The sequence below is a fragment of the Pleurodeles waltl genome, chromosome 12 (assembly GCF_031143425.1).
Source record: "Pleurodeles waltl isolate 20211129_DDA chromosome 12, aPleWal1.hap1.20221129, whole genome shotgun sequence".
NCBI classification, from domain to species: Eukaryota; Metazoa; Chordata; class Amphibia; order Caudata; family Salamandridae; genus Pleurodeles; species Pleurodeles waltl.
The window spans coordinates 684,391,765-685,426,687 of NC_090451.1; the positions used below are offsets into that span (position 1 = coordinate 684,391,765).

General features: G+C 46.5%; 4 protein-coding genes across 12 annotated transcripts in view; 3 read left to right on the top strand and 1 right to left on the bottom strand.

Moving 5' to 3' along the window:
- DNAH2 (dynein axonemal heavy chain 2) overlaps positions 1-165,069 on the top strand; it is a 1,666,550-nt gene extending 1,501,481 nt beyond the window's left edge. Inside the window, exons 77-88 of the mRNA XM_069218683.1 lie at positions 5,814-5,962; positions 27,264-27,447; positions 27,689-27,879; positions 28,309-28,500; positions 45,471-45,655; positions 80,150-80,378; positions 98,784-98,935; positions 139,886-140,000; positions 140,462-140,638; positions 155,175-155,249; positions 157,021-157,171; positions 164,445-165,069. Coding sequence (XP_069074784.1) covers positions 5,814-5,962; positions 27,264-27,447; positions 27,689-27,879; positions 28,309-28,500; positions 45,471-45,655; positions 80,150-80,378; positions 98,784-98,935; positions 139,886-140,000; positions 140,462-140,638; positions 155,175-155,249; positions 157,021-157,171; positions 164,445-164,599 — 1,955 coding nt within the window. The 3' untranslated portion in view covers positions 164,600-165,069. The remainder of the gene's footprint in view (positions 1-5,813; positions 5,963-27,263; positions 27,448-27,688; positions 27,880-28,308; positions 28,501-45,470; positions 45,656-80,149; positions 80,379-98,783; positions 98,936-139,885; positions 140,001-140,461; positions 140,639-155,174; positions 155,250-157,020; positions 157,172-164,444) is intronic.
- Positions 165,070-235,460: 70,391 nt separating this feature from the next.
- Positions 235,461-746,906, top strand: KDM6B (lysine demethylase 6B). Of its 9 annotated transcripts, XM_069218685.1 has the most exons (26): positions 235,516-235,866; positions 291,836-291,901; positions 472,008-472,127; positions 540,056-540,157; positions 553,483-553,559; positions 636,406-636,532; positions 642,838-642,958; positions 644,235-644,333; positions 651,884-652,115; positions 655,585-655,677; positions 662,628-662,798; positions 666,415-666,552; positions 678,899-679,279; positions 682,046-685,191; positions 702,386-702,512; positions 705,433-705,538; positions 706,037-706,242; positions 706,657-706,727; positions 707,515-707,586; positions 708,163-708,311; positions 713,216-713,330; positions 713,511-713,698; positions 716,831-716,972; positions 717,621-717,747; positions 718,707-718,877; positions 744,960-746,906. In XM_069218685.1, exons 7-26 carry the CDS (start codon positions 642,843-642,845, stop codon positions 744,981-744,983), a joined length of 5,874 nt encoding a protein of 1,957 aa, XP_069074786.1. In that variant the 5' UTR covers positions 235,516-235,866; positions 291,836-291,901; positions 472,008-472,127; positions 540,056-540,157; positions 553,483-553,559; positions 636,406-636,532; positions 642,838-642,842; the 3' UTR covers positions 744,984-746,906. The 9 variants fall into 9 exon arrangements, with proteins under 9 accessions (XP_069074787.1, XP_069074786.1, XP_069074785.1 ...); XM_069218686.1 differs by lacking the exon at positions 291,836-291,901 and having other exon boundaries at positions 235,461-235,866; XM_069218684.1 differs by lacking the exons at positions 235,516-235,866; positions 291,836-291,901; positions 472,008-472,127 and adding an exon at positions 502,736-503,191.
- LOC138267262 (uncharacterized) lies at positions 271,131-295,051 on the top strand. Its single transcript, XM_069216120.1, is given in 5 exon segments — positions 271,131-271,375; positions 277,585-277,709; positions 283,954-284,140; positions 293,132-294,024; positions 294,192-295,051. Coding segments are annotated over 5 exon segments (2,310 nt in total).
- A 215,246-nt stretch (positions 746,907-962,152) lies between the features above and the next one.
- LOC138267263 (uncharacterized) lies at positions 962,153-986,481 on the bottom strand. The gene is made up of 7 exons (XM_069216121.1): positions 986,412-986,481; positions 983,603-983,665; positions 983,254-983,301; positions 982,469-982,501; positions 976,993-977,097; positions 976,194-976,329; positions 962,153-962,444 (listed from the first exon to the last, which is right to left on the bottom strand). The coding sequence occupies exons 1-7, from the start codon at positions 986,479-986,481 to the stop codon at positions 962,180-962,182; spliced, it is 720 nt and encodes a 239-aa protein (XP_069072222.1). The 3' UTR covers positions 962,153-962,179.
- Between the last annotated feature and the right edge of the window lie 48,442 nt (positions 986,482-1,034,923).

Here is a 1,034,923-nt window from a genome sequence, read left to right on the forward strand (position 1 = left end):
TCCCTTATTACTGCTATGATATCATCTACTGGCGATACTCTATTTGGAGACTGCGCTGGAAAAGTCGAACTATATGAAGAGGCCGTTGGGTTTGGTGATCTGGACCGCAAAGATGGCGAAGATGTTCTGGGAGAAAACGGTCTAGTAGGTGTTGTTTTGGCTGATGATGGAGCCTTCCATTTTCTAACTGGAGACATAGAAGTCACCCTATTGCATTGTCTTACTGGTGAGACATTTAATGGTGACCAGTGAACTTGAAGGAGATCCTCAGAGTAAATTACTGGACATATAGGTGGTAGGTTTAAGCCCTGTTCAGGTGAAGATGGTTCTGAATGTTGCGAAGAACCTGCCCAGTGAGATGATGACGAAAAAGTCTCTGTGTGAAATGGTCTCGACATCGATTGGGGTGTTGATGTCATAGGACGTCGTTTAGAGGAAGATGTACCTGTTAGCAGTGACATGTGCATTTTGGACATCGAGTGAGTTTCAGGCACCGACGTTGAGTGATGTGATTGCGATGGCAGATGGTATGATATTGACATAGATCTCAATGTTACCAACGGAGATCTATGGGATCTCGATGTCGATGGCGCACATGCTGGAGTCGGTGTTAACCTCTTAGCTGCTGGGCCTTTTCCCCCCCAGTGCTGAGCCCTTTTTTGGCTATTTGGGGTAGTTCGCGCTTAGGCCTTCATAACTTTTTGTCCACATAATCTGTCCACGCCAAATTTGCGTCCTTTTTTTCCAACATCCTTGGGATCCTAATTGTACCCAGAGTTTGTGGTTTCCCCTGGAGGAGACCAAGAAATTAGCCAAAATATAGTGAAGATTTTGGCTTTTTTTTTAAAAATGGGAAAAAAGGGCTGCCGAAGAAGGCTTGTGGTTTTTTCCCTGAAAATGGCATCAACAAAGGGTTTCTGGTGCTAAAATCACCATCTTCCCACCTTTCAGGAACGGGCAGACTTGAATCAGAAAACCACATTTTTCAACACAATTTTGGCATTTTACTGGGACATACCCCATTTTTACTATTTTTGGTGCTTTCAGCCTCCTTCCAGATAGTGACAGGAATGGGGGTGAAACCAATGCTGGATCCCGGAAAGCTAAACATTTCCGAAAAGTAGACAAAATTCTGAATTCAGCAAGGGGTCATTTGTGTAGATCCTATAAGGTTTTCCTACAGAAAATAACAGCTGAAATAAATAAATATTGAAAGTGAGCTGAAAAAATCAGCAATTTTTCGCCATGTTTTACTCTGTAACTTTTTCCTGCAATGTCAGATTTTTTTAAAGCAATATACCGTTACGTGTGCTGCACTTTTCCGGTTGCAAGGCTATATAGGGCTTGTAGGTTCATCAAGATCCCTAGGTACCCAGAGCCAATAAATGAGCTGCACCTTGCAGTGGGTTTTCATTCTATACCGGGTATACAGCAATTCATTTGCTGAAATATAAAGAGTGAAAAATAGGTATGAAGCAAACCTTTGTATTTCCAAAATGGGCATAAGATAAGGCGTTGAGAAGCAGTGGTTATTTGCACATCTCTGAATTCCGGGGTGCCCATGCTAGCATGTGAATTACAGGCCATTTCTCAAATAGACGTCTTTTTTACACACTGTCTTACATTTGGAAGGAAAAAATGTAGATAAAGACAAGGGGCAATAACACTTGTTTTGCTATTCTGTGTTCCCCCAAGTCTCCCGATAAAAATGGTACCTCACTTGCATGTGTAGCCCTAATGCTCGCGACAGGAAACGCATCATGGACACATCACATTTTTACATTGAAATCTGACGTGTTTTTTTTAAAAGTGCCTAGCTGTAGGTTTTGGCATCTAGCTCAGCCGGCACCTAGCAAACCTTGGCATTTTTGAAAACTAGACACCTAGGAGAATCCAAGATGAGGTGACTTGTGGTGCTCTGACCAGGTTCTGTTACCCAGAATCCTTTGCAAACCTCAAAATTTGGCCAAAAAAACACTTTTCCTCACATTTCGGCGACAGAAAGTTCTGGAATCTGACAGGAGTCACAAATTTCCTTTAACCCAGCATTCCCCCAAGTCTCCCGATAAAAATGATACCTCACTTGTGTGGGTAGGCCTAGCGCCCGCGACAGGAAATACCCCAAAACACAACGTGGACACGTCCCATTTTTTGACAGAAAACAGAGGTGTTTTTTGCAGAGTACCTACCTGTAGATTTTGGCCTCTAGCTCAGCCAGCACCTAGGGAAACCTACCAAACCTGTGCATTGTTGAAAACTAGAGACCTAGGGGAATCCAAGATGGGGTGACTTGTGGGGCTCTGACCAGGTTCTGTTACCCAGAATCCTTTGCAAACCTCAAAATTTGGCCAAAAAAACACTTTTCCTCACATTTCGGCGACAGAAAGTTCTGGAATCTGACAGGAGTCACAAATTTCTTTTAACCCAGCGTTCCCCCAAGTCTCCCGATAAAAATGGTACCTCACTTGCGTGGGTAGGCCTAGCGCCCACGAATGGAAATGGCCCAAAACACAACGTGGACACACAACTTTTTTTCACAAAAAACAGAGTTTTTTTTTTACAAAGTGCCTACCTGTGGATTTTGGCCTCTAGCTCAGCCGGCACCTGGGGAAACCTAGCAAACCAGCGCATTTTTGAAAACTAGAGACCTAGGGGAATCCAAGATGGGGTGACCTGTGGGGCTCTGACCAGGTTCTGTTACCCAGAATCCTTTGAAAACCTCAACATTTGGCTAAAAAAAACACATTTTCCTCACATTTCGGTGACAGAAAGTTCTGGAATCTGAGAGGTGGCACAAATTTCCTTCCACCCAGCATTCCCCCAAGTCTCCTGATAAAAATGGTACCTCACTTGTGTGGGTAGGCCTGGTGCCCACGACAGGAATAGATCACACAACGGTCAATGTTGGTCCTTACATGAGGCAGCTGTTGACCCTGTGGTGATCCATTCCTGATGCAGGCACTAGGTGTAGGCACCCAAGTGGGGTAGTGTTTTTATCAGGACAGGTGAGGAATCACTGGATGGTAGGAATTTTGTGGATCCCAGCATATTCCTGTAGTTTGTGTGACAGAAATGCGAGAAAAATAGAGTTTTTATTCAACATTTCAGCTTTGCAGGGTATTCTGGGTAAGAAAACGTTGGGGAATCCACACAAGTCACACCTCTGTGGACTCCCCCGAATGTCTAGTTTCCAGAAATGTTTGGGTTTAGTGTGTTTCTCTATATGGCCACCGAACCCAGGACCAAAAACACAAGTGCCTGCCTTACAAAACCAGTTTGTTTTGCGATAGATAATTTTGATGTCTCCACAATCCGATTTGGGCGGTGGAATTTGGGGCTGAACTAAATTGGGGAGCTCCCAAGAGAGCACTCTCTCTCTCTGCTTGCCGCCGCATTCACCTGCTCTCTCGGTTGGGCTAATCCACTATTACCCTGTTGCACAGACTGATTGCGAAAGGGACAGCAGGACTGTCCTCATCACCTCCCTCATAATTTACTGGAAGAGGAGTTATCGAATGGGACTCCTCCGACTGAAAAATCGCTCCCAGAGTCTGCGCCATTGTCCTATCCCTCAGATGCTGTCTCAGTATCTGATGTCTCAGTCTCTGATCCTATGTCAGAGCTGTCCTCTATAACCCGAGTGACGGCAGCAGTCATCCATCAAGATGCCATCTCTGCTATTGGCTAAACTGTTGCTCTAAAACACTAGCCTACGTAGACAGTCACAAAACTAACTAACTGACTTTACTAATGTACTCAGCTATTTACATAAAATACAGATTTGCTCTTTGCAGTAAGCATATAAACCTTCTGCGCTTCTTTATGGCACTAAAACTGCCACTAGACAAGTCTGACCCTTTTGTAGCAGAAACATAATTACAATACTTACTTGACTTTTTTATTACTGCCTAAAAGCTACGGTTGAAAAGCGTCAGTTGAAATATGTAAATTGCTTTGAAAACGCAAGCTGCAACTGCAAGACAACTGGTGGCAAATATATATATATATATATATATGTGTGGGTCTGGTTTTCCTGGGGGCCGATCGCAGCCCCCAGGGAAACCACACACATATTGACAAAAGTGATATATATATAGAGATAGATATATATATATATATATAGATAGATATAGATCTATCTCTATATATATATCTATCTACATAGATATTTCTATAGATAGATCTATATATATCTATATATATCTATAGATCTGTATATAGATATATCCATGTAGATAGATATATCTACATAGATATATCTATATATATATATATATATATATATATATATATATATATATATAGATATAGATATTTTTTTCCTTTTTTCTTTAAAAAAAATAAAATAACATTTAGCCAGGGGGCACCTACCTTTTTTTTTTAAAAAAATATGCCCCGGAGGGGGAGGGGGAGGGGGGCCGGCCCGTTTTCCGAGGGGGCCGACCCCTCAAGTGAAATCCCTGGTGTCTAGTGGTGTTTCCTGGCCCCCGATCGCAGCTGTGCTGCGATCTGGGACCAGGAAACACTTTCAGGAAGGCCTTGTAAGAAAGGGGAGAGTCTCCCCTTTCTTACGAGGCCTTCCCGAACGTGGGGAAGGCCGTTTGTGGCCGTTTTCCCCATTGGAACAGGAAGCGGCCGCAAGGCCGCTTCCTGCTCCGATGGGGAAATCAACAAAGTGACGCTGACGTCACAAAGGGCCGGATGGTGGGCGGGGGGAGACACAAAAGAGCTTGCGTGTCTCCCGGGGAACAAAAAAAAAATTACAAAATCCTCGCACCCGAGGATTTATTAACCCCCTCCCTGGTGTCGGCCACTGGTCGTGACCCGCACCAGGGAGGTAGTGCGGGTTAAGCTTTCTGGCATCGTCGGGAGTTTGGCTGTGGACAGTGATTTTGATCGGTGATGATGTTAGTGTTTCATCGACAATGATCCTTGCCTGGATGGCGAACAGGATGACACCATACCTTGTGAAGGAGATGGTGAGTGCCTTGACGTTATTCTATGTTGTCGATGAGAACGGTGGTGGGGACGGTGTCAAGATGGAGAGCTTTTGGAAGTAGATTTCCTGCTGTGGGAGTCTGTACCTGATTTTTTCTTCTTTTAAGAGGAGATAATTATAGATGACCTTTCCATTCTCCTCTTTTTCTTCCTTTCTTGTCCTTGTCTCATGTCTTCCATCCAGCCACGTAGTCTTATGCCTCTCTATCTTTGAGAGTTCCTTTTGACATCTTCTTACAAATGTCACAGCCGTTAGTTGTATGTTGATGAGACAAATATACCACACATACTTTATGGACATCTGAACATGATTTTTTCCTGCCACATTAATTATTCCAAATGTATGGCTTCAATGAAGATACCTAGGATGCAGAAGTTTGTCTACAGGTAGTAACTTTTCCTTCTCTAGTATTGGTATTATTTCATAGATTCACATGCCGCTCTTCCTCCTCTCCACTTAGAGGCTAATTGGTTGGTTATTCTGTCTCCTATAAGTGTTGTGAAATCTGAACTAGGATGGCCTCAGGCGGTGGGGGAGCTCAAAGTACATCACCTCATTTGCTGGAGTTTGGGCTGATTTCATATGAGCTGGAAGGGCTACTAAAGTGGATACATTTTAGTTAGTTTTTTATTGCTGATATTGCGCTCTGCTTTAAAAGGTGCCCAGAGGCTCCCACCTTTTCACCTGGAAATTATTCAAGTAGGTGGCTCCATGAAGAACTACAGTTAGGGATATGTAACATATTTCTTCTCTTTTTTTAGTGTACCTTTTCTTTTCTCTGTTATATAACATGATCTAATGCATTACTCCCCAGGTGAGTGGGAAAATGCCTGCAATGAGATGCAGAGGATGCTCATCGTCCGATCTTTACGGCAGGACAGAGTGGCTTTCTGCGTGACTTCATTCATAATCAACAACTTGGGTTCAAAGTTTGTGGAGCCACCAGTCCTCAATATGAAGTCGGTGAGTGTTTTTAGCATTGAATGAACTAAACCCTTTTCTTCAATCCCTAAACCTGCTGCACAGCATGACCCTTCTGGTCCCACTAATACCATACTGCTCCTGGAAAATGAATTATGTATATCTCTTGATTATATTCTACCTATGGACAGCCCTCACGTTTGAATAGGGTGACACTTGATATATTGTAAAATTATTTTAAAAGCACAAAACTAGAAACATACATTTAATCAAAATTAGTATAAGATGTGAAGGATAAGCTCATGAGTACAAGTAGCAATCAGGTTTAAAATCAGTTTAAATGCTACATTCAATGTTCAGATTGCATTTGAAGCTAGGTTAAGAAAATTGTCTGTTTTCAATTAATCATTTTTTTATTTACATTTAAATACTTAAATGATGTTGCAATATGTACATGTGTCTATTGATTATTTTTACATATAAGTATAACATTTTGTTATTTTTGTGGAAGATTAATTAGTATTTTAGATAGTCTTATTGGGTATTTGGGTTTGTAGGGGAATAGGGAGGGAAGTTAATTAAACTTAATATATTTTTGTATTCTTCATTTGTTAATGTAACTTAAATATGTATTTGGTTATTAATGATCTACATTTATTGATTTATTTAATTGAAATTTAAGTATAAAAGTAGTTTTTAAAAGTCTTATGTTTATTTACTTTTAGACTTTAGCTGTGGTTTATTGGTTTGTGGGGGGATACAGTGAGAGGGTGTTATTCGTTATTTTTTTTTTTTTTTTTTTTTAAATATTAAAATTGTAGTTAATTATGTTTTCATTTATTATTTATTTTTTAAATTGAATTATCAATTGATTCATAAGTGTCTTTAAGATAGTAATTTCATGTTATAGTTTTATTTATGTTAACTGTTTTGTGATTTAGTGTGTTTTGGTTTATAATAGAGGGAAGAAGTTTGTATTTAAAGGTATGTATTTTTTTATGAGTTTTAGATTTTAGTTCTGATAAATAATTTTAAAGTTTAAAACGTTTTGGCTATTTTCATTTTATTTTTTATAAGTATTCATATTTGGTATTTATTTCTGTGCATACATTTTAATTATGTCTGCAATTGTATGTAAATGGACTACATTGGAGTGCAAATTGTACTGTATCTCTTCTGTCCAAGTCCTTCCATAGTTTTGGTCAAACTGGAGTGGGAATAGTAAATCTAACCCCTCCGAAGTCCAACACCTTCTCTACTGTTGCTTAGACTGGAGTCAAAATAGTAAACCTAGCTCCTCCGAAGTCAAACACTTTCCCTGCCGTTGCTTAGAGTGAAGTGTGAATACTAAATCTAATTGCTCTGAAATCCAGCACTTTCTCTCCTTTGCTTGGACTGGAATGGAAATAGTAAATGTAGCACCTCTGACCTTCAACACTTTCCCTACTATTTGTTAGAGTGGGAAAGGCTCATCTAACTGCTCCTAAAATCTGATAGAGACTTCTAGTTGAAGATTACTTACCTTTTGAATTCCCCCCAGGCATCGGACTGAATCCGGAGACTTTTTCTTCAAGCAGTACCTCTGCGTGGCGTCAGTCAACTCAGCAGGCGTCAGTGGCGTAGTGTTCACCGTGATGATGTCGCAGTCGTATATAGGCACCACCCAGGCACGCTGACGTCATTTCTTTTCTTTCTGTGCCAGCCTACGTGCAGATCCGGAGAGGAGCTACCTCAGTCACTTTCTGTCAAACAATTTTGACAAGGTTTTGGATGCGTTGAAGGATGTCCCGCAAGACCGGTTTTAAGCCCTGCGACTCCTGTCACTGAATGATGTCGGTGACGGCTCCACACCTCGTGTGTCCTTGGTGCCTGGAGTGCGATCACGACCTTAAGTCGTGTTCTGAGTGTCGGGCCATGAACTCGAAAGCTTTGAGGGAGCGGTCCCTGAAGCTAATGGCGGCCTGACACTCAACTCAGCGGCGCTCACGGTCTTGTTCGAGAGGAAGGTCTCAAGACCGGCCGCGGAGTCACCACCAATCTCCGTCCTCGAAATCATCGGTACATTCGCGTCATAAGAAAAAGAAGTCAAAGAAGAACAAACTTTCTTTGACTTCACCCCGCCGCTCGGACGATGTGGCGAGGAAAGAGTGCTGACACTCTAGACCTCCATCCATAGAGCCTCCATCTGGGTCCGCCCCGTGCTTCCCCGTCTTCCCGGGAGCCGGAGCCACCCCTGCGCAGCTAAAAGAGTTTTATGAGGCAATGCGTCTCATTTTTGGGCAGACTGACCCACCTTCAGCGCCTTCTGGCACAGGCGGGTCGGTGAGGGCCCCCTCGGGTTCGAAGTCGTCGGCTTCAGCCACGGCTCTGGAGGGCTTCTCTGGATCCAATCTCGGATCTGTCCCAACACCGGTCGGCCACATCGACCTTTCCCGGCGTCGGGTCAAACGTCACTGCTCCCGACATCGGTTGGGCCCACAATCGACGTCGATCATATTCTCATACCCGACGACCCAGAGCCGGAACGATGTCGCTTGACGCCAATTCTGTTCTCTGTGGGCTTTCCTGGGCCCAGGGTTGATCCAGACCCTTATACTTACAGGTATGGATACGGGGAGAGTTTAGAGGGGCCACTGGACCCCTTAGAATACCAGCTTGACCCCCATATTGACTGGGTGCAGGATTTGGCTGATGCTAGTGGTCTAGACACCTCCCCTGACACTGGTGCTCTCTCCTCCTACCGTGGCTACGGAGGAGAGCACCACATACTCCATGGTGGTGAGAAGGGTGGCTGAGGTCTTGGACCTTGAGCTACCTTCTATGGAGGTTAGGCCTAATATCCTAACCGACATGCTTCAGCCGGGGTCGTCCACATCAGAACCTCTTCTCCCCTTTAATGAGGTACTGACAGGCATCTTTTTGGGTACTTGGTCCAGACCCAGCACAGGGGCTCCTGTGAATAGGAAGATTGCCTGCCGCCATAGGCCTGCGCCGACAGACCCGAAATTCCTCACCCAAGACCTCACGCCTGAGAGCCTCATGATCTAGGCTTCCTCTGGCGCATTCCCTACCCTTCCACCCCCCCTGAAAAAGGGAATCAAAAAGACTGGATAATTTGGGGAAGAAAATGTTTTCTTCTGCCAGTTGAGCGCTGCAGTCGGTAAACACCGCATGCCTTTTGGGTGGCCATTCCCATACTGTAGGAAAGTACCATCTTCCTTGGCATGTTACCCCCATTTTTACCTGTATGTCAGTATGTTTTTGCCTGTCTCATTGGGATCCTGCTGGTCAGGACCCCAGTGCTTATAGTTTATGGCCTAATGTGTGTGTCTGTGTAGTGCTTAACTGTGTCACTGAGACTCTGCTAATCAGGACCTCAGTGCTTATGCTCTCTCTGCTTTTAAATTTGTCACTGTAGGCTATTGACTTCATTTACCAATTTCAATTGGCACACTGGACCCCCCCCTTATAAGTCCCTAGTATATGGTACCTAGGTACCCAGGGCATTGGGGTTCCAGGAGATCCATATGGGCTGAAGCATTTCTTTTGCCACCCATAGGAAGCTCAGACAAACCCTTGCACAGTCCTACCATTGCAGCCTGCGTGAAATAACACACACATTATTTCACAGCCATTTTCACTGCACTTAAGTAACTTATAAATCACCTGTATGTCTAACCTCCACTTGCTGAAGGTTGGGTGCAAAGTTACTAAGTGTGAGGGCACCCTTGCACTAGCAAAGGTGCCCCCACATAGTTCAGGGCCATTTACCCAGACTTTGTGAGTGCGGGGACGCCATTACACGGTCAATACCTATATGTAGCTTCACAATGGTAACTCCGAATATGGCCATGTAACATGTCTAAGATCATGGAATTGTCCCCCCCATTACAAATCTGGTATGGGGGAGCCAATTCCATGCATCCTGGGGGCTCCACCATGGACCACCAGTATTGCCAAACCAGCTCTCTGAAGCTTGTGCTGCAGCTACAGCTGCTGCCACCTCACAGACAGGGTTCTGCCCTCCTGGGGTCTGGGCAGCCCAGTCCCAGGAAGGCAGAAAAAAGCATTTCCTCTGAGAACAGGGTGTTACACCCCTCCCTTTGGAAATAGGTGTTAGGGGCTGGGGAGGGGTAGCCTCCCCCAGATTCTCAAAATGCTTTGAAGGGCACAGACCCTTACATAAGCCAGTCTACACCAGTTCAGGGACCTCTTGTCCCCTGCTCTGGCGCGAAACTGGACAAAGGAAAGGGGAGTGACCACCCCTGTCCATCACCACCCAAGGGGTAGTGCCCAGAGCTCTTCCAGTGTGTCCCAGACTTCAGCCATCTTGCTTTGCAAGGTGTGGGGACACTCTGGAGGCCTCTGAGTGGCCAGTGCCAGCAGGTGATGTCAGAGACCCCTCCTGATAAGGTAGTCAATCCCCCTCTCAGGGCTATTTAGGGTCTCTCCTGTGGGTTCTCTTCAAATTCTGCTTGCAAGTTTCCTTCAGGAATCCTCTGCAACAACTTCATCATCCTCTGACCGTGAATCAACCGCAGCCTGCTCCAGGAACCGCTGTAACTGCAACAAAGTATCCACAAGGGATACTTTTCTCCTGCAACCTCAGCTCCAAGTCAGCAACTGCAACAGTTTCCACGGTGTGCACGCTCTGGGGACTCCCTATCTTCATCCTGAACCAGAAGGATCGAAGAAATCTCCCGTGGGGTGACGGAGTCACTCCCCTGCTCCAGCAGGCATCTTCCAAGACAATGACCGGTACCATTGACTCCTCTCACAACGACGAGCGTGCTCCTAAGGACACAGAGGGTGGACATCATCGACGTAGACTGTCTGAGGTCCTGCTGACGCAATTTGAAGGAGGTAAGACCTTGCCTTCCCAAAGAGCGACAGTACCCCTGTGTACTGCACCTTCTTCACTTCCTGAGGCCTCTGTGCACTATTTGCAAAATTCCTTCGTGCACAGCCTGGCCCAGGTCCCCAGCACTCGATCCTGCAACGCTCAACTCGCTGAGTTATTCTCCGGCAGCGAGGGGCCTTCCTTTGTTGTGCTGCATCAACAGCATTGTGCACCTCCTTTGTCCCCGTGTCCTGGGACTCCCGGGGGTGCTGGCTGGCATCCTGAGGTCTCTCTAAAGAGCTGAGAGCCCCCTCTTTCTCCTCACACAGCGTTGAGGCCCCCAGTTCCCTCCTGGGTCCATCCAGCGCTGTTTTGACGCAAAACGCACTTTTGCCGTAGCCAAGGCTTGTTGGCAACTTCCAACACGAAATCACTTCTGCAACGATCTTCACGTTGTGGGACATCCTTTGCATCATGCAGGAACCCGCTAGTATCTTCCTAGGATGAATTTCTGCAGTCTTCAACTAACCGTGGACTCTTCTTTTGCACCCTCTTCTGGGTTGGCAGGGGCTCCTGTTCTTCCTGGAACTTCTTTCGACTTCTGGACTTGGTCCCCTTCTTTTGCAGGTCTTCAGGTCTAGGAATCCAGCAGTTGTCGTTTGCAGACTTGGTTGGTTACTGCAGAATCCCAATCACGAGGTGTAGTGTGTCCTAAGGAAACTTGCAGTACTTTACTCCTGCTTTTCCGGGCTCTGGGGTAGGGTAATGTACTTACCTTTACTGTATTCTTACTCTCCCAGTGATTCTACACACACTACACTTGTCTAGGGGGGAATTCATGATTTGCATTCCACTTTCTTAGTATATGGTTTGTGTTGCTCCTAGACTTCTTTATTAAGGCCTGTCGATGACAGCTTATAGCTCTGGCTATCTGGGATGTATTTTCTTTGTGACCCTAAGTGGATTTAATGTCTGATGGAACAGGGTTTTTTCTTTTTCTCTGAAGACGGGCTTTAAGCTCAAGAGATAACTGCCTGCATGGTATGTTCCCTGTTCTGTGTAGAGCATCTACTGTATGCCTTATAAGCTTTACAAGGTAGCCTTCAGCCATACCTCCCTCATTGTGCCCGATCTAGGAAGCTAAGCAGGGTCGGGCCTCATTAGTACTTGGATGGGAGACCGGGAACAACAGGTCCTGTAGGCAACATTTAGTATTCCTTATAGGGAGCTTATAATAAAGACTCTCTGGGTCCTTTGTACATGGCTCATCACTTTGCCCAAGAGCCTATTTACTGTGAATCTCTCATTTCTCCGTGCTTTATGCTTTGGAGCATTACTTATGCTTCTTTTTCTAGATATGTTCTGTAGGAAGCTGGCTCTCTATATGGTACACTAAAAAATGCACTGTGAAGAGAGTCCAGTGGATCCTCAATTGGTTTGCAAAGGTAAAAGTAGATACACGTTGGGTGCCCTATGTATTTCAATAGGGGTTGATCTCCGTGGATTTAGGCTGCAGGCTCTGGCTGCAGGGGTAGTTGGGGACAACCAACAGGTTAGTCACAAGTGTGGGATGCTTCGGGGACATAGGTGCACCTTTGGTACTCTTCTCCAAGGCCCAGGAGCAATGGATGCAGGGGTGTCCTTTAGCATCTGGTTTACTTGTCCAGGAGCACTCGTGGTTGGGTGGCCACATGGTCTGAGGCTGCAGGTGTCATCGGGGAGTCCAGGAGGGTTGAAACCACAGTGGACTTGAGGTCAGGAGAGCTAGCAGACGTCATTGACACCAGTGGTCTACTTCAACTTGGGCCGGTGGCAACGGGTGCAGTGATTGCTTTAGGTGTTTGGTTTCTCTCACCACAGAGGCTGCGGGAGTGGGGGCCTGCGTGCAGAGGCTGCAGGCTACTTCAAGGAGTCCAGGAGGGATGAACTCATGATGGACTCTGACTTTGGACAGCGGGGGGAACTTGCCGGCACCAGATGTCGACTCCCACTCTGGTCAGTGACAGTGGATGCAGTGGTGTTTTCAAGTGTTGGGTCTTTGCGGTCCCGGAGGTTGCAGAGTCCTTTGCTTGGAGTTGGTTAGGGAGCAGGTATGATGCTCATGGGAAACTTTAGTCTTTTTCAAAGGGAAGGCAGTTGTCCCAGGTTTCTAGAGGTACAGCTGCAGGATGAGCCGTCTTTTGGGGCAGGGTTAAATAGAGGCCGGCGGGGTTGACCTTGGTCTTCTTAGGTTGTCAGGATCTGAGTAATAGTGTTCAGGGGTGCCACCTAAATACTCAGTTTACGAGCATTACAGGGAGTGCCAAGTGGCAGCCAATGGGTTTCCCACCTTTCTGTGACTACACCCTTCCTATGACCACTCTCTTTGGGACGTGGGCATAACCCTGACCCTAGTGGCTAATTTCTTCCAAACCAAGATGGGGGAACTTAAAAAGTGGTGTCCACTTTAGCTTGTCCACCGTAGGGGTGGGACTGGAATGAAGGGGGCACACCCCCTAATCTGCCTAATATTCCTGCCTGTCTTGCCACCAGAAGTGGGGTCAGGTCAGGGCGGATGGTTATCACCGCCATTTAGAGAGACCTGGGTCTCATTACAAAGATGGCAAGGTCTTTGAAGTTTCCCGTCCTGCAATGTCCATCCTGTCTGTAGGCAGTGTCAACACACCCGCCCAGTGCAGTCTTTTGTCTCTGGACCCCAAGAGCACTGGCTCTCACCTTGGGGGATCAGAAACATGGCTAAGGTGCCTGAACTGGTTAGGACCAGACAGGTAATACACTAGTAGTTGGTAGGATTTTAGGGGGCACCTCTAAGGTGCCCTCTGTGGGCATGTATTGGTAAATCCAACACTGACATCAGTTTTGGTTCACCGATATGAGATGTTTGGTATATATGAGATGTTTGATACCAAACATCCCTATCTCCAATGGAGCCATCAGTAACTGGGGAACTCGTAGTCACCAGTGTCCAGCATGTTTTTAAAATGACATCCCTGGTCATGTACTATGTCTGAGAATCAACATAGACATAGCAGGTGCATATCTGCTCATGCAGATATGCCCTCACATGTTATATAATGCACCCTGCCTTAGGGCTGTAAGGCCTGCTAGAGGGGTGACTTACATAGATTACATGCAATGTTAGGGGACTTGGCACACAGGCAGTGTGCCATGTCATGTTTTCACTTTTGTCTGCACCAAGACAAGCAGTCTGCAATGGCAGTCTGTCAAGTGCTGTAGTGCTTTCCTCTTATTTAGTTTCTAAGCACTAACATAACACAACAGAAATGCACTTCTGAGGTCAAAGAAGACTTTTATTGTTATTTTATTCTTCCCCAACCACAATGTTTATGAATGAATGACGAATTAGTAGCTTTCCAGTCCGCGTTAATCAAACAAAATATATCAGTTTGCAATATACACAGCAGGTTATATTTATAAGATATTGAATGCAAAGCAAAACAAATACTTCACCGTGTGGGAACTATTCACAGCTTCATCTTTCTAAGGTCTGCAAGCTGAGGACCCCTGTCAGCCGCGAGAAAGAGAGATTCATCTACCCACACGGGATTGCTGGCAGCCTGCGCCAAGCTCCAGCACGAGGTCCGGCAGATTCGAATCTGACTCTCTGCAGCCTGTTACATTCGTTACAAAGGTGTGCCCCCTCCTCCCAGACCTGGGAAACTGAGCAAGCCTTTTGGAGACTGGCCAGGTCTCCAAGACTACTCCTGTTCCCAAGCTCAAGGGAAGAGAAACAACGCCCATGTACTCTCTCTTATCAGGTCTAGTCTACTGTGAGAGCAAAACATCTTGGTTCTCTGGTGCAAAAACACAGCTTGGAAAAATACAGAACTCCACGTTAAAGGCAATGGGCAGCTAACCTAAATATCAAATGCAATGTCATGTTAAAGGCAATAGGCAGCTAACCTAAATATCAAATGCAATGTCTAGTGTCATGTCAAAGCCAATAGGCATCTAAGCTGAATACAAAATACAATGTCTTATATCATGTCAAAGCCCATAGGCAGCTGAGCTGAATACAAAATGCAATGTATAATATCATGTCAAAGCCAAAAGGCAGCGGAGCTGAATACAAAGTGTAATGTATAATATCATGTCAAAGCCAATAGGCAGTTAAGCTGAATACAAAATGTAATATATGATATCATGTCAAAGCCAATAGGCAGAATATCTAATAGCATGTCAAAGTCAATAGGCAGCTAAATTGGATACATCATGTCAAAGTCAATAGGCATGCAATGTCAAAGCCAATAGGCGGCTAGACTGGATACAGCGTGTCAAAGCCAATAGGCAGAATACAGAATGTAATGGCTAATGCAATGTCAAAGCCCATAGGCGGCTAAACTGAATACAGAAAGTAATGGCTAATGCCATGTCAAAGCCAATAGGCAGAATACAGACTAATGCAATGTCAAAGCCCATAGGCGGCTAAACTGAATACAGAAAGTAATGGCTAATGCCATGTCAAAGCCAATAGGCGGCTAAACTGAACAAAACATACCATGTGCTACTGGTGAACATTGAGCAACTAATATGCGCAGTGGTGAAACACAAAGTCATTGGTCAAAACAAAACTCCATCAAATAGCAGGACATTCCGCCCTTTGACCAATGAATTTTTGTTTCACATATCTCATATTTCAAACAAACAAAAAAAACATCAGCACAAAAAAAAACATTATGATCAAATCAAATTTCAATGATCAAAGCAATCCCTGTAAAGCAATAGAAGTGAATTAACACATTGATCTCATAACCTTTCACATCAGATACATCTACATAGAAAAGACTGGGCAATTTTTTTTTCTGAATGAGTCTCTAATTCAACAGTGTTAGCAATTTGATGTGGCATGAGTTCTACTCATGTAAAGATGCACGGTCCACTTGAAAGGTTTGCTGGAAGATAAGCAAAAGTCAGAGTTCCATACGAGAGGGGAAAAAAAAAAAAACACAGCAAACAAGTTGAACTTGAACTGAAGGCGCAGTTTGCGCAAAATGGATCCATGGTGCTGGCACTTTACTCAGCCAGGTTCAGGTTGGGGATTCGGTCCCTTCCCCGACCCCACACGCACACACCGGAAGGGGGACCACACAGCACACTCAGGGACAGTGGCGAAACGTGGTCGGATCTGCAAAAGAAACAAGTATGACTTTTCTTGCAAATAACATTTTTCATTTAAACTGCACCCTTCCTCTTTCTTTCCCTGTTTTATAATCAGCAGGACGTTTTTGGGGCCCTTTGTTATATTTTCTGCAGGTTCTGGAGGGTCACTTGGGGCTTCAGCCCACACATCAGTACTGAGGTTTTTATCTGCTGCGCCACAGCTTCCCTTTTCTTGCACTGTCAGAAGGGCTGGGGCAGACTCATTCTTTACCAAACCTCCATTCACTGCACTTTTGTCAATTTGGGCCATTCTGTCTCCAATTTGTATGAATGAATCAGATTCTTTTCTAGGTATCAGCATAATTTCGATTTTTCCTTGGTAATTTGCAGCAATCACTCTCCCTAAAACCTGATCAATTTGCCATTTCTGTTCTGGTAACTTTCCTCTCCCCAACTGCTCTGTGACTGCTTGCATGACAGATTGCTTTTGTGCGTGCTGCACAGTTTTTATCAAATCTAGGGGAATGTGCATCTCTCTCATCTCTGCCCACCTGTAAGTGGCCTTTTCACATTTCTGGGGCACCCACATAGCCATCCCCACTAAGGCAGAATTCTGGGTGAACACTTCTCTCTCTGCATTTTTCTCATTAACATCTGCAAGGTAATTGAACCAGTTAGGTACAAGCCATGTGGCTAAAACATTATCAAAGAACCAAAAATCAGCATAAAAATGACACATCTCACGTAGCTCTTGCTTTAAAATCTGACACACATTATACAACGCTGTTCCTTCTACTGTGCCAGAAAACAACATTTCAGTCAATGAATCATTAGTAAAACAAACATGCTTTTTATCTTCAGTGGACACGAATTCAAATGGTGCATTCAACTTCATTGGTAACTCTTTTACCTGTGGTACTCTAGCCCTGTCTTGCAAGTACCAGATCCATTGTATGATTCTAGCTAGGGGCACTATTTTCTTTCCTTGTTCATGATTTAAATGTACATAAGTATTTCCTTCTTGCACTGCGCAGAAACCTAAAGTCTGCATTATTTCATTTGCCAAATCACAAGCGCGCAACTGCATATAATTTTTCACAGTGACCATATACAAAAGTGTTAGGATTTCTCTCAAATGAGGGCTATTCTTTTTCCAAAAATCAAACAAGCTAATGAAACTCGGGGTGTCTTGCTCTAAAATCTGTTTTACTTGTGCATTTTGCAACGGTAACTCGTAAATCACATTCTGGTCTCTCTCCTCTGTGTTATCAGTTAAGGAATGCACTTTGGCTGCCAAAAACCCTGGCTCACATGGAAACTCAGTGCAGCTCGGAGCTGTCTTAACCCCCTCATTACTGGAATGGGACAAGAAAGATTCTTCAAAAACAGCCCTTTTATAACTTTCAGTCTTATTTTGAATTATTGTATCCTGGCTAATTTGCTCACGTAAATTCCTATTTTCATGTTCCAACTTCCTACATTTCTCCTGCATTTCTCTGTAAGCAGATAAAGGTATCCAGACCTTTCTGTCATCATTACTTCCAAAACACACTTTTTCTACATATATACAACGGGAATTATTTCTCAAAACAACATCAGGCATTTTAGCTACACATGCATTTTCTTCTGTAATTCCCCAAACAGAAAACAATTCACAGTTTTTCTTAGCACCATCAGGCAGTTCATCAACACATGTATTCTCAGACATGGTCTGCCGTGCTACTGTGATTCTCCAAACAGAACAATTTCTGTAATTCTCCAAACAACAAAAAACAATTACACCTTTAAAGTGTGCACTTAGAAATCTACTAACTCGTCAAACCCTTTAATCACCTCTTAATGACCGACACCCCACGACTCCAGGTACCAATTGTAGTGCTTTCCTCTTATTTAGTTTCTAAGCACTAACATAACACAACAGAAATGCACTTCTGAGGTCAAAGAAGACTTTTATTGTTATTTTATTCTTCCCCAACCACAATGTTTATGAATGAATGACGAATTAGTAGCTTTCCAGTCCGCGTTAATCAAACAAAATATATCAGTTTGCAATATACACAGCAGGTTATATTTATAAGATATTGAATGCAAAGCAAAACAAATACTTCACCGTGTGGGAACTATTCACAGCTTCATCTTTCTAAGGTCTGCAAGCTGAGGACCCCTGTCAGCCGCGAGAAAGAGAGATTCATCTACCCACACGGGATTGCTGGCAGCCTGCGCCAAGCTCCAGCACGAGGTCCGGCAGATTCGAATCTGACTCTCTGCAGCCTGTTACATTCGTTACAAAGGTGTGCCCCCTCCTCCCAGACCTGGGAAACTGAGCAAGCCTTTTGGAGACTGGCCAGGTCTCCAAGACTACTCCTGTTCCCAAGCTCAAGGGAAGAGAAACGACGCCCATGTACTCTCTCTTATCAGGTCTAGTCTACTGTGAGAGCAAAACATCTTGGTTCTCTGGTGCAAAAACACAGCTTGGAAAAATACAGAACTCCACGTTAAAGGCAATGGGCAGCTAACCTAAATATCAAATGCAATGTCATGTTAAAGGCAATAGGCAGCTAACCTAAATATCAAATGCAATGTCTAGTGTCATGTCAAAGCCAATAGGCATCTAAGCTGAATACAAAATACAATGTCTTATATCATGTCAAAGCCCATAGGCAGCTGAGCTGAATACAAAATGCAATGTATAATATCATGTCAAAGCCAAAAGGCAGCGGAGCTGAATACAAAGTGTAATGTATAATATCATGTCAAAGCCAATAGGCAGTTAAGCTGAATACAAAATGTAATATATGATATCATGTCAAAGCCAATAGGCAGAATATCTAATAGCATGTCAAAGTCAATAGGCAGCTAAATTGGATACATCATGTCAAAGTCAATAGGCATGCAATGTCAAAGCCAATAGGCGGCTAGACTGGATACAGCGTGTCAAAGCCAATAGGCAGAATACAGAATGTAATGGCTAATGCAATGTCAAAGCCCATAGGCGGCTAAACTGAATACAGAAAGTAATGGCTAATGCCATGTCAAAGCCAATAGGCAGAATACAGACTAATGCAATGTCAAAGCCCATAGGCGGCTAAACTGAATACAGAAAGTAATGGCTAATGCCATGTCAAAGCCAATAGGCGGCTAAACTGAACAAAACATACCATGTGCTACTGGTGAACATTGAGCAACTAATATGCGCAGTGGTGAAACACAAAGTCATTGGTCAAAACAAAACTCCATCAAATAGCAGGACAAGTGCTTGGTGAGGGGTCCCTTAGGGTGGCACAAATTGTGCTACAGCCCTTAGTGACTCTCTTTAGTCCCCCATGCTCTAGGTACCAAGGGTACCACTTACTAGGGACTTGGGGTGCTAAAGGTTTTGCCAATTGGGGAAACAACTGTGTAGTTTTGGGGAAAGAGATCTGGCACTGGGGACCTGGTTAGCAGGAACCCAGTGCACTTTATGTCAAAATTACATCAGATACCAGGCAAAAAGTGGGTGCTAACCATGCAAAGAATGTTACTTTCATACATGTTCTACTTCTGTTGAGAGACTCTTCTTTCCCATATGGAGCAGTGGGGCAAATGGTAACGCAATCCCGCATCCATTCATCCTTGCTCTTATTTAGTGAGCTGCTCTTGCTTTACGTCAGCAGGATGGATCCTTACCACTGGTCTCTCTGGCACTGGAGGTACACAGGTTCACATTTCCTCCTGTGTTATATATGGAATGGGATCTTTCCTTCCTTCTTGTATCCTGCCTGTTTTTCTTTCTTGTGGCATCTTGCCTACATTCCTAGTCTGTGCAGCACTCTTCTCTTTTGCCGCTGATCTTGTCATTACACTGACTCTTCACTGCAAGGAGATGTACAATACTTATTTATCGTTTAGAGGTAAGGTCCTGTACCTTTGCTGCTACAGGTACCTCTTATGCAAGAGTCCACACCAACCCAGGCCCTCAAGATGTCTACAAATGTATTCTTAAGGCACTGCCATGTTGCCATCTTCTGTATTGGTGGCTATCTTCCATCTTACGGTGGACAACTGGTTATTTATGCAAAACTCAATAGTGATCTAGTGGTTAGGATTTGGCGCTCTCACTGCCATGGCCGAGATCGATTCCCGGTCAAGGAGGGTTTCATGTATTTGTTCCTGAACATTATAGTTCCGTCCTTCTTGGGAATAGTTTGTAATGGGGATTGGTTACTCCCTTCAGGCACAGTCTCCCTGGTTGGTTCCTTTCATTCTATTCTCAGGGTGTCATATTATTTCTAGCCCTTCTGAGGTAGTTATAACACTTCTGCGTTATCATTAGGGTTCCTTACTTCATAGGGGAATATGCCTCTCTTGCTGCGTACCTCGCTTCCTTTGGAAGACGTCCATATACATTGGTTTATTGAAGGGTGTAGGTGTGCTTTGTCTTATACCTTCTGGTAATTTTAATGCCTCCTATTTCCTGCAGGGACATTATTTCCTGTAATCAACTATTGTTGCTATGCTATAGGTTGCCACTCCTGTAGTTGATTCAGCTTTTACTACCTTGTTTTTAGTTTTTAGACTTCCCTTTTGTGGAGGTTTGTCGCTAGAGGACAATGTATTTTACCTTTCGTTCCGTACTTCAGCCAGATCCTCTTGTGTCTGATATCACTTACCTTTGGGTGTTGATACTGAATACCTGTTCTAGGCCTTCTGTTTGTTGGCCTTTAATTCACTTTGACCTTCTTGTAGATTCAAGTTGTTACCTTGTTTTTTCTATACTAGCAAGGTTTTGTTTTTCACTCCTGCTCTCTTCTTTCAAGCTTATAATATTAGCATCCTAATTGTGGGCTACTTAGTCACTTGGCATTGGTTTAAATGCTTTGCAGACTTGACTTTAGTGGGGTGTGCAATGTCCGCCACACTTTTTAGTACTGTCTTGCTGATTACTTAGCTCCGTCTTCAGATATATATGTGTATATATATATATATATATATATATTGCCGACTAGAAGACATTGATGACAGTGGCCAAATAGGTGTAACAATGTAAGTTCCTCAAAATGCCAACTTTGGCATAATACAATGATGACAGAGCTATATATAAGGATATAGTCACACGTTAGGCTAATATCTTAATGAGACATATTATTGATTGTTAACTATTATTCACAATTTTCAAATTTTCAACTCTTAATACATTTTTTGTCAAGTTTCCATATTTATTATATTATGGATATGCTTTATGTATTTATAAAATATATACAGAATATACAGTGTTTTAATGTCTAGACCATTGAAAGTAGTTCATATTAACATTGCAGTGCTAAAACTGGGTTTAGATATGTTGATCACACTCAGGTTGTTGTATGTTCCAAGATGGCTGCTGTATTGGAGCACACTATAATATAATGAAAACAAATGATGGATTTTATTTTGTGTATATATGGTGCCGGTTTCTTGGCCGGATTTGTCCAGTAGAAGGCGTTTTTGCCGAAACGCGTTGACATTCTATCACAGGACTCTGTGTAACCATTATAAGGAATAAATCTGAACTAACTCAATTCAACATTGTTGTATCTGACCCCGTTTCATGGGTTCGGATCTAACCAAGGGATTGGTGCAGCCGTCGGATGGTTATCCTTCCATCTGTTAAGGATTATATAAATATGAAAATCAAGTTGAGGAACGTAAAAAAAGTAAGTTTCTGAGAGATGCACAAGACTACGAATCTGGACGAATTCTTACGTTTGCCAAAAGATTTGACATATTGAAACAACAGCTTCACGCGGGACAGATAGATTTGGATCAGACTAAAAATACGGAAACAAGTGGATCGGAAACAGATCTGGGTGAAGGCAAAAGCACAAATAAAATTACAAGAAAAACAACTTTTTTAGACAAAATGAAATTGGTATACCTGGATCAAACAACACCGAGGAGCAGAGGAAGAGGCGGCAGAGGCAGAGGCCAGGGGTGGCGAGACCCTACAGGAGGCGGAAGACGAGGCGCAGCAAAAGGAAAAGACTGTATGCTAAGCAGTCGGAAAGATCAATAAATTTAAAGCCCTTAAAATCTATAGTTGGACAGTCAGAAAGCCTGATTGTCAATTTGTCAAATTATGTATTAAGTAAGTTGAAACAGCAGTGCTATCAAAGGGACTAAGCTTCTGCCCGGAGAAACACCAAGATTTCGTCCAAACAAGAATTGATTTGTATAAATCCATAGGAAATTAAAATTGGCAAAATACTTTTCTAAATTAGGTCCTACTGTGACATCAGAAGTAGATCGGCTACATGATGAATTAGATCTAAATATTGAACAAGGTTTCAATGTAAAAACAATGTATGATTTGACGCACAATTTGAGAGATGAAGAGCTGACTGAAACAGCAATACTAGCTACATTGGGCATTGAGACAGATTACAGTGTCAAAACAAAATTTAAACCCAAATCCAAATTCTGCCCAGCCCTTTCCCCAGGAAACAAAATTAACATATTTCATGATTTGGTGGTTAATGATTTGGAGAACTTACAATCCCTGCACAAAAAAGACAAGGAAAACCTGACGAAGGAACAACAACAAGCCCTGAAAGGCTTAATGGACAATCAAACAATAGTGATTAAACCTGCTGACAAGGGGGGCAATATTGTAATTTTAAATAAGGATGAGTATATAGAAGAAGCACTGAGACAATTGAATATGAATGCGAACTATTGTAAATTGACGCATAATCCTATCAATGATCTAATTTGGGATCTGGATGAGAGATTAGAAAAATGGTATTCAGAAGGACTAAATAGTCATGATGAAAAATTATATATGACGAATAATAATCCAATTATGCCAACAATCTATTTCCTGCCTAAAATCCATAAAACTTTAGTTAAACCTCCTGGCAGGCCCATCATATCAAGTTGTGGCTCGTTGTATGAAGGTATTTCAAACTATATAGATTATTTTCTAGCCCCAATGGTTAAAGGTCTGAATTCATACATACAAGACGCGGGTGATTTTTTAAGAGCATTGGATGGTGTAGTGTGGCAATCTGATTATTTGTTGGTCACAATAGATGTTGTGTCACTGTATACCTCCATCTCACATAAGGTGGGGATAAATGCAGTGAAATGTTTTCTGTGGCAAAAAAGTATTAATTTCCTGAAACATTCTGAGATGTTATTAGAAATGATAGAAATATGTCTCAACAATAACATTTTCCTGTTTAATCATCAAATCTATAAACAAATTTGTGGGACCTTTTCCCCGAGTTATGCAAATCTCATTATGGGGTGGTGGGAGAGTTGCGTAGCTTGGGTTCAAGAAAATGATAGATACATGGATAAGGTGATCATGTGGCTTCGCTACATAGACGACCTGTTCCTGATTTGGCATGGAACTACAAGAGAATTTGAGGAATTTTTTTGTATACTAAATAACAATGACGTAGGATTACAATTTACATATAAAATCAGCAACAGCCTAATTGAATTCTTAGACGTGCAAGTATATATTGTAGCAGGAACATTACAGACCACATTATATAGGAAACCCACTGCAACTAATAGTATCTTACATGGTACTAGTTTTCATCCTAAATCTCTAATCAGAAGTATCCCTTATGGTGAATTCATTCATATTAGAAGGAACTGTTCGGATGAACAGGACATGAACGATAAATTTAGTGAAACTCGACAAAGGTTTATCAATAGGGGATACACGTTGAAATCAGTAAAGCAAGGAGAATTGATGGCAAGGAAAAAAAAACGCAATCAGGTGTTGGCTAAAAGAAGTAATGTCTCAGAACATCCAGAACAGAATAAGAATGAGATTAGATTAATTTTGGATTACAGTAAAGAAAACCATCAAATTGTAAAAATATTGAAAAGATATTGGCATTTAATCCAAAAAGATAGTGATATTGGACATCGGGTTGGTACTTGTCCTTCCATCACATATCGGAAAGTACCATCTTTGAAAGACATGCTAGTAAAAAGTCATTTTGAGTCACCTAAAACTTCTGATTGGCTAACAGGGGGCAATAAAGGTTTTTTCTGTTGTAGGAAATGTAAAGCATGTAAAATTGGCTGTGATAAAAAGTTCGTAACTGATTTCAGAGGTAGAGACTTAGGGGGTCATTCTGACCCCGGCGGTCTAAGACCGCCGGGGCCAGGGTCGGCGGGAGCACCGCCGACAGGCCGGCGGTGCCCCGCAGGGCATTCTGACCGCGGCGGTTCGGCCGCGGTCAGAAGAGGCAAACCGGCGGTCTCCCGCCGGTTTACCGCTGCCCTTAGAATCCCCCATGGCGGCGCAGCTTGCTGCGCCGCCATAGGGGATTCTGACACCCCCTACCGCCATCCTGTTCCTGGCGGTTCGCCCGCCAGGAACAGGATGGCGGTAGGGGGTGCCGCGGGTCCCCTGGGGGCCCCTGCCGTGCCCATGCCACTGGCATGGGCACGGCAGGGGCCCCCATAAGAGGGCCCCACAAAATATTTCAGTGTTTGCCTAGCAGACACTGAAATACGCGACGGGTGCAACTGCACCCGTCGCACCTTCCCACTCCGCCGGCTCAATTCTGAGCCGGCATCCTAGTGGGAAGGTTGATTTGCCCTGGGCTGGCGGGCGGCCTTTTGGCGGCCGCCCGCCAGCCCAGGGCAAATCTCAGAATCACCGCCGCGGTCTTTCGACCGCGGTGCGGTGTTCTGACCGCGGAACCTTGGCGGACGGCCTCCGCCGTCCGCCAAGGTTAGAATCAGCCCCTTAGTGATCAAAGAAAGAATTACATGTGAAACTTCCTTTGTGGTATATGTCTTGGAATGCCGATGTGGTTTGAAATATGTGGGCAGTACCATATGCCCCCTAAGAAAGCGTATCTTAGAACACATAAGGGCAGTAAAGAATGAGGATATGACGTACGCTATAACGAAACATCTTAAAACTCACTCGGATTCGAATTGGATGACCATGAAATACTATGGTATTGCAACAATACAAAAACATGAACGAGGGGGTGATAGGGTTCAGAAACTAAGACGTTTGGAGTCGAAATATATCATCAAACTAAAAACGAAGATGCCATATGGAATTAATTACGATGAGGAGTTATTTTGTCACTTATGATTTTGAAACAATGAGACACTACTGTTTTTGTATTAAATTAAGAAAAGGCTGTTATATTGTTGCTGTAAAATTGATTAAAAAGGAGGGGGATCAGTATCCCCAGAATGAAGCAAAGTACAACATAAGTTTGGCCGTTGATGAATAAGTCATAGAGATTGATTATTTAGAATTAGTAACATGACAGTAGTATACTATATTATAGATAATACTATATGTATGGAGTAGTAGGAACCATAGGTTTTCTTATTTTCATTGTTGTTTGTACTTTGTTATCACATGACTGTTTTAATATTCTGGGTGTACAGCGATTCACTTGTTTTCTTTTTGTTATATTAGTAACACTTTTGTGGTAAGTTTATGTTTATTGGTGAAGTATTGTAGCACTAGATTTGTTATATATAACTACATATCACAGAATGCCACATAAAGGCATAGCTTAGTGGAAAAGTATAAATAGAACATGGATTGGAGTAATGAGTTACCGTGATCAAGACCGAGAGGGTCGAAACGCGTTGGTGTTAGTTGGTGGGGTTGTTTTTTCATTAAATAAAACAGGATCAATCACAATTCTGTAAGTGCGGCATCTTTAACTTAAATGTTAAGCTGGCAAATTATATATATATATATATATATTTTTTTTTTTTATATATATATATATATAACATCATCATAGTAGTTGTATATATATTTCTTTTTGTCATTACATAGGCAGTTATTCTTCTTTTCTGTGTTGTCTCTGACATATTTCTGTTTAAGGATTGTTCAATGCTTTCTCCATCAAAGATGGATTCTTTGATTCCCCCCTTTTCTCTCTGCTTTTACAGAGCAAGTTTGACTAAACTAATGTCTTTCCGTGGCAAAGAGCTATAGCTCAGTGGCATTGCCTGTTGATTCTGGTCCCCTAGATACCGTTAAACATGGCTCAGATCCCACTATGGGAGCAAGTAGATAAGTAACTTGTTCATTATGTCATACAACCTTTTCAAGTCAAAGTAAAGATTAAGGTCAAGATTAGGGTTTGAGTAAAGCTAAAAGTTAGAAACATGGTTTAGTTTCAGACAGATTTATCATTTGGATTAGAGACATAGGTAATGGATAAGATTAGTTTTCAGAGTATTTCTAAACCACTTCAAAAGAAATCTCCGAAATTATAATTCACGAAAGGGTTGTGGTATTTCAATGAAAATATAGAACATTTTATCATGAAAATATTTTTTCAACAAAATGTATATTCCATTGTACAGCAGACCCTGATGTTTCCGTTAAAATGGTTTTCAAAGAAATATTGTTGGTGAAATATTATCTAGATCAAATTACATTGATCTGTTGAGCCTAACTCTCCACTCAGAAGTCTGCTTTATAGCAGTCAGTGTACGAGCACCAGGAACCTTAGATGTCGATTAACAGGGTGGTGTACCCCAGTGGTTCATGTGATTTAGGTAGATTTGCATATGAACAAACACCACAGAGATTGGAAAGTGTGTGTGTCACATCCAAATACTGAGACGTTAAGTGCAGTGATAATGGTGTGGTGGAGGTCTAAGGTGACTACAATTAGCATGGAACATAAAAAGGTGGTGATTTCTAAAAAGTAGATGTTTTGCTGAAAGTTTGCTGCCCTGTTCTGAAATCTTGGGTTAGAGGTCATTTACATTGTTCAGCAGAATATCAACAATTTTGGAATTAAACTGATCTAAAAAAAATCTTTACTTCACTTCTACCCTTCTCGATGATCTTCCATTGAATTTCTAGGTGCTCCAGAAATATCTGATTTTGCTGGTTTCATCCAGTGGTAGAATTTCTATCCCAGTTTTAATATATCTTTCATCATTCACTGACAATGTTGATCTTTTCTCTCCATTACTCATGCAGGCTGTTAGTAAATGGTAAATCTGCATCATTCATTGATTATTTTATGAAGGGCTACAGCCTTCAGCCCCTTGGTCAGTTGCATTTGATGTACATCCATTCCAGGATATTCTCAAGCATCCTTCTGTGATTGGCTGACATGCATACAAACACAACACCGGGGTTTCTCTTCCTACTAAAAGCTATGTATGTTCCCATTCTTGATCCGTGGCTGAGTATTGCTTGCCAGTGCTTTTTGAAGGACACATCATTCAGTAGTAGTCCTTTAAATCATATTATGACATACCATTCAGCTCCTGTCTCTTACTTTTCAGATTTACAACTGTTATTCTTTGTTCTCTACTGCTGTGCAACATATGTCTTGCTGTCTTTTCATAGCATTAGTTGGTCCTTCAATTATCTTATGTTTTCTTTGTCTACAGGTTGTTGATGACTCCACAACGAAGACTCCTCTGATCTTTGTGCTTTCGTCGGGTGTGGACCCAACCAGCTCTCTCCGCCAGTTAGCAGAGCAGTCTGGAATGTCAGACAAGTTCCAGCCCCTTTCGTTGGGGCAAGGACAGGCCCCGATTGCAACACGTATGATCAAAGAAGGAGTCAGAGATGGTAAGTACTCAAGTCTCTCTCTTCACCAATGAATGGCCATCACCCACAATTGTTCAAGCCCCGTGTGAAAAATAACATTATTTTTAACTGAGGAAACTACTGGCATCTAGAATATAGAGTGGAGATAGCATGAGAGGTGAGCCTATCCACCCACAACTGGTTTTGGAATGTTAAGACTGATAAAAACGCTGTAGGAAAAACAGACTCTTTGTGAGATTAATTCTCTACTGATTGTCAATAGGTAACTGGGTGTTCCTTGCAAATTGCCATCTCTCTCTCTCCTGGATGCCACAGCTGGATAAGCTGGTAGAACAACTGCAGCTAGAAGAGCCACACCCCACCTTCCGCCTCTGGCTGAGCTCAAGCCCCCACCCCGACTTTCCCATCTCCATTCTTCAGGCAAGCCTCAAGATGACTACAGAACCACCTAAGGTAAAGACTACCTCGGAGGGAGGGAAAACCTTCAATGGCACATAAAGCATTGCCCGGTTACTCTTTGCTCCCATTCAGGTCCCTGAGCAGAAAGTCATCAATAGATGTGGTGTTTTTTAACAGCTGTGTGTTATAAGGTCTTTTTGGTGGTCACTGGGGCTATGGGAGAAGACTGTGGTGCACTGGCTAAGATGTATGAGACTCCCTTACTGGAAGACTAGGAATCCCAGTAGAAACGTGGAGCAGATTGATGTATGTCTCAAGCAGTACATACTTGAAAAATATTTGCAGGACAGTGTGTGAAAGCATGAGCACTCTCCTTGCTGAACTGTATCTGTGGTACATGTAAGGTTTAATTCATTGGCTCTATAAACCGGAAGCACATAATTTCAGACACTAAATCCAAGGTTGTTGTCCTTTCACTTTTAGGGTCTCAAGGCCAACATGAAACGCATGTACAGCCTGGTAACTGAGCAACACTTCAATCGCTGCACCAAGCCAACCAAGTATAAGAAGCTGTTCTTTGCACTTTGCTTCTTCCATAGCATCCTGATTGAGCGCAAAAAGTTCCTTCAACTGGGATGGAATATCATCTATGGCTTCAACGACTCCGACTTTGAGGTACCTTGTTGTGTTTGAGGCCTTTCCCTACCATCTTGTTGCTTTTGCTGTCCCTCTGAATGGGTATAGGTATCTGTGTATAGGTATATTGCACAATCTAATTACCAGAAGTCAATTTTAACCACATTATTTTTTCATAGCTTTAACCATATATTCAAAGAACGTGATGCCTAATGGTAATTATTGAATGCACTAGGTGGCATATGTTTTGTGTGGACATGTCACAGTGTTTAGGGAGACTTATGTTGGTGAGTAGCAGGTAACAATGGTGATAGAGGCACACTAATTGCTATACTTTGTTGTACAATATCTAGTAAATGTTAAGGATTTTGATCATTTTGTATATCTTTGTATTGGGGTTACTTCAATTTGATGAAGATGTGATAGGATGCTATTATTGAATGATACATTTTGCACTGTTTTTGTTATATGATTAGCATGTGTCTTAGAATCTGTGGGTTCTTGTGACCTCCAACAATTATGCTCTTGTCACCAACCGCCACACCAATTGTTTCACCTAACTAGCAAGTCGCACAGACTGACTTCCTCGAAGCTCCCCTCTTTTAAGTTGTGGTGCTTTGTGTAATTTCATTATCTTTTTTTCCTAGAATGACCCAGTTTTTGATTGAGTTTCAATTTCATTTGTTTTCAGAGGACCTGCCACCTTCTGTCATGCATGGCATGTATGAAAGATTTCAAGTATTGCAGTAGATTCCACAAGCAGTTTTTTTAGCTAACCCCACAACTCCTCGGTTGTATCATTGGTAGAAAACCAGAATTTAATAGGTGCTTCTGTTTTCAGTACTACAATTCAACCAAGGTTACTGAGGAGTTGTCTCCTATCAATATTCTGACAGGTAACAGTAGCATCAGAGACCTTGGACTTTGTAGATGGAGAGAAGCTGTTGCATCTTGATAAGAGTTACGGCATACTAGGTGTAATCACAAGTTGATTTTGTCTATCTGCACCTTGTCTGCTTCATGGACCTTAGCTTATTGTGAGGAGTGTAACCCCTGAACTTATGCATTTGTGCAGTCCCCCTATAATTAATTTCAAGACATCGGTCCACTTGGTAAAGGACAACCTTTGCAAACTAGATTCTGTTCAAGAGTTAATTCACAAGTGTTCTTGCTGTGGATCTCAACCAAACAAGCTCTCATTGTTGTAACTAAAGTGTAAAGTGATTAGCCTTCTAGAGTGAAATCCTAAAGAGGTCACAGTAGTCCTTGGGCCTCCGTTCAAAGATTGAGCATGTCTGGATTTACTGTTGCGGTATTAGTGCTTCAGTAATGGGAACATCTTGGACTGGTGCTTTAGTACTGTTAACCCACAAAACGGGGTTTCTGAACCTTAATTGACTGAACATCCACGTTACTGCAGAGGGAGTGCACAATATTCCAAGATGGCTTTCCTTATAGCCATCGTAATGCCTAGAATGTGTGAGTTATTCCAAGGAGGGGTCCCTATATGCCAGCATCACTCTATTCCATACCGTGGGGGAGGAGGTGTGGCCAATAGATGCTGTGGTTGGCAGCCATAAAATCGTAGGGAGTGGAAACCACCTTTTTGATGGAGCAGTAAACACTCAGGGGGTCATTACAAACCCGGCGGTAAAAAACGCCTACTGCCGCAGCGACAGCTGCCAAAAGATCGTTGTCTCGGCTACCAGCTGTCTGCCCTATTATGACCACAGACGGATTTACGCCAGAAGGTTGGCGGAAATCTGGCTGTGGTCATGCCGGCGGATGGCGGTAACGGGGCGCTGCTGCCAGCAGCAGAGCCACGCCAGTAGACCGCCGCAGACCGTATCATGACCCATGATACGACCTGGCGGTGTTCTGCTGGCGGACGCTGCTGCTGGCAGCAGCGCCCTGTCCCGTCTCCTGCCGTAGGACCCCCTGACGTCAGGTAAGTCGGGTGCTCCGACAGGGGAAGTGGGTGGTGGGTGTTGTGTTTGTGTGGGGGTGTATTTCTGTGCGTGCGTGTCGGCGGGTGTGTGATGCGTGTTATGTGTGTGTGCATGTATGGATGTGTGAGTGTGTGTATGTTGTGTTGTGTGAATGCGTGTGTATTTGTATGTATGTCAGTGTGTGTGAATGGATGTATGCATGCATGGATGAACGTGGGTATTAGTGTGGGATGCGTGTGTTCGTGTGTGCATGAAGGGATTTCCTGTCACTGATAGTGTCTACCGCCATGGTTTTCGTGGCAGTAAGGTTGCCACGAAAACCATGGCGGTAGGCGGGGTCATAATCCTGCAGGTGGGCAAGTGACAGCTGCCGGGCTGGAGACTGAAGTCTCCAGCTCGGTGGTCGTTACTGCTGTGGCGGTTGGTGTGGTACATTGGCGGTTTGGCTTTAGCCAAACCGCCAATGTCTTAATATTGAGAAAAGTACAGCCAGCCTGTTGGCAGCACTTTCCTCCATATTAAAGCCATCCCCGGGGTCATAATGACCCCCATAGTGCTAGGCCGTGGCCACCACAAACACCACACATGCACAGACGATTGTGCACACTCTTCAGTTGCCTCGACCCTGCATTGCTGTTTTCCTCCTTAAAGGGACTTAGCAGCCCATCTGATCAGTGACCAAAAAAAAGTAATTGCCAGTAGTCAGACCATTAAGAGCCTTCTTCCCATCACTTTCTGTGTGTTTGATGTCTGAGCCTTCCTCTAATGTGCAGATTTCTGGCCTGGGCTGAAAGCTGATAGCAAAGGTCTCAAAACCTGATGCCTTTCCTACTTGACCACTTAGCCAATGGAACCAAGCTATACCTGACCTATGAGCCCTAATAAGGTTGAAACCTGTCTTGGGTTGTTTGTGTTCCGTTTCAGGGAGAAACTGGCCTGGCAGTTGCAGTTTGGGCTGGACTGTTTCCATTGGAGCAGAGTCAAGGGCATATGGCTGGGTCCAAACTGAGGTGGCCGGTTGTGCAAAATAAGGATGGACTTGGATGTGGCCTGAGTAATTATCAGTGTCTGAGATTAATTCTAGCATCACTTTTTGGCATACAACAGTATGAGGCCCTAAGTCAGGCGGGTTGTCCAGAAGTGTCTCGCATGCACACTGTGCTGCTGGAACCAAGCTATACTTGGTTGATATGTCCTAATAAGGGCGAAATTGGTCTTGGATTGATTGAGTTCCAGTTCAGGGAAGGCCTGGCAGTTCAAGATGGTCTTTCCCCCATTGAAGCAATGATAAGACTGATTTGCATATGTCTGGGTCCAAATTGAGGTGGTGTGGTTTGCAAAATAATGATGGGCTGGGATACGGCCCAGAGTAATTACCAGTGGCTGAGATTATTTCAAGCATTCCATCCATCATTTTTTTGTATACTTCAGTAGGGCGCCTTAAGTGGGACGGCTATGATCTGATGTGGGTTGCATGCACACTGTGCCACTGGACCTAAGCTATACTTGGCTGATGAGCCCTAGTAAGGGTGATACCAGTCTAGGGTTATTTTTGTTTCCAGTTCAGGAGGACCTGGCCTGTTAGTTTAGGCTGGACCGTTTCCACTGCAGCAGGGTCAAGATCGATTTGCATATGGCTGGGCTCAAACTGAGGGAGCACCGTGTGCAAAATAACAATGACTGAATCGGCCCAGTTAATTACTAGTGGGTGAGATTAATTCAAGCATTTCATTCATCACTTTTTTGTATACAACAGTATGACACCTTAGGTGAGATGGCTGTGCCCTGACATGAGTCCCATTCACACTGGGCGACGGGAGTCAAGCTATACCTCACTGATGAGCAATAAAAAGCGGGTCTTGGGTTTGTGTGTGTCCTGGTTCAGGGAGGACCAGGCCTAGCAGTTCGGGCTGGACTGTTTCCATTAGAGCAGGGTCAATATTGATTTGCATATGGCTGGGTTAAAACTGAGGCAGCATACTGTGGAAAATATCGATGGGTTACGATGTGGGCCAAGAAATTAGCAGTGGCTAAGATTAATTTAAGCATTTCATCCTTCACTTTTATGTATGCGTCAGTATTTCCTACTTACAGCATCTCCTGAGCCTTCAGTTTCAAAGGAACTTCTCAACCATCAGCAATGCTGTCAATAACATCAAGTAAGTTGTTGATGAAGCAATATACTGAAGGGACTGAAGATTAGTTGACAACTGTACCATCAACAACAGGAAGCAAGCTGGCTTTGCCGTGAATGACAACACCCTCCTCATCAAAGGTTCCCCTCTTATCGGTGGCCACCTGAAGATGACCTTGGCAACTAGAACAATATTGTCAATGATGATAATGTAATCTTCGTCGATGCCTTCAACCACAATGACCCCTTCTTTGCTTCCACCATTAATGATATTACAGACAATATCTTTGTCAGGAACCTCGCCATTGATGGCACAACCAGTGACATCCTCATTAACCATTTCACTGTTGATTGCACCACTGTCTATGATGGTTTTTCTAATTATTCTTCGGGGTCCTCTGACTTGAAACCTACCCTTGTTGCATTATTCTTTGCCAATTGATGTAACCCAAATAGTTTCACTATAAAACCTAGAAAACCCTTCGTCAGAAGGCGGTGACATCATTGTTCTGGAGAGTGACTATCAGGATTCTAACCTACAGTATTAATGTTAAAGTGACCAAGACAGCGTAGGCCCAAATTATCAATGGACAAACCCTCAGAAACTTACATTTCTTCTGATGCCAAGTGATTCAGATGACAAACAACTGTATGGTCATCCGTTGGGTTTTGATTACCAGCAGTCTCCTATGCTACAGGCACCAATGGATTTCCTGGAATCGTATAACAAAATCTTAGACTTTTGTGACCGCCCAGCCACCCCTGGACATTATGCTCCTCAACTTCAGCCACTCTGACTTCTACTGCAATAAATGGCAAACGTTCCAGGTCCACAGTAGCCATTTCCGGTACCCGTAACTACACCTGCTAGTGTGCAACAGTAACTACTAGTGCATCAGTCGCCACTTGAGCCAGCACTTCCAGTTGATCCATCATCCGAGTGTCCACATCTTGCACCTCAAGTGTCAGACAAACCACAGATCTCTAGCATTTTAAATATAACACGCTTACATTTTTTGCTGTTGCGAGGCTGGGATACCTCATAAACAGTGTTAACATAGTGGACAAATGAATAACACTGAACTTTACGTAGACCATTTACGTCCTATTCATGTCATTGTAAATAACAAATTTGCAGCCAATCCGAGACCAGCACCCTCCGCCCTCTCCCTGATAGTGGCGTCCAGTTGCCAGATAGTCTACTGCACGTTCAGTGTGAGGAATCCTCAGAAGAGTTCTCTTCTTTTAAAGAATTTTTCAAACTTAAAGCAATTTGTCAAAAGACTACTGGATTCAGGACTTTTAACTTTACCATGGTTGAGTATAGTATAGGACAAATTACTTTTCAAGACTTGCAAAGCCTGTGGAAAAAAGAAGATATGACAATAATCCACATACACATTGATTTCTACTGTCCGCATCCTAACCATATTCCATCAAAATGTGACATCTGTAAGATTTCTTCTATAAAAACGTTAAAAAAGAGTGTTTCTCTGTTTGCAATAACTGAAAAAACTTCTCAACATTTCAGCCTTCCAACATCAGAAATAATGAAGTCATGCTTTTTGTTAGACTTTAAGGAGAAATCTCAACGGCCAGCCAGGTCCATTCCTATATTAGGCCTCTTGTCAATATATGATTCTAAATCCAGCCACAGCAGCCGTTAATCTCATAAGGTTAGAAAAGAAATATGAGGTACAATCATCAGATCCAGTGTGCACCCTTATTCAGGTCAAGATTAAATCTGTCATATCAGCAGCAGTGCAGCTGAAGTTGCGAACCCTATCTACCCCATATACAGCCCCCAGAGACAAAGAGGGCAGAAAAAAGGACTCTGTGGGAATACAAGTTAATGTGCTAGTTGCAGATTCTGTGAAAATATCTAATGCTTCAGTGATGACAGGCAAGATTTGATGGGCAACTAATGAAGAGATGGATGCTTCTTCATATGCATTCAGACAGATAGGGAATGCAGTGGTTATGAGAAAATTTGAATTGGTAAAGAGTACATCTTCCAAATAGTGGTTCAGTCATAAATAATGGACATTGCATTCAATAGTCAACATATCTTTGGGAAGGAAGTGAAAGATGCTGACACAGAAATGACATTAGAAGATCCGGCAATTTTACTCCACATTCTTTCTGATTTTAAAGAAACAAGGAGAATTGCAGCATATGTCAGATTTGAGAAATTTGAGAAATCTAAACAGCTTCCGGATGGTCACACTCCAGGAACATCTTCCCTTTATCAAAAAAAGGATAAAGCATCTCTTGACCTGGAGGATGCTTACTTCCATATTTTGATGCATGCAAAGCACAGTAAGTTTTGACATTTCCTGCTTGCAAGTTGTCACAACCAATTCAAAGCATTATCATTCAGCCTCAAGACGTACCTTGTGTATTTACAAAATGCACAGCTCTAGCGGCAGCCTTTATGAGAAGAGAAGGGTGTATTGTCTATCTTTATTTGGACGATTGGTCACAAGAGCGAAGACGCATCCACAGGTGTTTCAGGATGAGGAGGCCTGTCAACGGCTTGAGATACAAAAGAGTGCTGCAGTTCAACATAAATCTTCTGGAACTCAGGGCAGTCACTTTGGCCTCAAGGCAATTTTCCCCGTTTTGCAGAAATCCCATGTAATGATCAATATGGACATACTACGATCATGTTTTATATCTGCAAATTAGATGGCACAAGAACCCTTCTAATGTCAAAGGAGGCGTAGAAGCTGTGGCAGTAGGCAATTGACCAGAATATACATTTGACAGCAGAACTTGTTCCAAGGATGCAGAACGAAGTAGCAGAGCACAGTTAGTGTTACAGAGATGTGGAATTCCCCTCTGACACATATTCACAACTCACCAGGATAAGAAGTGCCACAGATTTGAATGCAGATGTAGCAGCTTAGGATCAGAATGACAATGCATTTGCGATCCGCTGTATGGGGAAGGTCATATATGCCTTTCTGCCAATATCTGTTATTCCCAGAGCATTATACAAAATAAAAATGGAACAACGCAAGGTAATTTTAATTGCTCCTTCATGGTCATGCCAGCATCGGTTCTTAGAGCTGTGTAGCCTATCATGTCCAACAAGGCAACCATAAAGCACCTCTTGAGGAAGACTGCTTTCTTTCTAGTTTTAACGTCGGCTCGGGCTAGGCGAGAAAGTGAAATTCAGGCTCTTTCATGCAAGAAATGTTATCTATGCTTCTCTAAAGATAAGGGTATATTGAGTATGAACCTAAATTCATTCCTAATGTGCTGACAATTTAAACCAGAATAGTTCACTTACTATTTCTTTTTGCAAATCCAGCCACATCAACTGATCGGGTGCTACAGTCCCTTAACATCAAAAGCTGTCTAAACTTGTATTTGAAGTTTGACTTCAGTCAGTTATTTATAGCTTTTGGTCCTTGTACCAAAGGAAGACCAACAACAAAATTAACTCTAACAAAATGGATTCTGTCCTGCATAACATTAGCTGGTAGGTAGACCTGTTAAAAAGCTCATTCAGCTAGGGCAGTGGGCAACTCCCCTGTTTGCAGAAATTCAATTTAAGGATATTTTGAGAGAAGCTACAAGGAAGATGATGCATGTTTTCATGAAGCACTAATGCATCCATTTTAATAAAGACAAGGAAATAATAGTGGGATGAGCAGTCCTTTTCACTTAAGATAAAACTTCCTCTCTGCCGCTACTTTTTCAGTAGACTGCTTTGGTTATCTTAATTCAACCATGTGAGTCTATTAAAGATCCAGTGCCTGAGAAGGAAAACATTACTTACCTGCAACTTCTGTTCTCCAGCATTTGTATCTTTCATAGACCGTCTGGCAACCCACCTACTCCCCCTTTCATTTGGGTTCAGTTACTGAAAAAGCGCTGAATGGGCTAGACAATCTGGCAGTTGGAAGCTTATGTTAGGAAGAGGGCTGTGGGTGCTGGTCTCAGACTGGAGTTTGGGTCATTTACAGTAACATGAATGGGAGGTAAATGGTCTGTGTGAATTTCACTGTTTTCCAGTGTAATGTACACTGCTATATTATCGTTGTTTATCAAGGATTCCTAGGCTGACGATGGCAAATAATTCAAGCATGTGAATCTATGAAAGATGGCAAAGCTGGAGGACCAGAGTTAGAGGTAAGTAATGTTTTTCCTTTTCAGATTTGGATGTGTTAGGATAAGCTTAGGATGCTAACATCAGCAAAGAGACAGGCAGGAGATCAGAAGAGCATCTGACCTCAGAAAGCTGCACAGGAAGTTGAAGAGTATATGATAAGTGATGAGACAATTCCTGAGCCCCCCCCCAGAGAGTTACTAGCAGACGCAATACATAATTTTCATTGCCTCAATGACTGAGCCTCTCAAAAACTCAAATTACTAGTTTCAGCTGCAGAGAAAACACCTTTCCTTTTTGTTTTACATGACAAATCCAGATATTTGTTCTCAGCTAATCCACTGCTTTATCATCTGTGGGACAAAGGCTTACCGTGAATGAAACATCCTGCAACTGGTACAACCTTCGTAGTCAACCTACAAATCTAATGACTCTCTGTCTACCTTCTTGCTCAATCAGCTCAAAATAAACTGTCATTTCGGCAACAGCCCAATGCCAGTTCCAAAATCCCCTTTTTTCCATATCTGTTACCGCTGGAGAAAGAAATCTCGGTAGCTATTGTTAGCAAAGCAGCAGCCATACACTCAAATGATGTTGGAAACAGCCATAGACTATATGTAGCCTATTCACCTCATTGAGCTAAATATTTTCCCAGGAACTCCGTGTCCTGTTTCAGTAATGGTAAACTTTTGTTGAGTTGATCTGACTTCCTGAACATCTTTGTCCTGTTCAATTAGAATTTCAGAAGGGTTTTTCCATCCATTCCGGGGGTTTCCATATTTGAGCTGTTTTGCTTCAGAGAACAGTGCCTAATGTCCCAGTTTTTCCCCAGGTTTGGTATAGGGACAGAATTAATCACATGATTTTGGAAATTATGCCAGCCTCTGCTGTTCAGCTTTTCTGAATGGCCTATGTTTTTTTTCACTGTGGACTCAAATGTGTGCATCTACAGGAATTGCTCTGCCATTTTTGTGACGTTTATCACAGAGCACAATGTTCGCCTGACCAGAAAGTGTACTCCAAACCATAGTCAGAAGTTGCTATTGCCCCCCTAATTGTAGGCCATCCAATGACTGATGGTAGTTGAACTATAAGAGCTGAATGGGAAGCTGATAAGGAGGTGACAAAACTCAGGTAGGTGCTGCATGTGACATGACACCCTTGATGAATGTGTGACTACAGGGGCATGCCCGCACTCCTCCTATGGAGCATATTATCCTGATAACCCAGGGACTCAGGACGAGAATGTAGTGGGGAAAGGGTGACTTTGTCCTTAACATTTGCATGCCATTTATGTTATATGTCGTTTTATGTTAACAAACATCTCTAAACTACATTTTTCCAGGGCATATACCTCATCCAGTACTGATGAAAGCCGAGACCCTACGGCCATTATACTTTAGGCCTGAAACTTTTTTACTTTTATGTAGAATGTAGGATCATAATCTCATAGGCACCCCCTTCCTTTATATTTTATTCATACCAGGAACACCATGAATAAAAGGATTCCCAGGTGACTAAAGGTACTTTTATCCTAAGACCCTTGCTGGAGGATATCCAAAGTGTTCCCTAAAATATGGTCAAGCCTATCCTGGTTTTGTAGGGACCAGAATGAGACCCGATCATGAAGCATGACACCAATAGGGTGTGTGAAGGTCTTACAAAAAAAAAGAAATTACTCTAGTATTGGAACTTTCATAGATTCACATGCTTGAATACTTCCCAGTCGTCGAGATGGGAGTCCCTGGTTGAATATATAACTTAGGCCTGAAAATGTACATATTCAATACGTGGTCTAGGCCTCAAAATAATAAATTATCATAGTAGTTTTGTAAAATAGACCCAAACTCAAATTTGAACCAATCAGATTGCCTCACCCCTTAGAACCTTCCTGTGAGGAGCTGCCTTCCCTCAGACTTTCCACCGCATGTTGTGCTGAGGAGTCTCCTTTGAGTTCTGCTCAATATTTTCTCTCAGAATATCTACTACTTCAGCTCTACAACATTTCTTTTCTTCTCTGGTACTTCAAACTGGCTGCCATGTCAGAGACACCAAGGAAAGGCCTTTTTAGATCCTGTGCCTCTTGCTTGAAGAAAAGATTATATGTGAATGATCCACATGAGGAATGCATTTACTGCCTATAACCCAGCCACAAAACAAAGGACTGCAAAATATGTAGAAAATTCTCTACAGAGACTTTGAAAGACAGAGAGGGTTGGCTGCTGTTCTGGCTTCAGAGAGGTAAGTCTGGACATTCAGCCTCTGATGAGGAGAGTGCCTCCTCCTCTGTTTCTGCTCCTAAAACAGTTGTGAAGAGAAAGCAAGAGGGCTCGGATATTCAAGAGCCACCTACAAAAAATGGCACAAAAATCCGCAGGGACATCTAATAAAAGTCATAGCTCTCCACAGAGGAAGAAAGCAGGCACAGAAACCCTAAAATAATCATTAAAAAAGACTGCTTCTGAACCGGCTACTCCACCTCCTAAGGTTCTCCACAAGTTTAGGAAGCCAAGTTCAGCACCGTCGACTGCGCTATCGTTGACTGTACTCTAGTCGACGGCTATTTCATCACTGACGCCGCTTGTGGTTACTCTTTCAGTGTCGACGGCAGCAGTTGCAAGATCCTCGTCGACGAAGCTATCATCCTCGTCGACGGGTCGCCCCATTTTGTCAACGCTACTCTCGTCGACGATCGATCTCACGACGATGCTCCCGTCGACGGTGCCTCCGTCGACGATGTTTTCAGTGACGACAATATCGTGGACGCCCCCGTCAATGACAACAGGTTTCTTCTCATCGACTATGAAAACAAAGCGGCAAAGACCATCAACATTGCCATTGTATTGCCAGCTAGGTTTTTAGATTGCGACGATGATGAGGAATCAGATCAGGATGCATTGTTTGGAGTAGCTAGGAGTCCTTCCCAGTTGCATGTTAAATGTCAGGAGTACTCTGATGATGACTCCTATTATGATCAGCATTATTATGACCCAGTCCCACAGCAACAACATGGAATGGTGTGCTTGTATTCTGGTCTTGTTTCCGACCTACAGGCCATGCTGGCAGATTATAGGGAGCGCTTCCATCTTCAGTCGGCAAAAGATCATACACCAGTAGTGACTGCACCATGTACTCCAGTACCTTTACCAGTTCTTCCTGCTGTGCCGCAAATTCCTCCTCAAGCTCCACAGAGTCCTCAAGCCCAAGCCTCTTTTGGAAGAGCAGCTGAAGAAGGAGAAGTTCTTTCAGACCAGGATGAATGGGATGTTTATGTACTCCCAGCATCCCCTTTACTGGACGAAGCGGCTGAAGAAGGAGAAGTTCTTTCAGACCAGGATGAATGGGATGATTATGTACTCCCAGCACCCCCTTCACCGGAGCAAACAACAGTTGAATCCCCTCCAGAGGATACTGGCTCTTTTCACAATCTGTTAGAAAAAGCAGCTGGGCATTTTGAGCTCCAAATGCCATCCACACAGCAGGATTGCTTTTTATATGACTTTAAGGAGCCGCATAGCAAATTAGAGCAATCCCTATAATAGATCATGTATGGAAACAGGGATTAAAAATTATGTGGAACCCAGCGACGGTGCCAGCGGTATTGCCAAAGCTGGATAAGAAATATAAAACGACTGAGGACGCCCCTGCCTGCCTGGTGGGTCATCCAAAACCAGATTCAGTGGTTTCTCAGGCTGCCCAACGATGCTCCAGAAACCTTTCAGCACCTCTATCTGCACCTTCAGACAAGGATGGTAGGCGCCTCAACAACATTGGTAAAATATTTTCTTCTATGTCTGCCATTGTGGTCCGTGCCGCAAACTCCCTGGTGCTCCTGGGCAGATACGACAGGAAGCTTTGGTCGGACATTTCGCAATCTGTCGACGATCTTCCAGATTCCAGCGGGTCAGATACGAGAAAGATCCTCATGGAGGGTCAACGCACATCTGCAGAGGTTATTGACTGTGCTTTGGACATTGCCGCTATGGGGTTTCGGCTACTGGCTGGTTCAGCTGTCCTAAGGTGCCAAGGGTGGCTTAAAGCCACAAATTTTAGACCGGATGTCCAAACCAAGATCCTTGACCTCCCTTACGATGGACAACACCTGTTTGGTAAACATGTGGATGATGCTCTTCAAACAATCAAAACAGATACGGATACTGCCAGGTCTTTAGGATCACTGCAGTATAAGCGCACACCCTTTCGAGGAGCCAGGGGTAGAGGACACTCTTCCTTTCGAGGTGGCTACCAATCTTTAAGGTACTCAATCTATTCCTCCCAGTACCAATCTTCCAGACCCCAATACCACCAGAGACAACCTATGGCGGCAGCATACAACAGACCTCCTCCTAGAGGGAAGTTGGGGAGACAATCTAAGGGCACCTCCCGCAGGCAATGACAGCCTCCAAGGGTCGGCTACCTCTCCTTCTTTGACACATCACCTGCAACATTGGCATCAGATCACAAACGACAAGTGGGTTCTGGACATAATAACTTATGGTCATCTGCTAGAGTTCACATGCATGCCCCCGAGACTCCGCCTTCCCAGCAACGTCAACAACATCTGCATCTTCTCCTTTTGGAAATAGATGTTATGTTATCCAAAGGGGCGATAGAGGTAGTCCCTTCTTCTCAAAAAGGAAGCGGTTTCTATTCTCGCTTCTTCCTCATCAGGAAGAAGTCTTGTTTGTGGAGACCCATCCTGGATCTGAGGCAGCTCAACAAATATCTAAAGAAGCAATCCTTCCGCATGGTGACATTGAAGGATGTTTTGCAACTTCTCAACAGAGGGCATTTAATGGCTTCCGTAGATCTGTAGGATGCCTATTTCCACATACCCATTCACCCCAAGCACAGAAAATTCTTAAGATTCATGGTAGCCGGCTGGCACTTTCAATTCAAAGTGCTACCCTTCGGACTCAAATCCGCTCCCCGGATTTTCACAAAATGCTTAGCCCCTGTTGCAGCATATCTGAGGTGTTTCAAACACCAGATATTCCCATATCTGGACAACAGATGACTGGTTACTGAAGGCTTCAGACATCTACACTCTGCGCCACTCTCTCGAGACCACGTTACACCTATTCCATCAACTAGGTCTCACTCTCAACAGAGACAAGTCCCATCTTCACGCTACCAGAAGAATAGTTTTCCTGGGAGCTATACTGGACAAGACTCAAATAAAGGCATTCCCATTGGAGGAATGACAACTCAAACTCGTCACCCTAGCAGATACAATTCAAAAAAGAAAGTTTCTTTCAGTTCGAAAGTTCAAATCGTTACTGGGGGTGATGTCCTCTTGTATCAATCTAGTTTCCCACTGTCGTCTTCCGATGCGCCCTCTTCAAGAAGAGCTCAACAAACAGTGGAAACAGACACAAGGTTCCTTCGGGGACATCATACAGATAACAGCAAGGATTGTCGACTCCCTCGACTGGTGGTCAACACCGACAAACATCTCGAAGGGTTTAGGATTCTTAGCTCAGGTCCCTCCGTTTACGATAACAATGGATGCTTCACTGGAGCGATGGGGTGCATGCCTTCAGGATCTTCAAGTGAGTGGCTTGTGGCCCCCCTTTCATGCTACTCTTCACATCAACCTCCTCTAGCTCAGAGCTGTGTACCTGGCATTGCAGGCTTTTCTGCCAAGAATCCAAGGCTCATCGGTGCTTCTATGAGCAGACAATACGACCACCATGCACTACATCAACAGACAAGGAGGAACTCAGTCTTATTTGCTGTCCACAGAAGCTCAAACCATTTGGACCTGGTGCATTCAACATTCAGTACACATGCAAGCAGAACATCTTCCGGGAGTGAGCAACACCACAGCAGACTCACTAAGCAGGCTCTGCACATTTTCCCACGAGTGGGAGCTGAATCAGAGGACGCTGGACGCAATATTTCTCAGGTGGGGAAAATCAAACCTGGACCTCTTTGCGACGTCCTGGAACGCAAAATGCCGGTTTTATGCAAGCTGGCATCACCAACCAGGGTCGTGGGGAACTGCCCTTTCGATAGCATGGTCAGGGATCTATGCCTACGCTCTTCCTTCGGCAAGATCAAATCGGAACCCTGCCAGATAATCCTAATTGCTCCAGCCTGGCCACGTCAACCATGGTACACAGAACGTCTGTTGCTGTCCTCCCATCAGTTTAGCACCTATACCGGAGCTACTAGCCATCAGCCAGGGCCAAGTGAGGCATCCGGATCCCAAGTCACTCAGATTACGTGCATGGCTCTGAGTTCAATGAGTTTGGCCATTTGAATATTCCTGTTGACTGCCAAACCATTTTAGCTAAGGCACGTGCTGAAAGCACTAGTAAAACGTAAAAATTAAAATGGATACGCTTTTGTTTATGGTGTGCCCCAAAGGGCATTGATCCGCTTACATCTGCTCCGGAGCAGGTTTTACCGTAGCTACTTCATCTGGCACGCTCTGGTCTCGTGCATGCATCCATTAAAGTTCACCCAGCTGCTATCTTCAGATATAGACGGCTTTCTAAAGGACCATCCCTCTGGTCTCATTGGCTTATCAAGCAATTCATGAAAGGGCTGTTCTGATCTTTTACTCCAGTCAAAGCACCGCCTCCAGCTTGGCAGCTAAATAGAGTCGTGGGTCAGCTAACGAAGGAACCATTCGAGCCCATTCATAAGTCAGACATTAAGTATCTCACCTGGAAGGTAGCACTCCTCTTGGCTTTAACATCTGCTCGTAGAGTAAGCGAGATCTAAGCATTTACCATCCAGGAACCCTTCATGAGGTTTGCGGATGATAGTCATCCTGCGGTCAAACCCTAAGTTTATCCCCAAAGTGCCGTCAGACTTCCATATGAATGAGCCAGTAGTGCTAAGGACTTTCTTTCCATGGCCTCAGACTGGGGCAGAAAGATGGCTGCATTCCCTTGACGTCAAACAATGCCTTAAATTCTATCTGCAGCGAACATCCTCGATCTGGAAATCAAATTAACTATTTGTGGCATTTAGTGCGCCTAGAAGAGGGCATCCTGTTACTAAAGAGACAATTTCTAGATGGATCTCAAGCGCAATAGCCTTTTGCCATCAAAGGGCTCGTCGACCCCTGGTCACCAGAGTACATGCGCATTCTACCAGGGCAGTCTCTACATCCTGTGCGCTTTTCTCTGGGGTGTCACTGCCGGACATCTGTCGAGCAGCCATGTGGAGAACGACACACACCTTCACGAAGAATTACTGTCTGGATGCTGAGACGCTCCGAGATGCAGCGGTGGGTCAAGCAGCCCTTAGACATTTGTTCCGATAAGGTGAGCTGTTTGTTTTCCCACCATCCGCTTCTGATATAATATCACATTTCTGTTGAGTATTAACGTACCTCTCATGCATATTCATTTATGTTTCAGAAGGTTAACTTTTGTTGCTTTGCATTTACCTGTCTAATGTGAACAATGTCTTATGATGAGATGAACAGTGTTTGTCAGTACAGAAAATGTGTTGGTTACTGCTTGCTACTCTTATTCAAGCATGTGAATCTATGAAAGTTCCAGTACTGGAGTAAGAAATAAGTTACTTACCTGTAACTCTAGTTCTCCAGTATTGGAATCTTTCATAGATTCATATGCGGCCCACATGCCTCCCTGGGGAAGCTCACCTTATCTCTTTTCTCAGTGTTCTTTATTATTACAGCACTTATGCTCGGAAATTCTGAGGGAAGGCAGCTCCTCACAGGAGGTTCTAAGGGGTGAGGCAATCTGATTGGTTCAAATTTGAGTTAGGGTCTATTTTACAAAACACCTATGATAGGTTATTCTGTTGAAGCCTAGACCATGTATTGTATATGTACATTTTCAGGCCTAGGTTATATTTTCCACCGGGGACTCCCATCTCGACGACAGGGAAGTATTCAAGCATGTGAATCTATGAAAGCTTCCAATACTTACATGTAACTAACTTATTTCTTATGTGGACTTGTTAGGGTCAAGCTTTATACTTTGTACAATAGGATACCTTTTGGTGGGACATAGTCCAAACCATAGTCAGGATTTTCTATTGACCCACTAATTTTAGGCTGTCCAGTGACTGATGGTAGTTGGACTAAAGGAATGAAATTGGGGAAGCAGACGAAGATGTTAAAGCCGTCTACAAAGAGGTGACTCGAGAACCTGAAAGTGGAGGCGAGTAATGGGGAAATGTACAGTGTAACCGTTGAAGGGCCTGCATGGAAGCCCTGTAAGACCCTCTATATGAGGAAAAGATGTAGAAGTAAGGAATAGACAAAATATCATAGTGGGTTCCATTTTAGGGTTTCACATTTTTAAATGCTTGGGCCAAGGATTTGGGAATCTCCTCTCCTAGAAAATCTACATTATTGTGGAAAACTGGTTAAGATATGCCTGTTGGCAACAGTTTAACTATTATTTTAAAGACATTCTATCCATCCATTTTCCTTGCTCCCAGCATCTACAATCCCTTTTCTTGGTAAATCCTCAATGAAAGACCATTCCATGATGATTTCTGCTCCTGAGACTAAGCGGTTATCCAAGCAGTCTCACTCAGCTGGTCTGACTTCTGTAGGCCACTCACACCTCCAATAAACTCTCCTACCTCCTGTCATGGATGTCATCTCTCACTAGGGCCTTTCTCTCACACTGTGCTGCATGTCTTCCAGCTATCTGATTCCCCTCCGCTAGACTGTACCTTATGAACAAACATTCTTTCTCTAAAGCTAACTCTCTGCAATGAAGGATGTTGTTGCTCCCTCGGTTTGTCTCACTCTCTTGGCAACATTCTTATGTTTTGTTCTGAATCATTTAATCTTAATGTAATCTTTTTATAGGTGTCCGAGAACCTACTAAACATCTACTTGAATGAGTACGAGGAGACTCCATGGGATGCCCTGAAGTACCTTATCTCAGGAGTCAACTACGGAGGCCATGTGACTGACGACTGGGACCGACGGCTGCTTACCACCTACATCAATGACTACTTCTGTGAGCAGAGCATCGCCACCCCCTTCTACAAGTACGAGATTCTCTCAGGGAAGCCGCTTGTATTTTCTAATGAAAATCCTGTGTCACAGATTTAAAATAGTCTAACTTTCTAGGCATTGATAATGAATGGCCTTTCCCTCTTGAGCATCGGTACTCGCAGACATTTTCCCAGGGACCAAAAAGTTTGGTCTGTGATGTGCCTGAGGGCTACATTGATGCCAGCAGGATGAAGATTGGTCGAAGTGGCTTGGGGGATTGTTAGTAAGGTGGGTGTAGAGTAAGTGAAGCATATACAACTAATAGGTGAACTGAACAATGCAAAATCAGAAAACCTGAGATTAATCCCGTCTACACCACTTTACCAATTTGTGTGATCCTAGGCAATTGTTTTATTTCTCCAGTATTGGGATATCTTTCATAGATTCACATGCTTGAATCATTCCCCGTCATCGAAGTGGGAGTCCACGGTAAATAGAAAGCAGTAGATTACATTTTTTACATTGAAATCAATGGAAAAATACATTCTCTTTAACAGCTTACCCAAAGTCCAGCCAATCAGGAGAGACCACCCTTTAGGACCCTCAGCACAGAAGTTCCAGTCTCTCAGATTTTCTACCGCACGTCCTGTGTGAGGGAGTCTTCCTGAGCTCAGCCCAGTTTACTTTTCCTCACAGGAATTTTTTTCCAAATATTGTTCTAAATCGATAACTCCGCTTTCTATAACATGTCTACAGCAAAGAAACATTTGTTTCGACCCTGCAACACCTGTGGTAAGCTAAGGCTTCACTGTGAGGACCCTCACAAGGACTGCATTTACTGTCTTCACCCAGAGCACTAGGTGAAAGACTTTAAAATGTGTAGACCCTTTCCTAGCAAGACCTTGAGGAACAGAGAGGCCAAGCTCCTGCTTTGGCTTCAAAAACAGAAAACTAAAGAAACCCTCTCTGATGTTGAAGACAGCGACGCCTCTGTGACATCAAGAAAATGGAAAAGATCTGTTGACAATCTTTCTCCAAAGAGAAGTAAGGCAGCCAAAAAGGTGCACTCTTTGAAGGAAAAAGCTGAAGAAATTCCTTCTATTTCAAGGAAACATGGCGAAAAAGTTTGTTCTGAGCCTTCCACTCCAGCTGCCACTTCAATGAAACTTAGGAAGCCATCTAGCTCTTTGCCAGCGTCGACCTCAAGAAGTTCAGTCCTGTTGACGAGACCGTCGATGAGGCCGTCATCAACAAGTTTTGCATCATCCATTACCACAGCGACGGCAACTTTCACAACTCCATTGTCGCCCATAATAGTAATTTCTGATGGATACAACTACCTGTGGATTCCTCACCTAATGAATACTCCCATGGCGCCAGCATTCGACGGAAATCTTCTTACTAGTCTCTGCACGTCGACGAGGACGTCACTCTAGCCCACGCGACGCCGTCTGACGTCATACAGGCAATAAGAGGTCCTCGACGACGTGCCGACGTCAGTTCCCTTTTTTCCGTGCATTCGAAACGGTTATCTTCGAGGGAGCAACTGTTACTTTTGTGGTTACAGTGTATTTTTGCTGCGTAGTCTTTCGCTGTGGTAATAATGTCGCAGATAAAGTCTGGATTCAAGCCTTGTCGTGAGTGTGGAGGCAAGATGTCAGTGACCATCCTCATTCCGATTGCCTTTGGTGTTTGAGCTCCGACCACGACGTCTCGACTTGTGATTCATGCCAGCACATGAATCCAAAGGCCCTCAAGGAACGTGAGGCGAAGCTGTTTATGGCGAAATCGAAGGAGAAGCATCACAAGAAGTCTTCTTCACCAAGACATCGGCGTCATCGAGACTCCCGGCGCCGTAGAGAATCTCGGCGTCATTCAAAGGAGACTCGTTCCAGGTCTATGGATCGGCGCCGAAGGACATGGGAGATCAGTCCCACGGTTAGGCCGCATCCTTCGACGCCGTTGCCCTCTCCGGCGTCTCCGACTTCACCTGGACAGGCGTCGGTGATTGAGGTATTGGAGCCTCAGGTGTTTTCTCCGGCGTTGCAGACGTTGAGGCCGGCATCGGGGTCGCCTCCGAGACAGGCACCCCAGTATCCGGCTTTTCCCACCCCTGGAGCCGATAGTTCCGCATTCTTGAATGCGATGTATGCCATATTCCAACAGATGGCTCCAGGGGGTGCTCCGGCTGGGCCTTTGGCCTTTTCATTGGGTGATCCTGCTCCTCTTCGGCCGGCACCCTTTATGCCCTTTCTCCCTTTTGGGAACGTGGGCTCGGCGCCGGTGTCGGCGTCGGTGGCCGCTCCGGTGGCTTCAGAGGGATTGGCCCCGGGGATTTCCATCCCGTCGACGTCGGGATTTCGGCCTGTGACTCCGGTGGGTCCATCTGCTTCGACTGCTCTTTCGTCGGCGCCGAAGTTACCTGTGGCGCCGGACGCGGCGTCGGTGGCTTCTGAAGATCGGCGCCGATCTTCGACTTCGGCGGAGGCATTGTCGACTCCGCGTATTGAACAACGGCTTCATTCGAGGAGACGTGCTCTCCGTGTATTAGAGGAGCAGGAGTACCAACGAGCCCTGGAGGAAGGAGAGCTAGAGGACTCGGGTGATGGGCTGCGTGGTCTGGAGTCGGCCAGTGGGCTGGACACTTCCCCTGAGTGGGATCTTTCGTCCCCGGGAGAATATACTGAGGAGGCTGCTTCCTTTCACGCAGTGGTACGGAAGGCAGCTAGTTTTTTGGACCTGCCTTTGCCGGTGGTGGAGGCTAAACAAAACCTTCTAACAGAGGTGCTACATCCGGCCTCAGCTGCGGCGGAGCCTCTTTTGCCATTTAATGACGCTCTGCTGGATCCGGTGTTAGAGGTGTGGAAGAGGCCGGCATCTTCCCCAGCAGTTCTCAGAGCCGTGGCCAGGAGGTATCGGGCGGCTCCGACTGACCCTGGTTTTCTGTCTAGGCACCCTACGCCGGAGAGCTTGGTGGTGCAGGCCTCCTGTTCATCCAAGTCAGCGCCTGGTTCTTTCCCGACGGTGCCTGGGGACAGAGATTCAAAGAAACTAGAGGCGCAGTCCAAGAAGATTTTTTCGTCCTGCAGTCTGGCGTTGAAGGCCACCAACGCAACCTGTATCCTGGGGAGGTATATTCATGCTCTGATGGATGACATTTCCTCATCATTTACAGAGCTTCCCCAGGGTCTTTTGGATGTTGTTTCAAATGCCCAGGCTGCTGCGACCCAGATTATCCAGACTGGACTGGATACGACCGACTCGGTAGCCAGAGCAATGGGCACAACTGTGGTGGCAAGGAGGCAGGCCTGGCTCCGTAACTCGGGCTTTTCTGCGGATGTACAGTCCACATTGTTGGATCTCCCGTTTGATGGGGACAAACTGTTTGGAGCCAAGGCTGATTCGGCCTTGGAACGTTTTAAGGAGAGCAGGGCCACGGCTAAGTCGTTAGGGCTCCAAGCTCCTTCTTCCACGGCCTCTTCCAGATTTTTCAGGAGGTTTCGTGGATTTGGGCGTGGCTCTTCCTCCTCTTCCTTTCGGGGAAGATATCAGCAACCTGCCTCTTCCCATCCCTATAGATCTTTTAGAGGGAGAGGTAGGGTCCGCACCAGAGGAGCCTCTCAGCAGCACTCTGCCTCTTCCTCGTCCTCTGGAGGGGTGCAGCAGGGAAAGCAGCCTTAGGCTTCCACCATTTCTCACTCACTCCTCTCCTGTAGGGGGAAGATTACAGCAGTTTCTCACCAAATGGAAGACTGTTACAACGGACACTTGGGTTCTCAGTATTGTGGGAAAAGGCTACACCCTTCCCTTTCGGGAGTTCCCGCCCCTCATCCCGCCCCGCCCTTCTTATTGTTCAGAAGAACACCTCCTGTTGCTAGAACAGGAGGTACAAGCCCTCCTTTCAAAGGGCGCGGTGGAGTTGGTCCCAGAGCAGGAAAGGGGTCGAGGATGTTACTCAAGGTATTTCCTGATTCCCAAGAAGGATGGTCGTTTGAGACCAATCCTGGACCTGAGGATCTTGAATTGGTTCCTCAAGCAGGAAAAGTTCAAGATGCTGACCCTAGCACAGGTGCTTTTGGCGTTGAACAAGGAAGACTGGATGGTGTCTGTCGACTTGCAGGATGCTTACTTTCATATCCCGATACTCAAGTCACACAGGAAGTATCTCCGGTTTGTGGTGGGATCGCAGCACTATCAGTTTGCGGTCCTTCCGTTTGGTCTTACTTCAGCACCTCGAGTCTTCACGAAGGTGATGTCGGTGGTTGCGGCAGAACTCAGAAGGAAGGGGATAGCAGTATTCCCTTACTTGGACGACTGGTTGATCAAAGCCAAGTCCCCGGAGCTTGTGTCGCATCATCTGCAGTCAACAACCCAGTTGTTGTTCGACCTGGGTTTTTCGGTGAACGAGCCCAAATCTCACCTAGAGCCCTCTCAGCGCCTCCTGTTCATAGGGGCAGTACTGGATACAACATTGGGTCGGGCCTTTCCTCCGCCTCAGCGGATTCAAGATATTCAGGATTTGGTTCCAATGTTTCGAAATGGAGCGGTAGTTCCAGTCCTCAAGGTCCTTCGTCTGCTCGGTCTGTTTGCCTCCTGCATTCTGTTGGTCACGCATGCTCGCTGGCACATGAGGGCTCTTCAGTGGTGCCTCCGAAGGCAGTGGTCTCAACACAAAGGGGATCTAGAGAGTACTGTCAAGATCTCCAGAGATGCTGCTGTGGATTTGAAGTGGTGGATTGCAAGCAACAATCTTTCACAAGGAAAGCCGTTCCAGCAGTCGCCACCAGTGGCCACAGTCATAACGGATGCTTCCACTCTAGGGTGGGGAGCTCATCTGGGGGATCTGGAGATCAAAGGCCTTTGGTCTCCAGAGGAACAGATGTTTCACATCAATCTGTTAGAGTTACGGGCTGTACATCTGGCTCTCAAGGCCTTCCTCCCTTCCCTTCGTGGTCAGTCGGTACAGGTCCTAACGGACAATACTACCACGATGTGGTACATAAACAAGCAGGGAGGAGTGGGGTCGTACCTTCTCTGCAGAGAAGCTCTTCGACTATGGTCCTGGGCAAAGGACCATCAGATTTGCTTGATAGCAAACCATCTGGCCGGAGTCTTGAACGTGCGTGCGGACAGTCTCAGTCGCCAATTCTCGGCAGACCACGAGTGGCGTCTCCATCCAGATCAAGTCCGTTTAATCTTCCAGTGGTGGGGGTTTCCTCGGGTAGATCTGTTTGCCACTCGAGAGAACGCGCACTGTCCGTTATTCTGCAGCCTCCAGTATCCGATGCAGGGAGCGTTGGGGGACGCGTTTCAAATAACCTGGTGCGGCCAGTTGCTTTACGCGTTTCCTCCCATACCCTTGATTCCTCGAGTATTGAGGAAGATTCGCCAGGACCGGGCTCTAGTCATCCTAATAGCTCCGGATTGGCCAAGGAGGGTATGGTACTCCGACCTTCTCCAACTCTCAATGTGCCCTCCGCTCCGTCTCCCTTTCAGGGCAGACCTCCTCTCGCAGTCGCAGGGGCAGGTTTTACACCCCAACCTCCAGAGTCTGCACCTACATGCCTGGAGATTGAACGGGGCAACCTGAGTTCCTTCTCTCTCCCGCCTGAGGTAGTGGATGTTATATTAGCGGCCAGGCGACACTCCACTAAATCTATCTACGCTAATAGATGGTCTAAATTTGTTGCGTGGTGTGGAGAGAGGCAGATTGATCCTTTGCATGCTCATCTATCGGACGTTTTGTCTTTTGCTCTGTCTCTAGCGCAGAAAGGTTGTGCAGTGGCTACCATTAAGGGTTATTTATCGGCCTTGTCAGCCTTCATATGTCTTCCAGACCAACCATCTTTATTTAAATCCCCTATTGTTATCAGATTCTTGAAAGGTCTTCTAAATAAATATCCTCCAAAGCCATTCGTTATGCCGCAATGGGATTTGTCCTTGGTCCTGACTTTCCTTATGGGGTCCCCTTTTGAACCTATGCATTCTTGCCCCTTAAGGTATTTGGTTTTAAAAACAGTCTTCCTGATAGCTATAACATCAGCAAGGAGAGTGAGTGAGTTGCAGGCCTTATCAGTAAAGCCCCCTTATACAACTTTTTATGGGGATAAGGTGGTGTTGAGGACCAAGGCTGCTTTCCTCCCGAAGGTTGTTTCACCTTTCCATTTGGCTCAGGCAATTACTTTGTCCACGTTCTATCCTCCGCCTCATCCTTCCAAAGAGGAAGAAAGACTGCACCGTCTGGACCCAAAGAGGGCGTTGAGCTTCTTTATTGATAGAACAAAGGATTTCAGGCTGGAGGATCAGCTGTTTATTGGATACGTGGGCAAGAGGAGAGGAAAGGCAGTCCACAAGAGAACACTATCCAGGTGGGTTGTTCTTTGCATTAAAATCTGTTACTCTTTGGCAAAGAAGGATCCTCCTGAGGGCATTAGAGCTCATTCCACCAGACCTAAGTCGGCCACTTTGGCCTTGGCCAGAGGTGTTCCTGTGGTCGACATCTGCAAGGCCTCAACTTGGTCGTCTCTTCACACTTTTGCAAAACATTACTGTTTGGATTCTGAGGTTAGAAGGGACGGCCATTTTGCACGGTCAGTGCTGCAGGATTTCTTGGTTTGACCATTTAGGCACCCACCGCCGGGCGTGGTACTGCTTTGGGACTCTATTCATTAGGTGAGGAATCCACAGGTAGTTGTATCCATCAGAAGAACGAGTTACTTACCTTCGGTAACGACTTTTCTGGTGGATACATTAGCTACCTGTGGATTCCTCCTCTTATTGCCTGTATGACGTCAGACGGCGTCGCGTGGGCTAGAGTGACGTCCTCGTCGACGTGCAGAGACTAGTAAGAAGATTTCCGTCGAATGCTGGCGCCATGGGAGTATTCATTAGGTGAGGAATCCACAGGTAGCTAATGTATCCACCAGAAAAGTTGTTACCGAAGGTAAGTAACTCGTTCGTTGTCACCATTGTCTTTGACGACAATAACATGTATGGCTCTTTATCTACACAGGCAATAAAAATATCAAAGAAGTTCTTGTCGTCGAAAGGTAGGAAATTAAAATCTACATCGTCGACGCGCACACCGTCCACAGCTCCGTCAACGTCCATAGGTGAGCCACAGGCTAAACCCCCGTCGATGAAAACTCCGTCGACAGCAGCTCTGTCGACAACTACAAGAACTACCATACCGCCGACGAGCACTCACTCCGTCGAGCACTCTGTCGACAATCACACAGTCGACGAACACACCGTCGACGACCACATCATCGACGACCACACCGTTGACGAGCGTACCGCCAACAACAGCTTCTTCGACGGCGCATTTCTCACCATCGGCAGCAGTGGATTCTGGAGGATCTTCTTTCTTGCCCTTAAGAATTATGGCAATCAAATGTAAATTTACTCAGAAAACGTTACTATCTTCCGATACCTCGCCCAGTAAGGTGTCACCCGTACCTCCACAACATCTCCTTGATGAGGACAATGATGAATATGGAGATGATTACTCTGACAATGGTGTTTCCGGTGGCATGTAGTCCTTCAGACCTACGGATAAAATGCCAAGAAGAGGAGGAAGAAGAGAATGAGCAGGTATATACTCAGCACTCATTTCAAGAACAACAACAATCATGCACCCAAGAGCAACAACACGAGCCAACAGTGCAAATGCCAATGTCATTGATTTCCAATTTGCAGCTTATGATGCAAGATTATTATACTAGATTCTCACCACCAGGATCAACCACTCCTCTGCAGCATCCGCAAATGCAGTTGAGTCCTCCTCCCAGAGACCAACCCTCAGCCTCTCAAGTACCTGTGGTACCCATACCAACTCCGTCGCCACTTCCCGAAAATGATCCGCCTTCTTCGGAAGACGAACAGGAAGAAGGTGAGATACAGGACACTGAATCACTCCTCACAGAATGGGATGATTACCAAATGCAAACACCATTCCCCTCTACGCCGCCACTGGTAGATTCTCCACCACAGAATATTGGGGGATTCCATAGTGTAATGGAAAAGGCAGGTAAAAGGTTCCAGCTCCCCATCATATCTAAACATTTGGATTGTTTCCTCTATGACTTTAAGGAAGACACCAGAAAATCAGTTTGTGCGATCCCAATTGTAGACTTTATCTGGGAATAGGGCCTTAAAGTAATGCAGACCCCATCTTCCATTCCAGTGGTGCTTCCTAGGTTGGCCAAAGAATACAAAGCAACGGAAAATTCACCAGCCTGTTTAATTGGTCAACCTAAACCTGACTCAGTAATATCTCAGACAGCCCAGCACAAATCCAGAAATCCATCCTGCCCCATTTCTGCGCTCCCAGATAAGGAAGGAAGGCGCTTGGATTCTATAGGGAAACATTTTTCCACTGTGGCGGCTACAACAGTCAGCAAACTCCTTGGCAATTTGGGCAGATACGATCAACAAATGTGATCGGACATCTCCCAATTCATCGATCTCCTTCCCGAGGGTGCTAAGGCTGAAGCTCAGAAGATATTGCAGGAGGGAGGGAAGATCTCTGCCGAGATCATAGACTGTGCAATTGATGTGTTATCTACAGGTTTCCGCCAGCTAGCCAGAGCGGCAGTATTAATATGTCAGGGTTGGCTAAAGGCCACCTCCTTGCGCCCAAAGGTTCAGATGAAGGTCCTGGATATGCCATATGATGGAGAACTATTATTTGGTAAGCACATCGATGATGCGCTGCAATCTATAAAGGTGGACACAGACACAGCTAGATCGCTAGGTACTCTCCAGTTCAAAAGGCAGCCCTTTCGTGGGGCAAGAGGATGAGGACTGTATTCTTACAGAGGCGGCCTGCACCAATATTAACGACCAGCCTTACCAGAGCCACTTTTGTACAACCACCAGTCAACAACAGCAGCAGTCCTGTCGACAACCACCATCTGCACCCTACAGGCATACCACAAGAGGACAGTCTTCTTATAGAGGAAAGGACACAGCCAGAAAACAGGGACCTCCATTTAGTGCCTGCTTCCAGCCCCTATCCCAACACTCTGAAAGGGGGCAAAATTTCCATCTTCATCCACCAATGGTCCCAGATCACCTCAGACCGATGGGTCCTCGATATTGTCAACAAAGGGCATACCCTGGAATTTCAACAATCTCCTCCGGAGGTACCACCACGAGGACCCCCACCTGCCCACTTAAAAGAGCTCCTTGTACAAATTTCCAATATGATAGACAAGGGAGCAGTAGAGATCGTACCAAAGTCTCAGAGGGAAACCGGCTTCTACTCTCGCTTCTTCCTCGTCCTGAAAAAGACAGGAGACTGGAGTCCTATCTTAGACTTTCGATGTCTAAACAAATTCCTGAAACAACAGTCATTTCGGATGACCACTCTACAGGATGTGTTACGATTGCTCAACCAAGGGGATTTCATGACAACCTTGGACCTCCAAGACGTCTATTTCCATATCCCGATCCACCCCAGGCACAGGAAATTCTTACGCTTCAGAGTTGCAGGCACCCACTACCAATTCAGAGTGTTGCCTTTCGGCCTAAGATTGGCTCCTCGAGTTTTCACCAAGGTCTAAGCTCCAGTGGCAGCCCACCTCAGACAAATGGGAGTTCAAGTGTTTCCATAATTGGACGATAGGCTAATAAAAGTATGAACAGTGTCCAGGGCAGCCAGAGACACAGCAACATGCCTCTCCCTCTTCCAAAGATTAGGCCTCTCAGTCAACTAATAAAAATCACACCTAATACCATCAAACAACATTACCTTTCTAAGAGCTGTATTAGATGTGGAGCAAGTCAAAACTTTCGCCTCTCAAGACAGGCAGAAGAGGATTTAAAGTCTAGCGCTCCGCCTCAGCAAAAGAAAGTCCACTCCTGTCCGGATTTGCAAATCTTTTCTGGGGATGCTGTCCTCGTGCATTCCGTTAATACCAAACTGCCGTCTCCACATGAGAACACTACAGCAGCAGCTAGACAGTCAGTGGAAGCAAATAAGCGGATCCTTCGACGATATTGTCCAAATAACCTCACCAATGAAACAAGCCATGGAATGGTGAAGGAAGACTCCCCACATGTCCGAGGGTCTTGCTTTAGGAAATAAAAGACCGGAGCATGTTCTGACTACAGACGCGTCTCTGGAGGGATGGGGCGCGCACCTCGAAGACCTGACAGTGAGAGGGAAATGGTATACCCATGAAACAATGCTCCACATCAGCCTGTTGGAACTGAAAGCCATGCTCCTAGCACTCAAAGCCTTCCTCACCAGGGTCAATGGTTCATCAGTTTTGATCCGAACCGACAACACCACAAGTATGCATTACCTCAGCAAGCAGGGAGGTACAAAATCTCTGGCGCTGTCTCTTCAAGCTCAGGAGATATAGAATTGGGCACTTCATCATCACATAGCTCTCAGGACAGAACACGTCCCAGGAATATCTAACACTTAGGCGGACTCACTCAGCAGGACCCCAACGACCTGCCACAAGTGGGAGCTCAACCAGGCAACTCTTGACCATCTCTTTCTTTGCTGGGGCAAACCCAGCCTGGACCTATTTGCGACAAAGAAAAACAAGAAATGCCAATACTACCCAAGCTGGCTACCGCAAAGAGGATCGAGTGGGAATGCATTTTTGATCAAATGGTCAGGAATCTATGCCTACATGTAGGAAGCTGGCTCTGTATGTACTATATCAAAATGAGATATAGTGTGCACATAGTCCAGGGGTTCCTCAAGAGGCTTGACAGAGGCAATAATAGATAATACTAAGGCTCTATTTGTGGTAGTGTGGTCGAGCAGTTAGGCTTATCAGAGGGTAGTGTTAAGCATTTGTTCTACACACACAAGCAATAAGTGAAAACACATGCACTCAATGACTCCAGGCCAATAGGTTTTTATATAGAAAAATATTATTTTGTTAATTTATTTTTAGAACCACAAGATTCATTTAGCAGGTAAGTACATTAAATGAAAGGTACTTTGCATAGTAATAGTTGAGACTTTGAATAGATTTAATATTGTACACAGTTTTCAATAAAATGGCAAAAAGCTATTTTAAAATTGAACACAGTGCAATTTTTAACAGTTCCTGGGGGAGGTAAGTACAGTACAATTTCAGAGGTAAGTACCACACTTACAGGTTCAGTCCCTGGGGCATAGGTAGCCCACCTTTGGGGGTTCAAGGCAACCCCAAACACCCACCATCAGCAACACAGGGCCGGTCAGGTGCAGAGGTCAAACAGGAGCCAAAATAACGTGGGCGCCTATGGAGACCGGAGGTACTCCGGTTCCATTCTGCTTGCAGGTAAGTACCCACGTTGTCAGAGGACAGACCACGGGGTTTGGAGTAATACTGGAGGGGCACCAAGTAGGCACAAACACCACACCCTCAACGGCACGGGGTGATCGGGTGCAGTGTGCAAACAGTGCATCGGGTTCTCAACAGAACTCTATGGAGGGACCCAGGGGTCACTTAGGCGCTACAGTCAGGGCTCATGGGGGCCTCTTGAGCAAACCACCGACTGGGCAAGGGTGAGGGCCGCCTGCTGGTCATTGCTGCACCGGTGGTCGGTTTCTCTCAGGCCTGGGGGCTGCGGGTGCAGTGCTTCTCCAGGCGTCGGATATCTTCGTCCCGGGCAGTCGCAGGTAGGGGGTCCTCGGGATTCCCTCATCAGGCGTCATCGTGGGGATGCAGAGAGGTGAGCCCAGGGTGGACACATCACGGAGTCGCCTGGGGGTCCTCTCTGCATAGTTGGTTTCTCTGGACACGGGCCGGGGGCGTCGGATGCAGAGTAGTGGGGACTCACACTTCTGTAGTGAGGTGGGAGTCCCTTTAAATATGGATGTCTTTTCTTCTGGTTGGGCAGAGTCTCTGCTCACAGGAGTTCTTGGTCCTCGATGATGCAGAAAGTCCCCTAGAGGCTTTTCAGGGGTCGCTGGTCCTGTCGAACGTGTCGATTTTCGGTTGCAGGGTCTTTGAAGCAGGAGACAGGCCGGTAAGGCTGAGACCAAGTCAGTTGTCATCTCCTTCTCTTCTATGCGGGGTTCTCAGCTCAGCAGTTCTTCTTGAGAGACTGTCAGGAATCTGAAGAGCTTAGTTCAGGGTCACCCCTAAATACTAAATTTGGGGGGGTGTTAGGGTCAGAGGGCAGTAGCTAATGGCTACTATCCCTGAGGGTGGCTACACCCTCCTTGTGCCCACTCCCTCTGGGGAGAGGAGCACATCCCTTTCCCTATGTATGGATGTATTTTATATTTATAATGTGCATTCCTGCCAAGGCATCGAAGCGCTAGGAACAAGAGTGAAAGTACCACGAATGACAGAACAAATAGAGAACATGGCCATGTCTACTGTGGAAAGAGCCACGTTTCTAGCTTCTTGCTGAAGGCCAGAAAATTGTGTGCTTTCCTCATCATGGGAGGAAGCATATTCCAGTGTTTAGCTGCGGCCACCGTAAATGCCTTATCACCCCATCTAACCTTACGAGTCCGTGGTACATAGCCCAGATTGGAGTCTGCAGGTCTAAGCTGACGGCTAGGGGTATACCAGTAAAGCCCCGAAGTCAGATGTTCTGGGCTGCTGATATATGAGGCTTTATGTGTTAAACATATTATCTTAAAGACAATATGTTTCTTCACAGGTAACCAGTGTAGTTGCCTCAAAGTAGCACTGGCCGAAGTGGAGCATGGAAGATTGAGTGTTAGACGATCAGCAGTGTCCTGGATAAGTTGAAGTTTACTAAGTGAAAACGTGTTCATACTAAGCAATAATGCATTGCAGTAATCTGTTTTAGAGATTACCAAAGCAAGAGACACCATAATTCTGAGCTTCTCTTGTAAATATGGAAATATTTTTTTCAGAGTTTTCAGTATCCAGAAACAGGTTTTAGTGATAGAATTAACAAGGTGGGACTAAGCGAGGAACCCTGAGGTACACCGCATGGTAGCTGATATGAGGTTGCTTTATAATCTCCACAAGTTACTATGGCAGATCTGTCTTCAAAAAAAGGCTTCAGTATGTCTAGAGCTGTGCCTCTAATGCCTGCCTGATGCAGGCGATGCGTCATAATTTGAGGAGAAATGGTATCAAACACTGCTGACAAGTCTAAAAGCACTAGAATAGTACCAACTCCCTCATCAACTAATTTCCAGATAGTATCCAAAGTGGTAATGAGTGCGGATTCCGTACTATGGTTCTTTCTGAAACCATGTTGAGTAGGATCTAGACTACCTGAGTCTTGAAGAAACTTGGCCAATTCTTCATAGATGTGTTTTTTGAAGATCTTAGATTGGAAAGGCAGTAAAGCAATAGGTAACAGATTCTGAAAGTTATTAGATTTACCATCTAGTTTCTTTTTCAAGGGAATCACCGTTGCTTCCTTTCAAAAGGAAGGAAACACACCCAAGGTCAGGGCCTCCTGAAACATAGGGACAAGGGCAGTAGAAACTAAATCAGGGACAAGCTGTTGAATATGAGGTGGACAAGGATCACTAGGGGAGCCAGATTAAATGGTTGTCATTAGCTTTTTTATCTTCTCTAAGCAGAGTAGCTAAAAATTTGTCAGTGTAAGGCTGTCATCCTTTATGAAACTATTCAGGGATTCATGTAAATCATGTGTATCTGCGGGTTGTGGAAAATCCGCATGAATAGGTAAGATTTTACATTAAAAAAACGTTGCCACCTTACTGCACAAATCTTGAGAATTCTCAAAATCTGTAGGCCTGTCAGAAATGGTGAGAGAGAATACTACTCTAAAAAGTTCTCTAGGAGTTTTAATAGCTTCCTCAATTCTACAAGAATAATATTCTGTTTTAGCAATATTAATGGCATTTTTATACAGACTAAGGATAGCTTTAAGTTTTGTCTTTTCCATAGGAGTAGGGTCTAACCTCCATTTCGGTTCTTGTTGTCGGTATTTCCTCTGCCAGTTTTTATTATCATTCGTAAACCACGGGCAGTTAGCCTTTTTCCTCCTCGAAAACCGAGGAGGTTTACAAGGGGCCAGCTGGTCCATGGCTATTCTAATCCCCTGATTGAATCTAAGGCTGATAAAGGAAGGTCATCTGCAGCTTTCCAGCCTGAGACCAGAGCAAGCCTTAGTTGTGACTCTTTAATACTGTTCCAATGCCTGACTGGCTTCAGGGGGAGGGGGTTAGCTGTCTGAAAGGCAGAGAGATTAATCGGCCTAAAACTGAGAAGGTGGTGATCGGTCCAATCCAGTGCCCTGTTATCTATAATATAATAACAAAATCATTGTTACGGGCAAACATTCCATCAAGTATATGGCCAGCCATTTGAGTAGCTGACATAACTTTTAGATTCCAATCAAAATCTGCCATAAAATCATGAAAATCAGTAACATGGGAATCCTGGCTATTGTCGAAATGAATGTTGAAGTCCCCCAGTACTATAGATCTAGGGTTCATCGTTATTTACTCAATAATAGATGGCCAGTGTTGTAAAAAAGTAGAGTAGGAGCCCGGGGGTCTATAAATTAACAGCCATTCAATTAGTATAATATTTCTCTGACAGATTTTAAAGCGGGAGGGGGGCACTTCCCTATCCCTATTGGTCCTAATCCTCCAAAGCAAGATGGAGGATTTCTCAAGAAGGTGGGGTCACTTCAGCTCTGGTCACCTTAGGGGTGGACCTGGCTGGAGGGGTGACTCCTCCTTGTTTTTCTCATTATCCTTCTGGACTTGCCGCCAAAAGTGGGGGCTAGTCCGGGGAGCGGGCATCTCCACTAGCTGGAGTGCCCTGGGGTACTGTAACACCAGGCTTGAGTGTTTGAGGCTCAACGCCAGGTGTTACAGTTCCTGCAGGGGGAGGTGTGAAGCACCTCCACCCAGGACAGGCTTTGTTTCTGACCACAGAGTGCACAAAGGCACTCACCCCATGTGGTCAGAAACATGTCTGAAAGTGGCAGGTTGGCACAGACCAGTCAGCCTTGCGCTAGCAGTTAGGCTAACCTACAGGGGGCATCTCTAAGATGCCCTCTGTGTGCATTTTTCAATAAATCCCACACTGGCATCAATGTGGGTTTATTGTGCTGAAAAGTTTGATACCAAACCTTTAGTATTCAGTGTAGCCAATATGGTGCTGTGGAGTTCTTAATGACAAACTCCCAGACCATATGCTTAGTATGGCTACCCAGCATTTACAATGTCTAAGAATTGACTTAGACACTGTAGGGGCATAGTGCTCATGCAGCTGTGCCCTCACCTGTGGTACAGTGCACCCTGCCTTAGGGCTGTAAGGCCTGCTAGAGGGGTGACTTACCTATGCCACAGGCAGTGTTTTGTGGGCTTGGCACTCTGAGGAGAGTGCCATGTCGACTTTGTGTTTTCTCCCCACCAGCACACACAAGCAGCAAAGCAGTGTACATGCACTGAGTGAGGGGTCCCTGAGGGTGGCATAATACATGCTGCAGCCCTTAGAGACCTTCCCTGGCCACGGGGCCCTTGGTACCATGGGTACCTTTTACAAGGGACTTAGGGACAGATGTAGCAACTTCCGAGTTTGTGACTTGCAAATTGCGAGTCACAAACCCGGATGCAGGATGGTGTCCCTGACACCTTCTGCGAATTGCAAGGGGGTCGCAAAGACCCACCTCATTAATATTAATGAGGTGGGTTGCAATTTGCGAACCCCTTGCGATTCGCAGCACTCAAAGGGATGGTGGCCTGCTGGAGACAGCAGACCACCATGTCTGTGACTGCTTTTTAATAAAGGAAAACGAGTTGCAATACAAACGAAAAAAATAAACGTTTTGTTTAATTTTTTCAGAGCAGACAGTGGTCCATAGGAGTGCCTGCTCTGAAAAAATGATTTCAGAGCCATTCACAAAGGGGAAGGGGTCCTATGGGGACCCCTTCCCTTTTGCGATTGGGTTACCACCAGTGTGACACTGGTAGTAACTGCGAATTGCTTTGCGACCGCGTTCGCGGTCACAAAGCAATTCTGCATCGCAATGCGAATCGCAAATAGGAAGGGGAACACATCTTCCTATTTGCGAGTAGCATTCCCATTTTGCGAGTCAGTAACCAGGTTACCGACTCGCAAAATGGGAATGAGCATCGCGATGTGCTTTTTGCATGTCGCAAACAGCGAAATTCGCTGTTTGCACCATGCAAAAAGCTTCGTACATCTGGCCCCTAAATATGTGTTAGGGCTGTGCCAATTGTGGAAACAAAGGTACAGTTTTAGGGAAAGAACACTGGTGCTGGGGCCTGGTTAGCAGGGACCCAGCACTCTTCCAATCAAAGCTGGCATCAACAGTTAGGCAAAAAGTGAGGGGTGATCATGCCAATAGTGGAATTTTCCTACACTATGCTTTTCCCCCGCTTCCGCTAATCCTGAGAGTTCTACAAAAAAATTAAGAGGGAACCTTGCTGACTGTCACTGATAGCTCCCAGATGGCCTCGCCAGTTTTGGTTCACGGAGCTCCTGCTCCTCTCGGAACAACCGCACACTCGGTTGAAACCAATACCGGACTTACTAACGATGACTCAGTGCCAGGTCCGTCATTCCAACCCGACTTCTCATCGATTATCGGCCTGGCTCCTGAATTCTATGAATTTGCTGACTTAAATATTCCACCAGACTGTCGAGAAGTGCTCGCCAATGCCAGAGCCCAGTCTACTAATAAGACATACAAACTCAAATGGAAAAGTTTCTGTATATGGTGTAAAGCTTTTAGTATCCACCCTCTAACATTTTCTCCAGAACAGATACTTCTCTCATAGGGGATTTCCATGTATAGTCATAAACGGAGAATAATTCCCCGCCCGCCTGCGGGGACCCCGAAGCACTTTTTCCAATATCACTTCTTAAGTGTCCCTGTTCGCCTTATTTCAGGAAGTCTTGTCAAGACACTTAAGAATGTTCCCATGCAGCCTCTAGAAAGGGCTACAGTGTTCAAGCTTCTGCATTCAGATTGACCTGGAAGTAAAAATATTAAATGCTTGACAAATAAAAGCCATTTTCCAGACCAACTACTTCCAAAAACTTCTTTTATTTCACAAAACCGCTAAGAAGGAGTGCAGAACAGTGTAGTCCATAGGCTGCCATTAGAAATGAAGAAAAGGGATACTGTGCCTTTAAGAACAGCCAGTCCTCCAGTATCCCATCATGCCTAGAGAGAGGCTGTTACCTCAGTTCTTTTTTCCAGCACCTGCTGACAGGACCCTGGAGCATTGAACTCGAACTTTTTAGGTTTTTTCCTTCAAAAATCCAGAGAAACTTTAAGAAAAAAGGCTTCCTTCGACGTCTTTTGTCTTTCTCTACTACATTTTCAAGTTTTCTGACAGAAGTTTAAGGCTTTTTTCATCAAAATGCTTTCCTTGTTTGACAAGTGCCCTAACTGTGGCAGAAGAAAGGCTAAAACAGACCCTCATGAGCTCTGTATTATTTGTCTGCCCTCATCACACATTCCTGCCTCCTGCAGCATCTGCAAGACGTTCTCCAGGCGCACTTTACATGACAGAGAGAAAATTTGCCTTCAAGGGAGAGCAGAGAGAAGACGCCAAGAAACCAGTGGGACCTCTGAGCGAGGGGAAGGTCAGTCTTCCACCAGGGCTCATACCTCAGCCTCCAGTGGTCGTGGGAGGTCTGAGAGACGCTCTTCAGGGCAAAAACGACATCGGTCCTGGTCGACGTCAAGAGGAGGTACGGCGCCGACATGTTTGCTGTCAAAGTCCGGTTCGACGTCGTACAGAACTCACCAGTCGACTTCGAGGCACCGTACGACGTCGAAGACCACAAGGCGTAGGACGTCAAGGAGCAGATCAGCGGCGGCGGAGTCGACGTCGAGAGGTCGATGTAGACGTCATGGCTCGACGCCTCGCACAGCGTCGACGTCGAGGCGGAGAGGGAGGTCAATGTTGAGGACTCCATCGACATCGAGGAGGCCATCGACGTTGAGGAGCCACAAGAGACGGAGAATTTATTCCTCATCGAAGCGCTCTTCCTCAGTGGTGCTACTGCCTTAGTCTCCTTCGTCTCGTCCTTCTCCGCCTAGGTCTCCTCCTCCTAAACTTCTGGCAACGCCGCCTCAGTCAACGGGCCTAGAGTTGCACAACCAACGCTGCTCCCAGCACCTCAAGTACCAGTTAGTATACTGCCTAGGCCGCGCTCTACATCGCGTCATCGTTCACGCCATGGCCATGATTCCTCCAGATCAAGATCGCACCGCCGATTGAGGCGCAGATCAAGTTCAAGGGAACGAGAGAGAGACTCTTGGTCTCCCACCAGAGACTATTCACCTACTTTGTCGGACTCTCCTCCTCCTCGGTCCTCACCGATTGATGACATTAACACCTTCCATGAGGTACTAGTCCGAGGTGCGACAAAACTAAGTATACCGATGGTTGCCCCTACGCCATCGGCATCTGTAATCTTTTAAATACTTTGACAGCGGTCAGCTTCCAGACCCTTGCTACCCCTAGTGCCGGGCCTCTTGGAGCCCGCTATGGAGGTTTTCCTTACACCGGCATCAACAAGGCCTGCACCGTCCAGGCTGCAGAAGAAGTATCGCCCTCCGGAGCAGGATCCGCTCTACTTGCGCTCTGATCTGCTACTGGACTCAGTAGTTATTTTGGCAGCACGCAAGGCTCACGCAACTTCTCCATCCTCCACCTCTCCTCCAGATAAGGAGAGTAAGCGATTGGACTCGACAGGCCGTAAAGTCTGTGGTTCGGCGGCATCCTTTATGAAAACGGTGAGCGCCACAGCCCTTTTGGGCAGGTACGATCTTTATGGGACTCCATCTTGCAGTTCGCAGACCATCTCCCAAGAGACCACAGAGAGGACTTTTTAGAAGTAGCTAAAGAAGGCGCCATAGTCTCCAACCAAATCATAAGCGCGGCAGCGGATGCGTTGCTGCTTTCAGCACATGCGTACTGCCATGGTGTGACGCTGGGGAGACACTCCTGGCTGCGGCTCACATCATTAAAACCGGATGCGCAGCAGCGAATTTTGAATCTGCCATTTTCAGGATCCACGTTATTCAGATCACACGCAGATGACGAAATGGCAAGGATGAAAGCGGAGGTGGATACAATAAAGGCAGTAGGATTGGACAAACCTAAAGAGCAACGTAGGTCCTTCCGTCTTTTCCATCGCCGCTACACCACGCAGAGGGTTCAAGCCCCTCATTGGGCCCCTACGAGGCCTCACCAGCAGTACCAGCGGCCCTACCAGCACCAGCGTAAGGCGCAAAGGGGACGATCAGCCCATTAGTCCACTCAGAGCACCCGACAGCCTACCACCTCAAAGCCCTGAGAATTCCCTCCCCCCAACTTCGTTTACCACTCCGGTGGGGGAAGCGTCACCAATTGCCTGGTAGAGTGGCAACAGATAACAACAGACGCTTGGGTCTTAGACACTGTGCAGAATGGATATTGTCTCAGATTTTCGTCACCACCTCCGGCCATCCCGCCAAAACAGACAACTGCACACCTCGATCTCCTAAAGGCGGAAGTTTCCATCCTCCGCGAAAAGATAGCAGTGGAATCGGTTCCCCACAGCCAAAAGGGGAAGGGTATCTACTCTAAATACTTTCTCATACCAAAAAAGGACAAGAACAAATTCAGACCCATTCTAGACCTCAAAATGGCCAACAAGTGGATCCGAAAGGAGAAGTTCAGGATGCTATCCTTACACCAGATATATCCTCAGATTCGGCAAGGAGACTGGCTTTGCTCAGTGGATCTACATGATGCGAATTTCCACATCCCCATCGCAAAGAAACCATGGAAATTCCTGAGGTTTCAGGTAGGTCAAGATCACTTCCAGTACATGGTCCTGCCCTTCGGTCTCAAGTCTGCTCCCAGGACCTTTTCCAAGTGCATGGCGGTAGTGGCAGCTCACCTCCGGAGGAAACGAATCTTCATATACTCGTATCTCGACGACTGGTTAATCAAAGCATCCACTTATGCAGAAGCAAAACGGCATTTCCAGATGACCTGCGACCTTCTGTACCGATTAGATCTTCATATCAACTTTCAAAAGTCAATGACAGTACCTGTCCAGAGGTTACATTACTTAGGAGCTACCATAGACACACTGCAGGCAAAAGTGTGTCCTTCGGAGGAACTACGCTTATCTATTCTCCGGAAGTGTCGGGATCTCCAATCAATGCGTCACCCAACAGTGCGGACAGTCTCCTCACTTCTCGTATCCATGGCATCCGGCATTTACCTGACACCCAATGCTCGCCTCCACATGCGTCCGCTTCAGGAATGCCTGGAGGACCAGTGGAATCAGTGATCGGGAAGCTGGGAAGATCGAATTTGCCTCTCCACTCATGCAATCAGATCTCTAACTTGGTGGTGCTCTCCAACCAATCTCCCAAAGGGTGTGCCATTCCGGGCACAGCCTCCGACGCAGACGATTGTGACAGATGCCTCTCTCCTCTGATGGGGAGCTCATATGGATCAATTGCAAATACAAGGCCGATGGACACAGAAAGAGCTGTTATACCACATCAATCTCCTAGATCTATGAGCGGTACACCTAGCTCTCAAGGTGTTCTTACCCTCAATCACAGCAGACAACTTGCTGGTGCAGACAGACAATACTACCACTATGTTCTATCTAAACAAACAGGGGGGCACCAGATCCAGAATCCTGTCTCAGGAATCCCAGACAATATGGCACTGGCTCCTAGCCAGAAAATTGAACATAGTGGCTACCCATCTGCCAGGGGTTCAGAACAGTGAAGCGGATGCCCTCAGCAGAGTTCTAGAAGACAACCACGAGTGGGTGCTCAACGAAGACGTCACTCGAAACATTTTCCGTTTGTGGGGCACACCTTCTATCGACCTATTCGCCACAGAAGAAAACAGGAAATGCTGCGACTTCACCGCCAGGTTTTACCACCCACAGTCTCAGGGGAATGCTCTGTGGATAGACTGGTCCAAAACATTTCTGTACGCCTTTGCACTGATTCGGCTGATCCCAGCAGTCCTCCTCAAACTGTCGATGACATCAGCCACAATGATCCTCATTGCACCGGAGTGGCCAAGACAGTGGTGGTTCCCGGATCTTCTTCAGAGATCACTCCAGCCCCATCTCAGATTACCCTGCAGACTGGACCTCCTGACGAAGTTCGGTGGACAAATGAGGCATCCTAATCTCTCATCATTGAATTTGGCAGCATGGCTCCTGAGCTAGTCCAGTACGGTCACCTCAACCTGCCACAGGATTGTATGGACATTTTAAAGGAGGCAAAGAGGCCGTCTACCCGTTCGGCGTACTCCTTTAAGTGGAGAAGATTCTGCATCTGGTGTTCTTCTAAAGGGATAGATCCTACATCTTGCAAAGAAGATATCATTCTGCCTTACTTGTTGCATCTGGCACGATTGGGCCTTCAGCTCTCTTCCAATAAAGTGCATTTGGCAGCCTTAACTGCTTATAGGAAGACTCCTTCACAAACCTCTTTCTTCAGAATCCCAGTGATAAAAGATTTTCTAGAGGGGTTAAAGAAGGTCTTTCCTCCAATTAGACGCTCTTCGCCACCATGGGAACTTAATGTGGTCTTTTCACGTTTAATGCAGCACCCATTTGAACCCATACACAAGGCATCCCTCCAACACCTCACTTGGAAGACAGCCTTTCTAGTAGCGATCACTTCAACACGAAGGGTCAGCGAAATCCAGGCCCTCTGTGCTCACGAACCTTACACAATATTTCATTCTTCCAAAGTAGTCTTACGGACACATCCGAAGTTTCTGCCTAAGGTCATATCCGACTTCCACATTAACCAGTCGATTTCCTTGCCCACGTTCTTTCCAAACCCTTCCACCCCAGCTGAGAGGGCTCTCCATTCCTTAGATGTTAAGAGAGTATTGAAATTTTATTTAGATAAGACCAATCCTTTACGGAGAACTATACAACTGTTTGTTAATTACGGATCTGTACGTACTGGCTTAGCCCCCTCCAAGCAATCAATAGCGAGATGGATAGTCTCTTGTATTTTATTGTGTTATCAATTAGCTAAGAAAACCTTACAGGGTAAGCCTAGAGCCCATTCCACCAGAGGAAAAGCGTCTACCACGGCTCTATTGCGCAATGTTCCTTTAGCAGAAATTTGTAAAGCTGGAAATCAGTTCACACCTTTACTAAACATTATTGTCTAGATTCGGACGCTAGAGCAGATGCTCAAGTAGGCCAGGCTTCTCTTAAACACCTTTTTGCTTGAGAACATATGCATGGATTACTCTAACTGCTCCTTCGCTGGTTCTGGGATGGGCTTGGTATTCTATTCTACGCTTATGACTATACATGCAAATCCCCTACAAGACAAGGTATAGTTTCTTACCTGTAACTCCAGTTCTCTTGTAGGGGTATTTCCATGATAGTCATAAGCAACCCTCCCTCCTCCCCGGGGGAGCAGTTAGATATCTTGATTATGTTTATTCCGATTGTCAGCCAGTGTCTACCTGTGTAGGAAGTTGGCTCTGTATGTACTATTTCAAAGTAAGAAATAGCATGCACAGAGTCCAAGAGTTCCCCTTAGAAGTAAGATAGTGGCAAAAAGAGATAATTCTAATGCTCTATTTTGTAGTAGTGTGGTCGAGCAGTAGGCTTATCAGAGGGTAGTGTTAAGCATTTTTTGTACACACACTGGCAATAAATGAGGAACACACACACTCAAAGACAATTCCAGGCCAATAGATTTTTAGATAGAAAAATATATTTTCTTAGTTTATTTTAAGAACCACAGGTTCAAGATTTACAAACAATACTTTAAATGAAAGGTATTTCACTCAGGTATCTTAGGAACTTTGAATCAACACAATATCATGCACAGTTTTAGCAAAAATGGCAATAAGCTATTTTAAAACTAGACAGTGCAATTTTCAGCAGTTCCTGGGGGAAGTAAGTATTGGTTAGTTTTGCAGGTAAGTAATCCACCTACAGGGTTCAAAGTTGGGTCCAAGGTAGCCCACCGTTGGGGGTTCAGGGCAACCCCAAAGTTAACACACCAGCAGCTCAGGGCCGGTCAGGTGCAGAGGTCAAAGTGGTGCCCAAAACGCATAGGCTTCAAAGGAGAAGGGGGTGCCCCGGTTCCAGTCTGCCAGCAGGTAAGTACCCGCGACTTCGGAGGGCAGACCAGGAGAGTTTTGTAGGGCACCGGGGGGGGACACAAGTCAGCACAAAAAGTACACCCTCAGCGGCACAGGGGCGGCCGGGTGCGGAGTGCAAACAGGCGTCGGGTTTGCAATTGGTTTCAATGGGAGACCCAGGGGTCTCTTCAGCGAAGCAGGCAGGCAAGGGGAAGGCTCCTCGGGGTAGCCACCACCTGGGCAAGGGAGACGGCCACCTGGGGGTCGCTTCTGCACTAGAGCTCAGATCCTTCAGGTCCTGGGGGCTGCGGGTGCAGTGTCTTTACCAGGCGTCGGGTTCTTTGAAGCAGGCAGTCGCGTCAGGGGGAAGCCTCTGGATTCCCTCTGCAGGTGTCGCTGTGGGGGATCAGGGGGGTCAACTCTGGCTACTCACGGGCTCGCAGTCGCCGGGAAGTCCTCCCTGTAGTGTTGTTTCTCCGCAGGTTGAGCCGGGGGCGTCGGGTGCAGAGTGGAAAGTCTCACGCTTCCGGCGAAAAACGTGGAGTCCTTTAAAAGTTGTTTCTTTGTTGCAAGTTTCAGTTTTTGTGGAACAGGGCTGCTGTCCTCAGGAGTTCTTGGTCCTTTTAGATGCAGGGTAGTCCTGTGAGGCTTCAGAGGTCGCTGGACACTGGGGGATGCGTCGCTGTTGCAGTTTTTCTTGAAGTGGGGAGACAGGCCGGTAGGGCTGAGGCCAAAGCAGTTGGTGTCTCCGTCTTCTCTGCAGGGCTTCAGGTCAGCAGTCCTTCCTCGTCATCAGGTTGCAGGAATCTATCTTCCTAGGTTCTGGGGGCCCCTAAATACTCAATTTAGGGGTGTGTTTAGGTCTGGGGGGTTAGTAGCCAATGGCTACTAGCCCTGAGGGTGGCTACACCCTCTTTGTGCCTCCTCCCTGAGGGGAGGGGGGCACATCCCTAATCCTATTGGGGGAATCCTCCATCTGCAAGATGGAGGATTTCTAAAAGTCCGAGTCACCTCAGCTCAGGACACCTTAGGGGTTGTCCTGACTGGCCAATGACTCCTCCTTGTTTTTCTCATTATCTCCTCTGGCCTTGCCGCCAAAAGTGGGGCCGTGGCCGGAGGGGGCGGGCATCTCCACTAGCTGGGATGCCCTGTGGCGCTGTAACAAAGGGGGTGAGCCTTTGAGGCTCACCGCCAGGTGTTACAGCTCCTGCCTGGGGGAGGTGATAGCATCTCCACCCAGTGCAGGCTTTGTTACTAGCCACAGAGTGACAAAGGCACTCTCCCCATGTGGCCAGCAACATGTCTGGTGTGTGGCAGGCTGGCAAAACTAGTCAGCCCACCGAGGAAGTCGGATATGTTTTCAGGGGGCATCTCTAAGATGCCCCCTGGGTGTATTTCACAATAAAATGTACACTGGCATCAGTGTGCATTTATTGTGCTGAGAGGTTTGATACCAAACGTCCCAGTTTTCAGTGTAGCCATTATGGTGCTGTGGAGTTTGTGTATGACAGACTCCCCGACCATATACTCTTACGGCTACCCTGCACTTACAATGTCTAAGGTTTTGCTTAGACACTGTAGGGGCATAGTGCCCATGCACCTATGCCCTCACCTATGGTATAGTGCACCCTGCCTTAGGGCTGTAAGGCCTGCTAGAGGGGTGACTTATCTATGCCATGGGCAGTGTGAGGTTGGCATGGCACCCTGAGGGGAGTGCCATGTCGACTTAGTCATTTTCTCCCCACCAGCACACACAAGCTGGCAAGCAGTGTGTCTGGGCTGAGTGAGGGGTCCCCAGGGTGGCATAAGACATGCTGCAGCCCTTAGAGACCTTCCCTAGCATCAGGGCCCTTGGTACCAGGGGTACCAGTTACAAGGGACTTACCTGGATGCCAGGGTGTGCCAATTGTGGAGACAAAGGTGCAGTTTTAGGGAAAGAACACTGGTGCTGGGGCCTGGTTGGCAGGCCTCAGCACACTTTCAAATCATAACTTGGCATCAGCAAAGGCAAAAAGTCAGGGGTAAGCATGCCAAGGAGGCATTTCCTTACAACTTGCAAAAAGAACTGAGGTAACAGCCTCTCTCTAGGCATGATGGGATACTGGAGGACTGGCTGTTTTTAAAGGCACAGTATCCCTTTTCTTCATTTCTAATTGCAGCCTATGGATTACACTGTTCTGCACTCCTTCTTAGAGGTTTTGTGAAATAAAATAAGTTTTTGGAAGTAGTTGGTCTGGAAAATGGCTTTTATTTGTCAAGCATTTAATATTTGTACTTCCAGGTCAATCTGAATGCAGAAGCTTGAACACTGTAGCTTTTTCTATAGGCTGCATGGGAACATTCTTGAGTGTCTTGACAAGACTTCGCGAAGTAAGGCGAACAGGGACACTTAAGAAGTGATATTGGAAAAAGTGCTCCGGGGTCCCCGCAGGCGGGCGGTGAATTATTCTACGCTTATGACTATCATGGAAATACCCCTACGAGAGAACTGGAGTTACAGGTAAGAAACTATACCTTCTGTATCTTCTTCAATTGGCAAAATCAGGTCTCTCTCACTCATCCATCAAAGTTCACCTGGCAGCCATTTCTCGATTCCGCCGTACTGCTGCTTTACCATCTTTATGGTCCTCCAGAATAGTAAAGCAATTCCTAAAGGGATTATTCAGATTATTTCCTCCAATTAAACTCCCTCCTCCTCCCTGGCACCTCAATATTGTGCTGTCACAAATGATGAAACATACTTTTGATCTTATTCACAAAGCAGAATTGAAATATATTTCCTGGAAGACGGTGCTGCTTCTAGCACTTACCTCTGCTAAGAGGGTCAGTGACATTCAAGCTTTCACAATCTCGCAACCTTTTCTTCAATTTAAACCGGACATGGTTATCCTTAGAACTAATCCAAAATTAATTCCTAACGTTCCCTTGAACTTTCATCTGAATGAACCAGTTATATTAAAGACTTTATTTCCTAACCCCCAAACTCCAGCAGAAAGAGTGCTTCAAAAAGTGTCTAAAATTCTACATACAAAGAACTAGCAGCTTTCGTAAAAGTGATCAATTTTTTGTGGCCTATAGTCAACTCAGAAAAAGGTACCCTGTTACCAAACAGTCAATAGCCCGGTGGATAGCCACCCCTATACAATTTTGTCACCATCTAGCGGGGAAACCATTTACAACCAACGTCAAGGCTCATTCCACCAGAGCTGTATTTACCTCCACAGCTCTCTTTGCACGAGTGCCTCTACAACAGATTTGCAGAGTGGCAACATGGACTAGCAGCCACACATTTACTCAGCATTACTGCCTAGACACTGCAGACAGAATGGACGCAGTGGAAGGACAAGCCATTTTGCATAATTTATTTGCATAAGGTGAGTCTATTTCTTTACCCACCATCCTCTAATTTTCGTGTATTTATATATATATATATATATATATATACTGTTTACTGCTAATTATTCTGATTCAAGCATGTGAATCTATGAAGGATACTCCAATACTGGAGAAGAAAATAAGTTACTTACCTGTAACTGGTTCTCCAGTATTGGTATCTTTCATTGATTCACAAGTGACCCACCCTCCTCCCCATAGAGGCTCACCTCTTGTTTTCCTTCCTATGTACTTCACTTGTGCTAGAAAATCTGAGAGACTGGAGACTCTGTGCTGAGGTTTCTAAGGGTGGCTCGCCTGATTGACTGGACTTTGAGTCTTTTATAATGGAGCTGATAAACTGTTAAAGCGAATGTATTTTTCCATTGATTTCAATGTTAAAAATGTAATCTACTGCTTTCTATTAACCGTGGGACTCCCACTTCGACGAAGGGGAATGATTTAAGCATGTGAATCTATGAAAGATACCAATACTGGAGAACCACAGTTAGACGTAAGTAACTGATGTTCTTCCTGTTACAGCCATTTTCTTCATTATCACATATTAGAGGACCTTAAAATGCACGACTTCAGGATGTGTGCTGTACAAAATCTTCTCCTGTGTTTGACTTAATAAACTGTAATGTTGGTCATATACAATAGGAACCCAGGCCACCCAAAAAGTGCACATAACAGCTGACTTGCCTCTTTAGTTCACTGTTGGCATTGTTGTCAAGGTAGGTGGAAGAATTAATATTTCTGATGGATACACCTACCTGTGGATTCCTCACCTAAAGAATTCTCCCCTCGCGCCAGCCTCAACGGAAATTTCTTCTAGCTCTGCACGTCGACGATGACGTCACAATCGCCCGACTCCACGCGACGCCGTATGACGTCATCTAGGCAATAAGAAGCCCTCGTCGACGTGCAGACGTCAGTTCCCTTTTTTCCGTGCCTCCGAGTAACGTTTTTTCTTCGAGGCTCACAGGGAGCTACAGTTTCGAGTCGACGGTTACAATGTTGCAGCCAAGGAAATCCGGCTTTAAGCCATGTAACCAGTGCGGGGGTCGGATGTCGGTTACCGATCCCCATGAGAATTGCCTCTGGTGCCTTAGCTCCGACCATGAGGTCGAGTCATGCGGCTCCTGCCAGCGCATTAACCCGAAGGCACTCAAAGAAAGGGAGGCAAAATTGTTCTTGGCCCGTTCCAAGAAAAAGAAGGAGAGGCGTCATCAGAGGGAGTCCTCTTCAAGATCCTCGAGGACCCATCATCGCCATGGTGACTCTCGGCGCCGTCACGACTCCCGGTGCCGATCGAGTAAGGGACGGTCCAGGTCCAGATCGGCATCTCCGTCAGCTCGGTGCCGTCTGACGTGGGAGATTAGCCCGACCGTCACCCCTCCACCTCCTACGACCCCGACTTCACCCGGGCCGGTTTTCAAGGCCAAGCCTCTTCAGAGGCCAGAGGGTTCTCCTAGCCAGGAGTTACCTGGCCCTTCTACAGCGTCTATGCCGGCGCCGGTGCAACAGCAATACCCGGCTTTCCCGACTCCGGGAACGGATCATGCAGCGTTTTTGAATGCCATGTTTAACATTTTTTCTACCATGGTGCCGGGTGGAGGTCAAGCAGGTCCGTCTGGCCCTTTGGCCTTTAATTTGGGCGTTCCGATGTCTTAAAAATCGACGCCTTTCACACCATTTTTGTCTGCTGCACCTGAAGCGGCGCCGATGCCCTTGACGTCGCCTAGGCTTACTACACCTGCTATGGCGCCGTTGGATTCGCCTCGGATCCAATCCACAGTCAAGGTTCCCGTGGAGCCGGAGGGTCCGGCGTCGGCCGATCCGAGGTTCAGCGCCAACGGAGATCTTCGGCGTCGGCCGACGCCTTATCGACGCCGGGTTTCGAATCAAGGCTTCGATCTAGACGTCTGGCTTTGCGCCTTCTGGAGGAGGAAGGATACAGCAGACAGCACCTGGATGAGGGTGAGATTTTGTAGCCTTCCGGTGACTTTCAAGGTCTTGATACAGCGAGTGGCATAGATACCTCCCCGGAGTGGGATCTAGCTTCCCCTGGGGAGTACACTGAGGAAGCTGCATCTTTCCACGCAGTAATTCGGAAGGCTGCGGACTTCTTAGATCTCCCTCTTCCAGCTGCGGAGGTTAAGAGGAACCTGTTGATGGAGGTATTGCATCCAACTTCTGTGACGGCAGAGCCTCTCTTGCCTTTTAATGAGGCACTTCTGGATCCTATCATAGACATCTGGAGAAAACCTGTGTCTACAGCTGCTGTCAACAGGGCGGTGGCACAACGCTATCTGGCGGCACCAGGTGATCCTGTTTTACTCTCCAAGCACCCGACACCGGAGAGCTTAGAGGTTCAGGCCTCCTGTTCATCCAGGTCCTCTCCTGGCTCGTTTCCCGGACCACCTGGGGACAGGGAATCGAAGAAAATGGACCATACTGCCAAAAAGGCCTTTTCTTCATGTAGTATGGCCTTAAAGTCAACCAACGCGACCTGCATTTTGGGCCGTTATATCCATGCCCTTATGGAGGAAGCGAAAGGCCATCCGAACTTGCCCCAGGAAATGTTGCAGTTCCTGGCGGACGCTCAGGCGGCAGCGACCCAGGTGATCCAGTCAGGGTTAGACACTTCAGACTCAGTGGCAAGGGCTATGGGCACGACCATAGCTTCTAGGCGACAATCTTGGCTGCGTTCATCAGGCTTTTCATCAGATGTACAGACTACTCTCCTGGATCTGCCCTTTGATGGCGAGAAGCTCTTTGGAACAAAGGCGGATTCTGCTCTAGAATGATTTAAGGAGAGCAGAGCCACAGCGAGGTCTCTAGGGCTTCTGTCAACTGCCTCATCCTCCTTTAGAGCTTATAGGAGGTTTAGGAGTTTTGGACGTGGCTCCTCCTTTCATGGCAGATTTCAAGGACCACAACAAACTGCAAGCACCCTGCCATACAGATCTTTCAGGGGCGGGGCAGAGTCCTAACAAGAGGAGCCACCCAGCAGCACTCTGCCTCTTCCTCTTCCTAGGGAGGGGTGCAGCAAGGAAAGCAGCCGTAGTCCTCCTCCACTCCCTGTCCACTTGTCTCCGGTAGGGGGGAGACTTGCCCATTTTCTTCCGATGTGGGAGGGTATAACATCGGACTCCTGGGTCATCGACATTGTGAAGAAGGGGTACGCTCTTCCCTTTCGGGAATTCCCTCCTCCCTTCCCTCCCCGCCCATCCTTCTGTTTGGAAGACCATCTTCTCCTATTACAACAGGAAGTGTTATCCCTATTGACAAAAGGCGCGAAAGAGTTGGTTCCCGAGCAGGAGAGGGGTCAGGGCTGTTATTCAAGATACTTCCTGATCCCCAAAAAGGATGGTCGGTTGAGACCGATTCTGGACTTGAGGGCTTTGAATTGGTTCCTCAGGCAGGAAAAGTTCAAATGCTGACCCTTTCACAGGTTCTTTTGGCGTTGAACGAAGGAGATTGGATGGTGTCTGTCGATTTGCAGGACGCATATTTTCATATTCCGATTCTCAAATCGCACAGGAAGTATCTCCGGTTTGTGGTGGGATCGCAGCATTATCAGTTTGCGGTCCTCCCGTTTGGTCTTCCTTCAGCACCTCGAGTCTTCACATAGCTGATGGCTGTGGTAGCGGCAGAGCTCAGAAGAAGGGGGATAGCGGTATTTCCCTATCTGGACGATTGGTTGATCAAAGCCAAGACTCCGGAGCTCGTGCAGCGTCATCTCCAGTTGACAACTCAGTTGTTGTACGACCTGGGTTTTTCTATCAATGTGCCCAAATCTCACCTGTTGCCCTCTCAACGCCTCCTGTTCATAGGGGCAGTATTGGACACGACATTGAATCGAGCCTTTCCTCCGCCCCAGCGGGTTCAGGACATCCAGGCGTTGGTTCCAATGTTTCAAAGTGGAGCGGTCATTCCAGTCCTCAAGGTCCTACGTCTGCTCGGTCTGTTTGCCTCCTGCATACTGTTGGTCACGCATGCTCACTGGCACATGAGGGCTCTTCAGTGGTGTCTCCGGAGGTAGTGGTCTCAACACAAAGGGGATCTCGAAGGTTCGGTAAAGATCTCCAGAGATGCTGCCACGGATTTGAAGTGGTGGATTGCGGGCGACAATCTTTCCCGAGGAAGGCTGTTCACGCAGCCTCCACCAGTGACCACGGTAATAACGTATGCTTCCACTCTAGGGTGGGGAGCTCATCTGGGGGACCTGGAGATCAAAGGGCTTTGGTCTCCAGTGGAACAGATGTTTCATATCAATCTGTTGGAGTTACGGGCTGTACGTCTGGCTCTCAAGGCCTTCCTCCCATCCCTTTGCGGTCAGTCGGTTCAAGTCCTGACGGACAATACTACAGCGATGTGGTATATAAACAAACAGGGAGGGGTAGGGTCGTAGCTTCTCTGCAGGGAAGCTCTTCGGCTATGGTCTTGGGCAAAGGACCATCAGATTTGCTTGGTAGCAAATCATCTGGCCGGAGTCTTGAACGTATGTGCGGACAGTCTCAGTCGCCGTTTCTCGTCCGACCACGAGTGGCGTCTCCATCCAGATCAAGTCCTTCTAATCTTCCAGATGTGGGGGTTTCCTCGGATAGATCTGTTTGCCACCCGGGAGAACTCGCACTGCCCGTTATTCTGCAGCCTCCAGTATCCGGTACAAGGAGCGTTGGGGGAAGCGTTTCAGATAACCTGGTGCGACCAGTTGCTTTACGCGTTTCCCCCCATACCCTTGATTCCTTGAGTATTGAGGAAAATACGCCAAGACCGGGCCCAAGTCATCTTAATTGCTCCGGATTGGCCGAGGAGGGTGTGGTATTCCGACCTTCTCCAACTCTCACTGTGCCCTCCGCTCCGTCTCCCTCTCAGGGCAGACCTCCTCTCGCAGTCGCAGGGGCAGGTTTTACACCCCAACCTCCAGAGCCTACACCTTCATGCCTGGAGATTGAACGGGGCAACCTGAGTTCCTTTTCTCTCCCGCCTGAGGTAGTGGATGTTATCTTATCGGCCAGGCGACACTCCACTAAATCTATCTACGCTAATAGGTGGTCTAAATTTGTGGTATGGTGTGGAGAGAGGCAGATTGATCCCTTACGTGCTCATTTGTCGGATGTTTTATCTTTTGCTTTGTCTTTAGCACAGAGGGGTTGTGCAGTGGCTACTGTTGAGGGTTACTTGTCTGCCTTGTCAGCCTTTATTTGTCTTCCAGACCAGCCTTCTTTATTTAAATCTCCAATAGCACTTAGATTCTTGAAGGGCCTTATGAATACATTTCCTCCAAATCCTTTTGTTATGCCTCAATGGGATTTGTCCTTGGTTCTAACTTTCCTTATGGGGTCCCCTTTTGAGCCTATGCATTCTTGCCCCATAAGATAGTTAGTTCTTAAAACGGTTTTCCTGGTTGCTATTACATCTGCAAGGAGAGTGAGTGAGTGAGTGGCAGGCTCTATCGGTAAAACCCCCTTATACATCTTTTTATGGGGATAAGGTGGTGTTGAGGACCAAGGCTGCTTTCCTTCCGAAGGTTGTTTCACCCTTTCATTTGGCCCAGACAGTTACTCTATCCACGTTTTTTCCTCCACCTCATCTGTCAAAGGAAGAAGAGAGACTACACCGCTTGGACCCAAAGAGGGCGTTAAGCTTTTATATAGACAGGACAAAGGATTTCAGGCTGGAGGATCAGCTTTTCATCGGATACGTGGGAAAGAGGAGAGGAAAGGCAGTCCACAAGAGAACACTCTCCAGGTGGGTTGTTCTTTGCATTAAAATGTGTTACTCTTTAGCAAAGAAGGATCCCCCTGATGGTATAAGAGCTCATTCCACCAGAGCTAAGTCGGCCTCCTCGGCCTTGGCTAGGGGTGTTCCTGTGGTCGACATCTGCAAGGCCGCAACTTGGTCGTCCCTTCACACTTTTGCGAAGCATTACTGCTTGGACTCTGAGTTCAGAAGGGACGGCCATTTTGCACGGTCAGTGCTGCAGGATTTCTTGGTTTGACCATTCAGGCACCCACCACCGAGTGCGGTACTGCTTTGGGACTCTATTCATTAGGTGAGGAATCCACAGGTAGTTGTATCCATCAGAAGAACGAGTTACTTACCTTCGGTAACGACTTTTCTGGTGGATACATTAGCTACCTGTGGATTCCTCACGGTCCCACCCGCCTCCCCATTGCCTGTTTGGTCTAACCAAGTAATTATTGAGTGTGCTCCTCTTGGTTTTGAGGATTGGTATATATTATGTATATATGTTTATATGTATATATATAGTTCATATATTTATTTACTTGTTTAAAAAAAAAAAAAAAAATGGTAGGTTGAATTCTCAGAATGATGTTTGTTTGGAATATCATTAAATATTACTATTGTTCTTTCATCTCAATGGCCTATTATTCTCAGGCACGTAAAAAATGTTGGTACTGACGTCGGCACGTCGGCGAGTACCTCTTATTGCCTGTATGACGTCAGATGGCGTCGCGTGGGCAACTGTGACGTCCTCGTCGACGTGCAGAAGCTAGGAAGAAGATTTCCGTCGAGTGCTGGCGCAGTGGGAGTATTCATTAGGTGAGGAATCCACAGGTAGCTAATGTATCCACCAGAAAAGTCATTATCGAAGGTAAGTAACTCGTTCTTCTAGCGCACATCACCATTATTCACCCGAGATTTCCCCGAAATGGAAGAACTCGCTCTCACTGACTGGCCTTCGTTTTACTCAAGCAGAAATGTCTATGGGCACTCCAAGAGTTCTGCACGCAGAGAACTCATGGGTCCTTGTGTCAGCTGTGAGTAGCTCTTACCTTTGTGATTTTTTTTCTCTTATTTGGAACCGGAAATGCGAAACCGCAAATGGAGTGAGGGAACAGGTGAACATGTGACTAGGCATGTGAATTAATGTGTTACTAGGATGAACGTGCTCTGTGTGCTTGCTCCTTTTGCCCCCCCCCCATAGCGTAGTTTCAGCGCAGCAGAAAGTGAGATTCTCCATGTCATCAGTAGGGTTTCTGCTATTAAGTGTGTACAGAGTGGCTTGTGATTGCTCAGGTGAATGGGTGGGCCAAAATGTCTTGGAAGAATGAGAGTCCGTTGAGCGAGTTTGAGTATGGAGGAGGAGGCCTCCACAGTGTTCGTCACTTGTACCCTGAGGTGCGCCACGGGGAAGTGCTCGTTAGGTGCATCAGGTGCCTTGTCTGACCCCAAACCTCCAATAAAACAGCAGTAACCTGATAAGACAATGAATAAACTCTGCAAGCACTCACTAGTATCTGGGGCCTGAAATGGTATAACTCACTATTGCATTATATCTCACACCAGTATGAGGTCTGTGGAAGACAGTTGTGCAAAAAATATTGAAAAGAAAACTGCAGGCACATTCATTCAAACACCAACCTACTCACTACTTTTACCTACATATCGCTAACTCATTCCTTCAGCGTAGGGGCTGACACATGGGTTGAGACATCATTCATCCCCATTGCTTAATTTGAGCTGGTGGAGTTCGCCAGCACCCATGTTTGGGGACCGGTACCTATTTTTCCTCAACAAACTTTTACCGAGAGAGAGAAAAATATGCAAGCGGGAAAGACGAATGAAGAGAAAGACAGAAAAAACAGTGACAGGCAGAAAGCAGGGATGAAATACATCCTACAAGGGTGAGATAAAGGGGTAGGAAATGCTTGGTGATGGGTGAAAGAGTAATGAGGTGGAACCAATACTTTGCAGCTACAAACTAAGTACTGACCATACAAATGCTTTCACCAGTAACAATTTGCATGCACCGTGAAGACCACTGTAGAAGCAGCGGGCAAGACTCTCCTCTAGTCATGTAACTTCTTGAAGTATGTCGATGGAGCAGTAATCATACACTTCTGCTCCCAGAATCAGTCTACTCTCCTGTCACTTGTTGGCTGTATGCTTGCCTTTCACCCCCTACAGTGCTCCGCTGCTTTTTGGCACTACATAAATACCACGTACATACAAACATTCATGCATATGAGGTTGGAGGTCTGTATTCTACTTGTCAATGTCTCTAGTTTCACTACAGAAACACTTCGAAATAACCAAGCATTGGTTTCTTTGTAATCTCAAGCTCTGCCTTTTCTTTCAGGTTGTCAATATTGGATACCTACTACATTCCCAAGGATGGAAACCTTGCCCACTACTTGGATTATATCAACCTGCTGCCCAATATGGACCATCCAGAGGCCTTTGGCCAGCACCCAAATGCAGACATTGCTAGCCAGATCACAGAGGCTCGCACCCTATTTGAGACACTGTTGTCGCTTCAGCCACAGATCACACCCAGTGGTATTGGGGGCCAGAGCCGAGAAGACAAGGTAAGGCCAGTGGTATCTTCCACCAAATAATGAAGCTGAGGAGACCAGTACACAAGAAATTGTTAGAAGGGTCCCTTTTTTTTACACTAGTTTCACTGACCAGCCTAGACGACCCACCTTGGGCCTCATTAGTAGTACCTCGTAATCTCCCATATGTCTATCAACAGGAATTACTGAGCCCATCAGGATTATGTTTTATGCAGGAAAACCGCAGACCTGTTCAATGTGCCCCATGGATTTAAGCTGTTCGAAATAGACAATATCTCCAAACGAAATAGGAGGGGGGTTGGATGCAGTAAATCCTAATTCCAGGGTTATTCCTTGTTCCTAAGTAGATCCTCAGGGAGCTGCTGAAAATTGAACTTGTAGAGATCATCCCCAGCTTCCACCTACACTTCGCTTCTGATGCAGTCATTTTAGGTAGGGAGGAGAAGCAATGCTGCTAGTGAAAACGCTTCATTGTTGTCTGCATAAGCCAAACAACGCCATTCAGAACAAATCACCATATACTTGGCCCACTGGTACTGTAGTTGGACAGTACCGGTGCTGCCATGCTTTTAGAGAATTTAGAAGCCTGTGCTGGTATAAGTGTACCACCTTCAACATTTGAGGCATCAGTCATAAATGTCAATAAGGAGCCAGTGGAAATGAATGAAATTCACTCGCCTGATGCTTCATCACTCACATGCAACCATAACATTTCTTATAAGGTATATTTGGATAATTAAAATGTAATCAAACCCGTTTGATTCATACCAAACATTTACTTCAGTGTTTCTTTCCATGACTGTTCAAATTCACAATACAGAAAAACTGCTAATAACTAAACTTAACAGCTGCGCAGTCTTCTTTATGTAAAGGTGGCTCCTTCCTGTAGCAGCCACTGTGTTGCTTAATACTTATACATGGAAGCAAGAGTGGTCGCCTTGAAGGGTCACCCATCGAGGATAAAGGTAAAGTGGTATAAAAAACATACAAGTGGATAAGAATTGTAGAAGAACCTGGCTCCCAATGTGTAGGAGCACCAGATGTACAGGAGCAGAGCACCGGGAACAGATAAAGTGATCCAGTTGTAGGTACAGTTCTTCGAAGAAGAAAAAAGGGACAAAAATCAATACTTAGGGGTGAGGATCCCACCGGCAAGCATTAGTATTTCAGATACATGGTAATGACTATTCCAGGTCCGTTCATAGGGTGCAGTGGTTGCTGGAGGTGCTGGTCTCTCACTACAAGGCTGCAGGAGAGGGGGGCCTGCGTGCAGAGGCTGCAGGCAACTTGGGAGAATCCAAGAGCAGTGAAACCTCAAAAGACTCGGACTCAGCTGGGGGGCTGGGCCGGCACCGTTGGTTGGTTTCACCTTGTGTGGGGTGCAGAGGGCACTTTTGGTCCTTGCTGTTACTTTCTTGAAACTTTGTTGCAGAGCAGTTTCGCTGTTCACAGGAGTCCGAGCCTTTGCAGAAGGCAGGCAGCCCTTATGGGTTTCCTGAAGGCTCAGCTGCAGGATGAGTTGTCTTTAGAGCAGAGTCCGTCAACGTCAGCAGGAGGGGTTGGTTCCAAGTCAGCTGCTTCTTCTTTTTCTCTTCTGCGGATGCTATTCTTCTTTGTACTTTGTTTCGTAGGTAGTTAAGATCAGTGTTCTAGGGTTAAGGGGTGCCACCTACATGCTCAATGTAGGGGTGTTATAGGGAGTGCCAGGCGGTAGCCAATGGGCTGCCCACCTTAGGATGACTAGACCCAGCTTATGATCACTTCCACTGGGAAGTGGGTATAACCCTAACCCTAGTGGCCTAATTCCTTCCAAACAAGATGGAGGAATTTAAAAATAGTGTCCACTTTAGCTCATCCACCTTAAGGGTGGGACTGGCATGAAGTGGGCACTCCTAATTTGCCTAATTTATCCGCCTCCGCCATCTGGGGAGACTTGGGTCACATTAAAAAGGCGGCTAGGCCTTTGAAGCTCCCCTCCCTGGAATGTCCATACTGCCTGGGTGAGTTGCTAACACCCACGCCTAGTGCAGGCTTTTGTCTTTGGCCCTCAAGAGCTCTGGCTCTCACCTTGGGGGCCAGAAACACGTCTGCTGTGCCTGAACTGGTCAGTACAAGTTAGTCAACCCACTAGTAGCTGTTAGGTTTTCATGGGCACCTCGAAGATGACCTCTGGGTGCAGTTATTAATAAATCCCTCACTAGCATCAGTGAGGGTTTATTTATCTGAGATGTTTGATATCAGACATCCCCATATTCAGAGAAGCCATCATGAGCTGGGCACGCTCATAGTGACAGGTGTCCAGCACATGCATTTAAAATAGCTTCCCTGGTCACTTACTATGTCTGAGAATCGACAGAGACATAGCAGGGGCATCTCTGCTTGTGAAGATGTTCCCTCACATGTAATGTAATACACCCTGCCTTAGGCCTGCTAGAGGACTTGCTTGTATGACATGCAGTGTGAGGGGACATGGCACACAGACTGTGTGCTGTGTCGTGTTTTCAGTTTTGGCAGTACCTTGTCACACAGCTTGCAATGGCAGTCTGCATAAGGTTGGTGCTGGGCCTTCAGAGTGGCACAAGTTATGCTGCAGCTCTGAGGGCCCTATTTCAGTACCCATGTCTAGGTACCAAGGGTGTCATCTATTAGGGACTTACAGGGAGCTGAAGGGCCTGATCACTTGGCGATCAAGTGACTAGGTGCCTTGCTTTAGGGAAGGAACACTGGCACTGAGGAACTAGTTAGCAGGAACCCAGTACACTTCAACTAAAGTTACTTAACAAAACAGACAAAAAGTGTGTGGGGAGTGGGTACTGCAACCAGAACCCAGCTCCCTACATAAGCCCCCATCCAACATGCCAGGAGACTCAGCCAAACCTGGGAGAGCCTTCCTTCTCTGTCAGGCAAGGAAGAATAAGGGAGCAGGCTGCATTGTTGTAGGATCTAGTCTGTCTCACATACTACTGTCCAGGTCATTTCCTTTGGGAAGCTGACCTACCCCTAATGTGTTAGGACCATATCTCAAATGCTCTTTGTTTGCATTTTCCCTTTCTTTGGGATGAGAGATGCCCACCTCTGCTAACCATTTCTTAGCTAGGGCAACCCCCAGCTTACCCAAAGTGGTCCCCCACAAATGGAGTAACCCCACCATGACCAACAGAGTCAAGGGGCCTAGCTTGCTGTTTGACTTGGGGTCAGACCACTGTAGGAAAGTCTATCTTTTTGGCATGGATACCTCCACTTTTTGCCTTTTATCAGTGTGCTTAGACTGTTTTCAGTGGGATCCTGCTAACCAGGACCCCAGTGACTGTGCTCTCTCCTTTATATGTGGTTACCCTTTATAACACCACAATTGGCATACTGGTGTACCTCTGTAAGTCCCTAGTATATGGTACTTAGGTATCCAGGGCATTGGTACACCAGGGGTCCCTCATGGGCTGCAGCATGTATTATGCCACTCACACGAGCCCATGCAAACTGTGTCTACAGGCCTGCCATTGCAGCCTGCGTGAAAAGGTGCTTGCACCCTTTCACTGATGTTCACTGTAAGTCACCCCTATGGTAGATCATCCTAGTCCAGAGGGCATGGCGCAGGTCCCTGTGTGTGAGTGCACCCTTCCATGAGCAGAGGTGCCCCTACGAACATCAGTCCCAATGCACTGGACTTTGTAAGTGCTGCAAAGCCATTTTTCGTGTACTGGCCACAGCTACATAATGGTATCTCCGAACCTAGGCATGTTTGGTATCAAACATGTCAGAATCATACCCCAACACTGATGCCAGTATAGGTGGCATGATTCCATGCATTCTGGGGGCTCCTTAGAGGATTCCCCAGTATTGCTCCTGCCAGTCTTCCAGGATTTGCAGGCAGCCCATGCTGCTGCACCCCCTCAGACAGGTTTATGCCCTCCTGCTACTTGACCAGCTCAAGCAGGGGAAGGCAGAACAAAGGATTTCCTGTGGGAGAGGGGATGCAACACCCTCTCCCTTGGAAATAGGTGTTACAAGGCTGGAGAGGGGTTGCCCCCATCCACTGACTTGGTTTGAAGGGTATATTTGGTGCCCTCCTTGCATAATCCTGTTTGCACCAGTCCAGGGACCCGGTCCTTGCTCAGGCGCAAACCCACACAAAGGAAAGGAGAGTGACCACTCTGCTGTCCATCACCACCCCAGGGGTGGTGCCCAGAGCTCTCCTCTAGGTGGCCACTTGATTCTGCCATCTTGGAAACAAGATGTGCAGAGGCCTCTGGGAACATCTGGTTGGTCAGGACCGGTGACTGACTTCAGTGACACCCTCTGATAGTTGGTCACCCTGCAGAGTGAGCAAACCACCTGTTAGGGCTAATCTGATAGAGACATCTAGCTGCAGCTTCCTTACCTTAGAATTCCCTGGCGTCAGCTTCGAATCCGGAGTTTTATCTGAGCAGTACCCTGTGCGCGCGCTGTCCGACGGCATCGTTCGGATCCGCGTGCGTCGTCAGCGTCGTTGGAGCCGTCTATGATGTTACGGTTGTCTATATAGACGCCGTCTCGGCGCGCGTATGTCAGTTCTTTTCCTTCCGCGCCGGTTAAGCACAGTTTTGGAAAGAGCTACCCTGCTTCGACGGTTTGCCGACGCTTTTTTGGCTGTTTGGAGTCATGTCTTCGAGAAAGACAGGATTCAAGCCGTGTGGTGTGTGTCATCGCACCATATCGGTGACGGATCCGCACCGAGTTTGTCTTTGGTGCCTGGACAAGCACCACGATTCCACCTCGTGCTCCGATTGTCGGGCCATGGCGCTGAAGGGCTTGAGGGAGAGATCCCTTAAGCTTCTTGCGGCCCGACATTCGTCTTCGGTTGGCGCGACTCCGCAGAGGTCACGGTCTCGCAGTAGGAGGAGGTCGCGGCACCGCTCCCGGAGCCCCAAGTCCTCTTCCTCGCATTCGAGGTCATCGGAAGGTGTCTTATCCCGGTGACTGGTTGACACCTGTTCGGTATAAGTCAATAAGGACGCTGAATGAAGGACCACACGCCAATTATAAATACAATTTAGCTTTACTAGAATTGCAGATAAAATGTAGGCATTTAGCACATTAACAATATTAGAATAAGAATAGCAATGATAAGCATCTATTTATATATAAGTACACTACAAGGAGCATCTATGTGTATATATATATATATATATATATATATATATATACACATAAGCAAAGAGTTCATTGACAGATATAAGTTTTGATTAACTGCACTAAAATGCATCAAACTACGATATTCGGGAAGCAAAATATGAATGAGTTGAATACTTCAGATAAGCTTTGATTTACTGCACACCAAAATGCATGTTTCAATTACTGCAGCAGGCTCTCACTACGATGTTCAGGAGACAAAATATAATCAAACTGAATACTTCAGATAAGCTTTGATTTACTGCACACCAAAATGCATGTTTCAATTACTGCAGCAGGCTCTCACTACGATGTTCAGGAGACAAAATATAAACGAGCTGAATACTTCAGGTTATAAACACAGTGCAAGCATAAATAATCAGTCATAATAATAGAGCAGAGAAACAAAGGCCTTTCATCCCTGTGTGGAAATTTAACTTAGTCCACAACATGCTGGGAAGCCCTCTACCGACTGCTTGGACCTCTCTCCCCCTCAAGCACCACAAGCAAACAGGGAGGCAGCGCTGGGCCATGGCAGCTTCCACAATTCCATCTGCGAGCTTCCAAATCCTCACCCACAGTTCAGTGCTTAAATAACTCGAAGCTTGGATTCTATCTCATTCTGGCATTTTCTAGCTATGTTATCAGTAGGTGGCTGCTCTGCTCTTCTCCAGCCTTTGTTTTCATTCCATCTTCTCCCTGTACTCTCGTTCTCAAGGTTGAGACGGAGTCTTCTACACAAACAAGCTTGAAAATAATATCATGCACTTTTCCACGATGTTTGGGAGGGGGTTTCAACAGGCATTACACTCATCTACACTGCTCAAGCTAATTAACCCTTCACGTTACAATGTCTTCCGCATCTTTCCCTATACTGAACACTCCACCCCTTAGATGAGCGTGATGCATGTTGAAACGGATATCATTTACTTTGACAGTCCGCTAGCTAGGTTGCTACTAATATTGATCAACGTTATTCTAAGCGCTTGCATCTTTAGTATTAAACTGCTTTGTGCATACATATAGTCTACATAGTATAGTCATTAGCGTAACACAAATTAGCTGTTGTAACACTATAGTTAGCGTCTTTATAGCTCCTAGTGCCCAGCCTAAGAAGATGTCATACCAATGATGCTCAGTTATTTGCTCGATGCATGAAGCAGTGTGCATAAGCTGTTTAGTGTTTATGATCATCAGTATGGCTGGATCCTTGGTGTATTTAGCTGCCATATCAAATTTAGCAAAGGTAACTTGTGCGTAGTGCCTGATTGCCTCTTATCTGGGTAGCTTAACCACAAGCAAGATGTTCCACTCTAACTGCGCATGCATTTGCGTCTGTAATGTGGTTATGGTGAACTTGGTTGGTACAAGATGTGAGTGGTTATGTCAATAATGCTGGTAATATTGCGCGTACACATTACTTGCTCTCCGGTGGTTTGTATAAATCCGTTAATAAGTACGGGATGATTAATGACATAACATATACTCTCTGTCCCTATCTGATATAAATCTGTGCCATTTAATAGGATAAGGTAACCATTCACATTCTCCCGGTATTGTTTGAAGACATGGATCTAGCACCCGTCCAGTGTGGGTACATACCCACCCCTTAGACCAATCTGCACATCTAGTGGGATCTACAGTGTGATTCGTTTATTCAATCTACTTTTTGTCAGTGTGAGGTATCCACCATTCTTTTACTTATCACTACGGGGAGCAATATAAAGGGGCACCATATGTCAGGAGGAAGATCACTTCTTACTATATCAAAAAGAGCATAACACATTTCATCTGATAGAGACTTCTAGCTGCAGCTTCCTTACCTTAGAATTCCCTGGCGTCAGCTTCGAATCCTGAGTTTTTTGTGAGCAGTACCCTGCGCGCGCGCCGTCGGATGGTGTCGTTCGGATCCGCGTGCGTCAACCAGCTCCGCGTGCGTCGTCCGCGTCGTTGGAGTCATCTATGACGTCATGGTTGTCTATATAGACGCCGTCTCGGCACGCGTACGTCAGTTCTTTTCCTTCCGCGCCGGTTAAGCGCAGTTTTGGAAAGAGCTACCCTGCTTCGACGGTTTGTCAACGCTTTTTTTTTACTGTTTGGAGTCATGTCTTCGAGAAAGACAGGATTCAAGCCGTGTGGTGCGTGTCATCTCACCATGTCGGTGACGGATCCGCACCGAGTTTGTCTTTGGTGCTTGGACAAGGACCACGATTCCACCTCGTGCACCGATTGTCGGGCCATGGCGCCGAAGGCCTTGAGGGAGAGATCCCTTAAGCTTCTTGCGGCCCGACATTCGTCTTCGGTCGGCGCGACTCCACGGAGGTCACGGTCTCGCAGTAGGAGGAGGTCGCAGCACCGCTCCCGGAGCCCCAAGTCCTCTTCCTCGCATTCGAGGTCATCGGAAGGTAAGAGGCACAAGAAGAAGTCCAAGCGGACTTCGTCTTCGCCACGCCCGTCGACCGTCGAGGCGTCTCGGGAACGTCGACGTTCCGAGCGCGGTTCTGCGGAGCCGTCGCCAGGGTCGACTCCGCGTCTTTCCCCCTTTCCGGGGACCGGATCGACCCCCGCTCAAATTAAAGAATTTTACGAGGCCATGCATCTCGTCTTTGAGCGGGCTGTACCCTTGGGTGGGTCTTTGGGCCCCGCGCGGTCAGCAGGGGCCCCTTCGGATTCGACGCCGGCGGATTTCTCACAGACGACCTCCTTCGGCGCCGGGTCCGACGTCGACGATTCCGCCACCGGCGCCCACCGGTGGCAGCCCCATCCTTATTCCGGATGATCCGGAGCTGGAGCGACGTCGTACGACTTCGACGGAGCCGATTCGGCCCAGATCATTGTCTGAGCATTATTTGGAACAGCCAGACGCAGGAGAGGAATGGGAGGGGTCTGAGGACCCTCTAGAATCAGGACTGGTATGAGGATCTAGGGGAGGCCAGTGGACTGGACACATCTCCAGATACTGGTATGCTCTCTCCTCCTAATGTGGCTACGGAGGAGGGGGCTTCTTTCGCTATGGTGATGCGTAGGGCAGCTGAGGTCTTGGACCTAGATTTGCCTACGGTGCCAGTCAGGACAAATATCCTGACAGAAGTGCTTCAGCCGGGGGTGTCAACATCGGAACCGTTGTTGCCCTTCAATGAGGCTCTTACAGACTTCCATCTGGGTACGTGGTCCAAACCCAGCACAGGGGCTCCTGTGAATAGGACGGTCAGCCGCCGCCATAGACCCGCTCCCAGCAACCCTAGTTTCCTGACACAACACCCCACTCCTGAGAGCTTGGTTGTCCAAGCCTCTACTTCACGTGGTGCCTTCCCTTCCACTCCCCCGGATAGGGAATCCAAGAGGCTGGATCAGCTTGGGAAGAAGATGTTTTCTTCTTCCAGCCTGGCATTGCGGTCTGTAAACACCTCTTGCTTATTGGGCCGTTATTCCCATACTTTATGGGATACGGTGGCGCAAGTGCTGCCCCAGGTCCCGGAGGGCATACAGGACACTCTCACCCAGGCTGTAAAGGATGGGAGAGATGCAGCCAAGTGTACAATCCGGTGTGGCTTGGATACGACCGACTCGCTGGGCAGAGCGGTTTCATCGTCAGTGGCCCTTCATCGCCACGCCTGGCTACGTTCTACTGGTTTTTCAGGGGATATCCAGTCCAGCTTGATGGACATGCCCTTTGATGGCTCTCGCCTTTTTGGCGAAAAGGCAGACTCCGCGCTTGAGAGGTTCAAGGATTCTCGAGCCATGGCCAGATCCTTGGGCCTTTCAATGCCGGCACAACAGCAGTCTGTCTTTCGCCCCTTCTGAGGCTTCGGGATGGGCGTGGTGCCACGCCAGCTACAATTTAGCCACCGTCCTCAGGCTTCACAGCGTCCCGGAAGAGGACGTGGTACCATCAGACCCAGAGGGTCTGGCCAGAGGTCGACCGCCACACAGCCCCCCGCTACTGCGCCCAAGCCCTCCTAGTGTGGTTCTGCGGGATCACGTCTGTCCAGTTGGAGGGGGGATTCATTTTCATCTCCCTCACTGGCTTTCCATCACCACGGACAAGTGGGTCCTGCAGAACATACGGAAGGGCTACTCCCTTCCCTTCCAGTCTTTCCCTCCTTCTATCCCTCCGACAAAGGAATGGCTGATGGAGGACCATTTAGCTTTGCTCCGCGAGGAAGTTTCGGCTCTTTTGGCCAAGGGAGCCATAGAAAGAGTCCCGATATCAGAAGTAGGCAGTGGTTGTTATTCCCGCTACTTTCTGATTCCCAAAAAGAAAAAAGGCCTTCGCCCTATTTTGGATTTAAGGGACGTCAATCTCTTCCTCAAGAAGGATAAATTCAAGATGCTCACTCTTGCTCAGGTTTTGTCTGCCCTAGACCAAGGAGACTGGATGGTAGCGTTGGATTTGCAGGATGCGTATTTCCATATTCCTATCCTGCCAAGCCACAGGTGTTACCTGCGGTTCAAGGTGGGCCACTAGCACTTTCAGTTTACTGTGCTTCCTTTCGGTCTCACGTGCCCCTCGGGTGTTCACAAGGGTGATGGCGGTAGTGGCGGCTCATTTGCACAGGTCAGGGATTTCAGTCTTCCCCTACCTGGACGATTGGCTGTTGAAGGCTTCTATGCCCCAGGCTCTCGTCACCCACCTCCAGATGACGGCGGACCTCTTGCATTCGCTGGGGTTCACTATAAAGGTGCCGAAGTCACACCAGACTCCCTCTCAGAAGCTCTCTTTCATCGGAGCTGTTCTGGACACAGTGCAGTATCGGGCTTATCCTCCTGATCAGCGGGTTCAGGATATTCAGGTTATGATTCCGATGTTTCGGCCTCTATCCTGGATCTCAGTGAGACAGACTCTGAGGCTGCTGGGACTCATGGCTTCCTGCATCCTGTTGGTCAAGCATGCCAGATGGCGCATGAGGGCTCTGCAGTGGGACCTGAAGTTCCAATGGGCACAGCATCAGGGAAATCTTACCGACGTGGTTCAGATCTCGGAGAGGACTGCGGAAGATCTGCAGTGGTGGTTAGTGAACTGCGAGTGGGTCAAGGGCAGACCCCTCTCCCTTCCCCAACCAGATCTAACGGTGGTGACAGATGTGTCACTTCTGGGATGGGGCGGCCATCTGGGGGAGGTGGAGATCAGAGGTCACTTGTCTCCGGCGTAATCCGGGCTCCACATCAACTTGTTGGAGCTTCGGGCGATCCGGCTAGCATTAAAAGCATTTCTTCCTGTTGTGAAAGGGAAGGTGGTGCAGGTGTTCACGGACAACACTACCGCATTGTGGTACTGCAACAAGCAGGGCGGTGTGGGCTCGTGGACCCTTTGTCAAGAGGCTTTACTCCTCTGGACATGGCTGGAACAGCAGGGCATGACCCTGGTGGTTCAACACCTGGCAGGTTCTCTGAATGCCAGAGCAGACGAACTCAGCAGAAAATGCTTAGAGGATCACGAATGGTGTCTCCATCCGGAGGTGGCGCAAGGACTCTTTCAGCAGTGGGGAGAGCCTTGGTTAGATCTGTTCGCCTCCGCAGAGAACGCGCAATGTCAGCAATTTTGCGCGTTGGAGTTTCCAAGGGGGCTATCGCTAGGCGACGCTTTTCGTCGCGAGTGGAGTTCAGGCCTCCTGTATGCTTTTCCGCCTATACTACTGCCCAGAGTTCTCAAGAAAAATCAAGAACGACCGGGCCCAAGTAATCCTTGTGGCTCTGGATTGGGCACGGAGAGTTTGGTATCCAGAGCTTCTCAAAATGAGCATCGGTCCTCCAATCAGGCTGCCTCTTCTGGAGGATCTTCTGTCGCAGCAGCAGGGGAAGGTTCTCCACCCAAACCTGTCAACTCTGTGCCTTCATGCGTGGAGATTGAGCGGCGACAGTTGATGGTTTATGACCTCCCTCCCGAAGTCTGTAATATTATTCTGGCCGCCAGGCGTCCCTCTACTAAGTCGATCTACGCCTGCCGTTGGAAACATTTTGTTTCTTATTGTTCAGAGAGGTCTGTTGATCCTCTTTCTTCTTCTCTGTCTAACATCCTTTTGTTTATTTTGTCTCTCACCCAGCAGGGTTCCTCCTTGGGGACTCTCAAGGGCTATTTTGCAGCCTTATCGGCTTTTCTTCAGTTGCCTGATCAACCATCTCTGTTTAAATCACCTATAGTACAGAGATTTTTGAAAGGGCTTGTACATCTGTTTCCGCCTGTGCCTTTTGTTATGCCCCAGTGGGATCTTAATCTGGTTCTTACCTTCCTTATGTGTGCGCCTTTTGAGCCCTTGCATAACTGTCCTCTCCGGCTGCTCACTATTAAGACAGCCTTTTTGGTGGCAATTACATCCGCCAGGAGAGTGAGTGAGCTGCAGGCTTTATCCTCTAAACCTCCTTATCTAATGATATATCCTGACAAGGTGGAGTTAAGAACTCGTGCCTCTTTTCTCCCCAAGGTGGTGACCCCTTTCCATCTGGGTCAAAGTATCACCCTGCCCACCTTCTTTGCACCACCGCATCCCTCTAAGGAAGAGGAGCGTCTCCATCGACTGGACCCAAAAAGAGCGTTATCGTTCTACCTTGACTGCACTAAAGAGTTCCGGGTTGACGACCAACTCTTTGTGGGGTACGTTGGTGCAAAGAAGGGTCGGGCAGTACAGAAACTATCCATTTCGCGCTGGGTCGTTTTCTGTATAAAAATATGCTACGCTTTGGCGAAGAAGCAGCCTCCTGAGGGCTTGAGAGCTCATTCCACTAGGGGGAAAGCTGCTACCACTGCGTTAGCACGTGGCATACCGGTGGGGGACATCTGTCAGGCCGCAACGTGGGCTTCTTTACACACGTTTGCGAAACACTACTGCCTGGATAGCCAGGTGAGAAGAGAGGGGCATTTTGCCTGTTCTGTCTTGCAGGACTTCCTAGTTTAAAAAAATAAAATAAAATCTCCTTCAGACCCACGACCATGGGTTATAGCTTGGGTATCTATTCTAAGGTAAGGAAGCTGCAGCTAGAAGTCTCTATCCGATGAACAAGTTACTTACCTTCGGTAACGAGGTATGTGGTAGAGACTCTGGGCCTCATTATGACCCTGGCGGGCGGCGGAGGCCGCCCGCCAGGATCCCGCCCTCCATTATACCGCTCCGCGGTCAGAAGACCGCGGAGGGTATTATGAGTTTTTCCCTGGGCTGGCGGGCGGTCTCCAAAAGACCGCCCGCCAGCCCAGGGAAAAACTCCCTTCCCACGAGGATGCCGGCTCGTAATCGAGCCGGCGGAGTGGGAAGGTGCGACGGGTGCAGTGGCACCCGTCGCGTATTTCAGTGTCTGCAAGGCAGACACTGAAATACTTTGCGGGGCCCTCTTACGGGGGCCCCTGCCGTGCCCATGCCAATGGCATGGGCACGGCAGGGGCCCCCAGGGGCCCCGCGACCCCCCCTACCGCCATCCTGTTCATGGCGGCTTTCCCGCCATGAACAGGATGGCGGTAGGGGGGGTCAGAATCCCCTCGGCGGCGCAGCGAGCTGCGCCGCCTTGGAGGATTCTAAGGTCAGTGGAAAACCGGCGGGAGACCGCCGGTTTTCCCGTTCTGACCGCGGCCAAAGCGCCGCGGTCAGAATGACCAAGGGAGCACCGCCGGCCTGTCGGCGGTGCTCCCGCCCCCGTTGGCCCTGGCGGTAGAGAACCGCCAGGGTCAGAATGAGGGCCTCTATCTAGCTGCAGAATCCTTACACCCGCCCAAGCCTCCCCGCTCTGGGGAAATTTTTTCTCATGTGGATATGTGTATACATATGTATATATGTTTTTATGTGTACATATGCATATTTTTGATTTTGGCAACTTTTGCCTTTCTTATAGGCATGAAAGTGTTTCTACTCCAAACAGTCAAAGAGGTTAAAAGTGTATTGGTTGGTTCTTCCATGACTCTGCGCTTCTGGCGCGGGAAGTTGTGAAAAAGAACTGACGTATGCGCGCCGAGATGGCGTCTATATAGACAACCATGACGTCATAGATGGCTCCAACGACGCTGACGACGCACACGGAGCTGGTCGACGCACGTGTATCCGAACGACGCCGTCCGACGGCTCGAGCGCAGGGTACTGCTCAGAAAAAACTCCGGATTCGAAGCTGACGCCAGTGAATTCTAAGGTAAGGAATCTGCAGCTAGATAGAGTCTCTACCAGATACCTCGTTACCGAAGGTAAGTAACTTGTTTTTTAGGGACTCGCATGTGGGTGGGTTCCCAGATTTGGCGTGTAAGGTTCCACCAGGACTCCTCTGCATCGACCTTTTCTGCTGCTGGACTTCAGAGGAACCAAACAAGCTTGCAACTCACTAGACAACCTCGCCTGCTATGGCTGTGCATCCTCTGGTGTTGAGAAGACTTCAGCTGCACCAAAGAGGCAAGCAGGAATTTCACTTGGTGTGAAGGAGTCACTCCCCTGCCTCTGCTGTCACCTGAGGCAATGACGTCTGGCTGCTGAGATCTGCTCTCTACTGCAACCTGCAACTGCGTGGATCCTCCAACACAGGTGGTAGTTCTGAGTGGTCCTCCTGGTCTTCTCTGCCTTCTGTCCAACTTGGGAAACAGTGAGCCCTTGCCTCTCCTTGCAAGACAGGATCCCTGTGCACTGGGACTCTTGCAGCAACAAAAGCTTGTTGATTCCTGCTCCGTGGGATCCTCAGGCTCCAAGTAGTCCCAGCCTCCAGCACTTCATCCTTGCAAGGACAGTCTTCTCTCTGCTGCTCCAGCGACGTGGGACTCCTCTCCAGGTCTGTTGATTGGGATTTCACTGCAACTTACTGTGCTGGCTACCAGTAGGTTACCTGTGGGGGTTACAACTGCTTCTGCTGGGGTTCCCGACTGCTGAGGGTCAGCTAAGACTCCCCTCCAAGAGTCAAGTCCCTTGAACCTTGCTGTTTGTCTTCAGCTCTGCAAATCCTCATCTGTCCAGATTTGCACTTGCCAAGGCTTGCTGGTGGCCGTCCTGACTACCAATCCATCTGCGACACGGCAACCTGCGTGGGACATCCTCTTCACGATACCAGGTACCTCTCTGCAGCTCCTGGGCTCCACAGCTAATTTTTATCTTCCACGTTCGACACGGTTCTTCACCCACAGAAGTGTGGGCAGTGGCTCCAGCCCCACCTGGACATTCCTGCGTGGACTGGATGCTGTCCCCTTTTTTTGCAGGTCCTCTTCTTCTGGGTTCCACTGGACTGGTTCTGTTCTTGCAATCTTCCTTTTCCAAGACCCCTTGTTAGTCTTTGGGAAGACCAGGTAACGTAAGTCTGCTCGCCTGGTCGCTTGGGGTCACCTAGGTACTCACCTTTGGGAGTCCCAAGTTCTCCCAGCTCCCCTCTAACTACTCCACCTCCTTGGATGGGGGACTTCACTTCACATTTCACTATTTTAGTATATTATTTGGCCTCCCTATAGGTCCCTAGCTGTTTTCTGCTATTTCTTGCCAATGCTTGTTGTTTCTCAATGCTAAATTCGAATACTTACCATGTATATATAGTGTGTATTTCACCTCTAGTTGGGTGACTGTCTATAAGTAATCTAGTTCATTGTTACTGTAATAAATTACCCTTATTTTTGCAACACTGTGTGGTTCCTTTCATGTGAGATAAGTTACTGGGTGACTACTGTGGTATTGCAAGTGCTTTACACTCCTCCTAGATAAGTCTTGGCCGCTCACCACAGCTACCACTAGAGAGCTCTGGCATCCTAGAGACTGTCTCACTAACTAATAGGGGTTGCCTGGACCTGGTATAAGGTGCAAATACCATAGTTGTCTACCCCATACCAGGCCAGCTTCCTACATTAGGGTCCACTCTACTTGTCTTGGAGGGCCCTAGGGGCCACAGGCCCTAATACCCATACCTTGTGCCCAGGTTGGTATACAGCCAGTGCAGCATTTTGGTCAAAACCAGAGCTTCCGGAGCTCTTGGCTGGCCTCAAGGTTTTTGTTTGCTTTTTTCATGTGCTCAGCCATCCTTGGAATGAAGGCTAAGCACATAATCCACTACGTCCTGCTTGGGATTTCTGGGAGGTCTCTCCCACCCTTCCTTCACAAGGCAAAATGGCCCCCTAACAGAATGCCCAAACTCCCTTCTCTGGCACTTCCCTGTTGGCGAAATGCAGGCATGGAAGTGGGCCATCCCATCTCCTTCTGAGTTTTTCAGGGAGCCCACTAATCATTCCTTTGAGAGTGTTGTTAAATCTCCCAACAAGACAATTGAACTGGGGATGATAGGGGGTGGTGAACCTATAGGGTACTTCACACTCAGCCCACATGCGCTTCAGGTAGCCAGACATGAAGTTGATACCTCCTTAGAAAAACCCACTCGAAAAAAACAATGAGGGATCTAGCTGCTGCAGGGGCAATAATAGTCCGTAGGGGGTTTGCCTCAGGGTACCTGGTGGCATGATCCACTATACCTAGTATAAATCTGTTCCCTAATGCTGTTGGAGGGTCAGGGAGACCAACAATGTCAATCCCAACCCTTTCAAAGGGAACCCCAACCACTGGAAGTGGAATTAACGGGTCCTTTGATAGGCCACCTGTCTGGCCTCTGGCTTGACAGGCGGCACAGGCGCTGCAAAACTCCTTTACTTTCTGGGACATGGCAGGCTAGTTCAAATGGTTGACTAACCAACTCCAAATTTTTGTATGGCAAAGATGCCCAGCTATGGGGATGTCATGGGACAATGGTAGGAGGAACTCTCTGCATTGCTGCTTTGCTGAGGCACTAGGTCTCTTCACTCAGTATACAGGATTCCCTCCTCCGAATAGGTCCTGTGGGTGCCACTAACATCACCTTTCTCCTGTTCAGCAACCTGCTGCCTCAGGCATTCAAGAGTGGGACAGGTTTGTTGTTCCTGGCTCAGATCTGGTCATAGGATCTCTGTTGTGTAAGGCCTAAGCTCCTGAGGCTCTTAGATTCTCTCTCTGAGGAGAGAGGTCCTGCTCTTTGATCTGTTTGGAAGCTGGCTCCCCAGTTTTCATGCCTTTTCTCTTGGTAGGTTGGGCCATTACCCCAAGCTCTAACTCCACTTTCTTTTTTATCCTGTGCTTTGCTCTGTGCTCGGTTTTTGACTCACACCCGCACCTTACATATATTGCATGCAGTGTGCATATGACAGGGCACACAGGATGTATGCCATGACGTGTTTTCATTTTAGGTCTGCACCAAGACACGCAGTCTGCGAAAACAACACTGGGTGCACTTAGTGAGAGGATCCCTGAGGACGGCACAATCTGTGCTTCAGCCCTCAGGGGCCTTCCTTTAGTACCCCATCCCCTAGGTAACAGGGGTAATCTTTACTATGGACTTAAAGTGGCATCTAAAGGTTTGCCAATTGGAAAAAATGTCTGTGCTGTTTTAAGGAAAGAGATCTGGCACCGGGAATGTGTTTAGCATAGACATAGTGCACTTTCAGTCGAAATTCCACCAGAAACCAGGCAAAAAGTGTGTGTGTGGTGGGGTGTGGGGGGGTGGAGGGTGACCATGTCAAAAGAGGGACTTTCCTACAACACTGGAGAGAAGCAATTACATGTGCTGATAACGAGTTCCAGAGTGTAATAGAAATGTTGGTCCCTGTGGGGTTGGGTTGACCTGTTCTTAAAGCGCTAAGCCAATCAGTTTTGGAGATTTTTCCCCAGCTGTGGCTGGGTAGGCTTGTGCAGGTGGGTGTATTGATTTTTGGTGTGTAAATATGGAAGTGGAGGATGTAGTGGTCGCTCCATGTGAGTGGTGTGATAGGGTTCTATTTTATACTGTTGCTGGTGTTGAAGATGCGGTCCAGAATGTGTCCTGCGGTGTGTGTGGGTCCTGGGACGAGTAGGGTGAAGCCTGTGTTACCAGGTTTTTGAAGGGTGCCGTGGACCAGAGGTTGGTTCTATCCTCGAGGTGAAAGTAGAGGTCGCTGAGTAGCATGTTGGCTCTGAAATGTGTGGTGAGCAGAGCGACGAAGTCTGTGGTGAGGCTTGTGGTCTGAGAGGTCACTGTGCAAGGGTCCCGTTCAGTGTGGGTTTGCAGCTTGAAGTGCAGGTGTCCTGTGAACTTTTGGCATTCTCTGCTGATGTGGAGCATTTTGATGGATTCTTTAAGGGTGGCTGTGAGTCCTCCTCCCGTCGTTCAATCTTGTAACCTGTTGGAATAGCCATGGTGATCCCTAATGCCTGGTGCCGATCTGGAGCTGTGCCAGGTTTTCATGAGAAGGTCCGGTGTGTCACTGCTCAGTAGGTCCTAGATTTCTATATTGTGTTTGCTGACTCATTTTGTGCGGAGTAACATGCATAAGAGTGAGTATTGTTGTGTGAGTTTGCTGTGGTGTGTGTTGTTGGGTAGGAGTTTTGGAGGTGTTATTGGCTTTTGCTTAGGGTTTATGTGTGGTTGGCTGTAGAAGAACCATCTGTGGATGCAGGAGAAGGCTCCTATGGTATTGTGTGGCATAGTTCAACAGCAAAGGGGGGAAGAAGTGTCCCAGGTTGAGCAACCAAAGGAGAGCTGGGGAATATCACTGGAATGGGAGGGGAGCCGCCTGGCCTGGGTTCCTGGCACTTGGTTTAGCCCAGATGCAGATGGGTGGAGGTGTGGTTGCGCAGAGGCCAGCATTAAGTAGGTCCTGGGAGGAGAGAGGAGAAGGGAGGTGGGCAAGGCTTCAAAGGAGAGAAAGACCCAAATGATAGAAAGGCAGGAAGGAGTAAAAAGTGGGCACAAAAAAGAGCATGATACTAAAGAGAGAAAGCCTAAAAAGTGGAAATAAAGCAGTAAACATGCACAAAGTGTGTTTTGACAGAAAAAGAGTGGGTGGGAGAGAGAGACAGAGGAGAGAGAGGATCTTGGGTGAGAAGGACAAAGATGGATACACAGCAGATGGAGCGAGGCAGGAGCCTCAAGGTGAGGTGCCAGGTCGGACAGGGCCTAGAAGGACCAGTCACTGGTAAGTAGGTTGGGGCTGAGCCTAAAATATCCACTTTTATGTAATGGAATAATTGATGGTGATCCAGAAAATATATCCTGGATGAGGCCCTCATTGACATTTTGGGCCCCATGCCTAAGTGTGATGACAAGTCTGCATGATGGATTGAGGGAAACCTAATGTGTTAAGAGGCTAGCTCACATACAAATTCTGCATAGGATGTTAGTAGATAAGACACTGAGTGAGATGTGTTCAGTCATTTTAAATGCACATTTTAACTCAGTCCAGCTATTAATCTCCACACCACATTGCTGTTTATTTTGTTGCCCTGCTGTTCTGTAGTGCTTCAATACATGAGGTTTGTCTGGTTCCTGTAGGTCCTAGAGCTGTCGGAAGACGTGCGGCAGAAGATCCCTGAAGCGATTGACTATGAGACAACAAATACAGTTTTAGCTGATGACCCCTCCCCTCTGAATGTGGTGCTTCTTCAGGAAATCCAGCGCTACAATTCTTTAATTGAAACTATGAGGTTGGTTGTTAATTATTGATAAACTTTTATGTTAAACCTCCTAAAGGAACGTATGAGCCATTTTACTTCAAGATCTAAAGTACTGAGAAATGCTATTGGCATTTGTGCAATGGTGCCAACCTGTGTTTGACCATTTTGTAGAACTTGAAATCAAGATTGAAGGTTAGAGGTTCAGCTGCTCAGTTGGACGCTTACTCTTCAGTTCTGCAGATGAAATCTGTGCAGATTGCACAGTGTGATTTTTCTGGTTCACATTTATGGATTTTGCCACATTTGTGTGAAATTTAGGTGAAATGGCTGTGTCCAGACATATGTAACTAGTTTGTCTTAGAAATGCACTTTCATTTTCCAAAATACAGAAGAATCTTCAAGTTCTAAATGATTGGTTGGGTGGTTTTGTCTTAATCTGTCCACTCTTGACTTTTCCATGGTGACTGTTTTACCAGACACAAGGCATGCCACATCCGTGAGCCCTTTTCCTCTCTGTAAAGGGAACATATTGGAATTATACTGTTCGTTTTTGGCTTATTTATTTCTATTAATGAAAAATTTCAAGCTTTTACTGAAGCCATCACCACTTATTGTATTTCCAAATTACTTTTTTGTCATAGCTCTTTTCCATTCTCAACTTGTGGGTACCCTGTTATCGAGTGACAGTAACAGATACTGACCCTGAGCTGTTAATACAGGGTTTTGCACACAAGTATAGCTCACACGTTAGCTTCATAAGTGAAAGGCCTGCTTATCTTCCCTAGATCTATGTGTCTTTTTCACCACTTTCCCTTTTCTTTACAAAATGGTGTTGATCATACCTCCATTCGTGAACCCTCAACAATTTCTTGACACTAAACAATTTCCCCTTACCCTTTGGGGCATTGTTCTTTTCACAGCTTTTTTTTTCTTCAGCGGCTGCATTCTTCTGACCAGGATGTTTATGCCACACGATCTGATGTCATACATATTGAATCATTGGCAGTTTCTCCAGTATTAGGGTATCTTTCATAGATTCACATGCTTGAATCATTCCCCGTCGTCGAAGTGGGAGTCCCACGGTACATAGAAAGCAATAAATAGATAAAGAAAAAACTTTTTTTTTTCCACTGTAGTCAATAGGAAAAAACACATTCAGTTTTGTAACTATCAGCCTCATTAGAAAAGGCCCAAACTTCAGCCAATCAGGCGAGACCACCCCTTTAGAATCCTCAGCACAGAGGCTCAGTCTCTCAGATTTTCTACTGCACGTCGTGTGTAAGGGAGTCTCCCTGAGCTCTGCTCAGTTTACTTTCTCGTCAAGAGATATTCTTCAACTTTCACTTTTGTTCTTACTGTAGTACTTTTTCCATCATGTCTACAGCAAGAAAAGGTTTGTTTAGACCTTGTGAGACCTGTGGAAAGTTAAGGCTTCATTGTGAGGACCCTCACAAGGAATGCATATACTGTCTCCATCCAGAGCATAAGGTCAAGGACTGTAAAATCTGCAGGGCTTTCCCCAACAAGACTCTGAGAGACAGGGAAGCCAGGCTCTTACTTTGGCTTCAGAAAAGAAAAGCCAGAGAAGCTCTTTCTGAGGAGGAGGACAGCGACACATCAGTGGCCTCAAAGAAGAGGAAGAGGTCTGTGGAGAGCTTCTCCCCCAAGAGCAGTAAGTCAGCCAAGAAGCTGCATGCATTTAAGGACAAACCTGAGGAACACGCTTCAACATCCAGGGAACTTGGTGGTAAGGTTCGTTCAGAGCCATCTACACCTGCTTCCTCCTCAAAGAAGCTCAAAAGATCTTTGAGTTCCCTGCCACCGTCGACGTCCAGGAAATCCACACCGTCGACGAGCGCATCGTCGACGGCAGGTCTTCCTTCATCGACGACAACAGCGACGGCCACGTTTACGGCTCCGTCGTCTCCAATGATTGTTACCTCGTCTCCACTGTCATCTACGACTATAACGTCGGTGAGCTTAAAATACGGTCCATCACCTGCTCACACCTTGAAGATTACAAAGAAACCGTCAACGGGTAAGAAGATTAAGGGAGTTATTACAACTTTGGAGGAGGTGTTAATCCGTCCCAAAAGTGACGGTAAAGTGACGGATATACCACCAGCAGTATTACGAGTTCCATAGGATATAATGGACTCGTAATACGGCTGGTGGTATATCCGTCACTTTACCTTCACTTTTGGGACAGATTAACACCTCCTCCAAAGTTGTAATAACCCTCTAAGTCTCTATCGTCGACGCACTCATCGATGGGTAAATTCCGGGGCTCTTCGTCGATGATCCCACCGACGGAGGCAGCGACGGCGCGGCAATCCATTTTGCCCTCAGCGACGATTACTCCATCAACGACACACCCGTCAACGGCACCTCCGTTGACGGCAGCCCCGTCGACGGAAACTTCGTCGACATTGGCACCGTCAACGGCAACTTCGTCGACACTCGCATCACCGATAACGTCTCCCCTGACGACGGCTCCGTCGACGCCTACACCGTCGACGAGAACACCATCGACGAACGCACTGTCGACGACGACTCCGTCGACGGCTCAGTTTCCTGATCCTATACCCAAGCATTTTGGAGCATCTCCTTACCTACCTCAGAGAATTCTACCAATAAAAAGCAAGTCTTCTCTCCTACTTCCATCCCATACATCACCTAGTAAAGTCACACCAGTACCTCTGCAACATCTCTTTGCTGACGAGGAGGAGGAGGATGATGTATATTCGGATGATGGGTTTTTCCCAGTGGCACGTAGCCCCTCAGAACTACGGATTAAATGTCAGGAGGAGGATGAAGAAGAAAGTGACCAGCTTTATTTAGATCAGCAGAGGCAGAGTCACCTGCAACCTCAAGAGCAGCAGGAGCAGACGGTCCAGATGCCTGTCTCTTTGATAGCTAACCTACAGCAAATGATGCAGGACTATTATTCTAGATTTCCGGTACAACCTTCGCATACACCAATATCCACCCCTGTTCGACCATCTGAATCTACGGAACCTATCCCAGGTCCTTCATCTGGACAGGAGGTTGATCCACCTTCGTCTGAGGATGAGCAGGAAGAAGGTGAAATTCAGGACACTGACTCAATCATTCCAGAATGGGATGAATATCAAATTCAAACACCATCTCCTTCTACGCCTCCACCAGTAGACTCTCCACCGCAGGATATTGGTGGTTTTCATAGTGTAATGGAAAGAGCTGCAAAAAGATTTCAACTGCCAATAACATCAAAGCAGTCAGACTGTTTTCTGTATGACTTCAAGGAGGATACTAGGAAGTCAGTAAGAGCTATACCCATTGTTGACTTCATTTGGGAAGAGGGTCTTAAGGTCATGCAGACTCCATCCTCCATACCAGCAGTATTACCAAGACTTGAGAAAAAATATAAAGCACCGGACAATTCTCCAGCATGTTTGGTTAGTCACCCTAAACCAGACTCGGTCATATCGCAGGCATCTCAGAGAAGGTCCAGAAATCCATCTTCACCTTTGACTGCCCCCCCAGATAAAGAGGGACGTCGGTTGGATTTGATTGGGAAAAAGTTCTCAACGATGGTGGCCACTACAGTTAGAGCAGCAAATTCCCTAGCAATCCTAGAAAGGTACGACCGCCAGATGTGGTCCGATATGTCGCAGTTTATAGATCTGTTACCTGAAGATAGTAGAGCAGAAGCCCGCAAAATTTTACAGGAGGGTAAGAAGATCTCGGCTGAGATAATAGACTGCGCCATAGATGTCTCGTCTACAGGTTTCCGCCAGCTAGCCGGAGCAGCCGTACTCAGGCGTCAAGGGTGGCTGAAAGCTACATCGTTCAGACCAGAGGTACAATTAAAGATACTAGACATGCCATATGATGGTGAACTCTTGTTCGGCAAGCATGTAGATGATGCTTTGCAATCTATCAAAACAGACACTGAGACAGCCAGATCTCTGGCAGCATTACAATACAAAAGACAGCCCTTTTGGGGAGCGAGAGGGAGAGGAACCTTTTCTTATAGAGGCGGAGCACATCAGTACCGTCAATACTCCTCTTACCAGGGACAGTTTTGTTCCACCTTTGGCCAGCAACAACCACATTCCTTTCTACAACAGTCATCCACACATTTCAGACAGCAAGCGAGAGGAAAGTCGACTTACAAAGCCAAAGAGGCAGCAAGAAAGCACTGACCTTCATCAGATGCCTGCATCCAACCCCTATATCAACACTCTAATAGGGGGCAGAATTTCCAAGTTCCTCCACCAGTGGTCCCAAATTACTTCAGACAAATGGGTGCTCGATATTTTCAACCGAGGACATACACTAGAATTCAATCAGCCTCCCCCTCATGTACCACCAAGAGGTCCCCCGCCGGCCCATCTCAACGAACTTCTGGCGCAGATTGCTATCTTAATGGAGAAGGGAGCAATAGAGATCGTACCAAAGTACCAGAGGGGAACAGGTTTTTACTCCCGCTTCTTCCTTATACGGAAAAAAACAGGCGACTGGAGACCTATTTTAGATCTTCGTTCTCTCAACAAATACCTCAAGAAGCAATCTTTTCGCATGATCTCCCTTCAAGACGTCCTACGCCTACTCAACCGGGGGGATTTTATGACATCCTTAGATCTCCAAGACACATATTTCCACATCCCCATTCACCCCAGTCATCGGAAATTCTTACGATTCAGGGTTGCAGGCACTCATTACCAGTTCAGAGTGTTGCCCTTTGGCCTCAGATCGGCACCAAGAGTATTCACCAAGGTTTTGGCACCAGTTGCAGCCCACCTCTGGCAACTAGGGATACAGGTGTTCTCGTATTTAGACGACTGGCTAATAAAGGCACGAACAATGTCAAAAGCTGCCAGGGACACGAAGACATGTCTATCTCTCTTCGGGACACTAGGCTTAACAGTCAATTACCCCAAGTCTCATCTAGATCCTTCCCAGAACATCACCTTTCTAGGAGCCGTCTTGGACACAGTCCAAGCAAGAGCCTTTGCTTCGCACGACAGACGAAAGAGACTTCAAGATCTAGCAACACGTCTCAGCAAAAGAAGGTCCGCTTCTGTTCGGACTTACAAGTCTTTGCTGGGGATGCTTTCGTCTTGCATTCCATTGATAGAAAACTGTCGTCTGCACATGAGAACACTTCAACAGCAATTAGACAATCAATGGAAACAAGTAGAAGGATCTTTCGACGATGTAGTTCGGATAACCCCATCAGCAAAACAAGCTCTCAAATGGTGGAAGGATACCCCCCTCATCTCGGAAGGTCTCTCATTCCTGAAGGACAAGCCAGTGCATATTATAACAACAGATGCATCCTTAGAGGGATGGGGCGCACATTTGCAAGATCTATCATTGAGAGGGAAATGGTCCACTCAGGAGTCGACTCTTTACATAAACGTATTGGAGTTAAGAGCAGTTGCCTTGGCACTCAAGGCCTTCCTCACCAACATCAGGGGTTCCTCAGTCTTGATAAGAACAGACAACACCACAGTCATGCATTACCTCAACAAACAGGGGGGCACAAGATCGCAGGCATTGTCGTTAGAAACACAGAAACTGTGGCATTGGGTGATTCAACATCAGATATCCATCAGAGCAGAACATCTTCCGGGGATCTCCAACACCTGGGCAGATGCCTTAAGCAGGACTCGAACCAGCTGCCACGAGTGGGAACTCAATCAGTCAGTTCTTGACCGCCTCTTTCGTCGTTGGGGCAAGCCCAGTCTGGATCTGTTCGCGACCAGAGACAACAAGAAATGCCAACACTTCGCAAGCTGGCGACCACAGAAGGGATCAAAGGAGAATGCGTTTTTGATCAGATGGTCAGGGATTTATGCATACGCTTTTCCCCCACTTCCACTAATCCAGAGACTTCTGTAGAAAATGAAGAGGGAGCCATGCCGGCTTCTATTAATTGCTACCAAATGGCCACGCCAGTTTTGGTTCACAGAACTTCTATTACTCTCGGAGCAGCCTCACATACGGCTCAGAACACTGCCGGACTTGTTAACAACGAATCAGGGGCAGGTCCATCATCCCAACCCGACATCTCTTCGATTATCAGCCTGGCTCCTGAATTCTATGAATTTGACGGCCTAGATATCCCTTCAGATTGCAGGGAGGTACTTGCCTGTGCCAGGGCTCAATCTACAAACAGGACGTATAAGTTCAAGTGGAAAAGGTTTTGCATATGGTGTTCAACTTCCAACGTTCATCCTCTAAACTCCTCTCCTGAACAGATTCTACCATATCTGTTGCATTTAGCTAAATCAGGCCTTTCCCATTCGTCTATCAAGGTTCACCTCACTGCTATATCCCGTTTCCGACAAACATCTCACTCACCATCTTTATGGTCATCCAGGATAATAAAGCAATTTCTAAAGAGATTGTTCAGGATGTTTCCACCGATTCACCGTCCTCCACCTCCGTGGCATTTAAATATTGTGCTCTCCCAATTAATGAAACATCCGTTTGAGCCCATTCATAAGGCAGACCTCAAATATATTTCTTTGAAAACAGCCCTCCTTCTGGCTCTCACCTCAGCGAAGAGGGTTAGTGATATCCAGGCTTTCACAATCTCACCACCTTTTCTATAATTCAAATCAGAGGTGGTCATTTTAAGAACTAATCCAAAATTTATCCCCAAGGTTCCATCGACTTTTCATCTAAATGAGCCGGTGGTTTTGAGAAATTTTTTTCCAAATCCGCAAACTCCAGCGGAGCGTGCATTACATTCTCTAGACATTAAACGATGTTTAAAATTCTATATACAAAGGACTAACAGTTTCCGTAAATCTGAGCAACTGTTTATTAGTTATGGGCGGATCAATAAAGGCAAGGCCGTTACTAAGCAGACCATAGCGCGCTGGATCTCTTCTGCCATACAACTCTGCCACCAGTTAGCAGGGAAACCGTTATCATCCAATGTCAGAGCGCACTCCGCTAGAGCGGTATCCACTTCGGCAGCTCTATTCGCAGGAGTCCCTCTGAGCCAGATCTGCAGAGCGGCAACGTGGACACGTGCCCACACCTTCACCCAGCACTACTGCCTGGAAGCTACTGACAGAATGGATTCCGTGGTAGGACAAGCAGTATTACGTAATTTATTTGCATAAGGTGAGCCAATAATCTCTTTACCCTCCATCCTCTATGTATTACCAGACTAATATTTTTCATGTAGATATATATATCTGTATATGTATATATTCATGTATATAATCTCTTGCAAGGTTGATTAGCATAATTTAACTACCTATGTGAGTCCACATAGGAAGAATTGTGAACAGACATGTTTCTGGTGTTCAGAACTCAACCATCTTTCTTACTGCTGATTACTCTGATTCAAGCATGTGAATCTATGAAAGATACCCTAATACTGGAGAAGAAAATAAGTTACTTACCTGTAACTGCGGTTCCCCAGTATTGGTATCTTTCATAGATTCACATGCGACCCACCCTCCTCCCCATAGGGGCTCACCTCTTTTATTTTTCGTGTAACCACTAGTGCGGAGAAATCTGAGAGACTGAGCCTCTGTGCTGAGGATTCTAAAGGGGTGGTCTCGCCTGATTGGCTGAAGTTTGGGCCTTTTCTAATGAGGCTGATAGTTACAAAACTGAATGTTTTTTCCTATTGACTACAGTGAAAAAAAAAAAAAAAAAAGTTTTTTCTTTATCTATTTATTGCTTTCTATGTACCGTGGGACTCCCACTTCGACGACGGGGAATGATTCAAGCATGTGAATCTATGAAAGATACCAATACTGGAGAACCACAGTTACAGTTAAGTAACTTATTTTCTTCTATAGCTGCCCTGCAAAACATCTGCATATCTCATTTGGGGAATTGTCAGCTGCTGCACACTCGTGCTGTTTTCTACCACAGGTTCAAGCCATCTGTTTGGAACGACTTAGCTTGTATGCAAGCTTTGGGTGTGGAATTCCCAGACGAGATATATTTCATCATATAGAAGAAGACTCAGAAGGTAGGTACAGGGCCAGAGCACTCTTTGTGCTGTAGAGCAGAAGGTAGGTACAGGGCCAGAGCACTCTTTGTGCTGTAGAGGTAGTGAGGCACCTTTCCTCCCCTTCTTACCCTGAAGTCATCTTCACTGTTTCTAAACAAGTAACCCTGAAAAGGTGAAAGTATCAGACAACCTCAGCTGCATCTGCTTGCAAAAGTCCTATGAAAAGTTACCTAGCGCTATCTGAGGACTAAACTGTCTTCTGCTCCAGAGCCTCTGTTGCACCATTGATAAAAGCTCAGCTCCTCACCTTCTCACAAGAGTCCAGAGCTGTCCAGCCAGTCTCTCCTTTTGGATGTGGTGCTGGAGACCCACTGCACCAAGAGGTCAAGCAAATCCCCTTCCTGAAACCAGCTCTCAGTTCATCAAACACTATGTAGACTTGTAGCAGTGTGTTAAGTCTTGCTTTTCCTGTGGACAGTTCCAGCCTAACTAGGCAGGCCCACCTGCTGACTCTTTCAGTCTCTAGGATAGAGGCCACCTCTTGGGCTGTGCAGGTAGTATATTAGAGAATGAATAGCACCAAGTCAGCCAGCGTAGAGCCTAGGCGCATAAATAAGTGTGGGACATATGCCCCATCCAATCTTCATAACATAAAAAACAATGGATCAACAAATTATTCTGCCAAGAATGTTTTTTGAAAAACGTGATATTCTGGGTCACTTCAAAGAATCAAGTCAAATAAATTGTAGAAAATCATCAAATTAAGGTCTGGTTATTGTCACACTCCTAAACAGTTCCTTATATTAACGCATACATAGCACAAAAAATATTCCAATTATTCATATTGTTTTGTACGACTTAGCATTATATACTTCACTTTGCTCAAGCAGTTAATAGAGAATTTGTGGCGCTCTGCTTAAACAGTTGCTTGTGCAGAAAAGTGAATGAAAAATAGCATGTGGAAATATATGGGAGTTGCAACAATCATTATCGTATACAAATGAGGAAATAAGTAATTAATAAAGAAGAAAACCAGTTGATGGCATTGTAAGACACAAACGTCAACCCCTTTTGGTTCAATGTTTTAAACCCTGGGTGAAGCAATTATGGTTCATCACTGGGCTGGTGCTTACTAGTATAGCATTTGATGATTAGGAAGGGGGTATAATCATTTCTGGTAGAAACAATGAATGGAGCAAAGGGTGACAAAAGTCCCCACATGGAAATATCATGAAATTAATATGGGTTACGAGTAAGCAGAGAGACACTTAGCTGATCGGGCCCCAAAATGTCAAGGCCAAGATTGGTTTTGGTTGAGTGTCAAATCATGAATATTTGTGTGGACCCTCCAACAGAGGATGGGACATCAGCGTCCTCGAAAATGCAATAGAATTGACTGTAGTGTTGAAGGTCTCTTTTGTACTAGCACTGTGATGTTATGCTCCTCATTTCAACATTTCTGATACTACAGCAGCAGGCATCTCTTCACCAGACACAACAATTGCCTGGTTTTCACCACAGGAAACCTTTACATGGGATAGGAGTCCGACAACAATTAATTTCTGCGTGAAAGCCCTTAGCAGCATCTAAACATTGACTCCTCCCCTCCAATCTCACTGATAACCAGTGCAGCAGAAGCAGGCATTACAAATTACCTGGTACAGTAAGAGACATAACAAAAGAGAGAAGTTGGCCATCCTTTAAAATGCAAAACTAGTCAGCTAAGAAAGGAGTAACGTCTGGAATTTAAAGGCAACCATGATATTCTCCTGTAAAGGATGATCTGCCAACGTTCTTTTTTTTCAGATTATGCATTAGAAATATTTATATGCTTCAACTTGTGCAGTGTAAAATGAATAATGTAATGCGCTCTCTTAAAATTCAAAATAGAATCTGCCTACACTGGAAAACTACTCTTAAAAGGTAACACATTTTTTTATTTCCTGACATGCGATCCATCTCAGAGTCACAAGTTTAAGTATTTTCTGCTGCCAGTTTTCTAAGATAAAGAATCTGTTGAAAACCAGGATAGAGTGTTACCATGAAATAAAGGTAACTTCCTTCACTCTTGTGCCCTTATGTCATTGAAGAAAGTGCTAGCCTCCTGCTCTTTGTAGACAGTGTACTTCTCACGCTTTGCTTGGGGATGCTTAGTTCTTCCACACACCACTCAGCAATGTGCCTCCAAGAGATGGAAAGTGGTTTATGACCTAACTGTACACAGTTCATACCCACTTTGCAACAGACATTGTTCCACCGGCATTACACCCAAGAAGGAGCTGAGGCTAAACGGGGGCCCTCCACTCATACAGTTAAACAGTCATAGCAAACCCCTTCTCCCACACCCAATATTTACACCATAAGCATCACCGTTTGCCTATTATTTAAACTGCAAGGATTTCTTAGACCAGCCAACGTCTGGGATTATCATGGCCTGTGTCTATTAATAAGAATAAAAACAATATTTTTCTGAATTTACTATTTCAAGGACATTACTCCTATAATACCCTTCGTACCAACCACTTTATTGGCAACCTTCTTTGGAGTACACTGTCTCCTGACTGGATTATTTAATCAGGGAAGCACTATTTTAGACACAATTACAAGTTTCCTTTGGGCCTTCAGAATACTCATTACTTAGTACAATAGAAAAAAGACCCTGATACCTTTTCTTCTCCACCAACTATCGGGAATTAATGAGCACTAGAAACTATGGAAGGTGAAAGTAGTGACTTGTCTTTTCCAAAGGTTTTCTTTTTATGGACACCTAAGGGACTGTCTACTCTGACTTGTAGTTACCTAAATCTGTCTTTGCATGAACTTTATCCCTCAGATTAGGATCGTTACACATGTACGGGGGGCATACGTTGCACTATATCTATCTTTCTTTTTTCTTCTTATATAATCTTCACAAAATATTTGTTTTTTACATATTTATGTATTACACCTGGTGTAGGCATGCCAGTGATTATTGTCCTGAAGTCACGTCACATTAAGCCAGTGTCCATCTTGTACACTTGTTCCATGTGCATATGTTCATTTATATATCCCACAGCCTTGATAAAGTCACTTTGTGATAAAACACATGTTGGCTGTCAAATACTAAACAACTGTAATGAAGAACTATATGGAAACATGAACTGAATCAAAGTTCCATAATAAAAGAAGACCTGGCAGCACAAGACGGATTGGTCTGAAAGACTTATGATATGGACTATTTCTTACATGTTTTGAACAAAGAGAGTGTTGTGGTTGCAGTGTTTTGAACGTCTGGTTCATAACAAATGCTAATGATTATAGAATTAAAGCAGTGGCGATGACTGTAAATAATAGGAGACACCTCACATAAGCAACCACATTAGCACCATGGGATGTTGATTCCATTGGCATGGGCTTCTTATCGTAGCTGTGCCTCTAAGCATGCAGGGAAGAAGGGCGGTGTGTCTGACCGTACATCAGCCCAATGTACTAGTTAGGTACATACGTTTTTATCTGTCTTGTCTGGTCCTCTGTTCAGAGAGACATTTACACACAATTAGTCTCATGAAAGTTAAAAATGAGTCCTAGGGGCCAAACTTTAACTATATGGTGCCTAGGTGCATGGCTATAAACATACTACTACATGTTACAACTTGTGGGTTATGTCTGACCAACATGTGTAATTGCTGCATCTTTTCAAGGCAAGATCCTCAGAATTAGAGGACCAGAATATCACCTGTAGTTCACAACAAACCTGAAAAAAGATGAAAAAAGGAGAGGTGGAGTCAATAACATTGAGTAGCAACTAATGTGAAGGTGCCTGGTGTTAGCAGACACAGTAAAACTTGTATATGTATATACATTTACTGGTTGTCCCCAGGGTGAAAGCCTACCAGTGGACAGGGTATTCACTGTTCTATTTAGTTTTTCCTTTTAACCACCTGTTCAAATCATCTTACCATTATAAACAATAAATGGAGTGTATTGGACCATTGGAGAAGCCCTGTATGACATATTACTGCTCCAGAGTGACCGCATTCAAACAGAAAGAATCTACCATACCAAAATTGGAACCTATAGGTATAATGTTTGCCGGTTGCACTCCTGATGCCATGCAATGCCCCGGAGTTACCATCTGAGCAGGATTCCTTATTGCTAATGCCAGAATAAGGATATTGTGTAACAGTGTATTATTGAGCCGATTAATAAGTAACATCCAATGAACTGTGCCTGCGGTGTCAGCGAGGCTAGTGGTTACATGTACATTGACTTATCGAGTCTCTGCTCACCTACATATCCGCATCACATTGGTTCTAGAGGTGAAGTTTTATGTCAGTGAATGCAGGAAGAAGTCAGGGCATTTATGTAGGCCCATTTAAGGTTGCGGACTAGGACTCAGCCCCGTCCTGGTCAAAGGCCTCTCATGCAGCCATTCAGCTGTGCGCCCAAAGTACTAAGTCAAAGTGTAAATGCAAACATAGGAAAACTAAACTGGACTCAACCCTATCCAGCACTCTGACTCCAAAGAGAAGGCTGGGGATGTTACACAGCCAGTTTCACTCCTTCTGAGTCAAAAGCCACGGAACATATTCCTCAGATGGTCATGATTCCAGATCTCAAGGTGCACAGGGCATCTCACAACACTGGAGAGGACGCTGGATAGATCTTTTATCCACAATTGAATATGTGCAGTGCTGACGACTGCGGACTAAACCCTACAAGACCATGCACTGGGCACTATAAACAGATATTTAGTGGCGCTTATTGCCATTCTCAGTTTGCCAGACCCATCATACATGTTCAAATCACCTGTTTTGATTTATAAAAGATTTGACACGTTTCCTCCCAAGCTGTGTGGTGCCACAGTAAAACCTTAACTTGATCTTAACATTTCTCATGTGTATGCCCTTCGAGCCAGTACATGCCTGCTCGTTGAATCTCCTGACCTTAAAGAGCTTCAAGCTTTTACTTTGATTGTATAAAGAACCCTAGAGTGGACGATCAGATGTTCGTGGGGTTCACTGGAGCAAAGAAATGGAAGACTGCAGAAGAGGACCTTGTTGAGGTGGATTGTCCTCTTCTTTAAGATCTGATAAACCCTGGCCAATAAGAAATCCACTAAAAGTCTGAAAGCCCATTTTATTCGGACTAAGGCTGCTTCAATGCAATGGCATGCAGAATGTTGGTCTGTCGCTTCTGCCAGGTTGCCGCTTGGGGGTCAGTGCATATGTTCATGAAGCACTAATACTTTGATAACATGATCATGTGAGAAGGACATGTCACCTCCTCAGTCCTACAAGATTTTTTGAACAAAGTCCACTCCACAGACCCTCTTCCTAGGGCAGATGCATCTTTGGTATAAAATCTGTGGTTAAAAGTATCTTCAGAAGAACAAGTTGGATTCCTCATCGCCCGCCCACCTTGCTGTTTTGTGGAGTGGCTTGTTTTTTTAACATCTAAAAAGTTAATATTCAGCACACTATTCCACCAGTTGTTTCGGCCCCCCCATCCAATGGCGCAGAAAGTATGCAGATAAGAAACTTGTCAACAAATGGGCAGGGATTATATGTGGCTCGGCATTCTCACTTTCAGGGCATTATGGAGCTGCTCAATGCCACCTAGTGAAGTGCGGGCGCATTGCTATGAAAAAGTCTCTTGATCCAGTCTGGCACCTGGGGAGTTTACTAAGGTGAGTAATATTTGATTAGCTAAAGTATCCACCAGAAGGAGCATTACTGAAGGTAAGTAACTTGTTCTTCTGAAGTACATTACGTAGAGTGCACAAAGAACTGTTTAATCTTTTGAAAACACATGGCTCTGACTCAAGGCACATGTCGCAGCCTTGGTTTTTCAAATACATTTGTCAGGCTCCACCAGAAGCTGTGTCATTCTTTGAAAACACATGGGTGTGACTCAAGGCACAACTGCCACTGCACATTAAATGAGTCATTGCTGCACTTCGTTTCCGAGATTGTACAGCTTGCTGAGCAAGTGTGAAGGTGTTCGCTACTGCATGAGCAGACTGTGAATCATTTCTCCCTGCATGTACCATAGCATTGAATAGCAGTGCCACTCACACCTTTGTTGTTCATCCACAGCACATTAACATTTGCTACTATAGTGTGGATAAATACAGCTCCCTACTTTCAGTCTGAAGCTGTAGAGGTAGGTTGGTGGAATCATGGGGATTGCTGCAGAATAAAAAAACACCACATAGTGTTTGTTATACAGAAAACCATTGCAACATACTTTTGAGACTTGCATCTTGCCGCATGATGTCAACGGCTGCTGTGGTTCCAACTGGCCTTCTTGGCTGGTTTATGTTACTTCTGATTGGGCTAGGTTCAGACCTTTTATTGACACTTTCGAAGGGCTCATTGCTTTTAAATAGTGTATCCCTTATTGGTGGAATATATGCCAAGTATTCAACATATGTGCAACTGGAATCTGATCCTCCCCAGATTCATCAGCTTCAAAGCCTTCTGCTCCACTTAGCAGGAGTCATGGACTCTCCATGGATCTGGTGAGGATGTTGCTCTTTAGAGCTTTTCCAGCCAGACTTCACCTGAAGTGTCTTTTCAGGTTGGATACCAGCTACAGCTCTGCATACCGGGATGATAGTACTTGATACTCTAGTCTGAAAGGCATGGCAGTAAATCAAAAATGATCACTGCTGGAGTTAAATAACTTAGTTATATTTAAGTATTCACGTAACACCACCCCACCTCCTGCTAAGTCAAGTACGCCTTGATAGTACATTCTGCTAAGAAGTATCTGACACATCTGCCTATGCCAGGGCCTAGTTGCCAATTCAATCATCAGCTGAAATGCCCAACAGGAATATGGGCTATTAAAGTGAAATTGCACATAAACTCTATCTGCTTCTGAACTGATGATTAATATTCTAAACAGATTTATTAAATATATCAATGCTAGATGGCTCCAGTTGCAGACCAGGAACCTACTTTTCTCCAGTATTGGATCTTTCATAGATTCACATGCTTGAATCATCCCCGTCGTCGAGGTGGGAGCCTCACGGTAAGTTTAAATACATAAAGCAGTAAGTCAGTAAGTTAAAACCAGTAGGCCTCAGTAGGCCTTGTAGTCTATTTTACAGTCTATCCACTTTGTTTTGTGAAAAGACCCAAACTTCAGTGTCAACCAATCAGGATTCAGCCCCTCCCAAACACTCCCAACAGAGGCTGAATCCACTCAGATTTTCTACTGCACGTCGTGTGAAGGGAGTCTCCCTGAGCTCTGCTCAGTTTACTTTATTTCTGACTGAAAATTGTTTCTCTCAGGAAACTAGCTTTACAGCTTCATCATGTCTGAAAAGACAAAAAAGGGTCTGTTCAGAGACTGTGACAGTTGTGGGAAGAAGAGACTACATGTTGATGACCCCCACAAGAAATGCATCTACTGCCTCCATCCAGACCACAAGGTGAGAGACTGCAAGATCTGTCGCACCTTTAGCCAAAAAACCCTCAAGGACCATGAGGGTAGACTTCTCTTATGGCTGCAGAAGCAGAAAGCCATGGAGCATCCTTCCTCAGATGAAAGTGAAGCGTCATCTCATGCTTCTCACCCTCAGAAAAGAACACGTGAGAGAGGGAGAGTGTCTGATGAGCCACCAAGGAAGATGGCCAAAAAGATAAAACAAGTCTCTACTGGGACAAAAAAGGATGTTTCCCATTCAGAGACACACAAAAATGTGCCAAAAAAGGTTCATTCAGAGCCTACTACGCCTTTACATAGGAAAAGTACCTAAAAAAAGACATCCCTGTCTCTGTCACCCCAGAAAGAGCCGGAAAAAGTCTCTTCAGGGAAAAAACACCCATCGACGACCACCCTGTCGTCGACGGTGTCGACAGTGACATCTACTACAGTGTCGTCGACGTTCACAACGGCGGTCTCACCGATGATCATGACGTCGTTGGCGTTATCGTCGACGACGATAATTACGGCAAAAATATTTAAAAAGGCTTCGTCGGCAAACACATCGTCGACGGCGGAGGCCTCCTGGGTCCACCAATCGACCAGGGCACTCCCGTCTATGAAGCACCTCTCAATGAGGTTTAAGAAAACACCGCCGACGACGGCACCTACAGAGGATACGTCATCGAAACAACGGTCGACGAAGACACCGTCGACGAAGGAACCGCCGACAAAAGATCCGTCCATGAAGGGCCCGTCGACGAAGGAACCACCGACAAAAGATCCGTCCATGAAGGGCCCGTCGACGAAGGGCCTGTCGACAAAGACACCGTCTGTGACGGAACCGTCGACGAGGGACCCGTCGACGAGGGAACCGTCGACGAGCATAACGTCCACAGCACTGGCAATGTATAGACCATCGACCCTCCTGGGTACTCCACCTCACCAATCGTCAACTAGTCTGCCTTATCCTCAGGACGACTCAACCAGGTTCTTACCTCTTTCACTTATCACCATGGGGGACAAAGCTTCCGATATTCTGCCAATGCATACCTCCCCAAGCAAGGTATTGCCATACCCCCCACAACATCTCTTAAATGACGATGATGATGACGCATACTCCCAAAACAAGGGAATGTTTGGGGCAGCGAGTAGCCCGTCTCAACTCCATGTCAAGTGCCAGGATTTTGATGATGAAGACGAACAGCATAACCAGCCTAGTTATGCTTCAACATCCTACCCACAGGCAGAGCAACAATTGCCCCTCTCCATGCCTAGCACACTAGTGGCGGACCTACAATATATGCTTAATGACTACTATAGAAGGTTTCCACCTTCAACGCAGACCACGCCACCTAGACCTGAAAGCTACCAGACACCTCGTCAAACCCAGACTACTAGTCTTCCGGAAACACCACAGGCTAGCATACCACTAACTAGCCAAACGCAGGAAGCTCATCCCTCGTCAGACGACGAAAGAGAAGAGGGTGAGCTAAGAGATTCTGTGACTAGTGAATGGGATGATTATCTCGTCCCCACACCATCTCCACCTCCAGCAGGGCCAGTAGATTCGCCTCCAGAAGACATAGGAGGTTTTCATAATCAGATAGAGTGAGGGGCAAAGCGTTTTGGCCTTTCAATTGTCTCTCATGAAACAGAGTGTTTTCTGTACGAATTCAAAGAGCCATCAAAGAGATCGGTAAGAGCGATACCCATAGTAGATTTCTTATGGCAGGAAGGCTTGAAGGCAATGAAAAATCCTGCAACAGTGCCTTCACAAATGCCAAGACTAGAAAAGAAGTACAAGGCCCCGGATGATTCTCTGGCCTGTTTAGTGTCACAGCCAAAACCTGATTCAGTAATATCACAGGCAGCGCAGCGACGTTCCAGAAACCCCTCCGCGCCTATAGCATCTCCCCCAGACAGGGAGGGGAGGAGATTAGACAACATTGGTAAAAAATTCTCCTCTGTAGCAGCGGTCACAGTTAAGGCGGCTAACTCCCTCGCTATCCTGGGAAGATATGATCGCCAAATGTGGGCAGACATGTCTGCTTTTTTGGATCTTCTGCCAGAGGACGTCAAGGTGGAAGCAAAAAAGGTGTTGCAGGAGGGAGAAAGGGTTGCCGCAGAGATTATAGACAGCGCAATAGACATTTCTCTAACTGGGTTCAGGCAATTGGCTGGCGCAGCAGTCTTGCGCAGGCAAGGATGGCTAAAGGCTACATCATTTCGACCGGAGGTCCGGAGTCGCGTTCTCGACATGCCTTTTAATGGTGAGAGTTTGTTTGGGAAGCATGTCGACAACATGTTACAAGCCATCAAAACGGATACGGATACGGCAAAATCTCCAGGTACCCTTCAATATAAAAAGCAACCTTTTCGTGGAGCAAGGGGAAGAGGAGGTTACTCCTTTCGAGGGGGATACCAACAGTACAGATCCCAGTATCAGTCTTCCTCCACAGGATCACGACACCAGTACCACCAGCAACAGCAGCATTACAGGTTACCACCGGCCGCAGCTTATAAACATCCAACTAGAGGAAGAGGAGCTGCCCGAGGAAGAGATACGGGCAGAAAACAATGAACCGCCAGTCATTCCAGCACTCTCCCCCCCACCAATATCGAGGGTCGGAGGTCGCATCACTTCCTATTTCCTTCAATGGGTGGCTGTAACATCAGACAGATGGGTGCTCGATATAGTGGCCAGAGGTCATACTCTGGAATTCATGCAAACACCTCCAACTGTTCCTCCATCGGGCCCACCACCCCTGAGGATGAACCAACTCCTCAAGGAAGTAAAAGTGATGCTGGGCAAAGGAGCGATAGAGCCAGTCCCTTTTTCTCAGAAGAACAGAGGATTCTATTCCCGCTTCTTTCTCGTAAAGAAACCCTCCGGGGACTGGCGCCCCATCCTGGACTTAAGAGCACTAAACAAGTTTCTAAAGAAACAGTCGTTCAGGATGGTAACACTTCAGGATGTCCTGCGTCTTTTAAATGCTGGAGATCTGATGGCATCCCTAGACCTCCAGGATGCTTACTTTCATATTCCCATACATCGCAACCACCGCAAATTCCTCAGGTTCAGAGTGGGTTGTATGCCCCTCCAATTTCGAGTTCTCCCATTCGGTCTCAAATCGGCCCCCAGAATCTTCACAAAAATGTTGGCTCCGGTAGCAGCGCATCTCCGCCAGTCGGGTATCCAGGTTTTTCCTTACTTGGACGACTGGCTCATAAAGGCACCCTCAAAGCTGCAAGTGATACGTCATATTTCGTATTGCTTTCAATTTTTAAACAGCCTGGGGTTTGTAGTCAACTACCAAAAGTCTCAGCTTCACCTCAAACAAGTATTAAACTTCCTAGGAACAATACTAGACACGGTCCACAACAAAGCGTACCCGTCTCACGAGAGGAAACAAAAACTAACCTCCTTAGCACGCAGACTCTCTACAAAAAAGTTTGTTTCAGTCCGCATTTACAAATCATTGCTAGGGATGATCTCATCTTGCATTCCGTTAGTCCCAGACTGCAGGCTCCATATGCGACCCCTGCAAGAGCAATTGGACATACAATGGACCCAGGTCAACGGTTTGTTCGAAGACAAGGTTCGCATAACACCTCTAATGCAAAACACCATGAGGTGGTGGCGACACTAACCAATTTGTCAAACGGACTTTCTTTCCTTCATCAAACACCCAGTTACATAGTAACAACGGATGCCTCTCTTGAAGGATGGGGTGCACACTGCCAGGACCTGCAAATCAGCGGATCCTGGAATGCAAAAGAGGTTCAACTCCACATCAATTACCTAGAACTCAAAGCGATACACTTAGCTCTAAAAGCTTTCTTGCCAAAACTACAAAATTCAAGCGTCTTAATCAGGACGGACAACACAACCAGCATGTTTTATCTAAACAAGCAAGGAGGCACGAGATCCCTACAACTCTCGCAGCTAGCTCAAGAAATCTGGTCATGGGCCATCAAGCACAATATTTCACTCAAAGCGGAGCATGTGCCAGGACAAACCAACGTTCTGGCAGACACCCTGAGCAGGACAGTGATACGTTATCATGAGTGGGAGCTAGACCAGAAACTTCTCAATCAACTTTTTCTATTATGGGGCAAACCGAACCTCGACCTATTTGCCACACTAGACAACAAGAAATGCCAGTATTACGCAAGTTGGCTTCCCCAGAAAGGTTCGTGGGGGAATGCGTTTTCGATGAGATGGTCCGGGGTCTATGCCACACTTTTCCTCCGATCCCGCTCATTCCGAGAGTCATCAACAAACTAAAGACAGAGGGGTGTCGCCTCCTCTTCATAGCTCCCAGATGGCCCAGACAGGTCTGGTACATGGAGCTCCTAATGCTCTCCGAACAGCCACATGTGCAACTCAGAAAGAGTACGACTCTCTTGACGATGCACCAGGGACATCAGGCATCCAGATCCATCATCTCTTCATTTGTCGGCTTGGCTCCTGAATACAATGAGTATCTAAATCTGAACATTTCCTCGGAGTGTAGAGACATCTTAGCAAACGCTAGAGCTGACACTACCAACAAAACCTATAGACTTAAATGGAAACGTTTTTGTATATGGTGTGCAGCAGAACGTATACATCCCTTTTCCGCTCCTCCAGAGCAGATACTTCCATATCTCTTGCTTTTGGCAAAGTAAGGACTTTCATATTCCTCCATTCAAGTGCATCTGGCAGCAATCTCGAGGTACCGTAGATCACCACACATTGTCTCATTATGCTCCACAAGAATTGTCAAACAATTCATGAAGGGCCTTTTTCGTGTTTTCCCACCAGTTCGAAAACCTCTGCTGTTATGGTCCCTGAATGTTGTATTAATGCAGCTCATGAAAGCTCCCTTTGAGCTGATTCACAGAGCCGATCTAAAATTAATCTCATGGAAAACAGCGTTACTACTAACTCTTACTTCAGCCAAAAGAGTCAGCGACATTCAGGCTTTCACTATCAAAGAGCCTTTCCTCCAGTTTACAAATTCCGGGGTGATCCTAAGAACAAATCCTAAGTTCATCCCGAAAGTTCCTTCAACGTTTCACTTGAATGAACCAGTCATCCTGAAAACCTTTTTTCCAAACCCACAAACAGTAGCTGAGAGGACATTACATTCCATGGATATAAAAAGGTGTCTAAAGTTTTACCTACAGAAAACACGAGTCATCCGTCAGTCTGACCAATTATTTGTTGCATTTGGCGGAACGAGAAAGGGACATGCGGTGTCCAAACAGACTATAGCCAGATGGATTGGCCTGGCAATTCAATTCTGTCATGCTAAAGCTGGTAAACCGCTCCACAGCAAGGTGAGAGCCCATTCTACAAGATCGATAGCCACCTCAGCTGCACTCTTTGCGGGAGTGCCACTTGTAGGAAGTTGGCTCTGTATGCACTATTTCAAAGTAAGGAATAGGATGCACAGAGTCCAAGGGTTCCCCTTAGAGGTAAGATAGTGGCAAAAAGAGATAATACTAATGCTCTATTTTGTGGTAGTGTGGTCGAGCAGTAGGCTTATCAAAGGAGTAGTGTTAAGCATTTGTTGTACATACACAAAGGCAATAAATGAGGAACACACACTCAGAGACAATTCCAGGCCAATAGGTTTTTGTATAGAAAAATATATTTTCTTAGTTTATTTTAAGAACCACAGGTTCAAATTCTACATGTAATACTTTGCATGAAAGGTATTGCAGGTAAGTACTTTAGGAACTTTGAATAATCACAATAGCATAAATACTTATCAAATAAACCACATATAGCTATTTTAAAACTAGACACACTGCAATTTTCACAGTTCCTAGGGGAGGTAAGTAATTGTTAGTTCTTGCAGGTAAGTAAACCACCTACGGGGTTCACGTTTGGGTCCAAGGTAGCCCACCGTTGGGGGTTCAGAGCAACCCCAAAGTTACCACACCAGCAGCTCAGGGCCGGTCAGGTGCAGAGTTCAAAGTGGTGCCCAAAACGCATAGGCTTTAATGGAGAAGAGGGTGCCCCGGTTCCAGTCTGCCAGCAGGTAAGTACCCGCGTCTTCGGAGGGCAGACCAGGGGGGTTTTGTAGGGCACCGGGGGGGACACAAGTTAGCACAGAGAGTACACCCTCAGCAGCACGGGGGCGGCCGGGTGCAGTGTGCCAACACACGTCGGGTTTGTCGTTGAAATCAATGGGAGACCAAGGGGTCTCTTTAGCGATGCAGGCAGGCAAGGGGGGGGCTCCTCGGGGTAGCCACCACCTGGGCAAGGGAGAGGGCCTCCTGGGGGTCACTCCTGCACTGGAGTTCCGATCTTTCAGGTCCTGGGGGCTGCGGGTGCAGGGTCTTTGCCAGGCGTCGGGATCTGGGAATCAGGCAGTCGCGGTCAGGGGGAGCCTCGGGATTCCCTGTGCAGGCGTCGCTGTGGGGGCTCAGGGGGGACAACTTTGGTTACTCACAGTCTCGGAGTCGCCGGGGAGTCCTCCCTGAAGTGTTGTTTCTCCGCAAGTCGAGGCGGGGGCGTCGGGTGCAGAGTTGCAAGTCTCACGCTTCTGGCGGGAAAAGCAGTTGTCTTTAAGTTGCTTCTTTGGAAACAAAGTTGCAGTCTTGGGTGAACAGGGCCGCTGTTCTTAGGAGTTTCTTGGTCCTTTAAGAGCAGGGCAGTCCTCTGAGGATTCAGAGGTCGCTGGTCCTGGGGAAAGCGTCGTTGGAGCAGTTTTCGTCTGAAGGGGGGAGACAGGCCGGTAGAGCTGGGGCCAAAGCAGTTGGTGTCTCCGTCTTCTCTGCAGGGTTTTTCAGCTCAGCAGTCCTCTTCTTCTTAGGTTGCAGGAATCTGAGTTCCTAGGTTCAGGGGAGCCCCTAAATACAGAATGTAGGGGTGTGTTTAGGTCAGGGAGGGCAGTAGCCAATGGCTACTAGCCCTGAGGGTGGCTACACCCTCTTTGTGCCTCCTCCCAAGGGGAGGGGTCACATTCCTATCCCTATTGGGGGGATCCTCCATCTGCAAGATGGAGGATTCCTAAAAGTCAGAGTCACTTCAGCTCAGGTTGCCTTAGGGGCTGTCCTGACTGGTCAGTGACTCCTCCTTGTTTTTCTCATTATCTCCTCCGGCTTTGCCGCCAAAAGTGGGGCCGTGGCCGGAGGGGGGCGGGCAACTCCACTAGCTGGAATGCCCTGTAGTGCTGGAACAAAGGGGGTGAGCCTTTGAGGCTCACCGCCAGGTGTTACAGCTCCTGCCTGGGGGAGGTGATAGCATCTCCACCCAGTGCAGGCTTTGTTACTAGCCACAGAGTGACAAAGACACTCTCCCCATGTGGCCAGCAACATGTCTCGAGTGTGGCAGGCTGCTAAAACCAGTCAGCCTACACGGGTAGTTGGTTAAGGTTTCAGGGGGCACCTCTAAGGTGCCCTCTGGGGTGTATTTTACAATAAAATGTACACTGGCATCAGTGTGCATTTATTGTGCTGAGAAGTTTGATACCAAACTTCCCAGTTTTCAGTGTAGCCATTATGGTGCTGTGGAGTCCGTGTTTGACAGACTCCCAGACCATATACTCTTATGGCTACCCTGCACTTACAATTTCTAAGGTTTTGCTTAGACACTGTAGGGGCACAGTGCTCATGCACTGGTGCCCTCACCTATGGTATAGTGCACCCTGCCTTAGGGCTGTAAGGCCTGCTAGAGGGGTGACTTATCTATACTGCATAGGCAGTGTGAGGTTGGCATGGCACCCTGAGGGGAGTGCCATGTAGACTTACTCGTTTTGTCCTCACCAGCACACACAAGCTGGCAAGCAGTGTGTCTGCGCTGAGTGAGGGGTCCCCAGGGTGGCATAAGATATGCTGCAGCCCTTAGAGACCTTCCCTGGCATCAGGGCCCTTGGTACTATGGGTACCAGTTACAAGGGACTTACCTGGATGCCAGGGTGTGCCAATTGTGTAAACAAAAGTACAGGTTAGGGAAAGAACACTGGTGCTGGGACCTGGTTAGCAGGCCGCAGCACACTTTCAATTCAAAACATAGCATCAGCAAAGGCAAAATGTCAGGGGGTAACCATGCCAAGGAGGCATTTCCTTACACCACTACATAGCATCTGCAGAGCGGCCACATGGTCCAGCCAGCATACGTTTACAAAGCACTATTGTCTCGAAGAAACGAGTAACGTTGATACAGCAGTGGGACGGCAGTACTGAGGCATTTATTTTGTTAAGGTGAGCCTCTTCCACATCCCACCACCACACTCAAGGTATGTTCGATATTGTTTCTCAGTCTTGTGAATATCTAATTTTATATCACAGCGTGGTTTACTCTAAGATTTTGCTTCAAATTAGTCGTACGATCAACGCTTTTCAGATTGTGTTAACATGTTGTAGACCTCAAAACAACAACAACACATATTGTATCATAATTTTCTGCCATACAGCTTTTTTCTATTATTGTTATATATATATTTTTTTTTTATATATATATATAGATATATATATCTATATATATATATATCTAGATATATATAAATAAATGTATACTAACATGATTGAGATCATTTAGAGAATTACGATAAAATGACAGTCAAATTAATTTGCTAATTCTCAAACATTACTGCTTGTTATTCTGATTCAAGCATGTGAATCTATGAAAGATCCAATACTGGAGAAGAAAATTAGTTACTTACCTGTAACTGAAGTTCTCCAGTATTGGTATCTTTCATAGATTCACATGTGACCCCCCCTCCCCCCCTCAGAGGCTCCCCTATTATACAGATATTAAACTTCACACTTCTACTAGAAAATCTGAGGGGATTCAGCCTCTGTTGGGAGTGTTTGGGAGGGGCTGAATCCTGATTGGTTGACACTGAAGTTTGGGTCTTTTCACAAAACAAAGTAGATAGACTGTAAAATAGCCTATAAGGCCTACTGGTTTTAACTTACTGGCTTACTGCTTTATGTATTTAAACTTACCGTGAGGCTCCCACCTCGACGACGGGGATGATTCAAGCATGTGAATCTATGAAAGATACCAATACTGGAGAACTGCAGTTACAGGTAAGTAACTAATTTTCTTACTCTGTCACATCTTCACTGGTAATTCTTTGGTCACCTTTCTTGAAACCAATGCCTCTTATCTGACTATCTACTGGCTTCTATGCACCTGGAAGCCAGGAGGCAGATATGGGGTGGGAGGCCTTGGGTCACATGCGTACCAAGGCTTCAGCATATTTTTAAACTATTTTATGCAGAGAAATAGTGAATACATTTACTAAATTCAAAAAAAAAATATCACTTGAATCTGATTTTAGATGATCTTCCAAGTGCCGCTGTTTCAGACATACAGCCAGTACTCTATTGTCTTCTTCCACTCCCTCTTGTAAAGTTCCTTTCTTTACGGCCCGCTCCTTTCCTATCCCCTCAACATTTATCATAATAGGCTGAGTTTTAATCTTCAGAACCAACACACTCCCAGTGTTTTATGTAGTTGCAGAGCACTTTTTCACCCATGAGGGTATCCTGGTGCTGGGCAAGTGCTTGCTCCTAGCCTTGGCCAAGGCAGCATGGTTAGTCAAAGAGTCAAATATTCAGCTTCTTGCAGAATTTAGGAAGAGAGGAGGAGGCTCTGATATGAAATAGGGAGGGTATTCCATGCTTTAAAAATGAAATACGAGATACCCAGCCTCCGAATCCAGGTCTGTGTACGGGTGGAATTTGTGCAAGTAGGAGTCAGGCGTAGCGGAGTTGCCTGGATGGTTGCTGTGAGGAGATGTGCCTGTTTAGGTAGGAGGGGCCTTTGGTATTTACTGCCTTTAGTGTATTAGTGTGGAATTAGGCTGTCAATGTGCCAAAATTCAGGATTACCTCATTTCAACAGTTGGCAAACAGCTAGAAGATGGACGCTAGTCTCTCTGACTACTATATTCATAGTCAGCCTTGCAACTGCAGCTCAGTCAGAGAACAAATGTGATAAAATAATCTGCTGTAAATGTTATGCTTGTCTTGACCCCGGCACAGTTAAGTGCCACAAAGAAACATATTGTTCAGTATAGTAGAAGAGTACTTTAAGTAAATGTTTAAATATGAAAATAATATGTTAAAAAGTACCTTGAGGTAGGCTCTAGTGTTTGAAGTGGTGTGTATAAAAGGTTTGCCCCCCCACTAAGGCGCTTAGCACAAGTACGCCAGATATGTATCTCTAGAGGTTTACCGCTCTGACTAATTTTAAGCAGCCGGTGTTTTCACAACCCAAATTAATGGAAATAGGAATACAGGTTCTGGTTTAACTGATGTTTTTCTTCACCTGGTAACGCCATTTGTGAGGCTTTTAGTATTTTCCGCTTACTCAGAGCAGGTCGATAATGCCTGCATTCAGGTTCCAAGAAGAACTGGGTATCCATATGTGGTAAAGGACCCAGTGTTATTCCAGGGACTTTAAATCTTAAAACCAGCTATCAGATGGGGGAGATACCAGTTTGACTGAAATGGTTAATTGTGGCCCTCTATCTGCACCTATGGCATTCAGAGCAACTTGTAAAGGAACCCCAAGGGTTGACTGACTGTTCGTGAGCAATCATGGTTTAGGAATTCATCCTACAATTTCCTACAAAATGTTTTTAAAAATCACCGGTCAGAGAATTGTCCAGCATCTGAAAAGGCCACGTGCACAAGTGACACAGGGTGAATCTATCAGTAGGCAGGACTAAATAAAAAATGAAAATCAAACAGGCAAGAACATTAATCATTGCTGCAAGGCAAAAGTACTAACCAAAGTAGTTGGAGCTGGATCGTGCATGAAGGGGAGGAGCATGACTGTTATACATGTGCACTGGCTCCCTCCTCTTTCCCAGATGATTTGTCAAATGTGTCGTGGTCTGAAGTTCTGACACCAAGGTCAGCTGGGAGTATGAGGGGAGCAGGCCTTGTTCATAGAAACTACAGCCAATTCTCATGTCACTGCCCCTTCTGCTCCAAACAGCACTTCTAGCTCTTTTTTCCTTGGAGGCCCCTTATGTCTGGGACCCTTTTATGTGGTTAAGCTTGCGAGGCACCCTGTGAATGCTGGTTTGGTGAGCCCCTTTCATGATAGCTTTAGGTTCTGAGTAGTGAGTGAGGTCGGAAGGTCATGGAGCACACCGTAGGGGGTATAAAGTAAACCAAAGTGACAATGCTTACTTGGGATACTGTCTCAAGCTCAACACAAACAAGACAGAAGTATTGGCATTTGGCAAGAACACCTCGCCACAGGACCCCAAGTGGTAGCCAGCCGAACTTGGACCCAACCCATGCCAGGAACCTCAGGATCAACAGAAAACTGGACATTACTGCACATATCAACATCATCACTGCTTCCTCATCCTAGAGATGCTGAGGAAGATCTTAAAATGGCTCAAAAGCAACACCAGAAAAATCATGATGCACACCCTTGCCACTACCCAGTTGGTCTACAGAAACACCTTCAAACCAGTCACCAAGCAACTCACCAGAAGACCACAAATCATCTAGAAATCGTTATCCAGACTCATCCTTGACATCACACCTCATGAAGCTCCACTGGCTCCCAATACGCAAATGAGTTCAGTTCGAATTACACCGTTCTATGCTCCAAGTTGTGAATACATATTTAAGAATAAAAAAACATTTTGAGGTGGTGTTTTAAAACCTAATGCTGAAGAAGCTCAAAAAGATTAGGAATTCTAAAAGATGATGTGATCCTGAGCTGTGAAGCAAAGCTAAAAACGCCACCATTGATTATATTGGTCCAGAAACCAGGCATATATCAATAACACCCTTAAACACATAGATTTGTTTTGCAGCAGTAGAATCTTACCTCCACCATCAGCAACGTAGTATATAGAGCTGGATTAGAGTTTGGTGGACAGGGTATTCTGTCACAAAGGCAACGAAGTACCCTGTCTGCAAACCTGACGGACTGCCTGCCTCATTTAGAGTCAGGCAGATCAAAAGCATTTTGTCGTCAGACCCTCTTGTTGGCTCAGTCGAAAAAATACTTCCTCAGATAGTCCATCAGAGCCGTTGGAGGAAGGATTTTACACTGTCCGCCCTATTTAGGCTGGACCGTTTAAAGGCTATTTTTTCCTGTCAATCACTGCCGGCAAAGACCTGGCTCTAAGGGACAGGAAAAAAGTAATATTGACTCCCCTGTTAGGAAGCAACCTCCCAGGTCTGAGGGTCTTTAGACTTTAAAAGTTTAAGGGTTGGCCTTCATGATTGATGATAGTGTCTGTCAAACTTTTCACATGTACCACAAAAAGATGCCATGAGGACATACTGTGAACGTTCCCAGACACTACTGTTGAGGTCTCGGAATGCAAGGGTTGTAGGATAGCTTTTTGTGGTATAAATTTAGTCAGGGAGGTTGTATTGTACAGCCCCACTAGATTACTTTCTCTTTCTCCTTCTTGAGTATGAACCACTGCGGGTCTTTTGGGGGTTTTGGAAGAAAAAAGTCAGACTTTTCATACATTGGCATGAACTGCCATGGCAGCAGCTCCTGTCAATGTACAGTGTTGTCAGCGGGCCCCATGTACTACTCTAAATTTGGTGGGTGGAGGTAATCTCCGCCATCCCTATGGAGTACCCTTCATCACCCAAACTCTAAATCAGGCCCTTAGACTCCAATTTCCCATTTGCTGTTGCCCTTGTGTGTGAGTGTAAGCCACTGAGAAGCTAAATACACATGCTTGATTATCATCTGTACCATTTGCATCTGCTATTCCAGTTTTCATGTGAGCACCCTTCAGAGCGCATGTGTGTTTGGCCGGCCGTCTCGGGCCGGCCAAACACACATGCGCACAGAGCTCTCTCCAGACCAGCAACACAGTTGTTGGGCTGGAGAGAACCTGCACAGGCTCCCAGTCTGCCTGGGAGTGTCCTGGCTGGGCGCTCCCAACCAATCCTGCAGCAGAGGAGTGGCACGGCGCAGTAGTGGAGAAAAGTTTTAAAACATTTTTTTTAATGTTATTAATTCTCCACCCCTCCCTCCCCCACCCCTAGTAATCCCCACAAGCCGTGACTGGGTGTACCCCTGTAAGTCTCTAGTATATGGTATACGGTACTTAGGTACCCAGGGAATTGGTGCACCCAGGGTCCCTTATGGGCTGCAGCAGTTATTATGCCACCCATGGGAGCCCATGCAAACTTTGTCTGCAGGCCTGCCATTGCAGCCAATATGAAAAGGTGCATGCACCCTTTCACTGCTTGTCACTACACCAGGTCACTGTAAGTCATCGCTATGGTAGCGCATTCAAGTCTAAAGGGCATGGTGCAGGTTCCTGTGTGTGAGAGCAACCCTGCTTGAGCAGAGGTGCTCCTACAAACTCCAGTTCCAATGCACTTGACTTTGAATGTGTCGAAGCCATTTTAGCTATGTACTGGCCACTGGTCACTGCCTGTGGTCCAGCTACATAATTGTAACTCTGAATCTGGGCAAATTTGGTATCAGACATGTTGATTTGCTCCTACCAGTCCTCCAGGGTCTGCAGGCAGCCCATACTGCTGCTGCCCCTCAGAAACAATTCTGCCTTCTGCCCTCCTGCTGCTTGACCAGCTCAGGCAGAGGAAGGCAGAAGTAAGGATTTCCTGTGGGAGAGGGGATGCAACACCCTCTCACTTGGAAATAGATGTTAAAAAGCTGAGGAGGAGTAAACTCCGCATGCCACCGGTTTGCTTTGAAAGGCACATTTGGTGCCTTCCTTGCATAATCCGGTTTACACCAGTCCAGGGACCCCCTTTCATTGCTCTGGTGCAAAACCACTCAAAGGAAAGGGTAGTGACCACTCCCCTGTCCATCACCACCCTAGGGGTGGTGCCCAGAGCTCCTCCAGGTAGCCACTTGGTTCTGCCATCTTGGAAACAAGATGTGCAGAGGCCCCTGGGAGTATCTGGTTGATCAGGACAGGTAACTGATGTTAGTGACCGCCTCTGATAGGAGGTCATCCTGCAGAATGACAAAACCCCATGTTAGGGCTATTTAGGGACTCCCTTGCAGGTGGGTCCCCAGATTCAGTGTGCAAGACTCCAGCAGGACTCGTCTGCATTGACCTCCTCTGCTCCTGGCCACCGGAACTGCTGCTGGACTTCACAGGAACCAAACAAGTCTGCAACTGCTGAGACAACCTCGCCGTGCAACTTTGTTTCTCTGGCTCCTTCCAGCAATTGCAATATTTCTACGGCTGTGCATCCTCTGCCGTCGACAAGACTTTAGCTGCACCAGAGAAGCAGGAAAGAATCTCCCTTAGATTGAAGGAGTCACTTCCCTGCATCTGCAGGCACCTAAGGCAATGATGTCTGGCTGCTGAGATCTGCTCTCCACTGCAACTGCGTGGATCCTCCAACACAGGTGGTGGTTCTGAGTGGTCCTCTTGGTCCTCTCTGCCTTCTATCCAACTTGGGAGATGGTGAGCCCTTGCCTCTCCTTGCAGGATGGAATCCCTGTGTACCATGACTGTTGCAGCAACCAAGGCTTGTTGACACCTGCTCCAAGGAATCTTGAGGCTTCAAGTAGCCCTGGCCCCCAGCACTCTACCTCTACAAGGACATTCTCCTCTCTGCTACTCCAGTGACATGGGACTCCTCTTCAGGTGTGCTGCCTGGGCCTCACTGCAACTTACTGTGCCTGCTGTCAGTGGGTTGCTCATTGGGACTCAGACTGCTTCCGCTGGATGTCCTGTTTTGTTAGGTTCAGCCCGGACTCCCCTCCAAGGGTCGATTCCCCAGGACTTTGCTGGTCTTCTTCAGCTCTAACAATCTCCAATAGCTCCAGTTGCATTTGCTTGTGCTTGTTAGTGGTCCTGCTGACCACTAACCCGTCTGCAATCTGGCGACTGGCGAGGGACAGCTCCTAGATGGCTTCAGAGATCCTTCTGCAGCTCTGGGATTCTGCAGCTGGACATCATCCACCACCGTCGACCCGGATCTTCACCCACAGAAAGGTGGGCATTGCCTCCTGTCCCACCTGGACTTTCCTGCATGGACTGGATTCTGTCCACTTCTTTCCATGTCCTCTTCATCCAGAATCCACCATTGGGTTCCACCGACTTGGTCCTGTTTTTGCAATATTCCATTTATGAGTCCCCATGTTAGCCAATGGGACGACCAAGTAACTTACCTCTGCTATCCTGGTCGCTGGGGGTCTCCAAGATACTTATCTCTTGGGGCTCCAGTCTCTCCCAGCCCTTGGCTAACTACTCCACACCTTCTGGGGGAGGGGGGGGGAGACATGCTTGCATTCCACTACTTTAGCATATGGTTTGGCGCCCCAATAGGGCACTTGCTATTTTTCGCTATTTCCTAATACCTGTGTATATTTTGTGTGTACCTACCTCCAGAAGGGGGTTTGCCTATAGTAATCTAGTTTGGTGTTCTTGTAATAAAGTACCTTTTTTTTGCAACACGGTATGACAACTGTGGTACTGCAAGTGCTTCACACTCCTCCTAGATAAGTCCTGGCTGCTCATCACAGCTACCACTGGGGAGCCCTGGCTACATAGCCACTGCCTAATAAGGGTTACCTGGACCCAGTATAAGGTGTAACACCACTGGGCCAGCCTTCCTACACTGTACCTTTAATGACACTTGAGAGACCCCTTCCCAGAATGCACTGCAGTGGCAGTTTGCCTGAGTCAGTTCATTTTTATGGTGATCATAGAATGTTGTTTGATCTGAAAGCCAGGGAGGAGGAAGAGTGTTTATGACTTTAATGAAGATTCCTACAATGCAGAACTATGGCTACAGGTATGTAACTTTTCCTTCTCTTCCAGGGGATCCTCATCAATAGTCATAAACATTGAATATTCCCGCCCTTGTGCGGGGACCCCGGAGCATATATAAAATACACACATATTATACATGTGTAGAAAACAGTCATGCAGGCTATAATGTCAAAAACAGGCTAAAATGCTTTATTTCTATGAAGTTTTTTTTTTTATTTTTTTATTTTTTTTATATTATAAAACTACAATAGAGCATAAATATCTACCCAAGCTCCTAAAACTAGGCTTAGGGAAATAAGCAGCAGCAAACTCTAGAGAAAAAATAGAAAAAACTGCATTGAAAACAATGAAGCATTCTTAGCCAATAGGCTGCATGCAGGTTAACACAGGAGAACCATAAAAACTTTGGCACCGTGCCTTTAAGACCCTGAGCACCTCCAGTATCCCACTATGCCTCGGGTGAAGGAAAGGTGACAGTTGGTTCACAGTTAGGTCAGTTCTTTTTTCTGGGTTCTTCTGAGAGAATCCTGGAGCATTGAGCTCTCAGTTTTTCTGAGTTTTTCTCAGAAAAATTCTTTAAAAAAGCGTTTTTTCACTTTTCACTCGACAAATAACAATTTGTCTGAGCTAGGCAGTTTTTTCCTGACAGAAAAATGCCTTCACTTTTTGTCAAATGCCCTGCTTGTGGGAAGAAGAAGGCCCAGTCAGATCCCCACTCTCTGTGTATAGTGTGCCTGCCTCAGAGTCACTGCCCTGACACTTGTAAGTACTGCAAGAATATGTCTAAGAGGACTCTGAAAGACAGAGAGAAGATCCGGCTACATGGGCTTCAGGAGAGGCAAAGAACATCGTCCTCCTCACTTCCCAGACAACCAGCAGGCCATTCTCAGGAGAGAATGGCTCGGTCGACGTCAGCAGGTAGGAAAGTACCTGTTTGTTCACCGTCGACGTCGTCGCTACCACCGTCTCACCGGCATAGATCGCCGTCGAAGGAAACGGCGTCGAGGGAACATCATCGCAGGGGCAGGTCTCCGTCGACGGCAGCCCGCCGATCGACGTCGAGCCATCGCCGGCGTGCCCGGTTGCCGCCAAAGGCTGTGCGCCCCCCGATGTCAGGACACACGGCGTCGAAATCACCACGACGGCATGAGAGGCATCTGCCGTCGACCTCCCACCGCTCCACGTCGAGGCACACGATGGCGAGCAGGTCGAGGTCCAAGGATCGCCGTTCGACGTCAAGGCACTCAACGTCGAGGCACTCAACGTCGAGGCAAGAGCAACCGGCTGGGCGCCCTTCGACGTCGACACAGCCATCGACGTCGACACAGGTTTTACCTGTCCCACAGGGAGTAGAACATCGCCCCACGCCAGACAAGGCCGCGCCATCTCCAGTGGTCTCCATACCGAGCGACTCTTCTCGGTCAAGAGCGGCATCATCTGGGCATGTCTCGCCCATCAATCTATCTCCGAGATGGCTGGAGAGCCTTAACAGACCAGCGGCCTCCCCAGATTCGCAATATTCGCGAATGTATTCACCTACTGCCTCCCTGCCAAGAACGCCATCACCGACAGCCAGGGCAGGACGGGTTCGTTCTGCTCCTCGCCAACCGGCGGCGAGGCCTAGGCGCTCTGCTACAGCGTCTCGCAGCAGGTCTCGTTCTCAACGAAGATCCAGGTCTCGTTCAAGAAGAAGATCACCCTCTTGGTCTTCATCAGGTTCATCTGTGGGGCGTTACTCACCCACCCTAACAGATTCACCACCTGCTCGAGTCTCACCGGTGGATGACATTACCATGTTTAACGAGGTGCTGCTAAGAGGAGCGCAGAAACTCAACATAGAGGTTCCAGAGCCATCTACCTCCTCATCGGTCATCTTTGAGACTCTACAACAGAGATCAGCATCAAAAAAGCTGCTGCCTCTAGTGCCTGGTTTGTTGCAGCCAACCATGGACACTTTTCTGGCCCCAGCCTCGCTTAAATCTGCCCCGGCTAGGATTCTCAAAAAATACAAGGCTCCTGAACAGGACCCTTTGTTCCTCAGGAAGGATCCGCCGCCGGACTCGGTTATAATAGCTGCCGCCCGAAAGACCCACTCGGTGGCATCTTCATCCACGGTACCCCGGGATAAAGAGGGCAGGCATCTAGACTCTCTGGGGAGAAAGATATGCGGGACGGCGGCTTCGGCAATGAAAGTCTCCAGTGCTTCTGCGCTTCTGGGCAGGTATGATCGTTCTCTGTGGGACTCTCTCATTAGATTCACAGAAAAATTGCCCAGAGAGGACAGACAAGATTTCCAGGAGATACTGCAAGAAGGATGCCTGGTATCCAACCAGGTTATCAGCGCGGCAGCAGATGGGGCGGATTTAGCTGCTCATGGGTACGCACATGGAATCTGTGCAAGGAGATCTTCCGGGCTGAGACTCACTGGTTTGAAACAGGAAGCACAGCAACGCATCCTGAATCTCCCATTCGCCGGGAACTCTCTATTCGGTGCCCATGCAGACGAAGAAATGGCCCGCATGAAGACCGAGGTGGATACCATGAGGGCAGTGGGCCTGGAAAGAAAGAAAGATTTCAGGCGGAGGTACAGGCCGTATGACAGGCGCCCTTTCCAGCAGAGGGTTCAAACCCCTCATTGGTCTCAAAGGTCACAGTAACGACAGGGACGCCCTCTTTTTCAACGGAGAAACACAAGGGAGCGAGGGTCAAGTAGACCTCAACAGTCCACTCCGAAAGCACCCACCAAGCAATGAAATCTCGCTTCCCTCGACACTGTACACCACTCCGGTGGGGGAAGTATTACAGCTTATCTTCACGAGTGGCACTCTATCACAAGAGACAAATGGGTGCTCAATATTGTCGAACATGGCTATTCTCTTCTTTTCAAACAGCCTCCACCACACTTGCCACCAACCAAAGACAATCCATCTCATCTCAGCTTGCTACGCAAGGAGGCTCTCGCCCTCCTAAAAAAGAATGCCATAGAAAAGGTTCCACCTGCACACAGAGGACAGGGAGTCTACTCCCGTTACTTTCTGGTGGCGAAGAAGGGTCGAGAGGGCGTTTTCAGGCCAATTCTGGACCTACGGCTACTGAACAAATACATAAGGAAACAGAAGTTCAGGATGCTAGCGCTTCACCAGATTTTCCCTCAACTACATCAGGGAGACTGGATGTGCTCCATCGACCTGCAGGATGCGTACTTTCACATCCCAATAGCTCCCAAACATCGAAAATTCCTGCGCTTCCGAGTAGCGTTACAGCATTACCAGTTCAGAGTTCTACCCTTTGGCCTGAAATCTGCCCCAAGAGTTTTCTCGAAATGTATGGCAGTGGTGGTGGCGCATCTTCGAAAACAAAGGATATACATATATCCATACCTAGACAACTGGCTACTAAAGGCTTCTTCTCCGGAGCAGGCGAGAAGCCATCGGGACATTGTACTCGGAGTTTGCGAAGCTCTAGGTCTTCAGGTCAATTACCAAAAGTCAACCTTGATTCCAACACAGAATCTTCACTACCTGGGAGCTATCATAAACACAGAACTCCAAAAAGTGTATCCTTCGGAGGAACGACTATCCTCAATAGGCAGGAAGTGTCAGGACCTGTTGAGAGCCAACGCACCTACGGCACGTCAGGTGACATCGCTACTGGGCTCCATGGCATCATGCATTTTTATTGTCCCAAATGCCAGACTCCACATGAGACCCCTCCAAGAGGCATTGGAGACCAACTGGAGCCAAAGGACAGGTCGCTGGGAGGAGACGGTGCAGTTACCGGCGGTAGCACTTCAGTCATTGAGATGGTGGATGCACAGACCTCACCTGTCAGTGGGTGCTCCGTTTCACCAGGTGTTTCCATCCGACACCCTAGTAACGGATGCGTCTCTTCAGGGATGGGGGGCTCATCTGGGTCCCTTTTAAGCGCAGGGTCTGTGGTCAGACAAGGAAAAGCAGTACCACATCAATCTGCTGGAACTCAGAGCGGTCCATCTGGCTCTCAAGTCTTTCATACCACTAATTCAGGGGAAAACGCTCTTAATACAGACGGACAATACAACCACGATGTATTACTTGAACAAACAAGGGGGAACGAGATCCCTACCCCTATCGCGAGAGTCCCAAGCGATATGGCATTGGCTCCTGGCCAGAGGAATGTCAATTACAGCGGTGCACCTGCCAGGTCAGCAGAACGTGGAAGCAGATTTTCTGAGCAGACACCTAGAGGACGCTCACGATTGGGTCCTACACGGCGAAGTCGCAGAATACATCTTCGCGCAATGGGGTCGGCCTCAACTGGATCTCTTCGCAGACGAAGTAAACAAGAAATGCCCAGACTTCGCATCCAGGTTTTACCGTCCGGGATCTCGAGGGAATGCCCTGTTGATCGACTGGTCAGGGATATTTCTCTACGCTTTTCCGCCGATTCCCCTCATTCCGGCAGTGATCAGCAAACTTTACAGATCCAGGACCAGAATGATTCTTATAGCGCCACAATGGCCCCGTCAATTCTGGTACACAGATCTCCTCAACCTGTCGGAAAAACCTCACAGGAGGCTGCCGTGCAGACCGGATCTTCTGAGCAGAATGGAGGGCAGAATTCTACATCCCAACCTACCCTCTCTGAGCTTAACAGCATGGCTCCTGAATTCCTACAGTATGGGCACCTAGGGCTCTCACAGGAGTGCATGAACATCTTGAAAGAGTCCAAACGGCCTTCCACGCGGCGTTCTTACGCTTTTAAGTGGAAGAGATTCTACATATGGTGCTGTCAGCAAGGTCATAATCCCATACGTGCTCAGGAGGATGTCATACTGTCCTATTTTCTTCATCTAGCGAAGTCCGGTCTGCAGGTATCATCTATTAAGGTACATTTGTCTGCTATTACAGCCTATCGCAAGTCACCTTCTCAGGAATCCTTCTTTACGAAACCTGTAGTCAAGGATTTCTTAGAAGGTTTGAAGAAAGTTTTTCCGCCCATTCGGAGACCTTCTCCTCCATGGGAACTGAACATAGTCTTGGCAAAGCTTATGGGCCCTCCTTTTGAGCCTATACATAAGGCCTCTTTACAACACCTTACGTGGGAGACGGCTTTTCTAGTGGCCATTACTTCAGCGAGGAGGGTCAGTGAAATCCAGGCCTTGTCTTCCAAAGAACCGTACACAGTTTTTCATGACAATAGAGTGGTTCTACGAACTCACCCATCTTTCCTTCCGAAGGTGGTGTCAGAATTCCATATCAATCAGACCATATCTTTACCGACTTTCTTTCCCAATTCGGAGACTCCGGCAGAGAAAGCATTACACTCCTTAGACTTGAAAAGAGTGCTGAAATTTTTTCTGGATAAGACAAAATCGATTAGACACTCTAACCGTTTGTTTGTAAACTATGGTCATTTGAGGACAGGAGAGGCAGCATCTAAACGAACAATATCAAGATGGATAGTTTCTTGTATTGTTAATACTTACCAGCTAGCTAATAAACAATTACTAGCGCGGCCTAGAGCGCATTCCACAAGGGGAAAAGCGGCTACTACTGCCCTCCTTAACAATGTTCCTATATCTGAGATTTGTAAGGCTCCTACATGGAAGTCTGTCCATACGTTTACTAGACATTACTGTTTAGACTCAGATGCAAGAGCGGATGCCCAAGTGGGGCAGGCCTCTCTAAGAAATCTATTTGCGTAATATCTATCTATTCCTGCACTTCTATCGGACAGTCCGCTGGATTTAGGGATGGGCTTGCTAATCTATTCAATGTTTATGACTATTGATGAGGATCCCCTGGAAGAGAAGGATAAGTTACTTACCTGTAAATCCTAGTTCTCTTCCAGGGGTATCCTCATCAAAGTCATAAACAACCCACCCTCCTCCCCGGACGCACGTCTCCTAGAAGTGCAGGGCAGACTGTATTTTGAATCAGTTATACAAATTGTCACCGTAAAAAGAACTGACCTAACTGTGAACCAACTGTCACCTTTCCTTCACCCGAGGCATGGTGGGATACTGGAGGTGCTCAGGGTCTTAAAGGCACGGTGCCAAAGTTTTTATGGGTCTCCTGTGTTAACCTGCATGCAGCCTATTGGCTAAGAATGCTTCATTGTTTTCAATGCAGTTTTTTCTATTTTTTCTCTAGAGTTTGCTGCTGCTTACTTTCCTAAGCCTAGTTTTAGGAGCTTGGGTAGATATTTATGCTCTATTGTAGTTTTATAATATAAATTTAAAAAAACTTCATAGAAATAAAGCATTTTAGCCTGTTTTTAACATTATAGCCTGCATGACTGTTTTCTACACATGTATAATATGTGTGTATTTTATATATGCTCCGGGGTCCCCGCACAAGGGCGGGAATATTCAATGTTTATGACTTTGATGAGGATACCCCTGGAAGAGAACTAGGATTTACAGGTAAGTAACTTATCCTTCTGCATCGTAGGATCTTCCCTAATAGTCATTAACTTAGAATAGAGCAGCAAGCTAACAAATATCCTTCTGAAGCGGCTGTCAGTAATCATACACTATGAGACCGCAAGCAAAATTATTTGGTATCAAATAGGTTTAAGAAAGTGTAAATTGTACCTAGGAGGACAAGATAATCTATTTGGAAAGGTTTCTCAATGTTTCTTGTCCAACTTGACAATCAGTTAGAGTGTCAGTGTCCAAGCAGTAGTGCTTTGTGAATGTATGGACGGACCTCCAAGAGGCTGCTGTAGGAAAGTAGCCTCTTTCTAGCTTAGTTAGCCACACTTTTGGCCTGTTCGTCAGTGTGTTTAACTGTGTTCACTGGGATCCTGCTAACCAGGACCCCAGTGTTGTTATGCTCTCCCCCTTCCAACTTGGTTGCCAGAACCTTTTTCACCTCACATTTGGCATACTGATACCCCATGCAAGTCACTAGTATATGGTATATAGGTACCCAGGGCATTGAGGTACCAGGGGATCCCTATGGGCTGCAGCATGTATTATGCCACCCACAGGGAGCCCATGCAAAGTGTTCTGCAGGCCTGTCATTGCAGCCTGCATGAAAGGGTGCATGCACCCTTTCACTACCAGGTCACTGTGAGTCACCCCTATGGCAGGCCCTCCTAGCCCACAGTGCAGGGTGCAAGTACCTGTGTGTGAGGGCTCCCCTGCAACATTAGAGGTGCCCCCCACGACCTCCAGCTCCATTTTCCTGGTCTTCGTGAGTGCGGGGATGCCATTTTATGAGTGTACTTGACATAGGTCACTACCTAAGCCCAGCTACACAATGGTAACTCTGAACCTAGGCATGTTTGGTATCAAACATGTCACAATCATACCCCAATACCTTTGCAAGTATTAGTTGTATGATTCCATGCACTCTGGGGGATCCTTAGAGGACACCCAGCATTGCTACCACCAGTCTTACAGGTTTTCCGGGCACCCACAGCTGCTGCCACCCCTCAGACAGGTTTCTGCCCTCTTGCTGCTTGATCTGCTGAAGCCCAGGAAGGCAGAACAAAGGATTTCCTTTGAGAGGGGGGTGTTACACTCTCTCCCTTTGGAAATAGGTGTGCCTGGCTTGCGAAGGTAGCCTCCCCAAGCCATTGGTTTTGCTTTGAAGGGCACATTTGGTGCCCTCCATTCATAATCCAGTCCACACCGGTTTAGGGACACCCAGCCCCTGCTCTGGTGCAAATCTGGAAAAATGAAAGAGGAGTGACCACTCCCCTGTCCATCACCACCCCAGGGGTGGTGCGTAGAGCTCCTCCAGAGTGTTCCTGGGTCCGCCATCTTGTTTCTAAGGTTGGCAGGGAACTCTGGGAGCATCTGAGTGGCCAGGTCAGGCAGGTGACGTCAGAGCCCTCTCCTGATAGGTGCTTACCTGGTTAGGTGACTAGTCCCCCTTTCAGGGCTATTTAGGGTCTTCCTCTGGGGTTGGTCCTCAGATTCGGCTTGCAAGATTCCAGCAGGACTCCTCTGCAACCTCTGCTTCGACGTCTGGCCACCAGAACTGCAACTGGACCCTCCAGGAACCTACATGCTGCAGATACACGAAGAAGTCTCTTCTGCAACATTGCATCCAGGGTTCCTGCAAGCTTTTCAACAGTTCCCTGACCGCGCATCCTCAGAAGACTGGAACTCTTCAGCCTGCACAAGAAGAAGAAGGAACCTCCCTTGGAGTAAAAGAGTCACTCCCCTGCAACCGCAGGCACCTACAACAAGCGACGACAGGCTGCATGGATCCCCTGTCCTGCTGAGCTGCGTGGGTCCTGCATCACAGGTGGTGGTCCAGAGTAGTCCTCTTGGTCCTCTCTGCCAGCTGTCCAACTTTGGTGGAGGTAAGCCTTTGCCTTCCCACATAGGACAATACCCCCGTGCACCACGTTTCTGGTAGCTGCGAAAGCTTGTTTGCGTCTCCTCCAAGGGATCTTCAGGCAACGTGCAGCTCCAGTCCCCATCACTCCTTCCTGCAAATCCCAGCCTCCTGCATGGTTCTCCTGCGGCATGGGATCCTCTTTTGTTGTGCTCCTTCTTGCACCTTCTGAGCCCTTGTCCTGTGGGGCTCCTGTGGGTGCTGCCTCTGCTCCTGTGGACTGTCTGCGATGCTGAGGGTTCCCTGTGACTCCCCCTCCTGGGTTGAGTCCTCCTGGGCCTTGCTGGTGTCCAGCAGCACCTCTTTTCCTCTTACTGCGAAGTTGCCTTTGCCAAGGCCTGTTGGTGGAATTCCTGCACCGACACCCGTCTGCAATCTTTCTTCCAGTGTGGGACACCTTCTGCATCCATCAGGAACTCTTCTCTGGCACCAGGGCTGCAGTGCTGACCTGTTCTTCTTCACTGTCGACCAACTCCTGCATCTTCAGTGTGGTGGTTAGGGGCTCCCACCAGACACTGCTGTGACTTCTGGACTTGGTCCCCTCTCTCCACAGGTCTTCTTATTTCAGGAATCCACCGCTGGTTTTCCTGCAGTCTTCTCTGGGTGCCTTCTTTTTCTTCTTTTCCTCCTTTGGGTGGTTTGGGGAAAATCCAGTGTTTCACTCCTGCATTCCTGGTTGCTGGGGGGTACTGTGATACTTATGTTTGTGTTTTTCTAATACCCCCAGCTCCCCTGTACACAGTTTACATACATTGGTGGGGGCACCTTGTTCGCATTCCATTTTTTTAGTATATGGTTTGTGCTCCTCCCCTAGGGTCACTATTGGCTATTACTTTTTGCACTGGGACACCTGTCTGTATTTTGTGGTGAGTTGTGCCAAAAATAAAGTACCTTTATTTTTGTACAACTGAGTGTTTTCTTTCATGTGCGTAAATGCTGTGTGACTACAGTGGTATTACATGAGTGTTTGCATGTGTCCTAGATAATCCTTGGCTGCTCATCCACTGCTACCTCTAGAGAGCCTGACTTCTAGACACTGTCTACACTTCACTAAGAGGGGATACCTGGACCTGGTATAAGGTGTAAGTAATTTGGGTACCCACCACACACCAGGCCAGCTTCCTACAGCTGCCTTGCAAATGTCCTGTACTTTCATACCGCCTGCACACCATGCCTTTTTTTTACAGCAATCATGCTTTGAATCTAGGGCCTGCCGTTTTGAATGCCTCTGTGGTAGCTACAATCTGTGCTACCTGTGCTAAATGTTTTTTTCTAGGTAAAGTCACCCAATTCATAACATCTGATAAGTTCGTAACAAATGCCAGTCCTCACATCCTGTGCCTCCTGATTCTCCAGATCAGGGGATTCTTCTAAAGACTCCTCTTCTTGATGGCTTTGATTGCCAGTTGTAATTAACAGAACTCTAAATTGTGTGGCCTAAATGTGTACACTTTTAGATTTTTTTGACTTCTGTTTGTTCTGTGGCATTTTCTTCTACCTAACACTCAGATGTACGCTAACTGCTCTGTCATATTGTTTTCTTTGCTAGGTCCTCACTGATTGAGCTGGAAAAGGGAATTCAAGGTCTGGTTGTAATGTCCACTAGTCTGGAAGAAACATTTAACTGTATCTTTGATGCTCGTGTGCCCTCACTATGGGCGAAGGTAAACTGACAATTCATAATACTGCAATGCTCTCGGGACAGCAAGGGCATCAAGTTTAGGCAGACATCGGCACATTGTTATCAAGTGAGTTTAACAGTGCCTAGTCAATCAACACCTAATTACAAAGGCTGAGAAATATGAGAAGAGGGCAAGATAGTGGGTTCATTTGAAGGGAATTAAGTGACGCTTTGACAAGTGATCCATGAACAGATTATGGACCAGTAGGAGTTGAGGTAGCACGTGATAAAACATAAGAAGAGTGGAACAAGCAAAGTATGGGAGTTAAGTAGAGGTGCCCCACGGTAAGATCACTGTGGAGATTTTTACTAATCAGTTATGTTCACTGTGGGATGACAAAGACAACAGGTTGAGAGGGTAAATACTAATATTCCACAAGCAATATCGTTAACTTCAAAATTATATTTCCTTTTTCATTCATCAGTTTGTTTTTCTTTGTGCAGGCTTACCCTTCCAATAAGCTTCTAGCATCCTGGACCAGAGACCTAAGAGAGCGAGTTGACCAGTTTGCGAAGTGGGCAGAGACAGCTCATCCTCCACCCGTTTTCTGGCTATCAGCATTCACCTTCCCCACTGGGTTCCTAACTGCTGTTTTGCAGTTGTCCGCGCGACAAAATACAGTATGTACAAAGTAGGGGCGAACTCCTGTGGGTGGAAGGGTGGGATGATATAAAAAAATGATTGACAGAGACCTGTTTGAAATAGAGTTGAGGTAGTTGTATGGTTAAAAAGACTAATCATATTTCAAAGGGAATATTTTTGATAGCAACATAGTTATTGTGCCACGACTATCAGTGACTGAAACAAAAGGGAGAAAAACTGGATATCTTTGGAAAGTTACAGCAGGCTTATAAATGTCTTAACATCAGTAGCTTTACAAAGTGATGTGTGAAAACTGAACTTTCACTGTTTGGTTGAGCCCTTCTTTGAATCCAGGTCAAAATCAACGCAGCTAAATAAATGTTTGATATGATCAAACCAAGCCACTTCTGGGCGAAAGAAACAGAAGTGGAATGACTGGCTAATTTAGAAATTAAAGCTAAACACTCGTTCAGTGCAGTGGTCAGCCTTCCTTTTTTTGATATGACGTTGAAATCTTTATTTTTCTTAATCAAGATGCCTGCCTTACATTTAGATGAAAGACTTTTGGAACAGGCATGTTCCCTGCATAATAAACAGGCATGCACTCCTACCCTGAATGACACAACTGCATGTGATATTTGGTATTCTGACTATTTTTGACCCAACATGTTGATCCAGTGTGTGGCCGGAGGCACATGCCAGTTCTCTTGACGCTGGGGTCTATAGCCTGGTTCTGAGACATCTAGCTAACACAAGACTGCTGTCTATGTCTTGGGCTGTTGACATTAAACAGTGGTGGTAGCATATCATTTTTATAACTCTACCACTTAACAGACCTTTTATCAGATTCAGAATGTTTTGCCTATTAGCCCTAATTTTATATGGTTCCATCTGATAGAGACTTCTAGCTGCAGATTCCTTACCTTAGAATTCCCTGGCGTCAGCTCCAAATCCGGAATTTTTCTGCTGAGCAGTACCCTGCGCGCGCCGTCGGTGGCGCCATTCGGATCCGCGTGCGTCGTCCGGCTCTGCATGCTTCGTCAGCGTCGTTGGAGCCGTCTATGACATCACGGTTGTCTATATAAATGCCGCCTCGGCACGTGTACCTCAGTTCTTTTCCCACAACTTTCCATGCCAGAAGCGCAGTCATGGAATAACTAACAATTATTGATTTTATCATTTTCACTTGACTGTTTGAAGTAAAAATTCTTACATGCCTTTCAGAAAGGCAAAAATGCCAAAAAACATATATACATAATTATATATATGTATAAAAATATCCGCAGAGCGGGGAGGCTTCGGTGGGTGTAAGGAATCTGCAGCTAGATAGAGTCTCTACCAGATAATTAGTTACCGAAGATAAGTAACTTGGTCTTTTGTGTTGTAGTTCGACTCTTGCTCTAGGCAAGACTGCTGGTTTTGGGATGATAGCACTTTTTGTTTGTAGGCGACTAGGCCAATCCTACAACAAGTCTCAATTGTTGGTCCAACTTTCCTGGTTCGCAAGCAGTACCTCACCAAAAACCCAAATAGTAGAAGATGATTTGTGGCAACCTTTATACCTGGAATCGAGTGCGACATCTCAGGGGAGTCGTGGTTAAACGGAGGTTACCCTTTCCTCACATGAGCAATAAAATAAGTCTCAGTCACACACAGGCAATAAAGGAGATGCAGTGAAGTTTTCAGTAGTTTTTATTAACAAGACTGCAATCTACTGTAAATTTCATGGGCTGCAATGATTAAGATAATGAACAATGCAAGAAACAGAATGGTAAAAACGGAAGTCATTAATACAAAGACCCCACCATCTTGTAATAACATAAGATGTGATGTAGATGTGAAATTAACCCTAATACCCTAGCATGATAAACCTAATCTCTGACCTAAAGAGAGCTACGTGTGATAAACCTAATCTCCCAATTCAATTTCCATGAGAAGATCCCCCCAACTCCCTACCTTGGAATGAGGTCTCTAGATCAAACTTCGTGGGGACACAAAGGCTGGGTCTGCATCAAAGCGACGTGTAGCATAGATAGCGTTGATGGCATCCGGTAGGAATCCCTCTGATAACCCTGTCTGCAGGAGATGTATTTATACAGACCTTGTCGGACCCCTGACATAGGTATGTTCCCAAACAATAGATAAGGAGGCATGCTTCGGGCAGCAATTACACAATTCCCTGAAAAGGTACATTATGTTACTGTCACACGTAAGTGGGAAAGTACATGATGAGAATACCTACGTATCTCATTTGTCTTTGACGCTGATAGTTACGCTTTCACAGAGTGGCACTAATAGCGTGAAATCAAAACATCTTTCTAACTATAATCATAGCAGGCTTCTTGGAAGAAATAATTAAATAAATGCGCTAAAACAGAGCAGGCTGAGTAGGTTAAAAGTCACTAGGTGACGGGGGCTCAGGCCTGCAAGCCAGAAGGTTAAGATAAACTAAAATGTTCCAGATTTCTGTACTGCTTTCAAAATAAGTTTAAATTACACATAGTAGATATTAAAAGGTGATGGGTTTTTCAATGGTAGTTAAGGCCTACTAAACAGAAAAATACAGATCCCATTCATAAGGAGGCATTCATAACATTTTTATTTTAAGGGACGCTGTTTGTTCTGCAAATTCATTAGATTTGAATACCTCACCCACATGCTGGTACTGTGTAGTTTTTCTTTAACATTCTTTCACACTGCTGAGGAGTACCACAAATGCACCAGAGCAGTGTACTACCCATGCTCCAGACTGTATCTAGAAAACTCAAAAGCAGTACTTCGACGTCTTAGTAGATGGCATTGTGCAACTCCACGTCGATGTTGTTCTGCTCCAGTAATGACGACGGAACTTCATTTAGGTGCCACTCGTGCGCTTACATCAGATGCTTTCTTTCCATGCCTTCAGACACAGATCCGAAGCTCTACTCCTTTGTCTATGACAAGGTTTTCTTAAGTTAATTTTTTAGACATTATAACAGTGTGCAAGAGAAATGTCCCCTCCTAAAACAACTGAGTCTAACCTTTGTACGGATTGTCACACCAAGATGTTTGTGACAGATCCTATGTCAGGACTTCCGGGGGGCATGCCAACCGGGTGGATGCTTGGGTTTGGCCTCTAAAAATGAGGAAACCGTCCAGCCTTTGGTTTCCCGGAACCGACCCTCTGGACCCAGCCTGCAGCATCTATGTGACCCCTGGGGTTCCCTCATTGAAAAGCATTGGACGCCCAATGCTGTATTTGCCCCTGCACTTAGTCGTCCCAGTGCCACTGAGGGTGTATGTTTGGTGCTGACCTGTGGCCCCCCAGGGCTCTCTTCTTTTAAAGTCCACCAATCCTCATAGGATTCCATTGCAAACCCCACCCCAATTTTGACCTCTGCACACTGCCAGCCCTGTGTTGCTGTTGATGCACTTTACAGGTCAATTTAAACTTCGACCTGTGGACATTCTAACCTCTGAAGACAGGAATTGTTAGTTGTATACTTACCTGTTTTCTGTGCTAACACTTTCCCCTCCCAGGGCTCTATGGAGTCAAATGGAAAATTGCACTCAGTGTCAGCTTTTAAAATTAAAAAGTGTTTCTTACTTATAAATTGCTTTATCGCAAAATCCAATAAAATTATATTTGATACATATGCTTGATAATTACTTACAACTGTACTTATCTGCAACAAAGATCCTTTGGTTCTAGTAATAAAGTAACAACAAATATTTTGCAATATAAAAACTATTGGCCTGGAGTTAAGTGTGTGTGCCTCATTGATTCATTGTGTGTGTACAACAAATGCTGTGCACTACACTGTGATACGCCTAACTGCTTGACCACACTACCACAAAAAGAGAGCATTAGTATTATGTACTTTAGCCTCTGTTAAGTCTCGGGGAAATGCCTGGACTTTGTACACACCATACCTCATTTTAGTATTGTATATACAGAGCCAGATTCCTACAGACAGGCTCAGGGCTCCAATTGCCAGATTTTCTATCTGTTGGAATCAAGCGACAGTGTATCCTTTTGAAGTCTGCTCTTTTGTTACTCATCAGAATTGTTTTGACTAAATCAACACTCCAGGACAGCAGATACCGTTTTTTTCCCCCTAAAAGGAATGGAAGTACAATTTCTTTTGATTTTTTTTCATTTGGATATTGGCTGAATTCTTTCACAAAAGGACTCTTTCTAAACCTTGTGAGATTTGTGGGGTCACAAAGGTCTGTGCTGATGACTTAGTACAAAAAATGTTTTTTTTCTGTGCAAATCAGGTGATAAACCATGAGGCTGTGATAGCTGTGCAACTTTTAGTAAATCTGCTAAATGCATATCTCCACGGGCATCTTCAGAGAAACATTTTATGTTGGCTAAAAAACACACACATTGGAAGCACCCCCATCAAAAAATATGTCTTCAGAGCCCTCTGTAGCTTTCACTGTAACAAATTAGTGTTATTTGGGATGAATGACTACCGACCTTTCCAAGAGGAACCCTTAAGTCTCTAAATTAATCTGAGATAAACCCCCTTGATAGCTGTGGCACAGAACAGACAGGCTTAAATTAAAGCAGTGTCTAAAGTAAGCAGTGCCAACATAATAATCCCAAACCAAATAAGAAAAATAGAGTAAAAGTAATAAAAGTACACCAACATGACAACAGTTCAAAAAGCGGGGCCCTGAAATATGATTTTTTTTTTTTTTTTAAGTAGTACTAGTGTCAAAATGTGCAACATGCAAATGATAGTCCATAGTCGAGTAGAATCGGAGCCTACCCTCAATTTCAGGCAAAACCGCAATGGAGCGAGGGTCAGCTACACCAACCACATTCACCCAGAGATGTTTCCTTCTGACTTAGGACCTGATTTAGAGTTTGGCAGACGGTTACTTAGTCACTAACGGATATCCCGTCTGCCATATTACGATTTCCATAGGATATTATGGAATCGTAATACAGAGGACAGGATATTCATCACATTTCTGACAAAGTAACCCCATCCGCTAAACTCTAAATCAGGCCCTCAGTCTTTTAAGTCTTATTCACTGCTGGAGTATACTTCTACCACCCTACCACCAAGACCTCAGCGGAGTCAATTAGTGAATGGGTGTCAGACAGTGGCAAAAAGCTAAATCCAATCCAAATCAGTTAGCACTGGTCAGCTGGGTACTTCTGGGAAAAGGTCTCCTATAGCTTGTGTTATCCCTGTAGATTGAACAGGAGGTCAGTCTTATGAGGTTCAGAGTACACTAGTTTGTCCTGGGTTTAAGAAGGAGTTCTTCAGAGCTCCTCTTAGGTCACAGACCACAGATCCAGTCCTCTTCTGATCTTCTACCGATTAGGCAGGTGTTCTGAAGTGGGTGCCTGGCGGTGCCACATTTATTCCTGGCACTAGGTAGTGGTGGGTGGGAATGATTTCTGGGCATGCCCTAATAAAAGGGGTAAAAGTTCCCTGGGCTATCCTTACCCACTTGGGGCATTTTCAAGGTGAGAAAAAAAAAGGTTATTACTCACAGGTACGGGGTATCATGGTAATCAGGAGGAATGCAACAATGAAAGCCAAGCGATCCTTCCAACAGAAAGGGCTAAGAGAGAAGCTGATGCACCTGACTTTGACAGCGCCATTGGAACCAAGCTGCATCTGACTAACAATCCCCAGTCAGGTTGTATCCGGTCTTGGGTTGCTTGTGTTCCGGTTATGAGACAACTTGGCGTGGCATTTTTGGTTGGACCATGCCTGTTGTAGCAATTTCAAGGCTGATTTTCAGGTAGCTGGGTCTAATCTGAAGTTGCATGTTGGGCAAAAGAAAAATGAGTTGAAATGCTACCCAGTGCGATTACCGGTGTTTAGACAAATTGCAAGCATTCATCTCATCTTTTTGTATGTTTCGACTTTGTCTATAGTCAAGAGGACATTGTCCTTGATTTGTAAGGTAGCTTTCTCAGTGTGCTGAATTGGTAGCCATACAGACAGTGGTTGGACCATGGAGAGTGCAAGGAAATAACATCAGACTCTTGGGGATCGGAAATTTTTTATCACAGACTTGTACTACAGTTTGTAGATAAACCTACAGTTAACCCACTAACACTCGAGAAATACAAGCCCTTCAAAGGAACTCAAAGAAAAAATCTGACAAATTCTTAAATAGGAACCCATAGAGAAGGTGCTACACCATGAAAAGTGATCTCCCTGTGGTAAAACGTAGGAAAATGTAAAAATGTTTCTCCAGTATTGGATCTTTCATAGATTCACATGCTTGAATCATCCCCGTCGTCGAGGTGGGAGCCTCACGGTAAACTTAAATATATAAAAAGCAGTAAGTCAGTAAAAGTAAAACCAGTAGGCCCTAGTAGGCCTCATAGGGTATTTTACAGTCTATCCACTTTGTTTTGTGAAAAGACCCAAACTTGAGTATCAACCAATCAGGATTCAGCCCCTCCCAAACACTCCCAACAGAGGCTGAATTCCCTCAGATTTTCTACCGCACGTCGTGTGAAGGGAGTCTCCCTGAGCTCTGCTCAGTTTTTTTCCTATTTTCTGACTGAAGATTGTTTTTTCTCTCAGGAAACTAGTTACAACTTTACTATGTCTGAAAAGGCAAAGAAGGGTCTGTTCAGAGACTGTGACAACTGTGGGAAGAAGAGACTACATATTGATGGACCCCCACAAGAAGTGTATTTACTGCCTTCATCCAGACCATAAGGTGAGAGACTGCAAAATCTGTCGCACCTTTAGTCAAAAAACCCTCAAAGACCGAGAGGGTAGACTTCTCTTATGGCTGCAAAAACAGAAAGCCTTAGAGCATCCTTCATCAGACAGCGAAGAGTCACCACAAACTTCTCGCCCTCAGAAAAGAACAGGTGAGAGAGATAGAGGTGCGGATGAACCACCAAGAAAAATGCACAAAAAGACAAAACAAGTCTTAACTGAAGAGGCAGTTAAACATGGACCAAAAAAGGTTCATTCAGAACCTACTACGCCGTTACACCGGAAAAGCACCTCAAAGAAACCATCCCTGTCTCTGTCACCACAAAAAGAGCCAGAAAAACTCTTGTCGGTGAAAAAACAACCGTCGACGACCGCCCCGTCGATGACAGTGTCGACGGTAACAGCGACCACGGTATCGTCGACGTTCACAACACCATCCTCACCGATGATTATGACGTCGTCGCCGTTGTCATCGACGACGATTATTACTGCAAAAATCTTCAAAAGAGCTTCGTCGGCAACCACAGCGTCGACAGCGGAGGCCTCCTGGGTTCATAAATCATCCAGGGCACTCCCATCTACGCAAGATACGTCGGCGAAGCGACCGTCGTCGGTAAAATACCCGTCGACGAAGGGACCGTCGACAAAGACGCAGTCATATACGGAAGCGTCGACGAGAGACCCGTCGACGAGAGACCCGTCGACGACAGGACCGTCGACGAGGGAACCGTCGACGAGGGAACCGTCGACGATGGAACCGACGATCACCACAGCATTAACAGTTTCCAAACCTTGGGACATTTCACCAGATCATTCCTCATACCATCATGAGGACTCCACCAGATTCTTACCCCTTTCCCTTATTAATATAGGGGACAAGCCATCTGACATTTTGCCGATACATACATCACCAAGTAAAGTGCTGCCATACCCACCGCAACATCTTTTGGACGATGATGATGATGAGGATCAAGGAATGTTTGGGGCAGCTAGTAGCCCGTCCCAACTAAACGTCAAATGTCAAGAGTTTGATGAAGAAGAGGATCAACATTACCAGCATAGTTATGCTTCAACATCTTATCCACAGGCAAACCAACCATCGCCACTAGCTATGCCTAGCACATTAGTGACAGATTTACAACATATGTTGAAGGACTACTATAAAAGGTTCCCACCGTCAACTCAGTCCACGCCACCTAGACCTCAGAGTTACCAGCAAGCTCAAAATACTAATGTTTCCGAAAAGCCACAGGCTAGTAGACCTGTAACTAGCCAAGCTCCGGAAGCTTACCTCTCGTCGGACGACGAAAGGGAAGAGGGCGAGCTAGCAGATTCAGCGGCTAGTGAATGGGACGATTATCTCGTTCCCACACCATCTCCACCTCCAGCAGCTCCAGTGGATTCTCCTCCAGAAGACATAGGAGGTTTCCATAATATCATAGAGAGAGCGGCGAAACGTTTTGGCCTGGCAATTGTTTCCCATGAAACTGAGTGTTTTTTGTATGACTTTAAAGAGCCATCAAAGAGATCTGTAAGAGCCATACCGATTGTGGATTTCTTATGGCAGGAGGGTTTGAAGGCAATGAAAAACCCGGCAACAGTGCCTCCACAAATGCCAAGGCTAGAGAAAAAATACAAGGCCCCAGATGATTCTCCGGCCTGTTGAGTCTCACAGCCGAAACCTGACTCGGTTATATCACAGGCGGCTCAACGACGATCCAAAAACCCCTCTACGCCTATTGCGTCTCCCCCAGACAAAGAGGGAAGGAGACTAGACAATATTGGTAAGAAATTCTCCTCGGTTGCTGCAGTAACGGACAAGGCGGCCAATTCCCTCGCCATCCTGGGAAGGTACGATCGCCAGATGTGGGCAGACATGTCCGCTTTTGTAGATTCACTGCCAGAAGATCTCAAGGTGGAAGCTAAAAAGGTCTTGCAGGAGGGAGAAAGGGTCTCCGCAGAGATAATAGACAGTGCAATAGATATTTCCCTAACTGGTTTTCGACAATTAGCTGGAGCAGCAGTCCTGCGCAGACAAGGGTGGCTTAAAGCTACTTCATTCAGACCAGAAGTCCAGACTCGTGTTCTCGACATGCCCTTCGATGGAGAGAGTTTATTTGGCAAACATGTCGACGACATGCTGCAGGCTATCAAGACGGATACCGATACAGCAAAATCCCTAGGTACCCTGCAGTATAAAAAACTACCTTTTCGTGGAGCAAGGGGTAGAGGTAATTACTCCTTTCGAGGTGGATACCAACAATACAGGTCACAATATCCATCTTCCTCCACAGGACTAGGACATCAGCACCATCAACAACAGCAGCATTATCGATTACCACCAGCCGCAGCTTACAAACATCCGGCTAGAGGAAGAGGAGCTGCCCGAGGAAGAGATACAGGCAGAAAGCAATGACCAGCGGATAATCTCAACACCTCCCCAATCAATATTGAAGGTCGGAGGTCGCATCAATTCTTATTTCCCCAAGTGGAAGGCTATAACATCGGACAGATGGGTACTAGATGTAGTGACCAGAGGTCATACTCTGGAATTCATGCAAACACCACCGAGTGTCCCTCCATCGGGTACACCGCCTCCGAGGTTGAGCCAACTTCTCAGGGAAGTAAGAATAATGCTAACAAAAGGAGCAATAGAACCAGTCCCTTTATCTCAAAAGAACAAAGGATTCTACTCCCGGTTTTTCCTTCTAAAGAAACCCTCAGGAGACTGGCGCCCCATCCTGGACTTGAGAGCACTAAACAAGTTTCTAAAGAAACAATCGTTCAGGATGGTAACGTTGCAGGATGTCCTGCGTCTCTTAAATACGGGAGATTGGATGGCATCCCTAGACCTCCAGGATGCTTATTTTCATATCCCCATATATCGCAAACATCGCAAATTTTTAAGGTTCAGGGTAGGACGTATGCACCTCCAATTCCGGGTTCTACCATTCGGTCTCAAATCAGCCCCCAGAATCTTCACAAAAATGTTAGCTCCAGTAGCAGCACATCTTCGCCAGTCAGGTATCCAGGTCTTCCCTTACCTGGACGACTGGCTTATAAAGGCACCCTCAAAATTCCAAGTAACAAATCATATTTCCTATTGCCTTCAATTGTTACACAGCCTGGGGTTTGTGGTCAACTACCAGAAATCTCAGATATACCCCAAACAAGAATTGAGTTTCTTGGGAGCAATTTTGGACACAGTACGCAGCAAAGCGTACCCATCACACGAGAGGAAACAAAAGTTAACCTCTTTGGCAGACAACCTATTCAGAAAAAAGTTTGTTTCAGTCCGCATCTACAAATCATTGCTCGGAATGATATCATCGTGCATTCCGCTAGTCCCAGATTGCAGGCTCCATATGCGACCCCTGCAAGAGCAATTGGACATACAATGGACACAGGTCCACGGCTCCTTCGAAGACAAGATTCGCATAACGCCTCTAATGAAGAACACTATGAGGTGGTGGGCGACTCCAACCAATTTCTCAAAAGGGCTGTCTTTTCTTCTTCAAACACCAAGTTACATAGTAACAACGGATGCCTCTCTAGAAGGATGGGGTGCACACTGCCAGGACCTGCAAATCAGCGGAATCTGGAATCAGCAAGAGAGCCAGCTCCACATCAATTATCTAGAACTCAAAGCAATACACTTAGCTCTAAAAGCTTTCTTGCCAAAGATACAATGTTCAAGCGTCTTAATCCGGACGGACAACATGACCAGCATGTTTTATCTAAACAAGCAAGGAGGCACAAGATCCCTACAACTCTCGCAGCTAGCCCAACAAATTTGGACATGGGCCATCAAACACAATATTTCACTAAAAGCGGAGCATGTGCCAGGACAGATCAATGTTCTAGCAGACACCCTGAGCAGGACAGTGATTCCTTATCACGAGTGGGAGCTGTGGGAGCTAGACCAGAAAACTCTCAATGGCCTGTTTCTATTATGGGGCAAACCAAACTTAGACCTATTTGCCACTCTCGAGAACAAGAAATGCCAGTTCTACGCAAGTTGGCTTCCCCAAAAAGATTCGTGGGGGAATGCGTTTTCGATGAGATGGTCAGGAGTTTATGCCTACGCTTTTCCTCCGATCCCGCTCATTCCGAGAGTCATCAGAAAAATGAAGACGGAGGGGTGTCGACTTCTACTCATAGCTCCCAGATGGCCCAGACAAATATGGTATACGGAGCTCCTCATGCTCTCCGAACGACCACATCTACCACTCAGACAGAGTCCGACTCTTTTAACGATGCACCAGGGACAAGTCACACACCCACATCCGTCGTCTCTTCATTTGTCGGCTTGGCTCCTGAACACAATGAATACTTAAATCTCAAAATTTCCCCAGAGTGTAGAGACATCTTAGCAAAAGCTAGAGCTGACACTACCAACAAAACCTATAGACTTAAATGGAAACGGTTTTGTGTTTGGTGTGCAGCGGAAAATATACATCCTTTATCTTCTACTCCGGAACAGATACTTCCATATCTCCTGCTCCTGGCAAAATCAGGACTTGCATATTGTTCCATACGGGTACATTTGGCAGCAATTTCCAGATACCGCAGATCACCAGACAGACTCTCTTTGTGTTCCACAAGAATTGTCAAACAATTTATGAAGGGCCTTTTTCGGGTCTTCCCGCCAATTAGGAAACCTCCGCCTCTATGGTCATTGAATGTCGTGTTGATGCAGCTCATGAAAGCTCCTTTTGAGCCGATCCACAAAGCTGACCTAAAATTCCTCGCATGGAAAACAGCGTTACTGTTAGCTATTACTTCGGCAAAAAGAGTCAGTGACATTCAGGCGTTCACTATCAAACAGCCGTTCCTCCAGTTTACAAACTCAGGTGTCATCCTGCGGACAAATCCTAAATTCATTCCGAAAGTTCCCTCAACATTTCACTTAAATGAACCAGTCATCTTAAAAACCTTTTTTCCAAATCCGCAAACAGTGGCGGAAAAAACATTACATTCTCTCGATATTAAAAGATGTTTAAAGTTTTATCTACAGAAAACTCAGGCCATCCGCCAGTCGGATCAATTATTTGTTGCATTCGGCGGAACAAAGAAGGGACACGCGGTGTCCAAACAGACTTTAGCAAGATGGATTGGCCTGGCGATTCAATTCTGCCATTCAAAAGCAGGAAAGCCGCTCCACACCAGGGTGAGAGCCCACTCTACAAGATCGGTAGCCACTTCAGCTGCACTCTTTGCAGGTGTACCACTACATAGCATCTGTAGAGCAGCGACATGGTCCAGCCAACACACATTTACAAGACATTACTGTCTAGAGGAGACTAACCAGGTCGATACATCAGTGGGACAAGCAGTGCTGAGGCATCTATTTCGTTAAGGTGAGCCTCTTACACATCCCACCACCACACTCGAGATATGGTCATTAATGGTTCATTTTCTTATACTGTTTAACGTGTCGTATTCTCCATAATAATAGCATAAATTGTGTCAGGATTTCTTGCCACACACCTTTTATTCCTCTTATATTCGGATGTCTATGAATATAAATATAATTATATGTAAGTGCATATTTAAAACTGAACTAATGTGAATCACATCACGTATAGAATTACGATGGAATTACAGTCAATGTAATTCAGTAAGTAAGAAAACATTACTGCTCGTTACTCTGATTCAAGCATGTGAATCTATGAAAGATCCAATACTGGAGAAGAAAATGAGTTACTTACCTGTAACTGCAGTTCTCCAGTATTGGTATCTTTCATAGATTCACATGCGACCCACCCTCCTCCCCTCAGAGGCTCCCCTATTATACAGATATTAAACTTCACACTCCTACTAGAAAATCTGAGGGAATTCAGCCTCTGTTGGGAGTGTTTGGGAGGGGCTGAATCCTGATTGGTTGATACTCAAGTTTGGGTCTTTTCACAAAACAAAGTGGATAGACTGTAAAATACCCTATGAGGCCTACTAGGGCCTACTGGTTTTACTTTTACTGACTTACTCCTTTTTATATATTTAAGTTTACCGTGAGGCTCCCACCTCGACGACGGGGATGATTCAAGCATGTGAATCTATGAAAGATACCAATACTGGAGAACTGCAGTTACAGGTAAGTAACTAATTTTCTTATCTGATAGAGACATCTAGCCACAGACTCCTTACTTTAGAATCCTCCCCTGGTGTGAGCCTGGATCCGGAAACTTTTTTCCCCATAGTACGTCTGCGCGTCGGTAGAGGGCGTCGCTCGACTCTGTATCGATATCGTCCACTGGATGTGATGTCGGGGAAGTTCATATAACCCCTCTCCGACACGCCGGCGTCAGTTCCTTCTTTTCCATGCTTGCAGCGTGGATCCGGTAATGTTTGGTTAGACTGTTTTCGACCTACTTTGACATTTTCCTTGAAGGAACAGTGTGCCTTTACTGTCCATGTCTGTGGGTCCTGTGGACGACAAATGTCGGCTATGAACCCCCACTTTGTATGTGGTGCTTCGGAGAGCATCACAATGCTGAAGAGTGTGGCTCCTGTTGGTGTCTCTCACCAAAGGCTCTGCAGGAGCACTGTAAGCGCTTTTAGCGGTGTGGATGTTGGAGCCGTCCCGGTCCTCATGTCAGTCAAATATTATTGCAAATTCATTTTACATATTTATTTTAAATATATAACATAATAAAAATGGTACAGCATTATTAACTTAATGCTACTTTCATATATAATTATTTTGAATAAATGAAATGATATTCTTTTCTGAAGTTTAAAGTTGAAAAAATCCCATTCATGGTTAAAAGATATATTTTTGTATTATTTATTAAACAATATTTAAAGACCTGTTTAGAATGTATTCATTTAATTATGTTTTAATAAAAACTAATATCACATTATTATTTTTATTAAAAAAGTAAAATATTTTTAAATAAAAAATATATTTTTAGCTTTGTTTTACATTAAATTACAATTAAATGTATTTATAATTTTAATCTGGTTAAATAATTTAACGTATTTATTGTTATTTCCTATGGGGTTTTATTTTAAGTCCCTACCTCCATTATTTCCATGGGAGGGTGTTGCATTACTAGTGCTGGCCATGGTGCTGAACTTACCACTGCTTCTTTTGGCAGTAGTAACTTTACACTCATAAATTTGGCCCAATCCTTGGTAAATCTACACTTCTGAGTAACTTTACGCTTCAATTTTGTGAATAGCCCAAAGCACTAAAGTTACAAAAAATTGTAAGAGTAAATTTACTAGCAGTAAATCTACACAATTATCTTTACCATTGAGAGTATACCCTTTGGTTTCGTAAAAGTATACAGTCTGAAACCCGGCCTGTTATGCAAAGTGCAGACTTAGAAATGTACCTTCTTTGTTCACTGGATCCCAGTTTTCAGGCTCTGAAGTTTAACTAACCCAGATGAAGTGGATCAAATCGTAACAGCTCAGCGTGCTGTTGTAAGTGTAGTCGGTGATTTGAGATTCTACAAGACTAGAATGCTAAATCAAGATGCGGTTGAGAAGTCACAAAAACAACAGTATTTGTTTTCTTTGTATCAACTGGACTTTTCAAAACTTTAAAAGCAATATTTGTGGATAGCAAGAACAACATCTAAGAATATATTTCTTTAATGAAGATTAAAGCTGCATAAAAAATAATTATTAATACATCATCTTGCACTAAATTAAGACACGTGTGTCATTTGGATAAACCCTGTATGGCACACTGTTCCATTTCTAATGTCTCTTTGAAATCATTTACACACTGAGTGGCTTGCAGAATTTGTGCCAATTTACTCAGTATCCTAAAGTGGCTAGCTTCTAATCGTTCCATATGGTTCTTGCTTTTCTTATGCTATTGTAATGTTTGAAGGTACAAGAAGTGATATTACTCTGAAATCTATTTCAGATATCTGTCGACACCCTCTCCTGGGAATTCATTGTCTCTACTTCTGATGACGTTAATCTACTGTATAAACCTAAAGTAAGTGGAATTTAATAATAAAAGACAGGACACCTGGTAATCATGTGAAATATACATTCAGTTGGTGACCTTACATTTGTGGTTGCTCTGTTATTTCAGTGGGAAATTCTCTTATTTGTGAGATCGTTTGTGAAATATGCAGTGTGTTTTCCAAGCCATTCTGCCATCTAGTAGTCTATGGACATCACATATCACCTGAGATAAACATTTATAACATACGTATTAACAGTGTTAATCATTTTAAAAGGAAAGGTTCTTCATTGTGCGGTTTTAAGTGATTCAGGTAAGCTTTATTTCAGTTTGACAGCCTTTTTGTAGAGAAGGCCAACTCAGTCCTTGAGCTCTTCATAGAGAGTAGAGCCACTGCACACCTCCTCGGTCACACCATACCCAAAAGTTAGTATACCCAACAGTTTTGCCCCATTTGAGGCATTGCTAGGGGTTTCCCCTACAAACAGCGTTGGTGCCCACCAACCAAACAAGAAATACCCACGCCTTTTTGGGGTAGAGGATCCAGCGGACAAAGTCCAGGTCTGCATAAACAGCAAACCTCCTAGTCCTGTGCCCTCCTGCAGCAGTGAGTAAAGCACTTTAGTATGCTGTGAGCAGTGCGCAACCACCCTGTGGGAGGCAGGATTGATCATTTTCTCCATGGGTGACAAACTATAACATTTGACAAATAGATCCTGCTGATAGTCCATCCCGCTACATCTTCCACCCACATCAGAGCAGCTTTTGGAGCACCATTTGTCTATTTTGCTGCAAGTTCAGGTTATTTTGGACAAAAGAGCCATAGATAGGGTCCTGGCCTCAGAGATCAGCAGTGGATGCTACTCCCTTTCTTTCTTTGTGCCAAAAAATAGCAGAGGCCTTCACCACAATTTACATCTTCAACCCCTCAATTTCTTCCTGTGGAAGGACAAAACCAAGATGCTCATTCTGGCGCGGGATCTATCTGTCCAGTATCCAGGAAACTGGATGGTGTAGTTGGACCTGCAGGATGCCTGTTTCCGTATCCCTATCCTGCAGGTTCACAGGCGCTACCTGTGGTTCAAGGTGGGCCATAGGCATTTTCAGTTTGCAATGATCTCTTTGGCCTCACCAGTCCCCTTTGGATGTTCACGAAAGTGATAGCATTGGCACAGCATACCTTCAGAAGTTGGGGGAACCAGTCATTCCCTACATTGACAAAATGCCTGTTGAAGGTGGGTTCTCCACTGTCTGTTCTGGACCATGCCCCCAGATGACTGCAAACCTCCTCACATTTCTGGGGTTCAGAAGCAATGTTACCTTTCTTCAGAACCTTTCTGGGTACAGTGCACTTCAGGCCTTTTTTCAGCATCAACGAGTCCAGGACAGTTGGGCTATGATCCAGATGTTTCATCCTCGCCACTGGATCTCAGTGCTATGACTTTGAATTTGGTCTTTTGGACTCCTGCTTCCTGCACGTCCACCATGCCAGATGGCACATATAGCCTCTGCAGTAGCATCTGAAGTCTCAGTGGGCCCAGCACCAACGGAATTGATCAGATTTCATCCAGGTTTTGAAGGAAACTGTAAAAGATCCCTACTTGTCGCTGTTTCATCGGCGTCTAACATTTGGAAGAACGCCTGGGAATGAAGTACAATGGTGAAAAACCATGAGTGGTGCAGGACTATGCTGTGATGCCTATGCTCTGTTCGCTGTCCTGTGCAGATGTCTCTTTCTGACACTAATAAATTATGTGGCTTGTACTCTGCTTATCTTGTGACTGTTGCTTCCTGTTTTTAGGATGGAGTATGGGTAAGAGGTCTGTACCTAGAAGGAGCCGGGTGGGACAAGAAGAATGCATGTCTCCTAGAGGCTGAGCCAATGGAGCTAGTGTGCGCCATTCCTTGCATCCATTTCAAGCCAGTTGAGAACAAGAAGAAAAGTGGAAAAGGTAACTGTGTGTAACCTAACACATGCTCTCTCTCTTTTTAAAATACAAAAAAACGAAGGTGAACGTGAAGCTGTAGTTAACTTTGGTTTTATCACCTCAACATATGTTTAAAAAAACTCAGAAATTCACCTAAAAAGCATAATTGAAGTGCAGTTATTGTAACAAAGTAAAATTGGAAAACCACAATAAATAATTGTTAGGAACATATTGTATTACTCGCACAACAGTCATTCAAACAGTAACTTGCACACCAAATACAGTGCCTGTGTCTACATAATATTTACAACAGCACATAAATACAAAATGTAACAAATAAAGCACATAAACTAACCAGCAAATGATTTTAAATGCATAATTGTATCTGCAAAGTAGCAAGGGTATTGTGAGATGCAATCTCACCTATAGGATGATGTGCAGCATTTGTAGTTGCATCAGTTTCATTAAGTGTGGTGTCATGAGCATTGCATTTGGCTCCCATATCTGTCAATCTAGTCTTCCAGGGTCTTTGAGCAGCCCACACTGCTGCATACTCTCAGACAGGATTTTGCCCTCCTGCTGCTTGACCAGCTCAAGCAGGGGAAGGCAGAACAAAGGATTTCCTGTGGGAGAGGGATGCAGCCTCCTCTCACTTGGAAATAGGCGTTACAGGGTTGGGGAGGGGTAGCCTCCACATGCCACTGGTTTGCTTTGAAGGGCACATTTGGTGCCCTCCTTGCATAATCCGGTTTGTACCAGTCCAAGGACACCCTGGTCCCTGCTCTGGTGTGGAACTGCACAAAGGAAAGGGTAGTGACTACTCCCCTTTCCATCACCACCCCAGGGGTGGTGCCCAGAACTCCTCCAGGTGGCCACTTGATTCTGCCATCTTGAAAACAATATGGGCAGAGGCCTCTGGGAGCATATGACTGGCCAGGTTAGGCAGATGATGGCAGTGATCCCCCTCTGACAAGTGGTCACCTTGCAAAGTGACCAAGCCACCTTTTTGGACTATTTAGGGACTCGTTTGCTAGTGGGTCCCCAGATTTGGTGTGCAAGACTCCACCAGGACTCTTCTGCAAAAACCTCTTCTGCTCCTGGTCACTGGAACCACTGCTGGACTTCACAGGAACCACACAAGACTGCAACACCGAGACAACCTCTCCTTGCAACATTGTTTCCTCTGCTCCTGTCAGCAATTTGCAACATTTCCACGGCTGTGCATCCTCTGGGGTCGACAAGGCTTCAACTGCACCAAAGGAGCAAGAAAGAATCTCCCTTGGAGTGATGGAGTCACTCTCCCACATCTGTAGTCACCTAAGGCAACAATGTCTGGCTGCAGGGGTCTGCTGACCTCTGTGTAGGAAAATGGCTTCGTATATACTATACCAAAATGAGGTATGGCGTCTACAGAGTCCAGGGGTTCCCCAGAGGCTTAACAGAGGCTAAAGTAGATAATACTAATGGTCTCTTTTGTGGAGTGGCTTAACAGAGGCTAAAGTAGATAATACTAATGCTCTCTTTTGTGGTAGTGTGGTCAAGCAGTTAGGCTTATCAGAGGGTAGTGCAAAGCATTTGTTGTACACACACAGTGAATAAATGAAACACACACTCAATGACTAACTCCAGGCCAGTCGTTTTTATATAGCAAAAATTGTTATTTTTTATTTTATTACTAGAACCAAAGGATCTCAGTTGAAGGTAAGTACAGTTGTAAGTATGAATCAAGCATATGTATCAAATGTACTTTGTTTAGATTTTGCAGGTAAAACATTTTACAAGTAAGTAACAATTTTCAATTTCAAAAGTTGACACAGTGCAATTTTTCATAGGAGTCAACAGAGTCATGGGTGGGGGGGGTGTTAGCACAGAAAACAGGTAAGTACATAACTTACGATTCCAGTCTTCAAGGGTTAGGATGTCCACTAGTCAAAGTTCATGTTGACCCCAAAAGCACACCACCAGCAACATGGGCCGGTCAGGTGCGGAGGTCAAAGTTGGTGTTGGGTTTGCAATGGAATCCTATGAGGATTGGGGGGACTTATTTGAAGAGAGCTTGCAGGTAAGTACCCGTGGTTTCAGGACACAGGCCTGGGGGGTTTAGGTCAGAACGGGGGGTGGGCACAGGTCAGCACCAAAAACACACCCTCAGCGGCACAGGGGCAGCCGGCTGCAGGGTGCAAACACAGCGTCGGGCGCCCAATGCCTCTCAGTGAGGGAACCCCATAGGTCAAAAGAGGCTGCAGGCAGGGTCCAGGGGGGCGTTTCTGGGAAACCAAAGGCTTGACAGGTAGGAGAGGCGCCTGCTGGACATTGCTGGACCATCGGTCGTATTCCCCAAGGCCAGGGAGCTACAGGTGTAGGGGTACCTCTAGGCGTTGGGAATCTTTGTAGGATCTGGTTGCGGTCAAGGGTAGCCTCTGGATTCAGGCTGCAGCCGTTTTTGTGGTGGCCAGGAGGGGTCAACCAAGGATGGACTTAAGGTCGGAATCTCCTTGGGACCTCCTCTGGCCTGGTGGGCCACCTGGACTCCGTCCGTGGATGTTGGGTGCATCCGAAAGATGCACCCCATCTTTGTGGAACATGTCCTCGCCCTTTACACCCATGTGGTATGTTCCGTAGGTGCCCGGTCTAGAGCACAGCCTAGCCAGTTCTGAGTTCAAACGTTGCACCAACACATTCATTGTCCTTGACCTTATGTCATTTACCCAGTAGCAGCATGGTATCATGTGAGAACATGTGAAGACTGCCGCCGGGAAGTCCTTTGACAGTTAAAATTGCCTCCCTGAGGGCCTTGCTCCCCAGGTACACAGAGTCATTACCTCCTATATGTATAATGTTGAGATCCGGGAACTGGAGTCACTCCAACCTTTTGCCATCTTGGAGCTTGAAGCTGTGCGACACGCAGATCCCACACCACCAGAGGGACACATCACATAGGGGCTTGCGCTTATGGAGCAGCGTCAACCTGTAGGCCACCCGCCGGATAAAGGTGTGACCAAGAACCAATACTACACAAGACAGCATACTACTGAAACAAAAAAGACAGCAGCGTGAGTACTCTATGAACAAATGAAACTCAGTCATTGCAAATCAGGACAAATGTAATATTTGTAAGACATTGATAACCACTGGCTCATTGTTTTCACCTCCTCAGTTGACATGCCTACGCCTGCCGCTACCGTGGCTGCCCCTATTAGAAATGAATGTGAAGAATAGCCAACCGGGTCTACTCCAGCTGCCTCTGGGGTAGAACTGCTGAGAACTGGTAACGCAACAAGCAATCCCCGCTCACATGAAGGAACAATGCCAGGGCACCTGTAGCTGGCCGCACCACTAAATAAGACCCCAAGGGGTCCACACGCCATGGGGGAACCCAGCGCTGCCCTATGTTTGATTGCTGCCCCTTTCCCCTCTTGATCAGTTTTGGACTTTCTTAACCAAATCATTATCCAGCCAGGCCCCAGTCGGATGTCAGCCCACTGCAGTCCCCTATAAAAATCTATCTTAGACGATCCTACTAATTCACGCATGCAAAAGGCACCTCATATGGGGAAGCACAGACCCTATGGAGGTTGGACAGGAGGAGACTTAAGGGGTGGGCCATAAGGGGGCATCTGCTATCCTTACAAAGTACGTGCTGGACACACTGCACCCCATTGGCATGCATTTATCATTATAATCGGAGCCCGCAAATTGGAACCTTCAAAGGTGGTAATCGTCAGGGTGGACTGGGAGTAACCGAAAGGCAGATTCTATGTCAGTTTTCGCTAGGAGGGTGCCCCGGCCCAGATTACGCAGCCTCACTAGTGCCTGGTCTACTGATGCATTTCGGACCGAACATAGCTGAGGATTGATCGCGTTGTTTACCGAGAAACCTCCTATGAGCAGAAGGATATTGAATCAGCCTAAATTTCCCAGGTTCTTTTCTGGGAACCATTCTAAGTGGTGAACATACAAACATTGCTAGAGGAGTAGTGGGAAAGGGGCTGACTACTCTGCCTAAAGACCTCTCCTTCTCAGTCTTCCTAGCTATTACCTCCCGATGCTAACAAAAGATTACTGTAATGAGAAATGGGGGCAGGGATCCTGAAACCAGAAGAGAACCCCATACACACTAACTCTGCCATGTCTTTGTTGGGATATGAATGCAACTACAGGATCAATCCTGAAATCTGGAATGGGGTGGGCAACACATGTTTAGCTTGAGAGCTTACTTCCGTCTTTGCCTTTCTCTTTGGACTTTTTATTTCATTTAAACTATGAATGAGATGGGTGCCCACAAAAGGAGCAACTATGCTTGTACTAGCAGGACCCAGCTGGGTGGGAGCACACCTATCTAAAAAAGGCCCAACAAGAGCCCTTCCTGTCATCTGTGTGTTGCTGGCCAAAAGGCTGCTTCACAGGTATCTTGTTATTCACACTCCAAAACCACACATTGACTTCGGTCTGGTCCCAACCTGTATCAGGATCCTCCACTTTTGCCCACCTGAAGTCCCAATCGTAATCCAACCATGCGGTGCCCCCATAAATGTGATGTGCTTTTAATATCTTATTTGAATAAAATATCATGGAAGTTGCCAACTCAGGTTTTTTTCTAGCATCACAGACATGTAAACATTAAAACCAAATAACCAATTTATTACGTTTTCTTCAACCATGGGTTTCTTATCCTTTGATAAGGTTTCTTTACCATCTTTTTCTTTCTGATCTGCTTCCCTTCTCTTAGTCCTAATTAGTGAGAAAAAATCAACAATCTCCCCTTACCAAATTTTTTCCTTTATGTTAGAAGGGACGTGAGACGCTAGCTTCCCTGCCCGAGACAATAATGTATCCTGACCCATGCCCATCGACCACATAGAGCACCTGTCTTATCCGCACTCTGGTCCGTGACCTTACCTGGTTCAGAATCCATCTTGAGGGGGATCCCTCCCACCTGGAGACAGGATGTCACCCGAGCTTTTGTCAAAGGACCTGCTGTCCCAGAGAAATGCATCACACTGATGGCATCTACTTGCTGTCTAAGATCAGCAGCCTCATTCCTCATGACATCGTAAGGCGCCAAGGGGTTGGTAGGTGGCACTGGGGTTGGGGGAATATCCAGCTTGGACAATAACTGGGCCACTAAAAGGAAAGCCTGAGCTGTGATGTCATGGAAACCAGTAGGCTGCCCCTGGGCGGAGGACGAAGGATGCGCTGGGGTCATAGGGATCATAGATGGAGCCTGGGGGGCCTGCGCTGGAACAGCCGCCATGGAAGGAGATGCATTGGTCTGAAAACAGCCAGCAGTGCCCCCCGGGGATGCCGTGGACAAGGCCCACAGTGCGCGCCTAATGTCTGCCAAGATGGCGCAGGGCCCCTGTATATCCGCTGAAGGTGGTCCCTGAGGATCGGGAAAGCACCCTACCAAAGGGGATTGTGGGGGGGTTAACATTGGTTTGGGATGAAGGACCCCCCTGAACACCCACCCTAGGGGCGATCGGTTGTGATACTGTAGTAAGCGGGGGAGTGGGTGGGTTGCTGTACAGACTCAATAACCACCTTTGCAGGAAGGGCATGGGGTTGCTTCCAAGTCCTATGCCAGACTGGTGCGAAAGCAGAACGGGGAGGCACATGAGACCGTCTAGGGTGGTCACCTAGGACCCTGGCTTCTTCCCTTTCAGACTTGGAGCCAGAGCTCTCAGAACTTCCCTCACCTAATTTCCCCAACACTAATTTCAGCAATTGGGACAGTTCAGGGTCCTTGCCTTTCCTATTGCCTACCCAGCTTTTTCCTGAAGTCATGACCCAACAAGCTGACTGTAATATCCTGAATGAGTCTTGAATAAAAAAAAACCTGACACAAGCAAAATAGGCATACACTACCAGAAACTACCAAAGGAACGGTCCGCCCCCATTTCCCCCCCCCTCCCCCAAAGGCCAAACTTACCCCACAAATCACTGGTCCACGTTCCTTGGCCCCGTTGGGAGCCAACGTCGATAGAAGCTGGTGGAAAAAAGAACCTGAACAGCCTCACCAAAGCCAGGAAGGCGGGGCAGGGATAGCACTACCAGGACACGGAGATGGGGAAGTATCAAAGCATCAACAAGAGAGAATTTCAAGTAGGGGAATGACTACAGACCAAACTGGAATAGACCAAAGCTAATGGTGTGTTCTGGTATAAAAAAGCCCTTAAGGGGTGAAGGGATGAATGTGACCCAGGATCACACTCAAAACCGGTTAGCTAGCGTGTCTCCGGTGTCCCGCCTACGGTATCAGGTGGCATTGCTTGACTACTGCGAGCGGTGCAGAATTGAAGGAGAAAAAAGCCATGGGCCGAAACAAAGCTAATTCCCCTACCACAGGGCACCAGAGGTGAAAATGAGTGGTGGAGCGGCGCAGATGGAAAACCTCTGGGGCGGAGGCGACGCAGGCGGAAAACCTCTGGGGCGGAGGCGACGCAGGCGACCAAAGGAGAGCTGCACAGGCGCCCAAAGGAGAGCTGCAAGGGGAGACAAGGGGGTCCAAAGGAGAGTCTGTTCGAGGCGACATGGGCACCTAGCACTGCCACGGGCGCTGCAATACGAGCAGCCACTGGGTGACACGGGATCCCGATTCTTCTTCCGATTATGAAAACCTCTGCCCGCGATGCTGTCTGCTCCACGAAAAGGCTGAGGCCCGTGCCAGGGGCACCTAAATACCCCTTCATGGGTGCGGTGGGCAGAAGTGACGCACCTCTTGCATGATAACGGATTTCCTTCCGACCCCTCATATCGCGAGGTGAGAGGGAGGAAGAAGCAGCAGGAAAAAAACACCAAAATGGTGCCCAAGCCACAGAGGCCCCGGTTCCTAAGCGCCGCACACCCTCAATTGGGTGGTGCTCTGTCAGAGTCTTCGTTGGGGAGCAGATAACCAACGCACCTTGTTTCAAGCAGTGATATTAACAATTACGATCCACATATAACTGACTTCCTTCCTCCATTATGGAGTGTTGCTACTGTATGCCCTATGTGGATTTGTTGACTGCAGATATGCAATAGACATATAAAACGAAAATAACATATTCTTCAGATTGCTTGGAAAGGAAAAGTAGTATGGTTGTGCGGGAACCATTTAGATTGTTTATCGGTGTCGCAGTCAGAAAATCTTAAAGTGGTTGATATCCCAAATTTTTTAATCTGTAATTAGATTTCTCGTATATGTGACGACATGTCACAGGTAAGTGGATTTCTCTCACCCTACTTGTGCCGCTCCATTGACCATGTCTTATGTTTTGATGTTGGGATGACCATCTTTCCATCTTTTCTTCACCTACAGGGATGTACTCCTGTCCCTGCTACTACTACCCAAATCGGACTGGCACTGCGGGACGCAGCTCCTTTGTCATCGGTGTCGACCTGAAATCAGGTGCCATGCAGCCCGATCACTGGATCAAGCGGGGGACCGCACTGCTAATGAGCCTTGATACTTAATGGGTCCCAGAAGCAGTGAATAGAACAACAGAAACACGAGAGAAAATTTTGGGGCTTTTTGCTCCATGTCTGTTATTCTCTATGCACTTAATGTACAAAGCAGAAGTTCGACTTCAGGGGGTCACCTAGATCTTTCATTGTAGGTGACATGCCTGCAAGTGCATCTTCATAGGTGCAGAGGCAAAGGTTTTACAGTATTGGCCATTTTTTACACATGTGATATATGTTATGTATATATTTAAAGGTATAAATATATTTCATTTGGTCGCTGTAAAAGGCTGTAATGGGGCTATATATGATTCTTTTCACAGGTCAGTTACAAAATGTTGGCTGAAAAAAAGTATTGCTAACTTTGTGATTTTGAAAATGGAAATAACATCAGAAGACACTTTTCATGGTTTAAATGGACTTTTTACAGACAAATTTGTTGCTGCCGTCAGTGAATTTAATAAATTCCATTTTGACACAAATGAAGGCTTCTGTGATTGTTTGGGCCAGAATGACAGGGTTCTCTATTTTCTTGCACTATTGTGCCAGTTCTAAATTTTGACTGTCTTGGCACATTTTTCTGTTGACTGAATTGTGAAAGCCCACCACCTGACCCCAAAGATTTTTTTTTTTTTAACAATCACTTTTGGAGCTCACGTTGTTTGGTGCCAATCAATGTGATGACCTCACTTGTTTGGGGGGTATTTTTTAGGCCCAGGTGTAATTTAATTACAATCGACCAATCTGGAGTAATTTTGGTAATTCTCTGTTAATTTTGACGTGGAATTACAGATTCGGGTACTTTCATAATTAAGAGTAATTTAGGGGAAAACAAGTCTACAGTGAGAGCATATTTAGCGACCGCAAGAAGCTGCTCACACTCGCTACTTGTTATCTGATGCATTATTGCTATTTCTTAATGCAAAATTCATGCTCATGTACATTTTGGGTATGGAGGTGAATTTTGCGCTAAGAAAATAGTGCTAGCTGCCGGGAGTAAGTTGGGGTGGCTGGGGTGCTCTGGTATCTATTCAAAAGGTAATGAATCTAAGATTTTAAGACATGTTACTCCAGTATTTGAACTTTCATAGATTCACATGCTTGAGTCCCTGTCGTTGAGATGGGAGTCACGGGTACCTCTAATCAAGTAGTAGTAACATAGGGTTAAACCTAAAGGCCCTAGGCCTCTCAGTTTAGCACACTTTCAGAATCATTTTGATAGAAAAAAGAGCCAAACTTAAGAGTCCTCCAATCAGGCAACACCACCATTTAGAACCTTCCGGAGAGAAGCTCCAGTCCCTCAGATTTTCTACAGCACATCGTGCTAGGGAGTTTCCACAGGGCTCTGCTCTGCTTTTCACTGTTTTTGGATACCCAAAGAATTTAATTCTTCTTAACGGATTTTGACTTATACCTGAAAATGTCTTCACTATGTCTGACAAGGAAATAAATAATTTATTCAGATCCTGTAAAACTTGTGGTAAGAAAAGGTTGCACTCTGAAGACCCTCTCCAGAACTATATATACTGCCTTTATCCTGAAAACTCTGCAAAGTATGTCACACCTTTTCCTCCAAAAACTTGAAGAATAGAGAAGGCAGATTGTTAATATGGCTGCAAAACCTTAAATCAAGAGATAATCCAGTCTCTATTTTAAGAGTGACAACTCTTCTACTTCTTCCAGGAGATCACAAAAAAGAATGAGGTCTCCTCAGTCAAGGTCCTCCTCAGAGCAGCCAAGAAAGACCTACAAAAAGACCAACTCAGGGTCTTACAAAGGCCACAGCCCTTATTCATCTCCTCACAAGTTCCCCTGAAAAAGTAAAAGAGGGCATACTAGCAGTTCAGAAGGGGCTAGAAAGCCATCACCAGTGCCTCCTACTCCTTCTAAGTCATCGCATTCCTTTAAGAAGCCTTCCTTTGGTCCTCCAGTCGACAGACCACATATAAAATCCCAACTGTCGACAACAACCTCATTGACGATGGCAACGACGAGATCAGTTCCACAGTCAACAACAGTTTCTTCATCAATCCCGACGACGACCTTTCCGACGACAAAGTCGATGACGAATTATCCATCATCATCCATAACGGTAACCTTAGTATCTTCATTGATGTCATCATCGGTTAAAATATTTTCAAAATCTTCAACAACAAAGGCAACATTGACAAGTACGCCTATTACACCATCGACGAGCGAAAAAATGCACAGAAGGCAGGAAACTACAACGATTACACTGGAGCATACTTCCCCAACTAAGATAACCCCTTTGATACCAACCCACCTTCTTCAGGGTGACGACGAATCTGATGATGAGGGTCTATTTTGAAGAGCGCACAGTCCCTCACAATTCAACGTAAAGTATCAAGATGAGGATGACGAGTATAGTGAAGCATATGACCCACAATATTATGCACGGGAGCAACCATATCAAGAGGGACTTTATATGCCGAATACATTAATAACGGAGTCCAAGAGGGAAATGTGGTCCAGCTCTCTCTTCCAATAGAATGCCCCTTTTAATAAATTGTGGACTACCAAAACAAGGTATTGAGCAATTAACCTCAGTAGGAATCCATAAAACTAAGGAAGAGATTGGTAGGTCCACCATAAATTCAAAATATATGTTTGAAGCATCATATAGTCATGTGTTTGTATATTAATGCATTGAGTCAAATCCATAAAATCAGTTGAAGGTTTATCATAACACACTTGAATAAACAAACAGCCTACATGTGTTTCAACCCCTAGGGTGTATATACTTGGGACTTTTTCAAGGTTCTCCAAATGTTCAAGAGAAAGTGTTAATTTTGTGGTGTTATATAGGAGATCAAAGATCAATCTAGATGATCAGAAGGAGCTGATTATAGACAGAAGGACAGTTACGTATCTCGGATTAAATTCCTGGCAGCCAGCGCCATCTTTATTTGGGGACTATATACAACACACCAAACATATATTTTGAATTTATGGCAGATGTTCCAATCTCTTCCTTATTTTTTTACATTAATAACAGACGTGCAGGCCATTTAGATGATTATAGAAGGCGGTTTCCACCCACAGAGGGAGTACTACCTCAGTCAGTATCATCTCCAGCTTCTCACATAGCCACCCCGCGTCAGAGGCCTACCACTTTACCATTAGCTAACGTACTCACACATGGTATGGCCCTTCCACAAGACAGTGACATACCTGAAGGAGAACAGGAGGAAGGCGAGCTTCTCAACAACCAATCGGAGTGGGATGAATATATAATTCCAGCCCCACCTTCTCCTTCACCTTCAAAGGTAGACTCACCTCCAGACGACATCGGAAGATTCCATAATCTTATGGAAAGGGTTGTATAGGAAGCTGGCATGGTATGTGGTGGGCACCTAAGGTACTTACACCTTATACCAGGTATCCCCTCTTAGTGAAGTGTAGGCAGTTGTAGGAAGGTGTCCTCTTTCTTGGCCTGGCTATCCCCGTTTTCTGCCTGTTATCAGTATGCTTGACTGTGTTTGACTGTGCTTACTGGGTTCCTTCTAACCAGGACCACAGTAGTTTTGCTCTCTCCTCTAAATTGTACCTTTTTCACCCCACATTTGGCATACTGGTACCCCATGTAAGTACCTAGTGAATGGTACGTAGGTACCCAGGGCATTGGGGTTCCAGGGGAGACCTATGGGCTGCAGCAGCTATTCTGCCACCCGCAGGGAGCCCATGCAAAGGGTTATGCAGGCCTGCCATTGCAGTCTAAGTGAAACAGGTGCATGCACCCATTTTAACTACAGGTCACTGTAAGTCACCCCTATGGTTGGCCCTCTCAGCCCAGAGGGCAGGGTTCAGGTACCTGTGTGTGAGGGCACCCCTGCATTAGCAGAGGTGCCCCCACAAACTCCAGACCCATTTTCCTGGACGTTGTGAGTGCGGGGATGCAATTTTACGCGTGTACTGGACATAGGTTACTACTTATGTCCAGCTACATAATGGTAACTCCAAACCTGGGCATGTTTGGTATCAAACGTGTTGGAATCATACCCCAATACTGTTGCAAGTATTGGAAGGATGATTCCATGCACTCTGGGAGCTCCTTAGAGGACCCCCAGCATTGCAACCACCAGTCTTTTCTGGGTAGCCCAAGCTGCTGCCACCCCTCAGACAGGATTCTGCCCTCCTGCTGCTTGATCTGATTAAGCCCAGGAAGGCAGAACAAAGGATTTCCTTTGGGAGAGGGAGGTAACACCCTCTCCCTTTGGAAATAGGTGTGACTGGCTTGGGAGGGGGTCCTCCCCAAGCCACTGGTTTGCTTTGAAGGGCACATTTGGTGCCCTCCATGCATAAACCAGTCTACACCGGTTCAGGGACCCCCAGTCCCTGGTCTGACACGAAACTGGACAATGGAGAGGAGAGTGACCATTCCCCTGTCCATCACCACCCCAGGGGTGGTGCTCAGAGCTCCTCCAGAGGGTCCCTGGGTTCTGCCATCTTGTTTCCAAGGTTGGCAGAGAACACTGGGAGCATCTGAGTGGCTATGCCAGGCAGGTGACGTCAGAGCCCCCTCCTGATAGGTGCTTACCTGGCTAGGTGACCAATCCCCCTTTCAGGGCTATTCAGGGTCTCACTTTTGGGTGGGTTCTCAGATTTGGCTCGCAAGATTCCAGCAGGATTCCTCTGCAACCTCCACTTCGCCTTCTGGCCACTGGAACTGTGACTGGACCCTCCAGGAACCGACAACGTTGCCAATTGTGGGAAGAAAAAGGTACAGTTGCCAAGTTAGAAGGGAAGAGCATAATCACTGGGGTCCTAATTAGCAGGATCCCAGTGAACAGTTGAACACACTGACAACAGGCAGAAAATGGGGGTAACAATGCCAAGAAAGAGGGCACTTTCCTACAGGCTGCTAAAAGATTTGTACTTCCCATGCCATCCAAGCATATTGATTGCTTTCTCTATGACTTTAAGGAGCCATTCCAAAATCAGTACGTCACAGGCCAGTAGTCAGTTACATACGGGAAGAAGATTTAAAGGCCATGCAAAACCCAGTGACAGTCAGCGCTGCTTCGTCGTCTAGATAAGAAATATAAAGCATCTGAAGATGCATTAGCATGCTTAACTGGTCACTGTCATCCAGATTCCGTGGCAACACAAGCAGCCTCCACGCCAATATCTGCACCTCCGGATAAGGAAGGGAGACGATTAGACAATATCGGCAAAAGATTCTCTTCAGTGTCCAGTCTAACCGTAAGAACAGTTAGGTCAGTGAACTGCTCTGCCTCCCGTAGCTCCGCCTGTAAGTAGAGCCCTCGTTCCTCTGAACTCCTGACCCCTGTCAAGAGTTCGAGGCCCTTCTCCACCCGCAGGCTTCTGCCTGCGCCTCATCCCTGGTGTCTAGTGGGAGAGCTCTGCTTTCCTTCTAGGCTGCCTCTCTCCTCCTTTTGTCTGCTTCGCCCTCTGTGCGCTCTCTCTTCCGTGTCTGCCCACTTGTGCCCCTTTTGCCGTTTGTTCCTCACATTGCTCCTTTTGACTTTTGCTTTCACTCTTTCTTTGCTTTTCACTCCACTCTGCTTTCTGTGTGCTGGCTCTTCCGTGTCTGCCCCCTTGTGCTCCTTTTGCTGTTCGCTCCCCACAGTGCTCCTTTTGACTTTTGCTTTCACTCTTTCTTCGCTTTTCCTTCCACTCCGCTCTCTCTCACTCTCCCGTCTCTCTCTCTCCTCCGCTGCTGCCCCCGCGGTCTGCCCCCTTTTTTTTTGCACCATTTTCGCCCACACTCCCGCCTCCCAACTGTCCTCCCCCCCACTTAATGGCAGCCGCTGGTGCGCCAAAGGAAAGCCCGTCCGCGGCTGCACCGCACCCAGTGCTGGACCCTCTGGTTCTTATCCCCCCACCGTCGCTACACCGACTCTGCTACGACGCCAACACCCTCCACGCACTCAACACCAGCTGCTCATCCACCTGCCACCTGCCATCAAGCTCACCCACGGACCCTTCTCCTGATGGAACTGCACCTTCACCAGCCTCCACACCAATCACCCACCCACCAAGGCAGGACGCAACCATCTCAGATACATCCTATTCAACACCCGTTCCGTCCACAAACACGCCGTCGAGCTTTGGAATCTACTCGACTCAGCCTCCCCAGATGTTGCCTTCCTGACAGAGACCTGGACGAACCCCTCCTCAGCGCGCGACATCGCCATAGCCATCCCGGACGGCTACAAGATCACCCACAGGGACCGCACCAACAGACCAGGAGGAGGCATCGCCATTGTTCACAAGAATACCCTCAGAATCACGCCAAGCACCGAAGACACCCTCAGCACCACTGAACACCTGCACTTCCAGATCCACACTGACCGAAACACCACCCTGAGAGGGACGCTCGTTTTCAGACCCCCCGGCCCCTGACAACAGTACAGCGACTCCATCACCGACGTCATCATCACGCGCGCACTCGCATTCGCAGACTACATACTCCTCGGGACCTTGAACTTCCACCTCGAAAACACGACAACCTCACCAACCTCGGCCTCAAGCAGCTCGTCACGGCACTCACCTACTCCGCAGGACACATGCTTGACCCCATTTTCTCTACCAGCAAACACGTCTCCTTCAGCCACACCACCTAATTCCACTGAACCAACCACCGCTGCATCCACCTCTCCTTCGAGAAACCCACAACACACCATCACCCGCAATGGATTCCCCACCGCAGATGGAACAAGGTCACCGAAGACCAACTGATCACTACCATCTCCCAGAACCCACCTGTAGACACCACCAACACTGACACAGCAGCCCGCAACCTCAGGCAATGGATCGACAACTGTGCCTACACTCTCGCCCTGATCAAGAAACCTTCCAACAGACACACCACCAGAAAGGCCTTCTGGTTCACCGCCGACCTCCAAGAATCTAAGCAAACATGCCGTAGACTCGAAAAGAAGTGGCGCCAAGATCAGACACTGGACAACCTCACAGCCTTCAAGAATGCCATCCGCAGACACCACCAACTCATCCGAACCTCCAAGAGAACCGCCTTCAAAGTATGCATCGACAACAACGCACACAGCTACGAGGAGCTCTTCAACATCATGAAGGAGCTCTCCAACCCCGGCTCCAACGTCAACGACATCCCACCATCACAAGACCTCTGCGACTCCCAGCCACCTTCTTCTACCGCAAGATAGCTGACATCCATGACAACTTCAGTACTCAGACCCCCATCAACCACTGACACAACAGACTCACCACCCACCAGCCTGCTGCTCTCCTGGCCACACATCAATGACAGCGACACCATCAAGATCATGAACATCATCCACTCCGGCTCACCATCCGACCCCTGCCCTCACCACATCTTCAACAAAGCAAGCTCCGTCATCACACCCCAACTCTGGAAGATCATCAACAGTTCCTTCGAGACCGCCACCTTCCCGGAGAGCTGGAAAAATGCTAAGATCAACGCCCTACTTAAGAAACCCAAGGTGGACCCGAAGGACCTCAATAACTTCCGGCCCATCTCCCTGCTCCTTCAAAAGTCATAGAGAAAATTGTCAACAAACAACTGACCCGTTTCCTTGAGGAGAACAATACTCTGGGCCCATCCCAATCCGGATTCCGCAGCAACCACAGTACCGAAACCACCCACATTACCACCACCGACGATATCAGGACCATACTTGATGCGGCTCTCATCCTCCTGGACCTCTTAGCCACCGCATTCAACACCATCTGCCACCAAACCCCCTACGCACACGCCTCAACAACGCAGGAATCTGCGACAGAGCCCTGAACTAGATCACCTCCCTCCTCACCAGCATAACTCAAAGAGTCCGCCTCCCTCCATTCCACTCTGAAGCCACCAAAATCATCTGCAGCGTACCCCAGGGATCGTCCATCAACCCGACCCTACCCTCTTTACCATCTACATAGCTCCGCTCACTAACATCGCCCGATATCACAACCTCAACATCGTCTCATATGTCGATGATGATCCTCTCCTTCACCAAGGATCCCGCAATCGCCAAGACCAACCTCCATGAAGGAATGAAGGCCATCGCCAAATGGATGAAGAACAGCTGCCTCAGCTCCACCCCATCTGCATGGGACGACTCCTGGTGGCCTGCCGCACTGGGAAACTCACCAACACCCACCGACCACGCATGCAACCTGGGATTCATCCTGGACTCATCACTATCTATGACCCAGCAAGTCAACGCCATCTCCTCCTGCTTCAACACCCTCTGCATGCTTCGGAAGATCTACAAATGGATTGCCACTAGAACCAGAAGGACGGCCACCCAAGCCCTCGTAAGCAGCAAATTGGACTACGGCAATGTCCTCTACGCAGGAACCAAGGCCAAACTCCAGAAAAGACAGCAACGCATACAGAATGCCTCCCCACTCCTCATCCTTGACAACCCCCACCACTGCCACATCACAGCCCACCTGAGAAACCTACACTGGCTCCCCGTCAACAAGAGAATGACATTCAAACTCCTCACTCACGCTCACAAGGCACTGCACAACACCGGACCAGAATACCTCAGACGGCTTTCCCTTCTACACCCTGACCCGAGAGCTTTGTTTTGCCGACCTTGCCCCCACCACCGTCCCACGCATCCACAGAACGACTGCCAGCGGCAGATCGTTCTCCCACCTCGCTGCCAAAATGTGGAACACTCTTCCCACCCACCTGCATCGGTCAAAGGACCTACTTACCTTCAGGACACATCTCAAGACATGGCTGTTCTAGCGGTAGCAGCCTCCCTCCCCTTAGCACCTTTAGACCCTCACAGGTGAGTAGTGTGCTCTACAAATACTCTGATTGAATGATTGAACGGCTAACTCCCTTGCGGTTTTAGCAAGATATGACAGGCAATTATCTGATAGCGACTTCAAGCTGCAGATTCCTTACCTTTGAATTCCCTGCCGTCACCTTTGAATCAGGAATTTTTTGATGAGCAATACCTTGCACTTGCAGTCGCGTGGCGTTGTTCGGATCCACATGCGCTGTTCGGCTCCACCTGGCGTCGCCAGCGCCGACTGTGACATCACGGTCGTCTATAAAGGCACCACCCCAGTGCGTGTACACCAGTTCTTTTCCTTCCGCGACAGTTAAGCACACGTCAGGGGTTGAGCTACCCTCTGCCTCTGGCAGGCCTTTTTTTTACTTTTTTGGGGAAGATTTTTTCATCTGAGCGAGATGTCCTCGGGGAACACGGGGATCAAGCTGTGTGGTGCATGCAATCGCGCCATGTTGGTGGCAGATCCCCACCAGGTATGTCTCTGGTACCTCGACAGAGACCACGACTCTAAGTCGTGTTCTGACTGCTAGGCCAAGGCCTGAAAGCTTTGAGAGAGTGGTCTCTGAAGCTCATGGCGGCCCGGCAGTTGACGCCGGTTGGTGCGACTCTTGGAGTTCATGGTCCCGCTAGAGGAGGAGGTCGTGGGACCGCTCCAGGAGCCCCAAGCCCTCTTCTTCGCACTTGAAGTCTTCGGGGCACTCTTGGAACAGGCACAAAAAGAAGTCGAAAAGGATTTTGACTTCACCATGCCCGTCGTCCGACAAGGCGACTTGGGAATGTCAGCGTCCATGCACGGTTCCGTAGAACCGATGCCAGGGCTGACTTCGCGTCTCCTCCCCACCTATCCGGCAGCCAGAGCAACCCCCGCTCAATTTAAAGAATTTTACGAAAGCCATGCACCTCGTATTTGAGCAGGCTGCTCCTGCTGGTGAGCCTCCGGGCCCTGCGGGGGTCGGCAGGGGCACCATCGCGTTCGATGCCAGCGGCTTCGGGCCCGACACCATTGGGGACTCCAGGATCCCCTATTGGGTGCAGTTCGACTCAGGTTCTACACAGTCAGCCTCCTCTGGCATCGGTCCCGTTGTCAACGCAACCCCCACTACCGGCACCCACAGGTGGTGCGAGCCCCATTCTCATTCCAAATGATCCGGAGACGGAACAACGTCATATGACGCAGATTCTGACTTCAACAGCGCCGGCAGGGCTCAGATCTGTGCCTGAGGCTTATTATGAACAGCCTGGTACAGGTTTGGAATGGGAGGGGTCTGAGAACCCTTCAGAATATGGATTGAGCAGGATTGGTATGAGGATCTAGGGGAAATCAGTGGACTGGATACTTCTCCAGATACTGGCTTGCTCTCACCTCCTTATGTGGTTATTGAGGAGGGTGCTTCATATGCCATGGTGGTGAGTAGAGCAGACGAGGTATTGGACCTAGAGTTGCCTAAAGTGCCGGTCAGGACTAACATTCTGACAGAGGTACTTCAACCGAGGGTTTCCACATCAGAACCGAAGTTAACCTTCAATGAAGCCCTCACTGATTTCCTGCTGGGGACGTGGTCCAAACCCAGCACAGGGCCTCCTCTAAATAGGCAATTGGCTGCCGCCATCAACCAGGTCCTACTGACCCTAGTTTCCTCACCCAACACCCCACCCCAGAGAGCTTGGTGGTCCAAGCCTCCACTTCCCAAGGTGCCTTCCCTTTCGCTTCCCCGGATAGGGAATCCAAGAGACTGGATCAGCTTGGTAAGAAAAGGTTTTCTTCTTCCAGCCTGGCATTGAGGCTAAACCAGAGGATAAAAAGATGTTACAGGAAGGGGAACGCACATCGGCAGAATCATTGACTGTGCGATGGACATAGCCACCACTACATTTCGTCAGCTTGCAGGGGCCGCTGTCCTCAGAACACAAGGTTGGCTGAAGGCCACATAATTTCGCCCAGAGGTACAAAATAAGATACTAGACCTTCCGTTTGATGGGCAAGTGCTTTTTGGGAAGCATATTGATGAGGCATTGCAGTCAATAAAATCTGACACAAAGGTGGCTAAATCTTTAGGAACGCTGCAGTTTTTAAAGTGTTGCTTTCATGGCATTAGAGGACGTGGGATGCTTTCGTATAGGGGAGGCTATCAACAGTTTAGATATTCATCGTTTACATCCACCTCTCAACAATTTCACCAGGAATATTCCCAGAGGCAACCTCCACAAGCAGCTTACAAGAGGCCTATCTCCAGAGGAAGACCAGCTCGTCAAGCAAAGGACTCAGCTCGTAGATTATGATACATCCAGGAATCCAGCTACCCCAAAACATCTGCCTCTAAAGCTAGGGGGAGAAATGTACTTATTTCTTCAGCAATGTTAAACCATACCACCGGACGAGTGGGTCTTACAACTGGTGGAGTTTGGACACGCTCGAGTTTGTCCAAATACCTCCTCCCAATCCTCCTCGCAAGTCTTCTCCAAAGTATCTGCACCAACTCAAAATGGAGATCAACAAAATGCTTCTCAAGGGTGCAGTAGAAAAGGTGCCAGAGTTGCAACGTGGGAAAGGATTTTACTCCAGCTTCTTACTCATTCTCAAAAAATGGAAAGACTGGAGGCCGATCCTCAATCTGAGAGAGTTAAACATGTATATGAAAAAGCAATCTTTCTGCATGCTAACTGAAGTAAAGTGGCTCCCTGTTGCAGTTACCCCCCACTTTTTGTCTGAAATTGATGCTGACTTGACTGAGAAGTGTGGGGGCACCATGCTAATCAGGCCCCAGCACCAGTGTTCTTTCACTAAAATGTACCATTGTTTCCACAATTGGCACATCCCTGACACACAGATAAGTCCCTTGTAAAAGGTACCAGTGCCAAGGGCCCCGTGACCAGGGAAGGTCTATAAGGGCTGCAGCATGTGTTGTGCCATCCTAAGGGACCCCTCACCTAACACATGCACACTGCCATTGCAGATTGTGTGTGTTGGTGGGGACAAAAAGGCAAAGTCGACATGGCATCCCCCTCAGGATGCCATGCACACAAAATACTGCCTGTGGCATAGGTAAGTCACCCCTCTAGCAGGCCTTACAGCCGTAAGGCAGGGTGCAGTATACCACAGGTGAGGACATAGCTGCATGAGCAATATGCTCCTACAGTGTCTAAGTCTATTCTTAGACATTGTAAGTACAGTGTGGCCATATTAAGTATATGGTCTGGGAGTTTGTCAAAACAAGCTACACAGTTCCATAATGGCTACACTGAATACTGGGAAGTTTGGTATCAATCGTATCAGAATAATAAACCCACACTGATGCCAGTGCTGGATTTATAAAAAAAAATGCACACAGAGGGCATCTTAGAGATGCCCCCTGTATTTTACCCAATCCTTCAGTGCAGGACTGACTGGTCTGTACCAGCCTGCCACGGAGGCGAGTTCCTGGCGACATGGGGTGAGTGCCTTTGTCATTCTGTGGCCAGGAACAAAGCCTGTACTGGGTGGAGGTGCTTCTCACCTCCCCCTGCAGGAACTGTCACACCTGGCGGTGAGGCTCAAAGGCTCATGCTTTTTGTTACAGCACCCCAGGGCATCCCAGCTAGTGGAGATGCCTGCTCCTCTGGCCACTGCCGCCACTTTTGGTGGCAAGGCTGGAGGAGATAATGAGGAAAACAAGGAGGAGTCACCCACCAGTCAGGACAGCCCCTAAGGTGCCCTGAGCTGAGGTGACCCCTGCCTTTAGAAATCCTCCATCGTGGTTTTGGAGGATTCCCCCAATAGGAATAAGTATGTGCCCCCCTCCCCTCAGGGAGGAGGCACAAGGAGGGTGTAGCCACCCTCAAGGACAGTAGCCATTTGCTACTGCCCCCTGACCTAAACACACCCCTAAATTTAATATTTAGGGGCGACCCTGAACCCAGGAAATCGATTCCTGCAACCGACAAGAAGTAGGACTGCTGACCAGAAAGCCCCGCAGAGACGACAACTGACTTGGCCCCAACCCTACCTGCCTGTCTCCAGACTCAAAGAACCTGCACAGCGACGCATCCGACAGGGACCAGCGACCTCTGAGGACTCAGAGGACTGCACTGAACCCGAAGGACCAAGAAACTCCAGAGAACAGCGCCACTGTTCAAAAACTGAAACAAATTTGCAACTTTAAAGCAACTTTTAAAGAACTTTCTCTTTCCGCCGGAAGCATGAGACTTCTCACTCTGCACCTGATGCCCCCGGCTCGAGTTCAGGAGAACCAACACCCCCGAGAGGACTCCCAGACGACTAAGACGACGTGGGTAACCTGATTCAACCCCCCTGCACTCCCACAGCCATGCCTGTAGAGAGGATCCACAGGCTCCCCCTGACTGCGACAAGGAACCCGATGCCTGGACCAAGCACTGCACCCGCAGCCCCCAGGACTGAGAGGAACCACCCACTAGTGCAGGAGTGACTAGCAGGCAACCCCCATCCTAGCCCAGTTGGTGGCTGGCCCGAGAAGCCCCCCTGTGCCCTGCCTGCATCACATAAGTGACCCCCGTGTCCCCTCATTGCTTTCTATAGCAAACCCGACGCCTACTGCACCCGGCCGCCCCTGTGCCACTGAGGGTGTATTTTGTGGGCTTGTGTGTCCCCCCGCTCCCCCAGTGCTCTTCAAAACCCCCCTGGTCTGCTCCCCGAGGACACAGCTACGTCTCTTGTAGGGGATTTCCATGTATAGTCATAAGCACTGAATAGTTCTGCGCGCCTGCGGGGACCCCGGAGCACTGTTCTGTAATGTATTCTTAAGTGTAGATGTTAGCCTTTCTTGAAAAAAGGCCTGTTAAACCACTTAAGAATATCGCTGTGCAGCCTAGGTGAAAAGCTACACAGGCCAAATTGTTTATTCTTGAGGTTGGAAAGAAAGACAGCTGTATTATAGATACACCTTTAAACACATATTTATTCTAGAAATGTAATAAAAAATATATTCTCAAACTTTATTTACACCTCCAAATGAGAATAAAACAATGCAGGGCAGTGTAGCCCATAGGCTGCCATTATACAGGATGTAAATAGAGCTGTGCCTTTAAGAAAGGAAAGCCTTCCTGTATCCCATCATGCACAGCAAAAGGCAGTTGCCTCAGTTCTTTTTTCCGGCTCCTTCTGACAGGACCCTGAAGCATTGAGCTCTACCATACAAAGCCTTTTTGACAGAAAATTCACTTAAAATCCTTTGGATTTCAATTTCACTCGACGTTTTTCCTCTAGAGTGAACATTTTCTAGCCTTTCCTGTCAAATTCTGACAGAAATTTAAAGTTTTTCTGTCTTTAGAATGCCTTCTCTTTTTGACAAGTGCCCTAGCTGTGGCAGGAAAAAGGCCAAAACAGACCCACACCAGGTCTGCATTATTTGCCTACCATCAAGTCACAAGCCTGATGCCTGTGACATTTGTAAAACTTTCTCCAGAAGAACTCTTCGCGACAGGGAGAAAATTCGGCTTCAGGCAAGAGAGGACAGGAGAAAAAGAGGGCAATCTGCCACAGAGCGAGGAGAAGGTCAGTCTTCTACCAGGGCTCTCACTGTGTCCTCTGGAGCAGCTGCCAGACCTGCTCACAAACGCCATAGGTCTCCGACGACGTTGAGAGCATCGACGTCGAGACCAGGAACGGCGCCAACATGCTCGCCGTCGAGGACCGGCTCACCGTCGAGAAAAAGACATCGCTCGACGTCGACAGCCGTATCGCCGTCGAGACGGCGTAGACACTCGCCGTCAAGAAGGTCTTGGTCCAGGTCGCCATCGATGCGACGGGGACGATCGATGTCGGTGGACAGTACTCGTCGGCGAAGACGTTCGCCGTCATCCCATCGACGTCGAGGGAGATCACCGCCGAGAGGCTCTCAACGACGAGAGGAGTCAACGCCGAGAGGTACTCGTAGTCATCGTACTTCGACGTCGAGTACTGTGTCGACGTCGAGGAGGCACTCAAAGAGGCCGAGGAGGGTTTATACCACCTCAGAATCCTCGGCTTCTCTCATTCTTCTTCCAACTTCACCTCAGCCGTCACCCCTACCACAGACACCTCTGGCACCTACAGCTCCTCCGCCGGCTCCTCCTTCAGAGTCCGCTCCAGTGACTCCAGCGGAATCCACAAGATATTCCAGACACTCTTCGAGACGCTCTTCTTCCTCTCGACACCATCGTCGACGTGAATCGGTTCAAAGATCTCCTCGTTCCCACCATAGACATTCGTCCTCATCCACAAGGGATTACTCTCCGACCCTATCTGACTCACCGTCTCTGAGAGTTTCTCCCATAGACGACGTGAACACCTTCAAAGAGGTCCTAGTTCGCGGTGCTACCAAATTAAACATCCCGCTGGCAGTACCCGCTCCAACAACCTCTGTTATTTTTGAGACTTTACACCAGCGTGCATCTTCAAGACCATTACTACCGCTGGTCCCAGGGCTTCTTGAACCGGCAATGGACATATTTTTAACACCGTCCACAGCTAAAACTGCTCCTTCCAGGCTTATAAAGAAGTATTGTCCTCCGGAGCAGGACCCTCTATTCCTAAGGTCGGATCCGGTACCTGACTCAGTGGTCATAGTGGCGGCAAAAAAAGTTGCATTCTACATCTCCGTCTTCCTCCTCACCACCGGACAAGGAGAGTAGAAAGATTGATGCCGCAGGCCACAAAGTATGCTCTACCTCAGCCATCACGATGAAAGCAGCCAGTGCTACTGCACTGTTAGACTGTTAGACAGGTATGATCGGGCCCTTTGGGACTCTGTGCTGCAATTTGCGGAACATCTCCCTAAAGAGCAGATTTTTTTGAGATCGTGAATGAAGGTGCCATAGTCTCCAATCAGGTGATCAGCGCCGCTGCCGACTCTTCGGTGCTATCCGCCCATAATTATGCTCATGGAGTGTCCTTAAGAAGACACGCTTGGCTACTCCTGAAGTCACTTAAACCAGAGGCGCCACAGAGAATTAAAAATTTGCCCTTTTCAGGTTCCACTTTGTTTGGCTCCCATGCTGACGACGAGATGTTGAGAATGAAAACTGAACTAGACACTCTGAAAGCGGTGGGTATCGAGAGACCGAGAGAGCAACTGAAAACATTCCATCCTTACCACCGAAGGCTCTTTACTCAGAGATATCAAACACCACAGTGGATGTCTTCAAGACCCCAACAACAGCAACAGCATCAAAGATCCTTCTCGACACAACAAAAGCCGACAAGGGGTCGCTCTACACCGCAAACCCAGACAGCTCGTCAGGCACCTGCATCTAAGCCCTGAATCCTCGCTTCCCCCTCCTCCGTTACCCACTCTGGTAGGGGGAAGTATCTCACATCATCTGGACGAGTGGCAACGCATTACATCAGACGCCTGGGTGTTGAATATTGTCTTGAATGGGTACTCTCCCAGGTTCATCAGCCCTCCGCCGTCTATTCCACCCAAACCAGTGAGTCACCACCTCAACGCTCTTCAATTGGAAGTAACATCCCTATTATAAAAGAGAGCAATAGAACCTGTCCCGATCAATCAGCACGGAAAGGGAATCTACTCGAGGTATTTTTTGGTACCAAAGAAGGACAAACAAGAGTTTCGTCCCATTCTAGACCTAAGGGTAGCAAACAAATGGATTTGCAGAGAAAAATTCAGGATGCTATACTTGCACCAAATTTACCCCCAACTTCGTCAGGGCGACTGGCTCTGCGCGATAGATCTCCGTGACGCTTACTTTCACATTCCGGTGATCGAGAAGCATCAAAAGTTTCTAAGGTTCGTCGTCGGAAAAAGTAATTGCCAATTTACGGTACTACCTTTCGGCCTCAAATCAGCACCGAGAACTTTTTCCAAATGCATGGCGGTGGTGGCAGCCCATTTGAGGAAACATCGAATATTCGTCTACCCCTATCTAGACGATTGGCTTATAAAAGCTTCCACGTATCTAGAGGCTCAGCAACATTTCAACTGGACTCACCAGCTTCTCCAAAGTCTGGGCCTTCAAGTCAATCTCTCCAAATCCACAGCAACACCTGTTCAGAGGCTGCATTACTTAGGCGCCATCATAGATACCAAGCAAGGAAAGGTGTTTCCTTCGGAGGAACGACGATTATCAATCCTCCAAAAGTGCCAGCAGCTCGAGAAAACACCTCAGACCACTGCACAAGCGATATTCTCTCGCCTGGGCTCGATGGCGTCTTGCATTTACCTCATTCCCAATGCTCGCCTCCATATGAGACCCTTACAGGAATGTCTGGAGGATCAATGGTGTCAACTAGTGGACGATTGGGAGAACAGCGTCCTTCTTTCTCCCCACGCCATACAATCCCTCAAGTGGTGGTGTTCGCCGAACAATCTTCTAGAGGGGATTCCATTCCAACAACAGCCGCCAACTCAAACCATTGTCACAGACGCATCGCTGCTCGGATGGGGAGCGCATATGGATCACCTTCGAGTCCAAGGCACGTGGTCACAGAGAGAGCGACTGTATCACATCAACCTTTTGAAGCTTCGCGCAGTCCATCTTGCGCTCAAGGTTTTCCTCCCATCACTGAAGACGAAAACTCTGCTTCTCCAAACGGACAACATGGCCACCATGTATTATTTAAACAAACAAGGAGGCTCCAGATCCAAGACTCTGTCGACAGAGGCTCAAACAATCTGGCACTGGCTTCTAGCCAGGAACCTCTCGCTAGTGGCAACTCACCTTCCGGGCATACAGAATGTACAAGCGGATGCCCTCAGCCATGCAATGGACGAAAACCACGAATGGGTTTTGCACGACGACGTCATCCGTTCCATTTTTGCCATGTGGGGTACCCCATCTATAGACCTATTCGCAACCCCAGAAAACAAAAAATGCCAAAACTTCGCCTCCAGATACTACCATCCAGGAACGCTGGGGAATGCCCTGTGGATAAACTGGTCAGGAGCATTTCTTTACGCCTTTCCACCGCTTCCCCTGATACCGGCAGTCCTCCTGAAGCTGTCCAATGCTCTATCCAAGATGATTCTCATTGCCCCAGAATGGCCACGCCAGTGGTGGTTTCCAGACCTCCTTCACCGGTCACTCAAACCACACATCAGGCTACTGTGTCGCCCAGATCTTCTCACGAAGTTCCGAGGCCAGATAACTCATCCCAACCTCTCATTGTTGAATTTGGCAGCATGGCTCCTATGTTAGTACAATATGGTCACCTGAACCTACCTCAGGACTGCATGGAGATTCTAAGGGAGGCAAAGCGCCCCTCCACAAGAACAGCTTATGCCTGCAAATGGAAAAGGTTCTGCGTGTGGTGCTTGGACAATAATGTCGACCCAATATCCTGCGGAGAGGAGACTATTCTGCCATACTTATTAAGTTTGGCGAAGTCTGGATTGCAATTGTCATCAATAAAAGTACACCTGGCGGTTCTAACGGCATATAGAAAGAGCCCTTCCCAATCCTCTTTCTTTAGGATTCCAATCATAAAAGACTTCCTGGAGGGTTTGAAGAAGGTATTTCCTCCCATTAGAAGGCCATCTCCTCCATGGGAACTGAATATTGTCCTTTCACGTCTGATGCTACATCCTTTTGAACCAATACATAAAGCATCACTCCAACATCTTACGTGGAAAACTGCGTTTCTGTTCGCAATCACATCAGCTCGTAGGGTCAGTGAGATCCAGGCCCTTTGCGCTCAAGAACCTTATACGGTGTTTCATTCTTCTAAAGTAGTTATGAGGACACATCCCAAATTTTTACCTAAAGTCGTTTCAGACTTCCATGTGAACCAAACCATTTCATTACCAACTTTCTTCCAGAATCCTTCTACCCCTGCCGAGAGAACCCTACATTCTCTCGACGTAAAGAGGGTTTTAAAATTCTACTTGGACAGAACTAAATGCTTGCGCAAATCACAGCACCTGTTTGTTAACTATGGCCCAGTTAGAACAGGTTTAGCCACTTCCAAGTAATCCTTATCCAGGTGGATTGTCTCATGTATCATATTTTGTTATCAGTTAGCAAATAAATCTTTCGATGGCAGGCCAAAAGCCCATTCCACTAGAGGGAAGGCAGCGACCGCTGCCTTGATGAGAAATATTCCTTTGACAGAAATATGCAAGGCGGCTACCTGGAAATCTGTCCATAACTTTACTAAGCATTACTGCCTTGATTCAGATGCTAGAGCAGATGCGCAGGTCGGACAGGCCTCTCTCAAGAATTTATTTGCATAATTTATGGTTTCAGTATTGCTCTGTCTACTCTACCGCGGTTATGGGGATGGGCTTGCTAATCTATTCAGTGCTTATGACTATACATGGAAATCCCCTACGAGAGAAGGAATGGTTTCTTACCTGTAACTCCAGTTCTCTCGAAGGGGTATTTCCATGATAGTCATAAGCAACCCTCCCTCCTCCCCGGTGGAGTTGACATAAGAAAATTTGCAGTGCTAATAACGATGTGCTTAATACAAAGAATGTTCATGTTTCTTCATGTCATGTTACAAGCCTACAAAAAAGAACTGAGGTAACTGCCTTTTGCTGTGCATGATGGGATACAGGAGGACTTTCCTTTCTTAAAGGCACAGCTCTAATTACATCCTGTATAATGGCAGCCTATGGGCTACACTGCCCTGCATTGTTTTATTCTCATTTGGAGGTGTAAATAAAGTTTGAGAATATATTTTTTATTAAATTTCTAGAATAAATATGTGTTTAAAGGTGTATCTATACTACAGCTGTCTTTCTTTCCAACCTCAAGAATAAACAATTTGGCCTGTGTAGCTTTTCACCTAGGCTGCACAGTGATATTCTTAAGTGGTTAAACAGGCCTTTATTAAAGAAAGGCTAACATCTAGACTTAAGAATACATTACAGAACATTGCTCTGGGGTCCCCGCAGGCGCGCGTAACTATTCAGTGCTTATGACTATCATGGAAATACCCCTACGAGAGAACTGGAGTTACAGGTAAGAAACCATTCCTTGCCTGCTAGCAGAATGGAACCAGAGTACCCCTATTCTCCAGAGGCGCCTATGTGTTTTGGGCCCTCCTTTGACCTGACCGGTCCTGTGTTGCTGGTGCTGTGGCTTTAGGGTTGCCTTGAACCCCCAGCGGTGGGCTGTCTGTGCCCAGGGGACTGACTGTGTAAGTGCTTTACTTACCTGAGAAACTTAACCAAACGTACCTCCCCAAGGAACTGTTGATTTTTGCAATGTATCAACTTCAAAATAGCTTATTGCTATTTTAACTAAAACTGTGTGTACTACTGCTTTGAATCAAAGTTCTATACTTACCTGTGTGAAGTACCTTGCATTTTATGAACTTACTTAAAATTTGAATCTTGTGGTTTTAAAATAAATTAATAAAATAATATTTTTCTACAAAAACCTATGGGCCTGGAGTTAAGTCTTTGAGTGTGTGTTGCTCATTTATTGTCTGTGTGTATACAACAAATGCTTAACACTACCCTCTGATAAGCCTGCTGGTCGACCACACTACCACAAAATAGAGCATTAGTATTATCTAATTTTGCCACTATCAACATCTAAGGGGAACCCTTGGACTCTGTGCACACTATCTCTCACTTTGAGATAGTATATACAGAGACAACTTCCTACAATAACTCTCCAGGACATCCTTCTCTGGTTGAACTTTGGAGACTTTCTATCTACCCTAGACCCGAAGGACGCATACTTCCATATCCCAATCCATCCAGCCCATAGGCAGTACCTAAGATTCATGGTAGCCGGAAACCATTTTTGAATTTCGGCTCCTTCAGTTGGGCATAAAATCAGCCCCCAAGAATTTTGGCTTTCCTAAGGAGAAGAAAGTATCAAGTATTCCCATACTTAGACGATTGGCTGATAAAAGCAAAAGCAAACACCTTCTCAGCAGCATGCAAATCAACAAAAAAGTGCATTGCCTTACTCAACAGCTTAGGTCTAACCATGAATTGGGAGAAGTCCAAACCTCAACCATGACGTACGATCACTTTTCTAGGGGCAAACCTGAACACTCAATCCAGCATAGCCTGCCCCACTGTAAAAAGACATTAAAGACTAGTGTCCCTGGTGAAGTCAGTTCAAAGATAAAAATCAATTTCAGTTCGCCTTTACAAGTCGTTATTGGGGATTATGTCTTCATGCGTCCCTCTAGTTCCATTCTGCAGACTCAAAATGCGCCCCCTCCAGGAACAACTCAGCGGCAATAGGTTCAAGCCTCAGGGAGCTTCAAAGACCACATCAAGATCACTCCGGCGAACACCAAAGCTCTGGTGTGGTGGTCTCAGAAGCATCAACTTTCCATCAGCCTCTCATTCCATCATCGGTCAGCCCCATCCGTTATCACCATAGATGCCTCAGATGGTTGGGGAGCGTTTTTGCAGGACCTGCAAATCAGTGGGAAATGACCACCAATGCTTCGATCACTGTACATCAATCTACTAGAACTAAAAGCAGTTCGCCTGGCCTTGCAGGCGTTGCTTCCAAAGATAGCCAATTCAGAGGTTGCTAATAAGAACAGACATTACCATTACAATGCATTACATCAACAAACAGGGAGGTACAAGATCCCTTCCTCTCTCCAAGGAAGCTCAGGAGATCTGGGATTGGGTCATGCACCATGGAGTACCACTGCAAGCAGTTCATGTTACAGGGAATCGGAACAAGTTGGCAGACTCTCTCAGCAGACTAAAATCAGTCTGTCACAAATGGAAATTGGACCAGTCCATAGTCAACCACATATTCTTTTAGTGAAATACACCCAACCTCGACCTTTTTGTCAGCCGGTCAAACACCAAATGCCAATATTACGTGACGAGGCATCACCAACACTGATATTAATAGCCCCAAACTGGCCATGGCAGCATTGATTCATGGAGCTTCTTCTTTTCTCAGTGAAACCTCGCATCCCACTGAAAATATCTCTGCATCTGCTGACAGCGAACAACAGACAAGTCTTGCATACGAATCCTCAATCAATGTAATTATCAGCATGGCTCCTGAGCACCATGAGTTCGCACATCTAGACATCCCGCAGGAGTGCAGGTATATACTGTCAAGGGCCACAACAATTAGCAGCAATAAAACGTATTCATGTAAATGGAAGAGGTTCTGTCTACGGTGCCAGCAACAACAGATAGATCCTATTTCCTCATTACCGGTACAAATATTGCCTTATTTGTTGCATCTGGCAAACTCAGGTCTTGCTCACTCCTCCATAAGGGTTCACCTGGCGGCTATTTCGTCCTTTAGACGATCAAGCTCTTCACCTTTGTGTGGTCCTTCAGAGTAATTAAGCAATTTCCAAAGGGACTTTTCAGAGTTTTTCCAGCCTTCAGACCTCCTCCTCCCTCCTGGAATCTCAACATTGTTCTTGCGCAACTCATGAAGCAACCATTTGAGCCAATCCATAGAGCTTCTATGAAATTTCTCTTCTGGAAGACAGCCCTCCTCATTGCTCTAACGTCAGCCAGGCGAGTCAGTGAGATCCAGGCACTGTCGATCCAAGATCCTTTTTTATAGATTAGACAGGATAAAGTAATCTTATGCACAAACCCACGTTTCATACCAAAAGTCCCCTCGGACTTCCATATAAACGAGCCGCTAGTTTTGAAAACATTATTTCCAAATTCTAAAACTGCAGCGGAGAAGGCTCTACACTCATTAGACATTAAAAGATGCCTAAAGTTCTATTTGGACAGGATCAAAGTCTTTCACAGAATTAGCCAGCTATTCTTGGCTTACAGCGCACCCAGACAGGGTCAGCCTTTGTCCAAACAGAGCATTGCAGGGTGGATTTCTTCAGCAATGCGTTTTTGCCATCAAGCAGCGGGCAAGCCACTACAAGCCTTTGTTTGTGCTCACTCAACATGTGCAGTGTCCTCATCCACAGCACTGTTTGCAGGTGTGCCGCTCTATGACATTTGTAGGGAAGCAACATGGAAAAGCTGCCACACATTTACCAGACATTACTGCCTATATGCAGTGTCTCATTGAGAAGTAGTGGTGAGCCAGGCGGTCCTGAGGCATCTTTTCCAGTAAAGGTGAGCTGTCTCTCTCATCCCGCCATCCTAAAGTCAGATCTGCACATTGTTTATTTAAAAATAAAAAAAAACTTGGGTATAGTATAATTTCACTTAACAATCTTATTTCTAATGTTTAGACCATGAATATCCCCATATGTTTATTTAGACATGTGATGCTTATATATGTGATCCTGTGATAATTACTCTACAATGTGCATCACTGCTGCTTACTAATCTGATTCAAGCATCTATGAAAGTTCCAATACTGGAGTAAGAAAATTAGTTACTTATTTGTAACTATAGTTCTCCAGTATTGGAATCTTTCATAGATTCACATGCAACTCGACCACCTCCCCAGAGAAGCTCACCTTTACCTCTCTGATTACTGTTCTATCTACTACGCACTTGTGCAAAGAAAATCGGAGGGACTGGAGCTTCTCTCAGGAAGGTTCTAAATGGTGGCATCGCCTGATTGGTGGACTCTTAAGTTTGGTCCTTTTTTTCTCAAAATGACTCTGATAGAGTGCTAAACTGAGAGACCTAGGGCCTTTAGGTTGCCCTATGTTAGTACTACTTGATTAAAGGTACCAGGGACTCCCATCTTGACGATGGGGAATGATTCAAGCTTGTGAATCTATGAAATATTCCAATACTAGAGAACTATATTTACAGGTAAGTAACTAATTTTCTTACTTGCCTTCACTAACACTCTTTCTGGTAGAGAATCTAACTGCAAATTCTCCAATATTGGATCTTTCATAGATTCACATGCTTGAATCATTCCCGTCGTCGCGGTGGGAGCCTCATGGTAACTTCAAATACACAAAGCAGTAGCTTTAAAACCACTAGGCCTAAGTAGGCCCCACAGGCTGTTTTATAGCCTATCCATTTTGTTTTGTGAAAAAGACCCAAACTTGAGTCCCATCCAATCAGGCTTCGACCCCCTCTAGAACACTCCCAACAGAGGCTGTTTTCTCTCAGATTTTCTACTGTATATCGTGTGAAGGGAGTCTCACTGAGCTCTGCTCAGTTTACCTTTTCTGATAGAAAGTTATTTCTCAGAGAACCCAGCTTTGCAGTTGTATGATGTCTGAAATAACAAAAAAGGGTCTGTTCAGAGATTGTGGCATTTGTGGGAAGAAGAGACTACATGTTGATGACCCCCACAAAATGTGCATCTACTGTCTCCATCCAGACCACAAGGTGAGAGACTGCAAGATCTGTCGCACCTTCAGTCAAAAAACCCTCAAGGACCGTGAGGGTAGGCTTCTGTTGTGGCTACAGAGACAGAAAGCCATGGAACATCTTTCTTCAGATGAGAGCGAAACGTCATCTCACGCTTCTCACTCCTTAAAAAGAACAGGTGAGAAAGGAAGACTGCCTGACGAGCCATAGAGGAAGATGGCCAAAAAATGAAACATGTCTCTACTGAGAGACAAAAGAAACATGAGAAGGCGACTTCTGAAGCAGAGACCCACACAAGGTTGCCAAAAAAGGTTTGTTCAGAGCCTACTTCGCCTCTGCAGAAAAAGGTTCCCACTAAAAGTGCATCCCTGTCTCTGTCACCGCAAAAAGATCCGCTAAGGCTCTCCTCAGACAAAAAACGCCAGTCGACGACTGTGTCGACAGTGACATCAACGACAGTGTCGTTGACGTTTACAACGGCGGTCTCACCAATGATCATGACATCGTCACCATTATCATCGACGACGATCATTACCGCAAAAATATTTTTAAAAGCCTTGTCGACGAAGGCATCGTCGACAGCGGAGGCATCGTGGGTCCATCAATCGACAAAGGTACTACCGTCGAGGAAGCACCTGTTGATAAGGCTTAAAAAGACACTGTCGTCCAGCACACCGGCGATGACAGCACCGTCGGCGAGACAACAATGATGCCATATTCTGAAGAGCAGGATTCGGCGAGATTCCTACCTCTTTCACTGATCACCATGGGGGAAAAATCATCGCACATTCTTCCAATACATACCTCCCAGAGCAAGGTATTGCCATATCCCCCACAACATCTCTTTGATGACGACAATGACATGTATTCCCAAGATGACGGGATGTTTGGGGCAGCTAGTAGTCCATCTCAGCTGCATGTAAAATGCCAGGACTTTGATGAGGAGGATGAAGGGCAGTACCAGCCCAACTATTCTTCAACTTCATACCCACCGAGCGGACAACAATTATTCCTCCCATGCATAGCACATTAGTCGCAGATCTTCAGTGTATGCTGAACGACTACTACAGGAGATTTCCACCATCAACACCCATATTGCCACCCAGGCCTGACAGCCACCAGACACCTCGTCAAACCCCGAGGACCAGTCTCCCGGGGACGCAGCACACTGGCATACCGTTGAGTAGCCAACCACAGGAATATCATGCCACGGCAGATGACGAGAGGGAAGAGGGTGAGATAAGGGAGTCAGTGGCTAGCGAATGGGATGACTATCTCGTCCCCACACCATCTCCACCTCCAGCAGGGCCAGTTAATTCGCCTTTTGAAGACATAGGAGGCTTTCATAATTTCATTGAGAGAGCAGCAAAGCGATTCAATCTGCCTATTGTTTCTCACGAAACAGAGTGTTTCCTATATGACTTCAAGGAGCCATCAAAGAAGTCGGTAAGAGCTATACCAATTGTAGATTTCCTATGGCAAGAGGGGTTGAAGGCGATGAAGAATCCGGCGACAGTGCCTTCACAAATGCCGAGGCTAGAAAAGAAATATAAAGCACCTGATAACTCTCCGGCCTGCTTAGTGTCGCAACCGAAGCCGGATTCGGTAATATCTCAGGCGGCAAAGCGTTGTTCTAGGAACCCTTCCACACCTATAGCATCTCCTCCAGACAAGGACGGGAAGAGGTTGGATAATATTGGGAAGAAATTCTCCTCGGTAGCGGCGATCACTGTCAGGCAGCGAATTCCCTGGCCATTCTAGGGAGGTATGATCGCCAGATGTGGGCAGACATGTCTGTTTTCTTGGATCTCTTGCTGGAGGATGTCAAGGTGGAAGCAAAGAAAGTATTACAGGAAGGTGAACGGATTGCGGCCGAGATTATAGATAGCACAATAGACATTTCCTTGACAGGTTTCAGACAACTAGCAGGGTCAGCGATCTTGCATAGGCAAGGGTGGCTAAAGTCTACCTTTTTCTGCCCGGAGGTCCAGAGCCGGGTTCTGGACATGCCGTTTGATGGTGAAAGTCTGTTTGGAAAGCATGTCAACAACATGTTACAAGCCATCAAAACAGGTACAGATACGGCTAAATCACTGGGTACCCTGCAATACAGGAAGCAGCCCTTTCGTGGAGCAAGAGGTAGAGGAGGTTATTCCTTTCGAGGGGGCTACCATCAGTACAGACCCCAGTATCAGTCTTCTTCGACAGGACCCCGACAACAGTACAGCCAACAGCAGCAGCATTATTGATTGCCACCTACCGCTGCTTATAGGCACCCAGCGAGAGGGAGAGTGGCTGCCCGAGAAAAGGACGCAGGCAGGAAACAATGACCTACAAGCCATACCAGCATCCTACCCCACAGCAACCTCCTCAAAGATTGGAGGTCACATCACTTCTTACTTCCTTCAATGGGCAGCAATAACATCAGACAGGTGGGTGCTCGATGTAGTGGCCAGAGGCCATACACTGGAGTTCACACAGACACCACCGGACGTCCCTCCGTCAGGCCCTCCACCCCCTCGAGTGAACCAACTCCTCAAGGAAGTGCAAGTGATGCTGCGCAAAGGAGCGATAGAACTGGTCCCTATTCCTCACAGGAACAGGGGATTCTATTTCCACTTCTTTCTGGTAAAGAAACATTCTGGAGACTGGTGCCCCATTCTGGACTTAAGATCACTAAACAAGTTCCTAAAGAAACAATCTTTCAGGATGGTGACACTACAGGACGTCTTGCGCCTTTTAAATACCGGAGATCATATGGCATCCCTAGACCTCCCGGATGCTTACTTTTATATTCCAATACACCGCAGTCACCGCAAATTCCTCAGGTTCAAAGTAGCTGGTATACACCTACAATTTTGAGTCCTCCCCTTCGGATTGAAATCGGCCACCAGAATTTTCACGAAAATGTTGGCCCCAGTGGCAACACACCTCCTCCAGTCGGGCATGCAGGTATTTCCCTATCTCGACGACTGACTCATAAAGGCACCTTCAAAGCCTCAAGTGGTGCGCCACATTTCGGTTTGCATCCAATTGTTGAGCAACCTAGGGCTTATCGTCAATTATCAAAAATCACATCTTCACCCCACACAAAAATTGAATTTCTTACCAGCAATACTAGACACGGTCCGCAGCAAGGCGTATCCATCTCAATAAAGGAAACAAAAGCCAAGCTCCTTAGCACGCAAACTCTCTACACAAACGTTCGTTTCAGTCTGCACCTACAAGTCATTGCTAGGGATGATCTCGTCATGCATTCCGCTTGTCCCAGATTGCAGGCTGCATATGCGACCCCTACAAGAACAATTGGATGCACAGTGGACTCAGGTGCAGGGCTCTTTTGAGGACAAAATTTGCATCACACCAATAATGCAGACCACCATGGCTTGGTGGGCAACGCTGACCAATTTGTCCAACGGGCTCACGTTCCTTCATCAGGTGCCCAGTTATATAGTAATGACGGACGCTTCTCTCGAAGGATGGGGTGCACACTGCCAGGATCTACAGATCAGCGGATCCTGGAATGCAAAAGAAGTTCGACTCCACATAAATCAACTGGAGCTTAAAGCATTAGATCTAGCTCTCAAAGCCTTTTTGCCAAAACTTCAAAACTCAAGCGTATTAATCAGGATGGACAATACTACCAGCATGTTTTATCTAAACAAGCAGGGGGGCACAAGGTCTCTGCAACTCTTGCAACAGGCTCAGAACATCTGGAAATGGGCCATCACACACAACATTTCTCTGAAAGGAAAGCATGTGCCAGGGCAGACCAACGTTCTGGCAGATACCCTGAGCAGGACAGTTATCCCATACCACGAGTGGGAGCTAGACCAGGAAATTCTCGATCAACTCTTCCTTTTATGGGGCAGACCAAATCTCGATCTGTTTGCCACGTTCGAGAACAAGAAATGACATTATTATGCAAGTTGGCTTCCCCAGAGAGGGTCGTGGGGGAGTGCGTTTTCGATGAGATGGTCCGGGGTCTGTACCTACGCTTTTCCTCCTATCCTGCTGATACCGAGAATCATCAAGAAAATGAAGACAGAGGGTTGTCGCCTTCTGTTAATAGCTCCCAGATGGCCCAGACAGGTGTGGTACACGGAACTCTTTATGCTCTCAGAACAGCCACATGTGCAACTCAAACAGAGTTCAACCCTCTTGACGATGCACCAGGGACAAGTCAGACATCCGGATCCGTCATCTCTTCTCTTATCAACTTGGCTCCTGAATTCAATTAGTATGCAACTTTTAACATCTCCTCGGAATGTAGGGAAATCTTATCCAGGGCTAGAGCTGACACTACCAATAAGACTTAAAAATGTAAATGGAAATGTTTTTGTGTATGGTGTGCAGCGGAAGGAATACATCCTATCTCTTCTCTTCCGGAGCAAATACTGCCATATCTGTTACATCTGGCAAAGTCAGGGCTTTCATACTCCTCTATTAGAGTACATCTGGCAGCAATCTCGTGATACCGTAGATCACAAGATATGATCTTGTTATATTCCACCAGGATTGTAAAGCAATTCCTGAGGGGCCTGTTCCGTGCTTTTCCACCAGTTCGGAGACCTCCGCCTTTATGGTCCTTGCATGTTGTCTTAATGCAACTCATGAAAGCTCCTTTTGAGCCAATCCACAGAGCAGATCTCAAGTTCATCTCATGGAAAACTGCGTTCCTACTGGCTCTTACTTCGGCTAAGAGAGTAAGCGACATTCAGGCCTTCACTGTTAAAGAGCCTTTTCTCCAATTCACTAATTCTGGCGTAATTCTGAGGACAAATCCTAAGTATATCCCTAAAGTTCCCTCAACTTTCCACTTGAATGAACCAGTCATCTTAAAAACCTTTTTTCCAAATCCGCAGACAGTAGCGGAAAAGACATTACATTCGCTGGATATTAAAAGGTGTCTAAAGTTTTACCTGCAGAAAACGCAAGGCATACGTAAATCAGACCAGTCATTCGTGGCCTTTGGAGGGAAAAAAAGGGCCACTCAGTATCCAAGCAGACTATAGCCAGGTGGATTGGCCTGGCGATCCAATTCTGTCATACTCAAGCTGGCAAACCGCTCCGCAGCAGGGTGAGAGTCCATTCTACAAGGGCGGTAGCCACTTCGGCGCACTCTTCGCAGGAATACCACTGCACAACATTTGTAGAGCGGCCACATGGTCCAGCCAACATACGTTCACGAAGCACTACTGTCTCGAGGAAACAAGTAACATGGACACAGCGGTAGGGCAGGCAGTGGTGAGGCATTTATTTCCCTAAGGTGAGCCTCTTAGGACATCCCACCCCCACAGACAAGGTATGTGAGATATGGTTCTTTAATTTCATTAAGATTTACTTTTATATTATAGTGCTTTTAGTACTTATTGGTATCATAATTAGCTTGGTACTTGTAATACCAACGCTTATTGATATTGTGCTTAATTTTTAAACTTCATAGGAACATGGATAAATTTCTATAGCATAATAACTAGAGATACGATTATTCTTATTCCTGTTATATTTATTATGATTATTATTATTAGTAATATCCTTCAGAGGATTGCTATAAAAGCAAGATACAGATTAATTCACTGGTTATCCAACATTACTGCTCACTACTCTGATTCAAGCATGTGAATCTATGAAAGATCCAATACTGGAGAAGAAAATTAGTTACTTACCTGTAACTGCAGTTCTCCAGTATTGGTATCTTTCATAGATTCACATGCGACCCACCCTCCTCCCCTCAGAGGCTCCCCTTATATACGAATATTTGACTTCACACTTGAACTAGAAAATCTGAGGGAAAACAGCCTCCTTTGGGAGTGTTCTAGAGGGTGTTGAAGCCTGAATAGATGGGACTCAAGTTTGGGTCTTTTTCACAAAACCAAAAGATAGGCTATAAAACAGCCTGTGGGGCCTACTTAGGCCTAGTGGTTTTAAACCTACTGCTTTGTGTATTTGAGGTTACCATGAGGCTCCCACCTCGACGACGGGGATGATTCAAACATGTGAATCTATGAAAGATCCAATATTGGAGAACTGCAGTTACAGGTAAGTAACTCATTTTCTTACTCACCAACCCTCCCATCCTCCTCACTCTGTGAATTGGGCTCTATCTATTAAAAAAGCTAGACAAATCGAGGAATCTGCAGACTTCTCCAAGGCAGTTTGCAGTTGGCAATCTACATCTGGGGACGTGGACAACCTCAAAACCAACTGACCGGCACATGGGAGTGGCACCTGTATGGGTCACACATGTAATTTCTGGAGCAAAACAGCATCAGTGCAGAGCAGCACAGTGCCACCTACCAGCATGCATAGGTACTTCTCAATAGTTTCCAGATCCAATCCGATGCCTAGGGATTATTCTAAAGATGAGCAATACTTGTCCTGCAGGCCAAATCGGTAAGGAAGAGAATTTTTGCTTGTTTACCAAGTTTTCTTCTATTCATGTACCTCACTTTTTACTATAATAATATGTAATCCTTTCCACCTAAGACCTACACCTTCCGCCTGCTGTGGATTCTTTGGAATACTCAAAATAATAAGTCATAGAATGCCCTCCAAATAGAAAAAAATACTCCAAAGTTATGTGTATAGAACATTAATATGCACAACATTGGGTTTTTGATGAAATAGGACATTATTGTTTCCTACAAATTTGAACTATATTTTTCTTTAGACATATAATTCGAGCATCGCTATGATTTAATCTTGAAGATTTTCCTATCCAAGAAACTATTCGAGAAATTGAATTTAAGAATATGGACTTATTTATAGTGTTTGTATAGCAGAAGTTTATTGTTCCACATTTTAAAGCCTGCTGGCCTGCCACAGAAGTGCGCCTTGGGACTGGTTATCTAGTGGGTCACCTGCAATTTATTAGATGCTTTGGAATAGCGATTCTTTCAGAAGGAGATGGGGAGATTCATTTGTTCCCAGATTGGGAGGGGATGTTCTGGAACATTGTTTATTCAGATACTGTGTCAAATTCTTTCAGATGTCTACAAGTTTCCGACTAGACTAGGATCATTCCTTTTCCTGTTGCTGAAATCAAAACTAATACTCAAGATGAACTAGTACAGATGGTTTTGAAGAAGGTTAGATATGGTTTCTGTTAAAAAAAAAAAAGAAGCACAGCTGGGGGGCGTGTCCAAGATGGCACCTTGAGCAGACGCAGGGTTGCAGAGCTCCGCCACCGCGATTGCTAAGGCAGCGATTCCAGGGCCCGCAGCACCCCCCCTCCCCCTCACCTCTCCCCCCTACCGACAGAACACCGTCCACACAATACAGAAAAAGGCCTGGCCTGTTGGCGGTATTTCCGCCACTTTATCACTTACTGCCAATGTCATAATGAGGGCCATAGTTTCTAGGGTGGGTTTGGGTAAGAGAGGGGGTCTAGGTATAGCCCTTGCTCCAAACTTCTCTAAGAGAGACGAGAAGTTAGGGACGTTAGGCACACCCTACACCACTCTAACATGTCTTCAGTACCTAGCACATCTCAGAACAAGGATTCTCCTTACGAGGATCTCACCTTCCAGGGACTGAGGGAAGTGTGCAAGAGTAGGAACCTGAAGACAGAGAGGAACCCTAACAAGGCTCTGCTTCTTGGTCTGCTCTTCCAGGAGGACTAGGAACAAGCTTTTAGCCAGGAAGAGGAGATCAAGGAAGAGTCTAACCCTCCCCCCCCACCCAGTACTAGAGAGAGAGGATCGGAACACTGAGGAGGGTCAGGGGGGTCCCTCAGAGGATCGCAGGGTCCCTAGTAAATCCCCTAGTATAGCTGGGGAGCACTACAGGTAATGCAAAAGGTGGCCATGTTAGTAACCCCCTTTGTTCCCAGGGGACTAGTTCAGAGGGTTACCAAGCCTAGGGACAGATCCTCATCCTGCCACTCTCATGTCACCTCTGTATCAGAGGGGACAAGCTGCTCAACTCCAGATGACTCATTAGATAGGGAGCTTAGTGAACTGAGACTGGAGGAGGCCAAGCTGAGGCTGCAGCAGCAACAACTAGACCTAGACAGGGGGGCCTTGGCAGTGGAGAGAGAGAGGCAGTGTTTGGGGTTAGCACCCCATGGTGGTAGCAGCAGCTTTGGTTTCAGGGAACCTAGGGTCAGGGAGGATTCCTTTGATTACAGAAATCTTAGCAAAATTGTTCCCTCATACAAGCTGGGGGATGACATCCATAAGTGGTTCACTGCTCTGGAAAGGGCCTGCAAAGTTCATAGGGTCCCCCAGAGACAGTGGGCTGCTATCCTTTGGCTCTCGTTCTGTGACAAGGGTAGGGATAGGCTTCTTACTGTTAGAGAGGAGGATGCTGATAATCACACAGTTTTAACCTACCTATGTGTAGCTTCACAATGGTAACTCCGAATATGGCCATGTAACATGTCTAAAATCATGGAATTGCCCCCTCTATGCAATCCTGGCATTGTTGGTGCAATCCCATGATCCCACGGGTCTCTAGCACAGACCGTGGCACTGCCAAACTGCCTTTCCCGGGGTTTCACTGCAGCTGCTGCTGCTGCCAACCCCTCAGACAGGCTTCTGCCCTCCTGGGGTCCAGCCAGGCCTGGCCCAGGATGGCAGAACAAAGGACTTCCTCTGAGAGAGGGTGTTACACCCTCTCCCTTTGGAAAATGGTGTGAAGGCAGGGGAGGAGTAGCCTCCCCCAGCCTCTGGAAATGCTTTCATGGGCACACATGGTGCCCATTTCTGCATAAGCCAGTCTACACCGGTTCAGGGACCCCTCAGCCCTGCTCTGGCACGAAACTGGACAAAGGGAAGGGGAGTGACGACTCCCCTGACCTGCACCTCCCCTGGGAGGTGCCCAGAGCTCCTCCAGTGTGCTCCAGACCTCTGCCATCTTGGAAACTGCTCTGAGTGGCCAGGGCCAGCAGGTGATGTCAGAGACTCCTTCTGATAGGCTCCTTCAGGTGTTGCTAACCTATCTTCTCTCCTAAGTAGCCAAACCCTCTTTTCTGGCTATTTAGGGTCTCTGCTTTGGGGATTTCCTTAGATAACGAATGCAAGAGCTCATCCGAGTTCCTCTGCATCTCTCTCTTCACCTTCTGCCAAGGAATCGACTGCTGACCGCGCTGGAAGCCTGCAAAACTGCAACAAAGTAGCGAAGACGACTACTGCAACTCTGTAACGCTGATCCTGCCGCCTTCTCAACTGTTTTCCTGGTGGTGCATGCTGTGGGGGTAGTCTGCCTCCTCTCTGCACTAGAAGCTCCGAAGAAATCTCCCATGGGTCGACGGAATCGTCCCCCTGCAACCGCAGGCACCAAAGAACTGCATCACCGGTACCCTGGGTCTCCTCTCAGCACGACGAGCGAGGTCTCTTGAATCCAGCAACTCTGTCCAAGTGACTCCCACAGTCCAGTGACTCTTCAGTCCAAGTTTGGTGGAGGTAAGTCCTTGCCTCCCCACGCCAGACTGCATTGCTGGGAACCGCGACTTTTGCAGCTACTCCGGCCTCCGTGCACTTCCGGCAGAAATCCTTTGTGCACAGTCCAGCCTGGGTCCACGGCACTCTAACCTGCATTGCACGACCTCCTAAGTTGTCCTCCGGCGACGTGGGACTCCTTTGTGCGACTTCGGGGAGCACCGTTTCACTCCACTTCGTAGTGCCTGTTCCGGCACTTCTGCGGGTGCTGCCTGCTTCTGAGAGGGCTCCTTGTCTTGCTCGACGCCCCCTCTGTCCCCAGACGCAATTGGCGACATCCTGGTCCCTCCTGGGCCACAGCAGCATCCAAAAACCCTAACCGCACGACTTGCAGCTAGCAAGGCTTGTTTGCGGTCTTTCTTCAGGAAAACACTTCTGCACGACTCTCCACGGCGTGAGGGATCCGTCCTCCAAAGGGGAAGTTCCTAGCCCTTGTCGTTCCTGCAGAATCTTCAGCTTCTACTGTCCAGTAGCAGCTTCTTTGCACCCACAGCTGGCATTTCCTGGGCATCTGCCCATCTCCGACTTGCTTGTGATTTTTGGACTTGGTCCCCTTGTTCCACAGGTATCCTCGTTTGGAAATCCATCCTTGTTGCATTGCTGATTTGTGTCTTTCCTGCAGAATTCCCCTATCACGACTTCTATGTCCTTTGGGGAACTTTAGTGCACTTTGCACTCACTTTTCAGGGTCTTGGGGTGGGCTATTTTTCTAACCCTAACTGTTTTCTTACAGCCCCAGCGACCCTCTACAAGGTCACATAGGTTTGGGGTCCATTTGTGGTTCGCATTCCACTTTTGGAGTATATGGTTTGTGTTGCCCCTATCCCTATGTCTCCCCATTGCATCCTATTGTAACTATACATTGTTTGCACTGTTTTCTAATACTATTACTGCATATTTTGGTATTGTGTACATATATCTTGTGTATATTTGCTATCCTCATACTGAGGGTACTCACTGAGATACTTTTGGCATATTGTCATAAAAATAAAGTATCTTTATTTTTAGTATATCTGTGTATTGTGTTTTCTTATGATATTGTGCATATGACACTAGTGGTACTGTAGGAGCTTCACTTGTCTCCTAGTTCAGCCTAAGCTGCTCTGCTAAGCTACCATTATCTATCAGCCTAAGCTGCTAGACACCCTATACACTAATAAGGGATAACTGGGCCTGGTGCAAGGTGCAAGTACCCCTAGGTACTCACTACAAGCCAGTCCAGCCTCCTACACCAGGTCTTGAGGTACTTCCTGAAGGTCAGGAGGTCCTGGGTCTTACGTAGGTTGGTGGGGAGGGAGTTCCAGGTTTTGGTAGCGAGGTGGGAGAAGGATCTGCCGCCGGTAGTGGTAGGGTGAATGCGGGGGACTGTTGCGAGGGCGAGGTTGGCAGAGCAGAGCTGGCGTGTCGGGTTGTGGAAGTTGAGACGATCGTTGAGGTAGGCTGGTCTGGTGTCTGGCTTAGTTAGGGAAACTACTGAGGCTGTTTTAGTCTCAGATGGGGGCATTGATTTTGCCACCCTTGCTGGCTGTCCCCTTAATATGGGTAAGTACAGGCAGCTGCCCTTGATAAATGGTGTTCAGGCAGAGGCCTACAGGGACACAAGTGCCAGTGTCACTATGGCGACAAAAAAAACTGGTGTCCCCTGAGCAACACTAACTTAGTCATCAGTACCAAATTACTGACGCCCGCAACAACACTGTATGCCACACCATGTCAGTTGTTGATCTCATCTTGGTGGGGAGTTACTGGCCCAAAGAATGCTGTAGTGTCGTACCTGTAGATTGTCTCTTGCGGAATGACTTGGAGACTTCAGCTTGGGCTGAAGTTGATTCGAGGCCCATGCGGCAATGCTGGGCATCCCAGGACATATTTTTGCTGTGAGCAGGGCTCAGAGCAAAAGGCAAAAAGAAAAAAGAATCTTGGAGCCTGGAACTATGGCCCAAGAGGCTCCCAATGCTAAGGGTAGGAAGGGTAAAATGTTGCCCCATACCCCACCCTCCTTTGAGAAATCCCCCTTTGAAGACGAGGAATCCAGTCCCTTGGCAGAACCTACACCTGAAGAGTTGAAAGCGGATACACCTGAACTTGAAGGTGCAGCGGGGGGCTGCCAGGGAGGAGTTCAGTAGGGCACATCACACCTGTCCCCCATTGGAAGGGTTGGGACAGCAATTTGTCCTTCAAGTTGCTGTTTCTGGACAGAGGCACTGTCCTCAGGAGGTACCTTGTCGTTTAGGTGCAGGGCAGTCCTCGGAGTCCTCCGAAGTCGCTGGTCCTGCTGGATGCATCACTGTGCAGGTTCTTTGCGTCAGGAGACAGGCCAGTAGGGCAGGGGCCAAGTCAGTTGTTGTCTCCATCGTCTCTGCTGGGCTTTCAGGTCAGCAGTCCCTCTTCTTTTTGTAGGTTGCAGGAATCTGATTTCCTGGGTTCAGGGTCGCCCCTAAATACTGAATTTAGGGGCATGTTTAGGTCTTGGGGGCAGTAGCCAGCCAATGGCAACTGCCCTGGAGGGTGGCTAGACCCTCTTTATGCCTCATCCCTGTGGTGAGGGGGGCACATCCCTGATCCTATTGGGGGGAATCCTCCAAAACAAGATGGAGGATTTCCTAAGGCAGGGGTCACCTCAGGTCAGGACACCTAAGGGGCTGTCCTGACTGGTAGGTGACTCCTCCTTGTTTTTCTCATTATCTCCTATGGACTTGCCGCCAAAAGTTGGGGCTGTGTCCGGAGGGGCGGACATCTCCACTAGCTGGGATACCCTAGTGTGCTGTAACAACAGGCATTAGCCTTTGAGGCTCACCACCAGGTGTTACAGTTCCTGCAGGGGAAGGTGAGAAGCACCTCCAGCCAGTGCAAGCTTTGTTCCTGGCCACAGAGTGACAAAGGCACTCACCCCATGTGGCCAGAAACTCGTCTGGTTGTGTCAGGCTGGCAGGAACATGTCAGCCTAACACTATGAGTCGGACAGGCATGCAGGGGGCATCTCTAAGATGTCCTCTGTGTGCTTTTTGTAATAAATCCCACACTGGCATCAGTGTGCATTTATTGTGCTGAGAAGTTTGATACCAAACTTCCCAGATTCCAATGTAGCCATTATGGAATTGTGGAGTTCGTAATTGACGGACTCCCAGACCATATACTCTTTATGGCTGCCCTGCTCTTACACTGTCTAAGGTTTGGCTTAGACACTGTAGGGGCATAGTGCTCATGCAACTATGCCCTCACCTGTGGTATAGTGCACCCTACCTTAGGGCTGTAAGAGCTGCTAGAGGGGTGACTAATCTATGCCACAGGCAGTGGGTTGAGGGCATGGCACCCTGAGGGGAGTGCCATGTCAACTTAGTCATTTTCTCCCCACCAGCACACACAAGCTGTGAGGCAATGTGCATATGCTGAGTGAGGGGTCCCTAGGGTGGCATAATACATGCTGCAGCCCTTAGAGACCTTCCATGGCCTCAGGGCCCTTGGTACCAAGGGTACCAGTTACAAGGGACTTATCTGTGTGCCAGGGCTGTTCCAATTGTGGGAACAAAGGTACAGTGTAGGGAAAGAACACTGGTGCTGGGGCCTGGTTAGCAGGGTCCCAGCACACTTTCAATCATAACTGGCATCAACAAAAGGCAAAAAGTTAAAGGGTAACCATGCCAAGGGAGGCATTTCCCTACATGCATGCTCCGAAGTCTGTGGTAGAATTTTTTCCAACAACCTCTGATGTATTACATTTTGCTTACTACGACCAAACTCCAGATGCATTTGGGCTGGGGAGGCTCCAAAAGGTAGTAAGAAGATAGTCTGATATGTTCTTAGAACCTTGGTGTTAAGGAGCTGAGCATCCCTGCCATACAGGGCTTTCATGCTATATGCGATCGTTGGTATCAATTTTGGCCTCATTACCTTCACAAGGGTCTTTGAGGCAGAAAGGCAGATGCTCTGCCAGCTTTCTGAAGGCATGTATGAGGGATCCTTCCCTATTACGAATATACTTTTTGTGCAGTAGGAAGGATCATCTTCTGTCAATTTGGACGGCCACCTAATGTAGGTTTTGGCTTTGGGGGTCTTACTACTGTTCAGGAACCACTCACTGCTTTTTTGGTTTTGTTCTGTTTTATTATTATTAGTAACTTCTGTTAGTTCATCTCAAGGTGGTTCTTTGTTGAGTAGAGGTGTAAAACATTTAATTGTCTCTGGAGGGCTACTTTGGTGCCGCTCATCAGGAGTGCATCATGTGCATTAAACAAATCCTTAGGTACTTTCCACCTAGTTTGGGAGGATGGGCTGAGAAGTCGGTCTGAGCGTTTGCCAGATCTGCCAGAAAGATGTTGAAGAAGAGCAGGATGAGGACACATCCTTGTTTCAAGCGACTGTAGTTTGGACTTTTCCTGAGACAGTGGTCCCGTCCTCTACCTTCATGGACACCAATGTATTAGTGTGGAGCTCCTGTATTGCATTACGAAGGGGTTGTGGTATCCCAAGGGCTGTCAGTTATGCTCATAGGAGAGCTCTTGGGACCAAATCAAAGGCCACCTTGAAGTCTACGAAACAAACAGAGAAGGGAGCAGTTTAGTTGTATCTTTTTGTTCATGAGTGCAATGGCCATTAGATTGGTGGTGGTGCCCTTCCCTTTTCTGAATCCAGTTTGGTTTAACAGTATGATGTCATCATCGGACACCCAAGACTCAAAGCCCGCTAGGAGGAGGCCCCTGTAGTATTTTGCATCATTGTTCTGCAACAAAATTTGCAGGTAATTTTCTGGGTTAGAGGGGTCTCCGCCTTTGGAGATTGGATGTATGATATCCCCTCGCCATAAGTCTGAGATCTGACTGCTCAAGAGCGCTTGATTACAAAGCAGTTATCATGTTTTGGCCCATGTTGGTGGGTTGGCTTTGAATAGTGCCCTTGAAAGGCCGTTGGGGCCTGAAGCTCCATTTGCTTTACTTTTATTAATGATGTGCTCTATTTTTGATTCTGTGCATGGAATGGATGAGATGGGATGAGAGGGCTGGGCTTGGGATGAATCCTGGGGTCCCTCGACTGCCCTGATGATTGGAGCTGTGAGACTCAGGCAACCTCTGTGATGTTGGCTTTGTTGGCAACTATCTGTCCCTTTTTTGAAGATTGTTTATAATCCACCAGAGGTTTTGTGAGCTGTGACTTTTGCAGGCTGCAAGCATTTTGGCACAGAAGATGTCAGTGAGGTTTTACTTATGGTCCCAGATCTTGTGCTTGAATTTTCTTTGTAACCCCTTGACCCTTGCCTTACTATTTTCATTTTTTGCTGTGTTGTTTTCATTAAAGCTGTTATGAGATAGTCTTAACTCCCTATTTAGTTCCCTTTTTTAGGGTTATTAAGGCCAGCGGAAGACTGCGGGACCTTGCCAGGTAAAGGTTAGTTGGTGGACACCAGGACATAATTCAGCAGCACTTGCACATGGTCTGCATTACATACGGAGCAGCAGCCTGCAGGTTGTGTGGAGACTTTCTTGTTTTACATTCTAGGTGGGCCCAAAACAAAGGCCTGATTTAAAGGACCATCAGCCCTCAATTTGTTTAAGTATCACTCTTTGCTGGGAGCCATCTGGAGCCTAACACCTAGATTACAATGGAATGGAAAGAAACAAAGGCACACCGCTTGTTTTCACTTCACAAGTACTTCAGGGAAACTAGGATTTGGAGGCAGGTTTTTAACTTTGTTCAAATCTCTATGTAAGACATGTATTTGCATTTTAAGAATGCTTGTGTGTATGAGTAATTACACAAATATTGATTTGTGGCACCTACTTTTTCTTATTTACATTTTTTTATACTGATGAGCATTCTAGTGTAGAGGTCATCAGTCTTGATGGTAAGCAGGCAAGGTAGACAGCTGTACAGTGGCTTGGAAGGCGCTCACATAAGAAAAGTCAAGACCAGGTTAAGATCCCAGTGGGGCATGATGAATGGCCTCGGAAGAAACATGTGTGGGAGACCTTTGAGGAAACTAGTCACAACAAGTGATTTGAACACAGAAAGTTGGTGTGGCAACTGCAAGAACATTGAAACACTGGACAAGTAACCTTTAACAGTGCCCACAGCAGAGCCCTGTAGGGCCAGAGAAAGAACACACAAAACTTTGGATAAGGGCATCCGAAAGAGGATAAGCATCTTTGGATACCCACCATGCCTCAATGTTGTACCAACAGCAGGCGTATACCGTCATGGTGGAGGGATACCTAGCTGCTAGAATAACATCACAGACTTCAGAGGGAAGGTCGAAAGCTAGCAAGTGTCACCGCTCAATCGCATAGCATGGAGGCGGACTTGTGCAGATTTGGGTGCAGGACCCTGCCCTGCTGTTGGGACAGAAGATCCTCCTGAAGGGACACTCTGAAAGGAGGATTGATGTTCATGCTTTTTTCATATAGAGGTGATTTTCATGGACCAGATGTGCAGAGAGGGATGTGAGTGGATACTGTCACTGATGACCAAGTGTTGTGGCAGCAGTTTGCAAACATGTTTTTATGGTTTGAATTGGTTTTATTGTTGTCCGGTTGAGTGAAGCAGTTTGAAGAGGGATTGGGAGCAAGTTGACACTTGCAGAAGGCAGGAAGTTAAAGGTTTAGTGTTTATGAAGGTAAGTTAGTTCAGGGTGCAGAGTACAGTGACAGCCAGTCACGGCAAGGTAATTGGGGGAGGGGAGCAATCAAGACTGGGGGGGGGTAGGCGAAGGGGTAGCTGAAGATTAATTTATAGTGAGGTCAATAATTTTGTAAGGTGATTTACCCGAGGTTATAAAATGTTTGTTATGTGCACCTGCTTCATTAAAAACAGCCTTTTCCACACTACAACTGGTCTTTCGTCTGCGCTGTGCCCTCTCACCCATGGTAGCGCTTTACATGAGCACTAGTTACATTACACAAGGTCACGTTCATGTTTTTAGGCACTGCGAGATTGTGTTGCCCAGAAGCAAAGGATGGCGTGCCTAGGATCGAAACTGGAACGGGCAGCCTTCGATTTAGACCCCATCTTCTCTGTTTGCTGCAAAAAAAAACTCCGAAAATAGACTTCAGGCCCCCAGAACCCTTTTATTGGCCGTCCATTCCCCGGACTGGAGAGTTGTTCGAGTAAGATATGGTTTCACCTTGTCTGTCGTGTTAGATCTGAAAAGAAATGGGCAACGTGCCCTTTCCCAGCCCAGACCCAGTGGTATCACCAGGCGCTATCTCAGACCTGTCCTGCTATCGCGAGAAGCTCACTTCAGCTCTGGGCACGTGCGGGATGCTCGAGTCCTCTGCGCGTGGCTGCTGCTGCAGAGCCCCATCCTAGGAGCATGCTGTTGCTACGGCGGAGGCAGTCGACGCTCCTTCTCTGCATGCTAACGCTGCCGTCAGAGGTGGGAGCTGTGAGAGCAGAAGAATGTGTCGCAGAGGCTGTGTTACCAAGAAATCACAAGAATTACAGCGTTGTGGGGGCTGTGCGGTACACGCTCTAACCTCTGGAGTTACCCCGCCTGAGCCGGGGGCTGCTAACTCAAAGATGCCCCCGGGGATTCTGCCTCCCAGTGTACGAGTAGCTCCTAGACCACGAAGGTCCATTCACCAAACGGCCAGGGGTAGCGGAAGTGACATCACACGCCATTTGTCCTGCACGTTCACTCATGCACACCATCACACATACACTTTCACATAATGCGCTCTCACGTGCACATACCTTTAAAAGCAATTGCAACTTACCTTAGCTGCCAGGGAGGGTCACAACTCCAGCGAATTGGACTTCCATTTATTATTATAATACTTTTAGATACAGTGTATATTAGTGTACAGATCAAGGACTAGAATTATTTGGCATTATTACTACTATTACCATAGGGCAATTTTGCCTAGATAGCATTTATCTTAATACCCATTGCCCATGGAAGATTTATTAGTTTCACAACTGGAGCGTAAGTGGGTTAAGGGGCGAATTTTTACAATGGCTGAAACTGTGCAGGTACTTTTGCTTGTTTCTTGTGCTCCTCTCTCTCTCTCTCTCTCACTCCTTGTGTCTCCTTACTTCAGTTATCCTTCTGTTACTCTCTCTCACTCTTCATTGCCTGTTTGCTCACTTTTCATTTCACACTCTCACTCTGCGTTGCCTGATTGCCCATTTTTCCTTCTACACTCTCTCTCGCTCACTCACTCTTTGTTGCCTGCTACCCGTTTTCCTTTAACTCTCTTGCCGCCTGTTTGCCTATCCCTTCTATTACACTCTCTCTTGCCCCTTGTTGCCTCTTTGCTCACCTTTCCGTTTTTGTTTCTTCTTTGCCTCTCCCCTTCATGCTGTTCTCTGTCTGTTCTTCCTTGACCTCTCCCATCTCTGGGACTCTCCTGTCTCCCCCTGCCACACTTTCCTGTGTCTGCCACTCCTTACCTGGTCTCCTGCTTCTTTCTCACATGCCTTCTCCAGCCTTCAGCATCCCGCCCTCTGCACTCCTCCTCCCTCCCAGGACCTACTTAATGGCCGCTGTGCGCCCGTGCTGCTGGCGCACCGAAGGCAAGCTCATCTGCATCTGGTCTGCTCCCAGCGCCACAGACCCTTTTCCAATCAAACAACGCCGGCACACATCGTCATGCCTGCAGGCACTTAATTCCTGATATTGCCACAACAGCTGCCTCAGTGCCACACCTCACTCAATGATATGAGCTTTCTCATGCGTTCACTGCCGCTTACCCTTCATCAACACTCCTACACCATCCACCACACGCCCCTCACCCCACCAACATGCATGCTACTCAACACAAGAACTCTCTGCAAACACGATACCAAAGCCTGGGACATCAATGACACTCACTCCCGACGTTCTCTTTCTCACCAAAACCTGGTTCAGTCCCTCATACACACCTGCCACGACCATCCCATCAGGATACAAAATCATCTGGCGGGAAAGGCCCAACAAACAAGGAGGAGGCCTCACCATCATCCACAAAGACTCAATCAACTGCACTGCCTGCACCGAAGAGAACCCACCGTACATAGAACACATGCACTTCCGACTACAAGCCAGCAACCACATCACCCTCAAAGGCACCCTTACATACCAACCCCCAAGAACACTTTCAGCAACCTCCTCACTGACTTCACCGCCAGATTGTCATCAGTTCAAGTGACTTTTTCTTACTCTGCAACCTCAACTTCCATCTCACCAACACCACAGATCCCAACTCCTCTGCCCTATTCGAGGGCCTCTACAACCTCTATCTCACCCAGCTCATCCAAGGCCCTACCCATAACACAGGACACACCTCGACCCCATCTTCACAGCCAGCATAAGGTTAAATTCAGCCACTTCACCCCGCTCACATGGATTGACCACTCCATCATTTAGGTCTACATCTACGCACTCCAATTCCCCACACCAAAGCCAACTAGCAACCTCAGACGCAGCTGGAACAAGATAGCAGGAGCGGACTGGGCCAAAACCCTCAGAACCAACCAACCAGTCCTCACAGAGACCTGCAGACAGACCTAAGAGCCTTCAACAACTGGATCACAGGTTGTTTGGACACCCTATCCCCGCTGAAGGACGTCAATTATGAACCAGCTTGTGTCAGCTGGTACACTGAAGACCTAACAGACTCCAAATTTTACTGCAAACTGATGGAAAGAAGATGGCGAGCTAGCTGGGATACCAATGCAAGAAATAGGGCCAAATCTACACTTAGAAAATATCATACCCAAATCAAATAGGCCAAGAAAGCCGCCCTTGCACTGACTCGAAACCAGCTCCAACAACTGCAAAGAGCTCTTTAACAACGTCAAAGAATTCTCCAACCCCTCAGCAGTTACCAACACCATCATCCTATCACAGAACCTCTGCAACCTTCTCTCTGACTTCTTTCACATCAAACTTCTGAGGATCTACAGCAACTTCAACACGTGACACAAGACCCTGTCAACCAGCTGCCCACCACCACAAAGTTTGACCACCAGCTGACAAGCTGCTCCCCAGAAGACAATGCCGAAATAATGAAAAAAAAACTACTCAGGTAGGGCCCCCACAGGCTCCTGACCCCACCGCATCTACAGCCCAGGAGGAACTCTGATCAGTTCCAACCTCACCACCATCAACTCCTCCATTTATGGCCTAACCTTCTGAGACAGCTGGAAACATGCAGAGGTCACAGCTGCCAAAGAAACCTGTGGCAGACTCGGAAGAGCTCAGCAACTACAAGCCATCGTGCTCCTGCCCTCCCATCCAAAGTCTTGGAGAAAGCGATCATCAGGCAACTCTCCAACCATCAAGAAAAGCACAATTTCCTAGCAACATCTCGATCAACATGGACAAAGAGGAAACCGCAGCTCTCATACTGCTCGACCTCTCTGTGGTCTTCGACACCGTCTCCCACGGCATCTTCGTCTCAAGACTTAAGAACTCTGAAATATAAGGACCCGCCCTGAGATTGCATACCTCCTTCCTCTCCAATAGAACCCAACGAGTCAGAACCTTATCTGCAGAGTCCTGCAATGGTCATCACTGATCCATATCCTCTTCAACGTCTACATGGAACCACTTGCCCACGTCATAAGATACCATGGATACAACATTGTCTCTTGCGCAAACGACACACAGCCCACCCTCTCCCTCACAGACAGCAACCACACCACCCAAATCAACTTCACTACCTGCATGCCAAGCATGGCAAACTAGATTAAACAGAGCTGCCTAAAACTCAACACTAACAAAATGGAAGTCCTGATTTTCAGGAACAAGAGCTCGCCCTGTTACTCCTCCTGGTAGCCAGACATACTGGACCCATGCCAACCACCACAGACCATGCCTAAAAGCTTAGAACCATCTTGGATGACGAACTGACTGGGACCAAACCTGTGAATGCAATAACCTTGTCCTGCTTCCTCGTCATACATGTGCTCTGGAAGATATTCAAATGGCCCCCCACAAACAATAGACTCACCCAGGCTCTCATCACCAGCAGACTGGACTACGGTAATGCAATGTATGCCACTATCTTGAAACAACTCATACAGAGACTCCAGACTACCCAGAAAGTCACCGCCAGACGTATCCTTAAATTTCCAACGCAGCGCACACACCATGCCCTGCCTCAGAGAGCTACACTGGCTACCCATCCAGAAGCGCTGCCAATTCTGCTCATCCATTCCTACAAAGCCAACCACAACACTGGACCTGCCCTCAACCACCACCTTAACTTCCATCATCCAACTAGCTCACTGCGCTCAGCCACACTCTGCCTTGCACAGATACCAGGGATCTACAGAAGCAAACCAGGAGGATGCATGTTTTCCTACATCACCCCTAAAACCTGGAGCAACCTTTCCCATTATATCAGGACCGCCCCATCTCTGCTCGAGTTCCACAAGAAACGTAAGACCTGGCTGTTTAGCTAGGAACTCCAATTGGCCTACACATCTGGATAACCCCTGAGATAAGTGTGTTATGCAATCCTCATAACATCACAATATAGGATCATGGAGAAATTGCCCTTGGCTCCTGTCCTTTGTAGGTGTTTGCAGCCTAGGTAAGTCTTCTGGGAGCCTGTCTTGGGTGCCATGTGAAACTTATGGAGTTCCATGGGTGATTTTATTGGTGCCCATTGGGAGGTATTTGGGACCCCAGAGGAAATTGAGCCGCAGGCGTATATATAGGTTTTTGTTTACTGCCTGTCACCTACAAGAAAACCCTTGGTGGTAAAGGGCAGTACACAACTAAAAATGTCCTCCTTCCCGTGGGAGACGACTTGCATGGCTTGGGGGGTATTGATTTTTTTATTTTCAAAAACAAAAACCCACTTTGGAGATTTGTTTTTTGAAAATAAAAGAAGTTTTGAAAATCTACCATACAGCTCAGTCATGTTTGACAGAGCCGTTTAGCAAAGTTCCAAATGTCTATCAGTCTGATGGACATTTCTACATTTGGCAGCCGAGTACTCCGTCAGGGCTACAGAGTATCATATTCCATCGTAATGACTGAGTAGTCTGTTGGCCAAATATTAAACCAGCCCCTCAGTAATGTGTGGCCTGTGAATTCATGGGGAAAATCACTCACAAGTCAGGCCTGCGCTTTTGAAGGCGAGGGTGGTCTGAAAACGCTCAGTCGCAAGCCAGCCCTGTGCCTCTGAAATGGCAGTGGAGAAGCAGAGCTTTGTGTGCCAATTTGCGCCATGTCTCAGACCAGGTAGTGATTAAAAGCAGGCATTCAAATGGGTCCCTTTCTGGTACTGTATTCATGTCCTTAATTTTAGTTGGGCAAAAATACTAATTGATTTCTGAACAATGAGTGTAAAATTGTTAAGGTAACCCATGTTGTTCCAGCTTATATTTTGCATGCATTACTTAATCTTGCATTCCCTATGGGTGTTTGTTTTTTCCAGGATGTTGTGTTACATTTTTTTTCAGGTAGCAAATAACCCCTATCTAGTGCATAATTTGAATTTAGTCACATCCATGTGTTTTTAAAGAGGCACAACTGATTTGTGGCTAAAGGCAGTGCATGTTTCTCTTATTGTCAGTTAGTCGGGCAAAATGTTGTTCAGAATACATGGTCATTCAATCCTTGGCCTCTCTGCAAAGTGCACAGAGCAATGGTTGTGTATGCAATTTGCAGTTGTGATTCTATGCAAATGTGTGGGTCAGGTGATTCTCTCTTTTAGGAACCCCACACTTTTTTTTATCCCACTTACAGCCCTGGGGAGAAGTCAGTTACAAGTCAGACCCTAGCCTCTGAAATGGCAGTATTTTTTAAGGGAGGAAGTCAGTTATAATCCAGACCTGTGCCTCCTAAAGGCCAGAATGGCCTGAAGGCACAAATTTACAAGTCGAGACTGTCTCTGCAAAGCTGGTTTACTGTGTAGCTGCAACTTTGTCAGTGACAAGGGCTGAAGGGTTGCAGTCATGCATCTAGCCATAAAAACAGAAGGGGCATATATTCATATTACCATAAAAAGCAGGAAAGTGAAGTGCTGAAGAAATTTAATACATAGGTTCTTGAAAAGTTTGGTTCATCTTTATTCCCTTTCCCCATTTATCATTCCTCAGTGAGACTTTAATCTAGTGCTTACATTCTTAATGAGCCACTTCACAACTGTCCCCTGTGGTTACTCACTATCAAAACAGCTTTCCTCATGGCTATAACATCTGCCTGACGAGTTAGTGAGTTACAGACCTTGTCATCTAAGCCACTCTATTTGCCCATTTATCCTGCAAAGTGGTGCTTTGCTTCTTTGCTCCAATGGTGGTCACGCCGTTCCATGTAGGTCATTCCATCACCTTGTCTACTTTCTGTACTCACCCTCACCCTTCCAAGGATGAGGAGCATCTCCATCATCTGGACCCAAAACGAGCTTTGTCGTTCTAACTTGACTGCACACAGGAATTCCGGGTGGACAATAAACTCTTCGTGGGGTTTGTCAGAGCTAAAAAGGGTCATGCTGTGCAGAAAAGGACCATTTCCAGATGGGTCATGCTCTGCATTGAAATCTGCTACCCATTGGCCAAGAACCAACCCCTGAAGGCGTGCGCTCTCATTCTGCCAGAGCCAAAGTTGCACTACTGCGTTAGCATGCGGAGGTCCTATTCTGGGTATCTACCGGGCAGCAACGTGTGCCTCCCTGCTCATGTTAACCAAACACTACTGCCTGGACACTCAGATCTGTCGTCACAGGCATTTTGCATGTTCAGTCGTACAGGACTTCTTGTCTGAAATTGGTCCTCAGACCCACCTCCAGGGATGGTATTGCTTGGTTATCTATTCTGAGATAAGGAATCTGCAGCTAGAAGTCTCTGTCGGATGAACATCTTTCTTACCTTTGGTAACACCTTATCTGGTAGAGTCTGTAGCTGCAGATTTCTCATAGACGCACCCATTTTCCCTGCTCTGCAAATGGGTTTCTGGGGTCAGGGCTGTATCCCTTTCAGGGCCCTAGTCATCCACACCAGTGGTCAGTGTTCTTTATGGCTCAGCACTTCTGCCATAGAAAGTTGTGAAAAGAAATTGATATCAGTGCATCTGGGTGGTGCCTGTATAGGTGCCGCAGACATCACTTCCGGTGTGGATGACGACGCATGCAGAGCCGCACGATGCCACCTACTTGCGCACAGGGGTATTGCCCACGACAAATCTTCCATATCCAGTCTGATGCCTGGGATAATTCTAAGGTAAGGAATCTACAGCTAGATACACTCTCTAACAGATAAGGTAAGTAATATGTTCTTTAATACTAATTTGCATGCTTTGCATATTCAAATGTTGTTTATCATGTCCTACTGGTTTTGCCAAAGTATCAAAAATATTGCTTTCTATGTAGAATGCATATGGGGGGAAAAGTAATACAGCAGACAGCACAGTTGAGTTTATTCCAGATTTAGAACAGCCGCTCATTCATTCTAAAATAAGCACTTCCTAGAAGGCAGAATGATACTTTGCTAGCTGACACCACGAGGTGAGAGTAATAGCAATCTGGGAGGCTCGAAAGCCCACTCAATGCATATGTTAAAGAATTGCAAAAAATGTCATCCAAACAACTGCACTGTAAAGCCAGACCTAAGATAGGCTGTTACTCTGAAAAATGTACAATTGCCATGCACTAATATTTGGTGCATTTTGTTGTTTAGTAACATACTACTTTTGGGGTTGTTTAGAATATGTTGGAAATTGTTAAAAATCTAGTGAGATATATGGAAAGTGGTTTTCAGTGCAATTAACATTGTTTTTGCATTCAGAGAAATATACTGCATTCTTTGCCTATAAGAGCCAGAGCCGAAGCAAAAAACGGGTGCTAATTATACATCAATATTTTGCAGAAAAAGAGACAGAAACCATGCCTGCATATTTATCTCTAAATTTGTGGTAAGGTCATGATAACTGGTTGTAAGAACATTATTACCAAATTATGGTATCGGAGCAAAATATCCAAGATTCTGTAAATTGTTCTGTTATTGTAAGGCAGTGCTCATTTCTTCTGAATGGCAAAGAAGCATTGCTCCACTCCACATGAGCAGTAGAGTGTATTCCATCAGAGTCCTGAAAGTGCTTCCACTGATGCGCTAAAAAGCTCTTCTGACTCTTTAAAGAGTTAAGCTTTTCTGTGTTTGACGGCTGTAACAGACATATAATGACTTCCCAGATATCACTAAGTAACTCCTTCACTGAGTTCTGAATAGCAGGGGCATTGGTAACTGCAGGGGAGGAAGGTGACAATAGAAATAAAAGGGACCACAAGTGGGACCCTGAGGGTCACCTTATAAATGATGAATGAGCGGAAGAATCAGCAATTAGTTTTCCACTTTTTCCCTGTATTTCACCCTTAGTCCCTGAGTGAGCGTTAAGGGGTAGTTAAAAGTTTGTAAGGTTCAGGGAAGGGTAGCATTAAAGGGTAGTAAGGGCTTTTTAGAGTTCAAAGAAGGCTAGCATTAAGGGATATCAAGCGGTTTGTAGTGTTAAAGGGTCTGTAAGGGTCATGGAAGGGTATTGATAAGGGGCAATAAGGGACTTTTAAGGTCCAGGGAAGAGTAGCACTGAGCGGTAGTAAAGGGTTTATTAGAGATCAGGGAAGGGTAGAATTAAGGGGTAGAATAGGGTTTTGAGTTTTAGTGAAGGGTAGTGTTAAAGGGTAGTAAGGATTTTTAGGATTCAGGGGTGGGTAGTGTTATGGGGTAGTAGGGCTCTGTATGGTTTATACATGGGTAGCATGTATGAATAGTTTGAATTTGTAGAGTTCAGGGAAGGGTAGTATTAGGAGGTTTTTATAGTTCAACAATTGTTGTGTTAAGGAGCAGTAAAGTTTTTTTTTTTAGAGTTTAGGAATGAGTGGTGTTAAGGGAGGTAGTACATTTTTCCAATTCAGGTGAGGGTAGTATTGAGGTATAGTTTGGGTTTACAGAAGGGTAGCATTAATGCGTAGCAAGGATTTTGTAGAGTTAAGAAAAGGTAGTAAGGGATTTTTAGGGTACCTGGACATGTAGCGGTAAGTGTTAGTAAGGGTTTTTAGGGTTTATGGATGATTTCTGTTACGGGGTAGTAAGAGTTTTTTAGGGATCAAGGAAGGATTTTGTTAAGGTGTAGTTAGGGGTTTTAGGGTTCAGGGATAAGGTACCTTTGTGGTTAATGATGGAAAGGGAAAGTGGGGTGGCTGGAACTGAAACACATATTCTCCTGACTGTCTTCTTCCTGTGAGTGCTGCTGCCAGAGAAAAACAAACACCATAATTATCTAGGTGACATATTACACTGCCATGGCATGCTCTATTGGAACACAATAGCTAGATTTGATAAAGAACTCTGACTTTCCCAACTTGATAAGCAAATGATTACAGCTTTTGGAGGGTGAGCACTTTTTCTGTGGAAGCACACAACTTCTACCCAATTAAAACATGTACTCCTGTCCGCCAACATATGTGCAAAGCCAAAGTCCCTCTCTGTAGTACTCCTGAAAGCTCTTTTTTTCAGTTGACCACATAAATTCTAGAGACAGCTACACTGTTAAGCCAGACCTAAAAACCAAGGTCACTTACAAAGACACAGCCTTTTCAAGGCTGTTTGTCAGACTACCGAGGTCAAACAATGATTGTAGAATATCAACTACATCTTCAAGGTAACTATAAAAAAACAAGTAAATTTGTGTAAATTTACCGTTCTCAACTCCCACATATATATACTGTGAAGATATATATATATATATATATATATATATATATATATATAGAGAGAGAGAGAGAGAGATAGAATGTACATAAGGGGATAACTGGAATATGGTCCTATATTGTCATCAAGAAGTTCTGATGACATCATAGTCCACAAGGCAAAAGGCCTAGTTTGTTTAAAAATGTCATCTGAATCTAGACATGGCAATGTAGGACCATATTACATGTGTTAATCATTGTGTACTTCATATTTTTAGAATTCACTCATTGACATTATTACTTATAGGAAGATGTGAAGCCTTTGACGTCACTCTCAGTATAATTTACAATCTGCATTGTTTGCCTGAGACAGCAGGTATGTCTGTCTACGTTTTGGAAATATATGCTTTTTGTTGGGGAATAGATAATGTTCTAATATTTAAAATGATTTCCATGCAGCAACTTGTTGTTATAAGGGGACTTTTTAATAGAAAGCCACATTATAAGGAAATACACACTTTGTAAAATGTGATTTTCTTTTGCATTACATTGACATTACAGAGTACATTTAACACGACTGAAAATGGAAAAATAAAGTGCAGTTTGAATCAGTATCCTCTGGATCTCAAGCTGACTCATGTTTATGATTTTCAGCCTTACTCTGTCAGTCCAGGCTCTTATCCACCCATGATTGGTGGTTTGGTCTCCATCCTCATGCTGCATGGTTTGTTGTAGGAGAACATGGATCTGGCAAAGTATGATATAGTGGCCTAGCAGTGCTGCATCCACGGTGGCATACTGCAGAACGTAACTTTAAGCTGCTGCAATCAACCTGTGAGGGCTTCACCAGCTCCTGTCCCTGGGCTGTCCCCCTTTGCAGGTGCGTGTGAGGTTTATTTTCAGCTCAGACATTGCATATACTGTCTCTTTTGCATTTGGTGCTGGTCTTTGAATTTTTGACATTTTCTATTATCTTACAGCTTTTCTTTCATTCCCTACACTTTCATAAATTGTTACCAACTGCTTTTGACTGCTGTTTTTAAAGATGGTATTTTGCACTAATTTTTAGTGACCTCTCATGCTCGCAATTGGGTGTTAATTACCACTTGCGTTATATTTTGCACGTGGAAAATTGTGCATGTGTTAAATAGCGGATGTGGACTATAGACATGCAGTATTTAGCACATGTCATAAACAGCACGTGTTTTTTTAACTCATGATCAGACAATTTGTTAAAGTAATAAGCTATTCACTCATGCAGTTGGTAATTATCACTCATAATCAGGGCCTGGGTGCTTTCTATGTAATAATCATATTTCTGAATAATGATTGTTTTGGTTATACTTATGGGCTATTAAAGCAATTCGATAATGACTGCTGCCCCGCATATTACCTACAAATTTAAAAACTAGCAGTACTAGCTTGACATAAATACATGCCTATGTAACGATTTAAATAAATATACTAACGTATTTTAATTTAAGAGTACCCTGACTCTTGATAAATTAATAACTGTAATGTGTAACATTCCTTTGTTTAACTATGTTCTCGCCTAACAGTGTGTGACTACATGGAGAGGTTACCGTTCAAACCCCAAGACTAGGAAAAAACCCTATCAGCCATGGGTAAGTCTGGCAGGAGACTGTCAAACTCCTTATTCCACAAGAGTGTGCAGTGACTGTTTGCTGTGTTTCACCTATTCTTTCTTTTAACAAATGCTTCCTTCTAACACTGAGGAAACTTATGTGTGTCACATCTTGTCATCTCTCCTACAGAAAATTCCTCAGGGCTGATAACAACTAATACAAATTTATTTTTATATAAATATGTGTTGCCTTGACTGTCTTCTTTCGTGTCTAACTGACGACAGAGACTGAAAACATGTATTTATATATCTCTGTGTCCTGACAAAGGCCATTCTCCATTTTCGGGCATGTGCATTGATCGAAACATGTTGACAAAAAAGGCATAGGGGATGTTTGGATGACAATACCCAATGACCATTGCACCTTTCAGTTTTTTAATCCTGTCAAGGGAACCCTGAATAAAGTAAAGGATTGGGTTATATCTCTAGACAGTATTAACCTGTTTGGATTACTAATTATGATATCCCTCACTCCTATGGGATTGTGGAGCCCGCTCAAACATCATTTTATGTTTAGAGTGCTGGACAAAGCCTTATGATGAAGCATGCCACAAAAAGTGGATAAGACCTATTTTACCAAATCAGAGTGATATTTAGTATTTGGATAGAATTCCCATTATTTATGCTCATTAATGCATGTGTGGTATATTTAGCATAAAATAGCATTCACGCGTTCTGAGGTGGCCTGAAGGTGTGAAGTGGTGATTTACCAAAAACTCTGAACAAATGAATAAAGTAAAAGAGGTGTTTTCACACCATCAACAGAGGAGAATACATGCCTGCTCAGAGGTCGACAACCCCTGGAGCTCATCTGCAGAACATGTATGCAAAATGGAAAGAGACATGTGATAGGTAAGTAAGGTAACCACGCTCTTTAATCGACCTGGTCCCCCACTGCCCTCCAGCAGCCTCCACAGAAAGCACCTGCAGGCACAAAGATGTCATAGTGTCCTTCAGGACATGTTACATAGGATGGGCAACCATTAGACACCACAGCAGACCTGCAGACATCCTGCTTCTCAGCTCAGCGCGGCCTTCCTTTACTCGTGAACCGCCTTCTGAGAAGATGCCTGCTTAGTCACAGTGACTGCAGACAGTGTGACAGGACACCGGCGCTGCCCCACAAGGGAGTGTGCTGTCTGAGCAGAACTGGTCTTTCATGATTCTCCTTCTATTCACACTCTGGGTCACGTGGTTGTTTGCCTGGTGTGTCACGGTGTGCACGTGCCGCTGTGCAGTCCGGGGCTTCAGGCAACGAGGGTTTACTCCACAGATCTCTTTATCGCTTTTCCTTTGTCCACTTCTGATTGGTCATGGGCGCAGGCTTTCTTTAGCGCCCCTGTACAAAATGGTCTTTCAGCATGACATGCACGCTGTGTTATGGAGTTTTTATACTCTGCAGGCTCCCCATTGAGTTGGGCCCTGCGGTCATCATCGCAGAATTAATTCGGATGAGGCCAGTAGCAGCAGTTACTAGATCTGCGGTAACAACGCAAAACCTTTTTCTTTCACACCCAGGTCCCTGTTGCTGAAAACAGCGGAAATCTCCGCGTGAAAGTCCAGTGTGGAAGGAGAATTTGCCCTGGAGGATAAAAGGCCCGGGGTGACGGGTTCTCCCTGTAATTCCTTATTTCTGGGTGGTCCCTCATAACACGGCCGATATTCCCCTCCCGCGAGTTGCCACTGAATGCGATGTGACCTGCAGCGGGGGAGTCAGCCCAAAGGAGTGAGTGGGTTTTGAAGGTGACTAGGGTCTTGCTGCAGTGGGCACTTAACCACAGAACATGGATTCATGCCACTTACATTCTGTGTGGCCTGTGCAGCATTTAGGTGAGCGACACAACTTTCTAGATGCTTCCTGTAATGACCAATGCACACTGCTTGCTTAGGTCTGTCTATTTAGAGCAATGCTATCGTACTCGACTTTTTAGACTACATGTGTTGAAAGTGTATGAAGAGAAGACGAGCGAGACAGGAAGGCTGAAGTACACCGTTTCCTGTATTTGTCTAAATACACCAAACACCTGGTGAAAAAGAGTCCCTCTGTTTACATTGTATCCAAATATGTCATCATTGGTATACATACTGCTATTACTGCGGCTATCCATTCTGTAAATTACTAATGGAATCCCTTGCGGCTGGGAGTCATGGTGGTGCCATCACCGCAGTGGTGGCACATGACCTGTTCTGCGGCAGCTGTGGCTCCGCCCTTGCACAGGTTGAGACTCACACCTGTGGATGCTGATTTTCTGATTGAACACTGAAAATTCTGGGAAGGCAAAGGATTCAAGAGGACAGAGAAATAAAATCAGAAGAGGTCTCTTCAACTTCTCAGTCACCTGGTCTGCTCCATGCCTTTAAACAAGCTACATTTTTAACCGGAAACTTTGGGGCCATAATCATTTTTTAGGGAAATAATATATGGAAAAATCTGTTTACTAACCGATTACATGATTGATGTGCTGGCTGGGGCCATGCTTGTTTTTATTTTCAATTATCTTTTGAAAATCAGGTGAAAAGAGAAAAACAATGAAGTCAGGAGTTTATGGAGAAAAGCATTAAAAATCACAGCAAAAGTGATGGCAGTTGTAACTGAAGGACTCAGAAAGAGCCAATAACAACATGTGATCAGAGATGCCAGTTACAAATGAAGGGGTCGGAAATACATTTACGGTCAGAAAGGTTATTAAAAATGGAGGGATATTTATTATGATGGTAGTAGCACCAGAGTTAAATCACCTCCTCGGAATGCAATCAATTTGGACTTTGACTAGCGCCATTAACATTTTGATGGAGACCATTAAAAGATTTATATGGGAAGATATGAGAACTTACCCTAAAATGTTCAAACTATATGGGCCATATTTACTAAGGGCTTGCATCACACAAGGCGACGCAAGGCAACGCAAGCCCTTAACTGGGGTTATCTGATAGAGACTTCTAGCGGCAGATTCCTTACCTTAGAATTTCCTGGCCTCAACTTGGAATCCGGAATTTTTTGCTGAGCAGTACCCTGTGCGTGCCGTCTGGTGGCGTTGTTCGTATCCGCGAGGCATCGTCGGCGTCGTCGGAGCCATCTGTGACATCACGGTCACCTATCTGATGTCTTTCTTTCATGCAATGTATCCCAGTAAGTTGACTGGCTGCCCTTTGTTGCATGAAATGTTATAGCTGATGTACAGAGTGGAGATATGGAAATGCCAAATAAATAATTATAGTACAACAGCACAGTATCTACCACTGTATGCCTCATTAGTGACTAAGGCACAGAGAAAGCTGAAGCCGCTTTTCGGGACCAGCTCAGTGTTGGATATATTGTGTAGTCCAATAGAAGATTTTGTGAACCAAATGGAAGGAGTGAGACACAGCACAGACTGTGAAAGGCACATCCTGTATCTGTAAAGAGGCATTCAATCGATAAACAATCCATGTAGAGTTTAACAATAGTGAAAATGTGGGTGGCAAAGCTGTAGTCAGGTTCGCATGTCTGGGATAAAAGAGAAATTTAGAACGTTTCATCAGGTTACAGAACACTTTAGGGTGTAGTTGTGAGTTGAGACACAGTCAACCAAGGTTTTACCTGAAGAGAGGTGCCCAAATGGCACTAGGACCCTTTGAGGAGTTTGACACTCCAGATGGTAGATAAACTCTGCAAACTGCAACTCTGGAGGAAGAGACAAGTACCGGAAATATATGGCTGAAAGAGCGCGGCAACAAAAGTGGCGGCATATGAAAGGTACTCAACATAAAGGGGGAATGAGGAGATGTTTTTTTGAAGAACCTTACCATCTTCCTGTAGTTATGATATGATCCCAAGAAAGGTAAGGTAACCATCATTTATAAAGTCAAGAGTTTGATTTCCTGACCCTTCTCAGACAACCTAGTAAGGCTGTAAAGGAGTCCTCACTAATGAACTGCTGGTGGCATTCGTCATCATTGGACCTCTCACCCAAGATGATGATATTTCTGGTGGGGCTCAACCACTAGTCTGGGGTTTCTTGATTTTGTAAGGTTAGAAAATATAAATTTCTGCGGTGTATCCATGCAATTGAATTTTAAAGATGGTCACCCTGATAGTTTAAGCACACCTTAGTACTATAATACTAGTATTCCTGGACTCTAAAAAGTGACACTGGCCTCTGCATCATTGCTCTTGTCTTCATGTTATGGCATCAGTATGTTGCCATTGTGGGTATGAGGGCCTTCTTCAGGACCACGATATCCCTAAACAGTATATCAGGAACCTATTGTTATTCTCAGGTCTAACTAATACGTGCACACACTCATGCAAAGTTGTCAAAACAAGAGTATAAGGATTATGATTATTCTGTGAACCCGGTCCCGGGATCCCACTTACTGTATCATGAGTCCCGGTTTGCTTTATAACCTGAAATGCCCTACAATTTTGCGGCATCCACGCTAACTACTCTATTAAAAGACTGTGTTTGCGTGTCACTTAATCAATGCCAAAGCACCAAAAAGCGTTTGATATCATGTGTGTCCTTGTTTTAGAGGAGAGTGCATGTTTTGCATTCAGTGGTCATTATTATGTGTGGTTTTTGTCTTTATGTAAGAACCAAAACTCTGTCACTGGGAAACTATGATAATTTAATGCAGTGCAAAAAAAAAAAAACATGAGTTCCTAATTGTGAGGCATATGGGGTGGATGTTAGTGTATTTCCTATAAAAACAGCGTACAGTGTGTATTGGTTTGTAAATGATAATACAAACAATGAATGTCACTCAAAACTATGCTCAGTATTAGAAGGTGGTTTTATGTTTGATAGATATCACAGAGAAAAGGGGTGTGTTACATGGATCTCAGCTTGAGGGAATCGTAGCGTATGGGTGAATACAGTGATGGTCAGGAAAGACACTGGATGATTACTTCTGGTTCACTGATGTCCATGGAATTCTTTGATTAAGCCATCTCTAAATGTCTTGAGGCTATAAATCTATTGCTGGTCTTTCTCAAACAGGATATTAGTTGCATGTTCTTGAAGGTAAATTGCTCAAGAACTGCCCGTGATATATCATTCATGGTCTGTTAAAGTGGTTAGTTATTTTAGTCGTGTTCTTCCTACTCTTGATTTTGCAATATCTTTGTTCTTATTTTCTTAAATGTCATCCTGATACATCTCGAGCTACATGAGCATGGGATCATATGTATCACATTTGATCACATTCGTACGTCTCCTCAAGGACCATGTAAAGTCAGGCTCTAATGTAAATTCTTTTGTGCCCATGGGTAATGGTCTTCTACAGGATGCATGCCCCAAAGCATATTGAATTTGGTAGGGGCTTTATCACTGTTGGGTCTGGTGTGACTATAATGTCCTCTAGGTTTTTGTGTCATCTGTGGGAGAACATAGGTTATCCAGTATTGGATCTTTCATAAATTCACATGCTTGAATCATTCCCGTCGTCGAAGTGGGAGTCCCACGGTACATAAAATAGCAATAATTAACAAATACATTTTTTTTGCCATAGGCTATAATGGAAATACCAGTCACTCATATAGCCTATCCAGGTCCTTTTGTGAAAAGTACCCAAACTTGCCTGCTGACCAATCAGGCACCAGCACCCTCTAGAACACACGCCAGAGAAGCTCCTTCCGTCAGATTTTCTACCACACATCGTGTGAAGTGAGTCTCCCTGAGCTCTGCTCAGTTTTCTACTTCTTCAGAAGCTTTTTTCTCTCAGAGAATTTAAAAAATGTTGGATTCTTCTAGAAAAGGCCTTTTCCGCCCTTGCAAGACCTGTGGAAAGAAAAGGCTATATGTGGATGATCCACATTAAGACTGCTTGTATTGTCTCTACCCACAACACCAGGTGAAAGACTGCAAGATATGTTATACTTTCTCCACAAAAACCCTCAGAGACCGTGAGGGTAGACTCCTGACATGGTTACAGGCAACATCCTGTACTTCAGGTGAGGAGAGTGGGTCAGAGAGGCCACAAAAAAGGTCCAAATCTGAGTACCTTGGCCTGACAGACAAATCTAGAAAGAGGCAGAAATTACATCATGGAAAGGGCTTACAGACTTCAATTTACTCTGAGCCATCCTCTCCTCTTCAAAAGAAGGAGTCCTACCATCTTTCTCCTTCCTCAGAGCCTTCTACCTCTAAAAAGGTAACTATTAAAATTAAGTCGACGACGACACCACCGTCGACGACCGTGACAATGGTATTTACAGCTACCGTCTCCACTACCTCGTCGACAAGACCATCGTCAGCGACGACTACATTGACGTCAACGGTAAGGGCTCCTATCCCCTCAATCAAACCTCCGTCTACGAGGACTCCAGAACGGAGTGCGTCGTTAACATCATCGACAACTACAACATCGTCGCTTATAACACCGTCGAGGACAGCCCCATCGACTATAATATCACCAACGACAGCGTCATCGGCTGTCTCACTGTCGACGAGGACACTGTCGAAGAAGCTGTCGTCGACGAGACCGTCGTCGAAGGAAAAATCATCACTGGTCACAGTACCTTCGATGGCATCTTCAACTTTGACACCATCTACTACGTCATTGGTGATTTTCAGACAGATAGAGGCTACTCCTACCTCTTCCAGGTCTCTGGATCTTTGAGCCATGGTCAGGATCACATCTCTACCCAGATCAGACATTTATCCCATAGACACGTCTCCAAGCAAGGTGTCAACTTTAGTACCCAGTCATCTACTCGACTGGGAGGAATCTGATGAGGGGCCATTCGGAGATGCACACAGCCCATCACAGCTCCAAGTTAAATATCAAGAAGAGGATGGCGATGATGAGTATGACCAATACCAACCATATTACTCACATCAAGAACACTATTACCAACCAAGAGAGCCTCAGCCAAGAGACTCTATACAGATGCCTTCCTCCTTAATACAGGACTTACAATCAATGCTACAGGATTATAGGAGGAGGTTCCCAGTTGCAGCAGAAGATCAGCCACCACCGCCAGTTTCTCCTGCTACACCAAGCAATGTCCCTCCTCCTCCAGCTACTCCCAGAATGACACCCCACTCTGTGTTAGCTGCACCCCCTAGAGATGAAGGTTCCACTTCAGGGGAAGAAGGAGAGATTTCTACCCCGCAACATCCTACTGAGGAATAGGATGACTACTTGGCCCCCACTGCTTCTCCACCACCTCCTCGCACTTCTGATTCTCCACCCGAGGATATAGGTGGTTTCCACAATCTAATGGACAGAGCTGCTGCACGCTTCCACCTTCCAACATCTGTCTCCCAGTCGGAATGTTTCCTGCACGATTTTAAGGAGCAGTCAAGGAAGTCTGTACGGTCCATTCAGATTATTGATTTTATATGGAGCGAGGGTACAAAGATTATGCGCAACCTTGCAACAGTCCCACCGGACCCGCAAAAACTGGACAAGAAATACAAGGCAACCAAAGATTCTCCGGCATGTCTCACTGGTCACCCAAAGCCTGACTCGGTTATTTCACAAGCTGCTCAAAGGCGTTCTAAGAACCCATCAACGCCTATCTCTACCCCTCCAGACAGAGAAGGAAGGAGATTGGATAATGTGGGCAAAAGATTCTCCTCCATGTCAGCAATCACTGTCAGAGGAGCAAATTAATTGGCAATCCTGGGTTGTTATGACCGGAAAATGTGGTCGGATATGCAACCTTTCATTGACCTCATCCCTGAAAGCAAACAAGCAGAGGCAGAGAAGATCCTCCAAGAAGGTGAGCGTACATCGGAGGAGATAATCGACTGCGCTGTAGATATAGCCTCCACCGGCTTTTGTCAGCTAGCTGGTGCCGCGGTCTTACGCCACCAAGGTTGGCTCAAAGCCACATCTTTCAGGCCGGAAGTGCAGTCCAGAATCATCGACATGCCCTACGATGGCGAATCTCTCTTTGGCAAGCACGTAGATGACGCGCTCCAGGCCATCAAGACCGCCACACACTCTGCCAAGTCCATAGGTACCCTACAGTACCAGAAACAGCCGTTTCGGGGTGCTAGAGGAAGAGGATTTACCTCATTTCGAGGTTCCTTTCACAGGCAGTACCAGCAACCCCAATATAGGCCTTCCAACCAACAGCAGTACAGGCAACCATCTACGGCTTCCTACGGCAGACAGGGAGGAAAGAGAAGACAGGGTTCACAATGCAGAGATCAACCCAGAAAGCAATGATCTTCTCCAGGCACCGGCTATGCTTCCCCAATGTTCACACCATCAACAAATAGGAGCAAACATCTCCAACTACATCCAGGAGTGGAAGAAAATAACATCAGACCAATGGATGCTGGATATAGTGACAAGAGGTCATACTCTGGAATTCATACAAAAACCACCTCATCATCCACCAAGAACAGGCAGACCTCTCCATCTTCGTCTGCTTCAACAGGAGGTATTCCTTATGCTTGCCAAGGGAACTATTGAAAGAGTTCCAGTTCAGCAACGAGGTCTCGGATTCTACTCCTGTTTCTTCCTAATAAAGAAAAAGCCAGGGGAATGGCATCCGATACTAGATCTCAGGAAACTCAACAAGTTCCTTCGGAAGCAATCTTTTCGGATGATCACACTGTCAGATATCCTGCACCTCCTCAATCCTGAAGATTTTATGACAACATTGGATCTCCAGGATGCCTATTTCCACATACCAATACATCAGAAACATCGCAAATATCTCCGCTTTACTGTAGCCGGTGCCCATTATCAGTTCAAAGTCCTACCATTTGGGCTGAGGTCAGCTCCAAGAATCTTCACAAAATGCCTTGCCCCAATCGCAGGTTTCTTCTGCAGCAAGGGTTTCCAGGTGATTCCATACCGGGACGACTGGATCATAAAAGCTCCATCTATGCTACTAGCCTCCAAAGCGTCAAACGGTTGCTTGAAATTATTCCACAGTTTGGGGCTAACAGTAAATCTACAGAAGTCGGTCACCCTTCCCTCATGCAGAAGAGTCTTCCTGGGTGCAGAATTAGACACCATCCAGAACAAAGCATATCTCACCCCAGCAAGGCAGCAGAAGCTAACCTACTTAGCTGTCAGAATCTCCACAAAAGAGTTTGTTTCAGTACGACTGTTCAAGTCGCTTCTGGGCATGATTTCCTCGGCCATCGTCCTAGTTCGACTAGCAAGGCTGAGAATGAGACCGTTGCAAGAAGAACTACAACTCCAATGGACCCAGTCGCAAGGGTCCTTTGACGACTTAATAACTATCACACCAAAATTCAGCAGGCGTTGAAGTGGTGGTCTCAGACCAACCACCTCTCCCAATGTCTTACATTTCTAACACCAATAACAGACTTTGTCATCACCACAGACGCTTCCTTGGAAGGCTGGGGAGGCCATTTACAAGACATGCGCATTCAGGGAAGATGGTCCAATCTCCAGAAAGGAATGCACATAAACCTGCTAGAACTGAAGGCGATCCATCTCACGCTCAAGGCTTTTCTTCAACGCATCGCAGAGTCCTCAATGTTGGTCAGGACGGACAACACAACACATATGTTTTACATCAACAAGCAGGGAGGAACAAGATCCCTCTCCCTCTCAAGGGAAGCTCAGTCTCTTTGGGACTGGCTCACACTGCACAGTATTCCCCTCAGGGTGGAGCACCTACCAGGGGTCAACAACGCCCTAGCGGTCTCTCTCAGCAGGATGGACGACAACTGCCACGAGTGGGAACTCAATCAGAACATATTCAACAGCATCTTCCAACGGTGCAAACCATGCGCATTCCAAAACAAAGTGTTGGGGTGCCATACCCTCACACTTTTGTTTGAAAGGCATTTCGTCAAGGACCTTTAAAGTCTCCTTTCGTGGGATGCTCGTGTACAGAGCTTCTATGCCCATACTCATCAGGAGGTCCTACATTTGAATCAAAAAGCAGATCCTCAAGCGTGCTAAATAAATCTTTGTGCCCTTGAGGCAAGTAGAGGTTTATTAAATAATATATTGCAGAAGGCAATAACAAAAGATTGGTAGTGATTCTAAAAGTGACCCTATCCCTCATACTATAGGGAAGATGGAGGACTAGGGTGGATGTCTGTTCTTGTAGACTTTAGTAAGAATATTTGTTGGACCTAGCTCTTTTTGCAGGGTCATCCCTTTGTCTTCCTCCTCTTATTTTTCTGAACTTTTTTTCTTGGCTCTAGAACTCTGGGCACTTTATCACTGTTGATCAGTGCTAAAGTGCATGTGCTCTTCCTTCTAAACTTGGTATGATTGGCTTACACCTCAGTGGCACATTTAATTTACCTATAAGTCCTTTGTACAGTGGTATCCCTTATACCCAGGGCCTGTAAATAAAGGCTACTAGTGGGCCTGCAGCACAGCTTGCATCACCCACAAAAATAGCCATTCAAATCTGTCTCAGGTCTGCCATTGCAAGGCCTGCGTGCGCAGTTACTGCCACACGGACCTGGCATCTAAATTCACTTGCTAGGCCTGGAACTCCCCTTTTACTACATATGTCACCCCCAAGGAAGGCCCTAGCTAGCCCTATGGTCAGGGTACTGTGTATGTGAAAGGTAGGACATATGTCTTTATTTACTACACGTCCTAGTAGTGACAAACTGCCTATTTAGTTACTCACTACTGTGAGAGCTGCTTCTCTCATAGGATTGCATTGGAAATGCCCTAACATAGGTCTAAGTGGTGTTGTCTGATCTACAATCGGTGGTGTAGGCATGTTTGGTATGGTTGTAATGGTAGTGAGAAATGCTGCTCACTGGTGTAGGTGGAATTGTATTGCCATTGTAGAAATGCCACTTTTAGAAAGTGGGCCTTTCTCTGTGCTTATAACTCTGGTGTTTTGCAACTTGATTACAATCCACGTCTGCGTCAGAGTGACAGCTCAGCTTTGTGCATACTTCTCCCTGTACACATCTGCATACAGAATGGTCTTCCTGGGCTGGGAGAGATAGAGGCAGGGTACAAATGCATCTCTAAAGGCTGTGGTCTGGCCTCACACAAAGAGCTTGTTTACCCCCTACTGATGTCTGGAGCCAGTGCTGGAGGAGAAATGGGACATTCCTGGAACTGTTTGTGCTGGTTGGAACCCCCGTTCCCCTTTTTATGGAAGCTGTGCAAAATAAGTCTAAGTTCAGGGGGTTGTCCCCCACATTTTTGGGCACTAATGGACTGATGAATTGGACACTGGATGCTGCAGGAAGGACTTGCCTTGCTGTTGTGCTGACCTGTGACCTGGTAGGTCACAGAGACTGTTGCTGCCTTTGAACCCTTGTGCTGGCCTGCTTGCTGGGGCCCTGCAGCTTTGTGCCCCCACTGCTGCCTCCAAGGGCTGGGTGGTGTCCTCCCTTTTTCCCCCTTTAATTCCTATTACTCAAGCGCAGGAAGGGCGCTTTATTATTTATTTTCCCAGTGCACAGGAAGCGCTGTGTGTACTAGGCAGGAGCATGGAGAGCTCTCCACTTATTTGTTATAGCACGCAAAGAGCACTTTGTTCAAGTAATCTATTTTTACCAGCACTTGAAGCGCACCCTACTTTGCTTCTGTCTTTTTTTACTAAAGCCTGCTCCCCTGAGCGCAGTAGTGCTGTGTCCTGAAGTGCTCGCTCCTTTGTGACCCAGGATGAACAGAGCGTAGCGAGCGCTGGGAGCTCACATGGCCCCCTCCCCCATTGGGGACAAGGTTCGGAGAAGTGAGGAGAGCCGTCCCGGCCCATTGCCGGCATCCCAGTAGCACGGATGAAGCATGCACCAGGTAGTGCCCCCGGGTCACAAGCAAGCATCCCTTTCTACAGCCGCTCAGCTGCTTCTCCATACCCGCGGCCCAGCAGGGGGACCTGGCATCCGATGACAAGAAGCAGAGCAGCTGGAAGCAGCTTCCCCACTGGCCCCGGAGGTGAAGACGACTTGGGGCTCCCTGAAGAAGCCTGTGATGGCAGGGAAGACCGAGCAAGATCTCCCCACGGAAGTCTGCCTTTCTGGGCATCTGCTGCAGGGGAATTCTTTGGCCTTGGTGATGGGAGACGGGGCTGGCTGGAGCCACCCCTCCCCCAGCCACAGCGTTGCGTTCCTTGTGGCGACGATCCCTACCAGGAACACTATGGGGAAGCCCAAGGAGGGTTTCCCTGTTCATCCCCTGTGGTTGCGCCCCCTCCCCCCCCCCACGAGGAGCAGGGCTGCCACATTGTTTGTACGAGGAGCGTAGGAGCTCCTAGGATGACGTGGTGGACGGAGATCCACTAGCTAGTTCACCCACAGAGCGCAGGTGCACAATAGTCGACTTGCAGTGAGAATTGTTGGTTATTACCCTTCAGCCTGCCATTCACCCTTGTGCTCCTTTTCACCCTCAGTGTTTCCTCTGTTTTTTATCATGACCTGATACATATTACTAGTCGCACTACCATGATTGGGGTGATGTGCATAATTGCAGGATCTGCCTAACATACAGTGGGAGGGTGGGTAATGTTTTATAGGATCTGTGCCCTATGGTAACGTTTTCATGATATGTGCATTCATGGTGATGTTTTGGCATTCATGATAAGGTGTTTATTATGACGTGCAATAATGATGACCTGACTACTGCTTGTGTTGCAGAATATTAGTAACCTATGTGTTTACTTGAATACTGCTTACTTTTGCAGAGTAGTAGTAACCTGTGTAATGTTCTGACAACTGCTCGTGTAGGAGGGTGTTACTGATAAATGTTGTGTTTGGTCTAATTATATTTTATGCAGTACAGTATAGTTTTATGTTACTTGTTGTAGCGTGGTGTATTTATTGTGTCACTAGTGTTTGTGTTGTGCAAACGCTTTACACATTGTCTCTGGGATAAGCCTGACTGCTGGTGCAAGCTACCAAAGCGTGAGCAGGTGTTATCTTGGGTGTGTAGCTCCCTTGCCCTGACTAAAGTGGTGAGTTCTGCCTGGCTGTGGTGCATACCCTAACCAGTCAGAAACCCCATTTCTAACAATACTGAAATATGGAATCCTGGATTAGTTGTCCTCAATAAATCTGCGTCCTGGCTAATTATCCAGTGCAGGCTTAAGCTTCCTCAATTGTGTGTTCAGTTTCCCTAGAAACTGACTTAGTAGGACCCCTGGTTAGTCTCAGAGTTGTTAGTGTCATCCAGTAGGCAATACTGTTTGGTATTGTAATCGTGCTTATTGAGTAGGGCAATGGCCTCACCCTTGTCAGCAGGTCTTACAATAAGATCGTTGTTCTTCTAATTTCCTCAATGGCCAAGTGGCCATTTCCTCTTCCTTTTACACATTTTTTAAAGTGTGTGTTTTGCTCATAGCAGTCATTTTATTTTCTTTGAGTACCACTTGCAGTCGAGGCTTAGATACCCATCTGATAATGCATAGGGAAAAATAAAGAAATATGCCAATACAAATGTGTATTTTGACTCTGTACCTAGTGATACATTAATGCCCACCGCAATAAAGCACAGGTCGAAAACAAAAAAACTGCTTATTGGTGGTCCTCTGGAGTTTGTTGAACCTGTAGAGCTCTTGATGCTTCTATTTGTGTGTAATTATTTTTTAAAATGTTTGTGAGACAGACGCCAACACTGGTTACATGTTTTTAATTATTTGTCAGGAGTCAACGTCATATTTGTTCATAAGATATTAATGTGCAGGCCCCTTTACTAATGGCTTGGTGGACCTTAATATACATAATAATTAGTTATTTGCTTACTTCCATTTTTTTTTATATTTAAAAATTATTTTAAATTACTTTTCAATATAGAACATATTAAGTTGATTATTTAGATTTTACATTTTCCTTCTAAAAAATTACAAACATAGAGGGCCTGATTACGACTTCGGCAGAGGGGATTACGCCATACCAAATGTGACAGATATCCCGCCCGCCGAATTACGAGTCCATTATATCCTATGGAACTCGTAATACGGCGGGCGGGATATCCTCCATATTTGGGACAGAGTAATCTCCTCCGCCGAAGTCGTAATAAGGCCCAAAGTCTTTTAATATTAGTGGTTTATTCTTATTGAAGAGTTTTATATTAAATTGAATTTTGCTCTCAAACATTACTTTACTGTATTACTCCTGCAATATTTTTTTTTTAATCTATTCAATCATTTTCTATCCAAATATTGATTAATATTATTCATATTTATGTATTGTTATTTAATATGAAAATATATGTAAGTGTACTCTTAACAAATAGGTTGTTTTCAAACACACTTTTTTATCTTATTGTCAACATTTTGAATTATAATTCAAATGTACTTTTTACATCACATTTCTTGCTCCAAAAATCAAAGCAAAATATTATTTTTAAATGTTTATTTCAACCTCCTTGTAACATATGTACTGTAATTTCATTTTATTGTACGTAATTTATTAAGAATGAACACTAACTGTAACCTGTCAGTTAACGAGGCACCTTGATGAGGTGTGAAAACAGCTTCCAGAGCTGGGCAGAGGCCCTGTGCGTGGGTCAGAATGATTGTTCTCTTGAAAGGTAGTCCTGTGGGCTGGGCCCAGGAAGTGTTTCAATGTCTTAAAGCACTCTCCTGTCCTTGAAGCATGTTACTCTAGCTGAAGCCTTATGTGACGGATGCCATCCACCACATGGTGTCACTGTCTGCTGTTTTTTTTAGCAGAGCACATCCGTGGAGTGTTTCAGTGTCTAGTGTACTTTTTTTTTTAAATGATACAACTAGCAGGCCTCACAGTTTGAGGTGACCGTGAATAATCCAAAACGTCACACTAGCCTGTGCGTGTTCATTAGTAGACACTGGCATGCAGCAGTAAAGGTGGGCACTGTGGGCGGTGCCAGTTGCAGGGGACTCTTGTGAAATACCTTAAGCCTTTGAACTTTTTGTCCTTACAGATTAAGCACTGCTGCAGATTACTTTTCTCAGGGCGGAAAGTGGAAAGGATAAGTTAACTAGAAGCCCACATGAACACCCTTAGAAAGGATGTCTGAAATCGGCTTCTATTCATAACTAGAGTTGTCAATTATTCTGCTGTGAGAGTTTAACCCATGTGGTCTTAACCCGGATTAGAGTCTGCATTATGTGCTGAAGCTCTTTCCTGGCTTTTTTGATTGAATAGAGCAAATTACTGTACAATTAAGGGCCTCTGTCAGATAGTAACGAATGTACATACATTTTTTAAACAGAACTTTTGCCTTGTGGTTTGCCCCCCCCCCCCCACCACACACACACACACTCTTCCGATGTGTTACTTTCCTTGCTATATGTCTGTACCTTCTCTTTATATGTGATGCCCTTAGAGTTTATCAGAGGACAATGTGCAATGTGAACATAATCAATTTGCAAGCGTTTGAGAAAGCTGAGTGATATGCTATTAGCAGAATTCATAAACATTCAAAACCACGTATTTTAGGTACACGTATGAAGTTAGATCCGTACCTTTAACATATTATTGTAATAGTTGTGTGGCTAGGTCTAATTGAGCCACTGGGTAGATGATAACTGTACCAGATGTTAATGAAATCGAGGCGGCATGATGCATCGCTGTCAGGGGAACACACGTGACCTTGATGCAGCGCACAGATGTTGCCGAGTCTTTGGTGCGTCGGCGGGGACCACCGTTCCGCATTTATGGACACTTAAAACAATTGCTGAAGATACAGTTTGCTTTTTTTGTAACTGCTGGTCTTGTGGTTTTTTTCTCACCAGCATTAATGTTCCCATTGTCTGAAATTAAGGGAGTTATCGGTGTTTTCTGGCGTAAATGGCTCCACTACGGAGTTTGGACAAACACTACAGCAAAATAGTGTGCAGTCACACCACGTAGTCAAGCGCCAACATAACACGACTCATCTACACACGGAACACACATTTCTCACAACAGAACTCATCAAAAGAAAGACTCCTGATCATAAACCCAACATAGCAGACAACTGCCTGTCAGGGTCCATGCATCCAGCAGGCGCCTAGAAACATGCATCACCGGGCAAGAGGCGCACGTCCCAGTGGGAAGAAAAGTAAACACCTTCGGTACAATGTTCCCGCCACAAACCCCCATCCCGCTAAGTGTGATCTTCTCTCCTAGAAGCACATCACTGCTCTACAAATGAGGAATAACAACAGCGACCGCAATAACACTTCATGTTTCTTCCAAAGTCTGGAGTAAAGCCAGTGACGCTCAGATTTTCAGGACTGGATGTTGTGTCACCACAGAGTAGGTGATGGGAAGGCTCCTGGCGCCCTTTATGTATCACACAGCCCCCAGCAGCCCACTGCCAGGGAGGCATCTCGGGAGCCCGTGGGTCAAAGTGCAACAGAGCCGTGCAGCCGTGGCTCACCACGGACGTGAGACCTGAGACACCTGTAGCACGGGGCCTGGGACCCGGAAGTACTCATGCTATGGGCCCACTCTTACGCCACGTGACGAGTTCATTCCGATGCGCCGGGTACCTCTTAAAATGATGGGTTCAACGGAAGCACCCTGCCAGAGGACTTAGCCTGGAGTTTTCACCTTTATTCAAGAGGGCAAAGTCTCTAGGTGGAACACCCAGCACAAACATGCCCAGTTGGGCATAAATCCGACTTCCACTTGTTTGCTGATGCCCAAAAATGCATAACAATCGTTATCCCCCCACGCCAACTTCCAAAATGACCAGGTACCCGATACAGTAATTTCGACGGAGGGGGTTAAGGAGTATTTTTATAGACCACATATAAGGAGGGCCTCAGTTGTGAACATACTTGCTTTGAGATGTGCGTCAGTCATCAGGTCCATAGATATGACTGAATCTGGCGTGGCCTTACAAGCAAAAGCGTGAGCTGAGCCATTGAAAGAATTCAGTCAATCAGTCAGTGAATTTGTAAAGTGCGCCACTCACCTGTGAGGGTCTCAAGGTGCTGAGAGAGGAGGGGTGGGGGGGCGCAGGGGTGCTGCTACAGCTCGAACAGCCACGTCTTGAGAACTCTCCTGAAGGTAAGGAGGTCCTTGGTATAGCGCAGGTTTGTGGGAAGAGTGTTCCACGTCTTGGCGGTGAGATGCGAAAAAGATCTGTCCCCAGGTGTAGTTCTGCAGATGCATGGGACGGTTGCGAGGGCGAGGTCGGCGGAGCTGTCAAGTCGGGGTGTCAAAGGAGAGCCATCTGTGGATGTATTCTGGTCCGGTGTTGTGAAGTGCTTTGTGAGCGCGTATGAGGAGTTTGAAAGTGATTCTCTTGTTGACTGGGAGCCAGTGCAGGTTACTCAGGTGGTCTGTGATGTGGCAGTGGCAGGGGATGTCCAGGATGAGGTGTGCGGAGGCGTTCTGGATGCGTTGCAGGCCTTTTCTGGAGTTTGGATGTGGTTCCTGCCAAAGAATTGGCATTTAAATGTCGCCACTTATTGCAACTAAAATGTAATAAAGATCCTTCAAAATTAAAACAAAAAAAAGTTTATGTCTTTAACATTTGAGTTTCGGTGTAGTGCTTTGGTTTACAGGCCTGCACTTAATGACACCTATTAATAGTGAAAGTGCCTAATCATTAATGTAAAACATATATATTTTCTAACTCCGTTACTGATGACATGTTAAAAGTCGTGTTTCAGCATTTGTTTCCCAAACTGTTGCTATTTACCGAAAACACTGGAGTCGGTAAAACTGCACGTACCAAACTGTTACTTCCAGCCACTCCCAAATCTAACAGTGCTTGGAATGGATCAGAGTGAAGGGAATGGATTTGCCTAAGATCACACATTTTGGGACAGAGGGGAAGCAGGCATGTGAGGCCAGCCTTCTCGGATACGGGCAATTCACCTACTGGTTGAATATTCCCTTCTTTCTCCAGTTTAACATCTAATAGTGTTTTGTGTTTAATTGTCTTTGGAGAGCTAAATTAGGGCTTTCTTTAATGAAGCTGACTTGCACAAGACATGTAACACATCTGGTTCTCGTTAAGAAGTCATTTTAGACAAACCTTTGTAATACTTCCTAGGGACTAAAGACAATCTATTTTGCTTGTCTTTTTTTTAATAACACTTGCTACCTGTTTTGAGCCTGTTTCTAACGTAGCCTAATATTTTCTTACAGTGGGTACAAGAGCAGAGTAAATTGCCCGGACCCTTTCTTTGGGTCGTCCGACAGTAGGCCTTACTTGGCTGTCTGCGTGGTGGACACTGATATTCCCCATTGGTGTTTCGGGTATTAAGACAATTGCATAACTTCGTACTAAATCCGGCCGCCTCATAAGGTGTATCTCGCCCGAATATCGAGCTTCCTGGGCGTGATCACTGTGCTATCCTGTGTTTGAGTTCAAGTCCCTTCACCATCTGCTGGAGTGAGCCCTTGACGTCTCGGCATTTCCACTTCTGAGAGACATGTTCACAAAATGAACAACTGTTACCCAGATTGAATGAAAATAAACGCCAAAATATGCCCCCGCCGCCGCCAAAAGAAGAAATGTCTCCTGATGACTCCATGCACGTGCACGGGGCCTTGCAGGGCGATGATGGGGAGTTTGCCACCGTAACGTCTGCGGGAAACCTGTGCATCACCTCAGGGCTGTGTGTCCGGCGGGACAGTTTAATGATCCACCTTTAAAAGCAGCCCCGGCCCACAGACTAGCAGGTGGCTCGTGGCCCTGTGTCCCCGTGGCCGGTCCAGCCCCGGGAGGGGCGCAGGGGGGATACACCTGAACGGGAGCAGGCGTGCTACAGAGGTACTGGTGAGGGCGTCAGAGAAGCCTAGGGTTGCAAGGGGTTGGGGTGAAAGGCAAGAGACAGGGGCGGCGGTGGAGTACCGGACGGCTGGAGAGATGGGAGAGCAGGGGCGAGGGAGGAGGGCTGGCACGGAGCAGCTGGGAGGAAAGTGGCAGGCGCAGGGAGACCACCACCACATGATGCAAGGGGGGCAGAAAGGGCACATGAGAGCACGGTGGAGGGGAGGGCATACACTGAGGAGCGGTGCAGAGGAATGAGTGAAGGGGGTACATCTAGGGACAGAAGGGAGAGCTGTGAAAATGAAGTGCTCTGAGGCGTGGAGAAAATGGGAACGAATGGAGGAAGAAGAATTGGTGCACGAGGGGTATTGGAATAGTGAGAAGAGAAGGGTGTTGGACGTGGGGGTTGAGAGCTGCGGTGCCAGAGAGAGCCGAAGATGCAGGACCACAGAGGAGAGGACAAGAGGGGAACCCGCGAGAAGAAGGGGTGGGGGCAGCGCAGGAGAGGCGGGAACCGGATTGGAGAAGGAATGGAGGTTGACAGGGGGGAGAGTAGTCAGGGAAGGAGGGAGGGGAAGAGGAGAGGTGGCGCGCGCGGCGGAGGGGAGGCCCGAAAGGCAGGGGTGGGAGGGCGGAAGGAGGGCCCTGGAGGGGGGCGGAGCAGGAGGGGGAGGAGGGCACACAGAAGGCGTGTGGGAAATGATGCTACTACGCACTTTGAAATATCCTGCAGCTCCCACGCCACAGCCCGCACCTTCCCCAGCCGCCCCCCCGGGACCCCCCCTTGGAGGGGGGCGGGCGCCTCCCTGCCAAGCATGCCCCTGCGCCCTGGCACCGTGCCCCCGGGCTGCAGCAGGGGGCCCACTGCCATCCGTGGACCACAGAGGGGGCTGCACCTCCCCGAAAATAGCAGGGGATGGTCCCAGGCTCGGCGATGCAGAAGACACAGGGGTCCAGGGATGAAAACAAGGTGGCGAGGGTGGGGGTGGCTCACCCTGGGGGCGCCCCCTCCCTGGGCTCTCAGCCGGGGCCAGGTAGGGGCATGATTTTTACTAAAATAAGTTTGTTGCGTAACAAGTTGATGTTTGACTTTATAAAATCGTTTCAGGCTGGGGGTCGGCTTGGGAAATTATTTTATTTAATTTATGAATGATGTGAAGTTTTTTCAGGGGGTGTGCCCGTCAGGGTCAAGAGACCTCAAAATATCTATGTATGTTTTTTTATTTGAAGACAATAAAATTGTGTGCGTTATCCTTCTGAATATGTTTTTATATATTTATAGCGCCACTCTATATAATTGTACATTGGCACTATATGGGGGGGGGGAGGGGGTGACATATATAATAGGTCCACCGCGCACACATATGTTTGTATGATGGCCTTATAATGTGTGAGAAATTTCACAGCTGCTGTATCTCTCTTTTCTTGCGGCGACATCTCTTTGTTTATATCTTCAAGGCACACGCAGTTCAATGCCGCTGTCTACCCAGAATTTCGCATTATTTTTTAGGTGTGCTTGTAGTGCCCTAAAGTGGTAAAGGCGGCCTGTCGGCGCTAAATAAAAGACGATTACGTAAGCAAATGACAGGCTTCTTTCGCACTCAATTCCCTCGAGGCTACATTTAAATCAAAACACCTACTGCTGGTGAAAAAAAAAAAAAAAAATGATAAACAAAATACAGATAACAAAGTCGCAACCTGCAGCCCTCAAAAGGAGAAAAAAATAAGTTCATGAAAGTGAGACAGGGACCACACCCCCTCCTAGGGCTTAAAGTAGCTCGTGAGGGGAGGAGAGGGCGGGAAAGGTGTCGCTATTGATTTGTCACATTAGGAGGATTTGCATTTTTTTCCCCTTGAAGGAGGAAATTGAGAGAGAAGTGGGGCGTCTTTTTTAAGTACGTCACTTTCCATTTTTATTTTTTTTTTTAATTGGGAGAGGGTTTGAAAGGCACGCGGTTGGGTTTCCCCCACCAGCCCATACAGTCAATTTTTTGTATCCAGTAGGGAGTTACAGGAAGTCCGGGGGAAATGTCTCAGTAACTGCTTTGAAAGTTTTGCGATGGGTGGTGCCTCACTTGGTACAGGAGAGGGCCCCTGCCCCTCAGGGCGAGGGGTACACCCTGTGTCATCAGGTGCCCAGAGCGGGCCCTGGAGTCCTCGCGCGTCCACCGTGACCTTCAAGACGTCACACGCTGACAGCCGCCCGCCTGTGATGTCTCTGGAAACCTTAGGTTGTCCAGTCGACTGGTGTGGCCGTGCTTGTCACAGCTCTGTGTGGACAGCCATGGCTTCATGCCGAGGCGAGGTGATTTGTGTATATTGCTTTGCACCCGTGCTGATTGTTATAAGTCATCTTGTGACGTCCCTTGCGCCATCTTTTGTTGACTGCGACTTGTCCTCCTCACTCTGCCCACGTCATCTTCTGCGTGAGCTGTTCTCAGTTGTCTCTGGTCTGTGTTCTATCACTCCAGTTCCCGCTACACCCTCGTGTCCTCAATCTGTGTGGTCTTCTCACCTGCAGGGTAACATGGTCAGATTGTCACTTACCTTGTCATCATAGCCTCCACGTGCAGACACCGATCTTACCTTGTGTCACGTGGGTTCGGACCTTCCTAAGTCACCGTGTGCTCCCAGCAACCCCTGGGGCATCTTGATGCAACCATGAGATTCCTATGTTGTATGCGTTGCCATGACAGTCATGTGTCACCTGAGATCCCTACCTCCCCCTGTGCTAATTCTCTTGTGGTGGAATGTTGGGAATTATCTATCAGGGGGATTTATAGACATCAGATGTGGAGCAACTGCACAAGTGATATTCTTTGGGGAAGAAAAGTGGGGTCAGTGCCCCTGGCCCAGATTTGGAAGGGGTAGGTTGTGAGGTGGCATCTCTGATTGGTGGTGTCTGGTTCAGAGAAACCCAACACTAAGCCAGACTTGAAACCATTTGCCTTCTGTTACGCCCATTTACTTTTTGATTTCGCTGTAAGAACTTGGGTTTGTTGATATCTATCTATCTATCTATCTATCTATCTATCTATCTATCTATCTATCTATCTATCTTATTTGGCAAAGAGGACATGGGCTCACCTTGGAGTGGCACTTCAGCTTACCAGCACATTTCACATCAAGCACTTCAATTTTCTAAGGCACATAGAAATAGACATTTGCCAAAGATAACACAGTTTGGTGACTGGAGAAAGTAGTATTTGATTTCATGTCTTCTGCTTGCACAATTAGCAAACCAAGCACTAGACACAATCCTCAGCACCCCGCTCCTGGGGTATGGGTGATATTGTTTGATGATATAAGTGATGTATTGTGTCCCAGGAAGGGCGTGAGCTGTCTGCAGCTATGTCTGTCGACGTTCTACAAGATTTGTTCCACAGAGGAGAAGGAATTCATGGGAGACCTCTATCTTCTCCCAACTTTTTATTTTGTTTAACTAAGGTAAGATTTTAGGATCTCCAGGATGAGTGCCTGAACCACAGCTAATCCATTTCCTTAAACTTGACCTCATTTTCTATAATTTGGGGCAATTTGGGGGTATTGGTACCACTGAACATTTTTGCTAGAGTATATATTATTTTGCTGGTCAGGGTAATCCTGGTAAACTGCACTAAACTGATAAAAAGTTTAGTCAGTCTGGCTTCAGGATACATGGTCTCTTTGATGTATCATTTGCAATATGCCTGTGCCTGTCAACTTGTGACAGGTGAAATCATGGTGGCTCCCGATTTCAAACAGTTCCTTTTTTTTTTTTTTTTTTTTATTGGTTGTCCGTCACCTTCAACGTAGTAAAGGCATTCTACGCTTACCCTGAATTAAATTTCTTTGTAATCCTTTCTTCTCTGTTCGCTGGAACAGCTCGTGGAAGTTTGGCTACAGGAGAGCAATCTTTTTGAGGGAGATAAATTATTACAAATACTCTTTGCTTTTATTATTAAAATTAAAGTATGAGAAAGAAGTTCACAAACCATTTATAAATTAGTGTTGGAGCTCTTTTTGGACATAAGCATGTTTTTGTGTACTATATTAATGGACTACAGCTCTACACAGGGGAATCATACATTTAAGAATTTAGATGCAGTTGGTCAAATTAGGTGTATTATTCAAAATATAAAGTACATATGCAGGGCCTTTCACAGGTGGTTTCTAAGATGACAGAACTTTTCTGATGCCTCAGTCAGGCAAGACTGCAGTTCTTATGGCCAAGACCTTGTTCCCTGCAGCCTTTATTTTTAAGCCTCAAGCCGCAATACTTCTATTAGAAGCAGCTGTGAGAACAGTGCTTGCCGCCTTCATCTTGGCACAACTCCTGGATTAAAGCCGGTCCTCCTGATGCAATTCATTGCTTCTTCGCGCAAATTAAAAATGCAAAGCTAATGAGTCCCCTCTCCCTTCAGCCCACCACAAGCATGTCCTCTGTGGTTTGCATGCTGTAGTTGAGAATAGCTCCTCCAATGCATTCCTGCACTTCAGTGTGTCATATCAAGAAGTCCTACTCTTAAACAGGAAGTTACACCTTTTCAAGATGACAGTAAGCTCTGTAATTGCAGCATTTTAACAGGGAGGTATTTATCTCCCGTTGCTGAAGGAAAAGTCCTATGACGGTAATAAGTTTAACAAATTGGTGCAGTAGGTAGTTTCAATTCCAGTGACAAGACTCAGTCGTAGGAGTGAAGAGGTGACTAGTGGGATGTAGAGTTTATAATGTCTAAACTGAGGTGTGCAAGCAACTTTTAAGGTACTCTTGGCTCTCTATTTTTGGAAGCTACCAAGATGGAAACCTGAGCACCCGAAAGCCCCTCGCTCTGTTGTTGAATAGTTCTTCAGATCACATTATGTTTCTAGTTTTTATTCCATATATATTCTGGCTGTGACTTTATCAAACTGGTGGTAGATGTGGGAACTTTAATCCCCTAAAAGGAAGAATGAGTATTTTTCCAAATGTGCCGTAGTTTCACTGTTATCACAGAGAGTGCATCAGAGTCTCTCCCTGGAATGGCCTTACTGTCCTTTAAATTTAAATCCCTTTCCATCTAATCCTTTTTGGTGAAATGTTCTTTCCTCTCTTGCTGTCTTTTATTTGAAAGAATCTGTCACACAAGTGCTTCAGAAATGCATGGGTACTGACTATTTTATACTAAGTAGATGTTTCAAGACATTTTTACGACCAAAGTAATTCCTGATGGCTGTGCATTAGCAGCTGTACTAGACCACATGGTAAGATTTTATTTTCACTAAGGTAATCACCCAAAATCTTCTTGAATGGGTTAACACCCTGGGTATCCTTCCTTCGGCCCAGAAAGACTTTAGTCGAGGGATATGAACACTGTACAATTTAGCACCATTAGGGTTGTTGCCAAATTACGATCTCCTTTGGAAGGTTTGCCACTGCTTTGTGGATTTACTGATTCTTTTTTCTATTATTTTTTTCTTCTTCCGTTTCCTTCAATACATTTCCAAGAGCAAACTCTTACTAGGCAAGATGGCAAAACCATCTTTTTTTTTGTATGGCGTTCTGGAAGCATTGCATAAGCATCCTTTTGACCTAAGTACTTGGGCGGGCACTATAGTCAAAAGCCTAGGAAGGCAGAAAAGGAGCGAGTCAAGATTGTGTCATTGCACTGATCCTCTTTGCGATTTATGCAAGCGATCTATTGGTCTAAGTTAATTTCTAGCTTCTGAAGTTGGGTTGAGTTAGAACCTATGGTTTTGGTTATTCAAAGAAATCTGTACACACTCTTAATTCTCAGGAGAATTACCTTTCTGTAAATCTACTGCTAATGCTACTTTTGGCCTTTGGGCAGCCAAAAATTAGTAGTAACTCTCACCCACTGCTAGATTTTTATTTATTTCTATTTTACATTTTTAAATAGTGCTGCAGTGCTTGTTAACTTTGGTTAATTCACTGTATAATGAAGACACAACAATTTTCTGTACATTTAATCACAAAGGAATAAAACAAGGCAAGTGAACATGAATTAAACAGTTGTCAAGTACATAATTTGACTTCAACATATGAGCCCAAAAAGGTAGGAATGGATAATGAGGCAGTTGGATCGGAGGCAAGAAGGAACTATTGCACAAGAGAAAGAGGGAGAAGAGATGCAATAAAGACAAGAGTTGAAAGCTCAGGGATACACAGAGCTTACAAAAGAAAGTTTTCAATGTTTTCTTCTGAAGATGATTTGGGGGGCTGGGGTCTTGAAGGAGACAGCTCCAAGTGAAAGGACAGGTCCTATAAACGATTGTGACATAGAAAGACCAGAACTGACTTTCATGGCTTCACATCTGAAATGGTCTTTACTCCTGAGATGATAAAGGGTGAGTCAAAATAGGAGTGTTGTTGGTGACAAAGAGCCTTGAAAGTGATACGGGCCAGTTGCAGTTTAGCCTAGTTTAGTGTAGATCTTTGCACCAGGAGTCATGTGATCGAAACATTACTTACTGGCAGAATGCATCACAGTTTGAGGCAATATTGTTTTTGAGAGGTCTATTAGGGTTGCATGTCCTTAGTCAATGTTGTAAATCACCAAGCTTTGTAAAACTGAAAGTAGCTCGTTCTTTATTAACAGTCTTAGTTATTATAATTTTTTTTTTACTGACTGAAATGATGTTCTAGTACTTTTCAGTGAATGCTCAATAGATGAACTCATGCACAAGTGACGATAATGGAAAATCCAAGTTCTTTGACTAAAGAGATGAGACTGGGAGTGAATCTGTAGAAGAATTATGAGCATCATGAACAGAAGAGTTGAACTTCTGCCATCTTGATGGAATAAATTAATTGCTTCCTGAGTAAAAGCTAAGAAAGTTTGTTGACTTCCATTTGTGATGGTGTCATAGACCAGTTTTATTTCAAGTGCATGTTCAATGGAGGACATTTGTCAATACTTTTAAGCATTGTCTGCTGACTACAAATGACAAAGGTGGCAACCGTAATAAAGAGTCTCAAATAAGTCATAAATGTATGTATTCATGTACCTAAGTATATGGAGGTACATATTTAGGAACATATACGGTATCTGTACAGTCTTCAACAAGTACACCACACTAGAAGTAGCCATGAATGACCTCCCTCAGTTTTTACTGCAAATATGGAGGCCAGTCGATTAAAGGTGTTTTGAAGATGTACATGGCTAACGTGAAACCGGCATTATCATGTGGCTAGCGCTATGGTTTCCTACAGCCTCTAAGAACTTTGGAGTCTGTGGTGATGTCCTTAGGCAGCCACTGTTAGATTTAGGGCCTTACAATCCGATTGAGGCCATTTGTCTTGAATTGTTTATCAACTCCTTCTTGGAGACTTTTTGGGCAGGTAGGCTAAAGTCTCAGTGTGAATTAAATATTCTCGGGGGCTGATTTGCTTCCATGGAACTCTATACAGATTGGTCTATTTCCCAAATTAAGAGCCAATCTGTTTGATGGGCGAAAATATATTTGGTTAAAGAAAAGCATCTGGCGAGAGTAGCTATTTGCAAGTCCTCCTAGGTGGCCTATTTCACGCCACTGGGAATCTGTGTAAACACTTGTAGTTGGGTAGGGCTCTTAATTTTAGGTCTGGCTTGAAAGCACAGAGTTGTATGTTATCTATTGTTCCCAGTTCTTTAATAGATAAATAGAGTGGGCCTTGGCTCCTCCCAGAGGAGTATTCTCACTCACCACATGCTATTGGGTGGGAGGTGCATCATGCTACCTTTATAGGCAGCTTTACATCTGGTGAGTACTCTGTTGTCATTCTGTTTGCAACATTCACTTTTTTTAAAAATCTCGGACACACATTCTGCATTGTTATTTTTTTTTTTTTTTGCTGCTTCTTTTGGTAAAACCAGTAGGTCTGGTTTTAATGCACTGAACAGTATCTACTCTTGTAACACATGCAAGCAGCATTAGTGCACAAATATGTTGCCATGCACTAACACATACAGGCCCATCGTATTGACTTTGCCAATGCTTTTTTTTTCTTTTTTCTAAATATAAATCTCGGTTTCTCCTTGTCCCTAAGAGAGACTAGGCTACATACCGTATCACCTGGGCATCCTTCCCTTACACTGTTTGCCTTGAGGTATATGTAGTGTGGTATGAATTTAAAAGCGGCTTCCAATTATCACTCCTCGACAGCAGGACGATAGCGCCCCGGCTTCTTAGCTGTAAGGGAGTTAAAGATGACCAAGGATGGAATCCTTCGACACATTATAGACTTGAACAAGGTTAAGTGCATGTACAAGTGGTACTTGAATTTACCCTCATTGGTAATGCTTATTCTGTTTTGCATCTTCTCGTGTTTGGTGTAAAAGGGCTCCTGGTTGCATGACATTTTTTTTAATATAGATTTCTGTATGTATCCATATCTATTTTGTTTTTAGATGTGTGAAAAAAGAATTTGCATTTAATAAAAAAAAGCTTCATATTTTACTGAGGTACACTCTCACATTGATATCTGCAGGGTTTGCACCTGGAAACATTATCATTGTGGTACCAAGAAGTGTGTGTGAGCATCTTTTCTTATCTCTAATATAAATATTCAAAACAGTGGTGGTAGAAGTCATGGGTAAAATGAAGGTCTAATTCCTGCAGTAGTCTGATTTTATTATTTTAACGAATACAGATTGGAAAATGGACTGTTTCCTGTCTGTATTCTTCGATAAACATTAGGATAAACTGAAATGAGCCGTAGTTATGAAATATTTTTATACATGATGTGTAAATAAGTGAACTGTATTAGGACACTGCTCGTTTTATCTGCTACAACTCAATAAATGAAATGTGGATGTAAAATATTTTGCATTTTCTGTATTATTTTTTATTTTATTTTTTTACACACTGCCAAGAGCTGGCAAGAAGACTACCCTATTTTCTGATTCCCCAGATCCAACAAATGCATCTGTGAATAGCAAATAAATGTGCACCTGACAGCGCATAATTTTCCTAATTTCTGTGATGATAAAACTCTGCTTTGGGGGATCTTGAGACAGGGAGGCAGCCATCCCATAATGTTTTTTTCTAGACCGACCTAGTTCCATAACTTCAGAGAAACTGCAAAAAAAAGTATAACGTTAATTTCATCAAAATTGCTTTCGGGAATCTTTCCGAAAAATCCCAAAATTAATTGGTTTATTGACCTATTTATGACGATCTTAAATACAAAGTATGATTTACTTCAGAAAAAAAAGTTTAAACTGAACATGAGAGTCGTACTCACATTGCACCCCACCACGAAAATGTTAAATAATAAGACAAATGGTACATTTTCCAGTAATCATTTGAAATCTGTAAGCTTACATGCGATATACTTTACCAGTAGTTAGAGAGGCAAAATCCCATGTCAAAAGAAAAAAAAAGTTTAAAATATTGTGCTCGGGTTTACCGCCACTTCACTATTTCCATGCCACTTACTAGTTCAGGAAAATGTGTTTAAAAACATAAAATGTCATCAGAATGAGCAACAAATGCGTAGGGCGCTGCCGTCCTATGCCAGGGCAGGTCTATAATACGGGAGTGTTGCTTAAATATTGAGAGGGCCTAAAAACTCTGTTGTGGATTTCTTTTAAAATATTCTAATGCCCTGTGTTAGCCTGTCGGTGGTGCTGTTCAGATGTGTCCCAGCTCTGGCTCAGTGTGCCAGCTCGCTGGTGGTGGCACTGAAGGGGCATGGCTTCTTTTCAGGGTGATGAGGAAGCCCTACGGGAATCTGGTCGGGGTGTTAGGACTGCTGTAGGTTCATGCCTATATGTCCAATGTCCTTTGATTTAGACAGGGCCACTGGGTGTATGCAGTTGTTATAGCTAACATAATATGCAGATTTTTTCCCAAAAACATTGTTTCTAGCTCCAAAGGTTTAAAAGTTACCTATAAGAATGCAGGGACAGTATTGTTGCGCAGCGGAAGGCCCTTTGGAGAGGTTGGTTACCTTTCTGCTGCTTTTTTGCTATCTTTGGGTTTCCTACAGGTATTAATGAGAATAAGCGCTACATCCGCCGGCCACCGCCCTTTGCAAACAAATTTAGGCTTGTCAGAAATGGCCGACGTGTGGTCTAGCTTTGCGCCTTGTGTCACATAGCGCCTGGACACATCTGGCACATGAAACACGCCTGTGTGTGACTCGGTGGCCTGACAGCCTGAGCGCCCAATCCCACGGCCGGGCACCTTCGGGCGAGGGCTGCGGCCTCCTGCGCGTGCGCAGTATCACGGTAAGGGTGCCAACTTTACAACTGAGGGACCGGGTCCCAGTCAGGGACCTCATTTGGGGGTCTGCAGGAGGCTCAGCTGCGACACCGGCACTGCCTCTGCGACTCCTGGCCTCAGAGGTGGCAAAATCAGTTCCAGGGATGCAGGGGCAGCTAGCTGCTCGCCCTTACGGGCGTCGGCTGGGGCTCCGCTTGTTGTCTGTCAACTTTTTATTACTGTAATAGTGAGTTATTATTGTTTTTTTATTCTCTATTACTGTAATTAAGAGTGGATTACAGTTGCCTTGAATATTACCCTCCCTATCAGTTAAGGTAAGTATAAAATGATTTTAAATATATGTCGTGTGCGTGCTTGCAGGCCAGAGTGTGTTTAAATAGGTGTGTGTGTGTGTGTTAATGTGCGTGTAAGCATGCACGTGAATGAAAGAAAAGGTTAAGTGGCGCATGATGTCACTTCCGCTACCCCTGGCATTTTGGTGAATTGTCGTTCATGGCGTCGTCTCACCACCCTGTGATTCTGTGCAAATCACTTAATCTCCCCGCCCGGAACCCCCCCCCACCCACCCCCAACAAAAAAAAAAAAACGACCGTCTGTAACGTGACCCGGTACTTACGAAAAGCGCTGTGATGCCCGTGGGCCTAGTTCGCGCTATATAAAAATGCAAAGTCAAGAAATAAATACTTTCTTGGAGGTCTGCCAACCGTTTGATCCGGTGAAACTCACGAGGAGTCATCATGAAGGACACATGGGAGAGCTCTGGTAGTCTTCCGCAGCAAGAGTCCGGTGGGAAGCCCGCTGGGTTTCTCTGCAGAAGCTCGCGCAGCTCAGGTCCGAGGCCTGGGGCGCGTGAGGGGGAAGTGTCCGCGGAGTCTGCGGCCAGACAGACGGCGTGCACGAGCCAGTCTGTCCCTGGCTTTAGTGCCAGTGCCCCTCCCTGCCTGGGTGCGAGGTGGGATGTTTGCAAACAGGCACTCTGGGAGAGCCCGGCGCCGGGCCATCAGCTGCACACGGGGCTACACGTTTTCTAGCATTCCGTTGTTTTTCATTTCGGGTGCATTTTCACTCATGTTATTTTTTTACTCAATTCTTTATTAGTTTTTTTTTTTTTTTTTTTGTTAAGCTAAAAAAGTCAAGTTCGAGCCCTTTAACATTTCCTCAGTCATTTAACTGACTCACCTACGCTCCCACATGCCTGTCTGGTATTCGTTACCTAAGAAGGATTTTATTTGCGCAATAAATATCACCTTCTGGAATAAGAAGAAAAAAAGAAAGACCCCCCCCCCCCCCCCCTTAACCCCACACACCCTCCTGAATGTGGCCATGGAAACTCATACCCAAATATATTTATGCAAATAAAAAATCATTATGTTTCAGGGAACAAAAAAAACCTAGTTTGTCATTATAGTATGCACTGCAGACATTATGCCACAACTGCGACCCCCAGCCTCAGTACATGCCTTGGCGAAAGACAGGAAAAGGAAGGGTGATTGCCAAGCGTAGGTCACTGCAGGGGCACCTGCTATAGTTGTGGCCACTGGAATTAAGCAGTGCCACAGATTCTTTCACATAATTATGTTTGTGCCACATAATCCTTCATCTGCTGCATTATCTACAAAATGTGTTTCTAGCTCAAACATATCAAAAGTTACTAAAACGTGGCAACGTGGTTCACACACAGTGTAAGGCTCCATCCAAAGCTTAACTGGTCATCTTTCAGTTGCTTTTTTCTGAATTTGATTGTTAAACTGGTACTATTGAGGTGAAATCTTTGCCTAGACAGTAGTAACAAGTGTAAAAGAAAAAAAAAGCTAAATTATGAACTAATAGCATCAAAAAATGTGCTGCATAATTTAGTCGGCCATGCTGCATAATTCCAGTGGCCCTGGTTATCGTGTACGATGTGTGCTGCACACCATTGCAGCAGATTTCAGAGTTTGTTCTTGTGTTCCTGGAACCACAACCAATCTCTAACTTTTTTTCAATATATTTATTTTCTGTGTTTTTTGAAGATCTTCTGTGTCCAATCTTTCACTTGCATGGCCCTGCCTAAACCACCAGACACAGACAACCCCTGCTATGTACTGTCTTGGCTGTGCACAGCTTAGGCCCTGCACCCACCCCACGCAGGCAGCCTAAACCCACTGTGCATGGCCAGCTGATGCAAGAATGTAGAGTCCCCCCTCTGTTCTTCATTCTAGCTTTCAGTGGCTCCTTATAGGAACCACCTTTTTTTTTCTTTCTGATTTTCATGAAAATCATAACTATTTCTGGTTACAAAATAGTGGTCTCGAGCAGTTTGGGAATTTGTGAGTATTCTGCCCATCAGTTCTGGTTTTAAATTTTTTCGTTATTTGTTTCCATACTTTTTGGTATTTGTCTACTCTCCTGTGGTGCCTAGAACTTGTCATTCGTTTGCCCTTTTTCATTATGATTTTATGTATTCGTTCTCACTGTACAAAATGTACAAGTTTTTTTTCTCCCCAAATTTGAATGTTTCGAGATTACAGATAAAAATAATTGAAGCCCTTTTACGAGTCAATCAGACTACTTTGAAAATTCAAATGTGATTGAGAGAACCTAATCGGAGTTCTAGCTCCAAAGTTTAAACTTGAGAGAGAGAGAGCTCTACCTTTCATCTCTTTCATGCCCACCTAACATGTATTTTTAATGCCAGTATCATAAACACTATTGAATGCATTTACACCAAATCTAAACATAGTCACTTTCTGAGTGAAGTTATACTTTCCGTTCAAGTTTGCTGTACATCTGCTGAACGGTGAAAACTTCACTTGGAAATGCATGTTTTTGACTAGTCCAACCTCCTAACTTTTTCTCCTGCTCAGATCTGCACAAACATGCCAAACTTTAGTTGCTTTTGCCAAGTGTGCAAAATTTCATGCAGATTTGGTCAAAAAAGTTGTGTGTGGGAAGTGCTACAGAAGCATAATTTATAGAGTTGCTTTTCTGACTCTACAATGAAAGATAGTTATGATGCAGAAAACACAGACGTTAAACATGCCTGCAAATCACCAGTTAATGTGCATGCACAATTTAAAGCTTAATTGACACCCAGCCATGATTTGCTGTTTGTACACAGCTTTTTTTATTTTTATCTCATCAGGTAAGAGTTGCATTGAGCATGTCAGTGGGTCTGCGTTAACATGTGCATTGTGTGTTACACTACAAATTCTAAATTTCAGGGATTTTAATTTTTACCTTTACTGTGTGTTTTTAATTGAACTTTGTTGGTTGTATAATGGTGTACCGAATTTACCTGCCATTTACCATTCAGCAGTGCACAGCCTTTAGCTAGGCCCTGCACGAACCCCACTCAGCCGTGCGCAGCAGTGCCTGGCCACAGAATATGCCTGGCCTTGCTTCGAGATTAATTCTCGGTCTGCAAAATTGCAAGTAAGTTTATCAAACAGCACCAATGTAATTAGCGAAATAAGTGGGGTTTTTTTGCCCCTCTTTTATCATTGCCACTCCTCTCCTGTGACTGATCCGCTCAACGCTTTAAATAACAACAGAAAGCCAAAACTTGCAATACATCTGCCAAATGTTGTGCATATTCACCAAACAGTTCCCAGTGTATTAGAAAACCACAATTCTTTGACCCCCCCCTCTTTAAATTTGCTCCTCCCTTTTATGAATCTCAAAGATGGGGGTAGACTTAACACGTTAAGACATTGCTTGATTTTGTGCATATCCACCAAACTATGCCCAACTTATTCCTAAATCCGATGCTTTAACACCCCCTTTTACTTTTCCACCACCGTGTCCCCTGAATTGGACCAGCATGGAACCTTAAATACCTGCACTGGATGTAACTTGCTTAACTGCCAGATACACTTGAGGCAGAATCGTCTAAGGGCGCTAAAAGTTCTAAGCAGATGAAAATGTTATTGCCCCCAACCCTGCTATAACCTCTCTTCCCCTCGGATAGATTAGCACAAAATTTGCATTTCTATGGAAAACAAATAATTCAAAGCTTCTGTTAAGTTTTGTACAGATTTACCACACGTTGTCAATATTGTTAGCCAATGAGCACCTTTTGCCACCCCCTTTTTAACTGAAATCACACGAGAGATGTGAACGAATTTGAAAACATCAGTGTTGCATCTAAACGTACTGTCTGCACAATTTCATGCATAATCCTTAAATAGAGCAACAGTTAAAAAAAAAAAAAAAAGTGAATGTTTTTTCAACTGATATGATAAATTAAAGTGTTAACCCCGTCAAGCCCGCCTGCTCCTTTTTCAAGCACTAATATCTCAAAAAATACTCGCCAGATTTATGGCAAACCACACAACGCAATACTTTTATGGCAAGTTTTGGGTAAATTGCCTAGCAGTTTTTGCTGAATCTGCAAGCAACATGTTCTATAGACGATAAGTGGTAAACCACATCTTAACACAGACATCACATGGTAGCTGCAGTCATCACAGACACCAGTATTCCAATTATGATTGACAGCTTTGAGTATCTCTCAAAAGAAGGCTGCCTCTGTTTTTTTGTTTTTTTCTCCTTTTTTTATAAATACAGCCATCAAAACAGATTGTTTTCCATCCTTAGTTATGTGCAAAATCAGTGAAAGACAAAAAGTAAGATTTAATTATTTTTAGTTATTTCAACTTGATCTGTACACAGTGATGTAGTGGGGTGGAAATGATCACTTATGAGGTGCACCAGTAGTCTGTATTGTGTATTGAGGAGGGGACCCTGCACCCTCCCTATGCTCTAGACATGGCACAAATGTGCAGTATCCTGGGCACCATTAAATAATACCCATCAGTGAAGAAAAAGTTAAGGAACCCATTTTGTCAACTGACACAGGAAACAGGAAGTGATTTAGAAGGCCAGGCATTCAGGCATTTAAAATAAAATAAAAATAGTACCAGGGCGTACCAGTCCGCTTCATTCCTCTTCTGATTATAAATAAGACTGTCGAAGTAAAAAGATAATTATAAAAAAGTAAACAAGCATTGAAAAATCCAATAAATGTTGCCTTTGTGACCTTTTGGCAATGCCTTGTGGTTGTACTGTACAGCACAACAGGATGCAGTGCTGCACGGCTTAAAGCTATACAAAAAAAGTGGGCGCATCATATTGTAGGGCATGGGTCCTTGCGTTGGCATGCCTACAAAATTATGTGGGTGCCATTTGCTTTATATACCAATCCGGGATGTATCCATTTAAAAAAAAAAAACAAAAAAAAACATGAATCAATACATAATGGAAAGAAGTAGCTAAAAATTACTTTTTATTTTTTTTACGGCAGCAATTTGACTGGTCCTCCACAAAAAAGGAGGGACAGACAAGATAGACAAAGAAAGGAACTGAATAAAAGCAAGTGAATGAGTGACAACGCGACCAACGTTAAGCAGTGAGTGGGCCGTAAGCCCCTGTAAATTTTTGGTAAGCCCATATTCTGGCTTTTACATCTAGACCACTTACATAGTTTGGTAGGCTCAACCTAAAAATGAAGCTTGCTTTTGGTTGGAAAATGTGATGTATGTCAAAGTGATTGTAAGGAAATTTGTGCACGGGGAAGTTGCCCCCCCAAAATTGAGATATTTGTACACATGTTTCCAAATTCACCTGGGAGCGAATTTATGAATATATGGAATTCGCAAAGCTTCACCACATTACGCCTTGAAATGTCTGAGATTCACAGGTTTTCGGGAGCTGGCTTGTGGTTGTCACAGCTTTCCGGGCTTGCTCCTGGAAAATGTCTGGGAATTCCTGTTTGCAGTAATGCAGAGGCAGGTCTGTGTGCACAATCCTACATGATGTACCTTTGTGTATGCGGAAATGCCTTTACAATTGTACAATGGCACAGTTAAAGTATTTCCCCCCTGTGTTAACAAAACTCCTTGTCCTACATCTCCACTGATGTTAAGCATTTTTTACCTTTCATTCCTGCGCTTTGGACGGTGTTGGGTTGGAAGACTTTTGGGCTTTTCCCATAAGGGATGCCCACTTTCTCCCCCTGCAGTATGCCTTCTCGTGCATTTTACAAGTTTGTGGGGTAGTGTAACGTTAATCAAGCCATTTGCACGTGGAAGTTGAGTTTTCACAATCGGCCCCTGTTTTGTGGTTCTCCCAGCGCAGGGTCCTACAGAGACCAGAATATAACATAACAGGATAAAAAGCAAAATATGTTGAGGCTGTTGGTGCATCCCTGCCTTCTTATGATGTGGCTAAGGGGGAAGAAGCCAGCATAGCATTTTTAATTTTAGCGATGATGAGCGAGGCATTGCACATTAATTTGTTCTGTACAAAGCGGCAAGAAGCAGCCTGCATTTTCTATTCTTAGTGAAGTTAATGAGCTGAGGTGCAACACTGCATTTTATTAGTGTTCGGGTGAGTGTGTCTATTTTTAGCAAGAGGGAACAATGTTTTTTTAAGTTTGGAGAGAGAAGGGGCATGTTTTTGACCTGTGCTTACGTTGAGTAAGCTTGTGGCTGCAACCCCTGGTGGCCTAATGCAGTGTAATGTTTTAATAGATTCTGGGATGAGCAGACGTGGGGCAGCAGTATGATTGTAACATTTGTTGGGTAAACGCCACAGCCAAGGGTTATGCAAGGGTGATTAAGAATGGCAGCAGAGCTATTTTTGTGCCGTGATTCACCTCGTTGTCTTACCTCAGGAGTTGGAGCGCTGATGACAGCGTCATGTGTTTTGCAGTTCCAGATCGCCACAGGCCCCCGCGCCTGCTGCCAGCAGTCACACTTGCAGCGCGCAGGGCCAGTGCAAGCGCATAGCCTGTGACTTCCCACAACAATTTGCCTGCGCGTGGGCGATGACCTCTCACACAAAGGAAATAGACGGTTACTCGCATCCCACCGGGCCTCGAATGACTGCCGCTCGCGCTCCACAGGCGTCTTGAGTGACACTCAGACCCCCACGAGATTCTTTGACTGCTGGCCACAATCCACTGGCTCATTGGATGACACTTATTTACATCCAGCAGCTTCTTGAGTGACAGTTCCTGACATTCCACTAACCCATTCAGTGGCACCAACTCGTATCCCACTAGGTTCTGGGATGACAGCTCTCCAGTTCTACTGCTTTCTTGAACAGTAGCTGCCCAGGCTTCACTGGTTTCTTGAGTGGCAGCCGCCCACTTCCCATTGGTTTCTCGAATGTGGGGCATGGGTGGAGGGAGGTAGCTTTTCACCTTCCAGTGTTTCCTCTGTTGCCCCTGTCTGATTCTGTTTCACAGTGACTGACATTGACTGACTCTGCACCTGTGCTCGGCTGCGACCAATATCAGGCTATCTGGGCTCCCGGACCGAGAATGGGGCAACGTCTACTACCAAAGCAGTAATCCCTAATGACTTGATGCGATAGTTCCTTGGCATGCCAGGGGTTTTGCTGTCTTCTGTCAGTCTCCCCATTCCCATCCTGTTTTCCCTGCATTACTCTCGAGGTCCTCTGGCCTGTTTGGGATTGCGAGTCATGGGGTGAAAACTTCCTCCACTCTTCCCCTCCTTCCTCCCTGCTGGCTCCTCCCCCACTAAGGCCATTGATCGCTTTATAATATCAAGGCAGGGTTTGGGGTGCTGGGCCCCACATTTGGGCAGCCTGATTTCAGATGACTTGCGCGTGCATTGAGAAGCTAGGCAGGTCTGTTGGGGTTATTTACATGGCTCAGTTGGTCAAGAGAGGGCTCGCTGTTGGCCCCATGAGTGAGAAGGGAGTAGTGTAGGAATTCCCATGCATAGTTTTACTTATTTGGGTTCCTCTGCCTTTCCTCCGCATTACCTTCAGCTTTATCAAGTGGCTCTCCACCACAGATCATTCAACCTTCATCTTCTCGTACCCCACGCTTCAAAAAGCATCTCTGTAGAGTGTGGGTATCTCATTGATGAATCCTTCACTGTGAGCTCCTGCACACCACAGCAGATACTTAATTCAGGACATTCCTGGAGACCTGTCCATTGCTCTTTTTTTTCAGTATCTCCAGCTAGTTTGGCCTCTAAACCCCTCTCATACTTTGAAAAAACGCTCATGGATGTCCCTGTGCATGCGTAACCACAAACAAAATGCATATCATGCATTAAATGTCTGCTTGGTTACACCAGTTCACCTAATGTGCCGTTTTGTATCTATTCACATAGTAGTAGTGTCATCTATAAATTCTGTGCTGTGTGATTAGATTCTTAAGAGTTTTGAACCGTAGGTAGTTTCAAAGTTAACTTTTGTCCTGCTAGGGGATAGGAAAATTACAGGAAGCGTTTTTGATCTCTTCCCTGCTCAGAGCCACAGCAGCCATCATTGCTCACATGGCATGTGAAAAAGGAATTCTAATTCGAGTATGCATACAGTGTGTGTAAGCACATGTGCGTTCTGTGGTGTGGAAAGTCCGAAATATGCTACTGCACATAAAACCAGCCTTTCAGGAAGATATGGTTATGAAAGCTTGAAAATACCCAGCATCCTAGAGTGGTCTGCTTCCCACAGGTAAAACACATTGATTGAACTACCCCTTGGGATGCATCATTCCACTGACTCTATGTGTGTGTGTGTATTTATATATAATATACAGTCCCAGGCTATACCAAAGAAGTGGTAAGGGGCTATCTAGCTCTGTAAACATACAACTGTCATAAGTTTTCGGGGCTCTGCCTTAGAAGTGGCAGAGAGTCAACTTTTGTGGCTGTGGATAATGTTGGGTGGTCTGCCCATAAGCGAACAAGGCAATCATGCAAATGGGATTTATGCTCCCAACTGTATTCTGTTCTCTTGGGACAGCGCAGAGTGGTGGTTGAACCTCCCACATGAGTGGGTGTAAGTACTATCCACCGTGAACATTGGAGCAGCAGAGAACGAACTTCTTACACTCATCCTAGCGGATGTTCTACAGAAAAGCATTCCAATAACAAAAGGCAAAACTGGAATATATTTCCTTTCAGCTTGGTATGGTAGGTCCTCTAAGATGTGTATAGATAGTTCCACAGTAATGGACCTTAAGCAGTTGTGTTTTTTTTTTCATATGTGCAATGAGTGTTTGTGGTCATTCATGGTGGCTTGGGTCGGAACGTGGACTTCAGGCATAAATGTGAGAGTTCTTTGCATAGTATTGCAGGACCTGCTTGCCTCCAGGTGCACTGTTAACACCGTACGCAGGCAATCTGTTTTACCCAAAGAAGAAAGAAAAGGACTTGTATGTGCTTTGTTTACTGAGCACATTAGATCTGCCTTTCCTAATTGCACCATTCACTCTGAAAGCCAAACCCAAACTCCAGTCTCCAGGTTTACAGCATGGGTTGTGGCTGTTCGTGGAAGTATGGCGATTCTCTTCTTCAAGGGCCTGGATAAGTAGATGGTGGAAGGAGTGGGTCCCAATGTGGCTCCCATCTAGAGAACTTCGTCCACACCATGTTGTATTTTCTCTGCGCAAACCACCCCAATCCATAGAGTTAGATACTCTCCCAGGGTAGGAAGCACATTATTTTGTAGTAAACTATTTCTGGTATGGTGAGGGTAAATTTGGGTTGATCTTGCAGGAACTTTTTACCAATTATATAGGCTAGCATCCTTTAAATCCTCTTGCCCGGGCTAATAAACTTCAAGCCACCATGGAACCTGGAAGATAAAACATTTTTGGAGCCGTTTCATACGATACCCTTGCTGTTACCAGCCCGAGGAGCCAAAAATCTGATAAAAGCTTCCTAGACTTCTGGACTGGACTCACACAAGGTTCTGTGTTATGGGACAACATCTCCATTGAGATGAGGATGGGGGGGGAGGTCCCAGCCGAGTGAGACTGTTGTCCCTTGAAAGTTGCAAGTGGTCGGAGTATGTACACCCTGACCTCAAGATTTGCAGGGACTTGAAATCTGCTTCAAAAGGATGTCTGCAGGTCGAGCGTGGCTCGCCAGGTACAGCTAACAATTTTAGTTGATGTGACAACGATTGAAAGTGCTACAGTTTTTTTTGTTTTAGTTTTAATCCACTTACCTTGTAGCCTTTTACAGAACACCTGACTAGCTGTGCACTTTATTATTTTGCCAGTTTTGAGGATCCCTAATTGAGAATTATCTGATCTACCTTTTGATCTTTCTAAATTTCTGGATGTCCTTTTTGTAAACTGACCCGCACCTCGTGCATTTGCTCCTAAGAGGATTACTTAACCAAGAAGGATTTTTAGATGAGAGGGAAGGTAGAGGTTGTGGATGCCATTTGCAACAGATTGCAGGGGATGTCTGCTGTTGCATGTGTGTGTAAAAGAGATCTCCAATGTGTTACCTGCTTCCAGGCTGCATTTGGCATGCGTAGTTGCTGGTGTTAAATTCTTTCACCACTTACCTCCTTGTCGGTTTCTCTCTGTACTTGCATCTTACTCTGGTCTTAAATCCAAGGTGTTTCTAAGAAGCTTCACAATGTTTGTGAAAAAGCTGGGATCGTTATCTCTAATCTGCATTTTACAAATGCCTGTTTTGTGCACTACACATGCTTACGCAAAAGGGGTTATTTAGCATCGATGCTCTAATTAGTATTTTTGTTTTGCATTATGTTGTAGGTGTTTGCTTGTTGCTTTGATAGGTGTGAAATGTATTCCTGATTCTGTGTTTTTTGTGTGCCCTGTAGAATTTTTATTCTGGCTACTGCAAGCTGATTTTAATGTTTTTTTAGAGGTGGGCGAGCCACTGAAGTTTCACTCCTGGCTCGAGACCGAATCCTGGCTCTGCGCGAGGTCCCCTTTCACACTCGAGCCCAAAACGAGCCAAGCTTTCATGCGACTTTTGCCTGCATACACGCTCTGTCCTGAAAAACAAAGAATTAACAACAAACCGTAGACCTAAGGGGGACCATCTATGACTGAACTGCATAATGTGAAGACAGAAAAACGGGGGTCAATTCCGACTTCCTGCTTAACCAAATTGTGCGATACTGGACAAATATTTTTTTTTCCTCCTTTTTCGACGAAGACCTCTTTTTTTCATCGTTACCACATATCAGAAGCACCTTCAAATGCTAGAGTTCAGGAAGCGCACTGTACAAAAACCTCTTGTGTTTGATTTAATAGAATATAACGTTTTTCCATGTCTCATAACAGCCTAGGCCACGGATTGAGTGGACAACTATCTTTACCTTTAGTTCACCAGTGGAATTGCCTCGAGGTAGGATGTAGAAACTCCTCGAAGTTAATGTTTAACATCTATCGTTTTTAATAAATGTCCATCAATGTAGGAATATAATCTGGTGTACTAAGGTTAAACACGAATGCGTGTTAGTATGTATCCTATTTTCGCATGATGATTGTGCATGACTTAAATGTCAACTATTTTCAGAGCTCTATTTGTGCAAGGGCTCTTAAAGCCGAAGCAGGTCTCTGGCTTGGCTGTCCCTGATCGTTTGTTGCCTTGCACACTTCTAGTTTTTGTGCAGTGCGGTATGTTTCTATATTACATGATCACTGGTGTTGGTGGTAGCCGTTCCCTTGGTTTAGTGCTCGCCAAGTGATTGTTTGGTGTGTGTCAGTTGCATGTGAATGTGTGTCTGTTTGGTGGACGCTTGCAATCACAGGCCTTCACAAAAGCATGCAAGACTGTGTGCTGTCTCTGCCTGTGGCCTCTTTCTGTTCCATACTTGTTATTCTCCAAGGGTGTGCTGCACATCTCCAGCAGCGCAAGCTCGCGCAATACGAAAAGGTGAGACTTACCTCTAAATATGTGTGTGGGCAAGTAACCGGAGACAGGAAGGCTGGTTGACAAGCAGAGGTCGAGGTCGCATTTTCAAGCCTGCTCATTGCACAGGAGTGTGTTAAGTGTGATGCAGAAACAGGAAAGGGCGCTCGATCATACTTTTTTCATGTAGGTTCAGGTTGATCGCCTGTGTTTGTTGGTGATATGACGTGCCTTCGCATCGAGTAGCTAGAAGTGTGCATTCTTCACATTTCTCCATCCCATGCTGCAGCGGTACGAATTTGTGACAGCTCCAGGGATGCATGATTAGATGTTTTGTACGCCTAGTATTTTTTTTTTTTTTTCAAATATATTTTTATTTAACTGTTTGCTGTTTTACATTTGTAGGTCATTTTACAGTAACGTTTTGTCATTATTATACACATCTCTTAAGTTGTCCGCACCACTGTTTTGCTTTGTTTGCATTGCGTTTCACAATTACTTGCTCAATTCAGTAGTTTAATAATACTTGTGTAATATTGCTCCCATCACTTAATCAATCCGACTTTATGGAGACAGTACTTACAGTGCCCCTCGTTACTTTTAATATTGGTGACCTGATAACAGACTTAACTCCACTTCAAACTGTATATAGGCTTAATGGCTCATGTGGGTGTGGCTGCTTAACTTCAGAGAGGGGGGGTTGACATAGAGTTTCATACTATGTAGGAGCGGTCTATCTACTATTCCCCTCCCTCCTTCGTTCTTTTAGTTATTGCGTCCTGTCCTCTGTACTCGCTCCCTCTGCGCCCGGGCCAGCGGGGCTCCTGATGTTCCTCCCATCCTGTTTTCTGGAACTTTCGCTTACAAGCACATCAGGTGACCCTCTCAAGTGGTTCCTCCCATCCCCTCAGGTACCATTGGTCCCTTCGTTAGGCCGTCCCACCTTATCACTAGGTTTTCCCACTCCGGGGCGATGGGTGTCTGGCGGACTCCCCTGGCCTCCTCGGCCTTAAGGACCTGTAGCTCAGCTCTGGACCATCTTGTGACATCGCCTCTCCATTCTGTCAATGAAGGGGGTGCATTCAATTTCCAACCCTTCGTAATCAGCCTTCTGTAAAGGGCCAGGGACAGGTCAAGGAAGTGACTCTCTACCCTGCTCCATTTGGCACTAGCTCTGAGGCCCAATAGACAAATGTCGGGGGTTGGCCGGAGTTCCGTACCGAACAGCTCCATGAGATTAGTCGTCATCGCCGTCCATCCCCTCTGGAGCATCGTGCATCCCCACATCATATGATCAAAGTCGGGTTCCCCGTCTCCACATCTGGGGCAAGTCCTGGACTCCCCCCCGTATATGCGGTGCAGTCATTGAGGAGTAAGGTATGTTCTGTGTAGATAGTTGTATTGTATGTATCTCAGCCTAGTGTTGCGTGAGACCACCCCAGGGTAAGCAAGTGCTCTAGTCCACTCTGACTCGGTCAGGTCCCGCCCAATTGTCTTCACCCATTTTTCTCTTAGGGGTCGCAGGGGATCCACTGCTACCTCTATCTGGGCCCTGTATATTTTTGCTATTGGGTGAGTTTCCTCTCCCTCTGTCAGCAGGAGGTGCAACACTCCGTGGGGAGCGGGTTCTGCATTGACCGTGGTCCAATGCTCCTTCAGGGTATGCACCAGCCTTCCAAAGAGTAAAAACTGTCCTATTGGGACCCCCCCCTCCACTACATCAGCAAAGCTCCTCAGCACCCCCTCCCTGAATAGCTCCCCCACTGTCTCTATCCCTGCTCTCGTCCAAGGCCCCAAACCCAGTCCCCCTGGCCCCTCCGCCCTCACGTCTAGAGCGACGGCCGCCAGCGGCAGAGCGGGAGAGTATGGTGGCCCCACTCCAGTCCTCCTCTCACATTGTTTCCAGCATCTCATCGCCACATTGTACATTATGTTGCCTCTAATGGGGGCCATCTTCCTGCCCGCCATATTTGCTGCAATCTGAGCTATGTCAATTTCACCGTTCGCGGTGGCCAGGTCCAGCCGCCCCCTACCCGCTAGCCAGACGGCCACCCATTGTAACTGAGATGCCAGGTAATAGCCTACGAAATCTGGGGCGCCCAGGCCTCCCAACCTCGTCGGCCTACAGATGGTCGAGAGCGCAGTTCTTCTGCGGCCCTCATCCCATATTAGTTCTCTGAGCAAGGCGTTCAACTCTCGGAACCATGCCGCGGGGATCTGTAGTGGTAAGTTAGCAAAATAGTAGAGGAGGCGTGGTAGCATGACCATTTTTGAGAGCGCCACCCTGGCCATGATTGTTAGTTTTAATGATCTCCAAAACCCCACCGAGGAGCGCAATGATCTAAGCGTCCTGCCGAGGTTACCGTCCCTAAGATCGTTTAATTCGTGAAATATCTGTATGCCCAAGTATCTAAATGTCCGCGGGGCCCAATTTACGTCAGCTGGGCACGCATCTGGGCGTGCACTGTCTGACATCACGGGGAATACATATGTTTTCCTCCGATTAAGTCGGAGTCCCGATAGGCCCCCGAAGTCTTCCAGTATTCCCAATGCCCACGTGAGTCCTCTTGACGCGTCCCTCATGTAAATAAGTATATCATCTGCATACAGGGAGACTATATGTTCGGACGGACCCCAGATAATTCCCTTGCCCACGCCTTCCCATCGCAGCTGCGATGCCAGGGGTTCGATTGCCAGGGCAAACAGTAGCGGGGACAAGGGGCAGCCCTGCCTAGTTCCCCTGTATACTGGGTATGCACTGGAGATCATCCTTCCGGTTTTAACTCTTGCTAACGGGGATGAGTACAGCAAGTCCACCCATTTTACCCAGTTCTCCCCCAGCCCCATTTTAAGCATCACAGTCCTTAAATAATCCCATCTGATGGAATCGAAGGCCTTCTCGAAATCCACCGCGAGTAAGGCTCCCTCTGGCGGTCTCTGATCCCTGGGCATGTGCAAGATCGTAAACACCCTTCTCAGGTTCAGGGAGGTACTACGGCCGGGGACAAAACCATTCTGGTCAGCGTGCACTAACTTTGTCATGAGAGGGAGCAACCGGGCAGCCATTATCTTACTAAGTATTTTGAAGTCGCTGTTTAACATAGATAAAGGCCTAAAGTCCGTCACCGGAGCTTCCCTGTCTTTTGTCTTGGGGAGCGGTACCACTAAAGCCTCCCGCATTGTCTGTGGTAGTTCTCCATATTGCAGCGCCTCCGCGTACAACCCTGTCAATTGGGGGGCCAGCAGCAATTTGTATTTTTTATAGAAATCCATGGGGAGACCGTCTGTCCCTGGGGTCTTTCCGGGTGCTAACTGTTCTATAGCTTCATTTACTTCCTCTAGCGTTACTGGACCCCCCAGGCTGTCTCTCTCATCTGCGCTCAGTGTTGGTAGTGGGATTTGCTGTAGGTATCTATTGAAAGATTCCATCTGCAATTCGCTGGGTTTCCCGTACAACTGCGAGTAATACTCTCTGAATGCATCGTTTATGGAGCCCGGTCTGAGTCTGCGAGACCCCTCCCCGTCTATTACACATGTGATGGGCTCACCCTGCTCTCCCGGGCGGACCAGCCACGCCAGTAGTCTCCCCGATCTACCCTCTTCCGCATGTAGGGATGCTAGATATTTTTGCCTGTCGTGGCACCGGAGTTGCTCTTCAATGCGGGAGTGTTCCCTACAAGCTCGGTTATATTCTTCATTCTCCTGCGCTGTCTTCCCTTGTCCCAACTCCCTCTCGTGCATATCCTTCTCCAGGTCATTCAATTCTTTTTCAAGTGTACGCCTCACCCCCACCGACTGCCCCAGGCAGAAGCCCCTTGTCACTACCTTAAGCGCCTCCCATTCTAAGGCCCTAGAAGGAGTAGACCCCTTATTCGTCTCAATATATTCTGCCAAGTGGCCGCGTAGGGCCTCTCTGTACGCCTGGTCCTCAAGTGCCGAGGGAGAAAGCCTCCATGATGGTATAAGGGGTCTATCCTCCGACATCCTCATCGTTATTAACAAGGGATTATGATCAGACAAAGTGAGGGCTAAGTATTCTGAGCGTGTCATATTACTTATCAGGCCTGCTGTGCAGACTACTCTGTCAATTCTGGTATGCACTCGGTGGAGACCCGAGTAGTATGAATATTCACTAGACGTTGGGTGGTGCATTCGCCAGACGTCCGACAACCCCCACATGTCCAGCCACTCACTCAGCCTTTTGGCTGTTTTGATTGTCGCTGCCCCATGCAGAGGCGGGGTGGACCTGTCCAGATTTGTGTCTAGTACTGCATTGAAGTCCCCCCCTACTAATAGCTCCCCAGCGCTTTGGCGTGTGAGGTGTCTCGATAGGCTCGTCATAAAGGGGACCTGGTCTTGGTTGGGGGCGTATATGCAGCTTAAGACTATTGGGATACCTTGTAGCTTCCCTTCCAATATCACGAATCTTCCCTCCCGGTCTATATTGGAAGAGGTCAATATGAATGGGACCCCCGCTCTGATCCATACTAAAGCGCCCCTTGCATAAGCTGAGTATTCTGTTGCAAACACCTGCCCCCTCCACCTGCGTCTTAGCTTCTCTCCCTCTCCAGACGCCAGGTGTGTTTCCTGTAGTAATGCCAACTGTACTCCCCTTCTCTTTAAGTAAGAGAGTATTTTGTGCCTTTTAGCTGGAGTGCCCATCCCCCTAACGTTCCAGGTCAATAAATTATAGTCCGCCATTTCATGATTTCATTCTGGTGACAATACCCCCGCTTCTCCCTAGTCGCAAGGATATTTTCCCACATCATCATGTCTTTGCCGCAGTCAAATTCCGCCACCCACATTGCCATATTAACTTGTAACTGTGTATCCCAACTCCCCATCCCCAGGGCACCTCCTAACCTGTAGGCTGCCCAGTAAACTATGCAACCGTGCAACTTGTTCAACTTTTGATCAGCGGTACTCGCCATGTTGAATGGGCGAGGTTCTGTTCCGGGGGGGTGGCCAAGTCCGGAGGGGCCGCCATTACGCTTGACATGCCCAGTCCCCGGCGCCTTCCGCAGGCCCCGGCTAGCCAAGTTCGTCAGCTGTTTGTGGGGTCACCTTCGGGGCTCGGGCTGAATGCTCCAGGTCTTCCGCAGAGGACACCAACGTGTCGTCCGTTTCATTCCCAGAACCTTCCTGAGGGGATGCCTCCCCACCCATGCGTGCTGCCGCTTCCAGTGCTTCCTTCCTGCCTTTCTCTTTCTGTGTTTCTGTGGGCGCCAGTCGTCTGCGGTCTCTGGTCTTCCTTCCCTTCAGGGCTCGGCGAGCATTGCCACCGGTCGGGCCCTCTCCAACGGGACCCCCCGCCTGAGGGCCACGTGACTCAAGCCATTCCCATGCCTCCTCAGGGGATTGGAGGAATGTTGTCTTCCCTTCCAGCATCACTCTCAATCTGGCTGGGTAGAGTAGCGAATACTGGATTCCCTCCTCTCTTAGGGCTCTCTTAACTGCCAGAAACGAAGACCGCTTGTTTTGCACCTCCAGGGTAAAGTCCGGGAACAGTGTCACCTCCCCATTTGCGACTTTAAATGGGCCCGTCTCCCTGGCCCTTTGCAGGAGGGAGTCCCTGTCTCTGTAGTGTAAGAGTTTAGCTATCACGGCCCGGGGGGGTCTCCCCGGGGCAAGGGGCCTCGCCGGCACCCGATGTGCTCGCTCCAGCGTGTAGAATGGGGTCAAGCGCCCCGGCGCCACTGAGGTACTGAACCATTTCTCCAGAAATTCAACAATGTTCTCCCCCTCAGCCCCCTCCGGGAGGCCCACCACGCGCACATTGTTCCTTCTGTTCCTCCCCTCCGCATCTTCAGCTCTTTTTTCGAGTCGCGCCACTCTGTCGGCCAGGGAGGTCACCTCAGCCCTCAGGTCTTTCTGCTTTGGTGCTATCTCGGCCAGTACAGTTTCTGTCTCTTTGACTCTGTCTGCCAGTTTGTGGTGGTCCGCTCTCAGTAGGCTCACCTCCACAGCTACTTGACTGATCTCCCGTTGCAACGTTGTTTTGGTGTCTTCGATCGCCCCGAGTATTTTATCTAAAGTATCCTGGACTTTGATCTGCATGTGGCCCTGTGGGTCCGAGTCATCGCTCCCGGACTGAGCTGCAGCGGCCATGGTTCTGTTCTTGTGGCGGCTCCTGGGGGGCATCTGATCAACAGCGGACCTCGCCCCGACAGCTGCCCCAGCTGTTTCAGTTGTTCCGCTTCGGAATGCTTCACCCCAGGCGCTCTACGTTTAAGCGCTATCCATCTCAGCTCCAGGTCCTTTAGCCCGTCATGGACTCTCAACTGTCACTCTTCATCGTGGCACTAAATTTCCACCCGCTTGTCTCCCTTGTTGCACCAGGCACACTTCTGTGCTCAGTCCTACTCCTTTATGGATCTCCAGTACTCCAATGCGCCCGGGGGAGTCCACGGTTCAACCTTTTAGGCCATCCGCCCTTCGCCCCCGGGGGCGCGATCCGCCATCCGCCAGCTTCATCAGTCGGCCCTTTTTCCTCGCTTGCTTGATCCTATCTTCTGGGTTCCTCAGCCCCGGGTACTCATTCAACCCCCATGGGTCACGGGCCACCTCCGTCCGGGGCCACCCCGATCCGGCCCCCGGCTCGGTCAAACCAGCCACCATGCATCTAGTTCACCGGTGTCTGCAGGGGTCCACCAGGTCCCGTTATCCCTCGTTCTCTCCGCTTCTTCGGTGTGTACCAGGGCCCAAAGGCCCACCTCAAGTCAAGCGGCCCCGGGTCACGTCGCTACCTCGAAATCGTTCCACACTGCCTTTCACTCGCTCTTGGCCTCGCTTCGTCCCCAATCCTTCCTAGGGGCCTCGTCCGTGGCCCAGAGTAGCACCACTTCACCACCCGTCAGAGTGCGACTTCCGCTGGGCCACCAGAACCCAAATGGCATCTCCACCCCAGCTCGTAGTCTCCGCCGGCAACCTCCGCTTTCTTCAGCCTCCGGGTCGCCTCAACCTGCAGCCCTGCCCGTGGCCGCGGCCCTGATCTCGGGCCTGCCCCCTGTGTTCTTCTGGGATCACCCGTATCCAGTGTCTCAGTCTCCGTGCGCCTCCACAGTGCGCGATCTCACCTGGGCCCTCACCACTTCGGCCCCCAGGGTCGCCGCAGGGGCCCACACACGCTCGGCCCTCTCCTCTGGTCCACGCAAGGCCTCCGGGCCGCCTCAACCTACGGCCCCGCCCAAGGCCGCGACCTCAGTCCCGTTCCTGCCCCCTCTGTTATTCCGGGGCCGCGCGCTTCCAGTGGCACAGTCTCTGTGCGCTTCAGCTGTGCGCGATCTCACCTGGGCCCCCTGGCCCCCGCCAGCACCTCCGCTGCTGCCGGAGAGCCTGCACGGCGCCTCCCGCTGTTCTGTGCCGTCCGTGCACTCACCACTTCGGCTCTCGGCACCACGCAAGGCCGCGGCCTCTGTCACGTGCTCAGACCCGCAGACTCCGAAGTCCCCGACGGGCAGATTCGGCACCCCCGGGGTCGCCGCAGGGGCCCACACACGCTCGGCCCCCTCCTCTGGTCTCGCCCCGCAGCCTGGACCTCATTCGGCCCGGGGAAGGCACGATTTTGACTTTCTATTCGCCGGCCCCTCCGGAGCTAAGAGTTCAGGCGTGCGCCATCTCCGGGTCCTTGGCCACGCCCCCCATGTTTTGTACGCCTAGTAAGCATTGGTGTGGCAATATCAGACTGTTTCTGCTCTTAGGGGTAGGTAGGTGCACATAGGAAGCTGATCACCACTACAGTAGGACAAGAAGGTCACCGTTAGTTGGGGTAATATTGTAGTGTGTGACTTGGAATAAAGAGCTGCACGTATGCTTTTGGGTCATGCATTTGTACCTATTCTGGAAAAAGTGGTAGAGAAAAGCAGACCTATTCATTTCAGCCATAGCTTTCCCAGCTGTGGATTATTTTGAAATTAGACAACATAGGAGGACACTTTCTGGCAATTGTCATTGTTTTCTTGTAAAGGCCGCAGTGTATGACTTGTGTATTCACTACACTTGTAAAGGCCGCAGTGTATGACTTGTATATTCACTACACTTGTATGGGCCACAGTGTATGACGTGTGCATTCACTACACTTGTACGGGCCGCAGTGTATGACTTGTGCATTCACTACACTTGTATGGGCTGCAGTTATGACTTGTCTATTCACTACATTTGTAAAGGCCTCCGTGTAAGACTTGCGTATTCACTACACTTAATGACTTTCCTAATGGGAAACGCCCATAGGCTGTATAATTGTTTATCCAAATCACATTTTTAAGTGCATAGCTATATGTGGTGTTTAAAATGTATAGTGAAATTTCCAGTTGTGTGCTATGTCACTTCGTCCTTGCTTACCGGTGTCGGGGTACATTTTTTCCTTCTATTCTAGATGGGTCTTTTAAATGTATATATGTCAGCTTTGACTAAATTTTTTCTCTGACAGGATGTTGGGTTTCTCTACATCCTGAGTCTTTGGTTCAAGAAGTGCGAACAGTAGCCCTGAGGAACACCTAGTGAAGGTTTGCAGCTTTTGAAGAGGCTGAGCCGTCGTGGTCCGTGGTGCCCCAGACAGTGGTACCCAGGTGACACCCATTACATCATAACATAAGTTTCTGTCTCCAAAATGACATTCTATGGAACGCGGTTTGTTGCACCCCTGCAGTAATACACCTCCACTGTTCAGGCGTTGGTTTCTTCCTAGTGTTGCTTCTGGGCATCGTTTCCATTGTTCTTAAGGGACCACGGCATGTTATTGCTCGTCAAAGATGTGCAAAACAACTCAATTGTGCTTAGCCATTGTTTAGTATGTAACCCAGCACGTGCACCGAGTAGTTGACAGCCGTTGTGGCTCTGCATTGCACAGTTCGTGTTGGAGGTGTACTTGCCGAGTTTGCACTCAGTTGCTTCAGGGGTGTATGGTTGGCTGTGCCGCACACCGTCTTTAGGGTCTCCCATCAGTGCCCTGTCTCGGAAATAGGAGATCCTAGCTGCCTCTGGAATTGGCTATTTAAATGTCTGCACATTATAAACATTGCCCTTGTGTACGACTGATGAAAAGTAGACTACTAAATCAAATGCATGACGGGCCGTTATGGAATCTGCAATGTCAACCTATTGGCTTTGTCAGTGCGTGATAGCCCCTCACAGTGCTGCTCTGTACACCTTCAGAAAGAGCTATCACTAAAGCAAGATCACAGAGAAGGGGGCGTGGGAGTGCGAGGCGAGGGGGCCGGAACTGTGGGGAGGGTGGCGCGTGACTGGAAGTAGATGCAAAGGGGGGTACAGAGGTGAGAGAAGGGCCTCACTACCGATGGGCAAAGGTGCCCCTCATCTTAGTCCCCTCTTGCATACATTTGATTTGTTTTGCAGCATCACTGGTTAAGACCCGCTTTACTGCTAAGAAAGTATATCTACCCAAACTAACCCTTTTTAGAAACTTTAGAAATATATAATGGAAGAGTGCCACTAGACAAAACTCCTTTCCTCTCCCCAGCAGCTATCCACAAGGAACTCTGCAGCAGGTGTTTTTAATTAGTATGTTATTTTTAAACACAGCCCCCCCCTCTCCCCGGGAGGTTACCAGCCCCCCCCCAGATCAGCGCCCAGTGAAGCCGCACCAGTCGCACTGCCCTAAAGCCTCCCGGGTGAGAACTTGGGGAAAGAAGGCGTGTGACCCTGAAGGAGAAAGATGAAGTGGGGGGGGAGTGATAATAGGAGAAAGGGAGCTGGGGTGTCTAACCCTAAGATGGGCACTTAAGGACTGGCGAGATAACAGCTTTTATTGCTGAGCCCAAAATGTCCAGGCTTCCATCTTGGGGTCAGGCCACATCAAATATTTTACAAAACAAAAGCAAATAGGATGTCGGTGATAGGACCAGATACACACTGGAACTTTGACAAAACATTACAAAAAAGACTGTTTCAGAGGTAAAAATAAAAATGTATTGCTTTCTCTATATAATGAGTTAAATAATTGAATGCAGCAAAAAGGGTGATGAATTACTGTACTTTTAAGATCCCTTATGCATTGCACTAGAAGAACATCCTGGGTGGGAGTGGGGAGGATAACCCAGAGAAAAAATGTCCTCACTTCAGACAAAAATTACCTCCTGGGCAGATCACAAATGTGATTGACTCTTCCTCAAAGCAATGTCAGAAGGTGGCTGAATCAATGGTTGCAGAGGGCTGACCCAAGGCCCATGACTTTATATAAACGATACATTTTGCAGACAGCTGCCCTATAAAGACAGAGCTACAGAAAAGGAAACGTGTTGTCTTAAACTGGTCTTTGTTGGTGTCTGTGACGGAGCTCTGTGATGTCATCTGATACCAGGTCTGCAGTCGTCTGTAAATGTTTCTGGGTCAAATGCTGCAGAGCCACTAAACTGGCAGCTTATAACTCTTGGGACAGCCTCGGGCACAGGTACTATAGCCAGCTTCTTACCCCTCCATTCTGCAATCAGCGATAAACGGGTCAAGTGCTCAAGAGCAGCTTTTGCTCGTTCTCTGGCTTAGGCCTAAAAGCACTTTACTCTTAACAGAAAGAAAGTACAAATGTTGAGAAAAATCGGGAATCTCTGATGGAGTCGATTATCCATCCTCATGACAGGTATGATCCAAAGCAACATTTTTTTTTTTTTATTATCTGTTGAAGTGGAGAACACCTTTTGAGCAATGTTTTTATCCTGTACTTGTACTTGGCTTAAGTGGCTACGTACACTGTGGCATATCTTTCATGGAGCTATGGTAGTATATATATATATATATATATATATATATATTTTAAGACTATCCAGTATGTTATCCCTACCCTACATGGGAACATTTGAGATTAATGGATATGCTATGCTCTTTTATTTCTCTACATCGCTTTGTAAATTTTAAGTAACTGTTGCAACACCTAACGCTTTCTTCCATAATAGAAACCATTAACAACTCTTTGTTGAGCCTGGATATTTCGGGTAAATCAATCTCTACGTTAAGTCACAATAACTTCCTCTTACTCAGTTGCAGAATAAGTAAATTCCATTGACGTCTCTTGAGGTCACATATGGTGTATCTCTTGCCCATCTTGTGCCTTCTTGTAACCACCCATGCTCCTGATCACGCATTACATTATAACTCCCTACACGGCAAAGAATTTCAAGGAGACATTTCATCTCGGGATGCTTCAATTCATCCTTTTATCGCCAAGAGCATACCAGACATTGCAAATGCGTAAGCTGTTTGGCCTACTCTGAAACGTCGGGTCTGCCACCGCCCACTTCCCCGTGTCGCACAGCCAGAGTGAGAACTGTGGTCTTGCAGGGGATTTCCAGGCCACGGTTGTTCTCCTTTCTGGCTATCAGCACTTGCTTTTTGAATTTCCCCTGCTGTTACTTGCTTTTCTTCTGGGAAATCATCCCAGAAGCCAATTAAGGCCCATTCCAGGACCGCCCGCTCACTGACTCTGAAACTGTATCTATTAATTTGTGACAGAAGTTCTGTAGCAACACACAATCCCATGCTCTACCTAAGAAGCATGCTCTTTCGTGGTGCATATCGGGCATTGGACTGATATTTGAGGGTTTTTCCATCCTGTGGTTGGCAGTTTCTGTAGATGTAGCCGAACTGCATCTATTCAAGTCTGGAGTTTCTCGACCTCAGTCATTTGTATACGTGCAACCCTCCTCGCGCCTCGTTGTGGATGACTGTTGCAAAGCCACATGGTACATATGCTTCTGAAGTGACGAAAACCATGAAATGCAACATCATAATTCGAGTTTAAGGACTTGCTAGCGCTTGCTATGGTAGTACAGTGTAGCGATGGACGTACCACTCTCTGTTCCTCGTTGGGTTTGAGGGCTGGCTTTATCTAGATCCTACCGGCTACAAGAGTCAGCTGCCTTTTTCTACCCTGACCTTTCGGTAGTATTGAACAATTGACTGTGAGGGTTTTTCAAATTTCTCCCTCATCACTAACACAGTCTCAAGATCCTGGGTTTGGACCTACCCTGTCACATCTCTGTCCTTTCCACAGAGTGGTGTTGACTTCTCTGAGCTCTTCGTGAAGCAGCTAGGTATGGTTGTTGTGTATGGACATGTTACTTTCGGGCAGATATTAAACAACATCTGTTGAGCTGCAAACTTCACCTGAGGCAGACTCATATGTGGGAACAGTTACAAAGGCAATAAATTGCCAATCTACTGTCCTTAAACAGGTGATCCCCAGGTGTGTCTTGGGTCAGATCTACTGCACACCGCACTGAAGATGTGCTGCTCAGTAACACATCTTGTTCTCTAGTTTGGCCAGAGCTGGTTAATTTCTTTGTTGTCATAAATTAATTGGCTGAGGGAATACATTAATCATAAAAGGGCAGGCTTTGCCTGAGGGCCCTCTCCACAAATGTAAAAATCATATTATGAGGCAAGGCTCCGCTGATTGTTTTTTTTTTTTTAAGAGCCGTCCTTACCTTGTGCATATCCAGGGTTCATACACATCAGTTAGAATGATGCATCTAAATTCTGCAGTATCTTAACAAGTCCTCTTCCTTCCAGCAATGACAGCGACTACTCATCCCTGGCCCTCTCCCCATCAACAAGAAAGATGGTGAGAAAGTGGATTATTAGTTGGGGTAGTTGTGAGAGCTTGTCAACTAATTATGTCACCATTTTGAAATAGATCCAGTTAGGTTCATATAAACTAAACCTTAGCTCAGTCCTGTGTAGCTCTGGCATAGATCAGTCAGGCTCAACAACAATAAAAAATGTAAAGCATTTATCAGTACCAAAATAGTCGATAAGTAAAACACATGGCACAATACAAACACCACTTCCGTTCATATAAAACAAATAGGTATTTTTATCTTTAAGTAGAGAACAAAATGACAAAAATCTAATGAAGGGAGCTGGAGTTATGATTTTAGCAAGGTTTTCATAAATCCCTGCAAGACACTCTGTAGGAAAATGCCACTGTTGGCATGGTTACCCCCTTACTTTTTGCCTAGTGTTGATGCCAGCTTTGATTGGAAGTGTGCTGGGACCCTGCTAACCAGGCCCCAGCCCCAGGGTTCTTTCCCAAAAACTGTACCTTTGTCTCCACAATTGGCACAGCCCTGGCACACAGATAAGTCCCTTGTAAAAGGTCCCTGGTACCAAGGGCCCTTTTTGGCAGCGAAGGTTCCTAAGGGCTACAGCATGTTTTATGCCACCCTAAGGTACCCCTCACTCAGTACATGCACACTGCTGTGCAGCTTGTGTGTGCTGGTGGGGAGAAAAGACAGTGGACATGGCACTCTCCTCCCCTCAGAGTGCCATGCCCACAAACCACTGCCTGTGGCATAGGTAAGTCACCCCTCTAGCAGGCCTTACAGCCCTAAGGCAGGGTGCACTATACCACAGGTGAAGGCATAGCTGCATGAGCACTATGCCCCTGCAGTGTCTAAGTCAATTCTTAGACATTGTAAGTGCAGGTTTGCCATACTGAGTATATTGTCTTAGAGTTTGTCATTACGAACTCCACAGCACCATAATGGCTACACCGAATACTGGGAAATCTGGTATCAAACTTCTCAGCACAATAAACCCATACTGACGCCAGTGTGGGATTTAATGAAAAATGCACACAGAGGGCATCTTAGAGATGCCCCCTGTATGTCAGCCAGCCTGGTAGTATAGGACTGACCGGTCTATGCCAGCCTGCCACTTCCAGACGAGTTTCTGACCACATGGGATGAGTGCCTTTGTGTACTCTGTGGTCAGAAACAAAGCCTGACCTGGGTGGAAGTGCTTCACACCTCCCCCTGCAGGAACTGTAACTCCTGGCAGTGAGCCTCAAAGACGCATGCCCCAGCGCATTCTAGCTATTGGAGATGCCTGCCCCCCAGACAAGCCTCCACTTTTGGCGGCAAGTCCAGAGGGATACCCAGGAAAAACAAGGAGTCACCCCCTCAGACAGGACAACCCCAAGGTGTTCAGAGCTGAAGTGACCCCCCCCCCCCCTCCCCCTGGAGAAATCCTCCATCTTGCTTTGGAGGATTAGGACCAATAGGGATAGGAATGTGCTCCCCTTCCCAAAGGGAGTGGGCCCAAGGAGGGTGTAGCCACCCTCAGGGCTAGTAGCCACTGACTACTGCCCTCTAATCCTGAAAACGCCCCTAAATCTTGTATTGAAGGGCTCCCTGAACCAAGAGATTTAGATTCCTGACGATCTCAAGAAAATGACTGCTGAGCCGAAAACCCCACAGAGATGAAAAGGAGATACCACCTTACTCGGCCCCAGCCCTACCAGCCCGCCTCCTGCTTCTAAGAGCCTGCAAAAGAAAAGCGATGCGTTCTACAGGAGCAGCGACCCCTGAAAAGCCTTCAGGGGACTGCCTGCATCACCAAGGACCAAGAAACTCCCGGGGGCAGCAGACCTGTCCAAAAAAGAAGAAAAAGCAACCATCTTTAAAAGGACTCCCTCCTCACTTCAGAAGCGTGAGTCCAAAACTACTCTGCACCCGATGCCCCTGGCCCATGTCGATGGGAACAAACCAGCCAGAGAGGACGACCCCAAGGTGATACCGACCAAGTGTCCACCCTGGAATGATCTTTCCATCTCTCCACAACTACACCTACAGAGGGAATCCCGAGGACCCCCCCTGAACTTGACTGCCCGGGACGACGATATCCGACGCCTGGAGAATCACTGCACCTGCAGCCCCCAGACTCGAGAGAGACCGACCACTGGTGCAGCAGTGACCAGCAGGTGGCCCTCCCCCCTGTCAATTCGGTGGCTTGCCCGAGAAGCCCCCCCTGTGTCTTGCCCGCAGCGCCCAAGTGACCCCCGGGTACTCCCATTCAGTTCCATTGGGAACCCAACGTCCTGTTTGCACCGTGCACCCAGCCTCGCCTGTGCCGCTGAGGGTGCGTGTTTCGTGCCTACTTGGGGCTCCTCCAGTGCTCCTCTAAACCCCCCTGGTCTTTCCTCTGACAACTCAGGTACTTACCTGCAAGCCAATTGGAACCGGAGTAGCCCCTTTCTCCATAGGCACCCACGTTATTTTGGCTTGTGTTTGACCTCTGCCCCTAACCGGCCCTGTGTTGATGGTGCTGGGTGTTTGGGGTTATCTTGAACCCCCAACGGTGGGCTATATGTGCCCCGGAGACTGAGTCTGTAAGTCGATTACTTACCTCCAAATCTGTACTGTATCCTCCTCCCTAAGGAACTGTTGAAATGTGCAGTGTCCACTTTTAAAATAGCTTTTTGCCATTTTAAAGAAAACTGTATGTATTGTCTATTTTGATTCAAAGTACTGAACTTACCTATGCAAAGTACCTTTCATTTAATGTACTTACCTGCAAACGGAATCTTGTGGTTCTAGAAATAAATTAACAAAATATATTTTCCATATAAAAACCTATTGGTCTGGCGTTAAGTCATTGAGTGTGTATTTTCACTTATTGCTTGTGTGTGTACAACAAATGCTTAACACTACCCTCTCATGAGCCTAACTGCTGGACCCCACTACCACAAATAGAGCATTAGTATTATCTATTATTGCCTCTGTCAGGCCTCTTGGGGAACCACTGGACTCTGTGCACACTATAGCTCATTTGGTATAGTATTTACAGAGCCAGCTTCCTACACACTCCAAAACAAAAAAAATTGTAAATCACTGCTTTTTACTCTTAACAGTAGTCTATGAGCCTCAAATGCAAGGGTTGGTGGCAAAGTCAAAGTTTCAGGACGAATACAATGGAGCATGGGTCAGATGCAGACACTGGTTTGGTCCTGGTCAGGATTTTACCTTTACACTTATGAACTTTTCTGGTCCTTTTTCTCAACGACTGGTTCGTTGGTGGGTTCCTAAGCAGCTTGAGTCCAGTGTAAGGTTCCACGTCGGCAGACAGACAAACTCCAGCTGTCTGGTGAAAGACTTGGCTCTCGATGAAGTTTGAGGCTTCCCACGAACCTGCAAGTAGCGATAGTCTATAAGCCTCAGACTCTCTGCCCCAAAAACATTAGCTTTTGCCTTAGGATGTCAAGTTGCAGTTCCAGGACCTGGGAGCGCCTATTAGGAGCTAGAAGTCGATCCCACAGACTACAGAGGTGGAGTCCAGAGGAAGTCCAGTGGCAACTGGTCAGGTGGGCACTTTGCAGGTGCAGGACTACTTTAGCTTTTGTGTCCCTGGCAGTAAACAATCTCACAGTACATCTCTCCGCCCAAATCCAGGATGTCGGACCCTTCTCCTTTGGGTCAGAGCTAAGGGAAACGCCAGGGGTGTGCCCAGTATGATGAGCTCCTGGAAAACTGGTTCTGCAATGCGTTTTCCCACCTCCGGAGGAGATGCCAGCCTGTCTAGCTAGACAAACGAGTGGGCATGCTAAGGTGTGACCTATTTGCCGATCAGAGGTGGTAGTCACTTTGAAGCTAGGCCACCTGTGGCACCAGCCCTCTGGCCATCCTGTGAGAAGGGGATCACACACCATCCATCCAGCAGAGGATTTTTGTTCTGTTGTCCTGAGAGCCGTTTACACCACCTGGCAGGAGAGCAGCAAGTTGTTTCCGGTGGTAATTGCTGTAGTGAGTCAGAAATAGCTACTAGAACTTTGGGCAGGAAAGTGGTGACTTTCTAAAGTCGCCTTTATATTAAAAGGTACTTTAAGTCCACCTTACCTTGGAGTACTATACCTGGTGTTCTCAAATGGATGTAAGCACTTAGCGTTTGGGCTAGCATAGGCTGTCTTAATCAATGGGACAATCCAGCTTGCTGCGGTGAAAACAACAATTGTGAGTTTTCATTGTCAGCACATGTAAAATATAAAAGGACCATGTCTTTCTTTTTAATGTTTAGCACCCTGCCTTGTGTGCTAGTAAGGCCTTCCCTAGGGGTGACTTGTCAGTCATACAAAGGATGTTTTGGACTTGGCAAAAGGGTTTATTTTCTCATGTCGGCTGGCAGTATAAAAGCGGCCCGACAAGGTTGCAGTGGCAGACCCAGTGCCATGTTTTCATTTTGTCACTGCAGTGGTGGACAAGTGCTAAGTGATGCAATCCACTAGTGGTATTTAACTTCCTAGCCCTGGGTACCCTTAGTATCCCTTACAGGCAAGTTAAATACGCCAATCGGGTATTAGCCAATTGCACGTACACTTTGAGGGGTCCGTGCACGGGCACAGAATCCTGGTCAGCAGGGCTCAGAGCACTTACAAAAAAAACAGCAGCATCAGTCCAGACATTTGGAAAGGTGGTGATTGTGAAAAAGGGGTCTCTTCCGTACAAAGTGGAGATTTGCTTTTGATGTCGGTCCATCTCATTCCTCTGTTTCTAGGATTGTCAATACTGGCAAAGCTGGGTCCTGCACGTACAGCAGAGCATCCCTTTAAAGAGAAATGACAGGATTGTTCCTTCCCTTTCTCGTTTTTCCCGAAGCCCTTTCTCATTAGATATCCATTGGATTGTCTCGCAGTCGCAAACAAAATCTTTGACGGACCAGCTGTGCGGAGTGCATTTTAATTCTGAAAAGCAGAATTGCTCTCCTGCATTTTAGCACTGTATAGAAGGAAGCAATATGATTAACATAATCAAAAGCATATACAATGTGCATGAAACATAAAAACAAGGTACATTGAATTATAATGCCAGTACATTAGTACTGGCATAATTCAAGGACGTGATGATGGCTGGCCATGGCGGCCTGCTGCTGCCCAGCTCACTGTCCTTTCACATGTGAGTTCAGAAACTTGAAGACAATAACGTGTCTGTTCAGGGATTCAGGCTGCCAGGTTAGTGCCCCGAGACAGTGCCATCCTTTTAATATTTAAATTATCATAACCCGTAATATATGGATGGTATACACCGCTCTCGCGTGCTTGAGCAAGGACCGTGCGCAAGAGAGAGGAAAGAATGACTTTTGACTCGGATGACTCAAGTTTCCTAATTTACTCCGCTGTGCAAATTAGGCTCATTTAACATTCTTTGCTTCTGGTGCTATTGGTGGCCTTGCTGTTCTGTGGCAGAAGGAGAACCCATATTACAATATGCTAAGTGTGTTTGCGAAGGGCGCGTGTGGCTCCGAGGGCCTCGGAACTGGAGCCTCACCTCGGTTCACTATGACGGGTTTAACACCCGAGGGTCTAGTTTTAAGATGCTTTTGTAAAGGATGCGCAGTTTCTGCAGTTACTCTCGGTTAAATAAGTGTTAAAACACCTTGGCGAGAATTGGCGACGCCCTGAGAGTTTATGTAATCCGAACCGTGATGGCGCCAAAACAATGTTCACACGGTGACTTTGTTAGCTGGCAAGAGTAGTTGCTTACATTTATTAATTTCAATTAATTTTCGCCAGAGGGCGCTGCTGCTTCACTGTTGACAGATAGGCCTTGTTTGGAGGTTTTTTGTACCAGCCTTTGTGATTTTGGAGGACACATTCCACACGTGTGTAGGAAATAACATTCGCCTCGGAAAAAACACGCCAAGTGCTCGTTTTAAAAGGTCGTGCTTTTTTCAGTAGAAACGAAGGCAGCTCGTCTGACAGGAGCTTCTGTGCTCAAATGTTAGACTAGGTTCTGTGATGTTGGCAGAATGGCCCTTTATTCATTCACCTGCAAGCCCAAAATCAGCGTTCGTGTGCCCCCTGCAACCAGTTGCCTTGTGGTATTATTTCTCCGAATGTCCACGTTTTACCTCAAAACAACTCTTGAAATGCGTTGGCACTATTGGCAATGCTACCAAAACCGGACACCCTTCCTTACTTAACGCGCAGCCACACCTCACACAAGTGCAAAAAGTATATAAACAAAAATTGGCTCATTCAAGTACTTGTGCTGAGAACTCCAGACGGGCAGGGTTTTGGGGGGGGGGGGCACAGTCCGGTGCACCTACTCGAAAATGCTTCAGTTATGAAATGATGAGACTGTAAAATAACTATAACAAGTCTCTTTGGAGTTACATTCAAGGAACGACTGTCGAGTAAAGATTTTTTTATTTTCATCCGGTGGGTGAAGGCAGTAATGGAGAGACCGGCAGGGTCTCGGCACCTGCTTTTAAGAACTACCGCAGCTGTTCACTGGCAGGACCCGGCCCACTTAAAGCCCTGCCTGTGACGCTTTGTAAAACAAAAGCTTAGCTTACCACTGGATGGCGCTGTTTGCCAGCTGGCTTTTAAAGGGTGGGCGAATCTCTCTAACCCACAGAGCCATCCTTGCGTTAGGATTGCCCTAAAGTGTGCCATACCACGCCTTGGACAGGAAGTGGCGTGCTGACTGTTGGCCCTGTAAGGAATGCTGTCCAGGCGGAGGATTGAGGGACTGGAAGAGCCTGTACAGCTGACCAGGGCAAGCACAAACTAACTAGCTTTACCTTATGGTGAGGACAACATGCATGAACCCTGTCTGACATACCAACATCTCTAATCGTGCCCCAGGGCCTGTCAAGGGCTGGACTGTCAGGGAAAGTGTGATTTACCAGCAAACTTGTACTTAAAAAAGTTAAGGTTTGAAGATGTGACAATCTGGTGTCTTTAGTGGCGGTAAATCTCCTGACCTTTGCAAATGGTTTAACTCGTATGCTGGCAGGTGAACCCAGTAAAATCCGTTTACATTGGTCAGCCGGGACTTCCTCCAGGGATGCCTGTGGCGTGACTCACGCAGTGACAACTGTACTTGGCAGTCCAGGCACAACGGCCGCTTGACACACAGCTAGTTTTTCCAGTTTGAGTGCAGCCCAGTACTTATTTGGTAAATGAGTTCACTTTGTTTTCTTCTCTTTTTTCTTTTGCTGAGGGTTGCAAAACGTTTCTTTTGTCTTCCCAGACGCACAGGGGCCGCTTTGTTCTGAGACACACAACGCACTGTTCTCCGCTCAAGGTTGTGCGTTCTGCCTACGTCATCACTGTGGCTCGGGTGGGCTCTGCAGCTCGTTGTGTGACTGGGAATGTTGTGCGTGGTACTCGGAGTAACCACCTGTCCTAATGCGCGTTGTGAGTGATGCACACAGAGGCCAAAGGTTGCTTTTGAGGAAATCACTTAGATGCAGGCTGGGCTGGGGCTGCAGAGAGTGTCACACAGTTCTTTGAGCCTTGCAGAGGATTCCCCTTCCCAAAGATTGCTCATACAAGACCCCCATCGCCCGCACAAACACCTGGTAATAAGGAGGACTCTGTATGTTCTCAAAGTGCAAGCGGTAGTGCTTGCAGAAATTTGCCACTGTAGTCCAAGCAACTGATGTGCAGGTTTCCACACAGAGCATGTCAGGCAAATTAATTAGATGACCTCCTAGAACATGGGTACTCACGAACATTTCCTCAGGGGTCACAAAGTTTGATCTGTGATGCCATCGAGGGCCGCATTGATGCCCGCAGTGTGGTATCCGGGGGTTGGTGGTATGGTGCGTATAGAGGGAGCAAAGATTAAACATCTAGTGTCTGTATTGCACACTGTGTAAACAAAAACTTGGTATTAATCCCAGCTTTTCAACTTTACCAAATTGTGTGATCCTAGGCAATAGTTTTATTTCACTTTCTCTCCCTTTTCTTCATTATCAGGATGTGAGCTGTACAAAACCTTCTCGTATGTCTGATTTAGTAAACAATAGTGTTGGTCGTGTATAATAGAACCCCAGGCCAGAGTGTACATAACTGACTTACTTCTTAGTTCACCATTGACATTGCTGTAAATGGGGAGGGGTGAATATTACTTAATTCATGCTTGAAAACATGTTACTTATAAAAACACTTCTCAACGCACTGATATAACCTGATATATTAAGGTGGAAAGGTCCTGCATGTTAATGAAATACACTTCTGGAATTTTGAAAATAATTCGTCATCCTGTTACACTTTTGTTGCGAGATGTCTTTAAAAACAAAGGTATTTCTAAAGGTAAGCAGTGCAGGACACCATAGTTACATCCTTTCTTTCGCTTCAGTTAACCTTTAAATGAATACTTGCCTGTTTAATATCTTTTTTAATCCTAGTGCGGAGTCGAGTAAACAGCAGCCCTGTGCTGCTGTTGACCAGGACGCCGCATGTAAAGGTCCGGAGGGCCGTATGTGGCTCTTGGGTCATACTTTGAGGATCACTGTTCTAGAAGCTTCCCGTGGTCTGTGGTGTATCCCAGTGAACCAACCCATTCCTCACTGCATTTACGACAGACGACTCTTGCTGAGCCGTCCAACCCATGGAGTTGCTTTACCGGACCTTTGTGGTGATAAAATCTTTGTTGACAAATATATTTATGGCAATGACACTTTGACCAAATCCACCAGGATGAATATTTTTGGCTTTGTCTCATATTCAAAGGAGAGTTGAGCAGTGGAGGTAAGGCTGCGTGAGGTCTTTTCACCATTTCAGTTCTAAAGACTCTCGCGACTTTACCTCGGCACCCCAACTCTACTCCACGTTTCTCCTTACTGCCTGTTGCATGGCACCTTTTTCATGTACCAGTAGCAAAAAAGCTCCCAAATACAATGTAATTTCTGACATTTCCCCTTAGAGCGGTGTTCAGTATTGTTTATGTCCCCTTTCTATTTGTACCTAGTATAACTCTTAGGAGACCAGCATGGTCCCCTAAGAGTCTTGATGTGAACTAGAAGGCACAAGTCTTCGCCATGGCCACCTGAACAGCTTTGTCGGTCTCTTTCAACCCTTGCTGACCCACTGAAGTCCCCCTAGGCAGTCCCAGTAGGGACAAAAGCCTAGGTTATTTTGTCATTTGTGGGTTTGATGTGTAATGCTGCTTACTCTAAGGGGCTCTGATTCTTCCTGCTCCAGCTATTGCCTTCTTAAGCTCAAATCTCTGAGCACTGGCTTGAGACATTGTCAGTTACATCCTGGACCAGCCCACAGGAGTATTTAAGTCTTTTCAATGGTTGTGTAGGTGTATCTTTCTACTTCTTTGGTATGCGCCACAGGCTATTTAATTTTAAAAAGTAGCTATCCCTCATTTGATTCTTTATTACAGCCATGCATTGCATACAAAAGCCAGTCCTTTTTTCAGTTGTTCTACACTACAGCAGGCATTTGTTATTGCTTTTGTGTGCATCAAACGTATGGTCTTTGCAAATGCTTCTTTTTCTTTATTTAAATGCTGCATTTTCCAGTCTGTAGCAGGAGAACATTCTGTTTCGTTCTTGTGGAAGTGTGAACCAGAGACTCGGTTCTCTGTAGGAAAAACTGTCTTGTGATAGTAAAAAAAAAAATCTGAAGATGTGACAGCCTGTGGCCATCTTTTTCCTATAAGGTACGGGCCAAGGTGAACCCTCTTGGAGGCGTTAGCAGCCTTGCATGTTTCAGTGGGAATGAGCTTTGATAGGCTCAGTTTTCACTCCCAGAGGAAGACGAGGTGGCTGGAAGACGAAAATATGGCAGTACTGATTTTGTGAGATCCAGTGTCATTTTCAGGGAGTTCATATTTTCTAGCCAGATTCCATAGAGGTGATTGGAGAAATGTTATTTGGATGCGGGCAGGTATGTAAGGAAATGTTCTTGGTACTAAATGGATTTGCACAGCTTCTTTGGGTGGAACATAAATTCTTCTATGAACACCATCCTCTTCCCCTCCCCCCCCCCAACTTGATGACATACATTTTAAAGATATTCAGTGTATGCACAGGGTCACTCTTCCATGAGATATATGTCTCGACTGAGGTGTGGCTACCTGGTTCTGTGTCACCAGGATGTACTGTGTCCAGTCCTGGGCTTTTCAGTTACAGATCAGCTGCTTGAAAGGTCCATTTGATTCGCAGGAAGCAAACTAGGGCCAAAACTTCAAGAATGTCTTGAGCTTTGCCACACAGTGCCTGTAAGTTGCATATTCTTTCAGCAAGCTGAAATAAAAGTGACAGAGAAGCCAACCAGTTAAGAAGTTAGGTCTGAAGCAGATATCTGATGGATACATCTTCTGGCAGATTTCTCACCATATCTGCGCTCTTTTCAGGCTTTAGACCAATCTGGAATTTTTTTTCCCCTGGTAGTGACTCTCCAGCACCACCAAGTGGTGCCACATGGTTCCAGCCTGACTCCGCTGCCAGACATGTTGTATTTTTCCTAAGAGATATTTCCAAAAAACACAACAAAACAGTCCATAGGAAGGAGAAGTCCTCTTCCTCCTTGTGGCAGAGATGATGTTCCCAGGACCGTTGATCAGCATCAGGCTCCTCGTTGATGTTTAGTGCTCCCCCTGATTCCTAAGAAGTGGCAACCAGAGTTCCCCCTCCTTTGGCTGATCGTGTGCAACTCAAGACCTGACTAGCATTGCTAGATTTTTTTTCAGAATGACTACACAGCCCCCGGCCACTCCTCAAGGACGTTGTCCATACCTGTGGGTTTAGCGATTCCAGTGACTCGGATGCCGACTCGGTGCCTTCATAGGATTCAGCCCTGCAACTAATGTGGAGTTTAAACCAGTTAAGACACTGTCCTTTTATATCTGGCATTCTGCGGCGCCCAGCCTGAAGCTGGTGGAAAAGCCTGATTCTTCCACAGAGTTTACAAGAGAAGTTATCATCCGTGTAGCAAAGAAGAAAGTTAAGGCTAAGTTAAGCTATGAAGCATTGTGTGAGCACCTTCTTAGAGCCCAAAGGTTGGCCGCTCTTGGAGGAAATGTTTGGTTCAGATTTAGATGCCTTGGGTTTGGAAGGTAAGGGCTATGTATGCGCGGAGGTTGAAAACTCTGAAGATGATCACCTACTGTTTCCTGATAATACTAATGTCCCCCTTCCTCTGGACTTGCAAAAGGGCAGTTGCTTCGATACTTCCTCATAAGGGGACATTTCCTACCACTCTGGCCCTGTCCTGGATGAGTACTTGTCTTTCACAACAGTAGTCTGGAAGGCTGTGGAGGTTTTGGAACTGACCTTTGCTTCTGAAAAAGTGAAGTCTAGCATTCTAACAAAAAATATTACATCCTGTAGTTTCTGTGGAACCTTTATTTCCTTTAAACAACCCTCTTACAGACCCCATGACTTCTAGGCGTCGCAGTCCCCGGACAGACAGCCAGACTCCATAGGCCAGACCCAGGTGACCCACTGTGGCCTGCAGCTTGTCAACAGGAAGTTTCGTGGTTCAAAAGTCTTTCTCAAAGCAGAATCTAAATACTTTTTCCATGTTTCTTCTGGAGAGAAGGTCCAAGACACTGGATGCCTTTTTGTCGAAAATATTTTCTGCCCCAAGTTGCTTGGCTGTGGGCATGGCTAATGCCACCTGCCATTTAGGCTGCTCTGCCTGTGATTTATGGGAACTGGCTAGGCTCCTGATTAGCCCCCTGCCAGACCACATGAAGAAGATTTTCTCTAGCCTGGTGGGTGATGTCTTGGACACTAAACTTAGCGTCTAGCTTGGATGTTGGAGCATAAACTGTTGCTTTGACTGTGTGGACATCATTGCTGAGCATATGAGTTTGGCTGTCGGGCTGTGGTTACATGCTGGGATGTGTTGCACTGACTTCTCAAAGAATGGCAGACAGCACTTAAAGATATTGCCTGTAATGGAGCAGAGCTTTTTGGAGATAAAGTAGACTCCCCCCGGAGCGTTTAAAAAAGAACAGGGCTATGGCCAAAGCCTTACGCCTGGTCTGCCCAACATGGTAATTCCATCAGTAATGTCTGCCATTCCATGCTTACTCTAAGGCTGTGCATTTCCGGATATGGCAACTGTCTCTGCCTGTTCAGACACCTCAGTGGAAGAATGTATTCCTTTCAAGGTCGGGGTAGATCTAGGCAACAGCACCAGCAGATTCAGGTCTCAAAACCACTCTAACTCTTTTACCCCAAATTGCCATCTTTTATCTTAACATTTTTTACCAATTGGGAAGCAATTACGACTGACTGACTGGGGCATCCAGCTGATCCTTCAAAGCAGTGTCCTACCCATCCTATCCTCCTTGCCACACCATCTCCCGTCTTTCAGAGCAGGCACACAGACTGATGCCTCAGTACTGGAGGACAAAGTCTTTGCTTTCTCGGAAAAAGGAGCCTTAGAAGAAGAGCCTCCAGAACGGAGAGGCATTGAGATTTTTAGTTTCTTGGCTTCCTGGGCCTAAAAAAGGATGATGTAATCATAAGGCCTATTCTTGATCTCCTATTTCTGCACCTGTTCATCTGGCAGGACTAGTCAGATGCCTGGGCCAGCTGGCCTTGAACGCAGGAGATTGTTGTTGTCCCTGCATCTGTGGGACACCGATTTTAATTTTCCAGTTCGCCCGACCCACAGCCGTTACTTGATGTTCACAGTGGAATCCCAACATTTTCAGGCTGTGCTCCTCCTTTTCAGATTGACAACAGTCACACATGTCTTTATGAAGTTGATGGTGGTCATGGCAGCTTCTCTGAGGAGGTTGTGAGTCCATTGTAGTTCTGCAGTTGGACAGCTGGCTGGTGAATGTGAAGTCCCTGCAAGATGATCCAGGAACATCACCAGCAGAGGATTAGACATCTGCAAGATTGGCACTTTTCCACAAATGACCAAAACACCAGAGGTTGACTTTTTCTTTTTATTGTGCAGTGATCAACACAGCCCTTTAGAGCCCCCCCCCCCATTCAGAGGATTGTGGATATCCCTACAACGATTCCAGTGTGGTGTCTCCAGACCAGATCCAGGTCTTGTAAGTCTTTCTCCTGCTAGGCCTTGTGCATCCTGTTAGAGCCTCATGGCAGATGAGACCACTCAATTGATGTCTGACGATGCAGTGGCTGTAACACCTTGGACGTCTCTCAGTTCCAGTTCAGATTTTGCAGGTCAGTGCATCAGGATCTGCACTGGTGGCTTGATCTCTCTAGTCTTCTAAGAAGTTGCCCTTCTAGCCCAGGCTTTGATGATAATGAATGCCACCTCAGTAGGCTGTGGTGGTGGTGGTGTTTAACTGGGTTATGTAATGGTGCAAATCCTATGGTCTGTGCCAAAAAACACTGCCACGTACCTGTGCTTAAGCGGTGGATGAGCCGTTTATCCCCACCTCCCCCCACCCCGTAATAAATATTGGGAGTTGATTAGATTGTGGCTCTGGGTGCACTGTGTAAAATGTACCCTCTTTTTAGCATGGTTACCCCCACTTTGTGCCTGCTGTCAGTATGCTTAGACTGTTTTCACTGGGATACTGCTAACCAGGACCCCAGTGATTGTGCTCTCCACCTCTAAATTTGGTTGCCTAGGACTTTCTATACTCCACAGTTAGCATACTGGTGCCCCCTTATTAGTCCCTAGTATATGGTACTTAGGTGCCCCAGGAATTGGGGCACCTGGGGCTCCCCATGGGCTGCAGCATGTATTATGCCACCCATGGGAGCCCATGCAACATGTCTGCGAGCCTGCCATTGCAGCTTGTGTGGAAAGGTGCATGCATCCTTTCACCACTGCACCAGGTCACTGTAAGTCACTCAGAAGGCAGGGTGAGGGTCACTGTGTGTGAGGGCACCTCTGCATGAGCAGAGGTGCTCCTGTGAATTCCAGTTCCATTGCACTGGACTTGGTAAGTGCGGGTAAGCAAATTTACCCGTGTACTGTACACAGTACACTGACTGTGTCCAGCTACATAATGGTAACTCCAAACCTGGCCATGTTTGGTATCAAATAAGTCAGAATCATACCCCAATACTGTTACCAGTATTGGTTGCATGATTCCATGCACTCTGGGGGCTCCTTAGAGGGACCCCCCACTAATGCTCCTACTAGTCTTCTAGGGTTTTCCAGGCAGCCTGCGCTGCTGCCACCCCTCAGACAGGTTTCTGCCCTCCTGCTGCTTGACCAGCTCAAGCAGGAAAAGGCAGAACAAAGGATTTCATGTGGGAGGGGGATGCAACGCCCTCTGCCTTGGAAATAGCTGTTACTAGACTTGGAAGGGGTAGCCTCCCCAAGCCACCGGTTTGCTTTGAAGGGCACATTTGGTGCCCTCCTTGCATAAACTGGTTTGCACCAGCCAAGGGGTCCTCAGACCCTGCTCTGGCGCAAAACTGGACAAAGGAAAGGGGAGTGATCACTCCCGTTCATCACCACCCCAGGGGTGGTGCCCAGAGCTCCTCCAGGTGGACACTTGATTCTGCCATCTTGAATCCAAGGTGGGCAGAGGCCCCTGGGAGCATCTGAGCGGCCAGGTAAGGCAGGTGATGTCACAGACCCCTCCTGATGGGTGGTCACCTTGCTGGGTGACCAACCCCCCTTTTAGGGCTACTTAGGGACTTCCTTGCGGATGGGTCCCTATATCCGACATGCAAGACTCCACCTGGACTCCTCTGCATTGTTTACTTAGACTTCTGGCCACTGGAACTGCAACTGGACTCTTCAGGAACCAACAAGACTGCAACTCCGGCAATAGCTTTGCTTTGAAACGTTGTTTCTCTGTCCCCTCCCAGCAACTGCAACATTCCCCCAGCTGTGCATCATCTGGGGTCGACAAGACTTCAGCCTGCATGAAGAAGCAAGAAGGAATCTTCCTTGGAGTGAAGGAGTCACTCTCCTGCAGCTGCAGGCATCTTCAGCAATGATGTCCGGCTGCATGGATCTGCTCGCCTCTGGAACTGCGAGGATCCTGCATCACAGGTGTGGTCTGAAATGGTCCCCTTCATCCTCTCTGTCAGCTGTCCATCTTGGGAGATGGTGAGCCCTTGCCACTCTTCGCAGGACAGTACCCCTGTGTACCACTACTCTTGCAGCTTCCTCCTACTCCAAGGGAACTTCTGGCTTTGAGTATCCACGGCCCCCAGCACTGCTTCCTGCCAAGCACAGTCTCCTCTCTGCTGCTCCAGCAAAGTGGGACTCCTCTTCAAGTATGTTGACTGGACCTCATTGCGACTTACTGTGCCTCCTGCCAGTGGGTTGCCTGTGGGGACTGCAACTGCTTCTGTTGGCTCTCCGAACTGCTTCTGTTGGCTCTCCGAACTGCTTCTGTTGGCTCTCTGGACTGCTGAGGGTCACCCCAGACCCCCCGCCACCCATCAACCCCGGGACTTTTACTTCTCGTGCATTTACCAAGGCTAGTTGGTGTTTCTCTTAAGCCACTGACAATCTGCTACCCGACAGCTGACGTGGGACACCAGCTGCACTGCTCGAAGGATTGCTCTTCAGCTCCTGGGCTCCACAGCTGGTCTTTTTCTTCCCCCGTCGACCTGGTTCTTCATCCACAGAAGAGTCAGTAGTAGCTCCTGCCCCCACTGGACACTCCATCACGGACTGGACTCTGTCCCCTTCTTTGCAAGACCTCTTCTTCCAGAATCCACCTTTGTTTTTTTCTAGACTGGTCCTGTTCTTGCGCAATCCCTTTTCTAAGTCCTCCTGTTAGTCCTTGGGAAGACCTGGTACTCACCGCTTTGCTCTCCTGGTCGCTGGGGGTCACTCGGGTACTCATCTCTTGGGGTTTTTAGTTCTGCCAGCTCCCCTCTAACCACTCCACAGGGGACTGTATCTCGCATTCCACTTTCTTAATATATGGTATGGCCCTCCTCTAAGGCCCTTACTAGTCTCACAAAATATTGCCAATGCTTTTTGTTTCTGTGCTAATTTCTGATTGTTATTGTGTATATATTTAGAGTACTTACCTCCAGTTGGTGGGGTGGAGGGGGGGGGGTGACTATAAGTATTATAGTGTTATGTTACTATAATAAAGTACCTTTATTTTTGTAACACTGTGTGGTTCTTTCATGTGTGATAAGGTGCTGTGTGACCATAGTGGTATTGCATAAGCTTTGCATATCTCCTAAATAAGTCTTGGCTGCTCATCCACAGCTACCTCTCGACAGCCCTGGCTTCCTAGACACTGCCTACATTCACTAATGGGGGTTGCCTGCACCTGATATAAGGTGCCAGCATCATACGTGTCCACCACACACCAGGCCAGCTTCCTAAACACTGACTGGGAATCTCCCCATAAACACTCACTTGACCAGTGTCATCAACATGAGGGTTAATGTTAATAAATTGTAAACGTTATATGAAAGTAACCAAGTTTCTTCAGGTTTTAGTACCATACGCTTTCCCCTGGATAGGCAGGTCTCTGCAAAATGCCTTTGAGTCAAGTTCAAGTGATCTCAAGGCCGACTGTACGCATACCCACTTATCTTGCTTATGTAACAATATTAAAGGTGTCCAGAGGATTGAGCACAGATGATTCTGATTGCTCAGACTGGTAGAGGATGGCCTGGTACATGGCTCCTTCTATGCAGGTTGTTGGAATACCTTTTGAGTGGTGCAAGTTAAGTTATCCGCCCCTTTGTACATGCCCGCTTTTCTTACCCAAGATGGTATCTTCATTTCATATGGGACATTTTGTCGCCCTTCTTTCTTCTGTCTTCCGCAGCCAACCCAGGAGGAAGGGCTGCATAGGTAGGACCGTAGGCATGCCTACAATATTACTACATTTTCTGAATGTGTCATTAGAGTTGATAACCAGCTTTTTGTGGGTTGCGCTGGAGTTAAAAGGGGCAATGCGATAATCCAATGCACCATTTAAGTTTTGGTCATCCTCTGTATCAAGAAATGCTGTGCTCTGGCCAGGAAAGAACCTCTGGAAGGGTATTCATGCCCATTCCACCACGGCATGGTGGTCTCCATGCCTCTTTATAGAGGCATCTCAGCTGCTGACATCCCCTGGGCAGCTACATGGTCGTCCTTTCATTCTTACTATTGGTTCACGTCTCAAGCGTGTGAGAAATCTGCAGGAACATGTATCCATCAGAAGAAAATGCTGCGTGCCTTTGTACTAATATTTCTGGTAAATAAACAATCTTACTGCAGGTTTGTCACTTGCAAGCTCAATGATTATTAATATACCAAGGTAGGCAAACATAATGTTTGCTGTATATGACACTGTTGTGGCTCTCTCGGGTCCTATCTGCACGCTTCAGTGAAGAGTAGAAAATATATCAGGAACTGACGTCGACTTGCTGTTGGGTGCTTAATATACACTGGTGAAGTCCCGTCCGGAAGCAGGCTTGCTCCTGGGGTCACACAGCATCACTTTTCAGTTCTTGTGAGTCATTGCTGGGGAAAAACGTTTTCAACAACAGTGTGAAGCCTGATGGTCATAAGATGAGAAATCAGTGGCAAGATTATCCTGAAGAAACATAGAAGGTGAGTAGCTTAGTTTTGGAGAAAGATGATATGGATCTTGAAGCCATGTCTGCACCCAACCCCCTCCCAGCACCACCACCACCTCGATTCAACCCTGGACATGACCCAGGCTACTTTTGATACAGATGGTTGAGGAAGGACGACTTACAGAGTCTCCTGGTACCCTTGTGAGTTTCTATATGTTACCTAACAGGAAACAAGCGTCTTGTTGACAAGACTTTGAAAAGGCCCATCACTAGGTTGGCCTCCAGCCTGAAAATTTGGGTCCGTGATTTGTGAAAAGCCTTGCTACAGAATGTCCTGTGACTTAACTTAGACTGTGGACGTGGGGCAAAATGTACTAAACACATTTACATTCGCAGACTCAGCAGTTTGGAAAAGTAAATTGCGCATGCAAACGTTTGATGGCCAATTTACTAAAGCCCATTTTGTGAGTTGGAAAAATCTTTCCAACTTGCAAAATGGGTTATATGACATATTCAGAATCGCAGGTAGGAGGAGGTGACTTGCAGTGGTATCAATGGTTTGCTGCTGCAATTGCGATAGCAAACCATTGACAACTTACCGCCACCGTGAAGGAGGTGGTAAATGATTCCTAAATGGGATAGTGTCCCTTGGGACCCCTTCCCCTTTTAGATTGTGTTGAGCGACCTTGAAGGTAGCAGACTGTGTCCCAGGGACCACTGTCTGCTCTGCCGATGTCTTCCTAAACAGGAAACATTTATTATTTTTAAATAGTGCCTGTTCCTATAAGGGACACAACTGCTTAAAAAAAAATAATCTTTTCCATTCGGGAATGTAGGCATGTGGTCGGCTGTCTAGGCTACCAGCCCTGCGCTCGTAGTCAATTGCACAAGGTTGGAAATAGCAGTCTTTCTAATTAATATTCGTTAGGCATGTTGATTAGCAACCCCTTGCAAAAGTTGTGATGCGACCTTTTTAGTACGCAAGTTGCATCGCAAATGACATCGCCCTTCACAACCCAGTCCACGGGCAGTTTGCACATCCTTGGTTTGCCAACTTGGAAAGTACATCAGGCCCAATTCTCCCTTGCATTGCGCACCATCTCCGGTGCTCATCTGAATGACCTTTCAGATATTTTCCATTACTGCATAGTTGGTAAATCAATATTATTTTCCTGCATTTTTCACATCCATGGTCTGGCTGCTCTGCCCTATCACCATAGACTGCCACCCCTTAAGTGTTGAGCCGTGTGCCACACAAAGCATCAACATGGACCTCAAATCCAGCTAAATTTCTCTCCAATCGAAAAACATTTTGCCCTAACAGTGCGGATGTATTACTTCTTCCAAATTGGCAGCTCCGTGTTTCCACTTCTCCCCCTCATCAGCGAATCATCCAAAGACAAGGGGATCATCCGATTGACATCTTCCCCCTGAAGCCATCCCACTTTTCAGTGATGTTTCCCTATCCTCAGGTAACATCTTGCCTCAATTTTGATTTTTAATAGGCTAGGAGGTAGGACTGCCGGTTGGGATTCAGCCAAGTCAACGCCTGCAGTGTTGGGAAGCTGGCCAGCATGGACCTCCACGCCTCACCACGTTAGATGCACAACGCTAAACCCATTCTCTTGGCAAACTCTGCTGCATCATCCCACGGGGCAGCTTGGTTGTTTTTTTCATCTCCAAGCGAGCACGGGGGTGTAACTGTGCACCTGTTGAGTAAACAGATATGCCACAGACGAGTGAGTCAGCAAGGGGTGCGGATTCCAGCTCTGTTGTCTGCTGTGATCCCCCATTCACTCCTTCCGGAGCCCGTCACTCCCAGCTCCCCCTTCAGCGTGGGCACCGTGACTAATGTCAGTGAATGTGAACTTCTCATCACCTGCCCACCCAGTGAGGAAGTGAGTAGGGACGACATAGGTTTTTGTAGTATTGGGTGTCCCACGCTTTCCAGGAGCTCACCTTGTGACAAGCCTGCCCTTAGGCGAGGTGGTACCGGAAGACCAGGTGTGGTGTAACCTGAGGCTACAATGGTGGCGTTTGCAGCGTCTGGATACAGGGCCGGTGGACAGATGCTCCAGTAAAAGGAACCTGACTATCTTTAGATGGTAACCTGAACCAGTGAACCCTTGAACAAATGGGTGAGAGCCTCAAGTAGGACAGCGCTGCTCAATGGTCACGTATTTGGTGTCGCCAAGTTGAGCTCTTCTCTGTGCTACAACCTCATGGGGTCCCACATGCATAAATGCCTGCACAAAGCTTTGTTGATTACACAGTCCGACTTTAAGCTAAGGTCATCCGTACTACAACCTCATGGGGCCTACAAATCAGGGGCAGAAGGTTGAACTGTCGAGATCTTCAACATCGGTGGTCTCCTAGCAGCTTGCACAGTCCCCACAGTCACCCATGTCATACTCGGCTCTGCAGGAGAAAAGCCTCACCGGCTCCACACACACACACTAGCATCACGTTGAGCTCTGCTAATAGGACATGCTCGTGGGCTCCACACTCCCTGTCTTAATGCTGAGCTCTACCAGAAGCACTCCCTCATGGACTCAGTTACTGGCATCACGCTGAACTGTGATAGTAGTGCAGCCACATGGGCTCTGTGGCCGCTGGCGTCAGGATTGTCTGAGCCACACTCGCTGACATCAAGCGGAGCTCTCCTGGAGCAAACAACAAAGTGATGGAAGGAATGGTTGGATTAATCCACACCAGTGGCTGGAAGGAGCTGTGGGCTTGTCAGTAGCTCAGCTTTATGGGCACAGTACTTACTGCCATCGCGCTGAGCTCCAAAAGCAATGCATCCTCACAAGGTCTACACTTTCTGCCCTCAGACTTGTCTTTGCCTCTAGTCAGACATTGTCGATCCCCACTCGAAGGCATCAAGCTTTGCTATGCCCGTGTTACTGCCCTCTAGAGTCACTGGCATCAAGTTGAGCTCTGCCAGGCCCTCATCAAGGAGCCACAAACACCAAACTGAAGCAAGATAAACTGCTCCCGCACTGAGGGACTCTAGCTCTATTTGTGTTTTGACCCCAGCGCTCCTAGTGTTCACCCCAACTCGACCCAATCCCCCTCTTCTTTTGGGGAAAATAAGTTTGCCGTCTTTTGCCAATGTCCTGGGGTGTTTTCACACCCGTAATGGACATCAGCAGTTGAAAACCTCAAAACGTGCTAGAACCACTGTTTATATTGGTTTTCAGCTGGTTTTCCCTGCCACTGTGTGATACTGTGTGTCACACGAATGCACCCTGTGAGTTGCCAGGTTTGGTTTATTATTCTTGCACTCTGAGCTCTGGCACCTGCATCCTTGATCCTCTGGCATGCACAGCCCTTGACACCCAACCTCTCTTGCTGCTGTTGTTTCCTTAATTGCCCTGACCACTACAACTAGAGCGCGCGAGTGCTTGCTCCGTGGTGTTCAGGCATACACACTCCGATCTGTACCTCTAACAGTAACAATGAAATCTGTGCTCTAGAAATATTAAACATCCTGCCAACAATGCTGCACTATTACATGAGGTTTGCTTGCACCCTGGCTTGCCATTAACCACTGCCAGAAGATGGTCTCAGAGTGACCATAACATTTAATAATGCTAAACGCAGCTGGAGACCTTGTATGTCACAATATCCCATCCTCGCACCCTCCACTGCGGAAGAATGACCTCTTTGAACGGCGGAACCTTCAGATGCTGGACAACTGACCGGCCCAGGAGACCTCTAAACCATCAGTGAATGAGGGTCTCACTTTGCAGTGCATTTTCACTTGTGGCACCACTCACTTGAAAGAGTCTAGCACCTGGGAATTATACTTTCTTCTGTTGCATCATGAACTCGTGTTTAAAGGCTCTCACATCTCATTCCTGTGGCCTCCAAGTAGGATCTCTGCTCTCTTGCTCCAAGAGGGGTACTGTGAAGGTCCATCAACAAGAACAGCTCTGTTTTTTGGCGACTGCCTCTACAAAGCCAGAGAGTCTTGTGTTCAGACCCATAACACGTCTTTGGGTTGAAGCCTGCCAGAGAGCACAGCTGTCTAGTTGCAAAAGACTTACAGTTGACTTGGAAAGGCACTCCGCCCCTTGTTTTTCATCTTTTATTTTTATTTTGTTACTCTTATTTTTTATTTCCATTCAACGGCTTTATTTGTTTTACTCCGTCCATCTAGCCTTTGCCCCTCATGTGAAGTGCAGCCTTTTACCATCTGTCTGGTTGGCTACTTATATCCCCCCCAAGCGTCTGCTTCTCTGGAACAGTTTTTTCCTTTTTCTAAAAGCACTCCATAAGAATGCATGCATTTCTCTGTTCTCTGTTTTCCCACTTCTCCCAGCACATTTCTTGTCATAACATAATAAGTATTTCATTTTCCACAAATTTGTCCTTGAGCTACGCTCACATATGCTTTCACTTTGATACAGCTTCGCCCTTTAATCCGCTCTCCTGTGCACTTTACCTCCATGTTGTTCTCTCTCGCTTTTGTTCGCTTTCACCCCATGTCTTCACTGCTGTCTTAATTTGCTTCCCTCCCCACGCACTCCCATGTTGTTTTCCTCAGCATCCTCCCAAGTCGCTTCCTCCCGCCATATTTCTTCCCCCATCCTTATGTTGCTTCTCTGCACTCTGTGATTCCAGCTTCCCTGGTGCTTTCCTAATGCCTTGTTTGTGTCCTTCTTTTTTTTTTTTAAACTGGCCCAGCTCTGATCGGTCAGTGGTTCTCAACATTTTGACTTCTGTGGCCCCCCGCTTTATCATTACTGAAACCTGGGGCCCCCCACTGATTAATTATTGGAATTCAGGGACCCCCACTGAGTCATTTATGGAAGCCAGTGTCCTAGGCCTATACATTGTTGATTATTTGAACCGCAAAATGATACAGAAAAAGTACAGAAACAAGTATTCTGTCAAACATATACACAAATAACACATTTTATTTAATTTGCAAACAAATTAAAAATAGAAATTTTAAATGTAATAGAAAGGTTGAAGATTTTCTATATTCAATTGAAGCCACCCATCGTCCATAGTATATTCTGTTTGATGCACCTGCACTGCTCCCAAGAATCTATGTGGAAATACTAATTTAATTTTTTGCCTCCAATTTCAAATTCCTTGCCATTTACAGTACGTTTAAAATGTTCCAGTTGTACATTTATCCACTTTATTTATATACACTTTATTAATTTGTTAATCAATTAATTTTTTAAAGACCCTCTGAGGATGCTTTGCGGACCCCCGGGATCCCCAGACCACAGGCTGTGAACCTCTGTAATAGGTAAAAAAAAAAAATTGCATAATTATATAGGCGGGTGCATGCTTGGTTTGCAAACCTACAAAATGAAGCAGCTAGCTAGCCGTGTATGCTTTTTTTACCCTGTTTATTAGCTGTTGTGGACAGTGTCAGGGAGGCCGTGCAATATGACTAAAACCATTGACAAAGCCAGTAGGTCCCAAAGGCAAGACTTGTTATTATAGTGGTCACTGGTTCTATACCCTTAAAGTACTTTCTGTTCTAAAATGCAATAGCTGTACGTGATGGCAGCATTTAGAGGTAATTATTTCCCTTAAGGCTTTGATCAGTTAGTAGCGAAGAAAATAACATAAGTGCTACAGGAAAGAGCTTATCATATTTAATTCCAAAATAAATATGCCTCTCCATTTAGTCACTATTTTTGTTTTAGTGCAGCCTCTGAGTGACATAGGTGAGTTTGGAATATGGATTTATAATGATAGTGAAATTATATACAGCCTGCAACATAACATGTGTTTAGTTGACTTAGGGGTCAATTTAAGAAAAAAAATACTCTGCATATTGATGCATGCAAGGCGTTTTCTGTGTGTCCTGGGTCAGTCCGTGGTTACTGGACAGTGTCCACAATAGATTCTGTTGTTTGCCACTGTAGAAAATCCTAGAAATGCTAGTACTGTTCTTCCCTTATTGAGTAACCAGGCTGCACCCTTTGGGCACTGGACTTTACTGGGGTAGCTAAGTTCAGCTGTTGAAGCTTACTCTGAGTGGGTAGAGGGTTAGGCACTTAAATACAGCGTGACGTGGTAAATAACACTCTAATGCAATGTCCAGCCAGTGATGTCACTACAAAGAATAGTATTACTAGTGTAATCCGGTTAGAAAGAACGATAGATTGTGCTAACACTTTCTAGTACCATGAAATTATTCCAGACTTGTATTCGTTTATGTGCTACACTTTTAAACGACTTTGGGCTATATAGCAATGTCAAATAAAGAAGTGTTTGTCGGCAATTGCCTATCAGGACTCTTTCGGTTACTACAATTTTGTCAATGGGCGAGAGATGCTGGGCATTTGGGATACAATGTGCAAACTGGAGAACTGCGTGAACTGGCACACCGGTTGCTGATTATCCAGGAGAGACACCTACAAAAACCCCACTCCAACAACAAGGGTCTCACCCAAGCCAATGGAAAATGTGGATTTTTAGAGTGCAGGTAACATGGCCTTTACAAAGCCGTCTCACCACCCTGCAGTCTTCTCGTCTCCTCTCCCACCACCATCCCAACCTTCTGTCTTTCGACCCTCCAGTCTACTCGTCTCCTGGCTGGAGGGCTTAGGGGGGAGGTGGAGGAGCGCTGGCTGGTGGGCCGAGGAGGAGAGGTGGAGGAGCGCTGGCTGGTGGGCCGAGGAGGGGAGGTGGAGGAGCGCTGGCTGGTGGGCAGAGGAGGGGAGGTGGAGGAGCGCTGGCTGGTGGGCCGAGGAGGAGAGGTGGAGGAGCGCTGGCTGGTGGGCCGAGGAGGGGAGGTGGAGGAGCGCTGGCTGGTGGCCCGAAGAGGAGAGGTGGAGGAGCGCTGGCTGGTGGGCCGAAGAGGGGAGGCGCGCTGGCTGGTGGGCCGAGGAGGGGAGGTGGAGGAGCGCTGGCTGGTGGGCCGAGGAGGGGAGGTGGAGGAGCGCTGGCTGGTGGGCCGAGGAGGGGAGGTGGAGGAGCGCTGGCTGGTGGGCCGAGGAGAGGAGGTGCGCTGGCTGGTGGGCCGAGGAGGGGAGGTGGAGGAGCGCTGGCTGGTGGGCCGAGGAGGGGAGGTGGAGGAGCGCTGGCTGGTGGGCCGGGGAGGGGAGGTGGAGGAGCGCTGGCTGGAGGGCCGAGGAGGGGAGGTGGAGGAGCGCTGGCTGGAGGGCCGAGGAGGGGAGGTGGAGGAGCGCTGGCTGGTGGGCAGAGGAGGGGAGGTGGAGGAGCGCTGGCTGGTGGGCCGAGGAGGGGAGGTGGAGGAGCGCTGGCTGGTGGGCCGAGGAGGGGAGGTGGAGGAGCGCTGGCTGGTGGGCCGAGGACGGGAGGTGGAGGAGCGCTGGCTGGTGGGCCGAGGAGGGGAGGTGGAGGAGCGCTGGCTGGAGGGCCGAGGAGGGGAGGTGGAGGAGCGCTGGCTGGAGGGCCGAGGAGGGGAGGTGGAGGAGCGCTGGCTGGAGGGCCGAGGAGGGGAGGTGGAGGAGCGCTGGCTGGAGGGCTGAGGAGGGGAGGTGGAGGAGCGCTGGCTGGAGGGTAGAGGAGGGGAGGTGGAAGAGCGCTGGCTTGAGGGCTTAGGTGGAGAAGTGGAGGAGGGGAGGTGGAGGAGCGCTGGCTGGAGGGCCGAGGAGGAGAGGTGGAGGAGCGCTGGCTGGTGGGCCGAGGAGGAGAGGTGGAAGAGCGCTGGCTGGAGGGCCGAGGAGGGGAGGTGGAGGAGCGCTGGCTGGAGGGCCGAGGAGGGGAGGTGGAGGAGCGCTGGCTGGAGGGCCGAGGAGGGGAGGTGGAGGAGCGCTGGCTGGAGGGCCGAGGAGGGGAGGTGGAGGAGCGCTGGCTGGAGGGCCGAGGAGGGGAGGTGGAGGAGCGCTGGCTGGAGGGCCGAGGAGGGGAGGTGGAGGAGCGCTGGCTGGAGGGCCGAGGAGGGGAGGTGGAGGAGCGCTGGCTGGAGGACCGAGGAGGGGAGGTGGAGGAGCTCTGGCTGGAGGGCCGAGGAGGGGAGGTGGAGGAGCTCTGGCTGGAGGGCCGAGGAGGGGAGGTGGAGGAGCGCTGGCTGGAGGGCCGAGGAGGGGAGGTGGAGGAGCGCTGGCTGGAGGGCCGAGGAGGGGAGGTGGAGGAGCGCTGGCTGGAGGGCCGAGGAGGGGAGGTGGAGGAGCGCTGGCTGGAGGGCCGAGGAGGGGAGGTGGAGGAGCTCTGGCTGGAGGGCCGAGGAGGGGAGGTGGAGGAGCTCTGGCTGGAGGGCCGAGGAGGGGAGGTGTAGGAGCGCTGGCTGGAGGGCCGAGGAGGGGAGGTGGAGGAGCGCTGGCTGGAGGGCCGAGGAGGTTAGGTGGAGGAGCGCTGGCTGGAGGGCCGAGGAGGGGAGGTGGGGGAGCGCTGGCTGGAGGGCCGAGGAGGGGAGGTGGAGGAGCGCTGGCTGGTGGGCCGAGGAGGGGAGGTGGAGGAGCGCTGGCTGGTGGGTTGAGGAGGGGAGGTGGAGGAGCGCTGGCTGGAGGGCCGAGGAGGGGAGGTGGAGGAGCGCTGGCTGGAGGGCTGAGGAGGGGAGGTGGAGGAGCGCTGGCTGGAGGGCTAAGGAGGGGGAGCAGGAGGAGGGCTGGGTAGGTGGAGGAGAGCCAGGTGGGGGGCTGAGGAGAGGAGGTGGAGGAGCGCTGGCTGGAGGGCTGAGGAGTGGGGTGGAGCAGCTCTGGCTGAGGAGTGGGGAGGTGGAGGAGCTCTGGTTGGAGGGCTGAAGAAGGGATGGGGAAGAGTACTAGCTGGGTGGCTGAGGAGGGGGGTGGAGGAGACGTGGCTGGAGGACTGAGGAGGAGAGTTTGAGGAGCGCTGGCTAGAGGGCTGAGGAGTGGGGTGGAGCAGCTCTGGCTGAGGAGTGGGGAGGTGGAGGAGCTCTGGTTGGAGGGCTGAAGAAGGGATGGGGAAGAGTACTAGCTGGGTGGCTGAGGAGGGGGGTGGAGGAGACGTGGCTGGAGGACTGAGGAGGGGAGTTTGAGGAGCGCTGGCTGGAGGGCTGAAGAAGGGGTGTGGAAGAGCCCTAGCTGGGTGGCTGAGGAGGGGAGGTGGAGGAGCTCTGGCTGGTGGGCTGAGGAGGGAAGGGGAGGTGGAGGAGTGCTGGCTGGAGAGCTGAGGAGGTGGGTGAAGGAGCCCTGGCTGAGGAGGGTTGAGGAGGGGAGGTGGAGGAGCGCTGGCTGGTGGGCTGAGGAGGGGAGGAGGGCTGAGGAAAGGAGGTGGAGGAGCGCTGGCTGGAGGGCTGAGGAGGTGGGTGAAGGAGCCCTGGCTGAGGAGGGTTGAGGAGTGGAGGTGGAGGGGACTTGAAGGAGCGCTGACTGGAGAGCTGAGGTGGGAAGGTGGAGGAAAGCTGGCTGGAGGGCTGAAGAAGGGTTGTGTAGGAGCGCTGGCTGGAGGAGCCCAGGCTGAGGAGGAGCACTGGCTGGAGGCCTGATGAGAAGCCCTGGCTGGAGGTTGAAGAAGGGATGTGGAGGAGCCCTGGCTGGAGGGCTAAGGAGGCGAGGTGGAGGAGGAGGAGGAGGAGGAGGAGGAGTGCTGAGGAGGGGAGGTGAAGGAGCGCTGACTGGAGGGCTGAAGAGGGGTTGTGGAGGAGCGCTGGCTGGAGGGCTGAGGAAAGGAGGTGGCGGAGCGCTAGCTGGAGGGCTGAAGAAGGGATGTGGAAGAGCCCTAGCTGGGTGGCTGAGGTGTGGGGTGGAGCAGCTCTGGCTGAGGAGTGGGGAGGTGGAGGAGCTCTGGTTGGAGGGCTGAAGAAGGGATGGGGAAGAGTACTAGCTGGGTGGCTGAGGGGGGTGGAGGAGACCTGGCTGGAGGGCTGAAGAGGGGTTGTGGAGGAGCGCTGGCTGGAGGGCTGAGGAAAGGAGGTGGAGGAGCGCTAGCTGGAGGGCTGAGTATGAGAGGTGGAAGAGCGCTGCCTGGAGGGTTGAAGAAGGGATGTGGAAGAGCCCTGGCTGGGTGGCTGAGGAGGTGGGTGAATGAGCCCTGGTTGAGGAGCGGAGGTGGAGGAGTCCTGACTGGAGGGCTGATGAAAGGAGGTGGAGGAGCGCTGCCTGGAGGGCCGAAGAGGGGAGGTGGAGGCGCGCTGGCTGGTGGGCCGAGGAGGGGAGGTGGAGGAGCGCTGGCTGGTGGGCCGAGGAGGGGAGGTGGAGGAGCGCTGGCTGGTGGGCCGAGGAGGGGAGGTGGAGGAGCGCTGGCTGGTGGTCCGAGGAGGGGAGGTGGAGGAGCGCTGGCTGGTGGGCCGAGGAGGGGAGGTGGAGGAGCGCTGGCTGGTGGGCCGTGGAGGGGAGGTGGAGGAGCGCTGGCTGGAGGGCCGAGGAGGGGAGGTGGAGGAGCGCTGGCTGGAGGGCCGAGGAGGGGAGGTGGAGGAGCGCTGGCTGGAGGGCCGAGGAGGGGAGGTGGAGGAGCGCTGGCTGGAGGGCTGAGGAGGGGAGGTGGAGGAGCGCTGGCTGGAGGGTAGAGGAGGGGAGGTGGAGGAGCGCTGGCTGGAGGGTAGAGGAGGGGAGGTGGAAGAGCGCTGGCTTGAGGGCTTAGGTGGAGAAGTGGAGGAGGGGAGGTGGAGGAGCGCTGGCTGGAGGGCCGAGGAGGAGAGGTGGAGGAGCGCTGGCTGGTGGGCCGAGGAGGAGAGGTGGAAGAGCGCTGGCTGGAGGGCTGAGGAGGGGAGGTGGAGGAGCGCTGGCTGGAGGGCCGAGGTGGAGGAGCGCTGGCTGGAGGGCCGAGGAGGGGAGGTGGAGGAGCGCTGGCTGGAGGGCCGAGGAGGGGAGGTGGAGGAGCGCTGGCTGGAGGGCCGAGGAGGGGAGGTGGAGGAGCGCTGGCTGGAGGGCCGAGGAGGGGAGGTGGAGGAGCGCTGGCTGGAGGGCCGAGGAGGGGAGGTGGAGGAGCGCTGGCTGGAGGGCCGAGGAGGGGAGGTGGAGGAGCGCTGGCTGGAGGGCCGAGGAGGGGAGGTGGAGGAGCACTGGCTGGAGGGCCGAGGAGGGGAGGGGGAGGAGCTCTGGCTGGAGGGCCGAGGAGGGGAGGTGGAGGAGCTCTGGCTGGAGGGCCGAGGAGGGGAGGTGGAGGAGCTCTGGCTGGAGGGCCGAGGAGGGGAGGTGGAGGAGCGCTGGCTGGAGGGCCGAGGAGGGGAGGTGGAGGAGCGCTGGCTGGAGGGCCGAGGAGGGGAGGTGGAGGAGCGCTGGCTGGAGGGCCGAGGAGGGGAGGTGGAGGAGCTCTGGCTGGAGGGCCGAGGAGGGGAGGTGGAGGAGCTCTGGCTGGAGGGCCGAGGAGGGGAGGTGTAGGAGCGCTGGCTGGAGGGCCGAGGAGGGGAGGTGTAGGAGCGCTGGCTGGAGGGCCGAGGAGGTTAGGTGGAGGAGCGCTGGCTGGAGGGCCGAGGAGGGGAGGTGGGGGAGCGCTGGCTGGAGGGCCGAGGAGGGGAGGTGGAGGAGCGCTGGCTGGTGGGCCGAGGAGGGGAGGTGGAGGAGCGCTGGCTGGTGGGTTGAGGAGGGGAGGTGGAGGAGCGCTGGCTGGTGGGTTGAGGAGGGGAGGTGGAGGAGCGCTGGCTGGAGGGCTGAGGAGGGGAGGTGGAGGAGCGCTGGCTGGAGGGCTAAGGAGGGGGAGCAGGAGGAGGGCTGGGTAGGTGGAGGAGAGCCAGGTGGGGGGCTGAGGAGAGGAGGTGGAGGAGCGCTGGCTGGAGGGCTGAGGAGTGGGGTGGAGCAGCTCTGGCTGAGGAGTGGGGAGGTGGAGGAGCTCTGGTTGGAGGGCTGAAGAAGGGATGGGGAGGAGCGCTGGCTGGAGGGCTGAGGAAAGGAGGTGGAGGAGCGCTAGCTGGAGGGCTGAGTATGAGAGGTGGAAGAGCGCTGCCTGGAGGGTTGAAGAAGGGATGTGGAAGAGCCCTGGCTGGGTGGCTGAGGAGGTGGGTGAATGAGCCCTGGTTGAGGAGCGGAGGTGGAGGAGACCTGACTGGAGGGCTGATGAAAGGAGGTGGAGGAGCGCTGCCTGGAGGGCCGAAGAGGGGAGGTGGAGGCGCGCTGGCTGGTGGGCCGAGGAGGGGAGGTGGAGGCGCGCTGGCTGGTGGGCCGAGGAGGGGAGGTGGAGGAGCGCTGGCTGGTGGGCCGAGGAGGGGAGGTGGAGGAGCGCTGGCTGGTGGGCCGAGGAGGGGAGGTGGAGGAGCGCTGGCTGGAGGGCCGAGGAGGGGAGGTGGAGGAGCGCTGGCTGGAGGGCCGAGGAGGGGAGGTGGAGGAGCTCTGGCTGGAGGGCCGAGGAGGGGAGGTGGAGGAGCTCTGGCTGGAGGGCCGAGGAGGGGAGGTGGAGGAGCGCTGGCTGGAGGGCCGAGGAGGGGAGGTGGTGGAGCGCTGGCTGGAGGGCCGAGGAGGGGAGGTGGAGGAGCGCTGGCTGGAGGGCCGAGGAGGGGAGGTGGAGGAGCGCTGGCTGGAGGGCCGAGGAGGGGAGGTGGGGGAGCGCTGGCTGGAGGGCCGAGGAGGGGAGGTGGAGGAGCGCTGGCTGGTGGGCCGAGGAGGGGAGGTGGAGGAGCGCTGGCTGGTGGGTTGAGGAGGGGAGGTGGAGGAGCGCTGGCTGGAGGGCCGAGGAGGGGAGGTGGAGGAGCGCTGGCTGGAGGGCTGAGGAGGGGAGGTGGAGCAGCGCTGGCTGGAGGGCTAAGGAGGGGGAGCAGGAGGAGGGCTGGGTAGGTGGAGGAGAGCCAGGTGGGGGGCTGAGGAGAGGAGGTGGAGGAGCGCTGGCTGGAGGGCTGAGGAGTGGGGTGGAGCAGCTCTGGCTGAGGAGTGGGGAGGTGGAGGAGCTCTGGTTGGAGGGCTGAAGAAGGGATGGGGAAGAGTACTAGCTGGGTGGCTGAGGAGGGGGGTGGAGGAGACGTGGCTGGAGGACTGAGGAGGGGAGTTTGAGGAGCGCTGGCTGGAGGGCTGAGGAGTGGGGTGGAGCAGCTCTGGCTGAGGAGTGGGGAGGTGGAGGAGCTCTGGTTGGAGGGCTGAAGAAGGGATGGGGAAGAGTACTAGCTGGGTGGCTGAGGAGGGGGGTGGAGGAGACGTGGCTGGAGGACTGAGGAGGGGAGTTTGAGGAGCGCTGGCTGGAGGGCTGAAGAAGGGGTGTGGAAGAGCCCTAGCTGGGTGGCTGAGGAGGGGAGGTGGAGGAGCTCTGGCTGGTGGGCTGAGGAGGGAAGGGGAGGTGGAGGAGTGCTGGCTGGAGAGCTGAGGAGGTGGGTGAAGGAGCCCTGGCTGAGGAGGGTTGAGGAGGGGAGGTGGAGGAGCGCTGGCTGGTGGGCTGAGGAGGGGAGGAGGGCTGAGGAAAGGAGGTGGAGGAGCGCTGGCTGGAGGGCTGAGGAGGTGGGTGAAGGAGCCCTGGCTGAGGAGGGTTGAGGAGTGGAGGTGGAGGGGAGTTGAAGGAGCGCTGACTGGAGAGCTGAGGTGGGAAGGTGGAGGAAAGCTGGCTGGAGGGCTGAAGAAGGGTTGTGTAGGAGCGCTGGCTGGAGGAGCCCAGGCTGAGGAGGAGCACTGGCTGGAGGCCTGATGAGAAGCCCTGGCTGGAGGTTGAAGAAGGGATGTGGAGGAGCCCTGGCTGGAGGGCTAAGGAGGCGAGGTGGAGGAGGAGGAGGAGGAGGAGTGCTGAGGAGGGGAGGTGAAGGAGCGCTGACTGGAGGGCTGAAGAGGGGTTGTGGAGAAGCGCTGGCTGGAGGGCTGAGGAAAGGAGGTGGCGGAGCGCTAGCTGGAGGGCTGAAGAAGGGATGTGGAAGAGCCCTAGCTGGGTGGCTGAGGTGTGGGGTGGAGCAGCTCTGGCTGAGGAGTGGGGAGGTGGAGGAGCTCTGGTTGGAGGGCTGAAGAAGGGATGGGGAAGAGTACTAGCTGGGTGGCTGAGGGGGGTGGAGGAGACCTGGCTGGAGGGCTGAAGAGGGGTTGTGGAGGAGCGCTGGCTGTAGGGCTGAGGAAAGGAGGTGGAGGAGCGCTAGCTGGAGGGCTGAGTATGAGAGGTGGAAGAGCGTTGCCTGGAGGGCTGAAGAAGGGTTGTGGAGGAGCGCTGGCTGGAGGGCTGAGGAAAGGAGGTGGGGGAGCGCTGGCTGGAGGGCTGAGGAAAGGAGGTGGAGGAGCGCTAGCTGGAGGGCTGAGTATGAGAGGTGGAAGAGCGCTGCCTGGAGGGTTGAAGAAGGGATGTGGAAGAGCCCTGGCTGGGTGGCTGAGGAGGTGGGTGAATGAGCCCTGGTTGAGGAGCGGAGGTGGAGGAGACCTGACTGGAGGGCTGATGAAAGGAGGTGGAGGAGCGCTAGCTGGAGGGCTGAGGAGGGGAGGTGGAGGAGCCCTGGCCGGGGGTGACCTCGGGCTGCACCCGGTGTGCTCCAGGCTCTGAATGGGCTCCCCTGGCTGGGCCTGAGATGAAAGGCCCCCGCTGGCCTGCAGCCGGACTTCCTGCCTTTAATGTGGCCAAGGGTCGCCCATGGGTGTGAGGAGGCGTCGGGGGCACAAACGGAGGCTTGTCGCTGCGGGCAGGGAAGGGACTAGATTTATTTATTTTGGGCTAAATTTAGGACGCGGTAGAAACCCGCTTCCCGCCGATGGGACACCATATGGAATAGGTGAGGGGAGAGTGGAACCAAAGGAGACCAGGTTTGGAGAGAGGTGAGGGATCTGAGAACAGAAGAGAGGGGGGGATGAGATGGGAGGCAGGGAGAGCGCAGTGAATGAGGGTGAGTGATTGTAAGTGCTGCAGGACGGGGGAGAGAGGGTGGAGAGTGAGAGCAGTATACTGGGGTGAAGGGAGGACAGGACAGAGAAGTCAGTGAGCGAACACGGCTGAAGGGAGGAAAATGCGGGTTGTGCGGGAGAGCATAGATGTTGGCTGTTGTGGAATATAACGTCGTCACTTCCTGATTTGGGAGAGACGAAGAAAGGAGGCCGGAAGGCTGAAACTCTGAGCATATTTCGTTTTTTTACAATTTTATAAAACGGGAGCCCAAGGGCCTTGGGGCGCTTTACATAAGCACCAGTTATTTTCTGGGAAATTAAGGGACTTGCTTGGGATCAGAGGATGTTGCGTCGACACCGAGACTCGAACATCCATCCCCACTTGCATCCTCTAATGCTTCAGGGTTCTAGTAAAGTGCTGTAGGTTACGCACGCGTTACATGTCATAAAGTGCGGTTATAATACATTACTACGCGGGGGAGCGGAGGTTGGGTGTTAGAAAGAGAGTTGATAGGTTCGAAGGTTGGACAGACAGGCCTGGGGAGGTCCTGAAGCCTGGGGCTTACCGTCCACACTCCCTGCAGTTCTTTAAGTCCTGGGTTCTTCCTATGCGCATTACTTCCGGTGTCTGTGTTTTTTGCCTCCTGTGATTGGGGGCTGGCCCGCAGGCTGATGCTCAGAATGGTTGGAGTGGGCCCAGAGCTGTGGTCGAGGCCCTTTCAAGGGGACCCCCCCCTTAAGTTGAAAGGATGAGAAGCGTTGGAGTCTACACAAACCTGACATGGGGAACAAAGCTTAATGAAGGCCCTCACACACCACTCGCTGTACCAGCCCGTGCCATATAGGTCCCGTGTGAGGCGTCTACAGAAAGTAAGGTGGGAGGCTCCCTTCTCCGCCCACCTGCTCCCCAGAGTTGACGACACCTGTCTGGCCAGGTGGGCTTGCTCCAGGCCGCCAGGGCACCCTGTTTCCATCTAGGCCCAGCAACTGCCAACTAGGGTTGCCACCTTTCCCAGATAATTACACCGGCCATCTGTTCACGTTTTAAGTTTCTGTAGAAGCCCACACGTGATTCTTAACTACAAATTTATTTGAAATAATCTGTATTATTTTTTAACATTATCTTTCGGTCTTCGTTTACTTTAATTATAAGTCAAGGGTCACTGGGGCAGCTATAGAACACATTTTAAAGTGTTCTCTTCTAACATTTACTGTTTAAGGCGTAAATCCCGAAGAAAGAAAAAAATATTGGGTTTCAGTGATTTTGTTATTATTTTTGTACCAGCAGAAACAGTAAAATACAAGTAATGCTGGTATAAAAGCGGCTACTTGGCGACCCTCCTGACAAGTAATGCATTCTGGTATATGTAGTCTTGTAGAGCCCTTTGAACTGAGAGGCTGGACAATATAACAATTAAACACAGGATTGGAAACATGTTGCTCTACTGTGAAGCAAGGTGGCAATACTAAGAACCAAACTAAGTATAAGCCTCCGTAGCGAATGCGCCCTGGCACTTAAGGGCGTATATGACATCCTTGGAGGTGACAGTCTATCCTTGGCATGCTCGGTGTAGGTGACAGCGTTCCATATCACATTCACCAGAAAAACCTGAGCACACTGCAGGGCTCCTCATCAATGACACTGGAGATGCGTTTGACTCCTCTGTAGCGCACTTGTGGCAAATGGCAGGTTTGGTGGTGCCTTGGATGTTGTCCCAAAGCACCTAACTCGTGCCTCTTGGCACCCCTTTGCCGCGTCCAGACTTGGTCTTCTTTTGCTCAGAATAGGCATACTAGCATAGGGTGCCCAGATACAGAGTATCCAGAGAGTGCTCGCAGATGCTTTCGAAGAGCACTAAACTCCCCAATATATATCACACACCAGCCCCCCCACTTCCCCTTTTCTTGGGCAGGACTAGGGCAGCCTCTCAGAAATGGATCAAGACCAATCCCCACACCCCTGATTGTACCATACTCCCTGCCACACAAAGCACTAAAGTAGCCCCTCAAATGCAGAGCAAACACATATATAAATGTATCTGCCCGCCAGCAACCTTAGCATCATCCTCGACAGCGAACTCCCCATGAATGTCAGGTCAACATTGTCTCCTTAGCTCGCTTCCACATGCTCTGCATGCTCCACAACGTTTTCAAATGCCTCCCCATCTGCACCAGGGGGACTGACGCAGGCCCTCATCACCAGCCAGCTGGACTACGACAATGCACTACATACAGGGACCACCACTATACTCGTGCAAAGACTGCAGACGATCCAGAACGCAGCTGCCAGATTGATCCTCAGCCCCACATTACCCAGCATCGTCAGGACCTCCACTGGGTCTCGATCCAGAAGAGATGCCATTTCAAACTCCTGACCCATGTCTACAAAGCGCTCGATGACCAAGGACCCGCCTGCTTGAACTGAGAAGGCCATTTGACAGACTTGATCTGGCCGAAGAAATCTCCCCAGTTCTAGCCACTCAGGTATGATCAGGACAGGCTAGTTACTCCCATCTGTACCTCAATCATTGTCCCCAGCCCTACCGGCCTTTCAGAGGATCGTCATATAAACACCCAATGTCCTTCTACACTCTTCTGAACAAAGCATATTTGAAAGAAGAAATTAAAGTGCTTTGCCAGGCGGGGACACCCTGGGACAATGTCAAGAAGGGATCTTTGGGAAGTGGGGGGTTTCCCGTTGGAAATCTGGGCTGGGTGGAGAAGCACACGTTGAGCTTATGGGAGCCATCTTGGGCCTCATGTGCTAGGGCACCGGCCTGCCATCCCAGTGGCGCACACCGAACGTGGGGTGGTGTGACATACCCAGGCCAGGCCCCTGCCCCGGCGTCCGCTGCAGGAAACATCTGCCTGGCTGACTTTACATGATATGTCCATTTTGTTTTGTGCTAACAGCTTCCTCTAATTTGTAAAATGTGAACAACCCAAAATTGAGCTGGTTGCCCTCAAATCCATAAGTAGGGAGGGGTTGGACCAGAGGCAATTTAGCCGGATAATCTGAGTTTGTGAACTATTTCCTGCACTTCCCCCTACTTCCCAGGATCCTATGCTCCACACACCATGCCCTCACACAGATTCCTCGCATACACCGCTGTCACTACAGAGGATGCTCCTCCTTCCACCTCGCCACCAAAGGCTGGAACATCCTCCCTTTCCACCTCCGCACCACACCCTTGCTGACCCACTTCAGGAAACGGCTCAAGACCTGAATCTTCGACTAATACCTGCAACAAGCGCCTGGGTACCCTCTCAGGTGTATGACTTGATTGATTGAGAGGGCACAAACACAGTGGTTAGTCATGAATAGGAGTTAGTGTCTCAGTGAGAGCAGTGACTCACAGCGACTGCTGAGGGTGTCCTCTGGTCCTTTAGGGGTCCCAGCAGGATACCGAAGTGACTCCATGTATAGGGACCTCTTCTATGACTAGGCCATCGCTGGAGCAGATCTAACAGATATAGAGGCTGGGGGTCCCGTGAAGTCCCTGGAGAATGCTGCAGTGACTCAATCTACAGGAACCTCCTCTGTGATATCACTGTTGATGGAACGAATCCAACTCCGAGGTGTCATGGGTGTGGCTGATTCACCCTACTGTGGTGGGGACCACGGCAGTATCAGTTTAAGTGCACAGCCATAAAAACTCCCTTTGTGTTTTAGGACTCTTTTGAGGGGCGATTTATGCAGGAGTTGCTAAGGTAGGTGTACTAGATTGAGGATTTTGTTCTGCCTGGATAGGTTTGGGGATTTCCTAACCACATGGGTACATGGTGGTAAACTTTACGGCAGGGATGAAAGTTTTTCTAGGTGCATGCCGTGCCGCACATGCTTTTACATAGAGCAGACAGGTGGTTTGAGGGGGAAGACTCGGGGGTTTCCCACTGTTTTGTAGGCCTGAAAGAGAAATCTTGAGCAATGTAAGCTGCGATTAACGAAAGTGAATAGAGGATGCTTAGATCTCCTGCAGTCCCCGAGAGGGCCTGTGACAGAATTGTACAGGGTGCTGAGATCTTCCTCTGTTCTAGCTCCTAGGACTAAACAGGGACTTCTTTTAGTCCCCGAGAATATCCTCTGATGGAAGACTTGTACACTGTGTTGATATATCCCTCAGGCCGTCAGACTAGGCCCTTGTGGAATTTTACATGGTGTATGCATTGAGTCCTTGAACCTTTGAGACGGACTCTGACTGAGGTCTTTTACATACCGTTTAGAGATTCTCTGTCCCCCTAGAAGGCCTGACAGACTTGTGTTTACCTGGTGTTTAGGTCTCCCCTGGTACCATGGAAAGTCTCTAAACTTGTATATCCATCTCCCCTGGGCCCACAGGTCTTTTACAGGCTTACATTTACCTGTTAAGTAGACCTCCCTTGGGCCATTAGAAGACCTCTGTCGGGCTTGAGTTTACGTGGTGTTTAGATCTCACCTGGTCCATTAGAAGACCTCTGATAGGTGTGTGCTTTCCTTAGCATTAAACCTCCCCCGGTCCATTAGAAGACCTCCAGTAGGTGGGTTTACCTGGTGGTTAGACCTCCCCATGTCCATTAGAAGACCTCCTATCGGTGTGTGCTTACCTGGTGGTTGGACCTCCCCTGGTCCATCAGAAGACCTATAGGTGTGTGCTTACCTGGTGGTTAGACCTCCCCTGGTCCATCAGAAGACCCCCTATAGCTGTGTGGTTACCTGGTGTTTAGATCTCCCCTGGTCCATTAGGAGACCTCTGATAGGCTTGTGTTTCAGGATGCTTCCTTATTCCTTTAGAAATCCTCGGATTGAAGACTTCTTACAAGGTGGAGAGATCTCCCTCAGCCAGTCCTGAGAAGGCCATTTGTCAGACTTGATTTGGCCGATAAAATCTCCCCAGTTCTATCTGTTCAGACATTATCAGGACAGACTGGGTTACTCCCATCTGTACCCCTCGCCCATTCCCCCCCCCAGCCCTACCCGCCTTTCAGACGATCTTCGTGTAATCACCCAATGTTCTTCCACATTTTTCTGAACGAAGCGTGTTTGAAAGCAGAAATTAAAGCGCTTTTCCAGGCGGGGACACCTTGGGACAATGTCAGGAAGGGTTCTTTGGGAAGTGGGGGTCACCAGCTGGAAATCTGAGCTGGGTGGAGAAGCGTGTGGTGAGGTCATGGGAGCCAACTTGGGCCTCACGCGCCAGAGGCCCGGTTCTGCCGTCCCAGCGGCACGCACAGGACGTGGCCCGGTGTGACATAGTCGGGCCGGGCCCCTGCCCCGGTGTCCGCCGCAGGAAACACCTGCCCGGCCCCCTTTCCGCGATACGTCCGCTTTTTAGTTTTTTTGCTAACAACTTCCTCTACTTTGTAAAACGTGAGTTTATGTCGAGTATTGCCCTGAGGCGACCCAGAACTGAGCGGGTGCCCTCTTATCCAGAGGTGGGAAGGGCTGGATCCCATGGCAACTTATCCGGACAACCCGGGTGTGTGAACTGTTTCCACGTAGTTTATGGTATGTAAAGTTATTTTACTTGGTAATTAAGAAAACCTGGCATGGATCGGTGACTACCGCTGCAAATCGGGATGGTGGTGTGTGGAGGGGGCACATTGGTGCCTGTCCTGTCGAAAAGGCAGGTGTAAAAATATAAACTACCCTTGCATGCCACAGAATGTACAGGTCGCACTTTGTCTCTTTGTGTGTTTATAACGACTGTGCAGAGAATATTCTGCCATTGAAAACAAATTAAATGGACGTATTAGTGGATAATTATGCTGTCTTTGTTTTGAGAAAAGTATGGACATACCTAAATACAATTCTAAAAGAGAAACCTTTTCACTAGCTTAGATTATTTTCTTTCTTTCTCGACTGGATCGTCAAGGGTATGTGTGTGATGGTTTACGAAACACCATAAATAAATCAATGCATGCATCTATTATTAATGTATTTTGTAGAGACTGTTTCTGTCAAACCGTGACGGCCTCTGCTAGCGCCTGCGGTGCTTTTACGCGAAACCTCCAGTGGGAATATACATAATTTGCTGAACTTTCCTCTCCCTAGAAAAGAACTAGCTTCAGCTTTTTGTTCCACCGTCCTGATGGCAAGATAGCCCAGTTGGCTGAAGCGCCTGCTGTAGGCATCTGTGTGTAAACTGCAGGTCGGAGTGTTGAACGGTACAAGGCGGGCCCATAAGGTGGTCTTTCAGCAGGTAGAGTTACTGGTCCACCTCAGAGCAGAGCTGATGCTGTCTGCCTCGGATGGGGGCACTGGCCCCTGCTCAGGTCTGAGGATTGCAGTGACCGCTGCGTATGCTGCTCTCCTGGAAACGCATCGGTTTGTGCATGTTCGGCTGGGGTTCCCGGCCTGGTCCATGTGTGGGTCATGGCGGGCCCAGTACTGGAATACTGCCAGCCACAGTACTAAGGCCACTGTAGACCTGTTAGTACTGAGGTGCACTGGCAGAGCTGTGGACCTGGCTCCTGTACCTGGGGCAGTACAACCTCTGCTGTTCCAGTACTGAGGCCACAGCAGGTCTAGTAGGATTGCAGTGCACTGGTGTGGTTCCGAGAGTGCACCCTAGTACTGGAGCAGTAACAACCTCTGCTCTTCCAGTACTGAGGCCGCAGCAGGTCCTGTAGGATTAACGTGCACTGGTAAGGTTCTGAGAGTTAACCCGTTACTGGAGCAGTAACATGCTCTGCTATTCCAGTACCGAGGCTACAGCTGCTCCACTAGGATTGCAGTGCACTGGTAGGGTTCCGGGAATGGACCCGGTACAGGAGCAGTAGCAAGCTCTGTTATTCCGATACTGAGGCCCAGCAGGTCTAGTATTGTATTGTATTGTATTGTATTGAGTATTTATAAAGCGCCTTCCGGCCCAAGGGCATCGAAGCGCTAACTGAGGTTTGAATGACAGTTGCTCATCAAATACTACTCCCAAATTTCTTGAGGTAGACCGTGGAACAGGAAGCGTCCCACACTCCTCAGGCCACCAACTAGAGGACCAATGTACCCTTTCAATTCCAAAGCACAAAATCTCAGTTTTTTCACAGTTGAGTTTCAACCAGTTGGACTTCATCCAGTGATTGACTGCTGTCATACAAGCATTGAAGCGGATAGCCACTTCTTCAAGATCTTTATCAATAGGGATAATGATTTGAGTGTCATCAGCATATGAAGTGGGAAAGAAGCCAAAAGAACGAACCAGCTCTGCCAGTGGTGCCACGTACACATTAAATAGCGTCGGGCTTAAAGAGGAGCCCTGAGGGACCCCACACGGCAAAAGGTAGGAAAAAGATCTAAAATCACCACTGCTAACTGTGGCCCACCTGTCAGATAAAAAAGATTCGATCAATTTGAGAGCCTGGTCTCTAATGCCAGCCTGATATAGGCGGTCTAGCAGAATATGGGGATTATATGTAGGATTGCAGTGCACTGGTAGGGTTCCGGGAGTGGACCCGGTACTGGAGCAGTAGCAAGTTCTGCTATTCCGGTACTGAGGCCGCAGCAGGTCTAGTAGGATTGCAGTGCACTGGTGGAGCTGCACGAGTGGCCAGGACAGGAACAGTAGAGGTGGTTTGCAGGCCTGGAGAACGATTCAAAGGTGGGACTTGTCGCCTGCTTCAGTACTGGGGAGAGGGGAGTACCTGAGGCAGGATTGTGGTGCAACGGCACTTTAAACCACCACCTACGTACCATAGTGTACTCGGGGAGTGGAGGGCCATTGTGACGCTCACTCAGGGTTTCCGCGACTGTTAAAAATTCAATAATATTAGTTTATTATAATAAAGTCTACTTGCATAAAAAAGAAGTGTAGTGTTAAACATTTTAAAATGTTCTGTAAGTGTGAAGGAATTTTAAATTTGAAGTTTTAAAATACATTTGTATCCTTACCTTGATCTATGGGAGCAGCTCATGTACAGCAAACAGTAGTTTGGGCAAATGGTGACCTGAATTAAAGTAGCAATATGCGTGACAGAAAGCAGGCATTGGGAGCAAAAGAGGCAAAGCAATATTCTAGAGCCTCTCCTAAAGCATTTTCTTTTAGCAGTAAATCTGAATTTTAAATTCTCCACCCTCCCCATGAAAATTACAATTTTTAAATCTTTTTGTTTGTGATTAAACAAAATATTTCATAATTTGTTTTGTTTAATGGATACTTTTTCTGTAGTTTTGTGTATTATTCTGAGGTTTAAATCATAGAAATTGCTTAGCTGGGAGTTGGCGGTGTCCAGTAGTCATTCACCGGGGGTCCCCAGAAGTCAAAAGCTTAAGAACTTCTGGTGTAGACAATGGATTATATTCAGGTAACTGCATCTCATGCCGAGGGCGAGAGAGTTGGAGAGAGTGAACCAGCCACCCGGCATGCACAAAGGAGAGGGTTTGGAGGGGTGGAAGGATTGCAGAGGTACATGTGAGAGGTAGAAGGACAAGGCCTCATAACCTGATGAACAACAGTAATTGATTTTGTTAAGCAATTGCTGCCTTGAGTGTTTTCAAAATGTATTTCTTTATAGTTTGTAAGCAGCTCCACTTAACCGCAGTAATTAATATTGCTTGTCCTTGCATTCCTTAAGATTAGTGCACCAACATTGCCACGTGTTACTGGATTGCGTTGTACTTCAATTTCTGTCTTACCTTCTGTCACTAATGGCTGAACATGCTCATCGCATGGCTTCCTTCACAATTGTGTTGCATTGCTGTCTTTACCCTCTCCCACCATTGCTGCCTTATCTTCTCGTGGTTGGCTGGCTTCATGTTCTGGTAGTATTGCTTCCTTCATAGCACTGCTGCATTCACATTCTTGAAGCATAGCCACCTATCTTCTAGTAGCATTTTTGCATTCTTTTAGCTTTGCTGCCTTCACGTTCTCATTGCATTGTTCGTGTAGCATTTCTGCCTTCGCATTCTCGTTGCATTTCGGCCTTCTTGTAGCATTGCTGCCTTCACGTTTTCATTGCGTTGCTGCCTTCACGTTTTCATTGCGTTGCTGCCTTCACGTTCTTATTGCTTTGCTACCTTCACAATCTCTTAGCAGTGCTTCCTTCACGTTCTCGTAGCAGTGCTGCTTTCTCCTTTGAGTAGCATTTCTGTCTTCTCATAGTTTTGTTGCCTTCACATTTTCATTGCATTGTGTTCATGTTGCATTGTTGCCTTCGCTTTCTTGTTGAATTGCTGCCTTCACCTTTTTAGTAGCATGTCTGCCTTCTTGTAGCATTGCTGCTTTCATGTTATCGTTGCGTTGCTTCTTTCACGTTCTCGTAGCATTGCTGCCTTCATGTTCTCATTGCATTGCTGCCTTCACGTTCTCATTGCATTGCTGCCTTCACGTTCTCATTGCATTGCTGCCTTCACGTTCTCATTGCATTGCTGCCTTCACGTTCTCATTGCATTGCTGCCTTCTTGTTCTCGTAGCATTGCTGCCTTCTTGTTCTCGTAGCATTGCTGCCTTCACGTTCTCGTAGCATTGCTGCCTTCACGTTCTCGTAGCATTGCTGCCTTCACGTTCTCGTAGCATTGCTGCCTTCACGTTCTCGTAGCATTGCTGCCTTCACGTTCTCGTAGCATTGCTGCCTTCACGTTCTCGTAGCATTGCTGCCTTCACGTTCTCGTAGCATTGCTGCCTTCACGTTCTCGTAGCATTGCTGCCTTCACGTTCTCATTGCTTTGATGCCTCCACTTTCTCATAGCATTTCCGCCTTCTTGTAACATTGATGCATACACGTTCTCATAACATTGCTCCCTTCATGTTCTCATAACATTGCTCCCTTCATGTTCTCATAACATTGCTCCCTTCATGTTCTCATAACATTGCTCCCTTCATGTTCTCATAACATTGCTCCCTTCACATTCTCATAACATTGCTGCCTTCACATTCTCATAACATTGCTGCCTTCCTTCACTTTCTCATAGCATTGCTGCTTTCACCTTTTTGTAGCATTTCCGCCTTCTCCTAGCTTAGCTGCTTTCACGTTCTCATAACATTACTGCCTTCACGTTCTCGTAGCATTGCTGCCTTCACGTTCTCGTAGCATTGCTGCCTTCACGTTCTCGTAGCATTGCTGCCTTCACGTTCTCGTAGCATTGCTGCCTTCACGTTGTCGTAGCATTGCTCCCGTAGCACTGCTGCCTTCACGTTCTCTTAGCACTGCTGCCTTCACGTTATCGTTGTGTTGCTGCTTTCACGTTCTCTTAGCATTTCTGCCTTCTTGTAACATTGCTGCATACACGTTCTCATAACATTGCTCCCTTCACGTTCTCATAACATTGCTCCCTTCACGTTCTCATAACATTGCTCCCTTCACGTTCTCATAGCATTGCTGCCTTCACGTTCTCATAGCATTGCTGCCTTCACGTTCTCATAGCATTGCTGCCTTCACGTTCTCATAACATTGCTGCCTTCACATTCTCATAACATTGCTGCCTTCCTTCACTTTCTCATAGCATTGCTGCTTTCACCTTTTTGTAGCATTTCCGCCTTCTCCTAGCTTAGCTGCTTTCACGTTCTCATAACATTGCTGCCTTCACGTTCTCGTAGCATTGCTGCCTTCACGTTCTCGTAGCATTGCTGCCTTCACGTTCTCGTAGCATTGCTGCCTTCACGTTCTCGTAGCATTGCTGCCTTCACGTTCTCGTAGCATTGCTGCCTTCACGTTCTCGTAGCATTGCTGCCTTCACGTTCTCATTGCTTTGATGCCTCCACTTTCTCATAGCATTTCCGCCTTCTTGTAACATTGATGCATACACGTTCTCATAACATTGCTCCCTTCATGTTCTCATAACATTGCTCCCTTCACATTCTCATAACATTGCTGCCTTCACATTCTCATAACATTGCTGCCTTCCTTCACTTTCTCATAGCATTGCTCCTTTCACCTTTTTGTAGCATTTCCGCCTTCTCCTAGCTTAGCTGCTTTCACGTTCTCGTAACATTACTGCCTTCACGTTCTCGTAGCATTGCTGCCTTCACGTTGTCGTAGCATTGCTCCCGTAGCACTGCTGCCTTCACGTTCTCTTAGCACTGCTGCCTTCACGTTATCGTTGTGTTGCTGCTTTCACGTTCTCTTAGCATTTCTGCCTTCTTGTAACATTGCTCCCTTCACGTTCTCATAACATTGCTCCCTTCACGTTCTCATAACATTGCTCCCTTCACGTTCTCATAGCATTGCTGCCTTCACGTTCTCATAGCATTGCTGCCTTCACGTTCTCATAGCATTGCTGCCTTCACGTTCTCATAGCATTGCTGCCTTCACGTTCTCATAGCATTGCTGCCTTCATGTTCTCATAGCATTGCTACCTTCACCTTTTAGTAGCATTTACGCCTTCTTGTAGAATAGCTGCTTTCACGTTCTCATAACATTACTGTCTTCACGTTCTTACAGTATTGCTACCTTCACCTTTTTAGTAGCATTGCTGCCTTCTTGGAGTTTTCTGCCTTCGCGTTCTCATAGCACTGTTGCCTTCATGTTCTCATAGCGCTGTCTTCATGCTTTGGTAGCATTTCTGCCTTCTTGTAGCTTTATTTCCTTCACGTTCTCATTGCCTTTACTACCTTCATGTTCTTCTATTGCGTCTGCTATATTTCAAGTGCATTATATCTTGTGACACTTATACTAAGGTGAACGGGGCATCCGTCACGTTGTGATGAAGTGTCCTGTCTCTAAATTAGGTCCTTAATCAGAGTTTGTTCCATAATGTTGCATCAAAATCATATTTGCACCATTGAAAGTACAGCAGGTCTCTCGATTCAGGGGTCCTGAACTTGGACTTAGTGACTGACGTATGGGATGCTTGATCATTGAGTGGTTTGTTAAGGGATTTTTTTTTTTTTAAGCTTTATTTACTATTTTGTAGCGAAACAAACATCAAAGCCATAGTCATCACAAGAGGAAAGGCACTGATGTACATATCTATTTGTGACATAGCCAGTCCAGCACAGGGCAAAGAAAAAACAAAGTACAAAGCAATAGAAACAGAAACATGCAGGGCGAATAAAATGAAATACCAGAGAAGTGATAAACAAGGTATGAAACTATATATGACCTGCAAAGAAAAAAAGAAACTACCAATTATAGTAGGGCAGACATTTAGAGATCGCCAGTCCCAGCAACTGGCACCAATGTCAGAGTTTTAGGTCACAGTAGTGGGTAATGCTAATAGGTAATCGTGCAGTGGCTGCCATGTATCCTTGGGGTAAGAGGTAGGGGGTTGCAAGGAGGCAAAAATCTTTGAGTTGGTATCGCAGTAGGACAAATCTTTGAGCCAGACCGATACAGTTGGAACCGTCGTGGCTTCCCAATATAACAAAATCTGCCTTTTCGCAATAAGGAAGGCAATGGCAGTGTATTGTCTTAGGGCCCGAGGAAGTGGTCTGACACATCCCAGTAGCGCCATTAAGGGATCTGGTGCTAGCTGACGTCCAATCAGTTGAGAGGACGCTGTAGAAATGTCTCCCCTATAGGTATCCATCCCTCTACAAGTCCAGGAGTGAGGAAAGAAGTTTGCCTGTTCGGTGTGGCATTTAGGGGAGTAGTGTGGTCTGGTGGGGTCAAGTTTGTCGAGCGCCCGTGGAGCTGTGTATGTTCTGTTAAGATACTTATAGTGGAGCAACTTATGTCGATGGTTACCAGAAATTAACTTAGTCTGTGTACATCAGCTGTACCAGGTTTTGTCAGGCAATGGGACTCCTATATCTCGCTCCCAGGCCGCCCTACACCTCTCTGACCCTGTGGGTCTTAAACGCAAGGAATCATGATACAATTTCAAAATAATATGGCAAATATCAGGGGATGGGATTACTAGTGCGAGTGGGATAAAATCTTTGGGTTTGTGTGGATATTCGGGTAATATTTCACGCAGTGTGCTATACAGTTGATGTAATGCGAACCCATCCATGGGGTTGGTTCTCCCATTCTTATTCACATCGGCGTGAGGCCTCAGTTCTCCATTTTCAAACAGTTCTTTGATTACCCGCAAGCCATGCATCCGTAATGCACGTTGTACCCGGCGCTTCTGTGTAAGGGGCAGCCACAGATTGTGAACAAGTGGGATAGAAGGGGAATAAAGACTGTCACCCCCTAGCTATCCCAATAATTTGAACAAGGCCCAACTAGAGGTGGCAAGAGTTTATATTTCGTTTGGGTTACGTGGGAGCCCTTACAGAAATATAGCAGATAGGGAATATGGGGATGTTGAGCACCCTCGGGCTTAAGAAAAGGAAGTCTAGCATGAGGATGGTACCAATAGTAGGCATAATGGACCTGCACACTCAAATAATAAAGCTGGAGATCCGGGACTCCAAACCCACCTCTTTCATAAGGAAGCCGAAGAGTGTCCCGTCGAAAGCGTGTACGCCGTCCTGCCCATATGAGCTGTATAATTAGCCCCCGCAAGGTAGCAAAGAAGCTGCCAATTAGTACTATAGGAATATTTAAAAACAGATATAGAAATCTGGGCAGGACAACCATTTTATCCATAACTATGCGCCCAGCCATTCCCAGCGGGAGCTTATCCAGCGGTCCACCTGCATTTCAAATTTATCCAATGACGGCCTGCAGTTTTGTCGAATTACCTCAGTGCAGTTTCTGTGTAGATAAATGCCCAGATATTTAGCGGAGTGTGCGCATCACTGCATGGGAAATTCAAGATCACACGCCACTGTTGCGTCCGTAAGGGGAAATATTTCAGATTTATTCCAATTTATTTGTAGCCCAGAGTATGCACTAAAGCGCTGCACCTCTTGAACGTTGGTGGGTAGATTGATGGATGGGGCTTACACAAATATGAGAATGTCATCCGCGTAGAGGGATGCCAGCAGCATACCACGAGGGAAGCAGAGGCCCCTCTGGAGATGCAACTCCTGCAGGTGGTGGACAAGTGGTCCGTAGCAATAGTGAATAATAGAGGGGAAAAGGCTCAGTCCTAATGGATACCCTGCATCAGTGAAAAAGTCTCTTGAGTGTGTACCAATTTTTCGCAACCGTGCCAACAGATCCGTGTACAGCAGTCAGACAAGATTGCGAAAACCATCAGGAATGCCTAGCTTCACAAGCGTGTTGAGTAAAAAAAAAAAAAGCCCATTCAAGGAATTTAGAGCATTTTCTGTGTCTAACAAAACAGCTGCCCCTGTCATGTCCGGGGAAATTTGATTAAACACTGCAAAGAAAGTGCGCAGATTAATGAAAGTGGAGAGCGTTGTGGTATAAAGTGAGATTGAATGGGTGAGATGATTTGGGACAATAACAGGGAGAGATGGGTTGCCAGAACCTTAGCCAAAGTTTTGTTGGCATGGTTCATAAGTGATAAAGGTCGATGGGATGTACACTGTTGAGGGTCTTATTGGGCTTGAGAAGTAGTGTGATTACTACTTGCTTATGTGAACCCACAAAGTCCCGGTGCCTTAGAACCACTTAGGGCATATATTGCTTGGAATATTTCCTCACATGTGATGGGAGCAGCTAGAAACAGCTGCTGTCCTGGCTCCAGCCAGACCATGGCTATCTCTGACAGGTAGTCAACAAGTGTTGATGGATTGTCACTCAATCGATATGCATATAAGGACCTATAGGACAATGTTAATTCAGTAAGTATGGTGTCACCGTCCGTGATATCCACCCCATCTGGTGCTTAGTTTTCTTTTAACAAATTAAATGCAGAGGCCAAAAGTTTTTGTTTTTTTCCCTCAGAAATTCATGTTAGCCCTTTAAAATGCCATGGTTGCCAAAAAAGCATGCCTTGTCTATATTGTACCTCATGATTCTTTCTTCCCCGACTCTACACTTCCAGACTCTTTACCTCATTTTTTATTTCTTTTCCATTATACCCTGCTCCTTGTCACTGTTTTCTTATCTTTCTCTTTATTTCTGTCACTTTTTCTGCCCGTCCTTCTCTATTGCTCTGAGTGTAAGTATGATCAAAAGTAAGTCCCAGTTTCCAAAAATAATTTCCAATACCCATGGCTGGCAGTGTTGTAGCACTTCGTTTCATAGGGCGAGGGGGAACAGGGCTTATCCTGGACGACAAGCTCAACATGGCGGCTCAGGTCAAGGCAGTGTGAACCTCCTGCTTCCAAATCCTATGCACGCTGACAAAAAATCTCCAAATGGTTGCCTCAGAACACCAGACGGCAGTCATACAAGCACTTATCACCAGCAGGCTGGACTACAGCAACACACTCGAAGGTGGAATCTCCAAACAACTCCTAAACAGAATCCAGACTATTCAGAACAACACTGCAAGACTCATCTTCAGCCTCCCAAGCTGATCCCACTCACACCGCACCTCAAGAATCTTCAGTGGCTCCTCATTCACAAGTGCAGCCATTTCATACTTCTCACACACATATTTAAAGCCCTACTCTACTCAACACAGGACCAAAATTCCTGAACAGCTGCATACACTTTCACCAACCTGCCAGAAACTTTCACTCCAACACATTTCTGCATCTGCTAAAATCAAAACTGGAGGTTGATCAATCTCTTACATTGCACCCACAACATGGAACAACCTCCCTCTACACATCAGAGCCTCCTCACTTCTTGAGTACCGCAAGAAGCTGAAGACTTGTCTCTTCGTATAATCACCTTGGGGACCATAAAACCACACACATGGCCAAGCACCCGAATATCCTCTCGGTGATTAGTGTGCTATACAAATCAATATAACATGCCATAAAAAGGGCAAAACAATGGTGGTTGGAAGGATAATTTGCAACTCGTACAAGGAGGAATTTGGAGGAAGGACTTTGAAAGACAGACAAGGAGTGGAGAAGGGAGACTTTGCAACATGGACAATGGGGGAGAATGCAGGAAAGTAAAAAGCAACATGGAAAATGGGTAGGTGGAAGGTGGTAAAAGCAACATGGATAACTGGGCGGTTGTTAAGGGATAAAAGCAACACAGACATCTGGGGAGGGACGGTAAAAGCAACACGGACAGTGGGCAAGTGGCAGCAGATTAAAACAACATGGACACTGAGTGGTGGGAGAGGGTAAAAGAGATGCGAACAGAGGGGGTGAAAACAACAGACAACCTGCAGTGGGTAAAAGCAACACGGACAACGGAGAGGGAGGAGATCAAGTAACATGGAAAACAAGGGATGGAAAGGGAAAAAAAATCAACAATGAGCAAGCAACAACAGGGAAATATACCTTAATCCCAGCACAAGCAGCAACAGAAGGACACAAATCAAAGAAAATCAATCTGTACTCTGCTCCAGCTCTCGAAGAAAGAAGAGGCAGTTACTGGCACACGCTGCCCATTTGGGAGGCAGAAAGTAAAAGTGACTATTAAGCCAATAAATAGTAAGTAATGGGCAGGCTCCAAGCCCCTTGTTGCATACTAATATCTCTCGCAATCGAAAGCACATGCTGTGCATGTGCTGTCACTGGTGAGATCTAAAAAAGGAAATGAAGGCGATCTTTAAAGAAGCCTGAAGGTTTATTGGCCTTCTATGGTGCCCCTAGATGAAAGTCCTACAGGCATTTCAGTTTTGATTCACACTGCGATACTTGCCCTGCTGCAGTTGTCTTGATGTACAAATGAACCTTTTTATGCCCCGGAGGGAATTCGGTGCTTAAAGCGGCTCATTGGATGGCGTGGACAATTTAGGACCTCCCCTGGTGTACCTCTTGAAAAATGTGACACTACAGAGGGTACCACCTTCCCCATACCATGAAGTTCCAGTTCCCTGGACTCTGGGAACCCTGTTTTCCTGGGTTGTCTACGTAGGACTCACGGTTTGATAACTCTGCACATTACACTCACTCACTTAAAGTAGGAAGTAGAGATGAGTATCCCTTTGGCCCTGACAAATGCCCCTAACCAACACTGGCAACATTGTGGGCAGAAACATGTTGGCCTAAAGACAGATGGTTGGGTAATTGTAACTACATACTATCCCAATTTTCGGTTTTAGTTGTACCTAAGGTACCCATTATTAGAGGTATTATTATCCTGCATTTTCCTTAAGATATTTTAGTGTACATGGATTACTTCTAGTCCAGTTAGCTTTTACTGAGGTTGAGTCCACCAGTTAGTACTATCTTACCAGGGTGGGATGGGGTCGCTGATGAAGAAGCATGCCACAACTAGTGGGTGAGGCTTCCTCATCCAATCTAATTGGTACTCCGTGATCTGGATATATAGTTCCTTATGATCCCAAATAGGGCTTTCCTTTATGATCTTTTTCTTAAATAATTTGGCAGGAGCCAACATTGGCTTTTTACAGTTCGCAATTTGTTTGATACCCTTCCTGTGTCTTCGATTCAAGACAAACGGCAGTCTGACAGGAAGTCATTTGTGTTGTGTTAGATGTGAAAGGCCACCCATCACTTTAGCTTCTGGGGATACCATTTTCCTTTTAGTGTTAAAACATTGCAGTAGTTAGGGTTCTGGCTTTGCCAGGGATTACAATTAACAGTAACCCCCTTACATTGCCCCTGGCTTTTTTTTTAACCTCTGGCGTGATTGTGCTCCTGGCACAACCCAATGCCAACCTTTAGGATGTGGTAATGAATGCAACAAAAATAAAGTTGAATAGGGCTAAGAGGAATCATCTTCTCACAAAACAAGGGTTCCTGATTGTTTAAAGCTTTTTGGGGATCTGGACAGCAGACTCTTAGCTGACCTTCAGACACTAGTGACCAGGACACCTCCTCCCATGAGATGTATCTCATGTGGTATCCCCTACGAGGAGGGCTCCTTCTTTGGAGCAGTGGTTGGTAGTGCTGCAGAATTTTCCGAAATCTCTCTTTCAGCTTATAAGGAAACAACAAAGTGGCTGTTGATAAGTCTGCGCAGCCAGGACAGCAGATACAGCTCTTTTTACTTTGAATGAAGCCCTTGTGGGGCCAATCATGACAGTTAAGAAATGGCAATTCGCAGCCTTTGAAGTCAAAAAGCAGACAGCTTGGAAAGATCGTCAGACTCCAAGGATTCTGGCTTCACGAGGGCTCGCCCCACTATGGAGTACCTAGTCTTTTAGACATCTTCAGAAAACATGGCCAATGTTCTTCCCTGTGCTTTCCTGGTAATAGGATTTAATCAGCTGAACACTCTGGGGAGTGAAGGCTTGACGCCTTGAATGGTCTGTTGTTCTCTTGGCCCTAGGGGAGATGTTCACACTGGTTAATCCCTGCCTGCCTCAGCACAGCAGGGTCCATTCAGCAAAATTCTAAATGGAGATGAGGCGTCGAATCATATGATGCAAGCATGGCAGTCACAAGGGCGGCTGGGACCGAGCACCAGATCCAGCATTTCCTGGGGACCAAGAGATGAATGGAACAAGGCCCGGTCGTGATGTTAGCATTTCAGCCCCAGGTGGGAAGAGATACAGGCTCCAGCCAGGCCAGGTCGAGAGCCCTTGCACGGGATGCACCCATATGTCACATTGTTAAACTTCAATCACTTCCTTAATTAAAAAGGGAACAACATGAGCACCAAATACTTGCAGCATTTGGAAGTATTAGTGTAAGGGGCGTAGCTATCAATGGTGCAGAGTTACCCAGGACCCTAGTGTGTGAGGGACCCACTCCAACCAGAATAATCACTGTTGTTTACTCTCCAGCCAGGGTAGGCGGGTCCGTATTCCTTGTCTGAATTGGGGCCCATGGCCCATGCTAGGCCATAGTCAGTGTGAAACGAAGGTTCTTCTTCCAGAAGATGATTCCGTGGGGAAGGTTGCTTTGAACCTGGCGAGAGCTATTGTGGTTCAGTGCTGGGGAGGTGCTACGTGTGGTCAACATTGAGGTCCTCTGATAGATCTGTGTTAGATAGGCTGCAACAAATTTGGTGTTTTTTGTTGTTGTTTTTTTAACACTTGTAGGTGTATCCAAGTTTTGGAATAAGACGAGGTGTATCCTCCACGACGAAGGTACATCTGTAAAACTGTTGAGTCTGTTTATTACTGAGAAAGGAGGCTTCAGGATGTTATCCAGGTGTTTTAGGAGAAGTTTGTCATTGATTGTTGGATCCTCTACGTGGCTTGGTAAATGTGCTTGTGCATTTTGTGAATATTGTTACTTTTCTCCAGTGAAATTGGATAATCTGCAAACTCTGGAGGTGCACCAGGTTTTAACTCTGTTGGTTGCACATACAGAATTACACTCTGGTTACTAAGTACAGAAGCCCCCCCCGCCCAATCCTGGTTATAGTTATTGTGGCTGCTTCTCCATCATCTCAATCTATAAGTTGATTGGCATTGGTGGCACTGATTATAGGTCCAGGCTGAAGGCCTTTCAGCTGCACCAATGATGACAAAAATGCCTCCCGGATCTCTCTTGTCAGAGGGTCGCCTAGTCTATTACTATTGTCTTTCCTAACGTGTGACCTTGGGCCTGTAGCATGTTTGTGTTGTATTCAGTTGTGTCCATGTACATGGTGGCTGTGCCCCTTGGTGTTATGAACAGGGCTGTGTACTACGGTATTCTCCTTGCGTGCCTTTGTCCACAGCAGACATGATAGCCTAGATATTGTTGTACCTGAAACTTGATTTACCGGATGGATCAGGGAAGTTTGCCATCCATTCTTTTGTTCAGAGACTTTCCCTGACAGTCTGTACTGTCCTCTTCCTTCCTCCTCTGTTGCTGGCTCTCACTTAACAAAAGGGCTTTTTTGCTTGGCATAGTCTGGACCTAGTACACCTTGAGCAGTAACACTTGACCTTGATGTACCTGCCTCTGGAGCCCATGAAATCTAAGGGCAACATGCACTTCCCCCTATGGCGATAAAGCAGTATACTGCAAAGGAAGTAGAGCTTTGGCTCAAACTTCCGACGCATGCATCTGAGCTGTGTAACCACTTGCTCCCTTGCACCAATTTGTTTGGTATCGTCTAGGTATCTCTGCGGCATTCATACCAATCTGGACTTTTGTCAGGGACAGAGCTTTTAGTGGTTGCTGTTGTCTCATCAGGACTAGGCCTTCGCAAATCGCAGCTGACTAACTAATCATCAAGGAAATGAAACCACTCCGGAGTCGCAAGATTCATTCAGGACAGCCAGTTTGGAGAAAAGACGCATAGCAGGCAGTGCGTCACCTTCGTCATAGAGCTGCGGAGATTCTGTGCTACTTAACCTGTGGTGATCCTGAACTGGCCACCATAACTTTGAGGTGCCAATATCTGGCGAAAAATATCTTTTCTTAGTTTATTTTAAGAACCACAGGTTCAAATTCTACATGTAATATCTCATTCGAAAGGTATTGCAGGTAAGTACTTTAGGAACTTCAAATCATCAAAATTGCATGTATACTTTTCAAGTTATTCACAAATAGCTGTTTTAAAAGTGGACACAGTGCAATTTTCACAGTTCCTAGGGGAGGTAAGTATTTGTTAGGTTAACCAGGTAAGTAAGACACTTACAGGGCTTAGTTCTTGGTCCAAGGTAGCCCACCGTTGGGGGTTCAGAGCAACCCCAAAGTCACCACACCAGCAGCTCAGGGCCGGTCAGGTGCAGAGTTCAAAGTGGTGCCCAAAACACATAGGCTAGAATGGAGAGAAGGGGGTGCCCCGATTCCGGTCTGCTTGCAGGTAAGTACCCGCGTCTTCGGAGGGCAGACCAGGGGGGTTTTGTAGGGCACCGGGGGGGACACAAGTCCACACAGAAATTTCACCCTCAGCGGCGCGGGGGCGGCCGGGTGCAGTGTAGAACCAAGCGTTGGGTTCGCAATGTTAGTCTATGAGAGATCTCGGGATCTCTTCAGCGCTGCAGGCAGGCAAGGGGGGGATTCCTCGGGGAAACCTCCACTTGGGCAAGGGAGAGGGACTCCTGGGGGTCACTTCTCCAGTGAAAGTCCGGTCCTTCAGGTCCTGGGGGCTGCGGGTGCAGGGTCTCTCCCAGGCGTCGGGACTTTAGGTTCACAGAGTCGCGGTCAGGGGAAGCCTCGGGATTCCCTCTGCAGGCGGCGCTGTGGGGGCTCAGGGGGGACAGGTTTTTGTACTCACAGTCTTAGAGTAGTCCTGGGGTCCCTCCTGAGGTGTTGGATCGCCACCAGCCGAGTCGGGGTCGCCGGGTGCAGTGTTGCAAGTCTCACGCTTCTTGCGGGGAGCTTGCAGGGTTCTTTAAAGCTGCTGGAAACAAAGTTGCAGCTTTTCTTGGAGCAGGTCCGCTGTCCTCGGGAGTTTCTTGTCTTTTCGAAGCAGGGGCAGTCCTCAGAGGATGTCGAGGTCGCTGGTCCCTTTGGAAGGCGTCGCTGGAGCAGGATCTTTGGAAGGCAGGAGACAGGCCGGTGAGTTTCTGGAGCCAAGGCAGTTGTCGTCTTCTGGTCTTCCTCTGCAGGGGTTTTTCAGCTAGGCAGTCCTTCTTCTTGTAGTTGCAGGAATCTAATTTTCTAGGGTTCAGGGTAGCCCTTAAATACTAAATTTAAGGGCGTGTTTAGGTCTGGGGGGTTAGTAGCCAATGGCTACTAGCCCTGAGGGTGGGTACACCCTCTTTGTGCCTCCTCCCAAGGGGAGGGGGTCACAATCCTAACCCTATTGGGGGAATCCTCCATCTGCAAGATGGAGGATTTCTAAAAGTCAGAGTCACCTCAGCTCAGGACACCTTAGGGGCTGTCCTGACTGGTCAGTGACTCCTCCTTGTTGCTTTCTTTGTTCCCTCCAGCCTTGCCGCCAAAAGTGGGGGCCGTGGTCGGAGGGGGCGGGCAACTCCACTAAGTTGGAGTGCCCTGCTGGGCTGTGACAAAGGGGTGAGCCTTTGAGGCTCACCGCCAGGTGTCACAGCTCCTGCCTGGGGGAGGTGTTAGCATCTCCACCCAGTGCAGGCTTTGTTACTGGCCTCAGAGTGACAAAGGCACTCTCCCCATGGGGCCAGCAACATGTCTCTAGTGTGGCAGGCTGCTGGAACCAGTCAGCCTACACAGCTAGTTGGTTAAGTTTCAGGGGGCACCTCTAAGGTGCCCTCTGTGGTGTATTTTACAATAAAATGTACACTGGCATCAGTGTGCATTTATTGTGCTGAGAAGTTTGATACCAAACTTCCCAGTTTTCAGTGTAGCCATTATGGTGCTGTGGAGTTCGTGTTTGACAAACTCCCAGACCATATACTCTTATGGCTACCCTGCACTTACAATGTCTAAGGTTTTGTTTAGACACTGTAGGGGCACAGTGCTCATGCACTGGTACCCTCACCTATGGTATAGTGCACCCTGCCTTAGGGCTGTAAGGCCTGCTAGAGGGGTGTCTTACCTATACTGCATAGGCAGTGAGAGGCTGGCATGGCACCCTGAGGGGAGTGCCATGTCGACTTACTCATTTTGTTCTCACTAGCACACACAGGCTTGTAAGCAGTGTGTCTGTGCTGAGTGAGGGGTCTCTAGGGTGGCATAAGACATGCTGCAGCCCTTAGAGACCTTCCTTGGCATCAGGGCCCTTGGTACTAGAAGTACCAGTTACAAGGGGCTTATCTGAATGCCAGGGTGTGCCAATTGTGGATACAATGGTACATTTTAGGTGAAGGAACACTGGTGCTGGGGCCTGGTTAGCAGGGTCCCAGCACACTTCTCAGTCAAGTCAGCATCAGTATCAGGCAAAAAGTGGGGGGTAACTGCAACAGGGAGCCATTTCTTTACACTGGCCCATTGAGTCCTGAAGTTCTTGTACCTTCACACTGACGAGGTTGAATCTGGTTCCATTGGCTAGAGCTGGTCCTCCTGAATCTGGAGCCATCGGAAGCATTTATTTAGTCCTTATAGTTCTGGGTTTTCCAGGACAGTTTTGCTAAAGCTTAAGTCCACTTCCTAGTGTGTAGTGGTGAATCGTGATCTCCACCAGCATTATTTGAGATATGGACCCTTACAGTTTTTAACTCATGAGGGACTTGATTGTATTCGCTAACAAGCGACTAGATCTGTCTCTATTAAAAACATTGAAACCAGTGTAGTCCCTAAATGGTCTCAAACTTTTGTTTAATATCAATTCTTTATTACATGTTCAAAGAGAAAAAAGAAAGAACCATAGCAAACATTGATATATATGTATACATATACTTAAAGCAATCCTCCACTGAACATTGATATCCTCAGCGCACTGGACTCTTTAATTGACTTAACCTTGATGAGACCCATATTTGTTGGATGGATTTCAGATACCCTGATGAGTCCCAAAGTTCTCAGAGTGCAATCGAACGCTGTCCCATTGGGTATCATTGGCAATGGGGCTGGCCGATGTTATAGAACAACCAGCACCTCTCTGCTGTATCTGGGCCTCTGGTCTGGGATGTCAGGAATGTTGCTGGTTAGGACAAAGGGGATCTCAAACAACTGTGTGGTGTTTCCTTACTGGTATAGTTGGGGTCACTATAGATCAGGGTGGAGGTGCATTGACAGAGTAGTGTCTGGGGCCTAGGAGTAGCTAGCTTGGGAAGGCACAGGCTTGGTTGGGAGTAGTGTGACCCACCAGGAATAGCAGGGGTGCCTCACGCGAGGACTGCGATGCACCAATAGAGGCATATTGCCTGGGCCTTGATACGAGAAGGGCAGTGGCGGCGGGAGGTTAGGATTTGGGAAATGACATATCTGGGTGAGGTTTGGGATGAACGAGTAGGGCTGCTGTAGTCCTGCCTGACACTGGAACAGCATAGGATGTTGCGGATCGGTTTCTAAGACCACTGTGATGTCCACGTGGGTCTGAGCAGTGGCTGGTGGTTGAGGCTGAAGGACAGGCTTGAAGAACTTTGCTCTGGTGTTAGTATCAGGATAGCACAGGATACTCCAAGTCAGGATTGGGGTCTGCTGCTAGAGCTGCTTTATCACAGTGCTAGGAACGCAGGGGTCTCTTCAGACTGGGGTAGATGTGACTGACAGTTTTGTGGGTCCCTGGTCTTGAATCGCAAGGGTGCTGCAGGTCCGAGTGGAGGCGCGTCGGCTGAGCATTGTTTGTGTGTTTCCACACCAGAATAGTAAAAGGGGTTGCATGTTTAAATTGAGGTGCAAACATTCTGGGTCAGACTGGCCTATGGGCAGTAAGGCAGTGCTTGATGAGCTTGTCTGTCAATTCAGTGTGTGGGACGCTTTATGGCTGTTTGTGGGCCTCTTTTATGGCCAGGTGGGCCGGATTTTACTATTGATTTCCCTGATATTACCACAGACATTGCCTGCAGCAAGTTCAAATGCATTCACTGTCCTATATCTTGCAAAACATGTAAACAGTGTGTCTTTAAAAGTTAAAAATGCCCCAGTTTCCAATCATGGGCCACTTTTTAGCTACCTAATCTAATAGGAGCACTTATTTTGTGTCCGGGGTTATTTTCTGTCCGCCTGCGCCCCTGCAAATGACCAAGGTTTGTGATTGGTCAGATACAGAGTTAGAGGAGACCTCGGCCACCACTTTCGGTTGAGGTACGCTGACAGATGTTTGTGGGGCCGGGGCACAATGGCTGCAGGTTGGTCCATTGCCAGCTCCATGTGGATTTCGGCGCTGAATAGGTCTGATGCCTGGAATGTGGGCTCAGGGTAGAGAACTGCAATCCCAGGGTGCTATACAAAAAGAGGCACTTGCAAAAAGGCCATCTCTACACACTGAAAGAAAAAGCAACCCTTAGAAATGGGAAATTACTTAAAAAGCAACTGTCTGTGGGGCTGTGGATGATGCCGGCGGACAGTGAGCAGGCCTTCAGGGAACAGTGTGTGGACTTCTCACTCAGGACAAAGCTGAAGGTTATAAGTATTTTGTCTTCGGTTAATCAGTAATTACTATGACTCCTGTATTTTTCATTAATGAAGAGATTAAATTCTTGATTTTGGTTGCAAACTTGTAAATTAACAAATAATCCTAGAACGTGCTTCACTATTTTTGACCATACAGCCAACACGTGTTTCGCCCCTGGTGGCTAGCAAGCCTGGGGCTTTTTCAAGGCGAGTAGAAACTAATGTCCAAAATCAAAGTCTTAGAAATTCTGAAGGTCACTTGAGAACAGTCTGTAATGGCCCTGTGGAGAACGCGGACCACATTGTACTATGGCCGTGTCGGGCATATAGTTAGGGTTTTAGTAGTCTCTGCAGTCCCATAGTGTGAGAGGTTTGTGTACATCAGCACGATCAGGCTCTTTTGGGGTGATGGTGCAGGGCAGTGCATGGGTGATGTACAAGGTGATTTCATTGATATACCCTTTGCCGGGCAGGTAATGTTTACATTTTAGTGAACCGTGGCAAGCCCCCCTCACTCTGCTCATCAACAGAACCCAGGTTGGTGGGTTTCGTTTGCTCCTTTTCACTTCAACATAGGCTGCAGTCCAGGCCTCAGTGGGTGGTTTGGATGTGGGAGTGCGCTGAAAATATATACGCAGACTGCCTGCTCGTGCAGCACCAAAGTCGTTTTAATGTGGGTGTCGCATTGTCACGATTCTTGGAGTGTCTGATTTGTTGTTTTTTTTTGGGGAGGGCGTGGGGATGTTTTCTTGCTAAACCAGTGAGCCTTGAATATCATTTAGTTTTACTATAACCTTCTATTCATTCAAAAGCTGCCTTCCATGTCACTCCTCTCTTCATCTTCTCATAATCCCACTATTCCAGTCTTCTAGGCGCCCTGAAGGCAGTGCATTAAGTGCACAGACATTTCTAATGGCAGAGTGCAAGCACTCTCCCAGTATGAATACCTGTCCAATTATGTTTCAGTAATTTCTTATCAAGCATATCCACATAGCTGAACATCACTTAAACAAAGAACTTGAATGTCCACATTACAAGGAAAAGATCTGTTTTTGTTACAATTTAGCAAAGAACATAACCTAGAACGTCCAGGGAAGGGAAGATGGGGCAAGGGTGCAGGGGGAATAAAAAGGTAGTACACCTATTTTAATCCCTTTACATATGAATTGCTGCATTGGACCTCTCCGACAAACCCAGAGACATACTCTACGACCCCCGAGCAGAAGAGAGAAATTATGCAGGACTTCTGTGACATGGAGAGAGAGAGAGCACACGGTTACAAGAACACAGCTCTGAAATCTGACCACTAGGGGCACAAAACAGTTTGTGCTTATGAAAAACTCAGCAAACTGCTGATGGAGGTGTTTTCTTGTCCCCCAAGAAGCACAGAGGCCTCTTTCCAATTCTGCATGTGAGGTTCCTCCGAAAGAAACATTTAAGCTGGTCTCTGCAGCACAGACCTCCAAGTCTGACGATGCAGGAATGGCTAGCCTTCATGGACTTACGAGACAGTTACCTTACAGAACTGGAGGAGTGTTCTAGACAGAAGCAGAAAAGAGAACATAACTTTCCAGTGTAGCAGTCCCATTGCTTCGTTCTCCCTTTACTTAGGTGCCAAGAAGATTTTCCCAAGTTGTGCTCTGTGGTAACTGCTCATCTGCACTTTGTTTTACCTGGTCTGCTAGCTCATAAAATCTAATGCACCATCAGAATCTGTTAGGTACTTCCAGTTGACGTGCTCCCCATCACAAGTTGGTATTTTGACTACATTGCACAGAGCCTACTCTCCCTTGTAGCAGCACTTCCAGTTCATTGGTGCAACTTTGGCCTTAATTGAGGATGTTTTTTCCTTTTGAAGAGAAGTTCTCAAAGTGTCTTTGACCAATGCATTTTGTCCAACTTTAGGCACTGCCTCAAACCAAGGTGTTCCTTTCTGCTCTGGGGTCATTGGGTGGCATGGTGCCTCGTGCTGGGTGTAGGGTAAGGTCCCAGACTGTATTTTTCAGGCCTGCAGTAAATTATCAGATGTTCTTTCAGTTTGCACAACCTTCTGAGCAGACCTTCGTGGTGAGCGTCAGTGGAAGCCCTTTGGCCCTCCTGGATGAGTTGTTGCACCTGCAGTAGTGCCCTTCTGAGGGATTCAGTCCTCTGGTGTATATGGGGCCTTCAGAAGAATAAGTCATATATCATTTTTCAGAAGTTGCAGTCCTGTTTTCTGGTTTCTCGCTGCCTTCTTTGACCCTTTTTGTGGGATATTCACAAACCACATGATGCCCATGTCCTGTGCCAAACATAGGGTGGCAATCATTGCTTTCTGACTTAAATGGTAGGCTGTAAACATGTTGGTTTTGGGTCTTCAATCACTTTGTCTGTTTTGGTCTCATATATTGTGTTAAATCTCTCCAGCAGGCTACATACAGCATAGTAGGAATAGGAGCTAGACCAATATGTGGTGGATCTGATCTTTGCCCAGGACGCCTATAGTGATCTTATTAACCATTTTGTAGAAACATGAATCCAAACTTCTTTCCTCAAGGGAGTTCCCTCTTAGGGTATCCTTTGCATACGTATTTCTGGAATGCTGGAATTCTACCAGTAACTGTGTGTTCCTGCTAGTACCTGTCCCTCAGTAGTTGATGAGCTCAATCAGGATGCCTGGAGTGGAATTGATTGTGGTTATCCTTGATTGAATGAGGATGACGTTTATCATAAATCTTCAAATGTTTTTAACTCTGGACGTGTTACCACAACCCCATGAAGGGTCCCTCGTCCCAGCCTACCGACCTTTTGCTTTCTGACATGGTGGCTGAGATGGTCACTGCACCACATCTGGTCCTTGATAGATGATGTCACTGTTGCATCTGGATGTCATTTCACAAAACTGATCTACTTTCTCAGATAGGGGAGGTTCTTCACTGAGCGTACCATGCATTCTCCGGCCTCCATATTATCAGGTTACCCACTTTATAGATTTTGCTGCTTCCTTAATGATGGGCTAAATATTTGGCCACTGAAGAACTAAAACCAGTCCCCATGTCTATCCAGGGGTTACCAGGACCAAGGTTCCCTTTTTAACACTCACCTTATGTTGCATTTCTCAAAAGGTCTCCAGGTATCTTTTAATCCAAAGCCTTTTGTCTCGCCGGGCCTTAATTTTTGTAATACATATTCCATTGGGAGCTTCACTGGAGAAGCTCCCTCGTTATTGTGGTTGGTTAAACTGAAGTGGCTTCTTGCATTTGGTTTGACGGTGGAGTGGGTGAACTTTTTGGCTTTGTGTTGCTGCACCGGACTGCTGTTTTACTAACTTCCTTCCTGATAGGGTGGTTCAGAAATCGTGTGTTGTATGATGAAATAGTTGTGAATTTCCTTCAGATCAGGAGCGTTTTCTTTAGTTCGGGGGGTTTCCTTGTATTTTCTCCCTCTGCCTAATACAGATAAGGCCCCAAAAGCATTTTTTTTTTTTTAATAAATTGCTCAAAAGATGAGGTTAGATGCTCCATTTTTTTGTCTTGTGGCTCTAAAAGGGGCAGGTATGTTCAAACAAAAGGTGAAGGAATTGAATTCATTCCTTTAAGGTGTCTTGTGAACTATGGAGATGAAGGCCCCTCTTGTTATCAGAGCTCCCTTAGCCAGAGTGACTACTTTAGCCCTTTTCAGAACTCTTCCTATCAGGAACACCAGCCAATTTGGTTACGTGGCTTTGCTACATGTCTAGGACTATTAGATTCTGATTCCATCAATGAGTTCTGTTTTAGGCAGAGTCTTTGTTTCATATTGAAATGGTTTTGAGGCGGTGTACCTTTTCTGGTACTGCTACAGGAGTCTAGAAGGATCTCGGGAAAATGTGTATCCATTGGAGGCGGGGAAAGGGTTTCCTAAGATAAGAAACTTGTTGTTTTATACTAAAGGGCCCATTGGTGAAGATGTCTTCCATATGCTTTCTGCAGTAGTGTAGACTTGTGTGAGCAGCTGTTGATCTAAAGAGGTTTTCTTTCATAAAAAAGCTTTATGATTTTTATGTATAAATATAATATAATTCACCCTGGCCTTTCTAAGCACTATGTGAAGTTTGCTTTCCTTTATGACGTTTGCCATGGACTTACATTGAGTGGCGACTGAATTTCCAAAAGCTGCCAAAATGATAGTCAACATCCAAGGTTGACTGGTGGTAAAGTGGACCTCGAATACGAGCATGCCACTCCAACATTCGGTGTGTATGTGTGTGCTTGAAACACATTCACTCACCCCCTGTGTCACTTGTGTGAGCAAAGCTGGTGTGTAATGGCTCACTCTTATCCAGAGTAGTGCAGGGCAAAGGAGACTGGTGGCTTTATGTTAATAACAGATGTTAAATATGGGGTTTCTAGTTGGATAGGGTATGCACCTCAGCCACGCAGTACCCACCACTCTAGTCAGGGCGACTAAGTTAAACACCAAAGATAACCTGTGCTCACCCCTGATTGCTTGGCACAGAGCTGTCAGGCCTATTCCCAGAGGTCATGTGTAAAGCGTTTGCACAACACACACACATTAGTGACACAATAAATACACCACAAAAGAGTCTCCACACATGGTTATAAAAATACCATATATATATATATATATATATATAGAGATATATATCTAATGTCACATAGACCAAAATCGACATGAATCAATAGTTATTTTGGCTGCTAGGGATTTACGAAACTTAACTTTGAGGGCAATAAGAGGATGTCTGAAACATTGCAAAACATCATAAAACGACATAACTTTGCACATAGCTTTGGTATTTTTGCATAGTACTAATTATCCTGACAATGCAAGGTACTTCTCGGGGCACACACTCGCCCTGTGCGAGATAGAAGGACCAAAAGGCGTTCGCAGTAAGCTTCTCCCGATAGAGAGGCCCTGCAGCAAAGCCTTAGGAGAGCGCTTCCCATGTGCTGAGAGGCAAGTGAGGGGACTCCACCAAGTGCTCCAAAGGCCTTAATGTGCAGCTGGTCAGGAGAAAGGGAGCAACTGTCTCCTCATGCTGATATTGGACAAAGATGTAGCGCTCCAGGACACTATATCTAGTTGTAGGACCAGGGGCACCAAAAAGGCACACCAGCAGTCTCACATTGGGCCCTGGGAGAACACTTAGGGGGCACACAGGACCAGGCAGACCAGCACTCCTGGGCAAACAGTAGCGGTTACTCCTAGCAGTCCAGAAGTGCCAGGGCAGTCCAAGACGGGGCGTACTGGCAGGTGGGCAACAAGCAGAAGAGAGTCCAGGTGAGTCCTTTGTGCAGTCCAGGAGTCCTTCTGACAGATGTTCTGTTCTAGTGCCAAAAGTGCTCTGAAATCCGGGGGCAAGAGCCCTTCTTTTTATACTAAAAAATGCCTTTGCTCAGGGGATAACTTCAAAGGAGTCCTTTCATGTCAAGTACAACACCCTTTCAACCCAGCCCTGTCTCCAGACATTAGTAGTGGATAATCAGTCCATTGTGTGAGGGCAGAACGCAGCCCATTCTTGTGTGATGGCTGTCTGGAAGGTATGCACCAAGTGGAGCTGTCATGCTTCCCCAGACGTGGATTGGAGTCAAGCTACAAAAGCAGGAGTTATATGCACGGGGAAATGGCCATTTTATAAAAGTGCCATTTCCATATTGGTAATAAAAAAATTCCACCTACACCAATAAGCAGGATTTCTCACTACTGTTCCATACCTACTAAAAATGCTCGCGCTATTTCTCATAGATCAGAGGATACTACTCACACATATGTCAGGACATTTCCAATGCAACCCTATGAAAGAAGCAGCACTCCTAGTGAGAAACTAAACAGGCTGTTTGCCACTACTAGGACATGTACTACATAAAGACATACGTCCTACCTTTCACATACACAGCACCCGGCCCCAAGGGCTATCTAGGGCCAACATTAGGGATGACTTAGGTGTAGTAAAAAAGGAAGTTTAGGCCTTGGCAAGTAGTTTGACTTGCCTAGTCAGTGTGGCAGTAAACTGCATATGCAGGCAGGCCTGAGACAAGTTTGAAAGGCTACTTCTGTGGGTGGTGCAATCAGCGCTGCAGGTCCACTGGTAGCATTTAATTTACAGTCCGAGGTACGTGGTATACCACTTTACAAGGGACTTCCTGGTAAATTCAATAAGACAAACAGGTGTAAACCAATTATACCAAGTTGTAGGGGGGGACAGCACAACGCTTTTGCACTGATAAGCAGTGGAAAAGTGCCCAGACTCCTAAAGCCAACAAAAAGGGTCATTAAAATAGGAGGAGAAAGGCCATATGTTTGGGCATGACCCACAGAAAGGCCCATTTCCAATAACAGGTGTCATTTTTAACTGTAGTGGTAGAATTTATTTTTTCCACCTTGGAATGATGAGACAAGCTATCCCCTTTTAAACACCACCACCCACCCCTCCAACACCACCATCAAAGTTTGCATTGTGTTTTCACTCTTTCCCTGTCCAGCCTACTCAGCAGTTCATCAAACTCTGTGAATAGTTGAAGTCGAAAAGATCAGGATTCAGTTCGCCCTGTCAATCCTTGTTGCACACAAAAACAACTGTTATAACTGTTAGAAACTCCAGTTGTGCCATGGAACTGGTTATTGGCCGCTGACGATATTCATTGGTTTTTTTTGTTTGTTTTTTTAACCATGAAAATGTATCTTGTAATTCCCGCTGAACAAGAGTTCGACAGCTGATACGCCACATATGTATCCAGTAAGATCATTTGCTTTTGGTCCCCTGGAATTTCCCTGTGAGTAAGAGTTGTTGTGAGCAAGGGTGCCTTTGGCCCCAAACTGTACCCCAGTGGAAGAGGGGAAAGCGCCCCCATGTCCCAGGCATCGAATTACACCCATAATATGGGTGCAGAGGGCTTCCCCTCGCACCAGGGCCCCAGTGCCACTGCACCTGCTGCATTATTGATAGCCAGGCCCATGGCTGTAGCCCTGCCAGTACTTGAAGACTCCCGCTCCAGGCGAAATAACAATATAGCGCCTCGCTGTGAAATCAGTGTGTGTTGGAGGCCCGTGTGTCACTGCACCTGCTGCACTATTGATAGCTAGGCCGGTAGGCGTGGCCCTGCTGGTCAGACAAGTCAGTGTTGTAAAGCTGCCCCGGCATGTGACGTCAGTCTTCCCGCCGTGCCCCCACCCCTCCCCATGTGGCCGATAAACACATTAAAGCCTTAGCTTTCCCCATAATCCCTCCGGGGTGGGGGGGGGGGGGGGGAGTAGGCAGGACGGCGCGTGCTCGGCTGCCCAGCCTGGAGCTTCTTGTTGCCACGGTAACAGCAGCAGATGTGTATGCACGGGCCTCGCGCTCGCAGCCGGTCCGCGCCGGCCCTATTGACTTTGGCGCGGCGTGATGTCAGGACAGTATGGGCCAATAAGGACTCGACTCCGGTTACCTTGCTGGCGGAGCCCTGGAAACAGGCGCGTGCAGGCGGGCGCGCGCTCCGAACGCGCCCGGCGAGGGGCCGCCTGGGAAGGCTTGCACTTAATATTTCATGTACCACCGCGGCAGGACTGGGGCTTTGGCACGTATGCGGCCTCGGCGCAGGCCTTTGTGTGCCGAGTCGTTTAATATCGGTCCGACATGCCGCCTCGGTCCGCTGTTAGGCATCAGCAATATGAGCTGCTAAACACACATAGTGGTGCTCAGGCAGTCACCGAATAAAGCGAGTTTTACTGCATCAGAGAGAGCTGCTAAAATAAAACGCATTGTGGAACCTAATGTCTCTTTTAATATTTGTAAGTACGGGCACAAAAATGCCATCATGAGAATGTTGTTGCCACAACAGCCAGGGCGCACATGACCTGGTGCTACTGGGCAGCCATGAGTACTTGTGGACAGGGCAAGGAAAACACGCGCACTACCTTAGTGCACTGAATACTAAACAGGTCACCTGGTGTAGGCCGTTGAAGGATACAACTCATACAAGCAGAACACTGAGTGTGAAGTGCATTTGAGCGGGACTGACAGGGCTAGGGAGGAAAGCAATCTACTCAGCCCCAGGTAACTGAAACAGACAACGCCGTTGAATAACCAGGAAGGGGCCCAGGGCGCACCCCTTATGTGTAGCAGTCTACAGCCGCGGCCTAAAACAGCTTTGTTACTATCCACTGATGCCAACTGGGCCTGTGCCAATTAATATGGCTACAGCTCTGGTGATATTTCCTACGGTCACTGGGGCTTGTAAGTACCCATTTGTGCAGAAAAGACCCGTAGTAGCTTTTTGTTGTGCCCAGGCTCACCTGGGCATGGGCTGATTTGTAAAGAAATCGCTATCCTTATATTTTCTGGGGGAGCCTGTTCCCCGCGATGAGAGGCCCTTTGGTACAGGAACCGAATACCTATTTGGGTTGCAGGCTCACGTGGAGCTGTGGCCGTTCATACTGAGGCAGCATTGTTCATACCTCCTGAGGTTTCTCGCAAGTGATCTCATTCACCTGTAGAACCAGCTTTGTCAGTCTACAGTCAGAGATCCAAGGTTCCATGATACGTTAATTTCTTTAACTTGGTTGGGCCCAGCTGGGCTTACCTAGGACATTGGCCTTTTTAGCTCGATCTCACCCTCATGGGTTCAGCGAGGTGCCAGTAGTTTTTCTTTTGGGGTTAACAAGGATTTGGCTCACCTGTGTGCTTGGCACGGTGCTTTGAGCCACCAGATAGCCATCATGGGTACCCGAGGTGGGATATAAAAGGCTATTCGTCCACTGGGTGCCAGCTAGTGTGAATCAGGACTGTCGCATTCTGGAGCAGACCTCGCGTTTGTGATCTTGTCTTTCACGGTGTAATGACATTGAAATAACAATGACAGACAACCTTCTAAATCAAACAAATATTAAACCCTGCTCCAGAAGATTTCTGAATTGGCATTTGGCGCTCGCTGTTTATTCGCCTGATTTAACTATGTCCTGTATGCATTAGTTGAGCTAATTAATTAATGTTTATTTTGTTCCTTTCGGTTGGACTCCTAAATCAGCATGTATTTTAACAGTAGTAACATTTTTCATATGTAGCGCACAATTGAACTAAAAAGTGTCTGGGCGCATAAAATCGTAACCAAATTACTGGGGCTCGTTTAATTGACTTTAGGGCAGTAATATTAACATTATGTGCATTCTGGATTTTAGCTTGTGATCTGTGCGAGAAGGATGTTTGGAAAAATATTTTCACACTCTCCCTCACTCTTAACGCACAGTGAAAAGAAGATTATTGTGTGTATTACTGCATTTGGGTAAACGGAAACAAATTAAGCCCACAATTCCCTGCAGGAGTCGATTTGCTAACACAGATCTAGGAACCCTGTGTCCCGCCGACGTAGACTGATAAGTCTGCGTTTTCCGCCTACCTATCCCAGGGCGACATGAACCCAGCCCCCACCAGGCTGCTGGTGACTGGAAGCGGAGCACTGTGCATGTTAGACGTCTGGTGGTGGCGGCGGCATTAACCGCTCTTGCGCATGCGCTCGCCTCTGTGCTAAGAATAGCTGCAAATACCCCTGGCCTGGCTCCAAATGCTGAGGAAGAGAACACATTCCTGGTCTCCGGCTGCGCCCCCCTCGCCATCCAGAGCCACCCCCTTTTCTCCCCGCCACCGCTCAGCGTGCTCTGAGGACACCGGGCACATTTAAAGGGTCTGTAGCCCGCCCACCTCCAAAGACAGCAATGGACTGGCAAGCTGGGAAACCTAAAGTTTTGCCCAGAGACCGCCGGTGCTAACCAAAGTCCGGTATGGCCGGTGGCACAATCCGTCACATATGACGTCCGTGCCCCTCGACGGCTGGAAAGGCTGCGGCATGGTCAGCTGAAGGCAATGTTTGCGCCGGTAATAAGTCACTGGGGCTGGGCTCGAGTCAGGCACAGGTCAGGCTTGTGGCTGTGAAAGGCCAGTCAGGTTGGGTCCTAGTCTGAGGTCAGTCTAGTGCCGCAAAAAGGCCGCTATAGTTGGGGTAGAGTCAGTCACTGACACAGTTATTTGTTGTTGTCATTTACGTAATGCACAGTTTCCACTATTGTGCTATCACACCCACGCTAGTAGCGCAGCTGAAAGAAGGTTCGACTATGTCTATTCCATTCATTATTTCCAGTTTCATACAGGACGAGCCAGACCCACCAGGGCGGCAGAGTGTTTTACATACTTTACTTACTGGTAGCACATGTAATAAAGTGCCAAAAAGATTCATAAGGTACACGTAGTCAGCGTTTAACAACAAGGAGGTTATGCTTTCTTTGCCTCCTCCCTCTGAGAAGCTCAACTATGCACCCTGCACACACCCCTGAAGGGCAGGGGCAGTGCTAAACCCGCAGTGGCCACCACTGGTGTCACTCCTGCTGACCCTGGCCCCTCGAGGATCTTTGTTAGAACCAAATACTAACTAACCAGCCCTAGAGAGAAGAGATCCCAACGTGCCACCAGACCTCTAAAAGGTCATGATGTAGACCTTACAGCACCAGAACAACTTGTGTGAGGGCAAGGGAGGGTCAAGAACAGGGCTCCCATACCCCCGTACCTTTCATAATGCTTGAGTAGGTGCCCCACCTACTCTGCTCGAAGGTGAGCCCTTCGTCCTGGGTGGTGGCCATCTTAAGGTCAGGCCTGGTCCGAGCAGAAGATGTACGACGGTGATCACAGGTTCCACCTTTATCCATCCCCCCTCTAGTACTTCTCTTTGCGTGACTCAGTACATCATCTGACGACGGTGCCTGTGACAGGCAAAGGGTACATTCCCTGTTTAGGCCTGCCTAAAACAACTCGGCCTCAAACAACTGGTGAACACCGCCACCCACATCGCCGGACACACGCTCAACCCTATCTTCTCCGCCAGCAAACACGTCTTCTTCAGCCACACCTCTGCCCTACACTGGACCGACCACAGCTGCGTCCACTTCACATTCCGACGCGAGACCTCCCACCTCCGCACTCAACCCATCCCTCATCGACAGTGGAACAAGATCCCTGAAGAGCAACTCTTCTCCGCTCTCGCCGCCAACCAACCCACCCTCACCACCGACCCCAACGACGCAGCTCTCAACCTCACAAACTGGATCTCCAACTGCGCTGACAACCTTGCTCCCCTCAAACGCACGCATCGACAGACCAACACCAAAAAACCTCTCTGGTTCTCTGACACCCTCAAAGAATCAAAGAAAACTTGTCGTGCCCTTGAGAAGGCCTGGCGCAAGGACCACACCGCTGACAACATGACCGCCCTCAAGAACGCTACACGCGAACACCACCACCTGATCCGCACTGCCAAAAGGAACTTTTTCACCGACAGACTAGACAAAAACAGCCACAACAGCAGAGAACTCTTCAGCATCGTCAAAGAGTTCTCCAACCCCAGCGCCAACGCCGTCACGCCCTCACAGGATTTGTGCGAATCCCTCGCCACTTTCTTCCATCGCAAGATCAGCGACCTCCACGACAGCTTCGGACACCAGACCCAACCATACACCACTGAACCCGCTTCCCCGGACATCACCCTCAACAACTGGACCCACATCAACACGGAAGAAACCAAATCCATCATGAACTCTATCCACTCCGGCGCCCCTTCGGACCCCTGCCCGCACTTCATCTTTAACAAAGCCGACGACATCATCGCCCCGCACCTCCAGACCGTCATCAACTCTTCTTTTTCTTCTGCTACCTTCCCCGAATGCTGGAAGCACGCTGAAGTCAACGCCCTACTAAAGAAACCTACGGCTGACCCAAGCGACCTGAAAAACTTCCGCCCCATCTCTCTTCTACCTTTCCCAGCCAAGGTAATAGAAAAGACCGTCAACAAACAGCTGACCACCTTCCTGGAAGACAACAACCTGCTCGACCCTTCACAAACCGGATTCCGAACCAACCACAGCACGGAAACCGCCCTCATCTCAGTCACAGACGACATCAGAACCCTGATGGACAACGGTGAAACAGTCGCCCTCATTCTCCTCGTCCTCTCGGCTGCCTTTGACACCGTCTGTCACCGCACCCTAATCACCCGCCTACGCTCCACCGGGATCCAAGGCCAGGCCCTGGACTGGATCGCCTCCTTCCTCGCTAACCGCTCCCAAAGAGTTTACCTCCCTCCGTTTCGCTCAGAACCCACCAAGATCATCTGCGGCGTACCTCAAGGCTCATCGCTCAGCCCGACACTCTTCAATGTCTACATGAGCCCCCTCGCTGACATCGTACGCAAGCACGACATCATCATCACCTCCTACGCCGACGACACCCAACTTGTACTCTCCCTCACCAAGGACCCCGCCAGCGCCAAGACCAACCTACAAGAGGGTATGAAGGACGTCGCAGATTGGATGAGGCTCAGCCGCCTAAAGCTGAACTCTGAAAAAACGGAAGTCCTCATCCTCGGCAACACCCCGTCCGCCTGGGACGACTCCTGGTGGCCCACGGCCCTCGGCACCGCACCGACCCCCGCAGACCACGCCCGCAACCTCGGCTTCATCTTGGACCCTCTTCTCACCATGACCAAGCAAGTCAACGCCGTGTCCTCCGCCTGCTTCCTCACTCTCCGCATGCTCCGTAAGATCTTCCGCTGGATCCCCGCCGACACCAGAAAAACCGTGACCCACGCCCTCGTCACGAGCCGCCTGGACTACGGCAACACCCTCTACGCCGGGACCACAGCCAAACTCCAAAACCGCCTGCAACGCATCCAAAACGCCTCGGCCCGCCTCATCCTCGACGTACCCCGCAACAGCCACATCTCCGCACACCTGAGACACCTGCATTGGCTCCCAGTCAGCAAAAGGATCACCTTCCGTCTTCTCACCCACGCACACAAAGCCCTCCACAACAAGGGACCGGAATACCTCAACAGACGCCTCAGCTTCTACGTCCCCACCCGCCCCCTCCGCTCCGCTGGCCTCGCACTTGCTGCCGTCCCTCGCACCCGCCGCTCCACGGCGGGTGGGAGATCTTTCTCCTTCCTGGCGGCCAAGACCTGGAACTCCCTCCCCACCAGCCTCAGGACCACCCAGGACCACTCCGCTTTCCGGAGACTCCTAAAGACTTGGCTGTTCGAGCAGCGATAACCCCCCCTTTTCCCCCTAGCGCCTTGAGACCCGCACGGGTGAGTAGCGCGCTTTATAAATGTTAATGATTTGATTTGATTTGCTGCTAAGTCTCAGGTACATTAGAACTGGGACTAGAGTGACAATCTTCCACCCCCCGCCCCCACCAAGGCCAGCTGTCACAAACCGGTAATGAAGCTCCCAAAGGTCTTTACTATGTATTACGGGCTCCATTGCACCCTTTACCCCGCTAAGCTTCTTCTCCAACTTCCTAACACATTACATAGTGACCTATATTTTCTGTACTTTCAAGATGACCACCAGGTTGCTTCTACTCACACTGTGGTTGCCATTACAGCACTAGAGAAAATAACATTCCAGGATGGCTGACCTTTATTTCCTAGAATTTCAAGAATGCTTCATGGTGAAAACCTTTAATCTTCCCCACTGGATTTTGGGGGTAAAAAAAAAACACACATAGGGCGGCAGGGCTTCCAAGACTCACCACTGCACAGGGTAGCAGCCTTCTTATTGTCGCAGTAAGACACCAGGGCGACAACCCATAATCTACACCGCGGCCACCACTTGCAGTATGGGGACCGCAGACAGCATACATAAGGCAATGGCACCTCTGGGTAACAGTACTGAGCAGGGTAAAAGCCCTCTTCTTGTCCCAGTGATGCCCTAGGGCCAGGCCTTGAATCTTTACTGCGGCCCCACCTGACATACGGGGGTTGCGAACAGTGGCACACAAGGTTCAATCGGTGCAGCAATCCCAGTGTGAACCAGAATCTCACACTCTGCTTTAGGGATGCACTCAACAGGATCACCAATAGACCACGTCCCCTTCAGGCACACTCCTCCTTTTCAAAGTGTCCTCTTGTCTTAGCAGGCAGGCAGATGCTGGTGCTCCAGGCTTCGTGGAAAGTGGTCTTGATTCTCCTGGGTGGTGTCTCCTCACCCAACAGATCTTAGTCTCCAGTCCTGGCCACAACTGACAGAAGTTGTGCTAAGCGTCGCCACACTGATGTACCTCTTCAGTTTGTCAATTTTGAGAGTCTTGAGCTCCTTTTTTTTATAATCTGCTTCTAGGCACAGGTGTAATTTAGGTGGTCATTTTGACGTTGGTGGTAAAAACAGCCTACTGCCTCAGTGACGGCCACCAAAATACCGCCACTGTAGCTACCATCCATCTGCCAGATTATGAACACTGCCGGACTTCCACCACAAGAAGGGTGGAAATCCGGCAGTGTTCATGGTGGTGGACATTGGTAAGGTGGCGCTGCTACCACCAGCACCGCTACGCCAGTAGAACGCCACCATCCATATCATGACCTGTGATACGGCCTGGCGGTGTCCTGCAGGTGGGGCGCTGTTGGCGGTTGCAGCATCCCTTCCCTGCCAGAAGACATCCTTGCGCAAGGTAAGTCTGACTTCCGACAGGGGAGGAGGGTGGGGGGTGTTGTGTGTGTCTGAGTGTGTGCATGAAGTGTCTGTATGTGTTGTTGTTTGCGTGGGTGTATGCGTGTGAGGGAATGCATGTAAGAATAGTGAAGTGAGTGCGTGTCTGCATGTCAGTGTGACTGTGTGTAAGAATGTGTGCAAGCACGTCTGGAAGTATGCATGTATGCCAGTGTGAGTGAGTGGGTGTACGCATGGTGCGTGTCTGCGGTTGTGTGCGTGTATGGGAGTGAGAGGATCAGAGGGGATGGGGGGTTGTTTGTTTGAATCGGGGTGTGTGTTTGGATTGGAGGGCGTTGGGTGGTGTATTTGAATGTCTGGTGTGTGTTGGGCGATGGGGGATCCGCCTTCCGGTGACCGGTAGGGCCTACCGCCATGGTTTTCATAGCGTTGCTAACCTTGGTGGTAGGCTGGCTCACAATGCCGCCGGCGGTACTGTGCCAGTTGCCGGGCTGGAGATTGACATCTCCGGCCCAGCGGCTGATACCGCCATGGCGGTATAAGTGGAGAAGTGGCGGGTTGGCTGCAGCCAACCCGCCATTTTTATAATGTGGCGGTATGTACCACCAGCCTGTTGGCGGTACTACCGCCACATTAACACTCACCGCTGGGGTCATAATGACCCCCTTATTGCACCCATTCCTCTGCCCTGTCCTCAGCCCTGGAAGCAATCTGTCACAATAGGAGCGACTCCACTCTTGATAGTCCCACAACACAGGCTATGGAAGTGACTAGAGGATCACTCTTAGAGGCCAGCCTCATTTGAATATCCCTGTCAAGAAAGTTACAAAGGTCATCAGCCCTATTCTTTATGATTCCCTTATCAGCTCCATCTTCTTCCTAGGATGTGCCCAGGCCCTGCTGACCAGTGACATTTTCTGAATCAAAGAACCCTTCTGAAGAGCATAAAAGAGCCTGGATCTCCTTTCTGCCTGTGTGTTCCACCCAGCTGTCCTGAATGAAGGCATTCCACAAATCTGTTGGGTGATTTCTCCACTTCCAAATGTCTCTCCAAGGGCATGAGCTTCCAGTACCGAACGAACATGCCTCCATGTGCTGCACTATACACTGGCACACATAGATTACTGCACGCACATGAAATCTCTAGCACGCTGCTCATCGATACATACCAACATGATATAGGCCAAAGATGAGTTGGATACACAGCAGCAGAACTTTACGTGAGTTGGCCAGTAGGCCTCACTCCAGTGACACATGTAAAAGGGCCTGTTCACTCTGCTGATCACTTATTTAAAACAAATAGTATGCTGTCACCACTGCCCTCGTGCTACTTCAAATTTGATAAGGGCAGTAGCCCTTTAGTACAAATAGAGTAACACTTTATACTTCCCTCCCAGTCTTAAGAAGACTGCAATCCGTGAGACAGGTCTATGTCATAATACATATGCATGACCAATGTTCACCTATGAAGACAAATTGGTATCAAGTGTAGGAAAGTCATTCTTTTTGGCATGGTTACCCTCACTTTTTGCCTGCTATTAGTGTGCTTAGACTATCTCACTAGGATCCAGCTAACCAGGACCACAGTGATTGTGCTCTCTTCCTCTAAATTTGGTTGCCCAGGACCTTTGTGCACCCCACAATTGGCATACTGGTGTCCCCTTATAAGTTCCTAGTATATGGTGCTTAGGTAACCACGGCATTGGGACACCATGGGTCCCCCATAGGCTGTAGAATGTATTGTACCACCCATGGGAGCCCATGCAAGATGTATCTGCAGGCCTGCCATTGCAGCCTGCGTGAAAAGGTGCATGCACCCTTACTCCGCAGGTCACTGTAAGTCACACCTGTGGAAGGCCCTCCTAGGCCAGAGGGCAGGGTGCAGGTCCATGTGTGTGAGGGCGTGCCTGCATGAGCAGAGGTTCCCCTACAAACTCCAGTTCCATTGCACTGGACTTCGTAAGTGTGACAAAGCCATTTTACCTGTGTACTGGACAGATACATGATGGTAACTCTGAACCTGGGCATGTTTGGTATCATACCCCAATACTGTTGCCAGTATTGGTTGTATGATTCCATCCACTCTTGGGGCTCCTTAGAAGACTCTCAGTATTGCTCCTACCAATTAAATTGGATTTTCCAGGCAGCCCGCCCGGCTGCCACCCCTCAGACAGGTTTCTGCCCCCCTGCTGCTTGACCAGCTCAGGCAGAGGGAGGCAGAACAAAGGATTTCCTGTGGGAGAGGAAGGCAACACCCTCTCCCTTAGAAATAGGTGTTACAAGACTTGGGAGGGGTAGCCTTCCCAAGCCACCTGTTTGCTTTGAAGGGCACATTTGGTGCCCTCCTTGCTTTAACCGGTTTGCACCAGCCCACAGACACCCGATACCTGCTCTGGGACGAAACTGGACAAAGGAGGTGGTGCCCAGAGCTCCTCCAGGTGGCCACTTGATTCTTCCATATTAAAACCTGTGCATGGGCCCCTGGGAGCATCTGAGTGGCCACTTCAGGCAGGTGACGTCACAGCCCCCTCCTGATAGGTGGTGACCAAAACCCCCTTTTAGAGCTATTAAGGGACTACCTTGCCGTTAGTTCCCCAGATTTGACGTGCAAGACTGCACCAGGACTCCCCTGCACTGTTTACTTCTTCTTCTGCCCATTGGAACTGCAACTGGACTCTAAAGGAACCGACAAGACTGCAACTCCTGAGACGACCTCACCTTGCAACATTGTTTCTCTGGCTCCTTCCACCAACTGCAACATTTCCCCAGCTGGGCATCCTCAGGGGTTGGCGAGACTTCAGCCTGCACCAAGAAGAGGATCCCTTGGAGTGAAGGAGTTAGTCCCCCTGCATCTGCAGGTACCTACAGCAACGACCTCTGGCTGCGTGGATTCTGCATCACAGTTGGTGGTCTGGAGTCTTCCCCTTGTTGCTCGCTGTCAAACTTGGGAGACAGTAAGCCCTTGCATGACAGTACCCTATTCCCCGCGACTCTTGCAGCTACCAAGGTTTGTTGTCTCCTGCTCCAAGGGATCTTCAGGCTCCGAGTAGCCCCGACTTCCAGCACTCCATCCTGCCAAGAACCGTCTCCTCTCTGCTGCTCCAGCAATGTGGGACTTCTCTCCAGGTGTGCTGATTGGGCCTCACTGCAACTTACTGTGCCTACTGCCAGGGGGTTGCCTGTAGGGGCTGCGATTGCTTCTGTTGGCTCTCTCAACTACTGAAAGTCAGCCCGGACTCCCCTCCAAGGGTTGAGTCCCCTGGACATTGCTAGTCCTCTTCAGCCTTGTACTACTTCTTTTGTTCTTTCTTGCATTTGCCAAGGCTTGTTGGTAGTTCTCCTAAACCACTGAACATCTGTGACCCAACTGCCGATGTGGGACACCATCTGCATCGCTCCAAGGACTCCTCTGCAGCTCCTGGGCTCCACAGCTGGTCGTCTTCTTCCCCCGTCGACCCGGAGCTTCATCCTCAGAAGCGTGGATAGTGGCTCCTGCCACCGACAGGACACTCCATTGTGGACTGGACTGTTTCCCCTTCTTTTGCAGGTCCTCTTCTACGAGAATCCACCCTTGGTTTCTTCCAGTCTGGTTCTGTTCTTGCACAATCCCATTTCCAAGTCCTCTTGTTAGTCCTTGGGAAGACCAGGTACTTACCATTGCTCTCCGGGTCACTCAGTTACTCACCTCATGGGGTCCCTAGTTCCTCCAGCTCCCTTCTAACGACGCCATATCCTTGGTGGGGGACTTCACTTTGCATTCCACTATTTTAATATGTGGTTTGGTCTTCCCCTAGGGTCCTCACTATTTTTCACTAATTCTTGCCAATGTTTGTTGTTTCTTGTACCAATTCCTAATTATTACTGTGTGTATGTGGATATATAATAATGTGTACTTGCCTCCAGTTGGGGGACTGCCTATAAGTATTCTAGTGTGGTGTTACTGTAATGAAGCCTTTAGTATTCTAACACTGTGTGGTTTCTTTGATGTGTGATAGGTTACTGTGTGGCTGTTGTGGTATTGCATAAGCTTTACATGTCTCCTAGATAAGTCTTGGCTGCTCATCCACAGCTACCTCTAGAAAGCCCTGGCTTCCTAGACACTGCCTACATTCACTAATAGGGGTTGCTTGGACCTGGTGTAAGGTGCCAACACCATAGGTGTCCACCACAAATCAGGTCAGCTTCCTACATCAAGGACCCAGGTATCACTGCAGCTGGGGCGCTCAGGTTAGTGGGTGCACTTTCATCACCATGCAAGGGACTTTTCCATCCCAACGATGGCCACAAAGAAGTTCTAAATAAAAGGAAGGAAACACATTGGCTGGCTTCTTGGTGGTTTGATTTTTTTTTTTTTTTTTTTTTTTTTTACATTATGGACTATAATTTGAAGACAAAAGTTCCTCATAATAGAGAGATGTAATAGAACTCATTATTATTTTGGGAATTTTGCTGTGTTTTTGAAACGGGCACTGATGCACTGGAACTTGATTTTTTGAAATTTTAAGTTGATTTGCACAGGTTGAGAAAGTCATAAAACATAACTTGTAGAGTGCATTTCAATGTAATGTTGTACTTGGAAGTGTTTATTATCATGTTGCTCTGTAGATACAAGTATATATTTCATAACTATTAATATATTATAATGACAAATGTGTGGCAAACACACAGAATTGGGTTTTAGACAAAAAAGAGCTTTGAAGCGTTTTCTCATCTAATGTAAATGCCAGTTAGAAAAATACTTAAATATTAGTAATGCTTCAGTTGTAACCGGGAATGCCATAGTATTTGACCGTGGATACATGGAAACCAACAGACCTCTCCGTTTCTTGCCTTGAAAAAAATGCCCACTGTTCATCAATGGATACATCCAGTGCATATATTTTACATAGGAATTTCTGTATTTTTGTCCTCCATGACATGGCGTTGTCTTGTAACCTCAGGTTAGGTAAGCATTTAGGCCAGTTTACCATCCTGTGTCAGCCACAAAGTGGTGACTATAGTGGGATTTCATCCCTCTGTGACTGTAAACTGGCTTCACTCAATGCTGTTAGCTCTTGAGCTAGGGGAGGCTGGTATGAACTTACATTGTTTATTCAGTGCTGGAAAAGTAGTGCATTTGGCCTTGTGTTGGCATTGTAAATAGGTTTTTAAAAAAGGCGTAGCTTTGACAATGCCAAGTTCTGACTCAACCATGTTTGAAATGTGAGCTGAATTATTTTCCTGTGGGTCAGAGGAAAGTAGTTTTATTAGCATATTACATTCTGGGCACTTGCATAGTAAATTTATGCCACGGTATTTTTTTCTAAATTGTTTTAACAATATTTAACCAAAACCAGTATGCTAGTGGTTAAATTTTGTGCAGTGTGATCAATTCACATCAAAGAGACCTTTGGAATATTGAGTGTCACTTCCCTTTATACATTAATGGTTACATACGAAACTGAGGCAGTAAAAAAAGTTTTGTGTCAATGTTGCTGTACTGTGGTAACAAACTCGAATTTGACCTTTGCATTGTAGAAATAAGTGTGTGAGTGTGTATTTAGTAGTATAGCAGCTCTAAATACCATGAGTCATCGGCCACGTTCATTTTTATTGCCATGGCATAAACTTTTAAGGCCACTGCACTAATTTAAGTGAGTTGTTGAATTAATTTCTCACCGGTTTTGTGCTGCTTGACAAGGGCGTGGCGCTCACAAGCGGCGCAGACCGCCACCAGACCCCCACCAGAGCAATTCATTGACGAATGAACATGTTTTCAAGAGGCCACGTGTTTAGAGATATTGGGCATGATTAAGAGTTTGGGGATGGGTTACTCTGTCACAAACCTACACGCTGTTACGATTCCATTATACCCTATGGAAATTGTAATACATCTGTAGCTCGTCTGCCGAACTCTAAACGAGGCCTTTATCCAACCGATTGAAAATGGAACGCTGTCTTTTGTTTGGTAATGTTTCTACATTTATTTTTAGGACGCTTTTGGGAGTTCTCTTTCTACAGCTCGGCCAAGGCTACGTTGGCAAGTGTCGTAGAGGAGATCAATACTTTTGTTGTTTCCTCGGCACCCGGGGATTTGAGCGGGCAGGTGTGCAGCAGGTGCGGTTGTATCTCGGCGCGTGCAACACTGAATGCGATGTTACATCAGAGGCCCAGTTCCCAGGTGTGACCGTGGCTCGGGCTCAGTCGTGTATCTTCGCTCTCCTGCTCTCTCCCCGTCCGTTTCGTTCTTTTTCACCTTTCACGCTCCTTTAGTCTATCCCCCCCAACCCCACTTTAGAGGCCACCCGTTGTGTGGCATTTAGGCGCACCGTCAACCATTTACACAGCCTCCTGGCGATTCCAGAGAGACAGGGCGCGCGCACAGACGTTCGCTCGCGCACAGGCAGCCTGAGTACCTCGGGTGCATTTCTTAGCTTTCATAGACTACTCCTCTTTCAGGGGCCCAATGCATTGAGGAGCTTTCAGTCCTATATATTTAGCTGCTTCGCGGTCCCCTCTGGTCGTGGTGTGTACGCAGACACATTCTTACACAGAGCTGCACACATACACGCTCAGATGGACACACACCGAGCCAGCGACACAACACAGAGACCTAGACAAAACACCTGCATGCTGTTGCAAGCACACATCAACACACACCACCAGAGACACTTCCACACACACACAAATCTGCATGTACACACAAAGCATACACTAACAGTGTAAAACACATCTAAATATATAAAGCCCCGATTATGCAACGTGTATTTTGTATGTACACCTTTCATACACATTTTGTGTATATTTATACATATACATACAGAAAAACGTTCGCTTTGTACATGCATGTGTGCGTATCTGCCCACGCCATACATACTCTATATTTTCAAGCTGTCACAAAACCTAGTGTTTGGTACATGTGTCCCAATGCCTGGGGCACCCACAACCCTGCGTGCCAGGCTCAGTCCCACTCCTATACACCTGCTTGGTGACCTAGCGGAGGGCAGCATTGTGTGCTGCACGGCGTGAAATGTTTGTTCTTAGGGGGTAGGGAGTAAGGAGGGGAGCCAGTCTCATTCCCGGCTATTATTTCCTGGAACAGGTAACAAAAGCTTGGGTGGGGTCACCCGTTTCGCCTGTGTGCACTTCAGCAGGCACGCCTCTCCATCACACCCCTTGTGTCCCCGGCCCCCCTCCCCCTCTCCATCCATCAGGCCTGTCTGTCCTACTCCTGACATGCCTCGGGCTGGCTTCCTCTCTACACACACTTCTCCCCCACCCCGCAGCCTCCAGGTGAGGCGTGGGCACAGATGTGTACAGCACCTGAGTCCTAGCTCACTCTGTTCCCTGCTGCCTCGTGGTGTTCTCACCGGAAGTGACCCGAGCGGGGCCTGTCCTCGGCTCACCCTTCACGCTGTCACCTACGGAGGGATGCAACGGGCTCCATACCTGGGCCCGGCTCCAGCAGCCCAGGCAGTCTCCGAGGTGCCGCGTGCCTGTCCGAGCTGCAGAGCCCTTCCCCACCACCGGGGGGTGCTGCGGTGCGGGGTAGAACCAGGGCTCCTCGGAGCTAAGTGGGTGGTAGCAGAACAGAGTGAGGAACTGTAGGACTACAGCTGTGACGTACTACAGTAACAGTTGTGACGTATTACTATAGTAATGCAGCTGTAACACGGAGTTCTGCACGCTTGAGTGGGGTTAGACGCTGTTTACATTAGAGTCATAAGAGGGCGGTGTGGGTGTCCTCAGCAGAGGCTGTGCCGTATCAGTGGAGCCGGGCTAGGCGTTGCAGTACAGCACTGACAGGAAAGAGTGCTGTAGCCTCGGTGGCATGCGAGGGATGCTAGACTCTCTAATCGGCTAGAGAATGATTAAAGCAGTTATCTGAATAGCAGCCACGCAGTGCAGTCAGGCTAGTAGCGCTATAGCAATAATATAAGGACAGGGGGCACGGGCGCGGTGCCAGCATATGAGATGCCGTGCAGTGGTGTCGTGATATGTGACACTGCATTGCTATCAATTTGAGAGGTGCCAGGACGGCAGTTGCAACCCGGGAATGTCAGTATAGGAGGCCCTGTATAGTGGAGGCCGAATAGAAGGTGCTGGGTAGAGCTGTCTGGGTTGGAGGCCCTCTGCAATGCCGTCAGGATAGAAGACACCGAGGAAGGAAGGTGCTGTTTAGTGGTCAGGATAGGTGGAACGGTGCAGTGGGCTAAGGGCAGAAGGTGCTGTGTAGTGCTGTCAGGACAATAAGTGCTGGGTACTGCTTCCATGACATTAGGCCCTGTCAAGTGGGCTCAGGACAGAAGGTGCTGGGTAGTGCTTTCAGGACAGAAGGTGCTGGGTAGTGCTGTTAGGATGGGCGGCCCCGTCCACTAGACGCAGGGTAGAAAATGCTGTCAGGATAGGAGGCCCTGTATAGTGGAGCCCGGACAAACGATGCTCGGTAGTGCTGTCAGGACAGGATGCCATGTGTACTTATCAGCCTATGTGGCCCAGTGCAGTAGGGTAGAGGCATTGTGCGGTGGACTTCCTAAAGGAGATGCTGGCTGGTACTGTCAGCGTGCAAGGCCCTTAGCAGTGGTCTCGGGATAGAGAGGTATGGGTTGTGCTGTCGGTTTTGGAGGCTCTCTGCAGTGGAGTCAGAATAGACTGCCTATGAAGTAATTTCAGTATAGGATGCCCTATGCAGTGGTGTCAGCATAGGAGGCCCCGTGCAGTGGTGTCTGAGTAGGCGGAGGCCCCGTGCAGTGAGTGGTGTCTGGATTGGAAGAGGCCCTGTGCAGTGGTCTCGGGATAGAAATGTATGGGTTGCGCTGTCGGTTTTGGAGGCTCTGTGCAGTGGAGTCAGAATAGAGGGCCTATGGAGTAATTTCAGTATAGGAGGCACGGTGCAGTGCAGTGGTGTCTGCATAGGCGGAGGCCCCTGCAGTGATGTTTGGATAGGAAGAGGCCCTGTGCAGTGGTGCCTGGATAGGAAAAGGCCCGGTGCAGTGGTGTCAGCACAGGAGGCCCGGTGCACTGGTGTCAGCACAGGAGGCACAGTGTAGAGGGACGGTATAGAATGCGGTGCTGTCAGCTAGCTCCTCATTCCCATGCTCTTTCGCGTCCTCATTCCCACGCTCCTTCGTTTTAGCTATCAACATCCTACCTCCCTTTCCCCACCCCTCCTTGTATGCTCTACTCTTCCTTGTGCCCGTGTTCCTTTCCCCACTCATCTTCCCCTTCTCTTACACCCCTAGATCTTTCTTTCCCTGCGCACTCTTGTTCCTCCTGTTTTCGCTCTCCCTTTCAATGCTTTCGCTGCCTTTTCGCCTCATTCCCTCCTCCACTGATTAGTTTCCTGGTTCCTCTTTCCGCCTTCCTCTAGCTCGCTCTCCCCGCTGTGGTGTTCCCTCCCCCCTCCACACTCTGAAATCCCGGCCCGCACTTCACTCCGGGCCAAGACCGCCCCATCTCTGGGATAATATTTGGGGTGATTTAAGGCCAAGCGTTGCAGTGCGTGCCTCGCGTATTTGCTTTCCACCCTGGTGTCTGCAGCAATGCGCATGCGCACGTCTCTGTCTAAATTGTGTGCGTGTGCACGCCGCTCCCCCGTGGGCGCGCGCCTCTTTACGCGCGTGCACCGCGTCTGTTCGCTACGCTATCAGCGGGGACCTTGTGTGATCTTCAAGCGGGAGCTGGGGACCGGGTTCGAGTCTCGGCGTCGGCTCAACAGCCTGTGATTTCTGTGCAAAACACTTAATTTCCCCGTGCCTTAAAGACAAATAATAATAATGATTGCCTACTGTAGTGTAACCATGTTCAGGTGAAACGCTCCAATACCTTAGGGTCCAACTCTAATATATACATATATGTATAATTTGTTTTTTATTATTATTATTTTTTTTATATACCCTGTGCGGGCTTGGTGTATAGGGTGGTAGGGATGTCGGGGAGTCAGTCTTGTCTGCTGGTGCAAGGTGCCTTCTGGGCGCTCCGTAGCCAGCCCTCCCCCTTATGCCATTGGTTGTTTTCCACGCAGCCTCGCCATTGGTCCGCTCTCCTCCGCCATTGTGGACGTGCTGGATGGGTAGTTTACCCCGGCGGCCCCGGCTTGGGTGTGAATGTGTGCACTCCTGGTCTACCTGTGCACGTGCGTGAGATGTCCTTGCATAGAACATGGCTGCGCACAGAGCATGTGTAGAATGCACTTGTGTGTACACTCTGCATGTCTCTATCTGCTCTGCATGAATGTGGTTGTGGTATACACAATACATTTTCTTAAGGTTTAGCTTTTGTTAAATATAAGTATATATGCTCAGTTTAATCTCGTAAAATAAATTGATAGTTCCAGTATATATACCGCAATATTAATTTCTAAGTTTCCATTCGGCAGAAGAAAGAAATAAGTGTGAATATGGGTGCATGACACGTTAGGTTTTAATATCTATAATGATTGATGTTTGCTGTATTTGTGTTTTTCAGCGGTGTTTGAATTTATGCAATTAATTTGATATATAATAACGTTTCTGCTAGTGAATGTAAAGAAAAGTCATTTTCGTACTGTCCCTTTAAGGAAATCGATTAATTATAGATATTAGGGAAAGTGTCAATATTACGAGCAGACGGATGTGCTCGTGGGCACAGAACATGTGTACCTGTTTGTTAGTGCGGAGGTGAACAGAATGTTTCTCTCGGTGTGCGTGTGGAGTGCAAGAGGACTGTTTGTAGTTTTTTGTACATAACATCTGTGTCTGTTCATAGAGCATCGAAAAGTTTTCCCATATTATCTATATGTCTGTCAGTGTGTGTGCACAAAATGTGTCTACCAGTGTGTGAGCATAGAGTGGGCACTGGCAGCCTGAATAATTCTTCACAGAACTTTCTTGTCTTTACACTAAAAAAAAAAAAAAAACAATAAATCAAAGGGGTGCAGTGTGTGTTCTTTTTCTCATTATACTGGTTTGTTTCCAGCTGTGGACTTTGTGTGTTTACTTTGTGTACATAATCCGTATGTGTGCTGACTTTACTTGTGCACTTAATCTGTTAATGTGTGTGATTTACTTATGTGCAGAGAAAGTGAGTGCTAATTACACGCATGTTTGTTTGTGTTTTCTTAAGAACATGTGCACACTTGAGCACTTTACACTGTTCTCAGATCCTGTTTGTGTGTTTTTACATTTATGTACAAAACGTTTGGAATGTGTGACTAGTCTGTAATTTGTGAGTGCATACAAAACAGATCCTAAATAACGTTTTAAAACTGGCGTGAAGTAAATAAAATGGAAAGGTAAGCACCTCATCCATGGTATGTTTGTGTGATGGTATATACTCCACAATCCCACCTTTATGTTGAAAGTGCAGTTTTTAGGGCTCGCCTAGGCAGTGCATGCACGCCGTTGAGGCCTTCAGTTTTCTAACTGTGGGTTTAGAGGCCGCCCATTGGTTGGCTTCACTGTCCCTCTCTTTGGCTTGTTTCTTATTGGTCATCTGCCGTAGGCTACCTTCCTCTTCATGTATTTGACTCTCCCTTATAGTTTTAACTAACAATATTTGTATTAACAGTAATTTTAGTTGCTTTGCATTTAACATATGTACCAGTGTATTTTTTTTTTGGTCAGGTAGCTCCATTGTGTACTTCTTATCCCTCCATGTTCCTCCCGTCTTCCCTTGCCCGTGTTGCTTGTCCCCGTCCTCCCTTGTCTGTTGGCTTGTCCCCGCCTGCCCTCTCCTCCCTTGTCTGTGTTGGCTTGTCCCCGCCTGCCCTCTCCTCCCTTGTCCGGGACTGCTTGTCCCCACCCGCCCTCCGTCCCTTGTTCGGGATTGCTTGTCCCCACCCGCCCTCCCTCCCTTGTCCGGGATTGCGTGTCCCCACCTGCCCCACACTCCCTTGTCCGGGATTGCGTGTCCCCACCCGCCCCACACTCTCTTGTCCGGGATTGCGTGTCCCCACCCGCCCCGCACTCCCTTGTCCGGGATTGCGTGTCCCCACCCGCCCCGCACTCCCTGGTCCGGGATTGCTTGTCCCCACCCGCCCGCACTCCCTTGTCCGGGATTGCTTGTCCCCACCCGCCCCGCACTCCCTTGTCCAGGATTGCTTGTCCCCACCCGCCAGCACTCCCTTGTCCGGGATTGCTTGTCCCCACCCACCCCCGCCCTCCCTTGTCCGGGATTGCTTGTCCCCACCCGCCCTCCCTTGTCCGGGATTGCTTGTCCCCACCCGCCCTCCCTTGTCCGGGATTGCTTGTCCCCACCCGCCCTCCCTTGTCCGGGATTGCTTGTCCCCACCCGCCCTCCCTTGTCCGGGATTGCTTGTCCCCACCCGCCCTCCCTTGTCTGGGATTGCTTGTCCCCACCCGCCCTCCCTTGTCCGGGATTGCTTGTCCCCACCCGCCCTCCCTTGTCCGGGTTTGCTTGTCCCCACCCGCCCTCCCTTGTCCGGGATTGCTTGTCCCCACCCACCCCCGCCCTCCCTTGTCCGGGATTGCTTGTCCCTGCCCGCCCCGCCCTCCCTTGTCCGGGATTGCTTGTCCCCGCCCGCCCCGCCCTCCCTTGTCCGGGATTGCTTGTCCCCGCCCGCCCCGCCCTCCCTTGTCCGGGATTGCTTGGCCCCGCCTGCCCTCCCTTGTCCGGGATTGCTTGGCCCCGCCCGCCCTAGTCTGTGCTGCTTGGCCCCTCCCGCGTCTGTGCTGCTTGGCCCCGCCTGCCTTCCCTCGCCTGTGCTGCTTGGCCCCGCCCTCGTCGGTGCTGCTCGCACCCGCCCTCCCTCGTCTGTGTTGCTTGACCCCACCCGCACTCCCTCCCTCGTCTGTATTGCTTGTCTCCACCGCGCTCCCTCCCTCGTCTGTATTGCTTGGCCCCCACCCGCCCTCCTTCGTCTGTGCTGCTCGCACCTGCCCTCCCTTCCTCGTCTGTGTTGCTTGTCCCTGCCCTCCCTCCCTTGTCTGTGTTGCTTGTCCCTGCCCTCCCTCCCTCGTCTGTGTTGCTTGTCCCTGCCCTCCCTCCCTCGTCTGTGTTGCTTGTCCCTGCCCTCTCTCGTCTGTGTTGCTTGGCTCCACCTGCCCTCTTCTATATTGCTTGGCCCCCGCCCGCCCTCCCTAGTCTGTATTGCTTGACCCCGCCCGCCCTCCCTCGTCTGTGCTGCTCGCGCCCGCCCTCCCTCGTCTGTGCTGCTCGCACCCGCCCGCCCTCCCTCGTCTGTGCTGCTCACACCCGCCCGCCCTCCCTCGTCTGTGCTGCTCACACCCGCCCGCCCTCCCTCGTCTCTGCTGCTCACACCCGCCCGCCCTCCCTCGTCTCTGCTGCTCACACCCGCCCGCCCTCCCTCGTCTCTGCTGCTCACACCCGCCCGCCCGCCCTCGTCTGTGCTGCTCACACCCGCCCGCCCTCGTCTGTGCTGCTCGCACCCGCCCCCCTCCCTCGTCTGTGATGATCGCACCTGCTAGCCCTCCCCCCGCCTGTGTTGCTTGTCCCCGCCCTCACTTGTCCTTATTGCTTGGCCCCACCCTCCCTCGTCCTTATTGCTTGGCCACGCCCACCCTCCCTTGTCCTTATTGCTTGGCCCCGCCCGCCCTCCCTCGTCCTTATTGCTTGGCCCCGCCCGCCCTCCCTCGTCCTTATTGCTTGGCCCCGCCCGCCCTCCCTCGTCCTTATTGCTTGGCCCCGCCCGCCCTCCCTCGTCCTTATTGCTTGGCCCCGCCCGCCCTCCCTCGTCCTTATTGCTTGGCCCCACCCGCCCTCCCTCGTCCTTATTGCTTGGCCCCACCCACCCTCCCTCGTCCTTATTGCTTGGCCCCACCCACCCTCCCTCGTCCTTATTGCTTGGCCCCTCCCGCCCTCCCTCAACTGTATTGCTTGGCCCCACCCGCCCTCCCTTGTTGATGTTACTTGCACCCAATCGTTTAGGTTGCTTGCGTCCCTCCCTAGGTGTCCTCCCTCACCGGTGTTGCTTGCACCCTTGTCTATGTTGCTTGCTCCACCCACCCCGTCCCTCATTGGTGTTGCTTACCATCCCTCCCTCCCTCGTCTGTGTTGCTTAAATTTTACCCACCCGCCCTCCAGCTCTCGTCCATGTTGCTTGACTCTAGTCATTCGTTGCTTGACCCCAACCGCCCTTTATGTTTCTAGCCCTCATCTGCCCTCCCTCATCCATTTTGTATGACCCCACCAGGCCTCCATCCCTCCCTCCCTTGTCTGGTGTTGCTTGCCCCTGCCCACCTCCCATAGCAACAACAACAAAAACGCTTTTTTTTCGCCCACACCCTCCGTTGTCTGTTTTGATTTCCTCACCTGCCCCAGTGTTAGCCCTTTAAGTTGCTTCCCATCCCATCCTCCCTTTCCCCTGCACGTTTCCGTTTTAAAGAGCAAATTATTAGTGACATCCCACTTTTATTTGAAGGTTATTTAAAGCTCAGGATAAGCCGCCCTACTGAGGATATTGACGTTCTAAAAGAGGGAGGTGAGTCGTGCATATGAGAGCCTGATTGACTGCGAGTGCAGAGACCTAGGGCCATATGTATTATAGCATTTTCCCATTGACACAGTATGGGTAAAAACCCTTTCAGACATCTGGCCCCTGGTTTCTACGTGTCCATGCTCTGAGTGCGCCTGACCCCGTGACCTCTTCACATGCAGCTGGACTCCGCAGGCCTGAGCGAGAGGGCAGAGGTCGCCACCGCAGCACCTGGCCTGCCTGCAGCCCGCCGCACAGCTCTTGTGGTATTTTATGACCCAGTCTCTCCTGCTGAGCGCATTTCATCATCGCAAATTCCCCTTTGTAGTTGAATCTTTTATCAGACTTTGCTGTTACCTCCGTTTCAGACCTCACAGGTTAATAACTCCCATGCTGCAGCAGTGCGTGTTGAGCCAGCAACTAAAACGTATGTAAGCAGGACAGTAAACTAGTCTTCCCTACTCAAGATTATGAGATGACTCGTGTCATCAAAGACCACAATCTTCTAGTCCTCATCTTGCTTTTCATAAACCGGTGTAATGTTGCAGTTTAATCCAGGTGATCCTGTTGGTTGACATTGAGACTACAGCTCCCAGAATGCATTGGGATGTAAATTGATGTCCAGGACTGAAGCACTGTCTTTGACGTGGAGTCATCTTGTAGGATGGATAACTGAACCTCCTTCTGCGACATTGTGCACCTTTACTGAACTAAAAACATACGTCCTCTTTCAAGGTTATATTCAAGCCTGGGTGACCAGACGTCCGGGATTTTCCCGGACAGTCCCGGTTTTTGCAGGATTGTCCCAATTATTTTGTTGAACACGTGTTTTTTTTTATTTGGGAGGAAGGTCAACTCGTCCTCAAAGCTGAATTCTAATGTATTCTTGGCTTCTTTAAAGTCTTAAGTAACTCGGGGTCAGCCGGTGCTCCCAGTAGAGGGGAGATACAGTGGGCAGGAGGGCAGCGGGCACATGGTGAAGGCCCTTCCCTTGCTAACATGACCTTCACCCTGTGCCCTCTGCCCTCCTTCCCACTGCATAAACCTAGCCTGTTAAGTAAACTCTCTATATATTCTAATAATATATTTGCACAACAACGGTACTAGCTAGATACATAACTCCATCATTGTTAGACTTTAGTCCGACTTCTATGTCTGCCCTGTCTCATTTTTTACTACTCAAAAATCTGGTCATCCTAATTAAAGCTTCTAACGTGGACAAGCCCGTGAAATATACAGGTGGGTTTAGTACCAGTTGCAGAGATGTGTATATTCTTCAGGTCACAGGTTCAAATCCCATTAAAATAAGTTAGTAGTCGCACACCTGCTGACGAGGCCCACAACAACCTGTCCCAGAAAGCCAGGTCTGTGGGATAATGTGCCGCTATCAGGAGTGTGTGTGTAGTCTGTAGGTCAAAATTCCTATGGCACCAAACTTTCATATTTTAGAGATTAATTTGTTGAGCTGCGTAACAATTGCAGAGGCTATGAAGAATCCTACAGACAGTTATTCTTGCCGGCGATGGCGCGCTTTGCGTGCTAGAATTTGTGCCCGTTTTGAAAGTGCAGTGCACTTGTGCACACCCAACCAGCGGATGTTTGGCCTTGTACCTGTCGAAGAAGATCAGGCTGCAGTTTTCGGCCTATTAACTGTCGGCCCCTCGCACCTGTGCGGGGAGGGAGGGAAGTGTGTGGCCGCCAGGTTCCACTGAAACAGGGGAGCATTTGTTCTTTTGCTGGTGGTCTTGAGCTCTCCCTTGCCTCTTGGTTACGTGCTCGAAGTGGGTGTCCGCTTTCTCGTAAATGGGAAGTTAAGTGCCTGTCTGGCCATTTAGACGTCTGTGCGAGGCGCTTATGTTTCTGTTGGTGTGTGGGTTTGTGCATAGACGGGCTGCGACAGAAAATAGTCCAAAATACCCCCACACACCATAACAAAGGCCCACAAGAAGCCACAAAACTCTCCCACACACTGACCTGTCAGACCAGCCTTACTGTCACTGCCAGATTGCCCTTTAGACCAGACAGATCCTGTGTTTGTGCACTAACAGGGACTGTATTTGTGGCTTCATACACGTTTTTTGTGCTGGAGTTACTGTTTATTTCTAATGCTTTCTGAGTGTGCACGCTTTGTGTGTATGTGACACTGTATCTGTGTAGCTGTTGTAGGCGGTTGTTTCTGTGTGAGTGAAGTTTGCTACATGCCCCTTATTTGCAGCTGCCAGTTTGATTAATAGGCCCTTTGTGAGTGGATGTGTGTATTCCAGTTGCAGCTGATTGTTTCTGTATCATCATGCCTGCTGAAAATGTATAAGCAAAAAAAGCATATTGTGAGCATAAGTTTTATAGGTGAATGTATCTGTTGTGAGACTTTCCTTTTTCAGCTGTCAGTGTGTCTTGTGGTTGAATGTTCCTGACAATTTTCCTGAAAGCAGTGCTTTTAAGTTTTTTAGAGTATATACATGAGTTCTTCATCCCTTCCATTTGTAGGTCAGGTGTTAAGAAAAACCTTTAGATTTTATTAAAATTATATATATGATATGCTTATTTAAATGGGCTTTCACCCACATCTGTCTGCCTGCTGTTGTCATTCACACTTTCCTTCTCCCACTGCATCATACAGCCTGGGACAATGTCCTCCTCTTCAGCCATTAGCTAACTTTACTGTGAGTGACAGAATTCTGCCCTTTCGCAAGGAGCTAATCTAAACACAAAATAGTTAACTTAAGTGCCAGAAACTACCATGGCAGTGTGTTCTTGTTGAGGCCAATTTTTGGTTGATGAGCACTGGACAGCTTTTACAACCAAACAAAAGTTGATGGGAGGAATGCTTGCAATTTGTCTAACCACTGGCAGTCGTTTGGGGTTGCATCTCAACCCATCGTTCTTTTTGCTTACCATGCCATCTCAGTTTGGACCCAGCTATATGCAGCTCAGCCTTTGCCCTGCTCCTTATAGAAACAGTCCAGCACGAATTGTCAAACCAGGCGCTTACCGGACCGGAACACAAGCAAACTAGGGCAGTTTTCCAAGCAAAAAACACAACAAAACAAACCAATGATTGTCAAAGCATAAAGACTAAGGGGTCAACACCACACCTTTTGGCTTTGCTAATGCGTTTTTTTTTCTTTTGCATTGTGTTAGTTTTAGTCCCGGTGTTCCAATTATCCATTCAAGGCTACAGGAACCACAACGTGTAGATGACATTTAAAACCAATACTAAATGAACTATCTGCACCTGACTAACGCAGCCCAAATTGGCAGAAACCAGTCTTGGGTAGCTTGTGTACAGGTTGAGAAAGGACCTGCATGGCATTTCGGACTGGACTCTTCTTACTGGAGCACCACCGAGGTTGATTTCCATATGGCTTGGTCTACTCTGAGGTGGCACGGTGGACAAAAAAAGATGGACTCTGATGTGGCCAGAGTAATTACCAGTGGCTGTAATTAATTCGAGCACTATAACCATCACTATTCTTCAATGTATATTGTATCAATATAAGTACATACATGCATAGTGAAACATAAGCGCACCTGTAGTATGAGACGGCAACATGGGCCATTTAATAGATTATTATTTTTTTGCCAATGCTGCACAGACGTTTGACATTACTTATATTAAGAAGTGTGTTCATGATGCTTTGTTATCTCCGAAGTGATATATTGTATATGCTTTTCATGAACTATGGGAGCGTCTTCTAAACTGGGTTAGGAGAGCCAACACTCTGTCAGAGGTGCAGTATGGGTTTTGTGAGGAGCTCTGCACGATGGAGCAATGCCTAAACTTACATCTGCTGATTAACAAGTATATTGTTGCTCAGCAGGGCTCCATCTGCCTGGCCTTCATGGACCTCTCCTATACCTATATGGGAGTTACTAACCAATTCAAGGGTGGAGGGCGACTTGGTACAGTTCCTGAGAACATAACACTATGACCTGTCAACCTCAGTTAGGTTTGGCCCTTCGGGTGAGTGGACAGATGGCTTCAAGCTAGGTCAGGGGTCTTCAATCTGAGGGGTGGAACCCTCTATTGGGGCCTCAGATGATACCAGGCTCTGACTAAAAGAAACATGCTGATAACAGTGCTTTGTTTTAAGTGGGAAAAAATGAGCAGTGACGGTAAGCTGCTGTGTAATGAAAGAAAGGGACACCAAATATTCTTCAAAACACCTTCCTCACCCCCCATTTCTAACAATCATAATGTGGATACTTTACACCTTAGTAAGTTCTGTCTGCCCAAAATATTATGTTTGGGAATCATGTATTTGATTGCATTTTTATACAAGCATGTGCAATGCAATGGGTCTTGCATTTGCTCGACTTACAGCTATTAGCTCTGTAAAGTGCTAACCAGACTTTTCTTGCCACAACACTTGAAAATGAAAAGTAAAACAGTTACACATAAGCGAGTAGATTTAAAGTGCCATGGCATGAGCATGAAGCACGAAGGAGAGACTGAAAAGGAAACAGAAGTTTGCTTGCAGTCAAACCTTTCGGCAGTTATGCAGTTATCCATGTAACAGGGTCGATGTCATGCAAAGCACTCGACTGCTGCCCAGAAGCCATGCAGAAAACATGGAGCCTTGTATGTTTTCAGTTGTTGGTTGGTGCGCTCAAGGAGGCCTAAAAACGGGAAAAGGCATGACGTGTGCATGCCTTTCACTAATTAAATCAAGCTAATTTTAAAATGCAAGTGCACAAACCAACAAAACTGATGGGTGTGTGGTGGCCGTTGTTAAAAGCCCAGAGAGAGATTACAGCACGCTAGAGCGTTTGAACTAAAAAGGCAACATAACTGCAGTGCTTAAATACATCTAGACATAATTAAACATTGCCAATTTAATAAAATAATTGTGAAAAATTCTAATGACCCCCCACCCCCTCGAGGAAGCGCAGCATTAAACCGTTTGAGAACAACTGAGATAGGTAGATGAGTGCCTCAGGGTTGTGTCCTGGCTACTTTGTTTCTTTTATGTATGAATGGCCTAGGCACATCCAGGTCTAACAAGGTTTCTGATGCACCCCTCAATCAGCAGGAAAAAGGTCCCTGTTTTATTATATGTAGATGATTCTGGTTTATACTCTAGATCCACCAATGGCCTTAATATTATATTCTAATAATTTGTCTCTTTTATGGGGACACCTGGTTTGGTTACTAATCAAATGAAAACCTTTATCATGGTTTGCAATCCTAGGCCCAACTTGGAGTTCTATGAGGCCAGGTGCCTCATTTTTGGGTGGATCGACCCTGATAGAGCGCCCCTGGGTCCAAGGGATTTGGTTGAGGGGCCTTCGGGTTCCGCGGCTTCGGCTCCTGCCACAGAGGTCCCCTCTGGATCCGTTTGTGGATCCGCTCTGATGCCAGTCGTACCACTGAGACCTTTCCTGGCGCTGGTATGATTGTCGACGCTCCCGACGTTGGCAGGGCCCACTATCAATGTCGACCCAATCCTTATCCCCTGATGACTTGGAGCGGCGTCGGCCGATGCTGCCTCTGTCCTCAATGGGGCCTACTCACCCCAGGTCGGATTTGGACCCTTTCCTTATGGGTACAAATTCGGGAAAGGATTGGAGGGGTCCCTGGACCCCTATGAATAGCAGGATGACCCATCTTTGGACTCTGCACAGGAATTGGGCGAGGCCAGTGGACTGGACACTTCTCCAGACGCTGGTATGCTGTCTCCTCCTACCGTGGCTACGGCGGAGGGAGCGACTTATGCTATGGTGGTAAGTAGGGCGGCTGAAGTCCTTGAACTACCTACTGTAGAGGTCAGGTCCAATCTTCTGATGGAGGTGCTTCAACTAGGGGCTTCCACATCTGAGCCCCTTTTGCCATTCACTGAAGCCCTCACCGTTGTCCTTTTGGGTACTTGGTCCAAACCCAACAAATCAAATCAAATCATTAACATTTATAAAGCGCGCTACTCACCCGTGCGGGTCTCAAGGCGCTAGGGGGGAAAGGGGGGGTTATCGCTGCTCGAACAGCCAAGTCTTTAGGAGTCTCCGGAAAGCGGAGTGGTCCTGGGTGGTCCTGAGGCTGGTGGGGAGGGAGTTCCAGGTCTTGGCCGCCAGGAAGGAGAAAGATCTCCCACCCGCCGTGGAGCGGCGGGTGCGAGGGACGGCAGCAAGTGCGAGGCCAGCGGAGCGGAGGGGGCGGGTGGGGACGTAGAAGCTGAGGCGTCTGTTGAGGTATTCCGGTCCCTTGTTGTGGAGGGCTTTGTGTGCGTGGGTGAGAAGACGGAAGGTGATCCTTTTGCTGACTGGGAGCCAATGCAGGTGTCTCAGGTGTGCGGAGATGTGGCTGTTGCGGGGTACGTCGAGGATGAGGCGGGCCGAGGCGTTTTGGATGCGTTGCAGGCGGTTTTGGAGTTTGGCGGTGGTCCCGGCGTAGAGGGTGTTGCCGTAGTCCAGGCGACTCGTGACAAGGGCGTGGGTCACGGTTTTTCTGGTGTCGGCGGGGATCCAGCGGAAGATCTTGCGGAGCATGCGGAGAGTGAGGAAGCAGGCGGAGGACACGGCGTTGACTTGCTTGGTCATGGTGAGAAGAGGGTCCAAGATGAAGCCGAGGTTGCGGGCGTGGTCTGCGGGGGTCGGTGCGGTGCCGAGGGCCGTGGGCCACCAGGAGTCGTCCCAGGCGGACGGGGTGTTGCCGAGGATGAGGACTTCCGTTTTTTCAGAGTTCAGCTTTAGGCGGCTGAGCCTCATCCAATCTGCGACGTCCTTCATACCCTCTTGTAGGTTGGTCTTGGCGCTGGCGGGGTCCTTGGTGAGGGAGAGTACAAGTTGGGTGTCGTCGGCGTAGGAGGTGATGATGATGTCGTGCTTGCGTACGATGTCGGCGAGGGGGCTCATGTAGACATTGAAGAGTGTTGGGCTGAGCGATGAGCCTTGAGGTACGCCGCAGATGATCTTGGTGGGTTCTGAGCGAAACGGAGGGAGGTAAACTCTTTGGGAGCGGTTAGCGAGGAAGGAGGCGATCCAGTCCAGGGCCTGGCCTTGGATCCCGGTGGAGCGTAGGCGGGTGATTAGGGTGCGGTGACAGACGGTGTCAAAGGCAGCCGAGAGGTCGAGGAGAATGAGGGCGACTGTTTCACCGTTGTCCATCAGGGTTCTGATGTCGTCTGTGACTGAGATGAGGGCGGTTTCCGTGCTGTGGTTGGTTCGGAATCCGGTTTGAGAAGGGTCGAGCAGGTTGTTGTCTTCCAGGAAGGTGGTCAGCTGTTTGTTGACGGTCTTTTCTATTACCTTGGCTGGGAAAGGTAGAAGAGAGATGGGGCGGAAGTTTTTCAGGTCGCTTGGGTCAGCCGTAGGTTTCTTTAGTAGGGCGTTGACTTCAGCGTGCTTCCAGCATTCGGGGAAGGTAGCAGAAGAAAAAGAAGAGTTGATGACGGTCTGGAGGTGCGGGGCGATGATGTCGTCGGCTTTGTTAAAGATGAAGTGCGGGCAGGGGTCCGAAGGGGCGCCGGAGTGGATAGAGTTCATGATGGATTTGGTTTCTTCCGTGTTGATGTGGGTCCAGTTGTTGAGGGTGATGTCCGGGGAAGCGGGTTCAGTGGTGTATGGTTGGGTCTGGTGTCCGAAGCTGTCGTGGAGGTCGCTGATCTTGCGATGGAAGAAAGTGGCGAGGGATTCGCACAAATCCTGTGAGGGCGTGACAGCGCTGGCGCTGGGGTTGGAGAACTCTTTGACGATGCTGAAGAGTTCTCTGCTGTTGTGGCTGTTTTTGTCTAGTCTGTCGGTGAAAAAGTTCCTTTTGGCAGTGCGGATCAGGTGGTGGTGTTCGCGTGTAGCGTTCTTGAGGGCGGTCATGTTGTCAGCGGTGTGGTCCTTGCGCCAGGCCTTCTCAAGGGCACGACAAGTTTTCTTTGATTCTTTGAGGGTGTCAGAGAACCAGAGAGGTTTTTTGGTGTTGGTCTGTCGATGCGTGCGTTTGAGGGGAGCAAGGTTGTCAGCGCAGTTGGAGATCCAGTTTGTGAGGTTGAGAGCTGCGTCGTTGGGGTCGGTGGTGAGGGTGGGTTGGTTGGCGGCGAGAGCGGAGAAGAGTTGCTCTTCAGGGATCTTGTTCCACTGTCGATGAGGGATGGGTTGAGTGCGGAGGTGGGAGGTCTCGCGTCGGAATGTGAAGTGGACGCAGCTGTGGTCGGTCCAGTGTAGGGCAGAGGTGTGGCTGAAGAAGACGTGTTTGCTGGCGGAGAAGATAGGGTCGAGCGTGTGTCCGGCGATGTGGGTGGCGGTGTTCACCAGTTGTTTGAGGCCGAGGTTGGCGAGGTTGTCGAGCAGGGTGGTGGTGTTGGGGTCGTTGTTTTGTTCCAGATGGAAGTTGAGGTCGCCTAGGAGGATGTAGTCCGGTGAGGCGAGGGCGTGCGGGGAGATGAAGTCGGCGATGGCGTCGCTGAAAGAGGCGCGAGGTCCGGGAGGACGGTAGACGAGGGATCCTCTGAGGGTGGTCCTTGGGTCGGTGCGAATCTGAAAATGCAGGTGTTCAGCGGCGAGGGGGGGGTCTTCGGTGGAGGTGGTGACGCTGATGGAGTCTTTGAAGATGATGGCGACACCTCCTCCTACTTGGTTGGTGCGGTCTTTTCTGGAGATCTTGTAGCCTTCGGGGATGGCGGTAGCGATGTCTGGAGCAGAGGAGGCGTTCATCCATGTCTCCGTGATGAAGGCGACGTCCGGGGCTGTGGAGTCCAGGAGGTCCCAAAGTTCAACGGCGTGCTTGTGGACGGAACGAGCGTTGATCAGGATGCACTTGAGGTGGTTGATGGCGCGTGGGCTTGTGGTCGTGGTAGTTGCGTGGTGGAAGATGCGTTTGCAGGAGTTGCAGGCGAAGGGTCCATGGGTGCGTTTGGGGTGAGCTAGGAAGCAGGTTTTGGAGCGCCCTGGGTTGAGGGCGTGGAGGGTGGTGGGGTCGTAGCGGATCAGCGGGGCTTGGGGGAGCTGGGGACCAGGGGTCGTGGCGCTGGGCGCGGGCCAGGCGCGGACGGGCGCAAACGGGCTTGCCTCTGGCGCGCCTCCGGCGCGCCAGCGGCGTGCCCGCTGCGCAGTCGCGCAGCGGCCGCCATAAGAGGTAGGAGGGGGGGGGAGGGGTCAGCTGGGGGCGAATGGGAGCTGGGGGGCGGGGGTGTGCAGGAGGTCGCGTCGGGAAAGCGCGAGGGAGGGGGGGGGGACAGGTAGAGTGAGAGGAGCTGGGGGAGGGGGTTTAGGGTGGAGGAGGGTGAGTGTTAGGAGGTTTGGAGATTAGGGAGAGAGATAGGAGTAGGGTTGTGAAGATAGGGGAGGGGGGGTTGTAGAGGTGGGTGAGGGAGAGAGGTAGAGTGAGAGGATAGGGAGATAGGTAGTAGAGGGGGTGGCGGGAGGGGGGGAGAGATAGAGAAATAGATAGAGAAAATAGATAGAGAAGTCGATAGATAGGGAAATAGATAGACAGGTAGGTAGGAGGAGGTGGAGAGTGGGGGAGTTAGATAGTGAGATAGGGAGCTAGAGAGATAGGAAGATAGGAGGAGTGAGGGAGGTAGATAGCGAACGGGTTAGCTAGGGGTGAGAGAGGGGGAGGCGAGTGAGGGAGGGGGATGAGGAAGGAGCAGGAGGGCAGGCTCGGGGGAAGAAGACGGAGGAGGTAGAAGAGCCGAAGACAGGAGAACAGAAGACAGGAGAACAGAAGACAGAAGAACAGAAGACAGAAGAACAGAAGAGCAGAAGAACAGAAGACCGGAAGAGCAGAAGACAGAAGAACAGAAGAGCAGAAGAACAGAAGAACAGAAGAACAGAAGACAGAAGCACAGAAGATCGGAAGAGCAGAAGAACAGAGAAGAACAGAGAAGAACACAGAAGAACCGAGAAGAAGAACTCAGAAGCACCGAGAAGAACAGAGAAGAAGAACACAGAAGACCGGAAGAACACAGAAGAACAGAAGGGAAGAACAGAAGAACAGAAGAGAACAGAAGAACACAGAAGAAGATTGCAGAGGGGGAGCGAGGAGGAAGAGACAGAGAGGAGGAAAAGAAGCAGGAGCAGGAGAGAAGGTGAGTGGCGCGGGGCAGGGCGAGGGGCTGGGAGGAGGGGGGTACTTACAGTTAGGTGGGTCTCAGGAACACAGGAACTCGGGAACTTGGAGGAGCTGCAGCGGCAGGGGGAGCGACAGGGGCTCCTGTGAATAGGACTATCGCACGTCGCCATCGGCTCGCCCCGAACGACCCTAAATTCCTGTCTCAACACCACACGCTTGAGAGTGTTGTCATCCAGGCTTCCTCTTTCTCAGGCGCATTCCCTTCTGCACCCCCGGATAGGGAATCAAAAAGGCTGGAACAATTTGGGAAGATGTTTTCTTCCTCCAGTCTCGCTCTGCGGTCCATGAACACTGCATGCCTTTTGGGCCGCTACACCCACTCTCTGAGGGATACGGTTGTGCAAGTTCTTCTGCAGATACCGTAGGAGGCCTGTGCTATTGTCTCCCAAGCAGTCAACGATAGGAGAGATGTGGCAAAGTTCACGATCCGATGTGGGCTGAACAGGACCGACTCTCTGGGCAGATCGTTTGCTACGACTGTGGCCTTGAGATGCCACTCTTGGTTGCGTACTTCTGGTTTTTCGGGGGGTTACCAACAGTCTTTCATGGACATGCCCTTTGATGGCTCCCGTCTCTTTGGAGACAAGGTGGACTCAGCCTTGGAGAGATTCAAGGACTCCTGGGCTACGGCTTGGTCCCTTGGTCTTTCCGCTGCCCCTCAACCCCAGCAGTCAGCCTTTCGCCCCTTTCGTGGCCATGGAAGGGGCTCCCTGTCGCACCAGCCACCGTGCCACCCATGCTGTTCAGCTGCTGCGTGGCCAGAGACGTGGAATCCTGCATGGGACAGGGAACCAGAGGTCTGCCCAGTCCACCCTTGCCCCCGCTGCAGCCTGCAAACCCTCTTAGTCTGTCCCCTCACACCGATCCAGATGGCGGCAGGATTCGCCATCACCTGCCCCACTTGGAATCCATCACTATGGACAAGTGGGTTTTGCAGATAGTTCGAAAGGTCTATTCTATTCCTTTCGCATCTGCCCCCCCCCCCGGCCATGCCTCCATCAATCAGCCATCTTCCGGAGGGTCATTTGGCACCTCTCCACCAGGAAGTCGCTGCTCTCTTGGCCAAGGGAGATATAGAGAAGGTCCTTGTGCCAGAAGTAGTTTGTCGTTGTTATTCCCGCTACTTTCTGGTGACAAAAAAGGATAGGGGATTACGTCCTATCCTAGACCTTCGGGACCTCAACTGCTTCCTCAGGAAAGGGAAATTCAAAATGCTCACCCTGTCTGCCTTAGACCCAGGAGACTGGATGGTAGCATTGAACTTGCAGGACGATTATTTCCACATTCCCAGCCTGCCTGCCCACAGACGTTACCTACGATTTGTGGTAGGTCACGAGCACGGTCAGTTTACGGTGCTTCCCTTCGGCCCTACCAGCGCCCCTCGGGTGTTCACGAAAGTGATGGCGGTGGTTGCAGCTCATCTGCACAGGTTAGGGGTCTCAGTCTTTCCCTACCTCGACGACTGGCTGTTGAAGGCGGACTCATCCCAGAAAGTAGTCTCCCACCTTTAGACTACGGTGAACCTCCTGCACATGCTGGGGTTCAGTATCAACATGCCAAAGTCAGACCTGACTCCCTCTCAGACGCTCCCTTTCGATTGGAGCTGTTCTGGACACAGTGCAGTTGTGGGCTTATCTTCCCGAAAAGCGAGTCCAAGATATTCAGGCAATGATTCCAATCTTTCAGCCTCTGCCTTGGGTTTTGGTGAGACTGACTTTAAGGCTGCTGGGCTTCCTGGCCTCCTGAATCGTGCTAGTGACACATGCTAGGTAGCATATGTGGGCTCTGCAGTTGGACTTGAAGTTCCAGGGGGCGCAGCATCAGGGGAATCTCCAACATGGTCCAGATTTCAGAGGGAACTGGGAAAGACCTGCAGGGGTGGCTTTCGAATCTGCATTGGGTCCACAGCAGATCCCTCTCCCTTCCCCAGCCAGATCTGTCTGTAGTGACAGATGTGTTGCTTCTGGGTTGGGGCGGCCACATGGGGGAGGCGGAGATCAGAGGCCTCTGGTCTCCGGTGGAGTCTGGGCTCCATTTCAATCTTCTGGCGCTCTGGGCGATCAAGCTTGCTTTGAAAGCATATCTCTCTCTCTCAAAGGGAAAGTAGTGCAGGTATTTATGCACAAATACTACCGCCATGTGGTACTGCAACAAACAGGGCAGAGTAGGGTCCTGGACAATTTGTCAGGAGGCACTACTCCTGTGGACATGGCTGGAACCTCAGGGTATTACCCTGGTGGTTCAACATCTGGCGGGTTCACTCAATGCCAGAGCGGACGAACTCAGCCGTCGATGCACAGTCGATCACAAATGGCGTTTCCATCTGGAGGTGGAATAACGTGTCTTTCAGCAGTGGGGAGAGCCTTGGTTAGATCTGTTTGCCTTCGCAGAGAACGCGCAATGTCAGCTGTTTTGTGCATTGGAGTTTCCAAGGCGGCACTCGCTCAAAGACGCAAACGTCTCGAGTGGAACTCTGCCCTCCTTTACGCCTTTCTGCCTATACCCCTTCTTTCCAGAGTTCTCAAGAAGATCAGGAACGACCAGGCCCAAGTCATCTTGGTGGCTCTGGACTGGGCACGGAGAGTATGGTATCCAGAGCTATTGAGTATCTCCATCGATCCTCTACTCAGACTACATATCTTTGTGGATCATCTGTCGCAGGAGCAGCGGACAGTTCTCCACCCTAACCTGTCCAATCTCCGCCTTCATTTGTGGAGATTGAGCGGCGACAGTTGACGACTTTTGATATTCCACCCGAAATCTGTGATGTTATCTCTCTACCAAAACGGTATACGCCTGTCATTGGCATAAATTTGTGGCATGGTGCACCAACAGATCTGTTGATCCCCTCTCTGCCCCTCTGAGGTTCTTTTGTTCATTCTTTCTTGGGCCCAGCAGGGCTCTGCTTTGGGCACCCTTAAAGGGTATTTATCTGCCATTTCGGCCTTTGTTAGGTTACCTGATCAGCCCTCACTCTTTAAATCTCTTATTGTGAATAGATTCCTAAAAGTTCTCACCCATTTAATTCCTCCCACTCCATTTATCATGCCTCAGTGGGACCTCAATCTTGTCCTTACTTACTTAATGTGTACTCCCTTTGAGCCGATGTACAATTGCCCTTTACGGCTCCTCACTTTCAAGATTTTCTTTCTTGTTGCCATCACTTCTGCTCGCAGGGTAAGTGAGGTTCAGGCCCTTTCGTCCAAACCTCCATTCATTTCTGTGCACCCTGACAAAGTGGTGTTGACCACTAAGGCTTCCTTCTTTCCCAAGGTTGTTACGTCTTTTTATGTAGGCCAGTCCATCTCCCTGCCTACTTTTTACGTACCCCCACATCTTTCCCATGAGGAGGAGAGACTCCACCGTCTGGACCCAAAAAGAGCGTTGGCATTCTATCTTAATTGTACTAAAGATTTCCGGGTGAACTATCAACTCTTTGTCTGGTATGTGGGTGCAAAGAAAGGGAAGGTGGTGCAAAAACGTACTCTCTCTCGATGGGTACTTCTTTGCATCAAGATGTGCTATGCTTTGGCCAAGAAGCAACCCCCTGAGGGCTTACACGCTTATTGCACCAGAGCGACTGCTGCTTTCACTGTGTTGGCACGCGGAGTTCCTGTCCTGGATATCTGCAGGCAGCTACGTGGGCATCCCTGCACACGTTTGCTAAACACTACTGCCTGGACAGTGCGGTCCGTAGGGACGGCTACTTTGGTCGTTCGGTCCTGCAGGACTTTCTAGTATGATCTTGGTTCGCAGCCCACCTCCAAGGACGGCATTGCTTGGGTATCTATTCTAAGGTAAGGAATCTGCAACTAGAAGTCTCTATCAAATGTAGAAGTTACTTACCTTCTGTAACGAAAAATCTGGTAGAGACATATTCTAGTTGCGGATTCCTTACTGACCCATCCTCCCCGCTTGCGAAATGATTTGTAGGGACAGGGATTCCCCTTCAGGTCCTTAGCTTGGCCGCACCAATCTCAGTGTTCTTGGCGGCTCTGCGCTTTGGAGTGGAAAGTTATTAAAAGAAAGTGACGTCACTGCACTGAGGCAGCATCTATGTACTACTCCCGACATCATCACAGTGACTACGACGCCTGCGGAGTCGACCGACGCCACCTATCGACACGCAAGGGTATTGCTTGAAGAAAAATCTCCGGATCCAGTCTGATGCATGGGGGAAAAGTCTAAGGTAAGGAATCTGCAGCTAGAATATGTCTCTACCAGATATTTTGCTACCGAAGGTAAGTAACTTGTGCATTTCAGCACTTCATGAGAGTGCATGTGGTGCTTTGATTGCTTCCTTGTGTGCTGTTTCTCACCTGTTACACACTCCCCACCCTCACTGCATGTTCCTCCCTCCACTCCCTGCTCATCCGTTGCTTCCTGCACCCCAGCTTTTATCTTTTATTTTTCATTCCGCCCACCCCCGCCTTAGACAACTTAGTTGCTCTACATCTTACTCCGCTGTTGCTCCCCCACGCCTCCCTTTGTGCCCTTTAAAAAAAAAAAAAAAAAAATGTATTTTCAGCTGGAAGTGCTACCCGTCATCTTCAAATATGAAATCAAAATAATAGCAAAATGGCTGCTGCATTACGCCATATCCGGTTACGTCCATGCATGTGCCCTTGTGTTGTGTTTTTTTTTTTGCCGATGCAGCACATCTACAGCAAAAATGATGGCCAAAGCCTGTAAGGATAAGACAAGGCAAGACCTATTGTCTTTGCTGCTGGTTTATTATAAGGTGCAGCGCTTTCCATGTATACTGCCTCTTGGCACGTATGGATACCTCGGTTACCACTATCATGTTCTGGTTGCGGTATTGCGTGCATACAGATGTGTCACGCGTGAGGCGGAAAGACGGGCAAGCACTGTTTTGCGGTGTGTGTTCTCTCTTAGTTTCGGTCACCACGGAAACGACCGATTGCACATATTTGTGTTTGCACTGTATGGAGAGATTTCGTAACTGCTGGTTTACCAAGGCTGTTTACTTCTGTGCAAGAGCCCGGGTGTTTACCCCGTCTCCGTCCGCCTTGCGTGTATCTGTTTGTTGTCCACGCCTTATTGCGTAAGACTGTGTGTGTGTGTCAGCATGCCCCGATCTCCTGCTCCCTGTCTGCAGGCTGTCTTTGCATATCCACGTGCGTCTCAGCTGTGCTCGGTGTCCTCTGCAGTCTGCGCTCACCGCGTCTCTGTGTGTTATCCCTTTCTGTGTGTCTGTCTGTTGTCTGGGGCATCTTAATTTTTATTTATTTTTTTTAAGTCCTGGTCCAAACATATTTGGGGGCCTCTGCTCGGGACAGTTTGGAATTTATGATCTATTTTCAGCTATTTAATGCCCTCTTTGGCCAGATCACTGACGTTGCACGGTCATACTTGTGTAAATTCGAAATTTCAGCGGGCTCTGGACGACAGCCCTCTTTGCCCGTGCCTTAAAACGTCTGTCTCTTATTTCCGCGTGTGCTTGGTTTCCCTTCCTCCATCTGAGTGTGTCGCTTGTTTATGCGTGTGTGTCAGCGTGACCTGGAGGCAGTCTGGGTCCTCTCTCTTAGCTGGGCTCCTCCGTAGTTACATCTGCCAACTTATCTCCTGTCTCCATGTGCGTGTCAGTGTGTCCTTTATCGTAGCGTGGCCTGTCTGGCTTGGTATTGCCCTTGAGCATCACTCACTGCCCCTGCTCTTGCTGGTTGTGTTTTTTTTGTGTGTGCCTGCAATCTGTTTCGCACCAGTGTGTGTTCGTTGGTGGCCTGCGTGCGTCTGTCTCCTGCCTGCGCCCGCGTGTCTTGTTTGTTCAGTGTCTGTGCCAATGTGTGCAGGGGAGTCTGAGTTTCTGGCGTGTGCAGTTGCTTTATCTGTGTACTCGCCCCCTTGCTGGGCGTAGCTGTCTGTAAGTGCCCGCCCGTGTGCCAGGTGTCCTCCGGTGCTCAGTTCGTGAGACAGCCGCTTTGGCGCCAATGCTCGCCGCGGGCCCGAAGCATGTTTTCTGTGTGTACACCTTGTCGCCTGTGGTGTTCGAAGGTGGGCGCGCCCCGGCCCCCCTGACCTCACTCTGGTTAGTCTGCGTTTGGGAGTCTGTTTAATAATGCTGGCAGTATTTTTCCCCATGTACGCCTGTTACTTGTGCGTGTCCGTGTATGCGGTGCGCCATGTTTGCAAATTGTTGCCCATGTGCGAGAACACGCAATGTTTGTTTCATCTTAAGTCGTGGCCTTGTCTTGCGGTCTCCCTATCCTAGTTTGACCCTCTGAATTGTTTAGCAGCCTCTGTACCTAGCATGCTCGTGCGCCTAGGGACTGTTTTTTTTTTTTACTTTCCGTTTCCAAGCCTGTGCCCCCTGAAGCCTCTGCCGTGTGCCCCTGCTCGAGTGGGCCCATCACTTCACAGGTGTGAGGTAGTTTGTGGTGGGGCCTCGCCGTGAAACAGGAAGGTGAGGTGCAGGCTTCAGCCCAGCCGTTGGAGGGGCAAGGGGTGGGGGCAGAAGGGGCGGCTGTTAGAAAGTAGCCTTTATTTTTTTAAGCTTTTTAAAGCGTGAGCCAGGCAGAAGTTGCATAGTTCAGACCAAGTGCGGCTGCGTCAGATGGGCCCTGGTTTTGGGAGAACCGGTCCCCAACCCCTCCACTGAGTCATTACTGGAAGCCCGGGACCCACGCCTAAGCATTGTTGATGATTTGAAACGCAAAACAATACACAACAAATACAGAAATAAGCATTCATCGAACACATACACAAATGAAAACACATTTTATTTAATTTGCAATAAAATATAAATAAAACAACAACAACAATTATTTTAATAAGTTGAACCTGCGTAGCTCCCACAAATCAATCTGAGTATACTGATTTAATTTAAAGCCAGCAATTTCAAATTCCTTGACATTTACAGTACATTTCATAATGTTCAATTGTACATTTAGCCACTTTTATTATATAAACTTTATTAATATGTTAATATTTAATTTTCTAAGCAGTTGCGGAAATCCTGAGGAGGTTTTGTGGACCCCCAGTGGCCCTTCTTTTTTTCAAAGCACTGGCTTGGCGTGGGCCCTTCATTTTGTCTCATCTGTCTCTCCTACGTAATGGTAGCATTGTACCTAATACCTGCCAAGTTTCCCAGGTCCATGCATGATGTGCTGCTCCAGTCCAGATGTTTTGTTTGAATTCTGGGACTTCTAGTCCTGTTTTATAATGAAATAAACAAGACTACAAGTCTCAAGATTCGTAGAAAAAAAAAAACCTGGACTGGAGCAGCACATCGTGCTTGGACCTGGACAACTTGACAGAGCTGCCTCTTGTTATAAACTCAGCCCAGGTGAAATTTGGGTTACTCTGACATAATTTAGTGTTACTTTTTGTATGCAATTCCTGACCTTGTACTATAATGCCACTTTGCATGTTATGCATAGTTTGTGGTAAAAAATTACAGCAAACACACTGTGGTAAAATAAAATACTGCAACTGTGATGCTCAACGCAAATAGCAGAGCACGGGCGGCTGCTGTTGGCAGTGTTTTGTGTGCTTTTTTTATTTTTTAGAGCGAAATGCATCCTCACCTCACTTGCACTAAAGTACATCACCAAATGGCAGTTTTACGTTAGAATTAATTACATGTAATTTTGTACAACTACAAAAACGCAAATTACATGAATATTGCACACCCCTAATCATGATCCTAATGCCCCCTACGACTCTTCAATGCCCAATTTTATTCTAAGGCACAACTTGGTCTGGGTACCTATTCTTAATACCTTCACAGAGCAGCAGCCTGCATGGAAGGGGGGGTTGTCTTATTTTCAGTACTGCCTGGACCCAGCACAAATTCCTCATTTAAAGGGGCGGTGGTACTCCTTTTGTTCACATCTCATTTTGGCTGGGAACTCGCCAGTCTTACCACCTTGACACCAAAGCCACCAAGAAAACTGTCCCCAGCTTCTCACTTCACCACTGTTTAAGAGCTGAACCATGATTTTGAGGCAGGTTTTTGAGTTTTCCAAATTCCATATGTAAAAGACACACATCCATGCTCTGTAAGAATGTCAAATTCATCTGTCTGAGTAATTACACTACTAGCCATGTATGCTTAACTCTGCCTAAATGAACCCCTTAAGCAACCTTGCAATAACGAAAGACCAAGCATAAAAACATGCTGTGAATGTATACTTTCCAGTTTGAATACAGGTCTGGGCAAAGTTATGCGCAGCTGCACTACCCAGAGTTCCACAAGTGGCGAAGTGTGTTAGGTGATGCCGTTCGTGGTGATTTTTAGCACAGGTGTTTGGTCCTCAACGCGAACAGAAGGTTTCTCAATGCGATCAGTAGCGACCACCTGTGACCGCCTGGGTTGAGATCTCTCTGGGAGGAGGTACGGAAAAACTCCACTTTGCTAAGTTTTACGGAACTCCGTGCTCTAAGTAGAGTGGGAAAAACTCTGCAAACTGAGTTCACCACCCACCCCTAGTTGAATGCAGCTCCTCAATGTTGAATCATAACATGTCAAAACCAGATTATTGTAATTTTGGACCAGTAGATAAAGCAAGCATCTCTGCTACAAGAGCAGTAAGCAGTGAGATATCTAGAATAAATATAAACCTTTGAAAGGCATGTTACAGCTTATTGCTGCAGGCACATTAATGCTTTATGATGATATATTTTTTGGTAAGTAAAACCTGTGACGAGACTCCACACAGATCTCCCCAGCATGTGAACTAAACACCGGAGTGTTCTTACGGCTATTGTACACTGGAACTTCCTGGATGGTCAGATACCTTGGCAGGTTGTTCTTTAAATGCAGACTTTTTTTTTTCCAAATGGATCCTGTTTGTGACCAATTAATTAAGCCAGATCAAATTTACTAATGATCACACCCAACTCCTCTTAATTAATGTGCCATAAAGAAACAGGACTTAATGCAGGAAAGGGTTTCTTTGAGAGCGTAAAACCAATCCCTATAACCAAAATCTCTGGATTAACCGTTAATTTTGGTTTCTGGAGTAGTGTGCTACTCACCGTAAAGCACTTCTACATATTGTCAGGGGTAGTATACACTATACAAATAAAATGCTATTAGGTTAAGTATTGTTGCCTATTTCCTTCAGCAGTGTTTAAAAAAAAAAAAAAAGGAATGTATACTTTGACCGTCGATCTGCTCCTTATAAACTCTGCTCTTTTCTGCTACCAACCCTTGACTTCCAATTTATGGGATCCCAGAGTATTTTTTTCCCATTTCCAGAACTTCTGCAATAATCGGTTTTGAAACTTGTCCATTCAGCTCCACCTCCCTTATTCGCTGGTGAGCCTCAGGGGTCGGAACCAGACCAGTCTCTCTTTCAGGCCTATACGTTTTTCTTTGCCCTGCCATGTGCGCCATCTTTTATATTCTCCAGTAGTTTTTCCCTTGTAGAATGTTTCCATGGTGAAACAGTGAGGCTTTCTTTCAAGGGAGCTATTTTGGCGTCAGTTGCCAAGACAATAAGTAGCTCTGTTTCTGGGTGGGGTGCACAGAGAAGGAGCTGGCAAACAGTATGTGACAAAGACAAGTATTTGTATCAGCAAGGACACAGAACACCTAGGCGCTTTCAACACACAGAGGTTGTGCGCTCTGAGCCAGAGTCCAATATAACTCTATCTCCAAAGGTCCACTTCATCTGGGCCTCCCTTTCTGTGATTAATATTCAGTATCCCCTGCTTTCTAAGCACTCCCTACTGCCCTCACCTTGAGAATATCTGATTTCTGCCTCTAGCGCTGCCTGGTTAAGATGGCGTTTAGCAATTTCACATCTTTTAAGGTGATACCTTTTTCCCCCTGTTTTCTCTTGTGATGTCAGTTGAAGGTTATTGAGTTGGACTTTAACAGAATCACGTCTCTCGCTTAGTGGTCCCATCTTATGTGAATAGAGGTTCAGAAGTATCCCTTTCCCCGCTTCGAAATCCTATTCTCAATCTTTTTAGAACCATACGTTTATGGCTGTTGAGTCTGCTTTGGACAGTTCTTTATCTCACTTGAAGTTGCCTCCACTATTTATAGTCTCCTGCATGGTCTGTGATGGATGTTGTTGGATCAATAACATAGTTCAATGCACTCTGATGTATGTTTTCTTTAGCATAGCTCATCCATTGCTGGGGTGAATTGAAGGAAGTACCCCAGGGAGCACCTGCTTTATATCCTCCAGAGCACCTCCCGTGTTATAGGACACATGTCTGGCCCCTATGTAACTGTGATCTCACCTTTTGTGCCTGTGTAACGCCAAGGGCAGTACCCTCATTTTCATGTGGGCTTGACTCCTTGGAAATTAGAGCATGCCATTAACCCACCGCGCAAGGTATCGGGAGGTGCGGTAGCTGTGCTCTATCAAGGAAATTATGCAGTTTGCCCCCTGAGGGTGTCTTTTTAGCGGGAACATGGAGGTTCCTGCTACCGGTCCAGGTTTCCATGCAGGTGATCGACCACGTGTTCTTGGCCCCCTCTTCAAATTCAGACCTGTCTGCTGGCTGGTAAAAATGGACTGCTACTTTGAAACCACAATATATTTTTAACTACTGTACTGTCCTGTTAGCCAAAGGCGCACCTGCTCTGGGACAGCAGATGTTTTAGTAGTTCGTTGCATGGTCTTTGTCTCTGGCGAGCACCCCTGATTAAATTGCACCCATCCCAGATCACAAATGCATGCTGGTTTCATTTGATAAGGCCCAGTGTGATGGTCTTCACTTTTGTCTTTGTTGCCCCAACATGAGACCCTTTCAGGACTCTACTTTGAAGGTTAAGTCTCCATTCGACAGTGTCTTATTTTTCCAAGCTTTCTTCCTTTGTCTTCCCAGGAGTGATCCTTTGAGGCCTATTGGCTTAAGCTTGTACAGTGCAACATTTTGTCCAGGGTTGTCTCCTCCATGACCTACATTTACAGCAGTATCCTTCAGCTGTTGTATTCACCTCGTACAATATCAGGTCTCTTTTGTTGTTGCTGCGCTTCTTCTCTTGCTTTTCCTGCACTGTTCACATCTCTGGACTTGTCCATCAGTAGCTGCAGGTTGGATTTTCAGTTCTTTGACGTATCTCACTCTTTGTTTCCCAGTCGACTGTGTTCGTTGGCCCTGTCCTTTGACAATCTTTGCCTTGGCTGTTTATAGCATCACATCTCTTTCTCACCCACTCTCTATTTTCTGGCACTGTCCTGTATTAATTGAAGTGAGTTTGAAAATAGTGCAACTCCTTGTTGCTCGGACTTCTCTCTCTTCTCCCGCAATGTTGACAGCTGCTGAGCTGGTATTCATTGTCATCATTTCACTCTTGCACCTTTCTTCTATCCATCAGCACTCTGTTAACAATTATTGACTTGAATGGCCGCATCACACTTTTGATAAGCCATCTTTGTTCCTTTCTCCCACCCTGTACTTCAACAGTCACTGAGTCACTGAGTTGACTTTTAACCATATCACATTACTTTATTGTTGTTTCCTCTGTGTCACTGTTGAGTTGGCTTTTGAGAGTCTTATGCCACCCTCTCTTCTTTTGTGTGGTCCACTGACAGCTGTTGGGTTGGCTTTCTATATTCTCCTGTGCTGTCCTCTGTGCTCCCTCTCTTCTCTGGTGTGGTCCATTGACCACTGTTGTGATGACCTTGGATAGTGTCCTCTGCTGTCCATTCTGCTCCCTCGCTTCTCTGGTGTGGTCCATTGACAGCTGTTAGGCAGGCCTTCAATAATATCCCATGTTTCCCCTCTTTGTTGCCCTCTCTTTTCAGACCCTCTTTGCATTTGATTGAATCTCATTTGTCGTCATCTATTTGGCAATATCCACCAACAGCTGTTTTGTTGCTTACTTTTGATAGTATCCGTATTTTCTAATTTAGTTCCCTCTCTTCCGGCCCTCCTTGACCTTTAACAATACCCACATCTCTTTGTTGCCCTTTCCATTGATGCTTTTGTTGGTCTTTGATACTATGTCACTTTTTGGCCTCTCTTCTCCCATCGCCCTTGAACTTTCAATTGTATCCCACATTTCTTTGTTGGCCTTCTTTTTTCACTGTCCATCCCTTTGTTAGGTTAGCCTTCAACTGTATCGAATATCTGTCTTTTTTGGAGGTGTTCACCTAAGAGTACTTGACTTCCACTACCGTCCTTTAACTTGTTCTCATCAACAGCTGTTAGGTTGGTCTTCAGCAGTAACTCATACCTTATTTTTTGCTCTCTCCTTCACCTGTCCTACTCCTAAGGCAACATCTTGCATCTCTCTTTTTAGGTCGAGCGTGCAAGCGCTCTGGCCTGTTGTCATCTCTCTGTGGGCTTTTAGCCACACCCACCGCACAGCCATTACTATCACTCGTTCGTGGGTTTGCCTTTCAAAAAACTTTTGTTATCATTAGTAAATGCTTTGTTTGTCCCTTGTAGGGGCAGTTTTGTTACCACCTTGGACATCTACCCTGTTACATGGATAATTAATTGCACTTTTGCCGATATGTTTGACTGCGAGAGAACTTCTTCTACCTTTTGTGTCTCTCCTTCGCGCTCACGCTCATGGCAGCCGTGGCGCTTTGAATTGGCTCGCTTATGTCAATTGTTTTCATTTTCAATTTATGTGGCAAGAAACATCCAGTTAAGAATTTACAACGCGAATAGCTCGAACTCGAGCAAACGCGAGACCCATTGCATTGCAAATGCTTGTTTGCCTTCTGTTTTCATCTGTTGGGTCGGCCCTAAGCAGTATCTGAGATTTTTCTTTTTGCCCTGTTTTCCTCCACCTTTATTTGGCTTTTGACAGCTATCCACCTTCCACTAAGTTGCCCTCTCTTCCATGGTCCCCTTCATTGAGAGCTGTTTTTATGCCCCATGTCTGTCTCTAATTTTGTCACATTTGTACGCCTAGCTTGACAGTGGAGCTGTCTGCTGACCTGTTAACAATTTTCTTTTTTAACAAACATGAAGTGGACTTTGCCTTCGCCCAGAGGAGTATTTTTGTCAGACCTCATCCTTTGGGCTATCATTCCACCGCCTATGAGTGGTTGTGTTGCAGTGCATGAGCGAGTGTTTTATATCTTAAAAGTGCACAGAATCATCCTCGCACATTACATTCTTTAACTCTTGGATGCATTGTAGACATGAAACAAAAATTGTCCCTCCAGCAGGCGCCCTGTGGAAGGTAATAATAATGAGTTCTGGGCTCACCACATCACTAGAGCCACGGTGCTGGCCAGGAAGTATCCGGATCCTGCCCTTTGGGATGCCGGATGATGGAGAGATGGGAGAGGGAGGCAGGAGGGGGGTCACAGAGGAATAGAGGGAGAGGAAGCAGCAGATGAAAAGCTGAAACCCAAGATGAATTGATTGAGGGGGGATGCAGGAAATGGAGCTGGTGCCAGCCGCTGTCTGTGAGCTGCCTCCCCAGACACCGGCTACTATAGAGTGCAGGAGGACGGGGGTGGGAGAGAAACCACGAGGGGTCAAGGGCATGGGCTGTGGCCATGCGGGGGGTGGGAAGGGGCAGCGAGACCGGGCATTGTGCTCACAGGTTGAAGCTGGCTGTTAACCACCAAAACGGCGTCCGCTCAGAAAAATAAGTTTGTGTGTTTATATTTATATATAAAAAACTAAGCACCGAGTGATTTGTTTAGGCTACATTTTGTTGTAAGCAAGGGAAGGGGGCTCCGGGCATTTCTGCCATTTGCCTGTCTTCTGCTGGGGTTCTGCTTTCAGACAGCAGCCTGGCATAGGCCCAAAGAGTCGGAAGCAGATCTGGGAGCTGCCCAGAGCTGACAGCTGGCAGCAGCAGTGCCTGTTTGTTCTCCTGGCAATAGTGTGTGTGTGTGTCCCAGAGACCCCAGGACAAAGGTCTGGTGGGACTCGAGGGCACACCTCCATGAGCAGTGGCTGTACATAGTGCTACCTCGGTTCACCGTACTTTCAGGGTAGCAGCACAGCATGCAGTTAGAGGACAGAAACCCAAGTGCACAGTGCCCCTTCAAACAGTGTCACGGCACGCTACTCTCCCCGGTGTCACCTCACACAGTGTCCTCCACCCACTGCACGCGACTCTCCCCAGTGTCACCTCACACAGTGTCCTCCACTCACTGCCCGGTGTCACCTCACACAGTGCCCTCCACTCACTGCACGCAAATCTCCCTGGTGTCACTGCACACGACTCTCCCCGGTGTCACCTCAGTGTCCTCCACTCACTGCACGCGACTCTCCCCAGTGTTACCTCACACAGTGTTCTCCACTCACTGCACCAGACTCCCCGGTGTCACCACACTGTGTTCTCCACTCACTGCAGGTGACTCTCCCCGTTGTCACCTCACACAGTGTCATCCACTCACTGCACGCGACTCTTCCCTGTGTCCACTCAGTGTCCTCCACTCACTGCACGCGTCTCTCCCTCGTGTCACCTCACACAGTCGTCCCCTCACTACACGCGACTCTCCCCAGTGTCGCCTCACACAGTGTCCTCCACCCACTGCATGCGACTCTCCCCGGTGTCACCTCACACAGTGTCCTCCACTCACTGCACGCAACTCTCCCCTGTGTCGCCTCACACAGTGTACTGCACACGACTCTCCCCGGTGTCACCTCAGTGTCCTCCACTCACTGCACGCGACACTCTCCCAGTGTTACCTCACACAGTGTCCTCCACTCAGTGCACCCGACTCTCCCCGGTGTCACCACACTGTGTCCTCCACTCACTGCAGGTGACTCTCCCCGGTGTCACCTCACACAGTGTCATCCACTCACTGCATGCGACTCTCCCCTGTGTCGCCTCACACAGTGTCCTCCACTCATTGCATGCGACTCTCCCCGGTATCACCTCACACAGTGTCCTCCACTCATTGCACGCGACTCTCTCCGGTGTCACCTCAGTGTCCTCCACTCATTGCACGCGACTCTCCCCGGTGTCACCTCACAGTGTCCTCCACTCATTGCACGCGACTCTCCCCGGTGTTACCTCACACAGTGTCCTCCACTCACTGAACGTGACTCTCCCCGGTTTCATCTCACACAGTGTACTGCACTCTGGGCCCCTGTGAGATACCGCTAACCACAGGTTCCTCACCTCTTGTATCTCTCCAGGCACCGTAGTGCATCCAAAAACCCTTGCTGTAGCCCCTGCCTGCCTTCATATGATGCCATCAGCCCCTGTTGTGAGTCTGCCCCCGACATGTCACAAGAGCGCACCCCTGCACGCTGACTTGCGTTACTCACCCCCCCCCCCCCCCCCCCCCCGATGACTGGTTTCAAGCCGTTCTGCACATATCTGAAGCAGATGTTGGTGAGTGGGAAACTTGATGTCCCCTTATGGTGTCTCAGGGGAATCATGACTCAAAGTAGTGTGACAAGTGTTCCTTGATGCACCTGAACCCCATTTGGGGGGGAGTGGGGATCTCTAAGTCTCTGAATCTAAGAAGTGAGGTTAGTTTAGGTCGAGGACACCCTAGTCGGGTAGATTTGAGGGAAAGTCAAAAGACAAGTTGACGAAGAAGCACAGCTGAAGCACTTCCATGTCCAGGTGCTTACACTTGGGGGATAAGTCCATGTAGATGCCGGTCAAAGCACCCAATTCAGTCTTCGGTTTAACAACTAGGACGCGGTACTGAACGGTCAGTTGATACAGTTGGAGTTCACTAATCCCTCTTCAACTCTGGAGCAGATTGTGGCCTTAAATGAGACCACGCTGCAGATTTTTCATTTAATTTTGGCTATTTCTAATCTGCCTTTCGTCTCCCTGGTCTCGAGCCTCCAGTTGAACTTGTTGGGAGAGGCCATTCATTGGTGCTGAGTGACCCTCGATGAAGTCAGCCCAGTGCTCCAACTGCACCAGGCATTTTTTTCCCCCCTTATTCAGCTATGCTTGCTGGTCTCAGTCAGTGCCAGAACTAGTACTTGCCTTGGCTCCAGTATCTGATGTGGGCCTGTATTGAGCTAGAGACAGTCCTGTGTGTTGGTACGTGATTACCAAACCAAGTGCTGTGGATGATGAGGGCTTCCTTCTGGTCCCTTTTGTCTCAACAATAATACATCCAGAGAATGAAGTACATTTTTTGGGTTCGATTCCAACAATATGTAAATATATATTTTTTTTCACCTCATTACACAGATGCTCGTTTTTATCTCAATTTGCAAAACAGTGACACAGATACCTCTCTGAAGTTCCCTGGATTCCCTTTTAGGATATTCTATTAAGGAAAGTGTCTTCTTTGTAGTACTGGTTCAGAGGAAAGAAGTAGTCCTGGAATTAATGGTCCCCTCAGAACAAACTCATGCACAGAAACTTTGCAGCATGTGCTGTACCCTTAAGTGCCTTTGTCGACTAGCAATGATACTCTACCTGACTTTTGTTATGGCTGCTTGGTCAAAATCATCTCTATCTCTGCCTTTGAGTCAGGCCAGTGGCCCCAAAATAGTCCACACTACATTGAACACTGAAAAGCCTTGTCGTACAGAGTCCTGCACAAGTAAGGTAAACCATTTTTTCCCCTGCTGCTCCATCAGACTGTGAGACAAAAGGAACACTATGGCCCAAAAGTATTTTCTTCTGCAAATATTGTATTACATTCCCTGAGTGCAGCTGGCCTTTTGGAGACACAGCCACCGCCCCAGCGACAAGCAAATCAGCCTTGGTCCTGCTCCAGTAGGAAGAGCCTAGCCTCAACTGCCAGGATCCCTCTGGATAGGCACTCAAGAAAACCCAGGCTGGTTTTCGCCTATTTGGGCTACGTCAGGGCTGCAGCTTGATTCCTATAGCACAGTGAGCACAGGACCCATGACTGACATCCATGTGCTATAGTCCTGTCCATTGTTCATTTGTCCATCTTGTCACCTCAGTCAGAAACCTTGGTCCTCTTCCAGTAGGAACAGTCCAGTGACGGATCTAGGCTTTGGCAAGAAGGCTGATACAAACTTAAAGCAATTATAGGACAGCAGCCTAACACGCGTGCTCACTGGGGTTACTTCCCCCTGCTTGTTGGTTTCATCTGCACAATAGGAAGTTAAGAGGATTATCAAGGGCTCTCTTGTATCTCCAGCAAAACTCCTCATAGACTGTACCGGTACCACCAAAGGTGTAGAGGAATTTCTAAAGGATGGAGACAGCTATATTAGCAATACACCTCCCCTTTCTGTTTGCCAGGTACCTCTGACAAACCTCTTTAGTTTGTGTTCCAGTCTCATGTTGAGAGCAGTAGGCAGCAGAATCCACTACGATCTCCCTTTATAGCTTTCCACAAGATTGTACCATTGTTCCAGCTGATTATATCTGTCCTCTTCTGGGTGCTTCTCTCCACATTTACTCTCGGGTGTTTGCAGATCACGTCCTAATTCTTCCATAGGGAATGATAATTTAGCTTGCCAAATTTGCAATGGAACTATTAGCAGAGGTGGACAAATGAGTGGGGTAACACTCTAGGTATTTTCTGCTTCCCATGATGGACAGGGGACTAAAACCCATTCTAGACCTCCGAGTCTGGAATTCCTTCATTGACAAAAGTTAAAAATCACACTTGCTCATGTTATCAGAGCTTTGGATCCTGAGGACTGCATGGTTTTCCTTCAACCAACAAGGTGCATACTATCGTGTGTCAGTCCTGGAGTCCTGTACCACCATGGCTGGCTGCTAAAGGTCACCTACAGAAAACGGTGTGATGGCTGTGCACCTCAGGGATCTCCTCACCTAACCCATTTCACTTGTCCAGCTGGTTCTCAGGGTTCCCTTCATAAGGGCCGTTCTGGACACAGTTTCCTTGAAGATCATTGTTGGAAATGGCCCTTTTTGCAGGGTTACCCTTGTACTTTTTGCCTTCTTCCTCCTATTTTTTCAGGTCTGTTTTTGTTGGTTTATTGTCTCTACGAACTTTACAACTGCTAACCAGTGCTAAAGTGCAAGGGCTCCCTATATAAATTGTACTGTTAATTGGTTTATACAGGATTGGCATATTTTATTTACCAGTAGGTCCCTAGTAAAGTGCACTAGAGGTGCCTAGGGCCTGTAAATCAAATGCTACTAGTTGGCCTACACCACTGTTTGTGCCACCCACATGAGTAGCCCTGTAAACATGTCTCAGACCAACCACTGCAGTGTCTGTGTGAGCAGTTTTAAACTGCCAAGTCGACCTGGCAAGTGTACTCACTTGCCAGGCCTAAGCCTTCCCTTTTACTATATATAAGGCCCCCCTAAGGTAGGCCCTAGGTAGCCCCATGGGCAGGGTGCAGTGTGTTTAAAAGGTACGACATGTAATGATATGTTTTACATATCCTAACAGTGAAATACTGCCAAATCCAGTTTTCACTGATGCAAGGCCTATCTCCCTCATAGGTTCACTTTGGGGCTGCCTTTAAATAACTTTAAAGTGTAGATCCTCTTTGAGGGCAGATAGAATTATGGAGTTTGGGGTCTTGGAACTCACAATTTAAAAATACATCTTTTAGTGATGTTGGTTTTTACATTGTGAGTTTGAAAATGAAACTTTTAGAAAGTATCATGTTCTTGCTTAAACCATTCTGTGACTCTGCCTGTTTGTGGATTCCCCGTCTGGGTCAGTTTGACAGTTGGGCTGTTTACACCTCTCCTCTAGACAGTGACATAAAGTTAGCTGGGGTGTAGCCTGCATATCCTGATGAGCCATCTGAGCTAGAATGGAGAGAGGAATAGTAACTTACACCTGAAAGGACTGTGCTTGCCCTCACACAATGCAGTCTACCACCCCATTGTGTGTGTCTGGGGCCTGCCCTGGACAAGGAAGGATCTTGCTAACACTCGAGACTTTGCTTTGATGTTTGCCAACTTCAAAGGCAGAAAGGGGTATAAGTATTGGACCCAAAACCCCAAACTTTTTAAAATTTTCTGGAATCAAGAGGAACCTCTGCCCAGGAGAAGAGCTGGAGGAGGAGTGCTGTCCCTTTGCTGTGTTGCTTTGCTGGACTGGCCTGCAGTTGCTGCTTCGATCTGAAAAGAATGCAAAAAGTGAACTTTGCTGTGTGTCCTGCTTGAGAAAGTTATCCAGGGGCTTGGAGTAGAGCGTGCCTCCTGTTGGAAGTCTCGGGGACACCAAAGAATTCCGTTTCCTCGACCTGCAGCACTGGGAACTGTGTATTTTGTGCTGTTCAAGAGTAGAAACCACTGCAACGTCGCCAATGATGCCGCTGGCCTGCACCGTGACCTGCTGAAGCCGCACCGAGCGGCACTGCCCCTCTTCGCACCACGACCCTGGTCTCACCGAAGCTGTCATCGGACGACTTCACTGAGCCGCTGCTTGCACCCCGATCTGTGGGCCTCACACTCTGTCATCGCCTGCTCACACTGCAGCCTGGGTATCCCCGACGCCGCTGCTCTTGCTGACACTGGTGCCACTGCCTGCACCGTGGCCTGTGGACACCGCTTGTCAGGAGCACAAAGCACCGTCCTGTCCTGCAGCCCCGGTCCACGGACACCAGCATCATTGACTCCGGTGTCGTCACCAGGCATCCCTGCCTGCACCGTGGCCTGTGGACACCGCTCGTGAGGGTGACTAAGCACTGTCCTGTCCCGCACTGCCAGCTTAGGCCTACCGACAAGAGCACTTAATCAGCGACAACGCCACTGCCCGCACCGTGACGTGGTGACACCGCATTTCGCACTGGCCCACTTCACACCGCAGCCCTGGTCTCATCGACGCTGCTGGGCGCTGTCACTGAGCCGCTGCCTGCACAGTGACCTGTGGGCACTGCACGTGGCACCGTCCCACTTCGCACCGCAGCCCCTACGCCATCCACACCAGCGCTCCTGACTTCATCAGCCCGGAGTTTGATCTGCAACACGTGTGCCTTCAAGGGCCCAACAACTCCTTCACCGACTCCGGAACTGACACTGTGACGCTGCTCTCCGGAGCTCACCGCGAAGATACCAACGCCCGACAATTCCAAAGGTACTGTTTGTGGGTCTTCCCGACACCGTAGCCGGCCTGCGACGCTGCGGCCAGCATGAATTGTTGGTTTTGTTGATCACAACGCCTTGATAGCCCCAGCTATCGGCTTCAAAGAACTGCATTTTTGAGTAAATCTTGCAGAATTCATATATCTATTACTGTATGTTGGATTTTTTTTATCATTTTTGGTCTTGTTTTATATAGATAAATATGGGCTATTTTTCTAAAATTGGTGCGGTATCCCTTTATAGTGCTTTCACATATTACTGTGTGCTATGTGCAAATGCTTTGCACATTGCTTCTGAGGTAAGCCTGACTGCTCTTGTCAAGCTACCAAAGGGGTGAGCAGGGGTTATCTGAGCGAGTATCTCCCTTATTCTGACTAGACTGAGGGTCCCTACTTGGACAGGGTGCAAACCAACTGGCAACTAGAGACCCCATTTCTAACAATCATCTTTCCCCCTCAAAGAGTTCCAGGCATCTAGCCTATGAACTTATGTTTGACCAAGAGCTTCTGTCGCAGCCTTGATGGTCCTGAGGCTGCGTTGGCTAGTGGCATGCTGTTGGTGCACATGTGAGCCCTTCATTGACATCTGCCTCTACAGTGGGGAAACTCTCTGTATTCCTTTCGGACAGAATCTGCTTCGCCGAAGAGTGGCCAGCTTTTTTTACTTGCCTCCTTCAGAGCTCACAGTAGTGCTGGGTGTGTCAGCTCTGGGCTGTGGAGGTTACCAAGATGAGCTGGAGTTCAGAAGTCTTAGATCAGAAGTCTTTGGTCAGAGATGGAACAGTGCCACCATACAAACGTTCAGGAACTACAAGCCATCCACCTGACCCTATAGTCCTTTCTGCCATCCGTTAGGGGCGTGTCGATTCTGGTGCTGATGGACAACATGACTGCCATTTGGTATTGCAAAAAAGAGGGCAAAGTAGGGTCTTGTGCCCTTTTTCTGAAGGCTCTGAATCTTTGGTGATGACTAGCACTTCAAGGGGTTTCCCCGATGGTCAGTCGACTAGTTGGATCCCTCATTATCACAACAGACGTACTTAGCATCCATCATCATGTTGATTGCAAGTGGCATCTGCATCTGGAAGTGAGATGGGATATCTTTATCCTATGAGTCTTAACCACAGTAGGCCTGTTCAGTAATGCTAGAAATACCCATTGTGCAGTATTTTGCACTCAGGCGATTCCTCCTCAAGGGTCTCTAGAAGAAGTGTTCTGGGACACCAATGTCCTATATACATTTACATCTCTACCTCTGATCCCAGAGGTCCTGAAGAAAGTCAGGTAAGAACAAGCACAGTTGACTTTGGTGGCACCTAATTGGGCCAAGAGGGTCTGGTACCGTGAACGAACAGCTGACCCTGAGCATCAGCCCTCCACTTCAGCTTCCTATTTAGAAGGTTTGAGCAGCAAGGCAGGATGCTGCTTCCGAACCTCCACAATCTACACCAACAAGCATGGAGACTGATGAGAGACACCCGAGGGACTTTGATCTACCATCTGAGGAGTTGATGGCATTTTGGCTGCTCGCTGCACTTCCACCAAATGTATTAATACAGGCCACGAGTAAGCTTTTTGCATGGTATGAAAAGAATCAGGACGATCCCCTATAGGATAGATTGCCTGGTATAGATTTATTCATATTATCTTTGCTCTAGGAAAGCTGGGCTGAGTATATTGCTAAAGGTTGCTCATCTGCCCTTTCAGCATACTCTGTTTAGCTGGTCAGACCTCATTATTCAAATAACTTGTGCTTTCTAAAAAAGCTATGGCTATATTTCCACTTTACCCCTCTGTTATGGAAAGGTTGGATGTCCTTGATGTGTGCTCCTTTCCAGCCTCTTCATGGTTGTACTTTGAAATTCTTGACCCTGAAGGCAGTGTTTCTCATTGCTAACACCTCTGTGCATTGAGTTGGAGAGCTATGGGCCTTGTCCGTTTAGCCACTGTATACTCCCTTTCTCACTAGCAAACTTGTGCTTATGATGCGTGCATCCTTTTCCCCAAGCACGTTGTTGGCTTTCCACGTGCAGCAGTCCTTCATGCATCCTATATTCTTTGCTCCGCTACATCCATTTAAAGAGGAGAAGAGGCTAGTATGGTAATCCTAGTGTGCTCCCTCACAACACTAAAATCGAGTTTGAGGCAGGCACTGTACCCACATGAAACCCGGAGATAGTCATCAGGTTTGACAGAAAGCAGGCCCTCCAGTAACTAGATGGTGGAAACTCAAGACTTGTCTTGGCCTCCTGTTGTCTCCCTTTCAAATTTGCCAAAATGTACATGTCACACAGCAGATCTGTCAAATAGAATTTAACAGTGTGCTGTCAAAATGTGACCTTCAACCATCATACATGCATATTCCATTTAACTCAGAGGAGTCTTCTCTTCCCATTCAGGTCAGGCTATAGTTTGCTTTTGGGAAGCATTTCTGGCCTATTCAAAGCTAATCGCTGTCTGGGAGAAACTGGAAGGCCACAGCAAATCAGCCTCCAGTAACTTCAGACAGAGGAAAGGTACCTTTCCTTAATATGTATTAAAAATCTGACTTGACCATTGAAATGAACTTTAATAACTTTTAAAAATGGTTGTTTGTTTTTCTAGCTAATTCTATTGCTGTGATACTAGTTTTCAATCTATACTCTGGTTTTCTACGTAGGAGAGCTAGGCCTGCCACAGTGAAAATAGCTTTTAGGGTCTTGTCACTGTAGATGCATGTAATATTTATTTTCTACTTGTGCTGCTTTTAAATATCATGCACTCTTCTCAGTGGGGTGAATGGATTACACGCGGTGACTTAATATGTAAAAGTTTTTTTGTTTGTTTTAACCTACCAAAAATGGTTTCTTTTGACAGGTCGCTGTGCATGTTTTGCACAGTTAGTGGTAGGCCTGAAGCCATGTTTGCACTGCCTCTGTATGAATAGGCACTGCAGTCCACTACTGACATTTAACATCCAGGCCATTGGGTACCTTTTGTAATATATACTTGAGACTTATAAAGGCAAGTCAACTACACCAAATAGAAGTATGCAAATTCAACCATCTTTAAAGGGGGGCTCATTAGCATTTTACTACTGCTTAGCAGGGGTAAAATGCACAGAGTTAGAAAGAGAGAAAAAGGTATTTTTATAGTCCTACAAAAGGTGAAAAATCTTGGGTGACAACGCAAAGAAAGGTAGATTTCCTACACTGATGGGTTGTCCTTTGTATCAAACTGTTATGCTCTGGCCAAAAGGGTCCTCCAAATGGCTTTTGGGTTCTTTCAACATAGCAAAGGCTGCTACTACTTTCTTATGTTGGGCCATCTGGTTTTAGACACCTGCCAGCCAGCCATGAGGGTTTCTGTTCATACTTTCTCTAGGCACTAGTACTTACATTCTCAAGTCAGCAGAGAGGGTGCCTGCTCTGTCCTGCTAGACCTCTGGTGTAAAAAGTCACTCCTCAGACCCATCTCCTCGAAGGGGTCACTGCGGTGAAGGATCCGTTCTGTTAGGCACTCTCCACATCCTCGGGTGCAGAATGCCTACTGAATAAGCTGATTTAATTGTGCAATGCTCTGCGTCTGTATGTGGCTCTGTTGCCCTGTCCAGAGGTCGAATGAAGGCGCATCAGAGGTTGGTGGCTCTTGTAAGAGTTTCAAAGCCAGTCTGTTGGCTGGAAACATTAACAAAGTGAGGAATCTGCAATTCGATAGAGCATTCACCACCAGAAAGAGCCCTACTGAAGTTTACTAGTGTACATTCACAAGGCACTCTGGTCACTGCACAATGTCCCATCCACTTCTTGTACCTCTGCTTAGTACCCAGTGTGATGACCATGCACCGCACCCAGTGACCAGCCCGCTCACCGTACATAGGACCCTCTGCTCACTGTACATAGTGCCAATTCCCCCCCCCCCCCCACCCATTGTTGACTTTTGCCCCTCGTTGAGCCCAGTGTTATCACTGTCCTAGTGCAATCTGGAGAAAAGGCACTGGATCAGGGGCCTAGCCTCTATGTGCCATTGTGCCTCAGACTGGGCCTAAGTCTGCCAAGTAGCTGGAGTAGCCTTTGTCCTGTGACTTTGTGATCTCCCGGAAGACCTGCCCAGCGTCCAGGTACCCGGAAGACCTGCATGAAGAGAGCCTGTTTCCAACAAGAGACCAGGTCATCAGCAACACTGGGAGCACCAGGGGCTTTGCAGAAGGAACCGATCTTAGGTGTTTGGGGGCTTTATATTTTTTCTGTGTAAGTCCTTTTCTTCTGCCCCTGATCTCTTTTAGGGATGAACCCAGTTTTGGTACCAGCGTGGCAGTGAGGGTTGGTCCAGCATTAGAGCTGATTCCAGAGTTCCTGCATCCGTGTCCTTTGTCCACCTTTTAGACACTTTTGCAAGAATATAGAACTTGCTAAAACCTCAGCAGCAGAGCCCCGTCAGAGATCCAGTGTTGATCCGAAACCCACAGCGTAAGATTTGCCATTGGGAACAGAAATCCAGAACCCAGACTCCCCAAGTCACTGCTACCACTAGTGGGGTTGCCTCTTGGCCGCAAACGATTGTAGCGTTATGTGTTATTTTGTGTCTGTCTTCTATATAAATTAATTATTTACTCGCCCGCTAAGGTACATTGATTTCCCTGAAGTGAACTTTGTTTTTGCGTGTTGTACTGAATCCATGGTCTTCCTCTCCACCCCCTCCTGATGCAAGCTGTGACTGCTCGAACCACTCGAAAGTCAAGTCAAGTCCCCGAACGGAGTCGCTTGGCCTTTTCAGTCCAAGGGAACTAGTATTGTGGCCCTCGGCCTCCCTCTTACCTTCTCACGGCCCCTTCCACCCCGTCACCGTTCCTCCTCTCTGGTTTCTCAGCCTCATCCACAGGTGCCCCCCCCCACCTCCGTGCTGCCCGTTTATGGTCCACCTCGCCCCACTTTTTCCTCCCATCACTTTGTACTCCCTCCTTCACCTTCCCCCGTGCATCCTGTCTCTCCCTCCTGCTTGTCTCCACTCTTTATTCCCCTTGACACACTCTCCTCGCAGTGTGTGTCTCTCCCTGCTGCCCTGTGTACCTCCTGCAGGGTCCCCCCTTGCCCCCCTCCCACCCCCCAAGGCCCCCATCACACTGCGCTGCTCCTCAGCTCGGACTTGTGTATGTTTTTCCTAGAAACCAGCTGCTGTGGCCTGTGCCCGGCTCTGCCTCTCGCCGAGTTATATAATGCCTCCCACATCACGCCGCCTGTCCTGATTTCAACTCCGAGAGGCAGGGCCTGCTGCTTAACACGGGGCCCTGACTGGGGGGGTGAGACTGCCGACATCGCAGGCACCTGCAGCAGGAGAGGCAGAAGGGAGTGGAGGTGTGCCGGGGTGTTGGAGACCGGCAGGAGTAGAGAGAAAAGTCCGGGAGAGGAGGGCGAGCACAAGGAGCTGGGAAGAAAAACAGAAGCAGGGGGGCAGCGCGATGGGGAGGAGTGGAATGGCCGAATAGGGTAGACGCAGAAGTGGAGGGGTGGGTGCCTAGAAGCATCGAGGTGGAGAATAGGGAATGGCAGAGAAGAGAGAGCTGAATAAGACCGAGCGTGTATTAGCAAAGCCAATAGCTCTCGCCTTTGGAACATACCTACCGGCTTTACCAATACCTTTTGATGTTGTATAGCATCGGGTAAAAAAGACAGACATTTTTTTGCAGATGCTGTTAAGCAGCAACCAAAAGAAACCCCCCAAAATAATAATACAGTGACGTCATTTTGTAGTTGTACGTAAATTTAGTGGAATATGTTTGCGTGGATCGCCACAGATGCATGCGCTGACAAAAGTGTGCCGGACGCCATGATGGCATTGTTAAATTTAAAAAGGACAAACCTGTGTAGGGAGGAGCAGGTGCATGAAAGCAATGGCGTTTTAGTGGAGAGGGGAGTAAAACAAACAAAAATATATTTTTTGGGGGTGGGAGGAGAGCACAGTGGAGTATGTGGGGAGCAGGACGCAGAAGAGAAAGCAAGAAGGAAAGTACACAAAGTCCACAATCGGTGGCAATGCTGGTATGTCTCTCTTTTAGGATCTACTGGCTTTCCATTCCAGAAGCTGTGCAGCATGGCTAACAAAAAAATAAATAAGATAATATAATGCAGCGGTCTCATCTTTTTTAGGAGCATGCACCACAGACTACAAAATGTTTATTTGAGTAGATTGGCCAAAGAAATAAGTAGCTAATGTGAGCAGTAAGACAGAAGCTGTGGGTAGAGAAAGCCCAGGAAAGGCAGGGTGGGCAGAAGCAACCGGCAAGAGGAGGGCGTAGGTGGGAGGAAGCAACACAAAGGGTGGGGAGGAGGAGCGATGGCTGAGAGGAGGATAGCGCAAGCGGGGGAAGCAACACATAGGGTTTGGGTGGTGGAGAAGCAATAGGAAAGAGAGAAGGAGGGTCAAGAAACAACATGGAGGGTGGGGAAAAGCAACGGGGAAAGGGCAGACTGGAGTATGTGGGGAGAAGGACGCAGAAGAGACAGCAACAAGGGTACGCAAGGGTGAACGTAACACAGAGGGGGCATGGATAAGCACAGAGTGCAGCGAGTGGGAAAGGGACATTAATCCATGGGCGGGAGAAAGACAAAATTGGCAAGCTGGGGAGGCAATGAGAAACAGGTAAATGTGAGTAACAGGAAATCCAACCAGTAGTAAGCAAGGAGCATGTTCCAAACCCACCAATTTTTTTGGGAAGCACACAAATAAGTCTTTGCATACGTGCAGCTCCCTGGTTGGTAATCAGACAGATGCGTTTTCTGGGAGGCTGGATCTAAAAATAAGTACATTTGTAAGAAAAGAAACCCATTGGGAAGCCTCTGTGAGAGTCAAAAGAGGGAACCAAGAAAGGTGCTAGGAAAGAAAATAGAGAAGCGTGAAACCACTAGAGAGCAGTGAGAGGGTTAGGGCGGCAATATGGAGGAAGGAGAGGGATTAGATGAGGCCCTCCTTAGCTGTGGGTCATGTGGCCGAGGTATGGGAAGAGCAGGCGTTGCTCTTGGTCTCATAATACACCGATCTTTCAACACCTGCTCTTTATAGTCTCACACATTGACCTACCACTGACAGTACATCGCCAGAAACCATCTCATATAACTTTGTGCAATTGTAACCTTAGAAACTGTGTAAAAATCACCCACAGACCACCAAAAGTGCTACACGGCCATTCTAATTGTGGCAAAACACAACAGAGTCGTGCCAATACTCTCTTCTCTGTCCACTTCAAGCATATGTAATTATATTTTGTCTTTATCCTGTCCCGTCTCTTTTCCTTGTGTTTTTCACACGGTATACTGCCCCTTGTGTATCCTTGCCAAAACCTCCCCTAGCAAGGTTGGGTCTATGTAAACCCTTTTGTTCTCTATCTTTTCTCTCGTCCCCTTTACATATTTGTTTTACTTTGTATGCCTCTCGGTACAGCGCTGTCACACACCTGAGTCTGGTTCGTTCTCAACAAACCTGAATTATAAATGAACCAACACCTTGTGTACGGTATGGGCGTAGCCCAAACAGGAAAAAAAGCATTGGCAAAACCAATAGGTCTTGCCTTCAAAAGCTATTGGCTCTGCAATTACTTTTTCGTGCTGCCCAGCATGAGCAAAAGGGAAAAAAGGTGACATGATGTGCTGCATCATGATGTATGTGTGCGACACAGGTGCCATTTTTTTTGTTTTCTTTTCAATCTACCATCCAAGATGGATAGGTAAATAATAAAGCGGGTGAAAATGAAGTAGAACGAACACACTTTGCTTTCTAAAGCATAAGGTCCAGTAGCAGTTTGCTAACAGGCCCTCCAAAAAAACCAAAAAACTGGTGAACTAAAAAAGGAAAAAATATAGTGGGGGAAGCACTGGTGGCAAAGGGGTAGAGGGTGCAGTGAAGAAGGGGGAAAAAGCACAAGAGGGAGCAACAAGAAGGGCTGGGGAGAGGCACATGACTATGAGAACAACGCAGGGGCAAAGGGAGAAACACATGATGAGAGCAACGCGAAACGCTGGAGGCAGAGAAGCACACAGTCGAGAGAGGGCAACACCGAGCACAGGGGCAGGATTAACACATAAAGGAGATGCCTGGAAGATGCAAACTCTCTAGGACCGGTTAAGCAAAACTAAGCAGGAGTTCACTAAAACTGAGCAGTGGAAGAGCGTAAGTAAATAGGCCATGCTCTAGGGGAGGTACAAACACAAGATTGACAAAGCAAGCTATTGAATAGGAAGCGAGTGAAAGACAGTGACAATAAAGCCAACCAATGAAAAGGAAAGAGCAGGCTTAAAGCCGAAGCTGACAATGAGTCTTTGTCAACCATACAGCGTGGTGTGGTAGACTTTACCTAAAAATGCAGGTGCTATTCTTTAAGATCCTCCGACATTGCCCCAATATTGTTAGCTTACATTATTGGCCTTTATATAGCTAGTGGTCTGGCATTATAGTGCCAGTAGCAGACATATGGTGACTTTCCAAATGATATTCAGAGTTGTCATCACATACCTGAGTCTGATTCTGCTTGAGAAGAGGTATTATCAGTGGTATGAACGTGTATGATCCTTTGTTAGGAAAACATGTCCTCTTCAGTGTGTGGCGGGTGAATGTTCTTGGTATGTGATGGGTGAGATCCTAGGGCTATAAATAGACTCATGGGAAATATACAAATCAGTGGCTGCTGTGTTTTCTCTGTAAACATACATTTGCAGCCCTTGCCATATAAACATCTGCTGCATAATTTGAAGATTTTAGAATTGCTGCATACTGGGATCAATGCTGCACAAGGCACTTTAGAAAAGTTAACTGGTCCCTGTAGTGTTGTGCGACTGTGTGTTAAGACCCTTGCAGTTCTAGGCAGACTCAATAGAGGAATTATATAACTTGCTGGGAGGTTTTAAGGTGTGGTTGTGAACTGTTATGACACAATCAGAGTGCAGTGTGTGAAACACATCTGCTACAGAGCTCGGTGTGTGGCTTGGTTCTCTACATGCTCCAAGCTGGGGAAGGACCCCGCAGCCTTGTTCGCCCATTAATTGCGGTAATTAGACCAGCAGAGAGAATAATGTTGTGAAGACAGTGTAAGCAACCCTATTTCTTGGAGAGGGGATGGTATTTTGTCTGGTGGAGACAGCAAAAAAAACAAAAAACTTCCATAATCAATTTTAAATTAAAGCTGATGAATAGAACGATTATTTGCCAGTTTTTTTTAAAGTTAATCCAGTATTAACTAAAGTTTGTGTTCACACCCGACACTGATCTCGAAGCTGCAGTTGTTTAAGAGCTGTGACAAAGAGATAATGCACAAATTAACTTTTGTCTGCATAAATGAGTTGGGCTCTTCAAATAATTTGATTCTGCACTGCCACATAATTCCAGTGGCCCTGGCTGTAAAGCATGCAGGCCCAGGGCTCATATGATGCCTGGCACCCTAAAGTGTTATACAGTACTGTCGAGGCTCCTCATCTCAGCCGAAATAGCTGCAAGTCCTGTCACTTTAAAGTAAGAACACCCAAATGGGAGCAGAGGCTCAGGAAAAGCATATTTGAAATAAATAAAGCAAACTTTATGTACCTGCTTGAAAATTCAACAACTGACAACACAAGCGGAAATGTTACAAGTCAGCTTCAAGTTTGCAGAACAGCTGTGTGGTATGAAAAACACCAAAGCTTTCCAAAGGCAGAGTGGGCGACCATTGGCTTGGGACAGGCAGACTTTGAAACAAGGAGGCACAAATTGGGAGATCTTATGAAGGAAGTCACAGGCTTTCCACAACTTCAGCGGTGAAAAGCTGCAGGTTCCTGGCAACGTGTGCCGGTGTTGGGCACTTACAAGATCAGAGGTGTGCAGGAATGCTACGAGTGCCCTCACCACCCAGTAGATATGCGGTGCCTGTCGTGGTGTGTATATACTATCTTGTGACTGTACCAGACTGATACATGGTAGGAACCAGTCCTAGCAAGCGTGCCAGCACAGCATTACTGTATGTTGTGGGTGTTGTGTGACCTCTGTTTGCTGTATTTGCTTCAGCAACTGTGTAAGTCTTCTGCGACTTTGTGTTCCTCCAGCTGTGTGTGCCAATATCCTCGTGTGTTCTGTCAGTGCTTAATATTCTGTATGTATCCCTTGCCTGTGTGGGTGTGTATGTGTATATATATATATATATATGTATGTATATATATATATATATATATATATATATATATATATATATATATATATATGCTCGCATTAGTGACACCTGCCAACTTTTGTTTGTCTCCAGGTAGGTTTGTCATGAGTGTGTGCTGGTTTGCATGTCTAGCCTATCGGTACTAGTGCTCTTTGATATTAAATGCCTGCATGTGTGTCAGTGCTGCCCTGTGTGTCGGTGTGTAGCTTGCTTTTATTTTATGACTTCTGTCATCGGTGTGTGTGTTTGTGTTTTTTTTAGGTCTGGCATTAGCTAAGGTCTTTTCTTTAAACAAAAAACATGTATACTATTCTTAGTTACAGGGGCTTTCAGTTAGCCCTCTTGATCCATTGGTCAAGTGTAGTGTCGTTCACATTTTGCCCCCGCCCACCACCGCATACAGCATGGTGCACAGTCTGCCCACTTCAGCCATTGGCTCACCTCACTGTGAGTGACAGCATTCTGCTTTAGCACATTGTGCACATCAGCACCATAGGTAGTCCTCTCCACTGCCAGGAACTCCAGCTGCAATTTGAGCATTTTGCCTAAAAAGATATACATTTTGACTTTTAGACAAGGCTTGCTTTTATACAGTGTGGCCCTTAATACAAAAAACATTCTCAAACAAAATAAGCACTGTCAAAGCCAAAAGGGCTGCAGCGAGTGACATACCTACTGGCTTTGCCAATACTTGTCTCTACTGTGTTTGATTTTCCACTGTGTGTGTCTAGTGTGGGTGTGTTAGCATGCCTCTCCTGCTGTCCTCTGAACGTGTGCATCTTGCCAGTTGTTGTTGTGTATCCTTTCACTGTGTGCCTTGACTTGTCCCCGCCAGAGGGGTACTGGTGTGTTTGCTCTGATGTTGTATGCATGTGTGTGAGTATATGGTCACGTGTCTACTTTGTAGACTGTTAGTGTAGCCAAACTACTTCCCTGCATCTCCCTGCTGTAGAAGCCGTTAGGAGAGACAACTCCATCTTGCATGGCCTTCGAATTTTCAAGAGAGCGCTCTAAGGAAAGACAACGAAGTTAATAATATGTCGAATACGTTTGTTTCAATCGTAATACAAAAAAAGACATTCCGAAAAGATGGAGATTTTAAAATTTTAAGCATCTGTAGTAAAGAGCACGTGGCTGGCAGACTGACACCCGCATAGTAGTCCTGCACTCCATTCCACCGGTGGATGAAACCCCATGGTTTGTTTGGGGAGGGGCTCAGAGCATTGATTGCTTTGGGCGGTTAGGGACACCTTGCAGAAAGTGGGTGCATGCTTTTATGGCCACCCCCAATAAATACTTATCCCGGTCACTGGCCTTCAGCGTTGGAGTCTCCTGTTTGATGGGCACTGGGACCTGCGGATGGGAGTGCAGAGCAAGACTCTACTCATAGCTGTTAGGTGTCCATCGTCACCGGTGACATCATTAGCCAGCCTCTAATAGATGACATACATTTCCATACACTAAATCTCCAAAGCCACAGTGAAGGGGGCCTTTGGGCCTGATGGACGATAAGCTAAGGGAGCCCAAGCCCCTTGGTTGGCTATCAGAAAGTGGCCATGACTGGGGTAGGGGCCTCTGATGCCCGGTGCATGATAGCTGTGCTCTGTGGTTCTCAAGGGAACTCATCAACATAGTCGGTGGTTATCGCGATAGTCTGGCCTGGATCTGCTCCCCCTGGGGAAGCTTTGTGCATCCCTGCCTTGTGCAGTCTCCCCATAGGTAAGCGCCTGCTCCCTCTGCGGTAGAGATGCTCTTGTTTTATGCCCTAGAGTATCTCGGGGGTCCTTGTCACGCTCTGGAGTACAGTGCAGATTATTTTACAAGAAACAATGTGGAGCCGGACTTGCGATGGCAGCTGATGAGAGGGACCAGGGAAGAACATACACTGTAACAAAGAAAGGCCATGTACCTTGTCCCTCGTGACCGAGCAGTGTTACCAGTGCAAGGCCAGAGAAGCGCGCACAGACCGGCCAATTGGAAGCAAGGCCAAAAACAGTTTTGTGTTTCTCGCTGGACAGAAAACAAGGGTCAGTGTTCGAGAAGTGGCAGTAAAGCACCTCCGCAGTTGAAGCAATAAAGGAAACCTGCAAGCGCCCCAGTCTGAGCTGTGTAAAAGAATGATTTTGCCTTTATGTCTAAAAAGTAGGTTTTGTGGCCGTCATAGGGGGTGGGAGAGCCGGGCCTGCATTTATGCAGACAGTTGTAGAAGCCTGAATTGGACTGAGCTTGACTACGTGGTAATTGTTGTTGTTTTTTTTTTTTTTTGCCTATCTATTGTGGGTTTACCAACAACTTACAGTGTGCCTAGAACCCACCTTTTGCCTACCATTGGTAGGTTGTATTGTCACTCTCATTTGCTTTTTACTATTCAATGGCTTTCTTGTCCCATCTCGTCTTTGTCTGTCACATGGACCATAGCCTCTTTACCATCCTTTTGACTGATTGACCTGTATTTGTTCCATGATACACTTTTTGTGAACTTCTTTTTTTTTTCTCCACGCTTAAAATATTTTGTTGTCTGATCTGTGTTGCGCTCTCCATCTCAGGTCAGTCCATGAAAAAAAGAAAATCGCACTGTGTCATTCTGTAGGCATGTGCATGCAGTGATGCAACCACAGAGCGGCTGTGCCCTACAGCTTATTGTTTTCTTTTTTTATGCATTGTACTTTTTGCCACTGCTGTTCTGCTTCAGCAAAAAGCATTGGCAAAACCACTTGGTCCTAAAAGCGAGACTTTATTAGCTTTCCCAGTGGTTCTTCTATATTACAGTGTTTTGTAGAGGGCCTCGACTGGACAGTGAGACGTGGGGGTGTTAGTCGGGTGGCTGTGTGTTCTGTGAGTCCAGCCAGCCAGAGGATGAAGGTTGAATCTCAGTTGCTCCTTCTGTAGAAACCAGGAGAGCGTTGAAGAATGGTGAAGCACTACTTAGTAGCTGGATATTGTCCTTCTTTTGCAAGGCAGCCATGAGTATGTTGGGCCTCTCCTAGGTCAGCTTGATCCCTGCTCCTTTGTAGGGTTCACGGCAAGCTTTTACCCAAATTACTCATGAAACTAGTGCCAATTGTGACTGTTGCACTAGGCTGCTGTTGGTGGACGGAGGTGCACAATTCTACTCTCCTGTCGCAAAAGTCAGCTGGGTGGCTTAAGTACACACTTTGAGTGCTTCCTCAACCTAAATCTAGCCGCCTTATAATCCCAATAGAAAGCTTATGGGGTGGCCAAAAGGGTATGGAAACCCAGAAGCCCTATTGGGACTGGCAAAAGATAGAAAACATGCACTGCAGCTGAGCAACGGGCAGATAATCACTCACTGCAGAGAAATGGTGCATCTGTGGGAATATCACATGACACATAAGACACTGTTAAAGTCTCCAAAGTTCTGATGGGTATTTCTAACTACAGGCGTCTAACCTTAGAATATCTCCCAGGCACCATACTTGATGCAGAGATTTCCATTGTAGTGTTGCCACACGCCACTGGGTTGTGAAGCTTCACACGGAGTCCATTTTGGAAGTGATAAAGCAGAGCCGCATTAAAGCACCACCCCTGCACGCTGACGTCAGTCGTTATTCTGTGCCCTCCAAAGCAAATCCAAAGATCCACTCCTGATTTTATCAGTTTTCCAAAACTTACAAAATTATTTCACAGTTAAAATTAAAAGTTTCAAACCATGCTACGACCTCAGGAAGGAGATGTTGGTTAAAGGAATGGCACGAGGTGTGTCTTTGATGTCAGGGCTCGGGACATGATTCTAGGTTGTATGCTAAGTGTCCCTTTTGGCACCTGAAGGTGATTTGAGACCGGAAGGGAAAGTTGTATGTCACCAAACACAAGAAGAAGATGTGATCTACATGTAGGCTCCACTCTTGCTCCAAATTGCAGGCCCAGACTCAGTCCCACTTCTCGTCCCACTCCTGCAACCATTAAACTTCACATTTGAAATCCTCTAGTATGTTCAAGCCCAGGCATAAGGATGCGAACTGAGACTTGACCCCATGACACTACTCTTCCTCCAAAGAGAAGACACAAGGCACTTATTCAAGGTCTTGCACCATAGAACCGATGACTCAGTTGGTCCCAATGTGCCCTGAATTTCCCATGTTATCAGCCCCACAACAAATCAAAGCCTCCAAGGAGGTCATGCTGTAAATTTCAGTGCACTTCCAGCTCACTGTGGCATACTTTCTAGCCCCACAGAGCGCAGAGGCCTCCATTCAGATTAGTGCCTGTGGATCCCCTCTCCAACTCTGTCTATCCCATTAGGGCCCGTTACCAGGCCCTGACCGATGCGGTACAGATTTCTATTTCAGACCCAAAATCCATGCTGGTTTCTGGCTCCTCCATGCTGGTGCTTGCGTCACTGGCTCAAAAAGATGATCTGGTGTCAACGCTGACGATGGATCTCAAACGGACATCAGCCCGAGACCAACCAACGTTGTGCTACCAAAATACAAACTGGCCTCCCTGCAACCGTACTCCAGCTGTGTGTCCCTATGACTGCCATAACTACCAGCAGAGCAGGATGCACTGCAGATGTTCTTGATGTTGATGGCTTCCTCTTCCACATTATACTGATTATGCCTTCCTTGTACCTTTTTGTTTTTAGGATGCCAGTGGGCTTGAAAGCTCTTTTGAGACCGAGTTTGGCTCAGCTCGTGGACCACCAACAGAGCTGAGTGCATCATTTGCAGTGATAGTTGGTAGGGTACCTGAGCCACTGCAATAACAGCTACTCTCCATTGAGACCAAAACAGATGTTCTGACAGAAAGCTTGCACCCTGGGTCAGATGGTCTGATGTCTACTTAGTCGAAACACTGTTCTTGCCAGTGTCTGGTGAGATGAATTTCCTCACCAACTAACCTATTTCAGGTGTTATTGTGGAGGCTACGACCAGTAAAGTGAATACAAATGAATCTCCAACATTTTGGCTAGTGCATTGTGTGGAAAAATACAGTTTTGAGATAATACCAAACAACACATATATTTAGATGCACCAAGGTATTGGGTTGATTGAAAGAGAACGTCCAACGTGGTCACTAGACTCCTCCAGAGACTGTAAACAAAGCCAATATGCATACAAATCTCCAAGGAATCTCCAAGGAAAATAAGGTCTGCCCAAACATAGTGTTTTAGACTTCGCAGGTGAGCAACACCCTCCAGCAAGGCTTCCTGCACTTAAGAAAATGTTGCACTTTCCGAAACATGATATGTAAAATGCTAAAGTTTTAGCCATGTACAGTGATTGACAGCAAGCAGTGTATGAGGACGGCAGAAGTCTCAACAAAAGGCTAGCTTGCATTTTTCCATCGTTAAAGCATGATGAAAAGCTAGTCTCGGGGCTGAGGAGAGAGCTGGTCAGAAGCTCACAGGACTAAAGTTTAGATCTGCACATAAACTTTCTGAGATGATGGGCACTATCTTTTTTTATGATCCACTTTCCCCTTTTTATGCTTCTCAAGCACAAATGAAAGCATCTTCGATGACATTGGTATCTATAGGTCTTAATTATAACTCTCTTTTTCCTTTCACTTCCTGTCCTTTGTTCCCTGTAAAAACTTCTTCTTTCTCTTGAACGCTTTTTAGGTCATTCAGCACATATATCCTATTACTCATAGTACAGGGACCGTGCAGAACATTATTAAGAAACATAATTTTATTGCAAACACATCCCTCCTCCCATCCCTTTAGGGCATGGGGAACTCGCCTCTGTTCCTCCTCACTGTTGTAAGAAGTGTCCCTTAGCTACTTTCAGTTGGTGATGCCTGGACTGATGGATACGGCTCATGGCTTTTATACGGGAACCTAGTTCAGTCCTCATCCTTTCCGCACCTCTTTCCTAGCTTCGATCTCTCTTCTTTATTTCATTATCATTGCAAAGGTTGGGTTCGATGGGAATGCACCAGGCGACCAGGGCATTCACCTAGGGACTAAGGAAAAAAGTGTGTTCCAGTATGTACTCGGCCGGGGGATCGAGTGAGAAATCCTTCTGGACATCACACTCTCCTTGTTGGGAGCACAGTGTACTGCCGGGTGCATTCTCACAAGAGGTGATACTTCATAATGTCCATAGGAAAGTTGTAGTTTGTTTCTGTATCCATGAACCTTGATCCAGTATTAACTTCAGATCCACAAATCCTGTACTTCCTTGCTATGATGGGGTACGTAGAAGGATGACAGGGCAGATTGGAGCTCGTGGGTACCAATGCAGAGTTCAATGAGGACTGAAGCTGCCTCACAGGCGTTATAGTCCATAAACTTCATAGTCCACTTCTGATGCCCATCGGGGCTTCCACATATGTTTCTAATTTCCAGGAAAGCCACTGAAGAGGACAAGATGAAAGGCTACCTGAGCCCAGGTAACCTTTTCTTACAGCAGAACGGGTGCTTCTGACCCGGTCATAATGGACATGGCTGCTGGCAAATCCAGGGAGAATGAAGGCCGAGTTCCTTGCCAAAATACAGCTTAATGAGTGTGTAGCTATATTAGATGTTCTTCTAATGCTCCCTTTGATGGTGTTTGCTAGCTGTGAGGTGAACTGTAAGCGCAGTTAACCAGGGTCTTTGAGCAAATGTAGCATCCTCTGATTCAACTTGCTAAATCTTGCTCTCTTCAGCCTTCCTCTCCCTGAATTTCTCCTTTGGACAACCTATCCCTATTCTCCTGGCACCTGTTCCCTTCCTCATCCACTGTAACTCTGCTAGCCAGTGAATCGGTAGCACAGTAGAATTAGCTAGGATATTCCTGTTGTGGCAAAGAACCACCATGCTTCCCAGTCCCATGCAGGCTCTACCTCACTCAATAAGTTTCCTCTGTCGAAGGTGGTATGGGTGGAGGAACAAAACAGTCTCATTTTGTAGTGGCACATCTTTTTCAGCATGTAGTGGCAAATCCTCTTCTCAGGTCTCCCCGTACACAAATTCACGCTCAGTGACTAGTAATGTTCCCTTCCTTTAGAGCCCCCTCCAGGTTCTTTTATTCCTATGCTATTACATGCGAATCCTTGACACCACGCAAAATGTACCTTTGCATGTGAATGTAGCCCCCCCAGGTGCATGGCTGTTTCTGTGGCAGAGAAGAGCATTGTGTGGGGCTTGGAGGTGGGCAGGATACCAAATGGGGTGGTTCTGTTGGTACAGTATGGTTTTTCCCTTGCTGCTCCAGGGTGGGAGAGTTATTACTCCGTTATTGTATCACCAGGACACCTTTTGTTCACCATGTAGTTTCAAATCCTCTTCTTTTTCAGGGGAGAAGTTTCCAACATTTGCACCCTGAAATTTGCTCAACATGTCAGCCCGAGCACATCTTTTTACAGTTGAATGCACCCGACCACAATGGTAGGCTTTTGTCCTTGGCCATTGTATTGGTGGTGAGTAGAACCAGGAAGGGACCCTTCCGCCAAGGCTGCATTACTGTCTTTCTGTAATGTGGTCTCACATGCAACTAGTCCCCTGGCTGAAGTTTATGCCGGGGGTGACTGAGTTCATTGGACCAGCCCTTGATAACTGTGAATGGAAGGGATTTGCACAACTTGTTAAAATTGGCAGAAAAAAACAGACAATGCCATCAACCAGGTATATATATATATCTAAAGCAGACAAGGGTACTAGTGGCGAAGCAGGAAGTTTACTTGATGTCCCCATTAGAACCTTGTGCGGGCTAAGGCATGTTTTTTGATTTGCTGTTTCTTGCTTTTCTTGCATGCTCATGAGGTAGTGCATCGTGTTTGAGGTCGGTTTACTTATGTTCCTTTGCAAGTTGGTTTTAAACTCCCCATTATTTCCCTCGACAGTCCATGCTGATTGAGAGTGAGACCCACAGTAGAAGTTCTGTTGTACTTGGAGGTCATGAAAACGTCATGCATTATTTTGGTAGTGAATTGAGCTCCATTATCACTGTTTATGGCTAGTAGAATGCCAAACCGCTGGATAGAACCCTTTAGCAGTATTTTTGTCAGTGTCTTCGCATGCATGCAGCTTCTCCCTCCATGTCTGAATTCCACTCAGTACTAGGGTAGCCTTGGGGCATGTAACTTTATCATTACACCACCGGTCCCAGTTAATCAGGACAGACCTTATGTCCTCTGGACAATAAATGCGAAAGTGACTGCTTAGTAGGTGCTCCCTGTTCTGCCTTGAAGGCTTCTAATTGCCCTACTTTGATCCTAGCCGATACCTTGATTAATGCAATGGGCGTGGCCAACGGTATGGTCTGTCATGCAGCCTCCTAGTCTGTGAACATTAACCTTGACTGTCTCCAACCAGCACGCCTCTCCCCAGACCATATTCTTCGCTTAACCTACTTGGGAGAGATTTGCTTAGTAAATTGGTGTGCGCCAACTATTGTTCCCCATATAGTGTTTTTCTCAGTGCGCCCACCAAAAATGAATTTTCTGTTATGGTATTGATGTTACTCCTTGATTGCATGATCCCCATTTTAGCTCCTGATTTACATGAAGCTCTCCTGTTACAGGTCCCCTCATCCCTTTTGTTCACACATGCTAACGATGTAGGTCAAATTCATCCTGCCCAGCCAGTGCAGATCTGGGTAAACCCTACAAATTCTCAGCCCAAGATACCACGGTACCTTCTCTGCCCTAAATCTGAAGAGGGCATTCAGTTAGAATTTTAGTCCCTAACAAGAGCCCATGTAATACATAATTCTACCTCTAAAAAGACATGGGAAGGACTGCTATGGATTTGTTGAGGCGGGAAAGGCTGGTGTCCTCCCCTACTTCCTTCTCGTCGCAGCCACTGTCATTTCATGCATCCTAGCAACCCTTTTCATCATGGTAGAACGAGGATGTGAATTCTTTTTGGTCTGCATACACTCAGAGAGCCAGTTCCTATTTGCTTTCACCTTCTGCAGTGTCCAATACATCGTTGCAAAACTCTGCCAGGGCTTTACAAGTCCCCATCCCTGTTTTCCCAGATTCTGAAAAAGGACTTTGATTAGGTCAAGTTCAGTAGAGGATCTGTGTTGATAAAGTTTGTGGATATCAAGACCTCCTCGGCAGCACCCAAACCTAGAGGCTTGTAGGGAGCATTCACTGTTCTGCTTACAGTGTTGACTTTGAAAGGGCACACACGCTTTCGGTCTACATGATAAATTGTAACTATTTACCTTCTACTGTCATGAGAAAGTTGGTTTTGCCTTAGTGGTACTTGCATGAATGCATTGTGACCAGTACCACTCTGTAGCATAGTACAGCAATGGCCTCAACCCTGTAGCCCTCGGAGTAATACCTTGCCATGTGTGGTGGCCATGGTCGCCACCATACTCGAACTCTGACACTGTAGTCAGAGGTCCACCCTCACTGTTGCTCTCCCGCATGTTGTAGTGTCCATTTTACTCACCTCCAAAACAAAACATTTATCTAGGGCCCGACTCACCTGATATGAGATCTCGTTATTAACTGCAGGCCAGATTACTTTAAATGGGTGTCAGGTGCTGAGCCCTGCATCTCTTACCTAGCCCTCCCACCCGCTCCAATAGTGCGCAGCATGATTGCCTCACCATTGTAGCCTACCTGGTGATTCCTTGTAGTGATCTCAAAGGCATCACATTGCACTATCCTGACCTGGTCCTTTGTGTGGATGGCTCTTGTTTATTCAGTGACTGTAGTTTTCGGGTTACGCTGTATGCTTGCAGCACTTTAGCCTGGCAGGGCACAGCCATAGATATCCATGCAGGCCCGGATACGAAGAATTGCCTGGGCTGGCCAGTCAGTACCAGTGTTCTTATTGTAGCATGCCTGTAGGAGATCTACTGGACTCTCCAGTGATGTTCAAGCCTCCTTTATTAGAAATGACTTTTTGATGAATCCCACCTCTTCCGCAGAGACAGTAGACTCTGCTTTGGAATGTTTTAAGGACAGCAGAGCTACAGCTCATTTCTTCGGACTGTTGACACCTGCAAAGCAGTTTCCAACCTAATTCTAGACATTTAGAGGCTAGTCCAGAGGGCTAGTGTATGGACAGCAATGACATTCCTAGCAAGTGATGCAGCAGAAACCCAAATCATTTCAAGATTGTGGACATAGGACTGGCAAGCAGCGTAAGGGACAACAGGGGCATTGGTCTTAGAGAGCACCTTATCCCCTGCTACAACAACTAATAAAAGGCTTTAGTTTGCCATCAGGACTGTATGCCATCCAGTTAAGTGCAGAATTCAACGTTTCTTCCCAGGTTGGCGAACCATCACATCCTACAGGGTCTTACAGATTATCGAAAATTACTATGTCCTGCCTTTCCTCTCTATCAACAACTGCTTATCCACCAGAACGAATTACATAGGAGCATCTGTCTATCCTGTTGCAGGAGGGGCCACTCTAAGGGTGCCAGTGAGAGTGACCCGAAATCGGAGAGAGGTGTGCATTTTTCCACTAGCTATTTCCTCTTAACAAAAAAGGACTCTGGCCTTCAGTCTATTCTGGACCTTCAAACCCTGATTAACTTCTTGCAAAAGAACAACATGAAATGCTTACACAGGCCCAAATCCTGTCTGTCTGGGACTCAGGTGACTCCATGGTGTTCTTAGACTTTCAGGGCTCACGTTTTCATATACCCATCCGGAAGTCCCCCAGGTGTTATATGTAGTTCAAGATGGACCTGGAGCATTTTCTATTTGCTATGCTACTCTTCATGCATTAGCAATGCCTCTCGGTGTTCATAAAAGTGTTGGTGGTGGTCGCTGCCCATCTTTGAAGGTCGGATTTACCTGTATTCCCATACCCTAATGACCGACTGCTGAAGGTGGGCTCACCACAGTCAGACGAGGATCACTTCTGGATGATGGTAGAACTCTTGACATCAGTGGCTTCTCTATAAATGAGATGGAGTCCCACCTGATTTCTATGCAGAGGCTTCCATTGTTTGGGTGAAACCTGGACACTGAGGAGTTCCAGGCTTTTTCTCTGCAGCATTCGGGCAGTGACCTTAATGCTTCAGGCTTTTTCCTGAATTACAATGAAAGCAGCTTTAAGGCTACTTGCCTTCCTGGCCTCGTGCATCCTTTTCATCAACTATGCCAGGTAGCACATGCAATATCTGAATGGAACTTGAAGTTTCAATGGGCACAGCATCAAGACAACAGTTCGTAGACCATCCAGAACTCGGAGGAGATGGCTCAAGATTTGTAGTGGTGGTCGCTCGAACAGAAGTATTCTTGTAGCAGGTCCCTCTCTCCTCCTGACCCAGAGCTGACATTGGCAATAGACACGTCGCTGCTGGGCTGGAAAGGCCATCTGGAGGATGAGGAGATCACAGGACTCTGATCTCCAGCAGAGCGGCCCTGCTCCACGTGAATCGTTTGGAGCTGGTGGCCATTCTTCTGGCTCTGAAGCCTTCCTGCTGTCCATCTGCAGAAAAGCAGGTGCAAGGTCTCAAGGACAATACCACCACATAGGGTGGAGTAGGGTCATGAGTCATTTGTATTACAGTAGTGAAAAGAATCTTGGCTAGACTTTCTTGCCACCATCAAGAACGTGCAATATCAACAATTTTGCATGTTTGAGTTTGCGCAAGAATACTTGAGAGGCGATGCCTTCCTGCTGGATTTGAACACAGGACTCCTGTTTGTTTTTCTCTCTCTGCCTCTTTTGCCTTGAGTTCTACAGAATGTCAACAGCCACGTCTAAGTAATCAAAGGAGGTTTGGATTTGGCCATGAGAACGTTGTTCTCAGAACGCCTCGGCATGAACTTCTATCCTGTGATGAGATTGCTACTTTGAGAGGAATGCCTGTCTTGACAACTGGGTGAGGGTCCTTCACTAAATTCTTTGCAAACTACACCTCCATGGTGGATAGTGAGCAGCAACAATAGACTGCGTTTGATTTCCCCGCCCTTAAGTGGTGACATCAGCCTAGTCGTCAAGTGCCCTTCCAGAAAATGCATATATGATAGTTGCTTGGACAAATTTGTAACCCTAAAACCTTCCAGACAAAGCTATCCTTGTTACGTCTTTAGCTTGGAAAAGCCTTGCAGTGGGCACTATATTTGGTTATTTGTTGGCCCTTTTGGCATTTCCATGTTTAACGAACCAACCGTCCTTTTTTAAATCACTGCCTGTGATGTTTGGAAAAGGTTGGAGACACATATTTCCTCCCAAACTGTTTGTGATGCCATAGCAGGATCTTAACTTGATCTTTACATTTCTTATGTGCTAATCCTTCGAGCTGTTGCAGTGTTGCTCTTTGCTTCTCCAGACATTGACGATGTACCCTTCAGATGGAACACAATGTTGATTGTGTTGCCCTCCATCCACCACCCCGTCTGGCCGCTGAGAACTCTGACATCTTCTGTATAGCGTACCCTGTTAAGTGTCTAGTAGCCAATGTCTGCTGCAGAAGCTCCCAAATTGCCCCATTGGAGCTCAATAATCTGCGGCGTAATACAGAAAGATGGGGACCTTAGATGTAAAGGTAGCTCAGGCTGAGTGCTCCATTCTTGTCTGCCAAGGGCTGGCACCCAGACAACAACCACTAAACTCCTCAAAAGAAAATGAAGCAGTAGATGTGGTATGTTCTATGGCTGGCTGTCAAGTTTTCTACTTCTCCCATAGCTCATTGGTCTAGGCACACCATATTCACTTCATGTGCTTTTAGATGTTTGGCTTTGGCATTTGTATAGTCTTCTTCCACCAGGGTCCACCAAACCGCTTTCTTCATGTGGGAGTCTTTTTCATACCAATCTAAGAATCACACCCTTTGGGTGTGTGTGGCAGTTTGTATGGTTAAAAGACATATTTCATTAAATGTCTCGCGTATTAACTGTTCATGTTGGTTTCGTGAAAATAAAATGACTATGATCCAGAAAAGGTTAGTTTGAGATGTTTTATGAATCCGTGTGTGGAAAGACTTGGCTTTTTTTGCTGAGCTAGGTGCTGGGTTGATGAAGATTGTTTTCTAGGCAAGTGTCGCTAAGCAGGCATATGGTTATAATGCAACGGTGTGCATATCAGGGAAGTGGTATGTTTAAACTAACTTTATCTCAGTAGTTCCAAGCAGTATATTGGTGTGGTACTGTTGAGTAGACAGCTTAGACAAGTTATCTTTGGTCGCCTTCTTGGCTTCCCAGCTTCCTGCCTTTAGCTCCTTCCCACTCTGAATTATGGACCAGATATACAAATATATGGTTGTAACATGTTGGTGACCAGCATTTGTGTGACTGGTGAAGATTTTTAAGAACGGACCTACGTACTAATAGATCAGTCCTAAAAAATCAATTGTAGGGAGGTCAGAATCTGAACTGATTAATGAATATATATGAGGTAGTTGCAAATTGACACCCACTGTTATTGGATGCCATCAGTGGGATGGTGGTCGGTTGGATTAGCAGACCATCATGTATGTGATCACTTTTTAATAAATATCTTTTTAATGCAGCCTATTTTCTTTAAAGGAACCTGGGCTGCCTTTCAAGGACCACTCCCAACTCCCAGGCAAACTTTTTTTTTTTTTTTTTTTAAACATTCACTAATGGGTCGGTAGCTTTTACAACCGCTGTTTCAGTCCTTGACCATTGACACATATGGATAGGAATTGCTATTTGGAATGGACAACCACAACACACCCTTTCCAAATATTGATCCTTATCAATTTCTGTACCCATTTTAATAGTCAGTAGAAAGTTAGACTTCTAAAATGAGCTTAGTAAATTGCTAAAAGTATGTTCTCGGACACAAACTCCAAATAAGGTCGTTTGCAACCCACAGACCGCTTAGCATGTAACCCATTGTTCCTGGAGCGCATGTTTGTTTGTCCCCTTGTGTCCTGTCTTCTCTAGCAGGGGCTATCCCCTTTCATGGGGATTGCTTGCCCCCTTGGAGTGTCTTTACGGGCCAGTATGGTCCATGGCCGGTCGTAGGTTGGGGAAGCCCCCTCCAACTCTGTGGCTGACAGGACCTTTTTGTCTCTGCCAAGCAGACCGCTGCTTTGGGGCCCTGCCAAGAACGTGCAGGAAAGAAAGTGAAGACAAAAAAAACAAAAACAGCTTGGAAAGAGTCAAGCTCCCGGCGTATTCTGTGCAGCCCTCCTCCCCAGCTGGCTGTCAAGAGTGAAGAGACTGCAACAGACCTTGGAATAAAGGATTGTGTTGCACACACCTCGCCGCCTGCTCTCTGAAGGGCTGGATTTCCCCAGGCAGGGTAGCAGCCGCAGCCCAGCCTTAAGGCCTCCTGCAGAAGTTAATTTTTTGCACGAGTGATCCCAGAAAAACGAGGTATATTGTACAAAGAAGGCTCTTGTTCTGCAGGGGGTAATTTATGTGGTTATTTTGTAGAGTGCTGTGCATCTCATTTTGGTTCCTTAACAGCACTAGAAACCTAAATGTCTGACTTGGTTCTTCAGGTGCTGGTTCAGAGTTTAATTGGTGAGGTGATATTTCACCTGTTGTTCATTTGCGACTTCTTTCCTGTGCGGAGGTAGAGTGTCTAGGGCTCACTTTTTTTTGTTTCTGAAATGCACACGCTTGTTTTGGTTCGTACCTGTCAGTCGTGACGGTTCACGTCCTAGGGCTCTGGTCTCCCAAGGATGTCGGCATGTTTCTGACATTTGACTCCTAGTTGGGTGATGTAAATGTTCCTCAGTGGTAGAGGCTAGAGGCTGTAAGTAGTCAAGACCTTTCCCCAAAAAGACCTTTATCCTGAGCCAAGCCCCCACCTGAAGTCAATGGAGCACTAAAAATGCTAAATAGATGAAGTCTCCTTATAGAAGGTTCATGCACCTTCTGACTTCCTAGTTGTGCAACCTTCAGAGCCTGTCAGTGACTTTGTGGGGTAGCTGTGTCTTGATGCCAAGATCAACGCTCTTGTAAGCTACACTTAGTTAGACGAAAGAGGAGTTTATTGGAGGAGAAAGTGTTGAATGTTGACTCCTTCATGTAACCAGAGTGTTCACTTGAAAAGGGAACAAAAGTTTGCCAATCGAAAATAATCCTTAAGTCCTTAACATGGGAGAGCATTGCCCTTAACAGAAGAATGTCCATTCCGAGTGGAATCACTTTCTAGAGGACAGAAAATTTGTATTCAGAACATCTCTCTGCAGTCCAAATCTGCCCCTCCTTATGGTAGCAATTTCTGGTACAAGGATGTGCCCAGATAGGTACATCTTCCCCCAACCTCAGACTGTACCTGCATCTTCTACTGTCAACTACAAGAGAAGTCAATGCAGAAAGCTTGTAATTTGGACTCTGTCTACTTCATGCCATCAAGTGCTCATTGTACAACTGACACCAGTTGGAGTTCTCACCCCCCCCCCCCCCCCCCCAACCCCTTTTGCTGCTTTTCCATAAAACTGACCTGGTACTGAATTCCTTTATACCTGGGTTCCTGAAAAGGATCCTGCCCATCTCTGAGTTCAGAATCCTGTTGCATGGTTCATTTATTACCAAAGATTACAACCACATCATAGTTGCCTTTAGGCATCCTGTTCTGGGAGCCAGACAAAGAGCAGTCAGTCCAAGACCCTCTGCCTAGTCCAGAAGGCATGTAATGAGGAAAGGCTCCTTTTAGCGTGATCACCCGCATTTCTTGTGGACTGATGCTGTCATGTTGTTTATTATGCATTGGGACACAGCTAAACGGAGCACCGTGCAGGTGCTCAGTCCCCTATTATCTGGTAAAATTGTTTAACTCCTAATTGGCACATTTAACTTTGTTAGAAGGTCATGATATACGGTGTAGAAATTCACCCAAGCAATGGAAAACAATGCTACCTGTGCACTGCAGCACTTATTGTGACATCCAGTAGTGTGACACATAAAAGCATGACTTCAAGCCTAGCATTGTAGTCTCCCTGCTGCACTTTAAACCTGAAGTCCAATATATCTAAGTAACCCCTTTTGTATGACAACACACTCCATTTAAATGTGCCCACAAGGCAGGGTGCATGGTATTTTAAAGTGGAACACTTAGTCATTTATGTTACCATGTCCCTTGAGTAACAACCACGGAAAAACTATCTATATTCACCCTGGAAAGCTCTGACTGTCCTATGAGGAAAACGAGTACAGATTAAAATATTTCAATTCCCCTTACTCAGATTTGGGACCAGCTAGATAAGTGGTTCAACCGCTATTTTTAATCTTTATTAAAGATCCAGTTCAAAGTTGAAGTTAGAGTTTTACTAAATATTGAGGAAAAATAACTTCTAGAAACTTAGCTTTTGCCTACCAGTAACTCCCATGTCAGTGCTTGACCTTAATGTGTGAAACTGCTTACACAGCTGTACAGTGAGTGATTAGTCCTGGTGACAGACTGGGCTGGGTGTGGAGCATGTGATCCCTATCAGCTCAGGAAGGGCAGCTGCAGGGGTTCTGGGAACTTCATTCATTCAAAAGGAGCAGTAGTCAGGAGAGAGTTCAGAGAAGGAAACTTCTTGATTCCAGGCTAGATAGTAGCCAGCGGGAGTGAGATCTGGTCTCAGGCTAGTTTGACGTAGTTTAGAAGGAGGGGTCTGCTCATTTCCCTAAACACATCCCTGCCTGGCACACAATCTCCCTCCAAGGGCATAAGGCCTGTAATATCTTCGATTCCCCCTAGATTAGTGCTTTATGAGTGGTAATGCAAGCAGAATGTGCTGCAAAAGTCGGTAGGGTTGGCCTGGGAACTTTTCCCTATTAGTTAGAGTGTCTAGGAGTCCCCCCCTCTTCCCCTGCCCAGTGGCTACTGAACTGTGCAAAATGGACCTCGCCACCTGATCCTCATACCACTTCTGGACCTGCAGAAGAATAGGACTGCACCTGCAGTGCAAGATCTGCGAGGAACCCTATAGGGCTCAGCCCCCTCCCACCTGTATTCTGGACAAAGAAGTGGAGCCCAAGGATCAGCTGGGTGACCTTCTATATGACTACTTGAACATCAAAGCTGCAGGTGACCTTTTCCCTGAAGTGATCAGTTGCCACTGGAAGAGATATGGACCCTGCAAATGGCCTTTGCTGGAATGGGTCCTGACCCCCCAAGTGAGGTCCCTGAGGTCCTGGGAGCCTTAGTGGGTCAAAAGGACTTATTCTGAAATCTCTTAAAAATTTGGACTGTAAACATTTTGGGCATACAGACCTCTGATGGACCAGGGCTAACCACCCAAGTTAATCCAACCAAGTGCAGCCTCAGAGGGCAAAGATTTCAAGCTGGTCGTGCCTAGAGGTTTTTGGCACTTGAAAACCTGTTTAACAGACCCGCACGGCAAACCTGTTTGACTTTGGTGAAAAACATCTGGATGACGAGACAACTTCTCTATTTGAGGAATTTCAACTTTCCCGACTCTGAGCTTTTCCCAGATGACCAACAGCTACAGTGGGATGTTGTCCATGGCTTTGCAGCTTTGAAGGTACTACCTTGGATACAATCTGAAAAATTGCCCCTCCGTAGGTTTTGGATTTCTATTTCAGGCACTGGGTCAGAATTTCAAAATCGTTGATTTGGACAAACCTGCTTGGTGTATCTGACCTGCGCTCCATCACGGACGGCCTGGAATCGTGCCTAGTAACACGCAAAAAATATTTTCTACTGGCACAGCTAGGCAGCATGGGTGATGCTTTCCTCGTCACTCGGGGGAGGGCCTCGAGGCACCTTTGCTGAGCTGAGGAGGTCACGCCGTAGGAGCTGTGACCTCTTCAGCCCAGCAAAGTTCAGCTCAGGCAGCCAGGAGTCTGCACAAATCGTGCATGTCTCAGCACTCTTCATGAGGGGCAAAGGGGGGTTGGGGGGGCATGGCTCCTCCACCCTAAAGGACGGACCTCGTCTGCCTCCGACTTTACCAGGCAGTACAAAACAGTAGAGATGCCTATAAATACAGAGATAACTGCTACATTCACAACACTGTGATGTAAGCATAAATTTCCATGAAGAGTGAAGCAAAAGATGTTAATAATGCGGAGGAGCCCTTCTTTCCACCCTGGTGGAATTGGATGTGCTGCAAACAAATACTCCTGTTCCAGTCCAGCAATTGAGGATATATATACTCTGTGTGGACAACATTCTCTCCACTTGAATGCTCGAATACAATAATCACAAACTCAGAGGTGATGAACAATTGCCAAGTGTTGAAAGTAGCCTGGCGCTATGTAGACAATGTGTTTTCGAGACTTTTCACCGTTTGTACTGAAAACATTTTTTAACTTCGTTAATATGGAGCATCATAATTCCAGCAGCCCTGTCAATAGTTCAATTTGTGTGTCTTGTATCAGTTGACATCAGTCAGATGAAGCCGCTGCTGCGACTCTGTACCGATGTTTCTGCATTTAAGTGGTGAACAAGGCAGTATATTTTGGTAGAATTGTTTTGATTGTAAAATTATCTAGTACTTTTGCATGTATGTATACATTATGTAGCACCTAGGAGGCTCTAGCTGCAGGTGTTTTTGTAAGTAAGATATTTGGCAAAATGAACTGTGTGTACATCTGGTCTATCATTTCTCACGTCTGAGAATTTTTCCCTGCATTTACTTCTATAGCAGTTAGGAAGGGAGAGATGGGAGCCGACTGAGAGGCAGTAAACAGAGGGTAGCACCTGAAGATTGGAAGGAACTGTATATTGTTTCTTCCAAAAGGACCTTACTGTAAATTAATCCAAATGTAACTTTTTACTGAAGTAAACCTACAGGAGACCTTTCTTGTACCATCAGGGAAACTGTACCATACTAGCCAGGTACAAGATCAGACTTTTACGGCCACGTGGCCCTCTAAGTGGTTGTGAACCCCTTTATAGGGTAAAGGGTAAGAGGAATAAGCTGTATTATTGGATGAAGTGACCACTTCCCTCACGAGGTACTGATTCTAGATGGTAGGAAAGAATGAACAGGAGAATATAAGCTGCTAGGAGGTCACCTACCTTAACCAACCTGATACTTCATTGGTGCATTAAAGCAAATATAGTCTAGGATAAGAGTTACAATGTTCTTCTGTAGAGAACAGTACATTCCCATAAAGGTCTCTGACACTAGTTGGCTGTGGTAAAAGAAAGCAGTTACTGACGAAGTAGAACATGTCAAATTATTACATTCGTAGTTACTACAATGACACAAAGAGCTGGAAACATCTAGAACAGGTATATTATCATGCTGATACTCAAACCAAGTAAGGCCACGGGCATGATGACTCTAGTTTAAAAGCATTAGCATCTATGGGAGAAGATGGTGTGGTTCTCGAAGTTGCCCGTAGCCACTCTTTATTTAATAAAGAAGGAGAAGACCTAGGATTGTCATGCCTTACTATTTCCTTGGAGCATACAGCACAAAAAGGCTAACAGTTTACTAAGACTTTAGCAAAATTTACTCTTCCAGGCAATTCATGCTGAATACAAATAGATGCCTCTATGCGTACATTCTAAAAACCATCACGGTAAACTAAAAAAAAAATGTTCGTATCTCAACCTCCCACCCTTCACCCACATCACACAGCACTTCAGGAAGTCTGAGGCTCCCCATTCACAAGCGCAGCCAATTCAAACTTCTCTTGCACACATACAAAGCCATACACAACAGGACCAGAATACCCAAACAGCTGCATACACTTTCATCAACCCCCCAGACACCTACGCTCTTCCTCCCTCTCATTTGCACACATTTCCTGCATCCGCAAAATGAAAACTGGAGGTCGCTCGTTATCCTATATCGCACCCACTACATGGAATGACCCTCCTGCAACACATCAGTCTCCTTCTCACTTTGTGTATCACAAGAAGCTGAATTGTTGGCTCTTCGTATAAGCATCTTGGGGACCTCAAAACTACACACATGCCCAAGGGCCGTTTGATACACTCTTGGGTAAATAGTGCTCTATACGAATCAATATAACATAATATTTTTATGTATGTTAAAGTATTTACCATTTCAGTTCTTTAATAAACTAAATAGAATGATCTACTCATAAAATTTACTTGAGTTGATGGAGTATTATTTGGGAGACTTTGTAACCCTCAAAGTGTTATTAATGCCACCCCAAACCCGGAACTAACCCTGTCTAATGCTTCCAAACTAAAGACAAGGGTAATAGTTCAATAAAGTACTTGCTTAAAAAAATGCAACCACATTTTCCATCACTTTGTTTTTCTATCTGTAGTTTTCCACCAAAAGATCTAATGCTGAAAAAGCACTTTGATGGTTATATCAACCCACCAACTTCTGATGTATTCCAGTTAAACACATTTGGTGTTTTCGTCAAATATCAGTAGTAATTTAGATGCTGAATCTTCTGACGACTCTGCTCCTTCTTTGGTTCTTAGAGCCAAGCCAGGCAACAGCTCTATATTGGAAATTGCTGCATTATTCTCCTCTAAAATTAATCTGTGTACTGTTTTACTGTTCCTTTGTCTGATTTTCGCTTGAAGGAGCCTCTTTGTCGTTTTTTTTCCTTTTTCCCAGTTCCAGGTGAGTAGAGCTCGCTCAGTCGGCCTGATGGCTGAAGATTATATAGTCTACGCATTACGAAACACGGTCCTGCTTCTTGCAGGTGTTTAGTTGTCTAAACTAGCTCTGGACACTCGACCGCTTCCTACTTTGGCCTGTGCACCTCCACTGCTACACAGGAGGCTTGAAGGTGAAATGGTGGGGCTGGAGATCTAGCTGGGCCACTCTCCTTTGCCCGTTGGTTGTGCAGTTGCATCCTGTGCACCGTTGTGTTTATTCTGGTTGCTCACGTGAAGCCCTTTGTGCCTTAATCCGTCCTTGCTACCGGAGCGGCCCAGTGTAGCTTCCTGCCGCCGCCACCTTCAACTTCCTGCCGCCACCTTCAACTTCCTGCCTCCGCCACCTTCAACTTCCTGCCTCCGCCACCTTCAACTTCCTGCCTCCGCCACCTTCAACTTCCTGCCTCCGCCATCTTTAACTTCCTGCCGCCGCCATCTTAAAATTCCGCCATCTTAAACTTCCTGCCGCCGCCAGCTTGAGCTTCCTGTCGCCATCTTGCTGGGTGGGGGATGGCTGCCTGGAGCCGGCGGCGAGGCAGCAGAACCTGTCCTGGGGCAGGAGCACCTGTTCATCGGGCCGCACGCGCCCAGGCCCCCAAGCACTGCCAGAGAACGAACGCCTCCCTCTCGAGCCGGGCCCCAGGGCAACGGCGGGGACGCAGCAACCGACGACAACAGCCCCTGACAGGAAACGGTTCATGATGACATTTCGCCAGGCCCGCTGCAAGGGAACATAATAATTACACGGCTGTTTGTCTGAACGTTTACTCTGGCGGGTGCGTGCCCTTGAGTGGGTTATTTAGCCACTGTTTAGCGCTGAACACGGGAACCGAGTACCTCGCTCCTCCACTTCCCTCATCTTTGTTCTGAGTGTTCAGCCAACGCGTGTCCTTCAGGCTCGAGGCCCGTTCAGCGACCTCACCCTGCGTCGTGTTTATTGTTTGCGGTAAACAGCCTTTCACCGAGGTAGCATGTCCTGAGCTGGCAAGCCTTGGGTGCCGAACAAAAGAGCCCTGCATTACTCAACAAGCATTGGCAAGTTTTTAAATTTTTTTTAATTACTATTATTTTATCAGGCGTGCAATGATGGTAATGTGCACGTGAGAGCGTGTGCACCACGACGCTCCGTTTGTTTAGGAGCGTGCATGTGTGATGACGTGTGCCGCGTGCACACACCTATGACATAGCGTGGGCTCAGAACACGTGTGAAACGCGTTTTCTTGTTTCAGAAGGATTTACACCTGCTCTCCGTCATACGCCCACTTGTTTAAACGGTTGGGCTGTAATAATTATAACTAGGCTTTGCCTTATTTGAATTCCCACTTTGGGGCAGATATATTTTTCCTGTGTTTGATCTGTAATATTAGCGGGCTTCCCTCCTGTAGTGGCATCAAGAAGGGAGGCGAGACGGGTTAGATGGCAATAACCTCTCTTTATTATGTTGCACACAGTATGGCCCACGAGGAGCAACCGGGAGCACACACGCCAGCCGGAGTCCCCGCGCTCAATTCCCTGTCCTCCTCTCGCCGCCCCCCGACGTCACAACCATCCTCGATATCGGATTGGCCATGACGTCAGGAGGCGACCTAACAGAGAGGGAGGACTACATTCTATTCCCCACATCGCGTACGTTAACTCACGTATGACATCTCCCCTCTTTAACAAAACAAGAAACCTATGGAACTTCATCTCATAACAAAATCTTCGAACCTCTTGGGAGCTCGGATATGCCTCATTGGCCTGCTCGGAGTAATATACTGGGATGAACCCACCCTGCCAGCGCCTGTACCATCTTGGCCTGAACTCATTACGTTGTGACTGTCACTCTTCACAGGTTCGGGGCTGCTACCATTCCGGCCTTCGGCATCCACGATGCCGCGCCATGCTTTCTCACAACGATCTGCACTTCCATGTCCGGTCCCCCCTCGCATAGGGGACGTATTCCCACACTCATCATCATCAGTGACTACATCCCTGGCCTCGTGACTTTGCCACTCATACATATTGTCAGTGCTCTCGGCCTCACACATATGACTACCTCTCATGATGATTTCCTCTTGACCAGCCTTGAGCCTGACGATGTCGTCCTTGCAACGCCATCCCCCTCCTTCCAAACAGACTGCTCCTCTTGTCACTCCTTGCACACGTACAGGGGTTTGAAATACAGATTCTCCTTTCATCACCTTGTTATGTTTCTTCACCAGTACCCAATCCCCCTGCACTATATCTTTAGCTTTGGCTCTGTTCACCACGTCAGCATACCGCTTGTTGCTTTCCTGTTTAGCCACGATTCTTTCTTTGACTCTCAACCTCTCATCAGGTACCACCTCAATTTCCTCCCTCATGTCATACCACTTATTGAATTTGGGGTTGAGCTCACTCATACACCTTCTCCCTCTCATCAAGTAGAACGGAGTGTGCCCCGTAACTTCATTAGGCGTGTTATGAAAAGTGTGCACCTTGTCCGCCAGAAACGCTTTCACATCCATGTTGGAGGCGACTGCCTGTTGCACGCCCTCTTTGAGGAACCTATTCATCCGCTCAGCCTGCCCATTGCTCTTCGGGCTGTACAGCGGGGTCTTCTCTTGCTTTATCCCCAACCTGGACAGAAAATCCTTCATCTGCCTGGACACCAGCTGGGTGCCATTGTCGGACACCATGATCTTCGGCTGCCCCTCAATCGCGAAAACATTTTTCAGCGCCTTAATCACTCGGTCAGTGGTAACCTCCCTGACGAACTTGTAGTGGATCCATTTGGAGAAGTAATCTGTGAGAACGATGAGATGTCTACAATCGTCTGGCAGCAAGTTAAATGGGCCCGCGAAATCAATGGCAATCTTGTTCCATGGGCCGGCAGGAATGTCCACCAGCTGCAGCTCCCCTTTCACCATCTTCCAGTGCTTGTCGGCCCTTAAACACGGTCCGCACCGATCTATGAAGCTGCTGACGTCGCTGCACATCCCTGGCCACCAGTAGTACTGCTTGAGGAGATTTTTGGTAGCGGTACTGCCCGGATGGCCCTTGTGGGCAATCCTGATTAGCTTGTCTCTCAAACCTTCCGGAGGCACAAACAGCTCGTGTCTCTTCACAAAGCCGCCCTCGATGGTGAGTTCAGAGCTAACCTGTTGGAAACTCCTGAGTGCTCCGTGCAAGTTCCGGACCGGGGGCCAATGGGCCGTCATGTGGTCCATCACCCTACGAATAGTCGTGTCCTTCTCCTGAGCCGTCAACCATTCCTCCTCAGATATGGATCCCTCGCAAATGGCTGTTGCGTCAACCATTGCCACCACGCATTCCGTGTCATCCAGGGAACCGTCCTCCTCACCCGTGACCGGCATGCGCGATAGGCAATCCGCCCTGCAATTGAGGCCACCCTTGATGTGTCTGATGATGAAGTGATATTCTTGCAGTTTGGACAGTAAACGTAGGAGCCTCGAGCTGGCTTTTCCATTGCCGCGTCCTTCACCGTCCATCATATATATCAAGGGTTTGTGGTCAGTGACCAGTTCGAACTCCCTGCCCCACAGATAGTTCCTCAGTTTCTCCACGGCCCAGACGCACGCGAGCGTCTCCCGCTCGATGGTGCTGTAGTGCTTCTCTGCATCACTCAATGACCGGGATATGAATGCGACTGTGTTCTCCTTCTTCCCTTGGAACTGGCAAAACACTGCGCCGATACCCTTGGCGCTAGCGTCAACCGTGATCACGTTCCGGAGGTCCTTGTTGTACGGCTGTAACACTGGAGCCGCCACGATGGCCTGCTTGACGGATTCAAAGGCAGCGCTTTGTTCCTGTGCCCACGTGTATTTTTCGTTCTTCCGCAGCAGTTTCCTTAGAGGCTCCACGGTGGTTGCGTATCTTTGCATGAATTTGGAATAGTATTCACTGAGCCCCAGGAACGATCGCAAAGCGTCTTTGTCTCCTGGACAGGGGGCATCTCGTATGGCCCTCACTAAGTCATCTTTAGGCGCAATGCCATTTGGGGTAAGCACATGCCCTAAGTATTTGATCTTCCCTTCCATGAACTTGCATTTGTCCTTGGAGACCGTCATCCCCTTTTTTCGCAACACCTCCAGCACTCTGCCTAGCAGCTCCAGGTGCCCCTCCTCATCTTCCGTGTGGACCAGAATGTCGTCCTGGAAGGCTTCAACTCCCTTCATGTCGCAGAAGAGCAGGTCCATCAGCTTTTGGAAGACGCCCGAGGCCGATGCAAGGCCGAACGGAAGACGGACGTACCTGTATGCTCCGAATGGGGTAATAAAGGTGGTCAATTCCTTGGAATCCTCCGTGAGACATACCTGGTGATATGCGGACTTCAGGTCTATCAGCGTGAAGAACCTCGATCCTGACGTGGAAGATAATATCTCCTGAATGTTGGGCAGTGGGTGGCAGTTCACCAGGATATTTCTGTTCAAGGATCGCAGGTCCACACACAGCCGAATGTCCCCTGTCCTCTTCTTCTTGGACACCACGATTGCGGACACCCACTCTGATGCGCCTGCTTCCTCTATCACTCCTTCCTTTTTCAGCCTATCTAGAACAGCCTTCAGCTCCCCCCTGACAGAAAGGGGAATCGTTCTGACCTTGTGCTTAATTGGCATGGCACCCTCTTTCAACCGTATGGCATGCACGAATCCTCTTACACATCCTACCTTGTTTTAAAAAAACGGAATCAAATTTGCCGAGGACCTCAGCTAAGCCTTCATGCAAATCATCAGGCCGCACGTAGTTGACCCAATCATCCCTCAGAACTATGGGATCATCAGCCCCAGGGACTAGCATCACACCCAGCTTCGCCAGGTCCTTCCACCCCACAAGGCTCCTCCCTTTTTCAGCCACATATATCTTCGTTCTCACCGTACGCCCTCGAAAGGTGAGGGAGTCCCAGAAGTACCCCATCATCACTATGTCGTGGTCCCCGAAGGCCTTTGGATTTACATCCGTCTCATGCAGTCGCACATCCTGCCATTTCAAATCAAATGTCCTATCAGAGATCAGGGTAAGAGGAGAACCAGAATCAGCCGTAAATGGTAATTCTACTGCACCAATCAGGACGGAGCCAATAGGCCCCTTCACTCTACCGTCCTCATCATCAATGGACAGCACGATGTCCGCATCCGCATCCATGTCACTATCGCTCACCGAGCTCACTTTCATGCCCATACTAGATTTCTTGGCTTTACACACTGCCGCAAAGTGGCCCACCTTCCTGCATTTAGAGCAGCTTTTGGACAGGGCAGGTCCTGCTGTCCGCCAAGTGGTCCCTTGACCCACATCTAAAACAAGCGAGCTGCCTCCTGCCTCCCCCTCTATCGCTCGCCGCCCTGTCTGGAGTCTTGGGCGCATTTTTATGTCTGTCCTGCACATAGAACACATTTGAAGCCTGACTAGTGCTCGCCAGTTCCTTAGAGGACACCATGGAGCGTTCCACTGCCTTTGCAATGGCCACCACTTCCTTCAGTGAAGGGTTCCTGCAAGAAAGCAACCGTTCCTGCACCTTCTTAGAATGGCAGTAGAACACCACCTGGTCCCTGATGTAGGTATCAGTCATCTCTGCAAATTCACAGTCTTGGGCCAAAACTCGTAGACATGCAATATACTCTTCGATAGTCTCTCCTTCCTTCTGTTTCCGCAATGCAAATTTATGGCGCCCCACCATGATGTTACACTCCTCAGCATACTGCAGCTCAAGTCGCTTAACCGCCTCCTGGTATTCATTCAGAGGAGCGGTGGCCCCCGGGTAATTCACATAAACCGGCAAGCTATCGAAAACCTCCTGGCCAGCCTTCCCCAACAGTCCGAATAACAGCGGCTTTTTCCGCTCGGGGCTATACCCCTTGCCATCAATGGAGACGATATAGTTCTCAAATGCGCGCAGCCATCCCTTCCATTTCATGCACGGCTTACCAGGAGAGTCCAGGAAGAGAGGGGGCACACAGATATTGACGGGCTGCGACATGACCGGAGAGCGGGCACCACACCCGGAGAGGCCACGTGGAACAGGAGCAGCAGCAACTTTGGAGGCTCCTAGACAGCGCAGAAGGATACCCCAGCACACAGGGTAGCAGGAGACCACCAGCACACCGGCCACTTTTCAATGAGGTACATACGAGCTGACCGGAAACCCGGAGCACGGGCTCACTGCCTGGGCCTCACGTGGCAGGGGTCGCCAAAGATCAACACACACAGAGCCCCCCCCCGCAGCAGCTCACCGGAGGCAGTGCATGTGGTCACCAGGGGCGCAGCGCGCGATCGCGCTCAATAAGCGGCAGCCGTCAAGGCAGGGCCCGGCAGTAGCGGAAAGCATCCAGCAGGCAGGAGCAGGGGCGAGAGGTCACCGAAGATGGAGTTCATTCACGTGGCATCAGGCGAGGAGATATCGGCGCGCGCCAGCAGCAGCAAGGAACACCAGGCGCGCTGGACTGCACTCGTGGGCCATAGGAGAAGCTGGGACCTTCGTCGCCATTTGTAGTGGCATCAAGAAGGGAGGCGAGATGGGTTAGATGGCAATAACCTCTCTTTATTATGTTGCACACAATATGGCCCACGAGGAGCAACCGGGAGCACACACGCCAGCCGGAGTCCCCGCGCTCAATTCCCTGTCCTCCTCTCGCCGCCCCCCGACGTCACAGCCATCCTCGATATCGGATTGGCCATGACGTCAGGAGGCGACCTAACAGAGAGGGAGGACTACATTCTGTTCCCCACATCGTGTACGTTAACTCACGTACGACACCTCCACACTTTATTTTTTGGCTTTGGGATTTTTTTCCCTGAGCACGGAGCCTGCTTTAAGGACTGTCATCTTTCCCTCCCCACTTCATTGGAAGTCATTATTGGCAGAGTGCCCCTTTAAATTCTTACTTGTGTGACCTGGTATTGTTCATTATGGCTGGCTATAGAGGAGACTCTGGGGAAGGCACCTTTTATGATGATCCTGATGGGTCCTTTGAGCAAGACCTTGTCAATGCCCTCAATGCTGGTGTTAGACACACTGTTAATGTGGCCTTGGCCTCTTTGACAGACTTTTGCAAGCTCTGTCTACAGATCACGATTAGTCTTCGTCGCGATCTGTTCATCCAAAGGATGTGAGTAATGAGGATTCTGATTCCCCAGCTTCTTCACAGGCTCCATAAAACGACCTCCATGTAAACCTAAGGCCAAATCAAGGCACATGGAAGTGCCTTCTCGGCCTCTGAAAGTTCTAACTTTCAAACTGGAGTATATCATCCATCCTAGGTCTTCGTCCAGGACTCTGCCTTCTGAGGTTGCTGAATACGTTCAGGCACACATTTGCCATAGCTTTGATAAAGACGGCCAATCTCGCTTGAGGTCAGAATGCCCCAGACCTAATTTCTCTTCAAGGTCACTGAGACACCTTAGATAGACCCCACCTTGATAACGTATCTAAAAAAATTCTCTAAAGATTAAAAAAAAAGGGCATTGATCATGCCTGGGAAGGTTGTCAGGATATACTTTTGGATGTCTCTGGCCTCTTGGAATTGGGTCTCCAGGCTAAGGAATCAGGGGCCCTGGATAACCTGAAAGTTCTGATTGGTTGGGCCCAGAGGGCCTTATGGTTCCTGGGTAACGCAAACTGCGCCATCTCTTGTGAGAGGCAGCGCTCCATTCTACTCAAGATGGATCCCAAGCAGACTGATCTGGTCTTGTCTGAATCAGGCTCATTGGCTCAGGGTCTGCTTTTTGGGTGTCCTTTCCTCAAGGAACTTTCAAAGTTCGCCTCCACCTATGCCAACCTGGACAAGGTGCGGGGATCAATTATAAAGGTTCTCCCCCCCTCCCTTTTAACAGAGTTGGATGCTACAGAGGACGAGCCTTTGGCCGCAATTACTATCAAGGCCCTTCATGTGGTTCCGACCATCCCAGAGGAGGCTACCAGGACTCTGCCTCCACCTTCTATCCCCCATGGTCCTGTGGACTTCGCAACAGATTTCAGAGAGGGAAATCTAAGGGAACCTACACTTCTTATCAGGAGTCCAATCCTTCAGGTGAGGCTTATTTTGATTACAGAAGTGATTCTGGGGGGGCAGGATAGTCGGAGATGCTGGTGTTAAACACACTGTTAATGTGGCCTTGGCCCCTTTGACAGACTTTTGCAAGCTATGTCTACAGATCACGATTAGTCTTCGTCGCGATCTGTTCATCCAAAGGATGTGAGTAATGAGGATTCTGATTTCTCAGCTTCTTCACAGGCTCCATAAAAGGATTCTGGGGGCAGGATAGCCGGAGATTGTGATCGAATCCGATGCCAGCCGCTGGGGCTGGAGATACCCTTTGCGGCTCGTTGGTCACTGTGTCATTGATCACAGGTGGAGCTAGCGCTTCATATCAATTGCTTGTAACTCTTTGCTTGTTCTTTTGCGATTTGCAGTCTCTCTCCGGAGAGGTTGAATTGTTGCATCCTTCTCTGGATGGACAACATTTCAGCAGTCTGTTATATCAACAGCCTGGGCTGGACGAGATCTTGCCTCTTGGTGGAGATTGCCAAGGACTTTTGGCAATTTTGTCTTCAACATTGGATTTTGGTGGTGACAGAGTATCTCACGGGTCAGAGCAATACAGTAGCCTATTGGCAATCTCGTTATCTTCGCAAATTCAGCGATTGGAAACTTCATCCGAGAATGTTTCACTCCCTCCAACGTCTTTGGGGCCCTTTCTCAATAGACCTATTTGCTTTTCACCTCAACCAGCAGTTGGATTGTTTTTTTAGTTGGCACCCGGATCCAGAAGTCCAAGTGGCTGATGCATTCCAGCATGACTGGTCCCAGTTCCTGGGTTATACTTTTCCTCTCTTCATGATGATTCCTGACTCAAGTGCGTTGTCGGAGGGCGCAACTAGTGCTTGTGGCCCGCCTCAACCCCCCCAAGAGGGCTCAAGCCTGGTTTCCTGTAATTCTCGAGGTGTCTTGCTCTCTGTGGTTAATTATTTTGCATCGTTAGAACTTGTTACTAGACCAACGGGTCTTCCTCATCCTCAAGTGCAGTCGCATTCCCTAACCCTGGTGGCCTGGAGAATTTTCCGGTAACAATGGTCTCTCCCAGGACTTTAGCACGAATCTCAGGATTTAATCTCACAATCCTGGCCACCTAACACCACAAACGTTATGCTTTTGCTTGGAAATGTTGGCGATCTTGGTGCGGTGAACAGTGTGCTGATCCGCTCTCAGCGGATTATTCAATTATTCTAAACTTCTTGACTCATTTGGCAGCTTCAAGTATGGCGTGCAGATCTGTTAATAATTACAGGTCATCCATCTCTGCAGGTCATGTTCCCATCGAGGGTAAACCTATTGGCGAACTTCCGATTGTGTGTAAACTTCATCAGGGAATTCGGTTTTCGAACCCTCCTCAACTTCGATTTCTGTCCCAATAATAGATACTTTTCCAGAAAGCAACTATCTGTTAAGCTTACTATGCTTCTGTGTTTGGTATTTTTTAAACAGGTTTCTGGTGTAAAGGCATTCGATCTCTCGGGTAGAGTTTTTTTCTCCTGAAGGAGTATCCTTTACTATTTATTGCCGTACCAAGTGTAATACTAGATCCGCGTTTTACCCTTTTTTACGGATAATTCTACGCTGTGTGTTGTACAATATTGGAAAGATGATGTGGTGAGTACAGCCGAATTTCGCCCTGACATGGGTGGTCAATTTCTGCCAAGTATCTCCGGCCACTTTGGCTAGATGGATGCAGTGACTTATGAGCGAGGTGGGCATTAATTCCACTCAGTTTGGAGCTCACTCTGTGCGAGGCACCATGGCATCTAAGGCTTTTTCTTTGGGTTCTCGCCTCAAGGACATTTTGAGAGCGGCTGACTGGTTGTTTGAGTCTACCTTTAAGGCTTTTTACTACTAACCCATTTTAGATGTTGCAAAGATTGTTCTAGATCAGCTTTGGCTGCTAAAAAATTAAAGCATGGGAAGAGAAGCATAATTCTCGCCTCCGTGTCCTTAATAGCATTGAAAAAAAAATTGACGTGAAAGCTAGAATATTTTTTATTATTTACCAGTTAAAGATGGTGGACGTCATGTGAAGTGCTAAATTTGAAAAGAAAAAAAAAAGTACTTTAGGAAGTAGTGGGGTGGAGAGGATAAGTGAAACAATGAGCAGTGGACAGGGGAGGGAAAGAAAAAAATAGCTAGTGTGTGTTGTCTGTTGGTGGGGCAGGGAGAAGGAGGGAGAAAAGGTGTAGGGCTGAGGGTGGCCACTGAAGAGGAAAAGTGGCACACGAGAGCAAGTGGAGGAGGAGGGAGCAAGACTGAGTGTGGAGTTGGGTATCACAGAACAAGAAGAGCAAAAAAACACGTTCACATGGATAGGGTGAACAGATTTCGAAAGGGAAAAAAACGGAACTGGTTAGACATAAAAGTAGTACTAAAGCCTCTAGTCTCACTATGTGCATTTGCAGGTTGACCTGACCTTTGGCCCAAAAACCATGACATTTATTAAAAATGAACAAAAGTGTCAGGACACCGGAACAGTCCTCTGAAAACTGGGACTGTCCGGGGAAATCCGGGACGTCTGGTCACCCTAGTTATGGAGTACATAAAGAATAAAGTTACTTAAATGGGCGCAGTGGAAGGATACAAGCCATTCTAACCAAAGGATTGTAACAAATATAAGAGGGAAGGACAAACGTAAGATTATGGAAAGAAACAAAATAAGACACAAGCAAATGAATGAGAAGAGCGCAAAGCAGCGATAAGCAGTTAGATCTCCAAGCCTGATAAGTTTTTGGTATAGTCCACAAGGTGTCTTTCACAAATAGTCAGCTAAAATCTGGATGTAGGCAGGACCTAGAGACTAGGAGGGGCACACTGTGTCATTAACTGGTTCGTTTGCATTTTTATGGGCGGATTACATACCACAGATCTGTGCTCCATGAAGCAAAGAGGTTATATGTGATCTAATTAGAACCTGTCTGGGATGTAATCTGTGGTGGTTCACAGTGGTGGTTTGGCTGAAAATTGGGAACAGTCTCTGATGGGATCTCCAAAGGTGCAAATGTTCCATCAGAATGTGCTTGACCTACAGGTGACCCCTGCCAGACACACACTGTCTTGCACTTCAAATGTGATAAGTGACTGGTCTGTGGGCGTTTGGTGACCCTGTTTCAAATTTAAAAAATAAATTATTGTTACCAAAACTAATCAGATGGGGCCAACATTGCATTTTTACCCTTGGTTGTCTGATTGGGGAATTGCAAAGAAAGCATGTCATTGTACTTATAGACACTTTGAATTCAAAATTATTGCAGATTTTTCCACTGGCCACTTAAACCTATGAATGTGTTCAGACTTCTAGTGCCCTTTGTAGATGCTGTGCAAGCCCATGTGCACTCAGGGTATTGACTTAATTCTTCGTTATCAGAGGTCAGTTCCTCTCAAACCGCATGATTTCCAAATATATCCTAGGGCAAGACGTTTGTTATTTTTGGTTTCCACATTTGGTGTTCCCATTCCTTGAACTATATTCTTTTGCTGTTTTGACTGTAGAAGATATATCCTAGCTGTGTCTCATGGCATCTTGGGATGGGATCGGAAAAGCCATGGGTTGTGAAACTCCGACTCATTGATAGCTGCGTGGCACAGACATTCAGCCTGATCATGCGCCATCCAGTGCTTACAAATCTCCTGAGGATACATAGTACTCAAAAGATGCAAGTCAGCTGTGTGCGCTCAGAGGGGTTATAGCTGTGTTTAATTTGTGATAGATAAGTGCTCAGACCTACATTTTTCATAGGAGGGCACCAGTTGAGTCAAATAAAGCAACTGTGCTACTCACTGCTTCCTCGTGCATCTTCCTTGGCCACTGGTGCCCATTTCTTCAACGTAGCTGTCCACTGCCATCACATTCAAATCCCCTGTTCCCTTTGCAGTCACTACTTAGTATGTGTAAGCACAGTACTGCCACGGCCTACACTGCCATCTGTGACCAGCTGTGTCAGTGAGGTGGGCGAGCTGTAGTTTCTGCACATGTGGCATACTCAGCAGCATAGTGCTGCCACGGCTTACACTGCCATCTGTGACCAGCTGTGTCAGTGAGATGGGCGAGCTGTAGTTTATCCAGTATTGGATCTTTCATAAATTCACATGCTTGAATGATCCCCGTCTTCGAAGTGGGAGTCCCACAGTACATAAAAAAGCAATAATTACCAAATACATTTTTTTTTTCTATAGGCTATAATGGAAACACCAGTCACTCATATAGCCCATCTAAGTCCTTTTGTGAAAAGGTCCCAAACCTGGCTGCTAGCCAATCAGGCAACAGCACCCTCTAGAACACTCTCCAGAGAAGCTCCTTCCCTCAGATTTTCTACTGCACGTCGTGTGAAGGCAGTCTCCCTGAGCTCTGCTCAGTTTTCTGCTTCTTCAGAAGTATTTTTCTCTCAAGAAAACTCTTAAGGATGTCAGATTCTTCTAGAAAAGGCCTTTTCCGCCGTTGCAAGACCCGTGGCAAGAAAAGGCTCCATGTGGATGATCCACATAAAGACTGCTTGTACTGCCTCTACCCACAACACCAGGTGAAGGACTGCAAGATATGCCGTACTTTCTCCACAAAGACCCTCGGAGACAATGAGGGTAGACTTCTGACATGGTTACAGGCAAAATCCTGTACTTTAGGCGAGGAGAGTGGGTCAGAAAGGCCACACAAAAGGTCCGAATCTGAGGACCTGGGCCAGGCAGAAAGATCCAGAATGCGGCTGAAATTACATCATAGAGAAGGTGCAAAAGGCTTACAAGGCTCAATTTCTTCTGAGCCATTCTCTCCTCGTCAAAAGGAGTCGTCCCGCTGCTCTCCTTCCTCTGAGCCTTCTACCTCTAGTAAGGTATCCATAAAAATTAAGTCGACGACGACACCACCGTGACAACGGTGTTTACATCTACCGTCTCCACCACCTCTTCGGCGAGACCATCGTTGGCGACGACTACCTTGACGTCAGCGGTAAAGGATCCTATTTCCTCTCTTAAATCTCCGAGAATTCCAGAAACAATTGCGTCGCTGACAACATCGACGCCTTCGTCAATGACAATATCATCGTTGATGACATCGCCTACGAAAGCCCCGTCGACTGCAACATCACTGACGAGAGCTTCGTCGGCTGTATCACCGTCAACGAGACCACCGTTGACGAGACCGTCGTTGATGGAAGGATCATCTGTGATAACAGTGCCGTTGACGGGACCATCGTCATTGACACCATCTACAATGCCAATGGTGCCTGTGAGCCAGATAGAGGCTATTCCTACCTCTTCCAGGTCTCCTGATCTTCGGGCCATGGTTAAGATCACATCTTTGCCCAGATCGGCGATCTATCCTACAGACACATCACCAAGTAAGGTGTCAACCCTATTACCCAGTCATTTGCTGTACTGGGAGGAATCGGATGAGGGTCCATTTGGAGATGCACACAACCCATCCCAGTTGCATGTTAAATACCAGGAAGAGGACGACGATGAGTATGATCAATATCAACCTTATTACTCTCATCAAGAACGCTATTACCAACCGCCTCAACCAAGAGACTCTGTCCAGATGCCTGCCTCCTTGATCCAGGACTTACAATCAATGTTACAGGATTATAGGAGGAGGTTCCCAGTTACAGCAGAAGATCAACCACCAACTTCTCCTGTTACACCAAGGAGCGTACCTCCACCTCCAGCTACTCCCAGGGTGACTCCTCATTCCGTGTTAGCTGCTCCCCCTGGAAATGAAGTTTCGACATCGGTGGAGAAGGAGTGGGGGCTAAGTAGTCATCCCATTTCTCAGTAGAATGCTGTGGCGTCGATATCTCCCCTTCTTCACCTGGAGGATATAGGTGGTTTTCACAATCTAATGGATAGGGCGGCCGCACGCTTCCACCTGCCAACATGTGTTTCACAGTCTGAATGCTTCCTCCATGATTTTAAAGAACAAGCAAGGAAGTCTATAAGGGCCATTCCTATTATTAACTTTATATGGAGCGAGGGTATCAAGATCATGCGCAACCCAGCAACAGTTCCATTAGTGCCACAAAAGTTGGACAAAGAATACAAGGCAACTCAGGACTCTCTGGCATGTCTAACTGGTCACCCAAAGCTGGACTCTGTTGTTTCTCAGACGGCTCAAATGCGTTCTAAGAACCTGTCGACGCCTAGCTATACCCCTCCAGATAGAGAAGGAAGGAGATTAGATAACGTGGGCAAAAGGTTCTCCTCCATGTCAGCAATTACTGTTAGAGCAGCAAATTCCTTAGCAATCTTGGGTCGTTATGATTGACAAACATGGTTGGATATGCAGGCTTTCATGGACCTCATCTCTGAAAGCAAACAAGCAGAGGCACAGAAGATCCTCCGAGAAGGTGAGCGTACGTCTGAGGAGATAATTGACTGCGCTCTAGATATAGCCTCCACCGGTTTTAGTCAGCTGGCTGGTGCTGCAGTATTACGCCGACAGGGTTGGCTCAAGGCCACATCTTTCAGACCGGAAGTGCAGTCCAGAATTCTTTACATGCCTTACGACGGAGAATCTCTCTTCAGCAAGCATGTAGATGACGCACTGCAGGCCATCAAGGCCGACACAGATACTGCTAAGTCCCTAGGTACCTTGCAGTACCGGAAACAGCCCTTTCGGGGTGCAAGAGGAAGAGGATTTACCTCATTTTGAGGTTCCTTTCACAGGCGGTATGAGGAGCCCCAATATAGACCATCCTATCAGCAGCAGTATAGGCAACCATCCACTGCCTCATACGCCAGACAGGGAGGAAAGAGAAGACAGGGTTCCCAAAACCGGGATCAACCCAGAAAACAATGATCATCACCAGGCGCCGGCTATTTTTCCCCAATGTTTACAGGCTCAACAAGTAGGAGCGAACATCTCCAATTACATCCAGGAGTGGAAAAACATAACCTCAGACACATGGGTGCTGGATATAGTGACGAGGTCATACCTTGGAATTCATACAAAAACCACCACATCATCCACCAGCATCCAAAAACATCAAAAGTATCTCTGCTTTACTGTGGCCGGTGCCCATTATCAATTCAAGGTTCTCCCATTCCGTCTGAGGTCAGCTCCACAAATTTTCACGAAATGCCTTGCCCCAGTCGCAGGTTTTATCCGCAACAGGGGTTTCCATGTGTTTCCACACCTGGACGACTGGCTCATAAAAGCTCCTTTTTCACTACTAGCGTCCAGGGCTGTCTAGGTTGCCATAAGTAAGGGGTGTAATAATTACTAGTACAGGCAGAGTGGCTGGTTCAGAAAAATGTACCTTGAACTAGGATGGCAAAATAACTTGTGCCGGCTTCAGGAAGGGCAGCGCGAGATAGAAGTAGTAGAGATGCTGGGTGAGAGGGAAAGTGGGAAAAACTGAGAGGAGAGTGACAGAAGATGGCTGTAACAAGTTTGAATACGTTGTAAGAGAGGCAGGTGTGAGGGTAGCGAAAACTGAAAAGGCAAATGAAGATGATATGAGGAACATGAGAAGAGACTGCAGATATAGAAATATGATCTAAAAAGGTGACTATGAAATAGGGAGAGGAACAGAAAAGGTAGGAAGTGAGTGAATGGGAAGAGCTAGAAACTAGATAGAAAAAGAAGAGGGAAATGTCTAATAGAGAGGGGGAAATATAGAGATGGAGGGCGTTGGAAGTAGGAGGAAAAAAGAGCACATCGGGTGCGTTTTTTGTTTGTTATTTTGTCTCTAAATGGCCTTACCGTGCACATGCCTCTCCTTCCATTCTGTCATACCATGAATATGGAGGGTCTCTGCTTTGTTACAGAAAATATGCATCTTTTCAGATCTAAGGGTCTTTAACTAATGTGCATGTGAATGCTAGCAGTTTGCTGAGACTGTTTGCCACTGGCATCCTGGTTTCTGTCCTAGTAGGACTCTGGAAAGTGGGCCATCTCCATCCACCCTTTCTGCAATTCACTTTCAGGGTAGCAAGTGTTTGCAGTCAAAAGCTTCTTAGGGAAGTAGTGTGGGGGGGGAAGGGTAGGAGTTCAGAACCCAACAGTCCAACAGATCCAATGATATAATGCCCAGCTCTCTGCATATCTGTTTGTTAAAAGAAAGTACTTTAATCTTACTGCAGAATTAAACACCCCATTCTTCTCTCAGAAGTTCCCCTACCTTGAGGTAACTTGAGAAAAGACCTAGGTATAAGAGTAGAACAGGCACTAGTCCATATCAGGTGAACCCAGATGTTAGTTTGTAGGTCATACATTTTGGCTCAGCAAGTCTTCATTGGCAAAGGGTTAGTGTTGTAGCAGCAAACTTCCTCTTGGGACCTATTCAGCACAGACTGGGACCTATTCAGCACAGCCTGTCTGTTCTGGGGGTGCATCCCCACGTTACCTGCTCAAATGGCATGGTGAATCGGAAGAACAGGCAGGTGCAGTGATCAGCTTCGTAGCCCCTGACTCACGCGCTAGTGACTCATTGGAACAATGGGTTTGTCCAACACACCCTGCTGCCTTGTCTTCATCCATGGCCTCCGGGCAGATGCAGATGGGTACTTGTCTACAGCAGTTATGGTTCCTAGGGCAGATGAAGACAGGTACTTGTTTCACCAGTAGCAGTATTCACGCTTATCCGGGCTGGTTCTTGTTTTAGGCAATTGTGGCCTTCATGTAGATGCAGCGGCTCCTAATGTATGAGCATCTCAAGTGGCAGCACCAGGCCTTTGGGGGTCAGTGGAAGAGATACTGGCAGTACAATGACAGGAACTGCTTCCTATGCAGTTTATGGTACGAGCTGCCCTGGAAGACTGAGGGATCCTTCATCCTTCAGGCCAGCACCAACTTCTCTCCTTTTCAGTAGTTGGCTGCTTCTTAGTATTCCACACTCCTGTAACAAACTGGGCGTTTTGCTCTAGATAGACTCTCCCATTGCAAGGACAGGCACTCTTCTTCCTTCTCTTAGCAAGCCACCAGGCTTCTTGGCACATTTTAAACAGACTTTAGGTGATGTCCACTCAACCCTGTGAGACTGGCTGTCATACAGACACCAACCCTGCTCGTACAGCTATCCTTCTAGGACTCCATGGAGCATTCTCTTCCTTGAGCAACAAGAATTTGTAACTGGAACAAAATGAGGTGGGTTTGCGTCCCATATTTTAGCCTTTTTTTCAGACAAAGGATGTGGTGGACATGTCCAACACTTCAGAACTGGTTTGGATTGGCTCGCTTTCAAATGTCATTTTCTGGCTGTTCCTCAAACAGTCTTTGTGCAAGGTGAAGGACTATGTAATGAAGGACTATGTAATGAAGGACAGAATAGAGTGGGAGATATCTGCCCCTGGCAGTCACGAACCTTCCTGAAGCAGTAATAGAGAATAGTCAAAAGTGAAACTTGATCATAACAGAACTGCAGTCCCGTCCCTTACCCCTAACATCAACCAAATTACAGTGAGTGTTAGGATCCACTTTCTAACATTGCTTTCATTAAATTTGTAAAGGCAGACCTTTGTCTAGATAGCAAGAGGTCAGGTAAAGAGCCACAAAAGACTGGATGGTATGTTTTTGACAATGAGGCATGGTTCTAAGTAACTCATGTACGTACCCTCAGTGCATTATTTGATGCAACAATGTGAACCTTGTTAATGGTTTGAAAAAACAATACAACATTTCTTTAAAATAGTATGCAGATGGGCTTTTAAGTGGACAATAAAAGTGCATTGCGACTGGGTTTAAGTAACAATGTAATCTCTGCCTCATTCATGGATGCCAGGAAGTTGCCAGGGTCTTCAGTGGCCTGATATATATTTGTATTAGTTGTGGCATCAAGAGAGACAAAAACATAGCATTAAACTCTATGACAGACCATCTGTGTCTGGTGTGAGGGACTCATTTTATTACTTTGTCCGAAGTGGGGGCAGCCAAAGTGTCAGCCGCCCTTCATGACACTTGCAGAAAAAACACCTGCCCTAGGAAACCATCAGTCAATATGTCCCGGTCTTGTAGCAGGCTGGAATAAAGTGTGGCATAGTGGTCCCATAAATATTGTTTGCTCATAAAGTCAAGTAACCAATTGGTCCTTCTGGGTCTGGGATTAACAGTATGAGCATTTGTGGGGTGGGGGGTTAAAGGAATCATATTGAAAGCCCCCTTCTCTTGCTCCCTTTGAATGGCTTTTGGCACTGTAAGCTGCCTGGTCTAGACCACATAAGCGCTCCAGCAGCTTATTGTGTGTCTACGTAGCCTCACTTAGCACCCCAGCTTGCTCAGGATCCAATATCACAGCTCGTTCTAGAGCCATTAGCAAGTCTTCAGCCCGCTTGATCTTGGAGCGTAGTGCCCGATGGATGTTTAACATGGGCGGATACATACGCCACAAATGACTAATTTGAAACCTTTCCACTCTAAAAGGAGCAAGGACGCAGTGATTTCACATTCCTGGAAGTAGTTGATAATGGTGCCCCTCAATACCTCCTTGATGACTGGATCGTCTAACTATAACGGCTAAAGTTTTCATGGAAAGATTAGAGTAGGTATTCTCACCAATGAAAGCCAACCTCAGAGGGTTATGAACTGACAGTGTCTTTCGTTTGAAGGTTGTGTGATAAACGGATGCCTAGAGCAAGCCACAACAATCTGGTCCAAGTGTACATGTAACCTATGTGGGGGAAAGTCAAGGGAATATTCTTTCATCCCTTTGTTTCTGCATCTCCAAGAGTTTAAAAGGGACGGTCTCTCTGCCAAGCAGTCTGGGTCCAAGCATTGCACTACTGGCGACCCGGACAGAGGTTGATGAGCAGACAAGGTCTACATCAAGACACTGTTGAAGTCACCGTTCATAACCATAGTATATTCACCCATTCGGACAGCTTTCATGATGAACCTTACAGAAAGGCAGATTGGTCAATGTTTGAGGAAAATATACTCCCTGATACTATTGGGTGACCATCTACTCTTCCCTAAAGGAGGACATAATATCAGTGTGGGGGACTATCTGTTACTCTTCCTTAGTGAAGGGTACTCCATGTCTCAGCCAAATCACTGCCTCCCTCCCCCAGCGTATGTGGAGTGAGTAGTGTTATCAGTTTACCCCTCTATTTGTGTCATAATTTGGTCCCATTTGCTGCCGTAAGATGTGTTTCCTGTAGGAATACTATTTGTACGCCATTAAGTTAAACAAACTCAAATGCTGGAGAGGGTCCAAAGTCACTATTCTCCTGTATAAAATGCCTTGTTCATGAGAGAAGTTGGGGGACTTAGCCAGAGGACAGGGACCCGCATCCTCTAAAAGGGGTATACAGTACAAACAAGAGGTAAAGTCCAACTCAAAAGGTTCTTGAAGTTGTCAAATTAAATATTTATTTAATTGTAGTACAGGCCTCAGCTGTGGCACAGTTTTATAGCACTTGCTAACTGTGCCCAAGCCTCTCACATACCAGGTTGTAAACATGTATTTATCCTCGACTGTCATATCTAATAGTATGATATGATAATATTAGAGACTAAAATTCAGAGGGTTAGTGGTCCCATCTGACACTTTCTGAGCAATCCCTCTTCAGGACTAGTAATTGGACACTCCAGATTTTATACCCTTACCCTTCCTCCCACTTCTACCGCCTTAATTAATTCCTGATCAGTTGCCGAACGGCAAAGCGACCAAAACCTGTACAAAGCCATGACTATAACTGTAAACTTTGTAAGCACAAAAGGTGAGCTGCAGCTTGGGGGGGCTACTAAGTCCCAGAAGGGTGGAAATGTAGGGGAACCTTAATTACAGAAGTAATTTGCCATCATGGAGTAGCAGCCATGGGACCCACACACCACCAGGCTGCAGCAACCAACACTGGGAACGTGCCAGGCAACCTGGGTGGCCCGCTAAACGCACACTCCTCTTGTAAATCCCGGACGTGGATAGGAGTGGTGACTGTTCTAGTCACAGTGACTAACTTTCAGGACCCACAATGAAGTTCAGGAGGGTTGGGGAAGGGCAGGTAGATCCCAACGTTAAAACGGGAGAAGCTGCCCAATTTTATACCAACTCATCTGGTTTGCGGAGTCACCAACGGACCAATACAGGAGGCGACACTGGAGTCTGAATCTTCCAACTTGTCTGTCACTTCACCAGCTGCAGGAGTTAGATTGCGTCTTATAGATCTGGGAGTGTGAAGAAGCGACCCCTGACACCCTCCTATGGGATTGCATGATGCCTGGAGTTTCACCACAGGAGAGATGGTTGCGGTGGGCTCCTGATGTGCCTGGATCCTAGTGCAGTTTGATATTGGTCAATTCAAGCCCAGGCATCTGGGTCGGTGAAATGAGTGTTTATCAGCCATGATTTTCAGATTTGAGGGGAAAAGCAATGGAATGTACCAGGTCGAGATCACTTACTTTTGTTTTAACACCCAGAAACTTTAACCCTGCATTGTTTCACTGCCATTGTGTAGTCTGGAAAGACCAGACTCTTTGAATCCTTAAACATCGAGGGAGGCCGGGATCACGCCTTATAGAATATTGTATCCAGATCACAAAAGTTTAAGATCTTGGTTAGTATTGGCTTTGGTGGAGCTCCTGGAAGGTCTTTTAGGAAAGAACCTTATGTGCTTTTTCCACTATGAACATCTGGATATTCCCTGTGGGGCAACATCAGCCCATAGTCGATTTCCGATATAGAGAATAGCTTGCCTATCTGCAAGAGACCCACAGTGCAAACATTGTTTCTTCAGTTTCAGCCTTAAGCGTCCTTAACTCTCTATTCCAGCAGGATCCCCTGCTGGGTGAGGCCTGCCAGATCTTTCTCTGTAATGGTAGTCTGTAGGAGCAGGTCCTGGAGTATGTCCTCATTCTGTGTGATTCTGCTGTGCAGTTTATACTGGTCATCACGTAGTGAATTAACTTCTACAGTCAGTGTCGATTTTCATTTCAAGGGTGCTCCAGGTGCATCCAATGGCAGCCGAGATTCGGTCAACTTAATCTGTCTCTGCGTCTTCCATTGGTGCCACCAGATGATCCAGCAAGCTCTTGGCACAATTGGGATGTGGGAGAAGCCCTTGAGCGCTGTGCTATCCTGGCTGCCAGTAGGGCCTCTGTGGGTTTCCTTGGGTTCTCTGACCCTGCCCATATGTAGGAGGAGAGTGGCGACCACTGCCTTTTGGCAGGTGCAGAAACTCACTGGCCAAGTAGAGAGACCTCCGGTAGCCCCCCAAGCACCCGTAGGGTAAGATGTGCTACCCACTGTGCCGACATGAGAAGCTTGAGCATGGCTGCAGGGACCCAAAAGGTGCAAAGTAAGTCCATCAGCCAAGGATAGTTCAGTTTGGGGTTAGAGCCTCCAAGACCCTTATTCGCCCACTGGGTACGGTGTGCTTCCCGTTGAACAAGCACCCCTCCCCCGTCTTCAGCCATTGCTGGTGTGCCCAGCAAGAGCACAACTCCAGCGATCCTCATTAGAATACAGAAAACACACCATGTGTACCTTCTTTAGTGGGCTGCCAAATGGTGTTTGACACTCAAGCTGCTAGGTCTGAGGCAAGCAGTGGCGGCTCTCATGTGCCCGATCCTATCCTCCACTCCCCACTGGGGGTGACGCCTTAATCACAGGACTCCCAGAGCAGACTCCACGGAGGTTGCAGCCTTGTGGCTTTGGCTAGCTTCCGCTGTAATTACTGCTTAGCTGCTTCATGCATCCTGGCCCTGTTGTGGACCTGTACAGTGACTCATCAAGAAATTCATCCTTTCTCCCACAGATGATGTTGAACGGTTAAGGCTTGAGTGGAGTGCTCCCCTATTACACATCAGCTATGTTCAGCAGTTGGCCACGCCTCCTCCCTGCAGTTGCTTATGTTGTGCCTTTGTTGGGTTGTGAAGCTTGGTATTCTACTAGATGAAAGACAAAATGATTTGCATTGTCAATGCTTGTTTAATGCATGATGGTAATGAACAAAATGTGAGTAAAGTTTACTTTAGATTTTTCCTGTGATGCAACCAGTTTTTGTAAGGCTGAAAAATGTTAAAACATAATGACAAGCAGCTCCATGTTATGTGTAACGTCTACCATTTCTTTTATACAATAGCCATTGGGATTCTGGGGCTCTAAGTCAATAACGATTGTTAAAAGCATAAGCAACATGATGTTGGTTCATAACCCTAGGATGGCTAATGGTATCATGTGTCAGTGTCACTTGGTAGACTTGTGAAATGCAAAATCAAATTTAGTTCTAGAGCAGAGATAGCCTTCTGAATGCAGAAGGGAGCATTTCCCTGCTAGTGGCCTAACATTAACACCCCGTGAATAAAGAAAGATGTGCTAAAAAGTCTATTTACCAGAACAGTGTTGGCAGCAGCCGAGCATGTCTGAGGACACAGTGAGAATGCAAAAAAAAAACAAGCACTTGCAATGCAGTGGGTTTTGCATTTGCTCGAGTTAGAGCTATTAGCATTGTAAATTCCTAACTAGACTTTTCTTGCCACTTATAGTTGAAAATGAAAAGTAAAACAGTTGACATAATCAAGCTGATTTAAAGCACCATGGTCGGCACAAGCGCGAAGGAGACACAAAAAGATAAAAACGTTTCCTCGCAGTCAGACTTATCGGCAATCGTGCAATTATCCATGTAACAGGGGCAGTCTGTAAGGCTGTAACAAAACAGCCCCATGGAGTCACAAACGTAAAGCATTTACCAATGTTAACAAAGGATTTGGAAAGGCAAGTCCACGAACGAGTGAAAGTGATGGGCGTGTGGTAGGCCTGGTTAAAGCCTGCAAGTCTTACAACAGATCAAAATGCTTGCGCGCTCGACCTAACAAGGTGGTGGCCCCTCTGTTCTTGAGTCCATACTTGGCCGAATGGTGGCAGTGGTTAAGGTGTAGCACCATTGTGATGCACCCTACCTTGTACAGGTGCTGGAGATGTTGGCCCACCAATGGGGCTAACACATTATTTGGTTATTCTGTAATAAAGGAGGACGTGTAACAGACATTTAAGAGAGCTTGGTGTAATAGTCAGCGAATGGTAAAAGCATAAGATTGAGAAACTTGGAGTGCTGGTGTTAATGTTTTGAGCAAGCTTCCTCTAAAAAAGTGCAGGGAGTGATGTGATTTATTTAAAAATGCACACCTTTTGTTAAAACACTTGCGACAATGGGGAAATAACGGGGTGATTTACTTAAATGGGGGATCTGGCGCAGCTTCTTTGCTGTTCTCCAGCCACTGCACACAGATTCCAGGGGCTAAATCGAGCTTTCCAATTCTGGGTGTCTAACAAAACAGATTCCAGTTAGGAAGGGTTTAAAGCTGCTTAAAGGGCTTAAAGCAGAGGCTTTTCTGACTGTTCCTTGCGGACCTTCTTGCAGCAATTGATTCATCTCAGTCATCTCATCTCATCCATATGGGTTGGTATTAGGACATAAAGCACCTTTAGATGTGCAGAACATTAGTAGCATCTTACAGGAGTATTAATGGCTAATCAGGCCTTTGTAAATAGTGTTACTGGTTTTGAATGAGCATGTTAGTTTTGAACATTTGAAGGAGAAAGTTTTTTTTTTTTTTTTTTTTTTTTAAAGGGCACATTGGCCTCACAATAGGTCTTGGGAGATGGCAGTCAGGTCTAGAACTGGCCCAGGCTGAACTAATGAAGCAAACCTCGCATCTTCTAGAACAAGAAGCTAAGCATCCGAATTTGTGTGGTATCTCCATTGAACCAGTTTGCTCCTCTTTAGCACCTAAAGTGCTAGTTCAGAAAGAACTGTATAGTAAGAGTACCGCGGTGGACCTGCTGTTCTGGAGAGATAAAAGCGGATCGCATACAAGTTTTATTATTTTTAAAACGTGTGGCAAAAGTCACCCAACAGAAATTGCGAGCTATATTTTCAAGTTGCGCCTGGGAGTTAACACGGGGGTTCGAAGGGTGAATTAAGTTTAAACAAGTGTACTTATCTCTTTTCTCTGTGGCCATTGTTGTAATGTACAACAAAGGAACACACTTAGAGAGTGCCATTACTGTGTGAAATGAAATATTCAAACATTGCAGTTCCATTAGTGTGCATTTTATTATGCATAGAATGATCTCTTATTTTAATTACACTGATTAAAATCGAGGAGATGGTACGACTTTTCAGAGATAGCTGCCATCCCTGAAACTGGGCAACCAGATTCGAGTCTCGGCATCGGCTCATCATCCTGTGATTCTGGGCAAATCACTTCATCTGCCCGTGCCTACCAAAAATGAACGTATCCGTGTGTAACATTACTGATGCTCATGTAAAGCGCTCCAATACCTGGAGTCGAGTAAGCGCAACACACAAGTGCAAAAATGAATTCCTAAGTCAAGTGGTATTTTTTTTTTGTAAGAACTGGTGTTTTTATAGTGTTCTGGATTTCTGTCTATGTCTGTGCTTTGCATCACCAGACTAACATTTTAGCTTCTGTATCTTGACTGCCGGAGAACATTGAATGCTTTTTATGATATTAGTTTATCACGACAATAAAGATGAATTTATCTGGGGAAAAAACAATTGCATACTTTAAAAATCGACATTAGCTATTTAGTTAAGCTATGACGTTGCAGCAGTGTTGGGAAAGGTGAGTCTATAAACCAGAACCTGGTAAAGTGACCTCTGGTTCAGACAGGGTAATCGATTTATTGGTGATATTCAGAAAGCAGAGAGGTGTACAGTGAAGCCATCTTTGAGGTGGTAAAGGGGCCAGTCACAAACGAGTAAGAGTTGGCCTAAAAAGCCAGGAATATGGTAACGCCGGGCTCTTCAGTAGATAAGGAAACAGAATAGCTTAGTGTACAGGTTGGTATTTTCCGATCTAGGCATTTTTAGGTATGACATCAGACAATACATGTAGAGGCTTTCATCCAGCGCTCATCATCCCTTGGTCTGTTATAGTGTTGTTCATATTTTCCTTCTGTCCACTACAGCATGGGGCACTGGGTCAGCTCACTTCACTTATTGGCTAACCTCACTGAATGAAACATTCTGCCCTTTCACAAGAAGTTCATGCATGCACAAAGTAGTTCCCTCTTGCGCTGGGGATTCCTGTGGCAATGTGTATCTTTTGAGACCGCAGGGGTGTGGAATTTATTAAAATATCTACTTGTCCAGGGGACAGGTTGCTTCTCAAATCTACTTGTCCTGTAAAAAGATCTACTTGTCCCTTTGGTGCCATGTAGTGTGGCGACAAATTATGGCAGCAATCTCATTATGTAAGTGCTCTGATAATAGCCTCTCTGATTATGCCAGGGCTACTACCATAGTATGGCTTGAATACTTGCAGTTTCAATCCCTACTGTAGCAATTTCCTTATTTTGCCACCTTTCTGCAGATCTGCATACTGGGGCTGGAGGAAGCAGTAAGCAATAGTTCCAGGGCTGGAATGCCTTTGAGTCTGCAAACCTACTAACCTGCATGTTTTAAAGATTTTTACCAGCTTCTCTCTAATATTTTCCCATAATAAGAAAGGTTGGACATTTACTCCTGACAATGGCAGAATTAGAACTTCTTCCAGGGTTGGGAAGAAAGTGGCTGGAGGGAAAATGAACTTGCAAATGCTCAATAGATTTTTACATGAGCAAATCTACACACCGTATTTACCCATGCTAAAATACAGTTCACAAATATTTTATAGGGGTACGACATATACCATGGGTGCACTTTTGTGACTGTCTTTAAGAATTTGGGGCCACATGTAGGTAGGTTCAGATTTGCGACCTGCAAATTGCGAGTCGCAAATCCGAATGTAGGATGGTGTCCCTGACACCATCGGTGATTCGCAAGGGCTTCGCAAATGCCCACCTCATGAATAATCATGAGGTGGGTCGCAATTTGCGACCCCCTCGCGAATGGCGGCCCTCACAGGGATGGTGGCCTGCTGGAGACAGCAGACCACCATGTCTGTGACTGCTTTTCAATAAAGCAGTTTTTTTTTTTTTTTTAATGCAGCACGTTTTCCTTAAAGGAAAACGAGATGCATAACAAAAACGAAAAATGAAACGTTTTCGTTTCTATTTTTCAGAGCATTTTTCAGTGACATTCACAATGGGGAAGGGGTCCCATGGGGATCCCTTCCCTTTTGCAAAAGTGTTAGCACCCATTTGAAATGGGTGCAAACTGCGATTGGTTTGCGCCCGCGTTCGCGGTCACAAAACAATCCTACATTGCAATGCAAGTCGCAATTAGGAAGGGAACACCCCTTACTAATTGCGAGTCGCAAACCTGTTTTGCGATTCGGTAACCAGGTTACCGAATCGCAAAACTGGGTTTGTGCATCACAATGTGCTTTTTGCACGTCGCAAACCGCGAAAGTCGCTGTTTGCGACATGCAAAAGGCTACCTACATGTGGGTCTTGGTCCCTAATTAGGTCTGGTGTTAACAAAGACATTTTGTTTTTATTAAACTTCTATTTCTCTCTCTTTCGGCTGGCTTTACTGTGAGTGATCGCATTCTGCTCTTCCACAAGGAGCATATTGCCACACAAAGTAGTTTTGTTCAGTGTCAGGAACTACAGTGGCAATCAGTGACGTAACGAAACTGGAGGGTGCCCCTTTGCAAAGAACATGGAGGAGCCCCCTCTCCAGACTCACTCAGGGCAGGTGCTGTGCTGAAGGGGCCCCCTGGAGGGCGGCTGCGGGGCCTTTGTTATGCCGCTGGTGGCAACGTGTGCTTTTAGAGTTAAAAAACTTTTTGGGGGGGTTTTGCCAGTGTTTGTTACAATGTTGAGGGCCTGGTAGCTCCCACAGAAATAAAGTGTTACAAAAGCCATGTCAAAACAAGACACGCATTGATGAAACTAAAAGACTTAAAAAAATATGTCAGATTAGTTGGCTTTGTCAGTGTTTGTTTATTTTCATGCTTCCCATAATCGTGTTGAAAATGGTTACACTGATTTTCCATTAGAAATATTTTTGGATAATACTAGCATGCATCAACACATTTTACTAAATGACACTTCATTTGCATCTAATCGGAGAGCATTATGGGAGCATTATATTTAGCCTCATAGCCTAAACTTTTCAAACATGTGTATACAGTTATTATTTTTTTTGTACTGGAACCAACGTCAGTAGTGAAGTGTGACCTTAAAACATTTATTTACAGCACTCACCCTAATAATGAAGGCTTTCAAATAATGAACCATAAATACAAGTTCGAACAGCATTATCTTTTGGAAACACATTACCTCAACTGCAGAGAGTTCCACTCTCTGTAAACAGGCAGCCAAAGGGTTTGTGCTGCATGGGGTTGGGCCTACTTGTCCCAAGGACAAAGTAAACATAAAAACTTGTTGCCCTTGACCCCAAACAAGATGTCCCGGGCGTTGGGCGATAGGAATTCCACATCCCTGGAGACCAAAAAGTATTTTTGCTCTTAGGAGTTTTTTTTTTTAATAGATGTGTGCCGAGCAGCTTCCTGAACAATTAAGGTTTGCAAAAGCCAATACCAAAAAGTTTTGGCAAAAGCCAAAAAGGTTGGAGGTGGATGCCAGAGCTATCGGGTTAGCCAGTGCTTGTTTTATGTTTCAGTAGTTATTGTTTGTCTCTTAGCCTGCAGGTAAGTGATCCCTTCCAGCTCCTCAATGGCTTCAGACCCTGTCTCGAGCTCTTCCAGTAAAGCCCAGGAGAGCATAAGGTAAATATTTTCTTCCAGGAGCCTTAGCAGGGACTAAACTGAATTATGTTTATCTCTGAGGTTTCAGTGATAAAGGGAGTATTTTCTGTATAGGCAAGAGAGAGGCCAAGAGAAGGGAGGTGATGGAGTAAAAATAATGTCTGTAACACAAGCGTGAGACAGTGAGGAGGGGCAGAGGGAGGGAGAGGGATTGGACCATACCAGCCTCTGTTTACTGACCGACCTGCCTTTAATGCTTATAACATTTGAACTTCATGTCTAGGAGTTGCTGTAATTGGCATAATCTTGCAATTCTCCACCTTGAGCCTGTTCTGTTGTGATGTTGATAGTTTGTCACTGCAGTCTCCATTCGATATGTCTGATGGTCATGATGAGCAGCACACCCGCAAACACCACCTTGAGACCTCACAGGTGATTAGCCTTGCTATAGAAGTACTGATTGATTAATTGGTCCACTGTCGTGAGACTTGTGTTGTTTGTATGTTCCAGTGCTATCTTCTTGCATTTTTTTCTTAACATTTTACTTTGAAAGTAAGGAATCACCACTCTTGCTTACAAGCTTCTGCAAACATTTGCTTCTAATCAGAGAGCTTTCTGGGAGCATTATACTTAGCCTCATTGTTAAACATTTCAAACGTCGAACGACCCACTATCAGTAGGGCAGTGTGACCTCAAATCATTTATCTATATCACCCACCCAACAGCATTAACGTATGGACACACATTACCTCAACTGCAGACAGTTCCTTTCTCTGCAAACTGGCAGCCAAAGGGTTTGTGCTGCAGGGGTTTGGGCCTACTTGTCTCGAGGAAAACATAAACATGAAAACTTGTAGCCCTTGATCCCAAACAATATGTCTAGGGCGATAGGAATTCCACATCCCTGTTGTTGCTATTGGTCTTGTGCTTGTGAATCTCCATTTGTTTAGCTTTTCTTTTAAATTCTCAGCTTTTGTCTGATTAGTTCACATTTGATGAGTTCATCTTTGTTTATTTAGTCCTCGACTGTTCCAGATTGGTAACCTGTTCTTTGGCCTTCTCAACTTTAGTTAGCTGCCATTTGGTTCTCTTATTCTTTGGTTATGTGATGCTTGGTAGTCTTCTGTTTGCAGATTTAGAGTTTGATTCTGTTTGGTTAACTCTTCAAAGGCGCACTCCTCAATTGCACCTATAACATTGCTTTTCTCTTTCTATGCTTAGCTGGTGTTTGGTGGCCTCGCATGTGTCTTTCCCCTGTTTGGTTAGTTGCCCTTTGGAATTCTCAACTTTGGTTAGGTGTCCTTTTAGAATTCTTAACTAGCGTAGCTTTTCTTTGCTTTGCTAGTTCCATTTTCTGTTAAAGCTAGTCCTTGTTTGGTAAGCTTCTCTGTTCTGTCATTTTATTTTGATAGCCTCACCCTGGGTAGTCACGGCTATTATCCTAATGTCTTTAGTGTCAGGAATTACCTGTTCTTTCCAAGAGAAGGAAACTGTAGATGGTGCTGAACTAAATCCTTCCTACCAATCCTCACTATTGCTGTGCAGTAAGCCATGAGTGGAAGGCCAGGGGGAATAGAGGGAAACAAAACATATGGGAGCTCAAACATGGGATACATAATAGAATCTCTGGAGCGAAACCCAGTGGGGAGAAGCACATCAAGAAGGTGACCCAGTGGTAGCCCCTCAAAAAATAAATGTAGCTCCCAGACACATCTGAAACACAAAGCCATGTTTACGACCGAGAACGGTGAGGAAGGATAATGTAGTCTGTGACTTTACAAGAACCTCACAACCAGCGTAATCTCTTATGAATGTGAGTAGAAAGTAGAAAGCCTGTATCCTACCTAGAGCAAACGAGGAACACATGTAGTCCAGGTGTGGAGCTACTGGAGGGCTTTCAGGAGGACCAGCATTGAAATACAGAACATGGACTGCTGACACAAAGCTTGCTGCAATAAAGTTCCCCAAAGCACAAGGGAACCAAAATTAAATGGAAAACAGAACTGTGAGGGAAGGAGGTCCCAGTGAACATACGGACAGCAAGGAATGACTGCCAATACAGTGCACTGTTGCTAGGTACGTACCTCGGCCTCTGGAATCCCTTTATACATATGGACTAAAAGGACTTTCCCCTGTTGATGAACCACTAAATTGCCAGGAGTGACCAAACATTTGCATATGTTCAACCGCGTAACCTCTAAGACCTGACACATTTTTGATTAGACATTTTTGGGTTTCTTCACAGCCTATCCTGAGGACCTCCGAACTGAGATATGAACTGTGCAGAAAAATCCTCACCTTCTTAATTTTTGTCCCAGAATATTACACCAGCGAAAAGCAGGTTGAATTTATCTAGTGAAAATTAAAGCTATTAAAATGAGAACGTTCAAAGTAGAAAGCGACTTCTCCTTCCGGGTCTTCTGTGACATATCTATAACTACAGCATGTCAGTGCCATGAATTTGTTAGCCTTATTGACGACTAATAATTTGGGGACCCCTGCTGGTGTAGTGCAACTTGCAAAATTGAAGGTTTTTCATAAGGGCCAGGCCAATATTTTTTTAAAGTGTTCAACAGGCAAAATACTTCCTTGTCTCCCTCAAGAAGTAATATAGGTGCTAGGGAAATTTTAAGAGCGAGGCAAGATGTTACTAGGTCGCTAGGCAAGAGAGGTCTAGTGATATGGCTTTAATAGCCCAACTTCACTTTTTTTTCCTCTTTTGTTGAGATCTTCATTGCAGTATCTATTTTGTATGCATTCTCATTGGCCTACACTTGCTATCTTCTCCAGACACAGACCTAATGGGTGCCATGTCAATTCCCTCCTATCAGGGATTTGGGGGGGGGGGCAGGGGGATAACTGGGGAGATTTGGGGACACTGGGAGGGCAAGGCTATGACGGTAGGCCCTATTTTGTGAGTGGGGAGTAGGAGCACTTGGAGGCTGGGTCCCTGCACTAGGGTGGGTGAAAAGAGCAGGTCACAAACACAAGGAACTTGGAAATTCATGATCTAGAATGATTGTGCTGAGGAAAAATTGTATGTTGAGTATAAAAGTATTTAAGGGTATGCCTTGTACTGTCATTAATAGGGTTGCAAGGTCAGGTCCAGTGCCAACAGGCTCTTAAAAACGCTTATATTCCTACCAAATGATTGATAGTCAAACCAGTACGTACTCCTAGGTTTTTCAAAATTTTCATGTAATGCGAAGAGGCTGAATAATTCAAATACGTTTAGAGCAGTACTTCATTGGTTAAGATCCTCTCAGGCCCAGGTGATTCTATTGCAGGAAACTCCTTTAGAACAACAGGCAAACTGTCCTAGCATCCATAACTTCATTTCTCATTCCTTTTTTGCCTCTGCTAGCACAGCCATTTGTGGGGTGGCAGTTCAATTCACTCTGGAGATCCAAGGAGAAGTTCTTGAGGTCTATTGTGATCCTCAAGCAAGATGGATAGTAGTTAGCGTCAAGGTAGGAAGGTAGCTAATGCATATTACAAGCTTCTATGGTCCCATAGAAGACAAAATTACCTCTCTGCATAGCCTCTACTGTCTCTTGAGCACACTTTCTGGCCTCTTGGTTGTCGGAGGCGACTTTAATATAATCCAAGACCCGAATCTTGATGCCTCCCACAAAAATTGTTCACAAAACAAGCAGCAAGCCTGCCGATTTTTGACAAAATCTATCCGTGATCTGGCTCTGCAGGATCCCTGGCGGTTGGACCATCCACAAGATCAATGTTATACCTGTTTTTCAAAAAGGTTTAATTCAGCATCAAGGATTTTTTTTTTTCTTGGTTTCTCATTCTTGGGACAGAACCGGCTCAGACATAATATCTAACCCTTTTTTGGATCATTTTGTAACATTGGTTCAACTATCTTCCTCTGATCAACATCGAGAAAAGGCCCAGGTGGTCTTTAGACAAATCTTTATCAACTAATCAAGGCTGGATCTCTGCTCTGAAAGTATCAGTTGGCGAGTTCCCAACTAGAAATAAAGCAATCGCTTCTATCTTCGCTGTCTGGGAGTCATGCAAGGCACTTACTGGAGGAGAAGCCGTAGCTTTCAATGCCTTTCTTGGAAAAGCAAAGAAGGAAAAAGTCAACAGCCTCCAGCAGGAACTCAATCACGCCATGCACCTGCATCAGTCACTTAGCGATCACACTTCATGGACTTGCCTCCATGATGCAAAAACCCAGTTGAAGAATGTTTTCTTAGAACAAGAGATTGTTCATCATAATACATGTTTTCAGCAATACTACGAAGAGAGTGAGCATGTAGGTACATTTCTGGTGCACTACATTTAAAAAGCATTCTGACTTTTTTTTTTATAAAATCCATTTTTGATGAGTCCCAGGGGTGCAGAACAGATCAGGCCAAGGAGATAGGAAAGGTGTTTGTAGCTCACTACACAAATCTTTATACTCCCAAGACAGCTACATGCGACGAGCTCATTAACGAATACCTTGAATCAGTTTCTTTGCTGAGTCTTAACCAAGAGCTCCAGTCTGCATTGTTGCAGCCAATCACTAAATTAGAGGTAGCCGAAGCCATTAGGAACTCTCCAAATGGCAAAGCTTCCAGGGATGATGGTCTTCCAGTGGAATTGTACACAATTCTGTCTGAGCAGATTACAGCGATCCTAGCCACACTCTTTAATGCAATACTTAATGGAGAAGAAGTACCTAGTTCATTTACCTGTGCAATCATAGTCAGCTTCCTTAAGAAAGAAAAGCCCAGTGAAAAAAACTGATTCTTATTGCCCTATTAGCCTTCTTAATAATGACTAGAAGATCCTTATGAAAATTTGGGCAGCTTGCATTACACCCCTAGCTCAGGGTTTCTCCTGGGAAGATTTATCTCCACTAATACAAACTTCCTGCTCCAGGCAAATTGAGTATTATTCTACAAATAAAATCAAAATGGCTGTAATAATGCTTGATGTGGAAAAAAAGCTTATGACCCTGTACAATACTTCTTTTTGCAATCCTCCGATGATTTAAATTTCATAATAAAATAGTCCAGTATTTCTCAAACCTTTACCAAGGGGCGGAGGTCGACATCTTAGTCAATTCATGAGTAGCCGGTAAGGTTGCAATACGCGTGGGACGTGGCAGGGATGCCCTTTGTCCCGTCCTCTTTGGTTTCTTTATCAACCATTGGCTTCTGCTTTGAGGCAGGATAACTTTATAAAACCTCCGATGCCAGGTGCGCCCAAGCTAAACCTTTTTGAGGATGATGCAATTTTGTACCTTGCGGCCGAATCACAGAATGTTCAGCAGGCCTTGAGCAAAATCCAAATGTTGTCTAATTTGGAAGGCCGTCGATTAATAAATCAAAATTTGAAGCATTGCTTTTTAATACTCAAGATACAATTTTGCCAGTTGAGATGCAAATTAATTTCCGGACTCCCCCCCCTCCCCCCCAGATATCTTGGCATCTATGTCACTTAAAATATGTCTGACCTTTACTCGATGAATTATCTCCCCACTCATAAGAAATCACAGGCCCTTATGCTCAAATGGCAGAATTCACCTTTAATTATAATTGGCTGCACTGCCTTGATCAAAATGATACTACCCTTATTCCTATTTATATTTTCTAACGTTATGATCAAGGCTCCCCAAAGTTTTTCAAGGATCTTAATGTAAAGCTACATGAATTTATTTGGTCAAATAAAAAACCTTGCACTCAGCTTTAGACATTCCAGCTGACTATAGAGGACGGAGGCCTAGCACTACCCCATTTCAAAAAATATAATCAGGCAACCTACATAGATTGGACTCTTAAGAGCCGCTTCTACATACCATATTGATTCAAAGTTTTATTTGAAACCGATGCTTCTCGAAAATAACATTAATCTATCTCATTTTCTTAAAATACCATGGCTCCCGAAATGTACTAAATATAAGATCCCAAACTAGGATAGAGGTGCAGAACTCCAACAAAGCTATCACTTCACTTGTTACCATCCAACTATCTCCTTAAGAGAAGCTGTTTCATTTGGGCTTCTTCTCACTACCAAAGTTCTGAACAACTGGGAAAATCTGGGGCTAGGAAAAGCTCCAGGATTTTCTAGTAGGAGATAGTGTCCTATCATGGGTGCAACTCAAAATTAGCAATCCAGCTATTCCAGCACACATAAGCTTTTCTTATTTTCAGATACGTCACGGGTTCTGTAGGCCAGTATACAGCCGAATCACTATCTTTCAGAATTACACAAGCCATGTGGATTCAGAAATAGACAGGGGTTGGTAACTGGTATAGTATTCTTCCAGAAGAATTGTTAGCTAAAGTTCTCCCTCCTGCGCTTAGCAGGATAGCAGCTGTTATAGCTTGTGTGATTGATCCCCAGACATGGAAACATTATAATAACTATTCCTTAAAAGCTTTAAGAGGTGCACATTTTAAAAGAATGTCATTTTTCATAAAGTGGATGCTCTACTATACTCCTGCGCAACTTAATTAGATGGCTCCTTCAGTTTCAAACAACTGCTTCCGATGCTATTGTAAGATTAGGGATTAGCTTCATGTATGTTATCTTTGCCCTGTTATCACTAAAATTTGGGTTCAAATTTTCCAATCGATCAGTATAAAACTTCAGGTATTGTTAACACCAGAACCGATGAGGGCACTTTTTGGCATATCTAACCATCCTGGGCTGTCCAGACACTCAAAGCAGTACTTCCTATTGCGACATTGATTGCGAAATCACCGATCTTACAACAATGGAAGACCCCCCCAACCTCCATCATATGATCTCTGGGAAAAGAAAATGAGAACAGTCCTATCTAAAGAACTTCTGTTTGCACAATGACTCGGGGCCACTCGGAAGTATCATTCTGTATGGGAAAAGACTTCTCTATCCTCAGCTTAATCCAAGATTGAATCCAAAGTACAATGAATTAACATGACTTTACGAAATATTAGATTATTATTACTATGTAGAAGAAGCGTAACAAAACTCAGCACAAAGTGCTGCACTGTATTGATCTTTATGAATACTTCGTAATCATGATTTGTAATTTTGATACATTAATGTCGTACCTGCTCACTTAAGCTCAATAAAAATAATTAAAAGAAAATTGGATAAAACGAGTGAAAAATCTCTTGAAATTAATGCTTGAGCACAGATTCCCATAGGCATTCCCTATTCCAAAAGAAAAACTTTTTAATGTGTGTTAAAACTTCACTCAGCTAATTAATGAACACTGTGCATAGGAATTCGGAGTGCAGTATTTTGCACCATTTTAACACAGGGCTTGTCTTAGAAATGGGGTCTCTAGTTGGCAGTCGGTTTGAACCCTGTCCAAGTAGGGATCCTCATTCTAGTCAGGATAAGGGAGATACCCACTCAGATAACCCCTGATCACCCCCATGGTAATTTGGCACGAGCAGTCAGGCTTTTCTCAGGAGCAATGTGTAAAACATTTGCACAAAACACACAGCAACACAGTGAAAACCGAACAGAAGGACACCACACCAGTTTTAGACAAATTGCCAATATTTATTTAAAACAAGACCAAATACGATAAAATTCCAACGTACAGTAAGAAAAATAGGGATGCTGCATGATTTACTCAAAAATACAGTTTCTTGAAGTCAATAGCTCCACCTGGGGCTATCACGACGTCGTGAGCAACCAAACCAAGAGTTCAGGCTGGCCACAGCGTCGCAGGCCAGCTACAGTGTCAGGAAGACCTGCAAACAGTACCTTGGATTTGTAGGGCGTCGTGATCCTTGCAGTGAGCTCTGGAGAGCGGCGTTGCAGTGTCGGTTTTAGAGTCAACAGACGCCTCAGCTTCTACGTCCCCACCCGCCCCCTCCGCTCCGCTGGCCTCGCACTTGCTGCCGTCCCTCGCACCCGCCGCTCCACGGCGGGTGGGAGATCTTTCTCCTTCCTGGCGGCCAAGACCTGGAACTCCCTCCCCACCAGCCTCAGGACCACCCAGGACCACTCCGCTTTCCGGAGACTCCTAAAGACTTGGCTGTTCGAGCAGCGATAACCCCCCCTTTCCCCCCTAGCGCCTTGAGACCCGCACGGGTGAGTAGCGCGCTTTACAAATGCTAATGATTTGATTTGATTTGATTTAGAGTCGGTGCAGGATTCGTTGGGCCCGTGTAGTCACGCGCATTGCAGATCGATCTCCGGGCGGATGAAGTCAGGTGCACCAGCGTTTATGGCGTTGGGGGTGCTGTGCAAAGTGGGACGATGCGACGTGAGGTGGCCACAGGTCACGGTGCAGGCAGACGCTCTGTGACAGCGTCCAGCGGCATCGGTGAGACCAGGGCTGTGTTGTGAAGTGGGGCGGTCCAATGTGCAGTGTCCACAGGTCACGGAGCAGGCGTTGACGTTGTGGAAGTGCTGTTGTCGGTAGGCCTGAGCCAGTTGTAAAGACGGGACAGTGCTTCGTGACCCTCACGAGCGGTGTCCACAGGCCACAGTGCAGGAAGGGATGCCTGGTGACGACACTGGAGTCGATGGCATGTCGTCGGTGGACCAGGGCTGCTGTGCGGGAAGGATGGTGCTCCGTGCTCCTCACGAGTGGTGTCCACAGGCCACGGTGCAGAAAGTGGCGCCGGTGTCAGCAGGAGCGGCAGCGTCGGGGATGCCCAGGCTGCGGTGTGAGCAGGCGATGCCGGAGTACGGGGCCCACAGGTTGAGGTGCGAGCAGCAGCGCGGTGAAGTCATCTGATGTCAGTGAGACCAGGGTCGTGGTACGAAGCGGGGCAATGCGACTCCGTGCGGCGTCGGCAGGTCACAGTGCAGGCTTGCAGCTTCGTTGGTGGTGTCACATTGTTTTTTTTTCTTGTACAGCACAGAACACAGAGTTCCCAGTGCTGCACGTCTAGGAAACTGAAGTCTTTGGTGTCCCTGGGACTTCCAACAGGAGGCAAGCTCTACTCCAAGTCCTTGGAGAACTTTCCCAAGCAGGACAGATAGCAAAGTTCATCCTTTGCACTCTTTTAAGGCAGAAGCAGCAACTGCAGGCCAATCCTGCAGAGCAACACAGCAAAGGGACAGCACTCCTCCTCCAGCTCTTCAGCTCTTCTCGTTGGCAAAGGTTCTTCTTGATTCAAGAAAGATTGTAAAAGTCTGGGGTTTTGGGTCTTATTCTTATACCCTGTTCTCCCTTTGAAGTTAGCAAACTTCAAAGCAAAGTCTCAAGCGTTTGCAAGATCCTTCCTTGTCCAGGCCAGGCCCCAGACACACACCAGGGTGTGAACGACCACTCCTCCCGCCCCTCTAGCTCAGATGGCTCATTAGGATATGCAGGCTACACCCTCTCCCCCTTTTGCCTCACTGTCTAGAGAGGTGCAAAACAGCCCAACTGTCAAACTGACCCAGAAAGACAATCAGGCAGAGTCACAGGATGGTTTAAGCAAGAAAATGCCTGCTTTCTAAAAGTGGCATTTTCCAACAGACAATTTAAAAACCAACTTCACTAAAAGATGTATTTTTAAATTGTTCAGAGACCCTAAACTCCATATTTTATCTGCTCTCAAAGGGAATTCGCGCTTTAAGGATATTTAAAGGCAGCCGCCACGTTCACTTATGAGAGAGATAGGCCTTGCACAGTGAAAACCGAATTTGGCAGTATTTCACTGTTAGGACATATAAAACACACTAGTATATGCCCTACCTTAAACATACACTGCACCCTGGGTCTACCTAGGGCCTACCTTAGGGGTGCCTGATGTAGTAAAAGGGAAGGTTTAGGTCTGGCAAGTGGGTTCACTTGCCAAGTCGAATTGGCAGTTTAAAACTGCACACACAAACACTGCAGTGGCAGGTCTGAGCCATGCTTACAGGGCTACTTATGTGGGTGGCACAACCAGTGCTGTAGGCCCACTAGTAGCATTTGATTTACAGGCCCTGGGCACCTCTAGTGGACTTTACTAGGGACTTAACAGTAAATCAAATATACCAATCATGGATAAACCAATCAACAGTACAATTTACACAGAGAGCACATGCACTTTAGCACTGTTTTAGCAGTGGTAATGTACCCAGAGTCCGAAGAATTAGGACGATGGAGGCAAAAAGACTGGGGATGACCCTGCAAAAAAGGCCAGGTGCAACAGCTTGCAATAAGCTCCTTAATTGCATTTCACTGCCCTACCTGCCACTCTGTTCTGTTTGTTTCAAACTGTTAAGTGTTTGTGACTAACATTTTATTTTAGAGATAAGCAGTGCCTTAAAACTTCTGAAGAACACCAGAACATGATGCAAAAAGAAGCTAGGGTTGTTTTAATCTGAGCTGGAGTAGGTTCACTCCAGCTTGAGAATGTTTTTCAAATCATACTGTTTGTAAAGCTTTGTGAGAATGTTCCTTACTGGTCAGTTGGCCGGTGAAGGAGGACCATGATGACAGTTTTCTACAATGAAGCATATGTATTCATTCTACAAGTGTTTTGCCATCTTCACAAAATTGCTGACGACCAGCACAGTTTATAAATTGTGTGGGATCACATCAAGATGTTCCACGTGCAAAGTAAAGTGTTGACTTATGAGGATCTAGGGAGGATCTTAGAGGTATCTGCTGTAGGAAAGTTACTCTTTTTGGCATGGTTACCCCCATTTTTTGCCTGTTTATCAGTGTGTTTAGACTGTCTTCACTGGGATCCTGCTAACCAGGACCCCAGTGGTTGCGCTCTCTACTCCAAATGTGGTTGCTTTGGTACCGTTTACACCCCACAATTGGCATACTGGTGGACCCCTGTAAGTCCCTAGTACATGGTACCTCCGTAACCCGGGCATTGGTACTCCATGGGTCCCACATGGGCTGCAGCGTGTATTATGCCACTCATGGGAGCCCAAGCAAACTGTATGCAGGCCTGCCACTGCAGCCTGCGTGAAAAGGTGCATGCACCCTTTCACTGCTGGTCACTGCACCAGGTCACTGTAAGTCACCCCTATGGTAGACCCTCCTAGCCCAGAGGGTAGGGTGCAGGTGCCTGTGTGTGAGGACACCCCTGCATGAGCAGGGATGCCACTACAAACTCCAGTTCCAAAGTCATAAGGAAGCCATTTTACCCGGGTACTGGTCACAGGTCCCGCTCGTGGTCCAGCTACATAATGGTAACTCCGAACCTAGGCATGTTTGGTATCAAATATATTGGAATCATACCCCAATACTGATGCCAGTATTGGTGGCATGATTCCATGCACTCTGGGGGCTACTTAGAGGACCCCCCAACATTGCTTCTGCCAGTCTTGCAGGTTTTCAGGCAGCTCATGCTGCTGCAGCCCCTCAGACAGGTTTCTCCGTTCCTGATGCTTCAGTAGCTCAAGCAGGGGAAGGCAGAACAAAGGATTTCCTGTGGGAGAGGGAGGCAACACCCTCTTCCTTGGAAATAGTTGTTACATGGTTGGGCAGGGGTAGCCTCCCCATGCCACCGGCTTGCTTTGAAGGGCACAATTTGTGCCCTCCTTGCATAATCCTGTTTACGCCAGTCCAGGGACCTCCAGCCCCTGCTCTGGCTCAAAAGTACACAAAGGAAAATGAGTGACCACTCACCTGTCCATCGCCAACCCAGGGGTGCTGCCCAGAGCTCCTCCAGGTGGCCACTTGATTCTACCATCTTGACAATAAGATGTGCAGAAGTCCATGGGAAAATCTGGTTGGTCAGGACAGGGGACTGACATCAGTGAACCCCTCTGCTAGGTGGTCACTTTGCAGCGTGACCAATCCCCGTGGTAGGACTACTTAGGGACTCCCTTGCAGGTGGGTCTCCCGAGTCGGCGTGCAAGACTCCTCTAGGACTCTCCTGCATCGACCTCTTCTGCTCCTGGCCACTGTAATGGCAACTGGACTTTTCAGGAAGCAAACAAGCATGTAACTCCTGAGATGACCTCGCCTTGCAACATTGTTTCCCCAGCTCCTTCTAGCAACTGCAACATTTCCCTGGCTGTGCATCCTCTGGGGTTGGCAAGATGTCAGCTGCACCAAGAAGCAAAAAGGAATCTCCCTTGGAGTGAAGGAGTCGCTCCCCTGCATCCGCAGGCACCTTAGGCAATGACAACTGGCTGCTGGGATCTTCTGCCATACGACTCCAGGAAGAATCTCCAACACAGGTGGTGGGTCTGAGTGGGATCTTTTGGTCCTCTCCACCTGCTGTACAAATTGGGAGACGGTGAGCTCTTTCAGGACTGTACCCCTGTGCACTGCAACTCCTGCATCAGCCAAGGCTTGCTGACTCTTGCTTCATGGGATCTTCAGGCTCCAAGTAGCCCGGCCTCCAGCACTTCATCCTTGCAAGGATAGTCTCTCCTCTGCAGCCCCAGTGACATGGGAATCCTCTCCAGGTGTGCTGACCTGGCATCACTGCAGTTTGCTGTGCCTGCCGTCAGTGGGCTGCTGTGGTGGCTGTGACTGCTTCTGCTGGCTCTCTAGACTGCAGAGGGTGAGCTCGGACTCCCCTCCAAGGGTTGAGTCCCCTGGCCGTTGCTCTTCCTCTTAAGCTCTGCAACACTCTTTTTGCTCCATCTTTCATTTGCCAAGGCTTGTTGGTTGTCCTCCTGACCATCTGCGACCAACGTGGGACATCATATGCATGACTCCAAGGGATTTTCTGCAGCTCCTGGGCCCCACAGCTGATCTCCGTCTTCCCTCGTTGACCAGGATTTTCATCCACAGAAGGCTGGGTAGTGGCTCCTGCCTTGCCTGGACACTCCTGAGTAGACCGTACTCTGTCCCCTTTTTTCCAGGTCCTCTTCTCTCAGAATCCATGGTTTGGATCCACCGGACTGGTCCTGGTTTTGCACTCTTCATCTTTTTAAGTTCTCTGGTTAGTCTTTGGGAAGACCAGGTACTTACCTCTGCTCTCCTGGTCGCTGCAGGTCATTTAGGTACTTACTTCTTGGAGTCCTGAGTTCTCTCAGCTCCCCTCTAATTACTCCATATCCTTGGATAGGGGCTTCTCCTAGCATTCCACCATTTTAGTATATGGTTCCCCACCCGCCACAATAGGCCCTAACTAATTTTTGCAGATGCTTGTTGTTTCTGTATGCTAATTTCTAATAACTACTTTGGACATATATTGTGTACTTAACTCCAGTTGGGGGACTGCATATATGTAATCTCGTTCATTGTTACAATAGTAAAGTACCTTTATTTTTTCAACACTGTGTGGTTCCTTTAAGGTGTGATAAGTTGCTGTGTGACTGCTGTGGTATTGCAAGTGCTTTACACTCCTCCTTGATCCGTCTTGGGTACTCACCACAGCTACCACTAGAGCTCTGGCTTCCTAGACACTGTCTTCCTTCACTAATAGGGGTTACCTGGACCTGGTATAAGGTGCAAACAGCATAGGTGTCCACCGCACACCAGGCCAGGTTCCTACATCTGCTTTTATATGCCCAGCAGTTTTGTGAAAGATGGTCTCTTCAGCAGTGAGTTTAGAATATGTTGTATAGAGCCCATTTCATTTTAGATACTCTATGGTGCAGTCTGGGAGATCTGTTTAAAAGTGTTGTATGTGAGCTTGACATGGCGTGAGCCCAGTAATCATGTGTTTGTTGCGAGCCCTTCGTAATTGACGTCACATTGACAGCAAGCTCTGTATATGCAAGCTCATTGTGAATGACCGGATACGCTGGATATGCAACATTTTCTCACGTGCCTGCATATTTTCTTACTTCGGTTTCTTGGCAGTCATCCTCACCTTGGTGGCCTCACTTTTCTGGCTCTTCCTCTTGCAATCTGTGTGTGAAAATTCTAAATGCAGAAGGACAGTGTCTCTAGAGACATTAGTGCCATAAGAATAGTAAAAGGACTATTCCTACTATGAATCGAGATCATAAATTATGGTGAAGTTGTCAAACTTTTCAGGAATGATATCTCCACCATTATTTTTATCTCAAACAGGGTGCTCGTCCATTGATTGGGAATAATGGATAAATATTTTTGAGAACTATTTGGAAGCACCTGATGGACAAGATTTACGTCCATCCAGAAAGAAAGCCATTCAGTTAAGCACTCTTGGCAAAGAGGAACAACATATTGTCAAGTACTTATCTATTGCTGTGGATCAATATGGTCAACAATTGATTGACACTCACAAGGAAGCAAAGAAAACAATACAAATATATTTGCCAAGCATATCAATGTAGGTATGAGCAGATTTGAATTTTACACTCAACCACAAAAATAGATGGATGTGTTGATAACTTTGTTTCCAGACTTAGAGAATTGTCTATCAAATATCATTTTGGCACAATATCTGATGAACGGATAAGTGATCAGTTAATTGTGCATTGTAGAAGCAAAACAATGCAGGAAGGGCTTTGGATTGGAAAACCTATTTCCTTAAAGGATGCCATTAAGATAGCTAAAGTGGTTGAACAGTTGTAGTACTTCATAAAAGACAGAAAAAGAGACAAAGAAATGGAGAGCTTATCTTTCTAGAGAAAGATGGTGCAGAAGATTTGTTGGCAACCAACTTTTATAACCACCCTATCAAGAGTCCAGTTTCACACAAGCAGATTAATAGATGTTGCTTTATGTGTAGGAGTATCTTTCACAGCTTAGATTCTAAGTCTTGTTTCACTGTGAGAAAAGAATGTAGAAAATGCGGATGCAAAGGTCATTTTATGCGTAAAGATAATTCTAAACGAAAGGTTGCTGTGATACAAGAAGATTCTAAGGGGGATTTGAGTGTGCGGTGTAAGAAGGGTAACATTTTATGTATTGATGACTATAAGGACAGTGTTGGCAGACTTAGACTGAAAGCAGATTCTATAGACAAAGAGAAAGTTGTTCAGCTCATGGTGGATTCAGGTTCTCTTTACACAATAGTAACTGAAAGTAGGTTTATGCAGAAGTGGCCAAGTGTCCGTTTGCCAAAAAAAGATATGAATCCAGGTTGATTTAAAGGGGAAAGACGTGACATTGAGTGTAGATTGACTAAAATTGAATTTCAAGACAGCCTAATTTAGGGTAAAGTTTGTAGCAGAGAGTGATCCTCCAATTTTAGGTTGGCATCATCAGTATGATCTTCACATTACTATCAATCCAAGAGCTCCTAGCCACGTTATGCTTTTTGAAGATATTTCATGAGACAAAATTGTTGAAGGTGCCTGCGTAGAAAAGTGCCACTATTGGCATGGTTAACCCAATACAATACATAAGAGTACACCGTTCCACAGAAGATAATAGATTCCACTAGGCACTCCTATATCTAGAGGCAGATACCCTCACACATCCAATGGATGCCGTGCTTTATCATAGGGATTGCTCCTTGTCAAACTGGCACTGCAGTGTCTGACGGGCCCGCCGCATGGGGGCACTTTGCCGAAGATCTGTACTGAAAGTCTGTGCCGTGGTTTAAAGAATGCAGGGATGATTTCAAATCCACATGCAGGGAAAGAGCAGGAGAGAGATAAAGGATAAAATTGGCTCAAGAACCATCCAAGCAACCTAAAATATATTGAGGAGCTAAGGGTCTTGGTCAAGGTCAAAAGAATTCTAGGGAGTGAAAAGGAGATAATGCTCAGCCACTCTAGAAATAACAAAGAAACACTTCTCCTACACTACTCGGAAAGACCTCAGTGTGTCAGAAAATGTGTATGCAAAGAAGTGAATCACTTACTCACAACTACATTGTAAATGAAAAGGATGGTGTAAAAGGAAGCCTGTGGAAAGAAAAGGGAACATATTAAAAAAGGTCACCCGAAGTTCAGGATCCAAAACACTTATACTAAAGCTTAATCTTTAAGGTGACGTGGCACTCAGTGATCATAATGTGGCCATGCTCCGTGTGAATGAAAACAAATAATAGCCAGAGCAGCAATGCTTACCATCCTCAGATAAGGACAAGTCTTCATGAGAACAAGCTTCTCATGGGACTGGTGTGGTATCGATATAGGTACAGGAAAAACATCTGTTCATTAATAAAACTGGTTACATAAAAAATGTACCTTGAGTAGAATAAAGAATCGAAATGGTGATGTGTAATAATGGTGTATAACTAGAAGTAATGTATTTGTTTGTTGTACTCTCCAGTGATGAGGAGATGTGTAGTAGAATGCATCACTCACTACTCGCCTAAGTACATGTTTAATTGTACTCTTCAGTGATGAGGCTACATGCAATGAAATACATCACTCACCACTGGCCTGTATATCTGTGAAATGTCTATCAAGAGTCTTGAAAAGTAGTTGGTGGAAGAGTGCTTCGTGGAATGCTAGCCAGAATCATTCATATCAAAGTAGTTATTGCCCTGCCTGTGTGTGCACTCCCATGCCAGTGCTTGTAATGTCCTGCTTGTGTATCTGAACTCAAGCAGGAATGCGTAGTGTCATACACACCAATTGTCGATTCAAAAATGTGCTGTGAACAAGTAGGCAACGAGCACTCAGAACGGGCAGTCGTCTATACATAGTAGCCTGTCAGTCCCTGTACAGGCGAATCAGTTAGTGCCAGGATGGGCCATTTAATTGAAAAACAGTCTGTTCCCTAACAGCAAACTCGGACTCTGCCTGTTACACGTTTCCTTTATTTCCAGGCTCATCCTTCTTCTAGTTCTAGGGATGGCTGACGCACCCTTCCCCAGCTGCCCAGTCATCAGTCAGCGATACTGATTGGTGCACCGGTTGCAGTCCGCTCTATTTGACCCGAGAAACGCGTTCCCTTCGTATTATTCGATAACGCGTCCTCTGGGTAGGCCTCCGAGCTGAACTTGACGTGTGATAATGTGAGTACGACCGCTCATCCTGAGCGTTTTATTTTGACTTGTATAATATTTACAGTTTTTGGCATACTACACTCTGGCCAGAGTCTGAGTTCGCTGTTAGGGCACAGACTGTTTTTCAATTAAAGGGCCCATCCCGGCACTCATTGGTTCGCCTGTTATGGGGATTGACGGGCTACTATGTAGAGACGACTGCCCGTTCTGAGTGCTCGTTGCCTACTCGCTCTCAGAACATTTTTGAATCAACAATTGGTGTGTATGACACAACACGTTCATGCTTGAGTTTGGATACACAAGCAGGACATAACACGCACTGGCTTTAGATTGAATACACAGGCAGGGCAATAACTACTTTGATATGAATGAGTCTGGCTAGCAGTCCACGTATCACTCGCCCTCCCAACTACTTTTCAAGACTCTTGATAGACATTTCACAGATATACAGGCCAGTGGTGAGCGATGTATTCGATTGCATGTTGCCTCAGCACTGGAGAGTACAATTAAACATGTTCTTAGGCGAATAGTGAGTGATGCATTCTATTGCACGTCACCTCATCACTGAAGAGTACATCAAACAAATATATTACTCCTAGTTATACACCATTATCACTATGCCAGTCCCATGACATGCTTGTTCCCATGAAGCCTTGTCCTTATCTCAGAATGGTAAGCATTGCTGCTCTGGCTATTTTTTGTTTCCATTCACACTGAGCATGGCCACATTTTGATCACTGAGTGCCACGTCACCTTAAAGATTAAGCTTTACTATAAGTGTTTTGGATCCCGAATTTCGGTTGCCATTTTGAATATGTTCCCTTTTCTTTCCACAGGCTTCCTGTTACACCATCCTTTTCATTTACAAAGTAGTTGTGAATAAATGACTCACTTCTTTGCATACACATTTTCAGACACACTGAGGTCTTTCCAAGTAGTTTAGGAGAAGTGTTTCTTTGTTGTTTGGTCCTGATGAAGCGCCACTTGATCCGTATGGACTCTTTGGCTGCAAAACATGTTGACACGTTATGATGGTTGAAGATATTTTCCTTCTTCCATCTCTGTTCTGTTGGTATAATGGCTGAGCATTATCTCTTTTTCACTCCCTAGCATTCTTTTAATTTTTGACCCTTCGCTGATCAATAAATTGTAGGTTGTTTGGATGGTTCTTAAGTCAATTTTATAATTTTTCTCTCTCCTGCTCTTTCCTTGCATGTGGGTTTGAACTCATTCCTACATTCTTTAAACCACAGCAAGGACTTTCAGTAAAGGTCTCCGGCAAAGTTCCCCCTTGCGGTAGGCCCTTCAGACATTGCAGTGCCAGTCTGATGAGGAACAATCCCTATGATGAAGCATGGCATCCATTGGATGTGTGAGGGTATTTGCCTCTAGATATAGGAGTGCCTAGTGGAATTTATTATCTTCTGTGGAACGGTGTACTCTTATGTATTGAATTATTATTAGGGAGGCATACACTTGACCATTAATCTACCTGTCCCTCTTTATGATTATATAGGCATGGTTAACTCCCTACTTTTTGGCAGTGTTGATGTCAACTTTGATTGAAAGTGTGCAAGGACCCTGCTATCCACGCCCCAGCACCACTGTTCTTTCACTAAAACTGTACCTTTGTGTCCACAATTGGCACAGCCCTGGCACACAGTTAAGTCCCTTGTAAAAGGTACCCATGGTATCAAGGGCCCTGTTGCCAGGGAAGGACTCTAAGGGCTGCAGCATGTATTATGCCACCCTTGGGGACCCCTCACTCAGCCCATGCACACTGCCTTGCAGCTTGTGTGTGCTGGTGGGGGGAAAAAAGGCAAAGTCGACATGGCACCCCTCTCAGGGTAAAATGCCCACAAACCACTGTCTGCGGCATAGGTAAGTCACCACTCTAGGAGGCCTTACAGCCCTAAGGCAGGGTGCACTATACCACAGGTGGTGGCATAGCTGCATGAGCAATATGCCCCTACAGTGTCGAAGTCAATTCTTATTCATTGTAGGTGCAGTGTAGCCATATGGAGTATATGGTCTGGGAGTTTGCCATTATGAACTCCACAGCACCCTAATGGCTTCACTGAATACTGGGAAGTTTGGTATCAGACTTCTCAGCTCAATAAACCTACACTGATGCCAGTGTGTGATTTATTGAAAAATGCCCACAGAGGGCATCTTACTGATACCCCCTGTATGTTAGCCCAACTGCTAGTGTAGGAGGGACCAGTCTGTGCCAGCCTGACACTTTCAGATGAGTTTCTGACCACATGGGGTGAGTGCCTCTGTGCACTCTGTGGTCAAAAACAAAGCCTGTTCTGGGTGGAGGTGCTTCACAACCCCCCTGCAGGAACTGTAACACTTGGCGGTGAGCCACAAAGGCTCAAGCCTCGGGTTACAGTGCCCCAGGGCACTCCAGCTAGTGGAGTTGCCCCCCCACCCCTCCGACGAAGCCTCACTTTGGCGGCAAGTCCGGCGAGAAAATTAGGGAAAACACGGAGGAGTGACCACCCCATCCAGGACCGCCCTAAGGTGTCCAGAGCAGAGGTGACCCCCTCCCTGCAGAATCCTCCATCTTGGTTTGGAGGACAGGGACCAAAAGGGATAGGAATATGCCCCCATCCCAAAAGGAGCAGGCACAAGGAGGGAGTAGCCATCCTCAGGAACAGTGGCCATTGGCTACTGCCCTCTGACCCCTAACACGCCTCTAAATCTTGTATTTAAGGGCTTCCTGAACCTAGCTCACCAGATTCCTGATGGCATACAAGAAGAAGAAGGATTTCTAAGCTGAAACCCCAAGCAGAGAAGAAGGAAGGCGACAACTGCTTAGGCCCCAGCCCTATCGGCCTTTCTCCTGCTTCAAAGAACCTGCAAAAAGATCAGTGATGCATCCAGCTGGCCCAGCGACCTCTGCCAACTCCAGAGGACTGCCCTGCACCCAAAAGGACCACAAACTTACGAGGACAGCGGCTCTGTCTAAAGAAACCTACAACTAAGGACTCCCACATCACTCCAGATGCACGAGTCCTGACCCCTGTGCCCCCGACACCCACTGCCCATGTCCAGGTGGTCCACCCAGCCAGAAAGGGTCCCCAGGCAATTGGAAGCAAGAGCCAACCCTGGGCTGAACCTGTCCAAAACTCCACAATGACACCTGCAGAGGGAATCCTGAGGACCCCCTCTCCGCCCCCCCCCCTCCGACCACGAGCTACGGACACCTAAAGGACACACAGCACCCGCAGCCCCCAGGCCTTGGAAAAACTGACCCCCGGTGCAGCATCGACCAGCAGGCGGCCCTCCTCCCTGTCCAACCAGTGGTTAGCCAGAGAAGCCCCCTTGGAGCTCGTCTGCAGCCTCAGAGTGACCCCCGGTGTCCTTTCATATACTTGCATTGAAAACCCGATGCCCTGTTTGCGCGCTGCACACGACCGTTGTAGTGCTGCTGAGGGTGCATGTTTGGTGCCTGCTTGGGGTTCAAGAGAGCACTGGCGGGGCCCCCCTGGTCTGCCCTCCGAGTCATCAGTACATACCTGCTGGCTGCCTGGATTCTGAGTACTCCCTATCTCCATAGGAGCCCACGTTAATTTGGTTCCTCTTTGACCTCTGCACCTGACCGGCCCGTGTTGTTGGTGGTAGGTGTCTGGGGTTAACTTGAACCCCCAACAATGAACTACCTAAATCCCGGAGATAAGAACTGTACGTTGAATACTTACCATGTAAAACTGTACTATCTTTTCTTCCCAGAGGAACTGTTGAAAATTGCACTGTGTCCACTTTTAAAATAGCTTTTTACCATTTTAAGAAAAACTGTATACATTGTTGATTCTATTCAAAGTCCTGATTTTTTTTATATATATATATATATATATATATATATATATGTGCAAAGTACTTTTCATTTTATGTACTTATCTGCAAACTGAATCCTGTGGTTCTAGAAATAAATTAACAAAACATATATTTCTATATAAAATACTATTAGTTTGGAGTTAAGTCATTGGGTGTGTTTCTTTTATTGCTTGTGTGTCAACAAATGCTTAACACTACCCTCTGATAATCCTAACTGCTCGACCACACTACCACAAATAGAGTATTAGTATTATCCATTTTAGCCTCTGTCAAACCTCTGGGTAATCCCTGGATTCTGTGCACACTATGGCCCTCATTACAACAATGGCGGTAACTACAGCCACGGCAACGGCCACCAACATACCGCCGCCGTGGCTACCAGCCGTCTACGCGTATCATGACTGCTGGCGGTATACCACCAGAATGCTGGCGGAACACCACTGACAGTCATGGCAGACAGCGGTAAGGCGGCGCTGCTGACAGTAGCACCCCCACGCCAGCAAAACACTGCCGACCGTATCATGACCAATTATACGGTGTTATGTGTATGTGGGGTGAGTGTGTGTGTATGTTTTGGAATGCGTGCATGCGGGTGTGAGTCGCGTTGAATGCGTGCATGAATGAGTGATTCTGAGTGTTGTGAATGCATGTGTGTGAGACAAGGTATGTTGGTGTGTGTTGCGGTGTGTTAATATGTATGTGTGCATGCGTGGGCGGTGGTGGGTATGTGTGTGTGCATGTGTGTATATGGGTGCGGGTGTGTATATGTGCGGGGGGCAGGGAAGGGAGGGGGAAGGAGGGGTAGGGAGAGGGAGGTGACAGACCCCTATCAGTGCCAGGGAAGGAATTTCCTGGCACTGTTAGTGCCTACCGCCATGGTTTTCGTGCTGGTAACTATGATACGAAAAGCATGGCGGTAGGCCGTGCCGTCATCCCGAGGGTGGGAATGGGATGGCCGCCGGACTGGAGACCAAAGTCTCCAGCCCAGCGGCTGTTACTACCCTGGCGATTGGTGTGTTAAAGTGGTGGTCTTTGATGGCGGTTACCGCCAGGGTCAAAATCCCATTTTTTTTTTTACCGCAGGCTTGTTGACGGTATTAATGCCGTTTTAACACCGACCGCGAGGGTTGTAAGGACGGCCTATATCTCATTTTGATATAATATATACGGAGACAGCTTACTACAGTGCTACAGTAGTCTTTGCTGACAAGTTGGAAGAGCTGAAGGGGTATGTGCATATAAATTGTAGTTAAACAGGATGCTGTTCATCTCCAACACAAATTGAGGAGGATTCAAATTGTTGTTAGGAGAAAGGTCAAAAAGATGCTTTATGATACGGTTGTCAAGCGCATTATTAAATGGATAGGGATTTCTAATTGGATTTCTCCTGTTCAGAGAAATCAGATGGAAATCTGAGATTTTGAGTCAATCTTTGCAGTGGCAATCAAAATATTGTGGTTGACACTGGTCCTTTGCAAACATAAGTGAGTTAGTCTTGCTGCTCAAAGGTCTTTTTTTTTTTTAGTAAACTCCATCTCAAAAGTGTGTACCATAAAATTGTGCAAAGATTCAAAGCAGCTTAAAGCATTTATAAGAAGAGAAGGTATTTTCCAATAACCAAGATATCCTTAGCTGCGAGCATTTTTCAGAGGATGATGGGAGAGGTGTTTAAAGGTATGGCTAATGTTATATTTTTTCAAGATGACTTCCTGGTCTTTGGTGAAACTATTGAGAGTCACAATATCACTCTTAAACGAGTGTTGGATTGATGTGCTAAGGCTCCCTTGACTCTTAAAAAAGAAAAATGCAAGTTTCTTGTGGAAGAAGTGGAGTATCTTGGTTACACTTTCTCCAAATAAGGTGTGTGACTGAAAACAAAATTTGTTGGAGGCCGTAAGGAAAAAGCCTGCTACTCATGATAAAGATCTGCTTAGATCCTTTTCTAGCACTTACAGTACTTCTCTAAATTTATTTTAAAAATTGCTAGTAAGACTGCAAATTTGAGGAAAATCTTGAGAAGGAGGTGTAACTGGGTGTGACAAAATTATAAACAACTTGCATTTAAAAATATAAAGAATAAGATGTGTAAGGCTGAAGTGTGGCTCCATTTGACACTGGGCTCAAAACCATTCTTACAGTGGATGCCAGTGCTGTAAGTGCTTTGTTATCCCAAGTCTCTGCCAGTGGTGGAACGGTAGTAGAGTTTGCTTCAGGGTCCCGAACTCTAACTGACCGATTCAGTTTCAGTATTTAATTGTTTAATACTGTGCCAAAAATGCTACACAAAGATGCATATTTTACATTACAGTTCATTAAACTCGTATTTCTGCACATCAAGCTTATCTTCTTAATTTGATGTCTAACTATTCACAAGACCATACAAAATAATTAATTATATATCCTTTATGACAAAAGTTCCCTTCATATGAGAATATAGTTCTAGAAAAACATTTTTGCTAAATATTACAACTGATCATTGGAAATACCCAAAAGATAAACAACTAGGCATAGTCCTTGTTATCAACTGGAAATCATTGATGCCTATTACAGAAGGTTTGCTGATGTAAATATGATAAATACCATAAAAACATATACACAACTAAACTTCATAAATCCCGGCTAAAACCTATGTTACTCTTCCAATAGAGAACTATATGCCAAATATTAAAAAGTGCAGTGCATGTAAATAGCCACATATTTTTACAGATATCCAATTCGTAAGACGGAGTCCACCTACTTATTATAATTATATCTGAGAACCTACCCATAGCATGGCACAAGTAGCAATCATTACAATGCATTACGTAGACTACCAAATCAGTTAGGTGCCGGGTAGTGTTTTCATAAAATCTTGGAAATTACAGTTTCTTTCTCTCGCCATAAAATGAGGGATAGAAAACCAAAAGGTGAACCAAAGACGGGTAGCTCTTAGCACAGAAAGGAGATATAGTTCATGCTACATCATCCTTTTGATTATCCTTAGAGTTGGCACTTGACCCAATCTGAGCTTCAGTATCCATCCTCTAATATTCCTAGGTTTTATGTTTTTTTTTTTTTGTTAATAGGGGTGTAGGAGACCTCTATAATCTATATTCATCAGATGAGCCAGATGTGTTTGACCCTGACAATCCTTTCTGTCACTTTGCATAGATCTCTCTTTAAAACAGCTTTCATAACCTAGTTTTCCTTTAGTTAAGTTGGCCAAAGAGTTGGTAAGGACTTCAAACTACCCGTCTCCAATCCAGTCTACTGCAGTCCACTCCACCTATTGTAATCCATCCCTACCCACTCTTCCCCCAATCTTGCCCAGTCTACTCCACCCCAATTTACCCCATCCCACTCTAATCAACACCACTCCAATCTACCTCGCTAATGTACCCCACTCCAATATACCCCAGTCCACCCCTCTAAAATCTACCACACTGTACCCCTAATCCACTGTATGCCAATGAACCCCATTCTACTCTACCCCAGTCTTCCCCATTCCACACTGCCCCAGTCTACCCCACTAACTTTTAGCCATGTTGAACAGAAGCCACACTGCTATACATGATAGCTAAAACACCTAGCCAAAGCCAGTAGCTTTCATAGGCGAGACATATTGGCTTTGCCAATGTTATTTTTTTTATTTTATTTTTAAATTCACATGGTACACCATTGGAGAAGGCAAAACAGTTTCTGCGCATGTTGACAGTGCAGTGCAGAAACTCCCACCTGAGGGAGGTTAGACTGACACTGAACCAGCAAAGCTCAAAGCCGGTTTAACGGCAATCGGCGGACGCAATCCCAGCATCCCTCGCGCCGGGACTGACTCTTGGTTTCACTCACTCAAGTAAAAATCTAAAACTTCCATGGGACTCCTCGCCCGGCCCTGGGGTGTGGCAAGAGGTGGGTGAAGGTTCACTTTGCACACTGGTACTTAATGCACGTGCAGGAGGTGGTTGCTAGGTAACCACAGAGCTCTGTGTGCCTTTCACGGGGAGCTAATAAATATTCTATTTACACTGGGGCCTGCTGGGCTCGCTGTACCGTGTGTTGGGGTGGGGTGGTGGGGGCGAAAAAAGCACACATGGCTGGTGTACGAGAACAAACACTGGCCTCGCGCTCCTGCCCCCTTTACCGTCCACGTTCACCAGACTCGTGTTTCTAGCACTTGTAGGCCTCAAGCACTTAAGTGGAGAATCAGTCATGCTTGTTCCTGGCCTCATACTTTTCGCTCTCTCTATACCATACAGTGATGTCTCACCCACATCCTCTCACGGCCTCATCTTTAATGGAGACTCATTCATTCACAGTTACTGGCCTTCAGCACTTCAGTGGAGACTGGCAATTACTGGTCTCCAGCACTTCTGTGGAGACTCGCTCATTCACAGTTACTGGTCTCCAGCTCTTCAGTGGAGACTGTCTCATTCACAGTTACTGGTCTCCAGCTCTTCAGTGGAGACTCGCTCATTCACTATTACTGGCCCCAGCACTTCAGTGGAGACTCACAGTTACTGGTCTCCAGCTCTTCAGTGGAGACTCAGTAATTCAGTTACTGGTCTCCGGCACTTCAGTTGAGATTCAGTAATCCAGTTACTGGTCTCCAGCACGTCAGTAGAGACTCAGTAATTCACAGTTACTGGCCTTCAGCACTTCAGTGGAGACTCGCACTTGTTGGTCTCAAGCTCTTCAGTGGAGACTCACTCATTCACAGTTACTGGCCTCCAGCACTTCAGTGCAGACTCAGTTATGCTTTTTTCACTGGCTTCCTAATCTTCACTGTTGGCATACAATTCAAAGCGGCATCTCCCTCATATATGGCCTAGTACACTACTGTGGAGTCTCACTCCCTCCCCATCACTGGCCTCCTTCGCTTCCAGTGGAGTCTCACTCCTTCCCCATTCTTGTCCTCATGCCCTTCAGTGGTGGCTCGTCCATTCCCCATCATTTTTATCATGCATCTCAATGGAGTCTCATCACTGCCCTTGTGTGCTTCAGTAGCGTTTTATTCTCTCCCCAAGTAAGGGTGTCCCTCATATTCTTTGACCCCCTTTCACCCAAAGTGACATGGGGTATCCCACCTATTAAAGGGGGGGTTCCAGGCTGGCATGGCGATCGGGCCTTGAATCTACACGCCCGTCTCCAGTTCATGGAGCTACAGTGGTTCCTGAGCCCAGGGAAAGTGTGCAGAATTCATGGGGTCCAGTAACAGCTCCTACTGGCTCTTAAGCCCAAGTTCATGTAAATCACTGGCGCTGGCAGATGGAGTGGTATCCATGTGTACAGTGCTTAATTTGTATAAAAGTGCATGCTATGGACCTCTTCCTGGGGCCCCTGCAGCGTGCAACACCCATTGTCCCAGTCAGCGCTGTTCATGATAATGACAGTACCAACACATATAAATCACATTTCTACAAGTGTGACAATGCAGACTATTCCAGGCCCCCAAAGCTATACCAATAGCTTTGGTAGCAGGTATTAGTAATTTTTAATGTAGATTTAATTACTAAACAACTGCTGTTGTGCTCATCTCTGAATCAGGCAAACAGTGCCTCCATGTGGCAGTCTGTCATTAGTGCCAGTATTGACAATTGATTGCAGGTGCCGAGCACCAGAAACCACCGGCTCGTATTAAGCACTGCACGAGTATCCTTCTTAGAGCACCACAACATTGGAGGCCTTTGTCTAACAGGGAGCTGGGCATGGTCAACATTTTCCAGTGACGGGGACATCCAAGAAATATTGTATTTATTGGACTCACTGGTGCCTACCAGCAGCTCAAAGAATTGCTACTTCAAGATTGGGGTCTGCTCTTAAGTGACGGTATCTTCAGACCCTTGGTCATGGATCGATGGTTCCAATAGTCCTGGAATCGTGGTAACCCGTCTTTACCAATGGGGGACACCCGAAAACTTGGGATGAAAAGGAATAATTCTGCTGACCCTCTCGCACTACAAAAGGTGTAATACTTGCTCCTATAATGTTGGCATGCCAGGATGTAGTACAGGCCCCCAAACAGATGCAGTGCTTCAATGGTCTCAGCAAGCCTTCAACCCTTGGGAGATACATAGTAACGCATGTTTCTGAACCTTACATCAGCCAAGCTGAAAGACCTCCTACCTCCATGGCTCACTATGCAAGCTTCAGCTCAGCATTGCAAATGCTTGTTTAAAATTGCATTACCTTTTCGAAGAGCAAGCAATATACCGTAGCATGAGCAAAAGTTACTTAATGAAGCAAAGTATATGTGGGTGTGATAAACACAACGCCACACAGGAAGTGCAAGGTATGCAAAACTGAATAATCACAAGGAAGTTACTTACCTGAAACAACAGTTCTACATCATTGGTATTTTATATAGTTATGTTTGAATCATTCCCAGTCTTCAGGTTGGACCCCTTGGTAGTCAATTTTTAACAGAGCAGTTTCCACATATACTAAGTCAGCAGAGAAACAGCCATAGACTAGCTGTAGTCTCAGCCACATTTTCTCACCAAACTCTGCTCTACGGAAATGACTAACTTCCTCACTGCTCTAACTCCCCAGAGAGGCTCCAATTGGTGGATAGCCAGAGCGCCTCAAGAGTAAGGATTTGCAGCCTCAGGAATGGGAGAGGGGGCTGAATGTGAATCTATAAATTATACCAGTGCTGGAGAATTTAGTTACAGGTAAGGAACGGTTTGTGTCCAACACTGGATCTTTAAAAAATTAACCTAACTCAATTATGACTCGCAAAGCAGTATCACAGTTAGTATAAACTTAAACAGGCAGAAATTAGGGTCACATTAAGGAAGAGATTGAGCAGCACTGCCTGTGCATCTGCCATCTCGGATGTAGTCTGAATGTTGACAGTAATCTATTAACATGTGATGGAATCTATCGTTACTGCCTTTCAAATATCCTTCTTTAGCACTCCAGGGGAAAAATGCAGCTGTGCTTCTTGTGGAAGGAGCCTCTGTTCTGAGACAGAGATGCTGTCAAGCCATGGCAGAAGATGCAAGCTATGATCCAGAAGGCAGTGTCCTTCTCTGAGAAAGGGTAACTAACCTTTGTTGGAATTACCACAGGAAACACAAAGTTTATCTGACTTTCAAAAGTCCCTCGTTCTAGCATTGAAAAGCATCAGGCATTGTTTAAAACCCTGAGAATGTAGGGCTTCTTCTACAGAGGTAGGCAGCCGAATGAAGGACTTTCTGAATACGTCTGAGACCTCTGCCCTCCGGCATGTTGATGTGCAGTCCTTTCTCCTCAGATGTCCAGACAGCATGTGCAAAGATCTTGTAGATTAGCGTCTCCCCCACCCATTGAAAGCATCTGTCTTACGTTTAAACTGCACCCCATCTATCATTTAAATTTTTTGTGATAAAGGTCTTACAGATACTGCAATCCTTAGGAACATGTCACAGCATAGGAAGTAAATGAGTTTTATGCGGGGTTTGTTGTGTAATTTCCCCGCACCACTCATGGGACGATAGATCCGAAGAGCGTCTTTGTCTGGGAGGTCGGTCATCCACCCAAGTACAAAAAGCGCGGCAACTGTTTTCTTCCTTCAGCTGGGGATAGGAGGGATCCAATTGAGAAGACTGGGTGGAAAAAGATACCGGCTTTCTACAGGAAAGAGCAGAGCATCGAGGTTTACCAGTTGTCAGCTTGACATGCAGTTAAAGATCTGACATTGCACGTTTGTGAGGAGTTGGAGGCCTAAGCCTCTTGAACTTTTTGGCCAGAGAGCACGTCGTAAAATGAGGTAGATGGGCTATAGCTACCGCATGGCTTTTTCCAGTGTTGTTTGAGAATGTGTGTACAGTGTTATAATAACATTGACTACTGAGGTTTTTCAGTATAACGGGAAAAAACTGAAGCAGGAAAATCTATTGAATCCAGGGCTGTGGAAGTTATTTGTCAAAGGAACCCAGATAATGTAAGCGCAACGTATGTACTGCAGCCAGCCATGAATGTAGGTAAAACAGGACTGCGCACTCACAGGTTACTTATTGCAGCATCTAGGTGTTTGGCAATGCAGGCTCCTGCAAGCACAAGTTTAAATTTCACCTGGAACTTAAATGTCACTGGACAACATGATCACAGGTTTTTATCTCGCGGACACGGGTTCTGGCCCAAGTACAGGTTATTTATCTTGGTGATTTGGGGGTGAGGTCAGAGGACACCCAACTGTATGTGTGAAAGATTATATATTTCAACTACTTCAAGTGGTACGGGACTATAGGAGTAGATTTTACTCATCGACTTAGGGGCTCAGACGACACAAGCATATGAGCACCAGTTTTTAGTTATCATTGCAGATATGTGATGTATAGAGCAGCCATTACTTGAACTCTTACAGCTTTGTAAAGACTTTGACCTGCAGTTAAGATTAATCCTCTAGGGGATCTCCATAGGGGGATTCTATTCTCAACCATGTTAGGTGTGGGTTATCTCAATGGATGAGGTATTTAGTAACGGGAAAGGATTGACATCGCGATCTACGACCCGAAACCATGTGTATGTGGAGTGAGAAGTGGGTTGTTTCAGAGAGGTCATTTGGCGGTTGTGGCACTGCGCCCAAATCCATCCCTGCTGCTGTTAACTTACTACAAGTTGGGAAGTGTTGATCGCTACCAATGTAATCAAGTTACTCATGTTCGCTCATTCACAAACCCAGATGGCCCCTTGTGTAGAAAATGTTAATGCCTTGTTTCATTCTGTTTTACACACAGGAACTAAAGCATCTTGGCTTGATGAGGAAGAATAAGGGAAGCAAGAATGGGAGTAAATCATGTATGCTCCATTGCACAAGTCCAGGCCACTTTCTGCAGAACACGAGATGAGTGACACAGGTAAGCTGGCCTGCTGCCTTCTGTGTATTGGAGTATGTTAGAGTTAAATATTGATAGTCCATCCCGATTGTCGGTTAGAACTTTCTTTGGATCATGGCTTTCCATAGCTATCCGGCCCCCCACGCCCTGCCCCTCCCCGCCCCAATCATTTTTCCAGACTTGTGTTTGTTCCAGTGAGCTTGACAACAGTGCAAGGCATTTGGAGGCGTTCTATGACGTTTTGAGTCTTAGTCCTCTGATATCAGGGTAACACCCCCTTTCTGAGTGAGTGGCTACAGCGCTCTCATGACAGGCTCCACAATGAGTATGCTTGCAGCCCATGGATTCAGGCCCATTTAAGTGTTCCTCCTTTTGAAGATGGCTTCTGGCTTTCTGGAGTAAAGGTTGTGTCCCATTCTAATAAATGAGTTCTCTTCAGTTCACTTGTCTGGGACATCTATGAAGTTTGTGTGTTGTGTCTCCGGAGGGTTCATTGGGCCTTGTGGTTCATGGATAGCCAGGTGAGGCCGTTTGTTCTTGCTGCACTTTTTTAAATGCATTCTCACTGGATGAAACATAATGGCCCTCATTCTGACCTTGGCGGGCGGCGGAGGCCGCCCGCCAAAGTCCCGCCGTCAGGTTACCGTTCCGCGGTCGAAAGACCGCGGCGGTAATTCTGACATTCCCGCTGGGCTGGCGGGCGGCCGCCTTCAGGCCGCCCGCCAGCCCAGCGGGAAAGAGGCTTCCATGATGAAGCCGGCTCGGAATCGAGCCGGCAGAGTGGAAGCTGTGCGACGGGTGCAGTTGCACCCGTCGCGTATTTCACTGTCTGCCCAGCAGACACTGAAATACATTTAGGGGCCCTCTTACGGGGGCCCCTGCAGTGCCCATGCCAGTGGCATGGGCACTGCAGGGGCCCCCAGGGGCCCCGCGACCCCCCCTACCGCCATCCGGTTCCCGGCGGGCGGACCGCCGGGACCTGGATGGCGGTAGGGGGGGTCGGAATCCCCTCGGCGGCGCAGCTAGCTGCGCCGCCTTGGAGGATTCCAATGGGCGGCGGTACACTGGCGGGAGCCCGCCAGTGTTGCCGGTCCGACCGCGGCTTTCCCGCCGCGGTCGGAATGCCCATTGGAGCACCGCCGGCCTGTCGGCGGTGCTCCCGCGGTACTCCAACCCGGCGGTCATGGACCGCCAGGGTTGGAATGACCACCAATGTGTTTTTGTTTTTTTTAATTATTATTATTGTTTTTAGCCACACTGCTATACAGATTGGCTACAAATCATTTCGAAACTTGGCAATGCCCATGCTGTACAGCATGAACAAAAGGAAATGGCAGAGCCACAATTCTCAAAAACGATCTCTATTGGCCTTGCTAATGCTTGTGTCTCGGCCAACACCCCTACGATTCTGTGCAAATCAGTTGCATGAAAAAGGGGAAAAAATGGCTTTTGGCAAAAAATCCTATCACAAAGAAAAAGCAACTGCACCCATGGCTTAGATGTAATATATTTAAAAGCATAAAATATCTGTTGTCACAATAAACATCCATTTTTAAGGAGAAAAGGGCTTCTTCGGGGTGCATGTGACACAGAAACACAGTTAAAAATGGCAAGAAGTTCAACAAGGACAACAGGGTTAAAAAATAAATAAAAGTAGTACCTCAATCACAGTGCAATCAGTGGAAGGACAGCAATCAAACTGAAGCAATCAGTACTTTGTCCATGCTCCAGCATAAGAAAAAGGAAGTGAAGCTTGCACCTGCTAGTCAATTAGATGGCAGCAAATAAGAGTGACAAGGAAGCCAATGAATGTTAAGCGATGTGCGGGCTGCAAGCTCTTGAATACAATTTTTCTCGTAAGTGAGAGCACGCGCAGCACATTAGCTGTCACAGGCAAGACCTAAAATGAACAGTACTGCTTATTTGACCTTGAATAATACACACTGATTTATTGAAATCATCGGAGTACCACCTGGTCTGTGGTTTGACAGAAGTGTGATTGAATGTGACTTGTACAACCCAGCCACAGATGCAAAGCTCTTCCACACAACGGATGTGTTACAGGGGATGGTGCTGAAGACGGAGGAGATGGAAGGAAGGAGCAGGGAAAACCGCATCAGAGCTGGATATGTATCCTGTAGTGGAGGAGTGTATTTGAGTGAATCTTCAGTGGAGTGTCAAACAGTGAGGGGAATGACTCAGCAACAGGTGAGAGATTCGAACAGGCTTGGAAATTTCTAGCCTGGCATCTGGGTGTTCATACTGTGAAGCTGTTTAGCTTGAAGAGATGTGCTCAGCTCCTTGCAGAAGCAGAGAAGGGATTGAGTCTAGCAGACCTGGACCTGATTTCCAGTCTGGTGAGGCCACATTTCACTTTTGCTCTACTAGTGTGTGTAATCTTGGTTACCAGATACAGGATCTTTGAACTCCTATTCACTGTCCAGTAATTTGTTCGTTCCTGGCTAAAGGTTAGTGAGCATCTCAGTCCCACAGCTAAGAGACTTGGCTAAAGCTTTTGCAGTGAAAGGAACCATCTTCTGAGTGAAAGACGCAGACTGCCCATTACTACTAAAGACAGACATCTTTTGTGACACTACGTTGTGTTGCAGCCAAAGTCATAGGATTTGATCAAGAATCTACAACAGCTAAAATGTACCTGTCTTGGATTGATCAGAGTGAGTGGGCATGTGTCATCAGGTGCCCACTTCTAATCATTGCTGTTCTGCATGAATTGGCTTCTCTTTCAGGTCTTTGGAACAATTTTGTGTTTAAAATTGATGTTAAGTCCCTGTACCCCTAAAACTTAAACTATGACAGGGATAGGAACTTTTAGGTCTGCATTCTGCATGGCCAGTAATGCTTGTCCTCCCACAATTTAGGCCATGGAATCTAATAAGGTTTTATTGCAGTTCTACAGTGGTATAAAGTCTGAGCAAACCTATCCGTATGCAAAACAGTGTTTTAGGGTCGTAAGGGCATCCAGTATACATGGAGGTTTTCAGAATGACCAGATGGTATTGCAAGATTTAATGTGTCAATACAGTAGGATTGTATGTTACCTTTGTCTGCTGCTGATTTAGTGGAGGCTAATGACAGCCATCTCACACACACAATGATCTGGAATTGGGTATGCTATCCTTAAAGGCAGCTTCCAGTATGGGTATTGGTAACCTAACAATTATTTTATTTCCTGTGACTGTTGGTCTTTCTTTTATAATAGTTGTCTGTACTCCTGTCAGTATTTTTTCTACAGGTGATAATTATTTTCTGCAGTCAAGTACAAATGTATAAGTTGTACACCATGGGTGTACCCTTTGTTATAGAGGACATACGTGTAGACAGATGTGCTTGGAACAACCCTTGTAGAGTGATTCAATTTATTACTTCTGGTTTAGAATTCTTTCTACCTGGTTATGTTCGTACATTGGTTTTAGTTGTGTGTTCATCGAGGAGTGATCTGCAACAATCACTCCCTGGTATCGAGGTTCACTTAGTATGTTTTTTTTTACATCCTGTTGAGTCTGCCACATAAATGGGTACGTGAATGAACCTAGTGTTTATATCTCAAAGGGGTATTTATGGAATTGCCTTTGTCTCAACCTGAATGATTTTACAAAGAGATGGGGCTTGTTTTGTAGGCCACTGACTTCAGTAATTTGGCAGATTTGAGACGGAGGATAGGCATGGATGAGTGAGAAAGCCAGATGATCTGAATGATCTCTAAAGTATCCAGAAATTTGAGAGGAGACTTCAAACAAAAAAGACTATGAGAGAAAGGTCTTCAAGAGGACATGAAGAGGAGACTTACTGAAAAGAGTGAGAAAATGACCATTTCTGGGAGATGTTGAGTGACTTACCCAAATTACATGGTTCTACTCTAGGACAAGCCTGTTAGCCTTGCACAGAAGATATAACTATCCATAGATAGTTCTTGAAGTAACATTGACACAGAAGAGACCGCTATCCCCAAAAGGGCATAGAAGTGTGAAATTCATGCAGCTTATCAAGTGGATGTGAGACTTGACCCAAATAGTTCCTCGCCTATAGGGGTTTTATATTCAAGTTTTGTTTTTACACAAATATTGAGCTTGATGAGTCAGTCACATTGAAGCAAGGGGCATTGATATCCAGAAGGTTGCAGAGCTGAAGCTCAAACCAAAATAATCTATGGGTAATGTTTGACAGGAGAAACTCATCCAAAGAAAACCATGAATTTCAGATGTTGGACACAACACCAGTAAGGCGGATTTGCTAAAGCATGCAACGTGGGAGATACTCTCGTAAGACCTCTGCTCCAGAAAAATGCAATGATCAGTCACTCAGAGACGATGAGTTGAGAATCTTTCTAGGAAAACTGGTATTCGTGGTTTATCCATAAGACACATTGTGTTTATTTGAAGGTGGGGGAGACATCTGGCTTGCAGCAACGCCACTTGCATGTGATAGCAGCTCCTCTAGTAGAGAAGTAAGCAAAACATTCTTCCTCTTAGGAAGTGACGATATTTCAGAGAGAGGCCGGTTGTCACTGCAGTGTGGCACTGGGGTTAATATCCAACAAAGATAGTTGTTTTTTCCCACTACATATTAGACACTAAGGCATCGTAACATTTAGGAATGAAACTCTCAAAGATGACACAAAGTTAAGACAACACAAAGTTAACAGACGAAAAAGCAACACCCATTTCCTCTTTACCAGTGGGTGTGATGGTAAATACATTATTTTATTACATATATACAGCCTGATTAGAGAAAGGGCACTCTTGAAGCTTTGAATAGGAGGTGGTATATGCTGGCACAACTGGTATTTGCCGGATGTATGTGAAGATGATGGTTGCCAGTCCACCAGACACACAACTGATGCGATCGTAAGCTCAATTCCTGACAGAAATCAGTGTAAACTCCAGCTTGAGTGAGGTTTACTCCTTGTTTAATTTTTCCACAATGGGTGTGACTGAGTTGTCAGTTATATAACATGCCTTAGCTGAGGTATAGGTTTGGCAGGATCCAAAATGGCTGCAGGCAGTTAAGCAGTTTGGGAAGGAAGCCTAGTTATGTACAGTGCAACTTGCCTGTTTGTGTTGGAGTTGGTGGTAACCCAGGACACGTTTGCTCCACCCTGTAGCAGCAGGGACCGTCGAGACATGTTGGGCCGTGAGGAGGCCTGACAGGTGACTTTGGCACACTAGTGGAGATGAAGGCGATTACCTCATTTGGTGAAAATGGTCCAGTGGAGCAGATGCGTCACGGACGTTGAGCAGGATTTGATAGGAATGGGTGCAAGTTGTTTGCTGGCGTACAAGGATGCAGTTTGCTGCTCTGAGAAACAATTGTAATATTGTTGTGTTTGGGAGCGGTAACCAGTTGTTCTGAAAAGGTGTGGGAAAGAGGAAGGTTATGTAAAGGAGATCAGTAGAATTTTATTTTTGAGGTGAAAATTAGTACATTCATGAAAATATTCTCTGCCATACAGTTACTATTTTTTAGCACTGGGACTACACCACCATAGAAGCAAGGTACACCAAATTATTGATGAGTCCCAGGTCGCATGATTCAATTTGGTATAGCAATTGTGAAGAATTACTGATGGAATGGTAAAAATTACTTCTGGTATGCTAGACCAATCATTTTGCCATGGAGCTCCCAATGGTAAAGTGGCCCTCCTCTAAGCTAAGAATAACCCCCCCCTCCCCACCCACCTGGTGTCAGCACTAGCTTTTTGTCTGATGTGCAAAGAATCCCTTCTGTGTGGCCGGGCCTCCCACCTAGATGTCAGTAGTGCACATTCACAAAGGTAACACACAAAACTTCACACCCTAAAAGACTCGCAATCTCACTCACTCTTGCATACACTCTCACATATTTTCTTACAACTTCTCCCATACTCAATCACATATAAGCGCGATTTGCTCACTGTCGCTTCACGTGCTGTCACACTGTCTGACACAAAAACACTCACCTTCTCTCACACACTGTCACTATACTCCTATTTTTACCAGTCGACTGGAGTCATGTTGGAATAACTTTACACTGCTGCTATCACTGCTACACCGTTCTGGTCAGCTACTGAAGATTGGTAAATACATTTTCTATATACATTTTTCAAAAGCCAAAATGACAGTCATTATGTGAATTAATTAGTGAACTTCTATATAACAGGTGACAGAGTTTAACTTTAGTTTTAAAGGCGGACTAAGTAGTAATTCAATTGGAAATGGAGCATTTTGTAAAATGTAAACATACGGCACCAATCGTATGTCGTTTGTGACTCCCTCAGGCTTTCCTGGCTTTTTAGCCTCAAGTTAGGTTTTGCAGACTCTAAATACAATGTTTATTTAAACAAAATAGAAGTCACAGAATGCTCTAATGTGGTGCCTGGAAATCCTTGTTGAAGTTGTAGAACAAAGCACTGACCAGTTTGCAACTAGGTAAATAGTGTAAGAAATTAAGGCCCTCATTATGACAGTGGCGGTAAAAACCACCCGCCGCGACGATGGCCGCCAAAAGACTGTCACCATAGCTACCAGCCGTCCGCCACACTATGACCGTAGTCGGAATTCTGCTGGAAGGATGGCGGAATTCTGGCTGTGGCCATGCCGGCGGATGATGGTAATGTGGTGCTGCTGCCAGCCTGGCGGTGTTCTGCTGGTGGACGCTGCTGCTGGCAGCAGCGCCCCGTCCCGTCTCCTGCCGGAGGACCCCCTGAAATCATGTACGTTGGGTGCTCCGAAAGAGGAGGGGGAGGTGGAGGGTGTTGTGTTTGGGGGTGTATGTTTGTGTCTGCGTGAATGCGGGTGTGCGTGGCGTGTGGTATGTGTGTGGATGTGTGAGTGCGTGTATTGTGTGAATGCGTTTGTGCTTGGATGTGTGTGTGAATGGATGAAAGCATGCGTGGGTGCATGTGGGTATGAGTGTGTGTGATGGTGTGTGTATGTTGGGGGTGGGTCTGGAGAGGGAGGAGGGGTGGCAGGGAATCTGGGGAAGGGGGCGGGGAAGACCCCTATCAGTGACAGGGAAGGAATTCCCTGTCACCGATAGTGCCTACCACCATGGTTTTCGTGGCGGTAAGCATGCCACGAAAACCATGTTGGTAGGCGGGGTCATAATCCCGCGGGCAAGCTATTGGCGGCCGCCTGGCTGGAGACTGAAGTCTCCAGCCCGGCGGCTGTTACCGCTGTAGCGGACGGAGTGGTACATTGGCGGTTTGGCTTGAGCCAAACCGCCAGTGTCATATTGTGGGGAAAAGTACAGCCAGCCTGTTGTCAGTACTTTTCTCCATAATACCGCCGTCCACCAGGGTTGTAAATAGGGCCAAAGTATCCGTTTGTGCTTTTCAGCCTTTGTTATTTGTCAGGATTCAAAGGTGCCTCAATGCAATGGTGAAAGGACGGTAATTACATATCAGGATCTGATTTAAGAATTCTACTGCTTGTGTGCAAGCATTCATAGGCCTCTAAAACAATGGAGATTGATGACACACAACTGCCCACCACAGTGTAAGCCCCATGGGAAGTGGGCAGCATCTTACATAATCACCTGTAACCAACTCTCCTCCTGTTGTCACGCTGTGTAGCAGCATCAGCAGTAACAGCCATCTGTGTGACTGTGAACCGCTTGGATAACTAAGAGTGGCAGAGGATCCCGCGAAACCACCTTAGATAGTAACCGCCATCTGTGTGACTGTGAACCTCTTGGATAACTACGTGTGGCAAAGCATCCTGCAAAACCACCCGAGGTAGGAACAGCCACCTGTGTGACTGTGAACCTCTTGGATAACTACATGTGGAAAGCATCCTGCAAAACCACCCGAGATGGGAACAGCCATCTGTGTGACTGTGAACCTCTTGGATAACTACATGTGGAAAGCATCCTGCAAAACCACCCGAGATAGGAACAGCCATCTGTGTGACTGTGAGCCTATTGGTTAACTAAGAGTGGAAGAGCATCTTGTGAAACTACCTGAGATAACAACAGCCACCTGTGTGAGTGTGAACCTCTTGAGAGGTGAAGAGACGTCTTTATAAAATGAAGAGCTTTCTATGTAACAGCCTTTATTAGAAAAAGCCTCAAACGCTGCATTGAAAATTACCCAGGGCAAACCATCTGAGAGAGGAACAACTTTCTATGTATCTACCTTAGACAGAGAAAAAGAACCTCTAGTGAGACAGCCTCTAATACAGGAACAACCTTTTGTGTAACTGCCTGAGACAGAGAAAAATAACCTCTGAGTAACAGCCCCAAATGCAGGATGGGCCTGCTGTGAAGCAATTAGGCAGAGCCTCCTGGTTTACCACCCAAGATAGGAAAAGCCTTCCAAGCAGAATAATTCCTTAATCTGATGGAAAGCCTTTACTTTGCCGGTATCCACACTGGTTCTGCGGTATTGAATGTTTTTTTTTCCCAGAATGATCAAAGATTACTGTGTTTTCAGAGAGAGAAAACTAACCTGTCAAGCAGTCTTACGCATGCTCTTGTGGATGTGTGGCATACTGTAATGATGTGCCCTTTACCACACCCCTGTCGGGTAGACCTGGTGGTCTTAAGAAGGCTGACACAGGTTTTGTAAAGGTCCTCTTGGGGCAGACTTGATGCCAGATTGTATCATTGTGAAGTAGTAATAGCATTCTGCCATTTGAATCATAGGTATTTTTGATGCTTAGAGTGGTGGATGAGCACGTGGGAGCTTGCATCCTAGGATGCCAAATCCATGCTCCCACCAGGAACTAAAGAACTTCTTGCTGGATACCAATGTAAAAGTTTTTTTTTTTTTTAACTTGTTTAGTTAACGCAGATCTAAAATTGGATGTTAGGTGCTCGATTTGTTCCTGACAAAGACACATAAATAGAACTGTTTGTTTCACTTGAACAAGAGAACTGTCTTGAAGGCTCCCTTTCCTGTCATGGGTGGGTTCAGCCTGGCGTAGCTAGAAGTGGTGGTGTGTCGACTTGCATGCTGGCACCCGGGGAGGTTTCTGGTTGAACTCAAGGGGATGCCAGGTTGCACTTAGTCTAAATCCCATCTATCTGATGGTGTGGAGAAGGGCAGAGATGCTCCATTACCAGCCCGCCCACAAGATTGTGGTGTCTTCTGTGGGTTTGGCAGCAGCCCAGGACTGTGGTTGCAAGTAATTCTGGTGGTAAAATCGTTGATTTGGATGCCTCCATTGAAATTGGTATATTTGAAATCCTCCTTCATAAGAGGACTGGCCCCTACCTCTGGCATCGTAGCTGAAGAATTCCCAGCAAAATGCAACACCCGTGTCAGTTTTGGTATGTTGGAGAGCGCCGTCCACATGTTTGCCTATCAGGGCCCACCGCTGAATGTCTGAATGACAAAATACCTTAGTCACAAGTAGGGTAGGCAGCGTTCGGTTCTCCCAGCGGGAACAGGTGATATGCGTAGACTTTGAGAACATTGACTGGTATTACCATCACCTTAACTACTAACAACCCTCCCCATAATTTTCTTGAATAGTCATGCTCAACAAAATCAGCTAGCTATAGAATGGAATATGGAACGGTGTACTAGACCATACTGGTGACACCATCTGTATTTTGATCTACCTTTTCCACAATGAGTTTTGGTAGTCCTACTCGAAAGAACTGTCCATACAAATTAATGGGGTGTTGAATAATATGTTGCACCATACACTTTTTTTTGCAACCCCAAATGCGCAACAGGAAGAATATAAGCGTTTGTGTTTTTTTGCATACATATGACTTGGTTGAATGGGACAACACATCAAGAGAAAAGAACCAGTAATGAGTTTAAAAAAAAAAAAACTCCTAAAAGTTATTTCAAGCTTGGGATGAATAACTGAAGCTGCTTGAGGACATACATAAAATAGGCATATGTCAGTGTGACCTGCAAGGGTTCGAAGTTGACTTATTAAATAAACAATTAATAAAATACCATAAGATGGGATGTTGTAGTGCGGCGGCAGGCTCGAACGAGGCAAGCGACCAGGAATACGACTGAATGGGCTTTTCTTTCCCAAATTCCCCAAAACACGCACATGTGATGTATCGCAATATCGCAAGACGCCATGTTGCCTTGATCGATTTATCCGCAGCAGCCGCTGGGCACAGAAACAGGAGAGAATGTGCAATGGTGGCGACTTTAGGTGAACAAATGGAACCTGAGCCTTGATTAAGTAAGGGGGGAGTGGAATATGGTAAAGACTCGCAATCTTTATTGAATGTGTGACTAATGTAGTGGAGCCCACGCCCGGGGCTCCTGTTACATGAAGCATGAATGTATGCTATGCAGGATCAATGGGCACGTATGTAAACGGGAACATGTGTAACCAACATGCAGTGACCTTTAACCAAGATGATATTGAAGTAAGTACACTTTTCCATTGATATGGCCAAGTTTACTAGTGTTACGAAATATAATTATTCCTATATTTATCCAGACCGGGTGGGGGCGGGGGGGGGGGCAGCATTTGCACTCACTAGCTATGGATGTGTAACAAAATAAGGGTAATCTAACGGTACTCAAAAGAATATACAATAACTATCATAAAAAATAGTATGCAATATTATGATTGTGACACCACATAAGTATTCCTTTAGATTAAGGAGAAGGTGTACTGCCACAGCGTTAGGACTTATGCCTTAAAGTCGTGCTTTTTCGTAGGATTCTGTGAGCAGCGCAAATCAGAAGAGTCTCCTCCCATAATTAACTTTACGCAACAACATCCAAGTAGGGAATAGAGGCTGTCCTAATTAGAGAGCTGTTATGCTTCCATTTCTTACATTCCACCCCCTCTTATTTGTTCCACACAAGTGTGTGACTACAGGAGTGGTTCTTCCCTGGCTGTGACTGCTTGTTTAATAACCCAACAATATTAGTTTAAGTATGTGCACTAGCCATGCATGCTCACCAGTGTACTTTTCGGGTGTCTAGTGTGCTGTGATTTTCACAAGTGCACCACGACAAGTGCACTAGCATTAGAAACAGGACAATTTGTGCATGGAACATGAATTTAAAACTCAAAAGGTGGTTACTGACTAAAAGGCCAGACCTTTAGAGTTTTTAAGTTAATTTTGGTCTGTTTTCCTACAGGTAAATATTTGTAGGATGGACATATAAATACTAATTTGTACATGCACTAAGAGTAAGTTTTAAGGACAGACAGTAGGGATACGTTGGGCTGCCCTGACGAAGGCCCTAGACCCTCTTTCTGAGGGATCTTATGGAGGACAAACATGTTGTTGATTGACAAATAGAGAGGATGTTGGAGAGACACTCTCTCGGTAACTTTTCCCTGTTTGTTTTTAATCCAGCCCCGTGAACCCTGGGTTTAAGCAGAGGTTGTTTTCCATAAAAATCTGGACCACTTATATGACTAGCAAACATTTACTCTTATCTCCCTCTCAAGAAGGTTGAGACCATCCTGTTGGCACCATCTTAAGATGGCGAAGGGGACTGGTCGATGATGATGATGCATGCTGCTAAGTGTGGGTGAGGCCTTTCCATCCAAATAATTTTTTGCTTTTTGTTCCTTTAAATATAGTCGTTATTCCATAATGAGTACAGGAATACACAACCTGATACATATTTTGTGGTTTTTGACTTTCATTTTGGAGGATGTACGGCGGGAAGACCTCTTGCTCTCCTGTTGTGTGAGTCAGGGGGCCAGCAAGGTCCTCAGAAACAGCTACCTTGAAGGAAGAAGCGGTCAGTAAGTTCTAGGAACCTTTATCCCTTTGCTATTGGTTCCCATGGAAGTGGTCCTGATGGAAGGGATACACAGGGTGCTGAAGATACTCAAGGATGCTGTGGGTGCAGTGTGGTCAATGGGAGTCTTACAGTGGTTACTTCTCAGTCCACGGGGGAGAGAGATGAGGTGGTCAGGTGGTCCTGGCCATGGGATCGACATGCCTCGAACAGTCGCAACTGGACTACCAGTCACCTGGTATTGTAATCTCAGGATTCTGCAGTGGTAACTTACTGTAAGGAATCTGCAGTGCTAACTTACTGTAAGGAAATGCCTCCTTGGCATGGTTACCCCCTGACTTTTTGCCTTTGCTGATGCTAAGTTTTGATTTGAAAGTGTGCTGAGGCCTGCTGACCAGGCCCCAGCACTAGTGTTCTTTCCCTAACCTGTACTTTTGTTTCCACAATTGGCACACCCTGGCATCCAGTTAAGTCCCTTGTAACTGGTACCCCTGGTACTAAGGGCCCTGATGCCAGGGAAGGTCTCTCGGGGCTGCAGCATGTCTTATGCCACCCTGGGGACCCCTCACTCAGCACAGACACACTGCTTGCCAGCTTGTGTGTGCTAGTGAGGACAAAACGACTAAGTCGACATGGCACTCCCCTCAGGGTGCCATGCCAACCTCACACTGCCTATGAAGTATAGATAAGTCACCCCTCTAGCAGGCCTTACAGTCCTAAGGCAGGGTGCACTATACCATAGGTGAGGGCACAAGTGCATGAGCACTATGCCCCTACAGTGTCTAAGCAAAACCTTAGACATTGTAAGTGCAGGGTAGCCATAAGAGTATATGGTCTGGGAGTCTGTCAAACACGAACTCCACAGCACCATAATGGCTACACTGAAAACTGTGAAGTTTGGTATCAAACTTCTCAGCACAATAAATGCACACTGATGCCAGTGTACATTTTATTGTAACATACACCCCAGAGGGCACCTTAGAGGTGCCCCCTGAAACCTTAACCGACTATCCGTGTAGGCTGACTAGTTTTAGCTGCCTGCCACACACCAGACATGTTGCTGGCCACATGGGGAGAGTGCCTTTGTCACTCTGTGGCTAGTAACAAAGCCTGTACTGGGTGGAGATGCTTCACACCTCCCCCTGCAGGAACTGTAACACCTGGCGGTGAGCCTCAAAGGCTCACCCCCTTTGTTACAGCACCACAGGGCACTCCAGCTAGTGGAGTTGCCCGCCCCCTCCGGCCACGGCCCCACTTTTGGCGGCAAGGCCGGAGGAAATAATGAGAAAAACAAGGAGTAGTCATTGGCCAGTCAGGACAGCCCCTAAGGTGTCCTGAGCTGAGGTGACTCTAACTTTTAGAAATCCTCCATCTTGCAGATGGAGGATTCCCCCAATAGGATTAGGGATGTGCCCCCCTCCCCTCAGGGAGGAGGCACAAAGAGGGTGTAGCCACCCTCAGGGCTAGTAGCCATTGGCTACTAACCCCCCAGACCTAAACGCACCCCTAAATTCAGTATTTAGGGGCTCCCCAGAACCTAGGAACTCAGATTCCTGCAACCTAAGAAGAAGAGGACTGCTAAGCTGAAAAACCCTGCAGAGAAGACGGAGACACCAACTGCTTTGGCCCCAGCTCTACCCGCCTGTCTCCCCACTTCTAAAGACACTGCTCCAGCGACGCTCTCCCCAGGGACCAGCGACCTCTGAAGCCTCAGAGGACTGTCCTGCATCTAGAAGGACCAAGAACTCCTGAGTACAGCGGCTCTGTTCACCAAAGACTGCAACTTTGAAACAAAGAAGCAACTTTGCAGCAACTTGGGCTTCCCGCCGGGAGCGTGAGACTTGACACTCTGCACCCGATGCCCCCGGCGCAACTTGTGGAGAACAATCACTTCAGGGAGGACCCCCCGGCGACTGCGAGACCGTGAGTAGCCAGAGTTGCCCCCCCCTCCGAGCCCCCACAGCGACGCCTGCAGAGGGAAGCCCGAGGCTCCCCCTGACTGCGACTGCCTGCTTCCAAGATCCAACGCCTGGTAAAGACTCTGCACCCGCAGCCCCCAGGGCCTAAAGGATCCGACCTCCAGTGCAGGAGCGACCCCCAGGTGGCTTCGCTGAAGAGACCCCTTGGTCTCCCATTGAAACCTATTGAAAACCTGACGTGTGTTTGCACACTGCACCCGGCCGCCCCCGTGCTGCTGAGGGTGTACTTTCTGTGTGGACTTGTGTCCCCCCCCGGTGCCCTACAAAACCCCCCTGGTCTGCCGTCCGAAGACGCGGGTACTTACCTGCTGGCAGACTGGAACCGGGGCACCCCCTTCTCCATTGAAGCCTATGCGTTTTGGGCACCACTTTGACCTCTGCACCTGACCGGCCCTGAGCTGCTGGTGTGGTAACTTTGGGGTTGCTCTGAACCCCCAACGGTGGGCTACCTTGGACCCAAACGTGAACCCCGTAGGTGGTTTACTTACCTGCAAAACCTAACAAACTCTTACTCCCCCCAGGAACTGTTGAAAATTGCACTGTCTAGTTTTAAAATAGCTATATGTGATTTATGTTAAAACTGTATATGCTATTTTGCTAATTCAAAGTTCCTAAAGTACCTACCTGCAATACCTTTCATTTGAAGTATTACATGTAAATCTTGAACCTGTGGTTCTTAAAATAAAATATGAAAATATATTTTTCTATACAAAAACCTATTGGCCTGGAATTGCCTCTGAGTGTGTGTTCCTTATTTATTGCCTGTGTGTGTACAACAAATGCTTAACACTACTCCTTTGATAAGCCTACTGCTCGACCACACTACCACAAAATAGAGCATTAGAATTATCTCTTTTTGCCACTATCTTACCTCTAAGGGGAACCCTTAGACTCTGTGCATACTATTCCTTACTTTGAAATAGTGCATACAGAGCCAACTTCCTACACTTACCTTCTGGTTGACCAATCGGCACTCTGAGAGCTCTCCCTGATCCAGCAGACTACGGTGCAACTTTGAGCATCGGGTCCTGATCTCTGGTGCTGCATGGCGATGAAAAACTGTGGCTTAAAGATTTGGGGTGCAAGTCGCCCCAGCAGGCTTCTTCAGCTGTGGTGGCGCTGTGCTCCAAAGAGGTGGTCAGCCAGCTGTCCCTTGCCTTCTCTTGCTTTGGCTGGGCTCCACAGATGGCTTTTCCATGAGCCGAACACAACAGGCACAGTCCCTTCTCCTTTGCGAGGCACCAGGTGCAGCCGGTGCGTTCCGCTTCAGTGCAGCCTCTTCGGAACTTGGTGAAGCAGGGCAGTATTTCTTCTGTCTTTCTTCCAGTCAAGATTTGATTTTGAGGTGCCAGGGGTGCCCTTTTATGCTCAGAATATACCTGCAGGAGAGGTTTTGAGGTGCCAGGGGTGCCCTTTTATGCTCAGAATATTCCCGCAGGATAGGATGCAGTTGATGGCCAATGGGTTAACAGGTACCCTTCCTCCTAATGACCACTTCTTACAAAGCGTGGCATCTAGCTATCGCAAGATGCACCATTCTGCCCACTTCCAAGGGGGACTCCACACCCCCGGGAAAACCAATTTGGCAAAAAAGTTTCCCCTTCCCTGTCCCTAGTAGCAGCCTGTCTACCTGGACATTAGAGCAGTCCCTATCACAGATGTTTCTGATTTGCCCTTCAAAGGCAGCTTCTCCTTTGAAACTTGCGTTTTGAGCTAATACCTATGTGGCTTCCTGCAAGAGGAAAGTAAAATTCTCTCCTGTGCAGGCTTCCCAGAAATCTGACTTGGAGACAAATCCCCATGTGCAGCTGTTAAGGGCACATTAGAATAAAGGCATCAAAGTGGCAACTTTGTTAAAGTTGCACACTGCAACAGGTTACATTAATTTCGACTTTAGCATCCTGTCGGATTTAAGGTAAAAAGTGAGATTCCTTGGAGTACCCATTATGGTCGCACCTTTCCGGAGTTAGCACAGCTGAGGGGTCAACATGTAATTCTGTACTTGCCAATTGGGCAACCAAGTCTTTCCACATTGGAAATGAAAGTTTCATGTTTTTACTGTCAGAACATGTAAAATACAAGTTATGCTAGTGAAATGCTTCACAAGGCCTTAGGGCTCAATAGGCCTGCCACAGAGGTGACTTAAACATATTACAGGGAGAGCCTTCGCTTTGCCACTGCTTTAAATTGCAGAGTCGGGCTAGCAATTTAAAACTGCTCTTCCAGACTGCCATTGCAAACTGAAAGACTCTTTTTACCTGTGTCGCACCAAGGCTGGCACAACCAGTGCTGGAATCCCTGGGGTGACCTAACTTACATGCCCTGTGTACCCTTGGTACCTTATTTTAGAGACTAATAGCTAGTGCCAGTTGGGTGTGACACAATGCAACATACACATTTTAGAATCTGGGCACTGGCACTGAGGTCTGGTTAGCAGACCTCAGGACAAGTAAAAACAAAATCAGCAGCATCAGTCCAGAAAATTGGGGGTGGGGGCATACAAAAATATGCATTTACTTACACAACTGAATAGAGAAGTACTCTTAAGAAACAAGTCATATTTGTGGAGAAAAGCTTTACTTTTGAAGTACTATTTCATAGCTGACATAACATTATAAACATGTATTTACTTTTGCAAATCTTGTTTATCTACCTGAGCAACGAGAAGGATCCTCATCATGTTGAAAGACTTAAATATGTTTACCTCATGGTACACATTTTATTAAGCTAGTGATATAGGTTAGGGAAGTGATTATTTGACACCCATGTAAACTATAATTCTGTTGAATGTTTTATATTGCAGTGAAGGAAAACAAACAGGAATATATCCTTGAGCCAGAAAGCCTGTTCTGATAAACTAGAATGTAGTCCTCCTTATCTGTGAAAGAAGTGAAATATTCTTAAACCCTTATGACCTTGGCTACTTAAATATTTTTGGGGAATGTTGGAACTGAAGAGGTGTGAAGGTGTATTGCTTTGTAATAGAAGGTGTTTGGTGCTGCAACTCATTGATAAGGTTTTAAAGATCTTAACTTTATGTATAGAAATCCACTATAACCTAGCAGAAGCTGGTGACTAGTCAGGGTGGAAAAATCAATTGTCAGTTTTCTTTCTTATCTAATTCCCCATACTTGAGGTCTGGTGCTAACCAACATATTGCTCTTGTGGATGGTTGTATTTGGATTTGGTGAGGTGCAGAACATACACCAGTATTGTTTAATCTGAGCTATAAGGTTAGGGCTTTCTGATAACCTGTCCGTCTTTGGCTTAAACTTGTATGCAAGTCCAAAGGGCATCTCATCCTCCGAGTCGTCTTCTGTAATGAAAGTTTTCATTGACGGTGAAGGAGCTAGCATGCTTTGTTATTGCTCTGGCATTAAGATTTTGGTACTGCCCTTCTTGGACATTAAATAGATTCTGCAGTTGGAAAAGTTCTGCAAATGTGGTGTTGACAAGGGTATGTCACGGTTCACTCTGGGCTTACCGTCGAAGTTGATGAGAGGTGGGGAACGACCCCGGTTCTGGCAGCTTCTGCTTTGGCCGAGGTAGGGGCGACCCCTTCCGGTAGCCACGGTGCTGTTTGACAATAGCAAGCCACGACAGTCCGTGCCCTCCAGAAGGAGTCCCAGAGGAAAAACCCCAAAAGGGTAAAAAAAAAACTCCAACAGGAACTCCCTGAAACAGAAGGGGGACACAAGGACGTTAGGGCGGAAGATGCTGGCGTTCAGGAGTACTGGAGACGAAAGACAGGTCAAGAATAACTGGCTTCTCAAGAGGAAACCAGCCGGAGCGTGACTACCACCACAGAAGTGTTGCAACGCAATGAGAAAGAAGCTAAATTCCCCTTATATACCCCCTAGACAGGAAGTGAAAAACAGGAAGTAGAAATACCACCATCTTGGATTGGGGAAAAGGTCATGATTAATGATAGGGAACATATGCCTAGAAAAGAAAAGCAATGCATGCAGGGAAGAGAGGATGTGAACAGCATGTTTGGAAAGGAGAAAGCATGCATAAAAAGAAATCATGTGCATGCAGTCGGCTTTTGCCTGTGTGACCGGTAAGTGAGGGAAAAGAGGGTTTCTAGAATATATATAATGTTAAGCGCACTAAATGCGCTATGCGCGGCAGGTTCGAGACCCGACTCGGAGTCTCTTCCCCTGCCGCGTCTGCCCTGGAAGTGGCGAACGAAGGAAGGGGGCGCGGTGAGTGCCGCAACCCCTGACCCGAGTGCCGCGCCGCGCCGGCCTGTGTTTCCGGCCGCGGCGCGACAGGGTAATGTTGATGGAAATGTTGTCGACTGAGTTGGCGCTAATGCAGCAGATGCCAACAGCATTGTCAAGCAGTACCAGTGGCGACTGTGGTCAGTTGGGTCTTCATTTAAGAAAGCAAATACTGAGGAATGGAGACTGAAGAAGATGATGGTGCTTATTTTACCATCTGAAAAACTGCTGACGCTTTAGATTTCGATGGTAAAGTTTCACCCTTTGTTTGTTTGTTGATGGCGTTCCCAGTAGAGGAGAGGGTGAACATTTGATGACACCATGGTTGAAGATGGCAAGCTAGAAGTTCTACGTGCTTTTTGCCATCCATGTGTGAATGCATGCGTCAAGGCATATGCCAACACAAGGCTGACAGTCTTACAAAGGCTGCCAATGTTTATGCATGCTTCATGACATTTGTGTTGTGATGGGTGCATCGTAAACAGTTACTTTCCTTCAGGAGCGCTCTTTCTGGTGGTATTCATCCTACCTGCAGATTGATCCTCTTGTGGATATCCTAGGCACAAACTGGTTCTGGATACTTTCTCAAACGTTCTTCCATACCAGTAGAGGCTACAGGTTTAGTGTCTGTGCTGGGAACAAAACCAAATAGATGTTACTTAGCCTTAAAATGCCTGTTCCAATGTCCAGATGTCTGTTTCCCATTCAATTTTTTCTGTGCTTTCGAGGTAGTTAGGATGGGAATCGTATCATTATTTTCAAGGTGTAGTGCAACAATTAACTTGCAATTTTATTCAGAAGATTACTCTGCACCAACCTTGAAGATAGGAAGGTGGGAGGGATCAGTGAAGAATCTGCAGGTAGAGTATCCACTAGAAAAAGCATTGCCAAAGGTAATTAACATTTTCTTCTGATGGGTGCTTGTGCCATCCTCACATTCTAAATATTCACCAACAATACCCAATTCAGTCGGAGAACTTGAAGGCTGGTCATACAAGGAGGATTTGCCCTCGTGGACTGAGCTCTGAAGCCCTCTGGAGGCTCTTTGTTTGAAGGTGCATAGTGCATCTTGATACACAAGATAATCCACCTGGAGAGTGTCCTCTTTTGTACCTCCTTGTGCTTCCTGTTGCCTACGTACCCTATAAAGAGCTGGTCATCATTTTGTATGCCCTTTGTTGAGTCAGTAATAAAAACTGACGGTTCTTTTGGAATCTAGTCTGTGGAGCCTTTCTTCCTCCTTGGTGGAATGCAATGAAGGGTAAATTAATAGATTGACCTAAAGGAAAAGGCCTTGGCAAGAAAGCAGCTCTCATAGAGCAACCAATCTTGTCTGGAAATAAGCAAGTGGGCAGGGGCTTCTGGGAGTGAGGCGATTAGTGCTTGCAACTCATTTGAAATGTTCACCAATGTTATTGCAATCAGAAAAAAATATTTTAAACGTGAGTAACCTTAACCAGTATATGGATTGGTTTGAAAGAGAACCCCATCAAAAATACAGTAAGATTGGGATGCCATGGGGGCACCCTGGGAGGAAACAAGTTGGTCAGTCCCTTCAAAAACTTAATAACAATAGGAGATTTAAATAAGGATGGGTGGTCTTGGGTACAGAGGAAATCCAACAAGGCTGGCAGGTATTCTTCACAGTGCCCACCGCCCAGCCGTGCCATTGATGAAGCAAAGTTTAGAATGTCTGACAGGTGAGCTTTTAATGGAACCACATTGCTCTTGGCACACTGTGTGACAAACCTTTTTCACCTTCCAGAGCATACTGTTCTGCTGAATATTCTTTGAGTTGATAAAATAACATCCACCACTTCTGGAGGCAATAAAATCCAGCTTTTCTGAAACATGTTTAGGTGCTTCTGCCCAGTCTGCAGGCATGTAGGTAGAGGCTGTGTAGGTTGGGTTGCAGCACTTGCCCCTTTGACTGGGAGAGACAGAAGACACAGGGAGAAGTGCAGAAGGTCTGCACACCACACCCCTCTCAGCCAGCCTGGGAAGTAAGGATTACTTGGGCCTGGTCTTGGTGAATCTTCATCAGAAACCTAGGAATCAAGGATATGGAATGAGAAGAATAATGAGTTATAGAACGTTACTTCAACCAAAAAGTGCCTTTCAAAGCTCCCTGCAACGGATACTCCAGGGCACCGAACTATGGGCAGTCGAGTGGCAAACAGGTCCACTAAAGGTGTGCCCCTTTGGGAAAATATGTACTGCACCACCGTCTGGTGGAGATGTCATCTTTGTTTGACAAGATGACATCAACTCACCCTGATGGCTTTCTCGAGTTTAAGGGTGTTACATGGGAGGTTCTACTATGTCTGCCCCAAGAGGAACTCTCCCACACATACGTCACTCTCTGTGGAACTACAGTAGTGCGAGTAACCCAGAGGAAGGTGAAAATACGAGCCCTAAGACCATCAACCCTGGGCACCTGCCAACTTGCTCCAGCCTGACTGTATTGTCACAGACCAAGGGAAAGGCATGAAGTACCAGGGACCAGAGGATCACACAAGATCTAAACCTCTTGCTTCTGAGAGGCCAGCTCCACATCTAGGCATGAAGGGCTAAGCCTGTATTTGCACCAGAGGATCAAACTAGTCTGTCATTGTACGTGAAGCTGAATCCACCTTTATGGGCTTGTGCCCATGACCATAGTTTCCTGCCGCTCCGGTGAGTCCTGAGATTTGCACCTATGATTTGCACTTTGCTCCTCCCGGAGGCGGTCTCTGTCACAGTCCCAATCTCCCAGCTCCTCCTTGGTTGAGCCTGCCTTTTGCACTTAACTGGTGGTTGTTGAGAGATCATTCACCAAGGCAGCCAGTAGTGAGCTTCACTGTGGGAATACATACAAGAGGAGGGCATCCTTGCTCTCAAACAGTTTGAATCCGCTCTGAAACATAGGAAGCATTAAAAATGGGAACACACCAGGAGACATCTCCAACCGCAGTCACCAGTGCAGCTTTCAGGGCCTGAAAATCAGCCTTTGGCATCAGTCAGAGTACCCCAACTGACACTTCTGTTTCGATCCAGGTTTTTATCCAGGCTTATGTCTTAGTTCCAATCATAACTGTTGGTTCGATGGCATCTGTCGCTGTAGATACACATGGTATGCATGAGCTCGCCATCTGGTGTTGGGTCGGAGTGTTACAAGTTGTTTTTCTTCGAAGAAGTGTTTTCGAGTCACGGGGCCGAGTGACTCCACCTTCTGTGCTCATTGCGCATGGGCGTCGACTCCATCTTCGATTGTTTTCTTTCCGCCATCGGGTTCGGACGTGTTCCTGTCGCTCCGAGTTTCGGAACGGAAAGATAGCTGAAGACGGAAGATTTTCGACGGTATCGTTGCGATCCGGTTAGAGATAGACACATACGACGACGCGTTGAACATCGAAGCGCTTCGGTGCCCTTCGGGGTAGATTTCGGCACCCCGTCGGGGCCTAGTCGGCCCGACCGCGTGGAGGACAACGCCGATGGAACGGACCCCGTTTCGATTCTGCCCCGAATGCCACAACAAATATCCTTATACGGACCTACACTCGGTCTGTAATCTGTGCCTGTCACCCGAGCACAGCGAAGAATCCTGTGAGGCCTGTCGGGCGTTCCGGTCCCGAAAAACTCTGCGAGACCGTCGAGCGAGAAGATTGCAGATGGCGTCCACGCCAAAAGAGCGTCGACAGTTCGAGACAGAAGAGGAACAGGAGGAATCCTTTTCCATCCAGGATTCAGACTCCGACGAGCTACACTCTACAAGAACTGTGAGTAAGACGTCGAGATCAAACCTTAAAAAAGGAAAGAAGGCCCAGGGGACGCCACTGCCAACCGGCCATGGCTCCACCCAAATTCTCGGTGACCAACAATCGGCACCGAAAAAGGCCCATTCAGTGTCGAGATCGTCCGACTCCGGTCGAGACACCGGCACGCAGCCTCCTCGAGACCGAGAGAGTGCTAAACAGAAGCATCGACACCGAGAGTTCGGTGTCGACACGGATCGACGCCGAGACAGTGGCGCCGAAGACCATAGAGGCCCAGAATTTTCGGCACAGAAAAAGAGGAAGGTTACCTCGGAGCCGAAAAAACAATCGACAGGGTTTTCGGAGCCGAAAAAAGCGACATCAGACCCTGTTTCTGGCTCCTACACTGAAGAGCATTCTATGTCTTCTCAAATGAAGAAACATAGATTTGAACAAGAACTGCAATCCACTGACGTGGATCACACGCAAAAGCGTATCTTTATTCAGCAGGGGACTGGGAAGATCAGTACCCTTCCACCTGTCAAACGAAAGAGAACGCTTCAGTTTACTCCTCAGCAACAAACAGCACAAAAGGTAACACCTCCTCCCTCGCCTCCACCTGTAACTCCGGCTTCGCCAACTTACACCCCGTCACATTCGCCAGCTCACACCGCCATGAGCCACGATGACCAAGATCAGGATGCGTGGGACTTGTACGACGCACCAGTGTCTGATAACAGCCCAGACACATACCCAACTAGGCCATCACCACCGGAAGACAGCACAGCCTACTCACAAGTGGTGGCTAGAGCAGCACTATTCCATAATGTGGAACTACACTCGGAACAAGTAGAGGATGATTTTTTATTTAACACCCTCTCCTCAACCCACAGCTCCTACCAAAGCCTGCCGATGCTCCCAGGCATGCTACGCCATGCAAAGGACATTTTCAAGGAGCCAGTTAAAAGTAGGGCAGTGACGCCTAGGGTGGACAAAAAGTATAAGGCGCCTCCTACGGACCCCGTATTCATCACCTCTCAGCTGCCACCAGACTCTGTGGTGGTAGGGGCTGCCAGAAAACGGGCAAACTCACACACTTCTGGGGATGCACCTCCCCCAGATAAAGAAAGTAGGAAGTTCGATGCAGCCGGGAAGAGGGTTGCTGTCCAAGCAGCAAACCAGTGGCGCATCGCAAATTCACAAGCGCTGCTAGCGCGATACGACAGAGCCCACTGGGATGAGATGCAGCATCTCATTGAACATCTCCCAAAAGATCTGCAAAAAAGAGCAAAACAGGTTGTTGAGGAGGGTCAAAACATTTCCAACAATCAAATACGCTCCTCCATGGATGCAGCAGACACGGCCGCAAGAACCATTAATACGTCGGTTACCATCCGTAGGCACGCATGGCTCAGAACGTCTGGATTCAAGCCAGAAATTCAGCAGGCAGTGCTTAACATGCCAGTAAACGAGAAACTTCTGTTCGGTCCGGAGGTCGACACAGCCATAGAAAAGCTCAAGAAGGACACTGACACTGCCAAGGCCATGGGCGCACTCTACTCCCCGCAGAGCAGAGGATCTTATAACACCTTCCGCAAAACACCTTTTAGAGGAGGGTTTCGGGGTCAGGCCACACAAGCTAGCACCTCACAGTCCGCACCGCCCACCTACCAGGGACAGTACAGGGGAGGTTTTCGGGGCCAGTATAGAGGGGGGCAATTTCCTAGGAATAGAGGAAGATTTCAAAGCCCCAAAACCACTACCAACAAGCAGTGACTCACACGTCACTCACCCCTCCCACACAACACCAGTGGGGGGGAGGATACATCAATATTACGAAGCATGGGACAAAATAACTACAGACACATGGGTCCTAGCAATTATCCAACATGGTTATTGCATAGAATTCATGCAATTCCCTCCAGACATACCACCAAAATCACAAAATTTATCAAAATACCATTCACAGCTTCTAGAGATAGAAGTTCAAGCACTACTGCAAAAAAATGCAATAGAATTAGTACCAAGCACACAAATAAACACAGGAGTTTATTCACTGTACTTCTTGATACCAAAAAAGGACGAAACACTGAGACCAATTCTAGACCTCAGGGTAGTAAACACATTCATCAAATCAGACCACTTTCACATGGTCACACTACAAGAAGTGTTACCATTGCTCAGAAAACACGACTACATGACAACCCTAGACCTCAAGGACGCATATTTCCATATACCAATACATCAATCACACAGGAAATATCTAAGGTTTGTATTCAAAGGAATACATTACCAATTCAAAGTATTGCCTTTTGGTTTAACAACCGCTCCAAGAGTATTCACAAAATGCCTAGCAGTAGTCGCTGCACACATCAGAAGGCAGCAAATACATGTGTTCCCGTATCTAGACGACTGGCTAATCAAAACCAGTTCGCTCACACAATGCTCAAACCACACAAATCAAGTCATACAAACCCTCTACAATCTAGGGTTCACCGTCAACTTTGCAAAATCAAACATTCTGCCAAGCAAAGTACAGCAATATCTAGGAGCCATAATAGACACGACAAAAGGAGTAGCAACGCCAACTCCACAAAGGATCCACAATTTCAACAGGGTCATTCAACACATGTCTCCAAACCAAACAATACAAGCAAGAACAATACTACAGCTCCTAGGCATGATGTCCTCATGCATAGCCATTGTCCCAAACGCAAGACTGCACATGAGGCCCTTACAACAGTGCCTAGCCTCACAGTGGTCTCAAGCACAGGGTCACCTTCTAGATCTGGTGTTGCTAGACCGCCAAACTTACCTATCGCTTCTATGGTGGAACAGTATAAATTTAAACATAGGGCGGCCTTTCCAAGACCCAGTGCCACAGTACGTAATAACAACAGATGCTTCCATGACAGGGTGGGGAGCACATCTCAATCAACACAACATAAGAGGACAATGGAACATACATCAAACAAAACTGCATATAAATCATCTAGAATTATTAGCAGTTTTTCAAGCACTAAAAGCTTTCCAACCAATCATAACCCACAAATACATCCTTGTCAAAACAGACAACATGACAACGATGTATTATCTAAACAAACAAGGAGGAACACATTCAACGCAGTTAAGCTTGTTAGCTCAACAAATATGGAAGTGGGCAATCCACCATCAAATTGGTCTAATAGCACAGTTTATTCCGGGGATCCAGAATCAGCTGGCAGACAATCTCTCTCGAGATCACCAGCAAGTCCACGAATGGGAAATCCACCCACAAATTCTGAACACCTACTTCACACTCTGGGGAACACCACAAATAGACTTATTTGCAACAAAAGAGAACGCAAAATGCCAAAACTTCGCGTCCAGATACCCACACAAGCAATCCCAAGGCAATGCCCTATGGATGAACTGGTCAGGAATATTTGCTTACGCTTTTCCTCCTCTCCCTCTCCTTCCTTACCTAGTAAACAAATTGAGTCAAAACAAACTCAAACTCATTTTAATAGCACCAACGTGGGCAAGACAACCCTGGTACACAACACTGCTAGATCTGTCTGTAGTACCACACATCAAACTGCCCAACAAACCAGATCTGTTAACGCAACACAACCAACAGATCAGACACCCGGACCCAGCATCGCTGAATCTAGCAATCTGGCTCCTGAAATCCTAGAATTCGGACACTTACAACTTAGCCAAGAGTGTATGGAAGTCATAAAGCAGGCCAGAAGGCCATCCACTAGACACTGCTACGCAAGTAAGTGGAAAAGATTTGTTTGGTACTGCCATCATAATCAGATACAACCACTAGAGGCAACTCCAAAACATATAGTAAATTACTTGCTCCATTTACAAAAAGCAAAGCTAGCCTTCTCTTCTATTAAAATACATCTTGCAGCAATATCTGCATACCTGCAAACTACATATTCAACTTCCTTGTATAGGATACCAGTTATCAAAGCATTCATAGAAGGGCTTAAAAGAATTATACCACCAAGAACACCACCTGTTCCTTCATGGAACCTAAACGTGGTTCTAACAAGACTCATGGGCCCACCTTTCGAACCCATGCACTCTTGCGGAATACAATTCCTCACCTGGAAAGTTGCCTTTCTCATCGCCATTACATCTCTAAGAAGAGTAAGTGAAATTCAAGCGTTCACAACACAAGAGCCTTTTATACAAATACATAAAAATAAGGTCGTCCTACGACCTAATCCAAAATTTTTACCAAAAGTTATTTCTCCATTCCATCTAAATCAAACGGTAGAACTACCAGTATTCTTCCCACAGCCAGATTCTGTGGCTGAAAGAGCACTACATACATTAGATGTCAAAAGAGCATTAATGTACTACATTGACAGAACGAAGAACATCAGAAAAACTAAACAGCTATTTATTGCATTCCAAAAACCTCATGCAGGTAACCCAATATCAAAACAAGGTATAGCCAGATGGATAGTTAAATGCATCCAAATCTGCTACCTTAAAGCAAAAAGACAACTGCCCATTACTCCCAGGGCACATTCAACAAGGAAAAAAGGTGCTTCAATGGCCTTTTTAGGAAACATCCCAATGCAAGAAATATGTAAGGCAGCCACTTGGTCTACGCCTCACACATTCACCAAACACTACTGTATAGATGTGCTATCCGCACAACAAGCTACAGTAGGTCAAGCTGTATTAAGAACTCTATTTCAGACAACTTCTACTCCTACAGGCTAAACCACCGCTTATGGGGAACTAACTGCTTACTAGTCTATGCATACCATGTGTATCTACAGCGACAGATGCCATCGAACTGAAAATGTCACTTACCCAGTGTACATCTGTTCGTGGCATCAGTCGCTGAGATTCACATGGACCCACCCACCTCCCCGGAAGCCTGTAGCAGTTCAGAAGTTACCTTCAATTTTGTACATTTGTATATATATTACTTAATCCTTTAATAGGTACATACTTACATTTTTCATTGCGCGGGCACTATTACTATAGTACAACTCCTACCTCACCCTCTGCGGGGAAAACAATCGAAGATGGAGTCGACGCCCATGCGCAATGAGCACAGAAGGTGGAGTCACTCGGCCCCGTGACTCGAAAACACTTCTTCGAAGAAAAACAACTTGTAACACTCCGACCCAACACCAGATGGCGAGCTCATGCATACCATGTGAATCTCAGCGACTGATGCCACGAACAGATGTACACTGGGTAAGTGACATTTTCATTCCTTCGCTAGTGGACGATTTTTCTGTGGTTCCCGCCTTAAAGAAGGAATACTCAAAAAGCCAAAAACAGACAGGGACAGATATAATAGAAGCCTCAAAAGCCTACATTCTACCAGATGCTACCATGCCGTCCTGGCAAGGTGCTGGAAACGCTGCACATTGTGACACTATCACCCCCCTAAAGAACGAGCACATCTATGCTTTATATTTACAATTGCCCCTGCACCATGTCCGGCTTTGGCCAAAGAGCACAAAGGCCTCAAGTAAGCCAATGACATGTGGAAGAAGCAGTCGCCAAACCTGAGATTTTTAAAGAATTTGGGCATTCAGATGTAGTGAAGCACCACAAAGGAGGGGAACCTCCTGTGTAACAGCCTGAGAGTGGAGGCATAGGGAGAACCTCCTTTGTAGCAGCCTGAGAGTGGAAGAGCCTCTTGTGTTACATCCAGACATGGGGAGAACCTCTTGTGTAACAGCCTGAGCACCCCTTGTGTCACACCCAGACATGGGGAGAACCTCATGTAATTTGTAAATGTATTTATATAGTGCTTACTCCCCCCTAATGAGGTGCTGAAGCGCTTTTCGATTAGTAGCACGCTACTCTGGAACCCAAAAGGATTAGTGGTGGATTAGTATAGGGAAATATGAGTATAGTATTAGTATAAGGAATTATGAGTTAATTAGCGCGGTGGACATGTGAGTCTGTTAGTTGGATTGAATAGAATAGTGGAGGGATAGAAGAGGGAAGAATCCAGAAGTGTTTATTGGGATATCATAGTAGTAAGATATGGTTTGGGATGAGTAAAGGAGAGATGGAGGAAAGAGGAGCCTGTAGAATGAGATTAGAAAGATCACAGTAGTAAAGTGAGGTTTTGGATGAGTCAAAGGACAGATACCTGAGGGACAATTTAGTAGGGTTGTTTGAGAGATCATAATAGTAAAGTGAGGTTTGAGCTGAGCCAGGAGGGGTAGAGGGAGGAAGAGTCTAGGAAGGGTTATTTTGGGGTTCATAGTAGAATGAGGTATGGGGTGAGACAATGAGTGGGACAGAGGACAAATTGATAGTGGTATAGGGTGAGACAGAGTAATTCATTAAGAAGTGGGATTTTTCTTTCGTTTTTTTTTTCTTTTCTTGTACAGTAGGATTAAAGCATTACATAGACTATTAAATAGGAAGGGAAATATATGTGTAAGGAAAGATAATATATTGAGATTTAAAGTTGTATCGCATAAATGAAAAAGTTACTTACCTTCGATAACGCATTATCTGATAGAGACTTCTAGCTGCAGATTCCTTACCCTTGAATTTTCCCAGGCATAATACTGGATCTGGAAACTTTTGCTTGAGCAATACCCCTCCGGGCGCTGTCAGATGGCGCAGTTCGGTTTCGTGTGGGTTCATCGGCACCAGACATGACATTGCGGTCACCTATATAGGTGCCACCCAGGTGCACGGACGTCAGTTCCCCTCCCGCCGCATCAGCACAGATCCGGAGAAATCTACCTCTGTCACCTTTTGACAGGCCTTTTTTCCAACGTTTGGTTGAAGTTTTTTCTTGTTGGATTAGTTAAGGAAATCATCCAGGAAGGCAGGGTTTGAATAGTGTGGCGCCTGTCCCAGCGCCATGAAAGTTATTGATCCTTACCTTGCCTGGTGTCTTGAGCATCACCACAACCACGACTCAGTTGCCATCAGGCTGCCGGGCCATGTTGTCAAAAGCTTTGAAGAAGCGATCCCTAAAGCTGCTTACGGCCCAGCAGTTGATGACACCAGGTCGCGCGACTTCTTGTTGGTCTAGGTCCCGGTCGGGAAGGAGGTCATGGGACTGCTCCAGGAGCGCCAAGTCCTCATTGTGGCACTCGAGGTCCTCAGGACACTCTGGGAAGAAGAACAAAAAGAAGTCGTCCTAGGGAACTTCAACTCGTCCATTGGCTGACACGACAAGTGGGGAACATTGGCGTTCCAGGCACGGTTCTGCAGAGCCATTGCCCAGTCTGACACCGCACCTCCCTCTGTTTCTGGGAGCCAACGCGACACCAGCTAAGTCTCTGAAGAGGCTCTTGTTACATCCAGACATAGGGAGAACCTCCGGTGTAACAGCCTGAGAACAGAAGAGCTTCTCGTCTTATATCCAGATATGGGGAGAACCTCCTATGTAACAGCCTGAGAACCGAAGAGCCTCTCGTGTTACATCCAGACATAGGGAGACCTCCTGTGTAACAGTATGAGAGTGGAAGAGCCTCTCGTGTTACATCCAGACATAGGGAGAATCTACTATGTAACAGCCTGAGATCGGAGAACCTCTTGTGTTACATTCAGATATTAGGAGAAGAGCCTGAGGGAAGAACCTCTCGTGTTACATCCAGACATGGGGAGAACCTCCTGTGTAACAGTCTGAGAGCGAAAAACCTCTTGTGTTACATTCAGACATTAGGAGAAGAGCCTGAGAGAAGAACGGAAGAACCTCTTGTGTTACATCTAGACATTGGGAGAATCTACTATGTAACAGCCTGAGAGCAGAGAACCTCTCGTGTTACACGGGAGGTTCTCCCTATGTATGAATGTAACAGCCTGAGAGCGGAGAACCTCTCGTGTTACATTCATACATAGGTAGAACCTCCTGTGTAACAGCCTGAGAGCAGAGAACCTCTCGTGTTACATTCATACATAGGGAGAACCTCCTGTGTGACAGCCTGAGAGGGAACCTCTCGTGTTACATTCATACATAGGGAGAACCTCCTGTGTAACAGCCTGAGAGCAGAGAACCTCTCGTGTTACATTCATACATAGGGAGAACCTCCTGTGTGACAGCCTGAGAGAGAACCTCTTGTGTTACATTCATACATAGGGAGAACCTCCTGTGTGACAGCCTGAGAGAGAACCTCTCGTGTTACATTCATACATAGGGAGAACCTCCTGTGTAACAGCCTGAGAGGAGCACCTCTAGTGTTACATTCATACATAGGGAGAACCATCCTGGGCAACAGCCTGAGAGAGGAGAACCTCTAGTGTTACATTCATACATAGAAAGGCCAGCCAGAGAGTCTGGCAGTCTCTCGTGCTACATTCAGACGGGGAGAGAACAGTTTGAGAGGGGAGAACAGAACGGAAGAACCCCTGGTCACTTGCAGACATAGGGAGAACGTTCTGTGTAACAGCCCAGGGTTGGGAAATTGCCCTGTGTTGCGCGAGGAACAAGACAGCAAGAGGCAGGTGCAAGGAGAATGTGGAATTTATACCCCTGGGGGTAAAAAGTTTGAAAAAATAGTCTATAGGACATAAGACAGGGCGAGAAATGAAAGAAAATGAAAAAGTAATTAGCGGGTGAGGATGAGAAGAGAAAGACACGGTGCACCAGTGTGGAAAAAGATAAAACAGCCGAGGACGAAATAAAGATACAAAAGGGACCCCGAATAGACAGAGACATGCGATGCAACTTGTGTGGGAAGCGAAACGAGTTAGACAGACCGGGAGAGCAATATGCACTAATAAATTGACCTAGCGGCGTACGAGACAGAAGCAGAAAATATAGAAACTGGGGAAAAGGCGACATCTTGGAGGAGGAAGCAGAGAACGCGCTAGGACCCAGAGAGCGCTTTACTGCTGCCAGTCCCAAGGATAAATTCTGTGTGACTGGGAGCGAGGGGGAATGGAGGGAGGGGAGAGGGAGGTGCAAAAATGTGTGAGGGGGAGGGAGTTGGAGAGGGAGAGAAAAGAGAGGAGGAGGAGGAACGGGGCATGGTCAGAGAGGGGGGTGGGGAGCGGAGGAGGAGGGTCTCTCTGAGCTGGAGAAGAGGGGGCTGGGCAGCAGCTAAACCTTCCCTTCTTTGTTTGACTACAGACTAAAAAAAAAAAAAAAAATCCAGAAAAAAGAGGGTGCGAGAGAGAGACGGGGAGAGACAGAGTGGGGACTGCTGCTGTGCCTGGAATTAGATAACTAACACACAGCCCTGCTGCTGCAGCCTTTTATTTTAATTTCTGTGCATTCTTTGTATCCCTCCTAGTTTGGAGGAAAGGGTGAGAGCTGCCATTATCTCCCCTCCAGTGCAAGAAGGACAACAGCTCAGGACACAACCAGGCAAAAAAACAAACGAAGACACACACAAAACAGGCAGAAAAAAAAATAACAAAACGGGAACAGCAAACAAAAAGACCATCCAAAAAAAGAACCTGAAACACAGCCAAAAAAGCAAAACAGTGGGAAAAATAGCGCACGCAATCCCAGCCATCGCAGGTAAAATGTTATTTTTTGTTCCTTTAAATGTCTAATGAGAGTCTTCCCTGGTTTGTGTTTTTCTTAGCTTGGAGTGGTGCTACCCGCAGAGCTCAGTCCGTGCCTGGCGTTTTTTTTCAAGTTGTTGTGCGATTATAATTGTATATGCTCCCTGCTCCTTTTTTAAATTGTTTGTGTTGTTGCTTGTATATTGTGCATGTTTAGCTGCTCTCTTTTACTTGCATTTTCTTGGTTACGGTCTGTGTTTTTCTGTCCAGTGCAGACTAGAGCGACGGAGACTGAGAAGTCAGCTGGTCTCTCGTTTAAAAGGCACTTTCTTGAGAAGTGTGTGCCAGAGCTCTTTGTGTGCAGACAAGGGGTGAAAAAAAGATGCCTTGTTTTTGCTCTTCTCCCATGCCTCAGATTTTCGGCTGGAACACGGGCCATGTTTCCTGTGATTTAAGGGTTTAAAGACCCTGTCCCGTGGGGGAACTTGGAGAAAAAAATCAGCGAAGAATAATCATTTTTTAACTGTTTGGTGCCTGGTTTTGGGATGTCTGCTTTCTGTTTCTGTTGCCTGTTTCTGCACTGCTGGCTCCACGGTGGGGGTGTCATCCTCGGATTTTTGAGTGTTTGTTTTGGTCATTAAACAAGATTTTTCAGCTCAGAAGTGGGTGGTATGTGTTTGGGGTGAGGTGCACATATGTTTCTACACATTAGAAGTAATAGTCGACTTCAGGTTTTTGTACGCACAAATGAAGTTGTGTATTTTTTTCGGTGTGAAGTTCGCTGTTTTGGGGGAGGGGCACAGAAATCGTAGTTGAGATGTAATTGTGGAAAGAGTTGAGAAGGGGTGGGTTTGCTTACAGAGCGGGTGGGGAAGGCGGAGGGTGTTAGAGATTGTTAAAAAAGTTTTGGAGGCTGCTGGGCTATGAGGGGGAACAATGGCGTATTGTGGCTGGGAAGGGGGTCAGCTGTGGTCATGGCTCAGGGAGCATTTTACTCCTTTTGTGCTCCACTACGGGAGGGGGGGTGTGGATAATTTTAGTGCAGTTCCCTTCCAGAGACGACGTTGCACTTCCTCGCCTCTTTACCAGCCCCCCTTTAGAAGTAATGCCTCCGAGGAGTTGCGAAGGGGTTTCCAATTGGATGGTTTTAGAAGTTTGGAGAATGTTATATAGGGGTGTGTCTGTGAGCTATTCTTAGGACTGGGGGGAGGGGTGTTGTGTGCATAGAGGATCAGCCACTGTTGCAGAGCCCCCTCCCCCCCCCCCCCCCCCCCGCAACTCCTTGGCCAGACAAACCCCTCATCCCCTTTCCTCACCACCACACTCCAATAATTATCCAGACTCGCCATTGCTTTGTCAGTTACATTGCAAATGTTTTGAGGGGGTTGGGCGTTGAACACTCGGCCTCCACCTTTACCCTAGTTTTCACAATATTACAACTGTGCTTGCAGGGGTTGGAAGTGTGCTCGCTGTCCCTAACTACACTGTGATGTATGTGTTTTGCAAGTGTTGGGGGTTGTACACTTGGTCGCCAGCTTTACACTGATCTGTGTTTTATTTTGCATGTATAGATTCGGTGAGGTGTACTCACCTACTTGTCCTTCTGGATGTCCGATTTAATCTCGCCGGGCGATTTCGCTGTTTTTATGTTCTTAGGTCTTAGTCGCAGTTTATAGTTGTGTTTGACGTGGTCAGTGCTGCAAAGTTGTTTCGTGTGTGTGTGTGTTGTCTTTCACCTTTGTTTTCACTATTATTTATTTTGTATGTATTGGTAGGCTTTGAAGTGCATTTAACTCTTGATTTCCCTGTACATTCACACTTCGGGTTTCGTTGATAGTATCAATCTATACCCTTATTTTCTCCGTGCCCGGTTTTCAAAGATTCTGTTACCTTGCTGTAAATTATCCCCCCCCCCCCCCCGGTTTGTCCTTGGCATTTTGGGGGCTGGGGCAAGGGTGCAATCTGAGCTCAATCTTTTCCTGTCTTGTTTCGGATGTGCTACTGGAGCAGGTGGTACTGCTTGCGTACAGTTTTCTCTATTATTTTTTTTTCCTCTTTTTGCCTGTGGTCTGCTGGAGTGAGGTCGATTGCTTGGGTTTCATCTTTACCCTGGGCCCAGTATTTAGCAATTTGACATAGCATGTGCTTCCGGTTTGTTGGAGTACATGGGGGTGCCATAACAGCACAGCGTACCGGCGCCACTGGAAGATTTCTCAGATAGTTGCTTTACAGAAAAATTGTCATTAAAAATATGTTTGATCACTTCTCTACATCCATTGGTCTGTCCAAGTGTCATTCCCCTTGCTTCCTCCCATCATAGTATTTACAGCCTGTGACAGAGGGTCAACCCATTTCGTCCATTGGCTGGTATACCTTGAGTGACGGTATTGTATGATCTCATGTGTACAGCCGCCTGAAAAGGAGTGCAGTGCAGTGCCAGGATTCGTTTGCGTCGGCCAATGGGCAGCTACTTTATTTTTGATGGTTTCTTTTTCTTTTTTTTTTTGTGAGCCGTACTTTTTCTGGCACGTTTGCAAGAAAAAAAAAAGCACGCTCGTCAAGGCCAGGTCTGTTGGCTTTGCCAGTGCTTGTTTACATGTTTCCTATCCTCGGTTCATGATTTACATGGCTTTTGCATGCATACGGCGAGTGGGTGGGCTGCCAAACGAGGGAGGGCTACGTCTGGCTTCTGTAAATGTGTAGTCCTTCCCCCCCCCCCCCAAATGCACCTTTGCAACAATTATGCTTTTGAGAGGACAGGCGGGAATATGCATAAGACGGGCAGGGTGGTGGTTCTCGGGTACACCCTCCGTCCCGGGACCCACTCCTCGGCCGCTCACGGCCCGGCGGGCTCCGTCCTGCGCAGGGAGGCTGGCACCGCTCCTGCGCCTCGCTGACAAGAGGCCAGCCGGGGACAAGGTGGAGGGGAGGGAGCGCTGCGGCACCTGGGCATGCGCTCTGCGAGGCCCGGGGGCACGCGCTGCGTAACAGCGTGCGCGCCCCCGCTCTCCCCCCGCCCCATTCATGCTTCCCCCGTGTCTGTGGGGACCGCGCGCCTCCGCCCCGCCCAGGCTCAAGTGCGCACGCGCCAACCCCGGTTACTAGGTGGAAATCCAGCCAGGCCGTGTGTAATTATTGGACGCGCCCAGAGGCCGTGCGCTCGTAGTGTGGGCGCTACTTGTCATCCGAAAATGGATTACAAAAGTGCAGTTTTGGGTGCTAACATTTTTCCTCCTTAGCTAATGTTACAAGCCCTTTATTTTTTATGATTTTTTGAGGCAGTGCGAGCCTATGCATAAGGGGACGTGTCCAGCGTCCGGACTTTGAGTGTGCGGTTCTAGGCGGCGTGGAAGGGATTACAAAACGATATATTTTTTGATGGGAATATCGCCAACACATAATGAATGTTAAAATATATTTATTAATTGTTTTAATGATTTTTGAGTCCGTACGTTTGCCGCGAGGGCTAAGCGATGTCACCGACATTAATGTCTAATGCAGTGGAACCTGTACATTTCGGATTTTAGTTAACTTAATTTCTGTGCCTTTGCAGGGGTACCTGGTATTAAAATCTTCTTGGGGCTTGTTTAGACGTCAGAGTATATATAACAACGTGATCCATTTCATGTGTTGTGCTCGGCATAACACTCTGGGCGTCTTGTTGAGCTATGAAAGTCTCGTCCTGTGCGTTGACTACAATTCCAGAAGCGGGGGTGTTTCGGGTGTCAAACCTGCATCTATGCCCAATTGTGGTGTTGTATGTGGCTACTGAGTCCGGCTTGTTCGCCAGTTTTAGAGAACACCCTTGGAGGATTGCTTCCAGTCCTCGAGTCCAGATCAAGCATATTACAGTAGATTTGAAAGAGGCATCCACATTATTTTTTTAACGTATTCTTCAGTCCACAGACAGCAACTGAATGTATTGTGTCCGGCTCCATGGTCATCCCATTCAGAAGTTTCAAGACTAGTCAGAAAAAAACTACTGAATCACTTGAAGCGTCTTGCATGTACTTTCTTTGGGTGACTACAGTGAATTCAAGGAACAAATTAGAAGCCCTAACAATTTAGTTTAATATCCTGATATACATAGGTCAGATCTCAACAACCGGCGTAGTCAGCGCATAGTTGTTCAGTACTGGCAAGTTGATCTCCCTTTCACCCATTTGCTCTCCCCGTTCCTTCTGTACTGCTTCCCACCCACTTGAACTCTGTGTGTTGCTTCCAGCATCCCAAGTTACTTCAGTGCCCGATGTTACTTAAATGCTCACTGGCTCTCTCCGTGTTGCTTTTGCCCCACCGCCTCTATTGCTCCCCCACCTGCTTTGCTGTGCATTGCTTTCATGCCCCTCTCCTTGGGTTGCTCCCCCACCCATTTCCAAAAAATACACACATTCGTTTTTGTTTTTATATGCCTATTTGAGTTGGTTCGGCACATAAAAAGAAAAAAAAATGGGCACGTAATTTTGTAGACGCACCCACATAATGATGCGGTAGCCTTGTTTCCCCTTATGTAGCCATGCTGCACAGCATCAGGGGAGCTGTACAGCAAGGCTAAAAGGTATTGGCAAAGGAGTAGATTTCAAATAAAAGAACTGTTGACGTTGCCAATGCTTGTTATGTCTCGCTTGCAGACAGCTTCTAGCTGGAGTCTGGCTTCCACTGCAACAGTTTGCAGGCCAAACTCTCAAGTTTGGCCCTCTGAAACCCAAGACACCTGTGGGTTAAAGAAGCTTGCACTACTGGCGTGATATATTGGAATTTCCCAGTTAGTTAACTCTCTTGCTTAGTCTGGGTCATGTGGAAGCAATTCAGCATGTTCAGCCGGACCAACATAAGTTATGTTAGGATTCACCAACATCCAGGATGTGCTCAGGAATTGGAATCGGAACACCCAAGAACTCAAGACGTGCACACTGTGCATTGAGGAAGTGTGGTAAGACCTCATGGGTCATTTCCCCCATTTATTTATACCCTGCCTGTCTACGACCAGCTGAAGGGCTTCCCACATATGGGTCGACACATCACCTCCCCCGTGCCACTAGTCTAGCACAACATCATTACATCCCTCCCCAACTTGGTTTCTAACTGGAAAACAACACAACTAGCACACAGTCCCTCAGTCTCTGACTGGGTTAGTCTTTAGGCGGTACAGTTGGGAGCAAGTTGGCATCTCTCCCTCTTGAGTCACCAAGTGCAGGGACTCCTAGGGACCAATCGGGCATGGCTGAGCAACCAAACTGTCACTCCTCTCCGTGGGAACCTCCAGCCTGTTGCACCCAGATTTCCAGTGGGGATCACCTTGATACATTTCAGAAACCAACAACCGCAGAGGTACTTCCTCACTGACCCTATAACTGTGCCATTGGCATAATTGTTTCTTGTGGGCAAATTTTTTCTATGTCACCTTCAGACTAAAAACCCTTCGAGAACACTTTGATGCTAAGTTGGCGTACAGGCTGATAGGCCCGTACATGTCTCCTACAAGGACCTCCTTGTTTTTCATAACTAGGAAGAGAACATCTAAACTCTGGCCGTGTACAAATTACAGGGGTTTCAGTCTAGTGACTATCAAAGATTGTTACCCTTTGCCTCTCAGACATTTTGGGGGCATTTCAAGGAGTGATAGGCTCCTCTTACGTCTAATTTGAGGAGGACTATCACCTGATCAGGATCCGAACAGCTCACAAATGGAAAACAGCCTTCCAAGCACCTTTCGAGACTGAGTATTGGGTGATGCAGTTTGGTCTACGTAACCCACCGCCTTTTTTACAAGTGATCTATGAATGCTGTCTTGTCCGATCTGATCCTTCATCCAGTGCTTGTTTACCTAGATGATATCCCATGTCGAAGTGACAAAATTGTTGCCCAACATGAAAAAAATGGGAGTTTGAAGCAAATTCCACAGATTTAGGTCACGTCCTTTCTTCTAAGGGTCTGCCATGGATACTTGGAAGGGTTGAAGCCATGTGCGAGTGGCCCTTTCCTTTCTCAGCAACTGAGACGCAGAGCTTTCTAGGCCTAGAAAACTACTACTGGAAATTCATTAAGGAGTTTTCTAAGGTTGCCTGTTAACTTACAGATTTAATAAAACAAAAAAAAACAAAAAGAACAACACATTTCACAGGAGTAATGTTGGCACCCCAGCCTTTTAAAAATTTGATGACTTGTTATTTCGAACTTCCATCCTACTAAAACTTGATATTGCAAAGCCTTTATTGTTGTTGTAGGGACAGGTGCCTTAGGTCTATCTATAGGAGCCGTTTTAATTCATCTAGGTCATGATGGGGAAACATATCTCATTGCCTTCTTCTCAAAGAAGTTAAGGAGAGAAGCAGCCATTTCCGCAAATAAAGACTTCACAAGCCATCCCTCCACCCCACCCCCAAAGTCCAGCTCTTTACTCTTTTGAATGCTTAAAGAATTGCATTGTTTATACTCCCTGTTTTCTGGGTGATTGCCTACACACCAAAGCATGACAAATAGGGAACAACATAAGTTTCACTGTAAAGAATGTTGGCTTCTTAGGGTGACTGTAAAATGTTACCTAAGAACAGTTAATGAGAGACCAGATTTTAATGATCTCAATAAGAAAGTTTATGCCACTAGTAATATAGCTAGAGGTAAAGGGCAGTTGGAGATGTATGCTAAAAAAATGCTTTTGAAAAGTTATGATATATTTATGATAAAGGCAGTGTCATTCAAACGAAAAACTAAACCAATTATTTAGCAACAGTATCACAAGAAGAAAAGAGACTTGAAAACAAGAATAGGAGAAAAACGTTATTGCTTAGGTAGCCAGTTCAATTTATTGAATTATAGGTACAACCATGCCACGAGTAATTTGTGTGCATAAGAGATACTACCAGACAAGTATAAATTGTGTCTCTGGTGAACCTGACCATGATGAAGCAGATTATTTGACTTGCAGTGTGGTTTTATATGTGGGTGGTGGAAATGACTCTTGAGAAACCCCCACCACGTTGTAACATGAGGCTAAGTGTTACTGGGGCATTTCGTGTTTGGCTGGAGGGTATATCGACATTGAGCAAGAAGCAATGGGAACATGTAGGTCAGAGGGAAAACCGTATCGAGTAGATTAAACTCCAGGTGACCTGTGTAACACAGGCCATATATTGGATTTAGTCGAGTTTATTGGCAGACCTGTCATTTCAAGGAAGAAGAACGAGAAGGAAAGTCGAAATTGTTGAAAGGCAAGAAGCTATTTGGGATAGCTTCATCAGGAAGAGATCAGAAGCAAGTTGGGCTCTGTTAGGAATTCTTCTAGGTCAGTGGTTCCCAACCTTTTGGCTTCAGTGGACCCCCACTTTATCAATACTGGAACCCCCACTGAATCATTATTGGAATCCGGAGACCCCCCAGTGAGTCATTACTGAAAGCTGGGGACCTAATCTGTTAAAATTATTAAATTTTCTAAGTAGTTGCGGACCCCCAGGGGTCCCCGGACCACAGGTTGGGAACCACTGTTCTAGATAGTCAGCGTGGTCGGTGATAGTACTGATACTGCCAGTTATTAAAGCCAGGAGGGTGTTGACGTGCAAACCTATAAACATGAGATTAGAAGTATGAACTTCTCAAACATTGTGTTATAGTAAAAGACAGTGCTATCACTGCCATGTGCTGGGTTATGTGTTTGTCTTTAAGATATGTGTAAATTCAAACCAGGTATGGAAGGATCTTTACCAGAAGGTTAGTTTCAAGTTAATCGCATCTTGAGTGGATAACCCTTTTGTAACTTCCATTTAGCTCTTCCGTTGAATCAAGGCAGTGTGTTAATTTGAGTTTTAACTAGTACATTATGGGCATGCAGACATCCATTACCTGATACCGATTAAATAGTGTAATCATTGTTGTGAAACTTAAAAATTACAATTTACAGATTTTGTAACCACGGAGGTGTCTTATCAGTATGAAGGCAGAGTGCAGTTGTTGAGCTAATGACTCGAGTGGTTAAAGAAGCAAAACATTTGCTGTTGAATCCAAATTTTAGTAGCACGTGTGACTCCAGGTTACATTTCTAGCTTATTAGCACTGCTACCAATCTACTGACAGGTAAAATTTATTTTGCATTATGAGGAGGGTAGGTAGTAACTAATGAATTATGTCCAAGGTGTTTGTAAGAGACACTGACCTCGTTCTCATATTTGCAAACAAAGAGAAGGAAACTTGAGTGAAGGTTCAACTGAAGGAAATAAGAATGCACATGAACAGAGCTTGTGGAACGGAAGTAATTACAGATTGATATGTGCGTTCAACAAATTAACTGATAGTAGAAAAGCTGGTCTGATCCCTATTAAGGTAGCAACCGCATTTTAAAGTAGAAGTTGGTAGGCTATAGAATTTAGACTGAGTGTTTTTGTTTTTTAAAGGTGGTTATTATGAACTGTAATGAAAAGTGTGCACTGGAGGATGGTAAGTTTTACGATGTTGGCCGTTTACAAGATATAGGTAGATAGGATGGTATCTGAATTGATGAGAGGTCCCTGAAGCAGTTTTGGCCTACATCCTGTTACGCGGTCAAATGCTGCCAAGAGAGTTAGCATTCGCAGAAAGCTTGATCTTTTTAACTTGGGTTATGTGATAACTTCCCTGGAATCAGTGTTTTTTTTTTTTTTTTAAGTGTTCAACTGTGATTTTGGTTAGTTTAAGGATGTGTCCAATTGACTTCCTGGCTAGTTACTTTAAGAGGGTTGTATAATTTGAATTCTGTGTCCTTGGCGATGCTATTGCTTTTACTGTGGTTGTATCTGTTAATTGCAAATGAGCTTGTGTGTGGTAGTTAAGTCTTGGATGTAGATTGTGCAGTGGTAGCCTGTGTGTGAATATGTGTTATAGATCAATGGGGCGGTGGTCTGAACTAAGTAGGTAGTTCCCTTGCTGCCATGGTGTTGTGGGTACTCCTTGCTTCTCCGTACCTTGCAGTAAAGTTGTTGTTTATCACCTCACTGTGTGTAGGCCCTATATTCTGATACTAAAACAAGAACTCCCCAGAAACATCTGTTCAGCTCACAAACAGACTTCAACACATGCACCCAGCACACTTAAGATGTGCCATAAACACGTCTCTAGCATCTTCATCCACAGCTTACTACGTCACACATTTCCCGTCACAAATGATTTGCCTTTCTCAAACAGATCATGATAAACTGAACTCTTGAAACAGTCATGCACACATGACACCAACGCTGCTACACGTAAAGACTAGTCCTCATTCACCGCGTCAACATTAATTTTACTACAGTTCACTCAAACTACACTTAGTTATAGCTGTTTACCTGACTAGCAGTGCTTTCTAAAAAACAAATTGAGTAGGCTGGCCTGGGGCTTCCGACCACCCAGCATAATGAAAGCAACAAAACACTACATAACAGGTAGGGTTACCAAGTGGCTGTTCTTTTTACCGACATTACTGATATTTTAATGGCCCAATCGGGACAACAAGCATTTTCTTGAGTTGGAGCTATTGGCATTGTAAATTCATAACTGAACTTTTCTTGCCACATACATTTGTCAACCCTGCCTCATAATTTCATCTTTTCCTGGCATGTTTTGGTGGTCACTGGTGGCTATTGAACCAGAAATCACACGCCCTTGAGGAGAGAGGATGGAAAATAAGGCTGGAAAAGTATTTTAATTCTATTTTGACAGAATGAAGTCTTGAAGGCTTTCTTGCCTTGCATTCAAACAAAGCGTCAATGAAGTTAACAATAGCAGAGCATGGCCCCAATAAAGGAGATAAGCAATGTCCTGTGTGGGATGTCCTGAGCGCTGGCAGGGAGGGGCCCTGGAGGAGACATGCAAGGCTAAGCATGTTTTACATCATTGCTTCTAGGTTTAGCTACATTATACCAGAAGGGACATATTGTGGCTTTTGTAAGCAGTGAGCTAATTGACTGGGTGTTTCTTTTGTAAAAACGTTATTTTAGGAGCCAGCGGTAAAGGAGGATAGCACTTGAATAAAGCCAAAACAAATGTCAGTGATATGGGAGGAGGTGGGAGGAATTGAATGCTGCAATAAAACGCAGGCAGCTACCAACCTAAAACACCCACAGTGAAAAGGGAGCACCAATGAAATGCTAAAGTAGTCCGCCACAGCAGCAGATATAGAAACCAAAGTGGAATAATACAGTATTTGGTCACTGCTCTGAAACAGACAAAGGAGGGAGAAAAAGGCCGAACTGACCACTAGCATGTAAGAATTTTTAAAGGACACTGCCACCAACAAATTAAATTGCTTCAAGCCATAAGAAGTATACTAAAAGTATACACGAGGTTGAACACTTACGCTCAGCCTAAAAATGAGGAAAGTCAAAGAAAGCTGGTATTTGTTCCCCCTATTGGTACATGCTTTAAATAGTAACTTTTGGAAGAAAAAACTTTACAATGTGATCTACAGATGCGGTAATTATCCCTGATAGGAAGGCCACATTAAAAATGAATGCAGATGACTTCATATAAAGTTCTACTTAAGAAGCATGTCGGGCCTTTGCAGAATCTTAACGTGAATAGATGGATGGCATTTTTCTCTGGAAAAGGTAGCAGACGCAAACATTTTTTACATGTATATCTGGTAGGGGTCAAGTGCAATGGCGCAGCTGCAAATACAGAAAAAAACTGTGCATTGTGCAGTTTCAATTAGTCGTCTAATTGTTGGAAATATTTAACATGGCTGTTTGTTCAGACATCAGCAAATTTTAATAAAGCAATTAGGTCCTAATCCCAGAAGACAGTCATGTCCCACGCATCAAGAGAATCTTATTTGTCAAAAAGATCGGTTACTGTCCACCTCTCAGCGGCCGCACATTGAAGCCCTTTGCACCCTTGGGGTCACTGTCTAGGTTAAGAATTAACAGCTAGGCCAAAACGTGCTTTTTCTCACCTTTGTTGCTTCCTTGACTTCTACCATCTCCCGTTGCTTACACCCACGCTCCCCTCCATTGTCCCCCCCCCCCCCCCCCCCCCTCGTCCTGTAAAAAAAAAATGTATTTAATTTTTTTTGTATGGCCCAACGGCTGCCATTTGCTGCTGGGCCGCTCTGCCTTGATAAAATGCACAAATAAAATGTACTTTTATTATTTACCGTTGCAAGTTGTCTACCATTTTAGATCAGTAAAATGGACACCTGCATCATTCTGTAGCTGCGTGCATGCGCAGTGACCCGTGCAAACTTTACAACAACTTTTCAACCGTACACTCCGATTGCATGCCTCAGTACCCAATGAAAAGTTGAGATGTAGGGTACACATGATCCACGCATGACTTGCCTCTTAGTTTACCAATAGCTTTGCCATCAGAGCAGGAGTGTTTCTCAGTTTATGTGTAAACACTCACTTATATAATAAATATATTTACTAAAGCATGATGTGGTAGCGCACTGTCATTTACAGACAGTACATTTCCAAATAATGTCCAAAAACCTTCCCACTGACTTGCAGCTTTACTGATAAAACTATATAGTGTTTAAACAATAATCAGTGACAGTTGGGTTTCAGAAAACATTTATTATTTGCACATCACCAAGTAAAGTGTTATGACTTTTTTTTTTCATTCTATTAAAATATTTTTTTCATCACACAGAAGTAGAAGAATGGTCTTTCACAGCTAATGAAATACATTTTGAAATGTTTGTAAAGTTGACTTAGTTATATAAATGCTGTGTGTTAGGGAAAAACCATATACTAAAAGCCTTTCATTTCACAAAATCCTGGAACTCTGCAGTCACAAGGAAAAGTATTTGCATTGCATTAAGACAAACTGACTTATGACCTCTGTCTCTGAGCACAGAGCAAATGTGACAAGAATAATATTTAAAGGCATCTTAATTGCAGACTCAGTTTCTGACTGAACAAAGCACCTGTTCGTTGTCCACTCCCATGGAATCTAAAAAATAGATCTACCTCATAAAATAAAACTCGCCACAGGGAGTGGTAGAGTAGATTTTTCGAGGCCTGCTATATCAATTTGTCTATAGGATGTATTACATCTCTTATAGTGCTAAATATTGCCTTTAACCACTTGAAGTACATTGAGTTCCTGGCGAGATAAAGAAAAGGGAGAATAAGCACTGCCAATGACAATTGGTCTGATGTATAACTGTTAAGAGACTGATGGCTTTAGATACTAGCCAAGTAATCATACATGCAATCTGTCAATCATTCGTGTGTTCACCCAGCATTGCATCCAACCCACTGACTCACTTTTGCATTCCACATTTATCCAGCCATAATAAAACACACACAACTTCATCAAGCGTATGACGTATAAACTAAATTAATAGAAGAAAAAAGGAAATATGCTGCCTAAATAGGACTGGCATATATACTTGCAGTGAAAACAAATAAATAAAGCAAAGGGAGGTTCTCTTCCAGGGGATCCTCATCACTAGTCATAAACATTGAATATTCCCGCCCTTGTGCAGGGACCCCGGAGCATATTTAAAATACACACATATTATACATGTGTAAAACAGCAATGCAGGCTATAATGTTTAAAACAGGCTAAAATGCTTTATTTCTAAGAAGTTTTTTTATTTTTTTTATTTTTTTTTTATATATTATAAAATTACAATAGAGAATAAATATCTACCCAAGCCCCCAAAACTGGGCTTGGGGAAATAAGCAGCAGGAAACTCTAGAGAAAAAGAGAAAAAACTGCATTGAAAAACAATGGAGCATTCTTAGCCAATAGGCTGCATGCAGGTTAACACCGGAGAACCATAAAAACTTTGGCACCGTGCCTTTAAGACCATGAGCACCTCCAGTATCCCACCATGCCTCAGGGGTGAAGGAAAGGTGACAGTTGGTTCACAGTTAGGTCAGCTCTTTTTTCCGGCTTCTTCTGAGAGGATCCTGGAGCATTGAGCTCTCAGTTTTTCTGAGTTTTTTCTCAGAAAAATCCTTTGAAAAAGCTTTTTTTCCTTTTTCATTTGACAAATAACATCATTTTCTGAGCTTGGCAGTTTTTTCCTGACAGAAAAATGCCTTCACTTTTTGTCAAATGCCCTGCTTGTGGGAAGAAGAAGGCCCAGTCAGACACACACTCTGTGTATAGTGTGCCTGCCTCAGAGTCACTGCCCTGACACTTTAAGCACTGCAAGAATATGTCAAAGAGGACTCTGAAAGACAGAGAAAAGATCAGGCTACATGGGCTTCAGGAGAGGCAGAAAACATCGTCCTCTTCACTTCCCAGACAACCAGCAGGCCATTCTCAGGAGAGAATGGCTAGGTCGACGTCAGCAGGTAGGAAAGTTCCTGTTTGTTCCCCGTCGACGTCGTCACTACTACCGTCTCACCGTCATAGGTCGACGGCGACACACCCGACGTCGAAGGAGACGGCGTCGAGGGAACACCATCGCAGGGGCAGGTCTCCGCCGACGGCAGCCCGCCGATCGACGTCGAGCCATCCCCGGCGTGCCCGGTCGCCGCCAAAGGCTGTGCGCCCCCCGACGTCAAGAGACACGAGGTCAAAATCGCCACGACGGCATGAAAGACATCCACCGTCGGTTTCCCACCGCTCCACGTCGAGGCACACGACGGCGAGCAGGTCGAGGTCCAAAGATCGCCGTTCGACGTCGAGACACTCAACGTCGAGACACTCAACGTCGAGGCATGAGCAACCGGTGGGGCGCCCTTCGACGTCGACACAGCCAGGCTTTAACTGTCACGCAGGGAGTAGAACATCGCCCCACGCCAGACAAGGCCGCGCCATCTCCAGTGGTCTCCCTACCGAGCGACTCTTCTCGGTCAAGAGTGGCATCATCTGGGCATGTCTCGCCCATCAATCTATCTCCAAGATGGCTGGAGAGCCTTAACAGACCAGCGGCCTCCCCAGATTCACAATATTCGCGAATGTACTCGCCTACTGCCTCCCTGCCAAGAACGCCATCACCGACAGCAAGGGCAGGACGGGCTCGTTCTGCTCCTCGTCAACTGGCCGCGAGGCCTGGGCGCTCTGCTACAGCGTCTCGCAGCAGGTCTCGTTCTCAACGACGATCCAGGTCTCGTTCACGAAGAAGATCACCCTCTTGGTCGTCGTCCGGATCATCTGTCGGGTGTGATTCACCACCTGCTAGGGTCTCACCAGTGGATGACATTACCACGTTTAACGAGGTGCTGCTAAGAGGAGCGCAGAAACTAAACATAGACTACCTCCTCGTCAGTCATCTTTGAGACTCTACAACAGAGATCAGCATCAAAAAAGCTGCTGCCTCTAGTGCCTGGTTTGTTGCAGCCAACCATGAACACTTTTGTGGCCCCAGCCTCGCTCAAATCTGCCCCGGCTAGAATTCTCAAAAAATACAAGGCTCCTGAACAGGACCCTCTGTTCCTAAGGAAGGATCCGCCACCGGACTCGGTAATATTAGCCGCAGCCCGAAAGACCCACTCGGTGGCATCATCATCCACGGTCCCCCCGGATAAAGAGAGCAGGCATCTAGACTCTCTGGGGAGAAAGATATGCGGGACGGCGGCTTCGGCAATGAAAGTCTCCAGTGCTTCTGCACTCCTGGGCAGGTATGATCGTTCTCTGTGGGACTCTCTCAGTAGATTCACAGAAAAATTGCCCAGAGAGGACAGACAAGATTTCCAAGAGATCCTGCAAGAAGGATGCCTGGTATCCAACCAGGTTATCAGCGCGGCAGCAGATGGGGCGGATTTAGCTGCACATGGGTACGCGCATGGAATCTGTGCAAGGAGGTCTTCCTGGCTGAGGCTCACTGGCTTAAAGCAGGAAGCACAACAACGCATCCTGAATCTCCCATTCGCCGGGAACTCTCTATTTGGTGCACATGCAGACGAGGAAATGGCCCGCATGAAGACCGAGGTGGATACCATGAGGGCAGTGGGCCTGGAAAGAAAGAAAGATTTCAGGCGGAGGTACAGGCCTTATGACAGGCGCCCATTCCAGCAGAGGGTTCAAACCCCTCACTGGTCCCAAAGGTCACAGCAACGACAGGGACGCCCTCTTTTTCAGCGAAGGAACACAAGGGAGCGAGGGTCAAGTAGACCTCAGCAGTCCACTCCGAAAGCACCCACTAAACAGTGAGATCTTGCTTCCCTCGACACTGTACACCACTCCGGTGGGGGGAAGTATTACAGCTTATCTTCACGAGTGGCACTCTATCACAAGAGACAAATGGGTGCTCAATATTGTCGAACATGGCTACTCTCTTCTTTTCAAACAGCGTCCACCACAATCTCATCTCAGCCTGCTGCGCAAAGAGGCTCTCGCCCTCCTACAAAAGAATGCCATAGAAAAGGTTCCACCTGCGCACAGAGGAAAGGGGGTTTACTCCTGTTACTTTCTGGTGGCGAAGAAGGGTCGAGAGGGTGTTTTCAGGCCAATTCTGGACCTACGGCTGCTGAACAAATACATAAGGAAACAGAAGTTCAGGATGCTAGCGCTTCACCAGATTTTCCCTCAGCTACATTAGGGAGACTGGATGTGCTCCATCGACCTGCAGGATGCATATTTTCACATCCCAATAGCTCCAAAACATCGAAAATTCCTGCGCTTCCAAGTAGCGTTACAGCATTACCAGTTCAGAGTTCTGCCATTTGGCCTGAAATCTGCCCCACGCGTCTTCTCGAAATGTATGGCAGTGGTAGCGGCACATCTTCGAAAACAAAAGATATTCATATATCCATACCTAGACGACTGGTTACTGAAGGCTTCTTCTCCGGAGCAGGCGAAAAGCCATCGGGACATTGTGCTCGGAGTTTGCGAGTCTCTAGGTCTTCAGGTCAATTACCAAAAGTCAACCTTGATTCCAACACAGAACCTTCACTACCTGGGAGCTATCATAAACACAGAACTCCAAAGAGTGTATCCTTCGGAGGAACGACTATCCTCAATAGATAGGAAGTGTCAGGACCTGTTGAGAGCCAACGCACCTACGGCACGTCAGGTGACATCGCTGCTGGGCATCATGCATTTTTATTGTCCCAAATGCCAGACTCCACATGAGGCCCCTCCAAGAGCCATTAGAGAACAACTGGAGCCAAAGGACAGGTCGCTGGGAGGACAGAGTGCGACTACCGGCAGTAGCACTTCAGTCATTGAGATGGTGGATGCACAGACCTCACCTGTCAGTGGGTGCTCCTTTTCACCAGGTAGTTCCATCCGACACTCTGGTAACGGATGCGTCTCTTCAGGGATGGGGGGCTCATCTGGGTCCCCTTCAAGCTCAGGGCCTGTGGTCAGACAAGGAAAAGCAGTACCACATCAATCTGCTAGAACTCAGAGCGGTCCATCTGGCTCTCAAGTCTTTCATACCACTAATTCAGGGGAAAGCTCTCCTAATACAAACGGACAATACAACCATGATGTATTATTTGAACAAACAGGGGGGAACGAGATCCCTACCCCTATCTCGAGAGTCCCAAGCGATATGGCATTGGCTCCTGGCCAGAGGAATGTAACTTACAGCGGTTCACCTGCCAGGTCAACAAAACGTGGAAGCAGATTTTCTGAGCAGACACCTAGAGGACGCTCATGATTGGGTCCTACACGGCGAAGTCGCAGAATACAACTTCGCTCAATGGGGTCGGCCTCAACTGGACCTCTTCGCAGACGAAGTAAACAAGAAATGCCCAGACTTCGCATCCAGGTTCTACCGTCTGGGATCTCGAGGGAATGCCCTGTTGATCGACTGGTCAGGGATATTTCTCTACGCTTTTCCGCCGATTCCCCTCATACCGGCAGTGATCAACAAACTTTACAGATCCAGAACCAGAATGATTCTCATAGCGCCACAATGGCCCCATCAATTCTGGTACACAGATCTCCTCAACCTATCGGAACAACCTCACAGGAGGCTGCCGTGCAGACCGGATCTTCTGAGCAGGATGGAGGGCAGGGTTCTGCATCCCAACCTACCCTCTCTGAGCTTGACAGCATGGCTCCTGAATTCCTGCAGTATGGGCACCTAGGGCTCTCGCAGGAGTGGATGAACATCTTGAAAGAGTCCAAACGGCCTTACACGCGTCGTTCTTACGCTTTTAAGTGGAAGAGATTCTACATATGGTGCTGTCAACAAGGTCAGAATCCCATACGGGCTCAGGAGGAAGTCATACTATCCTATTTGCTTCATCTGGCAAACTCCGGTCTGCAGGTATCATCTATTAAGGTACATTTGTCTGCTATTACAGCCTATCGCAAGTCACCTTCTCAGGAATCCTTCTTTACGAAACCTGTAGTAAAGGATTTCTTAGAAGGTTTGAAGAAAGTTTTTCCGCCCATTCGGAGACCTTTTCCACCATGGGAACTGAACATAGTATTGGCAAAACTTATGGGCCCTCCTTTTGAACCTATACATAAGGCCTCTTTACAACACCTTACGTGGAAGACGGCTTTTTTAGTGGCTATTACTTCAGCGAGGAGGGTCAGCGAAATCCAGGCTTTGTCTTCTAAAGAACCGTACACGGTTTTTCATGACAATAGAGTGGTTCTGCGAACTCACGCATCTTTCCTTCCGAAGGTGGTGTCAGAATTCCATATCAATCAGACTATATCTTTACCGACTTTCTTTCCCAATCCGGAGACTCCGGCAGAGAAAGCTTTGCACTCCTTAGACTTGAAAAGAGTGCTGAAATTTTATCTGGCTAAGACAAAATCGATTAGACACTCTAACCGCTTGTTCGTAAATTATGGTCATTTGAGGACAGGAGAGGCAGCATCTAAACGAACGATTTCAAGATGTATAGTTTCTTGTATTGTTAATACTTACCAGCTGGCTAATAAACAATTACTAGCGAGACCTAAAGCGCATTCCACAAGGGGAAAAGCGGCTACTGCTGCCCTCCTTAACAATGTTCCAATATCTGAGATTTGTAAGGCTGCTACATGGAAGTCTGTACATACGTTTACTAGACATTACTGTTTAGACTCGGATGCAAGAGCGGATGCCCAAGTGGGGCAGGCCTCTCTAAGAAATGTATTTCCATAATCCGTATCTATTCCTGCACTTCTATCGGACAGTCCGCAGAGTTAGGGATGGGCTTGCTAATCTATTCAATGTTTGACTATTGATGAGGATCCCCTGGAAGAGAAGGATAAGTTACTTACCTGTAAATCCTAGTTCTCTTCCAGGGGTATCCTCATCAAAGTCATAAACAACCCACCCTCCTCCCCGGATGCACGTCTCCTAGAAGTGCAGGACAGACTTTATCTTAAATCAGTTACACAGATTGTCACCGTAAAAAAGAACTGACCTAACTGTGAACCAACTGTCACCTTTCCTTCCCCCCTGAGGCATGGTGGGATACTGGAGGTGCTCAGGGTTTTAAAGGCACGGTGCCAAAGTTTTTATGGTTCTCCTGTGTTAACCTGCATGCAGCCTATTGGCTAAGAATGCTCCATTGTTTTTCAATGCAGTTTTTTCTCTTTTTCTCTAGAGTTTACTGCTGCTTACTTCCCTAAGCCCAGTTTTGGGGGCTTGGGTAGATACTTATTCTCTATTGTAATTTTATAATATATATATAAAAAAAAAAACTTCATAGAAATAAAGCAGTTTAGCCTGTTTTTAACATTATAGCCTGCATTGCTGTTTTACACATGTATAATATGTGTGTATTTTATATATGCTCCGGGGTCCTCGCACAAGGGCGGGAATATTCAATGTTTATGACTTTGATGAGGATACCCCTGGAAGAGAACTAGGATTTACAGGTAAGTAACTTATCCTTACTGTGCAGCAGTATTGTATATAGTGTATTATTGGTTTAAAGACCCAACATGGCTGCCATGATTACAAGCATGCCACCTTGGAGCAGCAGAACAATGATACACTATGCACTGTAACCAATCCAAGATGACCATTCCATAATCCTCAAGCTTGGTGGCCATTTTGGAGATGTCTTGTTCTTAGTGGATCTTTGTTATTCTGATCCAAAATGCCTCAGATATTGCTTCCTAACATGGCATCTGCCTGGTAAGGGTAGAACAATAGTGCACAGTGGGAAATACATTCCAGGATAGCTGCTTGGCTTAAAAGTAGTGGCCACACAGGATGCTAAGCAGGGCAGCTGAAGCAGTAAGCAATCGGCCTGGTAGCACTGTCAGGGGAGCTGCAGGATGCTCTCCAAATAAAATAAGTATTTGCAATGCAATATGTCTTGCATTTACTTGAGTTGGAGCTCTTGGCTTTGTAAATGCATAACTGGACTTTTTTGCCACATAAATTGGTCAACCCTGATGCAGAATTAGGTCCTTTTGTCACAGTTCCAGTGGCCCTGCATATACCTATTGGGCCACTGTTCCTTAAAACACAAACTACTTCAGGTGCAAAACTAAAGTTGCAGCCATAAGAGCTTAAAAATAGACTGAATGGTGGGATGGGTTATTATTTTTGGGTCCCACTAACCTAGTGTGGCGACCAGAGATGATTTAGACTGAAAGAGCACGTTCTGGTGAACGTTTTAAAGGTGGTCCTATTGACCCAGGATCACCAAAGGGTGCCTTTTGAGCAAAAATATTTTGTGAAAGGGATGCCCTACAAAACATTATGTGATGACTATGTTGACTGTAATGCTCAGAACAGCCCCTAGAGGACACCACAATAAAACAGCATTTCCAACAAACATGGTCCCGTAACCATATAGTTAGCCTCTAGAGGGCATAACCATACGAAAACAAAATGGCAGAAAGTAATGCAGTACAACCATATATTTTGCCCCTAGAGGACGAAGTGCATTGCACATTTTTAGGGCTAGCAGGCGTACTGCAATGCTATTACAAACAATGCCCTTAAAACACAAACTACTCTCGGCTGTAACTCAGAAGTACCAGCCATGAGGGAGGTTAAAATGACACTGAATGGTGGGAATGGTTGTGATTTTGGGGTCCCCACTAACCTAGTGTGGGGACTGAGGGATGACCTAGACAGAGAGTGTGTTGTGATGAACGTTTTGGTGGTGGTCCCATTCTCCTAGGCTGAGTTAGGGGCAAAAATGTTTTGAAGAAGAAAGCTTGCAAAACATTATGCGGCGAGTTTTCCCCAAATCACACCTAAGAGGGAAAGTGGGGATGGTGGGAGTAGGATGAGTATGCATCAAGAGAAATGGAGTGCAGGGGGAGGAGTGAAAATGCTCATATGTTAGTGCTTGTTACCTTGAAGGTCTTCAACGAAGGCCTGAGGTAGGGGTATATTACGCTAAATTACAGCAGAATTATATGTAATTATAGGAGGCGCATCTCGCGCTCCAAAAATTACTTGAACGGTCTGTTCTGGTAAAAAATCAACTAGAAAATGTAATTTCAAGTTGATTTCCAGTTGCTTGTGTTCAAACGCTGCCATTTGTTTAAGAATTTTTAGTTTTGCGCTAGACTGTCCTCTCTGCTAAAAAGTTCATCTGAGGTATTTTGTTTACTGAGCATGTTCTTCTGCTTACATTAGGAAGATGCCCATTGCGTTACAGTTTATTCCCAATATTTAGTTATGCGACATGGCAGGATGGCGTACTTTCGATAATTACAGTGGAGTAATTAAAATGTTGCCCTTGCCTAGCCTAAGGTTTGCAGACACTTGCAGTGTCCCATGAGAGAAATCTGACACTGAGACAGAGTACAGTGAGAGAAGAAGCAGACCTGTCTGTCAGGAAAGTGCTTGACTGCATTCTCCCACTTCCCTACTCCCCTTCTTCTTGTACCGCCACTTCCCGCTCGCATTTACCCACTCGCCCCGCCTCCAAACAAGCAGATCAATAAATTCCATGGAGAGACAGAGCTGAAGGAGAGCTGTGGGGCATGGACTGTCGAGTTGCATTTATTCATGGAAGTAGTCTTGAGGGAGCAATGCTCAATTTCTTTATAGGAGCATGCAACATTTGCTGATGCGGAGCAATAACCCTCTGGGTATTTGATAAACTGTGGATCCAAGGACCCATCCCGCTGGGCTCAACGTTTTTATCACACCTGGTGGGAGCAAACATTTTCTTTGTTTCCCTCTCAACACTCTGTGTTAGCGCCCACTGTAGGACCAGAACTGCTCTGGTAGGGTAGGAGCATAGTTGTTGCTGGCTCTGGCTAGCACTCATATTGTTTGCTGGCTAGGGAGCCAGTAGCAGCCGCAGGGGCTTTTGGGCACCATGCAGCCCCCATCTTATTTTCCTGATGTAAGTGCCCCAGGTAGGACTGGAACACCCAAATCACAAAAAAGAAAAATAATAATAAAAAAAAATGGGAAAAGTATAATAAATGAGTGACTTAAGCAGCTCATTTATGATTAACTGCTCCTGGGAAGGAGGGCCCCATATGCCCTTTTAGTGGGCTAATTTAAATATATTTTAGTGCATGGCGGTGCCCCAGTCTGGCTGGGCCACCACCAGTATGGCTTTTTAATGTTGTGGGGAGCTGCAGGGAGTACAGCAGCGCCTCAGAAATATTTGTTAAAATAACTCTTGTTTCCTGGGGTCTATAGAACATGACCCCAAATAAATGTAATGATATTTTCAACACTACCAGAACTGGCGATTTTGCTTTTTACCTTGGAAATGCAGAGACCTCTTGTGGTTGGTCTTATGGCTGCAATATGTGGTTTGAGGAATTTAAAAAAAAAAAAAAAAAAAAAAAAATTGTTTCATTTTGTTTTGACTATAATTGTTTTATTTAAATGTTTGAATGCCATTGCAATGAGGCCTTCACAAAACCAATAATAGCCCTGCCTTTCATATATTGATAATGATGTTGCTTGAAAATGTACTGAAAAAAACCTAAATGTTAAAGTGACATTTATAGTTGTGATTAAAAAACCTTAGAAATTAACAGGAAAAAAATTAAGAATAAGGGGACATTATACTTTGGTAAAAATGTAACTATAACTCACGTCCTTGCCATTCACTGCTAATTGTCTCATGTATTACATCACTGATGACACATGTGTAACTCTACTGATGATAAATGAAAGTAAATAATTGGTAACACTGTATGACAGGGATGCCAGTTATAGATTCTTGAGTTAACTATAACAGGTGAATTTCAGTTTTTTGGTTTTTTTTTAAATACTGCGTTTAAACAGACATTTTCACCTAACTAAAACATCACTTTAACCTTTTTTTAGTGAAAATATATATAATATACAATTTTGAATCCTTACACCCCCTAAAAAACACAAAGAGCCCCAACCAGAAGAACCAAAGTAATAAAAAGCTCTGGATCACTCATACTTGGCTCTTCAAAGCCAAAATGCCCTCCAGTGCACTCTTTTAAGGAAAGCTTGGGGCACTTTTTTTACTTTTAGGAGCGATCTGTTATTGGTCATATTTTGGGAGACCCGAGGGTGAACTAAGAAATAACTAGCAACTTAAGAATTCTGGGGTGGCCATTATCAGCAGATTGGCTCACAAAGTTGAAACAAGGATAAAATCTACAGTAGTAATTTACAACCTTGACAGTTGTGCTAAATTCACCCAGGTGTCAAGAAGTGACTTAATTTGCAGCTTGAGCTACTTGAGCAAATATCACCAGCAACTGTGTTTCACTCTTAAGGCTGTTTCTACCCAGGTTCTGCAGTGCCGGTGGTGGCCAGCTCCCCTGAACTTGGCAGGGGCTGTTTTGTCACCCAGACACACAGCATGGGTGCTAACTTCACTTACAAATGCATATGGAACTTGGGTAGCAGTGTGAGCCCTGTATAAACACACAGAATAGATACATCGAGGGCAGTGCAAGCATCCCTAGCTCACAAATAGAGGTACATCCATTGCAGCCTGAGGCAAGCCTCTCTCACATAGGTAACAGGTGCAGCACTAGTGAATGGAATACTAAGCCCATCACATACAACAGGGCAGATTCTTCAAATAGCTGCCCCAGAACACCGATGTACCATCGCACAAGCACTCATCACAAGTAGACTCGACTACGGCAACACACTCTATGGCGGGATCTTCAAACAGCTCCTGCACAGACCCCCGACCAGCCAGAACGCTGCAGCAAGACTCATGCTCAACCTCCCACATAGCATCTGTATTCCATACCCCAGAGAGCTCCACTGGCCCCCTAAACACAGTCATTTGAAATCAGGGCCTCCCTGCTTGAATTCCGCAAGAAGCTGAAGACCAGTCCCTTCCACTTAATGCTGCTGGGCCTAGCACCAACATTCCTGCTGAAGCGCATTGATCTCCCGGGCGATTAGCAGTCTGCAGAATGCCACATGACATAACAAACATAACATAGTGCAAGCTTCCCTCTCTCACATAGGCAGCCAGCGGAACCCTTCTGTCACCAGTGGAGCCGGCAGATCCAGTACAAACTTCTCTCCCCATGCAAAGAACAGGTACATCATGTTCGGTAGCAGTGCACGAGTGAACAGATACAGCACTGGCAAACATTGGGCGCCCGCTACACTCGAACAGCAATGGCGGCTCCTGAAGTAAGATTTACTGACATGCTGAGAGCAGATGTCTCATTCACACACTGACGGGGCAGCATCAGTGCAAGCCTCTATCTTGTACAGAATAGGTGCAGGGAGTGCCTCCGCAGTGCAAGCTTCCCCCGTGCAGAGAGCAGGTGAAGCAAAAGCAGTTGTGCAGGATCCCTTCAAGCTTCCTGCAAGGGCAAAGGACAGGCACAGCAGAGCAGCAGGCAGGTAAGCCGCCGTCATTTCGAGACCGCACTGAGCAGTAACTTCGCCACCAGAGACCCACTTTGCTGTTGGGAAGACCTCCGAGCCCCCGCCGCTACAGAAAGAGCAAATGTTGAAAGAAAGCCCTGGGTACCCAAGGGCTGCGACATAGAGACCTTTGACATACCCTGTATTTGGAACACAACCATGGGCCAAATGAATATTTAAACAAATTCTATTTGATCAAGGAGGGGACAGTGTTTTCTGGCAGCGCCGCCGGCTACGCTCTTCACACCAGATGGTGTGAGTTGAGACCATTTCTCAAGACACTTCTGGCAAAATCCCATCTCTCTAGTGCGCTCTAGGTAGAACCTGTGTGACCTGAGCGCTAGTCATGCTCTCTAGGGCCTGGCTGGTGGGATCGGTCAATCCTGGGGGATAGCTCTGTGCATGCAAAACTGGGATAAATGGACCTTTGTGCCTACACTCTTGTATCCTGGGCTCTAGACTCAACAGGATTTGTTTATCCCCGGGGTAGCTCTCCTCCTTGATGCTTGATCCTAAAGCTCTACTGTCCGAGACCTCGGCTTTTAAGGTCTGTGTCAGCCCGTCCTTTAGGGCTAAGGGGCCACGGCCCCCCACTTTTGCCCCTCATGAAGAGTGTCAGTCTTGCTGAACAAAGGCTAGCCAGGAGTGAGCCATGCGCGATTTGCGCAGACTCCTGGCTGCCTGAGCTGAACTTTGCTGGGCTGAGGAGGTCACAGCTCCTATGGGCGTGACCTCCTCAGCTCAGCAAAGGTGCCTCGAGGCCCTCCCCAGGGCGAGTGTCAATCAGTGACACTTTGTCACAAGGTGGGGTGGAGTCAGCAGTCTCACTGACCCCATCCCACTCTGTGATGAGGCTGGGACCTAAGGTCAGCCAGTGAGGGAAGGCAGCAGTCCAAACCCTCCTGGAACCTGGAGGCTTGAAGGTAAGTATGTGTGTGTGTGTGTGTATATGTGTGAAGTTTTAAAATGAATGTTTGGTGCGCGCGTGCATGTTTGAGTGTTATGAGTGTTGTTAATGGGTGTGCGTGCGTGCGTGTGTGAAAGAATGAGTGTGTGAGATCTTTTAAAATGAATGTTTGGTGCATGTTTGAGTGTTATGAGTGTTAATGGATGCGCGTGCGTGCGCTTCCCGCCGCCCCCCCTCTCTCCTAAATCTGCCGGCCGCCACTGGTCTGTGTAACATGCGGAGTAATACGTATGAAATGCAGATCTGCAAAGCCGGCCTTGAGATCTCGGAGACCTCGACCAGTAACATCAGCACCAGAAGCTGTAGACAGGTCTCATGACTGCGCGAAGTGGAGAACAGCCCTGGTGCCTTAAGGCTCAAGCCTGCAGGCTGCCGGGGCCTGTCAGGTCTGGGTAAACGCAAGGCTAGCTTCAGCATAGAAGGCTCGACCTAGGAGAACTCTGTGCCCTGTCTGAAGCCTGACTCGGTACATCCTGCTCACAAGAGAAGTAGCTGTGCTTCACGAGGCCTGCGTTAGTGAGCTCCTTATGTGAGCAGCTCTGCGATGCTTGCAAATGTGGGTCCAGCCTGCAGTCTATGCTGATGGGTAGCTTCGCAGTCCAGGACACTACAACACGCTAAAACTTTTAAGCTTTCGAGTTCTGAAACCTGATTGCACGCAGTGTCCTTTTGGTAGACAGAAGGATAGTTGTCGGTTTTCCGAAATTCCTTCGTAGTTGGCAGAGGAGTTGGAAGGGAAGTGACGCAGGGTTTGTGTTCGAAGCTCGTGATGGAATTGTATTTGTTCACACTGACCAGCCTTCTCTGGGAGCTCTTGCTTCTAACAGTGACGCCATCCGCATAGTTCTCTCTAGAGTTCTTTGATACCCATTCATTGTTAGAGAGCCAGAGTGAACAACACCCCCCGCCCCTCACGCACACACCATATCCTTCATCACATTCCCTCTCACTCTTGGGGAGATTGAGGAATTTCCTCAGAATCACAGGGGTGTGCCGAGACCGAACAAGTATTGGCAAAGCCAGTAGGTCTCTCTTTTGGGACTGTTGGCTATGTATTGCCTTTTTTCATGCTGCAAAGCATGGGCATTGTAGACTTTGGCAGTGATTTCTAACTATGCTGTACGGGTAAAAATATTATAAGAACTATGATGCATCCAGCGCTAACGCACTCTAAAACAAACAAAAAAAAGCATATTAGCCCTGCTTGTGTCATAGCACTTTAGCAAATGTATTTTAGCTACATTAGCATCGCTACAAAACATTGCCAATAGTTCTAATGTTTGAAACCTATTGGCTTTGTCAATGTTCATTCCGTAGTAGGTTTGACGTTTGCTTCCCATTTCTTGTTTTCCTTATCGGTTTGACTCTGTGTCTCTCAGTTGTTTTCCCCTCCATTTCAGTCTGCTGTTGCTGTTGTCAATTTGTCTGGCATAGCTTCTTGCTTACTGACTTCTCGTGTGGTTTGGTTCTTAACGCACATGGTCGCTGCCGCTCCTTCTGTGGGCTCTGCCTGTTCCTAGGTGGCTGCTGCCCCTCAAACTGGTGACCTAACTGATGTCTGAGTGGCTCTGGTGTATTTGTAGGCTTTGCTATTGACTCCTGTGGGTTGTAATGCTGAGGGCCCTTGCTGACCTTCCCTGCCTCTTGTTTCCTGCTGATTGGTTCTCGTCATATCTGGTCTCCCATTGGCCTTGACGTTCCATTTTATTCGAGGCCATAAACCTGGCTTGTCTCTCATTGGTTTGTGGTGGTTTGCGATTAATGCTCTTTCTTTTTTTCTTACTGTTACTTGTTCTCAGTGTCTCCACTGACTGGAGATTATTAGTTTTTACTTATGGGTCGCTTGGCTTTTGTTCCTCGTCCCACAGTTTACCTGCCTTTCTCCAGTCTTCCTTCCGTGGACGTCAGTTCACCGGAATGCCAAGGGTAGCGGAAGTGACTAAACACGCCCTTTGACCGCCACTCACACATACTTACACATACGCACAAATTCACACTGAGATACTCTCTCTTTCGCTCTCACATGAGTACTCTTGCGTGCACGCCACATGCATTTAAAAGCATATCTACTTACCTCGGATGCCATGGGAGGGCATATTCCAGCTCACTATTCTCCATTTTTATTACACTAATAGTGAATAATATAATACTCACTATTAGTGGAATAAAAATTGACAGAAAACACAGTGAAGCCCTAACTGACTTCCACAAGAACGAGCTACCACAGTGTTCCTGGCACTAAATTTGCCTCCTCTGAGGCCGGGGTCGCAAAGGCAGTGCCAGGGTAGCAAAGGGCAAGAGAGGGGTCGCAGCTGTGACCCCTAAATGACGTCCATGCAGTTCTACTTTCCCCTGCATCTGCCAGTTAGCTCAGCTTTCATCGCCTCCTGTAGTGATTTCACGGGTGACCGTATGGATCAATTGAGTTGTTCACTCAGCTGTTATTTGCCACTTTCCTGCAGTTGCTGTGGCTTGCTTCATCCCTTATTTCCAACTTGCCTCTTGGCCTGACCCCTTCGTCCTTGTTCCTGGCTTCCTTTGGCTTGCCTTTCGTTTCCTGTTGCTTCTGAGCTCATAGTTTGCTTGGCTGGCACCATCTCTCCTTCCTGGCTAGGGGCTAGCTCGGTGCTCTTTTTTTCTTGTTGCCATTTTGGAGCTGGCTTGAATCTCTGTCTCTTGGTTCCGGTTGGTTTCACCTGCCTTGTGAAATTGCACCATGATGCCCCGGCCGCCATGGTTGGTTTCCAGGCAGGGCTGTGGCTTCAGCTGTCTACAGCTTGGATTACACCTCTTGGCGGCCATCCAGGCTCCGGTCGTTCTTGCTAAAAAAAACAAAAACAACAAAAATGATTAAAGCTCCGCGCGTGGAGGTCCTTTAAATGGCAGTTGGGCCCCGAGCTATTATTATGAACCGGGATGATGGCACTTCAGTGTCTGAGAGCAGCGGGACTGTCACCTGATTGATCTGCTGTGTAACTCCTGGTGCGTCTTTACTTCCAAACCCCTTCAGTCTATCCACACTCATTTATTTCAGACTCCCCTCTGTTTCTGTTAAACGTTTCCTTCATGTTTCACCCACAGCTATTTTCTCAGGTCTTTCTTTGCTTAATTTATTCTAAATAATCAATGTCTTCCCTTCCTTACATGTTACTTTCACCCCTGTATTCTTCTTCCCCCAGCCTATTTCCTCACTTCTTAGTTTAATCCCCGTTATTCACCTGCTTCCTTTTTTTCGTGATTACTTGTTGCGCTGTTTCTTGCCCTCAGGTTGACTGAGCCTTTTTATCCTTTAATGACTGATGAAATAAGTACTGATGACGAAGTTGTGATGGCACTTACTGATTGAATGGCAAGACAAAATTAATTAAATGATGCATATATATATTAGTAGAGGGTTTTTTTCACTGATAGTTGCTTAATCCCTTTTAAGGGTTGGACTAGGACAGAAAATAGGTCCCACACTAAAATGAAAGTGGCCCCCCAATAGCGAATCAGAAAGCTGAAAAGTGGCCTGCGTTTGCAAATCGTGCAATATTTGATCTTGTAAAGATATATAAAGAGAGGGTGTGTTTTGCAAGTTATGGGAGAGTGCATTCATTTGGACTTGCTGCAGGCAATGTTTGTGGTAACATCGGGGAAGTCATGACTAAAAACCAGCCCACTAGGCCGTAAAACAGGCCCAACCACTAACCTGTCAGACCAGTCCATCTGGTACTGCCAGATTACCCCATAGGCAGGGCACGGGAATTATGCAGCAAAAGAAGGCAAATTATGCAACACAATGAGCACATTTCGTGATAGTATTACTTCATTATTTTGTCATTTTTTGTGCAGTTGTCATCACTGTCTTGAGCATTGGTTACACTTCAGTATTACCAGTTTAACGCCAAAATACAGAAATAAGCAACAGAAAGTTGACCAGTCAACTTTTGCAAAGGGTCTTCCATTGCTCTGCAACATGCATTGCTGCATTTTTTGTAACTATTGAACTGTTTGAGTTAGAAACATAGTATTTTGTTAAAATCTGCAGATTATGCAGCCGATGGTGGTTCATATGACAAATCTACAATTAAGCAAAAAAAACACAGCAGTGGCACAATCGCATAATTCCAGTGGCCCCTGCCTATAGACCGGTCCAACACTCACCCCTTTTCTATCTGTTCGTAGTTACTGGTAGGGGAAATCTACTCTTGTAAAATGAAAATTAAGATTTGCTCACGTATTTTGTGAGGGTTCACTCTTTCGTTCGCAATACACATTAAAAATATACAACCATTGGCAATATAAATTGTTTATCTTTTGTAGTGGAAGGTTTTATACTGAGCTTCCCAGAAAAACAAAGGCACAGCATGGACAGCACTAGAACTAGCACAACCTTCGTACCATACATGCCAACACTCGTAAAGGGTGATGAGTGGACCTACCTAGTATGGTATGTTTCATCACTGGGTGCACACCTGGCACTATGAAGCATCCAGCACTAATATTGCTCACTGGTTGTACAGTCTCCTAGTTATGGATTCACTAATTTGGGTCAGCCTATTTCTCTTATCTTGACATGTGTTTATCCTTTGCTATGCTTTCATATCTGTATTTAAATTGTGTGGGTGAGCTGAGAATAGCTTTTACTGACGCCTCAAAATCACAAAATGTAAACAAGCTTGTGCAATGCAATGGGGCTCGCGTTTGCTTGAGTTAGACCTATTAGTGTTTTAAACTCCTAACCGGACTTTTCTTGCCACATAAACTGAAAAGTTTCACATAATAGTGCAGTTTCACATAAGCGAGCTGACTGCCGCCATGAGCGCGAAGCAGACACATAAAAGGAAACAGAAGTTCGCTCGAGGCGAAACATAGCAAAAGTGCAATTATCTGTGTAACCGTCAAAAGTGCAGTTATCCATTTAACTGGCAAAAGTTCAGTTATCCAAGTAACCGGGTCAATGTCATGCAAAGCGCCCGACTACTTCCCAGCGAGATCATGTTGCCTACAAAATAAAGAAAAAAAGTAGTCCAGAAACCATATGGAAAACATCGAGCCTCGTATGTTTTCAGCAGATGGCCGGTGTGTTTGAGGAGGGCTAAACACCGGAAACGGCATGTGTGCATGCCTTTCAGTAATGAAATCAAGCACATTTTAAAAGGCAAACCCACAAACCAACCAAACTGATAGGCGTGGTTAAAAGCCCACAGAGAGATTACACCAGGGACAGAGCGCTTTAGGCGCTTGACTGTAAAAAGGGAGGTTTAAGCAATGGATTCTGCTCCTCTTTCCTCTTACTGTTTTAGAGTCAAGTGCCTTCCTCAGGGCTATAGGTCTTAGTCTCTCATCAAATTTTGTTAGGGAGTCACGGGCTGATAGGGCGTGTAATATAAGTAAAACTAGTATATACTCTGTTTCATAAGATGATGGCGCAACAGCAGTGGTAACACTCCACCTTTATAAAATAGGTCAAGCCAATCCTTCCCCATCACAGGACGGGTACAAATCGGGCAGCAGCAGTGCAAGCTTTCAGCATCACAGGACCGGTACAAATCGGGGAGCAACAGTGCAAGCTTTCTGCATCACAGGATGGGTACAAATCTGGGAGCAGCATTTCAAGGTTTCCACATCACAGGACGGGTACAAATCCGGGAGCAGCAGTGCAAGCTTTCTGCACAGAACGGGTGCAAATCGGGGAGGAGTAGTGCAAGCTTTCCGCATCACAGGAAGGGTACAAATCAGGGAGCAGCATTGCAAGGTTTCCACATCACAGGACGGGTACAAATCAGGGAGCAGCAGTGCAAGCTTTCTGCATCACAGGATGGGCACAAATCAGGGAGCAGCAGTGCAAGCTTTCTGCACAGGACGGGTGCAAATCAGGGAGGAGTAGTGCAAGCTTTCCGCATCACAGGACGGGTACAAATCAGGGAGCAGCATTGCAAGGTTTCCGCATCACAGGACTGGTACAAATCAGGGAGCAGCATTTCCAGGTTTCTGCATCACAGGACGGGTACGGGGAGCAGCAGTGCAAGCTTTCTGCATCACAGGATGGGTACAAATCTGGGAGCAGCATTGCAAGGTTCCCGCATCACAGGACTGGTACAAATCGGGGAGCAGCAGTGCAAGCTTTCTGCATCACAGGACGGGTACGGGGAGCAGCAGTGCAAGGGTTCTGCATCACAGGACGGGTACAAATCGGGGAGCAGCAGTGCAAGCTTTCTGCATCACAGGACGGGTACAAATCAGGGAGCAGCAGTGCAAGCTTTCTGCATCACCCGACCGGCACGGGGAGCACCAGTGCAAGCTTTCTGCATCACAGGACGGGTAAGGGGAGCAGCAGTGCAAGGTTTCTGCATCACAGGACTGGTACAAATCAGGGAGCAGCAGTGCAAGCTTTCTGCATCACAGGACGGGTACAAATCAGGGAGCAGCAGTGCAAGCTTTATGCATCACCCGACAGGCACGGGGAGCAGTATTGCAAGTTTTCTGCATCACAGGACGGGTACAAATCGGGGCAGCAGTGCAAGCTTTCCGCATCACAGGACGGGCACAAATCGGGGAGCGGCAGTGCAAGCTTTCCGCATCACAGGACAGGTACAAATCGGGGAGCGGCAGTGCAAGCTTTCCGCATCACAGGACAGATACAAATCGGGGAGCAGCAGTGCAAGCTTTGCATGGCAGTAACAAAGCCAGCTTCCCTCTCTCACAGAAGACAGCAGGTGCAGTCTTTCATTCCCGGCACCCCATATTCAGCAGGACAGACTGGCAAAAGCTTTTGGCGCTCACAGAACATGTACAGTTAAGGCAAGAGCAACGCTTGTAGGTGCTTAAATCACAGAGGGGAATCTGTAGGTGATGGAGTTAGTGAGTACGAGAGACATGACAGTATTCTCACTTGGGTGATACTCCAGGTCAGCACCCCAAAGGTCACTTTGAGACGTAGTTTTTCCCACTTGTTGAGAAGAAGCGCCTACATGGTAGGCCCTAAGTAACTATGCGGTAGACATGCACGCACTAGGCGCTGTGCAGCCCCAGCCTTGGTGCTGGACCTGCTCTTCAAGGGCCACTTGTCTCTGCGGGGAGGATCCTCCTGCCCGCCTTCGCCCTGTCTCGCATCTCTCCGTCCCACGGCGGCTGCAGACTTAGCACGATGCTCTCTGCGGGAGGGGCATCCCAGGAACACGACGATGACTATGCCTTTGGGTTTTGTCCCTCGAGGAAACGGCTTCTGATGCAAAACTAGTTGGAAAATGGCCAAACATTGTTTGGTGGCGTGTAAACTCGAGTGATTTCATTACTGTGATTTTACGTGGTGGCACCAAGGTACTCCGGGTGCAGCGATGGCCTGATGGGGGGGTGATGTAGAGGCGAGTTGGCAGTAGAAGTTGGGTAGGGTGCTTTCATGGGGTAATTGGCAGAGCTGAGGCTCCTTTTTATGGCCCTTGACCCCGACCCGAGCATAAAGGCCTTCACCAAGCTCCCCTGCTCCATAGTCGGACTGGAATCTACAGAAAGTTTACGGTGGGCAGATGACGGTAGCTCAGTAGGATAAACACCTGCTGCAGAGATAAAGTGATGGTGGAACACGGGAATTACTCAATGGCGCGGGGAACTAAGTACTCGACTCTGCCTCCGAGGTTCCGGACCTTAAATGGTGGTGGGTATTTAAGTGTCGGGTTTTCCAGAAATTGGAGGGTACTGAATCCCCTAATGGAAAGGACAGTGCCATGAGGGGATTCGGTACCTTTAAATTTCAGGAAAACCTGACACCCAACATAAACCCTCAGGGGTATCGCCACCGTTTCCCACACTAAAACAAACAAACCAAAAAGACAAACAAGGAAGAGGCAACTGAAAGGCCTAGTGTAGAGAGTGAGAGAGAGTTGGGCCTATGATTTGTCACAGTTCTTGCTTGAAGGATGGTGGGGTTCGAACCTAAGTGGTGTCATCCTTCCAAGGTAGGTAAAACGAGCATAATTCCGTGTTGTAATAAGGTCTGTATCCTGCTCTACATTAACTGTCAGTAATTCTACAAAATAAACTTGTAGGCGCTCGGGCTGTGCATTCTCCATGGATAGCATCCCCGCCAGGGGACATCACACACCCATCATTAACATGCACAAACGTGACACTGGATCTCTCCTCCCTCCCAGCCGCGCACCGGAACTTCCGGCGGCGTCACCTGGATGCCATTCCTTGTGCTCCTTTGACACTTGCGGCCCACGAGAGAGGACACCAGAGTAACCAGACCCGGACCGCCCCGCCCCGCGTACCTGCGCAGGTGTCTCGGTTACATCAGGGGCCGTTGCATGTCCTTGCATCACCAGCAGGAGAGGGCCCCCACCCCGCGGAAGCAGATGTCCTACCACCTGAGGCCTACCACTTTCAATGGAGGGGCAGGGCCAGCACACGGTGCGGGTTACTAGTCGCCCCACCCGTTCCTCACCGGCTGCCTTTTCCTCTTCCTGGACCTTGCATCTTTGCGGGATTCTTTGAAGGGGATTCGCCAGAGTCCTTAAATGAATTGCAGCCTCACAAGTGAGTAGCGGGGAGCCGACGGCGGTGGAAAGGGTATAATGCTATCTAGACAACGCCCAGTCTAGTCAGTCAGTGAAAGGTGTGATTGCATCTCACTAAGCAAAGCGCTCTCGACCTTCCTGCATCTACACCACCATGGCAGTGTCGCACAGGCAGCTGGCACCAGAGGCCCCTGGAGGGATGTTGCTTTTCTGTGGTCCACAGATACCAGTGTTGTGGCACAGGTGTGTATGATTTCATAGAAACATAATTTCATTGAATGCCATTACTGAGAAACAGTCTCACCTAAACTGTTTAGTGGAATCTTTCAGAATGAATAGCATTTTCCATTTCATAGAAACCAATTACTATAATGTCTTTTGTTTGAAATAGGCTTTGCAGGCTTACTTTTTGAGGCGCAAATGTAATAGTTGCACGTCTTACATTCAGAAACAGTTTTATTGGAGGCATTTATTTCAGTGTTTTACATTAGGGGGCCTCATTTCAGATCTATATATTTTACGTTGTCAAACAATTGCTTCGGATGCTTTTTAATTCACTGACTCTTCCAACGCCCCCCAAACACCATCCATCCTGATTACCTCTCAAAAATCCATTCCTGCCCCCAAAGACCCTTCACTGTGCCTAAAATACACCCATCCCTGAACTCTAAAAGCACTTTCTACCCCTTAACTCCACACATAACAGAAACCTAAAAATACCTCACTACACCAAAAGTACACCCATTCCTGACCCCCTAAATTACACCCATCCGTGAACCCTAAAAGCCCTTTTTTACTCCTACACTCTGCCCAACCCTTTACCACCCCTTACGTCTGCCCATCACTGAACCTTGCAAACACCAGCACTAAACTCTTGCCTATCCATGAGCCCTAAAAACCCATCAACGCTCCCACATTCCACCCATTACTGAAAACTAAAAGCAGCTCATTGCCTCTAAACTCCACTCGTCCATGAACCCTAACCCCCACCACTCCTAAACTGCACCCATTCCTGATACTTAAAAAATACTCACCACCGCTAAACTCCACCCATGTCTGAACCCTAAAACTCCTTTCTCTGCCAGACCGCCACCCATTCCTGACCCCCTAAATTCCCCTCATCACCTCTAAATATTACTTATCCCAAAACCCCTCACTAGTCCTAAACTCCAACCAAATTTTGTATATCATGGTGCCTGCAGGGTAACACCACATTGTGCCTACCAGATGCACCGGTTCCAGTAACCTGGTGGGCCACGACATCCTGTGAGGTCAAAGAGTGGGAGCTGGGTCTTTTCATTCATTCATTCATGCATGCTGCAACTACAGCTTACCTCATGTCCCAACCCGCTGTAGTACCCCCCCCCCCCCCCCCCCCCTTTTAGGACAAGGCTGTGGTTTCCTCTTCGTTAGTGGAAAAAGTCTCATGTTGTGGAACAAGGAAGTGGTATGTAACAGAAATGTGACCCTCCCTCACCCACGCCTCCCCTTTTTGGCTAGGCTGTCAAGATGGTTCGAGGGCCCCTGCTTCCCCTCACCATAAAAATAGAGCAGGCTGTGGCTCGGGCAGATAAGTTGGAAGGGATATGAGGTTTTAGAGGGCACAGGAAGGAAACCCAGCATGCACAGCAAATCATTTTGTTTTTGGTTACCTAGTGTGGTAGCGTTATACTTGGATCAGGGTATTAATGCCATGAGGTCTGTGGTCTCTGCCGTGCTTAGAGAGCTTATGTGGACTATCCTACTTGAGTGGTAGGGTAGGCGACGGTTCAGGCAGGTGAGACCTTCTGAAAGGGTGATAGATCTGCCAATTAGTTACGTCAGATGAGGCCCAAGGTTGCACCCACTGTTTTCAATCGGGGATGCTGTACAGCATGTCTAAAACCACCTGGTCCCAAAGGCGAGACCTATTGGCTTTGCCAGTTCTTGCTTATATTTGGGGTATTTGAAAGCATGCAAGTATAACTTCGTGGAGCAGCGCAGCACTTTCGAGAGATCGTCAGAAACAGGAGATTATAAACACAGTACAGAATGCTGTATAGGTGATTTAATTAAAACTGAGGGCCTGATTTAGGTGTTGGCAGTAATGGTCCCGCCATCGTTTTTCTGACTTAAAACCCGTCCGTCGTCATGACAGTTGGCCCAACTTATTTAGATGCTGGCAGTCCCATAGGAGATAGCCCTCATTCGTCCCGCCGTCTCTGAAGAAACTCACCCTGCATTGACTGCACCATAGGGAAAAGTGGCTCCCGGCGGGACTCCAGCCACCTTTACCGCCATGCAGATTTGGATGTGCCTTAGCGCCAAGGTGAGTGGTTTTTTTATTTTTTATTTTTATCTCGTCTCGACCCTCACCCCTCGAGTTTTGTGGCTTTAACTTCTGAGTTTAAGGCCATAGTGCCCCAAGAGAGCACACCGTCAGCGTTTCTGGTTTCCCCTGTATTTAAAGACCGCTTTTCTCTCTGTGCCAGCATGTGACGTTTTATTCCCCCCTGACGCGTCTGTATTCAGTGCTGTAATATCGCATGTGACCTGTGATCTCATGCTACTGACGACATTAAACGTCACCAAGCGATTGGACCGGGCGGGAGATGGTCAGACTGCATGCAGAAATCACATTAACAAGTCACTTATGCTTAGTGGCATATCATCGTTGCAGGTAGTGGAAGTTTAGAGTAGTAACAAACTTTTCCTGTCCCATTAATGATTTAACAATGGCGATGCACTACCTTCAGCTGATTATTTTAACATTGCCCAGTTGACGGCATGGGGATAGACCTGTTATATGGAAGATGTTTCAAAATGTGTCATCATTTTGTTCAAAAGCTGTCCTTAATGCATTTTCAGGACGACAGAGCAGTTCAGTATATTTGTTACTACAAATAAATTACTTTTAGAGAACAAATTCCTTCTTGCACAGTGTGTTAAGGGGTAGCAACACGTGTTTTTTGCGAGAAACTTACTAACCTTTGGAGGAAGTACGCAGACCGGTATTCCTTGTATATACAAATGAAGTAATCGTAAAGCAATCAGGGCTTCATTGCCTCATCTGTAGCCCAATGTGCGATGAATCCTGGGAGGCATTCACTGGTGGTGTGTATTGCTGTTGATTTTATTTGAATCTGCTGTTCTGTGAGCGTGTTAGAGATAGCTGCAGGCATGGTTGTATGATAACTGTTGAAGAAGAGTATACCAGATGGGTTGGGGTGGGCAGGTAGCTGACAGGCGGTACAAGAAAGGTCCCCGTCATCTGTTGAAAGAGGATGATACAGTATAAGCGATCGGGCTTTTGTTCTGTTAAATATTTGCACAGTGCCAGGGCACGCAGAGTTTGACTCTTTGAATTTGAATTGATTTCTTAGTAAATTTGAGAGAAAAAACTGCAGCTTAAAATACCAGTCAGATTTGACATGTCTTGATTCAGCCATTCTTCATATTTTTTTTTTTAAAAACGTGATTTTCAGACAATTGGAAATAACCTTTAGATCTGATTCAAAATTCATTATATTCTGGTATTTGTAATCCAACTTGACCAATACTGCATCTCCTAAATGCATTGGCTTATAACATTGTCATGCTGTTCATTTGTTTTGATAACTGAACACTCCATGTATTATGTTGGCATTGTCTTGGCAGAACTGTTTGTGAGCACCTCAGACCTTCAGTTCCCTTGTCTTTGCAAGGACCTCATTGGTATTATTGGTCAGTTGCTGATTTCTGCTGTTTGTTTCTACATGTTGTTATTCAGTGACGTATTTATACCTTGTTTACCTTCTTCTCTCATAGGATATATGTCTGCGCCATGGCCGGATCGTAACTTCGCCACACTTGTCCACCACCCATTCATAAGGGTACCAGGCCAGGGCACGGCCAGCCAATGAGTGCCCGGTAAGACCCCCTTAATTTGTTTTTTTACTGTTGACTTTTCTTGAAACTATATCAGCACCTACCTGACCTCAATAAGTTTTTCCATGGTGTACTCCGAAAAAATCGCTACATGCACAAAGTGGAATCTGCTGTGAAAGGAACTTTGTTTCATCATTTTAGTCTATTCTTACTAGATTAAAGTAGAAATGATAATGCTGTATTGGCATATAAATTAATTGAACATTCTAATCAATATTATCAGGTGATCCAAGGCCACTCAACTGTGGATCCTGAGGTGACGTGGCATAAGGAAGATGATAGACGGTGATCTTAACTTTAATTAGAAACTTTATCAATGCTACTAGAACATGAATTATTGCTATAAGAACATAGTTGGTGGATTGCAGCAAGGATGCAAGGATTTAGAAAAGATTTTAGAGACTTAGTTTTAAAAAAAAAGAGTTTAGACCATGGACCATGTCTGGTGACATCAGAAGTACCATAAGACGAGTTCAACAGTAGCAGAAACGGCTATAAAATCAATTGATTAACTGCCAGTGTTATTAAACGACATGCTTCGGAGTTCTGGTGCATATATATTTTACTGATAGTTAATACCCTGTTTCTGAGTGAGCTGACTGGCCTACAAAGCTGGGACACCAATATTATGAACTAACAGAGTTTAAGGTACAGGTGTGGAACATCATAGTACCGTTACGTGGGTTAAGGTATCCGAAGATCGATATAGTTACTCCTAGTCTGTGGATAACCTGTCACAATGGGATAGAACTAGAAAGCTTTCTCGAAGAGCGCTGTGTGGTTATTCCCCCACATGCAGCTTCATGCATATGCCTGGCTTGGCTCTTTTCTGACATACATGTATACAAGTTTGCCTGTTCCCTCTTGTCATACTGACTATCGGCATGAAGGTTATGACAAAGATCAAAGGAGTAGGCAGGTTGTGTTAAGAAAGACCCCCATGGACTAACAACATTGGGTCACCATGGAGGTAACATTATTTTGAGTCGCACCTATTTCCAGTCCATGGGTAGACCAGAGCAAGAAAAAGTAAAGCCAAGACCAAAAAAATGGGGCAGCATGACAAGTAAGCAAAATATTTATTTAAAAATAATCTGCCACATTTTCAACAGAATATCTTAGTGTGCCTGGTTTCATTGTTGTGCAACTCTTCCTCCAGTAAGGATGTGCAGGATCATACAAAGAGCAGTGGGAGAAATGCTCATCATTCATATGAAATTTAATCAACACTTTTGCTGCTTGAAGTACACTTTTCTTTTGATCCAGCTTGTCCCATTTAAACAATATGTATGATTCAAGTATAGCTCACTACTAAGCTTCTCCGATTTTCAGCAACCAGTAATGAGGCTTTAAATGAAAACCACTTAATGTGAAAGACTGCCATCGGTTCATAAAGCTACTGAATGAGACTGATTAGGGTTATGTTTATTAGTTGTTTATTATTTGTTGCCTGGCCTCAGCCCTTCTTCCAGGCCATAAGGTACACAGTTTCTAGTCCTGAACGTATGTACGATAGCCTAATTCACTCAGGGTGTTCTAGTCTTGTGTTGTGCACATTGCGTTCATCAGGCTAACACAAATAATGATGTGTATGAACGATTCAGGAGTGGAGATAGTGACTTGGTCATCCAGGGCCTGAGGCACTCTCTTTGTGAAGCACGTTAAAGGAGTGTCTGAGATAGTTTTCAGTTATGAACAGTATGTAGAAATCCCTGGACCAAATAAAGTGCATCTCCAATTTGTGCTTAGGCAAAGACTGTATATTAAAGCAGGATACAATTAAGTTTTCTGATAGCCGAGATCCTTTGAAGTATCTTAATAAGTTCAGCAGTTGGCAGCTCATTAAGAGAACTGAAAAAGAGACCTTACAAAGTATCTGCTTATGTGTGGCATGGAAGGAGGTTTTACTGGCACCAGTCAATCAAGAGAAAGTAGCTAATCGGGATTGTACACGATGAGCGATCCAGGAGTCTTGGCGCATGGTGGGGAAGGGTGCAGTCACTGTTTTTTTTGTCGGCCTTCCTGACCTTATAACGAGAATAAGGTTGGTGTTAGGTTGCCAGGAACAGATGAACAGAGCCATTGATTGTCAACATCAATGGGACATCTCCAGGGCTCTTATCACAAGTAGACTTGACTACAGAAATGCCCTCTACTTCGGAATCCCAGCCCATCTTGTGTGCAAGCTCCAGAATACCCGAACGCTGCCACCAGACTCATCGTGAACATCCAGCGAAATAACCACATCTCTCCACACCGCAACAATCTCCACTCCCTGACAGCCCAGGAAAGATGTTACCCCAAGCTACTCACCCACGTTTACAAACCTGTCCACAACACCGATCCACCATACCTCAGCCTTAACTTCTACTAACCCACCTGACACCTTTGTTTTGCGTCCCAGGCAAAAGTACACCTTCCTCGCATCAAGAAGGCCAGAAACGGAGGACACTCCTTCTCATACCTCACAGCCAGGATCAGAACAACCTCCAGCAACACCTCGGATCCTCCCTTTCTCTCCTGGTCTTCCGAAGGATTATCAAGATATGACTTTTCCAGATGAAACCGGCACAATCTCCTCCTTTGATAGTGAAGCATCAACATCATGCTTGTCAGCAGTGTAGATGACAAGACAGAAATCATGGACAAGGAGGCTGGAGACTGTGCTTCAGTGGGGTCATCAATTGCAGAACCTGCAGCCACATTTGTAGACAAGGAAACGTCCTACTGTATTGATGGCAGTTTATAAGATGAAGCTGTGAACAGTTTTGCCATATTGGCAGCTGTTGGGACGCTTCTTGCATGAAAACACAGTGAACATCCCAAGACACCCCCTCCAACCCCGGGAACTCCTGCTATTTATGAACTTGATAATAGGATATGGTGAGTGACGCTGGATGGCAGTTATAGAACTATTTTCATGTAGAGCCAGTTCACTCCTCCATGAGTTTGAGGTATTTGAGGCAGGTTAGTCCGTGAAAGTCTTCTGATGAAAGCGCTATATATGGTTTCCAGAGGTCCCCATAAATGTCACCTTGCGAAGCTAACACCAATGACAGCTTCTCTATCCCTAGGGTGTGTCATAGGCGCTGGAGCTACATTGTGTGTTGTAATTCTGTCAGTCCCCCACTGGGCCAAGATCATCTGATGAGCTGCTAACAGAGCTATACTGATTTGCCTGCCTTACAGGGGGAACGTGAGGGCGTTTGGTAGGTCCAAGACTGTTTATGCAGGAAAGTGGGATAGCGTGGTATTGAGGCATTCATCTGTGTCGTTGAGGATGGCATTCCAAAAGGGGGCTATTTTGGGGCATTCACGCAGTATGTGGAGCAACACGTCTGACTGGCCGCAGTGACGCCAACAATGAGGGGTCCCATGCAGTGTTGCCCTTGTGTAGCCGGGCAGGTGTGAGATACCAGTATGAGATGATTTTAGTAGCCGTTTCGATGCTCACCATATTGCTAGCTACATGTAACTGACTATCTCCGAGTATTGGATGTAAATACATTTAGAATTTGAACGAGTACACCTGTGTACGGTCAGTGACTAGGCCATAGAGGACGAGGTGAACTTGGATCATAAATTTGAAACTGTTACAAACAAAGGCCCTGGAAATAGGTTCAGCCCCAAAAATTCTTAAGATGTCCCTGAACCAGGGATGCGTTCCTAAAAAAAAAATATTGGTTTCCTGCACTTGCATTATTTTTTATATGCATTCGGTACTGAATTTATGGCACATTCCACTGAAAAGGCACACATAAATCGCACCACTAACAGATTTAAAATTATAATTGTTTTTAGTACCAAAATCCATGGTATTACTTTAGTCTCTGAAGTGTCAAATACAGGATTTCAACCTGTGAATTGCAAGATATAGAGACACTTTAAAAGAAGGCCCAAACTGCAACCCGATGAGCTATCTGATTTATCTAATCGGAATACCTCCTCGAGCTGTCTGATCCATGTCTAATAGAAAAGCAGTGATTGCTGTGTTTCTGTGCTTTAAGGCAAGCTTAGGTCTGCATTTGAGCTACAGTGAGAACCAGAATTCGAAAAAAAATCAGAACTGGCCCGGGTGAGAAGCGCAGGATATGCGCTAACACTGGATCTGTGCAACTATAAGCAGCGCCGGCTCCCTCAAGGCCTTAACAATCTTTGTTAAACGTGATCCTCGTTAGTAAAACTCCGGGAACAGAAAAGGTGGAGCTCGGCTGACAAGATGAATATTTGTGCACATGTGGTTTCAACAGCTTCCCAACATGTATATTGCCTATGTGTTCGTCTATGGCTTTGTTGTCAGCATTCCTGTATTTAATTCGGAACTTGAAGCATAGCACCAAGCGTTGAGGAGAAAGGATCATGGCTCGGATTAAAGGGAAAACCGAAACCAGGGGGAGGAGGGAGGTGGGTCCATCACACGCTGTAACAGGAGGAAGCGTGACGTAGTGCGATGGCCAACAAAAATGTTCTCTTAGTGAAAGCTCCCTGGGCGGGAACTTAGCACGCAAAGGACGGACAATAAGCACAATGCACCAATCAAAGTGAAGCATTTACGACAAGCACAACAAATAACAAATGGCAAGAGTGGGCTTGGCTAAAGCACCTATACTGAACACAGCATGTTTCGCAGAGACAGAGCATGGCACTGCCTTGGCTTGACCTAAAATGACCCATCGAGCGGCAGCCCACCTCTTCCCATAGGTGAAATGTGGCCTGGTCGGTGCTCGGAGTAGAATCCGGGTTTCTCACAACTGAACTAAGAGGTGATGGAAAAATAATGAGGCCCCTGTGTGCAGCTGTTGTATACCATACTCGCAAGAGTGTGACTGGGGAAGCATAGAGACTTTTGGGTCTTTGAACCTTCTTCAGGAAGAGAACCTTCCAGAGGTGCATGTCTGCTACAACCTGTTCCACTAACAGACAGTGCTTTCCGGATTCTGGATGGGACCATTCCAACAAATAGCAGAGCTGGGCCACTTGGAAATAAATTTGAAGATGGGGATGCCCAGAACCCCCTACGTGGGTGGTCAGTAGTTGAGGTCTCTATCCATTCAGCCAACGCAACATTTTGGAGCACATGCTGAAGGAACCGAAGAGTTCCCTGGGGTGGTGCCACCAGAAGAATTTTGAAAAGAAAAAAATGCGTGGGAAGATTATTATTTTGATGACTGCGATCCTAGCCAGCCAGGAGTGGTGATATGAGCGCCATAATGCTAGGTCCTTGACCACTTGCTGGTGAAGTTGCCCATAGTTAAGAGATGCAGTGTCAGCTATTGATGTTGCAAGGTGGACCCCAAGGTAGGCTATTGACCGCTCAGCCCACTGGATCGGGAAGCAGAGGGAGAGCTGTTCCTCATGAGCGCAGGGGACAGTGAGATTGAGGGCCTGTAATTGGTGGATATTAATGCGGAATCCGGTCGCTTTCCTAACTCTGCTTGCTTCTTAAAAGAAAGCCGTCAGAGAGGCTATGGGGTCATCAAGAGCCACCAGAACATCGTCCGCCTAGAGGCTAATAGTGTGTATGTCAACTCTGAAGCAAACCCCGTTAATAACTGGATTGTCGCGTATTGTTGAGCAACCGGCTCCATAAATAAGGTGAACAGCAGGGGAGACTGGGAATCCCTTTCTAATACCCTGCTTAATGGGAAAGACTGGGAATATGTAGCCATTGACTTGTTCAGTGGCCCTGTGGCAGTTGTAACATCTATGGATCCAGGTGCAAAATTGTTTGCCGACGTGAGCCAGAGTCCACATGAGGTAGGGCCAATCAGCACAGTCAAACTCCTTCTCGGCATCTATTGATAAGATCTTAAAATATACATTGACGAAGGAGATAGGTCTGTATGATCCGCTCCGCTAGACTTCTGGAGGACAGCGGTCAAGGCCTCCGTCAATTCTGGCAAAACCGAGCGGGGGCCCTGAAAGGCATTAAATAGCCTAGTTAATATCTGGGCCAGTTCAGTGCAAAAGGTCTTGTACAACTTGGCCGGAATCCCATCTGGCACGGGGGATTTGTGAAGTTTGTCAGGCTATAACAGATTACCTCTTCTATACGAATCGGACCATCCATTTTGGCCTGGGCTAGTCAATTGAGACTGCAGGTTCTGAGCTGCATAAGTGGTACATATTTTAAATGGAGATACTAGTTTGTCATGGTGGCAGAACATGATCAACTCTTGGCCTGATTCCAGAGGAAAAATAACAAACAACTCACTTTTGAATGTAGCTAAAATCAGGGCTGGTCCACTGGTATGGGAGATCAGGAGAAGTCAAAATGTTGTGGGAATATTTGAAATGGAAAGAACAGAGCAGTTCTGGGGAGTCCTTCACATGCAGTGATAACATCTGTACAGTAGTAGCCTCTGTGGGAGCAGAGTGCTCAGCATATTTACGTCATTGGTTGACATTCTGCTGTTGCTACGGTTTGTGGATGTTATTTTTTTTAATTTTTTTATGAGCACATTGTTTTTAGTTTTATTATATGAGATAAAGTAGCCTCTGTCGTACATTATACAGATTTTGCACATCACGAGAAGTTCCATGACCATAGAGAGGAACGAGGCCACGGCCGAGATCCTTTATATGATTATGGAACTCCGAGGCGACTTGCAATATCCTTATGTATTTAAGGGTGTACTTTTTTCCTTGTAAGACATGGTCACAGCGTTGCCTCCGCACCAACAACTTAAATCCTTGAGGCGTAGCTCTTTCTTATGAAAAAGATAGCATGTTTACAAACATGAAGAATAAAAATAGATTCTATCTTGTGCAAAATTAAACACATCTAAAAACTGTTAGATATTTGTTGCAAAAAGATATTAGAAGCAGTTTAAAACAGGTTACTGTAAAAAAAACACAGCTCCCTTGGAAATATGAAGAAAGATTTTAACTTTTCTATAATTACCCAAGGAGTGGTAAAAATAAACATGTTGCCATAAATATCTCCTTTATTCTTGCAAATGTACTGCCGGAAAAACAAAACAGAAGAAAGAAAAACAATGTTTTTTTTCAGATAGCTGTTTAATATGCTCCATGACCCAACCTGTCTTTCCCCTCGGCTTCTGGCCCTGGCAGCAGGCATTGTGGCATGAGAGCTCAACTGCTGCAATACGTTATTACAGTTGAGTTCTGACGTCATTTTAATCGGTGACAAGGTGTGTCACAAGTCACTGATTATAAATAAATTACAGATGGATTTTTATGCTGGGATTGCAGAATCATATGTATTATAATGGGAAGTACACACATCAGGCCTGGACAGTGTTGTACGATGGTAACAACATGCAGTGATGACAAAACGGTTAACTCCTAATGCAGTGGTTCCCAACCTTTTGACTTCTGTGGACCCCCATTTTATCAATACTGGAGCCCGGGGACCCCCACTGAATCATTATTGGAACACGGGGACCCCCAAGGAGTCATTACTGATAGCTGGGACCTAATATCAATTTTTTTAAGCAGCCGCGGACCCCCTGAGGAGGCTTCGCGGACCCCCAGGGGTCCCCAGCCCACAGGTTGGGAACCACTGTCCTAATGTACAAAGCCAGGGTTCATTGATCATTGTGAGTGAACATTGAGACCAAAATAATCCCACCAGGGGCCCCATATCTTTGTGTTTAGTAAGACACTCCCCTTACCTGGTATGCAGTTTTCTTCCTTTATGTGGTATGGTCCAACCTCCACAGCCATTCTTCGTAGGATGGGGCCCTCTCTGGAGCTCCAGTAACATGCAATCTTTTTTTAGCAAGGAATCACCTCAGCCCATGCAGTGTATCCTCCCACTCCCCCAGGACACTCAAAAGACCCTTTTCCTTGAGAGTTAGACAATTTTGGAAAGTTTCGAAGTGACCATTCCGCAATACGTCATTTAATCTGGAATTGCCAATTAGGTCCCACCAGTGGAACTCAACAATTCATGTCACTTGCACTAGTAGCAAGTCTTCCCAGAGGTATTGTGTGTTATCTTGCCCTGCCAGCCAGGCCAGCATGGCACGTATTGTCAGCAGCTCTGCTTGAGTTAGGCAGGAGTGGGTAGAGAGTCTGTGACCTAGAAGCAGATAGCCTATCAGAGTAGCCCTCTTGAGCAGGTCCCGTTCATTCCTAGGGCTGAAACGTGAATTGTTTATGGCCAGCAGCTGCACAGTTCAGTAATACAGCTGTATGTCTGTCGTCATACATTGATGGGTACATCTGTCCAGGAGATTCTAGAAACCTTGACATATGGCCCATACATTGTCAAAGTACTGGGCAGTAATGTCAAAAGTTTAGTTCTGCACAACGTAAAGGGGCTTTCAGGGTGCAACCATCTTGAAAAGCATTACCCGATGCACTGTAGTAAGGAGGAGGAGATTTCTGGCCCAAAGGAACCTCTACAAATCAGCCCAAAGCAAGGGGTGTGTTTAGTTCACAAAATGTCAGGTCAGTTGAAACGTGTGTCTCTCAGTACTTAAAACTTTGGGTCGTGCATCTGTCAGTATTTGAAACTTTGGGTCAGTGTTTGCTGCTGCTGCCTGAAGCCCTCTGCGGAGTCCCACTTCTGCACCGGGACAACTGGATTTTTCCCAGTTCGCTATCACACCATAAGCTTCACTACAGAGATTGAGGATTTTCATCAGCCTTTCACCAGTTCACCATGTGTGGCAGAAGAAGAGCAGAATGATCATCTGCATACAGTGACATCAAGTCTTCTAAGTTCCCAACCCATTTGAATCCTTGTGCCAGGCCCTCCTTTGTGATCCAGACTGGCAATGGCTTAGTTTCTAGAGCAAAGAAAACTGGCAAGAGCTGGCACTATTCCCTAGTGCCACTGTCAGTGTGGAATGGGTTAGAGAAGATGGTGTTTACGACCTAGCCCAAGAGCTGTTATTTAATGTATGGATGGGAGCCAGAAAGGTGGATCCAAAGTTGTTTTCGGTAGGACTTGCCAGAGAAAATTCCATCTCAGCAAGTCAAAGGCACTCTTTAAATCTGTCATCAGCACAAACTCATAACGCTTTGTGCTCAGAACAGGCCAATCTGAACAAGTCTTTTCGCCGTAAAATGCAAGAGTGGATGGGCCTGAAAGGAACGAGAAATAGAAGTAGTACACCCACCATAGGGAGATTGCCATACCAACGGTGAAGCTAAAATACTTGTTCAAAACGGCAGCATGGCAAACTAAAAATGTGTGAGTGTCTATATATATATATATATATATATATATATATATATATAAAAATAATTTAGAACAGTGTAATATTGAGGATCCACTGACTGAGCTGCATTACAAGAAGATTAATAAATACTGCATGTCCTGGGGAAGGTGGACGGAAAGAACTAGTTTCCAACAAAATGTTGCACCAGGGTTGTTTTTAAAGAGCCTCATTAGTACACAACACATGCATTTGGAAACATGTTTTTACATTTAAGAATGAGTAAATGTAACAATACTGAAAGGTTTATGGCCTATAACGTGTGTACACAATTTGAATGGTTTAGGGTGTGGCTGCCCTTGTGTGTTTGATTTTTTTTTTTTTTTAATGTATATTTAAAAAAGAAACAAAACTGTTGGATCTATAGGAAGAGACAATTAACTGTATTAATCTATGAAACTCAATAATTGGTTATAAACGCAATAATACTGGGATGTAACAAAAATGGTGCTGTCCATTTTATAGCCCATGCAGTACCATTTATATAGTCGATATTCTTGTAATAAAAAGTGACCTAGAATACTTGCAATTCTGCAGTATAGAGAACTATTGGGGTTCTAGAGTTTTCTGTCACCATGCCTATGCAAAGTGAGACATGAAGGTCATGAAGCAATGTGGTCCATATCAATCACTGAAGCGACCACTCTAGCCAATCCGTTTGCTAAATAGTAATTTTGCTAAAATTGTGATCCCTGTTATGTAGTGAAATGGGTCGATGAGAGGGCTCAGCAGGTTCTGGGGGTGTCCTGATTTTAATGTAACCAAAATGGAAGTCCCACCGAAAGCCCCTAAAAAAATGAACCGGTCTGTGTTGTTTCATTAAATAAAGGCTGAAGTTGCAGGACCAACAGTGCAGCCTGTCAACAAAGAACCTGTTGGGGCTGTGTGACCTGCCTGACTACATGGTGCTTAGTGCCTCAGAGATGGCCTTCTTCTTTGTCAGTGAAATGTCTAACAACTTACGCTCCATATAGGACTGTGAGGCAATTGACAGTTCATAAGACAGGAGTCGATCCATCTTCCAACTTCTGAGAGTGGCGATTTGGAAGTAGACCTCATATAGAAGTCTTTAATAGTTTGCAGTCTCATTACGAAACACATTGTTACCCACTGCATGTGACTTTTTCGTGACGATTGCCCTCGTTGTCCAGCCAGTTAAGAAATAGGGGGTCATTACGACCTCGGCGGTCTTTTGAAAAGACTGCCGAGGCCGCGGGAGACAGAATACCGCCATTGCCGGCGGTATTCCTGTCTCCCTATTATGACATTTCCGCTGGGCCAGCGGACGGTAACAGTGTTACCGTCCTCTGGCCCAGCGGAAATGTCACATCAACATTGCAGCCGGCTCGTAATAGAGCCGGCGGCAATGCTGATGTGCAGCGGGTGCAGTAGCACCCGTCGCACATTTCACTGGCCGAAATTCGGGCAGTGAAATGCGCGACGGGGCTATACCTGGGGGCCCCTGCACTGCCCATGCCAAGTGCAGGGGCAGCCCAAGTCCCCTTACCGCCGGCCTTTCAATGGCGGTGTGTACCGCCATGGACAGGCCGGCGGTCAGGGACTCATAATCCCCAGGGCAGGCGGAATCCTGGCGGGAAAATGGAGGGGCCGGCGGTATGGCCGTGGCAATTCCGTCACGGTCATAATTGCTGGCAGAACACCGCCAGCCTGTTGCCAGTGTTACTGCCAACATACCGCCGGCCGCCAGGGTCGTAATGACCCCCATAGTCTCCTAATTCGTATATGGGCCTCTGTGACCCTAACCCACAGTTATGTCGCCCATAAAACTGTGAAGTCCATCACAAGCTCCAAACTATGGGTGTGGGGGACATATCCTCATGGGCCATTCTAATTCCATCCCAAAAACAGAACAGTATAGATTGAGGATCAGGTAATTCACAGATTGTTATGATTATCTGGACTGAGGGGACAGGTGTGCCACATCTCAGAGGCTGCCACAGGGTCACATAGGGAGGAAATGGGAAATGCAGTGGGCCCAAGCCCATCCTAAAGGTTCCCAGAAGGCAGTGAAACATTGGCCCACCCTTGCAGATCATGAACAAACAAGTCACTTACCTTCATAACGCATTATCGGGTAGAGACTCTATCTAGCTGCAGATTCCTTACATTTGAATTGCCTGGCGTCAGTTTTGAATCTGAACTTTCTCTGCTGAGCAAGTCAGGTGGCATTGTTCAGATCGGCTTACATAGTTCAGCTCTGTGTTGCTTAGTCAGCGTCGTTGGAGCCGTCTGTGACATCACGGTCGCCTATAAAGGCCCCACCCGTACACGTGTACGTCAGTTCTTTTCCTTCTGTGCTGGGTAAGCGCAGGTCCGAGATCGATCAACCCTCTGCCTTTTTTTTACCGTTTTGTCAAAGATCTTTCCTGTCTGTGCAATTGAGGAAGACTGGGTTCAAGCAGTGTGGCGCCCGCCATCGCGCCATGTCACTGACGTACCCCCACCAGGTATGTCTCTGGTGCCTCAACAGAGACCATAATGCAAAGTTGTGCTCCGACTGCTGGGCCATGGCAGTGGTAGTTGTGGTGTCTAAAAATACATAATGCAATCTTTTTTTATAAATTTATGTCAGATTTCCATGGTGTCTTGTTGGTTTCTTCTTCAGTTGTTTCGGGGCTGTTTAAATGCTTTACACTTTTTCCTTTGTGTAAGCCTTGCTGCTCAGAGCCACAGCTACTCAGAGTTGAGCTGAAGCTTTTCCAAATGAAACCTTAGGGTCTAATGGGGTTGGTAAGTGTATTACACTGTGAGGTTGCACACACAATATAATACACACATAATTTCCTCACAAAATCCCTGTAGGCCAAGGATTGAAGATGCCTTTCCAACACCATCTGTGTCTTGGAGAAGACCGTTCAGCATCTGCAGTGGTGGCAAATCGACCTCAGTTTGTTCAGCTGCAGGCCCCTCTGCCTTTCTCACCCAGAGCTGATAGTGGTAACTGATTCATCACTGCTGGGTTGAAGGGGTAACCCTTAGGAGGCAGGTGACTGACTGTATCAGTCTGCTAAAGATGCAGGCCATCTGTCTAGCTTTGAGACCTTCTTGCCGTCCTTCAAGGGGAGACTGGTGCAGGGTCTCCAGGACATTACAGTAATCAAGACACGTGGGAGGGTCCTCTACCAAGAGGTTTTGCATCTCTGGATATGGTTGGAGTGTTAAGCGGGCTTCCTGGTTGCCCATCACCTGACAGAGTCCCTGAATACTAGACTAAGCAAACATCGTCCAGCATATCAGAAGGGGCTGTTAGATCCTGAGTTGGTGCATGACATCTTACAGCTGTGGAGAGAATCCAGGCTATATGTTTTTGTCTCTTAGAACGCAGGAGTGTCAACAGCTTAGTGTGCTGGGGTTTCCGAAAGTAGACCTGTTATGAGATATATTCTGGTTGAAATGGAACAAGTGGTTCCTGGATGTCTTCCTGTCACTTCCTTTCTGCCATGAGTTCTGAAGAACAGGATGACCAAGCCCAATTCATCTTGGTGGCTCTGGAATGGGCCAGGAGAGTGTGGTACCTGGAACTCCCAAAAGTGCACTACTTTTGTTCCTGTTCTACCTTTATTGAGTATACAAAGCTAATGTTGCTGCTGCCAATACTTCATGCTTTACGAGTCTCTTGTACTGTGCTTTCTGTGTTGAATAGTTTGTGCATGAGCACAGCTAGCTCTGCTACTGCCAAGGTTACACCTTTGAAGTTGCACATAATGGGAGCACTGGCTGTGTATGGAGAAAACTTGCTGTCCTGCTGCCTAAATGTTCATACTTGTCCTGTGATGAAAGCTGCCACTACAGCTTGTTCTGCTTTTCTAGTTTGTGTGTGTGCATGTAAAGGATGCTTTCAATGCTGCTTCTAATGCTGTGCTTGTTCTCTGTGAGAGGGAAGCTTGTGATACTTTTCCTCAATTTGAAAAAGCACAGCACATGTAGCAAGCAGCTCAAGCTTTCCCAACACAAAAACAAATATGTTACAGACAGCGATTTTCTAATTGAGGAAAATCTATTACAATTACTACTCGCACTTTGTCTGTGTGGTTGTTGGGGGAGTTGATCCATTGCACGGTCTTGTCTCATGCTGTACCTGCTCTTGTGTTACAGGGAGCTAAACTGCTGCTGCCCTTATCGCCAGTGCTAAAGTTCACTTCAGTACAAAAGGAGCAAAAATTAAAATTAAGGTAAAGTGTGTGTGGTTTATCACTACTAAATGTTTGTGGTTTCTTTTGTTAATGCACCCACCAAATGACCTTTGGCCCACACATTCAGTGGGAGAGCTGTGAATTGCACAACCTTGAACTGTTGCCGATGTCTGTGTCAGAGGTGAGAATATACATCATGATTAGTGCCACAGTGCTAGGGGAGGATACATTGTGTGTAATGGCCACAGGTTGTGTTGTCTGTCCCAATGGTTTATGTTGTCTTTGTCTAACTGGGCTCATAATCATGACTAAAATTCTATCCCAGGGGTCTGAAGTTTTTACTTGTCATAGTGGGTTTGTTCTGTGAACCTGGGCTGCACCAATGAACCCTTGGATCTTTAATCGTTAAACGTATTAGGTTGGTTAATTGAAAAGCTAGATCTTCAGCTTCCTGCGGAATTCAATTAGAGAGGAGGCTCTATTGTCAAGTGGATGGTCATACCTTGCTTTAGGAGCCATGTAAGAGACTGCATCTCCTCCTGGTTTGGTTAATTGTATGCTTGGCATGTGAGCGAGTCCTAATCCTGTGTAGCATAGAAGTCAGGTGGCAGGGGATGCAACTGTTCAGGTAGGTGGAGTCTGAGTTGTATAGTGCCTTGAATGTACGTGTGAGGAGTTTGAATTTAGTGTGTTTGTGTATCAGGAGCCAGGACAGTTTCCCTGAGGTGTGGTATGAAGAGAATTCTGAGTGGAAGGTTAAGGATGAGTCTGGCTGTGGAGTTCTGGATGGTTTGTAGTCTTCCGATGAGATGATTGATAATCTCTGCATGGATGGTGCTCTCATAGTTCCAACTTGCTGGTGACTAGGGCATGAGGGACAGTTTTTCTAGTGTTGCTTGGGAGCCATGTGAAGATCTTATTTAGCAGCTTCTGGAAGTGAAAGCCGGATGCAGTGATGCTGTTGACTTGTGTGCAGTCATGTCCAGTTTTCAGTTGATTATTATTTCTAGGTTCCTGGTGTGGGTGCCATTCGGATCCCCATAGTGGAAAATCACTACTTCCGTCTAGTTGATGTTGAGTTTGAGATAATTGGCTTTTATCCTGTACCGAATTTGGTCATGCAGGTGGTATACTTGTTTCTTGTTTGGTTGGTCTTGTCTGAGAATGTATGAGTCATGTGTTGTCTGCATAGAAGAGGATGTTGATGTGTGTACGAATGACACTGGACAGAGGAATCTTATGCACAAATAAAAAAAAGTGTGGCTAAGCGAGTGAACCTTAAGGCACTCTGCAGATGTGTGTGGGCGTTTGGGGAGTAAGGTGACAGGCTGACAGCTTGTATTTTATCTGCTAAGAAGGGGCACATCTAGCGGACAGCGGGTCCTTGGAATGCAATCTCATGTAGGTGTTTGATGAGAATGGGGTGAGAGACCTCGACAAATACTGCATAGGTCTCCAGGAGAATGAGGGCTAGCTTGTCATCTTTGTCAATGATCCTTGTGGCCATTGTCTGAGGCTTCAATCGGTGCTGTTTCTTTACTATGGTTTGACCTGAATCCAGACAGTGTGACGTTGAGGAGCTGATGCTTGCTGAGGTGTTCCAAGTAGTTCTGTAGACAATGGATATCCCAAGGGCTTCTGAGGTGCCTTGCTGTCCTGAAAGGCTTCCTGGGCTTTGGCTGCCCTGCCACCAGCTCCTTGGGATCTAGCTGCCATCAAGTAAATTGAGCTGCCTGTGCTTGAGCTGTTGTATGCTCTTGTTATCCTAAATGTTGTAGTCTCTGGCTAACCTGTTCCTAAGCATATGAGATTGTTGAAACTGCCCAGCAGGTGATGTGATTAGTGGCCACCCTACACTGCTGAAAGGGTGCTGTGCAATCTGGATGTGCTGGAGGGGTGCTATGCTACCTTGCTGTGTTCTAGTGATTCTGTGATGATGGTGACTGGGTCGGCAGCCTCTGCCAAGTTACCCAGTGATGCGATGCTCCAGTGCAGGTTTCTCATTGACTTATAGGACTTTTAGTCTTATTTGTTTATAAAGCAGGACTACCAATCTCAGAATTAAAACGGGAAACATCTGAAGCAACACATCACGCACTTAACCCTGGGAACCTGGCAGCGATGCCTCTGGGTATGATATTTGGAGGAATTACGTGGCGCCTCGCCCTTCCGCCGGGGTGGTCATAGAGCAGTTATTTGTCACCTAAATTGTATTAAAAGGGTTCTGTAGTGGCAGGCCGTCATGAAAGGTTTCGGATGTTCGCCGGGCCGTTTATCCCCCTCCCGCCAAATAAACGCAGTGTCCCTGGCACGACCGAACATACAGTGGGCAAAGCGTGGCTGAGTACGGTATTCATTTCACTTTTCCGCCGGGTTCTCCGCGCGGCGCCTCGCCTCCCTCCGGCCAGCGCGAAGCCGCGGCAGCCGTTGCGACTCGGCGGCGACGGAGCTGCGCAAACACCAACGTGATCCTGCGTGCGCATGCGCGCGCATCCCGGGTCACCCGATGCGGCGTCGTGACGCGCGGCGCACTCCCCTCGCCTTCCGTGCACCTGCGTTGCGGCCGAGACCGTCACAGCTCGCGAGTCGGAGGGGGTGGGGGGGGCGTGCGGCATGTGCCGTTGAGTAACGTCTCCGAGAGGACAAATGATTCACGCCCCGCCGCCGCGCTCACGAGGCGCAGGCCGTGTAAAACCCCTCAGCTTTCAGTTCCATCGCTCCCAGTGACGACTGGTGTCTGAATGGGAACGGCTGGTTCCTAGAACCGCCGACACGACGGGGCTCAGCGCGCAGAGTTCCAGAATTCGGAGAAGTGGGAATAAGTTTAGCTGACACCGGCACAGGAAGTGGCGTCACGCGGCCGTTGACAACCTCAACGGCATTCATGTGCTGGTGGAAAATGAAACACAATAACGATAGTGGAGGGAATGGCACAAGAGTGCTACAGCGGTTATGTGTGGATAATATATCTTTCCTGGTAGAGAGAACTAACTCGAGGTTTCATTAGACCTATAAATTACCCGTCAGGCAGTACATTTGTGTACTAATTCCTCCAGTACACGCCGTTTAAGGTCTCCAATGTTGTTTTAGCTACGCCTTCAAAACCTAATCTACTCAGATGCAGTTAATCGGATAAAAGTCCCTTGATTTCTTTTGTGTTTTTTTTTGTTTTTTCTTTTAAATCGCCCCCCTCAAAAAAAAAAAAAAAAAAAAAAAATCTTGTTATAAATGTTAACATGATCTAAGTTCCCTAAAAAAACATTGGTCCTAAAGTTCCTCAACCCAATTGTCCGTAAAAGCAGAATAATAACCCCATTGCCAGGAAATGTGGTAGCAAAACGTATTTTTAGTAAGGTTGTCCTAACGTGACAAAAGTATTCGTACTAGCCCATTGTCCCCAATTTTTCATGACAAATACCGACCCAACTCTGGGCCTATTGTGGACTTTTAAGTTATTCATATCTAAGAATACCACAAACATTACTGTTTTTCTCCTTTGAAATTCAGGGGTCTCATTTTTGAAAGTTCAAGGGTTTATATATTGTATGCCACGTTATCTGTGGTGTTCCGATTTGTGTTCTGTCAGTGTGTGACATTCTTCATCACTTTGCACTGCCTGGCAATCTTGATTCAGTTAACTTTTCTATATATCCGCAATGGCTGATGAACTTGGTCTCTAGTGTGCGGTCTGTTCCCACGCATTCTCATGGCATTTCTTGATTGCACCGTCGTGACAATTCTTGAAAGAGTACGACGTTTGGTATCTCCTCCTGTGCCTTTGGTGATTGTCTTGCTTCTGGTGTTTTTTCAGTGATGTATGCTATTTACTTCTCCTCTCTGCTTTCTTTATCTGCAGTGTACATCCTACTAGATGTCACTTTTATTGTGCTATTTGGTAGTCATTGGCGACTCGTCCCCACGGGGGCTCAGGGCATGGACTCTTTCTCGCTCTAAAACTAACTGCATGCAGTATTACATGTTTGACATGGAACAAATGACCTCATGGATCGTTTCTGTACACATAAAAGCTGTAATGTCATGCTGGCACCAGAAGAGGGCTTCACAAGCTGTATTTCGCACGTGCTAGAAGGGCTCTCATAGACCTAATATCACACCATGATGACAGGACTTATTTGACATGCTACACTGCTCCAGTCTGCTCGATCATAAATTGGAATAGAGAAAAAAGCCTACCTCCGTGACTGCAATTTTTCCCCCCACTTCTAATTGGGTCGTAGCTTGTGGATTTGGCTTTGGTGTGCTGCTTTCTGGATATGAGAGACATGATTCGAGAATCGTGAAGAGTCTGTAAACTCAAATTGAAAAGGACAGTTCCAGTTAAGAGTACTTCCAATTTAATATGCATGTCTGCATACCCGGTACTGTGCTTGTCGGTGTGTTTGTATGAGTGATAGTGTTTAAGTGTTTGCGTATGTGAGTTTTCACAGTGATTAATTTGAGGCAAGACTGCAGTTAGAATGCACTCAATGGTGTAATCTCCACTGGATGGAAGGCATACAAATCAGGTCAAAAATTCGACTAAACTGTTTATTTTTTGGTGGTGGGGGTGGGGCGGTCGGTCCTTGGTTGGAGAGACCTGCCAAATAAAAATCTAAAATTTGTTTTGGTGGTGTTCCCTGCACCGAGACGCCCCATACTGTTAAATGGTTAAGTGAATGTAGGAGGTAGGGGACACAAACTGTTCAGACACATACCCCTCAAACTTAAAAAATAATATTATGAATGGCAGTACAGCAGTACTACACATATTCATATGTTTCATTATCATGTAATTTTCCAAATACACATTTGCCTCTGGATGTCGCCTATGACAACCGATGCATGTTTAATACCTTTATTGGTGCTTTGTAAGTACAGGATCGAATCAAATCTGTTCCATTTTCCTAAGACATCAGGTTATACTACACTTATTGGATGATCATTTTGACGAGCTATGTCTTGGAGTGTACAGTAAATATTTGCGTGATTTCTTCTGGAGTCGGCTAGATTGTTTGAAGGCACTTTTGAAACATGGGCAGGACCTGTGACAGATGCCATTTATGCAGTGAGTTAACAGGGTATACGTAATATTGTTCACTAAATAATATTCATTGACTGAAACCAGCTGGCTGCGTGATATGTAGCTGAAACAATGTAATGGATGCAGTATGTCTTGAACTGTGGAGGCAAAATGATTTTGCAGCGTCAGTCTCCATATAGTTGAAGGGTTTTCTTATATAAGTCCATGCCGCAACTCACTGACTACTCCAATTGATGACAGTGTTTAGGTAAGCTGTAGTGAGTACTTTAACACCTATGGGCGATCTTGTTACCACTGTTGGTGGAGTACATGTGGCCTATTGACAAAGGCTGCTGACTTTGGACCTTGGGGAACAAGTCCCAAATTCTGAACTCTGCTCAACAGCCTGTGATCGTTGGCAATACAATATCCCTGTTGTAATGCCCCAGGATCCGTTTTTCCCTGTTATTAAACTGAACCAAGAAAAAACCTGCCACCTATTAGGATACACGCTAGAAAACTTGCAGTGAACACATCCATTGTTGCTCCTCTGCTCTCAGAATTCAGTGTCACATTCCAAAGTAAAGTTCTGAGTGGATATTAGGCACACAGGATGCAGAAGATATAATCCAGTGACAGAAGAGACCTTCCAGGGTAATGTATCTCAAAATATTTGTCTAACTACCGCATGGAATTGTGGTGTGACCCTTGGTGGTATTTAGTGCATTTTACTTGAGCCAATAGGCAGCCTTGTAGGTAACCACTGTTACATTAAAGGCATTCTATCCTGGAAAAACACTGTCAAGTACAGAGGGTCAATGGGGAAAGAAGGCATGCTCTTTGGTAATTTGTGGAAAAAAGTAGTGTTGCTGTCTGGTAAGCATAATAAGGAGATTTCTCGTTGTAAAATAATATTTCAGACATCATTAAAATAAATTCATTCAGAAATGATAATTGAGCATATTATTCCAGCCGTATAACCAGAAATAAGCATGCCTAGTCAGTCTGTTACAGGTTCCCAGATTCTCTTAAGCTTGTTCCCTTGTGGGTCATATATTGAATAATTGAGATTCCTGCGCCACAGTTGAACTAGCATTTGGGCCCAGTATAGTAAAATAATTGGACATGGAGCAAATATAGGGGTCTTATCTGCTTCTGTGGAACGGCAGCAAACACCTTTGGAAGTTACTCTGAGGCTCAATTTGTGCAGTTTGTGTTGTGTGTAATATTAATCATATAACACTTTACAATTATATATTCTAAGGTGAGAAACATTAAGAATAGATAAGGCCATCTGATTGCCAAAATATATATCACTGGTTGAAATGTCAATTCCCATATTCTTAGTCCATCAAGGTATGTGGTCAAAGTTGTGTTCATTGCTATTTATTAAATATGTATTAAAAAAGTACCTATAAACCCCCACCTGGGTGCCTTCATAAAGATTTACCACAATGCATTATGTGCTACAGCGTAGTTTGCTGTGAGATGTTGAAATAAATTCCTAAATGGCTTAAAAAATAAAATAAAAAAAAAACTTGTTTGGCTATTGCAGATTCCTTCTTCATCTCACCAAACTTTAAAAGACCCCATCCTTGGCTAGTTGACCCTAGCATTTTCAGGTGCAAATTACACCAACAGTTTATGTGGCCATCGTGCACAAAGGGTGCGTATTAGAATAATACCAAAGCAAAGTTTATTTTTAAATCCTTGGATTATGATACATAAACCTGACAGCCTGCCAAATTTTATGACAAACCACAAGAGTTTTACAGCTTTTGTGTTTAAAGTAGGTTGTGTCAGTCAGCCATTTTATGGGTACAACAACATGGCTGAAGGCATGATAATCTAGAAAGAAACCGCCAGGAGGCCATTCCTGCAGATCTATAACAGCACATGCTCTAAAAATAAAGGCAGAAATATAATAAAAGCAGTGATGGAAGCAGCATACCACCGTTCCTTTGAGGAAGCTGTAGAAAAAAATTAGACACCAGTGTTTTTATATTGCCAGATAAACAGATGTAAGCTTGATTCAACCTTTTTAAAGAATGATTGAAAGAGTTAGAGCGGAATAAACATTGAATGGCTAAAGATACCAGGGAAGAATGGCCATTTTACTAAGATTGCATTGGTTAGTAGGACCTGGGAGTAATCGCTCCCATTTTTTTTTAAACTCAAGGGATTTTTCAAATAATAAATCATAATTGAGACCCATAATGTCCTCCATAATTGTAAAGATTTGGACACCAACATACATAGCTGAATTAACTAAAAGGTGATTAGTAACTAAGAGTTTTTCCAATATCGAACTTAAAAATAGACAATAGTCCAAATTGTATAGCCGCTTATCCAATTGTTACAAAGCCCTAGATGGAGCCTAGGATAAAATTGCAATGTCATCAGATTATGCTAGCAGTATAACTTCTACCTTATGTGACTGTATAGAGGGGACATTAGGTCGTATTTTTGGATCTTTGCTTTAAGACTCGAAGTTTAAGGCAGAGAGCTGCGGAAACAGTTTGCCTTGCCTTGTTCCCTACTTGATCAAGATAATATCTGATATAGCGACCATGCAAACAATATGTGCAGACAGTGAAGTGTATAGTGTTTTTGGTCCAACTTAAAAAAATTGTATCCACAACCCATAAGGGCTATGCCAGACCAAATAAACGCCTGGGCGACCCTGACATTCCTATTTGGCATCTTAACAGGATCATTCCTGTAGGTCTAGCTACACAATCAGCAAACTACAGCGCTGTTATTGCCAGGTTGATATGGCAGGTTGCATCAGATATAACTTGCATGGGATCCACCAGATTAGTTAACTGCTAACAAGTGATTAGATACGATTCTCGTACATTTTAGAATCTGAATTAATGATATCGCCGATATGAACCGCTAGTTAAGGGATCTTTTATAGTTTTTTAAAAACACTGCTATATATATTTTTCTGCACATGACTGGTACAGATTTACGAAATTCAGGCTAATATTGGAGGCGCCCAGTAGCAGTTTGCGGTCAAGGTTCTAGTGGCAAGATGTGACTGCAATTTTAAAATAGATGGCTTTAAGATACAGGGCTAGAGCATTATGGTCTAATATAATCCTAAAATGTAGTTTTATGCCTTAATGCGGAATCATTGCACGACTGACCAAAAAAGATATTGATTCAGCAAAACAAGCTATTAGGGTGCAGAGGAGAAAGTATAACCTTGCTCAGGTGATCGACATACTCGCCAAATATCAGCTAAATCGTATGATTTAAATAATTAGTTTCAGGGCTTTTCAGGATTTTTCATGTGAGAATAACCTGCATTAATGCGGAATCATTGCACGACTGACCAAAAAAGATATTGATTCAGAAAAACAAGCTATATGATAGAGACTTCTAGCTGCAGCTTCCTTACCTTAGAATTCCCTGGCGTCAGCTTCGAATCCAGAGTTTTTTCTGAGCAGTACCCTGCGCGCGCGCTGTCTGACGGCGTCGTTCGGATCCGCGTGCGTCGTTTGAGTCGTCTATGACGTCACGGTTGTCTATATAGACGTCGTCTCGGCGCGCGTACGTCAGTTCTTTTCCTTCCGCACCGCTTTAGCGCAGTTTTGGAAAGAGCTACCCTGCTTCGACGGTTTGTCAACGCTTTTTTGACTGTTTGGAGTCATGTCTTTGAGAAAGACGGGATTCAAGCCGTGTGGTGCGTGTCATCGCACCATGTCGGTGAAGGATCCGCACTGAGTTTGAGGATCACGAATGGTGTCTCCATCTGGATGTGGCGCAAGGACTCTCAGCAGTGGGGAGAGCCTTGGTTAGATCTGTTCGCCTCCGCAGAGAACGCGCAATGTTAGCAGTTTTGCCGTTGGAGTTTCCAAGGGGGCTATCGCTAGGTGACACTTTTCGTCGCGAGTGGAGTTCAGGCCTCCTGTACGCTTTTACGCCTATACCACTTCTGCCCAGAGTCTTAAGAAAATCAAGAACGACTGGGCCCAAGTAATCCTTGTGGCTCCGGATTGGGCACGAAGAGTTTGGTATCCAGAGCTTCTCAAAATGAGCATCGGTCCTCCAATCAGGCTGCCTCTTCGGGAGGATCTTCTGTCGCAGCAGCAGGGGAAGGTTCTCCACCCGAACCTGTCAACTCTGCGCCTTCATGTGTGGAGATTGAGCGGCGACAGTTGATGGTTTATGACCTCCCTCCCGAGGTCTGTGATGTCATTCTGGCAGCCAGGCGTCCCTCAACTAAGTAGATTTACACCTGCCGTTGGAAACATTTTGTTTCTTATTGTTCAGAGAGGTCTATTGATCCTCTTTCTTCTTCTCTATCTAACATCCTTTTGTTTATTTTGTCTCTCGCCCAGCAGGGTTCCTCCTTGGGGACTCTCAAGGGCTATCTTGCAGTCTTATCGGCTCTTCTTCAGTTGCCTGATCAACCATCTCTGTTTAAATCACCTATAGTACAGAGGTTTTTGAAAGGGCTTGTGCATCTGTTCCCGCCTGTGCCTTTCGTTATGCCCCAGTGGGATCTTAATCTGGTTCTTACCTTCCTTATGTGTGCTCCTTTCGAGCCCTTGCATAACTGTCCTCTCTGGCTGCTCATTATTAAGACAGCCTTCTTAGTGGCAATTACATCTGCAGGAGAGTGAGTGAGCTGCAGGCTTTATCTTCTAAACCTCCTTATCTAATGATACCACCTGACAAGGTGGTGTTAGGAACTCGTGCCTCTTTTCTCCCCAAGGTGGTGACCCCTTTCCATCTGGGTCAAAATATCACCCTGCCCACCTTCTTTGCACCACCGCATCCCTCTAAGGAAGAGGAGCGTCTCCATCGACTGGACCTAAAAAGAGTGTTATCGTTCTACTTGACCGCACTAAAGAGTTCCGGGTGGATGACCAACTCTTTGTGGGGTACGTTGGTGCAAAGAAGGGTCGGGCAGTACAGAAACTATCCATTTCGCGCTGGGTTGTTCTCTGTATAAAAATATGATACGCTTTGGCAAAGAAGCAGCCTCCTGAGGGCTTGAGAGCTCATTCCACTAGGGGGAAAGCTGCTACCACTGCGTTAGCACATGGTGTACCGGTGGTGGACATATGTCAGGCCGCAACGTGGGCTTCTTTACACACGTTTGCGAAGCACTACTGCCTGGATAGCCAGATGAGAAGAGAGGGGCATTTTGCCCGTTCTGTCTTGCAGGACTTCCTTATATTAAAAAAAAAAAAATCTCCTTCAGACCCACCACCATGGGTTATAGCTTGGGTATCTATTCTAAGGTACGGAAGCTGCACTCAGATGAACAAGTTACTTACCTTCGGTAACGAGGTATCTGGTAGAGACTTTATCTAGCTGCAGATTCCTTACACCCACCCAAGCCTCCCCGCTCTGGGGAAATTTTTTCTCATGTGCATATGTGTATATTTATATATATATGTTTCTATGTGAACATATGTATATGTTTCATTTTGGCAACTTTTGCCTTTCTTACAGGCATGAAAGTGTTTTTCTCCAAACAGTCAAAGAGGTTAAAAGTGTATTGGTTGGTTCTTCCATGACTCTGTGCTTCTGACGCGGGAAGTTGTGGAAAAGAACTGACGTACACGCAGAGACGGCGTCTATATAGACAACCGTGACGTCATAGACGACTCCAACGGCGCTGACGACGCACGTGGAGCTGGTCGACGCATGCGGATCCGAACGATGCCGTCTGACGGCACGCGCGCAGGGTCCTGCTCAGAAAAAACTCCGGATTCGGAGCTGACGCCAGGGAATTCTAAGGTAAGGAATCTGCAGCTAGATAGTCTCTACCAGATACCTCGTTACCGAAGGTAAGTAACTTGTTCATTAGGGTGTAAAGGAGAAAGTATAACCTTGTTCAGGTGATCGACATACTCGCCAAATATCAGCTAAATCGTATGATTTAAATAATTAGTTTCAGGGATTTTCAGGATTTTTCATGTGAGAATAACCTTCATTTTTTACAGTTTAGAATTAAGCTCAGATTCTATGGTTAAACTAAAGCCTCTGCACAGCAAGACTAGGTCCAGCAATTGAGGCGGCTTGGACAACAAGAAGATAATAATAAAGGATCGTCCGTATTGGGGACATACAACGCACAGATAGTACGATGAAGCCCCCTTTCTTAATGTGTTCGATAAGCCACCAACTAGAGCTGCTAGTTTTAACGTTGATCCCAGCCCAGGACCCATAATGAGCAAGCAGTCCCATATTATTTTTTTCTTTGGAAGTCTAGGACTTCAGCCCTGATTTTCTACTTGGATGAAAAGGAATACAGATCCTCTGGCTGGATGTGCACCTCATGCATTGGACTGTGAACCTTAAGAGCTCTGAGAATGGAGTGAAAGTGGAGGATGTTAGGATTCTTAAAGGACTGTTATCATGTAAATCATAGGTGGAGGCAATGCTGCTGTGTTTCATTTGAGGTCACCACTGCTACATTTGGGGGTAAGAGCCACGTATCAGAAGAAATTTGGAGTAAATGCTTTTATTTTTATGAGTTAGTGGTACGTCTGATGTTGGAGTAGTTATATTCACTGCTATTGTGGTGAGATTGGTTCTTTTGTGACAGTTGCAGTGAGCACTGTTCCATTTTAGAGTGGTGGTTCTGATGTAGAAGTGAGTACTGCTATTCCTCTTATTGAGCTGATGTCGCCAAGGGAGCTAGAAGCAGAATGTCTGTTCTTCCACATATTATACAAATACTGCATTTAAGATCAGATCAGTCTAATTTGTTGTTTTTGATGCGTAAATAAACTTAGTGTGTAAAAGGGAAGTTAATTTGTAACACATTTTTTCCTCTGCTCTGTTGACTCGTTCAACCGTCTGTTCCTCTTGAGTTGAAACTTGCAAGCAATATATAATTCAACAGAAGTCATTGCTTTTCTTGTAAAACGTGATGTTTTTTGTTTTTTTGGGGGCAAGCAGTTAAACATTTTTATTTGTGTCACTTGTAAATATGCCTGAACTTCATGGTTCTTTAGCCAAATTCAGGGGCAAGAGCCTGTCCTCTAAACATATCCCTTTCACCTGCTCTTCTTTCATCTAAAGCCTCAGCTTCTCTCTTCACTGGCTAAGCACCATATTGGTCTGTCCACACCTTGTCTCCTAATTTCCTGCCCCTCTATTTCGACTATCCTCCCTCAGCTTTCATTTGGTTGTCTCAGTGGAGGATGACTTCTCTTATTGAGCAGCTTTTGAGCCAGCTCTAAAGCAAAGATTTTTTTGGAGCCCCGGGCACAATTACATTTTGCAGCTAGCCTTACATTTATCGAACAGGGCGGTTTTTAAAGCCATTTTGTTCAAATCTGGCTCCTTCTTGTGGACCGTTGTGGTGGCACTGCGAAACAGTTGCCCATAGTAACCGTAAGTCAATACTGTCCTTGACCAGACCTAAGCCAAGGCACCCAAATGCAGCTATCATAAACTGCTTAATTCAAATGCTATAGAAGGCACCCTTGCTACTCCCTTTGGTAGCTTAAGCCTGCAAAAGATCTTGGAGGTTTCAGGAAACAACAATCACAATACAAAATACTTAAGTGGAACGGGTGTGCCCAGCCACTCAAGAAGACTAGTCAGTCATAGTAACTGGTTGATCATCACTCTTTCTGCAGCATTGAGTAATGAAGTGCAGCTTAGCCTGGCATCTGGCTCTGAGTAATCCAAGGTCAGTAAGTGCACCTGTGAACCACCTAGGGCTCAACCTTACAAGTGTCAATTAGCCTCAGAGTACCAGGGAATCAGCTTTAAAAGCATGCACAGTAAGGTAAGAGAACTCCAGAGTCTTAAGTTGGATGCTGTTTAAAAAAATAAATAAAACAATCACATTTTGCAAATGGGTCTCAGAGGACATCTCGAGCCCTACTGACCAGCATCTCTCAGGCTTGGCTGGCGAACCAAGGATTCTCTGAAATATTATTTGAGTCATCCTTTAATAAAATGCATGTAACCCTTGGTTTTTGGTCGATTTCGTATTGTAATTGTAAAGAACAAGTTATCTTCGGTAATGCTTTTTCTGGTGATACAGTAGCTACCTGTGGATTCCTCACCTAATGAATTCTCCCGATGTGCCAGCATTCAACTGAAATTTTGTTCCTAGCTCCCCACGTCGACGAAGACGTCACAATTGCACGGCTCCAAATGCGACTCTGTCTGATGTCATCGTGGCAATATGAAGTCCTTGACGGCGTGCTGACGTCCGTTTCACCAATTTTTACGTGCCTTCGAGGCCAACAGATGAATACCGACTTCACAAGAACAATATATACCAATCCAAATATAAACCACAATATCTGTTTATATAGAAACACCAAAAACATATATACATTTATAATAAAAGAAGTCTTGGTATGACCAGACAGGCAACGGGGAGGCGGGTGGGACTGTGAGGAATCAACAAGTAGCTACTGTATCCACCACAAAAAGCGTTACTGAAGGTAAGTAACTTGTTTTTCTGATGGATACAACTACCTGTGGATTCCTCACCTTTTGAATAGAATCCCAAAGCAGTCCCGCACTCGGAGGTGGGTGCCTGACTGGTCAAACCAAGAAGTCCTACAAAACAGAATGTGTAAAATGGCCATCCCTCCTAACTTCTGAGTCTAAGCAGTAATGCTTAGCGAAAGTGTGGGGGAAGCCCAAGTTGCAGCCTTACAGATTTCAACAATTGGGACATCTCTAGCCAAGGCTGAAGTTTCAAACTTAGCCCTGGTGGAATGAGCCATAATACCTTAAGGAGGAACCTTCTTTGCTAGTGAGTAGCAAATCTGTATGAAATGAATGACCCTCTTTGAAAGAGTTCTTTTGTGGATGGCTCTGCCCTTAATCTTGCCCGCATATCCAACAAAGAGTTGATCATCAACTCGAAAGTCTCTTGTCCTCTCCTCTCAATGTAGAAGCTCAGGGCCCTTATTGGATCCAAGCGATTACGTCTTTCCTCCTCCTTCGATGGATGGGGAGGAGGTTAAAAGGACGAGAGTGTTATAGACTGACCCATATGAAAGGGAGTGACCACTTTAGGAAGGACAGACACCCTGGTTCTCAGCATCACCCTATCAGCATGAAAGGTTGTAAAAGGAGGTTTCACACTAAGAGCCTTAAGCTCACTAACACGTCTAGCTGAAGTTATAGCCGTTAGGAAAAGTGTTTTTAAAACTAAAAGCCTCAATGGACAAGAATGCATAGGCTCAAACGGTGAAGCCATCAAAAAAGTCAGAACCAAATTCAAATCCCACTGAGGCATGGCAAACGGAGTGGGAGGAAACTTGTTAGTCAAGCCTTTAAGGAACCTAATAACTATAGGGGACTTAAACAAGGAAGGCAAAGAAAGGTAGACAGCGCTGACAAATAACCCTTCACAGTCACAACGGCACAACCTTTCTGAGCCAAGGAAAGGGCAAAAAGCTAAATATCAGACGAATGGGCCTTTAAGGGATCAATTTGCCTCTTTCCATACCAAGTAACAAATTTTGACCATCTGTTGGAATAGACACTCTTGGTGGAGTGTCGCCTGGCCGATAAGATAACATTCACCACTTCTGGATGGAGAGAAAAGAAACTCAGATAGCCCAGTTTAATCTCCAGGCATGTAGGTGCAGGTTCCGGAGGTGGGGGTGTAGAACCTGCCCCTGTGACTGCGAGAGGAGGTCTATTCTCTAAGGGAGATGGAGCGGTAGGCACAGTGAGAATTGGAGATGGTCTGTGTACCACACCCTTCTTGGTCAATTTGGGGCTATTAAAATGACTTGAGCCCGATCTTGGCGAATCTTCTTCAGAACTCGAGGAATCAAAGGTATGGGGGGAAACGCGTAAAGCAACTGGTCACACAAAGACATCTGAAACGCGTTCCCCAACACCCCCTGCACCAGATACTGGAGGCTGCAGAACGTTGAGAACTCAAGCAATAATGTTTGCTACTGTGCAAATCCAATGGTCCTGTGCCCAGGACCAAAGCCGCAGAGCCCCTCTGCAGAGAGGGTACGGCTCTACTCCTCCCTGATTGTTGATGTACCACATTGCACTAGTGTTGTCTGTCAAGACTTGAACTGACTGACCGCGAAGGGACGGGAGGAAGGGCTTGAGAGCCAGACATATTGCCTGTAATTCTAACAGATTCATGTGAAACATCTGTTCCACTGGAGACCAATGACCTTTGATCTCCAGGTCCCCCAGATGAGCATTCCACCCTAGAATGGAAGCATCGTTATGGCCGTGGCCACCGGAGATGATAGACAAAACAGCCTTCCTTGGGAAAGGTTGACGTCCACACCCTACCACTGAGATCCACTGCAGCGGCTCTGGAGATCGATATCGATTCCTCAAGATCCCCTTTGTGATGAAACCACTGCTTGCGGAGGCACCACTGGAGAGCCTTCATTTGCCAACGTGCATGAGTGACCAACAGAATGCAGGAAGCGAGCAGACGTAGGACCTTGAGGACTGGAACAGCCGCTCCGTTCTGAAACATTGGAATCAATGCCTGAATGTCATGAATCCTCTGAGGAGAAGGATAGGCCCGATTCAATGTTGTGTCCAGTAATGCCCCTATGAACAGGAGGCGCTGAGAGTGCTCCAGGTGAGATTTGGGCACATTTACTGAAAAGCCCAGGTTGAACAACAACTGGGTTGTCACTTGCAAGTGATGCAGCACGAGCTCTGGGGACCCGGCTTTGGTCAGCCAATCATCCAGGTAAGGGAATACAGAAACTCCCTTCCTTCTGAGGTCTGCTGCAACCATTGCCATCACCTTTCTGAAGACTCGAGGTGCGGAAGTAAGACCAAAAGGAAGGACCGCAAACTGGTAGTGTTGCGACCCTACCTCAAACCGGAGATACTTCCTGTGCGACTTCAGAATGGGGATATGAAAATAAGCATTCTGCAAGTCGATAGACACCATCCAGTCTTCCTTGTTCAACGCAAGAAGCACCTGAGCCAGGGTCCGTATTTTGAACTTCTCCTGTTTGAGGAACCAATTCAAAATCCTCATATCCAGGAAATGCATCAATCGACCATCCTTCTTGGGAATCAGGAAATACCTTGAATATCATCCCTGACCCTTCTGCTCCGGAACCAACAGGAGTTGATCTTCCCTACAAAACGAATGACTGGGAGGGATTGGAGGGGGAACTCTCAAAGGAAGGGCATAACCTTTACCCACAATATTCAGCACCCAAGAGTCCAATGTGATTAACTCCCACTAGTGGAGAAAATGAAATAGCCTTCCCTCTACTGGAGAAGTATGATGCAGGATGGAGAGAAAACTAGGGTTGCTTTCCTTGGTGGGTTCCCTCAGAGGAAGAGGATTGAAAAGGAGGCTGCTGAGTGGCTTCTCGCGTTCTAACCCTCCCCCGCCCTCTATAAGACCTGTAGAGAGGGTTGGCAGGCTGCAGCACGCTGGACTGTGGCCTCCCACGAAAAGACCCACGGCCAAAAACCCTGAACTCCCGAAAAGATCTAAAGGGTGTGGACGCTGAAGCCTGGATTCTCGAGGACTTCGCAGTAGCCCTGCTGTCTTTAAAACGCTCTAAAGATGATCTAAAGCTGAGGCTTTGGACCCAAGCAGCTTGTCGCCATCAAAAGGAAGGTCCAACGCATGCCTCCTGGTCGCCACTGAAGTGCCCATTGCCCTGGCAACTGAATCTGCAGTATCCAAACCAGGCTAAATAACCTGCTTGGCTGCTGCTTGACTGTCCAACAGGAGTTTATCAAACTACCCCTGCACATCCTGAGGCAAGCTTGGCGCAACAGCTCTTGCAGTGTCCATTAGGGCATGAAAATACATCCCCAGCACCCAATAGTATTGACAGACTTCAAGGCAATACTGCATGAGGAGAAACTCTTCTTTGCTGCTTGCTCCATTCGCTTAGACTCTCTCTATCTGATGGAGTAGCAGGGAACAAACCAAGTGCAGACTGGGCTGAACAAGAGGCTTGCACCACCAAGCTCTCAGGTGTTGGGTGCTGAGACAGAATCTGCGGATCCCCTGAAGCAACTCTGTACCTCCTAGCCCAGTCCTGTAAACTGCTATTGTTGTGACAGGCTTTATCCAAATGTCTAGAATGGGCTCAGTAAGGACATCATTAAAAGGGAGAAGGGGCTCAGAAGACGTAGTGGAAGGATGCAACACCTCAGTCAGAATGTTCATCTTCGCCTCCGATGCTGGTAAAGGAAGGTCCAAAAACTCAACAGCCATTCTTATCACGCTGTGGTAAGATGCTGCCTCCGCTGTGAGCTCACTAGGGGATGAAAAATCCCACTCGGGATGTATCCAGGCCACTTGCAGAGTCCAGGCCCTGAAATTCACCCATAGGGTTAGTAAACTCCCCTTCCTCCAACAGCTGTTGCCAATATTCCTACTCTTCCTCCAAGAGCCTCAAGGCCCTGCTTCTCAACCTCATTCTGGTCTCCAAACGCAGCGTCGAAAGAGAATTAGCCGACGTCAACGGTTTCAAAGCAGATTGACGCACTGGCGTAGAAGAGGGTGGAGAGACACTGCGGCCCAATCAGAATCCATCCGGCGCCGGCATCGACTCCATCGGTGCAGTTGGCAACATCATCCGGAGCGACGACTTCATTGGCACCGAACCAGCACCTCCACCTGGATAGAAGGGTACAAACAGGGCCTGTTTGTACGGCTCCGGAAAACCCAGCGTGAAAGCTAATGAACCCGTGGGACCAGCAGTGGCCATAGCTCTGTTGAAAATGCTAAACATAGTATTGAGGAAAGCTGATGGATCCGCTTCAGGAATCGGGAAGGCAGGAAAACTCTGCTCCTCCTGAGGCACTTGAACCGAATCCGAGGCTTGCACACCCGACTCCTGCCCATGAGTGGACACAGGAGAAAAGTGAGGCAGAGGGCTCACCAGGGACTTGAAGATCTCTATCAACGTCGGCGCTGGAGAAGCCTGTGGGCTCTGAGGCTGAGGAGTCACTGTTGGGAGTGCACTCCCTCGCTGCACTGTGCCATCTCGGAGGGGACCGAGGCCGATTCCTGGAAGAACGGCATCGAGAATCGTGCCGGCGCCGCTTCCTATGCAACCTTGAGGTCTTATGTGAAGATGAATCCCTCGCCTTAGATCTTCGATGACCCTTATGCTCCATCTTAGCTTTTGACAAGAAGAGCTTAGACTCTCTCTCCTTCAAGGCCTTTGGGTTCATCAGCTGGCAGGACAAGCACCACTCCACGTCGTTGTCCGAGCTCCGACACCACAAACAGTTCTCATGAGCATCCGTAACAGTCATGCGACCCCCCCCTCACTCATAACAAGGCTTAAAGCCTTATTTTATTTTCCGGTGGTGACATTGTAACAACAACAAATCCTCGAAACAGTAACTGTTGTTCAAGAGGTAGGAAAAACAGTTAGCATCGAAGGCACGAAAAAAGGGAACTGACGTCAGCACACCGGCGAGGACTTCTTATTGCCACAATGACATCAGACAGAGTAGCTTGCGGAGCCATGCAATTGTGACGTCCTCGTGGACGTGGGGAGCTAGGAAGAAAATGTCTGTTGAATGCTGGCGCATTGGGAGAATTCATAAGGGGAGGAATCCACAGATAGTTGTATCCATCAGAATTTAACTTTTTGCCACCTTAAAAAATGGCACACAGAGAAAATCCACAAAGATTGCAAGTTTTTGTTTGAAAAGTCTTGAGTCACGAGGTAGAGTGACTCCTCCTCTTGACTGCAATGCGCATGGTACTTAACTCCATCTTCAGATTGTTTTCTTCTACTGTCAGGTCTGGTCGTATTTCCTCTGAGTTCCTGTTCCAGGCCATAATAAGTCTCTTTCGTTCAGGAAACCCTCTTCAAACCCCCCAGGATTGTTTCTGATCATGTTAACTTTGTTTGTCCCTTTGTGTTCCCAGATTGGAGAAACCTTATTCTATTCTCACTCTTTCGATCGAGGCCCTCAGGGCTGCACTCTTGGGTTACCATTTTCTCCACCCTACACCCCGGAGAATAAAAAACTGACGGAACAGACGCCTTTTAGTTTCTGTCCAACGTATCATTCCAAATTCCCTCTTTCCGACCAACATCGGGTCTGTAATCTCCGCTTGTTGCCGGAGCATAGGGAAGAAGATTGTGAATCATTCAGGACGAAGAACGCTCTGTATGACATAAGAGCTCGTCAATGAGAAATGCAGAGGCAGGAGTTCGAGGAGATTCCTAACTTTTTCGGTATCCAGGACACCATGTCATACACAGAGCAGGAGATCCAGGAGGCCTCAGCTGCCGAGGAAGAGGCATTTTTCATCCATGACTCACACCCGTATGCCGTAGTGACACTGAAAATGCAGGAGATCCCTCCGGGTCAACAAATCATGAGTAAATCACCCCCTCCTCTGCCCAAAAGCGGAAGCGAAGGCTATCGAGCTGCCACTACATTCTGGCCATGACAGGCATCGAAATACACTTTTTGGGTGCCCTGCCCTCGGGCCTGGCACCGAAACCTAAGCTTGAAGCTTCTGCTTCCACCCGAGCCGGCGCCAAAAGTTCCACCTTCCATTCAGCAGAACAGCACCAAAAGGACTTGACTGCCTCGGCTCCAACAACTTTGGCACTTAAAAGTTAACCTGTTTTGGCACCGAAGAAACTTGAGTCTAGAACATCCTCGGAATCAAAATCCCCACCGGAGCCAATTCTACATAATTTGAAACAACCGCTCCAAAATAATTAGTCACAACTTCACTTCCAGCCACAAACAGGGAGGGGTGTTGGTGAAGACTGTTATGTACACCCCTTCCAGGCGACTTTTGAGGAGGCTCTAGAACAACCGACACCTCCAGTCAAATGAGAACTGACACTTACTTGGAAGAACCTCAGTCACCTCTTCTCCTCCACTAATCACTACCAGCACACTCTCCGTCTCAGAAACATTATCACTGTGACCCTCTGGACATTTCACCACAAGGCTCACCTCATTCCCTCCATGCTACACAAGATACAGGAGCTGGCATATACACCCTTGGTGTCGGTATGATATAGATACCTATATGGATACAGACATAGAAGCTTCTCCAGCTAGACCTTCGCCACCTGACAACACTACTTCTTTTCAAGAACTAGTGGGGAGGGCAGCACTTTTTACCATCAGGTGCCTCTCCATAAGGATCCAATAGAGGATGGTTTTCTCTGAAACACTAACTGCCTCACACAAGATGACTCAATATCTCAGTATGTTTATGGGAATATTAAGGTATGCAGAAAACATATGCTAAGACCCGGCTAGAGGTTGGGTTATTACTCCTAGAGTGGAGAATAATTCAAGGCCTCCCCCTCAGACCTCATCTACATCTGGAATCTGATTCCAGCAGACTCTTAAGTAGTGACTAACACTAGGAAGAGAGTTAACTTCCAAGATGCTCCACCTCCTGATAAGTATAATAAACTCATTGACTCCTCAGGCAAGTGTGTTGCTGCTCCAGCAGCAAATAACTGCCGTTGTGGCAACAGGCAGGGACTTCTGGTAAGGTACAATAGAGTGCACTGGGATGAAATGGAACAGTAATTGTTAATGAATGACATCTCTCATTTCTGATAGCTCTATACTTTGTGCCTTCGATTCAGCTGATACTACAGCCACAGTTATAAATACTAGTGTCCTCCTATGCCGGCATGAATGGCTGCGCATGTCTGGCTTAAAGCAAGAGGTGAAACAAACGATTCTAAATGTGCCATTTGATAAGGAACTCTCTTTGGCCCACCAATAGACCAGGCTTTAGGAGAAGATGAAGGACCACAAGGTTGTGAAATCCATGGGAGCATTCAAGCTTCCCAGCTCTCGCTGTGCTTTTCTTAGGGCACAATACAGCCCAGCTTCTAAACCTCCTTCAGCTGAAATATCCTCATCCTACAATAAGGTTCAGCCACATACATCCTCACACAGGGGATTCTACAAAAGATGCTATAGGGGAAATCATTACAGAGGTAGAGGTTAAACTCCCCTGAGCCTCTGCCACTGTCTCTAACAGTGACTCACTCCGGCTACCCTCCGAATACCAGACACTGTAGGAGGGTGCCTTCAGTTCTTTATCCAAAATTGGCAACAAATCACACCAGATCAATGGGTGTTGGACATTATCCCACATGGTTATTGCTGCAGCGCAGTTCCACCCCTCAAATATCCCACCTCGCACTCACATACTCTCACAGGATTACATCACTGTCCTTAAACATGAGGTTTACTTGCAAAGGGAGCAACAGAACGGTTACTATTTAACATCAAAGACCAGGGGTGTATTCCATTAACTTTCTTATCTGCAAAAAGATGGCTCTCTAAGACCCATTCTGGAAGTCAGACCCCTAAACTGTTACATCATATCAGAACATTTTCATATGGTCACACTCCAAGATGTGTTACCCTTGCTACAACAAGATGACGTTCTAACGGCACTGGATCTAAAAGTAACCTATTTCCATATTCCTATTGGAATACCATCACAAATATCTCAGATTTGTCATGGAGGGGCAGCACTAGTAATTCAAAGTGCTTCCATTCAGTGTCACAACTGCACCAAGAGTGTATACAGATGTCTAGCGGTGGTAGCAGCTCACCTCGGCAGACAGAAGATTCATGTGTACCCATACCTAGACTACTGGCTTATTAAAAGCCAGCTTTCTCAATCAGTGTCTTAGCCATATTCAAACCACATTAGACTTTCTTCACTGGTTGGGGTTCACAATCAATTTTCAAAAGTCAAATCTTACCCCTCTTCAGGTACAACCTTACGTTGGGGCCATAATCAATATGTAGCTAGGCATAGCTTACCCAAATGCACAAAGAGTAAGGCACTTTCAAGCGCAACCTTGTCACTTCTGCCCCAATCAACGGGTCACAGTGAAATTAATCATGATATTTCTGGGAATGGTGGCTTCTTACATTGCAATAGTGCCACATTCACGTCTTCACATACCCAGTTGCAGGACTGTCAATCATCAGTGGCATGGGGTCACTTAGAGGATCTAGTGTTGGTAGGAAACAACACCTTTTTGCTCTCTGCAATGGTGGAACAAAACCGACCTTTTGAAAGGGCTCAATTTCTGGCCCCTGTTCCGCAAGTCCTTCTGACTACGGACACTTCCCAGACAGGGTGAGGTGCTCATCTCCAAGACCTCACAACACATGGTCTTTGGGATCCCTTTGCACATCAACTATCTGGAGCTGGTAGCTGTTCATCTAGCACTCAAAGCTCTGGTGTGATGTATGTAGTCAGCAAAGTAATCCTCTTTCGCATAGACAACATGACAACCATGTAATATCTGTAAAAACAGGGAGCAGGTAACACTCACTATAGTTGTCTTGCCTTGTACAGACAATTTGGCATTGGGCGAACCTGTAAGCAGAACACCTCCTAGGATCACCCAACAATTTTGCCAACGTTCTCAGCAGGATGCGGCAAAAAGTCCACGTATGGGAACTCCACACCAGAGTCATTCGAACCCTATTTCCAGAAGTTGGGGGGTTCCAGACATAGATCTATTTGCAACAAAGGAAAACACAAAAAGCCCAAACCTCACCTCCAGGTTCCCACACTCTCAGTCCCATGGCAGTGCCCTATTAATGAACTGGTCAGGAATATTTACCTACGCTTTTTCACTTCTTGCACTTTTTCCGTATGTGGTTCAGAAACTCAGGATAACTTCTCTTGCACTAATACTAGTGGCACCCACATGGGTAAGACAACCATAGTTTACTACCCTGCTGGACATATGGATAGTACCACACGAGAAGCTTACCCCTTAACCCGAGCCTTCTCACTCAGAACCAAGGTCAGATCAGGGACCCAAGGAGCTGAATCTTGCAATTTGGCTCCTCAAGTCTTGGAATTTGGGTATTTTAATCAACCTCAAAAGTCTATGAACATTCTTAAAGACGCACATAAACCTACCACTATAGCATGTTATGCAGCAAAGTGGAAACGCTTTGTTCACTATAGCATTTCCAAAAACTGGGATCCTTTCCAAGTGTCAGTACAAAATATTATTTTGTATCTTTCCATTTAAAAAAAGCAAACTTGACGTATATGGTTACATTTAGCAGCCATTGCTGTTTATCTTCAGAACAGACAAAAGTCTTCTCTTACAAGATCCTGGTCATAAAGACTTTTATAGAAGGGCTTGATACTACCAAGATTACCTCCAGTGCCTTCTTGGAACCATAATGTGGTACTCACTAGACTTTTGGAACCACCTTTTAACCACTACATTTATGTCCTTTGAAATTTCTTTTGTGGAAGGTGGCCTTTTTAGGTGCAGTCACTTCCCTAAGACATGTAAGTGAGCACCAGGCATTAACCTTGCAAGAGCCCCTTTTCCAGGTATATAAAGATAAAGTGGTTCTTCCCACCAACCAAAAAGTTCTACCAAATTTAGTATCTCAAGTTAATCTCAACCAAACTATTGAGTTCCTGGTCTTTTTTTCCCCACAACCTGATTTAGGTGCTGAAAGAGCCCTCCACACGTTAGACGTGAAAATAGTGCTTATGTTCCATATTGATAGAAATAAAACCTTTAGAAAGGCAAAGCCGCTTTTTGTTGCTTTTTTTCCACCACATCAAGGAAACCCTATTATTAAATCCAGTATAGCAAGATGGATTGTTAAATGGATCCAAACTTGTTATGCAAAAGCCAAGTGCATCTATGGCATTTCTAGGTAACATACTGATAGCTGACATTTGTAATGCAGCTACATGGTCAACATACACTTTCACTAAACACTATTGTGTGGATGTTTAGCACACCAGTAAGCCAAAGTAGGTCAGGCAGTGCTACATACTCTTTTTAAAAGTACTGTAACACTCACAGGTTAGTCACCGCTTCTCAGGAGGCACTGCTTTACAGTATTTACAAAGCATGTGTATCTACAGCCACACGTGCCATCAAACGGAAAAGTTACTTACCCAGTAGGCATCTGTTTGTGGCATGTAGTGTGCCCACCCGCTTCCCCGGACACCTGTGGTAGTTACAGTCTCTTATTATACATATGCACACATGGTCATTTCTCTTGTTTATCTTTGCACTACACTCTATTCACAACCGCCTGCGGGAAAACAATCTGAAGATGGAGTCGAGGACCATGCTCATTGCCAGCAAGAGGAGAAAGTCACTTTACCTTGTGACTCGAAAGACTTTCCAAAAAAATAACTTCCAACCTTCAGAACCCAACATTAGATGACGGAAGTATGCAGCGCATGTGAATCTACAGCACTACATGCCACATACAGATGCTTACTGGGTAGGTAACATTTTACTAGTAAAGCATGATGTGATAGCACACTGCTGTACAGACATCACATTTACTGCTGTACAGACATCACATTTTCCTTTGGAAATGGGCACAAACCTTCTCACTAACATCAGTTTTACTGATAATTCTTTAGAGTAGAGACAATCTGTGGAAATTGAGTTTCAGCAGAAATATTTATCATTTGCACATCACTACGTTAAGTATTTGTTCTCATCCTGTTAAAATCTTTTTATCACAGTTACACAAAATGTACTTTCATAGTTACTGAAAATAATAGTTGTAAACGTTTGTACAGTTCATTTAAAATCTATTTAAATGTTCTGTGTTTAAAAAGCAACATTCTACATACAGACTTTCATTTCACATTTTTTGTACAGCATGATTGTCAGACAGTTCACTTTGCAATATCCTTTGACATTGCAGTCGGGGAAAGTAAAGAAAACGACAACCTCCAGGGAAAAATAAGCAGCAAATTGTCTCTGAAGCGCAAAACGAGAATTAAAGGCATCGTCATTACTCAATCTCTTTCTGAGTGAACAAAACACCTCTTTGTCAGCTCGCTAGAATGGGCCGGTTGACACTAAAATAGGTCGCCCTGATAAAATCTGTAGATTTCTCTAGGCCTGGTGACAAAAGCAACAGATGCACTGTACACGAAATGGGGTGTATACCTTGAACATCTTACAGTTGGTTCAGTAGACACCAAAAGGTACAGTCAAGCACCTAAAGATGTGTTGAAACCAAAGACTGTGTTTCTAACACTAAGAATGCTAGATTGCTGTAAAATTGTGTCCTAGGAAAAGTGGTGCAGATAGAGGCGGCTCTCTGCAACGTTCTACACAAACCAACTGAATAAAGATTTACATGTAGTCGAACAGTGGCATCAGTGACTGCTTGTATTGCAGGGATGCAGCCTAGCAGTTTTGACTTCACTTTCTTTTTTGGGATGGAGACAAGAGTGATTGGCAAAGCGCTATTGTCCTTAATGGCACAGACCAGTTAAAAACCAATGTAATGAGCACTTTGCTTTGGTTCAGACTTGTTTGACCATTTGCTTCCCTCGCTTTTATGTTATCTAAGTGAGTTGCTTTAAATGGTGTGGATATGCACAGCTTTTTGTTCTGTGCGGGCTGCACCTCACTGATTATGCCAAATAAAGAATACTACATTAAAAAGGATGGAATGGAACAAGCTCAGACTAATTGTCAATGGTTTACATTAAAACAGTTCTGACACTTTTTTAATCAGCTAGCTAATCTTAAAGGTTTTTTTATTTAGGTCAGGGGCAGAAGCACAGATGTGGGGCGGGGAGAGAATGGTGATACCACGGGACATTCATGGAGGTGTCGACAAGGCCTGGGCATCTAGACGTCAGTGGAGGTTGCCGTGGCAACTTGTGGGAGCGAGAGCCAGCCAAAGAGACTGCCATTGTTGTAGATGAGTGAGGAGGCTTGTCCTCTTGTCTTTGTCTCACCCCAATGAGTCCCAGGACATGCTTTCGGAGAGTACAGCAGTGAGTCAGTGGCACGAGGGCAAGGGGGTTTCAGTGGATGAAAGCCTTTTCTATAGTTTTTACAGTCCCCCAATATCCCATGTTTGCAGCTTGCAGCGCATAAGCCAGAAAAAAATGAAACAGAGTACAAACAAATTTGTGAAACAAGTGATTTTTTTCCGAGCTCAAGATTTGTATAGAATGTTCTCTGACTGGACTTTCACTGATTTCCCCAGGTAGTGTTTGTGTTAACAGGAGTTCAATTAATTATATGTTCTAAATTGAGTCAAGTGGACCTTGTGTGGTATATTAGCAGTTCAGTCGGTGGTGTTTTCTAGCCCAAAAAGGATGCAGTAAGAATATTTTAGTATCCTCTTCTTGAAAGCCTCTATGTGAAGGTTACCGTTATCTCCGCCAGGTAATACCAGAGCTTGAATTATTACCAACCGGTATATCCATGTGAGATAACCGAGATACCCAAGAATGGAAAAGAACATTAAGACCGGGGACTAGCGGGTCCTGTTCCACCTGTTTTTCCTCTTTCTGATGGAACGGACAGGCTTGCTTTTGCAAATACTTATCACGTTCTTGAGGCATGTGGTAAATGTGGTGGGATCTTTTTTTTTTTTTTGCTTGCGGAGGGTGGTTTCTTTTTACTTTAGCTGGACCTTAGCTAGAGAATGTATGTAGGTGAGGCTTGGGAGGGGTAACTTCCCCAAGCCACTGGTATGCTCTGAAAGGCACATTTGGTGCCATCTGTACATAAACCAGTCCACACCGGTTCAGGGACCCAAGTCCCTGCTCTGGTTCAAAACTGGACAATGGAAAGGGGAGTGACCACTCCCCTGTCCATCACCAACCCTGGGGTGGTGCTCAGAGCTCCTCCAAGGGGTCCCTGGCTTCTGCCATCTTGTTTCCAAGGTTGGCAGGGAACTCTGGGAGCATCTAAGTGGCCAGTCTAGGCAGGTGATGTCAGAGCCCCCTCCTGATTGGTGCTTTCTTGGTTAGGTGATCAATCCCCCTTTCAGGTCTATCTAGGGTCTCTCTCTTAGGTGGGTCCTCAGATTCAGCTTGCAAGACTCCAGCAGGATTCCTCTGCAACCTCTTATTCGACTTCTAGCCACTGGAACTGCGACGTGACCCTACAGGAACCAACAACGCTGCACTGCAGGAAGAAGACTCTCCTGCAACTTTGTTTCCAAGGCTCCTGCCAGCTTTGCAACATTTCCCTGGCTGTGCATCCTCAGAAGACTGCAACTCTTCAGCCTGCACAATAAGAGGAAGGAATCTCCCTTGGAGTGAAGGAGTCCCTCTCCTGCATCATGGTTGGTGGTCCGGAATAGTCCTCTTGGTCCTCTCTGTCAGCTGTCCAATTTTGGTGGAGGTAAGCCCTTGCCTTCCAACGCAGGACAGTAGCCCCGTGCACTGCTTTTCCAGCAGCTGTTAGTTTGCATCTCCTCCAGGGGATCTTCAGGAGGCGTGCAGCTCCTGTCCCCAGCTCCTGTTCTGTAGTGCTGCGTGGGCTCCTTATGCAACTTCGGTGTCACCTTCCTGTGAGACTCCTGTGGGTGGTGCCTCTGCTCCTGTGGGCTCTCTGCGACGCTGAGGGTCCCCCTGTGACTTCCACTCCTGGTTTGAGTCCTCTTGGCCCTTGCTGGTCCCTGGCAGCACAACTTTTTCACTAACTGTGAGATTGCTTTTGCTAAGGCTTGTTGGTGGAATTTCTGCACCAACACCCGTCTGCAATCTTCACTCCAGCATGCAACTTCTGCATCCTTCAGGAACTCTTCTCCGGCTCCAGGGCTGCAGTGCTGACCTGATCTTCATCACTGTCGACCAACTCCTGCAAGTACAGCTGGGTGGGTAGTAGCTCCAACTCCTCCTGGACTCCATTGTGACTTTTGGACTTGGTCCCCTCTCTCCAGTTGTCTTCTTCAGGAAATCCATCGCTGGTTCCTTGCAGTTTTGTCTGGGTGATTTATTTTCTTCTTTTTCCTCCTTTTGGGTGGTTTGGGGAAACTTCATTGATGTACCCCTGCTTTCCGGGTTGCTTGGGGCGGGGGAGTGTGTTACTTAACTCTGTGGTTTTCTAGTACTCCCAGCTCCCCTCTACACATTCCACTTACTTAGGTGGGGGTCCTATGTTCACATTCCATTTTTTTTTTTTTATGTGGTTTGGAATTTCCCTGGGGTCACAATTGGTTATTGCTATTTGCACTGTTTTCTAACCTTTTCAATGCCTATTTCTGATTGCTAGTGTATATATTTAGTGCATTACTTGCCTCCTCTAGTAGAGTTGCCCTTCTAGGATTTTGTGGTCTAAAAATAATGTACCTTTATTTTTGTACAACTGAGTGTTTTGTTTCATGTGTGTAAGGGCTGTGTGACTATAGTGTTATTGCATGAGCTTTGCATGTCTCCTCGATAAGTCTTGGCTTCTCATCCACAGCTACCTCTAGAGAGCCTGGCTTCTAGACACTGCCTACACTTCACTAAGAGGGGATACCTGGACCTTGTATAAGGTGTAAGTACCATAGGTACCCACCACACACCAGGCCAACTTCCTACATCTAGTCAATAACAAATCCGTCTAGAGCCCTGACTGACCCAAACCCATTTTGATATCACTAACACCAAAACATCCCTGGGCCAAACATAGCTCTTGGCCATCCTGCCAGTAGAAGCATATCAAGCATGTACTCTGGGCATCTGACTCCTCGTCCACCTTCAAATGAGGTGAACCAGCAAAACAAAAATCCCAGCGTTCATTGGATTGTTAATTGAAATCTGTAACCCTGAAGGCAGTATCTTATCTTGGTAACATTCTTGGTATATTCGTGCTTTGTACGTCAATTCACCTACCACATTTGTCCTTTGTAAATACTACCAATTATAAATAATACTACAGCACTTGGACAACAGTGTTCAAGAATCCAATAACCACAAACACCAAAGTCCAAGCAAAATGACCCTCATCATTTTGGAAATTATGCCAAGGACCTAAAACTAGTTCCTCTTTAAGGAGGAAGAGGGTGGCAGGATGAGCCGAGCGTAGACACTTCCACCTTCTGACATCACGGACTGGGATTACGCAAAGCTCCTCTTCCAGTAACAACAAGGTCTTCTAAGTTCCCCTTTCATATTTTCCACTAGCCAGCTCTTTGTTCACATGCTGTTTGAGAGAGACGGTACTCCAGGACAAGAAATACTGTTAAGGGCAAGACTCCTGTGTTTAGGCTTTTAGTAGAATACTTAACCTACAGCAAATCCTACTAAACATAACACACACACATCTTTTCTAGAAAATTCCATCTACAGCCCTCACCATCAGACAAGACGGTCAAGGCAGTAGTGCTTTGTGAACATGTGCAAAGATGCTCACACATTGTGGCCCGACAGATGTCAAGGGCAGGCACTTCGCGGGCCAATGGAGTGGTGGGAGCCTTAACCCTGGTGGAATGGCCCCTAAATCTTTCCAGAAACTGCCTTTTGGACAATGTGTAGCAGATCTTAACGCAGAGGACTATCTCTTTGCCAGTCCTTTTCTGTACAGCCTTACCTTTCTGTGCCCAAGAGAACACCACAAAAAGCTCACTGTCCACCCAATGGTCTTTGATGCAATCAATGTAAATAAAAGCTTAAATCTCCTCTGGGTCCAGCCAATGGAGCCTTTCCTCTTACAAGGGCTAAAGCAGGTCAAGGAATGTTGGGAGGGTGATGGATTGCTCATTGTGAAAAGGAGTCATGAATTTCTGATAAAGGTACTTCATTTTTGGCACAAATCACTGCAAAATACTAGACAGGTGACCCACCGTTAAAAGGTAAGTAATACACTAAATATGTACACTATCAAGAAGAAGTAGGCATAGAAAAGGTTAGAAAACAGTGCAAACTGTAATAACCACTAGTGATCACAAACCATATCTAGGTGGGGGTACCTTGTTCGCATTCCATTTATTTAGTATAAGTAAAATGTGCTGAGGGGAGCTGGGAGTATTAGAGAATCACAAAGGTAAGTAACAGTACTCCCCAGCGACCAGGAATGCAGGAGTAAAACATTGGATTTTCCCCAAACCACCCAAAAGGAGGAGAAGAAGAAGACACAGAGAAGACTGCAAGAAAACCAGCGGTGGGTTCCTGAAGAGAGAAGATCTGTGGAGAGAGGGGACCAAGTCCAAGAGTCACAGTGGAATCCAGGGGGAGTAGGAGGTACTACCTACCCAGCTGTGGATGCAGGAGATGGTCGACGGTACTGAAGAACAGGTCAGCACTGCAGCCCTGTAGCCGGTAAAGAGTTCCTGATGGATGCAGAAGATGTCCCACGCCGGAAGGAAGATAGCAGATGGGGTCAGTGCATGATTTCCACCAACAAGCCTTGGCAAACAGCAAATTTGCGGTTAGTTGAAAAGAGGTGCTGCCAGGGACCAGCAAGGCCCAGAACTCAACCATGGAAGGGACATCACACGGAACTCTCAGCGTCACAGAACGTCCACAAGTGGATCCTCAGTGTCGCAGAGTCTATAGGAGCAGAGGCAGCGTCCACAGAAGTTCCACTGGACGGGGACACAGGAATCGCAGAAGGAGTCCATGCAGCACTACAAACATGATGCCACGCTGCAGGAGAACCACGCAGAGGGCTGAGCGTCAGAGGAAGTACTCCTGGGGACTGGAGCTACACATCACTGAAGAGCCCTTGGAGGAGATGCAAACAAGCTTGTCAGCTGCAAGAGACGCAGTGCATAGGGGTACTGTCCTGCATAGGAAGGCAAAAGCTTACCTCCACCAACGTTTGACAGCTGGCAAAAAGGACCAAGACTACTACTCCGGACACCACCCGTGATGCAGGATCCACGCAACTCAGCAGGAGAAGTGATCCAGCACCCGGTCGTCAATTGTCGTAGGTGTCTGAGGTTGCACGGGAGGGACTCCTTCACTCCAAGGGAGATTCCTTCTTCTTCTTGTGCAGGCCAAAGCGTTGCAGTCTTCTGAGGATGCAGGGCGAGGAAATTGTTTCAAAGCTGGCAGGAGCACTGGAAACAATGTTGCTGATGTTTTCTTTTTTCTTGGAAGCAGCTAGTCTGGTCCTGGAGGTTGCAGTCACAGTTCCGGAGGCCAGAAGTCGAAGCAGAGGTTGCAGAGGAGTCCTGCTGGACTCTTGTAAGCCGAATCTGAGGACCCACCCAAGAGAGAGAGACCCTAAATAGCCCTGAAAGGGATATTGGTCACCTAACCAGGTAAGCAGCTAACAAGAGGGGGCTCTGATGTCACCTGCCTGGCCACTCAGATGCTCCCAGAGTTCCCTGCCAACCTTGGAAACAAGATGGCAGAATCCAGAGACCCTCTGGAGGAGCTCTGAGCACCACCCCTGGGGTGGTGATGGACAGGGGTGTGGTCACTCCCCTTTCAATTGTCCAGTTTCGCGCCAGAGCAGGGACTTGGGGGCCCCTGAACCGGTGTGGACTGGTTTATGCACAGAGGCCACCAAATGTGTCCTTTAAAGCAAATCAGTGGCTTGGGGAGGCGGAGGCTACCCCTCCCAAGCCAGTCACACCTATTTCCAAAGGGAGAGAGTGTTACCGTCCTCTCCCAAAGGAAATCCTTTGTTCTGCGCTCCCGGGCTTGATCAGATCAAGCAGCTGGAGGGCCGAAACCGGTCTGTGGGGAGGCAGCAGCTGGGTTGCCCGGAAAAGCCTGTAAGACTGGTGGTAGAAAAGCTGGGGGTCCTCTCAGAGTGCATGGAATCATACTTCCAATACTTGCAACAGTATGATTCCGACATGTTTGATACCAAACATGCCCAGGTTCGGGGTTACCGTTATGTAGCTGGACTACACAAAGTCCAGGAAAATGGATCTGGAGTTTGTGGGGGCACCTCTGCTCCTGCAGGGGTGCCCTCACACACAGGTACCTGCACCCTGCCCTCTTGGCTGAGAGAGCCTACTATAGAGGTGACTTATAGTGACCTGGTTTAGTGACCTGTAGTGAAAGGGTGCATGCACCTGTTTCACATAGGCTGCAATGGCAGGCCTGCAGAACCCTTGGCATGGGCTCACTATGGGATGGCAGAATCACTGCTGCAGCCCAGAGGGATCCCTGGAACCCCAATGTCCTGGGTACCTAGGTACCATATACTAGGGACTTACATGGGGGGGCACCAGTTTGCCAATTGTGGGAAGAAAAAGTTACCAACCACCAAATTTAGAGGAGAGAGCATAATCACTGGGGTCTTGGTGAGCAGGATCCAAGTGAACACAGTCAAACACACTGACAAACAGGCAAAAAGTGGGGGTAACCAAGCTAGAAAGAGGCTACTTCCTTACACTAGGTATGTGAACCAGTAGTGGAGTGGAGTGCTTTGAAATTCAGGGTGAAAAACTGGTTTGGGCCTTGCTGTTGGAGCCATCGAGGCTGGGGTCTTTGGCTGAGACTAGAAAGGTTGAACGTGGTCCAGTTTGCAAAGACAAATTGGTTTTCCTGGTTTTGCAGGATAATATGAGTGAGTTAAGACATATGCAGTAGACAGTGTACCTAGTGCTTGGATTCTTAGTTGACAGTGGCACACAGTTACATTTTTTTGGGGTCCACTGTTCCAAAGTGGAGCGGAACACTATTCTTTCAAACCGTTCTTTCTGGTCAAGACACTTTTCTCGTTTCTCAGTGCTCGCTCTGCTTGTTTTTCTCCTCTGCTGCTCTGTGTGGATTGTTCGTTCCTTTTGTAGTCTACAAACCCTGCGCTACGGAGGGGTCTCTTCTTCGGCTGCTGTTCTTCCCTTTGCACTTAGTTCCCTGGTTCGTTTTCTCCTCTTCGCACTAACTGCTTTTGCTAACTATAGCTTACTATGCCCCGCCGTGGTTGATTTTTCCTGTAGTTCCCATGCTCATGCGGTTTTGGTTCTCTTCTGCTTTCCTGTCCCTCCAATTTGTTGCTTTCGCTTCTCCCATCCTCTACAGTTCCTGATTATCCCACCAGCCCCTCCCATAAAATAAAAATGTGCTTCTCTTTTTCAGTCCCTGAGTGCTCAGCCTATTGTCTGGCTCACACCTGTGCAGTTCTTTCACCCACCTTTCATGGCTGCTAGCCTCTCGGGTACATTACTTCCAGGTCTGGCCTTTAGCTATTCACGGAGTCACTCAGCTTATTTTGTAGAAATAGCTCCCGAAAAGCCCTACCCCAACGAAGTTTGGAAAGCAATGACGCTGAGACCCAAACAGTAAGAACAAGACCTGCAGAAAAGAGGGGTGACAGAACGTGAAGTCAGGAGTTTGGCCGTCAGTGGAGCTTTAAACTGAGGGGTGCCTAAGTGGCCGTGGGGGACGAGAAGTTCCTTGAAAAAGTAGCTAAAATGAGTAAGAACTATGGTACCTTTTTATCCCTCTCAGACCCCGCCACCCAACACCCTATATACCTACGGGTCCCCCAATACCTACAGCTGCACTGCACCTCAACTAGACCTAGTAGTTTGTTGGTCCCTGGATGGTGCACCGGCAGTTGCGAGAATCAACACATTAATGTACCGACATAGGCAGACACCACCACACCGAAACTACCACCACTGAGCGCACCACTCAATCGAATGAGTAAGTACAAAGCTACAGGTTACATCGAGGGGTATTTTTAGTTTCAACATTATGGTTAGTGTGTAAGGGGGTAGTGTTAGGATTAAGGTAAGAGGTAGGCTTCATTTTAGGTTTGGGTTTATGGTTAGTGTTTGGGCTTAGGTAAGGTTTAGGATTAGATTTTGGATTAGAATTAGAGTCAAGGTAAACTTAAGTTTTAGGGCTAAAGGGTACAATGAAGTTAGTAGTACACTTATCCTTTGTGATATTCTCAACAGTAGTTTGATTAAGTGGATTATGGGGGTTATTCTAACTTTGGAGGAGTGTTAATCCGTCCCAAAAGTGACAGTAAAGTGACGGATATACCACCAGCTGTATTACGAGTTCCATAGGATATAATGGACTCGTAATACGGCTGGTGGTAAATCCGTCACTTTTCCGTCACTTTTGGGACGGATTAACACCTCCTCCAAAGTTAGAATAACCCCCTAAGTGTATTGGTAATTTTTTAGCAATTGTATACTATGTTTTGACCAAACACTTTCTGTTTCCACCAAAAATGAGTTTCCACGATACCTGCTTTCCAATTACTGGCGATAGACACATCTCTTTATAAAACACTACATTGGTGACACTAATTAGTCCACCTTCCCTCTTAGACTATTACACCCACTCCCTTGATTTATTTTCTGACTTTCTCTGCCTTCAAAACTGCTACACCGTTCTGTTGTACAAATACATATACATAGAATAGAAGGGCTGTTCCCCAAATACCCACAGCTCTGGTGGTCATCAAACACCGGTTTGACCCACAGCCCTTCAACCATCACTCTTCTCCTGCACTCCCCAAAAACTCGCATCACAATGCTCAAACTGTTCTGCACGCGCTCCTCCCCAGGTACTAAACTTCCCTGAAAGTTAGTCCAGAGGATTAAGTGGACCAGACCTGCTTCTTTGTTTCATAACTTGAGTTCTCCCCGTCCGGCATTCTCTTGTGACACCATTCTAAATTACCTTTGACATCATGCAGCAGTGTGGCATTCATCCTTATTTATTTTCATATTTTCGTGGAATGAGGTTTGGTCGATTTATACATAATATATTGCTGAAGTTTGTTTGGCGCTGGCATGTTACGTTCCAGCATCTTCTGGTTGCTTATTTGACTGTCTTAATGATCCTGGGCTTAGAGCCTGATTTAAATATTGGCAGAAGAGTTACTCCTTCACAACAGTGAGGGATATCCCTTCCGCTGAAATCTAAATCTCATGGGATATAATGGAATTCAGTTTTAGGCGGAGGGGATATCCGTCACGGTTGTGACCCGAGTTACTTGTCTAGATTAGGCCCCTTGGTACTAGTCCCACTCACAAGGCCGGGCACGTTAGACCCTGCACTCAGTAACAGTGACTCGATTAATGTTGAGATATTTTTCTATTAACATGGTCAGACCACAGTGTTGTTCTGTTTTCTGTCTCCTTCCCAGCTCAGCTAGGTACAACCTCTGGTCGCCCACAGCGTTTAACTCGCCTTAGGCATAAAATAAGACTAAACCTGAGAGCAGTTTTACACTTCTCCCCGAGGGTAGATTCTGCACACATTAACACCAAAGCTAGCGAATTCAGCATCTGGCACGCCAAGATCCTGGGCAATTCAAACCTAACAGAAAGCAGCCTGTGGCTCCTTGGTATTCAGAGGAGTACAAAATTCGCAAACAAGAATGCAAGAGATTAGAAAGAAAATGGAGAAAATGTTACTAGGATAACTCTTTATAAGCAAGCAGTTTAGTACAGCTGCTAAACCAGCCTACTTCATCACTCATATCTGTTAAATAACTCACTCGTGAATTGTTTTCTCCTGTAAAACAATTCAGCACTCCTGAAGTTATTAAAAACGTCATCACCCCTTCACAAGAACTTTGTGTGAATCTTGCCTCTATTTTATTTTAAAGGGAAGCTTCAAAATGCATACAAAAAGTTCTCGGATCAGAGGTACTGAGCTTTATGTAGATTTTTCTCTCTATTGCATTGCAACATCATTAGAGAAATTCACTCTCAAAATACGCAGGTTTTCCTCTATCTTACCCACTTCATAACGAAGAACTGTAGTTCAGGCACCGACTATGGCAACTCTCAGTTTCTTGGCACTCCTTATCCCGTCATGCAACGGACTCCTACTTGTACAAACCACTGCTCCACTACAAACTGCCCTAAACATCCCAATGAGATATCCCCTACTACTCAGTTCATAAATTGATATCTTCCTCCTAGTACCTGCAAGCTGACCCTAAAATCACACTTCTCAGACAAAGGAGGTAGATCATCACGTTTATAGCAGATAAACTCTGGAACTGTCTCTTCTCTTCCAGGGGATCCTCATCAATAGTCATAAACATTGAATATTCCCGCCCCCGTGCGGGGACTCCGGATCATATATAAAATACACATTAATAAAGTATGAAATATGCACGAAAAATATATATATCATTTGTAGTAGACAAATTTTCATACTAAACTCATATATACGTGTGTAAAACAGCAATGCAGACTATAAACATAAACAGGCTAAAATGATTTATTTCTATGGATTTTTTTTTTTGTTTTTTTAAACAGTCCTTTTCAAGATTACAATAAGAGAAAAAATATGTTCCCAAGCCCCCTAACTGGGCCTAGGGAAATAAGCAGTAGTAACATCAGAGAAAAAGAAGAAAAAACTACATTGAAAACAATAGAGCATTCTTAGCCAATAGGCTGCATGCAGGTTAACACAGGAGAACCATAAAAATCCTGGCACTGTGCCTTTAAGACCCTGAGCACCTCCAGTACCCCACCATGCCTCAGGGGTGAAGGAGAGGTGACAGTTGGTTCACAGTTAGGTCAGTTCTTTTTTCCGGCTTCTTCTGAGAGGATCCTGGAGCATTGAGCTCTCATTTTTTCTGAGTTGTTCTCAGAAAAATACTATAAAACTGCGTTTTTTCTGCTTTTACTCGACATATAAAACACCTTTGTCGGAGTCTAGAAGTTTTTTCCTGACTGAAAAATGCCTTCTCTTTTTGTGAAATGCCCTTCCTGTGGGAAGAAGAAGGCCCAGTCAGATCCACACACTCTGCATTGTGTGCTTGCCTCAGAGTTACTGCCCTGACACTTGCAGACACTGCAAGAACATGTCAAAGAGAACTCTGAAGGACAGGGAGAAGATCAGGCTTCATGGTCTTCATGAGAGGCAGAAAACATCGTCCTCTTCGGTTCCCAGGCAGCCAACAAGCCATTCTCAGGAGAGACAGGCTAGATCGACGTCAGCCGGTAGGAAGATACCTGTTTGTTCCCCGTCTACGTCATCGCTGCCACCATCTCACCGTCATAGGTCGACGGCGACCCGGCCGACGTCAAAGGATACGACGCCGAAAGAACATGGCCACCACAGGGGCAGATCTCCGTCAACGGCAACCCACCGATCGACGTCGAGCCAACACCGGCGTGCCCATTCGCCGCCGAAGGCCTAGCACCCCTCGACGTCAAGGAAGACGGAAGTCAAATAAACTGATATCTTCCTCCCAGTACCTGCAAGCTGACCCTAAAATCACGCTTCTCAGACAAAGGAGGTAGATCATCACGTTTATAGAAGATAAACTCTGGAACTGTCTCTTGTTAGGCATTAGGATAATCTCCTATCAGTCTGCTTTTAGAAATTAAATCAAAACGTGGCTGTTTTTGTAATCAGATCAGTAGGTCTTGGCTTCTATCTTCTACAGTCTTTCTCAGTGCCAGAACGCTCAAAGAAGGAGCTGTTGAGCTTAAGAAATGCCATTTCATTAATTTTTACATCATGATGTGATGGAAAACTGTAAAGTAGTTGTCCATCTGAGCCTTCTCTATTGTTGGCTCTGTTCCATGGTTTCTTTCTAGGAATGCAAGATTTTCATCCACAATGACAGTGAAAATTCATGTCCTTGACCACATAGGTTATTTAAGGGTGAACGGGAGGTCTGAGTTGAAAAAAGACAAGATAATTGGCTTTTTGTCCTCAAAGTTTGAGACCCTCTGAGTCAGTAAGTGTCCTTGGTGCCACCCACAAAATCAGTCTCTGTATTGGCATTCTGTGGGCAGGACATTTTCTTGTATATGAAAGAGGTCATCTAGACATTCATTGGTGACCTGCTTGCTTTTAAATACATCCTGCAGACAAATGTTCATCAGCATGTCCTGTGAGTATGGTATCTTCGCTAATGGGCATGTGTAGACTGTGAGCAATAGCAACAAGATGATGAAAGTTTGTGTAATGCCACATAATACTGTGTGCCTTTTGGACTTGGCTACCTTGTGTGTAATTTTTTTGGTAGCAATCTTCAAGAGGTTATTGGATCCACCCTCTCCCAGCGACCCCCCCCAGCCCCCACTTTCTTCAACAAATTGATAAATGCTTTCTAATCCACCATGTCATAGGCTGCGGGCTGGACTCTGAATAGGTTGTGTGATGTGCAGTCAGTAGACTGAAAGGATATGGCTTTATTAAGTGAGTGCGTCAGAGTTAGTTGGTTTGTATGTTAGCTGGAGATAGTGCTGCTCCTGGATTCGTGGCCATAAATTGAATAATCTTGTAGATCGTTCTTGGGACTTGACAAAATCTCCTAGAGCTGTTGACTCATTTCACTTTTGAGGATCTTACTCAGCTACATAAGGTTTCATCGAGGGTTTGTAACTGGCCAGAACCTTTGGGACGGTTTAGGCTTTCATCAGGTGTGATGATGGCACGATTTAAAGGCCGAGGCTTTGCCCTTTGTGAATAATGCCTTACCTGCTCTTGCAATGCTGGTGCGAGTGTTGGGACTAATTCCACTATTAAACTACTGTGCACGGGTAGAATTGTTTCATCTTGACACCTCTGCAGTGTTGGACACTATAGATTACTCAACTATGTTTCCCAGTCTAATCCCCGCATTCAGTACTGGTGAAGCTCTTGACTGTCTTACCCTCCTCTTGATGGTTCCACGTTTTCAGGCTCATGTAAATTGTTGCTGTCCACACCGATAACCACCTGTCTGAGTCGCTCGAGCTTTGTTTCTGGGTCCTGTGCTTTCCATGTGAAGCACAGCATCCGGTAGTAATATCATGTGTTCTTTCATATTCTTTTGTTTTGTCACCAGATGAACTTCTCATTTCCTACCTTCACCACTAGCTCCAAAGGCATACCTTGGACTGCCTTCCAGCCATCTCTCTGTGGATATTCATCCCTTCTAGCAGCATATGCTTGGTTAGTCCGAATCTCCAATCACACCGAAACCTCTCTGTGCAGCACTGAGTTCCTGGTCCTTCAGTGTACTGGGACCCTTTGCATACAAACTTACTTTCAGCCCTTTGCTTCCTATATTTTGAAATTGCTTTCAAAACACAATTTTGACGACAAGCCAGTAATAATGCTTGACTGCATTATATCCCCTTCCTAATTATATCACTCCATAAGGCCTTCTGCTGTAACTATGTATATATAAGAAATGTATGTTTTTGTCTCGTTGTCAATTACCATCCTTCATCCTTCCAAGCTCTCTCTATAGCTATTGCAGAATTGCTTCTACAATAAAAAAAAAAAAAATTGCCATCTTATTTATTTATTCATTTTTAAAAAATGCAGTTATTACTAAAATAGACTGTGCTCTTGGCCTTGACGATTCCTTCCTGGACATCAAATGATGTTTGGTCTTATCAACTGCATTTTTTGTAAGACAATCTTACTTCGGCCTCACTATGTAATTTGTGTGACTTTGAGCCCTCCTCTGAGTGATATAGAAAATGATGTTGATGTCTCCACTATGTTGATTCTTCTTTAATTATCCCTTTATGGAAGTCTTAGTCAATGGGCCTTTTCTCAGAGAGAACATGGGAAGAGCTTTCATGTCTTCTCTTTTTCTTCTGCTCCTCCTCTTTTCTTATTTCTTCCTTGAGTCTCCTTAGCCTGATAGCTTTTCTGTCTTTGAGAGTGCTTTTAGACATCTTTTTTTATAGGTGTCGCAATATTTTACTATGCGATTCCTTGGCAGACAAACCACGCAGACTTTGCGCAATCTGAAACCTTTTTTTCTGCCACTTGAAGGGCACTTCACAGAAAGAGAAAGCATTTTGTGAAAAAATTCACTCATAAATTCGGATTGTTTAAAGTTTCTCCACAGGAAAGATGTAACATTGAGTGAAGCTTAAAAACTATGAAAAATGTTCATATTAATGAAAAGACTGAGGTTCTGAACCTCACGTGCTAAGTTCCTATTCACATGAGCTGGAAAAAAGAACTGACTCTGAGACAAACTACCAGTAGGGTTCACTGGGGGTAGAGAAACTTCAGTGTCACTTGAGTCAAGATATACTTGTATGACGAGCCTATAATAAAGGTGGAACTGGTCCTTGTTACTTGTTTTCTGGTTCAGGGAGGACCTGCCCTGGCAGTTTGGGCTGGAGTGTTCCCATTGATGCAGAGTTAAGGCTGATTTGCAAATGGCTGTGACCAACCTGAGGTGGCATGGTGGGTGAAAAACGATGGATTGGGATGCAGCCAGGTGCTGATATTAGTTCAAGCATTCCATCCATCAGTTTCTTTTTTGACACCCTGGAATTTTCGGAGGACATGGGGATATTTAAGAGTTGTTCTTCGTGTTTCCTTCTTTGGTTCTTTAGGGTACAAAGACTTACATTAAGTCCTTGCAGTTTTTTTTTTCCACATGGTGCGTTTTGTAGTCTTGTTTGGCCAGTTAATTTACTGTGCTAAAGATTTCCCTTGACAAGTTGGTGCATTTAAAGGGGTATGGCACTTTATTTGCATTTGTGGTCGTCGATGTACTTTTAGATCAATGTTTTATTCTCCTTTTTCACCTTGATCCGTTTTAGGGGTGAATCTTGCTCAAACCACTCATCCAGACTACACACAGACCAACCCATTCAATGATACTACACTTCACTACTTACACCCACCCAGAGAGACCTCATTACCATGGAGTACTCTATCTTCTCAACAGGAGCCCTCCAGTACAACTCTTCTCCCCCCCCCACACCTACACTCAAGACTGCCCAAGCTCAAACAGCAAATTACCCCCTCGCTACCTTATTTCGTGCCATACCACCTTCCACCCTCCCACTCCTCAACCTACTAAACAAGAACTCTACACACACAGCATATTCTCACTCAGGCAGCCTTCTTTACCCTTCAGTCCGTCCGTGCACCCAAAAGACCAGTCTGAAAGATACCAAGAACCTACTTAACATCCCCTTTACCCTGCCCCATAACTACTTTGTTTGCAATCACTCCGATATCTTACAACTTACTCCTTCTCCCCACACAAATTCGACAAACAGCTGGCACCCCTCCCACCTCATGAACCGCCACCTTGAAAAGCATCCTACACCAACCTATTAGGGACAGTCAATATACAACCCCCTATCCGTTTCTCAATTCAAAATAGCTTTATTTCAACCGGCGTCTTAAAAGGTTCCTCCAGAAAAGAATAAATATAGCAGCATACATATAAAGAAAAAATAAATAACACAGTAAAACATAGTTAAAAAAGGTAAAATCTAGTTAAAAAGGACATGCCCTACACACAATTCATTTGTCCCAAACAATGAAACACTGTTAAATCAGGCTCCATTAATTGCAGATCTTCTGCTTGCCCACATCAAACCCAACAATTTGACTTATCGCACAAGCAAAGTGCAAGAATCTGATCTCAGTATCCTCAGTGCTATAGGGTGTTTAGCTGTGCCCAAAAGTCTGGAAATGGGAGCCAGCTAAGCAGAACGAAGATGGGTATATGCTGGGCACACAAAAAGCACACGAGGAACCGTTACAGGATAATATGTGCAAAAGGGTTATACTGCCTCGGTAGATCCAAGTAGGTTGCAGTAAATGACCTGAGGGGAAGTGTCCCTACTCTAGACTGATGATAAAGCTTCCTATGTAACGGGAATTCAATCGATTACTAGTATGTTTCTAGGCCATGTACAGATTTAAAGCATAAAAAATTCCCTGTCGAGGAAGAGCCCACTACTTTCTGGTTCTCCCCATCTAGTTGATAAGCCTAGTATTGTTTTCTCAGGGCATCCTTGGAAGGAATAGGGGCTACAGTGGGCTATTGCCAGCAATCACCAAGGCCTAAAAAAGTCAACAATTTTTTCCTGGAGTGCAACCACATGATTTTATTAAATCCGTCCACATTGATATCTTGCAAAGCAGCGACATAATGATCCACCTCTGGTCAGGGGTGTAAGGGAGCCTTTAAGGCTAACTTTTTAACACCTATGTTAAACAAGCATTTGCAATGCAACGGGTCTCGCGTTTGCTCGTGTTAAAGCTGATAGCGTTAACAACTCCTAACCGGACTTTTCATTCGTAATTAAACCTATCTGCAAAAGTGCACTTATGTACGTAACCGGAAAAAGTGAAATTAACTGTGTAACAGGATTGATATTATGTAAAGCGCTCGACTTCTGCCAAGCGAGATTGCGCTGGGAAAATATAGAAAAAGTAGTCCACGAGCCGGACCGAAAACAACGAGCCTTACATGTTTTCTGTACTTGGTCAATGCGCTCGAGGAGGGCTATCCACCGGAAAAGGCATGACGTATGCGTGCCTTCCACTAATAAAATCAAGCAGATTCTAACAGGCAAACCCACGAGCCAATGAAAGACACTGACGTGACGTGGACAGGGCTCCGAGCCCCTTTTAATTCCTAAAGCGTCTTGCTTAGCGAAACGCATGCAAAGCAGGCTCGACCCTAAAAAACAACCGAAGCAGTGGGGTGCTGGAAGGAAGGAAAGCTAAAAACCTTAAGAATCTGTTCTCTGAGCGCTCCAAAACAGAAACATCATTGAAGCCGCACATCTCAGCGCCATATAGTGCAGCTCCAAAACCTCTTGCCTCGTAAGGCTGCTGTAACTGGCTTTGTAAAAGAGACACAGTGTTCTTTCAAAATAGCCCAGACAATCTGTGTTTCAAAGAAGCCGAACTAATATGAGGACACCATGACTTTTTTGGTGAGAGCTTAATCCCCAGGTAATCGAACAAATTCACCCTCTCTATAGCCCCCCACCCTTCACAAAAAAAAAAAAACCTCTACCTGTCCTTAGAGTTTTTATGAAGACCAAACACGATGTACTATATTTTGGCAGTATTTATTACCAGGCCATGGTTCTGGCAAAAACGCCAAATTTATGTAAAAGGTGTTGCAGACCACTCGGGGTTTTTGATAGCAAGAGAGTCGCGTCTGCCAATAATAATATACGGGCTGTGGAGTTAGCTATAGTGGTAGCGTCGAAAGAGCAATCAGCTAGGTAGTGCACCAGGCCATTTAAATGTAAGGAAAAAAGATTGGGGGGCAATACACACCCTTGCCGTGCATCTTTCAGCACTGGCATCTTTTCAGTTAGTTGGCCCTGAGCACCCCATCTGACACGGGCATAATTCTAACATGGAGCCTGATCAATAAAGATACAATATCGTAGGGCACACCCATCTCCTTTACGGCCTGCTACATCCTCAACCTCGGAACTAAATTGACAGCAGAATTTAGATCAACAAAGGCAACAAAAATGTTGCCTTTGCTAATCAAAACCATCTTCCAGTATAACGCAAGAAACCGAAAAAAATTGGCATATCGTTGATGTTTTTGGCCCTAAACGTCGCTTGAAAGGGACTTGTGATATCGTCCTCTGATCTCCAGGCCTTGATATTTGCCAGAACCATGCGGCTGAAGACTTTGTGAATTCCACCAATAAGGCTGATGGGCCTGCAGTTAGCTGGTCTAGACATGTCCCCCCTTTTACATAGTGAGGTAAACGCGGCCCCTTGCCGGGATTCCGGGATTGAGGAACCCAATTGCGTTTGATAAAGTTAAAATGGAATCAGCACAGTCTTCGATATCATCCACACAGATGCTTACAGGTAACCCATCACTGCCAGGGGCAAAACCACTCGCAAAAGATGATAAAGAAGCAAAAACATCCTCTTTCGTGTTTATTTTTTTTTTGTGTGGGGGGGGGTTTCTGGAGCATGTTATTCAACAAGACACACTCAAATGTGGCAATGATCTCATTAGCCCCTATTATGTCTTGCTCACACACCACCTTGCACTCTGCTCTGTCTCGATCATCCATTCAAGGAGATCCTTTTCCACACTCTGAATGCTCACCCAACGAACTCCACTCTCCCTCAGACCTTGACAGTACACGCACAATTAAAACCAACTTCCACCCTGCACGCCTCTCCAAAATTCCACAGTATCACCTTGACACTGAACCATGAACCAATCCCAGTACACCAACTTGTCATACCAGTTCCCAACTGCAAGCCTGGGTTCAGCACCTCACAATGCGACGCTTTCTTACAACGGTCCTCAACTCTCTTAACCCTATTTACGACAGTCAGCCTCCAGGCATAAGAGATCTAAATGATCGCCATAACGTGCACACTCCACAGCTCTGCACGCCCCAGAACAATAGATAGACCTGTTCAACTCAGTTCTCACCTTATCCGACCTTAACTCCAGAATGTCTGCTCTCATGAACACTATACACCCCCTGCATCTCATTGACTCAACCTAAACACCAACCAGAACTAGTCTACGTAAACATTATTGCTATTACCCCGAAAGCTTTGCTATTTATCACACCAAATCAGTACCCTTGATTTTATAATGCATGCTCCATAACTGTAGATCAGAAGTCATGCACAAGTAGGTAATTTCAGACATTATCGCACACTACAACCTTGTTCTCCTAATCCTCACAGACCTGGTTCAGTGACACATCCCACAATATATTTGACCTACTGCCTCCTCCTAATAACTCCATCATCAGAAACAACAATGTAGGTAAAATTGGGGAAGGCATCACAGCCATTTTCAGCGACTCCCTACAGTACAGGGATATACCCAACTGCTCATTTTCCATATTCCAATGCCTAACCATTTTAGATTAAATATTATATATATTCCACCAGGCAATAAAACAATGTTCTTTGAGGAATATAGGGATCTCACATATGGCCGATCAACTTGGTGACAAAATTATCTTTCTTGGAGACTTAAAATGTATTGGGGCATTACAGAAGATTCTGTGATCAGACAGTTGCCCTCCTTTCTTTCTGGACACCGTCTGAACCAACACATCCTAAAACTAACACACCTGAAAATTTCTATACTAGACTTGTCTCCAAAGAAGACCTGATCTTGGTGGATGAACCATACTAGTAGACTGGCTTGAGCATTATCTCATTCCTTTCTCTTCATGATTCTCACATTCCGTGACCAGGGGCCGACAGAAAAGGGCGATTACGAGGTTCTCTGACACCGAGAATATTAACATCAGCTTGCCGAGCAGCACATCACAGAAGGAACTACGCCCTTCAGCCCCACTACAGATATTAATGACTTGACTGCTCACTGCTTTGCTAGTCTATCAGCCCTGCTTGATGTGGTAGCTCTGCAACAACAGAAAAAGAAAAGACACTAACCAACAGTCCCATGGTTCAACTAGGCCTTATATGAGGGAATGAAAGGCACTGAGAATACCAGTGAAAATATTGATATAGTTGCCCTCCACCACTAACCTCGCCTGTCTTCAAAATGCAAGATCACTATACAAAAGACATAGCTTCTTTGAGAATTCAGATCACTTTAGATCACTCCTTGACTCAGCCAAGAAACTCTGATCTGATCAAATCTGCGACTAGCCCCTCCATGTCCACTTCCATCAAAAGTGCCAACCCATCCATGAAAGCAGAAGAGTATATACTATTCCTTGGCTCCAAAGTCAAATTGCTCCTTTGCCAAGATGACAATACCGCACCCACCATAGTGTGCAAATCTAAGGCTCATGGCAACTATTTGACCCAATTAGGGAGGGACTCCTATGTAAAATAATTTCAAAGGCCAAACCTTCAAACCACTTTGTGGACGCTATCCTGGGTAACATTACCAAAGTCCTTTACACATACATGCTTCCCTATTGGACAAAACTTGTGAATCTCTCACTAAACCAAGGATCATTTCCTGACTGCCTCAAGAGTGGACAAGTCTCCTAAAAAAAAAAAAAAAAAAAAAATCTGCAGATAAGGATGACCTGAACAATTTTTGTCCTATTTCCCACTTGCCTTTCCTTGCAAAAATTATCGAAATACGTGTAGTGGACCAACTTACCAAACAAGACTACAACCTCCTAGACAAATACCAATGGGGTTTTAATCAGGGCTCTAGCTCCAAAACAGAATTGTTTCAGGTGGTAGAGGAGGCTCTTCAAGTCCTAGACGTTGGCGACCTCCGCCTCCTGATCCAGCATGACCTATTAACAGCCTTTGATGTAGTCAACCATTTTACTCTTCTTGACACACTCAAACATCTAATGGGCATTGATGGAGTGGCCCTTAGATAGTTTGAATAATTTCTCATTACAGAAGATAAAATTGAAGATTGCTTCTCAACACCGATAGCTGTTAATCAATGCACCCCTCGGGGTTCTATCCTTGCTACTTTCTTAGTCAACCTGTACATCAAGCCTCTTGGAGTTACGCTAAGAAAGACTGAGATCTTATATCATCAGTATGTTAATGACACCTAACTTTATCTGAAGTTTGACTCTCCAAATTACATTGTGCACCTCACCAGCTCCCTGAACTCTGTTCAAGACTGGATGACTTCACATAATTTAAAACTGGACCCTTCCAAACCGAATTCCTCCTGATCTCCTCTTCAAAATTAACACTTCTGATACAATCCTGGATGGACATAATTAACATAGTTAACAGCAAAACCACCATTGTTGACAAAGCCAAATCCCTAGGGTTTACCCTAGGCAAAAGCTCAACTTACAACACCATGGCAAGAAATGTGCAGTATCAACAGTGTCTTCTCTGTGGAATTTGCCGCTACAATACAGAACAAGACCTGAAAACCCTTGTTCAATCAGTGACACTCTCCTGAATCGACCAATTAAAGTCTTTGACTGGTCTACCCAAGCCCCTGCATGTTTTGTCTATGGAGCCAAAATGAATGATGACCACATCACCCCTCTACTGGTCACTCCCGCCTGGCTGCTCATTGAAGTCTAGACCATATACTAGATGGCCTGTATCACCCACAAGCAATTATTCATGTCCACTCCTAGCTAGCTGGTGGATAAAGTTAAGTTATCTGGAGTTAGTAGACCATTGCGAAATGCATAAACACTGCTTCTAGAACCTCCAGCCTTTCCAAAGGGAACAACTCGATCATTTTCAGGCAACGAGACACGATATGGAACTCCTTAGATCAGAAAATACACAGCACTACCTCGTAGGCGATCTTGAAAACAAAGCTGAAATCCCTTCTCCATCAAAGATACTGTAGCCCATGACATCTCAACTAACCTCTCCAGTGGGAATGTGCTATCCCACCGCTATATAACAATCTTATGTAATTTTTGGATACCATGCAATTTTAGAGTTTCTTAACTTTCTATGTTTTATTGTTAGCCAACCCATGTAACCACTCTATATAAAAACCCTCAGATATTTTGAGGTCAAGCATGCAAGCCCCTTGCCTGTTGTAATCTATCTGTGGGCTTTTAACCACGCCCACTGAACGCCCATCACTTTAACTCGTTCATGGGTTTGCCTTTCAAAAACCCTTTGATATCATTGGTAAATGCTTTACGTTTGTCCCTCCTTGGGGCAGTTTTGTTACCACCTTGGCCATCTACCCTGTTAGGTGGATAATTGCCGCGTTTGCTGATATGTTTGACTGTGAGCAAACTTCTTTTTCCTTTTGTGTCTCTCCTTTGCACTCATGCTCATGGCGGCCGTGGCGCTTTCAGTCGGCTCGCTTATATCGATTGTTTTACTTATTATTTTCAGTTTATGTGGCAGGGAAAGTCCAGTTAGGAATTTACAACGGTAATAGCGAGCAAACACGAGACACATTGCATTGCAAGTGCTTGTTTAATCATGCAACACCCTATATTTTACTGAGAAGCATGCTAATACGTATTGATAATGTTCACGCTATATAAAAAAGCAAAAGTAAATAATGTTTACAGTTAATGCTTCATTCGAAATATAGTGAACTACGATTTTGTTCTGTCGTGGGCAGTAGTCGTTAAAGTTTTCCTCAACACAGAGAGCTCTAAAAGCGACCTTATAAATTAATTTTCAGGCGCCTTTGGTGGCTGTGCTGTGCCTCAGCATTGCGGCGCCCGGGCCCTTTAAGCAGTGGGAATCCCGGTGGTAGGCGGACCGCGAGCAGTGACCTCACCCTGTCTCTTTAAATGAAGTTTAAAGGGCTGCTCAGATGTTTGCAGTGTGTGTGTGTGTGTGTGAGGCGCTCGGGGAGGGTGTGTGTGTGTGTGTGTGTGGGGGGTGAAAGGGAGGGGGAGGAAGGGCTGAGTCATGAGGAGGAGTGCTGAGAACAAGAAGACTTGATAAGGGCCTGCCGGGGCTGGGAGAGGGAGCAGAGCAACTTAACGCAACAGAAACCAACCAGCAAGGGAGCGAGAAGGCGTGAGCCACAGGTCCTGGGAGAGAGGACCGCGGGGGGAAACAGGCCGGCTGTGGGATGGGGGGTGACCCAAGCAGCTGAGGCCGAAGCGGACAGACGGCGGCACGACGGGCATAGTAAGAGACCTGGGCAGGGTGGGAACCCGGCGAGAGGGAGGATCGGGGTGGGAGGGAGGAAGGCGGAGGAGGGACACAGACACAAGAGGAAGCTGAGCTCAGAACTTTGTCCTCACAAAGCCGGCACCGGAGCCAGTCCCAGGACCCAGGCGAGCCCAGCCCGGGAGAGACGGGATCCCCGGCGCGGGGTCTGTGGATAGCCGGAGGCGCTCTGTGCCAGGACCCCTGCGGCCGGCTGGACCCCGGGAGGAGCAGAGCATCCGCAGCTCAGCGGGGAGCCGAGGGTGCCGAGAGAGGAGTCCCCCGATCCACGTCAATACCGAGTGAGTGCGGCCACTGGGACCAGCGGGTGTGGGCAGCACGGATGAGGAAAAGGGTGTTGGGGTGCAGTCCGGAAAAGGCTGGACTCCCGAGAATTAAGTCCTCTAGCGGGGTGCAAAGACGACTGAGGGAGGGAGGAGTTGGGTTTACTACGTGGGGCAGACTGTAGTAGTGCGCGCATAACATGAGATGTCCCGTGGTGCTGCTGAATGCAGTGCGCCTTTATGGGTGGCACATAGAGGGTATGGCGGCTGGAGGTCTGTGCCGTGGGGTCCGGGGGAGGCTGCGGGGCACGGGGTGCTTAGTGCTCGACTGTGCATTTCGTAGTGTCGTACAGGGCCATGGTAGACGCTACATGCTAAATTGAATGGCTCCTTCATAGGAAGCGCCTATATAGGGCAGGATTTGTATGCCAATTGAAGACTGCTAGAGATGACAGTGTACATGGTTGGAGACCTTTGAAACAGGAGAGTGGCAACACACTGCCTCACATGTCAGCCTTCAGTGAGTCCGCCGCAGTGCACTATGGGAAATGGAGTACAAGGTCACGCTTACTAAAGTAATGATTGGACACTTTACTGGACTGTGCCAGTTAAGGCAAGGTGTTATGGCTGCTCTTGCTACAGTATATGTGCCTGTCACGTGGCTTTTGTTGTGGGTAACGATGTGGGCATTAGCATGAGCTGCAAAACCGAGCTAGCAATTATATCAGGCAGGGAGGACATGGAGGTCTGTCTACCCGTGCATCTTCAACCCCTTGTTTCATGGAGCTCAGTCTACCCCCTGTACATCTTCAACCCCTTGCTTCCTGGCGGTCAGTCTACCCCCGTGCATCTTCAACCCCGTGCTTCATGGAGGTCAGTCTACACCCTGTGGATCTTCAACTCCTTGCATCATGGAGGTCAGTCTACCCCCGTGCATCTTCAGCCCCTTGCTTCATGGAGGTCAGTCTACTCCCTGTGGATCTTCATCCCCCTGCTTCATGGAGGTCAGTCTACTCCCGTGGATCTTTAGCCCCTTACTTCATGGAGGTCAGTCTACCCCCGTGCATCTTCAGCCCCTTGTTCCACCTGTCTCTCTTAAGACCCTTACTTCATGGAGGTCCGTCTACCCCCGTGCATCTTCAGCCCCTTACTTCATGGAGGTCCGTCTACCCCGTGCATCTTTAGCCCCTTACTTCCCCATGTCTCTCTTCAGACCCTTGCTTCCTCTGTCCTGTTCCTTACTTTGTGTTTATATAGGCATGGAGGTGTGTCTACGCCCTTGTCTCCCAGGCCCCGTTCCTTACTATGTGTTTACATTGGCACGTGTCTCACTTCGTAGCACTAGGTTAACAGTAGCGGCGACAGCAAAAGTTACTTACGAGCCTGTTTGATGGCAGTTCCTTTTCTCCTTTTTAGGAGTGGGAGGGGCAGTGTTTTTCTCAATTCACGCAGAGGAAGGATGAGAGTACTGCCCTCCCCCCTTCGCTGGGGGCGGGGTCTGGAGATGGCGCTACATTGTGCTGACATGTGTGTTTGGATTGAGGGGGAGGGCAGCCCTTCTCGGCCCCGTGGGGCAGGGGCTGTTAGTGTTACTCTACCCTGTTGCTTCCTTTGATCTGTTTGGTGAGGCTTCACCCCCCACTCCCTCCTTACGCACCCCCCAGCCCCACTCTCAATTGGAGGGGATCTGGACTTTCCTTGGCGGGATGCTTAAATCGGGTGCGATTATGAGCTCTCCGGGTCTCACTTGTCAAAGGGGGGGGACATATCGTTCATTTTGACCAAAAGTCAGTGTTTTATGAGAAACGAGGATTCCAAATAAAACGGGGTATCGCGTCGAGCCTACTAAAGAGAGACTTGTGTTCGGTTTCCGTACTCGGCGGAGTGCAGGGTAAGAACCCCGATTGCTGCGGTTGGCACTGGGGGAGGCGAAGGTGTTGAATATTTGTTTTTTTTTGTGGCGCTGACCTTGTCTGGAGCGCGGTACAGCGGACCCTGTTCTACAAACATTGCGGAAATGCACACATTGTTGTGCATCGCTGATTGCACGACCCGACTGTCAACACGCACGCAGGGCTCACGCATGTAAATCCTATTTGTTTTTCTAGTTAGATGGAGAACGGAGCAGCTGAGGTACCTTGGGGCCCTTCGTCCACTCACCAGGAGTTATCCCATCCTTCTGTTAGGGACGGGCCTCGAGTGAGCCCTCGTAGGAGGCTGTTACAGATTCCCGTAAAACCCTACACGGGGAGTTACGCTTTCCCCCCGGAAAGGGCTAATGACTTTGGCTCGCTGGGTGCAGTGTCACTTCTTGAGACTGTGATGAGTGGGGTGTTGACCATATTGGTTGGGGCGTCTCGCCGCCTTCTGTTTACCTCGGATGTACTGAGCACGAGGGGTTTCTTTCTGCCTGGCCTGAGTGCCACAGGTCCCCAGACTGACTAGTATTTCTCCTCCCATTTATTGGTGGGAGTCTCGTGCCATAGGAGATGGGAGTGTCTCGCCCCTGTCAACTGCTGTCCACTTTATTACGGGGACTCTCTCTTACCGCAAGCTCTCGCCTGTGAGTTATTCTCTGCAGGTTTTTTGGAGCCTGGTCCCCCGCTGTGCTGGGACAACTTCATGCTCCAGACGTTAGGGCATACACTCACTAATCGATGCATGCGGGCACTAAAGATGTAGGTGGATTTTGCCTACATCTTGTGTTTTGTTGGTGGGAAACATCTCTACGAGAGAGTTTACTGTTGTTGATTTTAAAGGGCATTGACAGAACAACCTGTATCTAAATATTAACTGGCGCGTTTAGCCTAACTAAAGCTTCCAGTTTCTGTTTTTTTCCCCCCCCTGTGGTTTGGGTTGTCCATAACACTCATTTCAGTGTAATCTTGACAAACCTTTCACAGTGCCTTCTGCACTCATCAATATTACAACCTCCTAGAAACCCTCTTACAATGAGCAGAACATGGGGGATGGCATAGGTAATTCCAGATGCGAGTCTGCAATGAGACCCGGGCTGAGGAGTCTACTGTGCTAAGTTTCAATGGCCGTTGTATGATTAGCATTGTGTCTGGAGCTATATCTTGTCTTTGGCTCAACATAAGCCCAGTGTTGGATCTTTCATAGATTCACATGCTTAAATCATCCCAGTCATTGAACTGGGGATCGACTGTAAATATAGTGAGCTTGGAAAGCTTTAACATGGCCCCATTCTGAACCTATTCGTGTAATTTCAAAAGTACCAAACGTCAACCGATAAGCAAACTCATAGAACACCGCTCCCAACAGAGACCCCAATAACTCCAATTTCTACTGCATGTCATGAGTAAAGGGAATTGACTCAGTCTTCATACAACCTTTTCAGGCCCTCACAAGGAATGCATTTATTGCCTCTGTCCTGACCACAAAACTAAGGACTTTAAGATCTGTCTCTTCTTTTTACAGTACAGCCCTCACAGACTAAGGCTCCAGAAAGCAAAGTCCAAGGTCATGCCATCTTCAGATGAGGTTTGTGATGGTTTCTTCAATAATAACTAATAATAAGCCCATAAAAAAGCTAATTCTCTGGAAGGATGCTATCTCATAAGTCATGTCTGAAGGGATCCCTTGGATGTCCAAGGAACCTCTTAAAAGGCTCATTGGGAATTCCAGAGAGAAATGTCAGTGTCCAAACGTAGTCCTACTAAATCACAGATTTACCTCAAAAAAGAATTCTGTGGCACCAGCACCCTGGGAAAAAAGGTATATCCCTGGAATTAGAGAAACCGAAATTGTCGACAATGACCCTGTCAACGATAACATGACTGGAACTTTGACCAAGAATTTGTTGACAGCATAGACTCTGTAAGCAAAGATCTTTCCAAAAGAGAATTCTTTAAGTCTGGCTCAATTGACAAGTGGGCCATTGACATCTATGATGACCTAAACTACACCTTGTTTGAATACCACTCAGACTAATAAATCACCAAAAGTGACTCTAATTTCAGAAAAAACGCATTTCAACACATTTAATGCCTGAACATATGTCACAGCATAGTTTTCCCATATCCATCTCAATGCCTAGTTGACCTTTTGGGCCAACGTATAGTCCTCTGCAGCTCATTAGACACATCATGTTGTATCGTTGGACCTGTATCTGTCAAGATCCATTTAGTGGCCATGTCTCACTTCAGTAGGACAGTGGAACAGCCATATCTCTTGCCCAGAAGACTCAAAAGAATTCCTTAAAGGACTTTTAGGCCTTTTTCACTATTGGGGCATCTCCATGAAAACTCAATATAGTCCTTTTGTCCACGTATCACACATTTTTTTTCAATCAGTACACAAAGTGGAATTACAATATTGTTTTAAATGGTTTACTTTTGGCCTTAAATTCTGCAAGAAGAGGATTTGAAATTTAAGCTTTTAGAACTAGGGAACCATACTTGCAATTGTGAGAGAAGTAATTTTATAGGACACATTTTCATTTTATCCCCAACGTACCATCAGACTTTAATCTAAATAAACCAGAGGTTCTCAAAAAAATGTCCAAGAATCCAGCTGATGCAGCAGAAAGAGCACTTGTTATCCTGGATGTAAGAAGATGTTTAAGATTGTATTAAGGTAAAGCAATTTAGAAAGTCAGATCCACTTCTTGTAGCTTATGGCCCTATAAAAAAAGGGCGATCTGTATTGACATAGAGTATTGTCATAATGAAACTGCCTGTCCATTACATGAGATTGTACCAGCCCGTTTGACAAGAAGTTTGTCCTCACCAACTGCCCTGTTAGCTGGAGTGCCTTGTAAGGAAATGCCTCCTTGGCATGGTTACCCCCTAACGTTTTGCCTTTGCTGATGCTAAGTTTTGATTGAAAGTGTGCTGGGACCCTGCTAACCAGGCCCCAGCACCAGTGTTCTTTCCTTAAACTGTACCTTTGCTTCCACAATTGGCACAGCCCTGGCACTCAGATAAGTCCCTTGTAACTGGTACCAAGGGCCCTGATGCCAGGGAAGGTCACTAAGGGCTGCAGTAGGTCTTATGCCACCCTGTGGACCCCTCACTCAGCACATGCACACTGCCTCACAGCTTGTGTGTGCTGGTGGGGAGAAAATGACTAAGTCGACATGGCACTCCCTTCAGAGTGCCATGCCAACCCCACACTGCCTGTGGCGTAGGTAAGTCACTCCCTCTAGCAGGCCTTACAGCCCCAAGGCAGGGTGCACTATACCACAGGTGAGAGCATATGTGCATGAGCACTATGCCCCTACAGAGTGTCTAAGCAAAACCTTAGACATTGTAAGTGCAGGGTAGCCATAAGAGTATATTGTCTGGGAGTTTGTCCGACACAAACTCCACAGTTCCATAATGGCTACACTGAAATCTGGGAAGTTTGGTATCAAACTCCTCAGCACAATAAATGCACACTGATGCCAGTGTGCACTTTATTGTAACAGGCACCCAGAGGGCATCTTAGAGATTCACCCTGAATACCAATCTGACTTCTAGTGTAGGCTGACCAGTTTCTGCCAGCCTGCCACAAAACTTACAAGTTGCTTGCCACATGGGGAGAGTGCCTTTGTCACTCTGGCCAGGAACAAAGCCTGTACTGTTCACACATCCCCTGCAGGAACTGTAACACCTGGCGGTGAGCCTAAAAGTATCACCCCTTTTGTTACAGTGCCCCAGGGCATCCCAGCTAGGGGAGATGCCCGCCCCTTCGGCCACTGCCCCCGCTTTTGGCGGCAAGGCTGGAGGAGATGATGAGAAAAACGAAGAGGAGCCACCCACCAGTCGGGACAGCCCCTAAGGCGTCCTGCGCTGAGGTGACCCCTGCCTTTAGAAATCCTCCATCTTAGTTTTGGAGGATTCCCCCAATAGGATTAGGGATGTGCCCCCCTCCCCACAGGGAGGAGGCACAAAGAGGGTGTAACCACCGTCCAGGCCTAAACACACCTTTAAATCTAGTATTTAGGGGCACCCCAGAACCCAGGAAATCAGATTCCTTCAACCTGAAGAAACAAGGACTGCTGACATACAAGCCTGCAGAGAAGACGGAAGACGACAACTGCTTTGGCCCCAGCCCTACCGGCCTGTCTCCTGACTCGAAAACCTGCAATCAGCGACGCATCCGACTGGGACCAGTGACTGCTGAAGCCTCAGAGGACTGCCCTGGACTAAAGGACCAAGAAACTCCTGTGAGCAGCGGCTCTGCTCAAAACCAGCCACTTCTTTGCAACAAAGAAACAACTTTTAAAGACTTCACGTTCACTGCCGGAAGCGTGAGACTTCCCGACGCCCCCGGCTTGAAATCCAGAGAACAAACACGACAGGGAGCACTCCCCGGCGACTGCGACCCCGTGAGTAGCCTGAGACGACCCCCCCTGGATCCCCACATCGACGCCTGCATAAAGAATCCAGAGGCTCCCCCTGACCGCGACTGCCTGTAACCCTCTTATGAACATTATCAGGACAGCAAAGTGGACGAATTGGCACATGTTTACTCATCACTACAGCCTGGGCTCAGAAGATGGGTGCTACAGTGGAACAGGCGGTTGTAAGTTCTTTCACTGAGGTGAGCCCTTTTTTAATTTATCCTCTGTCCACTAGGAAATGCTTACTAGTATTTATTGCTTCCTACTCCGAATCAAGCATGTGAATCTATCAATGATCCAGTACTGGATACGGAAAACGTTGCCTATAGCTGTAATTCTACGCAGCTTCATTTATGGGCATACCTCACCTATTTTATCGCCTCTCACACTTGTACAATAAGATGTGAAGCATGGTGGCCTCTGGAGGATCTTTGGTTCTGAGCTTGCTTCTGATTGGTTGAAGTTTTGTTGTTTGAAATGATGCAAATAGGCTAATAATGTGAGCATGTTAACGCTTTCCAGACAGTTTACCATTGCACTGCTCATTGCGTCTACCGTGGGAACAGAACGTGTGAATCTGTGAAAGGGGGACTATAGTTACCTGTAACATATTGATTGATCTTTTGTGTCTTGAGTATCTTCATTAAAGGAGCGAACAGAAAATTAAGAGATTCTGCAGGTGTGGTTATATTTTACTGTTTACTTTCTGAGAGATTCTCCGTACAGAGAAGGCAGGTACTTACCTCTAGTAACAGTACTCTGTACTTGGTGGAGTCATACACAGAAGACTTGTCACCATGTACACGCAGGATCCCCAAAAGAAGAATGTCACGTGTTTGAATATTAATAAAGGCCCTGTGACAGAGAATGCACTTTAACAACTAGCGAATGGGTGAAAGTCCATGTTTCACAAGCCGGTCAGTGGCTTGACCACTCCCCGAATACTTCTGTGTAGGCAGCAAGTGCAGCTAGCTTTGAGTTTTTTTTTTCTGGCCTTTTAGGGCCGCTCCTTCAGGAGTGAGATGTGGATATTGAGGGTAGACTGCCACAAGGAGCCCCCTGGCCTTGCACGTAGTATGTGTGATCCGATCCGTGAGGACATGCCCACCCCTAGCTGCTGCTCGAAGGCCCCTCTTTGCACGAGTGCCTGCCACCGCCCTGTACCCCCAGTTCTCTTGTTCTCGGTTGTAGAGTTAAACTCTTCCCTCGCGGGCGCTGGTGTAGGTTTGGCGACTCCGGCCCGGACACGTTGCTCCCTCGCACCTGCAGGCTGCGTTTCCCGGGCTGAACGGGTCTCAGCGGTGAGCCCAACCACAGCCGTGAGTAGAGTATTGCGGAGCCCTGATTCACCGACTGTCACCAGGCGACTCATCACTTCTTTCAGCTCCTCGCAGGGATTACGCAAAATTAGTCACCTCTTTTTGTTTTCACCCCCTAACTACACAAAGTTCTGAGAACCGTCTGTTGACTGAGCTTGTCTGCACCGCCCCCTCCTATTATGAGTACGTTCTTTACTATCACAAGCTTTGTGACCCTCGGCACATGCTGCCGGGCAAGTATGGTTAAGCACGTGTCCCACTGGCTACTGTGCTCCGCCCTGACCCCTGGGACGCACATGCCGAGCAAGTGACCCACTGTGTCGCCTGCCTTAGGAAATTTCCGTAGACCACCTTTGCGTGGCACCGGTTTAAATGAGATGCTGCGTGGCCCTTCTCTTAAGAACATGTGGTTTGCTCACTTCACAAGCCCGCGCCCTGTAGCGCCTACAGTAAACGCGTGCACTTGCCCCTCTGTGGTTTGTGGCAAGCACGTGTTTCGTTGACGCCATCCATACGTTTTGGACACTAGTGTCTCAGCATGTGCCCTCTGACCCGTGGAGCGTGGAAGTGTCTTGTGAGCGCCTCGGTTGTAAGCCGTGCCTCTTGGCCCTTGTTTTAAGACATGCCACATGATTCCTTCCTCCCGCCCATACCGCGGGGGCTCAGGCTGCCAACATGAGACTCCCTTTTCTCTGGGAGGAGGGGGGAGGGGGGGGGGGGTTGAAGTTTGGCTCCAATTTACTGCAAATAACCTCTTGTTGTCGGGAAGGGCCCTCAGATAAGTCCGTCGTTCCTTACTGTGGGCACTGTAGTGCGTTATTCTGTATTCTGGATATTGCATGTGTAGGAGACCCACCCTATGCACAGCTTATCCATTATTGTCTGCAGAAAGACTCGCCCTGCTCCCCCTGTATGTTGTATCCGCGTGTGCTTCCGTGTTGTCTCCTTCGCTTTTCAGTTTCTGCCACTTTTCACCCTTCAGACGGTTGCAGGATACCCGTGCACAGCCCACACTTCATACCGTTATGTTATTCTGCATATAGCTGGAGTACCATGATGTACATTTTTTGTACACTTTATGTGCCAATACTGTCCGTTGACTCAGGTTTTTCTTCACGTGCCAGTGCTGTCACCGTGCGAATCCTGTACATTATTCTATACTGTTTCACATGTCTGTTATTCTGTAATTCCACAAGCCCAAAGACTTGTGTGTGCTGTATGATTGAACACCCTTGGCCAGGGCAGGTGTTCCTGTACCGTACGCTTATTATCCGCCTCCAGCACGTACTTTCCTGGCAGTATTTCTGTGCCCGACATACCCACCCTGTATAATACTGTGTGTACCAGAAGCATTAGTGAATCGACTCCAGTGCGCATGGACTCTGCAACCTTCTCTAGGCTGCACAGGAGCCATCCCTACGCAAGAGGGGGGAGGAGCCCTCACGGTCCACACTTTCCCAAGGTGTCCTTGCCTTTCGTGGCCCTCGCTGAGCACTTTATGCTGCCGGATACCTCTGCGTGCAGTTGCCGCTGTACCTGGGGCCTGGGCCAGTGTTGCCATGTTTTAAAAGCCTTCTAAAGCCCAAATCTGTTGAACGACCAGCCCAAAGTAAACCCAAATGAACCAGTGCCAGTCCAAAAAGTAGGCCACATTTTTAATACTGAAATAATGCAATCATAGGCTGAATCAAATTTATATTCTAAGCAAATATGTGAAACTAAAAAATAATTTACAACCATTGTCTCTGGTTCACTGATAATCATTTGCAAAGCAATAACAAAACACTATCTAGAATTGCCATAGGTTATTGTAGCAGACCTCTACTTTGTGTCCAAGGGTGTTGTGTACTTATTGTGGGGTACAACACCAGTGAATTCAATGGAGATACAAAGTAGTGTTGACTCTGGGGCAAGTAATTTGTTTCAGGGCAGAGAAATTGAATCTTTGGACAATGAGCTAAAGGATGGCAACTCCTTTGTATTCAAGGTTAAATAAGAGGTATGCTTTCTCTTTGAAACTGGTTTTATAATAAAGCAAGAACAACTCACTGATAACAGCAAAAAGTCTTAAAGGACTGCCCCCCATACTTAATGGACTGCCCCCGCATACTTTCTCAACTTTTTATACCAAAATTAAGTTTGTGGGAAGCAGACACAATCCTGTTTTCCCTTAGCATTTTACAGTTCCAGTCCTGTTAATCCCAATATAATGTCAGCCCCAACATGCAAATATAACATTTTCTACATTCACTCCACCATTAACTTATCATAATCAACACCCCACCAAATGGATTCAAAGCACAACCTGTGTTCTTTTCACTGCCTTTCAGATGCACACAGTAGATAAAGGTGAAATGTAAGTAGCCATCTAGAATTCCCGGTGTGTATCTGTAGTATGCTCTACTACTGTTCTACTTTCTGGACTTTTCATTAAATGGGCAGCAGACCCGCATTTCACTTATTTCCTGCCTCCTTCAGACGTACTCAGGCACTACCCCTACGCTTGTATTAGTGGGCTACCTTTGCCCTGGACTTAGAGGTCAACAGGGCCCTGCAGAAAAATACATCCTTGTGTGAGGCAAAAAAGGCTGTTTGTGTGAGGCATAGACACCCTTCTGCAAATTCCTGTCAGAGGCCAGAATACAGTGACCCAAACTCCGTGAACTTTAACTTAAATTATTGGTAAAGACTAGTGTTTTGTGTGAAATGCAAACAATGGCTACGCTGAGCACATCATGACAATAAGTGATGTAAATAATTTAGGCATTAGTATCACAGACAGAACCATGCAGTGAGGCTGAGCACTGACCATGTACCGATTCTGATCTACTCTTCCTCATACCTAGTCAAACGCCGAGCGCCTATGGATAGCAAGAAATATAAAAGCCTAGACGAAAGGCTGCTTCAGTTTTTGAAGATGGAGATGTCAGTGTGGTCCAGGAAGTTGAGCTTTGTCTTAGGGCTTTGTTTGTTACACCTTCTTTGAACTACTTGGGAATTCAGCCCAAATACACAATTATACGTGACCCTGCTTTACACAGTCTGATGGCGCTTTCATTCAGGTTAGAAAATGAGACCCTGTGGTGCTTTCAACCTCCCATGGATAACTTTTTTGTGGAGTTCCTCTGGACCAGTGGTTCCCCACCTTTTGACTTCTGGCGACCCCCACTTTATCATAACTGGAACCCAGGGACCAGTACTGAATCGTTATTGGAAAATATTGAAAGCTTGGGACCTGGTCTAATAATATTTTTTACTTTTCTAAGCATTTACGTTCCCTCTGAGGAGGCTTCAATGACCTGCAGGGGTCCCCAGACCACAGATTGGGAACCACTGCACTGGAGACTATCCTCTGCAATGTTTCTGCACATGCAGTTGTTCCATCAGCCCTCATTTACACTGTCTCAGATGGAGCTATTTTAGTGGGCTTGAGGGTAAATGTTGATATTGTCAATAGTTGGAATTTATTTGGTGGTTCTTCTCCAAAGTGATTGGGATTATCTTCCATTAAAAAGAGATTTAAGAGTCTTTTTGTGAATTGTTTTCTTATCCATACTTGTACACCATCTCCACTAGGTTTTTGGGACATGGGCACTTACTATAAGTGACAAGCCATTAAAAGATGGATTGGGCGACTTAAAGTTGGGTAAGGCTGGTTGGCCTTTTCTGCCAAAACTTTTGGTCTTTTTGGTTGGACGAATGGGTGAGGGTATTCTGGTATTTGCCCACCTTATAAAATAGAAAGAAAGGTGGTCTGAATCGGAGCTAGGGAGACAGCCAAAGAGGAATTCATTGGGCGAGGATAGGGAGTTGTTTTAAAGACTTAAGAAGCTGGTTGTTAAGGGGTGTTCAGGTACTAGGGAAGTTTAAGGATGGTGGGATGTTAGGATATGTCTTTGTATTATAACTGTCCTATTAAAGAGGCCTTTTCCACTAAAAGACTGTCCAGACTGTGGCATTTTGCATCACATCACCTCAATAGTGAGAGTTTTGTTTTATAGGGAGATTTTTAGTTGTCTTCTTACTGAAGTTTGTTTGTCATCTAAGTATGGAGAATCAAAAACATCAAAATCCAGTTTGTAAGGCTTTAAAGTAAACAAAGGTCACAAAATTAAACAAAAACTGTTTAAACCTCTAGTGGTACCTCGGAGAAATCCCTTTGTTAAACAAATAGGGTGCCACGATGCATCGGGGAGTTTACGTTTAATTCCACTGTTTGTGGTTTTCTTATTTAAAAATAAAATAAAAATCTGGTCGCCGATCAGGGACTCCCCAGGAAGCTGAGTGCGGGTTTTCCCCGTCGCTGCCGCGTGATGTGTGTCAGAATGGGCGGCGCTTTCTTCTAAACCGTGCAAAACATCGCACCTTCCTTTTTATCATTTTTTGTTATTTTCAGATATGCAGCCACGTGCTTTTTTCCCCCCAAAGTTGTTGCTTCACGAAGTTGTACTCTCCACCCCCTCAAAACTTTTTCTTTTCTCATGTGTTGTTTGTTCCACAGGAAGTGGTCCGCCAGCAGACGGGAAATGCTTCTCGCAGACTGCTGTTTGTCCTGTAGAGCCTCCACGGAGGTGCAGGCCAGACTTTGCCAGCGTTGATTGGCTGAGAGGACCTGGTTGTAACTTCTTACAGTTTTCCTTGCACTCCACCAAACCAAGCTCTTTCAGCCGCTTTTCTTTTGTATTTGACACAATTTTTTTTAATGGATTCTGCAGCGTCTTGCTATTTGAGAGTCTGAAAGCTCGGTTGATGTGTGTATATATAATTTTAGCGTCTGTGATAGCAACTCTGTAGTTACTGTTCGATCAGAGTTGTAATTGAAAAGGCATTTTTGTTTTCTTAATGACTTTTGCGCAGTTTAAATATGCATGAAGTAGCAAAAATTGTGAATCCGACATGGGTTTAGCATGGTAATTTGTGTGCTGCTCTGTCAAGGGAAGCGTGGTGGGGTGAAAAAAGGTAACTTTTTCCCTTTTAGCTCCCATAGATCCCATATGTGCTGTCCTGTAAGAGAGAAAAACACAACACCCAATAACACCAGGCTTAGCATAAAAGTAGATTTTTACTCAAGGAAGTGCCTTTTACTTGTTAATTTCTCAAAATGTATAAAACTACTGTTTACAAAATGTTTGAGTGGGTTCGAAGGGGGTAAAAAGTAAGAAATCTCTGGACTGTTAACTTGCAGGTCAGTAAACCCTAATGTAACAAAAAGATGATTAGATGAGGGCACTTTTCCTCCTGTTGTCCTTTACAGTGTGCAGATCCGAAGCTCAGAATTGGGTCGACCCCGTCCTTCCCCCTCCCAGTATGCATGGCCGAAGGCTTTGGGCCCTGTAGGTTGAATTGATTGTACCCGCTGTACCAGGACTTGCTGTGTTAGACTTCTGCCCTGTCTGTAAACATATCTGTCTACCTCTGACACCTCTTGGCTTGCTGTGTGTGATCTGCAGCCTGACTGCATTTGTGTCTTATGTGCATTTTTAGATAGTGCGTGCAGGCACGTTGACCTGTTGTAAGTATTGCATGCTTGTAACCATGCCGATTTCACCCCCTTTGCTTTCATCCTTTCGTCGGCTTGCCTTTCAAAAATCACTAGATGTTATTGGTAAATGCTTTACGTTTTCTCCTTCTTAGGGTGGTTTGGTTACCGCCTTGGACACCAAGCCTGTTACAGGGAAAATTTCCCATATACCTCAGGGTGGGCAAACTACTTTTTACGGTCGAGCCTGCGTTGCATGCGCATCGCAGCGAGACACTTTAGTATTTAGAAAAGGGCTCGGAGCCCTGTCAACTTCACATCAGTGTTTTTTATTGGTTCGTGGGCTTGCCTAATAAAATCTGCTTGCTTTCATTAGTCGAAGGCACTCATAGGTCATGCCTTTTCCGGTGGCTAGCCCTCCTTGAGCGCAGCGACCAAGTACAGAAAACATGCAAGGCTCGCTGTTTTTCATCGGGCTCGTGGACTTCTTTTTCTCTAATTTACGAGCGCGATCTCGATTGGCAGAAGTCGAGCGCTTTACATAGTTAATTTCACTTTTTCGGGTTATGTACATAAATGCAGTTTTGCCCGATAGGTGAAAAGTCGGGTTAGGCAACGCGATCAGCTCTAACATGAGCAAACGCGAGACCCGTTGCATTGTAAATGCTTGTTTCTTTTGTGAGCGCTCTGTGGCTGCCATGGGGCTGAGCTCGCAAATTTGATTGGCTGTATTGTTTTTTTACATTTTATGTATTCTGATTTGATTACTACACATTCCTTGCAGCATGCATATTGACCCTCTGTGCCACCTTATGATGACTCCAAGCTTCCACTAGACAAAAGTACGTTCTTTTTCCAGAAAGAACATAAATCATCCATTATTTTGGCATTTTTAAATTATATGCACTTTGTGATTAACTAAGCACACGTTCTTCGCAGCAGGCACATTAAACCTCTGCTACCTTTATAATGAGTCCAAGCTTCCACTAGACAAAAGTACATCATGTTCTTTGCAGCACACGTTGATTCTGGGACTTGTCGTTTTATTTTTATAAGGTGATAGAAGCTGGAAATCAGCCCTTAGAAATCAGCCCTTAGAAATCAGCCCTTAGAGTAGTATTCGTAGAGTTGTCCAGCTCCCTAGTTCGATGCGTGACTTGATCATGTAGTTTGTTTCTGCTTTGCATTCTGGGACTTGTAGTTTTATTTTTATAATGTGATACAAACTGTGAATACAAAGCAGAAATTTGACTTGATGAAGTACACAGCCTGGAACCTAAGCTGTGTGTGTATATATAAAGTTAACTTTGAAGAGAGCTTACAGTTGATTATGTTGTACAATGGTTAATATCTTATAGCTAATATTTCAGTTCAAGACAGATGGAGGATCATTGTCATCATGTGGGGTGGCTCTCAAGTGTGTGAAAAATCATAGGCATTTTGTTCGAGTCTCCACACTGCAGGAAAGGGACAGTGATCCAGTACGCATTCTTGGAGTGCAATTATTAATTCATTGCCCTGTGGGCAATGTCACTAGTACCAACTGCCAATATGTTTTGCATCTGGGAGTAATTTGTGTTTTTAAGGGCCTTGTTTAAGAAGATATTACAGTTGGTCTGCTATCGATTTAGTTATATATGCAGGGCCACTGGGATTATGTGACAGAAAGAACCAAAATATGCGGCAGGGTTGACCAATTATTGTGGCAAAAAAGTCCAGTTAAGCATTAATACCAATAGCTCCTACTCAAGTAAATGCTAGACCCATTACATTGCAAATGCTTGTTTAGTTATTTATAGAGGCTCTGTGTCCCAGGAACTTGGGATCCTGCTGCTGAGGCTGTGACAGTTATAACCTCACAGGTTAGTTAACCCACCCATGTGAACATCAACTGGAAGAACAGTAAAAAGTACTAAAAATGAAATTGATGGACAAATAATTATTTAATAAGATGAAGGATAGGTGTCATGCCCTGGCAGGCAACTCTTAGAAGTGTTCCCCTATCGGAGACCGTGGAAACCGGGCACTGCCAACAAACTGGCAGCAGGTGATACCATTGATCTCCTAAGAGAACCCTGGGCTTGGACTCTTCTTTCCAGAGGCACGTAGCATTGAAAGCGGCAAAAGTGAGGCAATTAAACGTTGCTAGATGCAAATAAATATGATTGGGTCTCAACCTCAAGATGGTTTTGGCTGCAGCAATTCATATCGGTTGAAGTCCCTGTAAGAAATTCGTGGGTAAACCCTAAATTTTGCATGTAAAAATTCCATTCGAAGTAGGGTGAGGTTTACTTTAAGGAGTATGAAGTTAAAGTTGTACTGACGATTTTCATTTGACAAAAGCAAGGTGAGCTTCTCACAGCAGGTCGGAGTCAAAGGTTACTCCCCGATTACTGGCTGCTAAGGGCAGAGAGGCTGCAACTCCGGTTCAGTCTTCCCGTAAAAGCAGCGTAAAAGCTGCATCTTTCAGTCATGTCAAAAAGGCAGTTATTGTTCTGCTGACCTGCTCTGTGGCCTGGTCGTTGGGTATGCTTCTCTCTGATTGTCTTAGATTGTCCTAAGGTCTCAAACTCCGTGAGCAACTTTATTCAGAACCCTTTAATTATAAATGGGGGAAGGGTGCTGGATTCCAAGGCCCTTCCACCCCCACCCACCTGGACCTCTTAAAACACCCCATTAACTCCTAGCAGAGACGGACTTCCTGCTTTGGGTGGAGGCAGCAGAGTTAGTGAGGCGGGGGACTGTGTTGCCTGATGTCTGCAATAAACAATCACTGGGCTCTGGTTCTGCCTTCCGTTGAAGCAGTGATATCTCATGATATTGGTTCACAAGTCGCATTGATTAGGCTGCTGGCAAGAGTAGGCCGTGGCGGAGTGGTTTGGGCTTATACAGTGACCAGGTGGTTGATGAGGGAAGGTTGAATGCGAATGACGTGGAATCCTACAGTGACATGCTGGCTCGTGGATTAGATCAACGCTGAGTGTTTTCCCCTTTCTATGGTGGTGAAGTGGCTGGCCGAGAATAAGCCGAAGAAGAAAGGTTAAGCTCTTCTACGGTAACCAGGTGGCTAGCACAAAAATGAAGTGGAATGGCAGTCCTACATAGCTATGTAGTTGGTGAGCATCGGCTGAGGGCGTGTGTAGTTTTTTGGAAAGGCCAGGCTTATGGTTGAGCCTTAATTGAGGTGCGATAGTTGGCCTTCCTGCAGTGAACAAATGCTTTAGCATAAGCAGATTTGAGACTAGTTTGGTCCTGTTCGGAGCGAGCAGGCTGGAGTGAACAGCTTGGCCATCCTACCAGAGCCACATGCTTTGCATAGTGCAGGCACAGTTGAACCTTGGGGGCACTCTTGCGATAAACATGTTGGCCGTGGTTTGACAAAGGTTGGAGATGTGTTTGTCCTCGTGTAATGCATTTTGAGAATATTGAAGGTAAGCCAGTGCTGGTGGATTTTACTCTTTGGCACTACTGTGAATATCTGCTCCAGAGGCCTGTCCTCATAAGTAATGTCTTTATTTTATTTATTTTTGTGTTCAACTTATTTCTTCACGACTACCAGCCTTTTTGGAACTGGCATGAGGTTTAACTGAGGCCTCCCCTTAAATAGTGTTATGTAGAGGGACGAGGAGGAAGATGATGGCAGTACCGAGCAACAGTCATAATCCCTACTTAATAGTGGTAACCCAGCATGAGTGGCCAAATCTCAAGTGCCCAGGGTACACTGTGTGTGTGTATCTGGTAATTGCCCAGAAGCCTCAACAGTGTGCCGTCAAAATATGAGATCTGTTAGCCGTGTGTGGGACGCTTTGCACCCGCCCCAAAACCGCAAGGTCTTTGCACAGGTACAGCGATGAGACAGATTTGGGCCATAGGAATAGGCACACCGGAGGTGGTTTGTGAGTTAGGTCTCAGCTAATTGGACAGGGTCTATAGCCTAGAGTACCACCTCGACTCTCTCTCGGAGGTGCGGTTATGCCTTGAAGCACTCTCCCGCTGGCAGCAGGCTGCTACATCATACGGGCTTCTCGTGGCGAGAAGGACGTTCACAGCCCGACCGCTGCCCCCGTGTACCGAGTAAAGGCCCGTCTGACTGGGCCAAGTACACGCACCATGTCAGAGGGACCTCTGAGGACTCCCTACGCAGACAAATTAGTTATCTTTAGTAAAAAAACAAACAAACAACAAAAAAAACTATTATCTGCAGTCATTGACTGAAGATGCCAACCCAGCTAACGGGACCCCCCCCCCCCCCCCCCCCCTTCCAAGCCCAGGAGATAAACCCCATATCGTTGTCTCAACGATATCAGCATAAAGGTTAGTTGGTGATGACGGTCCATTTTTGATTCCGCTTTAACCATTTGTTCAGGTTGTCTTATTGTGGACCAATCAGTCTCCCAGTGGTCCGATGGCCAACTTGGGCGATGATGGGAACCAGCTAAAAGCCACTCCTGACTGCTGAGGGAGTAACCCTGGCGCCTCGAGGCCCCCGCTTCGGCCCTGGTCCCTGCCGCCCCCACCGGCTGGACCGCCACGGGCCACCTCGCTGTGACGTCACGCGGCGCGTGCGTCGGGGGAGCCCAGCGTGATGTCACCCACGAGGCGCCTAACGCCGCGCGACACTCAACGTTTCCATTTCGTTTCCTATTTGCCAGTTCGCAGGTGCCAGCGTGCGCGCGAGACCCCTTCCGTTTTTTTTGTTTTTTTTTAAGCGTTCACTCTCGTCGCATCCGTGCTTCAGACCAAAACACGTCGAGGCCGGCGACGGCGTCACTGGGGACGGCCCCCAGAAAGCCCCTTCCTTGCCGAGTGACGCCTCGGGCCTGCGGAAGTGTGGGCGGGGACTTGCGGGTCTCCGAGCTGCGTCTCTGGCGGGCTCCTCCTCCGAGGTTCAGTGCTGGGTGGCGAGGGCTGGAAGGGGCCTGACCCGCTTAGAAATGTGTGGCTTCAGAAGCAGGGGGGTCTTGCCCCACCACCTACTTGTCTGGGACTTCATTAATTAGTAGGTGTGTTTGACGGTTTCTAGGCGCCGAACACACCAGAAGGACGATACTGTAATACTCACATTTATTTTTTAAAGCCGTTCTCCTAGCTTGATGCTTTCGTCATAGTAAATGAGCATGACCGCAATCATCCCGTCCGTATATACATATACATCCCTGTAGGTTTTGTGGCCTCTAGTTCTTCTGTTACTAAACCAGGGAACAAGTTCCATTTTTGGGCCCGCACTAGACTCCCAATCCTGTTTTACCACTGACACATATGTAAAAACATTCTTTCTGATGGATACAACTACCTGTGGATTCCTCACCTCATGAATACTCCCATGGCGCCAGCATTCTACGGAAATCTTCTTACTAGTCTCTGCACGTCGACGAGGACGTCACTGTCTCGCACGCGACGCCGTCTGACGTCATACAGGCAATAAGAGGTCCTCGACGACGTGCGGACGTCAGTTCCCTTTTTTCCGTGCATTCGAAACGGTTATCTTCGAGGGAGCAACTGTTACTCTTGCGGTTACAGTGTATATCTTGCTGCGTACTCTTTCTCTGTGGAAATAATGTCGCAGAGAAAGTCTGGATTTAAGCCTTGTCGTGAGTGTGGAGGCAAGATGTCGGTGACGGATCCTCATTCCGATTGCCTTTGGTGTTTGAGCTCCGACCACGACGTCTCGACTTGTGATTCATGTCAGCACATGAATCCGAAGGCCCTTAAAGAACGTGAGGCGAAGCTGTTTATGGCCAAGTCAAAGGAGAAGCATAACAAGAAGTCTTCTCCAAAACATCGGCGTCATCGAGACTCCCGGCGCCGTAGAGAATCTCGGCGTCATTCAAGGGAGGCTCGTTCCAGGTCTCCGGATCGGTGCCGAAAGACATGGGAGGTCAGCCCCACGGTGACGCCGCATCCTTCGACGCCGTTGCCCTCTCCGACGTCACCAACTTCGCCTGGACAGGCGTCGGTGATTGAGGTATTGGAGCCTCAAGTGTTTTCTCCGGCGCAGACGCCGAGGCCGGAGTCGGGGTCGCCTCCGAGACAGGCACCCCAGTACCTGGCTTTTCCCACCCCTGGAGCCGATAGTTCCGCATTCTTGAATGCGATGTATGCCATCTTCCAACAGATGGCTCCAGGGGGTGCTCCGGCTGGGCCTTTGGCCTTTTCTTTGGGTGATCCTGCGCCTCTTCGGCCGGCACCCTTTATGCCCTTTCTCCCGTTTGGGAACGTGGGCTCGGCGCCAGTGTCGGCGCCGGTGGCCGCTCCGGTGGCCGCTCCGGTGGCTTCGGAGGGATTGGCCCCAGGGATTTCCATCCCGTCGACGTCGAGATTTCGGCCTGTGACTCCGGTGGGTCCATCTGTTTCAGCTGCTCTTCAGTCGGCGCCGAAGTTACCCGTGGCGCCGGATGCGGCGTCGGTGGCTTCGGAAGATCGGCGCCGATCTCCGACTGAGGCATTGTCGACTCCGCGGATTGAGCAACGACTGCATTCAAGGAGGCGTGCTCTCCGGGTACTAGAAGAGCAGGAGCACCAACGAGCCCTAGAGGAAGGAGAGCTAGAGGACTCGGGTGATGGGCTGCGTGGACTGGAGTCGGCCAGTGGGCTGGACACTTCCCCTGAGTGGGACCTTTCGTCCCCGGGGGAATATACTGAGGAAGCTGCTTCCTTTCATACAGTGGTACGGAAGGCAGCTAGTTTTTTGGACCTGCCTTTGCCGGTGGTGGAGGCAAAACAAAACCTTTTGACGGAGGTGTTGCATCCGGCCTCAGCCGCGGCGGAGCCTCTGTTACCTTTTAATGACGCTCTGCTGGATCCGGTTTTAGAGGTGTGGAAGAGGCCGGCATCTTCCCCAGCAGTTCACAGAGCCGTGGCCAGGAGGTATCGGACGGCTCCAACTGATCCTGGTTTCCTATCTAGGCACCCTACGCCGGAGAGCTTGGTAGTGCAGGCCTCCTGTTCGTCCAAGTCAGCGCCTGGTTCTTTCCCGACGGTGCCTGGGGACAGAGACTCAAAAAAGCTAGAGGCGCAGTCGAAGAAGATTTTTTCGTCCTGCAGTCTGGCGTTAAAGGCCACTAATGCGACCTGTATCCTGGGGAGGTATATTCATGCTCTGATGGATGACATCTCCTCTTCGTTTACAGAGCTTCCCCAGGGTCTTTTGGATCTTGTCTCTGATGCCCAGGCTGCTGCGACCCAAATTATCCAGACGGGACTGGATACCACCGACTCGGTAGCCAGAGCAATGGGCACAACTGTGGTGGAAAGGAGACAGGCCTGGCTCCGTAACTCGGGCTTTTCGGCAGATGTACAGTCCACATTGTTGGATCTTCCGTTTGATGGGGACAAACTGTTTGGGGCTAAGGCTGATTCGGCCTTGGAACGTTTTAAGGAGAGCAGGGCCACGGCTAAGTCGTTGGGACTCCAAGCTTCTTCTTCCACGGCCTCTTCCAGATTCTTCAGGAGGTTTCGTGGATTTGGGCGTGGCTCTTCCTCCTCTTCCTTTCGGGGAAGATATCAGCAACCTGCCTCTTCCCACCCCTATAGATCTTTTAGGGGGAGGGGTAGGGTCCGCACCAGGGGAGCCTCTCAGCAGCACTCTGCCTCTTCCTCATCCTCTGGCGGGGTGCAGCAGGGGAAGCAGCCTTAGGCTTCCACCATTTCCCACTCACTCCTCTCCTGTAGGGGGAAGATTACAGCATTTTCTCACCAAATGGGAGACTGTTACGTCGGACACTTGGGTTCTCAGTGTTGTGGGAAAAGGCTACACCCTTCCCTTTCGGGAGTTTCCGCCCCTCATCCCGCCCCGCCCTTCGTATTGTTCACAAGAACACCTCCTGTTGCTAGAACAGGAGGTAGAAGTCCTCCTTTTAAAGGGCGCGGTGGAGTTGGTCCCGGAGCAGGAAAGGGGTCAAGGAGTTTACTCAAGGTATTTCCTGATTCCCAAGAAGGATGGTCGTTTGAGACCAATTCTGGACCTGAGGATCTTGAATTGGTTCCTCAAGCAGGAAAAGTTCAAGATGCTGACCCTAGCACAGGTGCTTTTGGCGTTGAACATGGAAGACTGGATGGTGTCTGTCGACTTGCAGGATGCTTACTTTCATATCCCGATACTCCAGTCACACAGGAAGTATCTCCGGTTTGTGGTGGGATCGCAACACTACCAGTTTGCGGTCCTTCCGTTTGGTCTTACTTCAGCACCTCGAGTCTTCACGAAGGTGATGTCGGTGGTTGCGGCAGAGCTCAGAAGGAAGGGGATAGCAGTATTCCCTTACTTGGACGATTGGTTGATCAAAGCCAAGTCCCCGGAGCTTGTGTTGCGTCATCTGCAGTCAACAACCCAGTTGTTGTTCGACCTGGGCTTTTCGGTGAACGAGCCCAAATCTCACCTGGAGCCCTCTCAGCGCCTCCTGTTCATAGGGGCAGTACTGGATACAACATTGGGTCGGGCCTTTCCTCCGCCTCAGCGGATTCAAGATATTCAGGATTTGGTTCCAATGTTTCGAAATGGAGCGGTAGTTCCAGTCCTCAAGGTCCTTCGTCTGCTCGGTCTTTTTGCCTCCTGCATTCTGTTGGTCACGCATGCTCGCTGGCACATGAGGGCTCTTCAGTGGTGCCTCCGAAGGCAGTGGTCTCAACACAGAGGGGATCTAGAGGGTACTGTCAAGATCTCCAGAGATGCTGCTGTGGATTTGAAGTGGTGGATTGCAAGCAACAATCTTTCACAAGGAAAGCCGTTCCAGCAGTCGCCACCAGTGGCCACAGTCATAACGGATGCTTCCACTCTAGGGTGGGGAGCTCATCTGGGGGATCTGGAGATCAAAGGTCTTTGGTCTCCAGAGGAACAGATTTTTCACATCAATCTGTTAGAGTTACGGGCTGTACGTCTGGCTCTCAAGGCCTTCCTCCCTTCCCTTCGTGGTCAGTCGGTACAGGTCCTAACGGACAATACTACCACGATGTGGTACATAAACAAGCAGTGAGGAGTGGGGTCGTACCTTCTCTGCAGAGAAGCTCTTCGACTATGGTCCTGGGCAAAGGACCATCGGATTTGCTTGATAGCAAACCATCTGGCCGGAGTCTTGAACGTGCGTGCGGACAGTCTCAGTCGCCACTTCTCGGCAGACCACGAGTGGCGTCTCCATCCAGATCAAGTCCGTTTAATCTTCCAGAAGTGGGGGTTTCCTCGGGTAGATCTGTTCGCCACTCGGGAGAACGCGCATTGTCCGTTGTTCTGCAGCCTTCAGTATCCGATGCAGGAAGCGTTGGGGGACGCGTTTCAAATGACCTGGTGCGGCCAGTTGCTTTACGCGTTTCCTCCCATACCCTTGATTCCTCGAGTATTGAGGAAGATTCGCCAAGACCGGGCTCTAGTAATCTTAATAGCTCCGGATTGGCCAAGGAGGGTGTGGTACTCCGACCTTCTCCAACTCTCAACGTGCCCGCCGCTCCGTCTCCCTTTCAGGGCAGACCTCCTCTCACAGTCGCAAGGGCAGGTTCTACACCCCAACCTCCAGAGTCTGCACCTACATGCCTGGAGATTGAACGGGGCAACCTGAGTTCCTTCTCTCTCCCGCCTGAGGTAGTGGATGTTATATTAGCGGCCAGGCGACACTCCACTAAATCTATCTACGCTAATAGGTGGTCTAAATTTGTTGCGTGGTGTGGAGAGAGGCAGATTGATCCTTTACATGCTCATCTATCGGACGTTTTGTCTTTTGCTCTATCTCTGGCGCAGAAAGGTTGTGCAGTGGCTACCATTAAAGGTTATTTATCGGCCTTGTCAGCCTTCATATGTCTTCCAGACCAACCATCTTTATTTAAATCCCCTATTGTTATCAGATTCTTGAAAGGTCTTCTAAATCAATATCCTCCAAAGCCATTCGTTATGCCGCAATGGGATTTGTCCTTAGTCCTGACTTTCCTTATGGGGTCCCCTTTTGAACCTATGCATTCTTGCCCCTTGAGGTATTTGGTTTTAAAAACAGTCTTCCTGATAGCTATAACATCAGCAAGGAGAGTGAGTGAGTTGCAGGCCTTATCAGTAAAACCCCCTTATACAACTTTTTATGGGGATAAGGTGGTGTTGAGGACCAAGGCTGCTTTCCTCCCGAAGGTTGTTTCACCCTTCCATTTGGCTCAGGCAATTACTTTGTCCACGTTCTATCCTCCGCCTCATCCTTCCAAAGAGGAAGAAAGACTGCACCGTCTGGACCCAAAGAGAGTGTTGAGCTTCTTTATCGATAGAACAAAGGATTTCAGGCTGGAGGATCAGCTGTTTATTGGATACGTGGGCAAGAGGAGAGGAAAGGCAGTCCACAAGAGAACACTATCCAGGTGGGTTGTTCTTTGCATTAAAATATGTTACTCTTTGGCAAAGAAGGATCCTCCTGAGGGCATTAGAGCTCATTCCACCAGAGCTAAGTCGGCCACTTCGGCCTTAGCCAGAGGTGTTCCTGTGGTCGACATCTGCAAGGCCGCAACTTGGTCGTCCCTTCACACTTTTGCAAAACATTACTGTTTAGATTCTGAGGTTAGAAGGGACGGCCATTTTGCACGGTCAGTGCTGCAGGATTTCTTGGTTTGACCATTTAGGCACCCACCGCCGGGCGTGGTACTGCTTTGGGACTCTATTCATGAGGTGAGGAATCCACAGGTAGTTGTATCCATCAGAAGAACGAGTTACTTACCTTCGGTAACGACTTTTCTGGTGGATACATTAGCTACCTGTGGATTCCTCACGGTCCCACCCGCCTCCCCGTTGCCTTTATGGTCTTGCCAAGTAATCCTTGAGTGTGCTCCTCTTGGTCTTTGAGGGTGCAATAGATGTATATATATAATATATTTATATATATATAGGTATATGTGTATATATCTTTATGTATATACTTGGTGTGTGTATATATTTTAAAAGAGAGAGTTTTATATATATATATATATATATATATATATATATGTACATAAAAAGATTTACAGTTATTCATACAATGTGGTGTATTTTTACAATATAATGGATGTTGCTTTGTTCTTTCATTGCATTGCCTGGTTGTTCTCATGCACGTAAAAAATGATTGGTACTGACGTCCGCACGTCGTCGAGGACCTCTTATTGCCTGTATGACGTCAGACGGCGTCGCGTGCGAGACAGTGACGTCCTCGTCGACGTGCAGAGACTAGTAAGAAGATTTCCGTAGAATGCTGGCGCCATGGGAGTATTCATGAGGTGAGGAATCCACAGGTAGCTAATGTATCCACCAGAAAAGTCGTTACCGAAGGTAAGTAACTCGTTCGTTTCTGCTACATTTTATAACCACCAACTTTTCTCCGTGACTGGCCTCAACCACTATGTTTATGTTAGTTCTATATTCCAAAGTGTGTATTGATAGTCTCCAGAGGTGTCCCTTATTACAGTGCTGCGCAGCAGTTTCATTCCTTGTTGCCTATGTCCACCTTCAGGTCTCATTCTCCTGAGAGTGAAGTTTGTTCTTGAACTGAGGTCTGTTTGATCAGCGATTTAAATGTAAGATAATTGCGACTGGCCTTCCTTAGGATTTAGAACATTTTGATATTTTAGACCAGTGGTCTTCATACTATTTAATGGCGCCCCCCCTTCCAAATTTTTTACATTTATTTAATAAAACTGTCAGTTAAAATGTCTGGACTTATTTAAACATTGCAGTTAAGTACTGTTACCTATTTAAAATTACAGTCAAATACAACATTGCCAGATATATTATTATTATTCTGGTCAAACAGGCTTTAGGCACACCTAAAAGAATCCACAGTGTAATTATTAGAAATGGGGGTGAGGTGTTAAAAGAATATCTGTAGTCCCTTCCCTTTTGACACATTCTCCCATCCACAGTATAAATGACAAAAGATGTAAGTGATGGTTTGGGGAAGAAGCAGCTAGTTTTGAAGACTGCAGACCGGCAAGGAGATCCAGTGGTTTTCCATCAGAATGGGGTGGTGGGATCTTCTTGTCTAGGCATACTGCAACATTTACAATGTTTATGGGCGCTTATTTGTTGGAGGCCGTGTAACAAGGTGTTTCCATCACCTAGATGCTGAGGCAGAAGAACTTTAATGGCAATTCCGAAATAACTTTCCAGGAGGACAATTTTACCTTATTTAGCAGACCATTAGTATCAGATCTTTTTTGTTTTTTTTTGTGATGTGTTCTGTGCTGTTGGTGTACAGGACGAATCTAGATCACTTTACGTTACTTTAAAGTTGTAGGTGCTAAAAAAATCAAGGTTCATCACAGTGGATGGTCACGCTAATCCTGTTTAAGTCACTTCCCTAAACCGTTTTATTTGTGATGTTTGAGACACCTTAGTTCATTCATCTTTTGGGAGCTTTCATGTTCTTTAATCAAAGTGTTGCCCCACTTCTATCCTTCTGAAAACGTATGATGCCAAATCCTCTAGGAATGTTGACCCTAGTGCAAGCCTCGTCATGGCTACGGATCTGTTTTCCCTTCCAGGTAGCTCCATATTTTACAAAACTGCGCTCAAAGTGTTACAGTAACATAACCTTCTGGCGCTTGCTAACTGCTCCCATCTGAATGACATCTCTTCAATTAACCAGATTCTCACCTACGTTACTGTCTCGGCAGCTCGGATCGGCAAATGGGGAAAAAAAAGCATTTTAAAAGTAGCTGAGTCACACACAGGCTTTTTTTAATTTAGCTATGCAGCACGCCCTGAGATACGCTGCACAGCATGGCTAAAACATTGACAACCCCAGTAGTTCTCAAATGCAAGACCTGTTGCCTCTGTCAGTTTGCCCATTGTCACTATAGAAGAGTGTCGATGGAGACCATCCTAACTCCTGCTTGGTCACTGGTGTCGTGTCTTTGTCCTCCTTCTCTTGTGTTCCTCCTCTCTTGTTTCCCTTGCAGTCTACGCGGAAATGTCATTGCTTTTGGTTAGTGTTAGGCCCTCGTCTCCAGGGCCAGCAAGCGCCGAGTTGGGTTGTGCGCTCGTTTGTACTGTAGCTCTTTGTAAAAACCAAGAGATGTGTATTGCTTCTCTGGTTGCCCCACTCACCCGAAGCTGATGTTTGTTTCCTTCGTGCATGTGGCACCAGTCCCTTCAAGATATTTTAGGCCGCGGTTATTTTTAGCATCAGCGACGGGATAGAAATATTCCAGGCTTTCTCATTTTATTCACTGTGGCTTCTTGCAGCCCAGGCTTGTACACTCGTTGGTCGTGCAGCTATCACATTCTTTTCGGGGACTGTGGTGACATCTACTGGCTGATTTTGTTACTGCGGTTAGGAAATGCTGAACTTTACAGACTAATTTAGGAACATTAACAATTGGCAGAAATTACCAGTGTTTTTTGCACCGAGTCTGTCTCTACTAAACTGCCGTTCTATTGTCACCGATGCTTTTTTATATTTTAAATATTTACCGCTGGCCTCGTTTGTTATAGTCACTGTTTTTTTTCCCCTCGTATGTTAATTTTTGTGCACCTTTTTTTCAGCTTATAATAAGGGATGGGGAAACGGTTCAAGCGAGTAGGATAGGTGAGAGATTCAAGGGTTTGTTGTACTTGTTTATGTGTAAACTGCAGTAGAGCGACCACCTCCCTCCAGGTCATTACAGTAAAGCGTTTTTAGTCCTGGACTCCTGAGTGATTTCAGTATGCATTCTCGGTGATCAGAAATAAGCACATTCTCAAGCAAGGTGCTGTTTGCTGTGGAATTCGATGGACCTTTTCAAGGCCCCTGGTAATATGCAGCAGGGAGGGCCGAATTATGCTGCAAGAAAAGGGACATGATGCAGCAGAGTTTGTGACAGTTATACATCATTAATTTGTCATTTTTATATTTAACACTCTGGTCTTAGGTTGCCCCTCATTGGTACCAGGTTAACCTCTAAATATAGCGAGAAGCAACAGGAAAGGCGAGCAGTCAACCTTTGCAAAGAGTCTTCCACTGCAAGGTAGCTTATGTTGCTGCGGTTTTAGTAACTTTTGAACCAGATGCGTAAAAAAACTTGATGGCCCCCCTACCCCCAAAGTGATAGAGGATACCATCCCCGTGCAGCGTGTGAACGCTGTGGGGGTCCCGTGGAGCTTGGGGGCTAATGTTAGGCCACTATTTTTAACCGTTTGAGCTAGAAACAAATTTTTTTTGTTCATTTGCAGACTGCAGCAGATAATGGATTATGTGTCAAATGCGGCAAATAGAAATGTGTACAAAAAGCCGCTGCAGCCGCGCAATCCCATAACTCCAGTGCCCCTGCCATTAACAGATTGTGTCTGATGTTTAGCTGATTGTGTGAGGTTAGTCGAGAGTAACTTTAGTGATAAGTATAGAATTGGTTTGTGCAAATTAGAGAGAATGTAAACAGTTGGAGCTTGGTTTGGCGATATTTAGGTTTTCATTTTTGGGCAAGAGGGCTGAAGAACTCTATTGGGTGGTCTCTTGCCAGTTGCTAAACTGTAGTAAAATGTTTTCTATCAAAAGATCACTGGAGGTAGAATTGTGGCGCTGCTGTCGTGCGTGCCGCACCGGCTATCTGTAACAGTGCTACATGTTGCCTGTATTCACCCTAAGGGCTGCTTAGACTTAACTGGATCTCTTGTCCTTCCGCACGCTGCTCACAAGACGGTAAAAGGAGCGATGGTTGCTTGCCCAGCGCTGTGCGTTGTGACTGCTGTGATCTTTGGACCCTGCATAGCGGTAAGCCTTCGCTCGCCAGCTGACCTTTATTACCTCAGCTGGCTTCGCTAACTGTTTGATGAATTTTACTGCTCGACTTCAAAGCCTGCATGCAGCATTGTGCCCTCAAGGCTTTTGGTGTGTGTGTGGGGGGGATGGGGGGGGGGGGGGGCTGAAAAAAGAGGCAGGAATTGTGATCTGTTCTCATCTCACCCATTGGACAGTTAGTTGCACTTATGCGATGAAGACTGCCCCATACCGTTCATATTCTGAGTGACTGAGAAAGCATCAATTAATGTGAGTTAATTTGAGTCTATTTTAGCTACTTTTTGGGGGTCCTAGCGGAGTCGCAAATCTGGCCAACTCCGGTATTTTGAGAATCTTTCAATGTAAGGTGGTTGAGCCTTTTGCATGACAAAGGCCATGTTGATCAAGGCTGCATTTCTGCTTGAGTGCAAGCATCTTCAGTTTCATGATGATGTGAACACTGGGAAGCAGTCTTGCTCAGGACAATTTGCACAACTCTGGGTATCGGTTTTATACCTCATTGCAAGGTCATGTTAACTGGAGGTTTCAAGTCTTATTGTCTCTGCCACACAGAGACTTTTTGGCGCCTGCTTCCCATCTCTGGAAGATGATTTTACCTAGTCTAAGCTTCTGTGAATTCACACATCTGCTTTCTCCAGAAGGTAATGTTATGCAATATGAGCCTACTAGTGTTTTCTGGAAAACCTGATTTCTTCACCCTGCTTGGCTCCTTATGTCTATTCTCCACATAAGAAGACCAGTGCGTGGGATCCTTCTTGCCTCATATTTATAATAATTTGTGTCTAATTCTTTGAAAGGATATCCCGTGAATGCCATCCTTATTACCTGCATCATGATGGAATGCAAGTAGATGGCCTGTTTTTTTTTTTTTCTTTTCTTTACAGTGCCCACAAATATCCTGTCTCCTTGGGTCCCTATGGACACACTCCTGAGCAACCTTGTTTTCCTTGTTGATTTCTGCTTTGGCCCCACTTCTGACGTGCAGTTCTGAGGTTGTAAACCGTAAATATGTTTTGCACAGTTGTACCACTAATAGTACCTGATTCTTCTGTTTACAGAAAAACACTTTTCTAATCCTTTGCCCGAGTACATTAGTATTCACATGGGCACTAGTTGAATGGGGTGGAAGTCTTGTAAAGAGATTAGTGTACTATCTGTTACCTGGGGGAGATCACTTGCACAAAGGCATCTTTGTTCCTAGCGATCACCCATTTGGTCACCAATACTCTTGCCTGACCACTCTTTTGCTCTAGCCTTTCTTGCTACTTATTCGCTTTCATGTCTTTCCTGCAACTTGCTCAGGGGGTTTTGCCACAGTCACTTTATAGCATTTCCACAGCTTGCATGTTCTCCTTTGGTTTTACCTCACATTGGCTTTTTTGCTCCCTTGGTGTGTTCTGCCATGTTTTTACCCTCTCCCTTGATCAACTTTTGCTGCTCCCTGTTGTTTTTGCCACTTAATTATATACACGTCTTTGTTTCTGCTGCTTCCTTGCTTTGCTGTTCCCCACTATCATCCTAACAGCGAGCACCAGCTCACTTATTCAGTTTTGCAGCTTTCTTGTCAAATGCTTACTTGGTTTTGTTTGCTATCACTTGTTTGGTCTCCTGTGAGTGTACAGACAAGTTTTAGTTCCGCCTCATGTGGGTCATTGCTGGGATCTGGACTCCAGTTATACGAGCAAATTGCCTATTTCAGAAAGGTGGGAGGGATCAAGAAGTATCAACGTGGTGTTGAGGGTGGATTGGATGGGGTAGGCTGTGAGGGAAGCAAGGGCGGGGAAGTTGTAAGGGGGAGGGGTGTAGGGCCCAGACGAGCCTTACAGTGGGGGAGAGGAAGGGTCCAACGATCTCTTCCATCCCTCGTTTTTTTGGTCCTGAGATGATTGAATATTTCTCTCTCCTTACCCATCTCCTGTTTTGTGTTTTATATTTTTTTTATCTTCAGTAAAAGCGCCTCGCCCATTACTGTCTAAAGTGAGGAGTGGGCAGTGCTTCAGAGTGGGGCTGGCCTCTGCATCGCTTACTCCGCCTTCTCTGATGCACTTTCTGATATCTTGTGTCGATATTCTTTCTTTAATTCATCTGTGCGCCCTCTCCTTTCTTCTCTGTCAGTATTGTGTGGTTCTCTTTCTCTCTACGTCTTCATGCCAACTGAAGATCTTTCACTTCCCCTCGGTCTCCTATTTTCTCCCTTCTCCCCGTACGTTTATGGCTCTTCCTCTTCTTTCCTTTTCTTACATTTTTCTTTTTCTTTCACTCACTACCTTCACCTGCTCACCATTCACTTGTTGGACATGTCTCCCCTCTTTCTGCTCCATATCCATTTCTTCCACCCTCGTGGAATAATGTGCAATCCAACGGACCTCACCTTAACTACAATTAAGTGCTCACTCGCTCTGTGTACATCATTGTGCCGTAACTCATCACGTGCCCTAGACGCCATCATGGCCTCCCTTACCTTGTTTCTCATGCACTCATCACTGGCGCACCACGTTGCCGCCTCTCCTTTATGCCATCCCTTGTTTTTTCTTAAGCTAGTTCTCTCTAGCGTGCTGTCCAATGCTTTTCTTTCATGTGATTGTTACGACTTTCGGCTGTATGCAATCTCTTGCTCATTCTGTAAGCATCATTATGCCACTTTTTATTCCCTACATTGTCCTGCTTTGCTTCACACACGCGGCTTCTCTCTTGCCTTTGTTTTTACATCAGGCCAGCTCAGACCTGGATACCGTCACTTGTCCTCATTTCGTATGCCCTACCATGCTCCCTCTCTCGGTCTTTTCTCCGACACGCCTTCATGCGTCTCTTCTGTATGCTTTACATGCTCTCATTTTTTATCTTTGTATACCCTTTATACTTTCTTCTGTTGGCTGTCTGCTAGTGTCTCCCACAACCATGCTGCCTCTGACTCCGGTTTGTAACCTGCCCTCCTGTCTCTATCACACTCTTTAAAACCCACCCATTCTGTCTCTTCCCATGTCACTCTTCGCTTGCACACACCGACGTGTCTTGGAGTCTCAGATCAGGTTCGGTAAGTACCCTGGCACTCTCCGCTTTTGCATTCCGGAAGGTCTATCCTTGGAGGGCCCAGCATACCCTCCGCACCATATTTCTGAATGTGACATGGTTGTGTTTTTTTGGAAGACCATGTGCAGTAGCAGTGCTAGTGCTAGCTACCACTTGCCTGCATAAGAGTTTTCAGGCAGCAGCTGTCAGGAGACCACACGTAGGTGCTGTGGCTGTCGGAGGGCGTCACATCACTCATTGAATAGCTGGGTATGTGCTGAAGTGAAAGGAATCACGGTGCCGTTTATCTTGGTATGGGTGGAGGCTTGGCAGAAAGGGGGTGCTGTGGCATTATCTTGTGTCTTTATCCTGTTTCTAACATTGACTTGCTTTTCTGGTACGGCACGCCCCTAGCAGTGCTTTACCCACGAAATAGGTTGTCTTGTTCCTCTGCAAGATTTGCTGTTATATTAAGTTCCATCTCACACATATTGTCCTCGGGTAGTGGCCTCAAGGATTAAGACTCCTGCGGGTCAATTTCGGTTCAGGATCCCAGAGTGGTTGGTTTGCTGAAGTGGAATTATAGGGAAGAGGTCCTCCGAAGAAGTCTCCTGTCCGTGCTGGGGGGGCTGGATCTGATCTTTGATAGTCTCTCTACAGTGTTTTGAGGGAAAGGTGACTCTGAAGCATCTCCACCCAAGCGTTAAGTGCTGGCTGGGGGGGTGGGGGGGAGGTTGATGGTTTTTTCTTTAGCGGATTGGAACTGCCCAGACAAGCTTCTTAATGTTACTGGCTTTGGCAGACAACACATTATTAATATATATATATATATATATATATATATATATATATATATATATATATATATATATATATAGTCTCATTTCGGAACTTACCCGAAATCAACTGATTATGTGATGGTGGCTAACTCAACAACTTTATTTACCAAGAGGAGTGAAAAACTCATCTTTCTCTCCCTGAGCCTTCAAAGTGTATTCTTGCTGTTTCATCACTATAACGCTGAAGCCAATAAAATCATACAGGAGGTATTTCGGGAGGAAATATCCTCTGGTATGAAACAAACAAATCCTTGTTAAGTGACTGTCTAATGTCAATTGGGTTCACAGAACATAAATTGATACATTCAAACAAAGTGTTGATCACATCTGTCTCAATATCTTGTTATTCAGAAGAATTAGAACAATATTTGTATTCTGTTGTAGATGACTTTAATATTTTCATTTGTTGATCTTCGATTTAATAGACAAAAAAATAACTCGATCCACACTTAAGACTTACAGGGTCTAAAGGAATATTTACTTCACTGTGTAGCAACCATTGTTTAATTATACATTTGGTGCTAAAATAAACGTCTTAGGCAAAGCTGCCCTGAAATAAACGTTGTCAAGATGAAAAAAGAAAACCTAGTTGTTTGTAATTGAATTTATATAGCATTTACTACCCCTGAGAAGCGTTGAAACACTTTACGCTGGGCAGCACGCTGCTCCAGAACCCAGGGTTAGAGATTAATTCAGTGTTACTGGTTATTGTTAGTTATTGGGACTAATGTGCTCAGTAAACCATTTCATGTGTTTTACACTTTTTTTTTTTGGTAGATTACATTAACAGGAGTTAGGCGGGTGCATTGGTGGTGTGGCGGTATGCAAGTTCATGCAGATGGTTGGTGGAGTCAGTAGAAGAGCTTAAGGAATTGTTAGGTTTGCAAAGATAAGATCTTAAAAGGAGAGGTTGCGATCTTTAATAAGAGTTGTGGGCAGTTTTCAGATATGTTATCATAGAAAAAAAATGAAGGCAAACATGCATGTGACCAAGAGCAGGTCGTGCTCAGAGGTACGAGGCAGAGGATGGAAAGTAAGAGGAGGGCCATTTGAAAGAAAAAAGGGACGTAACTTTCAGACGTTTGGTCAATTTTCATGCTTTTGGAGATGGCAAGCAATTTGAGGATGCAAGGCTGTTTTAGAAACAGCTAATGCTAATCTACTTGTATTGCTGTGTTAAGAAACCTTGTAACATGGTGTATGGTTGATCTTCACAATGGCCATCTCCAGTTGACTGTCTTTATTTATCTGCCTTAGAACCTTCAAGGCTGTTGTTGCAACTAAGGTCTGATGTTCGGAATGTTTGTGTCTAGGAGTCCCTATTATGTTGTGGCTGGCTCCCTATACCTAACATTGGGGAAGTATGCATGCCTTCCGCTTTGTTTTGATAATGAGAAGTGATTTCCCCTGCCTGGTTGTCTGCTGCATCCCCCCGTACACTACCACAGCTGCGTTCTAGAGAAAATGAGAAAAGGTGTCTCCGCAGCCCATGACTGACAGGCTATTTGACAACAAGTGGGACAGAAAAAAATACTAGGATGGAGTGTATCATGACAGCAGGAAGAAAGATTGATATCTTAAGACTCTTGAAAGATGTCACACTGCCCCTCGCTTGCACACACCTCAGTGTCACATGTGCAGAGAACATTGTGTTAGTCATGATGGAGCAGACTGCACACCCGGTCATAGAAGCCATTTGTGGGCAGCACTTAGCCTCTGACTTAACCTCTTCCAAACCATTTATGTTTACACCCCGAGTTGGGATGGCCTTACGGAACAATCTTCGTGGGTAAAACATAACTGGGGATACCCGACCAAATAAGGGGGAGTCCAAAGATTCAAAGATCCTGGGCTGGCAAGAAGGGTTATTTTACCAGAGGTGTTAGTCTGTTAGTAGCCCAAGGTCCACTTCATCACTAAACACCCGGGATACCTCAGGAAGATGCAGGAAGAGATAAAATCAAGAGTTAATTGGAGAACCCTTTTTCAGGGATTACGGAGATCTAAGTGCATTGTGCAATTCTGCCAAAGGAACCTAACGACGATTTGGGCGGGGGAGGGGCTGTGGGGTAACTGAGTACCTTATAGAAATCCTCAAAAGCTTATTTAGGAGCTGCTACTGATAACGATATGAGCACACGGTATACGTTAATGATGAAAATGTCACTTAACTGTAAAACCATCTCCTTCACGGGTGTCTTAACTTCTCTGTAAAATTTTCTTTTACATGACGTTGGGTAAAAGCACATTCCTTTTTTCTTCTCTTAAAACGAAGAACATTGACAAAGACTGATCCAACCACAACTCTTTTTCTTAAAAAAAAAAAAAAGTAAAAATACTATGCATATGTTAATTTGAATATAATGGTTTGACAAATTTATTTTAGCGCTGTTAAGGGAGAGTTCTGGGGTCACACGTGTACAAAGACAGTCTAATATTCATAAATAATAATTAAAAAAACAAAAAGGTGACAGAGAAACTGCCTTATCAGAAGAGAGGGAGATAGGAGCCCTCTATAAATGTCCACCTGAATCTATAAGAGGCATAAGTATATCTGAACATCCTAACCTGTACAGGTCTTTCAGAGGACCAGAAAAGGAAATGAGTGGAGTGGAGTAGAGGGGAGGTGGGTTGAAGGGTTTTGGCAAATAACATGTCTTTCCCAGAGGTAAATGGGTTTATTTCTGTTTTTACTATTTTTGCTATCGTCTGGATCAGCAGTGATAGAACCCAGATGACAGGTAAACAGTCAGGAGTTATTTCAGCTTTTTTTTTATTATTATTATTATTGAAAAGAGCAGACTGGCCTTTCTGGATGTTTCCATGCTGGACTGTGCCTCCGAATGTTAAAGATACCTGGGGCAGAGTACCCTCTTTGAGGCAGCATGAAAAATAACATAGATTTCTATTCTTGAAATAACATTTCCCCTTTCCTCGTCTTTTCCAGTATTTAATGAGGCTGTGAAGACTCCTCCCCGAACTAGGCTAGCTAGATCCGCATTCAGAGTGCCACGTCCTGTGACTGTGCAGGGACAGCGGGTCTGAACTGGAAGTTGGTGACTCAAGCTAGAGGGGTAAGTCCCTGCCCACTCATTGCAAGTGTATCCAAACTGTATCTTCATCCACTGTGTTCTCCATCACTGTTCCATAATCTCTGTCTGTCCCAGCTCCTTTGGCCCCTATGGACGTAATCACAATATTTTCTAGCTCGGAGGACTTCACCTTAAGTACTGTTTCCAGCTCTGAATGCTAGCGTATTGTGCAATATGCTCCGGCTGCTATGGGGCATTATATCCAGTTTGGCAACATCTGTACCAAGCGTCTTATTTTTGGAAAGACTGGAATCATGGTTTGAGTACTTTGTCCACATCTGAATTCCACATCTGGAGTGCTGTGTGAGGGTTGTGTAGGTCACATATAGGCTATATTGTCCAGTCCCAGAAGCTAGATCACCAGAATGATACAGACAAACAAAACAGTCTATAGGCCACAGCAGATGTTCCATGGTTGAAACTGTAATAGCTTTGTGGAACAAGACTTTAAATGCAGAAGGTCCTTTCTTCTTAGCCTAAGCCATCCAATTGATCTTGTAGTCTATGAAAGCCAACACATGCAACTTAATAGTAATGTATTAACTCAAGGGAAGTGTCAACCAGGCTCTTGGCATTGCATTGTACTGGGGACCAATGGCAGCTCATCAGCTGGACATTGCGGCTCTGCCATGCCACCTTTGAGCCACCACATAGTGTCCCTTGTTGCTCTCCACACTGTTTTTTATAAACTCTGCCATTCTAAGGTCCGCACTCTTGCCATCTCCAGGCACCTGGTGACAGGCGTGGGGCAGGTGAGGTGTTGGCCACGATCTGACTACAGAGTGCCAAGGACAACAGCATTGAACAAATGGATGTTGGGATGGCACATGTGTAAAGGTGTTCTTCACCTATGTCCCTTACACATGGAAAATTAATACAGTGTACCTTGTAAAACAGGACTATTAGTCTCTTAATTGTGCACCCCTGTGCCCACTAAGAAGCAACACAGCAGGCGGCGCTGTATTCCAAGTAGTGTCCCATCTTCTGATATGGCTGAGATTCCAGCCCTATCAGAAGGGCGTATAGTACTTACGACAGGTATTCTGCATTTGTCTGCTGCCCTGTCTAATCTTTTCAGCACGGAGCATCATGCCTTGGTAGTTCCTATGTTTAGTACCAAATTCTTGCCCTGCTGCTGCAGTGGAAGAGTCAACCAGCAGATGAACCAAGGTAATTCGATAATAATTTCAGTTTTGAGTGAGAATCAATACATGAGTGAGTATATGGGAGCATGAGTTTGTGTGTGTAACTCAAGTGAGTGAAAGTGAGTATGAGTGAGGTGTAATGTGAGTATAAGTGGATGAGAGAAAGGGTCAACGTATGAGTATGTGTATGTTTGCCGTTGGTCATGGCATACTCAAAGTAATTCTTGGCTTATGGCATTCCAAATTGTATGCAGCAGAATGCCCCTCAGACTGCAACCCCTGAAATATATGACAGACTCTCCAGGCCCCATTTTTGTACAACACTACATTGTGTAATATCCTCTGTGCAGCAATTTCAGCTGTAGCAGGTGGAAACCGGACCGTATTGCCACCTCCTTTGGGTAGCGGCAGTCACCTCCCCAAGCATCATCCTACAGCCTGTCCAGGTCCCCTTCCACCTATCTACCTTGTAGTGGATCCAGCGGGGGCAGACTATGGGCCAGTAGCGTTGTGTAGATCAGGGAGAAAGCATGTGCATGCAGGAGGGGGAAGCCAGAACCTGGAAATCTGGGGGTGCCTCCTCCGCTATCTCCACAAAAAGAGCCTTTTGCTTTCCAGTGATGTGCATCATCCTCACGTACAGGAGACATTGCGGCCTGACAGTTCGTACTCTGCCTGCAAGGAAAGGAATCAGCCCCCCGTCCCTCGAGATATCCCCCTCACCGAAATTCCCAGTAGATCCCACCATCTGACTCTCGATCTCTAATAGCTCACCTAGTGTTTTCGACTCCCACAGAGGTGTCACCAAAGTAAGTCACTCCTCCCAGCCCAGAAGCTGCACTGCCTTTCACCATATATACACTACTAGGGTGGTTGGTGAGGGGAGCAACCGTGTTCTTCGCCGACTGTACAGATCCTGCAGGTGGCATGAAGGTCCCATTGCCCATCGATCTGCCATCAAGGTGGTGGTATTGTCGGTGTGTACCACAACTTTTGAATTCTTTATCCTAGGAAGAAAAGATTGAAGTCTTAAAAACACTGCCTTAACTCTAAAAGGTTGGCGTGCATTAGAGGTTCTTGAGGAACACATTTGCTGTGAATTTATAGATCTTTCAGATGCGCTCGTCACCGTTCTAACGAACCATCAGTTGTCATTGTAAAATAAGGGCAAGAGTGAATGAAAGACAGGCCCGGGTAAATGTTGGCTTCGCTCTTCTACCCTGCCATTGCTATCTTCATGCATGATGTAATTTGAATCCTGTCTTCAAAGGACTCTTGCGACTGAGAATCCAGTTGTTCCTGTAGTAGTCTCCTTTGTAGTTGACAGTTTGGTGATAGTGGAATACACAGGGACATCATTCCCAGCATGGACTTGAACATCCAGACAGAAGTGAACTTTTAACCTGAAAGGGATAAAACCAGATGTATTAAACTTTGTATTCTTGCCTTCGTGGGGCGTGTTTTGCATGGCTTTGTATTTAGGTTCACTCACAGGAACATAATCCATTTCGATGGGATCAGAGAAGACTTTTCCTTTTTAAAACGTAGCCCTTCTTGAATAGGTTGCAAACCACCGTAGACCCTTTTGCAGATCTGAAAGATGGTCCCTTGATGAGCCAGTTGTCTAAGTATAGAAATACCTGATGACCGCTTCTTCTCAGGAATGCTGCTACTGGAGCCTTACACTTAGTGAAAAAATCACAGAGCAGATCTAAGTCTAAAAGGGGTAACTTTGGACTGATAATCACACCCTGCCATCTTGAACCTCAAATATTTTCATTGTTTCACAAGAATGGGAATGTGAAAATAAGCGTCCAGAGGATCTAGGGATGACATTAAATCCCAGGAATTTAGAAGTTGCAAGATCTTCTAAAGCAAAAGCTTCCTGAACAGGTGATTTTTTTTCACAAGTCTTAGATCTGTAACCTGTCCTAATTTTCCCAACTTTCTTTTACTTAAGAGGAAGACATTTGAATAGAATCCATTATTGAAGACTCTTCATATGAGTAATCTCCCTTGTGTTTTCGTTTTCTGGTGGGTGAAGATGGTTCCTGGCTTTTTTCACCACATGCCGTATCCACTGAGGCTTTTTTCTTCTGCCACAAAAGTAACCTCGCCTCCCTGTCTTTTAAGGTCTACGCTGAAAAAGTCCTGCAGTGTATACAGTCCTTTGGCTTGTGCCAACTATATTCAGGTCTTCAGAAAATAATTTAGGTTTTCCATAAGATTTACATGGCTTTTAATGTCTTCCCGTAGACCCATCTGACCTGATGTATAGTCAGCCACCTACACAGTAGCGACCTAACTGATACTTGAAGTAACAAAGTCAAAAGTTGACTGGATGCGCTTTAGATCATAGATCACTTTGTCAGCTTACTTTCTTATAGAATCCAGTCATACGTCCCATTACTTAAACTACTCGGTTACTGAACTGGAAAACAATCGGAGGTGGAGGCATTGTTACTGCCCCCTTAACTCACAATTGCAGCAGTACAACTTATCTTGTGACTCAAGACTTTATCTAAAAATAAAGTTGAAAACATCTGCAAACAGATAGTTACTGGGTAAGTAAAATGGTCCAAATGTTGGATGGGGCCAAGTATATATTGTAAAACTAGGTATTTGGAAGTGATTGCAAAGCTTGAAATACTGTGCTTTAAAAGGTACTGTAGATTGTGCTGCTGTGCACAGGCCCTGCTGTGCTTCCTCGGTTTCTGTGCTCTCTGGAAGGATTGCGGTGTAAACCGGCATTGAGTAAGCCCAATAGATGGCACATTTTTATGACCCATTAGCTTTGTCGTTGTTTTTTGGGGATGCTGTACAAAATTAGCAAAAAGGAAAAAAAAAAAGTGGTGATGCACACATGGGCAAGTACATACTGGCATGTGCTTCATTCACTATGCGTGTGCATGCCTGGTGACAAATGCACTAACGGAATGACCCAACTGTTTTTTTTTATTATTTTTATTTACTGATCGAAGACGGTGCATGCCACTTGGAACAATAAACAAAGAATACTTTTAATTTGTCCAAAAGTTAGGCAAAGTGTTCTGGCAGCAAATGAAGTGCCATGGCCTCAAAAAAACTTTAAAAAAAATAAAATTGAGAACTTTTATGGGCTGTTGGGGAGCAGAGAAGGAGTGGGTTGAAGAGGGCATGTAACGAAAATAAGGGATGAAGTTTACACATTGTGGGTGTAAACATACAAGAAAATGTGGCGGGGGAAGGAGGGATCAACATGTAGTGGTGGGGGATTTTTGAATGGCAAGAGCTGCTCAGGAGAACGACAGCAAATGGAGTAGGTAGCAACCCACAGAGGTGGGAGAAGTTTTGATTGGGAAGCAGGCTCGTGGAAAGTTTAAAGAAAAACTATCCTTTCGCTGCTAACGCTTTGGAAACTGAGACTACAAGTCAAGCAATCTTGTGCCTGTCACTCCTTGGGAGGAAGGGAACCCATCAAATAAGTAAGATATGTGAAGAAAGCCAACCAATGGCTAGGAGTGGACATGCGCTTAACCCACCACAATTTCGGCACGGGTTACAAAAGCTTTTTCACAAACACAGCTAAAGGCTGTCTGTAAGTGAGACCTAACCATTCTCATAATTGGTAATATCAATCCCCCTAGGTAGAATTTGTTTACCTAATTAATAAACTAAGGAATTGGCAGTCGCAGTTTAAACTTATGGATCCAGCAGTCATTTGAAGACAGATTTCACAACTGTAGTTATAAGTCACAGGAAAGAAATGGAACACAGCACATCGATATTTCTTTCTCAACTGTTATCTAGTAAAATCGTATGCATTCCTGCCGTAGATAAAACGCTTCCTCTCTAGGTAAAATACTTAAAGTAATCCTTTTTTCTGGGTAATAAATAACACATGCTTAAGGCATCCTCGACAGTTTGATGGAATGGATCTACAAAGTGAAAATGTGTTCACCTAAGACAAGAGTTTGTTTTTTGAACTGGAACAATTCCCGATGGAAATCAGAGATTTAAAAGTATGACAACGAAATGCAGTGCTCAAGGATTCAAAATTCAAATACTGTTTGATCTAGAGGCGCCAAATAAGGATGGAAAGTTGACTTGTGTGTGTGTCCGTGATGCAGAGCCAGTGCTGTTGGTGTACACCCTCATTGCAGCAAATAACAAACCCTTAAAGCTGCAGTAAATTCCCAAGACAGTAAAGAGGAAACAGTAAAAAAAAATAGAAAAGGAGCACGCTTCAAAGAGACGGCTAGTCGAACGTGATGGCCTTACCCATTTTACCTAAAAACTGCACCATGAACTGCCTACTGAAATGAAAAGAAATCTTCTTTCACATGACTGAAAAATACTGATACCATGAAAATTCCTTGTGAGCTTTCCAAAGGTGCTGACCTTGCACATTGAGGAAGCTAAAGCATGGTCTCTGTGTGAGTAATGGGGGAGCTGTACATTTGATCAGTACGGTGACTTGGGCAAAGCCAGGCTTAAAGGATAATGTGTCCTTATTAGTTTTTGTGACCTTGGTTGAGATTCCATATTTGTCCATTTTAGCTCTGTGCTTAACGTGACTAGAAAAACAATGCTACCTTTGATGAAGATCCTACAAAGCATAAGTAAGCTTTATTCTAGGTTTTCCACTAATTGTATTGAATGGAAAAGTTTTTTTTCTTGAAGCTGACATGTACCAATCGAAGCTGCAAAATATATATTTTTTTCAACCACAGCTTATGGTTTTTCGGTTGTGTGTGTGTGTGGGGGGGGGATAAGATGGAACTGCACCACTTAGTCCTGACTGGGAATCTGATGCAGGGCCGGAGCACAGGCCACGAGTGGTGCTATTCATCTCTATTTAATGGAAGACAATTGTCCTGCTCCCATCCACCTTCACAGCACCCTGAGATCCCAGCAGTTTACAGTTTACATCAAGGCACAGTGGGTATAAATGCTGTGGGCTATGCGATCTTCATTACACTAAAGAAAGTCTCTGATGTTGCAGAAGTTACCAATCTTAATCAGCTGTCCGTCCAAGTGCGAAGAAAGGCCAGATCCCACCTCAGTTTTATTTCATTTCTCTTAGTTTTTTCTATTTTTTAATATTCTTAAATCCAGTGATACTTGCGTTCATAATGCTCTCCTTCTCCCCTTCTCCCACAGGCTGGATGCATCGCACGGTGGACCAACTTGGAGGCCGGTGTCCACGGGAAGCTTTTCCACACAGTGGCCTGAGCTGCAACGGTGCTTGGAGCTCTTCACGCCCATGGCTTCCCCCTGGCAGGTAAGGTGCGAAAAAGGTACCTAAGGTTTATTTAGGTAGGGCACATGACGGTGCTAAATAATGCTGTGTTCAGTCCAGCCCACATAACCAGTGGGCTGCATGTATTTTAGGGAAGACAATTAAATGGGCATACTGGACTGGACCACTTGGCGTGTGGGCGCAGAGTGTCCACCGTATTTCTACCTCTGTCAGTGTGGCTTTCTTCTCTAGAACTGGACTTTCCAAGGCAACTGAGGGGGGAGTCTGGAATTCGCAAAGCTGGTGAAACAAACAAAATCATAAAAAAAAATGCCTGGCAGAGGGAGATGTAAGGGGCAAGTAAACTCACAGCTTAGGTAAGGCTGGTGAATTTCATAAGCTGGCCAACAAAACATAGGGTGGGCAGCAGGAAAAGAGACAGGCCAGGATCACTCATCTAATTAAAGTAGCAAAGTTCATGGACTTGCCGCACATACACTATCTCGTGGAGATAACTTAAGTAAGCCATATGTGTAACAGGTCTAGTATGTACCACAACTGGTGTCGATAGACCCCTGTGTGCATGTTTGCGTGAACGGAAGAGGAAACTCCTCTCCGTAATGTACTCTTATTTCTTCTTCCTAAAGTGAAAGGATAGTGGTGTGCCACCTACTTAATATTCTTAAGCTAGCACTAACAAGTTGTTACTGATGCTGCCAGCACAGTTTGAGTAAACACTAAAGTAAAAGTAACATCAAAAAGAAGTGTAAGTTGAACCAAACTCTGGCACCACAGTTGTTGCTGCTGAACAGTAATCATAGCCATTTACAAGTACCTCAGTTGCTGCAAGATTAAAACGTAAGCATATTTTTAGCCGTGATATAGAGGGTCCATATTGCTCCTCTCATTAGAATTGGGGACGGAGTGGATTGTAGCTAAACTTGACTCACTTTCCATTTTGCACGCATGAGGCATGTTGACCCAATATCCATGATGTCTTTGAGGTTGCGTTTTTTTTGTGTGATTTTTCTTTTTTTCTTTCACGCATTACAGTTAGAACTCTGCTCCTGCTAGCTCACTGCGCTAATGAAGCGGGCTGCCCATGTATGACTCAGTCATGGCACCAGGGTTTCTTCTGTGTGCTGCAGGTTCCTGATTTTTTGGACTCTGTATCAAGAAAGGGAATAGAGGGTGAAGTAGTAGGAGGGTCCTCGTCTGTATTATAAAGTCAACACAAAGAACGAAGAACTACAAACTGTACTTTTTCCTCCTTCTCTCACCCCATTAATCAGCCCGCTTTTTGTAATTCTTCCTACAGGTGTTCATCCGGTGTCGGACAATCACAACTTCCTCTCCACCTGCCCTCTAGTCATGGGGCTAATATCGGACACCCCAACAAGCCCTTTTTTCCCTCTGGGTAAGTGAAGATTGAGATGACTAGCCCTGGGCAGTGCTGAGGCCAGCATTCGCTCTTTGAGCACTAGAATAGTGCGGTTCTTGCAGGACAGGGTAGCAGGGTAAGTTCTCACTCTATTAATATCCCAAGCGAGAGATGCTTGTACAGACGTGTATATGACCAGCAGTGCAATACAGGAAGCCTTTACTAGATGGCTGACAGTATCTTCTTGAACTTTATGCCAGGCACCTAATACCTCACTCACATATCACGGGTGGAGCAGTGCACATGCCCAATATCTCCGATAGGACCACCTGTATCTCATAAGAACTTCACCCACAGCCATCAAATAATAGAACCCGCTGACCTATCAGTCATTAGGACAAACATACATGAAACCGTAAAAGAACCATAAACAACTGGTAACACAGCATCACAAGCGTTACCAAACTTTGGCCTGTGATGCAGTCCTCAAAAGCAAGGTTCACATGTGTCCGAACTCGTTAGCTCTGTGTTGCCTTATTAAATGGAGAATGAATACTGTACAAAGAGTTATGGCATAATCTGGGGGTACACTATAGATAGGCCCACTGGAATTATGCGGCAGGAGAGCACCAAATTATGTAGTTGAATAAATTATACATGAAGAAACAAAAGGCAAATTAGGTGGTATAATGCAGCACTTTTTGATAGTACTATTTGATCAGTTTGTATTTTCTATTGCTCGTGGTAATACTGTGTGGGCAAATATGTTGTCATGTTGTTAGTACCCTTTTAACAAGCAAATACAAAAATAAGCAACTGAAAGATGACCAGTTAATCTTTCGAAGGGCCTTTCACTGCATGCGTTGTCTCGTTTTTAGTAACTTTTGAACTGTTTGAGCTAGAAATACATTTTTTGTTAACATTACCAGATTATGCTGCAGATGATGCATTGTGAGGTAAATGCAGGAAGTCCCTAGTTACGTGAAAACATCTGCGGCTGTAGAATCACATAATTCTCTTCCAGGGGATCCTCATCAATAGTCATAAACATTGAATATTCCCGCCCTTGTGCGGGGACCCCGGAGCATATATAAAATATATACACATTGTACATGTGTAACAAACAGTCATGCAGGCTATCATGTTAAAAACAGGCTAAAATGCTTTATTTCCATGAAGTTTTTTTTATTTTTTTAAATTTTTTTTATTAAATACTACAATAGAGCCTAAATAAGTACCCAAGCTCCTAAAACTAGGCTTGGGGAAGTAAGCAGTAGCAAACTCTAGTGAAAAAATAGAGAAAACTGCATTGAAAAACAATTCTTAGCCAATAGGCTGCATGTAGGTTAACACAGGAGAACCATAAAATCTTTGGCACTGTGCCTTTAAGACCCTGAGCACCTCCAGTATCCCACCATGCCTCAGGGGTGAAGGAAAGGTGACAGTTGGTTCACAGTTAGGTCAGTTCTTTTTTCCGGCTTCTTCTGAGAGGATCCTGGAGCATTGAGCTCTCAGTTTTTCTGAGTTTTCCTCAGAAAAATTCTTTAAAAAAGTGTTTTTTCACTTTTCACTCGACAAGTAACATCTTTGTCTGAGCTAGGAAGGTTTTTTCTGACAGAAAAATGCCTTCTCTTTTTGTCAAATGCCCTGCTTGTGGGTAGAAGAAGGCCCAGTCAGATCCCCACTCTCTGTGCATACTGTGCCTGCCTCAGTCACTGCCCTGACACTTGTAAGTACTGTAAGAACATGTCTAGGAGGACTCTGAAAGACAGAGAGAAGATCCGACTTCATGGGCTTCAGGAGAGGAAAAGAACATCGTCCTCCTCACTCCCCAGGCATCCAGAAGGCCATTCTCAGGAGAGAATGGCCCGGTCGACGTCGACAGGTAGGAAAATACCTGTTTGTTCACCGTCGACGTCGTCGCTACCACCGTCCCACCGGCATAGATCGCCGTCGACGGCGACACACCCGACGTCGAAGGGAACGGCGTCGAGGGAACATCAGAGCAGGGGCAGGTCTCCGTTGACGGCAGCCCGCCGATCGACGTCGAGCCATCGCCGGCGTGCCCGGTCGCCGCCAAAGGCTGTGCGCCCCCCGACGTCAGGACACACGGCATCGAGATCTCCACGACGGCACGAGAAACATCCGCCGTCAACCTCCCATCGCTCCACGTCGAGGCACAAGGAACGCCGTTCGACGTCAAGGCACTCATCGTCGAGGCACTCAACGTCGAGGCAGGACCAACCGACTGGGCGTCCTTCCACGTCGAAACAGCCATCGACGTCGACGCAGGTTTTACCTGTCCAACAGGGAGCAGAACATTGCCCCTCGCCAGACAAGGCGCCGTCTCCAGTGGTCTCCATACCGAGCGACTCTTCTCGGTCAAGAGCATCTCCTGGGCATGTCTCGCCCATCAACCTATCTCCGAGATGGCTGGAGAGCCTCAACAGACCAGCGGCCTCCCCAGATTCGCAATATTCGCGAATGTATTCACCCACTGCCTCCCCGCCAAGAACGCCATCGCCGACAGCCGGGGCAGAACGGGCTCGTTCAGCTCCTCGACAGCCGACCGCGAGGCCTAGGCGCTCGGCTACAGCGTCCCGCAGCAGATCTCGCTCTCAACGGAGATCCAGGTCGCGCTCAAGAAGATCACCCTCTTGGTCTTCATCAGGTTCTTCTGTCGGGCGTTACTCACCTACTCTTACAGATTCACCACCTGCTAGAGTCTCACCAGTGGATGACATAACCACATTCAACGAGGTGTTGCTAAGAGGAGCGCAGAAACTCAATATAGAGGTTCCAGAACCGTCTACCTCTTCATCAATCATCTTTGAGACGCTACAACAGAGATCAGCGTCGAAAAAGTTGCTGCCTCTAGTGCCTGGTTTGTTGCAGCCAACCATGGACACTTTTCTGGCCCCAGCCTCGCTTAAGTCTGCCCCGGCTCGGATTCTTAAAAAGTACAAGGCTCCAGAGCAAGACCCTTTATTCCTTAGGAAGGATCCGCCACCAGACTCAGTGATCATAGCTGCCGCCCGAAAGACCCACTCGGTGGCATCTTCATCCACGGTACCCCCGGATAAAGAGAGAAGGCATTTAGACTCTCTGGGAAGAAAGATGTGCGGGACAGCGGCTTCAGCAATGAAGGTCTCTAGTGCGTCTGCGCTCCTGGGCAGGTACGATCGTTCTCTGTGGGATTCCCTCAGTAGATTTACAGAAAAACTGCCCAGAGAAGACAGGCAAGATTTCCAAGAGATTCTACAGGAAGGATGCCTGGTATCTAACCAAGTTATCAGCGCGGCAGCGGATGGGGCGGATTTGGCGGCTCATGGGTACGCACATGGTATCTGTGCGAGGAGATCTTCCTGGCTGAGGCTCACTGGCTTGAAACAGGAGGCACAACAACGTATCCTGAATCTCCCATTTGCCGGGAATTCTCTATTCGGTGCCCATGCAGACGAAGAGATGGCCCGCATGAAGACCGAGGTGGATACCATGAAGGCGGTAGGCCTCGAAAGAAGGAAAGATTTCAGGCGGAGGTACAGACCGTACGATAGACGCCCTTTCCAACAGAGGGTTCAAACCCCTCATTGGTCGCAAAGGTCTCAGCAACGACAGGGACGCCCTCTGTTTCAGCGAAGAAACACAAGGGAGCGAGGGTCAAGCAGACCTCAACAGTCCACTCCAAAAGCACCCACTAAGCAATGAAGTCTCGCTTCCCTCGACACTGTACACCACTCTGGTGGGGGGGGGGAAGTATTATTGCTCATCTTCACGAGTGGCACTCTATCACAAGAGACAAATGGGTGCTCAATATTGTCGAACATGGCTATTCTCTTCTTTTCAAACAGCCTCCACCACACTTGCCACCAACCAAACACAATCTGTCTCATCTCACCTTGCTACGCAAGGAGGCTCTCGCCCTCCTAAGAAAGAATGCCATAGAAAGGGTTCCACCTGCCCACAGAGGAAAGGGGGTCTACTCCTGTTACTTTCTAGTAGCAAAGAAGGGTCAAGAGGGCGTTTTCAGGCCAATCCTGGATCTAAGACTGCTGAACAAATACATAAGAAAGCAGAAGTTCAGAATGCTAGCGCTTTACCAAATTTTCCCTCAACTGCATCAGGGAGACTGGATGTGTTCCATCGACCTGCAGGATGCGTATTTCCACATCCCAATAGCTCCAAAGCATCGAAAATTCCTGCGCTTTCGAGTAGCGTTACAGCATTACCAGTTCAGGGTTCTACCCTTTGGCCTGAAATCTGCTCCAAGAGTTTTCTCGAAATGTATGGCAGTGGTGGTGGCACATCTACGAAGACAAAGGATATACATATATCCATACCTAGACGACTGGCTACTAAAGGCTTCTTCTCCGGAGCAGGCGAGAAGCCATCGGGACATTGTACTAGGAGTTTGCGAAGCTCTAGGTCTTCAGGTCAATTACCAGAAGTCAACCTTGACTCCAACACAGAGACTTCACTACCTAGGAGCTATCATAAACACAGAACTACAAAAAGTGTATCCTTCGGAGGAACGACTGTCCTCAATAAACAAGAAGTGCCAGGACCTGTTGAGAGCCAGCGCACCTACGGCACGTCAGGTGACATCACTACTGGGCTCCATGGCATCGTGCATCTTTATTGTCCCAAATGCCAGACTCCACATGAGACCCCTCCAAGAGGCATTGGAGGCCAATTGGAGCCAAAGAACAGGTCGCTGGGAGGACACAATGCGGCTACCGGAGGTAGCACTTCAGTCATTGAGATGGTGGATGCACAGACCTCACCTGTCAGTGGGCGCTCCGTTTCACCAGGTACTTCCATCCGACACTCTGGTAACGGATGCGTCTCTTCAGGGATGGGGGGCTCATCTGGGTCCTTTTCAAGCGCAGGGTCTGTGGTCAGACAAGGAGAAGCAGTACCACATCAATCTGCTGGAACTCAGAGCGGTCCATCTGGCTCTCAAGTCTTTCACACCGCTAATTCAGGGGAAAACTCTATTGATACAGACGGACAATACAACCATGATGTATTACTTGAACAAACGAGGGGGAACGAGATCCCTACCCCTTTCACGAGAGTCCCAAGCGATATGGCATTGGCTCCTGGCCAGAGGAATGTCAATCACAGCAGTTCAACTGCCAGGTCAGCAGAACGTAGAAGCAGACTTTCTAAGCAGACACCTGGAGGACGTTCACGATTGGGTCCTGCACGAGGAAGTCGCAGAATACATCTTCGCGCAATGGGGTCGGCCTCAACTGGACCTCTTCGCAGACGATGTAAACAGGAAATGCCCAGACTTCGCATCCAGGTTCTACCGTCCGGGATCTCGAGGGAATGCCCTGTTGATCGACTGGTCAGGGACATTTCTTTACGCTTTTCCGCCGATTCCCCTCATTCCGGCAGTGATCAGCAAACTTTACGGATCCAGGACCAGAATGATTCTTATAGCGCCACAATGGCCTCGACAATTCTGGTACACGGATCTCCTCAACCTGTCGGAAAAACCTCACAGGAGGCTGCCGTGCAGACCGGATCTTCTGAGCAGAATGGAGGGCAGGATTCTGCATCCCAACCTACCCTCTCTGAGCTTAACAGCATGGCTCCTGAATTCCTGCAGTATGGGCACCTAGGACTCTCGCAGGAGTGCATGAACATCTTGAAAGAGTCCAAACGGCCTTCCACGCGGCGTTCCTACGCTTTGAAGTGGAAGAGATTCTACATATGGTGCTGTCAGCAAGGCCATAATCCCATACGGGCGCAGGAGGACGTCATACTGTCCTATTTGCTTCACCTAGCGAAATCCGGTCTGCAGGTATCATCTATTAAGGTACATTTGTCTGCTATTACTGCCTATCGCAAGTCACCTTCTCAGGAATCCTTCTTTACGAAACCTGTAGTCAAGGATTTCTTAGAAGGTTTGAAGAAAGTTTTTCCGCCAATTCGGAGGCCTTCTCCTCCGTGGGAACTGAACATAGTCCTAGCAAAACTTATGGGCCCTCCTTTCGAGCCTATCCATAAGGCCTCCTTACAACACCTTACGTGGAAAACGGCTTTTCTGGTGGCCATTACTTCAGCGAGGAGGGTCAGTGAGATCCAGGCCTTGTCTGCAAAAGAACCGTACACGGTTTTTCATGACAATAGAGTAGTTCTACGAACTCACCCATCTTTCCTTCCGAAGGTGGTGTCAGAATTCCATATTAATCAGACCATAACTTTACCGACGTTCTTTCCCAATCCGGAAACTCCGGCTGAGAAAGCATTGCACTCATTAGACTTGAAAAGAGTGCTGAAATTTTATCGGGACAAGACAAAATCGATTAGACACTCTAACCGCTTGTTTGTGAACTATGGTCATTTAAGGACAGGAGAAGCAGCATCTAAGCGAACAATATCAAGATGGATAGTTTCTTGTATTGTTAATACTTACCAGCTAGCTAATAGACAATTGCTAGCGCGGCCTAGAGCGCATTCCACAAGGGGAAAAGCGGCTACTGCTGCTCTCCTTAACAATGTTCCTATATCTGAGATTTGTAAGGCTGCTACATGGAAGTCTGTCCATACTTTTACAAGACATTATTGTTTAGACTCAGATGCAAGAGCGGATGCCCAACTGGGGCAGGCCTCTCTAAGGAATTTATTTGCGTAAGACATGTCTATTCCTGCACTTCTATCGAACAGTCCGCTGGGTTTAGGGATGGGCTTGCTAATCTATTCAATGTTTATGACTATTGATGAGGATCCCCTGGAAGAGAAGGATAAGTTACTTACCTGTAAATCCTAGTTCTCTTCCAGGGGTATCCTCATCAAAGTCATAAACAACCCACCCTCCTTCCCGGACGCACGTCTACTGGAAGTGCAGGACAGACAGTATTTTGATTCAATTATACAAATTGTCACTGTAAAAAGAACTGACCTAACTGTGAACCAACTGTCACCTTTCCTTCACCCCTGAGGCATGGTGGGACACTGGAGGTGCTCAGGGTCTTAAAGGCACAGTGCCAAAGTTTTTATGGTTCTCCTGTGTTAACCTACATGCAGCCTATTGGCTAAGAATGCTTCATTGTTTTTCAATGCAGTTTTCTCTATTTTTTCACTAGAGTTTGCTATTGCTTACTTCCCCAAGCCTAGTTTTAGGAGCTTGGGTACTTATTTAGGCTCTATTGTAGTATTTAATAAAAAAAAAAAAAAAAAAAACTTCATGGAAATAAAGCATTTTAGCCTGTTTTTAACATGATAGCCTGCATGACTGTTTGTTACACATGTATAATGTGTATATATTTTATATATGCTCCGGGGTCCCCGCACAAGGGCGGGAATATTCAATGTTTATGACTTTGATGAGGATACCCCTGGAAGAGAACTAGGATTTACAGGTAAGTAACTTATCCTTTCAGTGGTCCCTATCTATAGGGATACTACAGTAACTCCACTAGGCCAGTTTTGCTAAAGAACATCAATGTAAGCAGCGGTGGCAGTCATAATTTTAATGGAATAATCTGTCCTTTGTTTCCACAGGGCTCTTACCTGTCCAATCTTTTTGCTCTGTTAGGTATGTCTTGCTAACTTTGTTTTTTTGGCCGCTACAGGAACTCGAATCCCCGGCCTTTGCATGGAAAACTCGACACCATCCATACCTGTGTGCAGGCTCTGCTGCGGGACCAGCAGCAGCCGCAGCTCTGGGAGCAAATGGGTCAGATCTACGAGTCAGAGCATGAGTTGGAGGAGGCAATCCATTGCTACCAAAATGCTGCTCGCCACCAGCGCGAGTACAGCAGCTATGGCGACCTCAATGCCCGCATCAGCAGGCTGCTGCAGCAGGTAACATCGCTGGTCCCTTCTCATCCTTTCATACGGCCTTACACCCTAGTCCATCAGCTCTTGCTGCGGTCTTCCTTCTCATTCCTTTTGATGCCTTTGGCTCTTTTAGCCACGGGTGCTGAAGTATCCTGGTTGGTTAGTCATGATGATTGGTCGTATTTCCTAATCTGTAGTGCTTCATGGGCTGTAGGCTGGGGCAAAATCACGGTAAACGGCAAAGGAAAGTTGTCCATTTAGCGAATGATGGGTGCCGTTTTTTATACGGGGTAGAGCCTGAAAAGAAGCAGTTTTTGGTATGCATCTCCGTGTTTGGTATTTAAAGAGATGAAAGCAATCCTGAAAAAGAGGGTGTCCCAGCCTTTGCCGCCTTCTGACCTCCTTACTTGGTTGTGTCCATTCTTTGGATTTAATGTATCCAAAGAACGGTACTCCCTTGTGTCTCTTGTCCTCTCCGTTTCACCAGATGTTGCATAGCTCCCTTAGACTAATATGCAAGTGCAAGTTTCCTGGTGACAAGTTGTTTAACATGGTAGGTAGGCAGTGTAAGGAAATGCCTCCTTGGCATGGTTGCCCCCTGACTTTTTGCCTTTGCTGATGCTATGTTTACAATTGAAAGTGTGCTGAGGCCTGCTAACCAGGCCCCAGCACCAGTGTTCTTTCCCTAACCTGTACTTTTGTATCCACAATTGGCAGACCCTGGCATCCAGATAAGTCCCTTGTAACTGGTACTTCTAGTACCAAGGGCCCTGAAGGTCTCTAAGGGCTACAGCATGTCTTATGCCACCCTGGAGACCTCTCACTCAGCACAGACCCACTGCTTGCCAGCTTGTGTGTGCTAGTGAGGACAAAACGAGTAAGTCGACATGGCACTCCCCTCAGGGTGCCATGCCAGCCTCTCACTGCCTATGCAGTATAGGTAAGACACCCCTCTAGCAGGCCTTACAGCCCTAAGGCAGGGTGCACTATACCATAGGTGAGGGTACCAGTGCATGAGCATGGTACCCCTACAGTGTCTAAACAAAACCGTAGACATTGTAAGTGCAGGGTAGCCATAAGAGTATATGGTCTGGGAGTCTGTCAAACACGAACTCCACAGCACCATAATGGCTACACTGAAAACTGGGAAGTTTGGTATCAAACTTCTCAGCACAATAAATGCACACTGATGCCAGTGTACATTTTATTGCAAAATACACCCCAGAGGGCACCTTAGAGGTGCCCCCTGAAACTTAACCGACTGTCTGTGTAGGCTGACTAGTTCCAGCAGCCTGCCACACTAGAGACATGTTGCTGGCCCCATGGGGAGAGTGCCTTTGTCACTCTGTGGCTAGTAACAAAGCCTGCACTGGGTGGAGATGCTAACACCTCCCCCAGGCAGGAGCTGTGACACCTGGCGGTGAGCCTCAAAGGCTCACCCCTTTGTCACAGCCCAGCAGGGCACTCCAGCTTAGTGGAGTTGCCCGCCCCCTCCGGCCACGGCCCCCACTTTTGGCGGCAAGGCTGGAGGGAACAAAGAAAGCAACAAGGAGGAGTCACTGGCCAGTCAGGACAGCCCTTGCAGATGGAGGATTCCCCCAATAGGGTTAGGATTGTGACCCCCTCCCCTTGGGAGGAGGCACAAAGAGGGTGTACCCACCCTCAGGGCTAGTAGCCATTGGCTACTAACCCCCCAGACCTAAACACGCCCTTAAATTTAGTTTTAAGGGCTACCCTGAACCCTAGAAAATTAGATTCCTGCAACAACAAGAAGAAGGACTGCCTAGCTGAAAACCCCTGCAGAGGAAGACCAGAAGACAACAACTGCCTTGGCTCCAGAAACTCACCGGCCTGTCTCCTGCCTTCCAAAGAACTCTGCTCCAGCGACGCCTTCCAAAGCGACCTCTGAATCCTCTGAGGACTGCCCTGCTTCGACGACGACAAGAAACTCCCGAGGACAGCGGACCTGCTCCAAAAAGACTGCAACTTTGTTTCAAGAAGCAGCTTTAAAGAACCCTGCAACTCCCCGCAAGAAGCGTGAGACTTGCAACACTGCACCCGGCGACCCCGACTCGGCTGGTGGAGAACCAACACCTCAGGGAGGACCCCCGGACTACTCTACGACTGTGAGTACCAAAACCTGTCCCCCCTGAGCCCCCACAGCGCCGCCTGCAGAGGGAATCCCGAGGCTTCCCCTGACCGCGACTCTTTGAAACCTAAGTCCCGACGCCTGGAAAAGACCCTGCACCCGCAGCCCCCAGGACCGGACTTTCACTGCAGAAGTGACCCCCAGGAGTCCCTCTCCCTTGCCCAAGTGGAGGTTTCCCCGAGGAAGCCCCCCCTTGCCTGCCTGCAGCGCTGAAGAGATCCCTTGATCTCTCATTGACTTCCATTGCGAACCCGACGCTTGTTCTAACACTGCACCCGGCCGCCCCCGTGCCGCTGAGGGTGACATTTCTGTGTGGGCTTGTGTCCCCCCCGGTGCCCTACAAAACCCCCCTGGTCTGCCCTCCGAAGACGCGGGTACTTACCTGCTGGCAGACTGGAACCGGGGCACCCCCTTCTCTCCATTGAAGCCTATGCGTTTTGGACACCACTTTGAACTCTGCACCTGACCGGCCCTGAGCTGCTGGTGTGGTAACTTTGGGGTTGCTCTGAACCCCCAACGGTGGGCTACCTTGGACCAAGAACTGAACCCTGTAAGTGTCTTACTTACCTGGTAAAACTAACAAAAACTTACCTCCCCCAGGAACTGTGAAAATTGCACTAAGTGTCCACTTTTAAAATAGCTATTTGTGAATAACTTGAAAAGTATACATGCAATTGAAATGATTCAAAGTTCCTAATGTACTTACCTGCAATACCTTTCAAACAAGATATTACATGTTAAATTTGAACCTGTGGTTCTTAAAATAAACTAAGAAAATATATTTTTCTATAACAAAACCTATTGGCTGGATTTGTCTCTGAGTGTGTGTACCTCATTTATTGTCTATGTGTATGTACAACAAATGCTTAACACTACTCCTTGGATAAGCCTACTGCTCGACCACACTACCACAAAATAGAGCATTAGTATTATCTCTTTTTACCACTATTTTACCTCTAAGGGGAACCCTTGGACTCTGTGCATGCTATTCCTTACTTTGAAAAAGCACATACAGAGCCAACTTCCTACAGGCAGTGGTAAACATTTTCTAAAATACACTAGCAACATTATATCTTAACATTGGTTTTGCCTATAGGTCCCTCACTTTCGAGGTTGAAAGGCAGGCTAGAAAAGTGCAAGGGACAATAACCACATTTAAGGTATAAGCAGTACAGACCAGCTCCAGAACAGGTTTTGAAGTGGGAGTACTTTCTCCACGTGTCGACTGATATTGTGTATCCTTCTTTCTGTAGCCCTTCCAACGTGTTCACCTATCTAGTGCGTTCTAAACACATTTCTGCTAATCAGATGTTTCACCTCTTATCTAATGCTTTTTCTCTTCAGGTTCCCATCTGGAGCATGCACTCAGGCCCATCACACCACAGGATCAAGGCGCTCCCTCCTTTGCAGCAAGTCTGGTCGCTGATGCAGCTGGAGGTGAGGGTGGCTTGAAAGACTGGGTGGGTGCAAACGTCAGTGCTTGCCATACTTAGGATGAACAAGCATGCGACTTAAAATAGGTGGGAGCACATGCTTGACCAGTCTTTAAACTGGTTGTCACACCTTGGGAAGATGTGATGATTTAAACATGTACTTGAGGTTTTAGTCCACTTCAGGTGTGCCAGTTCAGATCAGAATACCTTTTAAATGCTATAGCAGAATTTTAAGAATTCATCAGCAGCTTCAGTGTTTTATGTTAGGATAGAGGGCTGATCTAGACATGGGCATCTTCATTTTATACTATGTCTCAATTCTACTAGGGTGCCTCCTCCCTCCTTTGAAGATGAGATAAGTATTTTTAGGTCAAGCCCACCAGACCCCGCTGCTGACTGCTTGCAAAAGATGTTTTGTGGGCTGAGCAAGAGCTTTCAGGGGACTATAGCCCGCCCATTGCTTACCATTGGTTGGCTCTGTCAGTCTTGATTGCTTTTTGTGGCTTTCCTTGTCCCAGCTTGTCCATCTTGAGTTTGTTCCTAGAGCAAAGCTTTGTTACCATCTTTCTAACAGGCTGGCTTCGATCCTTCTGCTGCTTACTTTTAGGTTTTAAATCTTTCTGTTGAATTTTCAGATAAATTAGGCACTAAGTATACATCATAGATTAATAAATGTATGTGTAAAGGAAAGCACTAAACAGTTTGTTTACAAGTATATCATTATATGACAACCAACGCATTCACCATTTACTTCCCTTACTTGCAACCATAAAAGAACAAATAAAAAGGGCCAAGAGACTGCCAGCATATATCTCCTGTTAATGGTAGAAATGACCCGTGAGCAACAGAATGAAAGATCTATAGAGAGTCCTATCAATAGGAAGGGGCACAGAAGAAAAAACTGGAATAAAATCCTTAGGCCCATATTTATACCTTTTTAGCGCCGTTTTTGTGCCGTTTTTTGACGCAAAAATGGCACAAACTTACAAAATACAATTGTATTTTGTAAGTTTGCGCCGCTTTTGCGTCAAAAAGTGGCGCAAATGCGGCACTAAAAAAGTATAAATATGGGCCTTAGTATCCAGAATATATGTGACAAAATGCTAACCTGTAGATCTGAAGCTGATGTGCACAAATGTATAGATGGGCTTCTCACTTTTAGGGAACTACTTGCTTGCGGCATGTGTAGCTGTGGATAAACACGCTCTGCATACTCGTGCCGTCTAGTGTTGGGCTTCGACGTGTGCAACTTCTTTTTCCTAACAAAATTAAAAAAAAAAACTTTTCAGTAACAAAGTATACACACTCCTGTTTCTGGTAATGTGCATAGACACGGGCTCTATTGTTAGATTGTTTTCTCTGCCGTCTGTTTCAGACGTGTATCTACCAAGCTCCGAGTTAATGACTTGCGGTGATCGCCTTTGAGCACTTTAGGTTTTCTCCATTCCAGTTGGTGACAACAATCACTGCTTGCAGGACCTTTTGGTGTCGCGCAACCTTCCTAGGACTCTAACTGGGCTCTACTCAATGTGATTTTCAGGGCCCTTGTCCCTGTCGGGCCTAATCCCGTCATTGCCTGCTTGAAAACTGTGACTGTGTGATGGAAACGACTCCTTTACAAAACAATCCACAGTGCCGCGCAGAGTATCCCTGGACAGACCTCCACCAGGTTTGCAACCTGTCTGCCCATGGTGTACTACAGGACGACTCCTCCTCCTGCCTGGGCTTCCGCAGTAAGAAGACATTGCAGTACCAGTGCGATCGATACCTTGTTAGACAACCTATTGGGCAGTGGCAGTGGCAGGGAGACGACATTGATCATAGATCAAGGAGGACACAGGACCAGGACCCTCAAGCCAACAGCCCCTTTAGTTCTGCCCAGATAGAGCTCTCATTTAGAGTCTGAGAACGAAGAATTCCAAGCTCTCCAGGTCCAGCCACAGAAGACAACATCCTCCTTCCACCACCTTCCCATCATTGAACCAAGACTGAGCACCTTCCTCTAGCCCAGCATCAGGCTTCTGGTCAGTCACGGCGTAAAGGCCATGGTGTGCACTGAAAACATGCTGTGGAGTTGACTCCTACCCGAGAAAGGGCATTCCTCTATTCCCTCCCCCCCCTTCCTTCCCCCCAAAAAAATCCCTCCATGCAGTATTCTTTCCCCAGAACATCAGCACCCCCTTCAAGAGGAAGTAGAGGCCCTAATTACCAAGGGGGCCATGCTACCCGTGTTGCCACATCGAGACAAAGTGGTGCATCCTTCTACTTCCTTATCCAAAAGAAGGATGGTTCAATATGGCCCCTACTCTGTCTCCGTCCCCTCAATGCGTACATTCTTTCAGGACGCTTCCATATGATCATGCTCCAGGATGTCATCGCACTACTGCAGCAAGGTGGCTTCATGGCAGGCATCTACTTTCACATCCTGGTCCGACCTGCACATCACTGATACCTCAGGTTTGTGATAAGGAGCCAGCGTTTTCAGTTCAAAGTGCTGCCCTTGACGGTATCCACAGCCCTCCGGGTAATCACAAAATGTCTTTGCCTGAGAGCTGCCCATCTCAGGAGGGCTGGTGTTCGCGTGGTTCTTTTTCTTGGATGACTCGCTTGTCCGGAGTGCAAGCCAACAACAGTGCTTTGCTCGTATGCAGACCACAAAAGGCCTGCTGTACAATCTGAGGTTCAATGCAAACATGGTAAAGTTCCACCTTCAGCTTGTTAAGGGTCAGCCCTTCTTCAGGGCAGTCTTCAACTCAGTCACCAGAAAGGCTTATCTCCCGGCCAAACAAAAGTCCAAGCTTTCCAGTCATTACTGCCCCGTTTTCAGTCATATGCCCAGATACAAGTAAGGACAGTTGTGAACCTCTTTGGCTTGATGCCCTTATGTACTGCCATAATTAACCACAACACATTACACATGCTCCTGTTGCAGACGTGCTTACCATCACAGTGGTCACAAGCAGATGGTCATTGGGAGATCTAGTGTTGACTTGGACCAACACCCATTGCTTTCTGCAGTGGTGGAACAACAACCTGTTGCAGTGCAAGCCCTTTCTTGCCCAGTACCCCAAGTGACCATCATAACGGATGCTTCCTTCACATGGTGCGCATTCAACACAAAGTGGTACTCATCCGCACAGACAACATGACCTTCATGTACTAGCTCCTGAAATAGGTTGGCACACCTTCACCACACTTCAGTGTTAGCTCAGAGCATTTAGCGCTGAGCACTTCACCACAGAGTCCATCTACTGGCGGGGTACATGCCGGCAGGGGCAGTTTTGCAGACCTGTCCATTAGTTGGAACTCTACATGCAAGTCCTGCTTCAGTACTTTCATCAGTGGGAGTTTCTCAATGTAGGCCTCTTTGCCACTGCCAAAAAGGCCCAAGATTCACCTCCGGGTTCCCACATTCACAGTGTATTCGCAGTGCACTTCGGATGACCTGTTCATGAATGTTTGCCTACGCTTTTCCACCTCTCCCATTCCTTCTATTCATGGTTTGGAGGTTTCTGCAAACATCCCCTACCCTCATACTGGTGGCTCCCACATTGCCTAGACAACCCAGGTTGGGCAGCTTGACCGATCGGTTGGGCCCTCTGGAAGCTGCCCAACCGGCTAGACCTTCTTACTTAGAACAGAGCACATGTCAGGCATCCAAACCACAGACAGCTCAATCTTTGGATTTGACACCTGAAGTCCTAGAATTCGGCTACTTCAATGTCCCTGAGAGTGTGACCACCCTCAAGGTTGCCCCAGACATAACACACGTCTAATATGCAGGCAGGTGGAAAAGATAAGTCTATTACAGTCTCTCCAAACACATAGAAGAGCTGCTCAGGCCTACAGTAAATTAGTCTGCTTCCTGCTTCACTTACAAATGTCATGGCTTGCCTACATGCTATGTGATTTAAGGGTCCCTGTTGTTAAGGCCTTTATGGAAGGACTTGAAAGTGTCATCCCACCCTGGGCACTCACAGCTCCTGACTTGAACCTCAACATTGTTGTCACATGACTCATGGACCCTTCCTTTGAAACACTCCATTTGTGCTTTCTACAGTTTCTCTCCTGGGAGGTGGCTTTCCTAGAGGACATAACCTCTATCCAGCGTGTAAGTAAGCTTCGAGCTCTTACCCTCCAGAAACCTTTCTTTCAGGTGCACAATAGGGTCGTCCTCAGGGCAAATCAAAAAATTCTGCCTAAGGTGGTATCTTTCTATCTGAACCACACCATTGAAGTCCCAGTGTTCTTCCCACACCAGTATTATGTGGCAGAATTGACTCTTCACACACACTAGATGTCAATTGGGCTCCCATGTATTACATTGACAAGACAAAACCCAACAGCAGTTTGTCTCATTCACAAAACCATGCAAGAGCCATGCTTTCTTCAAAGCGGACATAGCCCTGGTGTTTGGACAAATGCATTCAAACCTATAACGCTAAGCCAATAGATAATTGTCCGCCCCACCCAGACCAAACTGCTCACAAAAAATGGGGGCAGGTGGGTGGGGGGAAGCCATTGCTCTCCTTGGTAACCTGCTAGCAGCTGACATGTAAAGCAGCTACCTGGTCAACCCACCCACTTTCACCAAGCACTACTATGTGGATGTGATGACTCGGATTGTTAGTAAGGCTGTTCTACGCACATTTTTTTCAGGCCTTTGCAACATCCTCTGGCTAGCCATTGCTCAGGGGAGAACTGTTCACAGTTTATGCAGACCATGTGTATTTACAGTTGCAGAAAATGTTACCATGAACAGATGCTTACAGGGTTTTTTGTGCTATAGATTTACATGCGTCCATCATGCCTCCCTGGAAACCTATAGCCGTTGCAGATCTTCTAACTCTTTATATGGTCCTCGTCTTCTGTTACTTTATGCTTCATTTCATCCTCACCTGCCATACGGGCAATCTTAGAATTGAGCAGATGCCCATTTGCATTACCAGTAATGGAAGAGTCGCTATACCTTCTGACTCGAAAGACTACCTTGGAAAAAAAAAAAAAAAAGTTGCACGTGTCAGAGCCCCACACCAGATAGCAGGAGTATGCAGCACACGTGAATCTATAGCACCACATTCCAAGAATAGATGCCTACAGGGTCAGTAACATTTTCCGTTTTTTCTTTAAAGCACCGTAGTAGAGTGCATACGTTTTCCAGCTCTCGTGCTTCTGCGCCCCCCTACATCCTCCCCTTCATGTGCTGTCTGTCCTCGCCAAAAACTCCCCTGTGTTTTGCATTGCTTTCTTCTTGTGCTTTTCCCTCGTACTGTGGTGTTTCTCCCTCGTGTGCTGTTTCTCCCTCCCCAACTAGTCCACACTGCTTCCCACCCCCAACTTATCTTCCCACGGTCTTTTTTTTATTTAATAATTTTGTTAGATCCAGGCAGCAGGTTGCGCTCATTCCCTCTTCCTTGCTTCAGTAATTGCAAAAATAAATGGTGTCTCTCACTTCGAAGATGTAGTGACACGTGTGCTTCTACAACATGACATGGTCAACTGCGTCATTGCGGATTTTTATTTATATATTTTTTTAAAGCTTGCAGCAGCATCACCAAAATGCATTGGCAAAGGCAGTGGGTTCCAAAGGCAAGACCTCTTGGCTTTGTCAATGCTTGGTAATATGGGAACCTACTAAGCTGTCTTCCTTTACAGACTCCACTTAATAACTAGAACCTCATTTTTACTAATACCCGCAATGTTTTAACCCTGTCTTAAACCGTGCTAGATCTACAGAGTTCCTCAAGGCTCCACTTCACACATTGTACTATTCCTTATATATTCTATATGACCACCCTCCGCCCCCCCCCCCCCCCCATCGCTACGTAGGCCTTTCTAGTAAAGTTGCTATCAGTTCAACAAATATCAATATCACTGGACAACACATAGTCCTGTGTAAACAACAACATGAAATCTGTAACTTTTCTGAGCATGAACGTCTCAATATTGTTCCTCCAAAGCCCTAATCCATTTTTTATTTACCTGCTCAGTTCTCAAAATCTCAACCACAACTGTTTTTTAAATAAAAGAAAAAGTAAAAGCCTTTGAAATTCCTCCCCTTGACCACTTTTGTTTGAAGCCAAAATGTACTTAGATTCCTCTGACTGCTTTAGTCTGATATGCATTGGGAACACACAATTCCTCCTCCTTCCAGGAATCATTATAGTCTAATGGCTTTCTTTTAATTGATCCCTTCCCAGAAACATACAGTGTGCCCTCCTCAAGAATGTCTCTCCTGTGAGACCCCTAACCCCTTGACATTGCCTCCGCATGCATTGGCTCGTGGTCAGGAGAGATGCCAATTTTAGATTTTGTTAGTGGGCCAAAATATCTCTCCACAATAAAACTCATTTTCGAACAGATTTCATTATCACCTCACTCTTACTCACTTGCGATCCTCGGTTTGCAATCTGAAGAGTGATAGGAAGAAATACCATGACTACCTCAGTGCTCTAGAAATGTATAAACTCCCATGACTTAGCAAGATTTAAAACACAAGCTCTAATAGTGAGCCTTTGCATAGATCCCACTCTTATCCTCATGCAGCTCTGGTGCTTAATACCACATGTGCTTCGTGTGCATAAAGATACTAAGTAGAAAGAGTGAATCATTTGCAGACCTGGAGAGACACCTTCTACTAAGCAATATTGGAGACCAGAATATTTTTATTGCCTTTAAAAAGGAAACTCTTTAGAATGAAATCAGATCAGATGTGAGCATTGGAAGTAATGAGTAAGAGAAAGAGCTACCACTGTAGGAGGGGCGATATTTGTGGTTGAAATTTTCTGCAGACTTCCGAATGATACTCAGTGAAGGGTGTCACCATATTCAAACCAAGATTCCCAGGGTGTTTTTCAGAGGTGCACAATTGTGAAGCTGCAACAATTTGTACATGAAAGACACCATATTATGTGTTGCACACTTTTGATACTGGTTTAATTGTCCCTACTCCAGCAGAAGAGAAACTTTTCCAGCAAGCGAGGTTCTCAGATGAAACGACCAGGGGCTTCCATGGAGACCTCAGTAATCCAACCTGTTCCTTCGGTCCAGCATGTGGCCCACCCACCTCACAGTGAGGACTTTCCCAACAGCGCCAAACGCAGGAGGGGCACTAGTCCGGAACAGGTGAGATGCATCATTCTCCTACACAACCAACTTATTTTTTTGAGTAGTGTGTGGCATGGTCTCTATATTGGAGAAGGAGGGTCTCTGTACATCACTGGGGTTTAAATGAAAATTCTTGGTGTTCACCGTGAGGACAGCTTTAACTATGCCCTGCTTAGCGAAGATATGTGGTGCTTCGTTGTTTTACGGGCATGGAGAAGCAGTAGCTAGGGTCGATTTCTATGATAAATGAAGGAATTCATTGGGGTAAGACTTTTAAAATAATACCGGGTTCAACGAATCTTGAGGCGATGTGTCTTGATTTGGCTAACAGTTCCTTGCTTCAGGGGTTACAGTTCTTTTTCCACATTACTGTCTTGAGGTTAAATTAATACCAAATGGTTGCTATAAGCTTTTCCTTTCCATAGGTGCTCTGAAAATGTACCTTGGACTAAGAGCAGTGTCACATTTGTTCTGTGATATCAGTTACGAGGCATGTCTTATAAAACGTTTAGATTTGCTACTGCCTCGCATTTCTAACACCTAGCCAACCCCATTTGTCTTGCAGCTATCTCTTTTATAAACGATCATTTTATAGTTCGTCAGTCTAACAAAAACAGTCCAAGGGGAAATAGATTGATTTTACTAAATATATTTGTTTTTTAGGTCGAGCCTGCAGGCAGCACACATTGGGTGGTTAGTAAGCACTATATAAATATCAGTATACTACAAGCATGTTTGTGTAAGTAACAAGTGGCATCAGAGGAGAGAGTTACTTATCTTCAATAATGATCTTTCTGGTGGACAATGTAACTGCAGATTCAATGCCTTTAAAATATTCCCTTGTATCCAGATACTTTTCATAGCAATGCATTCTGTTAGCCACTAGGTGGCGATGTGTGGCCCTGCATAGGCTTTGTTCTGCCCTGGAACTGACTGATCAGAGCTGCATATAAGATCCACTCCTACACATCGTCAGTTTCTTGCTTGACTCTTTTGTCATAAGATGCCCTGCTGCACCTCAGGATGTAGATGCCTCCCGTGATCTGCCAGCTGAGCTTGTTCGCCTAGCTTTCATGGATCTCACCAGGAGGTTCACGATCAGGTGTATGCCCTGACACTATGACACTACAGCTAACTCCAGAGGTGCTCCAGGCGGAGAAGGGAGCTAACGCTTCAGATCGTGTGCAGTCTCCTTTGAAACCTGGATGACATCTGTCAGATTGACTTGGTGCTGGACCCACTGGGAATTTCAGATTGTGCTGCAGAGCAGACATGTGCCACCTGGAATAGCCTACAAGCAGGATGCAGGAGGATAACAGGCCAAGAAACCACAGAGCTGCCCTCTCATGGATATGGGCTTGATTGAAACATCAGAATCTTAGCCTGAATGTCAAGGACATGTTGCAATGGAGGTAAAGCCCTGAAGTACACCAAGTCCAATACAGTGCTACAGAAAGAACTCATTGTGATGGAATCGGGTGTGAGTTTGCCTCAAATCAAGAGTCCCAGTGATGTTGGGAGGTTTGCAGTTGTCTGGAGGTGGTCCCTGACTGACTGTGGAGAGTCCGCCCTTAACAGCCAGATGCCAAAGATGAGGAAACTGCTATCACTTTAGTGAACACTTGAGGGGAGCTGGTGGTATATGAAAATTCCCATCCTGCAGACCCATGGCTGCCATCTAGTCACACAGATCCACGGCAGGCAGAACCTGAGCTAATTTGCATTTGTCCTTCTGTAGGAAGGCATTCAAAGGAGACCCAGCGAGTGTGCCGTGGCCGTAAGCGAGCTCTGTATATTTCCTATGAATCATATGGATCGCATAGATGCATGGTGATAAAGCACCACCCTGGTGTCAACTGCCCACCTCAGACAAACAGTGATATCATGTCCAACACAAATCACATATTTGGCTGCATCTTGACAATCGTGAATAGTCTGAGCCAAGGAGCACCACAGGCAACACCACCAGCATCTGGAGTGGGGTGCAGTGTAAGGAAATCTTGGTCATTAGGAGGTGGTGTATGGCACCAACCAACCGGTCTCCTTATCAGTGGGTATGAACAGAGCTTGCAGTGTCCATCAAAATATCAGCAAGTGCTTCATTAAATGAAGCAAGAGCTCTGAGACTGGTCCAGCTTGCAAAATATCTGTAAGGACAATAGTCGTGACTTCAGCTGAAAGTAATTGTAGGTCCAGGATCTTAGCCTCTCAACCAATTACAACATTAAAGGAAGAATTATTTTCCATTGAGTGCCCAGGAGGCAAAACAAACCCTGTATTAAGGAGAAGTATCAAGCTTGTTGGCTTCATGTAATTACATGTAAAGTCTGTCCTCATCCTCATAATAAGTCAGAGGCGTAAATTGTCCCTCTCCTTATCTATGGGTGGTGGCAAGCTCTGGTCAAAGTCAGTACCAAAAGGTAATTGAGCCTTTGTGGGTGCCTCTGTGGTAGTAAAAGCATAGAATCAGGCTCAGGTTGTATGGGGACGTCGTGCACTATAGCGGATTGGAAGCTCGACCTCGGACAGGGCTGGACATTAGATTCTCATCTGCCTTTGATGATGGAGAGACCAAGAAAGTCTGAGTGAAAGTCTGCACCAGAGTCATTTCAGTGCTGAACAGGTGGGGTTCAGGTGGCACTGAGGATGGATCTGCTGGCTGAAAGACTGAGGGTCCCTGCAGTTCCTTTGGCCCTGAAGGTGCAGTAGAATGTGCGGTTAGAGTGCCCAAGATATGCAGAATGGTCTTGTGGTGTCACCAATGGCCCAGGGAACTCTAGGTGCATTGTGATCATTTGTAGGATCAGCTCCTCAATCAGAGACCAGAGCGAGATCACCTTAAGGACCTTGCAACTTCTCTTTTGACGGAGCGACACAATGGCGTCCAGCCCCAGTTCTCTTTCTTCTGTGTTTGGTGGACTTCAACAACGAAGACGATTACTTGCGGGAGCGTATCTGCACCCTTATCATGGAGCAGGACTAATGAGGCCAGAAACTTAGTCCTGTGTTAGGTGACATACAGCTTTGCGGTCACTGGTTCCTTCAGGTGTGTGAGGGTGCACTCATTGAACAAATTGGAGTCATGCTCTGAGGCCAACCACCAAAGACTCGCCTCATGCGGGTCTGTGACCGCTATCTTTTTTTGTGCAGTAGTGGCATGTTTGAAGCCAGTAATTCTAACAGGGGACATGGTTTCCTTAAACACTAGGTTTTGGTGTGAGAGTCGTCAGAATACTGAAAGTGGGAGCAGAGTTCAGGCTCAACATTGAAAAAGATCAGAAAGAAAGAAACAGATGTCTGCATGTAGTTTTGGCCCTTTTATGCTTCTCCACTTCTGCGGTGGAACAAAGGCTATGTGGATCTGCATGCTGCCGCCTAGAGACATGCAGGAGCGTTGCTTTGAAAAGCTTCCAGATAGTCTTGCGCCTCGGGAATATTCTAAATGCGAGTAATCTGTGGTTAGAAGTATCTGTCAGAAGTGTAATACATTGCCTAAAGATGTTTTAGTTCTTGTACTCCTTGACCAATGTCTTTCACTTGCCTTCAAAAGGATTGTGAGCCACTGGATACTTTGTTGCAGGGTGGTGTATTTTTCCTTTCCCATTGTATATTAACTCCCTTCTCCTTTCGCTAGCAAAGGGGAAATTCCGCGTCCCTGCAAAGTGGCCAGAGTGCATCAACTTACCACCCTCTACCCAGGCCTGGCCTGTGGAACCCCATACATGGAGACTCGTGGAGTCATGAAAGGAAGAGTGCAGCGCTAGAACGGCAGGTACTTATGAGGGTAGAGAACTGAGGGGGTTCAAGGAGGATTTGGGTAATACTGGTTTGGGAAGATTGTTGGCACAGCCTCTGTGGGCTAAAGGTGAAAAGCTGCACTTTCTGTCAGAAGAACATGTATTTGGGTAATGCAGATTCTACTTTCTTGTACACTGCGGTTTACTCTTACTCTTTATACTTCATGTTCTAGTTTACAGAAAGCCTTTCAGTTTTCACTGTATAACTCAGTTTATCTTGTAGGTGAGACATATACAATACCCCTTGAATTATGGGTAAGACCGAATTATGGTATATTGTTGACTAAAGTAGTGCCCAGAAAAGGCAGATTTCAGTTGAGAACACTGTTTAACACATGAAGGCTGCACGTGCAAGGTTTTCACCTCATTTCTGCTCCTGAGCACAACAATTAGCAACTCAAAAGATGAACTCTTTTGGCACAACAAGAGGTGCTTTATTACGTTTTGACACCTTTTAAACTGAAAACTTTTTTTTTTTTTTTTTGATCTGCAGAATATGTATCGGATGTAGGATTATGTGGCAGGTGAAGTTTAGGAAGTAACTCATTTCATCACGCAAAATAAAAATGCCACCACCGTACAATCATACACTTTCATCTGCCCTGATTCAGTGCCCCAAAACAGAATTGGACTTGCTAAAGAAAAAGCATAGGAGAACTTTAGAGCGTTTTAAATCTACCTATAGAGCCATGTGCATCTTGATTCTTGTTGGAAGTCTAGTTTATGGGTTTCTGTTCAAATAACAGTCAAGAGAAAGGCAGGCACCCGAGTTCAGATACTGAAACTAAATCAATATGTAACTGAAATCATAGTCCACTTTGACATGTTTAAATAAGTTCTCAGTAGTTCATTATATGTTATTAGTGTTTGTTATGGTGTCCTTCTAGAAGTAATTTAATCTGACAGCCCTCTCCTGCGCCTGAAGAATTGCAGGCCAGACCATGCTGATGTAGTTATCCTGTAGGATAATGTAGGTGGAAAGTGGTGGATGCTGTACTTGAGGAATGATCAGAATCATATACTTAGTATCACATATAAGCAGTCTTGTGTCTAGAACAAGTGAGAGGGGTCAGAATGTTTACTCAAATGTTAGCATTTGGCGTTGTAATTCATATGCTGTGCATACCCCTGCCATCTAATTTTGCTTTCAGTTTATTACAAGTTGTGATTCTATAAAGATGTGCTTTCGGCTCAAAATGAATTTGTGATTACTCCCGTGAAGCCCACAATGCACCAGGGCAAAGATTCCATCTTCAATTGTTGCTTCCCATCTATTGGATTTCGAAGTAAGTCAAGCAATTTAACACCTGAGGGCTGGGTAACTGGTTATTTCCGACTTCGCACTGACTGCACCATCTAACACGGACTGCAAAGGGATTGACCTGAAGAGCCTGGTGTTAAGTCGGATGAGTGTTACTTATTTGAGGATGAGTATAGAAAGCAATCTATTTTTTTGTTTATTTTTTATTGTGGCCTCCTCGTAATTGCACTGACCCTCCTGCAATCTGGCAACCATCAAGGGACAGCTTGTAGGTGACTCCTGGGATCTTCATCGACTTCTGAACTCTGCAACTGGACTTTTTCAGCAGACAGTTTCTTGTAGAGTCTTTCTTGACAACTCTGAGGACCCACCTATGAGGGATCCCTTAAATAACTCTAAAAGGGGGTTGACCACTCTCTGCAGTGACCTACCTATTGGAGGGGATCAAGGGCTTCACCTGCCTGGCCTAACTAACCAGATGCTCTCAGGGGCCTCTGCACATGTTATTATCAAGATGGCAGAATGAAGTGGCCACCTGGCAGATCTCTGGGCACCTCCCTAGGGGAGGTGCTGGATAGGGGGATGGTCACTCTCCTGTCCTTTGTTTTGTTTTGCGGGATCCCAGTGAATACAGTCCAAAACATATTAACACCATGGAAAAAAGTGGAGGGATACTACAACCAATACCAAGCTTAATACATGTATTTTCCTGTCAAAATGTTTGTTTTGAGATCGCACTGAAAGTTTTACACTGCAGCAGTGAGGATATGAAGGGTAGGCCTAGAGCTTAAGTTATCAGTTACACTGTAGTGGATGGCACAATAGGTGCTGCAGTCCACAAATGACATTTAACTTTCCATGCTGTAGGTGTATTACTGCATCATACACTATGGCACATATACTATGGCCTTATGGGAAGAAGCTACCTTTGAAGGGCAGATGTATAACACCAGGGAAGAGGCTGCTCCATTGTTAAGGTACCCAGGCTAGCACGGTGTAGGAAGTTGGCTCTGTATATACTATTTCAAAGTAAGAAATAGTGTGCACAGAGTCCAAGGGTTCCCCTTAGAGGTAAGATAGTGGCAAAAGTAAATAATTCTATTGCTCTATTTTGTGGTAGTATGGTCGAGCAGTAGGCTTTTCAGAGGGTAGTGTTAAGCATTTGTTGTACACACAGGCAATAAATGAGGAACACACACTCAGACAATTCCAGGCCAATAGGTTTTTATATTGAAAATGAAAATGTCACTTACCCAGTGTACATCTGTTCGTGGCATTAGTCGCTGCAGATTCACATGTTTAGCACAGTCCGCTGCCTGGTGTTGGGCTCGGAGTATTACAAGTTGTTTTTCTTCGAAGAAGTCTTTTTTGGTCACGGGACCGAAGGACTCCTCCTTCTTCGGCTCCATTGCGCATGGGCGTCGACTCCATCTTAGATTGTTTTCCCCGCAGAGGGTGAGGATGGAGTTGTTTGCTATAAATAGTGCCCATGCAATGGAGTGAATACGTATGTACATAAAAGGTTTATAATAATTATTTACAAATGTACAAATGTTTAAGATTTAAGATTTACTTCTAAACGGCTACAGGCTTCCCGGGGAGGCGGGAGGGCACATGTGAATCTGCAGCGACTAATGCCACGAACAGATGTACACTGGGTAAGTGACATTTTCAGTTCGATGGCATATGTTGCTGCAGATACACATGTTTAGCATAGATTATAAAGCAGTTACCTCCCCTAAAAGCGGTGGTTTAGCCTGTAGGAGTTGAAGTAGTTTGGAATAATGTTCTTAGTACAGCTTGGCCCACTGTAGCTTGTTGTGCATTTAGTACGTCTACACAGTAGTGTTTAGTAAATGTATGAGGCGTAGACCAGGTTGCAGCCTTACATATTTCGCTCATAGGAATGTTTCCTAGAAAGGCCATTGTAGCACCTTTCTTTCTGGTTGAGTGTGCCTTTGGTGTAATAGGCAATTCTCTCTTGGCTTTAAGATAGCATGTTTGAATACATCTGACTATCCATCTAGCAATGCCTTGTTTAGAGATTGGATTTCCTATGTGTGGTTTTTGAAAAGCTATGAACAGTTGTTTTGTTTTCCTGATTAGCTTTGTTCTGTCAATGTAGTACATTATTGCTCTTTTGATGTCTAATGTATGTAGTGCCCTTTCAGCCACGGAATCTGGCTGTGGGAAGAACACTGGTAATTCGACTGTTTGATTTAAATGGAATGGTGAGATGACTTTTGGTCGAAATTTTGGATTTGTTCTTAGAACTATTTTATTTTTGTGTATTTGAATAAATGGTTCTTGTATGGTAAATGCCTGTATTTCACTTACCCTTCTGAGGGATGTGATTGCAATGAGAAATGCGACTTTCCACGTTAGATATTGCATTTCACAGGAATGCATGGGTTCGAAAGGTGGACCCATGAGTCTTGTTAAGACGATGTTAAGGTTCCATGAAGGAACTGGTGGTGTTCTTGGTGGTATAATTCTTTTTAGTCCTTCCATGAATGCTTTAATAACTGGTATTCTAAATAGAGACGATGAATGAGTAGTTTGTAGGTAAGCAGATATTGCTGCGAGGTGTATTTTTATAGATGAAAAAGCGAGGTTTGCTTTTTGCAAATGTAGTAAGTATCCCACTATGTCCTTTGTAGAGGCATGCAATGGTTGGATTTGATTGGTATGGCAGTAGCAAACAAATCTTTTCCACTTAGATGCATAGCAGTGTCTAGTGGAAGCTTTTCTAGCTCGTTTTATGACCTCCATACATTCTTGTGTGAGGTCTAAGTGTCCGAATTCTAGGATTTCAGGAGCCAAATTGCTAGATTCAATGATGCTGGGTTTGGATGCCTGATCTGTTGTTTGTGTTGTGTTAACAGATCTGGTCTGTTGGGTAGTTTGACATGCGGTACTAGTGAAAAGTCTAGTAGAGTTGTGTACCAAGGTTGTCTTGCCCATGTGGGTGCTATTAGTATGAGTTTGAGTTGGTTTTGACTCAACTTGTTTACTAGATATGGAAGAAGAGGGAGAGGGGGAAAAGCGTATGCAAATATCCCTGACCAACTCATCCATAGAGCATTGCCTTGTGATTCGCGGTGTGGGTACCTGGATGCGAAGTTTTGGCATTTTGCGTTTTCTTTTGTTGCGAACAAATCTATCTGGGGTGTTCCCCAAATTTGAAAGTATTTGTTCAGAATTTGGGGGTGAATTTCCCATTCGTGGACTTGTTGGTGGTCTCGCGAAAGGTTGTCTGCTAGTTGGTTTTGGATCCCTGGAATAAATTGTGCTATTAGGCGAATGTTGTTGTGAATCGCCCACTGCCATATTTTTTGTGTTAGGAGGCACAATTGTGTTGAGTGTGTTCCTCCTTGTTTGTTTAAATAATACATTGTTGTCATGTTGTCTGTTTTGACAAGAATGTATTTGTGTGTTATTATGGGTTGAAAGGCTTTTAACGCTAGAAATACTGCTAACAGTTCTAGGTAATTGATATGAAATTTTGTTTGGTGTACATCCCATTGTCCTTGAATGCTGTGGTGATTGAGGTGTGCTCCCCACCCTGTCATTGAAGCATCTGTTGTTATAACGTATTGAGGCACTGGGTCCTGAAATGTCCGCCCTTTGTTTAAATTGTTGCTGTTCCACCATAGAAGCGAGAGGTATGTTTGGCGGTCTACCAACACCAGATCTTGAAGTTGACCCTGTGCCTGTGACCATTGTGATGCTAGGCACTGTTGTAAGGGGCGCATGTGTAGTCTTGCGTTTGGGACAATGGCTATGCATGATGACATCATGCCTAGGAGTTTTAGCACCAATTTTGCTTGTATTTTTTGGTTTGGAAACATAGCACTTATTACTTTGTGGAATGCTTGCACTCTTTGTGGGCTTGGAGTGGCAATTCCTTTTGATGTGTTGATGGTTGCTCCTAGATATTGTTGTGTCTGACACGGTTCGAGGTGTGATTTTGTATAGTTGATGGAGAAACCCAGTTTGTGAAGGGTTTGTATGACATATGTGGTGTCGTTTGTGCACTTCTTTACTGTATTGGTCTTGATTAGCCAATCGTCCAGGTAGGGAAACACGTGTATCTGTTGTCTTCTGATATGTGCTGCTACTACTGCTAGACATTTTGTGAACACTCTTGGTGCAGTTGTTATTCCGAATGGTAAGACTTTGAATTGGTAATGTATTCCTTTGAATACGAACCTTAGGTACTTTCTGTGAGAAGGGTGTATCGGTATATGAAAGTACGCATCTTTTAGGTCTAATGTGGTCATGTAATCCTGCTGTTTGAGCAGTGGAATGATGTCTTGTAGTGTGACCATGTGGAAGTGGTCTGATATGATGTAGGTATTTAGTGTCCTGAGATCTAATATTGGTCGTAATGTTTTGTCTTTTTTTGGAATTAGAAAGTACAGGGAGTAAACTCCTGTGTTTTTCTGTTGTACTGGTACTAGCTCTATTGCATCCTTTTGCAGTAGTGCTTGAACTTCTAGTCCTAAAAGTTCTAAATGTTGTGGTGACATTTTGCGTGTTTTTGGAGGGATGTTTGGTGGGAATGTGTGGAATTCTATGCAATATCCATGTTGGATTATTGCTAATACCCAATTGTCTGTTGTAATCTGTTGCCAAGATTGGTAGAATTGGCTTAGTCTTCCCCCCACTGGTGTTGAGTGAAGGGGTTGTGTGACTTGAAAGTCACTGTTTAGGTGGAGGTGTTTTTGGAGTTTGGAATCTTCCCCTACTCCTTGGGAATTGACCCCCTCTATATCCCCTGAAACCTCCCCTTTGGAATGAACCCTGATATGGTGTGGTTCTTGTTTGTTGGCTGGTGGTGTCTGTGGGTTGGCCACGAAACCCCCCTCTAAATGGTGTTTTTCTAAAAGAGCCTCTGCTCTGCGGGGAGTAGAGTGCGCCCATGGCTTTGGCCGTGTCTGTGTCCTTTTTAAGTTTTTCAATGGCTGTGTCCACTTCAGAGCCAAAAAGTTGATTCTCGTTGAAGGGCATATTAAGGACAGCCTGCTGGATTTCAGGTTTGAAGCCTGAAGTGCGTAGCCAAGCGTGTCTCCTTATGGTGACAGCAGTGTTGACTGTTCTTGCTGCAGTATCGGCTGCGTCTAGTGAAGAGCGGATTTGATTGTTTGAGATCGTTTGTCCCTCTTCAACTATTTGCTGCGCCCTTTTTTGGTATTCCTGGGGAAGATGGTCTACGAGAAGTTGCATCTCGTCCCAGTGTGCGCGGTCATATCTGGCCAGCAGCGCTTGTGAATTTGCGATGCGCCACTGGTTGGCTGCCTGTGATGCTACTCTTTTTTTCCCGCCGCATCAAATTTTCGGCTTTCTTTGTCCGGAGGTGGTGCGTCGCCAGATGTATGTGAATTTGCTCTCTTGCGAGCTGCCCCTACTACCACGGAGTCAGGTGGTAACTGCGAAGTAATAAACACTGGGTCTGTGGGTGGTGGTTTGTATTTCTTATCCACCCTTGGGGTGATGGCTCTTGATTTTACGGGCTCTTCAAAAATTTGTTTTGCGTGCCGTAACATCCCTGGTAGCATTGGGAGACATTGATATTGGCTGTGTGTAGCCGAGAGGGTGTTAAATAAAAAATCATCCTCTATAGGATCGGAATGCAGTTGGACATTGTGGAATTCTGCTGCCCTAGCCACCAGTTGCGAGTATGAGGTACTGTCCTCTGGCGGTGACGGCTTTGTGGGGTATGACTCGGGATCATTGTCCGGCACTGGGGTGTCATACAGGTCCCAAGCGTCTTGATCCTGATCGTCATGACTTATGGTAGTTTGCGCTGGTGAGTGCATTTGTGGCGGTGTTTGTGCCGGCGATGCCTGTGGTGGAGAGGGCGGAGGCGTGACTTTTTTAACCACTTTGGCTTGTGGTTGTGCGTCATCCTTTGGAAGTCCGATCCTTCTTTTCCTCGTTATTGGGGGAAGGGTTGATATCTTCCCTGTGTCTTGCTGGATGTACAGTCTCTTTTGTGTGTAGTCCGATTCTACACTTTGGAGCTCTTGTCCAAATCTGTGCATTTGGCCACTTATTCCTTGTTCCTCTGAGTAGGATGAAGGTGTGGTATTTTTCGGCGCCGAGAGAGAATCTTTTTTCGGTTTCGGCACCGACAGAATTTTTGTTCCTTTCGGCACGGATTCTCGGTGCCGATGTTTTTCGGTGCCGGTATCTTGTTTTTGTCTCTCGGAGCCGCTTTCTCGGCTCCGAGGTTGCTCCATGGCGGTCCCTCGACCGGAGTCGGGTGTCTTCGCTATGGGCGTGCCCTTTTTCGGCGCCTTTGACGGGTCGCCTGTTTTATGGGTCGAGCCATGGCCTGTTGGCAGTGGCGTCCCCTGGGCTTTCGGTTTGTCGATGGATTTACTTTTCGACGTCTTACTCACAGTTTGTTGCTGTTGTTCGACGTCGGAGTCTCCGGATTCTGATTCCGGAACCGAGAATGTTTCCTCTTCCTCGTCGAAACGTTGTTTTGTCGGCGTGGACGCCATTTGTTGACGCCTGGCTCTTCGGTCCCGGAGTGTTTTTCTGGACCGGAAGGCTCGACAGGCTTCACAGGTATCCTCCTTGTGCTCGGGGGACAAGCACAAGTTACAGACCAAGTGCTGATCTGTATAAGGATACTTACTGTGACATTTTGGGCAGAAACGAAACGGGGTCCGTTCCATCGGCTTCGATGTCGCACGCGGTCGGGCCGACCAGGCCCCGATGGGGGATCGAAACTACCCCAAAGTCTTCCGATGATCGGTGTCGATGTACCTAACTATCCCGATACCGAACGGAATAATACCGACGCTTTCTTCCGAGATTCTGACTAACTTTCCGAACCGAAACACGGAGCGAAAAGGAATACGTCCGAACCCGACAGCGGAAAAAAACAATCTAAGATGGAGTCGACGCCCATGCGCAATGGAGCCGAAGAAGGAGGAGTCCTTCGGTCCCGTGACCAAAAAAGACTTCTTTGAAGAAAAACAACTTGTAATACTCCGAGCCCAACACCAGGCAGCGGACTGTGCTAAACATGTGTATCTGCAGCAACATATGCCATCGAACATATTTTTTCTTAGTTATTTAAAGAACCACAGGTTCAAGATTTACAGTTAATACTTTAAACGTAAGGTACTTCACTTAGATGCTTTAGGAATTTTGAATGAAAACAATATCATGTACAGTCTTTGAAAATAGCTTATTGCCATTTTTACAAAGTGGACACTGCAAAAATCAACAGTTCCTGGGGGAGGTAAGTAAAGGTTAGATTAGGAGGTAGGTAAAATACTTACAAGTCTCAGTTCTGGGGCATAGGCAGCCCACCGTTGGGGGTTCAAGGCAACCCCAAAGTTAACACACTAGCAGCTCAGGGCCGTTCAGGTGCAGAGTTCAAAGAGGTGCCCAAAACACATGCGCCTATGGAGAACAGGGGTGCTCCGGTTCCAGTCTGCCAGCATGTAAAGTACCTGCGTCCTCGGGGGGAGAGGGGGGGGGGGGCAGACCAGGGGGGTTTTGTAGAGCACTGGGGGGACACAAGTAGGCACACAAAACACACCCTCAGTGGCACGGGGCAGCCTGGTGCAGTGTGCAAAGCAGGCGTTGGGTTTCAGGTAGGAAACAATGGAGGGACCCGGGAGTCACTCTACGGTGCAGGCAGGCACAAGGGGGGGCTTCTCGGGACAGCCACCACCTGGGCTAGGCAGAGGGTCGTCTGGGGGTCACTCCTGCGTTGAAGTTCGGTTCCTTTAGGTCCTGGGGGCTGCGGGTGCAGTGTTGGTTCCCTGGCGTCGGGTCCTTTGTTACAGGCAGTCGTGGTCAGGGGGAGCCTCTGGATTCTCTCTGCAGGCGTCGCTGTGAGGGCTCAGGGGGGTCGTCTCTGGTTTCTCACTGGCTCGCAGTTGCCGGGGAGTCCTCCCTGAGGTGTTGGTTTGTCTGCAGGTCGAGCCGGGGGCATCGGGTGCAGAGTGTGAAGTTTCACGCTTCCGCCGGGAAACGTGAAGTCCTTGGAAGTTGCTTCTTTGTTGCAAATAAGTAGCTGGTTTTGAACAGGGCTGCTGTTTACAGGAGTTTCTTAGTCCTGTAGTCCATGGCAGTCCTAGGCTTCAAAGGTCGCTGGTCCCTGTCGGATGCGTCGCTGGAGCAGATTTTTGAAGTTGGAGACAGGCCGGTAGGGCTGGGGCCAAATCAGTTGTCGTCTTCCTCCTCCTCTGCAGGCTTGAAGGTCAGCAGTCCTTCTTTCGTCATGTTGCAGGACCTGATTTCCTGGGATCTGGGGAGCCCCTAAATACTGAATTTAGGGGTGTGTTTAGGTCTGGGAGGGCAGTAGCCAATGGCTACTGTCCTTGAGGGTGGCTATACCCTCTTTGTGCCTCCTCCAAACTCAAGATGGAAGATTTCTAAAGGCAGGGGTCACCTCAGCTCAGGACACCTTAGGGGCTGCCCTGACTGGTGGGTGACTCCTCCTTGTTTTTCTCATTATCTCCTCCAGCCTTGCCGCCAAAAGTGGGGGAAGTGGCCGGAGGGGCGGGCATCTCCATTAGCTGGGATGCCCTGGGGCCCTGTAACAAAAGGGGTGAGCCTTTGAGGCTCACTGCCACATGTTACAGTTCCTGCAGGGGGAGGTGAGAAGCACCTCCACTCAGTACAGGCTTTGTTCCTGGCCACAGAGTGACAAAGGCAGTCTCCCCATGTGACCAGCAACATGTCTGGTGTGTGGCAGGCTTGCAGAAACTGGTCAGCCTACACAAGAAGTCGGGTTGGTATTCAGGGGACATCTCTAAGATGCCCTCTGGGTGTATTTTTATAATACATTGTACACTGGCATCAGTGTGCATTTATTGTGCTGAGAAGTTTGATACCAAACTTCACAGTTTTCAGTGTAGCCATTATAGAACTGTGGAGTTTGTGTTTGACAAACTCCCAGACCATATACTCTTATGGCTACCCTGCACTTACAATGTCTAAGGGTTGGCTTAGACACTGTAGGGGCATAGTGCTCATGCACATATGCCCTCTCCTGTGGTATAGTGCACCCTGCCTTAGGGCTGTAAGGCCTGCTATAGGGGTGACTTACCTATGCCACAGGCAGTGTGAGGTTGGCATGGCACCCTGAGGGGAGTGCCATGTCGACTTAGTCATTTCCTCCCCACCAGCACAAACAAGCTGTGAAGCAGTGTGCATGTGCTGAGTGAGGGGTCCCTAGTGAGGCATAAGACATGCTGCAGCCCTTAGAGACCTTCCCTGGCATCAGGGCCCTTGGTACCAGGGGTACCAGTTACAAGGGACTTACCTGAGTGCCAGGGTTGTGCCAATTGTGGAGACAAAGGTACAGTTTAGGGAAAGAACAGTGGTGCTGGGGCCTGGTTAGCAGGGTCCCAGCACACTTTTAAATCATAACTTAGCATCAGCAAAGGCAAAAAGTTAGGGGGTAACCATGCCAAGGAAGCATTTCCTTACACACGGGAAGCAGAAAGGGGAAACCAGTTGCCGAACAGTTTCTTTAGGAGTGTGTAACCCTGAGGTAGCCACACCCCAGGGTTGGGCTACGGAGTCCTGCACCCTGAGAGAGAGAGGTCTTGCCAACTTAGGAGTGGGCAGAATGGTGCATCCTGGAATAGCAGGATGCCACACTCCACAGGAAGTGATCATCAGGTGGGCGGAAACGTGGTAGGCCATTGGCTGCCAACCGCATCCTGCTCTGAGGGCACTTCCCAAGGATGAAGAAGACCTCTCTGGCACTCAGACCTCAGATCTCGACCGACTTAGAAGAAAGATTTTAGGATTGCCCTCCTGGAAAAGGGGACCGGCAAAGAGAGGCTGCTCTTACTAGGACGGCACCTAGTGGCTAGTGAGGAAGAAAACTGTGCCTGTCATGTCCTGCTCAAGGAAAAGCTTTCTCCAGAGACCAGGCTAGCCAGGAGAACTCCAAAGGCCAGCTGACAGCCTCCTATTCGCAGCACAAGGACACAAGCTGAATAAGACTGCTGGGGCAAGTTGGTAGCGCAAAGTCTTCAATCCGCTACCATGGTAGTCATGCCACACTGAGGACCAAAACCCAAAGCACAGAGTTGCACCTCAGCTTGCTGAGCACACGCGTGCTGTTGAAGAGTCTGTGCGACCCTTAGAAGGTGAATTATCGACCCAGGAGGAATTGACCTGTGACATTGACGACCGGTAGTCCAGTGGCGACTGGACTTGGGTCAGACCGGAGACGACTTTGTGGGATGGAGACCCTGCAACCAGGAGCCTGTCACTATCCTCGTGGTCTGAGGAATCCCTGCAGGAAGACCCCCGTTGAGGGCGTCACATCCACAGCATCCTAGAGTATCCTCCATCCCTTGCATCAGGACCACTCCTTAAGAATCGATTGCAACGTGGATAAAATACCTGGAACCGCTGAAGGACTGCTTCTTCTGTGAAGGTAACTGTTGAAAAACTTGCTAGTCCCCCTGACAAGCTCCCTGCCGGAGTTGGTTGCCCCAAGTACTTGTAACCAAATGCATTGACACTTACCTAGGTTTCCCTTGGAAAAATGTTCTACTTGTCCAATTTGTCAACTTTGCCAAGTTAATTTGCTGTTGAGGGAAAATGCATTGATTTAGTATTTTTTCTACAATCTACATCCAGTAGTTCTTTGCAGCTGCATTCTACTTCATTTATATTCCACGCAGGTGATGCACAAGTTATAGTCCAGCCAGCAGAAAACATGTGACATTTGCTTTTAAATGTTTGAGAAACTCCTGCATCATCCATTACCACCTCCCCCCCTCACCCCCCCTTTCCCCTTAAGTCTTTTGTGATTTCCCAGAATGTACAAAGAGGTTTTGACAACTGCTACTACCTGGAGGACAGGTTTGAGTTGAGCTTCTGTTGGTGGGTTGTACTCTGCTTAATGGTTGTTTCAGGTTACCTGCCTAAGTTTAGAAGAGATGTTTTTTTACTTGTGCGCTTTCTTGTTCGTGAACCAGCAGTGAAAATGTTTTCACACTGCCAAATGTTTTCTGTGTGCTTTTTTAAATCTTTATTTATTCAGATTTCCTTTATATACACAGGAGCAGAGAGCTTCAGTTCCCAGTCTCTACTCGTATTCCAGCACTCCATCTCTGCCTTCATCCTACAATTCGAACCGCCCTGTCCACCACTTAAGCACTGCACCACCACCTCCAGCCCCTCAGGGCCGTCCACCGCCCCCCCAGCATCACCAGTCGCAGCACTTGCCCGCAGCGGGAGATAGCCACAGCAGCTTATTGTCTCGCACAGGAAGTGACCTTAGAGATAGCAGGGTGCACAGAGCACAGATGGAGTCGGATGTTTCACCAGCAAATCCTGCGCGCGTGCCTTCTAATTCGCGGCCTCCTGAAGGCCCACCCCACGGCATGTCCACAGTCGGCAAGTTTGTGAGAAGGGAGCAAAGCCCCGGCCACGCCACCCTGGTGAGTATTACTTCTGGGAATGCTGAGTCCTATTTACACCAGTCCAAGCATGGATAAATGTAAAAACTATTCCGGACTGGCTTTTTAAATTCCTCATTTTTAAAACAGTACTCCTGTTTAATCGGGCTTCTATATTTTGTGCCTAGATAGTTTTCCTGGTAATTGTTGTGAAATTTTTGTAGTATCTCTCATTGCTTTTTTTCATAGTGACTATGCTCTCCTGACAAGATTTTTTTTTTTTTTTAAAAGGTCTCTTGACAAAATAGTTTCTGCATGGATGAGTCTCTGACATACAAAAATTATGAAACATTGCATAACACGAAATCCGGAAATTAAGCAATTTCAACCATCTTGATTAAAAATGTCTCGCAGGCTTTCTTTAGATTGCCATAGAAAATTTTATTTGAGTAATAATTTACTGGATTGCCTCACAAGTTATGAACAGTACATCACTGGATTTCAGAAATGTTCATAATGTAGTTAAAAGTTGATTTCAAATTGGAATAGCGCTGCTCTGTCTGCTTTCTAATTGGGTTTTGTTTTGTGATTCTCACTTGCTGCGTGCTTGGGGTTCTTTGTCTTTTTTGTGTCTCCATTGCCCTTTTTTTTGTCTTTCCTCAGAATGTCTGAGATTGTTGTAGGAAGCTGGCCTTGGGTGTTTGTGAGCACCTATGGTGTTATCACCTTATACCAGGTCCAGGAATCCCCTATTAGTGAAGAGTAGACAGTGTCTATGAAACCAGGGCTCTGTAGAGGTACCTGTGGATGAGCAGCCAAGACTTGTGTAGGAGACATGCAACGCTTATACAATACCACTACAACAACTTATCACACATGAAAGAAGCACAGTGTTACAAAAATAAAGGTACTTTATTATAGTAACACAACACTAGAATACCTATAGGCAATTCCCCCCAATTGGACACAAGCACACACTAGATATTTATGCACAATAGCAATCCGCAAAATAGCATAAAAGCAGCAGGAACTGGCAATACATTTAGTAAAATTTTGTTCTGTTATTTTGATGTTTGAAATGGGCAGTGAGCAAAATGTCTGTGGGCAGTCACACTGATAAACAAGGAAGACACGGAGCAGCAACAATTGAACGAGATTTCCAGATATTATTAATAATGCTTTTAAAGAATCAGTTTTTGAAGGATATTAGAAAATGCATGGATAAATAAAAATGTAGGGGTTGGGAAAATAAGCTAGAATACATGTTACAAAATACTCCGTCCCACGATCACCTCACCCAAGGCACTAGCGCCCTTTCCACACCACAACCACCTTCTAAAATTAAGTTGGGGCCCTAACAAGCCCCAGTCATCACTCCCCCACCCAAGGACATCCAATACATCATCACCCAAAACGATTTGGGGCCGTGCCCCGATCCCCTCTCACTCACCCAGGCAGCAATGCCCCCTCCGTCCCATCACCACCACCCAAAACAGTATACTCCATGCTGCCATCCTACACCCATAGCACAACTGTGAGAAATTGCAGTATTAGTTGAAGGCGGTAAGTGCCCACCTCAAGTAATAATCGCAGTCATTGTCAAGGTGACCCATTAAAGTAACTAATTAAACCTTAGTTCCGCCCCCCGCCTCCTTCCCCGTAGATATAGTACCGAGCAGACAGGTTTAACTTGGGAGCAGTGTGTAACTGTAGCAAAACGAATAGCAGCTACAGTGCTGCAAAACTATTATTTTTTTCATTACTAAATTACAGTTTACGTATCTATAAAGTTGCTAATGTATGTCACAGGGTCCTGGTGGCGGGATCCGGGGAAAAGTCTCAGAAGTTGGAAATTGAATTTACCAAAGTTAGTGCTGAGCCAGTCAAAGCTTCCAGTATATAGAAAAAATCCATTCTGGACACCTACAGCTTAACTGGATTGTGAGTCGCCCAGAGAAATGAGCTTCTGCTTTTCTCCAAGACATTCTGTAGATTTCAGCGATGACGATAGGACTAGATCAGTCACTCTAAAATGTATATCCGTTTAAAATCTCAATTTAGTTGGCTCTTAAGCTTACCGTCCCTTCTGTAAACCCTATACTTAAAGCTGCATCGATGCTCTTTTCTTGTTTTGAACTGTTCACTCAATCCCCACCTCACTTTGTTGTATCACTGTTCTTTCTTTTGAAATGGCTACTGTAACCCCCTGCCCCCTTTGTGCACTGTGATGTCGCTTTGCAATATCTGACATAACCATACATCTGATTTTGACAATGTCCAGGGGCATGTTACAGATGTTCCTCCCGCTCCTTTCAGATGACTAGCTAGTTCTCCATTCTCAGCTTTGTTGTTCAGGTTATGATACTTCCTGCATGTAGGGTCACTATACAATCCATGCTATCGATGTTAAATATTTAATAACTGCACTTGTTTGAAAACTGGCTGCAAAACATCATATCATGCCATACACATGTGAAGAACTATACTTTTCCCAGTGGCAACGATATACACAACCCATAAAAATGATCTGATAAAAGATGTGTAGCATCCTATTGGCTGTGACGTCCATGATTTAATGCATTTTTGAATTGATGACTAGTTAAGATATTTGTAAAAGAGTGAGGTTTCTTATTAGTGTTAAAGTGTAGGACATAGCCTAGGTTTACTGCACTTGATTTGCCAGTAGTACTACCTGAGGCAAATGAACTACAAGATTTGTACCTAAATAATAATTACTTTTTTCTGACATGCTGCACTCGTGATCTTACACCCTTGTTCAGTAACTCTTATTTGTTTTTGCCTCCACAGGTCCCTGACCGCTACCAAAGTGCAGGCCGAGAAGCTGCTAATCAGGTCAAAAGTGAGCCACTCCTGAGCCGGAATCCAGTCATTCACCAGGGATCACGTCTACCAGAAGCCTCCTCTACACCTGCACTCAATGGATCCAGTTTAGCCTGCTCACCACACTTAACCACAACAGCACCATCAAGCACCCTCAACGGCCTCAGCTCCTCTTGCCCTAACTGGTTGCCTTCTGCAAGTAGCTCATCTTTGCCTCGGAGCACCAACAGTGAGAGATCGGAAGGCAAATCAAAGGACCCGTTGGATGAAATTCTCTTTGGAGAAGATGGACCCCCAGTCAAGCAGGAAGCGTTTTACAACCACTGTGATACAGCAGTAACTGCCCGTACCAGCCGCACAGTTTTGGGAAAAAGTGGGTACGACCCATGTTCTCAAGACTCGAAAAGTATCAGTAGAAAACAGTCACTAGGGTCAGAGGCTTTCCATAGTATCGAACAAGTTATCCGAAACCTAGATGAACTAGAGGACAAGAGACCAAAAGCATATATCTCTTGCCCATCACTGGATGCCAAGAAATCGCAGGAGATGGAGACTGGTGCTTCTGTCCTCCAGTCTGATACAAACCTGGAGGAGGAGAAGAGTCCAAGCGTAAGCGAGATAACTCCTTCTGGTTTACGCTGTAATTACACTGGAAGTGTTAAAACTGAAGCAGGGTACTGGATGAAAGGTTGCCCATTTCCTGAAGAAGCATCAAAGCAGTGTCCAGCGCAGGAGACCAGGGTCTCCAAAGCCCCTGATCAGTCTGCCATAGGTAGCCCCGTGGGCTTTGTTGAGCAGGAAAGGAAAGAGAGAGAATCTTTAAGTGTGATAAGAGCCTCCCCCTTGCTGTCTCCTACTCCTCAAGAAAATACCTCAGGAAGCTACAGGCACTTGGAAGGGCCTCCCAATGCCCAGCAAAGTACCCCTCACCCAAAGACATTGCAGCTGGAAATTGGCAGCCATGTGCCTCTGGAAGTCGCTGGTTTTGTCAGTGAACAGAATCCACCCTTTGTAAATGAGACCAGTAAGACTCAGGAGTCTCTTCCCTTAGTTCAGCCAGCTTCAAAGAAACTGTTTGACTTCCAAGGTGGACAACTGGAAGACCAATTTGAAGAACCATCTGAATTTCCCAAGATTTTGCCAGACGGTCTGGCTAATATCATGAAAATGTTGGATGAGTCTATACAGCAAGAAGATGAGCTGTCTCAAAAGGCATCGAATTTCTCTGGGCTTCCCCCTCCTCCTCCAAGTGTCTTACCGACCTCAGTGCGGTCTGGTAAGCAGGAGAATGCCAGTTTATCAGATCCCAGTGAGAGGCCCAAGGTACTGTCGACATCTCCTCTGAGAAATGGAGATAGTGTCAGCCTGCTTCATACAACTGATCTCTCTACTATCCAACCAGAAGCAATTTTCAGCCCGGGGCTCTTCAGAGAGAATGGGTACTCAAAAACTGGCCACGATGAGTCAAGCCTCAAAAAGCAGCAGTTGTCCAGCTCACAAGCTAGCCTTGACAGCAAACAGGAGGTCCCAACAGCTGTCAAACGGCCCACCCCCACCAAGCTGTACCAGTTTTTTGGCCAGCAGAAAAACATTTCTAGAGAGTCAGTAGAAAAGCAACCAGACTGCTTCCCCACAGGAACTGATGGAAAAAGTGGGGGACCTCCCAGCACCAATCACAAGGAGCCTCCAGTTGCTAAATATGCACAGCACAACAGTGGTAGTATTCTCAAGTCATTGGCAAGTGTGCTAGAAGGGCAAAAATATTCATACAGAGGCAGCCCAAACTCGAAACCGGCAGCTAATGCATCCCAGTATTTTTCTGGTGCTAATTTTGTTAAAAAGAATCCAGTTTGTGCCACTCAACAGATACCCTCTCAGATGTCTACCTCAGTCACTGCATGGACTAAAGCGTTGAGGGATGAGCCAGAGGCACTGAATGCAGGCAAGAATGCAAGCAGCCCTGAGCCAGTCTGGCGCGACGATCACAGACCAAATGTAGGGCTGTCCCCTTCCCCCAGCAGCAGGGAGTCCGAGATCAAAGAGCATCTAGAAAAGAAGTGGAGTGGAAAGTCCGACACAGACATCTTAGAAGAGATTAGCAGGGCTTGTGAGACATTGGCAGAGGAAAGAAAGCAGGATGTAGTGGATGGCGCCAACAGTCGTGATGACAAGTGTTTGGACAAGATTATTCTGAAAAAAACACACGAAATGAAACTACCTGAGATGCAGCTGCTTCTACATGAACCACCTACACCACCCATACAGTCATTGCCAGCATCACCATCCACACAGTTTCCACCATCGCCACCTGCAGAGGTGCAACTAACTGTGCAGCAGTTGCCACTTGAAACAGTGCAGTCATTGCCATCACCACCGGTGCAGCTGCCGCCATCACCACCGGTGCAGCTGCCGCCAACGCCACCGGCTCAGCAGCTGCCGCCATCACCATCGCTGCAGCTGCCGCCATCACCATTGCTGCAGCGGCCGCCATCACCACCGGTGCAGCTGCCACCCTCACCACCTGCAGAACTGGTGCCATCCCCACGTGCACAGGTTCCATCATTGACCACACAGCTCCCTTCTTCTCCAATGCCCTCACTTCAGTTGCATTTTTCAAAAGAGGAAAGCAAAGGACGAGATCGGGGCAAAGAACGCCGCAAACACAAGAAGTCCAGCAAAGACAGCAGCCGGCGGCACAAAGGGAACAAGTCACGAAAGGAAAAGAACCGGAAGATTCTGGGCAATTTGGATCTGCAGAGCAAGGAAATCCAGTCCCGGGAAAACACAAAGGCTGAAAGTGGTGCTAAATCGGTCAAACCTGCCTCTACGTCAGAGCGTCGGAAAACTGAACTAGTGAAGAAAGAGGAGTCACCATCTTCTCTGCCTAAAGAGATTAGCAACTCCACCACAACCCCAACCACCACAGCAAGCGCTGACTTGTTGAAAATGAGGTCGTTCATGGGAGGACCCCCCAAGGAGCTGAAAATCAGGCTCATCAAAGTAGAAAGTGGCAACCGTGAGACCTTCATTGCCTCTGAGGTGGAAGAGAAAAGGATTGCTCTGGCTGACTTGACAATCAAGAACTCTGCAGCAGAGATAGTGCGGGCCAGCAAGTAAGAAAACGGGACAGGCACAGGGGACAAGATGGTAGCTAGTATATATCACCTCCAAAGCACCTTTTTTGAGTAACACCTTAAGTAGGCTGAGCGTAGTCATCTGATGAGGCAATGTCAAGCTCATTCTTGCATGATTAACACCAACATCCTTGTGTATGTATTGTGTGTGTGTGTGTGTGTGTGTGCATGCATGCATATATGTTTGGCATGTGTGGCTATAGATACACATGCTTTGCATATGTCTGCTATCTAGTGTTTGGTCCTGAGTGTTACAAGTTGTTTTTGTTCGAAGAGTCTCTTAGAATCATGAGATCAAGTGACTCCTCCTCTCAGTGATACTTTTCATGGGCATCAACTCCTTTGTTTGTTTTCTCTCTGCCATCGGGTTCAGACACATGTTCATCCTGCTCTGGTATTCCTCAGCTCGGTCTTTTCCGAACTGTTCTCTTCTGTTGTTCTGTCGTTCTGTCTGCGACAGTATTGTAATTTTGGTTGTCTGTTCTCGATAGCTTATAGTCAGTTCAGATTTCTGCATCCGGATTAGGTTCAAAGCCCATTGGAGTGCCCGCCTTGGGCATACTCGTCCACATGATGTTGGGATATGCAGGGCTAATGGAACAGACTTGATTTCGAATTTGCCCTTGATGCCATTTGAAATTCCCACACCTACCAACACTTGGTGTGTAGCTTGTCTTTCCCTGGACCACAATGGACAAAGCTGTAATGATTGTTGTTACTTTTGATCAAAGAAGACACTCAAGGACCAAAGAGCATGTCATTGGAGAAGGTGTCGAAAACACTAGACAACACTCTGGATATCATCGGAGAAGAGCACGTGCAGGAGGGCTGCAACAGGAGAAGCCCTTCTCCATAAAAGACTTGGAGTCGGGCATCCAATCTGACATTAAAAGTCAGCCTGTTACCTCCGTGCAATTCATGAGCACAACACCCCCTTCTCCCTACAAAGCCTTTTAAAAATCCCCAAAAGCAGGGTTCTGTACCGCGACTGCCTTGGGGTCATGGTCAGATCCAAAAAATATATTTGGACGCCCGCCTTCTGGCTCTGCACCGAAAATAGCCAAGACCAAGATGTATGCGGCTCTTAAGACTGTGCCTTCCAGAGACTCCAGTCACTCCTCGAAAGTAGCCGCACCAGTGGACCCATCTTAGACATGATGAGTGCCAGCTCCATATTCAAAAAGGAACAGGGAGAATAATTGCTTCTCCCCTTGTTTCTATCAAGAGGAAGCTTACATTTCAGGAGGCCTTAGACACTATTCTGCCACCTAAAAAGTTTGACCTCAGCCTTCTCCACCACAATGTCCTGTGCTTTGTTCTACCCCTCCACCACCTCCCTATTCTCCTTATTACTGAACCACAGTTTTCTCTACAGGGTTCATCACTACCTCCGGGAAATGATTTAGGGGACATTGACCCATAGGATTCATACGATCTAGATCCCATTTTACCAAATGTCCCTGATCTATATCCAGCACACCCATCACCTCCCGAAGAATCAAGTTCATATCAGCAGGGCAGTTGCATACCACAACATCCACATGCACACTGACCCTATCGAAGAATATTTCCTCTGACACATTAACTACCACACCTAAGGAAAGTCAGTTTTACCTATGTTACTTGGCATGCTTAGACATGCCAATTATATTTTTAATGAATCTGTTAGGTCTAGCGTTATCACCACAAGGGTAGATAAAAAAAAAAAAAAATACAAAGCTGCGCCTACAGACCCTATATTTATACTTGTACATATCCCTCCTGACTCGGTAGTAGTCAGCACAGCATGAAATGTGCTAACAGACAATCCATAGGAGATGCACCTCCTCCTGAGACCAAAAAACTAGATTCAGCAGGGAAAAGAGTGGGTGCACAAGCTGCAAATCATTGGTGTATCACCAGTTCGCAGACACTTTTTGCACGTTATGCCAGGGCCCGCTGGAACGAAATGGAGGATCTTCTCCAGTACCTCCCCAAGGAACACCGAAAAAGGGCACAAGAGAGAGTTCCTGAGGGTCAAACCTTCTCAAATAATTTCATCAGGTGTGCAACTGATGCCTCAGCACGTGGTATTAATACTAGTATCATCAGAAGACACGCTTGGCTAAGATGTTCAGGGTTCAAGCCAGAAATTAAGCAGGCAGTTCTCAACATGCCTTTTGATAGGAAACATTTGTTTGGTCAAGAAGTTGACAACACCATAGAGAAGCCCAAGAAAGACTAGCCAACAGCAAAGACTATGGGGGCATTACCAACATACCACAATGGGGTAATTTTTGTCACCCACAATTCAGGGGAGGCTTCAAGCAAGCTTGTACTCAGCCTTCCTCCTTGCAAAGTAAGCAAGGCATCCATTTCTATAATAGAGGCTCCTACAGAGGTGCAAACAACAGAGGTGCAAACAACGGAGGCAGAGGAAAGACAACCAGCTCCAGAGCATCCCGTTCCACTGCATGCCAGTGACTTTTTTTTATACGCCTTCCACCGGCCAACTCCTCTTCAGTAGGACAAGACAAATATTCCTTCCTTTAATTGTACAATATCACCACTGACCAATGGGTTCTCTCAGTTATCCAACATGGTTACTGTCTAATGCTTACTTCCACTCCGACGAACATTCTCCCTTGGATTCACAAACTCTCACAAGAAGATCTTACCCTTCTCTTAGAAGATGTGCAATGCCTTCTTCTCAAAGGGGTTATAGAAAAAGTTCCTCCCTCGTAGCAAGGCTTAGGAGTATACTCCATCATACCAAACAAGAACTGGTCACTCAGGCCTATTCTGGATCTCAGACCACTAACCTCTAAATTCTCTCGATGCGTTTTCATATGGTCACTCTCCAGGCTATCATTCCATTCTTACAGCAGGGCAACTTCATGAAAACTCTAGATCTAAAGGACGCATATTTTCATATTCCCATTCATCCAGCACACCAAACGTACCTCAGAAGGAAAACATTATCAGTTCAAAGTTTTACCATTCTGGGTAACTACCGCCCCAGGGTCTTCACATAATGACCAGCAGTAGTTACAGCATACCTCAGATGTTAACACATCCATGTCTTCTCCTACTTGAACGATTGGCTCATCAAAGCCAGTACCATCCAGCACTGACCGCATCACACTCCGGTCACAGAGACCTCCTACGCACTCTGGAATTCACAATCAGCTTCAACAAATCCCATCTCCAACATTAGTAGATACAGCCTTATATAGGAGAAATTCTCAATGCTCAGATAGGGTTGGTATATATTTTCCACTTTCATTTCTCAGCTACAGGAAAATCAAACTTAAAAATTCAGGACAATGATGCAGCTACTAGGGAAGATGGCATCTTGTATTGCCATTGATCCCTATGCCAAACCACACATGCGTCCCTTACAGCAGTGTCTGTTTCATCAGTGGTCTCAGTCACAGGGTTATCTCCAAGATCTAGTGTTCCACCAACCTTTCCAAGGGGGTGCCCTTTCAGGACCCTGTGCCTCAAATTACTCTTAACTGCAGATGCATCAGACAGGTAGGGGAGCTCACCTCAACAACATCGCCTTACAAGGAATATGGGATCCCATTCAACAAGCCTCCCACATCAATTACTTGTAGTTGCAGGCAGGTTTTTTTGTTGTTGTTGTGGTTTTTTTTTCTGTTTTTATGCAGTGAATGCCTTTCTGCCACAACTCTCCCAAAAGTAGTTCTAGTCTGCACAGACAACATAGCAGCCATGTATTATCTGAAAAAACAGGGGTGGGGACACCCTCTTTACAGTGGTCCCATCTTGCTCAAACAATATGTAAGTGGGCAAATCACCACCGCATTCATTTAGTGGCAGAGTATCTCACAGGCATAGACAACCAACCAGTTTGCAGACCTACTCAGCAGGATGCAAGAACAAGTCCACGTATAAGAACTCCACCCACAAGTACTTCACCAGTACTTTAAAAAAATGGGAAACACCTCAAATAGATCTGTTCGCCACTGAAGAAAATACGAAATGGCAATACTTCGCCTCCAGATATCCTCACCCCTCAGTCAAAGGGCAATGCTGTATGGATGAATTGGTCATGGATATTTTATTACACTTTTCCCAAGACATTGTTTGTTTGCTGCATTTGCAAAAGGCGAATTTAGCATACACATCTATTTGTCTTCATTTAGTGTTTATAGCTGCTTACCTCCAAAACAGACAATATACTTCCAAAAGTAATTTAACAATTTTAACAATTTCATATCAGTCAATTGAATCAACAGTCTTTTTCCCACACCTAGACTCGATTGCAGAGAGAGCTCTTTTCACACACTAGATGTAAAAAGGGCTGTTATTATATTGTCAGGACCAAGCAATTTAGGAAATCTAAACAACTTTTTGTAGCATTTTCACAGCCTCATAAAGATATAGCCAGGTGGATAGTTAAATGCATTCAAACTTGCTAACCGAAAACGAAACGGCAGGTTCGATGGCATCTGTCGCTGTAGATACGCATGTTCTGCAATAGCTCGCCATCTGGTGTTGGGCCGGAGTGTTACAAGTTGTTTTTCTTCGAAGAAGTCTTTCGAGTCACGGGACCGAGTGACTCCTCCTTTTGTCTCCATTGCGCATGGGCGTCGACTCCATCTTCGATTGTTTTTTTTCCGCCATCGGGTTCGGACGTGTTCCTGTCGCTCCGAGTTTCGGAACGGAAAATTAGCTAATTTCGGAAGATTTTCGTCGGTATTGTTGCGTTCGGGATCGGCGTACTTAGATTCCACACCGCATCGAAGATCGAAGAGCTCCGGTGCCCTTCGGGGTAGTTTTTTCGATCCCCCGTCGGGGCCTGGTCGGCCCGACCGCGTGCTGAAGAACGCCGATGGAACGGACCCCGTTCCGTTTCTGCCCCAAATGCCACAATAAATACCCCTATACAGACCAACACTTGGTCTGTAACCTGTGCCTGTCACCTGAGCACAGTGAAGACACCTGTGAGGCCTGTCGTGCGTTCCGGTCCCGAAAGACACTGCGAGACCGTCGAGCCAGAAGACTTCAGATGGCGTCCGCGCCGACAGCCCACCGAGAGTTCGAGGAGCAGGAAGAGGAAGGTACCTTCTCGATCCAAGAATCGGACTCCGAAGGATTCGACGATACACAAACCGTGAGTAAGACGTCGAAAACCACACAGAAAAACATTTACAAGGCCCAGGGGACGCCACTGCCATCCGGCCATGGCTCCACCCATAAATTCGGTGACCGACCGTCGGCACCGAAAAAGGCCCAAACAGCGCCGAGGTCGTCCGACTCCGGTCGAGACACCGGCACGCAGCCTTCTCGGGACCGAGAAAGTGCTGGAGACAAGCCTCGACACAGAGATACCGGTGTGGACACGGCTCGACGCCGAGACAGCGGCACCGAAGAAGATAGACGCCGAGAGGTTTCGGCCCCGAAAAAGAAAAAAGTCACCTCGGAGCCGAAAAAACACGCAGACAGGGTTTCGATGCCGAAACAAACTGCAAGCGACCCAGCTTCAGGCTCTTATACAGAAGAGCACTCGCTAACCTCCCAGATGCAAAAGCATAGGTTTGAGGAAGAGCTACAAACAACTGATGTGGACCATACGCAAAAGCGTATCTTCATACAGCAGGGGACAGGAAAAATAAGCACCCTTCCCCCCATTAGGAGAAAGAGAAGGTTGGAGTTCCAGACTGAACAGACACCACAACCAAAAGTGGTGAAAAGAGTTACCCCACCACCCTCTCCTCCACCTGTGATTAACGTCTCACCAGCACAAACTCCTTCACATTCCCCAGCTCACACCACCATGAGCCAGGGTGACCAAGATCAAGACGCATGGGACCTATACGATGCCCCAGTGTCAGATAACAGTCCGGAGGCATACCCTACGAAGCCATCTCCACCAGAAGACAGCACCGCGTATTCTCAAGTGGTGGCTAGAGCAGCACAATTTCACAACGTAAGCCTCCACTCAGAACTATGCTCCCTGGTATGCTCCGGCACGCGAAAGAAATCTTTAAGGAGCCGGTCAAAAGTAGGGCAATCACACCAAGGGTGGAAAAAAAGTATAAGGCGCCTCCTACAGACCCGGTTTTCATCACTACACAGCTGCCACCAGACTCTGTCGTTGTAGGAGCAGCTAGGAAAAGGGCCAATTCCCACACATCTGGAGATGCACCACCCCCAGATAAAGAAAGCCGCAAGTTCGATGCAGCTGGTAAGAGTCGCAGCACAAGCTGCAAACCAGTGGCGCATCGCGAACTCCCAGGCACTACTTGCGCGCTATGACAGAGCCCACTGGGATGAGATGCAACATCTCATTGAACATCTGCCCAAGGACTTACAAAATAGGGCAAAACAAGTGGTTGAGGAGGGACAGACCATTTCCAACAACCAGATCCGCTCCTCCATGGACGCTGCAGATAGAGCTGCACGGACAATTAATACATCTGTAACTATCAGAAGGCATGCATGGCTCCGAACGTCTGGATTTAAACCAGAGATTCAACAAGCAGTTCTCAATATGCCTTTTAATGAAAAAGAACTGTTCGGTCCAGAAGTGGACACAGCGATTGAGAAACTCAAAAAAGATACGGACACTGCCAAAGCCATGGGCGCACTCTACTCCCCGCAGAGCAGAGGGAATTACAGCACATTCCGTAAAACGCCCTTTCGAGGGGGGTTTCGGGGTCAAAGCACACAAGCCAGCACCTCACAAGCAACACCGTCCAGTTACCAGGGACAGTATAGAGGAGGTTTTCGGGGACAATATAGAGGAGGGCAATTCCCTAGAAATAGAGGAAGATTTCAGAGCCCCAAAACCCCTACTACTAAACAGTGACTCACATGTCACTCACCCCCTCCACACAACACCAGTGGGGGGAAGAATAAGTCATTATTACAAAGCATGGGAGGAAATCACTACAGACACTTGGGTTCTAGCAATTATCCAACATGGTTATTGCATAGAATTTCTACAATTCCCTCCAAACATACCACCAAAAGCACAAAATTTGACAACACACCATTCCAATCTCCTGGAGATAGAAGTGCAGGCACTATTGCAAAAGAATGCAATCGAATTAGTGCCAAACACACAAATAAACACAGGAGTTTACTCACTGTACTTTCTGATACCAAAGAAGGACAAAACGCTGAGACCAATCCTAGACCTCAGAGTAGTGAACACTTTCATCAAATCAGACCACTTTCACATGGTCACACTACAAGAAGTATTGCCATTGCTAAAACTACACGACTACATGGCAACTTTAGACCTCAAGGATGCTTATTTCCATATACCAATACACCCATCGCACAGGAAATACCTAAGGTTTGTATTCAAAGGAATACATTACCAATTCAAGGTACTGCCTTTCGGATTAACAACCGCACCGAGAGTCTTTACCAAATGCCTAGCGGTAGTCGCTGCACACATAAGAAGGCAGCAAATACATGTGTTCCCATATCTAGACGACTGGCTAATCAAGGCCCATTCGTTAATACAGTGCTCAAATCACACAAACCATATCATACAAACCCTCTTCAAACTAGGGTTCACCGTCAATTTCACAAAATCCAAAATTCTGCCACGCAAGGTACAATAATACCTGGGAGCCATAATAGACACATCAAAAGGAGTAGCCACTCCAAGTCCACAAAGAATTCGAACTTTCAACACCATCATACAACGCATGTATCCAACACAAAGGATACACGCAAAGATGGTACTACAACTCCTAGGCATGATGTCTTCATGCATAGCCATTGTCCCAAACGCAAGACTGCACATGAGGCCCTTACAACAGTGCCTAGCATCACAATGGTCACAAGCACAGGGTCACCTTCTAGATCTGGTGTTAATAGACCGCCAAACTTACCTCTCGCTTCTATGGTGGAACAACATAAATTTAAACAAAGGGCGGCCTTTCCAAGACCCAGTGCCACAATACGTAATAACAACAGATGCTTCCATGACAGGGTGGGGAGCACACCTCGATCAACACAGCATACAAGGACAATGGAACGTACATCAAACAAAACTGCATATAAATCACCTAGAACTTCTAGCAGTTTTTCAAGCACTAAAAGCTTTCCAACCAATAATAGTTCACAAATACATTCTCGTCAAAACAGACAACATGACAACAATGTATTATCTAAACAAGCAGGGGGGGACGCACTCCACGCAGTTAAGCCTGCTAGCACAAAAGATTTGGCGTTGGGCAATTCACAACCAAATTCGCCTAATAGCACAATTTATACCAGGGATCCAAAATCAACTCGCAGACAATCTCTCTCGAGATCACCAACAGGTCCACGAATGGGAAATTCACCCCCAAATTCTAAACACTTATTTCAAACTCTGGGGAACACCTCAGATAGACTTGTTTGCGACAAGGGAGAACGCAAAATGCCAAAACTTCGCATCCAGATACCCACACGAACAATCCCAAGGCAATGCCCTATGGATGAACTGGTCAGGGATATTTGCTTACGCTTTTCCTCCTCTCCCTCTCCTTCCTTACCTGGTAAACAAACTCAGTCAAAGCAAACTCAAACTCATATTGATAGCACCAACTTGGGCAAGGCAACCCTGGTACACAACGCTACTAGACCTATCAGTAGTACCCTGCATCAAATTGCCCAACAGGCCAGATCTGTTGACACAGCACAACCAAAAGATCAGACACCCAGATCCAGCATCGCTGAATCTAGCAATCTGGCTCCTGAAATCCTAGAATTCGGGCACTTACAACTTACCCAAGAATGTATGGAAGTCATAAAACAAGCCAGAAGGCCATCCACCAGGCACTTCTATGCAAGTAAATGGAAGAGGTTTGTTTGCTACTGCCATATTAATCAAATACAACCATTACACACAACTCCAGAACATGTAGTGGGTTACTTGCTTCACTTACAAAAATCTAACCTGGCTTTCTCTTCCATTAAAATACACCTTGCAGCAATATCTGCATACCTGCAGACTACCTATTCAACTTCCCTATATAAGATACCAGTCATTAAAGCATTCATGGAGGGCCTTAGGAGAATTATACCACCAAGAACACCACCTGTTCCTTCATGGAACCTAAATGTTGTCCTAACTAGACTTATGGGTCCACCTTTTGAACCCATGCACTCCTGCGACATACAGTTCCTAACCTGGAAGGTGGCATTTCTCATCGCCATTACTTCCCTAAGAAGAGTAAGCGAGATTCAGGCGTTTACAATACAGGAACCTTTTATACAACTACACAAGAATAAGGTCGTCCTAAGGACCAATCCTAAATTTTTGCCAAAGGTTATTTCACCGTTCCATCTAAATCAAACAGTGGAACTTCCAGTGTTCTTTCCACAGCCAGATACCGTAGCTGAAAGGGCACTACATACATTAGATGTCAAAAGAGCATTGATGTATTACATTGACAGAACAAAAAACATCAGAAAGACTAAACAACTATTTATTGCATTTCAAAAACCTCATGCAGGAAACCCAATATCAAAACAAGGTATAGCCAGATGGATAGTTAAATGCATCCAAATCTGCTACCTTAAAGCTAAACGACAGCTGCCCATTACACCAAGGGCACACTCAACCAGAAAGAAAGGTGCTACCATGGCCTTTCTAGGAAACATCCCAATGCAAGAAATATGTAAGGCAGCCACATGGTCTACGCCTCACACATTCACCAAGCACTACTGTGTAGACGTGTTATCCGCACAACAAGCCACAGTAGGTCAAGCCGTATTAAGAACATTATTTCAAACTACTTCCACTCCTACAGGCTGATCCACCGCTTTTGGGGAGATAACTGCTTACTAGTCTATGCAGAACATGCGTATCTACAGCGACAGATGCCATCGAACTGAAAATGTCACTTACCCAGTGTACATCTGTTCGTGGCATCAGTCGCAGTAGATTCGCATGTGCCCACCCGCCTCCCCGGGAGCCTGTAGCAGTTTGGAAGTTACCTTCAATTATTTATATATGTATCATCTCAACCTTAAATAGGTGCATACTTAGTCACTCCATTGCATGGGCACTATTACTACAATTCAACTCCTACCTCACCCTCTGCGGGGGAAAAACAATCGAAGATGGAGTCGACGCCCATGCGCAATGGAGACAAAAGGAGGAGTCACTCGGTCCCGTGACTCGAAAGACTTCTTCGAAGAAAAACAACTTGTAACACTCCGGCCCAACACCAGATGGCGAGCTATTGCAGAACATGCGAATCTACTGCGACTGATGCCACGAACAGATGTACACTGGGTAAGTGACATTTTCATTACCTATTGCCCCTAGAGTAAATTCCACCAGAAAGAAAGGTGCTTCGGTGTGTATTTTTTTAGGTAACATTCCAATAGCAGACATATGTAAAGCTGCTAAAGGGTCTACAACACATACATTTACTAAACACTAGTGTAGATGTTGTAGCACAACTACAAGCCAGTGTTTGACAAGCAGTACTCAGAACACTTTTTCAAGTAACTCCAACTCCTACAGGCTAGCTACAGCTTACTTGGAGGGACTGCTTTACAGTCTATACAAAGCATGTGTATCTCCGCCACACATGCCATCGAACAGAAACTGTTACTTACCCAGTAGAATTCTGCTCGTGGCATGTAGTGCTGTAGAGTCACATGCGCCCGCCCCCCTCCCCAGATGCCTGTGGTCATTGCAGTTGTAGTCTCATGTAAATATTGTATATATGTAAATACACTACATGGACATCTTTCTCTTTACTCTCTATACACTCTATACCTCACCCGCCTGCGGGGGAAAAAAAATCTAACTAAGGACTCAATGCCCATGCGCAGTATCATCGAGAGGAGGAATCACTCGAACTCGTGAATTTAAAAGATTTTTCAAACAAAAACACCTTGTAACATTCCGGACCCAACGCTAGATGGCGGAGTTATGCAAAGCATATGAATCTTCAGCACTACATGCCACCAAAAGATGTCTACTGGGTAAGTAACATTTTCCATATATAACATATGTACAACTACAATTCCCACACTTCTTTTAGACTTCTTTTAAAAGTGTGGTGAAATGGTTGCCTATTTGATAACTGAAGACGTTTCTCTACGCACCCAAAACCTACTATTTCATTCTGTTCAGTCAAGTGATGTCTCTTTGGACCAGGCCTTGTGTAACACAAGCTAATCGTTCCTAAATCTGTCTTTTACTGTTTTCTGAAACCCATAAATGTGAGAGTAAAGTTAAATAAATGCTGATAGCATAACATAATATGCAGCTGAGTAGGTCCTCACAACCCCAGTCCACCACCTGTTTTCTTTTCTTATTTTTTTTTTTTTTTTTTTTTAATCCATAACAAATACTGCGTTCATATTTGGTCTGTCTGTGCACCCACAAATCATTGGCTTTGTATCAGATGCTGAACATGCTGCTGCATCGGGTTTGTCTGTTGCATGTCTACAGATTTTACACAAAAAAATCTGTGTATTAAGATGCCTTTGATTTCCCACTAGTATGGCCATTCTCACTCCTAAAATCAAGATACCCATTTATACGGGGTCTTTTTCTATGGTGTGGAGTACAGTTATGATGTGAACTAAGGTGCCGTATGGTAGTTTATCACAGTTAAATACATTGTTTTGTTTGTCTCTCTTGATAGGGTACACAGTTACTGAAAATATCCACAATAAGCTTTTGTAGCATGAATCTCTTCTAGATGTACATGCTGTGCCTATTTCACTATCTAGTAGTTTGAGCCGGAAAGTCCTACTTGTTTTAACTTTTTTTTTTTTCTTCTCTCCTCTTGGTGTTGGGTGTGTCTGGTGAAACCAGATTCCACTGGAGCAGACTATTGAACTCCCCTTTGTGTGGCCAAGCCATCAGAATATTTTTTTACTGCATGAGATTGTGTAGGAACTTGGCTCTGTATGTGCTATTTCAAAGTAAGGAATAGCATGCACAGAGTCCAAGGGTTCCCCTTAGAGGTAAAATAGTGGTAAAAAGAGATAATACTAATGCTCTATTTTGTGGTAGTGTGGTCGAGCAGTAGGCTTATCCAAGGAGTAGTGTTAAGCATTTGTTGTACATACACATAGACAATAAATGAGGTACACACACTCGGAGACAAATCCAGCCAATAGGTTTTGTTATAGAAAAATATATTTTCTTAGTTTATTTTAAGAACCACAGGTTCAAATTTAACATGTAATATCTTGTTTGAAAGGTATTGCAGGTAAGTACATTAGGAACTTTGAATCATTTCAATTGCATGTATACTTTTCAAGTTATTCACAAATAGCTACTTTAAAAGTGGACACTTAGTGCAATTTTCACAGTTCCTGGGGGAGGTAAGTTTTTGTTAGTTTTACCAGGTAAGTAAGACACTTACAGGGTTCAGTTCTTGGTCCAAGGTAGCCCACCGTTGGGGGTTCAGAGCAACCCCAAAGTTACCACACCAGCAGCTCAGGGCCGGTCAGGTGCAGAGTTCAAAGTGGTGCCCAAAACGCATAGGCTTCAATGGAGAGAAGGGGGTGCCCCGGTTCCGGTCGGCTTGCAGGTAAGTACCCGCGTCTTCGGAGGGCAGACCAGGGGGGTTTTGTAGGGGCACCGGGGGGACACAAGCCCACACAGAAATTTCACCCTCAGCGGCGCGGGGGCGGCCGGGTGCAGTGTTAGAACAAGCGTCGGGTTCGCAATGTAAGTCAATGAGAGATCAAGGGATCTCTTCAGCGCTGCAGGCAGGCAAGGGGGGGCTTCCTCGGGGAACCCTCCACTTGGGCAAGGGAGAGGGACTCCTGGGGGTCACTTCTGCAGTGAAAGTCCGGTCCTTCAGGTCCTGGGGGCTGCGGGTGCAGGGTCTTTTCCAGGCGTCGGAACTTAGGTTTCAGAGAGTCGTGGTCAGGGGAAGCCTCGGGATTCCCTCTGCAGGCGGCGCTGTGGGGGCTCAGGGGGGACAGGTTTTGGTACTCACAGTCGTAGCGTAGTCCGGGGGTCCTCCCTGAGGTGTTGGTTCTCCACCAGCCGAGTCGGGGTCGCCGGGTGCAGTGTTGCAAGTCTCACGCTTCTTGCGGGGAGTTGCAGGGTTCTTTAAAGCTGCTTCTTGAAACAAAGTTGCAGTCTTTTTGGAGCAGGTCCGCTGTCCTCGGGAGTTTCTTGTCGTCGTCGAAGCAGGGCAGTCCTCGGAGGATTCAGAGGTCGCTGGTCCCTTTGGAAGGCGTCGCTGGAGCAGAGTTCTTTGGAAGGCAGGAGACAGGCCGTTGAGTTTCTGGAGCCAAGGCAGTTGTTGTCTTCTGGTCTTCCTCTGCAGGGGTTTTCAGCTGGGCAGTCCTTGTTCTTGTTGTTGCAGGAATCTAATTTTCTAGGGTTCAGGGTAGCCCTTAAATACTAAATTTAAGGGCGTGTTTAGGTCTGGGGGGTTAGTAGCCAATGGCTACTAGCCCTGAGGGTGGGTACACCCTCTTTGTGCCTCCTCCCAAGGGGAGGGGGTCACAATCCTAACCCTATTGGGGGAATCCTCCATCTGCAAGATGGAGGATTTCTAAAAGTTAGTCACCTCAGCTCAGGACACCTTAGGGGCTGTCCTGACTGGCCAGTGACTCCTCCTTGTTATTCTCATTACTTTCTCCGGCCTTGCCGCCAAAAGTGGGGGCCGGGGCCGGAGGGGGCGGGCAACTCCACTAGCTGGAGTGTCCTGCGGTGCTGTGACAAAGGGGTGAGCCTTTGAGGCTCACCGCCAGGTGTTACAGCTCCTGCCTGGGGGAGGTGTTAGCATCTCCACCCAGTGCAGGCTTTGTTACTGGCCTCAGAGTGACAAAGGCACTCTCCCCATGGGGCCAGCAACATGTCTCTAGTGTGGCAGGCTGCTGGAACTAGTCAGCCTACACAGATAGTCGGTTAAGTTTCAGGGGGCACCTCTAAGGTGCCCTCTGGGGTGTACTTTGCAATAAAATGTACACTGGCATCAGTGTGCATTTATTGTGCTGAGAAGTTTGATACCAAACTTCCCAGTTTTCAGTGTAGCCATTCTGGTGCTGTGGAGTTCGTGTAAAACAGACTCCCAGACCATATACTCTTATGGCTACCCTGCACTTACAATGTCTAAGGTTTTGCTTAGACACTGTACGGGTACAGTGCTCATGCACTGGTACCCTCACCTATGGTATAGTGCACCCTGCCTTAGGGCTGTAAGGCCTGCTAGAGGGGTGTCTTACCTATACTGCATAGGCAGTGAGAGGCTGGCATGGCACCCTGAGGGGAGTGCCATGTCGACTTACTCGTTTTGTCCTCACTAGCACACACAAGCTGGCAAGCAGTGTCTGTGCTGAGTGAGAGGTCTCCAGGGTGGCATAAGACATGCTGCAGCCCTTAGAGACCTTCCTTGGCATCAGGGCCCTTGGTACTAGAAGTACCAGTTACAAGGGACTTATCTGGATGCCAGGGTCTGCCAATTGTGGATACAAAAGTACAGGTTAGGGAAAGAACACTGGTGCTGGGGCCTGGTTAGCAGGCCTCAGCACACTTTCAATTGTAAACATAGCATCAGCAAAGGCAAAAAGTCAGGGGGCAACCATGCCAAGGAGGCATTTCCTTACAGATTGTGTATGACATAGTTCTAACTGTGTCTCTGTACCACTAGGTGACTTTTTTTCTAAATGTCCTCTGACTGAGAGAGTGTAAAATGCTGAAGCAATGTTCTTGGACTCTGAGTTGATTTGGCGTATTCTGTATGAAGTAATTGGCAAACTGTTGTCATGAAGTCCTGATATTTTAGCTCCAACAGCTTCCCTTCATGAGTCCTTGTTGCTTTAGAATGTAGATATCTATCTTTCATCTTGTTACATTTCACTTGGGGCTAATGCCATGATGTTCCTATTTAAGCGCTACTACTATGAAGGCATACCTGGTAACTGAACGGCTTGGTTCCTTTTTGAGGTTTACTAAACGGGAATATCAATTGATAATCTGTAATTGGCCAGTACAGTTAGTCTCTCGCTTTGAGGAAGGTGTGGCTACACACACAGTAGAATAGTTAACCTGGTATATGGGCTGGGCATTGCCAGAGAAGAAATCCTAGTTAGGCTGAGTTTGACCATTGTGTACAACCCACACCAAGTGATTGATCTGTCTGCTTTGGATTTCAAATCATCTGTTTATAAGTTTGCTTTTACCCCATCTCACCCTACAGCTAGAATGTTCATTTTTTGTGGTTTTGCTGAGTCCATTTACATTGCGTATTATTTTTTCCGGATAAACCTTACCCCTCATCACACATGCACATGAGTACAGAATGGGGTTTATTTCCTACTTTTCTTTTCAGGTAATGCCTTCTGAAAATGATTCACCAGCACTATGATGTGCATAATTGAACTGCAAGTAGAAGGAACAATTTTTTGTAAAATTAAAGACAGAGACTGAAAATTGGATGCCCCAGTGATATGGAGACAAATTGAGACACTAGTTTCTCTAAGGCTAAAACTTTGCCTTCCTCCCATTGAGGAAATGTAACTCTGTGGCCACCAAATTGTTTGCGCCTCTAGATTCTTTATAATGGTTTTTGCCGGTTTTCTGTCCTATAGCACCAGCATCCCTAATGAAATTGCTAAATACCAGTATAGAAGTGAGACTTTTTGCAGTTTTGCTGATGAACCGTTTATGGTCAACACTGTATTCAGCTATGTGATGCTCCTTCACATGGACTTAGAACAAATCCTATATTACCATGACCATTGTTAAACCTAAGAACTAAAGGTAAACAGGCCCTTCGCAAGAGTTCATGAAGTTTTCAGTTCCAGTCACTGCCAGGGTTTTAGGAATATTTGTTTTCCATCTGTTTCAAGTGACTTAGGTAAACAAAGCTCCGTCAAATACTGATCAGGCCTTGAAAAATCATAAAAATGCTACTAGACCTGCAGGTTGAGTAGCTTGAATAATCTACTTCACTTAACTGTAATGTACTTGACCTGGAAATGGGTCTCAAATTGTGTGACCCTAGGCAAATATTGTATTTTACAGTTGCATTTTTCGTCATGCTCACAAATGAGTGCACCTTCAAATATGGGAGTTCAGCATTTCTGCTGTAAATAACAAATCCTCTTTTGTTTGATTAAATACACTAAACGTTTGCTCGATGTATAGTAAATCTAGCCCACGTATAGGGTACACATGATCCATGCATGACTTGACTCTTAGTTTACTAAAAGCTTTGCCATCAGGACAGGTGTGTTTCTCAGTTTGTTTAAACACTCATTTTTCATAAATATATTACTAAAGCATGATGTGGTAGTGCACTGTCATTTACTGACAGTAAATTTCCAAGAAATGTCCAAAAACCTTCCCTCTAACTTGCAGCTTTACTGATAAAACGATATAATGTATTAACAGTCTCTGAAAATTGGGTTTCAGAAAACATTTACCAAATACACATCACCAAGTCAAGTGTTCTTACTTTTTTTTATCCTATTAAAATATTTTTTGTCATCACACAGAAGTACAAAAAATGGTCTTTCACAGCAGCTCCTGAAATATATTTTTAAATGTTTAAGTTGACCTGATACCAAAAGGCTTTCTTTTCACGTAGGCTAGACAGATCACCTTAGAAAATCCCGAAACTCTGCAGTTAGAAGGAAAAATATTGCATTGCAAGAAGACAAACTAATTTTTGACTCTGTCTCTGAACACAGAGCAGATGTGACAAGAATAAGATTTAAAGGCATCCTAATTGCCAATTCAGTTTCTGACTGAACCAAACACCCGTTCTTTGTCCCCTCGCTAGCATACAATAAAACTTGCCATAGCGAGTGTTGGAATAGATTTTTCGAGCCCTGGTGATGCACTGCTACTCCGGCATTGCCTTCCCTTCCCTTCCATTTTATCCCCACCCTTCGTTCCACTCCAAACATAACTTTTTATCTTTTTTTTGAGAGTTCACATTCGGCATTCTGCAGGAATTTCTATTCCATTCCAGAAGATCAGGAACTGCTTCAAGTAATGTAAGTCTCCAGCAGGACTTACAGTAGTCCCCAATTCTCTGATAGTTATAAAATCTCACTGGGACATCTTGCCCCATTATCAGCCAAGAACTCCCACCTCACAATCTGTACCAAATCCTCAATAGTTCCTTGTTAATGGCACAATTTTGCCCTCACTTACTAACTTTTGTTTCATGATCTGGGCATCTCCTTATCTAACACTATGTTCTTTCTGTTACAGGAATGTGAAGCAAAAGGACAAGTTTAAGGAGTCTTACGTGCTGCCGTCTTATTCTGTAAAGCCGCAGATGGGATCTGAGAAGAACCTTCCCAGGGAAAAACTCAACCCACCCACTCCTAGTATTTATGTATGTCCTGCCACCATTACCTCCTTTTTAGTTGTCTCTGAGGAAAATGCAGCTGTTTGTTTCCTAGGGGCAATTGTCGTGTTTCCAGTTCTTCACAATATACACACAGATGATTTTACCCCAAAGGTATATTAATCTCTCGCCTCCTGCTCTTTGCTGTTTACTGCATCATTTCGCCGCCTATGCAATTCTTGCATTGCAATGTGCAAGGCACTATTTTTACATCTCAGAAGTACACTTAATCATCACACTCATTTTGTTTATTTCTCAAATGCTATGGAGACGGAAATCAGCTTGAATTGTTTTCTTTTTTTACTGCATTAAGCTTATTTTTGATGATTTAGTCATCGGTGACAGCTGATCTGTCCTCAAGCTGTTTCTGTGTGAGGAGAGGGTAAGAGAACAGCTCAAGCTACCAACTTGTGCATCCACTGGTACAAAGCTTGCTATTAAGGAAGAAAACCACTGTTCCTTACTGGTGCTATGTCACACAGGACCAAGATGCCTGAATATTAGGATCATACTTGGAGAATAAGTGGAGGACGTTTTTGACCTCTGCCTTTGAAAGAATGTTAATGTACTGTTGCTTTGGTTTTTCCCAGGTAGCCTGCATCTGTTGGCACCCAAACCGATGGGATAGCTGCGAGCTTTGGCGGTATTGCTTTTGTAAACGTGTTTCGCCAGTCAGGAGAGGTGTTGCTTTAGCTTTGTTGCAGAAAACGTGCTGACTGACCATCGAGGGGCTGAGCTTTGCCATCCAATGAAATGGCACTTACCCGCATCCACAGCTGTTTATGTAGGACCACTACAGGGCTCGCAAAGCAAAACACAGTGCGCTTGTTATGGTGGGAGGATGCACCTAAACAAGTCTGCAATGTCCTGCCCTCATCTTCAATATTTGGCACTATCCTTACATCTGTTGCACGGATGTGAAAAATACTTGCCTATTTGTTCAGGCAAACTGGTCACAGTCAGACTGACACTTTTTTTTTCCCCAATAAAAAGTGAGACTAATATGCAACGAGCCAGGCCATGTTCATGGCTACCACATGTGAACATTTTTTTGCCCAACTGGTCCATATGCTTTGTCTGAAACTAGCAAGGGGGTGGTGTCATGTTTACTTGTGAGACCACTCCTGCACAGCCAAGCTCTCCAGGAAGACGACCAAGGTATTTTTTTTAGGCTGCCAATCTGGATTTCCAAGTAGCATCCTCCAAAACCACTGGCTTGGACTGCCTCTTGTCCCCCGGTCTGTGATACCAGATTGATCAGAGCCTTATTAACAGATAAGATGCCTTCGTCATGTTTCTATGATAAAATCTCTGTGTGAAGAGCTACAGGTCTTTAACTCAGGAACGTACATTGGTGATGTACACAGCAGGTTTTTTGTTTTTTTTTTATACCTGTTGAGAACCAAACTTGGTCAGAGGGTATTTCCTCCAGAGTTGGAAATTCAACCACTTTGGGATGTGTCCAGACCATTGAACTATTTATTGGAGGTCCACTAATAATCGAGACTTGGTGTCCAGAGGTAGCAAGAGCTTTACTGTCTTAAAACCGTCCTCCTCATTCAATTCTAAGGCATGTAGTTGGAAACCGAATCATACCCAATTCTGTGTTACGTGTTGGAGTAAGTGCCCCCTAGGGACAAGCAGCACCTCTTTGAGGGTAAGAGACTAAATTTATATCTAGCCGTCTCTAAAATCTGGTGGGTACCAGACTTAATTAGGTGCATTCTGGAGGGTGTCATAGGGCACAGGCTTGTGAAATGGTGTGTAGGCTCGCTTCTAAGCACAGTGGCTGAGAAAGACTGCTCAGTTAGAGCGGCAGCCACACCACAGTTGACCAAAGTGTGTGCTTTGACTGACATGACAACAGGAAAAGGAGGCATTAGTGTAGCCTCCATAATGACCTGATCTTCCTGAAGGGACAAAATTGTAGTGGGAATTTTCAGTAATGATAGAGACCCTAGGACAGGAATGGATTCCAATGAAGAGGAGATGGTGTGCGGCCTTCCTCTAAATAACTGAGCAGTACGATGGTAATTACGGTCGTTAAGACTTTTCCGGATCTACAGCACGAGTTGAAGTTTGCCAACCGCAGGAGATTTTGGGTACTTACAAATTAAACATGACCTAGAGTCTTGGTAGGATTGACTGGGGAGAAGTTCAAGATCTTTTCCTTTTGCAAGTACGATTGCTAATGGATGAAATGAGAAACATTAATGCGGATGTGCAGGCAAAACAAGACGCACTATCAGCACTTCATGCTTAATTAAGTATTGCTATATATTCGATGCACGGCATGTGGATTCAGAATAGAGACATGCAGCAAAAATAAAAAACTTGTAACAACAGTTCTGCAGTTTGAGATGATTCTAGATTATCATAGGCTCCTCCCTTCTCACCTCTTTGAAAAGAGGAGTTGTGCATACTATTCAGTACCTAACTATATTAAAATATCTTGTCCTCACGTATGACTGTCAATGAAAATAGAATTTAAAGGGGGCAAGCATGCAGTGAGGCATAGCTGGTTGGCTATTGCATGGCTATTGCCATGTGACATACAGATTAACATGTATTTTTGACGCCCTTAAAACATTTATTTGTAACCTTTCTCTAGATGTATAGACTTTGTTCGCAACATCTAATGTAGAATAGTATCATGCTTCAAAACTGTTTCAGGCATCTGACTTTTCCTTCTCAAAGGTGTATATAATGTGTAAGCTCGTGCTGTGTGACCTTTCTGCTAGGCACTAATGAGGATAGCATATACAATCCATGATATTTCTGTGTCAGAAATACAAAGGTGGGCTAGAGGGTCCATGCTAAAGAAGAAAGTTTTGCTATTTTAGCATTTGTGATTGCAGGAGATAACTCTAAATGTTTTTAACACCGAACATGCCTCTTCTGCCCGCAGTTGGAGAGCAAGCGAGATGCCTTCTCTCCGGTGCTACTGCAGTTCTGCACAGACTCCAAGAACCCCATCACTGTGATTAGAGGCCTGGCTGGTTCACTGCGACTCAGTAAGTGATGGCATAAATACCATGCATTTGTGATGACCACTTCTACTTCCCTGACATCCTTGGCAGGGAGATGACATTTTTCATAGTCTCTGTTTTGGGCCTTATTTTATTGCCCTAGATTCCTCACTTCCAGTAGTCTTGCCTCTCTAGGGCTACCGCCTATACAAGTGCACTGCTCCTTTTCTCCTGGTCCCCACTTCATTTCTTCCTTCTTTCTTTGGACTGTCTTAATAGGTTACTGATTCTGGGTCCTTTCTATGCTCATATCCTTAAAAGGATTATTGTAACAGTTTTTAATGTACTTGAGAACTCAGTGTGTCAAAGGGCAGCCATGTGTGCACACTAGGAGACTGCTGAGATGTGCATGTGTCCCGCATTCTCCCAAAAGAGAGGAACCCATGGACTTCATATGCTTTATAACTATCCTATGTAAAACAGGCTCCCTGTTTTTTTACTCTTGCATTCTTTATTTGTCTAACCCTTTTATCCCCCTCACAGACCTCGGCCTCTTCTCTACCAAGACATTGGTGGAGGCAAATTCTGAGCACTCTGTGGAGGTTCGGACACAGGTGCAGCAGCCTTCAGACCAGAATTGGGATCCTGCGGGCAGCAAGCAGGTGTGGCCATGCGAAAGCAGCCGCTCTCATACCACCATTGCCAAGTATGCTCAATACCAAGCTTCATCCTTTCAGGAATTCTTGCAGGTAAATGCCAGGGTGAGGAGCCAAGTGTGAGAGAATCTTAATGATAAAACAGTGGTATGAGTAGGTGTGAGATAGAGAATTCACTTCTGCTACCTGTGCACTACCTAGTATGATAATAACCATCACTACATTTACGAAGTGTAGTGCAGTCTACCATTTATCTCAAGATACTGATAACAGGTGTTAAATATGTGTGTCAAGGAATCTGTCAGTTTGCTTCCAGTGATGTAGCTCTTGTTTTTAAGAGAAGCTTGTGCATCTTCCTCGGTGATGTATGGGTCATATATGCCAACTACTGCCACTAATTCGGTGGGCTTGCGTGCATTTAGTTTTCAGTAGTTTTGTTTTCTTGAAATACACCATTGGATGGTCTATCGCAGTTGATAAAAATATGTTTCACCTCCATTTTTACAGGATGAAAAGGAAAGCGAAGATGAAGATGAAGAGCTCACTAAGCCCGACAGAAAATCGGCCTCTAATCCAAGGTAAAACCCGTCTTTGTTTAGCAAATAACCGGCATTATGAACAGAAGATCTTTTGAGTAATACTTCCACTTCTGATAGGGTGACTCCAGACTTGTACTTGGAAATAGTGCCTTGTGTATACCTTGTCACCGGCTGGATACAACTCTAGTAACTTGAGCACTTCACTCACTACATTAGCAACCTTTAAGGGAGCTTGAAAGCAGTGATACAATGTTAATACATTTGCGTCTTGCTTTGCTGTTTGAGGTCAGATCCCAAATGATTTGTTCTGAAGTCTTAGTCTGTAATATGTGTGTAATTTGAGGCATATCTGTTGTCAGATTGCTGAGCATGTATAATCTGTGTAAGATGAGGTATGGCTTTGATGTTTTTCAGCCTGAATGTGCTGGAGCAGTGAAAATCTATGCCATGCAGTTTTTTTTTTTTTTTTTTTTTTGAGGGGTCAGTGCCACGATTGGCCAGGAAACGTAGCTAACAATGGTGTAGTGAACCCTAATAATTGCTGTATTGTACAACCCCAATAGCAGGCAAAGGAACCAGTTTCCTTGCACCAGGTCTAACTTGGAGTATCCTTTCAGTGACCCCTGTGTATCCTTCTCTGATCTAATCGCAAACAGTTGTGTCTGGCTGGAAAACATTCACTTTGTCTAGGGTGGACTGGCCACGTAGGAATTTGACAGATTGTCATTTTTGTCAGGGCAGAGGATCATTTATTGTAGTTTGGAAATAACTATTTAAGGTGTGTCTGGCTTCATTTAGTCTAATCCCCTTCCCATTCCTCCTTTAGCATTACTGTGGATGTCAAGAACCCACATATCATCAAGTTTGGAACCAACATCGATCTCTCAGATCCCAAATGGTAAGTCAATAATTTGCCATCAACTTTAACATTTCAAGTGGGTTGGGAGGTGAGACCCTACCCCCCTGCTTCTCCTAAACGAAAAGAAGGAACCGAATATTTCAGATATGAGGGTGCCGATTGTGAGATCAAGACGTATGGCATTAATTTAATAACAAAATTGAGTTATTTAAACAGTGGAAGACAACACTTCTGAAGCACTGAGGAATAGTTCTTGATAGTGGGTGGCGATAACTAAGGTGTGGTTGTCTGACTGTAGAAGCGGAGGGCATATTGAAAGTCACCTGGAGGACAATGTTTTAAACAGTTATAGACAAATGCAATGCATGATGGGAGGTAGGGGAAAGAAGAGCATACTGTAAGGTGAGGTCACACAAATAGGCCATGCAAAAGGTGGATCTCAAATGTTAAGATACTGTTGGGTGGTGGTTATTCTGTACAGAGAAGGCAAGTGTGATTTATTAGTGACTCCCACACTTTTAGGGAAGCTAATCATAAGATGACACTCGGGTTTTGTTTAAATTCATTCGGAGCTGCCCTGTAAGGACCTAATTATTTTTGATTTTACATCCTTAGTTGGAAGCCGCAGCTGCAGGAGCTGCTGAAGCTGCCAGCCTTCATGAGGGTTTCCTCAAATGGAAACATGCTCAGCCATGTTGGGCATAGCATCCTGGGCATGAACACTGTTCAGCTGTACATGAAGGTGCCTGGAAGCCGAACCCCAGGTGAGTGGCTACAGGAAGTGTAAGTTCACTATGGACAATGGGAGAAATGTGTTTTTTTTAATTGTGAATCTTTTCTGGCTTTATATGCAGTGCATTATTATGCCATTTGTGGTTGGGTCCAGAAAGTTGCCTTGAAGCCCCCACCTCCTCCCCCTTTTAAGGACATTGTTGACCATTTACATTTAAACCCACCATGTGCAATGCCAGACGTATGCTCTGGAAATCCCTTGATGCAATTACCATATCTAGATTTTTTTTTTCTGCCATTGGGTCTGGAAGTCTATGGGAGGGAATGAATTGCAAGAATATAAGTACATCTCCCCCCCCCCCCCCCCCCCCCCCCCCCCCCCCCCCCCCCCCCCCCCCCCCCCCCCCCCCCCCCCCCCCCCCCCCCCCCCAAGAATATAAGTACATCTCCCCCCCCCCCCCCCCCCCCCCCAGCACTACAGGAATTTTTTTGACCTGGGGGTAGAACAATAAAAAGACTCTCACGCATTGGGGAAACAACAGATGACTGGCAAGACATTTAGGAAGAGTCACTATAAGAAGGGGTGGCATCTTACCCATTGGAGCCATCACCACCAGATGACATCACTTTATATAGTACAGTAGTAAAGAGAGCTGCAAGCACTTGAGTAGGTCAACCGGAGGAAGAACAATCAAAGCCATGTTTTGTCCTGGAGACTACCTGAACAAAAGGGAAACCAATTTCCCCCAATGCTTCCAAGCATGCTGGATCAAGGCTGGGAAGCATTTAAGGATCCAGCTGCGGCAAAGACAATGAACCCCAAAGGTAGGGAAGTAGTATTGCTTCTCATGAAAGGACTCTCCTTACACAAGGGGGGACGTGCCAGCAGTCTCCCTTATTGTGGCAACAGCATAGAAAAGAGCTAACACTCCCACATCTACAGGACCACATCCTGATAAAGAAACCTAGAGAGTGGACATGGTGGTGAGGAAGATGGAAAGGTCAGCAGCAACGCATTGGCGGATAGCCTACTCAAATGCCCTGCTAATACAGATATGCGCACCAACAGTGGGATGAGATAGAGGAGCTAATGCATATTCATAATACAAATGCAAGACTCTTAATGAGACCTCTTCAATACAGTGTAGAAAACCAATGCTCACAAAAAACAGGAAACTGGGAAGATCACATATATTTCACAATGTGAGGCAGTCTCTGGCTTGGTGGTCCAAACCTCAGAATCCGCTTTGGGTGTTCCTTTTTTCAAGGAACCTCCATCACAACTATTGTCCTACACACCTCCGTCTCAGGATTTGGCTCACAGTCATAAAAGGAAAGATCTGAACACATACGCCTGTTAGAACTGAAAGAAGTGCATCTAGCTGTCAAAGCTTTCCTGCCATCTCATCTCCAAAGATCTGGGGCTTCTTCCTAGTATTTGCAGACTGTTTATCTACGCCACACATGCTATGAACAGAAAATGTTACACTACAAACAGATGGTTACATGGCATGTATGTTACTGTAGATTCACATGCACCCGTCTCGTCCCTGAGGCTAACAATGGTTACACATTTTCTGCCTTTTAGTTTTCTCACTTTATTAAGTAAAGCACATTCTGTCTTGGGCCCTACACTGCACTTAAACTGCTTGACTGCTGAGCAGAAAACAATCTGAGATGAATCCTATGTGCTGATGCATTCTGGACCAAGAGACGACTTAGAGCAGGTTTGGTTTTTTTAAAGTTTGTTAAAGAAAAACAAGCTATAAACGCCCTGACATAATACTAATATGCAGAGCAAGTCAATCTACATCACCACACACTAAGAAGAACATATGGTTACAAAATAACATTTTTCTTCTAACTAATACTCATGCAGATTACTTCCTTTTGACGCAGTGGAATCTTCAAAATATTCTTCAGATCACTTACTATCACTGGCATGCCTGGATTTGGCACATCTTGCACCTCCACTGAAAAGCTGTGCTAATTGACATTTAACTCACACACACTCCCCTCCCGCCCCCACAACCGTTTCGCGGACTTGGAACACTTCCAAGGCTGCTACCCAGAGCAAGAAGATAAGAACGTGGACAAGACTTGAGCAAACATAACTGTAAGACTGCCTTCCAAAAACGTAAATGAGGTCTGTTTGCTTTCGCAAGCCAAGAGGGTTTTTATTCAAGTGAAGAGCAAGTAGCAGCGTTACACATAGTCTGCACTGGAGCACTCCCCAGCATAGCTAAATTAATAACCACTCCCCTTCCGAAATAACTTACGTGGAGGTTCCCAGCTACTTCATAGAGTAACTACATCACCAGCGAAATCCAGTGAGAGATTGTCTGCTTCCAAAGTGCAGATCCCAACCTATTGGAAAGAAAGAGATTGCCATGCTTTCAGAAAAGAGTGAAATTCCTACTACAAAAACGCTGAACCCTTTTAGAGTTGAGTTGAGTTGAGCTCTAGTTCGTTCCAAAGAACAGGAGACAAAAACAAGGACGGCAAAGAAATATCCACCGCCCTAGGTTAGAAAAAAAAAATTGAGGTTTAAACTGCTCAACTCTGAAAAGTGTAAAGGGTGAAGAAGCACTTTAAAAGCATGCAATTCTCTAACCCTCCTAGCTGAAGTAATCACAGCTAAAAAGGCAACCTTCCATGAAATAATTGTTAGACGCCAGAAACCTAATTACTACAGAAAGCTTAAGGGATGAGCCCAGCTAATACTGCAGCTAAGAAACCCTTGCACATATTAATATTAGGGACCCTTTCAGCCGAAGGAGCTGTAGAAAGAGATTCACCTAAGTATGTAGAGAATCCACAGACCTTTACGACATTATCCTACAAGTGTAGACCATCATAAGGAATAAGCAACACACAGATGGCCTATGAGTGGATAACAATACTTCACACATTGCATATTATTGCATATTCCAGTAACGTTACAAATGGATATAAATGGCCTAATGGCCACAAGCCGTCTTCAGAATGATTTAGCATACTCTGCAAATTTAACTCCTTGCAACATGTTTTGGTTAATTATCTTTTAACACAAACATTTGGCATAAACCACATATGGAGGAGAACAAACTGTAGTGTTTTATTTATTACAAATGATGGGAGGGGCACGACCCCTGAGAATCCTGCCCCCTTGCCATATCTAACAATGCTAACACATATGTACACGTCTCATGCTATTTATCACCATTTTACTGTGAGTGGAATGGCCGTGATGCAATGGCTAACGCTCAAATGGATCATGACACTCCAGCCTCCCTCAACAGCATTACTCAGTTCGGACATGCTAATATGATCTGTGTCCTGCTGTTTTCTCACGTGTAGTTGTGAGAAATTATTTTAAACAGAACCAGGATACAAAGGATTAAATCCATACACTGGAGATGATATCCCACTGAGTAGGTCTCCTGACTATTGTTAAATAGTCAAGCATTTGGTAAGACTATCAACAATGCTTCTCGTGCCATGTGACCTTTCCACTGCAGACCTAAGTGTTCGAGCATGCGCTTCCTAGTATACTTGGATAAGTATACTAGGAAGCGCATATATTTAAGTATACTGAAACTCATATATTTTTTTCAAACCTTTTTTGTGTCCATTGGTCCTGGTCTTCCAGCCCAGCATGTTGCCATGACCAAGGACATAGGCCTGGTTGAAATAAGTCGGGAAGAAGGGTTGTACTTTTTAAAATAAATTAAATACACCAGCCTCTGTCTTTTATCCCCTGAAAGTATATTATGAATTTATTGGCTGGCCATTCTGACAGGTTTTTGGTGACTAGTAGTGTGTTGCAAGAGTGAGAAGGTGTAGTAGGTGTTAAATAAGTGGTAACTGTAATATGCAATGAAGCCAAAGACTGAGTGGCTTGTAGATGTCACCAAACTCCCCAAAGTAAAGGATGGGACTATATTACGCAGTTAGCCAATATGTATTTATATGTTGAGCCAAGCAGACAAAACTGCTGTCTGGGTGAAAAGGGTCTATTGTGTGGTTACCAGGAACTCACAGCTGGTTTAAAACCTGGACATTGCTTACCATTGTTGGTTTTATGGTCACTGTCATGTGCTTGCTTCTTATTCAGTGGTTTACCTTTTCCAGCTTGTTTGTACCTCTCCTGTAACACTGCATAATATAATTGTTGCTGGACCACAGTAGATGGTTGTCTTGAGTAAAAAATAAATATGTAATTTAGAATTCGTTTTTGGCTGGTGGTCGTGGAGTAACAACAGCTGGCAGATTTATTAGAAACACGCACTCTTATAGGGGAGGCTTTGTTGAAACTGTTCTCTGCAAGGTGCAAATAACGGGCATTGACTCGAATTAGAAAGTTCAGATTCTGTTTATCTTTCTAAAATACATTATGGATTAAACAGTGAACAATGGTATAACTACTGAGTGGTTGGGACTATCATTATGCCTAGAAACCCATATTTCCTAGGAACCTGTAAAAATGTTTCAATATTTGATAAGGACCTTGAACTATTTTTCATATTGAAGAGGTCCCTGTGAAATAAGGTTTTTATGCTACTCCATTTTGTGCAATAAAACCACCCAAACATGTATAAGTGAGCTCGGGCATCCTGTATGTGGGTGGGACTACGTACAGTCAGTGCTTTAAATGGGCCGGTACTGAGTACTTTTTTATTTTGAGAGGGCGAGTACCTGCACTTCTCAGGGAAAACGTAATACTTTGAATTGTAGAGAACCAGCACTTCTCATAAACAAGCTAGTACTCTTGTACAGAGTACCTGCACTTATATTTTTCAATTTCAAGCACTGCATACAGTGAAGAATCCCATGCTGAAGAACCAGTTAGGTTATCCCTTATGAGTATGACCAACTTTTGAGACAAATGCTATCTAGAAGAATTTCAGACTAATCCCTTTGACTGATTACCTTCTTTCTTTTTTGGCTTTTGCAGGACACCAAGAAAACAATAACTTCTGTTCAGTCAACATTAACATTGGGCCTGGGGATTGCGAATGGTTTGCAGTTCACGAACATTACTGGGAGACCATCAGCGCCTTCTGTGAGAAGTGAGAGCCGTATGGGATATGTTGCATTGGGAATGGGAAGTTTGAAGGGAAGACCTAATCAGATGGGTGGTAGACGGCTGGCAGGAGAGGGAATAACTGTTAGTGGGGAGTATTGCAGACTACGATGGGGGCTTGTGTTAGAACGATTCTAAAATTTTTTTCTTATTTTTTATTTAATAGGCACAATGTGGACTACCTAACTGGGTCCTGGTGGCCTATCCTTGAAGACCTCTACAAGGAGAACATCCCAGTATACAGATTCATGCAGCGGCCGGGCGATTTGGTGTGGATCAATGCTGGCACAGTTCATTGGGTCCAGGCAACTGGCTGGTGCAATAACATTGCCTGGAATGTGGGTCCCCTCACATGTAAGTACCTTTAAGTTATTGGATGGGCAACTCAGTAACAATTTTAAGAATATAGGGCTGGAAGTACCAAGCATTTTTCTGGTCACAAATGGCCCGATTTGCAGAATCAGGCCATTTGCGACCAGAAAGATGCTTTTTGCTATGTATGAAGCCCAAATTGCAATTTGGTAACTTGTTACCAAATCATAATTTGGGTTTTGCTAATCGGTATTTGGAGGAGGTATGTTGAGGGCATCCCTTCCTAATACCGAATGGTATGTATGAATGTTTTGGGATAAAAATGTTGTCGCAGAATATTTAAACTTTACTACCAACTTAGGGTAACTCATACGCAGGAGCGAGGGTGGTCCCCAAGTGACCCATTCCTCTTTGTGAATAGTTTAAAAAATATTTTTCAAGAGCAGGCATCCCTCTAACCACTGCCTACTCTTAAAAAGTGAAACTTAAAAGTTTCATTTTTGTTGTTGAAAAAAAAACAAAAAAAACATTTGCCTTAAGGAAAATAGGCTGTTTTTTGTGGTCTTTTTTTTTTTTTTTACGTTTTATTTTAAAAGCAATCACAGACATGGTGTTCTGCCGACCCCAGCAGACCACCATCCATTTGATAGCTGAGATTCCAAATGGGTCACAAATTGTGACCTCCCTATCAATATTCATGAGATAGGTCTATTTGCGACACACTAGGAATTGCAAATGAAACTCTAGAGAATTTCATACATTAGAAATAGCTATTTCTAGTCGTAGTTCACTGGAAGACCAGTTATACCCTAGAGGTTGCTTTGGGCTGGCCCTTGGATAGAATATATTTTAATCATACTTTATTTGGGTTGCTAAATCTACTTCGTTTTACTTCCCAGTAATCTGTATTGTGCACCATTTTGATATTACTAGGTTTATGGTATAGGTCTACATTCACCAACATTTATTTCGACCAGTGTGGTCACTCTAGGAATCTTTTAGGCCTCAGAATCTGTGTGTTGACTTGGAACTAAACTAAAATAAGGATTGGCAAAAGCCACACATTTGGTTTGCCTGTAATATACCTGTAGACACAGGGTAACACCATTATTTTTTTATGAGTTTGAAATTGTAAAACTAAAAGTGACTGTAGCTACTACACCTGCAACATGTTTTGAGTGGCATAATGTAAACATCCTCGAAATGCCGTGCCTCAGGTAGTATGAAACTGCCAACAGTCCGTTACTATTTGTGTAGCCTGGCACTCAACTAGGAGGTTGAAATTGCAATTGAAAAAAAAAAATGTGTTTGCCGTCCTGCATCAAAACAGTGGATATATTTATACCCATCTATCTAGCTACATTTGTTTTTCCAGTCAGGGCATTTTGTAATGGTAAAATACCACAACCTGTAAAATAGTTGACTCTATGCCCTACTATTAAGGAGATGTGAAGAGCCTCTGGGGTTTTTTGCTGAGCCATACCAAAAGTACTAACACGTGTCTTCTATTTGGGGGGGGGGGTGCAAAGCAGAGTAGTCGTAGTAGCAGTGTGAAGCATTTCAATGCAAAAATCAGACAGCAAGGTATGTCACCATCTGCCCTCAACAAAGTCTGAATGTTTGAGTTTATGTTTGCTCGATGGAGTTGTGAGCTACTGAAAAAAGACCGCTGTACTCCATAGGTCATATTGTTGAAAGAACCATTAACATGAAATGTGGAAGATTTTGTCCTCCACCCCAGCCTCGGAGATCAAGGATGTTTTGATGATCAAAATAACTTTAAGAGGTTCTAGAACATCACATGATGCCAACTCAATCTTTTGTAGATCACCCTATGACGGATTGGCTGTTTTCAGGAATCCTCCTTCAGAAGAGAATCTAGAACAACATTCTAGATTAACTGGCTTAACAGACGGCCACTCCTAGAATTTAGACAGTATCTATGGTGAAACTCCTGGTAGAAAGACTATCTTTTTCAAATAGGTTATAGACTAGCCATTTACTGATGTATAAACTGGTAAGCACTATTTTCCTGCCATCAAGGAAGGTGAAACTGGTGGCACTGACATACAGAGAAATGTAGACTATCCTTGCAGCACCAAGAATATTTCAGAGGTTACCCAGAGGTGGATTTGGCTGCAAGCCCCACTGCCTTTTGGTCAACTACTATTGGTCATGCTAGAAGTATTTCTAAATAAAGAAGCATTAAGAGAATAGTGATGTAGAGAGTGGTGTAAAGACATGCATCATTGCTTCCGTAACAGGCAGGAAAGCAAATAGTACTGCTCCCCATGATGATGAACAACAGGCTATGCATAGAAGAATAAAAGGATTAACACTAGGAGGGCTCTTCAACAGAAAAAAACACTTTCATAGGCACAGACATCGAAAAGTACTGGGGCACGCTGCATCTAGTCATTGTGTTCTAGTCCGTTGTTTTGCTTACATCCCGAAACTCCTTAGCCATTGCATTTTTGGTGAGGGTGTGCATATGATTCTGAACTTGATACTTTATGGAAGTGTAGTGGTCTAAAGGCGCTTTAAGTCCAGCTCTCGTCAGACATTGTGCAGGCACCGGGTAATTGAATACTGGGGCAACAGATAATGTTGCCACTGGGGGAACCGTATTGGGGCATGAGTGGTACACTATTGTGTCCTTACTCCTGTTTGACTCTTATTTTCTATTTTTTTCTCACCTTATTACCCCTTCTCCTTTATGTAATCATGCGTCCCACCAAAATATAAATAAATAAATATTCCGTGGCTGAGGAACAATTATGTGGACCCACATAAATCTCAAGTTGATAAAGAAGGACTTTATGAGAAGTAAAAACCAAGAACACAATGTACTGCAAATGGGAAAAGTGATCAACAATAGCCTTTAAGGGTAGTGTTTACATTGCAAATATTTGTTTTGCTAAGACGTGGTTCCTCAAGACATATTTACTGATCATTGGTTTATTGACGTTCAGGCAAAAGGGGAAGCAAAATGCCGCCAGGCGGAGTAAAAACATTTGTTCTCAGCTACTTTTCCTACAAAGCCACCTCCACTTGATGTTAACTGGTATTTTGAATTTGCGGGCCGAAGGGACGTCTTTGCAGTGTTTGACTGTCTTGAAGTTTCTAAATGAAATAGACTATTTTTGAATGATGGTGCTTTTCTTTTCACTGCAGCCTATCAATATCAATTGGCCCTGGAGCGCTATGAGTGGAATGAGGTGAAGAAAGTTAAGTCCATTGTGCCCATGATCCACGTCTCGTGGAATGTCGCTCGCACTGTGAAAATCACTGAACCGGATCTGTACAAGATGATAAAGTGAGTTTCTGCGTAGGATGCCTGCAAGGGAGGGCAGTGTGGGAAAGACCTGCTCTGGTGTTCTATTTGTTTATTTTAATGAGCGGGGTAGGAGGGAGGCACTAAGTAACAATAAATGCATACCTTAGCCAAGGTCCTTCCACCTAGTATTCCCAGCATGTGAATCTATAATACTGTAAGCCTCAAACACTTTGTTAAAGGTATGTAACATTTTCCGTCCAAGGCAGTGGCTGAGGCATCAATACCCTGGGGGTGGGTGAAAGCTCTAGCTCCTGTCAACAGTGCACAACTAGAACAACGGTGAAATCAAGACTTACACTGATAATCTTAAGAATTATTACCACTGGGGTGTGTATCTGTGCTACCCTCACACAAGGGAATCCAAGGAGAATCGGTTGACGAACCTGCACCAAAGTTTTCCACTGCATATGTAGTGTACATGCTCCCCAGAGAATGTAATCCTTTGCATTTATTGTAAGCAAAGATCTGTTAGGTCACTATGTGAGGCACGTTGGTGCACTCAACTGTCTTTTTCAGTGATAGGCTTTGGGGGTGGCTCTACCACAGCGTCTGAAGTTTGGTTTGGGTGACCTCTGCAGTGTCATGGCTCATTCTTAGGTGTTTATTGTTTGCCCCCTAATCTTACAGGTACACTCTTATGCAGTCCATCAAGCATTGCCAGGTGCAGCGGGACAACCTCCTCAACTCCGGGAAGAAGCTTGTCTACCAAAGCCGTGTGAAGGACGAACCTGCCTATTATTGTAATGAATGTGACGTGAGTACTCCTTGCCATAGATTTGGCCTTTACTTAATATGGATAGTTAATGAAACATTGGTTTAGCATAAAATATGGGTTAATCAGTCCTGGGAGTAAGTCTGTCTATTTAAATGGCATATGTACTGCTGCAGTATGGTCATCAGTGCGTACATTCACAAAACATTATTGTATTGATAACGAAACACAAAAAGAGGCATTCGTAGGTCAAACTATTTTAAAATATTTGTTTAGTAATGATCTTCCTTCAAACCCACCTCCGCAGGGACTAAAACCACTGCGCAATCGGTGCCTATTATGTGACTAGAAGAGGATCCATGGGGCAAATGACAACTGTTTGAAAGGTTTCGCAGCTTGAGGCTCCATTAGATTAACATGCCACCCTTTCATACTATCAGTGAAGGAAGGGGGGACAGGAGGAACAACAAATCTGAAATAGAGGGCACTTTTGTGGCATTATTGGCTTATGGTCGATAGCTTAACAAGTTTATAGTTAATGGCTGATTACATAGTTTCAAACAGCTGGATGACAGAATAGGACATAGCGTGTAAATTCAGAAGAGTCTCATGCTGCAAAACATTATTGCAGGCATCTTATCTACAGAATGTATTTTCCCCCTTTACTTAATTCCTTTTTAGAAGCCTTCCTCAGGACCTGTCCTCATAAACACTTCCACCGAACTTGGTTCTCATTTCCCACTTTAAATAGCAAGCTTCCTTTGAGTGAAAGAACTAGGGACAACGTGGCTACACACACACACTCACACTCACACTCTCTATATCTGTGACTCAGCCCTTCAGTATGACGAAAGAATCTTGGGAAATGGAAGTGTGAAGAGCAGTTGGAATGGGGACCACAGGGCTGTTAGTAACGTTTTTTTTTCTCTTCAATATCTCTTTTTCATCCACACTTTTTCTTCGTCCTTGTGCCCATATTATGCTTCACGTCTCCACCCCAGCTGGAGGTTTTCAACATCCTCTTCGTGACAAGTGAGAACGGGAACAAGAACTCCTATTTAGTGCACTGTGAGGCCTGTGCCCGTGCCCGCAGCTCCAGCCTTCACAACGTCGTGGTGCTAGAACAGTACAAAATGGAGGAGCTAATGCAGAGCTATGACACCTTCAGCTTGGTAAGACCCTCTAAGTGGATGTGTGCCTACATGCTACTGTAAAGGGAAGTAGACAGTCACCTAAAAAAGCCCTGGACTTTTTAGTCTGTGCCAAAAGTGTCAAGTTTGGAGGGTTGGGGAGATTGGTAGGTGATATTTGCAGCGAAGACTTACATTAATGATGGGTACAGGGCAGAGCAACTGGTGCGGCCGCACTTGGCCTGACCTGGGGAGGGGGCCCTGTGTCTAGCAATTACTTACGATTTAAGCACAAGTGCAGCAGAGTTCCTTTTGTGTCAAGCTTTCAGACAGCAATAAAAATGTCAAGATAATTCTGGTGGTTAATGTTCCTGATAGAGAGTGAGATGGAGTTTTGTCTAGTGGCAGTTTTGATTCACCATAAAGTAACACAGAGGGTTAATATGCCTCTGCAAAGAATGCATACTGTGCAGATCACAGATCCTTATTTTATGTGTATATCTGAGTGAATGATTGCTTGTGTCACAGGAATCATTTTGGTACCACAGTTCATAAGAGACAACCCGAATATAGAACAATGTCTGTTACAAACTGTCACACAGAGCTGCATGCAGACTGCAAAACATAGGTTAGGACGTTATGTTTTTATCCCAGTCTTTTATTATCCATTCCCATTGTTGCCATGAAGGGTTCATTTGGGTAGATATACTTTACTAATGAGAAAGACAGCCTTTACCAGCACTTTAAAACAAATGAGATGTATGTGAGAGAGGGGCTACGGAGAGATCAAGGGCACTTTTGCCCCATTGATTCCGAGGGTGTGGTTATTTGGTTGGGGGGGGGGGGGGGGGGGGGGGGAGAGAGGAAGGGACTGGAAGGGGTGCAATTTATTGTTGCACTGGGCGCCACCAGCACTAAAGCCGACCCTGGCTGGGTAACTCAGCCACCAGAGACATGCAAGGCAGTACATTTTTCAAGGGAAACTATTAACAGTGGCATATTGGATGCTATCTAAAGGACTAGTAACAATAAACACGTCTGCACATGCATTTAATTCCGATGACATGATACGCTTGAGATGCTCAATAATGTGATATCACACTTCTGATCAGTGAGGTGTGGTGACAGATTAGTTGGGCTCAGGTGTTCTCCATAAGAGGTTGTGCTGCATTTCAAGGTTGACCAATAGAACAGCACTGTAGGAAAGTGCCCTTTTAGGCATGGTTACACCGTGCTGGGATCCTGCTAACCAGGCCCCACCACCAGTGTTCTTTCCCTAAATATGTACCGTTGCTCCCACAACTGGCACACCGTTAAATCCCTTGTAAAAGGTACACATAGTACCAAAGGCCCTGTGGCCAGGGAAGGTCCCCAAGAGCTGCAGCGTGTATTATGCCACCCTGGGGTACCCCAAACCAAGCCCATGCACACTGCCATTGAAGCTTGTGTGTGCTGGTGGGGAGAAAAAGACAAAATTGGCATGGCACCCCACTCAGGGTGCCATGCCCACTACCCGCTGCCTGTGGCATAGGTAAGTCACCCCTCGAGCAGCCTTGCAGCCCTAAGGCAGGGTGCACTATACCACAGGTGAAAGCATAGCTGCAGGAACAATATGCCCCTACAGCAGTGGTCTTCAAATGTTTTAATGCTGCCCCCCCCCAATTGAAAAATAAAAATCATTGGGCCCCCCCTCAGAATTTTTCACAATTATTTTAGAAATATGGCAATGTTTAAATAGGTGTAAGCCTATTTAAACATTACAGTTAAGTAGTGTTACCTTTTTAAAACTGCAATAACATGCTTTTGCTTAAAACAAAGGCATGTTATCTGTATATTTCTTTTGGCCAGAGTTTGGTGCCCCCTTCCCCCCCCGTGATCACTTGAGGCCCCCCAAGAGGGGCCCGCCCCCCAGTTTGAAGACCTCTGCCCTACAGTATCTAAGTCCATTCTTAGACATTGTAAGTGCAGTGTGGCCATACAGAGTATATGGGCTTGGGAGTTTGTCATTACGAGCTCCATAACAGCTTCACTGAAGTCTAGGAAGTTTGGTATGAAGCTTCTCCGCTCAATACACCCACACTTATTCCAGTGTTGGATTTATTGAAATATTCACCCAGAGAGCATCTTAGAGATGCCCCCTGTATTTTAGCCAAACTTCTAGTGCAGGACTGACCAGTGTGTGCCACCACTTCCATACACGTTTCTGATCACATGGGGTGAGAGCCTTTGTACTCTCTGTATCGAAAAACAGAGCCTGCACCGGGGTGCTTCACACCTCCTCCCTGCAGAAACTAACACCTGGCGGTGAGCCTCAAAGGCTGAAGCCTCTTGTTACAGTGCCCCACTTCACTCCAGCTAGTGGTGATGCCTTCCCCCTGGACAAAGCCCCACTGTTGGCGGCAAGTCCTGCGGGAAGCTTAGGAAAAACGAGGAGTGACCACTTCAGCTAGGACCACCCTTAAGGTGTCTAGAGCTAAAGTTACCCTCCTCCTTGCAGAATTCTCCATCTTGATTTGGAGGACAGGGACCAATAGGGATCGGTCTGTGGCCCCCTCCCCAAAGGAAGTGGACACCAGAAAGGGTATAGTCACCCTCAGGGACAGTAGCCATTGGCTACTGTACTGACACCTGTAACTCCCCTAAATCCAGGATTTAAGGGCTCCTCTGAACCTAGCTTGTCAGATTCCTGGTGACCTCAAGAAGAAAGAAGTACTGCTAAGCTGACCCCTAGCAGAGACGACTGAAGACACCAACTGACTTGGCCCCAGCCCTACAGGCCTGTGTCCAGCTTCTGAAGCCCTGCTACAAAAAGGCGATGCATCCTATAGGATCAGTGTCCTCTTAAAAGCCTCAAGAGGACTGCCTGCACCCCAGAGAAACAAGCTCTCCCGTGGACAGTGGCTCTTTCCAGAAAGAAATCCAACAAAAGACTCCAGAACTGCCCAGATCCACGAGTACTTCCCACTCAGCACCCGACGCCCACGACCCGTGGGCCAAACATTTAGTTCCGAATCGCCTGGGTACCAGCCCTACAGTCCACCCTGGGTTGACCCCTCATGTCCAACACGACGCCTGCAGCCTAAATCCAGAGGAAGCCCCCCCCCCTCGACCGGAGAGAGAATCCGACCTAGTGCCTAAAGGTACCCCTGCACCCGCAGCACCCGTGGCCTTAGAAAATCCGACCACCAGTCCAGCAGGCAGCTTTCCTCCTTGTCCAGCCTGTGCTTTTTTCCAGAACTGACCCCCCTGGACCTAGCCTGCAGCACCTTTGTGTGTCCCCCTATTGGAAAGCATTGGGAGCCCAACACTTAGTTTCACCCTGCACTCGGCCGCCCCTGCGCCACTTAGGGTGTTTGGTGCTGACCTGTGGTCCCCCGGTGCTCTTTTCACTACAGGTCCCTGCACCAGGTCATTAAGTCACCCCTATGGTAGGCCCTCTCAGCTCACAGGGCAGGGTGCAAGTACCTGTGTGTGAGGGTCTCCCTGCACTAGCAGAGGTGCCCCCACAAACTCCAGATCCATTTTCTTGGACTTAGTGAGTGCAGGGACGCTATTTTACGTGTGTACTGGACATAGGTCACTACCTATGTCCAGCTACATAATGGTAACTCCGAACCTGGGTATGTTAAGTATCAAACATGTTGGAATCATACCCCAATACTGTTGCAAGTATTGGAAGTATGATTCCATGCACTCTGGGGGCTCCTTAGAGGACCCCCCTGCATTGCTACCAGCAATCTTATAGGGTTTTCCGAGCAGCCCAGCTGCTGCCACCCCTCAGACAGGTTTCTGCCCTCCTGCTGCTTGATGTGATCAAGCCCAGGAAGGCAGAACAAAGGATTTCCTTTGGGAGAGGGAGATAAGGATAAGTTACTTACCTGTAAAACATAGTTCTCTTCCAGGGGTATCCTCATCAAAGTCATTAACATTGAATATTCCCGCCCTCGAGCGAGGACCCCGGAGCATACATAAAATAAACACACATGTATAAGTATGAAATATACACGAAAAATATATAGCATTTTTTGTAGACAATTTTTATACCAAAGTCATGTATACATGTGTACAGCAGCAATGCAGACTATATTGATAAACAGGCTAAAATGCTTTATTTCTATGGAGTTTTGTTTTTCTTTTTTTTTTTTTTTTTTTTTAAACTTTCCCTTGCAAAATTACAAGAAGAAAAAACTTTCCAAAGTCCCATAGCTGGGCCCAGGGAAAGAAGCACTAGCAACACAAGTGAAAAAAAAGAGAAAAAACGACATTGAAAACAATGGAGCATTATTAGCCAATAGGCTGCATGCAGGTTAACACAGCAGAACCACAAAATTTGGCACCGTGCCTTTAAGACCCTGAGCACCTCCAGTATCCCACCATGCCTCAGGGGTGAAGGAGAGGTGACAGTTGGTTCACAGTTAGGTCAGTACTTTTTTTACGGTGACAACGTATCCAACAGGTTAGAGAGATGTTCTGTCCTGCACTTCTAGGAGACTTGCGTCTGGGGAGGAGGGTGGGTTGTTTATGACTTTGATGAGGATACCCCTGGAAGAGAACTAGGATTTACAGGTAAGTAATTTATCCTTCTCTTCCATGGGATCCTCATCAATAGTCATAAACATTGAATAGATTAGCAAGCCCATCCCTTATCTCTGCGGACTGTCTAATAGAAGTGCAGGAAAAGATATACACTATGCAAACAAATTTCTCAGACACGCTTGCCCAACTTGAGCGTCTGCTCTGGCATCTGAGTCCAAACAGTAATGCCTAGTAAATGTATGTACAGACTCCCATGTAGCAGCCTTACGGATTTCAGAGATCGGAACATTATTAAGGAGGGCAGCAGTAGCTGCTTTTCCTCTTGTCGAATGAGCCTTAGGCCTAGCCAGTAACTGTTTGTTAGCCAATTGATATGCAGTAACAATACATGACATTACCCATCTAGATATGCTTCGTTTTGAGGCTGCATCGCCTGTTCTCATATGACAGTAATTTACAAATAGGTGGTGAGATCGTCTAATCAATTTGGTCTGATCCAAGGAAAATTTTAGCACTCTTTTCAAATCCAGAGAGTGCGAAGCTTTCTCTGCCGGAGTATCCGGATTGGGGAAAAAGTTGGTAGTGAAATAGTCTGATTAATGTGAAAATTCAACACCACCTTCGGTAAGAATGATGGATGAGTTCTTAGAACAACTCTATTTTCATGGAAAACCGTGTACGGTTCCTTGGAGGACAAAGCCTGAAATTCACTGACCCTCCTCACCGAAGTAATGGCTAGGAGAAAAGCTGTCTTCCACGTAAGGTGTTGTAAAGAAGCTTTGTGGATAGGCTCGAAAGGAGGGCCCATGAGTCTAGATAATACTATGTTCAGTTCCCATAGAGGCGAGGGTTTTTGAATGGGTGGAAAAACCTAATTCAAACCTTCTAAGAAATCCTCGACTACTGTCCTTGTGAAAAAGGATTCCTGAGAAGGTGACTTACGATAGGCTGTAATGGCAGATAAATGTACCTTAATAGATGACACTTGCAGACCTGATTTCGGCAGATGGAGCAGGTAAGGCAATATGACCTCCTCCTGAGCCAGAATAGGATTCTGACCCTGCTGACGACACCATATGTAGAATCTCTTCCACTTGAACGCGTAAGAGCGCCGGGTGGAAGGCCATCTGGACTCCTTTAAGATGTTCATGCATTCCTGCGAGAGCCCTAGATGCCCATACTGCAGGAATTCAGGAGCCATGCCGTCAAGCTCGGAGAGGAAAGGTTGGGGTGAAGTATCCTGCCTCCCAGCCTGCAAAGGAGATCCGGTCTGCACAGCAGCCTCTTGTGCGGTTGTTCTGATAGGTTGAGGAGACAAGAACTGACAAGGCCATTGCGGGGCTATGAGAATCATTCTGGTGCTGGATCTGTAGAGTTTGTTCATCACAGCTAGTATGAGGGGAATCAGTGGAAAGGCGTAGAGAAATATCTTTGACCAGTCAATCAACAGGGCATTCCCTCGAGACCCCACCTGGACGCGAAATCTGGGCATTTCTTGTTTACCTCGTCTGTGAAGAGATCTAACTGAGGCTGACCCCATTGAACGAATGTCGTGAAGAACCCAATCGTAGGCGTCCTTGAGGGTTCTGCTTAGGAAGTCCGCCTCCACATTTTGTTGCCCTGGGACGTGAATTGCTGTAAGAGACCTTCCCCTCACTATGAGCCAATGCCAAATGGCCTGAGATTCCCGAGACAGGGGCCGGGATCTCGTCCCTCCTTGCTTGTTCAGATAATACATTGTCGTCGTATTGTCCGTTTGTACCAGGAAAGATTTTCCCTGAATCGATGGAGCAAATGACTTGAGAGCCAGATGAACCGCTCTGAGCTCCAGCAGGTTGATATGGTACGCCCTCACTTTGTTGGACCAGAAGCCCTGAGCTTGAAGGGAACCCAGATGAGCTCCCCAGCCCTGAAGCGACGCATCCGTTACCAGAGTGTCGGACGGGATTGGCTGATGAAAAGGAACTCCTACTGACAGGTGATGTCTGTGCATCCATCATCGTAATGATTGTTGCGTTCCTACCGGAAGAAGCATTCTGTCCTACCAGTGGCCTGTGTGTTGATTCCAGTTTTTCTCCAGAGCCTCTTGAAGAGGCCTCATATGCAATCTGGTGTTCGGGACAATGAAAATGCAAGAGGCAATGGAGCCCAACAGAGATGCCACCTGATGGGCCGTAGGCGCGGGGGAACCCCGAAGGTCTTGACACTTCCTCCTTATTGATAAGTCATTCCTCCGAAGGATACACTCTTTCGAGCTCTGTATTCAGTATTGCTCCCAGGTAGTGGAGGGTTTGTGTTGGGATGAGGGTGGACTTTTGGAAGTTGACTTGTAGACCTAGAGATCGGAAAACACAGAGAACAATGTCCAGATGTTTTTTCGCCTGCTCCGGAGTGGAGGCTTTCAGTAGCCAGTCATCTAGGTAGGGATAAATGAAGATTTTCTGCTTCCTTAAATGCGCCGCTACCGTTGCTACACATTTGGAGAATGCGCGAGGGGCAGATTTTAGTCCGAACGGGAGCACCTTCAACTGATAGTGTTGGGAGGCTATCACAAATCGTAGGAATTTCCGATGTTTGGGAATGATCGGGATATGAAAATACGCATCTTGCAGATCTATGGAGCACATCCAGTCTCCTCGATGCAGTTGAGGGAAAATCTGGTGGAGAGCCAGCATCCTGAACTTTTGCTTCTTTATGTACTTGTTCAGTAGCCTCAAGTCTAGAATCGGTCTGAAAACTCTTTCCCGACCCTTCTTTGCTACTAGAAAATAACGGGTGTACACCCCCTTTCCTCTTTGTGCGACTGGAACCTTTTCTATTGCTTTTTTCTGTAACAGAGCATGAACCTCTTAGCGTAATAAGCTCATGTGAGCAGGTCTGGATTTGGTTGGTGGCAAGTGAGGAAGAGGTTGCCGGAAAAGAAGAGAGTATCCACTCTCTACAATGTTCAGCACCCATTTGTCTTTTGTAATGCCATGCCACTCGTGAATGAACGCTGTGATACTTCCCCCAACCAGAGGGGTGTACGGTATTAAGGGAAGCGAATCCTCATTGTTATGTGGGGGGTTTTGGGGTAGACTTCTGAGGTCTGCTTGACCCTTGGTCTCTTGTAGCTTTACGAGACTGGAAGAGGGGACGCTCTTGATTCTGTTGTGGTCTCTGGGACCAATGAGGGGTTTGTACCCTCTGTTGGAACGGGTGCCTGTCGTAAGGCCTATACCTTCGCCTGAGGTCTTTCCTCCTCTCAAAGCCCACTGCCCTCATGGTGTCAACCTCCGCCTTCATACGCGCCATCTCCTCATCTGTGTGGGTTCCAAATAGCAAGTTTCCGTTAACGAGAAGATTCAGGATACACTGCTGCGCTTCCTGCTTTAATCCTGTGAGTCTTAGCCAGGAAGATCTTCTCGCACAAACCCCATGCACGTAACCATGTGCTGCCAAGTCTGCACCATCTGCTGCCGCACTGATGATCTGATTGGACACCAGACTTTCCTCCTGAAGGATCTCCTGAAAATCCTGTGTGTCCTCTCTAGGCAGCTTTTCTGCAAACCTGCTCAGTGAGTCCCAGAGTGACCGATCACATCTGCCTAGGAGTGCGGAGGCGCTGGAGACCTTCATCATCGCCGCCGTGCCACACATCTTCCTCCCCAGAGAGTCCAGGTGTCTACTCTCCTTGTCCGGTGGAACCGTAGAGGATGACGCCACTGAATGCGTCTTACGGGCTGCGGCCAATATGACTGAGTCTGGTGGTGAATCAGCCCTGAGAAACAAAGGATCTTGATCAGGGGCCTTGTATTAATTTAAGATCCTAGCGGGAGCTGAATGGAGGTTTGCTGGTGTTTAAAAAACAAAAAAAAAAAAAAAAAAAAGGCTCCATGGTTGGTTGGAGAAGACCAGGCACAAGCGGTAACAATTTCTTTGAAACCGCCCTGTGTTGCAGGGTTTCAAAGATTACCGACGAGGAGGTTGAAGGTTCCGGGACCTCAATATTCAGCTTCTGTGCTCCCCTGAGAAGCACCTCATTGAAAGTTGTGATGTCGTCCACCGGGGAAACTCTAGCTGGTGGAGAATCCGTTAGAGTTGGGGAGTACCCTCTTACTGAAGACCCAGACGATGTGGACCAAGAAGGAGACCTTCTGTAACTGCGCAATCTCTATCTTCTCTGGGAGCGTGACCTGCTCATAGATCTTGTTGAAGTGCGCCAAGGCCTAGTGGCAGACTGGCGAGACGCAGAACGAGCCCGTTTTGTACGCGCTGCTGGCGATGGTGTCCTCGGGAGAGAAGCCGATGATGTGTACATTCGCGAGTATTGAGAGTCTGGAGAAGCAGCCGTTTTGTCAAGACTCTCCAACCACATTGGCGATAGGTTTATGGGCGAGATGTGCCCGGATGATGTGGCTCTGACCGCCTAGACGATCCACTCCTTATGGAGACCACTGGACTTGTTGGAGTGATGTTCTTTTCAGCCGGTGGTAGCTGACGCTCTTCTCCTTGCGAGATAGGCAGCACCTATGTCGACGTCGAAAGATGCACCGACGTCGAAGGGAGTACCACGGACTGCTCAGGTCTCAACGTCGAGCGCTTCGACAGTGACCGGTGGTCCCTTGAATGCGATCTGCTCGATGTCGTGTGCTTCGCCGTCGAGTGATGGGCCGCTGACGACTGAAGTCTCTGCTCTCGCCGTTGAGGCGATCTCGACGTCGTCTTCCGTGCCGTCGAGGGATGTGAGGCCTTCGACGGCGTATGAGCACGGCGGTGCTGGCTCGACGTCGATCGGTGGGTTGCTGTCGACGGAGATCTGCCCTTATGATGGCTATGTACATTCGACGTCGTATCCATCGACGTCAGTCGGGTCGTCGTTGACGGCGATCTGTGACGATGCGACAGTGGCAGCGGTGACGGGGAATGGTCAGACACCTTCTTACCAGCTGACGTCGATCTAGCCTGTCTCTCCTGAGAATGGCTTGTTGACTGCCTGGGAAGTGAAGCGGACGATGTTTTCTGCCTCTCATGAAGACCATGAAGCGTGATTTTCTCTGTTCGATGGCATGTGTAGCTGCAGATACACATGCTGTGCACAGTCCGCCGTATGGTGTTGGGCTCGGAGTGTTACAAGTTGTTTTTCTTCGAAGAAGTCTTTTCGAGTCACGAGACCGAGGGACTTCTCCCCTTTCGGTTCCATTGCGCATGGGCGTCGACTCCATCTTAGATTGTTTTTTTTTCCGCCATCGGGTTCGGACGTGTTCCTTTTCGCTCCGTGTTTCGGGTCGGAAAGTTAGTTAGAATCTCGGAAAAAATCGTCGGTATTGTTTCGTTCGGTATCGGGTTAGTTAGAACAAATCGACACCGAATCTTAAAGAGCTCCGGTGGCCCTTCAGGGTAATTTCGATACCCCGTCGGGGCCTGGTCGGCCCGACCGCGTGCAACTTCAAGACTGATGGAACAGACCCCGTTCCGCTTCTGTCCTAAATGCCATCACAAATATCCGTATACGGACCAGCATCTGGTCTGTAACCTGTGCCTGTCCCCGGAGCACAAGGAGGATACGTGTGAAGCCTGTCAAGCGTTTCGGTCGAGGAAGACGCTCCGAGACCGAAGAGCCAGAAGATTGCAAATGGTGTCCACGCCGACAGGACAACATCGGTTCGAGGACGAAGAGGAAGCGTTCTCCATCCAAGAGTCGGATTCGGGGGAGTAAGTAAGACGTCGAAAATTAGGACTCACGAAAAGTCCACAAAAGCCCAGGGGATGCCACTGCCAACAGGCCATGGCGTAACCCAAAAACTAGGTGACCGAGCCAAGGCACCGAAAAAGGGCATGCTGGTGTCGAAGTCATCCGACTCCGGTCGTGATACCGCCACACAGCAACCTCGGAGCCGAGACACCGGCTCCGAGACAATTCGGCGCAGAGACAGCGGCACCGAAGATGTTCGGCACCGAAATACCACGCCGAAATCAAATAAATGTTCTTCGGAGCCTAAAAAGCCTACCGAAAAGGTTTCGGTACCGAAAAAAGCCTCGGAACCGAAAATTAGTTCCTATACAGAGGAACAAGGACTAAACACCCAATTGCATAGATTTGGTGAAGAGCTTCAAACTGTAGAAACTGACTACACTCAAAGGAGGCTTCACATCCAGGAAGACACAGGGAAGATAACCACTCTTCCCCCAATCAGGATGAAAAGGAAACTTGTTTTCCAACAAGGGGACAAGCAACCACAAGCAAAGGTGGTAAAGAAAGTAACACCACCACCTTCTCCACCACAATCCACACATGCATCACCGGCGCAAACTCCACCACTAACGCACTCACCAGGTCATACCACAATGAGCCAGTATGATCCCGATGCATGGGACCTCTACGACGCCCCAGTGTCTGACAATAGTCCAGACTCATATCCAACTAAACCGTCACCACCTGAGGACAGTACATCATATGCACAGGTGGTCGCAAGGGCAGCCGAATTCCACAATGTCTCACTACATTCGGAACCTATTGAGGATGACTTTCTCTTTAACACCCTGTCCTCCACCCATAGCCAGTATCAAAGCCTTCCCATGCTCCCAGGAATGCTAAGGCACTCAAAACAAATATTTCAGGAGCCAGTTGAAGGCAGAGCCATAACTCCAAGGGTGGAGAAAAAATATAAGGCACCTCCCACAGACCCAATGTTTATTACAACACAACTAACACCGGACTCAGTAGTTGTGGGGGCAGCTCGTAAAAGACCCAACTCGCAGACATCAGGCGACGCACCATCTCCAGACAAGGAGAGCCGCAAATTTGATGCAGCGGGAAAAAGAGTTGCAGCACAAGCAGCAAATCAGTGGCGTATCGCCAACTCGCAAGCAATCTTGGCAAGATACGACAGGGCTCATTGGGATGAAATGCAACATCTCATCGAACACCTTCCCAAGGAGTTCCAAAAAAGAGCGCAACAAGTGGTGGAAGAAGGACAAACTATCTCTAACAATCAGAAACGGTCTTCCATGGATGCAGCCGATACAGCTGCAAGGACAATAAACACTGCAGTCACAATACGGAGGCACGCTTGGCTGCGCACTTCTGGGTTCAAACCCGAAATCCAACAGGCTGTGCTCAATATGCCGTTTAATGAACAGCAATTGTTTGGGCCGGAGGTAGACACTGCCATTGAAAAACTAAAAAAGGACACCGATACAGCCAAAGCCATGGGCGCACTCTACTCCCCGCAGAGCAGAGGCACATTTCGGAAGACACCTTTTAGGGGAGGGTTTCAGGGTCAACCCACAGAAACCAACACTTCACAGACAAGACCACCTACCTACCAGGGTCAATATCAAAGGGGAGGTTTTCGGGGACAATATAGAGGAGGCCAATTCCCAAGAAGTCGGGGAAAATTTCAGGGTCCCAAAACCCCTCAAAATAAACAGTGACTCACAAGTCACACAACCCCACCACACAACACCAGTGGGGGGAAGACTAAGCCAATTCTACGAATCTTGGGAAGAAATAACAACAGAGACTTGGGTCTTAGCAATTATCCAACATGGCTATTGCATAGAATTTCACAAATTCCCTCCAAACGTCCCACCGAAAACACACAATGTCAAAACAGCATATAGATCTTCTAGGACTAGAAGTTCAAGCATTACTACAAAAGGACGCAATAGAATTAGTACCAAGCCTACAGAAAAACACAGGAGTTTACTCACTGTATTTTCTAATACCAAAGAAGGACAAAACTCTGAGACCAATACTAGATCTCAAAACACTAAATACCTACATCAAATCAGACCACTTTCACATGGTCACATTACAAGACGTAATCCCACTGCTCAAACAGCAAGACTACATGACAACATTACACCTAAAGGAAGCGTATTTCCACATAGCGATACATCCTTCCCACAGGAAATACCTAAGGTTCGTATTCAAAGGAATACATTACCAATTCAAAGTGTTGCCATTCGGAATAACAACTGCGCCAAGAGTCTTTACAAAATGCCTGGCAGTAGTAGCTGCACATATCAGAAGGCAGCAGATACACGTGTTCCCTTACTTAGACGACTGGTTAATCAAGACCAACACGCTAACAAGGTGTTCACGTCACACAAAGTATGTCATACAGACCCTTCACAAGCTGGGTTTCTCCATCAACTATGCAAAGTCACACCTTTTGCCGTGTCAAACACAGCAAAACTTAGGAGCGACAATCAACACAACAGAAGGATAGCCACTTCAAGTCCACAAAGGGTTCAAACATTTCACAAGGTGATACAGGCCATGTATCCAACACAAAAGATACAAGCAAAAATTGTATTAAAACTCCTAGGCATGATGTCTTCATGCATAGCCATTGTCCCAAACGCAAGATTGCACATGCGGCCCTTACAACAGTGCCTATCATCACAATGGTCACATGCACAGGGTCAACTTCTAGATCTGGTGTTGATAGACCGCCAAACATACATCTTGCTTCTATGGTGGAACAGTACAAATTTAAACAAAGGGCGGCCTTTCCAAGACCCAGTGCCACAATACGTCATAACAACGGATGCTTCCATGACAGGGTGGGGAGCACACCTCAATCAACACAGCATCCAAGGACAATGGGACATACATCAAAGGAAGTTTCACATAAATCACTAAGAACTGTTAGCAGTATTTCTAGCGTTGAAAGCATTTCAACCCATGATAACCCACAAATAAATTCTTGTCAAAACAGACAACATGACAACAATGTATTATTTAAACAAACAGGGGGGGGACACACTCGACACAGTTGTGTCTCCTAACAAAAAATATGGCATTGGGCAATTCACAACCACATTCGCCTAATAGCACAATTTATTCCAGGGATCCAGGACCAGCTAGCAGACAATCTCTCTCGGGATCACCAACAAGTCCACGAATGGGAAATTCACCCCCAAATACTGAACACTTACTTTCAAATTTGGGGAACACCTCAAATAGATCTATTTGCAACAAAAGAAAACGCAAAATGCCAAAACTTCGCATCCAGGTTCCCACACCATCAATCCCAAGGCAATGCTCTATGGATGAATTGGTCAGGGATATTTGCGTACGCTTTTCCCCCTCTCCCTCTCCTTCCATATCTAGTAAACAGATTGAGTCAAAACAAACTCAAACTCATACTAATAGCACCAACAACCTTGGTATACAACACTACTAGACCTGTCAGTAGTACCTCATGTCAAGCTACCCAACAGACCAGATCTGTTAACACAACACAAACAACAAATCAGGCATCCAAACCCAGCATCGCTGAATCTAGCAATTTGGCTCCTGAAATCCTAGAATTTGGACACTTAGACCTCACACAAGAGTGTATGGAGGTCATAAAACAAGCTAGAAAACCTTCCACTAGACACTGCTATGCAAATAAATGGAAAAGATTTGTTTGTTACTGCCATAATAATCAAATTCAACCATTGCACGCATCTCCAAAAGATGTAGTAGGATATTTACTACATTTGCAAAAATCAAATCTAGCTTTCTCTTCCATAAAGATACATCTCACCGCAATATCTGCTTACCTGCAGATTACTCATTCAACTTCCCTATTTAGAATACCTGTCATTAAAGCGTTTATGGAAGGCCTAAAGAGAATTATACCACCAAGGACACCACCTGTTCCTTCATGGAACCTCAACATTGTCTTAACACGGCTCATGGGTCCACCTTTCGAACCCATGCATTCTTGTGAAATGCAATACTTAACGTGGAAAGTTGCATTTCTCATTGCCATCACATCTCTAAGAAGAGTGAGTGAGATTCAGGCATTTACCATACAAGAACCATTTATTCAAATACACAAGAATAAGGTAGTTCTAAGAACAAATCCAAAATTCTTACCAAAGGTTATCTCACCGTTCCACTTAAATCAAACAGTAGAATTGCCAGTGTTCTTCCCACAGCCAGATTCGGTAGCTGAAAGAGCACTACATACATTAGACATCAAGAGAGCACTAATGTACTACATTGACAGAACAAAACAAATTAGGAAGACAAAACAACTATTTATTGCCTTTCAAAAACCTCATACAGGAAATCCAATTTCAAAACAAGGCATTGCCAGGTGGATAGTTAAGTGTATTCAAGCCTGCTATCTTAAATCAAACAGAGAGCTGCCTATTACACCAAAGGCACACTCAACCAGAAAGAAAGGGGCTACCATGGCCTTTCTAGGAAATATTCCAATGAACGAAATATGTAAGGCAGCAACATGGTCTACGCCTCATACATTTACCAAGCACTACTGTGTAGATGTGTTAACTGCACAACAAGCCACAGTAGGTCAGGCTGTACTAAGAACATTATTTCAAACTACTTCAACTCCTACAGGCTGAACCACCGCTTCAGGGAGATAACTGCTTACTAGTCTATGCACAGCATGTGTATCTGCAGCTACACATGCCATCGAACGGAAAATGTCACTTACCCAGCCACAAACAGATGTACACTGGGTAAGTGACATTTTCCCTATCCTTCAGAGTCCTTTTGGACATGTTTTTACAGTGCCTGCATGTGTCAGGGCAGTGGCTCTGAGGCAAACACACAATGCCTTCTTCTTCCCACAGGAAGGGCACTTCACAAAAAGAGAAGGCATTTTCCAGTCAGGTAAAATCCCCTCACTCAGACAAAGGTGAAAAACGTCGAGTGAAGGTAGAAAAAATGCTGTTTTTAAATATTTTTCTGTGGAAAAACTCAGAAAAATTGAGAGCTCAATGCTCCAGGATCCTCTCAGAAGAAGCCGAAAAAAAGAACTGACCTAACTGTGAACCAACTGTCACCTCTCCTTCACCCCTGAGGCATGGTGGGATACTGGAGGTGCTCAGGGTCTTAAAGGCACAGTGCCAAATTTTGTGGTTCTGCTGTGTTAACCTGCATGCAGCCTATTGGCTAATAATGCTCCATTGTTTTCAAAGTAGTTTTTTCTCTTTTTTTTCACTTGTGTGTTGCTACTGCTTCTTTCCCTGGGCCCTGCTATGGGGCTTCGGAAAGTTTTTTTTCCTGTAATTTTGAAAGGGAGTGTTTTTAAAAATAAAAAAGCTCCATAGAAATAAAGCATTTTAGCCTGTTTATCAATATAGTCTGCATTGCTGTTGTACACATGTATACATGAGTTTGGTATGAAAATTGTCTACAAAAAATGCTATATTTTTTTCGTGTGTATTTTATGTATGCTCTGGGGTCCCCGCACGAGGGCGGGAATATTCAATGTTTATGACTTTATGAGGATCCCCTGGAAGAGAACACCCTCTCCCTTTGGAAATAAGTGTGACTGGCTTGGGAGGTGTAGCCTCCCCAAACCACTGGTTTGCTTTGAAGGGCACATTTGATGCCCTCCGTGCATAAACCAGTCCACCCCGGTTCCGGGACCGCCAGTCCCTGCTACGGCGCGAAACTGGACAATGGAAAGGTGAGTGACCCCCTGTCCACCACCCCAGGGGTGGTGCCCAGAGCTCCTCCAGAGGGTCCCTGGGTTCTGCCATCTTGTTTCCAAGTTTAGCAGGGAACTCTGGGACCATCTGAGTGGCCAGGCCAGGTGACGTCAGAGCCCCCTCCTGATAGGTGCTTACCTGGTTAGGCGAACAATCTCTCTTTCAGAGCTATTTAGGGTCTCTCTCTTGGGTGGGTCCTCTGATTCGGCTTGCAAGACTCTAGCAGGATTCCTCTGCAACCTCCATTTCGACTTCTAGCCACGGAACGGCGACTGGACCCTCCAGGAACCGACAACACTGCAAACAACGAAGAAGACTCTTATGCAACTTTGTTTCCACGTCTCCTGCCAGTTTTGATACATTCCCCGGCCGTGCATCCTCAGAAGACAGCAACTCTTCAGCCTGCACAAGAAGAAGGAGGAATCCCCCTCGGAGTGAAGGGGTCACTCCCCTGCAACCGCAGGTGCCTACAACAAGCGACAACCTCTCTCCTCAGCTGTGTGGATCCTGCATCACGGGTGGTGGTCTTGAGTAGTCCTCTTGGTCCTCTTTGCCAGCTGTCTAACTTTAGTGGTAGTAAGCCTTTGTCTCTCCATGCAGGACAGTACCTCTGGGCACCGCATCGCTTGCAGCTGCCAAAGCTTGTTTGCATTTCCTCCAAGAGATCTTCAGGTGAAGTGTAGCTCCAGCCCCCAGTAGTCCTTCACGCAAAGCACAGCCTCATGTTTGGATCTCCAGTGGCGTGGGATCCTCTTTTGTGGTGCTGCGTGGGCCTCTTCTGCAACTAGTGCAACTCCTGTGGGTGCTGCCTCTGCTCCTGTGGACTCGCTGCGACGCTTGCAGTCTCCTCTGGGTGTCTTTTTTTCTTCTTTTCCTCCTTTTGAGTGGTTTGGGGAAAATCCTGTGATATATTCCTGCTTTCCTGGTTGCTAGGGGAGGGGTACTGTGTTACTTACCTCTGTGGTTTTGTAGTACTCCCAGCACCCCTCTACACATTCCACTTACTCAGGTGGGGGCTCCTGTGTTCGTATTCCATTATTTTGGTATGTGGATTATGCTTCCCCTAGGGTCACTATTTGTTATTGCTCTTTGCACTGTTTGCTTACCTTTTCTAAGCCTATTTCTGATTACTAGTGTAAATATTTAGTGTATTACCTCCTATTGGAGGGCTGCCCTTCTAGTAATTTGTGGTCTTGTGTTCCAAAAATAGTACCTTTTTGTTTTTGTACAACTGAGTATTTTCTATCATGTGTGTAAGTGCAGTGTGACTACAGTGGTATTGCATGAGCTTTTCAAGTCTCCTATATAAGCCTTGGCTGCTCATGTACAGCTACCTCTAGAGAGCCTAGCTTCTAGACACTGCATACACTTCACTAAGAAGGGATACCTGGACTTGGTATAAGGTGTACGTACCTTAGGTACCCGCCACACACCAGTAATAAGGTGTTGGAAGCTGACCGGAGTGTGGTGAGCACCTTTGATGTTATTACTCTATAACAGGCTCAGGTATCTGTATCCCCCATTAGTGAGGAGTAGTATGTGTTTAGGAAGCCAGGCTCTCTAGAGGCAACTGTGGATGAGCAGCCAAGGCTTACCTAGAAGACATGCATAGCTCAAGCAATACCCCTTACAGTCACACAGCACTTACACACATGAAAAAACCACAGTGTTAAAAAATAAAAGTACTTTCATTTTAGTGACACAAATACTATATAGGCAAAATTTGACTAGCAGGTGAGTAAACACACTATTATATACACCCTCGATATCAGGAATGAGCATAGAAAATAATAGAAAACAGAGCAATAACAATAGACAACGGTGACCCTAGGGGAAGGCCAAACCATAAACTAAAGAAATAAAATGCGAATGAGGGACCACCACCCAGGTAAGATGAACCTGTAGAGGGGAGCTGGAGGATCTAGGAACACCAAAAGGTGAGTACCAGAGTGTCCCCCAATGACCAGGAGAGAAGAGGGAAGTACCTGTTTTTTCCCCACACCCACAGAGAAACTTTGTAAGAGGACAGTGCAAGACCCAACCAAGTCTGAAATAAAGAGAAGATGGATCCAGACAGAAGAGGACCTGCAAATGAAGTGCACTAAGTCCACATCCGGTTTGAGTGTCCGGTTGGGGCAGAAACTACTACCCACCCTTCTGGAGATGTAGGACGAGGTCGAGGGTGAAGACCAGAAGTCAGCTTTGCAGCACAGGAGGATAGGAAGAGTTCCATAAGTGATGCAGTCGATGTCCCACGTTGGAAGAAGAGTTGCAGTTCCTCAGTGGTATGAAGAAACCAACAACAAGCCTTGGCAAAGGCAAGAGTCGCAGAAGAGAAGTTGCAGAGCTGCTGGGGACCAGGAAAGTCTGAGTGGATTCAACCCACAGAGAGGAGCCCCAGGCGACCCCCAACAGTCAGGAGAGCAAGAAATTGTGGATGCAATCTCCATAGGCAACTCACAGGCATCAGGCACAGGAGTTGAAGTGAGTCCCCCCCTCAGCACACCTGGAAATGAATCCCACATCGCTGGAGCAGCAGACAGGAGACCACGCGTTGCAGGGAAGAGTGCTGGCCGCCAGGGCCACACGGAGCTTAAAGATCCCTTGGAAGAAGAGCCAACAAGCCTTGATAGCTGCAAGAGTCGCGGTGCACAGATGTACTGTCATGCAAGGGAAGGCAAAGGCTCACCACCTCCAAAGTTGACAACTGGTAGCAGGGATCACTCAAGACCACCACCTGTCTTGCAAGATCTATGCAGAGTTGCAGAAGAGAGGACTCGCGCAGCCGGTTGTTGCAGTTGGTGCCTCAGATGCAGGGGAGTAACTCCTTCACTCCAAGGGAGATTCCTTCTTGCTTCTTGGTGCAGACTGAAGACTTGCCGCCCTCACAGGATGCACAGCCGGGGCTGAAGAAACAATGTTGCAGAGCGAAATTGTTGCTGGAGCTGCAGATTGTAGGTTACTGTGAAGTTCAGTTCTGGTTCCAGTGGCCAGAAGTCGACGTAAATGTTAGTCGTCGTCCTGGAAGCTTGCCCATCGAATCTGAGGATCCACCCATGAGGGAGACCCTAAATAGCCCTGGAAGGCGGATTGGTCATCTTGCAAGGTGACCTATCAGGAGGGGGCTGTGACGTCACCTGCCTGATCTGCCCACTCAGATGCTCCCTGAGGCCTATGCCCAGCTTGGTTTCAAAATGGCAGTATCAAGCAGCCACCTAGAGGATCTCTGGGCATCACCACTGGGGTGGTGATGGACAGGGTATGATAACTCCCCTTTCCATTGTCAAGTTTCGTGCCAGAGCAGGGACTGGAGGTCCCTGAACCGGTGCAGACTGGTTTACGCAAGGAGGCCACCAAATGTGCTGCCCCTCTCAAGCCATGTAACTCCTATTTCAAAAGTGAGAGGGTGTTGCCTCCCTCTCCCAAAGAAAGTCCTTTTTTCTGCCTTTTTGGGCTTGAGCTGTTCAAGCAGCAGGATGGCAGAATTAAGTCTGCAGGATGGCAGCAGGGCGGGCTGCCCGGGAAAACCCTTCATGCAAACCTAGGGGTCCTTTAAGGAGCTCCTAGAGTGCATGAAATCATACGTTCGGTGGCATGTGTAGCTGCAGATACACATGCTGTGCATAGTCCGCCGTCTGGTGTTGGGTCGGAGTGTTACAAGTTGTTTTTCTTCGAAGAAGTCTTTTCGAGTCACAAGACCGAGGGACTCCTCCTACTTTGGTTCCATTGCGCATGGGCGTCGACTCCATGTTAGATTGTTTTTTTTCCGCCATCGGGTTCGGACGTGTTCCTTTTCGCTCTGTGTTTCGGGTCGGAAAGTTAGTCAGAATCAACGGAAAATTCGTCGGTATTGTTTCGTTTGGTATCGGGTTAGATTGGAATCGACACCGAATCTTGAAGAGCTCTGGTAGCCCTTCGGGGTAATTTCAATCCCCCGTAGGGGCCTGGTCGGCCCGACCGTGTGCAACATCGAGACTGATGGAACGGACCCCGTTCTGATTCTGTCCTAAATGCCACAGTAAATATCCCTATACAGACCAACATTTGGTCTGTAACTTGTGCCTGTCACCCGAGCACAAAGAAGAAACGTGTGAGGCCTGTTGAGCGTTTCGGTCGAGAAAAACGCTCCGAGACCGAAGAGCCAGAAGGTTGCAGATGGCGTCCACGCCGACAGGACAACAACGGTTCGAAGAAGAAACATTCTCCATCCACGAATCCGATTCCAAAGAATTCGACGTCGAAGAAACTGTGAGTAAGACGTCGAAACAAGCATCACACAGAAAAACAGACAAAGCCCAGGGGACGCCACTGCCGACAGGCCATGGCTCAACCCATAAAGTAGGTGACCGCCCATCGGCACCGAAAAAGGGCGAGCTGGTGCCGAGATCGTCCGACTCAGGTCGAGACACAGGCATGCAGCAATCTCGGGACCGAGATACTGCCGCAGAAAAGGGTCGACACCGAGACAGCGGCACCGAAGTTGCTCGGCACAGGGATAGCGGCACCGAAGATGGTCGACGCCAAGAAGGTACGACACCGAAAAAGAGGAAAATCTCTTCGGAGCCGAAAACAACAAAAGACACGGTTTCGGTGCCAAAACGCCCAGCAACCGAACCGAAAGCCAGTTCCTACTCAGAGGAACAATCACTGTCCTCCCAACTTCAAAAACACAGGTTTGAGGAGGAATTACAAACAACAGCTGTAGATCACACGCAAAAGCGGATCTTTATACAAAGTGGTACAGGGAAGATCAGCACCCTTCCCCCAATCAGAAGAAAAAGGAAACTAGATTTCCAACAACAAGAAAAAACACCACAAGCAAAAGTGGTGAAGAAGGTAACTCCACCACCCTCTCCACCACCGGTAACTCCTATATCACCGGCACAGACTCCGTCACAATCACCAGCTCATACCACCATGAGCCAAGATGACCAGGACGCATGGGATCTCTATGACGCCCCAGTATCGGACAATAGCCCTGAGTCGTACCCCACTAAGCCCTCACCACCTGAGGACAGTACCGCCTATGCTCAGGTGGTAGCTAGGGCAGCAGAGTTTCATAACGTATCGCTACATTCAGAGCCTATCGAGGATGACTTCCTTTTTAACACCCTGTCCTCCACCCATAGCAATTATCAAAGCCTTCCTATGCTCCCTGGAATGCTAAGGCACGCTAAACAAATCTTTAAGGAGCCAGTTAAAAGCAGAGCAATAACCCCAAGGGTGGAGAAGAAATACAAGGCACCACCCACAGACCCTGCTTTTATTACATCACAACTGACACCAGATTCAGTTGTCGTAGGAGCAGCTCGTAAAAGAGCCAACTCGCACACATCAGGCGACGCACCACCTCCAGACAAGGAGAGCCGAAAGTTTGATGCAGCCGGAAAAAGGGTTGCAGTACAAGCTGCAAATCAGTGGCGCATCGCCAACTCGCAGGCACTCCTAGCGCGATATGACAGAGCCCATTGGGACGAGATGCAGCATCTCATAGAGCACCTCCCCAAAGAATTCCAAAAACGGGCAAAACAAGTGGTTGAAGAGGGACAAAACATATCCAACAACCAAATCCGTTCTTCTATGGATGCAGCAGATACAGCTGCAGGAACTATAAATGCTGCTGTAACGATAAGGAGGCACGCATGGCTGCGCACATCCGGCTTCAAACCTGAGATACAACAGGCAGTGCTCAATATGCTGTTCAATGAACAACAATTGTTTGGACCTGAAGTGGACACTGCAATTGAAAAATTAAAGAAAGACACTGACACAGCTAAAGCCATGGGCGCACTCTATTCCCCGCAGGGCAGAGGCACATTTGGCACATTTCGCAAAACTACTTTCAGAGGAGGGTTTCGAGGTCAAGCCACACAAGCCAGCACCTCACAAACAACACGTCTACCTACCAGGGACAGTATCAAAGGGGAGGCTTTCGGGGCCAATACAGAGGGGGCCAATTCCCAAGAAACCCAGGAAAATTTCAAGGGCCCAAAACCCCTCAAAACAAGCAGTGACTCACAAGTCACTCAACCCCTTCACACAACACCAGTGGGGGGAAGACTAAGCCAGTTCTACAAATCTTGGGAGGAGATAACAACAGACACTTGGGTCTTAGCAATTATCCAACATGGTTATTGCATAGAATTTCTCCAACTCCCTCCAAACGTCCCACCGAAAAAACACAAAATGTCCAAACAGGATTTAGACCTTCTAGGACTAGAAGTTCAAGCATTACTGCAAAAAGACGCAATAGAATTATTACCAAAAACACAAAAGAACACAGGAGTTTACTCACTGTACTTTCTAATACCGAAAAAGGACAAAAGTCTGAGACCAATATTGGATCTCAGAACACTAAACACCTACATCAAATCAGACCACTTTCGCATGGTCACGTTACAAGACGTAATACCACTACTGAAACAGCAAGACTACATGACAACGTTAGATCTAAAAGACGCGTATTTCCATATACCGATACATCCCTCGCACAGGAAATACCTAAGGTTCGTATTCGAAGGAATACATTACCAATTCAAAGTGTTGCCGTTCGGAATAACAACAGCACCAAGAGTCTTTACAAAATGTCTAGCAGTAGTAGCTGCACATATCAGGAGGCAGCAAATACACGTGTTCCCTTACCTAGACGATTGGTTAATCAAAACCAACTCGCTAAGAAAGTGTTTACACCACACAGATTATGTTATACAAACCCTTTTCAAACTGGGTTTCTCCATCAACTATGCAAAGTCACACCTTTTGCCGTGTCAAACACAGCAATACTTAGGAGCGACAATCAACACAACAAAAGGGATAGCCACTCCAAGTCCACAAAGGGTTCAAAATGTTCACAAGGTGATACAAGCGATGTATCCAACACAAAAGATACACGCAAAGATGGTCTTAAAACTCCTAGGCATGATGTCCTCATGCATAGCCATTGTCCCAAACGCAAGATTGCACATGCGGCCCTTACAACAGTGCCTAGCATCACAATGGTCACATGCACAGGGTCACCTTCTAGATCTGGTGTTGATAGACCGCCAAACATACATCTCGCTTCTATGGTGGAACAGTACAAATTTAAACAAAGGGCGGCCTTTCCAAGACCCAATGCCACAATACGTGATAACAACAGATGCTTCCATGACAGGGTGGGGAGCACACCTCAATCAACACAGCATCCAAGGCCAATGGGACGTACCTCAAAGAAAGTTTCATATAAATCACCTAGAATTGTTAGCAGTATTTCTAGCGTTGAAAGCATTCCAACCAATGATAACCCACAAATACATTCTTGTCAAAACAGACAACATGACGACAATGTATTATTTAAACAAACAGGGGGGAACACACTCGACACAGTTGTGTCTCCTCACACAAAAAATATGGCATTGGGCAATTCACAACCACATTCGCCTAATAGCACAGTTTATTCCAGGGATCCAGAACCAGCTAGCAGACAATCTCTCTCGGGATCACCAACAGGTCCACGAATGGGAAATTCACCCCCAAATCCTGAACACTTACTTCCAAATTTGGGGAACACCTCAAATAGATCTATTTGCAACAAAAGAAAACGCAAAATGCCAAAACTTCGCATCCAGGTACCCACACCGGCAATCTCAAGGCAATGCTCTATGGATGAATTGGTCAGGGATATTTGCGTACGCTTTTCCCCCTCTCCCTCTCCTTCCATATCTAGTAAACAGATTGAGTCAAAACAAACTCAAACTCATACTAATAGCACCAACATGGGCAAGACAACCTTGGTATACCACACTACTAGACCTGTCAGTAGTACCCCATGTCAAACTACCCAACAGGCCAGATCTGTTAACACAACACAAACAACAGATCAGGCATCCAAACCCAGCATCGCTGAATCTAGCAATTTGGCTCCTGAAATCCTAGAATTTGGACACTTGAACCTCACACAAGAATGTATGGAGGTCATAAAACAAGCTAGAAGGCCATCCACTAGACACTGCTATGCAAGTAAATGGAGAAGATTTGTTTGTTACTGCCATAATAATCAAGTCCAACCATTGCATGCATCTCCAAAAGATGTAGTAGGATATTTACTACATCTACAAAAATCAAATCTAGCTTTCAATTCCATAAAAATACATCTCGCAGCAATATCTGCTTACCTGCAGATTACTCATTCAACTTCCCTATTTAGAATACCGGTCATTAAAGCGTTTATGGAGGGCCTAAAAAGAATAATACCACCAAGGACACCACCTGTTCCTTCATGGAACCTTAACATTGTCTTGACAAGGCTCATGGGTCCACCTTTCGAACCCATGCATTCTTGTGAAATGCAATACTTAACGTGGAAAGTTGCATTTCTCATTGCCATTACATCTCTAAGAAGAGTAAGTGAAATTCAGGCATTTACTATACAAGAACCATTTATTCAAATACACAAAAATAAGGTAGTTCTAAGAACCAACCCAAAATTCTTACCAAAGGTCATCTCACCGTTCCACTTAAATCAAACAGTAGAATTGCCAGTGTTCTTTCCACAGCCAGACTCAATAGCTGAAAGAGCACTACATACATTAGACATCAAAAGAGCACTAATGTACTACATTGACAGAACAAAACTAATTAGGAAAACAAAACAACTATTTATTGCATTTCAAAAACCTCATACAGGAAATCCAATATCAAAACAAGGTATAGCTAGATGGATAGTTAGGTGCATCCAAACCTGCTATCTTAAAGCAAAGAGACAGCTGCCTATTACACCAAAGGCACACTCAACCAGGAAGAAAGGTGCTACCATGGCCTTTCTAGGAAATATTCCAATGAATGAAATATGTAAGGCAGCAACATGGTCTACGCCTCATACATTTACCAAGCACTACTGTGTAGATGTGCTAACTGCACAACAAGCAACAGTAGGTCAGGCTGTACTAAGAACATTATTTCAAACTACTTCAACTCCTACAGGCTGAACCACCGCTTCAGGGAGATAACTGCTTACTAGTGTATGCACAGCATGTGTATCTGCAGCTACACATGCCATCGAACGGAAAATGTCACTTACCCAGTGTACATCTGTTCGTGGCATGAGACGCTGCAGATTCACATGCGCCCACCCGCCTCCCCGGGAGCCTGTAGCCGTTTGGAAGTAATCTTCAACATTTGTACATTTGTAAATATATTACTTTAACCTTCATTTTGTACATACTTAGTCATTCCATTGCATGGGCACTATTACTAACATACACAACTCCTACCTCACCCTCTGCGGGGAAAACAATCTAACATGGAGTCGACGCCCATGCGCAATGGAACCAAAGTAGGAGGAGTCCCTCGGTCTCGTGACTCGAAAAGACTTCTTCGAAGAAAAACAACTTGTAACACTCCGACCCAACACCAGACGGCGGACTATGCACAGCATGTGAATCTGCAGCGACTAATGCCACGAACAGATGTACACTGGGTAAGTGACATTTTCCAACCAATACTGGCAACAGTATTGGGGTATGATTCCAACATGTTAGATACCAATCATGCCTAAGTTTGGAGTTCCCATTATGTAGCTGGACATAGGTAGTGACCTACGTCCGGAACACAGCTAAAATAGCTTCCCGCACTCAAGAAGTGCAGCAAAATGAAGTTTGAGATTGTGGGGGCACCTCTGATCATGCAGGGGTGCCCTCACACACAGGTACTTGCACCCTGCCCTCCCGGCTAGGAAGGCCTACCATAGGGGGGGGGGGGGATGGGGGAGGTGACTTTCAGTGGTGCAATGATCTGGAGTGAAAGGGTTCATGCACCTTTTCACGCAGGCTGCCATGGCAGGCCTGCAGAGACACTGTGCATGGGCTCCCATGGGTGGCATAATAGATGCTGCAGCCCCTGGTGTCCCAGTGCCCTAGGTACCATATACTAGGGACTTATATGGGGGGCACTAGTGTGCCAATTGTGGGGTGTAAAAAGATAGGGACAACCAAATTCAAAGGGAGAGAGCACAGTTACTGGGGTCCTGGTTAGCAGGATCCCAGTAAACAGTAAAAACATACTGACCTCAGACAAAAAGTGGGTACTTTCCTGCATAAGACACTGTATAAAAACAAGTTACTGCAATTTAATCACTAACTTATGCTCTTTATTTTTCTTCAGGCTGGATCCACAAGTTCTTGGTGATTCCTAAAGCCATAGCCAGTCAAGCAGTCTCTTGTTTTTCTTCTTCAGAATCAGAGGTGCTGAAAATGAGGATGTGGTGGGTTCAGCCCCAGCCACTTTTCCTCTGAGTCGGGATTCAAATTGGTGGTCATCAGCTGGAACCATCTACATGTGGATCCTGACTGGCAAACTGTGTGCTCTGCACCTCAATTCTCTGAGCAACCAGGAGAGACCCTGGAAATGGTCAGCGTATCATAGACTTTGTTTACACAACCCCTGTCATGGAGCCCTAATTCATTGCCATCGCCACCCCCACACAAGTTATTGGCAAATCATGGTGCGCACGGACGCTGCAGACATTCGGCGGCGTGCAACAACTTGCTATTGTGTCAATGGGTGGCAAATGAAACGCTGTCTTACTGTGCTTCCTGTCACTGGGGCAGGTGGCCAATAAACTGGGGGCCTCTCTGTGAATATTTATTCCACACTGTAACTTAACATCATAATTTTCCAATGTGAGTTTGTGTTCAATGGGAATGGAAAATGTATGTGTAGAGGGATAAAAGGGGATGACTAAATGTGATTGCATTACTCATGTCCGTTGACCGCACAATACTATATCAGCCTAGAGACAAGTCTAAAAGTTAATATGATCAGAATTAAATATATGACTATATGGGGTGAATTGAAGGTGGGACAAGTTCAGCATTAATTGTTTGCTTTCAGTTTTTTATTGAAAAAAAAAATGTTAGAATGCAAAAGAAATACGGGTTTTTTTTAGCTGGAATTAAAAGAAAATGCCCCAATTTCCCCACCCCCCTCCCCATACATCTGTTTATATCTAAATCATATGGTGGCTCCCTGTCTTGTTAATATCAAATATATATATCTATAAATATCTATGGATATGAATGGATATATATGTATGTATATGTAGATAGATATATATATATATTATATATATTTTTACCTTTTTCTGTGTTTTTTGGCACCCAAATGCTCACTTCCATCTTCTGCTCAGGGGGAGCAGTTGGCGGAAAGAGGGAATGCAAACACATCAGGTCTGTTGTATTCCCAAATATTTCCCCCTTCTACCTTCACTTTTGAAGGGAGAAATACAGAGTAGCACCCTGTTCCCCACTTTGGCATCTGTGCATTATTACCTCCTTGCGGTTTTGTACAATTACTTTATTTATAAAAGGGTCCCAACTTTTTGGTATGTTCCCCCCCCCCCTCTCTATTTATTGATGAATATTTTAAATTCCCTTCTATGGTTGCTGATTTTTAATAATTTTTTGTGTTTTCCTCTAAGGGAGTGTTTATTTTAGAATCAAACAATTGTTGAATCTGCGATACTGTGTGGACTTTTAACAAAGCAAGAAAAACACATTTGTATGGGTAAATTTTCTTCTTTCAAATGGTGCTGTTATGTATATAATAAAGCCTTGGGTACACCCCCCTCCCCCAGTTCCTCCCCTGTACCTTTTTCACCTATATTGATGCTTTCCCTATCACACTGGTTCATACTGGGGAAGGCAGATATCTGTACTGTATAATGAGGGGGTGGGTGAATTTTATTTTGTACACGTAAAAAAATGAGAGAATGTGTAAAGAAATAAACCTCTGTTTTTGTTGGGCGTGTAGAACGATCGATCAAGGTAAAATACAAGTTTCTGGGTAATTTTAATTTTTGGCCTGGAGACTTTTTAGTCTGTTTTGCTTTGATTTTGGCTTTTTCTTATTTGATGTTATTCAGTACAACCATAAACAGGCTTCAACCCTTCCCCGCCGCCCATCCACCATTCTTTCTTTTTTAACTGCACTGTTCTAATCCTCACATAACAAAATCTGAGCCAGTGGATTTTACCTTTTTTGTGAATTTGTGTGATATTAAAAATATTAATAATGAATAAAGAGGAAAAAAAGCTTTTGCTAAAAATAAAACTGTCTTGTTTTCTGACTCTTCTATTATCTATTATTCTTTTTTATTTAAGTCTACCTGCCCCAGTTCTTAGGCTCAACAGACTATCCTGAAGGCTTGAGAGATTTAAAGTAGACATTGGTCAGGTAGTGGTATCTTATTACCATAATTTTAGCTGGGAAAAGTGGAACTCTGAAGAATTTACTAGAGTCCCAAGTTAGTCATCTTAAGTTTATTCTCCTGTTAATATATGGTAAGGACGTATAGTTCATCCAAAAAGGCTGATCTCCCAGTTAACCTTAGGACACATATCAATAGTGTAAGGGGGTGAGTAGGTAGGGTAGGTAGTGAGATCCCAAGCTGTGCAGGACATCCTTTCATAGATGTGAATTAAAGTGAAAACTAATGATTGGCATTGACATTTGAGGTATTTCATTGTGACACTGACCAATGCCATCCCTAATAGGACTCGTGTATGGCTGTAAAATGTTCCACAGGTAGTCACCAGTGTTCGATGGTATGTGTAGCTGCAGATACACATGCTTTGCATAAGTCTGCCATCTTGCGTTACAAGTTCCTCTCTGTGATAGTGCGCATGGGTATTGAGTCCTTTGTTCGATTCTTCTTTTTTTTTTTTTTTTTTCGCCGTCTGGTTCGGATGTGTCTCTTCTCGTTCCAGTACGATCTGGACTGCTCTCATCTTTTCTATATACGTCAATATAGTTCTCTATCGCATTTTCCAAACTTGCATTTGATCCAATTGTAATCGTCGGGTGGATTAAATGCCCTTTACGGGCGATCTTGCTCTTCTTGGGCCTACTTCGACACATAAGTAGTTGAACAATGTCAGGCTGATGGAAAGGACTCCGTTTTCGCTTTTGCCCTCTGTGTCATGCCACGTTCCCATACACCGATCAGCACTGTGTGTGCTATCTGTCTTAATCCAGATCACAGAAAAGAGAACTGTAAAGCTTGTCCTTCATTTCATTCAAAGAAGACTCTTAGGGATCGAAGAGCATGTCGGTTGGAGATGGCATCCAAGTGGTTGGGACAAATGCCTGACCTCTTCGGGGAATAACACTCTCAAGAAGAATTGTCTATCACACAACAGTTTCCATCGCAGACTCAAAGTCGGATCGAGATTCCGATGGCGAGAGCCAATCCATCCCACGGCGCAGTATGTGAGTACATAAACTCCTTCCCATCAACAAAAATCAACCAAAAAGACTTCAGCACCGGTCGTGGGTCTCCCACTGCTTGCCAGCCATTGTTGGACCCGAAAAATACAATCAGATGACCAACCTTTGGTTTCGGCACTGAAACACAAGACCAAAGTGCATTCTGCACCAACCAAACAGCTTGCCTATACCAGTTTCTAGCTAATAATCAGAGACTTCCACCTCGGAGCCGAGAAAAGTAACAACTCTTTCAGAGCTGACATTTTTGGTCCAACTCAAGCATTCGGTTTCCAAACTTTCAGAGCTGAAACCTGTGGGTGGAAAATATGCACCAGTTACTGAGGAGTCATCTGAAATAAGGCCCATATTGGAAGTAATGGACACTAAACAGTGAAAAATCCATATGCATAAGGACACAGGAAGATTCATATCTTCTCCTCGAACAATCAAAAGAAAATTGACTTTTCAAGAGACTTAAGAAACTGGGCCTCCACCTGCTAAAATATTTAAACAGAAGAAGAAACCAAAGGCACCACAACAGCCTTCACCACCACATTCCCCTTTACTCCCTGCTTCTCCGCCAGCAGATACTACACCATCTTCACCTACACAATCTTCTCCATAATCTCCTATCTCAACACATGGGAATGACCTATATGACACTACACAAGATATAGATCCATGGGACTTAGATCCCATCCCTTCTAATGATCCTGATTTATACCCCACAAGACCATCTCCACCTGATGATACCACTGCTTACAATGCAGTTATAGCTAGGGCAGCTGCCTATCATAAGGTACCGTTACATACAGATCCCACTGAGGATTATTTTTTATTTGATATTCTAACATCTATTCATAAGGAGTATCAAGGGTCTTCCTGTGATCCCAGGCATGCTTAAACATGCAGAGGACATTTTGAAGGAACCAGTAAAATCTAGAATCATTACACCAAGGGTGGATAAAAAGTATAAACCTGCACCCTCCCATCCGGTTTTTATTAGAACTAAATTGCCACCGGACTCTTTCGTCATCAATCCAGCAAGAAAAACCGCGAATAGCCAATCTACAAGGGATGCTCCTCCTCGAGGCAAGGAAAGTCTTAAATTTGACCCAGCTGGAAAGAGAGTAGCAACTCAAGCTGCTAACCATTGGAGGATTGCAAACTCACAACCACAGTTGGCAAGATATGATAGAGCTCATTGGGACCAAATGGAAGATTTGTTAAGTACCTTCCACCAGAACAGATCACAACAGGCACGCATGGTTAAGGACTTCTGGGTTTAAACCAGAAATACAACAGGCAGTGTTGAATATGCCCTTTGATAAGCAACACCTATTTGGGCCAGAGGTTGACACCACCATAGAAAAGCTGGAAAAAAGACTCCAATACAGCTAAAGCTATGGGTGCCCTTTACACTGCACCTACTCAGGGAATTTTTCACAGGCTGAAGTTTAGAGGTGTTTAAAACCATCAACCTCAGAACCATCCACATCCCAGCAGAAACAAGGCCCACATTTTTACAACAGAGGCTCCTTCAGAGGCTGTTAAAGAGGAAATGATTATAAAGAGAAAGATAAATCAAACACTCCAAGAGGTTCCTCCACCTCAACCAATTTTTTTTTACAGATCCCCATACAGCATACATCTCCTGAGGGAGGAAGACTGAATTTTGTTTTTACCAGCAATGGCACAACGTTACTAAACTCATTAACATCAATGCGTTTTACTCCAGTATTAGAACTTTCATAGATTCACATGCTTGAATCATTCCCCGTCGTCGAGATGGGACCCCCCGGTACAAATTACACAAGTAGTGTTGAAATATATCAACAAAAGGGCCCTAGGTCTCTTCAATTTAACAGTCTATTAGAGTCATTTTTAGGAAAAGGACCAAACTTGAGCATCCACCAATCAGGCGACACCACCCTCTAGAATCCTCCTGAGAGAAGCTCCAGCACCTCAGATTTTCTACTGCACGTCGTGCTAGGGAGTCTCCTCAGAGCTCTGCTCTTTATTCACACCTTTTGTATTAGCTTGAACACAGAGGGACTCTGATAGTGATGACTCTTCAATATATAAAAAGTCATCAAAAAGGGCGAGATCAGACACAAGATCTCCCTCCCAACAATCGAGAAAAGCCCACAAAAAGACTGCCTCAGGGTCTTACAAGGGCCGCAGCCCATCTACTTCACCTCAAAAAACTTCCAGGAAAGGGGAGAGAGGTCATGCCAGCAGTTCTGAGAGGCATAAAAGGTCATCCTTTGTACCTCCATCTGTGCCTTTCAAAAGGCCTTCATCCACTTCTACAAAAAAGGTACAGTTGATGACGTACTCATCGATGACAAGACCATAGGTGAGTGCTTTTTCACCGCCAATGACGACTTCCACCCTTCCACCGTCGAAGACCGTTCTGACGACATTGTCGACGACGAGTGCCCCACCGTCAACAAGAGCGGCATCGACGACCTCATCGTCGACGAACGTCTACCCCTCATCATCGTAGACGGCGGTTATGACGGTATCGGCTTTACCATTGTCGACGGCCTCGTCGACGGTAGACTCTTAGGTAAGGCTGTCATCGATCAAAATCTCCATGCGTTTGTCATCAACGACTCCACCGTCGACGAAGACTATGTCTGCGCCATCGACGACCTCGACGACAAGGGAAAAACATCATAAAACACATGAAAGACTTACCCCAAAGCACACCTCACCTAGTAAGGTGACCTCTCTCATACCAGTGCACTTGTAAGAGGGAGATGAAGACTCGGACGACGAGGGACCATTTGGGACAGCCCATAGACTATCTCAATTAAACGTCAAATATCAAGACGATGACTAATTTGATTAAACCTATGACCCTCCATTCTATGGAGGAGACCAACAATATCAATAAGGGGCGTACATTCCAACCTCTTTAATATCTGACCTCCGACCAATGCTGGCTGATTACAGCAGGCGTTTTCCTCCTCAAGGGGAGCAACCTCCTCCATCGCCCATCTCCGGGGTTACCACTCCACGTCAGAGACCGGCTTCTTTACCTCTAACAAATGTGGCTACGCCGGATATGACTTTACCTCAGGACACTGACATGTCGGAAGGTGATCGCGAAGAAGGGGAGCTCCTTGACACTCATTCCGAATAGGATGAATACATTATTCCTGCTCCTCCTTCTCCTTCCCAATCAAAGATGGAGTCCCCTCCAGACGACATCGGAGGATTTCATTATCTCCTGGAAGGAGCAGCTACGCTGTTCGCTTTGCCAATGCCATCAAAACATACAGACTGTTTTCTTTATGATTTAAAGAGCTGTTTCAAAAATCTGTGCGCTCTATTCCGCTAGTCAGCTACTTATGGGAAGAAGGCCTAAAAGTGATGCACAATCCTGCTACTGTCACAGCAGTGCTGCCTCGTTAGGACAAAAAAAACAAGGCACCAGACGTTGCCCCAGCATGTCTAATTGGCCATCCTCATCTGGACTCAGTGGTGGCCCAGGCGGCACAGAGGAAGTCCAAGAATCCGTCTTCTCTGATTTCTGCACCTCCAGACAAAGAAGGTAGACGGCTAGACAACATTGGGAAGAGAATCTCCTCGATGGCTAGCCTAGTGATAAGAGCTGCTAACTTACTAGCAGTGTTAGCCAGGTTCGACAGACAGCTATGGGCAGACATCGCCCCACATACTGACCAGTTGCCGGAGAACGGAAGATCAGAGGCAAAGAAGACGTTGCAAGAGGGTCAGCGCACGTCAGCGGAACTCATAGACTGTGCAATGGACATAGCCATGACAGCATTTCGACAGCTCGCAGGTGCGGCTGTACTTACGAGACAAGGTTGGCTAATGGCTACATCATTCCAGCCTGAGGTACAGAATAAGATTTTAGACTTCCCTTTCGATGGCCAGGCATTATTTGGGAAGCATATTGATGAGGCTTTACAATTTATCAAATATGACACTGATATGGCAAGATCATTAGGGACTCTCCAGTTTCGAAAGACTTCCTTTCGAGCTAGAGGACGTGGACAACCTTCCTATAGAGGAGGATATCAGCAGTATAGATATTCAACCTATCCTTCCTCATCTCACCACTTCTGTCAATATTACACACAAAGGCAGCCACCGCAAGCAGCTTATGGTAGATCTGGCATTAGGGGACGCTCAACTCGCCCTTCTAAAGACTCTGCTCGTAGAGCCTGATACATCCGAGGCGCCAACTATACCCAACTCTCCTCTAGTTCTAGGCGAAAGGATATCCCTGTTCCTCAAGCAATGGCAAGTCATCACATCAGACAAGTGGGTCCTCCAATTAGTAAAACAGGGCCACACTCTGGAGTTTATCCAACTGCCTCCCTCCAGTCCTCCTCGCAGGACTCCTTCAAGGTACCAGAACAACTCAAGAGGGAGATCAACAAGATGCTCCTCAAAGGAGCTATAGAGAAGGTACCTCGGTCACAGCGAGGAAGAGGGTTTTATTCCAGGTTCTTTCTCATTTGCAAGAAGTGGGAAGATTGGAGGCCGAGCCTTGACCTACGGGAACTAAAAATCTACTTAAAAAGCATTTGTTCTGTATGATAAGCCTGCAGGATGTCCTCCTGTGTCTGAACCAGGGAGATTTTATGTCTACGCTAGACTTAAAAGACGCATATTTCCACATTCCCATCCACTCTACCCACAGCCAATACCTGAGATTCATGGTAGCTGGAAGCCATTTTCAATTTCGCCTCCTCCCTTTTGGCCTAAAATCAGCTCCCAGGATATTCACCAAATGTCTAGCGCCTAATCGCAGCCTTCCTCAGGAGGAGGAAACGCCAAATATTTCCATATCTCGGCGATTGGCTGATAAAAGCAAGCACCTACGCAGGAGAGCGCAGCTCAACAAGGCCTCACCATCAACTGGGAGAAGTCCAAACCTCTGCCAGCACACAGTATCACCTTTTTAGGGGCAAACCTGGACACGCAATCCACCATGGCGTGGTACACAGTAGAGAGGCAACAAAAGTTACTAACACTAGCAAAGTCAATATAGGGAAGAAGCTGCGTTTCTGTTCGCCTGTTCAAATCCCTGTTGGGCATGATGTCATCATGCATACCTCTGGTTCCTCTCTGCAGACTAAAAATGCGACCGCTACAGGAGCAACTCAACCGTCAATGGCTCCAGGTTTCGGGAAGCTTCGAAAATCGAATAAACATAACCCCAGCAATAGCCAAAGCCCTGACATGGTGGTCTCAAAAGCATCACCTGTCCGTCAGCCTTTCCTTTTTACATCGTCCAGCTCCGTGGACCATCACTACGGACGCATCTCTGGAGGGCTGGGGAGCCGTGTTGCAGGATCTTCAAGTAAGAGGTAAGTGGCCACTAGAGGTGAGAGTGATGCACATCAATCTGCTAGAGCTCAGAGCAGCTTATCTCGCTTTGCAGACTTTTCTCCTGAAAATAGCAGGATCAGACATAGTAATAACAGACAACACCACTATGATGCATTACCTCAACAAACAAGGAGGCACAAAGTCTCTCACCCTTTCCAAGGAAGCCCAAAAGGTTTGGAATTGGGCCTCGCAGCATGGCATCACACTCACAGCTATGCATTTGCCATGGATAGAGAACAAGATAGCGGACTCGCTCAGCAGACAAAGATCGAGCTGCCACGAGTGGGAGCTGGACCAGTCCACAGTGGATTAAATCTTTTCCCAGTGGGGAACGCCAATAATAGACATGTTAGACAACAAGTGGAACGCCAAATGCCAGTACTTCGCAAGCTGGCATCACCAAAAGGGATCTTGGGGGAATGCGTTTTCCGTAGTTTGGTCAGGCATCTTTGCTTACGCCTTTCCTCCAATTCCATTGATCCCAAGAGTCCTCACGAAGATGAAGGCAGAGCTGTGCATCCTGATACTGATAGCTCCTTACTGGCCTCACCAACACTGGTTTGCGGAGCTGCTTCTTCTATCAATGAAGCCTCACATTTCATTGAAACCGTCTCCACAATTACTAACGATGAACAAAGGACAAATATCGCACCCGGATCCTCAGTCGATGCCATTTGTCAGCATTGCTCCTGGGCAAAGGGAGTTTAAACATCTGAATATCCCACAGGAATGTAAGGACATTTTGTCCAGAGCTAGAGCGGATAGCACTAATAAAGCTTACTCTTGCAAATGGAAGCGATTTTGTTTCTGGTGTCATCAGTGGCAAATTGATCAAAAATCCTCACCACTGGAACAAATATTGCGGTATTTATTGCATTTAGCGCAAGCAGGCCTGACACATTCCTCCATAAAGGTACATCTGGCAGCAATAGCATCATACAGGCGCTCAGACTCTTCACCCTCGCTGTATTCCTCTTGTTTAATCAAAAGGTTTTTGAAAGGACTTTTCAAGGTCTTTACTCCATTCAGACCTCCTCCTCCCTCGTGGAACCTGAATATTGTTTTAGCACAGGTGATGAAGCATCCGTTTGAACAGATTCATCTAGCCTCTCTGAAATTCCTTTCTTAGAAGGTTGCTTTACTGGTGGCTCTCACATCAGCCAGACGTGTCAGTGAGGTACAGGCCCTCTCCATACAAGACCCGTTCTTCTAGATTAAACAAGACAGACTACTGCGGCGCACAACCTGCATTTCATCCCGAAGGTCCCTTCGGACTTCCACATCAATGAGCCCTTAGTTTTCAAAACCTTTTTTCCACATCCTTCTACTCCTGCGGAAAGAGCATTAAGAGATGTGTTAAATTCTACCTGGACAGAACTAAGGGCCATATGTATCATCACCCAGTGCACCCAGATGAGGCCAACCACTCTCCAAGCAGAGTATATCCAGATGGATCGCCTCAGCCATTCGATTCTGCCATCAAGCAGCAGGTAAACCTCTGTATTCATCAGTCCGCGCTCATTCTACGCCAGCGCCGTTTGCAGGGGTTTCCCTGCAAGACATTTGCAGAGCAGCAACATGGAAGAGCTGCCATATGTTTACAAGACATTACTGCTTGGAATCACTATCTCAAGGAGAGGTAGCAGTGGACCAAGCAGTCCTCAGGAACCTCTTCACGTGAAGGTGACCATCTCTTTCATCCCTCCATCCTAGATCGGGTATGCACATTGTTTATGTCTCTTATGTTCGGCTACAGATTTCAAGGCTTTTCATGTTCATAAGTACTGCTCACTACTCTGATTCAAGCATGTGAATCTATGAAAGTTCCAATACTGGAGTAAGAAAATTAGTTACTTACTTGTAACTGTAGTTCTCCAGTATTGGAATCTTTCATAGATTCACATGCAACCCACCCACTTCCCCGGAGAAGCTCACTTTCACCTTCCTCTCTCTTTTTCCTCTCTTTAACGCACTTGTGCTTGGAAAATCTGAGGTGCTGGAGCTTCTCTTAGGAGGATTCTAGAGGGTGGTGTTGTCTGATTGGTGGATGCTCAAGTTTGGTCCTTTTCCTAAAAATGACTCTGATAGACTGTTAAATTGAAGAGGCATAGGGCCCTTTTGTTGATATATTTCAACACTACTTGTGTAATTTGTACCGGGGGCTCCGATCTCGACGACGGGGAATGATTCAAGCATGTGAATCTATGAAAGATTCCAATACTGCAGAACTACAGTTACAGGTAAGTAACACATTTTCTTATCAATTATCCAACATGGTTATTGCCTAGAACTTCTCAACTCCACCAAATATTCCCCCTTGCTTGCACAAACTTACTCTTGAACATCTCAGTTTATTAAAACAGGAGGTACAATCACTTATACTCAAAGGTGCCATAGATATGGGACATATATCCCAACAAGGGCAGGGAGTGTATTAACTATACTTCCTCTTACCAAAGAAAGATGGTACCAATCTTAGATCTCAGACCCCTCAATCACTACATTCTGTCTGAACACTTTCACATGGTCACTCTGCAGGACATCATTCCCCTGCTACAGAAACAAGATAACTTGACCGCATTAGATTTAATAGATGCTTAATTTTACATTCCCATACATCCAGCACATCGGAAATTTCTAAAATTTATTATAGCAGGGAAACACTACCAATTTTTAAGTACTACCCTTTGGAGTAAAAGCAGCACCAGGGGTATTCACCAAATGCCTGGCAGTGGTTGCAGCATTCCTCAGAAGACCGCACATACATGTCTTTCCTTATCTGGACGACTGGCTCATAAAAGCCAGTACATTTCAAACCTGTCAACCGCACACGCTGTATACAGTGGACACATTACCCTAGGATTCACAATCAATTATCAAAAAACTCACCTGCAGCCAGCACAAATACAACCATATCTAGGAGCAGTTCTGAACACTCAATCAGCATTAGCATACCCAAACCCAGTGAGAATTCAAGCTTTTCACAATCTCATATCTCAACTGCAGTACAACAGTGAAGTTGATCAGGAAACTATTTGGAATGATGGCATTGTGCTTATCAAATGCATACCTAAACATGAGACCGTTACAGCAGTGTCTCTCGTAACAATGGTCTTGGGCACAAGGTCACATTCAGGATCTAGTGTTGGACTGCCAGACTTATCACTCTCGGAAGTGACCCTGTGCCACAGACCATAATCTCAACTGATGCATCAAGGATATGTTAGGGAGCCCATCTCAACAACCTCACAATACAAGGGGAATGGAACTCAATTCAACAAACTTATCACATAAACCATTTGGAATTTCTAGCAATGTTCCTACCACTCAAAGCTTTTCAAACAAAAATCACACACAAGACAGTGTTATTAAGGACAGACAACATGGCCACAATGTATTTATTATCTGCAAAAACGGGGGAACACTCATCTCAACTGTCCCTGTTACCACAGACAAATTGGAAATGGGCAATTCACAATCCTATTCAATTAGCAGAATATACCCCAGGGATACACAATCAACTAGTGGACCTCTTAAGCAGGACGCAGCAACAAGTACACGAATAGGAGATTCACCCGCAAGTGATTCAACAATACTTCCAAATGTGGGGAACCCCAGACATAGACCTTCGCCACAAGCGAAAACGCAAAAGGCCCAAACTTTGCATCCATGTACCCACACCGTCAATCCAAGGGCCATGCTCTATGGGTCCACTGGTCAACGATATTTGCTTACGCTTTTCTGCCTCTCCCACTATTTCCATTTCTGGTCAGTAAGATCTGTCACACCTCCGTCACTGATAATCAGCTCCCACGTCGGCAGGTCAACACTGGTACACAACACTGTTTGATCTGTCTGTAGTACCACATCACAAACTACCGAACAGACCAGACCATTGGCTCAGAACAAAGGTCAAATCAGGCATCCCAATCCCAGTATGCTCAACCTGGCGATTTGGCTCCTGAGGTCATAGAATTTGGCTATCTAGAGCTTCCATTTGAATGTATGGATATTCTAAAGGAAGCACGCAAACCTACTAGACAATGTTATGACGCTAAATGAAAGCGTTTTGTATATTACTGCCAACCCAAAAACATTAACCCACTTAAAGCATCAGTACAAAATATTGTCTATTTGCTTCATTTACAAAAAGCAAATTTTGCCTACTCCGCTATTAAAATTCATTTAAAAGCAATAGCTGCTTATCTCTAAAACAGACAGCATACTTCTCTGTTTAGGATTTCTGTTGTAAAAGCTTTTGTGGACGGCCTTAAAATAATTATTCCACCTAGAGCTCCACCAGCTCTTGCCTGTAATCTTAACATCGTGGTCACAAGATTTATGGGTCCACCATTTAAACCCATACATTCTTGCACTCTCCAGTTTTTTTCATGAAAGGTTGCTTTCTTAGTAGCAATTACTTCCTTAAGAATGGTTAGTGAAATTCAAACTTTCCCTTTAAAAGAGCCTTTCTTTCAAATTCACAAAAATAAAATAGTCCTTAGGACAAATCCCAAATTCCTACCAAAAGCAGTTTCACCATTTCATATCATTCAGTCAGTGGAATTAATAGTCTTCTTTCTACAGCCAGATATCAGTTGCTGAAAGAGCTCTTCATACCCTTGATGTTTAAAGGGCTCTTGTGCATTATATAGATAAAACAAACAAAAAACAGAAAGTCTAAACTCTTTGTGGCTTTTCAAAAACCTCACAAGGATTAGCCAAATGGATAGTAAAGTCTATTCAAACTTGCCATCTGAAAGCTAAAAGACAGTTACTAGTAGCTCCTAAAGCTCATTCTACTAGAAAGACAGGAGCTTCAATAGCATTCTTAGGAAATATACCAATGGCAGATATATGCAAAGTAGTCACATGGTCCACACCACAAACATTTACTAAACACTACTGTGTGGATGTCTTATCTCACCAACAAGCAAATGTTGAACAAGCGGTGCTTAAAACACTATTTCAAACTACTCCCAACTCCCACAGGCTAGCCACTGCTTATTTTGGGAGGGGAATGCTTTACAGTCTATGCAAAGAATGTGTATCTGCAGATACACATGCCATCAAACAGAAAATGTTACTTACCCAGTAGACATCTGTTCGTGGCATGTAGTGCTGCAGATTCACATGTGCCCTCCCTCCTCCCCGGAAGCCTGTAGCGGTTGTGGTACTTTTTCTGTAAATATGTATATACATTTCATGGACATCTCATTTATTTGCTATTTATGTACATATACAACCTATACACTCTTTACGTTTCCCTCCTGCAAGAAAACAGTCAAACAAAGGACTTGATGCCGATGCGCACTATCACCGAGAGGAGTCATCATTTGATCTTGTGACTCCAAAACCTTCTTAGAAGAAAAACAACTTCTAACACTCCGAGCCCAACACTAGATGGCGGACTTATGGAAAGCATGTGAATCTGCAGTACTATATGCACAAACAGATGTCTACTGCGTAAGTAACATTTTCCTTTTGAGTTTTTTTTCCGTTATTCGCAGCAAGTTGTAGGAGAGTAATGACGAAGGATTAATATAGCATGAGTTTGTTCATTATTGTGGAGTTTGTGGAAATTTTAGAGTAATTAATACATCTTTTTAAATATTTTAATTTTCAGGTACTTGATAATAGAAAAAAAAAAGTATGCTTCGGCTCTAATAGGGGTGTTTGCAGAGTGTGTTGTTGTTCCACCTGATGTGTTCTTTCATGCAATGCATCGTTCTTTAGTTTTGCAGCATGAATCATTTTCAGGACTCATATGCTGTGCATTATTCTGCCATCTAGTGGCTGGGTCTGGAAAGCTGCCTTCTGTTCTAGATTTTTTTTTTTTTTAATAGTTTTCAGGAGTATCGTCGTCCCACCATTTGGTGCTTAGTCTGTCCTTTGTGATGTCAGACGGTACCCTGGAAGTTGCTTTGTGTGGCTCCCATCTTCAGATTCTTTTGACGCTGTTGGATCTGAAGAATTTTAAAAAGTATTAATTTTTTTTTTCATCAACAAGGAACATCGAAAGAGACCTAGAAAAGAAGGGGGAGACCTTGCCGCTCACTGCCGGAGGACGCAACAGAGAAGCCATAAAACTACTCAGAACAATCAAAGGAGGGGTTTGGATCCACAAACCTCAGTGAATGAAGGCAGATCAGGCAAGTGAAGGCCGAGAAAAACACCCCTTTTAAGTTTTGCCTGAAGTGTCACCACAAGTTCAGGAAAAAGGGACCCCAGGAGGCCTGCAACCTCTGCCTACTTGAGGACCACGAAGACTGGAAGGCCTGCACAGAAACCATACCAAGACTGGAACACCACACCATGTCCCAAAAACAGGAATCCCTCTGACACCTGGGTCTCTCAAGCGATGAGGAGAACGGGAGACTCTGACGTCGAAATACACAAGACTCAGAAGATCCAACCGCAGAAGAAGGGATGGAAGGATGCCGAAAGGAAGAAAGTAAGGCCGAAAGGCTCAGACCCTAAGCCCCTTGAAACAACACATGCAGCCTCGGTGCCGAAATCAATGGTTACTGAAGGTCAGCAAAGACAAAAGGAGCCAAGCGGGTCCCAAGCAAGTGATACCCAAGGCCAGAAGGTGTTGTTGAAATAGTAAACAAAAGACCCTGAGCGCAAGGGAGAAAGGGACAAAACAAGGGCACTGAAGGTGCTGGTATCCTCAACACCCAAGCAGAAGGCTTTGGCGTCAGATGAAGCAGACCTACCGGCACAGGACTTCGAAAAGAAAGAGAAAACTTGAGGCAGAGACGGCCGCCCTCATCCATAGGAAGGAGGAATTTGATAATTCCTTAAAGTACTGCATCCTGGCAAAACCCTCTGCAATTCAGACTGCAGAGGAGGAGGAAATGGCCCTAGAAGCACCAGCGACCCCAGAAACCCACGATGAGCAACAAGAGTTCTTCGAGTGGGACGATAATTAAGTACATTCAAATCTTCGACAAATCCAACCATCTCGAAGACACATAGTAGGATCTTGACACGGACTCACCGGAGGCGAGCACAGACCATTACCCAACGAGACCATCCCTGACGAATAACTTAGCCGTGTACAACAGCCTGGTAAGGAGGGTTGCAGATACTTATGGGGTGCAGCTAGAGGAAGAAGAGAAGGAGGGATCATGCTGGCTCCTAGAAACACTACTACCATCCCAAAGAGGAAACCTCTACTTGCCCAGCATCCTGGATTAGGGCAAAGAGGCTTTCAGGGAACCAGCGAACGCCAGGGCCCTCACACCTAGAATAAAGCAAAAAAATACAAACACTCCACACAAGATCCCAGATACATCAAGGGGAATGTACATGCAGATTCCATCATTGTGACCAATGCAAGAAAAAACAACGCTCCCACCTCCACGTGTCCACCACCAGAAAGTAAGAGGCTGGGCACAGTGGGAAGAAAAACAGAGAGGGAAGACAACACGTAATGGAGGATAGCCAATTCCAACGCACTCATGAACTGCTTCTGGCACTAGCAGTGGCAGGAGATAGAGGATATCTTGCAGCACCTCCCAGAGGATTACGAAAAGAGGGTCAAGGCACCACAAATACATGCCTAAAGTCTGCACTGGATGCGTTAGATAAGGCCAGCAGACAGATGTACACCAGCACCACCTTAAGAAGGCATGCCTGGCTCAGGACATCAGGATACAAGCCAGAGGTACAGGCATCCATAATAAACATGTCTTTCATAGAAGGAGATCCTATTTGGACAAGTGGTCGATGACCCCCTACAACAAATAAAAAAGGACAGTGACACTGTAAGAGCTATGGGCCCCTTACAGTTCAGGGGCACACCCAGTACAAGACCCACAGGCAGAACGCCTTTCAATACGGGGCAGCAACAGGGGTCTTAATTTCAGGCCACACAATCGAAGTCTTAACAGTGGCAGCATCTAGCAAGACAGCCCTTTTGGCGGAAGGGCAAGAGGAAGGGGACAAACCCACAGGGGCGGCGGCCCTTAAAGCAAGTGACAGCTAAACCAAAGACCCCCAACATGTAACACCACTGGAGGGGGCATAATCAAAGGGTTCCTCCAGGCTTGGAGGAACATCATCACAGACATATGGATCCTAAAAATTATCTGCCACGGATACTGCATAGAAATGAACAAACAACCCCATCATAGACCACCAAGGGAATAGAACTAAAACAGCTGTATAAGAACGGCTCTTAAAAAGAGCCACAGAACTCGTACCAACAGAGAGGGGTACAGGGAACCAGTCACCTTACTTCCTTGTGCCGAAACAAGACCTAACCTTGAGGCCAATCCTAGACCTCCAGTTCATAAACAAATTCATACGATCACAGCGCTTCAAAATAAACTTACAAGGGGTAATCCCACTACTGCGGAAGGGAGATTACATTGCAACCATAGACCTAAAGGACACCAACCTTCCCATCCCCATGAACAACGGCCACAAGAAATGCGTACAGTTCATCTTAGGCAAGGAACACCACCAATTCACAGTGCTACCCTTGGGCATAAAATCTGCACTGAGTGTTTACCTAAATTCTATCTACAGTAGCAGCACACTTAAGGCAAGTGATCAACGCCTACTCATACCTGGACGACGGGCTAATAGATGTTAAATCAATGAGAAAATGCTAGGAGGACGTACAAACAGTTATACGGACATTATAACTCCCAGGGTTTACCATAAATCCGACTAAGTCTTCACCTCACCCAGAGCAAGTGAAACTATTCCTAGGAGCCACACTGCACTCCAGAAGGGCAAGGGCATACCCAGCCCAGAAAAGGATAGAAGCCAGAGGGGTTAGTCTCTGACAGTGAGGGCTATCATGAGACTCTTGGGCATGATGGCATCATGCATACCGTTGATTACTCAAGCAGCCCATCCAGGAATGGATCTGCAGCAAATGGTCACAAGCCTCTGGGAGGATCTAGTGGTTGTCACAGCAAAGGTCCGAAGGAGATACAATGGTGGAACACAACAAACATGAGCACAGGGAGGACCTTCAAAACACCAGCTCCTACTCTGACCTTAACCACAAGGTCATCACACAAAGGATGGGGGGCTGACAGGCCCTCTGGAACAAATCAGATGCAGTGAAACACATCAACTATCTGGAACTGAAGACAGTCTTCATAGCTTTAAAGGCTTTCCAGACACACCTGAGGGGGAAAACAGTTCCGATACAAATGGACAATTCAACCACCATGTACTACCTAACCTAAACAAAGGGGGAGGAACACAATCCTACACCCTGTCAAAGCTAGCCCAAACCATCTGGCACTGGGCAATTCAGCACCAAATATCCCTACAAGCAATTCACCTACTAGGAGAACTCAACAGGGAGGCAGACAGACTAAGCAGAAAGGTGAACAAGTCTCATGAGTGGGAGCTAAAGCAGGAAGTCATCCAAGGAATCTTCAACACCTGGGGAACACCAAGCATAGACTTGTTCCCGACTGCAGCAAACGCGAAATGCTACACAGCCTCCAGGTTTCCACATGCCTGGCCGATAAATTGGTCAGGGAAATTTGCATACGCCTTTCCATTGACTCCCCCCTAATCCACAGGCTGCTGGAGAAAACCAGAGACTCAGGGAGCAAAATCATCCTCATCGGCCCACAATGGGAAAGACAGTCCTGGTACTCCGATCAACTGCAGATGTCCAGGAGACAAATAATCCCACTGAAACCAGTGAAAGATTATTTACTGCCTATACAACACAGGGAAGTCTACCACCCAGAGCCTGCTGTGCTCAACCTAGGAGCTTGGCTCCTGAATACTTAAGAGTTGGGACACCTTTAACTTCCTCCAAGGACAATGGAAATCCTAAAGGAGGCAAGGTGACCAAGCACACGGAAATGCTACACTCTAAAATGGAAAGGATAATTTCTTTGGTGTGCAGCCAACAATGAGATCGACTCCAGAATACACCAAAACCCACCTCACCTATGCTTCGGTAAAGATGCATCTGGCAGCAAAGGTGGCATTAGAGTAGAGCACATCCAGAGCCAGCCTCTTTATATCCACAGTAGGAAAATGAGTTACTTACCTGTAACTGTGGTTCTCCAGTATTGGTATCTTTCATAGATTCACATGCTTGAATCATTCCCTGTCGTCGAAGTGGGAGTCCCATGGTACATAGAAAGCAATAATTAGAGAATTATTATTATTTTTTTTTTAAATATATTGAAGTCAATAGGAGAAAAACCTTCAATTGTAGAACTATTAGCCTCTTTAGAAAGAGCCCAAATTTCAGCCAATCAGGCGTGACCACCCCTTTAGAATCCTCAGCACAGAGGCTCAGTCTCTCAGATTTCTCCGCACTAGAGATTACCGGAAAAAAACAAAGGAGGTGAGCCCCTCTGGGGAGGAGGGTGGGTCGCATGTGAATCTATGAAAGATACCAATACTAGAGAACCACAGTTACAGGTAAGTAACTCATTTTCTTCTCCAGTATTGGGGTATCTTTCATAGATTCACATGCTTGAATCAGAATAGCCAGCAGTAAGAAAAAATGTTTGATTTCTGTAACACCAATAGTATGCCTGTGTATAACGCATGCTATCTGAACTCATATAGGTAATTAACATTTGCAAATCAACCGTTAACCATATTAGCTATATAAACTATATATATATATATATAAATATATATATATATATATATATATATATATATATAAATGTTCGATGGCATGTGTAGCTGCAGATACACATGCTGTGCACAGTCCGCCGTCTGGTGTTGGGCTCGGAGTGTTACAAGTTGTTTTTCTTCGAAGAAGTCTTTTCGAGTCACGAGACCGAGGGACTCCTCCCCTTTCGGTTCCATTGCGCATGGGCGTCGACTCCATCTTAGATTGTTTTTTTTCCGCCATCGGGTTCGGACGTGTTCCTTTTCGCTCCGTGTTTCGGGTCGGAAAGTTAGTTAGAATCTCGGAAAAAATCGTCGGTATTGTTTCGTTCGGTATCGGGTTAGTTACAACAAATCAACACCGAATTTTGAAGAGCTCCGGTGGCCCTTCGGGGTAATTTCGATCCCCCGTCGGGGCCTGGTCGGCCCGACCGCGTGCGACTTCAAGACTGATGGAACGGACCCCGTTCCGCTTCTGTCCTAAATGCCATCACAAATATCCATATACGGACCAGCATCTGGTCTGTAACTTGTGCCTGTCCCCGGAGCACAAGGAGGATACGTGTGAAGCCTGTCGAGCGTTTCGGTCGAGGAAGACGCTCAGAGACCGAAGAGCCAGAAGATTGCAAATGGCGTCCACGCCGACAGGACAACAACGGTTCGAGGACGAAGAGGAAGCGTTCTCCATCCATGAGTCGGATTCGGGGGAATCCGACGCCGAAGACATAACAACCGTGAGTAAGACGTCGAAAATTAGGACTCACGAAAAGTCCACAAAAGCCCAGGGGACGCCACTGCCAACAGGCCATGGCTTAACCCAAAAACTAGGTGACCGAGCCAAGGCACTGAAAAAGGGCATGCTGGTGTCGAAGTCATCTGACTCCGGTCGTGATACCGCCACACAGCAACCTCGGAGCCGAGACACCGGCTCCGAGACAATTCGGCGCCGAGACAGTGGCACTGAAGATGTTCGGCACCGAGATATCACGCCGAAATCAAAGAAATCTTCTTCGGAGCCTAAAAAGCCTACCGAAACGGTTTCGGTACCGAAAAAAGCCTCGGAACCGAAAATTAGTTCCTATACAGAGGAACAAGGACTAAACACCCAATTGCATAGATTTGGTGAAGAGCTTAAAGCTGTAGAAACTGACTACACTCAAAGGAGGCTTCACATCCAGGAAGACACAGGGAAGATAACCACTCTTCCCCCAATCAAGATGAAAAGGAAACTTGTTTTCCAACAAGGGGACAAGCAACCACAAGCAAAGGTGGTAAAGAAAGTAACACCACCACCTTCTCCACCACAATCAACACATGCATCACCGGCGCAAACTCCACCACTAACGCACTCACCAGCTCATACCACAATGAGCCAGGATGATCCCGATGCATGGGACCTCTACGACGCCCCAGTGTCTGACAATAGTCCAGACTCATATCCAACTAAACCGTCACCACCTGAGGACAGTACATCATATGCACAGGTGGTCGCAAGGGCAGCCGAATTCCACAATGTCTCACTACATTCGGAACCTATTGAGGATGACTTTCTCTTTAACACCCTGTCCTCCACCCATAGCCAGTATCAAAGCCTTCCCATGCTCCCAGGAATGCTAAGGCACTCAAAACAAATATTTCAGGAGCCAGTTAAAGGCAGAGCCATAACTCCAAGGGTGGAGAAAAAATATAAGGCACCTCCCACAGACCCAATATTTATTACAACACAACTAACACCGGACTCAGTAGTTGTGGGGGCAGCTCGTAAAAGAGCCAACTCTCATACATCAGGCGACGCACCACCTCCAGACAAGGAGAGCCGCAAATTTGATGCAGCGGGAAAAAGAGTTGCAGCACAAGCAGCAAATCAGTGGCGTATCGCCAACTCGCAAGCACTCTTGGCAAGATACGACAGGGCTCATTGGGATGAAATGCAACATCTCATCGAACACCTTCCCAAAGAGTTCCAAAAAAGAGCGCAACAAGTGGTGGAAGAGGGACAAAGTATCTCAAACAATCAGATACGGTCTTCCATGGATGCAGCCGATACAGCTGCAAGGACAATAAACACTGCAGTCACAATACGGAGGCACGCTTGGCTGCGCACTTCTGGGTTCAAACCCGAAATCCAACAGGCTGTGCTCAATATGCCGTTTAATGAACAGCAATTGTTTGGGCCGGAGGTAGACACTGCCATTGAAAAACTAAAAAAGGACACTGATACAGCCAAAGCCATGGGCGCACTCTACTCCCCGCAGGGCAGAGGCACATTTCGGAAGACACATTTTAGGGGAGGGTTTCGGGGTCAACCCACAGAAACCAACACTTCACAGACAAGACCACCTACCTACCAGGGTCAATATCAAAGGGGAGGATTTCGGGGACAATATAGAGGAGGCCAATTCCCAAGAAGTCGGGGAAAATTTCAAGGTCCCAAAACCCCTCAAAATAAACAGTGACTCACAAGTCGCACAACCCCATCACACAACACTAGTGGGGGGAAGACTAAGCCAATTCTACGAATCTTGGGAAGAAATAACAACAGACACTTGGGTCTTAGCAATTATCCAACATGGCTATTGCATAGAATTTCACAAATTCCCTCCAAACGTCCCACCGAAAACACACAATATGTCAAAACAGCATATAGATCTTCTAGGACTAGAAGTTAAAGCATTACTACAAAAGGACGCAATAGAATTAGTACCAAGCCTACAGAAAAACACAGGAGTTTACTCACTGTATTTTCTAATACCAAAGAAGGACAAAACTCTGAGACCAATACTAGATCTCAGAACACTAAATACCTACATCAAATCAGACCACTTTCACATGGTCACATTACAAGACGTAATCCCACTGCTCAAACAGCAAGACTACATGACAACATTAGACCTAAAGGATGCGTATTTCCACATACCGATACATCCTTCCCACAGGAAATACCTAAGGTTCGTATTCAAAGGAATACATTACCAATTCAAAGTGTTGCCATTCGGAATAACAACTGCGCCAAGAGTCTTTACAAAATGCCTGGCAGTAGTAGCTGCACATATCAGAAGGCAGCAGATACACGTGTTCCCTTACTTAGACGACTGGTTAATCAAGACCAACACGCTAACAAGGTGTTCACGTCACACAAAGTATGTCATACAGACCCTTCACAAGCTGGGTTTCTCCATCAACTATGCAAAGTCACACCTTTTGCCGTGTCAAACACAGCAATACTTAGGAGCGACAATCAACACAACAGAAGGGATAGCCACTCCAAGTCCACAAAGGGTTCAAACATTTCACAAGGTGATACAGGCCATGTATCCAACACAAAAGATACAAGCAAAAATTGTATTAAAACTCCTAGGCATGATGTCTTCATGCATAGCCATTGTCCCAAACGCAAGATTGCACATGCGGCCCTTACAACAGTGCCTAGCATCACAATGGTCACATGCACAGGGTCAACTTCTAGATCTGGTGTTGATAGACCGCCAAACATACATCTCGCTTCTATGGTGGAACAGTACAAATTTAAACAAAGGGCGGCCTTTCCAAGACCCAGTGCCACAATACGTCATAATAACGGATGCTTCCATGACAGGGTGGGGAGCACACCTCAATCAACACAGCATCCAAGGACAATGGGACATACATCAAAGGACGTTTCACATAAATCACTTCGAACTGTTAGTAGTATTTCTAGCGTTGAAAGCATTTCAACCCATGATAACCCACAAATACATTCTTGTCAAAACAGACAACATGACAACAATGTATTATTTAAACAAAGGGGGGGGGGGGGGACACACTCGACACAGTTGTGTCTCCTAACACAAAAAATATGGCATTGGGCAATTCACAACCACATTCGCCTAATAGCACAATTTATTCCAGGGATCCAGGACCAGCTAGCAGACAATCTCTCTCGGGATCACCAACAAGTCCACGAATGGGAAATTCACCCCCAAATACTGAACACTTACTTTCAAATTTGGGGAACACCTCAAATAGATCTATTTGCAACAAAAGACAACGCAAAATGCCAAAACTTCGCATCCAGGTTCCCACACCATCAATCCCAAGGCAATGCTCTATGGATGAATTGGTCAGGGATATTTGCGTACGCTTTTCCCCCTCTCCCTCTCCTTCCATATCTAGTAAACAGATTGAGTCAAAACAAACTCAAACTCATACTAATAGCACCAACATGGGCAAGACAACCTTGGTATACAACACTACTAGACCTGTCAGTAGTACCTCATGTCAAGCTACCCAACAGACCAGATCTGTTAACACAACACAAACAACAGATCAGGCATCCAAACCCAGCATCGCTGAATCTAGCAATTTGGCTCCTGAAATCCTAGAATTTGGACACTTAGACCTCACACAAGAGTGTATGGAGGTAATAAAACAAGCTAGAAAACCTTCCACTAGACACTGCTATGCAAATAAGTGGAAAAGATTTGTTTGTTACTGCCATAATAATCAAATTCAACCATTGCACGCATCTCCAAAAGATGTAGTAGGATATTTACTACATTTGCAAAAATCAAATCTAGCTTTCTCTTCCATAAAGATACATCTCACCGCAATACCTGCTTATCTGCAGATTACTCATTCAACTTCCCTATTTAGAATACCTGTCATTAAAGCGTTTATGGAAGGCCTAAAGAGAATTATACCACCAAGGACACCACCTGTTCCTTCATGGAACCTCAACATTGTCTTAACAAGGCTCATGGGTCCACCTTTCGAACCCATGCATTCTTGTGAAATGCAATACTTAACGTGGAAAGTTGCATTTCTCATTGCCATCACATCTCTAAGAAGAGTGAGTGAGATTCAGGCATTTACCATACAAGAACCATTTATTCAAATACACAAGAATAAGGTAGTTCTAAGAACAAATCCAAAATTCTTACCAAAGGTTATCTCACCGTTCCACTTAAATCAAACAGTAGAATTACCAGTGTTCTTCCCACAGCCAGATTCGGTAGCTGAAAGAGCACTACATACATTAGACATCAAGAAAGCACTAATGTACTACATTGACCGAACAAAACAAATCAGGAAGACAAAACAACTATTTATTGCCTTTCAAAAACCTCATACAGGAAATCCAATTTCAAAACAAGGCATTGCCAGGTGGATAGTTAAGTGTATTCAAGCCTGCTATCTTAAAGCAATCAGAGAGCTGCCTATTACACCAAAGGCACACTCAACCAGAAAGAAAGGGGCTACCATGGCCTTTCTAGGAAATATTCCAATGAACGAAATATGTAAGGCAGCAACATGGTCTACGCCTCATACATTTACCAAGCACTACTGTGTAGATGTGTTAACTGCACAACAAGCCACAGTAGGTCAGGCTGTACTAAGAACATTATTTCAAACTACTTCAACTCCTACAGGCTGAACCACCGCTTTTGGGGAGATAACTGCTTACTAGTCTATGCACAGCATGTGTATCTGCAGCTACACATGCCATCGAACGGAAAATGTCACTTACCCAGTGAACATCTGTTCGTGGCATGAGTCGCTGCAGATTCACATGCGCCCACCCGCCTCCCCGGGAGCCTGTAGCCGTTTAGAAGTAAATCTTAAACAATTGTACATTTGTAAATATATTACTTTAACCTTTATTATGTACATACGTATTCATTCCATTGCATGGGCACTATGACTAACATACACAACTCCTACCTCACCCTCTGCGGGGAAAACAATCTAAGATGGAGTCGACGCCCATGCGCAATGGAACCGAAAGGGGAGGAGTCCCTCGGTCTCGTGACTCGAAAAGACTTCTTCGAAGAAAAACAACTTGTAACACTCCGAGCCCAACACCAGACGGCGGACTGTGCACAGCATGTGAATCTGCAGCGACTCATGCCACGAACAGATGTACACTGGGTAAGTGACATTTTCCATATATACCTATACACATAGATCTATATACATAAAATTATCCTTCAAACAGTACATAGAGGACGGAGGGTAAGAGGTTATTGGCTTACCTTATGCAAATAAATTACGTAATACCGCTTGTCCTACCGCAGCATCCGCTCTGTCCGTAACCTCTAGGCAGTAGTGCTGGGTGAAAGTGTGAGCACGTGTCCATGTTGCCGCCCTGCAGATCTGGTTCAGAGGGACTCCAGCAAACAGAGCTGCTGAAGTGGATACCGCTCTAGTGGAGTGCGCTCTGACACTGGATGATAATGGCTTCCCTGCCAACTGGTGGCACAACTGTATGGCGGAAGAGATCCAGCGCGCTATGGTCTGCTTAGTAAAGGCTTTACCCTTATTGATCTTTCCATAACTGATAAATAGTTGTTCAGATTTACGGAAGTCGCTTGTCCTTTGTATATAAAATTTTAAACAGCGTTTAATGTCTAGAGAGTGTAGAGCTCGTTCCGCTGCAGTTTGTGGATTTGGAAAAAATGTTCTGAGAACCACCGGTTCATTTAGGTGAAAAGATGATGGAACCTTAGGTATAAACTTTGGATTAGTTCTCAAAATGACCACCTCTGGCTTGAATTGGAGGAAAGGTGGAGAAATTGTGAAGGCTTGGATATCGCTGACCCTCTTCGCTGACGTCAAGGCTAGAAGGAGGGCTGTTTTAAAAGAAATGAATTTGAGATCCACCCTATGAATGGGTTCAAACGGATTTTTCATTAATTGGGAGAGCACAATGTTCAAATGCCACTGTGGCGCAGGACGATGAATTGGTGGAAACATCCTAAATAAACCCTTGAGAAATTGTTTTATTATTCTGGACGACCATAGAGAAGGTGACTGAGACGTCTGTCGGAAACGGGATATGGCAGCCAGGTGCACTCTGATAGATGAATGTGAAAGGCCAGATTTAGCCAAATGCAATAAATATGGCAAAATCTGTTCAGGAGAGGACCTTAGAGGATGAACGTTGGAAGTTGAGCACCATAAGCAAAACCTCTTCCACTTGAACTTGTATGTTCGGTTTGTAGACTCAGCCCTGGCACAGGCAAGCACCTCCCTGCAATCTGGAGGGATATCTAGTCCATCGAATTCATAGAATTCAGGAGCCAGGCTGATAAACAAAGAGATGTCGGGTTGGGATGACAAACCTGACCCTGGTTCATTGTTAACAATCCGGTATTGTCTTTAGTCGAATGTGAGGTTGTTCCGAAAGTAATAGAAGTTCTGTGAACCAGAACTGGCGTGGCCATCTGGGAGCGATTAATATAACCCTGCATTGTTCCCTCTTCATCTTTTGCAGAAGTCTCGGGATGAGTGGAAGTGGGGGAAAAGCGTATGCATAAATCCCTGACCATCTGATCAAAAACGCATTCCCCTTTGATCCCTTCTGCGGTCGCCAGCTTGCGAAGTGTTGGCATTTCTTGTTGTCTCTGGTCGCGAACAGATCTAGACTGGGTTTGCCCCAACGACGAAAGAGACGCTCGAGAACTGACTGATTGAGTTCCCACTCGTGGCAGCTGGTTTGAGTCCTGCTTAGGGCATCTGCCCAGGTGTTGGTGATCCCTGGGAGATGTTCTGCTCTGATGGAGATTCGATGTTGAATTACCCAATGCCACAGCTTTTGCGCCTCTAGAGATAATGCTCGAGATTTTGTGCCTCCTTGTTTGTTGATGTAATGCATGACTGTGGTATTGTCTGTTCTTATCAAGACTGAAGAATTCCTGATGTTCGTGAGGAAGGATTTGAGTGCCAAGGCAACCGCTCTTAACTCCAATACATTTATGTGGAGAGTCGATTCTTGAGTGAACCATTTCCCCCTCACTGAAAGATCCTGCAAATGAGCACCCCCTCCCTCTAGGGATGCATCTGTTGTTATTATGTGCATGGTCCTGTCCTTCAGAAATGACTGACCGTCTGAGACGAGGGGAGTATCCTTCCACCACTTGAAAGCCTGCTTTGCTGATGGGGTTATTCGGATTACATCATCGAAAGAGCCTTCTATTTGTTTCCATTGATTGTCTAATTGCTGTTGAAGTGTCCTCATGTGCAGACAACAGTTCTTTATCAATGGAATGCAAGACGATAGCATCCCCAGAAAAGACTTTTAAGTCCGCACTGAAGCAGACTTTCTTTTGCTGAGACGTGCTGCTAAGTCTCGAAGTTTCTTTCGCCTGTCCTGTGAAGCAGTGGCTTTCGCGTGAACAGTGTCCAAGATGGCTCCTAGAAACGTGATGTTCTTGGTAGGATCTAGGTGAGACTTGGGGTAATTGACTGTCAAGCCCAAAGCTCCGAAAAGGGATAGACATGTCTCCATGTCTCTGGCAGCCTTCGACGTTGTTCGTGCCTTTATTAGCCAGTCGTCTAAATACGGGAACACCTGTACCCCTAATTGTCTGAGGTGGGCTGCCACCGGTGCCAAAACCTTGGTGAATACTCTTGGGGCCGACCTGAGGCCAAAAGGCAACACTCTGAACTGGTAATGAATGCCTGCAACCTTGAATCGCAAGAATTTCCGATGATTGGGGTGAATGGGAATGTGGAAATATGCGTCCTGAAGATCTAACGATGTCATAAAGTCCCCTCGGTTGAGCAGGCGCAGGACGTCTTGAAGGGAGATCATGCGAAAAGATTGTTTCTTGAGATATTTGTTGAGCGAACAAAGATCTAAAATAGGCCTCCAGTCCCCTGTCTTCTTCCGGATAAGGAAAAAGCGGGAGTAAAAACCTGTTCCCCTCTGGCTCCTTGGTGCGACTTCTATTGCTCCCTTCTTCATTAAAATAGCAATCTGATCCATAAGCTCGTTGAGATGGGCTGGCGGGGGACCTCTTGGTGGTACATGAAGGGGAGGTTGGTTGAATTCTAGTGTATGTCCCCAGTTGATAATATCCAGTACCCATTTGTCTGAAGTTATTCTGGACCACTGGTGTAGAAATTTGGAAATTCTGCCCCCTATAAGAGTGTTGATATAGGGGCTGGGTGCAGACACTTGATGAGGGTCAGTGCTTCCTTGCCGTCTCCTTGGCCTTGAAAGCCGACTTTCCTCTCGTTTGTTGCCTGAAGTGAGCGGACGACTGTTGACGAAAGGAATGCGGTTGTTGCTGGCCGAAGGTTGATCGAAATTGACCTGGGTAAGAGGAGTAATGACGATATTGTTGAGAGCCTCCTCTATATGAAAAGGTTCCTCTCCCTCTCGCTCCCCGAAAGGGCTGTCTTTTGTATTGAAGCGTTGCCAGAGATCTGGCTGTCTCAGTGTCTGCTTTAATAGACTGCAACGCATCATCGACATGCTTGCCAAACAAAAGCTCGCCATCATACGGCATGTCCAGAATCTTTAATTGCACTTCAGGCCTAAAAGAAGTAGCCTTGAGCCACCCCTGGCGCCTGAGTACGGCCGCCCCGGCCAACTGGCGAAAACCTCTAGAGGAAACATCAATGGCAGAGTCTATGATTTCAGCCGAAATCTTTTCACCTTCTTGTAGAATCTTACGTGCTTCTACTCTACTGTCCTCAGGTAACATGTCTATGAATTGTGACATGTCAGACCACATCTGGCGATCGTATTTCCCCAGGATTGCTAGAGAGTTTGCTGCTCTAACAGTGGTGGCCGCCATAGTTGAAAACTTTTTCCCTATGGAGTCCAAACGACGTCCTTCCTTGTCTGGGGGGGGGCAGTCAGAGATGCCGATGGATTCCTGGACCTCCTCTGAGCTGCCTGCGAAATGACCGAATCCGGTTTAGGATGGCTAATCAAACATGCTGGGGAATTGTCTGGCGCCTTAAATTTCTTCTCAAGTCTCGGCAAGACTGCGGGAATGGAGGATGGAGTCTGCATGACCTTTAGGCCTTCCTCCTAAATGAAATCAACAATGGGTATGGCCCTTACAGACTTCCTAGTATCTTCTTTGAAGTCATAAAGAAAGCAGTCTGACTGCTTCGAAGTAATTGGCAGCTGGAATCTTTTCGCAGCTCTTTCCATGACACTATGGAAGCCACCAATGTCCTGCGGTGGAGAATCCACTGGTGGTGGTGTAGAAGGAGATGGAGTTTGGATCTGATACTCATCCCATTCAGGAATGAGAGAGTCCGAGTCCTGTATCTCACCTTCTTCTTGCTCGTCCTCGGATGAAGGTGAAGCAATACCCTGAGCAGATGAAGGTGCTGTGGTAGGGTCCGGAAATTCTGAAGGTCTAGCCGGAGTGGACACTGGTGTCTGTGGAGGTTGTACCGGGGTAGAAGAACCAGGTGGAGGAAATCTCGAATAATAATCCTGCATCATCTGTTGAAGGTTGTTTATCAACGAGAACGGCATCTGAACTGTCTGTTCTTGTTGTCCTTGAAGTTGTAGATGACTTTGATCCTGGTGGTCCGAATAAGGCTGGAGATCCTCCTCTTCATCCTCCTCTTGGCACTTAATGCGTAGTTCAGATGGACTCCATGCCACCAGAAAAAAGCCATCATCAGAATAAACATCATCGTCATCATCTTCGTCAGCAAATATATGCTGCGGAGGAATTGGTGCGACCTTACTGGGCGATGTATGTGATGGAAGCAATAAAGAAGACTTGCTCTTTATAGGTAAAATTCTCTGCGGCAGGTAAGGAGAAGTTCCAAAATGAGGATAATGAGTCGTCGACGGAGCCGCCGTCGACGGAGCACTCGTTGATGGTGTTCTCGTCGACGGTGTAGGCGTCGACAGAGCTGTCGTCCGAGTCGCTATTGGTGCCGCCAGCGTAGACGAATTTGCCGTCGACAATGTCAATATTGCCACGCCTTCTGTCAACGGGGTTGTCGTCGACAGGTGCGTCGTCGGTACTTTCGTCGGTGAAATCGACGGAGATTTTCTGAATTTACTCATCGATGAATGCGTCGACGGTAAAGATTTCAGCTTCTTACCCGTCGACGGCCTCTTTGTGATATTCAGGGTGTGAGACAACGATGGACCATACTTCAAACTCACCGACGTTATCGTCGTAGATGACAGCGGAGACGAAGTTACTATCATCGGTGATGGAGTAGCCGTAAACGTGGCCGTCGCTGTAGTCGACGAAGGAAGGCCTGTCGTCGACGGAGCGCTCATCAACGGTGTCGTCGACGGTGTAGATTTTCTGGATGCCGACGGTGGCAGTGAACTTGAAGGCCTTTTGAGCTTCTTTGATGAAGAAGCAGGTGTGGATGGCTCTGAGTGAACCTTGCCACATGCTACCTTGGATGTTGAAGGTAGTTCCTCCGGCTTGTCCTTAAATGCATGCAGCTTCTTAGCTGACTTACTGCTTTTGGGGGATAGGCTCTCCACAGACCTCTTCCTTTTCTTTGAGGTCACTGAAGTGTCACTCTCCTCCTCCTCAGAAAGAGCTTCCCTGGCCTTTCTTTTCTGGAGCCAAAGTAGGAGCCTGGCTTCTCTGTCCCTCAGAGTCTTGTTGGGAAAGGTCCTGCAGATCTTACAGTCCTTGACCTTATGCTCTGGATGTAGGCAGTCGATACATTCCTTGTGAGGGTCCTCACAGTGAAGTCTCAATTTTCCACAGGTCCCACAAGGCCTAAACAGACCTTTTCTTACTGTAGACATGATGGAAAAATTCTGCAGTAAGAGCAAAGTGAAAGTTTCTAAGAATTTCTCTTGAAGAAATAGAAAACTGAGCAGAGCTCAGGGAGACTCCCTTACACACGACGTGCGGTAGAAAATCTGAGAGACTGAGCCTCTGTGCTGAGGATTCTAAAGGGGTGGTGTAAAGAAATGGCTCCCTGTTGCAGTTACCCCCCACTTTTTGCCTGATACTGATGCTGACTTGACTGAGAAGTGTGCTGGGACCCTGCTAACCAGGCCCCAGCACCAGTGTTCTTTCACCTAAAATGTACCATTGTTTCCACAATTGGCACAACCCTGGCACCTAGGTAAGTCCCTTGTAACTGGTACCCCTGGTACCAAGGGCCCTGATGCCAGGGAAGGTCTCTAAGGGCTGCAGCATGTCTTATGCCACCCTAGGGACCCCTCACTCAGCACAGACACACTGCTTGCCAGCTTGTGTGTGCTGATGGGGAGAAAATGACTAAGTCAACATGGCACTCCCCTCAGGGTGCCATGCCAACCTCCCACTGCCTGTGGCATAGGTAAGTCACCCCTCTAGTAGGCCGTACAGCCCTAAGGCAGGGTGCACTATACCACAGGTGAGGGCATATGTGCATGAGCACTATGCCCCTACAGTGTCTAAGCAAAACCTTAGACATTGTAAGTGCAGGGTAGCCATAAGAGTAAATGGGCTGGGAGTCTGTCAAAAACGAACTCCACAGCTCCATAATGGCTACACTGAATACTGGGAAGTTTAGTATCAAACTTCTCAGAATAATAAACCCACACTGATGCCAGTGTTGGATTTATTAAAAAATGCACACAGAGGGCATCTTAGAGATACCCCCTGTATTTTACCCAATTGTTCAGTGCAGGACTGACTGGTCTGTGCCAGCCTGCTGCTGAGAGACGAGTGTCTGACCTCATGCGGTGAGAGCCTTTGTGCTCTCTGAGGACAGAAACAAAGCCTGCTCTGGGTGGAGGTGCTTCACACCTCCCCCCTGCAGGAACTGTAACACCTAGCAGTGAGCTTCAAAGGCTCAAGCTTCGTGTTACAATGCCCCAGGGCACTCCAGCTAGTGGAGATGCCCGCCCCCTGGGCCCAGCCCCCACTTTTGGCGGCAAGTCCAGGAGAGATAATGAGAAAAACAAGGAGGAGTCACTGGCCAGTCAGGACAGCCCCTAAGGTGTCCTGAGCTGAGGTGACTCTGACTTTTAGAAATCCTCCATCTTGTAGAAGGAGGATTCCCCCAATAGGGATAGGAATGTGACCCCCTCCCCTTGGGAGGAGGCACAAAGAGGGTGTATCCACCATTGGCTACTAACCCCCCAGACCTAAACACGCCCTTAAATTTAGTATTTAAGGGCTACCCTGAACCCTAGAAAATTAGATTCCTGCAACAACAAGAAGAAGGACTGCCCAGCTGAAAACCCCTGCAGAGGAAAACCAGAAGACAACAACTGCCTTGGCTCCAGAAACTCACCGGCCTGTCTCCTGCCTTCCAAAGAACTCTGCTCCAGCGACGCCTTCCAAAGGGACCAGCGACCTCTGAATCCTCTGAGGACTGCCCTGCTTCGACGACGACAAGAAACTCCCGAGGACAGCGGACCTGCTCCAAAAAGACTGCAACTTTGTTTCAAGAAGCAGCTTTAAAGAACCCTGCAACTCCCCGCAAGAAGCGTGAGACTTGCAACACTGCACCCGGCGACCCCGACTCGGCTGGTGGAGAACCAACACCTCAGGGAGGACCCCCGGACTACTCTACGACTGTGAGTACCAAAACCTGTCCCCCCTGAGCCCCCACAGCGCCGCCTGCAGAGGGAATCCCGAGGCTTCCCCTGACCGCGACTCTCTGAAACCTAAGTCCCGACGCCTGGAAAAGACCCTGCACCCGCAGCCCCCAGGACCTGAAGGACCGGACTTTCACTGCAGAAGTGACCCCCAGGAGTCCCTCTCCCTTGTCCAAGTGGAGGTTTCCCCGAGGAAGCCCCCCCTTGCCTGCCTGCAGCGCTAAAGAGATCCCTTGATCTCTCATAGACTAACATTGAAAACCCGACGCTTGTTTCTACACTGCACCCGGCCGCCCCCGCGCTGCTGAGGGTGAAATTTCTGTGTGGGCTTGTGTCCCCCCCGGTGCCCTACAAAACCCCCCTGGTCTGCCCTCCGAAGACGCGGGTACTTACCTGCAAGGAGACCGGAACCGGGGCACCCCCTTCTCTCCATTATAGCCTATGCGTTTTGGGCACCACTTTGAACTCTGCACCTGACCGCCCCTGAGCTACTGGTGTGGTAACTTTGGGGTTGCTCTGAACCCCCAATGGTGGGCTACCTTGGACCAAGAACTGAACCCTGTAAGTGTCTTACTTACCTGGTAAAACTAACAAAAACTTACCTCCCCCAGGAACTGTGAAAATTGCACTGTGTCCACTTTTAAAGTAGCTATTTGTGAATAACTTGAAAAGTATACATGCAATTGAAATGATTCAAAGTTCCTAATGTACTTACCTGCAATACCTTTCAAACAAGATATTACATGTTAAATTTGAACCTGTGGTTCTTAAAATAAACTAAGAAAAGATATTTTTCTATACAAAACCTATTGGCTGGATTTGTCTCTGAGTGTGTGTACCTCATTTATTGTCTATGTGTATGTACAACAAATGCTTAACACTACTCCTTGGATAAGCCTACTGCTCGACCACACTACCACAAAATAGAGCATTAGTATTATCTATTTTTACCACTATTTTACCTCTAAGGGGAACCCTTGGACTCTGTGCATGCTATTCCTTACTTTGAAATAGCACATACAGAGCCAACTTCCTACATTGGTGGATCAGCGGTGGGGTACAAGACTTTGCATTTGCTGGACTACTCAGCCAATACCTGATCACATGACAAATTCCAAAATTGTCATTAGAAATTGATTTTTGCAATTTGAAAAGTTTTCTAAATTCTTAAAAGACCTGCTAGGGCCTTGTGTTAGATCCTGTTTAGCATTTCTTTTAGAGTTTAAAAGTTTGGTAAAAGTTTGAATTAGATTCTAGAACCAGTTTTAGATTCTTAAAAAGTATTCCAACTTTTAGAAGCAAAATGTCTAGCACAGATGTGACTGTGGTGGAACTCGACACCACACCTTACCTCCATCTTAAGATGAGGGAGCTAAGGTCACTCTGTAAAATAAAGAAAATAACAATGGGCCCCAGACCTTCCAAACTACAGCTCCAGGAGCTGTTGGCAGAGTTTGCAAAGGCCAACCCCTCTGAGGATGGCAACACAGAGGATGAAGATAGTGACTTGGAGGAAAATTCCCCCCTACCAGTCCTATTTAGGGAGAACAGGGTCTCTCAAACCCTGACTCCAAAAATAGTAGTCAGAAATGCTGGCTCCCTCACAGGAGGGTCCAGCCTCTCTGAAATCACTGAAGATAACTCCAGTGAAGAGGACATCCAGTTAGCCAGGATGGCCAAAAGATTGGCTTTGGAAAAACAGATCCTAGCCATAGAAAGGGAAAGACAAGAGATGGGCCTAGGACCCATCAATGGTGGCAGCAACATAAATAGGGTCAGAGATTCTCCTGACATGTTGAAAATCCCCAAAGGGATTGTAACAAAATATGAAGATGGTGATGACATCACCAAATGGTTCACAGCTTTTGAGAGGGCTTGAGTAACCAGAAAAGTGAACAAATCTCACTGGGGTGCTCTCCTTTGGGAAATGTTCACAGGAAAGTGTAGGGATAGATTCCTCACACTCTCTGGAAAAGATGCAGAATCTTATGACCTCATGAAGGGTACCCTGATTGAGGGCTTTGGATTCTCCACTGAGGAGTATAGAATTAGATTCAGGGGGGCTCAAAAATCCTCGAGCCAGACCTGGGTTGATTATGTTGACTACTCAGTGAAAACACTGGATGGTTGGGTAACTGGAAATGAAGTGTATGACTATGTTGGGCTTTATTGAAAATGTCACTTACCCAGTGTACATCTGTTCGTGGCATTAGTCGCTGCAGATTCACATGTTTGGCACAGTCCGCTGCCTGGTGTTGGGCTCGGAGTATTACAAGTTGTTTTTCTTCGAAGAAGTCTTTTTTGGTCACGGGACCGAAGGACTCCTCCCTCTTCGGCTCCATTGCGCATGGGCGTCGACTCCATCTTAGATTGTTTTCCCCGCAGAGGGTGAGGATGGAGTTGTTTGCTATAAATAGTGCCCATGCAATGGAGTGAATATGTATGTACGTTAAGAGTTTATAATAATTATTTACAAATGTACAGTTAAGATTTATGATCTACTTCTAAACGGCTACAGGCTTCCTGGGGAGGTGGGAGGGTACATGTGAATCTGCAGCGACTAATGCCACGAACAGATGTACACTGGGTAAGTGACATTTTCAGTTCGATGGCATATGTTGCTGCAGATACACATGTTTGGCATAGACTATAAAGCAGTTACCTCCCCTAAAAGCGGTGGTTTAGCCTGTAGGAGTTGAAGTAGTTTGGAATAATGTTCTTAGTACAGCTTGGCCCACTGTAGCTTGTTGTGCATTTAGTACGTCTACACAGTAGTGTTTAGTAAACGTATGAGGCGTAGACCAGGTTGCAGCCTTACATATTTCGCTCATAGGAATGTTTCCTAGAAAGGCCATTGTAGCACCTTTCTTTCTGGTTGAGTGTGCTTTTGGTGTAATAGGCAATTCTCTTTTGGCTTTAAGATAGCATGTTTGAATACATCTGACTATCCATCTAGCAATGCCTTGTTTAGAGATTGGATTTCCTATGTGTGGTTTTTGAAAAGCTATGAACAGTTGTTTTGTTTTCCTGATTAGCTTTGTTCTGTCAATGTAGTACATTAGTGCTCTTTTGATGTCTAATGTATGTAGTGCCCTTTCAGCCACGGAATTTGGTTGTGGGAAGAACACTGGCAATTCTACTGTTTGATTTAAATGGAATGGTGATATTACTTTTGGTAGAAATTTTGGATTTGTTCTTAGAACTATTTTATTGTTGTGTATTTGAATAAATGGTTCTTGTATGGTAAATGCCTGTATTTCACTTACTCTTCTGAGGGATGTGATTGCAATGAGAAATGCGACTTTCCAGGTTAGATATTGCAGTTCACAGGAATGCATGGGTTCGAAAGGTGGACCCATGAGTCTTGTTAAGACGATGTTAAGATTCCATGAAGGAACTGGTGGTGTTCTTGGTGGTATAATTCTTTTTAGCCCTTCCATGAATGCTTTAATAACTGGTATTCTAAATAGAGACGATGAATGAGTAGTTTGTAGGTAAGCAGATATTGCTGCGAGGTGTATTTTTATAGATGAAAAAGCAAGATTTGCTTTTTGCAAATGTAGTAAGTATCCTACTATGTCTTTAGTAGAGGCATATAATGGTTGTATTTGATTGGCATGGCAGTAGTAAACAAATCTTTTCCACTTAGATGCATAGCAGTGTCTAGTGGAAGGTTTTCTAGCTTGTTTTATGACCTCCATGCATTCTTGTGTGAGGTCTAAGTGTCCGAATTCTAGGATTTCAGGAGCCAAATTGCCAGATTCAATGATGCTGGGTTTGGATGCCTGATCTGTTGTTTGTGTTGTGTTAACAGATCTGGTCTGTTGGGTAGTTTGACATGCGGTACTAGTGAAAGGTCTAGTAGAGTTGTATACCAAGGTTGTCTTGCCCATGTGGGTGCTATCAGTATGAGTTTGAGTTGGTTTTGACTCAACTTGTTTACTAGATAGGGAAGGAGAGGGAGAGGGGGAAAAGCGTATGCAAATATCCCTGACCAACTCATCCATAGAGCATTGCCTTGTGATTCGCGGTGTGGGTACCTGGATGCGAAGTTTTGGCATTTTGAGTTTTCTTTTGTTGCGAACAAATCTATCTGGGGTGTTCCCCAAATTTGAAAGTACTTGTTCAGAACTTGGGGGTGAATTTCCCATTCGTGGACTTGTTGGTGGTCTCGCGAAAGGTTGTCTGCTAGCTGGTTTTGTATTCCTGGAATAAATTGTGCTATTAGGCGAATGTTGTTGTGAATCGCCCACTGCCAAATTTTTTGTGTTAGGAGGCACAATTGTGTTGAGTGTGTTCCTCCTTGTTTGTTTAAATAATACATTGTTGTCATGTTGTCTGTTTTGACAAGAATGTATTTGTGTGTTATTATGGGTTGGAAGGCTTTCAACGCTAGAAATACTGCTAACAGTTCTAGGTAATTGATATGAAATTTTGTTTGGTGTATGTCCCATTGTCCTTGAATGCTGTGGTGATTGAGGTGTGCTCCCCACCCTGTCATGGAAGCATCTGTTGTTATAACGTATTGAGGCACTGGGTCCTGAAATGTCCGCCCTTTGTTTAAATTTTTGCTGTTCCACCATAGAAGCGAGAGGTATGTTTGGCGGTCTACCAACACCAGATCTTGAAGTTGACCCTGTGCCTGTGACCATTGTGATGCTAGACACTGTTGTAAGGGTCGCATGTGTAGTCTTGCGTTTGGGACAATGGCTATGCATGATGACATCATGCCTAGAAGTTTTAGCACAAATTTTGCTTGTATCTTTTGGTTTGGAAACATAGCACTTATTACCTTGTGGAATGCCTGCACTCTTTGTGGGCTTGGAGTGGCAATTCCTTTTGATGTGTTGATGGTTGCTCCTAGATATTGTTGTGTCTGACACGGTTCTAGGTGTGATTTTGTATAGTTGATGGAAAACCCCAGTTTGTGAAGGGTTTGTATGACACATGTGGTGTCGTTTGCGCATTTCTTTACTGTGTTGGTCTTGATTAGCCAATCGTCTAGGTAAGGGAACACATGTATTTGTTGTCTCCTGATGTGTGCTGCTACTACTGCTAGACATTTTGTGAACACTCTTGGTGCAGTTGTTATTCCGAATGGCAACACTTTGAATTGGTAATGTATTCCTTTGAATACGAACCGTAGGTACTTTCTGTGAGAAGGGTGTATTGGTATATGAAAGTACGCATCCTTTAGGTCTAATGTGGTCATGTAATCTTGCTGTTTGAGCAGTGGAATGATGTCTTGTAGTGTGACCATGTGAAAATGGTCCGATATGATGTAGGTATTTAGTGTCCTGAGATCTAATATTGGTCTTAATGTTTTGTCTTTTTTTGGAATTAGAAAGTACAGGGAGTAAACTCCTGTGTTTTTTTGTTGTACTGGTACTAACTCTATTGCATCCTTTTGCAGTAGTGCTTGAACTTCTAGTCCTAAAAGTTCTAAATGTTGTGGTGACATTTTGCGTGTTTTGGGAGGGATGTTTGGTGGGAATTTGTGGAATTCTATGCAATAGCCATGTTGGATTATTGCTAATACCCAATTGTCTGTTGTAATCTGTTGCCAAGATTGGTAGAATTGGCTTAGTCTTCCCCCCACTGGTGTTGAGTGAAGGGGTTGCGTGACTTGAAAGTCACTGTTTAGGTGGAGGTGTTTTTGGAGTCTGGAATCTTCCCCTACTCCTTGGGAATTGACCCCCCCTATATCCCCTGAAACCTCCCCTTTGGAAGGAACCCTGATATGGTGTGGTTCTTGTTTGTTGGCTGGTGGTGTCTGTGGGTTGGCCACGAAACCCCCCTCTAAATGGAGTTTTTCTAAAAGAGCCTCTGCTCTGCGGGGAGTAGAGTGCGCCCATGGCCTTGGCCGTGTCTGTGTCCTTTTTAAGTTTTTCAATGGCTGTGTCCACTTCAGGGCCAAAAAGTTGTTTTTCGTTGAAGGGCATATTAAGGACAGCCTGCTGGATTTCAGGTTTGAAGCCTGAAGTGCGGAGCCAAGCGTGTCTCCTTATGGTGACAGCAGTGTTGACTGTTCTCGCTGCAGTATCGGCTGCGTCCAGTGAAGAGCGGATTTGATTGTTTGAGATTGTTTGTCCCTCTTCAACTATTTGCTGCGCCCTTTTTTGGTATTCTTGGGGAAGATGGTCTACGAGAAGTTGCATCTCATCCCAGTGAGCGCGGTCATATCTGGCCAGCAGCGCTTGAGAATTTGCGATGCGCCACTGGTTGGCTGCCTGTGATGCTACTCTTTTTCCTGCCGCATCAAATTTTCTGCTTTCTTTGTCCGGAGGTGGGGCGTCGCCAGATGTATGGGAATTTGCTCTTTTGCGAGCTGCCCCTACTACTACGGAGTCAGGTGGTAACTGCGAAGTAATAAACACTGGATCTGTGGGTGGTGGTTTATATTTCTTATCCACCCTTGGGGTGATGGCTCTTGATTTTACGGGCTCTTCAAAAATTTGTTTTGCGTGCCGTAACATCCCCGGTAGCATTGGGAGACATTGATATTGGCTATGTGTAGCCGAGAGGGTGTTAAATAAAAAATCATCCTCTATAGGATCTGAATGCAGTTGGACATTGTGGAATTCTGAAGCCCTAGCCACCAGTTGTGAGTATGAGGTACTGTCCTCTGGCGGTGACGGCTTTGTGGGGTATGAATCTGGATCATTGTCCGGCACTGGGGTGTCGTATAGGTCCCAAGCGTCTTGATCCTGATTATCTTGACTTATGGTAGTTTGCGCTGGTGAGTGCATTTGTGGCGGTGTTTGTGCCGGCGATGCCTGTTGTAGTGGAGAGGGCGGAGGCGTGACTTTTTTAACCACTTTGGCTTGTGGTTGTGCGTCATCCTTGAGGAGACTCATCCTTCTTTTCCTTATTATTGGGGGAAGGGTTGATATCTTCCCTGTGTCTTGCTGGATGTACAGTCTCTTTTGTGTGTAGTCTGATTCTACACTTTGGAGCTCTTGTCCAAATCTGTGCATTTGGCCACTTATTCCTTGTTCCTCTGAGTAGGATGAAGGTGTGGTATTTTTCGGCGCCGAGAGAGAATCTTTTTTCGGTTTCGGCACCGACAGAATTTTTGTTCCTTTCGGCATGGATTCTCGGTGCCGATGTTTTTCGGTGCCGGTATCTTGTTTTTGTCTCTCGGAGCCGCTTTCTCGGCTCCGAGGTTGCTCCATGGCGGTCCCTCGACCGGAGTCGGGTGTCTTCGCTATGGGCGTGCCCTTTTTCGGCGCCTTCGACGGGTCGCCTGTTTTATGGGTCGAGCCATGGCCTGTTGGCAGTGGCGTCCCCTGGGCTTTCGGTTTGTCGATGGATTTACTTTTCGACGTCTTACTCACAGTTTGTTGCTGTTGTTCGACGTCGGAGTCTCCGGATTCTGATTCCGGAACCGAGAATGTTTCCTCTTCGTCGTCGAAACGTTGTTTTGTCGGCGTGGACGCCATTTGTTGACGCCTGGCTCTTCGGTCCCGGAGTGTTTTTCTGGACCGGAAGGCTCGACAGGCCTCACAGGTATCCTCCTTGTGCTCGGGGGACAAGCACAAGTTACAGACCAAGTGCTGATCTGTATAAGGATACTTACTGTGACATTTTGGGCAGAAACGGAACGGGGTCCGTTCCATCGGCTTCGATGTCGCACGCGGTCGGGCCGACCAGGCCCCGATGGGGGGATCGAAGCTACCCCAAAGTCTTCCGATGATCGGTGTCGATGTACCTAACTATCCCGATACCGAACGGAACAATACCGACGCTTTCTTCCGAGATTCTGACTAACTTTCCGAACCGAAACACGGAGCGAAAAGGAATACGTCCGAACCCGACAGCGGAAAAAAACAATCTAAGATGGAGTCGACGCCCATGCGCAATGGAGCCGAAGAGGGAGGAGTCCTTCGGTCCCGTGACCAAAAAAGACTTCTTCGAAGAAAAACAACTTGTAATACTCCGAGCCCAACACCAGGCAGCGGACTGTGCCAAACATGTGTATCTGCAGCAACATATGCCATCGAACAATTTGTTAATGAAAGAACACATTTTAAGTAACTGCTTCAATGAAAAGTTGCATCAGTATCTGGTAGACCTAGGTCCAATTTCTCCCCAAGAATTGGGAAAGAAGGCAGACCACTGGGTCAAGACTAGGGTAACCAAAACTTCCACTGGGGGTGACCAAAAGAAAGGGGTTACAAAGCCTCCCCAGGAGAAAGTAGGTGACACTAGAAACAAAGAAAAAGAGTCCCCTGTAGGCCCCCAAAAACCAGACCAGGTGGGTGGGCCCAGAGACACAACCCAAAACAAAGGTGGGTACCAGGGTAAGAGCTGGGATGCCACTAAGGCATGGTGCCATACCTGTAAACAGACAGGGCACCACACCAAGGATACTTCTTGTCCCAAAAACAAACCCCCTAGCAAAATTCAAGGGGTGACCAGTGTAGCCATTGGGGATGACTCCTCAGATGAGGAGGTCTTCATAGCCTTCAACTGGAAAAAGGGCCCAACAGGTGAGTTGGAGATTCCAGAGGGAAGTAGACACTTCCACCACCTACAGGTGAATGGAATCCCAGCCACTGCCCTGAGAGACACTTGTGCCAGTCACACTATTGTGCATGACAGGCTGGTGTTCTCCAACCAGTACATCCCAGGTGAGATGGCCAGAGTAAGAGTTAGCCCAGACAGGGTCACTAATAGGCCTGTGGCTTTTGTGCCCATAGAAGTGGGTGGAACTTTTAGCTGGAGAAGGGTGGTAGTCAGTACAGACCTCCCCCTTGATTGTCTCCTTGGAAATGACTACCCAGAGGTTAGTCAGAACCTAAGAGAAGAACTGGTCCAGGGCCAGTCCTCTCCCAAGGATTCTGGAGTGCCTACCTCTGCAGTAAATGCAAGTAGGCCCCAGAAGAAAAAGAAAAGGAAACAGAGTAGGAAAGGTGGACAACCTTTAGCCAAGGTTCCAGCAAGCCAAGGAGATTCTGCTCCAGTAGGGGAGAACTCCAAAAGTGGCTCTGATAAAGTCCAACCTGAACCACAAGAAGGCCTGACTAGTCAGGCAACTGTTAAGCCTGAGTGGGTGGCTCCTCAGCTAACAGAAGAAAGAGTGGAAGAAGGGTGTTTACTACAAGATGTGGTAACCCCCCACTCTAATACAGCAGACAGGCACCCTGAACCCAAAGAAGCCTGTAACTTAGCCCCTTCCCTTGTAGGTGAAGAGCTAAAGGTGTGGTTATGGGCACTGACAGCTGTCAGTGGCCTCTGCTGGGTGTTAGCCTTTATGGCTGCACTATCCTTGGCATGGTGGTCTGACCCCATGCCAAATAACAAGTTAGGCCCCCTGACCCTGTTGGTCATGGTGGGGTTACTCCAGCTCTGGGTAACCTCTTTGGGTAAGCTAGGGGTGACCCTGGCTAAGATAAGATTAGCAGAGGTGGATACCTCTAAACCCAAAATAGAGAGAATGGGTGAAGACATAAAAAGCACAGACAAGAGGCAGTTCAGACTAGGTCCTATCACTGTGGAAGTGGGTCAGTTCCCCAGAGGGAATGACCTGAACAGGAGGATGTAAGGCAGAGTAGGCCCTGCAACAAACCAGCCTATTTCCTCTACTCTTCCTCGCCTGACAGACTAGGAAGACTCTCCCAGCTTTGGCTGAGTCTCCTGGCCTGTGGGCTGGGGGGGGCTTGTGTAAAGAAATGGCTCCCTGTTGCAGTTACCCCCCACTTTTTGCCTGATACTGATGCTGACTTGACTGAGAAGTGTGCTGAGACCCTGCTAACCAGGCCCCAGCACCAGTGTTCTTTCACTTAAAATGTACCATTGTTTCCACAATTGGCACAACCCTGGCACCTAGGTAAGTCCCTTGTAACTGGTACCCCTGGTACCAAGGGCCCTGATGCCAGGGAAGGTCTCTAAGGGCTGCAGCATGTCTTATGCCACCCTAGGGACCCCTCACTCAGCACAGACACACTGCTTGCCAGCTTGTGTGTGCTGATGGGGAGAAAATGACTAAGTCAACATGGCACTCCCCTCAGGGTGCCATGCCAACCTCCCACTGCCTGTGGCATAGGTAAGTCACCCCTCTAGTAGGCCGTACAGCCCTAAGGCAGGGTGCACTATACCACAGGTGAAGGCATATGTGCATGAGCACTATGCCCCTACAGTGTCTAAGCAAAACCTTAGACATTGTAAGTGCAGGGTAGCCATAAGAGTATATGGGCTGGGAGTCTGTCAAAAACGAACTCCACAGCTCCATAATGGCTACACTGAATACTGGGAAGTTTAGTATCAAACTTCTCAGAATAATAAACCCACACTGATGCCAGTGTTGGATTTATTAAAAAATGCACACAGATGGCATCTTAGAGATACCCCCTGTATTTTACCCAATTGTTCAGTGCAGGACTGACTGGTCTGTGCCAGCCTGCTGCTGAGAGACGAGTGTCTGACCTCATGCGGTGAGAGCCTTTGTGCTCTCTGAGGACAGAAACAAAGGCTGCTCTGGGTGGAGGTGCTTCACACCTCCCCCCTGCAGGAACTGTAACACCTAGCAGTGAGCTTCAAAGGCTCAAGCTTCGTGTTACAATGCCCCAGGGCACTCCAGCTAGTGGAGATGCCCGCCCCCTGGACCCAGCCCCCACTTTTGGCGGCAAGTCCAGGAGAGATAATGAGAAAAACAAGGAGGAGTCACTGGCCAGTCAGGACAGCCCCTAAGGTATCCTGAGCTGAGGTGACTCTGACTTTTAGAAATCCTCCATCTTGTAGAAGGAGGATTCCCCCAAAAGGGATAGGAATGTGACCCCCTCCCCTTGGGAGGAGGCACAAAGAGGGTGTATCCACCCTCAGGGCTAGTAGCCATTGGCTACTAACCCCCCAGACCTAAACACGCCCTTAAATTTAGTATTTAAGGGCTACCCTGAACCCTAGAAAATTAGATTCCTGCAACAACAAGAAGAAGGACTGCCCAGCTGAAAACCCCTGCAGAGGAAAACCAGAAGACAACAACTGCCTTGGCTCCAGAAACTCACCGGCCTGTCTCCTGCCTTCCAAAGAACTCTGCTCCAGCGACGCCTTCCAAAGGGACCAGCGACCTCTGAATCCTCTGAGGACTGCCCTGCTTCGACGACGACAAGAAACTCCCGAGGACAGCGGACCTGCTCCAAAAAGACTGCAACTTTGTTTCAAGAAGCAGCTTTAAAGAACCCTGCAACTCCCCGCAAGAAGCGTGAGACTTGCAACACTGCACCCGGCGACCCCGACTCGGCTGGTGGAGAACCAACACCTCAGGGAGGACCCCCGGACTACTCTACGACTGTGAGTACCAAAACCTGTCCCCCCTGAGCCCCCACAGCGCCGCCTGCAGAGGGAATCCCGAGGCTTCCCCTGACCGCGACTCTCTGAAACCTAAGTCCCGACGCCTGGAAAAGACCCTGCACCCGCAGCCCCCAGGACCTGAAGGACCGGACTTTCACTGCAGAAGTGACCCCCAGGAGTCCCTCTCCCTTGTCCAAGTGGAGGTTTCCCCGAGGAAGCCCTCCCTTGCCTGCCTGCAGCGCTAAAGAGATCCCTTGATCTCTCATAGACTAACATTGAAAACCCGACGCTTGTTTCTACACTGCACCCGGCCGCCCCCGCGCTGCTGAGGGTGAAATTTCTGTGTGGGCTTGTGTCCCCCCCGGTGCCCTACAAAACCCCCCTGGTCTGCCCTCCGAAGACGCGGGTACTTACCTGCAAGCAGACCGGAACCGGGGCACCCCCTTCTCTCCATTATAGCCTATGCGTTTTGGGCACCACTTTGAACTCTGCACCTGACCGGCCCTGAGCTGCTGGTGTGGTAACTTTGGGGTTGCTCTGAACCCCCAACGGTGGGCTACCTTGGACCAAGAACTGAACCCTGTAAGTGTCTTACTTACCTGGTAAAACTAACAAAAACTTACCTCCCCCAGGAACTGTGAAAATTGCACTAAGTGTCCACTTTTAAAGTAGCTATTTGTGAATAACTTGAAAAGTATACATGCAATTGAAATGATTCAAAGTTCCTAATGTACTTACCTGCAATACCTTTCAAACAAGATATTACATGTTAAATTTGAAACTGTGGTTCTTAAAATAAACTAAGAAAAGATATTTTTCTATACAAAACCTATTGGCTGGATTTGTCTCTGAGTGTGTGTACCTCATTTATTGTCTATGTGTATGTACAACAAATGCTTAACACTACTCCTTGGATAAGCCTACTGCTCGACCACACTACCACAAAATAGAGCATTAGTATTATCTATTTTTACCACTATTTTACCTCTAAGGGGAACCCTTGGACTCTGTGCATGCTATTCCTTACTTTGAAATAGCACATACAGAGCCAACTTCCTACAGGTGGTCACGCCTGATTGGCTGAAATTTGGGCTCTTTCTAAAGAGGCTAATAGTTCTACAATTGAAGGTGTTTCTCCTATTGACTTCAATATATTAAAAAAAAAAAAAAAAAAAATCTCTAATTAATGCTTTCTATGTACCGTGGGACTCCCACTTCGACGACGGGGAATGATTCAAGCATGTGAATCTATGAAAGATACCCCAATACTGGAGAATAAAGAGATTTCTAGAATGATCAAAGAGTAGCACCACCAAGATCAGCCCCAACTACTTTATGGAACCTAAACACAGTGTTAACGCACATGTTGACAGAGCAATTTGAACCCATGCACAAATCAGATGTAAAGTCAATCTCTCTAAAAACAGCCTTCCTAATAACAATTACATCACTTCGAAGTCAGCGAACTACAAGCTCTAACAGTGCGGAACCGTAATTAGAAATGGGCAAGGTGGTTATCAGAACTAACCCTCAGTTTTTACCAAAGGTAGTAACGCAGTTCCATGTTAATCAAAACATACTACTGCTGGCCTTTTTCCAGGAACTAAAGACACAAGCAGAAAGCGCTCTCCACACTCTTGACATCCGATAGTCCCTAATATACTACTTATAGGAGACACAAGCTTTTCGCGTCATTTGCCAAAGCAAACAAGGGCTTGTCAGAAATCAAAGCCACTATGGCCAGATGAATTGTGAACCCCATCCAAATCTGCTACAAAAAAGCAGGGAAGCAGCTAGCAATCAAGCCCAGAGCGCATTCAACCAGAAAGAAAGGAACCTCGCTGGCCTAACTGGCAAACTTAGCAATTGAGGAGACCTGCGCCGGAGAGACCTGGGCAACCCTATACACCACCAAAACTACTGTGTGGAAATCCAGATGAATGAAGAAGCACAATTAAGGCAGAAGGTACTACGTCTCCTATTTGCTAACTCATCCACATTACACCACAGCCAGCCAAAAGGAAGGGATACCGCTTATAATCTAATGCACAACATGTGAATCCACAAACTGATTCACGCTGCAAAACACAATTGTTTCTTACTTGTTTTTAGGAAGCTGGCCTGGTGTGTGGTGGGTACCTAAGGTACATACACCAGGCCCCGGTATCCTCTCTCAGAGAAGTGTAGGCAGTGTCTAGAAGCCAGACTCTCTTGAGGTAGTTGTGGATGAGCAGCCAAGGGTTATGTAGGAGACATGCAAAGCTCATGCAATACCACTACAGTCACACAGTACTTACCACACAAGAAAGAAAGCACTTGGTTGTACAAAAATAAAGGTACTTTATTTTTGGAACACAGTATCAGACAATACTAGAGGCAACCCTCCAATTGGAGGGAAGTAAATCTCTCTCTCATAGCAATATGCAATAGTAGCCCTAGGGGGAGCGCTAACCATATACTAAGAAAGTGGAATGTGAACACAGGACCCACACCTAGGTAAGAAAATCATGTAGAGGGGAGTTAGGAGTACTAGGATACCACACAGGTAAGTAATGGAGTACCCCCACCAGTGACTAGGATGGCAGGGCGTAAAACACTGGGTTTCCCCAAAACCACCTCAAAGGATGAAAAGAAGAAAATGAAGACACCCAGAGCAGCCTGCAAGAAACCAGCAGTGGAATATTGAAGATTCAGACCTGTGGAGAGAGGGGACCAAGGCCAGAAGTGTCTGTGAAGTCCAGTCTAGGGGGGAGTACGAGATACTACTTACCTAGAGGTACCTTTTGGAGTTGGTTGACGAAGAAGGAAGACAGGTCAGCACTGCAGCAGAGAAGCTGGAGAAGAGTTCCTGATGTGTGCAAAAGGTGTCCCATGCTGGAAGCTGGACTGCAGATGGGCATCGGTGAATGATTACCACCAAGAAGCCTCAACAAAGGCAAACATGCGGTTGGAGGAAAAGAGGTGCTGCTGGGGACCAGCAAGGTCCAGTAGGACTCTACCCAGGATGGGGAGTCACAGGGAACCTTCTGTGTCGCAGAATGCCCACAGGAGCAGAGACCACAGGAGAGGGACACAGAAGTCACTGAAGCAGCCCATGCAGCACCACAGACGTTGCTCCCACGTCCATGTCAGACTACGCAGAGGCCCAGGAGTTGCAGGAGGGAGTGCTGGGGGTTCCGAAAGGAAATCCTTTCATCTGCCTTCCTGAGCTTGATAAGATCAAGCAGCAGGAGGGCAAAGACCTGCCTGGGGGCTGGCAGAAGATGGGCTGCCTGGAAACCCGAGTGAGACTGGTGGTAGCAATGCTGGGGTTCCTCTAAGGAGCCCCCAGATTGTGTGTAATCATACTTCCAATAGTTGCAACAGTAGTGGTGTATGGCTGACTTGTTTGTTACCAAACATGTTCGGAGTTACCATTATGTAGCTGGACATAGGCGGTGACCTATGTCCAGCACACATTTAAAATGGCGTCCCTGCACTCATGAAGTCCAGTAAATTGGGGCTGGAGTTCGTGGGGGCACATCTGCTAGTGCAGGGGTGCCCTCACACACAGGTACTTGTACCCTGCCCTCTGGGCTGAGAGCGCCTACCATAGGGGTGACTTACAGTGACCTGGTGAAGCGACCTGTAGTGAAACCGGATGCATGCACCCGGTTCACCAGACTGCAATGGCAGGCCTTCAGAACCCTTTTCAGGGGCTCCCTATGGGTGGCAGAATAATTGCTGTAGCCCATAGGGTTCCCCTGGAATCTTAGTGCCCTGGGTACCTAGATACCTTATACTAGGGACTTGGAGCACCAGTATGCCAATAGTGGGAGAAAAGGTTAGTAGCAACCAAATTTAGAGGAGAGATCATAATCACTGGGGTCCTGGTTAGCAGGATCACAGTGAACACAGTCAAACACACTGACAACAAGCAGAAAATGGGGGTAACATGCCAAGAAGGAGGGCACTTTACTACACTGTAGAAGTAGTTTTGCAGCGTGAAGAGTTTTTCTGGATTCACATGTGACCCTCCCACCTCCCCAAGAAATTGGATAAGAAGCAAACAGGTGGGAAAAGGAAGAAAAAAAAGAAGGAAATAAAAGGAAACAGGAAAAAGAAGAAAAAATAATCTGATGATGGAAGCCACGTACAGGAACTTCCAGTGTGTCGTCTGACGACACACAAAGGAAAGACTAAGGATTAAATGGTGGTCAATGATGACCCCCCCCCCCCCCAAAAAAAAATAATGCACAGCATGTGATTCCAGAAAACTCTTCAAGCGGCAAAACTACTTGTCCAGGTAAGAAACCATTTAGTTTTTTGTTTTAGGTGTGCAGTGAATGACAGATTCCACCTTAGATTACTGTTTTCTACCCTTTTGATCAGAGTTTAGTTTTAATATAAATAAGTGATCAACTTAAATACTGTGCGCCTAGAAGAAGGACTTGACTCTGAGGACCAAAAAACAAGATGGACTTAAATGTTGTTGTTATGTGCCAGTCTTTTGAAGACAAGTAAGCCCATTGCCCAGAGAAGACCTGTATTCTGGAGACTATGGGGGTCATTCTAACTCTGGCGGGCGGCGGAGGCCGCCCGCCAGAGTTCCCCCTCCAGAACACCGTTCCGCGGTCCGAAGACCGCCGCGGTGATTCTGTGTTTCCCGCTGGGCTGGCGGGCGACCGCCAGAAGGCCGCCCGCCAGCCCAGCGGGAAACCCCTTCCCACGAGGAAGCTGGCTCCGAATGGAGCCGGCGGAGTGGGAAGGGTGCGACGGGTGCAGTTGCACCCGTCGCGAATTTCAGTGTCTGCTAAGCAGACACTGAAATTCTTTGTGGGGCCCTCTTACGGGGGCCCCTGCAGTGCCCATGCCGTTGGCATGGGCACTGCAGCGGCCCCCAGGGGCGCCACGACACCCCATACCGCCATCCTGTTCCTGGCGGCCGAACCGCCAGGAACAGGATGGCGGTATGGGGTGTCGGAATCCCCATGGCGGCGCAGCAAGCTGCGCCGCCATGGAGGATTCCTAAGGGCAGTGGAAAACCGGCGGGAGACCGCCGGTTTTCCCTTTCTGACCGCGGACAAACCGCCGCGGACAGAATGCCCTTGAGAGCACCGCCAGCCTGTTGGCAGTGCTCTCGCGGTCGTTGACCCTGGCGGTCAATGACCGCCAGGGTCAGAATGACCCCCTATATATCACAAAAGTATCACAGAATCCCACATTGTAAGGGACAGAGACTTGCATCCAAGACACATACAAAAAGGATTTAACAGCACATAATATCTTTAAAATAGGTCTCCAAATAAGTAAAAAGCTCTGAAAGTTGGAAATAAAATGTTTGATGGCATGTGTAGCTGTAGATACACATGCACTGAGTAAGCTTGCCATCTAGTGTTTGGTTTGGAGTAGTACAACTTATTCTTCTAAGAAGCTTTTAGAGCCATAGGATCGAGTGACTCCTCTAGGTAATACTATGCATGGGCATCGAGTGCTTTGTTTGATTGTTTCTCTCCGCTGTCTGGTTGCGACGTGGGTTCCTTTTGCTCAAAGGTCTTGGCTCGATACAGTCCAAAACAGTATTTTTTTCCATCTTTATCGTTGTCATTGTTTCAATCGCATATTCTTCCATACTTTATCTTTTGGTTCCATTTAACACCTGGAATTGAATTTCATCCCTTAGGGGCAGACGTAGCCCTCTGTCCTACATTTTCCACATGTAGCCATAATGGAACGGACTCCATTTTGGTTTCACCCTTGATGCCACTCAAAACACACCGACCACCACCAGGTGTGTAATTTGTGTATTTCTCCTAACTACAACTAGCAGACCTGCGAAGTGTGCTGTTCTTTTTGATCAAAAAAGACACTTGGAGATCAAAGAGATCGCCGGATGGAAATGGCGTCTCAAACTCCAGATGACATACCAGACCTCTTTGTTGACAAGCATGCACAAGAAGAGTTGGAGCAAGAGGAGCCTTCTCCATTCAAGAATCTGACTCTGATGTCGAATCGGACATCGAGAGTCAACCGTGAGTAAAAAGACCCATTCACCATCAACCAAATCAACATCAAAAGAGGTAATCTGTCTGCCACTGCCTTACAGCCATGGTCGGAGCTGATAAACTCATTTGGATGCCCCGCCTTCCCGCTCGCCACTGAAAAGAAGGCAAAGAGCAATATTCAGCATCTCTATATCCGGCCCCCGAAGTGACCGAAGATACTTGGTGCTTCGGTGCCAAACTAGTCGGCACCAAAAAAGAAAAAATGTCCAGCCACAGTATCGGCACTGAAAATATCCCAGGCACAAAAGACTTCAGAGCGGAAAATCTTGAAGACTTTCAGCAAGCCTGGACAGTCTCTAACGACCACCCCTTCACATGTGTAACCAATTTTGGAAGTTATGGACACTCGTCAGCACCGACTTCAAATTCAAGGGGGAACAGGCAGACTATAACATCACCTCCTCTCCCTTTAAATAGGAAACTGACTTTCCAAGAGGCTCTTGATTCCTCTCCGCCTCCAAAAAAAACACAACAAAAGAGAAGACTCCTTTTCTTACTGAACCTTCTCCACCTACTACCCCCCCCCTCCTTTGGGGTTCACACCACCTGGTGGGGCTCATGATTTACGGGATACATTCATGATCAAGACCAATGGGATGCATGTGATACCGATCCTACTACAACTAATGATCCCGATCTCTACCCAGCTAGACCTTCGCATCATATCAACAGGTTATAGCTAGGGCAGCAGCATAGCACAATGTACACAGATCCAATAGAAGAGATTCTTTTTTATTTGACACCTTTAGCGGAACACAGAAGGAGAGTCAATTCCTCCCAATGCTTCCAGGCCCGCTAAGGCAAGCAGACTAAATATTTAAAGAGCCTGTTAGACCAAGGGTTATCGCTCCCAGGGTGGATAAAAAATACAAGGCTGCACCCAGTGACCCTTTATTTATAAAAGCACAAATCCTTCCAGACTCTATTGTTGCCTCCACTGCTCGCAAAAAAGCTAATAGCCAATCAACAGGAGACACACCTCCTCCTGATAAAGCAAAAAATTAGATGCAGCAGGCAAAAGAATGGTATTTCAAGCAGCCAATCACTGGCAGACTGTTAATGCACAGGTGTTATTGTCCCGGTATGTTAGAGCTCACTGGGATGCCATGGAGGAGCTTTTACAATCCCTCTCGGAGGGGACATTGTAAAAGGGGGTAGAAATTGTAACTTAGGGATAAACAATTTCAAACAATTCCATTAGATGTGCACTTGATGCTGCTGATACAACAGCACGCAGTGCTAACACCAGCGTCATGCCTGGCTCAGATGCCCAGGCTTTATATCAGAAGTAAAATGGGCAGTTTGGAACATGCCATTTGATAAAGAGCATTTATTTGGGTCACAGATGAATACTACACTTGAAAAACGAAATAACGACAATCAAACTGCCAAAGCTATGGGAGCATTCTATGCCAGCACACACAGGTAATTTTTGTCACACAGAATTGCCAAGGGGCTTTCGGTCATTATTTCAGGAACAGTCTGCCACTCAAACAAAGCTACCTCTCAATACAGCAGAGGTTATTTTAGAGGTTCCTATAGAGGCAACAGTAACAAGGGAAGAGGAAAGCCATCTACAACCAGAGTCTCCTCATCCAACAATAAGCACAGACGTCCACCAAATCCTACCAGCTCGCACTCTCCTTTAGAGGGAAGATTACAACATTCTTACCCGTGTGGTCTCAAACTACTACAGATCAATGGGTACTTCAAATTACACAAAATGGTTTCTGTCTGGAGCTCACTTCCACTACACCAAATATACCCCCTCAGACTCACAAGATCATCTCACTCTTCTCAAAGAGTAAGAACATTCTCTTCTTCTCAAAGGGCTATAGAACCAGTACCATTACAATACCAGGGAACAGGAGTCTACTCCCTGTATTATTTCCTAATCTCCTATAAAGACTGGTCTCTCAGACTCATCATCCTATCAGATCACTTCCATATGGTCACTCTTCAGGATGTTATTCCCCTTCTACAATAAGGCAACTTCATTACACCATTAGACCTAAAGGATGTTTACATTCACATTACCAACTATCCAGCACACCTCAAATACCTAGGATTCATAGTTCCAGGGAAAGGTATTACCATTAAGAGTCACAACCGCTCCCAGAGTATTCTCAAAATGCCTAGCGGAAGTCGCAGCACGTCTTGGAAAAAAATAAAATCATTTGTTCCTTTATTTGGATGATTAGCTCATCAAAGTGGATTCATTCACACAGTTTCAAAGCCACACTCAACTCACAATTTGTCTCCCACACACTCTCGGGTTCACCATAAATAACCTCAAATCTCATGTGCACCCTCTCCAGACACAGCCCTATCTAAGAGCTATCCTCAACACACCATTAGGACCAGAGTTTCCCAGCGCAGCCCGAGTTCTGGCTTTTCAAACAATGATTGCTATATTAACAGAGAATCAAGCATTCACAGTAGGAACTGTTATGAATTTGATAGGGATGATGGCATTTTGTATTGCCATCGTACCACTTGCCAAATTTCATATGCGTCCTCTTCAACAAGGTCTTCTTCGTCAATGGTCTCAGGCACAGAGTGAGATGGTTTCCTTGCTTCCTTACAAAAATATATTTTTCTGTGTAGTGTCAGGACTTTTTCTTTTAATAACACCTGGGAGGGGACTGAACTCCAAGCAATCCAGAGGAAGGGGGATCTGGAAAAATGTATAGACTACTTATCAAACGGAAATAAAAACTCTGTACGGAACTCAGTTTTGTGGCTGGAAGCTACTCCCTGAGGAGCTCCAGCTTCTTTCAGTAACGATGGCAGACTCCGTGCGCCTAAAAAAAGGTGGACACGTTTAGGACAGATGCATCTGAGAAGGACTGTCGTGTACATTTTGTGAAAGACAAAAAAAGGTTTGTGAATGGAAATGTATACTTGTTTTTTTTTATTCGGATGCCTTAAATGTACAAACAATAAGATGCTTTAGATGGTGCAAAAATATTTTTAAATGTTTTGAAAATATCTTCAAAATGTGTGAAAAAATGTGGAAACAATGTGTATGGGGTTTCGGGTAGGGGATATCACAGGTCGCTAATGTGTATTACTTTTGATCACTTGATAGCAAAACATGTTCAACTGGTACTTCTTTTTTGGGGTAGGGTAAGGGGAGGGCTTGGGAACTTGCTTGTTACATTCTTGTATTGTATTTAACCTTGATTGTACTGTGCAGATGCATTCTGAGGATTGGCTGCAAAGTGTGTGCTTGGGCTAGGCAGTGCCTAATTTTTCACTTTATTGGGTCAAGCTGCCATGACTTCTTGTTTGGAGTGATTGAAAATGGGTTAGGGAGGGCTGTTTGGAATTGGGGAAAGTGGGATTTTAAAGGCAAGACCATGTGCCTTTGTAAGCAAACAAAAAATAAATGTACATGTTTGATTTAAAAAAAAAAAAAGGTGTATTTGGAATTGATTACAGAGTCTAAATTATTATTTCACTTAAACTATTTATAAAAAAAAATGTGGGTCAAGATCTGTGGACAACCTGTTCTTGAACCTCATACCACTTCAAGATGGTGATGCAGCAGGCTGGTGCCTGGGATCCAAACTGCAGATATAGCACACTCTTCGTACTGCTTCTTCCACCATGGGATGAACGTTGGGACTCGAAAAATTAAAGTGCGAATGTAGATTGTGAAAATGGTTAGAAACTAGTTCAGATTATTTTCAGTCTTCATTTCTAGATGTTAAGGTTAGATAGACATCTGCTAAATCATAAGGTCTTGAGTCAGATGGTCTTGAACGTATAAACAATTTGGGTTGCATAATTGTCTAATACGCCATCAACACCTAACAGAATAACTTTTTTCAATTGATAATCAGTGTTATGTGAAAGAAAAGTCCCCGACGAGAATGCAGGGGCTGACGAAACAGAAGCAGGTGACATGCCTAGCGCGCCTCACCCCACACCAGAGCCACTTCCCCTACAGCGCCAGGGTATAAACTGTGCACGAGAAAGGACCCTTGTCACATGAACGGCAGAGGAGTTAAAGGCCTCCCAGTGATAAGTCTCGCCCAAGTGGCTGTCACCTGCCCACTACAGGTACCAGAAGCCTCCTGGAGACAGACACACCCAGCTGGTGCGCGCGGCCGAACACCACCCATCCAATTACAGAACCCAATCAACCAAACGCGGATTGTTCGCCTGGCCGCATGTTATCGCCACCTGTCCAATCACAACCCCGGTTGTCCTTGAGAGCCAATCAATGATGGCTTTAAATGTATATTGGTACTTAGTGCTTCTGTGGGTTTTCGAAGTTGTGGTTCTCGCGTGTAAGTTTTTATGTCTGTGTAAAGTTTAAATTCTAGCGATAATGCTTAGTTTTATCGTTCACCGGGCGCCCCACGTGGTTGTGGTGCCTGTAATTCACTTGTTTGGTAGTTTAGGATTTAGATGCTCCTGTTTCCTCGAGGAAGAGTTCGGAGGGAGGCTTAGATTGGGGGTGGGCGGACGAGAGGAGGAGGAGGAGGAGGAGGAGGGGGAGGGGGGGTTATTTTAAATACCTTGTAATTTTTCGTTTATTTGGCAGCTCTTTGTTTTTTTTCTTTCCATAATCCCTGTTGAGCTTGCTTTATCCCAGGTGATGTTTGTTTCCGTGAAGCTGTTAGAGCTCCACTTCTCAAATTGATTACTCTGTGTTTTTATTTTTGTCTCGCTCTTCGTTTGGTAATATTTATAGTAAACGATAACTTGTTCTGAACAAAACGTTTAAACAAAATTTTCGGCTTTTATGCATTTCAGTTATGGCCGTTTTCGGGTTTGATTTACTTTACGTGTTCGTAATGTGGGGTTTACTAAGAAAAATGTGTTTTATCCATTGCCAACTGCTTAACTTTATTTTCTCAATAAAACCTAAATATCTTTTCCCGTTTAGCTGTGGCTAGATTATTTGTTAACGGTACCTTATTTTAGTAATTAATACAACTTTGCATTGTGGGACTTGTAGTTCAGTGTAAGAAACTGGAAACACTTCCATTGGGGTGGGGTGGGACCTGGAAGGGAAGCGTTGGTCTCGCGGAAAATGGGAGTTCTCTAAACTCTATAGCAAGTAAGTATGCTTGGGGGGTAACTTACTCACTTGCAGATACGGTGCAGCTGTGTCTGGTCTTGCAAGAAGAGTGAACTGCGGTGTAACACGAACTGCAGAGGACGGACACAAAGTTCGCTTTCTTTGAATTTGTGATGCTTGTTTTTGGAACCGGAGTCCTCGTTGTAAGAGGGAGCGTTTTTATAGAACATGGGACTTGCGGGTGGAGGGAGCTTGTGCGGACGATTGACTGTTAAAACTAAATCCAATTTTTTGATTGTTGTACATTAATACAGTTGGGTTTTTCGCTCTCCAGGTGATAAGCCCGTGTCCCTTGCTCCAAGGTAAGGTACCAATGTTAATTAAGAAGCTGCTCAAATGAGGAGTCTTCTGCAAAGACATTTACCAAAGGATCCGGAGTGCCTAGAGCCCTGGGGCCTGAGGTAGCACGTGGGGGAGGAGCGCTTATTATGAATCTGGGGAGGTGGTGCTCTAAATACGCTTTTTTTTTATTTTTTTTTTTACAGCTATTGGTGTTCACTTCTCCAGGGTAGAGTTTCCTAAGTCCTGTTCTGAGTTGATAAAAATAATACTTCTTGCAGGGTTCTCTTCCAGCTTTGGACCATTGTAAGATACTACAGTTGGTAGCTTATGTTTGTGTGGGGTGCACGTTTGTCTTCGAGACGGTTGTCTCGGGGCCGCTGTGTTGAGATTCCTTGTTTTTCTTTTACGGGTGGAGGGCATTGAAATCTGTCAATCATTTCACGCAGATTTGTAGTTGTTTCTTTGTCTCGTGTAACTTATTTTCAGAGTTTGTCATCATATCAGTGAGTGCAGTTCCTCTTTGAAAGAGGTGGGGATGTACTGAAGTGGAATTCCTGTTTTGATTTGCTTGTTCACTTCCTCCCCAAACTGAGTGGTCTGCTCCGAAGGGCTGCTGCTTTGGCCTACATTATCTTTCTTTCAGATAGAATCTGAAAGAGGTATCAGAGGTGCACTGGCAGTTCCAAGCCTTTCAATTTCTGTAGATGCCAGTCTCTTACACCTACTTTTTTGGAGGCTAGAAAACTATTCTTAAATGAAAATACCTGGTAATGTAAACTCACAACTTGCCCACTTGTTTTTTTTTTTTTTTATCCAGTTAAACAGTTTTAAGTCCTATCAACGTGCACTAGTTCTGTTAAAGGCCCTGAAGTTTCAGCCATTAACTTCTTGTTACTGTATCTCTGCCCTTGCGCTTAAGTGCAAACTCTCAACTCAATAACCATTTTACAATTACCTTCTAACCAGGGGAAAGGTACAAATTGCATACTGTACAGGACCGTTCCTTGTGGCCTCTCCCAGGAATGCCGACTTTATTTTCGTTACTCAATTTCTAAAACAAATGGCAAAATGTTTCAATTTAGCACAGTGGAGAAGATCTAATCCACACTTCAGTGGGTGGAGCGCAAAATTACCAAACGATCAAGCGGACAGAAGGTTAAACACTACATAGGGGCAGGGTGCATGAGGGATAGCTGCTGAGGCTTAGGATACAAACCTCTTTGGGTGCACCCTCCAAAATATTTAAATTGTGATTTAGTTACATAGTAACTGACAAGCCTTTGTCTTGCCTCTTGTCGTCTGTCATGTATTCCACTTTATATTAGATTCTACTTTCCTACCGTCATTAAAATATAAATGTCAAAACGTAAAACTCATTATTCTAGCCTGACTCTGGCACCATAGCTGGGGCCCCACGTGGCCGCCTGTTGTGCCACATGGCTACCTGTTTTCCTTGGTATTTCCCAAGGGGTGACCTGGCTGTAGGTACTTCTGCCCACTGAGAAGTAGAAGAGATTGGTCTAATCTCTCATCTCAAGTTAAAGTACCCAAGAGAAGCCCAGAGTGCCCTTCTTGAAAGACTGCACAGTCACATTCTCTCCCTACTAGCAGAAGTGGCACTCTTGGTGTGATGCAAAAGCTATAGTCTTTGGGTCTTGCTGTTTGTACACTTTGATAAATCAATCACTTTTGACTTGGTTTATTTGCTGCCAAAGTTTTGTAGTACTTATCTTTGCTAAATTAACTGTGCGTAGTGGTTTTAGATTCTAATGTTTTTTTTTTGTGGTTTTCTGCAGCTGATCTAGTGTCCACTTACGTGTGTGAAACCTGTTTTTGCATCCAACACTGCCTGCACTCTGAAAGGTAAGTTATGGGTTCATAAATTGTATGTTACATGCGCTAAAAGTATGTTGCACATGTGATTGCATGTTACAGTAGCTTTGATCAGATATTTAAGGTAGTGGAGGAATGGCACGAGTAAAGCAAGATTTCTGAGGACTGGAGGTGGAGGAGATGTGGACAAATATAATGTGCACTAAGAGGAGCCTACTGTGCCATGAGAATACATCTGAGAGCTAACAGATGGGCTGCACCAGGGCTGTGACCAGCAGATCCTACTGATTTGCAATAGTTTGTGGTTTTGGACTTAAATCTAGAAGGGTTTAATGGTCCACGCCATAAAGTTCCAAAGAATGAAGGCTCACATTATGAGAAACGGTTATTTAACTGTTTGTTTTGATATAATACATGATTTGGAAAGTGCAGCAAGTCAACCGTGAAGTTCTTGACTCAAGCCAAGAGATGTGTTCCAAAGCAGGCGACTCCCTTCGATCTTCACTCCTTGAAACCTGAGTTGTTGGGCCACCCTTTCTAACTCCCACATGCTGTAATCTGCACGTTGTTGTGAAGTCTAAAACCTTACGTGCAGACGTACTGCATGCATTTAAGGTTGTCTTTTATAAGAATGATGATGCTGTAATCTCTGCTTGCCAAGGGTGGCACAGCAACTGTAGCTTAAAGGTGTGAAGATAACCAAAGGGGTTTATGTATACGTGTCCACTTGAAACATCTATTTAAAGCCAGATCACAAGGCAATGACCTGTTCATACTCTATTTTTATACATGCCTTTAATATACTGGCATGCTTGGGAGGGCCTTCTCACTGTAGGTTGGGGGAGGGTGGGGGTGGAGATGTCTGCTGCTTGGTTTACAGCAGACTGTGGAGGAAACCTGTAAGGATCTGTTAGCCTTACTTGATCATTTTGGATGCTTCAACATTAAAGGTGGCCGTAGCTACCCTCGCTCACTTTCTTCTTGTTGTCTTGTAGGTGACTCTCCTCCCACAGGAAGCCTCTTGGAGGAAATCTTTGGTGGCACGGCCTTCTCATTTCACAGCTTCACATTATTATAAAATAAAGTATTGATCTTAACTTTTGTGTCTGTGCTTATTTTGAGAGAATGGCAAAGAGTGATCAAGGTTTCCTCAGAGGGGTATCTTGTGAGGTGATAGTTTAAAAATAGCATTCAGGTCAAGCTTTACAATATAGTATATAGCTCTTTTTTTGTGGTGGGTAGGGACCTCATTTTACAAAATTGCTTCTCCCTTAAGTTTCTTCCAATGCAAGCTGACTATAAGGATGGTGTTTTAGTGAGGTGTGTATGAGGGAGTTGTTCTTGAGCTCTGGGTGTTTACAATTAAGTCTACAGTGCCATGGTGTTTCTCACTTGTTCACTATCATCATAACCTTATTCAATTTTGTTTTAGTAAAATCATAGAAGTATACTAGTTAAAAATGGCTTCATATCTAGTCAGTAAGCAAAAGACGAAGGAACACTACAATATAGCTATAAACAGAAAAATAAGTTACATTAAGATAATTAGAAGGGAGTGTGGCGAGGGACTTAGGGTAAACGGTTGGACAGCTTGGGTCCTTAAGTAATGAAGTTAGCTTCCCAGGTGGTCTGGAGAATCTGAAGGGTTCACTAATCCAGTCCTAATTGATGATGCTGAGTTGAGAGAACTTTGGGTCCCTCTTTCAGCAAGATTAAAGTGCAACTCCTGCAGCAGCCACCTCTGGTCCGAGAATTCAGGAGACTGGTGTATCTGATGCAGTCAGACTGACACTCCTTTGGCTGTGGACAATTAGGATGTGGTGTCTGATCTTTGTAGGTGCAAGACTATTGGTGCTTTCCTACTCTGATGCCAGTGGACCTCGCGTCTGGTGCCTGTCAATGGCAGTGAAAAGGATGCTCTGGAACAGTCTTGGCTAGGTGGGGGCGCCAAACTGGCCAGTTGTGGCCACAGCAGCCTTGCACACAGCACCTGCATTCTCTGGTGTAGGCTGGCTGCAGCACAATTTAGATCGGCCTGGTCCAGTGGCCCTGGGAAAAGTTGAACGCAGTTTACTCCCCAAGTTCACTTGCACTGAATCCTCTAAAGGGAGAGGCGCTCTGGTAGTGGAAGGTGTACTGAGCAAGATCAATGAGCAGATGCTGTCTTTGATCTACTAGATACCTCAATGGGCACAAGCCTTGAGAGCTTTTGGGGGCAGGGACAGAAAGAGTTGAGTCTTTCTTCTGCAGGATCGATGCAGCAGGCCAAAGCAACAGCAAGGTTTCAGTTCACAGCAGGCCAACACTGCAAGGCAGTGCAGAGTCGAAGTCTCTCCTGGCAGCACAGTAGTTGCTCCTGACAGTGTTCTTGTTGCAGTAGATTTCTGATTTTCAGGTGTTTGGGGGTCCAGTACTTATACCCAAAAAAACTTTCATATGGGGGAGGCTTCAGTGCGGTTGTCTGTAGTGCAAAAGGCCCCTTATATCCCAGCCCTGTCTGGCATCCTGTTTGTAGGGGGTGATCAATCTTTTGTGTGGCGACCGGACACCACTTACTGAAGTGTAAGTTTTGAGCCCTACCCTCCCTCTGCCCAGGATAACCTATCAGTATGTAGTTGCAGCTGAGTCCTGTTTCTCTCTTAAGGAAATTCAGAGTAGCTAGCTGTCGCCCAACCCAGATGGATAAGGCACAGAATGGTTTAAGGCAGTGTTTCCCAACCTTTTCACTCCCAAGGACCCCCACTGAATCACTACTGGAAGCCGGGGACCCCCACGAAATTTGTACGATTTACATTTCAGACATTAAAACAGTAATTCGCAAAAAATACACAAAGTACACGCCAAACACTCAAATTAGTAAAGATATAATTATTTTATATTGGAAAAAATAGCAAAAATTGGTAAACTTTAATGGGAAGGTTGGTGCTGCATCTCAGCGACTAACTTTTCAATGTTTGGTTTTATTTAGGAAAGCTGAATCCTCAAGTCAGACACAAACTTTTCAATTTAATATGTGGTAGGCAAAGGAAGTAAAACCATAAATACCTCTCATCTCTCCATAGCCTCTATGTCACATGTATTTAATTGGATTTATAGCACCTCTCATACCAGTGGCGGATTACAAAACACTTTACATGGGACTACAAGTTGTAGGATTCACCTCATCCATACTGTTAGGCATTTTCTAAGAGTGCTTGGTCTAGAAAAACACAAACTCAGGATTCAGAACATAACACAGTGGCTAGCCTTGACTTTAATAATAGCATACTCCTATGCAATCAAACATTTTCTTTTTTTTTTTTTTTTTTCTTTCAGTAATGAAAGAATTGGAAAAAAATATAATTTTCTAATTTGTTCCATGTAGTTCTTTGTTGGCAGCTCACAACTCACTGTGCTAGATTATGATTGTGACTTATGAACTGCACAATAACAAAAGAATCTGACAAAAGCAGTAACCCACTGTGCTATGCACATAAAAGGTGGTTCTCTTTGCATGATACACGTTCTTTGCATCTGGCATATTAACCATCTGCACTACCTCCAATGAGTCAAAACTGCCACTACTAGACAAACTCTCATGTCTCCAGCAGGTACATTAATCACCAGAGTTATCTTGACACTTTTATTTTTGACCGAAAGCTTACACTGAACTTTGCAGTGCATTTAACGCTGCCACACAAATGAATAAACAGCTAAAAAAGCATGCTCATTTCTGTAGCGGGCCCAGCTGGAGAAGTGCCTTCATGGCAGTCCAGGCCTGCGGACCCCCCTGGGAATGTATCACGGACCCCTGGGGGTCCGGGGACCACAGGTTGGGAAACACTGGTTTAAGGTAAGAAAATGCCGACCTCATAAAAGTGGCATTTTCAGACTTAACAATTTAAAATCTTACTTCTCCATAAGTCGAAACACCTAATTCCACGTGGTTCTCTTCCCAACTGAAATTACACTTCAGACATCTTTTAAGGCAATTCTAGTGCTGTTTTATTGGAGAGATTGTCTTTGCAATAGTGAAGAATGAATTTAAGAGTTCTTCAGTATCTGGATTTGTTAAATTTAAAGTCCATATCCAACTTTTTGAATACCCTGCCCTTGGGGCTGACTAGTGTCTATGCTAAAGGTGACGTACAAGAAGCATTGGTAATGCCCATAGGTCTCACACTTGATAGATTTAGAGCTATTGGTGTTGTAACTGACAATGTCTTACCCCTGTATTGGCTTGGAGTGGAATTATGTGGCATGGTGGATAGCTAGGGGTGAGAGCTGCACGTAATAGATAAGACAGGGTGATATGTAGCTTATGCATGAAGTGGAGAATCCACTCCAGAAAGATTGGGTGAGAAAGAAGGTGAGAGCAGGTGACAGACGCAGGATGGGCCCATACTGAAACCCTTGGGTAACATGGTGTTGCTTCTATAGCAAGATGTTGAAGCACCGGAGTGGTGAACTGTGCCTGTCGCTGGTTATTCTTGTGAGCCCTGCCTTTAACGCCACTTGGGAAAATGGCTCACCAGGTGGTGACACCAGTTGGAAAGTAACTAATAAAACCACATGCCATGAATGGAGGTCCCTGGAGTGCTGGAATTAATCTTTCTGAGTTGCACAACTCCAGACTAAAAGAGAAAATAGAGCTCAGAGTGTTTGCGGCAAGATTATTTTGTATTTGTAAAGTGAAGTATCACCCGCAAGGGTATCATGGCTGGCACGTAACAATAACCTTGAAACAAGGCAGCTGAAGCTAAAATGTACAAGGGTAACAACTGGGCAAATAAAAGCATGACTGTTGACTACCTACAGACAACTTGTGGGTTGAGACTGATGCGTTCCCTTGATGGAGTGTGACTACCTTGCAGATCCATGCTTGATGGCAGATGCCCCCACAGTGAAAAGTTTTCACTTCAAGGCCGCCCTTGGCACCAGTAGCCTATATGTAAGATACCATTACAATATTTAGGGACTGTGTTTAATGCATGCTGCTCTTCAAGTTGACCTAGGAAGCAGACCAGCTGAGACAAGCGATAGGCACTCAATAGTAAGAACATTGCTAAAAGTCAAACAGGATGACTGCAAATCCTAAACCAAAAGCCATCATGCTTACTACGCAGTAACTAGAGAACAACACAGGCACAAAAGGAAAGAAAGGCTTTGCTTCCAAGTGACTACAGAAATATTTTCGTGAAGGCAAATATAAATGGACTGTGCCATCAGGTCACCTTGAGCACAGCAAGGACAGGGAGTATCCACAATTCTGAAAGTTCTATGTGACACAGACCAACCTATCAATAGATAACCAAAGTGCAAACATCAGCCAGGCCTTTATCAGGTGCGACTTCCGCATAAACAAATCCTGCATCGGGGCATTTTGAGATACCTTAAGTAAACATCAGAGAGTCTGAAAGGCGACTCTTGTTGGCCATTACAAATTCAGGACATGGACTCAGCAAAGCTTGTTGGTCTGGGGTATAGTGCTTAGAGCAATCTGCAGCTGTCAGAACACCCTTGATGCACTTGCTAGCATTTCACGATGCCGCATAAAGAGTGGATCCTCCTTTGTGTTCTGTCCCTGAAGTTCCTGTGCACGTTGCAGATCACAGAATGTCCTGGTCACTTGCATATCCACAAAATCCATGCTGACACAGTTTACAAAGTCTCTACATAGTTTCCAGGTATACCTTTACTCCCTTCCCAGCAAGTGACTGAAATGCTACTTCACTACACGAGTGGCATAGCTCTACCCTGCATTACCTTCTTGAGGTAGGTAATTCATGGGTGTTCCACCCATTGATTTTAATGTAAACCTATATTTACAAAGACTTGTACAGATGGGTTTACGCCAAAATGGTGTGCCTATCTGATCCTAGTGTAACAAGGAGAACTATCTTTATTTCTCCTCGTAACTTCTTCATGCACCCACTCGTAGACTCGCGCCTACTTTCTGATCCTCTCAGACACTCAACCACCCACTCGCATCCACTGACCGGCCCTCTGGCGAATCTGTGCAGCGCTTGGCCAAAGGCCATACATGGGGTGGGGATGGGTGGTTTTAAGGGCTTGCCTGGGTGGGGTTTGGAATAACGTATAGTAATTAAAATTACTTTACATTAAACACATTGAAATTCACTGAAAAAAAAAAAAAAAGGTTATAGGGACGTTATAGTTAGGTTTCGAATCTACATACATACATAATCATACAAATTCAGCAGTTTTAGTTGAAGTTCTTTCAAGTAACTATAACTTGCACCCTAAGGTAAATATAACTTGTGCCTTTACCATACACAGCTACTTACTCTTCCTATTATGTCATTGATGAGATTTTGTATGGCATCTTCGATATTATCACTTCAACATTTGCAATAACATTTATCAGAAAGCGGTGCATGGCAAGCGCACAAGTTATAGTTAGCTTAGGGTGTGAGTTATAGTTACTTGACTGCTGAATTTGTATGGTTTTGTATCAGTAAATTCAAAACCTAACTATAATGCCCCTGTAAGCTTTGTTTTTTTCAGTGAATATATATATATGTATGTATATATATATATATATATATATATATATATAGCACCAGTTTTAGATTGACATTTTTAGGTCTTTACCTTTAGCCCTGTCATAAGTTTCAAAACATAGCTCCCCCAGGGCCTCCCAAGCATGGCTCCTGTTTTACTGGCACTGCCCCTTGACAAAGCAGAATGCATGCTCTAGGGTGACACAGGAGCTGGTGCACCTCTTACTGTAACTGTGGCATGACACAATGTCATTCTGTAGGTGAGATCAGAACTAAAATAGGCCAGTTGACAGTCTTTGTAAGGTCGGGGAGGGGTTGCAGACACCTCATTCAAAGAAGTGCGTGGTGGCCCTTAATGTGAACGCTCTAAAACTCATTAGGCTTCTCGAAGGGGGGCAGCACAGATTGCTGAAACTCCCAGAATTATGGACAAAAGCTGTCCTTAAAAAGAATTGTGACGGACAATGAATTTGACACTCAAATAACAGATGGTCTGTGAAATTTACAGACGGATGGTCACCCTAAGTCCAGTAAGAAGCTGGTGGGCTATTGCACTAAGTATTACAATAAAAAAAAAAAGAAAACTTTGCTTACATCTGGACTTGTCTGTCCCTCTTGTACTCCGTGTGACCTAGATGTGGCAAAAGACTATACCTTATTGAAAATTCTAATTTTCCACTTTGAAGTGCATATAAAGAAATATATTATTTAGAACAAAAATTCATGTTTATGCACTATCACTTGAGGCGCTCCTAATTATGTAAACAAACCCTGCACTGAAAGGGAGAATACATTTCTTGTGCCGCAAACACTTAGATGACCATCTGTGGTCTCTGGCATGCTTAACGCCCTAACGGAGGGTCTGAATCTGCAGCGCTGCACATAAGCAGCAAGCACTCGAACACTGATCAGATACACATCCTGAAATACATGTACAAATAAAGCAGCTTTCAGATGCACTGTATGTGATATCCTCAAAGCAGCAGTGTGGCTGTAGCGACAGGGAAGAAGCCTCACGTCACGTGGGCTGCACGGTGGGGGTTAAAAAAAACGAATGTACAATGCAAACAATACCACATGGCTGTGCCGTGTCCCTGAATGTCAGGCATGTTTCTGTAGTGTATGTGAGGACTGGAGTACGTACAAAGGGTGACAGTACTGGAAGGGCGCAATGGAGGTCATGATCCCATCTCAAGTGATTGATACAGTCCTGTAATGTGTAAGAGCAGGACATGCAGTACACAGGGTGACCCTACTGAACGAGGCTCTGGAAGACATCAACTGCTCTGACAGACCTCCACAGGTGTGCCTGGGGCTTCAGGAGTAGGTGTCACAGATCAGCTGCCAAGTTCGTGTGAGCTGTATCTCTGCCGGACCCCTGCAAACATCGACAGAGGAAGGCACCCCATGATTAAGGAGGGCGGTCCTGAGCCACCCGAACAGTACCCTGACTTCCACAGAACACTCTTGGCAAGCCAAACAAATAAAAAAAAGTGTTGGCGAAAAAACATAAATCCACACAGGAGAAAGAAGCAGTGAAAGGGCCAGCCTTGGGTGGGAATGAAAACAACAAAGGTGGGACAATTGGGGCGGTTTCGCCACCCAGAAGCCGCACAGTTTAAAAGATGCACAAACACAAATGAAAAACAAGGGCCGTGGTGAAAACCCACAGAGTAGATACTTCATGTCTCGAGTGAGACAGCACATGCACTGCCTAGGCAATACCTAACAAGCATTTACAATGCAACGGGTCTCGCGTTTGCTCATGTTAGAGCTGATCGCATTGTAAACTCCTAATCCGACTTTTCACCTATCGGGCAAAAGTGCATTTATGTATACAACCCGAAAAAGTGAAATTAACTAAGTAAAGCGCTCGACTTCTGCCAAGCGAGATCGCGCTCGTAAATGAGAGAAAAAGAAGTCCACGAGCCTGATAGAAAACAGCGAGCCTCACATGTTTTCTGTACTTGGTCTAAGCGCTCGAGGAGGGCTAGCCACCGAAAAAGGCATGACCTATACGTGCCTTCGACTAATGAAAGCAAGCAGATTTTATTAGGCAAGCCCAAGAAGCAATGAAAAACACTGACGTGAAGTTGACAGGGCTCCGAGCCCTTTTCTAAATACAAAAGCGTCTCGCTGCGATACGCACGCGCGAGCGAGCGCATGCAACGCAGGCTCGATCTTAAAAAAGAGCGTCCGTTCTTTGTTTCCACCAACTGATAAAAGTAGGGCCTGGGCAGGGGGTGGCTCTCTGTAGCTTTGTCCCATTAACGCTGTAACTTGAGCCCATAATTGGAGAATGGGACCTCTGTAGAACAGGTGCGGCTTATTATTTTTGATGGGTGTACTGTGTAAGGGAACTTTACTTATCACAGTACTAATTTAGCTCTAATGTCAGCTCTGCACACACAGTGAACACTGGTGCAAAACTAGAGATGGCAGGAGATACTGTCTGCTGCTGATTCGCATACATATTTTTAGTGGGCTGGGAAAACCAACTCCTTTGTTCAGAATAAGCTGGAAGAGACTAAGCTCATCTCTGTCTCTCTAGCAGGAACATCAATCACAATAGTTATCTTGACATTTTTATGGATGCCTGAAAGCTGGAAGCACTAGAATCTCTGCAGCAGGTGATTATAAATTGTAATCTATTGTTAAACACCGCCCCCTCTCCACCCGGAGGTCAGTGTCACCCTTCTAGGTCACCAACCAGTGCGGCTGCTCTGGTCTCAAAGCCCTGAACCTGGCCCTGGTAGATCTTGGCCTTTTCACCATTATTTGTTATAGGCCACTAAGCTTTGGCTTACCACATGATGTAATAGCTGGGACTTGAATGTGAGATGTTGAGGTAAGATCTCAATTTTTTACTGGAGAAAGCTGGCTCTGTATTTATTATATCAAAATGAGATATAGTGTGCACAGAGTCCAGGGGTTCCCCAGATGCTTAACAGAGGCTAAAGTAGATAATACTAATGATCTCTTTTGTGGTAGTGTGGTCAAGCAGTTAGGCTCATCAGACGGTAGTGCAAAGCATTTGTTGTACACACATAAGAAACACAAGAAGCACACACTCAATCACTTAACTCCAGACCAATGGTTTTTATATAGCAAAAAATATCTTCTTAATTTATTTCTAGAACCCCAAGATTCAAGTTGCAGGTAAGTACATTAATAAATATGTATTTCACAGTTTAATAATAAATGGCTATAATCTGTTGTAAAAGTTGACACGTAGTGCAATTTTCAGACACCGTTCCGGGGGGGAAGAAAAGTTAGTACGATTTACAGGTAAGTGCATGACTTACAGTTCAAGTCCACAGGTTGGGGTTCAAGTTAACCCCAAACACTCACCACCAGCAACACGGGGCTGGCTGGGCGCAGAGGTCAAAGTTTAGGGAAATTTAACATGAGCTCCTATGGAAACTGGGGGCACTCTGTTTCAGATCTGCTGGCAGGTAAGTACCCGTGTCTTGGGAGGGCAGACCTGGGGAGTTTAGTGGAGCACCGGGAGGCCACAAGCAGGCATCAAACACACACCCTCAGCGCCACAGGAGTGGTTGGGTGCAGGGTGCACACAGAGCATCAGGCTGCCAATGCTTTCCTATGAGGGAACCCCGGGGGGTCCCTTAGATGTTGCAGTCTGAGTCCAGAGAGTCTGTTTGCAAAAAAACACAGGCTGGACAGGGAGGAGGGTCACCTGCTGAACGTCGCAGCACCAGTGGTCGGGTTCTCCAAGGCCTGGGGGCTGTGGGTGCAGTGTACATTTTGGCGTCGGATATCTTTGTACGGAGCTGTAGCAGTTGGGGGTCCTCTGGATTCACACTGCAGGTGTCATCATGAGGGGCAGGAGAAGTCAACCCAGGGTGGGCACTTGGTCGGAATCGCCTGTGGATCAACTCTAGCTGGTTGGGCCACCTGGACCCATATCGGGGGCAGAGTAGTCAGTACTCATAGATCCGGGGAGGCTCTGGGGTCCTTAGTTGTAGTTTCTTCTTGGACAGGGCCACTGTCTACAGGATTTCATGGTCCTTTATGGTGCAGGGCAGTCCTCTGGAGCTTGGCAGTGGTTGCTGGCCCAGCAGGATGCGTCGCTTTCTTGTTGCAGGTTCTCTGAAGCAGCAGACAGACCGGTAGGGCTGGGGACAAGTCAGCTTGTGTCTTCCTTCTTTCCTGGGGGATCAGCTTAGCAGTCCATTTTTCATTTGAGGTCGCCAGGAGTCTGACAATCTTGGTTCAGGGGAACCCTTGAATCCTGGATTTAGGGGTGTTACAGGGGTCAGAGGGCAGTAACCAATGGCTACTGTCCCTGAGGGTGGCTACACCATTCTTGTGTCCACTCCCTATTGATCCGGTCCTCCAAACCAAGATGGAGGATTCTACAGGGAGGGGATCACCTCAGCTCTGAACACCTTCGGGGTGATCCCAGCTGGGGTGGTCACTCCTCGTTTTCCATAATTTTCCTGCCGGACTTGCTGCCAAAAGTGGGGCTTTGACTGGAGAGGGGCAACTCCACTAGCTTGTCTGAAACTGGCAGGCTGGCACTAGCAGTTTTCCGAAAATACAGGGAGCATTTCTAAGATGCCCTCTGGGTGCAATTTTCAATAAATCCCACACTGGCATCAGTGTGGGTTTAGTATGCTTAGAAGTTTGATACCAAACTTCCCAGTATTCAGTGAAGCCATTATGGTGCTGTGTAGTTCACAATGACAAACTCCCAGACCATATACTCACCATGGCTATACTGCACTTACAATGTCTAAAAATGGACTTGGACACTGTAGGGGCATACTGCTCATGCAGCTGTGCCCTCACCTTTCGTATAGTGCACCCTGCCTTAGGGCAGTAAGGCCTGCTAGAGGGGTGACTCCCCTATGCCATAGGCAGTGGTTTGTCGGCATGGCACCCTGAGAGGGGTGCCACGTCGACTTTGCCTTTTTCTCCCCCCCAGGACACACAAGCTGCAAAGGCAGTGTGCATGTGCCAGGTGAGGGGGCCCCCAGGGTGGCATACATGATGCAGCCTTTGGGGACTTCCCCTGGCACAGGGCCTTTGGTACCATGGGTACCTTTTACAAGGGACTTAACTGTGCCATCGGTGTGCCAATTGTTGAAACTAAGGTACAGATTTTGGGAAAGAACAAAGTTGGCATCAGTATCAGGCAAAAAGTGGGGAGGGTGACCATGCCAACAATGGCACATTCCTACATTTTCCAGTAATGTTTAATATCCTTTGTCTTACTTATCTACATCGCCAGTCATTATGCCCCCCTAACTCTGCCTTAAACAAATCCTTTGTAGTGATAGGCCGATGCTAGGAATGCAAAGCATCTTCTGGCGCCCAGTTGAGGGTGGGCAGTACTTGTGATAGCATCTTTCCTGGAGTTTCCTGTCTCTGGCGGTGGGGTTCACCTCATGAAATAATGTCTGGGATAAGGATGAGTAGGGTTAAGGGTAGATAAGCCATAGCCATCACGCGGAATAGTAATACAGGGCTTAATTGTCTCCAGTCTTGATTACAGAAACTCACTGTACTTGGGCAGTCCAAAGTCCTTTAAAAAAAGACTTCAAGCCATTTAAAATGCAGCAGAATGCATCCTCCTGAGAATGCCCAAGCATCTTCCCGCCACCACATCCTTGATAAACCTTCCCTGGCTACCAGTACCCAAAAGGATACATTTTAAGGTATTGTGTATGGCCCCCTGGGTGCATTTCACAATAAATTCCACACTGGCATGTGCTGAGAAGTTTGATACCAAGCTTCCCAGATTTTAGTGTAGCCATTATGGAACTGTGGAGTTCGTAATTGACAAACTCTCAGACCATATACTCTTTATGGCTACCCAGCACTTACAATGTCTAAGGTTTTGCTTAGACACTGTAGGGTCATAGTGCTCATGCACATATGCCCTCACCTGTGGTATAAGGCACCCTGCCTTACGGCTGTAAGGCCTGCTAGAGGGGTGGATTACCTATGCCACAGGCAGTGTGAGGTGGGCATGGCACTCTGAGGGGAGTGCTATGTCGACGTAGTCATTTTCTCCCCACCACACACACAAGCTGTGAGGCAGTGTGCATATGCTGAATGAGGGGTCCCCAGGGTGGCATAAGATATGCTGCAGCCCTTAGAGACCTTCCCTGGCATCAGGGCCCTTTGTTACCAGGGGTTCCATTTACAAGGGACTTATCTGTGTGCCAGGGCTGTGCCAATTGTGGGAACAAAGGTACAGTCTAGGAAGAGAACACTGGTGCTGGGGCCTCGTTAGCAGGGTCCCAGCACACTTTCAATCATGACTGGAATCAACAAAAGCCAAGTCAGGGGGTAACCATGCCAAGGAGGCATTTCCTTACATAACCTATGAGCTTATTGGTTTCATTATTGGATTTTCATAGCGCTGGGAAGCCCTTCTGGGTAGCCATGCACTTACAAATTACCCAATGAACAGAACAGAATAATGAAGACATTACTACTGTGTTTACCAGCATGTTCTAAATAAAGGATCTTGGGGCGTGGTCAAGATAGGCGCCAAGTATGATCGTCTCGCTGGAGCTCTGCCGCTGGTCCAATTAACAAACCGAACCGTGCGCCCAAACACGCCACTGGAGGGTGTAGCAGAGCTGCCCATGTCCCTTGGGGGCTCATGAGTCCGGCTGGGGGCAGCAGGCACAACGTTGGGCCGCACGGAGCCCGGAGGTGCAGGCCGCCGGGGGCGGCGGCCAGACAATGGCAGCCGCGCCGTGATCGCAGCATGTTTGCTGTGTGGAGGTGCCAGATAAGGCACTTTGGAGTGCAGACCCCTGCCACCGCACTATTAAAAGATCACTGCGGCGAACCCAGATGTCCCCTGCTCGCTGACGAGGCGGTGCGAGGAGGGGGCTCGACTGCCGGCCCCTAGTGCGGCGTGCGGGGACTAGGCCTTGATGGAGCCGACCAGCATGGACACGCTCAGGAAGAGGCCCGCGGTGGGCATATGAGTGAGGCACTTGACGGCCTGGCGCACCAGATGGGCCCCACTGCGCTATAGGCCTGGGCTGTCCGCGGCCAGAGGAGGACAGACCCCCACAGATTAGGGGCCCTGAAGACTATGGCTCGCCGCAGGAGCGAGAGTAAAGTGGAGCAGACTAGACCAGGTAAAGAGCCCTGGCTGGGGTCTGGGCAGAAACGGGGCAAGTGGCCAGTTACCGCAGTTGAGCAGAAGGGAGCTGCTCGGGCCCACTGACAAGGGCTATGGGCCCAATCCCCCACAGGAAGATGAGGACCCCCAGAAGACGGGCCCCAGGTAGGCCTGACTGAGAGCCAGCTGTTAAGGTCCTTGTTACACTGGGAACGCTCTGCTGCGCTAGGCCACACGCCAGAGAGAGGGTAGCTCTCGCTCGGCTCCCGGCCCAGCTGGGCCCCTGGCGCAGGTGTACCAGTCACGACAACAATAGAAAGACGGCGTTAGCATCCTCAGACGGATATGGGCAACCGGGAATGGCGTCTCAGAAGCACAGCAAGAAGGAGGGCTCCTTCAAAGACCTCTTCACTAAAACCCCAGCCAAAAAAAAGTCACAGCCAGGAGCACCAGAGGGGGAGAGCGGAGACGCGGCTGGGCCGGGGCTGTCGGAGAGTGATGGAGCACCCCTGACGAGAGCATTTATGGAACAACTCTTCAGGTCCTTATGGGAAGACTTCGCAACACCGAAGCAGGAAATAGCGGCTGACATTAAATACCTTAAAAGCGAGGTGATTAACCTGGGACAACGCATGGACACGATAGAAAAGAGACACAACGCACGAGAGGAAGAAATGGACTGTCACAGGAGAGAACTCATCACCTTCCAAGACAAGAACCAAGACTTGCAATTCTAAATAGAGGATCTACAGAACAGATCACACTGCTCTAACATTTGAATAAACAGGGTACTTGCACAGGCAGTGACGGGGTCCCTGGAGGACTTTCTGGTGCATCTGTTTCGCCTCGTGGCACCGGCCTTGAAAGAGCAGAAGATTGTGCTTGATAGAACACACTGGGCTGGCAGGACTGCTAGCGCGCCGGGCCAGGCTCAAGACATACTAACCTGTTTACATCACTAAAAACAGAGGGAGGTCATAATGGCAGCGGTCCATGACACAACATATATTAAGTTTGAGGGCCACCAGGTCGGCATGTATCAGTATCTTTCAATGATAACATTGCAGCGACGTAGACTGCTTTGGCCAGTGACTGACCTCCTCAGGGAGGAAGGTATCAGATACAAGTGGGAACACCCCTTCAGGTTACTCTTCACATGGCAAAATGAACTCTGTAGCATTCGCACTTTGGATGAAGCACAGAGACTGGACGGGATGCCGCTGAACCTTGAAGATCGGGCCCAGAAAGTAACAGCACAAGCGCAACAGCCGGGCACAGACAAGGGACGCCCGAAAACAAACAACCAACGTCATAAAACCCACAAACCCTCACCGGGCGAGAGCCAAAAGGAAAGGGCGGCGTTGCTCAGAAGTCTGCGCAGCCAGAGTAGTATATCAGAGGTGGACTCAGACCATTGAACTGAACTAAGCCGTCATGTGAAATCTCCCACGGCCTCCTAAGTTGATGCCCCCTGGATGGCCTCAGCGGGTGTCCGTGCGATGATACAGACATAGACATAACAGGCTGGGATATCTGGTTGGCGGAGCTCCACATTATCCGAGCAGTGGTTGAACTCTCAACGGAATGATGTACAGGGACTGACCCCAGGCATGCTGGTGACTGTTCCCAGGCAGGGAACGTTAATAGTTTACCCCAAGTTAAATGTTCACTTCACCCTAACTCCCTACACTATCCCAGAGGGGGCGGTAACCTCTTACCCTATTACTACCCACACGCAGCACCCGCTAAGACGACGTACAGCATAGCGCCACCCCAATGATAACCATACTTAGTCTTAATGTGAGAGGCCTCAACGCTCCGGTGAAGCGGCAAGTTCTCTTGCTACAGCTTAGAGACCTGAAATGCGACATATGTCTGCTACAGGAGACACACTTACTCCACCAGGACTGGAAAAAGACGAGGACACGCTGGTTTGAGCGTCGGTTTCATTCATCGGGTCCTGGATGGCGGGCGGGGGTGGCAATCTTGCTGGCCATAAACTTCCCAGAGACAGTGTAAGGAAATGCCTCCTTGGCATGGTTACCCCCTGACTTTTTGTCTTTTGCTGATGCCAGTTATAATTGAAAGTGTGCTGGGACCCTGCTAACCAGGCCCCCCAACACCAGTGTTCGTTCCCTAAACTGTACCTTTGTTACCACAATTGGCACAGCCCAGGCATCCAGTTAAGTCCCTTGTAAATGGTACCCCTGGTACCAAGGGCCCTGATGCCAGGGTAGGTCTCTAAGGGCTGCAGCATGTATTATGCCACCCTGGGGACCCCTCACTCAGCACATGCACACTGCCTCACAGCTTGTGTGTGCTGGTGGGGAGAAAATGACTAAGTCGACATGACACTCCCCTCAGAGTGCCATGCCCACCTCACACTGCCTGTGGCATAGGTAAGTCACCCTTCTAGCAGGCCTCACATCCCTAAGGCAGGGGGCACTATACCACAGGTGAGGCCATATGTGCATGAGCACTATGCCCCTACAGTGTATAAGCAAAACCTTAGACATTGTAAGTGCAGAGTAGCCATAAAGAGTATATGGTCTGGGAGTTTGTCAAAACGAACTCCACAGTTCCATAATGGCTACACTGAAATCTGGGAAGTTTGGTATACAACTTCTCAGCACAATAAATGCACACTGATGCCAGTGTGGGATTTATTGTAAAATGCATCCTAGAGATGCCCCCTAAATACCAGTCTGACTCCTAGTGCTAGGCTGACCAGTTTCTGCCAGTCTGCCACAACCAGACGAGTTTCTGGCCACATGGGGAGAGTGCCTTTGTCACTCTGTGGCCAGGAACAAAGCCTGTACTGGGTGGAGGTGCTTCTCACCTCCCCTTGCAGGAACTGTAACACCTGGCGGCGAGCCTCAAAGGCTCTTGCCTTTTGTTACAGCATCCCAGGGCATCCCAGCTAGTGGAGATGCCCACTCCTCCGGCCACTGCCCCCGCTTTTGGCGGCAAGGCTGGAGGAGATAATGAGAAAAACAAGGAGGAGTCTCCCACCAGTCAGGGCCGCACCTAAGGTGTCCTGAGCTGAGGTGACCCCTGCCTTTAGAAATCCTCCATCTTGAGATTGGAGGATTCCCCAATAGGATTAGGGATGTGTCCCCCTCCCCTCAGGGAGGAGGCACAAAGAGGATGTAGCCACCCTCCAGGACAGTAGCCATTGGCTACTGCCCTCCTGACCTAAACACCCCCCTAAATTTAGTATTTAGGGGCACCCCAGAACCCAGGAAATCAGATTCCTGCAACCTACAACAAGAAGGAGGACTGCTGATCTGAAAGCCCTGCAGAGACGACAGAGACGACAACTGATTTGGCCCCAGCCCTACCGGCCTGTCTCCAGACTCAAAGAACCTGCACAGCAACCAGCGACCTCTGAAGCCTCAGAGGACTGCCCTGAACCCGAAGGACCAAGAAACTCCAGTGAACAGCGGCACTGTTCAAAAACAGCAACAACTTTGCAACTTTTAAAGACTTCACTCTTCCCGACGAAGCGTGAGACTTCACCCTCTGCACCCGACGCCCCCAGTTCGAGGTTCAGAGAACCAACACTACAGGGAGGACTCCTAGGCGACTGCGACCTTTATTCCTAACGGAAACCTGGTTGAATAAAGGGACACTTTTAGAGTTTGTTATGGCATTGCCCCAAGACTATTCTATCCACCGACGAGATAGGCCTCATACTAAAGGGGGAGGGGTTGCCATCATCCATAAAAACTCAATTAAGTGTTTAGATATCCCTGACTGTGAATGTCTGTCCTTTTCTCTAGCCCTAAATGCCACCTATACTCTTGTTGTGTAGCCATTTTAGTTATAGCTCCATGCACGTTACTTTGACACACTAGTCCGTGTGCACTTTAACCTAGATATATTTTATTCGGCTTCGCATTGTTATTATTACAATAACCATTTTTACGGTCTTGTTTTATTTTCATCTATCTAACTGTTTTTGCCTAGCCAGCACTCTGTTCCCAAACAAGACATTCTTGATCACTCTGTGCTTCATTCAAGGGTACAGTTCGGTACATTGCTGGTGAACGTGGTAGAAGTTTAGTCTCCAACATTCATAGAAAATACACATCCTTACGTAGGGACATTTTCTCGGAACATCAGCTGTGTTGTTATATAAACACTTCCTTGTCCCTTACACGTTAAAGGGAGATTCCAGCCAGGGAACCACGTCTGTATGCTGATTGCTGAATGCTTCGCTACAGATGCTAACGCAGGCCACAGGCTTTTGCTCAGGTATGAGAGTTGATATCTTCCCGAGGGAATCTGAAAGGCAGAATTAGAGCTTAACATGCTGTGCTCAAATTATAACTTATATAGGAAATAGTCCATCGATCATAGTGACAATCTGATAGCGTTGTTTTTATGCTTCACTCTTCTCGTCACCATTTTAATACTGTCATGTTGTGTCGTCCTGGTTATTGCAGCTCACGCTTTGCTATCTAAGATGCAGTTGTTTTATTAAACTCATTATTAAAACATATATTGCCTCTGTTTGTCGTTTATAAATGAGACTATGTTGTAAATGAGAGAACCGGATCCGACCTGAGTGACCACGACTTCCTTGAGAAGCCTAGTATGTCATGCGCTCGGCTGCCTAATCATCACTATCCTCTGGTAGAGATGAGGCACTGCTAGTTAGCCGGAGCAAAACCCGGGATTAGGGCGACAAGTGTCACCCGCAGTAGGTTTGACTCAGTCTCCCACACTGTGGACGATTCTGCTGCTCAAAATCCAGTAGTCTCATTAGAATAATGCAAGCCTACACGACACTCTATCTAGACTACTTATTTACCGGGTCCTCATGGGAAATTTCTACAAGCCCTACCTGACGCTGTAGCAGGTCTGTCCTGTAAAACCTCTGACTTTACAATTTTGGGCGATTTTAACATTCATGCAGATGATGAGGACTGTCCTGCATCCAAGTCCCTATTATCTGAACTAGCATCATTAGATTTCACTCAGATGGTTAAAGGCCCTACCCACATTAAAGGACATATTATCGATCTAGTTTTTAGCAATCTTGCTAATCTAGTCTTTGATGTTCCTCTTCCTCTCATTTGGACTGATCATTATTTGTTATCTTTTACGCTTTCTTCTCCCTGTTCCCCCCCTCAGTATACTCCAAGTAAAGCGTTCCTCCGTCAATGGGCCAAACTTAACCACACAGACTGGCTACATACGCTACACATATCACAACCCACTGGTAATGTAGTTGGATCTTGTACAATTGAAGAATTTAACAATTGGATTTCAACCTCTTTAGATACCGTACTACCCATGAAGACGGTTATCAGAAAGGCCAGTCATAAAATCAAACCCTGGTTTACACCCTACTTGCTTCAACAAAAAAAGAACTGTAATCAACTTGAAAGAAATGGGAGAAAGAACTATGACATTACTTCTAAAACTCAAAACAGGGAAGCGATCAGGTCATTTCATCGGGAAATTAAATCAGCTCAGGCAGTCTTTTTTACATCTAGAATTTAGCAGTCTGCTAATTCGCCCAAATAGATTTTCAGGATTTTTAAAGAACTAACTCAGGGCCCTTCAGTAAACAATCTAGTGGAGGCCTCTATAGCCCATAGCAACGACTTGGCACACTTTTTCCAAAAGAAAATTGTTGATATTTACTTAACATTTCCCCCCAATCACTGGCAAAATACAGAGTATCACCCAGATAACAATTCTGTACCTCACAGTCACTTTTGCCTCCTTCCAAGGTACAACCAAAGCTTTAGTTACCAACTATTTGTAAACCATAAAATTTTGATCCCCTTTGGATCCTGCCCCCCCCCCCGCTCATGTTCTATCTTTGGCCTCTACCACGATCTCACCCGTTTAAAATGACATTTTGAACCAGATTTTTAGCTCTGGTCTTGTTCCACAGCCTCTGAAATACGCAGTGGTTAAACCCCTACTAAAAAAAAATCCAAGCTTGACCCCTTTCTCCTTTCTAACTATAGGCCAATTGACCTCCTTCCCATTGTATCAAAGATAATGGAAAAACACATGAATAAACAATTAACAGGCTTTCTAGAAGAGCATGTGCTTCTCCATCCCTCACAAATGGGCTTTAGACCACAACACAGTACAGAGTCTGCACTGCTAGCGGTGGTGGAAGATACTCGGAGACTATTGGACTCAGGCGGTCTTGCAGCCATTATCTTACTTGATCTCAGTGCTGCTTTCAACACTGTGGATCATGATATACTACGTCAAAGATTATTCTCCGTAGGAATCGAGGGCACAACACTAAGATGGTTCACTTCCTTTTTGGAAAATAGAACCTTTCAAGTTCTGGACTTGACGCATCTGTCTAATATGTTCCCTCTCACTTGCGGGGTCCCTCGGGGTTCCTTGCTGAGTCCTTATCTCTTTAATATCTATATGCTCCCTCTGGCTAAAATTGTTGAACCCTATGGTCTTTCTCTGGTGTCATATGCAGATGATACCCAGTTGGTAGTATCCCTTTCCAACATCAGTAATACCTCTCAATCCAAACTAGCCGCATGTCTTACAGACATCTCCAGATGGATGACTATCTCTAAGCTAAAATTGAACGATGAGAAATCTGAAGTAATGATAGTTGGAAATCCAGTTCTTCTCAAATCTCCCTCTTTGGCTCTGGAGAATCTTTAAAATGTTCCTGCACCTAAGGAAAACATACAAGCCTGGGTTTCTGGCTTGACTTGCGTCTTCGGATGGACTGCCAATCTAAAAATGTGTCTGCATCCTGTTTTGGTGTATTGAGATCTTTTAGGAAAATTCTTGACATTCTCCCTTTTACTGCCAGAAGACTTATTATTCAAGCTTTAATCTTGTCTCGTCTAGACTATGGTAATTCCCTCTTTCTCAGTTCTCCTTTGTATGTAATAAAGAGATTGCAAGTTGTGCAGAATGCTGCTTCACGCTTGCTTATGTATACACCTAGACATCTGTCGGCCAAACCTGTATTGGCTTCTCTTCATTGTTTCCAATTAAGCAGCGGATTAACTTCAAGGCTATTTGTATGACACACAAAGCCCTTCACAATAAAGGTCCCATGTTTCTTAGGAATAGTATCACACCATATGTCCCTCAGAGGGTGCTTAGGTCGGCATCGGCCTCTTTGGTGACCATACCTCGCTTTAAGAAGGTAACCTGGGGAGGCGGTTCCTTCTTAGTTAAATCTGCACATCTTTGGAATTTGCTTACTCTGGATCTCCGGCAGGAAAATTCAGAGCTTGTATTCCGGAAGAAACTGAAGACATTCCTGTTCACAGTATAGTTCTTGCCTCAGTCTAATTTTCCTTTAAGCGCTGGGATGCCTTCGGGTAGCCATGCGCTCTATAAATCCATTAACATAACATAACATAACACCTGTGAGTAACCAGAGTCGACCCCCCTGGACCCCCATAGCGACACATGCAGAGAGAATTCAGAGGCTCACCGTGACCCCGACTGCCTGTAACAAGGAACCCGATGCCTGGACCAAGCACTGCACCCACAGCCCCCAGGACCAGAAGGAACCGAACTCCAATGCAGGAGTGACCCTCAGGCAACCCTTTGCCTAGCCCAGTCGGTGGCTGGCCCGAGAAGCCCCCCTGTGCCCTGCCTGCACCGCTAGAGTGACCCCCGGTTCCCTCCATTGAGTCCTATTCAAAACCCGACGCCTGCTTTGCACATTGCACCCGGCCGCCCCTGTGCCGCTGAGGGTGTGTTTTGTGTGCCTACTTGTGTACCACCCCCAGTGCTCTACAAACCCCCCCTGGTCTGCCCTCCGAAGATGCAAGTACTTACCTGCTGGCAGACTGGAACCAGAGCACCCCTGTTCTCCATAGGCGCCTATGTGTTTTGGGCCCTTCTTTGACCTCTGCACCTGACCGGCCCTGTGTTGCTGGTGCAGTGACTTTGGGGTTGCCTTGTACCCCCAACGGTGGGCTGCCTATGCCAAGGAACTTGAACTTGTAAGTGCCTTACTTACCTAAAAAACTAACCAATACTTACCTCTCCCAGGAACTGTTGATTTTTGCAATGTGTCCACTTTTAAAATAGCTTATTGCCATTTTAACTAAAACTGTGCATGTTACTGCTCTAATTCAAAGTTCCCTACTTACCTGTATGGAGTACCTTGCATTTTATGTATTTACTTCAAATCTTGAATCTTGTGGTTCTAAAATAAATTAAGAAACTATATTTTTCTATATAAAAACTATTGGCCTGGAGTTAAGTCTTTGAGTGTGTGTTCCTCATTTATTGCCTGTGTGTGTACAACAAATGCTTAACAATACCCTCTGATAAGCCTACTGCACGACCACACACTACCACAAAATAGAGCATTAAAATTATCTAATTTTGCCACTATCTTATCTCTAAGGGGAACCCTTAGACTCTGTGCACACTATCTCTCACTTTGAGATAGTATATACAGAGCCAACTTCTTACAGAAAGTGACTCGGGTGCAGCTGAGATTCCTGGGAGGCTCCTTTCGCTACAAATTGACATGCAGGGGCATAACCTGACGACCGCTACCGTGTATGGGCCAAACGAACACCAAGAATGCTTTCTAAAAGATGCACTGGGTAGGGTCCTAGTGACACCCGACAAAGATATGGTGGGTGGAGACTTTAACATAGCACCAGACCCCCACCTAGACAGGTCCGCCCAGAGATATGGTCAGACAGGTGCTTTCTCACAGGGCTTCCAGGACTGGCTTGGGAGGGTGGGACTGACGGACATCTGGCGCTGACATCATCCAGCAGACAGAACATACTCTTTCTTCTCAGCTGCTCATCAAACATATGCCCGTATAGACCTCTTCCTCACCTCACCACGCATTACCACCCTGTCCACCAGCTCTGCCATTGGAGTGGCCTCAATCTCAGACCACTCCCCACTCACACTTTCCCTCACGCTGCCTGCCTACAAACCAAGTAGACGACAATGGCGACTCAACACAAGGCTTTTAACAAACAAGGACACGCTGGGGGAAATTAGAGACACAATCAGCCACTTTCTAACTGTGAATGATACTCCTACAACCAACATTGCGACCCTCTGGGAAACCCTTAAAGCAGTTATTAGAGGTCAGTTTATAGCGATAGCAGCGAGACAAAACGCGATACGTCATGATAAGTGTCACCAGCTAGAGGATGACATACGGGCTTTAGAAGTGACACATAGACAGACAGGGTTCCTGTCCGTGAGAAGACAGCTCACCACTCAGTGAAAGCAGCTACGGGCCTTGGATGAGGATAAGGCAGAATACGGCCTACTCCGCACCAAGCAAAAGTTCTACACTGGGGGAAACAGGGCGGGTCGACTTCTGGCTCACAGACTCCGCACGCAGACCGACTGGTGGCAGAACTAAAGTTGTACAATGGTACCCTGACCTGTCAGAAAGAGCTGATCTGTCAACAGTTCGATCAGTTCTTTCAGACTTATATTCCATGGAGGGGATTGACCATAAGGGTGTGGAGATCTATTTGGACTCTGTACCTGTGGCTCGACTCCCACCCGTGGATATTGCCATTTTAGAGAATGATATTACGCCCACGGAGGTCCTTGCGACCATACACCGGCTGCAGGCAGGAATGCTCCGGGCGCAGATGGTTTTGGAGCAGAATTTTATACATCTTTTGGCACACAGTCAGCCCCGGTGCTGGCCAAACTTTACAATGCGCTGGGCTCATCACTTCCCCTTCTGCCCATGATGCAACTGGGTATAGTGACAGTCCTTACTAAACCAGGGAAGGATCCTCAGCTCTTCCTACGGCCCCATCACACTACTAAATGTGGACTCGAAGATCTTCAAGGGTATTCTAGCTCACAGGCTGACCCCATACATTAACCACCTGATAGACCCGGACCAAACTGGATACCTGAACCTGAACGGTCCTGTGGCGATAATACCTAGAAACTATGCCACTTGCTGGTTAAGGTCCATCGTTCTAAAATCCCAGCTCTTCTCCTCTCCATTGACGCGGAGAACGCATTTGACTGAGTGCACTGGCAGTATCTCCACGCAGTCTTAAGGAAAATTGGGCTTGGCCCCAGATTCTGAGAGTGGATTCAATGCAATTATGACAAGCCTAGAGCAATGGTTGCTGTGAATGGGGAACTGTACCAGCGGTTCCCCATACTACAGGGCACTCGACAGGGGTGCCCCCTTTCGCCTCTATTGTTTGCACTATATATAGAGCCCTTTGCTGAGCACATACTGCAACAGCTGGATATTTTTGGAGTGCCAGTGGGCAGCAGATCGCATAAACTGGCTCTCTATGCAGACGATATGCTCCTTTACCTGACCGGCCCCAGACCTCTCCCCCAGTGTCATGGCGGAATTGACGGCTTTTGGCAAAGTATCAGGTTTTAAAACTAAACTTACTAAATCATCCATCTTGAATCTCACCACCCCCGAGGCGGAGAGGGCCTTCCAGGAGGCTGCCCTCCCCTTTCTGTGGGCTGCACAGGGGATCACATACTTGGGACTACGAATCCTCCCCTCAATAGCGGCCACAATAGACAGTAACTACAACCAGATACTCAACACTACACGCTCAGACTGAGCAAAATGGAAGTCACATGGCCTCTCTTGGCTGGGGCGCCTAGCAGCAGTAAAGATGACATTCTTACCTAAGATACTTGACCTTATGCAGACCCTTCCACTGCAGCCACCCCCTAACCTTTTAGAGAAAATGCAAACACTCATCTGGGAATACATCTGGGGCGGAAAGAGGGCCAGAATGTCAAGAGCCCAAGCATACCTTCCCCAGGCTGAGGGCGGGTTGGGAGTCCCACACCTATTGAGTTACTAGCATGCGGCGCAGCTGCGCTACATGGTTGAATGGAACTGACCCCTGACAGAGAAATACTGGTGTTTTATTGACCAAGCGGTGGCGGGGGTCCACATCTGGAAGGTAACATGGATGCCTAAGAAATACCAACCACCTGGGGTATAAGTCTCACTGATTCTGAGGTCCACGATGAATGCATGGGACAGGATACAGGTTCTGAAAGGGCTCTCCACACCGGTGTCCCCACAGACGCCGATCAATGGCAACCCAGATTCCCTCCCCCCCCCCCCCCCTGCACTTGACAAACCTGCCTTCTTGTCCTGGCAGGAAGCGAATTGCAAGAGGATAGGCGACCTCTTTGACTAGGACGGCGTCATGGACTTCTACAGCCTCCAAGCGGGGTACGGACTCCCGACCTCTATCTACTGGCAATTCATGGCCTCCATCATTGGGTGACCTCGCCCATGATACGTCCACATGCCGGGTGACCCCTTACCAGATTTGAGCAATGGTTACTGACCAAAGATACAGACAAGTGGCTCTTGCCCCACATCTTTACTCTATTGATCACAACACCTACAACCTCCATAATACCAGCAAGCTGCCGATAGGAGAGGGAATGCGAGCGTACTTTTAAGGATCAGGAGTGGTGCGATATTCTTCACCGAGCGCGGGTCACAGCGCAAGCCATGAACACCAAAGAAATGTTTCTGAGAATAGCTTATTACGTGTACTACACACCTGCAAGGGTGGCCCAGTCGAGGACACACGGCGATGGCGAATGCCGGCACCAGTGTGGACAGAAAGGTACTTTCACCCACATATTATGGCACTGTCCAAAGATCACCTCCTTTAGGCAATCCATCCTCAGCACAATCGAGCACATAAATAACACAGCCATACCACGTTTCAGAAGTTATGTACTGCTGGGCCTCCCCAATCCTCAAACATATCGACTCCGCACACCTAAGGGTAGAGCTATTACCTTGGCGCTCAACGATTGGCTGCATAGGCTATGGACATGGAAAAACTGACAGCCGCAGCGACCTGCTTGTTGCCACTCTTTGATAAAACATGGGTACCATGTATACTATACCTGTCGGACCAATTTAGGCAACTAACCTGTCCTTCCTACCTGCGCATACTTAGACTGACTAATTCTTCCTAGAACTCCCTTTAAATAGGCTGACTGTCGTGATTCTAGGACTTTCCCACCCGCATTGAACGTTTTGAGTCTGTATACTGATTGGGGTAAATTTTGCATTATAGGTACAGCCCCCCCCCCTCCCCCCTTCTCCCTCCCTCTCCCCCCTTCTTCCCTCCCCCTCCCCCCTTCTTCCCTCCCCCATGTTATCTGTCTCCCCACCGGCCAGTGGTTGTAGGTGGGAGAACTGTATCGTTCTTGCCTTTACAAAATTAATAAAACAGATTTAAACCATAAATAAAGGATCTGGTCTTCAAACATGACTTTAAACGTGCACCAAAGTGTGTGATCCTGGGTAAATTGCTTTCCTGCACTTTTCTCCGATTTTATTTATAGAGCAAAGTCCCAAACACCTACAAATGATGATTTAATAAATGTCCCTTTAAAATATCCTTTAAAAGCCTGGCATCCTTGTGTACTGACAGTCTATGGAATGCAAAGCACAAACCTTGGCCAGGGAGGATACTTAGCCTTGCTCATCATTGATTAATGGCCTCATTGTCTGTGCTCTCTTACATGCCCCACAGCAGTTATTTCCTAATTGGATGTAGCCCTTTGATTGTGGATGTTCACTCCCTGGGATGGACAGCAGCAAGCTGCAGCGAGGGCAGGTCCCCACGGGTGGTGGAGTATGTCTGCCTGCTGATCACCCATCTGGGGAAGCACCCAATGTACATAATCCAATCTCTTTCAAATTATAACAAATAATATATGGATTTTGAACTTTTAAAAATCATACTTCTGTGTTTAAATGACCCTCTACAGAGACATTTGAGTGGGCAACTGTCCTGATTACTTACAGGTAATCTCCATTACTCTTAACCCTACTTGTTCTTGTTGTTAACTGGGAGGTGAGTCCTGCGTAACTATCCTGATTACTTACCAGTAATCTTCATTACTCTTAGCACTACGTGTCTTTACCTGTGAGATTAATCCTGCCTCTGAGACAGAAACATCCAGAGTGTTGCAGATGTAAGACCTGCTCACTGTGTGCTGGGTGCCCTCAAGGGGCTGGCATGTTCAGCACCCTGCTGTAATTTTCTAAGCCCAGTCCAAAGCCTAGAACGAAGGAAGGGGAGGTTTGTAATGACTGAGAGGAGTAGCACTAAGATAAGAGTAATGAAGATTTCCTACATTGTGTGCACATTTAGTGGACATTTCAATGGAAACGCGCTGTCTGTAAATGACGGTGCGCTACGGCACAATGCAGTAGTTATATTAAAAAAAAATCCTGCCTCATGTACATTAAAGCTAGGTAGGTCCTGAAACTTTGTTGTTCTAAAAAGTGGTTCGGGATTCCAAAATATTTGGGAATGCAATGCTGCACAGCATGAATGGAAATTTCAGAAAAAAGAAAATGGAATACAAAAATGAAACTCATTGACAAAGCTGCTGGGCCATGTCATTTTCTAGGTGCACGCTTGCTTTAAACTCGCATGCAAGTCTACAAAGTAAAGAGGCCCGCAGCCGCGACATCACACTTTATTCTTTCAATGAGTCTGATAGCAGGTCTCTGAATGCACCTATGTGTGGGGGTAACAGCAACTTGGAGGAGAGCAGAGGACAAACAAGTATCTTAAGAGTTGGGAGGCCTAGAAGCACACAGGTGAGATAGTGATGCAAGGAGCACATCAGCTCAAGGGCGAAAGTTGGGGTCGGTAACAAAAGCACACAGGTAAGAGAGCGACATGGAGTGAGGGGGGCAAGCACAAGGGGGACTGCCTGCAAACACATGCGCTGTTAGGAAATTCCTCAACAAAAAGCCTCTTCCCCTACTATTGCAAGGTGGGTATGCTGGATCATGCAGGAGGCAGCCCCAGATGTTAACCTGTTTGCATCCCATTCAGCAAGAGCCACAATGGCATCTAAGGCCTTCTCTTTAGTTGCAAGGCTAAAGGACATTATCAGTGCAGCAGTTTGGTCCTCTGATTGTACCTTCAAAATGTTAAAAAAAAAACTTCAAATCTGTGGTAGATATGACAATCAAGTCAGCTTTGGACTTGCGTAATCCTCGCAGCTGGTCCTGACATGGAATGAAAAATTTCTAAACTACTGTGAAGGAACATTTCAGTTCTATTAAGGACACCGAGGCGGTTATTATCCCACTTCAGAGGCTGGTGAATATTCTGTTCTCCATCCTACACAAAGAGTACTAATATGGAAACTGGATACAGGATAAGGAAGCTCCTCATATCCCGGTTCTTTGGTAGTTAATACCCCTTCGAATTTTACATGTGCAATGCACCAGGATATATGACTTAAACTTGAATATGGCTTGTGCAATTTTTTTTATTTTTTTTAATGACTTGTGACACTAGTTTTTATCTAGCTAGAAAATGACCAGAAGATTGAATATGAATTACACTTTAGAGATCACAGCAGCAGTAATGCACTGAAAGATGGGGCACAGGATGCACACAGGACTCTTGAAGGGATAGGCGAGAGAAGATTGCCTAAAATTGAGGGTTTCTTCCCTACTGTTAATGGGAAATGTAGTATGTGTTTTTTAATTATCTTTAAGGTGCCTCTAGAGTGAAATAAAAGAAAAAAATAATTCATAATGCTCACCTCCGGTCCTGACATAGAATTGGAATTGATAATGATTTAATTTTGAACAAGAATCTCTAAATTAAACACTACTAATATCTGTGAGAGGGGAAGTGATGTTTAAAGATTCTCAATCACTCTTGTTCTCCCCTTCACACCACTTTCCTCTACAGTCTTTCACTCTGTTAGTCACTTATGTCCTTTTGCTCCCTATTTCTTTCTGAAATCTTGTATCTGTATATCCCACCCTCATCTCTTTCCTCTTAAGCTCTGTCTTTTAACACTCTGCACTCATCTTCTTATAAAATCTCACTGAAAGAGAATGCCTCTTTTTGTATGGTCACCCCCAACGTTTAGGACTGATGCTGCTGGTTTAGGTTTTTGGCATTGGTTGGCCACCTGGGTGTGACAGAGGCAAAACATGATTCCCAGTCTGCCTCTGCAGGCTGGAGGGCAGTGTAAAACTGCCAACTTGACTTTGCAATTTAAAGCAATAGCAAGTCCCAATCATCCTCTCTTAATCCATGCAAGTCACCCCTAAAGCAGACCTACATAGCCCTAAGGCAGAGTGCAGTATATTAGACAATGAAACATGTATTTCTACATGTTCTAAAAATAAAAAAACACAAGTTTCATTTTACTGAGGAAAAAGCTTCCCCATTGGCAATTGCAGAGTTACTAGCTGACATGTTAGCTTTGCTAACATCTGAGACTACTAAAGTTGATACTGTAAGGTAGTAAGAAGGCCTGACATTCAGCCTCTTTCCAACCTTGGTGCTTGAACTGTTGCTCATGGACTAGAGATTGAATTCTAAATGAGCCTTGTAACCGTAGCCTATGTACTGTTATCTTGTTTCTAAAATACCCAACCTAGCTGCATATTGGATCTAAGCTGGCTCTGTCCATGTTGTAATAATGACATGTCATTTTGAATGATGTCAATTGCAGATGAAAGTGTTGTTAAGTGTGTAAATGTGGCTGGACAAGATGTTTATTCTATTATCTATAACCGCTAGAGCTTTCTACACATTTTCCTGATCTATTTGCCCCAACCAGGCAATGGCTTCTTTCTGCAAAGGTTTCCAAATTTTGTTATATACTGCATATAAGCAGCACTTTGGGCATTGTATTCTAGGACTGAACAAGAAATCTTGCAAGTCTGTGTTTTCTGACCGGAGACTAGGGTGTTCTTTAACAGCTGTTAATGTGGAAGATTTCAACCATTGTTGTCATAGTTTGGCCACACTATATGTGGTGACGATACCAGAGTGTTGTAATGTTATGTAACTAGGATCAGGTCAGCTTGCTCTGAAACCCCCTGTGAAGTTTACAAAATGCTCATTAACAACCCTTTGTGTTCACTGTCAACAGTAGCCACCCATTTAGACCTGAAAGTGTTGAATTAAATGTTCAAATTTTGAACCACCCGTTGAGTTGTTCTTCAGGGACAATTAACATCTTTTGCCATTTGTGAAATATAGCTGGTGCCAAAATACTGGGTGCATTCAATTCCTTAATTTTTGCCAAGCCTAAACAACTTGTTTGCTGAAAAGTTTAATTTAAAAATATAATTTGCAGCAGAATGAGGCATTCTCTAAACAAAGCTTCTCATCCATGTATTTGCCAATTTCTGGTGCCCCACTCACTCTTTAAGTTGATCTACTTCAACCAGTATTCACATCCTTCAATATCCAACTGGGAAGTAGAAGTATCAGAATAGATCAATTTGTTATCTTTTAACAGGAAATTCTGCAATTTGAAATAATAACACTCAACATTTGTGACGTCATGTCCAGAAAAGTATGCAAATTTTTCTACATATGTTTTAGAGCTCCCCACTGGTGGAGTGTGACATTTCCATTGTGTGTAATTGTAAACATTTCTCGGGGTGCTGGCTTTATGTATAACGTGTTATCAATAATTTGATGTTGTTTGGTAAACATCTTCAGTTTTAAACACAATATAGTTTTCAAGCTCAGAAAACAAAGAATCGGCCGTTTTCACATCCCAATCATCAGGAACCAGCCCAGGTGTTATTACATCATAGAGACTTTCAATACATAAGAATTTGAATCATGTGTCAGCCCGAATATATCAAATGATATTTATCCCCAACAATCCCATCAGAAATCGGTATAGCTGAAATGTTCACCAGGGACAAGTCTCTGCGGACCTCATGTGAGGACAGGTAAAGCTTCAAAACCTCATCCACCATTTCAACAGCAGAACGTTCAGGAACATAATGACCATCTATCTCAATCCAGACCAGGAAGGCAAGCAAAACTAACAGGACCCATAAATGATTCCATGGACTAAACAGATAGTTTCAAGCCAACTGAATAGCTTACGTGTTCTTGATACAGGTGTTGTTGAAGACATTGAAGAGGAATTGTTGATGTTGGCAAACACCGGTGCCGGGTCGGAGAAGGAGAACTGGCATATGTGTCCCTTGGTGGTTCGTAGTAAATGATTCCATCCCTTTGTGTTGAATTTGGGTAATATAGCTCAGAACTTTGGATATTTCTTGTTGAAGGTGTAGGAAGTTGGCTCTGTATGTACTATTTCAAAGTGAGAAATAGCATGCACAGAGTCCAAGGGTTCCCCTTAGAGGTAAGATAGTGGCAAAAAGAGATAATTCTAATGCTCTATTTTGTGGTAGTGTGGTCGAGCAGTAGGCTTATCAGAGGGTAGTGTTGAGCATTTGTTATGCACACACAGGCAATAAATGAGGAACACACACTCAGACAATTCCAGGCCAATAGGTTTTTATATAGAAAAATATCTTTTCTTAGTTTATTTTAAGAACCACAGGTTCAAGATTTACAAACAATAATTTAAATGAAAGGTATTTCACTTAGGAACTTTGAATTAGCAAAATAGCATATACAGTGTTCACACAAATGGCAATAAGCTATTTTAAAACTAGACACTTAGTGCAATTTTCAACAGTTCCTGGGGGAGGTAAGTGTTTGGTAGTTTTGCAGGTAAGTAAACCACCTACAGGGTTCAAAGTTGGGTCCAAGGTAGCCCACCGTTGGGGGTTCAGGGCAACCCCAAAGTTACCACACCAGCAACTCAGGGCCGGTCAGGTGCAGAGGTCAAAGTGGTGCCCAAAACACATAGGCTTCAATAGAGAAGGGGGTGCCCCGGTTCCAGTCTGCCAGCAGGTAAGTACCCACGTCTTCGGAGGGCAGACCAGGGGGGTTTTGTAGGGCACCGGGGGGGACACAAGTCAGCTCAGGGGGGTCAACTCCGGCTACTCACGGACTTGCAGTCGCGCGGGGAGTCCTCCCTGTAGTGTTTGTTCTCCACAAGTCAAGCCGGGGCATCGGGTGCAGAGTGCAAAGTCTCACGCTTCCGGCAGAAAACGTGTGTTCTTTCAAAGTTGCTTCTTTGTTGCAAAGATGCTTCTTTCTTGGAGCAGAGCCGCTGTCCTTGGGAGTTCTTGGTCCTTTTAGATGCAGGGTAGTCCTCTGAGGCTTCAGAGGTCGCTGGAGCAGTTCTTTTGAAGTGGGGAGACAGGCCGGTAGAGCTGGGGCCAAAGCAGTTGGTGTCTCCGTCTTCTCTGCAGGTTTTTCAGCTCAGCAGTCCTTCTTCGCCTTAGGTTGCAGGAATCTATCTTGCTGTGTTCTGGGAGCCCCTAAATACTCGATTTAGGGGGGTGTTTAGGTCTGGGGGGTTAGTAGCCAATGGCTCCTAGCCCTGAGGGTGGCTACACCCTCTTTGTGCCTCCTCCCTGAGGGGAGGGGGGCACATCCCTATCCCTATTGGGGGAATCCTCCATCTGCAAGATGGAGGATTTCTAAAAGTCAGTCACCTCTGCTCAGGACACCTTAGGGGCTGTCCTGACTGGCCAGTGACTCCTCCTTGTTTTTCTCATTATCTCCTCCGGCCTTGCCGCCAAAAGTGGGGCCGTGGCCGGAGGGGGCGGGCAACTCCACTAGCTTGAGTGCCCTGGGGTGCTGTAACAAAGGGGGTGAGCCTTTGAGGCTCACCGCCAGGTGTTACAGTTCCTGCAGGGGGAGGTGAGAAGCACCTCCACCCAGTAAAGGCTTTGTTATTAGCCACAGAGTGACAAAGACACTCTCCCCATCTGGCCAGCAACATGTCTGGTGTATGGCAGGCTGCTAAAACTAGTCAGCCAACACTGCTTGTCGGTTAAGGTTTCAGGGGGCATCTCTCAGATGCCCTCTGGGGTGTATTTTACAATACAATGCACACTGGCATCAGTGTGCATTTATTGTGCTGAGAAGTTTGATACCAAACTTCACAGTTTTCAGTGTAGCCATTATGGTGCTGTGGAGTTCGTGCATGACAGACTCCCAGACCATATACTTTTATGGCTACCCTGCACTTACAATGTCTAAGGTTTTGCTTAGACACTGTAGGGGCATAGTGCTGATGCACGTATGCCCTCACCTAAGGTATAGTGCACCCTGCCTTAGGGCTGTAAGGCCTGCTAGAGGGGTGACTGACCTATACCTATAGGCAGTGTGAGGTTGTCATGGCACCCTGAGGGGAGTGCCATGTCGACTTAGTCTTTTTATCCCCACTAGCACACACAAGCTGGCAAGCAGTGTGCCTGTGCTGAGTGAGGGGTCCCCAGGGTGGCATAAGACATGCTGCAGCCCTTAGAGACCTTCCCTGGCATCAGGGCCCTTGGTACCAGAGGTACCAGTTACAAGGGACTTACCTGGATGCCAGGGTGTGCCAATTGTGGAAACAAAAGTTCAGCTTAGGGAAAGAACACTAGTGCTGGGGCCTTGTAAGCAGGCCTCAGCACACTTTCAAATCATAACTTGGCATCAGCAAAGGCAAAAAGTCAGGGGGTAACCATGCCAAGGAGGCATTTCCTTACACGACCCCCCTCCCCCAAAACGAAAGAGGATGAGACTAACCTTTCCCAAGAGAGTCTTCATTTTCTAAGTGGAAGAACCTGGAAAGGCCATCTGCATTGGCATGGGCAGTCCCAGGTCTGTGTTCCACTATAAAGTCCATTCCCTGTAGGGAGATGGACCACCTCAACAGTTTTGGATTTTCACCTTTAATTTGCATTAGCCATCTGAGAGGTCTGTGGTCAGTCTGAACTACAAAGTGAGTACCAAAGAGGTATGGTCTCAGCTTCTTCAGGGACCAAACCACAGCAAAGGCCCCCCTCTCAATGGCACTCCAACGCTGCTCCCTGGGGAGTAACCTCCTGCTAATGAAAGCAACAGGCTGGTCAAGGCCATCATCATTTGTTTGGGACAAAACTGCCCCTATCCCATGTTCAGAAGCATCAGTCTGCACAATGAACTGCTTGGAGTAATCTGGAGCTTTGAGAACTGGTGCTGTGCATATTGCTTGTTTCAGGGCGTCAAAGGCCTGCTGGCATTCTACAGTCCAGTTTACCTTCTTGGGCATTTTCTTGGAGGTAAGTTCTGTGAGGGGTGTTACTATAGATCCATATCCCTTCACAAACCTCCTGTAGTACCCAGTTAAGCCAAGGAATGCCCTGACTTGAGTCTGGGTTTTTGGAGCTGCCCAGTCCAGAATAGTCTGGATCTTAGGCGGGAGTGGCTGAACTTGGCCTCCACCTACAAGGTGTCCCAAGTCAACCACAGTTGCCTGCCCTATATGGCATTTGGATGCCTTGATAGAGAGGCCTGCTGCTTGCAGAGCATTCAAAACCTTCTTCAGGTGGACCAGGTGATCCTGCCAGTTGGCGCTAAAGACAGCAATATCGTCAAGATAAGCTGCACTAAAGGACTCCAAGCCAGCAAGGACTTGATTCATCAACCTTTGGAAGGTGGCAGGGGCATTCTTTAAACCAACAGGCATAACAGTGAACTGATAATGCCCATCAGGTGTGGAGAATGCTGTCTTTTCTTTTGCTCATGGTGCCATTTTGATTTGCCAGTACCCTGCTGTCAAGTCAAAGGTACTTAAGTATTTGGCAGCACCTAGTTTGTCTATCAATTCATCTGCCCTTGGAATGGGATGGGCATCTGTCTTGGTGACAGAATTAAGTCCTCTGTAGTCCACACAGAACCTCATCTCTCTCTTTTCATCTTTGGTGTGAGGTTTGGGGACTAAGACCACTGGGCTAGCCCAGGGGCTATCAGAGTGCTCAATGACTCCCAATTCCAGCATCTTGTGGACTTCCACCTTGATGCTTTCCTTAACTTGGTCAGACTGTCTGAAAATGTTGTTTTTGACAGGCATGCGGTCTCCTGTGTCCACATCATGGGTACACAGGTGTGTCTGACCAGGGGTTAGGGAAAAGAGCTCAGCAAACTGTTGCGGGACCTTCCTACAGTCAGATTGCTGTTGGCCAGAGAGGGTGTCTGAATAGATCACTCCATCAACTGAGCCATCTTTTGGGTCTGTGGAGAGGAGATCAGGGCGAGGTTCACTCTCAGCTTCCTGGTCTTCATCTGTTACCATCAACAGATTCACATCTGCCCTGTCATGAAAGAGTTTGAAGCGGTTCACATGGATCACCCTTTTGGGGGTCCTGGTAGTGCCTAAGTCTACCAGGTAGGTGACCTGACTCTTCCTCTCTAGCACTGGGTAAGGGCCTCTCCATCTGTCCTGAAGTGCCCTGGGAGCCACAGGCTCCAGAACCCAGACTTTCTACCCTGGCTGAAACTCAACCATAGCAGCCTTTTGGTAATACCACAACTTCTGGAGTTGTTGGCTGGCCTCAAGGTTTTTACTTGCCTTTTCCATATACTCTGCCATCCTTGAACGTATGCCTAGTACATAGTCCACTATATCTTGTTTAGGCTCATGAAGAGGTCTCTCCCAGCCTTCTTTCACAAGAGCTAGTGGTCCCCTTACAGGATGGCCAAACAGAAGTTCAAAGGGGGAAAACCCTACTCCCTTCTGAGGCACCTCTCTGTAGACGAAAAGCAGACATGGCAAGAGGACATCCCATCTCCTTTTGAGTTTTTAAGGGAGCCCCATGATCATAACTTTCAATGTCTTGTTAAACCTTTCAACAAGACCATTGGTTTGTGGATGGTATGGTGTGGTGAATTTGTAAGTCACCCCACACTCATTCCACATGTGTTTCAGGTATGCTGACATGAAGTAGGTACCTCTGTCAGACACCACCTCCTTAGGAAATCCCACTCTGGTAAAAAATACCAATGAGTGCTTTGGCTCCTGCAGGGGCAGTAGTCGACCTAAGGGGAATTGCTTCAGGGTATCTAGTAGCATGATCCACTACTACTAGTATATATTGATTCCCTGAGGCTGTGGGAGGTTCAAGTGGACCCACTATGTCCACACCCACTCTTTCAAAGGGGACCCCCACCACTGGAAGTGGAATGAGGGGGGCCTTTGGGTGTCCACCTGTCTTACCACTGGCTGGACAGGTGGCACAGGAGACACAAAACTCCTTGACCTTCTGGAACATGTTGGGCCAATAGAAGTGGTTGACTAATCTCTCCCACGTCTTGGTCTGTCCCAAATGCCCAGCAAGAGGAATATCATGAGCTAAGGTCAGAATGAACTCCCTAAACTCCTGAGGCACTACCACTCTCCTAGTGGCACCAGGTTTGGGATCTCTTGCCTCAGTGTAAAGGAGTCCATCTTCCCAATAGACTCTAGGTGTTCCTGTTATTTTTCCTTTGGACTCTAAAGCAGCTTGCTGCCTAAGGCCTTCAAGAGAGGGACAGGTTTCTTGCCCCTTACACAACTGCTCCCTTGAGGGTCCCCCTCGGCATAGGAGCTCAACCTGATAAGGTTCTAACTCCATGGACTCAGTTCCCTCAGAGGGCAGAACTTCTTCCTGGGTAGAGAGGTTCTCTTTCTCTTGTTGTGTTGAAGCTGGTTCCCCAGTCTTCTTTCCTTTTCTCTTGGAGGGTTGGGCCCTTTTTCCAGGCTCCAACACCACTTTTTCACCCTGAGCCTTCCACTGTGCCCTTGTCTTGACACACACCAGTTCAGGGATACCCAGCATGGCTGCATGGGTTTTGAGTTCTACCTCAGTCCATGCTGAGGACTCCAGGTTTTTTCTAAGCAAACAGTCTACAGGGATATTTGAGGAGACCACCACCTGTTTCAGGCCATTGACCCCCTCCCCACTCTAAAGTTACCATAGCCATGGGATGTACTTTAGTCTGATTGTCAGCGTTGGTGACTGGATAAGTTTGTCCAGCCAGGTATTGACCAGGGGAAACCAGTTTCTCTGTCACCATGGTGACACGTGCACCTGTATCCCTCAGGCCTTCTACACTTTTCCCATTAATTAAAAGTTGCTGCCTGTATTTTTGCATATTAGGGGGCCAGGCAGCCAGTGTGGCTAAATCCACCCCACCCTCAGAGACTAGTGTAGCTTCAGTGTGGAACCTGATTTGCTCTGGGCACACTGTTGATCCCACTTGGAGACTGGCCATTCCAGTGTTAGCTGGAGAAGAGTTAGAAGTGGAACCTTTCTTGGGACAGTCCTTGTCTCCAGTTTGGTGTCCTGGCTGATTACAGCTACGACACCAGGCCTTTTTGGGATCAAAGTTTTTACCCTTGTACCCAAAATTGGATTGTGAAGAGGCTCTGGACCCTCCCTCCTGAGCAGGTTTTTGGGGCCCTATAGAAGAAACTTTACTTTTTCCTTTGGATGTCTCAACACTCTTCCCCTGGGGAGTCTTTGTGACCAATTTCTTTTGGTCACCCCCTGTGGAAGTCTTGGTCACCCTAGTCTTGACCCAATGGTCCGCCTTCCTTCCAAATTCTTGGGGAGAAATTGGTCCTAGGTCTACCAGATGCTGATGCAGTTTATCATTGAAACAATTACTTAACAGGTGTTCTTTCACAAATTGTACAGCCCATCATAATCATTTACACCACCGCCTTGAATCCAACCATCCAGTGTTTTTACTGAGTAGTCAACAAAATCAACCCAGGTCTGGCTCAAGGATTTTTGAGCCCACCTGAACCTAATTCTATACTCCTCAGTGGAGAATCCAAAGCCCTCAATCAGGGTAGGATTCTGCATCTTTTCCAGAGAGTGTGAGGAGTCTATCCCTACACTTTCCAGTGAACATTTCCCAAAGGAGAGCACCCCAGTGAGACCTGTTTACTTTTCTGGTTGCACAAGCCCTCTCAAAAGCTGTGAACCATTTGGTGATGTCGTCACCATCTTCATATTTAGTTACAATCCCTTTTGGGATTTTCAACATATCAGGAGAATCTCTGACCCTATTTATGTTGCTGTCACCATTGATGGGACCAAAACCCATCTCTTGTCTTTCCCTTTCTTTGGCTAGGAGCTGTCTCTCTAAAGCCAATCTTTTGACCATCCTGGCTAACCGGAGGTCATCTTCATTGAGGCTGCCCTCAATGCTTCCAGAGTTGCTGGACTCTCCTGTGAGAGAAGCAGCATCTCTGACTATCACTTGTGGAGACAGGGTTTGAGGGACCCTGTTCTCCCTAACTAGGAGTGGGGGTTGGAAATCCTCCACCTCACTAGCTTCCTCCTCTGGGAAGGTATCCTCAGAGGGGTTGTTCTTAGCAAACTCTGCCAAAAGCTCCTGGAGCTGTACTTTGGTAGGGTTTGAACCAGTTTTAATCTTTTTGGTTTTGCAGAGAGACCTTAACTGTGACATCCTAAAATGCAGGTAAGGGGTGACGTGGAGTTCCATCACTATCTCTTCTGCATTAGACATTATGTTTCTAAAAGTTGGAATACTTTTTAAGAATCTAAAACTATCTCTAGAACTTAATTCAAACTTTTACAAAACTTTTCAACTCTAAAGGAAATGCTGACAGGGACTAACACAAGGCCCTAGCAGGACTTTAAAAAATTTAGAAAAATAGCTCAAATTTCAAAAATCAGTTTCTAATGACAATTTTGGGAATTTAGTCGTGTGATCAGGTATTGGCTGAGTAGTCCAGCAAATGCAAAGTCTTGTACCCCACCGCTGATCCACCAATGTAGGAAGTTGGCTCTGTATGTACTATTTCAAAGTGAGAAATAGCATGCACAGAGACCAAGGGTTCCCCTTAGAGGTAAGATAGTGGCAAAAAGAGATAATTCTAATGCTCTATTTTGTGGTAGTGTGGTCGAGCAGTAGGCTTATCAGAGGGTAGTGTTAAGCATTTGTTGTACACACACAGGCAATAAATGGGGAACACACACTCAAAGACAATTCCAGGCCAATAGGTTTTTATATAGAAAAATATATTTTCTTAGTTTATTTTAAGAACCACAGGTTCAAGATTTACAAACAATACTTTAAATGAAAGGTATTTCACTTAGGAACTTTAGGAACTTTGAATTAGCAAAATAGCATATACAGTTTTCACACAAATGGCAATAAGCTATTTTAAAACTAGATAGTACAATTTTCAACAGTTCTTGGGGAAGGTAAGTGTTTGTTAGTTTTGCAGGTAAGTAAACCACAGGGGTGTGGAATTTATTAAAATATCTACTTGTCCACGGGACAGGTTGCTTCTCAAATCTACTTGTCCTGTAAAAAGATCTACTTGTCCCTTTGGTGCCATGTAGTGTGGCGCCAAATTATGGCAGCAATCTCATTATGTAAGAGCTCTGATAATAGCCTCTCTGATTATGCCAGGGCTACTACCATAGTAGGGCTTGAATACTTGCAGTTTCAATCCCTACTGTAGCAATTTCCTTATTTTTCCACCTTTCTGAAGATCTGCATACTGGGGCTGGAAGAAGCAGTAAGCAATAGTTCCAGGGCTGGAATGCCTTTGAGTCTGCAGACCTACTAACCTGCATGTTTTAAAGATCTTCACCAGCTTCTCTCTAATATTTCCCATAATAAGAAAGGTTGGACATTTACTCCCGACAATGGCAGAATTAGAACTTCTTCCAGGGTTGGGAAGAAAGTGGCTGGAGGGAAAATGAACTTGCAAATGCTCAATAGATTTTCACATAAGCAAATCTACACATGCGTATTTACCCATGCTAAAATACAGCTCACAAATATTTTATAGGGGTACGACATATACCATGGGTGCACTTTTGTGACTTTCTTTAAGAATTTGGGGCCACATGTAGGTAGGTTCAGATTTGCGACCCGCAAATTGCGAGTCGCAAATCCGAATGTAGGATGGTGTCCCTGACACAATCCGTGATTCGCAAGGGCTTCGCAAATGCACACCTCATGAATAATCATGAGGTGGGTCGCAATTTGCGACCCCCTTGCGAATGGCGGCCTCACAGGGATGGTGGCCTGCTGGAGACAGCAAACCACCATGTCTGTGACTGCTTTTCAATAAAGCAGTTTTTTTTTGTTTTTTTTTAATGCAGCCCGTTTTCCTTAAAGGAAAACGAGATGCATTACAAAAACGAAAAATTAAACGTTTTCGTTTAATTTTTTCAGAGCAGGCAGTGGTCCTGCTGACCACTGCCTGCTCTGAAAAAATGTTTACAGTGACATTCACAATGGGGAAGGGGTCCCAGGGGGACCCCTTCCCTTTTGTGAAAGTGTTAGCACCCATTTGAAATGGGTGCAAACTGCGATTGGTTTGCGCCCGCGTTCGCAAAACAATCCTACATTGCACTGCGAGTCGCAATTAGGAAGGGAACACCACTTCCTAATTTCGAGTCGCAAAACTGGGTTTGTGCACCGCAATGTGCTTTTTGCACGTCGCAAACAGCGAAAGTCGCTGTTTGCGACATGCAAAAAGTTACCTACATGTGGGTCTTGGTCCCTAATTAGGTCTGGTGTTAAAGACATTTTGTTTTTATTAAACTTCTATTTCTCTCTCTTTCGGCTGGCTTTACTGTGAGTGATCGCATTCTTCTCTTCCACAAGGAGCATATTGGCACACAAAGTAGTTTTGTTCAGTGTCAGGAACTACAGTGGCAATCAGTGACGTAACAAAACTGGAGGGTGCCCCTTTGCAAAGAACATGGAGGAGCCCCCTCTCCAGACTCACTCAGGGCAGGTGCTGTGCTGAAGGGGCCCCCTGGAGGGCGGCTGCGGGGCCTTTGTTATGCCACTGGTGGCAACGTGTGCTTTTAGAGTTCAAAAACGTTTTTTTTTTCTTGCCAGTGTTTGTTACAATGTTGAGGGCCTGGTAGCTCCCACAACAATAAAGTGTTACAAAAGCCATGTCAAAACAAGACACGCATTGATGAAACTAAAAGACTTATAAAAATATGTCAGATCAGTTGGCTTTGTCAGTGTTTGTTTATTTTCATGCTTCCCATAATCGTGTTGAAAATGGTTACACTGATTTTCCATTAGAAATATTTTTGGGAAATATTAGCATGCATCAAAACATTTTACTAAATGACACCTCATTTGCATCTAATCAGAGAGCATTCTGGGAGCATTATACTTAGCCTCATAGCCTAAACTTTTCAAACATGTGTATACACTTTTTTTTTATTTGTACTGGAACCAACGTCAGTAGTGAAGTGTGACCTTAAAACATTTATTTACAGCACTCACCCTAATAATGAAGGTTTTCAAATAATGAACCATAAATACAAGTTCGAACAGCATTATCTTTTGGAAACACATTACCTCAACTGTAGAGAGTTCCACTCTCTGTAAACAGGCAGCCAAAGGCTTTGCAGAGGGTTGGGCCTACTTGTCCCAAGGACAAAGTAAACATAAAAACTTGTTGCCCTTGACCCCAAACAAGATGTCTCGGGCGATAGGAATTCCACATCCCACATCCCAGGTAGCCCACCGTTGGGGGTTCAGGGCAACCCCAAAGTTACCACACCAGCAGCTCAGGGCCGGTCAGGTGCAGAGGTCAGAGTGTTGTCCAAAACACATAGGCTTCAATGGAGAAGGGGGTGCCCCGGTTCCAGTCTGCCAGCAGGTAAGTACCCGCGTCTTCGGAGGGCAGACCAGGGGGGTTTTGTAGGGCACCAGGGGAGACACAAGTCAGCACAAAAAGTACACCCTCAGCGGCACGGGGGCGGCCGGGTGCAGTGTGCAAACAGGTGTCGGGTTTGCAATGTAATCCAATGGGAGACCTAGGGGTCTCTTCAGCGATGCAGGCAGGCAAGGGGGGGGGCTCCTCGGGGTAGCCACCACCTGGGCAAGGGAGAGGGCCTCCTGGGGGTTGCTCCTGCACTGGAGGTCGGATCCTTCAGGTCCTGGGGGCTGCGGGTGCAGTGTCCTTACCAGGCGTCGGGTCTTTGAAGCAGGCAGTCGCGTCAGGGGGAGCCTCTGGATTCCCTCTGCAGGCGTCGCTGTGGGGGCTCAGGGGGGTCAACTCTGGCTACTCACGGGCTCACAGTCGCCGGGGAGTCCTCCCTGTAGCGTTTGTTCTCCACAAGTCGAGCCGGGGGCGTCGGGTGCAGAGGGCAAAGTCTCACGCTTCCGGCGGGAAACCTGTGTTCTTTCAAAGTTGCTTCTTTGTTGCAAAGATGCTTCTTTTTTGGAGCAGAGCCGCTGTCCTCAGGAGTTCTTGGTCCTTTTAGATGCAGGGTAGTCCTCTGAGGCTTCAGAGGTCGCTGGACCCTGTGGAACACATCGCTGGAGCAGTTCTTTTGAACTGGGGAGACAGGCCGGTAGAGCTGGGGCCAAAGCAGTTGGTGTCTCCGTCTTCTCTGCAGGTTTTTCAGCTCAGCAGTCCTTCTTCGTCTAAGGTTGCAGGAATCTATCTTGCTGTGTTCTGGGAGCCCCTAAATACTCGATTTAGGGTGTGTTTAGGTCTCGGGGGTTAGTAGCCAATGGCTACTAGCCCTGAGGGTGGCTACACCCTCTTTGTGCCTCCTCCCCGAGGGGAGGGGGGCACATCCCTATCCCTATCCCTATTGGGGGAGTCCTCCATCTGCAAGATGGAGGATTTCTAAAAGTCAAAGTCACCTCAGGACACCTTAGGGGCTGTCCTGACTGGCCAGTGACTCCTTGTTTTTCTAATTATCTCCTCCGCCATTGCCGCCAAAAGTGGGGCCGTGGCCGGAGGGGGCGGGCAACTCCACTAGCTGGAGTGCCCTGGGGTGCTGTAACAAAGGGGGTGAGCCTTTGAGGCTCACCGCCAGGTGTTAAAGTTCCTGCAGGGGGCGGTGAGAAGCACCTCCACCCAGTACAGGCTTTGTTACTAGCCACAGTGTGACAAAGGCACTCTCCCCATGTGGCCAGCAACATGGCTGGTGTGTGGCAGGCTGCTAAAACTAGTCAGCCTACACTGGTTGTCGGTTAAGGTTTCAGGGGGCATCTCTAAGATGCCCTCTAGGGTGTATTTTACAATACAATGTACACTGGCATCAGTGTGCATTTATTGTGCTGAGAAGTTTGATACCAAACTTCACAGTTTTCAGTGTAGCCATTATGGTGCTGTGGAGTTCGTGCATGACAGACTCCCAGACCATATACTCTTATGGCTACCCTGCACTTACAATGTCTAAGGTTTTGCTTAGACACTGTAGGGGCATAGTGCTCATGCACTTATGCCCTCACCAATGGTATAGTGCACCCTGCCTTAGGGCTGTAAGGCCTGCTAGAGGGGTGACTGACCTATACCTATAGGCAGTGTGAGGTTGTCATGGCACCCTGAGGGGAGTGCCAAGTCGACTTAGTCTTTTTATCCCCACTAGCACACACAAGCTGGCAAGCAGTGTGCCTGTGCTGAGTGAGGGGTACCCAGGGTGGCATAAGACATGCTGCAGCCCTTAGAGACCTTCCCTGGCATCAGGGCCCTTGGTACCAGAGGTACCAGTTACAGGGGACTTACCTGGATGCCAGGGTTTGCCAATTGTGGAAACAAAAGTACAGGTTAGGGAAAGAACACTAGTGCTGGGGCCTGGTTAGCAGGCCTCAGCACACTTTCAAATCATAATTTGGCATCAGCAAAGGCAAAACGTAAGGGGATAACCATGCCAAGGAGGCATTTCCTTACACAACCCCCCCCCCCCCCCCCCCCCCCCCAAACGAAAGAGGATGAGACTAACCTTTCCCAAGAGAGTCTTCATTTTCTAAGTGGAAGAACCTGGAAAGGCCATCTGCATTGGCATGGGCAGTCCCGGGTCTGTGTTCCACTATAAAGTCCAATCCCTGTAGGGAGATGGACCACCTCAACAGTTTTGGATTTTCACCTTTAATTTGCATTAGCCATCTGAGAGGTCTGTGGTCAGTCTGAACTACAAAGTGAGTACCAAAGAGGTATGGTCTCAGCTTCTTCAGGGACCAAACCACAGCAAAGGCCTCCCTCTCAATGGCACTCCCAACGCTGCTCCCTGGGGAGTAACCTCCTGCTAATGAAAGCAACAGGCTGGTCAAGGCTATCATCATTTATTTTGGAGAAAACTGCCCCTATCCCATGTTCAGAGGCATCAGTCTGCACAATGAACTGCTTGGAGTATTCTGGAGCTATGAGAACTGGTGCTGTGCATATTGCTTGTTTCAGGGCGTCAAAGGCCTGTTGGCATTCTACAGTCCAGTTTGCCTTCTTGGGCATTTTCTTGGAGGTAAGTTCTGTGAGGGCTGTTACTATAGATCCATATCCCTTCACAAACCTCCTGTAGTACCCAGTCAAGCCAAGGAATGCCCTGACTTGAGTCTGGGTTTTTGGAGCTGCCCAGTCCAGAATAGTCTGGATCTTAGACTAGAGCGGCTGAACTTGGCCTCCACCTACAAGGTGTCCCAAGTAAACCACAGTTACCTGCCCTATCTGGCATTTGGATGCCTTGATAGAGAGGCCTGCTGCTTGCAGAGCCTTCAAAACCTTCTTCAGGTGGACCAGGTGATCCTGCCAGTTGGAGCTAAAGACAGCAATATCGTCAACATAAGCTGCACTAAAGGACTTCAAGCCAGCAAGGACTTGATTCATCAACCTTTGGAAGGTGGTAGGGGCATTCTTTAAACCAAAAGGCATAACAGTGAACTGATAATGCCCATCAGGTGTGGAGAATGCTGTATTTTCTTTTGCTCCTGGTGCCATTTTGATTTGCCAGTACCCTGCTGTCAAGTCAAAGGTACTTAAGTATTTGGCAGCACCTAGTTTGTCTATCAATTCACCCGCCCTTGGAATGGGATGGGCATCTGTCTTGGTGACAGAATTAAGTCCTCTGTAGTCCACACAGATCCTCATGTCTCTCTTTTCATCTTTGGTGTGAGGTTTGGGGACTAATACCACTGGGATAGCCCAGGGGCTATCAGAGTGCTCAATGACTCCCAATTCCAGCATCTTGTGGATTTCCACCTTGATGTTTTCCTTAACTTGGTCAGACTGTCTGAAAATGTTGTTTTTGACAGGCATGCTGTCTCCTGTGTCCACATCATGGGTACACAGGTGTGTCTGACCAGGGGTTAGGGAAAAGAGATCAGCAAACTGTTGTGGGACCTTCCTACAGTCAGATTGCTGTTGGCCAGAGAGGGTGTCTGAATAGATAACTCCATCAACTGAGCCATCTTTTGGGTCTGCGGAGAGGAGATCAGGGCGAGGTCCACTCTCAGCTTCCTGGTCCTCATCTGTTGCCATCAAAAGATTCACATCTGCCCTGTCATGGAAGAGTTTGAGGCGGTTCACATGGATCACCATTTTGGGGATCCTGGTAGTGCCTAGGTCTACCAGGTAGGTGACCTGACTCTTCCTCTCTAGCACTGGGTATGGGCCACTCCATCTGTCCTGAAGTGCCCTGGGAGCCACAGGCTCCAGAACCCAGACTTCCTACCCTGGCTGAAACTCAACCATAGCAGCCTTTTGGTCATACCACAACTTCTGGAGTTGTTGGCTGGCCTCAAGGTTTTTACTTGCCTTTTCCATATACTCTGCCATCCTTGAACGTAGGCCTAGTACATAGTCCACTATATCTTGTTTAGGCTCATGAAGAGGTCTCTCCCAGCCTTCTTTTACAAGAGCCAGTGGTCCCCTAACAGGATGGACAAACAGAAGTTCAAAGGGGGAAAACCCTACTCCCTCCTGAGGCACCTGTCTGTAGGCGAAAAGCAGACATGGCAAGAGGACATCCCATCTCCTTTTGAGTTTTTCAGGGAGCCCCATGATCATGCCTTTCAATGTCTTGTTAAATCTTTCAACAAGACCATTGGTTTGTGGATGATATGGTGTGGTGAATTTATGTCACCCCACACTCATTCCACATGTGTTTCAGGTATGCTGACATGAAGTTGGTACCTCTGTCAGACACTACCTCCTTAGGAAATCCCACTCTGGTAAAAATACCAATGAGTGCTTTGGCTACTGCAGGGGCAGTAGTCGACCTAAGGGGAATTGCTTCAGGGTATCTAGTAGCATGATCCACTACTACTAGTATGTATTGATTCCCTGAGGCTGTGGGAGGTTCAAGTGGACCCACTATGTCAACACCCACTCTTTCAAAGGGGACCCCCACCACTGGAAGTGGAATGAGGGGGGCCTTTGGGTGTACACCTGTCTTACCCCACTGGCTTGACAGGTGGCACAGGAGACACAAAACTCCTTGACCTTCTGGGACATGTTGGGCCAATAGAAGTGGTTGACTAATCTCTCCCACGTCTTGGTCTGTCCCAAATGCCCAGCAAGAGGAATATCATGAGCTAAGGTCAGAATGAACTCCCTAAACTCCTGAGGCACTACCACTCTCCTAGTGGCACCAGGTTTGGGATCTCTTGCCTCAGTGTAAAGGAGTCCATCTTCCCAATAGACTCTAGGTGTTCCTGTTATTTTTCCTTTGGACTCTAAAGCAGCTTGCTGCCTAAGGCCTTCAAGAGAGGGACAGGTTTCTTGCCCCTAACACAACTGCTCCCTGGAGGGTCCCCCTGGGCCTGGGAGCTCAACCTGATAAGGTTCTAACGCCATGGCTCAGTTCCCTCAGAGGGCAGAACTTCTTCCAGGGTAGAGAGGTTCTCTTTCTCTTGTTGTGTTGAAGCTGGTTCCCCAGTCTTCTTTCCTTTTCTCTTGGAGGGTTGGGCCCTTTTTCCAGGCTCCAACACCACTTTTTCACCCTGAGCCTTGCACTGTGCCCTTGTCTTGACACACACCAGTTCAGGGATAGCCAGCATGGCTGCATGGGTTTTGAGTTCTACCTCAGCCCATGCTGAGGACTCCAGGTCTTTTCTAAGCAAACAGTCTACAGGGATATTTGAGGAGACCACCACCTGTTTCAGGCCATTAACCCCTCCCCACTCTAAAGTTACCATAGCCATGGGATGTACTTTAGTCTGATTGTCAGCGTTGGTGACTGGATAAGTTTGTCCAGCCAGGTATTGACCAGGGGAAAACAGTTTCTCTGTCACCATGGTGACACTTGCACCTGTATCACTCAGGCCTTCTACACTTTGCCCATTAATTAAGAGTTGCTGCCTATGTTTTTGCATATTAGGGGGCCAGGCAGCCAGTGTGGCTAAATCCACCCCACCCTCAGAGACTAGTGTAGCTTCAGTGTGAACCCTGATTTGCTCTGGGCACATTGTTGATCCCACTTGGAGACTGGCCATTCCAGTGTTAGCTGGAGTAGAGTTAGAAGTGGAACCTTTCTTGGGACAGGCCTTGTCTCCAGTTTGGTGTCCTGGCTGATTACAGCTACGACACCAGGCCTTTTTGGGATCAAAGTTTTTACCCTTGTACCCAAAACTGGATTGTGAAGAGGCTCTGGACCCTCCCTCCTGAGCAGGTTTTTGGGGCCCTATAGAAGACACTTTACTTTTTCCTTTGGATGTCTCAACACTCTTCCCCTGGGGAGTCTTTGTGACCCCTTTCTTTTGGTCACCCCCTGTGGAAGTCTTGGGCACCCTAGTCTTGACCCAATGGTCCGCCTTCCTTCCCAATTCTTGGGGAGAAATTGGTCCTAGGTCTACCAGATGCTGATGCAGTTTATCACTGAAACAATTACTTAACTGGTGTTCTTACACAAATTGTACAGCCCATCATAATCATTTACACCACTGCCTTGAATCCAACCATCCAGTGTTTTTACTGAGTAGTCAACAAAATCAACCCAGGTCTGGCTCGAGGATTTTTGAGCCCCCCTGAACATAATTCTATACTCCTCAGTGGAGAATCCAAAGCCCTCAATCAGGGTAGGAATCTGCATCTTTTCCAGAGAGTGTGAGGAGTCTATCCCTACACTTTCCAGTGAACATTTCCCAAAGGAGAGCACCCCAGTGAGATCTGTTTACTTTTCTGGTTGCACAAGCCCTCTCAAAAGCTGTGAACCATTTGGTGATGTCGTCACCATCTTCATATTTAGTTACAATCCCTTTTGGGATTTTCAACACATCAGGAGAATCTCTGACCCTATTTATGTTGCTGCCACCATTGATGGGACCAAAACCCATCTCTTGTCTTTCCCTTTCTATGGCTAGGAGCTGTCTCTCTAAAGCCAATCTTTTGACCATCCTGGCTAACCGGAGGTCATCTTCATTGAGGCTGCCCTCAATGCTTCCAGAGTTGCTGGACTCTCCTGTGAGAGAAGCAGCATCTCTGACTATCACTTGTGGAGACAGGGTTTGAGGGACCCTGTTCTCCCTAACTAGGAGTGGGGGTTGGAAATCCTCCACCTCTCTAGCTTCCTCCTCTGGGAAGGTATCCTCAGAGGGGTTGTTCTTAGCAAACTCTGCCAAAAGCTCCTGGAGCTGTACTTTGGTAGGGTTTGAACCAGTTTTAATCTTTTTGGTTTTGCAGAGAGACCTTAACTCTGACATCCTAAGATGCAGGTAAGGGGTGACGTTGAGTTCCATCACTATCTCTTCTGCATTAGACATTATGGTGGTCATTCTGACCCTGGCGGTCTTTGACCGCCAGGGCGGAGGACCGCGGGAGCACCGCCGACAGGCCGGCGGTGCTCCAATGGGGATTCCGACCGCGGCGGTAAAGCCGCGGTCGGACCGGCACCACTGGCGGGGTCCCGCCAGTGTACCGCGGCCCCATTGAATCCTCCGCGACGGCGCAGCTTGCTGCACCGCCGCGGGGATTCCGACCCCCCCTACCGCCATCCAGATCCCGGCGGTCGGACCGCCGAGATCCGGATGGCGGTAGCGGGGGTCGCGGGGCCCCTGGGGGCCCCTGCAGTGCCCATGCCACTGGCATGGGCATTGCAGGGGCCCCCGTAAGAGGGCCCCTACATGTATTTCACTGTCTGCTGTGCAGACAGTGAAATACGCGACGGGTGCAACTGCACCCGTCGCACAGCTTCCACTCCGCCGGCTCGATTCCGAGCCGGCTTCATCGTGGAAGCCTCTTTCCCGCTGGGCTGGCTGGCGGTCTGAAGGCGACCGCCCGCCAGCCCAGCGGGAAAGTCAGAATTACCGCCGCGGTCTTTCGACCGCGGAACGGTAACCTGACGGCGGGACTTTGGCGGGCGGCCTCCACCGCCCGCCAAGGTCAGAATGAGGGCCTATGTTTCTAAAAGTTGGAATACTTTTTAAGAATCTAAAACTATCTCTAGAACTTAATTCAAACTTTTACAAAACTTTTCAACTCTAAAGGAAATGCTAACAGGGACTAACACAAGGCTCTAGCAGGACTTTTAAAAATTTAGAAAAATAGCTCAAATTTCAAAAATCAGTTTCTAATGACAATTTTTGGAATTTAGTCGTGTGATCAGGTATTGGCTGAGTAGTCCAGCAAATGCAAAGTCTTGTACCCCACCGCTGATCCACCAATGTAGGAAGTTGGCTCTGTATGTACTATTTCAAAGTGAGAAATAGTATGCACAGAGACCAAGGGTTCCCCTTAGAGGTAAGATAGTGGCAAAAAGAGATAATTCGAATGCTCTATTTCGTGGTAGTGTGGTCGAGCAGTAGGCTTATCAGAGGGTGGTGTTAAGCATTTGTTGTACACACACAGGCAATAAATGGGGAACACACACTCAAAGACAATTCCAGGCCAATAGGTTTTTATATAGAAAAATATATTTTCTTAGTTTATTTTAAGAACCACAGGTTCAAGATTTACAAACAATACTTTAAATGAAAGGTATTTTGCTTAGGAACTTTGAATTAGCAAAATAGCATATACAGTTTTCACACAAATGGCAATAAGCTATTTTAAAACTAGATAGTGCAATTTTCAACAGTTCTTGGGGGAGGTAAGTGTTTGTTAGTTTTGCAGGTAAGTAAACCACCTACAGGGTTTGAAGTTGGGTCCAAGGTAGCCCACCGTTGGGGGTTCAGGGCAACCCCAAAGTTACCACACCAGCAGCTCAGGGCCGGTCAGGTGCAGAGGTCAGAGTGTTGTCCAAAACACATAGGCTTCAATGGAGAAGGGGGTGCCCCGGTTCCAGTCTGCCAGCAGGTAAGTACCCTCGCTTCGGAGGGCAGACCAGGGGGGTTTTGTAGGGCACCGGGGGAGACACAAGTCAGCACAAAAAGTACACCCTCAGCGGCACGGGGGCGGCCGGGTGCAGTGTGCAAACAGGTGTTGGGTTTGCAATGTAATCCAATGGTAGACCTAGGCGTCTCTTCAGCGATGCAGGCAGGCAAGGGGGGGGCTCCTCGGGGTAGCCACCACCTGGGCAAGGGAGAGGGCCACCTGGGGGTTGCTCCTGCACTGGAGGTCGGATCCTTCAGGTCCTGGGGGCTGCGGGTGCAGTGTCCTTACCAGACGTCGGGTCTTTGAAGCAGGCAGTCGCGGTCAGGGGGAGCCTCTGGATTCCCTCTGCAGGCGTCGCTGTGGGGGCTCAGGGGGGTCAACTCTGGCTACTCACGGGCTCACAGTCGCCGGGGAGTCCTCCCTGTAGCGTTTGTTCTCCACAAGTCGAGCCGGGGGCGTCGGGTGCAGAGTGCAAAGCCTCACGCTTCCGGCGGGAAACCCGTGTTCTTTCAAAGTTGCTTCTTTGTTGCAAAGATGCGTCTTTTTTGGAGCAGAGCCGCTGTCCTCGGGAGTTCTTGGTCCTTTTAGATGCAGGGTAGTCCTCTGAGGCTTCCGAGGTCGCTGGACCCTGTGGAACACGTCGCTGGAGCAGTTCTTTTGAACTGGGGAGACAGGCCGGTAGAGCTGGGGACAAAGCAGTTGGTGTCTCCGTCTTCTCTGCAGGTTTTTCAGCTCAGCAGTCCTCCTTCGTCTTAGGTTGCAGGAATCTATCTTGCTGTGTTCTGGGAGCCCCTAAATACTCGATTTAGGGTGTGTTAAAGTCTGGGGGGTTAATAGCCAATGGCTACTAGCCCTGAGGGTGGCTACACCCTCTTTGTGCCTCCTCCCCGAGGGGAGGGGGGCACATCCCTATCCCTATCCCTATTGGGGGAATCCTCCATCTGCAAGATGGAGGATTTCTAAAAGTCAAAGTCACCTCAGGACACCTTAGGGGTTGTCCTGACTGGCCAATGACTTCTTGTTTTTCTCATTATCTCCTCCGGCATTGCCGCCGAAAGTGGGGCCGTGGCCGGAGGGGGCGGGCAACTCCACTAGCTGGAGTGCCCTGGGGTGCTGTAACAAAGGGGGTGAGCCTTTGAGGATCACCGCCAGGTGTTAAAGTTCCTGCAGGGGGAGGTGAGAAGCACCTCCACCCAGTACAGGCTTTGTTACTAGCCACAGAGTGACAAAGGCACTCTCCCCATGTGGCCAGCAACATGGCTGGTGTGTGGCAGGCTGCTAAAACTAGTCAGCCTACACTGGTTGTCGGTTAAGGTTTCAGGGGGCATCTCTAAGATGCCCTCTAGGGTGTATTTTACAATACAATGTACACTGGCATCAGTGTGCATTTATTGTGCTGAGAAGTTTGATACCAAACTTCACAGTTTTCAGTGTAGCCATTATGGTGCTGTGGAGTTCGTGCATGACAGACTCCCAGACCATATACTCTTATGGCTACCCTGCACTTACAATGTCTAAGGTTTTGCTTAGACACTGTAGGGGCATAGTGCTCATGCACTTATGCCCTCACCAATGGTATGGTGCACCCTGCCTTAGGGCTGTAAGGCCTGCTAGAGGGGTGACTGACCTATACCTATAGGCAGTGTGAGGTTGTCATGGCACCCTGAGGGGAGTGCCAAGTCGACTTAGTCTTTTTATCCCCACTAGCACACACAAGCTGGCAAGCAGTGTGCCTGTGCTGAGTGAGGGGTACCTAGGGTGGCATAAGACATGCTGCAGCCCTTAGAGACCTTCCCTGGCATCAGGGCCCTTGGTACCAGAGGTACCAGTTACAGGGGACTTACCTGGATGCCAGGGTTTGCCAATTGTGGAAACAAAAGTACAGGTTAGGGAAAGAACACTAGTGCTGGGGCCTGGTTAGCAGGCCTCAGCACACTTTCAAATCATAATTTGGCATCAGCAAAGGCAAAAAGTAAGGGGGTAACCATGCCAAGGAGGCATTTCCTTACACAACCCCCCCCCCCAAACAAAAGAGGATGAGACTAACCTTTCCCAAGAGAGTCTTCATTTTCTAAGTGGAAGAACCTGGAAAGGCCATCTGCATTGGCATGGGCAGTCCCGGGTCTGTGTTCCACTATAAAGTCCATTCCCTGTAGGGAGATGGACCACCTCAACAGTTTTGGATTTTCACCTTTAATTTGCATTAGCCATCTGAGAGGTCTGTGGTCAGTCTGAACTACAAAGTGAGTACCAAAGAGGTATGGTCTCAGCTTCTTCAGGGACCAAACCACGGCAAAGGCCTCCCTCTCAATGGCACTCCCAACGCTGCTCCCTGGGGAGTAACCTCCTGCTAATGAAAGCAACAGGCTGGTCAAGGCTATCATCATTTGTTTGGGACAAAACTGCCCCTATCCCATGTTCAGAGGCATCAGTCTGCACAATGAACTGCTTGGAGTAATCTGGAGCTTTGAGAACTGGTGCTGTGCACATTGCTTGTTTCGGGGTATCAAAGGCCTGTTGGCATTCTACAGTCCAGTTTGCCTTCTTGGGCATTTTCTTGGAGGTAAGTTCTGTGAGGGCTGTTACTATAGATCCATATCCCTTCACAAACCTCCTGTAGTACCCAGTCAAGCCAAGGAATGCCCTGACTTGAGTCTGGGTTTTTGGAGCTGCCCAGTCTAGAATAGTCTGGATCTTAGACTAGAGTGGCTGAACTTGGCCTCCACCTACAAGGTGTCCCAAGTAAACCACAGTTACCTGCCCTATCTAGCATTTGGATGCCTTGATAGAGAGGCCTGCTGCTTGCAGAGCCTTCAAAACCTTCTTCAGGTGGACCAGGTGATCCTGCCAGTTGGAGCTAAAGACAGCAATATCGTCAAGATAAGCTGCACTAAAGGACTTCAAGCCAGCAAGGACTTGATTCATCAACCTTTGGAAGGTGGCAGGGGCATTCTTTAAACCAAAAGGCATAACAGTGAACTGATAATGCCCATCAGGTGTGGAGAATGCTGTCTTTTGTTTTGCTCCTGGTGCCATTTTGATTTGCCAGTACCCTGCTGTCAAGTCAAAGGTACTTAAGTATTTGGCAGCACCTAGTTTGTCTATCAATTCACCTGCCCTTGGAATGGGATGGGCATCTGTCTTGGTGACAGAATTAAGTCCTCTGTAGTCCACACAGATCCTCATGTCTCTCTTTTCATCTTTGGTGTGAGGTTTGGGGACTAATGCCACTGGGCTAGCCCAGGGGCTATCAGAGTGCTCAATGACTCCCAATTCCAGCATCTTGTGGATTTCCACCTTGATGTTTTCCTTAACTTGGTCAGACTGTCTGAAAATGTTGTTTTTGACAGGCATGCTGTCTCCTGTGTCCATATCATGGGTACACAGGTGTGTCTCACCAGGGGTTAGGGAAAAGAGCTCAGCAAACTGTTGCGGGACCCTCCTACAGTCAGATTGCTGTTGGCCAGAGAGGGTGTCTGAATAGATAACTCCATCAACTGAGCCATCTTTTGGGTCTGTGGAGAGGAGATCAGGGCGATGTTCACTCTCAGCTTCCTGGTCCTCATCTGTTGCCATCAACAGATTCACATCTGCCCTGTCATGGAAGAGTTTGAGGCGGTTCACATGGATCACCCTTTTGGGGGTCCTGGTAGTGCCTAGGTCTACCAGGTAGGTGACCTGACTCTTCCTCTCTAGCACTGGGTAAGGGCCACTCCATCTGTCCTGAAGTGCCCTGGGAGCCACAGGCTCCAGAACCCAGACTTCCTACCCTGGCTGAAACTCAACCATAGCAGCCTTTTGGTCATACCACAACTTCTGGAGTTGTTGGCTGGCCTCAAGGTTTTTACTTGCCTTTTCCATATACTCTGCCATCCTTGAACGTAGGCCTAGTACATAGTCCACTATATCTTGTTTAGGCTCATGAAGAGGTCTCTCCCAGCCTTCTTTTACAAGAGCTAGTGGTCCCCTAACAGGATGGCCAAACAGAAGTTCAAAGGGGGAAAACCCTACTCCCTCCTGAGGCACCTCTCTGTAGGCGAAAAGCAGACATGGCAAGAGGACATCCCATCTCCTTTTGAGTTTTTCAGGGAGCCCCATGATCATGCCTTTCAATGTCTTGTTAAATCTTTCAACAAGACCATTGGTTTGTGGATGATATGGTGTGGTGAATTTATGTCACCCCACACTCATTCCACATGTGTTTCAGGTATGCTGACATGAAGTTGGTACCTCTGTCAGACACCACCTCCTTAGGAAATCCCACTCTGGTAAAAATACCAATGAGTGCTTTGGCTACTGCAGGGGCAGTAGTCGACCTAAGGGGAATTGCTTCAGGGTATCTAGTAGCATGATCCACTACTACTAGTATGTATTGATTCCCTGAGGCTGTGGGAGGTTCAAGTGGACCCACTATGTCCACACCCACTCTTTCAAAGGGGACCCCCACCACTGGAAGTGGAATGAGGGGGGCCTTTGGGTGTACACCTGTCTTACCACTGGCTTGACAGGTGGCACAGGAGACACAAAACTCCTTGACCTTCTGGGACATGTTGGGCCAATAGAAGTGGTTGACTAATCTCTCCCACGTCTTGGTCTGTCCCAAATGCCCAGCAAGAGGAATATCATGAGCTAAGGTCAGAATGAACTCCCTAAACTCCTGAGGCACTACCACTCTCCTAGTGGCACCAGGTTTGGGATCTCTTGCCTCAGTGTAAAGGAGTCCATCTTCCCAATAGACTCTAGGTGTTCCTGTTATTTTTCCTTTGGACTCTAAAGCAGCTTGCTGCCTAAGGCCTTCAAGAGAGGGACAGGTTTCTTGCCCCTTACACAACTGCTCCCTTGAGGATCCCCCTGGGCCTAGGAGCTCAACCTGATAAGGTTCTAACTCCATGGGCTCAGTTCCCTCAGAGGGCAGAACTTCTTCCTGGGAAGAGAGGTTCTCTTTCTCTTGTTGTGTTGAAGCTGCTTCCCCAGTCTTCTTTCCTTTTCTCTTGGAGGGTTGGGCCCTTTTTCCAGGCTCCAACACCACTTTTTCACCTTGAGCCTTGCACTGTGCCCTTGTCTTGATACACACCAGTTCAGGGATACCCAGCATGGCTGCATGGGTTTTGAGTTCTACCTCAGCCCATGCTGAGGACTCCAGGTCTTTTCTAAGCAAACAGTCTACAGGGATATTTGAGGAGACCACCACCTGTTTCAGGCCATTGACCCCTCCCCACTCTAAAGTTACCATAGCCATGGGATGTACTTTAGTCTGATTGTCAGCGTTGGTGACTGGATAAGTTTGTCCAGCCAGGTATTGACCAGGGGAAACCAGTTTCTCTGTCACCATGGTGACACTTGCACCTGTATTCCTCAGGCCTTCTACACTTTGCCCATTAATTAAGAGTTGCTGCCTGTATTTTTGCATATTAGGGGGCCAGGCAGCCAGTGTGGCTAAATCCACCCCACCCTCAGAGACTAGTGTAGCTTCAGTGTGGACCCTGATTTGCTCTGGGCACATTGTTGATCCCACTTAGAGACTGGCCATTCCAGTGTTAGCTGGAGTAGAGTTAGAAGTGGAACCTTTCTTGGGACAGGCCTTGTCTCCAGTTTGGTGTCCTGGCTGATTACAGCTACGACACCAGGCCTTTTTGGGATCAAAGTTTTTACCCTTGTACCCAAAATTGGATTGTGAAGAGGCTCTGGACCCTCCCTCCTGAGCAGGTTTTTGGGGCCCTATAGAAGACACTTTACTTTTTCCTTTGGATGTCTCAACACTCTTCCCCTGGGGAGTCTTTGTGACCCCTTTCTTTTGGTCACCCCCTGTGGAAGTCTTGGTCACCCTAGTCTTGACCCAATGGTCCGCCTTCCTTCCCAATTCTTGGGGAGAAATTGGTCCTAGGTCTACCAGATGCTGATGCAGTTTATCACTGAAACAATTACTTAACTGGTGTTCTTACACAAATTGTACAGCCCATCATAATCATTTACACCACTGCCTTGAATCCAACCATCCAGTGTTTTTACTGAGTAGTCAACAAAATCAACCCAGGTCTGGCTCGAGGATTTTTGAGCCCCCCTGAACCTAATTCTATACTCCTCAGTGGAGAATCCAAAGCCCTCAATCAGGGTAGGATTCTGCATCTTTTCCAGAGAGTGTGAGGAGTCTATCCCTACACTTTCCAGTGAACATTTCCCAAAGGAGAGCACCCCAGTGAGATCTGTTTACTTTTCTGGTTGCACAAGCCCTCTCAAAAGCTGTGAACCATTTGGTGATGTCGTCACCATCTTCATATTTAGTTACAATCCCTTTTGGGATTTTCAACACATCAGGAGAATCTCTGACCCTATTTATGTTGCTGCCACCATTGATGGGACCAAAACCCATCTCTTGTCTTTCCCTTTCTATGGCTAGGAGCTGTCTCTCTAAAGCCAATCTTTTGACCATCCTGGCTAACCGGAGGTCATCTTCATTGAGGCTGCCCTCAATGCTTCCAGAGTTGCTGGACTCTCCTGTGAGAGAAGCAGCATCTCTGACTATCACTTGTGGAGGCAGGGTTTGAGGGACCCTGTTCTCCCTAACTAGGAGTGGGGGTTGGAAATCCTCCACCTCTCTAGCTTCCTCCTCTGGGAAGGTATCCTCAGAGGGGTTGTTCTTAGCAAACTCTGCCAAAAGCTCCTGGAGCTGTACTTTGGTAGGGTTTGAACCAGTTTTAATATTTTTGGTTTTGCAGAGAGACCTTAACTCTGACATCCTAAGATGCAGGTAAGGGGTGACGTTTAGTTCCATCACTATCTCTTCTGCATTAGACATTATGTTTCTAAAAGTTGGAATACTTTTTAAGAATCTAAAACTATATCTAGAACTTAATTCAAACTTTTAAAAAACTTTTCAACTCTAAAAGAAATGCTAACAGGGACTAACACAAGGCCCTAGCAGGACTTTTAGAAAAATAGCTCAAATTTCAAAAATCAGTTTCTAATGACAATTTTTGGAATTTAGTCGTGTGATCAGGTATTGGCTGAGTAGTCCAGCAAATGCAAAGTCTTGTACCCCACCGCTGATCCACCAATGTAGGAAGTTGGCTCTGTATGTACTATTTCAAAGTGAGAAATAGTATGCACAGAGACCAAGGGTTCCCCTTAGAGGTAAGATAGTGGCAAAAAGAGATAATTCGAATGCTCTATTTCGTGGTAGTGTGGTCGAGCAGTAGGCTTATCAGAGGGTGGTGTTAAGCATTTGTTGTACACACACAGGCAATAAATGGGGAACACACACTCAAAGACAATTCCAGGCCAATAGGTTTTTATATAGAAAAATATATTTTCTTAGTTTATTTTAAGAACCACAGGTTCAAGATTTACAAACAATACTTTAAATGAAAGGTATTTTGCTTAGGAACTTTAGGAACTTTGAATTAGCAAAATAGCATATACAGTTTTCACACAAATGGCAATAAGCTATTTTAAAACTAGATAGTGCAATTTTCAACAGTTCTTGGGGGAGGTAAGTGTTTGTTAGTTTTGCAGGTATGTAAACCACCTAAAGGGTTTGAAGTTGGGTCCAAGGTAGCCCACCGTTGGGGGTTCAGGGCAACCCCAAAGTTACCACACCAGCAGCTCAGGGCCGGTCAGGTGCAGAGGTCAGAGTGTTGTCCAAAACACATAGGCTTCAATGGAGAAGGGGGTGCCCCGGTTCCAGTCTGCCAGCAGGTAAGTACCCTCGCTTCGGAGGGCAGACCAGGGGGGTTTTGTAGGGCACCGGGGGAGACACAAGTCAGCACAAAAAGTACACCCTCAGCGGCACGGGGGTGGCCGGGTGCAGTGTGCAAACAGGTGTCGGGTTTGCAATGTAATCCAATGGTAGACCTAGGCGTCTCTTCAGCGATGCAGGCAGGCAAGGGGGGGGGCTCCTCGGGGTAGCCACCACCTGGGCAAGGGAGAGGGCCACCTGGGGGTTGCTCCTGCACTGGAGGTCGGATCCTTCAGGTCCTGGGGGCTGCGGGTGCAGTGTCCTTACCAGACGTCGGGTCTTTGAAGCAGGCAGTCGCGGTCAGGGGGAGCCTCTGAATTCCCTCTGCAGGCGTCGCTGTGGGGGCTCAGGGGGGTCAACTCTGGCTACTCACGGGCTCACAGTCGCCGGGGAGTCCTCCCTGTAGCGTTTGTTCTCCACAAGTCGAGCCGGGGGCGTCGGGTGCAGAGTGCAAAGTCTCACGCTTCCGGCGGGAAACCTGTGTTCTTTCAAAGTTGCTTCTTTGTTGCAAAGATGCATCTTTTTTGGAGCAGAGCCGCTGTCCTCGGGAGTTCTTGGTCCTTTTAGATGCAGGGTAGTCCTCTGAGGCTTCCGAGGTCGCTGGACCCTGTGGAACACGTCTCTGGAGCAGTTCTTTTGAACTGGGGAGACAGGCCGGTAGAGCTGGGGCCAAAGCAGTTGGTGTCTCCGTCTTCTCTGAAGGTTTTTCAGCTCAGCAGTCCTCCTTTGTCTTAGGTTGCAGGAATCTATCTTGCTGTGTTCTGGGAGCCCCTAAATACTCGATTTAGGGTGTGTTAAGGTCTGGGGGGTTAGTAGCCAATGGCTACTAGCCCTGAGGGTGGCTACACCCTCTTTGTGCCTCCTCCCAGAGGGGAGGGGGGCACATCCCTATCCCTATTGGGGGAATCCTTCATCTGCAAGATGGAGGATTTCTAAAAGTCAAAGTCACCTCAGGACACCTTAGGGGCTGTCCTGACTTGCCAGTGACTCCTTGTTTTTCTCATTATCTCCTCTGGCATTGCCGCCGAAAGTGGGGCCGTGGCCGGAGGGGGCGGGCAACTCCACTAGCTGGAGTGCCCTGGGGTGCTGTAACAAAGGGGGTGAGCCTTTGAGGCTCACCGCCAGGTGTTAAAGTTCCTGCAGGGGGAGGTGAGAAGCACCTCCACCCAGTACAGGCTTTGTTACTAGCCACAGAGTGACAAAGGCACTCTCCCCATGTGGCCAGCAACATGGCTGGTGTGTGGCAGGCTGCTAAAACTAGTCAGCCTACACTGGTTGTCGGTTAAGGTTTCAGGGGGCATCTCTAAGATGCCCTCTAGGGTGTATTTTACAATACAATGTACACTGGCATCAGTGTGCATTTATTGTGCTGAGAAGTTTGATACCAAACTTCACAGTTTTCAGTGTAGCCATTCTGGTGCTGTGGAGTTCGTGCATGACAGACTCCCAGACCATATACTCTTATGGCTACCCTGCACTTACAATGTCTAAGGTTTTGCTTAGACACTGTAGGGGCATAGTGCTCATGCACTTATGCCCTCACCAATGGTATAGTGCACCCTGCCTTAGGGCTGTAAGGCCTGCTAGAGGGGTGACTGACCTATACCTATAGGCAGTGTGAGGTTGTCATGGCACCCTGAGGGGAGTGCCAAGTCGACTTAGTCTTTTTATCCCCACTAGCACACACAAGCTGGCAAGCAGTGTGCCTGTGCTGAGTGAGGGGTACCCAGGGTGGCATAAGACATGCTGCAGCCCTTAGAGACCTTCCCTGGCATCAGGGCCCTTGGTACCAGAGGTACCAGTTACAGGGGACTTACCTGGATGCCAGGGTTTGCCAATTGTGGAAACAAAAGTACAGGTTAGGGAAAGAACACTAGTCCTGGGGCCTGGTTAGCAGGCCTCAGCACACTTTCAAATCATAATTTGGCATCAGCAAAGGCAAAAAGTAAGGGGATAACCATGCCAAGGAGGCATTTCCTTACACAACCCCCCCCCCCCCCAACGAAAGAGGATGAGACTAACCTTTCCCAAGAGAGTCTTCATTTTCTAAGTGGAAGAACCTGGAAAGGCCATCTGCATTGGCATGGGCAGTCCCTGGTCTGTGTTCCACTATAAAGTCCAATCCCTGTAGGGAGATGGACCACCTCAACAGTTTTGGATTTTCACCTTTAATTTGCATTAGCCATCTGAGAGGTCTGTGGTCAGTCTGAACTACAAAGTGAGTACCAAAGAGGTATGGTCTCAGCTTCTTCAGGGACCAAACCACAGCAAAGGCCTCCCTCTCAATGGCACTCCCAACGCTGCTCCCTGGGGAGTAACCTCCTGCTAATGAAAGCAACAGGCTGGTCAAGGCTATCATCATTTATTTGGGACAAAACTGCCCCTATCCCATGTTCAGAGGCATCAGTCTGCACAATGAACTGCTTGGAGTAATCTGGAGCTTTGAGAACTGGTGCTGTGCACATTGCTTGTTTCGGGGTATCAAAGGCCTGTTGGCATTCTACAGTCTAGTTTGCCTTCTTGGGCATTTTCTTGGAGGTAAGTTCTGTGAGGGGTGTTACTATAGATCCATATCCCTTCACAAACCTCCTGTAGTACCCAGTCAAGCCAAGGAATGCCCTGACTTGAGTCTGGGTTTTTGGAGCTGCCCAGTCCAGAATAGTCTGGATCTTAGACTAGAGTGGCTGAACTTGGCCTCCACCTACAAGGTGTCCCAAGTAAACCACAGTTACCTGCCCTATCTGGCATTTGGATGCCTTGATAGAGAGGCCTGCAGCTTGCAGAGCCTTCAAAACCTTCTTCAGGTGGACCAGGTGATCCTGCCAGTTGGAGCTAAAGACAGCAATATCGTCAACATAAGCTGCACTAAAGGACTTCAAGCCAGCAAGGACTTGATTCATCAACCTTTGGAAGGTGGTAGGGGCATTCTTTAAACCAAAAGGCATAACAGTGAACTGATAATGCCCATCAGGTGTGGAGAATGCTGTCTTTTCTTTTGCTCCTGGTGCCATTTTGATTTGCCAGTACCCTGCTGTCAAGTCAAAGGTACTTAAGTATTTGGCAGCACCTAGTTTGTCTATCAATTCACCTGCCCTTGGAATGGGATGGGCATCTGTCTTGGTGACAGAATTAAGTCCTCTGTAGTCCACACAGATCCTCATGTCTCTCTTTTCATCTTTGGTGTGAGGTTTGGGGACTAATACCACTGGGCTAGCCCAGGGGCTATCAGAGTGCTCAATGACTCCCAATTCCAGCATCTTGTGGATTTCCACCTTGATGTTTTCCTTAACTTGGTCAGACTGTCTGAAAATGTTGTTTTTGACAGGCATGCGGTCTCCTGTGTCCACATCATGGGTACACAGGTGTGTCTGACCAGGGGTTAGGGAAAAGAGATCAGCAAACTGTTGCGGGACCTTCCTACAGTCAGATTGCTGTTGGCCAGAGAGGGTGTCTGAATAGATAACTCCATCAACTGAGCCATCTTTTGGGTCTGTGGAGAGGAGATCAGGGCGAGGTTCACTCTCAGCTTCCTGGTCTTCATCTGTTACCATCAACAGATTCACATCTGCCCTGTCATGGAAGAGTTTGAGGCGGTTCACATGGATCACCCTTTTGGGGGTCCTGGTAGTGCCTCGGTCTACCAGGTAGGTGACCTGACTCTTCCTCTCTAGCACTGGGTAAGGGCCACTCCATCTGTCCTGAAGTGCCCTGGGAGCCACAGGCTCCAGAACCCAGACTTTCTACCCTGGCTGAAACTCAACCATAGCAGCCTTTTGGTAATACCACAACTTCTGGAGTTGTTGGCTGCCCTCAAGGTTTTTACTTGCCTTTTCCATATACTCTGCCATCCTTGAACGTAGGCCTAGTACATAGTCCACTATATCTTGTTTAGGCTCATGAAGAGGTCTCTCCCAGCCTTCTTTTACAAGAGCTAGTGGTCCCCTAACAGGATGGCCAAACAGAAGTTCAAAGGGGGAAAACCCTACTCCCTCCTGAGGCACCTCTCTGTAGGCGAAAAGCAGACATGGCAAGAGGACATCCCATCTCCTTTTGAGTTTTTCAGGGAGCCCCATGATCATGCCTTTCAATGTCTTGTTAAATCTTTCAACAAGACCATTGGTTTGTGGATGATATGGTGTGGTGAATTTATGTCACCCCACACTCATTCCACATGTGTTTCAGGTATGCTGACATGAAGTTGGTACCTCTGTCATACACCACCTCCTTAGGAAATCCCACTCTGGTAAAAATACCAATGAGTGCTTTGGCTACTGCAGGGGCAGTAGTCGACCTAAGGGGAATTGCTTCAGGGTATCTAGTAGCATGATCCACTACTACTAGTATGTATTGATTCCCTGAGGCTGTGGGAGGTTCAAGTGGACCCACTATGTCCACACCCACTCTTTCAAAGGGGACCCCCACCACTGGAAGTGGAATGAGGGGGGCCTTTGGGTGTACACCTGTCTTACCACTGGCTTGACAGGTGGCACAGGAGACACAAAACTCCTTGACCTTCTGGGACATGTTGGGCCAATAGAGGTGGTTGACTAATCTCTCCCACGTCTTGGTCTGTCCCAAATGCCCAGCAAGAGGAATATCATGAGCTAAGGTCAGAATGAACTCCCTAAACTCCTGAGGCACTACCACTCTCCTAGTGGCACCAGGTTTGGGATCTCTTGCCTCAGTGTAAAGGAGCCCATCTTCCCAATAGACTCTAGGTGTTCCTGTTATTTTTCCTTTGGACTCTAAAGCAGCTTGCTGCCTAAGGCCTTCAAGAGAGGGACAGGTTTCTTGCCCCTTACACAACTGCTCCCTTGAGGATCCCCCTGGGCCTAGGAGCTCAACCTGATAAGGTTCTAACTCCATGGGCTCAGTTCCCTCAGAGGGCAGAACTTCTTCCTGGGAAGAGAGGTTCTCTTTCTCTTGTTGTGTTGAAGCTGGTTCCCCAGTCTTCTTTCCTTTTCTCTTGGAGGGTTGGGCCCTTTTTCCAGGCTCCAACACCACTTTTTCACCCTGAGCCTTGCACTGTGCCCTTGTCTTGACACACACCAGTTCAGGGATACCCAGCATGGCTGCATGGGTTTTGAGTTCTACCTCAGCCCATGCTGAGGACTCCAGGTAATTTCCAAGCAAACAGTCTACAGGGATATTTGAGGAGACCACCACCTGTTACAGGCCATTGACCCCTCCCCACTCTAAAGTTACCATGGGATGTACTTTAGTCTGATTGTCAGCGTTGGTGACTGGATAAGTTTGTCCAGCCAGGTATTGACCAGGGGAAACCAGTTTCTCTGTCACCATGGTGACACTTGCACCTGTATCCCTCAGGCCTTCTACACTTTGCCCATTAAATAAGAGTTGCTGCCTGTATTTTTGCATATTAGGGGGCCAGGCAGCCAGTGTGGCTAAATCCACCCCAACCTCAGAGACTAGTGTAGCTTCAGTGTGGACCCTGATTTGCTCTGGGCACACTGTTGATCCCACTTGGAGACTGGCCATTCCAGTGTTAGCTGGAGTAGAGTTAGAAGTGGAACCTTGGTGTCCTGGCTGATTACAGCTACGACACCAAGCCTTTTTGGGATCAAAGTTTTTACCCTTGTACCCAAAATTGGATTGTGAAGAGGCTCTGGACCCTCCCTCCTGAGCAGGTTTTTGGGGCCCTATAGAAGACACTTTACTTTTTCCTTTGGATGTCTCAACACTCTTCCTCTGGGGATCTTTGTGACCCCTTTCTTTTGGTCACCCCCTGTGGAAGTCTTGGTCACCCTAGTCTTGACCCAATGGTCCGCCTTCCTTCCCAATTCTTGGGGAGAAATTGGTCCTAGGTCTACCAGATGCTGATGCAGTTTATCACTGAAACAATTACTTAACTGGTGTTCTTACACATAATGTACAGCCCATCATAATCATTTACACCATTGCCTTGAATCCAACGATCCAGTGTTTTTACTGAGTAGTCAACAAAATCAACCCAGGTCTGGCTCGAGGATTTTTGAGCCCCCCTGAACCTCTTTCTATACTCCGCAGTGGAGAATCCAAAGCCCTCAATCAGGGTAGCCTTCATGAGATCATAGGATTCTGCATCTTTTCCAGAGAGTGTGAGGAGTCTATCCCTACACTTTCCAGTGAACATTTCCCAAAGGAGAGCACCCCAGTGAGATCTGTTTACTTTTCTGGTTGCACAAGCCCTCTCAAAAGCTGTGAACCATTTGGTGATGTCGTCACCATCTTCATATTTAGTTACAATCCCTTTTGGGATTTTCAACAAGTCAGGAGAATCTCTGACCCTATTTATGTTGCTGCCACCATTGATGGGACCAAAACCCATCACTTGTCTTTCCCTTTCCATGGCTAGGAGCTGTCTCTCTAAAGCCAATCTTTTGACCATCCTGGCTAACCGGAGGTCATCTTCATTGAGGCTGCCCTCAATGCTTCCAGAGTTGCCGGACTCTCCTGTGAGAGAAGCAGCATCTCTGACTATCACTTGTGGAGACAGGGTTTGAGGGACCCTGTTCTCCCTAACTAGGAGTGGGGGTTGGAAATCCTCCACCTCACTAGCTTCCTCCTCTGGGAAGGTATCCTCAGAGGGGTTGTTCTTAGCAAACTCTGCCAAAAGCTCCTGGAGCTGTACTTTGGTAGGGTTTGAACCAGTTTTAATATTTTTGGTTTTGCAGAGAGACCTTAACTCTGACATCCTAAGATGCAGGTAAGGGGTGACGTTTAGTTCCATCACTATCTCTTCTGCATTAGACATTATGTTTCTAAAAGTTGGAATACTTTTTAAGAATCTAAAACTATATCTAGAACTTAATTCAAACTTTTAAAAAACTTTTCAACTCTAAAAGAAATGCTAACAGGGACTAACACAAGGCCCTAGCAGGACTTTTAGAAAAATAGCTCAAATTTCAAAAATCAGTTTCTAATGACAATTTTTGGAATTTAGTCGTGTGATCAAGTATTGGCTGAGTAGTCCAGCAAATGCAAAGTCTTGTACCCCACCGCTGATCCACCAATGTAGGAAGTTGGCTCTGTATGTACTATTTCAAAGTGAGAAATAGCATGCACAGAGACCAAGGGTTCCCCTTAGAGGTAAGATAGTGGCAAAAAGAGATAATTCTAATGCTCTATTTTGTGGTAGTGTGGTCGAGCAGTAGGCTTATCAGAGGGTGGTGTTAAGCATTTGTTGTACACACACAGGCAATAAATGGGGAACACACACTCAAAGACAATTCCAGGCCAATAGGTTTTTATATAGAAAAATATATTTTCTTAGTTTATTTTAAGAACCACAGGTTCAAGATTTACAAACAATACTTTAAATGAAAGGTATTTCACTTAGGAACTTTAGGAACTTTGAATTAGCAAAATAGCATATACCGTTTTCACACAAATGGCAATAAGCTATTTTAAAACTAGATAGTGCAATTTTCAACAGTTCCCTGGGGGAGGTAAGTGTTTGTTAGTTTTGCAGGTAAGTAAACCACCTACAGGGTTTGAAGTTGGGTCCAAGGTAGCCCACCGTTGGGGGTTCAGGGCAACCCCAAAGTTACCACACCAGCAGCTCAGGGCCAGTCAGGTGCAGAGGTCAAAGTGGTGTCCAAAACACATAGGCTTCAATGGAGAAGGGGGTGCCCCGGTTCCAGTCTGCCAGCAGGTAAGTACCCGCGTCTTCGGAGGGCACACCAGAGGGGTTTTGTAGGGCACCGGGGGGGACACAAGTCAGCACAAAAAGTACACCCTCAGCGGCACGGGGGCCGCCGGGTGCAGTGTGCAATAGGTGTCGGGTTTGCAATGGGAGACCTAGGGGTCTCTTCAGCGATGCAGGCAGGCAAGGGGGGGCTCCTCGGGGTAGCCACCACCTGGGCACGGGAGAGGGCCACCTGGGGTTTACTCCTGCACTGGAGGTCGGATCCTTCAGGTCCTGGGGGCTGCAAGTGCAGTGTCCTTACCAGGCGTCGGGTCTTTGAAGCAGGCAGTCGCGGTCAGGGGGAGCCTCTGGATTCCCTCTGCAGGCGTCGCTGTGGGGGCTCAGGGGCGTCAATTCTGGCTACTCACGGGCTCACAGTCGCCGGGGAGTCCTCCCTGTAGTGTTTGTTCTCCACAAGTCGAGCCGGGGGTGTTGGGTGCAGAGTGCAAAGTCTCACGCTTCCGGCGGAAAACCTGTGTTCTTTCAAAGTTGCTTCTTTGTTGCAAAGATGCTTCTTTCTTGGAGCAGAGCCGCTGCCCTCGGGAGTTCTTGGTCCTTATAGATGCAGGGTAGTCCTCTGAGGCTTCAGAGGTCGCTGGACCCTGTGGAACGCGTCGCTGGAGAAGTTCTTTTGAAGTGGGGAGACAGGCCGGTAGAGCTGGGGCCAAAGCAGTTGGTGTCTCCGTCTTCTCTGCAGGTTTTTCAGCTCAGCAGTCCTTCTTCGTCTTAGGTTGCAGGAATCTATCTTGCTGTGTTCTGGGAGCCCCTAAATACTCGATTTAGGGGTGTGTTTAGGTCTGGGGGGTTAGTAGCCAAAGGCTACTAGCCCTGAGGGTGGCTACACCCTCTTTGTGCCTCCTCCCTGAGGGGAGGGGGGCACATCCCTATCCCTATTGGGGGAATCCTCCATCTGCAAGATGGAGGATTTCTAAAAGTCTGAGTCACCTCAGGACACTTTAGGGGCTGTCCTGACTGGCCAGTGACTCCTTGTTTTTCTCATTATCTCCTCTGGCCTTGCCGCCGAAAGTGGGGCCGTGGCCGGAGGGGGCGGGCAACTCCACTAGCTGGAGTGCCCTGGGGTGCTGTGACAAAGGGGGGGAGCCTTTGAGGCTCACCGCCAGGTGTTACTGTTTCTGCAGGGGGAGGTGAGAAGCACCTCCACCCAGTACAGGCTTTGTTACTAGCCACAGAGTGACAAAGGCACTCTCCTCATGTAGCCAGCAACATGGCTGGTGTGTGGCAGGCTGCTAAAACTAGTCAGCCTACACTGGTTGTCGGTTAAGGTTTCAGGGGGCATCTCTAAGATGCCCTCTGGGGTGTATTTTACAATAAAATGTACACTGGCATCAGTGTGCATTTATTGTGCTGAGAAGTTTGATACCAAACTTCACAGTTTTCAGTGTAGCCATTATGGTGCTGTGGAGTTCGTGCATGACAGACTCCCAGACCATATACTCTTATGGCTACCCTGCACTTACAATGTCTAAGGTTTTGCTTAGACACTGTAGGGGCATAGTGCTCATGCACTTATGCCCTCACCTATGGTATAGTGCACCCTGCCTTAGGGCTGTAAGGCCTGCTAGAGGGGTGACTTATCTATACCTATAGGCAGTGTGAGGTTGGCATGGCACCCTGAGGGGAGTGCCATGTCGACTTAGTCATTTTATCTCCACCAGCACACACAATCTGGCAAGCAGTGTGTCTGTGCTGAGTGAGGGGTCCCCCGGGTGGCATAAGACATGCTGCAGCCCTTAGAGACCTTCCCTGGCATCAGGACCCTTGGTACCAGAGGTACCAGTTACAAGGGTCTTACCTGGATGCCAGGTTGTGCCAATTGTGGAAACAAAAGTACAGGTTAGGGAAAGAACACTGGTGCTGGGGCCTGGTCAGCAGGCCTCAGCACACTTTCAAATCATAACTTGGCATCGGCAAAGGCAAAACGTCAGGGGGTAAGGAGGCATTTCCTTACAGAAGGTTACTAATGAAAGCTAATTTTCCACCCTCCCCAAGCACGAAGAAGTCTTATTACTGTTGGTGAAATTTTGAAGAGGCACATCCTGACTGGCAGTGAGAGGGATTTGGGGTCTGCTCAGGATTCCTGGTGGTCTACTCTGTAGAACTGGCCACATGGCGTAACTAGACATTGTCAATTGAAACAAAGCGTTTTTTTTTTTTTTTAACCAATCAGAGGTGGTAGGAAGACAGTTCTGGTACCGTGTATTCCCAGTACAGGGACCAGTGTGCGATATGCAGGGCCAAATTAAATTTATTACACTTATCTTTCCAAGCACCAGATCCCCAAATTTTGGAATCCAGCCGATAGATGTTGGTGAAGCCCTCATTCTTAAGGTGGCTGCACATGCAGATGAGTTATGACGTAACTGTTGTAAATTCCCGTAAGAGAGTGACACATTCATTTATATCAAAAGTTGTATCCACTGCCATTGCGCCAGGGCAATCAAGATCTGGGGAATACACAGGCATGCCAAACAAAACCTCTTATGGTGGGGCCCCTCCCAAAGACCTTCTGGGCAGATTATTTGGGACTGTCTGGACCCTATACAGGTGGTTAAGCCAACTAAGGCCTGAACCTAATACTCTAGCTGTTAAGGATTGCTTTAAGTCTCGGTTCTTCCAATCCACAACGGTGTTTCCATCGGGATGAAACAGAGATGAGACATGTAGTTGGACACCTATTGTCGCCTCTTGTGTCCCTGAATTCCCTGGAGGCAAAGGCAGGCACCGTCTCTGAATGGAAAGCCACAACTGCATATATCCAGAAGAACACATGCAAATCTTTAATAACCGTTAAGGCGTCAGCTGATCGTTGTGACCATACCCATAGAAATCTGGAACAAGAATGAACAACGACTAAGATGAATTTAAATGTAACATCAGGTGTTAGCGGTCCACAATGGTCCAGATAAACACACTGAAATAATTTGTTGGAAATTAGGAAGGGTGTCAGCGGTGGGCGTTTGATGGATTATTTTATTTGTTGACAGATGTCACAACAAAGGACATACTGTTTGTCATGTTTGTATAGACCTGGCCACCAACAGCGTTTCCCCTGAGCTAGGGGTCTCTCTTTTATGACAGCCATCTGAACAGCAATCAGAATGTTTTCAGGGAGAGCAAAGTGTTGTTCATCTGTTGAATACCAATGTGATTTGTATGCTATAGGGATGTTATCGCCTTCATTGAATGTTACCTAGGTGAATCCAATGTCACCAGCAAATTAATCTGATGCCCAAGTTTGTTTTATCACATGTGTAAGTGCTTTGCTTTAAGCATGCCCTGCTACAATGCTCTGACAATGTGTGTATGTGCAACTGTCCAATATTTACTTGAACAGTCTGGATGTATCAAGTCACAAAGTGGTTTAATTAGTTGTTCATAATATGGAATGTATGTTCTGCCCAAATTGAAAAAGCCAAATGATTGTAGTTTCTTGATGGTGTTTGGTGGTTGTAGTTTCGCACACTTTGCTATAAAAGTGGGGTGCCACACTCTTTACTTCGTCTGATAACTCGTCACTGGACACTGAAAAAGGCAATATTTGTTTTCTTAAATTTGTACCCTGTTTCAGGAAAACCCACCACAATTCTGTCCACCCATCTTAGGTGTATGAGCAGGTCGTTGTCTGTCAGGAAAATAGCCAATCAGGTGTAGGCAAGTGACCTCTGCCCACTGAAAGTGGTCCCTTAGGGGATGTAGCCACCCTAAGGTAGGTGGCCCCCATTGGCCACTACAAGGTTCCCCTTAAAGCACACACTAAACACAGTATTTAGTGGGAGTCCCTGGACCATCAAATCAGGATCAAAAGACAGAAGAAGACTAGCACCAAGAAGATCCAAAGGCACGAGTAGCACAAAGGAAAGGCGCCAAACCCTACCTGCTGCACCCAGAACCTGACAATTGCTGCTGAGGAGCTGCTAGACAGCTGAAAAGAACTCCAGAGGACTTCCAGGCTTCTCAAATCGCCAGAGAACTCCCTCCAGGGTGGAGGTACGACTCAAAACTGATAAGGAACCAACAAGCCAGTGAGGTCCACTTGACTGACCGGACACTAACTTCGAATTCAGACACCGTAGCCGGACTAAACTTCACACCAATGACCGTGAGGACAAACCCTGCCAGTGTGCTAAGTTTGTTGGCACTGCGCTCTCCAGTGGCTGAACCGCACCAATACCCAGGGTATTGGTCACCTAGCTTCGGACATCTCGAAAAACAGCCCACCTGGGACTGTAAAAGGACCAGGAGGAAGCCCAAGTCAAGGAATTTCAGAAACAACCTAAACCTCCTGCTTCTGAGGGCATCCTTGCGCACAGCGTCTGGCTCATCGACTCACTCTGCACCCAGCCGCACTGGGCCCTGCAAAGAGGCTCCTGCTATGTTCTAAGGGTCCCCCACAGTGTGCTTAGCTTTGCACAGTATATAGAGGGCCAGCCTCCTACACTGTACAGCACACCTCTTGCAGCAAACAAGGCTTGTTGACTCTTGCTCCAAGGGCTCTTCAGATTCCAAGTAACATTGGCTTCCAGCACTTCATCCTTGCAAGGAAAGTCTCTTGTCTGCTTCTCCAGCAATTTGAGACTCCTCTCCAGGTGTGCTGATTGGGCCTTGCTGCAATTTTCTGTGCCTGCTGCCTGTGGGTTGTCTATGGGGTTACAAGTGCTTCTGCTGGCTCCCCTAACAGCTGAAAGTCAGCCTGGACTCCCATCCAAGGGGCGAGTCCTCTGGAACTTGACAGTCCTCTTCAGCTCTGAAAATCGTCTTCTGTGGGATTTGCATTTGCCAAGGCTTGTTAGTGGTCATCCTGACCACTGATTCAACTGCGACCCATCGACCAGCGTGGGACAGCTTCTGCATGACTTCATGGACTCCTCTACTGCTCCAGAGCTCAACAGTTGGCCTTCATCTTGCATCGTCGACCCTTATTTTCATCCACAGAAGAGGTAGTGGCTCCTGCTCCACCTGAACACTCCTGCGTCTACTAAACTCTGTCCTCTTCTTTTGCAGGTCCTCTTCTGCCAGAATAGACCATTGAGTTCCCCTGGACTGGTCCTTTTCTTGAAAACTTCCTTTTCCAAGTCCCTGTGTTACTCTTGAGAAAGACCAGATAACTTACCTCTGCTCTCCTGGTCCCTGGCGGTCATCTAGGTACACACCTTCGGGGGGGTCCCAAGTTCTCCCAGCTCCCTCCTACCTACTCCATATCCTTGGATGGGGGACCTCACTTCGCATTCCACTATTTTAGTATATGGTTTGTCAGGTACGGCCCCTTTATAATGGCGAAAGAGTATCACCCCCCCTGGCTGAGCCAGCACCAGAAAAATAAAACAATAGTTCACTATTGTTTTATTTTTCTGCTGCTGGTTCTGCCAGCAGCGTGTGAAGGGAGGGGCGGACTGGGCCACTTGAGGTGGGAGGGGGAGGAGGAAAGAGTACACCTGAGTGCACATGTGTTTGGCCGGCCAAACACACCTGTGGCACTTAGGTTTCTCCAGCAAGGCTGTGTCTAACAGCTAGGCTGGAGAAACTGCACAGGCCCCAAAGCTGTGTCTGAGTGGCAGTTCAAGCCGCTCAGACCAATCCTGACGCTGCTTTTATGCTAGCTTTAGCATGAAAGCAGCACCACGATTGCTGGGGAGCCTGTGCTGGTATCCCCGTGAATGCTGGGACATCACATCGAAGGAAGAGGAGCACGAAGTGGCAGGAGACAGCATCCATTAAGATAAGTTTTTTTATTTATTTTTTATTTTCACCCCCCACTTCCGACCTGCCCCTCAAGATTTGCGGCAGCCACCAGTGTGGTTTTGCCCCCTTATAGGGCCCTAGCTACTTTATACTATTTCTTGCCAATGTGTGTTGTTTTTCTATGCTGATTCCTAATACTTACTGCATGTATATATAGTGTATACTTACGTCCAGTTGGGGGACTGCCTATAAGCAATCTAGTTCAGTGGTATTGTAATAAAGTTCCTTTATTTTTGCAACACAGTGTGGTTCCTTTCATGTGAGATAAGTTACTGTCTGACTACTGTGGTATTGCAAGTGCTTTACACTCCTCCTAGATAAGCCTTGCTGCTCACCACAGCTACCACTAGAGAGCCCTGGCTTCCTAGACACTGTTTCATTGACTGTTAGGGGTTGCATGGACCTGGTATAAGGTGCAAACAACATAAGTGTTGACCACACCCCAGGCCAGCGTCCTACATTGGTGGTGCAGCGGTGGGCTAGGCCTTACCACTCTATCACTGGTACCTTTCCACAGAAAAGTCTACCACTAGTCTGTAGGTTACACTACACTTGGTAGTTAGCATCACTAGGCTTCTAGTTTAGGTAGGTTGGGTGTATGGCATAACTTTTCTCTAAATGTTTAGAAAGCCTAGTTACTTAGAGTAGGTAGGTGCACCCACACTGCTCTAGGAAAAATGTCTTCAGTAGAAAATATAGCTCAGGCCCCAGACTCTGTATGAGGGCCTCACCTTTCAGGAATTGAGGGAGATGTGTGCTTCTAAGAAGCTGTAGACAGGGAGAAATCCAAATAACTCTCTCCTAGAGATGCTCCTCCAAGCTGATAGCCAGAGCACTGCATGCCAGGAAGAGCAAGAGGGAGAGACTGGCCCTGCAGTCTTAGATAGGCTAGACCTAGATTTCACTGGAGAGGGTCAGGAAGAAACTGGGGAACACACTAGTCCTGTAGGGAGCCCTCATGGCAGTAAAAAGAAGGGACACAACAGTAGGTCCATTTTTACTCCCAGGGGGATGGTGCAAAGGGCCTCCAGGAGGAGGGGTAGATCCTTATCATCTGCCTATGCCAATTTCTCAATAGTATCTGCAGAGACTAAACACTCTAGCTTAGAGGAGGAGTCCCTAGATAGAGAATTCAGTAAAACTGAGGCTAGAGGAAGCCAGACTGAGGCTGCAGCAGCAACAGTTAGCCCTAGATAGGAGGCCTTGGCAGTGGAAACAGAAAGGAGAATTTGGGTCGAACATCCCATGGTGGAAGCAACGGCTTTAGGGACACCAGGGTCAGGGAGGACTACTATGTGTAGGAAAGTAGCCTCTTTCTAGCTTGGTTACCCCAACTTTTTTGCCTGTTTGACTGTGTTCACTGGCATCCTGCTAACCAGGACCCCAGTGACTGTGCTCTTGGAATACTGACCCCCCCAATGTGAGTCCCTAGTAAATGGTACCTAGGTACCCAGGGCATTGGGTTGCAGGGGATCCCTGTGGGCTGCAGCAGTTATTCTGCCAGCCATAGGGAGCCCATGCAAAGGGTTCTGCAGGCCTGCCATTGCAGACTGCGTGAAACTCTTGCTTGCACCCCTTTTCATTACTGGTCACTACACCAGGTCACTATGTCACCCAATGGAATGCCCTCTCATCCCCGAGGGCAGGGTGCAGGTACCTGTGTTTGAGGGCACCCCTGCACTAGCAGGAATGCCCCCACAAACCCCAGATCCATTTTCCTGGACTTTGAGTGCAGGGACGCCATTTTAAATGTGTACTGGACATAGGCCACTATGTCCAGCTACATAATGGTAACTCCGAACCTGGGCATGTTTGGTATCAAACATGTTGCACTGATACCCCAATACCTTTGCAAGTATTAATTGTATGATTTCATGCACTCTGGGGGATCCTTAGAAGACCCCCAGCATTGCTATCACCAGCCTTACAGGTTTTTCCGGGCAGCCCAGCTGCTGCCTCCCCCAGACAGGTTTCTGCCCTCCTGCTGCTTGTTCTGATCAAGCCCAGGAAGGCAGAACAAAGTATTTCCTTTGGGAGAGGGAGATAACACCCTCTCCCTTTGGAAATAGGTGTGCCTGGCTTGGGAGCGGTAGCCTCCCCAAGCCACTGGTTTGCTTTGAAGGGCACATTTGGTGCGTTCCGTGCATAAAACAGTCCACACCGGTTCAGGGACCCCCAGTCCCTGCTCTGCCATGAAACTGGACAATGGAAAGGGAAGTGACCACTCCCCTGTCTATCACCACCCCAGGGGTGGTGCCCAGAGCTCCTTCAGAGGGTCCCTGGGTTCTGCCATCTTGTTTCCAAGGTTGGTAGGGAACTCTGGGAGCATCTGAGTGGCCAGGCCAGGCAGGTGACGTCAGAGCCCCTTCCTCATAGGTGCTTACCTGGTTGGGTGACCAAATCCCCCTTTCAGGGCTATTTAGGGTCTCTCTCTTGGGTGGGTCCTCAGATTTGGCTTGCAAGGTTCCAGCAGGACTCCTCTGCAACCTCTGGCCAATGGAACTGTGACTGGACCCTCCAGGAACCAAGAAACGCTGCTACAATGAAAAAGACTCTTATGCAACTTTGTTTTCACATCTCTTGCCAGCTTTGCAACGGCTGTGCATCCCCCAAAGACTGCAACTCCTCAGCCTGCACAAGAAGAAAAAGGAATCTCCCTTGGAAGGAAGGAGTCACTTCCCTGCAACCCCAGGCACCTACAAGAAGCGATGACCGGATGCGTAGGTTCCTCTCATCCTGAGCTGTGTGGATCCTGCATCAAGGGTGGTGGTCCAAAGTAGTCCTCTTGGTCCTCTCTGCCAGCTGTCCAACTTTAGTGAAGGTAAGTCCTTGCCTTTCCATGCAGAACAGTACCCTGTGCACCGCGTCACTTGCACCTGCCAAGGCTTGTTTGCATCTCCTCCAAGGGATCTTCAGACAACGTGTAGATCCAGCCCCTAGTACTCCATGCTGCAAAGCACAGCCTCCTCCGTGGTTCTCCTGCGGTGAGGGATCCTCTTTTGTAGTGCTGCGTGGGCTTCTTCTGTGAGTCCCGTGTCCCCGTCCTGTGGGACTCCTGTGGGTGCTGCCTCTGCTCCTGTGGGACTCTGCAACAATGAGGATACCTTGTGGCTCCCCTCCTGGGTTGATTCCTCATGGGCCTTGCTGGTCCCCGGCAGCACCTCTTTTCCAGTAACCGCGAGTTTGCATTTGCCAAGGCTTGTTGGTGGTATCCCTGCACCGATAACCATGTGCAATATTCCTTCCAGTGTGGGACGTCATCAGCATCCATCAGGAACTCGTCTCTGGCTCCAGGGCTGCAGTGTTGACCTGTTCTTCATCACCGTCGACCAACTCCTGCATCCACAGTTGAGTGGGCAGTAACTCCTACTCTTCCTGGACTCCACTGTGACTCCTGGACTTGATCCCCTCTCTCCACAGGTCTTTTTTCTTCAGGAATCCAACGCTGGTTTTCTTGCAGTCTTGGCTGGGTCTCTTCTTTTTCTTCTTTTATTCCTGTTGGGTGGTTTAGGGGCAATCCGGTGTTTTACTCCTGCATTCATGGTCATGTCGCTGGGGGTACTCTGTTACTTACCTCTATGGTTTTCTAGTACTCCCAGCTCCCCACTACACATTTTACTTACCTAGGTGCAGGGTACCTTATTTGCATTCCATTATTTTTATTGCTCTCCCTAGGGTCACTATTGGTTATTGCAATTTGCACTGTTTTCTAACTTTTTCTATACATGTTTCTGATTACTAGTGTATATATTTAATGTATCACCATCTAAGGGTGGGTTACCTTTCTAGTATTGTGTGGTGATTTGTTTAAAAAATAAAGTAATATTATTTTTGTACAACTGAGTGTTTTCTTTCATGTGTGTAAGTGCTGTGTGACTACAGTGGTATTGCATGTCTCCTAGATAAGCCTTGGCTGCTCATCCACCGCTACCTCTAAAGAGCCTGGAGTCTGGACACTGCCTACACTTCACTACGAGGGGATACCTAGGCCTGGTAGAAGGTGTAAGCACCTTAGGTATCCACCACTCACTAGGCCAGCTTCCTACATTGGTGGCATTGGTGGGATAAGCATTTGCAATTGCCTTGCCACTCTGTCACTTTGTACTTTCCACAGGAAAGACTATTTACTAGCTAAGGATATACACATACATCTAGTTTTAGGACATAGTCTCTAGGGTGGGTTTGGGTAAGAGAGGGGTCTAGGTATAGCCCTTGCTCCAAACTTCTATGAGAGAGACTAGAAGTTAGGGAGGTTAGGCACACCCTACACCACTCTAACATGTCTTCAATACCTAGCACATCTCAGAACATGGGTTCTCACTATGAGGACCTCACCCTTCAGGAACTGAGGGAAGTGTGTAAGAGTAGGAAACTGAAGTCTGGGAGGAACCCTAATAAGAGTCTGCTCTTAAGACTTCTCCTCCAAGATGACCAGGATCAAGCTGGTAGCCTGGAGGAGAGAGAGGGGGATGCAGATTCTAACCCCCACCAGTGATAGAAAGAGAGAATCCGGACACTGAGGAGGGTCCCTCAGAGGATCACAGGGTCTCAAGTAAACCCACTAGGTAGCTGGGAGCACCACAGGTAGTGCCAAAGGTGGCCATGTTAGTAGGCCTCCCTTTGTAACCAGGAGACTAGTTCAGAGGGTTAGTACGCCTAGGGACAGATCCTCATCCTGCCACTCATGTCATCTCAGTATCTGAGGGGACACACTGCTCAACTCCAGCAGAAGATTCTCTAGCCAGGGAGCTCAGGAAACAGTTTGGAGGAGGCCAAGCTGAGGCTGCAACAGCTAGCTCTAGATAGGGTGTGCCTTGGCGTAGAGTGGGAGAGGCAGGAATTGGGGTTAGCAACCCATGGTGGCAGCAGCTTTGTTTTCAGGGAACCTAGGGTCAGGGAGGACTCTGATTCCAGAAATCTTAGCAAAGTTGTTCCCCCATACAAGGTGGGGATGAAATCCAGAAGTGGTTGGCTGCTCTGGAAAGGGCCTGTAAAGTTCTGAAGTTCCCCCAGAGACAGTGGGCTGCTATTCTTTGGTTCTCCTTCTCCAACAAGGGGAGAGATAGACTCCTTACTGTCAGAGAGGAGGATGCTGATAACTACACAGTTTTGAAATCTGCTCTGCCTGAAGGATTTGGTCTCACTACTGAATAGTATAGGATCAAGTTCAGAGAGACCAAAAAAAGAGTCCTCCCAGGATTGGATTGATTTTGTTGACTGCTCTGTAAAAGCTTTGGAGGGCTGAACACATGGTAGCAGAGTCAGTGACTTTGATGGCTTGTATAATCTAATTCTGAGAGCACATATTCTCAAAAATTCTGTGTGTCTGATTTGTTGCACCAGTACTTGGTAGACTCAGATCTGACATCTCCCCAAGAAGTGAGAAAGAAGGCAGATGAATGGGTCAGAACAAGGGTGAGCAGAAACGCTGATACTGGGGGTGACAAAGATAAGAAAAAGGAAACAGGTAAGTCCCAGTACAAGTATGGGGGCAAAGATAGAAGTAAGGACTCCCCATCAGGCCCACAAAACTCCTCTGAGGGTGGGACTAAAACCTCTTCCTCTTCTGCACATGTTAAAAAGCCTTGGTGCTATGTGTACAGAAATAAAGGCCATAGGCCAGGGGACAGCCCCTGCCCTGATAAAGAGCCTTCCACCATTACTACATCCACTTCCACTCCTAGTGCCCCTAGTAGTAGTAGTAATAGTGGTGGGACTACTGGCAGTAGTCAGCCCAAAAGTGTAGTTGGGTTCACATTTGGGACCATAGTGGAATCTATCTAAGACAGCTTCTGTCTCTCAGGGTGGCACTAGCCTTGCCACCCTAGCTGCTTGTCCGCTTGATATGGATAAGTACAAGCAGCAGATTCAGGTAAATAGTGTTGAGGCTGAGGCCTACAGGGACACAGGTGCCAGTAGCACCATAGTTACTGAAAAGTTAGTGTCACCTGCACAACACCTTCTTGGTCACCAGTACCAAGTCACTGATGTGAATAACTCTACTCAGCTCCTACCCTTAGTTGTAGTACACATTAGCTGGAGTGGAGTAACTGGCCCTAAACAGGTAGTAGTCTCACCTAGCTTACTTGTTGAGTGTCTCTTAAGAAATTACCTAGATACCTCATATTGGGCTGAGGTAGCGTTCCTTATCCATGCATCCACGCTGGGTATCCCCAAACAATTGTTCCATTTAATCTCGAAAGAGACTAAAAACCAAAGTAGGGAAGGAGCGCTGGAACCTGAAATAATGGCCCAGGACACTCCTAAAAACAGAGGCATGCAGGATGCCAAATTATGCCTTGCACATCTTCCCAATAAGGATCCCATTCCTCTGAGGGAGGATACACCCCCAGGGTGGAGCCTGTACCACAGGAGCCAAAAGCTGCCACAGTTGAGCTCCCAGGGGTAAAAACCTCTCTGTGAGGAACCTAAGACAGAACAGCAAACCTGCCCTGTCTTATAAAATTGTAGCAACCCTCCAGCCCTCCAGAGAAACATTAGTGCAGCATCCCTACACTAACCCCAACACCTTAGGACAGCCAACCTGTCCTTATGTAGAGCCCTTGGGTCAGCAATCCTGTCCTGCTGTACCCCAAGTAGGACAACACCCCTGTCCTCCTTTAGAGACTTTGGGACAACCTTTTTGTCCTGCTCTATCCCTGCTCACACAGCAACCCTGTCCTAACATAGGGACCCAGGGACAGTCATCCTGCCCCACTCTAAAACCTTTACCACATCTTAAAAATAGGGAATCACAGGGTCCACAGTTTAAATGTACTTCAGGTAAAAGTAACCAAACTGGTTGGTTCACCTCCCCACAGGGAAGGAACCACATAGTGGATGATAAAGGGAGTAACCAATCTACTGCAGAGCTACTCTCCACCTATCAACACTGGCCAAGGTTAGCATTATTGTTCTTCGTTTGGGGGTGGGTGGTGTAGGAAAGAAGCCTATTTCTAGCTTGGTAACCCCCACTTTTTGGCCTGTTTGTCAGTCTGTTTGAATGTGTTCACTGGGATCCTGCTAACCAGGACCCCAGTGACTGTGTTCTCTCCTCTAAATCTGGTTGCTGATAACTTTTTCTTACCACAATTAGCATACTGGTCCCCCCACGCAAGTCCCTAGTATATGGTACCTAGGTACCCAGGGCATTGGGGGTTCTAGGGGATCCCTATGGGCTGCAGCAGTCATTCTGCCACCCATAGGGATGCAAAGGGTTCTACAGGCCTGCCATTGTAGCCAGCGTGAAATGGGTACATGCACCCTCTCAGCCCAGAGGCACGGCGCAGGTACCCTTGTGTGAGGGCACCACTGCACTAGCAGAGGTGCCCCCACAAACTCCAGATCCATTGTCCTGGACTTTGTTAGTGCGGGGACGCCATTTTATACGTGTACTGGACATAGGTCACGACCTATGTCCAGCTACATAATGGTAAACCCGAACGTAGGCACGTTTGGTATCAAACATGTCGAAACCATACCCCAATACTGTTGCAAGAATTGAAGGTATGATTCCTTGCACTCTGGGGGCTCCTTAGAGGAACCCAAGCACTGCTACCCACCAGTCTTACCGGGTTTTCCAGGCAGCCCAGCTGCTGCCATCCCTCAGACAGGATTCTGCCCTCCTGCTGCTTGATCTGATCAAGCCTAGGAAAACAAAACAAAGGATTTCCTTTGGGAGAGGGAAGTAACACCCTCTGCCCTTGGAAATAGGTATGACTGGCTTGGGAGGGGTCCTCCCCAAGCCACTGGTTTGCTTTGAAGGGCGCATTTGGTGTCCTCTGTGCATAAACAAGTCCACACTTATTAGGGGACCCTCAGTCCCTGCTCTGGCACGAAACTGGACAATGGAAATGGAAGTGACCACTCCCCTGTCCATCACCACCCCTGGGGTGGTGCTCAGAGCTCCTCCGGAGGGTCCCTGGGTTCTACCATCTTGTTTCCAAGTTTGGCAGGGAACTCTGGCAGCATCTGAGTGGCCAGGCCAGGCAAGTGACGTCAGAGCCCCCTCCTGATAGATGCTTACCTGGTTAGGTGACCAATCCCCCTTTCAGGGCTATTTAGGGTCTCTGTCTTGGGTGGGCCCACAGATTTGGCTTGCAAGATTCCAGCAGGACTCCTCTGCAACCTCTGCTTTGAAGTCTGGCCACTGGAAACGCGACTTGACCCTCCAAGAACCGACAAACGCTGCTAAAACGAAGAAGACTCTTCTGCAACGTTGTTTCCATGTCTTCTGCCAGCTTTGCAACATTTCCCCGGCCGTGCATCCTCTGAAGACTGCAACTCTTCAGCATGCACATGAAGAAGAAGGAATCTCCCTTGGAGTGAAGGAGTCACTTCCCTGCAACCGCAGGCACCTACAGCAGCGATAACCGGCTGCAAGGTTCTTTTCTCATCCTGAACTGCATGGATCCTGCATTACGGGTGGTGGTCCGAAGTAGTCCTCTTGGTCCTCTCTGCCAGCTTTCCAACTTTAGTGAAAGTAACGACTTGCCTTCCCACACAGGACAGTACCCCGTGCACCGCATCTCTTGCAGCTGCCAAGGCATGTTTGCATCTCCTTCAAGGGTTCTTCAGGCAACATGTAGGCCCAGCTCTCAGAACGCCATCCTCCAAAGCACAGCTTCCTGCGTGGTTCTCCTGTGATGTGGGATCCTCTTTTGTAGTGCTGCGTGGGCTTCTGCGACTCCTGTGTCCTCGTCCTGTGGGTGCTGCCTCTGCTCCTGTGGATGCTCTGTGGCGATGAGGGTCCCCTGTGACTCCCCCTCCTGGGTTGAGTCCTCTTGGGCCCTGCTGGTCTCAGATAGCACCTCTTTTCCACCAACTGCAAGTTTGCCTTTGCCAAGGATTGTTGGTGGAATTCCTGCGCTGACACCCATCTGCAATCTTACTTCCAGCGTGGGACTTCATCAGCATCCACCAGGAACTCTTCCATGGCTCCAGGGCTGCAATGCTGACCTGTTCTTCATCACTGTCGACCACTCCTGCATCCACAGCTGAGTGGGCAGTAGCTCCTACTCTTCCTGGACTCCACTGTGACTCTTCGCCTTGGTCCCCTCTCTCCACAGGTCTTCGTTCTTCAGGAATCCACCATTGGTTTTCTTACAGTCTTGTCTGAGTGTCTTCTTGAGTGGTTTGGGGAAAATCGAGTGTGTTACTCCTGCATTCCTGGTCGCTGGGGGGGTACTTTGTTACCTCTGTGGTTTTCCAGTACTCCCCTCTACACATTTTACTTACCTAGGTGGGGATACCTTATTCGCATTACATTGTTTTAGTATATGGTTTTGCTCCCTCTAGGGTCACTATTGGTTAATGCAATTTGCACTGTTTTCTAACTTATTCTATACCTGTTTCTGATTACTAGTGTATATATTTAGTGTATTACTTACCTCCTAACGGTGGGTTACCTTTCTAGTATTTTGTGGTGATTTGTTCCAAAACTAAAGTACTTTTATTTTTGTACAACTGAGTGCTTTCTTTCATGTGTGTCAGTGCTGTGTGACTACCATGGTATTTCATGAGCTTTGCATGTCTCCTAGAAAAGCCTTGGCTTCTCATCCACAGCAAAATCTAGAGAGCCTGGCTTCTAGACACTGCCTACACTTCTCTAAGAGAGTATACCTGGTAGAAGGATTAAGTACCTTAGGTAACCCAAAAAGGCAGTGCACCGCCACATGAGCACACACGTTGTATAAGGTGAAAAGAGAGTCATGTGCTCCAATAGTGCAGATGAAAGATCCTTCTTTTAAAAAATTATTTGCAAGTCCAATACTTTGTGTTCTCACAGTTATGTAAATAATGTAAAATAGTACAATGGATGGACAGCCTTGTGTTCTCACAATTCCGTAAATAAAGCAAATGGTACAATGGATGAACAGCCAACGCGTTTCGCCCACTTGAGGGGCTTCTTCAGGGCTGTAATATAACATGAAACAAATGTATACAATATACACTCAGTTACAAGAACCCAATTACATAGAAACAAATAAGGTTCAAATTGAAACAATAAATAAATAGAAGAAATACTACGTACCAACACGATATAGAGCACAGTAAAACAGGACGTAAGTGCATAAGGGTCGTAAGTGCATTCTAGTGCGCACTCATTGAGAGTAGTGTGATTAAAAAGTGGCATATATCAAGCAAAACTTACAAGGGATGTGCAAGAAAGCACCAAGTGAAAAGTAAGCCAATGGAGAAATTGGACTCATCGAAAAAATGAACATCTAAGAACAGATATGTCCATACTTCAAAGGACAGAAGGATACAGGATATCACCCAGTGCCTGACCCTGTATAGGGCTGGAAGAACAAAGTCAAGAAATAATGTGTTAGATATAAAGATCAGAAGGAAAAACAAAAGTTCCTGCAGACAAAAAAATATATATACCTTAGTGCAAGTTAATGGTAAAAAAACGTCAAGGTGAAGCATGTAAAAGATAATGCACATAAGATTAAGCGTACCACAGTGGTGTCCAGTCAGTCGCAATAATAAAAAAATAGCAGTACATATAGTACCTGACAAAAAAGAAAAGAACATGAGTCAAAAGAAATTGAAATATGGAAAGGCCAAAAATCAAGAGGGAAAGGAAGAAGTTTCCTTATGAAAAGGAAAGCACACTTTGTTTACTCAAAGGCGGGCTCCTAGGGTGCCCAATGACCGATATCAGATATAAAGAAAAAGAAAATACATATGCGAGACAAGTATTAACGATTGAAAAGAAAAACATGAGGCGAGCGGCAAAAAAGCCAAAATCTCAATCTTATCATGACAAAAAATGTAATCAAGGGTAAACTGAAAAGATGCCCAATATTCAGTGTCGATTGTGTAGAAGAACGGAGTTAAAATACCAGGCATTGTGTTGATGGTAAACCATCTAAACGTAAGCACGAGGCGGGCAAAAGTGTCCCTCATCAGTAAATCAAATAAACATGCATAATAGACGCTCCAACGTAAGAAGCGCTATGCCCGCATAGCAAATGAAACAAAGACAGAAAAAGAAACTATCTTACTAGATACGCTGGTGGCCGATAACATTCACGTCAGGAGTATAGAATAACGCGGTCAGAACAACCGTTAGAGTTAATGCGAAGTCGGCAGGAGTATAGTGCCAGTCCCAAAAAAAACAAACAAGCCGAACGGGCGCCCCCGTTCCAGGTGTCATTAATATATTGCACGGAACCTGGAAATCCGGGTGATGAAATGAAACAAAAATAGAAAACGGACTATAGCAGCGGCCATCTTGGAGCTGTTGTAAAATTCAAAAGATCAACAAACGGGGTTAATAGAAACACCAAATACGGTGTTCAAAAAGCACAAAAATATTAAACAAAAAAAATATAAAGCAAAAAAAAATATATTAAGCAAAAAAAATATATTCAGCGAAAAAATATATAAGGCAAGAAAATGTCACAAAGAGAAAACATGCTGGTAGAAGCAAACATCCAAAACAAGATAGTGTAAACAGGACTGACTGGATACCACCGTGAAATGTGAATATGCCAAAAAGATGTAAGTAATTACAGAAAGAAAGTAAAAGGGTGAACAAAAGAGGAGCAAATCCGCCCAAAAATTCCAAGATATTCGGCAAACGGAACAAGTGAAAAATGTAAACATTAAAGTTACTGGCCAATCAAAGTATTAATATTGATCCTAATATTGTACAGTATAACCATATGGAAATAAAAAACATAATTACTCGGAGGTTGAGCAGAAAAATATATACATACTGAAGGTGAGTATTCCAAAGACCACAGTAAATAGAACATGATACCACATGAAACAAAATAGTTAAAAATAGTAAGAGTTCAATCAAATAACAGGCTGTATGCCTGCCCTAATGACACATTTGTAATCCTAATCTGGAATAGTCCTGTTGCAAACCTAGATATTACACTATAGGAAATAGTGAAATTCATGGTCAGTATTGTGGCCCAATTCCACCGCTCGCAGGCGGCAGATCCAGGCTGCCTCCCTTTGGCGTAGTGCCAATTCCCTGTTGCCCCCTCTAGGGTGAATAGGACCGTGGTCAATTCCCTGAAACCAAATCAGTGAATCATTAGGATGAACCGATGCTATGTGTGTTGTTAATGGATAGTCAAAGTCATGTTTTTTGATTGCTCGTAGGTGTTCCTGTATCCTAAGTTTCAGAGAGCGTTTCTTACTGCCCACATAGATTTTATTACATACACATCCCAGAACATAAACAACAAATTTAGTATTGCAATTGATGAAGTGATTGATAGTAAATGTCTTTGTGTTATTGTAACAAAAATCTTTAGTTTTATCACAACCAAAAATACAAATGTTGCAATCATGACGTGTAAAATCCCCTTGGTTTGGTGGAAAGCCATGTGGTGGGACTAGGGGGCAGAAATGTAACTAGGACATAGATGGTCCCTTAGGGTTGATCCTCTGCGGTAAGTGATCTTGGGTTTATTGGATATATATCCTTTGAGACCCGGGACTACAGTCAGTAAGAGGCAATGGCGTTTTAATATTTTGAAAATGTCCTGACTGTGGACAGTGTAACGAGTCACAAATGACAGTCTTTTTGGTTCTTGTTGTCTCCATGTGATTTAACTATCAGAGTGTCTTTTCTGGGAGTATCCATAATACGTTGAGCTGCCTGTGACAAAATCTTGGCATTATAGCCCCTGTTGATAAATCTTTGTTTAGTAAGTTGAATCTGAGTGCAAAATTTGGCATTAGTGCTACAATTAAGTCTGACACGCACCATTTCCCCGAATGGAATGTTGTGAATTACCGAGACAGGGTGGGCACTAGTACCACGAAGAAGACTATTACATGCTGTGGATTTCCTATACAGGACATTCTGTATATTATTCTGTTCTATAAAGAATCTGATGTCCAAAAAGTCAATAGTATCTCTGCTGTAGTGTAAGCTGAGTGCACATTGTAAGGATTATTGTTGAGGAATGCATGATACATAGTCAGTTGATCAATAGTCCCATTCCATATGATGATAATATCATAAATGTATCTCCCCCAAAAAACAATAAAATCAGTCCAAGGCGAGGCATGTTTGCCCCAGGCATGTATTTTCTCATACCAGCCCATGAACAAACAGGCATATGATGGGGCAAATTTTGAACCCATCGCCGTCCTTTGTGTCTGTTGGAACCACTCATTATTGTGTAGAAAATAGTTTCTGGACAAAATAATGTCAATCATCTGTAGAAGCATCTGGTTGTGCGCAAAACAATCGGTTGATCTTTTGAATTTTACAACAGCTCCAAGATGGCCGCTGCTATAGTCCGTTTTCTATTTTTGTTTCATTTCATCACCCGGATTTCCGGGTTCCGTGCAATATATTAATGACACCTGGAACGGGGGCGCCCGTTTGGCTTGTTTTTTGTTTGGGACCGGCACTATAGTCCCACTGGCTTCGCATTAACTCTAACAGTCGTTCTGACCGCGTTATTCTATACTGCTGACGTGAATGTTATCGGCCACCAGCGTATCTGGTAAGATAGTTTCTTTTTCTGACTTTCTTTCATTTGCTATGTGGGCATAGCGCTTCTTACTTTGGAGCGTCTATTATGAATGCTTATTTGATTTACTGATGAGGGACACTTTTGCCCGCCTCGTGCTTACGCTTAGATGGTTTACCATCAACACAATGCCTGGTATTTTAACTCAGTTCTTCTACACAATCGACACTGGATATTGGGCATCTTTTCAGTTTACCCTTGATTAAATTTTTTGTTATGATAAGATTGAGATTTTGGCTTTTTTGCCGCTCGTCTCATGTTTTTCTTTTCAATCGTTAATACTTGTCTCGCATATGTATTTTATTTTTCTTTATAACTGATATTGGTCATTGGGCACCCTAGGATCCCGCCTTTGAGTAAACAAAGTGTGCTTTCCTTTTTGATAAAGAAACTTCTTCCTTTCCCTCTTGATTTTTGGCCTTTCCATATTTCAATTTCTTTTGACTCATGTTCTTTTCTTTTTCATCAGGTACTGTATGTACTGCTATTTTTTGATTATTGCGACTGACTGGATACCACTGTGGTACGCTTAATCTTATGTGCATTATCTTTTACACGCTTCACCTTGACGTTTTTTTACCATTAACTTGCACTAAGGCATAGGTAATATTTTGTCTACAGGAACTTTTGTTTTTCCTTCTGATCTTTATATCTAACACATTATTTCTTGACTTTGTTCTTCCAGCCTTATACAGGGTCAGGCACTGGGTGATATCCTGTATCCTTCTGTCCTTTAAAGTATGGACATATCTGTTCTTACATGTTCATTTTTTCGATGAGTCCAATTTCTCCATTGGCTTACTTTTCATTGGTGCTTTCTTACACATCCCTTTTAAGTTTTGCATGATATATGCCACTTTGTAATCACACTACTCTCAATGTGTGCGCACTAGAATGCACTTATGACCCTTATGCACTTACGTCCTGTTTTACTGTGCTCTATATCGTGTTGGTACGTAGTATTTCTTCTATTTATTTATTTTTTCAATTTGAACCTTATTTGTTTCTATGTAATTGGGTTCTTGTAACTGAGTGTATATTGTATACATTTGTTTCATGTTATATTACAGCCCTGAAGAAGTCCCTCAAGTGGGCGAAATGCGTTGGCTGTCCATCCATTGTACCATTTGCTTTATTTACGGAACTGTGAGAACACAAGGCTGTCCATCCATTGTACTATTTTGCCTTATTTAGGGAACTGCGAGAACACAAAGTATTGGACTTGCAAAGAATTATTAAAAAGAAGGATCTTTCATCTGCACTATTGGAGCACTGGACTCTCTTTTCACCTTATACAACGTGTGTGCTCGTGTGGCGGTGCACCGCCTTTTTGGGTTTCTTTTAGTAGGGTTAGTCTTGCCTTTGAGGCTTTCTATGCAGCAGGAGCCTTGGTGGAGTGGCACGCCTATGGAGATTGAAAACTAGTATGTGTATACTCAATTTTGTGAATGATTAGGTATTCATAGGGATCGGTGCGTTGTCTATGAGCTTGCTGCATTTTGTTTTTCTTGTTAGCACCTTAGGTACCCACCACACTCCAGGCCAGCTTCCTACACTATGACTCCAGGAACCTAATTCAAATTGTCCCACCTTACACTGGGGTTCACTGCCTTGGAGGAGGCCTGTAAGGTACAGAGGGTCGCTCAAGACAGTGGGCAGCCATTCTGTGGCTTTCCTTTTCTGACAAAGGCAGGGACAAACTCCTCACTGTCGGTAAGGGTGATGCAGACAATTATCATGCACTTAAGAATGCAGTCCTTGATGGATTTGGGTTGACCACAGAGGAATATATAATCAAATTCAGGGAGATTAAGGAGGAGTCCTTCCAGGATGGGACAGATTTTGTGGGCAGCTCTGTCAAGTATCAGGAAGAATGGTTGCATGGCAGCAATGTGCATGATTATCAGGGCTTGTACAATTTTCTTGTGAGATAGCACATTCTTTTTTTTTTTTTTTTTAATATATTTTTTATTAACATTAACTGTTTGCTGTTTTACATATGTACGTCTGTTTACAGTAACAATTCAACTTTTTTGTACATTTCTGTTGACTGTGCCTCCCCTCCGGTTTACTTTGCTTGCAATGTATTTCACAGTTACATGTTCATTACTGTAATGCTATGGTATTCATACATCGCTGTGCCCAGCCCACAATCAATCCGATGTTATGGCATCAGTTCCTTCAGCCCCCCTTGTTACTTTTTATATTTGTGTCCCAACAACAGACTTAACTCCGCTACTAACTACTAATGAACATGTTGGCATGTGTGGGTGGGGATGCCTAGTTTCAAAAAAAAAAAAAAAAAAAAGGGGAGGGTTGTCGTGGCTACCACGTTGTGTAAGAGTGGCCTATACTTCGCATATTACTCCGCACTCCCCCACTCCATATCCGGGCCTGAAGAGTGCGCGGAGATCGATCCGTCATGGCTTCGGAAACCTATTCCCACCAGCATATCAGTTTACCATACCATCAGGATCAACCCACCCCCTCCCGCGCCAACGGATTCTTCGTTAGGTCGTCCCAATTTGTCACTAGGTTTTCCCACTCCAAGGCGATGGGGGTCTGACGAACTCCCCTTGCCTCCTCTGCCTTAAGGACCTGCAACTCAGCTCTGGACCATCTTGCAACATCATCCCTCCACTCTGTCAGGGAGGGGTGCGCCGAGGATTTCCAGCCCTTCGTAATTAGTCTTTTATAGAGGGCATGAGATAGCACATTCTTAACGATTGTATATCTGATGAGATACATCACTATCTGGTGGACTCAGATCTGACCACTCCCCGAGAGTAGGGACAGATGGCAGACAAATGGGTTTGCACCAGGGTGAGTGGGAAAACTTTCACAGGGGGTGACCACACGAAGGAGGATTCTTACAAGAATCATGACAAAGGTGAGGACAAATAAAACAAGCAATAGTTTTCATCAGGCACACAAAACTCTTCTTGGTTGGGGGGGTTCTAAGTCTTCTTCCTCTTCCCACAAGAAACCTTGGTGGTACATTGTAGGAAAGTACCATTTTGCCTGGCATGTTACCCCCATTTTCACTGTATGTATGTTTGTTGTTGCCCTTGTGTCACTGGGATCCTGCTAGGCAGGAGCCCAGTGCTCATAGTGTATGCCCTGTATGGGTTCTCTGTGTGGTGCCTAACTGTATAACTGAGGCTCTGCTAACCAGAACCTCAGTGTTTATGCTCTCTCTGCTTTCTAAAATTGTCACTGCAGGCTAGTGCCTAATTTTACCAATTCTCATTAGCACACTGGTACACCCATATAATTCCCTTGTATATGGTACTTAGGTACCATGGGTATTGGGGTTCCAGGAGCTCCCTATGGGCTGCAGCATTTATTTTGCCACCCATAGGGAGCTCTAACAATTCTTACACAGGACTGCCACTGCAGCCTGAGTGAAATAACGTCCACGTTATTTCACAGCCATTTTTCACTGCACATAAGTAACTTATAAGTCACCTATATGTCTAACCCTCACTTGGTGAAGGTTAGGTGCCAAGTTACTTAGTGTATGGGTGCCCTGCCACTAACCAAGGTGCCCCCACATCGTTCAGGGCAAATTCCCCGAACTTTCTGAGTGCGGGGACACCATTACACGCGTGCATTTACATAGTTCACTACCTATGTGTAGCGTCACCATGGTAACGCCGAACATGGCCATGTAACATGTCTAAGATCATGGAATTGTCACCCCAAACCCATTCTGGAATTGGGGGGACAATTCCATGATCCCCCGGGTCTCTAGCAAAGAACCCAGGTACTGCCAAACTGCATTTTCGGGGTTTCCACTGCAGCTGCTACTGCGGCCAACCCCTCAGACAGGATTCTGCCCTTCTGGGGTCTGGGCAGCCCGACCCAGGAATGCAGAACAAAGGATTTCCTCTCAGAGAGGGTGTTACACCCTCTACATTTGAAAATAGGTGTGAAGGGCTGGGGAGGAGTAGCCGCCCCCAGCCTCTGGAAATGCTTTGATGGGCACAGATGGTGCCCATCTCTGCATAAGCCATTCTACACCGGTTCAGGGATCCCCCAGCCCTGCTCTGGCGTGAAACTGGACAAAGGAAAGGGGAGTGACCACTCCCCTGACCAGTACCTTCCAGGAGAGGTACCCAGAGCTCCTCCAGTGTGTCCCAGACCTCTGCCATCTTGGATTCAGATGTGTTGGGGGAACACTGGACTGCTCTGAGTGGCCAGTGCCAGCAGGTGACGTCAGAGACCCCTCCTGATAGGTTCTTACCTCTCTTGGTAGCCAAACCTCCTTTCTTGGTAGCCAAAACTCCTTTTCTGGCTCTTTAGGGTCTCTTCTCTGGGTTATTCCTCAGATACCGAATACAAGAGCTCACCAGAGTTCCTCTGCACTTCCCTTTGACTTCTGCCAAGGATCGACCGCTGACTGCTCCAGGATGCCTGCAAAACCGCAACAAAGTAGCAAGACGACTACCAGCAACATTGTAGCGCCTCATCCTGCCGGCTTTCTTGGCTGTTTCCTGGTGGTGCAAGCTCTGAGGGCTGTCTGCCTTCACCCTGCACTGGAAGCCAAGAAGAAATCTCCTGTGGGTCGACGGAATCTTCCCCCTGCCAACGCAGGCACCAAAAGACTGCATCACTGGTCCTCTGGGTCCCCTCTCATCCTGACGAGCGTGGTCCCTGGAACACAGGAGTTGGGTCCAAGTGTCTCCCATAGTCCAGTGGCCCTTCTGTCCTAATTTGGTGGAGGTAAGTCTTTGCCTCCCCACGCCAGACAGCAAACCTGTGTACTGCGTGATTTGCAGCTGCTCCGGCTTCTGTGCACTTCTCCAAGGATTCCTTTGTGCACAGCCTAGCCTGGGTCCCCAGCACTCAGTCCTGCAGTGCTCAACCCTCTGAGTTGGACTCCGACGTCGGTGGACCCTCCTTTTGTGACTCTGAGTTCACAGAACGTCCAAGTGCCTGCTCCAGTACTTCTGCGGGTGCTGCCTGCTTCTGCAGGGGCTCTCTGAGTTGCTGAGCGCCCCCCGTCTCCTCCTCCAAGGGGCGACATACTGGTCCTTCCTGGTCCCCAGCAGCACTCAAAAACCTCTACCGCGACGCTTGCAGCTAGCAAGGCTTGTTTGATGTATTTCTGCGTGGAAACACTTCTGCAACATCCAGCACGCCGTGAGACATCTTCCATCCAAAGGAGAAGTTCCTAGCCCTTTTCGTTGTTGCAGAATCTTCGGCTTCTTCCACCCGGAGGCAGCCCTTTTGCACCTTCATCCGGGGTTTCCTGGGCTCCTGCCCCCCTGGGCACTATTGCGACTCTTGGACTTGGTCCCCTTCCTTTTCAGGTCCAGGAATCCGTCTTCAGTATTTTGCTGGTGGTTCTTGCAGAATCCCCCTATCACGACTATTGTGTCTTTCTGAGGTAGTAGAGTAACTTTACTCCTACTTTCTAGGGTCTTGGGGTGTGGTATTTTGGACACCCTTACTGTTTTCTTACAGTCCAAGCGACCCTCTACAATCTCCCATAGGTCTGGGGTCCATTCGTGATTCGCATTCCACTTTTGGAGTATATGGTTTGTGTTACCCCATGACATATGTTTGCCTATTGCATCCTATTGTGATTCTACATTGTTTGCACTACTTTTCTTACTGTTACTTACCTATTTTGCGTTTGTGTACATATACTTTGTGTATATTACTTACCTCCTAAGTGAGGGTATCCTCTGAGATACTTTTGGCATATTGTCACTAAAATAAAGTACCTTTATTTTTAGTAACTCTGAGTATTTATTGTGTTTTCTTATGATATTGTGCTATATGCTATAAGTGGTATAGTAGGAGCTTTGCATGTCTCCTAGTTCAGCCTGAGCTGCTTTGCCATAGCTACCTTCTATCAGCCTAAGCTGCTAGAAACACCTCTATTCTACTAATAGGGGATAACTGAACCTGGCACAGGGTGTAAGTACCACAAGGTACCCACTATAAGCCAGGCCAGTCTCCTACATACATCGGGAGACAAAAAGGCCACAAGGCAGGTGACAGCACCTGTCCTAAAGGAGTACCAAGCCTGCTACTACCACTTCTACCCCTAGCAGTAGCAATAGCAGTGGTAGTAGTAGTGGTAGTGGTAGGAGTGAGGCTGGGCTCACCCTGGGGACTGGAGAGGACTCTGGTTAGTCAGGGAGACCACTGAGGCAGTTTTGGTCTCTGACCGTGGCATTGACCTTGCCACCATGTGCCCTTGATATGGGTAAGTACAGGCAGCATCCCCTTATCAATGGTGTTGAGGCTGAGGCCTACAGGGGCACAGATGCCAGTCACAATGGTGACTGAAAAACTGGTGTCACCTGAACAACACTTACTTGGTCACGCTTACCAATTTACTGACGCTCACAGCAACCCTGTGCCACCCCATGGCTGTTGTTGACTTTAGCTTGGGGGTGGTGTTTACTGGTCCAATGAAAGTTGTGGCATCCACTGACCTACCTGTAGAATGTCTGTTAGGTAATGATTTGGAGAGTTCATGGAATCACATGCAGTAATGTTGGGAATCCATGGGCACATCTTTGCTTTGACCAGTGCACAGATCTAGAAAGAGGGAGAGCGAGGAGCACTGGAGCCTGGAAAAATGGCTCAGGAAGCTCCCAAAAAGAGAGGCAGGCAGGGTAAAATGGTACTCCCCTGTTCAGATTTGTATTCAGAATCCCACTCCTGAGGGAGAGAAACCTGCTCCTTGGATGAAACCTACACCAGAGGAGCTTAAACCTGATATAGCTGAGCTCTTGAGTGCAGGAGAACCCACCAGGAAGAAACTTAGCCTAGACCAGAAGTCCTGTCCTACTCTAGAAAGTCTGAGGCAGTAAGCTGCAGCTCAGGAAGCAGTAGATTTCAGTGAGACCCATACGGTCTACTGGGACAGTAACCTACTTTATTCTGAGGCAAGGGACCCCAAACGTGGTGGTGCCAGGAGGTTGGTCATTCCTCAAAAGTTTAGAGAGTTCTTATTGACCTCAGCACATATTTCCCTTGCATGAGATTTGGGGCAAAGCAAGACTTGGGACAAACTTGTCCCTCACTTTCACTGGCCACACATGTCTGAGCATACAAAGGAGTTGTGTTACTCCTGTGTAACCTGTCAATCCAGTGGGAAGACAGTTGACACTACAAAGGCTCCCCTAATTCTACTACGAGTGGATGAGGTTCCCTTTGAGAGGGTAGGTGTGGACATTGTTGGCCCCCTGGGCCCTCCAACCAACTGCAGCTGGGAACAGGTTTTTACTGGTGGTGGACCATGCCACCAATTACCCAGAAACAATTCCCCTTAGGATGAGTACAGCTCCTGCAGTAGCAAATGCCCTCCTGTGAATCTTTCCCAGGGTGGGTTTTCCTAAGGAGGTGGTGCCAGACAGAGGTGCCAAGTTCATGTCTGCATACCTTAAAGCCATGTGTAAGGACTGTGGTATCACCCACAAACAAATGGGTTAGTTGAGAGATTAAATAAAAAGAAAGGCATGATAATGGGACTCTCAGAAAAACTCAGGAGGAGATGGGATGTCCTATTGCCTTGCCTCCTCTTCGCCTACAAGAAAGTTCCACAGAAGGGAGTGGGCTATAGCCCCGTTGAGCTTTTGTTTGGACATGCTGTTAGGTACACTTGTCCTTGTGAGGGAGGGTTGGGAGCAACCCCTCAAACAGGACATTTTAGATTATGTGCTAGGCCCACGATTCAGAATGGCTGTATACATGAATAGGGCATCTAAAAACCTTGAGGCCAGCCAAGAACTGCAAAAGCAGTGGCATGACCAAAAGGCTGTGCTGACTGTTTAAGAGCCAGGACAGAAAGGGTGGGTCCTGGAGCCTGTGGCTCCCAGAGGACTTTAAGATAAGTGGAGTGGTACTTACACTATTGTGAAGAAGAAAGGTGAGGTCACCTACTTAGTGGACGTAGGCACTTTCAGAACCCCCCACAGGCTTGCTATGACTGGGCTGACATGAGTTAGCTCATGGCCACTGATGAAGGTCAAGAAGAAGAGAGCGCCCCTTTAACTGACCTCTTCTCCCACAACCCAGTAGATGACTCAGTAGAGGGAGTAGTTCTTGCTGACTGCCTCTTTGACGAAGGAAAAGATGAGTGTAAAATTCTCTAGGGTCAGTTCTCTAAACTGTTTTCACTGACCCCTGTTCAAACCTCCTGGTCTAAACACATCATTGACACAGGTGAGACTGCCTGCAAAAAGCGAAATATATAGGCAGCCTGAACATGTCAGAGAATGCATCAAAGCCAAAATGTAAAAGATACTTGACTTAGGAGTCATTGCGCCTTCAGACAAACCTTGGGCTAGTCCTTTAGTCTTGGTACCACAATACTCACTCTCAAAATGGTAAGAGAGAGATGAGGTTCTGTGTTCACTACAGAGGCCTCAATATAGTCACCAGGACTGATGCTCATCCAATCACTAGGGCAGATGATCTGATAGATACTCTGGCTGCTGCAAAGTATCTCAGTACATTTGATTTGGCAGCTGGATACTGGCAGATCAAAGTATCAGATGATGCCAAACCAAAAACTGCATTCTCAGCACCTAGTGGGTATTATCACTTTACTGTGATGCCCTCTGGTTTGAAGAATGCACCGGCAACATTTTAAAGGTTGGTGAAACACATTTGCCAAGGCCTGGAAAGCTTTAGTGCAGCATATCTAGATGATATAGCTGTCTCCACCAGAAAGAATCACCTGGTCCACCATGGAAATGTACTTGAAGCCATGAAAAAGGTAGGCCTCACTATCAAAGCATCAAAATGCCAGATAGGGCAGGGCAAAGTGGTTTATTTGGGCCATCTAGTAGGTGGGGCCACATTCAGCTACTCCAGGGCAAAATCTAAACCATAATGGATTGGGTTGCTCCTACATCTCAGACTCAAGTCAGATCCTTCTTAGGCCTGACTGTGTATTACAGGAGGTTCATTAACGGGTATGGTTTCATTGTAGCACCATTAAATGAAAGTCTTGTGGACAGCTATCTGCCAAAAGGCATTTGATGACCTGAAACCGGCCATGTACTCTGCTCCCTTCCTAAGAAAGTAGGAATAGGAGCAGTACTTTCACATCTAAATTAAGAGGGCCATGATCAACCTGTTGCTTTTGTAAGTAGAAGGTTGACCCTCAGAGAGAAGCTTTGGTCAGCCATTGAGAGGGAGGCCTTTGCTGTGGTCTGGGCCTTGAAGAAGCTGAGGCCCTAACCGTTTGGTATTCACTTTCATTTTCAGACAGACCACAAGCCCCTCCTATGGCTTAAAAAGATGAAAAGTGAAAATCCCAAATTGTTGAGGTGGTCCAGCTCCCTAGAGGGAATGGACTATACAGTGGAAAATAGACCTGATAGTAACCACTCCAATGCAGATGGACTCTCCAGATATTTGCACTTAGACAATGAAGACTCAACTGGTCTAGGTTAGTCTTATTGTCCTTTGTTTGAGAGGGAGCGGCAGTAATAGGAAAGTTGCACTTTTTGGCAGTTTTTATCAGTGTGCCTAGACTCTTTTCACTGGAATCCTGATAACCAGGACCCCGGTGATTGTGCTCACTCCCCTAAATTTGATTACTTGGGACTTCACACACCCCACATTTGGCATACTAGTGCCCCCATATAAGACCCTACTATATGGTCACCAGGGCATTGGGGCTCCAGGAGTTCCCGATGGGCTACAGCATGAATTACGCTACCCATGGGGGAGCCCATGTAAAATGTGTCTGCAGGCCTGCCATTGCAGCCTGTGTGAAGAGGTGCATGCACCCTTTCACTTCAGGTCACTGCACCAGGTCACCGTAAGCCACCCCCTATGGTAGGCCCTCCTAGCCCAAAGGCTAGTGTGCAGATACCTGTGTGTGAGGGCACCCCTGCATGAGCAGAGGTGCCTCTACCAACTCCAGCTCCATTTTCCTGAACTTTCTAAGTGTGAGGATGCCATTTCATCAGTGTACACTACCTGTGACAGGTTTCGGCCCTCCTGCTGCTTGACCAGCTCAACCTGAGGAAGGCAGAACAAAGGATATCCTTTTCGGAGAGGGAGGCAACACCCTCTCCCTTTGGAAATAGGTGTTACATGGATTGGGAGGGGTAGCCTTCTTAAGCAACTGGAATGCCTTGAAGGGCACATTTGGAACCCTTCTTACATAAACCGGGCTGCACCAGTCCAGTGACCTGTAGTCCCTGCTCTCTTGCAAAACTGGACAATGCAAAGGGCAGCAATCACTCCCCTGTCCATCACCACCTCAGGGGTGGTGCCCAGAGCTCCCCCAGGGGCCACTTGATTCTGCCATCTTGAATCTGAGATGGGCAGAGGCCTCTGGAACATCTGAGTGGGAGGACAGCCAGGTGACATTACAGACCCCTCGTAATAGGTGGTCACTCTGCTAGGTAACCAATCCCCCTTTTGGGTTATTTAGGGTCTCCCTCTAGGATAGGTCCTCAGATTCCATGTGCAAAATTCCAGCAGGATTCCTCTGCAATGGTTACTTCACCTTCTGGCCACTGGAACTACAACTGGATCCTCCAGGAACTGACAATCTGCATCTACAGTAACAACTCTGCTCTGCAACATTGTTTCTCTGGCTCCTTCCAGCAACTGCAACATTTGCCCGGCTGTGCATCTTGTGAGGGGGACGAGTCTTCAGCCTGCACAAGAAGCAAGAAGGAATCTCCCTTGGAGTGAAGGAGCTAGCACAAGACACAAGAAGGAATCTCCCTTGAAGTGAAGGAGCCACTCCCCTGCATCCGCAGGCACCAACTGCAACAGCGACCGGCTGTGTGGATCTCCTCTCCTCCATAGCTGCATGGATCCTGCATCACAGGTGGTGGTCTGGAGTGGTCCCCTTGGTCCTCTCTACCAGCTGTCCAACTTGGGAGACTGTAAGCCCTTGTCTCTCCCCACAGGACAGTACCCCCCGTGTACTGTGTTTCTTTTAGCTACCAAGGCTTGTTGGCATCTCCTCCAAGGGATCCTCAGGCTCCGTGTAGCCCCATCCCCCAGCACACATCCCTGCGACGCACAACCCTCTACGTGCTCCTCCAGCGACGTAGGACTCCTTTCTAGGTGTGCTGTGTGGGCCTCACTGCAGCTTCTGTGCTTGCTGCCTGTGGATGCTGCCTCCTCTTTCTGTGACTCTCCTCACTGCTGAGGGTCACCCAGGATTCCCCTCTGTGGGTTGAGTCCTCCTAGACCTTGCTGGTCCCCGGCAGCTCCACATTTCTTCTCCAATGACATCTGCCTTTGCCATGACTTGTTGGTGGTTTTTCCACACCAGTGACCAAATAGAATCATCCTTCCGGCGTAGGACGTTGACTGCATCACTTCAGGAACTCTTCAGCTGCTCCAGGGCTGCATTGCTGACTGTCTTCGTTTAGGTAGATAGTGGCTCCTATCACATCCGGACGCTCCAATGTGACCTGGATTTGGTCCCCTTCTTTTACAGGTTTTCCTTCAACAGGATCCATCTTTGTTTTTTTACAGTCTTATCTGGGTCTTGCAAAATCCTATTCTGAAGTCTTTTCGGTGGGTTTGGGGAGAAAGGTACTTCACTCTTTACTCCTGGTCGCTGGGGGCACTCTGGTACTTACGTTCTGGGGTTCCTAGTTCCTCCAGTTCCCCTCTACCGATTGCACTTCCTTAGGTTAGGTTGCATTCCACTTTCATAGTATATAGTTTGAATCCCGCTCCCCACCAGTCTTCAGTACTTAGTATAGCTTTCGCTGTTTTCTATTGCCTTTTATGCTAATTCCTGACTTTTAATTTGTATATAACAGTTTGTTTACTCACCGGCTAGTTGAGTATTGCCTATACAGTATTTTGGTTTTTGTGTTACCATAGTAAAGCACCTTTATTTTTGTAACACTGTGTGGTTGTTTCATGTGTGTAAGTGCTGTGTGACTACAGTGGTATTGCATAAGCTTGCTATGTCTCTTAAAAAAGCCTTGGCTGCTCATCCACAGCTACTTCTAGAGAGCCTGGCTTCCTAGACACTGCCTACACCTCACTAATAGGGGATACCTGAACCTGCTATAAGGTGATAACACCATAGGTGCTCACCACTCCAGGCCAGCTTCCTTCAGATTGAGCAGCTCTCATGGGCATTGCGAACACACAGGACTGTTTGTCAGTTCTTGGGCACTTATGCCCTAGCTCCACACCAACCTGCCAAGCAAGGTGACCCTTTAACCACCTCCACCACCACAGTGCTTGTGCACCTCGGTTGGCATGAGCCCTCAGACTCCGCTCCTATCATGAATACTTGTGTGTAACAACCCATGCTGTGGTCACTTTGGCCATGTGCCCATTCACATAGGAACCACACCATCCAGTCGTAGACATGGACACCCGGGTTGGAGAGTCCATCCACCATCCATACTTGGCCTGGCCCGGGCATACAAACCCACACAGGGGTAACAGTGCCTGTACCTAAATGATATGGATGGTGTGGGCACATTCACTCTGTACTGGCTGAGGGAAAATGCTCAGAGTTCCTAGGCTTTTGAGTTGTATGGTGCTCAGCAGCAGTTATTCACCTTCTGGGCTACTGCGCCAGTGCACCACATGGGGGAGGTCTCCAGCATGGGGGTATGCTGGTATGGTCCGGCCAGGTCCATACTTTACCCAGCCCTCTAGGCCTGAGGCACACTCCAGGTCCAACCATGGCTGGACACACATGTTGGGCAGCGCGGTCCATCAGTCAGGGAGTGTTCGCGCCTGCATCTCCACTCTGCCCACACGAGTCCAAAGCTTGTGGCCCATGGCCACATATCAGGAAACCAGCTCCCCACCTTGGGATCGGGCTGTCTGTCTTTCGGTATGGGTTCCCCAACAACCCACCCCACCTGAGCACATCATTCGGGTTGTGCCTTCCTGGTTCCATGCCACCCACCAACCCCCTCTGCTAGGGCCCTCTGGGGGCAGTGTAGAGCACACTCGGGTGTAGTCCCCCTCATGTGGTCCCTATCCTGAGTGCAGGTGTCTGCTGGCCCTGCAAGCCTACTCAATCAGGTCTCGGACATGGTCACCAGGATGCCAAATGGGCAGTACATTTGCCAGACTTGCCCTTGGTAACCAGGGCTGCAACAACCCCCCTTCTCCCGGTATTTAGTACTCCTATCGTCTGGGGCCAGTCGGAGGGGTGGCACCCCAGGCCACATCCTCCCCCAAACCCCATACCCCATCTTCGGTAGGAAGGGGTGCTCTCTTCCCTACTGCCAGACATCAGTGAAGTGTCCAAAGTCCTAAGATCCAGGACAGGGAGACAATATATACACAAATAAGAGGCACACGTTGTATACACATACATATATCAGAATGTACATGAGATGTCCATTGTGGTCACTATGATTATCCTAGGAAAAATCAAAAGTACACCGAACTGTGAGTCCTTAGAGCAGTGTAAAATATTATAATAAACATATAACGAGGCGAAGCAGTGGCCATTTAGTTCCTCTTCGGTTTAATGATAATATCCCATTCCAATTCAGTCCTCAAATCAATATTGCTGAGTCACAATCTTGATATCTGATGTTATTCCATTCAAACCCCACAGCCAACACGTGTTTCGTCCATCAACTTCATCAGGGCTGAAAGGTGTACCAAAAAAATCGACGACATAAAATTGGGACTAAAGTCAGATCCCAAAAGGGATTTCATGAGCCCGTCACCACACCGATACGTGGGATGGATAAAAGTAAACTTATAGGTAGAGGAAGTGCTATGAAGAAAAAGCAATGTTGTTCTCATAGAACACTGCGTGCCCCCCTGTGACTTTCATGCATTGTGGATAGTAGTTAAGTAGTGTCACTGCCTGGTCGTTATGATAAGTCAAAATGTGTATCAGATAGAAAGAAAAACCATAAATTGTACCCATAAAGTGACTGAAATGGCTTGCTGACAAATAGTAAACAAAAATATTAAATGAATAACACAAAAAGAAGGTAAATATGCCACCATTGGGGCATACTGGCACTGTTACGTGATCTGGCAATCCCAGTGCAGGAAAGGAAGAGAAAAAGAAAAAAAGAAAATTTACCCTACATAACTACTATCCACAATGCATGATAGTCACAGGGGGGCACGCAATGTTCTATGAGAACAACATTGCTTTTTTCTTCATAGCACTTGCTCTACCTATAAGTTTACTTTTATCCATCCCACGTCTTGGAGTGGTGACGGGCTCATGAAATCCCTTTTGGGATCTGACATTAGTCCATATTTGATGATGTTGATTTTTTGGTACAACTTTCAGCCCTGATGAAGTCGATGGACGAAACACGTGTTGGCTGAGGGTTTGAATGGAATAACCTCAGATATCAAGATTGTGAGTCAGCAATATTGATTTGATGACTGAATTGGAGTGGGGTATTATCATTAAACCGAGGAGGAACTAAATGGACACTGCTTTGCCTCGCTATATGTTTATTATCATATTTTACACTGCTCTAAGGACTCACAGTTCGGTGTACTTTTGATTTTTCAAAGGATAATCATAGTGACCACAATGGACATCTCATGTACATTCTGATATATGTATGTGTATACAACTTGTGCCTCTTATTTGTGTATATTTGTTAACTGTTTTGGTTAGCCATGCAGTGGGGGATCAGGGGTGTGGTCCTCTAAGAGTGCACCGTGTGATACTTTAGGTTATAGCCCACAGATATCACTTAAGCCTTGAGCGCCAGTCTTTCCCTAAATCAACACCCCTTCCTTTCAGGGAGACAATATAGGCTAGGAGGAAAAGGCAAAAATGTCAGGATTTTCCCTAAAGAGAGCCATGCCCAACAGGGGTTAGCTTCGATGAACGATGCCAGGGTTTTTCACTTTGATTCACTTAGTTGGTGGTGGTATATTTTGAGTGCTGATTTGTAGGCGATTCTGTTGGTTTGGTCTTTGTTGGTGCGTCACCTTCTTTCAGCGTCCTTGCAGTGACGCTTGGCTATTCTGTGGTCCTAGGAGTACCAACTGGCTTGCTTGGTGGATCGTCTGTGTTTCATCTTGGGCGATGATGTCAGCACAGTCAGTGATCCACGAGTTGAAGCTTCTGACATCCTGGTGCACGTTGTTGTGGTGTTTGGGCGGGTTGAGGGTAAAGGTTTGCTCCTTTCAGGGTCTGAGGCCTTGTTCCAGGTGCAACATGTGGTGTTGGGTTCCGCTGGAGGGGGCAGAGGCATGGGGGTTGTGATGATGACATGATCAATGTAGTGGTTGGTCCATGCGAGTTCAGTGGTTTGGCTGTATTTGAGGCGGTTGTTGGAGGTGAATATGGAGTAAAGCATGTGTCTTGGGATGTGCGTGGGGTTGTGTATGGGTTGACTGAGTCTGATGTTGCTCAGGCCATCAAGGAGGTTTAGGGAGTTAGGCTCACTTGTGTCTTCAAGACGTGCAGCCATTCGAGACGATGGTGAGGGGGGCAATGAAATTGGTGATGCGGTTGCAGAAGGTAGTTCGAGGGTTCCCCTAAGGGTGGATTTTTCATACGTTTGGATAGTGAAGTTTAGATGTTCCACTGCCTGGATGGTTTTGTCAGTGGGGGGCGGTGCAATTAATGGAGTCTTTGTGCCTGACAGCGATTCCTCCTACTGGCTTGTTGATGCAGTTCAATGGGTGATTATGCATCCTGCTTGTATGGTGGTGGTGATGTCAGAGGCAGACATGGGATTGAGCCAGGTCTTGATGAGGAAGACTGTCGGTACAAGAGTATTGATGAGGTCCCAAGCCTATGTGGCATGTTTGTTGAGTGAACGAGTGTTGAGGGTGCAAACGAGCTGATGGCGGGTAGCTAGTGTTGAACCTTGTGTGGTCTGGGTGTTGCTGAGATTGGCGGGGGAGTGTGTTGTGGCAGAGAGTGCAGGTGAAAGTTCCTACCGTGTACTGTGTTATGGTTCGGTGGCTGTGTTTATGGCAGCATCCAGGGTTGGTGGTGTGGAGAGTGGTAGGACGTGTAGCTGAGAGGGTTCCTGGTGCTGGGTGTGTTACAGGTACAGACAGGTGCAGATGGGCTTGCCTTTGTTTGGCCACCATTAAGTAGGTCCTCGGAGGAGTGCTAGGAGGCGGTGGGCGGGGCTGAGTGGCACAGAGGCAGGAAGAGGAAGTAGAATGCAGCAGAGGAGAGAGGCGCGGGGAGAATGCAGGTCCTTGAGCTGGCTGAGGGTCAACAGAGGTAGGTGGAGGGCTGGGCCTGGGGACCTGCTGTTACAGCTCAGGGCTCCCTCTGTGCTCCTGGCTGTCCAAGAACCACTGCTTAAGTTGCTCCGGAGTTTGCATGTGGTGGGTACAGGAATGTCTTTTTCACCATCTGACACTGATTCAGAGCAAAAGAGAGACTGTCAGAAAAGGATCGAGGAAAGAAATGTAGAAAAAGAATCTGTAAGAGTGAGATAAAGAGAAAAGAAGCTTAGAATGGTGGATGAAAGCGGCATTGTGTGGAATCAAGAGTAGGCAGCCTCTGTATTCTGCTATACCTGCAGCAAGCTTATAAGGAAATCTTTGAGCTTTAATCATTTAAACACTATAGATACACTAGCTCATCTATAGCAGCATTTGTTGCTAGTACGTAAAAGATGACACAGCAGAAACAACAACAATAAACTGTTTTACTACTTTAGCTGTTTGCGCAATGAGAAGGAAACTGATTGTAATCCTCAATATGTTGTTTTCACAGAAAAAATAGCACAAATCGTTTTGCTTGGAGACACAGGAAAAAATAGAATAAATGCATTTTCTTCATTTTGGGGATGAAATATGTGACTAATTATTAAGCAAAATTAGCTTATAACTTTATTAAGGAAGCATCCAAATAGTCCATACTCATTTAGATTTCTTTTCTCTTTTTTTTTTTTACTAAGATGATTAATGGATCACAAATGTCTTGAATTTCTCCAATTGTGTCCAGGTGGGGACATTTTAATGTATATGGGCTGAAGTAAAATCTGTGTGTTTCATTCCCTAATGCACAAGGAGCCAAACGTGGCACACGGTAGGTTTGCTTTTTTTGTATCAGTGCAAAACTTGAAAAACAGATCCTCCGTTGAGTCTATGTGGGGGATACAGTGTCCAGAGTAACCAATGCTCAATCTTCTCCAACTGAAGTAGCTCTGCGCTCTCCAGGAAGGGCGGTGTATACAGTAGGTCCAAGAGAAAGAATTCCACACAGAAGTAAGTGTTACATACCAAAGATACATTTAAGAAAATAAAGCTAACTAGAATTAATTTACATAGTAATGGGGTTTTCCTGAAAATGTGACGTTGCTCCAACCATACCTAGCTTGGAGTGTTTTTATGATGACAAAAGGAAAGCCTGTTGCATGAGAGCGTGGCTGCTGAGAATAATTCCCTTTGCAGGCGTGGGTGCTAACGCAGATGTCTTAATTAGAAATTATTAATGAATGTTTATGAATTTTGAATAATGACTTATGTAGAAAAATAATGTTCACGTTTGAAAATGTTACCTCGAAGAATGGCCACCAGTGTTCACGAAATGTACTAAATAATTATTAATCTATATGAAATATTGAAAAAGTATTAGGTTAATGTAGTAATATGTGATATTAAGGGTTATGAAGTATGTTATTGCTCATTAATTGTAGGCCTTAACTTAGCGAGTGTCTTGGCCTAGTTTTGCCAGGCCTCATGTAGAAGCTGTATTTCTTAGCGTTTAATGAAAAATGCTGACAGAGTGAACTAACGGTGAAATGCTAATTGTTTTAATAAAATGCTTAGCAGAGGCTTTCTATGGGAACCGACGGACAGGAGTCGAGGTCTCTCGTAAAGTAACTAAATGTGTGTAAAATGAGCAAAGGGTTCTTTCCCAGGACGTGAACAATGAGGACACTGACTGGAGACGAAGATGCAACAAAATTGATACCCTACGAGCCGGATGATGAGAACATCGTAAAGCAGACCAATCAACGACATGTGAACTGTAAAAGATTAGAATTCATAGAATTGGTAAAGGGACATTTTTAGGTAGAGTAATAACGTACGAATAATTGACCAGTTGGAAATTGGGGGATGGTTTGGGGAACTTTGATATAACAGCGTGACAGAGGAGACCAGATTCAGAGATTAGATCTTAGTCAGACTTACTGCAATGTTCAGAAGAAGAGATTCTGTCATTGGGCTCATACTCTTTGAGAGCATCATGTTTTGCTGATCGACTGATGACCTGAGGACGAAGGCTGATTCTGCTTGCGGACCCATACTGTGGATAGGTAGATATGACAATGACTGAATAGCATTTTCATGCCTTTTCTTTCTAGGTACCACCTAAGCTTAGTTCTTCCTTTAGGTAGATGTTTACCAAATTTGTGTTCTAAATTGTTTTGCATGAAGCCCCACATGCTGATGCTCATCTGTGATAGTTGAGGTTACTCTCATGACAACTGACAAAATTAAAGAGACAAATGGTTGACAGACTATCTTGCTGAACTTGATGGATGTTATAGTTTTGCTGAATTGGGTTTTACTAATGGTATATGTTGATGCCTTAAAATGTCTTTTGATGCAAGCTTTGATTAGATCACGTCTTTTGCAACTTGCTGATTAATGAGTATATTAAAAATTTGTTTCCAATTTGAGTTGAGATGAATTAAGATTCCTGACTTAGTATTGTTAACGAATAGGGAATAAACTTGCTAAACTTATACCTAAAGGTGTGGTTATTCATGGCTGAAGAGAGATGGTGTGTGAAAATTACTGACTCCATTGATTGTTGATTTGACTAATGGTTATTGATTATTCTGTTTATTAATGATTCTGTGTTGAAGGTATGGTAAGAACACCCTATACCAATCAAAAGGCTCATCAACCTATACCCGTCCCCTTGTAAGTTTACTTATCAAGGACCGACGTGCCAACAGGTGCTTAGTGAGAAGTTCTTAAAAATCTAGTATTTGCCTCATCACCTTTTTTTTCTGCAGATAGTGGCCACATGGGAGGTTGTTAGCATTGCAGTTTCCAGTTCATAGGTCGAGCAACCACACAGTGCAGTCTGTTATTGAAAGGCTGTTAGAAAGTCTCTCACTTCCCCGCTCCGGACTAGGTGGAAGATGTGAGAAGGAGTTGGGAGCAGGGGGACTTAGGAATAAGGAATGAGACTGCAATGGAGTGACTGGATAGTGAAATATGCAGACTAAAGTGCTCACAGCACCTATGTTTTAAAGACAGAAATTCGTCATAAAAATTATTTTTACATTTCCTCTGGGGCTTCTTTTTCTCTCAAGTCACACACTGCCAAAATAACTTTTACCCTTTTTTCTGAATAGTTGGTCGTACCTTATTCTATAATATTCAAGGCAGTTAGGACATCCCTCCTAAGCCCCAGGGAGCTGTACAAATTCCAAAAATGTTGGTATTCTGTCCCTCCATAGGCAGAGATCCATGCTCTGCATTACCTGCTGGGCACTGGAGATAGCCGCATTGTGGAAAGGCAGTCTGCGGGGGTATCTGATGTGTCCCTCTTGTGATGTCACGTTGCGTTGCCAAGATCCATCATCGCAGTGGGTTGGGAGTATGAATCATCCGTGGTGACGTGCAGCCTATCCAGAGTCACAAGCCTTAATGCATTTACATCTCTGATGTGTCTGCACAAGTGTTCGCCTTCCTTCATGTCCTGCCTCTATAATTAACACTGTCCATCCCTGGTGGCATGACAGATCAGCTCGTGGCCCCTAGCAGTCCTACCTTTGATTGTGCTCTTTCACTGACCTCCGCATCGTGTTCCTCCACAGGGCTATCTTCGACTATGATAAGACGAAGGACTGCGGGTTCTTGAGCCAAGCGCTGAGCTTCCTCTTTGGTGACATCCTCCATGTCATCGATGCATCTGATGAAGCGTGGTGACAAGCCAGATGGATGCACCCTGACGGAGAGAGCGAGGTCAGTTTCATTCCTAGCAAGCGACGGTAAGAGGTTACCACACGTTTCTCCAGTCTTGGCATGCACGTCCGCAGCCCAGTTATACTCTGCATGGGTCAGTCGCCTTGTGATTTTCATCCAACCATCATGTCTCTCTGAACACCCCTTGGCCTGGAATACTAACAACTAATTGTGAGATTCAGCATCCATGTTAACTGACCAGAGCCACTTTCTTAAATAAGTATATAAGAATTTACTAGAGGTTTGAGTGAAATGTTCTGCAGATTGGTCACTGAAATGTCAAGGTTTTTTGCTTTCTACGTTGGTTTATTCAGCCTTTTTCTTCCTGTCCACATGCACACGCACTCTGCATTTCTGAAAACTTTTAGGGTAAAGTTAGCTACCCAATACCGTTATAGTTTTTATTATTTGAGACAAAATCTTTCTCTCGGCGTGACTGAGTAAAATGAAGCTTTCATTTGGATCATCCTTCTGTCAGTGCTTAGTGAGATTTGTGAGCATATTAACTTTGCAAAATGAGGTATTTTGCGAAATTGCATTTTTTTCTTGCTTCCAATCACCTCTCTAGCATGAAACCTGCACAGGTACACATGTTTCAAGTACACTTTGCTGTAAGGATGAATCTCAGAATTTTTGGACCAAGGTGATGTTGAAGGGATTGACCGCAGCATGCTCTTACAATGGCTACAGAAGTCTGCACCACAGTTTAAATGGATTTGTTGTTCGTCTGCACCCCCTGCTTCAAATTGTAGGGTTTCACAGACTCTCCATCCCCTTGTCTTTTCAGAGTTATTCTTTGCGCCTCTGTGGATTATTCAAAGGTGGGGTCTGGCCTCTCAAGCCTATGCCAATGACACACCATCATCACATTTGATGTATTTGCTATTATCGTGATCTCCGGCATATATAGATTAGTCTAGGAATGTGGCGCAGTTGCCCCAGCGCTGTTGAGTACCTACCATGTCAGTAATCTTCTTCAAAGAGATTCCCCTTTCACGCAATCGAAGGAACCTACGTCTACTTTTAGATAGATATCTCTTGATGGGAAGTCTGGTGGAAAAGGTCAGTAGGGATGCCCGTAATTCCTGCCTGCACACAGGGCCGGTTCTTTGGTCAACATCGGATTAATGAGTCTGTTTATATTTAGGTGTGTCCAAAAGGATATCAATATCCACAAACGTGCACAGAATGTGGCAGAGGGAGTGTTTATAGTGGTGACTGAACCTGTCTTAGTCACAAGAAGGACTCATGCGCTGAACTGGAGTGGATACCTATTTTCAGTTCCAGTGCCGCTCTTTGATGTACAAGTGACTTTACAGTTCTGCTCCCTTCTACCTCAGAATCAAAATTCTTAATCCAAAAATTAAGTCAAAATATTTGCTGTCTTCAAATAAAGATCTACTCCAACTCATCTCCTATGGAGTAATTATCATGGGTCATCAGAGTTTCTGGAAACCCACCTAGATGGACAATGACTTGAGCCCCCATTCCCCCCCCCCAAGGTTCTGGAAAGTGCTGGAATCCCATCCATTTTGTTGTTTCCTATGGTTCTGGGCACCTTGATGCTTTCATGTATAGCATCCACCTACACACATTCTCATTAGGAGCAGCCAATTGGTGAGGGCTCATAATTCTGATAGTTTAATAAAACAACCCCATGGGTACCATTTAACTTTAGTTTCTCTTTTGACATGCCACCCTGGTATATTAGGTTTCTGACTCAGTTTTTAAGATATTTCAAAACCTCTTTTTGTCATGACTGGATCAGCATCTTTCAGCTGTGAAGCCTTTTATTTTCTCGATTATAAGTACATATTTTTCTCTGCAGTGGTCTGAGTAGGGGGAATTGACTTTTCTGACTGGTGGAGGGTTTCTGTGAAGAGTATGGTTTAATATTGCTCTCAGATGACTGCAGTAACATCTGTTGATTGGTATTCAGTGTATAACTCTCTGATGAGCAATCTGACAGTCAATATTTGCTGCAGGGAAGCACCCCAGGCTCATCTCTCACTGACCTTCCACTTTAACTGTTCTCTGCTTCACCTCGCACTGCCTCCACTCCTAAGTTCTTTGTGTGTCACTCTCTCTTCCAAGCCATAGTGCATTCCATATACAAGCAGAGTTATCCAGTGTCTACCAGGCACTAGTATGAACTCTCCTCAACCCTTCCCTGGTGCTCTTTGAACCACTCCCTCCAGACTGTGTCACTTAAGGGAGAAGGAAAGGCCTCACACATGGCAGAAAACTGCTCACAGGTGGACAACACAGTACGGAGATATGGGAAAAAGAATGGGAAATGAAAGCAACCTATCCCTGCTGAGGCTTCGATTACCATCATCCAGTGGCCACCTGGCAAATAACTGAGGTTAATGCCTGCAAAATCTGATTGGCCGACCTGTTCTAAATAGGGTGACACTTTTCCCAAATACCGGCCATTACTTCAAGTTTTCTGATTCTGCAAAGGCCGGGACTGGAATCTTAAGTAGAAAGTTATATTATATCATCAGCAGTAATTCTTAGCAAGCCCATTTTTCCTTTAACATTTAAAGCGTGTTATTCTGATATTTACTGTTATGCCAGTAAAGAACTGACCAGGTTGAAACCCTAGTTCTACATCTAGACTCCTGGGTGGTGGTAGCTAATATTTATTTTGCAGCCTGTATTTTTGGACGGGGAGTTTCAAATTGCATGTGCTGAAAATAGCCCTGTGGCATAAACCAGGCATTAGTATGTCTTTTTAGGTCTGGCATTAGCCAAGACCTTTTGATTTTCCTAAAATTGTCTGTGTAACATACATAAAGGCCCTTCCAGCCTTATTTCTTCATCGATTGGTCTGTTGTGTCAATCACATTTTTTCCCACCCACCAGAGTTTACAGCATGGAACAGTGAGTCACCTCACTTCAATCACTGGGTAACTTCTCAGTGCCTGACTGCATTTTGGCTTTTCACATGGAGCACAGAAATATCTAAAGTAGGCACTCTTCGGTCAGGGACTTGTGAACCAATGTCACCATTATCAATAACTTTTTTATAAATCCAAAAACACACATCATCTGGTGTCCCAATATCATGAAGACATTTGCATTTGTGGTGCCTTTTTTCAATTATTTGCTGGACTCGGCAACCAGGCTGCATGAAATGGCGCAGTTGCTGGAAGGACCCGGAGAAACAATGTTGCAGGGAGGGTCACTGTTGTAGCTGCAGATTGTAGGTTCCTGTGGAGTCCAGTTGTGGTTCCAGTGGCCAGAAGTCGAAGTAAATGTTGCAGAGGAGTCCTGTTGCAGTCTCTTTCACATCGAATCTGAGGACCCTAAATAGCCCTGGAAAGGGGATTGGTCACCTAGCCAGGTGACCACCTGTGAGGAGGCAGCAGTGCGGTCACCTGCCTGACCTGGCCTCTCAGATGTTCCCAGAGGCCTCTGCCCACCTTGGATTCAAGATGGCAGAATAAAGAGACCATCTGGAGGAGCTCTGGCAACCATCTTGTGGTTGTGATGAACAGGGAAGTGGTTACTCCCCTTTCCATTATCCAGTTTCATGCTAGAGCAGGGACTGGAGGTCCCTGAACTGGTGCAGCCTTGTTTATGCAAGGAAGGCACCAAATGTGCCCTTCAGAGCATACCAGTGGCTTGGGGAGGCTACCCTTCCCAAGCCATGTAACACCTATTTCCAAAGGAAGAGGGTGTTACCCCGCTCCCCCAAAGGAAATCCTTTCTTCTGCCTTCCTGGGTTTGAGGTGGTCAAGCAGCAGGAGGGCAGGAATCCATCTGAGGACGGCAGCAGCATGGACTGCCTGGATAACCCCAGAAATCTGGTAAGAGCAATGCTGGGGGTCCTCTAAGGAGTCCTCAGAGTGCATAGAATCATACAACCAATACTGGCAACAGTACTGGGGTATGATTCTGACACGTTTGAAACCAAACATTCCCAGGTTTGGAGTTACCATGCTGTAGCTGGACATAGGTAGTGAGCTATGTCCAGTACATGCGTAAAATGGTATCCTTGCACTCATGAAGTCCAGGAAATGGAGCTGGAATTCGTGGGGGCACCTCTGCTCATGTAGGGGTGCCCTCGCTCACAGGTATCTGCACCCTGCCCTCTGGGCTAGGAGGGCCTACCATAGGGGTGACTTATAGTGACCTGGTGCAGTGACCCGAGGTGAAAGGGTGCATGCACCTTTTAATGCAGGCTGCACTGGCAGGCCTGGAAACACATTTTACATGGGCTCCCCTGGGTGGCCGGGAACACATGGTGCCCAAATGCCCTTAGTACCTAGGTACCATATACTAGGGACTTATATGGGGGCACCAGTATGCCAAATGTGGGGTGTGTGAAGTCCCAGCAACCAAATTTAGAGGGAGAGAGCAGAGTCACTGGGGTCCTTGTTAGCAGGATACCAGTGAACACAGTCAAAACATACTGACATCAGGCAGAAATTCAGAGTAAGCATGCCATCCAAACAAAGGACAATAAGGCTAACCTTGTCCAGATGAATCTTCATTGTCCAAGTGGAAATATCTGTAGAGTCCATCTGCTTTGGAGTGGTTACTCCCAGGTCTGTGTTCCACTGTATAGTCCATTCCCTGTAGGGATATGGACCACCTCAAAAGTTTGGGATTTTACCTTTAATTTGTTGTAACCATAGAAGGGGCTTGTGGTCTATTTGAACAAGGAAGTGAGTGACAAACAAGTATGGTCTCGCTTTTTCAAAGCCCAAACCACAGCAAAGGCTTACCTTTCTATGGCTGACCAACTCTTTTCCTTGGGGCTCAACCTTCTGCTTATAAAAACTAAAAGTTGATCCTGTCCCTCTGTATTAATTTGTGATACCATGCCCACCATCTCTCTCTCTCTCTCTTCACTCACTTGGGTTGCACATTTCCTACTTCCTCCCTCTTGCAAGCACTGGTATTAGTTTACCATCGGACACATTTTATGTCTTACCAAATTCTAGGTATTATTGCATACAAGTTTGCTTTTATCATTGTCTTGCAGCCTTGATGAAGTCACCTGAGTGACGAAACACGTGTTGGCTGTATTTTGAAGAACGCGCAATCCTGAGGCAAACTGTGCCTACAATTAAAGACACTTTCTCTAACGAATTTGGGATCTTCACGTAATTTCTCTCCAACCTCAAACGCTCTACCAGGGATACATATCCTTGCTACGTGACTGGACTATTTATATCTGTGTGCTGTGGTCACATTGCATTAATTTGTGATACGACTGCCCCAACCCCTACCTCAGAAGCATCTGTCTGAACTATATGCTGTTTGGAGTAGATAGGGGTCGTAAAATAGGTGCAGAGCACATGGCCCGTTTTAGATACTCAAAAGCTTTGTGGCGGCTAGCTGTCCAATCTAAAATGGTTTGGATCTTGCCCTGTAGTGGCTGAATCTGAACTCCACCTACCAGGTGGCCCAGATATACCAATTTCCCCTGCCCTATCTGGCACTTTGAGGCCTTGATAGGGAGACCACACACATTGTGAGGCACAGGTGGACCAGGTGATCCTCCCAGGTGGAGTTTAATACCGCTATCTCATCAAGATTAGCTGCACTATAGTCGTCCAATCCTTGGGGAACAGTATTCACCAGCCTTTGGAATGTGGCAGGTGCATTTTTCAGTCCAAAGTGCATCACTGTGAAGTGATAGTGCCCTCCAATGGTAGAAAATGCTGTTTTGGGTTTAGCATCATTTGATAACTTGATCTGCCAGTATCCAGCAGTCAGATCAAATGTGCTTAGATACTTGGCAGATGTCAGTGTATCTATAACCTCATCTGCCCTAGGGATAGGGTGAGCATCTGTTTTGGTAATAGTGTTGAGACCCCTGTAGTCTACACAAAACCCCATCTCCCCTTTTCTACTCTGGGAGTGGGTTTTTGAGACATGTACCACAGGGCTAGCCCAAGGGCTTTCTGAGTGCTCCATGACTCCTAGGTATAGCATCTTCTGAACTTCAGATATGAATCAGTCGCTGGCATGGTCAGGTTGCCTGTAAATTTTACTCTTAATAAGAAAACTGTCCCTTGTGTTGTGTCAATGGTGTGTTCACACCAAGTTGTTTGATCAGGTGTCAGTGAAAACAGTTCTGAGAACTCTCCCAGGAGATGTCTGCACTCCTCCCTTTGGGCTGAGAGAGGCAGTCAGTCAGTACCACCCCATGAACTGAGCCATCAACTGCAGAGAGGGAGAAGAGGTCAGGGAGAGGGTCATACTCTTCTTCCTGTCCCTCAGTTGCTATGAGCAGGGTCAGATCAGCCCGTCATATAAGGGCTTACGGCAGTTCACATGAAGCACCTTGTGGGGGGGCTCCTGTGAGTGCCAAGGTCTACCAGGTAGGTAACCTTGCCCTTTTTCTCAACAATGGTATGGGGACCACTCCGCTTTTCTTGGAGTGCTCTGGGAATCACAGGCTCCGGGACCCACACTTTCTGTCCTGGCTGCTATACAGTCAGCATAGCCTTCTGGTCATACCATTGTTTCTGCAATTGCTGGTTGGCCGGAAGGTTTTTAGTGGGCCACTTCATTTAATCAGCCATCCTTGATCTGAGGCCAAGTACATAGTTCACTATGTCTTGCTTAGGAGGTTTGAGAGGTTGCTCCCAGCCTTCTCTAACAAGAGCAAGGGGACCCCTAACAGAATGCCCAAACAGAAGTTGAAATGTGCTGTAGCCCACACCTTTCTGAGGGACCTTCCTATAGCCAAAGAGGAGGCATGTTAATAGGACATCCCATCTCCATCTGAGCGTTTCAGAGAGCCCCATTATCATCCCTTTGAGAGTTTTGTTAGACCTCTCTACCAAATCATTGGTTTGAGGATGGGAAGGAGTGATGAACTTGTAACACCACACTCTTTCCACATGGCTTTTAGGTAAGCAGACATGACATTTGCACCTCTGTCTGATACCACCTGGTTAGGAAAATCCACTCTTGAGCAAATACCAAGAAGGGATTTCGCCACTGCAGGATCTGTAGTAGTCCTAAGAGGAATGGCCTCTGGATACCTTTTGGCATGTTGCACTACCACCTGTTCATAGAGGTTGTTGAAGGGTCCAGGGAGCCATCAATATCTATCCCAACCCTCTCAAAGGGTTCCCCTACCACGGGAGATGGAATTAGGGGGACCTTTTGGGTGCCACCTGTTTTGCCACTGGCTTGACAGGTGACCCATGATCGACAAAACTTCTTAGTGTCTATAGACATGTGGGGCCAGTGAAAGTGAGGGACAAGCCTGTCCCAAGTTTTGCTTTGCCCCAAGTGACCTGCCAGAGGAATATCATGGGCTAAGGGCAGCAGAAACTCTCTGTACTTCAAAGGGAGAACCATCCTCGTGGTGGCACCAGGTTTGGGATCCCTTGACTGAATATAGGAGACTGTCTTCCCAGTACACCTTATGGGTGCCATTGAAATCTGCTGCCTTTTGTGCTCCAGTTCGCTGCCTCAAGTTCTCCAGTGTGGGACAGGTTTGTTGTTCCCTATTGGACTCTTACCTGGCCGGCCCCTCTGCACCCTAGCGCTCAGCTGTGTTAGCTTGCAGCTCCTCTGGTGTAGGTTCCACCCAAGGTTCCAAGGAATCCTCACTGGAGGTTTGAGCAGGGGGAACTTTCTTACTCTTCATGTTCTTGGGTTTAGGAAGCTCCTGGGCCATTGTTACAGGCTCCAAGGTTCCTTGTTCTTTCTTTTTCTTTGCCTGTGCTCTGGTAAGGGCATAAATATGCCCTGTGATGGCCAGCATTGCTGCATGATTGTACAGCTCCACTTCATTCCAAGCTGACGTTTCCAAGTCATTCCCTAGTAGACACTCTACAGGTAGGTCTGACGGCACTACAACGTTTTTAGGACCAGTAACCTCCAACCCCAGCTGAAATCAATAACTGCCATGGGGTGGCACAAAGTGTTACTATGAGCATCAGGCACTGTGTACGTGTGACCAAGTAGGTGTTGTTCAGGGGGGACACAAGCTTTTCAGCCACCATAGTGACACTGGCGCCTGTGTCCCTGTAGGCCTCAGCCTCAACACCATTTATCAGAGGATGCTGCCTATACTTACCCATGTTAAGGGGACAGGTAGGAGGGTTGGCAAGGTCAATGCCCCAATCAGAGACTAGCACTGCCTCAATGGTCTGTTTAACCAACCCAGACCTTACTACAGTCCCTAAAGTAAGCCCAGTTAACTGCCTGGGCTGACTATTGTTAGTAGTCCCACCACTACTGCTATGGCTAGGGGCACTAGGAGTAGAAGTGGGGTTAGTAGTGGTGATTGGCTTGGTGTCCGTCTTAGGGCAGGAGATGTCTTTATTTTTACAGTTATAGCACCAAGGCTTTTTGAAGTTGGAGAAGTAGGGTTTGCCCCCACCCCCAGAGGAATGTTGTAGGCCTGATGAAGACCCCCTAGATTTTTCTTTGTCACCACCCTTTTCCTGATGCTTACCTGATTCTTTCTTTTTGTGATCACACCTGTGTGAGATTTCCGACTCACCCTGGTGCAGACCCACTTGTCTTCCTTCTTTCCCAATTCTTGGGGAGAGGTCAGATGAGAGTCCACCAGGTACTGGTGCAACATACCTGACACACAGTTATTCAGAATGTGCTCTCTCAAGATTAAGTTGTACAAGCCCTGATAATCACTGACTTTGCTTCCATGCAACCAGCCTTCCAGAGCCTTTATAGAACAGTCCACAAAATCTATCCAGTTTTGGGAGGACTCTTTCCTGGTCTCTCTGAACTTTATTCTGTATTGTTCAGTGCTGTTGTGAGAACTGTGTAGTTGTCTGCATCCTTTTCTCTGCCAGTAAGGAGTCTGCCTCTGCCCTTGTAAGAGAAGGAGAGCCACACAATTGCTGCCCACTGCTTTTGGCAGACCCTCTGTACTTTACATGCCCTCTCCAAAGCAGTGAACCACTTGTAAGTGTCATCTTCCACTTTGTAAGGAGGGGGGCTACCATGTTCAGATTTCCGGAATCAAGAGTCCTCTCTGACCCTAGTATCCCAGAAACTAAAACTGCTGCCACCATGGAGAGCTAACCCCATACCCTGCCTTTCTCTCTCCACTACACGTAGTGCTCCTAACCGCACTTTGAGTGCTTATAGGTCATTTCTGATATTCCCTGGGTTCCTCCTGACCCTTCTCAGTATTCAAGTCTACTGTCTATAGAACTGAGGGGGTCAGATTCTATTCATCCGGGAGGAATAGGACTAGAAGCAGACTTTTACTGGAATTTCTCCCTGTTTTCCGTTTTCTATCAGCACACATCTCCCTCAACTGTTGGAAAGCCATACCCTCATATTGGGAGTCCAGGGCCTGAGAGGTGTGCTCTACTGAGGACATGATGTCTAGCTAGAGTGGTGTAGGTGTTCCAAACTACTCTGCCTACTAGGCTCCCAAAGACGTTTGAAGCAAGGGCTATGCTAGACCACTAGCTTGCCCAAACTTAGGAGACTCCACCGCTGACAGTAAGTACTGTGTGTACCTACTAGTTAGTAAATTGTCTTTGCTACGGAAAGTACCAAGTGACAGAGTAGTAAGGCAATTGCAAGTGCTTATCCCACCGCTGCACCACCAATGTAGGAAGCCGACCTGGTGTGTGGTGACTACCTATGGTATTATCATCTTATTACCAGGTTTGGTTCACGTTCCCCCTATTAGTGAGGTGTAGTCAGTGTCTAGGAAGCCAGGCTCTCTAGTGGTAGCTATGGATGAGCATCCAAGACTTATCTAGGGGACATGCAAAGTTTATGCAATACCACTGTAGTCACACAGCACTTACACACATTAAAGAACCATACAGTGTTACAAAAATGTAGGTACTTTAATTTAGTGACACAAATACCAAAATACTATTTAGGCAATACTCCAATAGGAGGTAAGTAGACACACTTTTGTATGTACAGTAGCAATCAGACATTGGCATAAAAAAAACAATAGAAAACAGTGAACAGCAATAGGTGATACTGAAGGCCTAGCGGGGACCAAACCATATACTAAGAAAGTGGAATGCAAAAGTATGGACCCCACCCAAAGAAGTGGAATCGGTAGAGGGTTCTCAACACTGTACAAGAGGGATACTGTCTAGAACTCAAACAACACCATACATTCCTCCCCACCAACACAAAGTGCCCACAGAAAATTTGCAACTCCTTCATGAGGAGACATAGGCCTTACTCACCTATGGGGGCATAGAATCAGTTCTGATTCAAAACTGCGGAAGAGGGGTCTACTCTTTATACTTTCTTATCCCCAAGAAGGACTGCTCCCTCAGACCCATAATTGATCTTACCCCCCCCCCCAACAAATGCCTTCTTTTGGAGCACTTCTACATGGTGACTCTACAAGATGTCATACCACTACTCCAGCAAGGCAACTTCATGTGATTAATCCGAAGAACACCTATGTCCACATACCCATTCACTTAATGCATCAAAGGTACCTGGGGCTTGTGGCGAGTAGACATGACCATTCCAAAGTGCACCCTTTCACGGTTACCACAGCCCCATGTTCTTTACCAAATGTCTTGCTGTTTTAGTGGCTCTTCTCAGGACAAGCAGCATCTGTGTCTTTCTTTACCTGAACGACTGGGCTGAGCAAGTGTGCCATGTACCAACTATGCTTAGCACACATCCAGACTTTACACGGACTAGGTTTCACCATCAATCTGACCAAATCCTACCTCCAACCCCTTCAAGTGAAGCCCATCGCCAGGGCCATCCTAGACGCACTGTTGGGGCGGCGTTCCCCAGTCCACCACAAGTGCAAGACTTCCAAAACATGCTACCTCTTTTTCAGCAAGATTGTCAGGTGACAGAACCGTAATGCGTTGTTCGGCCTAAAGGCATCTTGCATAGCCATAGTTCCTCACCCATTGAGTGCACATAGGCCGGTTGCAGGAGTGTTTGGTGGCACAGTGGTCTAGAGGATCTAGTGTTGGTTTGGGGTTTGCACACACTGCTCTCTGCATTGGTGGAACACTACCTGTTGGAGGGGTGGCCCTTCTTCCAGTTACAGTTCCACAGATACCTCACTCACTGGTGGCGCATCTCAATTACCTCACGGTTCAGGGAATGTGGATGTCTGCCCAGCAATCCCTTCACATCAACCACCTGGAGCTGCTCGCTATACATCTCACACTCTGGGCATTTCATTCTATTAAACAGGACAAGATTGTTCTAATATGCACTTAGCACAGCTGTCCAGTGTAACCCAGAGCATCTGACAATGGGCAATACATCACATTGTACATCTGCTCACCCAACATGTTCCTGAGGTGCTGACAAAGATCTGGCAGACCTGCTCAGCAGGACGCCTCAACAAGTCCATGAAAGGTAAATCCAGTCCTAGGTCCTACTCCCTTACTTCTGATGTTGGGGGTTCTCACGAATAGACCTGTTTGCCACAGCAGAAAAAGCAAAATGCCCAAACTTCACCACCGGGATACCACACTCAGTCCGTGGGCAATGCACCATGGATGAACTGGTCACCGATATTTACTTAAGCTTTACCGCTTACTTCTACAGTTTGCAGTCTGAAGGCTGAGGTAGACTTCTGTCATTCTCATCCTATTGGCAGTAACCTGGGTGCGCCAGCAATGGTACTCCACGTTCCTAGAACTTTCTCTAGTTCCCATGAGAACCTCTTCAGAAGACCTTCTCACACAAAACCACAGCAGTCTCCCCCATCCTAGCCCTCAGCATCTCAACGTGGCGATCTGGCTCCTGATTTTATAGAGTTTAGTTTTCTTAACATTCTGGAAGAGTGTATGTCTATACTCAGAAGCATGCAGTCTTACCCCCAGGAAAATGGGAATGCTTTGTGCACTACTGTCTCCCCAAACACATCAATCTTCTCATAAGATTGGTAGAAAACATTGTCTGTTGCCTACTCCACTTGCAGATGTTGGGCCTTGTCTATACTTCCATTAGGTTACATCTAGTTGCTGTAGCTGCCTCAATGTAGAATACACATCATACTTCTATGTTCAGAATACTAGTCATTAAAGCCTTTATGGAAGGTCTCAAAAAGGTTATCCCTCCTTGGATGCCTACAGCTCCTGTGTGGAACCTTAACGTAGCCCTTACAAGACTGACGGGCCCGTCTTTTGAATGCTTTCACTCTTGCCAGTTACAATTTCTCCCCAGGAAGGTGGCTTCCCCTGTAAACTTCACTTTCCTCAAGTGGGTTGGCAAAATTCACGCTATTGCTTTAAGAGAGCCTTTCTTTCAGGTCCATCACGATAGGGTGGTCCTCAGGACAAACCCAAGGTCCCTCACTAGTGTTGAATTTTAACATTTTTCCCTCACCCAGAGACTGTAGCAGAACATGTTCTTACATACTCTAGATGTTGAGAGTGAATGTATTACATTGACAGCACAAAATAGTTTGGTTAAACACAACTCATTTTCATGTCATACTCCAAGCCACACAAGGACGTGCAGATTCCAAGGTGGGTGTTATACGTTAGTTGGTCAGATGTATACAGAGAACCCAGCCCTTATTCTACTTCTAAGAAAGGGACTTCTATGGCTTTCATAGGTACTAGACCTTTAGCTGGCATTTGTAAAGCAGCTTCTCGGTCCACCCCTCACATTTACCAAACACTATTGCATGGATGTCCTAGTCAGACAATAAGCTAGAGTTGGCCAGGCTGTCCTATATACACTTTTCCAGTCTTGACAACATCCTCAGGCTGAGCAACCGCTTTAAGGAGAACGGCTTTATGGTTTATCCACAACATGTATATCTATAGCCACATGTGACACGAACAGAAAATGTTACCCTGTAAGCATCTGTTAGTGGCATGTAGTGCTGTAGATTCCCATGCACATATCCTCCTCCCCGGTCGCCTTACGTTGTTGTAGATCTTAATTCCAATCTAATAATGGATCCGATGCCCATTCGCAATACCAATAATAGGTGGAGTCACTAGATCCTGTGTCTTGATAAGACTTTCTTCCAAGAAAAACAAGTAAAAATCATCAGAGGCAGACACTATTTGGTGGAAGTATACACAGCATGTGAATCGAAAGCACTACATGTCACAAATATTTTATTTTTCTTGCCTAGAGACATCTTCACTATGAATATCCAATTTTCATGGTGCTTGGGTACCAAATATTATCTCCAAAGTTTTTATGTTAAAAAGTGCTTGCATGCTGATGAGCAGAATTTGGCCACAGAAGAATCTGTGCAGAATGGTGAAAATTTTGAAAGTCAATTGCTACTTCATGGAGAGCCCATGTGGATAGTTTTCTCCTTCCTTTTGTGGACCGCCCTGGTTTCTCGCCAATAAAAGTTTTTACTGCGGTGATTTGGATCTTTTACAGTTTAGAAATTATTTTCCAGGAGAACTGAAAAGAGTATGTGCATGTAGACGTTTTCATATTCTGTGTGGTTGAGACTGAACATCCATCAAACTGGAACAAGGTGCTTTTGGCTGGGTTCACCTTTGATTATGGGGAGCAGTCTGATCGACCTTCATACCAAGATGATTTGACCTTGATGTGGGTGCCATGGGGGCCTAAACGTAAAATATTCTAAGAACTGTATCAAAGGTGTTTGAGGGTTGCAAAAGGGATAGAGAAATGGGAGTTCAGTTTGAGATTATCTGTTGTCCAACTTTCAAACTGGTTGAGCGCGTCAAAACCATGGAGGGCATCCTGCGTTCATTGGTGTCACTATGTCTCATCAGCATGGGAATGCAGGCTGACAGGTTGGGCTCTGATGATGTGAAGCAGATGTTGTAGTTAAATGTTACTGAGAATGGATGAGAGGAGAGCCCGAAGACACTTACTGGTGAGGCACAGAGGATAGTTGCTATCTTGACTCAGTTTTTAATTAAGTGTAGCCATCTTAAGTTGTCTCTGAGAAATGAACAACTGTCCAGTATCCTGAAATATTATAATATGATGTTTATCGAGTTTCACATCCGTAGCATTATGTTTTCTTCATCAAAATATTGTAGCCATTACTAGGTCTTGTTCAAACCATATCGTTGTGACTGTCCTGGAGTGGGACGTGAGGTTTTAAAGGGGGCAAGTGGAATTCTGGTCTCCTGGGTGAGCGCGGACAAGGAAGACCAATGAGCTGCTGATGTCCCCTTTACATGCTGAGAAGATATGCATTGTCAATGGAAAAGATCAAATAAGAGTTAAATAGTTCAGGCAAGGACGCTTGCTCTGGTCAAATGTGTGAGTGTGTTGTGTGATATGCCTTTATTTTTCCTTTCCACTCCCTGCTGCCCATGAGTGCTTGGCTGATGTAGGCCACCATTTTCTCGTCTAACACTTGACTCTTTTCATTTCGCACCACAGTGGAAAGAAGGGAGTGGTTGAGGCTAAAATCAAAAGTAAGTGCACAATTGTTGCTGAGGATTGATGTCTGCTCTGCTGGGGAAAGCTGGGGACTGCTAGCTTAGTCCAAAGCTGAAGAAAGCATGAGAAAAATTTACACCAACAACAGCTATTAAAAAAGACCTGTAAAAGTCAACATTGCCGATACCGAGACCTTGCTGTTTTACATCCTTGCCCAAGGCTTCATTCCATGTAATTAATGTGTTTTCTTCATATTATCTGTTGGAATATAGGTTTAATCTGACCTCCGTTGTAGAACTGTCCATTTATAAAATGTTGTGTTGTTGCCAGTTTTATGCCATTCTGCACTGATTGTGTTCCAAACAGCACACAGATGATGGTCCTCCTGTGCGAATGGTGAAGTCCTGAGAACTGATTTGATAATCTTGCCTGCTTTCACAGAGCTAACTTTACATTTTAAGGGACTTCTCTTAAGATGGCTGTACCATTAGATAGCGAGAGCATGGATTATAAGATCACCAAAATAGATATAACAATAAAACAGATATTTCAAGTTGGGATTAGTGAGAGAAAAAGGAATTGCTGTGTCGCATGTAAAGTAAATGTGATCAGAATTGTTCTCAGGTCTTGAAGATGTCTAAGGTGTGTGTGTGTGTGTTTGGGGTAATGCCCAACACTTGCTTTTGGCTCTGTATATCCTAGTTTCTCCTTATCTCTCTCCTCTTTCGTTTTCCTTTAGGACTGGGGGTCCGGGACGGGATCTCAGAGTACGTCTTCCTCTGCTTCTTTTTTCCCTCCTGGCTTTTCTCTACATCTGCTGTTAGGGTTTGAAAAGGAGCACCCTTCCCCATAACACATAAGACCAACTACAGCACCTTGCTAACAAGATGCAAACCTCTTCATCCTGCAGTCCTCACATCTGCTACAGTGACAACTCACTCACAGCAGTTGTAATGCACATCACCCTGATTAGCAGCGCCACTGCTGTTCCTGACACAGCTTTGCCATTGCCCTTCAGTTTGGGCTTGCAGTACCAGCTGTTGTTCTGTCTTTGGAACAAGTGACAGCTCTACCATCGCACCCCCATCCTAAACTACACCTAGCTCGCTACTTACCTCTAGGATGAAGTCTTTTGACGGACTTCCTCCCTGATCTGCAGCACCTGCTGCTACACCATTACTGGGGCCTACACATCAGAAGATCAATGCTCTGCAACCCTGAAGGCAGCACCCAGTGATTTTCTAGTAATCAGAACTACACGCCACTTTGCCAGACCATCTAATCATGGTGTGCAGCACCCCTCGCTATTCCAGTGCTTCACAATCAAAACCTGTAGCACCCTTTAATACCACAGTAGAAACACATCTGGTATCCCTAGCAGCATACTTTAATCATGACTTAAGTTCTTTTTATTTTCCATTTTTTCTCGGTGCGTCTCTGCTTGGCTAGCATACCACACACAGCTCCCTCAATGCACCCATCTCCCCGACCTGAAGCTCTTCTATTATCCCTGTTACTCAGTGCGCAAGTGTCTCTCCGGATACATCTGTACCCTACCTTACAGCTTCTCCTGCTTCTGGTTGGAATGAATGGGACATTAGATGATCACAACAGGGCTGAACTACACAGTCCTCTTGTTAATTTCCTTTGTTGTTGTTTTTCCCAGGCCGTGAAGACTCTGTCCTAAGTTATGAAACAGTGATGCAAATGGAAGGTATTCTCATCTTCCTCTCAGTAGCCCTCTTTGGCTTATAGTTTCCTTACTGTGTCCATTTTCTGTATGTATTTTAGTTCTTTAGTTCTCCCCTTCTTTGCACACTTTTTTCCTGTTATGCTTCTTTGTGTTCCTCTTCCGTTTCTCATATCTGTCCTCAGCCTTCCTCCGCTCCTGAATACCTCATCTGTGTCTGTCTTTCCTTTCCCTGTTTGCTTGGTCCAGTGCCCGCTTTCTCTATCAGCATCCGATTCTCTTTTTCTTTCTAGGCCTATTTCAAGCACCATCTCCCTTTCTCCCCTCTGGTAATGTTTTCTCACTCTTTACATCCCTTTCCTCCTTTGTATTTTCATAGTTCATTCTTCTCCCCATCCTTACATGGCTTTGTTTTTCTTTGTATTTCCTTAGTTCATAATGTTTGACCGATAATTATTCACGGCCCCACAAAGGACAGATTGAATGACGACCTCCTGTCTGAGTTCCCCGACAAATTTGGTTCCTGTGTGTCACGTGAGTTCATTTAGAGATAAAATACAATCTGTGTGAAAGATGGGTAAATAACATGTGAGGGTTTTTTTTGTACTAAGTGATAAGTTTTCAAAATATCACCCGCAATTCATTTTTAGGAGACTTTGAATCCGAGTTAGAGTTTGGAAGACAGTGTGCCCTGTGACCCAAACTCTGTGTCCCTTTCTTCATTTAGAGATAGGCAGACCATAAAGTTTCCATCAACTAAGACCCAGAGAGTAGGGGCTGTTGGAGGAAGGGCATGACACCACTCACTCTATTTGGGTTGAACTGTGTAATGTACATTTTAGGTTGAGCATAAGTGTTCGACCTGGTGTTTACTTAGAATATATTTTTTTTATTAACATTTTGCTATTACAACGTTACATATTTATTCATTTCACATGCACTTTTATATCTGCTTCTTATTTTGTACTTTTTCGCTTATTGCTCAATCTTTATTAACAGTCGTTTTATTTCTCTTTATTCAACCAGTTACTCTTTTACTTATTCAATCACTTTTCTTTGTTACAGCTCTTTGTTCTGCATAAGCAATAGTCAAGCAACAGGTTTAAACCCCTTCTTCCTTGTAACTTGGAATAATGATATAGAGGGTTAGGTGCCACCCAATTGGGTGTGGGAGGAAGGAGGAAGAGGCGGGAATAAAAAAGAACAGGCCACACAGGGCCAACCATGCGGCTATGTGCAAATGATTTTTATAGTTGTTGAACTGAAGGTGCTATGTCAGATCCACTTTTTATTTTAATTTTAAGCAGGGGGTGATATCGACCCAGGGCGCAGGGACGCGCCGTGTAGGCGGAGGGGCACGCACACTGCCTATCATGTTCGATGGCGAGGTGGGGATCCACGGCCCAGCTGTCTTCAGGCCTCTACACTTAATGAAAGCCACGTGGAGGTCGGGTTTGTTCTGGGCGCCTATCTATGTGCTACAATCGCCTGGCTCCGACCTCGGCGTGGGTTGGGAGTCGCTGGTTTCTCTTGCTGGGTTCACCAATCTCCTAGTTATACTCTCCCAATTCGTCACTAAGTTCTCCCACCCCGGAGCTATGGGAACCCGGCGGATACTCCTGGCTTCTTCTGCTTTTAGGACCTGTAATTCAGCTCTAGCCCACGTTAATGTATCATTCTCCCAGACAGTCAGTAAAGGACAACCCGCAGCTTTCCAGCCCCTCGAGATTAGTCTCTTATATAGTGCCAGGGTGAGGTCCAAAAAGCGCCCCTTCACTTTTCCACGGAGTGCCGTTGGTCCAAGGCCCAGCAAGCACATCTCGGGGCTGGGTCTTAACTCAACCTCAAGCAATTCAGTTAAGGTAGTCAACATTTCCTTCCAGCCAGTCTGGATCACCGGGCAAGTCCAAACCATGTGGTCGAAATTTGCCCCACCCCCCCCCGCACCTCGGGCAGGTCGCTGGAGATCCACCGTATATACGGAACAGCCTGTGGGGTGTGAGGTATGTTCTATGCAGGTAATTATATTGAAGGTACCTTAAGCGTGTATTACGGGACACCATCCGGGGGTAAGCCAGTATCTTTTTCCACTCTGAGTCTGTGAGTTCTCGACCAACCGTGCCCTCCCAGCCTCCTCTCAGTGAACGTAGGGGGTCTAAAGCTGCCTCAACCTGGGACCGATATATCTTGTTGATGAGACGTGTTTCCTCACCTAATGTCATCAGTGAGTGCAAGACCCCGTGTGTGTCAGGTTCCGCATTTGCCGTGTCCCAGTGAGCCCTAAGGGTATGTACCAGTCTCCCGTACAGTAGAAACTGTCCACCGGGAACACCCTCTTCCATCAAGTCAACAAATCCCCTCAGGACTCCCTCTTTGAAAAGTCCTCCCACTACTTCTATTCCCGCTGCTAGCCAATGACTGAGTCCCATACTTCCCGGCCCCCTCCCCCTGGGTTCTATAGCAAGTACTGCCAGCGGCAGAGCTGGAGAATACGGGTGACCAACTCCTACTCTTTTCGTGCATCTTTTCCAACATCCTATTGCCACTTTTATCATTATGTTGTTCCCAGGGAGAGTTATCTTCCTGTTTGCCATGTTTGCCGCAATCCACGCCGTATCAATCACTCCCTGGGCCGTATATAAATCCAATTGGCCCCGACCCGTAAGCCACCCGGCTATCCACTGCAATTGGGATGCAAGGTAATATGCCTCAAAGTCAGGTGCCCCCAGGCCTCCCGCTTGGGGAGGCCTGCAGATGGTCACGAGAGTGGTACGTCTTCGCCCACTATCCCAAATTAGTTCTCTAAGCAATGTGTTCAGATCACGGAACCATGCCCGGGGTATTAGCAGCGGTAAATTGGCAAAGTAATAGAGCAGTCGGGGGAGCATGATCATTTTGGATAGCGCCACTCTAGCCATCACTGACAATTTTAAAGAGCGCCAGAATGTTACTGATGATCTCAGCGAACGAAGCACTCCACCTAGGTTACCCTCTCTTAGGTCAGCCATACCATGGTAGATCTGGATCCCCAAGTATCTAAATGTACGCGGAGCCCATTTCAGGTCCACCGGGCACGCTATGGGGCGACCATATCCAGACGTCAGGGGGAACACATATGTTTTATTACGGTTAAGTCTTAATCCTGATACTAAACCAAATTCCTCAAGTACGTTCAGGGCCCAGGGGAGTCCACTCGCCCCGTCTCTAAGGTATATCAAAATGTCGTCTGCATATAGCGAGATAATGTGATCCCCTGGTCCCCACCGAATCCCTCTGCCCGCTCCTTCACCTCGCACCCACGCCGCTAAGGGTTCCATCGCCAACGCGAACAACAATGGGGACAGGGGGCATCCCTGTCTAGTTCCCCGATGCACTGGGTAAGCAGCTGAGACCGTCCTACCCGTCTTGACCCTTGCCAATGGGGACGAATATAACAGGTCCACCCAGGCAACCCAGCCACCACCCAGGCCCATTTTTAACATTGTCGCCCTCAAGTAATCCCATCTGATCGAGTCGAAGGCCTTTTCAAAGTCCACAGCTAGCAAGGTCCCGGCTGGTGGCTTCGCCTCATCAGGCATATGCATTATAGAGAAAATCCGCCTAAGATTCAAGGAGGTGCTGCGACCAGGAATAAAACCATTCTGGTCAGGGTGCACCAGGGTCGGCATAAGGGGCAGTAACCGATTAGCTAGTATCTTACTCAAGATCTTAAAGTCGCTATTTAGCATTGATAGTGGTCTAAATTCTGTTACCGATGGATCACTAATGTTTGTTTTTGGGAGCGGCACAACCAATGCTTCACGGAGCGTGGAAGGGAGCACCCCATTCTTTACCGCCTCCATATACATTTCCTTCAGTCTGGGAGTTAATAAGGATTTATACTTTTTATAAAAATCCATCGGAAGACCATCTGTGCCCGGGGTCTTCCCAGGAGCCAGCTGCGTGATTGCTTCGTTTATCTCTTCTGCAGTCACTGGACCCCCCAGGCCGGCCCCGTCCTCCGGGCTCAAAGCCGGCAGAGACATCCGAGTTAGGAAACCATCAAGGATCCCCACCTCCAAGTCTGTGGGCTTCCTATACAAGTACGTATAATAATCTTTGAATGCGTCGTTAATGGATTCTGGACTAATTCTGCGTGTCCCACCCCTGTCCAATACACTTGCAATAGGACCACTATCACCATTCGGGCGCACTAGCCATGCCAAAAGTCTACCGGATCTCCCCTCCTCTGATTGCATGGATACCAAGTATCTTTGCACACTGTGGCATCTAAGACGCTCTTCTATTCGGGAGTGCTCCCTACGCGCACTCTCGTACTCTTCATCCGCTTGTCTTGTGGGGCCCTGTCTCAACTCCCCCTCGTGGATGACCTTCTCCAGTGCGTTTAATTCTCTCTCAAGTGTACGTTTTATCCCCACTGACTGTCCCAGACAATGACCCCGCGTCCCCACCTTGAGTGTCTCCCACTCTATGCCTCTGGAGGAAGTGGATCCCCGGTTATCCTCTATGTGTTCTTCTAAGTAGCTTTGTACCCCCTCCCTGTACGCTTGGTCCTCCAAGGCCGACGGAAGCATTCTCCATGCCGGTATAGGAGGTCTGTCCCGAGATACATTCAATGTCATCAATAGAGGATTATGATCAGATATTGTGCGGGCAAGGTACTCCGCGTGGGTCATATTTCGGGCCAGCCCTGCTGTGCAAACTATTCTGTCGATTCTAGTATGTACCTGGTGGAGGCCCGAGTAAAACGAATAATCCCTGGCAACAGGGTGTTGTAGCCGCCAAGCATCCACCAGTCCCCAGGCGTCCAGCCACTCTGCTAGTTTTTTTGCTGCTTTAATTGATGTTGCTCCCTGCAGTGGGGGGTTAGACCTATCTAGGTCGATATCAAGCACTGCGTTAAAGTCTCCTCCTATTAGTACTTCCCCCGTGCATTGACGAGTGAGATGCCCAGACAGGCCCGTCATGAATAATGCTTGTTCCTGGTTGGGGGCGTATATACAACTCAGGGTCAACTGGAGCCCCTGTAGTTTCCCTTCTAGAATGACAAATCTTCCCTCCCTGTCTATGTTGGAGGAATCTAGCACAAATGGAACTCCCGCTCTAATCCAAATTAGGGTTCCTCTTGCGTAAGCTGAATATTCTGTGGCAAATACCTGACCCCTCCATCTCCTCCGTAATTTCTCCCCCTCTCCGGGCGCGAGGTGAGTCTCCTGTAGCATAGCTATATGCACCCCTCTTCTTTTTAAAAAGGAAAGAATTCTATGTCGCTTACTCGGAGTGCCCATCCCCCTAACGTTCCAGGTCATAGTGTTGTAGCCCCCCATCGTATTCTTAGAACCCGTTGTACATGGAGTCTACGCGCCCCCGGCCCCGGCCAAGCCCCCCAGAAGCTTGCACCTTCATTATGATCAGCCCACATCGCACATATAGCCGGTATAACTAATAACAAAAAAACCCAACTCCCCTTCCCCAGGGCGCCTCCAAAACTGTAGGCTGCCCAGTAAGTCCTACAACACTGCAGATCACACAAACACATCAAGTCAATACTCGCCGGTCAGGGTTGACAGGCGAGAAACAGGTCCGGGGGGGCGGCCAGGTCCGGAGGGGCCACCGTACTTCTTATCTTGACTCGCCTTTCAGCGCCGGTGCGGGTTCTGTTTAGATCAGTTCATCAGCCGTTTGTGGGGTTACCTCCGGCGCACTAGTCGATCCCCCAGAGCCCTCGGGCGAGGACACCACTATGTCTTCTGATTCCTCTTCAGAGACCGCCGGCGGAGACGATTCCACTCCCATCTTGGCTGCCGCTTTTAGGGCTTCTCTCTTTCCAGTCTCCCTTTGTGCCTGCGTGGGTGCTAGCCGTCGGCCGCCCCCTGGCCTTCTCCCTCTCAGGGCCCGCCGGGACCCCCCCCACCGCGGCCCCCCGGCGCAGGCCGCGCCGGGCCCGACCCCGAGCTCTCAAGCCACTCCCATGCCTCCTCCGGAGTCTGGAGGAAAGTGGTTTTCCCCTCCACAATCACTCGTAGTCTTGCTGGATAGAGCAATGAGTACTGTATCCCTTCTTCTCGTAAAGTTCTTTTAACGGCCAGGAAGGAGGCACGCTTGTTTTGGACCTCCAAGGTGAAGTCAGGGAACAGTGTTGCTTCGCCATTGGCCACTTTAAACGGACCCAATTCCCTGGCTTTCTGCAGGAGGATGTCTCTGTCACTATAGTGCAGGAGTTTAGCAATTACAGCCCGGGGCGGTCTGCCAGGGGCAAGCGGTCTAGCCGGCACCCGGTGTGCACGTTCCAATGAATAAAAGGGGGTCAGGCATCCTGGTGCCACAACCGTACTTAGCCATTTCTCCAGAAACTCCACCATGTTAGTCCCCTCGACCCCCTCAGGGAGACCCACCACGCGAATATTGTTTCTCCTGTTTCTGCCCTCTGCGTCCTCAGCTCGCCGTTCGAGCTTCGCCACTCTGTCTGCCAGAGAGGTCACCTCCGCTGATACTTCTGCTTGTTTTGGAACAACTTCCTCTAGTGTTGCTTCTGCCTCCTTTACTCTGTCGGCCAATTTGTGGTGGTCGGCTCTCAATAGCCCAACCTCTATCGCCACCTGATTAATGTCACGCTGTAGAGTGGATTTGGTGTCCTCAATGGCACCCAGTATCTTGTCCAGGGTGTCCTGAACCTTGGTTTGTGACTGGCTCTGTGTGGTCAGCTCGTTGTCCGCCATTGGTATCAGTGTCATGGATTCCATGGCTTTGTTCTTGTGTCTGCCCTTGGAGGGCATTGGATATGCAGAGGAGGGCGTCTCAGCGAGGCCGGCGAGCTGTGCAGGTAATTATGCTGCCTGCTGTTGGCCTGCTCGTTCACCCAATCTGTTGCCGTCAAGATCTCAGGTTCTGGTCGCTCTAGGAGGAGTCTCAGCCTCCAAGCCAGTCATCTCCAGCTCGTTGGGCCACAGTAAGCAGGTGCGCCCAGGATCCTCGATGTCGCCGTGTAGCTCGCCTCCGCCGAGCGTCCCCACCAGCGGCGCAGTCGGTAACAAGGTGGTTTGGATCGGGTCGGGGGTGGCGCCTCCCCCAAGACCGCGCCGCCCTGCGCGGGAGGGGCAGCCGCGGCAGGCCCCCAAGGCTGCGCCGTCTCCAGCAGCCAGGAGGGACCCCAACCCCGGGCAACAATGGTGCGCAGTCTCAAATTTCGGATGATAACAGCAATCAGCACGGGGCGGACCCTCGCCGCCACACCCCGCGACGGGCGATCAGCGTCCAACTTGAACCGTCCTAGGCACAGGGGGCCCCCCCGCCACCATACAGGGGGCACCCGGGCAACGGCAGTCGTACGGCCCCCAGGGGGCACAGGAGAAGCGGGCTCCCTATCAGTCCTCCTCGGGGCGCCTCTTGTCCCCTTGTCTCCTCACCGTCCGTGCCCCCGCAGCCGGGAAGCACCAGGCCCCGTCTCCCGGGTGGGAGGCCAATTTCACTCCGTCCGGCGTCCCCACTCGGCACTCCGATCTGCCCCTCACACCTCGGGGCGGGCCCGCGCACAGCCTCCGCGCCCGGCGCGGCACGCCGCACGTCCCAGGACCGCGGCCGCAGCCCGCCAGCAGGCCCCCGGGCACGATCCCCGCCGGGCCACACGAATCCGCAGGGGGCCACCCCCGGGGCAACGGCCCCTCGCCAGTGGCCCCACCCGCAATCGCCGCTCACCTCCTCCTTCGCTCCGAGCCAGCGGCACCTCAATTCAGCGCGGGGCGGCCCCGCCCGTCAGCTAGGCCGCAGCCGCTCCGCAGCCCCGATCGGCCCCGGGAACCCAGGCGCTCACCCCGGGGGCCAAGCCGCGCCGCCACCGTCTCCCCACGTCTTCAGCAGTCGTTCCGCTCCACTTTGAGCGCGACACTGCCCGCCCCAGCGCATCTAGGCATACGTTTGAAGTCGGCCCCTCCGGAGCCGAGCGGTTAAGCGTGCGCCATGCTCAGCTCCGTGGCCACGCCCCCGACCTGGTGTTTACTTAAGTATACTTATACTGTGGGCTTAAAGCAATTTCATTTGTTGGTTGCAGTGTCCTTTAAAAATCCTTGCTCGCTAGTGGTCAGTTCTGCCTCTTTGTCCCTCCTTTTTCTCTTTCAGAGCAGGCACCAAGTACTGTATTACTACTCTTTGTCAGGTTTATCTATTTTGTAAGGGATTTTTTAAAGTTTTTGCCTGGTTGTCTTACACTGTGGGTGTGTATTTCAGAGCAGTCATGCTTCCTCGGGTAATTCCTCCAGCAGGTCTCCCCCCCCCCCCCCCCCCCCCCAGCTCCCTCTGCAAACAAAACGACAACAGAGAGGTGTTTCCAAGGCCAGCTCGTTCTTTTTCTGTCTCCCCTTAGCACTCATAGTGGCCACGGCATTTTGAATAGACTCACTTATGTCAACTGTTTTATTTTTCATTTTTTAACTATTCCTCTTCTGTCGAAGTCTGCCTTTCAGAAGATAAACCCAGTACGGTCAGGGTTGCTGACGTAACATCCCAACTCAAGGAAACTATGCTGTTCTCCATCTCCTGCTTTTCTACTTATTGGAAAAACATTTTTCAGCATGGAAAAGTGTGCCTAGCAAACCCGTTGAATGATGTCAGTCAGCGCCAGAATTGAGTTTAAAAGGAATGCTGTGTGTTTTTTTTTGCATTATATTTTTTCGGTATGCTTTTGTATGAAGACCGCATGTAACAAAGATTGCTACTCCAAACAACTGAGAGCGTAGATTGTATTCGTTTCGTAGCTCATGGGTGTGGAAAAGGACTCATTTGTATTTTCTTTGTAGCATGTGTAAAGAAACCACTGCCAGGCTATGTTTACATAATAACCATGATCTGTACCCCATATATATATTTGGACAAAGGGAATGAAAGCACATGCCTGTCAGCAGCAGCGCCCGGCTTCAACGCCAAGTAAACACTTGAACTTTGCCTGTCATTTGGATACGATTTGGCGGCTTTTAAAATTATTTTGTCTGTTGGCTACATGGTCCTGCTTAAAAAGGCATTGGTCCTAGATTTGGGGTCCGCTGAAGTGGAAATGGGTGCGATGTTTTGAAGCGTGAATGGCTGACTCGTGTTTGATTGGCTGCCTCTCCCTCACTTCCCTTCAGTTTTGCCAGCAGCGTGACACGTTGTGAGACTTGAGCTGACAATGACCATACGGCGGACATGTAAGCGCGTGCTCATCTTTTTCCAGACGAACAAATGGCTTTTATGGTTGCAGTTCCAATTGTGCTTTTCGCTCTTGAAGGCTATGCTTGCTTGCTGACAGTTTGACTGTAGCTGACAGCAAGATTGTGCTGAAGTGACTGAAGACAGGAAAGCCTCCTCGGTGGTTTAATAAGTATTGACCAACACAAATCAACGTGGCCTTTAGGCACTAATTATAGTTCGGAAGGTTGTTTCCTTGTTTTAAGCAGGGTGTGAAAACAGTATTGGATTGTCTCGGGAGGGTGATAGTTGCCCCAACTCTGGTGCTCATTTTCCTTCACAGATCCATTTTATTATTCACCACTCATGCCATTTCTGTTCTGTTCTGTAACTTGATTATGGCGTTTCATTAGTTAAAAAATATATATAAATAATAGATCTCTACATTCCGCTTCACAAGCTTGTTTTTTACACTCGCTCCAAGTTCTACTGCTTCAGTTCTGTTAGGGCTGTAAATAAACTGCAAAAGGTTCCCCTCATTCAGCTTGTGCATACACAGTGTTTATTCCCCCAGTCCCTATTCCTTTACTAGCTCCAACTTCTGGTGGTCCGTTTCTGTAAACAGAGCTGTAAATCATGTTCTTATCTGGTCACAAATGCTGCTGCTCCTGTGAGTCTGTGTGGGCGATACACTGCTGAGCTCAGAGAGGGTGGGGGTTGCACCAAGCAGATGGCTGTTCCTTTATGCATCTGAGGACCATGTTTCTGCCTTAGCATCTACTTTAATTCCATTTGTTACATGACTTATATGCAGGGCAACTGGAATTATGTTGTAGAGAGGACCAAAATATACGGTATGGTTGACTTACTTATGTGGCAAGAAAAGTCCACTTATGCATTTAATGCCAATAGCTCTAACTCAAGCAAATGCAAGACATATTGCATTGTAAATGCTTGTTTTCTGTCTTTTATCGCTAGGGGTTTGGTATAAAAAAGGGAAAGAAATGTTAAAAGTTTTGGAGACCACCATCAAGACAGACGGTGGCCAACCAACAAATGTTTTGCATCTGGAAGAGAACTACCGCAATAGCAGTTCCCTTCAAATTACAGAAATGACTGTTGGGCCGGTGGTCATCTGTAAAATTGATGGATGTTAGTCCATCAGGATGGTAGAAGTAATGTTCACCACCACCCTTCCAGATGGTGTTCCAATAATGAAACTTATAAACAGGCCCTCTGTTATTATGAGTGAGTAGCTTTTCGGAGATGAAGTATTAGTTTATGATACCTCTGACTGTTTCTTGGGGTCTCTGCCTCCCATGGGTTAATGTAAGTTGGAAACACTCTGTAAGCCCACTCTTTCTGTATACTTCAACATCTTATGAATAGAAGCCTCACGTATCTCCTTTAATGGCTTTTTCAACTGTTCTTGGGGTTAAATAGTGTTTGGTAGTATTTGCAGCTCCAAACTTGTCGGTCAAGTCTAAGGCAAAGCACTAGATTGTATAGAACATAAAAACACTAACAACTGGAAGAGGGAGGATGTCTTGTTAACCAATGACACAGGAAAACAACAGAGATGCTGCAGAAATAAAGGAAATTCACTCATCATAAGGTAAAGGGTTTCTGGAGATTGGTAGTTCAGGTTTTGTGTAGATTTAACAATCCATTCCAGTCTTTTTAGATGTACTTAGTGCTGGTAAGAGCAACCACCATATGTCTGAAGTAAAAATGAAAAAAAAAATGTTTTAATGAAAAATGAAAATATTTAGTTTTTTCCAAGAACAGAGAGGCTACTACGAAATAGATTTTGTTTTGATTATTCATATAACTATATTGATAGGCATCTCTTGAGATATATATAAAATACTCTTAAAATCTTAATTGTTTTTTTATTTGTTTGTGATAGTTGATATTGATGATTGTGTCACACGCATTGCAGGCACCACAAAACCAAAATGGGAATACGAGGTAGATGGAAGAGATTATCACTTTGTTGGATCCCAGGACGAAATGGAGAAGATACCCAGAGCCATAAATTCATCGAGGCTAGGCAGTACAAGAGCCACTTATACGGGACCAGCGTACAGTCTGTACGAAAAGTGGCAGAACAGGTGAGGCACTCGAACAGCAAAGGGTACTTTTTGAGGAACATTAAGGGGCAGGTGACTAGCATCTCCCTGTGAGGAGGACAGTCACAGACAACAGCATAAGGGTATGATAGGAAGTCAGCAGAAGAGTGCACTGTATGATACAAGTGAAAGCTCCTAATGGATTTGTAGATAACGGAATGAGAATCTACACTAAACAAGACCTCAGTACGAGGCGATAACAAGAAGCCACAAGACGTGTCAAAGAATGAAAAGCAAGAGAAAGTGGAATTACTGAGGCTGCTGAAAACAAGAAAATAGAAGCAGACAAGCTAGGTCAGCAGTTAAGAGAATCAGCTGCCAGCGTGGCGCACTAGAGAAAGGGACTCAACAACGGAAAAGATTAGCGATCCAAGGAAAGGGAATCCGCAATACGCAAGCTTATATAATTGCAGCAAGCAGTCATGCCGAACATGGAAAACTGAATCAAATTCAAGTAAGCTTGGGGAGCAGAAGACAGAACGTCAGAAGCAAAAGACTTGGAGGAACAAGAAACAGCACTACTGGGGCCAAACAACAGTTAATAAGTCAAAAAAAGAGAAAGGGGACTCTGCAGTAGACAAGCTTGAAAAAATCTGCAGCATACTGGCAGTGGAAATCGCCACAGGAGAGCCTTCAAAAGAGAAAGAAGAATCCACTCCAAAAAAAGAAACCTAGGGAGCCTTGGATTAGAAATGAGCAAAAAACAAATGAGGACCTGGGCGGTGGGCAAGCAAATTGGAGAAAAGAGACTTAGCAATATGGAAGTTCTGGCGTGGGAGCAGATGGATGGGAGATTAGGAAATGGTTGAGAAAGAATAGACTGTGCTTAGAGGTCATCTGGGCCGAATATGCCGGCACAGATAGGATCCACTAGTTGGTGTCCTAAGGAAAAGCAAGTCAAGATAGCAGTTTGAAGAGTTGTGGTATAAGACGTACAAGAGGTTCTGGCCAGCCGCGTTGCAGGTCTAGTCTTACACCTTGGCACATTTATACTCTACACTGTAAGACATGACATGAGGGCTTAAGATTTAGCACAAGGACCTTTTTGCACTGCATAATAATGAGTTTGTATCCATATTATCCAAATACTCATGTACACAGATGGGTCTTTTCACAGTCCAAAGAATGCAGGTTGAGGGGTGATTCCAGCTGAGAATGAACTCAGCAGTTTGCCTGTTTTTTTTCAGAGAACCTGGCATCACCCACTTGGAATAAGATACGATTGGAATGATGAGAGATATTAAGCCACATTTTTGGGGATCTTGTAGTACCCCCTCAATTTCCTTGGTCACTCTTTCTGTGCTGTCAGTTGATGTTTCAGCACCTCATCTCTTAAATTTCAAGACTGACCTGAGGAGAGGGTTTTCTGCTTTGTGATCTCCTCAAAGATTTGTGATGCATTCTTTTCTTTATCCTTTCAATGCATTCTCCCCACACCACCATCCTTTCTTCCTTTGCTCTACTTTCCTGCCTGGGACTCCAGCTAACCACCATTTTTCCCTCTTCATCCACTCCCCAACCTCATCATTTACCACATCCAGGGCAAGCACTGCATCTTGGACGTGTCTGCGTACGCTGTGAGACGGCTTCAGGCTGCGCACCTACACCCCATTGCTGTCTTCGTCTGACCGAAATCTCCTGAAAATATCTTGTGAGTAGAACACCATGTTCTGTCCTGGACTGCTGATTCAAGGTCTCATGGGTACCCCTTTATCTGCTCGCCGGCTGCACAATCTTACAAATGGTCATGCCAGCCGCAGCGAGTATCTGGTCTGGCTGCGGGGTAGGTAGTGTCAATTCCAGTGGTTGGTAAGTAGAGAAAGACTAGAACTTGTGTATCACTGGGAGGGGTAACTCTGGCCTCAAAACTAGTACCAAACAATGATCTTAAAAACTAGACAGTCGCACTGGTTAGTTACAGGACTGAACCTAGGACTGGGTTGTACAGTGAAAGTGGTTTTAATTATTTTTTACAGCAAATCTTTTATAATGGTTTTGTCCAGTTTGAACCTTTATAGATTCAATATTGAACTCTCCTTTAATCCTTCTTTTGTAGAGGGTTCCCTTTGACCCTTTTCTTCCCCATTTACTGCCCTTACATTACTTTGATGCACATGTTTTTACCCCCTTATCTTGATTATAATTTAACTACATCCCCCCTCTACATCCTCCTTCCGTTATCTTATTACCTTTCTCTTTATGCTATATAAATATTTTCTTAGAAAAACTACTATTTTCGTGGAACATATATTTTGAAATTCCTCCAACATGAAGTTTGGTTAGGTTGACTTTGTTCGTATTGGAAATATCATCGGACTCGAGATAAACCAAGTCCAGTGGGTCAGATATTTGAGGTAACAGATGTGGAATCAGATTCATTGCTTGGAGCTCAGAATTTTGCTCCGCCTGTCAAACACCAAAGATTTGGTGGCAGGTGTCTCCTGATTCAAAGGTCTACTTTCTGTGGTGTGACCATCTAAACTTTTGCTAATTATGGAACACCTAAATCTTTTCCCGTACTTATGATAATGAAACAATTCACCATTCTCCTCTTGACACCTGTCTCCTCCCACGTTCAACCAGCTAGAGCAGTGGTTTCCAATCTGTGGTCTGGGGACCCATAGGGGTCCGCACAGCCTCCTCAGGGGTTCCGCAACTACTCAGAAAATTAAATAATATTAACAGATTAGGTCCATAGCTTTCTGTAATGACTCAGTGGGGGGTCTCCAGATTACAGTAAAGATTCAGTGGGGGGAGGTCCGTGGGTCCAGTAATGATAAAGGTGGGGGTCCAGAAAAGTCAAAAGGTTGGGAACCACTGAGCTAGTGTTGCCTTCTATGTCATCGGAGTCTTTGCATTATCCCTGTGTGCACCTAAATCATTCTCCCTTTTCCCTCTCTCTAAACACTCTTCGGTACCATAATAAGCATTACGTATTGTTTTTAAAAGAAAAACTAATAATAAATAAAGTCATAAACAAAAATTCTGGTGTTGGATGATGTCCAAAGACGACTACTGTGAACATCGTTCTGGGAAACTTTTCCTAATGCCAACACTCATCCCTAGAAAAGAGTGGGTCGGCCTCAGAGAGGAGTGGGAACATAGCATTCCTCTCCTGCAAACAGTTTCTGGAGCTGCATTTTTGTCTTCTGACATCAAGGAGGGTGACCCTTCTTTTTCCCATACCTGTCACCTGCCCATAGGGCGTCTGTATTCACATTGCGTTCGATTCAGTTGAAGTCAATTTTCTTCGGATCCAGTGTTGTGGTACCTTGGGCACTTTTGCCCTTTCTCCTGATTTTTTTTCAGTTTTTTTTTCCTTGAATAGTGTATATTCCTTATAGGTTTAAACCCTGTAGATCCTGTACCCAACAAATGTGGGTCCCGTACCCCCATTTGGTGCGTTTGTGGTGTCTGGGTTCTCATCACGATGCCAACAATTGCAACGCCTGGCATTGTTTGAAACCCAAATCCTTGAGAGAGCATCGTTTGAAGTTGTCTTACCGGCTGCATCGGAGTCATTCGTGTATGGTTCCGTAGATGTCCGGTGGTCCCTCGGCATCTCCAAGTAAGTCTTCCCGGATGGCGTCACCGCCCCGCGCTCTCCTGCAGTGCAGTCTGCGCTTAAGTCGGCCCCTTTGCTTATGCTGTATCTCAGTGCTGGGGCAACTCTGGCCCAAATACGGGACTACGACTTGTCCCTGCATTCCATCTCTGGATCCTACCCTCCCTCTGAGGTGCCTTTGGGCCCTAAGGAGGTGGTGAGTTCTTTGGCGGGGTCTCAGTGGGCGGTTTCAACCTCAATGCCCGTTCAGCCTCTTGACTCCGGAGCCGGATCAGCGCCGCTGCATGATCTCTTGCAGTCTCCGTCTCCTCCACCTCATCCTGTTGCCTATATGCCCCTCACGGCGCCATTGGCCCAATTGACTCTGCTCGACACTCCTATTCTGATTTCCCTGGAGTCGGTCAACGATGCTCCCAAGGAGGCTTCCCCACTCGATGTCTCATTGGTCGACATCATCTCCGAAGCCGGGAGTGGCGCTGTTCGAATTGGATGTAGATCCAACTTCTGAGCCTTCTGCACTTTCTCAGGCTCCCTTTAAGGGTTTATCGTCTGATTGGATGCTTGATTTAGCCACTGCACGTGGCCTGGACTCCTTGCTGGCATACAAACTACTCTCTTCCTCTGGATTGGCAACAGAAGCCAGTACTGCCTTCGCAGATATGTTAAGGCAGGTGGCTGCTGTTTTGCAACTTCCAATGGTGCAACTATCTACGGATATTACGTCACCGAAGCCCATGTATTTCCTCCGACGATGTGCTGACGTCAATTTTCTTTGGATCCAGTGTTGTTGTACCTTGGGCCCTTTTGGCCTGTCTCCTGATTTTGTTCAGGTGTTTTTTCTTGAATAGTGTATGTGCCTTCTAGGTTTAAACCCTGTGGATCCTGTACCCAACAAATGTGGGTTACGGACCCCAATTCGGTGTGTTTGGGTTCTCATCACGATGCCAAAGGCTGCAATGCTTGGCATTGTATGAAGCCCAAATCCTTGAGAAAGCGTTGTATGAAGCTCCTGGCGGTGAGGGCAGACAAGTTGTCTTACCGGCTGCATCGGAGTCCGTCTTCTTCTTTTGCTGTCCTAGGAGCGTTCCAGAATCCGTTTGTGTATAGTTCCGTAGATGTCCGGTGGTCCATCGGCATCTCCAAGTAAGTCTTCCTGCATGGCGTCACCGCCTAGTGCTCTCCTGCAGTGCAGTCCGTGCTCGAGTTGGCCCCTTTGCTTATGCCGTATCTCATTGCTGGGGCGACTCTGGCCCAAATACGGGACTCCGAATGTCCCTGCATTCCATCTTTGGATCCTCCCCTCCCTCTGAGGTGCCTTTGGGGCCTAAGGAGGTGGTGAGTTCTCTGGCTGGGTCTCAGCAGGCGGTTTCAACCTCAATGCCCGTTCAGCCTCTTGACTCTGGAGCCGGATCAGCGCCGCTGCACGACCTCTTGCAATCTCCGTCTCCTCCACCTGATCCTTTTGCCTCGATGCCCCTCATGGCACCAATGGCCCAATCGACTCTGCTCGACACTCATATTCTGATTTACCTGGAGTCGGTCAACGATGCTCCCAAGGAGGCTTCCCCATTCGATGTCTCATTGGCCGATGTCATCACCGAAACCGGGAGTGGCGTTGTTCGAATTGGATGGGGTTACTGGGCTGGATCCAACTTCTGAGCCTTCTGCACTTTCTCAGGGTCCTTTTAAGGGTTTATCGTCTGACTGGATGCTTGATTTAGCCACTGCACGTGGCCTGGACTCCTTGCTGGCATACAAACTACTCTCTTCCTCTGGATTGGCAACAGAAGCCAGTACTGCCTTCGCAGATATGTTAAGGCAGGTGGCTGCTGTTTTTCAACTGCAACTTCCAATGTTGCAACTATCTAAAGACTTGTTATTGGATTTTCATCTAGATCAGTCTTCCTCTGAAGCCCTTCTGCCTTATTGTAAGTCTCTTTTCTCTATGTCTGGAATAACCCTGTCTCCGGTCCTTCTGTGGATTGCTCTACATCCCACAGGCATCAGCCAGCACAAGAGGATCGTTATGTTTTTGCCACCACCCTACTGCTGGGGGTTTTGTGGTGCAAACTGCTTTGGGCATTCATGACGTGGTGCAGATTCCTCCTGCCCTGCCGCACTGTGAGGCTTGACAGCTGGACGCTGCTGGCAGGGGTATGTTTGCTTCCTCTAGTGCTGCCTTATGCTTCACTAACACCTCCTGTGTGTTGGCTTGCTTCTCACATTCTTTGTGGGACTCCGTGGAGTGTTTTTTGCCATCTCTCCCAGAGGATACTCATACTGCCCTGATGCCTTTGATCAGAGATGGTAAGCAGGCTGCTCGTATCATGGTTTGCACTGCCATGGATACCACCGATTCTGTGGGTCAGCTCATGGCTGCGTCTTTTGCCATAAGTCGCAGGGCTTGGTTCTCGTCTTCTATTTTTTCAGCTTCTGTGTGGGATGCTGTTCTTGATATGCCATTTGATGGCAAGCCTCTTTTTGGGGCGCATTCAGATTCTGCCTTGCGCCGTTTTCGGGATTCTCATGGTGGGGACTGATGTACTGTCCTCTTCTGTATCCACCCACCTACTCCGTTGCAAGTCTTCTTTGATTTGCCAAGTTCCTACCAGGTGTGGGTTCTGTTACATACCCATTCTCTGTTGTTTTGTGTTTCTTGCACTTCTTGCAGCCCTCTGGTTCGCTCCAGAGCATACTACTGTTCTTAGTTGATGCTTTACGCCATGTTGAGTGTTTTACCATTGTACTGATGGTTCTCCCCACCCCTTAAAGGATGGGTGGACTAGTGGTTAAAATCATGTGCTCCAAATGCTTTTGACAAGTGTTTGAAGCCTACCCTTTCATAACGGTGTATTGCCGTGTAGAGCAGTAGCTCTATTTCTGAGGCATGGCCATGAGCCCTGGTTATCATTTGACCATTCCCAGTGGTGGATCACCGCTGCCAGATCTTGGTCTTTTTATACCACGTATTGTGATTATCTATTTGTTGTGCTTTTTGACAACATTTGCCTCTTCTTTAGTTTGACCCTAGGCGGATTGCCTATCATCTCTGTTGGCTTGACATTTGCTCTTTCGAGCTTTTTGGTGCATGTTATTTGCTACATTTTCCTCCTTCTTACCAAGTAAGGATATGTTCTTGTACTCCTCTGGGAGGCACTTTTTTCCTAACTTCTTTTAGGATTACTGCTATTGGTGCTCTATTAGACTTTGTCTTTTTCTGCTTGTAGGTCCATATTGATACCTTTGGCAGGTTTCCACCCTGTCTTGAAGGGTGTTGTCAATCCCCTTACCTCGTGTTTCTTTATTATTTATTATTTGTGTGTTCTATTACAGAACTACCTCTTCCAGAGGCTGTACCTTTTCTTTTTTTGCCTATACAGGGGATTCCTTTGTTCTTTTCTGTTATTGTAGTGCCTTCCCTCTCCGGTTCCTTTCCCTCCAGCAGGAGCGGTATGGTATTGGTTACAACCTTGGGTTATGCATGCTTCCTACAGCTTCCTCAGTGGACTTCCTCCTTTCTTTCATTATTCAATGTGGCTGCTTGGAACGTGTGCTGCATATTTATTAACATTGTCTGTATTCCTTCCATTGTCACTGGTTGGGTGGATGTTGTCAGGTCGGTTGGCTCCCCTTTTGTGCATACCTTTGGGGGTTGTTCCTATCCATGGGTGTCTCTTGCCTGTATCTTCACCTATTTACGGACACTGTTTCCTACTGTTCCTTCCCAGACATTACATCTCTTATGGCTCAGAGGTGATACTGTCTTTATTCTATGCACTAGGTGTTTTCCTTTTCCACCTTTTATATTTCTCAGGTTCTTCTTTGGCTTCCAATCAACATCTCATCCTCCGGTTGTTCTTACCCTCTGGATTTTTTGTGCCCTTATGGCCACGGTCATACTTCCTTGCTCTTAGTGGTAAGGCTCTATTCTGAGTCTGTCTCTATGACGTGTCTCCATTTTCTTTGTTACTTTCCTGCCCTGGTCTTTCTCTCTGGTTGCCATGGCTGGTCCGATTCCTCTCATGGATTAAATTGCTTTGTTTCTTTCTTCTGTTCGTCTGTTCTGTGCTGCACAGTTCTGTCGGTCCCTTTTTGACTAGATGATTATTCCGCCTTTAGTTCCTAGCCATCGCTGCATCTGTTGCCTCTTTGTGGCTGTTTTCATTGACAGGGGTCCCTTCTCCCGTTCATTTCTTTTCTCAAGGTAATTCTTTGTATTGTGTACACATGGAGACATCGGGTTCTTTTACCCTGTGTTGTTCCTTTTCCACTTCAAGGGTTCTATCTTTAGCCCTTCTATAACACTCTGCGTTGTTCTTGTGTATGAAAACGCTGCACTTTTAGCGTGAGCCTTTTTGGTCCCTTCAACTGTATTAACCCATTGGGTTCTTGAGCTATTTTTTCCCTAGTTCTTCTGGGGCACCCATTACTGCTTGTCTTGTACACTTTTGAGTGTTCTATTCTTTCTGCGGGTAGATCACGGCCTTCTGCCTTAGCTTGTGTGCTCTGCTGGGATGCTATTCAAATCTGCTGTGAGATAGTTCTCCCTTGCATGGTTACGCTAGTCAATCTGATACCAATTTTGGTCTCTCTTACTTCTTATCCGTCTATTCTTTTCACGTTCTCTTTCACATGTTTTAAGTTTCTATCTCCAGAGATCAAATAGACATTGTTATCCTTTTCTCTTGTGCCACTGTTTTAGTGGCTGTGACTGCCCCATTTGTCGTGCCCCCTGCCATGTGGGGACTTGCCTTTCCAGTCCTGTCTTCCCATATCCCCTATTGATATGCTGGTCATTTTGTCCTGTTGGTAATTTATGTAATCTTCTCGTGCCTGGTTATTTCCTCTTTGTTGCCAGGTTGTTCATTGTGCGACTGATGAGACCCTTTTGCATTGCTCCTCCTGGATTGGGATTGCTTGTCTAATTCTAAAATAAGGAATCTGCAGCTAGTTGTCTCTATCAGATGAACAAGCACTTACTTCAGTAACGCTTTATCTGGTAGCCACAGACCAGCTGCAGCTTTATTATTGGCCCACCCATCCTCCCCACTTGCGAACTGTGTACTCAGTCTCGCTTGAGGTGATCTTAGCTGTTTTATTATTATTGTATGTCTCACGACGTGCCCTTTCCTTCCTGGTTTGCATATACACTATTTCACTGCTAGTTTCTCTGTGGTTGCGTGTTGTTCTGCGGCTTCTAGTCACAAAAGAAACTGACGTCATTGCGTCATAGGAGGGAAATATATGGACTGTGCTGATGTCATGCCTGGGGACGACTTCGCATTGAAAGCTAGATTTTTCATACTTTCATGCATCGCAATGTGTCTGAAAGGGAGAGGGCTAGAATGTGTAATTTTTATCATTATATGGCACATTCTTGCCTTCTCCTTGTGCACAATGTGTTGCCCAGCAACAACACAGACACTATAGCGCTGTGGTGTGCGAATACAGCACACATAGAAAGAGGAAAAAATGAGGATAAATATATCTTTTTCTTTGTTGTGCCCCTCCAGGAGAAGGTGTAGCATGTTGACACATTCTCAGGTTTACCTGTCTTGGTAAATCTGGGAATGCACAAAAATCCATAGGTGGATGAGTAGGAACTTCCCAGAGTATAGTAACGTAGGTCAGCGATTTGCGCTGCCTTGCATTACTCCAGATTTGCTAAGCCACTTAGGGCTATGCTAGGTGCCCGTGCATGGCAAATCTAATTCCAGATTTGATGGCGATGCAGAACCTTGATAAATTTGGCCGTGGGTGTCTGCTGTTGTATTCTAAACCTCTGAACTCCTCCACCTCCTGGAGTAAGGCTTCACTGCTTGACCTCTCTAACTCTTGGAGACTCAAGAGGTAAAAGGAAGAATTTCTTCATGGAACTGAAGTGCAATAAGATTATGTCAGCTAAAAATAATCTTGCCCACACAGGATAAGGACTAGCACCACCTGGTTGTGTCACAAAAAGGTTACACAATTGTGAAGCTTCATGTTGTTGAAATTTGGGATACCATTTGTCAAATTATACTTTTACCGGAGATTCTTCTAATAGTTAATGATGTGTGACTTTATGGGAAAGAGGAACCTGTCTTTTATCTTTGTGAAAACTGTTCAGCTGAAAACCTACTACGTTGATATTGACAGCTCATCTGTCAAATCGACCTATTGTTAACAACAACCAGACCCTACCCATTCTAGCAGTTGGATTTCTTTGATCAGCCCTTTTCAGCCATTGGCCTGAGGCTTTGTCAATCATGCCATGGCCCAGCCTAGTGAAGTTTGCATTTCTCAGGCTAAGGCGATTGGCTGTTTGAGCGTGTCTTGCTCTAGTCGAGTGCTTGCACTGAACTGCATTAGGGATTATGTTACAAATATCACTCTTTCTGTCCACTTCTGCTGGCTCCATTTCATGTGTCTGTCTAATGTGGTGCATGCATTAGCACTTTAAGCCAAGACTGATTAGCTTTGACACTTCTTGTTTTTACGTGCTATTTGGCAACAGATACAATTTGCTGGCCTTGTGGAATGGTACTTGTACACTAAGATTATTTCTACTTTCAGAAATTACAAACTATAGAATTGTAGGGAGAGATTACTGAACATTTTGATATACAGCAGCCATCCGGTGTCCTGGGTGCGTCTTCGTTGGTGGTCATCCTGCTGGAGGAGTTCACTCATGTGCCACCAACTGGCATCTGAGTAGTTGCCCATTCCAGAATGAGGGGTCTGGTGGAGTTAGAGCCTTTGAAAGGCTACCATGGAAGGACTGCCAGACTTTCACTAATAGGCAGGCACAGTGTCAGTAAAATGCTGGGACCCTTGTGCAGCATCTTAGGGTGGTAATGTGTCTTTGGGGATATATCTCCTGTGCCCGTACAGTTTCTGGCAGGGATTTTGTCCACCAAAATGCTCCTCCCATGGTACACAGCCAATTGGGTGGAAAGGCTTCTGAGCCATGTCAGACAATGTGGCAGAATTTACATTTCCAGCTTCATGGACAAAGTACAGAACCCACACCACAGATGAGAAGTGCTCAAGCAAAAACAAATGGGACTACGGGTATAGTAAATTAAAAATACTACCAAGTTCATGACGTTTGCAGAGTTTATTCATTCTAAATATACACATGCCCTGTTGAATTTTATTATTCTCTTCCATGCAGAGAAATAACAAGCGAATAACAGAAGAGCAGGCGTAGAAAGGCTTCGACAGAGCCAACAAATTGGAACAGGAGTTCACCAAAAGTTTCTCAGGTTAGTGGTCTGCGTCTATCACCCCCTTCCTGAGGCGTAGGCCCATCTCCTATGAACAGTCCTGGGAAAGGGAAATGCTGTAATTGGTAGGAGACAATTATAATAAAGCAGATTGGTGTGGGGCTGCTGAGGGCTGTTGGTAAGGACATTACGTCTGAGCAAAGAGCTGAGTGGTTTCAGAGAACCCTGCTCTGAGACCAGGGCTAAGACAAATAATGTGTTTCCTTTCCTGGTATGCAAATCTGCCATATTTTGTGTGACCCATCTTCGGAAAACAGGATGCAGACTATTGCAGTTGTCAATGGACCACTCAGAAACAGGCCTCTTTGTCTGTCTGTACACAAATTCCACCCATTTCTTTATAATTTGCCAACAGAGTGGGACTGGATGTTTTTTTTCAATAACTTGACTCCACGAACAAATTAATAAAACAAACATAATTCACATTTCAGCAGATGATTTCTCCTTACGCATTTGGTAAAATGTCATTTCTAGAAGTATTCGATAGACAAAAGTCAATACAAAAAAACAGATTAAGAAATGGTAGGCACTCTGTACCAATAATTGTCATTAAAATAAAGTTTGATGGCATTTGTGGTTGTAGATACACATGCTCTGCATACTCCTGCCATCAAGTGTTGGGTCTAGATGTGTGCAAGTTGTTTTTCTTAGAACAATTTTCTTAAGTCAAGGGGTAAAATCACTTCTCTTGGTTATAATGGGCATAGGCATCGACTCCATTGTTTGATCAGGTGTGGATGTGTTCTCCGGTGCTGCAGTTTGAGAACAATTTCTGAGCTCCCTTTGGTCCGCTGTTAACCCCTATACCTGTTGTTGTTTTTTTTTTTTGCAGTGCACTCTTGTCCTTTGAAAACAGAAGAAATCGTCACCCATGATGTGCTCCACTTGAGGCCTTTATTATCTCATTGGGTTTGACCAATGATGTGAATGGACTCCATTTCGATTCTGTCGCAGCTGCCACACGAAATCCCTGCACACGACTTCTGAATCCAATGAGGAAAATGGAGGCTTGTCGATTTTGTTTGTCAAAAAAAATGTACCTGGATTGTGGGGCGGGGGCGACAGAAAGAAATGCAGTGCCAGGACCTGGGAGAGAAAACAGACATCTTCAGTCACCACTCTGCTGAACAAGAGGAAGAATCACACAGTGCCTCTGCAGCAGAGGAAGGTTTTTTTTTCATACTGGACTCCCAATCTGACTTTGAAATAGAGCTTGGTATGCAGATGCAAGATCTTCCTTCAGGACAGTGAGTACCCATGCCTGCGTACAGTCCACTGAGACATTCAGATGATGGAGAGCCTTGATCCAAAGTAAAAGCGATTGCACATTGAGGCCACGCCTACTCCATTGAAGTGCTAGCTTCCTCTCGGGAAGGCCACTGATCTACCTGCAGTCCTCTACAGCCACCTTTGTCTGCCTCACCACATCACTCACTTAATGATTCGGGTGATTCTTATTCTACAGGGCTCTCCATAATCTTGCACTGGAGGATGCAACATGATTCCAGGAAATTACAGCTGGGGCAGTGGCATATCATCCGGTCCCCTAGCATGAAGACGCTATAGAGGAAGACTCTTTCTTAGAGACACTTTCTTCTACTAGCAGGACATCCATACTCCAGCATAGTGATCACTATGGCATGGGCAGCGGATTGGAGGTCCTCAGGTGTTAGGAAGTGTTCTATTTTTCTGTAAGATATTCATGTGAAAGTGTGTTCCTGCATATTAAAGTTCTTGTCAAGTGTTACCCCTAAAGATCTTGTTGAATTGATAATGTGAGGTATGTAGTTAGGAGCTTTTGGTTGTTTCATCTGTTCTGCGATGTCCAGGGAGTGACTGGGTGGGGCGGGTAAGAGGAATTGTGTTTGAGGTGGTTATAACTTAATTTGTTTTATGTAAGGTTGTATAGTGAGATCTAATATTTCCAGGTCTTATCGGATGTCATCAGCGTACGTGTATTAGAGAGTGTAAGATGAACTCAGTGTGGTTAGGGTTTCCAGGATGAGTAGACCCCCCCCCCCATATCCCCACACCCTCATCATACTTCCATCATCCCCCCCATATCCCATTCCCCCCCTCCTCTCTCCCCATAGCTCCCCTTATCTCTCTCCTCCCCCACTATCTTTCTCCCCCGTTCTCCCTTACCTCCCTTCCCCTTTCTCTTTTCTCCCCCATTATTGCTCCCCTCTCCTTTATCATCTTTCTACCCTCATCTCCCCCCCATCTCTCCCCTTCCCCTGCTTACCTCTCTATCCCTCATCTCTCTTGCCATTTCTCTTTTCTCCCCTTATCAACTCTCTCAATCCTCCCCCCTCTTTCCATTATCACTCCACTCCCTCATCCCCCCTTATCATCTCTCTCCCCTGATCTCTTCTCTCCCCTTTCCCATGCTCCTTATATCTCTTCCCCCATTTCACCCACTTATCTCTCCCCCTCATCTCTTCCCCTCCCTCCCTCCCCTTATGTTTCACTCCTTACCTCCCTTCCCCTCATCTACTTATCTCTCCCCCATCATTATTGCTCCCCTCCCCCTTCTCTCTTCACCCCATATCCCTCTCCCTTCTTACCTCTCCTCCCCTCTTCCCCTTCCTTATGTCTCCCCCCCTTACTCCTCATCTCTTCCCCATTGCTCCCCCCTTTTTCCTCCCTCCTTATCTTCCCCATCTCCCCCTTCCCTCCCTCATTATTTCTCTCACCTTTTCCTCCCTCCTTCCACTTATCCCTCCCCACCCCTTATCTGTCCTCTCCTTCTCTTCCTTATTTCTCCTCATTGCTCCCCTCCCTATTTCTCTCCCCTTTTCTTCCCCCCTTCCTTATCTCATCTCTTGCCCTTCCTTATTGCTCCCCTCTTCCCCTTATCACTTCCCACCCCTTTTCCCTCCCTCCTTCTCTCTCCCCCCCTCCTATTTCTCACCCCTTTTCCTCCCTCCTTCTATCTCTTCTCCCCCTCACCTTATTCCTCCCCTCCCCTTCTGTTCTGTTCCTTATTCCTCCCTTCCCTATTTCTCACCCCTTTTACTCCCTCCTTCTATCTCTTCTCCCCCCTCTACTTATTCCTCCCCTTATCTCTCACCCCTTTTCCTCCCTCCCTCATTCCTCCCCTCCCCCCTTCCGTTCCTTATTCCTCCCCTCCCTATTTCTCACCCCTTTTCTTCCCTCCTTCTATCTCTTCTCCCCCTCTCCTTATTCCTCCCCTCCCTATTTCTCACCCCTTTTCCTCGCTCCCTCCTATCTCTTCTCCCCCTCTCCTTATTCCTCCCCTACCTATTTCTCACCCCTTTTCCTCCCTCCCTCCTTCTATCTCTTCTCCCCCTCTCCTTATTCCTCCCCTCCTTATCTCTCTTCTCCCCCCTTTTCCTCCCTCCCTCTCCCCCTCCCCCTCTCCTTATTCCTCCCCTCCCCCTTACGTTCCTTATTTCTCCCCTCCCTATTTCGCACCCCTTTTCCTCCCTCCTATTTCTTCTCCCCCTCCCCTTATTCCTCCCCTCCCTATTTCTCACCCCTTTTCCTCCCTCCCTCCTTATCTTTCTTCTCCCCCTCTCCTTTCTATTTCTCACCCCTTGCCCTCCTTCCTTATCCCTCTTCTCCCCCTCTCCTTTCTATTTCTCACCCCTTTTCCCTCCTTCCTTCGCTCTTCCTTTCCATTTCTCACCCCTTTTCCCCTCCTTTCTTCTCTCTTCTCCCCCTCTCCTTTCCATTTCTCACCACTTTCCCTCCTTCCTTATATCTCTTCTCCCCGTCTACTTTCCTTTTCTCACCCCTTTACCCTCCTTCCTTCCTTCTCTCTCTCCTTTCTATTTCTCACCCCTTTTCCCCTCCTTCCTTCTCTCTCTTCTTCCCCTCTCCTTTCTATTTCTCACCCCTTTCCCCTCCTTCCTTCTCTCTCTTCTCCTTTCTATTTCTCACCCCTTTTCGCCTCCTTATCTCTCTTCTCTTCTTCTCCTTTCTATTTCTCACCCCTTTCCCCATCCTTCTCTTTCTCTTCTCCCCCTCTCCTTTCTATTTCTCACCCCTTTTCCCTCCTTCCTTATCTCTCTTCTCCTTTCTATTTCTCACCCATTTTCCCCTCCTTCCTTATCTCTCTCCTCCCCCTCTCCTTTCTATTTCTCACCCCTTTTCCCCTCCTTCCTTCTCTTCTCCCCCTCTCCATTTCTCACCCCTTTTCCCTCCTTCCCTCTTTCTATTTCTCACCCCTTTTCCCTCCTTCCTTCTCTCTCTTTTCCCCCTCTCCTTTCTATTTCTCACCCCTTTTCTCTCCTTCCTTCTCTCTCTCCTTTCTATTTCTCACCCCTTTTCCCCTCCTTCCTTCTCTCTCTTCTTCCCCTCTCCTTTCTATTTCTCACCCCTTTTCCCTCCTTCCTTATCTCTCTTCTCCCCCTCTCCTTTCTATTTCTCACCCCTTTTCCCCTCCTTCCTTCTCTCTTCTCCCCCTCTCCTTTCTATTTCTCACCCCTTTTCCCCTCCTTCCTTCTCTCTCTTCTCCCCCTCTCCTTTCTATTTCTCACCCCTTTTCCCTCCTTCCTTCTCTCTCTCTTCTCCCCCTTCCTTCTCTCTCTCCTTTCTATTTCTCACCCATTTTCCCCTCCTTCCTTCTCTCTCTTCTTCCCCTCTCCTTTCTATTTCTCACCCCTTTTCCCTCCTGCCTTCTCTCTTCTCCCCCTCTCCTTTCTATTTCTCACCCCTTTTCCCCTCCTTCCTTCTCTCTCTTCTCCCCCTCTCCTTTCTATTTCTCACACCTTTTCCCCTCCTTCCTTCTCTCTCTTCTCCCCCTCTCCTTTCTATTTCTCACCCCTTTTCCCTCCTTCCTTCTCTCTCTCTTCTCCCCCTTCCTTCTCTCTCTCCTTTCTATTTCTCACCCCTTTTCCCCTCCTTCCTTCTCTCTCTTCTTCCCCTCCTTTCTATTTCTCACCCCTTTTCCCTCCTTCCTTATCTCTCTTCTCCCCCTCTCCTTTCTATTTCTCACCCCTTTTCCCCTCCTTCCTTCTCTCTCTTCTCCTTTCTATTTCTCACCCCTTTTCCCTTCTCTCTCTTCTCCTTTCTATTTCTCACCCCTTTTCCCCTCCTTCCTTCTCTCTTCTCCCCTTCTTTCTATTTCTCACCCCATTTCCCCTCCTTCCTTCTCTCTCTTCTTCCCCTCTCCTTTCTATTTCTCACCCCTTTTCCCTCCTTATCTTTCTCCCCCTCTCCCCTCCTTCCTTCTCTCTCTTCTTCCCCTCTCCTTTCTATTTCTCACCCCTTTCCCCTCCTTCCTTCTCTCTCTTCTCCCCCTCTCCTTTCTATTTCTCACCCCTTTCCTCTCCTTCCTTCTCTCTCTTCTTCCCCTCTCCTTTCTATTTCTCACCCCTTTTCCCATCCTTCCTTCTCTCTCTTCTTCCCCTCTCCTTTCTATTTCTCACCCCTTTCCCCCTCCTTCCTTCTCTCTTCTTCCCCTCTCCTTTCTATTTCTCACCCCTTTTCCCCTCCTTCCTTCTCTCTTCTTCCCCTCTCCTTTCTATTTCTCACCCCTTTTCCCCTCCTTCCTTCTCTCTCTTCTCCCCCTCTCCTTTCTATTTCTCACCCCTTTTCCCCTACTTCCTTCTCTCTCTTCTTCCCCTCTCCTTTCTATTTCTCACCCCTTTTCCCTTCTCTCTCTTCTCTATTTCTCACCCCTTTTCCCCTCCTTCCTTCTCTCTTCTTCCCCTCTCCTTTCTATTTCTCACCCCTTTTCCCTTCTCTCTCTTCTCCATTTCTCACCCCTTTTCCCCTCCTTCCTTCTCTCTCTTCTCCCCCTCTCCTTTCTATTTCTCACCCCTTTTCCCATCCTTCTCTCTCTTCTTCCCCTCTCCCCTCCTTCCTTCTCTCTCTTCTTCCCCTCTCCTTTCTATTTCTCACCCCTTTTCCCTCCTTATCTTTCTCCCCCTCTCCCCTCCTTCCTTCTCTCTCTTCTTCCCCTCTCCTTTCTATTTCTCACCCCTTTCCTCTCCTTCCTTCTCTCTCTTCTTCCCCTCTCCTTTCTATTTCTCACCCCTTTCCCCTCCTTCCTTCTCTCTCTTCTCCCCCTCTCCTTTCTATTTCTCACCCCTTTCCTCTCCTTCCTTCTCTCTCTTCTTCCCCTCTCCTTTCTATTTCTCACCCCTTTTCCCATCCTTCCTTCTCTCTCTTCTTCCCCTCTCCTTTCTATTTCTCACCCCTTTCCCCCTCCTTCCTTCTCTCTTCTTCCCCTCTCCTTTCTATTTCTCACCCCTTTTCCCCTCCTTCCTTCTCTCTTCTTCCCCTCTCCATTTCTCACCCCTTTTCCCCTCCTTCCTTCTCTCTCTTCTTCCCCTCTCCTTTCTATTTCTCACCCCTTTTCCCTTCTCTCTCTTCTCCATTTCTCACCCCTTTTCCCCTCCTTCCTTCTCTCTCTTCTCCCCCTCTCCTTTCTATTTCTCACCCCTTTTCCCATCCTTCTCTCTCTTCTTCCCCTCTCCCCTCCTTCCTTCTCTCTCTTCTTCCCCTCTCCTTTCTATTTCTCCCCCTCTCCCCTCCTTCCTATTTCTCACCCCTTTTCCCTCCTTATCTTTCTCCCCCTCTTCCCTCCTTCCTTCTCTCTCTTCTTCCCCTCTCCTTTCTATTTCTCACCCCTTTTCCCTCCTTATCTTTCTCCCCCTCTTCCCTCCTATTTCTCACCCCTTTTCCCATCTTTCCTTCTCTCTCTTCTTCCCCTCTCCTTTCTATTTCTCACCCCTTTTCCCATCCTTCTCTCTCTTCTTCCCCTCTCCCCTCCTTCCTTCTCTCTCTTCTTCCCCTCTCCTTTCTATTTCTCACCCCTTTTCCCTCCTTATCTTTCTCCCCCTCTCCCCTCCTTCCTTCTCTCTCTTCTTCCCCTCTCCTTTCTATTTCTCACCCCTTTTCCCTCCTTCCTTCTCTCTCTTCTTCCCCTCTCCTTTCTATTTCTCACCCCTTTTCCCTCCTTATCTTTCTCCCCCTCTTCCCTCCTATTTCTCACCCCTTTTCCCATATTTCCTTCTCTCTCTTCTCCCCCTCTCCTTTCTATTTCTCACCCCTTTCCTCTCCTTCCCCTCTACTTTCTATTTCTCACCCCTTTCCTCTCCTTCCTTCTCTCTCTTCTTCCCCTCTCCTTTCTATTTCTCACCCCTTTTCCCATCCTTCCTTCTCTCTCTTCTTCCCCTCTCCTTTCTATTTCTCACCCCTTTTCCCCTCCTTCCTTCTCATTTCTCACCCCTTTTCCCTTCTCTCTCTTCTCCCCCTCTCCTTTCTATTTCTCACCCCTTTTCCCATCCTTCTCTCTCTTCTTCCCCTCTCCTTTCTATTTCTCACCCCTTTCCCCTCCTTCCTTCTCTCTCTTCTCCTTTCTATTTCTCACCCCTTTTCGCCTCCTTATCTCTCTTCTCTTCTTCTCCTTTCTATTTCTCACCCCTTTCCCCATCCTTCTCTTTCTCTTCTCCACCTCTCCTTTCTATTTCTCACCCCTTTTCCCTTCTTCCTTCTCTCTTCTCCCCCTCTCCTTTCCTCACCCCTTTCCCTCCTTTCTCCTTTCTATTTCTCACCCCTTTATCTTCCTTCCTTCTCTCTCTTCTCCTTTCTATTTCTCACCCCCTTTCCCCTCCTTCCTTCTTTCTCACCCCTTTCCCTCCTTCCTTCTCTCTTCTCCTCCTCTCCTTTCCTCACCCTTTTCCCTCCCTCTCTCTCTTCTCCTTTCTATTTCTCACCCCTTTTCCCTCCTTCCTTCTCTCTCTTCTCCCCTCCTTCCTTCTCTCTCTTCTCCCTCTCCTTTCTATTTCTCACCCCTTTTCCCTCCTTCCTTATCTCTCTTCTCCCCCTCTCATCTCTTCACGACCCTTCTTTCTATTTCGCACCTTTTTCCCCTCCCCTTATTCCTACCCTCCTTATCTCTCTTCTCCCCCTCTCCTTTCTATTTGTCACCCCTTTTCCCTCCTTCCTTCTCTCTTCTCCCCCTCTCCTTTCCTCACCCTTTCCCCTCCTTCCTAATCTCTCTTCTCCCCCCTCTCCCCGCCTTCCTTCTATCTCTTCACGACCCTCCTTTCTATTTCTCCCCATATAATTAACAGCAGAAGTGATCGAGCTGTAAGTTACAGACAAAGTTTTCCAAAAGATTATTGAAGGCATTTTTTTTGGGAGGAAAAAAAAAAAAAATTGTTAAGTAGAAATCTTTGTAAAGGAAGTTTTCGTAAATGATCTGCGTATCTAAAGAAATATAAATTACATTTTTTGGAAACTGATTTTCTGCAAAAAAAAAAAAAAAGTTAAGTGGATTGCTTTTTTAAAGAAAGTTCAAATAAGTTTCTTTAATGGAATAAAATATTATTTGAATATTTTTCCTTCTAAAAAAGAAAAAATTTTGTTAAGTAAAATTCTTTATAAAGAAAGAATTCAAAAGAAATTCCCATTATTGCCACATCTTTTTAAAAAAAATAAATAAAAGTGAAGTATCTGCATAAAATGTTTCTGTTGTGTATTTTTTCGATTCTCAAAAAAAAAATTGTTAAGTAGAATGCTCTGTAAAGAAAGTTCCAATAACATGATATTGCGTTGCAATCCTATCAAGGAAGTCGCTAACATGAGTTTTGGGAAATTGCTGCTTCTTCATGGCTAAAAGATGGTGAAAGAATTGACAATCAGAATTCTAATTAACACAATTGTACATATTTTGAATAAAATACACATTGCAATAAGAAACCTAAATTGTGACAAAACAAACAATAAGAGACATGTAAAATGAAGGACAAAGGCATAAGTATAGCCAAAAAAAGGACCATTTGACAAGTGCAATAAACATCCATGAAATAACTGAAAACAGAGTGTGCCAAGTAAGATAACACACACATCTATACCAGAAACATGGATAACAGAATACAGTACCAGTTACTTATGAAAATGTATAGAGACTTGCACTGAACAAAAATGAAACCTTTACATTTGAACACAATTAGAGCTCTTCACAACATAAGAAATGTCACCCTCTCCTGATTACACCCAAATAGTAACATACCAGGGGCACTAATGAGCTACATTTGTCAATATGGAACATTAGAAAAGAAGCATAATACAGCCATAACTTCCTACAACCACAACTTGTATGACAACTTCCACAGATCAAGCCTTCATACACTAATCGCCCAGGGAATCTCCACACCCCTATGGTATCCAGAAATCTGGCAATCATAATCTTCTAAACATGCCAAACCACACATAGGACTCTACAAATGTGAGAAAGTCACACAATTAGATTTGTGCAGTCAAAGCTATTACAGCATTATGTCACAAGCCAACCCCATAATATTCTCTACTCAGCTATTTAAGGTATCACCATATGTCTAATGAAACAGCTGCAAAGTGAGCAAAATCAAAAGAGCAAACCACCCAAATGAGTAAACCTCAGCCAAGTCTGCCGTCATAAATATGAACAGACAAAATCCAAAGTCTATCACTATGTAAACTCAGTAATTACAACACATTCCCACATAAACTCCCAGTTCAAACATCAAAAGACTGACTAAGCTCAAACGTGTTTCAATACCCAAACCAGGACTGCTCATTCGTACCTGATAGTAGACAACAGTATTCGCTTGGCAAAATCTCAGCGTCGACAGCTCATGTTCTCAAGTAAAACATTAGGTATGAACCAGAGCCTAAAAGTGCCAATGTTTTAGATAATGAAAGAAGAACAGGCTCCATTTAGTGGACAGCCATACATTTATACGTTAAGATACCCTGACCGAGCACCATTTCTTTTTTTTTTTTTTGCATCTTCATGATGCATCTCGTGTCTACAGCAATAAAGATTAAAAGATAGGAAGTACCATAAGTGCATCTATGAACTTACACCAGACAGCAGTAGCACACCTATGATTTTCACTGTGTACTTTACCATTGTACAAACGGGATCCACATACTCCGCCTTCATCAGTTAACTATATAAAGCCTTGTAGAAAGTCTGAGCACCCACATTTATATGGCTAAGAACCTTCCATCCACATATTTCATCAATCACAATACAAAAGATACCACACCCAAAAAGAGTTCTCTCATGCCCTTTAAAAGACAAAATAATGAGCAAATGGCAAATAACCTCGACAACTGCCTTGGTTTATGAGACACACCACCCAAAAAAAGAGAAGGAACATGCATTACATTCATCGTGTCACAATAGAGATCCACGCCTTTATTAACAGTCAAGACCAAATACCATTTACCGTCTCTATACATACTGGACTGCAACTTGACGTAGCCCTAGTGTGGTACAGGAATTCCAAAAACCTTTGGCAGCTGTAAACATACATTATAATCTTTTGTAACATTTCTATGTCCATGGCAATGAATAAACTCAAAATACATAGTATCAGTGTAAAACATTCTAAAAATACAAGCTATAATTATGACAAGTGCAGAAAAAGACCAGGCCGTATCTACAGTACAAAACAGCATAACCCACCAAGTACAGAATATTTTCCATAAGATGAAGAGAGACAAAAGAAGAAATGACATTATAGACATATTGTTGTGGCAATCCACGAAGTTAAGGACTAAACATGAAGACCAGAGCTGCACCTCGGTGGCACCCATGTCTGTCTCATCCACCCCCCAAAATTGAGGCAGATCATTGTAGTCTGCCACAAAGCTCAGAGCAAAAAGCGAACATCGTTGAGGCATGCTCCTCCAGGTTCAGCATTGAAAACAGTGAAGGGCACCATCCTTCTTCATGGCTCCTGCCTCACCATAAAACCCAGCGGTCAATGCACAAAACAGCTGTAGATGTACTCAATGAAAGGCAAAGGAGGTTTTCTTATTCATCTGTGCACTGGAAGGGTTGTTTCCAGGTTTCCAGCTCCAGGCCTCCGGCAACTGAAGAATAGCCCTATTCACCTTTGCACCTACCATCACCCTTTCCCAAGAGGGTACACACATACCACAAGTCTGTCTTGTTTTCCACCATTTCCGAGCACTCCTCCGCCCCTGTCAGATACTCATTACAGTGACTCAAACCAAGGGAATCACTCTTTATCTGGAGGAACCAGGGGAAGATCCATTTACTCTGTGCAGTGTGGGTTGGTGGAAGATCTTTGGTCATCCTGTGGGTCAAATGTATAGTGTTGACAGAGCACTGTGCCATAACTTGGGAAAGCATTCCAGTCAGATGATAAAATGCATGCTGTCATGTAGCCTCACATCATCAAATAAAGATGCAAACTGTTGAGGATGACAAAGATTCATGTCTAGAAACCATCTCAAATACAGATAGGTCCTTCACTCATCTCCCTATGCTCAAGTGTATGATTAAAAACTATAGTAGGAACACGTTGTCACAACCTGCATAGAAAAGATGTATAAACCAGCCACTCCTGATCCACCCTACATCAAAGAAGCCTCGTACCTTGCTCACTTGTAGTACATGCACCATGTAAGAGCCCTTCACCTCTAACTACAGGCGATGCACCTCCTTTAGGTAAAGAATGTGAAAAACTAGACACAGCTGGGAAAGGGGTGGCTTTCTGAACTGCTACTTATTGGCACAAGGTCAAATCTGGTGGCCTATCAAGATATAAGATGTCACTGGGAGGTTATAGAGAAGCTTCTCAGGGATCTCCCAGAGGAGCACAGTGGAAGGTCATGTTGGGGAGGGGAGGGGAGGGAATCCCCAGCAACGTCATAGTAACGTTCTCTCTGGTACAGACATTCTAGTTTCAAATTCCTTACCTTTGAATTTGCCCAGGCATCAGTCTGGATCGAGACATTTTTCATGTAATTGTGCCCCTGCACGCTGATGGATGGCTTCAGTCAACTCCACGTCCGTCGTGGTCGCCAGATATGTCGTCGTACATAAGCGACACACCAGTGCACTGGCATCAGTTTCATTACACAACAGAAGCTGGGTGCCGTGAAAAAAAGTGACTCAATTTCTCTTCCTCTGGCTCACCCTACGTCTGTAGGGGGAGGAATTGCCAGCTTCCTGTCACAATGGTACCATTCTATATTACACCAGAAGGTCCTATATGTTGTTTGGAAGGACACTGCCTCAAATTCCACAAATGCCCTCCCAAAATCAGACCTCATCATTACATACCGAGTTCAGATCACCTACGACTCCTAGAAAAAGAGGTAAAAGTGCTTCAGTCAAAGGGTGCTCTAAAACCAGTGCCACCGCACCAGCAAGGGGTGGCCTCCCTCTAATTCCTCATTCCCTAGAAGGACGGCACCTTAAAGACCATCATCGCTCCGCAGTCTTTGTGAAGTCCATTCAATCATCACATTTTCGTATGGGTACCGTAGAAGACGATATCCCATTACTACACAAGGACATTTTCACGGCGCCATTAGACCGAAAGGACACTTATTTCAACACAACAGTGCGTCCGGAAGTCCACTGTTACCTTTTGTTTTATGGTAAGCAGAAAAACATGACCAATTCCAATTCCACCCCCCCCCCCCCCCCCCCCAAAGGGTGTTTAGCACATCTCCAACTCATTCAACCCTTTTTGGGGTCCATACTAAATGCACTACAGGGATGGCACACCCAAATCCATAGAGGTGATGACGTTCCAGCAACTGCTGCCTCTTTTTAAGACACCACGTCCTATGACTGTAAGAACTGTAATGTAACTGATGGCCACGACTGCTTCCTGCACAGCAATAATTGTACTGTACACCAGACTATATGTGCACCCTTTACAGGATGACTTTGGGAGGATCCTAACAACAAACGCCCAGCATTCTCTAGACTGGCGGGATACTAGCAAAATCTTAGTGGGCAGCAGGCCTACCCTAGACTCACTTGTGCAAGGCTAAAAAGAATCCACTACTCTTGCATACTACACCACTAAATTAAACTACAACGTAACAAAACAAGTAGATACATATGGTGTCGCAGTATAAGAAATAGTTTATTTTTACAATGCAGGACTAGGGTATATCTTAATAATACCACTTACACTTTTCTGCAATTGCGTAACATCTACAAAATGAATTTAGATCCCTTGCATTGTGAAAATGTTAGTTGCAGAACAAATGTTTTGCCGAACAAAATATTAAATTTCTGATCTGAACAGTTCATTACATCAAACTTGTTAGAGTGAAAGATTAGCAACTTTGGGAAGTTGTTTATTCAAATTCAGGAAGTTTGATCATCTATCAGTCTCTTGTTTTAACTTCTCTTACTTTTACAGCGGTCGTTGAAGGAGACCGCTTTGAAGAAGTTTACCATAAGGTTAAGCGAGTGATCAAGGAGCTGTCATGCCCTTACACCCTGAACTACCCCTGCACCGCACATCGGCCTGTCTTCAGCCACTGTAAAGACTTAAAGTTCGATGATGCCCCAACAAGGGCGGTGGGGGAGTGCCTCATCTTTTTCTGATTATTTTTCCTCCAGCCCTGCTTCTACTTTAACCATCCACCAGTCTGCTTAAAAAAAAAAAAAAAAAAAAGACTTGTAGCTGCTTTGTCTACTGCGCTCTCCTCCCCCTTCTGCCTCCCTCTCGTTCTCCCTGCATGCCACCTCCTTTGACAGCAAAACAGGAAAAAACCTGACAACAAAAATCTGAGAACATTTTTGTTACGGAAACGTGTGTGTGTCACTGGGAACTAAGAAACAAAATGACACTTTCTACAAGCTAATGTCTTCAAGAACTGAAGGTGTGGTTTTATTTTGTAGGTCTTTCTTTTCTTGCCAGTGTTTTTTTCCCCATTTGAGTGGGCAACTAGTGAAAAGAAGAAACTGTGGGAAAGAATACAGAAAGAAATTACTAGAAAAGAGTGAAGAGTAAAGCAGAGACAAGTACTGGAAAAGAGATTGGAGAAAAAGCTCCAATCCAAAAAATGAGGGAGGGAGTGTAGGAAGAAAACAAAACAGAAATGAAGCAATCATCAAGAAAACTAAACAGTAGAAATAGTGAAAAGCAAATGAGGCCAGCCATGAAAATTTTCAAGTGAGTAACAGGAGCGATAAGACAATGATCGAGGTTTGAATGTCAGACGCGAAAATATATAAATATAAATGGAGGAGGAAAAGAAAAATAAGATTAAATTAAATATATATATATATATATCAAAAACGAAGTTGTCCTCATGTGACAGCGCACTCCCAACAGGTTAATATAAACGGGAAGAAAAAGCAAAGCCAGCAACTCACAGTGAATTCTTTAACCGGCCTGTCCAGTCGGGAAAGCAGCACCACTGCACATCGTAGCAGGTCTGTGTGACTAAAAATGGATTGTCACATAAGAGCAATCAGGTTGGGTTATTCACAGCAAATCTGACAATTTTACTTTGGATTCGCCTACAAAGGTTTTGCACTTTGGTTCATTATTTCGTTTGGCTCCAGCAACCCACTTGGGGCTAAATGAAAAAATTGCAGGACCACCACAACCAGCATGCACTGCTCACTTGAGAGGCCTGTAATTAGACAAGCTGAAGCCATGCCGGTCTTTGCATTAAGAAAGAGATGCCTGGAACACCTCCAGCACTGGCTGCACCTACAAGGGTGAAACACTTTTATATTTTTCTCTGCTGAAGAAAGGATTGACCTTGAAACACGTGTCCAGAGATGATTTTATAACTTAAGGCCTGGAATAATGAAACTGCTTAAAGAATTCACTGTGAGTTGCTGGCTTTGCTTTTTCTTCCCGTTTATATAACCTGTTGGGAGTGCGCTTTCACATGAGGACAACTTTGTTTCTGCTATATATATATATATATATATATATATATATATATATATATATATATATATATATATAAAAAGTAAGAGAACCAAAAGGGATGAACAAATGTTGAAGGAAAGGAAAGTAAAATAAATGGGGAATAGGAAGCGATAAAGTAATGATTAGAAGAAAGTAAATAAGCAAAGGAAGAGGAAAAATAGGGCAATAATAGTGAATATATATAAAAAGATTGTAAAGCTTGATGAAAAGAAGAACGGGTTGAAGGAGAAAGACAATGAAAGAATGTGAAGAAGGAAATAAGTAAACAAAAAAACACTAAAAAGTAAGAATGCACATAAGGAATAACTGACAACGAGGTGAGAGGAAGAAAAGAGATAAAGTATATAGAAACATGAAAATGTGAGGTGAAGGACAGAAGAATTAAAACATTAAAAGAAAGGAGGGAAATGAAAAAGAAAACTGCAGTCTACGAATGAAGGAGAGGAGAATGAGAAAAAAAAGAAGGAATAAAGGGTGAAAACAGTCCATGATCTTAAGAGAAACAACAGAAAAGAACAAAAGTGGAAAGAAAACATTTAGCAACAAAGTATTGAAATTTATTATTTTATCATCCCCAAACAATAAAACATGTATTTCTATACTGAATGCCTTGTTTCGTGGATAACAACAGGTCCCAAGGCGAATTCCCACTTCTTCTGGTCCCTTAAGCTGACCGTCTTTTCTTAACCCACCTGCCTTACACTGGAATGCATGGTATTGGTTGCCGACAGTTTTGTAGGGGTGCTCTCCCTAGGCGATTGCTTACACCGATTAGTTGTTATAGAACTCAAAATCCATAGTCTTAATGTTTGGGGCCTCAGTAACCCCAATAAGAGGCTGGCTGTCCTGGACCTCCTCGATCAATTAGGATGTCATGTCGGCCTCCTACATAAGACCCTTTTACTCTCTAAAGATGTCCATAGGATGCACTCCTGCTGGTCCCACATCAGTTCTGATCCTCTGGCTCTATCAAAAAAGGGTGGAGGTGCCTTTCTTTTTTCCCCAGGGTGTCAAAGTGGATATCCTCCCCACAGAAGCGGACGTAAAGGGGCGTCCCTTGTCGCTGAGATTTATGATGGGCTCCTTCCGCTTAGCACTATTGAACAACTAGGCCGCCAAAACACACAAGGAGTCCTTTATCTTGAACTCACTGGTGCCATTGCTTCAGACTCCGTATGCATCCATTCTGGTTTTGGGGTGGTTCGCATGGGGGACATGAACCTGGTTATGAACTCAGACCGATCTAGACATCTCTAAGACCAAATGGGGGTCCTTCGCGGACAAAGGCATATAATGGCTCACAGAATGCGGCCTACAAGATGTTTGGTGACACCTCCCTCCCCCACCAACTTTTAGGGACTACTCTGCTGCCTATAAAACGTATGCAGGTATTGACTATTTCTTTTCCCCACGTTCTATACTAGCATTTATATTCAACACATCCATTGCCCTACGCTCCCTCTCTGATCATGTTCTTACGCCGCACCTACCCTCACCTTGGCCTACTGGCTCCAACAGCGGTAGCAGGAGTTCCTGCTCTGTTACCTTAAAATGGTCACCTCTAACCGCAATACAATCATGTCTTACCTCCAAATGAACAACACAGGAGAGACCTCTATGGCGTAGTTCGGGAATGCTTTGAAATTGGTAATTCTTGGAGAATTATTAGCTGCACTGGTGGCCGAGAATAAACGCAACTGTGAGAAGCAGCAGTCTCCTAAAGAGAAGCAATCCATAAACACAGTGGATCGCATAGTCTGGCGTCTAGCCTCCCTATCTAGGGCTAACTGCTGCTGTTGCAGCCTCAGCTTGGCCTCCTCCAATCTCAGTTTCCTAGGTTCTCTAAGGAATCTTCCCTTCCTCTGAGTTGGAGCAGTGGGTCCCTTCAGATACTGAGGAGACAAGGGTTCTGACCCCTCTAGGAGTAAAAGTGGGCCTACTAAAATAACTAGGGCTGGAGATTCTGTCTCTACTTCCTCCGCCCCCTCCCCCTGGCTACCTGAGTTTTTTTGGTCAGCCTGGAGTGTAACCCCAGAAGTAGACTTGTCGGGATTCTCCTTATCTTCAACTTCCTTGAAGCACATATCTCCCTCAACTCTTGCAAAGTACAGCTTTCATTGTGAGAGTCTGAGAGCTGACCTGTGTGATCCACTGAAGACATCTTGCTACTATGATATGGGTGCACCTGTCTAATAACTAGGCTACCTAGAAACATGTGGAGAAAGGGCTTTGCTAGACCCCCTAACTTACCCAAATTAGGAAGCTAGGAATCCTAATCACTAGATGCAGTGTGTACCTAACAACTAGTAATGATCTTTCATATGGAAAGAGACTTGTGACAAAGTGGTAAAGCATTTGCAAGTGTCTTATCCCACTGCTGCACCACAAATGAGGAAGCTGGCCTGGTGAGCACCGATGGTGTTATCACCTTTTACCTGGTCCAGGTATCCCCCTTTTAGTGAAGTGTAGACAGTGTCTTGGAAGCCAGGGTTCTCTGAAGAGAGCTGTGGAGGAGCAGCCAAGGAGAAATGCAAAGCTTATGCAATACCACTGTAGTCACACAACACTTACACACATGAAAGAACCACAGTATTACAAAAATAAAGGTCATTTATTGGGGGATCATAAATATTAGAATACCATCAGGCAGTCCCCTCGACTGGAGATAAGTAAAAACAATCTTACATACCCTTTAGCAATCAGTAAAGAGCATAAAAAGAAAAGTAATAGAAAATAGTGAAGGATCTAGGGGAGGGTCAACCCGTACACTAAATAAGTGGAATGGGCACTACCGCCCCCCCACCCAAGGATGTGGAATTGTTAGAAGGGAGCTGGAGAACCTAGAAAACCCAAGCAGTGCATACCAGAGTGAACCCCAGTTACCAGAGGTAAGTACATGGGTTTCCCCAAACCCAACAGGAGGACTTGGAAAAGTGACTGTGCAGAATCCAGACCAGAATGGAAGAACCCAAAGGAGGATTCTGGCAGAAGAGGACCTGCAAAGGACGGGGACCAAGTCCAGTTTGTGATGGAGTGTCCAGTCGTTGCAGGAGACACTATCCACCAGTCTGTGGATGCAAGGCCAGGTCGAAGGTGATGGAAGACAGTCAGCAGTGCAGCTGAAGAGTTCCTGAAGTGATGGTCGATATCCCTCACCTGAAGAAGGAATGCATTCGGCCAGTGGTATGGAAAAACCACCAAGTGTTGGCAAATGTTGTTGGAGAAGAAATGCAAAGCTGCTGGTGACCATCAAAGTCCAGGAGGGCTCAATCCACAGAGGGGAGTCCCGGGAGACTCAGCAGTGAGGAAAGTTGCAGGAAAAGGAGGCAGCCACCATAAGCAGCAAGCAGTGGAGTCACAGCGAGGCCCACATAGCACACCTTGAAAGAAGCCCCACGTCACTGGAGAAGCACGCAAAGATCTGTGCGTCTCAGGGAAGGGTGCTGGGGCTACACGGAGGCTGAAGATCCTTTGGAGGAGATGCCATTAAGCCTTGGTAGCTGCAAGAGGTTACTGTCCTGCGTGGGGAGATGAGGGCTTACCGACTCCCAAGTTGGATAGCTGGTAGAGAGGACCGGTGGGGGGGGGGTGGCGGGGGGACTACTCCAGACCACCACCAGTGATTCAGGATCCATGCAGCTCTGGATGAGAGGAGATCCACGCAGCCGGTTATCTTTGCAGTAGGTGTTTGAAAATGTAGGGGAGTGACTCCTTCACTCCAAGGGAAATTCCTTCTTGCTTTTTGTGCAGGCTGAAGACTTGTCGCCCTCAGAGGATGCAGAGCCGGGGAAATGTTGCTGTTGCTGGAAGGAGACGAAAAACAATATTGTAGATGCAGACTGTTGGTTCCTGGAGTGCCCAGTTGCAGTTCCAGTGGCCAAAAGGTGAAGTAAATGTTGCATAGGTATCCTGCTGGAATCTTGCACGTCAAATCCTCCCAAAAGGGAAACCCTAAATAGCCCAGAAAGGGGGATTGGTCACCTAGCAGGTTGACTGCCTATCAGGAGGCGGCTGTGATGTCAACTGCCTTTCCTGGCCACTCAGATGCTCCCAGAGGTTATGCCCATCTTACAATCAGGATGGCAGACTCAAGTGGCTACCCGGAGGAACTCTGGGCACCACCCCTTGGGTTACTTCCCTTTCCATTGTCCAGTTTCGCACCAGAGCAGGGACCGGGTCCCTGCTCTGGTGCAAACCAGTTTATGCAAGGAGGGCACCAAATGTGCCCTTCAAAGCTAACCTTCCTAAGCCGTTTAACACCTATTTCCAAAAGGAGAGGGTATTGCCTCCCTCTCCCAAAGGAAATCCTTTGCTCTGCCTTGCTGTACTTGAGCTGTCAAGCAGCTAGAGAGCAGAAACCTGTCTGTAGGATGGCAGCAGCACGGGCTGCCTGGGAAAGCCCTGCAAACTTGTAGGAAAAAAGCTGGGGGTCCTCTAAGGAGCCCCCAGAGTCCATGGAATCATACAACCAATACTGGCAACAGTATTGGGGTATGATTCCGACATGCTTGATACCAAACATGCCCCAGTTCGGAGTTACCATTATGTATCTGAACATAGGTCACTACCTATGTCCAGTACATGGGTAAAATGGCTTCCCTGCATTTACAAAGTCCACAAAAATAGAGCTGGAGTTCATAGGGGAACATCTGCTCATGTAGGGGTGCCCTCACACATGGGTACTTGGCACCCTGCTCTCTGGGGTAGGAAGCACTGCCACAGGGGTTACTTACAGTGAAAGGGTGCGTGCACCTTTTCACACAGGCTGCAATGGCAGGCCTGCAGACACATTTTACGCGGGCTCCTATGGGTGGCGTAATACATGTTGCAGCCCATGGTGAACCCCCAAAGCCCTGGGTACCTTTATACCTTATACTGGGGACTTACATGGGGGCACCAGTATGCCAATTGTGGGGTGTTCCAAGTCAGGAGCAACCAAAGTTATGGGAGAGCAGGATCCCAGTGAACACAGTAAAAAAAAAAACACTGACAGCAGGCAAAACGTGGGAGTAACCGTGCCGAAAAGAGGGTACTTTACACAACATTCAAAAGAAAACTCAAAAACATACTGCTTGTCCAATCATTCGATTTATACTTCTATTCTCATCCTCAATATATTACGCTGATGTTGGGGGGTGCTTGCAGAGTCCTCTGATCTCCACCCTTCCCAAATGGCCGCCCCCATCCGGGGTGTGATGCATCTGTCACCACTGTGAGATCTGGTTGGAGAAAGGGAGTGGAGTCTGCCTCTAACCCATTTGTGGTTTGTTATCAACCACTGCAGATCCTTTGTAGTTCCCTCTGCGATCTGGACCACGTCTGAGATTCCCTTGATGCTGCGCCCACTGGAACTTTAGGTCCCACTGCACAGCCTGCATATGCCATCTGGCATATGTCACAAGCAGGACGCAGAAGGCCATGAGGCCCAGCAGCGAGTAATTCTCACAGAAACCTAGGATTGAGGCTGAAACATTGGTATCATAGCCTGAATATCCTGTACTGGCTGCTCAGAAGGATAAGCCCAAAACTGCACTGTGTCCAGAACGACTCCGATGAAAGGGAGCGTCTAAGAGTGATTCAGGTGCAACTTAAGCATGTTTATGGTGAACCCCAACAAATGCAGGAGGTCTTCCATAGTCTTGAGGTGGAAGACAACAACCTGGGTGAGCCAGCCTTCAACAGCCAGTCGTCGAGATAGGGGAAGACTGACATCCTTAATCTCCGTAGATACGCTGCGACCACCATCACCTTGGTGAATACCCGAGGGATGCTGGTAAGGCCAAAGGGGAGCACACTGACCTCTAAGTGCTCATGGCCTAGTGTAAACCGCAGGTAATGTCTGTGAGCAGGAAGGATGGGAATATAGAAATACGTGTACTGCAAGTTCAACGCTACCATCTAGTCTCCTGGGTCTAGGGCAGAAAAGACCTGAGCCAATGTCAGCATCCTTTCTCCTCTTTGAGGAAGAAATTGAGGGTTTCAATTTCTTCTTTTTGGGTATCAGAAAGTATCGGGAATAGCAACCAACGTCTACTTCTAATACCAGAACCCTTTCTATGTCTCTCTTGGCCAAGAGAGTTGTGACCACCTCGTGGAGCAAGGCGAGATCTTCTCCTATCACCAGATTGTGTGTTAGAGGTATTGGGGAGGGGAGGATTCAAAGCGGAGGCAATAGCCCCTCCAAATGATCTGTAAAACCCACCTGTCTCATGTTATGAACTGCCTGAGGTGTAAATGATGGACGATACCGCCACCAACTGGACTACCATGATCTTGTAGGGCAAGATTAGGAGGGCCTGAAGGCTGCAGCTGCCAGGGGCTGGTGGTTGTAGCAGACACCCGGCTACCAGACCCACAGGGCAGATACGCACCAGGGAGTCTGAGCACGATGGTGGCTGGCAAAGGGCTGGTATAGTGGAACATCCCTTCTGTATCCGCAAAAGACGGGATATGGGACAACTGAGAGGCTCAAGGGCTTAGCTGTAACCCACAATTCTTTAAAGCTCTCAAGCACCGAGGCTACCTCCTCTCCAGAGAGATGGGTGCCATCGAAGGACATTTTCATGAAGTTAGCCTTGCCATCCCCAGAAAACAGATGTTCTCAGCCAGGTGTGATGTTGAAGTGCCATCGTTGACCAAATCGTTTGCCCGGCGAGTCTGCAACTGTGTCCCCACAGTGTGTGTGGCTAGCAGCCCGACACGCATGTTGTGTTCACCAGCTGCAATGCAAGGCTGGTGGAAGAAAACATCTTTCCCATACTATCCAGCCTACTCGATTCCCATATCCGGGTAGGAAACGCACAGGGAGGAAGAGACTTAAACAACCAAACTCTCAGTGATGGGGCATTGGGTGAGGAAAGATTGGTCCCTGGAGGGAGATTGCTGCAGAAACGTTTTTGGATACATTTTAAGCCTGAAAGCAACATTCATACGGTGAAGAAAATGCACCCATCAGAGACTTATTTAAAAGCATTTGGGAAATAAAGAGAAATATAACTAGATTATCAGCACCTTTCAAGGTGAAAAATTAATGACAATTCCCCCAACTGGAATCAGAGTCTGAAATACAAAGAAGATAGTGGGATCAAAATTCTTAACAGACTCAAAATGCATGAGCATCAGAACAAACTGAAAGCATGGTAAACGGGGACTAAATAAAAATCAGGAGTCAAAGGCGTTGCTTGAGCCTAAGCAGAATGGCTGCCTGAGATGGCAGCTTCTCACCGACCCTGGCTTGATGGACTCACCAGGCACCGTTTGCACTACTGAAAGTCACAAGTTGTGGGACAATGGTCTTAGCTGAACACAACATTCAGGGGGATTAATGAGGGTTGTGGTACGATGGAGGTGAGCAGATTTCCACCAGTCTGCACCTCTGAGAAACTTTGGCTCAACAGTAGGGCAATTGTTTTTCTGCCTATGCGTTCTATCAGAGAACTGCATTATTTTTATCAGCTCTCTGCCACTTATTGAGATATTTGCAAGCTCTATCTTCTCGTTTGATACGCACCGCTGCAAATACGGATAAGTGAACCTCTGCTTTACAGTACTTGCAGCTCTTCCGCTCCATTTAAATCGGGCAGAGATCTTCTCACGATGATCCCTGCAATTTTAGGGCTTATGCATATGTTCTGAAACACACCGATAAGATGTTTGTGCTCACATCACTACAACAAAGTGGAGTTACTGTTTTATCCTTGGTCTTTTATCTCCTAGAGGCAATCACAAGTGCTGGTCCTTCACCCTTTCAGCTGCATTATACTTTATTTTGCTTTTTGCAAGATACGCAGATATATTCATATGTTAGGACATCTCCCATACCCTTCCACTTATTGCTGCTGTGTGGAATAAGAGTACTCTTCTCTAAATGAACCCACCAACTATATGAATCTATACAATAATATACAGGCTAACTGAAGTTTTATGTGCATAAAATTTGAGTTTGATCGTATTACAGTAGATTAATCTTCTGATGTCTCACATTTTTACATACCTACTGCATACCCATTTGCCTCTTACTAGTGAAGAGTAATATGATGTTTTAACTAGGATTTAGTTACACTTTTGGTACTATTGATTAATAGATATTGCAGACTACAAAATGAAAGAGAGCTAAAAGATATGAATGACAAAGACCCCAAAGAAAATCTTAAACGCCCAGAAGCGGAACCACCTCGCCCCAATTCTCCAGTTAAGCCAACAACAGATCAGAGCACTGATCTTGAAATTATCCTACAACACCTCGATGCCCTTCACAACGTAGCTCAATAATAAAAAAACAAACACTGATGCTATGCATCAGCACACACAAAAATTCCAATCTGATTTTAGAACCCTTGCAAGTAGGCTTACTGATGTAGAATCTAGGATTGGCCTACTAGAGGACTCTTCTTTCTTGAAAAAGAAGTGATGCTACTAACTGTAGAGTCAAAACGTTATCTAGAGATTTATCTGAACATGAAGATCGCAACAGTAGAGGAAATTTGCACACCTTTGGTCTACCGGAAAACGCAAAGTGAGGTGAACTCTTGCAATGAGTTTCTTGAAACCTGGATACCTCACACCATAGGCATTTATTTTGATTGAGACTTTGAAATAGAAAGGAATCAGAGTACCCATTAGTAGATGGACTTCAAGCGGCTTCTGTGAATTGTAATCCACAAACTATGCTCTTTAGACCGCTACGATATAAACACACCAAAATAATACTAGCAAATATGAGGAAAATACAAGGTGTTCAGTGGAATGGCTCCAAGATCAGTATAACCCAAGGCTATTCTATACAAATTGTATCCATCAGCAAGGGATTTCTCGCAGTGCGTCAAAAACAGAGACCATTCCATTCTAGTCTTGTTGGCCCAACCAGATTTCGATTCACCGTCAAAGGGGAGGATATTTTTTTGTTTACGGAACCAGCTGCTCTACAGACTATTCTGGTCTCCACCTTCCGCTCTGAGCTAGTGCCCTGATCCTTGTGTTTATCATAAAATAGCTGAGATTTGAGCTTTACTTGTTCTATGGATAGTTCCTCTATTAGTTTTGCTGCTGCTTAGAGTATTTTTTATTATTATTGGCTTATGAAGGAGTTTAAAGCAATGTCATCATACTCTGCATACCAAAGGTCTCAACTACTCTGTTAAGACTGCCAAGATTGTGGATTATTGTAATAAATTGAAATGTGACGTTATATTACGCGAAACACACTTGAATACTATACATGATTCTTTATTTTATTATTTGTGGATTGAGGATGCTGGTATTTCTCCTGCACTGAACAAAATAGTGTTATTATTCATTTTAAAGATCTGGTCTTACTGTGTTATCATACATAATCAGAATGGTAGATGAGTTATTTCTAAGGTCATGAAAAGAAACCTTGAATTTATTGTCAATGTTTATATACCCAGTGACATTTTTTTCTAAAGAATTAGACTCAACTAGCAGAACGTCCAGAAGAGGGTTAAGAGGACTGCCCTGCTGACCCCGGAATTGGAAGAAAACATGCTGCACAGAAGTTGGTCTGCACCTCCTCCTCCTCCTCCTCCTTGAGCTACTGAATGCAAGAACTCTGTATGCTGTATCCTGCCTGTGGAGAAGTTGTCTTCTGAGCCCATTCAAAAGCAGAGACTCCACGAGTCAGTTGGCTGGCTTCCTGTCCATAGCACAAGGCCTCAAAAGCTAGAGAAGCCAGCTGGAATGAGTTGGTAGCCAACATCAACAGACTGAAATCCCCTGCCACCGTGCAACCCAAAAGACCAGGACCCAAGGCTCAAAAGTTGCAACCAAGTCTGCTGGACTCATGTGAGGCGTCATGCAGCAGCTCGGTCACCCAAAAGTAGAGTTATCACCAGAAGGAAACTGCTGAAATTGTTTCAGGCAACTGAACTTCTGCTGTCCCCGAGGGACGTCGACACCTGTTGCCAGAACACCTCACCAGGTGACATAAACCTATGGTATGATGGCGGGTCCAAAGAAGAACAAAACATCTAGCTTTAAGTGCAAGGGCAGGCGCTAATCACAGGTGACAATATTACCCATTTAAGTATTATTTAATCAGGATTGAGTGTCCAGCCCCGGATTAAAGAGAATACAGGTAGGGGAACACAAGTTTAAGGGGCCTCTTGTGGGACAAGGTACCCCATCAGATCATCCATGAGGAATTGGATACAGGTTATTTTGAGAATGTGATCCACACTCACCCTCGTGTAGTTCAGTCTGGGTTGAGGAGCTAATCCTGAATAGATTATATGGGATTGCTTGAGCCAGGAAGGCGACTGTTGGTTACACAGCATCCCTAAGCATCTTCAACATCCATAACCGCAGGAGAAACCGGGTCGACCAGGGCACCTGATTTAGCTGGAACTACAGAAAGCAGTTCCTTGATCGTAACAGGGTAAAAAGTGGAGAGTCTCAAGTTGTCAGCAGAAGATTCAAACCAGCAGGCAAGGGACAACTCTAACTTTCTCTGGAAAGGAGGGATAGATGCAGGCTACCCTGGAAGAAAAACAAAACTGAGCAATATCATTGCATTGTTCCTCAGACAAGGGGGTGGTGCGTGCAATGCGCTCTAGAGATGATAATGACTTTACAATTGGGAGAAAGTTTGCGAAAATTCTGGCCCATCTCAATTATCCTGGCATAGAAAGTTTGACAGGTAGCTTGATCTGTCTAGGATAATCCTTTAAAGGCACTCAATAATTGGCTTTGCCAGTAGGGTTTAAATTCCTACGCAATATATGTTTCAACTGTTTCTTTCCCAAAGTAAGTAGCTCATGTTATATTCTGTTAAGGTTATTTTTGGGGGTGGGGGGGGCGATTGCTTTAAGGAATGTAGTATGCGGTGGAATGTGGAAGCCCGGGGAGATCTATGGAATGTGGGAGCGCGGGGGCTCAGTGTATGGTTGATCTTATGAAGAAGTAGACGTGTTTACCTGTTGCCAATAAACTCTCAAGTTGTACCTGGTTCCCGAGTTCTATGAAATACAACATTTGGCGACGAGCACGGAGAGGCCCTTTCTGTGTACGGTGTTCTTGCTGGATGCTGTTTTCGTGTTCCTGGTTTCCTGTCTATTTATCGGAAGGACGCTCTTTCCGGACGCTGGACTGCCGGTCGGTGATACACGCTGGTAGACGCGGCAAAGAACCGACTGTGTACTGGGCAAGTACATTGGGTATGCCCAGTTAAATCCTGTTTTTTTTTTTTTTTTCCAACCACTGCGTATTTTACAAGGAGCGGTTGCAGTTGCTTAGCAACAACAACCCCGAAAGAACGTGAGCTCTTTGGTAAACGCTCAGCCCCAAGGAAGCGCATGCTCGCTTCGTAAGACGCACACGCTTCGTTCGGTCTTCTTCCTGTTTGGAGGCCTCTTGAGCGTTGCTTAGCAAAGGAATAATTTATTTCTCGGTGTGAGCGCATTGTGTTGGACGCTCACTGCCGGAATATTTTGAAATGCTTGATGTATTGAAAATTACTTCAGTGAATGGTAAAATACGACATTAACGCTTACCATTTGCTGTATGTTCACATCAATGTACCCTTGAACTCTGGTTAAGCTCCAAAGACTAAGTTTTGAATCTTGTAAACCTGCTACTTTGAGTTATATATATTTTTTTTTTTGCACTTTCATAAATAAATATGCAATTCGATCCTCCTGCAAAATTTTTACAACTAAAAGGGGACCCACCTATACCGTGGTCTAGGTTGAAGGAGGAGTTTTTAACGTATCTAAAAGCTATTGACGAAGATGGTATGTCGAAAGAAAGAAGAACATTTTGTTACATTGTTTAGGCTCAGAAGGGCAACTTATTTTCAGGACATTACCACAATGAGCATTCAAGATGAAGAGATTGATGTTTTCAAAGATGCCTTATGCAAGCTGGAGAATAGATTTAAACCAACCACAAGTATAGCGTTGAATAGATTTAAATTTTATACTAGAACTCAACAAGATGGTGAAACATTTGATGAATTTTTGACAGGACTGCGCAGTCTATCTGTGCACTGTAATTTTGGGTCCATTACTGACGAGATGATCAGGGATCAGATCGTGCATGTGAGAAGCAGAAGAATTCAGGAGCAGTTATGGGTGATCCAAAATTACAGGACATAATCAATACGGCAAAAGCATTGGAACTATCAGAAAAGTGGATGAAGACGGTACAGGACACGGAAAAAAGTAAAATAACGGACTGGGATGTGGTCGGAGCTGTTGGGAACAATAGTGTCTCATATAGAGTCACATCGCGGAGCACTACAGGAATTAAGAAAGATGAAAAGAATAATAAAATTGATTGAGTGTCTTGTTACAGATGTGGAAGTTTAAATCACATAGAAGGACAACATGAGAAATTTGCTATTGGGAAAGAATGCAACAAATGTGGGAAGCTAGGGCACTTTGCGAGAGTATGTAGGGAGACCAAAAGGGGCGAGGGTGGAGTGAAAAAGAAAATCTCATGTGTGCAGGAAGAGAGGGGAAAAAAAGGGATTGTCTTGTCTCTCAAGAATGATTTTATTGACAAAGCTGGGAGGGAGCTGAAACAGCCCAAGTGTACTGTACTTATTGAAGGTCAGGAATTAGAACTCATGGCTGATTCTGGTTCCCCTTGAACAATCATCACACGTGATTATTTTGTTGAGAAATGTAAATTTATTTGGAGTGTATCAGATTTGGCTCCATCAGATATTATGGCAGAGGGATTTGATGGTACAGCGATCAATGTTGTGGGGTACATGAAAACTACTGTGAGTTTTAAAGAACGTATTGCTGAAATCAAAATGTATGTAGCTGAAAAAGGGGTCAATGTTTTGGGGTGGAGAGACCAAGCAGAATTGGGGATAATTTTGAATACTAGAGCTGCTGAACCTGTGATGTTGGTGGGGGATGGTGATGAGACAGATTGGATTTCTTCCAAATTCCCACGTTTTTTCTGAAACCTTGGGTAAGTTAAAAAATGACAGCCATAAGATTAGACTGAAAGAGAATGCTAGACCGATGGTACAAAAATTAAGGAATGTTCCCATTGGTGTGCGAGAGGATTCCATAGCCGTGCGAGAGGGTTCCAAAGCCACAAGAGTGAAATTTGAAGCCCGTACTAGGCAAAGATCTTCACGATTGGCTGAGTTCGTGTAAAAGGGGAAAATAAATATACCCCTACATTTACTTAATATTGTTATATTTTGTTTTTATTTCTTTTATTAAGGGGGGAAATGTGTTATATTCTGTTAAGGTTATTGGGGGGGATTTCTTTAAGGAATGTCGTATGCGGTGGAATGTGGAAATCCGGAGAGATCTATGGAATGTGGGAGCGTGGGGGCTCAGTGTACGGTTGATCTTAAGAAGTAGACGTGTTGACCTGTTGCCAATAAACTCTCAAGTTGTACCTGGTTTCGGAGTTCTTTGAAATACAACAACTCATCATTAAACCACTCCTCCGAGGGTTGGTTCTTTTATTAACATGGACAGTCAGAACAGTGATTTGATCAAGCACACCCAGGATCCATCCCTCTCCTTGAAAATGTGCTGAATCTACACAAATTTAGAATGGGATGATTCGTAACCACGGCTTGGGTAAGAACAACAGAAGTCACTTTTGGCCCATATTCATGTCCTAACCGGCTGACCAAAAGGTGAGTATAGCTGCAGATGTCGTCCTAGGGATTTGGAAAGGTGTAGCAAAGAAATGGGAATCCACTACTAAACTCGTAACATTAGGAAAAAAAGGGGTTCAGCGTACGTCTGAACTTGTGCGTAAGAGCATTAACTAAATGAAGGGCATGCCTGTATGAAGCCAACACGCCTGCACTCAAACATGCAGCACAGTCAAAATGCAGATTAAGATCTCCCATAACTGCCACCTTTTGTTCTATGTTATTCAAATGTTACAATGTGTCTGCTAGAGAAGTTTTTAAATTATAGGCTGGGCCGTAGGGCGTTAGTTCAAAAACCCAGGTAAACTGAAAAGACTACATAAGGTAAGAGAGATGAACGCTGCCTTGCTATCTGCAAATTTAACTTCAGGCAAATAGTCATGAAGTCAAATATTTTTAGTTTGTGCCTGACTAATAAATGAGTTAAAAGAATAAAACCAGACCCTGACTTAAATCAGCATTGTTTACCTGCGAAGGATGGGGTGCAAATCCGCACTTCTGCAAAGGAGGTTCACTTTGGTTAGATCCAATGAGTGCTGACTTTCATTGTGTGTAGTTAGGCCCAATCTCAGTAACACCCTAGTAGTATATCACATAGGGGTAGACTCCAAACAGGGGGCCTGGTGCCATCCAGGTGTGGATGGCACAGATAGGCTTGCTTTAAGCATGCCTTCTGCACGCCAACGTCGAGTCAACTGCCTGGCTACGCATCAGCCCTGTTTTTAAAGTGGATTGGGCACATGGAGGATCCGCACCCATGTCTCCATGTAGCTCACCCAAAATGGCCACCAAGAATTTGCCGCTCTAAACTAGAGCGCTGTTCCCCAAAGAGCATGAGTTCTAACAGGCTTGCAACTCAAACAGGTAAAACAAATGTTTCCTCATCACAATGTCCCCAATGGGAGTGAGTTTCACCAAATGCAATAAATGTGTGGCACCTTGTGGATCGAATTTATTCTCAAACCCCTAACTTGATAGGTTACTCAGACGTTTTGGTCTTGTTTTATTTGTATTATCTATTTTTCTAAACTGGTATGGAGTCTTTTTGTAGTGGCGCACTGTAATTAAGTGTTGCACAAATACTTTAGACATTGCCTTTGAAGATAAGCCTGGCTGTTCTGTGCCAATCTACCACAGAGCGAGCCTAGATTGACTTCTCTTGCGCATCTGACTTGTCCCAACTAGGATTGCGGTCCCTACTTTGACAGAGGGTATACCCCTTCAAACTGTATTTATATAGCACTTAGTACCACCAACAGGTGAAGCGTTTTACAGCGAGTAGCACAATACCCGGGAACAAAATTATAGTTCAGTCAACTAGTTATTGGGGTTAGTTTTGCATGCTCTATTCATTCACATCAGTCATTCTGGTAATTGTCAACAGATGTGATCATTACGGGGTGGACGCTAAGTGAGAATTCCTAGCTGGAGTTAATAGTGGAGGTAAGAAATCAGTGCCTGGCTAATTTTGTCTAACATCTACTAGTGGTTTAGACACAACAGAGGCACTGTCGAGCAGAACCTCAATTTATAACTGCTGACAAAAAGTGTTAGGGCTGGGGTTTGGGTACATCTGGCTTTCATGGACTTTGGCCGTGCCTTTAAGATTAATAGAGATACACTGGGTAGAGGTAGGGTCTGTGTGAATTAAGCCTGCTCATGCAGCGTTCTCAAAATATCTCCATCATGGTCTGACATTCTTGGTTAGATTCAGGAGCAATGGTGAATGCACTGCACATTTTAATCTTGCAGCTCGTCAGGACTCCATTTTGGCAATCTTCCTGTTTATTAGGTCTATCATTTGAGTTAATATTATTGAACATAATCTTGACATACTGAAAGCAGAGCAATGTACGATGCCTGCTTTTTACGCAGATGATACAGCCCAAATTGCACATACAACCAGAAGCCGTCTGAGAGCTTTTTATCCTATTTAAGGGACGTCTGAAACTGGTGACATAAACCTATGGTATGATGGAGGGCCCAAAGAAGAACAAAACGTCTAGCATTTAGTGCAACGGCAGGCACTAATCACAGGTGACAAGATTACTCATTTAAGAATAATTTAATCAGGATGGAGTGTCCAGCCCCGGATTAAAGAGAATACAGGTAGGGGAACACAAGTTTAAGGGGACTCTTGTGGGACAAGGTACCCCATCAGATAATCCATGAGGAATTGGATACAGGTTATTTTGAGAATGTGATCCACACTCACCCTCGTGTAGTTCAATCTGGGTTGAGGAGCTAAACCTGAATAGATTATATGGGCTTGCTTGAGCCAAGGCACTGAGCTATCCTGCCTATAGTACATGAAGTCACATTTTAAAGCTCTTGGAAAGCCAGAATAATTTACCAACAGCTGAGATGGAGGTCTTCAGCTAAGAGGTTGATGACAGTACTATACCTTATCAGTTCCTGCCACAGAACCCTCTTGTTACAGATGTCTACTCATCATTGTCTGAGGTACTGTAGAAGGGGAATATTCAGTTAAGTTTGCAAAAAGTGCTTGGTTTGAACCGACTGATTTACCTACTGGTATATGTGATGAGGTTTCAACTATGGAAACCATGTACATTGTTTTTATGTAGCCCAGTTTCAATGATTTCCATTAAGCAAAATGATTAGGGCCCCTGTCATTACCTAGGGTAGTTCTGCCTTTACATTGTAAGTTTTTAGCACCTTGTTTATATGTGCCTTGGATTTTAGCCTGTTAGTAACATGCATCTATTATACAATGCCACTATCAACATTACGGTTCTAAGGGTTAACCCACCACTTTCCTATACTGTTACGTATATACAGGTTATATGCAAGGGGAACTGTCTTAATCAAAAAAAGTTACTTCTATTTTTCTGTGTATAGGTATAATGTACTGTTCCTTGGTCTTTTGCTTACTGAATAGATATCTACAAAGAAATGTTTTACCCAGTAAACCTGTATAATTTTGTTAAGAAAACTGAATAAAGTTAAGCTGAGGATAGTAAACAAAGAACAATTCAGAGAGAAACACCATGGCACTGAAGACATTAGTAAACATCCAGATTATATATAATTTTAACAAATCCCTCAGTTCCATCACACCATTCTAATAATAATCGGCCTGCACGCAAGGGAGAAACAATTTTGTAAAAGTAGGTCACTACCCAGCACATAAAGGGCTATATACCATTTTCTAAAGATGGACCAGAATGCTATTTGCAAACTATCACCTCACAGGAGCACCCCTCCGAGGAAACCTTGATCACTCTTTGCCATTCTCTCAAAAATAGCACTGACACAAAAGTTCAGTTCAATAGTTTATTTCTTAATAATGTGAAGCGAGACAAGGCCTGGTCACCAAAGATTTCCTCCAAGAGACTTCCTGTGGGACGAGAGTCACCTACAACAAAACAAGATGAATTGAGTGAGGGTAGCTACAGCCACCTGAAATGTTGAAGCATCCAAAATGATCAAAGTCTAAACAGACTCTTTACAGGTTTCCTTCACAGTCTGCTGTGAACCCAGCAGCACACATTCTCCTCCCCTCAGCCTACAGTGGAGAGAATGCCTTCCCAAGCACCCAATTTTTCATAATGTAAGCCTTCTCAGTCAGGTGAGCTTTATGGTCTGGATCATTAAACTATTCTGGATTTACCTTCCAAACAACAAAATATTGCATGACAGTAGGATCTGCTAGTCACAGCCCTGGCGCAGCACATCTGTTATTCTTGTGGCACAGTAGGCTCCTCTTGATACACGTTCTATTCTCCCAAATCCCCTCCAGTTCTCATAGCAATCTAACCTTACACATGCCATACCACCCCCACCGAAATAACTGATCCAAGCTACTATAACCTACAATCACATGTGTAGCATACTTTGCTAAAAACATGTAACCTACACAATTTATGAACCCATAACTTACTGTTCGTAGTGCAGGCAGTACCAGATGCAGACAGGCAGTACCAGATGCAGACAGGCAGTACCAGATGCAGACAGGCAGTACCAGATGCAGACAGGCTTGACACAGAAACGTGGACAAATGAGCAACACCAGGTCAGCTGCAGAAAACCAGAAAACATTTAGAAACTGAAACCACCATGCACATTATTCATTTTGCAATAATTAGTACAAAACTTGGGCAGCGTATACACCAAGTCAAGAGGGGTGACTGATTTATCAAAATAACGTACCAACAGCAAGGCCCTAAGACACCAGTCATGAAGGCTCCTGCTTCACTCCAAGGGCAATTCTTGGATGCCATGAAGAGCGGCGCGAGATAAAAACCAATCTCTTCTACCTCAGTTGACACAAGTAGCGACAGCCATTTCCCCCTCCCCCAATGTTGCAGGGTGAAGGGCATTCACCATTCCATAGACAAGCATAAGGTGTAGGTTCAATTTTAATCCTCAATGTTCTAATGGTCTATAATTCAAAAACCCTTTTTAGGAATGCGTATAAATGCAGTCAAGCTCTATAGTAGAGTTTAATGAAATATTTTCTGGTAATCATACATTCAAAACTATTCATTAATATGAGACACTTTCCCCTTTGTTAACATATATTCTACTGCAGAAATAATGCAGTCTTCAAACCATATTGCTTACTGAATCCAGTTTATTTTTTTGATAATTTGAATTACATTCCCTTAAAATTGGATTTCCATGATTTAGTTACCTCCATTTTCATTTCCAACAATTGCCAATCATAAACCCACGACTTACCCTTAATGCTGCAGCTTAAGTTGATCGGTTCAAAGCAGATATGTAGGCAGCTTATATTAGTGCAGCACTGAGACGCCAAAGGCTGCTTCTGAAGTTGTGGGAAATCTGTAATAGAAAGGACAAATTGGTACAAAGCTCCAGTGGAAAAACCATTATCTTCAGCTGGGACAGTGGCAATCATTTGTGCATACTGTGCCAGCAATAAGTCCTTCCAGTGACAAAGCTAGCAGCTCTTCTTCCACAAGGAGTTCTCCTCTAGAGATGAGATTTCACTGCGAGATGCCCGAATAGAGGCGTTCTGAGCGGCCCTTGGGTGCCAGAATTCAGGCTATCTCGAGAGAGGTAACAGATGGCGCCAATTTCTGCCACCTCTCTGTTGACGTCAGCACTACAGCCGGTACCGCCGATGTGCACCCAGAAAAGAAAAACCCGGATGCCCACCGGGGCCCGGCTGCAGTGCTGAGGTCAGGCTTAAATAAAAGCCTTTTTTTTTTTTTTTAATTTAGTCAGACCATAAAAGTAGAAGGAAAAAAAAAAAAAAAGTAGAAAAAAGGTAAAAGAAAAAAAAGGTAGAAAAAGAAAAAAGTAGAGACAGGGTAGGGAAAATATGAAAGGAACTATTGCTAGCAACCCCTCACACCCCTATTGAATTGACTGATCACTAGAACAACTTCCACCTAAACTACATTTAAATCCAACAATCTGCACTCACTAGGCAGTTTAGTAAACTACTCTTGGCATGGTTGCCACTTTTTGCCCGTCAGTGGGTTTGACTTTTCACTTGGATCCTGCTATAACCAGGACCCCAGTAACTGCTCTTGCCATCTAAAAGAGGTGCCTATGAATTTACACACCCCACAATTGGCATTCTGGTGGTCCCATCTAGGTCCCTAGTATATGGTACTTAGGTACCCAGGGCATTGGGGCACCAGAGGTTCCCCATGGGCTGCAGCATGTATTGTGCCACCAATGAGAGCCAATGCAAAATGTGTCTGCAGGCCTGCCAGTGCAGCCTGCTTGTGAAGGTGCATGCACCCTTTCACTACAGGTCACTACACCAAAGGGCAGGGTGCAGGTATCTGTGTGATGGCACCCCTGCACAAGCAGAGGTGTTCCCATTAACCCCAGCTCCCTTTTCCTGGACTTAGATGCAGGGATGCCATTTTACCCATCTACTGCCCATAGGTCACGATCTGTGTCCAGCTACATAATGTTAACTCCCAACATGGGCATGTTTGATAGCAAACATGTCAGAAACAAACCCCAATACTGTTGCCAATACTGGCTGTAGGATTCCATGATGTAAGAAATTGCCTTCCTTGACATGGTTACCCCCTAACTTTGCCTTTTGTTGATGCCAGTTATGAATGAAAGTGTGCTAGGACGCTCCTAACCAGGCCCCAGCACCAGTGTTCTTTCCCTAAACTATACCTGTTTCTATATTTGGCACAGGCCTGGCACACAGATAAGTCCCTTGTATGTGGTACCAAGGGCCCTGTGGCCATATAAGGTCTCCAAGGGCTGCGCATGCATTATGTCACCCCGTGGATCCCTCACTAAGCACAGGAACACTGCCTCACAGCTGGTGTGTGCACTGGTGGGGAGAAAAAGACAGTCTACTAAGCACTCCCCTCAGGGTGCCATGCCCTCAACCCACTGCCTGTGGCAAAGGTAAGTCACCCCTCTAGCTGGCATTACAGCCCTAAGGCAGGCTGCACTATACATCAAGCGAGGGCATAGTTGCATGAGCACTATGCCCCTACAGTGCCTAAGCAATACCTCAGACATTGTAAGTGCAGGATAGCCAAAAAGAATATATGGTCTGGGAGTCTGTCAATTACGAACTCCACAGTTCCATACTGACTACACTGAAATTTGGGAAGTTTAGTATCAAATTTCTCAGCACAATAAATGCACACTGATGCCAGTTTATTGAAAAATGCAGAGGGCATCTTAGAGATGCCCCCTGCATGCCAGTCCAACTCAGTGCTAGGCTGACTAATTCCTGCCACAACCAGACGAGTTTCTGGCCACATGGGGCGAGTGCCTATGTCACTCTGTGGCCAGGAACAAAGCTTGCACTGGCTGGAGGTGCTTTATATCCTTGAGGTGATCTACACCTTAGTTACATTCATTAGCCGTGTTTCTACTCTTCCCTCCTCCCCCATCCCCCCCACGCACCGCAGGGGATCACTTAAATTAGTACTGATACGGATAATGATTGGCCGGACCCTTAAGCTGCAATCAGCTCCCACAATAGCTTGAAAGCTAAATGCTGCTGCACCTTCCTTTTACCTTGCCCTTAGTTACTTCGAATTCTTATGATTGTTTATAATTGCTCTCTCCTCCGGTTATCCTCGTTCTCCTCTCTCCCCCCTTCCCTTCTTTTTTTTGACACCTTATGGTGTAGCAATGCTGTGTAAATTTATACAAGTGTGTAAACAGACTGCAAAATTATGAACAGCTATTGTATTGTTGTGTGAAGATTGTGTTTAATAAACAGATTTAAAAAAAAAATAATCCAGAGGGCTCTACAAACCCCCCCCACCCCCCCCCCCCCGTCTGCTCTCCAAAGACACAGGTACTTACCTGTTAGACTAGAACCGGAGCACCCCTGTTCATCATAGGCGCCTGTGTTTAGAGCCCTCCTTTGGGGTTGCCTTGAACACCCAACGGTGGCCTGCCTATGTCCAGGAGACTAAATGCTTTACTTACCTGAAAAAACAAAAAATAAAAAATAATTACCTCCCCCAAGAACTGTTGATTTTTGCAGTGTCTACTTTCAAAATAACTTAATACCATATGAACCAAACGTATATAGTACTGGTTTAAATCAAAGTTTTATACTTACCTGTGCGAAGTACCTTGCATTTGATGTACTTGCCTCAAATTTTAATCTTGTGATTCCAAAATAAAATATATTTTTTTTCTATATAAAAAACTATTGGCCTGGAGTTAAGTCTTTGAGCGTGTTCCTCATTTATTGCCTGTGTGTACAACAAATACTTAACACTACCCTCTGATAAGCCTACTGCTCGACCACACTACCACAAAATAGAGCATTAGTATCTAATTTTGCCACTATCGACCTCTAAGAGGAACCCTTAGGCTGTGCACACTCACTTTGAGATAGTATATACAGAGCCAATTTCCTACACATGCACTCGGGGGGGGGGGTCTCCATAGAGGGCCCCCAGCATTGCTACTAGTCCAGTGGGGTTTTCCAGGCAGCCCGCACAAGTACACTACAGACAGGTTCTGTATTCCTGCTGAAGCAGGAGAAAGGCAGTGTACAAGTGATTTCCTGTGGGAGAGGGTGTTAACACCATCTCCATTGGTAAAGTGTTACATGGCTCAGTAGAGGTAGCCCCCCAAGCCACTGGTATGCTTTGAAGGGCACATTTGATGCCCTCTGCATAAACTGGTTTACACCAGTCCAGAGACCTCTGGTATCAAATGGAACAATTAAAAAGGGGAGTAACCACTCCCCTGTTCATCACAGGGGCAGTGCCCAGAACTCCTCCATATGGTCACTTGATTCTGCCATCTTGGATCCAAGGTGGGCCTATGCCCCTGGTCAAGCAGGTGATTTCAAAGCAACAACCCCCCCCAACCCCCTCCGCTTCTCTCCCCAGAGCTGCATGGATCCTGCATCACAGGTGGTCTGGAGTGGTTCCCTTGATCCCTCTTACCAGCTGTCCAACTTGGGAGATGGTAAGCCCTTCCCTCTCCTAGCAGGACCCATATGCACCACAACTCTTGTAGCTACCAAGCCTAGTTTGATCCTCCAAGGGATCTTCAGGCTTTGTATAGCCCTGGCTCCCAGCACTTCTTCCTTTACCAGTTTCCTGCCGGCTGCTCCAGCAGGGTGGGACACTCCAGATGTGTTGATTGGACCTCACTGCGACTACTTTGCCTGCTGCCTGTGGGGGCTACCTCTTCTTGCGACTCCAATAACTGCTGGTCACCTCCAGACTCACCTCTTTGGGTTGAGTTCCCTGGACCTTGCTGGTCTTCAGCCTTGCAAACCCTCTCCTTTTCCATTTGCCAAGGGTAGTTGGTGGTTTTCCAGCACCTACCACAATTGGACATTATGAACTGAACTTGGTCCCCTTCCTTTGCAAATCCTCTATCAAAGCCCACATTTAGGTTCTTCCATTCTTGTCTGGATCTTGCAGTCTTCTTCTAAAGTCCTCCTGTTGGGTTCAGAGAAAAACCATGTCCTTACCTACCTAAATTGCTGGGGGACACACCCGGGTACTTACCTTCTGGGGTTACTAGTTCCTCCAGCTCCCTCGTCCCATTCCACATCCTTGGGTGGGTGAATTCACATTCCACTTTTTTTAGTTTATGGTTTGCCCCCTTTAAGGTATAAGGTGATAACACCATTGGAGTTCACAGTATGGAGATATGTTCATTCAACATTCATTTTATAACCTCCAGAAATGTAGATCTGAAAGTGGACTTTTTTTTGCCTGAACAGATTTGTAGTTTGTGGGAGGCAGTTTTATGTCGTCAGGGTAAGACTGGGCTCTTAAAACACCCTTAAAGCACTAAGTTCAGAGACAGCGTGGTTCATCGAAGGAGGGTACTCATGGACAGAGGATACAAACAAACGCATTTTCTGCAAAGTTACAGCTTTACCCAATCACACTTATGACGTGGATTGCAGACAAGGCAGAGTTTCTGCAGTTAATATTTTTTCCAGTTTTGAGGGCTCCTTGTGTCCGTGTGTACATTGTTACAGTAATAGATTGCTACATGTGTCTTCCCTACCCACGTTTATGGAGCCTGGTTACAAGCCTATTCACCAGCAGTTGCTGAGCAGAGGTCACTAGTGGATTAATGTCTGCAGGCAAGACCCACTCGAGAACCAAGTATTCCAGGACATAATTAAAGACCGGCAGCAAGAGAAATTGAAAGGTTTGGAACTGCTAAAGCGAACTATACCACGGTGCCCCAGCTTGTTGCACTGCACCTATGCTACAACGTGAAAAGGAAAAAATAATAAATAAAAATAATAATAATAATAATAATACAAGCCGAAACAGCAACCATTGGTAAGAACCTACTCAATCTGGGAGAGGTAAATCAAGCAAGCAAATCAAAATAGAAACGTCACTTCAGTACATCCCCACCTTTTGCTGAGGTCAAGATTACTCACAGATATGATGAGAAGTTACATAAGACAACCAGCAATTCTGCATGAAATAGAACATATATTGCAAAGCATGCCACCTGTAAAAGAAAACCATAGAATCTCAACACAGCGGCACCAAGACCACTTTCTCAACAGCTGCAGTAAAGCAGGTTTGTGGTGCACCACATCCCCACATTCATAATCTAGCATCATCCTTGAGGTGCCTCTCCACACTCTCCAACTCAAGATCCAGCGGTCTGAGCAATCCGGACCCTTTGATAAACGTCCTTGCAGAAGACACTTCATTAGAGCGGCATCTTAACATGGGTACCTTACCGTGGAGCCAGAGACACGGGCTGCAGGAATCACCTTGGTGGGTGGATGAGAAAAAAAAACCTCTCAACAGTGGTAAATACAATATAGTAATAAAATTAACTCCAGTTTCAACGGCCCGCACAAAATTCCCCCCAAACACAAGTCATAGAAGATTGTGCCCTCTTCCACCTACAACACGAGCTCCAACATGCACCGCTCTCAAAGAAAGCGAACTGTCAGTGTCCGTCCTCTGCAGTTCGTGTTACACCGCGGTTCACTCTTGCGAGACCGGACACAGCTGCACCGTACCTGCAAGTGAGAGTAATTAAACCTGCTAGCATACTTACTTGCTATAGCGTTTAGACAACACCAGTTTCTGTAAAACCAGCGTTTCCCTTCCAGTTACCTTCTTTCCATGTAGAATATTCCAGATTTACATGAAACTACAACTCCCAGAATGCAACCGTGTATTGCTAAAGAACACCGTTAAGAAGTAATTTAGCCACAACCATATAGATAAAAATAACATTTTTTTTATTAAATAACTCGTTGGGGAAAGGGGGGGGTCATGGAGCACTTGGCAATGGAGAAGAGACATTTCACGGTAATGTCAACAATACAGAAACATCCGTTACTGAAAGCAGCCAGGGCTGAAACGAATAAGAACTAAATAGTGGTTTCAAAGTTTCGTCCAGAAAAGGTTAACGTTTAATTAGAATATTAAACCAAGATAGAGTACAATAAAAACAGTAGTCAATTGTAGACGTTTAAAAGGAGCCACGACAGCTCCGCAGAGGGAACATCACCTGGGATAACGCAGCTTCGAGGCGGATTATGGACAAAAGAATAGCGACCTGCAAAACAAACGAAGATTTACAAGTTATTGAAAATAAAAACCCAAGCCCACTCGTCCGCCCGCCTCCATCTTCAGCCTCCGGCCGACCTCTTCTTCGGGGAAAGAGGAGCATCAAAGCTCTGAAGTACAAAACGAGAAAATAACACAAACGCCACCACCCGGGGCGCTCGGTGAGCGAAAAAACCCAAAACTATTGCTAGAAACGTAAACTAAACACAGATAATAACTTATACGAGAGAGGCACAACTATTTAAAATAAAAATTAACACCACAGACGACATCCGTTACAAGCCAACTACCTTTTGAATTCGCAGTAGGAGTGAGAGTGGGTGACGTGCCCACCTTCGGACAAATCAGAGGCTCTAAGATGATTAGCGGCCACGCCTATTTCGGTCATGTGACAACCTCCTGGCCAATCCAAGGCTTCCATGATATCTTGGCGGCGGCGAGGTGAAACAGGTGGAAGCGATATGGGCGGCCGTCAGGTGAACAGTACGGGTATCATTGATTGGCTCCTGTGGAAGAGCGGTGTTGTGATTGGACAGGTGGTGAAAGGATACGGCCCACCGAACAATCCGCGTTTGATTGATTGGCTGCTGAGTTTAAGCGGGTTCTGTGATTGGATGGGTGGTGTTCGGCCGCGCGCACCAGCTGGAGGGGCCTGTCTCGGAGGCTTCTGGTACTTGTAGTGGGCAGGTGACAGCCACTTGGTTGGGACTTTCTCTAGTCTTAGCAGACTGGCCTTATCACTGGGGGCCTTTAACTCCCCGGGTCGTTATGTGAAAAGGGGCCTTTCTCGTGCACAGTTTATACACTGGCGCTGTAGGGGAAGTGGCTCTGGTGTGGGGTGAGACGGGCTAGGGATGTCACCCTCTTCTGTTTCATCAGCCCCTGCATTCTCGTCGGGGACTTTCCTTTCACAGTCTAAAACAGTGGTCTTCAAACTTTTTAATGCCGCGCGCCCCCCCAGTTGAAAAATAAAAATCATTGGGCCCCCCCTCAGAATTTTTCACAAATATTTTAGAAAGATGGCAATGTTTAAATAGGTCTAAACCTATTTAAACATTGCAGTTAAGTACTGTTACCTTTTTAAAACTGCAATAACATGCTTCTGCTTAAAACAAAGGCATGTTCTCTGTATAATATTTATTTTGGCCAGTTTGTCGCCCCCCCTGGGATCACCTGAGGCCGCCCAGTTTGAAGACCTCAGGTCTAACACATTCAGTGAGTCATAGTTGGGTCTTTGGAATTGTGCGGCAAACAGCAATGTTTTGCATAGAGACAGATTTGCCCATAATCCATCAGTTCTCTCATAGTATGCAGATTTTAGAGAAAAAAAACTTCTAGCACAAGACAGTTCAAAATTTACTAAAAATGCAGCGACCCGTGTTTCCGTGCAGTGGTCATCTTTTTATTGTTTATTGCTATCTTGGATATTAAAGTGGTACTAATTACTCGGGACCAATTCCCAGATAGTGTTACTGAGTTTAATAATTACGAAATAATGAAGCAATACTATTTCAAAATGTGCTGCATAATTTAGTTCTTCTTGTCGCATAATTTACTAAATCCTTCAGTGTAATTTGGCCCTCTCCTGCCACATAATTCAGTTGTCCCGGTTAAAGTCTTGGTTCACCTGCATTCCCATGGTGTGGAGCAGCACTTTTACTGTGACTAGCATTGTCCTAGACAGCGCTTTAAATGGGTCAGTACAGAGTACCTGCACGTGATTAATGCGAAATGGCACATACCAGCACTGGTGCAATACCCTAAGATTCTTCAGTGTTTATACCAGTCAACTGGATGCTGCAGACCCCCACCAATGCAATGCAGTACTGACCTGCAGTACCTGGTACTGTTCTGCAGTTGGCACTATTAACACAAAGATCCATACACTGGAGGACATCAACTACCATAAACGCATGCCTGAAAAAGCAAAACAGAAAACTAACACCACCACCACCAAAACAAAATTAACTGAATACAACACTTTGGGCCTCATTACGACCCTGGCGGGCGGCGGAGGCCGCCCGCCAGGATGCCGCCCTCCATAATACCGCTCCGCGGTCAGAAGACCGCGGAGGGTATTATGAGTTTTTCCCTGGGCTGGCGGGCGGTCTCCAAAAGACCGCCCGCCAGCCCAGGGAAAAACTCCCTTCCCACGAGGATGCCGGCTCGTAATCGAGCCGGCGGAGTGGGAAGGTGCGACGGGTGCTACTGCACCCGTCGCGTATTTCACTGTCTGCTATGCAGACAGTGAAATACTAGCGGGGCCCTCTTACTGGGGCCCCTGCAGTGCCCATGCCATTGGCATGGGCACTGCAGGGGCCCCCAGGGGCCCCACGACAATCCTTACCGCCATCCTGTTCCTGGCGGGCGAGCCGCCAGGAACAGGATGGCGGTAAGGATTGTCAGAATCCCCTCGGCGGCGCAGCGAGCTGCGCCGCCTTGGAGGATTCTTAGGGGCAGTGGAAAACCGTTGGGAGACCGCCGGTTTTCCCTTTCTGACCGCGGCCAAAGCGCCGCGGTCAGAATGCCCAAGGGAGCACCGCCGGCCTGTCGGCGGTGCTCCCGCCCCCGTTGGCCCTGGCGGTTCTCTACCGCCAGGGTCATAATGAGGCCCTTAGTTTTCTTGAAATATGCACTGCTAAGAATCCCTAAAGGATTCATCCCTCTGCTGGCTCCAAGTCTTGGCGCATCCAAGGTGGGCTCAGTATGTAACCGTGGACCCAAGATTTGTTTTATAATGCAAAATGAGCTTTTGTGAGAATTGACAGTGATTTTCACTTAGCCATACCATTCATTCCTACAAACAATTCCTTAAACCAGAGTTCTTTGTTGGATCTGCCCCTGTGCCCTCTAGTGCAGGACCACGTGCCCTTTTACATATGACTCACCAGATGATGGAGGGCAGTTCTTTCACCACATTGGCTTTTTGTTCTTTCTGGTGTAGTCTTTCTTCTTCGTGTGTATGTCCCTCCCCTGACGCATGAGTGATTTACTTATGATCTTCTACTGCTCATTTTTTCAGGCTCTACTTTTGTTCTGTGCGTTTAACCACTCTACTAAAATGTGTCTTTTTCAACAGCCTCTCTCATGTACTTCTACCTCCTCTGTGGTCCCACAGACCCTTCGCTGTCATACTGTCCCGCTCATCCGCACCTCCCCAACCGTTCATTGTTCCTGTGGCCCCTCCTGCTATTGATCATGTTGTCAATTCCCTCACACCCTTCTCTTTCCCCTCCTGCAGTTGTCCTTGTTCCCAGAGCTAGCTTCATAATACCCCTTTTTAGGTTGAAGCTTTCCAGACAGCACAGCTGTCTGGTTTGATAAAACCCACAGGACATTCAGAGAGCTTCCCTGGGAATGCATTCCACTGGTTGCTTACTATTGGCATTTTGTTTGTAACTCACATTTTCTGGCTTTCTGTTAGCTGACTTTATTTGTTGTAGGCTGTCCAGGTTCAGTTTGCCCCTCCTAAGCATCCTTTTCACATTACCTCTCCTTGTATTTTTTGACATGTGCTCCTTTTCTGTAATCAGGGCTGTAAATCTTGTTCTTATCTTGCCACGTTTGCTGCACATTCAAAGGTAGAGGTCAAATGTCAGGCTGTCTTTCAAGGGAGCTTGGTGTTTACTTTTCTTTCTGGGATTCAAATTGAGAGGATTTATTTGACAATCTTGCTGGATACAGGGGTGTGTCGGGGTAGGAAAGAGTTTTTGTCTAGAACACAGCATTTAAATAAACTGTGCCAGTATTTCAGAATATATCAGATTTAGAAAACCACAAATGAAGCACACTTTTATTAATTCAGAAGTGTGTGGAAATAAGTACTTTAATCTGATCAAAACAAATCAATGCACTAAGTGATGTAATTTCCACTCATTTTGATTTGTGTGCAGTATAGTTTCATTATGTTTCATTATTGTATGTCTGTGCAAATGTAATAGTAATTTCAAAAGAAAATGCGTTGTATGTAATGGCATTGTGCTACCACACCATGCATAATATACTCAATACCACTCCACTCTACTTTACCCCACTCCTATTTACACCATAACAGTGCACTGTGCACTACTGCACTCTACTGTGCACCAGTCCACTTCACTGTAGGCCTCTCTACTCTACTCTGCACCTCTCTACCCTGTGCTAATGCACTCTACACCACTGCACTCTTTGCCAATGCACTCTACATCATTCCAGTCTGGCCTACTCCACTATGCGCTGCACAACTCCACTCTATGCCACTTCAATCTAAGCCACTCTGCAACACCACACTCTACACCACTGCACTTTAATCTGTACCATTCCACTCTATGCCTCTGCACTCTATACCAATCCACGGTGTACCACTCTAATCTACTCTGTACCACTGCACTCTATGCCACTGTGCTGTACACCACTTTATGCCACTGTTCTACACCACTCTACTCTGCACCACTCCAGTCTATGCTACTGCATTCTATGCCACTCTACTCAAAACCACTGCTCTCTGTCGTTGAACTCTACTCCAATGCACTCTACTCTGCACCACTGTAGTCTACACCACTATACACCACTGCAATCTATGACACTAAACTGAACTCTCTTCCCCTGAACTTTATACCACTATGTGGAACTGTACTCTGCAGCACTCCATTCTACGCCACTGCCCTCTACTATGCACAACTACATTCTATGACGCTGCACTGTATGCCACTATACTTTGCCACACTCTACACCAGTCCTCTGTACACCACTCTATGCAACTACACTCTATACCACTCCAGTATATAATACTATGACACTCCACAACACTCTACTCCACTCTCCAATACTCCGTGCCTCTCCCCTCTACGTCACTGCACTCTACACCACAATACTCTACTCTGCACCACTCTTCGCCACTACACTCTATGCCACTCTACACCACTGCACTTTATGCCACTCCACTCTGCAGCACTGCACTCTACTATGCACCTCTCTAATCTATGCCACTGCCTCTATGACACTGCTGGGAAACACCCGGAACAACGACTCCGAAACCACAAAGTTTGTGAAAAACGAAATGGTAACAGTACTTTTGTTTTCCACGGCTTCCTGGTTTTGGTACCTTAACCACGCATGTCTGAACCATGTACATGCGTGGTTAAGGTGCAGAAGAAGGGAGTCGGTGTTGACGCAGTGAAGGAGGAGGTAAGTTGGGCTGGGACTGGGGCTGTTTTTTTGGGGGGGAGGGCTTGGGGTGATTAGGGTTTGGGGGGGTCAGGGTTTCGGTTTAAGGGGGGGTTGGGGTGTTTAAGTTTTAGGGGTGGGGACTCGGGGCATTTTTAGTTTTTGGGGTGGGGCTGGGGGTGATAAGGGTTTGGGGGGGTCAGGGTTTAGGTTTAAGGAGTGGTTTGGGGGGTTGGGGTGTTTAGGTTTTACGGGTGGGGTTGGGACTCGGGTATTTTTAGTTTTTGGGGTGGGGGCTGGGGGTGATTAGGGTTTAGGGGGTGAGGGGAGGTCAGGGTTTAGGTTTAAGGGGTGGATTGGGGCTTGGGGTGGTTTAGGTTTTAGGGGACGGGGTTAGGGTCCTGGTAATTTTGGGGGTGGGGGTTTGGGTAGGAAGCATGCTGGAACCGTGCATGCTGATTGCTAATGCCTTTACAAGGAATGCGTTTACAACGGTCAAATAGTTGTAAACGCATTTGTGGTAAAGGCATTAGTGGTTAAAATGAGGTCGTTGTTAGCATGCTTGAAGCACCCGTGGTTCCGACATATAACCGACACTGCACTGTATGCCACAATGTTCTGCCACACTATACACCAGTCCTCACTACGCCACTCCACCGTACACCACTCTACGCAACTCCACTCTATACCACTCCAGTACACAACACTCTGTGCCATTCCACTCTTCACCATTCCACTCTACAATACTCCGTGCCACTCTCAACTATGCCACTGACTTTTAGCCATGCTGTATAGCAACCAAATGCCTCACGGCACAAAAGGGCAATCAACAATGATGGAAACAGTTCCTGAGAGAGGAAAGCAATGGGAGGAAATCTGCATCTGATAACTGGCTTGTCACACTGCACATGGGCCTGGGACAGCCCAAGTCCTGTATCCGTATGCTGAGATCTCCTCTTTGACCCCTGGTCTGACCAACTGGTGTACACAAGACATGGACACTGGGGACTGCCTACCTGTCAAAAAATAAAATCTACAAGTATTCTGATCATGTCAAAGAGAGCATCAAATCTAAAGTAAGCAAGATGCTGGAACTGAGAGTCAATCAACACTCTGAGAGCCCGTGAGCCAGCCCAGTTGTCATAGTCCCCAAACATCACACCCAGGGCTCAAGAAATAATTGGCAGGTTGAGGACAGCCAAATAGCTCAGTACTACTGATCCTACATCAGGATACTGGCAAATAGGACTGACCCCTGGAGGCAAGAAAAAAAATCAGCATTCTCCAGCCCAGATGGGCAATCAGGAATGGGCATTATCAGTTTACTATTATGCTTTTTAGAGTAATGATTGCCCCTTTTGTGTTGGGGGGGGGGGGCTGAAAAATGCCCTACATGACAGATCAGCAAAGCGTGGTTTATTTTGCTCTTAAAAAAAATTGAAATCCTTTCTTAAAAAAAGCTCTACAAATATTTGCAACGATTAACAAATACTAAAGGATTTAAGGTTATGAACTAGATTCAATGCTCCACATTTTTTAGAAAGTGTATATTTTGATAGCTTGTTTCAGACATTTCAAGTAAAAATATAGTGATTCATGTTTTCTAACCAGACCATTACAATATACAGTAAGCTATTCACACCAATTGTTTATGCATATAAATCCATCCTTAATCTTTTGCAGGCCTTTTATTCAATTTTCTTACAGTTTCTTAAGTCCATTTATCAATATAAGTCACAGTGTAAATCACTTTTTTGAATGCCGATAGTTCATTCTTGTACAAATCCATAAATGTGCCTTCAGTATTTACACAAATTACAGGATCGCATAACATGCTATAAATATTGTACAACATTTCATACCAACAATCTTTTCCTTTACCGATCGTGCTCAATTTCCTCTTTGTGAATCAAATTTGATTGATTTTGTGCTGCAGTAAACTTAATTCCTGTCTGCTAAAATCAGACTAATAAGTGAAATGAACAACTATTTTCATTTTTTTCCATTACTCCTGCAAAGAGTTTGGATGAAAATTACATCATGACTTTCTGTCTGGCTTGCACTTGATGTTTCTCCACTATTTTCTTTCTTTCAGATGCTGTGAATAGTCGAAAAACCAGCAGTCCCATCTCTAAATCAGTGGTCTGCGACCGGAGTCAGAAGAGACCAAGAACACAGTTTTAAGTACAGTCTGCCACTTCCAAACAAGCTTAAATATCCCCACAGCAAGGATTGTTAAAGGTGTTAATGGATGACCTGTATCAGCTTTAGATCTATCCTCTAATGGTAAGTGTCCTCAGTTAGCCAATGCAGTTTTCTTTTCTGCACATAAAATTTGCTCATAATGTGTGCTTGGCTTTAGCAGAATATGGCTGAATGCACCTCACAAAGTATCTGTAGGAAGCTGACCTGGTGTGTGGTGAGCACCTATGGTGTTATCACCTTATACCAGGTCCAGGTGTCCCCTATTAGTGAGTTATAGACAGTGTCTACGAAGCCAGGGCTCTCTAGAGGTAGCTGTGGATGAGCAGCCAGGACTTATCTAGGAGACATGCAAAGCTTATGCAATGCCACTATATTTACACTGCACTTACACACATGAAAGAACCACACAGTGTTACAAAAATAAATGCACTTCATTAGGGTAACACAAATATTAGAATACCAATAGGCAGTCCCCTCAACTGGAGGTAAGTACACACACTCTTATATACACAGTAGCAATCAGGAAAGGGCATAAAAAGCAATAAGCGTTGGCAAAACAAATAGAAAATAGTTAGGGCCCTAGGGGAGGGCCAATTCATATACTACATAAGTGGAATGCGAGATACAGTCCCCCACCCAAGGATGTGGAATCGTTAAACGGGAGCCGGAGAAACTAAGAACCCCAAAAGGTGAGTTCCAGAGTGAACCCAGCGACCAGGAGAGCAGAGGTAAATATCTGGTTTTCCCAAACCCAGCAGGAGGACCTAGGAAAAGGATTGTGCAAGACCCAGACAGGGCTGGAAGAACCCAAAGGTGGATTCTGGCAGAAGAGGACCTGCAAAGGAAGGGAACCAAGTCCAGTTCATGATGGTGTGTCCATTTGTGGCAGGAGCCACTACCCACCCTTCTGTGGATGCATGACCAAGTCAATTGGGGGGGAGGAGGGGAGTTTGAAGAATACCAGATGTGCAGCTCAGGAACTGAAGAGGAGTTCCTGAAGTGATGCATGTTATCTCCCACGTCAGCGGTCATGATGTAGTCAGTCAGTGGTGCTAGAAAACCACCAACAAACCTTTGCAAATGCAAGAGTCAGAGAAAGAGGTTTTGCAAGGCTAAAGAGGACCAGCAAGGCCTAGGAGACTCGACTCTAGGAGACGCGCTCGGGGTGACCATCAGCAGTTGGAAAAGTCAGCAGAAAAGGAGGAAGCCCCCACGGGCAACAGGCACATCAAGTCGCAGTGAGGTCCACTCAGCACACCTGAAGAGGAGTCCCACTTTGCTGGAGCAGAAGAGAGGAGGCTGTGCTTGGCATGAAGAAGTGCTGGGGACTAGGGCTACATGCAGCCTCAAGAGTCCTTGGAGGAAGAACAAATAAGCCTTGGCAGCTGCAAGAGTGGTGTTGCACAGGGATACTGTCCTGCAATAGAGAGGCAAGAGCTTACCATCTCCCAAGTTGGACAGCTGGCAGAGAGGACCAAGAGGACCACTCCAGAACACCAACTTTGATGCAGGATCCACGCTGTTTTGGAGGAGAGCAGATCTACGCCGCCGATCGTCGTAGCAGTTGGTGCCTGCAGATGCAGGGGATTGGCTCCTTCATTTCAAGGGAGATTCCTTCTTACTTTTTGGTGCAGGCTGGAGGCTGGAGGCTCGTCGAACTCAGAGGATGCACAGCCGGGGAAATGTTGCTGTTGCTGGAAGGAGGCGGAGGAACAATGTTGCAAAGCATAGTTGTCACTGAAGTTGCAGATTGTTGGTTCCTGAAGAGTCCAGTTGTGGTTCCAGTGGCCAGAAGATGAAGTAAACAATGTATAGGAGTTGTGCTTAAATCATGCACATCGAATCTGAGGACTGACCTAAGAGGGAGACCCTAAATAGCCCTAAAAGAGGATTTGGTTACCTGCAAGGTGACCACCTATTAGGAGGGGACTGTAACGTCAACTGGCCACTCAGATGTTTCCAGGGGCCTCTGCCCACCTTGGATTCAAGGCAGCAGAAGCAAGTGGCCACCTAAAGGAGCTCATAGGAGTCCTACTGGAATCATGCACGTCAAATCTGAGGTCCGACCCAAGGGGGAGACCCTAAATAGCCCTAAAAAGGGATTTGGTCACCTGCTACTCAGATGCTCCCAGGGGCCTGTGCCCACCTTGGATTCAAGATAGCAGAATCAAATGGCCACCTGGAGGAGCTCTGGGCACCACCCCCAGAGAAGTGATGGACAATGGAGTGGTCACTCTCCTTTCCTTTGTCCAGTTTTGTACCAGAGCAGAGACTGGGGGTCCCTAGACTGATGCAAACCGGTTTATGCAAGGAGGGAGCCAAATGTGCCCCTCAAAGCAAACCGGTGGCTTGGGGAGGTGACCCCTCCCAAGCCATATTACCCCAATTTCCAAGGAGAGCGGGTGTTCTGTCTTCCCCTGCTTGAGCTGTTCAAGCAGCAGGAGGGCAGAACCCTGTCTGTGGGTTAGCAGCAGTGTGGAACGGCCAGACAAAACCCAGAAGACTGGTGGAATCAGTACTGGGGGTCCTCTAAGGACCCCCCAGAGTGCATGGAGTCATAAAACCACTACTGGTAGAGGTATTGGGGTATGATTCCAACCTGTTTGATATCACTGTGTCCAGTACAAAGGTAAAATGGCTTCCCCGCACTTACGAAGTCTAGTGTAATGGAGCTGGAGTTCGTAGGGCCACCTCTGGTCTATCAGGGGTACCCTCACACACAGGGAACTGCACCCTGCCCTCTGGCTAGGTAGCCCTACGATAGGGATGACCTAGTACAGTGACCTGTGGTGAAAGGGTGCATGCACCTTTTCACGCAGGCTGCAAAGGCAGGCCTTCAGACGCATTTTGCATGGGCTCCCATGGGTGTCACTATACATGCTGCATCCCATGGGGGAGCCCCTGGCACCCTAATGCCCTGGGTACCGAAGTACCATATACTAGGTGTAGGAAGTTGGCTCTGTATATACTATCTCAAAGTAAGAGATAGTGTGCACAGAGTCCAAGGGTTCCCCTTAGAGGTAAGATAGTGGCAAAATTAGATCATTCTAATGCTCTATTTTGTTGTAGTGTGGTCGAGCAGTAGGCTTATCAGAGGGCAGTGTTAAGCATTTGTTGTACACCCACAGGCAATAAATGAGGAACACACACTCAAAGACTTACTCCAGGGCAATAGGTTTTTATATAGAAAAAATATATTTTCGTAGTTTATTTTACGAACCACGAGTTCAAGATTTGAAGTAAATACATAAAATGCAAGGTACTCCACGCAGGTAAGTTAGGAACTTTGAATTAGAGCAATAACATTTACAGTTTTTGTTAAAATGGCAATAATCTATTTTAAAAGTAGACACAGTGCAAAAATCAACAGTTCCTGGGGGAGGTAAGTATTGGTTAGATTGTGAAGTAAGTAAGACACTTACAAGTCTCAGTTCCTGGGCAAAGTTACCACACCAGCAGCTCAGGGCCGGTCAGGTGGAGAGGTCAAACAGGTGCCCAAAACACATAGGCACGTATGAAGAACAGGGGTGCTCCGGTTCCAGTCTGCCAGCAGGTAAGTACCCGTGTCCTCGGGGGGCAAACCAGGGTGGTTTTGTAGAGCACTGGGGGGGGGGACACAAGTAGGCACACAAAACACACCCTCAGCGGCACAGGGGCGGCCGGGTGCAGTAGGCAAAGCAGTTATCGGGTTTTGTATTGGGTTCAATGGAGGGACCTGGGGGTCGCTCTAGGGGCGCAGGCAGGGCACAGGGGGGCTTCTCAGGCCAGCCACCACCTGGGCTAGGCAGAGGGCCGTCTGGGGGTCACTCCTGCACTAAGGTTCGGTTCCTTCAGTGCTTGGTCCAGGCGTCGGGTCCCGTGGTACAGGCAGTCATGGTCAGGGGGAGCCTCTGGATTCTCTCTGCATGCGTCGCTGTGAGGGTCCAGGGGGGTTGTCTCAGGCTACTCACGGGGTCGCAGTCACCTGGGAGTCCTCCCTGTGCTGTTGGTTCTCTGGATCTCGAGCTGGGGGTGTCGAGTGCAGAGGGTGAAGACTCACGCTTCCGGCGGGAAGAGTGTGGTCTTTGAAAGTTGCAGAAAAGTTGCAATATTGTTGCTGTTTCTTGAGCAGAGCCGCTGCTCACAGAAGTTTCTTGGACCTTAGGTTTAGGGAAGTCCTCTGAGGCTTCAGAGGTCGCTGGTCCCTGTTGGATGCGTCGCTGTTGCAGTTTTTGAGTCAGGAGACAGGCCGGTAGGGCTGGGGCCAAAGCAGTTGTCGTCTTCCGTCGTATCTGCAGGGCTTGCAGGTCAGCAGTCCTTCTTCTTAGTTCAGGTTGCAGGAATCTGATTTCCTGGGTTCTTGAGTGCCTCTAAATACTAAATGTAGGGGTGTGTTTAGGTCTGGGAAGGCAGTAGCCAATGGCTACTGTCCTGGAGGGTGGCTACACCCTCTTTGTGCCTCCTCCCTGAGGGGAGGGGGGCATATCCCTAATCCTATTGGGGGAATCCTCCAAAACTAAGATGGAGAATTTCTAAAGGCAGGGGTCACCTCAGCTCAGGGCACCTTAGGGGCTGTCCTGACTGGTGGGGGACTCCTCCTTGTTTTCCTAATTATCTCCTCCAGCCTTGCCGCCAAAAGTGGGGGCATTGACCGGGGGGGGGGGGAATCTCCACTAGCTGTTATGCCCTGTGGCACTGTAACAAAGGGGGTGAGCCTTTGAGGCTCACCGCCAGGTGTTACAGTTCCTGCTCCACCCAGTACAGGCTTTGTTCCTGGCCACAGAGTGACGAAGGCACTCTCCCTATGTGGCTAGCAACTCCTCTGGTTGCGGCAGGCTGACAGAAACTGGTCAGCCCAACACTAGAAGTCAGATTAGTATTCAGGGGGCATCTCTAAGAAGCCCTCTGGGTGCATTTTACAATAAATTCCACACTGGCATCAGTGTGCATTTATTGTGCTGAGAAGTTTGATACCAAACTTCCCAGATTTCAGTGTAGCCAGTATGGAACTGTGGAGTTTGTGTTTGAAAAACTCCCAGACGATATACTCTTATGGCTACCCTGCACTTACAATGTCTAAGGTTTTGCTTAGACACTCTAGGGGCATAGTGCTCATGCACATATGCCCTCACCTGAGGCATAGTGCACCTTGCCTTAGGGCTGTAAGGTCTTCTAGAGGGGTGACTTACCTATGCCACAGGCAGTGGGTTAAGGGCATGGCACTCTGAGGGGAGTGCCATGTCAACTTAGTCATTTTCTCCCCATCAGCACACACAAGCTGTGTGGCAGTGTGCATGTGCTGAGTGAGGGGTCCCCAGGATGGCACAAGACATGCTGCAGCCCTTAGAGACCTTCCCTGGCATTAGGCCCCTTGGTTCCCAGGGTACCATTTACAAGGGACGTATCTGAGTGCCAGGGCTGTGCCAATTGTGGAAGCAAAGGTACAGTTTAGGGAAAGAACACTGGTCCTGGGGCCTGGTTAGCAGGGTCCCATCACACTTTCAATCATAACTTGGCATCAGCAAAAGGCAAAAACTCAGGGGGTAACCATGCCAAGGAAGCATTTCCTTACACTAGGGACTTAGATGGGGGCACCAGTATGCCAATGGTGGGGTGTGTAAATTCCTAGGCAACCAAAGTTAAAGTGTGGTTAGCAGAATCCAGTGAAAACCGTCAAAGCCTACTGACAGCAGGCAAAAAGTGGGGTAACCATGCCAAAACAAGGGTCCTTTCCTACAACCCAAAAAGAGCCACCCGACGGTGCCTAGGGGTACTGGTCACGCAAAAATCTTCTGAATCCAGTCTGATGCCTGGGAAATTCAAAGGTAAGGAGTCTGCAGCCAGATTGAGTCTGTACCAGATAATGCGTTACCGAAGGTAAGTAACTTGTTCTTCTGCTACTTTCTGGCCCCAAAAGAAGGGTGAAGGGCTCAGTTTTATTTTAGATTTGCTCCCTCTCAACACCTTCCTCCAGAAGGACAAGTTCCGAATGCTCATGTAGTGTTGGACCTGAGGGCTGCCTATTTTTATATTACTTTAGTGCAGGCTTGTCAGTGCTGTCTGCAATTCGTGGTAGGACAGCAGCATTTCTAGTTCACTGTGCTTCCCTTTGGTCTTCAGAGTCTATTGGGTGCTCATGAAAGTGGTGGTGCAGTGGTTGCAGCTCCTCATTGGAGGTCTGGAGTGCCAGTCTTCCCCTACATCGATAATAGGTTTTTGAAGAAAGGTTTGCCCCAGGCATTTGTCAACCACCTCAGTGGCGGCCGGCAGCTTTGGTAGGAGGGCGGGCGGGGCACACACACACACAAACACACACACACACAGACTCATTCTTTCACACACAGACATGCATGCACGCACGCTCATCCATTAACAACACTCATTCCATTCAAACATGCACGCACGCACCAAACATTCATTTTACAAGATCACACACATTCATTCTTTCACACACGCACGCACATCCATTAACAACACTCATTCCATTCAAACATGCACGCACGCACCAAACATTCATTTTACAAAATCACACACATTCATTCTTTCACACACACACGCAGGCATGCACATCCATTAACAACACTCATTCCATTCAAACATGCACGCACACACCAAACATTTACAAGATCAAACACATTCATTCTTTCACACACACACGCACGCACATCCATTAACAACACTCAACAAGCACCAAACATTCAATGTAAAACATAACACACATACATACACACACACACACTTACCTTTAGCCTCCAGGTCCCAGGAGGGTTGGGACTGCTGCCTTCCCTCATTGGCTGACCTGAGGTCAGCCAATGAGGGAAGGCAGCAGTCCCAGCCTCGTCACAGAGTGGGATGGGGTCAGTGAGACTGCTGACCCCACCCCACTCTGTGACGAAGTGTCACTGATTGACACTCGCCCTGGGCGCTTCAGGGCTTAAACTGAAGCGCCCAGGGAGAGTGTCAATTGGTGACGCTTTCCTCGTCACCCAGGGGAGGGCCTTGAGGCACCTTTGCTGGACTGAGGAGGTCACGCCCATAGGAGCTGTGATCTTCTCAGCCCAGCAAAGTTCAGCTCAGGCAGCCAGGTGTCTGCGCAAATCACGCATGTCTGCTCCTGGCTGGCTGACCTGAACATGAAGAGTGTCTGTCAGGCTGACCTTTGTTTAGCCTGACAGATACTTTTCATGGGGTGGGGGAGGCATGGCCCCTCCGCCCTAAAGGACGGGCCGCCACTGAACCACCTCCAGATAGCTGCAAATCACCTGTCATCTTTGGGGTTCACTGTCAACATGTATTTCGCCTAGGAAATAGTCCAGGACACTCAGGTTATGATTCCATATGTTAGTCTCGGTCCTGGATTTCAGTGCAGTCAATTCTGTGGCTGCTGGGACTGATGGCCCCCTTTACTGTGCTGGTCGAGCGCGTGAGGAGGCATATGTGTGCTCTGCATTGGGGTTTGAAGTCCCAGTGAGCCTGACATCTAGAGGAACTCTCTGATCACGTTCAGATTTTGGAAGAGATCTGCAGTGGTGGTTTCTGGACTGTGACTGGGTCAGTGGCACACCCCTCTTGCCCCTTTCCCAGAGCTGACAGTCATTGAGGCATCCTTCTAGGAGAGGTGAAGATCAGAGGCCTCTATTCTCCAGTGGGGTCCCGGCTACACCTCAGCTGGTACAGATGCTCACAGACAACACCATTGCCATTTGGTACTGCAAGAAATAGGTTTGGGTCATGGACACTGTGCCAGGAAGCCTTGAGCCTCTGCAAATGACTGAACCAACAAGGGATTTCCCTAGAGGTGAACCACCTTCCAGGATTCTTGAATGCCAGACTAGATGAGCTCAGCCTTTGAAGCCTAGTGGATCACAAATGGTAATTACACCAGGAGGTGGTGCAAGGTCTCTTCTGCAAATGGGGAGAGCATAGGCTCCATATATTTGTAACAGTCTAAAACATGCAATGTCAGCACTTGCTCCGCTGTGCCTTCTGCCTCGAGTGGGCCTTTGGACTCCTGTGAGCCCTAGAACCGATACCATTCCTGACCAGAGTTCTCAAGAATAGCGGGATCTAGAGGACAGGGCACAAGTGGACCTAGTATTTCTGGGCTGGGCACCAGAATATGGTAGTGGAGCAACTGGATTTACGCACTTGTTCTCCAATCAGGCTGCCCCTCCTTAAGGGAAGGGATCTGCTCCTGAGCATTCCCTGTCTTCACCTTCATGCTTGGTGTTCGAGTGCTATCGCTGAACAATTTAGTTTAGCTCTCAGTTTTAGAGGTCATATACTCTTGGCCAACACTATGATGCTACATCATTCCTCCACCTCTGTCCAATCCTCCTATACAGCATTTGGAGACAACCCAAAATGGTGACTTCAAGTTTTCTCTGGTAAGAGCTCCTCTAAGAGCCTCAGTCCTTCCCCTATCTGCCTGATCCATTTCCACCAAAACTTTAAAGGCGAGCATCCTTGTTCCAGTGGATCTGGGACTGGTGTAGGGTGTGGCAGACTATAGTGGCATACAGTGCAGTATCATAGAATGCAGTGAGTATAAATTAGAGTGGTGCATAGGAGAGTGCAGTGCTGCAGAGTGGAGTGCCATAGAGTGCAGTGGTGTAGAGTGGAATGGTACAGACTAGAGTGAAGTGGCGTAGAGTGCGGTGTTGCAGAGTGGCTTAGATTGGAGTGGCGTAGTGTGGAGTTGTGCAGAGTATAGTGGAGTAGGCCAGACTGGCATAGAGTGGAGTTGTGAGGAGAATAGTGGAGTAGCCCAAACTGGAATGATGTAGAGTGCATTGACAAAGAGTGCAGTGGTGTAGAGTACATTGGCAGAGGGTGTAGAGTAGAATGGCACAGAGTGAAGTGGACTGGTGCAGAGTACAGTGCAATAGTATGGTTTAAAGTGGAGTGGTGTAAAGTAGAGTGAAGAGGCGTAGAGTATTATGCATGGTGTGGTAGCATTATGCCATTACATACAACGCATTTTCATTTGAAATTACCATTACATTTGCACAGGCATACAATAATTAAGCATATAATGAAACTATACAGCACACAAATCATAATGGGTGGAAATTGTATCACCTATTGTATTGATTTGTTTTGATCATATTAAATTATCTATTTCCAACACACTTCTGAATTCATAAAATTGTGCTTCATTTGTGCTTTGCCAATTCTGATATATTCTGAAATACTTGCACAGTTCATTTAAATGTTGTTGTGTTCTAGACAAAAACTCTTTCCTACCCCTGCCCACCCCTGTATCCAGCAAGAATGTCTAATAAATCCCTCAGAAGACAGCCTGACATTTGACGTATGTCTCTGAATGCGCAGCAAATTTGGCAATATAATAACAAGATTTACAGCCCTGATTACAGAAAAGGAACACTCATTGAAAAATACAGGGAGAGGTGTGTGAAAAGGACCTGCTCTTCTGTCTGGTATGCTTTGACAAAAAAAGGGGTATTACAAAGCCAGCGCTGGGAACAAGGACAACGGCAGAAGGGGGAAGCCAAGTGTGAGGGAGGTGACAACACGATCAATGGCAGGAGGGACCACAGGAACAATATAAGGTTGGGGGGAGGGACAGACGGGTGGGACAGTATGACAGCATTGGGTCTGTGGGTCTGAGGAAGACAGAGGAGGTAGAAGTACACAAAGAGAGACTGCTGAAAAAGACACACTCTAGAGTGCCCGGAGGCCACCGAAATCATCTGCGGCGTACCCCAGGGTTTGTACCTCAGCCTGACCCTCTTCAACATCTACATGGCCCGATCCCACAACTGCAACATCATCTCATATGCCGACGACACCCAGCTGATCCTCTCCCTCACCAAGGACTCCGCCAAGACCTGATTCCACAAAGGAATGAAGACCATTGCTCAATGGATAAAGAGCAGCTGCCTCAAACTCAATTCCGACAAGATGGAAATCCTCATCTTCGGCTCCACCCTCTCCGCATGGGATGAATTCTGGTGGCCTGCCACTCTCGGAACCGCTCTGACTCCCACCGACCACGCATGCAACCTAGGATTCATCTTGGGCCCCTCACTATCCATGACCCAGCAAGTCAAAGCCATCTCCTCTTCCTGCCTCAACACCCTCTGCATGCTCCGAAAGATCTACAAATGGATACCCACCGAAACCAGAAGAACAGTCACCCAAGCCCTCATAAGCAGCAAACTGGACTACGACAATGCCCTCTATGCAGGAACCACGGCCAAACTCCAGAAGAGGCTGCAACGCATCCAGAACGCCTCCGCCTGCCTCATCCTGGACATCCTCCGCCACTGCCACATCACAGACCACCTGAAAAACCTGCGCTGGCTCCCAATCAACAAGAGAATCACCTTCAAACTCCTCACCCACACTCACAAAGCACTGCACAACACCGGACCAGAATACCTCAACAGACGACTTTCCTTCTACACCCCGACCCGGCATCTCCGCTCCGCCGACCTTGCCATTGCAACCGTCCCACGCGTTTGCAGAACTACAACCAGCGGTAGATCATTCTTGCACCTCGCTGCCAAAACTTGGAACACTCTTCCCACCTATCTGCGCCAGACCAAAGACCCCCTTACCTTCAGGAAACTTCTCAAGACCTGGCTGTTTGAGCAGTAGCAGCACCTCCCCCCCACTTTCTCACCCCTCCCCTCCTCAGCGTCTTCAGACCCTCATGGGTGAGTAGTGCGCTTTACAAATCCCTGATTGATTGATTGAAACACACAGAAAAAAGTAGAGGCTGAAAAAATGAGCAGTAGAAGGATATAAGTAATGCACCCATGCTTTATGAGAGGGACATACACACGAAGAGGAAGACTACACCAGAAAGAACAAAAAGCCATTTCCAATGTGGTGAAAAAACTGTCCCCTATCATCTGGCGAGTTATATTTGAAGGAGTGGTCCTACACCAAAAGGCACAAGGACAGAACCTACCAAAGAACTGTGGTTTAAGGAATTGTTTGAAGGAATGAGTGGGATGGTTAAGGGAAATTCAATGTCAAATGTCAAAAATGTTCATTTTGCATCATAAAACAAATCTTGGGTCCACTGTCACATACTGAGCCCACCTGGGATGCACCAAGCCTTGGAGCCAGCAGAGGGATGAATCCATCAGTGATTCTTAGCACTACGTATTTCAAGAAAATAAAGTGTTGTATTGAGTTACATTTTTTTGGGTGGTGGCGGGGTTAGTTTCTGTTTTTTCAGGCATGCGTTTATGGTATTTGATGGTCTCCACTATATGGGTGTCTGTGTTAATGGTACCAATTGCAGAATAGTACCAGTTACCGATGGTCAGTACTACAGTGCATTGGTGGGGGTCGGCAGCATCCAGTTGGCTGGTTTCAGTAGTGGAGCAGCTGAGGGCAATGCACCAGTGCGGTACACACCATTTTAAATTAATTATGTGCAGGTACTCAGTACGTAACCATTTAAAGCGCTGTCTAGGACATGACCTAGGCCAGTGGTTCCCAACCTTTTGACTTCTGTGGCACCCCACTTTATCATTACTGGAGCCCAGGGACCCCCAACTGAATCTTTATTGGAATCCGGGGACCCCCCACTGAGTCATTACTTAAAGCTGGGGGCCTAATCTGTTAATATTATTTACTTTTCTAAGCAGTCGTGGACCCCCTGAGGAGGCTTTGCGGACCCCAGGGGTCCCCGGACCACAGGTTGGGAACCAGTGACCTAGGCAAAATAAAAGTGCTGCTCAGCTCCATGAGATACGTGTTTTGTGAAGTGAACACATCTGCCTGGGAACTGGAGCACCCGTTACAAAGGACAACCCGATCCAGTAACATATATTTGAAATCAGACCTCTCCGTAGTGTCGAACCCCCATTAATGCACGCCTGGGCTTTCCTTTACAAAGGTGGTTAACCCAAAATGTTCAGTTCTGTGCAATGCAGATGAACCAAGACTAAAACCAGGACCACTATAGTTATGTGGCAAGAGAGGACCACATTACACGGTGGGGTTTAGTAAACTATGCGGCAAGAAAAGACAAAATATGGAGCACATTTTGTAATAGTATTACTTCTTTATTTTGTTATATTTAAACTCAGTAACACTGTCTGTGCATTGGTCCCACGTCATTAGCACAATTTTAATATCCAAATATCGCAATAAGCAACAAAAAAGTGATCGGTCCAGGTTTGCAAACGGCCTCTCACTACACGGAAACACAGGTAGCTGCATTTTTAGTACCCTTTTAACTGTTTGAGCCAGAAGCTTTTTTACTTTAAAATCTGCAAAATATTAGGGAAATAATGGACTATGTGGCAAATTTATAATTATGCAAAACATTGCTGTGGCCGCACAATCGCACAATTCCAGTGACCCAACTATATATGACTCACTGAATGTGTTAGACTGAGAAGAAAAGTCTCCGATGAGAATGCAGGGGCTGATGAAACAGAAGCGGGTGACATTCCTAGCCCGTCTCACCCCACACCGGAGCCACTTCCCCTACAGCTTCAGGGTATAAATGTGTGCACGAGAAAGGCCCCCTTGACCCGGGGAGTTACAGGCCCCCAGTGCTGACTCCAGCCTGCTCAGACCAGGAGCGTCCCACCCACGGGGCTGTCACCTGCCCACTACAGGTACCAGAAGCCTCCGCGAGACAGACACACCCAGCTGGTGCGCGCGGCTGAAAACAGCCCATCCAATCACAACCCCGCTCTTCCTCGGGAGCCAATCAATGATAACCGGACTGTTCACCTGACGGCCGCAGATATCGCTATCACCTGTTTCACCTCTCTGCCGCCAAGATATCACGGACGCCTTGGATTGGCCAGGAGGTTGTCACATGACCGAAATAGGCGTGGCCGGTAATCATCGGAGAGCCGCTGATTTGTCCGAAGGTGGCCACGTGACCTACTGGCGCGCCAGACTGTGGATTTAAAAAGGGTCAGAGTTGCCACTGAGTTGGTTTGTGTTGTTCATGTTGTCTTTGGAAGTTCTCTCGCCCACATCTATGTGCGTAGTTTGTTACTAGCAATAGTTCTGAGTTGTATCGCTCACCGAGCGTTCTCAGGTGGTTGTGTTTTGTAATTGACTTGTTTTGTGTTTTAGGACCTTGATGCTTCTCTTTCCTGGAAGAAAAGGTGGGATGGCGGCTCAAGATGGAGGTGGGTGAGCGAGAGGTGGTGGGATCTTTATTTTAAATAACTTGTAAATCTTTGTTTGTTTTGCAGTTCGCTATTCTTTTTTCCGTAATCCGCCTCGAAGCTGCGTTATCCCAGGTGTTGTTCCCTCTGCGGAGCTGTCGTGGCTCCCTTTAAACTTCTACAATTGATTACTGTTTTATTTTTGTCTTGGTCTGGCTGTTAACTTTCCAATTAAAGGTAAACTTCTGAACAAAACGTTTTAACTGTTTAGTGTTTATGTATTTCAGCTCTGGCCGGTTGCACTTTGATAATTTTGAGTGTTTCTGTTGTAGTGTTTACTATGAAATGTTTTCGCCATTGCCAAGTGCTTTTATTTCCGTTTCCTTATTAAAACGCTGGTCTTCCTTTCAGAGCATTTATGGTTAAATGACTTGTTAACGGTATTTTTCTTTAGTAATACACTATTGTGTTCTGGGACTTGTAGTTCAGTGTAAAATTGGAATAACGCCCATGAAAACAAAATGCGTTCTGGAAGGGAATCGCTGGTCTGGGGGACACTAGGGTTCTCTAAACGCTATAGCAAGTAAGTATGCTAGCAGGTTTAATTACACTCACTTGCAGGTACGGTGCAGCTGTGTCCGGTCTCGCAAGAGTGAACCGCGGTGTAACACGAACTGCAGAGGACGGACACTGACAGTTCGCTTTCTTTGAGAGCGGTGCATGTTGGAGCTCGTGTTGTAGGTGGAAGAGGGCACAATCTTCTATGACTTGTGTTTGGGGGGAATTTTGTGCGGGCCGTTGAAATTGAAGTTCGTTTTGTTACGATATTGTTCGGCAAAACTGTGGGGAGGGATTTTCCCCACCCACCCAGGTGATTCCTGCAGCCCGTGTCTCTGGCTCGAAGGTAAAGTACCATGTTAAGATGCAGCTCTGAGGTGTGCAAGGGCGCTTCTCAAAGGCTCCGGACTGCTTGGAGCACTGGGTCTGGAGTTGGAGAAGTGGGGGAAGCACCTCAAGGGTGAGGAAGGCTTCTTTTGGCTGTGGGAGGCGGTGCTGGTCGTCACTCTCGGGGTACTGTGATTCCTTAGCTGTGTTTGGGATCTGTTAGTAAGAAATATCTTTCCCGTTGCAGAGTTCTCTCCCGTCTTCGGACCATTACGAGGCTCTGTACCGTGTAGGGGTACCTTTATCCCGTATGAGACGGTGGTCTCGGGGCCGCTGTATTTACATTCCTTGTTCTTTTGCGGGTGGAGTGCATTGCAACATCCATTTTTTGCAGACTTGCTGGTTGTCTCCTATAACGTCTCATCAGAGCACAGTTGACCTTGGCAAGAGAGGGGGGGATGTACTGAACTGATTCCCTTTTTGATTTGCTTCCGCCCTCCACCGACCCCTCCCAAATTGAGTAGTTTCCTACGAATGGTTGTTTTCACTTCATAGGTTCAGTACCGCGAGCTAGTACACCGTGGTATAGTTTGTACTCGCAGTTCAGACCCCATTTCTCTGGCTGCCGGTCTTTAGATAGGTCCTCGAGTGGGTCTTGCTTGCAGACATTAATTCAGTGACCTCTGATCAGCAACTGGTGATGCATTTGCTTGTAGTCAGGCTCCATACACGCGGTTAGGGAGGACACATGCAACAATAGTCTATTATCGTAACGGTGTACACAGGAACACAATGAGCCCTGAAAACTGGAGAGAAAAATATTAACTGCAGAAACTCTGCCTTGTGACTAATGTACGTCATCAGTGTGATTGGGTAAAGTGAGTGCCCTCGTTCGATGAACAAAGCCATCTTTGAAGTTACAGCTTCAAAGGTGTTTGAGAGACAAATCTTACCCTGCCATCATAAAACTGTCTTCGACGAACTACAGATCTGTGTAGGCAAAGAATGACTCTCAGACCCATGTTTCTGAGGGCAACAATCACCCTTCAATGAACAGATCTGGGGAGTGTCAACTCATTTCTCCCTGGCTGAAGAATGAACTTGCCTACTTGTTTCTCTTCAGTTAAATATCTGTCTAGTCTGGAGGGACATATTTTCACGACTTGCAACATCCTGCATGGCTCGGATTTATCTGTTAAATGGTTTGTGGGTAAAATGATTATAACAAATCTCCCAAGTGGCCTTTTTGGCTCACGTTTTAGGATAGTGGAGTGGCCGTTTTGAATTGGTGAGTACCCTCCTTCCAGCTCAGACGTAAAGTTCTCTTCCTGAGGATACTGCCTGTTTTAATAACTAATACCCTGGCCTGTAAATAACAAACTAAATGAAATTGACTACCAATGTAGTCATTTACTAGTTGTGTGGTCTCTGTAGTCAGACCTTACACCAGAACTTTGCATCTACTTGCCACCAGGAGGCCTTCACTTGGATCTGAAGCTAAATTGTATAAACCTAGTGGTAAGGAGTTATATTTTTTTCCCTTGGTGGCACCCTATATTCATCAATTCTGTTTGCAGTGTTACAACTTCTAACTTGCTCTAGTGCTGTTGAGGGTCCTGAAGGTCGTGGGAATCAGCCAATACCTTTTTGCTGTACTTTTGATCTTGCTATTAGGTGCAGGTTCTGAATGCCATAACTGACTGAAGCGGACTTAACCAGGGCAAAGGTACCACTTGCATACTGCAAAGGATAGGTCCCTGTGGCTTATCCCAGAAACAGCACAGAATCTGATTCCCGCTGATCAATTTCCAGAACTAATTCTGTAATGTTTGAAATTAACTATAAAAGGAATCCTTATGAAGACAAGGATTGTAGACAGGAACACAGTGGATAGGTTCTAATCCATACATTTTCTGGGGCGTATCTTGGTCAGGAGGAGAGGGGGCAGCTTCAGATTTTCCAACAAAGGTTAAAACACATTTTACAAGGGCAGGGTGCATGAAAGGGACTTAAGGGGCAGTGGGAAGCGAGAAGAATGCTGATTGGTAGGTGGAGCTGGGTGGCAAAGTGTTTGGTAAACTTACCAACATTTTTGAAGACTCAAAACAAAGGAAGCCTGCGTGATCACCTGTATGTAAAAATTCCCGGTGCAATCCAACAGGCACTTGTCCATACATGACGAACCTTTACCCAAATATTTACTGAAAAGTATATTGTAGGGGATAGCGTGTGTTGACTGTGTAGGAAGCTGGTGTGTGGTGAGCACCTATCGTGTTATCACCTTATAGCAGGTATCCCCTGTTATTGAGGTGTAGGCACTATCTAGGATGCCAGGGCTCTCTGGAGGTAATTTGTCTGAGCAGCCAAGACTTACCTGGGAGATGTGCAAAGCTTATGCAATACCACTCGTCACACACCACTTGGACACATAAACAGTGTTACAAAAATAAATACTTCATTATGGTAAAACAAATATTAGAATACTAATAGGCACCCCCCCCCCCCCCCCCCTTAACTGGAGGTAAGTAGACACTTGTGTACACATTAGTAATTGGATAAACATGGAAAGCAGTGAGCACTGATAAAAGCAATAGTGGTGAGGGCCAAACCATTCTACGAAAAGTGGAATATGAAGTCCTCCACCCAAAGATGTGGAATTGGGAGGAGGAACTAGGAACCCCAAAAGGTAAGTATCCCAGTGCATGCCCCAGCAACCAGGATAGGTAAGTACATGTTCCTAAGTCCCAACAAGACGACTTTGGAAGAGGGAATGCAAGACCCAGACAAGAGGATCTCCAAAGGAAGGGAATAACATCCTGTTCATGATGCTGTCCTGTTGTGTCCGGAGCTGGAAAACCACCAAGCTTTGGCAAATGGAGGAGATGGTGTGCAAGGCTGGAAAGTACCAAGAAGGTCCAGGAAACTCAACCCAAGGAGGAGTCTGGTGGGTGACCTTTAGCAGCTGGGAGTTAAGAGGTACCCCCCGCAGGCAAAGGAGTTGCAGTGAGGTCCACTCACTATCCCTGAAGTGTCGCACCCCACTGTAGCAGCAGGCAGGAGACTGTTGTAGAAAGGTGTTGGGGGCCAGGGCTACCTAAAGCATGAAGATTCCTTGGAGGCACAAACCAGGCTTGGTAACTGCAAGAGTTGCTGTGCATGGGGGTCCTGCTTGGAGAGGCAAGGGCTCGCCATCTCCCAAGTTGGGCAGCTGGTAGATGGGACTAAAGGGACTGCTCCAGACCACCTGCAATGCTGGATCCATGCAGCTCTGGGGAGAGAAGATCCATGAGGACTCATCGTTGCAGTTGGTACTTGAGGGTGACCATATATTGGTGTGTGTGGGGGGGTGTTCTGTGTACCTGCCTGACCACGCCGATTCTCCCATGGGCCTCTGACCACCTTGAGTCCAAGGTGGTAGAATCCAGTGGCCAACTGGAGTTCTGAACCCCCACCCCCCAGGGTGGTGATGAACTGGGGTGTAGTTATTCCCTTTCCATTGTTTGCTTTGATGCCAGAGCAGTGTCTAGAGGTCCCTGGATTGGTGCAAACCAGTTTATGCAAGTTGGTATCAAATGTGCCCTTCAAAGCATACCAGTAGCTTGGGGAGGCTACCCCTACCAAGCCATGTTACACCTTCCCAATGGAGATGCTGTTACCTCCCTCTCCCACAGGAAATCCTTTATTCTGCCTTACCCTGCTTGAGCTGATCAAGCAGCAGGAGGACAAACAGTCTGCAGGGTGGTAGTTCGGGATGTCTTATACCCCACAGGACTAGTTAGAGCAATGCCAGGGGGTGTTCTCTAAGGAGCCCCTAGAGTGCATGGCATACAGCCAATACTGGCAACAGTAGTAGGGTTTGTTTCTGACATGTTTGGAACATTCAATGGCCATGTTTAGAGTTAGCATTATGTAGCTGGACACAGGGTAAAATGGCTTCCCCTGCACTTTTGAAGTCCAGTATAATGGGACTGGTGTTCATGGTCCACCTCTGCTCAGGTGGGGTGCCTTCAGACACTAGTACCTGCACCCTGCCCTCTGGGATAGGAGGGCCTGACATAGGGATGTCTTAAAGTGACTTGGTGCATTGACCTGTAGTGAAAGGGTGTATGTACCTTCTCAAGCAGGCTCAGATAGCAGGCCTGCAGATGCACTTTGCATTGGCTCCCATGGGTGGTGCAATATATACTGCAGCTCCTGGGGAATTGCTGATGCCCTTGGTACCCAAGTACCATTTACAAGGGACTTGCATGGGAGCACCAGTATGCCACCTGTGGGGGGTGCCAAGTCTTACACAACTCGCAGGAGAGCAGTCCCCGAGGTCCTGGTTAGCAGGATCCCAGTGAAAAGAGACACTGACAGCAGGGAAAAAGTGTGGGGTAACCATGCCAAGAGGGTACTTTTCTACACTGCCCAGTGAGTGAAGATTGTTTGGATATAATTGTAGCTTAAAGTGGAAGTTGTTTGTCACCAATTCAATAGGGGTGAGGGGCTGCAAGATGCTAGTGTCCTGCCACGCTATTGTAGGTCTGTTAGCAATAGTTCCTTTCATATTTTCCCTAGCCTGTCTTTACCTACCTTTTTACCTACCTTTCTATTATGGTATGACTAAATTAAAAAGGAGGCTTTTATTTAAGCCTGACCTCAGCACTGCAGCCGGGGCCCTAGTGGGCATCCAGGTTTTTCTTTCTGGCTGCACATTGGCAGAACCAGCTGTAGTGCTGATGTCTACAGAGAGGTGGCAGAAATTGGTGCCATCTGTCACCTCTCTCGAGATAGCCTGAATTCTGGCACCCAAGGGCCACTCAGAACGCCTCTTCGGGCATCTCGCAGTGAAATCTCATCTCTAGAGAACTCCTTGTGGAGGAAGAGCTGCTAGCTTTGACACTGGAAGGACTTACGCTGGCACAGTATGCACAAATTAAGTCACTGTCCCATTCTGATATTGGCTTTTCCACTGGAGCTTTGGACCAATTTGTCCTCTCTTACAGATTTCCCGCAGCTTCAGAAGCGGCCTTTGGTTTCTCAGTGCTGCACCAATTCCTGAAGCATAGATGTTAGTTAAGCTGCCTACATATCTGCTTTGAACCAATCGGCTTAAGCTGCAGCATTGAGGGTAAGTCATGGGTTTATGACTTTCAATTACTAGAAAAGAAAATGGAGGTAACTAAATCATGGAAATCCAATTTTAATGGAATGTAATTCAAATTACCATAAAATAAACTGGATTCAGTAAGCAATATGGTTTGAAGACTGCAGTAGAATATACATCAACAAAGGGGAAACTGTCCCATATTAAATCCATATTAGGAATAGTTTTGAGTGTACTAATACCAGAAAACATTTCATTAAACTACTATTGAGCATGACTGCATTTATACATGTTCCTAAAAGGTGTTTGAGTTGTGGACTAATAGAACTGTAATTCAAGGTTAATATGGAATCTACACCTTATGCTTTTCTATGAAATGGTGAATGCTGTTCCCTGTGCAACATTTCATTCAGTAGTCCTAGTTCATGAAATGGCTTGCACTTCAAACTGATTTGTAAGGTGCGTCTATAGTAGCATTACTAGAGTAAGGTGGCTTTCCATAGGCCTTGGGTGTATTTTAAGCAGTGGATTTTGGGAAAGGTGAGGTTTGGAGGCTGGGCTAAGGACTGGAGAGAGCTTAAATATATGCACTTGCGAGCGCCTCTTCAGATAAATAGTGCCTGCTAGCCTTTGTCGTAGTCAACTTAATATGGTGGCTCTAGCCCTTTTACACTGTTAATCCAGGGTAGTGTACATGTGGGGTTGCTGCTGAGGCTGTTTTGAATGCAAACATCTATTTTGAGTGCCATTAACACACACTAAAATATTTAGGTTGTGAGATTCAGTTACTATGTAACTGACAAGCCTTTGTCCTGCCTCTTAAATGTTTTCAGTCATTTATATTCAACCTTTTATTAGATTCTCCTTTCCTCCTGTCTTAAATATACATGTCAAAACATAAAACTTGCTGTTTTATGCTGACTCTGGCACCCTAGCTGGGGCCCCACATGGCTGCATGTTTCTTGGGATGTCCCAAGGGGAGCAGGGGGAGACTGGCTGTAGAAATGGAAGAGATTGGTCTGATCTCACACCTCGACTTAAGGGTTCCAAGAGCACCCCAGAGTGCCTTTCTTGATAGACTGCAGTCAAATCTTCTCCCTATTACCAGAAGTGACAACCTTGGAATGAGGCAAAAACTGGAGCCCTCGTGACTGGAGTCCGTGTCTTGCTGTTGGTTCATTATTTTGATATAGCAAGTTAAGAGGATTATTTTATTTGCAGTCCATGTTTTGTAGTACTTATCTTTGCAAAATGAATACTGTGCATAGTGGTTTCAGCGCCTAATGTGTTTTGGTTTTCTGCAGCTGACCTGGTGTTCCTCAGTTGTCCACTTTGCTGTGTGAAGCCTGTCCTTGCATCTGACACTGCCTGCACTATAAAAAGTAAGTTAAGGGTTCATAAACTGAATGTTACATGCACTAACGTATGTTACACGTGATCGTAGTTTAGTCTGAGGTGGTGGTATGGCAGGTGTAAGGTGATATTGCTGTGAGGACTGGAGGTGAAGGGGACTAGGGAGAATAGAACGTTTATCAAGAGGTAAGAGTAGTTTACTGTGCCATGAGAACTAACAGATGTAGTGCACCAGGCCTATGTCCATCAGATCCTACTGTTATGCAATATTTTGTAAGGTAAATCTAGAATGGTTTAATGGTCCAGGACATGAAGCTAACTAAGACAAAAAAGGCTCACAATATGAACTTCACCAGGAGAGACTGGAGTATTTAACTGTTAGCACAAATCTGTCATGTGCTTTATTATAATCAAGGATCTGTAAAGTGCATCAAATCACCTGTGAGGGTCTCAAGGTGCTTAATTGTAGGCACTGAGAGCTTACATTATTTACTGAGAATCACAGTACGTTGATCTGATAATGGAACCTAGTTACCCCAGTTCCAAAGTCAACAGCTCAGGCCATTACACCACACCATCTCCCTCCAGCTTTGCATCAGTTGGCTAAAGCTTTAAATAAGGCCGCAGGAAAACGAGATTGAAGAGCATAGAAAGCAACTTGCACCATCTTTTTGCAGGAGGAAAAATTGAACTTACACCTGGTCCCATGCCAAAAGCTGTGTTCCATAGCAGATGACTCCCATTAAGTATCTATATAGATATCCCCCAATATCTCTTTGGTAATCCTCACTCCTTGCAACTTGAGCTGCTGGGCCACCCTTTAATGCGGCTTCCTCATGCTGTAATCTGTAAATTCCTATAATGTCTGCAACCCTACATGCAGACATACTGCATGCATGTAGGGTTGTCTTTTTCAGAATGATTATCGAAAATGCTGTTCTCTACTTGCCAAGAGTGGCACAGCAACTCAAGCTTCAAGGAGTGAACATTGCCAAAGGGATTGATGTGTAGATGTGCACTTGAAACATCAATTTAAAGTCTGCTCACAATGCAGTTGGCCTGTGCATACTCCATTTTTATTTTACTTGCCTTTAATATACTGGCATGCTTGTGAGGGCCTTCTCACTGTAGGTTGAGGGGTGGGGGAAATGTCTGCTGCTTGTTTTTCAGCAGACTGGAGAAAACCTGTAAACAGTCTGCTAGACTTGGTTCATTTTGGATGCTTCAACACTTCTGGTGGCTGTAGCTACCCTCACTCACTCTCTTAATCTTGTTTTCTTGTAGGTGACCCCCCCCCACCGGAAGCCTCTTGGAGGAAATCTTTGGTGACCAGGCCTTGTCTCGCTTCACATTAAGAAATAAAGTATTGAACTGAACTTTTGTGTCAGTGCTAATTTTTGAGAGAATGGCAAAGAGTGATCAATGTTTCCTCAGAGGGGTGCTCCTGTGAGGTGATAGTTTGCAAATAGCATTCCGGTCCATCTTTAGAAGATGCTATATAGCACTTATTGTCCTGGGTAGTGACATACTTGTACAAAATTGCTTCTACCTTAAGCTTCTTCCAATGGAAGCTCACTATTAGAATGGTGTTTTAGTGAGGGGTTAGTGAGATGGAGTTCTCGAGCTCTGGGTGTTCACAATTAAGTCTACAGTGCCATGGTGTTTATCTGGATTGTTTGTTCACTATCCTCATTTTAACTTCAAATTTGTTAATCATACACGGGTACTGGGTAAAACATTTCTTCATACATAGCTATTAAGTAAGCAAAAGATCAAGCAACACAATATACCTATACACAGAAAAATAGAAAACTTTTTTGATAGACTGTGCCCCTTGCATTTAACCCGTATACACACGTAACTGTATGGAACTTGTGGTAACCCTTAAATCCTAACCGCATAGGGGTAGTGGCATTATACAAAGATGCATGTTACAAACAAACTAATGTCTAGAGCCAAAAACCAAGACCCTAAAACAAGTGTTTAGGTGTGGCTCAAAGCTGTAAGTGTAAAAAGGCAGTACTACCCTCTCGTATGTAGGTAACAAAAGGGTCCTAATAGAGGTTTAATGAGAGGCATTAAACCATTGCATACACTAGCTGGTAAATCAGTCTGTTCAAACTAGGCACCTTTTGCAAACCTAACTGAATAGGCCCATTCTAAAGTACCTCAGACAATTATGGTGTGTAGACATCTCTAACGAGGTTTCTGTGGCAGGCACTGATAAGGTATAGTACTGTCTGATCAACCTCTTAGCTGAAGCAAAGACCTCCATCTCAGCTGTTGGTAAATTATTCTGGCTTTCCAAGAGCTTTAAAATGTGACTTCATGTATTGTAGGCAGGGTAGAGACATTTTGGTGTCTAAGCTCAAGCTATCCCGTATATCTATTCAAGTTTAGCTCCGCCGTAACCCAGCCTGAACAAGATGTGAGGGTGAGCGTGGATCAAATTCTCAATAGAACCTTATCCAATTCCCCATGGTTGATCTGGTGGGGCACCTTGTCCAACACCTAGGAGGCCCCTCATGAACTTACGTGCCCCTACCTGTATTGGGTCAGAATTTGCATAACAAGTCTCACAGCCAAATGTTGCCATGGGATACATTTTGCTTTATAGACAATGGTCTATTGGCCTTATCACTAGGCAACAGGGAAAATCATTTATACCAACAGGAGCCCTCTTAAGAGATTATGTATCTTTAATCTGAGGATGGCCACTCAATCCTGATTTAATAAATCCCTAAATGGGTAAAATTGTCTCCCTTGATTGGTCCCGGTCTTTCTACTAAAAGGTAGATGTTGTGTAATTCTTTGAACCCACCACAGGCTTGTCACCAGTTCCAGACTTCTCTTAAATATGATAAAAAGCTCTGTCAAAGCCTTCTGGCTGTACATGCAATCTGGACTACATCTGCGTAAAGAGCAGGCAGCATACATTGCTCTGCTTTCAGTATGTCAAGATTATGTCCAATAAGCGACAACTCCAAATGATAGACCAAATAAATAATAAAAGGGAAGGGTGCCAAAATGCTGTGCTGATGAGCTTTAAGATTAAAATGTCGAGTGCATGCCTCATTGCTCCCAAATCTAACTGAGGCTGTTACACCATGATTGAGGTCTTTCGAGAAGGCAGCGAGAGCAGGCTCAATTCCCATGGAGCCTATCTCTACCCAGAGTGTATCTCTGTTCATCTTATCAAAGGCAGGTCCAAGGTCCGTGAAGGCCAGCTGTACCCAAACCCCAGCCCTAACGATATTTGTCAGTAGTTATAAATTGAGGTTCTGCTTAGTGCTTACCAACTGGGTCAGGAGGTATCCTCACTCTTTTCAAGAATAGGGTAAGGGCTGCTTCATTTGGCCTAGAGTGCTCAAGTACCCACAACTTCTTCCCTGGTTGGCACTCCACCATGGCTAAGCACGTAGTCCACAAAGTCTTGCTAGGGCCTCTTTGAGAAGCCTATCCCAGCCTTCCCTCACAAGACACAAAGGTCCCCTTACAGGATGTCCAAACAGTTCAAAGGGGGAAATAACCTACTCCCTTCTGTGGCACTTCTTAGGTAAAAAGCAAGCAGGTTAACAGGATATCACATCTCCTGAGTTTTTCCAGGAGTCCTGCAGCCATGCCCATCGTGGTTTTGTTGAATCTCTCAAACCATTTACTTGTGGGTGATATGGGGTACTTATAAGTCAATTTGCATTGCCTTGAGGTATGCAGACATGAAGGTACTATGTCTGATACCACCTCTTTAGGGAAGACCACCCTATTAAAGATAGAGTAGGGCCCTGGCAACTGTGTTGGTAATCATAAGAGGTAGAGCTTCAGGGTACCTGTTGGCATGATCCATCACCATGAACCCTGAGGCCGTTAGATAGTTTAGGTGGGCAAAAACGTCCACCCCTACTCTTTCAAAGGGAACCCCACCACTGGAAGTGAAATTAAGGGGGCGTTTGGGTGGCTACCTGACTTGCTACTGGCTTTACAAATGCATGAGTTACAAAACTCCTTCACCCCCTGGGACATGCCTGGCCTGTAGAAGTGAGGAACTAACCTACTCCAAGGTTTGCTCTTGCCAAGATGCCCAGCTAAGGGGATAGCAAGAGCCAAGGTGAGTTGGAATTCTTTAATCTGAGGTGCTCCCACTCTTCTTGTGGCACCAGGTTTGGAGTCGCTGGCCTCAGTATACAGGAGTCCCTCCTCCCAACAGGTTCTGTGGGAGCCACTAACCTCTCCCTGGTCAGCGGCATTCCGTTTCAGGCTCTCAAGAGTGGAACGGGTCCTCTGTCCCTTGCACAGCTTTTCGATACAAGGGCCCAGGAGTTCTGCAATGTAAGGCCTAAGTTCCTGGGGCTCATTTATCTCATGGGCAGACAGTTCTCTCTGAGGAAAGAAGGCCTGAGCTTGGGGCTCCTCAGAAGCTGGCTTACCAGACTTCCTGCCTTTTCTGTTGGAGGGTTGGGCCATTATTCCAGACTCCAGCACCTCTTTTGCACCCTGGACTTTGCATAGCCCGCTGGTGTTTTTCATCCACACCCATTTGGGTATACCCAGCATTGCTGCATGGGTCAGTGGCATAACAAAACATGAGCGCCCCCCCCCCCCCCCCCTGCAAAGTACATGAAGGCCCTCTCCGAACTCAGGAGCTCCGAGGTCAGAGCACTGCAATAAGGTGGTGTCGTGGAGCTTGGACCTTGCAGTGCCAGAGGGGCCTTTGTTATGCCACTGGCATGGGTCTTTTGTTCGATCTCAGCCATGCTGAGGACTCTGCAGTTCCTGTAGCCTGGCTGCTAGGAAATGATCTAGAGGATACCACACCCTTTTTCTGGCCAGAAGCCCCTCACAACTCTAAGGGCACCATTTCTATGGGATGAGCCTTAACTTGGTTGTCAGCAATGATGACTGTGAAAGCTTAACCCGTCAGATATTGCTCTGGGGCTATCATTTTTTCCAGTCACTGTGGTGACATTTACACCTGTTACAATAGAATGTTTGAATGTAACAAGTCCATACAGCCAGCACGTGTTTCGTCTTCAAGACTTTGTCAATACTTCAGATGTATATAAAACATTATATGTAAACACGAAAGGTACATAGATCAAGCTGCTGGTAGTCATGAGTCCTTGGGAGAAATCAAATAGTACAGGCAAATGATGGCCATGTTAAGCCTCAAGTATTTGTGGAGCGGATAAACCTGTGCCGTGTGCGTCGGGGTTTTGGCAGAGTACTAACACTCTGCCAAAACCCTGACGCGCGCGGGTTTATTCGCTCCACAAATACTTGAGGTTTAACATGGCCATCATTTGCCTGTACTATTTGATTTCTCCCAAGGACTCATGACTACCAGCAGCTTGATCTATGTACCTTTCGTGTTTACATATGTTTTATATACATCTGAAGTATTGACAAAGTCTTGAAGACGAAACACGTGTTGGCTGTTTTGCTGTATGGACTTATTGTTACATTCGAACATCCTATTGTAACTTTGACCATTTATCACCATCTGGCTGCTCTGGACACATGGTCATTTTGTACACCGCAGTCTTTTGATTGAGATTTCTACTTTCTACCTGCACTTATAATAAATATCTACACATCATCTTCCAAGAACAAACTTTGAATTTATTCTTGAACATTATCAGGATTCATGCTATTGGTGTGCCCTGGCCACTCTTCTTTCAATATTTAGGCAACCACCCACTCTCCAGTGTGTGGCCCTCCGACACCTGTGGTGGCAGGTGTTAGGGCTAGCCTTGCACCCAACACCATATTGTTTAAATTTTATGACTTCGCTCGGATTTCAATATTGACATACGCTTTGCAGATGTGCAAGCACTCTCTGGCATCCGCCACCTTCTTCGCCTGACTTACATTTACACCTGTATCCCTCAGTGCTTCAACTCTGATCCCTCTAATATAGGCTGTTGTCTATACATCTCCAGATTACTGGGACAGAGCCAGAGCAGCTACAACAACCTCACCCTCTAACTGCTTATGTGAGCTCTGAAATTCAGGGCCCACTTGGGATCCCATGGGGAGACATACCACTGCAGCAGGCGCTGTAGGTGCACTAGGGGGTTTCTTTTTGGGACAGGCAGGGTTTCCAGTTTGATGCCCGTTGGCTTTGCAATTGTAGCACCAAGCCTTCTTGTGATCCTAGTTCTGGTACCCACTCCTGCTTTGTCTTGTTGTAGGCCCAACCTACTGAACAGGTTTTTGGGGACCTTTAGAAGACTATCTTTAGACTGGTCACCATCTTTCCCTTGCGGAGCTTAGCAACCCAACAATGAGTTGTCTTGGACACCCTAGTCTTGACCCAGTGGTCTGCTTTCTTTCCCAATTCTTGGGGAGACATTGGACCTAGGTCTACCAGATGTTGATGATGCTTTTCATTGAAGCAGTTACTGTAAGAAGCTGGCCTGGTGTGTGGTGGGTACCTGAGGTACTCCCACTTTATAGCAGGTCCAGGTGTCCCCTATTAGTGTAGGCAGTGTCTAGACACAAGGCTCTTTAGAGGTAGCTGTGGATGAGTAGCTAAGGCTTATCTAGGAGACATGCAAAGCTCATGCAATACCACTGTAGTCACACAGTACTCACAAACAAGCAGGTTAAGGGTTCTTGGATGATCCAGTTGACATCCCACAACGGATGGAAGATCGCAGTCGGTCAGTGGTGTGGACAGGCCACCAAGAAGCCAAGGTCAGAATTTGTGGTGAAGCAAAAGTGGAGCTGCTGGCGACCAGCAAGGTCCAGGAGGACTCAACCCACAGGGGAGTCCTAGGGAGACCGTCAGCAAGTCCACAGAAGTAAAGGCAGCCCCCACAGGAGACCCACTGGAAAAGGAACCAGGCCTAGCAGAGGAGCCCTCGCAGCACAACTAGAGAAGGGTTCCACACCGCAGAAGAAGCACGCAGAGGGCTCTGCATCGCAGGGAAAAGTGCTGGGAGCTGGGGGTACACGGAGCCTGAAGATCCCTTAGAGGAGATGCCAACAAGCCTTAGTAGCTAGAAGAGATGCAGTGCATGGGGTTACTGTCCTTTGTGGGAAGACAAGGGTTTACCTCCCCAAAGTTGGACTGCTGGCAGAGAGGACTAAGAGGGCTACTCCGGACCACCACCTGTGATGCAGAATCCATGCAGGTCAGGATAACAGGAGATCTACGCAGCCGGTCGTCGTAGCAGTTAGTGCCTGCCCATGCAGGGGAGTGACTCCTTCTCTCAAAGGGAGATTCCTTCTTGTGCAAACTGAAGACTTAACACCCTCAGAGCATACCCGGTGCTTGGGAAGGCTACCCCTCCCAAGCCATGTAACACCTATTTCCAAAGGGAGAGGGTGTTACCCCCCCCCCCCCCCCCCCCCCCTCTCCCGAAGGAAATACTTTGTTCTGCCTTCCTGGGCTTGAGCTGTTCGAGCAGCAGAAGGGCAGACACTTGTCTGAGGGGTGACTGCAGCTTGGGCTGCCCGGGAAACCCCAGAATACTGATGGGAGCAATGCTGCGGGCCATCTGAGCCCCCAGGGTGCATGGAATCGTACTTCCAATACTGGCCACAGTATTGGGGTATGATTTCGACATGTTTGATACTAAACATGCCTAGGTCCGGAGTTACCATTATGTAACTGGTCCTAGGTAGTGGCCTATGTCCAGTACACGCGTAAAATGGCATCCCTGCACTCACCAAGTCCAGAAAAATGGGACTGGAGTTTGGTGACACCTCTGCTAGGGCATGAGTGCCCTCGCCCACAGGTACTTGAACCTTGCCCTCTAGACTAGGAGGGCCTGCCAAAGGTGTGACTTGCAGTGACCTGCAGACTGCAATGGCAGGCCTGTAGATACTTTGCATGGGCTTGCCAGGGGTGGCATAATACATGCTGCAGCCCATGAACATCCCTTGGTACCCCAATGCCCTGGGAACCATATACTAGGGACATACATGGGGGCACCAGTATGCCAAATGTGAGGTGTAAGTGGTTCAAATAACCATGTTTAAAGAGAGCACATAATCACGGGGGGTCCTGGTTAGCAGGATCCCAGTGAACACAGTCACAGGCAATAAGTAGGGGGGGTAACCAAGCTAGAAAGAGGCTACTTTCAAACAGTTACTCATGTTTTCTTTCATAAACAAATTATAGAGCCCATCATAGACATGCACTTCACTTCCAGTTTGCCAATCATCTGGTGTTTTCACTTAATAGTCTAAGAAATCCACCAGTCTTGCATATGGCTCCCTCTTAACCTGACACCCAGTGTATTGACTGAGAAGTCAACAAATCTATCTAGGATTGCTAGTCTCCCTAAATCTGGTCTGTACTCCTCAGCGGTGAGTCCAAAGTCCTCAATCGGGGTATCCTTCATGCGGTCATAGGACTCAGCATCTGCTCCAGTCAGTGTCAGAAGTCTATCCATACACTTCCCTGAGAACAGCTTCCAGATTAGAGAGCCCCAATACTTATGGCTGAGTATCCTCATGGTACAAGCCCTCTCAAAGGATGTAAACCATTTGGTGATTATAACCCTCTGAATATTTGGAGACAATCCCTTTGGAGATCTTAGTCAAACGCTTATTCGTTCTCCCTGTTTAAATTTTTCGTGCCACCAGAGATGGGTTTTATTCCCATCTCACCACTTTCCTTTTGTATAGCCAAGAGCCTAGACTCTAATCCTATCCTCTTAGCTAGCTTCTGGAGTTCAGCATCTTCACGGTCTCCATCTCCTGGTGTTCAATCAAATGTGCTCCCAGTGGTGTTACTCAGTGGAGTTGTGGAGGGATTCAACATCCTCTTCCTACTCATTCTCCGGAGGGGCTCTATCATTTTCTGCCTGCAGAAGGGCTTTAGTGGATTTAGATTGCTTGGCAGAGGACTTCAGGTTGTGCCAACAAAAGGCTTTGGTAGTGACCCAGGCTGAGCTCCCAGGATGAATCTGCTGCTTCAGTCATGGAATTAAAGTAGTTGGGACCTTTTTTAAAGGGCATAACTAACTAAAGTATTTTAAATTCTAAACAATTTAAACTGGGTTACTTTAACACCGCCGGCTATTAAAACCAATTATGAACATTCAAAAACTAGCAAAAAAGTTTCCAAAATAGACCATTTGGCTTCCATAGTGATATCATTTATTAACCGAGTGGTACAGCAAATTCAAGTTTTGTACCCCGCCTCACACCACAAATATAGGAAGCTGGCTCTTCATATGATGTATCAAAATGAGATATATTGTGCAAAGAGTCCAGTAGTTCCCTAACCAGTAGACATGGGCTTGCTCTAGCAATCCCAAGGTGCTCTTTTAGGGGGTATTCGGGTCATGCAGCCTTAGCCTTATCCGAGAGGAGTGTTAGACATCTGCAAATGTACACACAGTCACTAAGACACAACTCAATAAGGAAGTCAATACCAAATTACAAAAATAACAAGTATTTATATATATTTAATTTAGGCACCAGAATCAGTACGATCAGGTATGTATGTTTTTCTAGAAAATACTTTAGGTTTCAAATCGACACCGTGCGTTTTTCAGAAGCTGTAATGTTATCCTATTTTAGGGTGGAGGGGGGGGGGCGGTGTGCTAAGTACTGTATTCAGGTATAGGATGTTGACTAACGGGACCAGACTTAGGGTGCGTCAGGGAGTCCACAGTGAGCAACTCCAAGGTGGGCTGTCTTTCTGGAGGCTGAGGGGGCCACATTGATACCATTGTCCCACTCCAACTCGGGCTAGTCCGTATGGGTGTCATGTTGCTTTCCGATGTCGGGGTTTTGTGGTCCAGACTCCTCTTGGGGTGCCTCCAAGATGCAGGTAAGCAATTCCACTGCTCCACATGAGTTCCTGGTTCTTGGTTGACAGCAAGCAGGCTTTTTGGAGGCACAAGAGCTTGCACGACAATTAGACTTTGGCGCAAATCAGCAGGAACAGCAGATAGGTCAGCAGGGTCGGGGCCAAGTCAGGTGCTTCTTCCTCAGTCCTTGCTTTTGGGGGGGTCTCAGGTGTCCTTCGTATGTAAGCAGGAATCTGTTTACTTGATGCCTGGGGCTCCCCTAAATATTGAATTACCTGGCTTTAGGGAAGCGTAGGGCAGTAGCCAATGGGCTACTTACCCTTAGGTTCACTATGCCCCCTATATGACCACTTCCTCTGGGGAAGTGGGCATAACTGTCCCAGACTTCCGAAATCTGCCAACACCCAGATGGCAGATTTCTAAATGTTGTGACCACATTATGCAGTGCACCCTAGTCTGTGTAGGTGCCAAATGGACCCTGGGGTATTGGCAGTCGGCATCGCCCCTTTAATTGAAGCCAGATCTGTACACAAACGACGAGAGCCTCTTTTAAGCCCCCTGCCTTGGAATGCTGATTCACAGGTTATCCTGTTGGGAGGGGTGTGCTAACACCATGCCTGATAAGGCTTTTGTTCCTTTGCGCCAGAGGGCAAAGGCCCTTAACCTTGGGGGTCTGTAACGTGTCTGGTGGTGGCAGACTAGTTAGAACTTGTCAGCCAGCACAAGAGTAAATTGTAGGTTTTCAGGGGTCACCTCTAATGTGCCCTCTGGGTGTCTATTAATAAAACCAGGATGAGGATTTATTAATACAAAACGTTTAGTATCAAACATCCCTATTTTCAGTGAAGCCATCATGTAGCTGGGGAACTCGTACTGACTAGGGACCAGCATATATAATTAAAATGCCTTCCCTGTTCACTTACTATGTCTGAGAATCGACAGATATAACAGGGGCGTATCTGCTCTTGCAAATATGTCCACACATGTAATATAATGCACCCTGCCCTACAGCTGTAAGGTGTGCTGTAGGGGGTAACATATATATTGCATGCAGTGTTAGGGGACATGGCACAAAGCCTGTGTGCCATGTCATGTTTTCACTTTTGTCTTTACCAGGACATGCAGCCTGTAATGGCAGTCTGCATATGCTAGGTGAGAGGGGTCCCTGTGGGTGGCATTATACATGCAGCCCTTGGGGACCCTCTTTGGTGTCCATGGCCTGTGTACCAGGGTTACATTTACTAGGGACTCATGAGGGAGGCAAAAGTATTGCCACCTGGGAAATAATTGCACAGTTTTAACGACCGAGATCTGGCACAAGGGACCTGGTTAGCAGGAACCAAGTGCACTTTGTCTAAATTGCATTACATACCAGGCAACAATTGGTGGGACTGTGCTAAAAATGGGCACCTTCCTACACCTTATGTTCCAAATTTAAAGCACTTTCTCGGTGAGTTGCTCTGATCTCCTCTTTGAACACTAAAGTTTTTAACCTATGTCCTCCCCCCTGTGTTATAGGATGGTTAGCACATAGTATCACTCTTGCTGACCAATCTCCCACAGCCAGGGATAAATTCTAAAAATGTATATTTGGCAAAGTGGCTTGGATGGAGAACAACTCTCATAAACTCAACGCTGATAAAACTGAGATTCTTCAAGTCAATGGGGGTCATTCCGACCTTGGCGGGCGGCTACCGCCATGCGGCCGCACTCACGCAGCCCCCATTCCAACATTCCCGCTTGCAGCGCTGCCCTGGCGGATTATCCCAGCCGGGGCCGAAATGGCGGAAAACCGCCGGCCCCGGCGGTCCGACTGCGGCTTTACCGACGCGGTCGGAATGGCTAAGAAAGCACCGCCAGCCTGTTGGCGGTGCTTTCAGTCATAATGGCCCTTGCAGTCTCTGACCGCCAGGGTCAGAATGACCCCCAATGTGTCTGAAAAGCTTACCAGCCTACTGAACATACAATGCAAATTTGTTGGCTATTCATGTTCTCAGATCATGAAATCCCTGTTGTCTCTTTGGATCATTGTTTCCTGTTACTCTCAAACTCATACGGGGGGCTTCTCTGTGCTTGTAGCCACACTCTGGAGCTCCCTTCTGCAATACCCTTGAAACAAACTCTGAAAACATGTTTTTTTCTGCTTGATCTTGCAATCTCCCTCCTCACTGGTCATGTTCTGTATGCCAGCCCTGTGGCTTCCCTTTAGCACCATGACATTTTATAGGGAACTAATTGCACCAGGATATTTTATATGGAAAACTCAACTAAATAAGGCAGATAGACTTTGTTCCTCTCTCACCATCTCAAAAGATCTATCCGGTAATAATCCTCCCTTGATGTGTCCTCAAATAGACGGCAAAGAGCAGGAATCGAACTCCTTCACCTCATCTAAATATTTGCAACCCCCCTCTATCATTTTGAATTATTTCACATTAGACAAGTCACTTTTTACCTATTCCTTCTCCATTTGAGTCTGGTTCATTGTCTGGGTGAACTGAGGGCCAGTGCGAACAAGGGTAGGTCCTGCAGTCCAAGTTGAAGATTTAATATGAACAAGGACTTCACAGTATGACAGCAAGCTCTAGATAAGGGTACTAAGACATCACAGGTTGTAGAGTCCAAAATTGATGTCAGCAGATACAGCAACCACCTGATCTTTATTACTTTGGGTCGTCTTCTCTGCCTTGTCCTTTGGGGGCTACAGAATTTTCTTAAGGGATAGACCACGTCAGAGGGGCTAGAAAGGGGAGCACTGTCTGTGGAATTGCTCAGCAGTGAAACAAAATGTGATAACCCATGAAAAACGGGAGTTTAGAAATATGAATACCAAACTCTCTGTAACCACTGGATCCAGACTGATGCACTAACCTGCATGGCAGACTAAATGGCCTCTTTTTGATCCACTGGAGACTGTGGTGAGCTGTACAAGATGAAGAAAACACTAAATACCAATGGATTCATGTGCCCTTGTTAACTCTACATCGATGGCAGCTTCCCTATTGCAGTGCTTCCTCTTCCTCTTCCTTCAGTAGTTCTGCGGGTCTACACATTTCTGCTTGAGCAGTTGTCCACACTAAACCAAGCCAACGTGAGTTGAATGTGCGTTTACAATGGTGAAATGCAATTCTGTTTTTCAAGAGTGCCCTGAAATTGGGACGCATAGCTTTGCACTGGAGCACTTCGCTCCATGGTAGACCTGGCATCATTCTTAGAGTGACTTGCAGCGCAGGCCCAAATAAAGCCCTGAGCTGTGGATGATATTGTACATCTGATGCTGCGTCTGCCATGTCATGGTAAAAGTGACCTGGTACTTACTGGTACCCAGGAGGTGATAACTCTGGGAAAGAGCTACATAGCCGTACACTGGGTGAGCCCTAGAACGCCCAATACTGAAATCTGGAAAAGACTTGGACGAATGGAGAACAGCAGACAAACAACAAAGATACGATGAAAGATTTGGCTGGCTAGACTGTAATGTAGGCATAGCTCTTATCAGGTTGAAAGTAATCTGGGTTCTAGGGTTTAGAGGTGCAGCCTAAATACTGAATTTAGGGGCTTTACAGGGGGTGCTAGGTGGTACCCTTTTTATGACCACTTCCTTTGGGAGGAGAGTATAACCCTATTGGCCTAATTCCTACCACACAATATGGAGTAATCTGAAAGGTACTGTCCACTTCAGCTTGTCGACCCTAGGGGTGGGACTGGCATGGAGTGGGCATTCCTAATTTTCCTGCCAGTCCTGCCTCCAAAAGTAGGGTCAGGAAAAGGGGTTCCACTTTATCTACCATTTGGAGAGGCATGGGTCGCATTTCAAAGCCATCAAGGCCTTTGAAGCTCCCTGCCCCGGAATGTCCATCCTGCATGGGAGAGAAGGTAACACCTCTTCCAAGTGCAGGATTTTGTTCTGAGCCTTTGGGAGCACTGGCTCTCACCTCAGGGGGGCAGAACTTTGTCTAAGGTAGCACCACTGGTTTTGACCATGTTACCCACGTTAGGAGTTGGAAGGTTTTGCAGGGGCACCTCTAGGGTGCCCTCTGGGTGTCTGTATTAATAAATCCATCACTGGATTCAGAAAGAGTTTAGTAATTTGAGATGTTTGATACCAAACACCCCAAAAATGGCTTCCCTGTTTAATTGCTATATCTGGGAATTGACAAAGACCTAGCAGGGGCATATCTGCTCATGCAGGTATGCCCTCACATCTAATATAGTGCACCCTGCCTCTAGGGCTGGAAGGCCTGCCAGAGGGGTGATATGCATATATTGCATGTAGTGTTTAGGGAACATGGCATACAGCCCGTGTGCCATGTTGTTTTCGTTTTAGGTCTGCACCAAGGCACGCAGTCTGCAAAGGCAGTTTAGGGTGCAATTAGATGAGGGTCTCTGAGGGTGGCACAATCTGTGCTGCAGCCCTCAGGGGGCTTACTTTAGTACACATGCCCTAGGTACCAGTGGCAACTAAAGGTTTGCCAATTGGGAGAACGACTGAGCAGTTTTAGTAATGAAATCTGGCACTAGGGACCTGTTTGACATGACCCCAGGGCACTTTCATTCAAAATTACACCAGAAACTATGGGAAAAAAGGGGGGGGGGGCACATATCAAAAGAGGCACTATCCTACAGGTCTTACTCATGTCTTTCCTCTTTCCCAGTTCATAATGCCCCAGTGGGATTGAACTTGGTTCACACTTATCTGATGGTCGCTCCCTTTAAGCCACTTCACAACTGTACACTCAGCCAGGAGGAAGGCTGTTTTTAAAGTAAGCAGGCTATCACCTCTGTCTGCAGAGTGAGTGAGCTGCAGGCTCTTTCTTTGAAGCCATCTTTATTCTCCATCCATCCATCCTGATAAGGTGGTGCTTCGAACTAGACCTTTTTTCCCTCCCTTAAGTGGTCACACACTTTCATGTGGGCAATCCATCACCTTGCCTACTTTTTACACCCCCCACATCCTTCTAAGGAAGAGGAGAGACTTCACCACCTGGACCCGAAAAGAGCTTTGGTGTTCTAACTCTATCATACTCAAGAGTTCTGGGTGGATGAGTAACTCTTTGTGGGCACAAAGAATAGACGGACAGTTCAGAAAAGAACCATCTCAAGATGTGATGCTCTCTGCATAAAAATGTGCTATGCTTTGGCTAAGAAGCAACCCCCTGAGGGTTTGCATGCTCACTCTACCAGAGCAACTGCTGCAACCACTGCGTTAGCACGCGGAGTCCCTGTCCTGGATATCTGCCATGCAGTAATGTGGGTATACTTGCACTAAACACTACTACCTGGATAGTCCGGTCTGCAGGGATGGCTACTTTGACTGTTCGGTCTTGCAGGACTTCTTTGTATGATCTTAGTTCGCAGACCCACCTCTGGGGATAGTATTGCTTGGGTATCTATTCTAAGATAAGGAACCTTCATGTATGTCTCTATCAGATGGACAGGTTACTTACATTCTGTAACGCATTATGTGGTGGAGACAATATCTAGTTGCAGATTCCTTACCGACCTGCCCATCCTCCCCGCAAACTGATTTCCTCTTCGTAGTTTTGCCTTCCTGTTTTCTAGGTCTCAACACATGATTGTACTATTAGCAGCAGAAAATACTTGATTGACAACTTCAGCAATACACTGATTAATCTCTTTTGTAACTAAATTTGTGTGCTGTGATTACTTCTACCAGTTTATTAATTATTTAGACACAATTCAGCCAGAATAAGATAATGGTCTGTCTAGGCCTTAGCAACCAAGTCTAGGAGGGCTAAAAATAAATGATCTAGGCGTGCACGGGGTTATCGATCAGCTGAGACAGTCCGCACACACAGTCCAAAATATTTTAGCTTCACTTGAATTATTGATATCAATTTCGATGTTGAAATCACAGAGACCAAGCAAATTACTAAGTTTGACCTAGTGGAAAGACCAGGTTACCACTATTAATTTTGCACAATTTTAGCCTCAAGATGAATACTAGTTAAAGTTGCCTCACATTTACAAATAATGACAATACTCCCTAGCCCTCCTCCTTACTTACACCCGGTAGGCTAGAGCAAAATCTGACTTTGGACAATACATTAGCCATGTCATTTTTGCAAATAGAGCCAGATTATGAGCCAGGATGCATTCCTGCACCCCAGTCTCTTGTTTAGGAAAACATCTTGGTGTTTGTTTGAACTTAGTCCTAAATAATGTACTAAAATATAAACGTTAAGTCCAATTTGATCACAAAATACTTTACTTTTAAATGCGTTTAATAACCAGTAACCTTCAACCCTAATGTCAACTAAAAACCTAATTATAATTTAAGTAAAATTGCAAACTCTCAATATCAAAAATGAGTAGATACACACTGTAAAAGGATGGCTCAGTCAGTATAGGGTGCCACACCACAGGTGTACACCAGAGTCCAAGCAACCCTTAGTGATCGTAAATAGGTATTCAGATAGCGGAATCTCACTAGGGGTAGCTGAGGCCAGCAGCTGAAGCTTATCCAGGAGGATTTTAAAGCACTTGAAATACCACAGTAGTTGAACAGTAACTCATTCACAAGAAAGAACCACACAAGTGTCTTAAAAGTAAAGAATAATTTATTAAAGCACTACTACTAGACTAGCATTGGTATATCTCCCTTTGGAGAAATCTGCACATAGTATGTACACAAAATAACAAACAGAGAGAGCATAATACACAGGGCCCTAGGGGAGGGCCAAAGCATATCATTTAAAAGTGGAATTGAAATAGTGACCACCCCCAACCAAGGTATGTGTGGTAGTTAAAACCACCAGAGAAGTACAGTAAGTGTCCCCAGCAACCAGGTGCAAGTTAGTTACCCACCCAGTTGCCCCATAGGCTAACAGAGTAGTGGCTGGAGTTTGTTGGAATTCAGGCCCCTTCCCAGTAAACCAGCAGACAACAGGAAGGATGGAGAGTGCCAGAGTTCCGGATGCAGAGGGGAGAAGGGACTCACTCTGAAGTCAGTGGTAGCCTTGGATTGTCCAACTGCTGTCAAGACCTGAGGACCAGGCCGGTGGGACCCAGGGACGGATTCCGGATGTGGAGGAGCAGAAAAGGAAGTGGAGAGAGTTCAACAACTTTGGAGGTGCCCTGGTGGTGCAGGTGGCAATACACACCCTCCTGAAGTTGAAGTTTCAGCAAGTCGATGGAAGAAGTCTAGCTGCGGAAGATCCCAGCAGTTGCCTATGAGCTGTTCATCAATGGTCGCCTGATTGCAGGAGTGTCAGTGACCAGCCAAGTCACCAACATGTAAACAGGAGTAGCAGAAGAGTTTTGGAGACTAGCATGGTCCAGGAGACTCTACCTAGGAGGGGGAGTCAACAGGACACAGGAAGGCAAACAGAATTAAATGGCGCCCCCACAAGTGTCCCACCGGTGCTAGACACAGGGAGTCTAGCACAGGAGGCCTTAAGAGCACAACATAAGACGTCCCAGGTTGCAGTACAGGGGCTGATCTTCGGATTGCAGAGTGCTTGAGGCTGGGGCTTCTTGGAGCCTGAAAAGTCACCTAGCTTTGGCAAATGCAACAGTCACGGTGGTTCCATTCCAGTGGCAGAAGCCCACAGACTCTCAAGTTGGTTAGACGACAAGCAGGACCCAGAGGAGGCCACAGACTCACCACCTGTGTTGCAGAATCGTTGGATGCCCATGGGACACAGACCAGACCAGCCAGTCTGCGATATCTTGAGGTGCCTTCGATTGCAGGGGAGTGAGTCCTTCACTCCAAGGGAAATTCTTTCGTGCTTCCTGTTGCAGCTGGAGTCTTGCTGACCCCAGATGCAGAGGTGCAGAGTCCTTGTGACCCTGGTGGATGCACATCCTTGGATGTTGCAGTTTTCTTGCAGGATCTGGAGAAATTATTTTTGCAAGGGGAGCCTTTCCATCAGAAGCAGACTTGTTTGGCTCAAGCAAAGGCCAGGAGCAGATGTCGTCTTGCAGAGAGTTATTTGGATAGTTTTGCTAGACAGATCTGAGTGAGGAAGCACCCATGAAGGAGCCCTTAAGTAACCCTAAAAGGGGCTTGGGGGGGGGGGGGGGGGGGGTGTCAAGGACATCTACCTAGCCTACCTGTCAGATGCTCACAGGGGCCTCTGCCCATCTTGTTTCCAAGATGGCAAAATCAAGGGGCCACCTGGCACAGCTCGGTACACCTCCCTAGGGGAGGAGCTGGCCAGGGTGGTGCTCACTCCCCTGTCCTTTGTGTAGGTTTGCGTCAGAGTCGTAAACGGGGGGGGGGGGTCCTGAACTTGTACAAACCAGATTATGCAAGGAGGGCACCAAATGTGCCCTTCAAAGTAGGCTGGTGGTGCTCAGAGACCACCCCACCCTGTAGACACCTAATACACAGGGGGAGGCGGTCACACCTCTCCCTTGCAGGAAATCCTTTATTCAGCTCCTCTGGCCTGAGCCTGGCTCACCAGCAGGAGGGCAGGACAGTGTCTGGGGTCAGCAGCGTGGGCTGGCACCTGGTCCCAGTAAGGCTGCACACGCAGAAATGGGTGATCTTCTAAGGCACCCCCAGAGTATATTGCATCATGCAACTAGCACTGGAATTGGCGTAGTTGCATGATTCCAACATGATTGATACCAGAAATGCCTAGGTTTGGAGAATCCATTATGTAGTTGGACCACTTGTGTTGGTCAGTGTCCACTACATACCTTAAGATGGCTTCCCCACGAGTCGGCTTGGGGTTTATAGGAGTACCCTCACACTTGGAGACATGCACCGTGCCCTTGGGCTGAAGGGCCTACCAGAGGGGTGACTTAGACATTATAAGTGCAGTGGTCGGGTTTGGTGGTGAGAATGCATGCACCATTTCAAAAAGGCTGCAAAGGGTGGCACAGCACATGCCGTAGTCCATGGAGGACCCCTGGATACCTAATTACGATATACTAGGGACTTAAATGGGTGCACCAGATTGCTAATTGTGGGTGTAAAAAGTTATGAGCAACTAAATTTAGGGGAGAGAGTACAGTCACTGGGGCCCTGGTTAGCAGGATCCCAGTGAACTACAGTCCATACACAATGACATCAGGCAAAAAGTGGGGGGTAACTAATGGCAGAAAGACAGCAATTCACTACACACATTTGTTCTGTTAAAATGCGTTTATTGTTCTATGGTTATGTCTTGTCTTGTGAAGGAGCGTCTGTTGGAAGGAAGGTAGGCTGTTCCTTGCTAGACAAAATACAGGGATCTATTTGGGGTAAAATAGTCAAGACTGCTTATAGGGGATTGCCGTAAGAATTAGGTTAAATCTGTCAATTGCCCTCGAGATATGCAGAATTAACAAAATGAAGAGACGTGAATCACAGGGCAGAAATACTTCTGTATCCATTTCCGTCCTCTGTTTAGGCATTCACGACAGGCACTTTGCACTTAGTTAATGATCAACCTAACAGGTTTTTCTTTTTATGGAACAATTCTTTTTACGTCTACATCCCTCCAAACACCAGTGGAGAATGTTATCCACTTGAGAGACTGTGGCTTTGCACTCCCCAGGATGCAGCAGTGGGCAAACCACCCACTGTAGAGACTTGTGAGACTGTGGCTTTGCACTCCCCAGGATTGATCAGTGGGCAAACCACCCACTGTAGAGACTTGAGAGACTGTGGCTTTGCACTCCCCAGGATTGATCAGTGGGCAAACTACTGTAGGAAGTTGGCTCTGTATGTACTATTTCAAAGTAAGAAATAGCATGCACAGAGTCCAAGGGTTCCCCTTAGATGTACGAGAGTGGCAAAAAGAGATAATTCTAATGCTCTATTTTGTGGTAGTGTGGTCGAGCAGTAGGCTTATCAGAGGGTAGTGTTAAGCATTTGTTGTACACACACAGGCAATAAATGAGGAACACACACTCAAAGACAATTCCAGGCCAATAGGTTTTTATATAGAAAAATATATTTTCTTAGTTTATTTTAAGAACCACAGGTTCAAGATTTACAAACAATACTTTAAACGAAAGGTATTTCACTTAGGAACTTTAGGAACTTTGAATTAGCAAAATAGCATACACAGTTTTCACACAAATGGCAATAAGCTATTTTAAAACTGGACACTGCAATTTTCAACAGTTCCTGGGGGAGGTAAGTGTTTGTTAGTTTTGCAGGTAAGTAAACCACCTACAGGGTTCAAAGTTGGGTCCAAGGTAGCCCACCGTTGGGGGTTCAGAGCAACCCCAAAGTTACCACACCAGCAGCTCAGGGCCGGTCAGGTGCAGAGGTCAAAGTGGTGCCCAAAACACATAGGCTTCAATGGAGAAGGGGGTGCCCCGGTTCCAGTCTGCCAGCAGGTAAGTACCCGCGTCTTCGGAGGGCAGACTAGGGGGGTTTTGTAGGGCACTGGGGGGGACACAAGTCAGCATAAAAAGTACACCCTCAGCGGCACGGGGCGGCCGGGTGCAGTGTGCAAACAGGCGTCGGGTTTGCAATGTAGTTCAATGGGAGACTCGGGGGTCTCTTCAGTGATGCAGACAGGCAAGGGGGGGCTCCTCGGGGTAGCCACCACCTGGGCAAGGGAGAGGGCCACCTGGGGGTCGTTCCTGCACTGGAGGTCGGATCCTTCAGGTCCTGAGGGCTGCGGGTGCAGTGTCCTTACCAGGTGTCGGGTTCTTAGAAGCAGGCAGTCGCGGTCAGGGGGAGCCTCTGGATTCCCTCTGCAGGCGTTGCAGTGGGGGCTCAGGGGGGTCAACTCTGGCTACTCACGGGCTTGCAGTCACCGGGGAGTCCTCCCTGTAGTGTTGGTTCTCCACAAGTCGAGCCGGGGGTGTCCGGTGCAGAGTGCAAAGTCTCACGCTTCCGGCGGGAAACGTGTGTTCTTTAAAAATTGCTTCTTTGTTGCAAAGATGCTTCTTCCTTGGAGCAGAATCGCTGTCCTCGGGAGTTCTTGGTCCTTTTAGATGCAGGGTAGTCCTCTGAGGCTTCAGAGGTCGCTGGACCCTGTGGAACGCGTCGCTGGAGCAGTTCTTTTGAAGTGGGGAGACAGGCCGGTAGAGCTGGGGCCAAAGCAGTTGGTGTCTCCGTCTTCTCTGCAGGTTTTTTCTAGCTCAGCAGTCCTTCGTATTAGGTTGCAGGAATCTAGTTTCCTAGGTTCTGGGGAGCCCCTAAATACTGAATTTAGGGGGGTGTTTAGGTCTGGGAGGGCAGTAGCTATTGGAATCCTCCAAAATCAAGATGGAGGATTTCTACAGGCAGGGGTCACCTCAGCTCAGGACACCTTAGGGGCTCTCCTGACTGGTGGGTGACTCCTCCTTATTTTTCTCATTATCTCCCCTGGACTTGCCGCCACAAGTGGGAGCTGTGTCCAGGGGGCGGGCATCTCCACTAGCTGGAGTGCCCTGGGGCATTGTAACACGAAGCCTGAGCCTTTGAGGCTCACTGCTAGGTGTTACAGTTCCTGCAGGGGGGAGGTGTGAATCACCTCCACCCAGAGCAGGCTTTTGTTTCTGCCCTCAGAGAGCACAAAGGCCCTCACCACATGGGGTCAGAAACTCGTCTCTCAGCAGCAGGCTGGCACAGACCAGTCAGTCCTGCACTGAACAATTGGGTACAATACAGGGGGCATCTCTAAGATGCCCTGTGTGTGCATTTTTTAATAAATCCAACACTGGCATCAGTGTGGGTTTATTATTCTGACAAGTTTGATACCAAACTTCTCAGTATTCAGTGTAGCCATTATGGAGCTGTGGAATTCGTTTTTGACCGACTCCCAGACCATATACTCTTATGGCTACCCTGCACTTACAATGTCTAAGGTTTTGCTTAGACACTGTAGGGGCATATACCTGTGGTATAGTGCACCCTGCCTTAGGGCTGTAAGGCCTGCTAGTGGGGTGACTTACCTATGCCACAGGCAGTGTGAGGTTGGCATGGCACCCTGAGGGGAGTGCCATGTTGACTTAGTCATTTTCTCCCCACCAGCACACACAAGCTGGCAAGTAGTGTGTCTGTGCTGAGTGAGGGGTCCCTAGGTGGCGTAAGCCATGCTGCAGCCCTTAGAGACCTTCCCTGGCATCAGGGTCCTTGGTACCAGTTACAAGGGACTTACCTGGGTGCCAGGGTTGTGCCAATTGTGGAGACAATGGTACATTGTAGGTGAAAGAACACTGGTGCTGGGGCCTGGTTAGCAGGGTCCCAGCACACTTCTCAGTCGTCGGCATCAGTATCAGGTAAAAAGTGGGGGGTAACTGCAACAGGGATCCATTTCCTTACAACCACCCACTGTATAGACTTGTGAGACTGTGGCTTTGCACTCCCCAGGATTGATCAGTGGGCAAACCACCCACTGTAGAGACTTGTGAGACTGTGGCTTTGCACTCCCCAGGATGCAGCAGTGGGCAAACCATCCACTGTAGAGACTTGAGAGACTGTGGCTTTGCACTCCCCAGGATTGGTCAGTGGGCAAACCACCCACTTGAGAGACTGTGGCTTTGCACTCCCCAGGATTGATCAGTGGGCAAACCACCCACTGTAGAGACTTGAGAGACTGTGGCTTTGCACTTCCCAGGATACATCAATGGGCATGGAGGCCCCTCGTGGATCTGGTGTTGTGCACTCATCCGGCTGAGGTGCCCCCCCTTCCCTTCCCCCTGAGGTGCCTGTTGTATTTCTATCTGATGCCCCTGCAGTGTTCTCTCTGTTGTGATCTGGTATCGTGTGTGGGCCTCGCCCATGCATTGTGGTCCCAGTGGTCCACGGACTATGAATGGTGCAATACCTGGACTAATAATCTTGGTGTATATTTTGTTAATAGTGTATAGATGTATATTTTTGCTTACTGATTTTTGATATATTACAATGGTTACACTCATTTCCTTTTGTCTTTGCATTCTTCCGGGGGGTGTAAATATAATGTATAAAAATGTATTAGTGTGTGTGTTGTCGGGGGTGGGGGTGGGGGTGTTGGGTGTGGGGGTGTTGCGTGTGTGTGTCCCTGTTTTTTCCCTCCCCTGTGTCGTAGGTGCAGTACTCACGTGGTCTTCGCCGCCGGCGTTGGTGCTCATGGTACAGGAGCAGGAAGACAATCGCAGGGAGAATTTGGAGTTCCGGGTCCATGGTGTCCTCCTTCCTCGTGGAGTGTGTAGAGGTGAGCGTTTTCCCTTCGAGATTCCTGTTTCCGCTGTGTTTTTATCCACGGTGTATCCGCCCCGGAAAAGGTGGCGGATTTGCATGTCACAATAGTGTGGGCGGTACATTGTCCTCCGCCTGTCTGTTGGTGGTGACCGCCGAGCTGTTTGTTTGTATCGCCGTGGCGGTCGGAGTGTTAAAGTGGCTGTCTTTGTTGGCGGTTTCCGCCACGGTCATAATTGCTAAATTTTTACCGCCGGCCTGTTGGCGGTCTAACCGCCGCTTTAACACCATCCGCCAGGGTTGTAATGACCACCTCTATCTTGCACCTTAACTTTTTGCAAGGATTAATTCAGTGCAGCCTAAATATTGTACTGTCTCATGAGGATTTCTGATTTGATCAAGCCAACTTTCTTGATCCTCAACGCGCCCCGTCTGCCCCCACAGGCCAAAATAACTAAAAGGGACAACTGAATAAATGGTTTGTCAATCTGTTCTAGGTCGTTCATCTCAGCACCTCTATCCAGTGTTAAGGTTAATTTCTCTTCCTGACGTCTTCTGGCACTGCTGTGGCACAATCTAGTTACTGTTTTTCACCTAATAGTAAAATTCTCAGTTTGTAATACTCTGTGCTCAGTTATCGAATTCTATGATCTTCTTGGGTACAGTTTAATAACTGATGCACGTAATGGGGATTAATCCATGGCTACATAGGCATTTACAAGGTTTAACATATTTAGGGTTTTTACTTAATTTGTGCCCGGAAGCACGTCTTTGATTTGTTCCATATGACAAGCTTTGATGCACCAGAGTGGGGAGCGGGACACACTTCCAGTCATATGGACGATCCGTTCATAGTGCATTACGTGAAGAACCCTGCGACTTGTAACTTGCTGAATGGTTAGATGCTGCGCTCAGTCATAGTCACTACTAATGGGAACACATGATCAAGCATATTAACATTGGGATATCTGAGCTACTAATTGGCAGATGTGGTCAAT

Bases quoted from the DNA above. Each gene is read 5' to 3' on its own strand.
- LOC138267263 (XM_069216121.1), bottom strand. From the start codon at position 986,481: ATGAACGGTTGGGGAGGTGCGGATGAGCGGGACAGTATGACAGCGAAG. The intron at 976,330-976,992 runs GTAAGTCGTGGG...GGTTTTCTGCAG, and splicing joins CTTAAGCTGCAGCATTAAGG to CTGACCTGGTGTTGCTCATT. The intron at 962,445-976,193 runs GTAAGTTATGGG...GTCTCCTTCCAG, and splicing joins TACTGCCTGCACTACGAACA to CAACAGCAACATTTCCCCGG.
- KDM6B (XM_069218686.1), top strand. From the start codon at position 642,843: ATGCATCGCACGGTGGACCAACTTGGAGGCCGGTGTCCACGGGAAGCT. The intron at 708,312-713,215 runs GTGAGTGGCTAC...TGGCTTTTGCAG, and splicing joins GCCTGGAAGCCGAACCCCAG to GACACCAAGAAAACAATAAC. The intron at 718,878-744,959 runs GTAAGACCCTCT...ATTTTTCTTCAG, and splicing joins GCTATGACACCTTCAGCTTG to GCTGGATCCACAAGTTCTTG.